The following is a 1012812-nucleotide window of genomic DNA, read 5'->3' on the forward strand; positions in this document are numbered from 1 at the left end:
GGGACAACATATTATAAATTAAATTTTAAAACTTTTATTTTTATTTGCTTTTGGAAACCTCATCCCACTCATGAGCAAAGGTCGCTTGGCCTTTTCGCCCGCCTGCTATTAGATTAGATGGGCAATGGAAAATTTAAGTTAATTGATTATTTAATGGCCTTAACAGGCCTTTTAATTGTCGGTGGTGCAGAGCTGCAGTCAGGGTGTTACAATGATACAATCGGCACAGTCAAACTAATATAACAGCTCACAGGCAGTGGTGGGAGGCAGTGGGTGACAATTTTGAAGTGGATCATGCATTGGGCAGGGAATGGGAAGAGCGATCACAACACCTGCCTGATGTAGCTAACATGGGGCAAGAACTATATCAGCTGCCAGGTGTCAGTAGTGTGGAAGTAATGGACTGTTCATTTTATCTAAGCACTTTCATGGAGGTGAAAATCAATAAAGGGGAGGGCCAAGTCAATTAGAAAGGTGGGCAGGGGTTAGATTAACTTTTGGGAGGATTTTTAGTGAACTACAATTGAAAGATGAAAGAATTTCACAACAAATCTGTGATCATTGTGGAAAATAGTTAACAGCGTTGGGCAGTTCTCTGACTTCCTTTTCCCCATCTATTCGCTTAACCTTCCACTTCAACTTTTCTTGTTTGCCTTTCATCTCCCCCTCCTCGTTCTCCTTTTGCCTTCCCTCTTCCTCCATCCTCTCCCTTTCCTCCTCTGCCCATCTCTTGCTCCTTCTCACCCTCTCTACCTTCCCTTCCCTTCTCCCTCCCTTTCTTCCAACAAGAGGCAACTTGCATTTATATAGCACCTTTAACTTGGTAAAGCCTCCCATGGCACTTCACAGGAGCTTTGCCAAATAAACGTTTGACATCAAGCCACATAAGAAGCTATTAGGGCAGGTAACCAAAAGCTTGGTCAAATAGATAGGTTTTAAGGAGTGACTTAAAGAAAGAAAGACTCGCATTTATATAATGCCTTTTGCTATCATGGGACATCCAAAAGTGCTTTACAGCCAATAAAGTAATTTTGAAGTGCGATCACTGCTGTAATGTAGGAAGCACAGCTGCCAATTTGTGCATAGCAAGCTCCCACAAACAGAAATGTGATAACCAGATGGTCTGTTTTAGTGATGTTGATTGAGGGATAAATGTTGTTCAAGAGACCAGGGATAGCTTCCCTGCTCCTCTTCAAAATAGTGCCATGGGATCTTTTACATTCAGCTGAGGGAACAGATAGGGCCTCAATTTAACATTTCATCCAAAGTTCAGCACCTTTGTCAGTGCAGAACTCCATCAGTGCTTGCCTTAGCCTGTCAGCTTTGATCTTTTATGCTCAAGACCTAGAGTGGATTGGAATCAACAAGATTCAGACTTAAAGGCAGAAGTGCTACCAACTGTGCCACAGCTGACATCAGGAATGGAGGAGAAAGGAGAATAAGAGAGGTGGAGATGTTTAGGGAGGGAATTCTTGAGCAAGGGACCAAGCAGCTAAAGATGGAACACTTAAAATCAGAAACAAAAACGGAAAATGCTGGAAAAACTCAGCAGGTCCAGCAGCATCTGTTGAGGGGGAAACAGAGTTAATGTTTTGAGTCCGTGTAACCCTTCTTCAGAGCTGTTCAAGAGGCCAGAATTGGAGGAGCACAGAGCTCTGAGAGGGTTGTGGGACTGGAGAAGATTACAGAGATAGGGAGGGTGAGGTCATGGGCAAATTTGAGACCAAGGGTGAGAATTTTAAACTAGAGGCATTGCTTAGCGGAAAGCTTAGGGAGGTCACTGATGGATGAATGGGACTTGGTGCAATTTAGGACACAGGCGGCAAGGTTTTGGATGATCTCAGGTTTATGGAGAGTAAACCATGGCAGAAATTTGTAGCCCTGAGTAGCCCTCACCCTCGAAACGAGGGACAGCCAACAACAGTGATAATGATGTCGGAGGGAGGCTGACTAGGAGTTCATTAGAACAGCCAAGCCTAGAGGTAATAAGGGCATTGATAAAGGTTTCAACAGCAGATGAGCAGGGGGACAGGGGAAGTTGAGTAATGTCACAGAGGTGGAAATAAGCGGTCTTAGACATGATGTGGATATGTGTTCAGAAGCTCATCTCAAGGCTAAATATGACATCAAGGATGCAGACAAGCCGGTTCAGCCTCAGACAGTTGCCAGGGAGCAGGCTGGAGTCCTCTTCTACCTTCTCCTCCCTCCCCTCACTCCCTTCTCCCTTTTCCATCTTTCCTTTCCTTTTCTTACCCTTTCTCCCAAGGTCATAGGGAATAATGGTATAAGTTGGGGGTTATAAACTAGAATACTTTACCAAATGTGAAGATGCTGGATTATTTTACTCAATATTGTGGTTACATTTTCACACAGTTTCTTTGTCTTATTATTTTAAATGATTAAAATCCCACTGCAGTATTTTCTTTTGATTTGTTTTTTTAAACAGGCATCAGTGGTTGGTTTACTCGGAATTAATCGTTTTTACGTAGAATTCAGAAGTAGAACAGGTGGGAGGAACAAGTGGAACCTCAGGCTGGCTAAATAGGCTCATTTTATTAAAAAGCTTCCCTGAGCTGGATAATGTTTTCCCCAGAGGACTGAGAGAGACAATGGAAAAGAGGAAGTGTAACGATCTGTCTCTGGAGTCCGATAGAGCAAAAGGGCAAGGAGGGAGTGGGACTAGATCAGTTAGAGAGGTCAGGACAGAGAGAGAGAGAGAAAGGGAGTTCAATTCTCCTTTCACTCCTGGATCAGAGTGCAGGTGCCTGTCCTCTCAGGTAGAGAGGATGAGTTGCTGAGTGTGAGAGAGATGGAATGATTGAGGGAGAGCAAGAGAAAGAGTGGGTGTTTGAGTAGGAGCGCAAATGAACATATGCGTCAAAAGAGCAAGTCAACAAAGTAACACTTGCATTTATGTAATACTTTTCACAATTACAGGACTTCCCCAAATGTTTTACAGTCAATGAAGCACTTTCGAAGGGTGATCACTGTTGTGATGTAGAAAATGCAGCAGCCAATTTGTGCACAGCAAGCTGCCACAAACAGCAATGTAACAGTGACCAGATAATGGGCAGAATTTTACCCCGGCGGGATATTAAGATCTCACCGAAGTCAATAGACTTTTGATCTGCTGCCACATTTTATGGCCCCGCCCCTGCCGAAAGGGTGCCGTAAAATTCCGCCCAATTGTGATGTTGATTGAGGTATAAATATTGGTCAGGGGACCAGGGATAACTCCCCTGTTCTTCTTTGAAAGAATGCCATGGGATCTTTTACATCCTCCGGAGAAGGCAGACAGCACCCTGGTTTAACACCTTAGCCAAAAAAAAGGACACCTTCAACAGTGCAGCACTCCTTCAGTACTGCATTGTGTATCAGCCTTAAATCGTGCAATTAAGTCCTGGAGTAGAACTGGAACCCACAACTTCCTGATTCAGAAGCGGAAGTGCTACGAATTGAGCCAAAGCAGACTGTAAAAGAGAGTCTGTGGAGAGAGTTCTGAAGAAGAGTCATACTAGACGGGAAACGTTAACTCTGTTTCTCTCTCTACAGATGAAGTCAGACCTGCTGAGTATTCCCAGCACCTTCTGTTTTGGTTACAGATTTCTACCATCCGCAGTATTTTATTTTTATTATTAGGTACATAAGCGTCACTGAGTGTGAGAATGATTAAGACTGAATATGTGCGAGAGCAAGTGGATATGACTGCAAAGGGGTGAGTTACTGAGTTGGAGAGTGGATAAACCAGAGTGCACGGGTGAGCCAAGGTGTGATTGTAAAGATGACTGAATGAGGGAGTGAGGGTCTGAGAGTGAGGTTGTAATAGTGAAACGAGCAAGTGTGATTGAGCGCAGGAAAATAAGTGCAAGTGAGTGATAAGTTGGGAGCAGGTACCGACCGTCCTCAGTACTCACCCTGTCACCCCCAGCACACTCACTCCCACAATCACCCCAGCACACTCACTCCTGCAGTCACCCCCAGCACACTCACTCCCACAGTCACCCCCAGCACACTCACTCCTGCAGTCACCCCAGCACACTCACTCCTGCAGTCACCCCCAGCACACTCACACCTGCAGTCACCCCAGCACACTCACTCCCACAATCACCCCAGCACACTCACTCCTGCAGTCACCCCCAGCACACTCACCCCCACAGTCACCCCCAGCACACTCACCCCCACAGTCACCCCCAGCACACACCCCCACAGTCACCCCCAGCACACTCACTCCCACAGTCACCCCCAGCACACTCACTCCCACAGTCACCCCCAGCACACTCACCCCCACAGTCACCCCCAGCACACTCACTCCTGCAGTCACCCCAGCACACTCACTTCCACAGTCACCCCCAGCACACTCACCCCCACAGTCACCCCCAGCACACTCACTCCCACAGTCATGGCTGAGGTGGGGGAATGGGAAGACAAAGTTCAGTTCTCACCAACTACCACTCGTTACCCAGGTATTATACAAGATTTCATTGCAGCGGTAGCGAGAAAGTTTACTTTGCAAGTTGTGATAGAACCCACATTGAATTCACATTCAAGGCCTTTCTAATGGTTCAGTCTTGTTCACTTTTGTTACCGATAGCTCATCATTTTGTCAACTCTGTTTCTATCCCCGAGTGCAAACCTGCCTTTTCATTATTATACCTATGAGAATTTGACACCAGATTAGGTGGGTCGTATTTAATACCAATTGTCCACCAGGCCGAACACTGGCTGCGCCTTTTCTGATTTATTGTAAAGTAATTATGTTTAAGTGCCGTAAATAATATTCTAATTACACTAGGGTTATTACAATTTTGATATATATACACCCTAAAAAGCTATGTTTAATTATCTATGATCTGCGACAGTGTTTCTGCAGCAAAATTAAATGTACTTTAATTTTTTTTCATTTTTAAATTAAATATCAGTAGTGAGTAACGCAACTTCCAGTCATGGTTGCTGTGTAAGCTTTATTTTTAATGTTTACATTGCACCTTTATATAATGCCTTCTTCTAAAACATTTCCATTGTGAAAACAGCCAAGTGTAGGCTGCGCATAGTGAACTATCTCCAGACTTGGGAGAGTTGCATTAAGCATCTCACACGATTACAATGGAATGGATGACCAAACATTGTTCTTGAGTTATAAAGACAAAAAACTGCGGATGCTGGAAATCCAAAGAAAAACCAGAATTACCTGGAAAAACTCAGCAGGTCTGGCAGCATCGGCGGAGAAGAAAAGAGTTGACGTTTCGAGTCCTCATGACCCTTCAGCAGAACATGTGTAAAATGATTAGTTCAGTTCTGTCGAAGGGTCATGAGGACTCGAAACGTCAACTCTTTTCTTCTCCGCCGATGCTGCCAGACCTGCTGAGTTTTTCCAGGTAATTCTGGTTTTTGTTTTGTTCTGGAGTGTCCCGTTGTTTTTGTTTTCAAAAAATCTCTGCTTTCCTTGTCAAATGATGGTTTCGGGGTTGTTTTGGGACGCGGATCTGCGATCAGAACTCACCCATTCAATTCGCTTGATGGATTTTGAGACGATGGAACAGTTTGTAACAAAACACTCAAATATGAGGTAAGCGGGGGGTGACGAGTGCAGTCCGAGGGTGGACGTGCCACCCGCTGCCACAACCATGAGCGTGGCTGAAGGCTGGACAAGCCGTCCAGTCCCTCATTCGAACACACACACTCTGCAGACAAGATCAATGCTCCTTTCGATGTGTGGGTCACTCTCTACTGGACCGGTTTCAGAAGTTAAGAGGAATGTCCTAATCCCCGTGGTGAATCTAAATGTCACCCCCCACCCCCCCAACCCCCACCCCCCTCACACACACACACACACACACACACACACAAACAGGAAACCCAGGTCCGACTGGGACTTTGGGTAGTGGAAATCCTGGGATCAATAAACGGAAAAGCCAATTTCCCCGTCCAATCTCAGCACGCTGTGTTCTGGTTTATGGTTTAAACCGGAATTTCAATTGAGAGGAAAATGTATATTTAACGATTTCCTGAATTTGGTTACACTGCTGACCTGATGAACTCTTGCACACATCTCTCAGAAAAGAAATGCCTGCACTCCTTATTTTTGTGAATTGATGTTTACATTAATCCCGGCGGGAAGACTGACATTTAGCGCCTTAAGAGGGAATGGAGTCTGGTGGGCAAGTGAATAGTCCCTGGGACCTGAATACTGGGGGGGGGTGGGGGGAAGGTTATAAAGAGACAGGGCTCGGAGGAGAGATGCCCAAGCCTGGAATCAAGCATGTGCCTGCCAGCACTCAGGCGAGTGTTGTGTGAAGGGCGTGGGCGGCCTCTTTAACAGGTTGAGCGGCCGGGTTCCCTGTACGATTATTATTCTGTCCATCAGTTTGGCAGGGCTTAGAGATTCCAACTGACGTCAGGAGAGACTCCACTTTGAAGGAGCAGCCACAGGTTGACGTCATTCATTTCCCTAGTAATCCCACCGAGGAATAAATTATTTAAAAGGGCTTCAAAAAAAAAAGACAGAAAAAATAATACCCAGTTCTCAGCTTCCCCTTTCTCTAACGCCGGTCCATTGACAGCTCTATGGACAGCTTTCGTTTTATTCTCTCCACTCCCCCCACCCCACCCCCCGCCTCCCGGTTGAACAGTTCTGGAGAGGCGGATTTAGGAAGGGGGTGAGCAGACTGCTGCCTGATTTAGAGTCGAAGTTTTTTCTTTACACTCAAGCCCTCCTCTAACTGTCCCTCCTCTTCCCTTAGCCGAGCGTACACTTTACCAGGCATCTTTCAGAATCCAAGCGAACACTTTCGCCATCCGGGGGTTAATTTTGGATGCTACATGATTGATGAGGGATGTATTAATCCCCGGAGAGAAAGCATGGCAGAAGCCGGCACTGTAATTAATGAAGAGAAAGTACCGGATAAGTTTTGAAGTGGGGCTGACTATGCCTTTGTTTTTTACAGTCCTGGGACAAAATTACTTATATATATATATCTCTATATAGGCAGACACTGCCCCAGCACATCAAAAACAGCGGCTGTCTTACAGGCTTAGGGCAGTGGTTTAAAACACAAAAAACCTGAACGCCTCGGAGAGGTTAGACCTTAAGCTGATTAAAGGAATCCAAAAGTATGTGTTTAAATGTTCAACACTCGTTCGCCCCAGCCGATTGAGGAAGGGGTGAATCTACAGTCGAGATAAGCGCTGTACGCGATAGGTTGCTGTAGTCTAGTCACTCCGTTCGCTGCCTAGTGAGGCTTCCCAGAATCAAGCATTGCCTGCGATCATCTCCCTCCCTCCTTTGCCCCCTTCCCTTTCCCCACTCTGCTCCAGTGATCCTCACTCCATTCGGATTGAGCTATCGAGGGGTCAACTCCTCGCGTCCGCCACACCAACCACCCCAAACCCACCCCCCCCACCCCCCCACACCCCCTCCCCACAAACCAGCCTTCACCTCCCCCACCCACCCATCTCTTCTGATGGGAGTTTAAACGAGTGGCAGAGGGCGGGCGGGCGATGCTTTATATCCCCCCCTACATTAACGCACAGATCTGAATAATCCACAGCCTCTGATGGTTATAAATGGCGATCCTTCTGTTCCCTACCCCAGTAGGATTCAGTAAATGTAAGCCATACGTCAGGAGTGTGCGTGCCCTGCGAAGCTGAGCCTACACCCCCTCCCACTTCACTCAGACGGGAGTGAATCATTCCACCCCAGCTCCACTGTGCGGTTATACTTGTAGGAACTAACTTGTTGGCAATGTGCGATGTCCGGCCTTTCCCCACATTTTCACAGATAACCATTTGAAAGCCTTCAGTCTCCAATGGTTCTACTCAATGTAGGATGGGACTTACGTTGAACGGAGTGTACCTTGCACTTACTCTCGCTGTACAGCTCGGTGAGTTAAGTCATAATACTTGATCCATTCATTTTTATGCACCAGGTGCAGCCCTGAGTCGGTTTGACTATCCGCGTTGATCCTGACCTGCTGCGGTGCCCCAGTGCTGAGATTCAGCCCAGAATGTTGCTTCGCTCTGGTTTCACATGAAACCGTCTTTAATGCGAGATGGGGGTGAGATGAGGGGTGCTCTTTGACGCAGCATTCGGGTTAGTCTCAAACCATTTCCCCCTGTCGCCGGGACAAGATACAGGATTTCTGATGCCGGGGTGTGGGGGAAACAGCGCTCGTCCATTCTTCGTTTATTTAATGTTTTTTAAACTTTCTGTCAGTGATAAACGCGCCGCTATCATCGTCTGATAACGGGAGGGGGGGTGGAATATCAGACGTGGGTTGAAAATTAATAAAACTGCTCTCCGCAGTTCCTCTCTCTCCCTCTCTCTCTCGGCAGCTTGTGCAAATATAGCGACACGAATCTGTCAACTTCTTAAATGGGGGGGGGGGGGGGGAAGGTATCTGATCAAAGGGGGAAACTCGAGTTTTCAGCCGCCGATGGATTCAGAGCAGCAGCGTTACCGAGGGACTCGAACCCGAGCCGCCGACATTCCGCCAGTGTTACCCTGTACCCAACCTCCGCCCCATTCAAATACCACCCACACTTAGAGCCAGTGAAGTCCACAGCCCCCGTAGTTAGATTCATAACCACCTTCGGCTCATATTTATTAACGGTTATTTTGAAAGGTGTGTGTAAAATGTTATGTGGAAAATATATTCGTCGACTGTTTTCACCCCCTCCCTCCCCTCCCCTCTAATTGCAGCGATTCTATATATACATATATATATATATAACCGATTATATATCGGTTAACATCGTCACCCAACTATTTCCCAGATATTAGAAAAGGTAATTGGATTAATTCGTTGCTGTTTTCACTGCGGTTTTAAATAGCTAGAAATTGTAAACCCATGAACGCGGCAGGAAGAAATCATTGACGGTGCTGGATGAGGCACCGGCGCTCCCTCACCCAGCCAGAAACTGGTTACAGAGCCCGATTCTAAAACGAAACCCACGGCTGAGAATCCGCAATTTGACCTCGAGGAGCAAACGATAGCGGGAACCGGAGTGGGGTGGAATAAAGAGTTTACCTTCTAAAATGCAACGCCGCAAAATAAGCGCGACTTTCGTTCGTTCAAGAAGGAGGGGACAATTAACGTTGTTAAGTGGATAGGTTGAGAATTTTGAGAGCAAGCGTGATAAACAAATTCCCCTGAACACGTAAATGTAGTAATAATTCGCCTGTCACTGCACCATCACCGGGATATAGCGGCGTCTTCGGCTTTTCCTCACCGCAGCACTTCTCGTATGGATTTTACTTTCGACCGAATAATGGCTCTATTGCACTGTTTTTAAGAGAGAGAGAGGTGGTTGATAACCGCCTGGGCGTTTTAATGCCCTTTAATAAGCACCGCATTAATGATTTACCCATTAAAATACAATGTCAGTAAATGCATTTTAGTGCACTAAGAATTGACAGAGCAAGCCTCAGATCCACTGTCAATTTTAGCTGGGACTGTAACAAATACATATGATGTGGTGTTCCAGCGAATTTTGAAGACGGAGATTAGTTTTGTTAAAATTAATTATCTCCTTTATTTGCTTACGCTTTTCATTGGACAATTCGCTGACCAAAATTGTTAGGTTATACAATTTAAATCAAAAAGAATAGTGTTAGTTAAAATATTTATCTCCAACCCTTAAAATCCAATTAAAAATCATGCTGTAAATGGGTGCTGCACGCTAAAACAATTATGAAGGCTCATTTTCAAAATGTCATCGGCGCTTCTAATTGGGAGCAGATTATTAGAGGAAAATGCCACGAGCCGGCTGTAAAAAGCACCCGATGCTTTGAAAGCTGCTACAGTATCTCCGGGCCTCTCCCGAATCTGCTTCTTGTTAAACCGGCTCCATCCACAAAGCCACCAGCTGATTATTAGGCAAGATATTGCAGCGCCATATGGTGCTAGATTTACTCTTGTTAGCTTCGCTCTTATTAGCGTGGCGCATTTGGTCAGGACCCATGGAGTGATCAATTAGGCCAACACAGCCTAATTCCCCAACACTTAACGACAAGGTTGATAGGAAGAAATAACATGTACATGGTTCCGCTCGCAAATTCCGACCACTCACCCGTAAATCCAATTGAACTTCGAATGAAAATCAATTGAGTGTGATCTGACCAACCAAGCAGAAAAGGGACAAATAAGAAGTGGACAGTTTTTTAAAAAAAAACGATGTAGAGGATTCCGAGAATCAGAGACAAAAGTATTCGAACCTCCCCGATTTAAACCCCAGAAGTTGTGAAAATGCAACTGTCACGCATTAAGCACCGTGTCTTTACAGCTAATATCTGGAGCTTTGTCCGTCCGCCGGCCGCTAAGCAGAAGCCAGAGGCAAGCATCTTAGGCCAAAGCAGCCGCAACAAAACGCCAAACAACGAAGGGCAAGGTCTCTACACATAAACCTTCCAATTAAGTTCGCAAAAATAAAGGTTAGAAAACGAATTTCGCCTGAAAGTAAAATTCAGGGGACTGCAGGCCTTGTGCAGGTGACAGATTGGAAGGGGGAGGGGGGGGGGGTGACACTCGTGCCAACTGGCGCATTGTAAGAACATGGAAGAAAGTGTTTAAAAATAGTCTTCAAACACACAGGGAATGTTACTTAGTCTAAAATTAATAGACTCGCTTCCGTTATTGTCTAACCGAATAGGGGGGAGGAACATAGCCCGTTTCTGGTAAAAGGAGCTCTAGGACTGTTTAAAAATTATATATATATATATTTATACATTTATACATATATATATATCAACATTATATATAATTATATATAAATATTACATATATATGCATACATGTAGCATATTGCAGATGAAAACCATTAGTTTGAAAAACACCTGAAATGAAAGCAACAATTTATTCTGATGTGTTTTAAGGATCAGTTGCCTTATTTTTCATGATAAAATAATATTAATTACAACATTTTATTATCACTATTTTAATTATTCTTCCTCTAGCTTATCTGTTCCATACTGTGCGAGCCGCGGGGAAGTGCGATGCAGTATTTAAAGGGTTCTCCGATTGTTTGCTAAAGCTGGGGGACAACGTGGCGAACTACCAGCAAGACATGGACGATAAGCAGAACGTGAAAACCATCTGCGCGTAAGTACGGCACCAATCTCCACACGTACACTCGCACACTTTCACACTCCCACGTGGACACTCAGACCAGGAATATCAGCTCATTCACCGTCTGCCTCGTGCACCACTCTCCCACATGGTCTCTTACACTCACTTGCTGAACCTCACCACCAACACCCCCTGACACACACACACACACACACACACCCTCCCCCTCACGCACCCAGCTTGTCCCGCTCCCTCCCAACACAACCTCTTTGCGCTCACATATTGGTGCGTTTTCAACATCTGTACAGGCAAGGACACACATCCACGCATAGGCAAGGGAACTTCACACCATCTACTACTTGGGTTTCGTCAGAGGGTAGAGGCAAATTCGAGGTTGCAAGCTTATAAATGCATAGATGCATATGCACATTTTCCCCAGCTATACATAAATAATATACAATGCATATAACCACGCCTATTATCTACATTGTACAATGATAAATATATAGACGCATTTGCACATATTCCTCAGCTACATATGTATATATAATATATAATACATATCTAACCACGCCTATTATCCACATTACACAATGATAAATGTATAGATGCATTTGCACATATTCCTCAAATACATAAGTATATATAATATATAATACATATATAACCACGCATATTACCCACATTATCCAATAATAAATGTGTAGATGCGGTTGCACATAACCCTCAACTATATATGTATATATAATACATAAATAACCACGCATATTATCCACATTATACAATTCATGCCAGCAAGCCATGGGCTGTAAAGAGTAATAGGAATATGTAATTAAATCTCTCTCCCTCTCTCTCGATTTACAAATATGAGCACAAGAATATTTACACTGTACAGAAATGCATACCACAGACAATGCGTTTTTATAGGGATTACAGAATTATTAATATTTGTTGTGGGTTCGTGCTGATTCTTCACTTGCTTTCACGACACTGGATATACAGCTGTGTACACAGACAGGGAGCAGTATTTAAAATCCGCATTTCATCATTGAACAGAAAATAGAGATGAATGAAGAACTGCGTAAAGCTTATTTGAAAAGTCCTGCCTTACCTATTTAACGTTTTATAAAATTGCAATTGTTTTCTTTCTCGTTGGTACACATGTTATGGTTGCGGTTTATAACGGTGGCTTGAATAGATATTAAATTGGTTTCCATTAAGAATCTTTGTTGGTAGTAAATGCAATTCTCCTTTTAAATGGCCCATAACATACTGTGTTGTGATAACGTTACGGACGATGCAGATACATAAATAGGGGCAAGTGAACACAGTGTAATCGGCTAAATAGAAAGCTTTGGAAATTTGTTCTGTCGTGAGCTGAAGTGCTGAATTATTCGCTGCAATACAGCACACCATAACTGCTGTCTTAAGGTTCCATACAGTTAATATTCATTGCGAAGCGATAGTAACTCAGCAGAACTCCGCTGCTGCATTTTATTGCGTGGTAACTATTTAATAAACCGCTCAACATATTATTCACATTGAAAACTCTATTTCTTTATATTCGGGATTTTGATCTCCGCTTGCTTCCTGTGGCTGGTTAAAGCCTCTGTTCTGTAAAGAGAGAGCGAGAGCCGGGGGAGATCAGAAATGATTCCGTTTTCCTCTGGGACATGCAATTAGGGTAAAATTACTACAAAAAGGAAGGCCTTGGCATCTCAATATCTCATTATTCATCACATATGCACAAAACAAAGGCGGCTGCTGGCATTTTACAGTGTTCATGAAATAAGCTCGGCCATTGCAAAGCAACCCAAAAGCGATTGTCATCTATGCATTAAATGGTTTTATCGTTTCAAATCTGTACAAAGGAAAGCAAATCGTTATAAAATTGGACAGTCAGATCTGTTGATCAACTGCGTATAAAATATTAGAGCTGCTGTGTGTGTGGGGGCCGATTTCCCTAAAAAAGATTATCTTCTCTTATTAACCGAAACATCCGTAAAGCTTACAGTGAGCTAGGGTTGAGGGAAATTGTGGGCGCAGCACAGTGAACATTGGTGCAGTCACAGTGCGAGGAACTGTTCAGAAAAAAAGAGAAAATGTGCCGATTGCAATAGTCGGTGACAAATGACATTTATGCCACTTAATGATGATTAAAACACATCTTGCTCACCAAACGAGTTGGAAAGTTTGAGGTGGGGGGAGGGGGGGTGGGGGTGGAGAATGGCAAATTATTGTTGGGGTGGTGGTGGGGGGAAGGATTTCATACGTGAACCAGATAATGTGTCTTTAACAGTGTGGGTTATCATTTTATTGAATTGCCTCAATGTCTTACGCATTTTATTTGTATGTTTGAATTCATTCACCCACGACAGATACTGGAACGATTTTCACGCATGCGCTACGACTGCCATCGCAGACTGTCAAGATGGAGCAACGGATGTTTGGGAAAAACTCAAAGAAGATTCCAAAAACCTGGATTTCGAAGGCAGTTTGTTTGATCTGTGCGAAAGGAATAACTCTGCAGACGCCATGGTTCCCCAGTGTTTCACCCTCGTTGTTTTAACATTGTCCGCCTTACTGACCTGGATTCTAATCTAGAAACGTACACAACAGCATTTAAAGAAAATACAGACACACACACACATACACACACAAACTAACACACACACACACACACACACGCACCTCCATATGGTGTGGATTTTGCAAACCATTTCAGAATTACGGGACCTTGTGATTCATCAGTGACCCCAGAAGGTCTGTGGTTAGGACTGGAAATATCTCATTTTCTTTTGGTTTTACACAAAAAGCGGTTTTCGTGTTATTTGCCAAAATGTTACCGAGCAGCGGCAAACCTCGCAAGGCTCCGCCTCAAACTCAACAGAAACCATCTCAAGATGCCAACTAGAACCACAAGAGTTCGGTTCAAACTCAGGAACGGCCTCGGGCCGAACGTTATAAAATGTTATGGGTCCTTCGGAGGGAGAGAGAAAAAGAGGGAGAGAGAAAGCAAAAAGATGTCCACTCTCTTGTGTGATTCTTGGCTGAATAAACACCTTCCTTCCGTTCTTACTGCCATCACCCAGTGCGTATTCAAGTCCAGAGCTTTTATCATTTCGGAACTCGCATTGTGACCAGACAACTATGGCATCGTCTTTCCAAAATACAAACCCGAATCATAATGGTAAAACTCTCCGGAAAATCGCAAAATCGTTTCGTACCGTAAAGATATATTGTCATCCTCACAAGCTTTTTTTTTTGTTCTTTATTTTAAATATATATATATGATATATATGCTCACTTATTTTTGGATGTTGCGCAGCAGAATAGATCACAAAGGGTCTTAAATGTATCTCAAACGAAACAGTATGAGAACCAATCATTATTTTAGAAATTAACAAAAAGATTACTCTCAAACGCAAACTGGCAAAAAATGAATATAGCTACATATCCAGAAATAAATATATATATGAGTTTTTGTGTTTGAAATGAGTGTCGCTTGATGTTTGAGCGAAAAATTAGACAATATAAAATGATATAAGATGTTAAAACTTGCTAGAATATGGTTATAAAGCTCCTGTTGTACGATTTGTATTAAAATTATGACTTAAAAATATCTAAACCCCAGGCTCTGCTTGTTATACTTCCAGCATCAGATTGATCCTTTCATAATTAATAAGGCAGGATACTCAAACAGTGCCCTGGCTAGAATCGATCCGAGACAAGAAATCGTTCTAAGGTTTCCCATTTTTAGTCTACCCAAGTCTTCAGTTTAAAACAGATATAAAATTGGGGGGAGGGGTGAGGGGTGATATTAGTGGAAAGAGGGACGCCGACAGAGCATCTAATAGAAGGAACAGTTTGAGCTGTAATACATGGCGAGAAAGGTCAGTAGCTGATTTATTGGACACGTTCTCACTCAAATGGAGACAGTGGTTGAGCCCCTCAGATCAATTCATTCACCGCTCCTCGTAGGCGTTTTGACCACTTCCCAAATTGGAATACTGTGCCCGCTAATGGAATATTTCTCCCGAAACAAGCCGTTGAAAATTTAATGCGCTAGCTAAGCGAAATTTCCAGCCGTTCATAAATCACGAAAAGTCGGTGGTAACCCGATTTGCACGGGCACCCGATTAGCTCAGCAACAACGGAGGCCTCCGCTTGCTCATGCGAGCAGAGGGTCGGGGGTCGGATCCTGATCAGGAATGCACGTCTTAGTCTTGAAGGGCCGGGGGGTGATTTTCCTCAAACTGTGCGAGATGTTTAAATGGGAGGAGGAAGAGGAGGAGGGGGGGGGGCGGAGTTGGGATTACAGCGTCGCCTTTATTTCAATTTGCAGAAGTGTTTGGTGGAATGGAGCTAAACAATAACCTGACCCCCGAATCCAAGTCGCGCTCAGGTCTGGAGCAAAACACAAAATGTAACAGCGTTTAACAGGCACAAGAAATCCCAACAAGTCAGTGTAGATTAAATAAACCCACTCACCATGTTCCAAATTGTGAGTGATTTAGGTTAAAATTACATTTTTAAAAATCAAAACACAAGACATTATAAAATCCCCTTTAAAAATATTTTTAAAATTGAGGGTTTTTAAAAATTTTATTGGACCCACAAAGGCGGGAATGTTGAATTCGGTTGTGGTAAAACGGCAATTTGTTTTTTTTTAAATTATAGGGAATTAGATTCTTCATCTTTAATCTGGAACAAAGTGGCTTCTTTAACTGGGTGTGTATTATATGCTGACTCCCCTTAGAACTTCACCCTTTTATGACAGATGAAGGCAGGATTCATGGCGGGCAGCTCGCTGTGCTACCTTTAGACTAGCCCCCTTCAAAGGCTGCAGCATGTTTCCTGAGTCCAACAGCTACAATGCAAGGGGTAACTGGTCGATTCTAATCGGATTGTCTGTTTTTTTTTAAAAAAAAAAGGCAGGTGTGCGGGGTGGGGGGGGGAGCTGAGAAAAAAATATTAAAACCATTTTAGACAGCGCTCTGCATTAAATCCAGTGAATCGTTTAGCGTTAACCACGACAGTACACGGATGTGATTAAATCCAGTTGATTTTTAAATCGGTAATTTTGAAAGTAGGGGCTAAAATTTCTATAGAACGACACTGTTAAAAAATAATCTAAGTGACTGAAAGGAACATTAGGTAAAAACACTCGCTAAAATGTCGTGAAACCTCCGAAATTAATTTAATCCAAATGTTAGATCGACATAGCGATAAAGGATTGATAAATGCATGTTACTGATACATATGTAATATATATATATAAATGACAAGCTCAGTTAACGAGGGGTTTTTTTGGCCAGGGCTGAGCTGCAGTGAGATCTGCGATTGAGATGAAGTTAGCAGTGTTGCCAACCCCACCTGGGAGTCTGATTATTTTGATTTCGCGCGGATCGTTCCAAACCCCCTCTTTTTAAAAAAAAAATCCCCGAGCGCTTAATCTCGGCGACTTTTCCAGGCTTCTTCCCCACCCCTCCCTACAACCGACTCCAGAGGAGGCCGGTGAGAATGAAAGTTACCCCGGGGGGGGGGGGGAGGAGGGAGAAGGCACAGGGGTACCGGCAGGAGCTCCAGCCAGTCAGTCAGTCAGGAGGGCTTCTCCCCATGCAGCAGCAGCTCAGCCACACGGCCTGGTTACTGTCAGAATTCCCTGTCCCCCTCCCCGGGCTCCGAGCGAAACCAAAGCCCGCCCTTCAAGAGAAAGAGGAGATGAAATCCGAAGCACACCGACCCTATCCTAAATCCCGTAGCGCCGCGCACAAAGCGTTAGCTACTCCAATCCCCCATCAACCACCACCAACCACCCCCGCCCAAGTTCACTTTATTGCAGGAGGAAGAATTGTTTTAATCCTCAACATGTGTTATCTCGATACCAGTGTCATCGTGAAGCATATTTTAAGTTAGTCCGGGTGAATCGCGCTCTGAGCCATTATTTTCATGCACTGCATTTAACATTTTGGTTAAGGCTTGTCAGAGGAGATGTCAGTGCAGTGTTCGAGCCTCTAATTGTCTCTTAAGTATTAGTTTGGAAGCAGAAAGACGATAGTTTTTTTTTTCCCTTGAATTACGGGTACAGTGCAGAACGGGCGCGGATATACATGGAGAAGAGTGATTTCATGATCAATGTTTCATGGTTAGTTCTACGGGAGGGGGGGTGGGGGTGGAAATTGCATCGTTACCTAGGCAACCACCGCGGGGAGGAGCCTGATGGACAGCTTCAGGTGTGCCAATATGAACAGAAACCAGCAAAAGGGGGTTAGACAGATGCAAAGCAAAAGAGAGAGAGAGACCCACAAGAAGTAAACTAAACCGTTGCTGCTGAGGAAGCGAATTTTCCCCTTTGGGCTTTTAACGCAATTTAAATGCATTCACTTTTGTAGAATTTTCACCCGCAAAGTGCAATAGAATCTCTTCCCCGTGCCTTTTAATCGCAGCTAATTTTTTTTTCCGTGATCTGTGAGGGAACTATTTATAGAGTTCCCTCCCGCTGTGCGGTACAGCAGCCGCCATGCGTTAAACGTGACTGCTGGTGCTTTGGATCGGATGAGCTGCGAGCTGCTGTGTGAGATCACAGCATAAAACAGCTACACGTGTGAAAACGTGTTTCTTTCGGGTTCTGCTCATTTCAGACAGAGGCGTGTAGAGTCAGCTGGCATTCAATTAACTTCTCGTACAATGCCGTGACCGCCGAAGCGCTCCGTTTAATGTTGTTTATTTTTTTAAAGGCAATTGGCATTTTAAAATCTTGACATAGTCGGGGCTTGACGTTTCATATCAAAGACATTATTTTCAGGTATGCGTAAAGGTTAAGTTTTCTTTTATTAGTCTAAAACAGCAATATGCACACAAACAGATCTACACTCAGTAAGTAGCTACTGAAGTCACGCATTCGCCACATTAAAATTAACATTATTAATACGGGGTGTAATTTTTTTTAAAATGTTGATCATGAAATCTATTTTGCAAAATCTACTTTGCAGTATTACAAGTCAAAAACGTGAGTTTGCACGACTGACTCGCGGAAATCGCTAGAGAAGTAGGGCCGTTTATCTTAGTAAACTCGACATAATTGCCCGAAATAATTCTTTACAAGTTGCCTAAATTCTGCGAGAGCGCGTCGGAACATTCCCCCAAATGTTGTGCACTTTCAGCTATCTTAAACCAAACACCTTACGAAGCTAACCTCGACACGTCTTTAAATAGAGTTAGAAATCGTGTTTGTGATAGGTTCTCCCCGCCCCCCAAATATTTAGACGTCCATGTTTAAGGCATGAAGTTGCACAGAAGCCAGAGCTGCGTTGTAATGTTCTCGTCCGTTCCATCCCCGTGCAGACTGTTTCTAACGTTAGATCTCCCGTACTTTCCCGTTCGGGTAGTTTCCGGTTCGATAGCTGGAACAGCGTATCGAAATGCAGCGCCTGCCTATCCGTTATGAGCGCACACTCTCGTTTAACTGCTTGGAATCGCTTTAACAGCGCCTAATGTCTGCCCCGGCACACGTTCAGTTCGAGCGGAAAAATGCCATTGTGTTTTAATGCTCACCTCAGAAACTGCCGCAAAACAGTTAGGGCCATTGAACAAGTTAAATTGGCACCAATACCTGGAGCTTTAGGGTTGTGGAAATAAATTGCAAATTCCATTGATGTGTCTAATAGAACAATAATCAAAACAAAACAAAAAAATAGTTACCTCAATTTAATAAACGAAAGGCAATTGGCAGAACGTGAGGTTTTGCCGCAGTCATTAATATATGATGAATTGTTTACTCACTTCTCTGGTTCTCCTTCTGTTTTCGGGTATTATATCGCATCGCAGTAATATATGTTTTATTTCGTAATATTAGCTCTTGTGCGAACAAAAGCGAAGTGAATTCAATGTGTTAACAGATGATTCTGATTAATTGCTTGCAGCCCATCAAAGTGGAGCTGATGCCTTTTATTCCTGTTTCATGTAACCCCTGTGCCCAGAATCACTCCTGAACGAACCTGTGCAAAACGTGTCGTGATTGTAATGCCTGATGTATTTTAAAGAACAGCGATTTATTTATGATCATTTTTTTCATTTCTATTTTTTCTTAATTGTTGCTGGACCGTTGTAATAAAACGTGGCAGCGTTACCTTGGCTTCCAAGGGATGAATGTCTGCAAACGTGAGAGGAGCAGGAGGGAGGTCAGAGGGCAATGGCGGATCTCTGTTCGCAGCACCCTGGATGCTTGTACTTTATCATATTCTGTTACTGGGATGCGGAGAGTCTCAAAGGATCCATCGAAGAGAGATTGCAAGCCAATGACCTATCAGCGGTTTCGCGCCGCTCGTTCTATTGCAATAACATAAATAAATAAAAAAGGCAACTAGGGTGAAATTCGCACACGTGTGCCCTTTGCAAATCGCCCAGATGCACTCTTCTGCTAACCGTGTACCTAATGAAGATTTCACATGCATGGAACTTTTTATCTGCAGATTCACTCAGTGCTGCTGTGTAGGCATGTATTATCCATCCAGACCTGGGCAGTACGCTATCGACTGTTAACTGGACAATTATATTTCTGTAACCCTTTGTTCTCTACTAATAATAGAGGGGCGGAGCGGTGTGGGGTAGGGGAGAAACGAATCTATTGGGGATATAACATATCTGTCGTAAAGCCAGGTGTTTTTGGATTTGACTACATCATATACTTTCGTCCGCCTAGAATTATAAATAACGGTTTTTATTTAGTTTTTTTAATATATATATTAGTTGTGTCATTTTATTTGTATTTTGAGAAATGCATATACAGTATTTTCGAAAAGCAAAGACCTGTCTCCCTTTGTCTAGTTTCTTCTTCATCTTTCTTGCAGGAATAAAATAGTTATTTGTAATACACACTGAAGCATTTTTTTTTAAAAATAACCGTTTGTACGCAAGTACAGAGTTAATCAGCAAATGTCACTGTAGTTGGGAGTGGAACGTGACCACTCCACAGCTCCCACACTTCAGTGAGTGCCAATTGGAGGCTCTCACTCCAATTCAATTCATATTTTACATTTGATTGAATTCCCAGAACACTTTCTTGTTTCCGTTTTCCCTTCTCTTGCTACCTCTGCACCGTGCGGGGCTTTGATTGGTGTCAAGGGAATGTTGTAACAGGCGGAGCAAACCAAACCCCAACTGCAATTGGAATCAGCAACAGGAAGTGTCTGAACACATTGGCAATTGTTTTAGAGAAAATCACGCCGGCCAGTTTGCAACCTGCGTGGCAATTTCTTCGCTCTCCTCCGCTTCCCCCCCACCCCATTTTATATGAGGGCACTGATGTAAAAATAGGCTGTCGAAAGTTTGGAAAGACTCAAGGGTACAATGTCCTTTGTTGCAGGGAGAACAGGCGAAAGGGCGGCTTCCCCAGACACTGTGCAGTGAGCAGTTCAATCATCCAAACTCCCATTCAAATTTGGAGCTGATCCGCTCCTGCAAGCCAAATAGACAGAAAAAGAAATTGTCCTTGCAAGGGCACAGACAGGTACATTGCATTTTACACTTCACAGCGACCCGCTTTGAGAATGAGACGATACGTGTGGAAATATTCCGTTTCTCTTGCACAGTAAAGCGGGGAAAACGGCAAAAAAGAAACCCTGTCCCTAAAGGTTTAGCTTCTCCTCCCCAGCTTTAAGTTCCACTAAACCACAAACTCTTCTAAGTTTAAAGATTTGTTGAGGCTTGCAAATATTGTTAATAATTTCCCGCGCGTTTGTCGAATCGGCCGCAATATTGACTGAGCAGAATAATTGTTTCACCGTTAATGCTAAATCCAAACTGCACAATCCACACACACGCAGCAATTTGAAGAGATGTCCGCTCGCCTCAGCAAACCGGAGTGCGGACACCGAATTTCCCAGCAAAAATGCACACAAATCAAGACTTGATTCACGCCTAAGTAATTCATGACTCTTAACAGTCGTGTGAATTTGATCAGAAATAGACACGAGTTACGCCGTGACAGGCGCAACTTATTAAGCGCACAATCAGAATTCCTATTATGATTTTAATTAAAGATTCTCATTTTAAAAAGATCCAAATAAACTGCAGCATTATTATAGACAATGAATGGAGAACCTTTGCGAAACTATGCCCAAAAGGAACACTGCTACTGATAGCTTCTAATACATTGTACTGTTTGTGTGAACACTGCAAATTTGCAGGCCTCATATGAAGCATGCAATATGTTGGGGATAAAACAGGAAATGCTGCAGAGAGAATTACATATTATTCTGAAAATATGATTCTACCTCCTTAACTCCCATATTTAAGGAGAGATATATGTTGCTGTGCCGTATATCCTGTGTAATCCAATGTGTTTTGTCCATGAAACGAAGTTCAACAGCTCTCAAAAGTATAATTCTGAAAACCTAATTCACCTAATGACTTTAGAATCTCCCCAAACCACAAATCACTCATCTATACTGGAATGCTGCCTAACATTAATACTTCATAATAATATACAGTATAACACATGTTATAACATGTTACAAACTGTAGTTTTCTTTCCAAATAGTACAAGGAATTCCAGCCATTAAATAACCACTTGGATTATTTATTTTTTTTATTATTTTTTGATCTTGCAAACTCCATTTAAAACAATGCTGATTGCTGTTACACTGCTTATGGTCAGCAGAGCGAGGGAGGAGACATTCATTCCATCAGGCTAGGCTGGGTTAAATCCCAAAACTGAAGTGACAATGATTGAATTAGCTCCACACCTAAACCCCAACCCAAAACCTTTCAATATGATTTTCTGTGTAAATGAGGGTGGCAGGATGGTGTAAGTGAGTACATGCTCAAAATTCCCCCCGTGGTTAGTTCATGATTTCAATAGTCAATCGCTTCTGCGATACAGGAGACAGAAAAATTCAATGGGCCAGCCAGATTGTCCTGCGGTTATGGATCTCCTACTGACCACCTATTATTAACTAAGGCGTAATGAAGTGTGAAGCAGGAAGATTGTCCACAGCGAGGAGAATAACATAAGAAGCAAAACAAAACTTCTCCATCTCCCCCTTGGAGGTTTCTCTTCCCCTATCTCTATTCTGCACATCATTTGCCAGATTATCTCCCCTTTTATTGCCAATCTCCACTAATACTGGAAGGTGATCAAAGCCTCCAGAAAACTGGCCTGGTATTTCCTCATGGGGGAAGTTCTCTCACCTTTTTGCTTCTCCTTGATGGCTTGGCTCAGAATGGCAATTATAATGCAGCAGACCATAGGGTTGATTTTTAACTGCCAGCAGGGGACATGTGGGCGGGAATCCCAAGCCACATTTTTGTTACATTTGTGGGTGCCAAATGCAGCAGCTTTGCAAGTTGTGGCAGTGCAGGAAATCAGCCTGCACCCACACTGAGATGGCAAACAGTCGGAGGCCAAAAATGAGGAGGAGGCAATCTAGGAGAGTGGGGCTCAGAGCGGCTAGCAGAGGCCCAGAGTCTCTCTTTGTTGCCCCAACAGAACCAGTACTCATCCTGGCTCGACCAAGAAAAACATTGTTTCCTGGATATTTCAAGAATAGTCTTCCACTATCTCTTCAAGCTGCTGGTTGGGTTGCTCAATGCCTGGTGCAGAAACCACTGCACCTGTTTATACATCATAGTCACATTCAGAGTCCAATGCACATCATAAAACCCTAATTTATATATTACATGTAGCCTCCCTCCAATTAGATACTCCAGCCACCAATCCCAAATTGGCAATGGGTGGAGTAGCAGGGCATAAGTGATACAAAAACATTTTAAAGTGACTACTATTGCATTCACCCCAGGGACAGGGAATTAGAATTGGACTTCATACCTTCAAATTCCCATACTATTGTTCTGTGGCCCCACATGCTGAGCATCAAATATGCGTTGATCCAGTATTTCTGAGGTTGTAAATGGTTGAACTTTTCCTTCGACTCTTGAGCAACCAATTCATTTTCTTTAAAAATCCTTCAAATTCCTCGCCACTAAAATTGGAAACATTTGGGTGGGGTTATTTTTAGAAATACAATATGAAAACCTAACTCTTGAATCCAAACAAAGGTAAATGTTTCTCTTCTATTTGTTTGGTCAGGATTTTGGGCTTTCATGTCATGATTATATCATTGATTTAGCACCAGCTATATAATCTCTTTTTCCCCTTTCTCACTATCCTCTGCTTCCTTACTTTTCTTCATTCAGCCTCTAATTTTTCTGCATTATATTTCCACCCCCCCCCCCCCCTCCCCCCCCTCCCCCATCCTTCCAATGTTGGGTCATTTGGATGAATTCTAAATTCAGACAACAAATGAAAATAAAGCAAAAGGAGGAGCCAAGAGATACACTGAACACAAGATTGCTGAAAGCATCTTAAATAGCAATAAAATATTTTTCAAAGCTATGTGATACGAAGGAAGAGTAAATGGAGTTACTGTTCTATTTACAGTAGTAACAGGATGATTGGATCCAGAGACAATGAAACAATAGATTTCATTATAAGTCTGTGGGCCTCTTAATAGCCTCCCTGGCTATAGGTCCATCTGAGGCTTTCCCCTGACCTGGCAATGATATCCAACTCACCTGTGGACCAGAAATTGATGCAAAGTCCTCGGCATTCTTTTATTACATTAAAAGAAATTAGGTTTTCACTTGCATTGTACAGGAGTTTTTCTAAAATTGCCTGAGGTTTGACTGGAAAGTAAAATGGAGCTTGAAATGAGCAACAGTCTGATAGATTTGACACTCATTTAACTCTCTCATTGCCATTGTCTCTTTTGCAGGCCAAATCAGAAGTCCAAAATCCACCTCCTTTCCCCACCAGGTATCAGGAATTCAAGTTGAACGAAGTTGGGCTTGCTTCCTTTAGAAAAGAGGTGATTTAACGCCAGCTGTTAAGATCAGGAAGGGAGATTAATAATAAAATTGACCCAAGCATGTAGTCCACTTTGTCTAAGGGGCTGTATAATCAAAAGAGCAGAATTCCATAGTTAATACACATGCCCACCATAAATAACAACTTGCATTTATATAGCGCCTTTAGCACAGTAAAAATGCCCAAAGACTTTTTGGAGGGGCATTACAGGCTACATAAGGAGACATTCAGACAGCTGAAAACAAGTAGGTTTTAAGGAACATCTTAAAGGAGGAATGGAAGGCAGAGACGTTCAAGTGGGGTGGGGGGGTGGTGGGGGGGGGGGGGGGGTGCAGTGGGATTTCCAGAGCTTTGAGCCTTGGCAGCAGAAGGCACAGCTGCTAATAATACAGAAAATATAAAGTCAGGGATGCTCAAGATGCCAGAACTGGAAGAGTGCTGAGGCCTGGGAGATGTCGGGGGTTGTAGGGCTGAAGGAGATTTCAGATCTGGGGAGGGCTGAGGCCTTGGAGGGATTTGAAAGCAAGAATGAGAATATTTAAATCAGCAGAATTGAGGTTTTAAACTTCCTGGTGTAAGAGAATTTTCCTCTATGTCTGCAGCAACAGTTAGTGTGAAATGCTGGGATATTTTAGTAACATGCTCTTGTTACAATATTCACCCTTCGGGACCTGGAGATGTTAACACTTTGCATCTGATAAGGAAATTCCCTCACACACTCCATAATTTCAAACTGTTTAAAGTTATGATGCTAATAGTCTGAAAATTTCTCCCAGTATTTGTTTCATCAAACACTTGGACAACAATTATTTTTAAAAGGGAGAAGTTTACAGCTTAGAAAGTTTGTGAAATCTCCAGAGCTGTCGGAGCTGTGATAGAGCAGGACTTCCAATTGTCATTTTGACAGGCTATGAGCCTTTCCCAAGTCCCATGGACCAAGTCATTTCAATATTCGAGTTAGGTGCCTGAGCCTGTAATGGCATTATGGATGCACCCACTCTGCTGAAGAAGTGGAAGTTAGAGCAGTGCCCTGTCACACAAACAGCCAGACCCCAGTTGCTCAAAGGAAAATGAACAAAAGCAAATTCTCAGTCCCATCAGGGAATAGAGAACCACCTTTGTAAAGGTAATCGATCCCAGAGTTTGGCCATGATGCGACAGTCATCTGTTCTCAGCGAACATGGCAAAAACAAAAATACCTGGAAATACCTGCTTTTATATTATATGGATCCTGCTAGGGGCCTGTTAGGGGAAAGCCAATTCAGTCCCCAGGGTAGTTTGGGAATATTCCCAGACATACTCTCAGAATGGTTTCCCAGTGCAATAGGAGTGAACAGAAGGAACTCTAGAGTGCAATATGTGGGGTAGGATACAAGGGATGGAAACCTGGTAGGACCAGATTCACCCTTAAATATTGGCTCCCCTTGCCCCTCCCCAGCCCTGGGATCATGCTCCTATTCTGTTCAGCCCACTCCAAACCACCCTCATCTCTCACCTGACTAGAATTTCTATATGCTTTTTCTGTAAATTATTGTATAATTTTGGTAGTAAGGTTAGTTACTGATATCACGTACTAGAGACTATTGTCCTCTGATGTACATTAACAAATAATGTAGACATTTTTTTCTTGTACATCACCACTTAACTATGAAACACACTTGCCTATATTTAACCCAACTCTGAGAATTCATACCCCTTCAAAAGCAGATTCACAAACATTAATGGAAAACAAATGAGTCTGATTGAAGATTGCTAATAGCAGACATGCCCAGGCAATCCACTGTCAAGTCGAAAAGTAAGCATTTTACTCCAGCACGAACCCAACGTAGACACTTTGACTTCTCGCCTATGCAGTTAAAGCAAAGGGAAGTAGCAGAGAGGAGCTCTTAGCCTGAGATCCTGGCTCCAGCAAGCATTATTGCTGTGGAGTAGAAGAGTGTGGCTAAAGAGCACAGGAGGCACATGAGTTGAATCTCATCAAGCAGAGTCTGCTCTCCCGTCTCAAAATTGCCCACTGCTTCAGGATTATCCCAGAGACCAAAGATGACCCCTGTCTTCTCCACTGCCAATTGGCTCCTTAAACCTCTTGCCCCAATCCACCCTCACCACCAAATTATGTGCAAAGATATTATATACTTCTTTGATGTTAAGATTGAGAGCATGCATTCAGCTGCTTCCAGTACTTGTCCACTATGGTCCACACCTCCTGGTCCTGAACCTGCATCTCTCTCTATTTTCTCTCTTCTCTACCCTCAGATCCTCTTCAAGCTTATCTACTGTAGACATCAGCGTATAAGTCAACCTTCGAAGCCTCAAAAAATCCCTCCAAAAATGGGGTTCAACTCAGATGCAAAGTACACTGGCATGGGTTTGGGTGGTTGTCATCTTTGTCGTTCGCCATGCAGGGTCAGCTTGTCTTAAACTCCCCCACATCTTTGCAACTCATATCACCTGCTTGATCCCTTGCACCCAGTAATAAGGTACCAGTAAGTAAAGCATGCAATTGTGGGGTGAAAAATTCAGACCAACTACTAATGCGAGTATAGCATGTCATGGCTGAAAAGGGGGGTTGACTTATAAGCTGAGTATATGCAAAACATGAATTTTGGGGCCAATAAAACAGGGTTGTCTTATATGTTGGGTTGACTCATACACCATGATCTAGGGTAATTAATGAGGCCCACCTTCTGCCCCCTTGACCCCAATTCAAGTAAATTGCTGACCATTCAACACCTTCCTCAAAACCACAGTAGATGATATTGTAAATGATTCCCTCTCCTCAGATACTGACAAAACTGCCATCATCACCCATTCTCAAAAAGCATGCAAAATCCCTCCGGCCTTCCAAACTGTTCCACCATTCCCTTTCTTTCCAAAGTCCTTGAACGTGTTGTCATCTCCAAAATCTGGGCTGCAACTCCCTGTTTAAATTTCTCCAATCAGATTTCCGACCCTAACACAGCAGTAAAATAGCATTAATCACATCACATGTTACATAGGCTTCCAAATATCGCCAGAGACAATCGGCACAGTGAAAGAATGGCACCCTACGAGTGATATGATAAATTAATTCATGTTATGCAGTCTTTGCTATTCAGTACATGTTGATGTTTCACTCCTATGTCTGCCTCTTCTGTGTCACAAGTCACTCCATGTTGTTACTCATGTCCCCTACTACTACTACTACTAAGTTCACCCCTAGTTGAAGGCGTAGCTACATAGCCACAGTGTCTTCCTATTATGTGTCAGTTTGCCTTTAAGTATAAGAGCATTGGAGTTTGAGCCAAATGGGTCATTTCTCAAGTCATTGTCACTGGTTTCACCAGAGCAGACTAGGTCCTGGGAATCAAAATATTGAATGGCAATTGATTGGACTTTTAAAAATATTCTAATGTGTTCCAATGATGCATATTTATGTATGTGCAATTTCCCCTGATTGTTAAAAGGAAATGTGCTGTACTCACACATATAGAATAAACAGTGGGAGTAGATATATTCTGTGCACTAAAAGGGGAGCTGATACTTTTTAAAGAGTTAAGGATAATGACATTTTCATCTACTATTTGCTGGTGTTATCTTCAATATTAATTTCTGCCTTTTCAGCTGCTACTGGTCAATATCTGGGCCTCTTTTTGGGCTTAAATTCTCCCTTCAAATACTGACTTGTGAGTTGCAGCTCTGTCAGCCTTACAGCTATTTGATTTCATTCATGGGCTGTCTGGTAGGTCTGCCTTTGGGGCTGGAGGAGAAGGAGCTGTGAAGGAGACAGGAGTGAGCAGGAACAGCTGGGAGAAGAGGCAGGAGGAGGAGAGCAATGTGGAGGAGCCATCCTGACAGCAAATCTTCAGGGGTTGCTTCTCATATCTCAACATTACTGAGGAGCAATGTGTGAGGTCGCTGTGCTTTGTCAAGGTCATTGTAACTATGCACTGCCATCTGCTGCAATGACCACAAGGCACCCAAACCAGGCATAGACCTCACTGACCGCAGTTATCAATTTCATTGAGGCCATCAACTTTTACCGGACAAGATTTTACAAGGTGTCATCAATGACATCTGTCATTTTGCTGTACACTGCCATGTCAGGGAGGTGATCAATACTTTCTACACCAGGAGGAAAAAGAAAAGAAAGAAAGATTTGCATTTATATAGTGCTTTTCACAATTGCCGGATGTCTCAAAGCACTTTATGGTCAATGAAGTACTTTAGAAGTGTAGCTACTGTGTAGGAAATGTGGCAGCCAATTTGCACACAGCAAGCTCTCACAAACAGCAATGTGATAATAATCAGATAATCTATTTCTGTAATGTTTATTGAGGGATAAATATTGGCCAAGACACTGGTGATAACTCTCCTGCTCTTCTTCAAAATAGTGCCATGGGTTCCTTTATATCCACCCGAGCAGGCAGATGGGGCTTCTATTTAACATCTCATTTGAAGGATGGCATCTCTGACAGTGCAGCACTCCCTCAGTACTCTTATATTTCTCTCCTGGTGAATGAAGGAAAGCAAGACAAGAGGGAACTAGGCTTCTCATGCATTGCAGGTCCCTCTGGGGTCTAAGGAAGTGATAGACTGTGTTAACATGGCCTTGTATTCTCCCCATCACCAATGTGACACTTTTCTCAGCAGAAAGCGATAGCAGAGCCTCAATATTCAGTCTATTTGCAATCACAGACAGCGCACAATGCAGGTCTGTGTCCAGGTTTTGCCAGCAGCCATAATGCCTTCATCCTGTGCCAGTCCTCTGCCCCCTCCCTATCCCAACCACACCGTCAGGTCACGGGCTAGCTATTTGGCAACAAGGATATCCCCTCTAGACATGGTTTATAACTCCTCTCAGGAACCCAGGCATGGATCCAGAACAAGCCTCAATGATAGCCAAACTGACACCTGGAATCTTATTGAGCAAACTATTAACATTCTCAAATAAAGGAAATCTGCTGTGCTTACCTGGTCTGGCCCTACATGTGACTCCAGACCCACAGCAATGTGGTTGACTCTTAAATGTCCCCTGAAATGGCCGAGCAAGCCACTCAGCTCTCAAAGACAATTAGGGTTGGGCAATAAATTCTGGCCTAGCCAGTGATACTCCCATCCCATGAACAAATAAAAAGATGTTTCACCCTCCACGAGTTGACTCTTGTACCAACCAACCCTGTTGCTGCTGATAAGTCAACACATGAAGACTCCTCCTCTTGTCTTTGTTCCAAAGTATGTTTGCTGCCAGTCCCTGAATGCTCAGCTGCTCGTCATGGTCAGACTGAACGATGGTGCACGGACACAAAGCATGCACTCCTCTTCCTCATCTGCCACAAATGTCTCCATATTTTCTGCATTTAAAATGAAAGAGGAGAACAAGGGTCAACAGTAAACAAAGTGAGCTGAAAGCACATGCAGTTTCTCATACAGAGTGTGTCGTGTGTGAGATAGAAATGATTTGGGGCCAGGGGTGGTGGGAGAGGGGAAGATCATGGATCCACTGCCTGAAAGTGTAGTGGAAGCAGAATCCATAACAATTTTCAAAAATAAATTGGATGTGTGCATGAAGAGGAAGCAGCTGCTTTGCTGTGGGGAAAGAGCAGAGGAGTTAGATTAATTGGATTGCTTTTTCAAAGGCAAGGAATATGTGTGATGGGCTGAATAGCCTCCTGTTGTGCTGTATGAAAATATATGAAGAAACCTACAGAATGTGTCTTTGGGCATTTCTAAACATCATGATTCAACAGCTGCACTTCAGGTCAAGGACCTGATCACCACCAGATCTAATACGCCATCTCTTCCTGCAGGAAAGACTGGCCTGTAACTTTTCAGCTCTGGAGTATCGTACCAGGGTTTGGGGGTTGGGGGGGGGCGGGGGGAAGAGCCCTACCCCCCCCATTCCCCAATTCCAGGATATTCCCACGTAAGGATTGCTTGGCAATTGCCTGGGAAGTTCAAACTTCTGTTGTCAATTGCCCTGCAATGGGAACCATCCGAAAATGTGATTTAAATCGTAAACTTTGGACGAGTCCAACTGTCTTACAGCAACAGTTACCCGGACAAAGTCAGAAGAATTAAAACCACTTCTAACTTCCAGATAACTATAGTACTGACCCCCTCCAGATCCCCCCTATGGGACTCCCCCTAACCCCCGGTGCTGCACAGGACCCCTTAACTACCCTCCCAATTCCTCCCCCCCAACTACCTCCTCACCTTCCAGACTACTCTCACAACCCCCCAGTCCCCAAAAGGCCCATCAACCCACCCCCCACCCCCCCGACAAAGGAGAGACGGTTGTTAGGATCTCCCTACTGCTGTCAACTTCCAAAGTTGCATCAGAGAATCTAACTGCATCACCTGCAGCTCTCACAGCCAATTTTCCCTCTCATTTTCCAATGCTGTCGCACTGATAGTTTATTCCACTGTGCCAGCTTTGCAGATTGCTGCAGGGGTGGGTGGGAACACACATTCAAGGAGCCTTGCTTGCAGCCATTTTTACCCTCAGGACCTCTTTCCTGCTTCCTCTGGTCACAGTGGACCTCCCCTTCAAGATATACAGGCTGCCTTTTAGTGGCATCATGACATTCGATTACCTGCTCCCCTAACAGGTACATAGTTAATAAGAAGCAGTGTGAGTAGCTCTGGCTGCATGTCTACCTAATGATAATGACCCACCAGCATGAATTTCACATGGCCTCATCAGCCAATTCTAATCCAATTAAGTGTGTGTTTTACATCTGATGTATCTGACATTTACAACAAATTCTGACCGGCAGAAAAATCGCATTTTCACCAGAAAAAGATTGGAATTCTGTGCTCCAAGTTCCTAATAGGCTCATAAACTTCCATCAGCTTTTTCAGCAGTGTGTTTGTCAGCTCTTCTATTTCAGGCACCATTATAATTTTATTTCCCAATGTATGAGTAAAATTTTCAGTCCCTTATATCAGTCACTGTATTTTAATATTCACTGTAGCTCCAGTCTTGGGGTATATAATATAAAGTACTGTCAAGGTTAATGCTGAAATATTATCACAACTTCATGAAAAATCTTGCGGTTCTTATCACGGCTTGGCCGTGATCAGTTTTTGTTGCAGTATTTTGATGGGCTGCCTCATTTCTTAGTTACAAAAAGTACCAAAAAAGAAATTAACCATCCAATAGGTGCAGTGTTCCTATTATGTTCTCCATTAGAAATGAAAGCTTGGTTGAATGGAAACTGCTTCACTTCAAATGATTTTACGTACATATTAAATCTCTAACTCCAGGGAATGGGGATGTACAAACACTGACTGCTGACTGCTTCACAATGAATTTCGTCATGAAGATCACAGCGAGAGTGATATTGTCTTGTAATTCCCAAAGCTGACTAGTGAATATATTATGGTATGCTAGACATCAAATTTGCAAAAGTAGGACACCAACTACTTACAGCCAAAAGAAAACAGTTTCTATCCGATTTGTTAAACCCTACAATAAACCCTAACCCAATAGCCACCCTGGCCTAGAGCATCACTATTTCTGAACAGTGGTGTGTTACATCATAAAAATCTAACAACCTTTGAGGTTGTTCTAGAAAACTATACCACACAAAATTTATTCCAGCTGCTAGCCAATCCCACTGATCTACTGTCTCCCCATAACCCACTTATTCTCATAAAAAAATTAGGCTAATCAAAAAGCAATGGTCCCCCCTCAGCCAGCCTTCTGTTAAAGCCATGTATGCTGCATCAAAACTCCAAACAAAGGGATTTCTCTTCGCCTCTCTCCTCACTCTCTTGGTGGCAATTTTAAATTTATGATTCCCTCATCACTGACTCCACAAGCGGAGAAAATAGCTTTGCCCGAGAGGCCTAATCAGAACCTTTGATAATTACAACAGTCTCTCTTAAATTTTCTCTGCTCCAGTGTAAATAGCCCTAACATCCAAAGTCTCTCCATATGGCTAAAGTTTCTCATCACTGGCATCATTCTGGTGAAACTAGAGAATGCACATTTTGTGACTTTAATGTCCTTTTCTATAATTGGGTGTCCAAAACTGCACGCAGCATTCAAACTGTGGTCTAAACATTGCCTTATACAATTTACCATCGCTTATTTACTCCTGTACTCAATGGCTCTATTTATACAATACAAAACGCTATTGGCCTTTTATGGCTTTGTCTGTTTCATTTGCACTTTCAGAGAATTATGTTTCTGATTTCCCAGATCTTTCTGTTTATCGAATCTCCTCTGCATCTTTGTACAGAATGTACACTCCATTCCTTGGTTCATTTTCTCTCAAAAATGCATTAGTTCACACCTCTGTGCATTAACATACATCTTCCATCTATATGCCCATTCCACTAACCTGTGTCTGTCCTGTGATGACTTTTACAGCGTCCGTTGCTGTTTGCCAAACCCTCACTGTTTTTGTTGATTGTAAATTTTGATATTGTGCTCAAGTTCAAATCATCCAGCGAAAATGGATTCAACACTGACCCTTGGGGTATACCACTTTCTACAATCTGAGCATCACCCATTTGTCACAACTCTTTATTTCCCTTCTGCCAACGAACTGTTCGTCCAGCTGGTGGAATTTCTCTTATACCATAGACTTGGACTTTTGTAACAAGTTCCTAATGAGACACCTTATCAAACACCTTCAGAAAATCCATAAGCAACTACTTCATTCTTTTCCCCTAGCCAGCTTTTAACACTTTCAAGAAAATGTTGTCGAACCAGTTTCCCTTTAGGAACCCTATCTGGCTATTCTTGAGTAACTCATAAATTTTTAAAAGCTTATGATATTTTTTCTTAAGTTATAGATTCTAGTTCATGTGTCCTTCAGTTCTTCAAAAAGAACCCTTCAAAAAAAAATCTGATGGTACATTATTAAATGCTAGAAACATTACTAAAACTAAGGACACTCAACCAGGCTGGAAACTTCTGAAAGGTGCGGTCTCAAGGGGAATTATGCGTACCTGCTGTCTGTCCAGCAACAACTCAAGCTTATGCTTCTCAATTCTAAAATGACCAACTAGTGGCTGTCCTTCTTGATGAAGCTGATTTTAAACAGGATCATTTTGGGGTGTAGCTGGTTTCACAATGAAATGAATGGCAAGTTTAGCGATAAATGATTGGAGTCAGTCCCCTGCAGTAAACTCAATAACCCAACACCTGAACCAGGAAGTTTGAAGTTTGGGTTGAGCATCAACAAAAACAAGATGTGCTTGGTGTGATAGTTCAGTCTGCAACCATTGCGAACATGGATCTATTTCAATTACTTGGATCAAAAGTGACCACAAATGGGATAGCAGCACTGAAATCAAGACAGGATGAGCAACTGGCCACTCTACAACTCATCAGACGAATGAAGTATGGAGAGCATCCAACATTGGCTGCTTTTGAAAAAAACAACTTGCAAAATCCTTGGTACGGAGCATTTTGCTGTAGGGATGCGAGAGCTTGACCCTCAATAAGGCTGATGAGAGAGGGTTACAGCTTTTGCAGTGTGGCTCTGGTGAAGAGTCCTTAGAATCAGCTGGACAGTGAAAAGAGCCAATTAATTTATCTGCAGGAATAAGGGAGTCCCGGTATCTCAAGAGCTTTTAGCTGAAGCGAAGAAGCAGAAATTGAGAAAGTGGGACCACTGGAAGAGGCAAGATGAGAGTCTGCTGTTGGCAGTAGAAGAAGGTGAAACATCAGGAAAGACCTGGCCAGGTCGAAGAAGGACCACGTGGGTGGACAACATCAGAAACTGGGCAACAGGAGGGATGACAATGGTACACAGAATTGCAGTGAACAGAGAGAGATGCCTAAGCCTCCTCATGAACTATGGCTAATTCTGAATGGAACCAGGAAGTGTGGTGTTAATGACAGACCAAGCAGCCTGCCTCATTGATGAGACATGAAGGAGCAGACCTGTCAGTGGAGGCTGGGATTCTTCCTTTACAGAAAGCGATGCAAACGAAAGTACTAAAGGGTAATGTTAGTTCAAACTGGCGAAGCAGTGGAAAGTGTATTTTGCTCTTTACTAATAAACTGTGTAGTTTTAGCTAATTAAAGTCCATTAGTACCCTTAAGACATTTAGGGTCACTAAGCCTTGTTTCTGGCTAAACTGCTCCTAAAATCCCTGGACTTGGGTACTTGGTATGTAATTCTATGGGGAAAGAGCGTGATTTCCATACTACGCACAGTTGGATTTGGAGACTCAACAATAATGATGTGTTTCCATCCCTATCAGCCACCCAACTGACCAAAAGAATCTGAGTATTAATTAAACTTAAACTGATGTTCCTTCTGGCCCACAAGCAGTGCCAGAAGGGTCTTCAGCTCTTGCCACCTCCTTTTACCTGCCCAGGTTCCCATGGCCTGGGAATCCTAGCCTCAATTGTGCTAAAAATTAAAATTGTGTAAAAATGGAGGCATGCAGCCTTCTTAAAAGGTTTCAGTGACCAACTTACCTCCTGAAGTCTGGTTGGCGGGTTGGAGGCTGATTTGAAAATGTAAAAGCTTCATTAATGTGCGTCTATTTATTCCACTAAAAAAAACTCTGCTGTTATTTTTTAAAAGACCAATTAGATCAAAAAGACCTTCTATTGTTCATCAATTTACATTTCTATACTATCTTTAATGAAATAAAATATCCCAAAGTGCTCCATGATGTCAGAAAATGAGAGGTGGAAAGAAATGGAGGAAAGATTGGGGTCATAACAAAAGCAGGATCAAAGAAGAGGGTCTTAGGATGTTTTTGAAGAAGGGGAGGGAAATAGTAAATTGAGGAGCTTAGAACAAGTGCCACAACCACAGAACTTTAATGGCCAATGACTACAACCTAGGGTAGAATGAAGAAAATGGCGGTGTGATGGAGATCAGGGTGCTGATAGCAACATAGAGCTAGATAAGGATGTAAAGCAAAGGTTGGGATGGACCATGAAGAGATTTTTAGATAAGTGCAATAATTTTGAAGTTGAGGTATGAGGCAGATAGGGAGCCAGTGAAGGTTAGTGATCACGGGTATAATAGAGGAAAAGGATTTAGCAGTGGACAGAATGTTTGCGCCAGAGTCTTAGAAGTATTACAATTTATGAAAGGATTTCAGCAATGAAGAACATTGAAGTAATGAAGGGTGGAAGAGATGAAGTTGTAGATAACTGTTTCAACAACGGTAGGGCTAAGTTAGGGACAGAGGGGGGAGCGGTATTGCAAGGGTGAAAATAGGTGATGCTGCCGAATTCATGGAATTTTCATGATAAAATTCAAATTTTAATTGAGTTAGGAAGGACAGCCAGAAGCTAGCACCCTGGGCAAAAGAATCTGATTTTGATCCAAGCAGTGTTAACAGGGAACTGTTCGGCAGTAACAGCTATTTAGCTTTTTTCCCCCAATATTCTACATGTGTTACTAAAGTCTATTTTGCACAAGCCAAGGCCATCCTCTGCTAACCTTTACCAGCAGAAATAGAGGATCTCCCCCAACACATACTGCAGTGGAATTTTTACACTTCAACATGAGAAAGAGCCAGTAGGGGCTCCATATTCATGCAGTTTGACAGTGTCATTATAGAACCTGACTTACAATTTACGAAAGTGATTGAATACATACAAGCGTTCATCGCAGAATATCTACACTCAGATTCATCAGCTGGACAAGTTAGTGAGTAGAGGAAACTTGATTTGACATATTTATTGTATTTTTTCCTTTGCCTTATACATTCATTGCATCATTTTAACATTTTCAGAATAAACATCTTCTAAGGGAGCAGGAACTTGGTATTACCATGTTTTATATCTAAATAATTAAAAAAATGATGTCAGCTATCCAAGTAGACATTTTGTGCTTTAGAATATTTAAGATTTTTTGCTGTTACAGCATTGCAGCACATTATTATTGTGCAATGATTTTATTTTTATTTGATAGTCTAGATATAACTGGCAGTAACAGTTGCAATGCCCCAGTATCATTCCCGTAACTACCGATGATCTGATAACCATTGCTATTCACCTGGGAACCACAGCACTTGAGAAGGTGGTGGTGAGCTGCCTTCTTGAACCACTGCAGCCCATTTGGTGTAGGTACACCCACAGTGCTGTTAGGAAAGAAGTTCCAGGATTTTGACCCAACGGCAGTGAAGGAACAGCAATTAGAGTTCCAAGTCAGGATGGTGTGTGGCTTGGAGAGGAACTTGCAGGTGATGGTGTTCCCATGTATCTGCTGCCCTTGTCCTTCTAGGTGGTAGAGGTCATGAGTTTGGAAGGTGCTGTCGAAGGAGTCTTGGTGAGTTGCTGCCTTTGCTACATAAGAACTGTGAATGCACTTCAAATGTCATTGATAGGCTGTAAAATGCTTTAGGACATCTTGAGGACATGATAAGGTGCTATGTAAATGCAGGTTCTTTCCACCTCTTAACTCAACAGCAAAGCAGTTCATTTTTGACTTAAAAAAACTATACTGAACCATTTAATAGTTTCACCGGTATATTCTAGTCAGTCCCTTGGTACATTAAATATTTTTTATATGAATTTTATTTTAAATCCATCTACTGAGTGCCTTGCATCAAAGAAAATGAGTAAAGAAGTTCCAGGGTTTTGACCCAACGGCAGTGAAGGAACAGCAATTAGAGTTCCAAATCAGGATGGTGTGTGGCTTGGAGAGGAACTTGCAGGTGATGGTGTTCCCATGTATCTGCTGCCCTTGTCCTTCTAGGTGGTAGAGGTCATGAGTTTGGAAGGTGCTGTCGAAGTCCTCATGGGATTTGAACCAGCGCAGTCTGTGGAATCTCACCATTTTGATCTGGGCGCAGGGTCATTTTGTGGAAAGGGCCTGAATTGGGAGAATTGCATCTTGAAGCAGTGTAAAAGATTGCAGAAAACATGAATGTAAATGCCTCGGGGCATTGTTCGCTTACTTTTTAAGATACGCAGATCTTCTTCGCTCGGTCGATTCTGCTCTGGATTGTGCTGCTATTACTAACAGAAATAAGTGGGAACTGTACCCTCACATTTCTGTATTTATTACAACTATTGCACAGAGTAAGTATTCACCCAAAGTTAGTCATGCAATCCTGAGTTTTCTTAAAGTACAATCAAAGCACAGAAAATGCTGCACATTTTATTCAGCAAAAGCATTTAACATAGTTGATTAATGCTTTAGCATCTTTAAACAAAGGGTGGATTTTACCCCAGCCTCTGGACACCAACTTAGGACCAAATGTGGGTCCCGAGCCCCCATTTGTAGAAGCCACCTAACTGGCTGACTCCACACTTGCTGTTCGGGCTCTCGATGCTGCTGGTCTTATCAGAGGGTCGGCAGCTCTGGAGCCTCAGGAACCCCACTGGGAAAGGTGGGCACAGTTGAGGCAGGTTGGAGACTGAGGGCACCACATCACGGAGACACCCTCAGAGGTGATCATGAAATTAAATATTGATGAGGGTTGTGAAACCTTGGAGAGGGAAGGAAACCCCTCTGGAGGGTTAGCTTATTATGGGATGCTGTCTTTCAGGACCATGTTTGCATCAAGGGGGCTTTGATGGCCATCTCTGCCTCCTGTAGAGAGGCCACCTCCATTGAGATGGTGACCTCCGCACATGGTGGGGGTTCACTCCGCTGTCAGCAACATGAAAGCAAGGCCACAAAATCACCCTTATTTGGGGCCTCAAATCATCTCAGTTGGCTGCCCATGTCCAGGCTGACAAACAATCTCCTTTCCCGCTCCTGTGAAATATACCCGGCACTGGGAATGCCATGGGGAGATAGGGAGCCATCCCACTCAGCTCCCCACTATTTTCTCCACCTTCCCCCACTGCCTCCCCCCAGCCCACAGATGGGGTATAATGTGGGTAAATGTGAATATTATGGAGACGCATTCATGAAACTTCAAAAGCACCTGATCCTTTGTCTGCCTTCAGCACCTGAGCTCTTCAGAAGCACAGCGTCACAGGTCAGAGATGCTGACGAGATGGGGGCCAGCCCCACCTTAAAGGTGGTGAGAGCACACAGAGAGAATAATGGAACTCTGATGCCTGCCCACTACTTTCTAGCAGCAATGACCAGCACCATCGAGGTGCAGACATCAGTAATGTGTCCAGGGAGTGTGAGGCCAGACCATCAGTTTGTTCTGAAGGCTGCACAGACACAGGGAAGAGGCCCTGGGACTGAGACACCTGCCTTTATCTTGTGCAGAAAGGTTTCACATCTGAGTGACAAGAACACTGCTCATCAGAACAAGGAGCCATAGGCAGGGAGACGTTCTTGGGAGTTTCTTAACAATAGTGAACAGTGTGTACAAGTGATTAACACTCGTGCCCAGGCCGTGCAACTACATGTTCTTGATGCTTGGCCTAAATAGCCAAGTGGTTATGGTACTGGGCTTGTAACCTCAAGAGTTCAAATCTCACAATGGCAAACTATGAAACAATGTAACTTCATCTGAAACAGATGGAAATGGGTTTGTACTCGAAAGAGTTACATGTTCTTGATCTTTCTAGCACGGCTGCTACATCTTGCTGCTCCCCCGACATCCATAGCAGAGGTGGAAACAGTCTGCTGACTGCTATACCCTGTCAGTGATGACCTTGGCGAGGATTCTCTGAAGGGCTGAGACCCCGAGGGCCCCGGCCTGCTTTTGGGGTCCTGCGGTGTGGCAGTGGCACCCTCCTCAGCCTGTGGAGCTGTAGCTGCTGGGGTCACAGGAAGAGGGGATTCGGATGGGCCAGACACTCCCAGAGTCAAATGATGGATGACTCCTGGATGTGCACCTGCTGATTCTCCTACCTTCGAGGGCTGCTGGCTGACTCCTTGAGGAAGGGGACAGCTGGAGTGAGCTCCAGGTGCCCTGCGCCCCTCTCGTATTGGCTCTGGTAATGAATCTGTGGAATTCTTTACCACAGAAGGCTGTAGAGGCTGGGTCATTCTGTATTTTCAAGGCTGAGATAGACAGATTTTTAATCTGTAAGGGAGTCGAGGGTTATGGGGAAAAGGCAGGACAGCCTCTGTCTCATTGAATGGCGGAGCAGACTTGATGGGCCGAATGGCCTACTTCTGCTCCTATGTCTTATGGTCACTGATGGATGCCTGCAAGTGTCTCAGCAATGGAGTGCTGCTCCTGCAGCACTGCATGACCGATGTCCTGGACCAAGGTCCCCTTGGCGGCCGCCATCCTACCAGTGTTGACATCAGTGTGTTGGCATGCCGGCGCTGTCACCTCAGACTGAAGGCGGACGCACTCCTACATTGTGGCTTGCAATCTGAGGAGTGCAGCAGACATCCCTTCCTGATGTTCCCAAGTTTGCATTTGCAGCTCCAGCAACTGAGGTATGACTGAGTCCAGAGATTCCACATCTGACTCAGACTCAGCAAATTTCTGGCCTCCAGCAGTCCTTCAAGTGCTGGCAACCTGAGAAGTTTGCCACTGCCACTGGCACTGCTGCTGTGGATCAAACAATGCGATGTGCTCACCAGATTGTGACTCGGAGGCTACTCTAGGGCTAGGTCCCACAGAGGTGTGTGTCCCTGCACTGGTGGAGGGTGTGGGTGAGGGTTGTGATGGGTCTTCAATTAGGATATCACTAGATTCCTCTTCTGAGGTGTCTTTGCAGCTTGAGTCGAGGACCTGGCTCGTGGACCCCTCGGCTTCTTCTCAAATGTGTCTGTGAAAGTAAGGAGAGATAATTAGTGCCTGGCAGGGGACTGTGGAGCAGGGGAACTCACTCACAGCAATGGGTGTCTGATGGATGTTGCACTGCCAGATTCTCACTTGGTTCAGCACTGCTGACCTCACCGTCAGCACAGGAACAGTCCAGATCCTCACCGGCCAGCTGGATGGCTCTGTTTTCAAAGTCCATGAGGACTTTGATGTTGGGTGTTCCTCCACCAGTCTCTGACCTCTCCCTTTTGCTGTGTGTCAGTTTGTCCTGCATGAATACAGATGGAGACTGTGTAAGCAGGATGCCTGCCAAGCCAGATGAGAAGAATGCCTGGCATGTGTGGGTGCTGAATGGTGCCATGGATGGGATGAGGACAAGGTTTGCAGGGCAGGTGAAGGTGTGAGTGAGAGAGTGATTGGTCATGTCCCTTGAACTGGCAGTGAATGAGATCCTTGTGGATCTGTGATGGGTGTGTGAGTGAGCATGAAGAGAAGAGTGGCTTACCCTGGCGCAAAGGAGGAGATCATTTATCCTTTTTTGACACTGGGCGAGTGTCCTCTTTTGTAGGGCGTTGGCGCTGACCAGCGCTGCCACTGCCTCTCATGCTCGATTGGTGACCTTGCTTGCTGGTCTTTGCCCAGACCACGGCTAGAGAACTTTGCAGTGGGCCTTCATTGCATCCCATAGGCACTCAAGGGAGGCGTCGCTACATTTGGTGGCATCATGTTTCCTTTCTTTGGCAGCCTTGACTTTCCAGGAGCTTTTGAACCCTTAGTGAGCACTAGCTCTGTGTATGTGTACCCTTTAAATATGATGCCCGGATTACTGAAGGCCTGAGTTGATGGTGGGATGGGTGAATCAGAGGCCACCCCGCCAGTGATCCATTCTGAAACCCGTGCCACTGCACTTTTGAAACAAAGTGCCGCACGATACGACAGTAAAATCTTCCATTGCCATCGGCAGGTTGAACGCTGCTTTCCCCACCCGATATTGGACTTTGATAATTTCTAGGACAGTTCCGCCCATGGTAAACAACAGACAAAACTTTGCAGTTCAGGAGGGCAATATTACTAGTTCTACAAGCCAGAGGCCCATGTCACAGGACTCACTTCTTCACACTGTCTTTGACAAGGGATGTGTAATACACATCTATACACATAATATAGTAATAAACAGTAAGGTAAAATCCTGTAAACAATCTATCTTCAATCCCCAAAGGGAGCAGATCATACATTACCCCGATCTTGGAGACAATAAAGGCTGTGAATCTGAACCAATTCTATCTTGCATGCATATTTACTGAAGCTACTTAGAATCTCTTTATTTAAACTCTCAGGTTCCTAGTGTATGTGATGAATGGCCTGTACACTCATCATATCACAATACCTTAAACACAAGCCTCTCAAAGGGGAATATCTTGGGGATGTCGCTCAGAGAGGTTGCTGCTGACCTCAGAGAAAGCTGCCTACAAAGATTTAGTAATCTCTGTGACATGGGTTTCCCCTTTCCTGACTTTAGTTTGAATCTGGTGGCAAGCGTAGGGGATCTCCAGGCATCCAGCAATACTAATGCCATCAAGCAGGATAAGCAGCCAATCACATTGAAGTATTCTCACAGACAGCCAATCAGGAGTAAATTGTACTGATTATAATTCATTTTGAAGAGTGAAATAAATAAGCAGGGCATAGACATGGGATCAAAGTAGAAGCTGAAATATTATAACCAGACATTTAAAAAAATATTATTATTTTAAAAATCTATGGAAATTTTTATTATAATAAAGAAATTTGACATTCCACAAATATAACATTTGCTTTTCAGAGCCTTAAAGGTTATTCAATAGTAATTATGTACTTAGTCTGTCATTAAAACACCAGTTACACCTCATTCAAATAGGTGTTTTCTTTTTTAAGGGTTTTTACAATGAACCTAATAGCGTGAAAGTAGAAGTTCACATCAACTCGGTGATTTCAAAAGATCAAGGATTTTAACAATGCACTCTATGGAGACAGCAACTTCTGGATCTCCGCATTTAACTAGACGTGCATGGATGCCAGAAGTTGCTGTCAGCTTCAGAGAAGTGAGGAAAGCAAATGCTGACAGTTTTGCCTTCATTATTTTTTAAAAATTCATTCATGGGATGTGGGTGTCACTGGCTAGGCCAGCATTTATTGTCCATCCCTAACTGCCCTTAAGAAGGTAGTGGCGAGCTGCCTTCTTGAACCTCTGCAGGCCATGTGGTGTAGGTACACCCACAGTGCTGTTAAGGTGGAAGTTCCAGAATTTTGACCCAGCGACAGTGAAGGAACGGCGATATATTTCCAACTCAGGATGGTGAGCGGCTTGGAGGGGAACTTCCAGGTGGTGGTGTTCCCATGTGTCTGCTGCCCTTGTCCTTCTAGATGGTAGCAGTCATGTGTTTGGAGGGTGCTGTCTAAGGAGTCTTGGTGGGTATCTACCACAACATTAAGGCCAAAGGTTCTTCATTTTTAATCCAGTGCTAATTCTAGATTTTATTAGATCAATTCTATTTTCCATGATTAGTTAAACATTTTAATACAGTAATCCCATATTTTGTTAGTATATTGCCTCTATATTTTGTCAGATAAGACCATAAACATAAATCACAAGTCAGAAAGATTACCCTTTACTCACAAGCACATGCATCCAACAGAAGGATTACAATAAACCTTCCTGTTTATAGCAGCAAATTTTAATAATGGCATTGGGGCTTAGTCATAGTGACTATGGAAGGCATGCAATCTCAGATGTAGGCTTATAGTATTTTATTAAAATTACAACAGGTCTTCAAGTCCAATGGAAAACTATGATTAAGGCTGATGGAACCAAACAGGTCTGTTCTCAGAGCACAAGAGTTCTGATATGTGTTTATATGCCACTGGGAAGAATGTCATTTCAGGATAAGAGTGTTGGTTTGAGTACTGGTGCTTGAAGGCATCAGCCAAGGAATTATTAATATGCCAGTCAGTAAGTGAAAAAAGACTTTTACACTGAAAAGACAGACCTCTGGCTTACATATAAACATACCATAAATCTTTTTTTTAACTGATGATTATGGCATTGTCGGGCTCAATGCCTTTAGCAGGTTAAACCTCCAGAGTCCGATAATGAGAAAATAAAACATTAGACTATGATGTGATAATGTTTTTCCTATGTCAAACAGCTTTAATATGTGAATAAATAAATAAAATGTCCATTTAGGCTGGATGAAATCATTGAAACATTGAAATAACTGAAATGTCATCCAGTCTTATTATATTCAAGGCGACTGGTTTACGAGGACTGAATGTTGAATTCCGTATTTGTTACACAGAAATATAGGATTTTCTGAGAATTTTACCCACGTTTTAGGGATTGGATTCCAGAATTCTGTCAGGTTATATTTAGGGAGCTGGTTTATGCCAATTGAGTACGTGGAATTCTTTTTTTATTACATGGGTTTTATAGGACTTTCCACAATCCATACATTTTTGGTATAGCTCCGGGGTTCTCAAACTTTCTGCTTCTGAGATCCGCTCCCAATGCTTTTAAAATTCCATGGATCCCACGCTCCCACCCCCAACTCAAGTATTGTTTCCCGATTTAAAAAAATATTTAATTAAATATACGTACTGATAATTACATTGGTTTTACTTAATGTGAAACATGTTGTCGATGCTGGGCAACAATTCCGACAAGACAAGGAGCTATTGAATTAAACAAGTTCATAGTTGGTATTTAATGTGTGTGGTTACGATGACTTTTCCTGTCCTTTGTCAGTTATTTTGCTCCTTTGGGTTTACATTTTTATTTTGGTGGGGTTGGTAGAGTGTTATTGAAGTTGGTTGACTGTCACTGAAGTTAGTAGGCTTTGGCTGAGGTTGGTAGAATTCTGCTTAAGTCAGTAGATTGTTGCTAAGGTTGGTACAATATTATACTGAAGTAAGTAGACTGTCACTAAGGTTGGTAAAGTGTTACTGAAGCTGATAGGCGCTGATGAGACCAATAATGTTGATGAGCAGACCAGCTCTCGCTTTCCTTGTCCTTTACTAATGAGGCAAGCAGAGTGCACCCACTAAGATGGGATGCCATCTTGACCACACGGCAAAACGATGACCCTGAGCCTCTGTGACCTAGCAGCAGCTCACACGGCAGATCCAGATATCATTCAGCGATATTCCTATAACAGATGCAGGAATTTATTATTATTGGTGGACCCTTTGAAACCTCGCAGACCCCAGGTTGGGAACCCCTGGTATGGATTACGTTTCAATATTCTACATCTTCACAAGATGTGCCATCGCAAGCAATCAGCTGGGACAAAAACACTTCTCTGAAATTGGGCAACTTAAAAGTAGAGGTCATACTCTAATGAAAGAGTAGAGGTTTAGCTCCTTCTGTCAACATCCCTGTGTTGAAAACAAGACCCAGCACAACTATCTGTTATACAAACTGACTGGATGATTTTTGATTTGGGTGGACATTGGTCAGGCAGGTTGATTGACTAGTGTCTCCCATGAGAGGATTGGTTGATTTTTGTGACTTAGCCTCATTATTGGAAATCCAGTGAGTTGCCAGCACTAAATGAGCTCTGACAGCCAATTTGCTAGTTGGGAAGTGGAGAAGAAAATCTGGCAGCATTAATGCTCCTCTTGTCCTATAGAACTAGATAAAAACGTCCCTTTTAATGCTTTTTAGCCCTTTAAGGACTCCTGGTTAGGCCACTTTGTGTTCAGTATGTGTATTCCAACCATGCCCAATCTGTGGCCTCATACTGGATGAGATGTTAACTCATTCAAAATCCACCCACTTACACAGTGTTAAAATTAGGCCCAGTAAGTCCACACATAATGCACTTTCTGGAAGGGAGTCAGGGCAAATTTTCCTTCCTTAGCCCAGGGGCCTAGGTACATCTTAGAACCTTGACTTAAATATATTAACGAGACTCTTGCCTGTTCCAGGCATGATCATGGCTGCCTATTTACAGTGGGCGAGAAGACAACTGGAAGTCAGTGTATGTTTCCCTCTTGTGATTTTCATCTTGCCACTATCCTATATTATGATGGAAATAGAATATGAACAAGTTGAAAGCTGGTTTGTCTTTCTCAGGCTCCCAATACGATAGAAGTCCTTGCCTTCTCCAAACTTCTTTTCCTCCAAAAAGCTAAAGGTTTGTAAAGACAGAGCTTGACCTAATCATCAATGCTTCCCAAACTTTTTCCCAGTGTGACCTCATTTTACTCATGTGACCCCAGAGTGAGAATTTAGGGGGTACAAAAGCTGTTGTGGGGTGCGGAGGGGGGTGGGGGGGGCGGTGGGGGGGGGTGGTGGCAGTGGGTGGGTAGTGGGTAGTTCTCGACTAGCGGTTTGGCAGGAACAGGAGTTGAGCGTTGGTGGCGTTGATGAAAAGGCAAAGTTTCTACAAAAAAAAAACACCTACCTTTTCAGAGGTCTCTTTGGCAGCAGCAACTGGGTCTCGGAGAGCAGTCCATTAGGCTATACCCACCAATAGGAAAAAACATGAGATTTAAAGGGGCCTTGCAGTTGTTTGCATTTAGTCTGAGCTCCATGGCAGCCATTGCTGTCTTGGAGACCACGAGCTCAAAATCTCACCATAAGACCCCACCAGGGGGTCACAATCCATGGTTTGGGAAGCGCTGGCCTAATTATTGCTTGGCATTTCACATGTTCTCTCCTACTCATTCCAGTTTTAGATAATGTCCTGGGATTTGTACTTTTCCCCTTTAACTTGGTTTCTCCATTAAAAAAAAAATCAGTGAAAGACAGGCTCCACCCTCCCTTCAGAAATAGGAGCAGGAGTAGGCCATGCAGCTCCTTGAGCCTGCTCCACCATTCAATAAGATCATGGCTGATCTTTTACCTACGCCTTTCCACACTACCCCCATATCCTTTGACTTCCCTTAGAATCTAAAAATCTGTCAATCTCTTGAATATACTCAATGACTGAGCATCTATAGCTCTATGGGGTAGAGAATTATAAAGATTCACAACTCTTTGAATGAAGAAATTTCTCCTCATTTCAGTCCTGAGTAGGTGACCCCTTATCCTGAGACCGTGACCCCCTAGTAGGTTCTGGACATCCAACCAGGGGAACATCCTCCCAGCACTTATCTAGCCGGGCCCCTTAAGAATGTTATTTGTTTCAATGAGATCTCCTTTCATTCATTCTTTGATACGGTCTACTCAACCTCTCCACATAGGACAATCTCCGTTGAGTTCCACAGCCCAGCAATGCTGTGATGGTGCAGCATGGGAAGAGTGGAGAGGCTCTAATTGCCTTTCAATGTTGCGAGCCTTCTTGCAGTCATTGAGGAGCAGCTTTGCTCAAAGCTTGTGAGCAAGCTGGCAATCACATCTCAGTCACAGAGGTCCATGACCCGAAAGGGCTTGCTGGACGGGGAAGAGACTTCCACAGATTGGAAAATAAGAACAAGGGCCCTATTTGCCAAGCTATTAAGGGTAACTTTTGAATTAAAGCTAACCTTACAAGGGGAGGGCATTTATCATCTCTTACTGAAGGCCATGGCATGCTGTATTTATAACAGGCATTTTAAATATAATTTCAAAACAAAGGTTTGATACAAAGATATTACAAACCTGGATATGTGAAAAATATTTCAACAGGTCTCAGGCTACACGAATCATAATATAAATATTTTGTAGTTTTTGATACTCACATCTGAAGATGTGTGGAGACTCAATTAAAAGCAGTAGGCATTGACCTATTTTATATTTCAGAGTGGTTTAAAGACAAGGCTAGCAGTAATTGGTGGAATAAAAACAGAAAATGCTGGAAAAACTCAGCAGGTCTGGCAGCACCTGTGGAGAGAGAAACAGAGTTAACATTTCAAAACCGTATGGCTTCTTCCAGACTTGAAATGTTAATTCTGGCCGGAATTTTCCATCCCCTTGGGTGTCGGGCCTTTTGGCGGGTGTGAGTGGACAACACGACAGGAAGGCCAAAAATAAGTTTCAAAACATTGTGATCATCTGCTCTGCCCATCAATGGCAGGCCACTATTCTTGCCACCGCATGCCGGGAACATCATTTTAGTACATCTGCATCTCATTGTAAGCCCTGCCCTCTGGAATCGTCCCCCCACATCAATTTTACCACCCACGTCGTCAGGAAAACACGCTGGCCCAGAACATGCCTTGACAAAATTGTTCCCCTTGATGGAGAATTCTAGAACCAGGGGACATAGATTCAAGATAAGTAGCAGAAGGTGTAGGGGGGACATGAGGAAGAACTTTTTTACGCAGAGGGTAGTGGGTGTCTGGAATTCGCTGCTCAAGTTGGTGGTAGAGGCAGAAACTTTAAATGCTTTTGAAGAGTACCTGGATCTGCACATAAAGTGCTGTAAGCTGCAGAGCTATGGGCCGGGTGTAGCAAGGTGGGATTAGAAAGGGCACCTAGGTGTCCTCAGGCTGGCATGGACAAGATGGGCCAAATGGCCTCCTTCTGTGCTGTAACTTTTCTATGGTGCTAAGTGTGACGTGCAAAAGTCGGGACTTACCGTCAGGACTTGCTCTGATCGTGGACACCCAAGGAGCAGAAGATGCTGGAGCCCGACAGCTATTGGATCATGGAGGAACACATGCATTGCATGCTGGGTGGATTTTGATGGATGTGGTTCTGTCATGAAGCAGCTCATGGAAGGTGGAAAGTCACCTTTGATGTCTGGGGACTGCCCCAGGATATCGATGTCTTGGCCATAATCTGCTACGGATCATCATCAAGGGAGTGGGGAGGAAGGTTTAGGTTTGACTGGGAGAGGAAGGTGTACTTGAAGGGGTGAGTTGGGAGGTGGGGTGGGGGACAAATGTGTCAGGGGAGGGGGAGGTTGGGAGGGGGGGAACAAAGGTGTCAGGTTGGTGAGGTTGGGAGGGAGTACGGGATGAGGAAGGTGTAACGGGGGAGAATGCAACTGAGGAGGTAGTTATAAGGGAGAGGAAAGTGTAAGAGAAGGAGTTCAAAGGGGGGCAGAATTTCAGAGGGAGACAGGACTTTGGGCAGGAGGAAAGAATTCAAAGGGGAGCAGGACTTCAGGGGAATAAAGGAGTTTGGAGATCGGAAAGAGTCTAGGGCAGGATGGAGTTCAGACAGGAGAAGGAGTCCATGGGAAGAAAGGAGTTTGGAGGGGGGGAAGGGGTACAGGGGGAGGAAGGAGTTTGAGGGGGAAGGAGTCCGGGGCAGAAGGAGTGAGTGGGGGGAAAGAAGTAAGGGTGGAGGAAGGAGTAAGAGCAGGGGGATGTCCAGATAAGCATGCACTGGAGGGGTCTTTAGAGTCAACGATTGCCTCTAGGGGAGTGAAATAAGTGTGGGTGTGTTAGGGGGGGATGGTGAGTATGAGAGAGGGCAGAGTGAGCCGGTAGGGTTGAAGGGTGAGGGCGCGAAGGTGGCAGTAGAAGGGATGGCGAGGGTGGTTGGTGGGGACTTGGAGGCAGACTCAGACCCTGGGGGGAGGTGGGAAGGAGGAGGTTGGGGAGGTCAATGTGGATGGCGGTGGGATTCTTGGGAAGATGGGTGACGTGCACGTTCACCTGGACATCCCGGAAAGAAGGCTTCTCCTTCATGAAAACAAATGGAGAGAGTGTGAACAGGACATGTGGCACTGCGTGGAATGTTTGTGGGGTGAGTGGAGCCATGGATGGGATGAGGACGTGAGCTTCAGAGGATATGAGCTTGAGGGAGATGTGAGGGTGTGTGTGAGGGTTAGTGTTGTTGTCCCTTGAGGTGTGAGATCCCTGTCGATGTTTGATGGGTTGTAAGTGTGTGAGTTCAGAGTGACTTATCCTGGCACTGGGTGAGCCCATTAATCCTGTTCCTGGCACTGGGTGACTGTCCTCTTTTGCAGGGCGTTGGCACTGACCACCACGGCAACCACCTCCCATGCTGGATTGGTGACCTTGCTTGCTGGTCTTTGCCACGGGGGAAGAGGACTTCATGGCAGGCCTCCACTGCATCCAGTAGGCACTCAAGGAAGGTGTAGCTAAATCTGGGAGCAACATGTTTACTCCCTTTGGCAGCCATTAGTTCCCAGCAGCTACCTATCCCTTCAATAATGCTAGCTCTTTGCAGAGCAGTCTTTAAATTTGGTGGCCAGTTTAACTGAAGGCCCAAGGTGACAGCAGCGAATCAGAGGCCGCCCCACCAGCAACCCGGCGTGTTTCCCGGGAATGCATAGTTAATGAGGCGCGAATGGCACGATACAGCATGAAAAGCTGCCATTGCGGCTAGTGTGTAAAACATTCTTTTTCCCACATGCTATTGCACTTAGTGCAATTCTGGGACAATTCCACCCTGTTTCTCTCTACACAGATGCTGCCAGACCTGCTGAGTTTTTGCAGCCTTTTCTGTTATTATTTCAGATTTCCAACATCCACAAGTATTTTGCTTTTATAGTAATTGGTGGCACTTTGATAGATTTCTCAAATATCACTGTGACAGTTGCATTTTTTTCTTTAACTTAACTACATTATACCTTAAAAAAAAACCCCAGCTTGAAATGCTTTTGTCCATTGGAATATTCCTGTAGCTTGATCACAGATGTCAGTTATTGAGGGTAGGGTTTTGGTGCAATTGAGAATTGGGCATAAATTGGGCTTGAAATTGTACCGGTTGGGTGACAATTCAAGTTTCCGCTAAAATGTATTAGCATTATCACAAGCATACAACCTTTCATGAACCGGTGCACTCAGGCAGCATGATAGAACCTAATTGTTTATTTTCTCGCTTTGCCGTAAAAAAATATTACTTTAAGAGTGGTAACCTGGTGCCGTTTTATCAATACAGCTGAAAGTGTGTTTAATCACAAAAATTAGTATTTATAAGAGTGTCTCATGAGTATGCTGATTTCAAATCACTGAAATGGACTTAAAATAAAAATCTATGCTGAACTGTTTATTAGTTTTATTGGTGAGTTGCACATTTATTTAATACATTACAACTCATAAAAAGTGTCCAATAGTGCCCACGAATATGAGCCTCAATTTGAAGAGCCTCCTCGAACATTGGCGGAAGCTCATCGTCAGCGATACTTGGGGCATGACCAGCTCTGTGGGCAGTGCCAGCCATGGGCAAAATGGTTTTTAAACCAACATTAAAGATTGCGGGAACCCAATTTGCACTTGATGTAATTTACATTTAAAAATTCTCCCTTTGCTTTGGCCAATTTCACCCAGCTTGTGGGGAAGGAGCTCATGCAAACTATCGCAAGCTTAATCCCATGCAGTTTTCCTTACTTGGCAGGTACCTGCTGATTTTGTTTATCTTTGCAGAACATTTCAATATTGACAGGCTAGGCATAATGTCACTAAGTTGTTTTCATTTCTTTCTCAATCCATTCATTTCTAGGGCACTTGAAATGCCCATCCACTTGAAAGATTTTTCAGTCAGATTAAATATATTTCTGTATCAAATAGACTGGAGCCTAATTCAATAAATCTATACCTGTTGCAGTGCTTTACGAATATGAGGAAATTATTTTGAACGCTCAGTCAAATACTAACCCACCCAAAGTTCCTTTAGCAGCTGTAGTATAGTCAAAAGCATATTCACTCAATAGGATTAATTTGTTGTGCCCACTGAAATTGCAAGCACACACTGGGCCCTTCATCAGATCCATCACAAAGAAAGAAATTGCATTTATATAGCGCTTTTCATGACTTCAGCCTATCTCAGAGCACTTTACAGCCAATTAGGTACTTTTGAAGTGATTGCTGTAATGTAGGCTACCAAACCATGCACAGCAAGCTCTCACACAGGAATCTGATGATGGCCCAGATCTTCTGTTCAGCAGTGGAGTGGGAGTGCACCTTTGGATCTTTGAGACCCTGTTCCAGCTAGGATCCTGCGCTGAACAGAGTGGGGAGGACTAGTCATGAAGTGCTACCTTTACATCAGTAGTAGGCAAAATGCTGGAATTTGTTATAAAGGATGTGATAAATGGACAGTTAGATAATAATAATCTGATTGGTTTAGTCAACATGGATTTATGAATGGGAAATCATGTTTGATGAACCTGTTGGAGTTTTTTGAGGATGTTACTAACAGAATTAATAAGACGGAGCCAGTGGATGTAGTATAGTTGGATTTTCAGATGGCTTTCGATAAAGAACCCACAGGAGGTTATAAAAATTAGAGCACATGGGATTGGAAGTAATATACACCAGCATGGATTAAGGATTGGTTAACAGGCAGAAGACAGAGAGTAGGAATAAATGGTTCATTCTCACATTGCCAGGGTGTGACGAGTGGGGTACAACAAGGATCAGTACCTGGTCCCCAGCTGTTCACAATTTTTTTATCAATGATTTGGATGTGGAGACCAAATGTAATATTTCCAAGTTCACGGATGCTACAAAGCTAGATGGGAACGTGTGTTGAAAGGAAGATGCAAAGCGGCTATAAGAGTATTTGGACAGACTTAGTGAGCGGGCAAGAACATGGCAGATGGAGCATAACGTGGAAAAATGTGAGGTTATCCATTTTGGCAGGAGGAACAGATGCGCAGAGTATTTCTTAAATGTTAACAGATTAGAATTGTAGATGTACAAAGGGACCTGGGTGTCCTCGTCAATAAGTTACTGAAAGCTAACATGGAGGTGCAGCAAGTGATTAGGAAGGCAATTGGTATGTTAGCCTTTATCGCAAGAGGATTTGAGTACCAGAGTAGCGAAGTCTTGCTTCAGTTGTGTGGAACCTTGGTTAGACTGCATCTGGAGTACTGTGTGCAGTTATGGACCCCTCACCTTAGGAAGGATATTATTGTCATAGAGGGAGTGCCACAAAGCACTCCTGGGGTGGCGGGACTGTCCTATGAAGAGAGATTGGGCAAACTGGGACTGTATTCTCTAGAGTTTCTAAGAATAAGAGGTGATCTCATTGAAATCCACAACATACTTAAAGGGATAGACAGGGTAGATGCAGGTAAGATGCTTCCCCTAGTTGGGGAATCTAGAATCAGGGGACACAATTTCAAAATAAGTGGGTAGCCACTTAGGACCGAGCAGAGAAGAATTTTTGTGCTCAAGAGGATTATGAATCTTTGGAATTCTCTACCCTAGAGGGCTTTGGAAGCTCAGTCATGAGTATGGTTATACTTATAGACGTCTACAGCACAGAAGAAGGCCATTTGGCCCATCATGTCTGTGCCTATCAACAAAGATCTGACTACAATTAAACCATTTTCTAGCGCTTGTCCCATAGCCCTGGACAACGCAAGTGAATATCTAAATACTTCTTAAAGGTTACGAGAGTTTCTAACTCAACCACCCTTTCAGGCAGTGAGTTCTAGACTCCCACTACCCTCTGGGTGAAAAAGTTTCTCTCCAACTCCCATCTTAGTCTTCTACCTCTTACCTTAAATCTATACCCCCTGGCTATTGAGCCCTCTGCTAATGGAAAATAGTGCCTTCCCGTCCACCCTATCTATGTCCCTCATAATCTTATACACCTCTATCAAGTCCCCTCTCAACCTTCGTTGTTCCTAGGAAAACAACCCCAGCCCATCCAATCTTTCCTCATAGCTCAGACCCTCCAGCCCGGGCAGCATCCTGGTGAATCTCCTCTGCACCCCCTCCAGTGCAATCACATCCTTCCTATAATGTGGTGACCAGAACTGCACGCAGTACTCCAGTTGTGGCCTAACCAGTATTTTATACAGTTCGACATTAACCTCCCTGCTCTTGTATTGTACACCTTGGCTAATAAAGGCAAGTATCCCATAAGCCTTCTTAACCACTTTATCGACCTGCCCTGCTACCTTCAGGGATCTATGGATATGCACACCAAGGTCCCTTTGATCTTCAGTACTTTGCAAGATCCTACCATTCAAAGTGTAATCCCTTGTCTTGTTAGCCCTCCCCAAGTGCATTAACTCACACTTTTCCAGGCTGAATTCCATTTGCCACTGCTCTGCCCACCTGACCAGTCCATTGATAGCCTCCTGCAGGTTACAGCTATCCTCCTCACTATTTACCACCCTACCAATTTTCGTGTCATCCGCAAACTTCTTGATCATACCCCCTACATTTAAGTACAACTCATTTATGTACACCACAAACAGCAAGGGCTCGAGCACCGAGCCCTGCGGAACCCCACTGGAAACAGACTTCCAGTCACAGAAACATCCTTCTACCATCACCCTCTGCTTCCTGCCTCTCAGCCAATTTTGGATCCAATGGAGTTTAAAGTAGAGATTGACAGATTTCCAAATATCATTGACTTAAAGGGATATGGGGATAATGTGGGAAAAAGGCATTGAAATGGATGATCAGCCAAGGCCGTATTGAGTGGCAGAGCAGGCTCGATGGGCTGAATGGCCTACACCTGTTCCTATGTCATGTGTTCCTATGAGGTGTAACTGGAGTGAAGCCATGTCCCCTTTCTCATCATAAACAGAAAACATGGCCCATAAGGTCTGTCTTCAGCTCATTGATTTGCAGATTCACTCCCCCACAGCCCATACAGAAAGCCACCCTCCCCCAACAATGATCATCCCCCTCATCCCCCCCAAAAACGCTCAACTTTTCAACGCCCAACAATGCTCAACCCCTCACCCCTCCCTCACCCCCACAATGTTCACCCTCTTCCCTCACCCCCCACAATGTTCACCCCCTCCCTCATCCCAACAATATTCACCACCCCTCCCTCACTCCTAATATTTGCCCCTCTCTCACCCCAACAATATTCACCCCCTCCCTCAACCCTAATATTCGCCCCTCCCTCATCCCAACAATATTCACCCCCCTCCCTTTCCACAAACGTTTACCTCTCCCTCACCCTGACAACATTCACCCCCATCCTCACCCCTGCCAATGTTCACATCCCCATTGGCTCAGGCTCCCTGCCCCTTCCCCCTCTGCCACCCATTCTTGACAATGCTGAGTCTTCGGACATTAGCCGGACAGAAGCCAGGGATTCCGGAAGATAAGTCACAAGTCGGAGTATGGGAGGGGGTGAATGTTGTCAGGAGAAGGGGGGTGTGAGCATTGACAGATGGGGGTGAGTATTGTTGGGACGGAGATGAACATTATCTGGAAGGAATAAAGGCAAAATACTGTGGATGCTGGAAACCTGAAACAAAAACAAAAGATGCTGGAAAAACTCAGCAGGTCTGACAGCGTCTGTGGAGAGAGAGACAGAATTAACGTTTCGAGTCTGTATGACTTTTCTTCAGATCTAAAGGGAGGTAGAGATGTGGTGAAATATATACTGACTAAGGGGAGGGTGGAACTGGTGAAGCTGGATAGAAGGCCAGTGATAGGTGGAAGCAAAAGAGAGATGGCAAAAGATAAACAAAAGGTCAAAGAGTTGTTAATGGTGGTGGTACTGGCTAAATGAGGTGCTAATGGTGACCTTAAGAAAGCAAAATGTGATAATGGCCGGACCAGGGTGAGCACTCTGGAAAGTGACAGATGGCCATAGTGGGGGTGGAGTGGGGTGAGGGGACAGTGGTGGGAAGAAAGATCGAAAATAGGCTAAAAGCTGAAGATAAAACAATGAATGAAAATGGAAATAAATTTTAAAAATAATAATAATGAAAATAAGTGGAAAAAATTAATAAAAATCAAAAAAATAAAAATAGATATGGGAAAAGGGGGGGGGATGAAAAAGGGAGGGTGGGGATGGAGGAGAGAGTTCACGGTCTGAAGTTGTTGAACTTAATATTCAGTCCGGAAGGCTGTAAAGTGCCTAGTCGGAAGATGAGGTGCTGTTCCTCCAGTTTGTGTTGGGCTTCACTGGAACAATGCAGCAGGCCAAGGACAGACATGTGGGCATGAGAGCAGGGTGGTGTGTTGAAATGGCAAGCGACAGGGAGGTCTGGGTCAAGCTTGCAGACAGACCGAAGGTGTTCCGCAAAACGGTCACCCAGTCTGCGTTTGGTCTCTCCAGTGTAGAGGGGACCACATTGGGGAGCAGTGAATGCAGTAGACTAAATTGAGGGAAGTGCAAGTGAAATGCTGCTTCACTTGAAAGGAGTGTTTGGGTTCTTGGACGGTGAGGAGAGGGGAAGTAAAGGGGCAGGTGTTGAATCTTCTGCGGTTGCATGGGAAGGTGCTGTGGGAGGGGGTTGAGGAGTAGGGGGTGATGGAGGAGTGGACCAGGGTGTCCTGGAGGGAATGGTCCCTACAGAATGCCACCAGGGGAGGGTGAAGGAAAGATGTATTTGGTGGTGGCATCATGCTGGAGTTGGCGGAAATGGCGGAGGATGATCCTTTGAATGCAGAGGCTGATGGGATGAAAAGTGAGGACAAAGGGGACCCTGTCATGTTTCTGGGATGGAGAAGAAGGTGTGAGGGCAGATGTACGGGAGATGCGTCAGCCACAGTTGAGGGTCCTGTCAACCATCGTGGGTGGGAAATCTCAGTTAAGGAAGAAGGAGGACATGTCAGAGGAACTGTTTTGGGAAGTGGCATCAACAGAACAGATGCAACGGAGGCGAAGGAACTGAGAGAATGAGATGGAGTCCTTACAGGAGTCAGGGTGTGAGGAGCTGTAGTTGAGGCAGTTGTGGGAGTCAGTGGGCTTGTAATGGATATTGGTGGACAGTCTATCACCAGAAATTGAGACAGAGAGGTCAAGGAAGGGGAGGGAAGTTTCGGTGATGGACCATGTGAAAGTGGTGGAGGGTTGGAAATTGGAAGCAAAATTGATAAATTTTTCCAGCTCCAGGCAAGAGAATGAAGCGGTACTGAAGCAATCATCGATGTACCGGAGAAAGAGTTGTGGAAGGGGGCCTGACAAGGACTGGAACAAGGAATGTTCCACATACCCCATAAAGAGACAGGCATGGCTGGGGCCCATGCGGGTACCCATAGCCACACCTTTTATTTGGAGGATGTAAGACAAGTTAAAGGAGAAATTGTTCAGTGAGAACACAAATTCAGCCAGATGGAGGAGAGCGGTGGTGGATGGGAATTGTTTGGGCCTCTGTTCAAGAAGAAGTGGGAGAGCCCTCAGACCATCCCGGTGGGGGATGGAGGTGTAGAGGGATTGGACGTCCATGGTGAAGAGGAGGCGGTTGGGAAATTGTTGATATGATGTAGGGCATCAGAGGAATCACAGATGTAGGTGGGCAGAGACTGTACAAGGGGAAAGAGAACGGAGTCAAGATAGGAAGAAATTAGTTCCATGGGGCAGGAACACAATTAGTCTATCGGGACAGTCCTGTTTGTGGATTTTGGGTAGGAGGTAGAAGCGGGCCGTCCGAGGTTGGGAGACTATCAGGTTGGAAGCTGTGGAAGGAAGATCTCCAGAGGAGATGAGGTCAGTGACTGTCCTGGAAACAATGGCTTGATGTTCGGTGGTGGGGTCATGGTCCAGGGAGAGGTAGGAGGAAGTGTCTGAGAGTTGGCACTCAGCCTCTGCGAGGTAGCGGTCAGAACGCCAGACAACAACAGCACCACCCTTGTTGGCTAGTTTGATAACAAAGCCAGGGTTTGACCTGAAAGAACGGAGTGCAGCCAGTTCATAAGGAGTGTTGTCTTTCTTGAGCATTGTTGTGGGGTTTGGTGGGATGTGCATTGTTAGGGGGTGCGCATTATCGGGACAGGGTCCACACGGTGGAAGGAAGTTGAGCATTGTCAGGGGGGCACTGAGCTGGATTGGGGGGGTGTGCTGTGGGTGCCATGGGTGCTAGAATGTTTTGACACTGCAGCTCATTTACTTCGAATTGTGCTGCTGAGCAGGCTTTACACCTGGTAGGAAAAGCTCCAAGTAATTAATGTAAAAACTGGTGTAAATATAGGTCAAACAGTCCAAGGCTGCATGGTTATGGCCATCTCATCCCACTGTCAAAGGGAATTGTGGAGCAGTCCGGGTAGCTTAAAATCAGCAACTGGAAGTTTAATCTTCCCACATGCATGTGTGCCCATCGGGACTTCCTCAGGATCCTGATCGCACATCAACAGCTTAAGTTGAATCATTCACTGCTCCCCAGGTTGGAACATTCAGGTCAATGAGTCTGTGGAGTGGGAATTGAACCCACAATCTTTTGACTCAGAGGCAAGAGTGCTACAAACTGAGCCTTGGCTGACACCACATTCAGACCAAATAAATGTAACAAAACACATTGTAACAAAACACATTGCTACAAGGAGGAAGATAGTTTCCCGCTCTCTCTTAGTATTGAGTCATGTGAGCCACAAAGGCACCAGGTTAAATACCTGGCTTGCATGAGGTTGGCTAATCTCAAAGGAGGTTGTGATTCTTGAGATAAAGCAATTGCAAGGGAGGGAAATTAATCCACCCATTCCTGATAACTATCACAAATCCCTTTTAGAGAGACCAGCTGTGTGAGGCTTTGAGTTAGAACATTGCTACAATTCCTCCTGTTGCCCAAAAGCCTTCTAGCAGTCACTGCCTTGGTGCCTAACATGTAGGACCACCGCGCTGCTGACACCCATTGAAACCATTCTTCAGCCTGAATCAGCATCTTCAGAAGAGGAAAGAAACTTGGGAGGAAGAAAGAAATCTGAAGTATTGGGAATACTTTGACCTTCTTCTTATCAATGCACAACACGTGGAAAAGACTTCCTCAGCGTACACTAATAAAAACAAAACAGGGAAAAGAGTAAAAATGTGGAGTGGGAATGGGTGACTTAAGATCATATGTGAAACACAAGTCTAATAACAAAGTTATCACCAAACACACACTACACTGTCGGTTATGACATAATGCAAGGTGCTGGTGGGGTGCTAAGGGGAGAGTTGACAAATTATTGCTCTGCTTTTGAATGGAAGTTCCCAGCAAAGGAATCCACTAAACTGGGGCCTTGTGAAAGTCATATAATACTGTTTGAAATTTGATCTGAGGACGTGGTCTGTAGTAAGGCAGTAAAGAGGTTGCTGTAATTGAGTATAATTCTGGTAATAGATTCATCTTCTGTTGCATTTGCCTCCTGTCTGGCAGGAGTCAGTAATTGCTTTGCTGGAAGAGCCACAGATGGAAACTGACCTTAAGCTTTTACAAGCCGCGAGAAAGCCACAAAAGTGATGAAAGAGCCATGGAAGGATATGTGAATCTAAACGGGAGGCACTCAGAGGAGGTTGTCTGATGGAAATTGTCCACGATAATTATAACAGATAATTAAATAACTCTACAACCTGCTGAGAAATGGAAAGAAAGAAAAGTTAAAATATATAAGTTCTAACAAAAAAGAAGAGGAGAAATACATATGTTTGGGAGAAAGATCTTTTTATTGTAGCTGACAGACAGATCATCAAAAGAAAGTAATTGTTCACTGAAACAAAGCGTGATCTATATAGTTGGTTGGTAGTACAGGACTTATGAATTGCTGAAGAAAGAGACAGGCTGTTAAAGCTTTTTGTCTTGCACTCATCAGGCCAGGTGTGAATGTCTGATGGTGTTGCAAAGCCTCAAGGCCCACCCAGACATACAAATTTGCAAGCTGGACAAAGGGGCTGGAATAGTCCTCCCTAACATGCACAATTTTATTGACAAAATGCACAGTGTTCTTAGTGATGGATCCAAATTTGTATCCATTGCACCCACTGCTAAGCATGACTGCACAGCCCTGCTTGAAAGCAAGTTACAAAAAAAAAATTATTATACTTGCTTAAGAGTAACGAGTTGCCTTGTGGTGTATATGATAGGATTCATCCTCATGGTTCACTATGTTCACGCATGTACAGGCTGCCCAAGATATATAAAAGTGATGTCCCATTACGTCCTATCTCATCTGTGACTGGTTCTGCACAACACGAATTGGCCAAATGACCAAGTTACAACCACCAGTTCTGAGTGAGTATTCCACGTACAAGGTGAAGGATTCCTTCACTTTTGCAGAGACCATACACAACCTGCATATTGACATCAATGCCGTGTCTATGAGCTAGTTTGACTTTGCAAGCCTAGTCACTAATGTGCCGCTCATGGAAGCCAAAGACATCTGTGCCGCATCACCATATCATGGCAATCTAGACACGCCACCATTGTCTGAATCTGTTTTCATTGAATTTATGAACTCAGCAACTTGTGCAGTTGAATTCAGTTTTAACAATGCCCTGAATGCTCAAACAGATGGTGTTGATGGGCACCCCACTCTAGGCCCTCCTCTCCCTAACATTTTTGTCAGTTTCCAAAAGAAACGCGTTTTCAATGGAACGACCTTTAATTGACACGATGGGCTGAATGGCCTCCTTCTACACCGTAACAATTCTGTGATTCTGTGACCTCCTACCTCTTGCATACTTCCAATACATAGATGACACGTTTGCTTTATTGGAGTCTGTAACTGCATGTAAGAATTTCCTTACACACATTAATGTGCTCCATCCCATGCTCATGTTCACCTTTGAAATGGAACAGCCTATCAGTTTTACTTTTCTCAACGTGCTAGTTGAGAAATCTACCACTGTCTACCGCAAGCCTACTTTTACTGTTCAAAATACGTGTTTGGATTCCTACAGCTACATTGGCCTTATTGGCAATCTCGAGATATTTGTTGACTGTTGAAATAGGGCACATCAAGGCTATCCTGCAGGATAATGTATACCCTGATCAGATCATTGCCCACTGTGTATCATGCATACTCACGAATGCACCTAAGGTCACCATTTTCAGACCTGAAAAGTGCCCAAATTACCCTGGAAGGGTAAACTATCTCAAAAATTTGAGCAACGTATGAAGCTAGCCAGATCACACGGCTACCAGGCTGTGGTAACACGAGTGGTATTTTCCATGAACAGGATGCTGCTGTCAAGCCAACCATACAAATGAGTAATGTGGTATATGAATTTCAGTGCTGGTGCAATGCCAAATACATAGGCCATACATCCCAACAATCGAATCAAGCAGCATCTCCCTTCAGCTGTTTGCAACAGGCAGAGTAGTGACCATACTGAACCAACCCGTGCATGTAAAACCCAGAACATAATGGCCTGAATCTTCCAAGGAGCGGTAATCACTAGCAGGTTGCCATTCCTACTTTTCTGCGCCACGACTCTGCTCCACATTCCTGGCCAGGTCTTCTGATCCCAGCTTCTTCAGAAATGCGGGGTCTTCCATCGAACTGTTTCCTCTTGGTACTGGATTATCAGGGGAAAAATAAGCCATGCCCCCATTCTACGGCACTAGCTGCCATACTCTGGTAAGTGTTCATGAAGGCACTGAAAAGCTTTGTGAAATTTAAACAGCTTTTCAATGTGTTAGTGAATGAGTGTATGAACGAATGGGTGAGTGAATGGGTGAGTGGCTGATTGTGTAGATGTATAAGTGGGTAGATTGGGTGAGGCAAGTGGGTGAGTGGGTAGGGTGGCAGCTGGGTAGTGTGGCAGCTGGGCTGGGCAGTAGGTGAGTAAGGTGGGTAGGGTGGGTGAGTGGGTAGCAAGGTTGCGGGTAGTCAGGTCAGGTCAGGCCAGAAAGGGTTGAGTCTGGGGGGGTCAGTGGGGGAGTCTGGGAGTCAGAGGGCAGTCAGGTGGTAGGGGTTCATCAGGTTGGGGTGGGGGAGCCAGGGAGGTCAGGTGGGAATTGGGGGGGTTGAGGGGAGCCAGGGTATCAGTTGTATAGTTACCCAGGAGTTAGACTAGGATTTTTCTGTCTAACTTTTCTTGGGTAACCATTCAAGTGAGTAAGTTGGAATTGTCTGAAGAATCCAACTCTAACTCAGAGTCAGAGACTTTTTCAGAGGGCCCCAGGGAGTAGGGAAATTGCCCATGGCAAGTTCAAACTTTTCAGGCAATTACCATGGAGCCGACACATTGGGACTTCCAATAAACTGGAGACCAGAAGAGCTGGGCCAATGTCTAATGTTAGATGTGATTCCGTGATTAGACAGCACTTGCTGAAAAATCCCGAATGTGCTAAGAATTATACCAACGACCAATTTAAGATTATCAGTCAGGCTCACAATGTAGCTCACTTCAGCTTGATAGAAACTATATATAATCATATGCAGAGACATGTCCTCTGCAGGCAAAAGGAATATGTCCAGACCTTGCACGTTTTTTGAATAAACAAAAGCCTGGGGGTGAATCGCTTCCTGGTGCATTCACCATGGCAACATCTTGACCAATCAGAGCTGACTTGCCAACCAATCAGCAGCACCCTTTTCCCACGCACTATAAATTGTTGTTCCCTGTGAGATTTGGTATTCTTGTGAATCTGTCCTAATGAGTGCAGGATGAAAAGCTTCAACAGCATGTCTCTTTTTTCAGCAATACTCAAGAGTTATCTATAAAGTAACATGGGAATGAAACCCCTCCAAATAAAAGGTGCCTTGTATACTGTACAGTGAACAATGCCTTGATGATCTTGTTGTTCATTCCTTTATATGTATTACTTGAAAAAAATCCAATTGTCTTCACAAGGTATTATTAAAAGTAATTCATCATTTTTTTAAAATTGATTTCCATGTCCTTTTGTTAAACCATTGATATTACCCCTGCCTCTTTTGGGTCTCCCCAAGACAGGTTTTAATTGCCAGCTAAGGGAAAGTTCACCAAACCTACTCCAAGGCCTTTGCTAGTATTATTCTTGAACATCATGGGTTGACTTGCTTTCTAATACTCTTTTCCTTCCATTGGTGAAATGACATCCTGCCTTTTTCTTCTTCACATCCTAATCATGTTGCATTTATGTGATTGATTCTTTGGAACAAATCTACAACCTTCCATTTTGCAATGCAACATATTGGTTGTAGCACTAGTACATTGGTCTCCAAGAGTTCAGCAACCACCTCTCTTATTCACTTTTGAAACCAGTTATGACCATGTGGGATGTGTAAGTATTATCTGTCAGTTTAGGGCCATATCAGCTCAATAACAAAAATAACACTCTTTGTCCTTTTGTCTATGACATCTTTTGGTTATCTTCACCTATCACTGGCCCTCTATCCAGCTCCACTTGTCCCGCCCCCCCCTCCCCGTTAAACCAGCTTATATTTCACCTCTTTTCTATTTTTCCTTAGTTCTGCTGAAGAGTCATACGGACTCGAAACGTTAACTGTGTTCCTCTCCGCAGATGCTGTCAGACCCGTTGAGTTTCTCCAGGTATTTTTGTTTTTATATTGTTTTAAGTGTTAGAATTATTAATTCTTCAGAAGTGGTTCTGCTGGTAGCACTTTCCCTCCTGAGTCAGAAGATAGGGAATATTGTATTTTTGTGCATGCTGTACCTTTCATGAGGTTTTAAACTAAAGCCCCACCAGCCTGATTCAGTGGTTCAGACACATAAGATAGAATCATAGAAAATTTATTCTGAAGGAGATCATTTAGCCCAAAATGTCAGCCAACAAAGTGCTCCCCAGCCTAATGCCACCTTCCTGCACTTGGCCTATTGCCCTGTAGGTCATGGTGTTTTGAGTCAACATCAGAGTACTTTTCAACTGTGCTGAGTGTTTCTGCTGCTACCACCAATTCCATGGTAACATTTGAAGAATGTGCATTGGAGGGTAGAAAATGATATATGGGCTTTTTATTGCTGAAGATACTTAATGCATGGCACTTACATGGTAAGAAAGTTACATACCAGACCAAGCCTGGAAGCTAGCCAGGTCCTGCTCTTTAGGCTGGTATGGGTGCTTCATTATTGATGGAGTTGTGAATGGAACAGAATGCTATGAGCATCAATGACAGCCCCATACCTGATCCTATGATGGAGGGAAAGTCATTAATGAAGCAACTGAGGTGTTTGGGCTGTGGACAAGCTCTGAGGAACTCCTGCAGTGATATGCTGAGGCTGTGATGATTGGTCCTCAGGTCATCTCCTTTTATACGAGTTATGGCCCCAGCCATTAGAGAGTTTTCTTGCAGTAGGCTGGGGGCCATCGGAACCAGAGGCTTCTTGCCCCGAAAAGCAGGCCACAACAGGAGAGGCTGCACCTGTGACCCAAGCTATTCCATCTGAGGTGTTTTACCTCTGCTCCGGGGTGCCTACCAGATTTTCCCCCTCTGAAATTTGCATTTAGATTTACCCAAAAGGTAGCTCCGTGCTAAGCTGCCCTTTCTTTCTCCAACCTGCCTCAACAGCACACACTTCTCCCAATGGGGCTTCTAAGGCTTTGATTCACCTGTAGCATTGAGAACCCACACACTGTCCTTAATAAGACAGCAAGTGCAAATTAAGGCAGCCAATTAGCAAGCACTCCAGGAAGATATTCCAGCTAATTTCGATCCTGAAAAGTGCAGGTATATGACCCCATCTGGTCCCGACACAGGGGTCCCAAAGACTGTGGGAAAATTCTGCCACATGGAGCTTCAAAAAGGAGCTAAATTGTTTATGGTGGTCATTACTTTTATGGTAATAAGGTGGAGAATATGATAACCCCTCTGTGACCAGTTGCCACAACTCACTCATTACATTCCTAATGAGCTCCATTCTTTAATATACTGCAATTCAGCAATTTTTGGTGGGGAGGTGGCGGGGTTCTTTCCCCCGCAAAGGAGGAGACTCTTTTATAGTTTCCTTCGTTTCACCTCCCTAAAAAGAAACCAAAAAAAAAAAAAATACTGCGTCCTGCACATTTAAAAAAGTTTTCCCTGGGGACAGGCCCAGCCTTTCCTCCCACTGTGGAGTATTACTTTTCTCTCTTGTTTCTCCTCAAACAGATCCATTCAGATTATAAATGGAACAGGATTTGCATTAACATCATGCAGTCTTTAATTTCATGGTGTTGGCAATGCTATTGCACTTAAACGTAGGGGCTCAGTAATAACAAAAAATAGTGCCATCTTCAAACAATTCACTCAATTGGTGTTTTAAGTGCATTAGCACTAAGTGTTTACCGGTAAGTTAAACCTGTATACATTATCACTTGACAATAATCTATCAAAAACAAATACATTTAATGGTTGCTTGTGGGAAGTGTAATCATTGAACGTAAATCTTTCATCTATAGGTTATAGGTTTGGAAAGCAATTTTGCAGCTAATGTCTTACTTAAATTTTTTCTCCTGACTCCTGTGGGGTTTATTTCGGAAGATCATCCTCTTGGCTAGGAGAGCAACCAGAGGTTCTGCTTCCAATAGATAAAGTAAAACAAAAGCAGAAAGTGCTGGAAACACTCAGCAAATCAGGCAGCCTCTGTGGAGAAAGCAGGCGAGTTATCAGTGTGAATTTCACCTCCTGACACTGAGCAAACCTGTGTTGGGAGGTTGAAACTTGCCAGGCCATTCCTGCTGGATGCCTTTCTCCTCAGGGTGGGAAACATGGTAAATTGCGACCTGACACACATTTAAAGGACATTGGGGTCACCATTTAAATGCCTGCTCCAAACACAACTTTCCCTGAGGTTGGTATTTACCTGGAGGCAGTTGCGCTGCCAAAGGATGTGGGAACCACACCAAAGTAAGTCAGCTTGTGAACTTTGAAGAAATCCTGCTTTTGAGTCAGGTACCATTTGATAGGTCAGTTTAAAAGGTCTTGCCAACCATGTCATGATATAATTGTCAATGATGATTTAAGTAAGTTTTCAATGCAGTGGTTGACTACAAGGCTCTGTTCTTAAAAGGTGAGTTACCATTAAATTGAGCAGCATTTTACGAGTGTTCACATGCATTAGAGCGTTTTATCCAATAGATTCAACAGTATTGAAAATCTATTTAAATGGCTCAGCTGGGGAGTGTGGTTTGAGCATTACAGTGAAATCAAGAAAGTGAAGGGAAAAGTTGGAGATGGACGACGTGAAGATGAAAGTAGAGCGGAAATTGGAAGCCAGGTTGATGAAGTTTATGAATTCAGGCGAGAATTTATTTTATTTTCTTCCAGATATCTAGAATCTGCAATATTTTTGCTTCTGTGTTCTGCTTCTATTTTGAGTTAATGGTTGCTTAGTTGACTGTGTGACAGTCACGTCATACCCATAAAGATAATTGGGTAGTGGACTCAAGACAGTCAGCACAGGCAATGAAAGTGGGTAATTTATTTGCACCCACAAGATTATTTTTCTTCTCTACAGAAGATCAGCCTCAATTTCGTATGGAAAACCCAGAAACCTTCAACCCCCATTTGTCTTCAAAGAACCAAGAGAGAGAGTCCTTCAGGCCTGGAACACTTTGCATCTCACAAGACTGGTTAAAAACAGGTGACCTGTTTCTTGTAACTCTGTTTGTAATCTAAATGCATATTTCAATCCTGGAACTAAACTTTTCTTGTGCGTCTGTCTGTTTGAAGAAGTGGGTGTTATTTTGCTTTTACTTTTCGGGGTGTTGTGTAAATATATGTTGATGCTTCCTTTGGATTTAAACTTACCAGAAAGCCTGTCTGTGTCTATTTTTTAAAGTCACAGCACTAAGAAGATTTAAAGCACTCCTTTTCAAAAATACATCTTGTTGTGGTCAGCTGAAAGGTGAGGGAAAAGGGGAAAAGTTATCCTGCCACCTCTCCCTGACTGTAACAGCTGCTAAACATATGCAGGGTCAAGAGAATCCTTGCCCCTGGGCCTCTAAGGAACACACAACCTCCTTTCATTAGCATGGCCATATGCCATGAGGTGAATACTCATAAACTCAAGTTGGGTTTTGTAGAATTTTATGGTTTGTCTGTATTAATCATTATGTAATATCTTTCTTAAGAAACTATAATGTCAGGGTTGGACTGCAAAGTATGATGGTTAGCTTCACTGAAAGACGTCAACTTATCACTTTTGAAATATGTTTGTTTATGCAAAACCACTCACGCTGAAAAAAGGAAGTTGTGCATCTGGAGAGGCCACATACTGACCCATACAGTTCATGCAGAGGTTGCAGATTATAGCATATTTTATGCTTATGAAAGGTAGAACAGTTAAACTAATAAGAATTAGTTATATATTATGGGTACTGATGTATTGAAGTCTGCTTGAGTTAATGCTTGCTTTATTATGGACTGTTTTTCAAAGCTATACTCTGTAGAAACATTTATGTAGTAACAATGAAAAAGATAAGATGAAGACTTTAGTGCTTGCTTGCAGCAGATAAAGGATAAGATGATTGTTGAAACTGCAGATTTGCCGAAATTGAACTATTAACAGAAATGTGAATCTTAGAACCTTTGGAAAAACAGGAAACATCTGTAAGCACCTTTGTGTTGGAGCATAAGAAGTCCATGGAGTATCAATGATATCAGTTATATTGTCCAGGACAGACCAAAGCCTAATGTGGCATAGCAAGGTTCTCTTGATGGGGATGAAAGAAAGGGGCTGAGAAACATCTTTGACACAAATCTAGAGGAAGAAGATAGACTAGGGCCAACAAAACACAGCAAGAGAAAAAGAGAAGACTGTAACCCAGAGAGATTGGAAACAGGAAGCATCGGAGCCTAGTCTCGCTGTGTATCTATTGCTGTATTAACTTTGTATTTCTTTGTAATACTTAATAAACTCTGGACTTGATTAATGAATGTGTGTCCATACCTTGTAGATGAGAATTGGTCAAGAACCCTGAGTGAGAGGGATTGGGGGCAGCCTCTGCCTCACATAGATTTTCATATCTGGGGTCTTTCTCTCTGTGCCATCTTAGATATATTGTTATATTTTGGGGTCTTTATCTTTCATATTTTAAGTACTTTTAGTTTTTATATTTTAGTTTACTCTAGATCATGGGCCCAAATTCTTTACATCCTGCAGAACGTGTTCAAGAGCCTGGATACCTGGAAAAATATTTCCTGGGGTAATGAAGGGAGCCTTTTGAAATTAGTTCAGCTGCTGGTTCTATTGCAAGATTATTTTTATCTTCAAAAGAGGCAGAACAATTCCACATTGGAACTTGTTTTGGGCTTGAATGGCCATGCAACTTTTTCAACAATAACAGAACCAATGATTAGTTGAAGTAACAAAGCATATATTTTCAAAGTAGTGCTTGAACTTTGCTAACAGTTCACCTGATACAGAATAATAATTCACTGCTCATGATAAAACTATGTTGATTACTTTACTTAATGATTCTTTCCCCCGTTTTTTCCAGTTACCTACCTTCTCCCCAAAGGTCCTATCATATTGAAAGATTTGAAAAGAGCAAATTGATCAATCCTGACGTGGTGCCCATAGCTATATTAATTTAAATAATGAATCAATCTTTTAAAAATACCACACCCAGAAACATGTTTGAACATTAGGCCTGATTTTAACTCTGTATAAGTTGGTGGGTTTTGAATGAGTTAAAATCTCAAACCATGGTTGTATTTGAATTGAGTGGTCGGGCTAATTCCTCAGGATGACTGCCTGAAATTCTCTCCTTTGAGACCATTCATAGCATGCCATCAACATAAAGCTTGCAGTTGTTCGAGGAGTCCCACCACTACTGCCTCAGGGCAAATAAGGAAGGGCAACAAATGCACCCTTGCCAGCATTGCTCACATCCTGTTCTTATGACATTGCAGATGGTATTTGCCAGGCTGACCAAATCCCAAAAGGAAACTTGGCCAAGCTATCACAACAATTTTGCAATTTGTATCCATTACAAGAAGTGCACTGAAGTCAGAAGTAGAGTCCACTACCACCTTTTGAGATTTTAAAGATTAAATTAAAACATTTATTAACAAAGAAACTAAAACTTAAACCATAGAACCATAGAAAGGTTACAGTCAGAAAGGCCATTCAGCCCATTGTGTCTCTGCCAGCCTAAAAGAGGAAAAAGAAACTAGCTACTCATTTTAATCTCACTTTCCAGCACCTGGTCTTTAGCCTTGCAGGTTACAGCACTTCAGATGCAGATCCAGGTACCTTTTGAATAAGTTGAGCATTTCAGCCTCAACCACCAACTTAGGCAGTGAATTCCAGACGCCCACCACCCTTTGGGTGAAAATGTATTTCCTCATGACCCTTCTAATCCTACTACAAATCACCTTACATCTATGCCCCCTCATTGACCCCTCAGCTAGAGGGAACAGGTCTTTCCTGTCTACCATATCTAGGCCCCTCATAATTTTGTATACCTCAATTAGGTCACCTCTTAGCCTCCTTGGTTCTAAGAAAAGCAACCTTAGCCTACTCAATCTCTCCTCATAGCTGCAATTTTCAAGCACAGGCAACATTCTTGTAAATCTCCTCTGAACTCTCTCCAGAGCAATTATGTCCTTCCTGTAATGTGGTGACCAGAACTGTACACAAAATTCCAGCAATGGCCTAACTAGCATTTTCTAAAGTTCCATCATTACACACCTGCTTTTAAATTCAATACCTCATCCAGTAAAGGAAAGCATTCCATATGTTTTCTTTAGCACCTTATTCACCTGTCCTCCCCTTTCAGGGACCTGTGGGCATACACTCCAAGGTTGCTCATTTTCTCAATAACCTCTCAATAACTTCTGTTTATTGAGTATTACCTTGCTTTGTTTGCCCTACCCAAATGCATTACCTCACACTTTTCTGGATTGAATTTGCCACTTCTCCACCCACTCAACGAAACCATTGATCATTCTGGAGTCGATAACTATCCTCTTCACTATCAACTACACAGCCAATTTTTGTGTCATCCTGCAAATTTCCCAATCACGCCTCCCAGATTTAAGTCGAAATCATTAATATATACAACAAACAGCAACCAACACTGAGCCCTGTGCAACATCATTGGAAACCATTTTCCATTCGCAAGTACATCCATCAACCATTACCCTTTGTTTCCTGTCACTGATCCATTTTGGATCTAACCTGGTATCTTCCCCTGTATCCCATGAGATCTCGCTTTCCTGACCAGCCTGTCATGTGGGACCTTGCCAAATGTCTTACTGAAATCCATATAGACAACATCCACTGCACTACCCTGATCAATCCTTCCCCTCAAAAAATTCTATTAAGTTAGTAAGGCGTGATGTTCCCCTAACAAAACCATGCTGATTACCCCTGATAAACCCGTGCCTTTCTAAGGGACTGTTTATCCTGTCTCTCAGGATTGATTCCAATAATATTCCCAACACCAAAGTCAGACTGACTGGCCTTGAATTTTCTAGCTTATCCTTCGCACCTTTATAAAATAATGGTACAACATTAGCAGACCTCCAATCCTGTATCTAGTGAGGATTGGAAAATGATTCTCAGAGCATCCGCTATTTCCTCCCTGGCTTCCTTCAACAGCCTGGGATACAATCCATGTGGCCCTGGTGATTTACCTACCTTCAAGGATGTCAGTCCCTCCAGTATTTCCTCTCTCACAATGCTTATTGTATCTAATATGTCACACTCTTCCTCTTTAACCGGAATGTCTGCATTATCCTTCTCCTTAGTGAACGCAGAGACAAATACCCATTGAGAACTCTGCCCACATCTTCTGCATCAACCCACAGGTTACTACGTACATCTCTGATAGGTCCTACCTTTTCCTTCATTATTCCCTTGCTCTTAATGTACTGGTAAAACATTTTAGGATTTTCTTTGATTTTACCTGCCAATATTTTTTCATATCCTCTTTTTGCTTTCCTAATTTCCATTTTTACTTCACCCCTGTATTTTCTATACTCGTCTAGGCTTTCCAGAGTATTAAGTCTTTTGTGATGTCATAACCTTTCTTTTTCTGCTTTATCTTGGCCCGTATGCTTCTGGGTAACCAGGAGCTCTATATTTGACAGTACCACCCTTTTTCTTTGTGGGGACATGTCTACACTGAGCCAGTAGACACACAAGGCTACAGTTACACAATTACATTTAGTTTTCTTACAGTTCTCACAAGATTTTTACTTAACCAGACTCCCAACTGCACACTCCTTTCAGGCAACAGCCCAAATAGATTCTTAATCTATAAAACATCTAGCAATATTACCACAAGCACCTACTGTTGTTGTAAAGGAGGTATTTCATGGCTTTTTTTCTCCCTGTCACTCAACAATGGAATTCCAAAACTTTTAACCAAACCTTGCTTTCTGGAACAGCAAATTTCTCTAGGGTGGCTGGAGGTTGTTCCCCTACAGGTCTATTTCACACAGTGCACCTTTCAAGGTCTCACATGGCCACACTTCATACAGCTTTCCATCTTTCTTTAAATATATTTTCTCCCTTTCGATCTATAAATTCCATTGTTTTAACCTGTCTTTGGAAGTTACTTTTCCCAGAATATAAAATCTTTCATGTTGTCATTATGGCTAAGACTTTCAGGATAAATAAACTTACAACTTTGCTTTATTTATCTTGCCAGTTGTAAACATCTTATCATGTCCCTTTGAAAGTCAAACAACTGCTCTGCTCATCTAAAAGTGCAAATTCCATTCACGCTGTATCTGTTGAGACTTCATCCTAGCTTACCCATCTCCATTTCAAATGCCTGTTTTATATTCATCCCCTTTTTATGATTCAAACCTTGCAGCCTGACTGTCTGCAGTTTAATTAAAGCAGACATGCACGCACACGTGCACACACACACACACACAAACATACATACACACAGTCCCCAAAAGCCTGCTTCAGCATCCCACAGTAATATTAGGAAAAAAATGATATTTCCTTTACACTGTGAACAAATGAAGAAGCTAACATTCAGCTAAATGTTAGGCAAAACAGGTTCATCCATTGGCATCACTTAAATGAGCTCCATACGAGTTTGGCTCGGGTCTCAGACTAGTGCACAGAGCAATCAGTCCAAACATTTTGCACCTACTTTGACTACAAGTTAAAGTTCTGCTTCAACATCTTTAGGAAAGGGACAGGAATGGATAAAATTGAGTTATGCCTCAGTCACATTCTGTCATTTACTCAGTAACCTGTACCTGCACTTTATAGGTATTATATGAAGAGGTATGCATTTACCAAATAAACCTTTCAATGAACAAAACAAAACTTGCACCTGACTTTGCACTGACAAGTTCCAACATTTGTGCTGATTTCTTCTCATCCCTTTTGAACTAATTCTACGGTCTTCCTTTTGCACTGTTCTTTCTGCAGGGTATTTTGTGAACACATCTTCTGGTTTACCAAAAGTGTAAAAAGAACTGGCTACATATTTTTGTTAGTTTTTTTCCCCACAGCTTGAATGAGAAATCAGCAGCTTCTGCATGTAAGCAGTGTAAAAGGAACATTATCATGACAAAAATTTCAAAATCAAGTGGCAAGGTTAGACTTTAACAGGTCATTTCAATGACAGGACATGCTTGCTACTAATCAGTGTTTGATACAGTGCTTTCTTTTTCAGTGATACTTGAAAGGGCTTGCTACTGAAATGTCTTGGTCCATCTGTCAGTATGCAGTGCTGTGCCAATAATAGTGTCCAATCATTTTTGTGTTAAATAATTGGCTTGAAAGCCTACTTCAGTGTATATGAGATGCAAGATAGGTAGTTGCTTTGAAGGTTATCAGTGGTGTCCAACTAAAGAGTAATATTTTTAATTTTATATATGGGGCTCACATTCTGGCTTCGTATTACATCTATAGAGTTGCTCGCATGATTAAAAAAAAAGTTCTCCAGTGAATAATTGAGCTAAGGCATCTCAATTTTAACTTCAGTTGCACTGGATTAGCTGATGTTGGGTGGTAGAGGCACTACAAGTGCATTATGGATTGGGAAAATTTCATTTAGAATTACACACAGCGCTCTGCGGAAGCACAGATATGGATATAAGGAGACGATAGATCTGTGCCCAGTTATAATAGTCCCACCACTGATAAATAATCTTCCAAAATTCAATGTTAAGCTTTTATATGAATAACACTTGCTTGGGGAGGCACCATTGAGAACTCAAAGCCATCTGTGAGAAGAGAGAAGGGAAAAACACACAGATAGGGAAAACTGGCAAGAGAATAAAGAATAAGTAGAATCTCCATTTCAAAAACAGAATTACCTGGAAAAACTCAGCAGGTCTGGCAGCATCGGTGGAGAAGAAAAGAGTTGACGTTCAGCATCCGCAGTTTTTTGTATTTAGAATCTCCATTTGTCTGCCTTGCAAATTATATCTCTATGCACCCTCTGTTGGGCAGGTGTAGTGTTTTGAGGGATTGGAATCTTGGTCACTATTTGACCCAATGGTTGTGGACACTGACTGCTTCGATTAGCAGCACGAATTTATTGAGCCCAATTAGCATACACAAAATTGATACTTAACAACGGCAGTACTGTAACAGCGATTTCTGGTCCTTGTTCTCCAAAGTCACCGAGGCATCTTCTTCTGGGCATACCCTGTTAATTGTAGCCTTTCTTCATGTGTTCTATTGACTGCGGTCTGTCTTCACAAGACGTGTGCCAACAATATCTTGGAGTGTTCTTCTGTTATCCCCATCAAGACACCCTTATCATGCCATGTTAGGCTACAGTTGCCTTGGCGAACATGATTGAGCTAGGATTAACTCATTATTTGCCCATAACTATACATTCGGTTAGCATGTAGGTCCCTTCAGATGTTCCTTTTTTTACCTTTTGTAAAAATTTAAAGTTCATATGTTCTCTGACATAAACCAATTAATTCCAGCAATTCCATAGTTTCATCCTATCTTTTACAATTTATATCATTGTTTTCAACACAGAAGAAAAACATATTTTCCAGCATTTGTGCAGGCAAAGGTCAGGGTCTCTTCCCTGAGCTATACAGTAACAGGCAGAGAAACATTCATCATGATTGAACACTATAACATTCGGCTAAGTTTAATCGGTATGCCTTGCAGTCACATTCATATAAACAAAAAAATGTGAATATCACAAAAGGGATAACCCCTGACCATTCTCCCATACATAGTCCAAGTTGGGGGACTTCCAGCCCAACAGTGTAGTCTTGCTCTTCCTCTACAACTGAGTATATGCGCTTTGGCATTAGTAATGTCACAGTTATACCTTAACACTAAGCATCTTGTGAGCTATCTTGACAATCCTGCTTCACAGCTTTGACTTGAAGGATGCCAGGGAGGAAAGAATGGATGTTCTGAGGATCATTCTCCAACCTTCACTAGATACAGGGGAGGTATCAGAAGATTGGAGGTGCAAATGTTGCACTAAAAGTGGCTGAGGGATAGGCTAGAAAATTATAGGCCATTTAGCCTAACATTGGTGGTGGGGAGCTTATTGGAAACTATTCTGAGAGACAGGATAAACTTAGAAAGGGCACAGATTGGTCAGGGACAGTCAGCATGGTTTTGTTAGGGGAAGATCGTGGCTTACCAACATAATAGAATTTTTTGAGGAATAACAAAGATGATTGATAAGGGTAGTGCAGTGGATGTTGTCTGCTGTCTACAGTAAGGCATTTGACAAGGTCCCACATGGCAGATTGGTCAGGAAAGTGAGATCTTATGGGATACAGGGGAAGGTGGCAGGTTGGATCCAAGATTGGCTCAGTGACAGGAAACAAAGGGTAATGGTCAATGGATGTATTTGCAAATGGAAAAGGTTTTCAGTGGTGTTCCAGGGCCCAGTGTTGGGGCCCTTGCTATTTGTTGTATATATCAATGATATAGACTGAAATGTGGGAGGCATGATTGGGAAATTTACAAATGACACAAAAATTGGCTGTATAGTTGATAGTGAAGAGGATAGCTGTCAACTCCAGAATGATATCAATGGTTTGGTTGAATGGGTGGAGAAGTGGCAATAGAAGTGTGAGGTTATGCATTTGTGGAGGGCAAACAAAGCAAGAGAATACTCAATAAATGAAAAGTTATTGAGAGGGACTGAGGAAGTGAGAGACCTTGGAGTGCATACCCACAGGTCCCTGAAGTGGCAGGACAGGTGGACAAGGTGGTCAAGAAAGCATATGGAATGCTTTCCTTTAGGGGGTGAGGTATTGAATTATGGGAATATACAAAATGCTGGTTAGGCTGTAGTTGGAATTTTGTGTACAGTTTTGGTCACCATGTTATAGGAAGGACATAATTTCTCTGGAGAGAGTGCAGAGGAGATTTACAAGAATGTTGCCAGGACTTGAAAACTGCAGCTATGAGGAGAGATTGGATAGGTTAGGGTTGCTTTCCTTAGAACAGAGGAGGCTAAGGGGTGACCTAATTGAGGTGTACAAAATTATGAGGGGCCTAGAGCTGGTAGACAGGAAAGACTTGTTTCCCCTAACGAAGGGTCAATGACAAAGGGGCATAGATTTAAGGTGATTGGTAGAAGGATTCGAGGGGCCATGAGGAAAAACATTTTCACCCAGAGGTGGGGAATGTCTGGAATTCACTGACTAAGTTGGTGGTTGAGGCTGAAATGCTCAACTCATTTAAAAGGTACCTGGATCTGCATCTGAAGTGCTGTAACCTGCAAGGCTAAAGACCAGGTGCTGGAAAGTGGGATTAAAATGAGCAGCTGGTTACTTTCTTCTTTTTGGCCATTGCAGACACGATGGGCTGAATGGCCTCTTTCTGCACCGTAATGTTTCTATGGTTCTATGACTTTTAACTCTATAGTTGCCCATAAGATAATTATTGCACAGTTACTTATTAAATCTAGTCATCCAAAAATATACTGGATCATATACAGGAAGATTTGATTATTTGGTTCAAGATGCACATGAGCTTCTTCCCAAATGGTGCTCGATTATTGCAGCGCAGTACAATGCAAATCAGCTGATCAGTGTCAAAACTCTGCTAAAATTTTCTCTGTCAGTTTTGTCCACTCTCTGCTAAAGATCTTAAAGGAGAAATTCAATTTGCAGTCCAAACCGGTGTAACGGTTTTGGATTGACTGCTTGGTACGCTGATGTTCTGACAAATTTGATATTGGGCTCGTTTAAATGCTGCCAGTGAGCTGTAGGGTCCATAAAAACACTTCACTGCAGCTTGGCAGTGGAGAAGAGCCCAAGAGGCATTGGCAATCCCACTGTGAGCCTCAAGGGCACTGGTATCAGCAGGATGGAGATTTTTTTATTGTGGATCCCTCCTCCTTCTAATGGGCCCCACAAAGCAAAACAGAAAGTCCCTTGGGTCTCTTTTTTTGTGTGGCTTCCAGTGATGCCTTTAAAGGCCGCTGGTTAGGATGTGGTGGCACACTTTTGACTGGTAACACACAATTGCCACTTCAGTGTCAATTCGACCATAACGTTTGCCAGAACCAAGATCCTCTCCAACAGCACACATGCACACAGCAGGAAAAGCTAGACAGGAATCTGGTCTGGCTTCTGTGATTAATTTTTCCCTCCCTTTACCCGTGGGTCCTGAAATTAGTCATAATGCACCGATCGCCATCAGGGCTCAGATCAGATAACAACACCTGTCAGCAATCAAACCTGGGATCACCTTGGCCTCCAAGGCATAAGCTAAGCTCACTGAACTATTGGGGGAGCCTATGGCCAATTTACTGAGCAGATTGCACCCAGGCCTTAAACACTCAAGCTTTTTGTTGGGAAAAAGCATTCTACTAGCACAGGTCCATTTTGTTGGTATTAATTCTCAATAATACCCTTCTCTTTTTCTTCTTAGGCAGCCCCTCAGGATCAAGGATGATTTGTTTCCACTCTGGTTCAATGAGTTTTGAGATGATTGAAAAATGCATGTGGGGCAGGTGGTGCTTCAAGGGTTGAGTAGATGTTGCTTGGAGGTTTCTGCACTCCCTCTGACACCTTGACTTCTCCTCTGCATGTTCCCAACAGCGTTTCTTGATGTGTTCAGTGCCTTCCCAAATGGACCTTCTCCATTTTGGTTGGTCACAAGCCAGGGACTCCCATGAGTGAATGGGGATGTTTGACCTCTTCAGCAATGCATTCAGGATATCCCTAAAGCATTTCTGCTGTGCTCCTGGGAGTCTCCTGTCATGACTGAGCTCCGGGTAGAGCAACTGCTTCTGGAATCTGGTGCCAGACATACAAACAACATGTCCCTCCCAGCAGAGCTGGTTTTGAATGATCAGTGCCTCAATGCTGGGCAAGTTGGTTTGGGAGAGAATGTGTCCTTCAAACACAACAAAATGAAAGGTCACCCACCATGGAAGTGTAAGGTGTTCGTTGACTAAAGTGAGCAGAAAAATATCGCATGCAGAGGTAATATGGTGTACCGCCTTATGGAATTTGGTGTATTTCCTTATGGAACACATAGAAACATACATAGAAAATAGGAGCAGGAGTAGGCCATTCAGCCCTTCGAGCCTGCTCCGCCATTCATTATGATCATGGCTGATCATCCAACTCAATAGCCTGCTCCTGCTTTCTCCCATATCCTTTGATCCCTTTTGCCCCAAGAGCTATATCTAACTCCTTCTTGAAAACATGCAATGTTTTAGCCTCAACTACTTTCTGTAGTATCAAATTCCACAGGGTCACCACTCTCTGGGTGAAGAAATTTTTCCTCATCTCAGTTCTAAATGGTCTACCCCATATCCTCAGTCTGTGACCCCTGGTTCTGGACTCCCCCACCATTGGGAACATCCTTCCTGCATCTACCCTGTCTGGTCCTGTTAGAATTTTATAGGTTTCTATGAGGTTCCCCCCTCATCTTCTGAACTCCAGCAAATATAATCCTAACCGACTCAATCTCTCCTCATATGTCAGTCCCGCCATCCCAGGAATCAGTCTGGTAAACCTTCACTGCACTCCCTCTATAGCAAGAACATCCTTCCTTAGATAAGGAGTCCAAAAATGCACACAATATTCCAGGTCTCACCAAGGCCCTGTATAATTGCAGCAAGACATCCCTGTTCCTGTACTCGAATCTTCTGGCTATGAAGGCCAACATACCATTTGCCTTCTTTACCGTCTGCTGCACCTGCGTGCTTACCTTCAACGACTAGTGTATGAAGACACCCAGGTCTCGTTGCACATTCCCCTCTCTCAATTTATAGCCATTCAGATAATAATCTGCCTTCCTGTTTTTGCTACCAAAGTGGATAACCTCACATTATACTGCATCTTCCATGCATTTGCCCACTCACTCAGCTTGTCCAAATCACACTGAAGCATCTCTGCATCCTCCTCACAGCTCACCCTCCCACCCAGCTTTGTGTCATCTGCAAATCTGGAGATATTACATTAGTTCCCTCATCTAAATCATTGATATATATTGTGTATAGCTGTGGTCCCAGCACTGATCCCTGCAGTACCACACTGGTTACTGCCTGCCATTCGGAAAAAGACCCGTTTATTCCTACTCTTTGTTTCCTGTCTGCCAACCAGTTTTCTATCTATCTCAATACACTACCCCTAATCCCATGCACTTTAATTTTACAACCCAATCTCTTATGTGGGACTTTGTCAAAAGCCTTCTGAAAGTCCAAATAAACCACAACCACTGGCTCCCCCTCATCAACTCTACTAGCTACATCCTCAAAAAATTCCAGTAGATTTGTCAAGCATAATTTCCCTTTCATAAATCCATGCTGACTCTGTCCGATTCTGCCACTGTTTTCCAAGTGCTCAGCTATTAAATCTTTTATAATGGACTCTAGAATTTCCCCCGCTACTGACATCAGGCTGACTGTTCTATAATTCCGTGTTTTATCTCTACCTCCTTTATTAAATAGTGGGGTTACATTAGCTACCCTCCAATCTGTAGGAACCGCTCCAGAGCCTATTGAATCTCGGAAGATGACCACCAATGCATCCACTATTTCTAGGGCCACTTCCTTAAGTACTCTGGGATGTGGATTATCAGGCCCCCGGGATTTATTGGCCTTCAATCCCATCAATTTCTCCAACACCATTTCCCTATTAATACTGATTTCTTTCAGTTCCTCCCTCTCACTAAACCCTGTGTTCCCTAGTATTTCTGATATGTTATTAGTGTCCTCCTTTGTGAAGACAGAACTAAAGCATATATTTAGTTGGTCAGCCATTTCTTTGTTCCCCATTATAAATTCCCCTGTTTCTGATTGTAAGGGACCTACATTTGTCTTTACCAATCTTTTTCTCTTCACATACCTGTAGAAACTTTTACAGTCAGTTTTTATGTTCCCCACAAGCTTACTCTCATACTCTATTTTCCCCTTCTTAATCAATCCCTTGGTCCTCCTTTGCTGAATTCCAAACTGCTCCCAATCCTCAGGTCTGTTGTTTTTTCTGGCCAATTTGTATGCCTCTTCCATGGATCTAATACTATCTCTAATTTCCCTTGTAAGCCATGGTTTGGCCACCTTTCCTGTTTTACTTTTGTGCCAGACAGGAATAAACAATTGTTGCAGTTCACCCATGCACTCTTTGAATGTTTGCCATTGCCTATCCACCGTCATCCCTTTAAGTAACATTTCCCAATCCATCATAGCCAACTCGGGCCTCACACCATCATAGTTTCCTTTATTAAGATTCAGGATCCTAGTCTCAGAATCAACTACGTCACTCTCCATCTTGATGAAGAATTCTAACATATTATGGTCGCTCATTCCCAAGGGGCCTCGCACAACTAGATTGTCAATTATTCCTTTCTCATTACACAACACCCAGTTTAGGATGGCCTGTTCTCTAGTTGGTTCCTCAACGTATTGGTCTAGAAACCCATCCTATATACACTCCAGGAATTCTTCCCCTATGGTATTGTTAATAATTTGATTTACCCAATCTATATGCAGATTAAAGTCACCCATAATTACAGATGTTCCTTTATTGCATGCGTCTCTAATTTCCTGTTTAAGGCCATTCCCAACATCACCAGTACAGGTTGTGGTGTACCACTAAATGGAATTTGTGGTGTACCTCCTTATGGAATGTGGTGTACCTCCTTATGGAATGTGGTGTACCTCCTTATGGAATTTCTTGTTTTATGAAGCACCAAATTTTGGGAAATTACAGAATTGTTCAAAGCCCTGTCTGCTGGAAGGAACTCTGCTAACTACAACAACTTGCATTTATGTAGCATCTTTGACAATGCACTTCACAGGAGCATTATCAAACAAAATTTGACACCGAGCCACATAAAGCGTATTGGGACAGTTGGCCAGAAGCTTGATGGAAGAAGTATAGACTTTAAGCCGTGCCTTAAAGGAGAAGAGTAAGGTAGAGATTGGAGGTGTTTAGGGAGTGACTTCCAGATTTTAATATCTAGATAGCAGAAGGCATGGCCACTGATGGTGGGGATGATAGAAATCAGAGACTCACAAGAGGCCTGAATTGGAGGAGGGCAGAGAGCTTGGTAGTTGTGGAATTGGAGGATTCAGTTACATTAATATGATATTACAATAATTCCACAAATGGACACCATAATCAGCAAGAACAAGTTTATAGTGCCAGCTTTTTTATTGGAGTGAAACAAAATGCAATTGTTTCCCTCTCATCTCATTTCATATCATAAAATTGTGGAAGCTCACTATTACTATCATTTCAGTTAGTTGGTTATGAGGCAGCCCATTTCTCCCACTTAGAGTAGCCAATTCGGCAGGTCCAATCATGTGACATCTGATTATGTCACATCCAGTCACGTGATATATGATCACATGACATCTGCCCACAGTTTGCAAATGATATAGCGTTATCAGCCTGCAGTTTTTAAAGCAGCTTACACAATTTGTAAAACTTAGTTTGTAGTTGAATGTTTGTTTATGATTACAAAATTAGGGTATGCATTAAACATAAGGGTAGGCACTTGGGGTCTCCAACCTGAAATAATAAAATTGTCTTTCATGATAAGAGAAACAGTGTTGGCAGTTAATCAGGGAGGGAAATTCTGCTTTCATCTCCACTACACTGCTGTACACCTCCTCTGAACACATTTTTTCACAGAATATTGGAACGATACAGCACAGTAGGAGGACATTCAGCCCATCGTGACCCTGGCAGCCCGACCCCCCGCCCTTCCCCCATAGACATGTCAATTATTTCCCTTCAAGCATTTTTCCAATTTTCATTTGAAAATTACTATTGGATCTATTTGCAGATTCCTGATAACGTGCAGAATATTGCCGTCAGTGTGCGGGGGCAGGTCCAACACGTAAAATGACGCAAGATGACATCGGGTGTGTGTCCTGACATCATCACGCATCATGTCGATATTGCGTACGGCAAACATGCGCCAGAGGTGATTGCGCGCCCGCCAAACTGTCAGCAGCCTATTAAGGCCATTAAGAAGGCAATTTACCCTATTAACAACGATGCCTGTCTACGGGCTGGATGAGGTTTCCTGAAGGTTTTATACAATTAACAAATAAATCTTGTCAACTTCACAAACATGAGGGGACACGTTTAAATAATTTTTCACTTTATTTTTCAAAATCTTTTATTATCCACTTCATTTCGTTGAGGCAGCTCTGTGCCTCAGGGAGATAGCTACGCTCTATAGCACGCAGGCGCGAGAAACGCAGGCCCTGACTCTCCCTCCTACCGCCCCCCCCCCTCCACCACACTGGTAGCGCTGACCACTACTGGGAGCACGTTACGCTGGGTGGGCCTTAATTGGCCCACCCACGTAAAATGGCAGTGCGCAGACAACTGCGGGCGGCAATCGGTTCAGTGCCCACCCCCGGCCGCCTGCCATAGGTAAGATTCTACACAACATTTCAGATAACAGCTCACTGTGGAAAAACGCTTCCTCATAGAATAGAATCAAAGAATGGTAACAGCACATTTGGCCTATCATGTACATGCCTGTTCTCTGCAAGGGTAACTTAGCTAGTCTCACCCCTTTTGCCTTTTCTCTATAGCCCTGCAAATTTTTTCTCGTCAGATAATGGGCAGGATTTAATGCTTGTGGCGGCATACCTGCCATGGCATATATTACTCTCCTGAGTCTCCCCAAAGCCAACATTCTGCCAATCAGACACTTGGCAGGTTGACATCAAAATCCTCATTGTAATGAGGAACATCAGGGTGGATATCCCATCTCTGATCAAAGGGAGCAGGGGACACTGCTGGTACTGCAGGATCAATGCTGGAGCCTGGAGTGAAGATAGGTTAGGTAGGCTCACGGGGGCGACTCAAGAAAGCCCTGGTTTGGGTCGGAAATGGGGTGAAACTTTTAAGGGCAGGGAGTGGTCTTCAGCAGTGGATGGCCCTTGCCTCAAGAGTCTCTCCGCTGGGCACAGATTGTCCAAGTAGGAGGAATACTCTGCACCAGGCCACAATCATATTCACCAGGATTTACCTAGCACATGTCCCACATGACATGCCCCCCCCCCCAACTTTAAATATGGCCTCCTGCCTCCCAGCCTGATTTAAGAATTAAATGCCACCCAGTTATCCAATTCCCTTTTGAAAGCCATGCTTGTATCTGCCTTCATCACACTCTCAACCAGCGCATTCCAAATCCTAAACACTTGCTGAACGAAGAAGCTTTTCCTTAAGTTGCTACTGTTATGATCCCTGTGGAGACCAATAACATGAAAGAATCAAACAATTCTAATGGAAAACCTGACAGGCAAGATTTCACTTTTTAAAACTTCTACTATAACAATCAAACCCAAAATCAACATAAATTAAACATGAATTAACAGGCAAATTTCCGTCAATTATAAACTGTAAATTACACATCAAACGTCAGTTCAAACAAAAACAGATCTCACACATTTACTCAGCGATCCACTCAGCATATATGTCAGCCCCAGGGTCCTTCAGGAGAATTCCAGCTCCTCCTCTTCAGGCATTTAACCTGATCCCCAGATGTATGCAGCACACAACCAACCTGTGCTCCACAGGCATGATCTTCACCAATAATGGTACACATCTGCAGAACCTCCTGAATTCTGCTTTCAATGGTCTGCATGGCGTCAATCCATTAATGTTACCTTCAAGTAGGAGAAAAAGCTGCAGCCACTGTATATTTGCCTATTCCCAGCTCCCGGATCCAGCCCCTGTCCTTTTCAGCCTGCCTGGACTGCACCACTGGGATCAATATCTGAGCTCTGATGACTCTGTGTCCTTTTATCCAGTTTCAACCAGCTTCAGTTTCCCCAAGAAGTTTTGGTTTCCAATCTCTGTTTCAGTCTTCGTTTCCCTAGAAACCAGAAGGTTTCATTTCCTTTTTCAGTTAGAGTCTGTCTCAAAAAAATACAAGCTTTGAAACAATGGATTCCATCATACCTCTCATTCTTTTGCTTGTCACCTTAAATCTGTGTCCTCTGATTACAAACCCTTCTGCCATTGGAAACAATATCTCCATAGTGATTCAATCAAAACGGTTCAGGATTTTGAAGAGCCTCTGTCAAATCTCACCTTAACCTTGCCTGCTCTAAGGAGAATAATCCCAGCTTCTCTCATCTCTCCACATAATTGAGGTCCCTCATCCATCCTTGATACCAGGCATGTTTTAATACTTGTCTCAGTATCACCTCCTTTCATCTTGGGCCATCATCATTTTTGTCATTAAATCACTCCAACCCTCCACCTTTCCCTTTTATTCTTTCGCTGCTGCCTCTTCCCTGGCTCTGCACTTGCTCAAAGCTGTTCAACACTGAACATCTTCCAGGTCCAACGAAAGGCCGCTGACCTGAAACAGCAACTCTCCGCCTGGAAAATGCGTGGCCTGCTGAGGGTTTCCAGCATTTTATGCTTTTATTTGGGAAATTTCAATGCTGTGCTTAACTTGTATCTTGCTATGTGGAGCAGGATTAACAGCTTTAACCATTGCTTTAATAGTTAAACAGTCAGCAAGCCACTTGAGAAATACAAAAATGAGTGTTTTTATCGGTTGCGTCTGTTATCATTAAAATAATGTAAAAGTGAGATTAACATCATGATTTCTAAAAAAAAATGGAAAACGTCCCAATAAGATGTCAATCAAAGTTTGGCAGCACCTCGCTTTCAGAGATGGGGTTTTCTCTTCTACAGCGACATCTCAAATTCAATCACTGTGAGCTAGAAAAGGGCTCAGGAGCAAAGCTTTTTCATTCAGGTATCACAGCACTAAGAGCAACATTTCTTAAATGACTGTCAATTTGCCCATAATAGCAGTCTGTTGAAGTAAACCGCTACTTCCCTTTCCCCAAGAGTAAATGTAAATTCTCAACAATTTTTAAATTCTCTTTCTTGAAATGTAACATTTTCTGATGAAATTATATTTAAGCTATAATCAGTGGGTTTTTTTTGATATGCAAAGTTTCAACTGACTTTCTATTCTCTATTGACTGAAGAAAAATAATATACTAAGTTCATTATGATGTGGCTCAGTGTCAAATTTTCTTTGATAGTCGTTTCTGTGAAACACTTTGGGACAGTTCCCTGCATTAAAGATGCTACATAAATGTAAGTTGATGTCATACCATCCATCTTTGTGTAGTGAGAAGTCTGTGATATTATTAAATATATTTCATCTACCATAATTCTATCAGATTATTACACACAATGTCAAATTTTAATCAAAACCAGTTGTTTAATAATTTGTGAAATTTTCCATATAATCATTAAGTTAATACGCGCTGCACTCATGCAGAACATGTTCCTTTGGCATTTCCTTTAAAATGGATGGGGCATATTCTAGCAAACAATGCATTCTGGATAGTGGCATCCTCCATTAAGCCGCAGAATTGTGGAACAGCTCATATTAAGATCAAGGAAAGAGAATCACATTTGGAGTAGGGAATGGTTAACTTAAGCATCGCTGTCAATTCCCTGGTTACAGACCAGACTCTTCTCTGAGCCACAAAAAGTGGAAGTGCTCAGATACAAACTGTGAATGCAAAGCATTTTTTATCCCTGTTCACTTAGATTGAAAAGATCCATGGGTGGCATCAGTGTAGTGCTGGGACCAGTATTCAGATTCAGTTTACTCGAATAACTTCAACCCAACTGCAAACATCCCATTACATTTATCTTTCATCATCAAACAAAGACAACCCAGTTGTCAGTAATTTTCAAGACTTTCAACACCACCCAATAACATGCCGTCTTTCATAATTAAGATACTGGATAGTATTGAGAGTTATGGATAATTTATTTCTTTTATCTCTTTGATTAGGAAATGTAGATTAATTTTTGATGTCATGCTATCTCCCTAGTTAACAATGCAACTTGAATTGTTTTTTTTCCCATTTATAACTAAATTCTGCACCATAAATATTGATCTGAATGGAACAAGGCACAAAACTGTTTTTTTTAAATAATATCTGCTTTGGTCACCGCTTGTTAGTATAATACTGGACTGTGCCAGTGGGACATTCGTTATCCCAAAAATGACCCACACACAAGCTTTGGTTACAGACGGTTCATAAGGGAATGTGCAAAGACAGTTCCCAAGGAAAAGGGAGACATTTGGAAAGGTTTTTGTACACTGCCATAACACATCTACCAGCATTCAATCAAAGGGTAGCCCAAACAGCAGGCTGTAGTATGGAGCAGGGTTTGGGGAGGCCAACAAGGTGATAGGAAACAGAACAGGAAGGGGCAGGGACAACTTTGGATTTACAGGTAGGAACAAATGAATTATTGACTGCTATTCCAGACTCTCCCTACTATTCCAGAGTTGTGATGTTACCTTGTGTAAAAAGAAAGCACTAAAGACCTATATTATTCAGGAAAGAAGAAAAAAACAAGTTGTGTTTATACAGCACTGTAATAAAAACTGAAAGTGTTGGAAAGACTCAGCAGGCCTGGCAGCACCCATGGAGAGAGAAACACAGTTAATGCTTTGAGTCTGTATGACTCTTCTTCAGAGCTACTTATCTGCAGTATTTTGCATTTATTATACAGTGCTGTATTTCATCTTAGAAATGTCTCAAAACACTTCCCATACAATGAACTACATTGAAGGGCAGGCAACGTTGCTACATATCCTATTGAAGCTGCAAGATTGGGCTTCATCAGGCCCAAAGTCCTGATATCAGAAAATAGCATGTGCAGTACTTTCAGCCACTTCGCTGTGGACTATGCATCACCCTATGCTGGGGAGGGCACTAGCATGAGCGTGCTGTATGTGCACCAGGAGCTTTCAATATGGCCCGATTGTGATGACAAACAGCTGTTCTGGCTGAGTTAATGCACAGTTTTGAGAATTGGATTGTGTAGGTGCAGTAAACACCTGTGCCGATCACACTCAACTTCACAAGGAATTCTTACCCCCAACAACTAGTACTATGTAAAGCTTTCTAACCTGAAGGCGAGGCTTTTTTGACTTAATTCTGCAATTGCAAATTTGTGGAAGTACTGTGGAGCGTTTTTGCAGGTGTTGTGGTGACTTGCTGGATTTGGCAGAGAGTGTTGCTGCACTCTCACAGGGAGAGCAGAGAGTGTTGCTGCACCCTCACAGGGAGAGCAGAGAGTGTTGCTGCACCCTCACAGGGAGAGCAGAGAGTGTTGCTGCTTCCTCACAGGGAGAGCAGAGAGTGTTGCTGCTTCCTCACAGGGAGAGCAGAGAGTGTTGCTGCACCCTCACAGGGAGAGCAGAGAGTGTTGCTGCACCCTCACAGGGAGAGCAGAGAGTGTTGCTGCTTCCTCCCAGGGAGAGCAGAGAGTGTTGCTGCACCCTCACAGGGAGAGCAGAGAGTGTTGCTGCACCCTCACAGGGAGAGCAGAGAGTGTTGCTGCTTTCTCACAGGGAGAACAGAGAGTGTTGCTGCTTCCTCACAGGGAGAGCAGAGAGTGTTGCTGCACCCTCACAGGGAGAGCAAAGAGTGTTGCTGCTTTCTCACAGGGAGAACAGAGAGTGTTGCTGCTTCCTCACAGGGAGAGCAGAGAGTGTTGCTGCACCCTCACAGGGAGAGCAAAGAGTGTTGCTGCACCCTCACAGGGAGAGCAGAGAGTGTTGCTGCACCCTCACAGGGAGAGCAGAGAGTGTTGCTGCTTTCTCACAGGGAGAGCAGAGAGTGTTGCTGCACCCTCACAGGGAGAGCAGAGAGTGTTGCTGCTTTCTCACAGGGAGAGCAGAGAGTGTTGCTGCACCCTCACAGGGAGAGCAGAGAGTGTTGCTGCACCCTCGCAGGGAGAGCAGAGAGTGTTGCTGCTTCCTCACAGGGAGAGCAGAGAGTGTTGCTGCTTCCTCACAGGGAGAGCAGAGAGTGTTGCTGCTTCCTCACAGGGAGAGCAGAGAGTGTTGCTGCTTCCTCACAGGGAGAGCAGAGAGTGTTGCTGCACCCTCACAGGGAGAGCAGAGAGTGTTGCTGCTTCCTCACAGGGAGAGCAGAGAGTGTTGCTGCTTCCTCACAGGGAGAGCAGAGAGTGTTGCTGCACCCTCACAGGGAGAGCAGAGAGTGTTGCTGCACCCTCACAGGAAGAGCAGAGAGTGTTGTTGCACCCTCACAGGGAGAGCAGAGAGTGTTGCTGCTTCCTCACAGGGAGAGCAGAGAGTGTTGCCGCATCCTCACAGGGAGAGCAGAGAGTGTTGCTGCACCCTCACAGGGAGAGCAGAGAGTGTTGCTGCACCCTCACAGGGAGAGCAGAGAGTGTTGCTGCTTCCTCACAGGGAGAGCAGAGAGTGTTGCTGCACCCTCACAGGGAGAGCAGAGAGTGTTGCTGCACCCTCACAGGGAGAGCAGAGAGTGTTGCTGCACCCTCACAGGGAGAGCAGAGAGTGTTGCTGCACCCTCACAGGGAGAGCAGAGAGTGTTGCTGCACCCTCGCAGGGAGAGCAGAGAGTGTTGCTGCACCCTCACAGGGAGAGCAGAGAGTGTTGCTGCTTCCTCACAGGGAGAGCAGAGAGTGTTGCTGCTTCCTCACAGGGAGAGCAGAGAGTGTTGCTGCTTCCTCACAGGGAGAGCAGAGAGTGTTGCTGCTTCCTCACAGGGAGAGCAGAGAGTGTTGCTGCTTCCTCACAGGGAGAGCAGAGAGTGTTGCTGCTTCCTCACAGGGAGAGCAGAGAGTGTTGCTGCACCCTCACAGGAAGAGCAGAGAGTGTTGCTGCACCCTCACAGGGAGAGCAGAGAGTGTTGCTGCTTCCTCACAGGGAGAGCAGAGAGTGTTGCTGCATCCTCACAGGGAGAGCAGAGGATCTGGTGACCTGCCAACACAAAGGCTGCAATAGTTATGGGGGCTGTAGTTGCTATGTCTCTGCATCTGGCAAATGCAGAGTGGGGAAGCTCTGCACTGAAGTGGAAGGAGGACGAGGGCTCTCCCCAGAAGGCCCTACCCACTAATGGACTTTCAGGGAGCTCTTCTCCTATCTACACGTTGTCCTGGAGCAAAGCCCCAATGTGTCTGAGATTCACTGAGGAGGTGCTCCCAGAATTGTGCTAGGAGTCTCACATCAGGGCAAGGACAATGTTGTCAGTGGATATTAAGGTCACTGTCTCTCTCAACTTCTGTACAACTGGGTTTTTCTAGCCAGTAGTAGACAACACTGAATATATCCCAGTATGTCATCCATCGCTGCATCCAAGAGTTGACTGAGGCCCTGTATTTAAGAGAGTCGCTTTCTCATTTTCTTATTTTCTTTCTGAGCAGAGAGAAGCAGAACGTAAAGGCCCATGCCTTTGCCAGGGTAACGGGATTCCCAATGGTGCAGGAGCCAATAACTGCACACATGTCTTCCAGTGACAATGGCTGTACCCTGATAATAGTAAAGTTGTGGAGGACACAGGAGACCAGAACAAGTATACGATGCTTCTGGTGGCAGAATGGCTCTCATTGTATGGCCTTTGTCCTTACATGATCAGGCTTTGGGTGGGGGGTGTGGTCATCAGCCATGTGTAGAGGGGGTATCCCTTTTCTCAGAGCAATCAGCCTCTGGTTTTTTGTGGTGTCTGAAGGCAGCAAGCACCACATGCCAATTGGGAAAGGTCCAGGAACTGAAGGGGCTATCACTCCATTAATGCACAGTTAGTGTGTGACTATGCATAAACCATAATGATGGTGAATGCCCACTCTTCTGGCAGCCATCATGCTGCCTTCATTCTCAGGAAGTCCAGCATTCCTGCTGTCTTCTTACAGCACAAAGAACCAGAGGTTGGCTGTTCATAGTAAAGGGTAGCCCTCTATGCATGGCTGATGACCCCCCCACTTCCAATGCATGACCTTGTAAGGACAAAGGCCAAACAATGAGAGCCATGCTGCCACCAGAAACATTGTATACCAGTTAGAAAGCAATGGTTCTGCAGCCTGGACTGCACAGGGCGATCATTACAGAGCATGTCTCCAATTTTGCTCTGGTCTCCTGTGTCCTTCACAACTTTGCTATTGTCAGGGTACAGCCATTGTCACCAGGCAACTGACTGACAGCTTAGTAGGAGGAGGAAGAGGGAGGGAGGAGGCATCAGGACCCCTTCACTCTGGATGGGCTGCCCATGAACACCTTCTCAGAACAAAAACAGAATTACCTGGAAAAACTCAGCAGGTCTGGCAGCATCGGCGGAGAAGAAAAGAGTTGACGTTTCGAGTCCTCATGACCCTTCAACAGAACTAGGTGAATCCAAGGAAGGGGTGAAATATTATGATGCTCTGCATGATGTCCTGTGCCACGTTGGAGTCAGGTTCCTCTATGCACCCTAACGCTGACAAGAGGCTCTCTGGCAGGCTTGACAATGCACCAAGCATCTCACGAGTATGTTTATCAGCATTCTCATGTAGGCCGCCCATTGGAATCCTCTGCTAAGTCCACAGTGGCAGAGATGGTCAATGACCTCACTGTCCGGGGAGCTGGCACATGAGCTATCTGTTCTCCACCTGGTCTGGCCACAGCTCATGCTCAGTGACTCAACATGTGCAGATCCTGACTCTGTACTGCCCTGTAAAGTTCTTGCAGTGCCTGTGTCTAAGCTGGTGGCTGCAAGTGTCAGACCGAGTCACGGGGCCTCTTCATCAGAGGTGCGGTGTTGCTCAAGGCCTTCCTCCTGAGGCTGCTGTGGTTGGGCAGGTACCAGTTCCTGGGTGTCTGAAGGCAGAAAATCTGAAGGGGAGGGCTAGGGTGAGGCAAAGAATGTGGTGCGGAAAGCAAGAGGTGCACATCAGCAGCTTGCTCATTCTGTAAAATAGCAGGATGAGTGTGAGCTGAGAGTTGAGATGGAACATGAAGCAGGAACATACCAATTTCCTCAGTGTTCCACGTGAAGCCAAATTCAATGGGTTGCATCACAGCCAGACCCATGGTGCAGAGAACCATCTACTCCATGGGGTTCAGGAGCTGCCTGTCCATCCCTCATCATTTTCCTCTGTCCCCTGAGATTATGTGTGAACTTGACCTGCAAGAGTGATGGAAGAATGTCAGTAATTGTGTTGCACTGTGATTGGGTGATGTGCCTGACATAGCTGAATAGCTGGAGTTATGTGGAGGCAGCAAGAAGTGGGTGTGAGGCTGGTGGCATTGGAAGGTGTGTGGGGGTGAGGTGGAGTGTCTACTGCTAGGTACTGCTAGGTACTAGGTATTGAGTGAGTGATTGGGATGCAATGCAATGAGCAGGACGAGAGCTTGGTGGTGTGGTGGGTAGGAGACGTCCTCTGAAGATGCATTCACTGACCCTTGATCACCTGTAGGAAATTGTTAAACTTCTTACGGTGTTGTTGCCAGGTCCTTGGGGGGCCAGACGCTGGGTATTGACCTCCATAGCCATCTGTTCCCATTCTCTTCGGAGGATGCTCCTTGAGGGTCTCACTGCCTATCACCCCCATTCCCCCACCACTTAAACATGGCCTCTCACCATGTAACAACCTCCTTCGCTAAGGCCTCCAGCATTGCATCTGTGAACCTCGGAAAACCTGTCTTTCCATTTGTTTTGTTTCCACTCGCAGTTATATGCACTACAGGCATTCAGTAGCAGCTTCCTTCTAATGATCGTGGCTCTCTTTAAGAGGGGCAGACTGCCTTTCAGAGCTGCAGGTGATCTAGAATGCATGCACGCTGATAGGCCTCCTGTTGAGCATTCAGCCAGCCAGGAGCATAGGCCACACTCAGCTGATCGCTACAATCATTCTAATGAGAAGGCATCACATAGTCTGTGTCATTGGGACCAAGCGCAGGCAGATTGTGAATTGCGACCCCCATTCCCAAAAAAATAGGAGGAAACCAATTTTTAGCCCAAGGTGTCCACATCCAATTTGTGGAATCACCAAATGCAAACAAATCCAGAAATGTCAAGTCATCATCTGTCTCAACCATGAATGTGTATCCAAGGCAGAATTCTCCTTTTCATCATTCTCTCTTCTGATTCTAAGTAACATCTAGCACAAGCACTGTTAGTATCCAGGCAAAGAAATGCAATGTACCATATCACTTTCAATTCTCTCCTGCTATGCAAAATTCTTGGTCCAACAGCAAAAAATATTGTTTCCATTTCTCAACAAACTGCAATATTGTGCAGAATATTTCAGCCACCTTTTGTACAATAGTAAATACTTGCAAGTCATGAAAATCTCCAATACGAAGACCTTTTTATTTAAACTCAGTCAGAGCATGAATATATAATCAAGCACATAAAATAAGTTAGTACAAATGTATTACTAATGCATAAACAATCTGTGAAAATCCCAGCAGTCATATAGAGATTACATTCATGGTATGTTGCTATAACTTTTTTACTTGATTCACCAATGTTGCTAGAGAGCAGCTACTTTCTATCTGCTTCATAATAGCTCAGACCTGTCATTTCAGGGATATGTCTAAAATGAGATGCTGCCAATATATTGTAATGAGGCAGCAGCAAAGCAGAGGCTCCTGCTACTCTTATGTACAGGTTTTAATTTTTAAGAGTTCAAAGTTTTTAATTCGATTGATCATTCTGAATATAACCATTCACCTCCTAGCACTACTGACATTAACATGGCAACCGTAACCTGGTTATTAGGACTGGAAATGTTAGCTTTTAACGCGTTTTAAATGCCTCTTGCCTCCTGACCCAAGGTCAGGATGCTTTTGTGAGAATGGAGTCCTGCTGCTCAGCAATAAAAGCTTTGGTGTAAGCGCAGTGCCTTCATGCTTGAAATGGTTCCAGTGCTTCAGGGCAGATGTGCTAGGTGCCAAATCTGTTGAAAAACAGGTGAGTTTTACTTATTTAACATATTATAAGTTTGGCTCAGCAGGGAGCAGTTTTCAGATTCATATCAATGCGACATTTACCCAAAGGCAAGTTATTATAAGTTTTAACCTGTTTCAACTTTTGCTGTCATCAGATATTATCACAAGTAAATACTGATGTACAGTCATCTGAAGCACATTATGGGAATTCAAATCAGAAGTCTGGATCAGACTGCAATGGCAAAATTACATAGAATGGCACTGAATTTGCAGCACAGATACAAGTCATTCAGCCCATCGGGTCTATGCTGTGGCTTATGCTACACTGGGTAGCACTCTTACCTCCAAGTCACAAGGTTCTGGATTCAAGTTCCACTCCAGGATTTGAGCACAAAAATTGAGGCAGTACTGAGGGAGCACTGCACTGCTGGAGGTGTTGTCTCCTGGATGAGATGTTAAATTGAGACCCTATCTGCTCTCTCAGGTGGATACAAAGGATCCCACGGCACTAGTTTGAAGAAGGGTATGGGAGTGTCCTTATCAATATTTATCCCTTAATCAACATCAACAGCATAAAACAGATTATCTTGTCATTGTCACACTGCTGTTTGTAGGAGCTTGCTGTATGCAAATTGGCTGCTGTGTTTCCTACATTACAACAGTGACAACACTTGAAAAGTACTTCTTGACTGTAAAGCACTTTGAGATGTCCTCTGACTGTGAAAGACACTATATAGACGCAAGTCTTCCTATTCTTCCCACCTTACTTCATTGTATGCGATCAACATATCCTCTATTCCTCTCTCTCCCGTGTACTTTAAATGCATCTAGGCTATTCGCCTTAATCATTGAATGTGGTAGCACATTCCACATTCTCACCACTCTTTGAGTTAACAAGTTTCTTCTCAATTCTTTGATTTATCTGAGTGACTGTATATTTATGGCCTGTGGTTTTGGACATCCCCACAAGCAGGAAACATCTTTTCTCATCTGCTTCATAAATGAAAATAACTTTACCAGGTCTTTCCCTTCTTTCCATAAATAATATGAAAACAACAGAAAAATCTTCTTTTTACAATAAATCAATAGGGAATTCAGAAGAAACTACTTTACCCAAAGTGTGGTGAGAATGTGACAGGGAGTGGTTGAAGTGAATAGTATTGATGCGTTAAGGGAGATTAGTCAGGAATATGATGGAGAAGGGAATAGAGCGTTAGAATGGTAGATCTAGATGAGGAAAGGTGGGAGGTGGCTCAAATGGAGCATAAAGAGCAGCATGAGCTGGTTGGGCTGAATGGCCTGTTTCTGTGCCCTATATCCTGTGAAATATGTGAAAAAGGGTCATCTCTCTATTCTAGAGAAAAGAACCCAGTCTGTTCAATTGTTCCTGACAGTTCTGGTATCATTATTGTAAATTATGCAGTAATCTGAAATTCGATTTTGAGGAGCTCCAGAAGAGGTGATTTCCATAATATTTGTGTTGAAGTCCAGACAGACAGGGAGGGGGAGGGAAATGAACAGGCCATACAATCCAGAACTCCAGGTTGCAAAATCTGAAATACAAACAAAATGCTGGCAATGTACAGTAAATTGGTTTGTATCTGAAAGATAGGTTAATGCTTCCATTGTAACCCTTTATCAGAACCTGACCTTTACCCAAACTAGAAAATTAGGCAAGTCAGCAAAACTGACAATTGAATACAAAGTTAAAAGAAACCTATAGTAGTGATAAGAATGGGAACAGCTATTGCCACGCCACAATAGAAGCTGGGGGGCTGAGTTCACAAGCTCCCCTCCTCCCCAGAGAAAGATAGTTCTTCAGTCCATTTGACTTAATCCTTCCAAAATTCCAACCCGATCATCTATACATTACAGAATCTAGCTGATCTGAAATCAATCCAGTATCCTGGCCTCCACCGCTTTTCCAATCATTTCAGCTGGCGATCTCCCACTCTGTGAAGCAAAATTTCCTAACCTCTGCACTAATGTTTCCTTTCACAACCCTGGACATGTTCCCTCTCATTCTGTGATCCTGACACATCTGAATGGATTGGCTTTGGACACATTTTCTCTGTCTCATTATGCTTAAATGTGAAATGTCACCTTCACAAAGAGTCTATGATATCGTCGGACGAGGATCTATTTCTTCTGAAGCAACGTGGCTGTTATTAAAGAGGATGTGAAATGAACAGATGAAATTTAATGCAGAAAAGTGAAACATGATGCATCTTGGAAGGAGAGGCAATATAAATTAAGTGGTACAGTTTTAAAGTGGGTGCAAGATCAGAGAGACCTGAAGGTTCACATACACAAAAAGCATATGGGTTACTTAGCTTTGTATACAGAAGCATAGAGTACAAAAGCAAAGAATTTATAAACAGCTGGAAAACTGTGTTTAGTTTTGGGCACCAACTGTTAGAAAGCATTTCAAGGCCTTAGGGACAGGGAGGAGGAGATTTACCACAATGATCTCAGGGCTGAGGGACTTCAGTTACGTGACTAGGGAAGTGAGATTGTTCTCCTTAGAGCAGAGGAGATTAAGGGGAGATTTAATGGAGTCTTGGTAGAGTAAATACAGAGAAACAGCTACAGCCCACAGCAGGCTCTGTAAACAGAGGAGATGGATTTAAGGTAATTGTCAAAAGAACCAGAGGGAAGATGAGGAGATTTTTGTTTTTATACATCCAAGTTGCTATGATCTGGAATGCACTGCCTTAAAGGATGGTTGAAGCAGATTCAATCAAACTTTCAAGAGGGAATTGGATAAATACTTGAAAGGAAAAACAATGTAACACTATGGCGGGTGTGGGGGTGGGGGTGGGGGGGGCAGGGTGTGAGACTATTGGGTCACCCTTTAAAAGAAGCATCAGAGGCATTATGGCCTCTTTTTGTGCTGTGTCATTCTAGGGTTATATAACCTCTGTGTGTCTATGGAGATGACATAATGTACACAATTTGTATTTGAAACAAAATAAGACAATTGCAAATGTAAAGATGTACAAGAATGGGACTGTCGTTGTATACAGTATAGGGCAGATATATAAGAACAATTAAGTGGGAAAGCACAAGGAAGTATACACTGGGCTGAGAGAGAAGTCTCATTATCCATTGGTGTGAGACTAGCGTGCAAACTATTATTTGCAGTGAAAATCTAGTTTTGGAAGTCCTAGTTTCTGGAAGTTGAAACATTTCTAGAAATTCTATAATGATGTTCCTTCTGGGAACCCAGGTCATATTTTTAATGTGAACTGCATTTAATTTGGACCTCTAATTTGTTGGATAGCCCACGTGCTTTGCTATGGATTCAGATCTAGGTCAATTCAACTGAAATAAGGTGATCCTCTACTAATGGGAGGCACATGGAGGTAGACTGAGCTGTATAAAAAGACTCCGACCCGGGTAGGAAATGTCTTAAAGGAAGAACTGGCACTTACATAGCACCTTGCATGGCCTCAAGACGACCCAAATCATTTTACAGCCAATGAAGTACTTTTGAAGTGTTGTACACAATTTGGTCAAGATTTCACACACTAACCAGTTTCATTAGGATAGTTGTCAGGGTTCACTTAATGGCATTTGTCAGTGATTGGTGCCTTAGACTGCAAAGTACAAAAAAAAGCTACAAACTAATAGTTCTTCCAAAAACAACCTCAAAGTTCAGAGAAATGCTGCTATAAAAATGCATTAACTGGAATATAATCATATGTATTCTGTCACTCATCACAAATCACTGCTGAAAGTAATGAAGCAGAATGGTTCAAAGGGGTTTCTTTCTCTTATGTTGATGTATGTTTTTGTAATTAATCTATGCAGTGCCCCTGGAAATGTTGGTTTGTAATTAACATTTTTTCACTCAGCAGTTGCGCTGAAGATCATGTAACTTCAACAGGTGGGAGTTTTTTAAAAATCTTCTTACACTCCTGGTGATTTCTAAAGGAGGCCATTTTACTGACCTTTGTCCATGGGAGTGCTTATTTCTCCAGGGAATAGGTCAGAAAAAAGAAGCCAGGGACTAAGTATGCCAGCTCCTGGCCCATTTATGTTGCTTAGAAATTTCTGGGGTTTTCCAATTGGGGAGGGCAGGGCAGGGTAGAGCCTGAATTTGAAGTCAGCTCAGCCCCAATGGTGATATGGTATTGAGGTAGAAGGATGTGCCTGGTGCTCGTACTGCATTTTCCTATTTCTGCAGGTATATGGGGCTTAGGTGCAAGGGACCTGACAGAGGTGGCACGGGCATGCTCTGAGACCACTCTCAAACTAAAAAAGAAGCTTCAAGGTAAGTTTCAATTTTTAAACATGCCCATGGGATTACTGGGCCTTGGGGCCCTATAGATTGCTGCCCAGAGATTGGTGACCAGGGAGGCAGTTGCAGGCCCAAAGAGCAGGAGAGCCTGCATTGTATTTTCCCTAGGCTTTAAATGTAGGTGCCACTGGCTTTGGACAGTACCTTGGGTGTCTTACCTCTGTCCAGGCCACGCATGTCTTTACTCTGGTTTAAATTCGAATTGGGAACCAGATTTCGATCATCTCCCAACCAGTATAAAACATAGAAAGGACACAGTGATTCTGCATTAGCTACCATAATGTTGCTTGTACCAGTAACGGTACAGCACAAGTTTTCAGAAGATCAATTACTGGCAGCTTCAGCATTTCACTTTCAAGCATTGACTCCATTTACAGACTGACTCAGTAAGGAAATATACCAAAGGAAGAAAGTACATTGCTAATGAGACTATTCTAAAGTTACAGTCAGTTAAATTTAGTCAACACTAATTGGCCTGAATGATTTAACAAGTGCACCTTTTGAAGATTATGCTGGAAACACAAACATTCTCGAGGGGAAATCTATAGAGTTTTTACTTTCCTTACATTCCTAAAAGAAAGCTGAATTCATCAGATTAGTGACAAAGAGATGATTACCTTGGTCCTGCTCTTAAAAAAAATCTATCAACAAAGAATGAGTATGTTTGCATGTGAGACACCAAGTGAAATTTCCCTGCTGGCAGTAACCAGGAGCAGTATGACATCCCTGATATTGAACAGTGTATCAAAATTCAATTTGGAGGAGTAATAAATCTTTCATTTTTTGACAATAGTTGAGCTAATATTTGTAACAGGAGTGCCCTGTTGATGATACCCTCCTTTAAATGTTCCTGAAAGTGTTCTACCCATAATCACAGTGAACCTTGCTTGATGGTGTGCTTGATGCTGTCTTTTTAGCTTGGAGATATGGAGATGGGACAAAATGGAGCCTCCTGATTTCAACTGACTTTAAATATTTCAGGATTATAAGCATGCAATTTGTGTACATTTATTCAGTGTCGACGCAAACACCAAAATTGCTGCAGTATTCAAGGTGAAGGTCAGGAATAACAATGCAATACTGTTAAGTGAAGGTATTAGCCTTACTTGGATTCCAATGGGCAGATCTTGGCCCAGCTACAATGGAATATCTCATCTAAGAAAATTATCCTGCTGATAGGTAAGAAGGATGGATTTTTCTCATTTACTCTTGCAGAAAAGTACTTGCAGGTTGGCTGGTGTTAGAAATTGCTACCTTTGACTGCCTATGTGTACTAACTAAAGGAAATTGGATTGAGAAGAAATGTCACTTAAGTTAAAAATGAATGGGTCAAATTTGGCAAAAAAAAATTAAAATTCAAAACACTGGCTCAGAATTTGCTGAAATGGGGTATCTGATGGTTTGTCTTGTTAGTTAGACTAGTTCCTGTAATCTTCAGCTCAAACAACATGAAGTGAGGGTAGCAGGGCATTTGGGGCTGCTGAACAGCGGGACAAACTATGTATCTTCTTAACCAATGAGACTGAAAGATTGAAAAAAAAACAGAGGAAGAATAGAGATGGAGGATGAACTATAGGGGGTGAATTCAATGCCAAATCAGGCACAGAAAGAGAAATAAAGAGAGGGGAAGAAAGAGGGAGAGAAACAAAGGAATGTCAAGGAAAAGGTTTTTTTCATTTAAAAACTTAACATTTTTAAAATCTCTAGCAATTCACTATCTGAAGACATGATACATCACCCTTTTAATTATTACCTTTCTGGGCAAGAGAGGATGATTGGCAGTCATCAACAATTATCACATTGTTAAAAGCCTACTTACACAATTAATTGCTAGACAACTTTCTGTGGCAAGCTTAATGGGTAATTAATGTGCAAATACAGCAACTTAACAAAAATCATAGGGCGGTTAAGAACATGATGCTATTTTCTTTGAGCTAATTATTATTTATTTAGTGAATGCAAATCCTTGAAGCCAGGCGATAGTCTCCTCATCTGTTGAGTGTAAAGTGATTAGTCCGCCACTTAGTGTGTAGAGGGGGGGCACTCCTTGTTAATGTGCAACGTTGTTTGTGTTTTTCCACAAGTGCATAAGGGGTTTGTACTGAGGCCCCAGTGGTGGAGATAAACTAAACAGAGGCCTTGGCCTTTGCTAGACCTATTTAGCAAGGACCACTGTCGCCGTGGTAGTTCAAAGCTTGCCATTCAACAGATGGGATTTATCACAAGGAATTTATTAGTGATTTCCCATGTTCCCCATTCTATGATCCAAAGGATGTCTGTTGATAGAGCTTGCTCAGGAAGGGTGCTCCATATGGGGTGCCTAAATGGAAGGAAGACAGTAGGTGGGTTGAACAGGTCATCATGGAATGGCTAATGGCAGAGTGGCACAATTTGGCCACCGACTTGTGATGATTTGCAATTCTTGCATTATCTCATCTCACCACAAGTTGCTAGTTGATTTGTACATTAATAATGGTGAGCATCTTTCACACACCGTTATTCTTTCAGCAAATTCTGGCTCAAACTGTCCTCCCTAAATCACATGGAATTAATCCATGCTACTGTACACAAGGCATCGGCTGCAGTTTGAAGGCTTCAGACAACATCTTGGAAATCAAAAGGCTTTTCCAGGAACCAGATGTACCTGAGAACTACCCAACAAGGTATCAGTACTGCTTTGATTCTATACTGAGCAAACTTCCATATAATGGTGTTTGGGAAGGATAATCAAAGTACAGTACTACAGATTGATCTTAGTAAATTGTTGGAACATGTGAGATAGACAAGCTGGGCTACTATGCCAATTATGTTGTGTTAGATATTTAGGCTAGTAATGGGATAATAGAACTCTGAAAGCAAGCCGATAACAGATTGATGACACAGGCAGAACAAAGAAGTACTGACTATACTAGATACCAAAGTTAGACCCACTTGATTGAAATGCAGTAACAAAGGGATGTTACCTGCTGGGTGGCAGGATAGTGTGTGCTTCTCAAGGGTTAGGGTGCTGTGTTTCCCACATATGGAGGCATCTTTTCTGATGTAGTCACAGCTACTCTGGTTAGGGGCAATACAGTCAAAAAATAGATGTGTGTGAATTTTACAGGGGTCATATTCCTCTCCTCCATCCCCCACTTGAAAAGTCAACCAGCACATCACTGACTTTAAATATGGCTGTTCTGCAGTGATAATACACTGGGGGCAGCCTTAGTAAGCTGAGAGTGGGACTTCTGTCCCTCAGAGATAGGAAGTTTCACTGTTGAGAGCTGCCAGCCAATCTGATTGGCAGTCTGCAGGAAGAAAGAACATGGACACCGGACTTGAAAGTAAGTCCAGATATTTTGGTCAGGCAAAGACTGGAGACCCTTGTGCTGGGGATTGGGCTTAAGGATCTAATAGGCTGAAGTGTGGGGTGGGCTGCCTGGTGCTTTACTCACCCACCATAATGTGAGGGACAGCTTCTGTGTGGGTGGGAAGGCAGTGGGCTGGTCACCCGCTTTATTTTATGTGCCTACCCACTGCCACATCCCAGCTTTCAAATATGCCAGTGGGGTACGGCAGCCTGAGGGGGGGGGGTGGGGGGCGGATATGGGGCGGGGTTGGGGGGGCGGTGGAGAGCTGTAAAGTTCACCTATGATGTAAGGGGAGTCCTGCATTGGAACCTAAGATAATTAAGATATTATGTATACGGCTCCTTTAGAAGTGGATAATGGGATTTTAGTTGTAAGCCAGTAATTGGTTTAGTGGGTTTGATAACTTTTGGGGTAATTGAATGGATGTGCGTGTGATCCTACAGTCGCTTAGCTTATGCATACGCCTATGCATGCTATGTAAACTCTGTGCCCTGACCTTGGGGAAGAACAGTCGGAGAAGCAGACCTGTCAGCTACTTGGAACTGGCCCGCGCTGAGTTCGAAAGGAGAGTGAAAGATAAATTGTGAAATCACAGGAAAGAAACAATTCGCTTGGCTGAAGAAGAAGCTAGCAGTTTGATGAGTATCCGGTGAGTATCTAGTAAGTGTTTAAGGTTTATTCTATTCCAAAGGTTTAGAATAAAATAGGAACTGTACTTTTCAGTAAGGTTTATTAAGTAAGATTTAAAAGTTTAAGTGATTTAAAAGTTTAAGGTTAAGACATGGCAGAACAGCTCAGCCAAGCAGAATGCCCATCCTGTGACATGTGGGGAGTCACGGACACTTCTCGTGACCCAGACGAGCCCCATGTGCAGGAAGTGTCACCGGCTGCACAATCTCGAGCTTCATGTTTCAGAGCTCGAACAGCGGCTGGAGTTACTGAGCTGCATCCATGAGGCAGAGAACAACATGGGTAGCACATTCAGAGAGGTGGTCACACCGCAAGTTAGGGGCAAGCAGGCAGATAGGGAATGGGTGATCTCCGGGCAGTCCAAGAGAAACAGGCAGTCAGAGCAGGAGTCCCCAGAGGTCCTGCCCACTAACCGGTTTTCCATTCTGGATATCGGTGAGGGTGATGGATCCTTGGAGGAGGGCAGCAAGAGCCAAGCCTGTGGCACAATGGGTGGCCCAGCTGTACAGCAGGGGAGGAGGAAGAGCGGAAGGGCAGTACTGATTGGGTATCCTTTAGTTAGGGGAGCAGACAGGCATTTCTGTGGCCATCAACATGACTCCAGGATGACTTGTTGCCTCCCTGGTACTAAGGTCAAGGATGTCACAGAACAGCTGCAGGACATTCTTGTGGCGGAGGACGAACCAGCAGAGGTCATGGTCCACACTGGGACTAACGACATAGGTAGGAAGGGGGATGTAGTCCTGCAACCGGAATTTAGGGAGCTAGGTAGAAAATTAGCAAGCAGGACCTCTAAAGTAGTTATCTCTGGATTACTCCCAGTGCCACGTGTAAGTGAGTACAGAAATAGGAAGATAGGACAGATGGATGCATGACTGGAAAGATGGTGCAGGAAGGAGGGCTTCAGATTCCTGGAACACAGGGACTGGTTCTGGGGGAGATGGCACCTGTACAAGCTGGACGGGTTGCATCTGAACAGAGCCGGGATTGAGTTTTACTAATGCTGCTGGGGAGGATTTAAACTAACTCAGCAGGGGTGTGGGAACCAGGGGAGAATATTACAAAATAATACCAGGGTGCACGGAATGTTGGGAGAGCAGATAGCACTAAAATGGAGAACAGGAAGTTAACAGATGGAGTCAGAGTAAGGGAGCAGGTAATGAAGTCTAATTCAGGGTTCAGCTGCATGTATGTGAATGCACGGAGTATAGTTAATAAAATTGGGGAGTTACAGGCATAGATTGCCTTGTGGGATTATGATGCTGGGGCAATAACAGAGGCCTGGCTTTAGGAAGGGTAGATCTGGGTGTTAGATATTCCTGGGTGTTAAATATTCCTGGTTACAAAGTGTTCAGAAAAGATAAAGGTAAAGGTTTACCAGGAGGGGTGGCATTTTTGTTTAAGGTGAGTATTGTAGTACTGGAGAAAGGGGATGCGTCAGAGGATTCAAGGACAGAGCTAAAGAATAAGAGCTGTGCAATTACATTGCTCGGTGTAATGTATAGACCACCAGCTAGTGGGAAGGATATAGGGGAACAAATCTGCAAGGAAATTACATAGAGGTGTAAACAGCGTAGAGTAGTTATAATGGGGGACTTTAATTACCCGTATATATACTGGGATAGTGGTAGTGTAACGGGCAGTGACCACCAGGCATTCCTAGATTGTGTTCAGGAGAATTTCCTACAGCAGTATGTGTCCAGTCCAACAAGAAAGGAGGATCTGCTAGATCTGGTTCTGGAATGAGGTGGGCCAAGTAGATCAAGTGACAGTAAGGGAACATATAGGGGACAGTGATCATTGTATCATAAGGTTTAGGATTATGGTGGAAAAGGATATTGGTCAATCCAGGTTAAGAATAATCAACTGGCACAAAGCTGACTTCAATGGGGCAAGAATGGAGCTGGGCCGGATAGACTGGAACCAAAGGTTGGCAGGAAAAACAGTATCTGAACAACAGGCTACCTTCAAAGAGGAGATGGTTTGGGCACAGCCAAGGTATGCTCCCTCAAAAGGGATGATTAGGACAAACAAATTCAGAGCTCCTTGGATGACAAAGGAGATAGAAATTAAGTTAAAGAAGAGTGTCCTTACAACAGGTGTCAGGTAGCAAATACAACTGAGAAACAAGCTGAATACAGAAGGTTCAAAAGGGATGTGAGAAAGCAAATATGAGAAGTAAAGAGGGATAATGAGAAAAGACTGGCAGCTAAAATAAAAGGAAATCCCAAAGTATTCTATAAGCACATCAAGGGTGGTAAAAGGAGGAGCAGGGCCGATTAAAGACCAAAAAAGGGATTTATACATAGAGGCTAGAGGCATGGCTGAGGTGTTAAATGAATACTTTGCATCTGTCTTTACCTATGTCCAGACCGTGGTGACAGAAGAGGAAACTCAGTCACTAGAAAGGTTTAAAATTGATAAGGAGAAGGTATTGGATAAACTGTTGGTACTTAAGTTGACCAGATGAGATGCATCCAAGAATATTGAAGGAAGTGAGGGTGGAAATTGCAGAGACACTGGCAATAATCTTTCAATGTTCCCTGGATTCAGGGGAGGTGCTAGAGGACTGGAGAATTGCAAACATTACAATAAAGGCAAAATACTGCAGATGCTGGAAATCTGAAATGAAACAAAAGATACTGTAAAAACTCAGCGGGTCTGACAGCATCTGTGGAGAGAGAGACAGAGATAACTTTTTGAGTCCATGGATGCTGTCAAGACAGCTGCGTTTTTCCAGCATTTTTTGTTTTTGTTGCAAATATTACACCCTTGTTCAAAAAAGGGCTGTAAAGATCTGCCCTGCAAGTACAGACTAGTCAGTTTAACTTCAGTGGCGGGGAACCTTCTAGAAACAATTATTCGGGATAGAATTAATAGTCATATTGAAAATTTTGGATTGATTTAGAAGAGTCAGCATGGATTTGTTAAAGGAAAATCATATCTAACTAATTTGCTGGAGTTTTTTGAAGAGATAACAGAGATGATAAGGGCAAGGCAGTTGATGTGATGTATATGGACTTCCAAAAGGCATTCAATACAATGCCACACAACAGACTTGTGAGGAAAGTTATGGGTCATAGAATAAAAGGGACAGTAGCAATGTGGGTACAAAATTGGCTGGGGGATAGGAAACAGAGTAATGACTAATGGGTATTTTTTGGGCTGGAAGAAGGTTTGTAGTGGAATTCCCCAGGAGTCGGTGTTGGGACCCTCACTCTTCCTGATATATATAAATGATCTAGATCTTGGTGTGCAGGGGACAATTTCAAAGTTTGTGGATGGCACAAAACTTGGGGGAATTGTAAACTGTGAGGAGGACAGTGTAAAACTTCAAAAGGACGTTGACACATCGGAAGTGGGCAAATAGATGGCAGATGAAGTTCAATGTGGAGAAGTGGGAGGTGATACACTTTGGTACAAAGAGCATAGAAAGAGAGGATAAAATAAAGTATATCAATCTAAAGGGTGTGCAGGAGCAGAGAGACCTTGGTGTATATGTACATATGTCACTAAAGGTGGCAGGACAGGTAGAGAGAACTGTTTCTTAAGCATACAGCATTCTGGGCCTCAGTAATAGGGGAATAGAGTACAAGAGCAAGGAAGTTATGATGAACTTATTTAAGACACTGATTAGACCTCAGCTGGAGTATTGTGTACAGTTCTGGGCACCACACAAGAAGGATGTGAACGCATTGGAGAGAGTGCAGAAGAGGTTTATGAGAATGGTTCCAGGGATGAGACGCTTCAGTTATGAAGAAAGATTGGAGAAGTTGGGACTGTTTTCCTTGGAGAGGAGAAGACTGAGAAGAAACTTGATAGAAGTTTTCAAAACAACGAGGGGTCAGGACAGAGTAGATAGGAAGAAACTGTTCCTACTTGTAAACGGATCGAGAACCAGAGGGCACAGTTTTAAATTGTGTTGCAAAAGAAGCAAATGCAAGGTGAGAAAAATCTTTTTCAGACAGCGAGTAGTTAGGGTCTAGAATGCGCTACCTGGAAGTGTGGTGGAGGCAGGTTCAACTGAGGCATTCAAGAGGGCATCAGATGATTATCTAAATATAAACAATATACAGGGTTATGGGGAAGAGACAAGAGATTAGCACTAAGTTAAAATGCACAGAGAGCTGGTGCTGACATGACTGTAACAATTCTGTGATTCTGTGATTAAATAAAGACCTTCACTGGGAAAAAAAAGATTTATATATAGCTTACTTCCAACATGTCAGCTTTGGCAACAGAGGGGCTTATCTATGGAAATCAGTAAAACTAAGAGATAAAATAAGGAGAATAGGTACTTTAAATCCACCATTGACTTGGATGGGCTTTTCCTCACCTATTTTATCCCAAAGGCTTATCTGAACTCACCCTTTGGTCCAATATGAGGTATTACACTACTTACTTTGCTTATCCCTACAAATAAAATGATCCCAAAAAAAGTTTGCTTTTAATGACATTTCAGTGGCCTTCAGGGGAAAGTTGACAACCTGATTTTCTCTCCAGTTGTGCAAGTCAAGTGTTTTAAGAAGGAATCTACCAGATAGCTCTAGCAATAAATTGTGCAAACATTCTCATGTTGACAAGAGATTAAAAGATGTCTCCACTTCCCCTCACTATTGTGCATGATCTGAATGTTCTTTCCACCGGAGTACTTCATTTTTGAATTTGTGGTACTGAGAAAAGCTTCTGGTGTCAGGAAGAGCAGTAAAATCTCTTGGGCCTCCTGCTACAAGAGGCAGATCCGCTCTGCGTTTCTTCTTCACAGCTGCACTCATGCTTTCTCTTCCTGTGGTAGACCAAAAATAGTTTCTGTCAGATCTCCTATTCCCCTCTCCCCACATGTACGTATTCTTCATTAAAGTAATCACACCATATATGAGAAGTAATGAATGAACAGCACAGTGGGAATCCCATGCATTGTGCCAAACCATTGCCAAGACATGAGGTTGCCTTCAAATTTCCTCCACTACTAATCCCACATTTCTGTTGTGATCTTGGAGGGAGTCACTGGGTCCAGGCCAGTAACTTTCCTATAAGGGAGGAAATAAAATTTCACCAACCAGCCACACCAAGATTCTCTTATTCACCTCTTAAGGTCTGACATAGGCATTGCCCTGCCAAGAAATTGCCATCTGTCGGGGAGTCATGCATGAGTAAAATATGTTAATGAAACAGGAAGGAAAGGAACCAAACAAACCAAACCAAACACAAATCCGAATGATTGGGCACAAATCCAGGGGTGTCGGAGCTTTTGACTTTGTGGGCTTCAGAGGTGTGTAACATGGAGTCTTAAAACCCACAAAGAAAGTTTAAATCCCCATTATTATTTATTCTGAAGTTGCAGACAGTGGTGTTCTGATTTTGAATTTACATAGAATTAACAGCACAGAGACAGGCCACTTGATCCAACCTGCCTTTGCCAGCACTTATGCTCCCACCTTATTTCATCTAACCCAAGCAACATGTTCTCCTGCTCCTTTCTCCCTCGTGGATTCATCTAGCTTCCCCTTAAATGTTTTTAATTTTAAAAAATTCTTCCATAGGATATGTGAGCATCTTTGTAAGGCCACAATTTGTTTCCCATCCCTAATCGTCCTTGAGAAGCTGGTGATGCACCAACTTCTTGAACTGCTGCAGTCCACCTGATGTAGGTACATCCACAGTGCTAGTAAGGAAGGAGTTCCAGGATTTTGACTCAGTGACAGTGAAGGAACGGCGATATAGTTCCAAGTCAGGATGGTGGGTGGCTGACAGGGGAACTTGCAGGTGGTGATGTTCCCATGCACCTTCTGCCCTTGTCCTTCTAGATGGTTGAGGTCATGGGTTTGGAAGATGCTGTCGAAGGAGCCTTGGTGAGTCACTGATTTCATCTTGTATATGGTACACCCTGCTGCCACTGTGCATCGGTGGTGGAGGGAGTGGATGTTTACGGATGTACTTGGGGTGCCAATCAAGTGGATTGCTTTGTCCTGTGTGGTGTCGAGCTTCATGAGTGTTAGAGCTGCATTCAGCCAGGCAAGTGGAGAGTATTCCATCATACTCCTGACTTGTTGCTTGTGGATAGGCTTTGGGGAGTCAGGAGGTAAGTTATTTGCTGCAGAATTCCCAGCCACTGTCCTTGCACAGCAGTGTCTGAGCTATTCGTGTCAAGTACTCCATGTGGTGACAGGTTCCAAATTGTTATCAGTCTCTGGGTAAAGACATTTCTACCAAATTCCCCATTGGTTTTATTGGTGACTGTCTTATATTTATGACCCCTAGTTTTGGACTCCCCCAAAAGTGGAAACATCTTCTTCCTGCCTTCCCCTATCAAATACCTTCTTAATTTTAAAGGCCTCTATTAGGTCAGAAAGAACCCACTCTGTTTTCCCGATAGTTATAATCTCTGTTTTGGTATCATCTTTGTACATTGTTTTCTGCACCTTGTCTGAGTTTTGAAGGTGTGTTACAAGTTAAGCATGCCTTCATGGGATGAAGAAAATTTCAGCAATGTGACTCCCATGTGTCACCTGACAGCAATACAAGAGTGGCATCTGTGGTGGCATGAATGCAAGTTGATTGTCTGCCATCTTGGGATGCTGGAGACACTGCCACAAAGTAAATAAGGAGAAATTATTTCCATTGGCAGGAGGGTCAGTAACCAGAGGACTCAGGCTTAAGGTAATTGGCAAAAGAAACAGAGGGAAGAGGAGGGAAATTTTCTTTATACAGCACGAGTTGTTATGACAGAGAATGCACTGATTAAAAGGGCGGTAGAAGCAGAATCAATGGCAAATTTCGTAAGGAAATGGATTAAATATTTGAAAAAGAAAAGAAATTGAAGGACTATGGGGAAAATGCAGGGGAGCATGACTAACTGGATAGCTCTTGCAAAGAACTAGTAGAGATAAGATGGCTCAAATGTTCTCCTTTTGTGTTATAAGGTTCTATGGAAGTGAAAACCTATAAAAAGGGAGAGAAAACAGAGTGTGTGGCCATCTAGGAGCCCACACACCCTGGAAAAAGAAAGCTTTGTAAATTCTAGTAATTTATTTGTAACAAACTAAATCCTGAGCAAAGGACTATAAGATATGTTTGTTTATTGTAAAATAATTTCTGTGTGTTTATGCTCTTCTAATTACTTGCAATTCTGGATGCTGGAAGCTTTGCTTAGAGGAACACAAATAAAATGATTATATATGCAAGTCACCTTTCTGCTTATCCACAACCATAATTAGGGCATCACTGTCTTCTAAAGGTCTGGTTAGAGTGTAAATGAGCACAAGCCTAGTTCTTTAATTGGAAAGACGAAAAAAGCAAGGGCACTGATCATTGTTTTTAAAAGGTATTGGTTTTCCAATAAATAGATTCTAAAAGTATTTCTTTTTACAAACCAGTAATGGATAAGGCAAATTCCAACCATAATTTTAAGCAAATAAAACAAAACAAGACCACAGAAGGTACACAAAAGATTCATTAGCATCAGTGAAGAGGAAACTCAAGTCCTGGGAGAGAGGTGATTGAGAGAAGGGGGAAGGGATCAAGAGGAGAGGTAGGCTATCGAGAGTAGGAACGTGACTGGGAGTGAAGGGGAGGCTATGTGGAACTGGGAAGCAATCGGGAGTAGTGGGGGATGATTGAGAGATGCGGGGAACCAATCAGGAAAGGAGAAGTGATCAGGAGTGGGGGGGGAAAGTTATCTTTGAGATTCAGTGATGAGGGGAGTGGAGAAAGCGACTGGAAAAGGGGAACCGGAGACCAGCAATGGCCTTTGTCACTGGACTGCAGCTGGGAAAAGCACTCCCGATTCAGGTATATATTGTTTTTACAAAGGTACCTTTTGGGTAGCAGCTTTCAGTGATCCATTTAAGACTGCACGTAGACCATATTTTTCTGAATGCGCTCGGTCTAGTGCTCAAGGCAGCCCAATATTACAAAGGGGGCTTCAAACAGGTGTGAAGCCCCTATTTGTATATGCAAAGGACCTATTGCTTGTTTCAGGCTAGGCCATAGATGCCTCTTTCTCTGCTTTTACCAATATGGCACACTTCTGACCATTATAGGCATGTGTCCCACCTGCCACATTGGATGTTTAGGTGACCATTTTGTGCCTGAAAAACGGGCATTGTGCCATCAAATTTCTAGACCAAGATCTTTAGCCAAAATGTTAAACTGTCTTTTCTCTTAACTATACTATCTATTTTTAAACTGTTTTTAGTTTATATTCATTATTTTAACCAAGACTGAAAAGAGATTTTTCCTAGATAAAACTGGTAGATACACAATATTCAGCAAATGTTTTCAAATTAACAATAGCCATTCAGTTTTAGCTCCATTATGAAGATTACATGTAAATTATTTAACATCATCGGCTTTTATATTACTTTTTAATGAAGACCAAAATAAACATCATTTTACAGAAAAAATAATGCACAGCTTCAGTTACAAATGACTCCAGAAGAAAAGGTACTTGCTGGAGAAAGAGTTGAGAACTAGCATTGAAACAAGTAGAGGAAGATATATGTCACACTACTCCCAATATGCAGCTGTGCAAATTCCCATTCAATATATCCCTGCTTGAGGCACTCATTGCAACAATAAAATTAAGCACTAATATGCAGAGTTCCCAGCAGCCCACATCATTGCCTCCACAGTATCCCAACTTCCAGCCTTGGTCCGCTCCTTTTCATTTAAATGTCGAACTTCAGAGACATTAGGCACATGGCCAGGTTCCATAAAATATACTCGGCTCTGCCTTTCCACCATCCTTCTTACCTGTATGGTCACTGCAGTTTTGTCATATTGACTATCTGACATCACTGGGCTAAAATATTTCACAGCTGAAGATTGGGAAAACTGAAGCCACCTTACTTGTCTCTCACCAAGAACTCTGTGTCTTTCCATCTTTTTCTCAGTTGCTCAACTGTGGAATCACACAGAAGTTATAACACAGAAACATTCCATATTGCTCTTCAGATTCCACACGTGCAATAGTCTTAATCCCATGTACCTATCCTGTTCTTATATCCCGTCATCTCAGCCATCTGTCTTCATTCACTAACTATTGCATTCCACAGCCTCGCAACTCTCCTTGTGGAAGGAGTTTTTCCTGCTATCTTTCCTAGACCTCTTCTATACTCTATCCTATTCACTCATATTAAACATGTCTATCAAATCACTCCATAGCCTCCACATTCCAATTAAAAGCCAAATTTTCAGATCTTCCTTCATATTTGTACTTATGGAACATCTCTGGCTTGCCCTCACATTTCTATCGTGCTCTTTAAGAGAAATACAAAATATTTCATGCACCTGCTATTACCTGTAACATGGGTTTCCCACCAATAACTGGACCAAACAGGCTGAACCAGGTGTTATGCAAACACATTGTCTTCTTTGATCCTAAGCAGAGGTACTCTATCAATCACAAAGGCTGATTATCCCACTGCAGCCACATTACCTGCTTCTGCCCAGTCTTATTCCTTGTTGTCAACATTTATTGCTTGCCCACATTTCTGTTGCCTCGGGACCTTAACTGTCCAGTGTCCTCACTGTCTCCACCCTACATTAACTCTAACTTGTACAGAACTCTGTAGCCTGTATCCTGTCCCACACAGAATCTGGCTCTCCCATCATGCAAATCTTCAATCTCCACTGCCATTGAATTTAAAATCTCTGTCATTGTTGACAAATCTCTCCACTGCCTTTCCCCAACCCTACTCTTCATCTCTTCCAAACCAATGTCATTAGAATGTAAGAAATAGGAGCTGCAGTAGGTCATTAAGCCTTTCGGGTCTGCTCCACCATTCAATAAGAACATGGCTGATCTTCCTTCTATTCAACTCCACTTTCCCCCACTATCCACATATCCCTTGAATATATTAGCATCCAAAAATCTATTGATCTCTGGCTTGAATATACTCAACAACTAAGCACCCACAGTCTTTGGGATTTCTGGAAATTCCAAAGATTTACAATTCTCTGAGTGAAGAAATGTCTTCTCGTCTCAGTCTTAATGCTGAATCCCTAATTCTGAGATTGTGACCCTGAGTTTTAGACGGCCCAGCCAGGGAAAACATCCTTCCAGCACTTACCAAGCCTATATTGTTCAATGATTTCACTTGCATTGGGCTAAACTCTAGAAAATATAGGCCTCGTCTACTAGGCCGAGATTTTCACAGAGTCATGGAGATGCCCCGGGCCTTTAGAAATGGTGGGTGTGACCCAGATTTTGAGGTTCCGCTTCCACTTCCAACAGATCCCATTTGCACAAGTAGGGAATGGGGGCAGAGTGTGATGAGCACATGAGGGAAATGCAAACTCAGCAACACCATTAAACTCAGTGCTGAGTTTTTGCTGCAGCCAGGGCCTTAACCCACAGTGTAGAGGTTACTAATTTTTAGAGTAGTCACAAATGCTCTTGAAGTGTGGATAAGGTCTGTAGAATTGTCAAGTTGTGAAGTTATTTAAATCCCCAGCCCTTTAAAAATTAAAAAAATAGGATGCCAGTGTCAGTGAAAGTTGAAAAAAATCTGTTCTAGCAGCCACAATAGCCGTTCGTTGACATTATTCCAAGGTCTATCGTTATGTCATTATGAATGCTTAGCTGCTTTCCACAAGCAATAATTATTTCAGCGGGAGATGGAGGAGGGTGTCCTAAGTTCACAGTTTGATTGACACCTCAAAATAGTTATTAAAGGATTAGATGTCTTTGATATAGGGTTTTGAATACAAGTTTGTTTTTATAAGGTATTAAGCACTTGAGGAGGTTTAAAAATTTGGAATGGGCTTTCATGAATGAAAGTGTTCTTTTTAAATATGGTGAAGCTGGTAATCAATATTTAGACCTTCATTTTATTTCATTTCAACATGGCTCCTGAGATCTTCCCATGGTGGATACTGGGTGTGTTGACATGGAGGGCGTAAGGGCCAAAGGTCGTAGGTGGGATGGCATGATTTGGCATTTAGTTGACATGTGGGTTATAAGGGGCCACAGGGGCAGATGGGGAATGGGTTGGCATTAGGTTGGCATGGGGCATGGAGGTGGCATAGGGAGTGGGTGGCAGGGTGATAGGGGGTGAGGGCTAGAGGGCCTAAAATTTAACAAAGCAACTGGGATGAAGTCCCAGAGAACTGAACTGGGCCTTTTAACCAGACTGCCTTGGCACTCAGCCAGTCCTGTGGACTCCTTTGATCTGCTTCTAGAGGTGGAAGGCCCAGCTCCATCCTGCACCCACATCCTCAGAGCAAAAACTGGGCCTGACGGAGAACTTTCTACCGGGGCGGGTCTACCACATCAGGAAATTTCCCAACTTGAGCTACCCATCTTGGTAGTGACAATCTGGCCCAATATTTTAGGTCGATGGCCTTTCATAAGAATGTGATTGGGAGGATGTTTGATGGTCAGATAAATAACAATCTTACATGGTCTTGCACAGCAGCTACAGCACAGAAACAGGCCATTTGGCATAACAGATCCATGCCGATGTTTATGCTCCAACAAACCTCCCCCCACCCTCCACCTCCTCTACATGTAACCATATCAACATATCCTGCTATTTCTTTCTCCCCTATGTGATTATCTAGCTTCCTCTTAAATGCACCTAGGTTAGTCACCTCAACTACTTCTTATGGTGGCGTCCCATATTCTAAACACTTTCCAGGAAAAAAAATGAAATTGCTCCTGAATTCTCTATTATATTTATTGAAAGCATTTAAGTAAACTGGATTAAGTTGTCTGAAACTTCAAAAAGAAGTTGGATTCATTTGAACTAAAAACAACTTTATTTGTGAATTTGCTGTTTGCTGGTCCAGAGACCCCATGTGTGTACAGATGTACAGTATAATACACAATTAAATTACTGGATGGCTAAAATTGGTAGGAATGCTAACAATAGCAATAACCTGAGAAGCTGAGAAGGTCCATTAAGGGATTTGTTACAGGATACATATATGTCCCAGAACGCTTTACACTAGCACACTTGTCAACTTCATATGCAACTCACAGACATATTTCCAGAACAGGAAGAAGCAAAAGAGAAATTCCTGAAATTAATGGTTCTCTTCAAAACAAAATCCTTTTCCTCCATCACACTATCCCACACTGGAAGAAATCAATGGTTGTGGGTCAGCATTAATCACGCCATCAAGCAAAAGCGTTAATTGTCGAGCAGCAAGCAGCCACATTACACTGCTCAGTGACATTCAAATGGATTTGGCATCCCTTGTACAATGCATCATCTGCTCCAAGATAAATCAACCTGTTTGCTTGGGAAGTAATCTGAATGGAAGCAATGCTGTACTGCGGGTAACTCAAAGCCTGACATTCAATGAGAACCCTTTCTTTAAAAAAAAATTATCTTCATTGCCTCCAGAAGTCATATGTTGAAAAGCGATAGAACATGTTAGGTGGGAGCAAGTAAGTGACGAACGCCACAGAATATTCTGTTTCCATGGCAACTAGTTTTAGTGTCTGCTTCGCGTAATTAATGGATGGCTGCGCTGCTTTGGTTTTCTAGAAATGTTACTTTTCCCTTGCTGCACTGCAGTGCACCATATCATTTCCCCATTCATAAATATTTCATACCCACTGGCTGCTGCATTTCATCATAGCTGATAACAGTTAGGCTAATCCTGTCATTACTGAATTAATTCAGTTGCAATGGAATAGCAAGCCTCTTTTCCCATCTTCATGTAAGGGAACTGCTGGGAGGCTTAATTGTCCTAGCTGAACTGCAGGGCACCTTAGGGACATTGTTCAGCTGATACATGCATGGACAACCTTTTTCACCCCCGCATATACAAAGGTTATGCATCTAGAATAGGTTTTACTATTAACGGTTTATAAAAAAACATTATCTGCAGAAAATGGCTAGTAGGTATGCAGGAATTTCTGCTTCTCAAGATTTAAAGCAAAGGCTACAGAGAGGGGTGTGATTAAGTGATTGCTTTGCTACCATATAAATTATAAATATTTTACTCATAGAATAAAATTGATCGGAGAATAATGGATGCCATTGTGTGAATTCAAGGCAGCAAACTAATCGAGCAGTTCAGGTGATGTCACAGAAGACCGTAAGTCAAGTTGTTTATAAGCATTATCTGAACTCCCATAATTAGGACACAGTCTTGAAATCTCATTCTGGCTGTCTGTTATTAAATATATATTCTTTCAGTTTTGCAAGCAGAATTTCATTTGTTGTCAGTTAGTCTGTGCCAGCAGCAATTGTCCATGCAAATATCAACTTCATATCCGTGATGCACTATGACAGGCATATCATATATGCCAGCTGTGGCTCAGTTGGTAGTGCTATTGCTCCTAAGTCAGAAGGTTGTGGGTTCAAATCCCACTGTAAGATTTGAGTATAAATAAACAGGCTGACTATCCAGTGTAGTACAGAGGGAGTATTCCACTGTCGGAGGTGCTGCCTCTTGGACAAAGCCCCTTCTGCTCTCTCTGGTGGGTGTAAAAGATCTCATTGTACTATTTTGCAGGGGAGTTACCCCTAGTGTCCTGGGCGATATTTATCTCTCAATCAATATCACAAGAACACATTATCTGGTCCTTATTACACTGTGGTTTTTGGGAGCTTGCTGTGCACAAATTGGCTGCTGCATTTCCTACATTTTAACATTGCCTACACTTCAAAAATACCTCATTGGCTGTAAAGTGCTTTGGGACAATTGGGAAATCTATATTTCCGCTGGCTGGGGAGTCTCGGACTCTGGGGCATAGACTAAAAAATAGAGCCAGACCTTTCAGGAGTGAAATTAGGAACATTCTTCATGCAGAGGATGCTAGAAGTTTGGAATACCCGTCCACAAATGCCAGTTGATAGTATATCTCTTGTTAGTTTTAAAATGGAAATTAATAAATTTTTGTTTGTCAAAGTTGTTGATGGATGTGGGGCAAAGTTGGATGTAGGAAGTTAGATTGCAAATGTGGTGCTATCCCATTGCATGGCAGAAAAGGCTCAAGGGATTAATTGGCCTGTACCTATGTTCCTGAAAGGCACTATATAAATGCAAGTTGTTCATTTATTGCATGCTTCTTTATAGATGCTGTGACCGGAATTTTCCGGTCCCGTTGGCCTCGGGCATCATGGCCAGTTGGGGGGGGGGGGGGGGTGGGGGTGGCCATAGGGGGAGAAGGCCAGAAATGGGTTTCACGTCAGCGTGAAAGCACAGCGGGATCATCTGATGGTGTCTGCCATGGCAGAACGTCAATCCCGCTGGAGGCTGGTGTGAACCCACTTTGCATCCCGCTAATGGGTGGTAGGAATAAACCAGGGAACTGTAGGCCAGTGAGTCTATCAGTGGTAGGGAAACCTTTGGAAAAATTTCTGAGGGACAGAATTAATCTTCACTTGGAGAGGCAAGGATTAATGAAGGATAGTCAGCATGGCCTTGTCTGGGGAGATCATGTCTAACAAATTTGATTGAATTTTTCGAGGAGGTGACTAGGTGTGTAGATGAGGATGGTGCAGTTGATGTAGTCTAGAGTTCAGTAGGGCTTTTGACAAGGTCTCATATGGGAGACTGGTCAAGAAGATAAGAACCCATGGGATCCAGGGTAATTTGGTGAATTGGATCCAAAATTGGCTTAGTGGCAGGAGGCAGAGGGTGATGGTTGGAGGTTGTTTTTGTGACTGGAAGGATGTGATTGCACTGGAGAGGGTGCAGAGAAGATTCACCAGGATGTTGCCTGGGCTGGAGCATTTCAGCTATGAAGAGAGACTAGATAGGCTGGGGTTGTTTTCTTTAGAGCAGAGAAGGCTAAGGGCCTGATTGAGGTGTACAAAATTATGAAGGGCATCTATAGGGTAGATAGGAAGAAACTTTTCCCTTTACTGGAGGGGTCAATGACCAGGGGGCATAGATTTAAGGTAAGGGGCAGGAGGTTTAGAGGAGATTTGAGGAAAAGGTTTTTCACCCAGAGGATGGGGGTCATCTGAAACTCACTGCCTGAGGGGGTGGTAGAGGCAGGAACCCTCACAACATTTAAGAAGAATTTAGATGAGCACCTGAAATGCCATAGCATACGGGGCTATGGGCCAAGTGCTGGAAAATGGGATTAGAGTAGATGAGAGCTTGATGACTGGCACAGACATAATGGGCCAAAGGGCCTCTTTCTGTGCTGTAAACTCTATGACTCTAATGAGATGCAAATAAGGCCTGATTGGAATCATCCCCCCCATGCCAGATTTACCATTACGCCAGCGGGAAAACACGCTGGCCCAGAACATCTGGACAAGTGTGACGTACAGAAGTCAGAACTTACCATTAGGGCCTTGCTCAGATCACAGACATCCAAGGAGCAGAAGTTGCTGGATCCCTAGAGCTGTTGGACCCTGGAGGAACATGTGCATCACATGCTAGATGGATTTCCATGGACATGGCTCCACTGCGAAGCAGCTCGAGGAAGGTGGAAGGTCTCCATCGATGTCTCGGGTCTGCTTCAGGACATCACTGTCTTGACCATGGGCTGTTACAGATAACCGGTGAGGGATGGGAGGGAAGAAGAAGGTCCAGCAGTGAGTGGGAGAGAAAGGTGTACTAGCGCGGAGTGGCAGAGGAAGGTCTAGGTTTGACAGGGAGAGGAAGGTGTACCAGGGAAGGGGTGAGGTTGGGATGGGTGGGAGGGGGGGAGTTCGGAGGGGGAAGGAGTCCAGGTGGAGGAGGGAGTAAAGATAGAGGAGGGAGTAAAGGTGGAGGAGGGACTAAGAGGTTGGGGATGTCCAGGTGAACATGCAAGGGAGGGGTCTGTGAAGTCAATGACTGCCTCCTGGGGAGCAAACCGAGAGTGAGTGCAGTAGAAGGGAATGGTGAGTATGAGAGGGGGCAGAGGGAGCCAGAAGGGTGGGAGAGTAAGGGTACATTGGTAGCAGTACAAGGGACGGCGAGGGTGGTTGGTGGGTACTCAGAGGCAGACATGGATCCTGGGGATGGGAAGGAGGAGGTCTGGGAGGTCAATGTGGATGGGGGTGGGATTTTCTGAAAGGTAGGGAAGGTGCACATTCACCTGGACATCCTGGAAGGAAAAGAGTTCTGGTTGGTAGGTGACGGTGAGGAGGTGAAAGGTGATGCCAGGGGGTTTGTTAGTGATGGGGGAAAGGACATGGGTGGCTGGGGGAGAGGAAAGGACAGGGGAGTTGAGCAAAAATCTGACTACAACCATTTTTGCTGAAATCAAAACTGAGCAGAGCCTCATGTTGGATGGGCACAGATGCTGCATGGGAGTGGGATCAGTGGGTGTGCGGAGAGGCAGCTCAGCTCAGATGGAGAAACTGAAGGAGAACCCCAGCAGGCAGCATTGAAAATGCTCAGGAGAGTGAGGTGAGTGTGATGGTGAAGGCCCCACGTGTGTGGGACAGTACTTACACGAGGCTCCGAAATGCCCTGCCACACACACACACACACACACACACACTTCTCCTTCCAGAATCACTCGTGGTCTGGCTGTGTGCAGCTGGACTGCGTGTGGGATGGATACGGTGGGAGTGGTGGGGGTGAGGGGGTGGATATGCAGTGGGGGGACTTATGAAATCTGTCACTGAAGCTAAAGAACGTTACACATTATCCAGTGAAAGTGGATATAATTCCAGATTATAAAATGACAACATGTGTTCACCTGTGCACCCACTTGTGATCAGAATTTCTTAACTTTTCTAGGTCTACCACTTCTTCTAGGTGCTGCCCTGACATCCGCAGCAGGGGTGGAGACAGCCTGTCCAGTGTTTGGCCCTGTTGCCTTTGATAACTTCAACGTGTATCCTCGGGAGAGCCAAGGCCTTGAGGGGCCCCAGCTTGCTTTGGCTGTCCTCCTGTGGGCCAACTGCTCTCTCTGCAGTGACAGAGGACGAGGATGAGCGGGTGGTCACAGGCAAAAGGGAGGGAGCAGACAGACTCTGAGATTCCTGAGTGAATGATCCAGGGGTGTCCAGCTGCTGCTGCTGCTCCTTTCAGGTGCCCGAGGACCCTGGCCTGACTCCTTAAGGGGAAGGAGCACCAGGAGGGACATTGAGGTGCCCCATTTTCCTCTTGCATTGACACTGCAGGAACTCACCCATGGATGCCGCAATGGAGTACAAGTCTGCATGCATCTTTGCGTTCTGCTCAACTGGGGTCTCCATGGCATCTTCTATCCTTTTGATGGACATCTCCATACGCGCACATGTGGGCACTATTTCATCAGAGAGCAGGTTGATACACTCCTCTGACTCACGTACCACTCTGTTGAGGGTTTCCAACAACTCTGCATGATGCTCCCCTGCCTGATCTGCTGACTCTCCAGGATGAGTTGGAAGGCCGAATCCAGAGGCTCATCATCTGACTTGGATCTCACAGATGCCTCTTCCTCAGCAGTCCTCTGAGTTCCAGGGAGCTTGGCTGAACCTGCCTCCTCCTGCAGTGGGCTCATGTCTGAGCGGTGACCACCAGATTGTGCACCCAAGCCTGCTCTAGATCTGGGTCTCACCGAGGTGTGTGTCTCTGCGCTGGTGCAGGGTGTGGGTAAGCGCTGTGACAGCTCTTCCAGGCTGCTTATTTCTGGCTCCTCAATGGAGGAAATGCCTTCTTGGATGGAGCTGAGGGACTGGCTGGCTGAGGGTGTCAGTCACTTGGCAGAGCTCCCTGAGAACTAAAGTAGAGATAATTAGTGCATAGCAGCAGATCAAAAGCAGGAGAGAGAGCACTCACATTTGCGTTGAGAGAGGGATGATGCGGTGCAGAATCTTCACGTGAGTGATGGCCGCTGACTTCACCGTCACCACAGGTATGGTTCATGCCCTCACCAGTCAGTGCAATGGCACACTCTTCAAAGTGAGTGAGGGACTGAATGTGGGTCACTCCATCACCGGACTGGGCCCTCTCCCTGCTGTTGTGAGCAGGCTTCTCCTGCATGAAAACAGATGGAGAGAGTGTGAACAGGACATATGGTACGGCATGGAATGTTTGTGGGGTGAGTGCAGACTTGGATGGGACGAGGAAGCGGGCTCCAGAGGATCTGAGCTTGATGGAGATGTGAGGGTGTGTGTGAGAGTTAGTGTTGTCCCTGGAGGTGTGAGATCCCTGTGGATGTGTGATGGGTTTGTGAGTGTGTGAGTTGAGAGTGATGAGGTGGTTGACTTACCCTGGTGGAATGGATGAGGCCATTTATCCTCTTCCTGCACTGGGTGGCTGACCTCCTCTGTGCTCCAATGGCGCTGACCACCGCTGTCACCACCTCCCAGGCTGGATCAATGACTCTGGCGGACCTCCTGTGGCCAGAGCAGGGGTAGAGGACATCAGGGCAGCCTCCCATTGTGTCCAGCAGACGCCCCAGAGAGGAGCCACAATATTTGGAGGCTGTCGTCCTCTTTGCTTTCGGGGCCACCTGTCACTTGCAGCAGTCCTGGTTTGTAGTCATGAAGTAGGCATGTGACCTAGTGTGCTTTAAACATGGCGCCCAGAGCAAGGAAGGGCTGATGTCACGGTGGGGCGGACAAATCCAAGCCCAACTACCGGCGATCGAAAGTGTTTCCCATGAATGCATTATTCATGAGGTGGGACACACCAGAAATGGGACAAACAGCGTAAAAACCCACCATTGGGGCTGGTGGGCAAAACTAGTTTTTTCCCCACCCACTAGCGCACTTTGTGCAAATCTGGGAAGATTCCACCCTGTGTGTTTCTATTTACAGATTGCATGTTTATTGAAAGGCAATTGTGCGTTTCTTTGTATTTATAAAGCTAAGGCCATTGTTTGTACTCTGTTTGCTCTTCTCATGGGCCAGAATTTTGAGGTGGTCAGGCGGGTGAACCTGGGAGTGGCCGGGAAATGGTCCCACCGCCTGTGAATGGGCCCCAATCGAGATTTCACGCCAATTAAGGCCCCCCCAAAGTGAAATGCAGCTCCGTACTGGCTGGGAAGGGGCAGGAGCCTGTCAGCCACCGGGTCCAATGGCAACCCGGCTACCATTTAATAGCGGCCCAGGCAGCCCCTGGAAGGCTGTCACGGAAAGATGCCTCCTGTACGAGTGTGGCTAGACCGGTCGGGTGGGCACTCCACACCCCGCTTTTTGGACAAGAGCCTCGCGGTCATCCTGGGGGAGGTGGCTGCCAGGAGGGACACCCTTGTCCCCAGGGATGGGAGGGGAGGCCACCACACCTTACAAAGATGGATGGGAGGAGGTGGCTGCAATGGTGAGCGGCCATGATGTGGGATGGTGCACCTGGGTGCAGTGCTGAAAGTGCTTCAATCACCTGCTGCGCCCAGGGAGGGTGAGCGTCGTGTTGGCATGGGTCAGTGTGCAGAAGTGTTAAGGTGTGACCATCCCACTGTGGACCTCAGGGGTGTTAGAGTCTACGTGCCAATGTCAATGGCGCCAGAGCTAACCAAGGGGGTGAGCCCTGGCTGCTTGGGCTGAGTGCCTTGCGGCTCGAGGGCCCCAACTCAGATGTGCCTTGTGGTGTTCCTCAGCTGGAGTTGGCCAGGCTGCAATGGTGCCTCAGGTACAAAGCGGACGAATCAATGCTCGTCTATTGTTCCAGGAGAAGATGGCCCACAACAATATTGAAAGGTCACAGGCCAGCAGAGACCCCACGAGCCTCCTAATCTTTTCTAGATACGAGCAAGATGCCCTGGAGCTTCACAGCGGCATGCACCCTGTGCAACCGGGCATTGAGAGGTGGGGATGCCAGACCAAGGTAAGAGTGCACTGCACAGAGGTGAGACTTTAGGATTGTGCAACCATTCTGGTGTAGTTTCTTCATTGATGAGAGCCTCGAACCTGGAGTCCCCATTGATCATTGGGAGATGTGGGCACCATGATTCAGATCTTCATGGTCTCACCAGGGAACAGTGACAGTGTGATGAGCATAACTCATGACATATCCTTGTTCTCCCTTTTAGGTTCACCAGCAGGTGTTTGCTCTGTGGACCCCAAAGGGCCATCCCTGACACCAGAGGACCATCAGGCTTCTGTTGCATCAATGTCTTACCTGCTCTCTGAAGCAGGCACCGGTGCAGATACCAGCACCTCAGTGGGCATTAGATTGGCTAGTATCTTGGTGCACATTGATGAGGACACTTCACACTCGCTTGGGGTGCAGGTGGAGGCAGAGAGTACCCAGGGCGCCAGCAGTTGGAGGACTGCTGGGGACCAGGACAATGCTCAGTTGAAGCCGGATGATGAGCCTCTAGAGTCATCTGTTAGGCAGCAGATGCTGGATGTCCAGTGAGATGTGCGGGAGGATCTGGCGGAGATCGATGAGGGTATGTGTGCCATGGTCTCCATGATGGAGGAATCCATGTGGAGCATCAGCACTACGTTGACCATCATGGCCGAGTGTACTGCCACCTCCATGGAGAGAGCGGGGACTCTCACGGAGAGGAGGCTCCAGGGACAGAATCAGGGGTTCCTGGGGTTGTACTTGGACCTGCAAGTGCTCACACAGGCAATGACCTCAGGTGGTCAGTGTCAGTGTGGGAGATGGATGAGGCACCCAGTATCCCAGCTAGGTGCCCATCCATCAGTGGTGAGCAGGGAGGTCCAGAACGACCGCTGTCATCTCTGCAGGCCCCTCCCAGTGCACTCTGGATAACGGCAGCAGCTCCTCCGCCCTCTGCCAGTGACCGTGGCGTCTGATGAGGCTGCGGTGACTGGGGAGATGCCAGTCATGGCACTGGCCGCTCCCTCCCAGGCGGGGCCAGCACAGGCTCCACGGGCCAGAGGACGACCGCCAAGGTCATCAAGGCCAACAGGACAGCAGAGTCAACAGGCTGTCTCCAATGCTGCTGTCAGTGAGGGGGCAGCACCAAAACATAGCACTCGCAAACATAAGTTAAAGGCACCATGAGCACTTCGGATGCACTACTGGACTCATCTTCTGTGGCCTATGCAGCTCCAGTGGGTCCCCCTTTTGTCAGTGCCAGATTGCGGAGAACGCAATAGCAGATGAGCAGGGTGTCAGTGACAGCCATTCTGGTGGTATTGCAGTGCTCCCCCTGAACAGTCCAGGCATCGGAAGTGCATCTTAAGAAGACCTATGGTCTTCTCTACCACCTTGTGGAGGCGTGACTCGTATTGGAACGCTGCTCAGCTTCTGTTTTTGGGTGTCGGGGAGGTGTCATGAGCTACCTCTTCAACAGATAGCCCTTGTCACCCAGCAGCCATCCATCCAGTTGGGCTGGAGCACTGAAGAGTCCCGGCACCTGGGAGTGTCTCAGGATTAAGCATCATGGGACCTTGCCAGGGTCCCTTGCAGAAACTTGCAGAATCAGCATCCTGTCTAGCTGCACGTTCATGGAGTGGAATCCCTCCCTGTTGACAGGGCTCACCTGCCGGCGCCTTGTTGGCCACATGTGTACAGTCTATTACACCCTGGACATGGGGAACCCAGCAATCGCTGCAAACCCTCTGGTTCGTTCAGCCTGGCTGGCCTCGTACATACGGTAAAGAATAAAGGTCAGGACCTGCCTGAACAGAGCTTCTGTCACCAGCTCACCACAACTGTGGACAGCTGATTGAGAGACTCCACACAGATCCTCCACTGAGCACTGGAAAGAGCCAGAGGTATAGAAGTTGAGGGCCACTGTGATGCAACTGGCATGGGGTGTCCACCCATACAATTGGAGCTGATCTCAGGCCCAATCATCTGAAAAATTGAGGTCACAGTCTCTGTTGAGAGGTGGAGCCTCCTTCGGCATTGCCCCGCAGACATATAGAGGTAGTTGCATCGCCGCCTGTAAACCCTGGCAGCAGGATAGTGGCGTCTTCTGCGGCCCCTTCTGCCTTGGACTACCTGCTGGCCCTGTGCCCCTTGTGCCTGAGCCTCTCCTCCCACAGGTCCTTTCCCTGGAAGCTGCATTGGGACACCTGGCCTCCTCCCCCTTCTGCCCCTCTCTCCCTCCTCAGAAGAGGTGCCTCCAGTGGAGACCACAATCCCTATTACCAAGGTACCGGAAGGCTGTCTGATAACTGGAAGGGTCCACATGGTCTGAATCCTCTGGGGGCCTTTCAGACACCAATAAGTCCTGAAATGAAGCCCGGAAATGCTAACAATGAAGCCCCAAACATAGGTGCGGCTGCCAAGTATCACTAAGCAACCAGCAGCAAACTATCTCCAAAACTCCTCACTATTCACACTGCCAGTGCTGCTGACCCTTTTTATCCCACCCGTAGATGAGGTTTATGAAAATGTCAGCTGGCTGCCTGCCCATTTTGCCTGTGCAATGAGCACAAAATAGCACGATAAGGAAAAATCACTGTCAATTGGACCATTAAGAGCCTTAAGTGACCTCTTAATTAGTGGCAGGCGCGACTCTAGCACCCGCGCAAACCCGCCGATGGAAATACGTGCGAGTGCGCGATGATGTTGGGACACTCACCTGAAGTCACCATGTGCAATTTTACGCTTAATCGGGTCAGGTGTGCAGGATGTAAAATTCTGCCCATGGAATCCTCTTTGTTTAATTTCCAAAACTCTAAATGTTTCACCATCTTGCTGCTTGAACAACCTGTAGAACGGATGCAAGGCTTGTGTAACATGATAATATGCATCGAATGATCTGCAGGAAATATACTTCGTTGACAGCTCCATGTGCTTAGATAGTACAAACCTCAATTGCCCGTTCTCTTTTCTATCACGCTGTATTCAATTTCTGCCTCCTTGTGTTTTTTTTATCTGCTGAACATGCCAGTTCACCATCTTTTAGGTAATTAACACCTTGCTATTTTGAAAGAAAACTGTTTTACGTTGTGATTTTATTAAGCAAAGGCAATTGAATGTGCCACCAATAGTATTGAAGACTTGTGCTTAGAACTAGACGCGCCCCTAGCCAAGTTGTTCCAGTAAAACTGCAACACTGGAATCTAACCGGCAATGTGGAAAATTGCCCAGATATGTCCTGTACTCAAAAATCAGGGCATGTCCAACCCGACCAACAACTGCACTATTAGTCCACTCTCAATCATCAGCAAAGTGATGCAAGGGGTGTGGACAGTGCTATCAAGCAATACTTACTCAGCTATAACCTGCTCACTGACACTCAGTTTGGGTTCCGCCAGGGCCACTCAGCTCCTGACCTCATTACAGCCTTGGTTCAAACATAGACAAAAGAGCTGAACTCCTGAGGTGAGGTGAGAGTGACTGCCCTTGACATCAAGGCAGCATTTGACTGAGTGTGGCATCAAGGAGACCTAGCAAAACTGGAGTCAACGGGAACCAGAGGGAAAACTCTCTGCTGGTTGGAGACATACTTAGCACAAAGGAAGATGGTTGTGGTTGTTGGAGGTCAATCATCTCAGTCCCAGGACATCACTGCAGGAGTTCCTCAGGGTTGTATCCGAGGCCCAACCATCTTCAACTGCTTCATGAATGACCCCCCCTCCATCATAAGTTCAGAAGTGTGGATGTTCACTGATGATTGCACAATGTTCAGCATCATTCGCAACTCCTCAGATACTGAAGCAGTCCATGTCCAAATGCAGCAAAACCCGGACAATATCCAGGCTTGGGCTGAGATGTAGCAAGTAACATCTGCGCCAAACAAGTGCCAAGCAATGACTATCTCCAACAAGAGAGAATCTAACCATCTCCCCTTGACATTCAATAGTATTGTCATCACTGAATCCCCTGCTAACAACATCCTGGGGGTTACCATTGACCCGAAACTGAACTGGGCTCGCCATATAAATACTTTGGCTATAAGAGCAGGTCTGGGGCTAGGAATCTTGCGGCAAGTAACTCACCTCCTGACTCCCCAAAGCCTGTCCACCATCTACAAGTCACAAGTCAGGAGTGTGATGGAATACCCTCCACTTGCCTGGATGAGTGCAGCTTCAATGACACTCTAGAAGCTCGGCATCATCTAGGATAAAGCAGCCCCCTTGATTGGCACCCCATTCAGCACCTTAAACATTCGCTCCCTCCATCACCAACACACAGTAGCAGCAGTGTTTATCATCTACAAGATGCACTGCAGAAATTCAGCAAGGCTCCTTTGAAAGCACCTTCCAAACCAGTGAACTCTACCACCTAGAAGGACAAGGGCAACAGATGCATGGGAACACCGCCACCTGCAAGTTCCCCTCCAAGCCACTCACCACTCTGACTTGGAAGTATATTGCCATTCTTTCACTGTCGCTGAGTCAAAATGCTGGAACTCCCTTCCTAACAGACACCTTGCCTCCTCTCCCCTCTGCCCCTCTCTTCCTCCTCAGAAGAGGTGCCTCCAGAAGAGACCACAATCGCCATTACCAGGGTTCAACAATGTGGCTCACCACCACCTTCTTAAGGGCAATAAGTGATGGGCAATAAATGCCGCCCTAGCCAGCGATGCCCAGATCCATAGAATGAATAAATTTTTTAAAACTCCTCTGATAGCGTGGTGGATAAATATTGAGTATTACAGAGCGGGAATGTCCCATGTTTTGACCGGTAGCCTGCACAGAAATAGGAATATGGGACATAGGAACATAGGAAAGAGATCATTTAGCCCCTTGAGGCTGATCTGTCCTTCAACGAGATCATAACTGATCTGGACAGTACCTACATATACATTTGCCCAAATCCCTTAGAATCAATTGCTGTTTGCGAAGGAGTGTTCCAAACTTCTACATGCCTTTACATGAACAAGTGTTGCCTAATTTCAGTCCTGAAAGGTCTGACTCTAATTTTTAGACTACGCCCCCTATTCATATGCATAGGTGCACAGTGGCCATGGAAACAGTCTGCCATGAGTGCAACCTAAAGAGAAGGGAAAATAGAAAGCAAAGCTTTTATAATGTAAAAGGAAAGACATGCATTTATATAGCACCTTTCACGACCAGAGGACATCCCCAAAACACTTCACAGCCAATGATGTACTTTTGAAAGAGAGTCAATTTTGTAATATGGGAAATGTGGCAGTCAATTTGCATACAGCAAGCGCCCACAAACAGCAAAGCAATAATAAACAAATACCATAGATGTTGGCATATAAGTTGACCTTCGAAGCCTTGAGAAATCCCTCCAAGAGCTGGGGTTGACTTACACACTGAGTATAAATGTGAACCACCAGTGTGGATGTGGGCGGTCACCATTTTGAAATGTTATCATCATCTGACGCAAAGAGTGGGCATGCCTTAAACCCCCATCCATCTTTGCAACACAGCCCATATTACCTGCTTGATCTCAATTGCACCCAGTTGTAAGGCACGGGTAAGTAAAACATGCATTTGTGGGGTGAAAAGTTGAGGCTGACTATGAATGTGAGTGTAGCATGTTGTGGCTGAAAAAGTCAACTTAAATGCCAAGTTATGCAAAAACATGATTTTTGGGAGTGGAAAAATGGAGTCTTATGCACCATGATGACTTATACGCCACAATTAATCTGTTTTTGCGATGTTGATTGAGGGATAAATATTGGTCAGGGCACCAGGGATAATTTCCCTGCTCTTCGAGTTAGTGTCATGGGATCCTCCATGTCTACCTGAGAGGACAGCTTGGTTTAACATTTCATCTGAAAGACGACACCTCTGACAGTGCAGCACTCCCTAAGTACTGCATGGAGTGTTTGCCTAGATTTTTGTGCTCAAGCCCATATAGGGCTCAATCATGCCTCAGAAATATTGTGAAACATGTCACAAACAATCAATCATTTTGAAGAGCTTTAACTGTTATATAAAGAGCAGTGAGTAACATGACCCAGTAATCTGTTTTGGGTGCTATTGGCTGAGGAAGAAATATTGAAGTACACCTGAGTCACCAGAATGATGAAGGGCAGCTCGGTTTAATGTCTCATCTGAAGGACAGCACCATTCTCTTAGTACTGCATTATAAATCAAGATGAACCTAGTTTGTGGAGATTGGTTTTGAGTCCTACTACCTATTGTCCCACTTACACTGGGGGATGGGGTGGTAAGGAAACAAACTTTTGTAAAAGACAAGTCCTGCCTGACTCAATTCATTAGCAGGCCTCGAATTGGCCAACCAGCACACTAAAACAGACAGGAGCCTTGACAAAATATTTAGATCAGAATCCAACATGATTTTCGTGATTCCAAGAGCAGGATTTGTGCTGCACACATATTGCCCATTGTTAACTGGCATGGAGTAGCCTGTTCTGTGATCCTTAAAGGGACCGCATACTGCAGGCTCCTAACCAGCCAGAAATCTTTTCACCTTCATTACTGTGTAACCCTCAGAGACTCACAAAAATACTGTGGCCCACTGTCCATGTCAGCACTCCCAGCAATGCTGCCACCCCTATCTCCTTTAGTGTCCTTACCCCCCAGGGCAGTAATGTTGGGTGGCTTGGCACCCTCCCTGACCGATGTTGGCCCCAAGCTAATGGGGTCCCATCCACCAATATTTTCCGGACCCCTTACAGGTACAATTAAGTGGACAGCACAATCACAATGCTGGCTGCCCACCCATTTCACCATGACCAGCCAAAATGATATCCTATATTTTCACATGCTGGTGTGGGTTTGAAGCTGGGTTCCTCTGACTTGAAGGTGAGAGCACCAAACACTAAATAGGGGCAAAAGTCAAAAATAACAACGCTTACTTCTCATTCTCTGTAACTGTAAGACGTTTCTATGAGGGGGTGAGGAGGGGTCTGATCTCCTGCCAAATTTACAATGCGAGATGGGGAGAGTGAGAAAATTCAGGGTCTATTTTCTTTCACTGTAAACTTGCAAATGTTTGCCTTTGATTCAGTAACACTGCATTGTGAATGTTAACGCAGTTTATGGAAGAGCTGTGGTAAAACAGTAAAAACTGGGAAATAAAAATACAGGTCCGAACTGGTCTTTTATACCTGAAAATGGAACACTAATAAAAATTGGGAAACAAGAGTATTGATCCGAACTGTTTTTCCCTTTAGGGGACATGGCTGGCCCTTCATCTTATGGTATGTTGCCTCACCTGCTTCATATTTCTTTCTAAACCTGATGCTCGTATGCATTATGTGAATGTCACTTGTTGAAAAGAACATTGTAGTGAGTGACCAACCTTTATACTAAACATTTCGATCATTCTGAATTACACTCAGTATAGTGAAAGGGGATTCATTGGTAGGGGAACAGGCAGGTGTTTTTGTGACCTTAGGCATGACTCCAGGATGGTATGTTGCCTCTCTGATGCCAGGGTCAAGGATGTCACAGCACGGTTGCAGGACGTTCTTCTTGGGGAGAGTGATCAGCCAGACGTCGTGGTCCACTTTGGCACCAGTGACTTAGGTAGGAAGGGGAATGTGGTCCTGCAATCAGAATTTAGGGAGCTAGGTAGAAAATTAGTAAGCAGGACCTCAAATGTAGTCATCTCCTAGTGCCACGTGCCAGTGAGTACAGGAATAGGAGGATAAGGCATATGAATGTGTGGCTGGAAAGATGGTGCAGGAGGGAGGGCTTTAGATTCCTGGGACACTGGGACTGGCTCTGGGGGAAGATGGTACCTGTACAAGCTGGACAGGTTGCACCTGAACAGAGCTGGGACTGAGTCATTTGCAGGGCGAATTGTTAGTGCTGTTGGGAGGGCTTTAAACTAAACACACCCAGCAGGGGTGTGGGAACCATGAGAAAATATTAGAGAGGAATACCAGGGTGCACAAAATACTGGGAGGGACAGATAGCAATAGTATAGAGAATAGTAAGTTAATAGGTAAAGTTGGGGCAAAGGAGAAAGTAACAAAATCTAAATCAGGGTTACTATGCATGGATGTGAATGCACGGAGTATGGTAAATAAGATTGAAGAGTTACAGGCGCAGATTGCCATGTGGAAATATGATGTTGTGGCAATAACAGAGACCTGGCTCAAGGAAGGGCAGGACTGGGTGTTAAATATTCCCAGGTACAAGGTGTTCAGAAAAGATAGGGAAGGAAGGAAAGGGGGAGGGGTGGTGGTATTGGTTAAGGAGAGCATTGCAGTGCTGGAGAAAGAGGGTTCAAGGCCAGAATCAATTTGGCTAGAGCTAAGGAACAAAAAGGGTGCAATTACATTGCTCGGTGTAGTCTATAGACTGCCAAATAGTGAGAAGGACGTAGAAGAACAAATCTGCAGGGAAATTAGAGAGAGATGCAAACATTATAGAGTAGTTATAATGGGGAACTTGATGATGATGAATCTGATGAGGGGTCATATGGGCTCAAAATGTCAAGTGTATCCCTTTCTGCAAATGCTGTCAGACCTGCTGAGTTTTTGCAGGTATTTTTGTTTTTATTCAAGAAAAGACACACTATTGGACCTGGTTCTTGGAAATGAGGTAGGCCAAGTAGATCAAGTGTCAGTGGGGGAACATTTAGGAGACAGTAATCATTGTAATGTATGTTTTAGGATGATAGAAAAGGACAATAGGCAATCCAGAGAAAAATAATCAACTGGACAAGAGCTGACTTCAATGGGGCAAGAACGGAGCTAGATAGATTGGAACGAAAGCTTGGCAGTAAAAACTGTAGCTAGCAATGGGCTACCTTCAAAACATAATTGGTTCAGGCACAATCAAGGTACATTCCATCAAAAGGGAAAGGTAGGGCAAACAAATCCAGAACTCCCTGGATGAAAAACGAGATAGAAATTAAGATAAAGAAGAAAAAGTATGTTTACAACAGGTGTCAGGTAGAAAATACAATTGAGAACCAAGAGGAATACAGAAGGTTCAGAGAGGAGGTGAAAAAGCATAATAGAGAAGCGAAGAGGGCCTATGAGAAAAGACTGGCAGCCAACATAAAGGGGAATCCCGAAGTCTTCTATAGGCATATAAATAGTAAAAGGGTGGTAAAAGGAGGAGTAGGGCTGATTAGGGACCTAAAATGGAATTTACACATGGATGAAGGAGCCATGGCTGAGGTATTAAATGAATACTTTGCATCCGTCTTTACCAAGGAAGTAGATACTACCCAGGCCATGGTGTCAGGCGAGGAAACTCTGTCACTAGAAGGGTTCAATATTGATAAGGAGGAAGTGTTGAATAGACTGTCAGTACTTAAAGTTGACAAGGCACTGGGACTGGATGAGATACATCCAAGGATATTGAAGGAAGTGAGAGTAGAAATTACAGGGGTACTGGCCATAATCTTTCAGTCTTCCCTAGACTCAGGGGTGGTGGCAGAGGACTGGAGAATTACAAACATTACACCCTTGTTCAAAAAAGGTTGTAAGGATAAGTCCAGAAATTACAGACCAGTGAGTTTAACTTCAGTGGTGGGCAAGATTCTAGAAACAATTATTCAGGATAAAATTAGTAGTCACATGGAAAAATATGGGTTGATAAGGAAGAGCCAGCATGGATTTCTAAAGGGGAAATCATGTTTAACTAACTTGCTAGAGTTTTTTGAAGAGGTAACAGAAAAGATCGATGAGGGTAATGCTGTTGACGTGGTGTACATAGACTTTCAGGAGGCATTCGACACAGGGCCACACAACAGGCTTGTAAGAAAAGTTATTGCTCATGGAATAAAATGGACAGAAGCAACGTGGATACAAAATTGGCTGAAAAATATGAAGTAGAGAGTAATGGTCAATGGATATTTTTTGGGCTTGAGGAAGATTTGTAGTGGAGTTCCCCAGGAGTAGGTATAGGGACCCTTGTTTTTCCTGATATATATTCATGATCTAGATCTTGGTGTGCAGGGGACCATTTCAAAGTTTGCAGATGACACAAAGCTTGGGAGTGTTTTGAACTGTGAGGAGGATGATGTGGGACTTCAAAAGAACATAGACAAGTTGGTGGAATGGGCAGTTGGTGGCAGATGAAGTTCAATGCAGAGAAGTGTGAGGTGATGCATTTTGTTAGGAAGAATGTGGGCAGACAATATAACATAAAGGGGTGAAATTTTGAAGGGGGTGCAGGAGCAAAGACCTGGGTGTATATGTACATAGATCATTGAAGGTGGCAGGACAGGTGGAGAGAGAAGCTAATAAAGCATATAGCATCCTGGGCTTTATTAATAGGGGCATAGATTGCAAGAACAGGGACGTTATTCTGAATTTATATAAGACACTCGTTAGACCTCAGCTGGAGTACTGTGTACAGTTCTGGGTGCCACACCATTGGAAGGATGTGAACACACTGGAGAGAGTGCAGAAGAGGTTAACAAGAATGGTTCCAGGGATGAGAAACTTCAGTTATGAAGATAGATTGGAGAGGTTGGGACTGTTCTCCTCGGAGAGAAGAAGGCTAAGAGGAGATTTGATAAAGATGTTCAAAATCATGAGGGGGCTGGACAGAGTAGATAGGGAGAAGCTGTTCCTGCTCATAAAAGGATCAAGAACGAGAGGGCACAGATTTAAAGTGATTTGCAAAAGAAGCAAATGTGATGTGAGACAAAACTTTTTCACACAATGAGTGATTTGGGTCTGAAATGCACTGCCTGGAAGTGTGGTGGAGGCAGGTTCAATCGAGGCATTCAAGAGGGCATTATTCAAATAACGTGCAAGAGTATGGGGAAAGGCATGACAATAGCACTAGGTCATAATGCTCATTTGGAGAGCAAGTACAGACACAATGGGCCAAATGGCCTCCTTCTGTGCTGTTAAAATTCTGTGATTTGGATATTAATCTGGAGTAGGAACACAGGCTAAGCTTCCCCCTCTACAATCCAGAGCACTGAGGCCAATAGCAGTGCTACAATCAATACCCTAACATTGGCTGACTCACCAGAGACAAGAGTTCGAACCTAGAAAGTATACTATATGCCTCATGACAGTCACAAAAAGCTTAATACTGTAGAAAACCTTGAGGAGTATATAAAGTACCGGGGTGAAGTAAAAAAAGGAAATTAGAAAAGCAAAGAGAGGATATGAAAATATATTGGCTGGTAACATCAAAGAAAACCCAAAGATGTTTTACCAGTACATTAAGAGTAAGAGGATAACCAGGGAAAAGGTAGGGCCTATCAGAGATATACATGGTAACTTGTGCGTTGATGCTGAAGATGTGAGCAGAGTTCTCAATAAGTACTTCATCTCTGTCTTTACTAAGGAGAAGGATGATACAGACATTCTAGTTAAAAGAGGAGGAGTGTTAAATATTAGATACAATAATAATAATGAGTGAGTAAGTATTGGAGGGACTGGTATCCTTGAAGGTGGATAAATTAACAGGGTGGATGGATTGTCTTCCAGGCTGTTAAAGGAAACCAGGAAGGAAATAATGGATGCTCTGAGGATCATTCTCCAATCCTCGCTAGATACAGGCAAGGTACCAGAGGATTGGTGGTCTGTGAACGTTGTAACATTATTAATAGAAAGCTAGGAATCACATGTTCCCACCCCACTGCCATTTGTCTGAGAATGAACAAGCAGTCTATTGCATGTCAGTTGTTGGGAAGGATGAATTGCATTCATCATTGATGTTAAAAATGGAATCAGGCTCACTGGATCTATGTTGGAGATATTACAAATACCTAAGATCAGCCTGAGGCTGTGCCTTGGCTAACTAATGAGGAATGTGCAAAAATAACAATTCTTTGCTTTGGACGTTTTAAACTATGCTGCAAGCTAGTATGGTTTGCAAAAACATTGAGAGAATTTCTACAAAATAAGAGCTAATTCTAGCTACACCATTTTTAGTATGTAAAAACACAGGGCAGAATTTTCCCCTTGGCGAGCTGGGGGTGGGGCTTGCTCACCAACGCAAAAATGATGCAGGATGATGCCGGGCAGAACCCCCACATCATCCAGCCTCATTTAAGCCTTCAGGAAGGCGAGGGGGACAGCGAGATCAGCTGTCTGCCCGCCGACCTGTCAATGGCCAATTGAGGCCATTGACAGGGTAGTTAAAACAATTAAAGGCCCTGCCCGTCCAACCTTAAGGCTGGCGGACAGGCCAGGGGCCCCAGGGGCTTCTGATAACACATGAAACCTCATCCACCGGCGGGATGAGGTTTCATGTCTGTTTTGAAACACTTTAATAAAGTTTCTGTGAGATTTATTAACATGTCTCATCTCGTGTGACATTGTCACATGAGGGGGATGTATGAATGATATTTTATTTTTCTACTTTTAAAGTTTCAAAAACTTTCAGCGACCTCCCTGAGGCAGCACTTAGCCTCAGGGAGATGTGAGCTCTTTCGTGCGCATGCGGGAAAGAGCGGACTCTCACATTTGGGGAATCCCCCCTGCCCGCACAGGAAGGGCATAGCGCTTCCTGCCGGGCGTCACACCGGGGGGGGCTTTAATTGGTCTGTCCAGTTAAAATGGCGGCCGGGCTCGTTTTGGTGGCGGGGATCAGCTGCCCGCCCGCCCGCCGGTGGGGCATGCCCGCCTGGCAAGGGCAAAATTCTGCCCACAGAAAGAAGTCTAATCTGTTTGCGTTGACAAGATCAGGACAGCTACTGGCAAACTAATAATAACTAAAATACAGTGCAGGGTAAGGCGGAATACAAGAGTGGAGAAAAACACCTGATCAGGATGGTGATACATGGTTTAACAATTTTAAAGGAAAAGTAGAAAGAGCTTGGGCTGGATTTCCGTCTTGGAGGTGGGAAGGTTGAGGAGGGAAGCATCCTAACCTGGCAGACCCGACTGCTTTAAAAAGGCAACTGCCCACTCTCTTTTCTTCCCAGGGGAATAGAGTTGGGCCGGCGCCTCTGGAGGATGTTCAGAGGTGGACGCGTGCCAAAGCAGGCTGATTAGAGGGCCCGCCTCAGTTCTCTGGGACTGCTTCCCAGCTATATTAAAGGCTGTTATTCTCTCTAGCCCTCACCCCCAGACCTCCACCTACACTCCATGCCCCCCTTATATCCCCTATGCCCCTTAACATCATCCAGACCCCTTCTATGCCCCTTCATATCCCCCTTACCCCTTTCATGCCCCCTGCGTCCTCCATGCCTACTCACACAGCCTGCACTATGTACAGAAATAATGAGCCATATAATAACAGTGGCAATTCTTTGACATTATCACAAAAACACACCCATTTAAAATCCTCCTTTGGAAAATCTGCTGCTCTTACAACCTTATAAAACTGTCAATCTGACAAAGCCATTGTCACGAAAGTATAATAATTGTCATAATATTATTGTGATTTATTGTAAGTAGGTTAATAGTGGGGTTTGGATAGTTTATCTGTGTGTGTATGTGTGTGGGGGGATTTAATTGATTTGGAGACAGCTGGTCTGGAGGCTTTGACTCATCAAAAGAAGCAAGGTTTGAAATGCTAAATATGTAAACATGGCTGAAGTTTTAAAATGTGAGGTGAGGAGAATTTGCATATTTAGATAAATCAAGTTAGTTTGAATTTCAAAGAGATGGTAGGATATTACACCTAGCCAGAGAAGCTAGGCCAAGCAGTGTGTTTATTTTTCCCAAAGGTTACTGATAATATTAGCACCATACAATGATTTGTATTATGAGAAAAGTAAAGTTCCAAAGATATATGGGAACAAAGGAATTTGCATTTACAGGGACTGACATGTATAAAGGGGAATGTGAGGCTATGTATTGGAAGGCATTGTAAGATCTACCAGAAGTGTGAAGAGCCTCCAGTAGCTATTCATTAAGCTGCTGTCTACAGAAACTGAAGCTGGGAAAAGCCACTTTGAATTCTACTGTCCAGGGCATTGTGTTGACTTGCCTGGATCTGTTTAAATCTATTCTTTTTACCATTGCCTTAGCAGGGGTGTAACTGGAAGCCAGATTAAATTAGATGTTTTAGAGGTTATTATAGTTTTAATTTATAGACCTATGTATGTACTTTTGTTAATAAAAGTTAATTTATTTTTCTTAAAAAAAATCTCTACAGTCTTGGTGGACTTATTACTACTGAATTCAGGGCACGCATCCCAAAATAAAATACAACTTGCAAAACCATTGTGATTGCATGATCAAGTTTCTCTCATAGATTTGATCTGCCTGGCACATATCATCTGTCACATCATAACACCATTCATAATATCAATAACAGAAACTTTATCTCACTTCGCACCTCTTAATCTTATCCAAGATTAACACTCCCCTTCAATCTGTGTAAACAGACATCTGCTGAGCTGAGTGCATTAGTGAGTCTTGGAGCTTCTTAATGTAAACAAAAGTCTCAAAGCACTTCATAGGACTGTGACGGAAAATGAGCCACATTAGGAGATATTTGGACAGTTGCCCCATAACTTGGTCAAAGAGATGGGTTTTAAGAAGTATATTAAAAGGGGGAAGAAAGGCAGAAAAATAGAAAGGCAGAGAGGTTTTGGGAAGGAATTCCAGAGCATAAGGCCTCGACAGTAGAAAGTGTCACTTGCAAAGGTGAAGCAATTATAATTGAGGTGCTCAAGAGGCCTGAGTTGTTGGAGCAGAGATATCTAAGGGAGTTATAGGGATGAAGGAGATTATAAAGATATGGAGGGATGAGTTTATGAAAGGATTTGAATACAAGGATGAGAATGTTAAAACTGAGGTGTTGCTTGACTGGGAGTCAATGTATGTCAGTGAACACAGGGATGTGGGTGAGCAAGACTTGGTGCAAGACAAGATACTAGCAGTAGAGTTTTGAATGACCTCAGGTTTGCAGAGGATAAAACAGTGAGGCCAAGGGATATTTTTTAATAATATTGCAACACTTCAATAAGAGGTCAATGTAGTATAGTTTACAAGGAACTGTATGTTGCAGGAAAAACATTTGTGACACAGGCATCATTAAACACAAGGAGGACTGAGAACAACATTCAATTAGTGCAACCAGACTATAAAACGCAGTTGAAATGTGTGTAAATTCTTTATTAAACACATTAATTACCAGTGTGCAAGGCTGTGGTTTCTTAACTACTTCAAGGAGTCCAAAGAAACTTTTGGGGGAGAATTTTCCGGTCAGCGAGAGGGGGTGGGGCATGCTCAGCAATGCTTAAAATGACATACGGTGACGTTGGGTGGGTGTCCTGATCTCGCCGCGTGTCATTTAGATTTTCAGTTCAGCGGGCGCGCAGCCGAGTCAGCTGTGCGCCCGCTGAACTGCCAAAGGCCTATTAAGGCTTGTTTAAAACTAATTAAATCAATTAAATAAGCTGCCCATCCAACCTTAAGGGAGCCTTCAAATTTTTCATGGAACCTCATCCACAGGCGGGATGAGGTTTCATGAAGTGATTATAAGTTAAATAAATTTTTAAATTAATGTTCCTTGACATGTCCCAGCTCATGTGACACTGTCACATGAGGGGACATGTCTTAAAACTATTTTCAATTCTTTATTTAAATGTCTGAACCTTGAACAAACCTCCCTGAGGCACAGAGGTGCCTCGGAGATTTCTATGCTCTTTCCTGCACTTGCACGAAAGAGTGCAGGCCTGGACTCAGGGAATCCCTGCCCACACAGGGAGCACTCAGCGCTTCTGGGTGAGCATCATGCTGGCCGGGCTTTAATTGGCCCTCCCACGTAAAATAGCAGCACGGCCACGATCGGGGGCGGCGATTGGGTTCACGCTCACGCTCGCTCCCACCAGCCCCCGCACATCCCCCGCCCCCCCCAACGGGGGGGAAATTCAGCCCTTGATAAAGAAACTTGAGCTGAAAGTGTTCAGCAGGGAGGAATATTCTGCAATTTCCCACACATCTTAAATAAATAGTTGGAATTTAACATTCCACAACAAACCTTGATATGTCATTTTTGCTTCCATAGTCACCAATAAAATTTGGTCATAAAGCAGTTTTCCTTCTTCATTCAGTTTTTCCTTCATTTTCACTGAGATTTAGGTACTCGCTGTGTGTGTGTGTCCATGTCTCTGTGCACGTGTGTGCGTGTATGTCTGTCCGTGTGTGTGTGTGTGTAGGAATGTTTTCAGTTGTCAGGCTTGGTTGGATATCACAGTGAAATGTTGTAAACATTGTTGGCTAATTAAAGCTCCAAAGGAGCTGCTGGTGGAATTTAAGAGAAAGGTTCATGTTCTCTGGGAGATTAATAAGCATGTGCAGCTTACTGGTGATGCACAGGCAACATTAATATCAGTAGGTGGTATTGTGAGAAGGCCAACCGAAGGCATTCTACAAAGGGCATACTGACACTGTGACAGAGGAGGAAGAGTGCAACAGACTAGTAATTAATGGCTGGGTTAGAAAGCTGTTAGAGAGGCATATGGAATTTGTGAGGGAAAGGAGGGAATTGCAATGCTTAATAGATCTCAGTGTTGCATAGCATGGAACAGGTGCATGTGTTTGATGAATTCTCAAAGAAATTTAAACAGAGATAGGAGTAGAGAAGTAAAAGCAATGAGAGAGATTTGGGGTGCTCATTTTATAGCAACAATTTTACCAAAGGTTGGTGATTTCTCTATCAAGGATAAAGGTTGTGGCTATCAAGGAGAGAAACGATAAGTTAATTCAGAGAGAAAGCTGCTAATAGTTTTGTATTTTGGAATAAATGGCAAGTGAAACAGGACACGGGTGCTCAAGAGATCATTGAGACAAGTTGCTTAGATAGTACAGATGAAGAGATGATAAATTATATTTCCTTGTCAGGAAGATATAATAATTTTCATAATGTTATTGGAATTTATTATAAAGTAGAGTAATAGTGGGGTCTATGTCTATGGGTCTATATCTGTGTGTGTGTGACTCAATTGAATCAAAGGCAGCTGAACTGAAGGCTTTGATGTATCAGAAGATAAGCTAGGTTTGAAATGTTAAGTAGGTAAACATGGCTTTAAGGGGAATATTTGCATTTTTAAACAAACCAGACTAGATTGAGTTCAAAAGAGGGAGTGAAATATTACACCTAGCCAGGAGAGGCTAAGAAACAGTGTGTTTATTTTTCCCAAAGATTACTGATAAAATTGGTACTATGAGAGATTTTTATTAGAATGGTAAAGTTTAAAGACATAGTGAAACAATTGGAATTTGCATTTAAAGGGGAAAATATGGTTAAAGGAGTGAAGGCTCTGTGCAGGGGAAGGATTTCTAAGATCTAACAAGTGCAAAAAGCCTTCAGCATCTACACCTCAAGCTGCTGTCTACAATGAACTGAAATTAAGAACACTTGCTTTGAATTGGATTGTTCAGGGTATCGTGTTTCTTTGCCTGCGTCTTTTAAAATCTGTATGTCTCACTGTTGCCTTAATGAAAGTGTAACTGGGAGTTAGATTAACTAGGGGATTTAGAAGTTATCATAGTAATTTGTAGATCTATGTGTGTACTTAAAATGTTTTCTGCTATTAATAAAGACTTAATTTAGTTTTGTAACAAACATATAAAACTTGGTGGTCTTATTACTACTGAATTAAATTCACGCATCTAAAAATTTATACAAATTGCAAAACAGTTGTGTCTGTTGTTTCAAGTTTGGGATTTGAGCAGCTTAGCATTCACCATTGACGGTGCCATAACATTCCTAAGGACTGAAGTTTTAGCTCATTGACCGTGCACGTGCCCAACCCAAGCAAGGGTAAAATGACACGCTATGACTTTGGGCAATAGTTTGGTTGGCGAGCACGCGCTAGAGTCAGCAGTGCAGCCGCAAACAATTAGAAGGCCTACTGAGGCCATTAAAAAAGTAGTTCGGCCTTTGCATTTTTTTTGGAAACCTCATCCATGGGCGGGATGAGGTTTCTGACAGCAAATAAAAATAAAATTAAAATTTTAAAATTTCATTAATAACATGTTCCTGCTCACGTGACAGAGTCGCATGAGGGGACATGTTTTATAACTTTTTTTTAATTTTCAAAATTGTTCATCTCCCCGAGGTACAGAGATTTTCAAAAACGCAGCCGCTTTCCTCACCTCCCCAACAGGCAGCGCTGAGCGTTGTCGCTTGCATTTCACGCTGGGTGGGCCTTAATTGGCCCTCCAGTGTGAAATCGCGGTCCAGCCCCGATCACGGGCGGCGGTTGTCTTCCCGTCAAGCCCACCCGACAAGGGCAAAGTTCTGCCCATATGAGGATACAGATGATTACCTGACCAGTTTGTTAACCTATGAAAGAGAAAGATATAAAGGGGATTGTCTACAATCAAAGGATGCCTGCTTAAAGGTAAATATGCCAGGAAAAACGTAAAGACAAAAGAGAAAAACAAAGTACTAAAGTAGGAATATTTTTATATGAATGCTTGACTTTTGCACCACACTTCTCACTCCGCAACATTTTGAAAGTCTAGTAATCAACTTGGAGAGCAAGGATTAGCTAAGAGCAGTCTGAGGCTGAACCAGACCATTAGCAAACTTGGCATCCTATTTGACCCTGAGTTGAGCTTCGGACTGCATGTTCATTCCCTCAACATTCTGCCCCCTACTTGCATCTTCTTAACGTTGCATAACTCCACCCCTCCCTTAGCTTATCTGCTGCTGAAAGCCTCACTCATGCCAATGTGGTCAGCTTAGATAACCATTGTTAAGGTATGAGAAAGTGCCAATGATCGCACCTTTAGCCTCAACTATTCCTATGTTCTTCTAGCTGACCTTCCACTTCCCAGACTCCATGAACTGGAGCTCAATTAAAACACTGCTGCAAGTACCTTAGCTCACATCATTCCTGTTCACCACCATTCCTGCGCTTGCTGACCTACAATGGCTCCTGGTTCAGTAGCAACTCGATTTTAAAAGTGACATAATTGTTTTTGATTCCTCCCCATCTCTGTAATCTCCTCCAGCCCTACATACCTTCTGAGATATTTGCACTCCTCCAACTCTGACCTCTTGTGCATCTCCAATCCTCATCACCCCAGCATTACCAACCATGTCTTCAGTTGCCTAGGCGTTAAGCTCTGGAATTCCCTCCTTAAACCTCTCTGCCTCTCTACCTGTTTCTCCTTCTTTAACACCTACCTATTTGCCAAAACTCTTTGTCACCTGTCCTAACATCCCCTTATGTGGCTCAGTGTTAAATTTAGTTTGAAAATAATCTTCGGATGTTTTACTATGCTAAAGGCACCACATAAATGCAAGTTGCATAAAGTAGAACAGTTGACTCGTGCTACAATTCAAGCCATCTTTGACACCTTCTCATACCTTAATAATGGTTACTCTAAACTGACCACATTCCTTAATTCAGAGAGACGAGAAACCACTAATAGTTGTGCATTTTGGAATAAATGGCATAAGAGATAGGACTCAGGTGCTGGCTGAATTTGTGTAACCCATTAATTAACCCTGAACACAAAACACTGTACAGGATTTCACGTAGAGTGCCGACTACCTTCTCTTGTCAACCCAGAAGTCAGAAAATGTAATAAAGCTGCATAGGCTAAAACTAATGATTGGATTTCTTAACAGAAAAACAGTGTGACAAAATGCAAGGCAATGGAAACATAATGACTGTTCCAGAAAGTCTCTTGTTCTCTTTGCTGCTTCTGGAAAATTCTTGGAAGAACAGACTTGTGCTGCAATATGTAAGTTTCCAAATTAGAGCATCCTGAATACATATTGGTCGAGTGCTGGAGCTGCTGTGCTAAAAGCTGCCCATGTTTAATATATTCAAATTCTTTGATGTAAGAGCAATTTCTTTAAAGACTCAGAATCTTAACATTCCAACTTCTTGGTAAACAATGGAAGTGGCTTGGGCCTGGACTCCCATCACCCATACTTTTTGTGCATCTCATTAATCAAAAATTCCACTTTTTACTGTTATTATACCAGGCTAGATGTATATACAATATTCATGTTGCTCATGAAATCTTAGACTTTCAATAAACAAATAGTTAGTAATGACATTATACAAAATTTGACACTGTTGAGGGCAACTTATTACCTTTCAAGAGGAGATAATGAAGCTAACTCAGGATGAAATGCTTAAGCCTACTTGAAGTATGAAATATTAGTCAACTGAACATTTTTCTTATTAGCACCTCCACTTCCTTCAGGCACCATGCCCTAAGAGGGCATTGGCAACCATGGACTTCCATTGCATTGGTCCATGGTTATCTTTGGCAAAGTACTGCAGTGGTTTGCCATTGCCTTCTGCAGTGTGGCTGACAAGGAAACTCTCCCACTCTTACTGCCTGCCAGCAAGCATATTAGAAGAAGTTAAGGTTGATAGTCAACCAGTTTGGCCACATTATGAACACACCTTCCATGGCCAAGTCCTGAAGTGGGACTTGAACACTGAACTTCTGGCCCAAAGGTAGGGATGCGACAACTGTATCTCAAGATCTCCCATGCAGACTTACCACCCTGTTAAAACTGACAATCAGCCCTGCCACTAGTCCAGGAGCTGAGCACTGAGACTGTCTGTTTCAGGTGATAGGAAGTTTGTAAATGGGGGTCCTATGACATGGATAGAAACCCAACTGCCACATTCGAATCATAGAAACTTACAGCATAGCACGAAGCCATCTGGCCCAATGTACCTGTGCTGGCCATTTGACAGAACAGTTGTACTCAGTACCATATCCTTGCTTATTGTCCCTAATTTTTAATTTCTCAACCTCAATTCGCTGTAAACTCCTATTTAAGATTCGTTATGGTAACAGATTCAATCTTTACAGGTCGGGCATTCCAGATCCCGACAACCCTCTGAGTGAAAAGATTTCTCTTCATCTCCGTTTAGATCATCTGCCAATGATTTTAAATCTATGATCTATGGTTGTTGGTCCAATCGTCAAAGGGAATATTTTTTCTCTATCTACTCTATCAAAACCACACAACATCTTGAAAACTTACGTTAGTTCCCCTCATCCTCCATTTCAAGGAGATCAGTCCTAACTTTCCAACCTCTCCTCATAACTGATAAACCTGGTAAACCTCTTCTGTATCCTTTCTGAGGCCTTTACCTTACTCCTGAATTGTAGTGCCCAGAATTCTCCACAATATTCCACCTTATTGTCCACAATACTCCACCTGAGGTCTGGAAGGGGGTGAGGGTGTGGGTAGGTAGAGTGCCCATCACCATCTTGATGTCATGGGATTTTATCTGTCGCAAAGGTTAACTGAAGCCCTTAAGTGGTTATTAAGGGAATCTTACTGCTCCCGCTGGCATTTTACCAGCAGCTGGCAGCCTCTCTGTGAGCTTGGAGTGGGCTTTCCTGATGTGGTGACAAGGGTTACACTTACAGAAACACCTCCCCAACCCCTTGCTGGAGGCTGCCTGGTTGGTCCTGGTGACTGTACATCCATCTCACTTGCCTTGTGCATAGGTTGATGACCGTCTTTGAGAGCTGTCACCCCAGCAACGGGCACTGCTCCTGGTGGTACTGTCTCGACTGAAGAACTGCTGACCCTCTGGTAGTGGGCAGCTCTTAGAGGTGGGCACCGACTTTTAAAGTGATGGGAGCCCAGATGTAAGGCAGTTAATTGCCTGAGCACTTAAAAATGTGGCTGAGGACCCCACACGTTTGAGGCAGGGTTTCCCCCCGCTCTCTGGCTGGATGTTAGGACCTCCAGTGTGCTGACAAAATTCAGCCCTATGATCCTGTTCTATGATTCCTGGATCAGCATGAACTCATTGAACAAGCTCGATGGGCTAAATAGCCGAAGCATGTGCCTATTTGTTAGCTTTCATTTGTTGCTTTAGTTTTCCCTAAATGCACTTTTGAGTTTCTAGCTTAAGAAAAGAGGTTGAAATATGAGTCAGCTGAGTTTCATTCAGTTCCATCGTGGATCATTTGCAAAGCACTTGCTGGTATAGTAAGTAAATCAAAAGCAGTAATACAAAAGCATAATGCTGCGGCTGCTGGAAATCTGAAATAAAAACAGAAAATGCTGGAAATACTCGAGAGGTCTGGCAGTTCTGGGAACTGGTCAATTCCTTGTCTTTTTGGTCAGGGAACTTTTCACAAAAGAGGGGAAAGGGTTATTGTCTTCCGTCTTTTCATTTTTCAGCCTGGCCCCTTCCCCTTTGCCTTCCTCTCCTGAAGATCATGATTTCTGGTAAGGTGCTTAACTGACCATCCTTCAGGAATGGGCTGAACAGTAACAGGGGAATGGTAACATCCTCTGGCCAGCAGAATCTGAGTGACTGGGAGTTTAAATTCACGCGATCTACTTAATGGCCTGTAGTGACTTTAACACCACTGTTTTCTGTAGATCAGCGTCCTGTGATGTTATTAAGGCCCTGTTGCCATTTAAGGACCTGATGAGCAGAATATCCACTGCCTCCAGGTCTTGCGGAGAAGCTCAGGCCACTGCTGCCCCAAGCTACCCATCCACACACTCTACCCCACCTGACCACTCCACATATCAGCAATTTACCCAAGTCCCAGCTCAGGGTTAAAATTCCTCCTTCTAACGCCAGTGAGCTTTACAACCATGAGAGCATCTCAAATGAAGAAATAATGTCTCTCTAAAGCCAGTGAAAATTTAAAATATTCCATCAAGGTAAATATGTATACAGAATAAATGTTTTTGTTGAAAATATACAACTCAGTTATGAGTGCAAGAACAATTTCAAAACATATTAAACTGAAAAGAGCTTTCTGTAACAACGTTTTTAGTTACTTCGAGGTGACAGTACCTGGTGGATATATATTTCTAAATTTCTGAGGCTGTTTTAAAAATGAAAGATTTACATGTTTGATTCAGGACTGTCAGCACTGCAGAAATGATAGTGAGTTTAATGATCAGAAAGAGTGAGACAGATTGCCAACTCTTTTAAACAAATAGAGCTGTGATGATCTTTAAAAGTAATATATACATCAAAGTAGCCTCCATTTTTAAACCAAAACGAGTGAGTCACGCCTACTGAGCGAAATGTAAGTTGTCAGCTTGACTGGAGGAGGCACAGTAATAAAAAGGAACAGAGACATGCTGTACAACTTAATGGTTACCATTTTCTGCTTTCACACAATGCAATATTTATACTGACACGTTAATGTTCTAGTTTTTAGGTCAGCTTCTGACGCAAATGGAGATTGTCTTTCCAGTGCTGCAAAATGTGCTCTGTACAAGCAGAATGTTAGGAGCAATAGTAGGGTGTGAATGGGGCTGTGATGGCCCTTAAACTGGAGTGCCTATATTTACTGCTCTATTTCCAGTCTCGTCCTGTCCACCACCATTTTGTCCAAGGTCTTTACATGGGTGGCCTATGTGCCCACCCAGATCAGGAAAGAGTCTCATTAAATTATGCAAGCGTGAGTCCTCTGACATATATAGGACCCCAACTGTGTTTCCAAGGCACAAGTGGACAGAAAGTGCAGCAAATATGCTCTGTCCGTTTGTAGTGGGCGGCATGACCTAACCAGTTTAAGAAATATCAATTTTGTTTTTGGTGTCAATCTAGGCTGCTGCTGACTCAACTCAGGATTGCTTCCCTCACCCGGTTAGGCTTCAACTTTCGGTATGGTCAATTGCCCGACTTCCCAGAACTAGAGAGCTGCATCGGCGCATCCAGTTAGCAGCCACCCCATGCTAATGGAATGTAAATGAGGTTGGGGTCTCCTAAGCGGTTGTATGCCTGCTGCCCGGCCATAGTCTGATGGCAGTTAAAATTGGCCCTGGTAAGATAGGTCTGCAAGGTCATAATAAACAGGTCTAGCGAATTTTGAACTGCAAGTCGTTTACTTTGCAGAATCTTCAGCTGCGGCAGCTCATAATATACCACCAGCTTGTTGCTCTGGAACATTCTCCCTAGCATCTCTCATTGGGGGAAAAAAAAATCAATTCTTGCTGCAATCAATAAAATCTTTAGTGGCTCAGAACCAGGCAGTCACAGAGCAGATTAGTGGAACATTGGTTTCAGCACCAATCTGCTGCTACAAAAGAGGTCTCTTTCTAATTGGAAAGAAAATTGTACAAACAGATTAATGAGATTCTAATAGCAGCCTTTTCTGTACATGACAGTAATCAGATTAAGAATGTTGCCTTGCTATTACCAGTCATGTTATTCCATAACCACGCTTATTCAATCAGAGGTGCATAATTATAATGTAATTAGGTTCTCAGATAATTCACAACTGGTTGCCAATGCAGGATTTTTTTTTAAACCAAAGGAAGGCACCTTTGGAAACACAATTTTAAGATATACACGAACAAATGATCATCTGATAAAAGTATTCTTTGAGGCATGAGAGATGCACTCACTCCTTGCTGTCATATGATTCCAATTTTAGATACACTATTACTTTGAACTAAATTAATCTCTGATTTGCCTGGCAAAACTAAGTTACTTTACTTAAAAGTTTTGATGTATTTAACAAACAAGTTCTTAGATATGTATCTAAGGTTCTGAAGTGACATTCATTTTCAAATCAACTGACTCGTTTGAAAGAATTCTGAGGTCGACTTTGCTATGATCTTCTGTTGAGGAGTCTACCAGAGAAAGAACAATCTTGTATATGAAGACATCCATTGACAAGTAGCTACAAACTTAGTGTCGACCTACATAGAATGATTTGAAGGTACTGTGTAACAACCAGCTGCACAAACCTCTCATTACATAAATTCAAACATTCACGGTTTGCAACATCCCCAGCTCAGTGGGGAATAAAAACTTTGGCTGTGAAATTGGGCTCGGTAGGGTTGCCGTAGCAGACATTAAGGGAGCAATTGCAAATGGCAGGCATACTACTTTGGGCCACATATGGAGTGGACCACGCGGCACACCATGCTTGTAAGGGTGCTAGCAATAGCGTACCATGCGTGTGCTGGTAGCATGCAGATTGGGTAGTCTCAGGCTTGTTCACAGAATCACACAGTGCAGAAGATGCCCTTCGGCCCATCGAGTCTGCACTGACATGTGAGAAACACGTGACCCATCTACCTAATCCCATTTACCAGCACTTGGCCCATAGCCTTGAATGTTATGAGGTGCCAAGTGCTCAGCCAGGTACTTTTTAAAGGATGTGAGGCAACCTGCCTCCACCACCCTCCCAGGCAGCGCATTCCAGACCATCACCACACTCTGGGTAAAAAAGCTTTTCCTCACATCCCCCCTAAACCTTCTGCCCCTCACCTTGAACTTATGTTCCCTTGTGACTGACCCTTCAATTAAGGGGAACAGCTGCTCCTTGTCCATGCCCCTCATAATCTTGTACACCTCCATCAGGTCGCCCCTCAGTCTTCTCTGCTCCAACGAGAACATCCCAAGTCTGTCCAACCTCTCTTCATAACTTAAATGTTTCATCCCAGGCAACATCCTGGTGAATCTCCTCTGCACCCCCTCCAGTGCAATCACATCCTTCCTATAATGTGGTGACCAGAACTGCACACAGTACTCCAGCTGTGGCCTCACCAAGGTTCTATACAACTCTAACATGACCTCCTTACTTTTGTAATCTATGCCTCGATTGATAAAGGCAAGTGTCCCATATGCCTTTTTCACCACCTCACTAACGTGCCCCTCTGCCTTCAGAGATCTATGGACACACACGCCAAAGTCCCTTTGTTCCTCAGAACTTACTAGTGCCATGCCGTTCATTGAATACTTCAAATACTTGTCAAATTACTCCTTCCAAAGTGTATCACCTCACACTTTTCAGGGTTAAATTCCATCTGCCACTTATCTGCCCATTTGACCATCCCATCTATATCTTCCTGTAGCCCAAGACACTCAACCTCACTGTTAACCACCCGGCCAATCTTTGTGTCATCTGCAAACTTACTCATCGTATCCCCCCACATAGTCATCTATGTCATTTACATAAATGAGAAATAATAGGGGACCCAGCACAGATCCCTGTGGTATGCCACTGGACACTGACTTCCAGTCACTTAAGCATCCTTATGTCATCACCCTCTGCCTCCTACAACTAAGCCAATTTTGAATCCACCTTATCAAATTACCCTGTATCCCATGTGCCTTTGTCTTCTTTATAAGTCTCCCATGTGGGACCTTGTCAAAGGCTTTGCTGAAATCCATATAAACTATATCAACTGCACTACCATCATCTACACACCTGGTCATCTCCTCAAAAAATTCAATCCAATTTGTTAGGCATGCCCTCCCTCTGACAAAGCCATGCTGACTATCCCTGAGCAAACCTTGTCTCTCCAAGTGGAGATAGATACTCTCCTTCAGAACTTTCTCCAATAGTTTCCCTACCTCTGACGTGAGACTTGCTGGCCTGTAGTTCCCTGGCTTATCTCTACAACCCTTCTTAAATAGCAGAACCACATTAGCTGTTCTCCAGTCCTCTGGCACCTCCCCCATGGCCAGAGAGGAATTAAATATTCAGTTCAGAGCTCCTGCGATCTCCTCCCTTGCCTCCCTCAGCAGTCTGGGGCACAAATCATCTGGACCTGGAGATTTATCCACTTTTAAGCCTGCCAACACCTCCAATACCTTGTCACTTCCTATATCAATTTGCTTAAGAACCTCGTAGTCTCTCTCCCCAAGTTCGATAACTTCATCCTCATTCTCTTGGGTGAAGATGGACGTGAAGTATTCATTCAACACTCTAGCAATGTCCTCTGGCTCCACCCATAGATTGCCCCCTTGGTCCCTTATGGGCCCTACTCTTTCCCTGATTATCCTCTTCCCATTGATATATTTATAGAATATCTTGGGATGTTCCCTACTTTTACCAGCCAGAGCTTTCTCATATCCTCTCACTCACCTGTTACAGACAGGTGAGGGAGAAACTCAACTTCTTTATCCTCTCTGTCTGTCCGTAAGCAGAGGTGTTTTTGAATTACTTTTAAAGTAGGCTGTGGTGTGTTTCCCCAAATCCTCAGTCTGTGTGATCCAATATACTAATAACTCACAGCAAACTTGCATTATGATTAACTCAGAAGGTTAGTTTATTCATATTCAAATCAGCAGGAGGGAAGTGAAGTGTTCACAACCTCATACACAACACATACAGTAAAAGGGGATAGAAGAGAGGAAGATTTACAACTATAGGCAGCAATAATAAATAAACCATGGAAATGAATATTAGTTCATGTAATTTCAAAAGTCCAAGAAGTCAAAGTCCAGAGGGTGTTTCCTTTGTGGCAGGGTTCAGTCCAGATGAGTTTCTGGTTGGAGACAACAACGTGAGAATCCTTGAAATGAATGATGCTGCAACACAATGGCCTCTCTGCACTTATACCACTTGGCAGGCAATGATAAGAGACTTCGAAAATCAAACAGGCTTCGAGCTGTTAAAAGATGCTGCTTGCTCGGCCAGGAGCTTCTTGAGTTCTTTCCGGACAGTGTGAAAGCAGCAGTCTGAGGGTTTCTCAGCTCTCAAAGGAATATAGAGATTTCAAAATGGTGACTCAAGTCATATGAATTTCTTTCTCCACAGTGATGTCAAAAGAGATGTTTATGTAGTCTCTGGGACTGGCTTTGGTTTCAGGACTGATAATGTCCCAGCCATTAACTTTTGAAAGAATTACCATTCATACTGAGGTTCTTTTGTCGGAAAACCATTATCTAATCAGACCCTCTGACATTGCTAAAGGGGTAAGCTTATTAACATGCAAATGATGTCCACTGTCCTCTCAATGATCCCCTTTTGAAATGGACCTGGACAGATGGGTTAACAGCTTAAGGTGGTATTGGTGTAGTGGTAGTATCGCTGGACTAGTAATCCAGAGACCCAGAGTAATACCACGGGGACCCCGGTTTGAATCCCACCATGGCAGATAGTAGAATTTGAATTCAATAAAAAAATCTAGAATTAAAAGTCTAATGATGACCTTGAAACTAATGTCGATTGTCATAAAAACCCATCCAGTTCACTAATGCCCCTTAGGGAAGGAAATCTGCTGTCCTTACTTGGTCTGGTGTACGTGTGACTCTACAGCAATGTGGCTGGCTCCTAACTGCCCTCAGAAATGGTCCAGCAAGCCACTAAATTGTAACGAACTGCTAAAAAGTCAATAAAAAGGAATGAAAATCCATGCAGCACCTGGCAACGCCCTAGGCACCGGAAACGACAACAGCAAGCTCAGCCCTGTTAACTCTGCAAAGTCCGCCTTACAACATATGCCTGGTGCTGCTCCTGGCATGTCCTCCTGCACTCTTCATTGAATCAGGGTTGATCCTGTGTCTTGAAGCTAATGGTAAAGTGGGGGATATGCTGGGCCATGAGTTTATAGGTTGTGTTTGAGTACAATTCTGCTGCTACTGATGGCCCACAGCACCTACTGTTTGCCCAGTCTTGAGTTGCTAGATCTATTTGAAATCTATCCCATTTAGCATGGTGGTAGTGCCACACAACACGATGGAGGGTATCCTCAATGAGAAGACGGGACTTTGCCTCATCAAGGACCGTGTGGTGGTCACGCCCATCGATACTGTCATGGGCAGATGCATCTGCAGCAGGCAGGTTTGTAAAGATGAGGTCAAGTATGTTTTTCCCTCTTGTTGGTTCTCTCACCACCTGCCGCAGACCCAGTCTAGCAGCTATGTCCTTTAGGACTCAGCCAGCTTGGTCTGTAGTCGTGCAACCGAACCACTCTTGGTGATGGCCATTGAAGTCCCTCACCCAGAGTATATTCTGCGCCCTTTCCGCCCTTGGTGCTTCCTCCAAGTGGTGTTCAACATGGAGAAGTACTGATTCATTAGCTGAGGAGGGACGGTACGTGGCAATTAGCAGGAGGTTTCCTTGCCCATGTTTCACCTGATGCCATGAAACCTCATGCGGTCCGGAGTCGATGTTGACGACTCCCAGTCAATCAGAAAAAGACCAATTAATGCATACTCTGTTTTCTGCCAGTGAGTCAATTATTTATCCATGCCAGTATGTTACCCCCAACATCAGAGGGCATTTAAAAGTCAACCACACTGGTGTGTGTCTGGAATCATATGTAGGCCAGACAAGTAAGGATGTTAGTGAACCAGATGTGTTTTATGACAATCGACAATGGTTTCATGTTCATCATCAGACTTTTAATTCCATATTTTTGTTTTATTGAATTCAAATTTCACCACCTGCCATGGTGGAATTTGAACCCAGATCCCCAGAACATTACCCTGGGTCTCTGGATTATTACTCCAGTGACAATGCCACGACATCACACCCAGCCCCCCACCCAACTTAGCCTGTGGGTACTAAGCAAGAGGGTAAAAAGGGAGAAGTAGAGAGAGTTGTCAGAGAAGGATTTTAAAGAGGTTTTTAAAAGGAGGAACAGAATGACAAGGAGAGGAAGAAAAATAGAAATTTCTGAAATGCGAAATGCTTCTACTTCACTGACAAAGCTGGTACTTAATTGAGTCAAGACTGTACAGATTGATAACCAATTACTATTTTAATTATTCTATTAAAATGCAATCTTTGCAGCTGGAGAGGTTACATAATGGAAGTTCCTGTGACAAGAAAATATTTTAAGAAATTCTGATGACTCTGTAAGCAGGGATCAATGAGCCTACTCTACAATGGATTCCTTAAATCAATCTTCAAAAAACATGTAGTGGCTTGATTATTAACAAATATCTGAAACCAACCTCATTCAACATCAACTCATTAAATCTGTTCTCCTACAGTGTTGTACTGTTCAAAATCCTCAAATTTCCTTACATACTCTTATTAACTGTTCTTTTTTAATACAAAGTAATGAATTATCCTGGTCCTGTGACCATGATTTTGAAATTAAATTGGCAAGGTCACCATTAAATCAAGATTATATGTTACAGAATGTTCAAAGTCATTCCCTCCCTAAGTCTGTAACCTTCTGCAAACCTACAGGGAACTGCCTCCTCACTACATCCTGCCTCCCGGCTTCTTGTGCATATCCTCTTCTTTCACTAATCACTGACAGCTATACCTTTCAGCTCTCTGGGGTACACTCTCTCTGGCATTGCCTCCCCCTAAACCGTCTCCATCTTTAAGGTTCTCCCTTAAACACATCTCTGACCTTTCCTAACCTTTCACTCTTTGGTTCGCTGTATGTTTTTCTCACGCCTCTGTGAAATGACTTGGGATATTTTCCGATGTGAAAGGTACTATATAGGTGTACATTGTTGATGTAATGTACAATGCCTGGGTAAAAGAATTTTGCATAATGCTAACAATGTGTAAAGCCAACAGAAATAAAAGAATTCTTACTGGCTGCTGTCCATCGATTTTCACAAAGAAATAACTTGTCCAATAGGTGGTGGCATCCCTAATGGTGGACACTAAAAAGTCAATTAATTACCTTAGCGACAACAAACATTTCTGGTTTCTGAGTTTAACTGGTGAGCCAATAAAATGCCACCAAGCACAACATTTGAAAATCCACAATAAAAACACAGCTAGGACATAACTTGCACCTATGCCTTGGAGTTGCTCTTTCCCACTAATTTGGAATCAAATCCTCTCTCTGTATTAGTATTGGTGCCTACGATCACCATGGCAAGTTTGGCAAATATTTGAAGTGAAAATGTCTTTTTTAAAGAAACAAAAAAATAACCTTGAAAAATGGACAGAATTCAGTGAAAAAAAAGTTATAGGCATTGAACCTTGGAAAAATGGAACACCAAAAACCATAAATCTCATTCTTCTATTCACATTATCATCTCTCTGACAAACAAAAGCATTTGCAAGACATTTTATTCTTGACAATATTCATTAAATAATTTACCTCTTTCCAATGCTGTATGTGAAGTTAATGGGAATCGGGGGAAAACTCTCCGCTGGTTGGAGTCATACCTAGCACAAAGGAAGATATTTGTGGTTGTTGGAGTTCAATCATCTCAGCTCCAGGACATCACTGCAGGAGTTCCTCAGGGTAGTGTCCTTGACCCAACCATCTTCAGCTGCTTCATCAATGACCTTCCTTCCATCATAAGGTCAGGAGTGGGGATGTTTGCTGATGATTGCACGATGTTCAGCACCATTTGCGACTCCTCAGATACTGAAGCAATTCATGTCCAAATGCCGCAACACCTGGACAATATCCAGGCTTGGGCTGACAAGTAGCAAGTAACATTTGCGCCACACAAGTGCCAGACAATGACCATCTCCAACAAGAGAGAGCCTAACCATCACCCCTCGACATTCAATGGCATAACCATCACTGAATCCCCCACTATCAACATCCTGGGGGTTACCATTGACCAGAAACTGGACTGAACTAGTCATATAAATACTGTGGCTACAAGAGAGGGTCACACGCTAGGAATCCTGCAATCAGTAATTCACCTCCTGACTCCCCAAAGCCTGTCCACCAGTCAGGAGTGTAATGGAATACTCCCCATTTGCCTGGATGAGTGCAGCTCCCACAACACTCAAGAAGCTTGACACCATCCAGGACAAAGCAGCCTGCTTGATTGGCACCATACCCACAAACATTCACTCCCTCCACCACCGATGCACAGTAGTAGCAGTATGTACCACCTCCAAGATGCACGGCAGGAATTCACCAAGGCTGCTTAGACAGCACCTTCCAAACACACGACCACTACCATCTAGAAGGACAAGGGCAGCAGATAGATGGGAACACCACCACCTAGAAGTTCCCCTCCAAGTCACTCACCCTCCTGACTTGGAAATGTATTGCCAATCCTTCACTGTCGCTGGGTCAAAATCCTGGAACTCCCTTCCTAACAGCACTGTGGGTGTACCTACACCACACGGACAGTTCAAGAAGGCAGCTCACCACCACCTTTTCAAGGGCAGCTTGGGATGGGCAATAAATGCTGGCCTAGCCAACGATACCTACAGCCTGTGAATGAATAAAAAAAAATTGTCACCTAGTAATGATGGAACAAAAAAAAGCAGAGGCTATTAGACCTAGCTCTTAAACCAAAGTGTGGCTGAGCTTGCCGACATCAAGGCAAGAATTTTCCTGTCGGCGATTGGGGGTGGGGCCTGCCCTTCGACACATAAAATGATGTGGAATGACATTGGGCGGAACTCCCAACGTTATCCCACGTCATTTGCATTTTCAGGTCAGCGGGGGTGCAGATGAGTCAGCTGTATGCCCGCCAACTTGTCAACAGCCTATTGAGGCCATTCAAAAAGCAATTAAAGCAATTAGTGGACCAGCCTGTCCAACCTTAAGGTTGGCGGGCAGGCCGGGGGTGCTGGCGGCCACCTGAAAAAGCATGAAACCTCATCCACGGGCAGGATGATGTCTCATGACTGAATTTAAAAATTAAGATTAACTTTTACTTAAAGTTATGTCCATGTCCCAACTCATGTGACCTTGTCACATGAGGGGATATGGATGGTAAATGAAATTTTCCAAAGAATAACTTTTTCCCTTTGGGAACCGATCTCCCTGAGGCAGCACTTAGTCTCAGGGAGATCGGAGTGCTCCTTCACTCCGCATTTGCCATTTCCCCCCCACCCGCACAGGGAATGCACAGCATTCGGTGCGGACATCACGCTGGGCAGGCCTTAGTTGGCTTGCTCACGAAAAATGGTGTTTCACCCCTGATCGGGGGCGCTGATCGGAGGGCCAACCGCCCACGCCCACTCCCGCACTCACCCCCCCTCCCCCCCCACCCCCGATGGGGGGAAAATGTTGCCCCAAATCTCTTTTCTGACTAGCCAAATGTAAATGTTTAATAACTTCTAATAAATTTACTTCACTGAGCCTAAATATGCCACTTAAGGGCTCCTTTTTGAAGTTAACTCAAGGTGGATCCATCTGAATGTTCCTTTCACCTCCCCAAGACTTAATTCCTGACAATTGGTAACACTGCAAAATTCAGACCAGTTTATTAGTTTTTGTTTAATTAAAGGCTTCCCAATCATTCAAGTTTCATAGGTGATGAGGAACTATTTCAACAATTTGGAAATACATTTATCTGTACCTTGCTCGTCCTGCTTTCTACCATTAATGTCACCATTAGCACATATCTTAGCTAATATCACCACCGTCAACACCTTTGTCCTTTTGTCTATGACATCTTTTATGGCAAACTCCACCTATCACTGGCCCTCTATCCAGCTCTACTTGTCCCACCCCCTCTTAAACCAGCTTATATTTCACCTCTTTTCTTTTTTCCTTAGTTCTGATGAAGAGTCATTCGGACTCGAAACGTTAACTGTGTTCCTCTCCGCAGATGCTGTCAGACCTGCTGAGTTTTTCCAGGTGTTTTTGTTTCTGTTTTGGATTTCCAGCATCCGCAGTTTTTTGCTTTTATTTCAACAATTTGTTGTTCTTTATGCTGTTCACATAAGAAACTTGTCTTTGTCCTTATCCTGACTGTGAAAACTAATGGGACTAAAGGCTGGCCATATGGCCTGCATGCTAGGGTCTTAAAAAAGAAGTGGCTGAAGAGATCATTGATGCATCGGCTGTAATCTTAGAAAATTTCCTTGATTGTGGAAACATCCCAGTGGATTGGAAACCTGCAAAGGTAAGACCTCTATTCAAGAAAGGAGATAGAAAGCAGGAAACTAAACGCCAGTTAGCCTAATATCTGTCATTGGAAAAATGCTGGAATCTATTATTAAGGAAGTAGTAGCAAGTCATTTAGAAAATCATAATACAATCAAGCAGAATTATCATGGTTTTATGAAAGGGAAATTGTGTTTGACAAATTTATTAGAGTTCTTTGAGGATGTAACCAGCAGAGTGGATAAAGGAGAACCAGTAGTTGTAGTGTATTGGGATTTACAAAAGCATTTGATAAAGTGCCACAAAAAGGTTAATATACAAGATAAGAGCTCATGTGTTGAAGGTTAAGATATTAGCATGGCTAAAGCATTGCCCTGTGGTGCAGTGGGTAGTGTTCTTGCCTCTGAGCCAGAAGCTCCTGGTTCAAGTCCCACTCTAGGAAGGTGTGTTCATAACATGGTCAAACAGGTTGAGGAGCAACTTGTATATCCTTACAACAAATGCCAATGGCAGGTGGTAAGATCAGGAAAAATTCCTGGTCAGCCATGTAATGGAAAGAAATTGGAGCCTCTACAATTGTTATCCATCACTCCAGGTTACTACATGCATGTAAAAGTGTATATTGCTACAGCAACTCAGACTTTTTAGGGGTACAGCTGCTGTGGATCAGATTGGTGCCAACACAACACGGCTGGGGTGGATTCGGGACTTGTCTCCTTGCTCTACCTGTGGTGGAGGTGTGGTGTTGTGGGTTGGACCTGTTTTCAGGCAGAGAGCTCAAGAAGAGGAAGAAAGGATTGGCTGACTCACAGGAAACAGGGAGCTGGATTTTACACTGTGGGCAGGCTCCTGCACCCTAGCGTACATTTTGGGGGCAAGTCCACTTCTGCTTAGCCAGCCCGCCCTGTTTTAATTTTTCAGGTGATGTCCCTTTAATTAGTATGAGGTGGGACTACCCTCAGACTCCATGAGGAAGTACCGCATTACAGAGCTGCTGGCCAATTTGAGGCCGGCAGCTCTGCATGCCCACAGTTTCAAGGAGTGGTGGCCACTGCGATGGACCCGGACATTGAGTAAGTCCGAGATCTCTTTGGGGCCAGGCTAACAGGCCCCGGTGTGTGGGGGCATGGTGGGGGGCTGGCTTGTTGGGCAGGAGGGTAGGATGGATGTGGGGATGTAAAACTGGGGCCTCCGCTAGGCACAGGAGGCCTGGGAAGGGGGCATCTTCCCTGTCACTGACTAGCAGCTCGCAGGCTTAAACCTGTGGGCTGCATTTTGGACGCAGGCCTCTCCTGCCACCCATTGAATCAGAACAGCGGTGGGTTGAGGTCCTTAATTGGGCATTATTTGCACACTTAAGGTCCTGAATGGGGCCATGGGTGGGTGATCCACCTGACGCCTCCCCCATTGGCTTTAAAATTGTGGTGGGGCAGGTGGACTGCTGGTGTGTACACCGCTGATGGCTCAGCATGCTAATTTACAGGCCCACCTGCCTGTTTTCCCACTGTGGGTGGCCCATAAGTTTTAGCCCAGAGAATTTAAATGGAGAAAGATACAGAATGTTATGGTACAGTTAGACCTGGGTGCCCTTATATATGAATCACGAAAAGGTAACATGCAGGTACAGCAAGTAAATGGAAAGGCAAATGGAATGTTGGCCTTTTTTGCAAGGGGGCCGGAGTATAAAAATGGAGAAGTCTTGCTACAGCTGTCCAGGCCATTGGTGAGACCACACCTAGAGTACTGTGTACAGTTTTGAGCTCCTTATTTAACAATGTTCACTAATGTTCCACTTTGTGCTGCTGCAGCACATCACAGCGATCTAAATTCGCCACCATCAAACTTATGAACTCAGCAGCTTGCGCAGTTGAGCTCAGTTTTAATGACACCACGTATGTCCAAATAGATGGTGTTTCCATGGGATCCCCTTTAGGCCCAGTTCTCACAAACATCTTTGTTAGGTTCCATGAGAAATGTGTCTTCGATGGAATGCTACCTAACCTCCTATTCCTTGCATATTTCTGATATGTGGATGATATGTTTGCTATATTTAAATCTGCAGCTGCATGTAAACATTGCCTTACATGTATTCATGAGCTCCATCCTGTGCTCAAATTCACCTCTGAAATGGAGCAGTCAAATGAACTCCCTTTCCTTGATGTACTAGTTGAGAAAACTGCCAGAGGGTCCTCTACCACGGTCTACCGCAAGTCTGCCTTCACTGGTCAATATACGCATTGGGATTCTTACAGTTTCATGTGCTTTAAGATTGGTTTTATCAGCAACCTTGTAAATAGGGCCCGAGCCATTTGTTCACCATGCAAGCATGATGCTGAAATAGGGCACATCAAAGGCATCCTTCGGAAAAATAGCTACCCTGATCGGAGCATTTCACGTATATTGTGCAAATTCATGAACGGGCCTAAGGCCGTCACTTTCGGTCCTGAAAAGTGCCCAGTCTACCTCAGATTACCCTGGAAGGGCAAGGTATCTCAGAAATTTGAGCAATAGATGAAGCTAGCTGTATCACACTGCTATGATGCAATAGTAACACGAGTGGTGTTCGCCACTAACAGGATGCTGCTGTCAAGCCAAAAAGATATTCTGCCTATCACACGAATGAGTAATGTGGTATATGAATTTCAGTGTCGGTGTGATGCTAGATATGTAGGCCGTATGTCCCAAAGACTAGTGGATCATATCAAACTGAACGTCCCTTGCACTGTTTGCAATGGGCAAGGTACGTCCCGTACATGACCAGCCTGTGCTTGCAAAACTCAAAACAATGTCCAACATTAGATGTGATTCCGCAAATGGACAATATTTGCTAAATAATGCTCAGTGTGCTAAGACATATGCTGACAACCAATTTAAGATTGTCAGTTGGGCTTGCAGTGTGGCGCATTTGTGTGTACTCAGAGCCATATATATTAATACATAGGGCCCTGTTCTTTGCAGCCAGAAAGAACACGTACACGCGTTGCACTTGTTTCAACAAGTGACAGCCTTTTGCTAGTTCATTCCTCAGGGCAATGCTTTGACCAATCAAAGTCAATTAAGCTGCCTGGCTTAAATTTTAAACAATGCTTGGCAGTTAATTGTTAGTCACCATCAACCAATGCATTCTCCATGGCAAACCCTCTATCAATCAGAGTTCACTCTTCTCATACAGTATAAATTATTGTTTGCTTAACATTTGGTATTCTTGTGAACTGTCCTGATGAGTGCAAGATGCAAAGCTTCAATTTAAAAAGTTTCTTTTTTTCAGCAATACTCAAATTCTGTACTACCAAACAACTATTTATTTAAGCAGGGTTATACTTGCATTGGAGGCAGTTCACAGAAGGTTCACTAGGTTGATTCCTGGTATGAAGGGATTGTCTTATGAAGAAAGATTGAGCAGGTTGGGCCTATACTCGTTGGGCTTTAGAAGAATGAGGTGTTCTTTTTGAAACATAGAGAGGGCTTGACAGGGTAGTTGCTGAAAGGGTGTTTCCCTTTGTAGTGAAATCTAGAACTAGGGAGCAATCTCCCATTTAAGACACAGTTGAGGAGGAATTTCTTCTTTCAGTGGATCGTGAATCTTTGGAATTCTGTACCCCGGAGGCTGGGTCATTGAATAAATTCAAGGCTGAGTTGAACAGATTTTTGACCTACAAGGGAGTTGAGGGTTATGGGGGCAAGCAGGAAAGTGGATTTAACGCCACAATCAAATCAGTCATTATCTTACTGAATGGCAGAGAAAGCTCAATGGCCCATATGGCCTATTCCTGCACCTATTTCTTATGTTCTTATCCCTCCAAGCTTTCTCCTGCCTACATTTCACCAGAGACATGCATGGCTGGACCAGTAGTGTCTTAGGAAAAGTATAATTCCGCCAAAGTTTTAGGAAGCCATTTGGGATGCAACCTGCAGAGTGTACTGTCATCCCACTAAATGAAAGCAGTAGATAACTTGCTCGGCTTTTATGCGGTTGAAATGCCAATGGCAATTTTCCAGGTGAAGAATTGAAGCTCAAAGGATTTTATAGACTCCAGGGGGGAAATAAAGCATATGCTCAAGTTAGTACCAAATTAAAATCCCATCACAGATAAAAATAAATTTTGGATTTGCTTATCTCGCTAATTTTGGGATATTCATTATTAATTACTCAATAGGGATTCGGAATGTTGCATTTACTCCTGACGCAATTGAGTTAAAGTCCTTAAGCAATTATGTTTTCTTTATTCATTCAAGGGATGTGGGCTTCGTTGGCTAGGCCAGCATGTATTGCCATTCCCTAATTGCCCTTGAGAAGGTAGTGGTGAACTGCCTTCTTGAAACGCTGCAGTCCATGTAGTTAGGAAGGAAACTCCAGGATTTTGACCCAGTGGCAGTGAAGGAATGATGATATATTTCCAAGTCAGGATGGTGAGTGGCTTGGAGGGGAATTTCCAGGTGGTGGTGTTCCCATGTATCAGCTGCTCTTGCCCTTCTAGATGGTAGTGCTTGTGAGTTTGGAAGCTGCTGTCTAAGGAGCTTTGGTGAGTTTCTGCAGTGCATCTTGTAGATGGTACACACTGCTGCTACTGTGCATTGGTGGTGGAAAGAGTGAATGTTTGTTGATGGGGTGCCAATCAAGCGGGCTGTTTTGTTCTGGATGGTGCCAACGTTCCTGAATGTTGTTGGAGCTGCATTCATCCAGGCAAGGGGGGGTATTTAATCACACTCTAGACTTGTGCCTTGTAGATTGTGGACAGGCTTTCGGGAGTCAGGAGGTGAGTTACTCACTGCAGATTCCTAGTTTCTGACCTGCTCTTATGGCCACAGTATTTATATGGCTAGTCCAGTTCAGTTTCTGGTCAATGGTAACCCCCAGGATATTGACAGTGGGGGATTCAGCAATAATAATGCCCTTGAATGTCAAGGGTCATTGGTTAGATTCTCTCTTACTGGAAATGATTATTGCCTGGCACTTGTGTGGCATGAATGTTACTTGCCACTTGTCAGCTCAAGCCTGGATATTTGTTCAGGTCTTGCTGCATTTGGACATGGACTGCTCCAGTATTTGAGGAGTTGCGAGTGGCGATGAACATTGTGCAATTATCAGCAAACATACCCACTTCTGACCTTATGATGGAGGGAAGGTCATTGGTGAAGCAGCTGAAGATGGTTGGGCCTAGGACACTACCCTGAGGAACTCCTGCAGTGATTTCCTGGAGCTGAGATGACTGTCCTCCAACAACCAAAACCATCTTCCTTTGTGCGAAATATAACTCCAACCAATGGAGAGTTTTCCCCCTGATTCCCATTGACTCCAGTTTTGCTAGGGCTCCTTGCTGCCACACTCAGTCAAATGTGGCCTTGATGTCAAGGACATTCACATTCACCTCATCTCTGGCATTCAGCTCTTTTGTCCATGTTTGAACCAAGGCTGTAATGAGGTCAGGAGCTAAGTGGCCCTGGTGGAACCCAAACTGCGTCGGTCAGCAGATTATTGCTAAGCAAGTGCCGCTTGATAGCACCTTCCATTGCTTTACTGATGATTGAGTGTAGGCTGATGGGGAGATAATTGGCTGGTTGAATTTGCCCTGATTTTTATGTACAGGGCATACTCGGGACAATTTTCCACATTGCTGGGTAGATGCCAGTGTTTCAGCTGTACTGGAACAGCTTGGCTAGGGGCACGGCAAGTTCTAGAACACAAGTCTTCAATGCTATTGCCAGAATATTGTCAGGGTCCATATCCAGTGCATTCAGCCATTTCTTAATTTCACGTAGAATGAATCAAATTCGCTGAAGACTGCCATCTGTGATGCTGGGGACCTCTGGAGGAGGCCAAGATGGATCATCCACTCGGCATTTCGGGCTGAAGATTGTAGCAAATGCTTCAGCCTTATCTTTTGCACTGATGTGCTGGGCTCCTCCATCATTGAGGTTGGGGATATTTGGGGAGCTGCTCCTCCAGTGAGTTGTCCACCACTATTCAGGGCTGGATGTGGCAGGACTGCAGAGCTGAGATCTGATCCGTTGGTTGTGGGATTGCTTAGCCCTGTCTATCACTTGCTGCTTATGCTGTCTGGCAGGCAAGTAGTCCTGTATTGTAGCTTCACCAGGTTGACACGTCATTATTAGCTATGCCTGGTGCTGCTCCTGGCATGTCCTCCTGCACTCTTCATTGAACCAGAGTTGATCCCCTTGCTTGGTGGTAATGGTAGAGTGGGGGATATGCCAGGCTATGAGGTTACAGATTGTGGTTGAGTGCAATTCTGCTGCTGCTGATGGCCCACAGCACCTCATAGATGCCCAGTCATGGGTTGCTATATTTGTTCGAAATCTATCCTATTTAGCGTGGTGGTAGTGCCACACAATGCAATGGAGGGTATCCTCAATGTGAAGACAGGACTTCATCTCCATCAGGATACTTGTGGTCACTCCTACCGTTACTGTCATGCAAAGATGCATCTGTGGCAGACGTGTTGGTGACGATGAGGTCAAACCCGTTTTTCCCTCTTTTTGTTTAGGACTTGACCAGCTCAGTCAGTAGTGGTGCTACCGAGCCATTCTTGGTGATGAACATTGAAATCCCCCACCCAGAGTACATTCTGCGTCCTTGCTGCCCTCAGTGCTTCCTTCAAGTAGTGTTCAACATGAGGGGAACTGATTCATTAGCTGAGGGGGAGTGGTACGTGATAATCAGCAGGACGTTTCCTTGCCCATGTTTGACCTGACGCCATGACACTTCATGGGACCTGGAGTTAAGGTTGAGGACTCCAAGGGCAACTCCCTCCCAACTTATGTTACTGTGTCCCCACCTCTGCTGGGTCTGCCCCGCCGGTAGGACAGGACATACCTGGGGTGGTGATGGTGGTGTCTGCGACATTGTCTGTAAGGCATGATTCCGTGAGCATGACTATGTCAGGCTGTTGTTTGACTAGTCTGTGAGACAGCTCTCCAAATTTTGACACTAGCCCCCAGATGTTAGTAAGGAGGACTTTGCAGGGTTGACAGGGCTGTGTTTGCCATTGTTGTTTCAGGTGTCTAGGTTGATGCCAGGTGGTCTATCCGGTTTCATTCCTTTGAGACTTTTTAGTGGTTTGATACAACTGAGCAGCTTGCTAGGCCATTTACATGCAGTTAAGAGTCAACCACATTGCTGTGGGTCTAGAGTTACATGTAGGCCAGACCAGATAAGAATGGCAGATTTCCTTCCCTAAAGGACATTAGTGAACCAAATGGGGTTTTACAACAATTGACAATGGTTTCATGATCATCATTAGACTTTTAATTCTAGATTTTAATCGAATTCAAATTTCACCATATGCCATGGTAGGATTCTGGGTCTCTGGATTACTACTAGCCCAACGACAATACCACTACCCTACCACCTCCTCCAGAAGCACTTAGATGAAACTGCACCAGTATAATATAATTTCCTTCCACTGGTTATATATTTTCTTGGTGGAATATTTTCTAGCTGGCATGGCAGTATTAAGCAGGGAAGTAGTCGTCCCTATAACAGTAGTCTTTTCCAAGGGCCAAAAGTCAAAGTGGCATTAGCCTGCAATTAAAAAATAGATAGACTTGCATTTATATGGCACCTTTTATGACCAATATCATATGTCTCAAAGTGCTTTACTGTCAAAAGTACTTTTGAAATGTAGTCATTGTTAAAGTGCAGAAAATATGACAGCCAATTTGCACACAGCAAGCTCCCACATATAGCTATGTGATAATGACAAGATAATATGTTTTTTAATATGTTGATTGAGGGATAAACATTGGCCAGGACACCAGAGATACTTACCCTGCTCATCTTCAAAATAATACCTTGGGATCTTTAACATTCGCCTAAGCTGGTAGAAAGGGTTTTGGTTTAACATCTCATCCAAACAACAGCACTTCCTATGGTACAGCACTCCCTCAGTACTGTACTGGAGTGTCAGCCTTGATTTTTGTACTCAAGCCCTGGAACAGGACTTGAACCCAGAAGCTACTAACTCAGAGGCGAGCGCTACCAACTGACAAGACAAGTTCAATTTCCAACGGTTTCTCACAATCGCATGATGTAATGTTCATGGCAATCAGTGGAATCCCCAGAGAAATTATGGAATTGGCCAATTTCAGCTGTTTGTATTGCTTCTCCGGATTTTATGCTGATCTCTCACCAGAGTTATGGGAGGAGATTGGAAGAAGTTTAGGGGCATTACATACATCTCGAGTGAAATGCTTAGATTTGAGTTGTCCGTTTATTAAATACGTTTCAGTATTTTACAGATTCTGAACTGCTTAAGATGATCATGCAATTGCATAAAATTTTGTGCTTATTTTCTTATTATCTAGAAAGTAATAAAATCAAATCTATCCCAAACAGGTTCAAACAACAGAATCAACCAAATGTGAAAGGCTCTTTAAGGCATAAATGATCCTACTGGGATTGTTTAGACCCAATTGACATATTTGTGTTCTGTTTTTTCCTGCATTGATTATTGTGATAATTTATTGCACATGAAAGCAAATATTTCTGATTCTTTCTATACCAGGAAAGCTGCTATCAAGTTGCTTGATGTGGAAACGATGTCAGTAGAAGCCTAATTTGGTCTAATGAATGGATGACATGCCGGGTACTTTCCTGAAGTAGCTTAACTCCTGGGAGCCAATTAATATGGACCACAGCATAAAATCTAAAGAAAAACCTTTCTGTTTTACAAATGAAGGCTGGTGTCTCTGCACAAAATCACACACAAAAAAATAGCAGACATATTCATTCAAAATGCTGAGCTTTACCAAAATCAAATTTAGCCTGAATTGCACTTCATTTGTATTTCATCATTTGTTGAGCACGACAAAAACTGACAGGCAGGCTTCAGCAAAACCAGAAAAAATCATTATGTTCTTGATTTTAAAATCTGCCTTCTACTCCCATTGTCTCCATGGTCACTTTTTCAATTGCTCGATGAACGGTGCGCACCTCTTCCTGGGTCAATGTTCGTTCCATGTGGCGGTAGGTAATCCTGTAGCAATGGCTGACCTTTCCAGTCCTAGACAGAGAAATAACCATCAGTTCATCAACTCCAAATGCAGGCTGTACACACCCAACCTGCCAGACAATTACACACATAATGATATGGGATCGATTTTGTTTCTAGTCCAGTGATGTGAATGCTGCACAGTTTTGCTATAAACTGATTGGAATAATTAATCAACTCTTTTTTCTCTTCTTCACTGTGAATGTGGAGTTGCCAAGCAGGCACAGTTCTCAGAGTATAGCCTTGCAAGGGCCGATTTATTATCCACCCGTACTTGCTCTGTGAATTTGTGCTCTATTTTTAGCACCTTTGTTAATACACTGTGTCAAATCCCTGAATACAATATTTGAACAATTTGTTAACCTATTTAGTACAGAGACGTTTCAACCACCTGAATCATAAAGCATATCAGTTCTTAACAGACCATCACTTCTTAAAATTAACTTAATCAAGGTTTATTCTATATTTGGAGCATTGAACAATGAAAATCAAATTAAGATATTTTCCTTTTCTCCCCAATTTCTTTTTACTTCTTTTTCAATTCCAAAAGAGGTTACTCCTGTACACCAAAGTACAGATGCCTACAAGCATGACTGAACCTCATCCAACAAGCTATTCTTCATGTATAAATCTGGCAATGAGTGTTAGCAGTTCATTTAACTATAGCCTTATCACAGCTTAACCAGATTCTGTCCTTACTTGACATTAGGGTTACTGCACCGTAGTACAGCAACTTGCCTTTATATAGATAGCTATCAAAAAGAGAAAGCATGATTGATCTTTTTCCTTCTCTTGCTGAAATACATTGAGGCGCATTGTAGTTCCCCCATTGCTGCTTTGGCTGAGGGCAACGAACCCAAATGTCACATGTTGAATATTGCAAACCTTTTTATATTTATTACTTTGGTTTGTGTATTTTAGACCATGCTGGTGGGTGAGTTCTAACTTCCAAGCCTTTAATAGTGCTCATTCTTGCCTGCAACTCTAGGGAAGGGTTTGAGAACATGTACAAGTCAATAAACAGCAAGTCCTGTGTGGTAAGTGCAGTGGTTCAAGGACATGGCACACTATCATCTTTGCAAGACAACTAGGGATGTGGCAATAAATGTGGTCTTGCCATAATCAGCCACGTTCCAAGAACAATTGGAAAGAAGGTTTCAGAGCTGACTGCTAGACTCTCTTTAAATACTGACTGAGTTTAATATGAAAAGTACCTGAACCCCATTAGACATAATTTACTCCTCTGGTACATCATCACATTTATGCAATTCAGCCTTCCTGGTGTGCATGACTCATTTACCCACTCAGTCATTAAAGGATCTGAAATATGTTATCATATGATGGTTATTGAATATATATGGTTAGTTGAGTATTACTGGCACCTCACAAACTGGCATTAGGTGAGCCAGAAATGATCGAGTGATACTAACTTCATTAGACTATTAGGCATCTGACTACACCTGGTGTTACTACACAATTAAAAGGCAGGACAAATGTATTTTTCTATTCTTCGTTGTTAGGTGGTTCAAGATAAATCCAGAATACACTGATGCTTTTGATATGTCGCAACAACCAGTGGAACAAAACCCGAACCTTAGCCGCAATACTAACTGATAGTTATTGCTACATGCTCTTACATGGTAGAAAGTAGTATCTTGCACAAGTGTGTTTAAATGTACGTTCAAAGGTCTGATCACCAGTTTCTGAATGATAACAAGGTAAATTTTTTACTGACTAATAAAGTGGTTTGTTTATTCAGTGGTACAGTAGGGTGTTCATATTTCTTTTTAAAAAGCAACTTAGTAGTAGAACTCAATGCCACAGAACGGGAAAGGCAAATTTGATCAAAAATTTATGATGAATATGGAGTGCCGTTCATTTTTCTAATAGTAAGAAATTTAATTTGCATGGTGAAATGGGTGGGTTTGGGTCAGGCGCAATAATCAGTGGAGAGCAAAATCAGATGGGATTTAAAACAGGCATCCAGATTAAACCCATCCCATTCTTGTCAGATGGATTAGGTTCAAATCAAAGCCTACATTTTTAATTAGCTTGGTATGAATCCAGCCATCACTTTGAATTTTAGGTGGATCTAGCTATTTTCTCAAGTTGCAGAAAATATGTCTTACAGTCTTTGTGAACAAAATATCACTTCAAAGGCATCATCCCAAAGAAACATTTTCTGATACTCATCAGGTTAGGTGTTATTCTGTTCAATTTGGTCAGCTTTATACCTTAGTTGGATACATGCAGAAAGTTGAGAGATGACTTTGGATCCTAGAGCAAACAAACAATGTTTTGAATATGTGAATGGCTGACCATCTAATATAGTTATGGCTATACATTATGCTAATGCTGTTTGTTTTGGTATCATGAAAGGATTTTGATGATTGTTTTCAATGAAATCAATCAAAGAACTTCATACAGCCATACAGGTAGTGGCCCACGGTGTTACTTGCCCCTGAGGAATCGATGTAAGTGGCACAATGCCAATAGAAGTGGCATTACGCAAACACATTTCTTCCTAGGCTGTTAAAACACCAGAATTTAACATCCGTTTAGTTGCCAATCTGATGGACACCAAAGTAGGAGATTGCATAGAGTGGAGGTAGGGGGTATAAACAATGGAGAGAGTTCCACACTGTGAAGTATCATATGCCTCATCAAGAGGCTACCTGCCTTGTCTTGTGGCAGCAAAAACATGAACTGAAGAATGAAGAACAAGGACATGTTAATCTTGAAAATTACATATTGCCTCATTATTTGCTATAAAAATAATAGTGAGGCTAATGACGTTTGTCAATATTTATACAGAAATGATATAGCGATTTCAGGCAAAGGCTGTTGTGCAATCAAACATGGAAATCCAAAAGTTGCTGTCTTTGGTGTGTTGTTTGGCATTAGATTTGGGAAAATGGCATCTTTCCGTCTGGTTAACTATTGAAATGCAGTGAACACCATGAAATTGCTGTGCTTGTGTAGTAAAAACAAACTAAACTCGCCACAGAAAGTTAAATCTTGTCCATTTCAGTCTAAGTACTCTTTTAATGATGTGATAAATCTTAATTATTGCTAATTAACCATTTTGGCACTCAAAATTAACAATTTCAAGTGAGTATTCTTATTTATTCAAATTTTAATTGTCAGAGTTCTAAAAATGTCAAACTTAAAAAAATATTTTTCCTTTTTGTCTCATCTCTCTCTCTGAATTCAGTTTTTCTTTCATTCTCTTTATTTCTTTCTGTGCCTGTTTTGACGGTGAATTCACCCACTCTAACTTACGTTTTCTTTTCACTTCTTGCCGTGTTAATTTCACAATGTTTCAATCTGATTGATTAAGGAGCTATCCTATTGGTTACCCTGTTCTCGTAGGTCCCAGATGCCCTGTTTGCATTGCTGCACCATTATCTGCTTGTTCTTTCAGCAACTTGCCATGCCAAAGCTTTAAAAACCTAAATGTGCAAGAGCAAGTTTGCCACTGGATGCCTTGCCCCACCAAACTATAGCCCAAAGTATTCAAAATAAGTAGCTCAAAACAACAGCTTGTGTTCCCATGCAATTACACACAGTAAGACCCATAGAAGATTACCGAAAACTGGCGCTTAGGTAAACAATTCTACCCATGAAAAGATTCACAGAACTACATGTTGTCAAATTCTTTATGGTGTTGCCACAGTGTTCAATTTCTAGATCTACCTCTTATGCCTAGAGTTAGAAGTTAAGGTTGAAGAGGGAAGATCTGAGCTATCAATGCAACTGACCACCAATGAAATCAAAATCAAAAACAAAAAAAAACATATGCTGGGAATGCATTGCAGATCAATCTGAAGAAAGAAAGGGAAAGAAAGATGTTTCAAGGATTTTCTTCACACATTTCCAGCATTGCTGCTTTTTCCTTTTACCACAATTAGTCTCTGCTGTAAAATCCTACAAAATAATTTCCCTACATAGTTAGAAACAGCAGTTTTATTTCACAGAAGAACATAAGAAAGTAATTTAAGTCAGAGAGAATTGCAAGTCTCAGCATCTTTAAACGCGGTCAAAACTTATTTTCACTACTAAAACATTCTGAAGTTTTATGTATTTTTTCATAGTTTAACTTATAACAACAACTTGTATTTATTTAAGCCTTTAATGTAGAACCATGTGTTATTTACTGAATGACTCCTCTGTCCCCACCAAATGAAGAAACTATCAACAGGGTTCCACTTTTTGCAGCTTTTACTTTAACATGAATCAAGTATGAATTAACAGGCAGATGCTACTTCAAATAAAAAGGTAAATTTCACTTTAAATAGTCCATACAACAAAGATATGTTTTACACAATCACAAGCACCTGCATCACTCTCCGCATCAATGTGGCACTACATGGCTACCAAGTTCCACAATATGCTATTCTTTATTCATGCAGGGTAAGTAAGGAGTCCATCTGACAACAGTTTTACCTTTGAATTTCATGGGTACAATTATCTACGAACACTCTCTCCCTTCGGTTACGATAATCCAGATGGCGTAGCTTTCCAGAGTTCCTTTTAACTGACCAACCAATAGCATCCTGGTTCACAGTTTGGTCACTTCTGGGAAAACACCCAGCTCTGTAGTGTCTCTGAGATATTCATACAGCTTTCTGGGTTTAGACCTTTTTAGCCAATTGAAGAGCTCATTTTCTTTCTGCCAAACAGAAAGACTGATCTGATCCCTTCCTGAGAGTAATTTGCTTCTTCTTCTTACAAGAATTCTCTGTGTTCTTCTTTCTGTCTCTGTCTGGTTTCTCTAAGTGTTTGCACCTGTGTGATGATTGCCTTCATCCTCCAGCTCCTTTGCTTACAGCTCTCTTTTCTGTCTGCAGCTCCTTTGTGTCTGCCAGCCACATGGCTTCTTTCTTAACTTCCTTTCTGTGGTATGCTTCCAGTCAAGAGTCACATGGGCCAGTATTTCTTATTATCTATGAAAATTATAATTGATCCCTTTGCAAATGGTTCAAACTCTTAAAAGTCCCTTTCAAACATTCTTAAAAACAATTACAGATTCCACAGCCCTTTTGAGAAAATTACAAATTTTCCTTAATGTATTACTTCTGGGTCAAATATTATCACACATGTCCTTAAGGTGCTTCGCAGGGGAATAATCAGAAGAAATTGGACGCTGAACCAAAGAAGGAGATGTCAAAATGGGTGATTAATAGTTTGATCTAAGATCTGGGTTTCATGGAGGAGAGATGGAGGAGTTGGGAAGACAGAGGGGCTTAGGGAGGTAATTCAACATCATGGGGACTATGTGCCTGAAGGAAACAGTTATCAATCGTGGACTGGGAGTGAGTTACACAAAAGGCTAGAGAGAGTTTGGATGGGATTTGTGGGACCAGGAGCCAATGTAGGACAGAGTAGACTGTAGAATTTCAGATGAGATGATGATAATGAGAGCATTGGAATAAATGAATCTAGATGTGAAAAAGGTATAGTTGAGGGTTTCAACAACAGATAGAATGATGGAGTGGCTGAAATTAAGAGATGGAAAAAAATAGATTTTATGTTATTTTCCATCAAAACTACAAGAGAATTTTGGTCTGACTTAGAATCATAAAATGGTTACAGAACAGGAGGTCATTCAGCCCATTGAGTCTGTGTTAGCTCTCTGCAAGAACAATTCAGCTAGTCCCACTCCCCTGCCCCTTTCTTATAACCCTTCACATTATTTTTGTTTTCAGGTAGTAATTCAAATCCCTTTTGAAAGCCATAATTAAATAGGTTTCCATCACCCTCTCAGGCAGTGCATTTCAATCCTAACCACTCACTGTGTAAAAAATTGCTTTCTCATTTCACCTTTGGTTCTTTTGCCAATCACCTTATATTGGTGCCCTCTGATTTTGACCTCTCCGCCAATGGGAACAGTTTCTCTCTTTCAGCTCTATCTAGACCCCTCGTGATTTGAACACCTCTATCAAATCTCCTCCCAACCTTCTCTTTAAAGAGCCTCAGCTTCTCCACTCTATCCTCGTAACTGAAGACTTATTCCTGGGACCATTCTCATAAATCATTTCTGCCCCCTTCCTAAAGTCTTAACATCCTTCCAAAGGTGTGATGTCTGGAATTGGGCACAGAATGTTTTACAGGGGGGAATGGGGGTGGTTTTGCTCTCTAACTACTGCTACAAAAGTTGGTTCCAAATCGGATGACTTAAAAAAAGGCCACCCCGCAGCAATAACATGATGGGCATGGCCTAAACAATCAGAGAGTGGGACCTTCTGCTCCCTCTGTAGGAGAAGTCCCACAGTTGACAGCTGCCAGCCAATCTGATTGGATGGCAGCTCAAGCAGTCCCAGGGCTCAGTAGTGGGAGCTGCTGGAACTACAAGCAGGCCTTGGAAAGAAGAGCAATGGATCTCAGGCTGCAGTAAGTCCTGGGTTTTTAGGGAAGGAAGGGGATGAGGGAGCTGCAGGATGGGTTTTGGAGGCCAGGCAAGTAGGCATATAGAGGAGTGTGGGTATCATCATGGGGGTGGGCAGATGCTCCAAATGCACACAGGGCACACTTGAAGGATGGAGCCCCACCCCCCCCACCCCACTTCCTTCCCTCCTTTTAGCTAAGTGGGTTAAAAAAAATCATCTGCCCACTCCCGCCCACCTGCTCATGCCAAGCGTATTATGGCTTGAGCAGTGTAATTTTTGTGGCAGTTGGCTTGTTAACAACCTCAATTGTTCGTTAATTATTTTCAAAAAAATGTCAGCTGGGATGCCAATTTCAGTACCTGCCCTCTTACCATTTTACAGGCACTGGATTGGGGCTGGACAGGAAGGCAGTGGGCTAGCTACCTGTCATATTTTCGTGCCTCCCCCACCCCCCACCCCAGGCTGAAAACATTCCCTGCAGGAGGCCAAAAAAATCCAGCCCAATACTCCAGTTTTATAAAGATTCATCTTAATTTCTTTGCTTTTTTACTCTACGCCTTGATTTATAAAACCTAGGATCCTATGTGCCTTTTTAACCACTATCTCAATCTGCCCTGTCACCTTTAACAATTTGTGCATATATACCTCTCAGTCTCCCTGTTCCTGCACCCTTTAGTTTATATTGTCCCTTAAAAAATATTATGTGCTTGGCTGAGACAAGAATCAGAAGCAGTAATGATTTTTAACCTGATAGTCAATATTTGTCAATCCATGACATGCGGCAAAATTGTAAGAGGGATAAACACCTTTAATTAGCAGCTTGTATAGCTCCAGGCATCATACAGAAAAAATAATTACTTAAGTTCTCCATGCAATTTTTGAGGACTGCAGTAGTAGTTTTGACAAACTGAAAACAGTGCTGAGTATTTTAGTTTCTTCCAAGTATGTGCTACAAATGAATACTTTAAAAAATTCATTCATGGGTTTGTGGGTGTCACTGGCTAGGCTAGCATTTATTAACCATCCTAATTGCCCTTGAGAAGGTGGTAGTGAGTTGCCTTCCTGAACCATTGCAAACCATGTGTTGTAGGTATACCCACAGTGCTGTTAGGAAGGGAGTTTTAGGATTTTGACTCAGTGACCAAGAAGGAATGGCGATGTATTTCCAAGTCTGAATGGTGTGTAGTTCGGAGGGAAACTTGCAGATGACAATGTTCACATGCATCTGCTGCCTTTGTCCTTCTAGGTGGCAGTGATTACAAGTTTGGAAGGTGCAGTTGAAGGAGTCTTGATAAGTTTCTGCCACTGTGCTTTGGTGGTGGAGGACATGAATGTTTATTGTGCTGGATGGGGTGCCAATCAAGCGGGCTGCTTTGTCTTGGATGGCATTGAGTTTCTTGAGAGTGGGGTAAATGGAAAGCATTCCATCACACTCCTAACTTGTGCCTTATGGTGGTCACGGTTTGGGCAGTCAGGAGTTGAATTACTCTCTGCAGAATCCCTAGCTTCTGACGTGCTCTTGTATCCACAGTATTTATATGGCTGGTCCATATCAATTTCTGGTCAATGGTAACCCCCAGAATGTTGATAATGGGGGATTCAACGATGGGAATGCTACTGAATATCAAGGGAAGATGGTTAGATTTTTGTCTTGTTGGAGATGGTCACTGCCTGGCACTTGTGTGGCGTGAATGTTACTTGCTGCTTATCAGCCCAAACCTGAATAATAAATGAATAATGAATGAATAATCCCAGGTCTTCCTGCATTTGGACATGGACTGCTTCAGTGTCTGAGCAGTCATGAGTGGTGCTGAACATTGCAAATCATTGCTGACCATCAGCAAACATTCCCACTTCTGACCTCAAAGCAGCTGAAGATGGTTGGGCCCAGGACACTACCCTGAGGATCTACTGTAGTGATGTCCTGAGACTGAAATGATTGACCTCCAACAACCACACCATCTTCCTTTGTGCTAGGTATGACTCCAAACAGTGGAGAGTATTCTCCCTGATTCCCATTGACTTCAGTTTTGCTTTAAGAATCATTGATGTCACACTTGGTCAAATGCTGCCTTGATGTCAAGGACAGTCACTCTTACCTCACCTCTTGAGTTAAACACTTTTGGTCATGTTTGGAGCAAGGCTGTATTGAACTCAGGAACTGAGTGGCCCTGGAGGAACCCAAACTGAGTGTCGGTGAACAGGTTATCACTGAGTAAGTGCTGCTTGATAGTACCTTCGACAACCCCTTTCCATCCCTTTGCTGATAATTGAGAGTAGAATAATTGGGCGGTAGTTGGTCGGGTTGGATTTATCCTGCTTTGTGTACATACCTGGACAATTTTCCATATTGCTGGGTAGATGCTGGCGTTGTAGCTGTACTGGAGCAGCTTGGTTAGGGGTGGGGCTCATTCTGAAGCACAAGTCTTCAGTACTTTTGCCCGAATGTTGTCACGGTCCATTGCCTTTGCAGTATCCAGTGCCTTAAGCTGTTTCTTGATATCATGTAGAATGAACTGAATTGGTTAACAACTGACATCTGGAGGAGGTCAAGGTGGATCATCCACTTGGTATTTCCGGCTGGATGTGGCTGCAAATGCTTCTGCCTTTTCTTTTGCATTGATGTGCTGGGCTCACCCATCATTGAGGATGGGGATATTTGTAGATCCTTCTCCTCCTGTTAGCTGTTTAATTGTCCACTACCATTCAGGACTGGATGTGTCCAGACTGCAGAGCTTGTTTCTGATCTGCTGGCTATGGGGTCACTTAGCTCTCTCTATTGCATGCTGCTTCCGCTGTTTGGCATGCAAGTAGTCTTGTGTTGTACCTTCACTAGGTTGACACCTCTTTTTTTAGGTATGCCTGGTGCTGCTCCTGGCATGCTCTACTACATTCTTCATTGAACCAGGGTTGATGACCCGGCTTGATGGTAATGGTAGAGTGGGGGATATGCCGGGCCACGAGGTTACAGATTGTGGCTATATACATTTCTATTGCTGCTGATGGCCCACAGCATGTCATGGTAGCCCAGTTTTGAGTTTCTAGATCTGTTCAAAATATATCTCATTTAATATGGTGATAATGCCACACAACACGATGGAGGGTATCCTCAATGTAAAGACAGGACTTTGTCTTCACAAGGACTGTACGGTGGTCACCCCAACCAATACTGTCATGGACAGATGCATCTATGACAGGTAGATTTGTGAGGATGAGGTCAAGTAGGTTTTTCTCTCTTTTTTGTTCTCTTAACACCTGCCGCAGATCCAATCTAGCAGCTATGGGCAGAATCTTCTGGCTGGTATGCGGGTGGCGGAGTCCGCATGCCAGCGTTTAAAATGTCACGCGCTGATGTCACGTGAGTGTCCCGACGTCAGCGCGCGGCATCATGATATTTCAGTCGGCGGGCGCACTATGCAATGGGACGCGTGCCCTCCTTTAATTAAAGGCCTTAGGCCATTAACTCTCCAATCAACCAGGATTTTGAGGGGCCCATGTGAACTTCGGGTTGGTGCACGGGCCCAACAGTCAGGCGAGTAAGTGACTTTTAAGATTTTTTTAATAAAGTGTTTGTGTTCTTCACAAACATGTCCCATCTCGTGTGACATTTTCACATGAGGGGGGACATGTTAATGATTTTTTAATTTTACTATTTTTAGAGTTTCACAGAGTTTCAGAGATCTCCCTGAGGTAGCACTTTGCCTCAGGGTGATGTGCGCTCTTTCACGTGCATGCACGAAGGGTGCACTCTGGCCGTTGGCGAATCCGCCCTGCCCGCACAGGAAACACATAGCGCTTCCCATCAGGTGACATGCTGGGCGGGCCTCAATTGGCCCTCCCACTTAAAATGGCGGCAGGGCGTTTCGGTGGCGGCGACCGGCTGCCCACCTGCTGCCGAGTCGGTCAGGCCTGCCCGCCCATCAAGGGCAAAATTCTGCCCTATGACTTTTAGGGTTTGGCCAGCTTGGTCAGTAGTACTACCAAGCGACTCCTGGTGATGCACATTGAAATCCCCCAACCCAGGGTACATTCTGTATTCTTGCCACCCTCAGTGCTTCCTCCAACATGGAGGAGCACTGATTCATCAGCTGAGGGTGGGGTATGTGATAATCAGCAGGAGGTTTCCAGGCCCATGTTTGATCTGGTGTCATGAGACTTTATGGAGTCGATGTTGATGACTCCCAGGGCAACTCCCTCCTGACTGTATATCACTGTGCTACCATTTCTGCTGGGTCTGTCCTGTTGATGGGACAGAACATGCTCAGGGATGGTGCTGGTGGTGTCTGGGACATTGCTTGTAAGGAGTATGACTATGTCAGGCTGTTGCTAGATGGTCTGTGGGGCAGATCTCCCAATTTTGGCACAAGCCCCCAGATGTTGGTAAGGAGGACTTTGCAGGGTCGATAGGGCTGGGTGTGCCATTGTTGTTTCCAGCGACTAGGTCAATGCTGGGTGCTCTGTCCAGTTTCATTCCTTTTTGTAGATTTTGTAGCAGTTTGATACAACTGAGAGGCTTGCTAGGCCATTTCAGAGGGCAGTTCAGAGTCAACCACATTGCTGTGGGTCTGGAGTCACATGTTGGCCAGACCAGGTATGGACAACAGATTTCCTTCCCTAAAGGACATTAGTGAACCAGATGGGTTTTGTGACAATGGTTTCGTGCTCACCATTAGAATAGTTTTTCATTCCATATTTATTAAGTGAATTTAAATTCCACTAGCTACCTTTGGAGAAAAGTCAGCTGAACAACCAAGGCCTGCAGTGCAGGCACTATTGAGATAGAAAAAATGAAGCAAATGAGATAGGGTGACTGGGTGATGCCAAGTTTGGGTTTAAAATCGTGTAGATTGTAAGGAGAGGTAAAGACCGGGGTTAGTTAGGATATTTCATAGCACAGAGTTCGTGAAGAAGATAAGATTAGGCCAGGCGATTGCAACACCAGTACATTGGAAGTTTAAAAATCCATTTTTGCTGCCGGTATACTTTAAGAACAGGAGGGGCTGATTTTGTTCCTGGAGCACATTGTCACCATACAGAAAAAAGGGCAAAGATGTGTCATGTCTTTCATGTACAGTACCTGTTTCTGGTGGGCACAGTCTGCCTGAACTAAATGGGACTTCGCAAGTGCTTTGGTAATGTTGCATAAATATCATGAGAACGCCTTCCATATCATTTAACTGTCATTTTGCTGAACGAACTTCCAGTTACTACCTGTATAAATGAACTTCCAGCATTGTTAGATTTGGTGCAGTATATGTAAAGTTTGAAGTGCCAGTAAGAAGTTTCATACAACAACTTTGAAGCCATTTTGACTCATATTTCTATTTCTGTTCTGTGGGACATAAGGATCTGATGAACCTTTGTGGCAATTGATTAAAAAAATTGTCCCAGCTTATTCCAGAAGCTTTGTTTTTCAGTTCTCATCAGTTTGCCAGTCCTACTTCAGTATTAGCAGTAAATTTTGAGATTATATTCCCTATAATCAAATCCAAATAATTTATACATGCAGACCACAAAAGCTACCCAGCACCTCGAGTACACTTCTTCCAGCCTTCCTCCAGTTTGGGCAACACCCTAATTTGGTTTCTTGCCTGTTAACCAACTTATTCCATGCCAATGCATTTCCTATCATTTCATATATTTGAATTATTTTTTAAACAGGCCTTTTTTGAGAAAACCTAGTGAAAGCTTTCTGAAAACACTATTTACATAACTACTGCTTTACACAACTACTGCATTCCCTTTATTGAACCAACTGGTCACCTCATCAAAAAACTCATGAATTGGTTAAAAGCAAATTCATCTTGGCTGTCTTTGATTAACCCGTGCATTTCTAGTTGCCCAATAGCTTTATTTTGAATTATTGATTCTAAAAGATTGCTCACAATTGATGTTATAATAACTGAGTTATCCTTCTCTCCCTGGCTCCTCTCCAGTTCCATGTCACAACATTGTTTAAAGAAGGATTATAAAGTTTGTCCAAAGCCCCTGCTATCTCCTCTCTGACTTCTTTCAACAGCCTAGGCATTGAGAAGATTTAATAATGAAACAGTTACAAAGAAACATTTAATGGGACACCAAATATAAAATAGATTCTGCTGGATAATTTTTGTAAGGTTAAATAATTAGATCTGTGCATTATTTTGTACTTTTGCCGATGAAGTCTATAAAAATTTAAGGTGGAAAAGGAACGTATTTCAGTGTCAGCACAGGAGTTGAACAAGACTAACTGAATACTGCGAACATTCCTTCCCTGTTACAAGAATATTACAGCAGTATTAAGACACTTATCTCATTTACTTTTAAGTTCTTATTTTTTCATCTCATTATTTTCTTTATGGATCCTGAACAATCCTCCACCACTGCAACTTGCCTCATTCCATATTAAGTGCTGAAAAAGTTGGCACTATGCTTCGCTAAATTACTGTAGTTATATTTATAGCAAATAGCTCCACAACTGATATCCTGAACAAGCACCAGAACTAGTTACTAACAATTAGGAAACTATTCTGCAATGATTTTTGCAATATATTAAACACTTTAATCTGAACCTACAGTGGTCATTGTCTTACAATTGCGACATGCCAAAATAATTACTACCACCAGTTGTTGATGCATGAGCTGGCAACAGAATCCCAGAATTCTGCTTCTCCTCTGAGGTGTTAAAGCAAAATAAAACAAATGAACCATTTCTGTGCCTCTAGATACCACAGGGTTGTTTTTAAATCTGTTTCTTTGTATTGCCTTAAAAGAAAATTTCAGCCAAATGCCAAAAAGACTTTGGACCTGAAGTTGGGCTCGGTGGGTGCCATTCGGGAGCCAAAATGGTAATCACTGCTTGCACACACACTTCTGCTGTAAATTATGATGGACGGCGTATTGGTAAGGATGTTAGTGCGCATGTAGTTATTGTCTGCCAGATGTATGTGGAGAAGACAGAGCTTAATGTCAATCAGTGTGCATCAATGTGTGAGATGCTTACCCTTCACTAAGCCTGTCCTGACTGAAATCTGCCATGTTCAGCAGTCACAACTTCAACCTTAGAGCAGGACAAGGACTGCACTGCCAGTGGCTGTGGAGGTGACGTGTGGATGAAATTTTATACTGCAGAATGAAGGTTTTATGACTGCTGCCAGGATACCAGGCATTAACCTGCATGATTGGTAGCCTACAGTCACACACCAGCTGAACTTTGAGAGAGTTGAACCCCTATCAGTTCTGGAATATGGCAGGGATACTATGTTGCACCCGCAAAGTAATACATGAGCAGCCAATGACACCCCGCAATATGTGGAATGCTACAATCCCAGTGAAGTCATGTACTCAGTCTGTCTGGTCTCTGGCATGAGAGAATGAAATGTAGTTAGCTCCCATTGAACAGAGAGCCTCAGACATCTCCCTTAGGCAACTGTGGACAGCAAACTACGAAAATGTTTCCCGTTCCAGCCTGCATTTAAATCAACATTCATGGGTTAACTGGGCATCACCATCCTTATCCCAATTTGGGGCTATTCAATACAGCCTACTTCCCCTCATCTGAACTCATCTCCCAACCTCTCCCAAATAGTACACATTTAACAGTGGAAATGACATTAAGAGCACAATGACAGCTGACTGAATGTTTCTGGCAGCAAACTCACAAATTCATGACAGTACTTCAGCCTTACATTAGTACTCAGTTCACACTTTAATTAGTTCCCATTTTTGTCTGCATTCTAATGTTGTGATATGGTGAGGGAGCTACCATGCGAGGCAGAAACAACAGTCAAAAGTAGCAGGCATGTTAAATACCCAGGTTATGTTAACAGGTACGTCGTGCCAACAAATATGCACAAATGTTAGAATTCCTCCCCATTTTACTTCCTGGAGGTGCATATAGACATGAACATTAGAATGGAAGCTGCTGCAGTGAATTGTGGCCATGTTGCATTGAGAAAGTTAGCAGTCTGACTCGTGGAGTTTTCTATAAACATAACCATATTGTGCTATGGTCACTGCAGTAGGGCAAATCTATCCTATTTTTTCCTCACTTTCTCCTCACATGCATAACCAGCAGAATTATAACTGATGGGACTTACTCAACCAAAGTTCTTACTTTACTTTAAGTGGCAGGCAGCCCATATAAGTTGATTACTGCTAATGGTTATTATTGAAGAAAAATGAAAGTAAAGATATTGTAAAATTATTAGGACAATAACACCAATAGGGATGTTTCATCCAGCAGCAAGATGAACAACATCAATGCCTTGAATAATAATAAAAAAAAATCTACAGTTAGTGACAGCAATTCTAATCCCAGGATCTTCCTAAATAAATTGTAGATTTCTTGGTTCAGGTAGGTGCCAAATATTCCCATATTAGGAGCAGATATGCCATTGTTAACTGACTGAATTAATACTAATAAGAACATGTGTCATCATTTTCTTAAGCTTTCTTTTTATATTTTTTGATTAAGTTCACCTCTTTTTCTGCAGTCTTACATCTTTTCCTTGCCTACCTGGCCAGACAGCTCTGCAGTGAGAAATGACTGAATAGCCAATGCCACAATATGAACATCACAAAACAGGCCATTGCCAGTGGGTGGAATTTTCCGTGCCCGTTGGCATCGAGCGTGTTCAGTGGCGAGTGGACAATATGGTGAATAGGCCAAAAATTGGTTTCACGATGTTATGAAACCGGTTTGCAATTGTCCACTCAGCCTGTTGATGGCATGCCGCGTTCCCTGCCATCGGACGTCGGGAACCTCATTGTAATACATTAGCATACCATTATAAAGCCAGCCCACTGGACTCACCCACCCGCCGCCCCCTGCGCCCCCCCACCACCCCCCCACCCCCAACACCCCCACCCAACCCTCGCTGGATCGTCCGTCCACGTTGGCGGAGCAACACTCCGGTGTAGAACATGTCTTGACAACTGTGACATGCAGAAGTCAGGACTTACCACCAGGTGGACATCCAAGGAGCAGAAGATACTGGAGCCTGATAACAATGGGATCCTGGAGGAATGTCCTTGGCATGCTGGGTGGATTCTCATGGACATGGCTCTGCTGAGAAGCAGCTCATGGAAGTTGGAAAGTCACCATTGATGCTCACAACGGATGATGGTTGAGGGGGTGGGAGAGGAAGGTCTACGATCAACTGGGAGAGGAAAAGGTGTTGAGAGGGTGTGAGTTTGGGGGGGTAATGAAGTTTTTGGGGGTTGAGGTTGAGAGGGGGGGAATGAAGGCCTCAGGTAGAGTGAGGTTGGGAGGGGGGGATTGAAGGTGTCAGGGGCGAGAGGTTGTAGGGGGAATGAAGGTGCTGGGGGAGGTTGTGGGGGTGAGAGAGAAGAGGAAGGAGGGGGTAACGGGGGAGAAGACGGCAACTGGGGAGCTAGGTGTAAGGGAAGGAGTTCAGAGAGGGGAAGGAGTGCGGAGAGGGGAGGGAGTCCAGGGGAGGAAGGAGTGTGGAGATGGGAGGGAGTCCGGGAGAGGAAGGAGTGTGGAGAGGGAAAGAAGTAAGAGTGGAGAAAGAAGTCAGGAAAGGGGAAGGAGTAAAGCTGGAGGAAGAAGTGAAGGTGTCTGAGGGAGTGAGGAAGGGGGAAGGAGTAAGGCTGGAGGAAGCTGTAAGGCTGGAAGAAGGAGTCAGAAGCGGGGAAGAACTAAGGATGATGGAAGAATTAAGTGCTTCTGAGAGTCAGGAAGTTGGGGGGGCGGTGGACTAAGCAGGGAGGAGTCTGGGGGTGGGTGTGAGGACTAAGGTGGGGAAGGGGTTCCAGGGGAAAGGGGTCTGGAGGGGAGAAGGGGTTCCAGTGGGGGAAGGAGTCCAGAGAGGGAAAGGGGCCCAAAGGGGAGAAGGGGTTCCCAGGGAGGAAGGGGTTCCAGGGGGAAGGGGTCCGGAAGGGAGGGTATCCTGGTGAACGTGCAAGGGAGGGGTCTGATGGGTCCATGACTGCCTCCTGGGGAGTGAGCTGAGGGTGGGCGCGGTATGGAGGAATGGTGAGAATGACCGAGAGCAGAGTGAGGCGGTAGGGTGGGAGGGTGAGGGTCCAACGGTAGCGGTAGAAGGAAAAGTTGGGTTCCTGTGAAAAGGGCGGTTGGTGAGGCAGACAAGGACCCTGGGGGTGGGAAGGAGGAGGTCAGGGAGGTGAGTGTGAATGGGGGTGGGATTTTCAGGAAGGAAGGGGATGTGTACATTCACCTGGACATCCCTGAAGGAAAATGTTTGATAGGCTGATAGGTCATGGAAGGGAGGTTGAAGTTGATGCCGGGGTATCAACTGTGATGGGAGAAAGGAAATGGGTAACTGGTGGAGGTGAAAAGACGAGGGAGCTGACAAAAAAGCGAATCCAGGCCACGTTGTCCAAATCGAAAGCACGTAGGAGAGTGCTAACACGTGGCTCCAAAAGGTTGACCCAAGGCTGTCTAGCTGCCACTCCTCCTCCCTTTAGGTGCCCGGGGGTCCCAGCCTGGCTCCTTGAGGGGAATGAGCACCTGGAGGGACGTCGAGGTGCCGTGTTTCCCTCTCGCATTGCCACTGCAGGATCTCACAAACGGATCTCTCGATGGAGTGCAGGTCTGCACACATCTCTGCATTCTGCTGGACCAGGATCTCCCATGGTGCCTGCCATCCTTCCCACGGACGCCTTTATACATGCACATTTGGGCACCACTTCATCAGAGAGCAGGCAGTCGCACTCCTCTGACTCACGTGCCACTCTGTTGAGGGCTTCCAACAACTCTGTGTGATGTTCCCCCGCCTTCTGCTGACTTTCCAGGATGAGTTGGAAGGCCAAACCTAGAGGCTTGTCATCGGACTCGGACCTCACAGATGTCTGATCCCTAGCAGTCCGAGTGCTGGGGAGCTCACACAAGCCTGTTTCCTGCTGCTGCGGACATGTGTCCGTACAGTGACAACCAGATTGTGAACCCAAGCTTGCTCTAGATCTAGGTCCCACCGAGGTGTGTGTCTCTACGCTGGTGCAGGGTGTGGGTAAGCGCTGTGATGGGCCTTCCAGGCTGCTTATTTTCAGCTCTTCAATGGAGGAGGTGTCCTCTTGGCTGGAGGTGAGGACCTGGATGGAGTTGAGGGACTGGCTGGCTGAGGGCGTCAGTTGATTGGCAGAGCTCCGTGTGAACCAAAGTAGAGATAAGTAGTGCATGGCAGCAGTGTTAAAAGCAGGAGAGAGAGCACTCACATTTGCAATGAGAGAGGGATGATGTGGTGAAGGATCTACACAAGGATCTTTACCACTGACCTCAATGTCATCGCAGGTACGGTCCATGTCCTCACTGGTCAGCACAATGGCACACTCCTCAAAGTGAATGAGGGGCCGAAGGTGGGCCACTCCACTACCAGTCTGGTACCTCTCCCTCCTGCTTTGAGCCAGCTTCTCCTGCATGAAAACAGATGAGAGAGTGTGAACAGGACACATGGTAGTGCATGGAATGTTTTCGTGGTGAGCGAAGCCATGGACAGGAGCCATGGACAGGTTGAGGACGTGAGATTGAGAGGATATGAGCCTGAGGGAGATGTGAGGGCATGTATGAGAGTTAGTGGTGTTGTCCCTTGAAGTGCGAGATCCCTGTGGATGTGTGATGGGTTTGTAAGTGTGTGAGTTGAGAGTGATGAGAAAAGTGAATTATCTTGGCGGAAAAGATGAGACCATTCATCTTGTAGCGTCACTGGGTGGCTGTTCTCTTCTGCAGGGCATAGGCACTGACCACCGCTGCCACCGCTTCCCATGCTGGATTTGCGATGCTGGTGCCCCTCCTCCTGCCATAGTGGGGGTAGTAGACATCATGGCGGGACTCCATGGCATCCAAATTAATCTTGAGGGATGTGTCACTAAACCTGTGGGCTGCAGTCTTTTTGCTTTTGGGGCCATCCTGTCTTCCATGCAGTAGTCATGGGCTAGAAGCACTGAGAGATGTGCGCGCAGCTGGACTTTAAATATGGTGCCTGGCATGATGAAGTGGCGAGGTGATGGCATGGCCTGTCTGCCATGGAAATTGCATATTTCCTGAGAATGCACAATTAATGTGGCAGGTTTGGGACAATACGGTGTGAAAAGCTGCCACTGTGGCCGGCAGGTAAAACGTTGTTTTATCTGCCCGCTACCACACTTGGCGCAAATCTGGGACGATTCCACCCAGTGTTTCCTGTAGCATCTTGCCAGGAATGGCATTGGTGTGACTCTCTCATACAATGACCACCCATCCTCTCCCACACAAACCTACTGTTTAACATTGTTACCTCTTAACACAAAATAAATTGTGAACTGAGTGGAGTGGGCACCAAGCTATGTTCAGTCTGCTCCATGACCCATATACCCCACCATTTGACCCATTGTGCCTGTACTAATTCTTTGAAAGAGCTATCCCATTAGTCCTCCTATGAAGCAGTTCATTTCAGATCATAAGAACATATCACATAAAAGGAATTCTTGACGCCTGTTTTTTTTTGTAAAATATCTTAAATGTGCGTTCTCTTGTTACTGACCTTACTGCCATTGGAAACAGTTTCTCCCTATGTACTCTCTCAAAAATTCTTATTATTTTGAACATCTCTATTAATTCTCCCCTAAACCTCTGTTCTCTAAGGAGAGCAATCTCAGCTTCTCTAGCCTCTCTTCTTAACTGAAGCCCATCATTCCTGGTAGCATTCTAAAAAAATCTCCATTGCAGCTGCTCCAGGGTCTTGACATCTTTCCTAAATTGTGTCAAAACAGATTTAAAAATCACGATTTTACATATTTCAAAGAAACTGTTGTGAATTTGTTAAAAATCGCCTTGTAGTGATTGCAGTTTTCCTGCAGCCATTCTCTCTAAACCATTGTTTCTAATACAATGTTTATGTCAATTAGCTTGAACTTCTCAGTCACACTTGACTTTAATTCTTGTATCCGCAACTTTCCCTCTTACTGATTTTTCTGTTCAGATGAGCCTCACAGCTAGTTGCTCATGCTTATCTGTTAAGCATTGATCAGATACAGAACTGCAGTGCCTCCTATCAGTTTAACAAGTAATTTACATAAGTAAACAAATTGTCAGGCTATTAGTGATCATTTGATTGTTCTGGCAAACTATATGGTTTAATAAGCAAATTTATCTTGAGTGTGATCATTAGCAGGGGAATTCAGCCCAAGAAACAAACAAGCAGCTCTGCTAGCCTGACACCATGTGTGACAGAGATGGGGACACATCATTGAAACTAACATATAGCACCAGCGCTAATTGGTTTTACAGAGAGAATCTATCATATAATTATTTCATTTAAGACTTAAATGCTAATATAAGTTGTTCAGCGTGATACCCATTATGGAAAATAAAATAAGATCAATATGAAATCACAGATACCCACCTCCCCCCAAAAAATTCAGCAGCAATAAGAAAGAAAATATTGCTCTGAAATTTCACAGGGCTTTCCACTGGTGTTTTGTTGAAATTTAGTTGGAAACTGGAAGAACCCCTAGAGAAGTATTGTGAAAGGCTGTTTTCAGCCATTTACACTGTTTTCCTGAGGGTGTGGTTAACCAGAAGAGGCCATATAAAGCAGTGTGAGTGATCATCTGTGGTGTCAGGATAACAGGTACCCAGACCAAAAGATAATGGGTCAGTATCAATCAAGACCTAAAAATAAAAACTCACAATAAGGTAATCAGATGTGTAATATACCTTTAAGAAGAATGTTATAATGGAGGATCACATGATCTTAGTATCCAATAGCAGAGTAGCGCAGGCTACCTTAGTAGTCAATAGTCTAGAGTTAAATCTGTAATGTAGACAGGATTTGAGTTGTAAGCACACAAGTGTAACTGCTGAATTTCTTGTAAATAAATAGAAAGTGTTTTACATAAGAACTATCCGCTGATCTACTCTGTCAATGGTGCCAACTCAGCCATACTGAAACAAGTGTGCAACTCGGATCCAATAGTCCAACTAGGGTCCAACAAACTGGCGATGAGACAAAAGCAAGAAAAAAGCAAGAAAAAGCGAGGAAGGAAATCAAGTGAAATGAAATCGGGCCGTGCCTTGCACGGTAGTTGTAAGTAGAATTCCTATCCTAATCGTCGAAGCAGTCCCCTTGAAGCATGCCACAGTTTGGAAGAGTTGATTCTTTTGACCCAACCGTGGATGATTGGTCTAATTATGTGGAACACCTTGCGTTCTTTTTTTAAGTTAACAACATTGCGGGGGAGGAGAAGAGGCAAGCGATCCTCTTATCCATGTGTGGGAGTAAGACCTATGGATTTATTCCAAGTCTGATGGCACCCAGTGCGCCAGACTCAAAAAATTTTGATGGCTTAGTAAATCTTGTAAAGAGTCATTACTAGCCCAAGGCCTCTGTAACAATACAACGGTTCAAATTTAATTCAAGAAATTGAGCCCCGGGGAGACAACTGCTTGTTATGTGGCAAGTCTGAAACAGTTAACAGAATATTGCGAGTTTGGTACATCTATAAATTATGTGCTTAGAGATCATTTGGTGTGTGGTATAAATAAAGATGCGATTCAGACGAGATTACTGTCTGAAACAAATTTGGATTTTCAGAAGGCGCTAGAAAAAGCACTGGCCATGAAAAGCACAGTGAAGGACTCAAAAGCCATACAGGGCGCACAAAATGGTGCCGTCCTCCACATTGGGTGGGAGCCTCAGCCAAAAAGGATGTGGAAATGCACAGCTCTAATGAAAAGCAGGAAGCAGCCACCGCTTGCAGACAATTAAAAAGAAATAACTCAGCAGCAAAAACATAGCATAATGGTAACAGAGGTGGAAGCAAACAGCCTTATAATGAATGGAAATTTTAAAAAATTGAACATTTTTACTGTCATTGAAACAGACATCTCATGTGACATTGCAAGGATAGAATCAGGCAGATTTTCAATCAAAAGAAAAAACCCTGTGAAATCCATAAAGTAACAGATTCAGATATTAATTTGTTATATAATTTAAAGGTAGGAAGAACAGAACCTATCTATGTAACTGAGGGGGAATGATAGGCCTATCAGAATGGAGGCGGACACAGGAGCATCCACTACAGTTATAGGTGGGAGACATTCACGTATCTGAATTATGGAGAATGTAAATTAAATTTGGAAAAAACAGATGCCAAATTGAAAACTTACACAGGAGAAGACATCAAAATCAAAGGCATAAGCAGGGTTACTGTACAGTATGGAAGTCAATCAGTAAATTATCCTTGATGGTGATAGCAGGTGAGGGGCCAAACCTCCTTGGATGAAACTGGTTGAAAAAAATTAAATGGAATTGGACTGAGATCTTCCAGCTGAGAGCTAGTGGGCTACCTGAACTACAAAAATACGCCTCAGTTTTCCAAGATGAACTTGGGAAGATCCAGGGACTACAAGCAAAATTTCATGTAGATCCAGACACCATCCCCCGATTTTTGAAGGCAAGACCAGTACCTTATGCAATGCAGGAAAAGGTAGATGCTGAATTGGACAGGTTAGAGAAACTAGGAGTTATATAACCTGTGCAGTTCTCAGGATAGGTAGCACCAATAATGCCTGTACTGAAACCTGACCAAAGGATTTGAATTTGTGGAGACTACAAATTGATTGTCAATTAAGTGACTAAGTAGGACAGATAACCTATAACAAAAATTGAAGACCTGTATGCTAAGCTGACAGGTGGAATCGCCTACACAAAGCTTGATATGAGTCACGCTTATCAACAATCGGGGTTAGAGAAGGCCTCCCAGAAATTTGTAATAATTAATACACACAAAGGATTATGCCAATATACCCGTTTGCCTTTTGGTGTATCCTCAGTATGCGCCATATTCTAGAGAACAATGGAAAGTTTACTGCAGGAATTGCCTCACATTGTACTTTATCTAGAAGTCCTGGTGACAGGACTCACTGAAAAGGAGCGTTTGGCAAACTTGGAAGAAGTTTTGAAACTTTTTCCACAGGTGGGAGATCATTTAAAAAATGTTCCAAGTGAAAGAGGTAATTTATTTAGGTCACAGGGTAGATGCACAGGGCCTCCACCCGGATGTGGAACAAGTGAGAGCCATTTGAGAGGCACCAGTGCCAAAGAACACCACCGAGCTCAAATCATTCTTGGGAATGATCAATTACTGTGGATGCCTCTTGCCTAATTTGTCGACAGAACTGGCACCCTACTCAAGAAAAACTAATGTTGGTTTTGGCAACCACAGAAAGAAGTTTTCACAAAGGTGAAACAACTGTTATACTCATCCACCCTATTAGTACATTTTGACCAAAGAAAAGAGTTAGTTTGGACATGTGACACATCAACCTATGGATGAAAGTATACTCATACACTGCCAGAATCAATGCCCATCTCTGTTCTCTTGCTGAAGCTACACCAAGGAGTGGGAGCAGTGCTCTCCCATCGAATGGACGATGGTTCAGAATGACCTATTAGATTTGTATCAAGAACACTCAACACAGCAGAAAAGGGATACTCACAGATAGAAAAAGAAGGCTTATCAATCATCTTTGGTGTCAAGAAATTTCACCAGTATGTACACGGGGGTCATTTTAATATCGTTTCGAACCATAAGCTTTTGCTAGGATTGTTCAGCGAAGACAAGACTATACTACTTATAGCCTCAGCAAGAATACAGAGATGGGCTTGATTCTGGTAGCGTATGAGTATACTTTCATCCTAGGCCTGGAAATCAGGTTGCAAACGCTGATGCACATAGTCGTTTGCCTTTGGAAGAACTTGTTTTATTGTTGAACTTCTTAGATTCATCACTGGTATGTGCTAGACAGATCAGAGATTGGACAAGTTGAGACCCAGTCTTATCCAAAGTACGAGAACAAGTTCTTCACAGTTGGTAACAAGAACAGGAATCTGACGAAATGAAACCATATTTTCACAGAAAATATGAGATAACCAGCCAGGATGGTATCTTATTGTGGGGAGCTTGAGTGATATATCTTCCAAAAGGATGAAAGCCTTTGTTAATTGAACTACATAGTGCACATCCAGTATTTCCCGAATGAAAGCCACAGCACACTTATGGTGGCCTGGAATGGATGGAAAAATAGAGAGCTTAGTGTGAAGTTCTACGCAGTGTCAGCAAGTGCAAAAGTTACCTCCAACAGCTCCATTACACCCTTGGGGGTGGCCAGGAAGGCCATAGGTACGATTACATATTGACTATGCGGGACCTTTTATGGGGATAATGTTTCTCATTGTTAACGCTCACTCAAAATGGATGGGCATACATGAGGTGAAGTCACCGACATTTCTGCTACAATTGACAAGCTACGTCAAAGTTTTGCTATCAATGGACTGCCAGAAATGGTCGTATCAGATAATGGCACAGCATTTACGAGTGCTGAGTTTCAACAGTTTATCAGCTTCAACAGTATCACTCATGTAAAAACTTCACCAAACCACCCTTCTTCAAATGGACTGGCCGAAAGAGCGGTTCAAACATTCAAAACTGGCATGAAGCAATTAACCGGAGACTCCATAATGACCAAGCTAGCACATTTTCTTTTCCATTATAGGGCCATCCCACACATGACAACAGGTGTCACACCTGTGGAATTGTTGATGAAACGCCATTTCAGAATGAGATTGAGCTGAATAACATCAAATTTAGGGGGGGAAGGTGGAAAGGAGTCAGGGAAGTCAGAAAACCGGACATTACTGGCATAGTCGTGACAGGAAGTTTACCGTAGGAGAGATGGAATATATGAAAAATTTTGGAGAAGGACCCAAATGGTTATCAGGTGAAATAAGTGCAATGACTGGACCTCTTTCTTACTACATGAAAGTGGAAGACCGAGTCATACGGAGACAAATAGATCATATAAGGAGGAGAGAAACAAAGTATCAGGAAATTATTCCTCCAATGTTTACGACTGCGTTAATATCTCCTGTTGAAAGAACGCAACTGAGTACAGATGTGTCTGAAGGACTGGCTGTACTTGTAAGAGTTGAGGACACAGATTTGCAGGTGCCCACCAAAGAACCTGATGTTCAGCCAACACCAGAAAAATAAGTTCCTGACAAAGCATACGAAATTGTGTAGCTGAGACGTTCTACACACATAAGGAAACCCCCAGAAAGACTGAATTTGTAAATTACTTATCTGTGTAAATGCGTGACATTTTGAAAAAAATTGTAATTTTAACTGTAAAAATTATTTGAGTAAAAGGTGGAGGGAGGGATGTAGTAATCTGATGTGTAATATACCTTTAAGAATATTATAATGGAAGATTACATGATCTTAGTATCTAATAACAGAGTAGTGTGGGCTACCTTAGTAGTCAGTAGTAGTCCAGAGTTAGAGTCTGTAATGTAGAGACGAGGTTTGAGTTGTAAACCACAAGTGTAACTGCTAAATTCCTTTGTAAATAAATAGAATGTGTTCTATATAAGAACTACCTGTTGATCTACTCTGTCTATGGTACCAACTCAGTCATCCCAAAGCAAGCATACAACCCGGATCCATTAGTCCAACTAAACTAGTGACCAGGATCCAACACACATCTTCAGAGGTTCCACCACAGAGAGGTTCACTCGCACCAGAAGCATAGGCCAGTATGCCTCTTCTGATTTGGGACATTAGCTCTTGATACTACAATGGCAAGGATGTGGAAACTCCCAACACTGCCCCAGGTACTCAAGTAGCGTGAGAATGGAATATTACCCCAAATTATCGCATGCAAACTCTCATATATGATGGAGACCTGGTGCCATGTCCTTGGAAAATTGGGGACGTGGGGGTGGGGCTTCTCTGCCAGAATTGCAGTGGGACCCCAATGGAACTCCTGAGGGTTTTTATCCCTCATATTTGCATTAAATAAGCACCAAATTTGCAACACTGTTGAACGTTTTTTGGCAGGGATAAGCAGGTCAGCTGCATGATAATAGTTTGAAAACAGTTTAGTTTAAACTGTTAGTCTAATTAGAAATTTTTGAAAGAGTAGCATAAAAGTGAACTGCAAATCAATGGTATTCCACATTACAACATTTACAATAAATTTGTAGATAGAGTATGACAATTACAGCAAAGGATACTTACTTCTCAAAAGGTAAATGCAATGTAAAGTTATTGGCTGGTTATAGTCACTGAATAATGTGTCCATATTGGTTGATTTTGGGAGATTAATGACACCACAGTCTTAGAAGTCAAACTGATCACATAGCTCAGCCTTTCATGGTCAGTGATGTATTTGAATGCTTCTGTAGAACGTAAGTAAACAACACTATAGTCTCCCACTGGGAATATTAAAAAAACCTCATAAATAACTACATATTCATGCAAAAACAGACAAAGTTGGAAATTGAAACCCACTGGTTTACAAGGGATCTGTTGTGATTTTTGGGGTTGAAAACAACTGTTCAAGGTTTCCAGCCACTAATGCTGAACATTATTTTGCACATTTGCTGCTGGCATTTATTAGTCACCTTATCAGTTTTCCAAGTTTAGAAGTCATGACTGCAACTATTTTACTGTCATGAGGTTGCAAAGTTGCAATGTTACAATCCAACTGCAGATATCAGTGAAGTAAAAATCAGAGGAGTTAGATTAAGATAAATTCATGGAAACTGCATAAAATAGAAGCTCTTGACTTATTCCAATCATAGCACCCAGCTGACTGATCGCCGATTTGATTTTAAACTGGATCACTCAATATGTGGCACTCTAAATTTAAAGGGTCAAAAAATAGAACAATCCTCTTGAATCTATTAGAGCAGACATGATTGACATTAACCCCATTATGCTTTGGGCTGGCTGCCTGGTATCCCTACACCACAGCTGGCCACTCGCACCACATTATATGACCTCTTCAAATCGATATGACATCGCAGCCTTTTGCATTGGTTAGTGGGGTGCTAAACTGAATAAGCAACTTTATTGGAAGATACAAACATTTGGTTATAATAAATAGGCATTCATCTTCCAACAGGAAATCATTGTTTGTCTGACTCTCTTGCTTATCTCCGTCAATGACACCACCAACTTATGTTTATTTAGCACTTTTAACAGGAAAAAATTGTGCAAAGTGCTTCACAGAAACATAATCTGACTCTTGCTATTCCTAATCTCCACCCATACTAATTCTACTTCATGATCTTCTGAGCCAAAAGCATTCCTCACTAATGTCCTTACGTCATTATTTACTATCAGGGTTACTCCTTTGCTATTCTGATTGTCTTTTTGAAATATTGTATATCTGGAATATTCATTTTTTGCCTGGGTCACGATGTAACCATGTCTCTGTAAAGGTGATTAGATCTAAACTATTTATCTCTATATGTACCACTAGATTGTTTATCTTATTGTGGATGCTTTGTGCATTCAGAGAAAGAGCTTTTAATTTCATTTTTTTACTACTATTCCCTGCATGGCCCTTACTCGCTGATGCACAACTACTGTTAAACTCTCTGTCCCTTCCTGCCCTGCCCTGCTCTGCTTGGCTTTAGCCACATTGCTACGCTGTCCTGCTGCTCTTTAGAAGGTGATGCTGAGCCACCTTCTAGAATGCAACTGAGTGGCTCACGTGGCCATTTCGGAGGGTGGCTAAGAAGGAGGTTTTACGAGGGATTAGTAAAAGCTTAGTCAAGGTAGATAGATATTAAGGAGAGTCTTAAAAGAGGAAAGAGAGGTAGAGAAGTGGAGAGGTTGTGGGAAGAAATTCCAGAGGTTAGGACTTTGGTAGCTGAAGACATGGCCACAAATGGTGAAATAAACGGAATGGAGGATATGTAAGAGGACAGAGTTGGTGGAATGCAGAGTAGGAGGTTTTAGAGATGGGGAAGGTAGGTGCTTTTGAAGGGATTTTGAATATAAGGATAAGAATTTTAAATCTGAGGCATGAGGGGGCTGGAAGCCAAACAGCGAGAAAAGAATGGACTGGTGAGTGGGACCTCGTGTGGGATAGAACATGGAATTTCTGGATGAACTGAAGTCCTGGAGGGTGGAAGAAGGGAGTCATTGGAATAGCTGGTTTGCAGGTGGCATCGCATAAAGGTTTCAGCAATACATGAGCTGAGACAGAGGTAGAGAAGGGCTATGTCACTGAGGTGCTGTATGTGATCTTTGTGATTGGGAAGTGGTATGGGGTCGAAAGTTCATCTTAGGGTAAAATAGAATGAGGAAGCAGTTGACTTTAACCTGACAGATTTCCCAGGGAGATGGACGGAATCAGAGACGAGGGTACAGAGTTTGCAGGGGCCAAACATAATGGAGCCTATTTTTCAATAGAAATAATGTTGAGGTTAGACTTGGAAGAGTATATATGAAGTTTATTAAAGCATAAATCAGACAGCAACGTCCAGAGATTGCACATGCTTAGTTAAGCATGGAAATCAGGAAGTTTCTGTCCGAGTTGCTCTGCTCCTCCAGAAGCTTCACTGTAACAATGTATCTCCAAGAGACTCAGCACTTATACACATAGAACGGAGTGAAGTTCTTGTGCTAACATTACAGGTACCTATTAAACATGCCAGACAAGTTATGGCTTGTCCATTTCAATGTAAATAAATTTGAATTACTGCCAAACAACCCCTCTAGCATTGAAGATTCACTTTTATATATATGGAGTATTTCTGGATACTTAAAAACATTAATGATTTTTCTTTACTTATTCATTCTCTTTCATTTTATCCCATATTTCTATCCCTCTCTATTTCATTTTCTCTACATGGTTTGACATCAAGTTAACTATTCTCCCTGGTCTTTGCACTGCTCATTCACGATTCTTCAATCTGATTGGTTGAGCAGATACACAAGTTGCTTGCCCTATTCACAAGTCTCAAATCTCTTGTAGAGGTCACCTTGCCAAAATGCCCCTCTAATCCCAGCAAGTTCTAGTGCAAATTCACATACTCTGTGAACAAATGTGAGTGTATTATACAGCTAATGGCATTCGTTTGCTGCTGAGAGTGAAACCTGACCTCTTGACTTCAACCCTCCCAATGTTCAACCAGAACAAATTACAGCTCATCCACGCTTGAATCACAGAATCTTACAGTACAGAGGACGCTATATGGCCTGTATCGGCTCTTTGGAAGGGTTCTCCAATTAGTTCCACTACCCCGCTTTTTCCCCAAAGCCCGGCAAATTTTTCCTTTTCAAGTCTATATTTAATTTTCCTTTGCAAGTTACTGTTTAATCTGCTTCCACCATTCTTTAATTAGTGCATTGGATGTTCTGGCTTCTTGCAAGCCTATTTTGCTTTAAATCTGCTTCCTGTAGATTTCTTCTCTTTAATTTGGAGCAATGGCGGTAAGAACAATGCAGGATAGAGTTTTTTGGGGGTAGTATTTACCACTGGCAATGGCGGAAAACCAGCGGCAGTGGATCACATTTTATACTCCCCATTAAATCAATTATCGGAGAGGAAAACAGGACGAGAAAATTAGTAGGTGGTCTATCCAGTACAGTTTCCCTCAGCACTGACAGTGCAAATCAGTCCCTTGGTTTCCTGCCAATTTTCAAATGGATTCTTGGTGGCTGGGGGATGTAAATGGGTCACAGAGAGATTGCAGCAAATCCTGGCTTCTAAAAACCCTGATAAGATGTTATTCCAAACACAATTTAAACAGTTGACAGTGTCTCCCAAAACATTGCCAATGAATTCAAATTCTATTTAAGTATTCCTTTGAAGACCACGTTAAATTTCCCTCCCTTGTTGCCCCTGGCCCACCTTTTGCAAAGAATGCTCGTACAAAAGCGGGGTTGAAAGTTGCTGGTTGGCAGCCAACAGTAAATGTGGATTTAAAGGCCCCTTTCTGAGGTTTCAGTATTGTATTTTTCTGTTCAATACTTGTTTCTTCATTTTTTTTTTTCTTTCCCAACCATGCTGTAAGGCTCGCTATTGCTTCTGGTACTGTGGATAATGATGTTTCCTTCACATATTCCCTTTTATTTCTGCTCCGAAAAGAATGGGGAGAAATAACACAGGTAGATCAGGTTGATCCATACCGTAGAAGGTTACAGGCAACTATATTTATAGACCAAGGCAATCATATCTCAATCTCATCAACTGGCTTAAGACAAGATTATATAAGAAAGTTGTACACTGTTGACAGCCAATGCAGGAGTTATGCTACATGTTTATGCAGACCTGGATCCCACCTCCACCAGGATAATTGCATTATTCAGTCAAAGTCACAACAGCCCTCACCTTCCATGCCAGTGACTCCTTACAAGAATGCTATCAACACTAGGTAAAGTTTTCATTTTAGCAATATACTGCTGACAAACACATCAATATATATGAATGTTTGTTATCCAGGGAACTATTATGATCCTTTTATTTTAAGACAGTCCACCATCGCACCAGTGTTGCAGCCTAAAGGTAGGTGTCAGGATGGCAGTTGTAAATCATGGCCGCTTTCTGCAGCAGGGATATCTCTCCTGGTCATGATGCCTGTATCTCAATGGAAAGATCTGAGGTGCCCATGACATTGGAGCCAGCAAATTGCAGAGCACAACAGGCATCTTGCTGTCAAAGCACAATTGAGGGAGAGTTAGAAGAGGCGACCAAAAGTGTGGTCAAAAAATTGTCTTTTGATAGATTTTTAAAGAGGCGAGAAGGTGTAGAGACAGAAGGATCTAAGGGGGAAGTTGCAGACAGTAGGACTGAGATGGCTAAATGTTCTTCCATGAATGATTGCATGGGATGTTCAATAGTTAGAGTTGGAGGAATTAAAGATATAGAAAGACTAGAGCAGATGGCAGAAATAGGATGAGGTGAGAGAGATCTGAAAACAAGAAGTATTTTTAATTTGATGAATTAGGTGACAAGGATCCAACGATGGGGTGATGTGTAAATGGGACTTAGAGCAGGGAAGTATATGGTGGTTGATTTTTGGGCAAGTTAACATTTACGATGGGGAGGAGATGAGAAGCTGCCAGGAAAAGCTTTGGAGAATTCAAGTTTAGAGGTGATAAAAGTGTGGATATAGGTTTCAACATCAATGGGCTGATGTACAGACAAATTTGGCATGCTCCCGAGTTGCAAGTGTTCTTAGTGATGGATAGGATATGTAATTTAAAATTTAGGCCTGGGTTGAAGAGGATGCTAAGTTTGGTTCAGCCTGAATGAGTGGCCAGGGAGGAGAATGAAGTCAGTGACAAAGGAGAAGAGTTTATAGCAGACCTGATTTTACTTCTGTCACTGCCTTGAAGATGGTTCTAAATATTCCCATTTGTTATTTTATTAAGTCAACAATAACAAAAATATCCACTTTCAATTTGACAATGTTGCTGTGGAATGTTCATTACTAATAGTTTTAACAAATACAAATTAGTGTTTTTTTTAAACTTTAGCCAATGTTCATTAAGCCAATTTTGGTTGGATAAGAACTCAAAGCAATTGACAATTCAAACGAGTACTCAGTTTGTGCTTTCTAAAAATACCCAATTGATTATTTTGAACTTCTTTGTCACTGACTTTTCTGAGCCCGACATGATCATCTGCGGAGTAGTTAACTCTCCATCTGAAAGATCTGACCAAATCAATGCTGGCAGATATATGGGTAGAAATTAGACCTCATTGAGCCTCAGTTGCAGTGACATCCAGTTATGGGGACCAACGTCCTGCATCCATCTGAAAGATCTTTGATGTGATACAGGGTCAGACCAATTATCAACAGGTGTCATAGTGGGGCTACCTAAAACAGGCAAATAGGCCTGTGATGAAAATAAAAAATAATATACTTAATGCTGTTTTGGGCTCTCTCATAGAAACTGGGTTGTTCAGCAGCTGCAGCCTAAATCAATAAGAGGTAATTTTTTAAATACAAATTTTCAAAAAATGTTGCTATGGAGCCAGGAGGTGCAGGACTCCATGACCAGCCTCTCCCACATTGCTGCTTCAACTCCTCCACTGGACCTTCCTGCTGCTGACGCAACTGGTTCAGTGATCATCTATTTAAAATGTGCCTGTGGAGGATCAGCAGGTGTCAGTGACTCGCTCAAATAATTCAAATGAAGCCCAGGGCCCAATTTCCCAACCTCCCAATTCAGGCGTGCACTGACAATACACTGCTAGTTACACATTCAAAAGTGGGACACAGCCTATTTTTACTCTATAGAAATAAGGACTTGCATTATGTAGCACTTTTCAGGGCATCTCAAAACGCTTTAGAAGCAATGAAGTACTTTTGAAGTGTAGTCATTGTTGCAATGTAGAATTAGAGTAGGTGGGGAAATGCCGTGCTATCTGCAGCACTAAGAAGCCTAAATTAGTCATTTTTCTAAGAAACGTCCACTTTAATGTCACTTTTTTTTATCTCCATTAGGATTCTAAGGGAATGGTTTCCAGCTGGGAGTCTTCTGGTGCCAATTATCTAATTGGAAAATTTCATCTCTAAGTCTTTCCCAGTACAATCAATTAGATTCTTTAGTTTGGGAATCTTGATTGATGTACATGTGGCAAAAATGACTGAAAATTGATACATGATGGGAATCTTTGAAGCTTACCTGTCACCATTGACCACATCTGTGTTAGAAAACCCATTGATAGAACACTGTAGCATTGTCTGGCAGGTTGGGATTCAGCATGGACCAATGCCATTTAGACCAGTGAATTGAATGAGAATGGTCTACTCCATGCCAGCAACCATCCTTGTTAGTGCTTAAGACATTGTTGTGGCGTCAGTTCCCTACAAAGTTATGGCTGCAGCAGATTTTATGAACTATTTGTCTTTTCAAGGATCACAAGAGCTGCTGCAGCTCAATATGCAATATCAATCCAAAAGGTTTGCACAGAATACCAGCAACAAAAGTTAAATCGCCATTTTTCCTGCATGTGAAACTTTCCCCTGGTGTCTCTTCACAAATTATTAGCTCGGACCTTCCAATGAGCAGCCATCATTGTCAGATTGGCGCTCCACTTGAAAATCACACCCCCCCCACTCAGCTCTGCTGCACATTTCTTCCAGGACCTTCCGAGCCTGGCTTTTCCGGAAATGCGGAATACAGTGTCCCTTGGGGAACTCCATTGAAGCAGGGCAGAGTTGGGGGAAGAGAGGACATCCCCCTTTCTATGGCACCAGCTGCCTTATGGCAAGTTGAAATGTTCAGTCTTTGAATGTGTGTGAATGGGTACGTAGGTAGGATGGTGGCTAGATTGGTGAGTTGGGTAGATGTCTAGGTGGGTAGGGTGGTAGGTGGGCAGGTGGGTTAGTGGGTAGATCGGTCGTAGGGTAGTCAGGTCTGGTTAGGGTGTAGTCAGGTCTGGCCAGGGATAGTCACGTCTGGTCGGGGGGTGGGGCTAGTCGGGTTGGAGGGTAGTCAGGTCTTGTCGAGGGTTAGTTGGTAGATTAATCGGTTGGTGACTGGTAGTCAGGTTGGGTTGAGGGAGTAGTTGGGAAGTCAAGGAAGTAGTTGTGCTGGGTCAGGGGAGTAGGAGGGGTAATTGGGTGGTTTGGGGGTTAGATGGGTCAGATTGGGTGGTTAGCTGGGGGCGCAGAGGGGTAGTTGGGAGGCCAAAGTATTGGGGGGTTACTCGTGGGGTCAACAGGGTGGTCAGGGGTTAATTGGAGAGTTGAGGGTGTGGTAGGGGTGGCCAGTGCTTGGGTGTGTCAATTCTGGTGTTACCCAGGAGTTGGGGACTAGGTTTTAATCTGTCTAACATTTCCTAGGTAACCATTCAGGTAAGTCCCATGGAACTGTCCGAGGTCTTCAACTCTAACTCAGAGTTGGAGACATTCGCAGAGAGTCCTGGGTAGCAGGGGAATTGCCCACCTGAAGTTCAAAATTTCCTGGGCAATTCCTATGGAGATCCATATGTCAGGACTTCTGCAGGCTCCCAACATGCATCTTTGGTCGTATGTCCAGTCTCCATGATTAGGAGACCAGAAGATTTGGCCCATTATTTCTTGTACAGAAATAGTTAAATGTAGAGCTAATTATCCTTTGCTAAATGAATGTGCTGAAATGTACAAACAGATAAGTGAACTTACTCCGTAGAGTTTTTTCTTTGTTGACTATAACAAACAGTTGGATTTATACAGCACGTTTAACAGAAAAACACTTCACAATAGCATATGGAAAAATTATTCCTGAACTTCAGGAGGAGAGATCAGGAGAGGTGAACAAACATCTGGTCAAATTGTTTTAAGGAGGGTCTTAAAGGAGGGGTCAGAGTTGAAGGATATTAGGAATTAGGGTTAGGATTAAGGATTTCAGACCATGGTCACCAATGGTATGATTAAGAGGGTAGGGAAAACAGAGGTAAGAGTTTGAGCAACCAATAGTTCAGGAGAGGAATTGTGTGGCTGGAGGAAATTACAAAGATATGAAAGTGCAAGCCATGAAGAGATTTAAACATAAAAATGAAAGCTTTAAATCAGAAGCACTGGGAACCCTAAGCTAATATAGGTCAATAAGGATGCAGATATTCAACAATTAGGACTTGGTGTCAAATAAGAGTTTTGGATGAGTTGAGGGTGAAGTATGGAAGACTGTCTAGGAAGGCATTGAAATAATCTGGAGGTGATAACATTTGAATAAGGTTTCAGTGGTAAACAAACTGAAGAAGGGGTGGAGATGGAGGTATATGATCTTTGTTACGATCAGCCTGTTTTCGCCTCCCCTCAGCTTAGCCAGGTTATCCATAGCAATCTAATGGCCGTTGGGTCATTAGCTGGCTCAGGGTGTAACTTCTTCCCTCAGCTAGGAGGAAGTCCTGCTTCTGAGAGCTGTTGGTCAATCAAATGGCTGGCAGCTCTCCAGTCCCAGCAGCACAACCAGGTGCAGTGGCCACTACTGGGACTGAAGCCAGTCTCCAACACCAAGGAACCATGGATCTGGATACCCAGATAAGTCCAGGATTTCACTGGGATCAGGCTGGCCAGGCCATAGTGAGGGGTTGTGGGGGTGGGGAAGGTGGTGGATTTAGGAGGGTTGTGGGGGGAACATGTGGGGGGGTAATACCCATAAGGAGGTATTTGGCCATCATTGGGCATAGGATGCCCAAACAGGAGGGTACCCCAATCTCAATCCACAAACAGGCTGCCCCCATATGGTGTCAAAACTTCTCACCACTGGTAAACTACCAGTGCAGCACGAAGAGGCCCTTAAGTGGCCATTCATTGGCCACTTATTGCCTCAATTGGCCTTAGGGCTGGCAGGCTGCCCAATGCCACCCCCATTGCTGGTAAAATACAGTGAAGGCAGGCAGATGGTGGGCATTGTACCTCCGCGTGGTACCCTATTTTACGACATTCCCCCACCCCCAACCTCCTGACTGCCAGCCTGCTACCAGGAAGGTGTGAAATTCCACCAGCACCTGGAGTCAGGTGCATGGGTCTCAGCTTTGTGGTGGTGACCTCAGCCACCTTTCCCAAAATTTATCTGAAGGAAATTGAAGTTTATCCAGTGGATGTTGAACATATGAACAAGGAGCAGGAGTAGGTCATTCAGCCCTCTGAGCCTGCTACGCCATTTAATAAGATCATGGATGATCTGATAGTAACCTGAAATCTGCATCCCACCTACCGCCAATAACCTATCACCAACCCCCTGCTTACCATGAATCTATCCACCTCTGCCTTAAAAATATTCAAAACCTCTGTTTCCTTTTCAGGAAGGTAGTTCCAAAGCCTCATGACCCTTTGAGCGAAATTTTTTTGCCTCATCTCTGTTTTAAATGGGCAATCTCTCATTTTTAAACAGTGACCCCTAGTTCTAGATTCTTCCATAAAAGGAAACATCCTCTCCACATCCACCCTGTCAAGACCCCTCAGGATCTTATATGTTTCAATCAAGCCTCCTCTTATTCTTCTAAACTCCAGCGGATATAAGCCCAGCCTGTCCAACGGAGAAACTTCTTTAAGCAATGAATGCTTAGAATATGTAGCCGCATAGAGTGGTTGAGGCAAAAAGCATGCATTTAAGGGAATTAAATACGGGGAGAAAGGAACTGAGGGAAATTCTTATAAGGAGAGATAAAGTAGGGTGTGCAGGAACTCGTATGCACCATGAACACTGGTGTAGATGCGTTGGGCCAAATGACCCGTTTCTGTGCTGCAAATTCTTTATAAGCTGACTGTCTGCAGATGACATCAGCTGGTGGAAAAATGTAGACAAGAAAGAGGAAGGGCAGCAAGGATTGTTGATTGGCAGCCTCCCATGGTAATGATGTGGTGATAGTAAGAGAAGTCATTGGCAGAGATGCTCTGACTACAATAAAATAGGTAAGAGTGAAACTAAGCAACAGGAGCCCCACTGAGCTCGACAGCTGAGAGGTTTTGGAGAATGAGGCACAGTTAACTGGAAGAAAAACTTCAAATTCTGGTCAATGAGATATACTATGTTAAATACTAATGAATCCCAGTCGTAATAACTTTAATTGGACCTATGTTTTAAAGAGCAGTAAGACACCTTCCTTTTCAGATGATATAAAATCAGTAATACAAGTACTGCCTTCATCTTTGTAAAGATGATTAACCTATTTCCTTGTCTTGCTGTGTTGTAAGAGACACCTCATTTTTGGAGGTGGGTGTTGGAACGTGACCACCATGATGATGATGACTGATGGAAGGAAGCACAACAGAGTCTGTCAAGAGTAGAGGTCTGGGAAATTTGCTATTAATTGGGATTTCATACATTTTCAGCATCCTGGCATTCATACATCTTCTGCACAATTCTTTTATTTCTTTATTTTTCCCATTACCACTCCTTTTGGCCTTGCACTATGAAACTTTTTGATGTTAAATCTCTCCTATCCTCCACCCTATCACAGACCTTCGCTTGTTTTTCTTCTTCCTAACTGTAACCCTTTCTCTTGTTCAAAACCTATTATATTTTTAACTTCTCCCTGTTCTGATGAAAGGTCACAGACCTAAAATGTTAACTCTATTTCTCTTCGCATAGATGTTGCCAGACTTGCTGAGTATTTCTGCATTTTCAGTCTTTTACATTAGCTAAACATGATTTTGTTTAACAAATCTGTGCTGGCTTTCCTTAATTAGTCCGCACTTGTCCAAGTGCCTGTTGATTTTGTCCTGGATCATTTCTAAGTTTTCCCACCACTGAAGTTAAGCTGACTAGCCTGTAGTTGCAGAATCTAAGTTGACAAGTCCAACAGGGGCACCAAGTGAGATGGATAAATAATTGCCCTTCAACAATCCTTCACGTGCACACAAAGTGGAGAAGGAAATTCTAATACCTCATGGCCAGAATATTGCGCTTGTCAGGAGGATACAGCGCCCGGCCCGAACGAGCGTAAAATGACGCGTGACCTCAACGTGCACTCGCGCGATATTTCGGTCGGAGTGCAAGCGTGGGAGTCGGCAGCACGACTGCCAACAATTAACAAGCCCAGTAAGGCCATTAAAGTGCCAATTAAATTAAAATTTTCACTGCTTGTCCAACCTTATGGTTGGCAGCAGGTGAAAAGGCCAAACAGCCTTTGCATTTTTTAGGAAACCTCATCCATGGGTGGGATGAGGTTTCCAACATTAATTAAAAATAAAATAAAAACTTTAACATTTCATTAATAACATGTCCCTGCTCATGAGACAGAGTCACATGAGGGGACATGTTTTTTTAACATTTTACAAATCTTTATTTTTACTTTTCAAAACTCTTCATCTCCCTGAAGCAGCTCTGTGCCTCAGGGAGTTTTTTTTGCACGCATGAGAGAAGTTCACCGCTCGCCCTCCTTTCCCCGCCCCCCCCCAAACACAGGCAGCGCTGAGCAGGCCTTAACCTGCCTGCCAATGTGAAATCGTGGTTGCGGCCTGATTGTGGGTGGTGGTTGGTTTCCCATGGCGTACCCGCCCGACAAAGGCAAAATCCTGGCCCATGACTTGCAAGTGAATGAAATCAGATTTTACCCAAGTGGAAAAATAAGAATATAAGAGCACAAGAAATAGGAGCAGGAGTAGACCATTAGGCCTGTTGAACCTGCTCCACCATTCAATATGATCATGGCTGTCCTTGGGCTTCAACTCCACTTTCCTGCCTGCTCCCCAAATTCCTTAATTCCACGAGACACCAAAAATTTGTCTATCTCAGCCTTAAATGTATTCAGCAATGGAGCGTCAAAACCCACTGGGGTAGAGAATTCCAAAAATTCACAACTGCTTGGGTGAAGAAATTTCCCCTTATTTCATCCTAAATGCTCACCCCCTTATCCTGAAACAGTGCCCCCTTGTTCTAGATTCCCCAGCCAGGGGAAACAACCACTCAATATCTACTCTGTCAAGCCCCTTTATAATCTTGAATTTTTCAAAGATTCACCTTTCATTCTTCTAAACTCCAGAGAATGTAGACCCAATTTATTCAGCCTCCCATCATAGGACAACCTTCTCATCCCAGGGACCAATATGGGAAACCTTTGGTGTACTGTTCCAATGCAAGTACATCTATCATTCCATAAATTGGGAGACCAAAATTGCACATAGTGCAATCCTAGGTGTGGTCTCACCAAAGCCCCGTACAATTACAGCAAGGTTTCTTTATTCCCGTACTCAAATCCCCTTGCAAGAAAGGCCAACATGCCATTTGCTTTCTTAACTGCCTCCTGTACTTGCATGCTAATGTTTTGTGCTCCTTGTATGAGTATACCCAAGTCCGTCTGGACATCGACACCTTTGGAAAAATATTCTGCTTTTCTATTCTTAGGACCAAAGTGAATGACCTCACACTTCCCCACATGATTCCAAGAGCAGAACTGTCTTGTTCCCCCACTGGCGGGTTTGTAGGTTGGGGGGGGGGGGGGGGCGGGCCTGTAAAATTCCTCAGGTGGCCTTTTACCTGCCCTCCCGCTCCCTGACCTGTCCGCAATTTTATATGCAGTGGGCGAGTCTTAGGGCCTGCCCTCTCCCCATTTGAGACACTCAAGTAGCTAATTATTGTCCACTTAAAGGCACTTCTAACCCAGCCTGGTGGGAGGAGTTCAGGTGCAGGGAGGTAGCCAGCAGGTCACCCTGTTTGGGCCTCAGACGGGAAGGGTGAGCGGGGGGAGGGGGCATCTCCCTCAAGGGCCCCTTTCGACATCAGGTGAGCCCTCCACCCCCCCTAAGGTCTGACCTTCCATCCTACCCCTGACTGGTGTTCCCTCTCCTTCTGGCCTCTCCATCAAAACGCCCAATCCCCTCTCCCCACCCACCTCCCCTCCCTTCTGTGAGACCCCCTGCACTTCTCTCTGCCTGGACTCCGGGACTTAGAATCTGGGGACTGCTTGTAGTCCCAGCTCTGGCCACTGCTGCCATTGGTGCTGCTAAGGCTACAGAGCTGCTGGCCAATCTGATTGGTCAGCAGCTCTCTGAGGCAGGACTTCTGCCCGAGTGAGGGGGCTCGAGTCCTAACTCCAGCCAATTAACATTCCATGGGGCATTAAATGGCTGCAGGATTGGCGGGGATGCGTTGCCCACCGACTCTTTGGGTGGCAGGGTAGGAAACCCTGCCGCCTTAAAAATCCTGCTCCATCTGCCATCTTGTTGCCCACACACTTAACCTATTTTTACTTTTTTGCCGCCTCTTTGTGTCCTCATCACAGTTGCATTACCACCTAGCTTTATATTGTGTGCAAACTTAGATACACTATTCTCTGTCGCTGCATCTAAGTCACTAATATAGATTGTAAATGGCTGAGGACCAGCACTGATCCTTGCGACACACAACTAGGCATTGCCTGCAACTTGAAAATGTCACATTTATCCCTGCTTTCTGTTTCTTGTTGTTAACCAATCCTCTATAGTGTTAATATGTCACCCCTATTCCATGAGCCCTTATCTTGCCTACTAACCTTTCCTGTAGCAACTTATCAAATGCCTTATGGAAAACCAAGTATACTACATCTACTGGTTCCACTTTATCTATACTACTAGCTACATCCCTCAAAAATCTCTGATAAATTTATCAGAACAGGAATTCCCTTTCGTAAAAATAACGTTGACTTGTTCTAATCATACTATACATTTCTAAGTGCATTGTTAAGACTTCTGTAATAGATTCCAGCACTTCCCCAATGACTGATGTCAAGCTAACTGCTCTCTAATTCCCAGCTCTCTCCCTCCTTTCCTGAATAGCAGTGTTACATTTGCTAGCTTCCAATCTGCTGGGATTGTTCCAAAACCTAGGGAATTTTAGAAAATCATAGTCAGTGCATACACTATCTCTGTAGCAACCTCTTTTAGAACCCGAAGATGTAGGTGGTCCTGAGGATTTGACAGGTTTTAGTCCCTTGAGTTTCTTCAATACCTCATGTGTGTGTGTGTGTGTATGTTTTGGGGAATGTTATAAGGGATAGATAGTTACACTTCCAGATTGCAAATTGTGTGCTAACCAGTTCTTGCAACATGTTTCAAAAAAGGAGTTTTCTTATATAATAAATCAATCATTCTGAGTTTATTGAAAGAAGCCTAGTTAAAGTCTCTTTTATTCTGGGTCTAATAGTACTCTAATATTAGTTACTGTTACTATTATTATTAGTCTAACAGTAAATAATTGGCCCTTTTGGAAAGTGATTTAAACATTTACACTAATGGTATGACATGTGGAGTTGTGGGGCCAGATAAAGTGTGCACTCCTCCTATCCTGGTCGTAACACAATGGAATATATTTTTGTTCAACATTTTGAATTGTTTCTTTAAATATTTTCCACCATTTTCTTACAGCCATACCTTTCAGTCTATTACCCAATCAACCTTAGCCAACTCACTCCTATTACCTATGTAATTGGCCTTGTTTAGGTTTAAGATTCTTGTTTGTGATTTTCAAACTTAATGTGGAATTCACATGTATGATGATCACCATTTCACAGTGGACCTTTTACAATTTTACTATAACTTTACTCATTAACCCTGCCTCATTGCCCAATACTAGATCTAAAATGGCTTTATTCCTAGTTGGTTCCGCAACATATTGCTCCACGAAACTATCACAAAAGAATTCTATAAACTCATCTTCCAGACCACCTTTGCCAATTTGATTAGTCCAGTCCATATGAAGATTAAAATCCCCTACAAATGTTAAATTGCCCTTGTTACAAACTCCAATAATTTCTTGTTTAATTCCTGTTGGAGAGCCTATAAACTACCCCAACCAGTATTTTCTGACCCTTGTTATTACAAATCTCCAAGCATACTGATTCTACTTTCTGATTTTCTGAGCCAAGATCCTTTCTCACTAATGTCCTTGTCATTCTTTATTACCAGGGCTACCCCTCCTCCTTTCCTTTTCTGCTTATTTTTTCGAAGTGTTGTGTACCCTGGAATATTTATTTCCCAACCTTGTCTCTGTAACTGCGATTAGATCTAAACTATTTATATCTATTGGTGCTACTAGTTCATCTATCTTTTTGCACATATTGACAGCATCCAATTCCACTGTTGTTGCTGTGTCAGTACCTCAACATTGTGGCCCTGTAAAAATTCTGCAAGTATGAGGGCATTTTCAAATTTCACTAGCTATGCAGCATGTTTCAGGGAGGTCACTCTCCATTCAGTAGCTCTACAGGTTCTGGAATTTTTTGTCATGTGGTATTTTTCATACAGTCTGGGTCCTGCTTGTATTAATATATCCATTAGGAAGTTGCAGCAGCTTAGGCCATTTGAACATGTAAGCATATTTTTTCAAACAAATTTTTACAAGTGCAAACAATGCATTTGTAGAATGTGATTTAAACATCTTGTTTTATATCACAATGTATAAATATTGAAAAGCATGAAGCACTATAATTAAGCTTTAGTTCTGCATTAGAGTTCCACATTGTTCTTAAATTGAAAATTCATTAAAATTTGAATTTAGAACATAGTAATGTATCAGCTGAACTATATTAAAATTCAGTACATGTCCAGATTACTGGTAGTGCTGTCAGTGACTGAGATTCCAGGGTGACATCCTAGCCTTATAAGATTACCCGTATAAGGATGGTAAGTGGTAAAGAAGTGGTTACATACCATAAAAATGGCAGATTAACTAACAATAATTCAGTCCTCCACCTAATAATTGGCTTTAACAGGAGATTTTTGTAAAGAAGCACGTAACCCATTATCATCGTGTTAATCATTCATCAGAAAACATGAACTGATGATAATTTGGTCAAAAGTACTCTTGCTATCCTTTTTTGCTAGGTGCCCTTTTCTGTGAGGTGAGAGTGACTGCCCTGGACATCAAGGCAGCATTTGACTGACTGTGGCATCAAGGAGCCCTAGCAAAACTGGAGTCAATGGGAATAAGGAGAAAATGCTCCACTGGCTGGAGTCATACCTGGCACAATGGAAGATGGTTGTGGTTGTTGGAGGTCAATCATCAGTTCCAAGAGTTCCTCAGGGTGGTGTCCTCAGCCCAACCATCTTCAGCTGCTTCATCAATGACCTTCCTTTCATCATAAGGTCAGAAGTGGGGATGTTCGCTGATGATTGCACAATGTTCAGCGCCATTCGTGACGCCTCAGATACTGAAGCAGTCCATGTCCAAATTCAGCAAGACCTGGGCAATATCCAGGCATGGGCTGACAAGTGGCAAGTAACATTCACACCACACAAGTGCCAGGCAATGACCATCTCCAACAAGAGAGAATTTAACCATTGCCCCTTGATATTCAATGGCTTTACCATCACTGAACCCCTCAATTATCAACATCCTGGGGGTTACCATTGACCAGAAACTGAACTGGACTAGCCATATAAATACTACAGCAGGTCAGAGGTTGGAATCCTGCAGTGAGTAACTCACATCCTGACTCCCCAAAGCCTATCCACCATCTACAAGGCACAAGTCAGGAGTGCGATGGAATACTCTCCACTTGCCTGGATGAGTGCAGCTCCCACAACACTCAAGAAGCTTGACACCGTCCAGGACAAAGCAGCCCACTTGATTGGCATCACATCTACAAACATTCACTCCCTCCACCACAAATGCACAGTAGCAGCAGTGTGTACCATCTACAAGATGCACTGCAGAAACTCACCAACGCTCCTTAAACAGCACCTTCCAAACCCATGACCACTACCATCTAGAAGGACAAGGGCGGCAAATATGGGAACACCACCACCTGTAAGTTCCCCTCCAAGTCACTCATCATCCTGACTTGGAAACGTACTGCTGTTCCTTCACTGTCGCTGGGTAAAAATTCTGGAACTCCCTTCCTAACAGCACTGTGGGTGTACCTACACCACATGGAAGCAGCGGTTCAAGAAGACAGCTCACCACTTCTCAAGGGCAATTAGGGATGGGCAATAAATGCTGGCCCAGCCAGCGAAGCCCACATCCCATGAAAGATTAAAAAAAACCTAAATGGGTAATTAAATTGCAACAAATTTAAAAACTCTAGTATATGTTGTTTATGGCACACTGACTAAAAATTACTTGTCAGTTCATGAACTAAGCTGCAAACAAGCCTAGATGTCTTCGTCAGAATGAGTCAGGTGCTACATGCTCTATCAAAGAGCAAGATCCTTATGAGCAGTGAACTACTTTTGGATCAAAAAGGATAGATGAGAAGGTGAAGTACTCATATTTGAGTCACAAGCTTATTTGTTACTGAAAATTTGTATTTGCCCCTTAGAGAAACCGACTGGTCCATTCTGAATAGTAGTGAAAACAGTGAAATTAAAAAATATATATCACAGTGACTGACAAGCGCAAATACTCAATTTTACCAGTGCAGACACTATTTGTTCGATTCCCAGACTAATCATCAGCAGTTCTCTTTAAATTCATTATAGTAATAACCAAAAATCACATTTTCTAACTGAATCCCTATGTGCATAACCTGTCTTCCTTTTGTGATCATTAGTAATGTATTAGACCAAATAATTAAAGTTTTATACCATGCCTTTATCAGTAAATAATATTGATATAGTGCTATTATATTGCTTATTGTACATATTAATACCCATTTCTTTGTAAAGTGTTTCAATTTTTTATTCATAGAATTGCAAATATTAAAGAATGAAATGTTCTGTTTGATTTGACATTCAGTTTAATAATACTGACAATGGATCTTATTCAATATTAATAGAGAGATTAATGGAAACAAGTGATCCAATTGGCTCAGACCTTAGGGCATTAAAACAATTCTTAAGCCAGAGCAGTTGATCACAAAAGGTAAAACAGCATAGTTATACTAAGACCACCTCATTATTACAATTCTTTGAAAATTGTTCCGTTTACCATTAACATCATTAAAAAAAATCACCTGGATGTTTTATTTTTTCCCCAACTTCTTTCCCCCACTTCTAAAGATGTTGATTCTTCCAATGGTTTGTTTTTCGGTTCCTTACTTCAATAGCAACTCTTCTGCATGAACTAAGACAGTGAGTAGTAATACTGTGAGGAGGTACAGTGAGCACTGACAGGGTTCAATGGAGAATATTATAGCTGAGCCCCTTACTATCCTCACCTGACATTTATGAAAGCATGCATTCCAACAGAGTTAACTGATCTGTGAACAGGAGCAGGAACCTTGACTGAATTTAATCCAACCCAGGAGAACTGAGGTCATTTGTAAAATGCAAAGGCTTCACTTGTGCAGTTGAGCAACGATGGTCAGCAGACGAGAAAAGAGACAGAATCAATTTAACAGAAAAGGTTTACACACATGCAAGACAAAGGGGAAATCCAGCAAATGGGAGAGTTATAAAAAGCAAAAAAATGATTCCATAGAAAATAGTGAGAAGTACATTAAGGTAATGTAAAAAAAACTTGTAATAGGATGTCAAAGCTGACAGTGAAAGTTTTTATAAATTTATAAAAAGAAAGAGGTGCCAAAGGAGATTTTGGGCCCATTAAAGACAGATGCACTTCAGACTACTGGACAATTAAAAAATGGTAGACCAGTTAAATGAGTACCTTATATTTGCTTTCATTGTCAGAAAATGGACACAATACCAACAGTGCAAGGGAGCTTAAAAATAAGGCATAAGGATTGAATTTGATGTAAGTTTTGAAAAGTTATAATGGAGAAAATAATGGGAATTAAGATCAAAACACCTCCAAGAACTAAATAAGTGGAGAAATTGCAAATGCATTAGTCATAACTTTCTTAAGCTCTCTAGATTCAGAAATTGTGCCTTTGGGTTGAAAAATTGCAAATATTACCAGGTAATTGCAGACCAAAATTAAGTCAGCATTGATTTAGTCAGATCCAGTTGAATTTTCATGGAGGTTGCTAGTATAGTGGATAAGGAGTGTCTGCATGTTGTCTATATGAACTTCAAGAAGGTATTTGATATGGTCCCATACAAGACAATATAAGCAAAAATAAAGTGTATGGAATTGGACATAACCTTGGGACATGCATTGGTAATTGATTTGGAGGTAGGAGACAGATTGTAGGAATAAAGAGAACATTATCTGATTATCAGGATGGAACAAATGGTATTCTCCAGGGATCTGAACTAGTGATCAAATGATTACAATATAAAAATGACAAGAAGGATAAAGAGCTGTATATCTAATTTTGCAGATTACACTAAATTCGGAGGCACAGTAGGTTCTGCAGATGAGAGCAGAAATTTACAAGGACATAGACAGACTAAGTGAGTAGTCAAAGCTATGGTGGCTGATTAAGAGCAAAATCATCCACTTTGGATCTGAAAAAGGAGGCTACAAGCTATAGAGATATTCAGAGAGTACAAACTGGGGAACTCAAGAAGAAATGGATGCCCATTGTCTCAGAGGAGTGGTCCTCTTCTAATTCAGGAGGCAGGTGACTGAATCAGCAGATGGACTCCTTTACATGTTATGGAGGCAACTCCTGGGAGTCTCTCTGCTAAAGAAAAGCAATAAACCTCTTGGCAACTGTAGTCCTGGGAATACTGATGGGTAAATCGCTCATACAAATTTTGCCTGTTTGTTTGTCTTGGTGGAGGGATGTTACCTTAAGTCCAGGCTATTCAGAGGCCTTTTAAGGTGCACCATGCTACATGTGGAACAGGTGGATGGGAGATGATGTGTCACATGAGATGGGACATGTTTTTATTTTTCATAGAAACTTTTTATTTAAGTTGTAAAAGCTTTAGGAAACCTCATCCCGCTCATGGATAAGGTTTCCTAAAAAATGTGAAGGCCGCTTGGCCTTTTCGCCTGCCTACCAACTGTAAGGTTGGATAGGCAGCGTAAAGTTGAGCTTAATTACTTCGTTAATGGCCTTAATAGGCCTTATAATTAATCCAGCACACGTGCCTGCCGAACGAAATATCACGAGACAGCGCAATGGCGTTGGGATGCATGCTTGATGTCATCAAGCATCTTTTTATGTGCCAGCATGTCGGGCCCACCCCCGCACGCTAACTGAAAAATCCTGGCCCTGGAGTGCCTGATGCTGACTCTGATGCCAAAAGTGGTAGTAGTGTCTTATTTCCCATCACTGACATTTTCACCTTGAGGATCGACAAAGAAGGTGTTAAATGTCCAGGATCTTTTTAAAATCCTGCACAGAAATATTCACCTAAAATCAACTTGGCTTGCACCAAACCATTAAATAAGCTTGGATATTTTTAAATTCTCTATATAAGGCCAATCTATCAATCATGATCACAATAGTTCTCAGAGATGGCATCACAATACGTCTCAGCATCTTCAAAGTCACTAACAGCTACCAGTGAAGCTGTTACAAATTCAGTGAGTATTTTTCACAAAATTATAGATGGTACAGAATAAGTAATAAAACTGTAACTGAATTGTAATTTATTAATTAATTTAATGGGTCAAATAAATCTATGAACTGCTCGAGCTTCACCCTTGTGATTTATACCTTGCAAGTAACCTGACTTTCCAGGAGAGTTCTGGGTCACCTATTCTAGTTCAACCTCCAATGTTGTGGATTGGTCTCCCGATTGTACTGCTGCATTGCCTGGATAGAGTGGTGCTGTCAGCGACTTTCCTGCATTGTCAGGACTGAAGGCAGCACTAGATGATCTAGGATCCTCTAAGGAGAACTGTGAGGTACAGTGGTTTATGATGTCATCTGAATCCCTTTGCTGAACTATTCCAAACCATCCATAATTATATAAATAGATACCATAAATCAGGGACTGAAACACACTTGTAAAGCTACTGAAGAACACAGAAACTGTAATTTTTAATATATTTCATCTACATGCACTGGAATTTGTTAAAATCTTACATTTATTATGAAAATGAAAAGGTGAGCTGCCAGCCAAGGAGAAGAAAATGAAATGGGTTATCTGGTTGTATGTCTGTAGTCATTATGTTCTAGCCATAGTTATTTTGGAACCACGGTTAACAATTTTTTGGAACATACCATTTTCTGTACTGCTGTTCCTTGAGTAATGTATCACTTGCTGTCTGTAATCTAGACAGTTTCCGACAAGGCAGAGCTATTACAACTCCCAACAGTCTCCTTTACTGGCTCATTATGGGTCTAGCAGGTTTAGGTTTAGCAGGTTGAGATAGTGAATCAGTAATTTGTACAGAATTTCTTGAACACTTCTGTAGTCTCTAAACTGGAAATAAAAACATAATTCTACACTAATTACATCAGCTAATCATTCAATCCAGCTCCTTGGCTTTAAAAAATGAACATACTTATCCTAATTAAAACATAATACTGTTGCAAGTTGGTTTTGAACACAGTCCCAAGAATTGTTTTATTTTCTGCATGCATTTCTACTGGACACATAAATGATTGTGGCTCTCCTCCACATTAGTCTGTGGGATGCAAAGGATGGAATCAACCAATGAAGGAGAGGGTAAGCCTTGTTACTGATTATCCATCATTCCATTGGGCCGCTACCCAAAGCAGACCTGCTATTATTGAATTGCACATAATAAAAGGCACATTGTGTGTGTTATCATGCAGGTTGATCAGCTGGATATCACAAGTTATCTCACACTGAGGGAGTGGAAATCCTTCCTCTTAATGTAACTTTGTTGGTTCTAAAGGACAGCCTTCAGGGTCAAGTACGCTCAGTTGCCCATTTAAGACAGAGATTAGGAGATTTTTTTTTCTCTGGGGGCTTTGGAATTCTCTTCCTCAAAACAGAGCGGAAGCAGGGTCAATGAATACTTTTTAAGGCAGAAGTAGGTAGATTCTTGATAAGCAAGGGGGTGAAAGGTTATCGGGGGTAGGCCAGAGTGTGGAGCTGAGATTACAATCAGATCGGCCATGATCTTATTGAGTGGTGGAGCAGGCTCGACTGGCCTACTCCTGCTCCTAATTCCTATGTTTGTATGTTCAGTCAATCACTCCAAGCACTCTGGAAAAGCCAGAAATTTAGAGACATTCCATATATGAGCTCTCCTATGGAATAGGGCACCAGTCACTTGTTGAAAGATGTCCTTTACTTCTGCTTGACAGATCCAGCACAGGATGTATACAAGGATCCAGATCATTAAAAGTCAAAGGTTATAATAAACTTAATTTCCATGGTTGGGGTTCAGCAGTACATGAACTGAGGCTTCATGTGACTTGGAGCAAATCATACAGTTAGCCATTATGGCATCCCTTCTGAAGTGCAAATGGCATACAGTCAACTTCTCAGATGGATTTTGGAATGGAGGTTGAGGCCTGAATACTCTCCAGGCTGGGTCCCTTTGAATAGGGTTCAGCCTCCTTCAATGTTCCATCTAGTTTCTCTTGATTGTGTGTGGCCTGTTTGTTGCACAGCTATGCATTGGCACATCTGAAAGCAAACCTTGGTTGTGCATGGTTTGTTTGTTGCAATGCACAGTATATTCTGGATTGCTGAATGGCCATGCATCTCAGCAGTTCAGAAGGAAGACTGGTCCCGCCACTGGTACTTCACTCTTTTGGGACTTCAACCCTAGTTCTCCCCCTCCTCATCTAATAGAGAATAAAGTAAAGGTGTTTGATAAAATAAACCAATTATTTTTCATTAAAAAAATATTGCCTGTAAAGTGGCATTTTGCAGCAGCAAGAAATGTTGGAAGCTTCGATTCTTTCCTGGTCAGCTAACGTGTGCTTGCTTCAGGTGACCACAGATGCATGAAAACTTGTGTTCAAAATTTTAAAGTATTGACTGAAAATTTATAATAAACTGGAACTTGACACATGTATGTTTGAAAGAAGATGTGCAGCTTCAGGTCTCAAGCATAAATAGCGGGTAATGAACACCAGTCTTGTACAATATAATTGGTATCTCTAGATTTGAGGATGGCTGGAAACCTCACTGCTGAAGAAACCCTCCTACTTACTGCAATTGGAGGTTACTCACATTTGAAAGCTGGAGGCTTTGCCAGTTAGGCAGATGGAAATTTTTCAGATGGAGCATTCGATGGAAGGATATAAAAGATTAAGGTGATTTGGGTGCATTTTATTACACGTGTAACTCACTTACATCCAAAGTTCTGCGTTTTTTTATGTTACATAATTTGGTTGCGCCCAGATTACGTGTCTCTCTCTGGGCATGAATGCGAAAGAAACTGCTGGCTGTAAATTCTTCAGCAGTGAGGTTTCCAGCCATCCTCAAATCTAGAGATACCAATTATATTGTACAAGACTGGTGTTCATTACCCGCTATTTATGCTGGAGACCTGAAGCTGCACATCTTCTTTCAAACATGCATGTGTCAAGTTCCAGTTTATTATAAATTTTCAGTCAATACTTTAAAATTTTGAACATAAACAGACTATTAAAATGGCTGCTCCAAATCATGTGACCATTGGCATTTCAAGTCCTGAGACTCAAGCAAATACGTAATTAAATATGGACATTCAGAGTCATTCAGGGAATTCACACATCCCTTTGTTTAAGGATGTACCATCAACAAAAGAACTATAGCATTCCAGCAGGCTTGTACTTTTTTTTTACCATGGACAAAAGAATCATCGAAACTCAATGTATGTTGACAAATGCGAACAGATTCCATCAACCTTCCATTGTATTACGATGGTCCCATATCCAAACTAGACTGGGTGAATTTCAAGGTGTCAAATGACAACACAGAAAGTATAATCAACACACCATCCCTTTTTGGAAAAAGGACTTTGAACTTATACAAGTCACATGGTGAGGAAGCCATTTTGTTATCTGCTTTTAAAATAATAGCAAGAAGTTGTTCTGCAAACAGAGCTCCATCAGAAATTATCAAACCAGGTGGAAGTCATCCAAGCAGGCAAGGTAATAAATAGCAATATCTTAAAAGTGGAAGGACCCTCCCCAACCTGTTCCAACTTCAAGTTCACCTGAGAACCAGCCTCCTGGAAATTCAAATACAGGGAGCTTGCAGCTTACTGAGAATCCTTTGCTTTGTAAGACCTTCAGTTCAACTAAAGCACCAACTCATCTAGGAAATGCCATGCTTGCCACAAAAGAGGATGAGTGAATCAGAAATTGTAATTGTATTGTTTTACTTTCAACTGTATCTAATCTTTGTGTGTGTGTGATTAGTGTGTGTGAGTCAAGTGAGCGAGACATCACATTTTAAACCTCTGGGACAAATATAAGGTAATAAATAAACTTCTTTATATTTTTAAAACTCAGGGAACGCTTGCTGCTGGGATTACTTATATTGGGATAACCACTCTGGGGGTAAGAAAACACTCACCCCTCACAAACAAACGTATTGGGGAGAATTTTCTCCCCATCAGGTGGGCTGGGTGAGAGAGGCAGCGGGCACTTTTACGTGGGCCGGCCAATTAAGGCCCCCCAATGTGACGCGCACCTGGAAGCACACAGTGCTACCTGTGCGGGCCGAGGGTTGAAACAGAGTCAGGGCCTGCGATCTTATGCGCACATGAGCGCAGAAATCTCCCTAGGCGTGGAGCTGCCTCAGGGGGATTAAGGAAAGTCATAAAAATGTGATAAATAAAAAAATAAAATTATTCAGACATGCCCCTCAATGAAGTGGGACATGTTTATCAGTTTACATGAAACATTTTATTAAATTAATAAAGCCTTCATGAAACCTCATCCCGCCTGTGGATGAGGTTCCATAAAAAATGCGAAGGCCGCCTGATTTCTTCACCTGTCCGCCAACCTTAAGGCTGGACTGGCAGCCCTGACAATTGCCTCAATGAGTTGATTAATGGCCTTTATAGGCCTTTGACAGCTCGACGGGCGCGCAGCCAACTCAGATTGGACTGATGCATGGTGATGTTGGGACGCACGCCTGAGGTCACTGCGCATCATTTTTCACATCGGCGTGCGGGGCCCACCCCACACATGCCAACCAGAAGATTCAGGCCATTGATCAGGAGCAATAAAAAAAGAACAAAGGAATTTTGTCCTGTGATACATGAATGGAAAGTGTAACAACTCAAATGAGAGGAATAAGTATTTACACCTACTTCTTCCTGTGAGTATAATTCAAAGCTGCCACTAGGAATTTGTCCTTTCATAATCAACACACTTTCATATATTAGAGCTAGCAGAAAAAATCAAGTATGTTGGAAATGATCAATAAGAATAAAAACAGCTAGAAGAAATGTGTATCAGTGCCTAAAAATCAGTATCTGAAAATCACACCCAAAGTATAAACTTTTCTCTTTCAAATGGTGTTTCACCTGCTGTATTTTCAGAATTTATTCCATTTCAAAAAGTCAACAGGGCTATTGTTCATCATGGGTCTACATGGGTCTAAGCAACAACTTAAAGCAGAAAACTGGAAACATTGCTGTGGGGATTGGGGGGCGGTGGTAGGGGAGAGATGGGTAATGGGAACAGCGCATTTTAGCATCAGGGAAAGTCAATGAGCATATCAAGCAGCAAAGAAATGAACATAAGGGAGCCTTTAAGGTTCACAATTTCCAAAACAAAGAAAAATATATGATTGTCAGATCCTGTCTCTAGCTTTCCTTTACTGGAGCTAATGATCCCTTCAAATAGAGTTACGAGTGGTTGGTGTCTGACCTGCAATGTCCATGGTTTGTGCACAAGTTGAGGAAGCAACATTATGCACCATTGATTTACATGAAAATGGAACTGAGATTTCTGACAGTCACTTGAGCCTTACTTGAATATTTCATTAGGCCTCCACTAGTTTCGGCCAAGAGCACTGCCCTCCTAAATCAAGATACGCTCAAAAATCAGAACAACTGGGCTTCCAGCAGCTATTTACAAACAATTTTTGCCCAGCTGCTGCCTGCTTACACCCCAAGAATGGTGCAGTAGTGAGACAAGAATCACCCAGGTGTATTCTTATAAAATTACCATTTTGCTATGAAAATTTAAATTTAATTCACAATATGTTTTAAAGTCCTGTTGTTCTGGGTTTGACTTGTTCAAGCACTCCTCTGTCCTTTATGTCTGTTGCACCATGATGCTATCTCTTCTCTTCTGTACAGACCAGGTTTTTATTGGTACACAAAGAGATCCAACATCAGGACCAAATGCAGGTCCCAAGCCTATATGGGTGAAAGGTGGGGAAGCAGAGGCAATTTTACCAGCGGTGGCCAACTAAAAAGGCTGCCGTCAGGATTGTCGCCTCATTACAGACGGCAGCCTGTCTCTCCGAGCTGCTAGCTCAATCACAGGGCCGGCAGGTCTGCAGCGTCAGCTGCGCCACCAATAAAGGTAGCCGCTGCTTGGCTGCAAGGGGAAAGACAGTTTGTCTCTATGTTGTGGTGCCATCGAAAGGCTGAAGCAAAGTTATGGATGTACCGCTGCCAGGCATGTAGGCTCCAGCAATTGGAGGGGTGAACATCCAGCAGTGATGTCGGGGTTGTGGGAGCCCGTTCCATGGACCATGGAGTCTCTGAAAAGGAAGGACCTCCTGCTGGGGAGCCATCTTAATGCAGCTGAAGGTCTCACCACGTGGCAAGGGGTTAGGATAAAATGCTGGCAGCCTGGTAAATTGGCCATCAGTATTCTAATTAATTGGATTAAATGGCCACCATCTCCCAGTCAGTGAGCAGTCAAGCCCTTGCTGTTCCCACTGTTGGGAATATCTTGGCAGTGGCAACACACCAGTATTCCTTCCTGATGCTATTTTACCAGCCCTCCAGCCTGACTCCAATGGCTAGTAAATTCTAGCCAAGCTTTCATGCAGTTTTTTAATCATTTCATTATATCTGATATTCTGTATCCATTTCAAACAATGCCCAATGGACATGGGAAATGGTATTCCCTCTTCACTATATCCTGCCATGATGATGATGCACACTGGGGAGGCTGTGGTGTACTGGTAACGTCATAGGACTAGTAATCCTGAAGCCCAGGCTAATTCTCTGAGTCATGGGTTCGAATGGCAGCTGATGAAATTTAAATTCAGTTAATGAATCACAGACTGCAGAAGAGGCCATTGAGTCTGCACTGACATGTGAGAAACACCTGACCTACCTACCTAATTCCATTTACCAGCACTTGGCCCATAGCCTTGAATGTTATGACGTGCCAAGTGCTCATCCAGGTACTTTTTAAAGGATGTGAGGCAACCCGACTCCACCACCCTCCCAGGCAGCACATTCCAGACCATCACCACCCTCTGGGTAAAAAAGCTTTTCCTCACATCCCCCCTAAACCTCCTGCCCCTCACCTTGAACTTATGTTCCCTTGTGACTGATCCTTCAACTAAGGGGAACAGCTGCTCCCTATCTACCCTGTCCATGCCCCTCATAATCTTGTACACCTCGATCAGGTTGCCCTTCAGTTTTTTCTGCTCCAACAAAAATAACCCAAGTCTATCCAACCTCTCTTCATAACTTAAATGTTTCATCCCAGGCAACATCCTGGTGCATCTCCTCTGCACCCCCTCCAGTGCAATAACATCCTTTCTATAATGTTGTGACCAGAACTGCACACAGTACTCCAGCTGTGGCCTCACCAAGGTTCTATACAACTCCAACATGACCTCCCTACTTTTGTAATCTATGCCTCGATTGATAAAGGCAAGTGTCCCATATGCCTTTTTCACCACCTCACTAACGTGCCCCTCTGCCTTCAGAGATCTATGGACATACATGCCAAGGTCCCTTTGTTCCTCAGAACTTCCTAGTGCCATGCTATTCATTGAATACTTCCTTGTCAAATTACTCCTTCCAAAGTGTATCACCTCACACTTTTCAGGGTTAAATTCCATCTGCCACTTATCTGCCCATCTGACCATCCCATCTATATCTTCCTGTAGCCCAAGACACTCAACCTCACTGTTAACCACCCTGCCAATCTTTGTGTCATCCGTAAACTTACTCATCGTACCCCTAAACAATCATCTATGTTGTTTATATAAATGAGAAATAATAGGGGACCCAGCACAGGCCCCTGTGGTATGCCACTGGACACTAAAGCATCCAGTCACTAAAGCATCCTTCTGTCTTCACCCTCTGCCTCCTACAACTAAGCCAATTTTGAATCAACCTTATCAAATTACCCTGTATCCCATGTGCATTTGCCTTCTTTATAAGTCTCCCATGTGGGACATTGTCAAAGGTTTTGCTGAAATCCATATAAACTACATCAACTGCACTACCCTCATCTACACACCTGGTCACCTCCTCAAAAAATTCAATCAAGTTTGTTAGGCATGACCTCCCTCTGACAAAGCCATGCTGACTATCCCTGATCAAACGTTGCCTCTCCAATGGAGATCAATGCTCTCCTTCAGAATTTTCTCCAATAGTTTACCTCCCACTGACGTGAGACTCACACGTAGTTCCCTGGCTTGTCTTTACAACCCTTCTTAAAAAGTGGAACCACATTAGCTGTTCTCCAGTCCTCTGACACCTTCCTGTGGCCAGAGAGGAATTAAAAATTTGGGTCAGAGCCCATGCGACCTCTTCCCTCGCCTCCCTCAGCAGTCTGGGACCCAAATCATCCAGACCTGGAGATGTGCCCACTTTTAAGCCTGCCAACACCTCCAATACCTTGTTACTCCCTATATCAATTTGCTTTAGAACCTCACAGTCTCTCTCCCCGAGTTCGATACCTTCATCCTCATTCTCTTGGGTGAAGACAGATGTGAAGTATTCATTCAACACTCCAGCGATGTCATCTGGCTCCACCCATAGGTTGCCCCCTTGGCCCTACTCTTTCCCTGGTTATCATCTTCCCACTGATATACTTATAGAATATCTTGGGACTTTCCTTACTTTTACCATCCAGAGCTTTCTCATATCCCCTCTTTGCTCTCCTAATTGCTTTCTTAAGCTCCACCCTGCACTGTCTGTACTCCACTAATGCCTCTGCTGATTTGCTTCCCTTTCACCCGCCAAAAGCCTCTCTTTTCCTTCTCATCATAACCTGAACATTTCTGGTCATCCATGGTTCTCTGAGCTTATTACTCCTTCCTATCACCCTAGAGGGAACATGTTGAGCATGTACCCTCCCATTTCCTTTTTGAACACCCCCCACTGCTCCTCTGTAGATTTCCCCACAAGTAGCTGTTCCCAGTCTACCTTGGCCAAATCCTGCCTTATTTTACTAAAATCCACTCTTCCCCAGTCCAAAACATTTTTTTGCAACTTGTCTATTTCTTTGTCCATAACAAACTTAAACTGTACCATGTTGTGGTCGCTATCACTAAAATGCTCCCCCACCACCACCTCAGCGACCTGTCCGGCTTCATTCCCCAGAATTAGATTTAATCTGGAAGCAAAAAGCTAGTCTCAGTAATGGTGACCATGAAACCATCGTTGATTGTCGTAAAAACCCATCTGGTTCACTAATTTACTTTAAGGAAGAAAATCTGCCATCTTTACCTGATCTGGCCGACATGTGACTTCAGACCCACAGCAATGTGGTTGACTCTTAAATGCCCACTGAAATGGCCTAGCAAGCAAAGCAGCTAGGAAGTCTACAAAAAGGAATGAAACCAGGCGGACCAACTGGCATCAACCGAGGCACTGGAAACAACAACAGCAAACCTTCGCCAACCCTGCAAAGTTCTCCTTACTAACAACTGGGGACTTGTACAAAAATTGGGAGGGCTGTTCCATAGAGTAGTCAAGCAACAGCCTGACATTGTCTGTAAAATATGATTCCGTGAGTATGACCATGTCTCAGACACCACCGTCACAATCCCTGGGTCTGACCTGTCAGTGGGACAGGACATACCCACCAGAAATTGGGGGTACAGTGGTTTCCAGGTGGGAGGGAGTTGCCCTGGGATTTCTAAACATCGACACTGGACCCCATGAAGTCTCATGGCATCAAGTCAAACACAGGCAAGGAAACCTCCTGCTGATTACCACCTACTGCCCTCCCACTGCTGATGAATCAGTACTCCTCCATGTTGAACAACACTTGGAGGAAGCACTGAAGGTGGCAAGGGCACAGAATGTACTCTTGGTGGCAGACTTCAATGTCAATCACCAGGAGTGGTTTCGTAGCACCACTACTGACCAAGCTGACCGAGTCCTAAAGAACATAGCTGCTAGACTGACTCTGCAGCAGGTGGTGAGGGAATCAACAAGAAGGAAAAACCTGCTGGACCTTGTCCTCACCAATCTACCTGCTGCAGTAGCATCTGTCCATGACAGTACTGTTAGGAGTGGCCACCGCACAGTTTTCATGGAGATGAAATCCCGCCTTCGCAGTGAGGATACTCTCCATTGTGTTGTGTGGCACTATCATCATGCTAAATAGGATAGATTTTGAACAGATTTAGCTGCTCAAAACTGAGCATCCATGAGGTGCTGTGGGCCATCAGCAGCAGCAGAATTGTGCAGGTACTGGACACCTTATTCAGCATCCCAAAATCCGGAAGGACCCGAGAAACCAGGTCCTGCCCTGGAAACTACAATCCCCATCAGGCATTGCTGTCTGTCATTCCCAGGTCTTGGTACGCTAATCCCTGGATTAATGGTGGAAGCTGGCCTGGTTTGCCCATCATCCCTTCCTTTCCCTGTCCTGGCAGGGTCCAGCTTGTTGGAGAAATCAGCTCGGCTTCAGTTATCCTATGCCTCTCCTCCCCAGGACCAAAATCTGGAACATCCCCATATCCAGTGCACATTGGTCCCAAGATTCCTGGATACGGGGTCGGTACCTGTATGCAACCGCAATCTGTAACTCATGGCCCAGCATATTCCCCACTCTACCGTTACCATCAAACCAGGGGATCAACCTTGGTTCAATGAAGAGTGCAGGAGGGCATGCCGGGAGGAACACCAGGCATGCTTAAAAATGAGGTGTCAACCTGGTGAAGCAACAACACAGGATTAATTGCATGCCTAACAGTGAAAGCAGCATGCAATAGACAGGGCTAAGCAATCCCACAATGAATGGATCAGATCCAAGCTCTGCAGTCTTGCCATATCCAGTCGTGAATGGTAGTGGACAATTAAACAACTCACTGGAGAAAGAGACTCTACAAACATCCCTATCCTCAATGATGGGGGAGCCCAGCACAGCAGTATAAAAGAAAAGGCTAAAGCATTTGCATCAATCTTCAGCCAGAGGAGCCAAGTGGATGATCAATCACAGCCTCCTCCTGAGGTTCCGAGGATCACAGATGTCAATCTTCCACCAATTCGATTCACTCCACGTGATTTCAAGGAAAAGCTGAGGAAACTGCATATTGACAACATTCCAGCAACAGTACTGAAGACTTGTGCTCCAGAACTAGCTGCGCCCTTAGCCAAGCTGTTTCAGTACAGTTACAACACAGGCACCTTCGCGGCAATGTGGAAAATTACTCAGGTATGTCCTGTACGCAAAAGGCAGGACAAACTCACCCAGCCAGTTACCACCCCACCAGTCTACTCTTGATCATCAGAAAGTGATGGAAGGGATCTTCAACAGTACTATCAAGCGGCACTGGCTTAGCAATAACCTGCTCACTAATGCTCAGTTTGGGTTCCGCAAGGGCCACTCAGCTGCTGACCTCATTGCAGCCTTATTTCAAACATGGATAAAAGAGCTGAACTCTGGAGGTAAGGTGCAAGTGACTGCCCTTGACATCAAGGCTGCATTTGAGAGTGTGGCATCAAGGAGCCCCAGCAAAACTGGAGTCAATGTGAATCGGGGGGAAAACTCTACACTGTTTGGAGTATACCTAGCATAAAGGAAGATGGTTGTGGTTGTTGGAGGTCAATCATCTCAGTCCCAGGACGTCACTGCACTCAGGGTAGTGCACTAGAGCCAACCAGCTTCAGCTGCTTCATCAATGACCTTCTTTCCATGATAAGGTCAGAAGTGGGGATGTTTGCTGATGATTGCACAATGTTTAGCACCATTCGCGACTCCTCAGATACTGAAGTAGTCCGTGCCCATGTGCAACGAGAGCTGGACAACGCTCAGGGTTACGCTGATAAGAGGTAAGTAAAATTCGCACCATACAAGTGCCAGTCAATGACTATCTCCAATAAGAAATAATCTAACTATCTCCCCTTGACATTGATTAGGGGGAGGTGATGGCATACGTATTGTCACTGGACTAGTATTCCAGAGACCCAAGGTAATGTTCTGGGGACCTGGGTTCAGATCCCACCATGGCAGATGGTGAAATTTCAATTCAATTAAAATCTGAAATTAAAAGTCTGATGATGACCAGGAAACCATTGTCGACAATCGTAAAAACCCATTCGGTTCACTAATGTGCTTTAGGGAAGGAAATCTGCTGACGTTACCTGGTCTGTCACTTGTGACTCCAGACCCGCAGCAATGTGGTTGACTCTTAAATGCCCTCTGAACAAAGGCAATAAGGAATGGGCAATAAAACGGGCCTAGCCAACGACACCCACATCCCATGAACAAATTTTTTTAAATTACCATTGCTGAATCCGCCACCATCAACATCCTTGGGGTTACCACTGACCAGAAACTAAAATGGACCAGCCATATAAATACTGTGGCTACAAGAACAGGTCAGAGGCTGGGAATTTTGCAGAGAATAATTCACCTCCTGACTCCTCAAAGCCTGTACACCATCTACATGACAGAAGTCAGGAGTGTGATGGAATAATCTCTACTTGCCTGGATGAGTGCAGCTCCATCAACACTCAAGCTGGACACCATCCAGGAAAAGCAACTCTTAATTGGCACCCTATCCACCACCTCCAATATCCACTCACTCCATCACCGACGCACAGCGGCAGCAGTGCATACCATCAACAAGATGCATTGCAGCAACACACCAAGGCTCCTTTGACAGCACCTTCCAAACCCACGACCTCTGCCACCTAGAAGGACAATGGTAGTAGTTGTATGGGAACACCACCACCTGGAAGGCCCCCCCACCCCACCCCCGCAGCCACACACCATCCTGACATGGAATTATATCGCTGCTCCTTCACTGTTGCTGGGTCAAAATCCTGGAACTCCCTCCCAAACAGCACTGTGGGTGTACCTACACCACATGGTAAGAACTGCCTCCTAGAGGCTCCCCACTCTACAAACTGATTGATTTACACAGATCATGTGATCTTAAAGTTACAGTCCTATGCTTATCAGTTCTGGCCCCAGCTCATTGCCAGATTTGCTAGGCACCAGCAGCAATCAGGCAACATAAACAGGATTCTTGGAAAAAAACTGTTCTTCTCCCTCTTCACCTAAATGCAGCCAAAACATTCTTTCCTTTGTGATTGTAAAAAAATTTGTAGGGAGAACATGTAAATGTTTTGACCTTCCAAAATTCCTTAAGTGTGCAGTGATCTGGGACTAATTTGCCTACGTTTACCAAAAACACTTTACCATCTTTGTTCATAAAAATGCCTTTAATGACCAAAATAGAAAATAAAATGTTACAAATGCCCAATGAATTGTTAATATCTGAAAAGAGAATAAACAGGGTCACATATTAAGAATATCTTTCATCAGAACTGTTCCAATAGTCTGCCACTTCTGCTGTCAACATGCCTTTCTCTTATAGATGCTGACTAACCAAGGGCTTATTTTCAGAATTCCTTGCTTTTATTCCCAATTTCCAAGATTTGTGTTTTCTGTTATCTTTTCAGTATCTGAAGCCATTGGGAATTCTATGTTGATGTTTCAGCAATCATTTTCTGACACTGCTTCAGGTGAGAGTGCACATCATAAATTTGGGCACTCATGTGCCAGAATTCCCACTGGATGAAGATTCCCACTGTTTGTGGGTGGATCGAAATTTACCACTATAATTTAGAAATGATTGAAGATGATTTTGTATTTTATCCTGTTTTTGGGAAAGCAACCTTGTGTCTCAATCTTCCCTTTTTTTCAATCTATGCTGGGGAGGTTTCTGTTGCACCGCCATCTCCATTGTTAACATGGAGACCCTGGATCCAATCAAGTTGGAACTATTCGCCTGAATTAAACAGTCATCTATAACCTGACATTATATATTAGAATGCAGTTGGTTTATTCACAAACAGCTCGTTTACATTATCGAGTGAAGTTGATGGAAGGGGTGATGGGTGGGGTGGTGGATGGAGGTGGAACAAACATAAACAGCTGGGTGCAACTCTAGTGGTGTAAGAGCACCTGTAAATAATCAGAGTCTGAAAGATGAGACTTGAAGCATACAATAGTGATCAGCTTTCAGAGCACAGCACCTCTGGTTTAGCAATTATGCTGTGAGGTTGGTGGGATGGTGTTAGGCAGGTGTGGGGGTCAGAAACCTGTCAACACATTCACACCTTTACATGTAGTGCTCAACACCTCAGATTTCAATCCTAAATTGTATCTTATTTGGTTAGTTAGGAAGAAGATCCTTTACACATGGTCTCTCACATTCTGGTGACCATATTGCATCTATGGTTGCCTAGTAACGAGAGCCTATGAATACTGTGTAAGCTGCACATTGCTACCACATTCCTCATAACATAACGTTTCAATGACCACATTTACAAACAAAGATTAAATATATATCTAATATATACACATATATATATGTTGCACCTTTTGAATGACACGCAGCTTTGTAGTCAATCATTATTAATCATTGCTCTTGATCGATTAGGAATGGTGCAAAGATTTATAATACTGTGAATACAGTTCAGCAAATAAGTTAACCGTCAGCGTGATTGTAATTGTAACACTGGTACTCTCACTATTGGCAACACCTTTCCCCAAAAGCTAACTGAAAAGAAATGACAAACTGCATGACATTGATCTTTCAAAGCCTCTCTCCCCCATGTACCATTTGGAAATTCTGAAAGGCTAAATATTTCAGGATTTTGCAATTAAATATGCTGTAGAGTTTTACTTAATAGAATAAATTAACATTGGCAATCTAGTTTCCTTAGTATTATGCAAACTTATTTTTACGCATGATATGACGTTTCACTCATTGCTTGGTTCATTTACATTATCACAAATACCCAAAAAATACACTCAATTGCACAAAGCTCAAAACGGGGTTGGAAAAACGGATAACATTAGAAACAAGGAATTAGTAGCAGGTATGAAACATGCTGAAAACAGAGAAACCATTAATCTTCCATCTCCAAGGATGCAGATACATCTTTGGCTTCTAGCTGCATTTTACAAAGCCAACTGCAAGAGCTTCATAAGAGAAGACAGTGACATAATGTGAAATGTGAAGTTGCCAGTTATGTTCACTTCTCATACATCATGATCAACACGACTGGAGTTTGTCAATTTTAATGAGGGTCTATCCTACCTCATGAAAAGCACAAAGGATTTTAAAATTGTCAAAGTAGCCAGTTGTTCATTGGTACAGGGATGGCTTTTTGCAAGCCAGATATTTGTGCACAAGGAGTGCTATGGTTGTATTCAAATTCACAAGAACCCAATGTAAACAGTCAATAAACCTGCTGGTTTAAATTTTTAATAGATTTAGTACTTTCCCTCTCACCTATTGATCTGTTGATGGGTTTTCATTTTGGAAATTTTATTTGAGTTGAATTAACAAAAATTATTGGGTACTTATTCATGCTTCCTCATTTCTTGAAATGACTGCAACTTATTTTGAACACAACAAAAGATTAAGAACTATATTGCTGCAGAAGACAAAGTTTATTTTGGCTTCTTGTGATGTGATATGATATGCAGCTGATATTGCTCTGTTAGCCATGTTAAAACCTGAAGCCTTTTTCACCATTTTAAAAGTAGGTTTTGGCCGACAGTGCCAGGTTCTGGTACCAGTACTTTGGCAAAAAAAAATGTTCCCTTCTCTTTCTCTGCCACACTGGAACTTTCAACAGTTCACCTCCCCCAAATCTTGCCCACTACAGATTTGTTCTCTTAAGATACAACAGTAGCTTAAATAATTAAATTTGTCTCAGTTAAATTTTTATTAAATTTTTATACAGTTCCAGCATGTCTCACTGAGGGCAGGGGTCAATGGTGGAGGAGGGGAAAAGACAACTTTTTATGCACATAAATAAGTACTCTGTTTAATCTTTGCCACAAACTTTCTGTAACAATATTTAGTATTTACCTTCTAACTGGCTGTGCTTAAATAAATTGTTAAATTCAGGACTGTTATTCAGAACCTCCGTCCAAATTGAGTAATGGTACAGTTCATCAGGAACTTCCCAACTTCATTAATTTTTAAATTATTGCTTTGAGTTTTCTATCAAAAGCATAAATAAAAGAAATGTGACCACTTTAACCATTTATAATGCAATGTAAAATGTAAATATATTTAAACAATGGAATGTTTCGATGTATAATGTTTTCTTTATAGAGTCATCAAGATTGCACTGGTCAAACAAGTACCTATTCTAATCACATTTTCCAGCACTAGGCCCATAGCCTTGTATGCCATGGCATCGCAAGTGCACATCCAAATACTTCTTAAATGTTATGAGGGTTTCTGCCTCTACCACCCTTTCAGGCCATGAGTTCCAGATTCCCACCACCCTCTGGGTGAAAAAATTCTTCCTCACATCCCCTCTAAACCTTCTGCGCTTATCTTAAATCTATGCCACCTGGTTATTGATCCCTCCACCAAAGGGAAAAGTTCCTTCCTGTCTACCCTATCTATGCCCCTCATAATCTTATACACCTCAATCATGTCCTCCCTCAATTGCCTCTGCTCCAGGGAAAATAACCCCAGTCTAACCAATCTCTCCTCATAACTAAAACTCTCCAGCCCAGGCAACATCCTGGTAAACCTCCTCTGCTCTCTCTCTAGTGCAATCACATCCTTCCTATAAGGCGGATTCCAGAACTGCACGCAATACTCTAGCTGTGGCCTAACCAGCGTTTTATACAGTTCCAGCATAACCTCCCTGCTTTTATATTCTATGCCCAAATTAATATATTGTAATTGCTAAGTAAACAAAACCCTTGAATATATCAGCTTGTTTCTTGAGCAGTTATCTCATAAAAATTGGAATTTATAACATCTTATTTTAAAGGATACTTTCACCGATCCTAAAAAATTCTAAATGACTTAGTCCTTCATCTTCCTTAATTTTACACAGCGCAGGAGCAGGAGCTAATTGGCTTACAAGTAGTGGGCACATCTTTAAATGGCTTTTCTTGCTAACAATTGTAAAAAGCTATTCTAGGAGAGATAGCCAGTTGCCTTCTTGAGTTTTTTTCAGCGGGTAGTGATAACTCTGTGAAGACCTGTGAACTTAAATTTAAGGTTTCTCAGGGTGCTACTAACTTATAACAGAATACAGTGTTAATTTTGAACACAGAAGTCATTGCCATATATGTAAGTTTAATATTTTTCTTTTAAGTCTTGTACTGTTTATGTCTTTATTATGTTAATACCATTTTAGCAGATTAATTTTTGAATTTTCGAATAATCCCTGGATTGTTTTCAGTAGTTTCCCTCTGCTTTTACTGGTAGTTTATGCTGCTTTCTTGGTGTCAATTGGTTGTCTCTATGCATCTCTAATATTAAAATAAATTTATACACTTGCTTTTGGTTTGTATATTCTATACTTGTTTAGTTGTGATTTGTTGTTGTTTCATGAATATTACATTTTAACTAATAATGTGCAAGTATGGCACTTATGCAAGTATGCATAAATATGCAGCACGACAAAGCAGCTTGAACATGTAAATGACCTTAGACTTTTACACAAATACTAGGGAATCTTCCACGGTTCCACTTGTGTGTTATTTCATAAGGATGTGAGCTCTGCAGAATGTATTATACAATGTATTATCCTGCAGTTAGCGAGGAGGCATGTGTCCTCTCAAAGCTACATGGTGAAGCTACATTCTTGAAATCAATATTCTTGTTAGTTACAGGTCAGACTGGCTTTTTCTTTTATGTGAATTGTTGAAGACCCCAGGCTCTAATTGCTAAAGAACCATAAGCTAGAGTGATTCTGAATTTAAGCATTGTTTCATCAAGGAATTTTACATATTGTCATTGCTGGTCCATGGATTAGAAACTGGGAGCACTCAGTCCCAGGCTTTTCCTTTTTTTTAAACATTGCTTTAAATCTAATATTTGCATGCCCTATTAATATAAGAATGACAGGCAGTCATGCATAGACGAAGAAATATAGGGGGTGAAAATGGATCTTGTTGGGCCATGCCCCAGACAGAAAAACAGGGGCGCAGAAGTTCAATGTAGTGGGCCAGCTTCTCATGCCTGAACTGTACTGGAAACGTATCCAATGCCATATTGGTTCAGGGACTCCATAAGTATTAGCTTTAATGCAAATAAGAGGCCTAATACCTGTTTGAGGACTCAGTCAGGAAATTGGTTTGCCCTAACGGAAACAAGCATTGGGCTTCCTCTACTCAAGCTTACTTGGCCTACACATGGTCTAATCAGTGGTGCTTAAAGGGACCAATTTCTGTCTCAGAGAAATAATTATCAGAAAGAAGGATGACATAGTTGCCTTATGAATGAATTATGTTAAGCTGGCAATACAGTATTCAATTTAGCTTCTTTGTGAGATTAACGGGTGATTATTTATCCTCTCCATTTGATATTTCACTAGAGTTCAATGTCAAGCAACTTTGAGAACTAAAGGAAAGGATAAGTCCGATTGTGGCATCTTGCTGACAAAAGAATAAAATCTGTTCAATGCAATTTAGTCCTTTCCTTTCAAATCAAACTACTACGAACGTGGTAGCAGAAACCCGAGAGCCACTTATTTTTTTTCGTATTAATTAAAAGATAACTAATGCCCACCTTTATGCAATAAGAACTTGCAGATAGGCAGGCTAGCTGAAGAATGATACACCTATTTGTGAAGCAGCTCACAGATATTTCTTTACATTAAGGCTGCTGTATAATTGCTGAAAAGAAAAAACATGTCTAAGCATTTTGTCTTGCACTCATCAGGGCACTCACAAGAATACCAATATAAGGGGAGAAAACAACAATTTAAACTGTATGTGCAGAGAGTGCTGATTGGTTGGCAAGTGGTGTTGCCATGGAGAATGCATGACTGATGATGACTGAGAGTTAACTGCCAAGCATTGTTTGAAATTTAAACCAGGCAGCTTGAGCCTGATTGGTCAAGGCATTGCCCTGAGGAATGAGTCAGCAAATGGTTGTCACTTATTTTGTTTAGCTGATACAGGCACAGTGTATGTACATGTTCTTTCTGTCTGCAAAGAGCAGGGCCCTGAGTATTAATATATGTAGCTTCTGTGCTTGCAAAACTCAAAACATAGTGTCCAACATTAGATGTGATTTTGCAATTAGATAACGTTTGTTAAATAATCCTCAACATGCTAAGAAGTACACTGATAACCAGTTTAAGATTGTCAGTCAGGCTAGCAGTGTGGCACACTTGTGTGTACTGGAAGTTACATATATTAATAGACAGGGCCCTGTTCTTTGAAGACAGAAAGAACATGTACACATACTGCGCCTGTTTCAGCTAAACAAAATAAGTGACAGCCATTTGCCTACTCATTCCTCAGGGCAATGCCTTGACCTATCAGGGTCAAGCTGCCTGGTCTAAATTTCAAACAATGCTTGGTAGTTAACCGTCAGTCACCATCAGTGGTGCATTCCCCATGGCAATGCCACTTGCCAACCAATCAGCACTCTCATTACATACAGTATAAATTGTTGTATTTCCCTCTTACACTGGTATTCTTGCGAATGCCCTGATGAGTGCAAGAAGAAAAGCTTAGACATGCCTCTTTTTTTTAGCAATACTCAAGTTCTGCACTACCAAACTACTATTAGCTGCTGTATAAATGCAAGTTCTTGTTGTTTGCCCTTTACTCTTGCCCTTCATCCCAGAAATTGGTTGCCTGGTACTGTGAAATTAGTTATCCGTTTTTTAATTGGTGTGAAAATCAATTAAAAACATATAATATGATTGGCTGACCAGCATTCAACAACCAGTGTTACATAAATCATTCAATTTGAGAACATGCTTTCTGCACAGATTCTATGCTTTACTTTCTCTTGGTGGTTCTACAGCGGGATGGGAACCTTATGTTTAATAAAATACATTATCCTATAGCTAATTCTATTTCCTACTGCATCAGATTTAATGGTTTTCTTAAGCAATAGAGTCTTACTTTGAACTGCAATATATTGAATACCTTCACATATTGAAGACTAAAATTATACTCAATTTTGGTTTTATATGTTGAGTAAACATACCACTAATTTTGTAGCTCCATTTGGCTGCCCTCATCTGCTTCTGGTCCAGCCTTCTTCTCCTGCACTTTTCAACTGATCTCTCACAACACTAGGTCACTGGACGCACTTACACTATATCTGTAATTTCAACAGTGTAACTTACACTTCCTGCTCAAATTCTGATACTAATGTAGTTTTAAATATCAGGGCCAACGAATTTACATAGGAAGTGTTTAGGCCACTTCAACATAACTGTAACACATTGGATTCAGTGGGAAGTGGTGGAAAATAGAACTGGGGATTAGGTTGCATATATATCATGAATAGATGTGGTGGTGGTGGTCGTGGGGTGTTGGGCAAGTGGGCCAGTATTCTATTAGGATGACAGGATTCTCTGGTCAGAGAACTAGCGGGGAAGCCCCATCATTTCTGTGGGAGAGGCCCATGGAATCAAGTGCCCTTCAGCATTTATGTGGCCACCATTGGGCCTTCTCCGCGATTGAGGTCCCTGGCAGAGGAAGACCCACCCGCTGAGAGCTGTCAGCCAGAGGCTTGCAGCGGTCTACTGCCACTAGCGCCAGCGGGAGCGGTGGCACCTGGTGGCAATGCACCCACCAGAGGTCCAGGATCACTGTGGGACTCCAAACCTAAGGTAGGTGAAGGTGGGATAGGAATCACGAGGTGGGGGTCACAGGAAAGAGTAGGGCAGGGTGTTTGGAGGCAAGGGCAGGGGAGTGGTTTTCAGCAGGCCCCCTTCTCGATGCTGGGCCCCTCAATCAGGCCCAGAGTCCCGACTATGAGGGCTGCCTGGGAGAACACTGGCAAACCTGACAGTGTTTGCTGGGTAGCCTTATGAGGGCTGGGGAAAGCTATGCAGCCCCCACTTAATCCATGAGCCACCACCAAATTGTGGTGGGCTCAGGCATAATGGATGTTAATTGATTCATTAATGAGTCTAATTGATGTTCCACTGCCGGTGGCTGAGAATCCCTTATCAGCCTCTTCTGCCCTCCCATTTAATTGGGGGAGGTTTTACCGCCACGAGGAGACTGACACAGGCTACTCCCACAATTAAATGAGCCTGGCCACCTATTTTCCGCGGTGGAAGGCTGCATTAAGTCCAGCCCTTAGAGAAGCAAGTGAGACCAGAGTCAAGGCAATGGGAAGTGGAAAATCTCTGGAAGATAATCAAAAACTGTGTTGCAACAGGATATAAAACTAGGAAACAAGGATGGAAGCCAAATCAGAGGAGCAAACAGCAAGCTTCAGACAGCCAGGCATGCATGCCCTCATAATAGAGATAACAATCTTTCCTTGCAGTGCCCCTAAATGTGGAACTTCTTCTCGGTACTCTCACAGTGCTAAAGGAATGTGAGGTAAAAGCAGAATTTAATAGTGAGGAGTGGGCCCTGCAAAGGTCAGCCCTTGGTTCATCAGCCTGTGGACTCAGGCCTCTGGGATTTGAATGAGCATCATATTCACATGAAGGGATTGGGAATCATCTCAGCGTATCCGAAACAAATTGCAAAGATCATGCCAGAGTCCAGCACCATCCCTAATGCCAGTATACTATGCCTCAACTCAATAATGCTGGAACACCTTCCAGCTCCAAGAGCAGGAATGCCTCGCTTAAGGGAGTCCAGACACTTGGCATTGCCCTAAATCTGCCATTTGCCTTTAAGGGGGCTGATGGAAGTTTCACCATTTCAAGGCACTTAAGGATATTCCTGAAAACACAAGAGACCTAACCAAATGTCCTGGATTTTCACCGAGTTGGGATGACTCAGGAGCCCTTTAAAATGGTGGCCTTGACCCAATTTCAGGATCCAGGGATTACCAGTTTTCAGGAGTGCCTTTCAAGGGTGCAGGTGGTTCAGGTCAAAAGCTCACACCCTGCACACCCAACCTGGCCAGCTCCATTGCAGGGTCAGGCATGTCCTAGTCCGCTGCAACTTTCATGGAGTTGGGCCAGGTTTTCAATGAGTTGTGGTTCATGGCACCTCAGAGGTGTAGTGAACATGAGGAGACCTTTTAAAAGGTAAGTTCAAATGGTTCTCTTCATGTCTCCTGTGCCAATGCCCCCTCCACTCATGCCCAATGACCCCTCATGTCCCCATTCCAAAGCATGCCTCCCACCCACCCTATGGCCTAAATACCAAGTTATGCCCCTCTACCCACCTCCTATGGCCCCTCATGCCCCAGGACCAAGGCATGTCTCCCACTCTCTCCCAAGGTCCCTCGTGCACCCCAGGACAAGCTATGATGCTTCCATGCTCATTCACTCACTATACACAGTATTAAACCAATGAACCCTATAGTGACAGTGGGATGTGTAAAAAAGAGCTTAAAAACAGTAATTCATTGATAACTTTCCACTTTCCTAAAAAAACCTATTTACTACAGCCTAATAAAAGTGTCAATCATCTAGACCCTTGAAACTGCAAGTACTTGAAACCTCTTTAACTTGTGTAAATAAACATTGTGAAATTGACAGCATAGATCAGAAGGCCAGAGCTGTCCATCAAGAAATGTTTTCTCTGGTGCTCAGGTATTTCAACAGAACTCTCTGGACTCTCAGGCAAGACTCATTCTGTATTCTTGGCTGATAGCTCAGTCATCCATTAGAGTACTAAAACACCTGAGCCCCAGAGAAAACATTGCTTGATAGACAGCTCCAGCTCCCTGATCAACGCTGTCAATTTGACAATGTTTATTTACAGAAGATAAAGAAGTTTCATGTGCTTGCATTTTCAGCTACTGAAGCCTTAAAGAGACTGAATGATCAAAACTTTTATAGGGCTTTAGTAAATAGGAGTTTTTTTAAGAAAGTGAAAAGTTATCAATGAATTTTTTAAAGGTTTTTTTACCCATCATGTTGTCACTATAGGATTCATTGGTTCTATGCAGTGTATAGTGGGTGAATGGGCATGGAAGTGTCATAGCTTAGCCTCAGAGTGCATGAGGAGACATAGGGGTGGGTGGTGGGCATACCTGGGCTTGGGGGCATGAGGGGCAATAGGGAGTGGGTGGGAGGCATGAGGTAGCATGGGGAGCATGTGGGAGTTGATGGGGGTGTGAGGGATGAGGGCTGGAGGACCTTTCTGTTTTTACTTTAACTGGGACAAAGTCCCATAGCACTGAAGTGGGACTTTTAAAAAGCCTGCCTCCACATCCAACAACCCACATGGTTGCCTCCAAACTTCATTCCGGGTCGGCTGGCCTGACTCTAGCCCGCATTGCCCTCTGCACCCCCAAAATGAAAATCCTGTCCTTGGGGGCACTTTCTCCCAATGTGAGCGGGCTGAGCCAGGAATTTTCTGGACTCTTGCTACCCGCCTCGAGGATGAAAATTCAGGCCAACATCTTAAGACTTTCACAGCTAATCACTTGGTTTAACTATTGAGTTCTATATGCAGTTCTTGGACAGATGTAACTTATCTCCTGAGAAAAGAAAGAACACAGTGCATGTTATCTTTCATTAGCAGTTAGTTTTATGGAAGTGTTAGTATCAATATGTATGCATTTAGATTAAGTTTAGATTTTCAGTTTCCTACAGAACTTAATTGAATGCCTATATGTTTACACTGGACAAAAACTTTCAAGCTTCTATGAGTACTGGCAAATTAAAACAAAAGTTGTTTGAAATAATCACTAAGTCTGTAATTAAACAGACATAAAATAAAGTTAAGAACAGCGAACATGAATCAACCACTTAGATTTTGCTAATACAAAGAAGATGGTGGAACAGTGGTGGTAGATGATGGAGACAAATTTAAAGAGGAGCTGGTGAAAAAAGTGACTGAGGTACATAAAAAGAATATGAAGTAGTATTTCTTTGAATGGCCCACCCAGAAGGACTGCAATGGTTCTCTGTCCCTGTACTTTCATTGAGTTCCTGGATAAATATATATCCTTTATATAAGAAAAGACTTATTTTTATATAGCACCTTTCACAACTTCAGAACTTCCCAAAGCACTTACAGTCAATGAAATACTTTTTGAATTATAGTTACTGTTGTAACGTAAGCACCAATTTAACAGAGCGATATTAATGCATTAGTTCATACATCTAAATAACGGCAAACAATTACATGTTTAGTATGGTTAATTCAGGATTCAAAAGACCCAAATACAAACTGTGCTTCAGAACCTGGAACATCATCAGCTAATGTGTCACAGTTCAGCAAATAGCGTACAGTTTGTGCCCCGACAGTTAGACTCTGGGAGTTTAATGTGACCAAGGAAGGCAAAGGGCCATTAAATATCATGCCACTAGTGTAAGAACATCCATCGGAATAAATTGTCCTTCAACTCAGGACTTTTGGTAGGCTAATTCCCAATCAATTGAAAGTACAAATAAACAACATGTTAAACCTGCCACCACACATTTTAATGTTTGTTTCCTATTAAGAAGAGATCAGACACAGAGACTGGAATCTTCCAGCATCCTGAGGTGAGGCCAGTGAGCCATTGAAATCTCAGTTCAGCGGCGGGACTGGAAAATCCTGCCATTGTGAGGGGCAGGAAAATTCTGGCCAGAGTTTATTTAAAACCTAGTCTTTAGTGAGACATGCAAGAATTTGTACATCTGAAGAGATATAACCATGGCTGGCTGTTTAAAAGGGCTGCCTTGGTTGCTGGGACTTTGTCTCAGTTGTTTCCTTACATTTTAGGCCACTTATTAAAGCCCGTTCAAAACTTTACAATCCCAAGTACTTAATTCAGCAGAAAAACAGGCTATTATTCATAGCCTCATATCAAAGACAGCTTTTTTTTATTCATTCATGGGATATGGGCGTCAGTGGCTAGGCCAGCATTTATTGCCCACCCCTAATAGCCCTTGAGAAGGTGGTGGTGAGCTGCCTTCTTGAGCTGCTGCAGTCCATGTGCTGTAGGTAAACCCATAGTGCTGTTAGGGAGGGAGTTCCAGGGTTTTGATAGAGTGACAGTGAAGGAACGGCGATATATTTCCAATTCAGGGTGGTGAGTGGCTTGGAGGGGAACTTGGCAGATTGTGGTGTTCCCATCTTCTGCTGCCCTTGTCCTTCTAGATGGTAGCAGTTGTTGGTTTGGAAAGTGCTGTCTAAGGAGCCTCAGTGAGGTTCTGCAGTTCACCTTGTAGATGGTACATACTGCTGCCACTGTGCGTCAGTGGTGGAGGGAGTAAATGTTTGTGGATGGGGTGTCAATCAAGAGGGCTGCTTTGTCCTGGATTGTCTCAAGCTTGTTGAGTGTTGTTGGAGCTCCACATGTCCAGGCAAGTGGAGAGTATTCCATCACACTCCTGGCCTGTGCCTTGTACATGGTGGACAGGCTTTAGGGAGTCAGGAGGTAAGTTACTCGCTACCTCCTGACCTGCTTTTGTAGCCACAGTGCTTATATGTCTAGTCTAGTTCAATTTCTCGTCAATGGTAACCCCCAGGATAACCCTTTAATAATCTCTTTGAGCTATCAATCAAATTGTGAACTTAAGACCCTCATGTAATTAAAGCAGCCAAGCATTAATAATGACATAAGAAAAGCCGTTAGGGAAATGTTAACAAACAGCTATTGTAGGTGCTGGAATAGATTTTTTGTTAAGTCTCAATGACACAGCACAGGCTTTTAAAAGAAATTTTAAATGGTTGGGGATTTAAATAACTTGACAGTTCTACAGACTTAATCCACCCTTCACAAGTGATCAAGGCCCTTGCCACAGTCCCGAATTCAAATGGCCTGCTGAGTTTGGGTTTCCCTCATTTGTATGTCACATCCTGCCCCCTTTCCCCTACTGGCAAAAAGAACATTGGCTGGAAATGGGGGCGGGACTTCTACATCCAGGTCCTGCCGACCATTTTTAAAGGTCCTTGGAGTCTCTATCAACCGGTGAAATTCCGTCCTATAATAGGGGAGCCTTGGTCCAGTTGAATCTGCTTTAATCAGCGCCTAATAATTTCAAGGTTTCTCCCAGTACTGACATTTTTTTCTATTATCACTTAATTTCATCAGCATTATAATCACTTAAGCCTGGATTTAGAGACTCTACTACCTCTATAGTTTACAGACTCTTACTTATGACCAAGCAGATGCCCTGGGCTGAATTTTTAGCTCGGTGTACAGGCGCGCACCCGACCCACTCGAGTGTAAAATAGCGCGTGATGATGTCAGGTGAGCTTCCCGGTGTCATCTTGTGCTCACGCGACATTTCGGTCGGCGGATGCACACAAAAGTCGGAAGCGTGCCCGCCGACAATTAAGAGGGCAATTAATCCCATTAAAGTTCCAACTGACTCCGATTTTTCGTGTGTCCGTCCAACCTTACAGTTGACAGATGGGCGAATCTGCCAGTTGGACTTTGCATTTTTGATGTATCAGGAAAATAAAATAATGTTATTGGAATTTATTGTAAAATATTGGTATCTGTGTCTATGAGAATGTGTGTGTGTGTGTGTGTGTGTGTGTGTGTGTGTGTGTGTTTGTGTGCCTGTGTCTTAATTGGATTAAAGGCAGCTGGTCTGAAGGCTTTAACGTGTTAGAAGATAAACTGGGTATGAAATGTTAAGTAGGTAGACATGTGGGAAGTTTAGAATGTAAGGTGTAAAAGGACATTTGCATTTTTAACTAAACCAGACTAGATTGTTTTCAAAGGAGGGGTGAAATGTGTCACCTAGCCAGGTGAATCCCAAAGATCACTGGTAAAATAGGTACTATGATAAACTTTTATAATCAGGGAGGTAAAGTCCAAAGACATAGTGAAACAATGGGAATTTGCATTCAATGGGGAAAATATGTACAAAGAAGAGAAGGCTATGTACAAATGCAAGCATTTTAGGATCTAACATGTGTGAAAAGCCTTCAGCGTCTACGCCTTAAGCTGTTGTCTACAATGAACTAAAGTTAAGAAAAATCAATTTGAATTGGATTGTTCAGGGTATCATGTTTCTTTGCCTGGGTCTTTTAAAATCTAGCTGTCTTCCTGTTGCCTTAATGGAGGTAAAACTGGGAGTCAGATTAATTAGGGGATTTAGAAGTTATTGTAGACATATGTACATGCTTAAAATCATTGCACTTATTAATAAATGTATAATCTAGTTTTGCAAAAACTTATCAGGCTCGGTGATCTTATTACTAATGAATTCAAAGCCCACATCTCGAAAAATACCAATTGTAAAAATTGTTGTGGCAGTTGTCTCAAGTTTCCCTCTGGGAATTGAACAACTCAGCATTTACCATCAGCTGTGCCGTAATAGATGAAACCTCATCCAAGGGCGGGATGAGGTTTCCCTTATTAAATAAATTTTTAAAAAAATGTTTGGACAGAATTTTCATCATCTATATGTTCAGGTGACTGATTCTGATGCGTTGACATTTTTTTCTAGACTTTAAAATTTTTATTGATTGCTTTTAAATTCTTCAGTTCCCTGAGGCAGCTCTCTGCCTTCAGGGAGCTTTCATTCCGCACTTACATCAGCACCTGCCTTCACCCCAGCAGCGCTGAGCATTTCAGCATGCGTTTCACGCTGGCTGGTCATTAATGGCGGTCTGTTCCCTGGCCACTCCTGGGCCCGCCAATCGCGTGCGCCCGCCGAACTAAAAATCCTGCTCTCTCTCTTTCAAATAGAAAGCAAAATACTGCAGAGGTTGGAAATCTGAAACAAAAGCATAACATGTTGGAAACGCAGAAGGCCAGTCATTAACCATGGAGAAAAGTTAATATTTCATTTGTGAGCCCTTTTTAGTTCTGTCAAAGGACAAGCACCTGTTTTCTCTACAGATCCTGACTGACCTGTTGTGTGTTTCAGCATTTTCTATTTTTGATCTCTCTTACAGTTTAAGGCTTACTTAACAGCCTACTGCTTTGTGTCTGTACTGCTCTTCTAATTTACAACTTCATAATCCCTAGTCAAGTTTAACCGCTGATTGCCTCTGTAATTGGCAGATGAGTCTTGTGACTGGCTTTCAATATAAGTACAGCTTGATACTCACAGGCAGGGGCAATACCAGGTAGTTATACCTCCTGCAAATTGGTACACCCAAGGCTGCTGAGTGGGAGGAAACCTGGGGTTGCAGTTCATCAATCACTGAAAAATCATGACTGGTATTGAAAGGTTAATATGAAGTAAATCGGGTGTTCAGACATTAACCTAGGACAATTAGAACCCAGGCATCGGGCCCTAACTTCTTTATTTATACCAGGCAGGTGTACTTTGCCCTGGCCATAGGAAAGTTGGAACAGACAAGATTTCTGATGGAAGATGTCAACTGACCAGTCCCATTGAAATGTTTTGATCAAAGGAAAGGAATTGGGGAAGGAAAGGAAAAGACTTGCGTTTATTTGGAGCCTTTTGCAACATCAGGAAGTCCCAAAGCGTTTATAAGCAATTAAGTACTGGTAAAGTGCTGTTGTGATGTAGGGATATGTGGCAGCACTTTGCACACAAGGTTGCATAATGGAGGCTTGGAGCAACTGGGTCCTGCCTAGGGGTACAGTGCTGCCGGAATGCACTGGAGCGCTACTCCAGCACCTCCAACCAAGGCCTGGGAGAGGGGAGTGCACACGGTTCCAAACACTGGGACCCAGGGGCTAGGGGGAAGTGGGGGTTTAGGGGAGGTTGTGGGAGGGGTGAGGAGGAGGTTGGGGTGGAGGGGGAGGTTGGGGAAGGGGCTGGGAGGTGGGTGGTAGTTTGGGAAGGTGGGGAGGGTTGAGGGAGTGGGAGGGGGGTGTTGGGAGCTTGGGGGATGGGTGAGGAGGTGGTCAGAGGAGATGGGAGGGATGGTGAGGAGGATTGAGGGTGGGGGAGGTTGTTGGAGGGAAGGGTAAGAAAGTGGCTGATGGCAGTGGGCGTACTAATATTTTTCACTTAAGAATCAATAGTTTTACTAACTTTTGGGAACTCAAATGATTACTACATAAGAAAACAACATAATAGTAGATTTAGAAATGACATGGCCAGCATATTTTCTTAGAGCTCTTGCACCTCAAAATTTGGCACTATACCCCTAGTCCTGTCCTAAATTCCATGCCCTTAACCCTAATTGATTCATTCCATACTTCCAGGTCCAGGTAATTTAGGGCATCGCTGTTTAATTTGTTTTTAAACTGAATACAGTTGTTATTACAAAACCACACTCCTGGCATTACTCCTTACCCATGGGCAGGATTTTTACATCGGCAGACTGGCATTGATCCGCAGGCCCGGGATCAGCTGGGGAACGGACCGCTAACTGCGATTGCCCCCCACCCCCCCCACAGCTATTTCACACTGTCTGGCCAATTAACGGCCAGCCAGTGTGAAACACATGCTGAAATGCTCAGCGCTGCCAGGGTGGGGGCGGGATGAGGGCAGGTGTTGACATAGGCGTGGGCGCGGACAAGTGCTGAATGAAAGCTCTCTAAAGGCAGAGAGCTGCCTCAGGGAGCTGAAGACTTGAAAGCAATTAAATAAAGTTTTTAAAATCAGGAAAAAATGTCCATGCATCACAATCAGTTGCCTGAACATAGACATGATAAAAATGCTGTCCATAGATTTTTTTTTAATCTAACAACGAAAACCTCATCCCGCCTGTGGATGGGGCTTCAACAAAAATGTAAAGGCTGCTGGGCCGATTTGCCAGTCTGCCAACCGTAAGGTTGGACAGACCATGAAAAATCGGAGATAATTGCTCTGTTAATGGGCTTAATTGCCCTCTTAATTGTTGACAGGCGTGCTTCCGACTTTTGCGTGCGCCCGCTGACCGAAATATCACGTGAGCACAGGATGACATCAGGACGCTCACCTGATGTCATCTCGCACGATTTTGTGTCCAATCGGGTTGGGCGCATGCCCACACGCCAAGCTAAAAATTCTGCCCATGGGATTACATTTTGGGAAGGGAAAGAGGAGGGAACAGCATGCTTCTAAAATTTACTCTCGAGAATTTTGTTTTTTCAATAGTTATTGTTAGTAATAACCCAAGGCACAGGCCTCGAATTAGGACTCTTGTTTGTTAAGGTTACCATTTGATCTTGTGAATATAGATACTACAGACATAAGCAGTGTTTTTGGACAGCACAGTTCATCCATCATTAGTTCCTCCATTATAACTCATAAACATATTCACAGAAAACACTTTCTGTCATGCTGCGCTGAATGAAATTTTCCATTCCGGCCTATAGAGCCACAATCTCCTCCTTCCCCACACTATAAAAATGATCGTTCTCTCTTGTTCTGCTGTGTTGCCATCTTTTTTAAAGCCATGCTTATTTTTCTCACAAAGCTTCCTTCTGTGACTATTCCCAATGGAATGCCAGCAGCTGAAATGCAGGAAATTAGGCTTCTCACCTGCAAATCAAGTGAACATTTTTTTTCTCTGTTCAGAAGTCCTGATTTCTTAATAAGAATTTATTAAGAGAGTGATTACAGTCTTGAATGCAATAGAAAGATCCCTATTATTTTATTCTTTCAATATTAAGGGGTATCATCATTCTTTATACATATGAATAACGTTTTTATTTTAGTCTGCTGTGAAAGGCTGATTGTTCTGGAATAAATATGTCTTTAATTTGTACAAAATAAGTCGATACAATGAAAAGCATAATTCCCCCTCAACTGCCAGTAATCATTCTTCTAAATCCAAACTTAGAATAGGAACCTCTCTATAATAAGAACAAAATGGTCAATCTGGAAAGACGTTTGTATCTCCTTGAAAATTAGTTAAAGCCTTTTGGCCTGTAAAAATCATTGCACACTAGAGTACAAGATTTTCATCCTGGCATGAGAAAGGCATCACTAGGGAGAGCTCAGATCTTAACAGAGCCCCAGTTTATACTCTTCCATCAAATAGTGGACAAACTGCATCTCGTTCAATAGGATTGCTACATCCAAGTTGTTCCAGTATAGCTACAACACTGGCATTTATCTGACAATGTGGATTTTTAAAAAAATATTATGGGATGTGGGCATCGCTGGCTGGGCCAGCATTTATTGCCCATCCTTAATTGCCCTTGAGAAGGTGGTGGTGAGCTGCTTTCTTGAACCGCTGCAGTCCTTGTGGTGGTACACCCACAGTGCTGTTAGGGAGACAGTTCCAGGATTTTGACCCAGCAACAGTGAAGGAAAGGCGATATATTTCTAAGTCGGGATGGTGAGCAGCTTGGAAGGAAACTTCCAGGTGGTGGTGTTCCCGTGTGCCTGCTGCCCTTGTCCTTGTAGATGGTAGCAGTAGTGGGTTTGGAAGGTGCTGTCTAAGGAGCCTAGGTGAGTTTCTGTAGTGCATCTTGTAGATGGTACACACTGCTGTTCGTCAGAGGTGGAGGGAGTGAATGTTTGTGGAAGGGGTGTCAATCAAGCGAGCTGCTTTGTCCTGGATGCTGCCAAGCTTCATGAGCGTTGTTGGAGTTGCACTCATCCAGGCAATTGGAGAGTATTCCATCACAGTCCTGATTTGTGCTTTGTAGATGGTGGATAGGCTTTGAGGAGTCAGGAGGTGAGTTACTCGTTGCAGGATTCCTAGCCTCTGACCTGCTTTTGTAGCCACAGTATTTATGTGGCTAGTCCAGTTCAGTTCCTGGTCAATGGTAGCCTCCAGGATGTAGATAGTGGGTGATTCAGTGATGGTAATGCCATTTAATGTCAAGGGGCGATGGGTAAATTCTCTCTTGTCGGAGATGGTCAATGTCTGGCACTTGTTTGGCATGAATGTTACTTGCCACTCGTCAGCCCAAGCCTGGATATTGTCCAGGCCATACTGCATTTGGACATGGGCTACTTCAGTGTCTGACGAGTTGCGAATGGAACTGAACATTGTCAATCATCAGCGAACATCCCCACTTTTGACCTTATCATGGGAAGAAGGTAATTGATGAAGCAGCTGAAGATGGTTGGGCCAAGGACACTACCCTGAGAAACTTCTGCAGTGATGTCCTGGAACTGAGATGATTGACCTCCAAAAACCACAACCAGTGGAGAGTTTTCCCACTGATTCCTATTGACTCCAGTTTTGCCAGGGCTCCTTGACACCACACTCAGTCAAATGCTGCCTTGATGTCAAGGGCAGTTGCTCACCTCACCTCTCGAGTTCAGCTCTTTTGTCCATGTTTGAACCAAGGCTGTAATGAGGTCAGAAGCTGAGTGACCCTGGCAGAATCCAAGCTGAACATAATTATAGAGTAGAAACAGACAGGTGGTGCAGTAGTCCCCTGAGTGCATCCCACTCTACACTGTTCAGTTCTGAACACTGATGAAATTGATGGTTCATCTCAAGACTCCAGTTACAGATAAATTCATGGCACCACGGGGCCAGGTACGGTTGTCTAAAAAAAGAGGGCAAATCCAATCCAGCCAATTAGCAATAGCCTGGTCGCTGATGCTCAGTTTGGGTTCTGCCAGGGCCATTCAGTTCCTGATCGTATTACAGCCTTGGTCCAAACATGGACAAAAAAGCTGAATTGAAGAGGTGAGTTGAGGGTGACTGGTATTGATATCAAGGTAGCAGTTGACCACGTGTGGCATCAAGGAGCCCCAGCAAAATTGAAGTCAATGGGATACACGGGGAAAATGCTCCACTGGTTAGAATCATACCTAGTACAAGGATAGTTGTAGTTGTTGATGGCCAAACATCTCAGCCCCAGGACATCACTGCAGGAGTTTCTCAGGATACTGTCTCAGGTCCAGCCAACTTCAGCTGCTTCATCAATGACCTTCGCTTGATCATAAGGTCAGAAGTGGGGATGTTCGTTAATGATTTCATGGTGTTCAGAACCATTTGTGACTCCTAGGATACTGATACTGACCGTGTCTAAATGTAACATGAGCTGGACAATGTTCAGGTTTGGCCTGAAAACTGGTAAGTAACATCTGTGCCACACAAGTGCCAAGCAATGACCATCATCAGCAAGAGCGAATCTAACCATCTCCCCTGGGCATTCAATTACATTATCATCGCTCTAGTCCCCACCATCAACATTGTGGGAGGTACCATTGACGAGAAACTTAATTGGACCAACCATAAAAATATTGTGGCTACAAGAGCAGGTTAGTGGCTGGAAATTTTGTGGTGAGTAACTCACATCCTCAGTCCCCAAAGCCTGTCCACCTTAAGAAAGACACAAGTCAAGAGTCTGATGGAATGCTCTCCAATTACGTGGAAGAATGCAGCTCTGACAACACTTAATCAATTCAATACTATGCAGAACAAAGCAGCCTGCTTGATTGACACCCCATCCACCAACTTAAATATTCACTCCCCCCACCATTGTTGCACAGTGGCAGCAGTGTGTGCCATGTACAAGATGCACTGCAGCAACTCGCCAAGTCTCCTTCAACAATATCTTCCAACACCATGATTTCTACCACCTAGAAGGGCAAGGGCCGCAAACACAAGGAGGTGAAACAGGTCAGCATCACTGCAAAGAGACTGAGAAGAGTGTCAAGTAGGTCAACATCACTACGAAGAGACCAGGGGGTGTGAAAAGCAGGTCAGCATCACTTTGAAGAGACTGGGTGGAGTATGAAGCAAGTCAGCATCACTGAAGTGAGACAGAAAAAAATAAATCAAACTGTAACATCACTGGAAATCCATGAGTTGATTGGCTGCTGCTTTTCCTTTCTCCAGAGTTAGACTTGGTGAGCAGTGGGAAACAGCGAGAGCAAAGTGGGCCTATCCGTCGCCACCAGGAGCCAGTCTGTGGGTTTAGAACCCATGATCAGAAAGAAAAATTGAGGTGTCATGTCACAGGAAAGGAGGCAGGTAATTGGCTAGTGAGTATTTCCTATTTATCTTATCTAAACAAGGGAAAATTGGTGAGTCTTACCTTTTGTCTTAAGAAGTAAGGTTTACTACTGCCAATAAGGTATATTAAATACTATTAGGGTTTATCAATATTAGTAAGGTTTAGTAATATTGGTAAAGGTTTATTAGCACTAACAAGGTTATTAAATAACAGGTAGAGGATTGGTTGGGCTGCACCAATCTTTAGAGTGCACATTCTGTGCTTCATGGAAACTCCAGGATGCTTCCCACGTCCTGAATGTCATTTGTGCAGGAAGTGTTGTCAATTTCAGTAGCTTGAACTCCAGGTTCTGGAACTTGAGCAATCTCCATAAGGTTGTGAGCTTTGTGGATAGCATGCTTATAGATGTGGTCACCCTGCAGCTTGAGATTTTTTATTCTTTCATGAGATGTGGGTGTCGCTGGCTAGGCCAGCATTTATTGCCCATCTCTAATTATGGTCGAGAAGTGATGTTGAGTCACCTTCTTGAACTGCTGCAGTCCATGTGGTGTAGATCTACTCACAATGCCATTTGGGAGGGAGTTCCAGGGTTTTGACCCAGTGACAGTAAAGGAACAGTGATACCATTCCAAATCAGGATGGTCTGTGGCTAGGAGGGGAACCTGTAGGTGGCAGTGTTCCCATGCACCTGACGCCCTTGAATGCAGAGAGAGAGGGAATGGGTGACCACCAGGCAATCAAGCAGAAACAGACAGGTAGTGCAGGAGTCCCCTAACTACATCCCACTCTCCAAAAGTATTCAGTTCTGAAAACTGATGTGAGTGATGGTTCATCTGGAGATTGCAGCTAGAGCCTAGTCCATAGTATCACGGGTGATTCTTGGGGCATTGGGACAGGCTCTGGGGGAAATGGGACCAGTACAGGCTGGACTGGTTGCATCTAAATAGAGTCAGGACTGAGTTCCTTGCGTGGCAATTCACTAATGCTGTTGGGGAGGGTTTAAACCAACTTGGCTGGGGTGTGGGAATCAGGAGGAATTATCAGAAAGCAATACCAAGGTGCACAGTACATTGCTGAGAAAAGAGGCATGTCGAAGCATTTTGTCTTGCACTCCTCAGGACACTTTGCAAGAATACTAATCTTAGGGGAAAACAACAATTTATACTGTATGTGAAGATTGCTGATTGTTGGCAAGCGGACTCTGATTGGTAGAGGTGTTGCCATGGAGAATGCACAAGTGATGGTGATTGACAGTTAACTGCCAAGCATTGTTTGAAATTTAAACCAGGCAGCTTGACACTGACTGGCCAAGGCATGGTCCGGAGAAATGAGTTAGTGAATGGCTGTCACACTTATTTTGTTTAGCTGAAACAGGCACAATGTGTGTATGTGATCTTTCTGTCTGTAAAGAACAGGGCTCTGTGTATTAATATATGTAGCTTCCAGTGTACATAAATGCTCCACACTGCAAGTTACTGGTGCTTTCTCCATGCCACTTGCCAACCAATCAGCACTCTCTTCACGTATAGTATAAATTGTTGTTTTCCCCTTATATTGATATTCTTGCTAAGTATCCTGATGAGTTCAAGAAGAAAAGCTTCAACATGTCTTGTTTTTCAGCAATAATCAAGTTCTGCACTACCAAAGGAGGGGGGGCAGTGGTGGTTGGGATCAGAGTAAGGAAGAAAGTAATAAAGTCTAAATCAGGGTTAAATGTGAAAACACAGAGTGTAGTTAATAAGATTGGTGAATTAAGGCGCAGATTGACATGTGGAAATATTATGTTGTGGCTATAACAGAGACGAAGCTCAAAGAAGGGCAGGACTGGGTGTCAAATATTCTTGAATACAGGGTGTTCAAGAAAGATAAGGGAAGAAGAAAAGGGGAAAGAGTGGGGGTATTGATTAAGGAGACCATTGCAGTGTTGGAGAGAGAGGATATCCCAGAGGGGTCAAGGACAGAATTTATTTAGTTAGAGCTAAGGAACAAAAGAGGTGCAATTACATTGCTCAGTGTACTCTATAGGCTACCAATTAGTGGAAAGGGTGTAGAGAAACAAATTTGCAAGGAGGTTGCAGAGAGGTACAAAAATTATACAATTGTTATAATGGGGGAGTTTAATTAATCGAACATAGACTTGGATAGTGGTGGGGTAAAGGGCGGGGACAGGTAAGATTACCTAGAGTGTGTTCATGAAATTTTTTTATGTATGTTTCCACTCCAATGAGGGGGAAGCACTGTTGGACCTGGGAATGAGGTGGGCCAAGCAGATCACATATCAGTAGGAGAACATTTAGGGGCAGTGATCATTGTATCATAAGGTTTTAGTTGGCTATGGAAAAGGAGGAACATTATGGATTAAGAATAATTAACTGGAGTAAAACCAGCTTAATTGGAGTAAGAATGGATCTGAGTTGAATAAATTGGAATCAAAGGTTGGCAGGAAAAATGGTAGCTAAATAATGGGCGGCTTTCAAAGAAGAGATAATTCGGACGCAGTCAAGGTTTATTCCCTTAAAAATTAAAGGTAGGGTAAACAAATCCAGAGCTCCCTGCGTGGGAAAAGAGATAGAGATTAAGATGAAGAAGAAAAAGTATATTTATGACAGGTATCAGATGGATAATACAATGGAAAACCAGACTGAATATAGAAGGTTCAGAGGGGAAGTGAAAAAGCAAATAAGAGAAATAAAGAAGAAGTATGCAAAGAGACTGGCAGCTAACATAAAAGGGAACCCCAAAGCGTTCTATAAGCAAATAAACAATAAAAAGGTGGTAAAAGGGCAAATTAGGGACCAAAAGGGGGACTTTTGCATAGGGGCAGAGGAATAGTTGAGATTTTAATTGAATACTTTTCATCTGTGTTTGCCAAGGAAGATGCTACCCAGGCCATGGTGAAAGAGGAAGCAATTAATACACTTGGAGGATTTAAAATTGATAAGGAGGAGGAATTAGATAGGCTGTCTACGTAAAAGATGATAAAGCACCAGGACCGGATGAGATGCATCCAAGGATACTGAAGGAATTGATAGCAAAAATTGCAGGGGAACTGACCATAATTTGCAAGTCTTCCTTAGACTTAGAGGTGTTTCCAGAAGACTTGAGAATTGCAAATATTACAATAATTGCAAATAAAATTTGGGGGAGGTAGCGGTGTAGTGGTAATATCGCTGGACTAATAATCCAGAGACCCAGCTAATGCCCTGGGGACATGGGTTCAAACCCTACCACGGCAGCTGGTGGAATGTGAATTCAGCGAATAAATCTGGAATATAAAGCTCATAGACTCCTAGGCATTTACAGCACAGAAGGAGGCCATTCGGCCCATCGTGTCCACGCCAGTCAACAAAGATCTGACTACACTAATCCCATTTTCCAGTGCTTGGCCCATAGCCCTGGAGGCTATGGCAACACAAGTGAATATCTAAATACTTCTTAAATGTTACAAGAGTTTCTGACTCAACCATCCTTTCAGACAATGAGTTCCAGATTCCCATCACCCTCTGGGTGAAAAAATTTCTCCTCAACTCCCCTCTTAGCCTTCTACCTCTTACCTTAAATCTATGCCCCCTGGTTATTGACCTTTGTACTAATGGAAAAAGTGCCTTCCTATCCACCCCATCTATGCCCCTCAATCTTATCCACCTCTATCAGGTCCCCTCTCAACCTTTGCTGCTCCAAGGAAAACAACCCCAGCCTATCCAATCTTTCCTCAAAGCTCAGACCCTGCAGCCCAGGCAACATCCTGGCAACTCTCCTCTGCAGCCTCTCCAATGCAATCACATCCTTCCTATAATCTGGTGACCAGAACTCCAGTTGTGGCCTAACCAGCATTTTATACAGTTTCATCATAAGCTCTCTGCCCTTGTATTCTACGCCTCAGCTAATAAAGGCAAGTATCCCATATGCCTTCTTAACCACCTTATTTACCTGCCCTGCTACCTTAAGGAAACTGTGGATATGCACACCAAGGTCCAGCTGATCTTCAGTACTTTCCAGAGTCCTACTGTATATCATGTAATCACCTTGTTAGCCCTCCCCAAGTGTATTACCTCACACTTTTCCACGCTGAATTCCATTTGCCACTGCTCTGCCCACCTGACCAGTCCATTGATATCCTCCTGATGTTTACGGCTATCCTCCTTGCTATTTATCACCCTACCAATTTTTGTGTCATCCGCGAACCTCTTGATCATACCCCCTACATTTAAGTCCAAATCATTTATGTATACCACAAACAGCAAGGGCCCCAGCACGGAGCCCTGCGGAACCCCACTGGAAACAGACTTCCAGTCACAGAAACATCCATCTACTTTCACCCTCTCAGCCAATTTTGGATCCTACGTGCCACTTTGCCTAGGGTCCCATGGGCTCTTACTTTCTTGACCAGTCTGCCATGAGGAGCCTTACCAAAAGCCTTGCTAAAGTCCATGTAGACCAAATCAAATGCATTACCCTAATCAACATTGCTGGTTACACTCCTCAAAAAATTTGTCAATGGTGACCATTGGCGAAATTTTACGCCGGTGGGATTTTCCAGTCCCGCCAACATCAATGGATTTTAGAATGGCTGCCGCATTGTATGGCCCTGCCTCCACCATAACGGGGCCATAAATTTCCACCCTATGAAACTATCATGGATTGTAATAAAAACTGGTTCACTAATGTCCTTTAGGGAAGGAAATCTGGCATTCATACCTGGTTTGGCCTACATGTAACTCCAGATCCACAGAAATCTGGCTGATTCTTAACTGCCCTTTGAAGTGGCCCAGCAGTTCAAGGGCAATTAGGGATGGGCAACAAATGCTGGCCTTGTCAGTGATGCCCACATCCCATGCAAAAATAAAGAAAAAAACAACTGTTATTCAAAAAAGGGTGGAAAGATAAGCCTAGCAACTACAGGTCAGTCAGTTTAAGTTCAGTGGTGGGGAAGCTTCTAGAAACAGTAATTCAATGCAAAATTAATAGGCAAATGGACAAATGTGGGTTAATTAAAGAAAGCCAGCACAGATTTGTGAAAGGAATATTGTGTTTAATTAACTTGCTGAAGTTTTTTGAAAAGATAACAGAGGGTTGATGAGGGCAATACTGTTGATGTGGTGTACATGGATCTCCAAAAGGCATTTGATATAGTGCCGCACAACAGACCTGTAAGCAAAGTTATAGCTCATGGAATAAAAATGGAAAGTAGCAACATGAATATGAAATTGGCTGAGCGACAGGAAACAGGGAGTGGTGGTTAATGGACGTTTTTCTGGCTGGAGGTAGGTTTTTGGTGGCATTCCCCAAGGGTCAGTGTTGGGACCCTTGTTCTTTTTGATATATATTGACCCAGGCCTTGATGCACAGGGCACAATTTCAAAATTTCTGGATGACATGAAACCTGGAAGCATTATTAACTGTGAGGAGGACAGTGTAGAACTTCAGAAGGACATAGATATGTTGGTGGAATGGGAGGTCAGAAGGCAGATGAAGTTCAATGTGGAGAAATATGGAGTGATTCATTTTGGTAGGTAGAACATGGAGAGATAATATAAGATAAAAGATACAATTCTGAAGGAGGTGCAGAGCAGAGGGACCTGGGTGCATATGTCATTGAAGGTGACAGGACAGGTTGAGAGAGCAGTTTATACACCATACAGTATCCTAGGCTTTATTAATAGGGGGTATAGAGTACAAGAGCAAAGAGGTTATGTTGAACTTGTACAAAACATTAGTTCTGCCTCTGCTGGAGTACTGCGTCCTGTCCTGGGTGCCGCTCTTTAGGAAAGATGTGAAGGCATTGGATAGACTGCAGAAAAGATTCATGAGAATGGTTCCAGGATTGATGAACTTCAGTTATGAAGAAAGATTGGGGAAGTTGGGAGTGTTTTCTTTGGAATAGAGAAGGCCGAGAGGAGATTTGGTAGGTGAGAGGTCTCATGAGAGGTCTGGACAAGATAGATAGGGAGAAACTGTTCCCATTTGTGAAAATATCAAGAATGAAAGGGCACCGATTTGAAGTATTTGGCAAAAGAAGCAAAAGCAACACAAGGAAACACTTTTTCATGCTGCGAGTAGTTAAGGTCTGGAATGCATAGCCTCAGAATGTGGTGGAGGAAGGTTCAATTGGGGTTTTCAAAAAGAAAGTAGACTAGTATCTGAAAAGGAAGAATATGCAGGGTTATGGGGAGGAGACGAGGAAATGGTACTAGGTGAATTGCTCATTCAGAGGGCTGGTGCAGACATGATGGGCAAAATGGCTCCTTCTGCGCTATAACAATTTTGTGATTTTGGAACATCACCAGCTGCAAGTTCCCTTCCAAGACACACACTGTCCTGACACACAACTATATCACCGTTCTTTCACTGTCATTGGTTCAAAAACCTGTAACTCCCTAATAGCACCGCGGGTGTACCAACACCAGATAGACTGCAGCAGTTCAAGAAGTTTACTCACCACCACATCCCGAGGGAAATGGTATGGGAAACAAATGCTGGCCTTTCCAGTGATGCTTACAACCCATGAAAGAATGAAAAAAAGGACATGAGAACATGGCCCCACTGTGAAAATTCCAACATGGGCCAAACCCCACCCACCTCAGAAATGTCACCTCAGTCCCCAGAGACTCCCAAAAATACATTTCCACCCTTTTACCATGTCAATAAAAAGTAGAAAGAAATGCTCTTTATTACCTTGGCTGCTTAGTTGGTTCAATGGCTTTCCAATAGAATTCTGTCTCTAGAACTGCCTTTTATGGTTATTTTGGAAGCAGACAGAAAAAAATGGTTTCGTCACCATGTGACTTGTTTGAATTCAAAGTCCTTTTTCCATAAAAGGGGTGGTGTGTTGATTACACATCCTGTGTTGCCGTCTGACACTTTGACATTCAGTCCAGTTTGAATGAGGGACCGTTGTAATACAATGGAACATTGATGGGATCCGTTCATATTTGTTTCTCACACTGAGAGTTTTGATGTTCTTTTGTCCATAGTGAAACAGAAAGACTGGAATGATATAGTTCTTTTGTTGATGGTCCACCTTTAAAAGGGGGATGTGCGACTTCCCCGGATGGCTGTGAATATTCATATTTAATTAGGTATTTGATTAAGACTCAAAAGTGTCTGAAGCTTGAAATGCCAAAGGTCACATGATTTGCAGCAACCATTTTAACAGTCTGTGTTCAAATTTTTTAAGTATTGACTGAAAATTCATAATATACTGAAACATTGCATTGTTGTGGAAATAATTGTGCTTCACCAAACATGTGGTTCAAATACCTAAGGCACACATACTCAGAGCAATAGTTCAGCCTGGAGCTCAAAAGGTACCAGGCAGTCTAAAATACTTTTTCTTGCAGCCCTACAGCACAAGGACCCACCATATACACCCAAATCACTAAATCTGACAGAATGGGAACAGAAAACACTGATCTCCTCCCAGTACAAATCAGAGAGGGTGGCCTTACCCCAGGAGCAAGTAGGATCTGTGATATGCCCCTGATTCTGCCAAATTCTAGGGATTAATCAGTCTATCCCAACCTCTAAACATTGCTCAGTTCCAAGTCTATGCACAACCATACTGACAACTTAAAAATCCTAATGCATACTCTCCTGTATGTATTGCATGTCTAAACTGTACAGTAAGTTTACAAAATTTGTATTTTGAAAAAACAATTTCTGCTGCTTTAATATGATTTTCCACCTATTGCACATTTTTGTGGTTTGTCGGGTATTAATTATTAAATCATACAAATTGTGCCAAAATTGTCCGCTGTTTTGTACTGTGGATTTATGTTCATTGAAAACTAGGCTGATTTTTTTATAAACTTGGGTGGGCTGTTAACTACTGTCAGAGACAGCAGACTTTCATTCCATCTGTTTTGGTCTGATTCAATTGTAGAGCCCAGAGGTGAAAGAACAATGTGTTCTAACCCATTGTACAGCAGATGTCCCCTGTGAGGAAGTTTCTGTTTTTCTGTCTTTAAGATTTCTCACTTCCATATTGCATCTGAGAAGACTTTACTTCAGATTATACCATGGCCTACAGCTGCTGGTAATCTCAATAACAAGGGCTAAATTTACTTTACTTACAGACTCAGGTACACAGCAACAAATCCAACACTAACTCTATCAGAAAACGTTGACATCATTCGACATAATTTGCATTCAAGTGTTCATTTGTGCTCATTTGACATCAATTGCCCTCAAAAGGAATCAGTTCATCCATCATTTAACATCAATTATGCTCAAAGGCAATCGTTTAGCCATCATTTGAAATCAATTGCGCTGACAAGCAATCATTTAGCACCACGTGTAGCGATCAGCTAACATCATAGTCATCAATTGCCACCAAACTGCATCGCTCAAACATTTGAGATTAGCAAAATTACTTACGTTGAGCATTCTGACACAAAAACAATCATAGAGTTTGCTCTCCATATTTCTGAATTTCTATAGCTTCAAACATCCTAAACCTGAGCTAACTTTAGAAAAAGCAGATTATGTTTTAACATATATGTTTTGTCAAGCTAGCTTTGTTTATTGTCATAATTTATAATTAGTGCAGCACATTTCCTGCAACACCCCATTCCTGCTGGATTGAAGTAGTCTTCTCCTCACCATGCACTCCCTGGACCAATTTTTTCCCCAACCCCCCACAACCCCTCCAAGATTGCAGCAGTTTTCTACCCCCATCTCCCCCTCCTTCTTCCCCCTCTCCTCCCCCTTTTCTTCCTCTCTCCTGCCCCTCTCTCTCCTTCAAACCCCTCTTCTCCGCTTCTCCTCCCCCTCACCTCCCCCACCCCCTTCCACCTCTCTTCTCCTCCTCCTCTTTCACCTCCCTTCTCGCTTTCCTCTATCTCCTCCTCTCCCCCTCTCCCTTCCACCCCCCACCACCCCTCTTTCGACCCACATTCCTCTTTTCCTCCCCCCTCCTTCCTCTGCTTCGCCACCCCCTCTTCCCCCTCCTTCCCTGTCCTCCCCTTCTTCTGCCCACTCTTTCCCTCTCTCCTCTCCCTCTCTCCTCCAGTCCCCTCTTTCCCCCCACCACCTCTCCTACCCCTCCCCCAGAATGCTTAGGGCATGGCGCCAGACAGAACTGGAAGTGACGGTGAAGGCCGCGGCTACAGCTTTCCTGACTCTGTGGACCAGCAATGGAGGAAGAAAGAGGTCAGTGTGCAGGTTGGGGAAGTCGGGAATTGGGGGTGTATGCCTGAGACTGGGGCACTGATGGGAGGCTGCAGGCCTGAGACAGGAGAGGGGGAGGCAGGGAGAATAGCAAGTCGGCGGGGGTGGGAAGGGGAAGAGGAAAGTCATTGGGAGGAGGGGAGGAGAGAGTCGTGGGTTGTGTGGTCAGGGAGGGGTTGAACTGGACTTACGGGAAGATATCGGGGGGAAGGAACCACCAGGAAATGCCGAGAGGAGATTGGGGGGGTGAGGGGGGCAATGAATGGGGGTGGAAGCACCAGGGAACGCTGAGAGGAGATTAGGGGTGGTGGGGGGAGGGAGGTTCAAAGTGCCAGAGACACTGAGACACATGCCAATCATCCATGTCCCATGTGTTTTCCTCCGAGAATGGCAATTAATAGAATGAATTAAGTGCTGATGGGGATCTGGGTTTTTATGTTCTTTATGGATTTGATGGTTTTTATGGATCTTATGGTGCTCTCAAGCATGTATATTGGAAATATTTTTTGGACTAAATGAAAATAGTAAATAAATTCAGATATTATTTAAGTGATTAATTGCCTTGTGTTTTTCAGTGTAGGTTTCTGATCATATTTCATGTCAACGAGCGCATCTGATGCCTTTCATTGCTTAATTTTGATGCCTTTGATTGCATTTGATGTCAAAGATGGCAAAATGCTTCTGGCTGTATGAAAAGCTGATTCCAAACTAGAACATTTGATGTCAAATGATCCCTGATTGTTTTTGAGCGCATTTGAATGCAAAATTGATGCCAAAATTTTCTGGTAGTATAGTTTCCTCTGAAGGTCAAGGAAATGGAAACTCTTGACATATGGAGATCCTTCCTCATTACATGAATGACCTTGTTTGGAATGGACAGAAATTTTGCCCCTCCCTCGCTTCACAAGCCCACTCTGGACATCAAATCGCAATGTATCCAGGCCCCAGCTTAGATTCTAGTCCTTCCACCAGACTTTCACTGATATTTTGACAGAAATAAGTTAGAGGATTAAAATGGCAAGCCACACGAAGCTTGGGGCCATGCTTGCAGACCTAATGCTGGTATTCCGTAAAGCAGTCACCCAACTTGTGTTTGGTCTTGCAATGTAGAACAAACCACATTTTGAGCAGCGATGACAGTCTACTAAATTGAAAGAAATACACATAAATCACTGTTTCACCTGGAGGAGCGCTTGGGGTCTTGGATGGTGAGGAGAGAGGAGGTAAAAGAGCAGGTGTTGCATCTCCTGCACTTGCAGGGGAAGATGCGTGGAAAAGGACGAGAGTGTTGTGAGTCACTGAGGAGTGGACTCGGGTGTTGCAGAGCAAATGGTGCCTTTGGAATGTTGAAAGTGGAGGGGAAGATGTGTTTGGTGGTGGCATCACAATAGAGGTGGCAGAAAGGATAGAGGATGATCTGTTGTTCAGCCCCTCAAACCTATTCTGCCATTCTATTCCATCGTGGCTGATCTGGTGGGCTGGAAGGTGAGGACAAGGGAATCCTATTGTGATGCTGGAAGGGTTGGGAAGGGGTTGGACATGGTCAAGGGCCCCAACAACAATGTTGTGAGGGAACCCTTGGGATGAGAAAAAAGCAAGACCTATCAGAAGTGCAGGTGTGGAAAATTGCATCATTAGAACACATGCGACAGATGGAGAAATTGGGAGAATGGAAAGGAGTCCTTACAGGAAAGTAGGGTGTGAGCAAATGTAGTCGAAGTAGCTGTGAGAGTCAGTGGGCTTAAAAGGAATATTTGTTGATAACCTATCCTGGGAAATGTAGGCAGAGAAGTCAAGGAAGGGAAGAGAAAAGTTGAGAATGGACTATGTGAAGGTGAGAGATGGGTGGATATTGGAAGCAAAGTTGATGGAGTTCTATAGTTCAGGACAAGAGTAGGATAGGGCACTGATGCAGTCATCAATATACCGGAAAAACCTATTCACTTCTTAGCTTCCTTTCTGTTATTGGAATATCTGTTGTTTGCTCCTTTTTTTTCCTGATTCAACTAAAATCTCTGTTTGTCTTTCAGTTCTAAGCAAAGGTTCTCAAAATGTAAACCTGTGATAGGTACAACAGTTAGCCATTCAGCTCCTCAAGACTGTTTTGCCATTCTATTCCATCATGGCTGATTTTCACCTCAACTCCATTACCCACTTCCCTTCTGTATCTCCTGATAACCTTACTTAACAAAAATCTATCAATCTCATTCTTGAAAAGATCAAATGGCCCAGGCTTTGGCAGACAGAATTCCAGATTTCCACTATCCTTTGTGTGGAAGAAGTGCTCCCTGGTTGCACTGCTAAAAGGCCTAGCTCTAATTTTAAGACTATGCCATGTGTTTTGGGTTTTGAAAAAAGTTGCTCATGGGATATGTGAACTTGTTGCCCATCCCAAATTGCCCTTGAGAAGTTGGTGGTGAGCAGCCTTATTGGCCCACTGCAGTCCATCTGGGGAGGGTACAGCCACAGTGCTGTTAGGGATGGAGTTCCAGGATTTTGACCCAGCAATAGTGAAGGAATGGCGATACAGTTTCAAGTCAGGATGGTGCATGGCTTGGAGGGGAGATTGCAGATGGTTGTGTTCCCATACATTTGCTGACCTTGTTCTCCTAGGTGTTAAAGTTTGTGGTTTTGGAAGGTGCTGTCAAAGGAGGCTTGGTGATTTGTTGCATCTTGTAGACTGTACACACTGCTGCCATTGTGTGCTAGTGGTGGAGGGACTGAAAGTTTAAACTGGTGGATGGCGTGCTGATCAAGTGGGCTGCACAATTTCCACTGTTGCAGAGCTCTGAATGTTCCTTGATACATCCAGCAATTTGCGGCGATTTGCAACCTGCAGCACTTCTCTTTCTCGTCACAAATTGCTAAATGATTTATGCATTAATAAGAGCACACAGTAAACTCTCTGACATTTTGCCTGCAACTCTGCCCCAATGATTTTGACAGCATGTAGAATGAAGCAAAAAATTAAGGCAGCAAATAGCAATAGCAGCGAGTATAGTTAACAATAATGGTAGAAGACTGAAGACAATCCAGGCTTGCATTTGTTCCCCTGCTACCTGTCAGCATCATTTAAAACCTCCTGTGGTTGGCAGTGTAACAGGTTGGCACTACTGCCATGGAGACATCACTTTTGTTTACATTAAATTGGAGGTTGTTGATAGTTATTAGCAAGCTGGTGGGTTTCCAGAACACTATTCTGAAGAAGAAATTTAGAGCAAATCTTTGGTGCTGTCTATCATACCAAACTAAACCTTACATTTCACCACTGAAGGTACAAGAATAAGATCATATATGGGTTTATATGTTGCAGAATTAAGAATGGGTTAGTCAGAAATAAACTGTAAAATATGCAGGAAGTTACTACAGTAACACAATAGGTAAACCAAGTACTTATAATTCAATACAATATCTATTCCAAATTTGTTCTAAATAGGTCAAGTGTCTAAATGAACTAAGCATCTTGGAGGAACAGCAGCCTGAAGGTCAGTAACAGTAGCTGTAATAATGTAAAACACTTATTTCTTAGTGAAACCTGTCAGCTGACTGTATTATTCAAGTGGGAAGGCACCATGATATTGTCAGTCTTATAGATCTTCCTGTCACAAAAGGTGGAGCTACACAAAGCAGAAATGAAATGCTGCAATTAAACACAAATTCAAGAGTGCACATTCTAAAAAATGAACTGAGCCTGTCATACCATCATGGTTTGATGACCGTATGAATGTTCAACCTTCAATTTCAAGTTTTGTAACATCATTAGCTCAAAAATGTTATCATCTTGTAACACAAACAGCATTCACTTATTCTTGGAGAATAAAAGACTTCCTCTAAGCAAGGCTCCAAATGATACCTGAAATGACATAATTCTACGTCAACCTTTTGGGCTGGTTTAGCTTTGCAATCTCAGACAGCCACTAATTAGACCTAAAGGTGAAAAGAAGTGTACAGGGAGTGAAAGCAAAATAATGCGGATGCTGGAAATCTGAAATAAAAACAGAAAACGCTGGAAAAACTCAGCACGTCTAACAGCATCTGTGGAGAGAGAAACAGAGTTAATGTTTCCAGTCTGTGTGACTCTTCTTCAGAGCTAAAGAGTAGAAATGTGACAAAATTTATACTGTTAAAGGGAGGTGGAGCAGGTGAATTGGAAGATGAGGTGTTGTTCCTCCAGTTTGCGTTGGGCTTCACTGGAACATTACAGCAGGCCAAGGACAAACGTGGGCATGACAGCAGGATGGTGTGTTGAAATGGCAAGCCACAAGGGCACAAACACTCCTTTCAGGTGAAGCAGCGTTTCACTTGCACCTCCTTCAATTTGGTCTATTGCATTCGCTGCTCCCAATGCGGTCTCCTCTACACTAGGGAGACCAAATGCAGACTGGGTGAGCGCTTAGCGGAATACCTTTGGTCTTTCCACAAGCATCACCCAGACCTCCTGGTGCTTGCCATTTCAACACACCATCCTGCTCTCATGCCCACATGTTCATTCTTGGCCTACTGCAATTTTTCAGTGAAGTCCAATGCAAACTGGAGGAACAGCACCTCATCTTACGATTAGGCACTTTACAGCCTTCCAGACTTAACATTTAGTTCAACAACTTCTAACCATGACCTCTCTCCCTTTTTTAAAGTTTATTTTTATTCTTTATCTTATTTTTTTATTTTTATTCATTTTTATGTTTATTCATTTATTCCTTGTTTTATCCCCTTTTTTATCTCCCCTTTTAATCCCTTTTACCCCTAACCACCGCCCCAACCCCCACCGCACCCCCAAAAGGGTCTTCTGTTACCTGTTCCATGTTGTTCTTTCACCGAGTGCTCACCCTTGTTCTGCTATTAACACATTCTGTTTTCTTACCTTCTTGCCACTAGCAGTACCTCCTATAGCCCTTACCATGACCATTAACACTCCCTTTGTCTTTTTGTCCATGGCACCTTTATCAATCTCTCCTTAGCCCCCACCTATGGCTGGCCTTCTATCCAGATTCATCTGCTCCACCCCCTTTACACAGTGTAAATTTAGTCACATTTCTACTTCTCTTTAGCTCTGAAGAAGAGTCATATGGACTTGAAACGTTAGCTCTGTTTCCTTCTCCACAGATGTTGTCAGGCCTGCTGAGTTTTTCCAGAATTTTCTGTTTTTATTTGTACAGGGAGTAATCTTTGTTCAGCCTATTGGTCTATTTATACAAGAAATATATAGCTTTAGCTGAAAGTTCTTAGATTTAAAAATGAATCCCAGTTTTATCACTGCCTTTCACAGCCTCCCTCTGATATGGTACCCCTCTAACAGCTAATACATGGAATCTTACAGCTGACAGTATTGTCAATACAAGATAATGGGTGGAGAAAGAGGGAACTTGATTCTGGTTTCAGAGTCATTTTGGAGCCACCTGATCCCAGTTAACTGCAATATTGGCTCAGAGATATGCATTCCCAGACTGCAGCACTGGGCGGAATCGTCCTAGGTTTGCACTAAGTGAGGTAGGTGGGAGAAAGAATGTTTTCCCTGCCAGCCACAATGGTGGCTTTTCACGCCATATCATCCCAATCCTGTCTCATTAATCATGCAATCCTGGGAAACTCGCCATTTCGCTTGTGGGCGGCCTCTGATTCGACTGCTACGCTGTCACTTCACTGCTTCCTCACGCTGGGTGCCATATTTAAAGTGCAGCCACACGAACACCTCTTGGTTCTTCTGCTGCACAGAACGCAGGGCCCCGAAAGGCAAGAAGACTCCAGTCCCCCGATTCAGTGATGCGTCCCTCAAGCACCTTTTGGATGCCATGGAGGCTCACTGTGATGTCTTCTACCCCCGCTCTGGCCGCAGGAGGGGCAGCAACATCACCAATCCACTTGGGAAGCAGTGGCAGCCGTGGTAGCCGTGGTCAGTGCCAACACCCTGCAAAAGAAGCCAGCCATCCAGTACCGAAAGAGGATGAATGATCTCCATTTCACCAGGGTCACTCTTCTCATCACTCTCAACTCTCACACTCACAAACCCATCACACATCCACAGGGATCTCACTCACTGCCAGTTCAAGGGACATCACCACTCAATCTCTCACACATACTTTCACCGTCCTCATCCTGTCGATGGGATCACTCACCACCCACACATGTCAGGCATACTTATAACCTGGCCTGGCAGGCATCCTGCTTGTACTCTTGTCATGCAGGGCAAGCTGGCACACAACAAAAGGGAGAGGTTGCAGACTGGTGGAGGAATGCCTGAAATCAAGGTCCTCACAGACATTGAAAATAGAGTCATCCAGCTGGCCGGAGAAGATCTGGACTGTTCCTGTGCTGAGGCCAAGGTTGACAGTGTTCAACCAAGTGAGGACCCAGCAGTGCAACATCCATCAGACAACCATGCCGTGAGTGATGTTTCATTTTTCAGAGGCCACTGCCATGCACTAATTATGTCTCCTTGCATTCAAAGTCAATCTAGGAAATAGCCAACAGAACCACACTGCAGGTCCTCAACTCAAGCCCCAAAGACACCTCAGAAGAGGAATCTGCTGATACCCTCATTGAAAACCCGTCACAGCGCTCACCCACACCCTCCACCAGCACAGAGAAACATACCTTGGTGGGACCAAGTTTTAGAGTAGCCTCGGGGTCACAGCCTGCTGAGCAGTCCATGTCCAAATGCAGCAAGACCTGGACAATATCCAGGCTTGAGCTGACAAGTCGCAAGTAACACTCGTGCCACAGAAGTGCCAGGTAATGACCATCTCCAACAAGAAGGAATCTAACCATCACCACTTAACATTCAATGGCATTACCATCTATCACTATCAACATACTGGCGGTTACCATTGAACAGAAACTGAACTGGACTAGCCATAGAAATACGATGGCTACGAGAGCAGGCCAGCAATCAGGAATCCTGAGGCGAGTAACTCACCTCCTGACACCACACAGCCTGTCCACCGTCTATAAGGCACAAGTCAGGAGTGTGACAGAATACTCTCCACTTGCCTGGATGAGTGCAGCTCCCACATCACTCAAGAAGCTTGACACCATCCAGGACAAAGCAGCCCGCTTGATTGGCACCCCACCCACAAACATTCTCTCCCTCCAACACTGACAAACAGTAGCAGCAGTGTGTACCATTTACAAGATGCACTGCAGGAATTCCCCAAGGCTCCTTAGGCGGCACCTTCCAAACCCACGACCACAGCCATCTAGAAAGACAAGGGCAACAGATACATGGGAACACCACCACCTGGAAGTTCCCCTCCAAGCTGCTCACCATGCTGACTTAGAAATATATTGCCGTTTCTTTGCTGTCACTGGATCAAAATCCTGGAACACCTTCCCTAACAGCACTGTGGGTGTAGCTACATCACAGGCACTGAAGCAGTTCAAGAAGGCTGCTTCCCTCCTTCGCCCCCCCACACGTGCTTGTGCACTAACATCAACCGCAGTGCAGCCCTTTCGCACCCCCCAACTCGCCTCAAATGTAGTGCAGTCCCTGACCTGGCACCGTACCATCAGCCAGCTGAGAAAATGCGACTTGTCTGTGCCTTCGCCTGAATGCGTGATGCCTCAACCTTGAAGTCCAACAGGAGACCTTCGTGAGCATAGTGTTACTGTGTACTCACCTCCGAGTTCCCCTTGAAGTGCAGCTCGCCAGGTGCAAGCCTTTTAAATGCTGTTGTGAAACACGTCAGCGTGATTGCATGCCAACATGCTTGGCTGATCCAGCAGTGGGATGATTCCGGCGAGCTGGGTTTATGTGATATGCAAATATATTAAAATGAAGTTCCCGACATGCGGCGGAAGGAAACGCAGACCATTGACGGGTGGTGCCAATGATTGCAAACCGGTTTCACGACATCGTGAAACCAATTTTTGGCCTTCCCACCATATTGTCTGCTCACGTCCGGCATGACACCCGACACCAATGGGCACGGAAAATTCCACCCATTGTTTTCTGAGGTTGGCTGGTCTGAGGCTGTGCCTATACTTTGCAATGGAGCCACTCCTCATAACTGATCTCATGTTGATTGACCTAGGATTGGTGTACTCATAAAGGCAGAGGACTGAACTTAGTTGGTGCAGTGGGCGCTCCGATGATGGGCCGGAAAGCCAGAGGCAGCCCAGCCACATTTTAAGCCCATCCAACAGCTAATTAGCTGCCATCAGGGCTCCCATCCCCCAAGAGCTGCCGGCTTTGTAGAGGGCCTGCTGTTCCCCAGTCTCAGCAGCATCAGTGGGAGTGGTGGCTACTCCTGCGAAGAGAGGGGCGCCGCCTTCACAACAAGGTGAATGGGGTTGGGGGTTGTTGGGGCCAGTCAGACAGGCCTTGGTGAAGGGGAAGGGGTGTTGTTGAGGGCAGGGGAAGGTATGTTCCCACAAGGGGGCTATTACCACTGGAGTTCCTTGAAATGGGCCACAGAGTGGCAAACAAAGAGGCCCCGCACCTCAGAGCCTGCAGGGAGGCCACCAGAGCTCACCCGACAGTCTCCCCCTATGGTGAATGGCTCAACCACTGAGGAAAAATTGCCAGTGGCAGTGGGAAGAGGCCCTTAATTGGCCATTTAAGTGGTCTCTGGACAGGGGGCCATCCTCCACCTTATCTGGCACTGGTAAAATGCCATGGCAGCAGGAGGACAATGGTCACTCCGCCTCCCATCTTTGCTCACCATTTGATCGGACCCTCGCCTCCCTGTCTGTCCCTAGAGGGCTAGTAAAATCCAGTCAACAGAGTCATCACTGCATGAACTAATGAATTCTTTCTGCCTGCTTAGTAGCTGAGTCATGTGACTTGCAAGAAGGATATGCGACTGCCCTGACTTGGGATGAGAAAATTTGGAAAATATAGCTCCATAGTTCAATAATTTTTAATACTGGTTTATGATGTTCATCATCAAAAATTTCTAGAAAAATGTTACAGTTTTGAAGTTGTAAAGAGCTTTGAGTGCTCAGAAGGTCACATAGTAGCTAATTACAACAAGCATTTTAGGTTTGATAGAGGCCATTCAGCCCATCAAGTCAATTCTGGCTCTCCGCAGAGCAATCCAGCAATCCCATTTGCCCGTTCTAACCCCATAGTCCTGTGTTTACTTTCTTAAGTGCACGTTTAATTTCATTTTGAAATCACTGTTTGCCTCCACTTTCACCACCCTCTTAGGCAGTGAGTCCCAGGTCATTATCACTTAAATAGACTTGCTGTGAACTGCTAAAATTGGCATTTGTAAAAAGTAGAAGAAATTTCTGAGAGATAGTGGTTCATATTTTGCATAAAGGTGAAATGCCAAGGAGACAAATTTCTTCCTCTTAAATAACTGGTAGCAAAACCTAGGAAAAGTTTATTAGTTCAGTACTAACCAATTCCCTCCCCAGTCTCCACAAAAGCACTTGGTGCTTCTGTTTTGAGAATGTGGTTCAGAGTTAGAATGATCAACTGTGAACAGGAACCTATGTCCCACCACTTGACCACATGGCATGTTACCACATCAATTTGCATACCATTCTCCCCTAAAGATTCTTTATTCACACTATTTTAGAATTAAATGGAAGTAAACAACATGGTTTTATTTTCATCTGCAAAATGATCCCTCTTTCAAATGGTATCTCACCCAAAAAAAAGGTTCACATGATAAACTACATTGGAGAATGTAATTTACAGCGAATAAATCACTATTTAAGTAACCCACATAACTCACTCACGCTTGTGGCATTCCAATGATTTATTTAACATAATTCATTGCTTCCTGATGCATTCCCCTATATATCTAGTCACTTTCTGACAGAATGGATTCAACTGACGAATATAGTTTCCAGTATAGTTAGGTTTTCTAGTCATTAACAGGCACTAAGAGCCATAATGCATATAAAGTTGGTCAAGCCCTGAGAAGTCCAAGTCAGACTAATGTCAAAGTTTTCCATTCATCTGGGGATAACAATAAAGAAAAGCCAACATAGCAATTCTAGTATTGATTTTTGTCTCTAGATTAGTTATTGTGACTTGCAAACTTGTGGCCTGTACTACTGACAGCTACCGTTTACCCTTTTTTGTAAAACCAGCAAAACACCCATTGTGTTTTGTGCAGTGAGTCAGACATTACACCACTGCAAAGATGGCAGGCTGTCTTTTGATTGGTTCTTGGAAAATATATATTTTTGTTTTCCACCATAGTAAATAAATTAAAACTTATTTTCCTATTTACTATACTTATGTAAATAAATGAATCTCTGTAAATAAGTTCGTCATTGCCCATCTACTTCAGGTGTATGTTTTTACGCTAGAAGACAATGATACATAGGCTTAGAAATTCTATTTAAATCTTTCCAATCAATGGCAGGACCCCCAGAGAAATGGGGTAATTGACTTTTCTTGAGTTTTCTCTATCTCTAAAATTATGGTGGGAGATCAGAAAGATTGCCATGAAATTTCAGGACTATAATTTTGTTAGGCCCCTCGTTCTTCAGGTATGTCCAAGATTTGAGTGATTTCATCGTCTGCTGTGGGTCCTCTCATGATTTAAGAGTCCAATGAAGGATCGGCATGGACATTCACAGAACTGGCAGTTCATGTTGTCATTGTTGGTGCTTGGGGCCACTTCTGCAGCTGCACCCCTCTGGTCTTTCTCTGAGTGAGTTTGGCACAGAAACATGTTGAACCAAATTTCAGTGCTTGCTCCCACATGGGCTGGTTAGCGCAGTGTTTTCACAACAGAGCTGGTCTGCAATGCAGAAGTTTGTAAGGCTTTTGTTTTAGGGTGTATTTTTATCATTTGTACTAACCACCTTGATGTTGTTTGCCATAGAAGATCTGTTTGGGGAGTCTGTATTCAACCAGGCAGGAGAAATGGCTGCTCATCTAACTTGAATTTTCTGGAGAGTGGAATCCATTCTGTGAACCCAGCACGATGAAGGACCTTATTGTTTGTGATTTTGTCCTGCCATTGAATTCTCAAGATGGACTCGGGTGTATTTGGTAGAGGTGTTCCAGAGCTTTGATGTGGCACCCTTGGTAGGCCCAGCATTTTGCACCATACAGCAGGGTGGTAAGGATAATGACCTGGTAGCATTTGATTTTAGTCTTCAAATTAAAGCCATGCTGCTCCTAAGCGTGATACTGGAGTCAGCCGTAGGCAGAATTTGCTTTCTGGATGCGTGCATGGATATCTTCGTCAACAGAGACATCCTTAGAGAGCAAACAGCCAAAAGGTTGAGAATTTTTCTACAACCTTGAGACTGGTGCCATCAATGGTTATGTCTGGTGCTTCATAGTGTGTGCCTGGTCTTAGCTGAAACTTAACCTTGGGCCAGAACATAACGCTCATCATGTGGGCGCATGCCCGACCTAACTGAGCATAAAATGACACGCAATGTTGTTGGGCGAGCATCCCGACATCATCATGCACTCCCGCAATATTTTGGTCGGCGGGTGCGTGCTGGAGTTAGCAGCATGCCTGCCAACAATTAAAAGACCTATTAAGGCCATTAAAGTTGTAATTGAAAGAAATTTTTCTCTGCCCGATTGAATTACCATGTTGAACACCACTTGGAGGAAGGAGTGAGGGTGGCAAGGGTGCAGCATGTACTCTGTGTGGGGGACTTCACTGTCCATCAGCAACTGTGGCTTAGTAGCACCATGACAGACCTAGTTGGCAGAGTCCTAAAGGACATAGCTGCTAGACTGGGTCAGCGACAGGTGGTGAGGGAACCAACAAGAGGGAAAAATATACTTCATCTCATCCTCACCAACCTGCCTGCCACAGATGCATCTCTCCATGACAGTATCGGTAGGCGTGACCACCACACAGTCCTTGACAAGACAAAGTCCATCGTGTTGTGCGGCACTACCAACATGCTTAATGGGATAGATTTCGAACAGATCTAGCAACTCAAGACTGGGCTACCATGAGGCGCTGTGGGCCATCAGCAGCAGCAGAACTGTATTCAACCTTAATCTGTAACCTCATGGTCCAGCATATCCCCCACTCGACCATTACCACCAAGCCAAGGGATCAACCATATTTCAATGAAGTTCAATGAAGAGTGCAGGAGTGAATGCCAGGAGCAGCACCAGGCATACCTAAAAATGAGATGTCAACCTGGTGAAGCTACAAACGGCATGCCAAACAGCAGAAGCAGCAAGTGATAGACAGAGCTCAGTGATTCCACAACCAACGGATCACATCAAGGCTCTGCAATCCTGTCATGAATGGTGGTGGATGATTAAACAATTCACTGGAGGAGGAGGCTCCACAAATATCTCAATCCTCAATGAATCCTCAAAGACGGAGGTGCCCAGCACAGCAGTGCAAAAGATAAGGCTGAAGCATTTGCAACAATCTTCAGTCAACTCTCGATCATCAATAAAGTGATGGAAGGAAGGGGTCATAGACAGTGCTATGAAGCAGCACTTGCCTAGCAATAACCTGCTCATTGACGCTCAGTTTGCATTCTGCCAGGGCTACTCAGCTCCTGACCTCATTACAGCCTTGTTTCATTTGCGACTCCTCAGGTACTGATGCAGTCCATGTCCAAATGCAACACGACCTGGACATTATCCAAGCTTGGGCTGACAAGTGGCAAGTAACATTCATGCCACACAGGTGCCAGGTAATGGCCATCTCCAACAAGAGAATACAACCATTGCCCCTTGACATTCAATGGTATTCCCATGGCCAAATCCCCCATTATCATTACTCTGGGGGTTACCATTGACCAGAAACTGAATTGGACAAGCCATATAACTACTGTGCCTATAAGAGCAGGTCAGAGACTAGGACTCCTGCAGCGAGGAACTCACCTCTTGACTCTCCAAAACCTGTCCACCATTTACAAATCACAAGTCAGGAATGTGATGGAATACTCTCCACATGCCTGGATCAGTGCAGCTCCAACAACACTCAAGAAGCCTGGCACCATCCAGGACAAAGCACCCCACTCACAAACATTCACTCCCTCCACCACCAACATACAGTGGCAGCAGTGTGTACCATCTACAAACTGCACTGCAGGAACTCACCAAGTCTCCTTAGACAGCACCTTCCAAACCCACGACCCCTACCAACTAGAAGAACAAGTGCTGTAGACAGATGGGTACACCACCTGGAAGTTCCCCTCCAAGCCACTCACCACCCTGACTTGGAAATATATCGCCTTTCCTTTCCTGTCGCTGGGTCAAAATCCTGTAACTCCCTCCCTCACAGCACTGTGAATGTACCCACACCACATGAATGAGCGGTTCAAAGAAGGCAGCTCACCATCACCTTCTCAAGGGCAATTAGAGATGAACAATAAATGCTGGCCTAGCTAGCGATGCCCACATCCCATGAATGAATAAAAAAAAATGTTGTTGATGAATGAGATACCAGTTTCAACTCAGTCCATAGAAATAACTACTGTAGAGAACAACTCCGCTGAAAACTTGGGAAAATAACTCTTTTAAAGAGATTTAATTTCCCTTCTGGAATTTCATTACAGTTTATCCTGATTCTGAACCAGCTCCAGTAAAGATGACAGGTTGCTTCTGTACTTAACTGAAATTTCTAGAACAGGGAGCTGAAAAAGATGCTACTTCTCCCTCTACCCTATAGACCGATACTGCTTCAAAGTGCTGCAAAATCTACAAACGCAAATACAAGCTCAAAATCATCGAAAAAAACATTTTAAGTGCACATTGGAGATCTTTGCTGATTTGATTTACCTCTTACTGAATACTGCAGCTTGAAGAAAATGATTCTCAAGAAAGACTGCTGAACATGCAAGATATTGATTTGCCAGTACAACTAATATTACGTTTTATATTCATTAAAATAACATTTTTTTAAATTCAAGGAATCCTATTTTGTGCTGGTCCATTTTCTCCTCTCTCCTTTGTCACCTAAAATTATTGACCCAGTACTGGGAAACAGTTCTATTGTCATTGGTCACCTTCCAAAGATTCAATAACAGGATCTTTATTGATGCGCAGGCTCAACAATGAATGTCAGCAGGTTATTTGACCATGCGGGTACATTCCAGCTGAGTCTGACTGTGCCTTCACCCAAAGTTCACACATGTACCTCTAGTTGGGGTGACCAGCTAGTGATCGGGGAGCAGGAATCCTGGGTAATTATCTCCTTCAAATTCCAGGGATACTTCCTGGTGCAAGGTAAAGGCAAAATACTGCGGATGCTGGAAATCTGAAACAAAAACAAAAAATGCGGGAAAAACTCAACAGGTCTGACAGCATCTGTGGAAAGAAAGACAGAGTTAACATTTCAAGTCCATATGACTTTTCTTCAGAGCTAAAAGGAAGTAGAAATGTGGTGAAATATATATTGTTTAAGGCGGGGTGGAACAGGTGAAGCTGAATAGAAGGCCTGCAATAGGTGGAGGCAAAGGAGAGATTGCGAAAGATGTCATAAACGAAAGGTCAAAGGGTTGTTAATAGTGGCGGTACTGGCTGAAGAAGGTGCTAATTGTGGCATTATGAGTGGAAAACAGAATGTGATAATGGGCAGGACCAGGGTAAACACTCTATAAAGTGACAGATGGCCCTAGTGGGGGTGGGGTGGGGGGAGGGGATGGTGGTGGAAAAAAAGATCAAAAAGGCTAAAAGCTGGGGATAAAACAATGAATAAAAATGGAAGTAAATGAATAAAATGATGAATAATGTGTTTTTCTCCCCACCTTATTTTCATTATTATTATTTTTTGGTTCAAGGTCGAACGATCAGCCCATCTGATTGCAAAATAACTCCTCTTTGAAATTTTGATTATTCTCTAGCTTCTGCATTAAGCATTTATTGTTTCAGAAGTTCACTCTCAATCTGGCATGAATACAACCCATGCTGGCTAAGTAGCTCAGTTTAACAAGGATGCTCGGGATACCACCTGTTTAAAAGGGTGGAAGGTACTGGATTTGAACGATGGTAATGATTCCCAATGGAATTCTTTTTTTCAAAATCATTTCTACTCAACATTTTTCCTTTGTCAGAATATTGTGGTTTTTAACTCCTACTTCCTTCCTTTTATAGAAGCAAAAACAACATAAACAAATTTATTCACATAGATGTGGGCGTCAGGACAATTACAGATGTCCTGACATCATCCTACGACATCCACCAATGATTACCAAAGGAATTGACAAGTCAATTATGCTGCCACTGGTAAACTTCCAATGATTGATTACAATTGAATTCAAAAGAAACAAGAAGATGAACTGAATTTCTGAAGAAACATGCTGTATTTTTCTGATTTCAGAACACAGGCCAGAAGAAAGGATGGTGTCCACATTCAATAATGCTCACAGGTGTTATGGTAATTCAGAATAAGCTGTATAGGCACTGCCACTAGGCACAATTTGGTGTTATAAAATAGCTTGTTTACTGAACAATTCCAAATTCTTTCTGCACTCAGTTTCCCTGCTTGTTTGTACCACACATCAGTCTGAATTGGCTTTCCTGTGCAAACTAAGAACAAATCAAATTTCATTCTGGAGTGGTCCATCTCACGATGAGCCCATCTGAATCAGATGTACATCCATTTTATGCTAGTCTAATATAAACCCACTCAAGAGCATGCTCATAATAAATTAATCTGAACCAGACACCACGCTTGGTGTATTGCAAGTACAGCCAATTAAGATCGATCGGAAACAGTTTACTGCTACAGTGTGTGCTGAGCCTATAATGGAAGTATCTATGAATACCATGATAAAATACAGAAAATAGTGTCACTTCCTGACAGCTCCAGGCTTATTTATACACTTCTCCATTTATAACCATTCAGCAGGAATTACTCAAAGAGGTTTCAACTATGAATTCACCATATTTACGGAGGCTCTTTGAAAAGATGGCAAAATAACAAGGTCTATAGAGTAACAGGGAGAGATACTATCTTATCAATCCACTTCTGCTCTAAATGGCCTTGAAGCCTAAGTGACTGAAGAATCATCCAGCAAGCTTTATCTTATCTTTTTAAAACCATGATGACCACTCTACAAGCATAAACTGCTCAGAGAAAATAACAGCTATTTATAGAATCCACTAAATAGCACTATCTTCATAGACAACAAAATGTGTATTACAGAGTCATTCTTATCTCTTTTCAAAATGAAGAGAACACTTTATCATGGCTCCTGAAATAATAGATCCTGTTTCCCTCTCCAAAGTAAATTATTATTTAATTATAGATATATTCACATTAAGTGCATTTCACTAATGTCCTGAGGTAAAACTTCTGCTGTCACAGAAGAGAGAGAGAGTTGAAAACAAGGAAAGAACAGGTACACTGCTGCAAAGCTTTGAACCTTTCAAGAATAGACAAGACTGAATGGTATATCATCACGTAAATATTTACCATGACTGGATACTGAGAAAATCACAAGTTTAACTCACTTGACCCAACAATAATATTAACTCAGAAAAAATCATCTGTAAAGCCTCCATAATTTTAGGCAACACTGCAATTTATCAATGTTCATGTTTCAATATCAGCAACAATTGGCAAAGCTTTTCCTGTCGCCCAATACCTTGACCTTTTACGAAAGCAAAAAACTACAGATGTTGGAAATTTGAAATAAAACAAAGGATGCTAGAAATGTCCAGCAGGTCAGATAGCATCTGCAGAAAGAGAAACTTAAGTCAATGATCTTTCATCCGGACATTTTACTAGTTGTTTCTTCTGCCGATAATGTTTTTGGCATTTCTGTAATTTGAATTCATTGATAACAAGAACAAGATGAAAATAAAAATGAACATATGTTCAAAATATTGAACAGTAATAATTACATTTTTTTTCAAATGATGAGCCTAATATATAATTAGAATTCAAAGTGGCAAAGAAAGCCTATAATGCTGCATTTCACAATAACAAGATGAGAGCTCTGCAAGATTTCTGTGAGGTCGATTCTTGAAGTTAACCTGGCTGTTTGAGGAGATGCTTATAGACTGAAGGGGAGGAAATCTGACAACAGACCAGTGCTGATGCCATTTCCGTGCAGTAAAGCAGCATTGGCAAAGGAGCAGGTCTCCTTGATCAGGTGACAACCTGCGCCACAGGGATCTAAATGACTTTGGAAGTAAACAGGTGCAAGTAATTTAGCTTTTTGGCTGCAAGATCTTCTTGTGACATCTCATTTATTTATCAATTATATGAGAATTAACTAAAGTTAAACATTACACCTTGAAGGCAATTCCAGTGTTGTGCTCCCAGTGCATGAATTCAGCAATGTTGTAATCCTATTTCTGGCCCACACTTCTTGCACAGAATTACTCCTGTTTTGATCTTTGTTCAAAATCAGGAGAAGAGCAGTCAAAGACAATGATGTTGGATTGGAAGTTAGCTCATTTCAATGGGCGGAAAGGAAATTTAACTCAGAGTAATTGGAAATTTTTTGGTTTAAACAGTGGATTGTCAGTAGGAGCTATTTAAATATAAAAATGGTTAAGATAGAGATCAAATGCCAGTTGGAAAAGTGCAGGAATTAGTTTTGGATTGCTGCAACAGATAGCTGGCATAATGGAATGGCCTCCTCTATGTTGTAAAAATTTGGTTCTAGGAGTAAAGGGCTCGTATCAAAGTCTGGGATGAAGGATATTAACCCAAAATATCATGTCCTATCTATTTTCTGCACAGGCACTGACTGACCCGCTTTATATTCCCTAAATTTTCTGATTTTATGAAAGGTAGTTGATTGGGTTGAATTAGAACTGCCAAACAATAATTAACTACATTTTTTATGCTAATATTATCATCTAACTTTGCATGGACACTTGCCCAACAGTTCAAGTAAATTAAATGCTCATTCCAAACAGGTTTATGCTACTGTGAAATCCTTTTATTATAACATAATCTTAAAATCTTATTCGTATTTTATTATATTACTAAAAATTAAGCAGATAAAATCTATTAGTTTGGCATATGGAAATGCTGCAATCAAATATATAACCTAGTAAAAATTGTTATTACTAAAAGATGTGCAAGACATCTAAATATTGGAAGAAGAAACGAGCAAAATCAATTGTGCGCCCAACACAGTCCTGGTTTAATCAAAGATATATTAGTGCAGTAGCCATAAAGAAGGCATGCTTCAGTTGAGGGGGAAAATAAGGGAACCAAAATAATCTTTCTCCATGTCAAATCCCACTGTAAAAAAAACTCAGTCAAGGCTTGCCTGAGGTACAAGCCCAATGTTAACTTCTCACCACAGGATTCTCAGACAACTTCCAATGACTGGTGGAAGGTAATCAAATCTGTTTCTGGCACCAAGCCTAACACCACAAACTCTCCTTTTGAGATGGACAAATTCAATTGCCACATCATCAATTGATAAGGCAGAGTGGGGTAGATGTTGATTTTGTGGGATAATGTATAACAATGTTAGTGTTTCTGACTTAAATAGAAATAAATATTGGAAGAGATGTAAAATAGGCCACCAATTTACTATCATCCATTTTACACTATCACACAAAGTCAAAATCAACCTCACTATTTGCTGTGGGGTCATCTGAAAGCCAAGGTTGGCTACCCATGATTCCTTTGAACTTGAGTTAGCTGAATCAAGAATATTATATGATTAGTCATATGGAAAATGGTATGTAGACAAAAAATTAATGAATCCTAACCAAAGAGAAAGGGAAAAGAGTTTGAATTGATGATTAACTATTCATGTAAAGTATCCAGCGAGCGTTATCAACATGGCTAGATGTGTATTGGGATGAATCTCAAGGACATTTAAAGTGAAAACAATCTAATCTTACCCGGACCATTGGTGAGCCCACATTGGAATAATGTGTACAAATTCGGGCATCCAACTTTTCAAATAAAACTGATACACTGGAGAGGATAGAGAGAGGAGTAAATTCTGGTCTGAATTATGAGGAAAGACTCACAGAAGTTCTTTCATTAGACAATAAAAAGATCGGTGATGATGTGGGTTTTTAAAATACTGGGAAGAATGAATTGTGTACATAGAAGCAGGCTATTTAATTTGACCTAATAGCCTAGGTTTTGTGGAAGAATATAAAATAAACTACCTTCAAGCTGGAATTATATGATTTTTCCTCATTTGGAATTGGTATGTGGAATAGCTTCCAGCTAGAGCAGCTAATGTTTTATAAACTAAGACTTGAGTATTGCCAGAAAAAGAGACATGTTGTCAAAGCCTTTCATCTTGCACTCATCAGGACAGATGCAAGAATCTAATTGTAAATACACAATTGGTATTCTTGCATCAGTCCTGATGAGTGCAAAATGAAAAGCTTCGACAGCATGTCTCTTTTATCAGCAATACTCAAATTCTGTACTACCTGTATTAACGACTATAAACTAACACTTTTTCAAGTTAATGAAATAGAAGTCTGGAAAAATTCTGCCCATCCAGAGGACATAAAAGTCAGATTCTGATAACTGCAGTCTGGTACTCTGACTACCAATCATGTTGAAGCACTTGGAGAGCACAGCAGATGAAAACTGGTGGAGGACAGCTCCATCACAACAATCTGTTATTTGATTATCAATCTGGTTTCAGAGAATGGCCTGAACCTCAGGATGCATCTGTTATATGCACTCTGGAGTCAGGTGAATCTGATTGATGCTGATGCTTGTAGAAAAAATGAAGAGAGGCATTTGAAAGGTGAAGAGGAGCATGATATAATCATATTTAAAGAAGTAGATATCCTGAGGGCTATGCTACATTAGAAGAACATCCAAACCTCTGTCAGTGGAGAAGAAAATATTTTTTCACAAATTCCCATTGTCTGCTTTTAGGTAAACTGCAGAGATCAGCCCATATCTTATAAAGGACAAATAAAACTTGATATGACCATATTTTTCAGATACTGAAATTGTGATCTAAAGTAATAACAAATTTAATTAGGTTTATTCCCCTACTTTATCAAAAAGTAGAAGTAAAACAGTATTTTTAAAAACTGAGATATAAAAGATGGACAGAGTTAATCGATCCCGCAGATCAATCAGATCAAAGCTCTGGAGTCTTACAACATCCAGTCGTGATTTGTGGTGGACCATTAAACAGGAGGAGGAGGCTCCACAAATATCTCCTTCTTCAATGATGCACGCTCAATGCAAAAACAAGGCTGAAGCAATTGCAACCATCTTCGGCCAGAAATGCTGAGTGAATAATCTATCTCAGCCTCCTTCTGAGGTCCCCAGCATCATAGATGCCAGTCTTCAACCAATTCAATTCACTGCATGTGAGGTAAAGAAACGGCTGAAGGCAATGGATACTGCAAAGGCTACTGGCCCTGACAACATCCCTGCACTAGTACCAAAGACTTATGTTCCAGAACTAGCTGCACTCCTAGCCAAGCTGTTGCAGTAAAGCTACAAACACTGGCCTCAACCCAACAATGTGGAAAATTTCCCAGGTGTGTCCTGTGCACAAAAACAGGGGACAAACCCAATTTGGCCATTTACCATCTCATCAGCCTTTTCTTGATCATCATCAAAGTAATGGAAGGTGTCGGTAACAGTGCTATTAAGCAACACTTACACAGCAATAACCTGCTCACTGATGTTCAGTTTGGGTTCCATAAGGGCCACTCGACTCCTGACCACATTGCAGCTTTGGTCTAAACATAGATAAAAGAGCTGAACTTGAGAGAGAGGAGGTGAGAGTGACTGTCCTTGACATTATGGCAGCATTTGACTGAGTGTGGTATCAAGGAGTCCCAGCAAAATTGAAGTCAATGGGAATCGGGGGAAAGCTCTCCTTTGGTTGGAATTATACATAGCACAAAGGAAGATCATTGTGGTTATTGGAGGCCAATCATCTTAGTCCAAGACCCAACTATCTTCAGCTGCTTCATCAATGACATTCCTTCCATCATAAGGTTAGAAGTGGGGATGTTCGCTGATGGTTGTCCATCATTACAACTCTTCTGATAGTGAAGCAGTCCACGCCAATATGCAGCAAGACCTGGACAACATTCAGCCTTGGGCTGATAAGTGACAAGTAACATTCATGCACCTAGGATCTTAATTCTAGGGGAAGGCTCGCCAGTGGCCTCACCACTGCCTGATTAGTTAGTGGTTTAGCAAGCCTTCCTCCAGCTGGCAGGTCTCAATAAGATTCCGCCTTACATCTCCAAGTTTGCCATATAAGAAAAGAAAGCCAACGAGACCAGTTATCCAAAAGTTAAGTGCTGAAAATCCATCATCTACCTTCTATTGAATATCAATGACTGTTAATCATGTGATTGAAACTGGTTATCTGATACTGAAATCCTTTTATCCCAAAGCTCAGGGAGACCTAAGCAATCTGTAGAATAACTCCAACAATGCAACAGCTGCTGATAAATGCTGTGCTGTGTTTGCCTTTCTAGAACTGAGAGGACTAAAAGTCTTTTAAAAGCCTCCTAGTTGGTTTCTAAAGTTCTGAGTTACTTTGTAAAGAAATTGGGCCCCCTGATACAACAGCCACCGGTCTACATGACCAGCTGAACAGACTTGGAAGAAACCCTGCAGTTAATCCAGACCCGACCCCAGTATCTGAACTTACCTGAACTACAATTCCAGAGTGGGAAAAGCTTCCTCCTTCACTGGCTGTCAAAGACTCGTGAACAGTTCCTTTGGTTTTAATACTTGTAGAAGTGCACTTCTTTAATTGTATCTTTCTTGAGTGCGTGGTGTGTTAGGTCTTTCGAGGTGTGTGAGAGAATAATTAATCCTCTTTGTTTAAAGCCATGAAATTTGCTGTTAGTGACTTTTAAATTGACCACACACTAACATGGGTTTAGAAACACTCACATCTACCTTTTCAAAAATAAACCACCCTGATTATTGACAGAAGGGAAGGGAATTGGGGTTTCAGTTTACCTCTCTTCCCTTGTCCAAACAGCAGCTAAAAACAGTTTTCCTGCCAGGGATCAAGTGAACTCTTTGGATGTTAGCTGGCCAATAGTCTGCATCAGAACTGAGTGATTTGTGAAATGTACATTGGTTTTAGTTCCAATTGAAATCCTGCCCTTTGGGCATGGAGCAGGTAGGAGATTCAAATGATGGCCATGCAGTACTCACTACATTCCTGCTTCCAATGATTTTAACTCTTGGCTCTTTTAAGAATGTGGTGGGTGCCCCTTTTGCTAGGGAGAAGGGGCCCGCTAAGTATTTATAATTTGTGGTCTGATGACTTACTTTGGATATTGGTACAATTTAGACTGTAAGACATGCAAATAGCACACAACCTTGGGACCTCCAGCAACAAAGGATCAGGGGAAGCCCAGTCTGATAAGAATATTTTTAAAAATTTTGGTAGGGTTCATTGTGGCCCAGGAGGAACAGGAGCATTCCTACTCGGATAACAAGAAATATGTAGGCCTCTTCTTGCATCAGGCTTTTCCTCCCACTCTTCTAGCTATATTAGCCCACCACCTACACCCCTCCCTCTCTACTCACCTTGATTGGGTGTGTTTCCATGGTTCCCTGGAGGCAGCCTGCAGGTGCGATTTCCCAACATCTTAACATTACTATTAGCTGCTCATAAAACTTTCAATCAAACAAAAAACACAGTCCCCTCCATTGCTGGGTCAACAACTCCCACTAAACTGAATCCATTATTACGGCTTGGAATTCAGCCATGTATTCATAACAGGATTCCACAGCACAACTGAAAAAACAAATCCTACAGAGCTCAATACAATAGAGTATAATCCAGAGATTATTACCCTTGAGGCCCCATTTTTAAACTAGAGAACTGAACTTCAGATAGTCTTTCAGCAGGACCTCCCCCTGTTCTTACCTATGTTGTATATTCCAATATGGATCATGACAACTGGATATACACCCCTCCCTTGGCAAGTTGCTCTTCAGCCACCATGAGACATTCCTTATCCTGATACTGGATTGGCAACACATCCTTCAGGACTCTTGCTCTTCGTTGCAGAGGGTGCTATCTATTCCCCTTATTATAGAGTCCCTATTACATACCACATTTCTATTCTGTGCTTTGTCCCCCCACCCCTTGAGCCATAGTGCTTTGGTCTGCATTGTGGCTGTCCTTTCTGAATTAATTCAAAGCTTTTGAAGGAGTAATAAAAAAAAGTGTTGTATTATTGTCATCTGCTTCATAATGGGGACTCTATAACTTGAGTAATGAATAGTTGTGGTCGGGGGGGAGTAGTGAATCCATTCTTCATAGGAAGAGAGTACATCACATTTGTTAGACAGGGCCAGAGTCTGTGGGACCTCATTCTCAACCTCTCCTAAATCACTTGTACCCGGCTCCTGAACTGTCACATCCTCTCTTTCCTGAACTTGTGTCTTCCTCTGAGGTGTAACATTATCCTGGATTAAATTGTTCAGAAATTTCTCCCCCTCCCCTTAGGTGTCAGAGTCTCTCTACCTTGCACTCCAGCTCAACTATTCTGAGCCAGAGATTTGAGATGGAGACATATTTGCTGGGGGAATTTAAATGAAACTCGGAACTCGAAATTGCCTGAGACTCACGCTATGGGGGATGAATGGATTCACCGCTCCCCTCCCATCCCCAAACAACTGAACCTTCAATTCCCACTTGAGGTCAAAATTGGAGCACATCTTTCACTTCTTGTTACATAGTAATAAACACAGAATACAATTTTGCCAAAAGAAACCACTCACTTGATATATTTTCCTATTCAAATAATTAGACTTGATGGATTTAAATTACTCAGGGTAATTCTTTAGTGTGAAAATTTGTTTTCAGCTGAGTTGTCTCATATCCATCAATAATCAACAGTTATAAAATAAATGGAGCTTAGGGTCAGCATATTAAAATATCCTTCACTGAGTTCAGTCATTTGCACAGAGACGTTTGAATAGTTTATCTTATTTTAATTCCCTTTTAATAATACAAACCCATATATCAGTCTAACTTAAAGCTGGCCTGCAGCTAGATGTAAATTATCCTTTATTGCTTTACTGTTCTGTTTCAGTGTGTATTGATTAAAAATGATCCTGGATGGGTGAAAGGAGACCAAAAGCTGAAGACAATAAGACAACACCTCTTTTTATTCCTCTCCTTCAAAAGCCTCAAGTGAAAGAAATATTCCTACAACATAGAATTTAGAAAGGCCATAATTTAAGCAAAGGATTAGTTCTCAACTGGACCTCAAGTAAATAATTAATGGCTTGCAAAAGGAAAAATGAGGTATTTTCCTGTCCCGATAAAGTAAACCGCTGAAGCAGTGTGCCAAGGGACACAGCCCATAAATAATAGGAGTCCAATGAGACTGCCATTATTCAGCATTCTTACATCATCTCGTTGTTCTCTGTCAAAGCAGCATCAAGTCAGGATAAAATTTACAAACGTTCAGTTGTAGTTATCTAGGACTGCCAAAGACACAAAACGGCGCAAAGCATAGAGACCAGTTTGGTGACTTAAGCCCCTCACAAAGTTGCAATTTTCCCCAGTTTGATAGCCTGAAACAGGTTTTTGTAACTTTTATGTTTATCGTTGAAACAATAAGAGCCTTAATAAATTTGTACTCCAACCATTTCAACACACTATAAAAAAATCTAAGAAGTTAAATGTATCCATGAGGACTAAGACTGTTATTATAATTAGAAGCTAAATTGTGTCACATTGCTTACTGTTGTAATGCAAAAGTGAACCATAAAATAGTTGCAAACAAAACTTAGATTTTTTTTACTGAATTAATTAGTAAGTAGGCAGCTGCTTCAAAAAACTAGTATTGGAAGATGTAGAAGATATTGCAGATTGGATGACAGTGTCAAATTATATAGAGGCTGATATGGGAATCGCCAAGGTATAAATGGAGCAATTGTCCAATAGGTTTGAGATTCTTGCAACCTGTGTGGACAAAATCAGGGGTCGCAGAGCGGATAAGCAAACTGACCATGGCATCTTGGAACAGGTAGCCTTTCAAACAGGGGAAGTTAATAGGAATGTAGTGGTAGTATGGGACAGTATAGTCAGAGGGATACGAATTATGAGGCATAGACATAGTCCTCTGCCATCGAGAGCGTGAGTCCAGGAGGCTCTGTTGCCTGCACAGTGCCAGGATTTGGAACATGTGCTCAGCGCTGGAGAGGAACTTACAATAGGACGGGGAAGATCCAGATGTTGTGGTCCATGTAGGTACCAACAACATAGATAGCACTAAGAAAGAGGTTCTGCTTAAAAAGTATGAGCAGCTAGGGGCTATATTAAAAAGGAGGACCTCAGGGGTAATAATCTCAAGATAATTACCTGAGCCACGAGCAGATTGGAGTAGGGTAAATACAGAGTAAAATGCATGGCTCAAAGACTGATGTGGGAGAAATGTGTTTCAGTTCATGGGACACTGGCAGGAGTACTGGGAAAAGTGGGAGCTGTACCTTTGGGATGGTCTTCACCTGAACAGTGCTGTGACCTGTGTTCCGGCGAGTCACATAACTAGGGTGGTAGAGAGGGTTTTAAACTGAATAGTGGGGATGAGGGATCAGGTGAAGGAAGATGTGATAAATTGAACAGAGAGGACGAGGTAAGATAACAAGGTAGAAATAAGGGAATTAATAAACTGAGTGTGGCAGGAAGAGACAGCATACAAACTTAAGAGTGTACCAGCAGATAAGGCTAGAGGTTACAAAAATAATAAAAAGACAGAATTAAAGGCTCTCTAACTGATTGCACACGGCATTCACAACAAGGAGGTGAACTGATGGCACAAATCGAAATTAACAGGTATGATCTAATTGCCATCACAGAGATGTGCCTGCAGGGTGACCAAGGCTGAGAACTGAATGTTCAAGGGCATTCAGCATTTAGGAAGGATAGTCAAAAATAGAAGGAGATGGGGTAACACAGTTAATAAAGGATGAGATCAATACACTAGACAGAGAGGATCTTAGATCAGAAGATCAAGATGTAGAATCGGTTTGAGTAGATCTAAGAAACAGCAAGAGGCAGCAAACATTGGTACTTAGTGTTTATAAGCCATCAAAAAGTAGTGGTAATGTAGGACAGAGCATAAATCAAGGAATTAGACATGCATGTAACAAGAATAATACAGTAATCATGGGGGGCTTCAATCAACATATAGACTAGGGGCAGAATTTTCACATTGGCATGCGGGTGTGGGCTCCACACGTCTGCGCATCAAATGACGCGCGGTGACATCGGGTGAGTGTCCCGACATCACCACATGCCATTGTGATAATTTGCTGGGCGGACGTGCGATGATGTCTGACGCGTGCCCACCATTAATTAACAGGCCACTTATGGCCCTTGATTCACTAATCAATGCCGAGTTTCAGGCGCCCGTGCAATCTTCACGTCGGCGCACGGGCGCAACAGGCAGGCGGGTAGGAGAGATTTGTATTAACCTCATCCACGGGCAGGATAAGAGGGCTCACTGGGGTCGCGAGTGTCCACAGTCAAGTATTTATTTTTGAAAGTTTTTGAAACTTGCCTGTGTGATCTGCAGTACTTCAAAACGCATACCAGCTGATTTTTCTGGATTCTTAACCTTCAGGTCAGCACTTTGCAAAGAGTAATCTTTTCTGGGCCTGCAGGTTTCAGGAAGCCTTCCCTTAGCCTGGGAATGGGAGCTGAACTGTCCACTGGAGGCAGCTCCTCTGAGGAGGAAGGGAGGGCCAGAGGGGGAGGAGGCCAGGAGTGCACATTCAGCCTCCAGGGGAGCTACCTTTGGGGGGACAGGCGCAGGCACAAGGGCCGCAGGGCCAAGAAGTAGTCCAAGTCGGAAGGGGCCGCAGAAGACACCAATATCCTGCTGTCAGGGTTTACAGGCGGCAAAGCAGCTACCTCAATATGTCTGAGGTGCAGTGTCGAAGGAGGTTCCATCTCTCAAGGGAGACAGTCAACTATATCTGTCAGATGATAGGGTCTGAGCTCTCCACTAACTGTGTGGATGGACACCCCATGTCAGTGGCTCTGAAGGTCATAGTTGCCCTCAACGTCTATGCCTCTGGCTCCTTCCTCACCTTGGTGGGTGATCAGCTGTCCACACTTGTGTCAAGTAGGTTACAGATGCTCTATTTAGGCGTGCATTGACCTTCATTCACTTCTGTTGACCAGGCAAGCCAGACAGACTGAGCCAGAGGCTTCACGGTGATTGCAAGCTTCCCCTGTGTCTAGGGTGCAATAGACTGCACATGTAGCCATCAAGGCGCCAGCAGGTGAGCCCAGTGACTTCGACATCAGGAAGGAATCCCACTCCATGAACATGCAGATAGACAGGATGCTGATTTTACAAGTCTGTGCAAGGTACCCAGGCAGCTCCCACGACGCCTACATCCTCAGACACTCCCAGGTGGCGGGGCTCTTCAGTGTTCTGGCCCGGCTTGATGGATGGCTGCTGAGTGACAAGGGCTATCCCCTCAGAAGGTGACTCATGATGCTTCTCTGCCATCCAATATCAGAAGCTGAGCAGCAGTACAATAGGAGCCATGCCTCCGCATGGGCTGTGGTGGAGAGAACCATCGGTCTTCTCAAGGTGCGCTTCCGATGCCTGGGCCAGTCAGGGAGCACACTCCAATAACCCCTGGATCATGTCTCGCTGATAGTGGTTGCATGCTGCGCTCTCCACAATCTTGCACTGGAAAGGGGGAATGCAGTGGATGATGAAGACATCGATGCAGTGGATGCAGCTGCACGCGTTGAGTCCAGCAGTGAGTCCAAGGATGAGCATGCACAGGGAAATGCTGAGGGTGTGGACGCTGACCCGGGCATACTCTGGGGAGGCAAGGACACCCAGAAGGCTTTAATCCAATGAACCTTCAGCTAGAACACCACAGATGGACTGCCAGGACAAGCCTGGGCTGTAGGCTCAATGCTCGACACCTAAGTGCAAAATCTGCCAGGTTAGGAACAGTCACTAAGGGTCTTGTTAATAAAGACATGGTAACATGTCTGAATTTAATATGTCAAGCAAACCAACTTATTCCAAAAAAGACAATAGTGTTACAAATCAAAACAAATCATAAGGACCTCATCTCGGGTCAACACAAAATCACCAGTGAAAAACCCGTGGTGTGCCTAAGGTGCCTTATGTTTTTGTTTCTGGGTGCTATTTCTTGGTGCTGCCCCAGCACTCGGATTGGCATCTGAGACGGCGTGCTGACTCTGCTATCCTGTTGGCCTCAATGACCTTGGCGGTCGTCCTCTGGCCTGTGGAGCCACTGCTGGCCCCGCCAGCTTCACTGGATGCTGCAATCACTGGAAGAGGAGCGGAGGAGCTGCCGCCCTCATCCGGAACACCCTGAGAGGTGCCCGCAGAGACGCCAGGCAGCTGCTACGCTGAGGTGAGGTCACTTTGGACCTCTCTGCTAACCGTGGATGGATGGGCACCGAGCTGGGAAAGCTGATGCCCAGACCATCTCCCACACTGGCACTGACCAGCTGCGGTCAACGCCGACATGAGGGCTTGCTGGTCAGAGCGCATACCCAGGAAGCCCTGAAGGGTTTCCTGGAGTAGCCTCTCCATGAGGGTCGCCACTCTCTCCTTGGAGGACGCATGGCGTGGACATGTGGCTCATTGCTTCGGCAGTGGTCCACGTAGACTCCTCCATCAAGGAGACCAAACCAAGCATTGCTTTGTGTATCTCCCCCAGGTGCTCCCACACACCCGGCCACATTTCCCTGCACCTGCTGCGTCGTGGAGGACTCCAGAGGCACATCATCAGTCACTGACTGAACATGTGCCTGGTCCCCTGGAGTCCTCCGACTGCTGGCACCATGGGCACTGTCTGTCTCTGCCAGCTTCTCCAGCGACTGTGAAGTGCCCTCACCACTGTGCTCCGGGACACTAGCTGATGTTCGAATTTCCACCAAAGTGCTATTTTCTGCGCTGGTGCCTGCCTTGCAGAAATGGCGTGACATTGGTGAGACTTCAGGCCCCTCAGGTGTGAGAGGGGGCCTCTGCTGCTCCTCCTCGTGGCAATTAGGAAGAACAGAGCAAGATCGAGGGGCCAAATGACCTCCTCCAGCTCCTATTCCCTATGTTCCTACGTCATATTTCTCATTATTCAAGCATAAAAGGCACTGTTACTTTACAGTTCTGATCCTGGGATAGCAATACCAAAATGATTTCCCTTCCATTGCTCTTCCAGATTCACATCTCAAGTGTACTGCTGATATCTTGTAGGCCAACTGAAGATTGATAGCTTACATGGGAGACCTGGTTAGATGAGTGGGCAGGAACATGGATTGCAATGCAGCAAATTATAAGTTATCCACTTTGAAGGGAAAGAGAAGCATAATATTTTTTGTATGGTGAGGGACTGGGAAATGTTTTCATTCAGAGGGATCTGGGTATCCTTGTACATGAATCACAGGAAGTTAGCTTGCAGGCACAGCAAGCAATTAGGAAGGTAAGTGGTATGTTAGCTTTTGTTACAAAAGGATTGGAGTATAAGATAAATAAGTTTTACTACAATTAAACAGGCATTGGTCAGTCTGCACCTGGAGTACTTTGCACAGTTTTGGTCTCCTTACTGAAGGAGGGACATACCTGCCCGAGAGGGAATGCGACAAAGGCACATCAGACTGGTTCCTGGGATGACAAAATTGTCCCATGAGGAGAGATTGAACACACTAAGCCTATATTCCTATTTTAGAAGAATGGAGTTTAGAAGAATGAAAGGTGACCAAATTAAACATATACAATTCTTAAGGGCCTTGACAGGGTATATACTAAGAAAATGTTTCCCCTGGTAGGACCCTGGGAAGTACTGAGGATCAAGGGACCTTGGTGTGCATGTCCACTGATCCCTTAAGGTAGCAGGACAGGTAGATAAGGCAGTTAAGAAGGCATATGGGATACTAGCCTTTATTAGCCGACGCATAGAATATAAGAGCAGGGAGGTTATGCTGGAACTGTATAAAACGCTGGTTAGGCCACAGTTGGAGTATTGCGTGCAGTTCTGGAATCCGCCTTATAGGAAGGATGTGATTGCACTAGAGAGAGAGCAGAGGAGGTTTACCAGGATGTTGCCTGGGCTGGAGAGTTTTAGTTATGAGGAGAGATTGGATAGACTGGGGTTATTTTCCTTGGAGCAGAGGAGATTGAGGGGGGACATGATTGAGCTGTATAAAATTATGAGGGAGATAGATAGGGTAGTCTTTTCCCTTTGGTGGAGGGATCAACAACAAGGGGGCACAGATTTAAGGTAAGGTGCAGGAGGTTTAGAGGGGATGTGAGGAATAATTTTTTCACCCAAAGGGTGGTGGGAATCTGGAACTCTCTGCCTGAAAGGGTGGTAGAGGCAGAAACCCTCATAACATTTAAGAAGTATTTGCATGTGCACTTGCGATGCCATGGCATACAAGTCTATGGGCCTAGTGCTGGAAAATGGGATTAGAATAGTTAGGTACTTGTTTGACCGGCGCAAACTCAATGGGCTGAAGGGCCTTTTTCTGTGCTGTAGACCCCTATGACTCTATGGCTGAGGAACCTAGAACATGGGGTCAATGTCAGAACAAGGGGTTGGCCATTTAGGACTGAGATGAGGATAAATTTCTTTACTCAAAGGTTTGTAAATCTTTGGAATTCTTTTCCCTCAAGACAGGCCAATAGACTTTTGAGTATTAAGGGAATTAAGGGATTTAGCAATAGTTCAGGAAGATGGACTTGAGGTGGATGATCAGTCATGGTCTTGCTGAATAGCAAGGCAGGTTCAAAGGGCCAAATGGCCTTCTCCTGCTCTTATTTTTTATATTCTTATGTCTACCTTGCTTCGGTCAGCACTCGCAGTCATCAGTGCCAAACTTCACAGACAGCTCCACATCATTTTTAGGGGGGCTCACGGGTAGGTCTCTACCTACCATATCAGCCGTAGGTGGGTGGCTTATCAATGGCTGCAGGGCAAGGTCTTCCTTGGAGAAGGGGGCAGAAGCGGCCTCTAGTAAGGGAAGAGGCGGCAGGACGAGAGCTGTACTGGGGAATGAGGGTATCTCCAGATGTGTGTGGGGCACATATGCAAGTGGGCTCAAGATGGTGAGGGCTGAGGAGGCAGTCTCCAGAGGAGATGAGGCCAGATAGACATGTGAGGGTATGTGTGAGAGAATGGGTGGTGATGACCCTTGAGCTGGCAGTGCGTGAGATGCCAGTGAATGTGTGATGGGTTTGAGTGTGTGAGTTTAGAGCGATGAGATAGTTGCTATACTCTGGCTGCATGGATGAGATCATTCATCCTCTATCTGCATTGGATGGCCAACCTCTTCTGTGCAGCATTGGCACTGACCACTGCTGCCATGCTGGATTGGTGATGTCGCTGCCCATCCTGCGGCCAGTGCGGGGATAGAGGACATTATGGCGGGCCTCCTTGGCATCTAAATGGCATTCCAGTAACGTGTCATTAAACATGGGGACTGCAGTTTTTTTTTGCCTCTCATGGACATCTGCCTGCAGTAGTTGTGGGCTAGGAGTACTGAGATGTGTGTGCGCAGCTGGACTTTAAATATGGCGCCCGGTGTGATGAAGCAGCAAGGTGACGGCGGGCGGGTGAACGAGAGCCCACCCACCATGGAAACAGCGTTTTTTCTAGGAATGCATAAATAATGTGGCGGGTTTGGGATGATACAGCATGAAAATGTGCACTTAGTGCAAATCTGGGGTAATCACACTTCCCACTATGGCACTGAGCCCTAGAGAGTAGAAAGATCCTCATTTTGACCAATTGTTTATGCTACCTTAGTAAATCTCAGTCTTAGTGAGTCTCGGTAACCCTGAGACTATCAATACAAAAGCTAAATGCTGCAGATGCTGGAAATCTGAAATATAAACAAAAAGTGCTGGAAATACTCAGCATCTGTGGAGAGAAACAGAGTTAACCTTTCAGATTGATGACCTTTCTTCAGAGCAGCACAGATCATCTGAGGCCATCAAAATTGGGAGTAGAAAAAAATGCCAGATTTCTCCCTTGATTTCTGCCTAGTGACGCCATTGGGTGCAAAGGGGATCAGGACAAATACCCTTTGTGGTAGAAAAGCCTGATGATCCTCACCATTGAAATGTTTATGTATGAAAAATAGCTTCTTGATCTAGGTACTGAATGCCATAATTATGTAAATGCCCAGTAATTAGTGTAAATATGAACAGCAAGTTGGAGGCGAGGGTTGGGTAGAGGGGAAAGCATTTAACACCAAGTCACACACATACTGCCCCAGCTAAAATCAGCTAACTCCACATAGATCATGGATCGAACCTGGGACCTTCCTGGTCTCTATCACTTAGGCACTCCTAGATATACTCAATTACCCTGCTGCCATCATAAGTTCCAACTTTGACCACAGTTCTATAATGAAGCAGTGCTGCTAAATTTGAAGTGACAACCAATGCAAGAACTAATGCTTGTCAGCTCATCCAGAGGGAGCAAAAACAATGGCTGAAATTGTCAGCAGTAGCTGCCATTATTTTTTGCCTGTAAGCTCACTTAGTGCAACCAATCTGCACAAGCCAAAAATGTTGTTTTGCATACAGACCTGACCCCCAAAAAGGGACTTGCAATCACATAGTGCCTTTTACAACTTCCTGAGTCCCTGAAATGTCATTCTTGTTGTAATGCAGGAAACCCACTCATCCAATTTTTGCACAGAAAGCTCTTGCAAACAGCAATATGATAATGACCAGATGATCTGTTTGGTGATGTTGGTTGAGGGATAAATATTGGCCTGGACACTAGGGGGAACTCACTTGCTCTTCTTCAAAATGGGATTTTGTACATCTACCTGAGAGGACAATTAGGGCATCTTTAACATCTCATCCAAAAGATGGCACCTTTGAGAGTGCAGAACTCCTTCACAACTGTACTGCGGTGTTGGCCTAGATTTTTGTGCTCAAGTCCTGCAGTGGACTTCTGACTCAGAAGTGAGGGTGCTATCAACTTTAAGCATGACTGACACTGTTGTGAATGTCTGGTTCATGACTCTTGTGTTTTAGAATATAGTTTTTAGTGTTCAGGAATTACAGTTTTAACTGTAGAAAATGAGGGTATCTGGTTGTGAAGCTGGTAAAAGCAAACCTGAAGAAAATACAATTCAAGTAAACTTGGAGTTTATTTTATTTTAAAGGTTGGGGCCATGTTAACTTAAGAGGCTAACAGTTAGAAGGGTAAGATCATAAAATGGCAGATGGGCTTACTTAGCTATAGAACTGGAGACATGACATATGCAATTATTCCAGTAAAATGTGAGTTATTCATGTATTTTTCCAGAATTAAGGAAAGCTCTGGAATTAAAATATAAAATTAAAAATAAAAATTTGCATTTCTACCTGGGAATATTCCTTGTGTGTTACATTGCCACGGAGGTGGGTGGAGCTTAGTGAGATTCTTTGTTTTTGAGTTTATCTCTGTGAAGTCATGTAGGGCACTGGCAGCAGGCAAGATTGGTTGTTGTTAGAAAGCAGCCAAGAGATTGTGTCAGCTTTGAGTCTTATGTAGCTTGTAGCTCCTTGGAGGTCAATTGTCCATGGTACCCCCTATAGTGGGGTCTGGTATTCAGTCGACCAAGTTGGTAAGGGGAAAAAAAATGATTGGAAGATTTGTTTAGCTGGAAGCTAAAGGAAGAAAGCTACAGTAATCCCCTCAATAAAAGGAAATTAATCTTGTTGCAGTTTGGGCTCTAGCAGTTTGCAGCTCACTGAGAAGACAGCCAAAGCCAATGGGTGTTAATCAGACCAGCAGTTAAGCCAAGAAAATATTAACTTCGTCGTTCTGGGTCAAATGTGGGTGGGGGCTTACTCTCAGTTTGGATTTCATGAGGGAAAAACAGCTATAAGATTTACTCTAGCTCACAACTTATGGAAGAAATCTACAGTGGTCTTCATAGAGCCTTGTGGCGAAGAAACCAATCAGCAGAATTAGCTGGGAAGCATTGAGAAGGCAACTAGAACAAGGGAATGGGACATCCATAGTCAAGAGATATTAAACAAAGAGCCTTACCTTAGAGAATAGCTGGAACGCCTGAGAATTAAAGCAAATTCCAGAGGACTGTGGCATACTTTTGGGTGATCCTGACAGAAGTAAAGAGCTCTTAAGATATCATTATGTATAAGAGAATTCTTGGGGGAAGAAAGAAGCAAAACTGAGTGCATAACATAGTTATAAACCAGTTAATAGTGCCTGTTTTGTTTAAGTCTTTTATATCCAATGATGCTTGTTTTTGTTTAAAAACACAAAATCTTGCCGCATAGTTCTATCAGTTAAAACAAGGAGTTTGGATTTATCCTTAAATGTTAATGGTCCCTGATCGTAATCACATCTAAATAAGCAGGAATGGTCTGGTGGCTGGACATGAAAGTCACAATTGAGACTTGTGAACAATTGTAATTCCGTTGGTTTTTGTGTTGCCTTTTCTAAATTAAGTGATTCTGTAACATAATAGGAGCAATAGCAAACATTGGCATGGGGAACTGTGGAAATGGAATCTTTAAACTGTAGTGTAGAAGGGTCTGGCACATATAGGGTTAACATGGGACTGTGTACAGTAACAACCACACAGTGATATAAGAGAACACATAACCCACACCTAGGGGTCAGTCTAGCGTTGGATAGAGCTGTGTGCACAAGCAAGCATGGAGACAGCTCCTAGCTTGAATACTTTACTGTATATATGTACATAGTTCTTATATTTAATAAGTACATACAGTTAACCTACTTAAGACTACGAAGACTTCATTAAAACCTACTGGACAGTATACTACACCCTACATGATGGCAGCGAATGGAAAAGCCTTGCAAAAAATGCAGAGAAAAACTAAAATACTGCAAACTAAAGAAAAATTCAGACACATTCTGACTTGAAGAACAGCTCGAGAAGAAGATAAAGAAGAAGCAGAGGTAAATCACCAGGGAAAACCTCCAATGAAAGGCCTGGAAGCTGAAGGCAGAGGTTTGAGGTTGCTTACTGCAGTAGAAAACTCCGTGGGATCTCTTGGAAGTCCAGCTTCAATTCCCAGAGTGCGTAACCAGCAGGCCTAGCAGGGATGAGTTAAAATTTTTAAATTGGAAGATTCAGCAAGTCCTGAGAAAATTTTAGATCAGTGGTCAAAAATTGCCATTTAAAAATGCCGTCAGAGAAAACAGATTCCAGAGTCTGTTGGTGCTTGCTTCGAAAAGGAGAAAAAGGGTTAACTAATTGATCCAGAAGTATCACAACTAAAGAATCAGCTTTAAAGACCAGCAAAGGCCAGGATTCAACGCTTTCATGACCTTAAAGCAAAGGACTGAAACAGAGAAGCCTGCAGCTAGTCGATCCAAGCAGGCATTGTTGAAAAGCCAGCAGGCGTGGGTAAACCCTTTGTCTTCAAACAAACGATGATGCCATCTTGAATTTCAGCAACTTCTTAAGGCTGAACCTACACTTTAAATCCTTTTAACCATGGATCAGAAATCCATTCTTCCAGGTCAATTTGGACTTATCCAAGGTGCAAATCAATCACATAATTGGGGATTTTGGAGAAAAAGATTCCTTAGATACATGATTGCTTTAGGTCTGGATAAAAAGACAGAAGCTTAACAAGTTACATACTTTACTCGTTAGGCCCGATAGTAGACATCAAGATGACCCACATGACGAAAGAAGAGAAAAAACCACATGGTGATGAGTGCAATGATTGTCCACCCCTCAAGAAACGGGATGGAACAACAACCACCTAACAATACAACTACCGAATTTACAAAGAGTGGTTCAATACCAAGGAATAGAAAAAGAGGGTGAAAAGAACTCACGTGCCAGAATAAACCTCCAAATCAACATAGCTTACCTGCAGTGATAGAGCTTACCACTCCTTGGACAGTAATGCAAACGAGATATGGAAGGATTATAAGGCCTCCAGACTGCCTGAAACGATGAACTCATGGGTGCAGTGCCAAACACACAGTGATGTAAGAGAACACGTGATCCACACCTAGGTGCCAGGATAGTGTTGGACAGAGCCTAGTGCACACGTAGCATGGAGACAGCTCCTAGCTTGAAATGTTTACTGTATATCATCAGTCTACTCTCGATCATCAATAAAATGATGGAATGGATCATCAACAGTGCTATCAAGCTGCACTTGCTTAGCAATAACCCGCTCAAAGACGCTCACTTTGGGTTCTGCCAGGGTCACTCAGCTCCTGTCCTCAATAGAGCATTGGTTCAAACATGGACAAAAGAGCTGAACTCCAGAGGTGAGGTGAGAGTGACTGCCCTTGATATCAAGGCAGCATTTGACTAAGTATGGCATCAAGGAACCCTGGAAAAACTGGAGTCAATGGGATTCATAGGGAAAACTCTCTACTGGTTGGAGCCAAACCTAGCACAAAAGAAAATGGTTGTAGTTGTTGGAGGTCAATCGTCTCAGTTCCAGAACATCAATGCAGCAGTTCATCTGGGTCATGTCTTAGGCCCAACCATCTTCAGCTGCTTCATCAATGACCTTCCTTCCATCATAAGGTCAGAAGTGGGGATGTTCGCTGATGATTGCACAATGTTCAGCACCATTCGCGACTCCTCGGATTCTGAAGCTGTCCATGTCCAAATGCAGCAAGACCTGGACAATATCCAGGTTTGGGCTGACAAGTGGCAAGTAACATTTGTGCCACACAAGTACAAGACAATGACCATCTCCAACAAGAGAGAATTTAACCATCACCCCTTGACGTTCAATGGCAGTATCATTGCTGAATCCCCCACTGGGGGTCACCATTGACCAGAAACTGAACTGGACTAGCCATATAAATACTGTGGCTATAAGGGCAGACCAGAGGCTAGGAATTCTGCGGCAGGTAACTCAGACCCTGACTCCCCAAAGCCTGTCCACCATCTAGAAGGCACAAGTCAGGAATGTGATAGCATACTCTCCAATTGCCTGGATGAGTGCAGCTCCAAAAACATTCAAGAAGCTTGACACCACCTAGGACAAAGCAGCCTGCTTGATTGGCATGCCACCTCAAACATTCACTCTCTCTACCATTGACACACAGTTGCAGCAGTGTGTACCAAGATGCACTGCAGGAACTCACGAAGCTTCTTTAGACAGCACCTTCCAAACCCACAACCACCACTATCTAGAAGGACAAGGGCAACAGGCAGGTGGGAATGTTGCCACCTGGAAGTTCCCCTCCAAGCCCCTCATCATTCTGACTTGGAAATGTATCGCCGTTCCTTCATTGTCACAGGGTCAACATCCTGGAACTCCCTCCCAAAAAGCACTGTAGGTCTACCTATGCCATATAGACTGCAGTGGTTCAAGAAGGCAGCTCACCACCATCTTCTCACGGGCAATTAGGGAAGGGCAATAAATTCTGACCTAGCCAGCAACGCCCACATCCCATGAATGAATAAAAAAAAATGTACATAGTTCTAGTAGTTAATAAACGCATACAGCTAAGTCACTTAAGACTACAAAAACTTCATTAAGGCCTACGGAATGGTATCCCACACCCTACAACATAAACCAATACGAGCATGTTAGATTTCTATATTTAGAAGATATATTCTATTAATTCTCCCTACGGTGTTGGGTAATGATGTCTGTAAAAAGCTTCTCGTTTCTTCAGACTTTCTTGCATTATTTTACAGGAATAGTTGGACTACTGGCGCGCGGCATATTGGTTAATAAAGGCATCTTACAGGTAAAATTTGATGACTTTAAGTGCGTACATGCTACACCATCTGAAATCAGAACTTCACAGTTTCTGTCTTTCTTAATGATATTAAGATGAGTAGAGTAGCATAATTGACTCTTATCATCACCATGGTATGTCTATATTCAATGCAGTGTGTCTTTCCTAATAATTCCCTAACTAAATAAGGATACATGCTTGATCAAAAGAGGTTTATTAACCTCCTCTTAGCCAAAGAGCTGCTGACTTTTTTCCTTTGTTGTATATCAGGTACTGTCTTTTATGAAGCTATCCCTATTTTAACTCATTCTAATACAGTTAGCCTGATGGTGTAAAATTAATGCAAGGTGCACAAAGCAGTTAGACTGAGGGATATACCCCCAATTTTCAATGATTGTGGTTAAGTCAATGAATAACAATTACTGTATTTTCATTCTCACTCCTAAACTAGGCACCAGTAAATGGAATTAGCCAAAACTTGTATAATTTTCAAATTGAATCAGGTGTACTTTTTAATAATTGCACAACCCGATATATGCGAAATAGGTCTGAAATCAAAATTCAAAAAGCACACAAAACTTTGTCTCTTACAAAATTAGAAAATGAACATGCGTGATAGGTCATTTGTGCTGCTGATGAAGAAAATGTGAGCGCTACCTTGAGAACAGGCCAATACCTGGACTCAAGCATTGATAATATCATTACAGCTTTCACTTGATTATATATTCTATCTTTCACACCAGTATGAAAACAACCTGTGTATTGGTAATAGAGTCAAAGAGTTTTATACCTTGGATGCAGCATGCGTAGCAGAGGTTTTCAATGAGTGATTTTTAAAATATTTTGGTCCTGCTGTTTGAAGTGCTTGACAACATTTGTAGGTATTTCCTCTATGTCTCCCCATTTGCTGTAGTTAATGCACAAGCACATGCTTATCCATAGCCATCTTTGCCGATTCCCATCTCCACATATCCCTTGCTTTTCCCCTTCTCTATCTCTCAAGACATAGTCACAGAGCAAAGATAGCATTAATATGAGGCACCATCACTTTGCATCAATGCTCCAGCTATAGTCTAAATGTAACCTAAATTTAGAGTCAGGACCCAGCCTGACATTGGAAAACGGAATCTCACTCTGCTTCACTTAGGACCTCAACAGGTCTTAACTCTGCATTTACACAACACATATTTGGAATCTAATTTCATCTCTGTGTAAGTGAATGAGTTTTGAGTGAGGTAAAATTGGATTCTTAGTGTCAGGGCAAAGGATACCAGATACTCTGGCATCTCGTGTATGTCATAGGGTTCCAATTTGCATTGTAATAATGACCCTCTTACCAAGGTGCATGGGTTGCCCAGCAGTAGGCCCCAAGAAATATGGCAAAGGGCAGGATCCAATTGGGAATGGGGTGCAAGTGCAGCACAGCTATTTTAGTGTCATTGTCAATCATTTCTGCCAGGTGGATAAGAATCAAACCTAGTTGGTGCTGCCAGGCTAATCAACGTGCCTGATTTAATACTTGGACGTACTTGTTTCCAAGCAGAAATCACTTGCTTGCAAAAAGGAATATTCTGGATATTTTGAAACACTGCAGTAATCTCCCATAGCTTGAGAGCAGTTAACCCAGCAAAGACCAAGGATGGAAGCTGGGAGCTTCCTGCTCCATGTGATCCCAGAGTCAGAACTGGTGGTGGATTTATCCACTGAGTTAATGAGGACAGTACTTCACTCTATTTCAATTGACACCTACCAGCAGACCTTGGGCAGTAGCCATGAATGTTAGATGCAGAGAAGGTACTGATGTGAACCCAGAAGTTCTTTGGGCAGTAATAGTGATCGGTTGATTTACAAAAAGAAAAAACAATGAAAATAAAATAATAGTTTAAAATTTGGTGCAATCAGGGGTTAATGCTTTGACTTTGACCAAAATAGGACCAGAATCTTGACACGATTTTGATTTGTAAGCAGGCTATTAATTTCACCACTGAGATTACATTGTTACCAAACATGAAGAACCAACCAGATATCAACAGTCGTGAATTTGTTTTTAATTTAAAGCCTGATAATCCAATACTATACTGCAACTGAAACTTCTATGCCTGATTTGCTGAAATAGAATAATTTATATGCATTTGTTTTCATTTTCAGCAGCCATGTGACAGTGGTGTAAAATTTCCTGTGCGAGTGTAAGTGGAAAGTTACACCTGAAAGTAAGCCCAAACATGGGGCCAATTTTCTTGTTTGAGTATGAAATGAAAGTTTCAAGCCATCTAACCATCATTCTTGCAATGAGGTACAACATGCCCAAAAACATGCAATCGTGGAAACGTTTCAATTTCTAATGTGACTCCACCGATGCCATAAAAATGCATTGAAAGAAACAGAAAATGCAATGCAAGTCTCAGTGAAAATAAATTTTAAAGATTACTCACAGAAATCACAATAAAATATCAGAAAAATTATTTTGTTTCCTGCGGCACCTAAAGGTCTGGCTGTAATTTTACACCCAATTTGAATCAGCATATTTACAGGACATTCACATGGGCGTAGGGATTGATAGACATGTAAAAAAAAGCGAGGAAATTCAGCCATAGTGCAATCATGTGTGTAACTCACTTGCATCCAAGTTTCTCTGATAGTTTATGCTGAGTATTTGCTTTATGCTCTAATAGCTCATGGGCGGAAATTTACAGTCCTATCACGGTGTGGGGGGGGACACTGTAAAATGAGGCAAGCCGTTCAAAAGTCCATTGACTTCATCGGGACTGGAAAATCCCACTGGCGGGAAGGGCCATAAAATTCCATCCCATGTCTCTGGGCACAAATACACAAGAAATTCCAACCCAGTTTCCAACTAACCCAGGCAAATGTCAGCACATATTTTCATTTCTGCAAGATATTGAGGTACCTACTTTGGATGTGTAAAATGGTCAATGAGGCTGACCTTCTCCACCAGGTCGCCGCCAATATTTCGCACCAAATCGTAGAAATCATGTTCTTCATATCCTTCTTTTGGAATCCAAAAAGAGATGTCATTTATTAATGGTGGGTATTTGCTAAGGGGCTGCAAAACAAAAATCAATTAGGAATTATTTTAAAACAGCTACTTTATTTCATTAAAACAGAAAATGGGCAGAAAACATTCAGCGTGACAGGCATATCTACAGTAAGAGAAACAGTTCTTACTTCAAGACAATGACCTTCCATCAGAATTGGAGATTAAGTAGTTTTAAGTACAGAGCCAGGCAAAATTGGGGGAGTGGGGTAGGAAGCGATGGGGAGAGGAAAGAACAAAGGAAAAGACCTGTTGCCCTTAGCTCTCTCACAGACTCTTCCCTTTGTTTTCTCCTCCACCTTGCCCCATAATCCCTCCCCTATCCCCGGATCTGTGCTTGCTTGTAAACTGTTAATCTCTAATTTGCACCTTCCAGTTCTAATAAAAAGTAATTGGCTTGAATTGACCAGATTTTGTGGTAAACAATGAGCAGGCAGCACCAGCATTTCATTACACTTACCCACAGACTTTCTATGGGTTTTTTCATTAGAACTTGCAGAAATTAAAAATCCATTTTGCGCAGTGCCCTTGGAAGGGGATTTGGGACTTGTTTGAACAGGGCAAGCAATTGTGTATCTCCTTCGCCAATTAGATTGAAGGATCCTTATCAACGGAGGTAGAGTATAAACCATTTATAAAGGATTTAATTCAATGCCAAATCATGTACCAAAAGCAAAACAAGCAGGGGGAAAGAGATTTGAGGGAGAGTGAGAGACAAAAGAGACTGAAAGAAAAAGCTAAAAATATTGCTGTTTTAGCTTTTAAATCTCCAACAATAATTAAAATCTCAATTAATGAGACTCCACACTTGTTGAAGTTAATTAACAGCACCAGGGAAATTGTTTGATAGTAATGAAGGCTTATGCTGATAGTCTCACTGTTACATTTATCACTGGCCATTAATTCTGGTCCTCTCTCCACAGATGCTGCCTGACCTGCCGAGTATTTCCAGCATGTGTTGTTTTAATTTCAGATTGCCAGCATCTTTATAAATAACATACTTAAAAATAAGTAACATTTTTAAACCAAAATAAATGATTTCCACTCCTGTTAAGAAACAATCCAGCTGTGTGTGTGATCTCTGTGCTCCTCCGATTCTGGCCTCTTGCACATTCCTGATTTTAATCCACAATTGGTAGCTGTGCCTTCAGCTGCCAAAGCCCTAAATTCTAGGATTATCTCCCTAAACCTCTCAGCCTTTCTACCTCTACTCCCTCCTTTGAGTCACTCCTTAAAACCTACCCCTTTGACCAAGCTTTTCGTCACTTGTCCTAATATGTTCTTATGTGGCTCGCTGTCAAATTTTGTTTAATCATGCTCCTGTGAAGCACATTTGAACATTTTGCTATATAAATGTAAATTGTTGCTCTATTTTTATGTCTTTATATTTCTATAATAGTTATGTGCTTATATATGTTTTTCTATCTCTCATTCATTTAGTGTATGAAATGATGTCAAGGTTGATACATATTCTTCTGAGTCAGCTCATTGTTTTATATACGAAATCAACTGAACAATCAAATTCTAAATTGGCTGAATTTACCTCAGTTCTTTGTCTGAGATCTGAACGAATGCAGATATCAATGTGAACATGAACCTGAGTCTCTACTTCTGAACCTTGTCTTGTTTACTATCCATGCACCAATAAATAGTGTTTTTTCCTTGCCTGACTTTGTCCATTACTTTTATAAGTAATGTAAATAAACTAAAAGTAATGGGGTGTAAAAGAATCAAAAGATAACTAGCCTTTATGTTACTAATTCCATTTCAGTGGCCCACATAGAAAATGTGTAAATGTAAAAAAATACCCAATGACATTAAATCAACTGACCTGTGCCCCAATATCTGTCGATTTACAGAATATTTTAGACATTTCTCCGATCATTTCTTTTCTAACTCTGTTGCATTAATGAGGCCTAGTCCCACCACATAGATATACACACACCCAAACCATTGCAAATCTTAAGTCTCCTTTCCAAGCAGTCTCATGAACAGCGACATTGGGCCATGTATCCTATCATTGTTGCACTGGCATAAATTCTGCAACTAGTCTTGTTTTTAACATGTTGTTTATTAATTATTACCTGACTGCTACAGGTCATGTTGCCCTGATTAGAAGTCCTTAGGTAGATTCACTTCAGTAGGCAGTGTATCCAACAGCAGTACTGGAATAGTAGCATCATTTCAGAGAAAAGGACTGAACATTAGTCCTTCTCGCAATGCAATTCTCAGAATTCAGAGGTAAGAGACACCAGTCACATTACAGGAGGAACCCAAGATCTACAAACAATTAGAAATGTTTTAAAGATGCAATCTCTCTTTTTCCGGCAAATTTTAAATGAGTTTCAAATGGTCAAAATTAGAAAAATTAAACGTTATAACAGGAGAGAATTCTGTTTAAACCAATGCATAGAACGTATTCCTAATTTTATCTGCACAATAAAACTTCCTTAAGTCAGTTGTGATGCAGAGGGTAACAAATGAATGGATTTCTGTATTATGAAACAAAATTCAATCTAGGTAGAAGTCGCAGTTGTCAGATCACATTCTGAATCATGGGAGCAAAGTGTTGAATATCTCTGACTGGATCATTGACTTAAATTCACTGACAGGATTCTGGTGCTAATGGTGCAGCGCACATAGAACTTTCTGTATCACAGCCCTTTTGCGTGGCACACGGCCTGACTGATCACTGATTTGCAGCGCAAAAGATTACAAATTACTGATTCGCGATGCAGTACCTCAAAGATTGCTGAAATGCAAAGCAAAATGTGACACATTTACCTTGCAGAGGTTAAGCGCCAACTCACACTCTCTTCTTCCTACCTCCCCTGGACCATGATCCCATCTCCGAACAGCAAGCCATTGTTTCCAAGACCGTCACTGACCCCATCTCCTCTGGAAACCTTCCCTCCACAGCCTCCAAACCTCATAATCGTGTTGTCCGGCACCACTAAATGGGATAGGTTTCAAAAAGATTTAGCAACTCAAGACTGGGCAACCACGAGGCACTGTGAGCTATCAGCAGCAGCACAATTGTACTCAACCACAATCTGCAACCTCATGGCCCAGTATATCACCCACTCGACCACTATCACCAAGCCAGGGGATCAACCCTGGTTCAATGAAGAGTGCAGGAGGGCATGCCAGAAGCAGCACCAGGCATACCAAAGAATGAGGTGTCAACCTGGTGAAGCTATAAGACAGGACTGCTTGCACGCCAAACAGCATCAGCAGCAAGTGGTAGACAGAGTTAAACACTTCCACAACCAATCGATCAGATCTAAGATCTGCAGTCCTGCCACATCCAGTTGTGAATGGTAGTCTCAGTTGTGAATGAATGGTTAAACAACTCACTGGAGAAGGAGGCTCCACAAATATCCCCATTCTCAATGATGCAGGATTCCAGCACTTCAGTGCAAAAGATAAGGCTGAAGCATTTGTAACAATCTTCAGCCAGAAGTGCTGAATGAATGATCCATCTTGGCCTCGTCTGAAGGTCCCCAGCATCACAGATGCCAGTCTTCAGCCAATTTGATTCACTCCATGTGATATAAAGAAGCAGCAGAAGCACAGAATACTGCTAAGGCTTTGGATGCTGACAATATTCCAGCAATCATCCTGAAGACTTGTGCTCCAGAACATGCTGCACCCCAAGCCTAGCTGTTCCGGTACAGCTACAACACTGGCATCTACCCGGCAATGTGGGAAATTGCCCAGGTATGTCCTGTACACAGAAAGCAGGACAAATCCAACCCGCCAATTACCACCCCATCACTCTACTCGCGAACATCAGTAAAGTGATGGAAGGGATCATTAACTGTGCTATCAAGCAGCACCTGCTTAGCAAAAGCCTGCTCACTGATGCCCAGTTTGGGTTCCAACAAAACCACTCACTCCTGACCTCATTACAGCCTTGGTTCAAACGTAGACAAAAGGGCTGAACTTCCGAGGTGAGGTGAAAGTGACTGCCCTTGACATCAAGGCCGCATTTGACCAAGTGTGGCGCCAAGGAGCCCTAACAAAACTGGAGTCAATGGGAATCAGGAAGAAAGCTCTAAACTAGTTAGAATCATACCTAGCACAAAGGAAGATGGTTGTGGTTGTTGAAGGTCAATTACCTCAGTTCCAGGACATCAATGCAGGATAGTGCCCTCGGCCCACCCATCTTCAGCTGCTTCATCAATGATCTTCCCTCCATCATAAGGTCAGAAGTGGGGATGTTCACTGATGACTGCAGAATGTTAAGCACCATTCGCAACTCCTCAGATACTGAAGCAGTCCATGTCCAAATGCAGCAAAACCTGGACAATATCCAGGCTTGGGCTGACAATTGGCAAGTAACGTTCGTGCCACACAAGTGCCAGGCAATGACCATATCGAACAAGAGAGAATCTAACCATTGCTCCTTGACATTCAATGGCATTACCATCACTGAATCTCCCACTGTCAATGTGAGTTACCATTGACCAGAAACTGAACTAGACTAGCCACATAAATATTGTGGCTACAAGAGCAGGTCAGAGTCTAGGAATCCTGCAGCAAGTAACTCACCTCCTGATTCCCCAAAGCCTGTCCATCATCTGTAAGTCACAAATCAGGAGTGTGATGAAATACTCTCCACTAGCCTGGATGAGTGCAGCTCCAACAATACTCAAGAAGCTTGACACCACCCAGGAGACAAAGCAGCTTGCTTGATTGGCACCCCATACACAAACCTTCACTCACTCCACCACTGAGGAGCAGTGGCAGCAGTGTGTACAATCTATAAGATGCGCTGCAGGAACTCACCAAGACTCCTTAGACATAACCTTCCAAACCCACGACCTCTACCATCTAGAAGGACATGGACAGCAGACACATGGGAGCACCACTATCTGGAAGTTCCCCTCCAAGCTACTCACCATCCTGACTTGGCACTATATCGCCATTCCTTCACTGTCGCTGGGTCAAAATCCTAAAGCTCCCTCCCTAACAGTGCTGTGGGTGTACTTACAGCACATGGACTGCAGCAGTTCAAGAAGGCAGCTCACCACCACATTCTCAAGGGCAATTAGGGATGGGCAATAACTGCTCGTCTAAACAACAACGCCCACATCCCTTGAATGAATAAAATAAAATCCTTCAATCTTGTACAGCCCACTTTTACCTCCTTCCCAAAATCCACAAACTGGGCTACCCTGGCACATCCATCAGTTCAGCCTGTCCCTGTCCCCCTGAACTTACTTCTTCCTATTTTAACTCTATTTTTTCTCCCCTTGAAAGTCTCTTCCTGCCTACATTTGTGATTCTCCTGATGCCCTGCATCATTTCAACAATTTCCAGTTTCCTGATCACCTCCTCTTCACTATGGACATCCAATCCCTCTACACCTCCATCCCCCACCAGGATGGTCTGAGGGCTCTCCACTTCTTCCTTGAACGGAGGCCCGAACAGTCCCCATCCACCACCAACCTCATCTGCCTGGTTGAACTTGTTCTCTCATTGAACAATTTCATCTTTAACTGTCTCACTTCCTCAAAATAACATGTATGGCTATGGGTATCCACATGGGCCCTAGTTATACCTGTCTTTTTGTGGAGTATGTGGAGCATTCCTTGTTCCAGACCTACTCAGGCCCCTCTCCTAAAACTCCTTTTCTGGTACATCGATTATTGTATTGGTGCCACTTCCTGCCCTCGTCCAGAACAGGAAAAATTAATGAATTTTGCTTCCAATTTCCACCCTCCTCTCACCTTCATGTGGTCCATCTCTGACACTCCCTTTCCTTCCTTGACTTCTGTGTCTCCATTTCTGGAGATAGACTGTCTGCTAATATTCATTACAAGTCCACCAACTCCTACAGCTATCTCGGCTAGATCGCCTCACAACGTACTTCTTGTAAGGACTCCATTCTATTTTCCAGTTTCTCTGTCACATCTGATTTGATGCTGCTGCCTTCCACAAAGGCGCTTCTGACATGTCTTCCTTTTTCTTCAACTGAGGATTTCCCTTCTACTGTGGCTGACATGGCCCTCAATCGTGCTTGACCCATTTCCCACACCTCTACCCCGTAACATCATTTTCTTTTTTTTGCATGTGCTGGTGTTAACGTTGTTTTTCATGTCTTTGCTTGCATAAATTCATTACTCTGCCATTCACACCTGCTCCGGACTGATCTGTTGTTTCTTTACTACAATTATTACCACTCCCTTTGACTTTTGTACCATGAAAATTTATGTCAGTTCATCTCTTCTCCTCTGTAACCTATCACAGAACTTCCCTTTTATTTTTCCTCCCCCCACTTTCTCCTTTCACTTTCTCAATATTACATTATTATATTTCTCCAGTTCTGAAGAAAGGTCCTTAACCTGAAGCGTCAACTCTGTATCTCCCTCCACAGATGCTGCTAGACCTGCTGAGTATTCCAGCATTTTCTGTTTTTATTTCAGATTACTGCTTATGATGGAGGGTCTCACATAGTAGCATTTAGGCAACATTGCTGGAATTATTTTAGTTGGTGAGCTACAGAAAAATTCACCCTGCACAAAATATGGGAGTGGAAATTTTGGAGCACACCAGAAGCCAGAGGCCCGAAGCTCATCTGAAATTAGGCCTCGGGCATCATCAGCATATGCTGGCGAGAGATGGTAATTGGGGGTCCAGAGGCAGCTCACTGGGTCACTGGTAGCAGCCCTCAGGTGATCCTGAGAAGGGAAGGGACTAGCGGGAGTGAGGGAAGGGGTAGTTGGGAAGGGGCTGGCCACTCTCTTTGTGTCTCATGTTGAGCTGGGAGGGGTGGTCCTGCTCCTTCCAGCTCCATATTTAGTTAAATACTTCTAAGAAACTTTCCTGTGGTGGCTTCCTGCAGTTCCTTAATGAAATGCTGTGTAGGCTCCATGTAGACAGGATTCTGGTGTTGGCTACCCACTTTCATGTGGCCTATTAAGAAACTTTCTAGTTGGCAAGCACCACGCTCTCCCTCCCCACTGAGGTCAAAACATAGCTGAGGGTTGGAGCTGGCCTCCATGGAGTAGATCAGGAACCAGGTTCCATCCAGCAAGCTAACCTCCCCCAGATCCAAAGACATATAGTCCATCTACAATGATGGCATGGCAGCTATAGCCTCTTTGTATTTATAAATTTGTCAAAGGTCTTCAGGTTATGCCTCCATCTCAAGGTGTCCTCTGTTTCTCAGACTTACATCAGCAAATTCCACCTCTGACAGTGGGATGGCTGATTTGACAGTACTAGAGCCACTCCTATTGGCTCTCCAGCCTCTGGAGCGCACCTGCCATCCTGAATCAGCCACTTAATCGTCTCCAAAATCGCTTCCAAGGTCCTGCTACCAGCAGTTCCAGGTTCCTGACCAAGAATGCATCGGAGCATCGGGATCAGGACCCTGGAATTAAAATTAAGCCCTATATATTGCCAAGGTAAGTATAACACGAAAATGAGTTGCTATAACTCAGGGTAATTTTAGAATTATCCTACAAGATCACAGAAGGCACTTAAAAATTTATAAAATGCAATAGTCATGGAGTCCATCCTTTACAAAATAAATGGCAGACTAGGACGAACTTCCATTCCTAAGCTTGGAAGGAGTCTCTGGGTTGTAGGGCTAGCTATTATGCCCAGTAAACTGAGGAATGTTGGGTAAATTTGGGGTCCATTTGTGGGGTCCAGGCCATGTAAGCAACGCCATGTTAGATTTTTCATTTACATTTTTTTTAATAAAGTACTTCTGGCCCCAATCTTTTGGGTTAGTGCCGGAGGGAGTCATTAGATGAGATCATAGTCTAACTGCTGGGATGGCAACCCAAGCAACTGCAAAGTCCAAATATCTTCTTGATTTTACATGGGCGTCTAATATGATATTGTTGGTAGAATATAGAGAGCTACTGATGTGAGGATATCATCAACACAGGACAGACAGATTGTAAAGGGTTTCTAGGCAACAGAAATCACTGACAAAGCAAGCCTATTTTGTGAAGGTACAAAATTACCACAGGATCAATATCAGTGATTCTTCATCATGCAGGCGCTTTCTTTCTTTTTTTTAATTGCTCCCAGTTAAACATTTTTTGAATGCTTATGAAACCAACCTTAAAATAAAATTTACAGACTCAAGGTGCCTGCAATTGAATTTGCAATGACTAGAATACTAGAGTACAATAATAGACACAAATCTAAACATGCTGTGAGACTCTGTTAGCCACTAAGCTGTCTTGGTGCTAATATGCCATATATCCTCACAGTGTAGAGAACAGCACTGCAATGCGGTGCTTTGGTTCTTTAATCCTAATCAGTGGCTGGGGCTGAGGCAACTCTTAGTAGAAAGAATAGCAGACTGCAGGACCTTAGGGATAACAGCTGACACCCTTGCAATATGTCATGCTAACATAACTACCACAGAAGAAGAACGTTTGTGAATAATTTGGAGCCTGCTCCCTTCTTCTTATTTTCCCTCCCCCTCTTGCAGAGAGGAGTAAGGAAAGTGTTTCAGTGACCATGACATCCATCCCCAGCTCTTGCCAAATAGAAAATGCAACTGAGTAAACACAATACTCCTTGAACATCTATCTAGTTATGGTTCATTAGAGATGTCTATGGCCAATTGAGTGGGGCAGGAAGTACAGCGCCAAGTCAATATGACATTGAACAATGAAGATGTATAACAAGCAAAGAGACAGCTGTTCAAAAAGGACATTGGCTTTCTGTTGAGGGTAGGGTGGGGAGGGTTGGTTCATTTATTTTTGTAAGTCACAAATTCATTAAGAGAAGGGCAGTGATACTGAGCTATGAGGAAATAGATTTAAGTGAGTGTTGGACACAATCTATTTTTGGAATATAAATATCTGGACAAATACTCAAAATGGGACAGCAGGAAAAGCATGGGTTATAAAGCTGTAGGCTCTAAGTGCAGTACAATATTTCACCACACTGCAGAATTAAATCTTTGCTGTTGTTTAGTTTAAATAGTAAACAATAAATGAAAAATCTGACAAGGAAGTAAATTACTCATTCAGTTACTGAATTTCTTGTACATTGTGCTACTAAGTAACAAGATTTCTTTTGCAAAGTAGCTTTAAAATATTTGCACTATTGTTTTTAGTCAGAACTTGAAATGCAGTGAAGTATTTTTTTTTTCTGATCACATCCAACTAATGTAGTTATGGAAAGTGTTTTGTCTTCAGTTTTTGCTAAGTAAAATACCCTTGTGAATCCTCTCTGAGAAGGCCAAATAGTGAGGGCTACATTTTTCATTGACTGATGCGGAAACTGGCTTGGCAACAGTCAATGGAAAAGTTTGCAACCCAAAAGGGGATACAATGGAAGGGAAAACAGGGAAAATATAGAAAATCAATATTGTTTCTTCCTTCCAAACCTCAGAGTAAGACAGATCGAGCACCCACAAAGCACCTGGCCTGACTTGATCTGAAACCAGCTAGATTTGTATGTGTAGGTATTTACTCTAAGTTCAATGTGCCCCAGGAACAGTACTCCCCCTCCTCACTGCCTAACAGGGCCTTCCATTGGAAAGAGAGGCAATCAGCAGTGATAGTCAAGGGCTTTGGGACTATCTGGGTGCTGACCAAAAATAAGCATTCACTTTCAATGCCTGTTGATCCTAGGAATAAAATGGGTTTTACTTTTCTCAATCTCTAGTGCTTTGTTCCCCTCCGTTTTCAAAGTATCAACAACAATTTACATCCTTAATATAATAAAATATCCGATGGCACTGTGCAGAAATGTTATCAAAAAGTTTGACACCATACCACATCTGAGTGGTGCTAATAAGCACCTGACTAGGATTTCAATAGGCAAATCAGTCAGGAAGCCCTAATACATCTCTTTTGTCTCATTCTCATGGTTGTACCTGATGTGGGAGTAATTGCTCCCCTCCCCCTTTGAGCGATCACCAGGAAAGTTCTGGGTGACAAAAGAACAGAGAGATGTTTAATGGGTCTCTTCTCAATTTTCCTCTGGTTTGTCCCAGGAAAATTAAGCATTTTCCAAATGCCAAGCAGTGAAAAATAGACTCCATAAATTCTTATATAAATAATATACCAATGGATAATTATTGCATTGTTTAAACCTACAGGTTTATTTTGCTCTGACACTAAATTTTCTTCCTTTCTCTGATCCAGGCACTGACATTTTCTGGGTTATATTTTCACAGGTGCCTGCTATTCTTTGCTTCCTCACACAAGCAAAGCATCATGTGTGATCCAAGTGGGAGTAGATTATTTGATCACAAGGGACATCAAGCGGCAAACCCTATTACGTCCTCAGCTGACACAGAATGGATTGAATACTTTCTTTTGATGCAGTGCATGGGTAAGCAACAAGGTTTAAATAAAAGCTGAAAAGGACGTGACAAAGATTTAGGATGCGATGCACTATATATTCTTGAGTCTCAATGGGTTATTTCTGCAAGTAGCTGTAGCTCAACTCCCAAATTGATGGCCCAAATCTTCTGATCAGTGTTGGAACTGCTGATTCCGATGCTGAACAATCAGAAAACTGCGCATTTACCTGCTTATGTTTAAATGGTCCAACTTCCGATGGAGCATCCAGGACTACCTCAGCGCAGGAACCCATACAGACCTGCAAAGAAGATCAGTACAAAAGACATGCCCCCTTTTTATGGCACTAGCTGCATTATGGTAAGTTTAAATGTCCAGTTTGAATGTTAGTGAATGGACGAATGGGTCAGTGTGTGTGAGTGAGGTAGGCAAGTGGGTGAGGTGGGTAGGGTGGGTAAGTGAATGAGGTGGGTAGGTGGTTGAATTGGGTGAGGTGGGTAGGGTGGGCAAGTGAGTGAGGTGGGGGAATGGATGAGATGGGTGAGTGGATGAGGTGGGTGAGTGGGTGGTCAGGTCAGTGGCAGTTAGCTTGGGTTGGGTCGGGGATTAGTCAGGTTGGGAAATTGGTTGTGTGTTCGGGGGATTATCGGGTCATGTCGGGGAATAGTCGGGTGGTTGAGAGGTAATCGGGTGGTCAGCGGGGGTGTTGGTCAGGTTGGGGGGGGGGCGGGGGGGAGTTGGGCGGGGTTAGTAGTCAGGTGATCAGGTCAGGGAAGTAGTCAGGAGGTGTTTGGGTCAGGGAATATTTGGAAGGTAGCCAGGTCAGGTTGAGTTGAGAGGGTAGTCGGGTGGATAGTAGGGGGTGTTGTTCAGGTCAGGCAGGGGGGAGGGTCAGGAGGTATTTAGGTCAGGTTGGGTGGTTGGGGGTTGGTGTGAGTCAGGTGGTCAATCGGTTTGGGGGTAATCGGGGTAGAGGGATAGAGTCATAGGGCAGAATTTAGCTCTTGCTGGGCAGGCTCACCAGGGGCAGGGAGGGCAAGCGGGGCAAGCGTGAATTTCATGCATGCATGCAAGTGCATGTTTCAGAATCTCCCTGAGGCACAGAGCTGCCTAAGGGAGATGAAGAGTTTTTAAAAAAATAAAGAATTGAAAAGTGTAATAAACCATGTCCCCTCATGTGACTCTGTCACATGAGCAAGGAGATGTTATTAATGAAATTTAAAAACTTTTAGTTTACTTTTATTTGTCTTAGGAAACCTCATCCCGCCCGTGGATGAGGTTTCCTAAAAAGTGCAAAGGCCACTTGGCCTTTTCACCTGCCCGCCAACCATAAGGTTGGACAGGCAGCGAGAAATTTAAGTTAATAACCTTGTTTATGGCATTAACAGGCCTTTTAATTGTTGACGGGTACGCTGCCAACTCCAGCGCGTGCCCGCCAATCAAAATATCATGCAACTGCGTGTTGACATTGGCACGCTCGCCCGACGTCAATGCACATCATTTACACCTGAGCAGGCTGGTGCGTGCCCTGCCGCTGAGCTAACAATTTTGTCCATAGAGTTTTACAGCATGGAAAGAGGCCCTTTGGTTGATCATGTCCATGCCGTTCATCAAGCCTCTTTCTACTCTAATCTCAATTTCCAACATTTGCCCCTAGCCTTCTATGCTGTGACATTTCAAGTGTTCATCTAAATATTTCTTAAACATTATGAGGTTCCCACCTCTATCACCCTTTCAGGTAGTGAGTTCCAGATTCCTACCACCCTCTAGGTGAAAACTTTTTGCTTCAAATCCCCTCTAAACCTCCTGCCCCTTACATTAAATCTATGCCCCCTGGTTATTGACTTCTCCACTAAGGGGAAAAGTTTCTTCCTATCTACCCTATTTAGGCCCCTCTTTGTACACCCAATTGGCTGGCAATGGCGTAGCGGTATTGTGGCTGGACTAGTAATCCAGAGACCCAGGGAAATGCTCCCTGCCACGGCAGATGGTGGAATTTGAGTTCAATAAAAATCTGGAATTAAAAGTCTACTAATGAAACCATTATTGATTGTTGTAAAACCCATCTGGTTCACTAATGCCCTTTGGGAAAGGAAATCTGCCACAACCCTCCCCCCACCCCCACCCCTGCAACTTGGATAGGCAATAAATGCCCACATCCAATGAATTAAAAAAAAATCAGGTCCTCCTCCCAGCCTTCTCTACTCTAAGGAAAATAACTCCAGCCTATCTAGTCTCTCTTCATACCTGAAATGCTCCAGCTCAGGCAACATCCTGGTTAATCTCCTCTGCACCCTCTCTAATGCAATCACAATCACACCCTTCCTGTAGTGTGGCGACCAGAACTGCACACAGTACTCCAGATGTGGCCTAATGCTTCATACACCTCCCTCATAACCTCCCTGTTCTTGTATTCAATGCCTCGACTAATAAAGGCAAGTGTCTACCTGCCCTGCTGCCTTCAAGGATCTATGGACATGCACACCAAGGTCTCTCTGATCCTTTGTACTTCCTAGGGTCCTACCATTCATCATGTACTCCCTTGCCTTGTTAGTCCTCCCAAAATGCACCGCCTCACACCTTTCAGGATTAAATTCCATTTGCCACTGTTCTGCCCATCTGACCAGCCGGTCTATATCGTCCTGTAGTCTAAGACTCCTTGGTATTTACTACACCACCAATTTTCTTGTCATCTTCAAACTTACTGACCAAACCTCCTACATTCATGGCTAGATCATTAATGTACCTTACAAACAGCAAGGGACCCAGCACCGAACCCTGCAGTATGCCACTGGACACAGGCTTCCAATCACAAAAACAACCTTTGACCATCATCCTCTGCCTCCTGCCACTAAGCCATTTTGGACCCAATTTGCCAAAATGCCCTGGATCCCATGGGCTCTTAACTTATTCACCAGTCTCCCATGTGAAACCTTGTCAAAAGCCTTACTGAAGTCCATGTAGACTACATCAACTTCACTACCCTCATCTACACACCTAGTCACCTCCTCGAAAAATTCAATCACATTTGTTAGACATGATCTCCCCCTGACAAAACCATGCTGGCTATCCTTGATTAATCCTTGCTTCTCAAAATGGAAATTAATTCTGTCCCTCAGAGTTTTTCCAATACCACTGATGTTAGACTAACTGGCCTATAGTTCCCTGGTTTATCCCTACCACCCTCCTTGAATAATAGTACCACATTAACTGTCCTCCAGTCCTCTGGCACTTCTCCTGTGGCCAGAGAGGATTTGAAAATTAATGTCAGGGCCCCTTCAATCTCCTCCCTTGCCTCCCACAGCAGCCTGAGATACACTTCATCTGGGCCTGGAGGTTTTTCCACTTTTAGGCCCGCTAAAACCACTAATACCTCCTCCCTCTCAATGCTAATTTGTTCAAGTATATCACAGTCCCCCTCCCTGATTTCTATACTTACACTGCCCTTCTCTATGGCGAATACAGATACAAAGTACTCATTTAAAACTTCACCTATGTCTTCTGGCTCCTCATACAGATTGCCACTTTGGTCCTTAATGGGCCCTACTCTTTCCCTAGTTATCCTCTTGCCCCTAATATACTTAAAAAATGCCTTTGGGTTTTCCTTTATATTACTCGCCAGTGTTTTTCCATGCCCCCTCTCCACTCTCTTAATTTATTTTTTAAGTAACCCCCTGCACTTTTTATACTCCTCTAGGGCTTCCGCTGATTTGAGCCCTCAGTATTTATCATAAGCTTCTCTTTTTTTCCTTATCCAATCCTGTACATTCCTCGACATCCAGGGTTCTCTGGACTTGTTGGTCCCACCTTTCACCTTTACGGGAACATGTTGGCCTGGCACTCTATTTCCTTTTTGAATGACTCCCACTGCTCTGATGTAGATTTTCCTACAAGTAGCTGCTCCCAGTCCACTTTGGCCAGATCCTGTCTTATCATATTAAAATCGGCCTTCCCCCAATTCAGAACTTTTATTTCTGGTCCATCTTCCGGGTGGTCGGTGGGGAGGGTTGTAGTTGGGAGGTTCGGGAGGGTCATTGGGGAGTCTGTCTTGTAGGTACCCAGATGTCAGACTAGGTTTTAATCCGTCTAACATTTCCTAGGTAGCTATTCAGGTAAAGTGCCACGGATTTCTGCCAAGTTTCTGATTCTATCTCAGATTCAGAGTCATTCGTGGAGGGTCTCAGGGAGCAGGCGAATTGTTCATTGGAAGTTTCAACTTCCTGGGTAATTCCCACATAGGTCAGCATGTCAGGACTTCCATAGAATTCCGATGTGCATCTCAGTCATATGTCCGGTCTCTGATGATCTGGAGACTGGAGCATTTGGCCCGTAAACTTTGCTTCTAACATGCTGCTTTTACACTATTGCGCCTAATGGAAGTACTTAATATCAGTTGTGACAGATCTTTGTTATGGCAGCCAATTTCTGAAAAAAATTCTAATAACACTACCAGTTAAAAATTATGAAAATTTTGGGTGCTATTTCTCATGTCACCAGCATGAACACAATGGTGCACTGGACTAGACAGAGGAGAAAACTTCAGTAGAAGCTCTCCTTCCTGATTAGGATCCAGCTACTCATGTTGGAAAAAGCATTTGCGTGAATGTTAGATGATGAGCAGAGCTTTCATCTTCAGCGGGAGCATAAAGTGGGAGATAGTGAATCAACTGCCCTTTATACATGCTACCTGATTATCCTTCTCATTGACTTCAATAGAGGGGAAAATTGAGTGGGTTGTATATGGCCAGCTGATTCAATGCCACCTTTTTCACAGTCCCAGTGGAGATGAATGTCCTGGTAGAAGACTGGATTGGGCTCTTTTGGGATTTCCCCATCCCATACGGTAGAACCACCTGCTGTCATTCACTACTCAAGCTCACAGATGACTGCAATCTGGCATCTGCTGGTAACCATCACAATATCAAGCATAATGCAGAGGCCTGGCAGCAAGTGTTCTTGGGCAGGTGGGACTCTGTCGCACACATAAACTGAGAGAAATAAATAAAAAGCAGGGGAAAGAAATTAAAGGGGCAGTCGAAAATCTGGTTAAATCAGATTGAATTATACTCTATCAAAAGGGTTATTTTGTACCAAGACATGTCATTACTAGTCAAAGAATATTGAAACACTTGTTTAAGGAGTTGTGCTCATTGTAAATTGATTTTAAAGACTAAAAATGTTGCCACTTTGGTACCAGCCTGTTTGGAGTCGTTACTATCTTTTTTTACAATGAGCCAATTTGAAAATTTTATAAATGTAGACCAACAGCTAAAAGTTAGTAACTGGCAGTTGTATACACAGCACCACCAGGTAAGATACTTTCCCTGGTGTTATCCATACATACACAATTGTATGTGCAAATTTTTGACAACACTTTGCCAGGGTACTCTGAACTTCTCATCAAAATTGCTGAAAATCTGCACACTTTGTAGTTTGATCCAGGAAATTACCTGCACATGGTATTTTCATTATGGAAAACTCTGAATACATTACTTGCAGCTTGATAGAGGTTAGACCTTCAAGATTTGAATCATTTAGCAAAAAAAAGCGTGAAGCAAGTTCCAACAAATCCTAGCCACATACTACAACCTCAGTGAAATCTGTTGGTAAAAACCTAAGAAAAGCCATGGATGACAAGACTTCTACTGAAGATCAACCCTTGAGTGCATCAATTATCATGGCATTTAGTTGCATTGTGGGTTACCTCAATGTTTCTGCTTATGGCCAGAATTTTAAGTTAATCGGGCATGCTCGGGCCTGACCCAAATGCATGCGAAATTGCACGAAATGACATAGGGCATGCAATTTCATATGCGTCCCAATGTCATCATGCACACGAGCAATAATGAGGTCAGCAGGAGTTGAATCCACGCCCGCCGACAGTTAAAGGGCCAATTAAAGCCATTAATAACCCTATTGTCCACGCTTTTACATTGCTGTGCAATTTTGTTCTCGTCGCAATGACAAAACGGGTAGGTGGGCAGCCTGTTTTTAATTAAACCTCATCGAAGAGTGGGATGAAATGTCCAGGGCAGAAAATAATAAAAAATGATATCTGGGGACTAATTTTTTTAGTTCTGCTGTCAGGTGCTTGAATGTGCTGCACAGATACAGTTTGCTGCATTTTTTCTTCTCATTTAATTTGTACAGGTCTGCAGCTCCGAGGCAGTTCTGTAGCAGCTGTCCGCCTTCAGGGAGTTTGCCAGAAGTGCCCACCCGCACCCTCACTTTTGTCAGCGCCCGCCATCTTCCCACCCCACTCGGCAGCACTGAGGCTTTCTCAGTGCACACTTCACGCTGGCTGGCCGCTAACTGGCCAGCTAGCGTAAAATTGCGTTCAGGGGCCGATCCTGGGCAGAAGCACATTTCGCGTCTGCTTCGGCGCCCGCCGATTGTGCGCATATGCCAAGTATGAAATTCAGGCCCATATTTTATCCTCTTCGCTTTAGGAACATAGGGACAGGAATAGGTCATTCAACGCCTTGAGCCTGTTCTGCCATTGAATTACTTCACAGCTGAGTTGTATCTCAGCTCCATCTACCCACCGTGGCTAAACTGTTATACCAACTTGTGTCGGACTGTCCTACTGCAGGAAATAGCTTTTCTTGATCCATTCTCTAACTCCTTTAATTATTTTAAACACAGGAAATAGCTTTTCTTGATCCATTCTCTAACTCCTTTAATTATTTTAAACACCTTAATTAAATCACCCTTAACATTCTAAACTCAAGGGACTGAGAGTCTAGTCTATGCAAACTGTCCTCACTATTTAACCGTTCTACCTCTTTCAAAGCCGATTTATTCTTCTGAAGGTGTGTGCCAGAACTTAATGCAGTACTTTAAATGTGGCCCAACAAGAGCTTTAGTTACAGTAAAATCTAGGTGATTTGAATCCCAGGGGATCTGCTCTCACTGAGGAGACCCCATTCCCACATGAATACATCTCTATGTAACCTGATATGCCGACAAACAGTCTATATCAAAAACAATAGGTTCAGGGGCCAAATGAAAACACAATAAAGGAGTAAATATGTAAAAAAGTCTTTATTCTTTACAATAGTCTGAGCTTATAAAAGGATTGAACGGGAGATGGAAACGTTTTCTGTTCGGGCTGCCTTGAACTACGTCAGCAGAGCTTCTTTCACATCTGGATAGGCAGCCATTCTCATCCTTTCCCGTGCCTGATAGAATGCCTGCTTGTTGAACTGTTCCAAGATGTTTGTTTTATGTTTCATATTGCTGGACAAACTTGACGGTGGAATCTCCTACTCCTTCACGATGCCCACTTTTTGTTCCACGCCACGGTTTTCAGCTTACTGTGTCAACTTCACCTTCCCTCTGACATTTTAACTTTCTCACAGGTTTAGCCATACTCGCAGGCTTTGCAAATCCTTTCACAGGGAGATCTCAATGTCAAATGATGGCTTGCACAGCACTCTATGATTTCGTGCTCTTGTGTGGTCTAACTCCACTCTGATTGGTCAGCACGGTCATATGACAAATTTAGACAAATTCGGCTCATCCTGAGTTACCAGTGCAGAATTTTGGCTTATCATGGGCATCATTCAATGGGATTTGCTATTCTGCTGGCGGAAAGGGTTGATAACCTTGACATAACCGGAATTTCATGTCATCATAGTTTGACTCATTGTGATTTCACTGTAACTGTAACATAACTTCTATCCCTTTGTATTTCAGCTCCCTTGAGATAAAGGCCAACATTTCATTAGTCTTTGTACTTGTCCAGGTATTCACTTTCTTAGTAAACTTCCCAAACCCTGTTTTAAATTTGTTTTTTATTCATTTGTTTGTGTCCCAATGTCCCGCTTTCATAGTATATTTCAGTTGCTTGTTCCTCAGAAGAGGGCTAGCTGAATTTCTTCAGTAGATGTCAAGAAGTTTGTGTTAATGTTCCTTGTTTTCCTCCAAACAGACCATTTTGCAAAAGAAGACAGAGCTAGACAATATGTAACATGACTTCTGCCAGTAAATGTGAAAGGCTAACAGTATTCTGTTACAAGAACGGAAGCAACTAATCATTTTTTAAAATTCAAAAAGCCGACCTAAAAACCTTTCTTGACAACATCGGTCTTTCTCTTTAAGGTGACACTACCTAAATGGCAACTCTGGGAGCAATAGTGCCAGGTTTTTAAGGAAGCAATCTTCCCCTGATCTGCAACTGGGGCTACTGAGCCACCTAACAAGCACTTACATGTAACTTATATTTATCAGCTGCAGCGATCAGAAAAGTCATACAGGGAATTTAGGGGAAATGCAATTCAGGTGCAGAATGGGACAAAGGATGAACAACCATTCTTCCTGAACATATCAGATACTTCCAGGTGTTTTTTTTGGGTATCAAACCCAGAATATACCTGTATATCTTTTTTGTGGAGTTAAATAGTGAAAATAATTTAAAAGTTGGTAAATGTGACTAAGGGAGCAAGTATACATGGACATACTTGTGTTCTTATAAAGAAAAGTCTGATTTTCCAAAAATTAGTTTCAACCAAAATTGTATTAACACATTTAAAGCAAATAGGAGGAAATGTATTTGCGCTATTCAGTGATTGGTGTCTTTAAAATATATATTTCCAACCAATTTTACATGCAGTAACATTTTTAGAATGGTGGAATTGCCAGGGGAGGGGAGTCTGAAAATTGGCAATCACACAGGACAATTTAACTGTTCATTTTTAAATAAATTAAGTGTTTGTTGGGAAAAATCACTTTGGTAGAAAGTTATGAAAGTCTTTCAACTGAAAGTGAATGGTGTATATCACCCTTCATTTACAACGTCACTGGAGCAGAACTTCATAAGCTTGAATTTTCACCTTGGAATGTGGGCATGCTCCAGACAAGCACAAGCATGAAATAGCGTGCAATGAAGTTAGGCGAGCGTCCCGCGTCATCACACACTCGCGTGATATTCCGGTCAGCGGGTGCACATGGGAGTTGGCAGCACGCCCACCGACAATTAAAAGAGCTGCTAAGCCCATTAATTCATTAATTAAATGGAATTTTTCCCTGCCCATCCAACCTTATGGTTGGCAGGAGGGCGAAAAGGCCAAGCGGCCTTTGGATTTTTGAACCACAGGCAGGGAGAGGTTTCCAATGCTAATTAAAAATAAAATAAAAATGTTTAAATCTCATTTCTAACTTGTCCCTGCTCATGTGACAGAGTCATATGAGGGGACATGTTTTCCTTAATTTTACCATCTTTATTCGTAAAGTTAAAAACCTTCAGCTTCCTGAGGCAGCTCTGTGCCTTCAGGGAGCTTTCTGTGAGCGCATCTATGCGCTGACTTCTGCATTCGCCCTCCTCCTCCCCCCACCCAGGCAGCGCTGTGTGTTTCAGTGCGTGATTTATGCTGGCTGGCCACTAATTTGCCAGCTAGCATGAAATCGCAGTCGGGGCCTGATTGGGGGTGACGGACCGTTGCGCGTCCACCTGATGAAGGGAAAATCCTCCCTGTAATGTTACTTTAGGACGAGTCCTGTATCAAATGTCAGCTCCCAGGCTGCCTTTAAGTAGCATTTCTAAAAGTATAAAACATAAATCATACTAACAAAGTGACCACTGAGATAACTGCTAAGATTCCAGATGTCTCACTTTTTATGGGAGTGCCATCACTGCAAGAGCTACAATGGTTCAAGAAGGGCCACTACCATCATCTCAGTGCATCTAGGGAAAGGCAACATATATGGCCTTGTCAGCACCACTTATATCACGAGAGCAAACTTAATATAAAAAAACCTTCAGAATTAGGGGTAACTCCATAGACACTGGCTTCAGTAATATGCAATTTTGTGTTATAGTAATATTATCATTGTCCTTTTTTTGGCCTTTATTTTCTGATTCACTCCTTTTTTTGATTGTCGTCTTCTCAAGCTGCCTGCCTCTAACTCCTGACATCTCCGTAGACAACTATCCCATTAACTTCCCGCTGGCATTAGACTGCCAATGCCCACTGACCCTGACTGCAGCAGGAGTCTGAGGGTTCTGCCTGGCATCTTGTTGCCAAGGAAACACTGTTGCATTCCTGATTCGCCAATCTCTCACTTGTTTTGTTTGAACTCTTTTGTAAAAATGCAAATGATGACATGGATTCATTCCAGAAGTCTGGCAGGGCTATTTCTTCCGAAACGACAGCAGACTGAGGGGGATTAAATTTTGCTTGGATTGCACTAACTAATCTGGGGAATATAGGAATCCTTTGGGTAAACGCAAAAGTCACAGACAGAAATCTAAATTATCATATGAAACTGGTATAACTGAGGAACTAGAATAATGGCATGATAATTCAGATTTTCAGCACTCTCCTCATACCCATTAGATTTACATTTCCTTCAAGTTTTGCCAGTTCCTGCTCTGGGGTGTAAGATTTCAAACTAAAATTGAAGTCTCTTCTGATCTTTCTTATCCTTAGTCAGAGACTGGCTTTAAAAGAAAATTGCCACTTCCAGGGATTAAACTGACATTATCAATGATATTTAGAAAATAGATAAGGGCCAGAATAAAAATTGAATAACAGAGAGACTAGGCGGTGCTGCAGTATTTCCATGGAAACCAAATGCCAAGCAGTTCCCTATTGCCACTGTTACCAAGACATTTTAGTATTCTGAAGCTACAGCTGCTAGGGACCATCTCCAAATGTATTTCTGAGCTTTCAGGTTGCACAGTGAATGGAAAGCATTTGAGGTCAGGGCTATCAAAATGACATATTGATTCCTATAGACACACAAATGGTATATTAAGATATCCCGGACGATAAGCCTCGAAGATTACATTTTCAAACTGTTTTCAAAGTCCATGGTCATATTTTCCGTGAATATTAGCATTCAGGAATTGGGAAACATAGCAATCAAAGTAAAAATAAAGAGAATTGAACATTTATTTGAAAAGGAAAGCTATGGGGAGAAAGCAGAGGAGTTTGACTAATAGGACAGCTCTTTCAAAGAGCCAGCTAAGGGCTCAGTGGACTCCTTCTGTGCTGTGTGATTCAAGTTCAAGTCCTGCTCTCTTCTATTATCTCTACAATTTTGTACGACTTTTCCCTTGAAACCATAACACATTTTGAGGTATGGCTCTGTAACTGTTGCCAGCCCCCTAGTATCTTGCCTAAATGTGAGCTTGGAAATTGAATGCTAGTAAGTTATTAAAGTAAATAGGTGGATGGGTGTATTTGTGGACATGTTTGCTTGTTCCCATGTGGTGGGCGGAGGGAGAAATCATTGTTACACATCCCTATCCTCACCTAATGCATGTGCACTGTGCAACAGGAGCCACTGGACAGCAACTGGGTGTAGGGGCACTGGTTGCTTTTTATCACTCCCAAAGCCAAGGAAACATAGAGGAACATGACCAATGAGTTAAATCATTGCAGTCCAGAGATGGAACCTAGGATCATCCTGTTCATCTTGGGTTACAGAATCACACAGTGCAGAAGAGGCCCTTTGGCCCATCAAGTCTGCACCAACAGTCAGTAACAAAAAGCATCTGTGAGGCTTTTTTTTAACATGTAGCTTCTTCATGTATTTTTCAAGAAATTATATGTGACATGTATGGGAAAGTCTCAATCACTCCCTGCTCAAAAAATTGGAGACTGGTGAACCTGGGTCTCTTTGTCTTTCGGATTTTTTCTTTGATATCCCACTTACTCAAGTGAGAACTAAATGAATAATTTTAGAGTGCTTTCAGCACAGTCACACCATTTGAATTTCAATAAAATATGAGTGCTACAGTCATGCTGTCCTTCTACTCCCTTTAATAACACAAAACAAGTAAAAATGGATCATTTTGGAAGACAGGGCAATTAGAGATATTTAGTGATAGTTGGTATAGTTGATGTGATGTGTCAAGTGTGTTAGCATGTTAACTGGCATGTGGTAATGCCCTGGTGCCATGAACCAGTCTACCAGCTAGGGTAAATTGTCCCACTGTTTGTGGGTGTCTTGGGAGAGAAGGCAGCTAAGGGAGTAAACTGTGACAGAAAATCCATGGTGGACTCCCGTAGGCAGTAACCTGTCATCTATCGGCCAGCTTTCCAGCAAATCCTGCAGCAGAACTGGTAGCAAACAGTACTGGTTTCATCCTTTCCTATGGACAATACAAGCAATGGTGAGAGGGGGGCCCTGATGCTTGGGCAACTCAGGGTCTCCATACTATTTGCCCAGGCCTGCACCCTGGAGAGAACAGGTTTCTAGCTTTGTGATTTGCATTAGCACAACAGGGCAAGAAACAATTACTGATTATAGGCTCTCACTTTATTGACGTAAAGCACGAACACCAGGGTTACTTCTGACAGTAGGAGAGATCATCGCATGTCATTGGATAATTACCGCCCGCCCCAAGCTGGACAGCCCCAGTCAGTTTGGCGTTGTCCCGCCATGACCTGCTTGCTTTTATGGATGCTTGGAGCTTAGGGCATTATCTCTCGGCAGGTGGGTTGCTAATCTATGCACCAGGCAAGACAAACTCAACAAAGAAGACACCGGTCCTTCGCATCGCAAGGAACATAAGGACCACGCGTCCTGGCCTTACCGACGACTTTATGCAGGTTGATGATGGATGCAAGAGCTGTGAATGATAAAGAACTCAAAAGGCTCAATGTGGACATTGCTGTGCTGCAAAAAAGTAGGCTCACTCAAAGTGGATCCCTTAAAGAAAAATGCTACATGTTCTTCTGGCAGGGGAAGCTCAAGAGGCAACACGTGAGCATGGAGTGGGTTTCACAGTGAAAAACACTCTACTCGTGATGGTTGAATCCCCCACACACCCCTCACCCCACCCACAGAAAGCTCAGAGAGACTTCTTACTCTTCACTTGTCAACAAGTGTGGGCCCAGTTAACTTTATGTGCACCAATGCCCTGATACACACTTCCACCCCAGGTGTCAAGGATCAATTCTAAGAGGCACTTTACATTGCTATCACCAGAATTCCCAGCACCAAGGGACTGTACCTTCTAAGGGACTTCAACACAAGGATGGGAACCAACTACACAGCTTGGTCAACATGCGTAGGGTACTGTGGAATCAGCAAGATTAAAGAAAATAGCAGAGGTTGTTAGAGCTATGCCGCTACTACAAACTCTATGCAATGAACAGCTACTTCCAAACCATGTCCTGGGTACATCCAAAATCATGGCAATGGCGCCGGCTAGATCTCATCATCACCACTCACACCACCCTCAACAGTGTCCTCATCACTCGTAGCTATCACAGCACTGACTGTGACCACTCCCTGGTGTGTAGCAAGCTCAGGCATCAGCCAAGGAAACTATACCACTCCAAGAAGAAAAGTTGTTCTCGGATCAACACTTGCTGTACCACGGACCCCGAAAGGAGACAGGCGTTCCTCAAAATCCTCGAATAAGCTCTTTTGGGTAACTACGCCCAAGGCCAGAGTGCAATGCCAAAGTGGGATTAGCAGCACAACACCATTTATAACTCCGCACTCACTGAATATGGGAAAAAAGATCAGAGAAATGCTGACTGGTTTGAGGCTTATTGGACTGAAATGGAACCAAATATTGCAACCAAGAGGACAGCCACCATGAACTATAAGCAAGTCCCCAGTATAAAAAATCTAGACGCTCTCAGACCTGCCAGAATAATGTGTCAGCAGAACTGCTCGGCACTGAGCCAATCAATAGTGGTTGAAACTCTGCAACAGCATACAGTCTGCTGCTGAATCCGGGATGCTTGAGGGATGTATGAAGGAGGCCCAGCAGCAACCAAGTCAGCCCCTTTGAAAACAAAGATAGGGATGATCACCACTGAACCTAGCAAGCAGATGGAAAGGTGGGTGGAACACGATCTCAAACTCTGTGCAACGGAGAGCATCGTCACTGAAGAAGCTCACAGCACGATTCTAGACCTTCCTGTCACGGAGGAGCTGGCCAGCAAGCCCACCATAGGAGAGCTCAAAAAGACCATTGATCATCTTGCCATGTGGTAAAGCCACAGGAAACAATGGCATTCTAACTGACATCATCAAAAGTGGACAACCAGCACTGCTGCAGCACCTCCATGAACTTGTGTGTCTTTGTTGGAAGAAAAGATTTGTGCCCCAATACATGTGTGATGCAGAAATAGTCACCACAAAATTAAAGGAGATCACAGTGAGTGTAACTTTTACTGAGGCATCTCCTCATTAAGTATTGTGGGGAAGGTCTTTGTTCTCGTTGCTCTGACCAGGTTGCAGATCCTGGCATCACACATCGACTCCAAGTCTCAGTGTGGCTTCAGAGCTAGCAGATCGATAGTTGATATGATTTTCTCACTTTGGCAGTTACAGGAGAAGTGTCATGAACAATGCAGACCTCTCTATATTGCCGTCACAGATCTTTGGTATTGTCAAGCAGAGACAAACTGTTTAAATTGCTGTGGAAAATAGGCCCATCTGGACTACTGGGCGTAATTTCTCCTTTCCACGAGGATATGTACAGTTTTATCAGTTACAGTGGAGCACCATTGGCGGCTTTCAAGATCAGCAATGGGGTAAGGCAGGGCTGTGTCCTGGTGCCAATTCTCTTTGGAATATTTTTCTCCATGCTGCTTTGTAGACTTTCGGTGACCCAGCTAACGGCAAGCTGTTCAACTTGGCAAGCCTGCTCACCAAGACCAAAGTGCGTAATGTCCTAGTCTACGAGTTGCAGTTTACTGATGATGCCATACTGGCATCCCATACTGAAGTTCACTTGCAACAGCTTGTAAATTGATTCTCTTGGGCCTGCAACAAGTTTGGACTGACAACCAGTGTAAGGAAGACCAAAGTTCTGGGCCAGCATTTAGAGACTTCACTTTCCATCAACACTGACAACTTCACTCTGGAGGTTGCCGAGAGCTTCACGTACCTTGAATCAACAATTACCAGCCATCTGTCCATTGATGCTGAAATCAGCACCAGGAGTGCCAAGGCCACAACTGTCATGTTAAAGTTTAGAAGTCGAGAGTGGAACAACAGTAAACTAACTGAAAATACAAAATTCCGTGTGTAGCTGGCTTGGGTTCTCAGCACCCTCCTTTACAGTATTGAGGCATGGACAACTTTTGAAAGCCAAGAAAAGAAGCTGAACAGCTTTCGCCTTCAATGCCTCAGACAAATATGGGGCATCTTCTGGCAAGACAGAGTACATCAGTGTGCAGGGTTCCCCAGTATGTTTGCTCTCTTGAGTCAGCAGCGACTCAGTTGGCTGGATCTTGTGAGCCGAATGGATGGTGGTTGCATCTCCAAAGATATGCTCTATGATGAGTTTTCTATTTGCATGAAGCCAACATACAAGGATGCAAGTGAGACTTCAAGTTGACTGGGATCTGAGTCGATGAATGGGAAGTCTTTGCTGCTGATTGAAGTGCCTGAAGACAAGTAGTCAGGAACAGTGTAGAAAAAGCAGAGGGCAAAAGAAATGATCATATGGCGGAAAAGAGAGCCCATCAGTAGGAAGAAACACCAGTCAACCTCAGGACATTATTCATCTGTGCCAACTGTGGAAGGAACTGCCACTCATGAATCTGCCTCTACAGCCACAACAGACAATGCTCAGTGCAGAAGTGACATAAACCCTGGATGCAGTCCACCATCTCCTGAGACGGATGGATGCTTAACTCAGGGGTGGTTGAGGCCTGTGCAGACAGATGTCAAATGTTGGTCAAAATTTCAATGACCATCCAGATACAAAATTCCTCAATGGACTGTTTTCCCCCTCTATGGCTCTCCACTGATTTTCCTTTTATTTTCTTTTGTTTCTTGCTTTTCACATGTCAGCTTCCCTGACCCCATGAGAAGGCAAGGGGATTTCATACTGCCAAGCCAACTCCATCCACGTCCCTCAATTATTATTAAGGATCATTCAAAAATTTTCTCCACGGAGAGCACTTGGTTTCTACTTGGTTTTGACTTCCCTACAGAGCTCAAGCCAAATGGGAAAACTAAAAGTCCAATCAGCTCTTAGCAAAGTGCTTTGGAGCTCCAATATGTGTGCCCCTGTGCCATTCCTTTTATTCCTGCTTGATGTTTTGACTTTCTACAATTTTCCTTTCTAAGTTTTAGAAATATAGGGGGCTATTTTTTCACCTTAGTCCCTGCCAAAAGCGCAAGTGGGTTGAGAATCCATTGAACTCTTCAACGGGCTTAGCCAAGGGGTCTTGAACTGAGTCATGGCATTAGCACCCACCTCCAGCCCCCCACCCACTGGCCAATCAGGGAGGGCAGGTGGAATGGCATGTTGATTCTGTCAAAGGAAGGGTTTATAATTAAAGGCGCAATGGCATGGTTACAAAGGTTCACTGCAGATGGATTTTTGAGGCCGCAGCAATCACAGAAATGGAGAAGAAACCTGGGAAAGCTCCATCCCGAGGGCTCATTCTTACCTGGATGTCCTGCTGAGGAATTTGAGACACTGCAGTAAGATGATCTTTCCCAAAGACGGGAGGAAAAGGGCAACATCTACAACCAAGCAGATGTGGATGGAACTGACCGAGGTAGTCAGTAGCAGAAGTGTGCTCCCTCCAACCTGGAGACAGTGTACCATGAGAATCCAGGACCACCAGAGAGCAGGAAAGGTAAATGACCAAACACTTTCACATATCAAGTCCCACATTCTGACTTTCCAAACATTGCTCTGCACATCACTACTCAAAACAATACTACGGCAGCTGCACTTGCTCCTCTCTCTCCTGGCACTTTACATCCCCATCTGAATAGCCAACACTCACATTCAGACTCATCCTCATGCCATTACTCTCATACACCCATCTCACAGTCACCCTCCACAAATGTTGTCCTTCTCTGCTGCCACAGAAACCATTGCTAATACTCATAGTTGTCTGTTTTCCCTCTTTACAGAAGAAGAGAACACACAACCTTGGGGAGAGGCAAAGGTCCGTAGTGGGGGTTGCAAGCGGTGGCCTTTGAGGTACAAACATCTTGACGGCCACCAGCATGCAGGCCCCCGTGGCCCAGTAGGAAGGAGGTCTTGCTTCAGGAGATTGCAGATGTCAGCAATGACCTGCCATGAAAAGCTGAACCTCCTGAGGCATTTGTGCTCACACATGTCGAGAGAGCTAATCTTCTGCCTGTAGATCCTGTGTTAGACATCTCACCTCCTTCAAGCTAGATCTCTGTGTCCATCCCCTCTGCCCAGTGGAATATTATGAGTCTGAGGGGAAGGCAGCTGGTGTTGAGAAATGCGCATCGACTTGAAATGTTAACTCTTGTTTCTCTCCACAGATGCTGCCTGACCTGCTAAGTATTTCCAGCATGTTTTCTTTGTACTACATTTATACAATGTCTTTCATGTACAAGAGATCACTTACACAGAATTTTGAAGAATTGCCCCCAGGCTACAGAAGAGATAGCGATAACGGAAGGCTAGGTTAAGCAATCCAAGGCTTACTAGCATCACTAAAAGTTGCCAGAAGTTTTTCTCAGAGTTGAAGGAGTGAAGGATGTGGAAAGGGATAGAAGACTGAAGGAGGTTGTGAAGGTATAGCGGAGCATTGCCATGGAGGAACTTAAATATAAAGATGAGGAAAGTAAATTCCATGTACTGGTGACAAGGAGCCAGTGTGAATCAGCAAGGCTGGGGCTGATGGGTGAGTAGGACTTAGCGTGTGTAGTTGAGTCTCAAAGAAGTAGAAATTTTTGGTGGGAGGAGGAAGAGATCTGGCAACGAGAATTTTGGAAAAATCAAATTTAAAGGTGACATAAGAGTTTGGCAGCTGTGTGGTCAGGTAGGGATAAGGTGATTTTGGAGAGGTAGAAACAAGTAGTCCTGTTGTTTGAATGTGGCATTTGAAATTCAACTCTGGGTCGAACATTACAAGGACGTCAGACAGAAGAATGGAACAGAATCAGTGACAAGGGTCAATGAAAACACTGGCTTTGGTTTTCTTCATACTCAGTTGGAGGATATTTTGACTGAACATGAAATGAATGTCAGTCGGTTGTAGTGGGGTAGAAGTGAATATTGTCAGAACACAATGGAAGATGACCCAGGCTTTTGGATAATGCCACTAAGGAACAGGATATGTTTGAGGAAAGTGGTAAAAGATGGACTCTTTGGGAATTCTTAGGTGACTATAAGTGACAGGAAGAAAAATTAATGCTCAAGATGTGCTGGCTGTTCTGCAACAAGTAGCAGTGGAACAACACAAGTCAATCCAACAGAGCTGGAAAATGGAGGAGGATGGCATGATCAAATGTGCCAAATGCCTTGGAAAGTTTAATTAATTATTACATATTGCAGTCACAATAATCGTTAGGTGGCCCGGTAAGTTACATTGATGAGAGGAAGAAATTACAGATAGATGTAGACAGACTAAGTGAGTAGGCAAAATGATAGGAGATGAAATTCAACGTGAAGAAGTGTCATGAAATTCTCTTTTGATCTGAGAAAGACAATTGGAGTATTTTCACGAAGGTGAAAGATTAATGTGTGTCCACACAGACAACTCACTAAAAGCCAATGCACAGGTACAAAGTGTAATTAAAAAGACTAATTGAATGTTGGCTTTTATCTCAAGGGGAGTTGAAATTCAAAAGTGGGGGAGCAATGCTTCAATTGTACAGAACCTTGTTCAGAGCCCATCGAGAGTAGAGTAAAAGAATCATAGAGGTCTACAGTACAGGAAAAGGCCCTATGGCCCATCGAGTCTGCGCCAGTCAAACAAGTACCTAACTGTTCTAATCTCACTTTCCAGCACTAGACCCATAGCCTTGTATCCCATGGCATCGCAAGTGCACATCCAAATACTTCTTAAATGTTATGAGGGTTTCTGCCTCTACCACCCTTTCAGGCAGTGAGTCCCAGATTCCCACCGTCCTCTGGGTGAAAAAATTTTTCCTCACATCCCCTCTAAATCTCCTGCCCCTTACCTTAAGTCTGTGCCCCCTGGCTATTGATCCCTCCACCAAGGGGAAAAGTTCCTTCCTGTCTATCCTATCTTTGCCCCTCATAATTTTATACACCTCAATCATGTCCCCCCTCAATTTCCTCTGCTCCAAGGAAAATAACCCCAGTCTATCCAATCTCTCCTCATAACTAAAGCTCTCCAGCCCAGGCAACATCCTGGTAAATCTCCTCTGCACTCTCGCTAGTACAATCACATCCTTCCGAGAATGCGGATTCCAGAACTGCATGCAATATTCTAGCTGTGGCCTAACCAGCTTTTTATACAGTTCCAGCATAACCTCCCTGCTTTTATATTCTATGCCTTGGCTAATAAAGGCAAGTATCCCCTGTGCCTTCTTAACCACCTTATCTACCTGTCTCACTAACTTAAGTGACCAGTGGACATGTACACCAAGGTCCCTCTGATCCTCGGTACTTCCCACGGTACTACCATTCATCGTCTGTTTCCATGCCTTGTTTGCCTGCCCAAGTGCATCACATCACACTTATCCAGATTAAATTCCATTTGCCACTGATCAACCCATCTGACCAGCCCGCCTATATCCTCCTGTAATCTAAAAGCTATCCTCCTCACCATTTACCACCCCATCAATTTTCGTGTCATCTGTGAACTTACTGATCAACCCTCCTACATTCAAGTCTAAATCGTTTATATATACCATAAACAGTAAGGGACCCAACACCGATACCTGGACACAGGCATCCAGTCACAAAAACACCCCTCGGCCATCACCCTCAGTTTCCTGCCACACGGCCAATTCTGGATCCAATTTGCCAAATTGTCTTGGATCCCAAGAGCTCTTAACTTCATCATCAGTCTCACATGCGGGACCTTATCAAAAGCCTTGCTGAAGTTCAAGTAGACTACATTAAATGCATTGCCCTCATCTGCATACCTGGTCACCTCTTCGAAATATTCAATCAAATTGGTCAGACACGACCTCCCCTTAACAAAACCATGCTGATTGTCCTTGATTAATCCCTGCCTCTCCAAGTGTAGATTAGTTCTTTCCCTCAGAATTGCTTCCAATAGTTTCCCCACCACTGAGGTTAGGCTGACTGGCCTGTAGTACTCTGGTTTATCCCTTCCTCCCTTCTTGAATAACTGTACCACATTGGCTGTCCTCCAGTCCTCTGGCACCTCTCCTGTGGCCAGATAGGTATTAAAAGTTATTGCCAGCACCCCTGCTATCTCCTCCCTTGCCTCACTCAAAAGCCCGGGATACATTTTATCCGGGCCTGGAGATTTATCTACTTTTAAGCCTGCCAGACCACTTAGACCCTCCTCCCTTTCTAATGTTAATTTCTTTAATTATATCACAGTCCTTCTGCCTGATTTCCAGACCCATGTTGTCCCTCTCACTTGTGAACACCGACACAAAGTATTCATTTAGAACCCTACCTGCGTCTTCCGGCTCCACACACAAATTACCACAATGGTCCATAATGGGCCTTATTCTTTCCCTAGTTGTGCTCTTACTCTTAATGTACTTGTAAAATAACTTTGGATTTTACTTTACTTTACCTGCCAATGTTTTTTCATGCAGTACTGTGTTTAGTTTTGAGCATCAACACCTCAGGAACGATATAACAACTTATATTTATATAGTATTTTTAATGTAATAAAACACCTCAAGGTGCATAATGGGAGCATTATGAAACAAAATATGACACCAAGCCACATAAGGAGATATTAGGTCAGATGACCTAAAGCTTGGTCAAAGAGGGTGTTTTAAGGAACATCTTAAAGGAGCAAAGTTAGGGCAGGAATTCCAGAGCTTAAAGCCTAAACAACTGAAGGCATGGCCAACAATGGTGGGACAGTTAAATTCTGGGATGCTCAAGAGGCCAGAATTAGACAGGCGCAGATATCTCAGAGGTTTGTGGGGCAAGAGGAAGTTATATAGATCGATAGCAGTGAATTGACAGACGGATTTGAAAACAAGGATGAAAATCTTAGAATCAAGATGTTGCTTGGCTGGGTGTCAATGTAGGACAGTGAGCACATGGGTGATGGGTGAATGGGCCTTGGTGTGAGTTAAGAACATGGGTGGCAGAGTTTTGGATGATCTCAAGTTTACTTAGGATAGAATGTGGGAGACTAGCCAGAAGAGCATTGAAATAGACAAGTCTAAAGATAACAAAGGCATGAATGAGGTTGTCATCTCAGGATCAAATATGAAACCAAGATTGCGAACAGTTTGGCTAGGTCTCAGGCACTTATTGAGGATGCAGTTGGTAGCTGGGAAATGGAGTTTGTAGCATGGACTGAAAACTATGGCATCAGTCTTCCCAATATTTAATTAATATTTTACTTTGGTATTGGAAAGATTACAGAGAAAACTTAGAAGAATGATGCTAAGGCTGGGTTAAATTATGAGAACAAGTTGAATAAACTTGGCTTCTAACCCCTTGATTTAAGAAGGTTGAGGAATGATCCATTCAAAGTCATTAAGATGATTAAGGGATCTGACACAGTAGATATAGAGAACTTATTTCCTTTGGTGTGGAAATCTAGAACAAGAGACTTGTAATTCAACCTGGGACATTTAGGAGTAAAATGAGGAAGCACCTCTATGCAAAGGGTAGTGGAAATTGAGAACTCTCTCCCCCAAAGGGCTTTGAATGAAGGTCAACTGAAATTTTCAAGACTAAATCAATAGATTTTTGGTAGGTAAGTCTATCAAAGGATTTGGAACAAAATGGATTTGAAGTACAGATTAGCCATGATCCATCTGAATAATGGAACAGATTTGACTCAAGGGGATGAAGAACCAGCTTCTTGTACAGGAGGGTATCTGTGGAGGTATGCCCCAGCAAAATTCAGCACTTTCAGAAGAGAAGGGGAGAAACCAGAATTGGGGGTGAGGTCAGGGGGGAGAGAGTGGGAAACATTTGATAAAATATGTGTTGAAAAAAGCCCAAAATAATGAATTGTTGGGGAATAAGAGAAATACTTAGAAAAATGGATTAAAGAGTTTAATACCCACTAGGCTATGAGAAAAGCTCTGGTCAAATACTTGGTATATAATCATTAGAAAGCATAAATCTTTCCACAATTATTTTAAATGTTTAATTAGGACAAGAGTATATCTCGTGAAGAAAGGTCAAATATCTGCTTAAACAGAAGAAGACAATGACAACCCTGAGAAAAACGTTGAATAAATATTAATCTTGGTTTGTTTAAACCCTTGATTGAAGTATGGGCAATTATTATTAGCCTAATGAAATAGGTACTAGTACAGACCGATGGAAAGAAGACAAATATTATCAAACCATTTAAAGTGAAATAAATGTTTTCTTAATTAGAAGGAAAAGTAGATACCATGAAAACCCAACATGGCTATACTGAAGCATGCATGCGTCTTAGCTTAGTATCAATTGTATTGAAGAAGAATGCTGCTAATGCAGCTGCTGAATCTATCTGAGATAGTTGGAAAATAAATGTCTGCAGATTCACCACCCAGCACAGCTTACTGTGCTCCCAAATATCAAAGTCTCTGTTTTGATGTAATACATACAACTTACCCTGTTTTGAACAGATATGTAGAAGAGATGACAATGAGATCTATATGAGCCTGGAAGGACCAGATTGTGTGAATCAATTAGGTAGTCTGAGTAAGGGGGGGGAGGTGGGGGAGAAGAAGTTCATGGGTACTAAAGTATGTTGAGCAGATGGTATTCATAGATCTCTTATTCAGTACTTAAACCAAGAATTCTGATAATGTCATAAGTGTGGCATTTCAGGAAGGATTTTGAATTTTATTGCTCTATCAATTGTACTATAATACTCACTACTGTCAATAAAGAGAACACTTTCATCCTTATTACTGTCAGTGAATAGAGCACTTTAATCCCGCCCATGTCTTTATTTGAAGTATCTTCCTTAAAGATTTGGTCTGTCACTTTCAAAAATCTTGCTATCAATGCTTGAAGACAAACACAACAGAAAGGTATATCTTGCAACAATCTCAATAACTGGTCTTGGAGCCGATTTAAATTTCTAACTTCTAGTAAATCTAAATATGAAAATCATGAAATTTTAGCAGTTACCATCTTATGGAATTAAGCATTAGCTAAGATCACATTCCTTGCTTCTGATACTTCCCAACTTGCCAATTCTCAAATACATTTACATTTACAGACTGTCATTTGGAATGATGGAAAAGCAGACTAACAATGTCACAAATTATTTAAAATATGCTATTTTCAGAACATTAACTGAGGCAGTTCTGGGGAAGAACATCCTAATTCCCATAACTGAATAAATTATGCGAATAAAAGACTATGAATAAGAAAATATTATTCAATCATCTGCAATTCCACGGTAGTGGTCTACAGTTTAGTCTAAAGTACACCTGTGCATTATGTAGTGTGTGATGCATCATGACACAGGATCTATTGTGTGCTAATTGAAGTATATCATATTCTATATTCTGAGCAACCTGTATTTTTTACATCTGCATATTTTGTAACCGTGCAAATTACAACACAATTTTGTTCGGTGATTTCTCTAAGCTTTCAGTAAAGAGTAACGGTGGAGTTTTCCAGGCAGAAAATGGCAGCAAAAATTACTAATTTCACAAGGCTATTCCCTACATCCTAGTGATGGCTAAAATACCTTCAACACTATATTGGCCTTGGATAATTTCCAGACATTCTGGGTGGCAATTTTAAATAGACATCAGGCCCCTTGCATGAGGAAGCCTAATAACTGTTTAAGGACCCCTCAGCAACATTGCTCAGTGCTGAGCACAGCAGTTGTTGAGCTTGCTCCTCTCAGCTTTTGGTGGGACTGTCAAAGCCAAAAAAATCTTGATGTCTTTGATGATGCCAAAAGCATGTGGGACTGAGTTGGCCCTTTCCTTCTGGCAGTTTGGTCCTGATAGGGAGCCCCAGCTAGCTGCATCATTTCAACCTTTGCCTGGGCAGGCTGTAGTCTCCTACATGTCTTTTGCATGTTGCTCTAAAGGGAAGGCTGAATATTTGGCATGTGCCACTGTCTTAAGAGGCAGAAACTTCATGATAGCTGACTTCATCTATCTCCATTCCATTGATCCCAGGATGGACCCATCTATTCTTTTATCAACAGGATAGCTAGTCTGTCATTGCTTTTCAGATCCTGAAAGCCTGAGAGACAGCAGTCTGCATACTGGCCCTAAGTGTCTGAAAGCTGATATAGAGGATTGAGTCTAATCTGGCCCCACTGCCACCAAGCTGACAGTTTGGTCCAGATTTTCACTGAGTTGAGATGGCTCAGGAGGCCTTAAAAAATGATGGGCAGGATCCAGATGCTGAAGTCTTGCCTCCATTTTCAGCACATCACATTTTTACCGATGGGGGTGGGTGGGGGGGGCTGTGTGAATCACACAGGCAGGAAACCCAAATGCTGAAGGGCTATTTGATTTGACTGTTGAGTATAAACATACCCAATTTTCTTTGCCCCAACAGATTTAACCCCCCAGTGTGAGAACAACAATTTTATGGAGGAGGACCTTTATAATTGAAAAAAAAAGCAGTCTGCAGCTTTCAGAAACCTGCTGCTGGAGTGCACTGATTGACAGGCCATCCGGTGTAGCTTAGTAAAAGCATTAGCCACCTGTTTTTGCAATTTCAATAGACTTCATTGCTCAGATTTCCCGAGAATGAACGCCTAACTGAGTTTCCAAAGGATCAGAACTACTTATCTCAGCAGGGGACTGTGTTCATAATTTGATGATGTTATTAAAGGATTATCTGTCCTTGATGTGGTAAATGAAATAGATGTTTGTTTTTAAAATAGATTGACCACTTGAGGGGATTTAATCATTTTTGAATGGGTTTTATGAATGAGAGTTTTGTTCAGTGTGAAGTGTGTTTGAGTGAGAGCTCTATTAAATTGTTAGGGGTTTAATTTTTTTCACGTCCGTTTCAAAGACATGGTTCCTGAAGCTCACCCATAGTGGATATTTGGTGAATGGCTATGGAGGAGACATAGGGCATGAAGAAGGCATGAGGGATATGGAGGTGGCATTGGGAATATGAGGTGCAGGGGTAATATGAGGAGGCATGGAGGGACATAGGGAATATGAGGGGGCAGGAAGCATGGATGGGTCATGGAGGTGGGTGGGGGTTGAGGAGATGTGAGGGGTGAGGACTGGAAGGTCTAACAGTCTTTGATACAACTGGGCTTGTCCAAAAAAAAACAAGGTGGGCCTTTGAAACAGCCCGTCTCAGCAGTTGCATGCCTCCGGGCTATCTCTGAACTGCCTCTGGAGGCGGCAGAACCGACTTCATTCTGGCCCATCACCCCAGAGCAAAAATATGGCGGGTGGGACCTTTTTAAAGGCGATAGATCTGCCAAGTTGGGAAATTTCCCAACTCAGCCTTCCTGCCTCATCAAAAATCCAGCCCTTTGTGTCCAATGGAGGAGGAAATACTAATGATCCTGGCTACATCTCATATATGAGTCTATTACAGATTCCAATTAAACTGTCACATCCTCCACTAATTCTTCCAAAATGGAGAAAGATTTATTCTGGAACAAAGTCCCTGAAAGGGTGATGGAGGCAGGTTCGATCAAGGTATTCAAAAGGGAATTGTCTGTCATATAAAAATAAAGAATGTGCAAGGTTATGGGGTTAAGACAGGGGAGTGGGATTAGGTAGAATGTTCTTTCAGCAAGCCGGTGCAGACTCAATGGGCCGAATGGGCTCCTTCTGTATGTAAAGATTCTGTGATTCCCTGATGTCACTACAAATGAGGAATGTACACTCCAGTCACAACTGCATTCAGCCACCATTTCTCCCTCTTCCAATTGCCTCCCACCAACCCCTCAGGACTCTTCATCTGACCTTGCCAGTCAGTAGATCTTGGTATCTTTTGGGACTAGGGAACAACTTCTGGGGAAGCACATGGTGCCTGCAGTTCCACAATAATTGCACAAATAAGGCTGTCAGATCAATTTCCCAAGTCCTGCCATTATCCAATTTAGGTGCGTATGATGTCCTTTGAATCGTTTTTGCATCCTGATTCAGGTGCAATCCAATTTCCAGATCACAAACCTTTAGCAACAGGAACGTAAATCAGTCCCACTTGTCTACCTTCTGAACATAATCTTCAATTCCTCTTCTCTTCAGAAACGTATTCGGTTGTCTCTTGTATATATCTTTACTCTCTGATTAGCTTTCGCTAGTAACTTGTTCTATAATTGTATTAGCTCCTGGGTGAAAAGTTCTGCCTGACCTTTCTCATATACCTAAGGTACTAATTTTGTACATGTAATATCCTGGTAATTGAATGTATCACCATTGTGAACAAATTCATCTGTTTTAATTGTGTTCTTTCCTTTCATAATCTTAAAGACTTCAGTTAGATCAGCTCAAAAATCTCTTTTTCAGAAAAGAATGAGATCAAGGTGCCTAAATTTCCCTCAGAATTGAACATCCCATTGCTCAGAACAAGTATAGCCTCAAGCACACTAATACCCTTTCACAGAGCACAGAACTGCACAGAGCATTTCAAATAGAATATGACCAATGTTTTGTAAATTTGTCACCAAGCTACTTCAAATATCTCTCCGGTTTTTTTTTGCATTTAAACATACAAGGAAAAAATTCATCAGTTAAGTCTCATGGCCTTTTTGCAAGCAACCACTAACAGGAATACCATCTTCAAATTGCCAATTTGAAAATATATTACAGAATCAGTGTGTCATAGCAAAAGATATTTAGACTGGCACTGAGACAAATTATTAAAATGAGCTATTTTCAGAGTATCATGAGAAGCTTCACTGGACTGAATGGAGAATGAAATTAGTCCAAGTCCCTGAATTAATTATGCAAATGAGAATAACAAAAGTTTAGTTGACAACTTAACACAGTCTGCCTGTTAACATGCTTTCCCCATTACACACAGAATTGGTCTAAAACAAACTAAATACACAAAATATTATTAATGCATTAAATAAACACTTTGTTCTCAGAAGAAAGACTGATAAAATCTGATAAAAACAAAATTTGAAATAAAGAAAAAAATAGATCAAGAAATAAAATCAGATAGAGGAAAAAGTAAACTGAGAGAAGGACAAAAACACATTTGAATATATTATCATATTTAGCAGATCATTTATGGGTTTAGGGCTAGTTGGGGAGGATGGAGGAAGGTGTGGAACAGCTGGTTCAGAGAATAGATGTGGCTAGGCTGTGTATGATCAAGCTGCAATAGCATCACCACAGTGACAGGTGCTTGTGTCAAAACTTCAGATTTCAGCAAAGCACATTGAAGCTGCTTCTGCTCTATCTCAACATCCAGTAATAAATTGAAAATTTCCAGGAAAAAATAAAAACACTGTTACTCTACTAATGGAACTCTCCCTCAGGCAGTGTCATCGCCTGTGATGCTGCTTCTTCTACACTAAAGATCATGAGAAAAAACAGGTACCCATTTGATCCCCATACCAACTTCTTCTCTGGTTGTAGGAAATAACTGACCTTGCTGTGATTTTGTCTGATTCCATCTTGTTGTTCTCATCTAATAATAAACAGGAAATAGATGGCACAGTGGATTAAGCACTGAACCTATTGCAGAAGAGTGGGATGAAAGTTTCCCTCTCTGTGGTGGCTTTAAGAGCCCAAAAAGAGATGTGTTTGAGCAGTTTCAACCCAGTTTTGAGAAAATAGCACAAAATAGCCGATAATTTAGTACAAATTGCCCACCTCACTCAGAAAAGTTGCAAGGACAAGAAATGCAAAAAATGGAAGAGTTCACTCTGGTGCTCATCTGAGGATGAATTTATGGAGAACAGGAGAAAATATATTCCGTATTTGACTATGTCATATCTGATCTTAAGAGTCCCATTCCTCAAAATGGGTATTCCTCAACTTCAGGAGAAAAAAACACAAACCTTTAGAATTTGGAAAGGCTGAAATCAAAGAACAGAAAGCTTTGTTTACTTGCTCAAAGCCAAACTACCAACTAAAAAATAAAATTCTGGAAATTATTTACAAACTACAATATGGCAATTCATGGATACAAGTATATGCAAAGATCACCTTAAAATGAAGAAAGGGTAAGATAATCATGCAAAATATACTTAAAGCTCAGTTTCATCTGACTTTTTACTTTTGGTTAACACTGCCTTAGATACGTAGGAGGAGGAATGGCAAGTTTAATTACATAGAATGTACCCAGCATAAAAACAGGCCATTCATCCCCACTGGTCCATTCCTGTGCTATTGCTCCACACAAGTCTCCTATCATCCCTTGCACATAACCCTATCAGCATCACCTTTGATTCCTTTCTCGCTCATGCGTTTACCCAGCTTCTCCTTAAATGCTTCAATGCTATTCACCTCAATGGCTGCGTAAAGTTCTGATTTAAATTGTCTGTGAATATGAAAGGGATCAATTTAAAGCAGACCTGCCTTTTAAATTACAAAAAAACTGCGGATGCTGGAAATCAAAAACAATTGTTGGTGACATCTTTTGATGATCTGCTTCTATCACTGCTTGTTTGTCCCTACAACCACACCAACCCCCTCCACTTCTCTCTCTCTCTTTCCGCCCCCCCCCCCAACACACCTTAAATTAACTTATATTTCAACTCTTTCTTGGACTCGAACTCAAGTTCTGTCGAAGGGTCATGAGGACTCGAAACGTCAACTCTTTTCTTCTCCGCCGATGCTGCCAGACCTGCTGAGTTTTTCCAGGTAATTCTGTTTTTGTTTCTGCCTTTTAAATTGTTAACTATATCTCTGAAGAGTCACATACCTTTTCAGAAATGACCACAACAAACTGCACCAAAATCTACATTTGTTTCTCCTTTATTTGTATAAATCATGCAGTGTGTCATCCTGCAGCCACCTACTGCCAGTTTAATTCCCTAGTGATTCTTGATTACTGTCTTGGCAATCACTCAGATAATGGTGTACGAGTGTAGTCTAATGCAATGGGTGATTGGGAAGGGTTTTGGCTCCAACATTAACTTGGATATAACCTCAGGTGCCTTTCAGTTTGTAAGACACGTTCCTCTAAGTCAGAAGGTTGTGGGTTCAAGTCCCACTCCAGGACTTGAACACAAAAATCAAGGTTGACACTCTATTGCAGTACTGAGGGAATGTTGCACTGTTGGAGGTGCTGTCTCTGAGGCCCCATCTGCCCTCTCAAATGGTATAATAGAAACCATGGCACTATTCTGAAAAAGAGCAGGGGAGTTATCCCCAGTGTCATGTCCAACATTTATCCCTCAAATAACAGCATATAAAACAGATTATCTGGTCATTATCACATTGCTAGGAGCTTGCTGTGCACAAACTGGCTGCTACATTAAAGCAGTGATTATACTTCAAAAGTATTTAATTGACTGTAAAGTGCTCTGGGATGTCCACTAGCTGTGAAAAGCTGTATATAAATGCAAGTCTTTCTTTTCTCTTTAGAAAAAAATCAGTTCAATTAGAAATGTGAAATCAGTGGTATTGTGAAGCCTAACTTTGATTTGGTTACATTCCATCATAACTTGTCACTCAGGTCACTGCGGAATCTCCCATTCTGAAAGAACATCCCCACTCTGCACGACATGTTATAACCATTACAATTTGCCCTCATGCAGTGTTCTCCTGACATCATTTTCAAAACTGTTTCTCATGGTGCTTAAGTTAAAGTTTGAAAAAGAAATGCCAAGTTTCCACATGGACATGTCTGACTGAATGCGCACTGAGGCTCGTCAGTCGGAGAACTGGAGGGGGACCCCTCTCAGTTCCATGAGAGAGCCCCGATGGAATCAAGTGCCTTCCAGCCACGTAAGTGGCCATCATCAGGCCTTCCCTGCATTGGGGTCCCCAGCAGCGAAAATCCCACCCGCAGAGAGCTGCCAGCTGGCAGGGAGCAGTAGCAGCTGGCGGCAATGTACTCAACAGGGGCCCAGGAGCATCATGGGTTCCCAGACCAGTTATGAATGAAGGCAGCATGGGGATGGGGATCACTGGATGGGGACTGTGGGGTGAAGGTTGCAGGAGAGTGGGGACAGGGAGTCGGAGGCAAGAGCAGTGGGGTGGCTTTCAGAAGGCACCCTCTTGCCCAATGCCGAGTCTCTTGATCCTGATAACGAGGCCCCACTCCTCCCACCACCCTAAACCTGGGAAGCCACTCACAAGCCCAAAAAGTTTTCCTGGCAGCCTTCTGAGGGCGCGGGAAAGCCAAAAGATCTCCATTTAATCCCTGAGCAACTGCCAAATTGTGGTGGGCTAAGGGATAATGGGTGTCCATTGGCTCATTAATGAGCCTAATTGACATCCTTCCTGCCACCAGCCCAGAATTCCCCCTTCTGCCCTCCGACTTAAGCGGGAGGAGATTTTGCCACCACCAGGAGACTGACACGGGCCTGGCCGCCATGCTTCCCGTCACAATGGGTTGCATTAAATCCAGCCCTGTGTAACTAGGGCAATTCCACAAACCTCTCTCAGCGATTCCACAATCTGAATCTGGATTTTAAAACAAGTCTCCATTTAACTTGGGGGAGGTGATAGCATAGTGCTATTATCACTTGACTAGTATTCCAGAGACCCAGGGTAATACTCTGGGGATCTAGGTTCAAAACCTACCACAGCAGACAGTGAAATTTGAATTTAATAAAAATCTGGAATTAAAAATCTCTGGTGATGACCACGAAACCATTGCCTATTGTTGTAAAAACCCATCTGGTTCACTAATGTCCTTGAAGCTGAGAATGTTTTGCAATGTTTAGTGATCATTTAAGACTGAAATGAGTGAGGTATTTCTTTACTCAGGATTGTGAATATTTGGAATTCTCTGGTCTAGGAGGACAGCGGATGCTCAGTCATTGAATATATTCAAGGCTGAGGTTGATAGATTTTTGGGTGCTAAGAGAATTACGAGATAAGGGGATTGGTCAAGAAAGTGGAGTTGAAGTAGTCATGATATTATTGAATGATGGAGCAGACTCAAGGGACCATATGGCCTGTGCCTCCTCCCTATTTCTTATATTCTTTTAAATATCCTTCCAATAATTAAATATTATTGGAATTTAAAGCTAGTCTCAGGAATGGTGACTGTGAAACTATCATTGATTATTGTAAAAACCCATTTGGTTCAATAATGCCTTTAGAGAAGGAAATCTGCTGTCTTTACAATGTCTGGCCTACATCTGACTCCAGACCCACAACAATGTGGCTGACTCTTAAATATCCGTTGAAATGGCCAGTCAGTTCAAGGGCAATTAGGGACTAGCAAATGTTAGGTTTGATAAAAATGAATAAGGTATCAATTAACTCGTACCTTTGCTAAGCTTTCAGAGCAAGCTTCAATGATGGTAAGCTGTCCAGTTTTAAAGGCTAAAATAATAAATATGATGGAAAATTTGCAATAGTCTTGTAGTGTCAGACTACCAAGATACTAATTGAGTCACTAAATTTCAAACCTTAAAGCTTGTTCAGTTAGTCATTTTCATTATCATTATTTGTTACAATAAATATGCTGTTTGATCTAAGGACAAAAGTAGAGAAGACAACAGAAAGACAAATGGGCACTTGTGTGTTAGACTACAAATGGGGTCACTTTATGAGTAGTTAACTCAGCTGTGTACCTATAATGAAGTTAAATTTTATCTCGGATATTACTGAATGCTGATCCCCTATGTCTCAGGCTGGATATGTTATCAAATTTCACTATTAGAACTAAATTTGAGTACTAGGACTAAATTTCAGGAAAATGATGGTACTGCACCATTCAACCATGATTTGCAGAGTGAAACCAATATTTATCAAATTCTTGCTTCTAATGGGTAAAAGTAGACAGTCTGGTAATGTTAAAACTTCTAACCTTGGGTACATTAACACAATCTTCAGATAGAACATTTTCAATAATTTAAATTACTTCCACTTTCCATATTGCATTCCTAAAATACATGCTCCATGTCACACAGATTCCAATATTGCTATGTAGAGAAACTATCCCTAAGTATAGCGTTTTTTTGTGATTATTTAATCTGTAGGCCAACCCTCCCCACTCCAGCTAATATGTAAAGTACTGACAGGACGAAGCTTCATTTAAATGCAAAAATAGGTTACCTAATGTAGCTGAAGCTTCAAAGTTAATATTTTGTTTTTATTTCGAAGTTAATCTTTCTCAAATCAGCTTTTAGCAAAACATGGATTTTTAACAACAACTGTTTTCATTTCATTTGAAATTGACAAACTCATTTGTTACTAAGATCAAAGGTCAGTGGCAACGAACCATGCACAAGAAAACCCACGGCTATTTTTTTTATATATACAATTAATCTTTCTGACTATATTGTTTTTGAGCAGTCATTCTGTTGCTTTCAAGAAACCACCTGTTTGATAGATTTTTGATGAGGCAATCAAAGTTCCTCAACTTGCATGTATGGCAATTCACAAAAAACACAGGCAGCTGTAGTCTTGGTCGTACTTTGACAAAGATAGTTTTTGACTGTTTGTAGGCCTAGGTTCCTCCATTAATTTTCCATAAATTTATACTTGTTTTCTACGGATTCAAGTTTACAACTATTATTGCATTAAAAATGTCCAAAAAACTTGGAACCATCAATAGAAACATAATAAATAAGAAGGAATGAAACAAGTGAAAGAGTAATGTTTCATTTGCAAGAGATACACAATGGAAATCAGTGCCCAGACTTGCCCAGGTGGCTTGAAGAGCATGAGCCATGCAATTTTTTATATGTGCAAATTCAGCAGGGTGTACAAAATTGTGAAAATTGCCCTTGTATTGTAGAAATGACATACCAGATTCTTAGTTAACAGTGACTCTCACCGTTCTCTGCTAATTTAGGCAGACTATACTAAGCTGACTACACTACAAAAAAGTTGGAATTTTTTTGATGCTTTGATGTCCATACACTTAGCTTCCACTATTTAATCATGCGTGTATGCATGGGTACACAAGAATGGCTTCAATTATTTACTGAGATTATTAGGACTCAGAACTCTATGGTGAACATTTAGAAATTGATAGTAAAGGTGAACTAGCTTTTACTAGATAAAATTCGTCTAGCTCAAGTAAACAGTGGACCATGATTTGTGGTTTCTTATATTATACAATCAATGAAACAGAATGATACAATGTTTGAAACTATTCAATCCTACTGCATCCACCTGTTTTACATTGGTGTGATATTGAACAGAACAGCCCCTTGAATTGGGGAAATGCAAAGCTCTATTCCTCTCCAAGGTTATTTTCGCTACGACTTCTAAAATGGTACTTGAGATGCAATTAAAAAATATGAACTTGAAAATCAAGGTGAAGACAGGGCTAGAGTGGGATGGCATGTCAGAGCCTCAATTTGCTTTGCCATTGAGTGACAACATACAGGTTTACCCATGCACTGAGCTGAGTTCTCAATCATGTAAGTGTGGGAGAGTCCTGAGCAAAAGTCAAGTTCTGCCCACAGAGGGGGAGAGATTCAGAGACAGATTTTACTGCCTTATCAGGCTGTCCAATAATTGTTTATACACCAAATGGATGTAGCCATGTGATTTTCTGCCTTCCTGCATTGGCTGAGAATGACACACCAGGAAAAATGAAAGGGAGAAATATGGAACAGAGGGACCTGGGTGCATATGTGCATGGATCATTGAAGGTGGCAGGACAGGTGGAGAGAGCAGTTAATAAAGCATACAGTATCCTGGGCTTTATTCATAGAGGTGTAGAGTACAGAGCAAGGAGGTTATGCTGAGCTTATATAAGACATTAGTTAGGCCTCAGCTGGAGTATTGTGTACAATTCCTCTACACTAGAGGAAGGATGTGAATGCATTTGACAGAGTGCAGAAGAGGTTTACAAGAATGGTTCCAGGAATCAGAAATGTCAGGTATGAAGACAGACTGGAGAGGTTGAGGCTGTTCTTCTTGGAGGTGAGAAGGCTAAGAGGTGATTTGATAAAGATCGAGGAGGCTGGATAGAGTATACAGGGATTAGCTGTTCCCATTCGTAAAAGGATTGTAAATGAGAGGGGACAGATTTCAAGTGATTTGTGAAAGAAGCAAGTGTGATATGAGAAAAAACTTTTTCATACAGCAAGTGGTTTGAGTCTGGAATGCACTGCCTGGAAGTGTGGTGGAGGCAGGTTCAATCGAGGCATTCAAGAGGTCATTAGATGATTACTTGAATAGAAACAATGTGCAAGGGTACGGGAAAATGGCAGGAGAATGGCTCTAAGTCATAATGCTTATTTAGAGAGCTGATGCAGACATGATGGGCCAAATGGCCTCCTCCTGCGCTGTAATAATTCTGCAATTCTGTATAAAAAAGTGAATACGAAGCAGCAGCCCACTTTACATCACTCAATTTTTATTTTCAATTTTCAAAATTGAAATTGGAAAGAAAAATTGAGAGAGGTGTACAAGGGGCTGGAAATTCACTATCACCGATTTTACAATATTACACAAAGTCAAAGTTACTCTCCTCCTGAATCAACCTGCTTTTTGCTCTCGTACGTCCTTGGTTTAAGTGCCTGTTAAACAGCAGGTTAAGTAGTGATCTGCAAGTTGCTTTTCACTGTGATAGTTTCATTCTCACTGGGTCAATATCTTGCAACTCTCCACCTAATTGCACTGTGAAAACACCAACCCTAAGGACTTCAGCGGTTCCAACAATACTGTGAGCTAAGGAAGGGCAATGAAAGCCTGTGTCACCAATATCCTAAGAACAAATGTTTAAAATTGCAAAAATTAACAACAACAAGCAGAGAATTGGCTAAAAAATCATAACTGATTAAGCATAAACATTGATAACTTATGGTACAACACCTCTGTTATGAATTGTTGATGCATGCAATTTAACCTAATACAGTATTAAGAAAAATATAAATGAGAGTAAAGTAACCTGAAATGTGACTTTCTGGTCAATGTGAGTAACCTGGAACTGTTTGGAGAATCGTTCGTCTTCACTCCAGAACAAACGGATGTCTGGTATTCCATACAAAATCATCGCTAGCCGTTCGAGCCCCAGGCCAAAAGCATATCCAATCCTGTCTTGAGCACCAGCTGCAATCAGAATCAGAAAGAAACAAAGGCCTTGTGAACATTAACGACAAAACATCCAGTCACCTTTCAGGCTACTTACCAAGTATAAGGCACAATCTTGCCAATAACTTATCAGCTGATGGATCTAAAGCATGAGTAGGCAAAGGGCAAGATGAAGTATATAATCTGTACCAGTCTTCATTACACACAGCAACATAAACATGTTTGACAAGAGGCTTTAATTATTTATAACAGATATAATAATGTGGCTCTATCATCTGGCCTGACACCATTTACTTGGATATGTTACTTCATTCTGTTTAACCCAAGAGGGTCAGAATTTATTGCTTGTCAGGCGGCCATGTGCCTGACCCGAATGAGCATAAAATGATGCCCGATGATGTGGGGCGAGGGCCCCAATGTCATCGTGCACTTGTGCGATATTTCAGTCGGTGGGCACGCAAGTTCGGCAGTACACCCGCCGACAATTAAAAGGCCCATTAGTGCCATTAAAGTAATAATTAAGTTCAATTTTTCACTGCCTGTCCAACCTTATGGTTGGCAGGTAGGCGAAAAGGCCGAGCGGACTTTGGATTTTTAAGGAAACCTCATCCATGTGCAAATAAAAATTAAGCAAAAATGCTTAAATTTCATTTGTGACATGCCCCTGCTCATGTGAGAGAGTCACATGAGGGGACTTTCTTTTTATGTTTTACAATTCTTCATTTTTCATTTTCAAAACTCTTCAACTCCCTGAGGCAACTCGCCCTACTCCACCCCCCCCGCCAACACACACACACAGGCAGCGCTGAGTGCTGTAGCATGTGTTTCACACTGGACAGGCTTTAATTGGCCTGCAATCGCAGACGCAGCCCGATAGCAGTGGCAATCGGCTTCTTGACTGCTCCCATTCGCCCTCACCCCTGCTCAGTCTGCCCGATGAGGGCAAAATCCTGGACATTGACTTTTCTGTGATTCATTTAAAGTTAGTTTTGTCAACAATTATTAAACTTTTTTTAAGAAAAGAAAATCATCTGAGGAAGCATTCAGTAAGCAGAGCTGTATTTTATTTCAATTATTTTTATGTGACTTTGTAGCAGTTTGTTACAACTGAGTGGCTGGCTAGGCCATTTCAGAGGGCATTTAAAAAGTCAACCACATTGCTGTGGGCCTGGAGCATGTGTAAGCTAGACCAGGTAAGGAATTAGGATGGCATTACCATCACTGAATCCCCCACTATCAACATCCTGGGGGTTACCATTGACCAGAAACTGAACTGGACTAGCCATATAAATACTGTGGCTACAAGAGCAGGTCAGAGTCTAGAAATCATGCAATGAGTAACCTACCTCCTGTCTTCCCAAAGTCTGTCCACCATCTACAAGGCACAAGTCAGGAGTGTGATGGAATACTCTCCACTTGCCTGGATGAGTGCAGCTCCCACAACACTCAAGAAGCTTGACACCATCCAGGACAAAGCAGCCCGCGTGATTGGTACCACATCCACGAACATTACTCCCTCCACCACAAACACACAGTGGCAGCAGTGCGTACCATCTACAAGGTGCACTGCAGGAATTCACCAAAATCCTTCGACAGCACCTTCCAAATCCACGACTACTACCATCTAGAAGGACAAGGGCAGCAGATAGATGGGAACACCATCACCTGGAAGTTCCCCTCCAAGTCACTCACCATCCTGACTTGGAAATATATCACCGTTCCTTCACTGTCGCTGGGTCAAAATCCTGGAACTCCCTCCCTAACAGCACTGTGGGTGTACCAACACCACATGGACTGCAGCGATTCAAGAAGGCAGCTCACCACTACCTTCTCAGGGGCAATAAATGCTGGCCCAGCCAGTGAAGCCCACATCCAATGAATGAATACTTTAAAAAAAAAATTATGTCTCTCTATATGAAATGTTTTGCAATAATGTTAGCAATTAACTTTAATGTATAATGAGGAGAAAGGAACAAATTTTATCTCATTAACCCATCAAAAATAAGTTGTTCCCATGACATAGTGAGGCTCGTTAATGAGTAGCTGATACTTACACATCAACTAGGCTCTGCACTTCTGCCCTGCATTAGCAAATCTCAGCTGAGGCAGCAGCTGAGACACTACAACTGACTTCAACATTGCTGGGTTGGGAAGTGTGAAGTTAGGTATGGGGTCTCTATTCTTAATTATTATTACTTAGAAAATTACAGCACAAGAACAGCCATTCAACCCAACAGGTCCATGCCAGTGCTTACGCGCCACACGAACCTCTTCCCAATCGCCATCTCACCCTAAAAACATATCCTTTTATTCCTTTTCCCCTCATGTGTTTATTAACATTTCCCTTCAATGCAGTTGTGATATTCATCTCAATCACTCCATGTGCTGTTGAGTTTTGCATTCTCACAATTCTTGAGAGTAGAACTTTCTCCTGAGCTCCTTATTGGATTTATTAGACTGAAGAAGCATATCCATGACAAGGGCTAGAGAATAGAAAAATACGTGTAACCACCCTAGAGTTGACATGGGTTAAAGGTCAAGTAAGGCTTAGTGAAGCACACAGTTGGTAAAAACAGAGACTTGCTTTAGACTTTGCACAGATGTACAGACACTATCACCACGTGATAATAAAAGGCTGAAAAACAAAAGGCCAGTATAACAGATTAAAAAACTTTAATTACATCAGATGCCAGGACATGAATCCTAGACTGATGTAGACAGCTGATAGCTTTAGTTAAACCAGCTGCAAGGACAGGGTGATAATACATGAAGGATGAACTGATAGTAACGCCTGAGAAGACACAAGATGTGTGAAGGACCTTAATAACCACCCGTGTAACCAAGGTGGAGGAGGTGGGGATAAGAATAGTTGGTGCTCTGTGTTTTCAACATTTTAGCCTGATAATATTGATGAGTTGCGAGCAAAGATGTAACGTGAAAAGTATACAAGTTACGAGGCTTTGTAATTACGGCAGAGTACCTCTGGATGGACTCAGAGGGCTCTCCATGCATACGCCAGTAACAAGCTTTAATAAACCGTCTTGTTCGAGAATTCAAACAACGGACGTCCTGAGTTGTTTGTCCTGACCTGAGTCCCGGTCTGAGCCGTGGTTAAGAGTGCAGTTGCCCCACGCGAAAGCCAGATCAACCAGGGGTCTCGGAGAAGGAGGTTGAATCCCGCCTACAAACTGGCGCTGCAAGCAGGGTGCACGCAGTAGCAACCAGCAGCAACGTGGAAGGTACTGATAGGGTGATTATTGGTTTTGTTTTACCATGAGAGCCTAGTCAGAACACCCGGCTGTTGTGTAGCATGTAAGGTATAGCACAAAAGAAACCGAAAATAAAAGTCGGGAGTAGACCAGAACGGGATTCTACAAACAATGACACTTGCACTATAAAAATAGTATAGAAAGAGGAGTCGGGAGGTGGGATCCTGGAGGAGACCATAACCCGGACCCTTATAGGACTCGCCTGGAAGGAAGCGTGCACCACCGGGCGGGGGGAGAATGAAGCGCGAGGCGAGGACAGTAAAAAGGGGCAACGGACGGTCGTTAGAGTATGGCCGAGAAGGGCAACTAGTATGGGGGAGAATCCTAGGTGGAGACCAGGTTCCATTATACAAGAAGTTGTTAAACACAGCCGAAAATTAATTAGATGAATGATGGAAAAGGGGTATAATCCCGAGGCCAGTGAGGCAGAACAAAAGGCTTGGTGGGCCGGACAGACAAAGGGCAAATAAGAAAAGAGGGTAGTAATTTTGGCAGCCCTCACGAAAAATAGAATTAAAGAAGAGGCTAGTCAGGCAAGAGTGGCCGTCCTAAATTGGAACAAACAGCAAGCAGACAGTTAGCCAAGAGGGCGAATGATATCTGGAGGGGTAGCAGCTGTGAGGCCTTGGGCCCCTCCACTGGGGAATGGCCCCAATCAGGATCACAAGGAAATCACAGCGAGGGGTAGTCACCGACGTAGTGATAGAAGAGCTCCGACTGCAACAGAAAATGAGCTACGCCCTCTAAAAAGACAGGATTTGAATGGGTCCTTTTGGGTCAAAATGGATGAGTTAAGGGAGGCACACAATTTGACCTTAGATGATGTAAGGGTAATACTGTGAGCCCAGATGCCGAGAGGGCTGTGGGTAAATTTGCCCCAGAGGTACCAAGACAGGACCTGGATTCGGCAAGTAGGCAATACCACAGAACAGGACTTTGAGAGAATGAAAAGGGCGGTGAGGAGGGCCCTGGGAAGGAGTGAGGCTAACTGGACCAAGGTGACTCTGACAGTGCAAGAACCAAAGGAAAAAGTGGAGGAATATGCGGAACGTAAGTTCCAGGCTTATGTCCATGAAAGGGGAATAAATAACCCCGAGAGAGATGAAAAGGATACTGGACCTGGGACTCCCAATAGGAAACAATTTCAGGGAAATAATTACTTGGGCTATGAAGGCTGAGGCTAACGCAAAGCAGGAGAAAGCCCATGTGAGTGGAGTAACCGCCTCCACAGGAGGCAGGGGAGTAAAATGTTTTGTATGCGATAAAGAAGGATACTGTGCTTGGGACTGTAAAAGTAAGCCCGGAGCCAAGGCTACTGCAAAGTGTGACAATTGCAAAAAGCATAAGAAAGAGGACTGCTGGGCGAAGGGCAGAGATAAAAAAGGAAAAGGGCCCAGACAGGGACAGGGAGATAGGATGGCCGCCCCCAGTATCCCGGCAGCAGGGACTGTGATCCAGATAATTGCAGAAATTTTTAGGGCATTGACAGGTACTGGCCCTCGATAGTGGTAGTAATGAGGATCCAAGGATATTTGTGAGTGCGCTGTCAGGGGGCTGGCAGTGCAACATGCTTGTAGATACAGGAGCCTCTATCCCTATCACAAATGAAGATGTACCAGTAACCAATAAAACTATACTATTCCAGGGAGTCGTAGGAGGCGCTAGGAGTACAGCACTAAGTGAGGAATTAGGCCTGACAATAACAGGAATAATCAGGCAGGTTAGGATCTGGGTATGTAAAATGAATGAGGGGAGCATATTAGGGATAGACCTATTGGAAATGTTTGGAGCCATAGCAGACACTCGAGAGTCGAGGGTAAGGGTGGAGGAAACCCTTTAGGAAAAACTGTTGGAGAAGAAACATCAGGGATATGATATGCCATGTAACCCCCGCCACCTCAATATGGAAGGTGAATAATAGTTGGGAAAGACTGGCTGCTTTGCTACCCCTTGTCTGGGCACAGTCAAAACAGGATTGTGGGCTGTTGAATGTCCAACCAGTGGTTGTGACAGGTAAAGTGCATCCGCCTCATAGGCAATATCCGATAAAGCCAGAGGCCAGAGAGGCATTTAAACAAACTGTTGATGACTTAGAAAGGCAAGTAGTGGAAAGAAAAACCGTATCCACAACGAATTCCCCGATCTGGCCAGTCAGGAAATCAGATGGGTCTTATGGACTTACTATAGACTATACAGCCCTGAACAAATATGCCAATAGGGAACTCCCGATAGTGGCAAACCCAACGATCATCCTGAATGAGCTCCAAAATGACCATAAGATATTCACAGTACTAGACATAGCTAATGGGTTTTGGTCAATCCTAGTGCACCCCGAACATCAGGACAAGTTTGCATTCACGATAGGCAATGAACGGTACACCTGGACCAGACTGCCGCAAGAATTCCATAACAGCCCAGCCATATTCCATAAGGCTATGGCAAAGTTTTAGGAGAGGTTAGCAAGGGTGAAAGTGCCATCCTACAGTACTTGGGTGACATACTAATAGCCTGCCCAGGTAAGGAAGAACATGAAAGGGCACTGAAGGAAATGCTGCTTGCAATTTGGAGGGCTGGACTAAAGATCAACCCTAAAAAAGCGCAGTTGGGGAAGGGAGAAGATATATATCTGGGGCACATAATTAGCCAAGGTACTAAAAGTATTCCCCAAGAGAGGCTTAAGACCATTCTGAACATGCCCTACCCAGTTACAGTCAAGGGAGTGAGGCAAGTGTTAGGATTATTTAATTACTGCAGAACATTTGTAGAGGGCTATGCGGAAAAGGTAGAACACCTACAGGAACTGACCAAAGGTGGGAAACCATGGAGAGAATAGAGCAGGGAAAGGAACAGGAGGGTGCCTTTGACAAGACGAAACGGGTCTTGGCATCAGCCTCAGCGCTGGGATTGCCAGATGCCAGATTACAATTCCACATCCACTGTCAAGGTGATGGTGAATTTAATACTGCTGTAGTAATGCAAAGACGTGGAGACAGATACAGACCGGTGGGATACTATTCGTCTAAAGTAGACCCAGTAGCCAGAGGGGTACATAGGTGTGTGTGAGCTCTCAATTGTGCCACGTGGACAGTGGAGGTATCTGAACCCATAACAATGATGGGCAAGGTTATATTGCATTCATCACATAGTTTAGTGCAGCTACTGGAAGCAGGGAAAATAAGGTCAGCGTTGGATAGCAGAAGGGTTAAGTGGGAAGCGGCACTATTGCCAGGAGATAAGCACCTCGAAGTAGTGAAGGATAGCCGGGAAAACCCCGCAGGATATATGGTGACAAATGGTGGGGAACATGAATGTGTAGAGGAAGTCGAAGAGGGAGAATGGGGAAGGATCTCCGAGCTCCCTCTCAAAGGATGGAGTTCTGGAGTTTTGGGTGGATGGATCCAGGAAGTATGTAGATGGAGTACCCCGCACTGCCTGGGCAGTGCTTGGGAAAAAGGGTGAGTTGATGGCCGGAGGACGTCTGGGCAGAGGCGACTCAGCCCAGGTGGCCGAGCTAGGGGCATTAACCAAAGCCCTTGAAATAGCAGAAGGACAAAGGGTGACAGTGTATACAGATAGCAGGTATGCTTTTGGGGTAGTACATGATTATATGGTAGCGTGGGCCCGCAGAGGATACAAAACCTCCACGGGTGGTAATATACAACATTTATTAAGAATCAAAGCACTGGTGGAAGCAGCCGACAAGCCAAGGGAGGTGGCAGTAGTCAAGGTAAAGGCACATAAGAAAATTAGTAATAGAGAGCAACAGGGGAATGCCCGGCTGATGAGGCAGCCAAGCGAATGATACATGAGGGGGAGTTGGAATTAGTGGCCGTGGTTGGGAAACCGCGGAAGCCAAGTGAGGAAGACATAAATGTGCAACAAATGCAGGATGCAGCCTCAAGTGAGGAAAAGAGCGAATGGGAAAGGCAGGGGCTAGAGAAACCCCTGGAGGAATTTGGAGGTACGAGTATCAGGTGGTCGTACCTAAGAGTTTAAGACAGTGCCTAATTGAAGTATACCATGGAGTTGGACATCAGGGTAGGAATAAGATGTGGGCACTGATACAGAAATGCTGGTGGTGGCCAGGCATGGGAAGGGACATAGTGAAGTTTTGTCAAAGGTGTGTAATATGCGCACAAGTGGAACCAGAGAAACCCATCAAGATTAAAATGGGACATCAACTCCCACCCAGCGAACCCTGGGAAAAGGTGCAGATGGAATTTATAGGGCCCCTGTCTGCTGCCAGGGGAAAACATTACTGTCTGGTACTAATAGACCAATTTACCAGGTGGGTGGAAGCTTTCCCGACAAAAGACTGCACAGCTGGAACTGTGGCTAAGATATTAGCAGAAGAGGTGGTCCCTAGATGGGGGGTGCCGGTACAGATAGATTCAGACCAGGGGACGCGTTTTACCAGGAGGGTAATCAAGGAAGCATGTGCCCTGCTAGGGTTAAGGCCATATTCCCTACCACCCCCAGAGCTCAGAGATGGTAGAGAGGATGAACACGACATTAAAAAATAGTCTAACCAAGGCAACGATGGAAACTGGGAGTAAATGGGTGGCTCTACTCCCCGCCATCTTAATGAGGCAAAGGAAAGCACCTGGTAGGGGAACAGGACTGAGCCCCTTCGAGATTGTGACAGATCAACCAATGCAACTACCAGAGGACCTTATTACAGGAGGACCAGAATTGGACTGTTCCAAAGGAATGGTCTTCAATAATGTAAGGGAGCTAGCTAAACAACTACACATCCTACGAGGAACGATAAAGGATCAGCAGAAAATTAAAGATTGGGAAAACGAAGCCAAAATTGAGGACAAAAACGTGCCCGAGGTAGATACTAAGGTAATGGTAAAACGCCCTCCAGTGACTGGAGGAATGGCGCTCTGATGGGATGGGCCTTATGATATCAGCGTCAAGGGACATACCTGTGCCTTGGTAGATGAGAAAGGGCAAGGGAAATGGAGACATTGGACACAGTTAAGACTAGCTTGGAGCCGTTTTGCTGCTTTATATTTTACAGGTGTATAATCATCAGCTTAGCATGGGGGGCCCCTACAGCATCTCACAACACAGAGCACACAGGACGAATGGAGCTGCCACCGATCAAGGTGATGGTGAAGGAGATTGTACCACAGGACAAGGTTGCATGTACAATGATGTAACGTGGGTGCGACAGGATACCAGCAGTAGCGTGACCGGACCAGGGCTCCGGTTTAACACCACCCGAGGAACAGACGGAAGTTGTAAGGGCAATGAAGTATATATGAATAACAGTGGTAGCACTGCCTTTACAGTAAATTGCACGATGGGAAACTTTTTGGTCATGCGTACACATATAAATGATAGTAGCTGGAAATCTGTAGGTAATGCAACAATGGGGTGCATAACCACGGAAAGCACAGCTGTAACAGTCACACCTGAGGGGAACAGGGTGGGCTTATGCTCGCAACAATGGAGCATAATGTGTAATGGGGAAATGGGCCTCAAATGTAACAACACCGCAAAAGGGTCACGGACTTCCCCGTTGACAGAATCCCATAACGAGAGGGGTTTGAACTGTAACAGATCAATGGTGAAAATTAAAATAGGTAATAGAACCTGGAGCACCCCCACTCCTCAGATGACAGCGCCTGCAGCAACAGCAGGATCAACGACCACCCCAAAACCCCCGGAGTGTCTTAAAAATGGGACGGAGGTAGTACCCTTAAATATAGGTTTAGTAGTGATCCCAGAGGAAGAAGAGGTGATTACTGTACCAGGGTATACCCATGTAAAGATAGTAATTGATCTGACAGGACTCAGTATGCCAGAATGGTGCCACCACAAACTGAAAGACATACATACCAAATTGTTACGGGAGGAGGTCAACCTGAAGGGGTTGCAATTGGAGGTTGAGGCAGAGCAGTCGATAAACACTACTATTATAACCCCTACCCGAAGGCGACGTAAGGGGGCGGCTTCAGGGAGGAAGCGTAGAAGAAGGGGAATTTTAGAAGTAGCAGGGATAGGTAATGCAGCTGGAACAGCTACTGTGAACTCTAGATATAGGAACTCTGCAGATCGAGATTGATAAATTAAAAGCCCATATGAAGCAGATAGTCCAGGATGGATATGGCAGCTTAAACCAATATCTGGTTACAGTTAACCGATTGATTAACAGGCAAGAAAGCGAAAAAAAGAATGAAACACAGGATGCTGTATGCATCCTGTATGGGTCCTGGGTTTTGGCTCGAGTAGACAAGAATTTGCTGCAACAAGAATCATCAGGTACCAGATAGGATAGGTGAGAAAACCTTACAAAGGTGGGCCCTGGTGCCATCTCAAGGAAGCGTCAACATTAGAGACATCTCTCTGGTCACCAGAGTACCCCACTTCAAGGGGGGGGGGGGGGCGGCAAAAATGGAGGAACAATAATTTGGGGTATAATCTTACATATACCTAAAGCCAGGAACGATAGGCTAAGATCCAAGTTATACTGAGTCAAAAACATGGGATGGGTAAAGGAGAAAGTGTGGATAAGGACCCCAGAAGTGGGCAGTAAGAATGAACAAAGCGACGAAAGGGTTAAGGCGGGAGCAATGTCATCAATCCGAGAATATCTGGTTGTGCCCAGATTATACTGTAATTAATGAAGAATTGTGTTGCCTTAATCACTGGGATAATTTTTCGATACACGTAGACCAAACTAAGCATAATGGTTCACAGTTTGGAAGGACCCATAACACTACTCATTATTATATTGTAACCCGAGGAGCGTTTTAAGTTGTTGAACTCAATATTCAGTCCGGAAAGCTGTAAAGTGCCTAGTCGGAAGATGAAGTGCTGTTCCTCCAGTTTGCATTGAAGAGTCATATGGACTCGAAACGTTAACTGTGTTCCTCTCTGCAGATGCTGTCAGACCTGCTGAGTTTTTCCAGGTATTTTTATTTTTGTTTTTTATTATATTGTAACCACTGGTTTGAACTATACTTTCTGGAATAAGCCTTGTATTTTGCCGAGTTTTAATGTGATAATTAAGGGTCCCATGGAAAGGCTACCCTTTGGGAGCAACATCCTAGAACCACTACAAGAGGACACAATTGTTCAGGCCAATGCAACGATATGATGAACTGATAGCAACACAGAAATATATAACTTTGTGCACCGTGCCCTACCCACAATTCCCCCTATCGATGCTAACTGGAACCAACTCATCACAGAAGCAACCAACATAATCCACAAACGGAATGATGTTGAGCGGAAGATTTGGACCAATCAGGACAGAGCTAATGAACATTTAAGGAAAAACTATTATGGTACTTATTTGGGACTGGGATATGAACGTGAATGTGCACCCATGGTTGAGAATCCTCTCACTTGTACTGGTTGTAATCCAAGCACTGAAAATAGTTATATTAATTGCAATTATGGATTGCTTTAAGAGGAACATCAGGAGATGGCAAAGGGAATGGTACGCTATGGACATGGTGGAATTAAGACGACCATTACTATGTAGAGGGCAAGGAAATGCAGTAAATGAGGGAAAAATCTAAGGCAATATGAACTATATATAATTGTGGCCTGCATGGGCAGAGCCATGGGCCAACAGGGGGGACTAAAGAAGCATATCCACGACAAGGGCTAGAGAATAGAAAAATACATGTAACCACCCTAGAGTTGACATGGGTTAAAGGTCAAGTAAGGCTTAGTGAAGCACACAGTTGATAAAAACAGAGACTTGCTTTAGACTTTGCACAGATGTACAGACACAATCACCACGTGATAATAAAAGGCTGAAAAACAAAAGGCCAGTATAGCAGATTAAAAAACTTTAATTACATCAGATGCCAGGACATGAATCCTAGACTGATGTAGACATCTGATAGCTTTAGTTAAACCAGCTGCAAGGACAGGGTGATAACACATGAAGGATGAACTGATAGTAACGCCTGAGAAGACACAAGATGTGTGAAGGACATTAATAACCACTCGTGTAACCAAGGTGGAGGAGGTGGGGATAAGAATATTTGGTGCTCTGTGTTTTCAACATTTTAGCCCGATAATATTGATGAGTTGCGTGGAAAGATATAACGTGAAAAGTATACAAGTTACGAGGCTTTGTAATTACGGCAGAGTACCTCTGAACGGACTCAGAGGGCTCTCCCTGCATATGCTGGTAACAAGCTTGAATAAACCGTCTTGTTCGAGAATCCAAACAACGGCCATCCTGAGTTGTTTGTCCTGACCTGAGTCCCGGTCTGAGTCATAGTAAAGAGGCAGTTGCCCCACGCGAAAGCCAGATCAACTCGGGGTCTCGGTGAAGGTTGAATCTCACCTACAGAGGCTATCTTGTATTTATGATCCCTAGGTTTGGACTCCTAGAGGGAATTGAATGCCTCCCCCCCAGTGAATTTAGTGGCTGGGATGAGGGGACATTTAATCAAGCAGGAGGGTGCTGGGTAAGGATATGGCCACTGTCACAAAACTATCATATTTTTCATAATATTATAGTGGGGTATTGTAAAGTAAGCTTATGTTTGTGTGTGTGTGGATGGTTCTGTCTGTGTGGCTGATTTAATTAAATTAGAGATGGATCGACTGCAAGGTTGAAATTATCAAAAGAGGTGTAAAAGGGCAAGTGAAATGTTAATGACTGAGTTAGGGTATAGTTAGCAGATAGGGTGTAAATTAAATTTGCATTTTAAGATAAGTGGAGAGGTGTTTGGTTTTCAAAGAGAGAAGGTAGGATGTTTACAACTAACAAGATAAATAAGGCAGGTTGTTACACTGATTTTTCTCAAAAGTGTTGGCAATAATGACAACACAAAAGATTTTGATATGTTGGGAAAAGTGAATTCCAAAGATGTAGGGGAGCAATGGGATTTGCAGATTAAAGAGGAAGAAATATATTTAAAGAAGGACTGGAAGGCTATGAGGTGTGGCCCTGTAATATCTAAACGGTATACCATGTGAAATACACTTGAGGAAAAGCATCTTTGCAGAAGTCTGCTGTTCAGTAACCAAAGTTGTGTTAAAAGCCTTTAGAATTCCACTGTCGAGTGGATGCTTGTGACAACCTTGCTGGATTGTCTATGTAAATTCAAAATCTATTTTGGACAGTTGTCTTAAAGGGGGTATGTTGTTTGGAGTCTAGTTAATCAGGAATTTTGGGAATTGTTTTAATATTAAGTAACCGTGTACTTGTAACCTGGTGTGTGTTTTATTCTTTTCTTTTGTTAATAAATGTTTAATTTAATTTTTAAAATCTCTAATGGTGCTAATGGACTCATTACTTCAGAATTCAGTGCACAAACTCTCTCCTAATAAATACAAATTGCAAACCATTATGATAGCGTGGCCCAGTTTCTGTTGTGGATTTGGTCAGCCTTGCAAATATCAACTGTTTGTATCATAACACCACCTTGCTGTTTTCGCCCGAAGTAAGTCCGTAGCGGGAAGGCCCACCCAGCCAGCAGCTGAGGCCCTTAAGTGGGTAATTAATACCAATTTAAGGGCCTCATCCTGCTGTTGTTGGTATTCAACCAGCAGTGGGCAGGGGACTCACCATGCAGGAAGCCCAAATTGTCAGTTCCTGGCTGGAAGCGGGGGGGGGGGGGGGGGGGGGGGGGGGGCCTCCCTCGTTCAAAGGCACTAAGTGCCTGATTGAGGAACCCTGCATCAGCAAGAGAGGCGGCTGCTGGGAGCCACCCTTTTCCCTTGCTGCTGACACCCCACCCCCAAGACCCCGTCCCGCCATCACTCACCTGTACCTGGGGCATCCTTGATCATAGCCCTTGGGTAGGTGTAGTAGCAGCCTCTGATTTGCTGGGAGCTCTTGGTGGGTGGCACCTCTGCCCATGCCGCCTCCCCCACCCTCCCCCCCCCCCCCCCCCATAGGATCTTGATCCTGGGGAAGGCCCACCATTGCCCCGTTAAGCACCTGAGTGGCACTTAATTCGGCAGGCCTTCCCCGAAAGAGGCCAAGCGAAGTTCTCACCATCTCCAGCTGGCGGGTGAGACCCTTGTCACCTCCATGAAACACCATCCTTCAAGTGGAAACATCTCTATATCTATCCTATCAAATCCCTTCAAAGGTTTAAACATCTATCAGGTCACCACTCAGTCTTCCCTTTTCTAAAGAAAGGAGCCCCAGTCTATTCAGTCATTCCTGTTGGTCATACTCTCTTTGTTGTTGTACCATCCTTCTAAATGTTTTTTGCACTTTCCCCAGCGCTTCAATATCCTTTTCATAATGCGGAGACCAGTACTGTACAGAGTGCCCAAAGTGTGGTCTAACCAAGATTTTATGTTATTTTAACATAATTTTGCTATTTTTGAATTCTCTTCCTCTAGAAAATCCAGGGCTTTGATTCCATTTTTCTGGGTTTATTAATCTGCTTCTAATGATTTGTGTATTTGTACCCCTAGATCCCCTTGCTCCTCTACTCCATTTAAACCCTTACTTCTCAATCAGAATGTGACCTTATTCCATTCACTCCCTCCACCACCGACGCACATTAGCAGCAGTGTGTACCATCTACAAGGTGCATTGCAGGAATTACCAAGGCTCCTTCGACAACACCTTCCAAACCCACAACCACTACCATCTAGAAGGACAAGGGCAGCAGATAGATGGGAACACCACCACCTGGAAGTTCCCCTCCAAGTCACTCAGCACGCTGACTTGGAATTACATCACCATTCCTTCACTGTCGCTGAGTCAAAATCCTGGAACTCCCTTCCTAACAACACTGTGGCTGAACCTACACCACATGGACTGCAGCGGTTCAAGAAGGCAGCTCACCACCACTTTCTCAAGGGCAACTAGGATTGGGTAATAAATGCTGGCCCAGCCAGCAAAGCTCACATCCCGTGATTGAATAAAAAAAGTGTTAACACCTCACACTTATCGTATTGAAATTAATCTGCTGTTTACACACCCATTCTGCAAACCCTCAGTATTAACTACACCTCCAGTTTAGTATCCTCCACAAATTTTGGTATTGTACTTCTGATTTCCAAGTCAAATCATTTATCTAAATGATGAACAACAGTGGTCCCAGCACTGTAAAACACCACTTCCCACTGTTGCCAATCTGAGTTAATCCCTACTCTCTGTTTTCTGTTTCATAGCTAATTAGTTATCCATTCCGCAAACTGCCCCCAAACATCACATTCTCTGATCTTAGTCATGAGTCTACTATTTGGTACATTATCAAAGGCTTTTTGAAAGTCCACATATATTTCATCCACTACAGTACCCTAGTCTACTCTTTCTGGTTCTTCAAATAATTCAATAATGATTTTAACTCTTTCACCAGATGTGGGCAATGCTGGCGAGGCCAACAATTGTTGCCCATTCCTAATTGCCCCTGAGATGATGCTTGCGAGCAACTTACTTGAACTACTGTTGGTCCATGTAGCGTAGGTACCTCACAGTGCTGTTAGGAAAGGATAGTTTCAGGATTTTGATCCACGGACAGTGAAGGAATGGCGATATAGCTTTTTGTTTACTCACTCATGGCATGCGGGCTTCGCTGGCTGGGCCAGCATTGATTGCCCACTCCTAGTTGCCCTTGAGAAGGTGGTGGTGAGCTGCCTTCTTGAACCACTGCAGTCCATGTGATGTAAGTACACCCACAGTGCTGTTAGGGAGAGAGTTCCAAGATTTTGACCTAGCGACAGTGAAGGAGTGGCGATATATTTCCAAGTCAGGGTGCTGAGTAACTTGGAGGGGAACATCCAGGTGGTGGCGTTCCCATCTATCTGCTGCCCTTGTCCTTCTAGATGGTAGTGGTTGTGGGTTTGGAAGGTGCTGTCTAAGGAGTCTTGGTGAATTCCTGCAGTGCATCTTGTAGATGGTCACACTGTTGCTACTGTGCATCGGTGGTGGAGGGAGCAAATGTTTGTGGGTGTGGTGCCAATCACACGGGCTATTTTGTCCTGGACAGTGTTAAGCTTCTTGAGTGTTGTGGAAGCAACACTCAAACGGACAAGTGGGGAGTATTCTATCACACTCCTGACTTGTGCCTTGTAGGTAGTGGACTGGCTTTGGCGAGTCAGGAGGTGAATTAATCGTCACAGGATTCCTAGCCTCTGACCTGCTCTTGCAGCCACAGTATTTATATGGCTAGTCCAGTTCAATTGCCTAGTCAATGGTAACCCCCAGGATGTTGAAAGTGGGGGATTCAGCAAAGATAATGCCATTGAATGTCAAGGTTGGAGATGATCATTGCTTGGCACTTGTGTGGTGCAAATGTTACTTGCCACTCATCAGCCCAAGCCTGGGTGTTGTCCAGGTCTTGCTGCATTTGAACATGGACTGCTTCACTATCTGAGGATTTGCAAATCGTGCTGAACATTGTCTAATCATCAGTGAACATCCCCCCCCACTTTTGACCTTATGATGGAAGGAAGGTCATTGATAAAGCAGCTGGAGATGGTTGGGCCGAGGACTCTATCCTGAGAAACTCCTGCTGTGATGTCCTGGAGTTGAGATGACTGACCTCCAACAACCACAACCATCTTCCTTTGTGCTAGGTATGACTCCAACCAATGGAGAGTTTTGTCTGTGATTCCCATTGACTCCAGTTTTGTTAGGGCTCCTTGATGCCAAACTCGGTCTAATGCGGCATTGATGTCAAAGACAGTCATATGCACCTCACCTCGGGAGTTCAGCTGTTCTGTACATGTTTGAACTAGGGCTGTAATGAGGTCAGGAGCTGGCAGAACCCAAACTGGGCGTCAGTGAGCAGGTTATTGCCATGCAAGTGCTGCTTGATAGCGCTGTTGATGACCCATTTCATTACTTTACTAATGATCGAGAGTAGACTGATGGGGCGGTAATTGGCCGGGTCGGACTGGTCCTGCTTTTTGTGTACAGGACATATCTGGGCAGTTTTCCACATAGCTGCGTAGATGCCAGTGTTGTAGCTGTACTGGAACAGCTTGGCTCGGGTCGCGGGAAGTTCTGGGGCACAAGTCCTCAGTGCTATTGCCAGAATATTGTCAGGGCCCAAAGCCTTTGCACTATCCAGTGCCTTCAGCCGTTTCTTGTTTCATGTGAAGTGAATCGAATTCGCTGAAGGCTGGCATCTGTGATGATTGGGAGCTCCGGAGGGGTTGAGATGGATCATCCATTTGGCACTTCTGGCTGAAGATCTTATCAAATGCTTCAGCCTTATCTTTTGCACTCATCTGCTGGGTTCCCCCATCATTGAGGATGGGGATATTTGTGGAGCCTCCTCCTCCAGTGAGCTGTTCAATTGTCCAACACCATTCACGACTAGATATGGCAGGACTGCAGAGCTTAGATCTGATCCATTGGTTGGGGGATTGCTTAGCTCTGTCTATCACTTGCTGCTTATGCTGTTTGCCACGTAAGTAGCCAAACTGTGTTATAGCTTCACCAGGTTGGCACTTCATTTTTAGGTATGCCTGGTGCTGCTTCTGTCATGCCCTCCTGCACTCTTCATTGAACCAGGGCTGATCCCCTGGCTTGATGGTAATGGTAGAGTGGGGTAGATGCCGGGCCATGAGGTTACAGATTGGGTTCGAGTACAATTCTGCTGTTGCTGATGGTTCACTGCACCTCATGGCTGCCCAGTCTTGAATTGCTAGATCTGTTCAAAATCTATCCCATTTAGCAAGGTGGTAGTGCCACACATGATGGAGGGTATCCTCAAAGTGAAGGCGGGACTTCGTCTCCACATGATTGTGCGGTGGTCACTCCTACCGATACTGTCATGGGTAGATGCATCTGCAGGAGACAGGTTGGTGAGGATGAGTCAAGTACGTTTTCCGATCGTGTCAACCTGTTCCTGCCCCATGGAACTCATTTCTTCCTATCTTGACTCCATTCTCTCTCCCCTTGTCCAGTCTCTTCCCACCTACATCCGCAATTCCTCTCACGCCCTACATCATATCAACAATTTCCAGTTCCGTGGCCCCAACTGCCTCCTCTTCACCATGGACATCCAATCACTACACCTCCATCCCCCACCAGGATGGTCTGAGGGCTCTCTGCTTCTTCCTCGAACAGAGGCTGAACAATCCCCATCCACCACCACTCTCCTCCGTCTGGCTGAATTTGTTCTCACACTGAACAATTTCTCCTTAAACTCCTCTCACTTCCTCCAAATAAAAGGTGTGGCTATGGGTACCTGCATGGGCCCCAGTTATGCCTGTCTCTTTATGGGGTATGTGGAACATTCCTTGTTCCATTCCTACTCAGGCCCTCTCCCACAACTCTTTCTCTGGTACATCGCTGACTGCTTCAGTGCCGCTTCACACTCTCATCTGGATCTGGAAAAATTTATTAATTTTGCTTCCAATTTCCACCCCTCCATCATTTTCACATGGCCCATCACTGAAACTTCTCTTCCCTTCCCTTCCTTGACCTCTCTGTCTCAATTTCTGGTGATAGACTGTCCACCAATATTCATTACAAGCCTACCGACTCCCACAGCTACCTCGACTACAGCTCCTCACACCCCGCTTCCTGTAAGGACTCCATCCCATTCTCTTAGTTCCTTCGCCTCCGTCGCATCTGTTCTGATGATGCCAATTTCCAACAAGTTCTTCTGACATGTCTTCCTTCTTCCTTAACCGAGGTTTTCCATCCACAGTGGTTGATAGGGCCCTCAACTGTGTCCACAGGCTCATCTCCTGCGCATCCGCCCTCACACTTTCCTCTACCTCCCAGAACCATGATAGGGTCCCCCTTGTCCTCATTTATCACCCCACCAGCCTCCGCATTCAAAGGATCATCCTGCGCCATTTCCGCCAACTTCAGTATGATGCCACCACCAAACACATCTTCTCTTCACCCCCCCCGTCGGTTTTCCGCAGGGATCGTTCCCTCCTCCATCACCCCTTACACCTCAACCCCCTCCCACAGCACCTTCCCATGCAACCGCAGAAGGTGCAACACCTGCCCCTTTACTTCTCCCCTCCTCATCGTCCAAGGGCCCAAACAGTCCTTTCAAGTGAAGCAGCACTTCACTTGCACTTCCCTCAATTTAGTCTACTGCATTCGCTGCTCCCAAAGTAGTCTCCACTACATTGGAGAGACCAAATGCAGACTGGGTGACTGCTTTACGGAATACCTTTGGTCTGTCCACAAGCATGACCCAGACCTCCATATCGCTTGCCATTTCAACACTCCACCCTGCTCTCATGCCCACATGTCCGTCCTTAGCCGGCTGCAATGTTCCAGTGAAGCTCAATACCAACTGGAGGAACAGCACCTCATCTTCCAATTAGGTATTTTATAGCCTTCTGGACTTAATATTGAGTTCAACGATTTCAGATCATGAACTCTCACCTCCATCCCCATCCCATTTCCGATCCCCTTTTTCCAATAATTTACAATTTAAAAAAAAATATTTTTCTTTTCCCACCTATTTTTATATTTATTTCGATCTGTTGTTTTATCTCCACCTTTTAGACCATTTCGATCCCTTCTCCCCACCCCATCCCAACTTGGGCCATCTGCCACTAACTTATCCTGCTTGCTACCCTTAATGTCCCCATTAGCACATTCCGTAGATAATATCACCACCGTCAACACCCTTTTGTCCTTTTGTCTATGATATCTTTGGCAATCTCTTCTTTGCCTCTACCTATCACTGGCCCCCCCATCCAGCTCTAGCTGTCCCACCCCCCTCTAACAGCTTATATTTCATCTCATTTCTCTATTTCCTTAGTTCTGATGAAGAGTCATACAGACTTGAAACGTTAACCATATTCCTCTCTTCAGATGCTGTCAGGCCTGCTGAGTTTTTCAAGGTATTTTTGTTTATGTTTTTCCCTCTTATTGGCTCCTTTGCCTCCTGTGATGCCCTTTAGGACTGGGCCAGCTCGGTCAGTAGCGGTGCTACCAAGCTGCTCTTGGTGATAGACATTGAAGTTCTGTACCAAGAGTATATTCTGTGTCCTTGCCACCCTCAGTGCTTCCTCATGTGGTGCTCAACATGGAGGGGCACTGATTCATCAGCTGAGGGAGGACAGTACATGGTAATCAGCAGGAGGATTGAAGAAAACCCCTTCGCGCAAACCCATCAAAGTCGCAAGTTTGTGCATCCCAGCTCAGAAACCGAGAAGTCAAACGCCAGCTTAAAGTAACCTGGTGTGGAGCAACAATGACGCATTGTAAGCACCCTATCTACTTAGGAGTCACCCTTGACAGATGCCTCACCTTCAAGAACCACACCGAAAAGACAAAGGCAAAAGTGAGCGCACGACCAACATCCTGAATAAGCTCACTCATACAAAATGGGGAGCAAGGTCGAAAACATTGCGAACCAGTGCACTTGCTCTTTGCTATTCCACTGCCGAATACGCCTGCCCTGCATGGGAAAGATCTACTCATGCTAAGAAGATGGATGCCGTTCTGAACGCAAGCTGCCAACTTATCACAGGGTGCTTAAAACCAACAAACAACAACAGCCTATTTATCCTGGCGGGTATCGCTCCCCCTGATATAAGAAGAACGGTAGCCAGCGAGAAAGAGTGACTCCGTCAAACATCAGATGAGAGGCACCTTCTACATGGTCATACACATACACCTTTCCGCCTAAAGTCAAAGAAGAGTTTCACGAACAGTGTTGTTCCATCACAATCAACCCCAATTGAAGCCCGCATCGCCTTGTGGAAAGACCGGCTCGCCAGTCTCAAACAACCCACAGCGATGGAAATTCTACCAGATGACAGCCTTCCCTCAGGAGCTAATTGCAACTGGGCAACCTACAAGTGCCTTAACAGACTTAGGACTAGTGTAGGACATTCAAAGGTGTCACTAAGCAAATGGGGATATATACAACCAGCCCGACAACTTGTGAATGTGGAACTGAGCCAAAGACTATGCAACATCTCCTGCAATGCCTATTGCTAGAGGAACCCTGCACTGTTGCAGATCTTGCTGAATTCAACAACAAGGCGCAAAAATGTGGGCCATGTATAGACTGTCCGTGGACATGATTAGAAGAAGAAGCAGGAGGATTCCTTGCCTAACTATATACCACTGTGCACCACCTTTGCTGGAGGGACAGAACATACCCACGGATGGTAATGGTTGTGTCTGTAAGATATGATTCTACGAGGATGTCTATGTCAGGCTGTTGCTTGACTGGTCTGTGAGACAGCTCTTCAAATTTTGGCATTTGCCCCCGGTTGTTAATATGGAGGACTTTGCAAGGTCGACAGGGCGCAATTTGCTGTTGTTGTTTTCGTGCCTAGGTCGTTGCCGGGTGGTTTGTCTGGTTTCATTCCTGTTTTGAGACTTTGTAGCGGTTTGATACAACTGAGTGGCTTGCTAGGCCACTTCAGAGGGCATATAAGAGTCAAACATTACTGTAGGTCTGGAGTTACATGTAGGCCAGACCAGGTAAGGACGGCAGATTTCTTTCCCCAATGGACATTAGTGAACCAGATGGGTTTTTACAGCAATCGACAATTGTTTCATGGTCATCATTAGACATTTAATTCCAGATTTCTATTTAATTCAAATTCCACCATCTTCCGTGGCACCATTCGTGTCTCCAGAGCATTACCCTGGGTCTCTGGATTACTAGTCCAGCGACAATACCACTATGCCATCGCCTCCCCCTAGTTTTAAGTCAAGATGTTGTGTGACTTGGAGGGGAACTTGCATGTGGTGGTATTCCCATGCATCTGCTGCCCTTGTTCTTCTAGGTGGTAGGGGTTGAGATTTGCTGCAGTGCATCTTTTATGTGGTACACACTCCTGCCACTGTGTGCCGTTAGAGGGCAGTAATGTTTAGGCATGATCTTCACTCCTGAAATTTGTGGTGACTATTTTTCATTACACTTTTTGTGTCTAGGTGTTTTTCTATTACATCTTTGAGTAAAGATTCTAATATCTTTTCTACCATGTTAAGTTAACTGGTTGATGGCTCCCTGGATTTGATCTACCATCCTTTTTGAATATTGAAATAGCAGTAGCTAGATTTTATGATATTATTCTCTTTTGCATTAAACTTTCTTGAACACACATGTATATATATTTATATATAAAATATAACACACACTAGTGCCTCTGCTACTGATCGTTAGCTTCATATACATGGGTGCAATCCATCCACTCTCCAAGTTTGACTAGTTTATCAATGATCTTTTTTATCTTATATATCGTTACATAGTTTTTAAAAATCTATTCTTCTAATGCCATGTCCACCCTAATTAAAATGAGGCAAAGTAACTATTTAATGCGCAGAATTTGATGGATGCGACGGGGGTCTTGTTGGAGAGTTGGTGAGAGCTGCCATACAAGTGTCGCTCAGGCACTAGGGCCTTGGGGGTGGAAGTCCCGCTCGCGAAGATCTGCTGGCCAATCAGAGGCTAGCAGCTCTATTGAATGGCCACTGGGAAGGCGGTCGTTGCTGCTGGTACAACACCCCCGCATGGTGAGCCTCCTGGCTGGCTCAGGATTGATACCAGTGACGGCATGATGAGGCCTTTAAGTGGCCATTAATTTCCCACCTAAGGTTCCTGATTGGCTGTGGGATGGGAAGGCCGTCCATGGACCTTCCCACCACAGATTTAACCAGGAGGAGGCGGGAAATCGATGAGCATCTTCATCTGCTGCCCTTGCTCCTGATGAAATGTCCCCACCACCAATGTAGCCACGTGGAAGGCATTAAATTCTGCCCAATATTTTTTGCCATTTCACTGTCAATAACTGAGTTTATTTTGTGCTTTCCTTAATAGCCCCATCCTTTCTGTTATGTATGTGCCTGTAGAGTCCTATTTCTTTTTATATCCTTTGATTTTATTTGTAATTCCTATTTGATTTTCAGAACCTGCAAATGCACTCCTTACAGTTCTGTGCCATGTGTGATGCTAAAAACCCTGAACTTGGCAAGAACTCTGTCATGCACATTAGGTGGAGTTGGTACTTTTCAAGAAAACAGTGATGCACTACCAAAAGTGGTTCTTTTCTCACCGTGCCATTGGACCGACAGACTCCAAAAAATCAATGTGGAAGGCCCTAGTCATAAGAAAAGTCATAATTGTGATTTTCAAACAACCATTGTTCGGCAAGTCATGGTGTTAGGTACTTTAGATGTTTAACGGTGCAATAATCTGCAGAAATACTCCCTAATAGCTTTCATTCCCACTGTTTCAGAAACCAGCCTTTTTAACTTGCAGGACAGTTTCTTAGCAGCTGGAGCCGCTCTAAAAGGATTCTTTTGGAAACTGCGTGTATACAGTCGTTATACAGTCACAAATAGTGATGATTGTACTGGGGTCAGTGTTTTTCTCAGGGGATAAATATTTCAGCTACTCAGCTGGAGGCAGCAATATTTTTTGGTGGCCAAAATATTGCTGCTTCCACTTCTTACTGAAAACCAATTTTCACTCATGACTTTGCTGACTGAGGCAGCCTTGCCATTGGAGGATGGTTGAAACCACCTCTTTCAGTTGTGCGCCACTTTTTTTATATTCACAGCTTGCCTCTGAGCTTGGAGTTGCCTTCAACCTCGAGGCAGAAATTTAAGTTCAGGTTAAATTCTCAACATGCATCAAGGTAGTAAGTAGACCAATGTTATATAATGGCGTGCAATGCATTAGGTTGCCGCTACCTAGATTATAGAAGTGCAATACCTTACTTGTGAATCTATAAACGTTAGCAGGCTTTTGGTCATGAGGTCATCACAACGAAGTCATGACCTGCCCATACTCTATGTTCAGATTTGCACAATTCCAGAGGATAGCATAGGATCAGGAATACAAATGTTAGCTTATTTCTCCCCTTCCTGGCCTGTGGAAGCTATGATTAATTACAACATTCTCATTGCCACCATAGCTGAGATTAGCTAATTAGTACAGATCACTGAGTCATTACCATGCTTTTAATGGGCTGGAATATTCCAGTAAAACACAGTCATTGGCGTTCAAAATAAAAGTTTAATAAACCTCAGTGACCCAGAGTAACGTGTTCTAAACTGGATAAATTGTTTCACAAAGTTGGGAATTAGGATTTTGAATATTGCCACAACATTATCTGCATCACAACTGACAGGGCAGACCAAAAGCGTGCTGAGTAAGCTTGATCTTACTATTTCAGTATTACAAAGGACAGTTGGGTTAAGTGCCATGTAGGTTTTGCCAAGCTGTATTGGGCAATGAACCAGAAAGGACTTAAAGGGCTGAATTTTCTGGTTGGCAGGAGGGCTGGAGCAGGAGCGGGTGCAGGTGGGCACGGACCCAATCGCCACCCGTGATTGGGTCCGCGCTGCCATTTTACACAGGTGGGCCAATTAAGGCCCACCCAGCGTAAAGTGCGACTCCCGAGGATAGCAGGAGTGGGCGGGCGACGGCAGGAGTGCACTGTCCGCCAAGTCCAATGGCGACCTGGCGGCCTGGTTATATGAAGCGCTGGCAGCCTTTACAAGGCTGCTCAAAATGGCAAGTGGAAGGGCTCACCAGAGGGCTTCTGGTGAGCAGGCCAATCTGGAGGGTAGGCCCTGGGGAAGGCTAGGCTGGAGGGTAGGGCAGGGGGCCAGTGTGCCCCTCATTTTTCAGATGACTGCCTTGCTGCCCTCCTCGAAGAGGTGGCAGCACGGCCGGAGGTGCTGGTTCCCCAGGACGGGAGGAGGAGGCCCCGCCACATGATGAAATGTGCCTGGGAGGAGGTGGCGGAGATGGTGAGCTCCCATGACGTGATGCAGCGCACCTGGATCCAGTGTCGCAAGCGCTTCAATGACTTGTTGCACTCTGGCAGGGTGAGGACCATGTAGGCATTAGTCATTTAACCCAGCAGGTCGGCTTACCCCCGTTCTGCCCCTCCACACCCAAGTCTGAATGTAGTGACTGCATTGAATCATTGGCGGCATTTGTCCTTTGCTGGACGGGCCAGCAGATATTGCCCATGCTGAGGTCAGCCTGAGAGGGTGATGAAGAGATGTGTTTTGTCCCCGCAGCATGTGTTACACTGAGTCCCACATGACTGGTTTGGGGGCAACCTGGAGGAGCTGTACCTAGGTGCTGTGTTTGAACTCCAGGACATGTCCAAGTCAGGGTGATGACATGCTGGGATGGGAGCTTCAAGGTGGCGTGGCAACGAACCATCTGCTGCGTTCTGCACTCCACGTGCTTGTGCCTCCTTGCTATGGAAGGATATACATGTGGTGCCTAAGGTGATGTAGACAGCATGTGTCAAGGGGAGGGGGAGCAGGCGTGGCATCTTTGTGTGAGTTTTCGGCAACAGTGAGGCGAGGAGGCACTGGAGCCCTGATATGTCCCACTCTGGTTGGGGGTGGGCCATGTGCAAAAAGAGTCCATGTGCAATTTGTACTAATCAATGCTCGTCTCTCATTTTCTGGAGAAGAATACTCATAACGCGGCAGAGCGTGCGAGGACTGGCTGTGGCCAAGTGCAGATCGCCATTCTTAGCCGCTTCAAGCAGTAGGCCCTGGCTCTGGAGAGGCGCCATGCGCCCAGGTCCACTGGTGTTGGTGAGGCTGGGGTGCCACGGCCACGTATTTATGCCCGATAGTGAAGTCAGCATTGTTCTCCCACCAGCTATATGCTGAATGTTAATTGATTTAATTTTGCTACATGGTTTGACCATTGGTTATGGGAGGATGAGCGCATAATGGTCCGGGGGACAGGGATGCATTTTGTCACCGTCTTCATGTTAACTGATCCACTGTCCTTGCCCTTCCTTTCAGCATCATTGGAGCAGGGCCGGGAGGAGGAGCAGCAGAGGCCCCCTCTCATGCCTGAGGGTCCTGAAGTCTAACCAGTGTCACGCCATTTCTGCGAGGCAGGCACCAGTGCAGATACTAGCACTTTGGTAGGAATTCGAACATTGGCTAGTGTCCTGGGGCACAGTGGTGAGGGCACTTCACAGTCGCTGGAGGAGCTGGCAGAGACAGACAGTGCCCATGGTGCCAGCAGTCGGAGGACTCCAGGGGACCAGGCACGTGTTCAGTCAGTGACTGATGATGTGCCTCTGGAGTCTTCCACGACCCAGCAGGTGCAGGGAAATGCGGCTGGGTGTGTGGGAGCACCTGGGGGAAGATACATGAGGATATGCTTGGCTTGGTCTCCGTGGTGGAGGGGTCTATGGGGATGATTGCCGAAGCAATGAGCCACATGTCCGAGTGCTATACGTCCTCCGTGAGGCTCCTCCAGAAGACCCGTCAGGGCTTCCTGAGGATACACTCTGAGCAGCAAGCCCTCGCATCGGCATTGACCTCAGCTGGTCAGTGCCAGTGTGGGAGATGGTCTGGGCATCAACTTTCCCAGCTCGTTGCCCATCCTTCCACGGTGAGCAGGAAGGTCCGAAGCGACCTTACATCGGTGCAGCAGCTGCCTGCTGTCTCTGTGGGCACCTCTCAGGGCGTTCCAATTGAGGGCGGCCACTCCTCCGCCCCTGTGCCAGTGACCATAACACCTGGTGAGGCTGCAACGACTGGGGAGATGAGAGCTGTGGAACAGGCAGCTCCCTCCAGGCGGGGCCAGCACTGGCTCCACGGGCCAAAGGAGGGCCGCCAAGGTCATTGAGGCCAACAGGCCAGCAGAGTCAGCAGGCTATCTCAGTAGCCCCAAGCGATGGGGCAGCACTAAGACGCAGTACCCAGAAACGAAAACATAAGGCACCTTAAGCACACCACGGGTTTCTCTCTGGTGCTTTTGTGTTGGCCCGAGATAAGGTCCTTATGATTTGTTTTGATTTGTAACACTGCTGTTTTTTTTTGGAATAAGTTGGTTTGCTTGACATATTAAATTCAGATATATCGCCATGGCTGGGGGTGCCCTTTTTGTTCTGAATGTGTATAGTTTCCAAAACTGTAATGCTTTGTTGGACATTCAGCTTTATTAACAAGGCCCTTAGTGACTGTTCCTAACCTGGTAGGTTTTGTACTTAGGTGTCGAGCATCGAGCCTACAGCTCAGGCTTGTCCTGGTGGTCAATCTGTGGTGTGCTATCTGAAGGTTCGTTGGATTAAAGCCTCCTGGGTGTCTCCTGCCTTCCTGGATTATGTCCGGGTCAGTGTCCACCCCCTCAGCATTTCCCTGTGCATGCTCATCCTTGGACTCACTGCTGGACTCATCGTGTGCTGCTGCATCCACTGCATCGATGTCTTCATCATCCACTGCATTCCCCCTTTCCGGTGCCAGATTGTGGAGAGAGCAGCATGCAACCACTATCGCCGACACACAATCTGGGGGGTACTAGAGTGCGCCCCCTGAACAGACCAGGCATCGGAAGCTCATCTTGAGAAGACCGATGGTTCTCCCCACCACAGCCCTTGTGGAAATCATCCTGACATGGAAAGCCAGGAGGGGATCAGAGGTCAAGCTGTTGGTTTCCTCTCCAGATAGGAAAAAAAGGTGAACACATGGTCTAGGTCAATTTTTGACAAGATCTACCGAGGAAAGGCACCAGAGGCCAAGCATGACCTCCCTAAGATAGAGCAAGTTAGAATAACTTGCCAACAGGAACAGCATGGGAACTCTATTATTGTCTTCCTCAAGAGGAATGAAATAAAATTAAGCTATGTATTTGCTATAAATATTATTCTGCTCGTTCACTTACCAATTGTAAAATATTGGCTTCATCTCACTAAACTGTTAGTTGGCCTTTTGGAAGGTTCAAGAAGTGCACATGAAGATTCTTGCAGGATTACAGTATCCACTTCATGCAACAAGGCTATTGCCCATGGTCATGGTATTGTTGAAATAGATATTGAGAAATAAAGATGAACTGCCCAGGCAGGATTTGCCTACAGGAAAGATCAGTGACGTAGACCCAAGAAAACATCCACACCTAAAATTTCTACCAGTTCCTAATATTGATGATGGATAGTTCCCCAATCTACATCTGCCTTTTCTAGGTTAACAATAATGTGGGCAAAACCAAAGTTGACTGCGAGGTGCATAATAGCGAATCACAGACAGTAAATAACATCTTCACTATGCTGAACATTACTTCTTACAGTCTATCCGTAGGGACTGATGCAGCATAATTAAATTCAGCCACGTCCTATGTGCCTAGCATGTATATTTTAAAACAACAAGAAATAAGACTGTTCCTTCTGTAATGGGAATTAGGTACGATCAAGAAGTCTTTTTTTGGATATTGTTACCCAAACTGCTACAATCCTCAGTTTATAATGCATACAAAATTCTTCTCATAGCTACATTGCTCTAAAATAATTGGTGTTCTCTTTGCACTTCATGCTTCTTTCTTACATTTCTGATTAAGTTCTTGAACATTTTGTGGTATATTTTACTCAATACAACCACTGAAGAATTGCTCTCATGAATATGTGCAGCAAAATGATAAAACACTCTTTCTGAATGCATTTGCCATGTTGCCACACTTGTCTTCTTCTCCTTCTTCTTAGACTGTCCCTCGGGATTGAGGATGATGTTCTTCCACTCTGGGGTTGTGGGTCTTGATGTGACTAAAAAGTCCAATGCTGGATCCGCACACTCTGCCACAAGTGGGGCAGGTATGTTTGATGAGGTAGGTGGATGGGATGCTCGGTTTTAGTATGCTCCTTTTGTTGCTTGTGCTTGGCCTCCACATGGGCTGTTGGAGTCGTCCAAAATGGTTACATGCAAGCATACGAGCGATGGACAGGAGTAGGCTACTCGGCCCTTCGAGCCTGCTCCGCCATTCAATAAGATCATAGCTAATCTGATTGTAACCTCAACTCCACATTCCTACCTATCCATGATAACCTTTCACCCCCTTGCTTATCAAGAATCTACCTACCTCTGCCTTAAAAATATTCAAAGACACTCCTTCCACCGCCAATTGAGGAAGAGAATTCCAAAGACTCACAACTCTCTGAGAAAAAAAATTTCTCATCTTGCTGTCTGAAATGAGCAACCCCTTATTTTTAAACATTAGCCCCTAGTACTCGATTTTCCCACAAGAGAAAATATTCTTTCCACATTGACCCTGTTGAGACCCCTCAAGATCTTACATGTTTCAATAAAGTCGCCTCTTACTCTTCCCGGATAAGTCTAGCCTAGCCAGTCCAAGCTTTCCTCATAAGATAACCTGTCCAATCAAGGAATTAGTTTAGTAAACCATCTCTGAACTGCTTCCAACACATTTATATCCTTCCTTGAATAAAGAGACCAATACTGTGCCCAGTACTCCAGATGTGGTCTCACCAATGCCCTGTATAACTGAAGCATAACCTCCATACCTTTGTATTCAATTCCCCTTGCAATAAATGATAACATTCTATTAGCTTTCCTAATTACTTGCTGAGCCTGCATACTACCCTTTTGCGATTCATACACTAGAATACCTAGATCCCTCTGCATCTCAGAGCTCTGCGATCTCTCAACATTTAGATAATAATCTTTTTAATTTTTCCTGCCAAAATGGGCAACCTCACATTTTCCCACATTATATTCCATTTGCCAGGTCTCAACTCACTTAACCAATCTATGTCCCTTTGTAGCCTCCTTGTGTCCTCTTCACAACCTACCTATCTTAGTGTCATCAATAAATTTAGTAACCATACTTTGGTCCCTTCATCGAAGTCATTTATATAAATTGTAAAAAGTTAAGGCCCCAACACTGATCCCTGTGGCACATCCTGCCAACCTGAAAAAACCCATTTATGCATACCCTCTGTTTCCTGTTAGCTAGCCAATCTTCTACCCATGCCAATATGTTACCCCCTACAACATGAGTTTTCATTTTTTGCAATAACCTTTGATGTGGCACCTTATCAAATGCATTCTGGAAATCTAAATACACTACAGCCACCACTTCCCCTTTATCCACAGCATATGTTACGTCTTCAAAAAACTCCAATAAATTGGTTATACATGACTTCCCCTCACAAAACCATGTTGACTCTGGGCGGAATCATCCCAGATTTGCATGAAGTGCAGTAGCGGGCAGGAAAAAGTTGTTTTACCCGCCAGCTGTAATAGCGGGCTTTTGCACCATATTGTCCCATTCCCACCTCATTAATTATGCAGCCACAGAAAACATGCTGTCTTCGATTCGCCCACTACGCCATTACATCGCTGCTTCCTCATGCTGTGTGCCATATTTAAACTGCAGCTGCGTACACACTTCTCAATGCTTGCAGGCCAGGACTGCTCCAGCGAAGACACAGTCCCAAAGCCAAGAAGAGTGCAGTCATCCAATTCAGTGACACATCCTGGGGCACCTTCTGGATGCTGTGGAGGCCCGCTGCGATGTCCTCTACCCCCACACTGGCTGCAGGAGGCCTATCAGTCTCACCACTCTGTCTTGGGAGGTAGCAGTGGTGGCCAGTGCCAATGATGCACACAAGTGGTCGGCCATGTAGTGCAGTAAACGGATGAATGATCCCATCCATGCCGCCAGGGCAAGGCAACCATCTCATCACTCTAAACTCACACACTCACAAGGCCATCACACATTCACTGGCAGCTCACTCACTGCCAGCACATGGGACATCACCACTCATACTCTCACACACATTCTCACATCTCCATCTGGTCTCATCTCCTCTGGAGACAGCCTCCTCAGCCCTCACCATCTTGAGGCCACTTGCACAGACCAACATGTGCTCCCACACCCACCCTGGGATATGTCCCCTTCCCCAGTACAGCCCTGTAGTCTCTTTTCTTGCCTGAGGCCACTTCTCCCCTTTCCCCAAACAAGCCCTAGCCCTGAAGCCATTGAAAAGCCTTACGGCTGGTTTGGTAGATAGAGACCTACCCATGTGCCCCACTAAAAGTGTTGTTGTACTGCCTGAGAACCTTGGCGTTGATGACTGCGAGTGCTGCAAATATATCTCAAAGTCCCAAGTGAAGTACAGCTCACCAGGTGCACGTTGCTTATGTAGAGTTGTCAAAAAAAGCCTGGATGATCCAGCATGGGGGGATGATTCTGGTGAGCAGGGCTTATAATGGGAGTGCTAAATTATTGAAATTAGGTTGCCAATGTGCAGCGGCAGAAAACACAGCCCTCCACTGGCGAGTGAAGTGGACGAATGCAAGCTAGTTTCATGATGGCATGAAACCGATCTTTTGCCATCTTGTCCCTACCCACCCACCCCCGCCATGATGTCCGAAGGCAATGGGGCTGAAAAATTCAGGCCTCTGTCTGATTACCCTGAACTTTTCCAAGTGTCCTCTGTAACATCTTTGACGACAGCTTCTAACAGTTTCCCTATGACAGATGTTGAGCTAACTGACCTGTATTTCCTTTCTGTCTCTCTCCCTTTTTGAATGTAGGAGTTCCATTTGCTATTTTCCAATCTAATGGAACCTTCTTCAAATCTAGGGAATTTTGGAAAATTAAAACCAAAGCATCAACTTTCTCACTAACCACTTCTTTTAAGACCCTAGGATGAAATCCTTCAGGACCCGGGGACTTATCAGCCTGCAGCTCCACCAATCTTCTCAGCTCACTTCCTTGGTGATTGTAATTTTCCTCCCTCCCTTCATTTCCTGACTCACAGCTATTTCTGCGATGTTACTTTTATCCTCTATGGTGAAGGCCGATGCAAAATATATTTTAATTAATCTGCCACCTCCTTATTTTCCATTATTAATTCCCCAGACTCACTTTCTATAGGGTTATAGAAAGCTCACTTTGTTATCTCGTTTCCTTTTTAAAATATTCATAGAAAGTCTTACCATCTGTCTTTATATTGTTAGTTTTCTCTTGTACTCTAATTTATCCTTCCTTATCAATCTTTTGGTTGTTCTTTGCTGTTTTCTACATTCTGCCCAATCTTCTGACCTGCCACCCATTTTTACGCAAATATACACTTTTTCTTTAAGTCTGATACTATCTTTTTTTTCAGTTAACTACAGATCGTGGGTCCTCCCCTTGGAATTGTTCTTTCTTGCTGGAATGTATCTATTCTGTGTATTCTGAAATAACCCTTTGAATGTTTGCCATTGTATCTCAATAGGCCTATCCCTTAACCTAATTTGCAAGCTTACTTTAGCTAGCTCTGTTTTCATGCCCTCATAATTGCCCTTATTTAAGTTTAAAATACTAGTCTTGGACCCACTCTTCTCTCCTTCAAACTCAATGTAAAATTAAGTCATATTATGATCGCTGCTACCAAGGGGAGCCTTCACTATGAGGTCATTAATTAATCATATCGTATTGTACAATACCAGGTCTGGTGTAGCCTGCTCTCTGGTTGGTGCCAGAATGTGCTGTTCTAAGAAACTATCCTGAAAACATTCCATGAATTCCCCATCTAGGCTACCTTTGCCCATCTGATTTTCCCAGTCTATCCACAGATTAAAATCACCATGATCATCGCCATATCCTTCTAGCAAGCTCCCAGTATTTCTTCCTTTATACTCCATCCTACCGTATGGTTACTGTTAGGGGACCTGTACACCACTTCCACATTGAGTCCTTGCCTTTATCATTTCTCACCTCTATCCAAACCATTTCTATGCCTTGGTTTCCTGAACTTAGGTCATCCCTCTCTAATATGCTAATAACATAACTAATTAACAGAGCCAAACTTTCACCTTTTCCTAGCTTCCTCTCCTTCCTAAACGTCGTGTACCCTTCAATATTCAGGTCCCAATCTATGTCATCTTGCAGCCATCTCTGTAATGGCTATAAGATCATCCTTATTAACTAGGTTGGCACCTTCGCAAATGTTTCTTCTCCAGTTTGGGTGGTCTCAAGCATGAGATTCCCATGTGTTTGGGTGGGGATGCTTCATTTTTTCAGGGAAGCTTTGAGGATGTCCTTGAAATACTTCCTCTGCCCTCCTGGTAATTGCTTGCTGTGGTGAAGCTCAAAGTAAAAGGCTTGTTTTTGGAGCCTTGTGTCAAGCATGTGGATGATTTGGCCCATCCAATGTAGCTGATTATGCAAACCAGTGCCTCAATACTGGGGATGTTGGCCTGAGAGAGGACACTGATATTGGAGCACCTATCCTGCCATTGAATTTGCAGGTCTTTGCAGAGGCATCACTGGTCATATTTCTCCAGGGATTTAAGGGGTCTGCTGTAAGCTGCCCTTGTCTCTGATGCATTCAGGAGGGCAGGTAGCTCTGCATCTCGGTAGACCATGGCCTTACTGCTAGGTTTGAAGTCTTTGTCATCAAACACTCTTTTCCTCAGCTGGCAACACGCTGGAGGCGAAGTTGAATTTCATCACTGATGTCTGCCGTTGCTGAGAGGAGGTTCCCAAGCTATGAGAAATGATCCATGTTGCCCAATAGTTCGATGTGGATCTTGGTAGCCAGGGGACAGTATTGTGCAGCAGGAGCAGGCTGGTAGAGGACCTTTGTTTTCCAGACAATTAGCCTAAGGCCCATTCTTTCATATGCCTCCGTGAATGCATCGACAATAGTTTGGACCTCGGCCTTTGAGTGCACGCATAAGTTGCCACATGCAGTGACCAGGGCAATAAAGAAACTGCACAAGGAAACATAAGGAAGCATTCAGAAATCTGATACGATATAATTTTGCCCTTTCATGAAGTTTCTGTAGTCTATATAACTTGCGGTCATTTAAGATGCTGAAAACACAAGGCAGTAAATCTGAAATCAAAGACGTAACACCAAGGGGCAAAAGGTAATTGTTTTGATGGTTCAGCCATTTTTATTCCTGGGCCTAAAACATTTTTTTCATCGATCATAGGAACTTCTATAGCAATTGGAACATGAGAATTATTAAGTTATCCTGATAGCTATGACATGGTTCGCTCATTTGCACACTGAAGTAATTTTCATTTCCTAACCAGCTCCATTAGTTAAGCATCCATCCGTCTTGGGAGATGATGGACTGCGCCCAGGGTGATGTCACTTCTTTATTAAACATTATCTGTTGTCGCTGTAGAGGCTGATTCATGACTGGCAGTCCTTTTTGCAGCTGGCACAGATGAAAACCATTGGCCCGAGGTCGACCGATGATTATTCCTTCCGGCAGGCTCTCTTTTTGGTCATTTAGTCATTTCTTTTGCCCTCTGCTTTTTCTACGCCGTTCCTCAATGCTTGTCTCTAGACACTCCGGTCAACAGCAAGGACTTTCCTTATATCAACTCCAATCCCAGTCAGCTTGAAGTCTTGCTTGCAGACAGCCTTGTATCGCAGATATGGATAATCTGTTGGTCTCATGCTGATAGCAAGTTCGCCATAGAGAATGTCTTTGGGGATGCGGCCATCATCGATTCAGCTCACATGACTCAAGAGGGCAAATATACGGGGGATCCTTGCATGCTGATGTACATCCATGATCGGCACTCTGCCTTGTCAGGAGATGGTCTGAGGTAGCAGGGGTGGAAACTGTGCAGCTGCTTTTCTTGGCCTGCATAAGTTGTCCATGCCTCACTACTGTAAAGAAGGGTGCTGAGAACACAGCGAGGTACACACAGAGCTTTGTATTTTCATTTAGTTTGCTGTGGTCACACTCGACTACTCAACTTTGACATGGCAGTAGTGGCCTTGCCAATCCTGGTGCTGATTTCAACATCAAGAGACGGGTTGTTGGAAATTGTTGATCCAACCTATGTGAAACTGTCAATGGGTCAATGACGATGGAAGGTGCGGTCTTTACCTTTGTTCTTCCCGACGCTGATCAATGGTCCAAACTCCTTGCAGGAGAACTGACCTACAAGCTGTTGCGAGTGAACTTCAGTACGGGATGCCAGCATGGCAGCTCTCAGACTCAGACTGGGAGATTATGTACTCTGGTTTTGGTGCTCAGCATTGCCAAGTTGAACAGCTTGCTGTCAGCTCTGGAATGCAGGTAGACACCCTCACTTCAGTTGCCAAAAGTGTACAGTAGCAGCATGGAGAAAAATATGCCGAAGAGAGTTGGCACCAGTTCATGGCCCTGCTGATCTTGAAAGCCACCAATGATGAGTTGTTGAGCTCTACTGTGGTGGGCTTGCTGTCCAGCTCCTCTATGACAAGAATGGCACTGGGAGCTTCTTCTATGAAAATGTTTTCTGTTGTGTAGGATTTGAGATAATGCTTCATCCACCTTTACACATTGAACCCTCAAATCTTCTACTCTTTCTTAACCCTTCTGGGTTTTTTTTGTGCACACTGGTTATCTTTGCACTATTTTAGGATATCTTAGGTATTGTGAACCCATTACTTTGTTCTATCTGCAGAACCTCATCCAAACGATCCAACTTTCATATGTGAGTTTAGCCAATGTGTCAGAAGGTTTTTCAATCAAGTAGGGCATCATCACCCAAACCTGGTCCTGTCTTTACCATGTACACTTTTTAACAGGGGACACTGCAAAGCAGTCAGTAGTGGGAACCCTGGCTAATCTTTACTTTCTTGCCCAAGAATGTCAACTGCAGCACCTCAAATGTTGCCTCAGCAGAGATCAGTTAACTCAGTACAGATCAAGGTTTAGAACTTTGGGGAGTTTCTGCTATTTTAAAAAAAATTTTGGCTATACTACCTTTGCTCTTGTAACTCGCTATTTGTGGATAAGTTGTTTTTGACATTCCAAGATTCAACTTTTAGGTATAAGATGCCTTTTTTTACAATTAATCTAAGAGCAGGGATTAGATAAGAAAGAATCATTCTTTTTAATTAATGGTATATCTCATTTGAACCCATTTTGATCAAGTACAAAAATATAAAATCCCCAAAGAATTGCTCATGGCATTTCTAGAAGGTTCTTTATCGAGAAATCATTTCGATTTCCCTGTTCGCCCTGTTATTGCTGGCATTATGACACAGCCAATGGTAAAGACTGAGTTTTTTAAATCCCAGAAGGAAACTTGAAACAACTGTCATAACACATTTTTGCAATTTGTATATTTCGAAATGCAGGCTTTGAATTCAGTAGTAATAAGACCACTGAGTCTCAAGAGTCTTTATAATACTAAATTAAACATCTATTAATACAAGAATGATTGTAAACACATACATATGTCTACAAAATTACAATAGTAACTGCAAAAATCCTCTAATTAATCTGACTCTCAGTTACACCACCATTAACGCAACAGTAAATCTCATAGATTTAAAGAGACACCTGACAAAGCACAACCTGGACAGTCGCATTCAAAATGAGTTTTTTTCAGCTATGGGTCCTTGCAGACAGCAGCTTGAGTCTTCTCACATTTGTTGGATCTTAAAATGCCTCTCCCTTACACACAATTTCCTTTCTCCTTTATATATATCTCCTCTTTGAATGTAAATTTTCCATTGTATCGCTAGGCTTTTACTTCCTTCTGACAATAACATCCTTTGATTCCACAATTTTATTAGTAAGATGAAAAAAATAAACATGTTGCTTGGCATCTTCTAGCTAGGTGTAAGATTTCACCCGAAGTCTTGAATGGTTTCTTTTAACAAATGCAAATTTACCCTTTACCTTCCTTGCGTTTATCTAATTAACATCTCAAAACTATTATACACCAAAGCGCCCACACTAGCTGGCTTTAATCCAATTAAGACACACACAAGCACAGACCCAACTAAAACTCTATTTTAAAAAATAATTTCCAATAACATTATAGACATTACTATCTCTTCATGACACTGGACATGCTTCTCTTTCAAAACAAAAACAGAATTACCTGGAAAAACTCAGCAGGTCTGGCAGCATCGGCGGAGAAGAAAAGAGTTGACGTTTCGAGTCCTCATGACCCTTCGACAGAACTTGAGTGAACTTCTCTTTCAGCCCAGCATTTGCTTGGCTCTGTTATTATCTATCCAATCTTAGTCATGGAATCACCTCTAATGGCTTCTTCCTGCTCCCGGATCACCATCTCTGGTGTCACCCAAGAATCTATCCTGGGTTCTCTGCAAATTCTCATCTACATAATTTGAAACACAGGATGGAATTTAATGTAATTGACCTGGGTCAGGTCACTAGTTGGAGAACCGGTGGGAAACGTACGTTGCTTTTGAGGAGGAGGCTCAACCAGAATAAGTGCCTGTCAGGTGCTTAGCTGGCCAGGGTCATGCCTTCCTTGGGAATTCAGGATATTGAGGCAGAAATTCCGCCCACTGAGAACTACCAGCCAATCACAGGCAGCGGCATTGGGAGCGGTGGCTGCAACTGGTAATGTACCCAAGGAGAGGCAATAGGTGAGTGAGGATAAAGGGGTAGGGGCAAGAGAGGGAGTTACGAGCCAGGGGGCGGAGGCAAGGGCAGGCAGTGTCTTTCAAAGGCCATCCCTGCCCTATGCCGGGTCTCTTGATCAGTACCTTTGAAAAAGGGACCATCCCCCCACCCCCCACCCCCAGAAGGCCTCTGGCAAACCTAACAGGGTTTACATGATAGCCTTCTGGTGGTACAGTAAAGTTGTCCCTCTTGAACGTAATCCCTGAGCCACCATTAAATTCCAGTGGACTCTGGGATAATTGGTGTAATTTGGCTCAATAATAAGCCTAATTGACAATCTCCCACAAGCAGTTGGGCTTCCCCCATAGGCCTATTCTATCTCCAACATAATTGATGTGGGTTTGCACACCGCAAGGAGACTGACATGCAGCCTCTCCTGCATTTAAGTAGACCTAGTCGACATGACTCCCGGCATAATGGGCTGCTCTAAATCCAACTCACAGAGTCGGTTCCCATATGTGTGCTGACAACAGCCTGCTTTACCTCACCACAACCTCCCTCAGCACCTCAACCGTTTCTAAGTTGTTTGACTGCTTGTTTGACATCCAGTTATGGATGAGCAGAAATTTCCTCCAACTAAATATTGGGAAGACTGAAGTCATTGTCTTCGGTTCCCACTACAAAATCTATTCCCTAGCCATCGAATATATCCCTTTCCCTGACAACTGTCTGAGACTGAACTAGAACCAGATTGTTTTCAACCTTGATGTCATATTTGATCCTGAGATGAGCTTCTGGCCACATATCTGCGCCGTCACTAAGGTTGCCTATTTTCAACTAGTATCATTGCCCAATTCTACTCGTGTGAGCTCATCTGCTGCTGCAATACTCAATGATGCCTTTTTTACCTCTTGGCTTGACTATTCCAATGCTCACCTGGCCAGCTTTCCATTTTCCGCCCTCCATAAATTTAAGGTCATCCAATCACCTCTCTGTGTGTTCTAACTTTCACTAAGTCCCATTCACCTTTCTGCTTGCTAACCTACAATATTTCTCAACTCAACAATGCCTTGATCTTAAAATTCACATCCTTGTTTTCAAATCTCTCCAAGGCCTCAACTCTCCTTATTTCTATCAGCCCTACAACCCCTTGAGTTATCTGTGCTACTCCAATTCTGACCTCTTGTACATTCTTGATTTCGATCATCAATAGCAGTTGAGCCTTCAATTGCTGAAGCCTTAAGCTCAGGAATTCTCTCCCTAAACCTCTCAACCTCTCTTTCCTCCTTTAAGATGCAGCTTAAAGCCTACCTCTTTGACCAAGCTTATGGTCATCTTCTCTAATATCGCCATATATGGCTCAGTGTCAAACCTTGTTCAATAATGCTCCTCTGAAGTGCAATGAGACTTTTTACTATGTTAAAGGAGCTATACAAATACTGTACAAATTGTTGTTATTCACTATAGCTGCTATAATCAGCGAGTCTCTGTGCATAACATCAAAGTCTGTTTCTAATATGTTTTATTCCCTACTATCACATCTGTTGAAGAGGCCCTTTATTTGAAGATGCGATATTATATGTCACCCACATCCAGAATTCAAACACGGCAGGATAGCTCTACTTCCCTCCCCCACACTCTATGAGACTTGTTGAAATTACATTAGTCCAGGCAATGTAGTTCATTTCATCTGGGGTCACAGAACAGTGAGTGAAAGGCAGGTGAAAAATACAAAGCAATTGAGTGAGAAAGCTTGTCATTGGGGGAAGAGCTGGCAAATGAGGCTTCACAGAACATTGGAAAAGTAATTAGATGTATATCATTAATTTATTGGGTTGCAAGAATTTAATCAGGTGATATGTTGAAGGCCTAACAGAAAATTTGCTGTGGCTGAATGATGTGAATACTAAACTACCAGAGGCTTATTGTGATCGGAGCTGAATCATGTCTACTCAATCCTCTGCTCCTCATAAAAAATATTAACAAGGTTATATCAGATTTTTAGGGGGGAAGGGAAGATGTACAGATGTATCACTCATCTACTGAACGAGTAGGAAGTCACATGAGATTCATAATAAGCAAAATAGACTGTTGTCATACTGTAAAAAATTATATGCATCCATTACTGTTGCAGGCATATCAAAAATGTTAACACTTCCCCTCTTTTAAGTACTAGAACTGCCTAAGATTCTTTGAAAAAAAATTACTTTTATTCTACTTCTCCCCACACAGTGTATAGTGCTCTCAGTGTAACAGCAGCCTCACTCCCAAGCTTCATCCATTGTCTTGTGTAAAGAGCAGCAAAATGATACATAAGAACAGCCTGAACTGACATGCCTACTGATCCTCCCTCGCCTTCTCCCCGTGAGGCACTTGCCTAGCCTTCACTCACTGCTGTCCTTGAGAACACTGACTTAAGGAACCAATATCCTACCTTGTCTGGCACAACTTGCACTGAAGCACAATGTGCCACTACAGCTTTACAGCTTAAATCAAAATAAAAGGAACATGCACACAAATTGAAACATGATATGCAAATTACACATGTAAGCCACCTAGTGGTCGACTATATTTTTAGTGAGAACACCCACTGTGAATTGCATTAGGTGTAACAAAATTCCCACATAAAGAACCAGAAAGTGGTAAATTAAGTGAATTTAAAAAAAACTCCAGGAGCTGTAAAAATAAAATAGATTTTCTTTCCAATTTTGGAGTTTGACTATTCTCTGAGAGCTTTGATATTGCAATTAAGCTCAAATTTATTTCTCTGCCAGATCATAAAAATCTGTACTCTTGAATTTTCAGATTGAGTGCCATAATGTTCAAACATTATGGGCCCATTTATCTCTTACTGACTAACAGCACAGATCTTAGGGTCAACGTAGTCAAGGGAATTGAGGAAAATCGGGTGGGATATATCACAGGCATTTTCTACCACCAGCCTATTTCTACCATCACCAAAGTTGAAAGATTAACTCCCACTCCCCACAATGCCCACGTGCTCCCCGCCAACCCTCAATGAATTAAACCAGGGACTTTTTTGCTTTGCATGGCTTAATGCCTCATCACAAAGTACACTCAGCCACTGAACTGGGCTACCCGCTTTAAAATAAAACAAGTTGAATATGTTGGAGCTGATGCTACAAAATGGCAAGAGGTGAGCTTACTAACTGCAATGCTTCCATAATTAAATGCGTTGTACTGTCAAAGGTACCAAGTAGGGCCAGATGAAATGAGGAGAATATGTCAACCTTACCTTATCCCACATGCCTCCTAGCAGTCAGTTTACTAAATATGTCTCTTGAAACACATTTCATTCAAATATTCGCAGCTGAGGTATGGTGCAAGAAAACGTAAAAGGCTGAATGTAAGTTCTAAATTATCAAATTAAACCTATGAATGACCATATGAAGTCTTGCATAATTAGAATCTGCTTATGATTGAGAATTATTGTTTATGTAGGAAAGTTTCTTCCTGAATCGTGAGTCGACTATATGTTTGCTGTACTGAATGCAACACTAATTGAAAGCATGTGTAGGACTTAAGTTGACCGCAGGTTTTACTTAATTAGTAATCTTAATGGCCAATTTCTCAGGGGTACTACATCTTTTAAGTCAAATGTGTTCTCCAATTCCTGTACAATGATGCAAAATTTCGAACAGTTTTCTTTACATAGATGTTCAATAAGTCTCTTCATTGACAACTTCACCACTGCTTGAAAAAAAATTATCACATAACCAAATTTTGTTCTGATCCATCACATGATCTTTGAATTAATGTGTAATTTAATCTGACCTTTTCAAAAGCAAAAATCAAAGTGGCGACCTTTAGTTTTAGCACCTGGGCTTTCAAAAATATATTAACTTAATAGGCAATTATCAATCTATTATCGATTTGGTTGACTGCATCGGTTTCAAGCTACTTCAATCATTTCATGATGAGGTTGATTCTTTGGTTTTTAATGTACCATATTTGATAGTACCTATGAAATGCATGAAGTACATGCTATGGAAATATCAACATTCCAATCCCTTAGTACAAAATCTTTCAATAATAGTCTAAACTTTCTGACTGAGTTTTCTTAACTATATTACTGGTTCTAATTCTCCACGAAATACTGTTTCATGGATTAACATTTTTACAAATTTGGATGTTCTGTGACACTTGAAGTGTGAACAGTCTAAATCAGAGGGACTTAAAAAATTCAGTTGGCAAGTATGATGAGACTCTTAGGAATGTCTGGGAAATAAATGCACAGCTCCATAATACCATTTTAAATGTTTCCCATTGTTGTTCTGCATCACTGTTTGCCAATATTATTGACCATTTTATTTTCCCAAGTTCTATTTTCAGCCTCTCAAAATCAGCTTTTCTCTAATTTATTAACCCGGTTTTCGTCATGCTTATGTCCTTCTCTATCATCATCTTAAAGTGTATATTATGATCACTATTGCCGAGAGGTTCCCCTACTTTTACTTCTCTTATCCGCTCTGATCATTCTCCAATATTAGATCCAATAGGAAATCTTCTCTTGTTGGGCTTTTTACATACTAGGTTAGAAAAGAGTCCTGTACACACTGTAGAAACTCCATTCCCTTATCCCCATTACCTACCTCTTCTGTCCAATTAATATCAGGCTAGTTGAAATTCCACATTAATTTCATTCAATGTTGTTTACTCAATTTCCTAAGTTGTCTGTTTATTTCTTCCTTCACCTCCCTTCCACTACTAGGTGACCTGTAGACTACATCTATTAGTGTGATTGATCCGTCATCCTTTTATCTCTGTCCATACGGATTCTATTTTTATCTTGTGTCCCTTTCTCGTACTGCCATAATGTTACCCTGAATGAGTACAGCTATTCCACCTCCACATTTTCCCAACTATCTTTCCTAAATATATCATTCCATGCAATGTTTAACTTCCAGACCTGATTTTTCAGTAGCTACGTCTCAGTAATCCTTACTATGTCCGGTTTCTCCCAACATATGATTGCCTCCAGCTCTCCTGTTTTATTAGATGCTGTGCACATTGCTGTACAGACATCTTAACTAATTTTAATAGAATTTCCTCTCACTTTATGTTTATCTATCTTTTTAGATTCCTATTATATAACCATATTAATTCCATTGCCATCAATGTTCTCTTTTACTTTATTCTTTCCCATGCTCTCCTGTCCTGTTTTATTTACATTCAGGGTGCTTACATTTCTTGCAGATCCCTTACTGCCTCTTGCTAGTTTGAAGCCTTTGAGGCCTCCTTATTTACTCTTTCTGATACAACACAGGTCCCATCCTGGTTCAGGTGCATTTTAAATTGCAGTGCAAAAAATATCCAAAGTCAACTCTAAAGTCAGAAGCAATCTTGTTTGAGGATTTGGTCAGAGTGGATTTAAACTTGGCTCCAGCACTCATGGTATGCTTGTTCTTCCACAACTCAGCATGAGGACTGCCAAAGAGGTCATTCCACAAACAGCAGGAGACTTCAAAAGTCAACCAATACTACAACCAAGGTTATTGTTACACTGCAATTTATAGAAATTTTCTGCCCTTCATGCCTTACCTTCAGAAAGATTTTACATTTTGAGAATGTAAATTGTAAATCAAGATAATAAACAGCCCAGTACAAATGAGCTCTTTTCCTTTTTTAAGTCGGTAATTTAAAATTGACGGTTGGCTGCCACTTATCAATTTGAAACTAAAATGCTATTGTGGATTATTTCGAATAAAATTTGTGCTGTCTAGCTAGGGCCAGATGTGGATATAGAAATGAACATAAGTATTATACAAGTAAGGTTCCCTAACTAAAAGTGAATAACTTTTCAAATCAGCAGAATAACTCTACAGCCAGCATTTTTTGCTCTAACACAGCTCAAGTTTGATGGACTGGTGTTTGTAATATTAATGGAAATAGGGATCATTTTTGTACATATCAAATGAAACAACTGACTTTCTGTCTTTGGCCTGCTACAGTGTTTCAATGAAGCTCAATGCAAGCTCAAGAATAAGCATCTCGTCTTTTGGCTTGGCACTTGATAATCTTCTGGAATCAACATTGAGTTTAACAATTTTAGATCATAACCACTGCCCCACCTTGTTTCATTTTTGTTTTTTAGCTATTGTTTCTTTCTGAATTTACATCCAAACATTTCTATCCTGACATTCACACCCCCACTGGACACTTCTTTTGTTTCTTTGCTAGCCCCATTACTACACCCTTTGGTGTTGCACAATGAAACTTCTGTTCTATAATTCTCCTCTTCACCCTATCACAGACCTTCCCTTTTGTTCTTCTTCCCACCTTCACTTGCTCAGGGCTTAGGAGGGGGTGTCAAATGGTGCTAATCACTAGAGCCCGTGCCTTCGGGGCATCCAGGCTCAGGCAGCACCATCCCTCCCTCAAGTGGTCACCTCAGACCTCAATGTAATTGCAAACAAGTACACGGTGGGGGCTCCACTCCGAAACAAGGTTCTATAGTATAATGGGTTACTAGAGTGGGAGCCCATGTTCATGCAGCCATCTGTTCTGACAGCCAGGGTGCATTCTGAGTGATTCAGTCTGCGATCGTGCCCTCCCGCTCAGGTGCACCTCCCCTAAAGGAGTACAAGATCAAGATGGCGGCATGAGAAGGGGAGGGCAGGAGGAGCAGCAGTTGCGGCAACAGCAAGGCTCAAGGCAGCTGGAGTATTAGACGTTGGGAAGCATGTCTTGCCACCTTCACAGCCGCCCTGGACACCTCCTCAAAGCTCCCAGGCCAGGAGCTAGTGAGCGAGTGTCCGTTGTGAAAGATTGTGGCAGGACATAGACTAGTAGGATATAGAATGGGTCAGAGATTGGAAAGATGCAGGTCAACATAGAAAAATGTGAAATCATAGATTTTGGAATTAAGAATAGGGAAAGGAAATATAGACCTCAAAAATGTAAGACGGTAAATGGAGCAGAGGTATATTATGCAGATATACAAGTTCTTTAAAAAATGGAGCACAAGTACACAGGGCCATTAAAATTGATAAATAAATCCTAGGTGTGTCTAGAAGTACAGAATATTTAAAAAAGGAAATTGGAATTTCACAGGACAATAATTAGACTGTCCGTGGCATTACTGTGTAGTTTTGAACACCCTCAAATAGGAAAGATAGAAGTAATAAAAAAGGTATATTGTAGGTTCGCTACTGAAGGACGAAGAGACTGAGTTGAGAAGTTTGGTCTTTTCCACTAAAGCTGTAAGAGTGAGTTTGTGAGTGAGTGAGTGACATTGTGAGTGAGTGAGTGTGTATGAAAGTGAGTGTGTGCGTGTGAGAGTGAGTGAGTGTGTGTGAGTGAGTGAGTGTGTGTGAGAGAGAATGAGTGTGTGTGAGAGAGAGAGAACCCTGAGACTGGGAATGAGCCAGACACACAAATAGAGGCTGCTCAGAGCAGGGACACACACACACACGCACATAACCGCCCACTCCTCCCTCCCCAAAAACCTATCAACAAACCTGACTGGGAAAGGAAGAAAACCCAGACTGAAAGATAACCTGCTTCCAACCCCTACTTTCGTATGAATTCCACCAAGGCCAGCTGAGCGGCGAACATGATGTTGGTGTTAGTTAAACCCAACTCCTTAGATTAGCCCTGGTCCCCACTCCCTTCCTGGCTATCATGGCTTGGGGCCTAGTCTATCTCTCTCTAGCTCTGCTTCTTAACTGAAAAGGCAACAAAGTTTTCATTAGTTAGCTCTGCTGCTAGGCACTTTTTGATGGTAATTTTTATTAATTACTCATTTTTTTAAAAATTATCAATTTATTACTTTGACATTGATTTTTGCTCAGCAAGTTGTTTATGTTTTCTTCATAACTTAACTTTGGGGAGAATTTTCTCCCCGTTGGGTGGGCTGGGTGGGAGCGGGCATGCAACCGATCGGCTGCACGCTGCCATTGTACATGGGTGGACCAATTAAGGCCCACCCAGTGTGACATGGACCCAGAAGCGCTCAGTGCTCCGTGCCTCATGGAGATTACTTTGCTCCTGAAAAACTGAAATAAAAAAAAATTATTCAGACATGTCCCCTCATGAGACAGTGTCACATGAGGTGGGACATGTCAACGAATTTTAATAAAAAATTTTATTACATTTATAAACCCTTCATGAAACCTCATCCCACTTGTGGATGAGGTTCCATGAAAAATGTGAAAACCGCTTGGGCTCTTCACCTGCCCGCCAACCTTAAGGTTGGACGGGCAGCCCTGTTAATTATTTCAGTTGCTATTTAAATGACCTTAGTGGGCCTCTCACAGTTCGGCAGGCGTGCAGCTAACTCTGGTGCGCATGTGCCGAACTGAAGATCAGAATGATGTGCAGTGACATCAGGACGTACACCCGACGTCACCGTGTATCATTCTACGCGTCGGTGAGCGGGGTCCATCCCCACATGCCGACCAGAAGATTCAGGCCTTTGTTTTTTGAAATTCATGTTTAATGTTGTGCCAAACCAGATCTCTGCTGCTGAGTTTCTTGCTAACAGGGAATGAGAGACTCGCAAGAAGTCTGAATGCTTTTTGGAGTACTGGCAAAAAGGGTTATTTTTGCTCCAGAGGAAAGAGGAAGTGTTGGAAATGCTCAGCACGTCTGATGAAAGCTGTGCAGAGAAAACAGAGCTGAGTGCCACTTCGTCAGAGCCAACGCAGATCGTGGACCTGAAGCGTTGACTCTGTTTCTCTCTTCACTGACGCGGTCTGGTCTGCTGAGTATTTTCAGCATTTTCTGTTTATATTTCAGATTTCCAGCACCTGCAGTACTTCACTCTCCGATTATATGCTCCATGCTGGGCATTTGTAAATGTGGTTAGTTTCTATTTAAAATGAGAAAATGTTTATTACTCAATGCAAAATATAATTTTTCTAATAACAAAACCCACTTGTGTGGATAGAAATAGCACATTATTGCAGGTGAATTGATTGGTACTAATTTACTGGAAAGGTTTGCTATTTTTAAACTTGAAAGTAAAACCAGGATCATGCGGCAATAGAATACACCACTGTTTGTTTAAGATATTTGCATTTGTACATGGGTTTATTGTTTGTGCTACTTATGAGGTTCAAATCTTTTTGATGTTGCTGTCCAGATACTGCATTGGGCCAGATTCAAAGAAGCAGAGCTGGTTTCGTAATATTAATGAGAAAGTTGTATATAATTGTTTGACAAAACCTAAGGGCAGGATCTTCCACCTATCGGGGGGTTTGTGCGGGAGCAGGCAGGAGCAGGCGAGTTCCTGATAGGCGCACCAGATTGGGGGCACGCCGCCATTTTACGTGGCTGGATCAATTAAGGCCCACCCAGCATGACATGCACCAGGAAGTGCTATGGGCTCCCTGTGTGGGCGGGGGGGGGGGGGGGGGGTTCCCTGAGCCGGGAATGCTCTCTTTCGCACATGCGCCTGAAAGAGCGCACAGGTCTCCCTGGGGCAAAGTGCTGCCTCAGGGAGATCGGCTCAGGTTTCAAACATTGAATAAAGATGATTAAAAAAATTATTGACACGTCCTCTCGTGTGACACTGTCACATGAGCTGGGACATGTCAATTTCTTTTATTTAGACATTTCATACAAATTTTAATGCCTTCATGAAAGCTCATCCTGCCCGTGGATGAGGTTTCATGTATTTTCTGAAGGCTGCCTGGGCTCTTCGCCTGCCACCAAACTTAAGGTTGGATGGGCAGTTCCATTAATCAGTTTAATTACTTTTTTAATGGCCTTAATAGGTCTTTGAGAGTTCAGCGGGTGTGCAGCCGAATTGGCTGCTCGCCCGCTGCACTGACAATCTAAATGACTCGGGGTGACGTCGGGACGCACGCCCAATGTTACCCCATGTCATTTTTCACATCGGCGAGCGGGAGATACAGCCCTAAGTGTATCATACTGAAACCTGAGCTTTTGGTGGGCTTCATAAATAGAGGCACAAAGTATAAAAGCCAAGAAGTTTTGTTAAACCTATATGAAATAATTCGACCTCACTGTGTCTGTGGTTCCCAATTCTGGACACCTGAAGGAAGTGGGAAGTGAGGGGGAGGGTTAAGAAAGGTATGGTGGGGAATAAGGGGCCCAGAAACAGGAGAAGCACCAGGACCCATGATTTCTCTCCCGGCCCTGTATTTGTTCGAAAGCAATTAGATGTCTAGCTTTTCTCAGTTCTGATAAAAAGAAATGTTAACTCTGTTTCTCTCTCCACAGATGCTGCCAAACATGCTCAGCATTTCCAGCATTTTCTGTTTTCATTGCCTTTTATCTTGCCCTGTGGTCATGCTTTAACTTAAAATGATGCTCTGGATTAATTCTTTTGTATCTACTTAGGATCTTATATACCACTAGAAGATTCCTATTATTTATCTCCTTTCAAATCTGAAGAGCTCAAATTTTTCTAGCCCTTCTTCATGTTGTCAATGGCTATCCAGTGAATGCTACTGGGATGTGTGCATGTATATAACTGCACATCAGGCAGGGCAGCAGCAGCCATGAATCATATTCCTACAAAGTATCTTGTGTGCAAAATGGCTGCTGTGTTTCCAATAAAGATGATAATACTTCAAAAAGTACTTCACTGTCTGTAAAGTACTGTGGAACATCCTGAAGTCATGAAAGGTGTTACAGGATTGCAAGTTCTTTTTATTGATATTGTGATAATTGTCAAATTTGCCATTGTAATATCTGATGTAACATACACACAAAGTTTTCCCATGTTATACTCCTTTACCAGGGTTAATATAAACAAGAAAAACTTATATTTATATAGTGCCTTTAACATAATGAACCATCCCAAGACGCTTCACAGGATCACTATAAAACAAAGTACGACACTGAGACACATAAGAAGATATTAAGTCAGATGACTAAAAGCTTGCTTAAAGAGGTAGGTTTTAAGAAGTGTCTTAAAGGAGGAAATCGAGGTAGAGAGGTGGTGAGGTGTAAGGAGAGAATTTCAGAGCTCGAGGCCTACACAACTGAAGGCACGGCTACTAATGGTAGAGCAATTAGTTTTGGGAATGCACAAGAAGCCAGAATTAGAGAAGCACAGATATCTCAGATGATTGTGGGATTAGACAAGAAATAGGGTGGGGTAAGCCATGTAGGGATTTGAAAACAAGGATGAGAATTTTAAAATTAAGTACAGCTTGATCAGGAGCCGATGTAGGTCAGCGAGCCCAGGGATGATAGGGGATCAGATCTTGCTGCGAGTTAAGATACAAACAGCAGAGTTTTGGATGACCTCAAATTTACAGAGGGTTGAATGTGGGAGACCAGCCAGGAGTGCATTAGAATAGTCTATAGATAACGAGGGCATAATATGAGATTTTCGGCTGCAGATGAGCTGAGACAGAGTGAAGTCGAGCGATGTTATGGAGGTGGAAATATGTGGTCTCAGTGACAGCGCGAATATGAGGTTGGAAGCTCATCTCAGGATCAAATGTGACACCAAGGTTGCAACCTATTTAAAAGAATCAAAAACTATAGATGGTCTATGCTGAATTAACTAGTTTCAGACAAGACAATAGTGATAATAGCAAAAAACTGCGGATGCTGGAAATCCAAAACAAAAACAAAAATAAAAATACCTGGAAAAGGTCTGACAGCATCTGTGGAGAGGGATACAGTTAACGTTTCGAGTCCGTATGACTCTTCAACAGAACCTAAAGACAATAGTGATGTTGTTGTATTTGCCTTCAGTATTCCTGTACCGGAGAGTAGTAAGAAGTGCCTAGGATTCCCACTTCTGATTGCTATTTTGTAAACCCCAATTCAGGTATAAGGATAATCGTGGCAACAGATGTCAAGCACAGTTGAATAACATCTCAACGGTCAATATTTAGGTATACATGGACAGAACAGCCAAATGAATGAGGTTCCAGAGGGTTCTGATATCCATGGAACTGTGCTCTAGCTTGAGTCTGCCTTCAGTAGAGGAGGGAAGTTGGGGAGTGATTAAGGGGTACCATAAATATAATTAAGATGTTACAACATATCAGCTATCCTATCACAGGGGAAAGGGAAACAGGTAACAACAGAATTCATGGGTAAATCAAATATTGTGAACAGAATTTGTCAAAATGCATTTGTGGTCTCAGATTGAAAGTCACATGCAGAAACATTAACTCAGCAAGGAGTCAATGTTTTCAGTAGAGTGGAGAGGAGAAAATTAGATGTGTTTTTTTAAAATAAGTGCAACAAGTATGTTTAAATCAATCTGGACTTTTTTCTTCCCCCAAGGTTTCTGCTATGCTAATGCCATTCAAATCTGCAATAAAATAAATCATAGGCACTTATGCACAGAGAACATGACATGAAATGTCATAATTAAATGTCAACACCATCCTCCAGAATCTGTAAAGCTATCTTCACACGCATCAGAAAATGTTCATCATGGACCTGGAATTTCCCCGAATGGTACCTTCTTGTAATTCAGCACATTGAGAATCAACAAGCCTTCTTGCAGCCAGTAATCAGATGGAGCATTTAAAATGGCTAAGAAAGATGCAGAAAGCCTGGAAGATAAGTAAGAATCACTTGTTTGAACTCCAGTCACTGACCCAATGTTGGTAGCAGCCGAGTGCTATGATTTGTGATTTTCTTCAATGCTCACAAATCATACTGTAAACTCAAATAGGTACCGTTTTCTACACATTGAAATTTCCACATGAATCACAGGCATTAATAATGCTTCCATAAATCACAGGATTCATGAGGGCCTCTCTTCCTTCTCCTAACCACCCCAATCTCATTTTGAATCTCTATTTGATCTCTTCTGCTCTAATGTCTCCACACTGAGAGGATGATATATTCAGACTGAGTGGCCAAGCAGGAGGCTAAAACTGAAGTCAAATGTTTCTCTCATTCTTCACACAATCTTCTAATTTAATTGCATGCAGCCACTGTTTACTTGGATTTTGCTGATGTTGCCACCACTCTGCTCTCTACTGAACTGCTGAAGACCCAGCATCCATTCCTGGCCTCCAAGCTAGCTGATATTGTGAATGGTTTTCTCACATCAGCTACTGTCCCTCTTCCCTTTAAAGCTTCCATTGTAGGATAAGGATCTGGCACATATTGGGTTAATATGGAACTGAGTACAGTACCACCCACATAGTGATGTAAAAGAGCACATGACCTGCACCCAGGGTCAGTCTAATGTTGGACAGAGCCATGGTGCCAGCAAACAAGGAGACAGCTCCCAGCTTGCATCCTTTACTGTGTATTATAAATAGTTCAAAGAGTTAATAAAGACTGACTGTTAGCCTACGTATCACTATGAAGAGTATTCAGACCTACTGAACCGTAACCAACATCCTACAACATAGTGGCAGCTTGTGGAAAAACCAAGACCTCACAGAAAATGCAGAGAAAATCTAAAATGTTGGAAGACTGAGAAAAAAATTCAGCAAAGCAGTCTGATCTGAAAAGAAGCTCCAGAAGCAAAGATGCTGAGGAAAATTCACCAGGAAAAAGCTCCAAAGAAAGGCTTGGAAGGACAGCAACTTAAAATTCCTTACTGTAGCAGAAGTCTCCACTGAATCTCCTTTGAAAGTACAGCTAATCCCAGGGGCCTAGCAGGAGTGAGCTAAGTCTCTTAAAACTCCAAGCTACAACAAGTTCTATGAAATCTTTAAATAATTCAGAGTCAGAAATGCAGTTTGAAAGAACTTGTCGCTAAAACCCAATCCCCGAGTCAGCACCTGGCATCCAAGTTTGCGCCAAAACGTGAAAAAAAATTAATTAAATAATCCAGGAGAATCATGACTTCTAAATTTAGCTGAGAGGGAGCAAAAGCCAGGATTTGACAAATCCACAACTTTAAAGTAAAATGCTGAACAAGAGAACTCTAGAGGAGTAAACCCAGGCAGCCAGTGTGGGAAAAAATTTTTCAAGATGACGCGATCACCATTGCAGTGGAGCCTGCAAAAACTGACAAGAGCAGGAAATCCCTTTGTCTCAAAGTGAATGGCGACGCCATCTTGAAATTCAGAAAGCTCTTAAAGCAGAACCTACACTTCTAAAAATTTAACCATGGGTCAGAATTCCACACTTCTAGATCAATTCAGAATAATCCAAGGCCCAGATCAATCACATATTTGGGGACTTTGGTTGCAAGATTCCTGAGATACAGCATCGCTTCAGATTTAGCCAAAAAGTCAGAAGCAGATCAGGTTAACACACTGCTTTATTCAGTAGGCCTGATCGCGGATGACATTATTGCAAGACAAGGAATCAATGAATCATCTGCTAAATTTGAAGAAGTACTAAAATCTTATGGTGCTTATTTTAATCCAACGAGCAACAAAACACTCCAAAAGGCTAAATTTAACAAGCGAATCCAGCGGACTGGAGAACCTGTCGATTTAGTTATCAATGATCTGTACAGGGTCTCAGAAGGTTGCAAATATGGAGACTTAAAATCTAAACTCATCAGAGGCAGAATAGTGGCAGGAGTAGCAGATGACGCATTATCTGATCTCATGTAAACAAAGGAAAATCTAACCCTGGAAAAGGCAATCCAGAAAGTCAGGTAGTTAGAACTCTGTGAGCAACACAGACCTATTTTAAGGGGAGAAAATAAACCATGATACACAAGCCAAGCCGTAGTTCAATTAGTTAAGCAACAAAGACACAGGGACACTCCAAGCAGAGTGATCGTGCCAATGCTGTGGAGCAAAGCACCTCCACAGGCAAATTCAATGTCCTACAGTTTCAGCCTAATCCTTTCAGTGCAACAGGGTTAGACACTACAGCAAACTCTATAAGACAAAAACTCTGAAACGCACAGAAGACCCAAAGATTATCCACGAGGTCAAGACTGCAAGCCTGGAAGACGCAGCATTGCTTCTGGTAAGATCAAAGGTCTCGGTTTCTGATTTTGGAATGTGGACATTTCAGTCAATGGTCATTTAACAAATTTTAAATTAGACATAGGAGCCAGAGTAACTGTCTTGTCCAACAAAGAACCATGACTAAAAGACCTCTGGCTTCGAACAACAGGCGCACCGTTTTATGGGCCCAGAGGAATCCAGTGACTTCCAGTCATAGCATGATTCTGGAACCACTAAGGTATAGCAGCAAACAAATCCTTGAGTTAATGTACATCATCCGTAACCAACCTTTCTCTCTCTTGTGCAGAGATGCCTGTGTAGCCCTGGATCTCCTCAAAACGGCAGAAGATTTCAAGACAACCACTGTCGTTAATCATACAGAGTTGCAAGTTCCCAAGTACTCAACAAAAAAAGAGTTTCCTGACTGGGTCTTCAACTCTGAACTGTATTTTCTCTTTTCGGAGCATCATCATCTCCCCCTCAAAAAGATCGTCCATTTTCAACTGTGTAACATGACCTTTCTCCTCCCAACCTGCTGCTAAAATGCTTATCCATGCCTTTGCCATCTCCAGGTCAAACTACTTCAATGCTCTCCTGGTTTGTCTCCCATCCTTCATAAATTTCAACTCATCTAAAACTCTGCTGTGGTATTATAACATGCATAAAGTCTCACTCTGTGCTCCATAACCTACACTGATGCCCAGCATCCCCAGCCCCTGCAATTTAACATTCTCATTCTTGTATTCAAATCGCTTCCAGGCCTCACTGCTACCAATCCTTTTAACCTTCTCCAGCTCTGCAAACCTCCAAGAATTCTGCAGTCCTCCAACTCTGGTCTCTTATGCAACCTCCACTTCCTTTGCCCCACCATGGGTGGTCCCTACCTTCTGCAATCTAGATCCTAAATATTGAAATTCCATCCCTAAACTGCTCCACCTTTGTTATGGGATCTTTTCACATCTTCACACACTGGAATTTGCTTACTGTTACCGATGTATCATTCTCCATCTACTGCTGATTGATTATAGCACAGCACAGCACTATTTGTATCGTCCACCTGCACCGGTGTAAGCATTTCAACTGATGCCACCTAACTTTTGCTTTTCCTGAATTCTTCTACATGCTTCCTTCCTAAATATCCAATTCCTATTGAAATTATTTGATAGTTTCTAACTCAATAGCCGACTTGTTTCAATAACCCTCAGTATGAAGGAATTCTTCAACTCCCCTCTGTTCTTTAAGACTGAACAGTGAACTCGCAAAACTGATGGACACTTTGACTAGCTGACAATTCAGCTTATTTCTCTCCCTCTCTCTCAGCCTTCCCCTGTATTTGGTCCCATTCATTATGTTCTGGTTATTGAACTGGTTATCTTCTCAGCAGGGACTGACTCAGGTCTTAGGAACTTTTAATAGTACAAATACAGGAGCGGCACAGCAACCAGCTCAATGGAGCAGTGCTTTGATAGAGTACTTAACTTGGATTTGGTGAGTGACCTAAGAGGAGCCGTTCTGGTCTTCTACAAAACAAGGAGCGGTCCAAGTGAGGGAATGGGAGATAACAAGACCTGACAACAGCTGATACATCAACATGGGGGAAGAGTGGACCTTCCACGGTATTTTCCAAACCAGCAAAGAGTGCAATAAGAGGAATGCAGGTAGGTGATTGGCTGTTGAGTTTTTAAAGTCTTTTTTTCCTCTTGAAACTGGGGCAATGTGTAAATTAACACTGGGAAACTATAAGGTGATTGTTAGATTCACAGCCTAGTGTAACAAGAGGAGGAGGATGAGGAAGTGAAAGGTAATGTGGTAGCTGTAGTGAATTCAATAATTAGGGTTAAGAAATAGCATCCTTTGAAAGTGAGATGGAGAGTCCCAGATACTTGTTGCTTGAGAGAGAAGAGTTTATGAAATGCGTTCAGGAGAATATTCTATATCAGTATGTTTCTTTTTTAAAAATTCTTTCATGGGGCGTGGGCATTGTTAGTTAGGCTGCATTTTATTGCGCATCCCTAATTGGCCTTGAGAAGGTGGAGGTGAGCCGCCTTCTTGAACTGCTGCAGTCCATGTGATGTAGGTATCTACCTGTGCCCTTAAAAATATTCAATGACCCTTCCTCCACCACTGTCTGGGGAAGAGAGTTCCAAAGACTCAAGACCCTTAGAGAAATAATTACTTCTCATCTCCATCTTTAATGGGAGACCCCTCAGCTTTAAATTAGGTCCCATTGTCCTAGCCTCTCCCACAAGGAAAAACATCCTTTCAGCATCCATCCTGTCAAGTCCCCTCAGGATGCTGCTACTTGATTGAGTTTTTTGATGAGGTAACAGAGAGGATTGATGAGAGTCATATGGTTGACATGTTGTACATAGACTTCCAAAAGGCATTTGAGGAAGTTTCACATAATAGGCTTGTCAGCAAAGTTGATGCCTAGGGAATTAAAGGGACAGTGGGAGCATGGATTGCAGTTGGTGAATGACAGGATATGGAATGTAGTGGTGAACAGTTATTTTCAGGCTGGAGGAAGTGGGTGTCCCCGGGGTCAGTGTTAGGACCACTACTTTTCTGGATCTATGTTAATGACCTAGACTTTGGTGCACAGGGCACAATTCCAAAATTTGCAAATGACACAAAACTTGGAAATATTGTGAACTGTGAGGAGGATAATGATAAACATCAAGAGGACTTAGGCAGGCTGGTGCAATGGCTGGATAGGTGGCGGATGAAATTTAATGCACTGAAGTAGGAAGCGATTCATTTTGGTAGGAAGAATGAGGAAAGGCAATATAAAATAAGGGGTACAATTATGAAAGGATTGGAGAGGTAAAGAGACTACGGGGTATATATGCACAAATTATTGAAGGAGGCAGGGCAGGTTGAGAAAGCATCCTGGGTTTTATAAACAGAGGCATAGAGTACAAAAGCAAGTAAGTTATGAACTCTTGTGTTTAATTCAGGGCACCATTCTTTAGGAAGGACATGAATGCACTATTGAGTATGCAGAAAAGATTCATGAGAATGATTCCAAGGATGAGGAACTTCAGCTGTGTGGATAGGTTGGAAAAACTGGGGGTGCTCTCCTTGGAGAAGAGAAAATGAAGAGGAGATTTTAAAGAGGTTTTCAAAATCGGGAGATAGTGAGAAACTGTTCTTATTGGCGGAAGGGTCGAGAACCAGAGGACACCAATTTAAGGTGACTGGTAAAAGAAGCAATAGAGACATGAGGAAAAACTTTTTTTAGTGCAATGGTTAGGATCTGAAATGCTCTACCTGAGAGTTTGGTGGAGGTAGATTAATTCGAGGCATTCAAAAGAGAAATAGATAATACCTGAGCAAAATAATTTGCAGGATTAATGGAAAAGGCAAGGTGTGGAACTAGGTGAGTTGCTCTTCCTGAGAACTGGCAGGGGCACATCAGACCAAATGGCCTCCTTCTGAGCTGTAACCATTCTTATTTATGATTCTACGATTCTGTTCTATCTGAGGCCAGGGTAAAGGGCATCTCGAGCCAGCTTGATAGGAATGAGTCTGCTGATGAAATTAGCACGCTCCAGGACCTCTGAGTTGGTGAACTTGTCCTGTCAAGAGATGTAAAGGGTACATCTGAGACAGCAAAGGGGGGAACTACTCAGCCCTTTCTCCTGCCTAGCATATGCTGTCTAGGTCACACTACTGTAGAGGAGTATGCTGAGGATGCAGGCTTGGTAGACTTGCAATTTGGTGTTCTCAGTCAAGTTGTTGTTATTCCACACTCTTGATTAGACTAGACATAACAGCTACAGCTTTTGTGATTTACATTTCAGCATCAAGTGACAAGTTGCTTGTGATTGTGGAGCTAAGATATGTGAAGCTATCAACAAGCTTCAGTGAATCATTGTCAATGTAGATAGATGGCGGTATAGCAACATCCTAGGCCTTTTTGACATTTGTCTTCCTGATGCTGATGGTTAAACCAAACTCTTTACAGGCGTAAGAGAATCTGTGCATTTGCTGCTCAAGGTGTTATTTGGTATGGAGTGCTAGAGCAGCATCGTCAATGTAGGGCAACTCTCCAACGAGGATTTGGCATGCTTTTGTTCTGGATCTGAGGTGAGCAAGGCTAAACAGCTTACCGTCAGTTTTGATATGTAAGTAGACACTCTCTGTAGATGACCTGAAGCACATGACACAGCAAAGACAAGAATATGCCAAAGAGTGTCATTGCCAGAACACAACCCTGTTTGACCCCATTGCAGATCTTAAAGGGTTCTGATGTTGCCCCGTCATAGCCGACCTTACCTGTCATGTTGTAATGTAGAGAGGAGGTCACATTGAACAGCTTCGGCTAGCAGCCAATTTTCTTCAGCAGCGTAAATAGATGACCTCTGCTCACATGGTTGAATGACTTGGTGAAATCGATGAAGGCAAAATATGGTGGTCTCCTTTGTTCATGCGTTTCTCTTGCAGCTGCCGTTCAGAGAAGATCACGTTAATTGTAGCTCTTTTAGGTCTGAAACCACACTGGGATCTGGGGTAGGTGCACTCAGCCAGGATCTGTAGGCTGACAAGGGAAACACGGGCAAATACCTTTTCCATAATGTTCAGCAGGGAGAAGACTCGATAGCTGTTGTAATTGCCCTTGTTCTTGTACAGAGTCACAATCCTTGCATTACGCATATCCTGGGGCACTGTCCCCTCCCTTGAGAAGAGACAGAAGTTGCAGGAATACCGATTTCCTTTGCTTGATGAGTTAGGCTATATAGAATCAGCACCTGGAGCTTTGCCCACAGTAAGTGAGCCAATAGCTTTGCTAAGCTTCTCCACTGTGGGTTTGCTGTCTAGCTTAGTCATGATAAGCAGGCTTTCTATAGTATCCAGACCTTCCTTGGTGACAGTATTTTCCCTGGAGTACAACTCAAAGTAGTGTTCCACCCTTCTCTCCAACAGTTTATTGCATTTGGTGTATACTCCCCTGCCTTTGTTTTCAGTGGAGCCATTTACTTTGCTGATGGACCTGTTGCCTTTTTAGCCCCTTCATGCATGCTCCTAGCATTCCTTGTGTTGGAGAACATCCAGATATTCTAGCAAAGTTGTAACCAGTAGTCACTGGCATCTAGCACTCTGTTGGACCTTACTTAGAATGGCTCTTCATGCATTCAGAGTCTTCTTTCTCCTGTAAATAATGAGAGCAGACCGCTTTGCTTGGCTTCAATGACAGGTTCCATCACAGTGATGTTAGCCTTGAACTAGTCAGCATTTTTCCACTTGTTTCCCATATGTTGAGAATACGGTATTGTAAATGGTGTCTCTGAGTATGTTCCATTTCGCTACTGTACTCTGTATGGGAATGCTGGAGAGCTCCTGTTCAATCGAGTCGAGGAACTGTTGGTTTTTGCCTGAGTAGGCAGTATGGTTTACGTTGATATGAGGACAGCATTTCCACTTTTAATGAAACAACTTCAAGGGTTGCATCCTAATCCTGGTGCACACCTGAGAGTGATCTATATTGTTGTCAGCACTGTGGTAGCCGCATGTGTTGCGATTGTTGTTCAGAGAATCACACCTGGTGATGATCAGGTCCAGTTGGTGTTACTGTCCTGATCTTGGGTGTCTCCAAGGCACCTTGTGGCATGGTTTGTTCTGAAAGAAAATATTAGTTACACAAAGCTTGTAGCAGCAAAGCTCAAGTAGTCTCTGTCCATTCTCATTTATCTTTCCCAGGTCATGATGTCCGAGGCGGAAGGGCAATGATAGAACAGTTAATATCCTCATTGAACTGGCTTTTTATCTCTGCAGTGTAGCACAGTGTTGAAGCATAGATATGCATGAGGTTAAGTGGTCCTATATGAGTTGAGAGGTGGATGGGGAGAACATGTTCTGAACCATTTGTGAGGGTGGGGGTGTTCTATCGTCACGAGTTCCTTACGGTGAAGCCTACACCTTGCTCATACACTTCCTCTGAACTCTTCCCCTGGAGATGAACATGTAATTTTTTTTGTCAGTAATCCGCTATCAGTGGACTTGGTCTCTTATAGGGAGTTATGCCAATGTTCAGCCTATCACGTTCCATGTCAATCATGTGTTATCAACCAGCTGCAAGTTGTCTGTCAATCCTGTACACATGGTCCTGATGTTCCAGCTTCCCATTTCAAGAGTTGGCATATTCTTTCTTTTTGTTTATTATCTGAGCCACATGCAAATTGGAGTCAGGATAAAAATATTAGGGAAGTGAGTACGTAGCAAAAGGAGTGGGGTGGGAAAGAGGTTCCATTTCATGGGACACTGGCACCATTATTGGGACAGAAAGGAACTGTACTGTTGGGACAGTACCTCCTTTAAACTTATCTCTTGACCAAGCTTTTAGTTAATCCTCCTTTTTAAAGCAAAAGAGTTGTGTGTTATCTGTGTGCATGTATGAGTGTGTGTGCAGTTTAAATCTCAAAAGTTGATAGCACACCAGTTCCAGCTTCTGTTAATGTTCAAATTATAAATATAATTTTTTTTTGGTAGATCAAATTGACTTTCTATGCCTAACAGTAGTTCAATTTGTATGTTCTTGAAAATTATTTGAATATATAATTAGCAATTAATTTGAGTGAGGTTTGTAACTGACCCTTTAAATAAAAATTATTCATTTATATTTCCAATTATTCTGTGGGATTGAAAATGGAGCTTGGATGTTGCCAACTATAGCATCGTCCTTTTAGTATATTGCAAATATGAAGAACCAAAAGTAAATTTTATGATAAATCCAAATGAAATAGTTTAAATTAGAGATTTGGAAATCTGGCCCTTTATTGCATTTAACAAAAGCATAACAAAGGGAGGGCCAAGATTTAATGTGTCCATACCGACAATGACAGTTGACTTAAAGACAATGAAATCTAATCATTTAGTAAGTATTATAAATACAATGAAATGGTGAAGCAGAATCTGGATGGTCTGCTTTCCAGAGAGGGTGAGCATCACTAGTTCAAAAGCTCCAGCTTTGAAACTGGCCTATCAAAAACATACATGTCTCAGAGTGTAAAATTACTCATGTTAACTGTGAAATTAATGGTTACAACTGTTTGTAGAATAATTAGGATACAACAGGTTAAGTAAGAGTGACTGCCCTTGACATCAAGGCAGTATTTGATAGTGTGGCATCAAGGAGCCCTAGCAAAACTGGAGTCAATGGGAATCAAGGGGAAAACTCTCCGCTGGTTGGAGTCATACCTAGCACAAAGGAAGGTGGTTGTGGTTGTTGGAGGTCAGTCATCTCAGCTCCAGGACATCATTGCAGGAGTTCCTCAGGGTAGTGTCCTCCGCCCAACTATCTTCAGCTGCTTCATCAATGACCTTCCTTCCGTCATAAGGTCAGAAGTAGGGATGTTCGCTGATGATTGCACAATGTTCAACACCATTCACGATGCCTCAGAAACTGAACCAGTCCATGTCCAAATGCAGCAGGATCTGGACAATATCCAGGCTTGGGCTGACAATTGGCAAGTAACATTCACACCACACAAGTGTCAGGCAATGACCATCTCGAACAAGAGAGAATCCAACCACTGCCCCTTGATGTTCAACGTCATTATCATCACTGATGCCCCACCAGCAACATTCTGGGGGTTACCACTGACCAGAACCTGAATTGTACTAGCCATATAAGTACTGTGGCTACAAAACAGGTCAGAGGCTAGGAACAGTGAGACACCTCCTGACTCCCCAAAGTCTGTCCACCATCTACAAAGCACGAGTCAGGAGTTTGAAGGAATACTCCCCACTTGCCTAGATGAGTGCAGCTCCCACAACACACAAGAAGCTTCACACCATCCTGGACAAAGCAGCCCACTTGATTGGCACCACATCCACAAACATTCACTCCCTCCACAACCGATGCACAATAGCAGCAGTATGTACCATTTACAAGATGCACTGCAGGAATTCACTAAGGTTCCTTAAACTCACGACCACAGCCATCTAGAAGGACAAGGGCAGCAGATAGATGGGAACACGACCACCTAGAAGTTCCGCTCCAAGTCACTCACCATCCTGACTTGGAAATATATCGCCATTCCTTCACTGTCGCTGGGTCCAAATCCTGAATCTCCCTTCCTAACAGCACTGTGGGTGTACCTACACCACATGGACTGCAACGGTTCAAGAAGGCAGCTCACCACCACCTTCTCAAGGGCAACTAGGGATGGGCAATAAACGCTGGCCCAGCCAGCAAAGCCCATATCCCGTGAATGAATTAAAAAAAAACACAACTTGGAAGAAAGAGCTCAAATTATCTAAACATGACTAACCCTGGCGAAGGATTTTCTGAAAAATGTGATAACAGTGAATTTTCAGATTAAGCTTTAATACCAAACAGGGGAGGTGGGAGAAACTATTATATATGTTCTGTTTATTATGAATCATTGTGCTATGCTAACAAATTAATGTTTCTGTAGAATTGAAATATATTGAGAAAGGATTAAATACCTGTGCCAATTAAAGCGTATGTGCCTGCAAAAGAAGGATGTGGGTTGTAGTTGTAATGGCTCCAGTGCAGACTGTAACAAGAACTCTGTCAACATAAAGATGAATGTTCAAAATTCTGATATGTAAAATCACTTATATGAAGATGAGTTTGCCGTTAAAAATGTATGTAAGGATTGTGCTGATATTACAAATCTTTGAAGAATAATGAAGGACACCAGAGGCATGTGAAGGAGACTGCAAGCAGACAAACATCTGTGCTTGTAAAGCATGTGATCAACCCTTGAAATCAAAGGACTACCAACAAGCAAAGAGACCTTAAGGATGGTTAGAAAGGAGAAGGAAGATTAACTGGACTGTGCTAAAGTGGGCAGCGTGCACTGTATGGATCTAATCAGGCAAATAGCAAAACCAATCAAAACTAGTCTGCTGGCCTGATTTGTTTTTGCCGGTGAGCTGCAGGCACCAGTCATAGCTCCAGTAACAGCCTGTCAGTCCCAGGAAAATGAATATCTGATGACTGAGATGCTAAGCAAAGGCTCGGGCTAATGGGTGAGGGAGCTGGTGGGGGGGGGGGGAGCGGACGGGTGGAGAAGCAATTGGAAACAGGATGAATGGTGGTCCTACAGCAGTCTGTGAATTTAACTCCTCCCAGCTTCACATTAAAGTTAAGAAAAACCTAAAAGCTTTAAGGATCACTAGTATGGCTGTCAAACACCCAATGGTGAGTTGTGAGTGTATTTTAAAATGGAGGCCTCAAACAGATGAGTGTCCCCTTTTTGCATTTGCAAAGAGCCTAATGCCTTTCTCGGCATGAGTCCAGGATACCTATGCAGGACTGTTTACCAATATAGCATGCAATGTGTGTGCATGCTGCTCACCACATTGGTGTTTAGGTGCCCATTTTACACCAATAAAATGAGCGTGACACCAGTGAGTTTCTAGATCCAGATTTCTGGCATTATTATTGAAAGACAGTGAGTTATAAAAGCCTGAAGGAGTGTAGTGAAATCATTGTTGTCAGACAAGCAGCATGCTAGAAGTTAACCGTTTTCAAAAGAAGAAATCTTGGTGCATCTGGGCATAAGTATACATGAACATGAGTATGATATTTAAAGTAAACTAGCAGCTAGTCATGTCATTGAATAATTCTTGAAGATTAATCAAAATCAGTTGCTCCCTCTGTTTTTGGGTCCAAATTAATTAGGAATTAGTTATTCACTAGTCTGACACTACTGATTGAATATTTGGTCTGCATCGAGTGTCTTATGGCTCCGATGTCAATTCAACAGCAGATTATGTTTGATACATTCAGATCTTGTAGTGCTGAAACAATCCTGGATCCACTGGATTGATACCACAAACAGCAAGAGGTAGGTAGCGAGCCCAAAGTGTCCTTTGACCTTAGGAATGCAGAACAGGCCCAGGATGTTTGTCAGCAGGCAGAGAGGGACAGGTGGGTAACTCAGTGGCTGACTAACTAATATATCTGGAGTGCGGGAAAAACCAGGAGGTCATACGGCTGAGGTGGGGAGATGAATAGCAGCTTCAAACTTTGCTGTCTTTCTGCTCTTGCCTGCCTGTTGTACAGCCTCCTTACCCTGACCTGGAGATTCAGAATCGCATGCACTGGCAACTAGATCAAAAGCAGGAGAGAGAGGCTGATTACCTTCTTTGCGTGTGCATGTGCGTGTGAAGGGGCTGATCACAGTGTGTGTAGGGGAGGTGGGAAGGAGGTTGATTACTGTGTGTTTGTTTGTGCGGGAGGGGAAGGAAGCTGATTACTGTGTGTGTATACGTGCGCTATAACGGCGGGAAAATGCTTGGGAGGTACTGGTGCAGTATGGAGTAGATGAGAAAACTGCAAGTGTCTTCAAATGTATACTATAAATGCAAAGGATTGTTTAACTGTTGACGATGGTCAATTTTATTCTGGATCCCTGGACATTTGTGCATCAGCCCATATTTTCAAATGAATGGATTTGTAAATTTGCTGAAAAATGAGACATTCTGTCAAAGTTTTATGTCTTGCACTCAGGACAGACACAAGAATACCAACTGTGAAGGGGACAACAATTCATACTTCAGGAGGAGAGCATTAATTGGTTGCCAAGTGGACTCTGACTGGTAGAGGCATTGCCATGGAGAATGAACCAGGGAACAGTTAACTGCCAAGTTTTTGTTTAAATTCAAATGAGACAGGTCGACTCTGATTGGTCGATCCAATACAATCCACCAGTCATTGGGACACAAGGCCTACAAGTCTGGCATCATACTGTCACTGAAATTCAAATACCACATTACTCGTTTGTGTGATAGGCAGAATAGGATGGCAGCATCCTATTAGTGAAGAATACCACTCGTGTTGCTACTGTAAAGAAGCCAGTGTTAAACGGTTAGCCTCATCTGTTGCTCAAATTTTTGAGACACCTTACCCATCCAGGGAATCTGAGGTAGATTGGCCATTTTTCAGAACCAAAAGTGGCGGCCTTAGGCCCATTCTTGAGTTCGCACGATATATAGTGAGCAATGATCTGAACAAGGTTGTCATAATCCCATAGGATGACTTTGATATCAAGCTTGCACAGTGAACAAATGGCTCAGGCCCTGTTTACGAGGTTGCCAATAAGGCCAATCTTATAGTGTGTGGAACAACTTTCCTCGACATGTTAGTTGAGAAATCTGCCAATGGGTTCTCTACTACTGTCTACCGCAAGCCTATTTTCATTGGTCAATATACGCGTTGGGATTTCTATAGTTTCATGTGCTATAAGATTGGCTTTATTGGCAACTTCGTAAATAGGGCCTCCGAGCCATTTGTACACCGTGCAAACTTAATGCCGAAATCGGGTGCATTAAAGCCATCTACAGGATAAAGGCTACTCTGATAAGATCATTTTTTGCTGTACATCACTCAAAACACATGAATGGGTCTCAGGCCACCAATTTCAGTCCCGAAAAGTGCCCAGCCTACCTCAGATTACCCTAGAAGGATAAGGTATCTCAAAATTTGAGCAACAGGTGCAACACGAGTGGTATTCTCCACTAACAGGATGCTGCTGTCAAGCCAAAAAGATGTTCTGCCTTTCATACAAATGAGTAATGTGGTATATGGATTGCAGTGTGATGCCAGGTATGTACGCCATATGTCATAACGACTGGTGGATCGTATTAAACGGCACGTCTCTTCAGCTGTTCATAACAGGCGAAGTACTGACTGTACCCAACCAGCCTATGCTTGCAAAACTCAAAACATAGTGTCCAACATTAGATGTGATTCCGCGATTGGACACTTGTTATGCAATCCTGATTGTGCTAAGAATTTCACTGGAAACCAATTTAAGGTTATCAGTCAGGCTCACATTGCAGCTCACTTGCATGTGCTAGAAGCTACATATATTCACCCTGTCCTTTGCAGACAGAAGGAGCATGTTTATGCATTGCACCTTTTTCAATTAAACAAATGCTTAGGGGACAGCCATTCCCTGGTTAATTCCCCATGGCAATGCCTTGACCAATCAGAGTTGACCTGCCTGGTCTGAATATAAACAAAAGCTTGGCTGTTAACTGTTCCCTTATGCATTCTCCATGACAATGGTCCTACCAGTCAGAGTCCATTAGCCAAGCAATTAGCACTCACTTCTCATGCAGTATGAATTGTTGTTCCCTCTACAATTGCTATTCTTGCGCCTGTCCTGATGAGCGCAAGACAAAAAGCTTCGATAGCATGTCTCTTTTGTCAGTAATTCTCAAGTTCTGTACTACAAAATGACTATTTGGATTTTTTTGGATTTGAAAATGCATACTTTCGCATCTTAATACTAGTTTTGGCATGTTTTAGATCTCAGATATTTTTATAGCCAGTTCACACAGTTGTAGCCTGACATTCTGACATGATTCTATAATCCAGAAAATTCCAAAATCCAGAAATGCCTTGGTGTCAAGCATTCTGGACTGGCGGGGTTACTGTGCACTTGATTTACAACAGAAACAGAGATAACAATAATAAATCAGAGATTCAGGTAGGAAGACAGGTAGAGACAATGGTGTGAGTTTCCAATTCTTCACCTCCCAGTCCATAATCTTCTACCCATTAAAATTAATTAGTAGGGTTCGTAAATCAGGGTGTGTTGAAATGGAAAATCCAATGTCTTTCCTCATCTTAAACTGAATTCATGCTTTCTTTACAAATATTAAAGACAAATGAATATTAAGGCACTTGTGCAAAATTTGATCAGCATTAGTTGCGTTTTGTTAAGAATTATGAAAGGTAAGCATCCTAATCAGAGTTGAGAGAGAGAGAAGAAAATAACTAAATATCCAGAACCAACTAGAAAGTACTGAAATTAATTCTTGCAAAGATGTCTTGGAAACTTACAAACCACTCTGGTCAGATCTAGACCTCCAGATGCTGCGCAACCCGGACCTCCCATTGTATCTCGACATGCACTTCCCAGTGCTGTCAGACCTAGACTTCCGAGCGCTGCCAGTATTGGAAGCCCAATACTGTCAGATCCAAAACTCTCAGTACTGCCAGGCCTGCATCTCCCAGTGTTCTCAAAAGCTGCACTGTTTCTCTACTCTCATTGTTAACAGACAGCAACAATCAAGGCTTCACATTCATTGCCTCTCCTTATCACCATTACTGATTTTGTTAAACTTCCATATGCTCCTCCAGAATAATGCTATCAAAGATCCTGACCACCTCACAGTGCAGCCACTGACTTTCTCTCACTACTGATAAATATCAGATACCCATCTCCAAATGGTACATCTTGCATCTTCCATTGCTGTGAGTCCTCAGTTTTAAAAACAATAAGTGGTAGAAATTAAATGCATCGGTAAGTCATATATTACATAGAATCCATAGCATAGAAACAGGCCATTTGGCCCATACCAGTGTTTATGCTTCACTTTGGCCTTCTCCTATCCTTTCTCATCTAACTATAATTAGCATAACTCTCTATTCAGTTCTCCCTTATATACTTACCTAACCTCCACTTAAGTACATCTATTCCATTCACCTCAACTACTTCCACATTCTCACCATTTTCTGGGTAAAGAAGTTTCTTTTGAATTCCCTATTTGATGAAACATTCTGCTGTAAGGTCACAGACTTGAAACATTGGACATATTTTTTCAGATGACGGCCCTGCCCCTGCCCTGCCACGCAAAGAGTCAGTGGGGAACGCATCCCCACTGATCAAAGCAGCCCCACAGCCATTTATTTTCTGAGCAGCATTAATTGGCTGGAGACTGAACTTTCATCCTGACTCAAGTGGAAGTCCCATCTCAGGGAGCTGGTGGCCAATTGGTCCCAGCAGCACGAGTGACCAGGACTGGGAAGACAGACAGTCCCCAGGTTCCAAGCTCTGGAGTCCAGAATCATTTAAGTGTGGGAGGTCCCAAGCTGGGGAGGGGAGGTTAGGCCTGGGCGAATGAAGGTTTTGATGGAAAGGCCGGGGGGGCCAGGAGAGGCATCTGTTGTGGGCTGACCTTGTTGGGAGGGGGCGCCAGATGTAGAAAGGGGGCGCTCCCACAACCCCCACTTTCACCCTTCCTGCTCAAGGCCCAAGGAGGATGACCGCCCAGGCTTCCTCCATGTCCCTGAACTCCTCCTGCCAGCCTTAAAATTGAGGTTGGGTGGGAAGTGGTCCTTAAGTGGCCAATAATTGGCCACTTAAGGGCCTCAATTGAGGCGAGAGTGGGTGGATGTAAGATTGTGGACAAGTCGAGGGTAAACATGAGGAAAGTAGGAAGGCCACCCAGGGAATTTTACAGACCCTGTTGCCTGCAAACCCACTGGCAGAGGACCATAAAATTCTCCCTCCACAGATGCTGCCGGACCTGAGTATTTCCAGCATTTTCTGTTTTTATTCCCTATTTCATTTGGCTATCTTATATTGGTGGCCTCTAGTTTTACTCATCCACACAATTGAAAACACTGTCCCTTTGTCCAGTCTATCAAAACATTTCCTAATTTTACAGACTTCTGTTAAGTCACCCCTTAGCCTCTACATTTACTGCTTTTTCATAACATGGGCAGAGGCACCAAATTCGATCTTAAAACACTGGTAAAAATTACAGAATACCAAGTAATAAAAGTGGAATTTGACTTAGTGACTGTAAATGTTGTTCCCACCATGGCACAATAAGCTTATTTTTAGAAAACAATGAATCCTCAGAGAACAACACTATTGGAGCTCTGCTTATTAATATAAAATATATCTTAATATAAATAAAATTTGTTGGAGTAAAAAATGCATATCACATTTCAATTACATTCCTAGTACCAATGCTTTACACTATCGTGCTCTTAGCCCTTTTCAACAAAGCAAATCAGAGCTTAGTTCCTCAACACCACAAAGGAAACCAAATGGTGAAAAGAAAGAATAAAAAACTAGTGAAAGATAAAATACTTAGTTGGGATTTTTCCTGATTATTTTTGGAATGGTAGGGAAACTAGCTCTCCCCCACACTCCAGCCTGCCTTCAGTAGAGCCAATTCTAGACAGAGATTTGTAGCATTGTAGATAAAGGACAAGACCATCACTCTGTTTGCTAAATAGCACCTGTCAAAGGAAGAACAGGGCTTGATTGCTTCAGTGCCATCAGCAAAATTCATCTCATGTTCAGTGACCATTACAAAAAATAGATTTAGTCGCTGACTGGGTGGAACAGCATTTAGCATCACCCAAAAAATGTCACACAGCAATCCGTTGGATTCTATATCTAAATAGCCTTGGTCGATTTGTTTTTATATATAAATGTTTTAATTACAACAGCAACATCAAAAAATTTTGCAGATTACATTAATGGGGGGAGGCCAGTGGGCAGGAGGAGCCTGTACAGGAGATTCAACAAAGATTAGTAAAGGATTAAAATGAAAACTCAATCAAATAAATATTAAATCATTAAAATAACTATGGAAATGCAATGTAATAATATATATAATGCACACATGCACATATATAAGTATATAATGCCTTAATATTTTTTTGACTGAGCTTTCATTCTGATTCACCCACTATATATTATAGATATACTTTTAAACTTGCCTAGAAGTAGGACTTAGTTGGAACTTGTTCATATTGATTTGAGAACGCAGGCCCATTACTGCATCGTGTATTTTATTGAAATTAATTGGAATTACATAATTCTCAAAGGATGGTAAAATGCCAGCTGCAATAGGTTATTTTGCGAAAAATAATTGAGATTACTTTGGCAATGTTGGTGTATTAATCAGAAATGCCAGGGAGAAAACACCTTTTTCCTGATGAAAGATCACATTTGAAACATATGCCGTCTATCTCTTTCAGATGCTGAACAACTTACTGAGTATACATGAAAGTTTGTTTTTCATTATGGTTTCCCTTCTTCCTGTCAAATGTTACTAGGTTGTACTGCAGGACTAAAAGTTCCACTCTTTTCCTAATCAAAACTGATAGGGGGCAGTACAGGGGCAGAGCAGGGCATGCCAGTGGGAAACCTTGTGGTTACCGTTGTGGGGTTTGCTTTGTAAATTGATGAAAATGTCTTGAAAATCGTAATAATGAATTGCAATATGTCTTAAGACATCGATAGATGCATGTGGAAAAATAGACTTCTATTTTAAAAATCAAACTTTTATTGTTTGATCCAAGACTGATGGCAAACATTTTTAAGCTGTGCACATTTTGCCAGCTAATTGATGCTTCTTCTCCTTGAATCTATAAACTGAGTCTCCATTAGAAGGTAAATTGTCAATTGCTAATGGTGCAGGGCACCTGCGTGTTTTTTTTAATTTGTTAACAGGATGTGGGTGTCACTGGCTAGGCTGGCATTTATTGCCCATCACTAATCGTCCTGGAGAAGATGGTGGTGAGCTGCCTTCTTGAACTGCTGCAGTCCATGTGGTGTAGGTACACCCACAGTTCTGTTAGGGAGGGAGTTCCAGGATTTTGACATAGCGACAGTGAAGGAACGGCGATATATTTCCAAGTCAGGCTGGTGAGAGGCATGAAGGGGAACTTCTAGTTGGTGATGTTACCATGTGCCTGCTTCCCTTGTCCTTCTAGATGGTAGTGGTTGTGGATTTGGAAGGTGCTGTCCAAGGAGCCTTGGTGAGTTGCAGCAGTGCATCTTGTAGATGGTACACACTGCTGCCACTGTGTGTTGGTGGTGGAGGGAGTGAATGTTTGTGAATGTAGTGCCAATCAAGCCGGCTGCTTTGTCAAACTTTTTTTTTTAAACATCAGTCATAATGAGTAACCATGCAAAAAAAAAAGCTTACAATACAGCAATAATTCAATACACTTATATTTGGAAGAGAAAGAGAAAGAAAGGAAAAGAGAAGTAGGCGGAAGAAGAAAAAAAAGGAAAGAGAAAAAAAATCCCTCCCCAACCCCCCAAAAAATAAATAATAAGAAAATCAACAACAATCATAGGTCAGATAAAAGCAAATAACTGCAGATGCTGGAAATCCATAACAAAAACAGAAATACCTGGAAAAACTCAGCAGGACTGGCAGCATCTGTGGAGAGGAACACAGTTAACGTTTCGAGTCCGAATGACCCTACAACAGAACTAAGTAAAAATAGAAGAGAGGTGAAATATAAGCTGGTTTGGGGAGGGGGGGGGGGGAACGAAGAGCTGGATAGAGGGCCAGTGATAGTTGGAGATAACCAAAAGATGTCACAGACAGAAGGACAAAAAGGTGTTGAAGGTGGTGATATTATCTAAAGGAATGTGCTAATTAAGGGTAGAAAGCAGGATGAGCAAGGTACAGAAAGCCCTAGTGGGGGTGGGGTGGGGGGAAGGGATGGTTATCTCCACCTATCCCTGGCCCTCTATCCAGCTCTTCTTGTCCCCCCCCCACCCCCTTAAACCAGCTTATATTTCACCTCTCTTCTATTTTTACTTAGTTCTGTTGAAGGGTCATTCGGACTCGAAATGTTAACTGTGCTCCTATCCGCAGATGCTGCCAGACCTGCTGAACCATAGGTCAGATATAGTTTCACCTGATATAATACATACAACCTAATTAGGGTCAGTTATGTGCAAGTAGAGAGCTGTCATTCATCAAAGTAATCTAAGAAAGGTTGTCAAGCTACGTAAAATCCATCAGTGGAACCTCATATAGTGTACTTTATTTTCTCAAGTTTAAGATTCAATTAAAGAAAGAAGGCGGAGCAGACTGTTACCAATTTAATAGAATAATATGTCTAGCCAATAATATTGAAAAGGCAAGTGTCTCAGACTGAATTTTTGTAAGAGGGATGCCATTTGGTTCCACTCCAAAGAGTGCTGTGATAGGAGAAGGTTCAATGTTGCTGCTGAAAATATGACAGAGTGATCTAAAAAAGCCAATTTAGGACACGACCAGTACACGTGGGGCAGTATGACATTTATCACAGATTGGAACAAAATTTGGATAAATCTTAGGTAATTTCACCTTAGATAAATGGATACGATGTAAGATTTTAAATTGTAGCAACCCAGGTGTTGCACATACAGATGAGGAATGTGCACGAGAGAGAATAGAATTCCAGTTATCTTCTGGTATGTCTGAGTCAAAATCTTGCTCCCAAAGAGTTTTTAAGGTAGAAAGTGAAGGGCAGTGTAGTGAAAAAATTAGAGAATACAATTTGGAATTGAACGTCCTAACAAAAGGATTTAATTCCAACATAATATCTATTGGTGATTTAGGGGACAATAAAGGAAACTGGGCGATTATTTTGCACGCAAAATCTCTGCTTTGTAAAAAGCAAAAGAAGTGTGTGTGGGGCAGATCATATTTCTGAGACAGAGAGTCAAACAAAGCAAAAATATTATCAATGTATAAGTTAGCAAGGGTTTTGAAGCCTCTTACGTGCCAGACCTGAAAGGCAGAATCTCCTAATAAAATTGGAAATAAATAGTTTGCATTAATAGGACTGTATAAAGAAAGAGATTGCAGTGTGTTCTGAACTGGGTCCAAATCTGAAGTGACTGTCTAACAATAAAGGTTTGAAGAAAAGTGACTGGTTCAGAAAGGAATGGAGGAGCACAACAGAGCAAGCAGAGATGTGGATTGACAGAAGGCTGCCTCGAATTGCACCCACGCTAAATGAGCTGAGTCTGAATGAAGCCAAAAAGAAACATTACAGATATTAGCAGGCCGATAATAAAACGGAAAATTTGGCAGTGCCAAACCGCACAAATGCTTGGGACTTAGTGGGAAAACTTTACGAATCCTGGGTCTTTTTTTATTCCAAATAAAGCAAGAAATTAATTGATATATTGCAACAAAAAATATTTGAGAATAAACAAAGGAAATCACTGGAATAAGTAGAGAAATTTTGGTAAGATATTCATCTTTACAGAATTTATACGACCAACTAAAGAAAGAGGTAAGCTAGATCGAAGCGCTAGGTCCTGCTTTGTACGTTCCAACAAAGGGTCAAAGTTCAGTTTAAAAAAGTCTCCAAACGATCTTGTAACTAAAATGTCTAAATATTTAAAACTGTTTACTGATCCTTGAAGGGGAGGGAAGAAACTCTTTGCAATAGAGTTAATAGGAAAAAATTCACTCCTGTGCAAATTAATTTTAAAACTTGAAATATGACCAAATCACTCAAGAATAGAGAAAATATGTGGGAGAGATGAGGCCGGATCAGAGATGTAAAGAAGCAAGTTATCAGCATTGGGAGAGTTTCTGTTCAACTCTGCCCGGTATAACATCCTGTATATCTCCACAGGTCTGCAGGGAAATTGCCAGGGGCTCAATAGCAATAGCTAAAAGTAGTGGGAAAAGGGAACAGCCCTGTCTCGTACCTCGCTGCAGGTCAAAGAGTTTAGTGGATTTATTTGCACGTACTGAAATGACTGGTGAGGAATGCAATAGTTTTATCCATTTTATAGAAATAGGTCCAAATCCAAATTTTTGAAGAATAAATAAATAGTAGTCCCTTTCCACTCTATCAAAAGCCTTTTCTGCATCCAGAGTTATAAGAACATCAGAGAGAGGAGTAGTTGAATGTTTATAAATAATATTGAAAAGACACCTTAAATTAGAGAAGGATTGCCTGCCCTGTATAAAACCTGTCTGGTCAGGACAGAGATAATAGGTGGAAGGACAGGTTCAAGATAGTGGGCTAAGGTTTTAGCAAGTATCTTGACATCCGCATTTAAAAGGGAAATAAGCCGGTATGAACTGCAATGCATAGGGTCCTTATCTCACTTTAAAACAATGGACAAAGATGCCTCTCGCAGTGTAGGCGGGAGCATTTTAGCATTCAAAAACAGAAACAGTGATAATGGAGAAAGTTGTGTTAAGAATTATTTTATAAAATTTTATTGGAAATCCATCAGGCCCTGGTGCCTTATTACTTTGCATGGATTTCATTGCCTTTAGTATTTCATCTTGGGAAAGGAGTACTTCTAATGCTTTCATAGAGTCAGACGTTAAAGATGGAATGTCTATATTATCAAAAAATTGTGAAATAAACCAGGATCTGAAAAGGAGTTTGAGGTATAAAGAGTGGAATAAAAAAGTTTGAATTGCACTGATCTCCTGATGATTGCTGGTGGTTGACCCTGTTGGAGTGGTAATTTCAGCAATAAGTTGAGAGGAAGTAAACTGGCGAAGCTGGTGAGGCAGGAGCCTACCGGTTCGTTCACCATGCTCATAAAATATACCATATGATGAGTGTAACCTTTTCTGTTTATTTAGTGGAAAGAGAATCAAATTCGGGCTGTAGAGCCAGACTCTGTTTGTATAATACTGGGGTAGGTGCAAAAGCATACTGCTGGTCCGTGAAGAGAATTTGGTCAATCTATTGGGGCAATTTTGAGGTATTACATTTGTTAAGTTGAGCAGTATATGAAATTATTTGCCCACGTAGGTAAGCCTTCATACTCTCCTAGACAATAGCAAAGGAAATATCTGAAGTAGTATTAAGTTCTATAAAAGTATCTATTTGCGAGGAAATGAATTTAGTAAAATCCGGGTCCACCAGAAGAAGAGAATCAAGATGCCACGGTGGAAGAGAAACAGGTTGGTCATGGAATCATATTGCTAAAACTAAGGGGGCTTGATCAGAGATCACAAAACTATTGTATGCGCAAGACTGAATTAACAGGAGCAGCCACTTGTCAAGGAAAAAATAGTCAAAATGCAAATAGGTGTGGTGAACAGGAAAGAAAAAGGAGTATTATGCTGTTGATGGGTATTGAAAACACCATGAGTCTACCAATCCGTGTGTATCCAGAACTGATGGCTGAGGCGGATTTTGATATTGGAACAGATTTTGCGGATGAGCGATCTAAATTTGGATTAAGAACACAGTTAAAGTCGCCTCCAAGAAGTAAGTGATATGAGTATCATCAGGTACGGAAAGTAAGAAATTTGAAATGAAATGGTGATCATCCCATTTGGGTGCATTGACATTAGCCAGGATCAATGGACAGTTAAAAAGTCTGCCTTGTACTATAACATAGCAGCCATTAGGGTCAGCTATAACCTGACAGTGAACAAATAGAATGCCATTATGGATTAAAATTGCCACACCTCTCGCTTTACTATGAAAATTAGAATGAAACATCTGCCCAATCCACGTTTCCGCATTCGAAAGTGGCCAGATGTACGTAAATGAGTTTCCTGCAGGAAGGCAATGCCCACTTTCAAATAATGTAAAAGAGAGAACTTTATTTCTTTTAACTGGTTGATTTAGACCTTTCACATTCCAGGTGATAAAATGGATTGGACAACCACCCTGTAAGGTCTTAATATTAGTGGACATTATGGCGATAAAAGTGTTGCAAAGCATATGGCCCCCATAGGTTAACCATTACAAATAAAGGATTAAATATTTTTGAACCAGAGCTAATCCATCTAAAGAATGTTAAAAACTGACCAAAAGGAAAGTATATAAGCATATTTGGAAAAGGACAAGAAAAAGAGAAAAAAGGGAGAAGAAAAGGGAGAAAAATAGAAGAGGAATGAGGAAAGAAAAGCTTAAATCACCTCCCCAAACGAGGTGAATTTGCTTTTCATTCAAGGGATGTGGGCTTCACTGGTTGGGCCAGCATTTATTGCTCATTCCTAGTTGCCCTTGAGAAAGTGGTGGTGAGCTGCCTTCTTGAACTCCTGCAGTCCATGTGGTGTAGGTACATCCACAGTGCTGTTAGGAAGGGAGTTCCAGAATTTTGACCCAGCGACAATGAAAGAACAGCGATATATTTCAAAGTCAGGCTGGTGAATGGCTTGGAGGGGAACTTTCAGGTGATGGTATTCCCATCTATCTGCTGCCCTTGTCCTTCTAGATGGTAGTGGTCGTGGGTTTGGAAGGTGCTGTCTAAGGAGCCTTGTTTAATTCCTGCAGTGCATCTTGTAGATGGTACACACTGCTGCCTCAGTGGTGGAGGAAGTGAATGTTTGTGGATGTGGTGTCAATCAAGCAGGCTGCTTTGTTCTGGATGGTGTCAAGCTTCTTAAGTGTTGTGGAAGCTGCTCTCATCCAGGCAAGTGGGAGTATTCCATCACACTCCTGACTTGTGCCTTGTAGATGGTGGACATGCACTGGGGAGTCAGAAGGTGAGAGATTTGCTGCAGGATTCCTTGCCTCTGAACTGCTCTTGTAGCCACAATATTTATACGGCTAGTCCAGCTCAGTTTCTGGTCAATGGTAACCACCAGGATGTTGATCATGGGCGATTCAGACGTAATTGAATGTCAAGGGGTGATGGTTAGATTCTCTCTTGTTGGAGATGGTCATTGCCTGGCACTTGTGGACCAAATGTTACCTGCAACTTGTCAGCCCAAGCCGGAATGTTGTCCAGGTATTGCTGCATTTGGACATGGACTGCTTCAGTATCTGAGGTGTTGCGAATGGTGCTGAACAGTGTACCGTCATCGGCAAACATCCCCACTTCTGACCTTATGATGGAAGGTCATTGATGAAACAGCTGAAGCTGGTTGGGCCGAGGACACTACCCTGAGGAATTCCTGCAAAGTGATGTCCTGGAGCTGAAATGACCGACCTCCAACAACCACAACGATCTTCCTTTGTGCTATGTATGACTCCAACCAGCGGAGAGTTTTCCCCTGACTCCCAGTGACTTTAGTTTTGTTAGTGGTCAGAAAACATCTGGAAACTATAGTTTGGGACAAACTCAATAGTCACTTAGACAAGTGGATAATAAAGGAAAGCCAGCATGGAGTCATTAAGGAAAAATCATGTTTAACTAACTTGGAGTTTTTTGAGGAGGTAACAGAGAAGGTTAATAAAGGAAATGCTGTTGATTTGGTGTCTATGGATTTTCAAAAGGCATCTGACACAGTGCCACGCAACAGATTTGTGAGCAGAATTCTAGCTCATGGAATAAAAGGGGAAGTAGGCACTTGGACAAGAAATTGGCTGAGTGACGGGAAACAGAGAATGGTGATAAATGGTTATTTTTCAGGTTGGGGGGAAGTTTGTAGTGGAGTTCCGCAGAAGTCAGTACTCTTGCTCTTCCTGATATATATTAATGACCTAGACTAAAGTGTTCAGGACATAATTTCGAAATTTCCAGATGATACGAAGATAGGAAACGTTGTCAACTTCGACGAGGATAGTTCCGAACTGCAAAAGGACATAGACATGTTGGTTAGTTGGGTGGACAACTGGCAGATAAAGTTCAATGCAGAGGAGTGTGGAATGATTCACTTAGGCACGAAGAATATGGAGAGACAGTATAATATAAAGGGAGAAACTCTATAGGAGGTGCAGGAACAGAGGGACCTCGGTGTATGGATACATAAGTCATTGAAGATGACAGGGCATGTTGACAGAGCAGTTAATAAAGCTTATAGTACCTTAGGCCTTTTAAAAATTCATTCACAGGATGTGAGCTTTGCTGGCTGGGCCAGCGTTTATTGTCCATCCCTAGTTGCCCTTGGGAAGGTGGTGCTGTGCTATATTCTTGAACTGCTGCAGTCCATGTGGTGTAGGTACACCCACTGTCAGGAAATGAGTTCCAGGATTTTGACCCAGTGACAGTGAAGCAATGGCGATATATTTCCAAGTCAGGATGGTGAGTGACTTGAAGGGGAACTCCCAGGTGGTGGTGTTCCCATCCAACTGCTGCCCTTGTCCTTCTGGATGGTAGTGGTCGTGGGTTTGGAAGGTGCTGTCTAAGGAGCCTTGGTGAATTCTGCTGTGCATCTTGTAGACGGTACACAATGCTGCGACTGTGCGTCAGTGGTGGAAGGAATGACTGTGGATGTGGTGTCAATCAAGCGGGCTGCTTTGTCCTGGAAGGTGTCAAGCTTCTTGAATCGATCATTAAGGAGGTTATAGCTAGGCACTTAGAAGAGCTCGAGGCAATCAAGAAGAGACAGCATGGTTTTGTGAAAGTCATGTTTAACTAATTTATTGGAGTTTTTTGAAGGAGTGGATAAAGGGGAGCCTGTGAATGTACTGTACTTGGGTTTCCAGAAGGCATTTGACAATCTGCCACGTTAAAGATTATTATGGAAAATAAAAGCGTACATGGTATGGGAGTAACTTATTAACATGGATAGATGATTGTCTGGCTGACAGAAAGCAGGGAGTAAGCATAAATGGGTCTTTTTCAGATTGGCAAGATGTGACAAGTGGAGTCCCACAGGGTCTGTACTGGGGCCTCAACTTTTTACAATTTACATCAATGACTTAGGTGAGGGGAGTGAAGACATGGTAGCTAAATTTGCAGATGACAGAAAGATAGGTAGGAAAGTATATTGTGAAGAAGGGCATGAGGAAGTTGTAGATGGATATAGATAGTGAGTCAGCAAAGATCTGGCAAATGGAGTTTAATGTGGGAAAATGTGAAGTTGTTCACTTTGGCAGGAAGAACAAAAAAGCAGAGTATTACTTAAATGGAGAACGGCTGCATAATTCTGAGGTGCAGAGGGATCTAGGTGTTCTAGTACATGAGTCACAAACAAGTAGTATGGAGGTACAGCAAGTAATTAAGAAGGCTACTGGAATGCTATCCCTTATTACGAGAGGGATTGAACGTAAAAGTAAGGATGTTATGCTTCAGTTATATGGGGCATTGGTGAGACCGCAGTTCGAATACTGTGTGCAGTTTTGGTCTCCTTATTTAAGGAAGGATGTAAGTGCATTGGATACGGTTCAGAGGAAATTTACTGGATTGATACCTGGAATGAGAGGGTTTTCTTATGAGGAAAGGTTTGACAGGCTGGGTTTGTTTCCACTGGAGTTTAGAAGAGTGAGGAGTGATTTGATTGAAGTGTACAAGATCCTGAACGGCCTTGACAAGGTGGGTGTGGAAAGGATGTTTCCCTTTGTGGGTGAATCCAGAGCTAGGAGGCACTGTTTTAACATTAGGGGTCACCATTTTAGGACAGAGATGAGGAGAAATATTTTCTCTCAGAGGGTTGTACGACTTTGGAACTTTCTGCCTCAGAAGGTGGTGGGGGTGGGGTCATTGAATATTTTTAAGGCAGAGGTAGATAGATTCTTGTTAGGCAAGGGAATCAAAGGTTATCGGGGGTAGATGGGAATGTGGAAATTGAAACACAAGTAGATCAGCCATGATCCTACTGAATGGCAGAGCAGGCTCAAGGGGCCGAACGATCTACTCCTGTTCCTATTTCTTATGTTCTTAGATGCTCTGGAACATCTGGGCTCAATGAATATTCGAGAATTAGGCAAGTTTCTTCAAATGGGTCAGACCACACACCCGTAAAGAAACCTACCCGATTTTCTGATATTCTTCGTGCCCGAGTGATCCAGCACCTGGGAGCAAAAGTCTCCCTTTGATGAGTTGGGGAAAATTGCTTAGTCGAGTGATTACCAACAAAATATAGAGCTTGTTGAAAGAGAAGCTGGTTAAAAAATAACGCTGCATATTTCGCAAGCAAATGTTTATTTTGGCTGGATTTCCTACAAATCACCAGAGAACTGACTGCAGCATTTGCTCCACAGGTGCTTGATTTATTCCATACTAATAATGTCCCAGACCACCAGAAATAGAATTATCGGGGACATGCCCTTAATATTCACCACAACCCATACAAGCGTCTTATTAGTTATGGCAGCAGCTATTGCTCACCAAGTATAAAAAGAATGTAAATAAATCTGGAACAAAAATCAGATAATAAGGAATAGATTGATTTCAGTGTGATTAATTTCATGTCAGATTAAAATTGATAGTACCAGCTGCACCCAGCCTTTCTTGTGTTATTCTGCCCACCCCCACCACCCCGTCCCCTTTTCACTACCTTCTCAACTAAATAAAGCCAGAGGAGAGTTAATTGTCATATACATGGATTTAATCACATTGCCAGAGTGTTCCGACCCTCCCTTTAGCAATCCATGTCTAATTGTTGTGGTAATTTTTTCATCATTAACACCAGCGCATATGTTACAGACAAATCCCTTAGCACCATTATTCCCAATGGTCTATGGCTGACTCCTGAATAAATAATGTGCAGCACAGCAGGCTTTCCTGAGCTTGGCTGCAAAAACAGACATCAGCAAAACATTACTTTAGCATGTTAAATGTGCAACTCCTTCCAACGACCCTATAAACAGGTTAGCACTCCATCTGGGACTTCCACACTAGTTTAATTCCTCACTGTATCTCTGGTGTTTAAACTCCTCTAGTTTAACAATTGCCCTTTTGAGTTTCAGCTGTATTTGTTATCTCCATGGCAACCTTGGTACTCATCTGCCACACCATACTGCAGCCTCAGTCAGCTGAATTCTCCTGTCACCCCAAGTGTCAGACAAAGTCTGGTACATGGACTGGTGGGACAGGACATGGCCTTGGGGAAAATTCTTTGGCTGATGAAAGATCTACTTTAATCACCTAGCAAAATGCATGAAGAAGATCACATAAATATAATTTTCCCCTCGTTCAAGACAGAATCAAACAGCCAGAGTGCTGAATTTATAACATTATAAACTTTTCAGATTGCATGAACTATAAAATGTTGGCTGATCATTTACTGTTTTTGCTAGAAAAATCAAGTTCTGAAGACATTTGTAAACATTTACATATCTTTCAGTACAGGAAGATGCAAAGATACAGTGCTTATTTCATTATTTTACTTTCTCAATTTGCTTTGGAAAAAGCAGTCGATGAGATTGTTTCTTGGTGCTTGGTATCAGAACATAAAATTAAGCACACATATTCTGCACAATCTTGCTGCCTAACAATTGTAAAAAGAATATTTAAACAGAACTCCGTAAAGGACACTTATAGAAGCTTCTACTTTTTAGAAGCTGTTGGCATTTACATTGCATTCAAATTATGTCTTGAGAATTATTCAATGCCCTTAAGTTTTATAGCTCTTTCCTTCTTAACAAAACTGTTGGAGGGCTCAATATAAGCACGGACATTGAAGTTGGTGCATTTCTGAGGGCTGAAGGTTACACGTTACAAAGAAATGGGCTTTAACTCCCACATAACAGGTCAAGCATACCTCATCATCAGATATAAAGTCCAATTAGATGCAGAAATAGCAATGAAGAAGCCAGGCCAACTGTTAACTGAGCTGAAGAGTGGACCATTAAAATGTGAGGGAAGGCAGGTGGCTTTATTGTTCAGGTGCTGGGAGCTATGCTGCAAGGAATGAGGGAGTGGAGGATCACACTTTATGGAATTAATAGGTATCTTTCCCTGCCTCAACCCTAGAAGTGCAGCAGGCATAGCAAGACCAGTTAGTCACCAAATTCCCTGTATGCCAACTCAAATGCGGAAGCATTGCAATACACAGTGCAAGGAGATCTAGGACTTTCAAATTCGAGAGTGTAGTCGTTAAACCGTACAGCCAGCTATTGTGCTTCTTGAGGAAAAGAATCACTCAGTCAGAGGAGTAAGTTAGATGTCACAAATTTGATAGCAAAGCACAGGCACAGAGGAGCATCAAGGTAGCAAATCATGATGACAGCATTCACACACCGGATAAGGATTAAATAATTGCGCTAAAGCTAAAGTCCAGCCTAAGGTGGCAATAAATGATATCTTCTTGATCTATATTAATGACCATGACCTAGACCTGTGTGTACAGGGCGTAATTTCAAAGCTTGCAGATGGCACAAAATTTAGAAATATTGTGAAGTGTGAGGAAGACAGTGATAGACTTCAAGAGGGCATAGACAGGCCAGTGGAATGGGTGAAATGTGGCAGATGAAATTTAATGCAGTGAAGTGTAAAGTGAAATATTTTGGAAGGAAGAACGAGGAGAGGCAGTATGAAATAAAGGGTACAGTTCTAAAGGGGGTGTGGAAACAGAGACACCTGGAGGCATTTGTGTACAGATTGCTGAAGGTCGTTGCATATTATATTCCAATGCTGACACATCACCCCGATGATGTGTCAGCATTGGAATATTGTATGCCATGACCTTACTAAGCTATTGTGGTAACCATCAGAAGCTTGATGACTGTCACACAAATCCAGTAACTTTCATTCCACAGCAAATTTTGACCAGACTCACTACTGTTTATTAATCTTCCAGTACCACAACTGCTAAGTTTAAAGGCGATTGCAATTTCTAGGTGATTTAAGTTCTTCAAAATATTATTTAGTGAGGTTTTTAGTTAAACCTCTAGGTCTGGGAGGTTGACTTGAATTTTATTACTGTCTGTAACTCCACATCTATAAAGTGTCCAATCTTGTTGCCAATCATTATGATAGAAAAAATCTTATATGGACATAGACAATTAGTAGAATAGGCTGACAAGAAGCAAATGAAATTTAATGCAAAGAAGTGTGAAGTGATTCATGTTGGTAGAAAGAATGCAGAGAGGCAATATAAATTAAAAAATACAATTCTAATGGGGGTGCAGGAGCAGAGGGGCCTAGGTGTATTTGTGCATAAATCATTGAATGTGGCAGGCCAGGTTAAGAGAATGGTTAATAAAGCATATGGCATGTTAGGATTTATTAAAACGGACATAGAGTACAAGAGGAAGTTACGCTAAACTTTTTTGGCCTCAACTGAAGTATTGCATCCAGTTCTGGGCACCGCATGTTAGGGAAGATGTGACGGCATTAGCGAGAATACAGAAAAGATTCACAAGAATGGTTCCAATTTTCAATTGCACAGATGGATTGGAGAAGTTCGGAGGGTTTTCCTTGGAGAAGAAAAGGTTGAGAGGAGATTTGATAGAGGTATTCAAAATCATGAGGAATCTAGACAGAGTGGATAGGGAGAAACTGTTCCCATTGTTGGGAGGATCGAGGACCATAAGAAAAAGATTTAAGGTAATTTGCAAAATAAGCAATGACATTCAGCAGATAGCATCCGAAGCAAACAGGGTTCTTGGATTTCTGAGAAAGAATCTTTGGTATTGCAACAAAAATATCAGAGTTTTAGCTTAACAAACATTTGTTTGTCTAATCATGGAATATGCAAGTGTGTGTGGGTTCCTTATATGTTGTAAGGATCCTTTTGTTTTGGGCTGTTGTAAAGAACATATCTTTTTATTTTCTGTTGGTCTGTGGATTAGAATTACAATGGATGCAGTTTAAAGGACATGTCCACTGGAACAGGATGAGAGGTATATACGATATTGCAGTCCTGGAACAGAATGTGCCATGAAAGACAGGATAGTGCAGGAAAGGAGTCCTGGACCAAGGGAGCTGCCTGACAACAGCATTCTAATTGGCTCCTCGCCAAATGACCAGGGTTTTGTGTGGAGGTCGATGCAGCAGAAAATCCTGGCCTGCAATGAGAAAACATCTAAAATCTCATTTCCTCATATCTCTATAACCTGCTGTCCGTCTGAGGAAACCCCTGTAAGAAGGAAAAGGGGAAAATCACTGTTAGAGATATTGAAAAGCAAGTTCTCAACCAGTGAACTAAATACTGAGAGTGCTGGAAGTCCACCCTGTGTCATCAAGGAATTTGGAAGACATCAATCAAAATCAACCCACTGAGTCCTATACTCCGGATTGGTGCTATTGTTTTATCCCACTGTTTTATCCCACCCTTAAAATCCATGTTTTGTGTGTCTTGTGTGTGTGCGTGTGTGTGTGCGCATGTGTATAGCGATTTAAGAAGGGGGTAGAGTTTAAGTTATAGTGTTAGAAGTTAGCAGTTCATATTTCTTTCTTTTGCCACTGGTTAATGACAGCATGTTCAATAAACAGCTATTTACTTATCAAGCTTACAAACCTGATGCTCGTATTCTGTTAACCTCAATTAAACAGTTAAGTAGAATTTGGTTAATCCGGTGGTTTGATCAAACTTTTCACATTTGGCACGGCTCAGGGAACAATGGGGCTTGATATTACAGCACACTAACCCCAGTGAGTCGTGGCAAAGTTTGAGGGCTCAGGTCCGGGATATTTTGGAACAAAAGACAATGGCGATTTGGGTGCAGATTTAGTCAGTAATAAAAGCTAAAAGGAAACACCAGGTTTGTATTGTCAAAAATAAGATGGCACTGGAAACTGTTAAAGCTTTCCTGCAAGTGGAAGAGATGTCCCTGACGATTTTACAAGGGATCCCAAAAGCCAGTTTAATCAAATTGGCAAGTAAGTCAAAAGTAGGATTGCGTGCCAAAGCTAGGAAGACAGAGATAATCAAAGAGATGACACAGCATTTGAAATTGGAAGGAATACCTGATAGACCAGTTCTCCAAGGGGTGGTTCATTGGAATGGGCTCAAATTCAGTTGCAAATAAAAAAAAATTAGAACTAGAGGCGGCAGAAAGGGAAAGAGAAAGGACATTTCAAAGGGAGTTAGAAATAGTGAAGTTAGAAAATGAGGAAAGAGAAAAAGAGAGAGAGAATTCCAGCTTAAAATGCTGACAGTTAAAAAAAAGACACCAGTGGATGAAGCAGGACTTAATTCCAGTACGGAACCCAGTGGGAAGATGTTTAAATTTGTGCAAACTCTTACAAAAATTTGAGGAAAGGGATGTTGAACCATTCTTTATTTCATTTGAGAAGAAATCTAAACAGATGAACTGGCAAAGAAAACTGGACATTGCCCATGCAGAGCAACTTGACAGGTAGAGCACAAGAAATTTATGCTTCACTGTCAGAGGAGGTTCCTAGGGATTATATGTGGTGAAAAAGGCCATTTTGAGTGTTTATGAGTTGGTCCCTGAAGTATACAGACAAAAGTTTTGAAATTTAAGGAAATAGCCTGGGCAAACTTACATTGAATTTGACAGGGTTAAGCAAGTAATTTTTACAGGTGGATACGAGCATTAGGAATTGAAACTACCTATGAAGTTCTCAGCGAGACCATTGTCTTGGAAGAATTTAAAAACTCCCTACCTTCTGTAATAAGAACCCATGTTGAAGACCAATGGGTTGCAACTGCTAGACAGGCAGCAGTAATGGCTGATGATTATGAAATGATCCATAAAACGAAACCTTTTTTCCATCATCCCCGTAAATTTGAAAAAGGCTAGAAAGTGGGGGAATGAAAGGAAGGCAAGTAGCCAAGGTAAAGAATGCATATCTGGGAATACCTTGAGATCTCCTCCCCAGATCAGGAAGGAAGGAACTGAGGGTGGAGGTGAAACTCAAAGGCCTACATGTTTCCATTGTAATAAAGTGGGACACATTCGTTCAGGATGCTGGAAGTTGCAAGGGAAGCCCTTGGGACATACTGGAGTTCATAAGAGTGAGTCCGAAAAGGGAACTCAAAAAGAAAATGCCACAGATCAAATTGCAGCTTTATGTGCAACTAAGGGTCTGGAGGTAAACAATGCTGTGAATGCAAGTGAAGTGAATAAGGTAGATGAGAGATATAAAGGGTTTTTGTCTAGAGGAAAGATAACCCATTTTTCATCAAATGATGTAGATAAACCCATAACTATATTAAGGGACACAGGAGCTACTCAAATTCTTTTGCTGGGGAAGGACCTAGTTTTCCCTCCAGAGAGCTTAATGAAAGCTAAAGTATTGGTAAACAGGATAAGTGGAGAGTACCCGGTTCCCGGTTCCATTGCACAAAGTGCAATCGGAGTGTGATTTGTTGTCTGGATCGGTGGTTGTAGGAGTGGTTAAAAAATTACCCGTGGATGGTGTTGATTTGCTCCTGGGGAGTGATTTGGCAGGAGCAAAGGTTGTAGCTTCACCCAGAATTACGGAAAGTCCGAGAGAGGATAAAGAGATGGAGCAATTACGAGAGCAAGTTTGTGGTATTTTTCCATTGTGTCTAGTGACCAAAGCAATGGCTAAACAAAGTTCATCACCAGAGGTCAAACTAATACCATAAGCAGATGTTAGAGTAGCCGAAACTTTCTTTAAGGGTGAGGATAATTCAAAGGAAGTGTTTGGCATGTCTTCGTTAATTGAGGCTCAGAAAGTAGATCCAGAGTTAAACAAGTTAGCACAGTCAGTTCACACTGAAGCTGAGGCTGAAAGAGTTCCGGAGTGTTATTACATTAAAATGGAGTTCTGATGAGTAAGTGGAGACACCCTCACAGACCTGCAAATGAGGAAATGGGCGGTTGTTCATCAGATAGTGGTACTGCCCAAATATCGTAAGGCAATATTGCGAGTAGCACATGAAATCCCTATGGCAGGACATATAAGAATACAAAAAACCCAAGCACTGATAAATAGGCATTTTACCTGGCCAAGACTTCATATGGACGTAGCCCAATTTTGTAAAATATGTCATACATTCAGGTAGTAGGTAAACCTCAACATGTAATTAAACCAGCATCTTTAATACCCATGCCAGTTTTTGAAGAATCATTCAGTTGGGTATTAGCAGATTGTGTAGGAACATTTCCCAAAATGAAAGCAGGACATAATTTTATCCTTACAATCATGGATATGTCAACCCGATTTCCAGAAACTATTCCTTTAATTACTGCTAAGGTGGTACTTGTAACCATTCTGTGAAATCGCTTTGTCATTTGCTCCACTGGAAGGGATATGTTTCTGCAAAAAAAGCTTTACACGTTCGCTGAGAAATCACATACTAACAAAAAAAATGCAAGGACCAAATTTAGCCACAGAGATCATCTGTAGCTAATCTACCAAATTAATTCTGGAGTTGTAGCTGAGTTAAAGGGCTGAATTTTAGTGCGCAGAATTGTTGAGAATGGAGGAGCCTGAGAGCAGGTGGGAAACCCATAAAAATATTAAACACATCTGTCAGTGACTTTATAATGCAGCCACTACATCACTATTTGATTTCTGGCTTTCCCATACAATTAATGTGAATTAGTGTAACACAATTTGAACTCCTGGATTTAAAGGGACACACCAGACATGCAAATTGAAGCAGTTGGAGCAGGGAAGGAGCTAAGAAAGTGTTGCAATGGAAGGCATACTTTCAAAGGCTCCCACTTCACAGGCACACCAATGGATGTGCTACCAAGGTCTATGAAGACCATACTGTAACCTAGTAACAAGAGGAATAAGCGTGCTGGGGAAACCAAGGAGACATGGTTGAAAGAAGCACATGCCTGGAAACAATACAGGAAGCGGTTTAATGGCCTAAGCAGGGCAGAAAATGTGAGAGCAGTGACACACACCTACTCCCTGACATGTGCATTGTCCAACCCCTTCACTTTTCCTTCTCAAGCCTATTCCAGAAAATCAGTCCTCACATTACGTCTTGGGTAAGCCCATCCCCAACTGTTGAAGCACTTCCTCAAATTCCCATCCACACCCTCACTCATAACCTCTTCTTTCCCATCTCGCAGGAGAGGACAGCAGAAAACACCAGGGAGAGGTAGAGAACCAGAGGTAGTCCTCCAGGCAGCTTGCAACTGACAGCTACAGAGGAGGAGGAAGTAGGGAGCAGTAGAGTCTTGGCATGCCTGGCCCTCAAGGTTTGGATGAAAGGAGTGTCCCAGCTCAAGGTGACAGAATTGTATATCAGAGACATGGCACACTACACCTGATGACAATTTTTTTTTAAGTCTTTCATGGGGCGTAGGCTTCACCAGTTACATCAACATTTTACTGCCCAACCCCAATTGCCCCTGAGAAGGTGGTAGTGAGCTGCTTTCTTAAACTGCTGCCGTCCATGTGGTGTAGATACATCCACAGTGCTGTTAAGGAATGAGTTCCAGGATTTTGACCCAGTGACAGCAAAGGAACAGCGATATAGTTCCAAGCCAGGATGGAGTGTAGCTTGGAGGATAATTTGCAGATGATGGTGTCCGATGCATCTGTAGCCCTTTTTCTTCCAAGTGGTAGAGGTCACAAGGTCGGAAAGTGCTGTCGAAGAAGCCTTGGTGCATCTTGTAGATGGTACACACAGCTGCCACTGTGCATTGGCAGTGGATAGAGTTCCAATCAAATGGGCTGCTTTGTCTTGGATGGTATTGAGGAGCTGCACTCATTCACGCAAGTGGAGAGTGTTCTATTACATTCCTGATTTGTGCCTTGTAGATGGTAGACAGACTTTGGGGAGTCAGGAGGAGAGCTACTCTCTGCAGAATTCATAGTCTCTGACCTGCTCTTGTAGCCACAGTATTTATATGGCTGTCTAGTTCAGTTTCTGGTCACTGGTAACCCCCAGGGTGTTGATAGTGGGTGTTCAGTGATGGTAATGCCACTGAATGTCATGGAGAGATAGCTGGATTCTCTTTTGTTGGAGCTGGTCATTTCTGGTACTTGTGTGGAGCAAGTGTTACTTGCCACTTATCAGCCCAAGCCTGAATGTTGTCCAGCTCCTGCTGCATATGGGCAGAGCCGTGAACGGTGCTGAACATTGCACAATCATCAGTAAACATCCCAATTCTGACCTTGTGATGGAGATAAGGTCGTTGATGAAGCAGCTGAAGATGGTTGGACCTAGGATAGTACCCTGAGGGGCTCCTGAAGTGATGTCCTGGGATTGAGATGATTGACCTCCAACAGCCACAACCATCTTCCTTTGTGCTAGGTATGGCTCCAACCAGCAGAGCTTTCCTCCTTGCTGCCACACTTGGTTAAATGCTGCCTTGATGTCAAGGGTAGTCACTCTTGCCTCACCTCTTAGTTCAGCTCTTTTGTCCATGATTGGACTAAGGCTGTAAAGGGGTCATGAGCTGAGTGGGCCTGGCGGAAATAGTTTCATGTGCATAATAACTTCAAACATACCTATCTTGAAAAAACTCATTCATGTCTTTTAAACCCCACAAGACCTTTCAGCAGGAGTAGGCTGAGGCCAACTCCTCAGAGAAGCTCAATCCTACTCAGGATGCATTGTCACAGGACTTGTGCAGTCTAGACACCACCTTGGATACTTACATTTTGTGGGGCTGTAAAGCAGATAATTGTGTTTTCATCTGGTGACTCACATCACAAGTGAGCAGGAGCAGATGGTGTAGTCAGGGACAATAGTGGAGAATTTGTAGCAGAGGGCACTGGCATCACCAAGCTCTGCTCAGCTGGACGTATGCTGTATTTTGGGAGCCATTGATGATACGGACAATCACTAAGCAGCAGCAAAGATTGTTCAATATACTGGAAGGCATTCCAAGCATACTGTTCATATTTGCAGAGATTGGAGCAGCCTGAATCAGAGATGAGTGGGATCTGTCACACGCCAATGTGACGATTTCTTCTTCCATACCATGGCCAACTGCATGCTTCAAACATGGCAATCGAAAGAGTATATGCAGGCCTTCAACTAGAGCTTTCATACACTTAACATCGCTTTAAATAGGATGAATGACACACTTGTCTTAGCCTTTCCATGCCCCACTGATCTGCACAATGTAATCTCCAGCGCAGCGGTAGTAGGGAATTGCAGCTGGGCCATGAGGGGTGTGATGGTGAAAGGGGGCATGGAAGTGGGGCTGTGCTCAAAGCGCTTCCACTTCTTAACTTAGCGTCCCCTCCGTCAGCACCCGTCATGCCGCTGCACAACCCAATGGCCAGGTCTGATCCTGCAAAGTGAAACAGATTTTGGAGAGCCCCCATAGGCACCAAAACCCTGAGGACGTTAGCCAAGAGCAACTCAAAAGCTAGAACAGGGATCTGAGCAGCTTGACTCAACCTGTGCTGAAGTCACAGTGTTGCACTACTTAGAAACAGTGGGAAAAGGAAAAGTAAATAAATGCAGTTGCACAAGGGAATGTGCGTGGATGTGTTACACATTTTGTACTGTTAAGTGTCATTTCTTCATTTGATACACATAGTTTTGTGTAATTTTCCTGTTGCCCGCTTTTTGTTACTGGTTGGCAAGTGACTTTTTCAGTTGTTTGATGATGAATGAAAAGATTTGAATTGACAGAGACCAAAAGAGGAAAGTAAAAGGGGTGCTCGGTTGCTTGTAGGACTGCTTTCTGTTAGTGGAAACAGCTGGTACGGTATGGTTGAGGGCGGGAAGGGTGGAGCTAAAAAATGGCTTTTGCAGGAGGTTGTGAAATGGGTACGCTGTTAGAACTTAAGTAAACAAGTGAACATCACACTAATCAGAACATCCTGGGCAGCAACGTGTTCCAATGGTGGTGCATTGCACTCATCACTTCTGCTTCCTCTTTCACGTCCTCTGAAGGGGCTCTGTGCCTCAGTCCTCCTACAGATCTAAATCTTGCTGCTGGGCAGCGTTGTGCAGAATGCAGCACACAGACCATTCTGGAGACCCTAGGGCAGTTGCATACTGAAAGGTGTCTCCAGATCTGTCTATAACCTGAAGCATATGTTCATCCTGCCAATGACCTGTTCTACGACACATTAGGAGGTGAGATGGATTTTAGCACTCCTGGCTCTTATTTTTGGATTTCTGAGAGGTGTTATGAACCACATTTTAAGTGGGCATTCTTTGTCTCTGAGCAGGCAGCTGATAGCTCTACTTTAAGGTGCAACAAAATCTGGGAGGGTGCGCTACTGCACAACGTAAACATTATGGCAGGTATTTTGTGCATATCTGCATAACATCTTCTTATGATTGCACACCAGCTGCACATTTATGGAATGGAAGCCCTTGTGATTGAGGACTGCTCCTTGGTGATCTATGAGTATCTTAAGTGTCACACACATGCAGTCAATGATGTTCTCCACGTGAGGGTAGCCAGCTAAAGTCGCAAGTTAGAGCACCCGCTCATTCTGACTGGCTTCATCGCAGGCAAAGTTAGAATTGGTGAAGAAGTCATCAGTCATCTGTCTTATTCATTTGTGGGCCACCGAATGCGAGATCCTGCAATGTTTCTGGCAAAACCCTGGAGAGATCCAGAGGCAAAAAATTTGAGGATGGTGTGACTTTGACAAAAACTTGTACAGCATGGCAACCAGCAAGCTGCAAAAGTCTGACAACACCTCACCTGACTCTCTGAGCCTCCTGGACATTGGTTCAGACCTGTCCAGGAAGCTTACCCTCTGGCTGTATACCCTATGTGCAGGGTATGGCCTCCTGTGAACTGCACTCTCACTTGCTCCCCACTGTCCTATGGAACTACAGATCTATGACCAGTGGTTGCTGCTGCTGTTGCTGGTTATCCTGGCCTCATTTGACATTCAATCTAATGCAGCATAAGTGGCTGATCTAATCGATTAGAGATCAAAGTGCAGGTCACAACTTCAAACCACCAAAGGTTAGATGACACTAACAAAGTGTGTAAAACTTATTGGCATATTTCCTGGAATAACTTCAATTCTCTCGTTTGTCACCATGTATCGCCTTCACTGGTGAATTCCAAGAAGCCTGGGAAACCATAGGCCTAAAGTTAAAGTTAAAAATTCACATCAATTTCACTCTACTTGAGTGATTAACTTTGTGAGTTATGTCATGATAACAGGAAACTATAACTGAGTGACAACTACCTGCAATTTCACCAGCTGACCACAGACATATTGAACTGTTTAAAGAAGACCTTTTTTAAAAAAACAAGAAAAGATACTAATCAAAAATGGCTGCCACAAGTTACTTGATGGCTGATACTGTAAAGCTGACTACATCTCTGGGAAGTCTATATGAATTTCACTGCAGACCTGTTACATAGAATTTCACACCTGGGGGGTGTCAAGGTCAACTGCAAATAGGGATACTCTTGAAAGGAAGGTATTACAGATGCAAAGTGCTGGACTTTGATCAGGTAGTCATCATTCAGAAACCCTGTGGAGACCCAAGGGCGAAATAATCCCTATCTCCTCTTGATTTATATCTTTAAATGTGTCAAAAATGTTGGAGATGCAAAGATCAAAAAATGGAATTATTTGGTCTACAACAATGAATGCAAGACATGCTAATTGAATTCCCTTCTGGGAGTATACAGACAGGAGTTTAAAAACTAGTTCTGCCAAGCAGAATGAAAAAACAAAAAGCAGGAGGAGAAAGAAACATGACAGTCATCTAAAACACTGCTGGAAAGGAGCAGGAAAAATCTCTCTCTTTCTCTCTGGAAGCTGAAAGGGTGTCTTCAACAAAGTGTAGCCTTGAAAAAGTCAACTCCAGAATTCTACAGGAAACTAACTAACTTCAATTGGTTGCAACATTCAACAATCTGTGTTGTTGCATCATTGTTATTTGTTCTCTGGTTTAGTAAGCAGATAAAAAACTTACTCTTTCCTTGACTCAAAAAAAAAACCTGGCTTGGTTGACTCCTTATTAATAAATAAATACATTTGAATTAGAAAAGGCATTACGGGGAAAAGAAATTTTAAAAACCTTTGTTGTGACCAGCCACAAAGAGTAACAAAACTGTGGATATTTTAACGTTACTTCTGTTGAGCATAAATTTAAGGCATAATTTCTTTTACCTGGCTCCTATATTTCATATATTTGAGCGGCGATGCTTGTAAATATTTGTAAACCTTGTGGCAATATGCAAAGGTCCAAAAATTTAAGTTTGATTTAAATTTTTGTAAATAAGGAACAAACCTGCATTTATATAGAATTTTTCACAACCTCAGGATGTCCTTTAGCAGTTTAGGGCCAAATTTGTGAAGTGTAGTCACTATTGTCATGTAGGAAATTGCACATAGCATGATCCCACAAACAGCAATGAGATAAATGACGTCATCTGTTTAAGGTATTGGATGGTTCTGGCCCGGCCAGAAGACAGGATGGAAAAAGAAAAAAAATATATATATAGATTTACATCAACCTTGCTACTTTATAAAATTATTATTTTTAATTTAAAAATGGCCAAGGCTTTACCCTGACTAGCCACGACTCATAACAAAGGAATTTCTAACTTTCAGAAACTAACAGGGACCTTGTTATCCTTAAAGAGCTGCTAATGCCCTCCATGCCAGCTAACAATCAAATGCCAAAGAAATGCACCAACCCCCTTTGCATTTCTAAGGCAGAGCTCTGGCCAACAGAGATGGTAAAAAATGACTGCAAAAGACAAAAGGGACCCTGACTCTTCTATTAAACGCCTCAAGATTCCAGACCTGGGAAAATATATCTTTTGTCTAACACGGAGGAGAAGAAGTGGGAGGTATGTCACATGACCTCCCACAAGCTTCTAGAAACTGTTTTACTGCCATGTGGAACTGAACCCAGACAGTTTACCATTTTATCATCTAACAGGTAGCAGTAGAAAGTCCAGCTGAAGTGCCTGGCCATCATCTACACTGTTAACATCTGAAACATTGAAACTTCTGTATCTGTGCCTTCGAGACTAATTCATTTCTATGCAACTTCTGCCATCGTAGAAGTACTCACTTCTGGGAAGTTGCATCACTCTGCAACAGTTTCAGCCTGCTAATCTCTGAAGGAAAATGGCACTGGACTTTTAATTCTGGACTCTGGATTCACATGAAACCAAAATTGTTATTTTTATCATGGTGCCCTGTACCTCTTTCTTTCCCTTATCCCTTTTTTGTATGACTGCAAAAAAGAGGCAGATGATGTGAGTGTGTGTGTGTGTGTGTGTGTGTGTGTGTGAAATAAACCAACCCTCTTATTTTACCTTATCTCGAGTTTGCTGTGGGCGGGGGGGGGGGTGCGGTTATTAATGGAGGATGGGATCACTCCAAACTGAAGGGGTGGGGAAAACATGCCACCGCTTATAAAGGGGGAAATCAGAAATCATAAACAACTCTCTGATTATGGATGGATGGATGGGTAATGAGAGGAGAAATCAAGGCTGTTTAAATTAATCCCCCTCCACTCTGTAACAAAAGCTAAATATTGACCGGGACCTAGTTCTTCAAGTAGAAAGCACATGAAGAGGGCACATGGGGTCTCAATTCAATGTCTCATCCAAAACATGGCATCTTCATCAGTGCAGTGCTGCCTCAGAACTAGACCTAGATTATGTGTTCAAGTGCCTGGAGTGGGACTTGAATTCACAACCTAACACAAAGGCAAGAGTGCTACTACTAAATCAAGGCTGACACCTATGGCCACAAATGAAAAAAAATATTTTTAATCATGGAAAATCTAAAGCTTTATTTTCATGCCAACAGAAGCCTATGCCAGTATAAAATGTTCAGTACTATAGTGTATGTTGTTGGCAGTTGTGCAGCACAAGAGAAAGGGAAATTAGACATTACTGGGCTGGATTTTAATATGCAGGAGCCTGAGAGTTTAGGAATGGGTAGGGGAGGTTAAACACCGAAATTGACAGCTTGTCAGGAAACTAGCTAAACCCACTGACTTCTGGGTTTTACTGCAGCATGTTAGGCTGTGTGCAAGCAGGCCCCTCATGAGTGCAGTGCTGCTAATTGTTACGACCAGGTGAGGGGGAGTGAGCCATAGTACCATAACTTAAAATGCCAGAGTAATGCAACTGTTAAAACAGCAGAGGATTTTGGTACAGCTGTTTAAAGCAGCCTTCAATAACATTGAGTATAATTTACAGGCACTGGTAGTATATCACATTTACTTAGTCCTGATTTTAAAAAAAAGTGACCCAGTGGATCTCTGTGGCTTTGTTCAAGGATAAAAGTTAAAAATAGATAAAATTGGGCATCTAAATAAATAAATAAATAGTGGTGTCCTCACTCACTGCACATAGGCAAATGAAGAAATCAATTTGTGCCCTTTCACATTCTACATTTCCATAAATAAATAATCTGTGGATGCAGCATGCTGTACTTACAGAAATAAGGATGCATTGCTTGTGCACTGCTCTTGTATAAATGATCCGTTGGTCTCATCCATTTACATGGTCATATAATTATTAGAAATGGGACAGATGAACAAGAAAACATACTGAATATAAGCTACATACATACACTGTACTACACACAATAGTATAATATGCATATTTCATACTTATTGGGATTTACATCTCTGTTACCCTCTATAGCTACTTCTACCTGTTAAGATGGGAGAAGTGTTGGATATATCCAACCTCTCACCTCTCGACTGACCGCAACAAGATGTATTTTTGAGGAGTGTTTTAATCCTTTTGAGTGCTGTCACTTAAAAGAACAGATGCAAACAGGCTTTCTTTAAAGTTTAAATCAAAACAAAGGATAAATGTTTATTTTCACAACATCAAAAATCTAAAATGCAACAAACACCCACTCCAAAAACATACACACACACACATACATACAAAGAAAAGGTGATTTCTAGAGATGTAACACGCAAATAGATTACTAACAGAGTAACAAGAAACAGGTCACTTGCATACAGTCTTTAAGACGGTGACTGAAAACTGTGCAGGCCTTACAGATTCTCTCCTGGTTCCTTGAAGACAAATGGAGGTTGGAAGTTTCTGGCTGTTTCAGATGAAATTGTGGCCTAGCACCTGTAGTGAAGAAATACAATCTTGCAGGTAAAATGAATTAGCCCATTTTCACTGCATGAGATGACTGTCTTTTCAAAGCAAGGTTCCTTCTTTCTGCTGGGTGTGATCTCTCCCTCTGAGGTGCTGGTTCAAGACTGCCTTGCTGGGTTGCCCTTCTTGATTAGTAAGGTAGCAGCTCCCTCTCCTGCCAGTTTCAGTCACGTGATGGCAATATTGATGTATTCCGTTGTCCACACAATGGGCTGAACCTGAGGCAATTGACACACAATGTGGAAATATTTCCCATCAACATTCCAGTTGTGTTCATCACACCGAATAACTTTATTTGAAATCCCATCTTCATGGGCCCGACAGGTCTAGCAGCCATTGTCCTTTAAATTTCTTTCATTCCAATTAGCACCTGGGAAAACATTTGCGTTTTAAGTAACTTCCCAGACTTACTGTCTCTGTCCAGAAACCACAACAGAAGTCAACTGACTTTCTGGAGTCCATTTTGTGAAGGTAAAGGGCCTAGTTTTTTAAAAAAGTAAAGTGTCCATTTCCCAATTAGCTTTACAGGCATGACGTGACCACCACCACATCTGCCTCCAAAAAGGGAAAACATGACATTTCTTGGCATTTCTTTTTTTTTGTTACATCACAGCGAGTAAAAAGAAAGCTAAAACACAATAGCAGTCGTTCAAACGTATTCAGTCCCATGCACTCCTCAAAAAATCATTGTCACTAAGCCTTCCATAGCTGTCTTGTAACATTTGCAGATTTTGCAATTTGGGTTATACACCATCCCATACGGTGAGGCAAGAAAATATAATTGATCCTCTTCTGTGTTTGGTCAGAGTGCTTTGGTAGCAAGGAAGGTTGAAAATGAAAAGAAATTTGACAACTTCCGTGCCTTTCCCACCTTTAATTTTATTTGATTGTTGTCAAAGGGTATTATATTTTCTCTAGTACATATTGTTGGTCTTTCTAATACGCTTACACAAAAAGATACATGGAGCGAAATAATATGGGGGTGGTGATGGGGTGGGTGGCAGATGATATCCCCCCCTCCCTAGATACCCTATAGCCGACATGCTTCATGCCTGCCCGCTCCACATTAAGCGCTGGAGGGTGGACTAACGGGGGCCTAGTGGGACCTCCACCTCTCATAGGGCATTATTCCTGCCCTCTGGAAGAGCCGGCCAATTGGATTGGCTGGCTGCTCCATCAGTCCCAGCAGCACCAGGAAGGCATCAGTAGTTGATGCCAGAACTATAGGACACGAGGAAGAAAGGTCCACAGATTCCCAGTGTGGGTAACTCCAAGGTCTAGTGCCAGGAGGGATTATGTAGGTTGGGTAAAGGGGTAGGGTGGGAAGGGTCAGATTTAAGGGAGGGAGTGAGTAGGAAAGTGCTGGGGGGGGCTCGACCTGAGGGGGACTGCCCGCGATCGGCCAAGGGCAGTTCCCAAAGACCGACCCCCTCCCTTCCTTCCCGCCCTTTAAACAATTAAGTTTAAAAAATGGGATTCCTGCTCCCACCCTGCTGCCCACGCCAAACGTTTTATGACATGGGCACCTTATTATCAGGGCTAATTGGCTTGAAAACAAGTCCAATTGACCCTTAAATATTAAGTTAAATATGGTGGGCGGGCTGCTGATCTCAGCACCTGCCTGCCCCTGTATTATGGAGGAGAGCTCGGGGGTGTGCAGGAAGGTGGTGGGATAGGTACCCACTCCATTTACATGGCCCTACCCAAGGGAAATACGCCCATCAGGGACACATAACATTCAGCCCAAGATTTCTTTTTCAAGCCCAAGATTGCTTTGTGGAAAGAGTTGCTCCTGTACCTTACTTTAATTATGCAAAACAGAAAATACTGGAAACACTCAGATAGCATCTGTGGAGAGAGAAAAATAATTAGTATTTCAGGATGATGTCCTTTGATTAGAACTGGAAGATGTTAGAAGTGAACAATTTTTCAACAAATGCAGGAAAAGAAGGCAGGGAAAGAACAAAAAGAGGTATTTGATAGGGTGAAGAGTAGGTGTGATTAAATTACAGAATTAGTATGCTATACCCACAAAGTTTGGTGAATATTTGAGTACTCCCTTGAAGATGAAGCTAAGGATCCAAACTGCGAAGAGCACACAGAGGAGACCTTAAATTCTCTGGTCACACTATCCCCTCTCCTACTTTGTGGGATCCAAGAACACCCCTTCCGCAGGATACTGTGTTTGGAAGCTGCAAGTGTGCACTGAAGTTGGAGTGGGTTCCTTATAAAATTGTAAAGCCCAACCCTTAAAAAAAATTATCTCGAGAACATCAAATTAAGTAACTGATCTAAGTCTTTGTATTTAATGTCTGGTCATCCAGATCTAGTTCTATTAACAAGTGCTGATATATTATAGAATAGAATAGAATCACAGAAAGCTCATGGCACAGAAAAAGGCCACGTGGCCCATTGTGTCTACACCAGCCGAAAAACGAGCCATGTAGCCAAATCCCACTTTCCAGCATTTGGTCCATAGCCTTGCAGGTTACATGGTAATTGAGTGATCTGTTAATTTAATAACCTGGTCAATCAAGGTAATGTTTTTCTCATGTAAGTTTTATACATAGAAGTATATACAGTCCTGTTGCGATTTCTGTTGTGCCGAATATCTTGCAGAGATGTTATAGCAGACAAAATGTGGGGAAAGGGAGCAGTAAATGAAAGCAGATTGAGTACATGCTGAATAACATTTAACCTTATGTGGATTCTGAATTGCTAAAGGTGTTTTTTGTGGTTATTATTTAAATTGGAATCCTGAGAAGTGAGATTGAAATATCACAAATCAGTCCCCCAGTTCTGAAACTATTCCTGTGGCTGGGGTTGTTTATCCTTAATGTGGTTCCACCTGTCACTTTAGCTCAGGTTCTTGGGCAGGGGCACAGGGGGTGGGGGAAGGAGGGAGACATGACAGGACACAGCACGGGTTTGGGATTGGACAGAAGCCTTTTCTCAGTTCAGATTGATCATTACCTAAGGCAGAGAAAAATGACACAGGGTTCAAAATGACTGAACCTGTTTTTTTAAATTCATTCACAGGATGTGGGCTTCGCTGGCTTGGCCAGATTTATTGCCCATCCCTGGTAGCCCTTGAGAAGGTGGTGGTGAGCTGCCTTCTTGAACCGCTGTAGTCCATGTGGTGTAGGTACACCCATAGTGCTGTTAGGAAGGGAGTTCCAGGATTTTGACCCAATGCCAGTGAAGGAACGGCAATATATTTCCAAGTCAGGATGGTGAGTGACTTGGAGGGGAACTTCCCGGTGGTGGTATTCCCATTTATCTGCTGCCTTTATCCTTCTGGATGGTAGTGGTTGTGGGCTTGGAAGGTGCTGTTGGAGGAGCCTTGGTGAATTCCTGCAATGCATCTTGTAGATGGTACACATTGCTGCCATTGTTCTTCGGTGGAGGGAGTGAATGTTTGTGGGTGTGATGCCAATGAAGCAGGCTACTTTGTCCTGGACGGTGTCAAGCTTCTTGAGTGTTGTGAGAGCTGCACTCATCCAGGCAAGTGGGGAGTATTCTATCAAACGCCTGACTTGTTCCCTGTAGATGGTGAACAGACTTTGGGGAGTCAGGAGATGAGTTACTCGTCGCAGGATTTCTGGCTTCTGGCCTGCTCTTGTAGCCACAGTATTTATATGGCTAGTCCAGTTCAATTTCTGGTCAATGGAAATCCTAAGGTTACATAAGCAATGCTAACACTCACACCAAGCACATGACAGCCAGTCATCTTCCTCAGACCAGAGGAGCTGTGAAATTAAGTCTTATCAGAGATGGAGTATTAAGGCATAGTGTGAACAGGCCTTGTTGAATGGGCCAGGTGAAGTACAAACTCAGCAGGATAGAGTTCAGCGTAGGCCCACAAAGGAATGTCATTTTGTTTCTGGCGGAGGTGTAGGTGGAGGTGAGCTAGAGCTGATGGGGCCAATGCATTGGAAAATGTTGACAAGTTTGTGTTAAGTGGAATTTAGTGTGCACAGCTTATTGGTGCTAGAAGTTTGGACATGTTGGAATTCATAGAGGTTTTAGCTTAACAAGTTATGGAGGAAATCAATGGAGAATTAAATCTGGAAGCAACTAAATTATGGATTAAGATATTTGGAGTTAATTAGGAGTGGTGGCAGATATTTTTGCCAAGATGGTGTTGATGGTGGCCAGAATATGAGGAACTCAGGTCTGGAACCAGTAGGACAATGAAGCTGCAGGTTGTATGGTGCAGCCTAAACAAGCAATGGAGGTAGGGGATAGGGTTAATGGATGGACAGAAGTTTTGATGTTTGTCATCATTTCTCCTCTAAAACTGATTGCAATTTCAAGGTGCAACACGTGCAATGTTAGTGCAGAAATTCTGAAGTTGTCATCTGTCACTCAGGGCTCCAACACAGCCTTTGTTGTGCCCACCTTCCCCATAACCTAAAATCACTGAAATCAGTGAGAATTTCAATTTTCCTACCTGAACATTGCCATTTGAAACCCCTTAAAAGGTTACAACTTGTTCAATCAGCTGAACCTGGATTTTTAACGGCAATGTGATTATTGAAAATTGATGAGCAACAGAACTGACCATGAAAAAAAATAATTGTGGAGTGTTGTTAAATGATTAATTAATAGATTTTTAAGCTATATTTTTTATATATCTTTTTAAAATTCAGAATGTTTTAGCTTCTACTTCATCCCATGCGTACCTCACCTTTAATTTGCTCCATGTAAAAATTTTTAAAAGAGATTTTATTTTAGTTCTTTTGGTTTCCTCTGTTGGGGGCGGTGGGGGCATGGTCTGTGAAAATCCTTTAGTGTGAATGGCTGCTTAGACAGTCTGATGACATTACTCCAGCTCCACGCTGGGAATGCTCAGTAAAGAACGCTGCAATCAGTTCCAGTACCACTGCTGGGGGAAAGAAGTGAAATTCTCATGGTTAGCGGTGAGCACCTTTACTTTGCTGCTGACTGCAAAATCTGGCCTAATTGCTTTGGTTTATTGTATTCTATTTGGAAACAGCATTAAGGTCTTTGATTTTTTTAAGCCATCCTTCTGTATTCTTTGCCAAGGTTTTATTGGGTCAAGAATACTTCCTCAGCCAAATATGTGGGCTACTTACAGACTACCAGTAATGCAATCAGTTACTGGATGCCAGGAGGTATACAAAATCAACCCAATGGCAATGAGTTTTCATATTTCTCTACCCTACCTTTCTGCTTAGCAACTTACAATAGTAGATAGCATTTTTAAATGTTTCAGCCAGTACTGCAGTCAAATCGAAGCAGAAACACACTGAATCCTAGTGCAATTCAAAACACTGCAGTATTTCATTGTGTAAATTGCCATTTAGACTAATTATACAAAATTCTTTATCCTAACAATAAATTGCATAATTATCAAGGACTGAAAGGGAAAGAAGAGGGTTGTGTGTGTTGTTGCTAAGCATACTAAACATAGTTAATTGACTTCCAAGGTTCCTCTAGAGACAGCAGCAGATTTTACAAGTCTAATCACTCCTGTGCCTTTTCTGTTGCCTGGTTGATGTCTGCTGTTATCCAGAGTTACTTCATCAATGATTAAGTGGTCTGTGGCACTAAGATTTTAGAATTAGTCACTTTACCTGAAATTTATGGCAAATTTAGTCCAGCTGTCTGTCGCATTTTGCACATTGATCACAGAATGACAGAATTTGGGATTCTAAAGCCTATCACAGTATGTGTTTTAGATGCATTTCCACAGATACAGAGAGTAGCTACTCAAATTAGTGATTGGTCAGCAGCACTCTTGGTGTTATACTGTGCAACTAAGGTACACTGAAGAGCTAAGGGCTAGCACATTATCATTTGAAGAGAGTGTATTGCTGCATGGATTATTCAGTTTGTCCCAATCAATTTTTAATTACAATTTTATTCTACACTTGAGAGGTACTGCTGAAATGGCAGGTCACAGCTTTTCGGGGTTGTACTCAGGAGTCAGATGTGAACCACATTTTATTGCTAATAAGATTGTTATTAGAATATGCATATCATTTTACATTACATGCCTGCAGGATGAGCTTATCATGTGCTGCATATACCATGCGTAATAAGAAAATGACAGATGATCAATAGTGCGGAATCATTTGTCAAAAATATAACTGCCTAAGGGCAGTTTCAAGTGCTGAGACATGAATCAAAGAATCTTAATTACGGGGGAATGAACATTTCATGGAGGCAGATAAGTGGAATCTTGGTGAAGGGTTGACACTAGCACTATGTGCTGTACAGGGAAATGAATGGAATCTAAATGGTCAGATTAGTACAGAAGGTTTCCCAGATTTTTTTAATATATTGGAGCCACTTGTCTCAATACTAAATACTAAACTTAAACTCAAATAAAAGGCAGGCTGGATAAAGGCCACCTTTACAAAATACTCTAGACATTAATATTGGTTAAATAGCTTGTTAGCTGCTAGAGGAGCGTTAAAGGATCTTTGTTACAAGTGTTTTATAATTAGCACTTTTGTTGTTCCCGCTAATGAAATCCGATTCTCAGCAAACACACAATTTGAAGCCATACGTTCTAACAATCTTGTTGGGGGAAGGGGAGGACGTGGCCCAAGAATCTCCCATGAACCCCTGAGATCCATGCTGTTTCCACCCTGCCACGCCCTCTCCCACCATACCACCCACCTTAGCTGCTTACATATGAAGATTATGTATGTTCCCTGTCTTTGGAGATCTGAGCCTGCCCAACTTCCACTTTTTTGAGGCCACATCTTAATGGGCATAGTTGCCCCCAGTCTTACATCAAGTTACTTACTCTCATGGTAGAAAGTCCCCAGTTCTACTCTCTCCCCCTCACTGGCCTTGTAAGGGGCAGATGGGGGTTCCATTCTTAACAAGCCAGAAATCATAATTCAGATTAGGACCCGATGTACTGGGGTCCTGGCCTCTTTCCAAGTTGTTCTGCGGGATAGTATGCAATGCAGACTTACTGGAATGTTGCATGGTACAAAGAAATACAAATACAAAAAAAATTTGAAAAATTGAGATTATTTTCATTACAACGTATAAAGTATTGGGTGATAGTTTCCACAGTGTGTAAAATTAGAAAATGATGTAATACATGCAGACTGTTTCCAGGCCTGTTGTGGGTTCAAGAATGAAGGGCTATAGGTACAATTAATGTAATTAAATGTGAGATTAAATGTTTTAGAACAGAAGGCAGGAGAAACCTCTTTACATAGAGAGATGTAAGGCTGTGGAATTAATATTCAGGGTTCATGGTTGAAGCAGAAACTATGTCAACATTCAAGATTAGATTAGTTAGTTGGATAAAAGAAAAGACGGTTAAAGGATAAGAGAACAGCATAGATAAATTTGATTTGGACTATTTACATGCTGTGGAGGGTAATGCCAACATGTACTCATTGAGCAGAATGGTCTGTTTCCATGTTTTAATTTTTTCAAAAGACTTACTATCAATATCTTACGCATTCTGAGCAATACCACAAAATATCTTATGTAGTCAAGTAGCAAGATGCAACCTCATTTCAATCAAACTGACTAAAAGTGCAAATTCCAAACATGAACATCTCTAGGCAGTCTTATATGATATCAGGATGTGTATCGGTACTCCAATATATCTTCATTGCAGAAGATGCATGATTTTGTGATTGATATGTCAACATAGACAAGTGTTTTTCTCATTCAAAGTATTTGTTTTATCTTCAATTTATTAGGTTTCTTTCCCAATTTAAAACTCACCTTGAACCATGCCCTGGCAAAGACACTGTACAAGCAATCTGTTCTGCTAATGCTGTGTTGTAACCAATATCAAAGATATGTGCAAGAGTTATTCAGACTAGCATGCCCCGATCCCTTCACCCTCTAATGCGGAAGTACTTAGGGAGAATTTTCGAGGGCTACTTTATGTGCTAAAGAACCTCACAGGTGGCCAAGATGGGGTCTTTAGCTGAAAAGCAGTTTTAATCTATGATCAGCACATCATACTGTCTTGGTAAAGGAGTGGAAGTGCATATTAGCATCCTCCAAGCGAGTGATCCTAAGTGGCTGACTGACACTTAAATTCCCCATTAGTGCTAATTAAGGAGGCTGCACAGCCTTTTGGTGGACAGTGCTTATGGTCTTACAGCAGCCAGCTGATTGGAAGTAAAGAAGAGTTGCAGGGTTTTTTTTAAATTCATTTATATGACGGCGGACGTCGCTGGGTAGGCCAGCTTTTATTGCCCATCCCTAATTGCCCTTGAGAAGGTGGTGATGAGCTGCCTTCCTGAACCACTGCAGTCCATGTGGTGTAGGTACACCCACAGTGCTGTTAGGGAGGGAGTTCCAGGATTTTGATCCAATGATGGCGAAGGAACGGCAATATATTTCCAAGTTAGGATGGTGAATGGCTTGGAGGGAAACTTCCGGGTCGTAGTGTTCCTGTGTGTCTGCTAAATTTAAAATTATATTATGGTTCACTGTTAAGTTGCTGCTGAAGATTTGAAGATGACTTTTGAAACACATCAGAAGGCTTTCTGGGACACTTTGCCAAGATTTCATCAACGCTCTTATCAAGATTTATTCCGAAAATTCTCTGAGGACTTGATCTAAAAAGAGTAAGTGCTCTGCTACACTACCCTTATTGGACACCTTATAGGAATCACCAGGAAAAAGGAACTGCTTGGTCATGGACATGTTGCTAGGGGGCCCCCTTAGTTGCAAATGGAATGGGAGGAGGACATTGGCGGCTGCTGCTGCAGTAGAGGGAGAAATAAGGTCAAGGTGGACTCCTTCCCTCCTGTGTGTCCAGGACATCCCTGCTCCTATGGACCTCCTCCACTAGGAACTCTAGTGCTTTGCCTGAGAATCTGTACTGCCTCTCCCTCAGTCTCTGAGCCATCCTGAAACCTGCTGCTGTGTGGGCATAGAAGTGGGTGCATGGAGTCCACATAAACTGCTCCACGAACATTGCTGCTATTCAGTGTTTGAGTGCTAAACCTGCAAGTTTTTCTTTAGCACCTCCAGGCAAGTTCAAATTATGGTAATCAGCAATTAGGATCAAAATTGCATACTGAAACAAGACTTTTAAACAGTCATGTCTTATTATAACAGCACAACATTTAGTGACTGGTTTCACCCTTTCACCAAAAATTGTTATGTTCTTAACATTCTTAAGTCTCCTAGCAACTTGATACTTTTCCCCAATTGTCTGGTGAAGATTAAGACAGTGGACAGTGGTGTGTGGTCCAAATTCACATATTACCACTCCAATTTAGCACATCGCTAGACAGATGTGCTGTGTCCAGGCTGCATAAATATTCTTTTAAAATCTCTTGACAGCATTACCATGCAAATTTAGTGCATCTCCATAACCATACTTGTTTTCAAGATAATTTTCCTTCCCACAAGTAAGATAAAATAATCTACATTAGTTTTTCAGTATCCTCCAGTAGTTGGAACTGTTAATGAATAATGAAACATAACAGATTTATAGTACTCTATGGATATATTGTACGCCATCTGCAGTGAAAATTAGTCGATAAGGTTCCAGCAAACCTGATTTTCCCCATTCTCTCTCAGGACTTCCACTGGACTGTTGAGCTCAATAGCATTGAGGTGTCAGTAACACTGGCCACATGCAGTGCTGCAATTCAAATCTGTACTGATAATTTTAAGAGGCTCTTGGGAAAGTTCCAAATAACAGTCTCTTGAAGAAATCTATGACCATTTTCCCTCACAATAAAATTAGGAATTGACAAAAATGTGAGTTTTGTGTGTCCATGTGTTAAATATCTGCTCTATAGGCAGAAAGCTGTGAGACAATAATGAAGTAGGAACAGTGAAACAGAGACTTATAAGCAGACATTTGGCCAAAGTGGAAATTAGGAACAAAGAAGTAAAGAAAGAGAAACAGAGTAGCTCAAATTACCAATAAAGAATATAAACTACAGTAAAACTTTTAAGAATGGCAGCACAGGTGTGTGCTTCCCGAAATAAAAATAAAGTGCTGGAAATACTCAGCGGGTTTGGCAGGTTCTATGGAAAGAGAAACAGAATTAATGTTTCATGTCGAATATGACCTCTTTAGAACTGAAGGAAGGTAGAAATGTGATGCGTTTTATGCCACTAAAAGGGAGGGAAGAGGAGGAAGAGCAAAAGGGAAGGTCTGGGATAGGGTAGAGGATGGGAGAGATCAAATAACAAAGATGTCATGGAACAAACAGCAAACGATTGGTACTGGTTGCAGTAAAAAATTAAGTAATTGTCCAGAATGCATATGAATAGCAGAATAATGAACAATGTTGTCCAAAAGCAAAAACATGAAGAACAAGATTCAGATCAGCACATGGCAAAAAAAGAGAATCAAAATGGGGAAGAGAGTTCATGGTCTGAAATTGTTGAGCCTAATGTTGCGTTCAGAAGGCTGTAAAGTGCCTAACTGTAAGATGAGGTGCTGTTCCTTGAGCTTGCATTGAGCTTCATTGTAGTACTGCATCTGGCCAAGGACAGAAACGCGAGCATGAGAAGAAGGTGTGAATTAAATTGGCAAGCAACCAGAAACTCAGGATCAAGCTTGCGGACTATGCACAGGTGTTCCTCAAGGCGGTCACCCGATCTCTGTTTGGTCACCTCAATGTAGAAGAGACCGCATTATGAGCAGCTAATACAGCAGGGGTAGCCAAACCATGGCTCTTTTACAGATAAAGTGGGGCTCCTGATTTTATAGATAAAGTGTGGCTTTACAGATAAAACAGGCCAGCTACTAAAGCATGGAGATTAACCCGAATAATTCTGAAGATTTGGACAGGTCTGTATTCACCAGCCCAAATCTAACTTGACTGTTCCAGTCCAAATTCTGCCATTCAGAAGCCATGACCCCAGTTGCTGCTGTCCCCACATGCAGCCTGCAAAGAGCTCCTTTGCTGGATCATCTGTCTAGTGCTGCCTCAATTGCAGGGGTCAATGTCACAGGACTGGAGTGAGACCGGGGCCGGAGGGAAACCGTGATAAATAACTTCAACTCTTTGTGGAACTATATTAAAACAGGAATGAAGAAACCATTTTAAAAGCTGGCATGACATTAATTACGTATGAAACTTGGGTTTTTCAGAAGTCTTCTCAGCATCAAAGAAAAGTAAATTTTCTTTTTGCAAAGTAGTTTGACTCTTTCTGCATTGTTATCAATGCATCAATTTCCTGTCTAAAGGAGCTCAGAGCTCAGTTTTATTGGCATTGCTGTCAAGAGTCAGCTTGGGGACTTCATGCAATATTTCTTTCTATTTCCTGACAATTTTATTGAGGAGACAACGGTAGAGTGAAGTTTGTATTTGCATTAAGAGCTGCAACATTTACAAACTACTAGGTTTAACACAGAATAATGGAGGTAAAAGCAGCTGTCATCAGAAACCCTAATACCAGTTGCCAGTTTTTAAAAAAAGTTTCTTCATTCTAGTTTCAAAACAGTTGATACTTTTAGCTAAACATCATTGGCTTTTGCTACAACATACCTTCCAAATCAGAAAAAACATGGGTTTAAACTCCATCAATGGATCTAATTTCAACAATTTCTTCGGATAATAACTCCACGTCAACTATATGTTCGATCAATCACAATCATTACCCCTACTTACCCTGGTCCAAATTAGTTGGATGGGTGTTCTAATCAATAAACCTTATGATATTCATCCTGCATCCAACAATGATTCTATTTCTCTCCAACTCATTACTTCTCAAGTTCTTGAGACGATCACCTTTAATACCAATGGCAAAGAAATTCAATTATTCCCAAAATGACTGATTTTCCTTGAAATTCTCTCCCAGAATGACTACAATCAACCAAATCATCTCTGATCTAGCTTTTCAGTTTGCATTAGGCTTTGCAAGTATGCCAAATGTCACTCCTCTCCCCACTTTTAACTGGAAATCTCTTTTCCAGTACTTCTTAAAAATTCAAACTTTCAAAAAAAATTGCTTAATGCGGATGTTTTGTTTTTCTGTTGAATATGTTTATTTAAACTATGAACATTAATGCTATAAGGGGAGTTGAACAACAGATCAGAGTTAATACAATTGAAATAATAGAATCATACTAGCTTAATGACAATTGGACAAATTCAATAAGGTGCCACTCCAAAAGCAGAGCTTCACTCAATGGGAGCACAAGTAGAAGTGCAGTCCCCGTTCTCCCATTAGGGTCTTTAGCCCATTTTATATCATATTCCCTAGAAACTACAAACTTCCATAGGTTATACTTCTAAAAACTGGTGCAAAAGCTTGAGAATTTAGTTTAGCATCTGTCATTTTCATAGCCAAATGTCTCATTCAGGAGAAACTATTTCCAGATGCAGATAAAATTTTTTGGCACAGTAAATTGAAATGGAGCTGCAAGTAGATTCAATGATAACTTTCAAAAGAAGATTGAATATTTCCTTGAGAAGGAAAGAATTGCAGGGCTATGAGAAAAGCATGGGAAATGGGGCTAATTAGATAGCTCTTTCAAAGAACCAACACAGGCACAAAAGGTCTCTTTCTCTTGGTATTTTATTACCATCTTAGAGATTGATCCAGGATGAAAATCCGACCCACATGACATGCATGACCATTCACAAGTGAATCCACTATGCTGCCTACACTTAGTACCTTCATGTGCTCAGATCAGTAAAAAGAAGTCAAGTATATGCTTTCTAAAACCAATTTCCTGATGCTTCCTAAAGCTAGTTTCCTGAAACCATAAAGAAAAATATACCATATTTGCACAACATTCACCATCAAGGCTGTTTTCACTGCTCTACTGACACATCCTCTTTCACAGTGGATTTAGGTGGCCCACTTTTCTAATCTCACCATGTCGAATTTTGATAATGTTACAAAACAATGACATACAAGTGATAAGACAACGCACATGCAGAACCTTGTAAAAAAAATCCTTCTTAAATGGAAATCACCACACAGGTAAGGGCTGGAAAACTATTCAAAGGAGAACAAGTAACTCCAGGAGATTTGGAAATAGGTTGGTAGCAGTCATGTTCTTGCATATCCATAAATTGCGCTTGGTTGATTTATTTCTTGTTTGTGACAAGAGATGAGACATTAGATCTGCTAGTAATTCCTCTCTCCACATTACTTTTTATAAGGAATAAAGCACTCAATTTTCCTTCTTTATCCCTGTCATGATAGAATTTGTAAAACTATGGGACTTTGTACCATATATAGTCTAGCTGTTTGCGTTCTCAATTCCTATGGTATATTCTTATGTTCCCTACCTTTTCTTTACTTCCTCTCTTAAATTTATCAGTTGGCAGTGATCCCCTGGTCTTAATAAGTTACTACAAAAACACTTGATGCTCTGAAACACTAAGTTATAATTTGTTAAATCATTAGTATTTAACTTTATTATATGTTATATATAAAACATATGTATTGCACAGTTAATTTTGGTTACTTATCATTGCCTGCTGTATTATATTTGTTGCATGTATTCCTAAGGAACTGATATATGTACTGCTCATGCCTCTACTGAGTCTTGCAGGCCAGAAAGTCACAGGTTTAAGCTAGTTGATCTCAGGTAGGGTAGTAGCAGATAGATTATAGTCGGCCTTAGCACACTTGAGCTAGGGACAAACAAGACTGTTGGGTTTTTTCTGCTCATGAACGGCGTCCATTGCCAGAAAGTATGTGGGCCACATAAACCTACTGAAATAGATGGAGGGAACTGAGCTAGAGAAATCCAGGCAGCTCTAGGCAGAAGGGAGAGGGTGGTCTTATAGGGCTGGATTTTCATCTCAGAGGTGGGAATCAGGAGGCAACACAAATCACCCTGTTGTGATCCTGCCTCTGTTACCAGACTGCCAATAAACAGGATTTTCCAGCAGCCATGGCCTTAATTGGCTGTTGCCCGAAGTGGCAACAGAGGCGGGATGATTAAAAGGCTTTCCTCTGTTCTCAAAAATCATCAGTCCAGTTCTTCCAATGGAATCAGTGGTGAAGGTTGAGCTGTATCAGGAAAGCCTAACAATCTGTAGGAATTTAAATCTTCTGATCAATTTAAAAACCCCCTCACCCCCACCATACACTTTATGATCAGAACTCACAAGCCCTATTCTATCAGTTGGAAGCCAATGAATAGCCCATAACTCTCCCTAAGTAAACAACTAGACTCTTCAAATCAGATGTGCAATCGGAATCAAGTGTTTGCAAAATGATTAAGCAGTTGGATTGCAATTAAGAATCCATAACTCTCTCCAAGTAAATAAACTGACTTCAGAGTGCTATCTCAGCAAATGTCCAGACTGAATACATAAAAGAAATGAGAAGAGCTTAAACAATTAGACATTGTTATCATACTAGGCTACACTTTCAATACTGTAAAATGTATTCTACCATTTTATCCATTTCATGAACTTTTGAATTAATCTGAATACACTTTCACATTTACAACGTTGATCTTTTGCTTGGCAGTTTGCCAGATGGTAGAAGTAACAATCTGGCAAACACATCGTTTAATGAGGAATTACATCTTCCAATCACAGGACTGTCATGACTCACCTTAAAGAACATAGATACAATTCATGCTACAGCCTTTATCTGTAAAGGAGGCAAAGGCATTTTTACTTAATTTTGAAACTCTTCCCGCCTCCAATCCATAGTTCAAGTGTCCATGCAGCTGGTGTAAAACTCGAAAACTGCTGAAGTCTGGCTGCCTCCCTGAAAATTAGAAAACCTACCGGAAACAGGCTCATAGTGAGCCCACAACGCTGTTAATTGCCTCCTTAATAGGAGTGGGTGGGTTTTGGGGTGCACTCCCTCCTCCCGCCCTCATGAAAATGTCAATGGCAGCAGAATGGGAAGTGGTACTTCAAGGCGTGGCGTATTGTGGCCATTTTTTCCAGTATTGCCTCCATTTGGTCTCGATTGGGGCCATGAAAATCCAGCCCATTGTATCCTGGCTAGGCCACTAGGTAAGGAATGTGAAAACAAAGCCAAGACCAGACCCTGAATAAAGCATATGTTCAGTACAGAGCAGAATCAAATGGCTAAAATTCCCAGGTGCAAGGTTGATGATTGAGGCGCTAGGGGCAGGATGGCAAGTTTGAGGAACCATCACGGCAGCCAAAATTAGGTTGAATTGTTCCCAGTAATTTGATCAGCCCATAGTGTCATATGGTTAGAATGAAGCATGATAGACTCACCATACAGGTTGAGTATCCTTAATCCAAAACCCTCAGGTTTGATTGCATTTCGAATTTCAGATATTTTTGGTCTTTGGATAACGCATATAAACGTACATTATAATAGACTAAGCCTAGGCTAGCTATAGTCTAAAGTAAATAAAATGGCCAGAAAAGTAAGATGTATCACTGAATAATAAATACAGGGTACCCATAATAAGTTTCTTTTTGACATGTTCACCAAAAAATCACAGGTAAACAGTGCAGACAAACAACTAGACTTCCCACGCTAAAGTCGATGAAGTTCAAAAAAAGTGCAGTTTTTGGATGTGTTCAGTTTTCAGATTTACAGATAAAGGATACTCAACCTGCATTAGAATTTAACAAAACTAGGGACACAAGGGGGTGAAATTCAACTTTGGTGGGATTGTAAAACTGGTGGTAGTGGATCAGCCGCCCAACATAAACCTCTTCATATTTTTCTTACAAATGTCAATGCAGAGAAAAGTTTGGTGCATTGCATGATGGATCAATCAATTCATTTTACACCCCTGCCGCAATTGAATTTCACCTCCAAATTTTAGTAAGACAGATATACTAGGCTGTAATTGTAGATCATGATATGTAAGCATAAGTCCTCGACATTGGAAAATACAGCAGAGAAAATTAAATATTCCTGCTTATTGTTTTCTGATTTGATGCAGAATTGCTTTTGTAGTATTTAAAAGTTAAAGTGGTTTTAGTGCTTGCTGAATAATTGTTTGTGCTGAAAATATCAGCATTCTTTAGATAGCTAATCATAGCAGAAATTATTTTTGAAATCACTGATTTATGAGATATTGGTTTGTAGTCGAAATTATCTTTATCAAAATTGAATTTGAGGAGAATCTCAGATTAAAAATAAATTTGTAACAAGAATTAAATGTTATTCTACTGATAGCATATTTATATTTGTAAAACATATTCCAGGTTTATAAATATTGTACTTGATGAAAAATAGAGATTATTAATTGTGATAAAGAATAGCAATATATGACAATAAAAACTTGTCTAAAATTCCCCTATTTCATCAGCTCAGGACACCTCCAGTCAGACACTTGAGCTACGCATGCTTGCGCAGCACAGAGCTCACATTCAGAATTTTGAATTGTAGTCTTTATTGCTCTGAGTTTTACCAACTCACCTTATATACAGACTTTTGGATTTGCGTCAGAGGTGGGAAGGCTCAAAAATTGGTGTTGGAAAGTTAGGTGTCAGGTTGCTGGCGTATTCCAAGCTCCAAACTTACGAATTTTTGTTCCAACCCAATGGGGGGAGTAGGGAAAATGGTGTTTAATGATTAGTTTTAGTTTAGATCACACAATTAAAGCACATTGAGTAAAAGGAAGTGAAGCACATGGGGGCCTGATACCTGTGTGGTTACCACGTTTACAGGAGGAAACCCGATGGGAAATATTCCGAGTAGAATCTATAGGAATTCTGAAAGAGCTTGTTCATGTTTCTCATGTGTCCCACCCAGCCACATTAATACATCCCAACTACACTTGGGATAGTCCAAATCTTGAGTGTTGTTCAGAGAGGCGACTCATTTATATCTGCCAATGTGATGTTAGGGGCCCCAGGAAACCAGCTTGTGGGTTTACCTTAGATCAAGATTCAACAAACTGTTAGATAAACATTCAACAGTGCAGAAAGTTGCAAAATATTTATATTTACAAATGGGAATTCACTGCGTTACAACTAAGACCCTAAAAATGAAGCATGATGCAAAATAGTGTCCTATTTCGAAACCCACATTCTGTTTTAAACCTACACAGATCACGCATATTGGAGATAGTATTCTGTTTCCAGTACCTGAATAACATCACTGAACTCCGAGTTAACTTTGGGATGCAAGAGGAAGCTAGGACACCCAAATCCCCTCTATCCTTAAATTTGAGATCCATAGTAGAAAGAACTACCACATCTCAGAAGCACTTGATAAAGATGCAACGAAACAATGAGGAAAGAGAAAGAGGAATTAGAGAATTAGGAGCTCGACGCTGATGGGAAACTGTTATGAATGTAGGTCAACACCTTTGGTTAAAAACTCTGTCCACATTATTTGTCGTAGTTCAAGTAGGACAATTATTGGGATAATACTGATACTCTGTTACCTAAAACACCTCATCTGGAAACTGCAGAGGCGCACCATTGATTTGAGCTGGGCTGCTTTGAAAAACAATGATAGAATTGTTACGTGAGGCTTCAAATGCCAAGCATTTTAGCCTCAAGGTGGGAAATATGTAGGGAAAGTGATGTTTAATGATTAGTTTTAGTTTAGATCACACAATTAAAGTATATTGATCCGTTAACCTTGTAATATACTATACTTTTAAACTGTAACCAATAGAGGACACCAGCAGTTAATATTATGTGACTCTGCTTAGCTTCGTTTGAAAGAGAAAGGCACCATGGGATTTTGGAATTACAGAACAGCTGATGAAGAGGCCCTAGTTGCACTTATCTCCGTATTACCGAGCTACATTGAGTTGCCATCTTCAAAGCTGAATGCTTATATTCCCCAACATCGTCAGAACTGGGTGTTATCAGGAAAGGGAAGGTAGGAGGAAAAGAATAATAACAGTTGTGTTCTACGATAAGCTAGTTTTATCTTCTGGTGTTTTGTAACTATAATCTTTTTAGACTTTTATCACTCAAGACTATGTATTAATTGAATGTATAAGGAGATTTTACTACCTTACATTTTAAACACCGGTTACTGCTATGCACTAGTATTTTATACACACTCTGTATAACTTTTAAGTATTACAATTTTTAATCATTTGTATTAGTACTTTGCAATCTTATGTATTAGGCCTACATAGCTTTAAGGTTATAAGCAACTTTTTCAAATCATCCTTTTGTCTTAAAAGAAAAGTAACTCATTCCAATTACCAACAACTACAGAGAAAAACACATCACCCAGCAGATGGCCTGTAAAGGCAGTTATTGATTAGGGTTCTGGGACGATCAGGGTATCATTCATGAGAACATGCCTCCCCTATCCTCAACAAATGGTCAAAGGAAGATACCATAAAACACCCTTTTGTCTTACCAAGAATTTATTAAACTAACAGAAATAAACTCTAGTGAGAAGTGACATCAATTGATGACCACCACACTTAGGGCCAATCACAGGCTGATCACGCACCCCTTAAGCCATTTAGAAAATAGCCTCACCTCGTTTAGACCAATCAGAATATGAAAACATCATTGATCACGCTGTGGGTTGTAGCTAGGAAAGAGATAATAAGCAGCAGCTTTCACTGGCCAACGCGCACTGAATTTGAAACTGAGGACTGCTTGTCAGCTGAAAGCAGGTCAGAATCCAGAGAGAAAGAGAAGATTGAGTGTCGACCTGCACTCAAAACTCAACTGGGAAGCAAAAACCGTAAAGTTGCTGCCCTGCTGTGATAAGTATTAACTTATAAGTTATTAAAGTTTCTTGAGTTTCTTCACCAAAGTAACTCCTGTTGCCTGAATGGTTAAAGTCTCAAATGCACAAAATTGGAATTTAAGTTCAAAATAACTTACAGGGGCAGTGTTGGAGGGTGAGGGAAGGGGGTGGGGCTTAACAGCTACCAGCCCACAAGCAGTGAGTGGTCTATTAGGCCAATTAAATGGCCTATTAATGCCACACAGCAGAAGCTGACTGGATTTTTCCAGTTGGCATGCAGGTCCCCAACTGGGGCCTAAACACAGCGAGGCAATGGAGCTGGCCTCCTGGCGGCAGATCAGGGCTGAAAGCCACTGCTTCATCCTGCCAGGGAGCCCCTTCTACAACTGATTATGTGGTCACAACACAGCTGTGGCACTGGCCATCCAGCATTGGCATTGCCCCTTCCCTCCATGATGACAGCCTGGCAGCTATAGCCTTTTTTAAAATGTATTGTTTTCTTACCTTCTCTTCAGAGGCTCTTTCTCTTACATGCTTTAATAGGCCATCCCCACAGAAACTGAGTTGGGTATTTGATGCTGACACAGAGTTAGGACATGAAACTTCACCCAATTTCAGGGCCCTCGCCCAAAACTAAAATCTAGCCCTGTGAGTGAGTTTATCAAACTTCTGTCTGGCACAAATAGGGAGTACTTAGTGGTTTTACAGCAGGGTGGGGTATTACTAATGTGGAGGAAGATCTTAGAAAGATCAGTCATAGCCTACTCATCTCTTGACTAGGAAACATAAACATTGCAATGGTCAATATACTCTCACCTCCTCAATCTCTGGCAGATTCTGTCCATTTACACTTTTAGTTCAGATTTCAAGGAAGTAAATGAATATCTCTCCAAATTTATCTGGACTGGTAACACACAGGCAACTAGAACTCATCAAACAAGAGGTTGGGCTGAGACTCCCAAACTCCAGGGTTTTGTAACTGAGCAGCTTAACTCTAGGGATCATTTTACTGAACATAGGTTCCCCCCAAAATCAATCTTAGCCTGAAAGCAGAAGCCTCCAGCAATGCTTGTATGGAAATATGGTTTCCATATGAGGCTAATCATACTAACCAAAGGTTGTGTGGATGGCAACCATACTGAATTCCTGATACCTCTGACAACGCCTCTTACAATCTACAATACAAAGGTTTCTCAAATCCACCTCCTTTGACAACCTCTTCAGCCATTGCCTCCTCTTTCAGGGTAGCTGAGGTGTTTCTGGGCAGAAAATGGGGTGCAAAAGGAACCATTTCGGGACACATCTTCCTATGCCTTATCTGAACCTATCTTATATATTACGGATTTTGCCATATTGGTAAAGGCAGCTTTGCAGGTGTCCCAAGCGGTAGCCTTAAATAGCTGTTTGGCCCACTGCAGAAATAAATTGTGGGACTAACATTTGATTTTGGCACCTTTTCAGATTTTGAATTGAGCATAGCAGGATTCTTCTAGCTAAGCAGCAGCTACCATCAATTTTAAACTTTAAAGAATGTTTCAACGGAGCCAAGAGGAGCAAGAGTACTCCCTCAACTCTACAGTCTTTGTGATTGCATCCACCACATTGCTGCTCCAACAGCAACCAGCAATCTCTGTACATGCAGTGGCATAAATACCTCAACTCAATATATAATCGTATGAGCCCTACAAACCCTTGTATGAACCAAAATATATCCTGGTGTCAGTGGAGGAAAGGGAAAAACAGGCATGCCATACCGAAGCAAAACACTAATGATGGAGCAGCCTTGAAGGCAGCCGTATTAACACCCAGTCTAATCACACTCACAGAAGGAGGAGAATGGCAGAAGTAAAAATCTAATGGAGAATAAATCATAAATAGGGAAATTTCAAAAGAAAATATCATGCACCATGTTCAAGCGTTGTGGAGTATACTATAGTTTAAATTATTCAAAGTACTAATTTTGATTCAAAGTATTGATGGTCATCTTTTGACGTTCCTAGGTATTCTTGTATTCTCATTTCTTCTTGTGAAATATAGATCATAACCTGTAGACACAGACTGAAAAGTTCCCATTTAACATCAGTGAGTCATTGGGCTGACTTACCCCAGCCCAGTGATGGCAATGCTTAGCAGTTGGGAGGGTGGGGTGGGGGCGGGCCCAGAGAAATAACGATGGCCACAGCAGAAAGCATCTGTACGCATTCTAGCCACCAGGAACCTTTTCCAGGGTGGGCTGGGAGCAGATCAATAGTGGCTGGAAGGCAATTTGCACAGTTAACGGCTGATTTTGTGGCCTCGTCGACATTTTGCAGCAGCAAAGCGGGTCCCTTGTGGCTCAATGCAGATGGCCTTCCTGCGGTAGGCTGGGGCCAACAGAGCCAGAGGTCCTATGCCCCAATTGGGCTGTGGGCAGGAAAGGCCACACTCGTGTCCCAAATGATCCACCTGGGAGGGGGTTCGCCTCCCCTCCAAGGAGCCAATTGTCTTTGTCCCTATGAATTTTTCATTTACCTAAATTCCTCTATGTGGAGCGGCTTTCATAGTGACTAACCTAACCCAGCAGCACCCAAGTCACTATGGGACTGCTGAGGCTCCAGATCTGCTGGCCCTCTGACTGGATCAGCAGCTTTGAAAGCCTGCCAGCCATCCTTATTTGAATAGTGAAATTGGAGGCCAATTAGAAGGATACCGTCAGGAAGATTGCAACGCTGGTCTCACTGATGGCTACTGTGGTTTAAGGATGCTTTTTGGTCTCAACTTGGGGGTCCAGAAACTTGCAGGAATATCCAACCCATTGAATAAATGGATTTTACAGGGTAGTAAGAGACTATTCAGTTTTCTCATAAATCTGAGATCGGAAGATATTTTCTAGCCAAGGGTGTTAAAGGATGTAGAGCTAAGGCAGGTGGATGGAGTTTTGATGCAGGTCAGTCATATTGAATGGAAAAAAAGGCTCAAAGGGACCAATGGTGTCCTCCATTGTAGGGAATTGTTGACACAAATTCTGAAACTTCTGTGCCACATTGTATGTGTATATATATATATATATATATATATATATAAAACAGGCAAATTTTTTTTTCTGCTGCAACAAAATGTTTCAGTCATATAAGAAATCTGTCTGAAATTTTACTCATATTCAAACAATGGAAACAAGAGAGGGTAGCATATCCTAGATCGTGTAAAAAACAATGCTTTCACCATGCTAGTTTTAATAAGATAATATCAGTAAGCATGTAATATTTAATAATCAAAAGCAATGTAGAAATTGCTGCATCTTCATTTTTCATCTATGTATAATGAATGCAAATAAAAATAATTGTATAATTTATATTCACTATTTTCCTGGATATGAAAGTAGCCCTGTGATTTACCCTTTTTTAAAATTCATTAACAGGATGTGGGTTTTGCTGGCTAGGTCAGCGTTGATTGCTCATCCCTAGTTGCCCTTGAGAAGTGGTGGTGAGCTGCCTTTTTGAACCACTGCAGTCCATATGGTGTAGGTACACCCACAGTGCTGTTAGGAAGGGAGTTAGGGAGTTCCAGGATTTTAACCCAGCGACATGAAGGAACGGCGATACATTTCCAAGTCAGGATGGCGAGTGGCTTGGAGGGGAACTTTTAGGTGGTGGTGTTCCCATCTATCTGTTGCCCTTGTCCTTCTAGATGCTAGTTGTCATGAGTTTGTAAGGTGCTGTCTGAGGAACCCTGGAGAATTCCTGCAGTGCACCTAGTAGATGGTGCACACTGCTGCTACTGTGTGTCGGTGGTGGAGGGAGTGAATGTTTGTAAATGTTGTGGCAATCAAGCAGGCTGCTTTGTTCTGGACGTTGTCAAGCTTCTTGAGTGTGGTGGGAGCTGCGCTCATCCAGGCAAGTGGGAAGTATTCCATCACACTCCCTGGCTTGTGCCTTGTAGATGTTGGACAGGATTTGGGCAGTCAGGAGGTGAGTTACTCGTCGCAGGATTCCTAGTCTCTGGCCTGTTCTTGTAGCCACAGTATTTATATGGCTAGTCCAGTTCAGTTTCTGGTCAATGGTAATCCCAGGATGTTGATAGTGGGGGATTATGTGATGGTAATGCCACTGAACATCAAGGGGCGATGGTTAGATTCTCTTTTGTTGGAGATAGTCATTGCCTAGCACTTGTATGGCGCAAATGTTACTCGCCACTTGTCAGCCTAAGTCTGGATATTGTCCAAGTTATGCTGCATTTGGACATGGACTGCTTCAGTATCTGAGGAGTCATGAATGGTGCTCAACACTGTGCAATCATCAGTGAACAGCCCCACTTCCGACCTTATGATGGAAAGAAGGTAATTGATGAATCAGCTGAAGATGGCTGGGCCGAGGACACTACCCTGAGGAACTCCTCTAGTGATGTCCTGGGGCTGAGATGACTGACCTCCAACAACTACAACCAATTTCCTTTGTGCTAGGTGTGACTCCAACCATCGGAAAATTTTCCCCCGATTCCCATTGACTCCAGTTTTGCTAGGGTTCCTTGATGCCACACTTGGTCAAATGTGGCTTTGATGTCAAGGGCAGTCACTCTCACCTCACCTCAGGAGTTCAGCTCTTTTGTCCATGTCTGAATCAAGGCTGTAATGAGGTCAGGAGCTGAGTGGCCCTGGTAGAACCCAAATTGGGCATCAGTGATTAGGTTAATGCTAAGCCAGTACCACTTGACAGCACTGTTGATGACCCCTTCACTTCTTTACTGATGATCAAGAGTAGACTGATGGAGCGGTAATTGGGTTGGATTTGCCCTGCTTTTTGTGTACAGGACACACCTGGGCAATTTTCCACATAGCCCGGTAGATGCCAGTGTTGCGGCTGTACAGGGCAACATTTACAGAGTTCTCACACACCTGACAAGTTAGTGACTTATCCTCCGAGTCACAGGGACTTCACCATGGATTTCCTGACTTTCAAATGAGCCTTTCGAAGACCAGCTTTTTATATCCGCTCGAGTTACCCAACCCATACCGGGCCTGTCTCTGAACCCACACTGCTTCTAGGGTCACCTGCCCTGACTCCTATTACAGCCTGCCACCTCCCCAGACTGACTCTGACATTTAAAAATACATTTTTTTTATTCGTTCGTGGGATGTGGGCGTCACTGACTAGGCCAGCATTTATTGCCCATCCCTAATTTCCCTTGTTCAGAGGGCAGTTAAGAGTCAACCACATTGCCATGGGTCTGGACATGTAGGCCAGACCAGGTAAGGACAGTAGATTTCCTTCCCTAAAGGATATTAGTGAACCAGATGAGTTTTTTTTTGACAATTGGCAATGGTTTCACGGTCATCATTAGACTTTTAATTCCAGGTATTTATTGAATTCAAATTCTACCATCTGCGATGGTGGGATTCAAACCCGGGTTCTGGATTACCAGTCCAGTGACAGTATCACCGCCTCCCCAAGGGACCGCTTTTGTGGATGTAGGGTTCGCAGAGTCAAGAAATTTCCCAACTCTGTGCAACCGACACAAGAACAAAAATTCAGGCATTAGAGTGCAGACTTGCTTTTGTCTGAACAACACCCTCTACAGGGGATATGTGACAAGAAGTGTGAGGATCTTCAACCCGTCAGATTGAAGAATCCTCACTGTAACATGTAGATGCCAAACCAGAATGTATAAAGCAGTAAATATAAATTATATTTAAATGATGTACCAAAAGTGTAATAAAGATTAAGAATTACACATGCGTTTAAGGGGGTGAGATAAAAGGGTCGTGCAGAAAAAGTAAAGAAATTGAATACTTCACCAAAATGGCCAAAAATAAAATCTTAGTTCTTGGGTTAAAATCCAGGCTGCAGACCCTCCTATAACTCAAACTCAAGGGAATGGATGTTTTTACTTATAATTTATAAGCTGTGCCACAAAATAAAAGGGTTCTTTCATAGCATTAGTAAGCATACAATGATAACCATTATTACCAACGAATACATATCCAGGACAAAGCAGTCCATTTGATTGACCCCATCCATCAACTTAAATATTAATTTCCTCCATTACTGACGCACAGTGGCAGTGGTGTATACTATATACAAAGGTTTTATATATAGTATATAAGCTATATATACCAGCTGCACTGCAGGAACTCACCAAGCCTTCTCCTTCCAAACCCGTGACCTCTACTACCTAGTGCAGACACATGTGAACACGACTACCTGCAAGTTCCCCTCCAAGCCACACATCAACCTGACTTGGAACTATATTACTGTACTTTCACTGTCACTGGATCAAAATCCTGGAACTCCCCTCCTTATAGCACTGTGGGAGTACCCACACCAGATGCAGTGTTTCAAGAAGGCAGCTCACTGGCAAATAGAGATGGGCAACAAATGCAGGCCCTAGCCAGCAATACCATGAAAGAAGTAAAAAGTATTTTGATAAACTTTACCTATATTAATCACACCTATACTCAGCATCTAATTGTATATTGTTTGTATTTAGTTATATACAGGTGGAGGGCATTAACTGGAGTTTCATTTGAGCATGCATAAAGAGACACTTATTGAAACTGTAGTCGGGTTAAGAGTGTATGCTTGTAATGTTTCACTCTGTAAACAAATGTAAGACTGAGTTACGATTTATTCCAGTAGTATCCTTCATCAACTGGCTTTCTGAAATAGAATAGGGTCATATTTACAGCACCATGTATTGGCAAAGTTAAATACATCACAGATTTTGAGCTTGAAGAGATTGGCTGGCCAAGCCTATTCGAACTCTGAAGTATCAATTTTAACAGCCCTCTCTTTATATTTACCATTATAGCAATATGAGGATTTGCAAAGACGGAATTTTATGCTGGCGGGATTTGACGGTCTGAGGAATTGGGACCAGTTCTAGGACAGGTTGAGCCTGTACAATCCAACAGATTGCACCTCAACAGAGCTGACACTGGTGGGAAGGTTTAGGCTAATTTGACAGGTGGATGGGACCAGAATTTTTTTTCTCTTACTCTTCCATGAGATGTGGGCAAGGCTGGCAAGGCCAGCATTCATTGCCCATCCCGAATTACCCTTGAACCAAATGGCTTGCCACACAATTTCAGAGAGTCAATAAGAGTCAACCACATTGCTGTGGATCTGGGGTCACATGTCGGCCAGACCAGTTAAGGACGACAGATTTATTTCCCTAAAGGGTGTTAGTGAACCAGGTGGGTTGTTAGTGAACCAGGTGGGTTTTTACGATGATCGACAATGGTTTCATTGTTGCCATTACTGAGACTAGCTTTTCAATTCCAGATTATTAATTGAATTTAAATTGTACCAGCTGCCATGGTGGGATTTGAACTCTTGACCCCAGAGCATTAGTTTTTGGATGTACAAGAGATTTAGTAAAATGGCACCAAGAATGAGGGAATTCAATTATATGGAGTGTCTAAAGAAACTGGGATTGTTCTACTTAGAACAGAAAAGATAAAGAGCCAACTTGTAGAAATGTTCAAAATTACCACAGGTTTTGATAGAGTAAATAAAATTCCAAGGGCAGAAGGGTCGGTAACCAGAGCACACTGATTTATGGTAATTGGCAAAAGAATCAGAAGTGTCATGAGAAAACATTTTTTCCACAGTGAGTTGTTGTGCTCTAGAGTGCATTGCCTGAGAGTGTGGTGGAAGCAGATTCAACAGTATTTGAGGGGATTTTTTTTATATAGAGCTACAGGAAAGAGTAGGACAGTGGGACTAATTGAAGAACTCTACGAAAGAGACAGCAAGGCATTATGGGCCAAATGAAGACCACCTGTAATGTATCATTCTATAGTTCCATGATCTATAGAAAGTGCCTTTTCAATTATCAGTTAAAATACTGACTGGAATCCCTTTTACTAACTCAACATTTCTAACATATCAGTTAGTTCCCCACTCCTGGAAAGTTGAGTTGCCTAGTTTTTTGAGCTGGACATTCAACTCCCTTCATGATACATCCAAGTAACCGCTGTTAATTTTCTTGTTTTACTACATTAAAGACACTATATAATTGTAAGTTGTGCTGTTGCTGATGATATGGTACCTTTGGTTGGTAAATCAAAGTCACAAACTACTTTTAAAATTGCTGCCAATAATCCAGATTTCACACAGGCACAAAGAGGGCTAATGTCTATGCTCATCCATAAGCCTACTACTACAATTAAATTGTATACTTACTTAACACTATAGAATTCATAATGTAGATACTTTTGTGTTTAGAAATTCTAAGCAAGTTTTGGATTTTCCTTAGTCTGTGATTTGAGGCATGCTTAATGCTGAGAATCATGAATTACGAATCTCATGGTACTGGTGGCTAAAATTACAGTTGAAGCTCTTTCTTCACAATCAATCAAAAGATGTTTGTTCCATTATTTCAATTGACTGAGCCAGAAGAAATATCATCGTTATTTAAAAGCGAGGAAAGAAAGGCTGTTTATAGGGTCAGCAAGTATAAGGTGACCCTATAAAAAGGGGAGGTGATAACGTAGTGGTATTGTCGCTGGACTAGTAATCCATAGACCCAGAGTAATGCCACGGTGGATGGTGGAATTTGAATTCAATAAAAATCTGAAATTAGAAGTCTAATGATGATCATGAAACCATTGTTGATTGTTGTAAAAGCCCATTTCATTCACTAATGTCCTCTCGGGAAGGAAACTTGCTGTCCTTACCTGGTCTGGCGTACATGTGATTCCAGACCCACAGCAATGTGGTTGACTCTGAAATGCCCTCTGAAATGGCCTAGCAATCCATTCAGTTGTATCAAACAGCTACAAAGTCACAAAAAAGGAATGAAACTGGACAGACCACCCAACATCAACCTAGGCAGCGGAAACGACAATGGCAAACTCGGCCCTGTCAACCCTGCAAAGTCCTCCTTACTAACACTGGGGGCTTGTGCGAAAATTGGGAGAGCTGTCTCACAGACTAGTTAAGCAACAGCCTGACAGTCATCCTCACTTTACAGATAATGTCCCAGACACCAACAGCACCATCCCTGGGTATGTCCTGTCCCACCGGCAAGACAGACCCAGCAGAGGTGGTGGCATGGTGGGGAGGGAGTTGCCCTGGGAGCCCTTAACATCAACTCCAGACACCATGAAGTCTCAAGGCATCAGGTCAAACATGGGCAAGGAAACTCCTGCTGATCACCATGTATCATCACCACTGCACCCCAATGCCCCCCCCTCCCCTGCCACCAGCTGATTTATCAGTTCTACTCCATGTTGAACACCACTTGGAGGAAGCACTGAGGGTGGCAAGGTGGGTGGGGGACTTTAATGTCCACCACCAAGAGTGGCTCAGTAGCACCACTAGTGACCGAGCTGGCCGAGTCCTAAAGCTGCTAGACTGGGTCTGCAGCAGGTGGTGAGGGAACCAACAAGAGGGAAAAACATACTTGACCTCATCCTCACCAACCCGCCTGCTGCAGATGCATCTGTCCATGACAGTATTGGTAGGCACGACCACCGCATAGTCATTGTGGAGACAGAGTCCCACCTTCACAATGAGGATACCCTCCATCATGTTGTGTGGCATTACCACCATGCTAAATGGGATAGAACAAATCTAGCAACTCAAGACTGGGCATCCATAAAGTGCTGTGGGCCATAGCAGCAGCAGAATTATACTCACGCACAATCTGTAACCTCATGGCCTGCCATATCCCCTACTCTACCATTACCATCAAGCCAGGGGATCAACCCTGGTTCAATGAAGAGTGCAGGAGGGCATAACAGGAGCAGCACCAGGCATACCTAAAAATGAAGTGCCAACCTGGTGAAGCTATAACATAACAAAAACAGAATTACATGGAAAAACTCAGCAGGTCTGGCAGCATCGGCGGAGAAGAAAAGAGTTGACGTTTCGAGTCCTCATGACCCTTCAACAGAACTGAGCTATAACATAGTTTGGCTACTTACGTGGCAAACAGCATAAGCAGCAAGTAATAGACACAGCTAAGCAATCCCACAACCAACGGATCAGATCTAAGCTCTGCAGTCCTGCCACATCCAATCATGAATGGCGGTGGACAATTTAGCAACTCACTGGAGAAGAGGCTCGACAAATCCTCAATGATGGGGGAGCCCAGCACATCATGCAAAAGATAAGGCTGAAACATTTTGCTACAATCTTCAGCCAGAAGTGCCGAGTGGATGATACATCTCGGCCTCCTCCAGAGGTCCCCAGTCTTCAGCCAATTCGATTCACTCCACATGATACCACAAAACGGCTGAAGACACAGGATAGTGCAAAAGCTATGGGCCCTGACAATATTCCGGCAATAATACTGAAGACTTGTGCTCCAGAACTTGCCGTGCCCCTAGCTAAGCTGTTCCAGTACAGCTACAACACTTTTGTGGAAAAAACTGTCTTTATTGCTGCCCATTCTCAGTGTACTGTACTGAAGTACTAAAAGCATGGAGTGGATTCACAAGACACCGTGGAGACGGTATCGTCTTGGCCCCACTACCTGGAAAAGATATTCTGCAGTTATACAGTTAGCTGAGATGCCTCAGTGGATGAATGATAAACAATGCCATGGTCATTAGCCTATCCACTTTTCATCCATTTATCAAAGTGCAGCCACACAGCTGACCTTTGCACAGGTCCTGGCTAGTCAGGTCAGTGGTTGTGGAGCACAGCATGCTACTTTGCAGTCACAGCTCAACTTACACGGCATCAAGCACTTGTGCGGAGCCATTTCCTCCTCCATATCTTAGCAGTACTCATTAATGATCCGTTGAAAATGGTTAATGCGTGGAAGCACACAAGTGAATGTGAGCATTGTAAGCTGTATAGCTTACGAACTTTTCGCCTTATATTTATATTGATAGAATGTCACACTGAGGAGGTGCTGGGGAAGGGATGGATCCAGCTGCTCCATGTTTCACAGATCAGAACCTGCAAATATTAGCCAGAGATCCAAAATAGGAAAGAAGTGCAGTACCCTGCAGGCTGTTGCAGTCCTCCAGCCATCACAAAGAAGGCCTGGCTCCAAATTTCTGCTGCAGTGGGTGCAGCAGGAGAGCAACAGAGATCTTGGATACAATGCCGGAGAAGGTTCAACAACCTGCTGCATTCCGGCAAAGTTAGTAGCTTGGCTCATCCACAGATGTCCAAGTGAAGGGTCACGTCCATACGCTACAGCTACTGTGTGAGATCTGGCACATACCTTTGCTGCAGCAATGAGGCCTGTATGTGTAAGCTGCTCATTTAGGTTCATACAGAACAGATGTGAATGATCAGTGTGATTCACAGACACATTAAAGAGAATTATTCCTGCATGCACTATATATCAGGCTACCTTAAATTGATGTTATAATTGCGGTGGAAGAGGGCGAAGAATGCCAAGGAGATGGCCCAGCCTGGTGGTGGGTCAGTCTGGCTGCGACTGATTAGACCGGTGGAACAGATGATCATGGAAATAGCCAGGGTGCCTAAGCAACTATTGGTGATGGTGAATCGCTGGTAGCAGGTGAGAAAGGCAGTGGTAAATGGTGGTAATGGTGGAGATGATGCTGTCAGTTCACTGAGCACAAGGGGCCATTAGCATGAGAGAAAAGGCAAGGATGGCATTGCATCATAAGGGCGCCGCAAGCATGGTTAAAGGCAGTGATGTGCATCAGAGCGTGCTTTCACAATGTAAAGGGCTCTACCTAAATATCTCATTTTGTGTATCATACAGGTCCCAGCTCTGCTCACTCACCCCCCACCACCCCCGTCCCATCTTATCCCTCAGGCATCAGGAGAAAGAGATGCCTGAGGAGGCAGGGTCACATCAGACTAGCTCACATTCTACTAACACTGATGTAGCGTGAGTGGCACAGGGCGAAGGACACTGCACCAGAGTGCAAGAGGATCTGTCAGAGTTAGAGACATCTGGACACAGTTCCTCTCAGAGGAGGAAGAAAAGTTACAATGAATCTCCAGTGGGCAGGAATATGAAGCCTCAGGAGACACCTTTAGGGGCACAGTATTTGGACATCAGCAGCTGATGTGTGGACATCTGGCTGAATTCCCTGAGGCAGTGGGAGCTCTTTGACTGTGAATGGAGGAGTCCATTGCAGTCATGAGCTCCACGTTGCCCTGAAAGCTCAACCACATGAGCTCCAGCCATGAGAGACTGGCCAATCTCATGGAGAGCCACATACAGCAGCACTCAGAGCGGATGCAAGAGCAGCATCTCGGCCAGGAAAAGGTGCAAGCCTTTCTCAGTAGCCTGGATCAGTCTGCTCAGAGTATGAGTGCTGTCATCCACGGAATACATGAGGAGTTGCATGTCCTGAATAGGATGGTCATACTGTTAGGACACCAGTTGCTGGAATGGATGGCTGCTGCGCGCCAGCCCGAAGAACCCCACTTGACAGCCAATTCAGGAGGTCACTGAGGAGGGTGAAGGGCTTCTCAGAACACTTATCTTCCTCTGAGTCCTCATTCGTTCCACCAAAGCCCTCGTCTGCTCCACATGTGCCAGTGACCACTGCTGCCCATGCAGAGTTGCAAAGGCCACAGTCTGAAGGAGGTTCCCAATGGGTGCCTGCATGTTGAGAACGGCTACCACTTTCCTCATTTCCATATAGACCAAGAAGTGAGCAGCCTGCCTCTGCCTCCTCTGAGGCAACACATGGGCAGGGGGGGAGGGGGGGGGGGCACTTCGTCGAGTGTGCACAAGAGCAGGGCACCATCTCACCAGAACACTAATGGGTTCACGGTTGTTACACTTTTCAATTTAGAAATATCACAACTGAGCACCTTTGAATATGTTCATACACTGATAGATATCTTGGTGTGTTTTTGTACACTATAAATCTCAATAAGTTGTTAACATAATGACTGACGTTCTTACCATTGACACTAAAGGCAGCATGCTGCGGTCCATCTCACATTGACATCATCAGGAGCAAAGGTGTAGCCAGATTTGTGAGGCAATAGAAAGTTTCTTCCTTCTCTGGTTTTTCACACAAGGTTGCGGTGTCCAGAGGCTAAAGGACCGAGATGCTCCTTGCATCATTCATGGTCCATCTATCTCCGACTTCAAGGTAGGCTCAATGATCAGACTCCACAAACAGATGGAGGTCAGCAGGTGCATCTCACGCATGAGTGCTGGGTGCAAGGCACTGTTCCGTAAGTTAGTGTTACGCATTAGCATGGGTGTAAGCAATGCAGGTTGAGATGTCATGTATGCACAAGAGAATATTGCTTGTTTGCTGTCCCCACTACTTTGGATGCTTTTGCATTCCACGTAGCAGAAGATGTGTTTTGTGAGGGTAGCTGAGATTTATGGAAGCTATGAATGTTGCATATGGTGCCCACTCCAGAAAATGGACCATTGGCCCAAATGAGTGCTGCGCAAGTTCATTCAAAGAGCTGTTGTTGCACAGTTGTGACCTCATCCTGCACAAATTTGCCTTATCTGCATGTGTGTTGGGTGTAAGGTCATAAGGGCATCTCAGCATTATGGGCATGGTTTGTGTATGCACAGGGTGACAGCTTTGGCTCTTCATTTACAGCCACTGATGTTTATTTGAGGGGGCCATGTTGTGAAGGACTTCTTACAATGTGTGTCTGCAATTTGCTGAGGCTATTTTGGTGCGGGTCACAGCCATTTTAATGTGACTGAGTTATATTCATTGATGTTGTTCTTCTCCCTTGTTGGGGATGGGCATTTCCCTGAGTAAGCGTGGCTTCCATATGAAACATTCTTTCATTGGAAGCTCCTCACCATGGACTGGCTGATGGCAAGTGTGAGACTGGAGGACCCTATGAGAATCTATTTTGCACGATGACAGGTCTGGTGATGAGACCCTCCTGGTTAAAGATGTTGCTGGACCATTCGACATATGACATCCATGACCACTTCATGGCTTAACCTCAGGTGCTTTCAGCATTGGTTCTCCATCATATTGAGGTATGACCTCCGAGTTTGGACAATCTTTCCCACAGGTTGTCCTCTCTCTCCTCCTTCCTGGTGCGCATAGCTCTAGATCCTGAATTGGTGCCCTCCCCCTGACATCGAGCTGCTCACGATGACTTGATTCTGCAGCATCTATGTGCAAGGGTGCCATGTCCATCTTATTCTGCTTTGGCACAAAATGCAATGCACCCTTCTCAAGCACTTGGTCTTACTGCCAACTGGGTGCCCGAGTTTGTAGGGCAAAAAAACTGTCCTGCTAAGTCAAGCAGCCCAACCTTCCTTCTCCCTTGGGTCACTTGAGAATGAATATTTGCCACTTCTTTAGTAGTTAATGCAACTTTTGAGCAACTCCCAAACAGGGTACTGCCTCTCCAAATGGTACCAGCTATCCAAACAAATCTGCAAAGTTCAAACCTGCTCCTACCAGGCCTAATCTGTACATGTCATATTTGACACTCCTACTTCACTAAAATCAGACATGATTGGAGGCAGCTGTTGATTTATATGGGCAGCTGCCTCTGTGAAATACCAATATGTAAATCCCAACCTGCCCCCATTCCCCTTCCCCCCTGTGAAAACAGTGGGGGCTGTATTTGGGGACGGGACTTGAGTATGGTACTCCTGTCTCGGACCCATATTCTTTAAGCACAAAGGGGGTATAGTATTGCTGAATTTACCCATTTATCCTTAATTTCCAAAATGATCCACAAAATAATTTTTCCCTGGAAGTCAAATATAATGTCATTGTTTTATAAAGATACTCTTCATTTGTTCCTAACGATACAATGAAATCTTAAGATAATTTTTGCAGTGCAAATTTATCAAGATGGAGCTGAAAATCTGAGTATTTTTACAAGTAAGGAACATGTGCCTGCAAATGGGCTGCTTGCTAGATAATAAATCAGAAAATTTCAATTTTTGTTCAGCCATTTCACGCTAAAATCCGCTGGATTAGCAAACTATCTGACATTTATATCGCATACATGGTTTGATAATTGCTTGTGAAGTGCTAAGGGCTCAATATTGCTGTATCATGACTGCTGATTTATTTCAACTTCTCTTAACCACAAGTTCTCACAGTTTTATAAAGGGTTACAATAATGAAGAAAAATTGACTTTTGTCCCAGCTCCCAATAACTTTGCATTGAGAATTGTAAATGAAAGCTAAATTTGTATCATGGCAAATGCTAAGACCAGTATTTCAAAATCAGCACCATAAACACTTGCGAAAAATATTAACATTGTTAGGTATAATTGTAATATTTATATTCCAGTCCTACTAAAGAGCTCAAAAGTTTGCTGAACAGCAAATACTTTTTCATAGATTTTATACATTAAATACATTAAAAAAGCAAAGATATTTTATCCAATCACTCTGGCAAGGGAGGTAATTTAATACAATAATCATTACTGGAATGAACATGTCCTTCTAATGTTCAAGTTTTTTGATGCACTGATTGTTGTAATGAAGTCCTGTGAGCAATCCAGTTTTAGAGGTTGAACTATCCTTCATAAAACAATTTGATTTATCAGAACAAAATAGGGTCCCATGAAATGATTGCAGTGCAATTTAATTTGCTGCAGCGTCAAGGTGAAACAATTCCTAACCTCCGCAGCATTGTGGAATTTTCCTCGTCCTGATTAATTGTTCAAACAGTAAAGTTGTAAATTACGTTTGCCGATGTGTTGTAGGACACTGCTGCAATCTACAATCCTGATTCTTTATCTCCTCAGCTTAACTGGGGTGTCGGGATGCCAAGTAGATGTCAGGTTCAACCTTCCAAAGTAGGCCTATCAAACCCTAAGCATGCTCACATAGACTTTCAGGTGATGGTGGGCATCTACATAAAGTGTTGCACTTCCTCAGTAATGCATTGAGGTGTAAACTTTGATTATGTATTCAAATCTCTGGAGTGGAGCTGCCCCTATAATCTTTAAACTCAGAAGTGAGAGAGCAATCATTGAACCAAGGCTGACAACTTGACCTCAGCAAAACCTTGGCAGCATCATGGGTGATAGCCTATGTGCTTTTGGGGAAAAACTTATATTTTGTGTTGGGGTAATGGTCCCTTTAAGGACTAGGTTTCTATGAAAGATGATTTCTTTTAAGCAGCCATTTGTTTTCAAGAACTGAACATGTGACGAAGTTGCCTGGGAGATAACCAATAGGAAAAAGGGTCAAGTAGAAGTTAATTATAGGGATGAGTGGGTTCTTGGTGTGGTTAGGTGTTCAAGCAGTTTAGTTTTAGTTTTGAACAAGCTGAACATACCAGGAAATGTGTTTCAGTGATGCTACAATTCACCTCCATACACTTGAGCTCAAGAGGGGGAAATAATCCAGAGTTCCTATTCCTAATGCTATCCAATGATTCTTTGGTGGAAGTGTACATGTTTCTAAATGATATTTTTCGATACTATAACCAATATCATAAACATTATAGTACACTTTTATTCATGTCAGGGGATAGTACACCATATTAACTGGGAAATTAAATGTCTTAATTAGATTCTTTGATCAAATATTTGAGCAATAGTGTTCTAATTCTCACTGGAAAATTTAAGCTGAAACAAGAATTTCCTGGAACTCTTAGGGTAATTTATTCACTAAATTATTAGTAATGCTTTTATCGAATTTATGATTTTGGTAGGGAGCTATGCAGAAGCAAAGTGAAAATTGAGATAGGGCAACAAATGCAATTCCCCAACACACACACAGCAGGGGAATGTTCAATTTATCCTGAGTGTCTAGCTCATGGTGTGCCATTCTGTCATTTAACACATTACCCCATTATTTTGCTCACAATAATAAAACGACATAAGGAGCTGAATTCAGACATTTGGCCCTTCAAGCCTCCTCTGTCATTCAACAAGTCTTCTCCTCAACCCCACCTTCCTGCACTATCCCCATATTCTTTGATTCTCTTAGTACTGAAAAAACTCTATCGATCTCTGTCTTGAATATACTCAAGTTCTCTTTTGCTCATACAGAACATGGCCAAGACTGACACTGATTCGGGCAGTGGGAGCTGGGTGGAACAATGGTGGGCCTCAACCCAGGATGTGGGGTTTGAGAGCAGAGAGAAGATAAACATAGCCATCTGGGAATGTAGTTATAGGCACTGGACATTACATTTATCTTGGATGGAAGAACAAAATGAGTGATAGTGTATAGGTTGCCCATTAACACTGCTTCACTGCCTTTTCCTTTTTCCATGAACTGTGGAAGGAAAGACAGCCATTCTTGTTTTTTTTCATTGAAACCAAAGTTGTCAATGCACTCTTTCAAGCAGGATTCAGTTGAAATTCTGTGTGCAGGCTTAAGAAGTTCATTTAGAGTATAAATAACTGGGTACAAATCTCCACTCCCACCAGCAGCAGGAATCATGGTGGTGGGGCATGAAACTTGGCATGAATGAAAAAGTCAGTTTAGCTATTTCTCTCTCAGCTTTGATGGCAGGTTAAAGGTGGGTTGAGGTTCCCGCTTAGCTATGTCGAGAACCACATTTGCATTCATTTGCATCTCATGAATACTCATTAAAAGGCCAACTCGCTGGAATTACATTTCCCCTCTAAATTAAGTGTCCCACCAGCAGATAATTAGAATGGTCTGTTTTATGATTGTATGTTGTGGTGTGCACCTGATGAGCTTCAGTTCATCGCTGACTTGGAGGTCAGTAGATGCTGTTTTTGCCTTCCTATAAGACCGCAACTGCGAAATATTGGGTGCCTGTAGCACTAGCTGTGCCAGGGCAGGGCACGGGAGGCATGACCCGCAGGGAGGGGTGAGACAGAAGTAGGACTGGGTGGGAGGTGGTTGGGGGGGGTGGTGAGAGGGGAACACAGAAGGGGAGTAGTGAGGCAGCAGTAGGATTAGGGGGAATACAAGAGGGAAGGGGTGAAACGGAGGCAGGACGGCAGGGGAACACGACAGAGGAGCGGTGAGATGGAGACAGGACCAAGGAACAGAATGGAAGAGTGAAAGACTGCCTGGGGGCAAGAGTTAAAAGACTGTCCATGGAAGAGTTAGAGACTGTCCTGGGACTGAGGCCATGCTGTCCATGTCATATATCAGACTGTCCTGGGGCTGAGGCCATTCTTGGGGTCAGAGAGTCAGAACTCTCCTGGTTCTAATGTCAGAGGGTACAGCATGGTGTCTAGGTATGGTCGGTCACCTAAGGTATTTGGTCCTGAGGGTTCCAGTCATGGTATTACGAGACAAAGGGCACAGTTACTTTCAGCGGAGGGATCTGGATCCTGTATGTCGGTAGCTGAAAAGTTATGGGGAGGAATTGGATAGTCTCATGCTGGAGTCCTGAACAGTCAGGGTGCATGTGCCCTCGAGAAGGGGAGGGGCCAGGTTGCCAAACAGCATGGGGCATCAACATTGAAGTGTTCAGGGAGTTGTACAAGAACATCGACATGAACACTGATAGGGTCAAGGGTAACGGGGGAGGCTAGGTAGTGACAAGAGGAATGGGAATTAGATGGCGGTATCTATGGAGGAGGATGGGGTAACTTGGTGGGTGTTAGGGGGAGGTTGGTCCTACCAACAGAAGTTAAGAGCACCATTTTTGCAATCACTGAAAAGTGACGCAGCTTGAAAAACAAGCTTGAAAAAAATTGATAGGGGAGGGGTCTCTGGGCATGTGGGAATTCAGCAAAACAATTTTGGGCCAATTAAAGGGGCACCCTATAATTTTCCTGCTCAAACCATGGAGAGCATGAGTCAGCCGAGTGCTGGACTCAAGGGTCTGTTGCACAATGAATGAGCTTGGCTCCATTATTAATGGTGCATATTCAAGTGATAATCCATTAAGTTTAGGTGCCATTGTGCATTCAGTCTTAAGTGGCATCTGATCCTTACAAAGCCAGATGAAAAGGGATGTAGGGTCAAACAACCAAGGGCCACGGCTGCTGCACAGAAGCAAAATGGACCCATTCCTTCACTGTTGCTGGGTCAAATTCCTGGAACTCCCTCCCTAAGCGCTCTGGGTGTACCAACACCACATGGACTTCAGCGGTTCAAGATGGCAGCTCACCACCACCTTCTCAAGGGCAATTAGGGATGGGCAGTAAATGCTGGCCTAGCCAGTGACACCCACATACCATGAATGAATAAAAAAAAGCCTCCATGTTCCCAGTGTACTGGTCATGGCATTCAAGGCACCATGCTGACAGTCATGACGTAAGTACAAACGTTGGGTATTAAGGGGTTCTAGCACTTGGGTATATTGAGTCTAATTAAGAACCTCATTGTGAATGCTCAGTCACGTCTGAGAGGGATGCTTAGCTGCCTATCATCCTCCAGGATGTTATCATCCTGCAAGGGGTGGCCTGGGAATGCCATGTACAGGCTGAGGACAGGTCCAGGTGTAGAGACCAGATCCCTGCCTTGGATACGGAAGGAGACTATTCAAGGGGAAGTACCATTGATTGCTCAAATATACCTGTTCACAGATACAAGCAGGAGTGGAGAATGCAGGCCGCAGGCAACACTGTCTTGTTAGCTATGAGGAGAATGAGGAGAAGAAGAGCCATTGCCGATTGGCACAGATCTGGGAAGGCCATTGCCCTGAGGAGCAAGAGTCAGTGGGGCCCCGGGGGAGCAAAATCCATTAGGACATTTAGCGTGACCAAGGGTATACAGAAGATGCAGCTCATACATGGAGATGAGCGAAAGACAGTGCCACAGGTGCCTTCGCTAGTCCATGGATGTGACATCTGACATTTGCCATCTTCTCCATGAGGAACCATCCCACAAGAACTTAGAGGGCATCCCATGCCGGTTGCTTTGAAAGTTACCACTGCAGTGAACTTTTTGGTCAGTGGATCCATCCAGAGTTGCACTGGAGGCTTTTGTGGAATCTCACAAGCAGTGACACACAATTGCATAAGGGATGTGACTGATGTCCTTTTCAATAAATTTCACCATTACATGCAGTTCCGCATGGATGAAGCAAGCCAAGCTGCCAGAACTGTGGGATTTGCTGCAACCTCAGGTTCCCGGCAAGACCAGGGCATCATCGGCCACATGCATTATGCTACTTCCATGATCATTGTTAGATTTCTGACCTTTCCTTATGTGTTCACTCAGAGAATGAACGTGCTGTTGAATCCCTTGCATCAAAGGCTGTGGCCTTTGAAAGATCCCTGGCAGCAGCTGGTAACTCTCTGAACGTTCAGCTATTTTGTGATCACCAAAAGCCAATCCAGCATGTTGTGGTACGCAGGTAGCTCTCATAACTCTTATATTTTGAGTCACTTGCAGGTGCCACAGATATTTGAGGGACCTCAGCACTTATAAGGTTGGCTCCTCCTTGACAAGAAATACTCCCAGAAGACATGGCTAATTCCGTTTGTCGGCCATAGAGCGCAACAGAGGAGACACACAATGCTGCACATTCTGCCACAAGGTCCTTAAGAGAGCAAACTATTGGCTTCCAATGTTTAGACTGCTCAGGCGAGGCTCTCCAATAATCACCACAAAGAGGTCCTGCATCTTCTTTGTTTGTTGCTCCCTGAACAACCTTACACTGCAAAGGGGGAGATACACAGCCAGAGGGAGACATTGAGGAGCGTGACATCTCCTCAGATGAGGGGGACTTGGAAGGGGATGACACTGAACAGAACGAGGGTTCAGACGAGCCAAATGAGGATGCCATTGCATGGGCATGAAGCGTCTGGCATGCCCAGCGTGGCAGATGTGCCTGTGACAACCTCATAGCTACAAGATTCCAGGAGGAATAAGGTGAAGTCAAGTTTTCACAATCAAAGTTCTCCTCCGCCTTTGATGCAGGGGATTCAACAGCACGTTCACTCTCCAAGTGAACAAAAAAGGAGAGGTCAGAAATCTAACAATGATCATGGAAGTAGCATAAGTCACTTTATGCCCTAATGATGGGGCCATCCTTGGAAGGCATGGTAGCCTCGGTAACATATGGCCACTATGGAATGATATCAAACAGAACGTGGACAGACTCCTCCAGCCTTCATTCCAGTCTGTTAAAAACAAAAAAACTGCGGATGCTGGAAATCCAAAACAAAAACAGAATTACCTGGAAAAACTCAGCAGGTCTGGCAGCATCGGCGGAGAAGAAAAGAGTTGACGTTTCGAGTCCTCATGACCCTTCGACAGAACTTGAGTTCGAGTCCAGGAAAGAGCTGAAATATAAGCTGGTTTAAGGTGTGTGTGTGGGGGGCGGAGAGATAGAGAGACAGAGAGGTGGAGGGGGTTGGTGTGGTTGTAGCGACAAACAAGCAGTGATAGAAGCAGATCATCAAAAGATGTCAACAACAATAGTACAATAGAACACATAGGTGTTAAAGTTAAAGTTGGTGATATTATCTAAACGAATGTGCTAATTAAGAATGGATGGTAGGGCACTCAAGGTATAGCTCTAGTGGGTTTTTTTTTATATAATGGAAATAGGTGGGAAAAGGAAAATCTTTATAATTTATTGGGAAAAAAAAAAGAAGGGGGAAACAGAAAGGGGGTGGGGATGGGGGAGGGGACTCACGACCTAAAGTTGTTGAATTCAATATTCAGTCCGGACGGCTGTAAAGTCCCTAGTCGGAAGATGAGGTGTTGTTCCTCCAGTTTGCGTTGGGCTTCACTGGAACAATGCAGCAAGCCAAGGACAGACATGTGGGCAAGAGAGCAGGGTGGAGTGTTAAAATGGCAAGCGACAGGGAGGTTTGGGTCATTCTTGCGGACAGACCGCAGGTGTTCTGCAAAGCGGTCGCCCAGTTTACGTTTGGTCTATCCAATGTAGAGGAGACCACATTGGGAGCAATGAATGCAGTAGACTAAGTTGGGGGAAATGCAAGTGAAATGCTGCTTCACTTGAAAGGAGTGTTTGGGTCCTTGGACGGTGAGGAGAGAGGAAGTGAAGGGGCAGGTGTTGCATCTTTTGCGTGGGCAAGGGGTTGTGCCATAGGAGGGGGTTGAGGAGTAGGGGGCGATGGAGGAGTGGACCAGGGTGTCCCGGAGGGAGCGATCCCTACGGAATGCCGATAAGGGGGGTGAAGGGAAGATGTGTTTGGTAGTGGCATCATGCTGGAGTTGGCGGAAATGGCGGAGGATGATCCTTTGAATGCGGAGGCTGGTGGGGTGATAAGTGAGGACAAGGGGGACCCTATCATGTTTCTGGGAGGGAGGAGAAGGAGTGAGGGCGGATGCGCGGGAGATGGGCCGGACACGGTTGAGGGCCCTGTCAACGACCGTGGGTGGAAAACCTCGGTTAAGGAAGAAGGAGGACATGTCAGAGGAACTGTTTTTGAATGTAGCATCATCGGAACAGATGCGACGGAGGCGAAGGAACTGAGAGAATGGGATGGAGTCCTTACAGGAAGTGGGGTGTGAGGAGCTGTAGTCGAGATAGCTGTGGGTGTCGGTGGGTTTGTAATGGATATTGGTGGACAGTCTATCACCAGAGATTGAGACAGAGAGGTCAAGGAAGGGAAGGGAAGTGTCAGAGATGGACCACGTGAAAATGATGGAGGGGTGGAGATTGGAAGCAAAATTAATAAATTTTTCCAAGTCCTGACGAGAGCATGAAGCAGCACCGAAATAATCATCGATGTACCGGAGAAAGAGTTGTGGAAGGGGGCCGGAGTAGGACTGCAACAAGGAATGTTCCACATACCCCATAAAGAGACAGGCATAGCTGGGGCCCATGCGGGTACCCATAGCCACACCTTTTATTTGGAGGAAGTGAGAGGAGTTGAAGGAGAAATTGTTCAGCGTGAGAACAAGTTCAGCCAGACGGAGGAGAGTAGTGGTGGATGGGGATTGTTCGGGCCTCTGTTCGAGGAAGAAGCTAAGGGCCCTCAGACCATCCTGGTGGGGGATGGAGGTGTAGAGGGATTGGACGTCCATGGTGAAGAGGAAGCGGTAGGGGCCAGGGAACTGGAAATTGTTGATGTGACGTAAGGTGTCAGAGGAATCACGGATGTAGGTGGGAAGGGACTGGACAAGGGGAGAGAGAAGGGAGTCAAGATAACGAGAAATGAGTTCTGTGGGGCAGGAGCAAGCTGAGACGATCGGTCTACCGGGGCAGTTCTGTTTGTGGATTTTGGGTAGGAGATAGAAGCGGGCCGTCCGAGGTTGGGCAACTATCAGGTTGGAAGCTGTGGGAGGGAGATCCCCAGAGGAGATGAGGTCAGTGACAGTCCTGGAAACAATGGCTTGATGTTCAGTGGTGGGGTCATGGTCCAGGGAGAGGTAGGAGGAAGTGTCTGCGAGTTGACGCTCAGCCTCCGCGTGGTAGAGGTCAGTGCGCCAGACAACAACAGCACCACCCTTGTCAGCGGGTTTGATGACAATGTCAGGGTTGGACCTGAGAGAATGGAGTGCAGTAAGTTCAGAGAGAGACAGGTTAGAATGGGTGAGAGGAGCAGAGAAATTGAGACGACTAATGTCGCGCCGACAGTTCTCAATGAAAAGATCGAGAGAAGGTAAGAATCCAGAGGGAGGGGTCCAGGTGGAGGGAGAATATTGAAGATGGGTAAAAGGATCCGTTGAACTGGGAGAGGACTCCTGCCCAAAGAAGTGAGCCCGGAGACGAAGACGGCGGAAGAAGAGTTCAGTATCATGCCGAGCCTGAAATTCATTGAGGTGAGGGCGTAAGGGTATGAAACTAAGTCCTTTGCTGAGCACTGAACGTTCAGCATCGGAGAGGGGAAGGTCAGGGGGTATAGTGAATACACGGCTGGGGTTGGGATTGGAAGATGGGGTGGGGATGGAGGGACAGGCAGGGGTGGAGGGTCCTAGATGGGTGTTGGTGTCGATGAGTTGTTGGAGCTTGCGTTCCTTAGCACTTGAGAGAAAGAGAAAAAGTTTCTTGTTGAGGCGTCGGATGAGCCGAAGGATAAAATGAAACTGGGGGCACGCGCAGCTTTGAAAAAGGGTACGGCGGTGCTGCTGGAGGGAGAGGTCGAGTGTGTTCATATGGCGGCGCATGGCACTGAGAGTGGATTTCAGAATGTGACGGGAACAGCAGTCCGAGAAACGTTTTATGTCCCGGAGATACCTGTAATCCTGGGTGGGTTCGAAACATGAGGGGTGGAATTTCAGTTGAAATCCATGTGGGGTAAGTCGGAGACGGAGACAGTCACTGAGAAAGGAGATATGGCTGTGAAAGCGGGTTTTAGTAAACACCTTGTCAAACACTAGGAGAGAAATGGAAAGCAATGAAGGTGAACAAGGCAACAGAGAAATCCGGAAATCTTGTCGCAGAGAGGAACAGAACTTCTTCAAGGAGGTAGGCATTTCTTGAAGAGCAGTGGCAGTCAATTAAACACAGAGATAAAAACAAAAAAACTGCGGATGCTGGAAATCCAAAACAAAAACAGAATTACCTGGAAAAACTCAGCAGATCTGGCAGCATCGGCGGAGAAGAAAAGAGTTGACGTTTCGAGTCCTCATGACCCTTCGACAGAACTTGAGTTCGAGTCCAGGAAAGAGCTGAAATATAAGCTGGTTTAAGGTGTGTGTGTGGGGGGCGGAGAGATAGAGAGACAGAGAGGTGGAGGGGGTTGGTGTGGTTGTAGCGACAAACAAGCAGTGATAGAAGCAGATCATCAAAAGATGTCAACAACAATAGTACAATAGAACACATAGGTGTTAAAGTTAAAGTTGGTGATATTATCTAAACGAATGTGCTAATTAAGAATGGATGGTAGGGCACTCAAGGTATAGCTCTAGTGGGTTTTTTTTTATATAATGGAAATAGGTGGGAAAAGGAAAATCTTTATAATTTATTGGGAAAAAAAAAAGAAGGGGGAAACAGAAAGGGGGTGGGGATGGGGGAGGGGACTCACGACCTAAAGTTGTTGAATTCAATATTCAGTCCGGAAGGCTGTAAAGTCCCTAGTCGGAAGATGAGGTGTTGTTCCTCCAGTTTGCGTTGGGCTTCACTGGAACAATGCAGCAAGCCAAGGACAGACATGTGGGCAAGAGAGCAGGGTGGAGTGTTAAAATGGCAAGCGACAGGGAGGTTTGGGTCATTCTTGCGGACAGACCGCAGGTGTTCTGCAAAGCGGTCGCCCAGTTTACGTTTGGTCTATCCAATGTAAAGGAGACCACATTGGGAGCAACGAATGCAGTAGACTAAGTTGGGGGAAATGCAAGTGAAATGCTGCTTCACTTGAAAGGAGTGTTTGGGTCCTTGGACGGTGAGGAGAGAGGAAGTGAAGGGGCAGGTGTTGCATCTTTTGCGTGGGCAAGGGGTTGTGCCATAGGAGGGGGTTGAGGAGTAGGGGGTGATGGAGGAGTGGACCAGGGTGTCCCTTCACCCCCCTTATCGGCATTCCGTAGGGATCGCTCCCTCCGGGACACCCTGGTCCACTCCTCCATCACCCCCTACTCCTCAACCCCCTCCTATGGCACAACCCCTTGCCCACGCAAAAGATGCAACACCTGCCCCTTCACTTCCTCTCTCCTCACCGTCCAAGGACCCAAACACTCCTTTCAAGTGAAGCAGCATTTCACTTGCATTTCCCCCAACTTAGTCTACTGCATTCATTGCTCCCAATGTGGTCTCCTCTACATTGGATAGACCAAACGTAAACTGGGCGACCGCTTTGCAGAACACCTGCGGTCTGTCCGCAAGAATGACCCAAACCTCCCTGTCGCTTGCCATTTTAACACTCCACCCTGCTCTCTTGCCCACATGTCTGTCCTTGGCTTGCTGCATTGTTCCAGTGAAGCCCAACGCAAACTGGAGGAACAACACCTCATCTTCCGACTAGGGACTTTACAGCCTTCCGGACTGAATATTGAATTCAACAACTTTAGGTCGTGAGTCCCCTCCCCCATCCCCACCCCCTTTCTGTTTCTCCCTTCTTTTTTTTTCCCAATAAATTATAAAGATTTTCCTTTTCCCACCTATTTCCGTTATATAAAAAAAAAAACCCACTAGAGCTATACCTTGAGTGCCCTACCATCCATTCTTAATTAGCACATTCGTTTAGATAATATCACCAACTTTAACTTTAACACCTATGTGTTCTATTGTACTATTGTTGTTGACATCTTTTGATGATCTGCTTCTATCACTGCTTGTTTGTCCCTACAACCACACCAACCCCCTCCACCTCTCTGTCTCTCTATCTCTCCGCCCCCCACACACACACCTTAAACCAGCTTATATTTCAGCTCTTTCCTGGACTCGAACTCAAGTTCTGTCGAAGGGTCATGAGGACTCGAAACGTCAACTCTTTTCTTCTCCGCCGATGCTGCCAGACCTGCTGAGTTTTTCCAGGTAATTCTGTTTTTGTTTTGGATTTCCAGCATCCGCAGTTTTTTTGTTTTTATCTCTGTGTTTAATTGACTGCCACTGCTCTTCAAGAAATGCCTACCTCCTTGAAGAAGTTCTGTTCCTCTCTGCGACAAGATTTCCGGATTTCTCTGTTGCCTTGTTCACCTTCATTGCTTTCCATTTCTCTCCTAGTGTTTGACAAGGTGTTTACTAAAACCCGCTTTCACAGCCATATCTCCTTTCTCAGTGACTGTCTCCGTCTCCGACTTACCCCACATGGATTTCAACTGAAATTCCACCCCTCATGTTTCGAACCCACCCAGGATTACAGGTATCTCCGGGACATAAAACGTTTCTCGGACTGCTGTTCCCGTCACATTCTGAAATCCACTCTCAGTGCCATGCGCCGCCATATGAACACACTCGACCTCTCCCTCCAGCAGCACCGCCGTACCCTTTTTCAAAGCTGCGCGTGCCCCCAGTTTCATTTTATCCTTCGGCTCATCCGACGCCTCAACAAGAAACTTTTTCTCTTTCTCTCAAGTGCTAAGGAACGCAAGCTCCAACAACTCATCGACACCAACACCCATCTAGGACCCTCCACCCCTGCCTGTCCCTCCATCCCCACCCCATCTTCCAATCCCAACCCCAGCCGTGTATTCACTATACCCCCTGACCTTCCCCTCTCCGATGCTGAACGTTCAGTGCTCAGCAAAGGACTTAGTTTCATACCCTTACGCCCTCACCTCAATGAATTTCAGGCTCGGCATGATACTGAACTCTTCTTCCGCCGTCTTCGTCTCCGGGCTCACTTCTTTGGGCAGGAGTCCTCTCCCAGTTCAACGGATCCTTTTACCCATCTTCAATATTCTCCCTCCACCTGGACCCCTCCCTCTGGATTCTTACCTTCTCTCGATCTTTTCATTGAGAACTGTCGGCGCGACATTAGTCGTCTCAATTTCTCTGCTCCTCTCACCCATTCTAACCTGTCTCTCTCTGAACTTACTGCACTCCATTCTCTCAGGTCCAACCCTGACATTGTCATCAAACCCGCTGACAAGGGTGGTGCTGTTGTTGTCTGGCGCACTGACCTCTACCACGCGGAGGCTGAGCGTCAACTCGCAGACACTTCCTCCTACCTCTCCCTGGACCATGACCCCACCACTGAACATCAAGCCATTGTTTCCAGGACTGTCACTGACCTCATCTCCTCTGGGGATCTCCCTCCCACAGCTTCCAACCTGATAGTTGCCCAACCTCGGACGGCCCGCTTCTATCTCCTACCCAAAATCCACAAACAGAACTGCCCCGGTAGACCGATCGTCTCAGCTTGCTCCTGCCCCACAGAACTCATTTCTCGTTATCTTGACTCCCTTCTCTCTCCCCTTGTCCAGTCCCTTCCCACCTACATCCGTGATTCCTCTGACACCTTACGTCACATCAACAATTTCCAGTTCCCTGGCCCCTACCGCTTCCTCTTCACCATGGACGTCCAATCCCTCTACACCTCCATCCCCCACCAGGATGGTCTGAGGGCCCTTAGCTTCTTCCTCGAACAGAGGCCCGAACAATCCCCATCCACCACTACTCTCCTCCGTCTGGCTGAACTTGTTCTCACGCTGAACAATTTCTCCTTCAACTCCTCTCACTTCCTCCAAATAAAAGGTGTGGCTATGGGTACCCGCATGGGCCCCAGCTATGCCTGTCTCTTTATGGGGTATGTGGAACATTCCTTGTTGCAGTCCTACTCCGGCCCCCTTCCACAACTCTTTCTCCGGTACATCGATGATTATTTCGGTGCTGCTTCATGCTCTCGTCAGGACTTGGAAAAATTTATTAATTTTGCTTCCAATCTCCACCCCTCCATCATTTTCACGTGGTCCATCTCTGACACTTCCCTTCCCTTCCTTGACCTCTCTGTCTCAATCTCTGGTGATAGACTGTCCACCAATATCCATTACAAACCCACCGACACCCACAGCTATCTCGACTACAGCTCCTCACACCCCACTTCCTGTAAGGACTCCATCCCATTCTCTCAGTTCCTTCGCCTCCGTCGCATCTGTTCCGATGATGCTACATTCAAAAACAGTTCCTCTGACATGTCCTCCTTCTTCCTTAACCGAGGTTTTCCACCCACGGTCGTTGACAGGGCCCTCAACCGTGTCCGGCCCATCTCCCGCGCATCCGCCCTCACTCCTTCTCCTCCCTCCCAGAAACATGATAGGGTCCCCCTTGTCCTCACTTATCACCCCACCAGCCTCCGCATTCAAAGGATCATCCTCCGCCATTTCCGCCAACTCCAGCATGATGCCACTACCAAACACATCTTCCCTTCACCCCCCTTATCGGCATTCCGTAGGGATCGCTCCCTCCGGGACACCCTGGTCCACTCCTCCATCACCCCCTACTCCTCAACCCCCTCCTATGGCACAACCCCTTGCCCACGCAAAAGATGCAACACCTGCCCCTTCACTTCCTCTCTCCTCACCGTCCAAGGACCCAAACACTCCTTTCAAGTGAAGCAGCATTTCACTTGCATTTCCCCCAACTTAGTCTACTGCATTCGTTGCTCCCAATGTGGTCTTCTCTACATTGGAGAGACCAAACGTAAACTGGGCGACCGCTTTGCAGAACACCTGCGGTCTGTCCGCAAGAATGACCCAAACCTCCCTGTCGCTTGCCATTTTAACACTCCACCCTGCTCTCTTGCCCACATGTCTGTCCTTGGCTTGCTGCATTGTTCCAGTGAAGCCCAACGCAAACTGGAGGAACAACACCTCATCTTCCGACTAGGGACTTTACAGCCTTCCGGACTGAATATTGAATTCAACAACTTTAGGTCGTGAGTCCCCTCCCCCATCCCCACCCCCTTTCTGTTTCCCCCTTCTTTTTTTTTTCCCAATAAATTATAAAGATTTTCCTTTTCCCACCTATTTCCATTATATAAAAAAAAACCCACTAGAGCTATACCTTGAGTGCCCTACCATCCATTCTTAATTAGCACATTCGTTTAGATAATATCACCAACTTTAACTTTAACACCTATGTGTTCTATTGTACTATTGTTGTTGACATCTTTTGATGATCTGCTTCTATCACTGCTTGTTTGTCGCTACAACCACACCAACCCCCTCCACCTCTCTGTCTCTCTATCTCTCCGCCCCCCACACACACACCTTAAACCAGCTTATATTTCAGCTCTTTCCTGGACTCGAATTCCAGTCTGTTGATGGCTTCTGACATTTCTGCCCAATGTTCCCTTGCCTGTCTCTGCATCCCCAACAAGTGCATAATGAATGAGCTGAAAAGCTTAAGATCGCATATGTTCAGCCGACCCGCCACCAGTGGGAATCATGCTGAATTTCCCGCTCACCACTGCACTTAGTCCCCAGAATGGATAATTCCGCCCACTGTGTTAAGTGTACTTCTAATATCTTTAACCTAACTGACCATTTAACAGAGTGTAGTTATTAGTATTCACTTTCTTTGGTTTTTGTATAATAAAATTATTTTCTTTTAAACCATGAACCTTGTGGCTCCATTCCATTAGTAAATACCTGGGTTTTCAGATTGTTAAAAAAAAGTAAACACATTATTGGTCTCTAGCAAGTTCATAACACATGCTAAAGATAGCAGTGCATCATTTATTGCTACATTCTTGTCATGACTGCTACCATTTTCCTCAGGGATTTATGCAGGCAAGCAGCCAATGCCCATTTTTTCAGGCAGGAGCCAGTTCTCAGTTTGTAAATTGGGGTTCAGAACCACAGTACACCTTTGAGGTTTCAAAGGGTGGAGCATGAATAGTACATTGCCAACAGTCCTTAAAGAGACCACTCTAAAACAGGTAAGTTCTTCTTGGCCCCACAAACAATATCTGGTTTGCTGCAACCAACACACACCCTCTCAACCTCAGTCCCAGGACTCATGTCAGCAGCAGCTAGCAACCTCAAGCAAGCACCCTAACAGTCCTCATAGCTCACCAGGGTCATGGAAATAAGACTTCAGACCTCAAAACGTCCCGGGCTTCTCCACTGGGGCTTTGACTGAGCATTGTGAGCACTTCACCCACTCCATGCCCAAAGCTAAAATCTATCCCCGCATCTGCACGAGGCAGTTCCCATGTGCCTCTCAACAGCCAGGCATGAGTATCATTGGCAGTGGAGTGAGAGCGGGTTGCCTTTTCTCTTCCACAGACAGAACTTGGCCCAAAGATCCTCCCAAGAAATTTTCACATTTCGTTTAGGGATCAATTTAGCTATGATCCTTCACCAACATAAGGAAATCATGGCCAGACTGGCAATTGCTTAGGACCTGTTCTAGATGCAACTCTACATTATAATGGGATATAAAGCTATTAAAACTAACTGACACTTTAATATTGTGTGTTCTGTATTCACTGATGCACACGTAGACAAGTGGTCTGAGATTTTGCATTATCAGAATATATTTGTCGGGGAAAAAGGAATTGCAGGTTCATCAGCTGTTGTATTCCTTCAGGTTAATCAGCTGTTGTAATCCTTCAAGCATACATCTTAACTCTTTCACACATACAGCTCCTGATCTGTGGAACTGAGGCTGTAGCCATAGATAGTTACAGATTCCTTACAAGTTTGACCCAGCATTGGCTCACAGGAGGCATTCACAGCCTGCTGGTGCGTATAAATGAGGCTTAATTGTCCTCAGGCTGGGATGTCATAATTGTCAGTTTTGCACTGGCGAGGTTCTACTGCAAGCAGTGAGCTGAGATATCTGCCAAACTAATAATGTATTGAACTACCGACTGAACCTAACCCTACCTGTGATTAAAAACATTGCAACACAAGAGGTGGGCTGTGAAGTCATACTGTTCTCTGAAATTAATAAAATTCTGAAATTATACCCTCTGGCCACTGTTTCCCGAGGTTAATAAACTTTACTAACAATGGATGTCAGGGGAAATTACCTTCCAATATAGAAATCAGTAAGTCAGGCCTGTTGACATAAAATTCACAACAGAAAAATAAACTACTATCCAAATTATTAACTACTTCCATTTAAGAATAGTAAAATATTTTTCAAATTATGGACTAATATGATCTGTCAAAATGTGAACTTTCATGGGGTTCCTTAACACATGAAGGACTTAAATAGTATTTCTGCACAAAATAACATTTTTCTTCAAACAAAATTTGAGCTTTTTGGAATAGTGTGAATTGAAAATAAGTTGGGTACAGTACAGTTCTTGCTCTGAATATTGTAAAGTAGAAGTTAAGAAATAGAAATATACTTCTCCAGTTTTATTTGACAATAATCAGAATTAGAAATGCACAGATCATCATTCTTTTTTACTTTCCTTTTTAGATAATTTATAAAGTATAAACAGCACTGAAATGTATTGACAAAGAAACCTTCAGTACCTGGCTGATTAATTTATTTGATTTTAACATGTATTCTTTCAGGTGCTTTTCTGCAGTTTTCCTTTGAAATTAAAAAAATAATTTCCAATAATAATAAAACAGAAAATGCTGGTAAACCTCAGCAGGTCTGGCAGCATCTGAGGAGAGAGAAACAGAGTTAACGTTTCGAGTCAGAATGACTTCTTCAGAGCTAAAGATAAGTAGAAATATGATGGATTTTATACTGTTTAAGAGGGGGTGGAGCAGGTGAAACGAGATAGAATGTCAGGAATAGATGACAACTAAAGGGAGCTTGACTAAAGATGTCATGGGCACAAGACAAAGGGAGTGTTAATGGTAGTGGGAAGAGTAAAGAAGGTGTTGAGGGTCGCATAAAGGTAAGATAGCAGAAGGTGTTACTAGCAGAACAAAGGTCAGCACTTATTGAAGCAAAACATAAAATCAAGCAGCAGATGGCCCTGTGGGGGCGGGCGGGGGGGAGGCAGGGGTGGAAGAGGAGGAGGAGGTTGGGGAAAAGGATAAAAAAAATGAATAAATCATTAATTATAATAAATAAATAATGGATTAAAAAAGGAGTCAAGAGGGAGGAAAGGGTTCATGGTCTGAAGTTGTTGAACTCAATTTTAAGTCAGAAGATGAGGTGCTGTTTCTCCAGTTTGGGCTTCACTGAAACACTGAAGCAGGCCAAGGACAGACCGGTGGGCATGAGAGCAGGGTGGTGTGTTGAAATGGCAAGCGGCAGGAAGGTCTGGGTCATGCTTGGGGACTGAGAAAAGGTGTTCCACAAAGCGGTCACCCTGTCTGCATTTAGTCTCCCCAATATAGAGCAGACTGCATTGGGAACAGCGAATGCAGTAGACCAAATTAAAGGAGGTGAAAGTGAAGTGCTGCTTCACCTGAGAGGAGTGCTTGGGCCTTGGACAGTGAGGAGGGAGGAGGTAAAGGGGCAGGTGTTGCAACTTCTGTGATTGTGTAGGAAGGTGCCGTGGGAAGGGGATGAAGAGTTGGGGGTGATGGAGGAGTAGACCAGGGTGTCACAGAGGGGACAGTCCCTACAAGTACCTGGCACAAATACAATCCAGTGCCCAACAATAGCTTTCCTCCTTTTTTGTTCTTTCTATACCCCTGGCTAGGAATGAGCCTAGGTCTATGATCAAACCAATTTTGCAGCAGTGCCAGCACATTGGCATTATAGTGTTGTCACTGAAATTGAGATTGTTGTCACTGGCATTTCTGCAGGTACAGAACAAACCTGTAAAAAGGAAGGGGAAATGTACTAAGTTCTCCATATATGTACTTGCAAGAGCTGCACTATCTGTAATGTAACATGTATTTATTCCATGTCCTGAGCAAGTACGTAAACTCACTGTAGAACAGAATAAATTCATTAAAAATGTAATTTTTTCCTTGTTTGCTGGCTGTGTAACACCTGCAACATGGGGTGAGGTTCTATACAGGTCACAATGTGAATGACAACATTGTTGATTTGTGCTTGTAGCTTTAAAAAGTGCCGACTGCTAATATTTGTCACCATCGCTACTGCTGGCTCTAGAAGAGCACTGAAAAACCACTTCCTAATTCTCAGCTCTTCCAGCAGCAATGCCTTCTCATTGAGATTATTGTATTTCCATTAAAGTTGTGACTAATGTCTTTTGAAGTGTTGTAATGTAAAATTATAAAATAGGTATTAGCCTCAAACAATAACTGGGATATTGACGGCGAATCCTCGTTTCTGAAAACATAGTACAGCGTTCCATGGGTAGTGTGAGTGGACAGTAAGACAAAGACAGTTGTCTAATGACACTATAAAGCTTTAAAGGATTTATAGCCTGCCAAAAAATGAGTATAAAATGCGATGTGGTTCTATTGTTCTTTTTGAACAAGGTATCTGCTTGATTGAATTACTATTTTTGAAAATATGCTTCATTTTGTCATTTTTATTCAACAGCATATTTTTAAATAGTGCCATGGGACCTTCAGCTCTTTCCATGTACTCTCAATATCATGCATCAACTCAACACAAAGGTAGCTAGACCACCACCATTGCTGCTCTGAACAGGCTGTGTGAAAGTGAATTAGAGTGCCCTGGTAATGACGCTCACTTAGATCTTTTGGTTCTGCTTTTGAGGAAGTATTTGGCCTTCGCAGAGTCCTTTCCCACAGCAACATGGTGAAGATTATGAACTCAGTGTAGGTGAAACATGAATATGAAGCCCTACTCTACTACACAAGGGTGCTGGTTTTCTTATTGATTTGTGTTAGGTGTTATAATTATAGTACATATAGTATGGCATGAGTCACTCAGGGTTTGTAAGCATGTGGCATTAAAAACTAATTTACAGTACTATCTGGCTGTTTTCGTAAGGAACTTACAGGGAGATTATACACTATAAACCTTGAGGTATAATGAATACTATCCATGTAAACATTCCTGCTCTGCTACCATATAGTTGCTGAAAGTACTGTGATACGAGTCATACAATGCTGTACACATTCAGGCTCAACCCACAACTTTAATCTGTATTACTCCATCATAGTTATTCATTCTCCTGCAGCTAAAAAAAAACTTGCTTATGAACAGAACATAATTAAACAACTGAATAAATCTTTATATTAAATAGAAACAATGCCTTTTTATTTTTGTAACAAAGTGAAATGTGTGAAAGAGGTAATCACTAGTAATTTTGATATCAAAGTTCCAATTTCACTAAAAAAAAATTGTTTGTGCACCTCCTTAATATCAGCTATGACTGTTCCTGCCTAAGCTCTTCTGCTGTTGAAATGGAACACTTTCCCAGTTCAGGCACCTGGTGGCAGCTCCAAGACCACTGCCACTGCCACTCCCCCAACAACAGCCCCCTGGTCACCAGTCAGGCACAGCTCTCTCAATAATGACCTTGAAATTCTGTGGAATTTCCATAGGTCTCAGGCTATTTCTGTTGGGGGTTCCACCAACCTCTATGTTTTGTTTTCAGGGCCAGTGTATCTCAGTTATCTTCACGCTGTTCATTCATGGTGCCTTATAACAACAAAGGATTACATCAGCATTTGCAATTCACTTTTGTAGCTTTAGAATGTCAATGCTTTTTAACATGTGCCCTATTTATAGTGTTTAAATTGCTTAAATTGCCAATAATATTGTATTTTAACTAATTTATGGTTTGAATGTACCTTAAAATGTACTGACAGTGTCCACTATTATGAAAAAGGGTAGGATTGGAGTAATTTGTTAAATATGTTTCTTTTTTTTACTGACAGTTTCATCGTGAAAATGAGTAGGGTTGGTGTATTACTTTAAACCATTTGTTTTTTTTTGATTGAATATAAGTGACTTGCTAATCATAAAGTGCATGTAGTTATAAAATGGGATTTTCATAGTGTTTAATGGACATGTATGAAAAACTATTATACTCCATTATCAAACTCAGCATTCTCTGAGCACCAGATGTATTGCTGGAAGCACTTGCCCACAATGCACAGTACTTCTGGTGCGCTCAGTGGATTAATCAAATAGTACGTTTAAGCCATTTTTCAAACCTGCTTTAATTTTAATTACTGCCTGTTAAATATAAACATGTCCTATGTGAAAATGTTAATTCATTTTAATAGCTAAAGCACCAGCATTTCAATCAGAGAGATTCAGGAGGGTTTTAAATTTGCTGAGTGCACACAAAAATGTATTGTTTGGCACATCTGTTCATGAGGTATATTACCAACAATTAAAGATACACTAAAATATCTTTCAGAATTAATTTGGCAGACATAAAGACGATCAATTATAGGGCAAGCATCACCTATCTCTAAAATATATCCTTTCATCAGAAATTTGAATGAAAACTCTGCAAATGAGACATTTAAGGAATATTTAATAATTTAATTAGTAAAACTGCCTGGAAGGTACTATTAAAAAGATTCTTCTGTTAGCTAATATATCACAACTTATTAAAGATTTTTTTAAGGCTTTGGTTATATACCCACAAAGCCTGGACCCGTTGAAGAGTTAAGAATCCATGCTGTCACTTGTCTTTAGAAACTGTGTTTTATGACCTGTAAAACCAATAAATATTTTAACATGCTTCTGCTATGTAGGTTGTACATGATAAAAATTTCATTTTATAGTGGATAGTAGTCTACATGAACGCAACGTACAACATTTCTCTAACAAATTAATCTTCCTTCCCTGAACATGCCCCTGCTCCAATTTTAGTCTTACGACGCAGCTGCAATCCATTTCCAATCAGCAATGCCATTATTATCCACTGAACATGTGTAAAGTTGTGCTGCCAACTGTCCAGTCATATACAAATTTCAATTCAGTTTTAGCTTTCCATTTTATCCTCAACATTCTATTCCATTTAAGCCACACTTTGCTGAGAATGTAAAATAGTGCAACCCATGGAGGATGTCAATACCATCAACAGGATGATTTCTGCCAACCAATTTTCATTCCAGGCAATTTTGCTGAGACTGGCAGGTTTACCTTCCAGAGGAAGTCTATGGACAAATATTACCTTAGAGTTAAATGCTCAGATGTTGTAGAAGACACCAGCTTAATTACAGGTCAACTGCACAAGTAAACAAGTAAGGATGTACTATTTCTGATGTTGATAACTTCTGCATCAAATACTATTATGTAAACCTTGCAATGCAGTGTGCCAGCTGCCAATGTGCACAAATGTAATGAAGAGGGGTCAGAAGTTATTGAGACCTAGAGTACTGAGATTGCACACACTGGAGCTTTACAACTGTACTGTGTTGCTGAAGCTTGACTGAGTTTGTGTCCTTAGCAGCAGCACACACTTAGTAAAGATTCTACAATCTTATTGATGAAGGTGGGGTTTCCTACATGTCATTTCACATGTTTTGCTCCAAAACAGTTTTGCAATTCTTCTAACGTAGTAAACAGCTGGGATATTTTTAATTTAATTTTCTGGCCTCTGAGAGTGACTTTTAAAAAAAGTCTGTTGACTTATTTTGGGTGTGGCTAAGATTTTTTTGGGCTCTTTGGGTTGATTTGCTACATTATTTTGTTTTCACTTTTTCATTTGCATTTTTTTGATTTTTCTTTTTCCACTCTTACCATTGAAAGATGTGTAATGCTCTATTTAAGTATGTCCAGTAGACAGTATGGACATGGTATTTTGAGGATGAGAAGCAGTGGCAGAGGAATGAGCATAGATCACCTGGACTAAAGGCATACAGTTCCAGATTACCCATATTTTCAGAGCTATCGACCCTGCTAGAGATTCTTGAGATAAGGAGGAGGTGTGCCTTCACCTTCACTAATTTACCAGAGACCTTTCTCCCTGTTGGGATTGTGTTCTTGAACTATGGGCCATCACTGTTGTAGAAGCAGAAAAGTAGTCGAGTTTTTGGAAGTGAAAGCAGCGCATATGCAGTGACTGACGTGCTCAACATGGTGGCTAACTTTGTGTCAGTGATTAATGCAGTCAAGTTGTATTATAATGACTTGTTACGGTGTGTGCTCATCAAGGTTTTCAACTGTATGTTGCAACTTGAAGTTTTCCTGCTGTGTCATGTAATGCACAAGATGCAATGAAAAAGTTGAAAGGTACTATGGGGCTGGCATTTGTGAGCCATAAATGTGGAATATATTGACAGCCAATACTTGTGGCATATAATTTTGACTGCCTCACCAATACATGGTAAAGTCCGACAGTCTTAGGAAGAAGGAACGAACTAGGAGCAGGAGAAGGCCACTTGCCCCTTTGAGCCTGCTCTGCCATTCAATAAGATCATGGCTGATCTGACTATAACCTCTTGCCTACCCCTAGTAACCTTCCACCCCATTGTTTATCAAGAATCTGTCTATCTCTGCCTTAAAAACATCGAAAGACTCTGCTTCTCTTGCCTTTTGAGGAAAGGAGTCCTAAAGGCTCACTAATCTCTGAGAGAGAAAAAAATCCTTCTCATCTCTGTCTGAAATGGGCGACCCCTTATTTTTAAACAGTGACTCCTAGTTCCAGATTCTCTCATAAGAGGAAACATCCTCCCCACATCCACCATGTCAAGACCCCTCAGGATCTTACATGTTTCAATCAAATTGCTACTTGGTCTTTTAAATTCCAGCGGATATAAACCCAGCCTATCCAATCTTACCTCATTTAACAACCTGCACATTCCTGGTATTAATTTGGTAAACCTTTTCTGAACTGCTTCTAATGCATTTACATCCTTCCTTAAGTTAGGAGGCCAATACTGTACAGTATTCCAGATGTGGTCTCACTAGTGTCCTGTACAACTGAAGCATAACCTCCCTATTTTTATATTCAATTCCCCTCACAATAAACAATAACATTCTATTAGCTTTCATAATTACCTCCTGTACCAGCACACTAGCCTTTTGTGATTCATGCACTAGGACACCCAGGTCCCTCTGAATCTCAAAACTCTGCAATTTCTCACCATTTAGATAATATGCTTCTTTTTTATTCCTCTTGCCAAAATGGACAATTGCACATTTTCCTACCTTATACTCCATTTGCCAGATCTTAGCCCACTTCATTAGCCTATCTATTTTCCCCTTGTAATCTCCTCATGTCCTTCTCACAACTTACATTTCTACCTATCTTTGCATCATCAGCAAATTTAGCAACCATGCCTTCGATCTCTTCATCCAAGTCATTTATATAAATTGCAAAAAGTTGAGGGTCCAGCACTGATCCCTGTGGCACACCACTAGTTACATCCTGCCTGGAAAAAGATACATTTACGACTACCCTCTGTTTCCTATTAGCTAGCCAATCTTCTATCCATACCAATATGTTACCCCCTACACCATGAGCTTTTATTTTCTGTAATAACCTCTGATGTGGCACCTTATCAAGTGCCTTCTGGAAATCTAAGTACAGTACATACACCAGTTCCCCTTTATCCGCCGCACATGTGACTCATTCAAAGAACTCCAATAAATTAGTTAAATGTGATTTCCTTTTCACAAAACCCTGTTGACTCTGCCTGATTGCCTTGAATTTTTCTAAGTGCCCTGCCATAACATCTTTAATTATAGCTTCCAACATTTCCCCAATGACAGATGTTAAGCTAAATGGCTTGTAGCGCCCTGCTTTCTGTCTCCCTCCCTTTTTGAATAAAGGAGTTACAGTTGCTATTTTCCAATCCAATGGCACCTTCCCTGAATCCAGGGAATTTTGGAAAATTAAAACCAACACATCAACTATTTCACTAGCCACTTCTTTTAAGATCCTAGAATTAATTCTATCAGGACCCGGGAATTTGTCAGCCCGCAGCTCCAACAGTTTGCTAAGTACCACTTCCCTCGTGATTGTAATTTTCCTCAGTTCTTCTCTCCCTTCCAATTCCTGATTTACAGCTATTTCTGGAATGTTACTTCTAACCTCTATAGTGAAGACCGATGCAAAATATTTGCTCAATTCATCTGCCATCTCCTTATTTTCCATTGTTAATTCCCCAGGCTTACTTTCTATAGGACTAACGCTCACTTTGTTAACTCTTTTCTTATTTAGGTATCTATAGAAACTCTTACAGTCCGAATTTATATTTCTAGCTAGCTTTCTCTCGTAATCTAATTTTCCCTCTGTATTAATCTTTTTGTCATTCTTTGCTATTCTTTATATTCTGTCCAATATTCCTTAGTGCATTGATTATCTTCGGCAGGAAGTGTACACTGCGGTGAGCCTGCTAGGCATTGTACAATGCCATCCTCTTTGAAAGGGCTTGGAGCACCAAACAGAGCCATCTTTCTTGGACCCACCACTTCACTTTACCAACAACAGAACAGGGGAGCAGATGTGCATCACTGCATCACTTTCCAACAGATTCTGTTTTGTCATCAACATCAGGTCACTTTATTTTTCACTGCCACTTCCTTACCCTCTCTTTTTTCAGCTGAAACAAATACTCTTTGGTTTTTCCCCTTGTAAGGCCATTTGCCTTTAAATTTCAACTAATGTATGATTATGCATTTTTTTCAAAACTAACTCTTTGCACAAGTAGTTACGAATATTGATACTAAAGAATTGACCCTATTAAATTGTAGCTGGCAAACTAGTTCTGTACCAATATCTACACATTCAAGACTAAACATAGCTTGTAACGTAAATATGCTCTCTGCTGAAATTGGCTAATAGAATATTTAGACCCATCTTTAAAATGACTTTATAATGACTAATTGTTCAGAGTCAGATCTGTTTTCCTTTGTTACATTCTAAAGACAGAAAACAACTTACAAGCTACATACAAAGAAAAAAGCTGCCTTTTGATTATATGTTCTTATTATTCTATTGGATTTACGGCATATTTCCATTCCACCATTAGTTGAAGGAACAGCTTTAAGTTGTAAATTTATAGAAATTACAGCACGAAGGAAGCTATTAGGCCTATTGTGCCTGTGCTGAAGCACATTCTTTTAGAGGAGTTATCTACCCCAACCTTGTTTCACTTCCTTTTTCCATATTCGTCTTTTTCAAACATATATCCAATCCCCTTTTAAATGTGCTTATAGGTTCCATTGCAATGGCCACTTGCAGTAATGCATTCCATGTTCTGCTAACAGTATGGGCTAGATTTTAATGTAGACACTGCATTAACATATGACTTCTGGGTTACCTGGACAATTTGTGTGGAGTGATTTCAACTCCACTGTTTAAAGGGATACTCAAACATCTAAGTTGAAGTATTTGGATGTGGGAAAGCAAGACAAAGAAGCACTGCCATGGAAGGTAGAATGTTACAGGCTACAGCGATGCCTCCCTGAATATGTTGCTAGGGAACTGTGAGGACCTAAAGGGATATATAATTTCCAGCAAAAGGTTGAAGAAACTAACATGGGAAACCAAGAAGGGACGATTAGAAGTAGCACAAGAGGTCAGCAGCAGGTATGTGGTGCTACCCTCCTGGATCCAATGCAGGCAGTGTTTCAATGTCATAAACAGGACAAGGAAGTTGAGAGCAATGGCATTTTCACCTACATCCTGATGCATGTATCACCCCTAAACCCATCACTCTGTGTTTTCAAGCATACTGCAGCACAACACTCCTCAAACAAACATACCTTGCAGATACATCCATCCTTCTTGGTCTTGTACATCCCCATCTGTCCATCCAACACTTACACTCATTGTTATTGCTAATACAATATCATGCCTCTCCCCCATAGTCACCCTCAACAAATGCTCTCCATTCATCCATTCAACAGATGCCCTTACGCATAGGTCTCTTTTCTCTGTCCTTGAAGGAGAAGACAGCAGAGAACACATGCAAGAAATTTGTAAACCAACCACAGCTGCTATATGTATCTGGTGGCACATGTACCATGCAACCTCAGTGCTTGAGAGTCTCAGCCATGGCTCAGTTGGTAAGGTTCTGGCTTCAAGTCTCACTCCAGGATTTGAGCACAAAAATCAAGGCTGACACTCTAGTACAGTGCTGAGGGAGTGCTGCACTGTCAGATGCGCCATCTTTTGGATGAAGCATTAAACCGAGATTCCATCTGCTTGTTTGAGTGGATGACCTTATGGCACTATTCTGAAGAACGGCAGGGGAGCTATCCCTGGTGACCTGGCCAAACTTTATCCATCAATTAATATCACAAAAACAGGTTATCTCGTCGTCAGCACATTGCTGTTTATGGGAGTTTGCTGTGTGTGGTTGGCTGACACACTTCCTACCTTACAACAGTGACTACACTTCATAAGAACTTCACCAGCTGTAAAATGTTTTGAGATGTCCAGTGCTTGTGAAAGTTGTTACTAAAATGCAAGTCTTTCTTTCTTTTATTACAGAACACATTAATTCTAATATTTCATGCCGCCAGAGAGGTCATGGTCCAGTGGGAACAATTGCTGTCTTCTCTTCTACCTAAATATTTTATCTCACCTGTTACAGCTGTCCCAAATGTTGCCAATTCATATCCTTCAGATTATCTTTCACAATTTAGGGATTAAATGTTTAGCTCAATGTTGTGGAAAGGGAAATAACTAAAGTAAAGCTAAAGGACCTCCAACAGCTCATTGTTCAATTTACTGAATTGCTTGATTTAGCATTGAGCAGCTCAGGTACATACTGTATTCTGGTGAACAAGCAGGGTCTTAGAGTGTCTTGGAACCAAAAACATGAAATTTAAAGTCAACACACTGGTGGGGTCAGGAAACAAGTGAGGATAAGTGAGTATAAGGATAGGTGGGCAAGGCTTTATGTGAGATTGGATGCAAGTCGCTAAGTTCTGAGAGATGGTTTAAATTCAACTAAGATGAAAATCTGTACTCTCTATTGCCAATAAAGATACTAATTGAAATCAGATCAGGTTGCCTCAACCCAATTCCTCACAGGCATGGGTCCACACCTCAAAATTAACAGTTGAATTGGAAAAATTCACTTAGATGTTGTAAAGGGTGCTCTTGTGAAGGGAATTTAAGACAGATCTTTCTGGCAGAACAAACAGAACTCTACTCTGCACTTTGCCTATGCTGAAATTCAGTGGTTCTCAAACCTTTTCATCTGCGGACCTCTTAATCAGGGTAAAAGACCCCTCGACCTACCTGTCTGTCCTATACCTCCGCTTTCACTTGCCACTGCAAAAGAACTCATTGGAATTAATAGGAATAATGGCACTGCTTTTGATAAGGCACCAATGAGGTGATGCCTAGTTCCAATCTTCAGTCTCATGTTGGGTTCCATGCCAAGCTTTTTTGTTTTCAGACCCACAAGTATTGAAAATTCGATCTCGCAATGTGTGGTGTAACAGTAACATAAATCTTGCTTATAAAAATATATTGTTGTTGCTTGCGTTTGTGATGACTCGTGCCGTGCATGCGAGAGACGATCTGGTTGTGTGATGTCATGCGAGGAACGAGATGAGAATTCTGGTCTGTTTTCTTGTATGGCCTTGGTCGTGGCATTGTACATCAGTGACCTATATTTTGGACCAGCCCGCAGACCACCCAGAGGACCCTCACAGACCACCGGTGGGCCCTGGACCACAATGTGAGAACCATTGCTGTAAATGAATTGAGCTAAAGCTTGATGCCAAAAGTGGAAAAGCTCCTTTCCTAGCATTGACATCTCTCATCTTGAGGAGCAAAAAATTTAACTCCCGAGTAAATTCTTTGTCTTTAAAACAGTAAAGAAAATCCTTCACAGCAGTTGAATATTTCAAGACTTACATACATAATGTGTAACTGGTAACTGGTTCACACCTAATACATACAATTTGACTCATACTGTTTCAATGCCAACTGTTTTGGGGTATGGCCATATAATAAATATATTAAGGCTAGGAAAAGGCATGTTTTGTGCCCAACAGCAAAGGACGCAAAGCTTGAAAACACAGTAAGCTATGTTGCTGATGGAGGAAACAGAATTTATCTAAATGCCACACAATTATTTCTTTCAGTATTTGCACAATGTATATAACGTAACTACTTCTTCTTGAATTCTCTGCCTGAAGGCAGGCCATTGGCGATTATTTGCCGAACCACATAAAAATGCCATGATTTTTACTATGGATAGAGCAAGGAGAAAATCCCTGAAACTACCTCGGTAGGAATGGGGATCCAACACCATGCTGTTGGCATTAATCTGATCCACACACTAACCATCTAGCCAACCGAGCTAATCAGGCCACTAATGTAATTACAATGTCAGTTTTTATGTGAAGTACTGCTTTTATGTGCAATAATTCTTCAGAGTAAATTTGGCAGAAACTTTCAAACAATTTTAAAATGTCAAAAGAAAATCAGGGCAAAAATATATTTTTGAATAAAAGAGAGAATTAAATCAATAATCAAAGAAGACTTCAAAATCTCCAATGTCAATTGTTCTGCACTATTTAATTACCTGAGTTTACCAGTTGCTGCTCCATGATCCCACAGCCAAGGACCTCCATCCACTCTCCTTGGAACTTGATCTCCATTTCAAAGGAAGGGTGTGTAAATGGGAAATAGCAATCCACCCATCTAATTTCTAGTCCTATCACAAAGCAAATATAACAGCATTAGGGATTTCTGTAAAAATTTACCCTTCAGCTAATGACACCAATTACTGAATTCCAGGAAAATAAATAGCAAACAAACCTATTTACAGCAGTTTTGTGCACAGCAATAAATCTTTAAACAGAGAAAAAAAATGGCCATGTCTTTTCCAATATGAAAAGTGCTTTGTGTAGTTCAGGCACCCTCCAAAACTAAATCAATCACTTGTCAAGATCTCACAATCACCTGGCATATGAGGAAAATGAGTCAAGATCACTGGAAAGCAGGCAATCCTATTTAAAACCTTAACTGGCAGCGACTATTAACTGCTGAAAAATGATAAAGTAGGCTTAGCCTTTGTGGTGGACTTGAAAACTCTTCATTTCTAAAACAATCGCTGTTAATCATCACTACTTTTATGAGACTCTTATTTTAGAACAAGGAAATTAATATGTAGTTTCAGTTCAAAAATATTAATAAAACATGGAATTGTGTGTTGGACAGGCTTCTGTCTTGAATTATAGCTGCATTTCTTTAATCCTCTGGATTTATCATCACTTCATTGTTAAGGACTTCATAAAATGCTGCATCTTTAAGTTAGATTACTATTGAAGTACATTAAGATCCATGTGGTCTTATTTTGGCTTTTGATTAGTTGCTGTGCTGTAGCCAAAGTGGAGTCATAGAGATCTGCGCATTGTCCTACCTAAATACATTGGCTTGTTTGTTTGTACTTCAGCTAAAGTATGGCACATTCTTTTGTAAATTCTTAGCAAAAATCTTTGAGTTTTGTTTAATTGTTTCCCCCTAAAGCCTTTGAAGAATAAAACAAGAAAGATTTTTTTTAATATAAAGCAGTCCATGCCCAAATGCAGCAAGTCCTGATCAATATACAGGCCTGGGCTGACAAGTGGCAAGTAACATTTGCAGCACAGAAGTGCCAGGCAATGACCATCTCCAACAGGAGAGAATCTAACTATTATCCCTTGACATTCAATGGATTTGCCATCACTGAATGCCCCACTATCAAAATTCTGGGCGTTACCACTAACCATAAACTGAACTGGACTAGCCATATAAATACCGTGGATACAAGAGCAGGTCAGAGGGTGGGAATCCTGCAGTGAGTAATTCACCTCCCGACTCCCTAAAGCATGTCCATCATCTACAAAGCACAAGTCAGAAGAGTGATGGAATACTCTCCACTTGCCTGGATGAGTGTAGCTCCAAAAACACTCAAGAAACTGGACACCATCTGAGATAAAGCAGTCTGCTTGATTGGCACCCCATCCACCATCTTCAACATTCACTCCCTCAACCATTGACATACAGTGGTAGTAGTGTGTACCATCTACAAGGTGTACTGCGAGAACTCACCAAGGCTCCTTCGACAGTACCTTCCAAAGCCACAACCTATACCAGCTAGGACAAATGCAGCTGATGCATGGGAACACCACCAACTCACCACATCTTTCCCAAGGGCAATTAGGGATGGGCAATAAATTCTGGCCGAGCCAGCGATGCCCACATCCCATTAAAGTAATTTTATATTTAAAAAATGCAACATCAATGGCTCAAAAGCAACATGGCTGCTGTAAAAGGTTGGAGCAACATTTTTTGAGCAACTTGATTGTTTGGTTTTTAAGTATTGGCTGCTTTGTGACTACTGGCTTTGAAAAAAATCAGCAATTTGATTGCTTGGTTTTATAGTGATGGATAGTTTGTAGCTTTTCATGCCTGTTTGGTGAATGGAATGATTTTTGACAGGCTGATATTTCCAACTGAACGCACGAGAGCCAGCATAGTGAACTTATTGTGTAATGGTTACTTGCAGATGTAGACCAGACACATAACTTTTAATTATATAGATGAAAATCAATCACAGGTTTTTTCCTTTAACTGACCCTGATATGTTTATGGATTTATAAGCAAGGAGCATCTTAGTCAAACAGATCTGATTCACCTATTGTGAAACTCTTTGTAAAACTTAAGTGACTGGATTAAATTTCGTCTCTCACTTCATTTAACCCCTACAAAGGATCCAATAAATTTGCAGCCAAAGTCCACAGAGTCGAGGTCTACTTTTAGAATTTTATTATTTAAAATTCACCTATTGTTGGTGGCTGCAAAAAAATCCGAAGTGGGCCGACCAAATATATCATCCAATCATGAGAAACAAATTTCCCAGAAGGGTCCTTAAGTAGGTATTAGACCCTTTAGGGGAGATGGCAGCATAGTGGTAAAGTCACAGGGCTAGTAATTCAGAGGCCCAGGCTAATGCTTTGCGGACATGGGTTCAAATCATTATGGCAGCTGGTGGAATTACAATTCAATTAACAAAAACTGGACCAGAATTTTAAGCTTGCAGTGCAGGCTCGTGCTGCGGGCATGCAGGAGTCTCGATTGTTCATGAAATGGGCGTAATGATGTCAGGATGACATCCTGATGTCATCACACCACCTCGCGATATTTCAGTTGGGGGGGAGGGGACGCAAGTTGGAAGCATGCCTGCCGCCAGTTAAAGGGCTAATTAAGATGATTTAAATGGTAATTGACAGAAATTTTGAGTGGCCCACGCGCTTTTACCTTGGCGTATGGGCCACTTGGCCAGGCGACCTTCATGTTTTTAATGGATTCTACATCCAGGGTGGGATAAAAGGCCTACAGGCAGGTGCAAAGAAGTTAGGAGTTTAACTGTGAATGGTTTGGAGCTGGCTTATTGACAGTTTCTGTTTTTTTTGTTGTTCTAGAGAACTCTCTGCTTTATTAGCATTTGCAAAGGCCCTCAGCCAATATGTCCCTCCCGTGCAGAAACCTATGGAAACATCAGCACGGAAATGGGTATAGTGTACTCTGCTTGAGGAACCTTCTCAGAAGTGGAGGACTCAGTTGCCCGCAGGCAGCATCTCAGAGTGGGACCAGTGGATTGAGAGGCGCAGCCAAAATGGGTGCAAGGCCAGCAGGAAATGCAAGGCAGAAGGGACCAGAGAAGGTGCCAATATCCAGCAAGCAGAGTCTACAGGCAGTGCAACTGCTACCTGGGCATGTCTGCGGTTCAGTGCCAAAGAAGGCTCCACCTCTCCGGGGAAACTGTCAACTCCGTATGCCAGATGATTGGTCCAGAGATCACCTCAACTGTAGGTGGTCACCCTGTGTCAGTGGCACTTAAGGTGACAGTGACCTTGAGCTTTTACACCTCAGGTTCTTTCCAGGGGCCAGTGGGGGATCTACGTGGTGTCACCCAATCGGCTGCCCACAGCTGCATCAAGCTGGTCACTGATGTTCTGTTCCTAAGGGTCAGTACCTTCATTCACTTCCGGATCGATGAAGCCAGCCAGGCTGAGTGAGCCAGTGGCTTTGCTGCAATTGCATCCAGGAAACTGTTGACTGCATGCATGTGCCCATAAAGGTGCTAATAGAAAGGGCTTCCACTCCCTTATCTGCTGCCTGCACCCTTCCCGGCGCCCGCCCTCTTCCTGACCCCGCCAGCAGCACTGAACCTGTCTCAGTGTGTTTCGCGCTGATCAGCAGTTAACTGGCCAGCCAGCATGAAATTGCATCCGAAAGCCAATCACAGGCAACAGCAGATTCCACATCGATTTCTGGGCCATGCTAAAAATTCAAGCCCTGGAACTGAAACCTAATCTCAGTAATGCTGACCATGAAACTATCATCGATCTCCCTAAAGATCCATCTGGTTGGTTTAATGTCATTTAGGGAAGGACATCTGCCATCCTTACCTTGGTCTGGCCTACATACGGCCTCCAATTCCACAGCAATGTGGACTCTTAACTGCCCTCTGAAATGGCCTAGCAAGTTGATCAGTTCAAGGAAAATTAGGGATGGGCAAGAAATGTTGACACTGCCAGTGACACTCACATCCCATGAAAGGGTAAATAAAAACAATTAACATATGCAGTGCAAAGTCACTCATAAATTTGTCAGTGTTGTGCCCGACCTATACCCGAACAATGGATAAAATTGCGAACCAGTTTCCACGCCACAATATTTCAGACACAATATTACTATTGTAATAAGGGACAGAAAGTATTAGTTATACACAGCAGGACCTCTGAAATAAGAAAAGACAGATTTCCAATTCAGTTTTGGGCATTAACCACAATAAGGTTTAGACATTTTCCCAACTGCGGCGTACTACAGAACAATTCTGGTCTCTACATTAAAAAAAGTAGACACTGGAGCAAGTGCAAAAAAGATTCACAAGGATGATTCCAGAGTTGAGAAGATATACTTACCAGGATGGCTGAGTAGGCTGGGGCTCTTTGTCTAAAAAAGAGAAGGGTAGCGGGTGAGCTAATAGTGGTCTTCTTACTTAAGGAGGGATATATTTGCATTGGAGGCAGTCGAGCGAGGGTTCGTTAGGTGATTCCTGGGATGAAGGGGTTGTCTTATGAGGAAAAGTTGAACTATTTGGGCCCACGCTCATTTCAGTTTAGAAGAATGAGGAGTGATCTTATTGAAACTTAGAAGATTCTGAGGGGGCTTGCAAGAGTCGATGCTGAGAGAATGTTTCCCCTTGTGGGGAATCTAGAACAAGGCACTGTTGGGGGCACTGTTTTGAAATAAGGGCTCTCCCATTTAAGACAGAGGAATTTCTTCTCTTGGAAGGTCCACAATCTTTGAAATTCTCTACCCCAGAGATCAGTGGAGACTGGGTCATTGAATCACTCATCCAGGCAAGTGAGGAGTATTCCATCACATTCCTGACTTGTGTCTTGTAGACAGTGGACAGACTTTGGGGAGTCAGGAGGTGAATTACTCATTGCAGGATTCCCAGCGTGTGACCATCTCTTGTAGCCACTGTATTTATATGGCTAGTCCAGATCAGTTTCTGGTCAATGGTAACCCAGGATGTTGATAGTGGGGGATTCAGTGATGGTAGTACCATTGAACTTCAAGGGGCGATGATTGGATTCTCTCTTGTTGGAGATGGTCATTGCCTGGCACTTGTGTGGTGCGAATGTTACTTGTCAGTTGTCAGCCCAAGCCTGGATATTGTCCAGGTCTTGCTGCATTTGGACATGGACTGCTCCAGTATTTGAGGAGTCGCAAATGGTGCTGAACATTGTGCAATGATCAGCGGACATCCCCATCTACAAGCAAATTAAGGGTTATGGTGGGCAGGGAGAAAAGTGGAGTTAAGGCCATAATCAGGTCAGCCGTGATCTTATTGCATGGCAAAGCAGATCGAGGAAAGAAAGTGGAGTTGGGGATTAACATGGAGTCGGCGGGATGGGGGGGGGAGAGAGAGAGGGAGAGAGAGAGAGAGAGAGAGTGCGCACAGGCTTAAGGACTATCGCAAACAGACCACATCAGACATGATTAAAGCGTAAGTGAACTATATTTACAAAGGTGTGATAGGTTTAACAATCATAGTGCACCCATGCAACCACATGAAATCAAAACTTCTTAATTTTTCCTTCCCTACCACCTCTTCTAGGTGCTCCCCTGACATCTGCAGCAGGGGTGGAGGCAGCCTGCTGACCAGTTGGCCCTTTTGCCTTAGATGACCTTGGCGGCCATCCTCTGGAGACCCAATGCCTGGAGGGCCCCGACTTACTTTGGCTGTCTTGCTGCTGCTCTCTGTGGTCACAGGGGACAAGACTGAAGGGGTCATAGGCAAGGAGGATTCAGAAGGGCCAGGAACCCTGAGAGTCCTGAGTAAAGGTCCCATAGGTGTCCAACTGCCATTCCTCATGATTGGTGCACTGCAAATCTATGTTCCACCACCTCTCGCTGCCTCACCAGCATATGGTGGGTGAATGATTTGAGAGGTGCCTCATTAACTCAGGCCTCGCAGATGACTCTTCCCTAGCGGTCCTCCAAGTGCTAGTGAGCTTATCTAAACCTGTCTCCTCTTGCTGTGGACACGTATCCACGCAGTAACCAGCCGGATGTGAGACCCTTCCTAAACTAGATCTAATAGCCTCTGAAGTGTGTCTCTCTGGGCTGGTGGAGGATGCAGATGACTGCTGTGATGCCACTACAGGAGCACTTTCTTTCTCCACAATGATTTTGGTCCTCTCCAGACTTGTCTGAGTGCTGGACAGGGCTTCATCTGCTTTGGGCCTTGTCCTCTTCCTCCTGTCACCTGAAAGTGAGAGAGGAGAGAGCAAGTGGCTGCATGAGCTGTCTCCGACATGGAGAAACACGTGATCATTAGGTTTCAATGTGACATATATGGGTCCTTACTGGGCGGAGGCTGCCCACCGACCTCTCCAACACTGCAGGCTCTGTCCAAGTCCACCCTTGCCAGCTGGCCCGCCCGTTCCTTGAAGTCGGTGAGATCTTTGAATTGTGGCCAGCCACCCCAAACTTCTCTCCCCCTCTCTACTGTTATGGCTTAACGGCACAGAAAGAAGATGGGGTTGAGAGCAATTGGGTTTCATGTATCTTTCTCATGCTTCCAGTCTTACAAATAACCCACTTGATTTTGTGCCACATGATTGGTGCACTGCAGATTATCCAGAAGGGTTCTGAGGCAGCACCCTCCAGAGTGGTTAGAACATGCAGATATAAGGATAAGACTTACAGAGACATGTCATTGCTGGTGCCCTCAACGCCTGACCCTCTTCCTCCTCCCACCCAGACAGCATGTGAGCTGTGTGTGTGGCCTCTCCACCTGCAGAGTAGATGGACTGCAGTGGGGCTATGAGGCATCACCTTATCACGTTGCCACTGACGCCCATGTCCCTTCTGCCATTCAGTGAGACAAGTGTGAGCAGCTTCAGCAGCGGTTTGATTACCCTTCCTCCCATGCCGGGTTCATCTCCCTGCTTGGCCTCCTCCTCCCATCCTCTGGATAGAAGACTTCCCTCCTGGCCTCCACTTTGTTGAGCAGGACGCCCAGAGAGGCATCACTGAATTTGGGCGCCGGAGCTTCCTCTTTGGGCCATCTCCTCCCTCAATGTTGGGTATGTTGCTTTTAAATATGGCACCCGGATATGATGGGCATCCAGCTCACCCTGCAATATGTTGGGATACCCCTGACTGCATAATTAATGAGGCTAGGGTCACATGAATTCCCAGCAGCCTCCACAGTGGGAAACACTCCCTGTCCCTGCCCCTCCCATGGGACTAAGTCCTGCACTGGAAAATTCTGCCAAATGTATGCCAGGTGAAGTTTTGACATCTAGTTCATGAGCTGATTGGCATGGGCAGGTGCATAAGAATTCCTGCTCTCTACTTAAAGCACTGATTACAACCTTTTCCCTAAGGACAAGGGCATGGTCTTCTCTTGAAATCCCATCCTGTATGGCTGAGATTAGCAGTTTCCTGCGTGGCAAATCTCAGACACGACCCTATGTCCTACCACTCCATATCAGGGTACAGCCATCCCTAGTTTAGCACTCCTAAGGCATTCCTAAAAAACGGCATGGTAAACGAAAATGACATTCCCATAAGAAATCATATAATAAGGGTGGATTACATTCCTGACCTATAATATTTACATAAAAAACCTATTGGCTGCCTTGAACCTAACTGGCTTCCAGCCTTCCTCCCCAACACTCCTACTCACCGCTTCCCTCTTTAGAACCCTCACTGTGAAAGAGGGCCCAGGAGAGGGGAGACCAGATGGTGGTAAGGATAGAGTGGGAGGGTCAAGGAAGTAACAAGCAGGAGGGTCGGGGGGGAGCAACAAGCGTGAGGGTCAGGGAGAGGTAGAGAGTGGAAGAGTCAGGAAGCAGGAGATGTGGCGAGCTAGAAGGAAATGGCAAGTGGGAGAAGCGACGAGCGAGAGGGAAGCAGTGAGTGGGGATGGCAACAAGCAGGAGGGTCGGTGAGCATGAAGGTTGTGGGGGAAGTGTTGAAGAGGGAGGGTCGAGGAGGGAAGCAATGAAGTGGGAGGGTCGGGGAGGGAAGCACTGAAGCGGGAGGGTGGGGAGGAGCACTGAAGCGGGAGGGTCGGGGAGGGAAGCACTGAAGTGGGAGGGTCGGGGAGGAAGCATTGAAGCTGAAAGGCCGGGGATGAAAGCATAGAAGCGGGAGGATATGGGAGGGAGGTGGTGATCGGGAGGATCGGGAAGAGAAGCATTGAAGCAGAGGGTCGGGGAGGGAAGCATTGAAGTGGGAGGGTCAGGGGAGGGAAGCATTGAAGCCAGAGGGTCAGGAAGGGAAGCTCTGAAGCGGGAGGGTCAGGGAGGAAGTATTGAAGCAGGTGGGCTGGGGAGGGAAACTGTGAGCACGTGGGTCAGGGAGGGAGGTGATGAGTGGGAGGGCCGGGAGGGAAACTTTGAGCAGAAAGGTCAGGGAGGGAGGCAGCAAGCAGGAGGCTGGGAAGGGAAACAGTGAGTGGTAGGGTTGAGGGAGGGAGACAGTCAGCAGGAGAGTCTGGGGAGGGAGGCAGTGAGCTGGAAGGTCGGTGGGGAAACAGTGAGCGGGAGGGTTGTGGGAGAGATGGGGCGAGCTGGAGAATCGGGAGGGAAACAAGGAGCCGGAGGATCATGGAGGGAAATGGTGAGCAGGATGGTCATGGATGGACATGGGTAAACGGAAATGTGTTTTTAAAAATGACTGAACATTCTCAGTAACCCCACTAAAATAAAAATGGCAGCTGCACTGTTAGAGATTGTTTCTAATTTACAAACTGCAGGAAAATGAAAACGTGCTATTAGAACACATTTTAAACAGAATATACTTGTAATGCAGCATGAATTAGCTGCCCGTTTTAAGGAAGTTTCACCATGTATAAATATGATCATGTTATGCTGTTACACAACATTCTATTGCAAATACAAAAAGTTGCTGCCTTTTTTGTTGAGTACATTTTACCTTATTTTGTGAGGGTTAAACTCGTTATTTTCTTAGGATTCTCTGCCACACATAACTTCTCTGAGAGGAGATGTCACCTATTCATACGCTTTCCTCTGAATTTGTTCTCTCGCAAGTATATTACAATAACTCAGGTAGTTCTTCTTCCAATTCTCTATTGCCCTCTGTGACAGAGTATCTTATCTATCACTTAACAATTTTCACTACACAGTTGAGGTTGGTATCTCACCATCGGGAAGATTGCCCTAACTTATGTCCATATTATTCTGTGGCACAGCTCTTCGCTGCTCCGCTATGTTTGACTACATGTTAATATGTATTTTGTATGGAGTGACAATAATGGCCTGGATTTTGCAGTGGTAATGATGGAGAAACTGTCAGCATTTGGCATCATTACTCCACTGAAACTCACAGCAACTGCAGCAGTCCGTAATGCTCAGAACAATGTAGAAATCCATAAGTCGTATCAGTGATTCCACGTTTCCGCAGAGGTTCATTGCTGAGGCACCCCAGACAACAATCAATGAGAAATCTATGAATTGACAAGAACTTTCACTCTTGCTTTTAGTCTCACTGTAAAACCCCTTGAAAAAGTTGCAGCTTATAGAATGAGGTGTAACTGAGTTTTTAATGGCATACTAACTTCATAATTACTGCTAAATACCCTCACTGGTCTTGCAAAGCTAATTTTATATTGGTGGAATGTCAAGTATCCCCATTATAATTAAATGTTTCCACATATTTTTAAAGTTCATGTTGATACTTTAGCTTCTATTTAAATCCAATCATCAGCATTTGTTTAAAAGCAAAACACAGCGGATGCTGGAAATTTAGAACAAAAACAAAAATACCGTGAAAAAACTCAGCAGATCTGACAGCATCTGCGGAGAGGGATACAGCTGATGCTTCAAGTCCATATGACCCTTCATCAGAACTAAGAAATACAGAAATGAGATAAAATATAAGCTGGCAGAGAGGGATGGGATAGGTAGAACTCGATAGGGGCCGGTGATAGATGGAGGCCAAGAAGAGTGGTGATATTATCTAAAGGATGTGCTAATGGGGATAATATCACCACCGTCAATGCCCCTTTGTCCTTTTGTCTATGACATCTTTGGCAGTCTCTTTTTGGCCTCCACCTCTCGCTGGCCCCCTATCGAGCTCTACCTGTCCCACACCCCTCTACCAGCTTATATTTCATCTCATTTCTGTATTTCTTAGTTCTGATGAAGGGTCATACGGACTCGAAACGTCAACTGTATCCCTCTCCGCAGATGCTGTCAGGCCTGCTGAGTTTTTCCAGGTATTTTTGTTTTTGATCAGCATTTATTTCACTGTTTGAAAATTTAAATTAAGAGTGAAGGATATTAAATGCTTTTAACTACTTAGTTTGCTGTGTTTGAATTCTTCAGTATGATTGGCTGCTTACCTGCTTGCTGACATCACTGCTGCTGAATGCTAAAAGATGCCCTTGACTTAGCATCAGATTTAAACTCCAGTTAGGAATTGGGTAAAGTATGCCACGCAGCTCACTAGACCTTTGTGGGCTGCTTTCTTCAAGGTCTGTGACGACTGCAAAGTCCAGCCCAATGACTTGATGAAATCCAGCACCACCACCATTTCTTTTCTCTGTTTATATATTGCACAGAATTCTTAATCTTTCTTTCAGTAATATATCTACTTTACTAATTGCATAAACTTAAGGGAAACTAGGGTTATTTCTGAATTCGATAATCAAAATTTTAGAAGTTCCTATCAAGATGGCATAACTGATATGTCTATCACAACCATGATCTAATCACAAACATTTCTGTTTTGTAGTTTTTCCAGAAACAGCCTTACCCCGGGGCTGGTAGTCAAGGCCCATGTCTTTGACTCTTGGATGAGAGTTAATCAACTGAAACAAACTCTCCAGGAGATCAATTTAACAGCTAAGAATCAGTTATGTCAAACACTCTCTGTATTATAAAGCATCTGTCTTATCACGACTGACAGCTCCTGTAAACACTGGAAACTATACCTTACAGTTGCCCATTACTCAATCACAGAATAAGCCAGAGTTGGTTTTAAAGATTTTAGGAAAGCAGAGAAATGGGAGCGGAACCATTTTAACAGCAGAATGACTATCTCTAGTACAGTTCTGATCTGAAACTTTAAAATAACTAGAATTTATCAAAATAGACTTCCTTTTGTTTATTTTTTTTATCGTGGATTCATGTTTTTGGTTTATTACTCTCGAGTTCAGCATCGTCAGCCACATCCAAAAGTGGGTCTCACAATTGTATACCATAACTCAGAGATCATAACAGAAAGCCCTTCCTCTTTACACTACTGTTAGAATGTATCATGTGTTACTACATGGCTGAAAGGCTTTAGACCTTTAGGCCTTTCTCCATTGTGCCTCAGCGGCAGTTGCCCCAATCTTTAGTGTATCCCTCAGCACGTATTCCTGGACCTTGGAACGTGCCAGTCTGCGACACTCGGTCATGGACAACTCTTTGCACTGGAAGACCAGCAAGTTTCAGGCAGACCAAAGAGCGTCTTTCACTGAGTTAATTGTCCGCTAGCTGCAGTTGATGTCTCAGCCTAAGTCCTTTTAGCCATAGCACACCGAGGAGCTTGAAACTGTGTAGAACCCCTGGGGCTGTATGCCTGACATGGAATGTATAATGTAAATATCAAGAATATTGCAATTGCTGAAAAAAGAGACATGCCTAAGCTTTTCATCCTGCACTCGTCAGGACACTTGTAAGAATACCAATATTAGGGAGAAAACAACAATTTATACTGTTTGTGATGAGAGTGCTGATTGGTTGGCAAGTGGCATTGCCATGATGAATGCACCAGTGATGGTAACTGACAGTTAATTAAGCATTGTTTGAAATTTAAACCAGGCAGCTTGACCCTGATTGGTCAAGACATTGCCCTGAGGAATGAGTCAGTGAATGGCTGTCACTTATTTTGTTTAGCTGAAACAGGCTTAGCGTATTTACATGTTCTTTCTGTCTGCAAAGAACAGGGCCCTGTGTATTAATATATGTAGCTTCCAGTACTTCCAGCCACATTGCGAGCCTGACTGACAATCTTAAATTGTTTGTCAGTGTAATTCTTAGCACACTGAGGATTATTTAGCAAATATTGCCCAATCACGGAATCACATCTAATGTTGGACACTGTGTTTTTAGTTTTGCAAGCATGGGCCGGTTGGGTATGGTCTTACCCTGCCCATTGTGAACAGCGGTTGGGACATGCTGTTTGATATGATCTGCCAGTGTTTGGGACCTACGGTCTACATACCTAGCATCACACTGGCACTGAAATTCATATATCGCAATACTCATTTGCATTTTAGGCAGAACGTCTTTTTGGCTTGACAGCAGCAACTTGTTGGTGGCAAATACCACTCGTGTTACTACTGCATTGTGCCAATGTGAAACGGCTAGCTTTACCTGTTGCTCAAATTTTTGAGATACTTTGCCCTTCCAGGGTAATCTAAGGTACACTGGGCACTTTTCAGGGTCAAAAGTGATAGCCTTAGGTCCATTCATGAGTTTGTGTGATATACAGCACAAAATGATCTGATCAGCGGAGCTATTATCCTAGCCACTGTTTGCAATGGTCAGGGTACAGACTGTACCCAACCAGTCCGTGCTTGCAAAACTCAAGTGTCCAACATTAGATGTGATTCCATGATTGAGGATTATGTAGCAAATGTTGTCCAATGTGCTAAGAATTACACTGACAACCAATTTAAGATCATCAGTCGGGCTCGCAATGTGGCACATTTGTGTGTACTAGAAAATACAGATATTAATACACAGGGCCCTGTTCTTTGCAGATGGAAAGAACATGTACATACACTGAATCTGTTTCAGTTAAACAAAATAAGTGACAGCTATTCACTGACTCATTCCTCAGGGCAATGCCTTGACTAATGAGGGTCAAGCTGCCTGGTTTAAATTTCAAACAACTGTCAGTCACCAACAGTGGTGCATTCTCCATGGCAATGCCACTTGCCAACCAATCAGCACTCTCTTCAAATACAGTATAAATTGTTGTTATATTGGTATATATTGATATTCTTGTGAGTGTCCTGATGAGTGCAAGACGAAAAGCTTAGATATGTCTCTTTTTTCAGCAATACTCAAGCTCTGTACTACCAAATGGATATTGCAATTGTAGTGAGGCATCTCAGAGTACAGCATATGTATCAAGAATAATTGAATTATATTGCACTTTCCGCAATATTCAATTTGAAATGCACCTTCACGAATTTTATGAGTAAAGTATATTTTTGGTTAAAAAAAGTGTCACTACATGGATTCTCATCTCCCCAATCTTTGGATTGGATAAATGCAGTTAACAAGACACAGACTTCAAATTAAGAAGTGGTTTCATTTATCTAACATAGATGTACAGAGTGAGATATTATAATTTCCTGTAATCAATGATGAAAGTCACGACTTGACTGTTTTTCCCTCCACAAATGCTACCAGATCTGTTGAATATTTCCAATGTTTTCTGTTTTTATTTCAGATTTCCAGCATCCTCAGTATTTTGCTTTTGGTGCCTTGCTTTTTTACTGAATGTGAACATTTAAAAGAGAACACTATTGAATGTAAACTTTCTCTAGCAATAAAACTCTGCCTAAGCTTACCCAGGCATAAAATACAGATAGTAATTTGGTTGCTGGCTGTGGTTTCAAACACTCTTTACTTTCACTGGAGATTCAAGACCGAGAACTGCTAACATAAATCTGTAAAATCACGTCTCTGTCCACCAAGCTGTCAATCAGATAGGGCTGAAGTCAATCGATGGTCCTGCTCTCACCTCAAAGGACCCAGAAGCAGTTGTCAATCCAAGTCACTACCTGAGATGAGGGACAGGGGCTCCTCATAGCTTGACTGGCTGCCATGCTATGTGAATTGAACAGAATGACGCTGTTGGCAAATATATATCCCAAAGGCACATCTAAGGGTAATGTGGGTCTTCTCTGATAATAGCATCAAATGTTTGGGACAGCAAATAGTAGCAGTTACTGAGATGAATAAGTAATTCACAATTCTGACTTCATTGAGTGTGCTAAATTTACAGCCTGAAGAAAACTTGTAGCAAAGAGATTAGCTCAGGTTGATATAGATAAAAAAAAAATCTGCAGATGCTGGAATCCTGAAACAGAAACAGAAAATGCTAGAAACATTCTGCAGCTCATTTCACATCTGTAGAGAGATCACTTAATGACTGGTTCATCCCTGAAGCATCAACTTCACTGTTCTTTCCAGATACTGGATGACCTGGGGAGTCTTTTCATAGACATTTTCTGCTACTTTTTTAAACGCAAATTGATTGCTTTCTGTCACAAGAATTGCAGCCTCAGAAATTAAGCACTTGTATGCAGCTTCCAGCACTAAAAATGTTAAATTAAAAATTCAGTACAGGTAGAAATTCATTTTATCACACTGCAGCAGGTTTCAGACAATTTTCTATGTCTTATTCTTTATCTGTTGGGCCTGTTGCCCATAGATATATACGGTTCCCAAGCTGCCATTTATTCCACTTTGTAACCCGATATCAGGAGATATCAGAGACCATCCAGGTATGACTGTCTCCCTGGACTTAACCTACTTCCTCCTAATGGAGGCTGGAATCTCTGCTTGTACATCCCTGCTCAACACAGCTCAGTCTGGTTCCTGACCAGAGTTTCACGTTCCTGCACAACAGTACATTTCTTGCCAGCTTTCTGGATCTTACGTGACCTCCAATTTCATCAAAGCTTTTCTTCCCCACAACCGATTCTGTACAACTCCTGGATCATCTTATCCTTCTCCAGGTAGCATCCTTGATTATTTGAGGGTCACCAAACCATGGCTTTATACTGTGATTTTACTACAGAACAGGGTTACTACAGAACCCTGTGCTGTTGGCATCATTCTGAACCATATGCTAGCCACCTAACCAAATGAGCTAATCAGCCTCTCTCCTGCATTTTCATTTCCACAGAAGTATCTCTCAGTGCTTCCTCCAAATCTCTACTCTTCAAACTGCTTCTGGATTTCATTCCAGCCACACTTGTCTCAGCAGTCAGACATCAGCTCATCAATGCTCCAGGCTCACTCCTCCCTACCTATGTTAAATTTATCCCTAACTTCTGATTTTAGCTCTGGATTCCCTCCTAATGTCACCTCTCTATTCCCCATTTACTACCAGGAAAGGGGAGGCAATGGTGTAGTGGTATTGTCACTTGACTAGTATTCCAGAGACCCAGGGCACCCAGGTTCGAATCGCGCAAAGGCAGACGATAGAATTTGAATTCAATAAAAATCTGGAATTAAAAATCTAATGATGCCCATGAAACCATTGTTGATTGTTGTAAAAACCATCTGGTTCACTAATGTCCTCCCTTTAGGGAAGGAAATCTGTCGTCTTGCCTGGTCTGGCCGACATGTGACTCCTGTTGTAACAAACCGCTACAAAGACACAAAAAAGGAATGAAACTAGACAGACCACCTGGCATCGACCTAGGCAATGACAACAGCAATCAACCGTGCAAGGATCCTCCTTACTAACATCTGGGGGCTAGTGCCAAAATTGGGAGAGCTTTCTCACAAACTAGTCAAGCAACAGCCTGACATAGTCATCCTCAGGGAATCATACGTTACAGATATTGTCCCAGACTCCACAATCACCATCCCTGGGTATGTCCTGTCCCACCGGCAGAGGTGGTGGCAAAGTGGTATACAGTCGAGAGGGAGTTGCCCTGGGAGTCCTCAACATTGACGCCGGACCACGAAGTCTCATGACATCAGATCAAACATGGGCAAGGAAACTTCCTGCTGATTACCATGTACTGCCCTCCCTCAGCTGATGAATCAGTGCTCCTCCATGTTGAACATCGCTTGGAGAAAGCACTAAGGGCGGCAAGGGCACAGAATGTTCACTGGGTGGGAACTTCAATGTCCATCACCAAGAGTGGCTCGGTAATACCATGACTGACTGAGCTGGCCAAGTGCTAGACTGGGTCTGCGGCAGGTGGTGAAGGAACCAAGAGGGAAAAATATATTTGACCTCATCCTCACCAACCTGCCTGCCGCAGATGCATGACAGTATCGGTAGGAGTGACCACTGCACATTGAGGAGACGAAGTCCCGCCTTCACAATGAGGATACTCTCCTATCGTGTTTTGTGCCACTTCCACTGCTAAATGGGATAGATTTTTAACAGATCTAGCAACTCAAGACTGGGCATCCATGAGGCGCCGTGGGCCATCAGCAGCAGCAGAATTGTACTCGAACACAATCTGTAACCTCATGGCCCAGCATATCCCCCACTCTACCATTACCATCAAGCCAGGGGATCAATGCTGCTTCAATGAAGAGTGTAGGAGGGCATGCCAGGGAGCATGAGGTGTCAACCTGGTGAAGCTATAAAACAGGACTACTTGCATGCCAAACAGCGTAAGCAGCAAGTGATAGACAGAGCGAAGCAATCCCACAACCAACAGATCAAATCTAAGCTCTGCAGTCCTGCCACATCCAGTCATGAATGGCGGTGGACAATCAAACAACTCGCTGGAGGAGGTGGCTCCACAAATATCCTCACCCTCAATGCTGGTGGAGCCCAGCCCAGCACAGCAGTGCGAGAGATAAGGTTGAAGCATTCGCAACAATCTTCAGCCAGAAGTGCCAAATGGATGATCCATCTCGGCCTCCTCCAGAGGTCCCCAGCATCACGGATGTCAGTCTTCAGCCAATTCGATTCACTTCACGTGATATCAAGAAACAGTTGAATGTACTGGATACTGCAAAGGCTATGGGCCCTGACAAGATTCCAGCAATAGTACTGATGACTTGTGCTCCAGAACTTGCCACGCTCCTAGACAAGCTGTTCCAGTACAGCTACAACACCGGCATCTACCCAGCTATGTGGAAAATTGCCCAGGTATGTCCTATATGCAAAAAGCAGGACAAATCCAACCTGGCCAGTTACCACCCCAACAGTCTACTCTCGATCATCAGTAAAGTAATGGACGGGGTCATCAACAGTGCTATCAAGTAGCACTTGCTTAGCAATAACCTGCTCACTAATGCTCAGCTTGGGTTCCGCCAGGGCCACTCAGCTCCTGACCTCATTACAGCCTTGGTTCAAACTTGGACAAAAGAGCTGAACCCCGAGGCGAGGTGTGAGTCACTGACCTTGACATCAAGGCAGCATTTAACCAAGTGCGGCATCAAGAAGCTCTAGCAAAACTGGAGTCAATGGGGATGAGGGGGAAAACTCTCTGTTGTTTGGAGTCATACCTAGCACAAAGGAAGGTGTAAAAACAAAAAAACTGCGGATGCTGGAAATCCAAAACAAAAACAGAATTACCTGGAAAAACTCAGCAGGTCTGGCAGCATCGGCGGAGAAGAAAAGAGTTGATGTTTTGAGTCCTCATGACCCTTCGACCTGTCGAAGGGTCATGAGGACTCGAAACGTCAACTCTTTTCTTCTCCGCCGATGCTGCCAGACCTGCTGAGTTTTTCCAGGTAATTCTGTTTTTGTTTTACAAAGGACGGTGGTTGTGATTGTTGGAGGTCAGTCATCTCATCTCCAGGACACCACTGGAGGAGTTCCTCAGGGTAGTGTCCTAGGCCCAATCATCTTCAGCTGTTTCATCAACAACCTTCCTTCCATCATAAGGTCAGAAATGGAGATGTTCGCTGATGATTGCACAACGTTCAGCACCATTCACAACTTCTCAGATACTGAAGAAGTTCATGTCCAAATGCAGCAAGACCTGGACAATATCCAAGCTTGGGCTGACAACTGGCAAGTAACATTGATGCCACACAGGTGTCAGGCAATGACCATCTTCAACAAGAGAGAATCCAATCATCACCCCTTCATGTTCAATGGCATTACCATCACTGAATCCCCCACTATCAACATTCTGGAAGTTACCATTGATAAGAAATTGAACTGGACTAGCCATATAAATACTGGGCTACAAGAGCAGGTCAGAGGCTAGGAATCGTGCGACGAGTAACTCGCCTCCTGACTCCCCAAAGCCTGTCCACCTTGTACAAGACACAAGTCAGGAATGTGATGGAATATTTCCCACTTGGCTGGATAAGTGCAGCTCTCACAACACCCATGAAGCTGAACACCGTCCAGGACGAAGCAGTCCACTTGATTGGCGCCACATCCACAAACATTCACTCCCTCCACCACAGATGCACAGTAGCAGCACTGTGTACCATCTATAAGATGCACTGCAGGAATTCACCAAGGCTCATCCAACAGCACCTTCCAAGCCCATAACCACTACCATCTAGAACGACAAGGGCAACAGATAAACGGAAACACCACCACCTGGAAGTTCCCCTCCAAGTCACTCGCCATCATGACTTGGAAATATTTCACTGTTCCTTCACTGTTGCTGGGTCAAAATCCTGGAACTCCCTTCCTAACAGCACTGTGGGTGTACCTACACCACATGGACTGCAGCAATTCAAGAAGGCAGTTCAACACCACCTTCTCAAGGGCAATTAGGGATGGGCAATAAATGCTGGCCCGGCCAGCAAAGCCCACATCCCGTGAATGAAAGAAAAAAAACCCAGGAAATTATGTAACCAGGCTCACATAACTTCACCATGTCCATTCACTGTGCACATTTTGGCTATTGTTCCATTACTTCTATTTTCACTTTTCTCTTTCCCCCGTGTTTTAAAACTCCTTTCTGCTTTACTCCTCCCAAATTTCTCCCTCTTGTTGTCAAGCCTCATTTCATCTCTCCTCTCTCAGGTACTCTGCCCTCATCACTGCCTCCTTATAAGCAGTAACCCTCACTCCTTTCTCATCAACCTTCCAACCAGCACACACGATAGGGGTTATTCTTGCAATCTCCATCCTGCCCAGCTCACCTCTCGCACTGATGACCACATGAACTCTGCTAACAGATCAGCTCCCAACACCCCTCTCTGCATCTTCCTTCATAATGTCTATTCACTTGTGAACAAATTGTTTGCTATCCATGAGTGCATTGTAGATGATTGGAATTACATCATTGACTTAAAGAAAGCTGTCTGAGGAGTGATAACATCTTGCCACAAAATGAAGCTTCCCCACCTGACTGCACTGTCCATCATTTACTCTATACAGGCCGTGGTGATGTGGCTCTCACCACCAAATCATACCTCGGTCTATCCCTCTACTCCTCAGGCATTTTCTCCTCACTTGAGCATCTCACCATCTTCTGTCCATCTTGCCTCTCATTTAAAATTCTTGTTCTCTACTACCCACAAAAGTGCCAGTAAAATTTTCTCACCAAGATATGTTCACTACTTTTCTTCTCAGCTTCTCATTCTTGGTAATGGGTGCTGGGTCAAAATCCTGGAACTCCCTTCCTAACAGGATTTTGGGTGTACCTATACCATATAGACTGCAGCAGTTCAAAAAGATGGATTACCACCACCTTCAAGGGTAATTAGGGATGGGCAACAAATGCTGGCCTAGCCAACGACACCCACATCCCATGGAAGAATTTTAAAAATTCCAACCTCCAACTTAAATCATCATGCCTTTTCTTTGCTGAGTTCACCACTCTTCTATTCCCCTTAACCTCTCCCTCCATATGAACTCCCCAACATATTTACAGCCACCCACATGACATTGCCGTTTCACTTGGCCTCGCTACTCCAATCATGTGTATCAAAGAGAAGGCCATCTCTGATCACTTCTTTGCATTGGTCTCCACCCACATTTCCCTTCCTCTTTCCAACCCTATTTCCTTCTGTGTCCACCTGTGGAAAAAAACTCTCACCCAATTGACCTAGAACAGCACTTTGAAAATTGCAACAATCTAAACTTTGGCTTTCCAGTTAGCACAGCATTTTTGCAGCTCAAAATATCTGCTCAAATGCACCCTCACCTCTACTTTTGATGCCCTCATCATTATTAAAGCAATTACTCTTTTTCTTTCTCTCAGGCTGTTGCCCCAGTCCAGCCCTTATCTCTAATCCTTTAAGTGCAAAGGACCAAGACTTGAAAAGATATGGTGGACAACTGGTTTAGTCATTCACTGCCAGATATGGCTGGGTCCCATAAAGTAGGGCCCTGCTTTCATCTGCCAAAACTACTCACTCTTTAAGATAACCCCCAGCTTCTTTTCTCGACTGCAAGCCAGCTTCATAAAACCCTGTCTCCTCCACCCTCATCTCCAACATTGGCAGAGGTAGAGGAGTACTGCAAGGATCATTGCGTGGACCTCAGCTATTTACAATCTATATCAATGACTTAGGTGAAGGAACCAAGTGTTGATGTTTGCAAGCAAAAAAGTTGCAAAAGGATTTCAAAAGGTTAAATGAGAGGCCAAGAATGTGACAGATCAAGGGAATGTGAAGCTATCCGTTTTGGTAAGAAAAATAGAAAAGCAAAATATTTTTTGTTTGGTGAGAGCCTGATAAATGTTAGTACTCATTGGGACCTGGGTGTCCTTGTTACGGATTCATAATTGTTTTAAAATGCCTCTGTGAAGTGCCTGAGGACATTTTATTACATTAAACACATTATACAAATTATTGTTGAATCACAGGAAGTTAACATGCAGCTACAACAAGCAATTGGGAAAGCATATGCTACGTTAGCCTTTATTACAGAGATTGGAGTAAAGGATTAAAAAAGTCTAACTGTATCCAAAGAGCCTGAGTGAATACTTTGTACAGTTTTGGTTTCCCTACCTAAGGAAGGATATACTTGCTTTAGAGGGAATACAACCAAAACTGATTTCTGGGACGAAGGGATTGACTGAAGCCGACATTCCTTCCAGCTGAGATGTATGAGAGTGATATCATTGAAACATATAAAAGTTTTAAGGGGTTTGACAGGGTAGATGGTGGGGTAAGGCCTCCCCTGGCTGCAGAGCCTAGAACTAGGAATCACAGTCTCAAGCTAAGAGGTCAGCTATTTAGACAGTGATGAGGAGAAATTTCTTCACTCGGAGCGTTGTGAAGTTTAGAAATTCTCTAGCCTAGACAGCTGCAGAGGCTCAACAATTGAGTATATTCAAGTATTCAAGTCAGAAATTGACAGGGATAGGGGGATAGTGTGGGAAGGTATAGCTGAGATAAAAATCAGCCACAATCTTCTTGGATGATGGAGCAGACTCAAAAGGCTGAATGGTCTACTCCTGTTGCTATTTCTTATGTTGCTTCTGGTTCTTTTGTCAATCACCTTAAATCTGCGTTCTCTGGTTATTGACCCTTCAGAGAAAGCACTTTCTCTTTATTTAGCATACCTAAATCCTTCCTGATTTTAAATCTCTTCTTGGCCTTGTCTGATCTAAGGAGAGCAACCACAGCTTCTCCAGTCTATTCACATAATTGTAATTCTTTATCTCTGGAATCCTTCTAGTAAATCTCTTCTGCGCCCTCTCTTAAGTCTTCAGTTCCTTCCTAAAGTGTGGTGCTCAGAATTGGATGTGTTACATTCTCCGTAGAGATTGTTAGCTTTAAAAAAAATAGAATTTCCTGTTGATAGCTGGAAGGACGACACATTTCATATTTTAAGACTTTTACTGTAAAAACAGTCTAAAAGCACTACTGACTAAATACTGCTGTTGTGGCAACTTATATTTTAAACTACGGAACAGATCCTAACCATTTTACTATTAACACAACTGAAAAACCCACTTCACAGATATATTTTACACTGTTCTTTATGTAATCATTCGATTTTCCTGGACGCAGTCCAAAGTGATTCCTAGCTCCCAAGGGTTTTTTTCCATTCCTTTTCTTTGCCTGATCAACTTTAACCCTAGGACTGTCTTTTATGGTAAGGGGTTTTCCTGGTGATTCTTCCTCCAATGCAAGCTAGGTGAATTTTTTATCCTTGTTTCAAATCCTCACAAATTTGGTCTTTTCAATCCAAGCGCAAGCTCCCACCTGCATTCTTGCGTAATGAACCATGAAGACGTTCAGCCTCTAGCTGCTCCTCTCTCATGCATCCTGACAGACCACCTATGTTTGTGAGTTTCAGGGATATCTTAGAAACCCTTCCCCTCTCAAAGCCCATCTCGATGGCAATATGAATCACATGGCCTTGAATCTAGGAAGAAATGCTGATTAGCTATTCCTTGAGATCCCAATCTTGGAAATAAATGGACAGTTTAAAGAATAACTGTTTACAACCAGACATTCTCAACATCTTCCTAGAACTTTAGAGACCAGCAGTCTAACCACTGTAAACACTGATGCTGCTGCTGCCATTGTCTCCAATATGAACACTTTACACCTTCATTCTAGGTAAACAACTTGGGCCTCCCTTTAACCTTTAACATTCACGTCACTCAGGCCTGTTGTTAGGCAGACCTCATAAGAGGTCACATGAACCCCTTCATCTTACCCTAAATTAAAGGCACAGTCCCAAAGTAAAACAATCTTAAAAAACCTCATCGTTGTATCAGATGCATTACTTCAGCTAGGATTGAACTTATGCTTTATATAAATTTAGCATAACTTCTTAGCTTTTGTACTCTGCATCTAGTTATCAATCTTAATTAACTGCTTTGATCACCTGCCCTGCCACCTTCAAAGATATGCACACAAACATCCCCAGGTCTCTCTCTTCTTGCACAACCCCCCTTTAAAATTTAGTTTCTGGTTTATCTCCTCATTCTTCCTTCCAAAATGTATCACTTCATGCCTTTCCACACTGAATTCAGTCTGCCCATTTCACCAGGCTACTATCTTCCTCACTGTTTACTACAATTCCAAGTGTCATATCATCGGAAAAAAATTAAAACTGTGTCCTGCACCCCAAGTCCAAGTAACTGTAGCATATTGGAAACAGCAGTGATCCAAGTACTGAACCTTGGGAAATTCTACTGTATACTTCCCTCCAGCTTGTATAGCAGCCATTCATCACACTCTCTTTTTCCTATACTTTAACCAATTTTGCTTCCATGCTGCTCCTGTCCCTTTTATCCCATGGGCTTCAATTTGATAACAAGCCTAATATGTGATTATTTATCAAATACCTGTTGAAAGTTCAGTACACAAAGTTAATTGTACTGCTCTCATTCACCCCCCCTGTTACCTCATCTTAATTTCTGGCAAGCAATGCTCCAGCTGCTGGAAGACATTCCCATTGATCCACATTGACCTCAATTTTGTCAGAACTTCTTGGCTTCATCTTTGATATGCTGAATGTGCTGCTGTGATGCTGAGAACAGTTACTTTCATTTCCCCTCAAGCATTCAGCTGTTTCCCCTGTTTGGATCAGGCTGTGATGAGGCCTGGTTCTAGCTGAACCTGAATTCAACATTAATGAACAGGTTTGGTGAGCAGATATCACTTAATGACACTTTTGCTGACTCCTTCTATTATTTTCTTGACGAATGGAGGAGGCTGTCACTCTGTCATCTACGAGGTTAGATGGGTCCCCTTGTTTTGCAGCTAGGCTATTGTCAGTAAATGTCACTATCATAGTTGCATTGGAAAAGCTTAGCTAAAGGGATGATTACCTCTGGAGTGCAGATGTTCAGTAATGCAAGCAAAATGATTCAGGATGCAGAGCTTTTGCTCTACCCAATGCACTCAGCTATATTTTTAATATTATCTGGACAGACATTTAAATAGTCCTTAACTTTGGAGAAAGTCAAGTAGAATCATCCACTTGGTAGTTTTGGCAAAGGACATTTGCACATACTTCAGCCTTCTTGTTTGCACTCACATGCTGGGTTCTGTTAAAGAGGAGGATGGGGATGAGTCTCCTCTCCTCGTTAGTTGATTGATTGTTCACCACCATTCTCAACTGCATATGGTGAACTCTTTCACTCTGTCTACAGCTGACTGCTTTTGGTATTTGGCATGCAGGTAGCTTTCTGTTCTAAAACAAAAACAGAAATACCTGGAAAAACTCAGCAGGCCTGGCAGCATCAGCGGAGAAGAACAAAGTTGATGTTTCGAGTCCTCATGACCCTTCAACAGAACTAAGTAAAAATAGGACAGGGGTGAAATATAAGCTGGTTTAAGGTGGTGGGGGGGGGTGTTGTAGGGACAAGCAAGCAGTGATAGCAGCAGATATAAAAAAGACGTCACAGACAAAAGAACAAAGAGGTGTTAAAGGTGGTGATATTATCTAAAAGAATGTGCTAATTAAGAATGGATAGCAGGACACGCAAGGTACAGATAGCTCTAGTGGGGGTGGGGTGAAATAAGACTAAAAGGGCATAAAAGGTATAGATTTCAAAATAATGGAAATAGGTGGGAAAAGAAAAATCTATATAAATTATTGGAAAAAACAAAAGGGAGGGGGAAGAAAAGGAAAGGGGGTGGGGATGGAGGAAGGAGTTCAAGATCTAAAATTGTTGAACTCAATATTCAGTCCGGAAGGCTGTAAAGTGCCTAGTTGAAAGATGGGGTGCTGTTCCTCCAGTTTGCGTTGAGCTTCACTGGAACAAAGCAGCAAGGCAAGGAAAGACATGTGGGCAAGAGAGCAGGGTGCAGTGTTAAAATGGCAAGTGACAGGGAGTTCTGGGTCATTCTTGTGGACAGACCGAAGGTGTTCTGCAAAGCGGTCGTCAAGTCTGCGTTTAGTCTCTCCAATGTAGAGGAGACCGCATTGGGAGCAACGAATGCATTAGACTAAGTTGGGGGAAATGCAAGTGAAATGCTGCTTCACTTGAAAGGAGTGTTTGGCCCGTGGACAGTGAGGAGAGAGGAAGTGAAGGGGCAGGTGTTGCATATTTTGCGTATGCAAGGGGAGGTGCCGTAGGTGGGGGTTGAGGAGTAGGGGGTGATGGAGGGGTGGACCAGGGCGTGGAGGGAACGATCCCCACGGAATGCCACGGGGGTGGTGGGGGTGGTGGTGATAAAGGGAAGATGTGTTTGGTGGTGGCATCATGCTGGAGTTGGCGGAAATGGCGGAGGATGATCCTTTGAATGCAAAGGCTGGTGGGGTGATAAGTGAGGACAAGGGGGACCCTATCATGTTTCTGGGAGGGAGGAGAAGGTGTAAGGGCGGATGTGCAGGAGATGGGCTGGACACGGTTGAGGGCCCTGTCAACTACCGTAGCCGGAAAACCTCAGTTAAGGAAGAAGGAGGACATGTCAGAGGAACTGTTTTTGAAGGTAGCATCATCAGAACAGATGCAACGGAGGCGAAGGAACTGACAGAATGGGATGGAGTCCTTACAGGAAGCGGGGTGTGAGGAGCTGTAGTCGAGGTAGCTGTGGGAGTCGGTAGGCTTGTAATGGATATTGGTGGACAGTTTATCACCAAAAATTGAGACAGAGAGGTCAAGGAAGGGAAGGGAAGTGTCAGAGATGGACCATGTGAAAATGATGGAGGGGTGGAGATTGGAAGCAAAATTAATAAATTTTTCCAAGTCCTGACGAGAGCATGAAGCAGCACCGAAGTAATCATCGATGTACCGGAGAAAGAGTTGTGGGAGGGGGCCGGAGTAGGACTGGAACAAGGAATATTCCACATATCCCATAAGGAGACAGGCATAGCTGGGGCCCATGCGGGTACCCATAGCCACATCTTTTATTTGGAGGAAGTGAGAGGAGTTGAAGGAGAAATTGTTCATAGTGAGAACAAGTTCAGCCAGACGGAGGAGAGTAGTGCTGGATGGGGATTGTTCGGGCCTCTGTTCGAGGAAGAAGTTGAGAGCCCTCAGACCATCCTGGTGGGGGATGGAGGTGTAGAGGGATTGGATGTCCATGGTGAAGAGGAGGCAGTTCGGGCCAGGGAACTGGAAATTGTTGATGTGACGTAAGGTGTCAGAGGAATCACGGATGTAGATGGGAAGGGACTGGACAAGGGGAGAGAGAAGGGAGTCAAGATAACAAGAAATGAGTTCCGTGGGGCAGGAACAGGCTGACACAATCGGTCTACAAACAGTCCTGTTTGTGGATTTTGGGTAGGAGGTAGAAAGCGGGCCATCCGAGGTTGGGCGACTATCAGGTTGGAAGCTGTGGGAGGAAGATCTCCAGAGGAGATGAGGTCAGTGACAGTCCTGGAAACAATGGCTTGATGTTCAATGGCGGGGTCATGGTCCAGGGAGAGGTAGGAGGAAGTGTCTGCGAGTTGACGCTCAGCCTCCACGAGGTAGAGGTCAGTGCGCCAGACAACAACAGCACCACCCTTGTCAGCGGGTTTGATGACAATGCTAGGGTTGGACCTGAGAGAACGGAATGCAGTAAGTTCAGAGAGAGACAGGTTAGGGTGGATCAGAGGAGCAGAGAAATTGAGACGACTAATGTCACGTCGACAGTTCTCAATGAAAAGATCAAGAGAAGGTAAGAATCCAGAGGGAGGGGTCCAGGTGAAGGGAGAATATTGGACGTGAGTAAAAGGATCTGTTGAACGGGGAGAGGACTCCTGCCCAAAGTAGTGAGCCCGGAGATGAAGACGGAGGAAGAAGAGTTCAGCATCGTGCTGAGCCCGAAATTCATTGAGATGAGGGCATAAGGGTATGAAACTAAGTCCTTTGCTGAGCACGGAATGTTCAGCTTCAGAGAGGGGAAGGTCAGGGGGTATAGTGAATACACGGCTGGGACTGGGATTGGAAGATGGGGACGGAGGGACAGGCAGGAGTGGAGGGTCCTAAATGGGTGTTGGTGTCGATGAGTTGTTGGAGCTTGCGTTCCTTAGCACTTGAGAGAAAGAGAAAAAGTTTCTTGTTGAGGCGTCGGATGAGACGAAGAATAAAATGAAACTGGGGGCACGCGCAGCTTTGAAAAAGGGTGCAGCGGTGCTGCTGGAGGGAGAGGTCGAGTGTGTTCATATGGCGGTGCATGGCACTGAGTGTGGACCTCAGAATGCGACGGGAACAGCAGTCCGAGAAACGTTTTATGTCCCGGAGATACCTGTAATCTTGGGTAGGTTCGAAACATGAGGGATGGAATTTCAGTTGAAATCCACCTGGGCTAAGCCGGAGACGGAGACAGTCACTGAGAAAGGAGATATGGCTGTGAAAGCGGGTTTTAGTAAACACCTTGTCAAACACCAGAAGAGAAATGGAAAGCAATGAAGGTGAACAAGGCAAGAGAGAGATTCGAAAATCCTGACGGAGAGTAGGATAAAACTTCTTCAAGGTAGACATGTCTTGAAGAGAAGTGGCAGTGAATTAAACACTGAGATAAAAACAAAAAACTGTGGATGCTGGAAATCCAAAACAAAAACAGAAATACCTGGAAAAACTCAGCAGGTCTGGCAGCAAAGGTGGAGAAGAACAAACTTGACGTTTCGAGTCCTCATGACCCTTCAACAGAACTAAGTAAAAATAGGAGAGGGGTGAAATATAAGCTGGTTTAAGGTGGGGGGAGAAGTGGGGTGGGGGGGGGGGTGGTTGTAGGGACAAGCAAGCAGTGATAGGAGCAGATAACCAAAAGATGTCACGGACAAAAGAACAAAGAGGTGTTGAAGGTGGTGATATTATCTAAAAGAATGTGCTAATTAAGAATGGATAGCAGGACACGCAAGGTACAGATAGCTCTAGTGGGGGTAGGGTGAAATAAGACTAAAAGGGCATAAAAGGTATAGATTTCAAAATAATGGAAATAGGTGGGAAAAGAAAAATCTATATAAATTATTGGAAAAAACATAAAGGGAGGGGGAAGAAACGGAAAGGGGGTGGGGATGCAGGAGGGAGTTCAAGATCTAAAGTTGTTGAACTCAATATTCAGTCCGGAAGGCTGTAAAGTGACTAGTCGGAAGATGAGCTGCTGTTCCACCAGTTTGTGTTGAGCTTCACTGGAACAATGCATAAAGCCAAGGAACAGCACCTCATCTTCCGACTTAGGCACTTTACAGCCTTCCGGACTGAATATTGAGTTCAACAACTTTAGATCTTGAACTCCTTCCTCCATCCCCACCCCCTTTTTGTTTCTTCCCCCTCCCTTTTGTTTTTTCCAATAATTCATATAGATTTTTCTTTTCCCACCTATTTCCATTATTTTGAAATCTATACCTTTTATGCCCTTTTAGTCTTATTTCACCCCACCCCCACTAGAGCTATCTGTACCTTGTGTGTCCTGCTATCCATTCTTAATTAGCACATTCTTTTAGATAATATCACCACCTTTAACACCTCTTTGTTCTTTTGTCTGTGACATCTTTTGGTTATCTGCTCCAATCACTGCTTGCCTGTCCCTACAAACCCCACCCCCCCCACCCACCACCTTAAACCAGCTTATATTTCACCCCTGTCCTATTTTTACTTAGTTCTGTTGAAGGGTCATGAGGACTCGAAACGTCAACTTTGTTCTTCTCCGCCGATGCTGCCAGGCCTGCTGTGCTTTTCCAGGTACTTCTGTTTTTGTTTTAGATTTCCAGCATCCGCAGTTTTTTGTTTTTAGCTTTTTGTTCTAGCCTGGTAACTCATTCTAAGGTTTACATTGGATTACATAGGATATACGGCACAGAAACAGACCATTGAGCACAACCAGTTCTTGACAAGTTTATGCTCAACTTGAGCCTCCTCCCATCTTTTCCCATCTAAATCTATCTTTGGGTTCCGATGGACTTCATCCTAGGGTCTTAAAAGAGTAGGCCAATGAGGTAGTAGGTGCATCAGTGTTAATTTTCCAGAATTCTCTAGATTCTGGAAAGGTTCCATCAGACTGGAAAGTAGCTAGTATAACCCCTCTATTCAAGGAGGGAGGCAGAAAACAGGAAACTATAGGCCAATTAGCTTGATGTCTGTTGTGGGGAAGGTGTTAGAATCGATCATTAAGGAGGTTATAGCCAGAAAGCATAAATGAGTCTTTTTCTGATTGCCACGATGTGAAAAGTGGAGTCCTGCAGGGGTCTGTGCTGGGGCCTCAACTTTTTACAATTTATATCAATGATTTAGATGAGGGAAGCAAAGGCATGGTAGCTAATTTTACAGATGTCACAAAGATAGGTAGGAAAGTGTGTTGTGAAGAGGACAAAAGCACTTTGACATACAGATAGGTTGCATGAGTGGGCAAAAATCTGGCAGATGAAGTATAATCTGGAAAAATGGGAAGTTGTTCATCTTGACAGGGAGAATAAAAAAGCACAGCCCTACTTAAACTGAGAACAGCTGCAGAATTCTGATGTGCAGAGGGGTCTAGGTTTTCTAGTGCATGAGTCACAAAAAGTTTGTATGTAGATACAGCAAGTAATTAAGACTAATGGAATGCTATCCTTTATTATGAGAAGAATTGAACATATAAGTAAGGATGTTATGCTTCAATTATACAAGGCATTGGTGAGACCACATCTTAAATACTGTGTGCAGTTTTGGTCTCCTTATTTAAGGAAAGATGTCAAAGCGTTGGAGGTGATTCAGAGGAAGTTTGCTGGATTGATACCTGAAATGAGCTGGCTATTTTATTGAGGAAAGGTTAGACAGACTGGGTTTGTCTCCACTGGAGTTTAGAAAAGTGAGGGATCACTCGATTGAAATATATAAGATCCTGAACGGTCTTGAGAAGGTGGACATGGAAAGGATGTTTCCTCTTGTGGGTGAGTCCAGAACTAGAGGATACTGTTTTAAAATTAGGGGATGCCCTTTTAGGGCAGAGATGAGGAGAAAGTTTTTCTCCCAGAGGGTCGCACAACTTTAGAACTCTGCATCAGAAGGCAGTGGAGGCAGGGTTAATGAATATTCTTAAGGTGGAGGTAGGTTGATTCCCTTGCCTAACAAGAATCTAAGGTTATCGGCAGTAGGTGGGAATGTGAAATTCAAAATACAAACAGATCAGCCATGATCTTATTGAATGGGCTCGAGAGGCCGAATGCCTACTTCTGCTCCTATTTCGTATGTTTGTAGCTATCTATTCCCTTCTCCCTCATATGCTTAAGAATGAGAAACTCGATCTTGTTTCTGTTTGCCTGCCAACAGAGAATGGTGCTAAGGCTTTGACTACTCTCCTCGAAGCCCTAGTATCAATAATGTTGTTATACAGGAATATATTTCCCACCAGCCACCACCACCAAATATATTTTAATTAAAAAGAAAATCCAGTTTCCACTTAAATGCATCTATACTATTCGCTTCAACCACTCCCTGTAGTAGCAAGTTCCACCTTCTCACCTCTCTTTGGGGAAGGAAGTTCCTTTTGAATTCCCCATTGGATTTCTTAATAACTAAATTATATTGATGGCCTCTAGTTATGATCTTGCCCGCAGAAGAAAACATTCTTACTTCTTAAAATTTCACATGCACTTAGTTCATGGCTCATCCCATCATTCAATGTCATGTCTACCCATACAATCTCCTTGGTAAATACTGAAGCAAAATGATTATTTAATATTTCAGCCATCTCCCTACAGTTGACTGTGATATTATCCTATCTATCCTTTAGTAGCCCTATTCCAATCACAGCCTTCCTATTTTTGTTGATGTGCCTGTAAAATATTTTACTATTTTGTTTTTTGCTCCTTGATAATTTAATTTCATAGCTCCTCTTTGCTTTCCTAATTGTTTCTTGACATCTCTCTTAATTTACTTTGACATCTCTCTTAAGCTACACTCCTCTGCTGTCTATGTACTTAATACATGCCTCTATCCTAACTCTCGGGTGTTATCTCCACCACTGAAGGTGAGTGCAGGTAATGTTTTTGCCCGTTTGTTAGTCTGTTTGATGTAATCAATATATCTAAAAAAACTAATGGATGGGTTTCAACAAAATTTGGTACATAGATTGGTTTCGGCCCAAAGACGAACTAATTAGTTTTTGGTGGAGATGCGAATCCGGATCCTGGAATCTTTTTGAAGGATCCATTAACTTTGGGAGATAGGGCAAATTGACTTTTAGTTTAGAATGCTTTATTTAGAATGTTTTATTACAATGGTATTTGCTGGCAAAATAGTTGAGGGTCATTTACAATATTGGAAAATTTTAACTGAACCACAAGTAGAATTTTAAAAATACGGATTCATTCTGATTTATTTCTTCAAAGAGGTATCTGGGTAGGTAAATCACAAAAAAATGAAAAAAAAGATGAACACATTTGTAACTGTGCTCATATGCCAAGTATACAATTACTAACCCTACTGCTCATCAATCTTCTCGCTTGCTCACCAATTCCCTCTCCTGAGCAAGAGAGATGACAAGCAGGAGTGGCAGCCAGTGGAAGGGTCAGCAAGCAGGCTTCAGGAAAGACAAGTGTCACGAGGATCACATAGTGAATACTGCTATTTTATTACCTCTGCCAATGAAGTTGGTTAGTTTGTTTATTCTCTTGGCACATCATTTTATACCCTCTGAATGCCTGGCTCAATGGAAATGGAGGAACAGAAACCACTGAGTCATGGAATTACAGATTGTAGCATATATACTTCTGCTGCTGGTGCTGATCCACAAGTATTTCGTGGATTCCTAATTTTGGACTGCTACATCTGTCCTTAGTCTGATCCACTTAGCACAGTAGTGGTGTCTTAACACATGATCACTGTGAAAGACGAGACACCCTTCACAAAGACTTCGTAGCGGTCACTCCTCTCAATGCTATTGTGCATAGATGTTGAGTAGTTAGTCCCACGTGTTGGCCCCCCCACAATATGATGCAGGCCCATTCGAGTGGCTGTGTTCTTCAGAACTTGGGTAGCTTGGTCAATGTAAATACTACCAAGACACTCTAAGTGGCAGACTTTCTGTGCCCTTGCTTTCCTCAGTGTTTCCTCCAAATGGTGTTTAACAAGGAGTTCTGATTCATCGGCTGAGGGTAGGTGGTTATCAGCAGTAGATTTCCATGGTTATGTTTGATCTGAAGCTTTAAAACTTCATGTTGTTATGACCACAGCAGGTGTTAATTGCTGTGCAAACCAAATCCCAGAGGGAAACTTGACTTATGGGTCATACACTTTCCTTTGTATGCTGAAAACAAGAAGCAAACATACTGATCTCAGCAGCAAGAAATCCAGTAACACTTTGGGATCTTAAAAATTAAAAGTAAAATTTCTATTAACAAGAATAAAAGAAAACTTAAGCGCACAACATTACAGTTGTACAGCTAAAATTAGTCTTACAAACCATTCCCCCAAAAAACACCCTACTTGGTCACACCCACAAGTAAACACCTATCATGCAACACTCTCTTATAGATCAAAAACAGAATTACCTGGAAAAACTCAGCAGGTCTGGCAGCATCGGCGGAGAAGAAAAGAGTTGACGTTTCGAGTCCTCATGACCCTTCGACAGAACTTGAGTTCGAGTCCAGGAAAGAGCTGAAATATAAGCTGGTTTAAGGTGTGTGTGTGGGGGGCGGAGAGATAGAGAGACAGAGAGGTGGAGGGGGTTGGTGTGGTTGTAGGGACAAACAAGCAGTGATAGAAGCAGATCATCAAAAGATGTCAACGACAATAGTACAATAGAACACATAGGTGTTAAAGTTAAAGTTGGTGATATTATCTAAACGAATGTGCTAATTAAGAATGGATGGTAGGGCACTCAAGGTATAGCTCTAGTGGGTTTTTTTTTAAATGAAAAGAAAAATCTTTATAATTTATTGGGAAAAAAAAAGAGAAGGGGGAAACAGAAAGGGGGTGGGGATGGGGGAGGGAGCTCACGACCTAAAGTTGTTGAATTCAATATTCAGTCCGGAAGGCTGTAAAGTCCCTAGTCGGAAGATGAGGTGTTGTTCCTCCAGTTTGCGTTGGGCTTCACTGGAACAATGCAGCAAGCCAAGGACAGACATGTGGGCAAGAGAGCAGGGTGGAGTGTTAAAATGGCAAGCGACAGGGAGGTTTGGGTCATTCCTGCGGACAGACCGCAGGTGTTCTGCAAAGCGGTCGCCCAGCTTACGTTTGGTCTCTCCAATGTAGAGGAGACCACATTGGGAGCAACGAATGCAGTAGACTAAGTTGGGGGAAATGCAAGTGAAATGCTGCTTCACTTGAAAGGAGTGTTTGGGTCCTTGGACGGTGAGGAGAGAGGAAGTGAAGGGGCAGGTGTTGCATCTTTTGCGTGGGCATGGGGTTGTGCCATAGGAGGGGGTTGAGGAGTAGGGGGTGATGGAGGAGTGGACCAGGGTGTCCCGGAGGGAGCGATCCCTACGGAATGCCGATAAGGGGGGTGAAGGGAAGATGTGTTTGGTGGTGGTATCATGCTGGAGTTGGCGGAAATGGCGGAGGATGATCCTTTGAATGCGGAGGCTGGTGGGGTGATAAGTGAGGACAAGGGGGACCCTATCATGTTTCTGGGAGGGAGGAGAAGGAGTGAGGGCGGATGCGCGGGAGACGGGCTGGACACGGTTGAGGGCCCTGTCAACGACCGTGGGTGGAAAACCTCGGTTAAGGAAGAAGGAGGACATGTCAGAGGAACTGTTTTTGAATGTAGCATCATCGGAACAGATGCGATGGAGGCGAAGGAACTGAGAGAATGGGATGGAGTCCTTACAGGAAGTGGGGTGTGAGGAGCTGTAGTCGAGATAGCTGTGGGAGTCGGTGGGTTTGTAATGGATATTGGTGGACAGTCTATCACCAGAGATTGAGACAGAGAGGTCAAGGAAGGGAAGGGAAGTGTCAGAGATGGACCATGTGAAAATGATGGAGGGGTGGAGATTGGAAGCAAAATTAATAAATTTTTCCAAGTCCTGACGAGAGCATGAAGCGGCACCGAAATAATCATCGATGTACCGGAGAAAGAGTTGTGGAAGGGGGCCGGAGTAGGACTGCAACAAGGAATGTTCCACATACCCCATAAAGAGACAGGCATAGCTGGGGCCCATGCGGGTACCCATAGCCACACCTTTTATTTGGAGGAAGTGAGAGGAGTTGAAGGAGAAATTGTTCAGCGTGAGAACAAGTTCAGCCAGACGGAGGAGAGTAGTGGTGGATGGGGATTGTTCGGGCCTCTGTTCGAGGAAGAAGCTAAGGGCCCTCAGACCATCCTGGTGGGGGATGGAGGTGTAGAGGGATTGGACGTCCATGGTGAAGAGGAAGCGGTAGGGGCCAGGGAACTGGAAATTGTTGATGTGACGTAAGGTGTCAGAGGAATCACGGATGTAGGTGGGAAGGGACTGGACAAGGGGAGAGAGAAGGGAGTCAAGATAACGAGAAATGAGTTCTGTGGGGCAGGAGCAAGCTGAGACGATCGGTCTACCGGGGCAGTTCTGCTGCTGGAGGGAGAGGTCGAGTGTGTTCATATGGCAGCGCATGGCACTGAGTGTGGATTTCAGAATGTGACGGGAACAGCAGTCCGTGAAACGTTTTATGTCCCGGAGATACCTGTAATCCTGGGTGGGTTCGAAACATGAGGGGTGGAATTTCAGTTGAAATCCACGTGGGGTAAGTCGGAGACGGAGACAGTCACTGAGAAAGGAGATATGGCTGTGAAAGCGGGTTTTAGTAAACACCTTGTCAAACACTAGGAGGGAAATGGAAAGCAAGGAAGGTGAGCAAGACAACAGAGAGATACGAAAATCTTGTCGCAGAGAGGAACAGAACTTCTTCAAGGAGGTAGGCATTTCTTGAAGAGCAGTGGCAGTCAATTAAACACAGAGATAAAAACAAAAAAACTGCGGATGCTGGAAATCCAAAACAAAAACAGAATTACCTGGAAAAACTCAGTACCCTTTTTCAAATTCATTTTCACACTCGACCTCTCCCTCCAGCAGCACCGCCGTACCCTTTTTCAAAGCTGCGCGTGCCCCCATTTTCATTTTCACACTCGACCTCTCCCTCCAGCAGCACCGCCGTACCCTTTTTCAAAGCTGCGCGTGCCCCCAGTTTCATTTTCACACTCGACCTCTCCCTCCAGCAGCACCGCCGTACCATTTTTCAAAGCTGCGCGTGCCCCCAGTTTCATTTTCACACTCGACCTCTCCCTCCAGCAGCACCGCCGTATCCTTTTTCAAAGCTGCGCGTGCCCCCAGTTTCATTTTCACACTCAACCTCTCCCTCCAGCAACACCGCCGTACCCTTTTTCAAAGCTGCGTGTGCCCCCAGTTTCATTTTCACACTCGACCTCTCCCTCCAGCATCACCGCCGTACCCTTTTTCAAAGCTGCGCGTGCCCCCAGTTTCATTTTCACACTCGACCTCTCCCTCCAGCAGCACCGCCGTACCCTTTTTCAAAGCTGCGCGTGCCCCCAGTTTCATTTTCACACTCGACCTCTCCCTCCAGCAGCACCGCCGTACCCTTTTTCAAAGCTGCGCGTGCCCCCAGTTTCATTTTATCCTTCGGCTCATCCGACGCCTCAACAAGAAACTTTTTCTCTTTCTCTCAAGTGCTAAGGAACGCAAGCTCCAACAACTCATCGACACCAACACCCATCTAGGACCCTCCACCCCTGCCTGTCCCTCCGTCCCCACCCTTTCTTCCAGTCCCAACCCCAGCCGTGTATTCACTATACCCCCTGACCTTCCCCTCTCCGATGCTGAACGTTCAGTGCTCAGCAAAGGACTTAGTTTCATACCCTTACGCCCTCACCTCAATGAATTTCGGGCTCGGCATGATACTGAACTCTTCTTCCGCCGTCTTCGTCTCCGGGCTCACTTCTTTGGGCAGGAGTCCTCTCCCAGTTCAACGGATCCTTTTACCCATCTCCAATATTCTCCCTCCACCTGGACCCCTCCCTCTGGATTCTTACCTTCTCTCGATCTTTTCATTGAGAACTGTCGGCGCGACATTAGTCGTCTCAATTTCTCTGCTCCTCTCACCCATTCTAACCTGTCTCTCTCTGAACTTACTGCACTCCATTCTCTCAGGTCCAACCCTGACATTGTCATCAAACCCGCTGACAAGGGTGGTGCTGTTGTTGTCTGGCGCACTGACCTCTACCTCGCGGAGGCTGAGCGTCAACTCGCAGACACTTCCTCCTACCTCTCCCTGGACCATGACCCCACCACTGAACATCAAGCCACTGTTTCCAGGACTGTCACTGACCTCATCTCCTCTGGGGATCTCCCTCCCACAGCTTCCAACCTGATAGTCGCCCAACCTCGGACGGCCCGCTTCTATCTCCTACCCAAAATCCACAAACAGAACTGCCCCGGTAGACCGATCGTCTCAGCTTGCTCCTGCCCCACAGAACTCATTTCTCGTTATCTTGACTCCCTTCTCTCTCCCCTTGTCCAGTCCCTTCCCACCTACATCCGTGATTCCTCTGACACCTTACGTCACATCAACAATTTCCAGTTCCCTGGCCCCAACCGCTTCCTCTTCACCATGGACGTCCAATCCCTCTACACCTCCATCCCCCACCAGGATGGTCTGAGGGCCCTTAGCTTCTTCCTCGAACAGAGGCCCGAACAATCCCCATCCACCACTACTCTCCTCCGTCTGGCTGAACTTGTTCTCACGCTGAACAATTTCTCCTTCAACTCCTCTCACTTCCTCCAAATAAAAGGTGTGGCTATGGGTACCCGCATGGGCCCCAGCTATGCCTGTCTCTTTATGGGGTATGTGGAACATTCCTTGTTGCAGTCCTACTCCGGCCCCCTTCCACAACTCTTTCTCCGGTACATCGATGATTATTTCGGTGCCGCTTCATGCTCTCGTCAGGACTTGGAAAAATTTATTAATTTTGCTTCCAATCTCCACCCCTCCATCATTTTCACGTGGTCCATCTCTGACACTTCCCTTCCCTTCCTTGACCTCTCTGTCTCAATCTCTGGTGATAGACTGTCCACCAATATCCATTACAAACCCACCGACTCCCACAGCTATCTCGACTACAGCTCCTCACACCCCACTTCCTGTAAGGACTCCATCCCATTCTCTCAGTTCCTTCGCCTCCGTCGCATCTGTTCCGATGATGCTACATTCAAAAACAGTTCCTCTGACATGTCCTCCTTCTTCCTTAACAGAGGTTTTCCACCCACGGTCGTTGACAGGGCCCTCAACCGTGTCCGGCCCGTCTCCCGCGCATCCGCCCTCACTCCTTCTCCTCCCTCCCAGAAACATGATAGGGTCCCCCTTGTCCTCACTTATCACCCCACCAGCCTCCGCATTCAAAGGATCATCCTCCGCCATTTCCGCCAACTCCAGCATGATGCCACCACCAAACACATCTTCCCTTCACCCCCCTTATCGGCATTCCGTAGGGATCGCTCCCTCCGGGACACCCTGGTCCACTCCTCCATCACCCCTACTCCTCAACCCCCTCCTATGGCACAACCCCATGCCCACGCAAAAGATGCAACACCTGCCCCTTCACTTCCTCTCTCCTCACCGTCCAAGGACCCAAACACTCCTTTCAAGTGAAGCAGCATTTCACTTGCATTTCCCCCAACTTAGTCTACTGCATTCGTTGCTCCCAATGTGGTCTCCTCTACATTGGAGAGACCAAACGTAAGCTGGGCGACCGCTTTGCAGAACACCTGCGGTCTGTCCGCAAGAATGACCCAAACCTCCCTGTCGCTTGCCATTTTAACACTCCACCCTGCTCTCTTGCCCACATGTCTGTCCTTGGCTTGCTGCATTGTTCCAGTGAAGCCCAACGCAAACTGGAGGAACAACACCTCATCTTCCGACTAGGGACTTTACAGCCTTCCGGACTGAATATTGAATTCAACAACTTTAGGTCGTGAGCTCCCTCCCCCATCCCCACCCCCTTTCTGTTTCCCCCTTCTCTTTTTTTTCCAATAAATTATAAAGATTTTCCTTTTCCATTATGAAAAAAAACCCACTAGAGCTATACCTTGAGTGCCCTACCATCCATTCTTAATTAGCACATTCGTTTAGATAATATCACCAACTTTAACTTTAACACCTATGTGTTCTATTGTACTATTGTCGTTGACATCTTTTGATGATCTGCTTCTATCACTGCTTGTTTGTCCCTACAACCACACCAACCCCCTCCACCTCTCTGTCTCTCTATCTCTCCGCCCCCCACACACACACCTTAAACCAGCTTATATTTCAGCTCTTTCCTGGACTCGAACTCAAGTTCTGTCGAAGGGTCATGAGGACTCGAAACGTCAACTCTTTTCTTCTCCGCCGATGCTGCCAGACCTGCTGAGTTTTTCCAGGTAATTCTGTTTTTGTTTTGGATTTCCAGCATCCGCAGTTTTTTTGTTTTTATCTCCCTTATAGATGTTTAACTATAAAAATCCAGGAATATTACCCAAGTTCAAACAGCTGTAGCTTTAACAGAAACATACCACATGACCTTTTAAACTCTCTCCTACTCTGCTGTGGGAATCCAAAACTTCAGAATAAGACTTTTTTGGCTTGACTGGGTGGTTGATTCAAACTGCATCTTCTAGCCTAGATCGGTTTCCAGGAGATCATCTTCACATAGCCAACAGCTAACAGCCAATAGGTACCCTAAACTCTCCAGGATAACTCTAAAATACCTTTCTCCCCCTTTCATCTCATGTTCCATTGTTTTCACACCTCTTTGAAACTCAAATCCTTCCAAACATAAAATCTTTAATGTTTTTATTTTGTCTCTGCTTTCAGGTCAATAAAATGTAATATGCCCTCTTCTGTTTACCTATGGAACTCCTGCAAGATGCAAACGTGTTTCTTGCCACCTCTGACTTCCCTTTGGTATTCAAACAAACTCCAACTTTACTAAAAATTCAAATGTTAGATCCAACCTAGTCACTTGTACCTCAAACCTAAGGCCTCTATGCTTTCATGTTTTAAACTCCTAGACAGCCTGTATTCTAGTAACCTTCCCCAGCTTAATTAAATCATTTATATATATACACACACACCCTTCTTCACAGAATAACACAATATTCCTCAAACATATTTTAAAATTAACATTCATTCTCACAATGCTAGAATCAATTTTGAGGAATCCCAGAGCCACACCTGCCCCACCATATCACTGTGTCCACAATTGTGTTAGGGCCAATCTATTTACAATATATATATATATATATATATAATATATTAGCAGAAATTAGACAGGCTAGCATAATGATAGATGAGCAACACAGGTTATTAAACCTGTAAATATGAATAGAAAATTCATGAAACAGACAAATGGAATCCTTAATTTTGTATCTCAGAGGATAGAACACAAAAGCAAAGAATTAATATTGAACTTCACACAAGACCTTAGTTAGACAGATTTTAAAACCAGGACTTGGCACAGTACCTTGTAAGAAGCAAAATAACAATATCTTAAAATAAAATTTAGATTAGCCAACATCAGATGCTGTACAAAAAAGATTACTATAGCCATTACCAACAAAGGGACAAAGAAAAATAAGGTGAAAGCGTAGAGGGACCCGATATAAGAACATAGAAAGAAGATGATGTCATATATGGGATGATGTAGGCTTTCAAGTACAGAACTCAAATGGGATGCCTTGGCTCTAAGAATATTCATGAGGTATAGAGAAGAACAAATTAAGAAATCATGTTCATGTTTGGCTAGGACACTTATGATAACACCTGAATAGCTCACATCAGAATAATGTGCTGACATCAAAAAAATAAAATGGCAATCTGTAGCCCTTGGAGGAATAGGACATAATCCCAGGAAACTAGCACTGCACATTGTGAAGAGAGATGTATGTAATTTATACAGGAGGTTTACAATATTTATCTGCCAATTGTATTTATCTACTAAGCTGTGATGCAATGCAAACTAATACAGGTCCCTCCTTTACCAATGACAATGTGTCAACCATGGCTCAGTTGGTGGAACACTCACATCTGAATCACAAGGTTCTGGGTTCAAGTCCCACTCCAGGGCTTGAGCACAAAAATTAAGGCTCACATTCCAATGAAGTGCTGAGGGATTGCTGGATGTGCCATCTTTTGAATGAGACTTTAAATCAAGGCCCTGTCAGCCTGCTTAGGACGTAAAAGATCCCATGACACTATTTTGAAGAGGAGCTGGGGAGTTGTCCCCTGGTGTCCTGCCAATATTTATCCTTCAATCAACATCACAGAAAACAGATTATCTAGTTACTACCACATTGCTGTTTGTGAGAGTTTGTTGAGCATTACAACAGTGGCCACACTTCAAAAAGTATTTCATTGGCTGAAAAGCACTTTGAGGTGTCCGGTGGTCATGAAAAGTGCCACAAAAATGCCAGTCTCATTTTCTTTTTTAATGCTGCCTAACACCTGCTCTCAATTATCAGCACCTCAGCCACATTGGGCACATCATCTACCCATGTTACAACACCAGACGTAAGTAAATTGACAACTTGGATCCAATATGTATTATTGATCCTGCTCTGACTGAGGGGAAGCATAAGCCAATACTAGGGAATGTACATGTGAAATGAGTAGACAGTCACATTGCCAACCTTATCATCTACTGTTCTTTTTATCTTAGCAGATATAACTCCTGAAATAGAAAATCAGCTGTTAGTGAGAGTAGGGAGATTTAACTGGCTAGAACAATAATCTTCTGTACTGGGATCTGGTTCTTATCTGCTGCAGGCTAATTGATGTTGTTGCCTTTTAAAATTACCATATAACTCTGAATAGAAGCACAAGATAAAAATATATGCTGAACAATCAGAAAATAAAGAAATGTTAGTATTTCAGTGTCACATCCACATGACACATTCATTTTTTAAAATTCATTCATGGGATGTAGGTGTCATTGCCAAGGCCAACATTTATTGCCCATCCCTAATTACCCTTGAGAAGGAGGCTGTAAGCCACCTTCTCAGGAAACGAGACCAATTTTCAAATTAATGGTTGCCTACAGACTATTAGACTTGAAGAAATTCAGCACTGTACAAATACATGGGCCAGAATTTTACGCTTGGCGTGCGCCTGACATACCAGAATGTAATATGACGCACGATGATGTCGGGCGTGCGTCCCGATGTCATCGCGCACTCGCGCAACATTTCATTTGACAGGTGCACACCAGAGTCGGCTGTGGGCCCACCAATAATTAAAAGGCTTATTAAGGCCATTAACGAGCTTAGTAGCTTGAAATTTACGCTGCCCGTTCAACCTAACAGTTGGTTGGCAGGTGAAAAGGGCAAGCAGCCTTTACATTTTTTAGGAAACCTCATACTTCCTAAAGCTAACACAAATTAAATAAAAACTTTATTTTGAAAATAAAAACATGTCCCATCTAATGTGACACAGTCACAAGGGGACATGTTTCATTAAATTTTTAATGTCTTTATTTATTTTTTTTAAAAGCGCTTCAATCTCACTGAGGCAGCTCCGTGCCTCAGGGAGATTGAAGTGCTCTTCCGCGCGCATGCGCAAGCTGCATGCCAGGCCCGCTCTCCCTCCTCCCCCACCCACACAGGTAGCGCTCAGCACTACCACTCACGATCCAGGCAGGGCGGGCGCCTTAGTTGGCTCACCCGCATGAAATCGCGGCGTGGAGACAATCATGGCAGCAGTTAGGTCCCTGACCGCCCTGCCCGCTCCCACCAAGCTCGCTCGATGAGGGGAAAATTCAGGCCATGATTATTAAAATTTCCAGCAGTATGGGTAGTGAAAATAAAACATACATGTTCCTTATTGTTAGACATCATACAGCAACTGAAAATTGATAAAAAAATATACTGAAATTAACGGCATAACTGAGTAAACTTATACTTTCTAGTGTTCAGCTTAACAGATCTGAAATGTTAACTCTGTTTCTTTACTCCACAGATGCTGCTTGACCTGCTGAGTATTTCCAGCATTTTCTGTTTTTATTTCGGGTTTCCAGCATCTGCAGTATTTTGCTTATACATCAAGATACATCATCTGAACCTCAAGGTGCGGTAGGTCCTGGAAACACAGGTCAACATGTGTTACTCTATATGTACATAGAGCTTGTGGGAAAACCTTATTCATTGTTCTTTTCTGCCAACAATAGATGTAGGTTTCTATCATCAAGTTGATTGGGTCACAAAATGAAGAGCTGCTGCAGCATTTTAACCATGTGGTTTCAAGCTTTGCTATTTTCCTGTGAATTAAAACCATATGCTTCCTTGAGCATATGATGTGATCTCAAAATTACAGGTTGGGAAAGTTCGTTTTACTCCCTGGACTTTGCTCGAGTTAGCTGAGTCAAACAGCGCTTAAGAGGAGTTTTGATGGAGACGTAAGGGAATAGAGGAATACGGAAACAGGGTGGGAAGAAGTAATTAGTGGGGGAGAAAGCTCATGTGGAGCATAAACAGTGTTAGGAACTAGAGATAGTTTAAATACGTTATATTTGTATTTGTGGGTGTTAGGAATGAGTTTTAGATTTAAGATTAAGCTCAATTTGTATTTCTGGATTTATGTGTTAAGAAAGGGAGAACTTGAGTTTTAGTTTCACTTTAAAAGATGCCTGCATTTTAATGAGGTTTATGACTCTTGAAGGGAAGTTAAAACAAACACAAGGTAGAAAAAAAGTGTGCTGTTGCCTAGCAACAGCGATCCAGCAAGCGGCCCCACACAGAGACAAAGAAACCTAAAGCAGTTTGAGTTCAGTTGGTCATTCTACTCTAAGGTGAAGGTAGCAATTTAAGTCTCTCTCTAGTTGAAATACTAGCAGATTGATGAGGAGTATAAGTCTAACAATCTTAGATGAATTGCTCTAAAGTTAAAATAACAGTGAATGTCAAATGAGTTCTGGATCTCAAAGGAGATACCAAGTTGTCAGCAGTCTACAGGGAGAGGGAACTGCAGAGAGCAGGTCCTAAAGGAAAAAGAGAAAGACCCAAGAAGCCCTTTTAAGTTAAGTCAAAAGGAAAGAACAGGAATCTGAAAAAGGTCCTGTTAAGTGAAGTTAAGAGTGAGGATCAGGGAAAGGCTCCAAGCTTAAAGGGGGAAAGCTGCAGGACGCAGACTTGAAGCAAAATAGGCCTGCGAGAAGACAGAAGATCCAAGGAGACAGCCGAAGGTCTGTAACTCTTTATTACGGGCATGCGGTGTTCTGTTGGCACGGCGAAATCAGTGAGAGAGAGTATTTGAAGGAAGTTTGAATGCACGTGCAATCCAGAATAGAGGAATATCAGAAAGAGAGTTTGAAACCCTGGAGGTGGACCCTTGGGGAAGGCGTCCAAGAGAAAGCATCGTTTGGAAGAAGATTCCAAAGTGGATTCTTCAAGAGTGGAGAGGAAAAAACCGAGTTAATGTTTCAAGTCCATATGACTCTTCTTCAGAGCATGTGAAGCAGTGGTGTTCTTTTGAGCCACATGGACTCAAAACGTTAACTCTGTTTTTTTCTCTCCACAGATGCTGTCAGACCCGGAGTTTTTCCAGAATTTTCTGTTTTTGTTTCAGATTTCCAGCAGTATTCTGCTTTTATCTTCAAGAGTGGAAATTGGAAACCCGTGTGAAAAACAGAGTTCAGTGAGACTGGTTGGTTCACGGTGTGACAAGCGCCCTGAGGGAATTGATGAGGGATCCATAGCATTTGTTTGGGGTGGCATCTCTCATTTGGTTTCAGAGTGTGGTGTCCCTAACCACAGGTCACCTAGTGGTTTACATGGACTGTGTACTTACTATGAATATTAGAGTATACAAAAGCTTTTGTAAATTGTGTTATCCTTACAAATCTGTATATATCCGTAACAATATAGTTGTGGGTGAAGGAGTTTTGTAATATAGTTCATCATTTCTTGTTTAATAATTATTTTATTCTTTTGTTAAAAGTTCATCAGCTGACTCCTGTGACTCGGTTTATTAGCCATTCTCCAAGTTTCTAAACCAAAAAAAAGTTAGGATCTATCAAGCCGGGTTCCACCCTGGGATCTGGCTAGTCCAGTAGTAACATCAGCTGGGATCATAACAATTGACATAGACCATTTGGATCAAATATATAAATTCCACAGTACAGAAGCAGGGTATGTAATTCTATTTATGTGGTGTTTCAATCCACGTGACTTGACTTAGAAAGCCTGCTGTTGGTTGATGTCCACCATAACACCAAACATGAGTCCAAATATACTAAGACTCTGCAAGACTCTTCCCATAAAAGAAATAGCACTGTCCCCAGGCCACAACAAAGGTTAAAGCATATTATTATTTTGCAGGAGTCTCATCAAAGGATGGCAAGACACTTAAACAGCAAGATAAGGTCATCACCCAAACCTTGAGGTCATGATTGCAGTATTGAAGATTATTGAAGCTGCCTGCAGAAATTCATCACCATCCTCTGCCTGCTGCATGATGACATGCAAGCTGTGATCCTTACCAATGGATCTGCCATAGAGTGCAAACTGGGGTCAAACAAGGCTGTGTCAATGCGCCAACATTCTTTTCTCTGTTCCTCAATGCAATAATCCGTCCCATCTCCATGAAGCTCCCCGCCAGAGTGGAGCTACCCTACAGGATGAGTGGGAAACTACTCAACTTACGATGCCTCAAATCCAGAATCAAGATCACCCCAACCTCTCTCATCGAACTATACTACGTTGATGATGTGTGCGTATGCACACACTCAGAGGTTGAGCTCCAAACTATCATCATGCATTCATGGAGGCGTATGAAAGAATGGGCTTTAGGTTAAACAACCAGAAGACAAAGGTCTTCTACCAGCCTGCTTCCGCTGCGCCACACAACTCCCCCACCAAACTATCGAGATCCATGGCAAACCATTGGCAATGTTGATCATTTCTCATACCTTAGGAGCCTCTTCTCTGCGAGGGCAGACATCGACAATGAAACTCAACACTGCCTCTAGTGTGCCAGCGCAGCCTTTGGCTGTCTGAGGAAAAGGGTATTTGATGGCAAAGACCTCAAACCCAGCACCCTGCTCATGGTCTAACAGGTCTGAAGTGCTACCTGCCCTCCTGTATGTGTCAGAGATAATGATAACATAAAGCAGACACCTTAAATCCCTGCAGAAATATTGCCAGCGGTGCCTGTGCAAAATCCTGCAAATTCAATGGCAGGATAAGTGCTCCAATATCAGTGTCCTTTCTCAGACCAACATCCCCAGCTTCGAGGCACTAGTTAATGATTAATCAGCTATGTTGGATGGGCCACATCATCTGCTTGTCTGACACAAGACTCCCAAAACAAGTTCTCTACTCCGAGCTTCATCACAGCAAATGGTTACCAGAAAGGCAGAGGAAACTTTTCAGGAACAGCCTCAAAGCATCCTCGAAAAAATGCAACATCCCCACTGATTTGTGGGGATCTCTTGCTTGAGACCGCCCAAACTGGAGAAGAAGCAACCGCAAAGGTGCCAACCATTTCAAACGTCCCCAAAAGGCTCATGTGGAGACCAAGCGCAAACAGTGGGAGAAGCATACCAAAATCCAAGCATCCCACCTGCCTGCCTCATCAAACACTACCTGTCCCACCGGTGTGCAGATCCAGCACTGGACCTTTTAGTCACCTCAGGATCCACAACCCCAAAGTGGAAGAAACTCATCCACAGTCTGGAGAAACTGCCTAAGAAGAAGTGTTAGAAATCTTTTGAAAAACCAAGAACTGAATGGCTGGATAAAATTTGTGTGGAGGACATCAACTGTGCCATAATAATATATTCAGTGTTGAACACAAATGATTAAATTACTTGCTAATTCTCAGGTGATGTAAAGTTCCAACCAGTTAATGGATTATATTTGATTAAATGGCACAACCTTGTATCAGACAAATTTAGGAACCACAGGATCCCACTAATCAATTCTAGGGTGAGAAAACATGCAACAGCCTTGGCTGACACACGCAATATGACATTGACAATAAATTACTAGGGGTTGTTTACTACGTACAACTTATGAAATAGCGACAGAAGGTCTTTCTCATGAATAAAGTAATCCCTTCAAATTTGCTGCCCCCACTTTATTCTATGCCTGTTTATTCTGGGTATTAACCACTGTAAATCACTGAATTATTGTGAAGCAATCATAGCATATAACTTGCCATCACAATTGAAATCACTCTATTATGCAGAGCGGCGAAGCTTTGATATAAGCATATGTGTGATGATGAACAACTGAGAAACAATAAGAGTGAATTGCTGCTAGATGGTTCAGCAAAATTGCATTACTTACCTTGTAGTGCTTCTTCATTCTTCATCTGATCTTCCACACACGAAAAATGAGACATTTTTGTTTTTGTTTTTATGTAGTTTAAAATAGCAAAACTAAAGCAATATTAGAAATGGGCATCTATCACCTATGTGTCTGAGCTGTCTATGAAATTTCCTTTACTCTAGGTGAGAATTAGATTGTACACTTCTAATTATTGTGAAACAGAAGGCCTTTCAGCACTGTGGTGTTTGATGTCCAGGTAAGATAAGGGTAGTTTTGTTCATCTGGGCTCTTCATGGAAAATTTCATTCATAGGGAGTCCCAAGAATTAGAGCACTTTTTTGATTCATTCACACGATGTAGGCACAGCTGGCTTGGCCAGCATTTATTGCCCATCCCTGGTTGCCTCAAGGAAGCGGTGGTAAGTGGCCTCCTTGAACTGCTGCAGTCCATGAGCGGAACCCATGTGGTCAAAAGTCATGTTAAGGAGGATTCCAGGATTTTGGCCCAGTGACGGTGAAGGAATGTTGATATAGTTCCAAGTCAGGATGGTGTGTGACTTGGAGGGGAGCTTGAAGATGGTGGTGTTCCCATGTGCCTGATGCCCATAGGTGGTAGAGGTTGGAGTTTGGAAGATGTTGTTGAAAGAGCCTTTGTGAGTTGTTGCAGAGCATTTTGTAGATGGTACAGACTGCTGCCACTGTCCACTGGCGGTGGAGAGAATGTTTAAGTTGGTGGATGGAGTGTCAATCAAGTGGCTGCCTTGTCGTGGATTGTGTCAAGTTTCTTAAGTGTGGTTGGAGCAGCAGTGATCCAGTTAACTGGGGAGTATTACATCAACTCCTGACTTGTGCCTTGTGGATGGTGTATAGGCTTTGGGAGTCAGGAGGTGAGTTACTGGCCACAAAATCCCAGCCTTGGACCTACTTTTGTAGCTGGTCCAGTTAAGTTCCTGGTCAATGAATTCAAATCCCACCATGGCCACTGGGTAATTTAAATGCAATTAATTAAATCTGGAATAAAAAGCTAGTATCAATAATGGTGACCATGAAAATATCAGGTTGTCGTAAAAACCCATCTGGTTTTGTACAACATACTACTGCTCACTTTATTCCAGCTAAAGGGACTTTGCTTCTCACAACAGACCACTTAATACTCCAGCCAGAGTCTGTATTGCCTCACTATTAGATTACTCAAACATTAACTATCAAACATACTATTAATTTATCATACCTGGGTGAGGTTTTGTGTTTCTTGTTCAAATTGCCCAGGGTCTGATCTTAGGAGACTAAACAATTAGCATCAGAGAAAGAATCTAGAGAATATAGTGGTAATTATACAGAAGAATACAAAAGCTATGCTTTTTAGGTTGTATAAAAAGGCCATTAACCAATCATATGCTCCCTAGTTAAGCACGTAGAGCCAACATAGAACTGTCAAAAGCAAACAAATGGTCTTTAGAATGTGAAGGGCTAAAGCTCAAACTGGAATTATATAATCGGCATGGAGAATGTGCTACGCCTGAGACACATTCGTACAGCGTCCCTTTTGCACTGAAACACATATTGTAGTGACTAAACCAAAACAAAACAAAGCACTTTCAGTGGTTATGCTACTTGACCAGGAATCCAAAGGCCTGGAATACTGATCTGGAAGTATGAGTTCAACTTCCGCCATGGTAACTCCAGAATTTAAATTCAGTTAAATAAATCTGAAATAAGAAGCTAGTATCAGACCATGAAATTGCCAAACTGTTTACACATATCCATTAGGGAAGGAAATTTGCCATCCTTACCCAATGTGGCCTGTGTGTGATTCCAGACCTTGCTTTTTAACATCTCATTTGTGGCTTCCAACCTTTTTCAGTTGGATCGCATTAACATGAAAAAAGCCTAAAATAAATTAAGAAAAGTAAAAGCTGCATTTTTATTGTGGGATAAAAAGCTATTCATTATGCTGCATTTTACGATTTCAAATAATTATTTTAACAGAAAACATCATTGTGCTCAAAATAAACCAATTCAAGTGGTATAGCGATACCAAGGTTATGGATGGATCAAGAGACAGGTTTTATGGTTGTGACCATTAATGTTTCTATATAGCTAATGATAAATTACTCTGAATGTGCTATTAGAAGCTTTTTGTTATGAGGAGAATCAATAGCCCAAAAAATCTGTCATAATTCCACCCATCTTAAGTTTGTTATAAAGATAACTTCATTGATAAAATGATAACAAAAAATAATCAAAAATATGATAATTTGGATTTAGGTCTATTTTAAATTTGCTTTTTTTTCTACTGATACATAAATACAATGTTTTTTTTATTACATATGCAAATTACCCATTTTATCAGAGACAGTTGACAATTTGCCAAGAATTTGTTTTAGAAATGTTGAATTTTCATCTTGGGGCACCCAACAGTTTTAAAAAAAAATCTCTTCAGGTTAAAAAAAAGGTTGTCCACCCCCCCTTTCTAGACCCACAGCAATGTGGTTGACTTAACCATCTTCTGAAATGGCCTAGGAAACCACTTGTTGTGCTCAATAGGGCAATTAGGGATGGGCAATAAATGCTGGTCTTACCAGTGTCATCACAATGTAAATTAATAAAAGTAAGTGAAATGAAAGTCACGTGTAAGCATTAAGATCAGATCACGTATGCATAATAATACTTTACATACCTTTCCCAAAAAGGTGCGTCATGACTTTCTTCAGGGTCTGCTTTAAAGCAAACTCAAGTAGTTTAACTGCCTCCAGTGTGTGTATCTCTTGTTTATAGGGTGTGCGGCATCCCTTCTCAAAGATGCAAAGTTCTTCACCATTTTGCACATTAGCAAACAACTGGAAATAAGAGAAGTCCCTCTGGTTAGTTAAAGTGACAGGAACTAGTTAGAAGTTTTGCATTTATAGGCTTGATCCTTCTCCCCATCCATCAACGTTTTAATTTTATTTTATCAAAATTACAGATTTATCATTATAAAGTAATTCCATTTAGTTTAAGGGAAAAAAACAATAAAAATATACAGGAGTGATTTTAATGCCATACATCAAGTTTCAAGTGCCATTTATAAATCATGGTGATATCACTTGGCAACTTTGATGGAGTTATTGCCTTATAAACTCATCATTGTCCATGTTCCTTTCTATATGCACAGGTACAGTATTCGTACACTGGTTCCTAAAATAATTTTACAAACCCTACTATCACCCATTCCAATTTGAAGCCATTATTCTGTAAAAGGAAACTTGTACGTCAGGTCAGTGAGGAGCACTGTTTTGTGGCACATTACACTTATTGTGCCCAAATAGTACATAGTGGAATGAATGTACAAGAACAATAAAAAGGTGAATGCTTCAAAGTGCTTTGCAGGGTGAGAGGGTCACCTAGCAAGAAGCAAATGGATTTGGGAGGTGAAAAAATAGAAGAAGCAAGGCTCAGTTAAAGGGCTGATTACTTTTTTTTTAAGGTCAACCTTTAAAACAAGGAGGGAGGTAATAAGGGAAAGGGGATTTAGAAAGGAATTCTAGAAAGTAGGACCATAGTAGATCAAAGGTCAGCCTATGATGATGAAGTTAAAGGAGGGGGCAACAAGTAATAATCCAGATTCAGAGGAAAGGAGGGTATAGAGAACATAAGAAATAACAGCAGAAGTAGACCATATGACCCCTGGAGCCTAATCCGCCATTCAACACAATCATGGCTAATCTTCTGCCTCATTCCAATTTCCTGTCCCCTCTCGACATCCCTTGATTCCCTGAGAGACCACAAATCTTTCTATATCACCCTCAAATATATTCAATAATAGAGCATCCACAATATTCTGGGGTAGAGAATTCCAAAAAATTCACAACCCTTTGAGTAAAGAATTTCTCTTCAAGTCAGTCCTAAATGATCAGACCCTTATCTTGAGATTGTGCTCCCATGTTCTAAATTCCCCAGCCAGCAACAAACAAGACATTAGATTGGAGATACTTCCCACATCAGATGTAGCTGAATCACAAAAAGATCTGGAGATGATTATGAGGACTTGGAATGAACTGATTGCATCATAAGCCATCAGTGCAGTTTGGTGAGGTTGGTGGTAATGAATTAGCAGAAAATGGTGAAGGTTGCAGATATGGCCAGCAAGGAGGGAATTTGAAAAATACAATGCACAAGATGATGAAACATGGGCAACTATGAAAGATGACAGTGTGGATGTGAGCTTTAAAGTTGTGCACAGGGTTAAACAGTTCTAAAGGGTGCATGTTACTGGATTTAGTTTGAGTAGGAGGCACACTGCAATTAATAAACAAATCATCTCAATGATCATTTCAAAATATTACATTTGCAATAAGATGTAAAATTATGGAAAAGTTCAGTTCTCCCATTCAACTAAAAGAAGCAACATTTTTTATTGAAAAGAACTTGGCAAAGTTTTGCTTGTCAATTTTTGTGACATAATGACGCAATCTGGGTTAAAATGCTTTATTTTTCAAACTTATCTCTGACATATTGCAACCACAATGAAATCTTGTTGCTCTTTCTCCTGTGATAGAGAACAGTCTGTTTAAATATTGCTTACCGGTATTTTAAAAATTATCCAATTAAATGACCGGATCACGCACAGTGTCTATTCCAGTGATGAATTAATATTTAGCTACTTCTAGCTTAGTTGTAACACGATTACTGTGGAAATACCCATGCAGTAACATTCTACAAGTGCTCTTCAATTCATCTCTGAAGTACTGGTGGAATGAAGAAATTAAATTAGGGTTCTCAGGTGTAAAAATGTAGATTTACAAATCTAATGATGTGTCTACCCTAGAATTAACCCCTTCCTAACTCACCCAATGGCTTAGTGCAGGTATATACCCGGATGAGGTACTAAGCTACAAAGAACAAGAAAGTTCCAAATAAAGTTAAGTCTTGTATTTCTACAGTGCCTTATCACATCTCTCAAATATCTCAAAGCATTCCACAGAAAGTGAAATGCTTTGAGTGCAGTGACTGGATCTTTGCAATTATCTGCTTTATAACAAGTTGTGCATAAACAGGTGCAAAATATCATCTGTTAATTTGTTGGTTAAAATCATAGAATGGTTACAGCACAGAAGGAGGCCATGCCTGTGCCAGCTCTCTGCAAGAGCAACTTAGTCTCATTCCTCTGTCTTTTCTCTTAGCCCTACCAATTTTCTTTCCTCAGATAATTAATTATCCAATTCTCTTCTGAAAGCCATGATTGAATCTGCCTCCACCACACTCTCAGGCATGCTTTCTAAGTCTTAACCACATTCTGCATAAAAAAGCTTCTCCTGCATAAAAAAAGTTGCTTCTTTTACCAGTCACCTTAAATTGGGGTCCTCTGGTTCTCCATCCTTCTGCCAATGGGAGCAGTTCCTCGTCCCTAGAACGATTCTTGTAAATCTTTTTTGCACCCTCTCTAATGCCTTCACATCTTTCCTGTGTGGTGAGCAGAACTGGACAGAATACTCAAGTTGAAGTCAAACCAGTGTTTTATACAGGTTTATTATAACTTCCTTGCTTTTGTACTCTATGCCCCTATTTGTAAAACTCAGGATCCTGTATGCTTTATTAACCACTTTCTCAACCTGCCTTGCCATCTTCAATGTTTTGTGTACATATATCTCAGGTCCCTCTGCTCCAGTACACCCTTAATTTTATATTGCCTCTCCTACCAAAATGAATCAATTCACACTTCTCTGCATTAAATTTCATATCCTACTTTGGCTGCCCGTTCCACCAGACTGTCTATGTCATTTTGAAGTTTGACAAGTTCCTCCACACAGTTCACAATACTTCTAAGTTTTGTGTCACCCACAAACTTTGAAACTGTGGCCAGTACACTCAAGTATAGGTCATTACATACATCAAGAAAAGCACGGATCTTAACACTGACCCGGGGAACTCCACTATAAACCTTCCTTCAGTCTGAAAAACAACCATTCACCAATACTCTCTGATTCCTATCACTCAGCCAATTTTCTATCCATTCTGCCACTGCCTTTTATTTCATGAGCTCTAACTTTGCTCAAAAGCCTGTTGTGTGGCACTTTACCAAATGCCTTTTAGAAGTCCATTTCCACCGCATCAACTACATTACCCTCATCAGCTCTCTCTGTTACCTCATCAAAAAACTCAAGCAAAGTAGTTAATCAGGATATGCCCTTAACAAATCCATGCTGACTTTCCTTATCTGCATTTGCCAAGCAACTGTTAATTTGTCCCAAATTTCCCCATGAGGTTAAACTGATTAGCCTGAAGTTGCTTGCATTATCCTTACACGCTTTTTTGAGCAAGATTATAACATTTGTAATTCTCCAGTCCTCTGGCACCACCCTAGTATCTAAAAGAGGATTGGAAAATTATGGATAGTTCCTCTGCAATTTCCAAAATTACTTCCCTCAGTATCCTTGGATGGATCTCATTCAATCCTGGTGACTTATCAATTTTAAGTGCAGTGAATCTATCTAACTCCTTTTTGGCTATTTTTAGTCCATGAAGTGTTTCAAACACCTCCTCTTTCACTATGATCTGGGCAGTATCTTCTTCCTTGCTAAAGACAGATGCAAAGTACTTGTTTAGCACATCTTCCGTACCACTTGCTTCCGTGCATAAATCCCTTTTTAGGTCCATAATCAGCCCTACTCCTCCTTTTACCACCCTTTTACCCCTCCCTGTCCTTTACCCTATTACTACGCAGGCCAAATTAGGATAATTAAAGACTCCATTATAACCACTATAATTCTTGCAACTTGCTGTAATTTTGTTGCAACTTTGTTCCTCTATATCTTTTCCACTAGTTGGTGACCTATAGAATACACCCAGTAATGTAATGATATTTCTATTGTTTTTTTAGCTCTAACCAGATTCTATCCTTGACTCATCTAGGACATCCTCTCTCCAGCACTGTAATGTTATCCTTAATCAATACTGCCACCCCTCCTCCATTCTTTCCTTCCCTACCTTGTATCCTGAAATATTTAGTACACAGTCCTGTCCTTCCTTGAGCCTTGTCTCTATTATTTCCACATCTTTTCTATCTGTGCTTACAGCTCACCAATTTTATTTACCACACTCCTCGCATTTACATACATGCACAATAACCCAAATTTAGACTTTATTACATTCCGTCTTACTCTGACCCCACCTAATAAATTTGCTATTTCCTACTCTAGTGCTATCTGTCTCTCTGAAATCTCTGTGCCCTTCGTTTTCCTCTCTAATAGTCCCTCCTGGTTCCACATCCCTGCCAAATTAGTTTAAACCCTCCCTATGATGGAAAAAATTTGGTCTGGAGACCAGTAGATCTCCCTGTCATTCTTGAAATTGTGTCATGGGATTATTAATAATTGCCTGAACCAAAGGAAAAGGCATCTCAGTTTAAGGATAGAACTCTAGCAATGGAGGGCAACTTGAGCACCTCCTTACTAATGCACTGCAGTTTCTTGCCTGGATTATCTGCTCAAGTCCTGAAGTGAGACTCAGGGATGAAAAGGTTAACAATATGACACTGCGCTGTGAGCTGCTCTGAACAACAGTGGCCACCACAGGTTTCCAACCATTCCTGGTCACTGTAGTGTGTTTCTTACTGAATGCAAGTGACAAAGTAAAATGGAGACAAAATTGTCATGGGTCAAATGTGAAGATATCCACTGGGCTGAGGTGAAAGCATCACTAACCAACTATGAAATTGCACCCCAGCAAGAGTCACCAACTCAAAAAATGAGGGAAGAAAACTGTAAATGATATTGATTTTTTCATCCATCAACACAAGACCAAAGACTAAATATTTGCATCAAACAGAATTTTTGAGAGGTAACTAAGGAAAAATGCCAATCAATTCTCACCTCGTGTCTTGAAAATAGTCTGACCCCCTCCATTTGATGGAAGACTGGATAGTGGCTGCTGTCAATTTCATCACGCCGATAGACATCTCCAACTACCAGAAAGGCGTTGAGGCCTGCACGAATAAGATCGTGCTGGTGAGCAGATGTGTGAGCCCGGAGCATGTTAGTTTGATTCAGATAAAAGTTATCCCCTTTCCTCCTGCTTGCATGAGCTGGTGGTATTAGCAAACTGTCAAAGTTCTGCTCTGTGGTAACCACAGGGGACAGATTATCATACACTGAAAACAATGGATTCCTATTGCGACTCAAATAGTGCGTATAGAAATGATCCTTAATGCGTTCCTTAATGAGCCATAAAGGGTGGTTTCTTTGGTTCTGTAAGTTTTTCCCCACTTTGGACAAAATCTTTGGTGTAACATTTGTATAATCATCTCGAGAGTAGAATTTCCCAAAGAGTTCAATCGAGTCAGAAGGTGTTGCACTGGCTGCTGGACCTGACGTTATGTTTTTGAGCTGCTTCATATTTCTACCAGCATCTCTCGGTTGTAACTGTAGAGACTGTAAAGCCTTTTGGAACTGTAGATATGAGAAGAATTTGCAAGGTATCTTCATTATTGTCAATCCAACCTGGAAAAAAAATGTTTAACTCATGCATTCAATTTGTACATCATTCATGTGCATAGACTAACTCAGTACCACAAAAATATTGCAATTCAACATCCCCAACTAATAAACAGAAACAACATAACATATCCAAGAACTTTGGACAAGCTGGTTATAGAATTTGTCCAAGTAACATTGTTAACATCAAATTAGCAAATAATAAAGTGATGGGTAAATGAAGAAGATAAACAAATAAAAAGCTCTAAGAGAACTTGAGGAGAATGCCAAATGGCTTTCTTTCATCACATTCAGTTATCAAACACCTAACTAGAGAATGAACAATGATGATATCAGAAATTCAGAAAACTATGCATAAATGAAATTCAGTTGTAAAATAATATAAGTGCAAGAGGCTAATTCAAACTTAATGGAGAAGTTAAGTTTTCTCAGGATGAGCCACATGCTAATGAGAAGAAGAAGAATTAAAGAATGTATCTTATTTGCAGCTGGTCACTAATGCACAAGAGGCCAGAATTGGAGCAATGGAGAGTTCGTGTGGAGGGCTAAATCTGGGGGAAGAGAGAAGTGTGAGTAGCCATAGGACTAGGGGAAGTTACAAAGATAAGGAGGATAAGGTCATAAAAGGATTTAAACATAAGAATGAGAACATTAAGTTGGAGGTATCGGGTGACTGGAAGCAAAATGTATGATAGCAAGGACAAGAGTGGGATAAGCAGTACTTGTTGCGGGATAGGAGAGAGAGGTAGCGAATTTTTGGACGAATTAAATTTTATATAGGGTGGGAGATAGGAGGCCAGCCAAAAGAGCATTGGAATAGTCATATCTGGAGGTGACAAAGGCATGAATGAGTGTTTCAGCAGCAAATTGACTAGGACAGGGGCAGAGAAGGATGAATGTTACAGAAGTGGAAGTAAATGGCTTTTGTGATGGTGCAGATTTGGGATTGAAAGCTCAGCTAAGGGTTGAATAGGGTGGCAAAGTCACTAACAGCTTGAGACAGTGGCCAGGAAGGGAGATGGAATTGGTGGCACGGGACGCTATTATGGCAGAGGCCTTAGAAAATATCTTGAACTTTCCCAATGTATGAGCAAGGAAAATTGCAGCTCAGACAAGACTGAAAAAAGGATAAGCAGTCTGATAGTATAGAGACAGTGAATGAGTAGAGAAACAGGTAGTGGAGAATTAGAACTGAGTGTCATCAGCGCATATGTGGAAGCTAATCCTATGCTTTGGATGATGTTGCCAAGGGGGTGGCATATAGATAAGGAGGAGGATGAGGCTAAGGATAGGTTCAGAGGTAATACTGCAGAGGTGGAAAGCTATTTCTGGAGATGGCATCATAAACAACATAAGCTCAGAGAGGGTCTTTGTTTTGAAGGTGGAGGTTGGGGAAGTGGGAATGAGTTTAAGGAGATGGTTGATAGTGGAGAAAAGAAACTGGAGATTAAATTTGATCTCCAAATGATCCTAGAGTAGTGGTTGGTTTTGGCATGAGAGTGAAGTTTGAGCTGGTAATGAAGCACTGAAATAGTTGTCCAGCAGACAGACTCAATCTTCATCCTTTATACTGAGGGGAGCAGTATGATCAGATTGAAGAGAGTAAAGGACAAGGTCATCAAATGTAGAGGTGTGAGGATGACTTAACAGATTCATAACCGCAGAACTACCAGGGTGAAGGAAAGTCAAAGCTTGAAAGTGCAAGGGACTGGGGCTTTTCCAGGAACAGACACAGTTCAGAAGAAGTACAGGATACAGATGATGAAGAATTTAAGCAAATGGGCAGAAATAGTATTATCTATTAACAAAAACAGGGGATTAAAGAGGCCAAATGAGAATGCAAGGTTGAAAGGTTTGTCGTTAATATGGGGATAAGAACGATATATGGGATAGGTTGAGAAAGAACAGAATACATATGAAGTGACAACAGAGAGGGCAAGACGAGTTAAGTTGGAAATTGAAATCACTGGGAAAGAGGCTGGCTAAATTAGTTCCCAACATGTTCACTGGCCAAGAAGATCAAGAAGAAAACAGGATGTTGCAGTTGGGGTTGCTACTCGTAAAGAGGTGGCAACAGGTGCCTCGATTGCAAAAATTCCAGCAGACATACAGAGGGCAGCCATGGGCTTTTTCAAGGGGGATTCCAGTTTAGCTTGCAGGAGAGAAGAAAGACAGAGGAGCAGCAATTTGTTAGAGTAGAGATTTGGCAGATAGTGATGCCCACATCCTATAAACAAATTTTTTAAAAATCTGGTGATAGAAAAAGATAGGAGACTGGAGAGAAGGACCCAAGAGGGCAATGAGAAAAGAAAAGGAGATAAAAGTAATAGCCTCTAGGTTAGGCAGAGGTAAAGGATTAGGGAGCAGTTCTCAACAGGGCAAGCAATTCCTGTTGTGGATTGAATTGCACCCACAGTTCCTAGAGTTTTGGGGCTGGATTTTACAACCCCCAGTCGGGCATCTTTTAGGCGGGGTTGAAGGGGCATGCCAAATATATCAGGTGCCCAGCCCACCATCTTCCCACAAATCCCCTGAGCTGTTCCCCATAATTCATTAGGTGGGCGGGTGCCGAAATCAGGAGCCCAGCTGCCATATTTAAATAAAGGATAAAAGTTAGTTGAGCTTGTTACTAAACAAATTGACTGGGATATTACGCTGCCCATGCCGTAATGCAATTGGCATGGGGAGGCAAGCTGGAGTGGTAGGCCAATTTTTGAAAAAAGGCAGGAATGAAAGGAGGGCACATCATTCGTGGGGTACCCTATGCACATTGGGGGAAACTCCCCTCAACATGGCCCATGAAGGAGGGGATCCAATAGGGCACTTCCCACTTGGCAGACAAATGAGGTTTATTAATGTTGGATTGGTTGAGTCAAAAGGATTCTGATGATCAGACAGATTTTACAGGCTAGTAACATTTGGATCAGGTGAGTTTTGGTGCCAGTTATCCTAAGCAGAGATGATGAAGGCACTGAACTTATGTAATACTAGGGTAGCTTGTGTATTGACAGATAGAAAACAGTTAAGACCAGCATAGCTACAAACGCAAAGAGATAGGGCCCAGTATGATATTAACTTCATTGGCAGCTGCCTGGCCTTTTGATTGGGTTATGCTAGTCCTTCCAACCTAGCTGGATCTGAACATTTGCCTTTTCACAGAATGCTAGGCTGACACAACAATTTAATAAAATGTTCCAAGGTGCTTCAAAGGAGAATTGCCAAACAAAGTATGATATCAAGCTACCTAAGGAGATATTAGGCTAGATGACCTAAAGCTTAGTCAAAGAGGTAGGTTTTAAGAAGCATCTTAAAGGAGGAAAGCAAGGTAGAAAGGCAAAGAGATGTAGACTGAATTAAAAAGCTTAGGGCCTAGGCACCAATGGTGGAGCGATTCAAATCGGGGATGCTTAATAGGTCAGAATTTGATGAACGCAGGTATGTCCTAGAAGTCAGAAAATACAATTACTATTTAGACTCTTCATGTTGCTGATACGTCCATGGGGACCAAGAAAAGCCCTCATGAAAACAGTTTTAGGCAAAAAAATTAAACCGATCACAAAGGAGGAAACAAAGGTTCCCTTGGACATTAGAATTTACCAACTGGAGAAGAAATATTACATCTACCAGGTATAGTGCCAAGGCTGCATTTTTTCAATAAGCAATAACACCACCTTGGATAAAAATCACTGACAAGGATACTGCTACTGTATAATTTTGTAATGTAATAAACTTCTGAGAAATAGGTTTCAAAGATTTTTACATTAACTTTACAGAGTGAACAGTTGTAGATTTAAGTCTCATTAATATACAGTCCTGAATAAAAGATAAATAACACAATCAAAATTCAAACACACAAGTGTGTCACATACATCATTCACCAAAATCTCATTAATGTTAGCAAAGAAACAAAATGAAAGTTTATTTTCTGCTGCTTTAACTGTTTGACATTCTAACAAATTTTCCCTCTTCAAAATAAGACATGCATTATCTTTCACTACCCTCATTTTCCTATATTTCCCTCTTGCAATTACAAAGCCTACATCACACACAACAGACAAGTGTTGGTTGGTATATACAAAATCTGCTCTAAGATGTTACATGCAATTTCCTGAATTTAATAGCACTGGGGAATATAACCACTCTAGATGGACAATGAACTATAATGATCAGAAATCATTCGAAACTAAACCTAGATGCTTGGGTTCAATGGATTGGTACACTGGCAAAATCAGACAGGTGGTATTAAAGCCTCCTTTAAAGTTATCAGGGTTGTAAGTCAACATGTTTGTGCCATCTCAATCCTGGTCCTAAGAAGTGCAGGTCTCAAAAACTGCCTACAGTTGATCATAAATTGGAATAAAAAATTAAAGTTTAAAATGATTAGCTTGAGATTGAGGGTAAGGTGCATTGTTGAGATAGAACAGAAGGAATTTTACTCCAAATCAGGTGTGCAATTCCTGGCATTTGATGCTGACATCAGTGCTAAGTGCAACTTTGTACAATGAGCAGTCCAATTACACAGGTCAGGGAGGTTCCAGTTTCAACTATTGATTTATGTTGACCTAATAGATCTCCACAGGAGCAATTTATAAATTGATTTTTTTTTCAAAAAAAAACTTATTCAAACAATCTTCTTTCTCCCCATTTTTCCTACCTATATGCTATTTGGGAGGGGTGAAAGAATACAAATAAATCTTTGCCAGGTCTTCAAGTCTGCCAGGTCTTGCCAGTCTATGAAACTTGGAAAATGAGAAGGTATCTCCCTCCTTAACATTTGTGCCCCATATTACTACAGTGGCACTTAGAGCAGATAAACAGTACATGGGGATTCCTGGGATAAATTAACATCAATCACTCAGTGGCACAATGTACTGGTGCAACAAACTGCTGTCAATTCTCCTTCTTTAGGTACCATGTCCTAAGAGGGCATTGGTGACCACAGACCTCTATTGGATTGGTCCATGATTATGCTTGGCAAAGTACTGCAATGGTTTGCCATTGCCTTCTGCAGTACAGCTGACCAAGAAACTCTCCCGTTTTACCATCTGCCATCCGGCGCTTTGGAATCATTCACAGGCTGATAACCAACCTGTTTGATCACATAGTGAATGTACCCTTCTGTGACCATCAAGTCCTGGAGTTGGATTTGAACCAGAAACCAGCGCCAGAGGTAGGGATGCTACCATTGCACCACAAGACCTCCCCGCTGTCAATACACAGGTTTAAAGCAAAGTTAAGTTCACACTTAACTAGCACATAAGTCCCTTAATGAAGTATTAATTAAAAAATTGTATTGTGAGAAAAATCTACCCAAAGATTACCTTTTCTCAAATTATTTCCCACTTTCTCCTAGTCAACACCCAATTCATTTTCTACCCTTCTTTCAGAGTTTCCTCTTTTCACATCATTTACCACTGAGGATGTAAGCTAGTAACCTGATTCTGAAACTCTACTAATTCCAAACTTATCCCAACCACAAAAAAGGTGCTAAATAACCCACTCAACCAAGTTACCTTCCCTGTTTGTAATAATCTAGTTGGCATCATGTGATTGGTATAACAGGGATCTGAAACTCAGCATATCAAGAGCAGCAGATGCCAGTCTACTTTTCAATCACTCTATCGCATAATATGTGCCATCATGAGAGTGAGGTAGATTTGCCCATTATTGGGCCTCATTGTATTGACTCGCCCAGGAGCAGCATATGCAGGTAATTCTGGCAGGCAAGGTCACATGCCAACAAGAGAACCTTATGAGCAGTCAATCCCCCATGCCTGGATTTTTTCTACACTTAACTGTATAGTTTTGGTTTATGTAGCTGCAATTAGCTTCATTGCCCTTGAGCTAGAGAGCAGGAACCCAAAAAATTACAGTCAGGACTTCTGTACCCAACCGGTATCTAGTGACTCCTGCCCCATGTACAAAAATTAATGTGCAAAAGATAAGTTTAAATTCATTCACGGGATGTGGACATCACTGGCAAAACAAGCCTTCATTGCCCATCCCTAGGTTTCCTGTGAAGGTGATGGTGGACTGTCTTCTTCAACAGTTTATAGCAGTTTAATATAACTGAGTGCCTTGCTCAGCCACTTCAGTGGATAATTAAGAGTGAACTACATTGGCGTGGGACTAGAGCCACATTTAGACTAGACCAGTTAAGAATAGCAGATTTCCTTCCCTCAATGACCTTCGTTAAGCAGTTGGGTTTTCATAACAATGTGAAAGCTCATGGTCACTGTTATTGATAACCAACCAACTATTTGTCTCCAGATTCTTCAAGCTGAATTAAAATTCCAAAAATACCATGATGGGATCTAAATTCATGTTCTCTCAATTATTAATCCAGGCCTCTATATTATCAATCTCAGGACTGAGGCAACCTGCTCAAACACATGTGCAAGCACTGGGGCTGGTGTTACACAATGAGCAACAGATCTTTTTTTTAGTCTTTCATGGGACGTGGGGGTTGATGGCAAATAGTTCAGCAATTTTTTTTATTGCCCATCCCTAATTGCCCTTGAGGTGACGGTGAACTGCTGCTGTCCATGTGATGTAGGTACATGCACATGCTGTTTGGCAGCGAGTTCCAGAATTTTGATCCAGTGGCAGTTAAGGGATGGCGATATAGTTCCAAGTCAGAATGGTGTGTGGCTTGGAGGCAAATTTGCAGGTGGTGGTGTACCCATACTTCTGCTGCCTTGTCCTTTCAGATGGTAGAGGTCGCAAGTTTGGAAGGTGCTGTTAAAGGAGTCTTGGTGAGTTGTTGCAATGCATCTTGTAGACAGTGCACACTACTGCCACTATGTGTCGATGGTAGAGGGAGTGGATGTTGCAGGTGGTAGATGGGGTGCCAATCAAGTGGCTGCTTTGTCCTGGATGGCGTCAAGCTTCTTGAGTGTTCTTGGTGCTGCACTCTTCCAGGCAAGTGGAGAGTATTCAATCACACTCCTGACTTGTGCCTTTGAGGAGTCAGGGAATGAGTTATTCACCACAGAATTCCCAGGCTCTGACCTGCTCTTGAAGCCACAGTATTTATGACCTGTCCAGTTCAGTTTCTGGTCAATGTTACCCCCAGGATGTTGCTAGTCGGGGATTCAGGGATTGTAATGCCATTGAATATCATGGGGAAATGGTTGGATGCTCTCTTGTTGGAGATGGACATTGCTTGGCATTTGTGTGGTGCAAATGTTACTTGCCACTTATCAGTCAAAGCCTGCATGTTGTCCAGTTCTTGCTGCAAATGGACATGGACTGCTTCAATATCTGAGGAATTGCAAATGGTGCTGAACATTGTGCAATCTAGATGCAGGTCTAGTGGAGGCGTCCACTACTTACAACTATGGTATTTTGATGGATAATCACCCTGGAACGTGTGGCATCTAGGAACATCTATTTGTGAGATTGAGCCTTTAAAATGTTATTTGCTTCTTTTTGCACACTTAAAATGCTGTCATAGAGCCCAGGGTGCCAGACTGGAGAAGGGATTGACAAACCTGGTCCTTGGAACAGAGGCTGATGTGACTTAATTGAGATGTATAAAAATATCAGGGGCTTAGATAGAGAGAAAAACCTATTTAACCATAGCAAAAGGGTCAAAAACTGGGGCCATAGCTTTAAAGTAATTGGCAGAAGGATTCTAGGGGATATTGGGAAGCATTTTTTTCACTCAGATGGAGGGGCCTGGAACTCTCTGCCTGTAAGGGTGATAGAAGCAGAACCAATCAGGATACTTGAAAACTACTTGCATGTCGACTTGAAGCACCTTGATCTGCAGGGCTACAGACCTGGTGTAGGAAGGTGGGATTAGGCTGGGTAGCTCTCCGTCAACCAATACGGACACAATGGGCCACATGACCCCCTACTGTGTAACAAAGTTTCTACGATTTCTTGGACAACCATGAAGTAAGGCTTTACTGATCTCATCAACATTATTCAGTTTACTTGATGACGTATAACTGCTTCATGCTCCAGTGCACCACTGTACATTTTGACCTGGCATTCAAAAGTGACCCAGGCAACATTTAGCAAATGAAAGTTGTGACACCATTAGATGACAGCAACCACAGAATGATCAAGTCCAACGTGATCTAAGATTCAGAAATACCATGGTCAGATATTAAATTTTTAAAAAGGCTAACGTCAAAAAAAATGAGGGAGAACTCAGCAAATTGATTGGGAGGGGATGGGGAGATACAAAGGATTAGATAGGATATAAGGCACAGAAACAGACCATTTGGCTTAACCAGTCCATACTGTGTTTATGTTCCACTCGAGCCTTCTCTCATCTTTCCTTACCTAAATCTACTGTTGAAGTCCTCTATTCCCTTCTCCCTTGTTTGCTTTTCCAGCTTCCCCTTAAATGCATCTATACTAATCGCTTCAACCAGTTCCTATGGTAGCAAGTTGCACATTCACACCACTCTTTGGATAAAGAAGTTTCTTCTGAATTCTCTATTAGATTTCTTGGTGACTATCTTACATTGATTGCCTCTAGTTAGTGATAGTCTCTTCCCCACAAATGGAAAAATTGTCTCTGTGTCCACTCTATCAAAACCTTTCATAATTTTAAAGACATCTATTAGGTCATCTACTAGGTCATCAATTAGTTCACCAAACAGCCTTCTTTTTCAAAGAGAAAAGAGACCCAGCCTATTCTTATATTCATATCCTTTCCTGATATGTATATACCCATTCATTTCTGATGTCATTCTTACAAATCTTCTCTTTGCCCTCTCCATTGCCTCAATATCTTTTTTATAATATGGCAATCAGAACCGCACACAGTACTCTTAAGTGTAGTCTGACCAAGGTTACATACGAATTAGGAGCAGGAGTAGGCCATTCAGTCCCTCGAGCCTACTCTGCCATTTCTTAAGAATTGTGGCCTCAACTTCACTTTCCTGTCTACCCCCTATAACTTTTGACTCCATTGTCAGTCAACAGTCTATCTAACTCAGCGCTAAAAATATTCAGTGAGCCTGTCTCCACTATTCTCTGGGGAAGAGAATCCCACAGACTAAAGACCCTCAGAGAAAAAAATTCTCCTCATCTCCATCTTAAATGGGAAGCCCCTCATTTTTAAACTGTGTCCCCTAGTTCTAGCCTCTCCCACAAGGGAAAACATCCTCTCAGCATCCACCCTGTCAATTCCCTTCAGGATCTTAAAGGCTTCAATAAGATCAGCTTTCATTTTTCTAAATTCTAATGGACACATGCCCAATCTTTCCTCATAAGGTAACCCTTTTATCCCAGGAATCAGTAGAGTGAACCTTCTCTGAATGCTTCTAATGCAGTTGTATTCTTTCTCAAGTAAGGAAACCAAAACTGTACACAGTACTCCAGATGTGGTCTCACCAATGCCAAAACTTCCTGACTTTTACATTCCATTACTCTTGCAATAAACAACAACTTTCCATTTGTCTTCCTGTACTTGTATACCAACTTATTGTATTAGGATAACCAGGTCCCTCTGTACTGCAGAGTTTTGCAGTCTTTCTCTATTTAAATTGTTTTCTATTCTTTCTGCCAAAGTGAACGAGTTCACATTTTCCAACATTCACACGTTCACATTTTCCTCTACTGTCTCCACAGCCATTTCTTTTAGGACCATTGTATGAAGTCCATCAGATCCTGCCTTTAGTTGTCAGCCTTTAGTTCTAATGGTTTTATATTACATAATATCCCATCTACCAATTTTTTGTCCACTCACTTAACCTATCTAAATTCCTTTGTAGACCACCTATTTTTGTGTCATCAACAAATTTAGGAACCATACATTCGGTCTGGAACCATATATTCGGTCCCTTCATCCAAATCATTTATATAGATTGTAAATAGTTGAGACCCCAACACTGATTTTTTTTTAAAAAATTCATTGCCTGTGGGCATCGCTGGCTAGGCCAGCATTTATTACCCATCCATAATTGCACTCATTCGAAGGGCAATTGCTGTGGGTTTGGAGTCACATGTAGTCACCAATCTAGGTAAGGACGGCAGATTTCCTAACATTAGTGAACCAGATGGGTTTTTACAATAACCGGCAATGGTTTCATGGTCATCATTAGACTTTTCAATTCCAGATTTTTATTCAATTCAAATTTCATCATCTGCTGTGGTGGGTACCCACAGCATTACATTGGGTCTTTAGAATACCAGCCCACTGACAATACCACTATGCCACTGCCTGCCCTTGTAGCATCCCTATAGCATTCCACTGGTTACAGGTTATTGACCGAAAAATGACCTACTTATCCCTACTCTCTGCTTCCTGTTAGCCAACCGATCCTTTATCCATGATATGTTTCCCCCTTACACCATTAGCTCTTACTTTGTGTAGTAACTTTTAATGTGGCACCTTATTAAATGTCTTTTGGAAATCCAAGTACACCACACATACAGGTTTCCCTTTATCCACATTACTTGTTACTTCCTCATAGAATTCTAATAAATTAGTCAAACATGATGTCCCTTTCACAAAACCATATTGTCTCTGCCTAATTGCATTAAGATTTTCTAAGGCCCTGCTATAATCACCTTTATAATAGATTCTAGCATTTTTCCGATCACACATGAGGCTAACTGGCCTGTAGTTGCTTGCTTTCTATCTCCTCCCTGTCTTGAATAGAGGAGCTACTTTTACTATTTTCCAATCTGATGGAACCTTTCCAGAACCTAGGGGATTTTGGAAAATTTAAATAATGCCTTTACTATCCCCACAGCCATTTCTTTTAGGGCCAAAGTATGAAGTCCATCAGATCCTGATACCTTGTCAGCCTTTAGTTCTGATGGTTTTCTCAGTACCCTTTCCCTGGTGATTATAATTGTTTTAAGTTCCTCCCACCCTTTCAACTCTTGATGTACTAGTATTTCTGGGATGTTATGTGTGTCTTCAACAGTGAAGACAGGCAGAAAATACAGTGCTTCTACCATTTCCTTTTTTCCCATTATTAATCCTCCAGACACTCTCTCCATTGGACCCACACTTACTTTAGTTACTCCTATTCTTTTTAAATGCTTGTATGAGCTCTTACTATGTTTTTATATTTCTAGCTAGCTTTCTCTCATACCCTAATTTCTCCCTCCTTATTACTTATTAGTCATTCTTTGCTGGTTTTAAATTCTGTCCAATCTTCTGACCTGTCACAAACCTTTGCAGAATTGTACACTTTTTCTTTCAATTTGATACTATCTTTAACTTCCTTAGTTAGCCACAAACGATGCATTTGTCTCCCCGAGTCTTCCCTTCTCACTGGAATGTATCTTTGCTGAACGTAATGAAGCATCTCCTTAAATGTCTGCCACTGCATTTCTACTGACCTACCCCTTAACCTATTTTCCCAGTTTAGTTTAGCCAGCTATCTTCATACCTTGCAATTGCCTTTATCCAAGTTTAAAACATTAGTCTTTGACCCACTCTTCTTTTCCTCAAACTGAATGTGAAATTCAGTCGTTATGATCACTGATACCTAGAGGCTCATTCACTTGAGGTCATTAATTAATTCTGCCTCACTGCACACTACTAGAATAGCCTGCTTGCTGGTTGTGCCTAGAACGTGCTGCACTAATAAATTGTCCTGAAAACACTTTATATGAACCCATCTTCCAGGCTACCTATGCCATTCCAATCTGTATGCAGATCAAAATCATCCATGATAATTGCAGTGCCTTTCTTAAAAGCCCCCATTATTTCTTCCTGTATGCCCCATTCTACAACATCGTTATTCCTGGAGGCCTGTAAACTGCTTTTTCCCTTTGCTATTTCTTATCTCTACCCAAACTGATTCCTCTCCTCTCTCGCTTTCAGCCCTGCTCTGTCTCCAAAGCCGTGCACTCTTCTCTCTTTTCAGCCCTGCTCTGTCTCTGAAGCCTCATGCTCCTCTCTCACTCTATTAAGCCCTGCTGTGTCTCAATACAGGTTTAGCATAACTTCCCTACTTTTTAATTCTATCCCTATAGAAATAAAACCTAGCGCTGGGTTTGCCCTTTTTATGGCCTTGCTAACCTGTGTCGCAACATTTCGTGATTGATATATTTGTACTCTGAGATCCCTTTGTTCCTCTGCCCCACCTAGGCTTCCAAGTAATAAGTGACCTCCCTATTCTTACTTCCAAAATGCACCATCTTACATTTATCTGAGATATTGAACTTCACTTGCCAATTATTTGCCAATTCTGAAAGTTTAATAATGTCTTTCTGTTATTTGTTGTAGTCCTCCTCAGTATTGACTATCCACCCAATTTGGTGGGATAGAGGACAAGTAGAATAATTTAAGGCATAATGGCTGATTATGCTAGATAAATACAGTCTTGGATACACCAAACTTGGACTAAATAAACTTGATATTAAATGAATTCATCAATTAGCCAGAAGTGAGATAAACAGGAAAAATACATTCTACAAATTCTGCATGTGAAGGGAAGGGGATATAGGAACATGATGAAATATGTGACAAGGTTAGTCAAAGAGGCAAGGTACTGCTACAGATACAAAACATAACAGGTTTGAAAGTCAAAAAAGGCCTTCTCTCAAGAATAATACAAATGTCTCTTATAGTTGGCAAAATGTTCTCTACAACATTCTCCTGCAGCTGCTGCTGCACCTCTGCCTCTCAAATGTCTCTCAACTGTCTTTCCTCTTCTAAGGGCACTATAAAGATAGTCTCTTTGTAACACAAAGTTGTGCAGCAGGCTGTACTCAAGCAGAATCCTAGAGGGTGGTGAATTAATAATTGTGGGACATTACCATAAAGATCCAAGGTGCCCTCTATGATTCTTTAGGTGATTGAATAGAACATATTGTACTGATACTCAGTTGATACCCTGGAGACATACAAATGTCATCAATGGTGGCTGTAGAGGGTCGTCTTCCAAGAAACCACCAAAAATTTCCTTTCAGCATGGAATTCCAGGGAGCTGCCTGGGGAGCAAGCATTCACTTCTATTATGTTGTGCTGTGTGCCAATGAGTTACAAATTTTAAAGAATCGAAAGAACATTCCTGGTGATTTCAAAGGTGGCATTGCTATGTGGATAAAATGTATGACTCCTTGTATCTTGAGAATCATTGTGTTTTTGTATTATTGATGAGTACAGGGGTTAATGACAAGCCCACAACTAAAGGCATAAAAGTACATGTTAAGGGAATTTTCAGCAGCAAGACAAAGGAATCAAAATTGTGCAAACAAAAGCATTTTCTGTAATCCACTTTAAATCAACTTCAGCTTTACTACAGAACATGCAAAGCTGGAAATTCATTCCTTAAGAGTGAGACAAGGCTGCACGTAACAGAGGCTGTCACAATGAGAAATGGAAGTTAACCACGTCACTGCTACCTCATCTGATTGTGCCTGCTCATTTTAAATGCAACTTGTAAGTCCAATGCAACTTAAATGAAAACTGAATACTTTAAGTCATGTTTTATACCAACATAATTTACTATCAACTATGGATTACTTAAGTATAATTATCAGGCACAAAAGGTGATGAGCTATGCATGTGCAATCTTCTCAAACTTAATGATTACTGTTTTGTGTTATGTGAATATTCCTCACCATACTCCTTGGATCTTTGGAAATGATTTTGAATGACAACCATTGCATTCTATAGTGACACATAGTTTTGTTTCTGTAGCTACAATATACTTTTTAGAAAGTGAAAAGTTTACCCACCCCCAGCATACCTGTATACTCAGGTCCAAAATTGTGACACATTAGATTCTGGATATTTCAGAAAGAGGATAAAATGGCCCTTCTAAGAAGTTCAGCCCTTGATGCAAAATCCAACTAGCTGTTTTCAGAAAAATTCAAATATAGACACCAGTAAAACATATGCATAGCTGTTGAGAAATGAACTCAAGATTTTCAAATTACTGGACAAATTCAGCCCAATGTATCTATAATTAACAGGATGCCATGTTGCAAACACGAGTCCACATTGATATCTATACTTAAACTAGCTCAAGTAATCTTGTGCACTCATTCTAGAAGGAATTAGTTATTAGTACCACAAAATAGTGTGCTTTATTACCACAACCTTTGTCAGTCATATAAGGACTAAAGACCAAACTTAATCAAAATATTTAGACCTAGACCTTCAGTCAACAAAATAACAGCCTTCAGTGTAGAAAAAGAAAGTAGAAGAATTGTAGTGTTGGTGGAGGTTATAGAGATGGAAAGAGGCTAGGCTATAGTGAGAAAGAAGTATGAGGATGATAATTTTAAACTTGAGGCATAAGGCATTGGGAGCCAATATAGGTAAGCCAGTACAGGGGTGATGAGGATATTGGATTGTAATGAAACCATAGTTTGGATGAGCTAAAGTTTATAGAGGTTGGAGCATGGGAAGCCAGGCAGGGCAGCATTGGAATAGCTGAGTTTGGAGGTGAAAGGAGTACAAACAAGGGTCTCAACATAGTGGGGCCAAGGGACAGGCAGGCAATGTTGTGGTTGTGGAAGTCGGCAGTCTTTGTGATGGAGAAGCTCAGATCAAGGTCAAATAAGTTCTATCCACTAAATATTTGCTAACCTTATCCCGGGTCCTGAAACTTTTGATTTTTAACAATAGATTCTAAATATTTTGGCAAGAAAACGCAACAGCAAGGTTGTGAACGATATGATTCAGCCTGATATAGGTACCAAGGAGCTGAATAGTGTCAATGGTAAGCATAGAATCTGAGGTGGTGACAAAAATTATGGCTTTGGTCTTCCCAATGTTTAGCTGAAGGAAATTGCAGCTCATTCACAACTGGATATTGGACAAGTAGTCTGACAACACACAAGCAGTGATAGGATTCAGAAAAGTGGTGGAGAAGTAAAGTTGGATATTAGTGCACATGTAGACCATCATACTAGGCTCAAGTATTGCAAGATTGGCCCGAATTTTGCGGCGATGAATGATTGGTGTTCACCGTTCATACTGTTGCAAGCTCCAATAAGACCAATAACAGTTATGAATATCCCAGTGACCGACGCAAGAACCCCATGACAAGATTTCACACTTTAAGACTTTTATTGTAACAAACTAAAATCAATATCAAATAAACATTATCACAGAATCACAGAATGTCACAGTGCAGAAGAGGCCCTTCAGCCCATCGAGTCTGCACCGACACATGAGAAATACCTGGCCTATCTACCTAATCCCTTTTACCAGCATTTGGCCCATGGCCTTGAATGTTATGACGTGCCAAGTGCTCAGCCAGGTACTTTTTAAAGGATGTGAGGCAACCCGCCTCCACCACCCTCCCAGGCAGCACATTCCAGACCATCACCACCCTCTGGCTAAAAAGATTTTTCCTCACATCCCCCCTAAAACTCCTGCCCCTCACTTTGAACTTATGTCCCCTCATGACTGACCCTTCAAATAAGGGGAACAGCTGCTCCCTATCCACCCTGTCCAAGCCCCATATAATCTTGTACACCTCGATCAGGTCGCCCCTCAGTTTTCTCTGCTCCAACAAAAACAACCTAAGTCTATCCAACCTCTCTTCATAACTTAAATGTTTCATCCCAGGCAACATCCTGGTGAATCTCCTCTGCACCCCCTCCAGTGCAATCACATCCTTCCTATAATGTGGCAACCAGAACTACACAATACTCCAGCTGTGGCCTCACCAAGGTTCTACACAACTCCAACATGACCTCCCTACTTTTGTAATCTATGCCTCGATTGATAAAAGACAAGTGTCCCATATCCCTTTTTCACCACTCCACTAACATGCCCCTCCACCTTCAGAGATCTATGGACACACACGCAAAGGTCCCTTTGTTCCTCAGAACTTCCTAGTGTCATGCTGTTCATTGAATACTTCCTTGTCAAATTACTCCTTCCAAAGTGTATCACCTCACACTTTGCAGGGTTAAATTCCATCTGCCACTTATCTGCCCATTTGACCATCCCGTCTATATCTTCCTGTAGCCCAAGACACTCAACCTCACTGTTAACCACCCAGCCAATCTTTGTATCATCCGCAAAATTACTAATCCTACTACCCACACTGTCATTTATATAAATGACAAATAATAGGGGACCCAGCACAGATCCCTGTGGTACGCCACTGGACACTGGCTTCCAGTCACTAAAGCATCCTTCTGTCATCATCCTCTGTCTCCTACAACTAAACCAAATTTGAATCCACCTTAACAAATTACACTGTATCCCATCTGCATTTGCCTCTTTTATAAATCTCCCATGTGGGACCTTGTCAAAGGCTTTGCTGAAATCCATATAAACTACATCAACTGCACTACCCTCATCTACACACCTGGTCACCCCCTCAAAACATTCAATCACATTTGTTAGGCATGACCTCCCTCTGCCAAAGCCATGCTGACTATCCCTGATCAAACCTTGCTTCTCCAAGTGGAGATAGATTCTCTCCTTCAGAACTTTCTCCAATAGTTTCCCTACCACTGACGTGAGACTCACTGGCCTGTAGTTCCCTGGCTTATCTCTACAACCCTTCTTAAATGGCAGAACCACATTAGCAGTTCTCCAGTCCTCTGGCATCTCCCCTGTGGCCAGAGAGGAATTAAACATTTGGGTCAGAGCCCCTGCAATCTCCTCCCTTGCCTCCCTCAGCAGTCTGGGACACAAATCATCTGGACCTGGAGATTTGTCCACTTTTAAGCCTGCTAACACCTCCAACACATTGCTACTCCCTTTATCAATTTGCTCAAGAACATCGCAGTCTCTTTCCTCAAGCTCAATGCCTTCATCCTCATTCTCTTGGGTGAAGACAAACGTGAAGTATTCATTCAACACTCTAGCGATGTCCTCTGGCTCCATCCACAGATTGTCCTCTTGGTCCCTTATGGGCTCTACTCTTTCCCTGGTTATCCTCTTCTCATTGATGTGCTTATAGAATATCTTCGATTTTCCCTTCTTTTACCAGCTTCAGCTTTCTCATATCCCCTCTTTGCTCTCCTAATTGCTTTCTTAAGCTCCACTCTGCACTTTCTGTACTCCACTAATGCCTCTGCTGATTTGCTTCCCTTGTACCAGCTAAAAGCCTTCCTTTTCCTTCTTATCGTAACATGAATGTCTCTGGTTATCCATGGTTCTCTGGGCATATTACTCCTTCTTATCACCCTGGAGGGAACATGTTGAGCCTGTACCCTCCCCATTTCCTTTTTGAATGCCTCCCACTGCTCCTCTAGATTTCCCCACAAGTAGCTGTTCCCAGTCTTCCTTGGCCAGATCCTGCCTTATTTTACTAAAATTCACTCTCCCCCAATCCAAAAGTTACTTTGTAAGTAACTAACACACTAAACTACAGAAAAGGTACGCTCCATTAACTTCTATGAAGTCCCCAGCTCCTCTTGGCTTCAACAGGATCTCTTCTCCCTGCCACACAAGTTTGAATCTTCCAGTATCTTTATAAAAGAAAGTCCTTTCACTCTTTAACAAATCAGATTAAAATGGAATCATAGAATGGTACTATATGAGAGACCATTCAGCCTGTTGTGTCCATGCCAGCTATCTGCAAGATCAACTCAGTCAATCCCATTCATAACATTAAAAACATAAGAAATAGGAGCAGGAGTAGACCACACATCCTTTCGAGTCTGCTCTGCCATTCAATATGATCATGGCAGGTCTTTGGCTTCAATTCTACTTTGCCGCCCCATTCACCATATCCCTGTGCTATCACTGGCCCCTTATCGAGCTCTCCTGTCCCACCCCATTCTACCAGCTTATATTCCAACTCATTTCTATATGTCTTAGTTCTGATGAAGGGTCATACGGACTCAAAACATCAACTGTATCCCTCCCCGCAGATGCTGTCAGACCTGCTGAGTTTTTCCAGGTATTTTTGTTCAGTGTCTACCCTGTTAAGCCTCTTCATAATCTTACACATCTCTCATTTTTCTAAACGCCAGAGAATATAGGTGCAATTTAGGCAGCTGGTCATCATATGAAAGTCCTCTTATCCCTGGGGCTAATCTAGTGAACTTTCTCTGTATCGCCTCCAATGCAAGTATATCCTTCCTTAAATATGCAGACCAAAACTGTGCACCATACTCCAAGTGTGGTTTCACCAAAGCCCTGTAAAATTCTGGTAAGACTTCCTTATTCTAGTACTCCAATCCCCTCGCAACAAAGGCCAACATGCTATTTGCTTTCCTAATTGCTTGCTGTATCTGCATGCTAATTTTCTGCGTTCTTTGTATGAGTACACCCAAGTCCCTCTGAAATCAACATTTACAAGCTTTACGCCTTTTAAAAAACATTTTGTTTTTTTATTCTTATTATCGAAGTGAATAACTTCACACTTCCCACATTATACTTCTTCTGTCACCCTGTTGCCCACTTACTTAACCCGTTTATATCTCTTTGCAGCCTATTTGTGTCCTCACAGTTCTGCATTCCCACCTAGCTTAGATACATTACTCTCCCTGTCTCTTCAGCTAAGTCATCAATATAAATTGTAAATAGCAATGGGCCCAGCATAGATTCCCGCAGGACTATCCTACTTACAGCCTGCCAAGTTGAAAAATGCCCCGTGTATCCCAATCTTTGCCTCCTGTCCATTAACCAATCCTCTATTCATGCTAATACATTATCGCCAACTTCTTGCGCCTCTTGCATATTAACCTTTTGCACAGCAACTTATTGGATACCTTTTGGAAATACTCCCCGGCCGTCTCCCTGTATCCCTGCAAATATTTTCTTCAAGTAATTATCCAATTCTATTTTGAAAGTCCCAATTGAACCTGCCTCCATCACACTCTCCGGTGGAGCATTCCAGGTCCTAACCACTCACTACAAAAAAAAAAGGTTTTCCTCAGGTTGCTTTGAATCAGTGCCTTCTGGTTCTCAACCCTTCCACCAATGGGAACATTTCTTATATACTGTATCTAGACGATTTATTATTTTGAACACGTGTTTCAAATCGTCTCTTCTCTTATGAAGAATACCCCAACTTCTCCAATTTATCCATGTAACTGAAGTTCTTCATCCCTGGAACCATTAACTCATGAATCTTTGCTGTACCCTCTGTAAAGCCTTATTTCATAGCCTTCCTAAAGTACTGCAAACAAAAATCCAGTTGAGGCCAAACCAGAGTTTTACAAGGTGAGTCAAACATGTAATTATGATATTAGAGATGTTAAGGACAACTGTTTTAAAACCTTTAAATTGGGCCTAAAATACTTTATCAAAATGGAAATATGTACAGACAATCTGGCATTTTTCTGAAACAAAACCAGAAAATGCTGGTCTTTCTGTGTTTGTTCAAACCTTGTCAGATTCTTATCTCTAGAGGTGACTATATTAAAATGCAAAAACTTCTCCAGGGATGTCCATTGAATCTTCTAAAAGGTGTGAAAACCCTTTGGCTTCTAATGGAACAGGAGATAGGAAGGGACTTCAAAGGACTTCAATGTAATTAACTTCCTTGCCTGTTTGAAACAATGATTTATTGAAAATTAACAAAGCAACCATTTTTGCATTTCCAAACTGTATGAAGGAGGCTGTTGGAATCCATTTTGTGTGGCAGTGTGCAGAGAACCCGCAAGACCTCAGGAAGTCGGTTCCAGCCCACAACTCTCTGTTGAACTTACTGTGAACAGCGTGTAAGAGCTGTGCATCTCTCTACTATCAGGAGTTACAGAGTAAGACATCCAGAAACTCATCCCTGGTCTGCTGACAAGAAATCAGGCAAGCTTCAGGTGTTGGTACCTGCAGTTTCCAGTAAGGAAAGGATCCTGTACACTCTCCCAGCATCTGCTCCCCTATCATGTCCATTTACAAAGGAAAACTCCAACTCTTCAATCTCATAAGGACAATCACTTACAAGGGCAATTGCCGAAACCAGCAAATGCTGGGTCGACCTGCTACCCAGTATCCTGTTTATACTGTGGGTGAGTCCTAACTGAATAACCGGACTAACTAAATTCGAACTAATGACCGGACGAACCATGTGGCTGCCTGCAAGCACCTGTACAAGCAGTGAGGACATAGGGCCAGCGCGGGACGGGGTCAAACGATTCATCAAAGAGTTGTGTAAGCAGTTACATGACCTGAGACAGGAGGTTAGGGACCAGCAGATTATAATGAATACGGAAGTAGATGAAGTGGGAGAAAAGGAAAGATGCCATAAGTAGGGGATCAAGTGATGGTTAGGGTCCTAGCAGCAAAACCAGGTTTAGCATCCCACTGGCAAGGACCTTATGAGATCTGATGACCAGAAACACGTACACATGTGTGGACATAAAAGGGAAAGGCCGGTGGAAATACTGGATACTAATTAAGAAGTATGAGCGCACCAAAAAAGGGCATCCAAAAATGAAAGTTGCTCCTCATGTACCGTGAGAGAACTGATACAAGCATACCCTACAGCCAAAAACTGTGGTACCACCCAATTGCAACTAATAGGAATGGCATTGGCCATATCGAGTTTGCAGGAAGGAGCATCCAAGATCTTATACAAGGTACAGAATATTAGTATCATAAGGGATGACAATTGGCTGAAGTACTACACTGTACCCAAATAAGCAGCCCAGAAGGGATCTCTTCTTACAGGAATCTCACTAGTTGGGTGTAGGAAGAAAGTAAATAATATTGGCTGCCCACATCCCATTGGAGTGAGAGTCATGTGCGGTTTTACCACCACCCTAAATTGTACTCTTGACATTTCCAGAACCCACCATGAACTAATGTTGGTGGCATGCTGTGGAGAAGGGAAAACTGTGTGACCAGCAGCAAACCTCAATATCAGTTCAGTAACATCCACTGTCCAGTGATCAACTCAAGGTTCTGCTTCCAGCTCTGGGCCTCAACGATGATCGGAAATTCGGCAATAACCCACGTCCGGTCTCCTCACAGGGAGCAGATGAATATAACTAATGGCCTAAAGTAGGACTTGCTGAGATATCTGCTTCCCAAGGGGAAGGGAATCCCAAAGCTGCTGGAACATCTATTGAAATTGAGAAAAGAGGCTCGGGTGGCATGAAGAAGTATCACCGAATCCAACATCAAGTAAGCAACTGGGAGAAGATGTGAAAACCGAACTGGAGGTCGCATCATGGTGGCAGATAGTTTGGGACTTAAGCATTAGGGTGGACATTCACCCCAGATCAGAATTGTTTCCCATGTACTGGTGGTTGTGCAACTGCTAATCATAATCGGACATATGATTGAACATTGTACCAGATGCCGGCGATGCTGGAATCAAACCATAGCATTGCACAAGTCTGAGGAGAAACAGAATGTGCTAGATGTAGTTTAGGAAAATGAAACCATGCAAACCTAACTGATGCAGCGAGGAGGAGCACAGGATAGTTTTGCATTAGCTGGCCATCTTGGGGATTAGTATCCAGGCCAAAGGGGGTGTCTGAAGTGGTGTTCCCTGGGATACTCAGGCTTGATCAAATTGCTCGTCTAAGATTTAAAAGTGTTTGCAGTAAAAAGAATTATTAGAGTGAGTATAGTAAGGAAAGTGACATTTGGGTCAGGCTAAGGTAAGCAGATGACTGGACAATGTAATAAATCATCAGATTAGATAAGGCAAGTTCGTGTTTTTGAATAAACACTGCCATCGTTTGTGCTAAAGGTTAGATCATTCCATGACTTTTTGTGACTTCATTTGTAATTGCCAAAATACAGAACTAGATGTGTGAGATAAGAATGAAGTATCAGACGGAGTATATAAATATATGGAAGAAACTGTGTAATTTTGAGTAGCCTCTTAGAGCAACCTGAAGGCGCTATCCCCCGTATGGATACTTGTATTGAATAAACTGCTGTTTGATTCATCTATAGCTGACTCTGTGTTGACTGTCTTTAGGTATTCCACAACAATATCGCAGCTGCTAAACCGAACCTCAAGTTTCCATCCCTTCACTTTGGAAAGAAGGAATTCAAGTAAAGGGCCTGCAACAATATCTCACAGAGAGTGATTGAAGTATATTTTTTCCTTTATCTAAATTTTAATCTTTGTATCTGTATTTTGGTTAATAACTTTATCACTTTTGCTTAAGTAACTTTCAGCAGTAGTTTTGTAATAAACTAACCTGTATTTTGTTTAAGAATGAAGCTGAATTGCTGGGTTATTTTTAAATTGAACCACTTGCAAGTTAAAAGAGGGCTCCATAAACACACTGTTAGGAAATAGAGATAGTTTAACTAAATTATATTTGTATTTGTGTGTGTTAGGAATAAGGTTAAGTTTAAGTTCAATATACATTTTTTCTACTTGTGGATTAAAAGGTGAAACCCGGGATCTAGTTTCATTTTTGAGTGGAGACAGCAGGTCTAAAGCTCTGCTTGTATACCTGCATTTCTAATGATATTTTTAACGACTCTTGAAGAAGAATTAAAGCAAACAATAGTAGGGAAAAACTGTGCTGTTGCCTAGCAACAGGATTCCAGAGAGGGAAGCCCCATCCACATACAGAGACAGAGACAGCTAAAGAAAAAGCAGTTTGAGTTCATTTGGAAGCAGTTGCCAGTGGATGCAGATTGCAGAAATTAAAGAATAAAGGCCCCAAATCCAGGGGAATGGAACAGGAAAGGTCCCAAGAAGACAGTCTGGTCAAAGGACAGGAATCTGGAAAAGGTTCTGTTCTGTGGAACCAAAAGTAAGGAGCAGAGAGGAAGGCTGCCAGCTTTAAGCCTAAAGAGAACGAAAGCTACAAATGCAGATTTAAAGCAATATAGGTGTGCGAGAAGCCGGAAGATCCAAGGAGACAGCTGAAGGTCTGTAATTCTTTACAATGGGCATACAGTGGTGTTCTGCTAGCACGGCTAAGTCAGTGAGGGACAGTGCATGGAAGAAAGCTTGAATGCACGTGGCAATCCGGGGAGAGGAACATCGGAAGGCGAGTTCAGAGCCTTAGAGGTGGACCCCTGTAGGGGATGTCTGAGAGAAAACATCATTTGGGAGAAGATTTCAAGGCGAGTTCTTAGAGATTGGAGATTGGAAACCCTCATGTGAAAGACGAAGTTCAGTGAGACTGGTTGGCTCACGGTGTGGCAAGCACGTGGAGGGAGCTTAGGGGAGCATCTGTTTGGGGTGATATCTGTCATTTAATTTCAGAGTGTGGTGTGTCTGACCACAGGTAGCCTATTGGTTTACATGGACTACGTACTTAATGTGAACATTAGGGTATAAGACAATTTTTGTAACTTGTGTTAGGCTTACAAATCTGTATATGTCTGTAAAGGGTATAATTGTGGGTGAAGGAGTATTGTAACATAGTTCATCTTTTCTTGTTTAATAAATGTTTTATTCTTTTGTTAAAAGATCATCAGTTGAATCCTATTATTCTATTCAGTAGCCACTCTCCACGTAGCAACACACACACACAGAAAAATTCTTAGCTCGCGGACCACTTTGAGGAAACGCTTTTACATGGTTCTGACAGAAGGTTCTTCATAACTTGATTACCTTTGTACTCTATTCCTCTAATTATAAAGACTAGGATCCCATATGACTTTTCAACTACTTTTTCTACCTGCCCTTCCACATTCAATGATTTGTGCACATATAACCCTAGGTCACTCTGTCCCTGCACTCCATTTAGAAATGTGCCATTTATGTTTTTGTTCTATTGACTAAAATATAGCAGTTCACACTTCTCGGCATGAAATTTCATCTGTCATGTCTATCTATGTTCTCTTGAAGTCTATCACCAACCACCTCAGAGTTCACAAAACTTTATTAATATATAGCAAGAAAAGCAGTGGTCCTTGTACCAACCCTGGAATAGAACCAAATCCTTATTGAGGCACAGAGATTCTGAACTAGGAAGTATAAGTTACAATAGATAATTCAATGTCAAATCAAGTATAGAAAGATTAGAGACACAAAGAAAAGATTAAAAAAATGTTTAATTTAAATTTTGGTATTTTAAAATCTCCAACAATAATTAAATCTGAATGAATGAGATTCCACACTTCTAGAAATTTTTTGTGTGTCAGAGAAGTTGTTCGATAGTAATTAGGACTTAGCACTTACATTTGAATGGACAAGCCATAAGGTTTTCTCTCTTGTCTACTGGGTATCTACTGGCTGGTACAGCACTTCACACCCTTTATGTTTTTTAATGCAGAATCTCCCCAAGAGATCCTGGTACAGAGTAGTTTGTGGCAGAGCGAGGCAAATCCAAAAGCCACTTCCTAATTTCTGAATTTAACTGTGCAAGTGCAAACAGTTGAAGTTACTGTCTGATTTGCTTCATAGCGATGGTGAGTGCCAACAGCCTCACCATTTTTCTGACTGAAAAAGCCAGGCAAATATAATGCAAAATTTCTGCAACTACTAAACACCAATATATCAGTGACAGAAACTAGGTACTGGAACATTGCAATTTCATCCACAGGCCCCAAAGTATAGCCTTTATAAATGATTACAATTACCCATGACTTTCAAAATGCAGGTCCTAGATTTCAAACCTTTGGAATTTTGAATCAACGTATTTAGCCGTAAAACAGAAATGAAGCATTTCCATTTAATTAGAGGAACAAACAAAAATTGTGAATGTTTTGATGTAACAAACTTGAAATAATGAAGGAAGGCCTGACTTTATCTATTTACTATCAAAATAACAAAGGTGTTCCATAAACACATTTAGATGCTGCTACAAACAGTGCTGGTAATCCATATAAAATTGCAAAAGCAAAACCTAAGTTAATTCATAAATTACTCTTATGTTCTCAACCTGAGAAAGCAAAGTGTGATGTGAGATGCGGGAAACAACATGGTGACTTTTGGGAATAACAAGTGCAAGATGCATAAAAGAATGTAGCTCATGGCCATTTTTTAAACTGATAAGGAGAAACAAGTATAATGCTGTACTCTCAAAGGATACACTTCAAATTTCTGGTGGTTTTGGGTTCAGTTTCTTGGTAGAAAAATCAATAACAATGTTATAAAACTGAAAAGCTGATAGTAAACGAACTAAGTATTTAGCATTAGCTTTTGAATACCTGTGGTATGGACTGTTGGTTTTTGTCAACTTATTGTCACATTTTAATCTGTTGGGACACAAGAGCAGTTCCTTAAATTTTAGATGTTTAAGCCTTGTTATCTTTCATTGGATCAGACAAAGTATTTAAAATAAAGGTCCTGTTTCTGTATGAAGAATTACATCCCCTCGCCTTAGGCGCACTTCTGCAGTTGGTAAAAGCGGTAGTGAAATATTAATGAGCATGTCATCTATCAGGAAATTTTGCAGGAAACCCTGGCAGTAACATAAAAAAAAAGCAAGGCTTTCCATCAAATCAGAACCATAGCATCAACATGTGTAGCTTAAGGCCCTTTATTTTGATTGGCATTCTAGTAAATTCTAAACTTCCTAATATTCACTGCAAGTTTATCTCATTATGAAGTATATACGCACTCAGTTAGGTATATTATGGGTGGAATCTTTCTCTCGTTCCACCTGTGGGCATTGTAGCGGGCGGGGGCGAACAATCCCAAGGGAAAATGATAATCAGTTTCCTAACGACAGGATGTGACAATGGGAACTTGTGGTCCCAACTGCTGTGGTAGGATAATGGCGCGTCGCCAATCCCACTGCAGGCCACCAAGAAGCCCTTTTGCATCCCATTGACAGGATTCAAATGAACCCCCCCCACCCTGAATAGAATTCTAACGCCCCACCCCCCTCCCCACCACGCTACCCCCACCCCCGCCACTATAATATTGTGGCAGTCCGGAACACATCCGGAACAACACTTATCACACTTGTTGGGACTTATATGGATAGAGGCCTAGGACAGCTCTCGGATGCTGGAAAAGATGGAGGACTCAGGAGCTGCTAGTTTCCTGAACACCATATGGTGCATCCATTAGGTAGGCCATCAATCAGGTGGATTCTACCAGCAGCATTAGCATCAATCAGGTGGACTGTACCAACAGCATTCACATCGATCGAGTGGACTCTACCAGCAAGTGAGCATCGCTCAGGTGGACTCTCCAGCAGGTGAGCGGCAGCATAAGATGGTATGGTGCAGTGATGGTCTTCATGTTGTGGGCGAAAGAAGATGGGGAGGAGAGGGACGTGGAGGGAGATTGATGGACATTGGGGGTCATAAGTGGGGGAAAAAATGAATGCAGGGGTCTAGGGTAGGTGAAGTGGTTTATGGCACTGGAGAGTGGGTAGGGCCATGGTAGAGTATGGGCGGGAGGGAAGAATGCTGCGGCAGGGGTCTGTGTGCAGGTGTGAATGTGCAGTGTGGCTGGGGGGGACGGGTAGGAAAGGGTTCAGAGGGAGGGTTTGTCATGTCTACTGCTGAGTCCTGGAGAGCAAATGGAGGAAATTGGTGATAGTAAGGGATGGTGAGGGCTAATGGGGGCAGTGGGATCCAGTGGGGTGAGAGGGTGAGGGTTCTGCTATGGCAGGTGAAGGGACGCTGAGGGTTGTTGAAGGGAGGATGGAAATAAAAGCGGATTCCTGGGGATGGCAGGACGAGGAAAGTCATCTCTATAGTTACTGGGGTGGGCTCCTCAGGAAGGAAGGCGACGGTAACATTAACCTGCACTGGACGAAGGGTAATGGAGGAGTAGGGTTTCTAGGGTTACTGTGGAGGGGGTCAAAGGTAAAACCAGGAGGGTCAATGGTTATGGCGGATGAGGGTGTGGGTAACAAGGGAAGGGTGAAAGGTATTGGACTGCACGTCAAAAGTGACTCACACCTTGGCTGCTCACACTATCCACTGCCTTGTGGTGGAGATGTCGAGATACTGCATGGGAGTTGGGTGGGCAGAGCTGCAGGTCAGCTCAACCGGACAACTGAAGGGAAATCCCAGCATGTAGTTTTGCCGAAGCAAAGGCTTGGCAATCCAGGAGAGTGTGAATGGCAAAGGAACAGCATGAGTGGGAGGCTTCTCGCACATGGCTGGCAAGGGCCCTGGCAAAGATTGATGCCTCCCTGCACATGCATGCTTCCAGGCAACAGAGACCCAGCCTGCGTTGTCCCCCTGAATATTGGGAGTGTGCACGGGCTTAACTGCTAGGAAACACTATGAAAACACCTTCTAAAAGTGCATATATTATTGTATATTGTATATTTACAAAAGTGTATCAACATTGAATAATGAAAATGAACCAGTGCAACCACGTGAGATCAGAACTTCTTGATTTTTCTTTGCCTGTCACTATGTCTAGATACTACACTGACATCCACAGCAGGGGTGTAGGCAGCCTGCTGACCACTACGCCCAGTTGTCTTTAATAACTTTGCCGGGCATCCTCAGTGTCCTCGAGGCCTGGAGGGCCCCGGCTTACTTTGGGTCTCCTGCTCTGGTGCAGCTGCACTCTCTGCGGTCACAGGGGCCGAAGCTGATGGGGTCACAGACAAAGAGGAATCCAAAGGGCTGCGCACCCTTCGAGAGTCCTGAATGGAGGTCCCAGAGGTGTCAGCCTGCTGCTCCTCTTCCCTCTGGGTGCCCCAGGGCCTCTCCCTGACTCCGTGAAGAGAAGGGGCACCTGGATGGAGGTTGAGGTGCCTTGTCCCCCTCTCAGGTAGCCACTTTACAACGTTGTCCATGGGAATGACGATGGATTGCGGGTCTGTGCGCTTCTCTGTCAGAAACTGGGTATTCTGTTGGACAAGGGTCTCCATGGCATCTGCCACCCTCCCCATGGAGACCTCAATACGGGCACATGTTAGTACCACCTCATCAGACAGCAGGCAGATGGTCTCCTCCACCTCACATGCCACTCTACTGAATGCCTCCAATATCTCAGCCTAATGTTCTCCCACCTCTTGCTATAGCTCAAGCATCTTGTCTAAGACTGCTTCTAGAGGTTCGTCATCCGACTCGGACTTTGAAGGGGCTTCTTCCACAGCAGTCCTCCGAGTTCCAGTGAGATTGGCTCTCCCTGCCCCCTCCTGCTGCAGAAACATGTCTGCGCGGTGAGCACCATCATATGAGAGCCTGTCTGAACTAGTTCTCATACCCACTGAGGTGTATGTCTCTGAGCGTGCAGAGGGTGCAGGTGAATCCTGTGATGGCTCTACAAGTGCAATCTCATTGTCATCCTCATCATCCTCACTCCTCTGTGGGCTGGAGCTTGTGGTGAAGTCGGGTTTGGGGTCTGTCCTCACCTTCTTCTTGCTGGCACCTGTAATTGCGAGAGGCAAGAGCGAGTGACTGTATGGACTGCATCCAACATGGCACCACGCATTCCCTTAGGTTTCTAGGTATAGACATGAAGCATTGTTCCTTACTGGATAGAAGCCAGATGCCGAATTCTCTGTCTCCACATGCCTGGCCCCGATCCTCCCTTGCCAGCACAGCAGCCCCATCTTCATATGGCATGAGCTGCCTGAGTTGAGCCATGCCCCCTCCAATCCTCTCTCTCTGTCTCTCGCTTGTTGTGCGCCAACTTCTCCTGCACAAGGAGAGAAGATGGTTGGAGAGCACTTGGGATGTAGGTGGCATACACATGCTGCCAGTTGACAGTAGCAACCTACTGGGTACTGTATGCCATGTGAAAGATACACTGCAGTGAATCCACTAGGGTTCTTTGGCAGAACCCTCCAGAGCAGTGAGCTCATGCAGATAGGAGGATAAGGCATGAGGAGGCATGGGATCAGCTGTGCTTGCTGGTGGCCTCAAAGCCAGAACACCACTCACCATCCCCCTCGACCTTTTCACAATATGAGCTCTTTGTGTGGCAGGGTCAAGGACCCATGGTCGCCTCTCTACCTGAAAACCACATAGACTGCAGTTGGCTATGAGGTATCAATGCATCATGTTGAAAAGCCCAATATGCATGGGCAGCACAGAAGGTGGACTTGCCGTAAGGCCCATGTCCCAATTCCCACTCTGTGAGGTGAGTTTGAACAGTAAAGGGATCACTTACCCTCAGATGAGGTCATTCATCCTTTTCCTGCACTGCTGGGTTGTCCTCTAGTGCATAACATTCACACTCACCACCTTGGCAACTGCCTCCCATGCAGGGTTGGTGATTCGGGTGGACTTCCTCCTTCTACCCCTGGGGTAGAGGACATCCCTCCTGTCCTCCACTACATTCAGCAGTACTTCCAGGGATGCATTGCTGAATCTTGGTACTGGTGGTGCCTCGGGTATCCAAGCCATTTCCTGGGCTGCAGTTCAGAGTGGGATAAAAATGAAGCTGTCCGGTCACATTTCAATTATGGTGCCCGGATATGAAAGTAGGGCGTGTGACTTACTATAGATAAAAACAAAAAAACTGCGGATGCTGGAAATCCAAAACAAACACAGAATTACCTGGAAAAACTCAGCAGGTCTGGCAGCATCGGCGGAGAAGAAAAGAGTTGACGTTTCGAGTCCTCATGACCCTTCGACAGAACTTGAGTTCGAGTCCAAGAAAGAGTTGAAATATAAGCTGGTTTAAGGTGTGTGTGTGGGGGGGCGGAGAGATAGAGAGACAAAGAGGTGGAGAGGGGGGTGGGGGTGTGTGGTTGTAGGGACAAACAAGCAGTGATAGAAGCAGATCATCAAAAGATGTCAACGACAATAGTACAAGAGAACACATAGGTGTTAAAATTAAAGTTGGTGATATTATCTAAATGAATGTGCTAATTAAGAATGGATGGTAGGGCACTCAAGGTATAGCTCTAGTGGGTTTTTTTTTATATATAATGGAAATAGGTGGGAAAAGGAAAATCTTTATAATTTATTGGAAAAAAAAAGGGAAGGGGGAAACAGAAAGGGGGTGGGGATGGGGGAGGGAGCTTACGACCTAAAGTTGTTGAATTCAATATTCAGTCCGGAAGGCTGTAAAGTCCCTAGTCGGAAGATGAGGTGTTGTTCCTCCAGTTTGCGTTGGGCTTCACTGGAACAATGCAGCAAGCCAAGGACAGACATGTGGGCAAGAGAGCAGGGTGGAGTGTTGAAATGGCAAGCGACAGGGAGGTTTGGGTCATTCTTGCGGACAGACCGCAGGTGTTCTGCAAAGCGGTCGCCCAGTTTACGTTTGGTCTCTCCAATGTAGAGGAGACCACATTGGGAGCAACGGATGCAGTAGACTAAGTTGGGGGAAATGCAAGTGAAATGCTGCTTCACTTGAAAGGAGTGTTTGGGTCCTTGGACGGTGAGGAGAGAGGAAGTGAAGGGGCAGGTATTGCATTTTTTGCGTGGGCATGGGGTGGTGCCATAGGAGGGGGTTGAGGAGTAGGGGGTGATGGAGGAGTGGACCAGGGTGTCCCGGAGGGAGCGATCCCTACGGAATGCCGATAAGGGGGGTGAAGGGAAGATGTGTTTGGTGGTGGCATCATGCTGGAGTTGGCGGAAATGGCGGAGGATGATCCTTTGAATGCGGAGGAGAAGGCGTGAGGGCGGATGCGCGGGAGATGGGCCGGACACGGTTGAGGGCCCTGTCAACGACCGTGGGTGGAAAACCTCGGTTAAGGAAGAAGGAGGACACGTCAGAGGAACTGTTTTTGAATGTAGCATCATCGGAACAGATGCGACAGAGGCGAAGGAACTGAGAGAATGGGATGGAGTCCTTAAAGGAAGCGGGGTGTGAGGAGCTGTAGTCGAGATAGCTGTGGGAGTCGGTGGGTTTGTAATGGATATTGGTGGACAGTCTATCACCAGAGATTGAGACAGAGAGGTCAAGGAAGGGAAGGGAAGTGTCAGAGATGGACCACATGAAAATGATGGAGGGGTGGAGATTGGAAGCAAAATTAATAAATTTTTCCAAGTCCCGACGAGAGCATGAAGCGGCACCGAAGTAATCATCGATGTACCAGAGAAAGAGTTGTGGAAGGGGGCCGGAGTAGGACTGCAACAAGGAATGTTCCACATACCCCATAAAGAGACAGACATAGCTGGGGCCCATGCGGGTACCCATAGCCACATCTTTTATTTGGAGGAAGTGAGAGGAGTTGAAGGAGAAATTGTTCAGTGTGAGAACAAGTTCAGCCAGACGGAGGAGAGTAGTGGTGGATGGGGATTGTTCGGGCCTCTGTTCGAGGAAGAAGCTAAGGGCCCTCAGACCATCCTGGCGGGGGATGGAGGTGTAGAGGGATTGGACGTCCATGGTGAAGAGGAAGCGGTTGGGGCCAGGGAACTGGAAATTGTTGATGTGACGTAAGGTGTCAGAGGAATCATGGATGTAGGTGGGAAGGGACTGGACAAGGGGAGAGAGAAGGGAGTCAAGATAACGAGAAATGAGTTCTGTGGGGCAGGAGCAAGCTGAGACGATCGGTCTACCGGGGCAGTTCTGTTTGTGGATTTTGGGTAGGAAATAGAAGCGGGCCGTCCGAGGTTGGGCGACTATCAGGTTGGAAGCTGTGGGAGGGAGAGCCCCAGAGGAGATGAGGTCAGTGACAGTCCAGGAAACAATGGCTTGATGTTCAGTGGTGGGGTCATGGTCCAGGGAGAGGAAGGAGGAAGTGTCTGTGAGTTGACGCTCAGCCTCCGCGAGGTAGAGGTCAGTGCGCCAGACAACAACAGCACCACCCTTGTCAGCGGGTTTGATGACAATGTCAGGGTTGGACCTGAGAGAATGGAGTGCAGTAAGTTCAGAGAGAGACAGGTTAGAATGGGTGAGAGGAGCAGAGAAATTGAGACGACTAATGTCGCGCCGACAGTTCTCAATGAAAAGATCGAGAGAAGGTAAGAATCCAGAGGGAGGGGTCCAGGTGGAGGGAGAATATTGGAGATGGGTAAAAGGATCCATTGAACTGGGAGAGGACTCCTGCCCAAAGAAGTGAGCCTGGAGACGAAGACGGCGGAAGAAGAGTTCAGTATCATGCCGAGCCCGAAATTCATTGAGGTGAGGGCATAAGGGTATGAAACTAAGTCCTTTGCTGAGCACTGAATGTTCAGCATCGGAGAGGGGAAGGTCAGGGGGTATAGTGAATACACGGCTGGGGTTGGGTTTGGAAGAAAGGGTGGGGACGGAGGGACAGGCAGGGGTGGAGGGTCCTAGATGGGTGTTGGTGTCGATGAGTTGTTGGAGCTTGCGTTCCTTAGCACTTGAGAGAAAGAGAAAAAGTTTCTAGTTGAGGCGTCGGATGAGCCGAAGGCTAAAATGAAACTGGGGGCACGCGCAGCTTTGAAAAAGGGTACGGCGGTGCTGCTGGAGGGAGAGGTCGAGTGTGTTCATATGGCGGCGCATGGCACTGAGTGTGGACTTCAGAATGTGAGGGGAACAGCAGTCCGAGAAACGTTTTATGTCCCGGAGATACCTGTAATCCTGGGTGGGTTCGAAACATGAGGGGTGGAATTTCAGTTGAAATCCACGTGGGGTAAGTCGGAGACGGAGACAGTCACTGAGAAAGGATATTTTGTTCTCTTTCCTTAGCTGTTGTCCCCTCTTTTTCAAAAACCATCATCAATACCATCTTCCTCAAAATCCTACCCTCTGCCCCTCTGTCCTTACAAACTCTAATCCCATCTCGAACCTCCGTTTCGTCTCCAATAACTCTCCAGTTGTTGTCAGCTCACAAATCTGTTACCATCTTTCCTGCAACTCATGTTTCAACAAGAACAACAATTTATATTTACATAACGCCTTTAGCATGATAAAATATCCCAGGTGATAGAATACTGTCCGCTTGCCTAAATGAGATCAGTTCCAATAACACTCAAGAAGCTCGACACCATTGATGACTCCTCAGATACTGAAGCAGACTGTGTCCATCTGCAGTAACACCTCAACAACATTCAGGCTTGGGTTGATAAATAGCAAGTAACATTCACGCCACACCTGTGCCTAGCAATGACCATCTCCAACAAGAAAGAATCTTACCATCTCCCCTTGACTTCCAATGGCATTGCTATCGCTGAATCCCTCACTTTTGATATCCTGGGGGTTACCATTGACCAGAAACTGAACTAGACTAGCCATATAAATACTGTGGCTACAAGAGCAGGTCAGAGGCTGGGAATTCTGCAGCAAGTAACTCTCCTTCTGATTCCTCAAAGCCTTGTCACCAACTAATAGACACAAATCAGGAATATAATGGAATACTCTCCTCTTGCTTGGATGAGTGCGGCTCCAACAAGAAGCTTAACACCATCCAGGGCAAAGCAATCCACTTGATCAGCACTCCATCCACCAACTTAAACATTCAATCCCTCCACCACCAATGCACAGTGGCAGCACTCTGTACCATATGCAAGCTGTGCTGCTGCATCTCACAAGTTTCCTTCGATAGCACCTTTCAAACACATGACCTCAACCACCTAGAAAGACAAGGGCAGCAAATGCAGGTGATAGTGTTCCCATGCAAGTTCCCCTCCAAGCTACACACCATCCTGACCATATCACCGTTCCTTCACTGTTGCTGAGTCAAAATCCTGGAATTTCCTTCCTAACAGCACTGTAGATGCACCTACACCAGATGAACTACAGTGGTTCAAGAACAGATAGATGGGAACACCAGCATCTGGAAGTTCCCCTCCAAATCACTCACCATCCTGACTTGGGAATATATCGCCATTCCTTCACTGTCGCTGGGACAAATCCAGGGACTCCCTTCCCAACAGCACTGTGGGTGTACCTACATCACATGGACTGCAGAGGTTCAAGAAGGCAGCTCACCACCACCTTGCCAAAGTCAACTAGTGATGGGCAATAAATGCTGGCCCAGCCAATGAAGCCCACATCCCGTGAATTAATTAAAAAAAAACAGCTCACCACCACTTTCTGAAGGGCAATTGGGGTGGGCAATAAATGCTGGTCTTGCCAGCATTGCCCACATTCCATGAATGAATTAAAAAAATTAGGTCAGATGACCAAGAGTTTGGTCAATGAGGTATGTTTTAGGAAGCATCTTAAAGAAACAAAGTGAGTACAGAGACAGAGAGATGTAGGCAGGAAATTCCATAGCTTAGGGCCTAGGCAATGGAAGATATGGTCACCAAAGATAGGTGAAAATTGGGAACGCTAAAAAGACCAGAATAAGGTGACCGTAGGTTTCTCAGGGAGTTCTGGGGTTGGAGGAGATTATGGCTTTAGGAAGGAACGAGCCTATGAAGATAGTTGAAAACAAGGATGAGAATTTTAAAATAAAGACATTGTTGGCTGCGTATTAATGTAGGTCAGCGAGGACAGAGGTTATCGGTGAACAGGAATAACTGGAGGGGGTCAAGCATGGAGTTCCAAGAAGGATGTGCAGATTTGAGAGGCAACAATACATTCAAAGAATTTGGAGAGGAAAGGGAGGTTAGAGATGGGGCAGTAGTTTGCAAGAGAAATGTTGACAAGAAAGAATTTGCAAATGTTATCCCAAGAACACCACTCTAAGCAAAGAGTGCCTGGAAATTCCATGATATGGAAAACATTCCTTTAACAGTACTAATAAGTTTATAAAATCTAATCATTTTAATCTTGTTGTGATACTTTTAACAGTATTATATTCTACTTGCAATATCCATGTGGTTGACTTCTAATAACTATACATTAAACATAATCAAATTAAGAAGAGAAAATGTAATGAAAAATTATGCTTTCTACTGTTAAATGGAAAAATACAACAAAATAACTCTGGCACAAATCATATTTGAAATACTACTGGTACATTTTTCTTCAGATACTTTTTAATACTAACTCAGCTTCTTCTGTATGTTAAAAATTTGAACGAATATTTCAAGGATAATTGAGGGAAATTTGAAAGTACACAGAAAAGCTGAGACTATGAAATTCAAGCCATTGTTCTGCCATTTCTGTGCCATTTAATTTTCACAGGTACTAAAACAGGCATAGAAAATGGCATGAGGTTTAAAAGCTCCTTATCTGTGTTTCTCCTTCCTATCTTCGGATGGGAGGCTAAAAAAAAGTAATTAGATTGGCTCGAACAGAATGTAACCCTAGCTTATGTCATCTCTCTCATAATTTCACCCTTGGAGGTCAGATATCATTCTGGTAAAGCTACGTTGCATCCCCTCCAAGGCCAATATATCCTTCATCAGGATAGATGGGAGCTAAGGAGAGATTGTCAAAGATGTCATTGACACAAGGCAAAGGGAGTATTAATAGTAGTTGTGTCCATGTGTCTTGTGTCCATGACATCTTTGTCAGTCTCTCCTTAGACCCCACCTATTGCTGACCATCTACCCTACTTTACCTGCTCCATGCCCCCCCTTAAACAATATAAATTCTATCACTTTCCTACTTCTCTTTAGCTCTGAAGAGTCATACAGACTCGAAACATTAGCTCCATGTCTCTCTCCACAGATGCTGTCAGACCTGTTGAGTTCTTCCAGCATTTTCTATTTTTATTTCAGATTTCCAGCATCCGCAGTATTTTGCTTGTATCTTAGAGGGAAAAAGACTTGCATTTATATTGGGAGTAGGTGGAATGTGGAGTTGAGGTTACAATCAGATCAGCCATGATCTCATTGAATGGCGGAACAGGTTCCTGCTCCTAATTCGTACGCTCGTATGTTCATATATATATATTTCAAAACCTCAGGACATCTCAAACCACTTTACAATGAAGTAGTTTGGTTATGTAGGAAACATAGCAGCTAATTTATGCACACAGCCAGCAATGTGATAATCTCCAGATTGTCTGTTTTTGAATGTTGATTGAAGGATAAATATTGGTCAAGACACTGGGGATAACAATCAACTTTAGAAATACATGTCAGAGGTAGCTGTGGTCAGCTGCTTTTCTCAGCAGGCTAAGTGGGTCATTATAAGGCATATTGTATTTGGTTTCTGCGACATTAAGCATGATGAGCCAGGTAGTTTTCACTCATTCGACACTTAATTTTTCCTTCCAAATGTTAGCTTTCTTTTGTGTTAAGTTAATTGATCTCAGACAGGTCAACAATTAAAGTGTTACAAAGGGCATCAGTGCCACTGAACTAGGGAAGAGAAAAATCAAGCTTGATCCACAACCATGTAGTGCTGCTATCCAGTGACTTCCCCTTCCCATCATCCCAGTCGCTCCTGCCAAGTAGACATCAACTTCAGATGATAACAACATTGGAGTCTGGCATGGTGCCTTCCACAGGAATAACATGTTTTGAATAACCTTCTAATGCTCGCTGCTTTTGCTAAAAAATGGCAACTTAGGAAAAGTAGTGAAACAAGGAACATAGAAAATAGGAGCAAAAGTAGGTCATTTGGCTCTTCGAACCTGCTCCACCATTCATTATGATGATATGCTGATCCTCTACCTCAACGCCGTACTCCCGCACTCTCCCCACCCCCGTGGATGCCTTTAGAGTCTAGAAAGCTATCTATCTCCTTCTTAAATATATTCAGTGACTTGGCCTCCACAGGCTTCTATGGTAGAGAATTCCATAGGTTCACCACCCTCTGAGTGAAGAAGTTTCTCCTCATTCAATCCTAAATGGTCTACCCTGTATCCTGAAACTGTGACCCCTTTTTCTAGACCATCCCCAGCCAGAGGAAACATCATCGCTGCATCCAGTTTGTCCATTCCTGTCAGAATTTTATACATTTCAATGAGATCCCCTTTCATTCTGCTAAACTCCAGTGAATACAGGCCTAGTCAGCCCAATCTCACCTCATACAACGATCCTGCCATCAGTCAACCCTGCCAATTTGGTTGTTGATTCTGCTATGTAATTCAAACAATACACAAAGGAAAACTAAGCATGTTCTCAGTACTTTAGATAAACTGAGATCATAGTCTCTGTAGTCTGTCGCAAATGCATCATCATTGCATTCTTGTACTGACCCCAGTCCTTTGACCACCAAGTTGTCTGGTAGCCGTTTGATGTATTCATTACATATGCAAGTTGTAAGTTACTAGAATATGTTGTGCACCATAAATTATTATAATGTGGCTGATGTTAAGTCTTGATTATTTCATCTTATTGGGGTAATATTGTCACTGTAATTAGGCTTCATAGGTATATAATTCTGGTGAAAAGACATGGCTAAAAATGATGGGGAGATGTTGGCATACTGGTAATGTTACTGGCCCAATATTGCAGAGGCCCAGGCTAATGGTTTGCAGACATGAGTTCAAATGCCACCACTGCAGCTGGTGAAATTTAAATTTAATGCTTGCTAGTCTAAGTAATGATGACCATGAAACTACCATTAGGGAGGGAAATCTGCCATCCTTACCGGTCTGATCTAGAAGTGACTCCAGACCCACAGGACTGTGGTTGATTCTGAAATAGCTTAGTAAGCCATTGAGTTCAGGGGCAGTTAGCGATGGGCAACAAGTGCTGGCCTTGTCACTGATGCCCACGTCTCATGAAAGAATAAAAAAAAGTGTTGTACAGTTGTTGAAGTTGCTGCACTGAACTGAAAACTGAACATCATATATATAATCCCACAGATTCTAACTCTGAAATTTATAGCTGAATGGGTGAATGCAATATTAGAACACTGTTTCACTTCTTTTCCAAGATCCCCCTTTTTTTTACAGATTGGACTCTTGCTACTCACACAACTGTTTTAAGATGCTTCAAGGAGATTTAGACAGGTTGACTGAGTGGGCAAATACATGGCAGATGCAGTATAACATGGATAAGGGTGAAGTTATCCACTTTCGTAAGAAAAACGGAATGGCAGAGTATTACTTAAATGGTGATAGATTGGGAAATGTTGATGTGCAAAGGGACCTGGGTGTCCTTGTACACCAATCAATGAAAGCAAGCATGCAGGTGCAGTAAGCAGTTAAGAAGACAAATGGTATGTTGGCCTTCATTGCGAGAGGACTTCAGTAGAGGAGCAAGGATGAATTGCTGCAGCTGTACAGAGCCTTGGTGGGACCACACCTGAGTATCGTGTGCAGTTTTAGTCTCCCTACCTAAGAAAGGATATACTCGCCATAGAGAGGGTGTAGCAAATGTTCACCAGACTGATTGTAAAAATCTGCTATCGATGTCTTAACTCGCACCATCTCCTATCTCACCTGTGCTTGTTAACTGACTGACACTGGCTATCAGTCAAGCAAAGTCTTGATCTTAAAATTCTCACCCTTGTTTTCAAATCCCTCCATGGCTTCATCCCTCCCAATTTCTGTAATCTCCTCCAACCTCACAAACCTCTGAGATGTCTGCTCTCATCTAATTCTGGCCTCTTGTGCATACCTACTGGTGGCCATGCCTTCAGTTGCCTAGCCTCCAAGCTATGGAATATCCTCCCTATACCTTTCTGCTTCTCTACCTCATTCGCCAGCTTTAAGAGGTGCTTTAAAACCTCTCTCTCTCTGACCAGGCTTTTGGTCATCTGACTTAATACCTCCTTATTTGGCCCAGTTTCAAACTTTGTTTTATAATGTCCTATGAAGCACCTTGTACATTCTATTACATTTAAGGCACCATGTAAATATAAGTTGTTGTTGTATAAGTTCACCCACCCTACTTATTGCAGTGGGTGTTAATTATTGAGTTTTTCAACCTATTAACTGAACTAATGTTTCCATCGGGCACATGTATATCTAACTCTGAACAAAAGAAAATCAATAGGTCAAGATTATACGACGCAACTAAATTCACAAACTGAATGATTCATTTTTGTTGCAGCTGTCTGAGAGGGTTTGAGTCAAAAGTCAACTACTATCACCGTCACCCCACACACTTCTGATTCAGAACAAGACAGCCATGGAAGCGGGCTACCATCTGCTTACAGGGGTGATATGAGATAGACCCAACCAAATATACATAATAAAAAAAGTTAAGAATTTATGGGGAAAAAAGATAACAGGATAGAGGACACCAAACTAAACAAAGGAAAGGCTCAATAAAACTTTACACAATGCAAAGTGTTTGGCAAAAACTGAGGGAAATACATTCAAAATATACTACTTATTTTACATACAGGTTTTTTTGAGCTTTTTCTGTGCATCAAGGAGAGGGATATGGGTGCTGGGAACTTTTCCGCTTTGGGCAACCAATAATGGCACCAAGCTCCTTTGTTATTCCCAATAACCTGCCATATTAAAAACCTCAGATGAGCATTCTCCATTGGGACTGTATGATTTACTCCACTTCACATTCCTGGCCAATCTTCTGTGCCTATTGGATGAAATGTACTGCTAATTTGTAGCAATAATAGTGTTATGCTGAGGACCCTCACCTGCCATGAATTGTGCTGAAACTTCCTCATAACATTTCATGTAGTATTCCTACAACAAGCAAAACAGATTTTTATCCCATCAGCCGAGGCGAGATTAAAATCCAGGGCTCAGAGGTGAAAACGTCATGCCCTAAACCGAATTAGCTAATTCCCTAAAAATATATCATTTGAATGTAAGATTCTTTATCCGTGTTAAAGTAGGTTACTCTGCAACTCTGCATTTGCACCAAATCCTCAAGATTATTGGCAGTATCTTTCATTTCTCTGCCTTTTCTTTTCAGATCTAAAGAATATCTAAATGTATAACAAAATAAATATTGAATGCACTTTTTAAGATACATAGTAAATTACTCCCCTCCTCCACCCAGGGGGTTAAACGTATTTCAATATCTTGAATCCCGTACACCAGTTCTACAAGTTAAATTAAAACTTGCTTTTATGTAAAAATGAGTCAATATGTGTAATTTCATTATTTTTGCAACACAATAGAATTTGAACAATCAATTGGATATGTAAACCCTACTGCGTTTTTTTAGAAAAAAATTCTTCCTGAAGTAGACAAGTGATATTTCTGGCATTTTTGCATAGTCCAAAAGGGCAAAAGGTATGCTTTTAGACTGAATTAAATTTAAGAAAATTCCAATATATGGAGAGATTAACTGCATGCTTCAAAAGCTAAAGAGATAGTATACAATGCGGCGAAGAGCAGTGGATTGGGAAGCCTACAAAGACCAACAGAGGACAACTAAAAAAGAAATAAGGAGGAAGAAGATTAAATATGAGGGTAAACTAGCCAGTAATATAAAAGAAGATTGCAAGAGATTTTTTTAGATATATAGAGGGTAAGAGAGTGGCAAAAGTGGACATTGGGCTGCTGGAAAATGACGCTGGAGAAGTTGTGGTGGGGAACAAGGAAATGGCGGAGGAACTGAATAGGTACTTTGCGTCAGTCTTTACAGTGGAAGACACGAGCAACATCCCCAAAGTTCCAGTGAGTCGGGGGGGCAGAGGTGAGTATGGTGGCCATTACCAAGGAGAAGGTGCTAGGAAAACTGAAAGGTCTGAAGGTGGATAAATCACCTGGACCAGATGGATTACACCCTAGAGTTCTGAAGGAGATAGCTGAAGAGATAGTGGAGGCATTAGTGGCGATCTTTCAGGAATCACTCGAGTCAGGGAGGGTCCCAGAGGACTGAAAAATCGCTAATGTAACCCCCCTGTTTAAGAAGGGAGTGAAGCAAAAGATGGGAAATTACAGGCCGATTAGCCTGACCTCGGTCATTGGTAAGATTTTAGAGTCCATTATTAAGGATGAGATTTCAGAATACTTGGAAGTGCATGGTAAAATCGGGCAAAGTCAGCATGGTTTCATCAAGGGGAGGTCATGCCTGACAAACCTGTTAGAATTCTTTGAGGAGGTAACGAGTAGGTTAGACAAAGGAGTGCCAATGGATGTTATCTACTTGGACTTCCAGAAGGCCTTTGACACAGGAGGCTGCTCAGTAAGATAACAGCCCATGGTGTTAAGAGGCAAGGTACTTGCATGGATAGAAGATGGGCTGTCTGGCAGAAGGCAGAGAGTGGGGATAAGGGGGTCCTTCTCAGGATGGCGGCCGGTGACTAGTGAAGTTCCGCAGGGGTCAGTGTTGGGACCACAACTTTTCACTTTATACATTAATGATCTAGATGAAGGAACTGAGGGCATCCTGGCTAAGTTTGCAGATGATACAAAGATAGGTGGAGGGACAGGTAGTATTGAGGAGGCGGGGAGGCTGCAGAAGGATTTGGACAGATTAGGAGAATGGGCAAAGAAGTGGCAAATGGAATACAACTTGGGGAAGTGTGAGGTCATGCACTTTGGTAGGAAGAATAGAGGCAGACTATTTTCTAAATGGGGAGAGAATTCAGAAATCTGGAGTGCAAAGGGACTTGGGAGTCCTAGTCCAGGATTCTCTTAAGGTTAACTTGCAGCTTGAGTCGGTAGTTTGGAAGGCAAATGCAATGTTGGCATTTATTTTGAGAGGACTAGAATATAAAAGCAGGGATGTGCTGCTGAGGCTTTATAAGGTTCTGGTCAGACCACACTTAGAATATTGTGAGCAATTTTGGGCCCCGTATCTCAGGAAAGATGTTCTGGCCCTGGAGAGGGTCCAGAGGAGGTTTACGAGAATGATCCCAGGAATGAAAGGCTTAACATATGAGGAACGTTTGAGGACTCTGGGTCTATACTCGATGGAGTTTAGAAGGATGATGGGGGATCAGATTGAAACTTACAGAATACTGAAAGGCCTGGATAGAGTGGACATGGGGAAGATGTTTCCATTAGTAGGAGAGACTAGGACCCGAGGGCACAGGCTCAGAGTAAAGGGAAGACCTTTTAGAACAGAGATGAGGAGAAACTTCTTTAGCCAGAGTGGTGGATCTATGGAATTCATTGCCACAGAAGGCTGTGGAGGCCAGGTCATTGAGTGTATTTAAGACCGAGATAGATAGGTTCTTGATTGGTAAGAGGATCAAAGGTTACAGGGAGAAGGCGGGAGAATAGGGTTGAGAAACTTATCAGCCATGATTGAATGGCAAAGCAGACTCAATGCGCCGAATGGCCTAATTTCTGCTCCTATCTTATGGTCTTCATTGGCAAAAAATGAATTAGTAACTTAAAGGAGCCCCACATAAAACAATAAAGATTTGAAGATGTAGAGCTGCACACGTACTGTACTTAGATCATACAATAGGTTTGTTCTACTGTATATGAAATAGTAAAACATAACTGGGTATGAGAAAAAAGAATTAAAAGGGATTAAACAAAACAGTGATAAAATTAAACTACTTAGTCGAATGACCATATAAAATTTCTCACTTCAGCCTTTTGTTAGGGGTGCCAACTCTCCTAGATCTACCAGTTTTCTCTGGAATGGGTCATAAATCTCTCAGGTCATGCACTTCATATCTTCTGCTGCAGTAATTAGTGCTGTCTTTGACCACCCACACTCCTATCCCACTCACCCCCCACCCCCCACCCCCCCACCAACCCCCACAGCCGCCTCTGAGGAGCACCAGGACCAATGATGTGCCTAGAACATTTGGGAATCAATGAGAAATTCAGAAGTCAATAGTTGGTGGGGGATACGAAGGAAAGAAAAATAAGAGCTTTGTCTACATTAAGTCCCATTATTTTTTCCATGTTTTAAAGATAATAAACTGAATAAGCTCCTTGCCTTGATTTATTTTTAGATTCCCTTGTCCACTTTCCCCACTGTGAAAACAGATGCAAAGTACATATCTAATAAGTCTGCCCTTTATTATCCACTATCGACTTGTCTGTATCTATTTTAATGAGCCTGCATCTACTCTCTCTTAATATACTTATAAATACTTTTGATGCTAGCTTTGATATTGTTTGCAAGGTTTTCTTAAACATATTCCATTTATACACTCATTATTCCTTGGATTCCTTTGCTGTTTATAGTTTTCCCAGTCCACTGGATTTTCAGTTTTTCTTGCATTTATTTAAGTCTTTTAGTTTAATAGTGTCTCTTGCCTCATTTGTTGAAGATGGTTGTGTAACTACATGGCAGCATCCTCTACTACTATCATCCAAAGAGGTTGTGAACTAGCTACCGGGCAGTGGGTGTAAGGAGAACAGCAACAAGGGTATGCTTTAGTCATAAGCACGTGTCGGTGCAGAATCGATGGGCCGAGGGACTGCAAACACAATTGGGCAGGGAAAAAACTAAGCATCTCTAATGTTTTCTGTTTTCTTTTCCATTTTTCAAATATCTCTGCTGCATGTTCTCACATTACAAACACCACATAGAGCCTGCGCGCTTAAGCACCTGCTGCATATTCTAGCAAAGTAAATAAAGCATTCAGTGTAAAGTGCTCCCCAACTGCTTCATTTTTTAAAAACCACAGGTACCCAAACTGGTAGAGGAGAACACTGGCTCAGTACAAAAAGAGTTCTTTTACATAAGACAAAACATTAATTCAGAGGTCCCCACCCTCTCCCAGCTTTGTGGCATAGAATGTTGTTAGCAAAACAAAACACTTCACAAGATCTTCTCCGCCGATGCTGCCAGACCTGCTGAGTTTTTCCAGGTAATTCTGTTTTTGTTCACAATTTTATACTCTAGACTTGTACTGGGGAAAGCAAACACAACTACATTTAAATGTTTGCAGTCCCAGCTACCCTTTCATGTTCACAGATTTAGCCTCTCGGAAAATAGTAGGTAAAAGCCAACAGAGCGTGGCTTTGATCTCAAGCTAAGCAATGATACTGTTCTATATCTGGCCATTAGTAGGGCTACAAAAGCAACCTAGGATAAGTGCGTTTCAGATTCTTCTGCAGAAAAATATCTGGCCTTAACTCAATGTCCATGTGAAAGTGGCAGATGTAAATTCATTTCCAACCACTCTGTAGCATAACACACTGAAGTTGCAATGTTGTACGTCACCTGGAACCTTTGTACTAGATATGATTGTTACGGGTATTACTTTCAACAGCATTGCTCAGTTTAAAATAGTATTTAGATAAGTAACATTTAGACACCTGCAAGATATATATAAAATGTGAAATGTGTGCATTTATTGTCGTGGACAGAATGTATTTGCTCTCTTACTGCCTGTAATCAGCATGTTTTGTATGGAAGGAGGTGTGTCATCTCTTACCCTTTGCATATGTATTCCAATTAAATAATTCAGCAGCAAGTTTGTTGTGGGTTTTAAAATAAAGAAGGTGATTTACTTTTTCACACTTACCCTGAATTAATGTAATGCCACACACTCGGTCTCTCTCTCTGTCTCACACACACACACACGCATGCACAGATTGGATACATGTAAATTTAGTGCACTTTTACAGATTACAGTTCATTCAATCTCTGATTGATGATTTCTGGTCACCCATCTGACAGGCCTGTAGTTTCTTAAATGGATTTGATGATTTAAAGTTGAAATAACAGTGTGGTAAAGCGAAGAGTTCCCAGCAGGTTGCAAAATATCGTGCAGTCAAATTTCTAGGAAGTTAGTTCTCAGGTGAACTTTGAAACTGAAACAGGTTCAGCACTTTGGTTGCTTGATGACTTGCAACTAGTTCCATAGGGCGGAATCATTCCACATTTGCACAAAGTGTGAAAGCGGGCGGGAAAAAGGATGGTTTACCCACAGGCCACAATGGCAGGTTTTCGCACCATATTATCCCAGAGCAGAATCACAGAATCACAGTGCAGAAGAGGCCCTTTGGCCCATCGAGTCTGCACCGACATGTGAGAAACACCTGACCTACCTACCTAATCCCATTTACAAGCACTTGGCCCATAGCCTTGAATGTTATAACATGCCAAGTGCTCATCCAGGTACTTTTTAAAGGATGTGAAGCAAATCACCTCCACCACCTTCCCAGGCAGTGCATTCCAGACCGTCACCACCCTCTGGGTAAAAAAGGTTTTTCCTCACATCCCCCCTAAACCTCCTGCCCCTCACCTTGAACTTATGCCCCCTTGTGACTGACCCTTCAACTAAGGGGAACAGCTGCTCCCTATCCACCCTGTCCATGCCCCTCATAATCATGTACACCTCCATCAGGTCGCCCCTCAGTCTTCTCTGCTCCAACAAAAACAACCCAAGTCTATCCAACCTCTCTTCATAACATAAATGTTTCATCCCAGGAATCACCTCTGCACCCCCTCCAGTACAATCACATTCTTCTTATAATGTGGCGACCGGAACTGTGCACAGTACTCCAGCTGTGGCCTCACCAAGGTTCTACACAACTCCAATATGACCTCCCTACTATTGTAATCTATGCCTCGATTGATAAAGGCAAGTGTCCCATATGCCTTTTTCACCACCCCACTAACATGTCCCTCTGCCTTCAGAGATCTATGGACACACACGCAAAGGTCCCTTTGTTCCTCAGAACTTCCTAGTGTCATGCTGTTCATTGAATACTTCCTTGTCAAATTACTCCTTCCAAAGTGTATCACCTCACACTTTGCAGGGTTAAATTCCACCTGCCACTTATCTGCCCTTTTGACCATCCCGTCTATATCTTCCTGTAGCCCAAGACACTCAACCTCACTGTTAACCACCTCGCCAATCTTTGTGTCATCCGCAAAATTACTAATCCTACCACCCACATAGTCATCTGTGACGTTTATATAAATGACAATTAATAGAGGACCGAGGACAGATCCCTGTGGTACGCCACTGGACACTGGCTTCCAGTCACTAAAGCATCCTTCTGTTATCATCCTCTGCCTCCTACAACTAAGCCAATTTTGAATCCACCTTATCAAATTACCCTGTATCCCATGTACCTTTGCCTTCTTTATAAGTCTCCCATGTGGGACCTTGTCAAAGGCTTTGCTGAAATCCATATAAACTACATCAACTGCACTCCCCTCATCTACACACCTGGTCACCCCCTCAAAACATTCAATCAAATTTGTTGGGCGTGACCTCCGTCTGACAAAGCCATGCTGACTATCCCTGATCAAACCTTGACTCTCCAAGTGGAGATCGATGCTCTCCTCCAGAACTCGCTCCAATAGTTCCGCTACCACTGACGTGAGACTCACTGGCCTGTAGTTTCCTGGTTTATCTCTACAACCTTTCTTAAATAGCAGAACCACATTAGCTGTTCTCCAGTCCTCTGGCACCTCCAGAGAGGAATTTCATATTCAGGTCAGAGTCTCTGCGATCTCCTCCCTTGCCTCCCTCAGCAGTCTGGGACACAAATCATCTGGATCTGGAGATTTGTCCACTTTTAAGTCTGCCAACACCTCCAATACCTTGTCACTTCCTATATCAATTTGCTTAAGACCTTTAAAATCTCTCTCCCCAAGTTCGATACCTTCATCCTCATTCTCTTGGGTGAAAACGGACATTAAGTATTCATTCAACACTGTAGCGATGTCCTCTGGCTCCACCCATAGATTGCCCCCTTGATCCCTTATGGGCCCTACTCTTTCCCTGGTTATCCTCTTCCCATTGATATACTTATAGAATATCTTGCGATTTTCCCTACTTTTACCAGCCGGAGCTTTCTCATATCCCCTCTTTGCTCTCCTAATTGCTTTCTTAAGCTCCAACCTGCACTGTCTGTACTCCACTAATGCCTTTGCTGATTTGCTTCCCTTGTACCTGCTAAAAGCCTCTCCTTTCCTTCTCATTGTAACCACTGCAGCCCACTTCATTAATAATGCATTCCCAGGAAACACGCCAGGTCATTGGTGAAGCGGCCTCTGATTCAACCACTCCAATGTTATCTCAGGCCTTCAGTAATCCAGGCGCTATCTATAAAGGGTGCCCCTGCACAAAGCGAGTACTCTCTAAGGGATTGGAAGCTGCTGCAAAGTCATGACTGCCAAAGGAAGGAAACATGCTGCCCCCAAATTTAGTCATGCCTCCGTCGGACGCTTACTGGATGCAGTGGAGGCCTGCCGTGAAGTCCTCTACCCCCCAATCTGGCCAAAGAGCAGCAAGCAAGGTCGCCAATCTAGCATGGGAGGCAGTGGCAGTGGTGGTCAGCACCACATCCTGCAAAAGAAGGCAGCCACCCAGTGTCGAAAGAGGCTGAATGATCTCCTCCATTCCGCCAAGGTAAGCCACGCTTCTCATCATTCTCAACTCACACACTCACAAACCCATCACACATCCACAGGGGTCTCACTGCCAGTTCAAGGGACATCACTATTTACACTCTCTCACACACCTTCATCGGCCCTGCAGGTCATGTCCTCATCCTGTTCATGGCACCACTCACCACCCACACATGTCAGGCATCCTTCTCATCTGGACTGACAGGCATCCTGCTTACACTCTCTCCATCTGTCTTCATGCAGGACAGGCTGGCACACGACAAAAGAGAGAGGTTGCAGACTGGTGGAGGAATGTCTGACATCAAAGTCCTTACAGGCTGGCCATGATCTAGACCGTTCCTGTGCTGACGTTCCTGTGAGGTCGGCGGTGCTCAACCAAGTGAGGATCCAGCAGTGCAACATCCATCAGACAACCATGCTGTGAGTCAGTTCCCCTATTCACTGGCAGTCCCCTGCCATGCACTAATTATCTCTCCTTGCTTTCGCAGGCACATCTGGTAAGAAGTCGAGGGGGGTTCACAAGCCAGGTCCTTGGCTCAAGCCCCAAAGACACCTCGGAAGAAGAGTCTGATGATACTCGAATTGAAAACCCATCACAGCACTCACCCATACCCTCCACCAGCACAGAGACACACACCTTGGTGGAACCAGGCTCCAGCCTTGGGGTCATAACCTGGTGAACACATCGCGCTGTCTGATCCACAGCAGGTGGCAGCAGGAGCTTCCCAGATTTCTGGCACTTGGAGGGCTACTGAGGCCAGAAAACTGCTGAGTCCCAGTCAGATGACGGGCCTCTGGACTCTGTCATACCTCAATTGCTGAAGCTGCAAAGGCAAGCTTGGGAACATTGGGAAAGGATATCTGTTGCACTCCTCAGATTGCAAGGCATGGTGGAGGAGTCTATCCGCCATCAGGCTGAGGTGACAGCACCGGCATGCCAACATACCAAGGTCAACACTGGTAGCATGGCGGCCATCATGCAGACCTTGGTCCAGGACATCAGTCCTGCACTGCTGCCGGGGCTGAACTCCATCGCTGATGCCATAGTTGGCCTCCAACAATGTCAATGTGAGAGCGGTGCAGGGCAGCTTGATCTCACTCCAGTTTCCCCTTCTCTTCAAGGAGTTAGCCAGGGGCCCTTGGACAACCATAGGAAGGAGGATCAGCAAATGCACACACTGGGGCTATCCACCTAGGTGACTCAGGGAGTATCCAGCCCATCGAATCCCCTTTTCCTGTGACCCCAGCAGCTCCAACTCCACAGGCCAAAGGGGATGCCGCATCTACACAGCAGGACCCGAAAGCAGACTGAGGCCCTCCAGAGGACGCCTGCCAAGGTCATGACAGACAGGGTGTAGCAGTCAGCAGGCTGCCTCCAACTCCACTGCGGATGTCCAGGGAGCACCAAGACAGCAGCAGGGTTAGGAAGGTTAAGATGATGCAGTGGCAGGGCCCATCGCCTTCACAGTATCCAGTGCCTCCAGTCATTTCTTGGTATCAGTGGAGTGAACCAAATTGGCTGAAAGCAGGCATCTGTGATGCTGGGGACCTCAGGAGGAGGCAGAGCTGAATCATTCACTCAGCACTTCTGGCTGAAGATTGTTGAAAATGCTTCAGCATTTTCTTTTGCACTGATGTGCTGGGCTCCCCCATCATTGAGGATGAGGATACTTGTGGAGCCTCCTCCTCCTGTTGGTTGTTTAATTGTCCAACACCATTCATGACTGGAAATGACAGGACTGAAGAGCTTAGATCTGACCCGCTGGTCATGGGATCACTTAGCTCTGTCTATCGCATGCTGCTTTTGCTGTTTAGCATGCAAGTAATCCTGTGTCGTAGCTTCACCAGGTTGACACCACATTTTTAGGTATGCCTGCCAATGCTCCGGGCATGGCCTCCTACACTCTCCATATGTTAGCATTTTGAATGTATGCAATACAATTTGTTGGATTTAACATTTTTACATTTATATTTTGTTTAAGAGAATTGATGTGCTGTTTCAGCAAGCTCATTGATGGAGTTAATGTAATTCCATACGATTGGTAAAACATCTTCACAAATCTGATTTATTTTGAGAGATGCTCACTGGATTCTACTTACATAGCAGTGCTTCCCAAACTTTTTCCAGTTGTGAACCCATTACAATGCCTCATATCTATTGTGACCAATAGTGAAAATTGTGGGGGCGAGGGGTTGGAGGTTTCAGTTGCTGAGCAGGGGGGCGGGTGATGCTGGGGTGTTTCAGTTTTTGGGAGAGGCTTCAGTTGAGAGATGAGGAGTGGGAATGCAGGAATTGAGCATGAAGGGAGTTGATGAAGAGGTATGGTTTTTCAAAAAAAACCTAGCACCCACCTATTCACAAGCTTTTTTTGTAGCAGTAATCGGGTCTCAGAGAGCTGTCCATTAGGTCACGCCTATCAACAAAATAATGCAAGCATTTAAAGGGGCCTCACAGATGTAAGAAATCAGCCTGAACTCGGTGTCAGCCTTTGTTGCTTCAGAGCTCATGACCCCAAAATCTCATCTCACGACCCCACATTGTGAGAAGCCCTGTTATATAGACTAACAGCTACAAACAAATGTAGACAAGCCAATGGGCCATAACTCAAAAGTTAACAATTACCAACATCAAAAGATTGGCCTCCAAGCCAACCCCTGCCATTAAAGTTAGAGATAGGTTTGAAGCACTAAACTTGCTAATATTGCATTCGGCTTTCACTCCTTTGAGTGCACATTTCTTCTTCTGCTTTCTTGTACAATTAGCAATCTTGCCTAGTTGCTCAAAAGCTATCTCAAAAATAAGCAAAGCCTTGAACAAAATCAAGCAAACTTACACTGGCTCAACTCTGGAGTCTTATTGTACTTGTCCCTATAGCCAGGCACGCTTGTCCTTCCAACTAAAACAACATGCAGTGGAACAAACACATAGTCACTAGATTTTCAATTGATCACAAAAACAGATGTTATAAAGGTCACACTACTGTCCTGCTGTTTTCTAATTACAACAGGTTTCCCAGTGAGGGTGTGTACTCCTGCCAGGCTTCTAGGTGGAAGTCAAAAGGAAAGCAGCTGATGTGGCTAACCTGTACAAAACAATGCTATAAACACATGTACAAAACCAATCCCCTTCCAACTGTCCAGGCTACAATAAGTCCTATTTAAATTGTGTTCCTGCACAATAGTCTGCAGCTTCTGTCGACCCTAAAGATTTCTTGAAGCATGGCGGCATTCCAGGTTTTCTGATGAAATGCTATTAAAACCAGCAAACAGAGTCAGTCAATACTTATTCCATTAATGTTTGTGGTTGTTTTGTTTTCCCCAGGCTGGTAGTCACTAAAAGCCTGCAGGAGGCAGAATTCACAAAGTAAAATCCATATTGTAAGTTGAATTTTTTTCCTCAGCTTGAAATTTTTTTGTGCTGTAAATTGCAGGGAATGCAAGTTGATAATGGCAAGATAAAGGTTAACATGAAATCTGGCACCTTAGTGAACAACCAAATAGATTTAAGGATAGAGAAAGTAGCAGAGGAATGATGGAGTTGGAAATAAGGTGAATTTGAGTTACATTAGTTTAGAAAGGGAAAGATTGGATTTAGAAAGAGAGGGAAAAAGACAGCAAAAGGATTTTTAAAAAATTTATAATATTAAGAAAACTCTAGCAACAATTTACTACCTGCAGGAATGAGACCCCAGTTCCAACTGCTGCACAGCAGCGGAGTTGCAAAACTGAATTCAGCTAATTTGAGCTAAGAGGGTTCCCGTTGACCTCTGTACCTAATTTTACTTGAATTCACTTTATTTATTTCTCTGTCATTCCTGTTTCTTTCTGCATCCTTAAATTCCAACGGTCAAGGAGATAGTCAGTCGGACCCATCATTCAATTAGACCAGAGATGATGCTTCATCAACTCAAACTTCCAACAATTTACAGAGCAAATATTTTGAGAGTTGAAGGGTGAGAAAAAAAAATGGGGAAAGAGTGGATTAACAGACAGAGAAAAAGAGACAGAAAAGAAAAGTTAGAGCTTAAAAATTAATAATTTTTAAAACTCTAGGAACAATTTATTATCCGCAGGAATGAGACTTTCAATATTTCCCTTTCTGGGCCTCAGAGGTTCAGTGGCACCTCTGGAATATAAATCCTGTCATTAAAAGGGTTCTTTTCTATGGTCATTTCCATTTGCTTTAAAAGTACAAACGCACAAATTCTTGAAACTTGAAGGGAGGTTGAATGCAAGTTCCAATTTTTACGAGGCTAAAGGCAGAGCAATTTGTGACAATTCACAACACACACCTTATCCAATTGCTGGTTTTTAATCTTTATTCACGAATAATATCATATGTATTTAATTTGTCATTAGTTACCCAGTAAATTCTGGTTCAAAATTTCAAATAGGAATACTCATTGCATGACAGTTTCAGTCCTTGGCTACAATGCATTAATATATATGGCATGCAGTTTTTACGTTGGACACAGGAACCCAAGAACAGAAGTAGATCATTTAGCCCCCCAAGCTTGTTCTGCCAATCAATGGGATCATGACTAATCTGTGACTACATGTGTCACTCTTTATGTGTATCAGTCATGCTCAGTTGGTAGCACTTTTGCCTCAGAGTCAGAAGGTTGTAGGTTCAAGTCCTACTCCAGGACTTGAGCATAAAAATCAAGGTTGCTAGTCCAGTACAATAGTGAGGCATTACTGCACTGTTGGAGGTGCTGTCTCTCTGTTGAGATGTTAAACTGAGGTCATGGCCATCCTTTAAGGTGGATGTAAAAGATCCCATGGCTCTATCTCAAAGAACAGCAGGGAAGTTATCCCTAACATTTATCCCTCAATCTATATCACAAAAACAGATAAGCTGATCATTATTACAGTCCTGTTTTGTGGGAACTTGCTGTGCTCAAATTGATTGCCGCATTTCCTAAATTACAACTGTGATCACACTTCAAAAACTATTTCATTGACTGTAAAGTGCTTTGAAATGCCTGGTGGTCATGAAATGCACTATATAAATGCAAATCTTTCTTTCACATGCCTACCTGTGCCCCATACCCCTTAATAGCTTTGGTTAACATAGAGCTATCAATATTGGCATAAAAACTAACAATTGATCGAGCATCCTCCAAAAAGTTCCAAACACCCTTTGTGTGAAGAAGTGTTTCCACACGTAATTCCTTAAAGGCTTGGCTTTAGTCTTTGAACTAGACTCTCTAGTCCTAGACTTCCTAACCAGCAGAAATAGTTTCTATCTAGCCTATCTGTTTCTCTTAACATCTTAAAAACCTCAGTCAAATTACCTCTTATCCTTCAAAATTCAAGGAATTATAACCCTGGTTTATGAAATCCCTCCTCAGGATTTAACTTTGGAGTCCAGGCATCTGTCTGGTAAGTCCACACTACACTCTCTCCAAAGCCAATCTATCCTTCGGAGAAGAGTACAGTTGACGTTTTGAGTCCTCATGACCCTTCAACAGAACTAAGTAAAAATAGGAGAAGGATGAAATATAAGCTGGTTTAAAGGGGGGGAGAGAGAGAGAGAAGGGGGGGGTGGTTGTTGGGACAAGGAGTGATAGAAGGAGATAACCAAAAGATGTCACAGACAAAAGAACAAAGAGGTGTTGATGGTGGTGATATTATCTAAAAGAATGTGCTAATTAAGAATGGATAGCAGGACAAGCAAGGTAGCTCTAGTGGGGGTGGGGTGAAATAAGACTAAAAGGGCATAAAAGGTAGTCGTCCGAGGTTGGGCGACTATCAGGTTGGAAGCTGTGGAAGGAAGATCTCCAGAGGAGATGAGGTCAGTGACAGTCCTGGAAACAATGGCTTGCATGTGCAGTGGTGGGGTCATGGTCCAGGGAAAGGTAGGAGGAAGCCCAACCTTGGACGGCCCGCTTCTACCTCCTACCCAAAATCCACAAACAGGACTGCCCTGGCAGACCGATCGTGTCAGCCTGGTCCTGCCCCACGGAACTCATTTCTAACTATCTTGACTCCCTTCTCTCTACCCTTGTCCAGTCCCTTCCCACCTACATCTGTGATTCCTCTGACATCTTACGTCACATCAACAATTTCCAGTTCCCTGGCCCCAAACGCCTCCTCTTCACCATGGACGTCCAATCCCTCTACACCTCCATCCCCCACCGGGATGGTCTGAGGGCTCTCAGCTTCTTCCTCGAACAGAGGCCCGAACAATCCCCATCCACCACTACTCTCCTCCGTCTGGCTGAACTTGTTCTCACACTGAACAATTTCTCCTTTAACTCCTCTCACTTCCCCCAAATAAAAGGTGTGGCTATGGGTACCCGCATGGGCCCCAGCTATGTCTGTCTCTTTACGGGGTATGTGGAACATTCCTTGTTCCAGTCCTACTCCGGCCCCCTCCCACAACTCTTTCTCTGGTACATCGATGATTACTTCAGTGCTGCTTCATGCTCTCATCGGGACCTGGAAAAATTTATTAATTTTGCTTCCAATCTCCACCCCTCCATCATTTTCACATGGTCCATCTCTGACACTTCCCTTCCCTTACCTCTCTGTCTAAATTTCTGGTGATAGACTGCACACATTACAAGCCTATTGACTCCCACAGCTACCTCGACTACAGCTCCTCACACCCTGCTTCCTGTAAGGACTCCATCCCATTCTCTCAGTTCCTTCGCCTCCGTCGCATCTGTTCTGATGATGCCACTTTCAAAAACAGTTCCTCTGACATGTCCTCCTTCTTCCTTAACCAAGGTTTTCCACCCGCGGTAGTTGACAGGGCCCTCAACTGTGTCCAGCCCATCTCCCGCGCATCCGCCCTCACACTTTCTCCTCCCTCCCAGAAACATGATAGGGTCCCCCTTGTCCTCACTTATCACCCCACCAGCCTCCGCATTCAAAGGATCATCCTCCTCCATTTCCGCCAACTCCAGCATGATGCCACCACCAAACACATCTTCCCTTCACCCCCCCCCTCCCCCGGCGGCATTCCGTAGGGATCATTCCCTCTGTGACACTTTGGTCCACTCCTCCATCACCCCCTACTCCTCAACTCCCTCCTACGGCACCTCCCCATGCGAACGCAAGATATGCAACATCTGCCCCTTCACTTCCTCTCTCCTCACCGTCCAAGGCCCAAACATTCCTTTCAAGTGAAGCAGCATTTCACTTGCATTTCCTTCAACTTAGTCTACTGAATTCATTGCTCCCAATGCAGTTTCCTCTACATTGGAGAGACCAAACGCAGACAGGGTGACTGCTTTGCGGAACACCTTCGGTCTGTCCGCAAGCATAACCCAGACCTCCCTGTCGCTTGCCATTTTAACACTCCACCCTGCTCTCTTGCCCACGTCTGTCCTTGGCTTGCTGCATTGTTCCAGTGAAGCTCAACACAAACTGGAGAAACAGCACCTCATCTTCCGACTAGGCACTTTACAGCCTTCCGGATTGAATATTGAGTTCAACAATTTTAGATCTTAAACTCCCTCCTCCATCCCCACCCCCTTTCCGATTCTTCCCCCTCCTCCTTGTTTTTTCCAATAATTTATATAGATTTTTCTTTTCCCACCTATTTCCATTATTTTTAATGTATTCCACCAATCATTTATCTATACCTTTTATGCCCTTTTACTCTTATTTCACCCCACCCCCACTAGAGCTACCTTGCTTGTCCTGCTATCCATTCTTAAGTAGCACATTCTTTTAGATAATACCACCATCTTCAACACCTCTTTGTTCTTTTGTTTGTGACATCTTTTGGTTATCTCCTTCTATCAATGCTTGCTTGTCCCAACAACCACCCCACTTCTCTCTCCCCACCCACCACCCCCCCTGCCCCCCAAACCAGCTTATATTTCACCCCTCTCCTATTTTTACTTAGTTCTGTTGAAGGGTCATGAGGACTTGAAACGTCAACTGTACTCGTCTCCGCCGATGCTGCCAGACCTGCTGAGGTTTTCCAGGTATTTTTTATTTTTTGTTTTGGATTTCCAGCATCCGCAGTGTTTTTGTTTTCATTTCAATCTATCCTGTTGTGGCTCCCAGAACTGCTTACAGTACTCCAGGTATGGTTTAATCGGAGCTTTATATAACTGTAGGATAACTTCTACCCCCTTGCATTCTAGACATTTAGACATAAAGCTCAGCACCTATTATTAACCTTTTTTGATTATTTTCTGCACCTACCAATAATATTTAAATTAATTATGGACATTGACACCCCCAATTTTTTTGGACCTTGCCTGTTTCTAGTTTTTCAACATTTACAAAAGACTCTATTCTATCTTTTATAGGTCCAAATCTGTTTGTCACAGCTTTACCAAAGGCTTAATCTATTAATATCTCTTTGTCATTCATATTGCCATCTATACTGTTTACAACGCTGTCTTTCTTTGTGTCATTGCCAAATTTGGACATGTGGCCATTATTTAAGTTTTTGATAAACATCCTGAATAGCTGAGGCCCCAATACAGATTCTTGCAGCCACCACGATACATATCCTGGAAATTAGAGCACCTGTCCATTATTTGGACTATCTCCTGCTGCTCAACCAATTTCCTAACCAGGCCAATAACTTGTCTTCAATTCCATAGCTTCAAATCGTGCTAACACTGTCTAAAAAGTAATTTTATCAAATGCCTCTGAAAGTTCATAAAAATAACATAGATAGCCCCTTGTCCACCTGTTAGTCACCTCTTCAAAGAATTAAATTGGTTTTGTCAGGCATGACTTTACAAAACCATGCTGGTTCTCTCTGAGCAGGTTAAAATTTAAGGTATTCAAGTCACTCTATCCTTAATTATATATTTTGGCAATTTCCTGACAACAGATGTTAAGGCTAACTGGTTTATAATTTCCTGGTTTCCCTCACTAACCTTTCTTAAACAGCACAGTGAAGCAGTTTCCTATCTAAAAGAAATGTTTTTGAATCGTGAGAGCTTTGGAAGGTCATAGTTAGCACATAGAATCGTAGTGTCATAGAATGTTATAACACAGGAGGCCATTCAGTCTCATGGGCCTGTGCCAGTTCTTTGATAAAGCAACCCCGCTCTGTTAAAATATGTTTCCCTTCAGCTATTTATCCAATTATTTTGAAAGTTAAAAACTGCACACACAGGAATGTATTCTTCTTGAGTTCTCTGTTCAAAGGCAGGACTGATCCAGAGTGCCACAATCTCCACCACAGGTAGGTCAGGAGGCAAGTCCTGAATCCACCCCAGCTAGAACAGGGGTCGAACCCCGTGCTGTTGACACCAATCTGATCCACAACGGCTGTACAGCCAACTGAGCCAGCCAACCCCAAGGAGTCTAAGTTACTGTGGCAACTTACACTTTTACATGCATGTTGTAGCCCAGGGCTATAGATTATGATAGTAGAGCCTCCAATTTCTTTCCATCACGTGGCTAACCAGGAATCTCTCATGCTTTTACCACCTGCTACTGGCATATGTTGGAAGGATTTACAAACTGACTCAGCCTGATTGGCAATGTTATAAATGCGCTTTCTTTGGCCATCATGTCCTGGATCGGGGCTTAAACTTGGAGCTTCATGGCTCAGAGGTAGGGACGTTGTCCAGGTTACCTGCCTACCTATTGCAAGACCTCCTCAGGACCATTGTAATATACCGTGTTAAATCACAGAATGAGGAACTTGTGGGCCCAATGGGACAGTTCAGGATTGATTGGTCAGTTTTCGACACAATGGGTTTTAGGAGGAGGTGATGGCATAGTGGTATTGTCGCTAGAGACTCTGGGGAATCGGGTTCAAATCCCACCACAGCAGATGGTGGAAATTGAATTCAATAAAAATCTGAAAAAAGCCATGAAACCATTGTTGATTTTTTTTTGTTGTTAAAAACCCATCTGGTTTGCTAATGTCCTTTAGGGAAGGTAATCTGTTGTCCTTACCTGGTCTGGCCTACACATGACTCCAGACACACAACAATGTGGTTGACTCTGAAATGCCCTCTGAAACGGCCTAGCAAGCCACTCAGTTGTAACAAACCACTACAAAGTCACAAAAAAGGAATGAAACTGGACAGACCACCCAGCATCAGCCTAGGCACCAGAAATGACAACGGCAATCTCAGCCCTGTCAACCCTGCAAAGTCCTCCTTACCAACATCTGGGGGCTTGTGTGAAAATTGGGAGAGCTGTCTCACAGACTAGTCAAGCAACAGCCTGACATAGTCACCCTCACGGAATCACACCTCACAGATAATGTCTCAGACACCACAATCACCGCCCCTGGGTATTCTTGTCCCACCGGCAGGACAGACCCAGCAGACGTGGCAACATAATGGTATACAGTCTGGAGGGAGTTGCCCTGGGAGTCCTCAACATTGACTCCGGACCCCATGAAGTCTCATGGTATCAGGTCAAACATGGGCAAGGAAACCTCCTGCTGATTACCACATACCACCCTCCCTCAGCTGATGAATCAGTGCTCCTCCATGTTGAACTGAGGAAGCAATGAGGGTGGCAAAGGTGCATAATGTACTCTGGGTGGGGGACTTCAATGTCCATCACCAAGAGAGTTTGGTAGCACCATTACTGACCAAGCTGGCCAAGTCCTAAAGGGCATAGTTGTTAGGCTGGGTCTGCAGCAGGTGGTGAGGGGACCAACAAGAGGGACATACTTGACCTCATCCTCACCAACCTACCTGCCGCGGATGCAATGGATAGTCTTTAAAGAATTATTACATAGATTACAGCAACTATACATTCCCTCAAACCACAAAATCCAAAAAGAAAAGTCAGCCAACTGTGGCTAACAAAGGAAGCTAAGGATTGTACAAGATTAAAAGAAAAGGCCTACAAAGTTGCCAGAAACAGTAGTAAAGCTGAGGGTTGGGAGGATTTTAGAATGCAGCAAAGGAGGACTAAGAAAATGATAAAGGGAGAAAAGGATATGAATGTAAACGAGCAAAAAACATACAAATGGACTGTGAAAACTTCTATATTTATGCAAAAAGGAAACGTTTGGTTAAGGCAAATGTGGGCCCATTACAGGCAGAGTCAGGGGAATTTATAACGGGAAATAGAGAAATAGTAGAGAAGTTAAATGATTACTTTGGGTGGAATCATCCTAGATTTGCACTGTGCGGCAGCAGGCGGGAAAAAGGACGCTTTACCCGCCAGCTGCAATGGCGGCTTTTCACACTGTACCGTCCTAATCCTGCCTCATTAATCGTGCATTCCCAGGAAACACACCATTTCGCTGGCAGGCAGCCTCCGATTCGCACACCATATCTTCAACTCTCCGCTTCCTCATGCAGCTGTGCACATACCTCAGTGCTTCCAGCCCAGGACTACTGCACAGAAGATTACAGCCCCCCGATTCAGTAATGCATCCCTGGAACGCCTTTTGGATGCCATGGAGGCCCGCTGTGATGTCCTCTACCCCCGCAATGGCCAAGGGAGGGCCCTCAGTCTCAGCTGGCTTGGGAGGCGGTGGCAGAGGTGGTCAGTGCCAATGCTGCACACAAGAGGTTGGCCATCCAGCACAGAAAGAAGATGAATAGTCTCATCCACGCCGCCAGGGTAAGGCAACCATCTCTTCACTCTAAACTTTCACACTCACAAGGTCAATACACATCCATTGGCACCTCACTCACTGCCAGCTCAAGGGACATCATCACTCACTCACACACAAATCTTCACAACACCATCTGTCTCCATCTCCTCTGAACACTGCCTCCTCAGCCCTCACCATCTTGTGGCCACTTGCACAGATTATCATGTGCCCCCACACATTCCCTGGGATAGCCACCTTCCCCAGTACACCCCTCACCCTGAAGCCTCTTTCCTTGCCTGAGGCCAATTCTCCCTCTTCTCAAAGGAAGCCCCAACCCTGCAGCTGTTGAAAAGCCACGCCCCGCCTTATAACTGGTCTGGTAGGTAGAGACCTGCCTGTGAGGCCCCATTAGAAGTGATGTGGTGTGCCTGTGAGACCTGGCACTAATGACCGCAAGTGCTGCCCAAAGAAAGGTAGGCGAACAAACCTCAAAGTCCTCAGCAAAGTGCAGCTCGCCAGGCGCACATCACTTATGTACAGTTGTGAAACACGTTGGTATGCCTGGATGATCCAACGTTGGGGGATGATTCTGGCGAGCAGGACTTATATTCTTAAGCAGATGTATTAAAATGAAGTGCCCGATGTCCAACAGTGGGAAAGGCAGCCTGCCATTGATGGGTGGAGCAGACAATCGCAAACTGCTTTCACGACGATGTGAAACTGATTTCTGGCCTTCCCGACAAATTGTCCACTCACGCCCACCGTGACATCCAATGCCAATGGGCAAGGAAAATTCTTTCCTTTGTGTCTGTCTTCATTGAGGAAGATACAAGAAATCTCCCAGTATTAGAGATCCAAGGGACAAGGGGGAATGAGGAATTGAAGGATTAGTAAGAAGGTGGCATTGGAGAAATAAATGGGACTGAAGGTTGATAAGTCCCTGGGACCTGATATTCTACATTCCAGAGTGTTCAAAGAAGTAGCTATGGAGAAAATGGATGGATGCACTGGTGATCATCCTCCAAATTCAATAGATTCTGGAATGGTTCCTGCAGATTGGAAGGTAACAAATGTCACAGCACTATTTAAGAAAGGAGGGAGAGAGAAAGCAGAGAAATACAGACCTGTAGGGCTAACATCAGTAGGAGGGAAAATGCTACAATCTATTATAAAGGATGTGATAAATGGGCAGTTGAATAATAATGATCTGATTGGTTTAGTCAACATGGATTTATGAATGAGGAGTCATGTTTAGTGAAGCTTATTGGAGTTTTTTGAGGATGTTACTAACAGAATTGATAAAGTGGAATCGGTGGACATAGTATATTTAGATTTTCAGAAGGCTTTAAAGTCCCCCACAGGAAGTTGGATAGGAAATTTAAAGCACAGGGATAGGGGGTAATATGGATTAAAGATTGGTTAACAGGCAGAAAACAGACAATAGGGATAAACGGGTCATTCTCATGTTGACAGGCTGTGACTAGTCGGGTTCCTCAATTCTCAGTACTTGGGCCCCAGCTATTCACAATATATATCAATGATTTGGATGTGGGGACCAAATGTAATATTTCCAAGTTTGCGGATAAAACAAAGCTAGGTGTGAATGTGTATCGTGAGGAAGATGCCAAGTGGTTTCAAGGAGATTTGAACAGACTTAGTGAGTGGGCAAGAACTTGACAGGTGAAATATAATGTGGAAAAATGTGAGATGATCCACTTTGGTAGGGGAAACAGATGTGCAGAGTATTTCTTAAATGGTGAGAATTTAGAAAGTGTAGATATATAAAAGGACCTGGGTGTCCTTGTCAATAAGTCATTGAAGGTTAAATTGCAGATCCAGCAAGCAATGAGGAAGGCCAAGGGTATGTTAACCTTTATCGCAAGAGGATTTGAGTACAGGAGTAGCGAAGTCTTGCTTCAATTGTATAGAACTTGGTTACTCCCAAGGCAGTCTACTGTGTGCAGTTATGGTCCCCGTACCTTAGGAAGGATATTATTGCCATAGAGGGAGTGCCACAAAGGTTCACCAGACTTGTTCCCAGGATAGCGGGACTGTCCTATGAAGAGAGATTGGGGAAACTGGGCCTTTCTCCAGAGTTTCGTAGACTGAGAGATGATCTCATTGAAAACTACAAAATACTTAAAAGGATAGACAGGGTAGATGCAGGAAAGATGTTTCCCCTGGTTGGGGAATCTAGAACCAGAGGATACAATTTCAAAATAAGGGGGAAGCCACTTAGGACCGAGCAGAGAAGAATTTTTGTTCTGAATCTTTGGAATTCTCTACCCCAGCGGGCTGTGGATGCTCTGTTATTGAGTATGTTTAGAGATTGACAGATTTCTAAATATCAATGACATAAAGGGATATGGGGATAGTATGGGAAAGACGCATTGAAGTGGGTGGTCAGCCATGATCGTATTGAATGATGGAGGAGGTTTGATGGGCTGAATGGCCTACTCCTGCTCCTGTGTTCCTATGCTTTGTAGTGATTGCTTGCTGTTACTAAAAATACTCTTTGACAGAGCTGCTGTCACAGTGCAGTGCACTATTACTCACTTTTAATGCCATCCCTCAATCCCAGTTCATCTCTAAGAGAGTGTTACAAGGTTCAACAAGAGCAACTTATTTTTATATAGTACCTTAAAAGTAATAATAAATCCCAAGGCACTTAACAGGAGCATTTTAAAAGAAAGTATGACACTGAAAAGTAGATATTAGGTCAGATGATCAAAAGCTTGGTCAAAAAGGTAAGTTTTAAGGAAGGTCTTAAAAGAGTAAAGTGAGGTAGAGTGGTAGAGGGGTGAGAGAAGGTTCTACAGAGCTTGGGGCCTAGGCAACTGAAGGCCTGGCCACCAAAGATAGTGCAATTAAAATCAGGGATGCACAAGATGTCAGAATTAGACGAGTGCAGGTATCTCAGAGTGTGTGAGACTGAAGGAGATTATTAGAGATATGGGGAGGCAAGGCCATGGAGGGATTTGAAAACTAGGATGAGAATTTTAAAATCAAAGCGTTGCTTGACCAGGAGCCAATGTGAGTCAGTGCTCACAGGGTGATAGAGAATGGGACTTTATGCGAGCTAAGTCACAGGCAGCACAGTTTTCAATTACTTCAAGTTTACAGATTCACCCCATCCTTTGTATTTTTTTTGCACCATATGATCAAAATGGTGATCTGATCCCCACAAGTTTGGCGAGCATCAAAATCCTATTGGATAACGTTGCCCTAAAGGACTTTAGTGAACCAGTTGAGATTTAATAACAATTCAATAGTTTCATGATCATTTTACATCATGCCAGCTTTCTTTTCCATCAGTTTTTTTTCCAGCTAAATTTGAATTCACATTCTCTGAATTGTTAGTGCAGACTGCTGGACTGCACAGGCACTATGCTATTGTGGTAAGTATATCCATCGCAAGGAAAAAATGTATTATAATGTTTATTTCAAAGCACAGAATACCTAAGACAACAAAATACAAATTTTACTAAGAACTGGCAAAAGACCAGTTTATTTATTAGACAGCCTTGACTGCTTGTCACTTTATTTATAAACAGCTGTTAGTCATTTTCCTATCATTTCCATGTCTTCTGGCACAGTGCATTAACTAGTTTCATGAACATTTTATTCTGTCTGCTGAAATTCACCTTCCATGTTCCAAATTGTTCAATGTTAGACCTCAATCTGGTGCAAAGATGCACTTACTGATTTACTACTGCTCCAATAACATCTTAAAACTCCTTCTTTACAACACCATTATCATTATACTTGCAATACATACGAAAAACCACTTAATGATTTAGTGGTTTTGATAAGGGAGATAAAAGTTTGGAATATAATTTGGAACCTGGAATGGTAATGTGACAGCTGACATTGTAAAATTAAATGCAAACTGTTGTTAGTAAAGCAGGACCAAAAATTGTCAGTAGGAAATGAGATTTGTGGACAGGAATTGCATGTGCTAAATAAGCTTTCTAATATTAAAAAGACATGTAGTATATGTATTACACAGTCTGTAGCACCAAGTGGGGTGAAATGATGGCACGTACAGATTAAATACAGGGAAGTATTTGATATACGCTGTGTCTTTATTACACAGTTTCACACATTCCTTGCCAAGTCCACTGGTCTTCTTCCAATTCATATGTCATATTCAACAGTATGATGGATATAAGCAGACAGCTTTTTCATTTTTTCCATGTCAAAAACATGGAAAGAAATGGGGATGAATTTTCAGGGGAAAGCTGCTGAGCGGAGAATATCAACCTGGGTCCTCTCCCTGCACAAACATTGCTATTATCCTCAGACATAAATGAAAAGTAGTAATGCAAATGCAACAGTAACAGGCATTTTCAAATAACTCAACAATCAGACGTTGCATGGCTGAATTCGGTATCAGCTGGGCAAGTAATTTTTCAGCAGGCAAAAGCAAAATGGGCATTTCTTGTTCAGAGTAAATTAGTGTTCCCATTTTTAATTAATTTTAGTACACACATAATTCTCTTAGATATGAAAACAGTGTGTGCCCTCGCATCCCAAACTTACAGCATGAGTAGGTGGCACTGTTAACATACTGATCCAAAGCTTACTGGCAAAATAACAAGATAGTTAATGCACAGACATTTATGTGTAGCGAGAGCAGCAATTTTGGTGAGCAACAGAAATCCTGAGAGTTGTGAATTGCCACAAATTGCTGAAAACTTTGTACCATTCCAGTGTCAGCTACTGAAAAAACAGATAAAAACAAAAAAACTGCAGATGCTGGAAATCTAAAACAAAAACAAAAACAGAATTACCTGGAAAAACTCAGCAGGTCTGGCAGCATCGGCGGAGAAGAAAAGAGTTGACGTTTCGAGTCCTCATGACCCTTCGACAGAACTTGAGTTCGAGTCCAAGAAAGAGTTGAAATATAAGCTGGTTTAAGGTGTGTGTGTGGGGGGCGGAGAGAGAGAGAGGTGGAGGGGGGGGGTGTGGTTGTAGGGACAAACAAGCAGTGATAGAAGCAGATCATCAAAAGATGTCAACAACAATAGTACAATAGAACACATAGGTGTTAAAGTTAAAGTTGGTGATATTATCTAAACGAATGTGCTAATTAAGAATGGATGGTAGGGCACTCAAGGTATAGCTCTAGTGGGGGTGTTACTTTTTTAAAAAATGGAAATAGGTGGGAAAAGGAAAATCTTTATAATTTATTGGAAAAAAAAGGAAGGGGGAAACAGAAAGGGGGTGGGGATGGAGGAGGGAGCTCATGACCTAAAGTTGTTGAATTCAATATTCAGTCCAGAAGGCTGTAAAGTGCCTAGTCGGAAGATGAGGTGTTGTTCCTCCAGTTTGCGTTGGGCTTCACTGGAACAATGCAGCAAGCCAAGGACAGACACATGGGCAAGAGAGCAGGGTGGAGTGTTAAAATGGCAAGCGACAGGGAGGTTTGGGTCATTCTTGCGGACAGACCGCAGGTGTTCTGCAAAGCGGTCGCCCAGTTTACGTTTGGTCTCTCCAATGTAGAGGAGATATATATAATGTAGAGCTATACCTTGAGTGCCCTACCATCCATTCTTAATTAGCACATTCGTTTAGATAATATCACCAACTTTAACACCTATGTGTTCTATTGTACTATTGTTGTTGACATCTTTTGATGATCTGCTTCTATCACTGCTTGTTTGTCCCTACAACCACACCCCCCCTCCACCTCTCTCTCTCTCTCTCTCCGCCCCCCACACACACACCTTAAACCAGCTTATATTTCAACTCTTTCTTGGACTCGAACTCAAGTTCTGTCGAAGGGTCATGAGGACTCGAAACATCAACTCTTTTCTTCTCCGCCGATGCTGCCAGACCTGCTGAGTTTTTCCAGGTAATTCTGTTTTTGTTTTTGACTGAAAAAACAGGGTTCGCTGTCAATTTCTGAGTTTAAAAGAATTGCTGTATTTGCACTGTTAAAAAGAATGAAACTCGCTGCAGAAAGTTAGGACTGGTATTTAATGATGTACAGATCATTTGATTGAGATTAATGTTCCATCAATGTCATTCAACCTTGGAGGCCCAGAAAGGGAAGAATTGAAGCAAACAGTCACATTACTGCAGGTGATAAATTGTTCCCAGAAGTTTTTTAACTTATTAAAAAATGCTAGCTTTTCCTTTCTGTCTTTTTTGCTTCTCTCTGTCAATCTTTATTTTCCCACTTTTTTCCCCTCATCCTTCAGCTTAAAAAAATTGTGCCAAAAATTATGAGAAATACAGTTGATAAAGGGGCTTTTGATATCTTCATGAATGATAGACTGTTGGATCTATTTCCTTAACCAATTAAATTTAAGGATACAGAAAGCAATAGAGGAATAACGGAGAAAGAAATAAGGTGAATCAGTGTCAAATTAGATACAGAATATTTGGGAACTCCTGCTATTCTTTTTTACCTCTTTAGCCCAAGTTGTCGAAGGTCAGTTTTTACAGATCCACCACTGTCTACCAGAGATAAAAACAAAAACAAAAAAACTGCGGATGCTGGAAATCCAAAACAAAAACAGAATTACCTGGAAAAACTCAGCAGATCTGGCAGCATCGGCGGAGAAGAAAAGAGTTGACGTTTCGAGTCCTCATGACCCTTCGACAGAACTTAGTTCTGTCGAAGGGTCATGAGGACTCGAAACGTCAACTCTTTTCTTCTCCGCCGATGCTGCCAGACCTGCTGAGTTTTTTCAGGTAATACTGTCTACCAGAGACTGTTTAACTCAGCATGGTCTCAAAAATTAAATCTAGGATCTTCCTACTCTGCTTGGCTCAGCATCACACTACATTTTGCATTCATCCAGTGAGTTATTGTGGGACACAAGAACACACACATAGGGGAGAGATTAGTAAACAGAAGTTTTAAAAATTATAAATAAAACCTTTGTCCACTATTTTAATAGTGTACTAACTCATAAGTCTAATAACTACTTTTTTCCTAAAATGACATCAGCCAGAATAATATTTCAGCACATTGCTGAGCTAATAGATGTATGGCACAATTTATGTATTAATACAGATTCTCTACAATACATACTGATTTTTCTCTCTTTGTTATGGGGAAGTACGAGTATTCTTAATTCTTGAGCTATTGTGCCACAATTACAAGGTAACATTACAAACCAGTGAGAGGCAATGCCATGCTCATCTCCACTTGTCCCAGCTTTGGTACATCACATATGCCACATTCTTCATTAAGACCTGATGCCACCTGGAGTTGAAGGGTATCCCCTGCCAGTGGCTTTGAAGGTGACTACAGCGCTCAATTTCTTTGCCTCTGGGTCTTTCCAAGGATCAACAGGGGACCTGTGAGGCATCTCTCAGTTTGCAACACATCAATGCATAAAGGAGGTCACAGATGTCCTTTACTGGAAGGCCCATCATTATGTCAGGTTTGCTCTGGACGAAGGTACCCTGGCTGCAAGATTCACCAGCTTTGTCGCCATCTCAGGCTTGCGAAGAGTGCCATTGGCAGGGGATACCCTCCAACTCCATGTGGCGTCAGGTCTTCACGAAGAATGTGGCATATGATGTACCAGAGCTTGGGACAAGTACAGACATGCATGGCATTGCCTCTCAGGATGCAATAAATGGCATCCATGTGTGGCTATATGAGCTCCATGGCAGCAGCCCCTTATGTTTATAAACTGCAATTCTATCAACGTACAATTTATGTGTGATCATTGGGAGCACATACTGCACGTTTGTGCATGGTACCCTGGGAGTTGCCATGACTCCTACATCCTGAGTCATTTCCAGGTGCCTGAGATTTTCGAGGGGCCATTATGTCTGCAGGATTGGCTGATTGGGGTACCCATTGAAATACTGGCTGATGACACCAGTGGGTTGCTCTCAGAGTCATTCCGAGGAGAGGTACTACGTTGGTTACAGCTCCACATGCTCCCTTATAGAGCAGACTGTAGGGTTTCTGAAGATGTGCTTCAGATGCTTGGAACATTCAGGTGGTTCACGACCAAACACTCACAATAGGGTTCCCCACATCATCACAGTCTGTTGCACCCTTCACAATCTGGCAAAGAGGTGGACCCCTGCCAGAGGATGAACTGGAGGAGGATGAGAGCTCATCATGGGATCAAGATCCAGAGGCCCAGGGACCTCAGGAGGCTGCTGAGGATCAGTATGAGCACAATCACACCAAGGAGGAAAGGAGACGTGGGAGACGTGTCCATGATACATTAACTGCTGACAGGTTCCAGGAAGAGTAAAGTTAAGTGAGGGCATAAGGCCACATCTCTCCTAGCCCTAAATGCCATTCCCATTCATCTCAGGGGATGTCCAGCTACTTGCAGCAAGAATGAGGCCTGCATTCACACTTGTGTGTTCTGGCCTCAAGAATCATCAGTCCATGATCTCTGCTTTGGTCGGTGGTGGCCTGTGATTGAGCTCAGTCTGGGAACTGAGAGTCCACTGAGGAACAAGAGCAATGCGAGGGAAAACTTGAAGCCTTCGCTGCCATCTAATGATACAAACGCTGTTGCGACTGAGATGTGGACATGCCTAGAGAACTCTCCTCCCGTGCATGTCTTGTCTTCTGCCACTACCACTGAGGAGACAAAAATGCCACTGGGATATCAATACTGATGAGCTGCCCTCACTCAATGAGGGCATTGAGAAATGCTTACATCACACACTTCAAATTAAGAATTAAACACATCTCCTGACATCACACAAAGGTGCGGAGGCTAATTCAACTGAGGTTGACATTACAGGAATGTTCATCTCACAAAGGGACATTATCATTGAGTGGGAGGATGACTAAACCTTGACATAAGAGGATTCCAATGAACAAAATCGTAACGCCTTCAGTTGCCCAAAGCACTCATATAACCATCAAATGTATTTACCAAAGTGCAATTTCTTTACATGTATAGCACACCCGTGACATCAATTTTTCTTAACTTTATTAACCCTACCACCACGCCTGGGTGCAGCCCTGACATCTGCAGCACAGGTGGAGGCAGCCTGCTGACTGCTACGTCCTAACGTCTGCAATGATCTTGGCAGATATCCTCTGGTGGCCCGGGGCGTGGAGGGCCCAGGCCTGATAAGGGTCACCTGCTCAGCAGCAGAAACGCCCTTGGCAGCCTGACAGGTGGAGTGGATGGGTCACAAGCAGAGGGGGCTGAGAGCAATTGCACACCCTTGGAGTGTCATGAGAGGTGACCCCGGGGTGTCCAGATGACGCTTATCCTCCCTGTGGGTGCCTGAGGGCCCTACTCTGACTCCTTCAGGAGATGGTGCACCTGGATGGAAGTCAAGGTGCCTCATTCCCATGTTGTCTAAATCTTTTTGGTGCCCACCAGGGTGTGTGGCCATGGAGTGCAGGGCTGAGTGCAAATCCAGCAAGACCTGCTGGACTAAGGTCCATGATGGTCGCTAGTCTTCCTCGAGGCACTTGCATGTCCGAACCACAACATGAGACAGAACATGGACGGACTCCTCCACCATTCGTTCTAGTCTGCTGAGCAACTGTCAAATTTCTGCCTGATGTTCCGCCGCCTGTCATTGCATTTCCAACATTGAGTTGGCAGCCGCTTCCAGAGGTTCATCATCTGGAACGGACCGAGCGGCCCTCTGAGTGCCTGAGGCCTGGGCTGTCCCTGGCTCCAACTGTTGTGGGGATGTGTCAGTGAGGTGTTCTCCAGAAAGTGAGCCTGAGCCTAATCTAGAGCTATGCCCCACTGACGTGTGTCTCTTGGAGCAGTCAGACATTGTGTGTGAGCACCATGATGGTTCTTCCAGAGCTTCCTCTTTGGATATGGTATGGGAGCTCAACTGGCTTGTGGGCCTCAACCTATTGATGCCTAGAAAATAGAGTTTCAGTTAGCAAGCATGAGCTATATAAGGCAGCATGTGAGTCACTGTGGTTGTCAGGATTTGATGAAGTGACAAAGCTGTGATCCGTACTGGTTGCTGGAAGAGGCCAATCTCCCCTTCCCCACAGCAGTAATTTCTGTCTTCCCCAGCCAGTTCAGCTGCAGTCTCCTCGAACTCAATGAGGGCAATGATGTTGGCTGTCCCTCCCCAGGTCTGCGATGTTTGCATCTGTTGTGTGCCAGCTTGGCCTGTATGAAGAAAGGCATGTGATGAGATGGAATGGAGCTGAGGTTGGGTGAGATGCATATCCCGTGCGTGTGGTTAGCCTTCCCCAGAAGGGCCAGAGGATGGAGTATGAGCAACATGATAGATGGGATGATGGTGGTGAAAGTCTCGGTGAGAAAATGAGCGTTGATGTGTCTCCCCCACTAATGGTTGTGTGAGATCCCTGAAGAGAGTAGCCGTTCGAGTGCATGACGCCATGATGAGCGTTTGATATTGGAGGGAGTTGAAGGATGACTTATCCTGGCAAAGCAAATGATTTCATTCATCCTCTTCCTGCACTGGATGGCATTTCAGGCTCAGTTGCCAGGCACGCTGACCTGCTCTACTACTGTCTCCCAGGGTAGAGAAGTGAGGCTGGTGTGCTCCCTGGAGCCATCTCTGGGATACAGGACATGCCTCCGCACCTGTACTCCTCTGATCAAGGCCTGGATGGTGAAGTGGGGGTGCTGCTTTCTTCTTAAGGCTTTCGGCCTTTTTCTTGTGACTGGAAGACATCTCTGCACATGTCCAGAAGTCAGGTGGGCTGGAGAGAGTGAAATTGTGTGTTGGACTGGCGTTTAAATATGACTTCCGGACCTTCGGCCCTGCCAGCTGATGGTGGGCGGACAAATCAGCTCCTGACCCACCAGGTGATTCGGACAGATACTTGCCTGTGCATAATTAATGAGCTTCCAAGCGCGGAATCGGGTGCAAGTTCCCTCCATTCCGGCCAGCGTGGTGGGCGCTGCTGAAACTGCCCACCACCATAGTTAGTCTGATAAATGGAAAATTCCGCCCATAATTTCTGTGAACACAATACTGTTGGTCAGTAATTAGTTTCACTGCTCCCCCTCCCCTGTCCCTACTCCCCAAACCCCTCTCACTCCTGCCTTGGAATTTTAGATAATTATTCATAGCTCTTATGATATGGATCAGTGCATGGAATTTCCAATATGCAAAAATATTCCCACAACAGCTAAGTACGTACATAAAATGCAATTATGTGTTAACATGCTTTATTTGCTAAATGTTTCTTCTGAAACAGTTTTGCACAAGTAGGCGACTATGCATAGCAGCTTGCACCAGTGAAATGGTATTTTACAATCAATCCACATTGGTACAAGCAAACTTTAAAATAAAAAATATGCATTATTTTTCAAAGAAAGACAATTTAAGCTGTGCAAATATTTTATGATCTGTCTCATGATATTAAACCAGGCTCATTGTAACATTCCAATTATATTACTGTCGCTAATCAAATTGCAAGTGTAATTAATTATGTCGGTGTTGGCTATTTGTTTAACTTCATCAACAGAGAAGAAGCATTTCAGTCCTGTGTTATATTTGTCTCATGGCAACTAATTCTACAGCAGATTTTTTTTAAACAGTCTACTCTACTTAATTCAAAAGTCAGGTCATTTGAATTACTGAGTAACTAAAATTTATTTTTGCACTTCTTTTAATGTTCCCATATTGATTACATCAGTTAATGGAATTTCTCTCCAGTGGAAATCACCAAAGTATGGAGACAATGACAGTGGCCCAGAACTTCCTATCACTGGATGATTATACACTGGAGGTACCCCCCAAAATGCGCTGGGGGACCCCTCAAAAGTCTCTAGCACTGACTATGTGGGAATTGCCCGGGAAATTTGGGCTCCTGATGGGCAATTATCCTGCATCTGAGACCCTCCAAAACTCTAAATTAAACTCAGAGACTTTGGATGGTTCTGACTCACTTACCAGAATAGTTACCCAGGAAAAGTTAGAAGGATTAAAACCAGTTCTAGCTCCTGCATAACTATGCTACTGGCAATCCCTGCCACCCTTTCTGACTACTCCTCCTGACGCCATTAGCTCCCTGACCACTTGACTGCACCTGATCATATAACCACCCTACACCCCCTTTCAACCACTCATGTGCCACCCTACCCCCTCACTCACTCATGTACCACCCCACCACATCTACCCACCTGCCACCCTACCCCCCTCACCTGGCTTAACTGTCATCCTATCCCCTCACCCACTTACCTGCTATCCTACCCCCTCACCCACATACCTGCCACCTTACCCCCTCACCCACCCACCTGCCAACCGATCCTCTCAACCATTTACCTGCACCCTACCTCCTCTCCCACCTGCCTGACATCCGACCCTCTCAACCACATACCTGCACCTTAACTCCTCAACCACTTACCTGGCACCTTATCTCCTCACCCACCTCCACCCTACCCCCCCTATTTATCTTGCACACATACCTTCTCTCTGTAGCTTCTCAGAGTGGCTTTGGGACATTTAAACTTACCGGAATATGGCTGCTAGTGCCATAAAAAGGGGGTGTGTCTCAGCTTCCCCCATTAATCCTGCACCACAAAGGAAGGACTCAGAGAACAGGTACACTCCACATTTCTGAAGAAGCACAGCTTCGAAGTCCAGGCGAGAAATGTGGATGTCCAGTGCAAGGTAAGTAAATAGCAGCAGAGTGGCAATCCAACAGATTTGGCCTATTCAAAAACTTTGTTGGAGAGCAGCATGTTTTATTTTACTCGTTCATGGGTTGTGGGCATCTCAGGCTAGGCCAGCATTTATTGCTCATCCCTAATTGCCCTTTTTGAGAGGGCATTTAAGAGTCAACCACATTGCTGTGGGTCTAGAGTCACATGTAAGCCAGACCAGGTAAGCGCAGCAGATTTCCTTTCCTGAAGAATTTTAGTGGACCAGATGGGTTTTTACAACAATCGGCAATGGTTTTGTGACTTTTAATTCCAGGTTTTTATTCAAATTTTGCAATCTGCCATGGTGGGATTCAAACTCAGGTCCCCACAGAATTACCCTGGGTCTCTGAATTACTAGTCCAGTGACAATACCATTACACCACTTCCATCCCTGCCACGTGTTAACGAAATAATGTCAGTTTGGTTCAGTACAGGGGTTCTCAAACTTTTTTGGCTGCAAGACTCCTTTTTAAATCAAGGGCCCCAGCTAAATTATGACACTCATAATATGAAAGTGTTGCATTTAAAATGTGTTTTAATAATGCTTTTAGGAAAACAGATCATTATTTACAGCTATCAGTAAGGTGGGTGTGCCAGCTTCTCAGTGCAGAGTCAGTCCATCCTTGGCAGGAAAACAGGGAAAGTGGGAGTCCAGGGAAAGCACAGCATGGAGAAAACACTAGAGGATCAGGGGGACAGCAAGAGAAATGGAGAAGTGCACAATCCCAACAGTTGGAGCCAGGGGTGGTGTAGGAAAGAGAATGGTGGGGATCAAGAGCATGGTGGAGACCAAAGCATGGTGGGGGCGTAGAAGCCCAGTTAAGGTTGTGCCTGATGGAGGAAAGCAAGAACCCAGGGGGACACTGTGAACCCTTTGGAAGTTCTCTGCAGACCAGTTTGAGAACCACTGGCTTCTTAAAAGTATTCTCATCTTGAGTAAGATGATTTGAGTAGAAGACACTCTCCAGGAACTTAAACATAAAATCTAGGTTTGCAATTCAATGCAGTCCTGCTGGAGCGCTTTTGAATATGTTAAGTTAAATGCACTATCTTCTTGTTTAGATGAACATAAAAGATCCCAAAGCACCAGATGACAAGCTTTCCCCCATGTCCTGGCCAATATTTATCCCACAACCAAGCTCTCAAAAACTATTTAACTATCTCACTGGGGCTCAAAATCCACAAACAGAACTGTCCCAGTAGACCGATCGTCTCAGCTTGCTCCTGCCCCACAGAACTCATTTCTCGCTATCTTGGCTCCCTTCTCTCTCCCCTTGTCCAGTCCCTTCCCACCTACATCCGTGATTCCTCAGACACCTTACGTCACATCAACAATTTCCAGTTCCCTGGCCCCAACCGCTTCCTCTTCACCATGGACGTCCAATCCCTCTACACCTCCATCCCCCACCAGGATGGTCTGAGGGCCCTTAGCTTCTTCCTCGAACAGAGGCCCGAACAATCCCCATCCACCACTACTCTCCTCCGTCTGGCTGAACTTGTTCTCACGCTGAACAATTTCTCCTTCAACTCCTCTCACTTCCTCCAGATAAAAGGTGTGGCTATGGGTACCCGCATGGGCCCCAGCTATGTCTGTCTCTTTATGGGGTATGTGGAACATTCCTTGTTCCAGTCCTACTCTGGCCCCCTCCCACAACTCTTTCTCCGGTACATCGATGATTACTTCGGTGCTGCTTCATGCTCTCATCGGGACTTGGAAACATTTATTAATTTTGCTTCCAATCTCCACCCCTCCATCATTTTCACATGGTCCATCTCTGACACTTCCCTTCCCTTCCTTGACCTCTCTGTCTCAATCTCTGGTGATAGATTGTCCACCAATATCCATTACAAGCCTACCGACTCCCACAGCTACCTCGACTACAGCTCCTCACACCCCGCTTCCTGTAAGGACTCCATCCTTTTCTCTCAGTTCCTTCGCCTCCGTCGCATCTGTTCTGATGATGCTACCTTCAAAAACAGTTCCTCTGACATATCCTCCTTCTTCCTTAACTGAGGTTTTCCACCCACGGTCGTTGACAGGGCCCTCAACCGTGTTCGGCCCATCTCCCGCGCATCCGCCCTCACGCCTTCTCCTCCCTCCCAGAAACATGATATGGTCCCCCTTGTCCTCACTTATCACCCCACCAGCCTCCGCATTCAAAGGATCATCCTCCGCCATTTCCGCCAACTCCAGCATGATGCCACCACCAAATACATCTTCCCTTCACCCCCCCGGCAGCATTCCGTAGGGATCGTTCCGTCCGAGACACCCTGGTCCACTCCTCCATCACCCCCTACTCCTCAATCTGCACCTATGGCACCTCCCCATGCCCACGCAAAAGATGTAACACCTGCCCCTTCATTTCCTCTCTCCTCACTGTCCAAGGGCCCAAACACTCCTTTCAAGTGAAGCAGCATTTCACTTGCATTTCCCCCAACTTAGTCTACTGCATTCGTTGCTCCCAATGCAGTCTCCTCTACATTGGAGAGACCAAACATAAACTGGGCGACCGCTTTGCAGAACACCTGCGGTCTGTCCGCAAGAATGACCCAAACCTCCCTGTCGCTTGCCATTTTAACACTCCACCCTGCTCTCTTATCCACATGTCTGTCCTTGGCTTGCTGCATTGTTCCAGTGAAACCCAACGCAAACTGGAGGAACATCACCTCATCTTCCGACTAGGCACTTTACAGCCTTCCTGCTGAATATTGAATTCAACAACTTTAGGTCTTGAACTCCCTCCTCCATCCCCACCCCTTTTGTTTCTTCCCCCTTCCTTTTGTTTTTTCCAATAAATTATATAGATTTTTCTTTTCCCACCTATTTCCATTATTTTTAAATATTTTTAAATCTTTTATGCTCCCCCCACCCCCACTAGAGCTATACCTTGAGTGCCCTACCATCCATTCTTAATTAGCACATTCGTTTAGATAATATCACCAACTTCAACACCTATGTGTTCTTTTGCTCGTGACATCTTTTGATGATCTGCTTCTATCACTGCTTGCTTGTCCCTACAACCACACTTCTCTTCCCCCACCCAACACCAACCCCCCCACCTTAAACCAGCTTATATTTCACCCCTTCCTTGGATTCACCTAGTTCTGTTGAAGGGTCATGAGGACTCGAAACATCAACTCTTTTCTTCTCCGCCGATGCTGCCAGACCTGCTGAGTTTTTCCAGGTAATTCTGTTTTTGTTAACTATCTCACTGCTGTTTATGATTGCCATGTTTGCCTATTTAAAAAGAGCGACTACACTTCAAAAGTAATTCATTGTCTGTGAAGTGCTTTGGATCATCTTGAAGATGTGTGATATTATGCAGGTATTTTTCTTTCCTAATGAATTACAGTAATAATGAAGCACAATACTTTAAGTGTTAAAGAACAAAGTGCTGTACATTTACAATATCAAATCGAGCAATCACATTAGATTAAAAAATAGTATTAATACTAGTCAGACAGTTAGTAATCTAATTTGCCTCTCAGCAAGATATATTTGATTTTCCTATGGATAAAACAGGAGTATAAGTATGAGGTGCAATTTGCACATTGCAATATACTTGCTGAACATTCAAGGAAGTTCTGGGCATTATTTTTATTTTTTAATTGTTACCTGTACAATATAAATACATTAAAAAAAAAATTGTACTTAACAAAGCAAAGTTTAACATAGAAAAATACAAGGCTTGAAACAGCATTATTAAACATTCAATTTCCTTGCAGTGAAGTATAACTATTTACAATTTGTGAGCAAAGGCATATAACAAGAATGTAATGAACAACATCATCAATTATCATAGTAACAGGGCTAATGTAGAAAAAAAGATAGGAAAAAAAAAGTCCTGTCCATATTCATCCTGAACAAGGTTTAGGTGAGTCCCCTGGTACTACTTTCATGCTGCAGCTGTATAGAAACTTGGTTAGGCCACACTTGGAATATTGCATGCAATTCTGGTCACCACATTCCCAGAAGGATATGGAGGCGTTGGAGAGGGTGCAGAGGAGGTTTACCAAGATGCTGCCTGGTCTGGAGGTTATTAGCTAAGAGTAGAGGTTGGAGAAACTCATATTGTTCTCACTAGAGCAACAGAGATTGAAGGGTGACTTGATAGAAGTTTACAAAATTATGAGTGGCCTGGACAGAGTAGATAGTCAGAAGCTTTTTCCCAGAGTGGAAGAGTCAATTACTAGGGGACATAGATTTAAGGTGAGAGGAGAAAACTATAGAAGGGACGTGCGGGACAAGTTTTTTATGCAGAGGGTAGTGAGTGTCTGGAATTCGCTGCCAGCAGAGGTGGTGGAAGCAGGTACGATAGTGGTGTTTAAGAGGCAGCTTGACAAATACATGAATAGGATTGGAATAGAGGGATACGGACCCCAGAAGTGTAAAATGTTTTAGATGACAGGCAATGTGATCGACGCAGGCTTGGAGGGCCGAAGGGCCTGTTCTTGTGCTGTACTTTTCTTTGTTCTTTGTACTATAGAATGAATGACTGTTACATGTTCAGCAAAACTGTACACAGACAAAATATTTACAGGACAAAACTAACTGAGAACATATATCAATAAATGCCATAATTTACAAATAAAAGCAGCTACTTTTGGCTCAATAACATAGGCTTAAATTCTTGTATGGTGTGTCTTTTTACTCAAAATGTTTTGAGATGAATATTTGCTTATTGAGGTTATACATTTTAAATTCTATTTGTGCCACTTATTTCTTTTAAAGGCATCTACAGCATTCTGGTCCAAAAAGATTTGCACACACTTTCTTATCAGCCACTGATAATGATGCTTTAGCCAATGCACTATAAGAAGTGTGCATATATGTTTTCTCTGATACTTGGTACTTCCTGAAAGTGACCTGCCTAAAAATGAAAATTTAACTAGCTGGAATAATATGGCCATGAATGAACACATAGGTCACAAACCTTATACTGTGACATCACAAATTTTCCAAACCTGCCATGTAATATTGTGCAATAGTGAAAACTTAATCTAGATTTGTTCAAGCCACAATGTGTTTGCATGTATTTGATAACCTTATTGAAGCTCTGAAGAAGGGTCATACGGACTCAAAATGTTAATTCTGCTTCTCTCTCCACAGATGCTGCTAGACCTGCTGAGGTTTTCCAGCATATTCAGATTTCCAGCATCCACAGTATTTTGCTTTTATCTTAATCCTTATTGATCTCTGTTTCAGCTGTGTAGAGAGGCATGTATAAGCAAATATTCTCTGTATATGGTGGAGGGACAGAGAACAATACCTGTGTGACAACCAACTGGCTTTTGTGGTCCTAGTTAGACGTAACCACTGACTGTTAGAACAGAATAGAACATAACAGAACAAACGCGAGAAGACAGCATAATGAAACTATTGTACGTCTGTCCTAGAATTGCATAGTTTCTGTATTTCACAGGGCTCATGAATAAAGTTATTAAATTACATTTTTATGAGCTTGATTACCTGTTATTTTTAAAAAAACAAGATTCTACCTTTAAAGTGTAAAAGAAATGTCCTAGGGCAACTGAGCTGTATTATCGTTCTTCATTTAATTAATTATTAATATTGTATTATTATATTATTTTATTCTACATTTTGTAAACCAATGACCATCCATTCTTCCAAGACTGGGAAAATAGGACAGTGTGGTCGCTACTAACACTGCTTTGATTAGCTGCTGGAGGACAGTGACAAATTTTCCTCCTTAGGGAGGAATATTTTAAAAGTGGTCAATCTTTCAGTACTTAATTGCCCACTTAAGGGACTCAATTGACGGCAGGGCAGGAAGGTTGTCTACCAGCCTTCCCGTCATGGACTTAATCAGGACAGTGGTGGGAAGGTGGCGGGGTCTCCACTCTCCAGCTTCATTCTGAATTTACCTAGTCCTTCAGTATTTTCCTAGTGTGGAGATTTTATTATTTCCAAAAACATTTGGTTAATGTTATAACTAAAGTTATATATGGAAAGTGAATCCATACATTCTGCTTGCTTGAGCTTTGATCCAAGACAGTGAATTACTGAGGAAAAGGGAAACATGCTTCAACGGCTTTGCCAATTACTTGAGTTTTTACTTTTTTTTAAAAAAGCTGAAAACCAAATCCTATAAAAAGGAGGAAGCAATTCCAGAAACAGTTTTGTTGTATTCCTTCACTTGCACTATTACTAATGCTGGCAAAAGGGCAGAAATAACAGTCAATAAAATGTGAAACCCTTGCAAAAACAAAATCAAATCCAGGTAGTTTCAGTGGTTCACTAGAATCTGGTATGAGTGAACAATGAAACCTCTCTAACAAATGGAAAATAGTGCATTCTGCAACTTTAATCAATGGGAAACCAGGCCGTGGAAACAGAAAAGTAACTGTACACAAAGCAAAGCAATCAGTTGCGAGTTCCAGTCCCACCACTACAAAATACGCTGAGCCCTCACTTTAAGTCGTCCGGCTTAACATTGTTTCATTTTGATGTCATTTATTCTTAGAGCCATTTTTATGATTTGCGTCGCCATTTTCGGTTTTACATCATCTGTACTCTGGCCCTGCATTCCAGTACCACACTTTGGGCCAGCCATTGCCATGTTCTGATGCTGGATCTGCCACCGCAGTCAACAGGGGACCAGGCTGTGGTGAGAGCAAGACCTGAGATCCAAAAGCAGAAGCACAGGGCAGGGAGGGAAGCTGGCAGTCACCAATCAGGTGATAAAGTATGAGTAACCTGAAGGGGAGGGAGGCGAGGGAGTGAGACCTTCAGCTCCATTGGTGGCCCCCACCCACAACCACCACCACCAGCACCCCCCAGCTCTATCCATAGCCCGGAAGAGGCCCCTGCAGATTATCAGGAAGGGGATCCAGGCTCTGAAGAAAGAGAGGGAGAGAAAGACAGAATGGCAGAATGAGAAAGGAGAGAGAGAGACAGAGAAAGAAACAAACAGAGTTGGAAAGGAGAGAGAGAGACATACAGAGTGGGAAAGAAGAGAGAGAGAGAGGGGCAGAGTGGGAAAGGAGAGAGACAGACGGACAGAGTGGGAAAAGAGAGAGCGAAACAGGCAGAGTGGAAAAGGAGAGAGATAAAGTGTGTGGGAAACGAGAGACAGAGTGGGAAAGAAAAACAAGCAAATAGTTGAGTTGAGGTCCAGGAGTGCAATGGGTGAGACACAGAAGCCATGCTACTCAGGGCCCGTTTGGGTGATTTACTGTTTTCTAATTTGAATTTATATAGTGCTTCTATCATATTGAGTGATTTTTTTTTTTGCAAGTTATTCCAGCTAGGAATGGACAGTGCTGCACGTGTAGGTACAATATTTCAATTTGTACATTGGTTTTTCTATGCAAGAAATATCTGAAGGAACCTAACTCCAACTTTAACATTGATTCCTATGGGATCCTGTGATTCACTTCAAGATGTTTCACTTAAAGTCACGATGTTCAGGATCACAGCCACAACTTTAAGTGAGGACTTACTGTAGTGAAATCCTGGTTCCACAAAATGTTTCATTCCATCTCAGTGCAGTAACTAAACTGAATATTTATCTGAGCAGGAAGGAAAATTGGGATGGTTCATTCAACCTGCATCTCATGTTATGACAATCCTGGCAACAATCATCAGCCAGCATATTGATTGGATTACCTCAATCTCCTCCAGGTCGAAAGAGGGTGCAAAGAATATTTAATGTTCAGAACGAAGGAAAAGTAAGTGCAATAAGTTGTGAAGGAAGCTCCACATCATTCACTAACAGCCTTTATCACACAAGCATTATAAAATGTGGAATGGAACGAAAACTTGTCTTGGGTGACCTGACTAATTTATGAAGTCCAGAATCTGCCGCATTATAGTTTCTCAGTGTGTAAAATTACAAAGTGAAAAATGAAGTTTTAAGGCTGCAGTGAAATTCTTCTTTCTCTTACTTCCAAATAGTGCTTGTCAATGTAGGTTCCCTGTACAGTAAATTACATGGGAGTTAACAACACTGAGTAAATTGCCTTCAGCAGATGTTGAGGGAGCTTCAGTAGATCGAGGAAAATTCTGCAGTGTCAAAAAATAACAATGTCGAAGAATCTGCATTGTACAGAGACAGAAATTCACACATTGGTCAGGGGCAAAGCTGGAATGGTGATTCAACTTGCCATTAAATCACAGAATCGGTTTTTATATACCAAGGGAACACAATGCCAAATATTGTATAACTAGCCAAGCACATTAAAGGGAAATGTATCAAAACAAAAACTAGTAATCATTCATAGTCAGAATCAACTCAGCAATGATCACTGTATGCTTCAACCAGCATGCAGCAATTTAGGAAAACACATTTGTCAAGTCATTCAGAACCTTTACAATGATCCACTTGACATGTCCAGCTTTGCAGAGGAAGTGTTGGAATCTGTGTTAAATGACATCCGTGCTTGCTCATTGTTGCCGCTACCACGTTGGTTTAATTAAAGATCTGGCACTTGGACGATTAAACAACTTCTATATGCTGATGATGTTCACTGCAGCGCTGTTCCTCCTGGTGCTGGCAGCCTTGCCATTTCTAATTTGTCTTGTGGGTACTTGTAATCATCCAATCAATCATGCTTCTGACCTTCAGTCCCTGCAGCATGGTCAAATCCTACTCTTAAAAATTGCATGATCTGGGAAAGATAATTTTCCTTTAGCAAGCAAACATCAGTGACAAGAAAATCTGATTTTGGAAGATAAAGATTTCTGCTGTCAATCTTTTGGCTGCCTTCCTCCTGAAAAATACTGCATAATTATATAGTGCTAGCCATGTTAACAATTCTTGGCTGCACACAAAATGTGAATAAAACTACAACACAGCTACATGCTTTCATAAATCCTAGGGGGAATTTTCAACTTTTATGTACTGTACAACACAAAGGATGAAACTTATCCATTATATCTTAGCCATTGTGACAATGATGTCACTACAGTATTAGATAGGTTTCATTCAGAAAGTCTAGCCGCAGAAATAATCCAAGTCATCACATTATGTTGACTGCGTTATCATCAATTTATCTTTAAAGACTTAAGAAAACACAACGTCTTTCATAAAAAAAAGCTACAGTTGCAAAAGTTAACATTCAGAGTTAAATTAACATTTTTGGAGGGGAGAGTTTTAAGTTTTGCAATGGGCAAACCAGTAAAGAGTAACTCAAAACTTGGGAGTTTATTAGCATTCACCAACTGCTCATTTTCTTTGTGCAACCAGAAGGCCTGTCCCAGGCTCTTCTGTTGTCTACATAAATGCTTCTTGCCTATTAAAGTTGAAGAGGACTGGACAAGCCACATATATACTGTAGCTACAAGAGCAGGTCAAATGGTGGGAATTCTGCAGAAGGATCACTTCCTGACTCTCCAAAGCCTCTCCACAATCTACAAAGCACAAGTCAGGATTGTCATGGAATAATCTCTGCTTGCCTGGATGAGTGTTGCTCCAATGACACTCAAGAAGCTCAACACCATCCAGGACAAAGCAGCCTGCTTGATTGGCACCCCATCAACCCACCTTAAACCATGGGGGAATGCAGCTATAAATATGGAATTATAAGAGAATTCAGCTATAAATAAGGAGTTATAAGATTAAAAAGAGTGATTATCCTATGAAGTAGAGATAAAAAATTAAAAGTAGAGTTCACCTGCTGGAGAAAGGTTTAAAAGTTGAAAACATGCCTGGGCATAATTGTGTGCTCAGGGACAACAACATCCTGTGGTATATCCTCTAACATAAGGCAGTTCTGAGAAAAAAAAAACAGGAACTGGCCTTTACATCACCTCAGCAAGACACTGATAAATTTTAAGATACTACAATCTAACATTGGATAAGCTTAAGGATGATGCTAAATAACGTGTTAACTGAATCTTGGAAACTGGGTGTCTGCACCTCTCAGTAACCTGCTTGATTTTTTTTTATTCATTCACAGGATGTGGGCTTCGCTGGCTGGGCCAGCATTTAGTGCCCATCCCTAGTTGCCCTCGAGAAGGTGGTGGTGAGCTGCCCTCTTGAACGGCTGCAGTCTATGTGGTGTAGGTACACCCACAGTGCTGTTAGAAAGGAAGGGAGTTTCAGGATTTTGACCCAGCAACAGTGAAGGAGCAGCGATATAGTTCCAAGTCAGGATGGTGAGTGACTTGGAGGGGAACTTCCAGGTGGTGGTGTTCCCATTTATCTGCTGCCCTTGTCCTTCCAAGTTGAAGGATGTTAACAGAAAACAAAGGATGTCGTTCAGCATGCTTCCTGCTGGTTTAGTTCTTTTAGGGTATAAATATTGGAACTACACAGTAGGATTTTTAGATTCATTGGGTTCGTGAATAAATAAAGAAAAAAAGGAGGCCTAGTTTTAAACTAGCAGCAGATAGCTTTTACACTGCAGGCTGCGGTCGTAAATGAATTTTTAGATTTTGTTTTAGTCTTTTGTGGGATGCGAGTGTCATTGGCAAGATCAGTATTTGTTGCTCAGTACTAATGCCCTTGAGAAGATGATAATGAGCTGCCTTCTTGAACCACTGCAGTCCAATGGGTGCAGGTACACTCAGTGCTGGTGGGAAGGGATTTCTTGGATCTTGATCCAGTGGCAGTGAAGGAATGGTGATATAATTCCAAGTCAGGATGGTGCATGGCTTGGAGGGAAACCTGCAGGTGGTGGTGTTCCCATGCATCTGCTGATCTTGTTCTTTTAGATGATAGTAGATGGGGTTTGGGGTGTGTTTTCGAAGGAGGCTTGGTGAGTTGCTGCAGTGCATTTTGTAGGTGGTACATATTGCTGCCATTGTGCATCAATGGTGGAGGGAGTGAATGTTTAAGTTGGTGAATAGGGTGCCGATCAAGTGAACTGCTTTGTGCTGGATGGTGTCGAGCTTCCTGAATGTTGTTAGAGCCGCCCTCATCCAGGCAAGTGGAGAGTATTCCATCATGCTCCTGACTTGTGCCTTGGAGATGGCAGACAGGTTTTGGGGAGTGAGGAGGTGAGTTACTCGTTGCCGGATTCCTAGCCTCTGACCTGCTCTTGTAGCCACAGTATTTATATGGCTGGTCTAGTTCAGTTTCTGGTCAATCGTAACCCCCACAATGTTGATGGTGGGGAATTCAGTGATGGCAATGCCACTAAATTTCAAGGTGAGGATGGTTAGAGTCTCTCTTGATGAAGATGGTCATTGCCTGGCAGTTGTGTGACACAAATGTTACTTGTCACTGATCAGTCCAAACCTGAATGTTATCAAAGTCTTGCTGCATATGGGCAAGGGCTGCTTCAGTATCTAAGGAGTTTTAAATGTTACTAAACATTGTGAACATCAGCGAATATCCCATTTCTAAACTTATAATGGAGCGGAAGTCATTGATAAAGCAGCTGAAGATGATTGGGCCTAGGATACTACCCTGGGGAACTCCTGCAGCAATGTCCTGGGACAAGATGATTGGCCTTCAACAACCACAAACATCTTTCACTGATTCACAATACTGCTAAAAATGTAAAGGCATACAATTATTCAAAACTTTTGGTGATTTCATACTTAATGGCTGGATTTTGTAGTCAGCAGCGAAGTGACAGCATTAGCCATTAGCCTCATAAAGCACTGTCCACAAAGATATAGTGGGCTTTGGAGCAAGTATTTCCTCTTTTCCAGTGTCAGTTTCAATTTAGTGCATTCTGAATGGAATCTGTGGCATCAAGCAACATGGCAGGAAGCAGGTAGGCTGCTCAGCAAATTATATCGAAGAATTCTCATAGACAGCAAAACAGGAAGTAAAAAGCAGGGAATATAAATTAGATTTAAATCACAGTAAAGAAAGTGAAATAAAGATTGGGGCATGCACATGGGGTTAAGGGGGAAAGTAAATATCAGGAAATCTTTTAAAAAAAAACTTTAAAATATTTTTATTAAAAAGCTGCAATTTTAAATGTTCTTCTGAAGGGATGAGACAGCACACACATAAAATTAGTTTTTCAGTGCCAGAGAGCTGGTTTAGCAGCACTATGACTTAGTGCAATGTTAAAATGTCAGTTACACCTGATTGAACAAGCTTAACATTTTCATTTGTTTTTACAGTAAGAAAAGTGTATAAGTAGTTCAAGTTCATGACAAATCAGTGATTTCTGATAATTCCATCCATGAAGGCGGCAACAATACATCCTGAGTAGAATATCACTGAAAGCCACTTCCGGGCTTCCACGTGCACAGGCAAATGCCAAAGGTTGATGACAGTTTTACACAGTAATAATGGCAAGGGCCAACCCCAACCTTCAAAACTATGCAATGATGTCACTGAAAGAGGAATAGGGAATGGCACCTTTAAAAAAAACAAGAAGCTGTTTATCATGCAAAAAAAAAGGCTAGTGGTTGGTGAGATATTTGCCAGGAAGACCTCCAGATATGATGACCCATGAGGTTATAACCAGAAAGGCCTCCGGATCTTGTGATAGATAAGGTCATTGCCAGGAGGATATACAGATCTTGAAATAGCATTGATCACCTCATCCTCCAAGCTCAATAGCCTGAAGGGGGACCTGAAAGGAGGTTGTTTAAAAGACAAACTCATTCTCAAATCATGGATAAAAATAGATCGAGATGGGAAAATGTTTCAACAAGAAATCAGCAAAAAAAAAAAAAATTGCATTCAACCATCAAGAATGACTGGAGGAAGAACCATGCAGGGATAGTTGCCAAATTTGCCGATGACACAAAGGTAGGTAGGAAAGTAAGTTATGAAGAGGACATAAGGAGGCTACAAACAGATATAGATAGGTTAAGTGAGTAAGCAAAGATCTGGCAGATGGAGTTTAATGTTGCAAAATGTGAGTGTCCATTTTGGCAGGAAGAATAAAAGAAAGCTTATTATCGAAATGGTGAGAGATTGTGGAGCTCTGATGTGCAGAGGGATCTGGGCGTCCTAGTGCACGAATCACAAAAGGCTAGGTATGCAAGCACAGCAAGTAATTAGGAAAGCTAATATTATGTTATCATTTATTGCGAGTGGAACTGAATACAAAAGTAGGGAGGTCATGCTTCAGTTGTATAGAGCATTGGTAGGACCACATTTGGAGTAATGCGTGCAGTATTGGTCGCCTTATTTAAGGAAGAATGTAATTGCATTGGCAGAAGTTCAGAGAAGGCTGACCAGACCAATAGGTGGGTTGTCTTATGAGGAAAGGTTGGACAGACTAGGCTTGTATCCGCTGGAGTTCAGAAGAGTGAGAGGCGACTTGACTGAAACCTATAAGATCCTGAGGGGTCATGACAGGGTGGATACGAGGGGATGTTTCTTCTTGTGGAAAAATCTAGATCCGGGGTCACTGTTTAAAAATACGGGGTCGCCCATTTAAAACAGAGATGAGGTGAAATGTTTTCACTCAGAGGGTCGTGAGTCTTTGGAATTCCCCTCCTGAAAGGTGTTGGAAGCAGAGGCTTTGAATATTTTTAAAGCAGAGGTGGATAGATTCTTGGTAAGCAAGGGGGTGGTAGGTTATCGGCAGTAGGTGGGTTGCAGTTTTCAGGTTACAATCAGATCAGCCATGATCTTATTAAGTGGCGGAGTAGGTTCGAGAGGCTGAATGGCCTACTCCTACTCCTTGTCCATACGTAGTTCCAAAAAGTTGACATCTTAGGAAGTCAAGGTAGTACAACTACTCCACCTAGAGAGTTCTAAAGGCGCTAATGAAGCACAGATGGGAAGCATGACCCAGAAGTCCAGGAAGTTTCATCAAAATGTATGCGGTCTCTGCAATTGGCATAAACATAATGTATAATATTGGAATCTACTGTTATAGATTTCAAATCTTACAAGTGCACCTCACTCATTTTGTGGTCTAGCAATCTTATGTTCTTAAACATTACTTAATATGCTAAGGTGTTTCTGAGTATTCTACCAGTCACTCCTAGGATGTATCTTTCCTTCATAGGTAAAGCAGGTCCATTTACAATTCAAGAGTCAATCTCACGCGGCACAGCACATCAACTATATTCGTACAAAGGCAGATGCATATGTACCTAAATATGCTAATTGCCATCACTGGCACAGGAGGTACAGCAGAAGTTAAACTAGGGAGACCAGTGTTGTTCACAAATATACATTTGAGGTGTATATGGAGGATAAGATGAGATAGGGATTACTTCATGTATCTTCTGGACACAGGTATCAAGCCAGTGATGAAGACACCAAGCAGTTAATTAAATTAAAATAAAAGACAGATAATTATAGCTAATTTATTGACCCTTTGAACACACCCACATTAACAATGTATAAGTTATTCATATCAGAATATACTGCATTATTAACTTTTGTGATTTTCTTGCTTTTTCACTTGAAGATATTGAACTTTTGCTTCAATACCATTGATACCATCTGCTGCCTCATCCAAGTGGTTGTCTTCATGTATAAGCTGAGAGTTCATAGGGTGATTGGTCATGGAGCATATCATATTCAAATCCAACCCTGTTCTTGCCTAGATCCCAAACATGCACATTCCAATCACAATGGTAACTCTGATTTTCCTAATCGTAGTTCAGTGAAACAGAGCCCAAAAGTATCACCCAATCCCTGTTCTGGCTTAGATTAGCTAACTCAGCACACACCAGGAAATATACCTAACCTGTGTAGTTATGCCTTTACCTAAGAGGACATCCAGGGAACCATCACATTGAGAATATATACTTCTATATTTAAGGGAATAATTTGGTGATAGGAAAGATAAATTTGCAGTGTCCACAATATCAAGCAATTCATCTAAAGGTGAGTGAGCGAACTGGTAACAGAAAATCAAGATCAACTAGGTTTGGACTTCTTAGCTTGAAAGTTGACCTACACCTAGGGAATCAAAGTAAAGCCATGCCTTTATTATTTTTCATATGAGGAACATAGATAAATATGCATGCTACTCAACGACACAATCCATTACAAGTCAGATTCCATATGTACACTGATGATACATTACCACAATTTCACTTGATCTCTTCGCTGCCAATAATTTACCATGCAACTTGTCCAAGGTTCATTATTAGATGAGCAGAAATTTATTTTAAAGATCAAATCGATCATCTTCAACCTTTGCCATAACTCAGTTCTCTAGCCACCAATTCTAGCCCCCTCCTTAGACACTGAGGTTGAAACAGATTGTTCTCAACCATGGCTTCCTACTTGACTGAGTTTCCAATCCCATATCTTCTCCATCAAATAAATCACCTACTTCCAGCTCTGCAATATTGCCTGCCTCCACCTCAGCCCATCTGCTGCTGAAATCTTTATCCATACTGTTGTTATCTCCAAACTCGACTATTCCAATGCTCACCCAGCTGACCTACCATCTTTCACCCTCCATAAACTTGAATTCATATAAATCTCTAGAACTCTACAAGTTGTTGGTGTTGCTGTTCTCATGATTAAAACTGCACTCTGTTCATTCATGTATTTCATGTAAAATATGCCAGTAGGTTCTTTGCAGTCATGCCTCATCTTGTCATCTTGATAGGGTGCTTTTCAGTCAGCCATTTGTAAAGAGAAAACATGGCAGCATGCAATACAACAGTAGCTGGCAAATGCAGTAAGAGGTCTATGTTATGATCGCTCAATCACACGACTGTTTAAATGCACATGGAGCAGGACAAGATTAATTGTGGGTCGTACAGGACACAGGGCCCACTTACAGGAGTGGCTAGTAATGCTGAACCCAAACGAGTATGGAATGCAAACCCAAAAATTGTGACACTGTTCCTTTAAGTTTGACTTGCAAGCAGTTTTCTGTTCACACCAATAATGTGCTCCCTGGAACCATGTGAATCTGCAGATGTAATCATGTTAATGAGATGATCTAGGAAAGCTGGGTAACTACAGCTCACTTGCATTTCAGTCTGTCTGAAACCTAGCCATTCAAACGTAAACAATGCCAGTATTGGTAATTCTAAGCTATAGTGTCAAAACCACACTAAGGCTCCAACCAGCCCCTTACAGCAAGAAAAGGCAGGTCACAAACTTCTATGTGTTTATCATATTACATACCAAAGCATCGATACCAACAATCATCAACAATAATTATTATGAAAGATGCAAATAAATCTGTTGAGTTTTTATCCTCATCTATCCCTTGTTTTCTATAGCTAGATACAATACCCTAGTGGTGCAGCCAAGAACATGTAAAACTGATCCAGAGGGATAGCTGAAATAGATGTCATAACTTTAAATGTCAGTTAAAATGGAAACCTGACTCAGGTCCCCAGCATGGAATCCCAAGCTCCACATAGCTTTTTAAAAATTTCTCTGAAATTATTAGAATTACATGCTTTTATTGCAACATGTGTATTCAATGTTGCTGCTTATAAATTGTCAAGTCTTGCTAAGACTTGCATCTTGAAATCCTGTATGTTGATACTAATCATTTGCATTTTATAAGGAAGGAATGCATTTGAAGCGATTCCATTTCCAAAATCACTTGGGATTCATAGACATAATCTTTCATCTTCTTTCCCCATGTAGGCAGCATTTACCATTCACTATCATGTGGAACACACAAGGTCAGCTTTTAGGAAGATTTTTAAAGGGACAAACTGCCTATGATAAGTGATGATAAGTAGATTAAAGAAAAAGAAATGAATAATTAACACACAAAAATGTTATGGACATCCAAACCCCTGATAATTTAAAGCGTAATTTTTTTTTGCAGGAACAATTTGAATCCTTCACAGTAGGGAAAAGTAATTGGGTAGTCAGGACACATTCCACAGCAGCAGACAGAAGTCAGTTTGCACACAAGCCATCTGCAGTGTACAACTGCTTGTGACCAGACAAGAGGTTCACAATATACTGTGCATGTCAAAGCTTTGTTCAAAGCAACACAATACTGGATAATTTAAAATAAAAATGGGGGGACATCAAAAGTAGCATGGACAAAGTAAAACTATGATCCTGAAGATTCCCCATAAGTAGTGAAGCAAATATTTTTATGTACACAACATGCATCATTTCAGTTCTGCAGTGTCAATTTATCAAAACAAATCAACTAAAAATCTGCATTAGTTTATGCCTTTGAAGCAAGGGCAGCCTCTGAAAACATATTACGTTGTTATTTGTTCTTGGTATCTTTTATCCATGGCAGCATTTCTTAACTAACATGACTAACAACAGGAGACACTGCATTGCTTCATCACCAACTACACTAGAGAGAAATAACAAGGAACACTTTAGAATTAGAAATGTGTAACACAGATCACCTCTGCTTTCTATGCAATGCTCAACACTTCCTAAGAGCAGCAGTGTGCCAAAGGCTAAAACATAAAATATGTATTGTATTGGATCATTTTAGCCAGATGTTTAAATCAAAATGGCATGCTTCAATGACAAAAATTGTAACAACACTTAAAATCCATTAACACACATCACAAAGGTGCCATATTTCGAACAGCAAGAATGCTGAAAAGATAACTGAGCAGTACCATTTGCATGTTATGCCTTTCATTTGTATGTTCACTTTTGAGACATATAGCCATTCTCACTTATCTAGAATAAAAATGATACTGAATTTGATGAGACATGGGGTATAGCTTGGACAACATACTTTCAAGCCAACTTTTTAAGAACTCTGAAGGCTAAGCTACCTGCCCATTTATCAACTTGACAGAGGAATGACATGTGGCAAGGGCACACCCATTATAATATTACTCTCTGGATACCATCAAAATCCATGATTCTGAGAACTTTCTGAAAAAATCTAGCCAATGTGTTTTGAAGGCTCAAAGTTAATGGTGAAAAATTGACTTAGGTTGAATGTGTACAGTAGTGAGTTTCCTTCGATATTTCTAATATATTCTTTCACCTCCAGGAATTGGTAATGCATCCAACTGAGGGTCCTATGTGAAACGATTTTGGACAAACTCAATTTAGTTCTAGCTGGGTTAGTCTGAAGCAAAAGAATGCCCATAATCAGAGCAAAATTATAATGCCTCTCGAAGACATAAAGAGTTGGTTTAAATGGCCAAAATGCTGCACTGCTATAGCAATGCTCTTCTGCATCTGGAGTTTTGAGACACAGTTGCAGCAGATTAGTGGGAGCATTACTCTACACTTGATAACATTACAATTGAAATATAAACAAAAAATGCTGGAAATACTTGGCAGGTCAGGCAGCAACTATGGAGAGAAACAGAGTTAACATTTCAAGTCAATGAACTTTCATCAGAACTGAATATAGAAATGTAAGTGCTTTTAAGTCAGCAAAAGGAGAGGGGGCAAGAGGAACACAAGGGAAGGTCTATGATAGTGTGGAGGGTAGAAGAAATGTACTCCCTTCCGGAGATGCAGCTCCTGTCCTTTCATCTCTCTGTTCTCATCACCCAAGGCCCCGAACACTCCCTCCAAGCGAAATAGCGATTTACTTGTACTTCTTTCAATTTAATATACTGTATTCACTGTTCACAATGTGGTTCCCTCCACACTGGGGAGACCAAATGTAGACTCGGTAACCATGCTGCAGAACACCTTGATCAGTCCAGAAGCACGATCCCATGCTTCCTATTGCCTATCATTTTAATTCTCTGCTCTTACTCTGACCTTTCTGTCCATAACCTGCTACAGTGTTCCAATGAAGCTCAACACAATACAAGGAACAGCACTTCATCTTTCGTCTCAGCACTTTTCTGCCTTCTGTACCCAATATTGAGCTCAACAATGTTACATCATAATCTCTGCCTCCATCTTGTTCTATATTTTTCTTTATCTCTTCATGTTGCGTTCAGATGGCTGCTATATGGCCATTCATGCTTAATCTGGACACAACCATTGTTTCTTTAATATACCTATTACTACTTCCATTGGCTTTTGCATCATGAAATCTTTTGTTAGTTAATCTCTCCTGTCCTCCGCCCTATCACAGACCTTCTCCTTGTTCTTCTTGCCCTCCTTTGTGCCCTTCTATTGGTTTAAAAACACTTACATTTCTATCTTTCTTCAGTTCGGATGAAGGCTATCAACCTGATACTTCCTGACTTGCTGAGTATTTCCAGCAGTTTTTTGTTTTTATTTCAGATCTCCAGCAGTGGCAGTATTTTGTGTTTAACATTACAGTTGATTTAGATATGATTGGTGATGATGTTGCCTCATAAAAAGTGAAAGTGTTCCACCAATGTGCATTGATATCCCTTTATATAACAAAATTTATCCATAAAATTACATAATGTAATTACATAATTACATAAAATTATGAAGGCACATAGGATACTTTTCTTATTAGCTGAGGCAAAAAATATAAGAACAGAGAGGTTATGCTAGAAACGCATGAAAGTAAGGCCACTGCTAGATTACTACCTACAATTCTGGCCACTGCTTTACAGGAAGGATGTGATCCCAAAAGAGAGGGAACAAAGGAGATTTCTGACGATGATGTCAAGAATGGAGAATTTTAGCTATGAGAAAAGGATGGGTAGGCTGGGGTTTCTTTGCAACAGGTGCAGCTGAGGGGAGATTTAATAGAGCTATATAAAATTATGAAGGGCTCAGGTAAAGTGGATAGGAAAGACCTATTTCGCTTAGCAGTGAGATCAATACCCAGGAGGCACAGATTTGAAGTAATTTGCAGAAGGATTAGAGAAGACTTTTTTTTCCACTCGAGGTTGGTTGGGGTTTGGACCTCACTGCCTGTAAGGGTAGCAAAGGCAGAAACAACATTTAAAAAAATACTTGGAGCGCCATAGCCTACAGGGCCAAGAGTGAGAGTGGCAATAGGCTGGCACAGACATGATGAGTCCAATCACCTTCTTCTGTGCAGTAAATTTAATTGAACCCATTCAGACAGAGAAATCTACCTACCACCACAAAACTCTGACTATACCCCATCTACTATAACCACCAATGACACAACCTTGAAAGCTTATTTATCTCAGAATTACAATCTCTAGAAATACCTGGGTTGACAGTGAGGTGACAAATAGAATTGCCAGAGCAAGATCAGTATTTTTGCTGATATACGCAAGAGACCTTTGAAGGAAACAAGGTATCAAACTCACAATAAAACTTGCTATGTACAAAGCTCTGGCAATGCCTACCTTCCTATTTGCCTGTGAGACATGGACTTCCTACTCCAGGCATAAAGCAGTTGGACAGGTTCCATATAAGATGCATTCAGAACAGCACGGGCACAATTTTATACCGATAAGGCAGGTGGGCACCCAACCTGATCGGACGTGAAATCGTGTGAGATGACATCGGGCGAGCATCCCGACGTCATCCTGTGCTCGCACAATATTTCGGTCAGCGGACACATGCATTAAGAGGGCAATTAAGCCCATTAACGGAGCAATTGTCCCCGATTTTTCATGGTGCATCCAACCTTATGGTTGGCAGACGAGCGAATCGGCCAGGCAGCCTTTATATTTTTCATGAAACTTCATCCAAGGGCGGGATGAGGTTTCCGTTATGAAATAAAATAAAAATAAAAATCTGTGGGCAGCATTTTTATCATCAATATTTTCAGGTGCCTGGTTCTGATGCTTGGACATTTTTTCTGGCTTTTTGAACTTTATTTGATGGTTTTCAGGTCTGCAGTTCTCTGAGGCAGCTCTCTGCCTTCAGGAAGCTTTCTCTCAGCGCCCGCCCACACTGAGCTTTTCAGCACATGTTTCACACTGGTTGGCTATTAATTGGCCAGCCAGCATGAAATCATGGTCAGGGGCCGATCGCAGATGGCGGTCCATTTCCTGGCACCGCCGATCATGCTCGCCCACCGAGCCAAAAATCCAGGCCCGTGGATATAGAGTTCAATGGCTTGTTTCATCTGTGCTTGATTATGCTAGTCTGATGACCGATCCTTGTACACTGCCTGATTGCTTAAGACAATGGGTGGAGCTAGAGAGTTAGGCTGAATCTTTATTCCTCCGGCAGCCCTGTTTCCTGTGGGGGAGCACATAATAAAGGGTGGCCGCCCATATAAGGATGGGCGGGCATCGAAATTGGGAGCCATACTTAAATCAACAATTAAGGGTCAATTGTTATCAAGCCTATTGACCCCGATAATATGCTGCCCGTGCCATAATACATTTGGTGTGGGCAGCAGGATGGGAGTGGGAAACCCGATTTTTAACCTGAAATGGTTAAAGGGCCGGGGGGGTCACTCTTTGGGGCTGCCCTTTGCCAATCACGGGGCAGTATCCTGAGGCTGAACACCCCTTCCTTCCTACCCATTCCCTTCTGTAAACCCACCCTGTCCCCCCGCCCCCAATGCCCTTCGCCCTAACCTTCCCTAACCCACCTGGACCAAAACCCAAGACTAACCTGTTCTGGGAATCCTGGGCCTTGGGCTCCACTCCTCACTTGCAGTCGCAGCTGCTGCCACTGATGCCTTCGTGGTGCTACTGGCCAGCACGGATCACATGCTGACATGGGTTCTGGGAGAGTTGCGGCATGCCTTCCACCTCCACCCCCATCCCTCCCTGCCCCCATATTATTCTGCCCAAGGATTCTGGGAAAGTTCCAGAAAAGGTCTGGGGCTCCTGCAAAGACCATGTCTGTTGAAATCCTGTTAGCTCTCAGACGTTTTAAAATTCTGTAAATAAACTGTTTGGATTTAGAACTAGAGTCTTCTCAGCATTGCTCGGAGGTAAATAAGATATACAGCAACTTGACACACACATAATAATGGGCATCAAATGGGAGGACAAAGTGCCCAACAGAAATGTCTGGAATTGAAGCACTCATCATCAGAGCTCAGCTCGGATGGACATCTAGTAAGTATGACTGATGATAAAACCCCTAAGGCAGTTATGTATTCACAACTTAATCCTGAACACCACGTGTGAGGTAGGCCGTGATTTAAGTTCAAGAATTCCTTGAAGGTGAACCTCAGGAAATGTGGCATACTCACCATGGAATAGGAGAAAAATGCACAAGAAAGAGCTACCTCAGGAGCGATCTGTAGTAGTGGCGTTGCTTCTTGCGAACAGCAAAGAATACAGGCCACTAAGGGCAAAAGACAAGCTAGAAAGACTGGACAGTCCCAAAAAGAAAAAGACAATTCATCCTTGCCAACGCTGTGGAAAGCCATACAGGTCTGTAATCAGGCTCCACAGCCACGCTAGAATGCCCAATAGGTGCCTGTATTCACACAAGAAATGGCAATCTTCAATAATGATGGGAAACAGGTGACAAAAATGACAACAAGACCCATGAAGAGGAGACCTGACGAGAGTAAATTCAATGAGTAAAGAAGAAGGCAGGAATGCTTTGACAATAAAAATACTCAAGAGCGAAAGATATTCACAACCAAAGTACATAACAACTATTGTTTCATTTGGATTTTGTTTCACCCCAGCTAAAATTAATATTTGTTAATCCAATCAGATTGAGTATCATAAAAACAAAATACAGTGAATGCTGGAAATCTGAAACAAAAACAGAAAATGCTGGAAAAACTTAGCAGGTCTAGCAGCATCTGTGGAGAGAGAAACAGAGTTAATGTTTGGGAAAATGTGTTATCAGAGCTGAAGAAGGGTCATACAGACTCAAAATGTTAACTCTATTTCTCTCTCCACAGATGCTGCTAGACCTGCTGAATTTTTCCAGCATTTTCTGTTTTTGTTTCAGATCAAGTATCGGTTTGGTTCAGTTGGTAGTCTATCAAACAAATTCAGAAGGTTTGGAATTCAAGCATCAATTCAGCAATGTAATCTCAGCTGATAGTCTAATGAGGGATGGAAGGTATGGTGTATTGTTGAGGAGTTGATGTCCTTCAGATGATATGTCAAACCAAGGGTCATGCCACTTTAGTGGTTTAGGTTAAGCTGATAGGTCCTTGATGTAGCACTTCATGTTAAAAGATCCTGTAACACTCCTGGAAAAAGAGCAGGAAGCTCTGTTCCAATTCCCAGGTAAACTTTCCTCCCTCAACCTACAGTGCTGTCATTGCTGATTATTGTCTATGACCCCTTTCAGGATGACATTGGGTGGGCATCAGGTGAGGACAGGATCAGGCATAACTTCCCTTCCCCCACCTGCCAGTCAGTTGAGTAGCCTGACACAGGAATAATGGGCAGTTAACTGAGATATTTAAAGATGATTAGAAAATGTGGAACTCTATCCAAGCAATGCCATCAGGAGGAGGAGAGAAAATTGTCAGAAAAAAAACTTCAAATTGTATTAATATTGTTACTTTCAAATTAGCTGCTGCTGTTTCATTAACTTCATCTGTGATACACACAAAGCTTTGCTTTTCACAATCCAGTGTAAACTGTGGAAATCATTACAGTAGGTGCAACAGCATATCCATACTGTGACATATCCGAGCATAAGGCACCTTGTCAAATCTTACGGCTGTTCAACGATCAACAATTACATATATGCCAACTATCCATTTCATATAGAGTCACTCTTTTGGAGTCAGTGTCTGCTTGTCCTTATTTGGAGTGCCTCTCCAAGCACCATTCTTCTACCTGATGCTGCTGCAACTATAGAAGGTGAAAATCTGCTGTACACTGTGGTTAGAAAGTCTCAATTTTATGGCATTAGGAATTCTCACCCACAGCATACATCAAAACTCTATTTCTTCAGCAGCAGGTAGGAGCTAGGTGTGGCAGGGAAGCTAAGGCATATGCACTAACAAGCCTGCCTTTGAATCAAAAGATCATGGGTTCAAGCCCCACTACAAGCTTTGAGCACACAATGATTGACATATCAATGGTAATACTGAGTGAGTTCTGCACTGTCTCTGAGATGCCATCTTTTGAATGAGAGTTAATTCAATTAAGTCTCCCATGACACTATTTGAGGGAGGATACAGGAGTTCTTCTGGTGCCCTTGCCAACATATAATCGCTCAATCAAAATCGCTAAAAAAAATTATCTGGTTATTTATCTCACTTCTGTTCTTGGGATCTTGCTGCACAAAAATTGGCTACCGTATTTCCCTACATTACAATAGTAACAACACCTCAAAAACACTTCTTTGATTGTGATGCTTTGAGATGTCCCGAGGTCATGAGAGGCACTATGTAAATGCAAGTTTTTCTTTCTAAAAGGATGTCACTGTGAATGGGGTTCGGGGATGGAGGAAAAAAACTAAGCGATTTAACTAAGGTAGGAGAATGCTAACATGAACTGGGGTAGAGAATGGGTGAAGAGTTCCAGCAAGACTTATTTTGTTTCAAATGAGCGGGAAGGAGTGAGAAGTCTCAGCATGAATTTACGTTGAAAGAGTGCCTTATTTATGTTAGGAGAAAGGATCAAACCCTGTCAGATTGAACTGGAGGCGATAGGAAAGTGCCAGTGTGAACTGGGGAGGAAAAGAGGACAGTGTCAATAAAATCTGAGGATGTAAAGGGATTAGAGTGCCAGCTTGTGCTAAGCAGGAGAGGGCTGCCAGGATAAACTGGGTGCAGAGAAAGGGAGCAGAGAGACAACTACATCTTGAATTTATATAGTGCCATTAACTTAACAAAACATCCCAAAGTATCTGATAGTATGAACATGCATGGATGCATGGAAAGAGAAGAAGCAGAGTAATATTTTCAACTGAAGGAGATGAATGGCTAGCATGTGCTGAGAGGAAGATGGTGGGAAAAAAGTATGCCAGTTCAAAGGAGAATAGAGAACCAGCATGAATATGGGGAAATGTGTTATCATAAAAGCTTCCTTAAAACAGTTTAATAAATAAGGTTTAGCAACAGAGAGTACTAATGCAGGTCCACAAAGCCCAAAAGAAAATGATGGCAATTATTTGCAAAGCTTGCCATAACATCCTGATTTACAAAAGTGAGGGATTGTTGGGTATACCTGCACCTTAAATGATGATAGGGCAGTGCTCCACGGCAACTTCACTTTAATCACACACTGTTGGCCTATATTCTGGGATATATTTGAATTAGCAGTCATTCTGAAGCCTTGTCAGCTGTTGGCCACATTTTGCTTGTTTTCTAAGTTAGGATTTTGGTAACAGTATGAAAGAAATTTGAATAATGTTTTTGAAAAGTTAGAAATGCAACTCAATTGATAATCTGAAGGGTGTCGAATGCAGCCCAATTTGCAGTGCTCCTTTAAATTCCAGGTGCTGATACAGTCCGGAATGCAATTAGAAACTGTGACACTTCTGGAAAATATTGGGTAATTTGAAAATAGCAATAGGCTTCATCCTTTTTTGGCATGGAAGGGACTTCATTAGCCATTAGTTACCATGCAATACTTCAAAGCTGGAAACAACCAGAACTTAACAATGAAACGACCTTCAAAATAAAACTCCTGTGATTTATTTTTCTCAAGTAACTTCCTTTGCGACATTTTAAAAGCATTATCACTGGAGTGCGAGACTTTGTTTTTATGCATTTAAATTTCTGATCAAATGTTTTCGAAATATTTTCAACGTTTTTCCCTCCAGTAAATTCAGTTGAAATGCGAATTGTATTCTTATCTGAAAAGGAAGAATGTGTAGGGCTATGGGAAAAGGCAGGGAGTGGCACTAGATAAATTGCTCCAACCAGAGGCAGTGCAGACATGATAAGCCAAATGGTTTCCTTCTGTGTTGTAGCAAATCTGTGATTCTGTGAAATGAACTGGGCACATCAAGTCATGTAACATATCATGCTGCTTAGAGTTTTAGAAATTTGGAGAACTAGAAGAAATTTGTACATCAGAATTTACCATAAAACTTTTGTCTTCATATTTAATAAATCAATTCTGTACTTCAGTATCCCCTCGCCCTTGGGTCTAAATAATTCCAATCCCACCATTGGTTAAAATATGCATTCAGACTTAGCCCTTTCTGACATCAGGATGCCAGTCAGATACAATAAGTACTAAACGGCATGTCATCAATTGTAAAGAAAGACTTGCATTTATATTGCACCTTTCATGACAAAGCTCTTTACAAAGAATGAAGTACTTTTTAAAGTGTAGTCATTGTTAAAATGCACGGCAGTCAACTTGCACACAGTAAGCTTCCACGAACTTCAATCTGATAATGACCAGATAATCTGAAGATGCATAATTTGTGGATTGAGCGATAAATATTGACCAGGCACCAGGGATAACTTAATATCACCATTAGCACATTCCTTAGCTAACATCACCACCGTCAACACCCCTTTGTCCTTTTGTCTATGACATCTTTGGCAATCTCTTCTTTGCCTCCACCTATCACTGGCCCTCTAACCAGTTCTACCTGTCCCAATCCCCTCTAACAGATTATATTTCACCTAGTTTCTATTTTTCTTTATTTCTGATGAAGAGTCATATGGACTCGAAATGTTAACTATACTCCTCTCTGCAGATGTTGTCCGACCTGCTGAGTTTTTCCAGCTATTTTTGTTTTTGTACCAGGGATAACTCCTCTGTTCTTCTTCGAAATAGTGTCATGGGATCGTTTACATCTACCTGAGGAGGCAAATAGGACCGGACCTCAATTTAACATCTAATCTGAAAGACAGTATGTCTAACTGTATAGCACTGGAGTGTCAGCATTGATTTTGTGCTCATGACTTGGTGCAGTGGTTGCCTATTCAGCTTCATTGTGCTTGAGTATAGAGTATGCCATTCAGAGCGATAACAATGCAGGAAAAGAGAGACAATTCAAAATTACACAAGATACACTTCTACTAATTTGAGTCTTCCATAGACATTTTCTCAGGTTCAGTGACATCAATTCTCCCATGAGCGATTAGGCACTTTACAGCCTTAAGGACTCAACAATGAATTCAACAGTTTCAGACCTTCATCTTGGTGGCCATCTTCTTTCCTTTTTGTGTGTTTTAATATTTTTTCTTATTTTTTTGGTTACAGTAAGCAGCACACCTGCTCTAACTCTTCTATCATTCAAGTTCTCCTGTCTTTCACCTTATCACAGATCTTCCTTTTGTCTATATTCCACACACCCCTTGCTTTCTAACTTTTCCCAGTTTTGATGAAAGGTCACAGGCCTGCAATATTAACTCTGTTTCTCACCATAGATGCTGCCATAACCTGCTGAGTATTTCTAGCATTTTCTGTTATTATATTAGATATAAAAAAGATGGACTGACAAAGTAAAAATATCCAACACTAATTTTATTTTGCGGGAATAAGACTCCAAGCTTGTAAAATTATTTTTTTCAGGGCCAAAGAGGCTACTCAACAATAATTATCACTTAACAGCCACTGAAAACTCAGTTATTCCTGAATTTACCAGCCCTAACTTTTTCAACCACTTTTAGTGTGGAGCTCGTGGGTAAATACGACAGGTTCATGCAATTGCAGTCATTTCAATGTTGAGACTATTGGCGAGCACTGCAGAAGAGCAAGATATCTCTGACAGCAACTTCTGGATCCACCTTTAACTGTGCATATGTAGCTGTTACTGCATATCCGTAGATGTTAGTCAGATTTCTATTATAAACGCATGCACTAATAGCCTCACCATTTAAAAAAGAATTATTTTTCAAACTCTTTGTGCAAAAATGGTCAAACAATCTTGACCCATGACAGTAACTATTTTCATCGTAAGGACATTAGTGCAGAGATTATTGTCAATGATAGTATAATAAGAATACTTCATGCACTTGTCTCAAACTTCTCCCTGCTATCTTGACTGGACCCTAACCCTGTTTATTTTAAGTAGGTCAATGCTCTGTGAAAATATCAGGGAGAAATTTAATACAAATGCATTAATCATTCATACAATATTACTGGCAATCATTTCTGAACTGTAATTTTCAGAGTAGAACATTACAACAAAACTCCAATAGCAAATGAAAAATGGTTTACTATATAAAGTGCATCTTCACTGAAAATTTTGCAAAGCCTTTCACAGAGGACAGAAAGGTTGTCAAATCTACAAGGTGGAATCCTGAGAAGTGACAGAAAGTGTGATTTAAAAAGTATAGATTTTGAGAAGGTTACAAAAGGCAGAGAAGAATTTATAAGTCAAAACAATTTAAGAAGGAAGCTCCAGAGGAACAGCTTAAGCTTTTCCATCAATGGTGAAGCAGGAGATGCGCAGAAGGCCAGGGTCAAAGTAGATACACCAAAGGTATTGTATGGTTGGATGATTCTGAAGGGGCAAGTTGCAAAGCAGCCATGGAGGGGATCTGAAAATTTAAATATGGTGCACTGGGGAAAGGGAGTCATTATGTTCATGAAGAAAGAGAATATTGAACAATTGATAACTTGTGCAAGTCAGGATGCAAGCAGTGGAGTTTCGAAGCTTGTGCAAGAGACAGACTGGGTGACTGGTAAGGAGGACTGCTGAGGCTCAAGGTGACAAAAACATGGATGAGAGTTTCAGCAATCGCAGTGATCAGACTGGGACATACACAGGCAATGCTGAGAACAGAAGCACATGTTTTAGTGGCTGACAGGATGTGGAGTTTGAAGGGTCATTTAACAGGAAGAGGTGGACGATGAGGGAAACGGGGGAGGCATTGGAGATAGTCGTATCAACCACTGAAATCTCAGAGATGGTGAAGTTGAGGAGTAGCCATGGGAATAAGTAACTTAAATAAATTGCAGTCCAGTTCTGAGTTTTCTTAAAATCATTACTATTAACAAAGATTAAGGAATCAAATAGAACCCAGATAATTTTGCATAAAATCATCTGTTTTATTCTCAAGAAAATTTCTTATTTTTGTACATATGAGAAACAGACTTAATCAATACAAAGGAGTGCTGGTTAAAGATATTTTAAAAATCCTTCATTACTTTGCTATCTTTATCTTCTCTTTAGATTCCCCCATGTCATATATAATTTGCCAAATTATGCTTTTACCCAAAATTCCGTTAATGCTTCCCTACAACCAGCACCAAATGATCACAGCTATAGTACATCCAATTCTCTCCCCATCATTTGGAGAAGTGGCTTACATTCACCCAGCATCTCCCTGTATAAATCACTAGTTAGACCACAGTTAGCGGTGTGCCTCCCACCCACTCTATCTGAGCTTCTCAAATTTTATATACCTCAATTAAATCTCCCCTCTGCCTCCTCTGTTCCAAAGAAAGCAAACAAAGCTTATCCAATCTTTCCTTATTGCTATACTTTCCCATTCCTGGCAATATCCTCATGAATCTCTCCCTTACCCTCTTTGATGTGATCACATCCTTCTGTAATGCAGTAAGCAGAACTGTACTCAATACTCCAGATGTAGTCTAACTGGTGGTTTATACAGTTCTAGCATAACCTCCCTGCTCTTATGTCTAGGCCTTGGCCAATAAAGGAAAGTATCCTGTACACATTCTTGACCACTTTTTCTACCTGTCCTGCTGCCTTTAGGAATCTGTAGACACATACCCCAAAGGTTTCTCTATTCCTCTATACTTTTCAGAATCATACCATTTATCATATATTCCCTTGTTTCTTTGTCCTCCCCAAATGCATTACCTTATAATTTTCTGGATTGAATTCCATTTGCCATTTTTCTGCCCACCAGACCAGTCCATTGCTATCTTCCTGCAGTCTACACCTTTCTTCCTGTCTATCAACCAAATGGCGAATTTTCATATCACCTCCAAACTTCTTAATAACGCCCCCTAGATTTGTCTAAATCATTGATAAATGCCATGAACAGCAAGGGCCCCAGTATTCAGCTCTGTGGAACCCCACTGGAAATAGCCTTCCAGTCACAAGAACATCTGTCAACCATAAGTGAGTTGGTTTCCAGCCACTGAGCGAATTTTGGATCCAATATGCCACTTTCTCTTGGATCCCCTGAGTTTCTAATTTACTGATCAATCTGCCACTTGGGACCTTGTCAAAAGCCTTGCTGAATAACATGTAGACTACCTCAAATGGAATACACTCATTGACCCTCCTTGCTACTTCCTCAGAAATTCAATCAAGTTAGTCAGACACATTATGCAATGAACTGCAAGATGAGACTTAAATGTGTAATACAAACCTGTGATTGTTGGTTTGCTGAGAAGTAAATTATTAATTGACACCAGACCATCAGTGGAACAAGCCAGGCAATCAGCTATGAATTCCAATGTCAAGATTTGGTTTTAGTTCAATCCAAGTTGTCACTATGCATTATTTATACTATATGACTTTCAATAAATTGGGCATTGGATGAAGATTTAAAGAAAAATTTCCATCAATGCTGTACTTCAGAGCATCCCTACTTAATAGCACGGGTATCATCATCAACAATGACAACTTGTATTTATAATCGCTCGTTTAACAGAATTGAACATCCCAAGAGACTTTGCAAGAGCATTAGAGATCAAAATTTGACACCAAGATATGAGATATTAGGGAAAATGGCTAAAATTTTGGTCAAACAGGTCGCATCTTAGAGGAGGAAAGAGAAATAGAGAGGCTGAGATTTTATGGAGGGAATTCTAGAGCTTTGGGTCTTTATGGAGGGAATTCTAGAGCTGAAGCTAATGGTGGAGCAAATAAAATTGAGGATGCTCAAGAAGTCTTAATTATAGCACACATATCTCGAAGGGTACTGGTGCTGGAGAGATTACAGGGAAAGGGATGGGATTGAGAACACAGAGAAATTTGAAAACAAGAATGACAATTTTAAAATTGAAGCATCACTTAACTGGGAACCAATGTAGGTCAGTAAGCGCAAGAGCAATGGGTGAACAGAATTCGGTGGAGTTAGGACAGGGGCAGCAGAATTTTGGATGACCTCAAATTTATGGCAGGTAGAATGTGGGAGGCCAGCCAGGAGTATGCTGCAACAATCAAGTCAGTCAAAATGTTTCAATGTTCAATTCTGCCACAGATGCATCTGTCCACTACAGTATCAGTAGGAGTGACCATCACACAGTTGTTGTGGAGACAAAGTTTCACCTTCACATTGAAGATACCCTCCATCGTGTTGTGTGGCATACCACCATGTTAAATGGGATAGATTTCGAACAGATCTAGCAACTCAAGCCTGGGCATCCATGGAGTGCAACAGAAATGTACTCAAAACACAATCTGTGGCCTCATGGCCCGGCATATCTCCCACTCTACTGTTACCATCAAGCCAGGGGATCAACCCTGGTTCAATGAAGAGTGCAGCTGGGCATGCCAGGAGCAGCACCAGGCATAACTAAAAATCAACCTAGTGAAGCTATAACACAGGGCTACTTGCATGCCAAACAGCATAAGCAGCAAATGATACACAGAGCTAAGCGATCCTAGAACCAACAGATCAGATCCAAGCTCTGCAGTCCTGCCACATCTAGTCGTGAATGGTGGTGAACAATTAAACAACTCACTGGAGGAGGAATCTCCACAAATCCCGATCCTCAATGATGAGGGAACCCAGCACATCACTGCAAAAGATAAGGCTAAAGCATTTGCTACAGTCTTCAGTGAGAAATGCCGAATGGATGATTCATCTCGGCCTCCTCTGGAGGCCCCCAGCATCACAAATGCCAGTCTCCAGCCAATTCGATTCACTCCACGTGATACCAAGAAACAGGTAAAGGCACTGGATACTGCAAAAGCTATGGGCCATGACAATATTCCAACAATAGTACTGAAGGCTTGTGCTCCAGAATTTGCCATACCCCTAGCCAAGCTAAACAGCTACAACACTGACATCTATCCAGCTATGTGGAAATTTGCTCAGGTATGCCCTGTACACAAAAAGCAGGACAAATCCAACCCAGCCAGTTACTACCCCATCAGTCTACTCGCCATCATCAGTAAAGTAATGGAAGGGGTCATCAACAGTGCTATCAAGCGGCACTTGCTCAGCAATAACCTGCTCACTGATGCCCTGTTTGGGTTCCGCTAGGCCACTCAGCTCCTCACATCATTACAGCCTTGGTTCAAAATTGGACAAAAGAGCTGAACTCCCAAGGTGAGGTGAGAGTGACTGCCCTTGACATCAAGGATGCATTTGACCAAGTGTGGCATCAAGGAGCCCTAACAAAACTGGAGTCAATGGGAATCAGGGGGAAAACTCTCCGCTGGTTGGATATTTGTGGTCATTGGAGGTCAGTCATCTCACTCCAGGACATCATGACTGCAGGAGTTCCTTGGGAGAAGTATCCTTGGCCCAACCACCTTCAGCTGCTTCATCAATGACCTTCCTTCCATCACAAGGTCAGAAGCGGGGATGTTCGCTGATGATTGCACAACGTTCTGCATCATTTGCGACTCCTCAGATGCTGAAGCAGTCATGGCCAAATGCAGTAAGACCTGGAGAATATCCAGGCTTGGGCTGACAAGTGCCAAGGAACATTCGCACCATACAAGTATCATCTCCAACAAGAGAGAGTCTAACAATTGATGTTCAACAGCATTACCATCACTGAATCCCCCACTATCAACATCCTGGGGGTTACCCACTGACCAGAAATTGAACTGGGTTAGCCATATAAAATACTGTGGCTTCAAGAACAGGTCAGAGGCTCGGAAGCCTGCAACAAGTAACTCACCTCCTCACTCCCCAAAGGTTGTCCACCATCTACAAGGCACAAGTCAGGAGCGTGTTGGAATACTCCCCACTTGCCTGCATGAGTGCAGCTCCCACAACATTCAAGATGCTTGACACCGTCCAGGACAAAGCAGTCCGCTTGATTGGCACCACATCCACAAACATTCTTTTCCTCCACCACCGATGCACAGTAGCAGCAGTGTATACCATCTACAAGGTACACTGCAGGAATTCATCAAGGCTCCTTAGACAACACCTTCCAAACCCACGACTACTACCATCTAGAAGGACAAGGGCAGCAGATAGATGGGAACACCACCGCTTGGAAGTTCCCCTCCAAGTCACTCAACATCCTGATTTGGAAATATATCACCATTCCTTCACTGTTGCTGGTTCAATATCATAGAACTCCCTTCCTAACAGTACTATGGGTGTACCACTGCAGCGGTTCAAGAAGGCAGCACACCACCACCTTCTCAAGGGCAACAAGAGATATAAATGCTGGCCCAACCAGTGAAGCCCACATCCCATGAATGAATAATGAAAAAAATGTGAGCTTCTGTTCATCGTTAGGAATGCCAGTTCCAGTGTAACTGACATTGGAGCTTCAGCTTTTCTTTGTGGCTGTGGTGACAGTCAAGAAAATGAAGCAAAGATACCAGAAGGAAAAAAATCACAGCGACAAAACAGAGATGATAAAAATCCATATATTAGGACAGAACAGATGGTAGAATAATTCCAACGTCGTAGGGTGGAGAGCCATGTGGAACAGAAAAGGGTGATAAGCAATATGAAGAAAAATGATAGGTAAAAGGAAACATGAGGAAGAGTAATAAGGAGTAGATGTTGGACAACAAAACAGGGTCTTACGAAACAATGAAAGTACTCTTAGATCCTAACAGTGGAAAACTAACACCAGAGCAGATCAGCTATTCAGAACAGAAAACAGTCACTCTTTAAATCATAGGGGTGATATAAATTACAAATTTTTCACCGCTTTTTCCCATTTGCAGCCTAATCAACATCCAGCATCCTAAGCAATAGATGATCACATTACTCCTTGGCCAAGTTTATATAATTCAAACAGGATGAGCAAATTAAGTCAACTTTTCGTTAACCCATGAAGGATTTCCTTATTTCTGCACAGAACAGATTAAGACCACATTAACCAAGCTAAGTACAGAAAGTGAGGCATCCTTAGATCAAAAACACATATTGGTTTTGAATGCTATATTTTGATTCTCCTGCTTTCAAAAAACTTTATTTGCACCATGCTGAAAGAGGTCCACTCACAAATGTCATATCCTATAAAAAAAAATTAAGATTAGCATTTCTTTATTGTTTATGCTTGTTTATTCAGTAGATTTTTTTCTGGAGAAAGTGAGTAGTCAAACAACTCTTAACAGTTCTAGCAGGGAAAGGCTGCTAAGACTGACACTGCAACAGAACCTAGTTGATATCAGCAAAGAAGTATAATCATCGCTTAGCAATCTCATCAACTGAATTATGTACATTTCGAAGGAAGGTAAGTGGTACTGCTGATCCAATTTCCATGGAAATATAGTAAAATTTCAACAATATGTGCTTATATGAATATGGTTCCATTAAAAAGATGCATATAAATACTGCTGACTCCATCAGACAAATTGGAGAGAACTTTGGACACAATAATAATTAAATATAACATCCTTCCCATTCACTCATATGCAAGCTGCCTTAAAATACTGTTTAAAGCAAGATTAATTGGGACATACAACAGTCCATACATTGAGTATTGCTGAAAAAAAGAGAAGCTTTTTGTCTTGCACTCATCGGGACAATTCGCAAGAATACCACATGGGAACAATTCATACTGTATGAAAAGAGAGTACTGATTGGTTGGCAAGTGGACTCGGATTGTTAGAGGTGTTGCAATAGAGAATGCACTATTTGATAGTAAGTGACAGTTAACTGCTTAGGATTGTTGAAATTTAAACCAGGCAACTTGACTCTTATTTGCGAGAGCTGGGCCTAGAGGGGATCCCAATGGCAACAACATCTATCTGGACATACACGATATCGTTAAAACCGAGCTCAACTGTATGAGCTGCATAGTTCGTAAGTTCAATAAATACTGATTTACGCAATGGTGGCAGGTCTAGGTCGCTATGATATAGTGTTGCAGCACAAATATCTATGACTTCCTTAAGGGGTACATTGGTCAATAGGCTAGCAATGTCAAATGAGCACATGGACACAGCATTGCTGTCGATATGGAAGTCTGTATGGTCTTCACAAAAGTGAAGGAATCCTTTACTCTGTATGTGTAAAACATGCCCAAAACTGGTTGTAACAATTCTGTCAACCATAGAACGTTTGTTGGGTTCCATGAGAAATGTGTCTTCAATGGAATGACAACTAACCTCCTACTCCTTGTATATTTTCGATATGTGGATGATATGTTTGCTATAGTTAAATCTGCAGCTGCACGTAATAATTTCCCTACATATCTTAATGAGTTCCATTTTGCACTCAAATTCACCTTTGAAATAGAGCAATCAAATGAACTCCCTTCCCTTGATGTACTAGTTGTGAAATCTGCCAGGGAATTCTCTACCACAGTCTGTGGCAAGACTACCTTCATGGGTCATATACTTGTTGGGATTCTTGCAGTTCCACATGCTATAAGATTGGCCTTATTGACAACTTCGTAAATAGGGCCTGAGCCATTTGCTCACCATGCAAGCTTGTTGCCAAAATAGGGCGCATCAAAGGCATCCTACAACATAATGGCTACCCTGATCAGATCATTTCACGCTGTTTATAGCATAAACTCATGAGTGGCCCTAAGGCCATCACTTTTGGCCCAGAAAAGTGCTACCATGGAAGGGCAAGACATTTCAGAAATTTGGGCAATGGGTGAAGCTAGCTGTTTCACATTGCTACTATGTAGTTGCAACATGAGTGGTGTTCGCCACTAACAGGATGCTGCCGTCAGACCAAAACAATGTTCTGCCTATCACACAGATGAGTAATGTGGTATATAAATTTCAGTGCCAGTGTGATGCTAGGTATATAGCTCGTATGTCTGGCTGGCTGATCATATCAAGCAGCATGTCCCTTCCGCTGTTCGTAACAGGCCAGGTACACAGTACCCAACCAGCCTGGGCTTGCAAAACTCAAAACACAGTGTCTAACATTAAATATGATTCAGCAATTGGACAACATTTGCTAAATAATCCTCAGTGTGCTAAAAATTACTCTGACAATCAAGTTACAATTGTCAGTCACACTCGCAGGGGTGGTGCATTTGCATGTACTGCAAGCTACATATATTAATACACATGGCCCTGTTCTTTGCAGACAGAAAGAACACGTACACACAATGTGCTTTACGCCTGTTTCAGCTAAACAAAATAAGTGATAGCTGTTCGCTGGTTCATTCCTCAAGGCAATGCCTTGACGAGAGTCAAGCTGCCTGGTTTAAATTTCAAACAATGCTCAGCAGTTAACTGTCATTCATCATCAATGGTGCATTCTTTATGGCAACGCCTCTACCAATCAGATATCACTTGCCAACCAATCAGCACTCTCTTCTCATACAGTGTAAACTGTTGGTTTTATTAAGAAAATTTAATTCATTCATGGGACGTGGGCTTCGCTGGCTGGGTCAGTATTTATTGCCCAACCGTGATTGCCCTTGAGAAGATGGTGGTGAGCTGCCTTCTGGAACCACTGCAGTCCATGTGGTATAGGTACACCCAAAGTGCTGTTAGGAAGGGGAGTTCCAAGATTGGTATTCTTGTGAATTGTCCTGATAAGTGCAAGACGAAAAGCTTTGACAAAAAATGTCTTTTTCAGCAATGCTCAAGTTCTGTACTACCAAACAACTATGTGCACACCTGAGTCCATACATTACTTAATTCACTGTGCTGTACTGATCAATATTCAACTGTTGCAAATTTTCAAAGGACAAATAACAAAGTCAGCACAGTCTTATACCAGAGATAACGTTAATAACTGGGAGCTTTATAAGGGTATTTTTACAGATCCAAAGCTGCTTTGGTTTGTAAACAGAATTCAAGTTAATTTCAATACAAGCATTTTGCCTATTTTTGTCATAAGGTATTGTTCACCATAAACTGTATACTAAACTGTATACTAGTAAAATGTTAACAAAATAAAGTAACAGAATCCTTCTCTACTGCTTTACTACAAAACACTTCTAGTCTACTAAAAATGAAATAGCAGGGGGTTTCATTGAAAAAAATCATAATTTAATATGTTAACTGTTACTCTAATATGTTACAGAATTTAAAAAAGCACATTTAAAATTCAGTTCTTGAAAATAATTCAATATTATGTGGACAAATGCAAGATATTATATAGCAATAATTGAAACTAATGGGATATAGTGCTGGACTTCTTTAAAGCCAGAATTTGATTCCCGTCTCAAATGGTCCAGTTGAAATAGGTTTTCTCAATAACCAACTTTCAGTAACATTTGACTAGACAGACCCCATGTAGACAGCAAAATACTTCACCTTGGAGCAATGCCCAGTTGTATTTGGGATGGCCCAATTGCCTTTCTATAGAAGTACATTTTCTATAGTCAACCATGAGTGAGGTCAGGAGGGTCACGCCCATTTAGAAGTTCATGATTATGCAACGGTCTCATTGATCAAATCTAGACAAAAAATAGATGTAGTAAAAGGAAATGGGCAATGGATTTGCAATTGAGTAAAAAGTCACCAGAAAACACTTCCCCCTCCTCACACTGAGTGGGTATATGAAATAAGAGATACATACAGATTAAATCTTGAGAAGCTGGAAATAGAAATGGCGGATAGGATACAAAGACATCAAACACATTTGAGAAAAATTGCAACTTGTGCCAGAGCTGAGGAAAATACCTTGCAAAACCTTCAAGTCATATGAGCTATAAACAGGTACTTAGATATTTATATGGACTTTTCTTTCTTTTTAAATCAGAAGTGCAGTTTACTGCGATGCCTCATAATCCCAAACATTACAAAGCAGTGGTTTTCAAACTTTTGTATGTGGAGAAACACTTGGTAAAAGTTGACACATTCTAACAGATGCCCTAACCTAACTGGAAAAGGCAGTTTTTAAAAACCTAATCATGAGATAGGGCCAATTCCGACAAAGTCCTATTTGGCAATGGGGTAGTGGTATTGTTGCTAGACTGGTAATCCAGAGTCCCAGGGTAATGCTCTGGGGACCCGGGTTCAAATCGTGCCACAGCAGATGGTGAAATTTGAATTCAATAAAAATCTGGAATTAAAAGTCTAATGATGACCATTGTCGATTGTTGTAAAAACCTATCTGGTTCACCGATGTCCATTAGGGAAGGAAATCTGTCGTCCTTATCTGGTCTGGCCTACATGTGACTCCAGACCCACAGCAGCAATGTGGTTGACTCTTAAATGGCCTAGCAAATCAACCGCTACAAAGTCACAAAAACGGATAGACCACTCAGCATTGACCTAGGCACCAGAAACGACAACAGTAATCTAAGATAAAAACAAAAAAACTGCGGATGCTGGAAGTCCAAAACAAAAACAGAATTACCTGGAAAAACTCAGCAGGTCTGGCAGCATCGGCGGAGAAGAAAAGAGTTGACGTTTCGAGTCCTCATGACCCTTCGACAGAACTTGAGTTCGAGTCCAGGAAAGAGCTGAAATATAAGCTGGTTTAAGGTGTGTGTGTGGGGGGCGGAGAGATAGAGAGACAGAGAGGTGGAGGGGGTTGGTGTGGTTGTAGGGACAAACAAGCAGTGATAGAAGCAGATCATCAAAAGATGTCAACCACAATAGTACAATAGAACACATAGGTGTTAAAGTTAAAGTTGGTGATATTATCTAAACGAATGTGCTAATTAAGAATGGATGGTAGGGCACTCAAGGTATAGCTCTAGTGGGTTTTTTTTTTATTTTTTTTTATTTTTTTTTTATTTTTTTTTTATTTTTTTTTATTTTTTTTTAATTTTTTTTTATATTTTTTTTTATTTTTTTTTTATTTTTTTTTTATTTTTTTTTATATAATGGAAATAGGTGGGAAAAGGAAAATCTTTATAATTTATTGGGAAAAAAAAGAGGAAGGGGGAAACAGAAAGGGGGTGGGGATGGGGGAGGGAGCTCACGACCTAAAGTTGTTGAATTCAATATTCAGTCCGGAAGGCTGTAAAGTCCCTAGTCGGAAGATGAGGTGTTGTTCCTCCAGTTTGCGTTGGGCTTCACTGGAACAATGCAGCAAGCCAAGGACAGACATGTGGGCAAGAGAGCAGGGTGGAGTGTTAAAATGGCAAGCAACAGGGAGGTTTGGGTCATTCTTGCGGACAGACCGCAGGTGTTCTGCAAAGCGGTCGCCCAGTTTACGTTTGGTCTCTCCAATGTAGAGGAGACCACATTGGGAGCAACGGATGCAGTAGACTAAGTTGGGGGAAATGCAAGTGAAATGCTGCTTCACTTGAAAGGAGTGTTTGGGTCCTTGGACGGTGAGGAGAGAGGAAGTGAAGGGGCAGGTGTTGCATCTTTTGCGTGGGCAAGGGGTTGTGCCATAGGAGGGGGTTGAGGAGTAGGGGGTGATGGAGGAGTGGACCAGGGTGTCCCGGAGGGAGCGATCCCTACGGAATGCCGATAAGGGGGGTGAAGGGAAGATGTGTTTGGTAGTGGCATCATGCTGAAGTTGGCGGAAATGGCGGAGGATGATCCTTTGAATGCGGAGGCTGGTGGGGTGATAAGTGAGGACAAGGGGGACCCTATCATGTTTCTGGGAGGGAGGAGAAGGAGTGAGGGCGGATGCGCGGGAGATGGGCCGGACACGGTTGAGGGCCCTGTCAACGACCGTGGGTGGAAAACCTCGGTTAAGGAAGAAGGAGGACATGTCAGAGGAACTGTTTTTGAATGTAGCATCATCGGAACAGATGCGACGGAGTCGAAGGAACTGAGAGAATGGGATGGAGTCCTTACAGGAAGTGGGGTGTGAGGAGCTGTAGTCGAGATAGCTGTGGGAGTCGGTGGGTTTGTAATGGATATTGGTGGACAGTCTATCACCAGAGATTGAGACAGAGAGGTCAAGGAAGGGAAGGGAAGTGTCAGAGATGGACCACGTGAAAATGATGGAGGGGTGGAGATTGGAAGCAAAATTAATAAATTTTTCCAAGTCCTGACCAGAGCATGAAGCAGCACCAAAGTAATCATCGATGTACCGGAGAAAGAGTTGTGGAAGGGGGCCGGAGTAGGACTGCAACAAGGAATGTTCCACATACCCCATAAAGAGTAATCTAAGCCCTGTCGACCCTGCAAATTACTCCTTACTAACATCTAGGAAGCCTGCCAAAAGTCTCACAAGCTAGTCAAGCAACAGCCTGACATAGTCATTCTCACGGAATTATATCTTACAGCCAATGTCCCAGACACCACCATCCCACCGGCAGGAGAGACCCAGCAGAGGTGGCAACACAATGGTATACATTCTGGAGGGAGTTGCCCTGGGAGTCCTCAGGCCCCATGAAGTCTCATGGCATCAGGTCAGACATGGGCAAGGAAACCTCTTGCTGATTATCACATACCACCCTCCCCCTGCTGATGAATCTGTACTCCTCCATGTTGAACATCATGCAGAATGTACTCTGGGTGGTGGACTTCAATGTCCATCACCAAGAGTGGCTTGGTAGCACCACTACTGGCTGAGCTGGCCGAGTCCTAAATGACAGAGCTGCTAAAATGGACCTGCAGTAGCAGGTGAGGCAACCAGCAAGAGGGAAAAACATACTTGGCCTCATCCTCAACAAAATGCCTGCTGCAGATGCATCTGTCCATGCAGTATTATCCAGGAGTGACCACCGCACAGTCGTTGTGGACACAAAGTCCCGCCCTCATATTGAGGCACTACCACCGTATTAAATGGGCTAGATTTCGAAATTATCTAGCAACTCAAGGCTTGGCATCTATGAGGCATTGTGGAACATTAGCAGCAGCAGAATTGTACTCAAACACAATCTGTAACCTTCTGGCCGAGCATATCTCCCACTCTACCATTACCATCAAGCCAGGAGATTAACCCTGGCTCAATGAAGAGTGCAGGAGGGCATGCCAGGAGCAGCACCAGGCACACCTAAAAATGAGGTGTCAACCTGGTGAAGCTATAACACAGGACTATTGAGTGCCAAACAGCATAAGCAGCAAGTGATGGACAGAGCTAAGCGATCCCACAACCAATGGATCAGATCTAAGCTCTACAGTCCTACTACATCCAATCGTGAATGGTAGTGAATAATTAAATAGCTCACTGGAGGAGGAGCATCCAACAATATCCCCATCCTCAATGATGGAGGAGCCCTGCACTTCAGTGCAAAAGATAAGGTTGAAACATTTGCAGTGAGGGCTTGCTCCATTGTGTTGTGTGGCACTACCACCTTGTTAAATGGGATAGATTTTGAACAGGTCTGGCAACTCAAAACTGGATATCCATGAGATTCTATGGGCTATCACCAGCAGCCAAACAGTATTCAGCTATAATCTGTAACCTCACAGCCCAGCATATCCCTCAATCTACCATTACCATCAAGCCAGGGGCCAACCTGGTTCAATGAGGAGTGCAGAAGAGCGTGCCAGGAACAGCACCAGGCATACCTAAAAATGAGGTACCAATGTGGTGAAGCTACAAGACAGGATGACATGAATGCTAAACAGCAGAAGCAGCATGCGATAGAAAGAGCTAAGCAATCCCACAACCAACAGGTCAAATCAAAAATCTGCAGTCATGCCACATCCAATTATAAATAGTGGTAGACAATTAAACAACTAGCCGCAGGAGGAAGCTCCACAAATATCCCCATCCTCAGTGATGGTGGAACCCAGCATGTCAATGCAAAAGACAAGGCTAAAGCATTTGCAACCATCTTCAACCAGAAGTGCCAAGTGGATGATCCACCTCAGCCTCCTGAGGCAATAGATTGTAAATCTGCAGAAGTTGTTAATTGGCTTTACGTTGAAATTTTAAAAAAATTCTTTCACAGGGTGTGGTCATTGCTGGCTTGGCCAGCATTTTTGTTCCCAATGCCTAATTGTCCTTGAGAAGGTGGTGGTGAGCTGCCTTCTTGAACCGCTGCAGTCCATGTGCTATAGGAACACCCACAAGGCTGTTAAGGAGGGAGTTCCAGGATTTTGACCCAGCATCAGGGAAGGAATGCCAATATAGTTCAAATCAGGATGGTGTGTGACTTAGAGGAGAACTTGCAGTTGGTGGTGTTCCCGCGCATCTGCTGTCCTTGGTTTTCAAGATAGTAGAGATCACAGGTATGGAAGGTGCTGTCAAAGAAGCTTTGGTGAGTTGCTGCAGTGTATCGGTGGTGGAGGGAGTCCATGCTTAAGGTAGTGGATGGGGTGCCAATCAAGCTGCTTTGTCCTCAAGGATGTCAAGCTTCTGGAATGTTGTTGGAGCTGCACTCATCCAGGCGAGTGGAGAGTGTTCCATCACACTTCTGACTTGTGTCTTGTAGAGTGGCGGACAGGCTTTGGGAAGTCAGGAAGTGAGTTACCCTCCGCAGAATTCCCAGCCAATAATTATTAAATTATTGGGTCAGTTTTGGTTATTGTGCCTGAACAAAGATATACCACATCTTGTCTTGGGTCCAAAGTAATGTTACTCCCCGTTAACCAGCATTTTCGTTTAACCGGCATCACCCGTTCCCTGAGCATGCCAGATAACAAACATTTTACTGTAGTAAGTGGATTGGAGGATAGTTTTGATACACTGAGACTAGCAAAACCACATGAGATGGCAAGGTCAAGGGAATGGCCATGAATTTGGGTTGGGAAGTTAACTGGAGGGAGATATTTAGGGAGCAAAAGAGGCCAGTGAATTTACAGGAGATAGAACATCATGTTGAGATGGAATTTGATATCAACAAGAATGTTAAGTCGTTTAGTGAAGAAGCTGAGGGAGGAAATCAATATAGATACTTCATTAAAGAAAAGTTTTTTTTAATCATACTTGGCAGGACAACAGAGAACGAGGACTTTGAATGAGAGGTGGAAGGGATGGAACATGATGACTTGCCCAAAGGAAAATTGCCCCAGGGATAGGGGTCTGGCCAAACTGTGATCTGGTGATAAGTGCTGGTAGATGCTGGGACGGTGCTTCCCCTGGCTGGAGTGTCTAAAATTGGGAGTCATAGTCTCAGCATAAGGGGTTGCCCATTTAAATTTGAAACGAAAAGAAATTTCTTCACTCAAGTACTGTGAATCTTTGAAATTCCCTACCCCAGAGAACTGTGAAAGCTCAGTAATTGAGTATATTCAAGATGGAGGTTGATAGATCTTTGGATATTAAGGGAATCAAGGGAAATGGGGTTAGCACAGGGAAGTGGAGTTGAGGTAAAAGATCAACCTTGATCCTACTGAATGCCATAGAAGGCTCGAAAGGCCAATGACCTCTGCTGCTACTTCTTTTAAAGATAAACATTAAAAAAAATACTACTAGCAGTGATTTTAACAGTAGCAGTTTGAGAAAAGGCAGATTTGTCTGTCCACAGAACACACTTATGTTTAAACTTAGAAAAATTGTTATTTTCTTTCTCTAGTCATTGTTCACCTGCTTCGATTTTAGTTCACACAATCATTTCAATAATTTAAATAAAGAACATCTTGCTGTTAATGTTTGTAAGACCAATTAAAAAGTGCAACAAAATTGAACAGTTGCACTATCTCTTGTGACACTTGTAGCTTCCAGTAACCGGCTTAGGAACAGTCTGGGCAAAGAACCAAGAATGGGTTTCGTTGAACAAATATGCTTGCCATGGTAAAAACACAAATGAATAAAACAATTTAAATACTCGCAAAATTTTTTAAAAAGTAAAGTCAAACTACAGCAGACTTGGTTTTAGAGTTATGCAGATTATGGATTAACAAATTGTCTCTGAAGCAAACTGGATTTAACAACATGTCAAGTGACACTGAACTATCAGATGATCAATGTCATGATCACGACAAATGTTGCCATCACCAAGTCAACAACACCACAATACTTTGCATAAGGAGGTGCACTGCCTCATTCCCATCTGTTTTTGATTCATGTCTCTAGACCAAGGCCCACTAAGGAATTCTGGCGCGTATCCTAATGTGTTACTAACCAGTAGACAAATAATTTCACACTCTAATGAGCACTACAAAGGAAATCAATAACTGCAACACAGTTTTCTGTTAAATTAAATAGACAACAAACTTCAAGGTGTGATTCTACTCTCACAGCTCCCATCACCTATTGACAAGAAATGTTTGCACTGCTTTTCACTGAACTCCCCAAGGGCCTGACATTACAAGCACATTACTGGAGGCAATAATGAAACAAAGGCAAACTTAATGATGAAAAAAAACTTTAACTGGTCTTCTCCCCTTCCAGTCGGAGTACATTTGTTAAGCGTATACCCCTTCCAAGTTTTTGATTTTAGTTAATAATGTTTTGTTAAATGCCCCGGCAAATATTTCTGCATTATTCTGCACTTATAAAATAATGTACTGGTTCCAGATAAAAGCCATTAGCCACAGTACTTAAAGAAAATGGTTAAGTCTAAGGGAAAGCATTGTTTCTTCTTTTTAATATATTATGATTTTATAATCTCGGAATTTTACTCACAGGAAAAGTTTATTTAGGTCTCTGCTCTCCACATTGTTTTATTTTTCTGCCCTTTCCACACAACCTTTATTTATTTTTAAATATTTGCCCATTCTTTTTTCTAAAAAAAAACACTATTACTGATTCTGCTTCTGGTAGGGAAGGGGTAGGGAACCCCCGGCTTGTTGCACTTTTTGATCCAGCCCATCATTCAAAATCTGGTCCAGCCCCGGCCACGTGCTGCACTCTGGGCCACCTGCCGCCATGTTCTGATGCCTGAGCCTTGGTCATCATCACCAGAGGCCCAGGCCAAGGGGAGAGTGCAAGGCCCAAGATCTAGGAGCAGGAGAACAGAGCAGGGACAGGAAGCTAGCAGCTGCCGATCGAGTGGTGAAGTGTGAATAACCCGGACAGCCACAGTGGGTGACTAACTCATGAGCATTAATAGGAAAGATCTGAGACAAGATTTCCAGGTCAATCAGGCTGGTTAGAATGATGTGTGCTGTAGGGGAAGTGGAGAATAAAGGAGGACAGGAAAAATTACTTCTATACCATGGAACAGAAAGAAGACAAACAAGCACTTTAGCATTCTTTATCCACTTCTAATAACATCCTAATATGTTATCTACTTTTCAATCAGACAGTCAGTGTACTAAATGCTCAGACCTCAACTCAGAGAACTTCATTTCCGAGGTGGATCTGACGACAGAGGTATATCTTTTCCAGGATAGGGGAACTTATTGGGACAGGGCAGAAATTAGAACACTATAAACTTTATAGTAACCTGGGGCGGGGTAAGAAAGGGAGCAGGACACCCAGCTCCATCGGCGGCTCACTGTCCTTCCCCCTCCTAGCTCTATTGGTGTCTCAGGACAAGGGGTCAGTCTCTGGGCCTCGAACCCGGGTCGCTTCCTCAGTCTGCAGAGCCTTGGGTTGTTGAGTCACTGTCCCAGGCTGGTTTGGGGGTGAGACAGGGTGCGAAAGGAAAGGAAGAGAGAGACACATGGACAAAGTGGGAAAGGAGAGAGAGAGAGAGAAAATAGGAAAAGATAGCAAGCAAAAAGTTGAGCTGAATCTCAGGAGTGCTGTGATTGAGACACAGAAGCTGTGCCACTCATTAAAGAAAAGCAAACTCAGCCATCGCATTACAGCATGGATGAGTCGGACATTTCTGTATTCTCGCTTAATAAAATAAAACAAAAAAGCTGTTTTTTGTGTGTGGCCCATGACTGATTTTGTCTATGTGTGATTGGCCCTTAGTAAGAAAATGGTTCCCCACCCATAAGGTAGGCAATTCAATGTCCAAATGACCATTTGTGTAAAGTAATTTCTCCTAACTTGTGCCTTTCTTCTTTTGGTGTTGATTTGAGAGGAATGCCTGATAACTACCAACTCAATAAAACTGCCTTTGCCAAATCTACCTGATCAAAAGCTTTCATAATTTTATCAGATCTCTTCATTTCTTTCATTGTTCTAATGAATGAGCCCTTTTTTAAGTGCTTCCTCGTTACTAAAGCCAGTCATTACTGGTGTCATCCTAATAAATCATAGTAAATCTGTACAATCTAAAAGCCCTGGCATTCAAAACTGGATACAATATTTTAGCAGCAATTTATATGATTTTACATATGTTTACTTAAATTATACGGCACAGAAACAAGCTATTCAGCCCAACCAGTCTATGCCAGTTTTTATGTTCCACTATAGCCTCTTCAAATCTTTCTTCATCTAAATCTACCATCATAGCCATCTACTCCCTTCTCCCTCAAATGCTTGTCTAGCTTCCCCTTAAAATTATCTATACTATTTAGCATTTCATCTTTTGTTTCTGCACACCTATTTACCCCTTTATGACATTATTCATGAAGACTAGGAAGCATTTTTCTTTACACATCTTCGTCCCATGTTTAAATATGTGTCTGAACCCTTACATTATATGCTTCTTTTCAAAAAAAAAACATTTTACCATTCAGCAGATGTTCCTCTATTTATTCTTGCTTCTATTTTGCATCAGCTCACATTTCCATGTGTTAAAATTCATTTAACATCTATCTGGCTAACCTAATTCTGGCTAACCTAATAATGCATGTCCTCTTGAAGTTGCTCTCAGTGGTATTCACAATTGATTATGCTCTCCACTTCCGTGTTGTTTATAAATTCTGATACTGTGCCCATATGCCCAGTGCAATGGTCCCGACATTGGTTGGGTGGGCCTGGGGAGGGAAGTCAATGTACACATCTATCCAAACTGAAAAACATCCCTGAAGCAACACTTTGTTTTCCATTCGCTAGCCAACTTGCTATGCATGCTGCTGCATTCACTTTAATGTCTTGCGCTTTAATTTCAGGAAGGTCTTCTATATTGCAACTTATAGAATGCTTTTCGAAAATCAAAATATACACAACAGCCACTGCATTTCCTGTATCAATAAACTCCATTATTTCCTTAAACTATTCTATTAAATATGTTAGAAACAATTATCTTTAACTTTTTTCATCCCTAATCAACCTCACCTTTCCTTAAAAAAATATTTTTTGCATGGCTACAAAATTTTTTATAATTTCCCTCCATGTTCTCCGAATGTTATTTCTTTTCTCCATTTTAAATCTTGGAATAATGCTTGTGCTCTGAACACTCCACAATGCAACAAACCCCTCACACAAGGTTTACACCATGTTCTTTAGAATTTCAAAAATATGGCATGAACTTTAAATTTAAAAAAATAAATTAATGCCCTTCCAATCCGAGAATTTTTGGGGGGAACGGGAGGGCTTTTAGAACTTGACAGCTCTGCCAATATCCCATTATAGTATGTCATCTCTCAGTCAGCTTCTTTAATTTACATTATCAAGATAAATGGTTTCTTTCTGGCTGATTATTCATCATAGAAATTACCTGTACCATCTCCTCTCTCACAGCTGTGTGTATATAGAACCACTGAACAGCACAGCATAGTAGGAAGTCAATTGGTCCATTATGCCAGTGCTGTTTCTTTGGTAGAGCTCTCCAGTTAGACCCATTGTCCTGCTTTTGCTAATTATCTTAAATCTGTTTCCTCTGGTTACTGACTCTTTTCTATCTGGAAACAGTTTCGCTTTATTATATACTTTTTCAATACACAAGTCCTTGTTTTAAAATACTATCAGGAGAACCGATAAAACCATGCTCTTCTTGTGCATTAAACACTTTCACAAGACAGTCTACTTCCAGATTTCATGAAAAAAGTCCTACTTTGTGTGGTAATACTGGCACAAATCTCCCTGCCCAAGTTCCATGAATTGGAGCTATCTTGGAATAAAATAATATTTAGTTGAGCTTCCTAGTTGCGTGAGGCAGAGATTGCATTGACTGCGGCTGTTGAAGTATTTAGTTACATATGGTCCCAATGCCAGCTGTTGATTTCAGTACACACAATCGTTTTGAGTATTATATACAAAGGAGGACATTCATTTTGTAAAACAAAATATATAATGATAAAATAGTTCCTCTCGTTTACAAAGATTGTTATTCTGGATTTTTTCACTACTATCAAACATGTTTTTTGTAAAAAAAATTACATTCTTCAAGAAACAATTAGATGGTTTAATGGGGGATTTTAGGTTTTAATGAAAATATGACATAGATGGGCTGAATAGCCTCCCTCTTTTGTCCTTATCTTTGTGATGTACAGTGGGGCAAGTGGAAGAGACTGTGAAAATAATATTAATGTACATAGAATAAATAAAAGAATAGTGACAATACTCCATCAAGGTGATTAGTTTGCTCTTACAGTTTATAACTGACACTTTAATCCAAAAATCAAATTACAGTCTTGAATATACTCCAACGTACCCATCCCTTTCATTATATGTACTGTGAAGTTCATGGGGTCATCTGATTAAATTTTGTGTCAATTTTTCCCCCATATTGGCTGTTATGTCAACTTTTCACGACTCGGACACAGTCATTGATGCACAACTACATTCATGTTGAAAGGTTGATGACTACAATATAATTTAACCTTATCAAGTTTGTCCATAAAATTAGCCCATCAAAACAATTTTAAGTTTCAAAGCAGGCTTGAAAATATCCCTTATGGATACTGGTTTATGAGAAGGCTGCGACACTCTGCATTGCAATGAAAAGTTGAAAAATGTCATCAAAGTAATAGCTAACAGGCTTGGTGTTTTTAATGACATCAGTCACAGTATGTGTACTACAAAATAATAATGACTCTCCCAATAACTTAGTGGTTAAATGCATCATCCATTGTTATTTACATACAGATTGAGAAACTTGAGTTACAACCTTTTGTCAGGGCTCAGTTAACTGACCTCAGCTGTGGCAGTAAGAGGAACTATACTTGGTGTCAGTGCTAAAATGCAGGTCACAATTTTCCTTCCTGATCACTATCAATTAACCCCTGCAGGAAAGTGTGTAACAGGAAAACAGGTTTCTATATTGTGGGGGCCAATTCCTAACAACCTCCATTGTTCATTCTTCATGCGTTATCCAGACAAACAAGTAAGGAACTGCATTTAAACAAAAGTTAGCACTGCCAAGTAAGGATGCCCTAAAAGGGAAGAAAACTGGAAAAATATAAAATTACTGATAGTTAACTTTTAATTATATTGGCTTTTTAGGATAATATATCTTAGCAGGTATATGTACTTCAGCTACTGGATTGTCAAAAAATGCTTGATCATAATGAAATGATAATCAACATGCACAATTTCAAATGTAGGTCAAACATTCAACATTTAAGTGCTGAACAGAAAGCCTAGAGTGCAATAAAGAGCAAAAAACAAAAGGATAAAAGAAAAAGTAAGGCTTTTTTATATAAAGCGTAACACAATTGGGCATACTGAGAAGATGCTCAAAATTATGTTGATCACAGATGCATGATTGGCATGTTACGAATTTCTGGTTTGTTGTAAAGTAGGTTTATAGGTGTGAGTGTAGATGGTTCTGTCTGTGTGATTTAATTACATTTGGAGTCAGGTAGACTGCAAGCTTGAAATTATCAAAAGAAGCTAGGTGTAGAAATGAACCTGAAATACAAATGAGTAAACATGGGTGCTGGCTTAGCATGTGAGGTGTGAAGGAAATTTGCATTTTTAGATAAGTGAAGGGATTTCAAAGGGATGTTAGCCTGTTTACAACTAGCCAGATAAGCAAGGCTAAACAGTGTGTTTATTTTTCCCAAAAGTTACTGACAACATTGGCAACATTAAAGTTTTTATATTATGGGAAAATACATTTCCAAACATATGGAGCAATGGAATTTACATATTAAAGCAAGGGAAACATATATAAAGGAGAATGAAAGGCTATGTTGGGCTCTATGTAATATCTAACAGGAATGTGTGAAACAGCCTTGAAGAAGCGTCCAGCCATTTGTGCATAAGTCTGCTGTATCCAGTAACTAAAATTGGAGAAAGCCATTTGGAATTCCACTGTCAAGTGGAGACTGTGTTAACCTGCTGGCCTTGTTTTAAATCTAAAATCTATTCTGGACTGTTGCCTTAAAGAGGGTGTGTAACTGGGAGTCAGGTTAGTTAGAAATTTTAGGAGCTGTTATAGTATTAAATAATTGTAGTCTTATGTATGTGCTTGAAATCTTATATTGTGTTAATAAATACTTTAATTTAATTTTTAAAATCTCTAAAGGTCTTAGTGGAGTCATTACTTCTGAACTCAGTGTGCACAATTTCTCGTAATAAATACAAATTACAAAACCATTGTGATAGGGTGTCCAAGTTCCCTTGTGGATTTAGTCTGCCTGGCACACATCATTTGCCACCTCATAACAGGCCTAAACAAAGCCCAGGAGATAGGGTTGCCAACACTGGCTAGACATATTCCAGGAGACATCAGCAGAAGTGACCTCAAGGGAAGCGGCAAAAGTGATTTCACGGCACAGACTAGTTGGGCCAAATGGCCTCTTTCTGTGCTGTATATTTTATATAGTTCAATGTAACACATGTGAGGTTGACAGCTACAAAGATACAGCGGAAAGCGGCAATAGGGCTGTGCTCCATTGAGCTTTTCTGTCAAGCAGGTCACCTGGTCTCAACTCACATCAGCTGTTTCTCTCAACTGTGAACACTGGTTCAGTGTGACACTAAGTGAGAGGGAATGAGCCTGTCTCCACTAAATTCTGCTACTGAATCTGCCAAATCCTTCCCCAGGCAGTTGCTCTCAGGGGACAGAAATCCACAGTGCAGAACAGTCCGTCTGGTCACCACCAATTCAATCCGACACTAATGAATAACAATAACAACACTAATTAATCACAATACCAACATCTAGCCTAACCTTGGCTCATAATCAGTGCCTTTCCTCCAGTTCTGCAGCCCACGTGGGCATCGCCTCAACTGATTGGAGCACTGATCATGTGGCCTACAGCCCACTCAGATATTTCTGTCAAGTGGCCTCCACTGATGCCAAGTCGAGCATTTCCATTGGGTGGGGGAGCAGGTTCCTGGTGTAGGGAAGGTCAACTGGCACCTAAATGCAGGCTGTGATTGGCTGACAGCTGGTCCCTAACGTAGGGAAGGTCAAGTAGTACCCAAGCACAAGCTGTGATTAGCTAACAATTTGTCCTGGGCATCTGGAGGGTCAGGTGGTATCCAAGCACAGGCTGGGACTGGCTATTGTACAGTCCTGGCCGCCGTTGCCAGGAGCTTTGTTTGGGCATCAGGAGATTGAGACAGATTCCAAGAAACTCCCGGCCATCCCGGGAGGATTGGCAACCCTAACAGAAGAGCTCAAGCTGCAAGCAATTAAGGAATAGTTGAATGCCAGACTGCCAACATGCAGATGAACTTCTGAAAGGAGTTAATGCAGAAGTAGTATACAACTGCATGGTAATTTTAAATATTTTAGGGAGACTGTAAACATTTAATATGTTGGTTGTCTAACAGATGTTATTTATATGGGAATATATATTCAACCAGATCAAAAATGTGGCAATTCATCTTTTACTGCCAAACAAAGTACAACCTTGTATTTATGTACTGCCTTTCACATCCTCAGGATGTTCCCAAAATACTGCACAAACAATTAATCCTTTCAAATGTGATCATCACTGTTTTGTAGGCAAATGCAACATTCAAGTTGCAAACAGCAGGATCCCAGCAATGGATGATTAACCATATAAACTGTTTCTGATAGGGTTGGTTGAAGGATAAATGTTAACCAGAACTCAGGAAACTCCCTTTTTTCTTCTTCAAATTTTGCCATGGGATTTTTTAACATCTATTTTAAAAACCAGAAGAGGCCTTGGTTTAATATCCCATCTGAAAAATAGCACTTCTGACGATGCAGTACTCCTCAAATATCAACCTAGCATCAGTGCTTAAGCTCCTAAGTGAGGCTTGAACCCATGATGTTCTGAATCAGTAGCGAGAGTGCTACCACTGAGCTAGGTTTACACTTCATGTACCACTTTACAGATTTAACAACAATGATTTGCATTTGTATCGCACCTTTTATGGTAGAAAATCTCAAGGAGCTTCAATTTGACAACACTGCACATGCTATCCATCTAATATAAAGCTATACATGTATTAGCCCAAATTGTGAGGGTCACCTGGCTATTTGATGTCCAGAGGTGTTTCACAGTCAAGCCTGGTTCTGTTCTCATCTCATTTTCACACATATATCTACATTGCAGTTAGGGTCACATAATAATGAGTGGAAACCCTGACTGATTTTTGCCCATCCCAAGACCACTGAAACCAATTGCAGGACTCTGATCATATCACTTCCATGCCTGAAATCAATTAATTCAGAAAGAGAAGGCCATAAACCTGTCAACTACATCTGTTTTATCCAGAATTACATCACATTTACCCACTGAGTCACTAGGGGGAGCCTGCAATCAAGACTAAAAAAAACCACAAAGTAATTTCTATAAAAATCTGCAACTTCTATGTTACAGTCCATTTGCATAAAATTTTACCAAAATTATTATTCATTACAAATCTCAATAACCTGATAGAACTTACAGATGGACTGAAAAGTTTACATATTGTGTTGTCCAAATACAATAATTTCCACAATTCCTCAGATCATTAGGCAGTATAAATAGATTTATTCAATTCTGTACCATGGTAGCGCTTGATTCTTAGCACAAGATTCCATAAAAAGGCTTTGTAAATGGATGAGCAACATCTAGTAGCAAGAACTAAGTACTATAGTACCGTAATATAATCTATAATTTCAATGAAATGCTGGACCATTGTTTTATTCTGCTATTTAATTTCAACTGGTAGCGCCATTTTCCAAAAAAATGCAGTGAATATTTACCCTCTTGGCAAGTTACCATGTGTGCCCCTTATCATTATAAAGAGGATAAAATTACGTGAAAAACATACCTTTTTTGTGCCTGTTTTGATTGCAGAAATCCTTTCCTGAGGATGAAAATAACCAGTTTTTATATATATATATCAGACTCTTCAACCTGCACAAAACATCACAATATAAAAACTGACTTTTTACCCATTAAAAAATGTTAATAAAAACTTACTTGACAAGGACCAGGCTCTTCTTGCCATATATTAATGACCCACACTTTGTCCAGGGCACAAAACTTGGAAGTATTGTGAACAGTGCGGAGGATAGTGTGAAACGTAAAAGGACATTGACAAGTCCCGAAGCAGTCTATGTACAAATGTAGCAAGACATGGACAATATCCAGGTTGGGCTGACAAGTGGCAAGTAACATTTGCACCAAACAAATGTCAGGCAATGACCATCTCCAACAAGAGAGAATCTAACCATCACCCCCTAACATTTAATGACATTACCATTACTGAACCTTCATAATATTTAAGAAGTACTTGGATCTGTACTTACGATGCCATGGTATACAAAGCTATGGGCCTAGTGCTAGAAAATGGGATTAGAATAGTCAGCTACTTGTCTGACCGGCACAGACTCGATGGGCCGAAGGGCCTTTTTCTGTGCGGTCACCCTCTATAAGTCTATGAATCCCCCACTATCAACATCCTGGGGGTTACCATTGACCAGAAACTAAACTGGACTAGCCATAAAAATACTGTGGCTACATATGCAGGTCAGGAGCTAGGAATCCTATGATGAGTAACTCACCTCCTCACTTTCCAAGGCCTGTCCACTATCTACAAGGCACAAGTCAGGAGAATGATGGAATACTCCCCACTTGCCTGGATGAGCGCAGCCCACAAAACTCAAGAAGCTTGACACCATCCAGGACAAAGTAGCCTGCTTGATTGGCACCACATCCACAAACATTCACTCCCCCCACCACCGGCACACAGTAGCAACAGCATGCATCATCTGCAAGGTGCACTGCAGGAATTCACCAAGGCTCCCTAGACAGCACCTTCCAAACCCATGATCACTACCATCTAGAAGAACAAGGGCAGAAGAGAGATGGGAACACCACCACCTGGAACTTCCTCTCCAAGTCACTCACCATCCTGATTTGGATAAATGATTAGATATATCACTGTTCCTTCACTGTTGCTGGGTCAAAATCCTGGAACTCCCTTCCTAACAGCACTGTGGGTGTACCTACACCACATGAACTCCAGTGGTTCAAGAAGGCAGCTCACCACCATCTTCTCAAGGGCAACTAGGGATGGGCAATAAATGCTGGCCCAGCCAATGAGGCCCACATCCCATGAATGAATAAAAAAATGGTTGGTGGAATGGGCAGACAAGTGGCAGATGAAATTTAATGCAGAGAAGTGTGATTAATTGGTGAAGTGGTAGGAAGAACGGGGAGAAACAATATAAACCAAAGGGTACAAATCTAAAGAAGGTGCAGGAGCAGAGGGACCTGGGGATATATGTGCACAAATCATTGAAGATAGCAGGGCAGGTTGAGAGAGCAGGTAATAAAGCATATGGGATCCTAGACTTAATAAATAAGGGCATAAGGAAGTTATGATACACCTGTACAAAATGCTGGTTCATTCTCAACTGGGGTATTGCGAATGGTTCCAGGGATGAGGGACTTCAGTTATGAAGACAAATTGGAGAAACTGAGGCTGTTCTCCTTCGAGAAGGGAAGGTTAAGTGGAGATTTGATAGAGGCTTTTTTTTAATTCAGGCTACTGGATTCTTGTTTGTAAGAAGTGAATGTTAGCCCTATCAGAGTACTTTGTTACAGTACTTCACCCCGACACACACAACTTGTCAAACTGCTGTTGCCCTTGCTACTCTGATCTCTGAATACTACTGTAAGGGAATGTGGAACTCATTACGTGAAAGGTGTTAGCAACTTGTCTCTCATTAATGACTAATTTCAAACATCATCCCCTTGGGTTGTTGTGGTGCTTGGAGCGGATAGATTTCTGCATGTTTCACACTTCTCCCTATATATCTTGGGTCGTCCCAGTTTGAAAAGTTAAAAGTGAACCCCAAAACATGGGGAGAATGGGGTTGAGAAACCTATCAGCCATGACTGAATGGCGGAGCAGACTCGATGGGCTGAATGGCCTAATTTGTGCTCCTATGTCTTATGGCCTGCTATGTGGCATAATGGTGGATATTGTACAGGCAAGGTGGCTTGGCAATGAAGGTAGATTAAACTTCATTTACAGTTTGGGGGAGATCATGCCCATTGTCAGCCATTTGTAGCCAGCCGTTTACTGCCCCGTTGAAGGGAATCCTATCTGCATTTGCACAGCAATCATTTCAAATGCAGGTTACCCTGAGGATATAGAAACTACTGCATTACACAACCGTGAGAAAACAATAGTTAACTGAAAGAACTTCCAAGGCAATGAAAGATGGGTCGCTCAAAACTATTGGCACATAAAGTGAGGGCAAAGTCTCAATGCTGATTACTGGCGCTGCCCAAACGAAGAGGAACTTTGCAATGGGTGGCAACCCTCAAGGCAGCAAGGCAGACATGGCTCCTCCACACGCGCGTCTCTTTTGCTTTGCAGCACAAAACTTAGACAGAGCACCCTTTTGGAATTATTCCTTTTCTGCCTAACCCCACCAGGGGCAAAATTAGCCCCACGTCCTCTTAACATCCGCAACTGCAGCTTCTCAACGAGCTCACTCACTCACCTCTTTGCAAACAAAAAAATACCTGACAGCGTCCCTTCCTTAACCGACGCCCCCAAAATTGTCGACAGTACGACGCTAACTTGCCTGTAGAAAGAGAGAGAGAGAGAGAGAAAAAAAAAGGGTGCTCGGGAACGTGATCAGCGGGATCACTGCGAGGTGGAATCAGAACGGTCTCTCTTTTTTTTTTGAATCCCTAACGGTCGAGGGTTCCACGGAACGGCCGTTGCCCGCACAACGTTCCACTTCAGGCAGGCGCGCCGGGCAGCCGGGGTCCTGCACGCCCAAGACCGGACGAAGCAAGATGGCGGGACCCAGCAGCCGTCAGGTGTTGTCCTTATACAGGGTGATGTTGAAAGAGAGCAAGAAGTTTTCCAGTTACAATTATAGGTAAAAACGCGTTTTTTTTTCCCCCCGTCAAGGAATGTTGTTGTCAGCTACCGTAAACTTTTCGTCAAGTGGAAGTGACTCTCTTTTTTCACTCTCTCTTCCCCAACCCCCCCCCCCCCCCCCCCCCCCGCCGCCGCCGCCGCCAAGCAAACAACTTGCATTTATTTGATTTACCTATTTTGACCTAAGAAAGCTTCTAATCAAGCGCAAGATAATACTTCTCGCCCCCAAGATGTTAGGAACGGCGAGGTGGGCTTTAAAAGGGGTGGGTGGACGATGCACCAAATGCCGGGGAGAGATTCGGGCTGGATGCGGTTATAGAAACAGGGAGAGGTGAGGCCATGTAGGAATTTCAACCCAAGAATGCGAATGAACCTGTTTGAGGACCGGACGTCAATAAAAGAAAGACTTGCACTTATGTAGTGTCTTTACGACCGCTGAACATCCCAAAGTGTGCTTTACAGCCAGTGAACTGTAGTCGATGTTTTAATGTGGATCAGCAAGGACAGGAGTGATGGTTGACTGGGACTTGCTCTGGAATAGGATACAGGCGTTATAGTTTAGATGCATTAATACTTATAGAGCATGGAAAACAGGAGACCAGGCAAGCAAACATCAAGAGTTGAGTCACCCAGTCATGCCATCTTCCATTACATGAATGAGTTATTCTGCAGCATGTGGATTGCAACAGTTAATAAATAGCAAGATGGAAGGTAGCAGTCTTCATAGAAAGATATAGCATCAGTAGTTCAGCTTGGGGTCAAACCTCGCTTAGCCTAATAATGGCTGGTAGAGAGAGTGAAAAGCTCAGCGATAAGGGTGGTGTTTCAGCCGGAGGCTGAAATGATTACTTCCCTTAATGTTTAACTGGAGGCAATTGCGAATCACCCAAGATGGGATGTCGCGCAAGCAGTCTGATGGCAATGAGTTAGTGGAGAGGCATTACGTGAGTGTTGTTTGCCTGTATGTGGATCTGTCTCCATATCTTTGGGTGACATCACCCAAGGAGCAACATGCAGGGGCTTAAGGGGAGATCCTTGAGGGACACTGAATGAACCCTTGGGGTTAGGAACAGAGGCAATTACTCGAGAGGCTTCAGCTACCAATGTAATGCTAAGAGTGAAACAAATGGGGGACAATACCTGGACAACAGAAAACAGATGTTGGAGGAAGATGGTGTGGTTATTTGTTTGAAAGGCTGTAAAGAGAATTAGGAGAGAAAATGCATCACAGGCACAGAATATAGCATTTGTGACTTTGATTAGGGCAGTTTTAATAGTGTGACAGGCAGAAACCTGATCAGAAGGATGCAGCAATACAATGTTAGAAAGATGGGTGTGACTTAATTAGGTAATAATATGTTCAAGGACTTCGGAGAGGAAAAGGAGGTTTGAAATTGGGTGATAATTTGTAAGGACAGGGATTGAGGAAACTTTTCTAAAAGGGGGGTGATAACAGCTTTTTAAGGGAAGGGGATAGTTTCTGAGAAGGGAACCATTTACAGTGTATTGGCCAGGAATTGCAGTTGAATGATCGGTTTATTGGTTATTGGGGTCAAGGGAGATAAGGTGGATCTTACAGAGAAGTTGATTTTGGAGAGGGCACAAGAAGAGATGGGAGAGAAATTAGAGAATGACACAAGATTAGGACTATGGCAGGAAGGAGCCTGGAGGGTAATTTACTTAATAGAGAAGTGGAGAAGGGGGTAAACAGCAGAGCAGCTGAATAGTTGGATAAAAGCAAAATACTGCAGATGCTAGAAATCTGAAACAAAAACAAAAATTGCTGGAAAAACTCAGCAGGTCTGACAGCATCTGTGGAGAGAAAGACAGAGTTAATGTTTCGAGTCCGTTTGAGTCTTCAGAACTCCACTCCACTTCTTCAGAAGGTCAGAATAGTTGGTGGGTTCCTCATATCACTTTGAATTGTTTGGTAATGGAAACATGAAGCCACATTGTTGAGGGTAATGGTTATCTTTGTTATCTGGAATTGTGCATGCCAAAACTGCTCACCGCTTCCAGAGGATGTGTCCAGCCAGATCTGCCTATGAATGGCTAAACCAGCTGTGCACCAGATTTACTGACAACTGCATACCTTGATCTTGAGGGAGCCAAGATGGATGACCATGACAGGAGAGATTAAAGGTTTACTGAAGTCAAAGGCAAGGTGAGGGAGCTTTTGAGCAGATAGACAGCAACAGAAATAATGTGCCAAATGAATAACCAAATGAAAGGTTAGGATGCTAACAGGATAAGAGTAGTGGATTTAATAATGTAAACGCATGAAGCTCACTTGTGGATAGTGGTTTTTTTAAAAAATCTTGTGCCACTGACTTCCAAAGCATGATTTTCCCGCCTGCTGTTGGCATTTGGAAATTGACATCTGTCTGCATTGCTGAAGGTTCCATAAGCAAAGTAAAAAATTCAGTTTCCTGTTAAGGTCACAAAAAAGGACCCGAAGTTTCTCACGCACTTGCTGAATAATACCCACTAGTTACTTGAAACCATTTAATATGCAGATGCCTCACCTGCCTAGCTGAAAAGGCAAATCAGACAACAACAACTTACAAACATATGTACATAGGAATTAGGAGCAGGAGTAGGCCACTCAGCCCCTCAAGCCTGCTCTGCATTCAATAATCATGGCTGATCTGATTGTAACCTCAACCCCACATTCCTGCCAACCCCGATAATCTTTCATCCCCTTGTTAATCAAGAATCTGTCTCGCTCTGTCTTAAAGATATTCAAAGAGACTGCTTCCACTGTCTTTTGAGGAAGAGAATTCCAAAGACACTCTACCCTCGGAGAGAAAAATTTTCTCCACATCTCTGTCTTAAATGGACGACCCCTTATTTTTAAACAGTGACCCTTAATTCTAGATTCCCCCACAAGAGGGAATATCTTCTCCACATCCACCCTGTCAAGACCTCTCAGGATCTTAGAAGGTTTCAATCAAGCCACCTCTTACTCTTCTGAATTCCAGTGGAAAGAAGCCTAACCTGTTCAACCTTTCCTCATAAAGACAACCTGCCCATTCCTTGTATTAGTCTAGTAAACCTACTACACTGCTAATACATTTACATCTTTCCTTAAATAAGGAGACCAACACTGTACACAGTACCTCACCGGTGTCCTGTACAACTGAAGCATAATCTCCCTACTTTTGTAATCAATTTCCCTCTCAAATGATAATATTGTATTAGCTTTCCTGATTACTTGTTATATCTACATACTAGCCTTTTGTGATTCATGTACTAGGACACCAGTTCCCTCTGAATCTGAGCTCTGCAATCTCTCACCATTTAGATAATAAGCTTCTTTTTTATTCTTCCTGCCAAAATGAACAATTTCACATTTGTCCACATCATACTCCATTTGTCAAACTTTTGCCCACTCAATTAACCTATCTATGTCAACTTTGTAGCCTCCTCATGTCCTCTTCACAATTTACTTTCCTACCTATCTTTGTGTCGTCAGCAAATGTAGCAACTATTCCTTCAATCCCTTCATCTAAATCATTTATATAAATTGTAAAAAGTTGAGGCCACAGCACTGATCCTTGTGACACACCACTCATCACACTCTGCCAACCAGAAAAAGACCCATTTTTGCCAACTCTCTGCTTCCTTTTAGCTAGCCAATCTTCTATCAATGCAAATATGTTACCCCCTTCACTATGAGCTTTTATTTTCCACAATAACCTTTGATGTGGCACTTTATCAAATGCCTTCTGGAAATCGAAGTACAGTACAACCACCACTTCCCCTTTATCCACAGAACATGTGACTCCTTCAAAAAACTCCAATAAGTTGGTTAAGCATGATTTCCCTTTCACAAAACCATGTTGACTCTGCTTTAAATTTTTCTAAGTGCCTTGCTGTAACATTTTTAATAATAGCTTCTAACATTTTCCCTATGACAGATGTTAGGCTAACTGGCCTGTAGTTTCCTGTTTTCTGTCTCCCTCTCTTTTTGAATAAAGGAGTTACATTTACTATTTTCCAATCTAATGGAGCCTTCTCCAAATCTAGGCAGCTTTGGAAAATTAAAACCATTGCATTAACTATCTCACTAGCCTCTTCTTTCAAGACCTTGGGGTGAAGTCAATCCAAATCTGGGGATTTGTCAGCCCGCAGCCCCAACAATTTGTTCAATACCAATTCATTGGTGACTGTAATTTTCCTGAGTTCTTCCCTTGCTTCCATTTCCTGACTGAGCTATTTCCAGGATGTTACTTGTGTCCTCTGTAGTGAAGACCTCAGCAAAATACCTGTTTAATTCACCTGCTATCTCCTTACTTTCTATTATCAATTCCCTAGATGCACTTTCTATAGGACCAACGCTCACTTTGTTAATTCTTTTCTTGTTTAATTATCTATAGAAACTCATATTACTAGTTAGCTTTCTTTCGTGCCCTAATTTTCTCTCCTTATTAACTTTCTTATCATTCCATGCTGTTCTTTATATTCTTTCCAACCTTCTGACTTGCCACCCATCTTTGCGTAATTATATGCTTTTTCTTTAAGTTTGACACTGTCTTTAACTTTTTTAGTTAACCACGGATGGTGGGCCCTCCCCTTGGAGTTTTTCTTTATCATTGGAATGTATATATGCTGCGTATTCTGAAATATCCCTTTAAATGTCTGCCACTAAACCTCTATTGAGCTATCCCTTAACCTCATTTGCCAGTTCACTTTAGCTAGCTCTGCTTTCATGCCCTCATAATTGTCCTTTTTTAAGTTTGAAATACTAATCTTGGATGCAGTCATTTCTCCCTCAAATGAATATAAAATTCAATCATATTATGATCGTTGATATCTAGGGTTACCTTCACTATGAAGTAATCAATTAATCCTACCTCATTGCTCAATCCCAGGTCTAGTATAACCTGCTCTCTGGTTGGCTGCAGAAAGTGCTGTTCTAAGAAACTATCCTGAAAACATTCTGTGAACTCTTCAGCTATGCTACTTTTGCCCATCTGATTTCTTGCTGTATCTTTCTGACAAGCTCGCATTATATCTTCTTTTATACCCTGTCCTACCATGTAGTTATAATTAGGGAGCCTGTACACCACTCCCACAAGTGTCTTTTTGCCTAAATAATTTCTCATCTCAACCCAAACTGCTTATACATCCTGTTTCCTGAATTTAGGTTACCCCCCTCTAATGTGCTAATACCGTCATTAATTGACTGAACCACCCCACCACCTTTTCCTAACTTCCTGTCCTTCCTAAATGTCACAAACCCTTCAATATTCAGGTCCCAATCTATGTCATCCTGTAGCCATGTCTCTGTAATGGCTATCAGATTGTACTTATTTTTACTTGCGCTATCAGTTCATCTGTTTTGTTTCGAATGCTATGTACATTTAGATACAGAGCCTTTAGTTTTGTCTTTTTATTAATTTTGTAGCAGCTAGCCTTATCTGCTGATTTAACAAGGAGTCTCAGCCTCAGATTAAGGTGTCACACATTTAGGACTGAGATGAGAAATTTCTTTACTCAAATGGCTGTGAATTTTTGTAATACTCTGCCCATACAGCTGTACATGCTCAGTCATTTACTGTGTTCAGGACAGACATCGAGGTTTTTGGATATTAAAGGATTTGAGAGATATGGGAATAATGCAGAAAGATGGAGTTAAGGTACAAGATTAGTCACAATCTTATTAAATGGCGAAGCAGGGCAGAATGGCCTGCTCCTAATCTTATTTCTTATGATTTTATGTTCTTAACATCGAAAATGTCCCAGGCATGTCCACAGGAGTGTTATCAAATAAAAAATGATGCTATGCCATATAATGAGAGACTAGGAAAGGTCACCAAATGCTTAGTCAAAGGGTTAGGTTTTAAGAAACATCTTGAAGAAGGAGAAAGAGGTAGAGATTTAAGGAGGGTATTCCAAAGCTTGAAGCTGAGGTAGCTGAAGGTATCAATGGTAGAGCAATGAAAATTGGAGGTACACGAGGCCAGCACTGGCAGAGCACGGAGATCTTAATTGTAGAGCTGGAGAAGATTACAGAGATAGAACAGGAGAGGCCATGGAGGGATTTCAGTACAATTATGAGATTTTAAAAATTGAGATGTTGCTGGGCAGGAAGCCAGGTATGTCAGTAAGCTCAATGAGGGTGATTGGAACTTGTTGCAAGTTAGGATAAGGGTGTTTGAGCTTTGGATGAGCTTAAGTTTATGGAGGATAGAAGGTAGAAGACCAGCCAGGGGAATGTTAAAATTGTCAAATCTAGGAGCAACAAAGAGGTGGATGAGAGTTCCAGCAGCAGATAAATTGAGGCAAGGGCAGAGATGGACTATGTTCCAGAAATGTAAGTAGGTGGTCTTGGTGATGGAGCAGAAAAGTTGTTGGAAGCTCATCTCGGGGTAAAGTAAGACACAGTTTGCGAATGATCTGGTTCAGCCTCGGACAGTAGCTGGAGAGAGAAATGGAAGCAGTGCTAGGGAATGGAGTTTGTGGCATGATTCAAAGACAATGACTTCAGTCTTTCCAGTATTGGAGGAAATTCCTGCTCATCAGACAAGCAATGTGACAAATCAGAAACAGCGGACTGGTCGAGAGAGGAGATAGAGTTGAGTGTCATCAATGTACATGTGGAACTCAAATTGAGCATCATCAATGATGCTCATGTGGAACTCAAAAGTTGTGTTTTCAGATAATGTCGCTAAGGGACAACACATGGATAAGAAATAGAAGGGAACCAAGGGTAGATCCAGAGAAGGAAGCAGGAAGAGGAACCATTGCAAGTAATTTTCTGGCTATGACTGGATAGATAAAAATGGAATGTGGCAAGGGAAGTCCTACCCAGCTTGAAAAAAGAGAAAAGGTGTTGGAGAAGGATGCTGTGCTCACTCATGTCACAGCTATGTCTGGTTTAATTAGTAGAGGGCAAATATTTAGATTCAAAAGCCCAGTTATGTGAATTACCAAGTCCAACTAGAAGTAATGAAGGCAATGAAATTGAAGTGGGCAGTGTAACAGAGGGAGAAAGACTGAAGATCCCAAGATTTTGGAATAATCCAGTTATTGAGAAAACGAGGTTAGTGGCTCAGATCTTGCTGACCATTTAACAGCTTTTCAATGACATACACTGTTAAGACACAAATCATCCAGCAACCTGTAGTGAGGAAGCAAAAATCTGTGAATTGCGAAATGCCACAAATTGTTGGCTGATTTACGTCGCTTCTCCATTAGCTTTGTGAAAGCAGTATGAAGTTCCTGCATTTGCACATTAATTGGCCATTAAACTTGACACAGAAAGTTAAAAGCAAAAAACTGCGGTTGCTGGAAATCCAAAACAAAAATACCTGGAAAAACTCAACAGGTCTGGCAGCATCAGCGGAGAGGAACACAGTTAACGTTTCAAGTCCGAATGACCCTTCAACAGAACTAAATATGGAAGAGAGGTGAAATATAAGCTGGTTTAAGGGAGGGTGGGATAAGTAGAGCTGGATAGAGGGCCAGTGATAGGTGGAGATAACCAAAAGATGTCACAGACAAAAGGACAAAGAGGTGTTGAAGGTGGTGATATTATCTAAGGAATGTGCTAATTAAGGGTAGGAAACAGGACAAGCAAGGTACAGATAGCCCTGGTGGGGGTGAGGTGAAGGAATCAAAAAAGGCTAAAAGGTAGAGATAAAACAATGGATAGAAATACATTTAAAAATAATGGAAATAGGTGGGAAAAGAAAAATCTATATAAATTATTGGAGAAAAGGGGCCGGGGGGGGAATCGGGATGGGGATGGAGGAGAGAGTTCATGATCTAAAATTGTTGAACTCAATATTCAGTCCGGAAGGCTGTAAAGTGCCTAGTCGGAAGATGAGGTGCTGTTCCTCCAGTTTGCGTTGAGCTTCACTGGAACAATGCAGCAAGCCAAGGATGGACATGTGGGCATGAGAGCAGGGTGGAGTGTTGAAATGGCAAGCGACAGGGAGGTCTGGGTAATGCTTGCGGACAGACCAAAGTTAACAGAAAGTTAAGTTTGGTATTTACTAAACAGCTTTTTAATGATAATTGGTAATGACCAACCTCTCATGCCAAGAAAGTTAACAATTATAAGTGAGGAGTCTCATTCCTTAAGATTGTGAATTGTTTTAGAATGTTTTTAAAGTGCCAAAAACATTCTGATTTTTCCTTTTGGTCTTTAACCTCCCTCAATCTAATTTTTCTTTCCTTTTCTTCATTTCTTCAACTGTTTTGGTATTGAATTCGCCTGCTGTCATTCACCCTTGCTCTCAGTGCTTCCTCTTTTTTTTAAATCTTTAAATCTCTTTAGGACAAATCTCCTTAATTATAGTTCACCAAGGTTCCAAATGTAATTTAAACCTCAGTGCGTCATCAGCTCTAACTTTCAGCAGTGTAAAAATGTAAAAATCTAAATATGCTTGAACAAGTCTAAATAATGAGACATGCCATGAGATGTCTCACTCCAGCAAAACCTGATCCCATATCTCAATATCTTTTAATATTTATATAAGCAGAGAAAAGCAATTGTGGAAGATCCAGGAGAGGTGTCTAACATCACAGTTGAACAAATAGTGTGTAAGGAAGTTTGAGGTAAAGAGCAAAGTAGTAAGCCAGAAGGATTTAAGGAGGGAATGTCAGAGTTTAGTCTTGTTGGGTCAGGCAAGGCTTTAAAAGAATTTCCAGATGAGGGAGATGGAACCAGTGCAGGGCAAGATATGAGCACTAAAGTTTTTAGCTCTGGGCTTCACAATGAGGGTATTGAAGAAGTCCAGTCTAGAAGTAGCAAAATCATGAGATTGAAGTGGTCAGTGTTGCGGAGGTAGAAATAAGTGGCATTGTTGATTATTAATATTTGGAATTTGAAACTTAGCTCTGGGTCAAACACAAGTTTACACACCTGTTCAGCCTGAGTGAACAGCTTTAAGAGATGAACTTAATGACAAGTCATGATGGTAACCAAATAAATTGGCTTTAATCTTTTCTCTTTCTAGTGTTCATTTAGACAGATAGAGGCAGTCGTGAAGAGGTGAAGCTGGGTGTCATTCACATACTAAAGAAAACTGACTCCATGCCTACGAATGATATCACTGAGGGACAACTTGTAAATGAGAAAAAGGAAGAAACTAAGGATGAACTTTGGAGTACACCAAAGGTCATAAAATGGGGAAAGGAGGAGAAACCATTGCTGTAGGAACATAGACTATATTGAGACAGGAATGCGACAACAGAAAGGCAATCCTCTGCAAAGGCGTTGAGGAGGAAGACTTGATTCACTGTTAAATGCTGCAGAGGTCAAGGAGGAGAACAAGTCAGTCAAACACAATACAATTCATGACTTGGACCAGGGCAATCTTGGCATTGTGAGCAGGGCAGAATCTAGACTGAAGGGATTCAAACAGAGTTGTGAGAGAGGGTAGCAGGAATAAGTAGGTTAGTGTTTACAAGTATTGAAGATTCAGCAGAGGTTTGAAATAGGGCTATAGTTGTAAAAGAGTGAAGAGATGGGTCAAGAGTGATTTTTTTTCTGAAGGGGAGACATGGGCTAGAAACCACAGAGCTATATGGGATAGGTTGGGTCAGGGACAGGTGGTGAAGGGATAGCACTGTGGATAGTCTCAATCTTTACAACAGATAATCTCTTCACAGTGGGCATTGGAGGTGATGTACGTGGAGAATGTGAAAGAAAAGGATTGGAGAAGATGTTTAGTTATGAAATGAAGAGTCTAGGGCAAGGTTCGGTGACCTTAGTAACAAGAAGGATCATTTTTTTCGAATTAATGAAAACACAAAGTCTTAACAGCTGCAATGCTGTTGCTCAAATGCCTATAATAATGAGAAACAAGACACAGACATTTCATAAAACAATTTTAAAGTATTTACAAAAAAGGTTGTTAATTGAATGATACTTTTTCACAAGTATAATGTTAATAAAAGTTTTAAAAAAACAAACAAGCCGTTTAATTACAATCAAAATAGGTTCAATTGATCCTGAATATTGAGGGGTATTTGACATTCAAGAAGAATAGGAAGATAGGTAAAGGTGGAGAGATAGCACTGTTGATCAGGGATGGCATTGGTGCAATAGTTAAAGATGACCTTGGTTCAGGAGATCAAGATGTAGAATTGGTTTGGGTGTAGATGAGGAATAGTAGGGGAAAGAAGTCGCTAGTGGGACTGGTCTACAGGCCCCCTAACAGTAACCACAATATAGGACAAAATATACAAGAAGAAATGTTGGGTGCTTGTAATAAAAGGGCGGCAATAAACTTGGGTGACTTTAATCTACACGTAAACTGGGAAAATCAGATTGTCAGTAGGACCCTAGATGAGGAGTTCATAGAATGCTTTCAAGAGAGTTTCTCAGAGCAGCACATTTTGGAACGAGCCAGAGAGCAAGCTATATTAGATTTGATATTCTGTAATGTGACAGAATTAATTAATAACCTCAGGGTAAAGGCACCCCTAGGTATCAGTGACCACAATATGATTGAATTTTACATCCAGTATGAAAGGGGGAAGAGTGATGTAAGACTAGTATTTTAAACTTAAATAAGGGCAACCATGTGGGCGTGAAAGCTGAGCTATCTGAAGTGAACTTGGATACTAGGCTAGGGGATAGATCAATAGAGAAGCAGCGGCAGACATTTAAGGGGACTTTTCAGAATAAGTGTATACCTACTAAGAAGAAAAATTCTGAAGGGAGGACCCACCACCCGTGGTTAACTAAATCAAACTTGAGGAAAAAGCGTATAGCTGTGCAAAGGTGAGTGACAAGTCAAATGATTGGTCAGAATACAAAGAATAGCAGAGTGACAAGTCAGATGATTGATCAGAACATAAAGAATAGCAAAGAATGACTAAAAGGTTAATCGGGAGAAAGAAATTGGAGTATGAGAGGAAGCTAGCTAGGAATGTAAAAACGGATAAAGAGTTTCTACAGGTATTTAAACAGGAAAAGAGTAGGTAAAGTGAGTGTCAGTCCTCTGGAGAGTGAGAATGGGGAGGTAAATTAGATAAGAAGGAAATGGTGGATGAAATGAACAAATATTTTGTTTCTGTTTTCACTATAGAGGAAATTTTATTCAAAACATTCCAGTAATAGCAGTAAATCAGGAGGTGGAGGAGAGAGAGGAACTAGGTAAAACTACTATCACTAAGGAAGCAATACTGAGCAAACTGATGGAGTTGTGAGCTGACAAATCTCTGGGTCCGGATAGACTTCATCCTAGGGTCTTAAAAGGGATGGCTAGAGCTAGTAGGTGCGTTGGTCTTAATTTTCCAAAAATCCCTAGATTCTGGAAAGGTTCCAACAGACTGGAAAGTAGTAAATATAACCCATCTATTCAAGAAGGGAGGGAGGCAGAAAACAGGAAACTATAGGCTCGTTAGTTTGATGTCTTTTGTAGGGAAGGTGTCAGAATTGATCATGAAGGAAGTTATAGCTGGACACTTAGAAAAACACAAGGTAATTGGGAAGTATCAACATGGTTTTGTGAAAGGGAAATCATGTTTAGCCTATTTTATTAGAGTTCTTTTGAAGGAGTAACATGTGCCGCGGATACAGGAGAGCTGTAGACACACTGTGCTTGGATTTCCATAGGCGTTTGATAAGATGCCACATCAAAGGTTATTGTGGAAAATAAAAGCTCATGATGTAGGTGTTAACATATTAGCCTTGATAGAGGATTGGCTGGTTGGCTGAAAACAGAGAGTATGCATAAATGGGCCTTTGTCTGATTGGCAGGGTGTGACTAGTGGGGTCCCGCAGGAGTCTGTGCTGGGGCCTCAACTTTTTACAATTTACATGAATGACTTAGATGAGGGGAGTGAAGGCATGGTAACTAAATTTGCAGACGACACAAAGATAGGTAGCAAAGTATGTTGTGAAGAAGTTTGCAGGATCTAGATAAGTTGAGTGAGTGGGCAAAAATCTGGCAGATAGAGTATAATGTGGGAAAATGTGAAGTTCACTTTGGCAGGAAATATTAAAAAAACAGTATTACTTAAACAAAGGATGGCTGTAGAATTCAAAGGCACAGAGGGATCTAGGTGTTCTCATGCATGAGTCACAAAAAGTTAGGATGCAGGTACACCATATAATCAAGAAGACTAATGGAATTTTATCCTTTATTATGAAAGGAATTGAACAAAAACGTAAGGACGTTATGCTTCAGTTATACAGGGCATTGGTGTTACCGCATCTCGAATGCTGTGTGCAGTTTTGGTCTTTTTTAAGGAAGGATGTAAATGCGTTGGAGGCGTTTCAGAGGAGGTTTATTAGATTGATGCCTAGAATGAGTGCATTGTCTTATGAGCATAGATTGGAAAGATTGGGCTTGTTTCCACTGAAGTTTAGAAGAGTGAGGGGTGACTTGATTGAATTATATAAGATCCTGAATGGTCCTGACAAGGTGGAAATGGAAAAGATGTTTCCTATTGTGGCTGAGTCCAGAACTAGGGAGCACTGTTTTAAAATTAGGGGTCACCCTAATAGGGCAGAGATGAGGAGAAATGTTTTCTGAGGGTTGTGCGACTTTGGAACACTCTGCCTCAGAAGGCTGTGGAAGCAGGGCCACTGAATATTTTTAACGCAGAGGTAGATAGATTCTTGTTGGCCAAGGGAATTAAGGGTTATCGGAAATGTAGAACTCAACACAAACAGGTCAGCCATGATCTTATTGAATGGCAGAGCAGGCTCGTGGGGCCGAATGGCCTACTACTGCTCCTATTTCATATGTTAGTATGATCAGGTCAGTAGCCGCACAAAGAACTGTAGATTGCAAACCCCAGATCTAAGATTATCCTGACCCTGCAGGTGTGAAGATTGAAATTGTACTAGGGGAACAGCTGAGGTTGGATATCATCAGGGGCCTGATGGGAATGACAACATCATAGACAGAACCTGGCAACGGCGATACTGGTATCATGGAGGACGGAAAACATTTGAGAATATGTTTATGATGGAACTGGTGAAAGCTTTTTTTCAGAGCGCTATGGGTGAAGATATTGAGGTTGGCAGTGGACAAGGAACTCCAGATGAAGAGGGAGACAAGCAAATGATTGAAAATGCCCTCACTAATCACATAGTTAGGAGCAGGAAGTTACAAAGGGATTTAGACAGACTGATTAGATGGAGTTAAATATGGGGAAGCCTGAGGTTATCCATTTTGGACCTGAGAAAGGCAAATGAAAATATTTTTCTAACAGTGAGGACAAAGGAGCTGTGGAAGAAGAAAGGTGTTTAGGTGTCCAGGCACATAAATCACTAAAATATAGTGCACAAGTACAAAAACTAATCAAAAGGGATAATTGAATATTGGCCTGCTTTACCTCTCTGCAACTTTAGTTATGGTTCTTTATTCTTTAATGGGTGTCGGCATCATGCATTTGTTATCTATCTCTAATTGCCCTTGAACTGAGTGGTTTGGTCAGTCATTGCAGAGGGTCATTAAGAGTCAACCACATTGCTATGCATCTGGAGTCACATGTAGGCCAGACCAGGTAGAGATGGCAGATTTCCTTCTCTAAAAGACACTACTGAACCAGATGGGGTTTTACAAAAATTAGTGATAGCTGTCATGGTCACCATTATTGAGACTAGCTTTATATTCCAGATTTCGCTCCAACACCTCTGTTATCCAGCCCAGTGGGATGATTCTCCCTCAGTTTCTGCGTTTGCTTAATGATTCATTTGATTATAATTTTCCGAAGTGCTTTGCATACTTTAATTTTTGATGATGAATGAAAGTTCTCAATGTAGCTACAATGTCATTGGAGGTGGCCTGGATTATTCAGTGTTCCTCCCAGTACTATCCTAGCTTTTGTGCTGCAGTGTATTTTGCCATTTTTGTTAATGCACTTTTTAATCTCTCAGAAAATCTATTATGCTGGTTGTGGTGTAATCACCGTTCTGCATCATTGCAGTGCTCTACCATTTCAAGGTGCAAAAGGGAAATTCATTCCCCTTGACTTTGTGCTGATCCTAGAATACAACATTCATAAGACTGTTTTGGACTTGTAAATGTTTAATTATGGAAGTTGACCTCTGTTGCAAAAACAGTTATAATTTATAAGCACTGCTTGGTGTTTGGCTGTTTTACTACAACTGTAACTATGTGATAGGTCCTGAAAGCAGGATTTTATTCAGTACTGTGTTGATGCTACTGTTTCTTTCCCAGCCCATACTGGAGAATTAAATACTGCTTTGCTTTGAATGGTGTCATAGGATATTTTACATCCACCTTGAGAAAGCAAAAGGGGAGTCTGTTTTACATCAAATCCAAAATATGGCACCTCCAAAAGTGCAGCACTCCCTCATTATTTTTTAAACTTATGTGCTTAAGTGGTGGGACTTGAATGCATAATCTTCTGACTGAGGGGTTATCCTCTCCCTCAACTCTACCTCAAAAACTTTGAAAGACTTTCCACAGTAATTTAGTGGTAAAAGAAAAGAGCCACAAGACATAACTTTAAAACTGTACAGATTTTCTGCTATTCTGGTGATGTGAAACCTACCCTTGAGTGGAGTGGATTATATGGCACTAAGCATCTTGAGCGCTGTTGCAGAATTGTTTTAAGTCATGCATTTAATGTTCTAGGCTTGTTTGGCCTCAATTTACACCTGTCTTCCCAATAACACCCTTTAGGCATTTCGCAGGCCAAGAATACAATTTTTATGCTAGAGAAATGGGATGTCCTATCAGGGTGTAATTCGCTTGACGCATAGAGGCCAAGATATTTAGATCTACAATCTGTATGTAGGTAGATGGTCTTCAGGTTAGGGGGAGTTCAGATGCTACAAATTACTTAGTTGCTGCTTGTTTGGAGTGGGAAAACTTTGCTGTACGTTTCTAGATTTCTGGTGAGAAAGCACATTCTGGTACTCACTATTTAGACTTGTTTATAAATTAAAGGTGAGGTTTTGAGAAAGTGGAGCTTCATAAATTATGAATTATATCAGTTTCCATTTATTTAACATTAGGATATTAGCGGCACTACTTCACCTTAACAGAATAATACATTGGGAAGGTAATATATGGAATACACATTCTTATAAAGCAAGATGTCACAATACTACAAGACAACACCATGACAGATTTATTAATGATTGGCATCTTTCCATTGCCAAAAGATGATGGATATGCAGCAACAATCTATTTCAGATGGGGTGTCTTCATACAGTGCATTTTTGCTGATGAATTTATTGACTGATTTATTAAAATAGCTGTATAATAATGGCTCTCCCACAAAACTGAAACTAAAATGATATGACATCCACTCTGACTATGGTGCACTGTCCCTCCTTGTCCTCTGCAGCCCTAATCAACTACACAATCCTTCTCCAATGCCTCTCTACTTTCCAGCTCAGTGGCTGAACTTATTAGTTCCACATGATTGTAGTGAAAGCATCTCCAGTGATGCTTTCTCTTCCCACTCTACTGTTAGCTATTTATGTCCTTCTCTTCTTGGTCCCTGTACTGCCTTTTTTTTATACATATCTGTTTAATATAGGAGGAATGCTCAGTTTATCCAGCCCCACTACTCTGCAGGTCACACCATTTGTTTAAAAGTTTAATTCATTCAGAAAGATGGCAACTATTTGTCTTTGCTACTGTTAGACCCAGAATAAAAGATACTTTAACCAGGCTTCTTTCAATATACTTAGAATAATTGATTTATTATAAAATCAAACTACTTTTTTAAAACAAGATGCAAGAACTGGTTAATAGATAATTGTAATCTGGAAGTATAACTATCCTTTTTAAAATTCCCCACTGTGCACATGCTCCCCCCCAACACACACACATACACAAACGAACAACAAGCAAGTAGAGTCTCTGCAGAGATAGACAGTTGAAAAAAAAATCATAAGAAAAGGATGAAGTTCACAGGGTTTCGATGCTGTTGACCTGATGCTCCCTTTTGTAAAGACAGATCATTAGTCCTGGTAGGTGCCTAGAGGTTCTCACTAACGGAGCTTCAGCGTGGAGGAAAATAGAGCTGGATCAATCCTTCCCATGTCACCCTCTTGGATTTTCAAGGACAGACTAGTTCCACTTAGATGCTGGGCACAGACCATCACACAATATCGGGCAAGGCAAAGAGAGTGCAAGCTGGGCAGTTTTTCCCTTTCTCAGATCAGTCCCAACTGAGTTCAAAACTTAAAACTCATCTCTGTCATGTGATTTCCAGTAAATCACTAGTCTTTGCCTTTACACCAGTTTTTTCCCCATCAATTAAAATAATTGCAGCTCTTCCCCATCAGGTACCATGCTGATCAGGTGATTTCTTGGAAAAGGCATGCTTGCTCCCAGTTCAAAGGTGAACCCATGACCTTTTTGTAAAAAAAAATGTCCAAATAATGCAATGTCTTTCCCATATTTTAAAAGAAAAATATAGTTCTTGAAGATATGGTTCTGACGTGCCTCTGCCTTTAAGAAATGAAATGCCTTTTTAAATGTGTTTTATTACAAAGTGTACACAACATATAAAACAAAATTCAAACATGCCCTCACTCAGCCATTCATTCCTTATTCAGATTCTGTACACTTTTCTCTGACTTTCTTGCTTTCCAGATAATTCTACAGAAATCACATTCTTGATAATGCATCTGCAATTATGTTATCTTTTCCAGCAATATGAACAATCTTTAAGCTGTAAAGCTGTATTAGGAAGCTCCATCGGAACAGTCTGTCATTCTGATTCTTAAATCTTTCCACAGAGGCTAAGGGATTATAGTAAGTGTATACTAGTATTTCTTTACAGCCATGATGAATATAAACCTCAAAAAGTTAAAGAGCCAGTAACAATCCCAGGGTTTCCTCTTTTACTGTAGAGTATCTCTTTTGATGGCAACTTAATTTTTTAGACAAGTACTCCACGGGCCTCTCTTTGCCCAATTTGTCATCTTACAATAAGACCACCAAGTCACTAACATTGATTGCCGCTTAAAGGGTTTAGCGAAATTCGGGGCAGTTAACACTGGTTCATTAGTTCGGATTGCCTTCAGCTTCTCGAAAGCTGTCTGGCACTCTCTTGACCATAGCACCTTTGCCTTCTTTGCAATAAATCTATAAGTGCAGCAGACATTGTGCTGAAGTTTGGCACAAACTTACGATAGAAGTTGCACATCCCTAAAATCTCATGATTTCCCATTTATTTTCAGGGACAGGGAATTCCTTCAAAGCCTGTACTTTTGCTATTCTTGGCAACACTTACCCCTGCCCTACAAAGCCCTAGATAAGTTACTCGCACTTTTGCGAACTCACTTTTGACAAGGTTTATTACTAGATCTGCCAACTGTAAATGTCTAAATAAGGCTCATAATTGTTTTACATGATCTTTCCATGAATTGCTGTGAATCAATACATCATCCAAGTAAACTACTCAGTTAGGAACACTAGTTTTAACTTGATTCATTAGTCTTTGGAAAGTGGCTGGGGCATTGTTTTAGCCCAAAAGGCATTACTTGACATTGGTATAGCCCATTCGGCATGACAAAAGCCAATATCTCCTTAGTTCATGACATTAAAGGTCTTCATCCCCTGGTTGGAACATTTGGGTCACAGCTTGCTTATTTGCCCATTCCTTCATCTTTGTTTGAGAAACTTTAAGATGTCCTGGAGCCACTTTGCAGGCTCCTATGAGCCGTTCCTGGAATGCAGACACATAGTCTAACATAAAGTATTCTTCTTTCTGTCCTAAAAACTTTTCTTTGGTTAGTTTCAGAGGACCTTTTATCTCATGTCCATAACTTAATTCAAAAGGACTAAAACCAGTAGATGAATCTTGGGTAGCAAATAAAAGAAAGTCCAGTCCTTTGTCGCAATCATGGAGATATTCATGACAAAATGCTTTAATCATTGTTTTGAGAGCTTGATGGTACCTCACTAAAGCTCCCTGTGTTTCTGGATGATATGCTGTGGACTTTAACTGTTTAATACCCAGACTACTCATTATGTTTTGAAAAATTTTAGACATAAAGTTGGAACCTTGATCCAACTGGATCTCTATCGGCAATCCATATCGAGCAAAAAATTGAGTTAACTTCCCAACTACTACTTTAGCTGTAATTGGCCTCTGGAAATCGAGTTGCCATATCCATAATAGTAAGGATATACTGGTGTCCTGCTTTCGTGTTTTGTAATGGTTCCACATAGTGTATTAACACCCTACTAAATGGTTTCCTGAAAACTGGTATGGGAATTAAAGGTGCCAGTTTGATTGTAGGTTGTGGTTTTCCTATCATCTGGCACATTTTACAAAACTGCACCACTTCCTGGTGAAGACCTGGCATGTAAAAATGTTGGTTTATCCGCACTTGAGTTTTCCATATCCCTATTTGTCCTGCCATAGGAATTTCATGTGCCAACTGTAATACCTATTTATGATATTTGGGCAGTACCACTACTTGATGAACAACTGTCAACTCTTCATCTGCAGGTCTGTGAGCAGGTCTCCACTTCCTCATTAGTATCCCATTTTTAATATAATAACATGCTGGAACCTCCTCAGCTTCAACTTCAGTTTGGGCTCATTGTGCTACCTTACTTAACTCCGGATCAGCCTGTTGAGCCTCAGTTAGAGAAGATTTACTAAACATCTCTTTTGGAGTATCTTAAATCTTTAAAGAAAGTTTCAGCTAATCAAATACCTGTCTGGTATCATTTTGACCTCTGATGGTGCACCTTGCTTAGCCATTGTTGGGGTCATCACATGTGAAGGAAAAACTCCTGGAACCTTTTCCTATAACTGCTCCATCTCTTTAACCTCACTTGGGCTTTCCTTAATTATGAGAGAAGCTACTACCTTCGTTCCAGCTAAGTAATTTCCCAGGAGTAAGTTAACTCTGTCTATGGGTAACTTCTGAGCAATCCCTACCGTCAATGTCCCAGACATTATGTCACACTCCAAGTGCATCCAGTACCAAGGTAAAGGTATATACTCCTTCCTAATACCATTTATTAAAACTGTGGCTTTTAATGCGCTTTTTGGGGTAAGGTTATGTATGCCTGTCCCCAACATAAAGTGTTTGAATGGCTCCTGATTCTCTAAGTATGATTATAGGTTTAGCTGTCTCATTTGAAGAATATAGGATTACTTTCCCTCTGAAAAATTTCCCTCTCAAAACAAAAATTCTTTATAATTCTTGTATACCTTTTCCACTCTCCGGAGCTCTCAGTAGTGTTCATACTTGGTTTCACAGCTGCAGTTAACGTTACAACTTGATCTGTTGTATTTTCAGTCAGGGCTCCTTTTCCTGAATCGTCTTTACGTATCCCAATAAATGCCATGGATTTCCCATGCAACTTCTAGCAACCTGCACGAATGTGTCCCACCTTGTTACAATGGAACACTTAGGCCTTCAAATATCACTTCCACCCTCAGCAACTTCCTTTCCGGTCTGAGAAGGAATTCCTGGGGCATTCCCAGCTGTTGCTTCTCTTCCCTGGCTACTTGCCTTCCTTTCACCTTCCCATTTCTGTCCTTCTCAGGTTTTTGGGGGTGACAGAAAAAGGGTTTGGATTTACAGACCAGCTCATAGTCGTCAGCCATCTCTGCTGTCTGTCTAGCTGTTGCAACCCTTTGGTCTTCAATGTGGGTTCTAACTACTGGAGAAAAGTAATTTTTAAACTTTTCCAGGAGGATTATTTCCCCAAGGGCTTCATATGTTGTATCTGCCTTTAATGCCCCTATCCAGTGGTCAAAATTACTTTGCTTTACCCTCTCAAATTCCATATAGGTCTGCCCAGCTGTTGAAATTTCTGCCTGTACACCTCAGGAACCAACTCATACAAACTAAGAATAGCCTCTTTTTACTGCATCATAATACACAGAAAGCTCTTCTGAAAGCAATGCATAACCTCATGAGCTGCACCTACCAACCTACTCTGTAGGAGCAACATCCAGTTTTCCTTTGGCCACTTCATTTGCTTGGTAACGTTCTCAAATGAAATAAAGATTGTCTTTACATCCCTCTCCTCCAACTTTGGGAGGGCCTGTATAAATTTAAACATCTCCCCACTGGGCTTTGGGTTGGAGGTTTTCTCACCATCAGAATTTTCCTCAGTATCTGAGACCTTTTTTTTATGAAGACCATTTAAGCTGGTATTCCCTTTCTCGTTCTTTCTCTCCTTCCTCCCTTGCTAACTGCTCCCTCTGGAGGTCAAGATTTCACATTTCTATTTCTCCCTCTTTTTCAAGTTTTCTCATCTCTCTTCCTCTAATTCAACTTGTTTAAGTGGAAAAACTCAGCAGGTTTGGCAGCATCAGCGGAGAAGAAAGAGTTGACGTTTCAAGTCCTCATGACCCTTCAACAGTTCTGTTGAAGGGTCATGAGGACTCGAAACGTCAACTCTTTTCTTCTCCGCTGATGCTGCCAGACCTGCTGAGTTTTTCCAGGTAATTCTGTTTTTGTTTTGGATTTCCAGCATCCGTAGTTTTTTGTTTTTATCAACTTTTTTTAAGTTCCTTTTTGTGTTCAAGCTGCTTCATTTGCAATTGAATCCTAGCCATCTCAATTGACTCATCTGGAGAATGTGGGCTCTCTTGTATCCCTTTCAGTTTCAAATGCTGCGTTATTACCTCAACTACATCTGCATTCCTCACCCCTATGGTTAATTCTAACTCCAATTTATCCGCCAATCCCATTAGCTTACTCTTGGTTACTTTTTGTAAACCAGTCAGGGTTAAATCTTCCATATATAGAAAAGTCTTAGCAGCTTCCAAAGCCATTTTGGTTTACTAGTGTATAAGAAACCTGGTATCTGTCCTTTTATCCTTTTACCAATTATTGTTATTCCACGACCAATCACCTGTTGTCCGTGTTTCAAAATCCCGGACGAGACCTCAATCTGTGTTACAACCAGGGTCAGGGAAGTGCACAGTTTATCTAGCCCTGCTACTCCGCAGGTCGCACCAGTAGTTTAAAAGTTTAACTCGTTCACCAAAATGGCCACTATTTGCCTTTGCTACTGTTAGACTCAGAATAAAAGAGACTTTAACCTGGCTTTTTTCAATAAACTTAGAATTATTGATTTATTATAAAATGAAACTTTTTGTTAAAATGTTGCAAGAAATGATAAACACACAGATATGATAAACAAATCTGGAAATATAACTATCTATCCCTTTTAAAATTCCCCAGCACCACATGCGTGCACACACACACACACAAACGACAAACGAGTAGAGTCTCTGCAGAAATGGGCAGTTGAAAACAAGACTTTATAAGAAAAGGATAAAGTTCACAGGGTTTCAACACTTGCTTCCTCTTGTGAGGACAGATCGTTACTCCTGGTAGATGCCTGGAGGTTCTCACCAATGGAGTTTGTGTGGCGGAAGATAGTGCTCAATCAATCCTTCTCATGCCAGCCTCTCGGATTTCCAAAGGCAGACAATTTCCACTGAGATGAGGATTCTTAGCTGATTACTGACCATCACATGATTTCAAGCAAGGCAAAGAGAGTGCAAGCTGGGCAGATTTTCCCTTTCTCAGTTCAGTCCCAACTGAATTCAGTAAACAAGTTCAAAATTGATGTCATGTGATTTTCAGTAAATCACAACCCTTTGCTTTTAATCCAGTTTTTTTTCCCCCCATCAATTAAAATAATTGCAGTGCAAATAAGGACCATGCTGGTCAGGTGATTTCTTGGAAGAGGCATGCTTGCTCCCAGTTCAAAGGTGAACTCATGACCTTTTTGGTTAAAAAAAAATCCAAGTGTCCAAATAATGCAATGTCTTTCCATATTTTAAAAGAAAAATACAGCTCTTGAAGATATGGTTCTAACACAGGCAAATGGAGCATATTCCATCACACTTCTGATTCCTGTAGATGGTAGACAGGCTTTGAGGAGTCAGGAGGTGAGTTACTCATGCAGAATTCTCTGCCTCTGACCTGTTCTTGTAGCCACAGTATTTATATAGCTGGTCTGGTTCAGTTTCTGGTCAATGGTAACCCCCAGGATGTTGATAGGGGGGGAATTCAGCGATAGTAATGCCATTGAATATCAAAGGAAGATAGTTAGATTCTCTCTTGTTGGAGATGGTCATTGCCTGGCACTAGTGTGGCACGAATATTACTTGCCTGAATGTTGTCCAGGTCTTGCTGCATATGGACACGGACTGCTTCAGTATTTGAGAAGTCGCAAACAGTGTTGAACATTGTAAATCATCAGCGAACATTCCCACTTCTGACTGTATGATGGAAAAAAGGTAAATGATGAAGCAGCTGAAGATAGTTGGGCATAGGACACTACCCCGAGAAACTCCTGCAACGATGTCCTGGGACTGAGACGATTGACCTCCACCAACCACAACCATCTTCCTTTTGTGCTAGTTATGACACTAGCCAGTGGAGTGTTTTCCACCCCAATTCTCATTGACTCCAAAACAAAAACAGAATTACCTGGAAAAACTCAGCAGGTCTGGCAGCATCGGCGGAGAAGAAAAGAGTTGACGTTTCGAGTCCTCATGACCCTTCGACAGAACTTGAGTTCGAGTCCAGGAAAGAGCTGAAATATAAGCTGGTTTAAGGTGTGTGTGTGGGGGGCGGAGAGATAGAGAGACAGAGAGGTGGAGGGGGTTGGTGTGGTTGTAGGGACAAACAAGCAGTGATAGAAGCAGATAAAGATGTCAACGACAATAGTACAATAGAACACATAGGTGTTAAAGTTAAAGTTGGTGATATTATCTAAACGAATTTGCTAATTAAGAATGGATGGTAGGGCACTCAAGGTATAGCTCTAGTGGGTTTTTTTTTCTAATAATGGAAATAGGTGGGAAAAGGAAAATCTTTATAATTTATTGGAAAAAAAAAGGGGGAAACAGAAAGCGGGTGGGGATGGGGGAGGGAGCTCACGACCTAAAGTTGTTGAATTCAATATTCAGTCCGGAAGGCTGTAAAGTCCCTAGTCGGAAGATGAGGTGTTGTTCCTCCAGTTTGCGTTGGACTTCACTGGAACAATGCAGCAAGCCAAGGACAGACATGTGGGCAAGAGAGCAGGGTGGAGTGGAGTGGGGTGTTTTTGTTTTTATCTCATTGACTCCAGTTTTGCTTGGGCTCCTTGATGCCATACACGGTCAAATGTTGCCCAATGTTGTTACAAACCTAGCTGAGGTTACCCCTGGACAAGCCTGATCCCAGAGTGGAACCCAACTTGATAGATCCTAACTTTCATTTGTTTATTTAGATACGTGGAGATAACTACTGGACAGAGTGACAGGAGCCAGCTGATGAGCTTCTAACAAATGCATAAAACATTTATTAAACAAGAAAAACTATATCACAATACTCCTTCACCCACAACTATACCTTTATAGATATATACAGATTTGTGAGGATAACACAAGTTACAAAAGCTATCTTATACTCTAAGGTCCACAATAAGTACATAGTCCATGTAATCCTATGGTTAGGCACACCACACTCTGAAACGAAGTGACAGATGCCACCTCAGCCAGATGTTATGGATCTCTCATCAACTCTCCTGCAGACACTTGTCACACTGAGAGCCAGGTGGTCTCATTGCACTCTGTCTTTTACACAAGTGTTTCCAGTCTCCACTCTTCAAGGCCTTACCTTGGAATCTTCTCTCAAATCAACATTTTCTCTCAGACTGACTCAGCCGTCAACAGTACACACTGCTTCACATGACCATAGCAAAGAGTTACAGACCTTCAACCGTCTCTTTGGACCTTCTTGACTTTTGCCAGTTTTTTCTTGCTTTAAATCTGCTTTGCACAGTTTTTGTCTCTTTAAATCTGAAGCTTGGAGCCTTTCTCTTTGCCCCTCACTCTTAACTTGATTAACAGGACCTTTTCCAGGTTCCTGCCCTTCCTTTGACTAGAAGGTCTTCTTGGGACTTTTTCTTGTTGCACTCCCCTGGATTTTTTGGGTTTTTTTCTTTAGCTTGGGACTTGCCATCTGTCCCGTTTGCTCCAGTCTCTCCCTGGCAGCTACTTTCAACCAATTTTAGCTTGGAGCTGGCTATCTGCCCCTTTTTGGTGGCTCCTGTTTGGCAGCTTCCCAACTAACTGAAATCCAACAGTTACCCAATTAAAACTGCTGTCTTTCTTGCGTGTGTGTGTGTGTCTGTGGAGGGACCTGCCTCTGTGGCCCCCTGTTACAAGGCAACAGTTCAAATCTTCTAATCCGGTTTGTTTAACTTAGCTTACAGTTGTAGAAAAACTCATTAGAAATGCAAGCACCCTTTTAAAATGAAACCAAAACTCCATTTGACCTTTCTTCACACACACATATTGAAATACAAATAAAATTTAAACTTTACAGCTAAAACTTATTCCTCACACCCACAAATACAAACTAACTTAAGCTATCTCTATTTCCTAACATTGTCAAGAGCCGTCATCCGCACCTCACCTTTGGAGTTGAGATCTTTTGTTCATGTTTGGACCATGAGTGTATAACACAAGTATCAGATTTCTGAATCTGTCATAAAGATTTGCCTTGTCCCCAAATTTCCATTATTAAGACTTTTAGCAGCCTAACCTCAAACACGCCTACCTCCCTGCCCTCAAAACAACAACATGTCTGGGCTTAAGCCCTCCTGTTGGACAGCAGTACCAGAAGACTGCCATAAGTGACCAGATGAGCAGCACAACTCAAGAAAATGTGCATGTGCGTTTCCACCAACTTAACCATAGCTTGCAAGCACACTGTACCCAATTGAGTGGAGGTGTAATGACAACAGCTTGGCTCTCTGAAACTTGGTGATGGAGGCAGCAAGCACTGAATATATGAAACAAGAACAAAATGCTGGAAACATTGCAATTCAGATACTGCATCTGTGGAGGGATAACAAGTTAACATTTCAAGGGAACAACAACTTTTATTTGTATAGCACCTCCATGAAACATTCCAAGGTATTTCATAGCATTATAAAACAACATATGACATCAAGCCACATAAGGAAATATTAGGTCAGATGACCAAAAGTTTGGTCAAAGAGAGAGATTTTAAGAAGTGTTTTAGAGGAGGAAGGCAGGGTACAGGGAAGAGAGTGTAGGGAAGGAATTCCAGAGCTTAGGGACTAGGCAGCTGAAGGCACAACTGTCAGTAGCGGAGGATTAAAATTGGATGTCCGAGAGGCCAGAATTAGATAAGTGCAGATATCTCAGAGGATTGTGGGGCTAAAGGTGATTACAGAGATAGGGAAGAGAGAGGCCATGGGGAGATTTGAAAACAAGGATGAGATTTTTAAAATTAAGATGCTGATTAATCAGGAGCCAATGTAGGTAAGCAAGCACAGGGTGATAGAGGAATACCACTTGGTGTGATTTTAGATGCTGGCAGCAGAGTTTTGGGTGATCAGTTTAGGAAGAGTAGAATGTGGGACACTGGCCAGGAGTGTGTTGAAATAGTCATCCAGAGGTAATGAAGACATGAATGAGGGTTTCATCAGCAGGTGAGTGAAGTCAGATCATGTTACAGAGGTGGAAATAGGCAATCTTAGTGATGTCTGAATATGTGATCAGAAGCTCCTCTCGGTGTCAAATATGACACCAAGATTGCAAACATGCTTGTTTAGTCTCTCTGTTGCCAGGGATGGGAATGGAGTCAGTAGCTAGGGAACAAAGTTTGGAGCAGGAACCAAAATCAATGGCTTCAGTCTTTCCAATATTTAATTGGAGGAAATTTCTTTTCATTTGAGTACTGGATGTTGGCTAAGCAGCCTGATAATTTAGCAACAGTGGAGGAATCGAGAGAGGGGGTGGTTAGGTAGAATTGGGTGACAACTCACACTATGTTTTAGGATGGTGTCATTGAGGGACTGCATGTATTTGAGAAAGAGAAGGTGTCTAAGGATAGACTCTTAGGGACACCAGAGGTAACAGTGCAGATGTGGGAAGAGAGGCCATCGCAAGTGATACTCTGGCTATAATTAGATTAGGATGGAACCAAATGAGAGCAATCCTTCCCAGATGGCGAAGAGGCATTAGAGGAGGATAATGTGGTCCACCATGCTAAAGACTGCAGATGGGTCGAGACGATAAGGAGCGATAGTTTACCTTTGTCACAGTCATGTGGCATGTTATTCATGACTTTGGAAAGATATAATCTTTCTCAAAACTTGCTGAGAGTTTCCATGATTCTCTGTTGTTTGAGTAGCAGTAACAGCATTATTTTATCTTTTGTTTTACTGGACATCTAAACATGTGAACTCATAACCCACCTTCAAAAGTTATAATTCCAACACTTTCCTCATCAGGTATATAATGCCTGTGTTCAACATGGTGGAATACATGGTGTGGCTTGTCTCATAGAGCCACTTTGATATTAGGCATCCAATTCCAATGCCACATCCCAAGCTTGCTCATCTCTAAATGTTTAATTCAGGCCGTTGTGAGGATTTTAATGCATGGCAGCATCCTTTTATCCAGACAGTGAAGAACTGACTCAAAAGACAAGACACGTTTGTATATTTTAAACTTTATTTTACGGGGTGCATTTAGATTTTTATCCTTGTGCCTGAATGCATACAGGTTAATTATACTGACCCCACATGCTAAAGAGCTGTACATGCAACTTCCCTGCAATTACATTGTTCACATTGGATATAAAATTAAGGCCAGAACTTTAAATACAGCAGAAAATAATCATTTTTCTGGTGTTTTATTGTGATTTAATTAAACCTGCATTACATTTCATGTTCCTTTCAATGCTTTTTTATAGCTTCAATCAGAGTCACACAACAAATTTAAAAGCTTCCACTTTGCATGCTCTCAGCCATAATTGTTTACGCCTGGTTTTCACTTGTTTTTGCTGAATTTTACATACTAATAAGATTAGCAGGAAATTTAGGTGTAAATTGATAATAGGCAAATTGACAATTTCGGGCGTAACTTCCTGAAATATGGTCTTCTTTTCCCTTCATCCCTGATGTTCATTGGGTTATTAACATTATTGTTCGGCCATTCAGGGGACAAATTGCTGCTAATTTTTAATTGAAGAACGAGATAAAATGTGTGTTTTATTTACTGCATGTATTCCTGATAAAATCAATTTACTCTCTTGGATGCGTCTAAATTTTAAAACAAAAAAGCTACAGTGTTGTCTTTGAACGATACAGCAATAGGCTTTTTTTAGCTTTTTAACACAAGTCACTTACAAAAAGAGATAGAAATTATAGGAAGCAAGCATTAAATTAATCAGTCATTTACAAGCAACATTTGCTGTAATAGGTTCCATCTTAATTACTAGCTAGACAGCTGCAATGTGTGATGTGCGACCATTAGATGTAGAATTAAAAGGCCCCAGGTTGTAAGCAGTGAAATCCAACAGATAAATGTGGTTGTTTATTGCCTTACCCCTATTATTTAAGATCTGTGCAGCTTGATTTCCAGCACATCCTATTGCACTCTGCAGTGGCCTTTTCAGCAAAGTGAATAATCTGTCCAACCTTTACCTTGAAGATAATACAAAAATTTGTAAATTCTCATAATTACTTTGTATTTTAAATACTGCTGCACTACCTTACCTTGCCCACCCATCCCCCTCCCCAGCTTTCCACCAAAAGAATAATAACTGTGGCAGCTTTTCAATAAGTAGCTTAAACTAAGTATAATCTCAAAAGGCATTATATGGTACCATTTATATTTTCCTGCATGCTTAGTCAGGAAAAATACACGTTTCTAAACTACCTTTGGCATTGCCAATGTTGCACAAATCCATAATATTTTCCAAGGATGTCACTGATGACTGATTACCCAGGTTTTAAGTCATCAACAACATTCTTTGTGATTACCTGTGCCCCCATGTCCTCTTCAATATTTGCACAGCATTCAACACAATTGCAAAAGCAAAGTACTCTGGATGTTGGAAATCTGAAATAAAAACAAAAAATGCTAGAAATATGCAGCAGGTCTGGAGGCAACTGTGGAGAAAGAAACAGAGTTAACCTCGATCACCTTGCATCTAAAACAAAGTTTACCACTTTACTGCAGCACCATTCCTCTTGCTTTACCTCCGTGGCACCATCGAATTAATCCTACTTGTTCTTCTGCAATTGTTTCTCCCCTCGTTCCTGCAAAATAGGACTGCTCAATTTAGTATCATGTGCAGAAATGCAAAGGAGGAAGTATCAGAACATCAGCGAGCAAACACTAGTAGAATATAAGGGAGGAATCATGCCTCATGTGTTTTGAAATTGAAGGCAAGTATTTTTATCCGGCCTGTTTGGAGTTGTGGAAGGCTGCAGGGAGGAGACAGAGACCTGTTCCCCATGGACATACTGCCCCTTGGCAACATCTCTTGTTACCTGGCTAAGCTATGATTTTCTCCCAATATCGACAAAACAGCTGCCAGCTCATTTGGTGCTGTAATAATTTCTGCACCCTAGGCCTGACTCGATCCCTTTCCTGGCTATTTATTCGGACTGAACTTGACACTGTGCAAGTTCAGTATTCTGTTTGAGCCTCAAAACACATTTATTTCTGTTTCCACATCTTCACCCCCAACACCAATGAAATGCTCCCCCACTTCATCGGCTTGTCTAATGTCCTCCTTGTTAGCTTTCTCAACTCCACTTTACATAAACCCAACTCGTCAGTAACTCCCCTGCCCTCATTCTATTCCACACTATATCCTGCTCCCGTCATTGTTCTTACTAGTCTCCATTAGGTCTTCCACTCCAGCCCCCCCATACCCGCAAACAGGCTGAAGTTAAAAATGCTCATCTTCAAATTATAAATAACTTCATGGCCTGACTCATCCTTATATGCTACTGGTGTTTCCTTACTACTGTTCTGGCACTTCCTCCTTTGCCTTTTTTGCTCCACTCCACCTTGCTGACAGAACCTACAGCCATCTTGCCTCACATTCTTTTCCTAAATTCCTCTGCCTTTTCCCACCTTCAATGATCTCATCTCATAACTTCAACCATGCCTTCAGTCATTTCCCTTAATTCTACGACAGTTTACCTTTTCTGAAGTATCTTGAGAGATATGTTACTTTAAAGATTCAGATTTTGTTGTGGTAGAAGAATGTACCTCCATTTAGGTTACTATATAAAATCAAAATCCTTCCAAGTCTTTCCAATTCTAATGTAATTGCCCTCTCCCAATGTTTGTCTGTAAACTGAGCAGTTACTTACCTATGAATTCCAAGCCTCTCATTGAGTGCTTCCATAGGAGATAACATGGATCAGCGCTGTTTTCTGTCCTTGGTACTACCTGAAAGTGTACAAGCTGGAAACCTGCTTAATATTACCCAAATGCTTTTGGCAGAAGCTGTGCTATAAAATGCTGTGAATTTAACCCATTTACACTGCAGGGCAGATTCTACAGTACGAGTTAAACACAACTTCACATGATTTCTGCTTTTGTGCTATTGAACTATAAATGTTTGTGAAATAAGGATATATTCTGTGAGAGTACCCTCTTTCAATAACAACTTGCATTTATAAAGTCAATTTGCATAGAAAAATGACTTGCAATGCTTTACAGAAGGAAAAAAAACACAAAAAAACAACAGACATCAAGCAATGGTGGTAAAAGTTAAACTACCTGATGGAGAAAATTAGTGTTAAGAAAGTTTTTAAAGATGAAAAGAAATTCTTGAAGTGAGGGCCCAAGTGGCTGAAAGCTCTGCTGCCACTGGTGGATCGAAACGATGGAGGATATGCATGTATTCAATTGAACATTTTCTCTTATCCATGACTTACTATCATGGCAGGCAGGCGAGAGGCACAGTGGTTATGAGATTAATGGATTTCATAGATAGAGATGATTGTTGCCATCCTTGCATTTATAACTTCCACATGTATGGCGACATTTAAATTTGAGGTATACCAGGATGCAGTGTAAATCAGCAAGGAAGAGGATGATGGGCAAGCAGGACAAGATATAGGCAGTGGAGTTTTGAATGTGTTGAAGTTTGAGGCCATCTAGGAAGTATTAGAATACTTGAGTGTGGAGGTGACAGAGGAATGGATGAGCGTTTCAGTGATGGGTTTGTTGAGGCTGGGACAACGTTAAGGAAATGGAAATAGATAGTCCTTTCGACGGAAAGGAAATCGTTTTGCAAGCTCAGCTCAGGCTTGAATAGGGCTTTCAAATTTTCAAACCATTTCTGTTATTAGGTGTTTCATTTATACTAAAGTACTTCCCATACAATTAATTGGAATGACTGTTACTTTAGAAGCAAACATAGCCAATTTTCATGTATTGAGATTCTATGCGTAGCCATTGGATGAGTGGATAATTAATGAATGGTATGACGTATATCAAAGGGCATATCCCATTGTTAACCAATTGAGTTTTAAAACATGCATAAGTAATGCATAGACCTTGAAACAACCTGGAAATACTACAGGGCTTGCAACATGATGCAATATTCTGCCAGATCTTGCATCATAAGTCCATAATTATCTTTTTCCTGTATTATACAGAGTAATATTTCAAGTAGATCATTTGATCGTAAGACTGCTAAATCACAAAGCATTCATTAGAGCTTTAGATGTCTCTGCCCCGAGTATTTAGAATCTTTGTGAAATCTTATTCTTCAAGAGCCAGCATGCTGGTTATTGAAGATGTGTTTAGCTAATGTTGAACTTTGAATCCTTTGCATGAAGCACGTAGCCGTAGATAGAATAGGTGAGGAAAATAATATCACTTGCTTGATACCACAGCATTCAGTTTGTCAAAATATATTGTGTCATGATTAGTCATTTAAATATAATCTTGTAAAAAGTGTCCCTATAAGATCTGTATTGTATTAAAATGGCACTCCTTCCTGATAATACTTGTATTTGTTTATTAATATAGATAATATTGCAAACCTCCAAATGATTTGTAAGATAGTAAATACATTAGAAAGATTCTCATCAGAAATAATGAGAGCAAAGCTCATTCGGTGCCTAACCAGTAATTGGAACCCCAAGATTGGATTCAGATAGTATGTTAGTTTATGCTGAATGCTTTTTCTAATTTGGCTTTCTTATCATCAAGCTGTTTGTTGGTGGTAAAGTGTTTTCCCTTGTGTAGTTTAAAGATGGAAAAAGTGCTACATGGCATAGGGGAAAACCTTATAGACTTATGACCTAGGACCTGAAAGAATATTGGATCATGCAAAGGAGCATTTGGTATTTCTAGATTTTTTTTATTTATCAGAACACTTATGTGTATTGAACAGTATTGTATATTTCACAGCAATTCTGTTGATGTCAAAAGTATGTTAAAGATTTAATTGTGGAAAGTATTTTTGTGCAGCTGTTCATTTGTCTTGATCCTGTTTTGAGACATTTCATATATGGAATAAATATATTTGATTTTTGGACTCTCCACAACTTTGGATATAGCACTATGAATTGTTACGAGTATGTAATTTTAAAATGCCTGTATATTGGTGGATTTTAATAACAAATGAATAGGTAAAACAATTATTTACAACAAGATGCATTAAGATAGTGGAAGATAAGCAGAACAATTCATTCTCATACAGCAAAGCAATGTGTTGTTTTCAGAGCAAATCATTGTATAAATTGAATCATTTTATGACATCAAGCATATTTTGGCAGAATTGTGAGTAACCAATTTATAAAAAAATTGAACTCTTTGTTGCAAAAAAATCTATATTTAGGCATAAATGAAAGTGATCACAACTTAGCTTTGACCTAGATTCCTGTTCTGCTGTAAGTTTTTTGCTCGTCTCTAGAACATTTACCATCCATGCAGCATGCTATAAATGAAACATGATATATATTGATGCAATTCAAGAAGTATTTTAGAAAAATTTTAAACAAATTAATGTGATGGAAGGAGAATGTTTCGGTAGCTAGAATTTAGATGTTTTATTGACAGTTTCTGCATCGTTAAACTGAACTGTAAGAAAGGTCAGTCTGTTGATAAATTTTACATTTGTAATTCACATAACAAAGACTTAGCAAGAATTTTCATTTCACCAAATCTATATAGATCATTGAAATATTGCAGATTCTGTCCTAATTTCAGTAAATTATCTTTTCTCTCTTGATACTGTAATTTTTTTTTAGAAATGGACTTGAAGTTCATATTCTTTCCCATTGAGTAGATAGACTTTGCCAAAGCTGCTCTGTTACCATCTGCTGCAAAGTGTGACAGTTCAAGATTTCTCCCCCAACTCCCACAATATTTCTCATGGCAGCTTGGTGGAAATTGAAATGAAGGCCTATTTCTTTTCCTGAAATGTAAGTATATTTTCCCTGCCTAGAGCAATACATTTTGGCTTGTGAGATCTAGATGATTCAATGTCAGAAAGTAACTCTAACTCTACTCCCTATATTGACCACTGTAACTGTATGATATATTTCAAATTATGTGGAAGATAAAATAAGGTTATCAAATGTGGAACATTATACCTTACATACTAAACTTTACAGCCAATAGTATTTGCTTATAATCAAAATTTATGAAACTATCATCCAGTGATGCACACCAGTCAACGTCAGGAGCTACCAGCCGTCCTGACCCCATATTGCTGTGAATGCCACTTAGTAACTAATGTTTTAAGGTGAGTGTGACAGGGAGTTGATACTTTTTTAAAAATGGATAAACTGAACTGACTGGAGCTTCAAAATTCTGGCATCATTGTGAAGAAGTAATATATTTTGTCCCATTTGGTTTGCATATATGTCATTTTAAAGTTCTGCCAACCTAATTTTAAGATTCTACAAACTTTATAGAAAACCACAACAGCTTCTTGGGAGCTAAATTTCTCTATTAGATAGAAATTTTTTGATCTAAAATTCGTCAAGATTCTTTTTGATGAGTTGATGTGTTTAAAATGCTAAACTGAGCATATAAAAGTGTCAAAAGTTCCAACATTTTTGAAAGCTCTACTGCAAGTTGTGCTAATATATTGCATATAGGTCTTCGGCTTTTTCCAGCACCGTGCTGTCCATTCATGTCATGTTGTATTTTAATCTCAGAAACTTTGGGAATCTTCATGCTGGTAATATAGCAATTTTTTTTTAAAATAGCAGATGCCAGATGTGACTATTCTGAACCATTTTCCAATATGATGTTCAACTGTGAGTTGAAAATAAAACATTGCAAATTTGAAACAAAAATGGAAAATATTGTTAATACACAACATCCATAGAACTGACAAGTTTACATTTTGGGTGCAGATCATTCTTCGGAGTTGAAAAATAAGAGACCATCAAACATGTTGATTTGATTAAAAATGGGCGGGAGAGGACTATGTATTAACATGAGCTAACCCACAGTGGAGTAATGATTCAAGCTATGCAACCAATCATTTCTGTCAAGTCATGGACAGAAGTATTTAGACATTGAAAGAAACAAAGGGTCTGTGAGCAGCCATTGGAGTTGGATTCTTGGAGAAAATTGAGAAAATGTAAGAGGTTGAAAACCTGGGCATCAAATATGAAATTAAAACCGGTTTGAAAAGGAGGATAAGGTTAAACCAAAGTTTATTATGTTCAGATCAGAGTGTTGCAGGGTACCTAGGAGGGAGATGGTCCAGAGGGTGCTAGGAAGACTCATGGCAGAGTTAGCATTTGGCCTCGGCAAGATATTGTTCTTGAAGCTTGTATTGAGCTTTGCTGGAACAATGTATGAGTCTGATGACAGACAAGTCAGAGTGCAAATGGGAGGAGTTAAAGCTGCAAAGTGCAGGTAGCTCAGAGTCACACTTTAAATCAAAACATAGGTATTCAGCAATGCAGCCGCCTAATCTGTGTTTGGTTTTCCTAATGTAGAAGGCAGAGAACAAAGTAACAAACTCAATATATCAGTGTAGAGGAAATTCACGTTTCTTCTCATAGGAGTGTTTGGTGTTCTGAACATCAGAATAGAAAAAGGTAGATGGGCAAGTGTTAAACCTCCTGCCTTTGCACAAGAAGGGAAGGCACTGAGGGATAGGTGACTAGAAAGAGTGATGGTAGGAGTCAAAGCAATGGTATTGGAGAACGATGAGATTGAAAAAAGTCTGGAGGAAGACCTCCTGAAGAATGATGAGATTGGTCAGAGTTTGTTAAAAATACCTTAATGTTTGGTAATGGGGACATGGCCCAGAGGGAGTGAGGAAGAGTCTTGGGAGAGTTGGCAATTGGCCTCAGCAACACAGAGGTCCTGCTCTACAACAGCAGTTTGTGGCATTCCATTTGTTTTTAACCTGAAAGAGGAAAATGCCCTGAAAAGGCAAGAATCTTTCAATGGTTAGTATTTCAGAGTCTGCAGCATGCATGCAATAAACTCAGTAAGCAAATAGTTTTACATATGACATTGCTATTTCAAGAGATGACCTAAGGAAAATAGACCAATAGGTACTTTTTAACTCTCATTTCCAGCTTTATGTATGATAAGTTGAGGATCTGTATTCTATTTATTAGCCAGAACACTGGAGAGATTTCCCTACTCTTCTTTGAATAGTGCCACAGAATCTTATACATCTACCTGAGAGGGCAGGTGGAGCCTCAGTTTAATGTTTTTTCCAGAAAACACCACCTCCAACGGTACAGCATTCTCTCAACCAATAGATCTGGCACAGGCACAAAGGGTCAATGTTATGATTCTATGATAAGCTAGGCTGAGACTTCAGTTCAGCACTGAGAGACAGCTACACTGTCCGAAGTGTTGTCTTTCTGATGAGACTTGAAACGTATCCTTTAGATCTACCCTATCAGGTGGATGTAAAAAATCCCATAACACTACTGAAAGAAGAGCAGGGATTTTTTCTTCAGCGTCCTGACCAATATATATACTTCAATTAACACCTAAAACAGATTATCTTGATATTATTTGATTGCTACCTAGGCATTTCAATGGCTTGAGGAGGGGAGAAAAAAATGTACCAAAAATGCTTTTGGTTTGTTTATTTTTAAGTTTTTGTTTGAAATTTCTCACGTTAGAATTAGCAGTAGCAGTTTTACAGAACTTCAATATTTCACATCTTATTGAAAGCAAAATACACATTTGAAAGAAAAAAAATGCTTCAATATTCCATGGATAGCTTGATGGACGCAGGCATTTTTTTTACTCAGTTGCAGATTGAAACAATCCCACCTGAATTAAAGAAATTTAAATTGTTTTCTTCCTCCACTTGACCTATGATAGATTTAAAACCTTTTGATTGGACTGACACGCCATCATAGATGATGTCTCATACCTTACAGAAGCATGAATCAGTGATTGTTGACATCTGATATTTCATCCAGCATATTTTACATTTTTGTGTTTGAAAATGTATGGGAAATACATGTGCTATGTGAAAATGCAGTATCCTTGGTTAATTTGAGAAATTGTGTGCCAGCTCTTAAGGTCTAAAAGATTTTTCTCCCCCACCGTTAGAATTGTTTCCTCATTACTATTAACTTTCTTGGTAGTGTAAATCAATAAATGGGAGTGATTGAATTACATTGCTATTAAGTTGCTCTGTAGCAGTACCAAAATGCTGCAAGTTTAATAGCTATCCATATTTGTTTAGAGTCATGTTTAAAGGTTATTTACCCTCCCCTTCATCTTCATAGGATCACTGAAATCCACATAGTCTGTTGTGATTGAAATATGTTTTCCAATTAAGTGATTTAGAGAATGTCAGTTCTGAGACATCATAAGAATTTTTGACATGTCATTTGTTTTAATGTCTCCGTCGCAGAACGCCATGAAGCTACCAGAGAATGAGCTGTGTGATGCGGACCAGCTGCAAATGAGAATTAGATTTCATATTAAGCAAATCCTATTAACAATACACTTCCATGTCTCTTTATAGGTGAACAGGCCCTAATTAAAAACACCACCATCTGCCAGTGTGCAGCAGTGGGCTGGCATTCAGTAGCCCACCGAAGCCTTATGATTGAAATGTATTATTTATGAGATTTCAGCATTCTGTTAGCAGTGGAAAGTAAATGACAAAAACTGATGGGCATGAAACAAATAGTAATTCAGCATCATCCACTGTGAAGGTGTGGAAGACAGAAGAGTGTTGTAACTGAATGATGAGAACGGCAATGATTTGTTTTTTATCGTGAAAAGGAATGTGAGAATAATTACTTTTCTACATTTGCAATAACGTTACTAGGTAGTTTTGGTGACTTAAAAATTTTGTGCAGCAGCCTGTAGGTGGCTATGACAAAATAGCAGACAGAAGGCACCAAAGCAAAAGTATGGTCATGTTGAACTTCTAAATAACAAGATGCATAAAGGAAATACAGTGGATAGGGGTTCAAAGGACACATAATAAGTTATCACAAGAATTGAAAATACAAATGGAAGTAAAATATGCCCACAAAGAGAGAACGATAGATAAGAGAAAAGAAAGTAATGGCTAATGGAAGTTTCTGAGACTAAAAAGTTGGGTTGAGTTCCATGGGAGTGCAGATTGGGACAGATTTTATTTACTGTGTACATAGGTGATCTAGGGTAAGGAATTGAGGGAACAATGTTGAAAATCTCTGAAACCAAATTGAGAGGTAAGGAAATCGTGATAAGATTACAGGAGGACAATGTTAGGACAGCAAGGCAAATGGATAGGCAGCAAATGTATAACATATGAAGAAACTTTTGTTGGAAATAAGACGAGGGAAAGGTAATCTACTTTAAGATAGTCGTGTTCAGGGTGACCCAGAGGCCAAATGCAACCCCAGGACCTTTGTGGATCAGGCTTATGAAATTCTTGCCGGTTTCCCTTCATTGTTTGTATTGCTCGCTAACTACTTTCTCAGACTAACCAGACTGTTCACAAACTCAACAATCTGATCCACTCTGAGCTAAGCTTTCAAGCCCATATATCTTCCATCACAAAAGCCTGTGCTAATTCCATTTTTGTAACATTCCTCACACCACCCTAGCAATAGCCCATCTGTGCTAAAAATCTTTCAATATGCCTTCATCACTTGCAAATGCAATTACTTTAATACTTATATTCCACCTAGTCCAAGGCTTTGCTACAGATCCTGTTTCACACAAAGTCCTGTTTGCCCATCAACCCCAGTTCTTGCTGACCTGTATTAGCTCCTTTCAGCAGGAAAAATCCTTGCAAGGGTTATTCTTAATCAGATTGGCAGTCACCTCATTGACTCTGTGTACCCAGAATCACAGTGTGGCTTCTGTGCAGGATGGGGAACAGTAGACATGATGTTTGCAACGTGTCAGATTCAAAAGTCCCTGAACAGAATAATGATGTTCGTTGACCTGACCAAGGCTTTTGACATGGTAAACTGGGAAAGCCTGTGGAAGTTTCTGTACAAATATGGCTCCCCTGATAAGATGATCAGCGTAATTCACTCATTTTACAATAGCATGATGGCCAGCATGAGCCAAAGTGATACATCACCAGATGCCTTTTCTGTCACCAACAGCACCAAGCAAGACTCTGCATATTGACTTCAGCTGTTTGGCATATACTTCTCGGCCATGCTGCAGTACTCACTCAAAGATCTTGACACAGGAGTACAATTAATTCAGGGCAGACAGCAACCTCTTCAACTTGCAAAGGCTCAAAGCTTGCACAAAGGTTACTGAACAGCTATTGAGTGAATAAAAACAAAAAAACTGCGGATGCTGGAAATCCAAAACAAAAACAGAATTACCTGGAAAAACTTAGCAAGTCTGGCAGCATCGGCGGAGAAGAAAAGAGTTGACGTTTCGAGTCCTCTCCCTTGTTCATTGACAATTGCGCTCTCTTGGCACATACTATGGAGCACATTCAGCTGCTTGTTGATCGCTTTGCCCTAGCCTCAGAACACTTTGGCCTGACATTAAGTCTGAAGAAGACAAAGATCTTGTATCAATCTTCCCCTAGCCATGTACTCCAAGATCCCATAGTCACTATCAACACACACCCCTCCGTTCAGTGCAGACAGTGCAGAAGTTTTGTTATCTTGGGAGTATCCTCTCCAGTAACACAATGTTGGATGATAGAATCAACCATCACCTGATCATAAGGTCATAAGAAATAAAAGCATGAGTAGGCCATTCAGCCCATCAAGCCTGCTCTGCTATTGAATAAGATCATGGCTGATCTGATTGTGACCTTACTTCACTTTCCTGCCTGCCCCCAATAACCCTTGATTTCTTGGTCAATCAAAAATCTTGCTCAGCCTTGAATATATTTGATGGCTGAGCTTCCACTGTTCTTTGTGGAAAAGAATTCCAAAGACTAAGTAGCCCCTGAGAGTAGAATTCCTCCTCATCTTCATCTTAAATGGGAGATCAAGTGCATTGATAAATCCTTAGAAATGCAAAACACCAAGATGCTATTTGCAGATGTTGATGACCTACTTCGTGTTTCCATAATTTTTTATCATTTGTATTTTAAATGAGTCAAGTTTTTTATATAGCAGCTCAGAAATCATGAGTTGAAATTTTAATTAATTTAACTAAATCTAGTTAACCTGTTTGATGACCCTTTAGCCAATATTGTGAGATGTGGGAGCCTGTTGTTGAAATGGACATGCTATGCATTTATACTGAGAAACTAACTTGCACCTGATCTGTCCTTTCATTTGGTTAAATTCAACTCATTATTATCTCAATTTTCTAATAATTACAAATTGGGTTTGTACTTAGAGGCATTATTGGAGTCTCAATCTATTGAAATTTGAAAGAAAAACATTTTATTTAGCCTTAGTGCTGATAATTGACAATCAGTTATATATTTAAGCAAAATACTGCGGATGCTGGAAATCTGAAACAAAAACAAAATACTGAAAAAACTCAGCAGGTCTAACAGCATCTGTGAGAAAAAAAACAAGAGTTTATGTTTCGAGTCCGTATGACTTTTTCATTCTGAAAAAGAGTCATACGGACTCGAAACGTCAACTCTGCTTTTTTCTCCACAGATGCTGTTAGACCTACTGAGTTTAGTCAGTTATATATTTGCATGTTATCAATCATGACAGGGCACGTTCCTGCAATTGAAGCAGTTTAAGAGAAAAAGGCTTTAAAGTTTACGGTAGGTAGACAATGTTGATCGAGACCTAGCCGTGGGAGCCTTCTTGTCATTCTTGCTAAAGAAAATGAATGATCTAATGGGACCAGTACCAAGATAGAAGAGGAAAGTTTAGGCATTTCATACCCTTGGTATCAAATGAGAAATAGGGGCAATTTAGCTTACAAAGATATCATTATTATTTGAAAACCACAAAGTGAAAGAATTGGGTATGTCATGGCTGCCTTCTTGTTTAAAAGCAAATGAGCTCTCCAGGAACAAATGCAGTTGCCATTATGGGAACATGTGAAATGTAGAGATACTGGTTAGCAGGGTCAAAATGACTCTGCTCGTGGTGCTGGTGTTGACTAATGAGCATCTTTCTCTAAGAAGGAGTCCATGTGGTTTTATTTCTGTATAATGGCATTCGTTATAGATTTTCACAAATGTTGAGCGAAATTTAATTTAAGTGGTTCAGACTTCACACCATTGGAATATGTCTACCATAGTTTACTTGTCTCTGGAATACTAAATAAAATGAAATCTAATGCAAGGCAGGGAAAATATGTCAACACAACATTTTTACAAATTTGTTGAGATTAAAATTTGGCATTCAGCATATTGGCTCAGATTTTGTGGTCAGCATCGACATAATGGCGCTCTCTACTGACATGGAGGAAAGTTGCCCACAAAAGATTTAGCGATCTCTATGGCACAGATTTCCAATATTCAGATGTTAGTTTGAATCTGCTGCCAGTCTAGGGGAGTCCATGGGATTTGCAGGTGTTCAGCAACAGCGATGTCATGAAGCAGGGCAATCACATTGAAGTACGATCACAGACAGCGAACCAGGAAGTGTAATGCACCAATTATCTTCCAATTTTAAATAAATTTTACTGAGTGAAATAAATGATTAGGACAAACACCAAACATATGGGATTAAGGTAGAAACTAAAATGTATCGTAAACGAACATTTAAAATTTATGTTAAAAATAATGTGAATATTTTTATCATAATGGAGAAATTTGACATTCCAGAAATATAAAATTTGCACTTCAAGTCCAGTGAGGCTGTTCACAGTAATTATGACTTTGGTATGCTGTTTTAAAAACCTAGTTGCACCACATTCAAGAACGTAACTTTTTCAAGGGTTTTTACAGCAAAACTAATAGTGGAAAAGAGCAAGTTTTCATCAGCTCAATGATTTCTAATTGATTGCATACTGGGGGCACTTGCAGCAGCGCACCTATGAAGCTGACAACAACTTCTGGATTTCCATGTTTAACTCTACAAGTGCTCAGTTGGGTTTTGCCATCATTACTACTGCAGAATTTGGGCCATGTGTCCCTACTTTTTATAAACCATCACTGCCCCATTGTGTATTTGTTTCCACTTTTTAAATTGTGGCAGTAACAGTTTTTATTATCTTGCCTCACCTTATATTAACCCAATTCAGTTGGGCGCATGTGATAATTTACAGCATTTACTGCAATTTATTTAGCACTTTAACATAAAAATAATCATCCTAAGTGCATCACATGATCAACCATTAAATGAGAGATGGGGTTTTGATTAAAAGCTAATCAAAGGAGTGAGCTTTGAGGAAGATTTTAAAAGTGGATAGGTAGGGGGTTTAGGGATGGAATTCTAGAAATGAGAACCCAAGAGGTGAAGATGCTGTTGTCAATGATGAGGCAAAGGGACTGAATTAGAAGCTGGAATCAAAGGAACAGAGAGTTTGGGAGAAGCATGACAAAGGAAGGATGCATGGATAGGATGGGGTAGGGCCATAGGTGAAGTTAAAGACAGATTTTTTTATTTGACCAGGTGGACAGGGGATGGTGGGAGTGGTATTGTAGGCCAATAAGACCAGGGTGATGGGTAATCAGGATGCATCAGGACACGTACAGCAGAATTTTGGACAAGTTACAGTTTCTGGATGTTGGGAGGCCAGCAAGGGATAAGAGTAGCAGAATCTAGAAGCGACAAAGGCACATAATAGCTTTCATGCTATAGTGATGGGCATTGTTGCAGAAGTGAAAGTAAGTGGTCTTATTAATGGAGAGATTATAAGGTCTGAAGCTTCACTTTGAGTCAAAAGGGACACTGAGATTGCAGACAGTTTGGTTCAGCCCGAGACAGTGAGGAACTGAAATTGATGACAAGGAAGCAGCGTTTGTGGTGTGCACGGAAAGACTACCGATTGATCTTCAGTATGTTGAGCTGGAAAAAGATTGAAAGTCAAACATCTGATAGCGTAGAGGCCATTGATAGTTAAGCAGTGAAGAGAGTTGTTGGAAGGTAAAGTGGGTTCAATGGTGTACATATGGAAGCTGATGCCATTCGTGGGTTCGTCACTGAGGTTCAGCATGTACATTCCACAACCAACGGATCAGATCTGAGCTCTGCAGTCCTGCCACATCCAGTCATAAATGGTGGTGAACAATTAAACAACTCACTGGAGGAGGAGGCTGCACAAATATTCCCCATCCTCAATAATGGGGGAGCCCAGCATATCTGTGCAAAAGATAAGGCTGAAGCATTCGCAACAGTCTTCAGCCAGAAGTGCCAAGTGGATGATCCGGACAATATAGGTTGACAAGTGGCAAATAACATTCACGTCACACAAGCAATAACGATCTCCAGCAAGAGAATCTAACCATCACCCCTTGACATTGAGTAACTCACCTCCTGACTCCCCAAAGCCGTCCACCATCTACAAGATACAAGTCAGGAGTGTGATGGAATACTCTCCAATTGCCTGGATCAGTGCAGCTCCAACAACACTCGAGGCTTGGCACCATCCAGGATAAAGTAGCTTGCTCGATTGGCACCCGATCCACAAGCATTCACTCCCTCCACCAACGCAATGGCAGCAGTATGTACCATCCACAAGATGCATTGCAGCAATTCACCAAGCCTCATTCATCAGCACCTTCCAAATCCACGACCATTACTATCTAGAAGGACAAGGGCAGCAGACACATGGGAACACCATCACCTGAAAGTTCTTCTCCAAATCACTCACCATCCTGACTTGGAAATATATTGCAGTTCCTTCACTGTCACTGGGTGAAAATCCTGGAACTCCCTCCCTAACAACACTGTGGGTGTACCTACACCACATGGACTGCAGTGGTTCAAGAAGGCAGTTCACCACCACCTTCTCAAGGGCAATTAGGGATGGGCAATAAATGCTGGCTGAGCCAGCCATGCCCACATCCCATGAATGAATAAAACAAAACATGAGAAGGAAAGGGACCATGAAGAATTCCTTGGTGAACTCCAGAGGTGGTGATGCTGTGGTGAGGAAAGAAGCCATTGCTGAATATGTTTTGGCTATCCTTGATTTGGTAGGTGTCGAACGATGCAAGAGGAGTCCCACAGAGCTAGATAAAGAAGCCAATTAGAGGAATATGGCAGACTCGAGCATTACAGAGAGGTTAAAGGTTATGAAAAGAAATAATACACATTGATCACAGGTACAGTGGATGGATTAGGGCCATTTTAGTATTGGAGCAGTGGACATTCACTGGAGAGATTTGTGCAGGAAGTTACAAGAGAAATGGGCATGGACTTGAAATATTCGAAGAATTTAGAGGGATAAAGGAAGTTTACATGAGTTTTCACCTAATGCTACTACAAGTTCATTTATATGTGTCTCAAAGTGCTGCTGAACATTTTGAGATCCGCTTGACTTAGCGCCAGATTTAAACTGCTGTCAGGAAAGGGGAAGTCATGTCACAGAGATCTCTAGATCTTTGTTGACAGCTTTCTTTGAGGTGACTGGTGAGCACCAATTGTTCAACACTGGTAACAAAATCTGGGCCAATATCGAATCATAGAAATGTATACCACAGAAGGTGTCCATGCCAGCTGAAAAAGAGCTTTCTGGCCTCGTCGCACTTTCAAACTCTTGGTCCATAGCAATGAAGATTATGGTATTTGAAGTGCATATACAGGTATTTTTTAAATGCGATGAGAGTTTCTGCATCTACCACCCTTTCAGGCAGTGAGTCCCAGACCCTCAACACCCATTGGTAGGGCTGCCAATGCTCCAGGATTAGCCCGGAGTCTCCAGGAATTGAAGATCAATTACCCGGACACTGTTGTGTGCAACGCTGCAGAAATATCATGGGGATGTAAAAAAAGATTTTTGTTTTCATTGAACATTTTCTCTTTGCCAGTATTGAAAAAGGGAGAAAAGTCTGTTTGGCTGGCAGTCAAGCATCGTCCAATTGGGTAATTAATCTTTTTGCTTTCCAATTTTTTCAATTGGGTGGGAAGGATAGATGTGTTGGCCAAATAATGGCTGGAGCATGAGGCAAGTCATGCAGTGAAACCTCCAGGAATGCATTTAATAGCAGTCAGCAATTCTGCCTGCTGGGTGAAAAAATTTCTCCTCAATCTCCTTCTAACCTTCCTGCCAATTACTTTAAATCTCTGCCCCTTGTTATTGACCTCCCTTCTATCCGCTCTATCTAGGTCCCTCATAATATTACAGGTAGTACTTAATTTTGTTGTCCTCATGTCTTGTGTACAAAATAAAAGGATATTAAATATTCATCAATCTATCAGTGTGTCGTACTATCCCCCTTCCTGACAAGTATTCTGGTAGTAGGAAGGTGAGGATTAGAACAAGATGGGAGTGGAAGGGCATTGAAATCTTAACAAATCACTGTTGAGTTGATTCTTACTTTCTACACGAATGGGTTGGAGATGGTTTGCAGTCTGGATAAAAGCTTGCATGTGTGTGTGGGGAGGGAGGTTTCAGAAGAACGCAGGAGTACAATGTAGTATATGTATCTTAGTGTTTCAGGGTTTTACTGATTTACAGTGGAGTCTTGTTGCAACAGTTGGTACATGGCACATGCTAAATGACCTGTTCTAAGTCTAATAGATCGTCATGCAGTCCTCTTTAGTCTTATTTTGAATTTCTATTTTGTCTAATTGTGTTTCACACATTATTTTCAACTTTATACAGCACGTTAATAGGTTAAAAGTAAGCCCCCCAAAATATTTTACACAAAGGCTGTGAGAATGTGGAAAGCACTGCCCTACAAGGCCTTAAATGCAAAACCAATGGAAGTGTTAAAAATAACTCTTAAATTTGCTTTTTATCTTGAAGGACCTTTGCACTCCGGAGAATTAAGGATACTTTTCGAGAAAACAAAAATGTGACAAATCCTGAAGTTATCCAAGAGCTAATAGAAAAGGCTGAAGCCAACACAGAAGTTATTCGACGACAGGTAAGGCACTTGTGGCATGAAATTTCAAGTTTTCACAAAACAGCTGAGTTAAATAAATTCTGTTTGAGTATAAAGCAGAAATTTCACTGTGAAAGCTGCAGAATTTCTAAATTAAATGGCAAACAGTTGAAAAATTTAACCAAAGAGACTGTTTTTTGCTAATATTTCTAATTGACATTATGTGATCTTTTGTTTTCTCAGGGCCTTAAATTGTAGAATAATTTAAGTCTATTGTCCTATCCTGACAAAGTTCACTTTTGTATTTACAAGTCTATTTAGGTGTTGTGAGGAGGTAAGAAAATATTTATAAGTTGCCAGCATTTTTTAATTAAAATCTAGTTCTCAATATTAAACTAAATCAGTACAGTTGTAGTGTTGCAATGCAATAACCTGAACAAGTGCTTACTGGAAAACAATTGAGAGAAAACTCAAGTGATTCATGCGCAACCTCAATATGCACAAGTGGAATTTGAATGATTTTATTGTATTTTTGTTTTGTTGCTGATGGGTATCATCACATATAGGTTCATGGAGTGAATTCTGCGGTTGGAATTGTACTGATACTTAGTTTTGACTTACTACCAGTTGCGGAGAAAGAAGATCTTATTATATGTTATTATATATTAGTAGCAAATGATATAACAAATGTAGAATTGGTGACACTAATTCAAGTTAAATTGTCAGTTGGATGAGGAAAGTTTAAACTAGTAAAAGGCAAATTTTGGAATAATGTCAGCAAGTTCTTAATGCAAGGTATGTTTATCCAAGAAATAGACATCAAGGTAGAATAGCGGACCGGAGACGGATTGATTTGAATAGCCCTGATTTCTCCTCTCACTATCTGTTTGTAAACAGAAAGGTGTTTTGACTTCTGATTTCCCCCTTTATAAGTGGTGGTGTGTTTTCCCCAACCCTTCAGTTTGGAGTGATCTAAATCCTCTATTAATAAACTCCCACAGAAGACTTAAGATAAGGTAAGTTATTTTTACACACACACGAAACGTAGGAAGGGGTTTTGCAACATCTCTCCCTGTTTGTACTCGTATAATAAAAGAGGGATAAGAGAAAGAAAGGGATACAGGGCAAGACCATGACAAAAGTAAGAGTTATGATTTCATGCAAGTCCAGAATCAAAACACCCAGGGAAATATTCCATCAGAGGTTAGCAGGCTGAAACTATTGCAAGGTGATTCGTCTTTCCAGAAGCGAGGGCTTCCATGATGGGAGAAGGCACGTAGACATGAATTAGTCTTGAAGGTACAGAAGTTGCCATGTAGGGCTAGGCACTTTACCTGGGCAGAGCTCTTTCTGCTGCTACCTGTTAGATGATAAAATGGTATTTCAGTTCCAGACGGCAATATTATAGGTTCTAACAGCCTGGAGAGAGGTCGTGCGCCATATCTCCCACTTGTTCCCCTGGGTATTGGACAAAAGATGTATTTTCCCAGGTGTGGAATCTCAAGGTGTATAATAGGGGAGTCAGGGTCCCTTTTGTCTTTTGCAGACACACCATCTCCATTGGCTGGAGCTGTGCCTTAGAAATGTGCAAGGATGTTGATGCATTTATTTGGAATTTGATTGTTGGCCGTCACAGAGGGCATTAGTACCTCTTTAAAGATAATGACGTCCCTGCTGGTTTCTGACGAATAGAAATTCCTGTGGTATGAGTCACTGCTAGTGAGGATAAAGCTGTGTGTCCATTTTTAAACTAAAAATAATAGCCAGGTTGACGTGGATATATATTTTCCTTCCTGTCTTCTGGCCGGGTCAAAAGTCAGAAGGTTACATTCCATGACTGGAGCTATAATGTTTTTCTGTGTGAATGAGACCAGATGGGCCAAATGGCCTTCCTTATTGATGTCTACCATGATCTTTTCTGCTTTTAAGAGCTTTGAAACTGCTTTCTTTTAATCAAATCATCAGTAGCTTGCATTTGTTGAAATCTGAAGTGTTATAATCTGCTGATATCAAGATGCATGAATATTTTTTATTATGATTTTAAACTGAGCATGTAGCCAAGCATTTCAGCACAAGAGGAAAATTGGAGAATTAGTCATTCTGTTCTCTTGTACATTCAACAGCCAGTTACAGAGTAGCACTGATAGAGATCCACATAGCCTCAGTCAGAATATAATCAAGGGGAGAAGGTGAATTAGTGTTTCAAGTATGGGGGACAATTGCCCTTTTCTTCAGTAACACTGGTACATGGCCAGCCTGAGAGCACTGAAGTAGTCAGGTCTGGAGGTGTTAAAGGCACAAGTCAAGGTAGTTATTGACAGTACTGTCCTGCATTTCTATCTATTCCATTTTTAAACTGATCTAGGACTCGCTGATAATGACCCCTTGTGAGCCTCAGCAAAAAATGTTCAAAACAATCAGCTACAAACCGGGCTTCTCCAAAGAGTCATTATTCAGTAAGACAGAAGCAAAAAACAAAAAACTGCGGATGCTGGAAATCCAAAACAAAAGCAAAAATACCTGAAAAAACTCAGCAGGCCTGACAGCATCTGCAGAGAGGAACACAGTTAACATTTTGAATCCGTATGACTCTTCAACAGAACTAAGGAAAAATAGAAAAGAGGTGAAATATAAGCTGGTTTAAGTGGGGGTGGGACAGGTAGAGCTGAATAGAGGGCCATTGATAAATGGAGATAACCAAAAGATGTCAAAGACAAAAGGACAAAGAGGTGTTGAAGCTGGTGATATTATCTAAGGAATGTGATAACCAACCCCACCCCCACTAGGGCTATCTGTACCTTTATTATCACATTCCTTAGATAATATCACCAGCTTTCACACCTCTTTGTCCTTTTGTCTCTGACATCTTTTGGTTATCTCCACCTATCACTGGCCCTCTATCCAGCTCTACCTGTCCCACCCCCCACCTTAAACCAGCTTATATTTCACCTCTCTTCTATTTTTCCTTAGTTCTATTGAAGAGTCATACAGACTCGAAACGTTAATTTTGTTCCTCTCTGCAAATGCTGTCAGACCTGCTGAGTTTTTCCAGGTATTTTTGTTTTTGATTCAGTAAGACAGTTTTGATTATGTAGGCCCATTTCTCTTAGCTTAATTGCACACTTCAGGTGGAGTGAATAGGTTAACATACCACAGAATTGTCAATTATCCTTTGCTCGAATTGCATAAATTAAGATGGAATCCATGTCTGTCAAAAGACAGTAGATGGAATGTGTAGGGACAACTACTGAATATGTGAACTCTACTGCTTGATCAGAACTGGTTAAGACCAGCTTTGAAAAGATCAATTTTTCTTTTGGTTTAAAAAGAATTGTGCGTGCATTTCCACCCATTTTAATGGAACTTAAAATTAACAATGGTCTACTGGACAAATACCATTAGTTATACACCAGTGACTATCCTAATCTTAATGTACACTGGTATATCTGACCAAATGACAATCTATGCTCTATACAATGTGCGTTTAAGATTCTGCTTCTGCAGGCTTTTCACAAAGTGTCCCCAACATCCACATGCATAAGGTGTAGACCCGAATTTACAATGAAAATATTGGCGAGGCCATCAGCATTCACTATTGTAATGGAGGAAATCTGACAACTTCTGGAGTATGCACGTACGCAGTTAAATGCAGAAATCCAGACACTGCCTCCATTTTTGTGTTAGCATGGTTACTAAGCATGTGCGGTCTTTTTTAAAAATAAATGGCCACTTTGCCAGTTCCCTCTCCTGACCTTCCCACTTCCCTCCCCCACTGGCAGCTCCTCTCCCCAACCCTCCTGCTTATTCTGCTTGTTGACTCCTCCCAGTTGTCACCTCCTACTCGCCGACCTTCCCTCTTGCTGTTTCCCTCCATGACCCCCCTCCCCCTTGCTGCTTCCCGTCACCTGCCCTGCTCCCTACCTCCAACTCAGAGCCCATCGCCCTCCCTCCCTCGCTCGCTTTCCCCCTCACCACCTCTCTCCCAAGCCCTCGTTCAAACTGAGTTCGGGAAAGGGAAATGGCAAACAAGAAGGAGCAGGAGAGTCGGGGGGAGGGGATATGATGAGCAAGAGGTAGGATGCAAATTGGAGGGTTGGGAGAGGGAATTGGCGAGTGGAAAAGTCAGCAAGCAGGAGGGCCAGAGGGGAGAGGGAAGTATCGAGCTGGGTGGTTGGGGTGGGGAAGCGATGAGCAGGAGGGTCCAGGAGAGAAGCAGCGAGCTAAAAGTGGCAAGCTGGAAGCAGTAGAAAGAGTAGGCAAGTTATTAAGACTTCTTAAGTAGTTGAGTTAACAAGTGAGGAAAAGTTATTAATAGGATTTTTGGGCCAGATAGACAATAGGTTTTAAATGTAAAACTTACAGGTCAAGAGCCCTTCTTACACGTTTTCTTAGGGGAAATTGATTTTTATTTAGAATGCCATATTTTGGGGACACATTAGGAGTGCAAAGGGAATATCTATATGGTAATGCTAAATTAATGAAATGGTGCAGAATAAGGGCCTACAATAGCATTATTCTCACATAATTTAGCAAAAAAACATTGCTGCACATTGGCTTACTTCTATCATGACTCTTATCTTTTAATGGCACTTTTGAACCTGGTAGTGTACAGCGGATTGCTAACAATTTGAAAGAGACATCTCCAGTATTTCCTGCTCCTTTACTCAGCCATTGTTCTCACCATTACCAACTGCTCCCCTGAAAGATTCAGCATTTGGAGTGATGTAATAGCTGCTGAATGATCTGTATAGTTTTATATTTGCAAGCTAGGCAAGATCTCACAATGAGGGAAACATAATTACAATTAAACTTCCCCATTGAGAACCAGCTATCATAAAATAAATATCCCTAATTGAATTGCTTAATACAGATCATGCAGCGCGACAAGGTTGTTAACTGTCCAATTTTTAAATGAGCTTTGCAGAAACTTCTAAAATGTAAACTGAAATCAGTGTTCTTTTTAAATTAGAAATCACCCCCTACCCCACACCTTTGCTGCAAAGAATGGCTACTGAAGAGTACACGAAACCTGCATGTGGAAAGGGAGGCCCTTTTATTCAGACTGTGACAAGTTTTGAGGTTTTGAGGCTACACTTAGAGCTTTGCAATAATGATGTAGAACCTAACCTATTGCTGGTGTTAGTAATGTAGGAAATTGCTATAGATAGTGGCGTTAGAAATAGGCTGTACTAGAATTACTGGTAATATTCAGTGTTGTGTAATTATACTTTCAAGCCAGAAAGCTTTGTCAGTTTTTGAATTACATTAGAATTGGGTAAAATGACAAACAATAGTGATCTTTATGACTCTTGTACAACAGTCAAGGATGAGTAATTTGCCACACAAGGTTAAATACTCCCTTGAATCCTCGACACTCTAATAATTTTGGTAAGTGATCCTAAGTTAAGCTGAATGAGTGCCCAGATATCGAAGCATTGGCGATAAACTTTGTCAGAAGCGTTTCAGCAGCAGTGCAGGGAACATCAGTACTCCATGAACGACCTTTTTTATCCTGGAAAGATTCCTGTGACCATTTGCTGAAAAAGACTTTCCTGGGTATATTGTGCAATTTATTTGATCAACCACATGGATTGCTGTGATGTGTTTAGTGATTGCATAGCCAAAACTATCAAATGTACATGATAAGCAATAACTGAATACATAATTATCCTGCAGGGGGCGCTCATTCCAAATTAATAATGAGAGTCCACATATTTTGAACCTGCTGATATAGAACCATAGCATCATAAAAAAGTTGCAGCACAGAAAAAGGCCATCATGTCAGCACCGGCCGAAAAAGAAAAAGTAAAAAAACTAGCTGCCCATTTTAGTCCCACTTTCTAGCACCTGGTCCATAGCCTTGCAGGTTACAGTGCTTTATGTGCAGATCCAGGTACCTTTTAAATGAGTTGAGGGTTACTGCCTCCATTACCAAACCAGGCAGTGAACTCCTAACACCCACTGCCCTCTGGGTGAAGAAGTGTTTCTCATGTCCCTTCTAATCCTCCCACCAATCACCTTAAATCTGTCCCCCTTGGTAATTGACCTCTCTGCTAGGGAAAACGGGGCATCCCTGTCTACTCTATCTAGGCCCCTTATAATCTTGGACACTTCAATCAGGTCACTGCTCAGTGCCAAGGAAAACAACTTCAGCCTATCCAATCTTTCCACAAAGCTGCAATTTTCAAACCCTGGCAACATTCTTGTAAATCTCCTCTGTACTCTAACCAAAGCAATTATGTCCTTTCTGTAATATGGTGACCGGAACAAAATACACAAAACTCTAGCTGTGGCCTAACCAGCATTTTATACAGTTCCACCATTTCTTCCTTGCTTTATATTCTATACCTCATCCAATAAAGGAAAACATTACATATGCTTTCTTTACCACCTGCCCTGCTACCTTCAGGGACCTGTGGACATGCATACCAAGGCCTCTCACTTCCTCTACCCATCTCAATATCCTCCCATTTATTGTGTATTCCCTAGCTTTGTTTGTCCTCCCCAGATGCATTACCTCACACTTCTCGGGATTGAATTTCATCTGCCACTTCTCTGCCCGCTCAACCAAACCATCAATATCATCCTGGATACAACAGCTGTCCTATTCATTATCAACTACATTGTCAATTCTTGTGTCATCTGCAAATTTCCCAATCATGCCACCCACATTTAAGTCCAAATCATTAACATATACAGCAAACGGCAAGGGAGCCAACACTGAGCCCTGTGGAACACCACTAGAAACCGTTTTCCATTCACAAAAACATCCATCAACCATTACCCTTTGTTTCCTGTCGCTGAGCCGATTTGGAATCCAACTCACCACATTCCACTGTCTCCCATGGGCTTTTACTTTTCTGACCAATCTGCAGTGTGGGACCTTGTCAAATGCCTTGCTAAAATCCAAGTAGATAACATCCATTGGACTACCCTCATCATATCCTCCTTGTTACTTCTTCAAAAAATTTGATCAAGTTAGTAAGACACGACCTTCCCCTAACAAAACCGTGCTGACTCTCCTTGATTAATCTGTTCCTTTCTAAGTGACAGTTTATCCTGTCTCTCAGAGTTCACTCTAATAATTTGCCCACCACCGAAGTCAGACTGACCGGCCTTTAATTATTTAGTCTATCCCTCACACCCTTTTTAAATAATTGTACAACGTTTGCAGACCTCCAACCCTCTGGTACCTCACCTGTACCTAGTGAGGATTAGAAAATGACTCTCGGAGCATCTGCTATTTCCTCCCTGGCTTCCTTTAACAGCCTGGAATACAATCCATCCGGCCCTGGTGACTTATCCACCTTCAAGGATGTCAGTCCCTTCAGTATTTCCCCTCTCATTATGCTGATTGTATCTAATATTTCACACTCCTCCTCTTTAACTAGAATATCTGCTTCATCCCTCTCCTTAATGAAGACAGACAAGATACTCATTGAGAACCCTGCCTACATCTTCAGCATCAGAGCACAAGTTACCATATACATCTCTGATTGGCTCTGCCCTTTCCTTAGTTATTGTCTTGCTCTTTATGTACTGGTAAAACATCTTTGGGTTTTTCTTTGATTTTACCTGCCATTATTTTTCATGTCCTCTCTTTGCTTTCCTAATTATCTTTATTACTTTACCCCTGTACTTTCTATATTTCTCTAAGCTTTCTACTGTATTGAGTTTTTTTGTGACTTTTTTTTCTTGCTTTATCTTAGCTTGTATACTTCTAGCTAACCAGGGGACTCTAGGTTTGGCAGTACCACCCGTTCTCTTTGTGGGGACATGTATATACTGTGCCCATTGAATCTCGCTTTTGAATGCCTCCCACTGGACTGTCACTGATTTCCCTTCAAGTAGCTATAACCAGTCCACATTCAGCTATCAGCTTTGTAAATTTTGTCTTTCCCCAATTTAGAACTTGTACTCCTGTTCTACCTTTATCCTTTTCCATAATTATAATAAAACTATCCGTATTATGGTCACTATTTCCAAAATAGTCACCCACTGCTACTTCATTCACTTGCCCAGCTTCACTTCCTAAGACTAAATCTAGAATTGCACTCCCTCTCACTGGGCTTGTTACGTGCTAGCTAAAAAATCATTTTCTTGAATGCAGTTCAAGAATTTTGTGTCCTCTATGCCTATTACGCTGTTTGTATCCCAGTTGATGTTAGGATAGTTGAAGTCCCTAACTATTACTGCCCTATTGTTTTTGCACTCAGAAATTTGCCTACATATTTGCTCTTCCCCTTCTCACTATTTGGGGGTCTGTAGTACACACCTAGTAGTGTGCCTGCCTCCTTTTTATTCCTGAGCTCAGCCCATATGGCGTCATTTGATGATTCATTTAGTATATCATCCTTCCTCAGAGCTATAATTGATCCTTCAACCAATAATGCAATATCCCCACCTTTTTTAACCCCTTTCCTTCCTGCCTGAAAATCCTACATCCAGGGATGTCAAGCTGCCATTTTTGCCCCTCTTTAAGCCAAGTTTCTGTTATAGCAAAGATATCAGTCTGCCATTAGTCTATCTGTGCTCCCCGTTCATTGGCTTTGTCTGCTATACTCCTTGCATTTGAATAAATACTTTTTAACATTGCCAAATTCCTGTGCTGTTAACCTTTTAACCTTTGCTTCTTCTGTCTTTCAGAATCTCCCGTTAATTTTCTGTCTTCTACTCCCTGCTCTGAATTTGTTCTATCTGAATCTGCCCTCAGGTTTCCATATCCCTGCCAATCTAGTTGAAACCCTCGCCAACAACACTAGCAAATCTCCCTACGTGGACATTCGTCCCAGTCCTATTCAGGTGTCGTCCGTCCAATGTGTACAGATCCCACTTTCCCCAGAACCGGTCCCAATGCCCCAGAGAAATCTGAATCCCTCTCTCCTGCACCATCTCTCCAGTCATGCATTCATCTGATGTATTCTCCTATTTCCATACTCACTAGCACGTGGCCTTGGAAGTAATCCGGCGCTAACTACCTTTGCGGTCCTGCTTGCTAATCTCTTTCCTAATGCTCTGAACTCAGCCTGCAGGACCTCATCCTTTTTCTATCTATATTGTTGGTACCATCATGAACCACGAGCTCTGGCTGTGTACCTTCACCCTCCAGAATGCTCTGAAGCCACTTGGTGATATCCATGGCCCTTACACCAGGAAGGCAACATACCATCCTGGAATCACGTCTGCGACTGCAGAAGTGCCTGTCTTTTTCCCTAACTATAGAATCCCCTACCACTATTGTTCTCCTTTTCTCATCCCTCCCTGCACAACCAAACCACCCATGGTGCTCTGGTCATGACTCTCACTGCTCTCTCCAGAGGAACCCCCTCCCCCATTGGTACTCAGAACTAAGTACCTGTTAAAAAGTGGGATGCCCTCAGGGGTCTGCTGCACTACCTGCCTTGCCTTTCTTATCCGTCTGACAGCCGCCCAGTCCCCCTCTGCCTGCTTCTTCTTAAACTGATGGATGACTCCCTTCTGAAATGTGTTACCCACTTGGCTCTCATCCTCATGAATGCTCCTCAGTGACACCAGCTGCTCCTCAAGTTCCAAGATACGGGGCTTGAGTTTTTCCATTTGGCAGCACTTTCTGGTCATGTAGTTGTCCAGGACATGAGTAGCGTCCTGGAGTCCCCATATGGTACCAGATGTGCACTTGATGCAATCTATTGCACCAAAATTGGAATTTAAGTAAACACAATAAAATGTTAATTAACTCTCTGTCCTCGCAACGGATATTTTTCAAATCCCCCAACAGCAAAACCTAATTTGCTATTCAAAGCTGTTTTCTTTCTCCTTGTATTTACCGCTTTAAATGTGATTGCCACTTTAAGGCAGTAACCTTTTTTTACTCAGGCTGCAGTTGCTAAGGTACAGTTGGCTTACCTCTGTATTTCCTGAGCTCTTGTTGCTGGACAGATCTTTGAAAAAGCTTTGCAGATGCTGTATTTTACAACAAATGTATCAATGCCGGTACAGAGTGTTTTTTTGTGCTGAGCTGCACTGCAGTGGGCTTGGAAACTTGGTTATGCCTTTGTTTTAGTTTGGGAGAAAATCTGCTCTCCTTATTTAAAATGTGTTTGAAGCTATTTCCCTTTGAGTTTAGCGTGCTTAGAAAAACTCAGCATTTCCAAAATGTTTAAAAGTGTTGTACTCACAGCCTATGTTTCATTTCACTGTCACAGCTTTTTATTGTCCACTGGTCCTTACGTTTCCTTTTTTTTAAAAAAAACCTTTAAAACTGCAGCAATTTCTTCAGAGACCTTACAATGGACTTCCACTCACTCTGGATTCCTCAACTTCCAAGTCTGTAATGAAGCTTATTCAACTTATTCTTCAAGTTTTCTTCATGGCTGCTCATACCTTGGGATGCTGATTTAAGGCTTCTTCATGAAGCAGGTACAAAGCAGAGTGGCCTCTCTGCAAATGCAAATTTAAAAACTGAAATCTTGAGGCTCTGATTCACCCAGAATGGTTACCACTTTTAATGAACTGGATGGAATAATGGAGGCAAAATCCTTTGTAATCACTTAAACTGTCGGTTACTACAAGAGCAATGATCAACAAGAGAATTGTCCTTGAGAAGGTGATGGTGAGCAGCCTTCTGGAACAACTGCAGTCCAATCTGCCAATATGTTACAGCAATATCCCAACCCTAGGCATGCAAATCAAGACCAATATACCATTAAAAGGAATGTAGTCTTATGCGCAGAAAAGAGAAAATAGAATCACTAACAGAGGACACATTAATCAAGTGGTTATTGAGGAACAATGGGAGCAAGACTTTCAAATATTTCTGTAAATAATTGAGAAGATGGAGCCTGGAATAATGGAGGCTTCATTATAATCATTTTGTTTTATTCAGTCTTGGATTAGGTGCATTACTGATAAAGTCAGCATTTATTGCCCATCCCTAGCTGCCCTTGAGAAGGTGGTAGGCCTTTTTCTTGAACCATTGTAGTCTGGTGGTGAAGTTACTCCCACAATGCTGTTAAGTAGAGTGCTCCAGGATTTTGATCCAGTTATGGTGAAGAAATGGTGATATACTCTGAAGTTGGAATGATGTATGACTAGGAGGTGACTCTGGAGCTGATGTTCCTATGTACCTGATGCTCAATAATCTTGATTTGTAAGTATTGGTGTTACATATATAAAATGGCCCAAATTTGCAGTACCAGTATCACCGATGTTCAACATCAATATACGATTATATTGATCAACAAATTTGAAATGACAAAATGTTCATAGAAGATCTTGTTGCTAAGCTAATTGATGAATATTAACTCAACATTTGGTCTGGACAAATTTAATTGTTCCAATAACAAGAATACACTGAATCATAGGGATGGATTTTACACACCTCCACTAGCTCTCCCCCCACCCAACCATGTGCATGCTTAACATCTGGTTCAATGACATTGGCAATGTGACGTCATCGCTCCGGTCTAGGATATTATGGAAGGTGAGTGGGCATGGAAATTGGAAGCCTGTCCGCCATTTTGAAATAGCAATTAACAAGCCACTGAGCTTGTTAAAGAGCCAATTGTATGGAATCTTTTGTTGCCCGGCATATTTTTCAGACGTCGAATGGGAAAAAGTTTAGGAGTGCTTTATAATGATTATGAGAAGGTGGCACAAGGGTGGAAGAAAAGTCCTGCCACAGGAATCATGGCTGCATGTAGTAGCAGAATCTGCTGGTGAATGAGGTAGCATCTGTTTGTTTTTTAACCTAATTTACTCACTGTTAAAAGGCTGACATAAGAAGTTAAAGAGAGGCTGAGAGGTTGGGGGCCTTTAAATTTGTAGCCTTGAGGGTCATCCTGGTCATGGCATCACCCCTCTCCCACATAACGTCCCAGCCTAGATGCCCTATTTGGAGCGGAGCCCTCCTTCGCACCACTAATTGGCCATCTGGCACAATTCACCATGCTGAGATGACAGGGACAGAAGTGAGCTGACCATTCACTTTCCATTCTGCTTCCCTCATCTTACCGAAAACTGTAAGATCCAGCCTAGGGAGTGATGACAGCATGGAAGGAGACCATTCGTCTTTTTGTGTCCATACCGGCTTTCTTGAAAAGCAACGCACCTAGTCCAATAAACTGCCTTTTCCCACTGTAGCCCTGCAAATCTTTCACTTCAAATAATTATCTAATTCTCTTTTGGAGGCCTTGATTGAATCTGCCTTTACCACAGACTCAGGTAGAGCTTCTAGATCCTAACCACACACAGCATAAAATTCTTTATTCATGTCACAGTTGCAACTTTGTCAGTCGCCTTAACTCGGTGTCCTCTTGTTTTTGACCCTTCCGCCAACAGTAACAGTTCCTTCCTATCTACTCTGTCCAGACCCTTCATGATTTTGAAGATCTCTATCATATCTCCCCTTATCCTTCACTTTTCCAAGGAAAACAGCCCCAACTTCTCCAATCTAGCCACTGAACTGAAGTTCTTCATCTCTAGAACCATTCCTGTGAATCTTTTCTGCACTCTGTCTCTTCACATCCTTCCTAAAGTATATTACCCAGAACTGGACACAGTACTCCAGTTGAGGCTTTAACTTACTAAGTTGAACAGTCAGATTCCATTCTAGTTAAAGGTCTGTTCTTACTAATAGAAGGTATGTGTCCTCAGTTCTCTTCTGACTTCTAGGTTCCACCACAATACTGTGCCATTGCTGTACTGAGAGAAGTACGTGGTTTGAATCTGGGGAAAAATCCAAAGCTTGCATACCCTGTAGTAGCTAGCTTTCATCACATTTCAACAAGCATCACTATCTACCCTAATATAAGGCCTTTTTGACAAAGAAATTGGTAGAATATTTTACAGTAGCAGAATGAGTTGTCCAATAACTTTGAACATGGTTTTGTGAGATAAGACAATACGTTCTTTTGCTGCTGTGCCAAACTGAGAGAAAGCTTTCTTGCTTATCGTCCTGTTCCTAAATCAGCAGTCCTGGGAAAAGAGTAGGTTGAAGCCACATTTATTTATCTGGAAAAGTTATTGTCATTTTTTAAAATACATAATTTGCTAATGTAAAATTTGGACATTAAATATTTATTTCCCCATAATTAAGGTTGAAAAATATAATAATCAAGTATGATCAGAAAAACTAAAAAGCACTTGTTTTGTGGAAAAAGTTACCCAAGGATCTGTGGCCTCAATCATGCCACTGGAGAGCTGAGCACAAGACAAAAACCCTATTGTGTGACATAACCTTGGTTGTAAATCCTTGTATGGGTCAATAAGCCTATATATAATAATTATTCTGTGGTTGAAAACCCCCAACCAGCTTTTTGCTGTAGAAGAGATCTACATTTTAATAGTGCAAGTTGGGTGTGAATGATGGACTTTCGAGACGCAGGTGTATGTTGCATTGCCCAAATTAAGACTCGACTGGGTGGTTGAGGGATGAGACCAAAGGTCAAGCCTGTTAGTCTTGCAATCTGTCATCACTTTAACAAGGCAGCACATGTGAAATCTGTTATTAATGTTTCTTTGAATCTGAAACATTTGAGAGATTTTCTTGTAAACATTTTAGATTTTTGAAGTGGCCTAACACACCGAAATAATGCAAGCCAATTTGTTTACAAGTATGCAACAGTAAAACGTGCAAAATATGTGCAGTGTTGTAACAAAATGTTCATCAAGAGCTCTGTCATAACCTTCAAATATTTTAAGTAAAGTCAAATTTTAAAAATCTAAATTCTATTTTATATTTTCAAGAACTTGAATAAAATAAATACTGATAAAATGTTCTTATGCACTAAATGCAATATTGTAGATACTCATCTGTGGTCCTTGAAACATAATCACCTTATCATCTGATGTGTGACATGTTCACGTTTCATAGAACTTTTTTTATAATTACAGTAAAGTCCTGCCTTTCGCGGGGTTTACGTTCCCATGAAGCCTCAACATGAACAATGAACTTGATTTTGTATGGGGCTGCATTAGATAGGTTCCAGCCATACGAGGGGAGCATTGGTTTGGGCAGTTTCTGCACTCTAAATTGTGGTGAAGTACCTGTATCCGACAGATGGGGGAACCTCTGAACAGTATATCGGTGAAGATTTCAAAATGAACATAACCATTATTGCAAGGAGATTCAGACATTTACAGTGTTAATCCCTTCATTCGGGCTGCACTTCAGTTCCAAACATTCCAGTCTCTGCTCCATTATGGTTTTTGCTGTATACAAAGTTCGAAGCGCGGATAAGTGAAAACGTAAACCAGGAAGTTGCAAATGGCGGGACTTTACTATACTACTAATACTTTTTCACCTCTTTTTCCACCTACCCTAGGTAGTCAACCTGATTCATGGATTCTGCCTTTATGGTGGTATCAAGTTATTCCCATTTAAGTAGCCTTTCATAGCATGTGATTAGTAAAATGGAGGTAATTAGTATATGTTCAGCAGTTACTTAAAGTTGCAAAAACAAAAACAGAATTACCTGGAAAAACTCAGCAGGTCTGGCAGCATCGGCGGAGAAGAAAAGAGTTGACGTTTCGAGTCCTCATGACCCTTCGACAGAACTTGAGTTTGAGTCCAAGAAAGAGTTGAAATATAAGCTGGTTTAAGGTGTGTGTGTGGGGGGGGGAGAGAGAGAGAGGAGTGGGGGTGTGGTTGTAGGGACAAACAAGTAGTGATAGAAGCAGATCATCAAAAGATGTCACTGAGAAGGGAGATGTGGCTGTGAAAGCGGGTTTTAATAAACACCTTGTCAAACACCAGGAGGGAAATGGAAAGCAAGGAAGGTGAGCAGGGCAAAAGAGAGGAACGGAAATCTTGTCGCAGAAAAGAACAGAACTTCTTCAAGGAGGTAGGCATTTCTTGAAGAGTAGTGACAGTCAATTAAAGTTGCAAATGGCGGGACTTTACTATACTACTAATACTTTTTCACCTCTTTTTCCACCTACCCTAGGTAGTCAACCTGATTCATGGATTCTGCCTTTATGGTGGTATCAAGTTATTCCCATTTAAGTTGCCTTTCTAGCGTGTGATTAGTAAAATGGAGGTAATTAGTATATGTTCAAGGTAACAACACCAAGATTTGTATGATGCAGTTTTCAAGGGAAATGTATCGGTAGGCTGGAGATCACAGAAACCACCTTTGATAGTGTCATACATTAGATCATTGGTGTTTTGCATTCATTCAATATTTTGATTGCCCGTGGTGCAAGTTATTGAGGGTGAACATTGAATGTTGCTTCCACTATGTAACATCACCAAGTGTTGAGCCATTCTGTTTCAATCTTCCAAAAAAAAGGAGAGTGATCCCGTTTTCTTTCCCACACAATAAAACCTTATTAGGGTTATATCAGTGGAGATTAAATCAAGTGAAATTTGTCCTTAGCTGATCTTACCAGCTGCATAATTTTCTCAGTGTTGACAAATCTTAGGCCATTAATTAAACATGGCTATCTTGGCCTCTTTCTATATTTTTTAAATTCGTTCATGGGATATGGGCTTCGCTAGCTATGCCGGCATTTATTGGCCATCCCTAATTGCCTATGAGAAGGTGGTGATGAGCTGCTGCCTTGAACCGCTGCAGTCCATGTGGTGTAGGTATACCCACAGTGCTGTTAGGGAGGGAGTTCCAGGATTTTCACCTAACAACAGTGAAGGAACTGCGATATATTTCCAAGTCAGGTTGGTGAGTGACCTGGAGAGGAAGTTGCCGGTGGTGGTGTTCCCATGTGTCTGCTGCGCTTGTCCTTCTAGGTGGTAATAATCATGGGTTTGGAAGGTGCTGTCTAAGGAGCCTTGGTAAGTTCCTGAAGCGCATCTTGTAGATGGTACACACTACTGCCACTGTGCATCAGTGGTGGAGACAGTGAATGTTTGTGGATGTGGTGCCAATCAAGCAAGCTGCTTTGTCCTGGATGGTGTCAAGATTCTTGAGTGCTGTTGAAGCTGAACTGATCCAGGCAAGTGGAGAGTATTCCATCAAGCTCCTGACTTGTGCCTTGTAGATGGTGGACAGGCTTTGGGGAGGCAGGAGGTGAGTTACTCACCACAGGATTCCTAGCCTCTGACCTGCTCTTGTAGCCACAGTATTTATATGGCTAGTCCAGTTCAGTTTCTGGTTAATGGTAACCCCCAGGATGTCGATAGTGGGGGATTCAGCGATGGTAATGCCATTGAATGTCAAGGGGCAATGCTTAGATTCTCTCTTGTTGGAGATGGTCATTGCCTGGCATTTTTGTGACACGATTGTTACTTGCCACTTGTCAGCCAAAGCCTGAATATTCTCCAGGCCTTGCTGCATTTGGACATGGACTCCTTCAGTATCTGAGGAGTCGCAAATGATGCTGAACATTGTGCAATCATCAGTGAACATCCCCACTTTTGACTTTGTGATGGAAGGAAGGTCATTGATGAAGCAGCTAAAGATGATTGGGCCTAGGACACTACCCTGAGGAACTCCTGCAGTGATGTCCTGGAACTGAGATAAATGACCTCCAAAAACCACAACCATCTTCCTTTGTGCTAGGTATGACTCCAACCAGCGGAGAGTTTTCCCCGATTCCCATTGATTCCAGTTTTGCTAGGGCTCCTTGATGCCACATTCAGTCAAATGCGCCTTGATGTTAAGGGCATTCGCTCTCACCTCTGGAGTTCAACTCTTTTGTCCATGTTTGAGCTAAGGTTGTAATGAGGTCAGGAGCTGAGTGGATCTGGCGGAATCCAAATTGAGCAGGTTATTGCTTAGCAAGTGCCACTTGATAGCACTGTTGATGACTTGCATCACTTTACTGATGATCGAGAGTAGACTGATGGGGCAGTAGTTGGCTGGGTTGGATTTGTCCTGCTTTTTGTGTACATTTTCCACATTGCCGGGTAAATATCATTGTAGCTGTACTGGAACAGTTTGGTTAGGGACATGGCAAGTTCTGGAGCACAAATCTTCTGTGCTATCACTGCAATATTGTCAGGGCCCATAGCCTTGGCAGTATCTAGTGCCTTCAGTATTGGCTGAAGACTGGCATCTGTGATGCTGGGGACCTCCGGAGGAGGTTGAGATGAATCATCCTCTTGGCACTTCTGGCTGAAGATTGTAACGAATGCTTTAGCTTTATCTTTTGCCCTCGTGCTGGGTTTCCCCATCATTGATAGAGATATTTGTGGAGCTGTCTGTCTGTCTATCATTTGCTGCTTATGCTGTTTGGCATGCAAGTAGTTCTCTGTTGTAGCTTCACCAGGTTTACACCTCATTTTTAGGTTTGCCTGGTGTTACTCCTGGCGTGCCCTCCTGCACTCTTCATTCACCAAAGTTGATCCACTGGCTTGGTGGTAACAGTAGAGTAGGGGATATGCTGTGCCATGAGGCTACAGGTTGTGTTTGAGGACAATTCTGCTGTTGCTGGTGGCCCACAGTACCTCATGGATGCTCAGTTTTGAGTTGGTAGATCTGTCGAAATCTATCCCATTGATGGTGGTAGTGCCACATAGCACGATGGAGTGTATCCTCAATGTGAAGATGGGTCTTTGTCTTCATAAGGACTATGCATTGGTCACTCCTACCGATACTGTCATGGACATCTGCGGCAGGCAAGTATATTTTTCCCTCTTGTTGGTTCCCTCACCACCTGCTGCAGACCCAGTCTAGCAGTTATGCTTTTTAGGACTTGGCCTACTCGGTCTCTACTGGTGATGGACATTGTAGTCCCCACCCAGAGTACATTCTGTGTCCTTGCCACCCTCAGTGCTTCCTCCATGTAGTGTTCAACATGGAGGAGTACTGATTCATCAGCTGGGGTAGTATGTGGTAATCAGCAGGAGGTTTCCTTGCCCATGTTTGACTTGAGGCCTGAAGTCAATGTTGAGGGAAACTCCTTTCCATTTACCACTGTGCCACCACCTCTGCTGGGTCTGTCCTGGTGGGACAGGACGTAACCAGTGATGGTGGTGTCTGGAACATGCTTCCGTGATTACGGCTATGTCAGGCTGTTGTTTGACTAGTCTCTCCCAATTTTGGCACTAGCCCCCAAATGAGTTTGCGGTTGTCATTTCCAGTGTCTAGGTTGATGTCAGGTGGTCTATCTGGTTCCATTCCATTCCTTTTAGCGGATTGATACGAGTGGCTTACTAGGCCATTTCAGAGGGCATTTCAGAGTAAACCACATTCACAAGTAGGCCAGGTCAGGTAAGGGCAGAAAATGAATCAGATGGGTTTTTACAACATATCGACAATATCGTCATGGTCATCATTAGACTTTTATTTCCAAATTTTTATTGAATTCAATCCGGGTCCCCAGAGCATTGCCTACATTACTAGTCCAGTGACAATACCACTACGCCACTTCTTTCTGTATGACTGAGATATGCTGTCTGGTTTGTCATAGTTTGCAACAGAGAAGTTTTCTTTTTTGTTACAGGGAGTAATAGTGGTTAGTTTTTACACATTCTCCCTTTGCATATATAGGATAATTAATAAACCTGTTCGTTGGCCTCAAAATGAAATTAACTGTGCATCCCTATGTTGATTTCCAGAAAATTGCCGGTGGTGTAACAAAACTAGCCTATCAATCAAAATGCACTGTCCTTGGTTGGAAATTGATGTAATTTTTCAGACTGTAAGTGTTTTGTTTGCACCTGGGACTCATGTACAATATTCAAACAGAAGTTCAATTTGTACCCTCAGCAAGTACATAGTAAACGTCCCAACTACACGTGAAAAGATTTCATGGCTTAATTAGGCTGAACTGCTTGGTGTGTTTACAAGGCTAATAAAAGGGAAGTGTAAATACGAGTGGCATATTGGAAAAGGTGTGTCTCCATTGCTATCAGCTATATCGAGGGTGCCAAAATCATGTTTGCTAGCACCATCGTCTACATCGAGTTCATAGAATTGTGGTATTATAAAAATGCCCTAAAGCTGCTGATGCAGTTCTGAAAACACTTTTTACTAGAATGACATTAGCTTCTGGTGGTACTTTTGATAGTGGGATATTTTGGCCCTGATATTTACTGGGGCGTTATTATATTGTATGAAACTGCAGTAGTAATTTGTTGTTATGACAGGTCCCCGGCGAGGTTCCCTCAATTCATTATCCCGGACAAGGTACCCCCAATTATTATGCTCCCAGGTGAGGAGGGATGAACTGGCTCTCCTTCCCTCCATTGGGAGGTGAGGGGTGGTGGGGGGAGGTTGGCGCGTTGGTGGGACAAGTAGAGCTGGATAGAGGGCCAGTGATAGTGGAGATTTCCAAAAGATGTCATGGACAAAAGGACAAAGGAGTTGATAGTGGTGATATTAGCTAAGAAATGTGCTAATAGGGACATTAAGGATGGAAAGCAGGACGAGCAAGGGACAGATACCCCTAGTGCAGGTGGGGTGGGAGGGGAATCAAAATAGGCTAAAAGGTAGAGATGAAACAATGGATGGAAATACGTTTAAAAATAATGGAAATATGTGGGAAAAGAAAAAATATATATAAATTATTGGAAAAAGGGGTGATCGGAAAGGGGGTGGGGAAGGAGGAGAGAGTTCATGATCTAAAGTTGTTGAACTCAGTATTCAGTCCAGAAAGCTGTAAATTACCTAGTCAGAAGATGAGGTGCTGTTCCTCCAGTTTGCGTTGAGCTTCACTGGAACATTGCAACAGGTCATGGACAGACATGTGAGCATGAGAGCAGGGTGGTGTGTTGAAATGGCAAGCGGCATGGTCATGCTTGCGGACATAATTTGTCTTGGTGATTTTGGTTGAAGGATAAATATCAGCCAAGATATCGGAAAAACTCTGTTGCTGTTCTTCACATAGTGTCACAGGATCTTTTATATCTATCTGAGAAGGGACTTTGATGGGACTTTTTATGCCCTATCTAAAAGATGACACTCCAACAGTCCAGCACTCACTCAACAGTGCACAAAATGTTCAGCCTGGATTATGCGTATAAGTCCTAGAGTAGGATTTGAACTACATCCTCCTAACTTAGAGAGACGGTTACCACTGACTCAAGGGTGACATAGTAAATTTTAGTCTTGTTCATTTCAAAAAAGAATAAAGTGCTTTTTGAATATTGATTGAAAATATTTTATTAGATCACGTCATGGCATTTAGAAAAATATTTATAGTGTAATGTTCTGTTGCTCCAGCCCCTCCCTTTTAATTAATGAAACCGATTTGTTTTTTCTTTAGAGATGACCTTTTTTTATTAATTTTAATCACAGTATTGTATTCACCAAGCTTCTTTTGTGTTGATTTACATGACAGGTATGTATTTCATTTTATAAATGCTTTCACCTATAGAGAAACAGATGACTTTTTTCAATACTTTTGTGAATCAGGCAAGTCAAGAAAGAATTTATTTTAGGATTGCTTTGTAAGTAGAATTGCAGTCAGTGCCAGTAATTCATAAATTCACCAATGCTGCATTCTGTGCTTGTTATCCAGCTTGGGATTTTTGCTTCCAAATTAGAAGTGATCAGATGTTGAGTACACCTGCAGTTTAATGCGTCACCTATCTATGTTCCATTTCACTTCATGTAAAATTGTGTCAGGCATCATAAGGCCTCAAGTGTGCCTTTTTCCTTTGGTCAGCTTTTGTGAAGCTGTGGTTCAACTTGTATTAGTTTTCTAGGTTGGCATGTATGTGTTCTGCATTTAGATTTGAACCAAATAGCCAGCATAGCCACAAAACCCTTTGAATCGATGTGTGCGTTAACAAGATAACCAAATTACATTTGAAAACGGGATATGTTCCATTCCATTTGCCTTTTGTAGTTTGAAATTCCTTGTCAAATTTGAAGTTTTTTAAACAGGTGAAAATTAGGATATTGGAAACCTCACATCTAGAATTGCTGGCAGGCTCCCACTCAGACTTAAGTTTTCTTCCAAGTATACAGCCAACGCCACAATGCTTGCAGATACTTGAGCAAAGATTGTGGATGGGGCCCCAAGACATTTAAGTCAATTGCTGTTCATGCTAAGTGAGCAAAAAGCTATGGTGTGCTGGTTCTCAAATTTATTTGCGCTGATCCCCATTGAAATACACCGAGTATCTCTAGTATGTGTTAATGATACCACTGTTCTCAACTTCCACTTTTGCTTCTTGCTGGTCTCCTTTACTTTTTTCATCCTTCTTCTCCTCCTCAGTGCTGATTCCCTTCCCCTACACTTCAGTTTTTTTTTCTCTTCTTCTCATCTTCCTCATCTTTCCATTGTTTCTATCTCTCTCACAATTTTTCCTTTTTCTCATATAAGCCTTTGCAACAATTTCTCTGAAAGTCAATTCATAAAAATGTGCATTTGAATCTTCCTTGAAGTGAGGAGTGTGAAGCTGTCACTGTAATTGATCTAATCAACATTTTCTCCCTTTTTGCTTAGAAGTGGGAATGAGTAAGGTATCTGAGATTTCCTGGAATTGATTCTCCCCCAAAAATTGGGTAGAAAAGTTGCAATCTGCTTTGTACAATTAAATTGCCATCCTGTTTGTACTTTTACGGATATTGCATTCTTCATTGGGGTGAAACTGTAACATAACAAGCTGATTCTAATTTTCAGGGTGTTAAAGAAGATTTTCAGATCACGTTGACCCTCATAACTTGAATTTTCAAATCCTACCATTGAAGAGTTTGATTGTTAAGTCATGCTCATGCCCTTGACTCTCTTTCAGAAGCTCAAAGGTAAAGTTGTCACTTGTATGTTGAAAGTTCTTCTAGCAGAGACAATTTTTTGCATCATTATCTTAAAGATATTGTATTTTTACTTTCTGAATCATGATTCACTTACCAACAGGCAACATTTTTTGAAGACATCCCAAAACTTGTTAACACCATCAAATTAAATTTCTTCAGATTTAAGGTTTTCCTCCAATTTGCATAATTGTATATATTTAGACAGTGGACATAATTTTTAAACAATTTTGTTTTGACTTGGTGGTGTTTTGCCCTGAGATAAGCAATTAAATCAACGTTCAGTACACTATTTTGTCCCATGCATTGCTCTTGACATCTTAAATACTTTGTTGTAAGACCAAAATGTACATGATTAAATGCTAGGGTTTAGAAATTGGCTAAATCTTAGCCATTTTCTGGTTCTGTTGTAAGGTGGAAAAGGTTATTTTGGACAGTCAATCTATACTCAGCAAAGAAACACAAAATTGCATTGACAAGATAGTGCTGAACAACAAAGTGGTAAAATGCATCAATATGACATAAGATCATAAGAAATAAGAGCAAGAGTAAACTATTCTGCCCATCAAGCCTGGTCCGTTATTTTAATAAGATGGATGATCTGATTGTGGTCTTAACTCCACTTTCCTGATTGCATTCCCCCACCACCACCCCTCCAACAATTACAATTAACTTCCTTGTGGATCAAAAATCTGTCTAGCTCAGCCTTGAATATATGCAATGATTCAGCCTCTGCCGCTCTCTATGGGAGAGGATTCCAAAGATTAACAAATCTCTGAGAGAAGAAATTCCTTCTCATTTCCATCTTAAAAGGGAGAACCCTAATTTTGAAACTGTGCTGCCTAGTTCTAGATTCCCCCCACGAGGGGAAATATCCTCTCAGCATCCAGCCTGTCAAGCCTCCTCAGAATCTTACATGTTTCAATAAGCTTACCTTTCATTCTCCTAAACTCCAATGAGTATACATCCAACCTGCTCAATACTTCCTCATAAGACAACCCTTCATCCCAGGAATCAGTCTAGTAAACTTTCTCTGAACTGCTTCCATTGCAATATATCCCTCCTTAAAAAAGGAGACCAAAACAGTGCACAGTACTTGAGCTGCGATCTCAACAATGCGCTGTACAGTTGTGGCAGGGCTCCCCTACTTTTATACTTCATCTCCCTTGGCATTAAGGCCAACATTCCATTTGCCTTCCTAATTATTTGCTGCACTTGTATGCAAACTTTTTGTGATTCATGTACAAGGACTCCCAGATCCATCGGTACCACAGACTTTTGCAGCCTCTCTCCATTTAAATAATATTCTGCTTTTCTATTCTTCCTGTCAAAGTGGACAATCTCACATTATACAAATTTTTGTCCACTCATTTAACCTATATATATCCTTTGGCACACTCTTTGTATCCTCCTCACAACTTGCTTTCCGCCCTATCTTTGTATACTCAAAAAATTTGGCTACAAAATTGTTGGTCTCTTCATCCACGTCATTTAACAGATCTTAAGTAGTTGGAGCCCCAGCAGTGATCCCTGCAGCACGCTACTTGTTAAAGTTTGCCAACCTGAAAATTATCCATTTATCCTGACTCTCTGTCGCCTGTTAGATAGTCAATCCTCTATCCATGCTAATATGTCACCACCAATATCATGAACTGTTAAGTTGTGCAGTAATCTCTTGTGTATTGCTGAAAAACGAGACATGTCTCAGCTTTTCATCTTGCACTCACCAAGACACCTTGAAAGAATACCAATATAAAGGGAAAGCAAAAATTTATACTGTATGAGAAGAGAGTGCTGAGTGGTTGGCAAGTGGCGTTGCCATTGGAGAATGCACCAGGGATAGTGACTGATAGTTAACTGCCAAGCATTGTTTGAAATTTAAACCAAGCAGCTTGACCTTGATTGGTCAAGTATTTCCCTAAGGAATGAGTCAGTGAATCGCTGTCACTTATTTTGTTTAGATGAAACAGGTGCAATGTATGTACATGTTTTCTCAGTCTGCAAAGAGCAGGGCCCTGTGTATTAATGCATGTAGCTTGCAATACCTTTTATGTGGCAATTTATCGAATTCCTTTTGGAAATCTAAACACAGTACATCCACTGCTTGTTACATCCTCAAAAACTCTAATAAATTTGACAAACATGATTTCCCTATTACAAAACCATGTTGACTCTGCCTGATTGTATGATTTTTTTTTAAATGTCCTGCTTCTACCTCATTAATAATGCTAATAATAATTTTCCCAATGACAGATGTTAGACTAACTAGCCTATCATTTCCTGCTTTCTCCCTCCCTTCTTTTTTCACTATTGGTATTACATTTGCCGTTTTTCATTCCACTGGGACCTTTCCAGAATCTAGGGAATTTTGGAAGATTATAATCAATGCATCCACTATCTCTGCAGCCACTTCCTTTAAGACCCCAGGAGGCAGGCCATCAGGTCCAGGGGACTGGTCAACCTTTAATCCCATTAGTTTCCCTCATACTTTTTCTCTAGTGAATGTGATTGTTTTAGGTTCTTTCCTCCCTTTTTCCCCTTGCTTTTCAACTATTTTTAGGATTTTTTGTGTTTTTTACTGTGAAGACAGATGCAAATTCTCTGCTATTTCCTTGTTTCCCATTATTAATTTCCCAGTCTCATTCTCTAAGGGACCACTTTAGCTACTCTTTTCTTTTTTGTATACTTATAGAAGCTTTCACTGTCATTTTTTAATATTTCTTGTTAGTTTTCTCTCATACTCCAATTTCCCAATCTTGAGTATTTTTTGGTTATCCATTGCTGATTTCTAAAATTTTACCAATCTTCTGGGCTACCACTAATCTTTGCAGCGTTGTATGTCTTTTCTTTCAATTTGATACCATCCTTAACTAGCATCAAAGTCACAAGTGCACAGCTCTGGAAGATTGGATATCTTGTCCATGTATCAGACAACTTCCTAAATTCTATTGCCAACGCAGTCTGAAGATCTGCCGTGAAGCATTCTGCTTACCATTTAGATTTGCTTTGTGTGAGTTTGACTGAGGTATGGTAAGCATATATAAGTCACGGGTTAGCCCTCAACTACAGTAATGTGTCTAATTCTGGGCACCACACTTTGAGAAAGGTGTCAAAGCATTGAAGAATGTACAGAGGATTTACCAAAATGGTACCAGGGTTGAGGGACTTAAGTTATGTGGAGATACTATAGAGGCTGGGATTATTCTCCTTGGAGCAGGGAAGGTTAAGCAGAGATTTAATAGACGTGTCCAAAATTATGAGGGATTTTGATAGAGTAGATGTAGAGAAACTACTTGCTTTGGCTGAAGAGTCGGTAACCAGAGGACACAGATTTAAAATAATTGGCATTATAAACAGTGAGGACATGAATATAATTTAGTTTTTATGCAGTGAATTATGCTGAGCAGGAATAAAAGAGTGGTGGAAACATATTCAGTTGTAACTTTCAAAATAAAATTGAATACATACTTGACTAGGAGAAATATGCGAGGCTACGGGGAAAGAGAAGAGCAGTGGGAATAATTGTATAGTTTTTCAAAGAGCCAGCACAGACACGATGGGCTGAATGGCCTCCATCTGTGCTGTTTCAATGATTTTGCTCCAAATTTACTTTTTACTAATCTATTTTGTTTAATATTGAACAAAATATTTAAGAAATTTTGCTACGCGGTTCAAAAACAATTATACTGTAGTCACACACAATAGCAGCTTTTCATTTTATCTTTGTAATGTAGGTCCACGTACTTGAGCAGAATTTTGTTGGCAACAAACTGCTACACACTGATTTGGATATCCTAGAATAATAGAAATCGTGCCTGTGCAGATGATATTTATTTACCTGAAGAGATAACATATGTCTCGTATTTATTCTGGCTTCCTAAGCTGTGCATTCATGAATATCTTTATCCTTTTAATTTTGTTTTATTAGCTTAAATTATAGTACCTTGCAGATCACCATTTGGAAACAAACAACTGCACTGAGATTCTTTTCTTTATTGCATTTGAAAAGACTTGCATTTACAAAGGACAATAGTCTTCATTTTTCACCCTTTCCATGTCTCTTGTTGGAGCCACCATATTATATTTGGTAGCATTATTAATAATTGCTTATACCACATCAGGAGCACGGTGCCATTTCAATGTCAACAGAATGTTTGAATTATGAAGTGATTGATGATGAATCCTGTGTAAATTAGAAGCTGTTGTGTTAAAGTCTGTGAGTTATTGAGTTTCTGTTCATTTGTCCAAACAAACTTTGATCATAAGGTGAAACATTATATTTGAGCATTAACAAAATGAGAAGTTTGTGATTGGAAAGGAATATGATTCCATAAAGAAAACATCTTGTCCAACCCAGCGGTGGATTTAGAGTTGGTAGGCCCCTGCGTGCAGCTTCTTTATCGGGGCTCTCCCCTCAGGACTCAGCCAAGAAAAGGAACATTCTCTCTTATCCGCCAGCACCCAAGTTTTTTTCATTTTTTTTTCTTCATCATCCTCCTATATTGTAAGTAAAAGGAAGTAAATCAAATGAAGTGTTTTTCTAGCCTAACTTTTTTTTCGCAGACCATTTGAAATTTGTTGAGGGCCTTGGTGGACCACTTAATGATCTTTCCAAATGTTTATGCCGTTAGCTAAAAGTATTGTAAGATGCTTTAGATAAGAGCGCTTTATGAAAAAAAGCTTTATAACCTTTCCTTGGTCCACCTGAATGGACTTCTCGGACCACAGTTTGAGAAGATCTGGCCTAGATGAAAGTTTGTATTTGCATTACGCTAACATGAAAAATGTGTAAAAATAAAAAGTATAGATGACGCAAGAATGGAAAAATAAAAGTTAACTTCCTCTGAAGAACTTATTCAATTTGAAAAAAAGATGTTTATTAAGATGGCCTTTTTTAAAAAGAAGAACTCGCAATTGTCAATATTGCCGAACTTGTCAAATGTTCCTGACTCATCGTATTTCGCAAATAATTCTTAACTCATTTCAATAGAGAAAAAGAATGTTCACCAGAAGCATTTGTGCAGGTGTTGTTAAAAATATTTTCAGAATGGTTTCTACATTTAGAAAAGTTACCTGCAAACTGTCGTGTACAAGTCTATACAAACCAACTGGTGATCTTGAAGCACAGTTCTCATCATTTTCGATAAAATGAATGAAATGTTTCACTTCACCTTCAAAAAGGTTTGCGTCCATCTTGGCAGAATTAACTTAATTATTTTACTGTCGTGGCTTTTAGCATTTTCGTCCATCCTTCTGTCAAAAAGTACACAAAATGAACCAACAGTTTTCTTTAGATTTCATTGTCTCTAGTTTTATCGAAAAATAACTTTCTGCTTTTTTTTATGCTTCTCATCAGATATATCAGAGGAACCTATATTTTCTATTGATGTTAGTGCCTCTGCTTCTACCGCTATAGTCATTTCGAACTTCCATGACACAACTTCTAACTGAGGCTAACAATTGTGCATCATTCAATAAATTTGTATTAGCCTTTTGCAGTGATTCGCTGACAGCATTAATCCTTTGAAATAAACAATTCCACAAAAGAGTAAAAACATCAATATCGTACTTTTCAAACTTTACTGCTAAGGATAAAAGCAAAATGCTGCGGATGCTGGAAATCTGAAACAAAAACAGAAAATGCTGGAAAGACTCAGCAGGTCTAGCAGCATCTGTGGAGAGAGAGACAGAGTGAACATTTCAAGTAGGTCCCTTCAGAGCTGTAGAAAAGTAGAAATGTGATGAAATTTATACTATTTAATGGGGGTGGAACAGGTGAAGCTGGATAGAAGGCTAGTGATAGGTGGGAGCAAAGGAGAGATTGACAAAGATGTCATGAACAAAAGGACAAAGGGAGTGTCAATGATAGTGGTAAGGGCTAAAAAAGGCACTGATAGTGGCATTAAGGTAGGAAAGCAGAATGTGATAAAAGCAGAACGAGGGTAAGCACTCTGAAAGAACAACATGAACAAGTAATGGTCCGTGTGGGGCGAGGTGGTGGGGGAAAAAAGGTATCAAAAATGGGATAAGATGGGATAAAAAGGGGATAAAACAATGAATAAATGAATGAAAATAAAAGTGAATAAAAATAAGTGGATAAAAATAAAAATTAATTTTGAAAAAAAGAAAAAAGGGGCATAGATAGAGGAGAGAGTTCATGGTCTGAAGTTGTTGAACTCAATGTTCAGTCTGGAAGGCTGTAAAGTACCTCATCAGAGGATGAGGTGCTGTTCCTCCTGTATGTGTTGGGCTTCACTGGAAAATTGCAACAGGCCAAAGATGGACATGAGGGCATGAGAGCAGGATGCTGTGTTGAAATAGCAAGCAACAAGAAGGTTTGGGTCATGCTTGCGGACAGACCAGAGGCATTCCTCCACAAAATGATCACCCAGTCTGCATTTGGTCTCCCCAATGGGGAGGAGACCACATTGGGAGCAGTGAATGCAGTAGACCAAATTGAGGGAGGTGTAACTGAAGTACCGCTTCACCTGAAAGCAGTGTTTGGGCCTTGGACGTTGAGGAGGAAGAGGCAAAGGGGCAGGTGTTGCACCTTCTGCGATTGCATTTGAAGATGCCATGGGAAGGGGATGAGGTGTTGGGGGTGATGGAGGAGTGGGCCAGGGAGTCCCCGAGAGAACAGTCCCTAAGGAATATTGACAGGGGCAGTGAGGGGAAGATGTGTTTGGAGGTGGCATCCTTCGCCATTTCTGCCAACTCCAGCATGATGCCACCTCCAAATGCATCTTCCCTTCACCGCGCGCCCCCCCCCCCCCCCCCCCCCCCACCGGTAGCATTCCCTTGGGACACCCTGGTCCACTCCTCCATCATCTCATTTTCAAAGCCAAAACAGCACCTGCACGAGCAGACCACCTGGTGTCTCAAATTCTTTTGGCTGTCAAATGTTTCTCATTTGCCTGCTCCGAGCGTGATTGTAGCATACTCCATGGAAACCATAAAAAGGCATACACACTTTGAACAAAGTCAAATAAATTTGTGGCTCCCTCAAGATTCAGCTGCATCTTTGCAGATTAAATTTAAGGAATGGCTGGAACATGGTATGAATAAAGCAGAGGGGCTTGCATTGCTCAGACCTGGATATTTTCCTGCCATGTCTGCGGCATTATTAAAGCTCTGCCCATGACAGGTTAAAAAATTACCTTTTCGATTCGACAATGAGGTAATCCTAAAGAAGACAGAGGTTTGCCCGTGACAATAACACATCTCGGCACATCCCTTGAATAAGAACACTCCTTTTCAAATTGAGCCAATAACACAGACCCAACTCTTCCAGATAATTTGCACCTTTGAATGAACCTGCACATAGTATTAATATGAGCTTTGGAAGCTTCATGATCAGCAATATCTTTTGCAACGTTTCTTTAATTAGAGTGCCCAGTGACGAATGTGTGTTTTCCTTTACTATGGTCAAGGAATAATTTACAAACATAACAGTAGGGGCTGCCTTAGTCGTTTTTGAAAAAATCAACCAAATTCTCATTTCTATCATCCTATTTTTCTTCATCCTCAGAAAATGGGACTCATGAAGACCTCTAAATTACTTTTATCTTCCAAGCTCATACTCTTTTCTCAAATTTTCCATTTTTTTGGTTTTTTAACTAAGAAGTATTCTATATATCCACTGAAACAGGTTTTGGCTATAATGCAATGGGCTTCAGGGTAGGTTTCTTCCCTTCAACAAAATTAACAATATTTTATAGTTCCATTGCCACTTCAGGGTCCACTTGTTCAACTTTTGCAGTCATTGTGGTATCTCCACAACTCAGCAAGTGATCAGATAATTCAGGTGTTTCCTCGCCCATACTTTCTGATGAATGTTCACTATTCCATATTTCAAGCTTGTTAAAATAAGATGCCAAACTGTCTTTTTGCTTAGTTTCGTCTTCTTGCCTAACCTTCATTTTTTGGGGGGGGGGGGTTTTGACTGCCAGACTCATGATTTTAAAAAAACTGACCTTGATTTTAGGCAGATTAAAAGTGTCTGAAAGGGCAGGGGTATAGTCGCAGGAGGGTCTGGACCTCCCAATTACGTTAAACATAGGTAATCCCATATTTTAAAAACAGGATTTTGAACTAGTGACAAATCATGGGCATTGTTGCAAAGTGCAGGGGAGGTGCTTTTGTTCAAATGGTTAATTGGCCAAACAGACAGACTTTGTTTGGCAAATGACGATTTCCCTTAGTTGCTGTTAGGCTATTGCCAAGACAGTGAAAAAATGGTGAAGCAAAGTTCACCATGTTTAGAGCACAGTTTGCAGAATATGTTAGCTGAATGCAGAGAGCCTGGATCGCTTTGCAACATGCAACACTTATTATGTTCAGTCATTTGTCAGATTTGTCCTGCATTTTGGAGACCCCAGTCGTTTGGGGACCCTGTGCCATAGCACAATTTGTTTCACAATAAATCCGCCACTGAGGCCAACCTTTATTTCAAGGAGCTCAAAAATCACTTTCTATTTCTCACTTGAGTTGCATTTTATGGAGCAGGGTGGTGTGGTGTGTTGTGTACTTTGACTGTTTTCAGACAGCACTCTGCAAATACAGTGAGTGGACTTCGCCAAGGCAGAGTTCTTTTGCTCTTCTGTGCCTGAGAAGTGCCATTTTAAATGAAGGCAGCTGCCTGAGACATCACTGACAGTGACGTTACAGGCAATGACCCTGTATTTGTGCGTATGTGGGGGATGCATCCTCTGTGGTAGCTGTGTCACCAAACCCAGCCTTATTATTTACTTGATGTGTTTAATTTTTTCTTCAAGGACGGTTCTGATTAAACCTGAAGTTTTCTCATTATGGGCATTATTTTGACCTTAAAAATCCATATTTTCTCACGGCTTCTTTTCAACCTAGTTGAAAAGAATTCATTTTTTTTAGTAACTACTTTGTTGTGCACTGCAGATATGGTGTGTATAGTGAGTCAAAGTTTTGGATTGACTATATTTTCTCACTGATAAATACAATTGATTTTCTTTTATAAAAGTAAATCATTGGTTTATTTGGTTCCCTCACCAGCACAATTTCAATGTAATCTGTCAACACATAAAGCACTGGTATTATTATCGTGTTATGTATGATGCTGCACGTGTTATAGTCCAGTGTCACTGGCTTTTGTTACCGTCATGTTACTCATGAACAACATTCCCCAACAGCTAAAGACATGTGCAACCAAAGAAACTTAAGTAATAATAGCAGTAACCAATTCCAGTAAGCTTATTAAGAAAAACAAATGTTGCCACTACTTTAAAAAAAATGAAAGAAGTTTGACAGTAGTTGGATGCACGTCAGTAATTGAACCTTGCAACCTTGATGACATTGAAAATCATTTTCATTTTAGTGTTGCGGTTTGTTATCAGAATCTCAGTTCAATTCTTGTCTTTTATCTTGCTGAAAGTTGTATATTTATTACTAAGTACTACAACATCTCTCTAATCCAATGTTAAGAGTCATTCAAGCTTGTAGTAATGGCATCACAATCATTTAATTTTTCAGTGTGCAAGTCATGTTTTAATGAAATGTAATACGCTGATCACTGATGCCTCACAATATGCTGACAATCAAAACAAAGACTTAGAAGTGAATAATGAGTAACATAAACTTCAGAGACAATTCTGTATATTTTTAAGCTACCTTGGAATGATTTCAGGGCTGCAGTTTTGCATCCAGATTCACAAAATGGTCATAAACTGCTCAAAAGTTTTTTCGTTATCATTTCATATGATCTGATGGAAGATCTGAAACATTAAATCTATTTCTCTCTCCAATGATGCTGCTTGACCTGCTGAGTGTCTTCCAGCATTATCTGTGCTTTTTTATTTCAGATTTCCAGAGTTCAATATTTTACTTCTGTTTTATCATTTTATGCAGTCTGGGACAAACTGAGCCCCTCAGCTGAACTGTTTTACTGTACATTGACAACTATCTGGTAATCTCTCTCACCTCAAGTAACTTCCGCAAACCATTCAAGTTACAATATTGCCTGAAGTTTTCCTATCCTTGCAGTCACAAACAATGTGTAATGGGATATTATTTAAAATGTATCCAACAGTTTTTTGAAAGTACAATAAATCTAAGTTTGAGGACTGACCTCAGTCACCACATATCGTGATCATATCTATTTTGACAGATTTTTCTCTTCATATATATTATTTATGTTTTATGCGTTATAATCTTTTCAGCTTTTATGCACCACCAAGACATTTCCTCTCATTTTTTGGCAAATGTACAGAGAAGCCCTTCAGAAGCTGTTAAGTAAATTATTCATCAACATGCAAATCACAACTGCAATAGTTTCACTTAAACAGAATTAGCCTCAATTTCATGTGCCAATGGCAAAAAGAATATTCCAGAGCTTCTGCTTAGTTTCCAAAGTGCACAGAAACACTTTGAAAGATGTGTATTACAATGTAAAGATCTTTTCTTGTCCTGAATATATCTATTCATGTTGAATTTTGGGTGTGACTGATTGTTAGTCAAGCTAGGCTAAGTTTGACATTAGATCTCTTACCCAGTTCATGTGAAGAACTGGTCTAGTTTGCACGGAAAGCATCCTTTGCAAAGTAATGGCTGGGGATTGGTGGTTGAAGAAATGGGTGTGAACACATTGAGTTATACTGGGCTCCATACATGCGCTGTATTTTTTGTAACCCTCTGGCTCCAGCTTTATTTTGATTTATAATGTTTTAATGGGTTTTTTGCTGAAATTCACTAGATATGAAAATATGTAAATTTAGTGAGCGATAGTGAAGTGGCACACCTGGTGATCCGAATAAAGGAAGTTTTAAAACATGTGTCTTTAAGTAATGAAGTCATGTATAAATGGCTGATTCACAAAGCTACTAAACATGCAAACCACCAGACAGCATCAAAATGCCAAATGAAAGGATGATCTAAATTGATTTTTGGTAAAACAAAAATTTTGTGCAAATGAGGTTAAATCACAAAATCAGATTATTTTTTAGAAATCAATCCCAATCTCCTTCTTTCACTGCTTCTCCTCCCCCCCCCCCCCCAACTCTTTTTCTTCCTCTCTGCCTATTCCATCTCATCTCTTTTTTTTCCCATCTCCTTTCACTCTCTCCCTTCCTTTGCTCCTCCACTTTTTTCATATCATGGAGCGGCTTAAGAGCAGTGGCTCAGGGCATCCAGACCAAATTGGCTGCTGTGGCTCCTGAATTACAACAGTGATTACATTTAGTAAGTCGCTCTAAAGCGATTTAAAACAACCTGAGGTCATGAATAGAGTAATATGAGTACAAGTGTTTCTCCTTTCTTCCAGTCGTCCACCCCACCACCTCTCTCTCTCCCTCTCTTTGGGACTCTTAAAACCCTGATTAAGTGCAGGTAATTTTATTTTAATGGGAAAATTCATCACAAAATTATAAATTTATCAAATTGATTTTGCAGCAAAATCTTTTGAAGTACAGTACAACTCAATCTTATGGCTAGGTAAATGTTATTGTGTGATATTTACGATATTGGATGCTGTGGTGACATAGACTAGAAAAATGCTGTAAGATATAAACTTTCAATATGAAGAATGTCCTCATAATTTCACTGGATCAGCAAAACAAAGTTAATATGTTGAGGTGTTTTCCAGGCTCATCGACTCTTTAGTTTCAATTAGCAGCATCAATAAAGTGCCAGGATCCAACTGTTCCCTGACCACATGAGAATGCAAGAAGATTCCAGCTGATGACTGTCATATGTTCCAACCATTGGCCTTTTCTATCAAACTTGTACCAACATCAGCTTGAAATAGGAGACAAAATTATTTTTCCAAGCATTTTCAATATAGAAATTTACATGGTTTTCTAACCCAAACTTCCATCAAAGTACAAGTCCTTAGTATTTTTTCAAATTATCCAAGTTTGCATCCAGTGTTACCTATTCAAGAATATTTTATTATATTAGCCATGGACATGTACTGAATATTTTTTTTCTGATAAATAGAAAGATTTAGGCATTATAGTTCCATATTTGAACCAAAACCTTTTGAGAACATCCAGCGAGTGGGACTGCAAAACCAGCTGGCAACTTTTGCAATGCTTTGCTGGCGAGGAAAACACAAGCAAGCAGACATTTCATGCATGTTTATTAAATCTGAATTTCTGGTGAGCCTCAGAAATATAGCTACAGATTGAAAGAGGTAATGTTGTGAATCATCAAAACATAGAATATGTGAAAATTCTTGGTTTTGCAATGTACTTTACATGATTATTTTGCATCATTTTCATACAGTAAGAATATGACCAAACTTCTCAGGTGCACATAAAAATTCTTGATAGCAATATTCAAAGCTGAGTAGAGAAGTCCTTACAGTGGCCTGGCCAACATTCTTCCCTCACCCCACATGACCAAAACAAATTACCTGGTCATTTAGCACATTGATTTTTGTAGGATCTTTGTTACAAATTGCCTGCAGAGCTTCCCTTCATGACAAATGTAACTACACTTTCAAAGTAATCAATTCACAGTGAAGCACTTCGAATTGACCTGAAAACATGCAGGCGCTATATAAATACAATATCTTTCGTAAACTTGATGGATTCTTGGAAAACCATGTGCTAACCATTTGAAGCAATGGCACTCGCTGCTGACCTTGAAGAAAGCTGCCCACAAAAATCATATCTTTGACATGGTTTTCCCCTTTCCCGATTGTCATTTAAATCTGGTGCAGCAGCAGTCGCAAGGAGCCAATCTTATTGAAGTATTCTCACCAGCAAACCAGGAAGCTAAAAGCACTTGATATCCTTCATTTCTAATTTAAATTTCAGATAGCAAAATAAATGTTTGATTGGATTAACACATGTTAAACTAAAAATAAATAACTTTTTTTTTGTTGTACAAAAAAGGATTCAGTGAATACAGGTCCAACCTACTCAACCTCTCCTCATAAGTAAATCCTTCCATACCCGGGATCAATCATCCTAGTGAACATTCCCTGGACTGCCTCCAGTGCCAATATATCTTTCCTTAGATAAGGGGACCAAAATTGTTCAGTGTTCTAGGTGTGCTCAAACTAGCACCTTGAATAATTTTAGCAAGACTTCACTACTTTTATACTCAATTCCCTTTGAAATAAAGGCCAACATTCCATTTGTCTTCCCTATTACCTGCTGAACTTGTATGCTAGCTTTTTGGGATTCATGCATAAGGACTCCCAAATCTCTTTGTGCTGCAGCTTTCTGCAGTCTTTCTCCATTTAAATAATATTCAGCTCTTCTATTCTTCCTGCCAAAATGCATAACCTCACATTTTCCCCATTATATTCCATCTGCCAAGTTTTTGTCCACTCACTTAACCTGTCTATATTCCTCTTTGTGTCCTCCTCACTACTTGCCTTCCCACCTATTTTTGTGTCACCCGCAAACTTGGTGATGATGCATTCATTTCACTCATCCAGCTCATTAATATATATTGTAAATAATTATGGCCCCAGCACTGATCCCTGTGGCACTCCACTAGTTACATGTTGCCATTCTGAAAGTGCCCCACTTATCCCAACTCTGTTTTCTATTAGTTAACCAGTCTTCTATCCATGCTAATATACTACCCCCAACACCATGGGCTCTTATCTTATGTAGCCTTATGTGCAGTACCTTATCGAATACCTTTTGGAAATCCAAATATCTTACATCTACTGGTTCCCCTTTATCTATCCTGCTTGTATCTCTTCAAAAAATTCTAATACGTTTGTCAGGCATGATTTCCCCTTCAAGAAGCCATGCTGACTCTGCTTGATTATATGCATTTCTAAATGCTCTGCTACTACACCCTTTATAATAGACTCTAACATTTTCCCAATGCGCCTTAAGCTAACAGGCCTATAGTTACCTGTTTTTTGCCTCCTTCCCTTTTTGAATATGTGTGTTACATTGGCAGTCAATCTTCTGGAACTTTTCCAGAATCTAAGGATTCTTGGAAGATTACTACCAGTGCATCCGTTTTTATATTACTTGCTAGTTTACCCTCAAAGTTTATTTTCTCCCTCTTTATTTATTTTTTTGGTTGTCTTTTGTTGGGTTTTAAAACTTTCCCAACCCTCTGGCTTACCACTAATCTTTGCCACATTGTATGTTTTTTCTTTCAATTTGATACTATCCTTAACTTCCTTGGTTAACCATGGTTGGTTTATCCCCTTCTTAGAATCCTCCTTCTTCACTGGGATATATATTTGGTGTGAGTCATAAACTATTTTCTTAAATATCTGCCATTGTTCATCAATTCTGCTAAACTCCTTTCCCAGTCCACTCCAGCCAACTCTACCCTCATTCCTTTGTAATTACATTTTTTAGTTTAAAGCCCTCCCTACAGCCCTAGTTACTCGATTCGCCTTCAAGTGAAGCCCGTCCCACCGGAACAGCTTCCTTCTACCCCAGTGCTAGTGCCAGTGCCCCATGAACTGAAGCCCATTCCTCCCGCATCAATTTTTGAGCCACACATTTAACTCCTTGACTCTAGTTACCCTCTGCCAGTTTGGCTGTGCCTCGGGTAGTAATCCCAAGATTATTACCTTGGAGGTTCTGCTTTTTAATTTAGCTCCTAACTGTTCTAATTCTTTCAGCAGAACCTCTTTTCTAGTCCTATCAATGTCATTGGTACCAATGTGGATGACAACAACTGGATCCGTCCCCTCCCACTCCCAGTTCTTCTCCAGCCCGGAGGAAATGTTCTGAACCCTGGCACCGGGCAAGCAACACAAACTTTGAGACTTGCGCTCATGGTTGCAGAGAACAATATCTAGCCCCCTAATTATACTGTCCCCTACCACTACTACGTTCCTATTTCCTCCCCTGACTTGAATGGCTCCCTGTACCACGGTGCCATGGTCAGGTTGCTCATTCTCTCTGCAGCCTCTGCTCTCATCCACACAGCTTGCGAGAACCTCGTAAATGTTGGACAATTGCAGGGGCCAAGGCTCCTCAAGCACTACCCCGTGTCCCCTACCTGCCTCACCTGCAGTCACACCCTCCTGTCTCTCATCACAGACCAAATTCGAATTACCTAATCCGAGGGTTGTGACCCCCTCCTGGAGCAAAGTGTCCAGGTAACTTTCCCTCTCCCTGATGTGGCGCAATGTCTGCAGCTCAGACACCAGCTCCTCGACTCGGATCCGAAGTTCCTCGAGCTGCAAACACTTAGTACAGATGTTTTCGCTCTGAGTTACCTTGCTGTCCAGCAGCTCCCACATGCTGTAGTAGCAGCACATAACCTGTTCTGCTGTCACTATCGTATTTTATTTAATTAATTACTCTAGTAACCCTGCTTTTTGTTTGAAGAATCCCCTGCTCTTTACACTTTATTGTAATTATTTTTTTACACCAGTATCAATCTTATGCTGGTTCAAACTGTGAAACTCTCACTCTCCTCTCAACATTAACAGTATATGAGTTGTAGTTCTTGTTAACTCAATTAACTTCCATTGTTTGCACTCTGGGCTGAATGGGGAGGCGAGGTGCCTCAACAGTGTACCCTGTAGAGAAGAGTAGAGTCAGCGCTAGCAACCTCTGGATTTCCATGTTCCAGAAGTTGTTGTCAGATTCAGTGGAGTAATGATGGTTGACACTTGACTGTTTGCTATAATTATTACAGCAAAAATCTGGGCCTGTGTTTTCAGATCTCCCAGGAGTTTTGACTGTTGACTTGGGTTGGCATAAAGCTTTGAAGATCTGGAAATATCATGCTAGAATGTACTTTACAAGGTGCATTTGCAAAGGTATGCTGTGTTGTCTCTACCATAACAGAGGAAATAAAGCCGGTTTAAAACACATCAGAGCATGAGTTTTCAAATAATTAAAGCACAAATTGGAATTTCATCCTCAGTACAGTGTTGCCCAGTTAGGCTGTGATCATATGTATGCTATTTGACACTGAGAAGTAACTATTCATCACATTAAAATCAAATTAAGTGCCTCCACAGTACCATCTGAAAAATACTGTACAAACTGCAATTGTCCTTTCATAGTCAGTGAAGCTCATCATTATATTCAAGCTGCCTAAATTTTTTTAAGAGCACTCTTAGGACATGGATGTAAGTAGCAAGGTCAAGTTTATTGCTTATCTCTTGTCTTCCTGAGAAGGTGGTGGTGCACCTTTTTGAACTATTAACAATTAATGTTTATAGCGGTTTGGAGAGCAGTCAAGAGTCATTCACGGCCAAATTTGGTAAGAATAGCAGTTTCCCTTCCCTGAGGTACATTAAAGATGTAGTTTCCTTTTTACAATAATCCAGTAACTTCATGGACACTTTTTACTGGTATCAGCTGTTTAATATTTTAAGTAATTTAATTTCTCAAACAGCCATGGCAGGTTTTCAACTCATATTTTCTTTGAATTATGAGCCCAGTAATATAACCACTACGCCAGTGTACCCTGAACATTACATCATGGATTGCCAAATTTCTCTCGAGTTAGAAAATATAAGTAAGCTTCAGAAATGCAGTTGTGCTCAGTCTAGCAACACTGAAGGAGTCTAGCCAGGTTTGTTCCTTGCAAATCCAGCAAATGTGCACAGAAATTGATGCTGGTTCTGTGAGACTTGCACTTTGGAACAGGCATCACAAACACCCCACTGATATCAATATAAAAGCAACTGAGATAGAATGTAAGCTCATCTTAGCATTTAATGTAGACCATGTTATATTATGGGGTTTTTCTTTATAGCCGCATCCCTGTGGACCATAACCATAGAGGTCTTGACTGACATGTAAGGTACCAAAATGTAAACCTAACTGCTGACCACGCATGGTATTGTGGGATTCAGTAGATCCTTTATACAGTAGAGTCATAAATTTGACAGTTACACTTGATATTTGGACAGCTGCTGGCATCTGTTGAACTGTACTGTAGTGTACATCAGTTCCTCTAGGAAAGGAGAAATTTGGGTAGTGGGGGAAGAGTACACATACAACATTAAATATTTTCTTGTCGCTAGTTACTGGATTTCCTTTCTTATATGGGCATCCTAGGAATATGTGTGAATGTACATGAAATGTGACCCATTTCCATAAAATACGTTTTTGCAAGAGTGCCTTCAGGATACTTGGGGAAACAGTGACACATCTCTTCTACATTTATGATTATCATTTATGTTTCTACTAAATTGTCCTAAGTTTCTGTATTGTCCATTAGAAACCTACATGAAAAGATAAAACCTCCTATGTGAGTATGAAAATAAACTGCTAATCTGCTTGTTATGAATTTATCATGCAAGTAAGTCTGCCATCAATGATGAAAGGGATAAATAGCTGTTATGGACCTATAAATGATCACTGTGCAAATCCAAACCTCATGAGTAGAATTTGACAATTGATCAATTAACATTTCCTCTGATGAAATGCAACAATGCATTCAAAATTTATTACATCTCTGGTGTAAATAGTAGGTTCCATCACTTTAAGAAATGCTTGAAATAAAGCACAGCCTTTTAGTAATTAACAATGCAACTCTGCTAGAGATGTGAATCAGTCCAATATTTTCAAACTTAATTGAAACTTCAGATCAATGTTAAATGCATTTTATTTCATTTATTTGCATTTTACTAAGGGATCGCATGACATTACCTGCAGACTTAAAGAAGAAATTAAATAAAGGGTCATCGTGGGACCCTGACACTGTCAGATAGGGAGAGGCCACCTTACACTCTCAGTACTACAGGTAGACCTATAAAAAGAATGTTTCTTTGTTTTGTTTTTTTTCTCTCATCCTTTTTTCTTTTCTTCCACCTTCATTTCTTCCTGCACTCCGCTGCTTGTGATTGCTGCCAGAATGTCGTGGGCAGGTACCAGAGTTCCACCATTCTCTCTGTGTGCTCTCAGCAACTTTAAGGTGGGGCCGGCCCTCATCTCATCAGCTTCTGTGACCAGTGACACTATGCTCCTGAAGGGCTCAGGTGCTGAATGCGGACAAAGGATCAGATGCTTTTAAAGTTTCATGGCTGCATCTTCGTGATATGACCCTGATCACAGAGCACAAGCGAGCTGCCCTCAGCCAGTCAGGAGTCAGACATTCTCAGAGGCTTTGTGTGAATATCTACGGGGCAGAAGTTTCTGCCTGTCGGGCAGGTGGGCACGACCCAATCTCCGGTGGGCGGGGAGCCGATCAGAAATACTCTTTCTGGACAGCATTTGGAAGAAAGTATGAAATCATTGCCAACACCTTCTATGATAGCCATCGAGCTGAAGAAGACTTGAATCACTTGGTTATTGCCACTGGAGATCCTGGTGTCCCACATGGCTCCTTGTTTCAGGCACCTCTGCCTATTTGTAAGGATGAAAATTCAAAGGAAAAGCATCCTCGGGCATCACCTGACTGCTCAACTCAACAGCCCACTTGTTGATTTAACGAGCCATTTTAAGTGGGCGGGCCAATTAAGGCCCGCCCAGCGGGAAGCGCTATGAGGAGTGGATTCCCCAAATGCGAGAGTGCGCTCTTTCATGCATGCGCACGAAAGAGCACACATCTCCCTGAGGCTAAGTGCTGCCTCAGGGAGATCACTGAAAGCTTTATAAACTTTAAAAATAGAAAAATAATAAAATCCTTAACATGTCCCCCTCATGTGACAATGTCACATGAGATGGGACATGTTAATGAATTTCACTGAAACTTTAATAAATTTTTTTAAACCCTACATGAAACCTCATCCCGCCAGTGGATGAGGTTTCATGTTTTTTCAGAAGCCCACCAGGGCACCTGGCCTGCCCACCAACCTTAAGTTTGGACGGGCAGGTCCTTTAATTGTTTTAATTATCCTGTTAATGGCCTCAATTGGCTATTGACAGGTTGGCGGGCAGACAGCTGATCTCGCTGTGCCCCCGCCTTCCTGAAGGTTTAAATGGGGCGGGATGACATTGGGCGTTCCCACCGACATCACCCTGCGTCATTTTCGCGTTGGCAAGCAGGCCTCGCCCCCTGCTCGCCGATGGAAAAATTCAGCCCATGGAGTGTCCTCCTCGCATGTCGTCATTATCCTGCAATCGAGCAACTATTAGGGCCTCCACTGCGCCTCCATGACAGGAGCATTATCACAAATAGTATGTGCGTTGCCATACGCCAGACTGGAGTCAAACATTCATAGATGCAGTGTATGCAAGATGCAATCTATGGTGTCTCCTCACTGCATGTCGTCATCATCCTCGACAAATCTAGCAGCTTTGAAGGACTCCCGAGCAAGCCTGCTCATCTGGCCAGTGCGAGGGCCTCACCACTGTCATTGTCGCCTTCAAGGACCTCCTCACCCTCATCTCATCAGTGTCCTCCTCTTCCAAGAAGACCTCCAGCTCCTCTATCTTCTCCTCAGCCAGCTCCTCTCCCCAATGCAGCATCATGTTGCAAAGGGCACAGCAGGTGATGACGATGCGTCACACCCTCTGTGGACTATATTGCAGGGCTCCACCAGACCAGACCAGGCACTAAAACCTCATTTTCAACATCCCAATGGTCTGCTCCACCAATTTGCGACAAGCAGCATGAGTCCTCATTATACCTTCGCTCTGCCGCAATCTGAGGCCATGGCACAGGTGTCATCAACCACGTTCTCTGCAGGTAGCCTTTGTCTTCAAGGAGCCTTCCCTGCAGCTTCTGTGGACCCTGTAAGACTTCAGGGATCCGTAACCAACTGAAAATGTAGGAGTCGGGCACACTCACTGGAAACCATGCGCAGATCTGCAGGATAATTTTGTGGTGGTCACACACCAGTTATACATTCGTGGAATCCCTTGCGGTTAATGTAGTTGACCACGTCTTGTGATGAAGACCTGAGCGCCACATGAGTTCAGTCGATGGCACTCTGTGCCTGTGGGAAATCCGAGATCTGGACAAGTCCAATCGCTATTGCAAATTGGCTTTCCTGCTCCCGGGCTAAATGCGCAATGTTGTGTGCCCTCGTGAAGATGGCATCTGTGACCTCATGGATGCATTTGTGGATGAAGGCTTGTGATATCCCACAGAGACCACCACCTGTGGAGCCCTGAAAAGGGCCACTGGCCTAGAAATTGAGTGCTGCTGTCACTTTCACGGCCACAGGCAGTCGATGCCCTCCATGTCCCCGTGGCACCAAATCCTGCTGTAGCTGGCAGATGTAACTGACCAGTTCCCTGGACATGCGCAGTCTTCAGCAACATTGGTTCTTGGTCATCTGCGTGATTGAAAGGTGGCGTCTGTAGACCCTGGGTCTAGCTAGGCGCCGACCAGCAATGTTTCACTGTGGCTCTTCAGCAGCATGTGCGGGAGCCTCAGCCACCCTTCTTCCTGAGGTTGCTGCTCCTCCCTCTGCGCAGTCAGGTGTCTCTCCTCACCATCGTCTTTACTCTCTATAAGCCATGAGGCATACAGCTCCATGATCCTGATGTTGTACTCCTGCAGGATGAAAGAGAGAGAGGCGTGGGTTAGCATGGACATACAAAGAATTTGTCTTGGTTAAGTATGAAAGCCCCATAACACATCCTGGAGAGTACTGGTGGAGGCCAGAGATTAGTGCGCTGCATGTCTGCCCGAACCCCACCCACTTCTGCCCCACTCCACCCGACCAGTTGACGGCAGCTTTGCCCATTGGACTGCATGCTGTGCTCTCAGTTCAGGTGCAGGCATTCTCTTAACCTGTGCTGCAAGGCTGCAACATTTGCTTGTACCATCGGGGAGACTGCTCCAAACTGAGGTGACGACATTGCAAGAGTTATGAGCGACTGTGACCACCAGTGACTGCTCCGTGGCTAGCTTTAGCAAGGAGATTGTACAACATGCCCTGTTGTTCAACTGTTCCCACGCCAACCCCCAAGCCAGTGTACCTCAACCTTGAAGTCCAGCAGGCTTCCCGCGCAAGCGATCCTCATTGTTACAGTGTACCCACCTCCGAGTTCCCCTCAAAGTGCAGCCTGCCAAGTGCATGTCTTTTATATGCTGCTGTGAAACACACTGGTGTGTGAATGGACCATCGGGGGGGGGGGGGGGCGCCTGTTGTGGTGCGGTGACGATTCTGGCGGGCTGGCCTTATAATGATATGCTAACGTATTACAATGAGTTTCCAGATATGTGATGGCAGGAAACATGGCCCGCCATCAGCGCGCAGAGCACAAGTTGCTGAGAGCACAAAGAGGGAATGATGGAACTCAGTGACTCTTGCTCATCAGAACAAGAAACCATAGGCAGGGAGACATTCTTGGGAGTTTATCGATGATAGTGAACATTATGTACAAGTAATTAACACCCATACCCATGCCCAGGCTGTGCAAATACATCTTCTTAGCTTTCCTAACCCTGATGTTACATCTTGGTGCTCCCCGGATATCCACAGCGGAGGTGGAGGCAGCCTGCTGTCTCTGATGACCTTGACGAGCGTTCTCTGGAGGGCTGAGACCTGGAGGGTCCTGGCCTCCTTTCGGGGACCTACTGCAGTGGCACCCTCCTCGAGTGTGGAGCTGGAGCTGCTCAGGTCAAAGGAAGAGGGGATTTGGAGCGGCTGAACCCTCATGGTCACCTGGGTGGATGGCCCCAGGATATGCACCTGCTGATCTTCCTCCCTTTGGGTGCCCAATAGCCCCTGGCTGACTCCTTGAGGAGAAGGGTAGCTGGAGATCAAGCTACCCCTCACCACTCACGCATACACACTGTTGGAGGCCAACTATGGCGTCAGCGATAGAGTTCAGCCCGCACATCAGTGCAGGAGCAATGTCCTGGACCAAGGTCTTCATAGCGGCCGCCATCCTACCAGTATTGACCTCGGTGCATTGGCATGCCGGTGCTGTATCTCGGCCTGAAGGCAGACGGACTCCTCCATCATGCCTTGAAATCTGAGGAGTGCGGCGGGCACCCCTCTCTGATATTCCTGAGCTTGTCTTTGCAGCTACAGCAATTAAGACATGACCAAGTCCAGAGGCTCATCATCTGACTTGGACTCAGCAAATGTCTGGCCTCCAAATGTTGGGTACCTGAGAAGTCCCTGCGGTCACCTGCTATGGATTAGAAAGGGCGATTTGCTCACCAGATTGTGATCCTGAGGCTACTCTAAAGTTAGGTCCCACTGAGGTGTGCGTGTCTGCATTGGTGGAGGGTGTGGGTGAGCACTGTGACAGGACTTCATGGAGGGTGCCTTCAGATTCCTCTTCAGAGGTTTCTTCGGGACTTGATCGGAGGCCCCGTGTCATGGATTCCATCGGCTGCAAAAGCGAGGAGAAATAATTAGTGCATGGCAGTGGCCTGTGAAACAGAACACTTCACTCACAGCACGATTGTCTAAATGATGTTGCATTGCGAGATCCTCACTTGGTAGAGCACCGCTGACTTCACTGTCAGCACAGGAATAGCCCAAATCATTGCTAGCCAGCCGGGTGGCTCTATTTTCTAAGTCCGTGAGGACCTTGATTTTGGGCATTTTTCCACCAGTAAGCAACCTCTCCCTCTTTTGTGAGCTTGCCCTGCAAAAATAGAGATGGAGAGAGTGGCGGGATGCCTGCCGGGCCTGATGATAAGTATGCCTGTCATTTATGGGTGGAGAGTGGTCCCGTGGATGGGATGAGGTGTGTATGTGAGTCTGTAAATGGTGATGTCCCTTGGACTGGCAGTGAGTGAGATCCCTGTGGATGTATGATGGGTTTGTGAATGTGAGAGTTGAGAGTGATGAAAAGAGTGACTTACTCTGGTGGAACGGAGGAGATTGTTCATCCTTTTGCGGCACTGGGTGGTGGGCCTCTTTTGTAGGGCATGGCACTGGCCACCGCCTCCCAAGCCGGATTAGTGAGGTTGTTGCTCACACTGTGGACAGAGCTGGGGTAGAGGACATCATGGCGAGCGTCCATTGCTTCCAAAAGGCGCCAAGGGATGTGTCATTGAACCTGGGGGCTGCAGGCTTTTTGTCTTTCAGGGCCATGTCTTCTTGTAGCAGTCATGGGCTGGAGGCACTGAGAGGTATGCGCACAGCTGGACTTTAAATATGGTGCCCAGCATGATGAATGACGGGCGAATGAGAGCCCGCCTGCCACGGATACAGTGTGTTTCCTGGGAATGCAAAATTAATGCTGTGGGTTTGGAACGATACAGTTTGAAAAGCTGCCATTGTGACCAGCGGGAAAAACATCATTTTACTAACCCGTGACTGCACTTAGTACAAATCTGGGACAATTCCGCCCAGATGTTTTCTTGCAGTCGTTAGGCAAAGCTCTGTTTCCTTTGGTGTATTCTCTATCTAAAACGCATAAATACTGAGACTGCCTACCATTTATTACAAAATGTTTGCAACTGTTTTGGCACAAGGTAATTGAAACCTCATAAGAAATCAACCAAATTATGCAGTAGTACTTTATTTCAATCAAGTAATCAACTTTAAGTTTTTCCTTGACTTGAACAAAGTGTTGTTATTGTTTATCATTTGTAAATGTTCTCTAGGTTAGCTCAAGCAACTGTTGTCTTCTCAGAACTTATTTTCCTATACTTGGTTTGTAGTGAATTACTATTGATGGTCATTATTCTGCGTCTAGTTATATCAATACACATCCAGAAGAATAATGCATCTTCGATATTGCATGGTTGGTGTCAATAGTTTGCTGAGAATTTCCATTAGTGTTTAATTACAAAATTATGAAAGAGTTTTTCTCTGTAAATCTGTAGTTGATGTATGAAACAATTAGTTTAAAAAACTGGTTACAATATTTTGAGAAGTCATTTTAGTAAAACTCTGATGAGATCCTGATCTAGTGTTACTATTTTAAGGCTTCATTGCTTTTGCGTTATGTGTGTTTTATTTAATATTTATAAATTTTCAGCTTTGAATCAGTGACTGCTTGAGTTGTTTTTTTTTTATTGTGCCAAGACACACAGTAGTGACACTTGTTCCAGTTCAACTGTTTTGCAATTAAGTACAACACAAAATAAAGTTTTCGAAATTTGCTAAGGCCACTGCCAAGAAGATCAGTTTTTACTGACTTCATCAAACTCCACCGGGTTTACTTTTGGGTTTCAGTCAGCTTCATGGGACTCACACATTAGGACAGTGATTTTCAAACTATTTTCCAATGTAATTCCATTTTAATACTTGAAAATTAACATGACCCCAGATGCCAATAAAAACAAAAAAGCAATAAAGCAGCAAAGTAATATTCAGTATATAATTATTTAAGTTTGTATGTTATAGATCATATAAATATGAAAATCTCTGATTTTAAGGTATTTTGTAAAAATGTTATTTTATGTACTCATCAGTCCATTACTTCATCTGAGTTGCTCCAGCTCATTGACCTTGGCCAGGAAACAGTGAATACTATTTGCATGTGCATTTGCATTCAACATCATTGATCTATAGTAGCATCACACCGAGATTCCCCAAAGGCCATCTTGACATCATTGATTTTTAATGCGAGATGAGTCAAAATAAACTTTGAATTTTCTATTGAGGATTGCAAATGACACAATAATATTTACAATCCCAGAGGCTGCAGTTTCAATGTAGATTCTGTTACACATACAGCTTTAAAATAAAATTGATTTAATTCACAAGTAACTTACCTGAATGTGGAGCCATGCTCCTCCCAACCCAGGAAAAGTGGAAAATGAAGTGCTTCTGAGCAGGCACTAAAAATAACATGCTACAATTGCTGGTCACTGAGGTTTCAGCCATGCTTTCCATCTTCCCTAGTGACAGACTCAGTGAAGTCTTTCGCTCTCTCACTCACATATTCACACTCTCACTCACACTCTCTCTCTCTCACACTCTCTCTCTCACACACACCCCAGCCCTTCCATGCAAAAAACACACAGATCAGCCATCCAGGGCCACCAGCAGGGAGGTAAGGCAGCTCTGACAGCCTGAGCCCTGTAGTATAAGGGGTCTGGCACATACAAGGTTAATATGGGACTGAGTACAGTACCACCCACACAGTGATATAAGATGGCACATGGACCAGAGCTAGGGTCAGTGTGATGTTGAACAGAGACATGCTACGACCTCGACATGGTGAGAGCTCCTTGCCTGTACCCTTTACTCTGTGTGTGTATATATATATATATATAGTTACAAGTAGCTAGTAAAGACAACAGAATACTACAAAGACTTCTTTTACGGACATGTTCTGCAACCAACACCATCCCAGCATGGTGTCAGAAATGGGATTCGAGCCCACACTTCCATTCGGAATGATCCAGAGAATGATCAGCAGTCTGAGATGTCTCTGCCTCCAACTACGATGATGGTAGAGCTGGTCAACACAGCAACCACTGTGCACACTTCCAGCAGCATGCCACAGCTACAAGGGATGCTGGAACCTGGTAGAAATCTTTCACCATCAACAACAAAAAGCAGAGGTGAGCATACCACTGAACCTTCTTCTCACCACAGGAAATCTCTCCTCAACTTCAGAGGGCTTTGAGTTGCCCCACATGGAGAAAGAAGAAAAAGCAGTGCCAAGGAGACGAATATCATGTTCATCCACCCGCAAGATACAATCAACAAAAGCAACAACCATGGATCAACGCAACAGCCAAACCAACCAGGTGTGGTTCAACCTAAAGCAATAGAAGAAAAGAATGAAAGCATACCCAAATGTCAGTCCAACTGCAAGAACCTGAACCAACAGAGCCTACCACTTCTCCGACAGAATGGTGAATAAAATTTTGAAGGATTATAAGGCCTCCCAGACTGCTTGAACCTCTAACTTTAAGGACTTGAAGGGGGTAGATGGGGTAGTGAGAATGTTGTAATAGTGCTAATGCAGTAACAGCGATAATGCTGGAATAGCATTAAGGCAGTTACAACAAGGTAAATGTTGAAGACTAATAGCAATGTAAGACATGAAGTAAACTAGTGTAATTCCATATCCATGGGATAAAGACTTGAGGGGAGGTATAATATATGGGTCTGGCACATAAGTTAATGTGAGACTGGGTACAGTACCGTCCACACTGAGATGTAAGAAGGCACGTGGCCCAGACTTAGGGCTGGTGAGGTGTTTAACAGAGACATGTTAAGATCTAGACATGGAGATAGCTCCTTGCCTGTACCCTTTACTGTATATATGTATATAGTTACAAGTAATTAATAAAGATTTGCTGTTAACAAACAGAAGGACACAAAGCTTTCTTTAACAGACCAAGTTCTATAACCAACACCATCCCAACACACCTGAGCCCGAGCCAGTGTGTGGCTATAGACCTGCAGGCAATATTTTTAAATGGTCTTAAGAAGAAAAAAAAATCCCAAGACTAAGAGCAGGGCTAGTGTAGGACTGGATACCGCCTGGACCTATGTGCAGGGCGCAGTCTCAGAGGAGGGAGAACTCACAACCCCAATCACTGGTTCGGCAACCCCAATCACCTTTATTAGGTTTTTAAAAATATATATTTCAATGTGCACTCTCCTTCCACTCTTGGTTACTGAGAACCTTCCTTGCCCATGAAAATGCGTAACCATCTGTACCTCAGCCTCGACTAATTCTTCAGGTTGGAAGGTTACAGCTGTTACATCAGTTAGTACATCTCTTTTGTTTCCCTCTCCATGTTCAAAAGCACTGCTGCATCAATGCCTCAACAAAAGGCCAGCTTTCAAAACTTGGATGTCGGATACTACAGCCAGACCCTCAGCAGGCCACTGCAAAGTGCAGTGCATTGGAGCATCTGCAAACTGTGCTACCTGGGTTAACACCTGAGATATCAAAAATTTATAGGAGAAATATGTAATGAAAATGTATTGATTCAGAAAATAAGGCATTAATTATGCAATACCCAGAGATTTAATGAAAATTGGGTGACGTATTGAGAAAAGAAAGCCATCTATTAGAATGAAATGCAAGAACAAATATCAAGGTCCGCTTGGTGAAATTATTTCAGCTCTGTCTTGTGATCAGTGAATTGAATAATATGTCAAGAAAATCGAAGATCCCCAGCTTACTCCAGTATAAATGTTTATCTTTGATGTCAGAGATCGATGAACAATAACAGATAATGGTATTTGTAACGCTAACAACTGTCAAACTTACTTGGCATATCTTTTACACATTCTCTCATAAAGCCTGACAAGTTAATGCTGAAGTGTAGTTTGAATAATCAGAACGTGAATACAGCAGAAAGTAGCAATGTATTTCTGCTACAACTACAGATTTTAAAAAATCCTATTTAAATGTTATAATCAGGCTGTAGTTTTTTTTCCCCCTCCTTTTCAAAACACATTGAAACCCATGGATGTGACACCCATCCAGTACCTTGTTAAGTAGGCATTTACACATCAGGATAACTTTTCATAATTTTAAAGCTAACTTATCATTTACCCATTTACCAAATTCAGTTTGGAGGTTAGAATGCAGGAGAAACACCCCTTCCAGACATTCTGAAAAATAGAACATGCTGTGTTCAGATAGGACATGCCTACAAAAGTACAAAAGCGAAAATTAATCCCGCATTTCCTTCCACTGTAAAATCCTTCTGAAAAGTGTTGTGTTTTTTCCTTCTTTCCCCTGCCACTCCAAAATGAAATGTCTTCCCCTGTCCTTCAAGCTGAATTTTTTTTTCCAAAATTGCTCTGAATTACAGAGGTGCTGCCAGCACGTTGGCAAACTATAGTTTAAGTATCTCCATTTTCTGTATTTTCCCTTAGTGACCAATTTTCTGTTTGCGGTCCCTTCTTAGTATGTCACCCAATTTTCATCAATGATTATGCATTACCCAGAGATTTAAATGCCTTCTTTTCTGAAACATTACATTTTCCTCCTATAAATTTTTGATATCTGAGATGTTCACCCAAGTAGCACAGTTTGCAGTTGCTCCAATGCACTACACTTTGCAGTGGCCTGTGGAGGGTCTGGCTGCATATGAAAGTTTTGTTTAATTTACAGCAATTGTGTTGAACAGCTAGCCTCTAAACTAATGACACTAATTCCTTTGGTATCAACTCCATTTATAATTTTATTTTAAAAATCCAGCCTAGCCAGCTGGGTTTTGAGAACTTCCTTCCTCGAATCTAGTGGTTAAAATGGGCACAGTAGCTTAAATTGTGATTTTTGCCTCTTGCAGTAGTTTTAGAGTCACAAATAGACACCCCATTTTGATGATGCTGCTACTTTCCCCAGTAGCTGGTGAAGAATTGTACAAGCCAGCGGAAGGAAAATTAGTTCATTTGATGACCTTATTTCCATAGCTGGCATCGTCATTGGCAAGAAAGTTGGTGTTATGTTAGCATTGAAGAACATGTTGAAACTGCCTATTCTAGTCTGTTTTGCCACTTTTCTTGACTCCACAACAACTTGTGGCAAAAAAACTGCTTGTCTGACAGAATCAGCCACAACTTACTTTCACTGAACATCAGGAAGACGAAAGCCATTGTTTTTGTTCTCCACTGCAAATACTGGTCCCTTGTCACTGACTTCTCCGGCATTGCCAACCCACTCAGGCTGAAACAAGCTGTGCAAAACATTGGCATCCAGTTCAACTCTCAGCTGAACTTCAAATGCTACATGCTGTCCATTCCACCTGGGTGACATTTTTTTACTCCGCTCCTGGCTCAGCATCTCTACTGCTGAAAATCTTATTCACATTTTTGCCTTTTCTAGACTCAAATTCTCTACTTTCCTTCCTGCAAGCCTCCTGTCCTCCACTGTCCATAAACTGGTCTAAACCTAGTTGTGTGTTTTACTTTTCCCTAACTTTAAAAACCTTCTCAAATCCCATCTTTCAAATTGAGCTTTTGGTCTCCTTTCATAAACTCTTCCTCCATTCCTTGAAATATTTATTTTCTCTCTCCCTTACTACACATCCCCTTAAAATCCCCAGGGATTTTTCTGGATTTAATATTCTAATTAATGTGCTGTTACAAGTGATTTCCAGCAGCGTGTACCACTTTTGCTATGCTGATAAATGTAAACACACCAATCGGTTACTGGTGTACTGAGTTTCAAAAGTATTATGTAACTATGTTGAGAACTTGAAATGAGCCGGAAATGTTCTTCAACGTCTATCCTAGTATTTCCTACATGATCTTAACTGGAGATCAGCCTAGGTTGTAAATTGTAGAGCAGACAAAATATCCATAAGGTTGTGGTCTGTTTGAAGGTTCCATTATTTTGTCTTTTTTTAATCTGTGATACTCCAAAATATTTATAATGAAACAAATGATTGTTTGTTCTGATAAGACACTACCTACACTAGTATGAAGATTGCAGTGGAAAAACCAGCTGTCCTTGGATACTGCCTTAAATAGTTGCAAAGAAAAATCTAAAATAGTCTCCACATTTATATAATGGCTTTGTTATTGTGCCAAACAAAAATATTGCTTCTGTCCTCTGGGTGAAAGAGATGCTGAATGACTTGGAATGTTGAGGATTTGAACTATTCTCAGTCCTCCTCAGGGGCAGAGCTTTGACTCGGTTCTGACTGATTGATAAGCCATATATAGTTTTTATAAAACTGCATGATATTTTCCTATATATTCTTTTTGCATGCTGGAAGAGAGAGCTCTTTTTCTGTCCTTTGAATACCAAGCCAAATTTCAAAGTTACTGAACCAAGGTTTTCTGTTGTACACATAACTGAATGTGACAGTACAGTGACAGGATCCAAATTTCTGTCCAATGAAACTATTTGGTTACTTTGCCAGACTTATTGTGCATCTGCTGGAACCTACACACAGATGCATTCTTACCAAATGGAAAGCTCTAAAGATTCTGTATATAGAAAATGTCTGGGATGTAGCACATTCATAAAATATATGTTTTCTTCACCTGTCAGAAGACAATTTAAAAAAATATATATATTCAGACACAATTGTAATCAAATCTTAAATCTAACCAACATAGTGATTCTGGGCTTAAGCCTCCAACAATAAAATGCCACTTAACAAGCTATATGCATTTCAGCATCTCAAAATATCTGTCCTTTTTCAAGCAACCTCTACATATCTAATAAAAATAGTTTAAAACCTGCTCAGTTAACAGTTTTGCTTCCAAATTTTAAAATAAGTGGATTGAATAGGTTCAATGTTTCCTCATATTCCTCAAGTTGTTTTGTATTTTTTTTCTCTGCTGGTTTTCTCCAATTCTCCTCTAAGTTCTATGGGAAAGGATTGCTTTCTGGGTATTTATTTCTTATTTTTTTCCCCCAGCCTGAAGCATGGACTTTATGTGTACAGAATGCTTAGTGTGTTCTGGAAATAAATTTAACAGCTGTTAACGTGATGTTACCATACAAACTTGAGACATATTTGATTGTGTCATTTGATTAGGTTAACCCTTTTACTTAAAAAGCTATGGAATAATACTTTAAATATTTCTTACATTATATATAGCAGTGTTATTTATTTCATACCTTTTTTTGTTACTGTCTTATAGGACTACTGGGTTTCAGTACCCAACAATTATTTGCCAAAGAACCAGATAAAACCTTAACCCCTAAAACAAAAGCAAAATACTGCGGATGCTGGAAATCTGAAATAAAAACAAAGTGCTGGATATACCCAGCAAGTCTGGCACCATTTGTGGAGGGAGAAACAGATTTAGAATTTCGATTTGAATATGACTCTTCAGAACTGAAGGAAGATAGAAATGTGATGGGTTTTATGCCAATGAAAAGGGAGGGGGAAGAACAAAAGGGAAGCTCTGGGATAGGGTAGAGGGCAGGAGAGTTTAAATTAAAAAAAGATGTCAAGGAACAAAAGGTAAAGAGAGTGATAATGTTTGTAGTAAAGAAATAAAACATTTGTTCAGAGTGAGTGTGACTGGCAGAATAATGAACTGCACTATCCAAAAGCAAAACATGAACATAGAGCCTGCCAGGGTGAAGAACAGCCAATTGACCATTAATAGACTAGAGGCGGGATTTTTGCCCCTCAGGGTTATGAAGTTCTGCCTCAGAGTGACCGGCAGCACAATTGGAAGCAGTAGTCACATGCCGATTCTGCACTTGGATAATGAGGTGTTCAGTGCTGAATCAGGTCATAAGCATTTGTGGGTCTCATAAGGTGCCAGGCTGGCAGGACACAGAGGGTCGGGGAGTGTAGGTCAGGGTTTGAGAGGGCATGGGGGAAGGGATACCTTGGGTGGTAACACCTTGGGAGATAGCCCTCTGATGAGCTCAGAGAGTCTGTTAAGGACTGACCACTCCCCTGCCCACCGCCAGCCTGTGCAGGGAAATCTGCCCTGAAACCTGCCAGCAAGGGAGGATAAAATCCAGCTCCAGGAATCAAACTTGGGATTCTCTAGTTTCATAACTTAATATAATGCAAAGTGAGGCCTTTACAAGCAAAGCCATTTGAGAGCTCCAGTATGGTGTCATAGTGTCACGTGGTTGGAACTAGCAGTTGCAGTGGCATTTTTAAAATATTAACAATATCTTCACAATTAAACGCAGCTATTCTGATAAATCTAAAACCTGATAACTAATCAATAAGACACTGCAATTCACAGTGATTTCTGTAATTTAATAAAATTTATTTATATATATATGTAATATATATGTTAAAAAAATAGGTATGGAACTATTCTAATATTCCATGTTTTTCAAAAATTTTTTACTCATATTTGAAAATAGGGCAGATTGATTTTGGAAGATATCAGTGTACTGTATCTTGGCATAGTTAGGAAAAGTTAAAAGTATTACTGCCATTTCCTTACATTAATGATCATATCAGAACAAATCAAGGCTGTTTCTTTTCATGCTTTATGTACTTGTTTAATCACCCCAGTAATTAGAGGAACAGAATGTTGGCCAAATTAAAGCTGAAATCTACATTTGTTCTAGAACCCTGGGCTTGACGAGCAGCAGTTCTGAATTAATTACCAAGTGCAAATTTGGAAAGCGTGTTCTGAAATAAAGCATAGATAGGAAGTGAAATTTACATTTTTATTTGAAATCTTGTTGCTAATTTCTTCATTTGGGGGTCAAATCGTCCCTGGTTCTCTGGAATTGATCATTTCCAGCTTCAAGTATGACCTTGTGCAGGTGAAACTCATTTTTTTCAAAGAACTGAAATTAATATAGTGAGCTCCACTATCAAATCAAAAACTGGGATGCAAATTTAACAAAAGAGGAGAATTATAGAGATCCAAAGTAACCACCCTTCTGTGGAAAATAAAACCTTTTTAATTCTGAGTTGCTGTCATTGTCATCTGGTACTATAATGATACAAAGTCTTATTTTGTCATCAGTCGAAGGCTTAAAAAAAATGGGTGGTACATTAGAGTGGGAAAGGTTTTAAAATGCCTGATCATCTCTCGAAAACCAAGTTCAGGTGAAGTTATGGAACAGGAATGAAGGTCATCTATTCTGATAGCTACCAAAGGTAGCTGAGAACTGAAGAAGTTCATTCTCTGATGTTCTAGGAGATCAGACACCATAAAATTACACTTACTTAATAGAGTTTGTGAGGTCGGATCATTTAATGCAAAAATATGTGCTTAATCATTCCAAAGCCTGCAGGATGTTAAGATCCCCATGGGGAAACTGCAAACCCAATATAACCAAATTTACTGAATGACCCCCAAATGAAGAAATTAGCAACAAGATTTCACTTTTTGTAGCTTTTACTTCAACACAAATCAGATCCAATGCAAATTACATATGCGTTAACAGGCTAATGATACCTCAAATAAAAATGTATATTTCACTTTAAATAGTCGACGCAATAAAGATATGCCTTGCACAACCAGGAACATTCGCATCACTCCACACAAAATTGTGGTTCTACATAGCTTCCACAATACGCTGTTCTTTATTCATGCAGGTTAGATCAGGAGTCCTATCTGACAACAGCTTTCACCTCCGAGTTTCACAGGCATGATTATCATCAGTAAGGCACATTTCTATGAACCCTTTCTCCCTTGGATCACAACAATCTGGATGTGTAAAGTTCCTTTTCAACCAACCAACCAGTAACACCCCAGTTCACGGTTTGGCCGCTTCTGGGAAAACACCTAGCTCTTTAGCATCTCTGAGATAGTCACACAGCTTTTTATATTTTAGACCTTTTTAGCCAGCTGGCACGTTGTGTCCAAGAGGTCCTATCTCCTTTTCTTCCAAATAGAAAAGCTGACCTTTTCCTGAGAGGGATTTGCTTCTTCCCCTCACAAGAATTTGGTGTGTTCAACTTTCTGTCTCTCCTTTCTCTTTGTGTCTGCATCTGTGTCTTCATCCTTCAGCTCCTCTGCTTGTATCTCTCTGTGTCTGGCCACACACGTCTGAATCTTCACTTCATTCCTATTAGTACTGCTTCCAGGGCAAGGGTTGCCAGGTCACATGGACCAGTATTTCTTATTATCTGAGAAAGGTACAATTCGTCCCTTTACAGTTGATACAAACTCTCAGAAGTCTTTTTCAAATATTCTTTAAAAACAATTACAGACTCCACAGCCATTTTAAAGAAATTACAAGTTTTTCTTACTGTACTGCATCTGGGTCAAAGAACATAAAAACATAGAAACTAGGAGCAAGAGTAGGCCATTTGGTCTTTCGAGCCTGCTCCACCATTCATTATGATTATGGCTGATCATCCAACTCAATAGCTTGCTCCTGCTTTCTACCCATACCCTTTGATCCCTTTCACCCCAAGAGCTATATCTAACTCCTTCTTGAAAGCATACAATGTTTTGATCTCAACTGCTTTCTGTGGTAATGAATTCCACAGGCTCACCACTGTCTAGGTGAAGAAATTTCTCCTCATCTCGGTCCTAAATGGTCTACCCCATATCCTCAGATTGTGACCCCTGGTTCTGGACTCCCCAACCATCAGGAACATCCTTCCGTCATCTACCCTCTCCAATCCTGTTAGAATTTTATAGGTTTCTATGAGAGTCTCCCTCATTCTTCTGAACTCCAGCGAATACAATTCTAATCGACTCAATCTCTCCTCATATGTCAGTCCCACCATCCCAGGAATGAGTCGGGTAAACCTTCACTGCACTCCCTCTATAGCAAGTACATCCTTCCTCAGATTAGGAATCCAAAACTGCACACAATATTCCAGGTGCGGTCTCACCAAGGCCCTGTACAATTGCAGCAAGACATCCCTGTCCCTGTACTCTAATCCCCTGGCTATGAAGGCCAACATACCATTTGCCGCCTTTACCGCCTGCTGCACTTGCATGCTTACTTTCAGCGACTGGTGTACAAGGGCACCCAGGTCTCATTGCACATTCCCCTCTGTCAATTTATAGCCATTCAGGTAATAATCTGCCTTCCTGTTTTTGCTACCAAAATGGATAACCTCACATTTATCCACATTATATTGCATCTTCCTTGCATTTGCCCACTCACTCAGCTTGTCCAAATCACACTGAAGCATCTCTGCATCCTCCCACCCAGCTTTGTGTCATCTGCAAATTTGGTGATATTACATTTAATTCCCTCATCTAAATCATTAATATATATTGTGAATAACTGGGGTCCCAGCACCGATCCCTGCAGTACCCCACTAGTCACTGCCTGCCATTCGGAAAAAGACCTGTTTATTCCTACTCTTCCTGTCTGCCAACCAGTTTCCTATCCGTCTCAATACACTACCCCCAATCCCATGCGCTTTAATTTTACACGCCAATCTCTTATGTGTGACTTTGTCGAAAGCCTTCTGAAAGTCCAAATAATCCACATCGACTGGCTCCCCCTCATCAACTCTATTAGTTATATCCTCGAAAAATTCCAGTAGATTTGTCAAGCATGATTTCCCTTTAATAAATCCATGCTGACTCGGTCTGATTCTGCCATTGTTTTCCACATGCTCAGCAATTAAATCTTTTATAACGGACTCTAGAATTTTGCCCACTACCAACGTCAGGCTGACTGGTCTATAATTCTCTGTTTTCTCTCTACCTCCCTTTTTAAATAGTGGGGTTACATTAGCTACCCTCCTAAATGTAGGAACTGTTAAAGAGTCAATAGAATCTCAGAAGATGACCACCAGTGCATCCACTATTTCTAGGGCCACTTCCTTAAGTACTCTGGGATGTAGATTATCAGGCCCTGGGGATTTATCGGCCTTTAATCCCATCAATTTCCCTAACACCATTTCCCTGCTAATACTGATTTCTTTCAGTTCCTCCCTCTCACTAAACCCTGTGTTCCCCAACATCTCTGGCATGTTATTAGTGTCCTCCTTTGCGAAGACAGAACCAAAGTATGTATTTAGCTGGTCAGCCATTTCTTTGTTCCCCATTATAAATTCCCCTGTTTCTGACTGTAAGATTCCTCTGTTTCTGACTGTAAGAACGTAACAAAGGAGCTACCAAATATACTATTTAAGTTATGGATTAATTAACTTTTAAAATGTTTTTTGCTCCATTTTGAAAACAGAGAGCAAATCTAAATCGGCTATTTAAACTATCAATGAGATTCCTGGTCTTAGCCAAGCTGCCTTTTGAATGTTATGAGGCAGGTGGGCAAAGCCTTGTTCTGCAATTGGCATTTGACGTGTAGACAGCCCAGCAGAATAACACATTGTGTTCTTTTACATATTCTGTCCCATACTACCACTTCCATTGTTCCTTCCAAATCTGCGTGGGCGCATGACCACACAGCTATTGGGAAGATGCTGCACAGGGAACAAACAGGCTGCACACAAGCAGCATTCCTTTTAATATGTATTGGGGAGTCAACCAGTGACCGCTTCATAGATGATCTTGAGGAGGAAAGAATATAAAGGCAAGAAACACTCACTTGCCTCCTTCAGAGAGGCTGATGACCAGCTTAGAAATTAAAGTGTGTACATTTTTGGCCGCAGAGGGTTGGCAGGGCGGGAGGTAGAACATCTTTCTTTGTCAGATGTCTTTGTAGAGAGGTGTCTTAATGTTGATGCTCCATTGGTGAGAAAAAAGGTGTCTGTTGTGCAATTCTAATTAAGTTACAACTTCATAATATTGATCTTAATACATGGCACAAAGTCTTTACTCTCATCTGTATGGTAGATAATACAATATTTTGGTACATTTGAAAATATACGTCATTTCTGCTATTCATGCTTGACATGAAACAGCAAAACTGGATTATTGTTGATGTTACATTTAACAATATTAGAAGAAATGGTTAAACTGCATTCAATCTCCAGCAACAAGGCTAGTCTACTATTTATACAAGATGATCTCATTGGACCAAAGTACAGCTACTTTACGTAAGTGGCATGTGCAGTTATAATGGTTTTTGGGAATTGTCTAAGTTAAATACAGATGATGTTGGTCATTCATACAAGAAAAAAAAAGTCACCTAACTGTATATTCAATAATTTAAGATTTCTGCTTCCACTATCCTACCCAGAAAACCGTTTCTAATGCCAATCACTCTTTTATTGAAGAACCCTGTATGACATAGTCCTAATTTGAATTTTCATCAGATTTTGCCTATATTTCTGGTTTTCCTTAAATATTGCTCTTGTTTTAACTTCTTACACCATTTAATATCTCATAAACTTATTACGTGATTTTCTTTTTTATTTATTCATGGGATGTGGGCGTCGCTGGCCAGGCCAGCATTTATTGCCTGTCCCTAATTGCCCTTGAGAAGGTGGTGGTGAACTGCCTTCCTGAACCACTGCAGTCCATGTAGTGTAGGTACACCCACAGTGCTGTTTGGGAGGGAGTTCCAGGATTTTGACCCAGCTACAGTGAGGGAGCTGCGACATATCTCCAAGTCAGGATGGTGTGTGATTTGGACGGAAACTTGGTGTTCCCATGCATCTGCTGCCTTTGTCCTACTGGCTGCTAGTGGGCGTGAGTTTGGCAGGTGCTATTTAAGGAGCCTTGTTGAGTTCCTGCAGTGCATCTTGTAGATGGTACACACTACTACCACTGTGCGTCAGTGGCAGAGGGAGTGAATGTTTGTGGATGGGGTGCCAATCAAGCAAGCTGCTACGTCCTCGATGGCATTAAGCTTCCTGAATGTTGGAGCTGCATTCATCCAGGAAAGTGGAGAGTATTCCATCACACTCCTGACTTGTGCTTTGTAGATGGCGGACAGGCTTTGAGGAGTCAGGAGGTGAGTTGCTTGCCACAAGATTCCTTGCCTCTGACTTCTTGTAGTCACATTAGTTACATGGCTAGCCCGGTTCCTGGTCAATGGTAACCTCCAGGATGTTGATAGTGAGAAATTCAGCAATGGTAATGCCATTGAATGTCAAGGGGTGATGGTTAGATTCTCTCTTTTTGGAGATAGTCATTGCCTGGCATTTTTATGGCACAAATGTTACTTGCCACTTGTCAACCCAAGTCTAGACATTGTTCGGGTCTTGCTGCATTTGGACATGGACTGCTTAATTATTGAAAGCAAGACAGAAGAGAACATCCTACAGGTAATATGGAAATACTTTGAGACAGTTAAATATGCAGCATATGTTCTTAGCCCTGAATTTCCACCTGTCTCCTCTACTTGAGATTATGGAGATGCATGAGAGTTCAGAAAGAAGTGGAAAATTCAGAAAGAAGTGGAAGAGAATAAGTGAAAAATAGGAAATGAAATGAGGCAAAAAGGAAGTTAGTTAGGGGGGAAAAAAATGAGAAGAGATAACTCCATGGCATAGCAGGTTGGATACAGGTTTTGTCACCTCTGGAACCTATCTTCCTGGGTGCGTTTCTGCACTACTAAATTTCTAGGCAAATTTGGAAAAGCTGGAATTTGCAGAATGGCACAGTTTAGCCTTCAGATGATGCATTGAGGGTAACCATTGACTGCTGACAAAAAGGATTCTGTGTGAAATGGGTTAGGGCAATCTCAGTCAAGCTCCTCATGACATGTGACGGTAGCACAAAACCAACACTAATTGCCAATCTCACTCAGAATGATCACAAGCTGAACTGGTGCGAGAAATGGAAAATTGCCCTGCTGATGCAGTATGGGATCCTTTCAAGTTAAAGCATAGAACAGGGAGCTTTAATTTGCAACCAGCTGTGATATATTTTACCTGAGATGCTGACACTTTTTGCCTCAAATAAGAAGAGTTCCATTTCCCAGCTTTAACATATCCTTGATGAGTATAAAAATTTAAAAAAAGAGAAAGAATAAAAAATATAGTGAGAATGTAGAGGTTTGAAAGAGTGCAGAAAAGAGCAAGCGATAAAAATAGAAATAAATGGATAAGTAATTGGAATATCATGGTGATGTGTGATTAAGGCAACTGTTTTCTTTTGAACAAAACAAAACTATTCAGGTCCATGGCCAGCACATAACTCAGATTTCTATTAGCAGTTTATTACCCAAAGACAGCTTTAAATATTTTTATTCTCTTCTTGCATACATATGGGTAGTGGTAGGCTGATACCATACTTGTTCTAAAGCATACAATCTTATTCTACAGGAGCTAGAGCACATGTCTAACCTGGTAAAACAGCTGAGGTTTGTGGATAATTGAAACCCTATGTGGTATATACTGACTTTTGTTTAATTCAGATTGAAAGAGATGTAGGCGGGATTCAACCTCCTTCTCCGAGACCCCAGGTTGATCTGGCTTTCGTGTGGGGCATCTGCCTCTTTACTATGACTCAGACCGGGACTCAGGTCAGGACAAACAACTCAGGACGTCCGTTGTTTGGATTCTCGAACAAGACGGTTTATTCAAGCTTGTTACCGGCACATGCATGGAGAGCCCTCTGAGTCCGTCCAGAGGTACTCTGCTGTAATTACAAAGTCTGGTAACTTACATACTTTTCATGTTACGTCTTTGCTCGCAACTCATCAATATTATCAGGCTAAAATGTTGATCAAACACAGAGCACCAACTATTCTTATCCCCACCTCCTCCACCTTGGTTCCAAGGGTGGTTATTAATGTTCCTCATACATCTTGTGTTTTCTCAGGCTTTACTATCAGTCCATCCTTCATGTGTTATCACCCTGTCCTTGCATCTGGTTCAACTAAAGCTATCAGGCGTCTGCTATCAGTCTAGGATTCATGTCCTTGCACTTAATGAAAGTTTTTTAAATTGCTATACTGGTTTTGGGCCAGTTATATTTTGCTGTGCCCTACAATATCCTTTTTGTGTTTCAGCCTTCTATTACCATGTGGTTATAGTGTTTATATATCTGTGCAAAGTCTAAAGCAAGTCCCTGTTTTTACCAACTGTATGCTTCACTAAGCCTTACTTGACCTTTAACCCATGTCAACTCTAGGGTGGTTACGTGTATTTTGCTATTCTCTAGCCCTTGTCGTGGATATGCTTCTTAAGAGAGTAGCATCTATGCAGCAATTTCCAGTTTTTAGAAAGATTAAAAAGCCAAATAAACAGCTGATCAGGCAGAATCTATGGAGAGAACAAACTGATTTAAGTTTCAGGCGTCTAGGCCATCATGTTGTCTGTTCTCTGCACAGATGCTGACTGACCTGTGTGCTTCCAGGTTTTTCTGTTTTTGTTTCAGCTTTCCGGAAACTGTAGTTCTTTGCTTTTTATTCATACTGCTAGAACTAGCTTTCTAATCCTAGCCACAGAATTGTTGACCTACAAAAAAAAATTGGGCCTGAAATCTATAAATATACTATTTGGTAAAGGTTGTTGATTACAATAAATGTGGGGAATCAGTTTCCACACCTACACTCTATTAAGCAACCAGGTCTTCGCAAGACACTGAAGAATCCAATGTTAGCTGTAGCCAACTAGAAAATATATAGTGGAAGACTAATGTATGAAATTCACCCTCCCTAAACAGAACAGTGAAATAGGCAGTGTACCGTCTAGGAAATATTGCACCTATTCACAATTTTCACAGCTCTACCAAAGGGATAGATTAGACCAGGGATATCTAACCTTTTGGAGCAGTGGGCTGGATCTACGTGTCACAATTTGTCAGTAGGCTGCATATGATTCAATCACAGTTGAAACCTGCAGGATCATGAGTGAACATTTAATTAAATTTCCAATCTATTTTGTGTTTTCTGGAATGATTGGACCAAACATTCTCTTCCTCAGCTTTTCCGTCTTTTCTCCTCTCTCTCTCCATTCTCTTTCTCAGCCTAATTCTTTCAGCTCCTCCCCCACCTTTCATCTGTTCTCTCTTTTTCTCTTTCTTTCCTCTCCTTCTTGTTTTCTTTCTTTCTCTTTATTATGATATCATTTATCTCTTGACAGCTCTGTCTTTGTTACCACTCTGATCTTACTGTGGATGATCCTCTTCCTGGTTTATTTATTCTGATAATTATTGTGATAGCAATGTAATATTAACTGTTCATCCCAAGTTACACTGAGGGCATGAAAAGTCAATCACACAGTGTGAATTGGTATTGCATTTAAGCTAGACTGGGTATTGGGGATAAGTTCTCTACTCTCAGACTATTTGAGCTTTTTCAGCAATCTAGCAGCTTGTATGTTTTGTTTACTCTAGGAGTAGCCCACAAGTTACCAGATTTATTAAATTAAATTTCACTATATCTCTGTTCCCTTCTGACTTTTGACAGATACTTTGGTTTCACATACATGCTACTAGCCCACTTTTATCCAAGAAAATCAATTGGAGCACTTTGTGGTCAACAGCAGAAGACAAACTAGAGCCTGCTCTGAAGCTTTGTTTTCTTGTTTGTACATGTACATGACTGTACATGAGGTTATATGCAGGATGCTCCTGTTTGTTAAAATGTGTACACTATGAATTTCTGTAATAGGTAACGTGGTCATTGTGCTACTATTCAATACAACAATTTGCAATTATGTAGCATCATTAACATAATAAAACATCCCAAGGTGCTTCTCAGGAGCACCACCAAATAAAAGTTGACATCAAGCCACATGAGATATTAGGGAAGTGAACCAAAAAACTTGGTCAAAGAGGTAGGTTTTAAGGAGTATTTTCAAGGAATAAAGAGACGTAGAGGCAGAGAAGTTTAGGGAGCAAATTCCAGAGTTTAAGTCCTCAGCAGCTGAAGGCATAGCTGTCAATGGTGGAGCGATGCGCAAGTGATCAGAATTGCAGGAACGCAGATATCTTGGAGATTTGTAAGGCTGGAGGAGGTGAAAGAGATAGGCAGATTAGAAGCCATGGAGGGATTTGAAAACAAGAATAAGAATTTTAAATCTGAGGCGTTACTTAACTAGGAACCAGCATAGGCGGGGGTTATGGGTGAATGGGACTTCATGCAAGTTATGATATGGGCAGCAGAATTTTGGATGAGCTTAAGTTTTGGAGAGTGGAAGGTGGCAGGCTCACCAGGAGCAAATTAAAATAGCCAAGTCTAGAGCTAAGAAAGGCTTGGATCAGCAGGTGAGCTGAAGCAGGAATGGTAGGATAATGTTATGGAAGCAGCCTTTGTGGTGGTGCAGATGTGTGGCCAGAAGCTCATCTGTAGGCAACACCAAAATTGCAAACAGTCTGTCTCAGTCTCAGACAGTTGCCAGGGTGAAGGATGGAGTCAGTGGCTAGCGATGGGAGTTTATGACAGGAATCACAGAAGTGGCCTTCCCAATATTTAATTGGAGGATATTTCTTCTCTTCCAGTGCTGGATGTCGAACAAGCAGTCTAGCAATTTAAAGGCAATGGATGGGCCGAGAGAATTAGTGGTGAGGTACAGCTGGGTGTCATTAGCATATGTGTGGAATGCACGTATTTTCAGATTAAGTTGCCAAGCAACAGCATGTAGATGAGAAATAGGAGGATAGATCCTTAAGGTATTCCACAGGCAATTGTGTAAGAGAGAAAGAGAAGCTTTTGCAGGTGATTGTATGTAACTGAAAAATTAGTAAGCAAGTACCAAGTTCACATAAACACAAAACACACTGCTTTGTACTGCATGCCATGATCCCACATTGACTTGCCTCAATTTTTCTAGCATGCTGCCATCGTTGGCTAAATCGTGTCATCCCTGCTTTTATACACACATACACACACTTCTTATCATAATAAGTGTCAATAAAATTGTATCATTCCCGAAGTTTAGAATGAACCCCGTGTTGTATCTTGCAACCTCTAGCTGAACATGACGTATAACTGGAACAGTGATAAAGTGGAATAATATTTTTTCAGTTTGGTGCTACTTCACAGACTGATGAAATTAGGTGTGGATTGGACTTTGGGTACCCAAAGATTGTTGTTTGTTGACAAGCACAACAGATCAAAGCAACTAATCAATTTCAAAGATGTTTATTCGCTTCTCCGAGGAGTAACTAATTTACCATCAGAGATCAGATTTGTTTGGAGCTGAGAGGTCTGCATCATTGCAAACTTTGCAGTACCAGATTTTATCCATCCTGAAATATTCTGTCATTGTATTTGTGTGTTTTTAAGTGAAAATCCCTACATCCTATGATGTTTCCTGCAAGTTTTAATTCATAATTGAATTATCAAAATTTAAATTGATCTAATGACTTCTAAAAAACAATATCCAGAAACTTACTTTTTACAAGACTTGGGAGGGCATACATATTGTGTTAGCATTGGGTTTTTGTTTCACACTAAAGATCACTGAGCATGCTGTTTGAGACTAACATGACACTATCGATTAAATAATACAATTCTGAAGGAATCTATAAAATGTAGGCTTTTAATTGTGCACCTATTTTATGTAACCTTGTAGACATTTACTGCAGTTAAAACTTAATGTGACAGATTTTGCAGTTAGCAATGAACAAACAGTGCCATTATTTACACTTGCACTTTCCCTTAGAGCATCTATGGGCTTTTGCACCAAAAGTTCCTGTCAGCCAACTTTTAGTGTCCCCTACAGAACATCTGTGACCATGGACAGAGCAAACAATTGTGTAATAAAAACAGAAACGCTGGAAACGCTCAGCAGGTCTAGCAGCAGCTGTGATGAAAGAATGATTCAAGTCTGTGACCTTGCAACCGTGTACCTTAACCAATCAAATTGAAGGGTCATTAGTGAGCCTGAATCATGAATTTCAATCAGAATGTTGAATTCATTGTTAAATCAGTTAAGAAAGAAAATAGAGAGAAAAAAAGAGATTGGATTAAGAGAAAAGATTAAAAGAAAAAAAATTTAGCATCTGATTCCCACATACTAACATTGAGCACTGTTAGCTTTGTCATTATTTTTATGACAAAATCCAGCCTGATAACTGTTTTTATTTTATTTCAGTCCCTTTTACTCCCAATAGGTGGCCAGCTCCTCATTCTAGTATTTTACTCCAGTGCACATTCTTCTTGTGTGGGTCTTGGTGGTGAATGTCAATTGGCTCAAGAGTGAAATGTTGAAAGATAATGTTTCCACATAAACTTGGTGAAATAGTAAATTCTACTTCAAGGAGTCTTACCAAATAAATATCAGTAAATAAGAGGTAATGAAAAAGATCATTAGGAGTTGACCACTCTGAGGCAAAACACCTTTAAAGGAAAATTTTTTTGTTTCTTTTGCTGTTGAGCTATGCACTTGTTGGAGTATCCAGGTTGGAGTATCCAGAAACAAAGTATCGTGGATGCTAGAAACCCATAATAAAAACAGAAAATGCTGGAAACTGACAAAAGGTCATTGATCTGAAACCCTAATTTTGCTTCTCTTCAACAGATGCTACCAGACCTGGTGAGTATTTGCAGCATTTTTTGTTTTTTTTTGGTGGATCTAGAGTTATGGAAAAGCCAGCTATTTTATAAGGACGATTTATGTGATACTGCTGGCATGTTTAAGAATGGACACCTCGATGGACCGTACTTGCATCCCTCCATGAAGCTGGATGCAGGTATTTTTCTTGCAAATCACTGGGCTCTTGGAAGGTAGGAACTACGGCATTTGGAGCAGGGAAGGATGATCTTGCCAGCATTGCCTCTTTCTTATGTCATTGACCTCCTGTGGAGTGGACAGAACCTCTATGGATGGACATAACTTCTGCCTTCCTCAGGCCAGAGCAGAACTCTCCCTTAATGCATCTTTGTTGCAGCTACTCACGTTTTTTTGAGTTCTGCATAGTTCTCTGTCCCCTCAATTATTTTCATAGCCATTTTATACTAGAATTGTGTTTCATACCCTCAGGAAACTCTGCACATATCTCTTGAACACCCCCTGCCTCGACTCCAACATTTTCCAGGAATGATCATTTAAGTCAAGCGTTTTTATAAAGCATTAATTCATCTTACTTGTTAACTGTCATGAAAATCTAATAATTTTCATAATATTATTGTGATTTATTGTAAAGGTAGGTTAATAATGGGCTTGGGCTTTGCCTGGGCCTGTTGAAATCTCTTTTGTTTTACTGTTTCCTTATCAAAGGTGTAATGGGAAGTCAGATTAATTAGGGAATTTAGGAGATATTAAAGTTGTAATTTGTAGACCTATGTATGTGCTTAAAATCTTTTCTTTTATTAATAAATGCTTAATTTAGTTTTGTAAAAGCCTCTAAGCCTCAGTGGATTTATTACTACTGAATTCAAGGCACGTAACTCAAAATAAAATACAAATTGCAAAACAATTGTAGCAGCTGTTTCAAGTTTCCTTTTGGGATTTGAGTAGCTCAGCATTTACCATCCACTGTGCCATAACATCAACACTGATTATTGAGCTGAACCATGATCTTTTCAGACCAAGTTATATTTCTTTTACAGGTGAATGGCTTTTTGATTATGTGACTAGGAGTTTGAAAGGGTGTAATTATATTTATTTCCAGTTTAAAGCCACAGATTTCTGGTTATGCTTGACAGTGCATCAGGTACAATGGTCAAAATTGAACTTCTTTGACTTTAAAATGTAATTGGAGGATAGAGTAAACCATATTGAGACATTAATGTATTTGGTTTGTTAAAGCTGCTGAGCAATGAGTAGTTAGCCCTGCATATGATAGCAATCAGTGAGAAAATTTTATTTTTTGTTAAATGTGTATAGAACTTGTATTGGAAAATTTGTCTTTGCATAGGATAAAGAACCAATTGTCACAAAAACTGAACAAAGTAACCAAAACAACCAATTCATAGGTCATAAGAGAATTTTAATACTTTGGATATGATTTCTTCATTAAGTGAAACAGAATTCACAGAAGGAACCAAATTTTAGAAGGTTGTGACCTTTATATTCAAATAAGCATACCCCAGATAGATAAGTAATCCCCGCACTTAACTGTTCTGTCGAAGGGTCATGAGGACTCGAAACGTCAACTCTTTTCTTCTCCGCCGATGCTGCCAGACCTGCTGAGTTTTTCCAGGTAATTCTGATATAAATTATACATAAGTATACAAGAAAATTTGCATTCTCTCGAAAGCTGGTGAACGTGTAGCTTCTTTCAAGCAGTGATATACTCATTTGAACACTTAAGCTGCCTAGCAGAGTTAAGTGGCATAGCCAGGCTGAATGTGGATTAAAATTTCTAATTAACCAGACTGTATTATGTAGGTTTACTTTCATAGATGATTTTCTTAAGTCTGGGTAATATATGAAAGCAGAACTGTCAACGGCATTTGTCCAAGAGCTAATTGTTCCATATGTTTCATATATAATATTTAATTTAATCTTTACCACAGTGTACTTGTGCTCCAAACAAGCCAAAGTAGCTAGGCAGTTTTTGGAGCAGAAGTTGCTGTTGTTATGGTTCATGTTGGAATTGGCCAACAGAAGTTTTTTTCTCAGTTTTTGCCATGCACAAAGGGGTTGTTTGTGAAAATTAAATGTTGCCAATTCCAGTTGATATAGAAAGAGATATGCATAGCATCTGCCTGAACCCTACCTCCTATGTAAAGCTGGTCAATTGAAGAAAATCTATTGATACTAGTTGAGAGGGTGAGTAGTTTGCCTCACTACGTGGTGCCCTAGCAGCCAAAGAGGGAAGGTAAACGGAAAGCATAATGTAATTTAAATAAACTTGTATCCTTTTTGATTTTCCTTGTTCACCCAACTGCAATAATATTATAACCGCCACCCTACCTCACCACCACATCTACTCCAGATGTGTGCTCATCACAAGCAGTAATGTTTGTCTTGAGGAATGAAATACTTTTGTATTTTAGATTCTCGGCATCAGTAGCAAGCCTGCTAGGTTAGGTATGACACAACCAAATGCCGAGTAAAATTTTCTCTCCTTGTCTCAAACCATATGCCTGGGTTACAAACTCAGAAGAGCACCCCCACTGTGACATTTCCTCTTCCCACATTAGCCATTTCTATGGTGGCTGTAAGTGGTATTGCCAATTTATGTCTGTTGAGGAGCAGTTATTGCCTTGGGCACTCATCCACAAGCAACTGGATTAAGACAGCCAACCATAATTCACATGGAACTCTTTCAGCTGGGTGAAAAGGCTTGATTTTAACCCTTGTCTAAGACATGAAGGAACCATGAATGATCCATTTTTCCACGTTATAATTTTATCTATTTTTTGTAATTTTAGTGCTGTAAAACCAATTGAATATCAATCTTGTTTGGATTTAGCTTTCCTTCATTTAAAAATCTTAGAACATATTGCACATCTCATATATTTATATTATAACTATCTATGTACATTTAACTGAATATTTGCTGTGGTGTTTTATATTGTCATCATTTTTTAAATTTATTCTGTTGTGGAATGTGGGCATCGCTGGAGAGGCCAGCATTTGTTACTGCTATGACACGGTTGAAGATGATGTGTACCGGACTGATCAAATCCACGAGGGAAACTTGATCACACATTCGCAACTATTTTGCAATTTATATTTTATTTCAAGGTATATGCCTAGAATTCAGTAGTCATAAGACCACCAAAACGCTAGAGATTTTTTACAAAACTAAATTAAACATTTATTATCAAAAGAAAAGATTTCAAGCACATACATAGGTCTACAAATTACTACTCTAATAACTCATAAAACCCCTAATTAACCTGGCTTCCAGTTACCCTGTTAATAGTTTAAAAAAAACATTTTTTAACAGATCCAGGTAAGTAACCACAAAAACCTGGACAGTTGAATTCAAAGTGGCTTTTCCCAGCTTCGGTTTCTGTAGACAGCAGCTTAATGTATAAATACTGGAGGCTTTTCACACTTCTGGCAGATCTTACAATCCCTTCTCTATCTGGCACATAGCCTCTTCTCCTTTTTATATGTTTCCCCCTTTGAATGCAAATTCCATTGTTCCCATATGTCCTTGGAACTTTACCTTTCTCATAAATCTTTTCATGGTGCTAATTTAATAAGTAACCATTGGGAAAAATAAACACACTGCTTGGCCTAGTTTCTCTGGTAGGTGTAACATCCTACCATCCCTTTTGAAATTCAACCTACCCTGATTTGTCTAAAAATACAAATTCTTTTCACCTCACATTCTAAAACTTCAACCATTTAGAATTTCAACTTCTTTTGATGAGTCAAAGTCCCCAGACCAGCTGTCTTCAATTCAGTTAAATCCCCCACACACACAAACTATCCAAACACCATTATTAACCTACTGTTACAATAAATCACAATAATATTGAGAATTATTATAATTTCATGACATCACCCTTCTTACGAGAAAATGAACTGTCATCATTTTAAAAGACGGCTTCATTTTCTGAACACATCTTGCATTACCTCCTGTACTTATGGATATGCTCATACTATTATATTTCCAGATGCATGCATTAAAATAATATATGTACAAATCCTTGGTATCAGCAGAGGTAATTTCAGTCCAGTATCCAGGTTTTAAATATCCAATTTTCCTTTGCGCTTTCAACTCTCGACAATGCATCTGCAATTAGATTTTCTTGTCCAGCCATATAATTACAAGATTAACTGGCTGCAGTAATAAACTCCATCTGAATAGCCTTGCATTTCAGTCCCAAAATTTGTCCAGAAAGTTTAAAGGATTGTAGTCTGTAAAAACAATTGTTTCTGACGAATTGTTCACAACGTAAATATCAAAATGCTGCAATGCTGACACCAGACCCAGAGTCATCTTTTCAATCGTTGAATATCTTCTCTGTTGTACATTCAACTTCTGTGAAAAATACCCTATTAGTTTCTCAATTCCAGTTTCATCTTCTTGCAACAGTATGGCCCAATGCCTATATCGCTTGTGTCAATGGCTAACTTAAATTGCTTGGCGTAACTGGGCACTGCCAAAACTGGTATCATAGTCAATACAGTTTTCAAATTGTCAAAAGTCTTCTGACACCCCTGTGTCTTTTGAAACTTCTTTTCTGTTACTAGTTCAGTCAATGGAGCAGCCACACAGCTGAAATTTGGTACAAATTTCCAGTAAAACCCACTTGTGCCCAATTTGATTCAAGGAAAATCAATTTTAGAATCCTTCATTTCTACCTCTTTCTCTTTATCTACCACCATTAATACGTCCTTTTGGTCCTGTTCCCTGTCAAAGTACTTTTTAAGCATATTTATATGACACACCCTCTTTTGCTTTCTTCTATCTGGAGTATTTATTAAATAATTTACTTCACTCAGTTTCTTTCCGAGGTCTACTAAACCATGCCTTTAACGAGTCACCCAGTACTGGTAACAGAAATAACAAAACTGTGAGTTGTGGCTTTCCTATCTGCGTTCACTTTCATCACTTACTGTGATATCTTTAAGTATTCCCTAGCTAACTCACATGCTCTGTCAATCTTTCTTTGAAGTTTGATGCATAATCCAAGATAGTAGTTCCCAAATTTTGACCCACTAATTTCTCATGAATCAATTTCAGTGGTCCCTTATCTCATAACCCCTCAGATTAAGTAATTAAAATTTGATCCGTGGTCAGGGACAGGAGGGTGTGACTGCAGGTGAATCAGGTATGTGGGCCCAGGGGGTAGCGTTCGAGGAGCCTTGGCCCCTGCAATTGTCCATCAGTTACGAGGTTCTTGCAAGCTGTGTGGGCGAGAGTGGAGACTACAGGGAGGATGAGCAAACCGACCATGGCACCGCAGTCCAGGGAGCCATTCAAGTCGGGGGAGAAATTAGGAACATATAGTGGAAGGGGGCAGTATAATTAGGGGAATAAATATTGTTCTCTGCAGCCGTAAACATGAACCCCGAAGACTGTTGCTTGCCCGGTGCCAGGGTTAAGGACATTTCCTCCAGGCTGGAGAAGACGGATCCAGTTGTTGACGTCCACGTTGGACCCAACAACATTGATAGGACTAGAAAGGAGGTTCTGCTGAAAGAATTTGAACAGTTAGGAGCTAAATTAAAAAGCAGAACCTCCAAGGTATTAATCTCGGGATTACTACCTGAGCCATGGGCAAACTCGCAGAGGGTAAATAAAGTCAAGGAGTTAAAAATGCATGGCTCAAAGATTGATGTGGGAGGAATGGGCTTCAGTTCATGGGGTACTGGCACCAGTACTGGGGTACCGGTGGGACGGGCTTTACTTGAACCATGCTAGGACCAATGTCCTAGCGAATTGAATAACTAAGGCTGTAGAGAGGGCTTTGAACTAAATAGAGGGAGGAGGTTTCTGGAGAAGAGATAAGTAGGCTTACAAACCAAAAGGATATGGCAACATTGCAGGGCAGCTATTTAGGTAATGATACCCACAGTGTAACAGGAAGGGACAAAGTGTACATAAAAAAACAGCAGCAAATGGGGTCAATGGGGGAAAAAAATGGTTAAAAGGCAAAATTAATGGCTCTTTACTTAAATGCACATTAGTATTCAGAACAAAATAAATGAATTAATGGCACAAATAGAGGTTAATGGGTATGATCTTATAGCCATTACGGAGATATGGTTACAAGGAGATCAAGGCTGGGAACTAAATATTCAGGGGTGTGAGACTTTTCGAAGGGTAGGCAGGAAGGAAAGGGTGGTGGGTTAGCTTTGTTGGTACGAGATGAAATAAGTATGATAACAAGAAATGATCTTGGATCGGAAGATGTAGAATCCATATGGGTGGAGGTAAGAAATAACAAGGGGAAGAAGGCACTGGTGGGAGTAGTCTGTAGGCCCCCTAACAGTAGCTACACAGTAGGACAGAGAATAAATCAGGAGATAATAACGGCATGTAAAAAAGGCAGTACATTAATCACGGGTGACTTTAATCTTCATGTAAGTTGGGAAAATGGAATTGGCACAGGTAGCCACGAGCAAGAATTCATTGAGTGTATTCGTATAAAGAACATATTTTTATTTTTTCTTGGACTGTGGCTTTAAAAACTACCATGGCTGCAGTTTAAAAGAGTTGTTTACTAGAGCAGGAAGAAGGAAATCTACAATGTTGCTATCTCCTGGAACAGTGTGAGCCAGGTTGGACAGAATGGCGCTGGAACAGAGACCTGGTTTATGAGGGAACTGCCTAGCAACAGTGTTTTGATTGGCTCCTCACCAAGTGACCAGGTTCTGTGGGAGGATAGTGCAGTAGGTCAGCTCCTAGCCTGAAAAGAGGAAAGACCTGAAACCTCTCTCTTGTGTTTTGTAAGACTACAGTAATGCTGCCATAATAGCTAGCTGGCTATTCCTCACATCGCTGTATCCTACTTGCTTTGAGAAACCATGTCAGGAGGAAAAATCACCAACATTAAAAGCAAGTTTCAACAAGAGAAACACACTGCCTTTATTAGCCGAGGCATAGAATACAAGAGCAGGGAGGTTATGCTGGAACTGTATAAAACGTTGGTTAGGCCACACCTGGAGTACTGCGTACAGTTCTGGTCACCACGTTATAGGCAGGATGTGATTGCACTGGAGAGGGTGCAGAGGAGATTTACTAGGGTGCTGCCTGGGCTGGAAGGTCTGAGCTGTGAGGAAAGATTGGATAGGCTGGGGTTATTTTCCTTGAAGCAACAAAGGTTGAGAGGGGACCTGATAGAGGCATATAAGATTATGAAGGGCATAGATAAGGTGGATAGGAATGCACTTTTTCCATTAGTAGAGGGGTCAATAACTAGGGATCATAGATTCAAGGTAAGAGGCAGAAGGCTAAGAGGGGAGTTGAGGAGAAATGTTTTCACCCAGAGGGTGGTGGGAGACTGGAATTCACATGCCTGAAAAGGTGGTTGAGTCAGAAACTTTCATAACAGTTAAGAAGTATTTAGATATTCACTTGCATTGACAAAGCCTCCAGGGCTAGGGCCAAGCACAGGAAAGTGGGATTAGTGTAGTCAGATCTTCGTGTCTGTGCCAGTCAACAATGGGCCGAATGGCCTCCTGTAGATGTCTGTGTGTCTATAAGACTGCAAGTGCTGGGAGACCATCTCGTGTCTGCCACAACAACCGGCGATGAATTTGGAAGAAAGTAATCAAAGTCAACCCGTCTAATCCTGAGCTCCAGATTGGTGCTTTTGAACTGTTTTATCTCATCCTTAAAATCCATTTTGTGTGTCTTATGTGTGTGTTTGTGTATAGGGGTTTAAGAAGGGGTAGAGTTTAAGTTATAGAGTTAAAAGTTGGCAGTTCAGATTTCTTTCTTTTGCCATTGGCTACAGATAATTTGTTTAATAAACTGTTATTTACTTGTTAAGTTTACAAACCTGGTGCTCATTTTCTTTTAACCTAAATTAGACAGTTAGGTAGAATTGTGGCAATTTGGTGGTCTGATTAAACTTCTCAACTTTGTCGCAGCTTGGGGAGCAGTGGGGTTTGATACTACAGCGCACTAGCCCCAGTGAGTCGTGACTATTCGGGACAGTTTCCTCAAATAATATGTTGTGGATCCAACCAGGGATCAGGCTATTTTGGATCTCCTAATGTGTAATGAGGCAGGTTTAATAAATGATCTCAGAGTAAAAGATCTCCTAGGAAACAGTGACCGTAACATGGTTGAATTTGGCAATCAGTTTGAGAGTGAGAAACTTGGATCGGAAACAACTGTGCTAAACTTAAATAAATGTAATTACAAAGAAATGAGGGCAGAGTTGGCTGGAGTGGACTGGGAAAGGAGATTAGCAGAACAGACAGTTGATGGACAATGGCAGACGTTTAAGAAAATAGTCCGTGACTCTCAACAGAGATATATCCCAGTGAGGAAGAAGGATTCTAGGAACGGGATAAACCAACCATGGTTAACCAAGGAAGTTAACAATGGTATAAAATTGAAAGAAAAAAACATAGAAGGTTGTAAAGAGTAGTGGTAATCCAGAGGATTGGAAAAATGTTTAAAAACCAACAAAAGATGACCAAAAAAAGGGAGAAAATAAACTTTGAGAGTAAACTAGCAAATAATCTAAAAACGGACAATAGGAGCTTCTTTAAATATATAAAAAGGAAGAGGGAGGCCAAAGTGAACACAGGCCCCTTAGAGAACGAGGCTGGGGAAGCAATAATGGGGAACCGGGAAATGGCAGAGGAGTTGAATAAATACTTTGCATTTGTCTTCACGGTAGAAAACACTAATAGCATTCCAAAATTACTAAATAATCAAGGGGCAAAAGGGGCAAGGAAATAAATACTATAACTATCACTAGAAAAAAAGTACCAGGGAAACTAATGGGGCTAAAGGCCGATAAGTCCCCTTGGATGGGTTGCATTCTAGGATATTCAAGGAAGTGGCTACAGAGATAGTGGAGGCACTGGTAGTAATCTTCCAAGAATCCTTAGATTCTGGAAAAGTCCCAGAAGATTGGAAAACTGCCAAAGTAATGCCCTTATTCAAAAAGGGAAGGAGACAAAAAAACAGGTAACTATAGGCTAGTTAGCTTAACATCCATCATTGGGAAAAGGTCAGAATCTATTATAAAGGATGTGATAGTAGAGCATTTAGAAATGCATATTATAATCAGGCAGTGTCAGCATGGCTTCATGAAAGGGAAATCATGCCTGACAAATTTATTAGAATTCTTTGAGGCGGTAAGAAGCAGGATAAAGGGAACCAGCAAATGTAATATATTTGGATTTCCAAAAGGCATTCGATAAGGTACCGCTCATAAGGCAACTTAAGATAAGAGCCTATGATGTTGGAGGTAGTATATTAGCATGGATAGAGGATTGACTAACTAATAGAAGTCAGAGAGTTGGGATAAGGGGGTAATTTTCAGGATGGCAATCTGTAACTAGCAGAGTGCCATAGGGATCAGTGCTGGGGCCACAATTATTTACAATATATATTAATGCCTTAGACAAGGGAAGTGAATGCACTATCACCAAGTTTGCAGATGACACAAAGATAGGTGGGAAGGCAAGTGGTGAGGACGACACAAAGAGTCCACAGAAGGATATAGACAGGTTAAGTAAGTGGACAAAAACTTGGCAGATGCATAAGAAATAGGAACAGGAGTAGACCCTTCGGCCACTCAAGCCTGCTCCGCCATTCAATAAGATCATGCCTGATCATCTTGTATTTCGATTTCCACATTGCCATCTAACCATGATAACCTTTCATTCCCTTGCCTAACAAGAATCTATCTACTTCTGCCTTAAAAATATTCAATGACCCTGCTTCCACCACCTACTGAGGCAGAGAGTTCCAAAGTCGCATGACCGTCTGAGAGAAAATGTTTCTCCTCATCTCTGCCCTAAAAGGGTGAAGAGAAGATTAGTGATTAACGGAATATAATGTGGGGAAAATGTGAGGTTATGCACTTTGGCAAGAAAAGGAGAGGAGCTGAATATTATTTAAATGGAGAAAGACTGCAGAAAGCTGTAGCACAGAGGGATTTGGGAGTCCTCGTGCATGAATCCCAAAAAGCTAACATACAAGTTCAGCAAGTATATGGAAAGCAAGTGGAATGTTGGCCTTTATTTCAAAGGGAATGGGAGTATAAAATTAGGGAAGCCTTGCTAAAACTATACAAGGCACTGGTTGGACCACTTAAAATACTGTGAACAGTTTTGGCCCCCTTATCTAAGGAAAGATTAGAAGCAGTCCAGAGAAGGTTCATTAGATTGATCCCGGGTATGGAGGAATTTTCTTATGAGGAGAGGTTGAGTAGTTTGGGCCTGTACTCATTGAAGTTTAGAAGAATGAGAGGCGACCTTATTGAAACATATAAGATTCTTAGGGGGCTTGACAGGGTAGATGTTGAGAGGTTGTTCCCCTTGTGGGAGAGTCTAGGACCAGAGGGCATAATCTCAGAGTAAGAGGTTACCCATTTAAGACAGAGGTGAGGAGGAATTTCTTCTTTCAGAGGATAGTGAATCTGTGGAATTCTTCACCGCAGAGGGCTGTAGAGGCTGGGTCATTAAGTATGTTCAAGACAGAGGTGGACAGATTTTTAATCAGTAAGGGAATCAAGGAAAAGACAGGAAAGTGGAGTTGAGGATTATCAGATCAGCCATGACCTCATTAAATGGCAGAGCAGACTTGATGGGCTGAATGGCCCACTTCTGCTCCTAAGTCTTGGGGTCTTATGGACCATAGACTAATTCAAAAGGACTAAATCCAGTCGAAACATTAGGAGCATCCCTAATAGCAAATTACAAGAAGAATTCCCCCATCCCATTTCTGTGGGTAGACCTGACTATACGCCATCATCATAGTTTTTAAAGTTCGATGCCACATTTCCAGAGCCCCTTGTGATTCATGATGGTAAGCTGTTGACTTAAACCTTTTTATCCCCAGACTGTTCATTACTTCCTTAAACAGCTGTGACATGAAATTTGAGCCCTAATTTGATTGTATTTCTTTTGGTAAACCATATCTTGTAAAAAATGTGGTCAACTCTTCCACAATTCTTTGTTGTAATATTTCTGAAAGGTACAGCTTCAGGAAACCTTGTAGACATATCCATTGTTGTTAGTAAGTACTGAGTTCCACTTTTAGTCTTAGGGATGGGTCCTACACAACCAATCATGACCCTAGTAAAAGGTTCTTCAAATGCTTGAATTGGAAATTAAGGTGGTAGCTCAATCACTGCTTGTGGTTTCCCTATCACCTGACATGTGTGACATGTTCTTCAGAATTTGACTACATATCTGTGCGATCCAGGCCAATAAAAATGTTTTTGTATTTTCGCCTGTGTCTTTCTATTCCTAAATGTCCCCCATTGGAATTTCATGAGCTATTCTCAGGATCTCATTTCTATATCCAAATGCTATATCAATCTGATGTACTTCCCTCCCATTTTCATCTTCTGAAATCTGATACGGCTTCCACTTTCTCGTGAACACATTACCCTTAAGCTAATAACATTCTGGAATACATTCTGCCTCTGTTTCTGGATAAGCTGTCTGATATAACTGTTTTATTTGTGGATACTTTTTCTGTAACTCTACCAACTGCCTTGAGCTAAATACCTCGGCTGCATTATCCTCCATTCTTTCTTCCTGAACAATCTTAACAAAGACAGTGTCAGCTAATTGAATTTCAACACCTTTTCCCTGCCTTTTAAATTTGTGTTTTTTCTGTTTCAATCTGTGAGCTTGCGATCTTGTTACCACACAATTTGGAAACAATCCAGGATGCTCCTTCTGCAACACTTCTGTTGAAAACACCTCTACAAGCTGCTCAGCTACCATAGGCATCACCCATATCTGTGACACGGCTATATCATTTCCTAAAATAAATTGAACCCCTGAAATGGGCAATTTTTCCACTCACTCTTTAAATTTACCTTCCACAATAGAATACAGTTAGCATCTCCATCAACCCCATTTATTATCGCCTGTTATTGCAATACCTCCCCGAACAACAAATTTCACCATCCCACAACATTAAGGATTGACTAACCCCTGTGTCTTTTAGAATTTTAACATCTTTACCTACTCCAGCTTTTACACATGGAAAGTCTTCCCCTTCACATACAAAATCTTTAACCGTTTCCTCAACCTGCTCCTCAGAACTCCCTTAGGTAAATTGTGAACACATTCCCACTTCTTTATTTACTTCTTGTTTTACCTGTACACAAATCACCTGTTTTTTTTTTGTGCTTGAACCTCAGAACCCACAGTACTTTTATTTCCAGAACTTTTGTGCATCCCAATAATTCCAACAGATTTTCCCTGTAATTTCCAACACACTTTCTTTGTGTGCCCAACTTTATTACAGTGGAAACATCTCAATTCTTGAGTGTCACTTCTACCCCCAGCACTTTCGTTTTTCGCCTGAGAAAAAGCTTCCTGGGAATTTCCACTTACTCCCTCTCTTCCCTGACGACCCACATTCCTTTCACCTTCCCACTTTCTTTTAGTTTCTGATTTAAAAGGGTGACGAAGAAAAGATTTAGCTCTACGAACTAACTCATAGTCATCAGCTATTTCTTCTGCTTGTCTTACCATTTTAACCTTCTGTTCCTCCACATGGGTTCTCTCTAACAAAGAAATTGAATCTTTAAAATCTTCGAAAAGAATTACAAAAAGAGCTGCATATGTTGTCTCTATCTTTAATGCCCATATCCACACCGGTCAAAATTACTTTCTCAAATTCAATATACATTTGTCCAGGCTGTTTTCTTATATTTCCAAATTTCTGCCTGTATTATGCCTCAGGAACCATCTCATATGCACTCAAAATAGCCTTTTTTTACCACATCATAGTCCACTGACATCTCTTCTGACAGTGAAGCATAAACCTCATGTGTTCTACCCACTAACCTAATTTGTAACAACAATGTCCAGTTTCTTGTGGCCGTTTCATCTGTTTAGCTATCTTCTCAAATAAAATAAAAAATACCTCCACGTCTCTTTCTTCAAACTTCATACACAAATTTAAGCATCTGCCCACTGGGTTTTATGTTAAATGATTTTTCATCATCAGAACTTTCCTCAGCATCTGATGTCTCGTTTTTAAAGTCCAGCTTTTTTAAGTCGGTATCCTCTGTCTCTTTCCTTCTCTCTTTCCTCCATTGCTAATTTTTCCCTCTAGGGATGAGGTTTTCACATTTCCATTTCTTTTTAAAATAATCTCTCTTCCTCCCTTTTTTCTGCTGCCTCTAGTTCAAGTTTTTTTCAGTCCCTTTGCTTGTTCAAATTCAAGCCTCGTCATTTCTCACTGAAGTCTCACTACCTCCAGCTGTGACTCACTAGTAGCAGGTATCACTTCCAACTTTAAATGCTGTACTGTCACTTCAACTATGTCTGCTTTCCTTATCCCTACAGATAACCTCAACTGCAACTTATCTGCCAACTCTGTTAACTCACCTTTAGATACTTTTGTGTAACCCAATCAGAGTTAATCTTCTACTCCCAAAAAAATTTAGCCATGGATACAGCCATTTTTGCAGTCACACCACTTAAAAAATCCCTCATTCCAACTCCTGAATTCGTGTACTTGTAACCTTAAGATTAACAACTCCAAGACCATTAAGGAATTTCAAATATCCTGGAAAGAGCCGTCGATTTGTTATGATGTAGCAGATGATGTGTGCCAGGCAGATCAAACACAAGGGAAACTTGATCATGCCGTCACAGCAGTTTTCAATTTGTACTTTATTTCGAGATGTGTGCCCTGAATTCAGTAGTCTTAAGTCCACCAAAACTCAAGTTTTTTACGAAACTAAATTAAACATTTATTAACAAAAGAAAAGATTTCACGCACATACATGTTAGAACTATAATAACTCCTAAAACCCTTAATTAATCTGGCTTCCAGTTACACCCCTGTCAAGACAACGGTAAACAAAAATAGATTTTAAACAGACCCAGGCAAGTCACCACAATACCCTGGACTGTTGAATTCAAAGTGGCTTTTCCCAGCTTTGGTTTCTGTAGTTAGCAGCTTAATGCACAAATACTGGAGGCTTTTCACACTTCTGGTCGATCTTACAATGCCTTCTCTTTCTGACACATAACCTCTTCTCCTTTATGCATGTTTCTCTCTTTTAATGCAAATTCCATTGTTCTCATATGCCTTTGGAACTTTACCTTTGTCATAATATAAATCTTTTCATGGTGCTAATACTTTCTCATAATACAAATCTTTTCATGATGCTAATTCTATCAGTAACCTTTGGGAAAAATAAAAACACTACTTGGCCTAGCTTCTCTGGTAGGTGTAATATCGCACCATCCCTTTGAAATTCAACCTACCCTGATTTATCTAACACACCTCACATTCTAAAACTTCAGCCATGTTTATGTATTAAGCATTTCAAACCTAGCTTCTTTTGATGAGTCAAAGCCTCGAGACCAGCTGTCTCCAATTCCGCTAAATCCCATGCACACACACAAACTATCCAAACCCCACTATTAACCTATTTTTACAATAAATCACAATAATATTATGGGAATTATTATACCTTCGTGACAGTTACCCATCCCTAACTACCCTTGAACTGAGTGGCTTGCTAGATCATTTCATGGGCAGTTAAGAGTCAAACCACATTGCTGTGGATCTGGAATTACATGTAGGCCAGACCTAGTAAGGATGGCAGATTTCCTTCCCTAAACGGCAATAGTGAACCAGCTGGATTTTCATGACAATCAATAATAGTTTCATGGTCAATATTATTGAGACTAGCTTTTAATTCCTGATTTTATTAATTGAATACAGATTCTACTAGCTGCCACGGATTTGAACCCATGTCCTATAAGCATTAGTTTGGACCTCTGAATTACTAGTCCAGTGACACTACCACTGCACCACCATATCCCCCTGTAGGCATTCTGTATTGTGACACTCCACTAGTATTAGACGAAAAGTAAATATATATTGGCACAGATCTGCAGTTTTCCAATTGTTTTCCCACAAATATCAGCACACATTGTGAATTTCCTGAAAATTCAGGAGCTCTCTGGAATGCATTCCCCAGGAACACCAGTGCTAATATTCAAAAACTAACATTCACTCTATCTTCAGGTACCGTACCCTAAAAGGGCATTGGTGACCATGGACTTCCATGTGTTGGTCCATGGTTATGCTTGGCAGTAGTTTGCCTGGCTTTCTACTGGTTCTGGCTGACCAGGAGACTCTCCCACTCTTATCGCCTGCCATAGGTGTATTGGAAGGATTTGCAGGTTGATGTTCAACCCATTTGACCACAGTATGAACTCAGCTTCTGTGGCCATCAAGAGCTACCAATGTGCCCCAAGACTTCTCCCAGTATCAATTATCTTAAGAAAACATGATGTAACTGCAGAAAATGTGTTTCTGGTCTATTAACATACAGCAGAAATAATGTACCAGTGAGTCAATAAATACAGAATAAAATAATGACTGACGCAAGTAAGATGATCCCATGGAACTCCTGGGGTTCTCTCATGAACCATGAAAGCCTAGTTTGAAAATCTGTGGTATCAAAATGTAGCATAACTGCTACTTGAGAATGTGATTACAAGGGATTGCTTTCATAACAACACTCCAATGTAAACCCTAAGAATTAAATTCCCTTAGCTCATAACTAACACCTCCCCCTATCCTCACCATGAATTTGGTTATAAATGTAACCTGCTGCCTGTTGTTTATTTTTTGGACTGTATGTGATTTAAATTTTATGAAGGCAAGAAAGGAAGTTATTTAAGTTTAAATGCAGTTAGTGCCTTTACACTTGAACAGAAATGGTCCTTGATTCAAGATGACATTCACACAAGAAGATTGACGACTGTGACATTACTGTGCAGGATGTATTTAATCTATTGTCTGTTTTGTGTATTTTCACATGATAGGTTTGGTTACTTTGTTGTCTCTGGTAAGTTTTATTATCCAGTCCTTGCAATTTTGTTGACTTGTAGAGATGCTTAAAAGAACGGATTCATTGAGCTTGTAATGGATACCTGTTAGAGGTTTTCTCATGCAGTTCTTATCAAAGAGGGAAGGTCTGAACTCAAAATCGTTAAATAAAAAAAATTCTACAATGATCATCTGTAATAAGAACCATTTTCAACATTAACTGTTAGCTCCTTAATCATACTGACTGTAAGTGATTTGAAACTTAATTAGTGGATTTTTATTCGCCATCAGCCTGAACTCCTTGCACCCCCTATAGCTCAGATGAGAAATAGCAGCTTTCTTTTAAATCCAATACTCCATGTAGGCTTTTTGAATACATATTGGGTTTGTTCATTGCAGCAAATAAATTAGCTTTTCTGTTCCTCATAATTCCTATACAATGACAGGTGGATTGTCAGATAGTTGGCAAATATTCTGCATTCACTGGTGATCATTTTAAGCTCATCAAATAAATACATTTAAAGAAAAAGATTCAGCTGTACATTGAAGTTGTTGTAACACATCTGTGTTAATAATAAATTTACATTTTAATTTGAAATTGAAATGTCAAGCTTGGAACGTTAAAATTACTGGAGCTTGATGCTCCAGTAAACACTTAATTTCCTTGTTACCTCAAGACATGTGTCCATGCTGGTTAAAAAAAATCAGAAGACAATACTATGCCCCTCCCTTTGGAACCAGACAAGCCTGTGCCACTTGCAGTGCTGCAAGTATGATGGTTCAGAAATAGCTAACTGGGTTAACCATCCAGATAAAATCAGTGCAGTATATTTTCCTTTACATTTTTAACATTTTGCAAAATATCTTGTATTTTAATGTCATTTTTTCTTGATACCTACATTAAGTGGTCAGCGTTAACCATTGAGATTTTGGGAGGTGGTTCATCTCGAGGAATAGGGTTTGAACCCAGCCTAGAATTATAAAGATCTTCCCCCTCAACAACTGAAAAAAGATCACCATGAAATGAGTTTGTTAGCTTCAAGCCTAAGCGCAGAGGCATTGAAACCAGAGCTGCTTATGATGTGAATGCTCCTCATTAAAAAAAAAAAGTCAATCCAAATGCTCAGTTTATACCGCGTGTTTAAAATTCATATTTGAGGGCTCACAGGTATGAAGTTGGCATAACGAAACCTTTTTTCATGAATGCCAGACAGAACCATTTATCCTTGGGTTTTAAAACATTTTTGAACCTGCATCTCCCAAAGAGGGCAATCTACTTTTACACTTGTCATAGAGTTATAGAGCACAGAAACAGGCCCTTCAGCCCATCATGTTTGTGCTGGCCATCAAGCACCTTTCTATTCTACTCCCATTTTCCAGCACTTGGCCCATAGCCCTGTATTCTATGGCATTTCAACTGCTCATTTAAATACTTCTTAAATGTTCTGAGAGTTCCTGTCTCTACCAACCCCTCAGGCATTGTGTTCCAGATTCCAACCACCCTCTGGGTGAAAACATTTTTCCTCAAATCCCCTCTAAACCTCCTGCCCCTTACCTTAAATCTATGCCCCCTGGTTATTGACACCTCCGATAAGAGAAAAAGTTGCTTCCTATCTACCTTATCTATGCCCCTTTATAATTTTGTACGCTTATATCAGGTACCTCCCCTCAGCCTTCTCTGCTCTAAGGAAACCAACCCTAGCCTATCCAGAACAAAAACAGAATTACCTGGAAAAACTCAGCAGGTCTGGCAGCATCGGCGAAGAAGAAAAGAGCTGACGTTTCGAGTCCTCATGACCCTTCGACAGAACTTGAGTTCGAGTCCAAGAAAGATTTGAAATATAAGCTGGTTTAAGGTGTGTGTGTGGGGGGCGGAGAGATAGAGAGACAGAGAGGTGGAGGGGGGGTGGTGTGGTTGTAAGGACAAACAAGCAGTGATAGAAACAGATCATCAAAAGATGTCAACGACAATAGTACAATAGAACACATAGGTGTTAGAGTTAAAGTTGGTGATATTATCTAAACGAATGTGCTAATTAAGAATGGATGGTAGGGCACTCAAGGTATAGCTCTAGTATAGCTCTAGCCTATCCAGCCTCTCTTCATAGCTAAAATGCTCCAGCCCAGGCAACATCCTGGTGAATCTCCTCTGCACCCTCTCCAGTATTGGTATTTAGTCTGAATTGTTTAGGAAACTGTTTAAACGGAATCAGTAACACCTGTAACTTCTAAAAGTGAGAAATATCAGTTTGTAATTTCCAAGGAATAGTTTGATTAATTAGGCTTCCACAAAGGTAAGAAATTCAAGGTTATGAAAAGCTTAATTACAAAGAATTAGTTGTACTTTTTTATTATTTTATCCTCTGGATTAGGTGGAAGGCCGTCTATTGTAAATATATAACACTATGATTTAATTAATCTGCTTTTTCATTCTTGTGAGTAATAAATATGTTTGATAATTTTGATTTAAAGCAAGGTCAGATACACTTGAAGACTGGAATAAGAGCTTATGGAGACATAGATAAGTTTAGTATCTAAAAGCAATTACCAACAGAATTTTCTTTTGATTTTTGTGGGCACTTGTCAAGATCCCAGGTAAGGTTAGACACTTGGAGATATGAAAAGTTGGAGCTTCCCAACACGGATAACACCTTCCACCCCGACCCACTCCCTAGAGTGATGTAAGTTACAAGAAACAAAATAATCTAGGGCGTAAAGGGTTAGAGGAGACCCAAAATGATAATGCTGTTCTTGCATTAATGCAGTGCAGCATCAAATGTTAGAACATGAGTTCAGTCCAATATTGCCAAACTATTTTGTTTACACTGGCAGTAGCTGAATTTTGTCATATCATAGAAGCTGTTGTTACATATTAGCTACTATTAAAGTCTGATTTCAAGAGGTGAGGTGAAAGTGACTACCTGTGACATCAAGGTAGCATTTAACCAGGTGTGGCATCACGGAGCCTAGCAAAATTGAAGTCGCTGGGAATCGGGAAAGCTCTCCACTGGTTGGAGTCATATCTAACACAAAGGAAGATGGTTGTTGGAGGCCAATCATCTAAGACCCAGGACATCCCTGCGGGAGTCCCCTGGGGTTATGTCCTAGGCTCAAACATCTTCAGCTGCTTCATCAATCACCTTCATTCCATCATTAGGTCAGAAGTGAGGATGTTTGCTGATGATTGCACAATGTTTAATACCATTTGCACTTCATTTGATAGCAAGTAACGTTCACCCCACACTGATGCCAGGCAATGACCATCTCCATCAAGAGAGAATCTAACCATCCCCCTTTGACATTCAATGAATCCCACACTATCACCATTGAGCAGAACCTCAACTAAATGAGCCATACAAATACTGTGGCTACAAGAGCAGGTCAGAGGCTGGGAATTCTGCAGCGAGTAATTCACCTCCTGACTCCCAAAGCCTATCCACCATCTACAAGGCACAAGTCAGGAATGTGATGGAATACTTTCCACTTGTCTGGATGAGTGTAACTCCAGCAACATTGAAGAATTTGGACACCATCCAGGACAAAGCAGCCTGTTTGATTGGCAAGCCATCCACCACCTTAAACGTTCACTTCCTCCATGGTGAAGCAAAGTTTACCAAACACAAGATGTATTACAGAAACTTGCTAAGCTTCCTTCAACAGCACCTTCCAAACCCACAACCTCTACCACCAGGAAAGACAAGGGGAGAGATGCATCAGCACCAATGAATTTGACTCCAAACCGCATGCTATCCTGACTTGGAACTATATCAGCATTCTTTCACTGTTACTGGGTCAAGAACCCGGAACTCCCTTACTTACAGCACTGTGGGTGTACCTACATCACAAGAACTGGTTCAAGAAGGTGGATCACTGCCCCCTTTTGAAGGGAAATTAGGGATAGACAACATTGATGGCCTTATGTTCACATCCCATGAATAAATATAAAAAGAGTGGACTATTCATCAAACAATTAGCTGCAATAGAATAAAAGAAACTCAGCAATTGTTTAGTACTCTATTGTAGACCTGCTATAATTTATAAAGTATTGTGCCCGTTTCAAGAGGATTTCAAATTACCTTTGAAAGACATTGTTTTCCTACATGACAGCAGTGATTACACTTCAAAAGTACTTCATTGCCTGAAAAACACTTCAAAATATCCAGTGGTCATGAGAGGCGCGCTAAAATGCAAGTCTGTCTTCCTTTCAAACAGTGCCTTTGATGTCATAATTACGTAGAATGTTACAGCACATTAACAAGCAATTTGGTCCACCAGATCTTATTTCAGAGTTATGCTCCATAGAAGACTCAGACCATCTTACTTCATTTCACCCTTTCAGTATATTCTTTTCTCCCTCCAGTATTATCTATCTTACCTGCATCTTTGTTAGTCACCTTAGTCAGTCCATGTGCCAACAGGTTCCATATTCTCTCCACCCTCTGGGCAAAGACTTTTCTGCTGAATTTTGATTTGACACATGCGGCAAAAGCCTGAGCATGTTTCTCAATCAAACTTCATTCTTCATTAATAATTTACGAGCATACATAGAAACATACAAATTAGGAGCAGGAGTAGGCCACTCAGCCCTCCGAGCCTGCTCCACCATTCAATAAGGTCATGGCTGATCTGATTGTAACCTCAACTCCACTTTCCCGCCTACTCCCGATAACCTTTGACCCCCTTGCTTTTCAAGAATCTATATCCTCTGCCTTAAAAATGTTTCCACCTCCTTTTGAGGAAAACAGTTCTGATGACTCACAACCCACAGAGAAACAATTTCTCCTTATCTCTGTCTTAAATGGACAACCCCTTATTTGTAAACAGTGACCCCTGGTTCTAGATTGTTTATACCCCATTCTCCTGTATGGTTACTTTTGGGGGTCTGTACACCACTCCCACAAGTGGCTCCTTGCCTTTATCATTCCTCATCTCTACCCAAACTGTTTCTATATCCTGGTTTCCTGAACTTAGGTCATCCTTATATAATGTGCTAATACCATAATTAATTAACAGAGCCACCCCTCCACCTTTTGCTAGCTTCCTCCTTCCTAAATGTCACGTACCCTTAAATATTCAGGTTGTAATCTATGTCATCCTGCAACCATGTCTCTGTAATGGCTATCAGATCATACTTATTTATTTTGATTTGCAGTCTCAGTTCATCTGTTTTGTTTCGAATGCTATGTGCTTTCAGATACAAAGCCTTTAATTTTGTCCTTCCATTAATTTTGTAATCTCATTTTACCTGCTGATTTATTCTTGGATTTGTATTCCCGTACTTTCTGTCCCTTCCAGTTGCAGTCAGTTTATCATTTCCCATATCAACATCTTTCTTGCCTTTTCTCTACTGTTTGATTTACAATGTGATTTGAATTGGTACTGTATCTATATTTTTGCCAAATGATTGTAAGTCTTTTTCTTAGAACGTGGAGGAACAGGCTATCAAATAACATTGTGCAATTGTCTAGCTCTACATTCAAGTTTTACTTGTATAGAATGCCCTACATTTCAATCTTAAATCCTAATATCAGCTTTGCTTAGATGCAGAACTCTTGGCTCTGAAGTAAGACCCAGCCCAGGATTTGGTCAAGTAATAGGCTGACAGTCCAATTCAATAATGAGATTGCTGCATTATCTGACAGATGATATATTAACAGAGATAAAAACAAAAAACTGCGGATGCTGGAAATCAAAACAAAAACAGAATTACCTGGAAAAACTCAGCAGGTCTGGCAGCATCGGCGGAGAAGAAAAGAGTTGACGTTTCGAGTCCTCATGACCCTTCAACAGAATAGTTCTGTTGAAGGGTCATGAGGACTCGAAACATCAACTCTTTTCTTCTCCGCCGATGCTGCCAGACCTGCTGAGTTTTTCCAGGTAACTCTGTTTTTGTTTTGATATATTAACAGATTCTGGTGGTTTAGGTAGGCGTTAAGGATTGCGTGCCAGGAAATTTCTTAACACTATGGGTTAGACGTTGACATTTTCGCCCCTCGAAACTAGTTTCAAGATCAGCCCTCTGTCAGCTGGTGTGCAGGTTCCTTATGCACATGGGCCTATCCCACAAAGTTGTCCCTAATTTATTATTAAAGAGTCAGCCTTAGCATTATGGTAGCACTATAACCTCTGAGTCAGAATGTTGTGGGTTTGACTTCAGAGACTTGAGCACATAATCCAGGTTGACACTAAAATAAAGCAAAATACTGATGCTGAAAATCAAAAATAAAAACAAGGTGCTGGAAATACTTTGACAGGTCATTTGTGGAGAGAGAAAAACCGTTAACATTGCAAGTTGGGGAGGTATAAATGTGATGGATAAGGGAACATAGGAAATAGGAGCAGGAGTAGGCTATTTGGCTCCTCAAGTCTGCACTGCCATTCAATTAGATCATGGCTGATCTACCTCAGCATAAATTTTCCTGCACTATCTCCATATCCCTTGATGTCTTTGATATCTAGAAATTTGTCAATCTCTGTCTTGAATATATTCAACGGATGAACCTCTACAGCTTTCTCGGGTAGAGAATTCCAAAGACTCTCACTCCTCTGAGTGAAAAAAATTCCTCCTTATCTTACTCCTAAATGTCCTACCTCTTATTCTGAGACTGTGTGCCCTGGTCCTTGACCTCCACTCCATCCACCCCCCCACCTCTTCCCAGCCAGGGGAAATCTCCTTCCTGCATCTACCCTATTGAGCCCTGTAAGAATTTTGTATGCTTCAATTAGATCACCTCTCACTCTTCTAAACTCAAGAGATTATAGGCCCAGTCTCCATAATCTCTCCTCATGTGACAATCCTGCCATCCCAGGGACCAGTCTGGTGAACCTTTGTTGCTCTCCCTCTATGGCAAGTATATGGTTCCCGGGATAAGGAGAGCAAAACTGTACACAATATTCCTGGTGCAGTCTCAGCATGGCTCCATAAAATTGTAGCAAGACTTCTTTACTTATGTACTCAAATCCCCTTGTAATGAAGTCCAACATATCATTTGCCTCCCTAATTGCTTGCTGCAGCCAAATGTCAGCTTTCAGTGACTTATAAATAAGGATATCCAGGTCCCTTTGGACATCAACACTTCCCAATCTCTCACGATTTAAGAAATACTCTGCATTTCTGTGTTTCCTACCAAAGTAGATAACTAAGAGATTCATTAGGCTAATTTCTGGGATGAAGGGGTTGACTTATCAAGAATGGGTAAAATGTTAGGCCTTTATTCATTAGGGGGATGATTTTACCACATTGTACAAGATTCTGAGGGGGCTTGACAGGGTTGATGTTGAGAAGATGTTTCCACTAGTGGGGGAATCTCAAACCAGGGGACATGTTGCAGAATAAGGAGACACCCATTTAAAACTGAAATGCAAAGGAATTTCTTCTTTCAGAGGGTAGTGAATATCTGGAATTCTCTACCCCAGAGAGTTGTGGAGGTTAGATCACTGAAAGTCTTTAAAAGCAGGTAGATAAATTTTTGAAATATCGGGGAGTTGAGGGTTATGAAAACCTGGCATGAAAGAGGAGTTGAGGCCTGGGGCAGATCAGCCATGATCATGTTGAATGGCGGGGCAGACTTGAGGGGTCGAATGGCCTACTCCTATTTCATATGTTCTTATCACATTTTTCCACATTATATTCCGTCTGCCAACAAAATGTATGGTTTTGCAAATGTATGATTTGGATCTAATTATTTTGACCTTCATTAGGGTGAAGTTTTACATAAAATGTGATTATTTCTGCTGAGTTGTTGAAAGATGCACCCACGTTTATAATATATTGAAAAATCTTATGTGTGTATACTGCTTATATAAACTTATGCTGTAATTATACCTTCCCACTGTTGGTGCACACCTGCATCGTCCAGCTCCTCAAAGATCCTTATATGCTTCCCAGATTGCCATAAATGTTTTTCCAATTCTTTTTAATAATACTTTGAATTTTTTATTATTTATAAAATCAGACAATGTTTAAGTTTATCATGGGAACTAAATTCATCTAATTTTCTCATGCACCCTAACCTGTTCAGAAACACTATAAATGTGTGCCCTTTAATTGATAAAGAATCATAGAATATGCTCAGACAGATGTAGTAAGTTGTCATAATGTGTCATCCTTTTACATCCAATTCATAAGACTTACAAGACCTCAATTTAATATCTCATCTGAAAGACGTCACCTCCAATGGTACAGCCCTCCCTCAGTACTGAAGTGAAGTGACAACCTAGATTAAGTGCTCAAGTCTCTGGACAGACATCCTTTGGACTCAGAGCAGAGAGTGCTATTCACTGAGCCAAAGTTGACCTTAATTATTTATTGATTAAATAGAAATTGAAAATTAAACAAGAAAAATTGAATTACTTTGATATTATTTAAAGGGACATAAATTGCAACCCTTTGAGAGATTTGATAAGCTTAGAAAGATCACATCTCTTAACGTCTATCCATGCAACCTGGGACACAGTCCATAAATATCAGGGCTATAATACCAGAGTCAGTGACTGTATTTTTTTCCCAAGTCATGGAAATTATAGTACAGAACAACATCATTAGACCCATTGTGCTTGTGCCGATGCTTATTCACCACATTTTTCTGCTCTTTCCCCATATCCTTTTCTATTTTTCAAATACTTATCCTGTGCCCTCTTACACAGTGTTAATAGTTTCAACCTTAAAAATAAACCGGGGTAAAGCACCTAATGTTCTAACACCCTTTTGTAGAAAACTATATATTGTTATTAGGAGCAGGAGTCCTGGAATAACTGCAAGAGAACAGAAACTTGCTTTAATCAAAAGTTTTGTTTCTAGTCTCAGAGACTCACTCTTAGACTCAGCTCTTCCTGCCAATTTCTGCACTTTTTCTTTGTGTATGTTCTACATGTGAGGAATTCTGCAGCTTTGAGGTACTGAGTAGGAACTTGTACTTGATGTTATAAATTCCACAGAACAGTATTTACGTCTTTGAGACACCATATTGTTGGTTTCTCCCTACCCATTTTTTTGAAAGAAGCTGAAGTGCAACGTTGGTCATTGTTGCTTCCACAATGACCTGGATTCTACATCATGCACCGTAAATTTTTATCTCATAAGATCTTAGGTGGTGACTTATAGTGCATCATGTACAATCCAGGTCACTGCACAAGCAACAATTACCAGCATGCCTTTTTTTTAAAAGGAAAAGAATTAGGTGTATGATTAATGCAAATTGTTTATAATTTTTGGTTAAAAGTAAAAGTGTTGTCACTATGTTTTTGAATAAAGCTTTTGAGTCAAAAGTTAGTAAACCTGGTAAGAATAAAGGACGGAATTCTTCAGACTTCAATGTGGGGAACTCCCAAGATTAGTATTTGATATTTAAGGCATAAAGAGTCATTAGCTAACATAAGAGTGTAGCTGCGTCATAAGCATTCAGAATTTTACATGACAGGTGTTGTGGTTTTGATTTTCCAGACAAGTTTCTCATTAGAAACATCGAACTTTATTTTACAGGCTACAGCAGCAGTTACATGCTTTCATCAAGCTCCACAGCTAGAAGAACCCCCACTCTAAGGTTTCCCGCACTTAGAGCTGATTCATTCACACTGTCATGTGATACTATACAACATAATCAGCCTTAAAGCTACAGTCACTACATTCTTTAAAGCTACAATTACTACATTCCTCCCCCTTCAATATTTTTTTGTACAGTTTGTATTTACAAGAACATCTACTTTCATGACATTACAATTATATACACGGGTCATGGAATTATAAGCTCAGTCTCTCAGGTGGTTTCCTGATCCGGGTGGAACGCCGTAGCTCCACAACTTTCAAATCTCTTACAGGATCCACATTATCTGGAACTGCAGCAACATCAGATACCTCTTTAGGCACAGGCAGTTCAGTGTTATCCAATCCAGTTGAGACATCTGATATGTCTATCCTTGGTTGAACAATTTCAACAGGGACCACAGGTTCCACAATGGTTACAGGTGGAACATCATTCTGTTGAGTTATCTCTCTCCTCAAATGACCCACGTGTTTGTGGATGATCCGTAGCTCCACTTCTACGTGCCACGACAAAGGTCCAGTCACAGAAACTATAACACCAGGTAACCATTTTGACCCACCAAAGTTTCATACGTATCTTGCTTCACCAACAGTAAATTCTCGCTCACGACTATGCAAATCATGAGTCACTTTTTGATTCCCTTGACTTTTCTCCACAACCCCCTCCAAATTGGGAAGTACCAGGCTAATCTTGTTCAAAGGCGACGCTTCATAAGTAACTCTGAAGGTGTTGAACTTGTAGTAGTGTGGGATTTGTTCTATAGTGAAACAGGAAATATGAAAGTTTAGTCTTGAATGATCCTCCTGAGAACTTTGTAATCCCAGCTTTAAAAGTCTGTACTGCTGTCTCAGCTAATCCATTAGACGCCGGATGATATGATGCCATCTTTACATGTTTGATACCATTTAGGCTCACAGATCTTTGAAATTCAGCGCTAGTAAATGCAGCACCAATGTCTGAGACGATTACTTCTGGCAATCCATGTGTAGAAAAGCACTGGCATAACTTTTCTATAGTTACACCTGATGTTGGCGACCTAACCTCGTACACATCTAGCCATTTGGAATGTGTGTCAATTATTAGTAGGAGCATGGTGCCTAGAAAAAGACTGATCTAATCTACGTGTAATCTCACCCAGGGCTTCCAAGGCTATTCCCATGGGTGTAGTGGGGCCGCAACAGGTAGCTTATGTTGTTGCTGGCATTGTAAACAGTGTTTAACCACCACCTCGATATCAACATCCATGCCCGGCCACCCAAAGTAACCCTGCGTGATCATCTTCATTCTTGAGATTCCCAGATGTGTACTGTGCAACTTTGCTAAGAGTGGTTCTCTTCCTTGTGAAGGAACAACTACTCATGCACCCCATAACAGGATACAATTTTGACTCCTAAACCCAATCCTGGTTTTTCTTTAATGATGAGTGCAGAGGGGCTAGGACCATTGATAAGTTGGGTAGGAATCGACCATGATAATTAACCATACCTAAGAATGACTTGAGTTCAGAGGGCAAAGATGTCTTCTTAATAGCTTTAACCTTGTCTTCTACCGGGTATAACCCTTGGACATCCACCTGGTGGCCCAAATAAACGAATTTGCTTGCCTGAAATTTACACCCTTGCTTCCAAAAATTATTTCAAGATTTCCTCCAAATTACTTGAAGTGTTCAACTTCCGTGAACCCCGTTATTAGGACATCATCTAGGTAGACCACGACCTGAGGTAGTCCTTGTAGCAAACTCTTCATCATCCTCTGGAAAATCGCGCAGGCCAAAGAAACACCAAAGGGCAGACGCATGTATTGATATAACCTTTTGTGGTTGTTTATGGTCACAAACTCTCTGAAGGTATCATCAGCTCCAGCTGCTGATACGTGTGACTCGTACCTAGTTTAGTATAAGTTGTTCCTCCTAATTTAGCATAGAGATCCTCAATCTTGGGGAAAGGGTACTTGTCCAACTTGGCAGCTTTGTTTACTGTTAGCTTATAGTCCCCACAGATCCAGATGGTCTGATCTGGTTTTAAGACATGGACTATAGGTGCTGCCCACTCTGAGAATTGAACTGGCTGTATGACCTAGCCTCTCTAAACAGTTCAATTCGATGTCAACCTTCTCCCTTAGAGCATATGGCACCGGCCTTGCTTGAAAGAAATAAGGAGTAGCTTCCAAAACAACATAGACCTTAGCCTGTAGGCTTTTGATTCTCCCCAATTTGTCTCGAAAAACCTTATCATATTTCTTTAGCAGCTCTGGCAGTCTTCCTACTCGCAGATGGAAAATTTCAGACGAACTTAGTTTAGTTTCTTTAAACCAATCATGACATAAAAGGCTTGTTCCTTCGCCTCCTACTACCATCATGCAAGTTGTGCTGTTTGGTGCTTATAATAAATAGGTACGGTGATAATACCTTTCATTTGGATAGCTTCGCCAATATAAATTTTCAATTTGTCTGCTCTAAATTCAGTTGTTGAGTACCCTTGTTTAAATATTTGAAGGTGTGCTCTCCCACTACAATGGTTGAAGCACTCATGTCCACTCCCATCATTAAAGGTTTCCCATTTACCTGCAGAGTAACAGTGATTGGTTCTACCTTCCCTACTTTACATTAAATAAGGAGTAAATATCAGAATTAGTGGTTTCTGAGTTCTTCCACATTAGGTACTTCGATTAACTTAGTTTGCTATCTGGGAGTCTGTCTCAATCTTGCTTTACAATGCTTCAGTATGTGCCCTCTTTTATGGCAAAAATAGCACTCCAAATCTTTAAAACGGCAAGTTTTAGGAATATGATTGCTTCCATGTTTGTAACAATTCATTTTCAGATTTGCTGCTGAGCTGTTTCCTGTTTTTATTTTAAATTTTCGGGTAGCGGGGTCTGTCTCTTGCTTCGCAGCGGAGACCCTGCTTTTTGCGCCACACCCAGCTGTCCATTCCCACCCCAACTAGAAAATGGTGCCCTTTTGTCTAGCCTGCACGTCACGTTCGCCACTTTCCATCACGAGGACTATTTCCAATGCTTTTTTAAAATCAAGGTTTATTTGGTCAGCTAATAATCATCGTTGAATGGCCTCATCTTGCACACCGCAGACCAAACAATCCCGGAGCATATCGCTTGGGGTCTCCCCAAAATCAGAGTTCAGTCAATTGTTTCAATTTGTATGTAACAATGGTCTCCCCGGGACTCTAACCCTAAAATTAAACCTGAACCTTTGCATGGTGGCTGAGGGTTTTGGTTGCAAGTGTCCCATAATGAGGCTTACCAATTCACTGAAGGTATTTGAATTGGGGGTGTTCGGGGCTGTCAAGCTTCGGATTAAACTATAGGTTTTACTCCTGCAAACACTTAGAATTGCTCTCCTCTTTTCCTTCCCCGTTATGTTGTTTGCCTGGATAGTTGAAGGGGTCAATCTTGCCAAAATGTGGCATATCTGGTGAGTGTATCTTCCTTTTCTTCTGTTTAAACAAGATACCCAGAATTGTTGGGCGAGGGACAACGCAGGGCCCGATTTATCCTCGTCGCCAGTTTGTTATGGACTTGATTTTCCAGACATGTTTCTCATTAGAAACATTAAACTTTGTTTACAGGCTGCAGCAGAAGTTACATGCTTCCATCAAGTTCCACAACGAGAAGAACAACCCCTACTCTGAGGTGCCCTGCGCTTAGAGCTGATTGTTCACACTGTCATGTGATACTATACAACACAAGTCTTAAAGCTAGAGCCACTACATTCATTAAAGCTATAATTACTACAGCAGGGTTAGAAAGGATCCATTCTGGTGGTTGGTAAGGAAAAAGATATTCCTGTCTGAGCACAACTAGATAAATCATTGGTTACAGAAACAGAAGCAATTCATGATCAGTTTCATAGTGCGTGTTACAGAGGAGATTGCGTTAAAACAGTGGTTCTCAAATTGGGGTTCATGGATACTTGAAGGCATGTAGATGCTTTCTAGGAGGTCATTGAAATAATGTTAAAGTACTAACGTAGGTAGCTAGAGAAGGACTTGGACGAGGTGGGAGTGGAGTGTGGCTACCACAAAAGCATTGCAGAGTGGGCCAGCTCTCACTTAGATGGGCACCATGTATGGAGGGGTGTTAAGAGTGGCACGAACGTTGCTTAATCTGTAAATTAATATTGTTAAGCTAATACCAAATCCATTTTCTTAAAAGCATTATTAAAATACTCTTTACATGCAGCATTTTCATTATATCTGTATTATTTAGTATTGTTATTTGCTATGATTACTTTCTATTTGCAAGCAGCCATTCAACCAAAAAAGTTTTGAAAACCACTACACCGAGCAAATGCCAATCTTGTTTGTTGTGTTTCCTCACCATTTGTTATTATCCTGCCAGCAGCGGGACAGAACCACAACATCTTGGATAATACAACCCTTGTGTTGATTACTGTGAGAATACTTGGTACCCAATAAAAAGCAGAAGTTTTTGCCAGAGTAATTAAAACTATTCCCACCACCTTGGCACACCGTTCATATTTCCACATTGATTAATGTCCCATTTCAGCAGAGATGGCTGAAGTTGAAAATAAAGGATATCATTGATTCAAACGGTGTGGCTGAAGTAGAATCATTTGGAGTCATGTCACTCAAGATGATGTTCCCTACTTGAATCCATCTTGTCTGGCTTGCACCATCATTACACTAAGACTATCTTAGCCAAAATCATAAACGACATCCTCTGTGACAGAAATGTCATCCCTCCCTAGTCCTCCAGCGTTACGTTGATTATATGTTACATGGAGAAAGAAAGACACAACAAGAAGGATGCACCATCTGTGGCTAAGAAAAGAAGTTAACCGTGGTGTCAAATTGTAAGAAAAGATGTACAGTGCTACAAAGATTAGTGGTAGCCCATAAGATTGGGAAAATTTTATAAACCAGCAAAGGATGACTTAAAAAGAATAATAACGAGGAATAAATTGGTGTATTACAGAAAACTAGCAAGAAATATAAAAACAGATTCTAAAAGCTTCTACAAGTATGTAAAAAGGAAGAGAATAGCCAAAGTAAGTGTTAGCCCCTTAGGGGATGAAACTGCGAAATTAATAATGGGAAATAAGGAAATTGCTGAGGTTTTGGACAAATATTTTGTATCTGCCTTCAAAGTGGAAGATACAGAAAGCATTCAAGAGTAGTAGGAAATAGGCAAAAGGGAGGGAGGAGCGTAAAACAATCACTATCTCTAGAGAAAAAGTAGTAGGAAATCTAATGGAACTAAAAGCTGTGTGTTCAGTTCTGGTCACCACATTACCAGAAGGACATAATTGTGCTGGAGACAGCAGAGAAGATTTACAAGAATGTCAGGGCTTGAAAATTGCAGCTATGTGGAAAGATTGGATAGGCTAGGGTTGTTTTCCTTAGAACAGAGGAGGCTGAGGGGTGACACAATTGAGGTGTACAAAGTTATGAGATTCCTAGATAGGGTAGGCAGTAAAGACTTGTTTCCTCTAGCTGAGGGGTCAATTACCAGGGGACATAGGTTTAGGGTGATTGGTATAAGGGTTAGAGGGGACATGAAGAAAACCTTTTTCACCCAGAGGGTGGTGGGCATCTGGAATTCACTGCCTAAATTGGTGGTTGAGGCATTTATGTTCAAGTCATTAATTTATAAACTGGAAACTGTTTTCCATTAGCAAAAATGTCCTTCGGCCATTACCCTTTGTTTCTTGTCGCTAAGCCAATTTTGGATCTAACTTGCCGCCTCCTCCTGTATTCTATGAGATTTCACTTTTTTGACCAGTCTGCTATGTGGGACCTTGTCAAATGCCTTACTAAAATCTATGTAGACAACATCCACTGCACTACCCTCATCAAGCCTCCTTGTTACTTCCTCAAAAAATTCTATTAAGTTAGTAAGATTGCTATAAAAGAAATACTAGAAGAGGAGATTTCAGGGGTGGTAAACAATGATGGCTGTTGATAATACTTGCAAAGATTCATTTAGAATGCAACGCAATAGGATCAAAGGAATTTGTGTATATAGTCAAGATAAATGCTTGATGTTATGAACAAAGAGTAAAGACGGAGACTCTTAATTTGGCAACTTAAAGTAGAGCAGGTTTGGGGAAGTTGACCCATACTAGCTTTGGAAAGTGCATAACAGTTAAGACCGCAACAAGATGTTGTATGTAGTTTGACTGTTTTTTGTATAAGTGGGATGAAATGGATGTGATCAAGATAGCAGGGGTATCCAAAATCAACCATAAGTAACCCTTGCTTTTGAGTGGCTGAAGTGTTGGCATCTGAAAGAAAATAGAATGCATTTTAGTGAAATTTGAACACCTGATTTAGACCTAGTTAATAAATAAATACGCTGACTAATCTTATTATTCAATGTACATGATTTATTTCTTGAAAAGTAGTAGAAGGATAGAGAGAACAGGAGGTGCCTCAATTTGGGGCAAATATTTCATACTGGAGGGATGCCATATATATCAAAATACTGTAGAGATAATAAAGTAGTAAAAACTATGTCGCCAATCTCTTATTTGATTTTAACTTGGGGATATTTGCAGAAAAAAACCAATAAGGCATGGGAAACTAATTTGGCAAGTTGTTTGGGTTGAGTGGAGAGAAATGTGGAAATTGGTGCACAGCATGACTGCAAGATTGAAACTTTTGCAATTAAAGGTGATTCAGCAAGCATATCTAACTCCAGAGACCTTATACAATGAAGTATTGTAAACTGTCAAAAAATGTGAAAATGTAGGGACATTTCTTCTAGCACTACTTTGAGTCTTATAATTCTGAAAAGAGGTAACAGGGAAATATGTGGAAGGTACCAAAGAATAAGAAATCAGATAAGAGTATAACAAGTGCAGAGCCAGACTGGTGAGTCTTTATGAAAGACAAAGTTACAACACTGAGAAAAATGTGTTCTTGGATGAATTAAGACTGATCATAGCTTCTTTTTGGCACTTAAGGAGAATAAAACAGTGCCCATGAATTTGGACCCTGATGTATGGAAAGCAAGATATATTAGTCATGAGAAACTATGAACAATATGGTGCATAGGAACCTAGCCAGAAAGCCAATGATCCAATTATATTGTAGTTGAGGATAAGCAAGGGACAATAGAAAAGGCAATAGGAGCTAATGGGAAAAGATAAGAGTATAAAAACAAAAAACTGCGGATGCTGGAAATCCAAAACAAAAACAAAATTACCTGGAAAAACTCAGCAGGTCTGGCAGCATCGGCAGAGAAGAAAAGAGTTGACGTTTTGAGTCCTCATGACCCTTCAACAGAACTGGGTGAATCCAAGGAGAGGGGTGAAATATAAGCTGGTTTAAGGTGGTGGGGGGGGTGCGGTTGGGTGGGGGGAGAGAAGTGGAGGGGGGTGGTGTGGTTGTAGGGACAAGCAAGCAGTGATAGGAGCAGATAATCAAAAGATGTCACAGACAAAAGAACTAAAGGACAAAGATAAGAGTATATTTGATTAAATAGGATGAACTATAGCATGTTAGAAAAGCTTTTTTTTTTAAATAACTAGAGTCAAAAGAGGGTATAACATTTTTTTGTCATGAATTTTGTGTTCATCAGTTCAAAGGAGATTAGTGCTCCTGAATTAAACACTCCCCACGTGAATATCTATCCTGTTTCAAAATCAAGTCTTCCCAAGCCAATTAAAGCTCATTGCAAAGTCAAGTGCCAGTGTGTCAGTCTTCCATATTCTACACTGGCCATTCTGTGACTATTTTGTGAGAATGTAAATTTAATGCAAAATGAAGAACAGTTTTGTGCTTTGAGCCAATTATTTGGGAATTAGTTTGAGACCAAGTAACTGAAATGATTTCCAAATTAATTTCACTCAATCAGCAAAGATGGCTTTCATCCCATTATTTTGGGATGATATGACCTCAGAATTGAAAGGCCAGAATGTAACACAAGCAGCATGTCAGGAAGATATAATAATTTTCGTAATGTTATTAGAATTTATTGTAAAGTAGAGTTATACTCTGTGTGTGTTTGTGTGTGTGTGTGTGCGCGCACACGTGTGTGTGTGTGTATGAGACTTAATTGAATGAAAAGGCAGCTGGCCTGGAGGCTTGGGATGGTTTAGAATGTGAGGTGTAAAGGAAACATTTGCATTTTTAAATAAACCAGACTAGCTTGAATTCAAAAGGTTGTCGGTGGTGGGGGGGGGGGCGGTGAAATGTTTCACTTAGCCAGGAAAAGTTAAGAAACGGTGGGGAGAATTTTCTCCCTGTCAGGCAGGCCGGTTGGGAGCAGGTGCAGGCGGGCGTGGAGCCAATCGCTGCCCACAACTGACTGTGCACCACCATTTTACGGGAGCGGGCCAATTAAGGCCCGCCCAGCGTGACACGTGCCCGGTAGCATTCAGTGCTACCTGTGCATGAAGGGGGAGGAGAGAGAGTTGGGGCCTGTGCTCTTTCATGCATGCGCACAAAAGAGCCCTGTCACATGAGCTGGAACATGTTTATGAAGTGAGCAAAATTTATTAATAAAACCTCCTGAAACCTCATCCCGCCAGTGGATGAAGTTTCATGAAAATGCCAAGGCTGCTTGGGCTCTTCGCCTGCCTGCCAACCCTAAGGTTGGATGGGAAGGTTCATAACTACGTTAATTGGTTTTTAAATGGCCTTAACAGGCCTTTGACAGTTCGGGTGCGCAGCCGCCTCCTGCACATGCCTGCCAAGCAAAAGATTGGAAAGACACGAGATGTGGTCGAGGTGAGTTGGGGCAGGTGATATTGGGGTAAGGGCTGCCCTGCGTTTGATGGTGGTGCCCAAGCCCATGCAGGGTGCAGGGTAGGAAAGCGGCCATGCAATAGGGAAACAGTGTATAAGGTGACCATTCCCCCACAGCTGAGACAGTTCAGATGCAGCCATATTAACATGCTTGGAGTCGGGTCTGTAGTTTATCTGCCCACTCGAGCAATGCAGAGGCGTGATAGTGCCACCAGGTGCTCCAGAGCTTTTCACCCCTCGAGCACAGACTGCAAACTAATGGGCGTTTTAGTGGACTGCTGAACAGTTGGACGACTGCACACGTTGTACAACCTCCTTGTGAAAGCTGGCCATGGAGTCATCACTGGTAGAGGCAAGCTCAGCCCCTTGCAAAGTCACCATTCCGGTTTGGACCAGTCTTTCCCATGGATCAAGCTAACAGTACAGCCTTGCAGTATGGGTTAGGAGAATGCCTGAGCTGAGAGCACAGCATGCAGTCCAGTGGGCAAAGATGCTGCCAATTGGTCAGGTGGAGTGAGGTGGAGGTGGATGGAGTTTCGGACAGCCATGCAGCACATTAAACTCTGGCTATTCAAGTGGTGGCCAGCACTCTTCAGGATTAAGGGGCTTCAGGCATAATCAAGAGAGGTTCTTTGAACACCCAAGCTAACCCATGCGTCTCATCCTTTCATCCTGCAGGAAGAGTACATCAGGAGCATGCAACCTGTTGAGTGACCTAGCTATATGCCTTGTGGCATACAGAGAGTGGAGGTACTGGAGGAGTGAACAACAGAGGTGCCTGGCTGCACAGAGGGAGGAGCAGCACCCACAGGAAGAAGGGGCAGCTGCGGCTTTCGCACACACCCTGAAGAGCCACAACGAGCCATTGCTGATTGGCGCCTAGCTAGACCCAGGGCCTATAGATGCCACTTTTCATCCCTGCAGATGACCAAGAATCAGTGTCACCAAAGACTGCACATATGCAGGGAACCAGTCAGTCACATCTGCCAGCTGCTGCAGGATTTGGTGCCACAGGGACAGGGAGTGCATCCACTGGCAGAGGTTGTGAAAGTGACTGCGGCACTCAATTTTTACACCAGTGGCTCCACAGGTGATCTCTATGGAATATCACAAGCCTCCACCCACAAATGCATCCATGAGGTCATGGATGCCATCTTCACAAAGGCACACAATTTTGTGCATTTCACCTGGGACAAGGAAAGCCAGGATGTAAGACCGATTGGGTTTGCCCAGATCTCCGGTTTCCCACAGGTGCAGGGTGCCATCGACTGCACTCACGTGCCACTCAGATCTCCTTCGCAAAAAGCAACTATGTCAACTGCAAGGGCTTGCATTTGCTGAATGTGCAGCTGGTGCAGGTCTGCATTTGGTTTCCAGGGAGTGTCCATGACTCCTACATGCTCAGTCGGTCACAGATCTCTGACATCTTCCAGGGTCCACAGAGGCTGCAGGCATGGCTCCTCGAGGACAAGGGCTACCCACCGAGGATATGGCTGATGACACCCGTGCGGCGGCCTCAGGCTGCAGCAGAGTGAAGGTATAATGAGGCTTATGCTGCAACTTGCACCTTGGTGGAGCAAACCATCAGGGTGCTGAAAATGAGGTTCTGGTGCCTTTACCATCCAGCAGAGCCCTGCAGTATAATCCACAGAAGGTGAAACATATCGTCATTGTTTGCTGTACCCTTTGCAGCGCCAGGTTGTAACAGGGAGAGGAGTTGGCTGAGGAGGAGATGAGGAGCTGGAGGTCTCCTCCAATGAGGAGGATGTCAGTGGGGATGAGGTCAAGGAGATCCTCGAAGGTGACAATGACAGCGATGAGGTCCTCATGATGGCCAGACGAGGCAGTAGTGCTCAGGAGGCTCCATAAGATGCTTACATTGCATCTGTGAATGTTTGACTCCCGTGAAGCTGATGGCAGCACACCCATCCTCTGTGATAAGGCTCCAGTCACATAGACACACAGCGGAGACCCTAATAGTCGCTCGATTGTAGGAGGACCATGACGGCATGCAGTGAGGACACCCCATAGATCTTCACATAGCCCCTATGAAAGTCTGACTCCTGTCTAGCTGTGGGCAACTTGCTTGCACTTTGTGATCAGGGTCATATCATGGAGATGCAGCTGTGAAACTTTAAATGCACCTGATATTTTGTCAGCCTTCAGCACCTGACCCCTTCAAAAGCAGAGTGCCACTGGTCATGGATGCTGATGGGATGGGGGCCAGCCCACTCTAAAGCTGCTGAGAGCACACAGCGAGAATGGTGGAGCTCAGTGACGCCTGCCTTCGACATTCTGGCAGCAATGAAAAGCACCATCAAGGTGCAGGCATCAGTAATGTGTCTAGGGAGTGTGAGGCCGGACCATCGCTTTGGTCTGAAGGCTGCAAAAAGCATAAGGAATAGACCTTGGACTGAGACACCCACCTTTATCTTGTGCAGGAACCAAGGTTTCACATCTGAGTGACATGAACACTGCTCATCAGAACAAGGAGCCAAAGGTGGGGAGACATTCTTGGGAGTTTATTTACAATAGTGAATATTATGTACAAGTGATTAATACCTGTTCCCAAGCTATACAACTACATATTCTTAACATTCCTAACCCTGCCGCTACGTCTTGGTGCTCCCCGGACATCCACAGTGGAGGTGGAGGCAGCCTGCTAACTGCTATACCCCTGTCTGTGATCCCCTTGGTGGGTACCCTCTGGAAGGCTGAGACCTGGAGGGTCCCAGCCTACCATTGGGACCCTGCTGTGTGGCAGTGGTACTCTCTCAGCCTGTAGAGCTGGAGCTGCTGAGATCACAGGAAGAGGGGCTTTGGATGGGCTGGACTTGCAGAATCACCTGGGTAGATGGCTCTGATCTGTGCACCTGCTGATCCTCCTACCTATGCGTGCCCAAGGGCCCTTGGCTGATTCCTTCAGGAGAAGGAGTCCTGGAGTGAGATCAAGCTGCCCCACACCCCTCTCGCATACACACTGTTGGAGGCCAGCTATGGCGTCAGCATGGAGTTCAGCCCCTGCAGCAGTGCAGGAGCAATGTCTTGGACCAAGGTCCCAATGCTGGCCACCATTTTACCAATGTTGACCTTGGTATGTTGGCATGCCATGCTATCACCTTAGATTGAAGGTGGATGGACTCCTCCATTATGCTTTGCATTCTGAGGAGTGCAGCAGACATCCATTTCTGATGTTTCCGAGCTTGTCTTTGCAGCTTCAGCAACTGAAATATGACCGTGTCCAAAGGCTCGTCATCTGACTTGGACTCAGCAGATTTCTGGCCTGCAGCAGCCTCCAAGTTCCGGAGACCTGGTAAGCCCCTGCTGCCACCTGCTGTTGCTCAAACAGTACGATGTGCTCGCCAGATTAAGATCCCGAGGCTATTCTAAAGCTATGTCCCTCCGAGGTGTGTGTCTCTGCACTGGTGGAGGGTGTAGGGGAGTGCTGTGACGGGTCTTCAGTGAATATGCCTTCAGATTCCTCTTCAAGAGGTTTTTTTGAGGCTTAATTGGAGGCCCTGGGTCATGGACTTCATTGGCAGATGTGCCTGCAAAAGCAAGGAGAGATAATAAGTACATGGCAGTGGCCTGTGAAACAGGACACATCACTCACACAGCATGATTGTCTGATGGATGTTGCACTGCTGGATCCTCACTTGGTAGAGCACCGCCGACCTCACTGTCAGCACAGGAACGGTCAGATCCTCACCAGCCAGCTGGATGGCTCTATTTTCAGAGTCCGTGAGGACCTTGATTTCAGGTGTTCTTCCAACAGTCTGCAACCTCTCCCTATTGTTGCGTGCCAGCTTGTCCCGCATGAATAGAGATGGAAAGAGCGTAAGCAGGATGCCAGAGAGGCTAGATGATAAGTATGCCTAGCATGTGTGGGTGGTGAGAGGTCCCACGGACGGGATGAAGACAATGAAGGTGTGTATGTGAGATGGTGATGCCCCTTGAACTGGCAGTGAGTGGACGTTTGTGTGGGGTTTGTGTGTGTAAGAGTTGGGAGTGACTTACCCTGGTGAAATGGAGGAGATCATTTATTCTTTTTCGGTACTGGGTGGCTGTCCTCTTGTGTAGGGCATTGGCACTGACCACTGCTGCCACCGTCTTCCAAGCTCAGTTGGTGATGTTGCTGCTTATCCTGCGGCCAGAGTGGGGCAGAGGACATCACGGTGGGCCCCCACTGCTTCCAAAAGGTGCTTGAGTTGTGCAAAATTAAACCTGGGGGCTGCAGTCTTCTTGTCTTTTGGGGCCACGTCTTCTGTGCAGCAGTCCTGGGCTGGAAGCACTGAGGTGCACTGAGAGTGCACGGCTGCACTAAATATGGCACCCGGCGTGATGAAGCGAGGTGATAGCATTGCGGGCAAATAAGCGCCCTCCTGCTATCAAAACGGCATGTTTCCCGGGAATGCATAATTAATGCAGCGGGATTGGGAGAATATGATGTGAGAAGCTGCTGTTGCAGCTGGCGGGTAAAACGTCATTTTTCCCACCCGCAACTTCACTAGTGCAAATCTGGGACGATTCCACACTTTATTTTCAATCTCCAACATCCACAGTATTTTGCTCTTAATAAAAAAGAAAATGGGTACAATGAGAATTTGAATTGACCTGAATGTTTCACCTTACTTAAAGCTTCTACAAGATATTCACCAGATTTCAGAAATAACTCATCAGTGTGAAGAAATTTAAATAGTTTCACATTTTTCTATTTAAGATGTTGTATCACATAGTATTGAATAATACATTTTCATTTCAAATTGCAAATGAATCATACTTAAATGCCTAACTCTTGTACAGTCAAGCCCAACAAAATGAATAACTGAAAAAAGACTAAAATGTTTGAGAATAAACCCCCAGCCATAAATTCCTTTCTTATCTTTTTCAGCGATAGCTGTCCCCGTTAAATGAATAACTTGAATTAATAAAATATTTAAATGGTATGCAAAATCAGTTTAAGTGTGGTAATGCTTCCCAAAGCCGATGTGTTAAGCCCTTTTTGCCAATCAGTGCGTTAAGCTGTTTTTTGACAAGCGTTTTTGTCTAGGTGTGAAAATTGCCTGGTAACCAATGCAGTAATGTTTGAGTCTTTTTCACCTTATCAGGTGCTAGGGCTGAAGGACTTTTGGCAATCAATGTGACAAGTTTTTTTTAGGTGTAAAAACTGCCTAATTAGGTGTTAATGCAAAAGATTTGTTAAAGATAACAACCTTGTTTTAGTGAGGCTGCATTTGCTGCCAATGCTGCGCATGCACAGATACATGGGTGTCTGCCATCTTTATTGGGGGTAATGTGCAGCAGGGCGCATGCACAGTCATCACTGGCCTTGGAATTGCCAAGATTACAGTGCTGGCAGTATCAAGTTAACACTTTTTAACAATCCACTCCATCTGCAGCTCACCACAAACCTCTCAGACAGGGCTGGAAAGAGCAAATGGCAAATGGGACCCACTCCGTTTGCTCGTCCTCAGCCCAACCCCCAATTAAAATGACACATCACGTTGGTTTATTTTCAGAAGTTTATGAAAAGATGAAATAGCAAAAGAAGTGGTTGGGGAGAGAGAGAGGGAAAGCAGGAAAAGATAGAGAAAGCAGGAAAAGATAGAGACAGGGAAATGGCCATGCCCTAAATGCCTGCCTGCCATGGGGCTGAGGAAGCATGGAATTGCTTGAAATTTCAGACCAGCCATTTAACTAGTTCAGAGGGATGGTTCACCCGGTTGCATTACTTTTTTTGTGGTATAAATCATTTTGAGGATACATGGGCAAGGGAATAAACTGCCGAAAAGAAGCTCTCACTGTTGGAGGGTGGATTTGCGTGTCTTGCAAATAATGGTCGTTAGATTCTGTGCATGCACTTGGAAGTGCACACGCACAGACAGGTATCGGTGGCCATCTTGCATTGGCTAGAGATAGTGCTTTAGCAACATATAACATTTGGCAGAAAACTGCCAGACTCGGGCACCTCCTTTCCAACAGAGGGAGCTAGAATTTGGGTGGCAGAAAGTGACCACTGGGATAGTGGATGCTGGTAGTCAGGTAAGCAGAGAGGGTAGGTTGCAGACAAAATTGCGATCAGGACAGTGGAGTGAGGAAGGGGGGGTGCGGGGTGAGGGGGGCAGGGAGAGGAGAAGTATTGCTTAAAACGTCTACAATTTACTTATCGGGCACATAGAAATACCCCAGGTCCACAATAAAATATCCAAAAAAAAAAGTTAAGAAGAGCAGAAGGGTATAAAAATGGCACAAGAAGCGGCAAGAGTTCTAAAAGCGGAAGGTCTATAAGAACAGCACAAGGAGCAGCGAGATTTCCGAGAGCGGAGGGGCCAGTGATGAGGTTTCTAAGAGCAGAGGAACCTGCGGTGAGATTTCCAAGAGCAGAAAGGCTGTAAAAACAGCAAGAGAAGTGGCGAGACTTCCGAGAGCAGAGGGGCTATCCGCCGCTGCCGCTGAGGAGAGTCAAAGCCAAGCTTGGAAACTGAAATTGAGGTGTGACATCACAGAAAACCGTAAGTTGATTAGCTGGTGGGTATGCTGTTTAGGGAGTAAGTTTCAACAACTGGAAGATTAAAAATGATAAAAATGTTGTTATGACATGGCAGATGATGTGTGCCAGGCAGACAAAATCCACAAGGGAAACTTGACCGTGCTATCACAATGGTTTTGCAATTTGTATTTATTACGAGATGTGTTGCACTGAATTCAAAAGTAATGAGTCCACCAGGACCTTTAGCGATCTTAAAAATTAAATTAAAATATTTATTAACAAAATAAAAGATTTCAAGCACATACATAAGACTACAATTACTTAACACTATAACAAAACCCAGAATTCCTAATTAACCTGACTCCCAGTTACACAGCCCCTTTAAGGCAACAGTCCAAAATAGATTTTAGATTTAAAACAAAGCTAGCAAATTAACGCACTATCCACTTGACAGCAGAATCCCAAATGGATTTCTCCAACTTCAGTTATTGGACATAACAGATTTATGCACAAATGGCTGGTGGGTTTTCAAAAGCTGTTTCCCACACTCCTGTAAGATCTTAACTGGCCCTCTCCTCACATAGCCTTTTGTTCTCCTTTATATATGTTTCTCTCTCTTTAATATGTAAATTCTATTGATCCATGTGTCTTTGGAACGGCACCTTTCCCATAATATTAAACCTTTCATGTTGCCAATATTGTCATTAACCTTTGGGAAAAATAATCACACTCATTAGCCTTGCTTATCTACCTAGTTGTAAACAGACTAACATCCCTTTGAAATCAAAACCATCCCTTCACTTATCTAAAAATGCAAATTTCCTTCACACTTACTTAGTATAGCCAGCATCCATGTTTACTCATTAGCATTTCAAGCACATTTACACAGATTGATAATTCCAGGCTTTCAGTCTCCCTGGCTCTAAATGTAATTAAATCACACAGACAGAACCAACTTTACTCACCCTACTTTACAATAAACCAGCTAATTATTATGGAAATTATTATACTTCTGTAACAATATTGAGTACTAATAATAAGGAATAAGTGAGTAGCTGGTGAGTATTATATTTTAACTTTTATTTTGAAGTAGGCTTTATTACAACCAGTAAAGTGCCCATTCATGGGATGTGGGCGTCGCTGGTTAGGCCAGCATTTATTGCCCATTCCTAGTTACCCTTGTTCAGAGGGCATTTTTTTTTTTAAAGAGTCAACCACATTGCTGTGGGTCCGGAGTCACATACAGGCCAGATCAGGTGAGGACAGCAGATTTCCTTCCCTAAAGGGCATTAGTGAACCAGATAGGTTTTTACGACAATTGACAATGGTTTCGTGGTCGTCATTAGACTTTTAATTCCAGATATTTATTTAATTCAAATTCCACTATCTGCCTTAGTGTGATTTGAACCCTGGTCCCCAGAGCATTACCCTGGGTTTCTCGATTACCAGTCCAATGACAATACCACTACGCCACCGTCCCCCCTATATGAATGGAATGTGCATGGATTTATCAGCACTAATAAAGTATATTGGTAAGGTTTTTTAGTGGTAGCAAGGTTAACTAATAAATAAAGGAATGGCAGGGCTGCTCCAACCTCAAGAGTGACTATCCTGTGCAATGTTGGAACTGCAGGACACTTACCATGCAACAGCTTCAGCTCCGTGTTTTGGAACTTGAACAGCAGCTGGCATCACTGCGATGCATCTATAAGGCTGAGAACAGACAAATTGGGAGCAGGAGTAGGCCACTCGGCCACTTGAGCCTGCTCTGCCATTCAATAAAATCATGGCTGATTTGATTGTAACCTCAACACCACATTCCTGCCTGCACCTGATAACCTTTCAACCTCTTGCTTATCAAGAATCTATCTAGCTCTGCCTTAAAAATATTCAAGCACTGTCTTCCTTAAAAGAGATCCAAAGACTCATGATGCTCTGAGAGAAAAGATCTCTTCTCATCTCTATTTTAAATGGGCGACCCCTTATTTTTAAACAGTGAGCCCTAGTTCTAGATTCTCCCACAAAAGGAAACATCTTTTCAACATCCACGCTATCAAGACCCTTCAGGATCTTGTGTTTCAATTAAGTCACCTCTTATTCTTCTAAACTCCAGTGGATACAAGCCTAGCCTTTCCACATTAGACAACCCACCCTCTCCAGGTGTTAGCCTAGTAAACCTTACCTGAACTGCTTCCAATATATTTACATCCTCCCTTAAATAAGGAGACCAATACTCCAGATGTAGTCTTACCAATGCCCTGTGTAACTGAAGCATAACCTCTCTACTTTTGTATTCAATTCCTCTTGCAATAACCAATAACATTCTGTTAGCTTTTCAATTACTTGCTGTACCTGCATACTAACCTTTTGTGATTCATGCACCAGGACATCTGGATTCCTCTGCATCTCAGAGCTGTGCAATATCTCACTGTTTCGATAACATGCTTTTATTCTTCCTGCCAAAATGGACAATTTCACATTTTCCCAAATTATACACCATTTGTCAGATCTTTGCTCACTCACTTAACCTATCTACATCCCTTTGTAGCCTCCTTGCATCTTCTTCACAACTTGCTTTCCTACCTATCTTTGTGTCATCAGCAAATTTAGCAACCATACCTTTGGTGCTTTCATCCAAGTAACATAAATTGTAAAAAATTGAGGCCCCAGCACTGATCCCTGTGGCACTCTCCTTACATCTTGCCAATCAGAAAATGACCCATTTATGCCTACTCTGTTTCCTGTTAGCTAGCCAGCTTGCTATGCATGCCATTGTGGTACCCCCTAAACCATGAGTTTTTTTTTCCCACAATAACCTTTAATGTGGCATCTTATCAAATGCCTTCTGGAAATCTAAGTACAGTTCATCCACTGCTTCCCCATTATTCACAACACACGTTACTTCTTCAAAGAACTCTAATAAATTGGTAAAACACGATTTCCCTCTCACAAAACGACATCAACTCTGTCCGATAATCTTGAGCTTATCCAAGTGCCCTGCTGTAATGCCTTTAACAATAACTTCTAACATTTTCCCTATGACAGATGTTAAGTTAATTAGCCTGTAGTTTCCTGCTTTCTACCTCCTTTTTTTAAATAAAGCAGTTACATTCGCTATTTTCCAATTTAAAGGAACCTCCCCAAATCTAGGGAATTTTGGAAAATTAAAATCAATGAATCAACTATCTCACTAGCCACTTTTTTTTAAGAACCTAGAATGAAGTCCAGCCCACAGCTCCAACAGTTTTCCCAGTACCACTTACCTGGTGATTGTAATTTTCTTGAGTTCCTTCCTCCTTTCCATTTACTAATTTACAGCTATTTCTGAGAGCTACGTGCATCACACCTTTATAGATGTGATCGACCCACAGCTTAAGAGTATGCAGGGAGAGAGGGAATGGGTGACAACCAGGTAGTCAGAAAGGAACAGGCAGGTAGTACAGAAGTCCCCCTTGTGCATCCCACTCTTCAGCAGTATTCAGTTCTGAATACTGATGAGAGTGATGGTTCATTTGGGGAATGAAGCCAGAGCCAAGTCCATGGCACCGTGGTGACTCAGCTGAATAGGGGTTTACAAAAATATCTTGAAGAGCAATGAAGAGCAATAGTGATAGGTGATTCAATAGTTTGGGGAACAGATAGGTGTTTCTCGTGCCACAGTTGTGAATCCAGGATGGTTTGTTGCCTACATGGTGCCAGGGTCACGGATGTCACTGAGCAGCGGCAGAGCACCTGAGGGGGGAGTTTGAACAGCTAGCAGTCGTAGACCACATTGGTACCAACAACATAGGTAGAAAGTGGGATATGATCCTGCAGTCAGAATTTAGGGAGCTAGGTAGAAAATTAGCAAGCAGGAGCTCAAAAGCAATAATCTCCAGATTATTCCTAGTGCCACATGCAAGTGACTACAGAAATAGGAGGATAAGACAGATGAATGCGTGGCTGGGAAGATGGCGCAGGAGGGAGGGCTTTAAATTCTTGAGACATTGGGACTGGCTGTGGGGACATGGACTCTGTTCAAGCTGGAAGGGTTGCACCTGAATAGGGCCGAGACTGAGTTCCTTGCGGGACGTTTTTCTACTGCTTTTGGGAAGGTTTTAAACTAACCTGGCAGGAGTTTGGGAACCAGGAGAAAATATCAGAGAGGAATACCAAGGTAAACAGAATACTGGGAGAGAAACAGATGGCACTAGAATAGAGAATAGTGAGTTAATAGGTGGGGTCAGAGTAAGGGAGAAGATAATAGTGTCTAAATCAGGGTTACAGTGCATGTATGTGAATGCAGAGGAGTGTGGTAAATAAGACTGGTGAGTTACTGGCGCATGTTGCCATGTGGAATTATGATGCTATAGCTATAACAGAAACCTGGCTGAAGGAAGGGCAGGACTGGGTGTTAAATATTCCTGGATACAAAGTGTTTAGGAAAGATAGGAAAGGAAGAAAAGGTGGAGGGGTGGCGGTATTGATTAAGGAGAGCACTGTAGTGCTGGAGAAAGAGAATGTCCCAGAGGGGTCAAGGTCAGAATCAATTTGGCTAGAACTAAGGAACAAAAAAAGTGCAGTTACATTGCTCAGTGTATCCTGTAGTCCACTAGCTAATGGGAAGGATGTAGAGAAGCAAATCTGCAAAGGAATTACGGAGAGGTGCAGAAATTATAGAGTAGCTATAGTGGGGGACTTTAATTATCCAAATGTAGATTGAGATAGTGGTAGTGCAAAGGGCAGAGAGGGGCAAGAGTTCCTAGAGTGTGTCCAGGAAAAGTTTCTACAGCAGTATGTGTTCAGTCCAACAAGAAAGGAAGTACTTCTAGGCCTGGTTCTTGGGAATGAGGTGGGCCAAGTAGGTCAAGTCTCAGTGGGAGAACATTTAGGGGATAGTGATCATTGTATCGTAATGTTTAAGGTGACTATGGAAAAGGACACAGAACAATCCAGACTAAGAATAATTAACCAGGGCAAAGCCAACTTCAGTGGGGTAAGATCGGATCTGGGCTGAATAAATTGGAGCCAAAGGTTGGCAGGAAAAACGGTAGCTAATCAATGGGCTACCTTCAAGGAAGCGACGGTTTGGGCAGAGTCACGGTATATTCCCTCAAGTGGGAAAGGTCGGGCGAACTTATCCAAAACTCCCTGGATGACAAAGGAGGTAGAAATTAAGATAAAGAAGAATAAGTGTGCTTATGACAGGTGTCATGTAGAAAATACAATTGAGAACCAGGCTGAATACAGTCGATTCAGAGTGGAGGTAAAAAAGCAAATAAGCGAAGAGGGAGTATGAAAAGAGACTGGTAGATAACATAAAAGGGAATCCCAAAGTCTTCTATTGGCATATAAATAGTAAGAGGATGGTAAAAGGAGTAGGGCTGATTAGGGGTCAAAAAGGGAATTTACATATGGAGGCAGGGGGCATGGCTGAGGTATTAAGTGAATACTTTGCACCTGTCTTTACCAAGGAAGAATATGCTACCCAAGTCATGGTGACAGAGGAGGAAATAAAGTTGCTAGAAGGGTTTATAATTGATAAGGTGGAGGTATTGGATAGGCTGTCTGTACTTAAAGTGGACAAAGCACTAGCACCTGATGCATCCAAGGATACTGAAGGAAGTGAGAGTTGAAATTGCAGAGGCAATGGCCATAATTTTTCAGCCTTCCTTAGACTCAGGCTGGTGCCAGAGGATTGGAGACTTGCAAACATTATACCCTTCTTTAAAAAAAGGTGTGAGGATTAGCCCAGCAACTACAGACCAGTTTAACTTCAGTATTGGGGAAACTTCTAGAAACTATAATTCGGGGCAAAAATGCAGGTTAATTAAGGAGAGTCAGCTTGGATCTCTTAAAGGAAAATAGTGTTTAACTAACTTGTTGGAGTATTTGAAAAGGTAATAGAGAGGATTGATGAGGGCAATGCTGTTGATGTGGTGTACATGGACTTCCAAAAGGCATTTGATATAGTGCTGCACAACAGATTTGTGAGAAAAGTTATAGCTCATGGACTAAGCTCAGGGACAGTAAAAATTGGCTGAGTGACAGAAAACAGAGTAATGATTAATGGATGTTTTCAGGCTGTTGGAAGGTTTGTAGTTGAGTTCCCCATTGGGACCCTGGCTTTTCCTGATATATATTAATGATCTAAACCTTGATGTACAAGTACAAAATTTGAGTATTATACAAAACTTGGAAGTATTGTAAACTGTGAGGAGGACAATGTAGAACTTCAAAAGGACATAGACAAGTTGGTGGAATGGGCAAACAGGTGGCAGATAAAGTTTGTTGTGGAGAAATGTGAGGTGATACATTTTGGTGGGAAGAATACGAACAGTGTAAAATAAAGGGTACTATAAAGCAGGTGCAGGAGCAGAGGGACCTAGTTGTATATGTGCATAAGTAATTTAAGGTAACAGGACAGGTTGAGAGAGCATTTAATAAAGCATACATTATCCCAGGTTTTATTAATAAGGGCATAAAGCCCAAAAGCAAGGAGGTTTGTGTTGAACTTGCATAATACACTAGTTGGACCTCAGCTGAAATATTCCGTACTTTTCTGGGCAGTGCATTTTAGGAAGGATGTGAAAGCATTGAAGAGAGCATAGAAAGGTTTACAAGAATGGTCAGGGATAAGGAACTTCAACTATGAAGTAAGATTGGAGAAGTTGGAACTCTTCTTTGGAGAGAAGAAGACTGAGAGGAGATTTGATAGAGGTATTCAAAATCATGAGGGGTCTGGACAGAGTACATAGAAATAAACTGTTTCCACTCGTGAAAGGATCAAGAATGAGAGGGCACAGATTTCGAGTAATTGGCAAAGGAAGCAAAAGATATGAGAAAAAATTTTTTCACACTGCGAGTGGTTAGGGTCTGGAATGCGCTGGCTGAGAGTGTGGTGGAGGCAAGGTCAATCGAACATTTGAACACAATTTATCTTTGTGTTTGCTGGGGGAGGGAGTGATGTGCAGCAGGGGAAAAGACCATACCAAAAAGGTGCTGCTGTTAGCAGGCTCCAGGCATCAAAAGTGTTGCTGTTAGCTAGCTCTATGTAGTTGGGACTCAGGAGAAGTCCCTGGAGCTGTTTGATAGCTCTGTACAGTTAGGGCTCAAGAGAAGTCCTGGGGAGCTGAGAAGGTGGCAGAAGGTCACTGGCTCCATGCTGGAAAGGGCTAGAGCTCAGAGGAAGCCCTGAGGGTCATTTATAGCTTTGTGTAGCTGGGGAGATTGAAGCTTGGTGAAATCCAGGGGCAGTGCCAGCCCAACGAAGCTAGCTGGCTATGAAAGAGTTCAAACTGCACCTGTAAGTAGAGGCTGGAGTGCAGATTCGTCTTGAAGAGAATTCAGAGGCTTGATCTTCAAAAGTGAAAAGTTTGGAGTAGCTCGTGAGGGCAACGGAGTGTTGACTCAGTGTTTACTGACATCTGGGTGGGTTGCTGAGAAATCCGTGGGACCTGTCTTGGTCACATTTGCTATCTATTGTATAGTGTGATGTGTTTGACCATGTCCCTGTTAGTTCACATGTACCTCATATTAACCCTGAATATTAGAGTTAAAAACAAAAAACTGTGGATGCTGGAAATCCAAAACAAAAACAGAATTACCTGGAAAAACTCGGCAGGTCTGGCAGCATCGGCGGAGAAGAAAAGAGTTGACGTTTCGAGTCCTCATGACCCTTCAACAGAACAGGGTATAAGAGTATTAGAGTATAAGATAGATATTGTAAATTGTTTTTTTTTGACTTTGTATAGTGAAGCTTATGTGTGTCCAAAGCACATGGAATCTTGTGGTTTTCTTTTGGCAAATGTCTTGAATCTCAAATTTTGTCTACGTTAAACAAAGAGTCATTAATTCCTGACCAGATCTTATCGAAAACTTGGGGCTATGGTCTAGGTTCGTAACAGCTTCCCATCTGTTGATGTTAATAGAGAAAACCTTCATGGAGCCCTTGATAGTGTCTTTGAAATTTTTTTTTGGCTCCCATGCGAACAGACTCCCAGGCATGGCTCTAAGTATAGCACCTCTTTGGGTAGTTTTGATTAGGGCATTCTGATGTTATGTCCCATCCATCTCAGCTGATGAAATTATCATGGCTTCTAAACTTGGCATATCTGTGTTTTGAAGGATGCTCTTGTTTGTTCTTTTGTCACCTGACTTGATTCATAAGATCGTTCTAAAGCGTTGATGAATTTTTATATTACTATAATTGCAATCATTTGCATTCATTCCATTGTTAGCATATTGCTGAAGTTGATACAACTGGTAAAGCTTAAAACTGATAAAGAAAAGAACGGTTAAGTGAAGAAAATGACTTGTTTATTTAGCAGTCTTTCTCTGTACCCATTTTACAGCGGCACAGATATTTACTATAAGTGGTTTATTCCAGAGACCCATGCAAGATCTGCGCTGTTTGCGTTTCCTCATTCTCAAGATTTTTTTCAAATGGAATAAATAAGAAAGCAAAAAAACTTGTCAAGTTTGCATATTTATTTATATAGACATTTGAGTAGATAGAATGCTAACACCAACCTCGTACCAGCCCACAGGACCAAAAGAATAAGATTTCATTCTTGGTTGGGAAAAGGAATCGGATTGCTAACTTCACCCTGGAGTGAATCCATTATTCTCTACTGTAAACTCAGCAATCTGAACCATGCTTTAATTTTAAGATGCGCGCTATCGTCATACTTCTTAAATCCCAGGGTGGCAAGCAATATCACCCATCACTGTATTGCACTCTTAAGATCTAGGTATAGTTGTCCTTGTTGAAGCTTGCCATAAGGAAGGGAAAAGAGAATTAAAAAGTCAGTTATTATCTGCTGTAGAACAGAACATACCTCTGGGAAGACTTGGAAGGAGGGGGATTTCCTCTATAATTTTCTTATAAGCAGTTACAATCCATTAATGAAAGAACCAGTTACACTTTCACGACACATAATGCACAGAAGAAAATTTTCTGTTTTCATACAAAAGGATTCATATATAATGCATCTGAAAACATTGTTACGCTTTATAAATATGTTGTTTCCTTGGAATCACATTTTATTCAGCATAAAGCATAATATAAGTATGCAGAAGACTGCTGATTCCCCAAGTTGACTTTTATGTAAGAATGTTTCTTAATGCATATGAAATGATGTAACAAAATTAATCACATGTACTTAAGAATCAGAGGACTGAGGGAGGTGTAGCAGTTATATTAACGAATCCTTTCCCAGGCAATAATACCTTTGGGAAATCGTTCTGCATTGTTACCCTCTGTTCACCAATTCACTGCAGTTTCCAGAACTTGTCCCAATAGAGAAAAAAAGCAGGTAAACTGAATTTTGTATAGATTAAAATGGGAAAACCGTGACTGTGGAGGAGCAACATAAAATGTAACTTACTCCTCTGAAACAGAAAACAATCTGTTGAATAAAACATTTAAAATTTTGCAACTGCCGGGGAATATGGTGAGCCAAGTGCCCTAATTGAATCTATATTGTTTTAAGAAATAACACAATAGGTGCTGATACAGTATTATATATGATAACTTGGATAACATGGAATGATAACTTGATCTGTGAATTACCCAATTCCATCTTGTATAACTGCAGTGAAATACATAGTAGTTTTCTCAATATTGATTGTTATATTTAGTCGATTTCCATGCATCTCTTGGGTTTTGAGGAAGATCATTTTACAACCTGAGCTGATGGTTTTACCACTGTTAATTTACCCATTCGACTTTACCCATCATGGTTACTTACTCATTCAAATAATTTCTCTGAAACAACAAACCTGAAACCCACATTGTAGCTCATCTTACAGCAGCGAACCATTTTAAATGATATGTAGTTTTAGAATTTTCTTCTAACATGTTATTTAGATGATGTATAACTCTACCATCTCCTGCTCCCCCCACCCACCCCTTTCTGGATAAAGGCATGAACCATTAATATCTGAATATCATTTATATGCTCCATGGTGTTCTTCTAGTTATTTATCTTGGTGAAATGTGTTAGGAAATTGAAAGTGAAAGTGTGCAGTGTTATTTATTAACATTTTCAGTTTTTCTTAAAAAACATATACCAGGTAATTTTATACATTACTGAGTGGTTAGGATTGATCAAGGGAAGTTATACTGAGATTCTCTTTATAGGGAAGGAATTTTAAGAACTACAGCAAATGAGGATGCTCATTTAACGTGATGGTCACAGCAATTACATAAAAGCTTAGGAATGGCAAAGGAATGAAAATGTATAAATAGTATAAAGAAGGAAGAGAAAAAACAATCAATTCATCAATACTTTTTTTTCAAACATTCAATTTGCAATTTACAAGAAGATGGACTGTCTCGAGAATAATATCCTGATTAAAATATCCAGGAAAATGTGCCCTGTAATTTGTTCTGGCAGGGACTGGCTGTAATATACTGACATGGATTGAAAATTGGTTAACAGACAGAAAACAGAGAGTGGGAATAAACAGGGTCATTCTCAGGTTGGCAGGCTGTGACTAATGAGCTATTGCAAGGATCAGTACTTGGGCCCCAGTTATTCACAATCTATATCAATGACTTGGATGTGGGGACCAACTGTAATAGTTCCAAGTTTGCTGATGACATGAAACGGGGTGGGAATGTGAGCTGTGTGAGGATGTAAAGACGCTTCAGGAGGATTTAGACAAGCTAAGTAAGTGGGCGAGAACATGGTAGATGGAATATAATGTGGAAAAATGTGAAGTTATACACTTTGGTAGGAAAAACAGAAATGTAGAGTATTTCTTAAATGGTGAGAGATAGGGGAGTGTTGATGTCCAAAGGGACCAGTGTGTCTATAGCATTAATGTGTTCATAGTTGAAAGGATTAATGAAGAAACAATACCACCCACATGATGATGTAAGAGACACATGACCAAGAATTGAGAGGAGAATGCTTAGACTGAATAACACCAATAGCCTTGTATATCAGTATACAGTTAAGTTCATTACACAAACCAGTTATTGTTCAGGCATTCCTGTTTCCACAATCATTCCTTAGTCAGTCATAACCAACATACAACATGGTGGCAGCTGTGAAAGACCTTGAAATCTCCAAAAAATGTTTAAAAAGTTTGCAAGTCTGACTTCAAAAAAGGCACCAAAACTGAAGACTTCAGTAAGACAGTTGAAAGTTTCCAAAAGGGCTCCATCGAAGACATGGAGGCAGAGAGGCAAAGAAAAATCAACAGTTCAGCTTACTAAGGGCTACACCATAGCCCATGGTTGTCGTAAAAAAATACCAATCCAGCAGCAGAATCAAAGAAGGAGGTGGTGGTGGAGTGGTATTGTCACTGGACTGATAATCCAGAAGCACAGGGTAATACTCTGGGAACCCTGGGTTCAAATCCCACCATGGCAGATGGTGGAATTTGAATAAAATAAAAATCTGGAATTAAAAGTCTAATGAATGCCATGAAACCATTGTCGATTGTTGTAATAAAACCCAGCTGGTTCACTACTGTCCTTTTAAGGAAGGAAATCTGCCGTCCTCACCCGGTCTGGCCTACATGTGACTCCAGACCCACAGCAATGTGGTTGACTTTTAAATGCTGTCTGAATTAGCCTAGCAAGCCACTCAGCCCTATCAAACCACTAAAAGTCATTAAAAAAGAATGAAAATGGACAGACCACCCAGCACCTAGGCACCCAAAATGACAATGGCAAACCCAGCCCTGTTGGCCCTACAAAACCCTCCTTACCAACATCTTGGGGCTTATGCCAAAATAGGGAGAGCTGTCTCACAGACTTTTCAAGCAATAGCCTGATATTATCATGCTCACAGAATCATACCTTACAGATCATGTCCCAGACACCATCATCACCATCCCTGAGTATGCCCTGTCCCACCGCTTGGACAGACCCAGCAGAGGTGGCGGCACAGTGGCATACAGTCAAGAGAAAGTTGTCCTGGGACTCCTCAACATTGACTCTGGCCCCCATGACCCATGAAGTCTCATGGCATCAGATCAAACATGGGCAAGGAAACCTCCTGCTGACTACCGTGTACCGCCCAACACCCCACCCCCCCCCCCACCCCCACCCGCAGCTGTTGAATCAGTACTTCTCCATGTTGAACACCGCTTGGAGGAAGCCCTGAAGGTGCCGAGAGTGCAGAATGTACTCTTGGTGGGGGACTTCAATGTCCATCACCAAGAATAGCTCGGTAGCACCACCACATACCAAGCTGGCCAAGCCCTAAAGGACCTAGCTGCTAGACTAGGTCTGTGACAGGTGGTGAGGGAACCAACAAAAGGGAAAAACATACTTGACCTTGTTCTCACCAGCCTCCCCGCCGCAGATGTGTCCATGACAGTATCAGTAGGAGTGTTCACTGCACAGTCCTTGTGGAGACGAAGTCCTGTCTTCACATTGAGGATACCCTCCATTAAGTTGTGTGGTACTACCACCAAGCTAAATGGGATAGATTAAATTGTAGTCAAACACAATCTGTAACCTCACGGCCTGGCATATCTCCCACTCTACCATCACCACCAGGCCAGTGGATCAACCCTGGTTCAATGAAGAGTGCAGGAGGGCATGCCAGGATCAACACCAGGCATACCTAAAGATGAGGTTTCAACCTAGTGAAGCTACAACACAGAACTACTTGCATGCCAAACAGCATAAGTAGCAAGTGATAGACAGAACTAAGCAATTCCACAACCAATGGATCAGATCTCAGCTCTGCAGTCCTGCCACATCCAGTCATGAATGGTGGTAGGCAATTAAACAACTCACTGGAGGAGGAAGCTCTACAAATATCCCCATCCTCAATGATGGAGGAGCCCAGCACATGTGCAAAAGATAAGGCTAAAGCATTCACAACAATCTTCAGCCAGAAGTGCCGAGTGGATGATCCATCCTGGCCTCCTCCGGAGATCCCCTGCATCACAGATGCCAGTCTTCAGCCAGTTCGATTCACTCTATGCACAAAAAAAGCAGGACAAATCCAACCCGGCCAATTACTGCCCCTGCAGCCTACTCTCCATCATCAGTAAAGTGATTGATGGAAGGGGTCATCAACAGTGCTCTCAAGTGGCGCTTGCTTAGCAATAACCTGCTCACTGATGCTGAGTTTGGGCCCCGTCCGGGTCACTCAGCTTCTGACCTCATTATAGCCTTGGCTCAAACATGGACAAAAGAGCTGAACTTCAGAGTTGAGGTGAGAGTGACTGCCCTTGACATCAAGGCAGCATCTGACTGAGTGTCAAGGAGCCCTAGCAAAACTGGAGTGAATGGGAGTCAGGGGGAAAACTCTCTGCTGGTTGGAGTCATATCTAGCACAATGGAAGATCGTTGTGGTTGTTGGAGGTCAGTCACCTCAATTCCATGGCATCACTGCAGGAGTTCCTCAGGGCAGTGTCCTAGGCCCAACCATCTTTAGTTGCTTCACCAATGACCTTCCTCCCATGACAAGGTCAGAAGTGGGAATGTTTGCTGATGATTGCATAATGTTCAGCACCATCTGCAACTCCTCATACTGAAGCAACTCCTCATACTGAAACTCGCTGCAAGTGCTGGCCCTTTTTGGTAATTGTTCCTGAAATTCATGCAGCAAGACCTGGACAATATCCAGGCTTGGGCTGACAAGTGGCAAGTAACATTCGTGCCACACAAGTGCCAAGCAATGACCATCTCCAACAACAGAGAATCTAACCATCGCCCCTTGACATTAAATGGCATTACCATCGCTGAATCCCATACTATCAACAACTGGGTGTTACCATTGACCAGAAACTGAACTGGACTAGCCATATAAATACTGTGGCTGCAAAAGCAGGTCAGAGGCTAGGAATCCTGCGGTGAGTAACTCACCTCCTGACTCCCTAAAGCCTGTCCACATCTGCAACACACAAGTTAGGAGTGTGGTGGAAAACTCTCCATTGCCTGGATGAGTGCAGCTTCAACAACACTCAAGAAGCATGACACCATCCAGGACAAAGCAGCCGCTTGATTGTCACCCCTTCCACAAACATTCACTCCCTCCACCACCGACGAACAATGGCAGCAGTTTATACTATCTACAAGATGAACTGCAGGAACTCAACAAGGCTCCACAGGCAGCACCTTCCAAACCCATGACCACTACCAACTAGATGGGAAAGGGCAGCAGACACATGGGAACACCACCACCTGGAGTTCCCCTCCAAACCACTTGCCATCATGACTTGTAAATATATAGCCGTTTCTTCACTGTCACTGGGTCAAAATCCTGGAACTCCCTCCCTAACAGCATTGTGAGTGTACCTACACCACAGAGACTGCAGTTGTTTAAGAAGGCAGCTCACCACCAACTTCTCGAGCAATTAGGAATGGACAATAAATGCTGGCCTAGTCAATGACACCCACATCCTGTAACTGAATTAAAAAGAAACCTAGTGATGATCAAGGAAGCGAAACTGGAAAAAAGTTCAGATTCTTCAATTTAACAGTGCAATAAGCAAGCAGCATTGGGCAAATTCAATTTTGGGCGAGCATGGGTTTCGCTACGCTCTGCAGTCCGGGTCCGAGGTCAGTGCCATTGCACATGGCAACCACGAGGCAGCAATTGAAAAAAAATGTTGGCTGCTTAAATGCGATTCCCTATTGGGCGGAAAGCGGTGCACAGAGTTTAGTCGTAACTTCCAGCGATTAGTTTAAAAATTCTGTGAAGTTCAGGAACAATTACCAAAAAGGGCCAGCACTTGCAGCGAGTATCAATGACAGACTGATCAATGCAGGAATACTCCATTGCTGCAACAGAAGTTTAACAAGTCATGACAAACCACCTAAAAGCTTAAAGCAGCTAAGGATTCTAAATTCACCTTGCCTGACCAATTTGAGTATATGGTAGGGCCAAATCAAACACAGAATTGGACACTATGGAGGAAGAGATTTTTAAGATTCAGAATTGCTTCCAGATTGGCAATAAGTCTGAGGCTGAACCAGTCAGTACATTATTGTATTCCATTGAAGCAATTGCAGGAGATGTTATAGCAAGACAAGGCATTTATGAAACATCAGACAAATTTGGAAGAAGTTTTAAAAGCCTTTGATTATTTTAATTTGCAGAGTAACAAGATATTGGAAAGAGCCAAGTTTAACAGAAGGATCCAGAAGCCAGGTGACCCAGTAGATGCCTTTATCAATGACATGTATCGACTGGCTGAAGGTTGTGAATATGATTATCTTAAAACTGAGCTGATACAAGATCACATCGTAATGGGTATTACTGATGAGAACCTTATCTGACCTATGGCAACCCAAAGAAGACTTAACTTCAGAGAATGTAATACAGTAGGTGTGAGAAACAGAGTTCCATAAACACAATAGAGCCATTCTCAGAGAATTCAAACACTGGCTTAGAAAACCACCAAATGACAGTACAAATTATTAAACAAAAGAATATCAAAGACACTCCAGGGAAAAAGACACCTTATGGAACAAAAGTTCAAAATGCCATTAAAACATGCCAGCGCTGCAGTGCCAAAAAGCCCCACAGGCATGAATAGTGTCCTGCAAGCACTGCAGAATGCTTTCATTGTAAAAGATTTGGACACGTTGGAAAGATTTGCAGAACTAAAACCTCTAGATCCACAGAGGAAAAATCTGCAGACACAAGGCCATCAGTGAAATTGAGGAATCCCAACAAGAAGATGAACAACAATGTTTGCTAGGCGAGATAAAGGACCCCAGATACGTGTTTCGGAATGCAGATATTTGTGTCAATGAACATATCATTAGTTTCAAATTGGATACAGGAGCAGGTGTAACGGTCTTGTCTGACAAAGAACCATGGCTAGTAAATCAATACTTGAAGCCATCTACAAACCCAGTTATAAGGCCCCAGAGAGATCAAGTTACAGGTCAAAGGTACATTGCATTAATGTTCCAGGACAAGAACAGACAGATACGGGAAACATTATGTCCTTTGCAATCAGGAATTCTCTCTTCAAAGTCTAAAAGCATGTGTCAAGCTCAATCTCATCCAAAAGGCTGAGGAAATCACTCGGCAAGGATCTGGGTCTGACTTCAAAAAGGATTTTCCAAAAATATTCACTGGTCTGGGGAGACTGAAGACTGAACACAGCATAATGCTGAGGAAAGATGCTGAATCTATGTGTCTTTTCACACTGAAGAGGACACCGCATCCACTCATGAAACAGGTCCAACTGCAACTTGATGAGAGGACCAAAATGGGAGTCATCTCTCTTGTCAATAAGCCGACAGAGTGGTTCTGGTTCCCAAATCAAACAGGTCTCTTTGCATCTGTGTGGACCTCACTCAACAAGGCTATGGTGAGGGAAATCCACCCGATGTCCCCACCCTCGGTGGATGACAGCTTGACTAAACTGTCCAAAGTATGAGGTTCTTGAAACTTAAAACAAACAGCAGCTTTTAGCAGGTACCATTAGATTAAAAATCTAAATTATTGACGACATTTATTACCCCATTCAGCAGATTTTGCTTTAAACGTTCGCCTTTTGGCATAACCTCGGCACTCAAAATTTTTCAGTAAACAATGTTTACCATCTTGCAGGACCTTTTAAGGTGTAATATGCCACATAGATGATATCCTTATAAAAACAAAAAAAAACTGCGGATGCTGGAAATCCAAAACAAAAACAGAATTACCTGGAAAAACTCAGCAGGTCTGGCAGCATCGGCGGAGAAGAAAAGAGTTGACGTTTCGAGTCCTCATGACCCTTCGACAGAACTTGAGTTCGAGTCCAAGAAAGAGTTGAAATATAAGCTGGTTTAAGGTGTGTGTGTGTGTGTGTGTGTGTGTGTGTGTGTGGGGATGGGGGGGGGGGGGGGGGGGGGGGGGGTGGCAGAGAGAGAAGTCTTCTTTCAAATTTTCCTTTCAAATTTTGGGCCACATTGTGAGTAGCGCAGGCATAATGGTAGATGCCACAAAAAACAAGGGCCATCAATGAATTTCCAACCCCTTCATCTATTCCGGATCTTTGACGATTTCTTGGTATGTTAAATCAGTGTAGATGCAGGAAGGATGTTTCCCGTGGCTTAGGAGTTCTAGAATCAGTGAACAGAGTCTCAGAATTAGAGGTAGGCCATTTAGGAATAAGATGAGGAATTTCTTCACTCAGAGGGTGGTCAGCCTTTGGAGCTTCTACCCAAGAGAGTTGGGTAGAGAAGTGGAGGCTCAGTCATTGAGTATATTAAAGACAGAGATTGATAGATTTCTAGATTTTAAAGATATCAAGGGATAGTTTGGGAAAATGGTGTTGAGGTAGATCAGCCATGATTCAGTTGAATGGTGGAGCAGGCTCAAATAGCCAAATTTCCTATGTTCCAAGATACCAGTCTAATGTTACAAATCAGGTTTGCTTATTCACAGATCCTGTATTTACTTTCAAATAGAGTCTTCATTCAGGTGGGAACAGTTTTTTACTGAGGAGCTTTATCTTCTAAAAGTAATGTGATTTTCCTTGATCGTGTTTTGTATAAAACCCGCACTGTCTGGTGGTGACATAGTGGTATTGTCACTGGACTATTACTCTGGGGACCAGGGTTCAAATCCCACCATGGCAGGTGGTGGAGCTTGAATTCAATTAAAAAAAAACTTGGGATTAAAAGCCTAATAATGACCATGAAATCATTGTCAATTGCTGTAAAACCCACCTGATTCTCTAATGTCCTTAGGGAAAGAAATCTACTGTTCTGATCTGGCCTACATGTGATTCCAGATCCATAGCAATGTGGTTGACTTAAATGCCCTCTGAAATGGCCCAGCAAGTTACTCAGTTGTATCGGACCACTAGAAAGTCACCTGGGGTCTTGTGCCAAAATTGGGAGAGCTGTCCCACAGACTCGCCAAGCCAGACATAGTCAAACTCACGGAATCATACCTTACATATAATGTCCTAGACACCACCATCACTATCCCAGGGTATGTCCTGACCCACTGGCAGGACAGACCCAGCAGAGGTGGCAGCACAGCTGGGAGGGTTGCCCAAGTCTGGAAGTCAAGTTCCAAGGGTGCTGGGAGTCTTCAGCATCGACTCCAGCATGATGGCATGAGGTCAAACACGGGCAAGGAAACCGCCTGCTGATTACCACGTGCTGCCCCTCCTCAGCTGATGAATCAGCACTCCTCCATGTTGAACATCATTTGGAGCAAGCACAGAGGGTGGCACGGTAGCAGAAAGGTGAGGGCCTTCATTGACCATCACCGATATGGACAAAGGAGCTAAACTCCAGAGGTGAAGTGAGAGTGATTGCCCTCGACATCAAGTCCGCATTTGATCAAATGTGGTATCAAGGAGCCCTGGCAAACTGAGGTCAATGGGAATCAGGGGAAAAACTCTCCACTGGTTGGAGTCATATACCTAGCACAAAGGAAGATGGTTGTGGTTATTGGAGGTCAATCATCTCAGTCCCAGTATATCACTGCCGGAGTTTCTCAGGGTAGTGTCTTAGGCCCAACCATCTTCAGCTGCTTCATCAATGATCTTCCTTCCAACATAAAGGAAGAAATGGGATGTTTGCTGATGATTACACAGGATTCAGTACCGTTCCTAACTTCTCAGATACCGAAGAAGTCCATGTCCATATGCAGTACGGCTCGGGCTTATAAGAAGCAAGTAACATTCATGCCACACATGTGCCTTGTAATGACCATCCCCAACAAAAGACAATCTAACCATTGCCCCTTGACATTCAATGGCATTACCATTGCTGAATCCCCCACTACCAACATCCTGGAGGTTACTATTGACCAGAAACTGAATTGGACCAGCTATTTAAATACTGTGGCTACAAGAGCAGGTCGGGGACTGGGATTTCTGTAACAAGTAGCACACCACCTGACTCCCAAAACCCTGTCCACTATCTATAAGGCAGAAGTAAGGAGTGTGATGGATCCGCTCCACTTGCCTGGAGTTTCAACAACACTCCAGAAGCTCGACACCATCCAGGACTCAGCAGTCTGCTTGATTGGCACTCTGTCCGCCATCTTCAACATTCACTCCCTCCACTGCCGACACACAGTGGCAGCAGTGTGTACCATCTACAAGATGCACTGCAGCAACTCACCAAGGCTGCTTCAACAGCACCTTCCAAACCTGCAATCTCTACCACCTAGAAGGACAAGGACAGCAGATGCGTGGGAACAGCACCAGCTGCAAATTTCCCTCCAAGCTACACACCATCCTGTCTTGGAACTATATCGCCATTCCTTCAGTGTCACTGGGTCAAAATCCTGGAACTCGCTCCTTAACAGCGCTATGAGCATACCTTTACCACATGGACTGCAGCGGTTCAAGAAGGTGGCTCACCAGCACACACTCGAGGGCATTTAGGGATGGGCAATAAATGCTGGCCTAGCCAGTGGCACCCACATTCTGTGAAAGAATAGAAAAAACTTGAGGGTATACTCCCCACACATGCTGTCAGTGCCTGTGACGTCACTGACTGGTGTCTGTATCAAAAATGGCACAGACCGAACTGAATGAGAAAAAGAACACAACACTGATTTTGCTTCCTCCCACCCCATGCTCTCTTCACTGCTCCCTCCCATTCACCCCTCCCACACCATTCTCCACCTCCCTTCGCCGCTCCCTCCTGCTTCTTTGCCACAACTTACTGCTCTCGTTGTTTCCCACTTACCCTGAACTCCTCCTGCCTTCTCCATTCCCACATACTTTCTTCACCACTTACACCCGCTCTCTTCAGTACTTCCTGCATCTTTCTGCCCTAGTTTTCCGCCTCCTGTTGCCGCTTCCTCCTGCTCGAGCAGGAGGGAGCAACGAAGGGAGTGGTGAATAGAGAACAGAAGGGGGCAGCAAAGAGAGCAGGGGGAGTGGGAAGCAGTAAAGAGAGCGGGGGCAATGGGAAGTGGCAAGGGGAGCAGCAGGCTGCGGACTAGATTGCATGCAGCGGGAGGGAGCAGGGAGCAGACATTGGATACCTAACAGTGTTGCTGGCAGCAGGAGAAATTGGGCATGTACTGGTGGATAAAATGGGAGCCGAATTGCTATTCCTGCTCGGGGCAGGAGTAAAATAGTTGGCTTGTGCAATTACTACAGAAATGGCGCTATGTTATTAAGAGAACAGGAAAGCAAAAGGAAGGTCCTACCAAAGGTATATAATTTAGTATTCACTGTATAGGTATGGCCTTGGCTGAGCATTGATATTTATATAAAAACAGAAAAACTACGGATGCTGGAAATCCAAAACAAAAACAGAATTACCTGGAAAAACTCAGCAGGTCTGGCAGCATCAGCGGAGAAGAAAAGAGTTGACGTTTCGAGTCCTCATGACCCTTCGACAGAACTTGAGTTCGAGTCCAAGAAAGAGTTGAAATATAAGCTGGTTTAAGGTGTGTGTGGCGGGGGGGGGCGGGGGGAGAGAAGTGGAGGGGGTTGCTGTGGTTGTAGGGACAAACAAGCAGTGATAGAAGCAGATCATCAAAAGATGTCAACTACAATAGAACAAAAGAACACATAGGTGTTAAAGTTGGTGATATTATCTAAACGAATGTGCTAATTAAGAATGGATGGTAGGGCACTCAAGGTATAGCTCTAGTGGGGGTGGGGAGAGCATAGAAGATCTTAAAATATTTAAAAATAATGGAAATAGGTGGGAAAAGAAAAATCTGTATAAATTATAGATTAATTATATAGATTTATATTATATAGATAAATTATATAGATTTTTCTTTTCCCACCTATTTCCATTATTTTTAAATATTTTAAAATCTTTTATGCTCTCCCCACCCCCACAAGAGCTATACCTTGAGTGCCCTACCATCCATTCTTAATTAGCACATTCGTTTAGATAATATCACCAACTTTAACACCTATGTGTTCTTTTGTTCTATTGTTGTTGACATCTTTTGATGATCTGCTTCTATCACTGCTTGTTTGTCCCTACAACCACACCAACCCCCTCCACTTCTCTCTCTCTCTCTCTCTCTCTCTCCCCCCCCACCCCCACACACACACATACACACACACACACCTTAAACCAGCTTATATTTCAACTCTTTCTTGGACTCGAACTCAAGTTCTGTCGAAGGGTCATGAGGACTCAAAACGTCAACTCTTTTCTTCTCCGCCGATGCTGCCAGACCTGCTGAGTTTTTTCAGGTAACTCTGTTTTTGTATTGATATTTATATATTGTAAATCTATTTTTTTTCACAGATACTGCTAAGAAAAAGTGGTGTAGACCATTTAGCCTTATAATGGTAGCGGATAGAAGTGATATTTTTAAAATTCTTATGCCAGTTTTTTTTTAAATTGCATGCAACATTGTAAACAACTCTTTAGAAATCCTGATTCCATTCTGAAAACTTTATTTAGAATCATGACACTTTTAGCTTGTTTGCTTTTGAATAGCAGCATCTAATGTGTGATCTTGCCCATTACCACATTCTAAGTGAACACAACGTACCTGTAAATGTATATAAAGATGATCATCAGTGTGTTAAAATGTAATTCTAATGCAATCAACGCCTCTTGATTTTCTCAACTTTCACTGTCACAGTTTGTAGTTTTTAACACATGACTCTAGACTTAACATGTAGGTGTGCCAAAAAAATGTTCGACTTTAAATGAAATTTCTATAAACCGTAGCTCAAAATAACCAAATTACAATTTTTATGTCATGCTCCATTTAATCTTTCATTCAATAGTTAAATATAATAATCACTTTATCCACTATTGAGTGCATAAATATTAGCCAGGTGTGACTCCCAGCTCTCAAAGGTTAGCATAGCAGCCAAAAACATGGCTTCCTAAGGGGAAAGTACTTTTGAAATTACTCATACTGTAGGGATATCTAAAATAGAAAGGCTATGCCACTGCTTTGTACATTGTACCAGACAGAAACATCTTCACTCAACACAATCCTGCCCTCAATTTGTTTGCCTTTCACAAAGTGAGATGAATTTCCTGCGGTAGACCTGGTTGGTAGTTCTGTTATTACAACAGTTTGCATTTATAGAGTGCCTTTAACATAATAAAACACCCCAATGCACTTCACAGGAGCGTTATCCATAAAATTTGACGCTGATCAAATAAGGAGATATTAGGACAGTTGACCAGAAGCTTGCTCAAAGGTAGATGTTAAGATGCATCTTAAAGGAGGAAAGCGGCAGAGAGGTTTAGTGAGGAAATTCCAGAGCTTTGTGCCCAGGCAACTAAAAGCACAGTCACCAGTGTTAGAGCGATAAATATCGAGGATGCCCAATAGGGTAGAATTATGGAAGTGCAGAGGTTGTAGCACTGGAGGAGGTTACAGAAATAGGGAAGAAGGTCACGGTTGATGCAAACAAGGATGAAAATTTTAAAAGAGAGGCATTGTCACACCACAAGCAAATGTAGACCAGCGAGCACAGGACTTGATGTGAGTTAGGGTACTGGCATCAGTTTGGCTAGTACTCCTTGTTTATATGATTATTTATGCATTTCCACTTTCTAAGAGGCCATCTAAAATCTCTATAACCCTATACCAAAACTGGGAGTGTGCAAAGTCTTGCATTGTTAATTTGAAAGCTCTCACCTCCTCCTTAACCTATCTTTGAGACAAGAATAAAATGCAATGCCTGCCAACAGAGTAGCTGTAGCACATTATGATTATCATACATTAGCTACATAGAAGGTTGTTAAATGCCCTGTCTTAAAAATAATACGCTATTGATATCTCTAAATGAAAGCTACATAGCAAGAAAGCAATTAGTGTAAAGGTACTGAAATAATTCCTCTCAAATTAAGTTAGATATGGAGCAATATAACGCTTTATCCTTGGGTATCTTTTATTTGATAAAACCATTCTAATACCTTTTTGAAATTGGAAAATAGAAACCTAATTAACAAAAAAAAAGCAATTGGAGCTGAAATCAAACTTTTTAACTAAAGTAATAAATAAATTTGAAACTGACAGACAGATAAAGACCTATTGGAAACCTGGCCCACATACGTGTCATGCCTCCTGCAGTACATTGCAGACACCTAACCACATGGAGCCCTGTAATCTCCTGGGAGGGGCAAAAACAGATAAAAACCTTAAACCAATTAGTGAGAAACAATCTGGAAAATTCCTTCCCAACTACTTACGCAATCAAACTCAATGCAGGAGGTTACGTTGACCCTGAGTTATATTGCAGGATACCTGCAACTTGTACCACAACAGATCCAGTTCTCTCAAAGCAATACAGTGAATCGCTGTTCACTGCACAAGCCAATAACTTGTTCCACTAGTTCATTATTATCTGCGAAAAGAATAGTTCTGTTCTACTAATTGTGCCCAGTCCCCCAGAACTATCCAGTTGAAAAAGCAGGTCCACATAAACATAATGTCATCCCTTTATTATTTTATAAACCTCAATCAAATCAACCCTGAGTCTTCATTTTTCTAAAGCATACAGCCCATTGAGCCCAACTGGTTAACTAAGGTGTTTAATGTGAAATCAATACATTCCATCAGGAATTGGTTAGTAATCCCCCTATAATTATGTGATGAATTTTTCCTCCAATGAGGCAGTAATAATTGCCCATCCTATTATGATGGCAAAATAACTTTTGCTTCAAAACAATGCTTGAATTTCAGCACATCTGCAGATGAAACCCTGTCAGTTGCAGATTTGAATTGAGATTTGGATTGCCTTGACAAGCAGTTAGGATAATGGCAGCTATCCTTTCACCCCATCATCTCATAAAGGTGTGCAATTATAAACAAGAACCATTTTGTGAGCCAATGAGAACATGGGGATGCACTCCATCCAATTAATCATCCTATATATTTACTAGATAGTAAACTGATAAGCTGATTGACTTAAGAGCACTGATTTTGGAGGGAAGACAGAAATCCAAATCATGCATAATCACTTCATTGTGAAACTTCCTTTCAGTAAATGTGTATTACACACTTCAGTACATGTGTAGTACTGAATCTATTACATAGGTACCTAATAGCTAAATGAGAAGCAATTTATTAAAACATTATGACCACTTCACCTTGGAGGTCATTTGGTTTGAATCATGGAGAGTAACATCCATGTACTGGCTCCCCATATTCATATTGCTAAAATCATTTTCCTTATATTAACAACTTAGTTATAGAGCCATGAAAAGTGCAAACAGCCTTTGTAGAATAACCAAAAATGTAGACAGAAGATGGTGGATATTACTGCACACCGTATATAGTTTCTGTAACCTGAAGAGCAATAATTGATCTTGCAACCCAGTTTATTATTTATTTTATTGTATCAGTGAGTTTTTTTCTGTTTACACATTCTTATTGTTAAATGAGCTTTAACAACAACTGAATCTGAGTGGTAGTACTGATTGCTTTGCTCAATTCTTTTAAGGAGGTTGCTGTCGTGATTGAAGTATTGCCAGCCTTTTCATTTACAAAATGAAGCATCAAGCAAATTGCAGAAATTCATTATGTAATTTAAATGTGACTAGCCATAATAAAAATGGTGTGTTTCATTTCCTCCTCCACAAACAAAAGAAAGTTAAACACTTTTCAATATTTTATTTTTCCATGAGATAATATCCTTTGCCAGCTTTGGCACAGTTGGCGGATTCAAACCCCACTCCAGGATTTGAGCACAGCAATCTAGGCTGACACTTCATTACAGTATAGAGAACTGCTGCATGGTCGGAGGTGCCATCTTTCAGATGAGACTTTAATCCAGGATTCCATCTGTCCTCTAAGGTGGACATCTAAGATCCCATGGCACCATTTCGAACAAGACCAAGTGTGTTATCCTAGGTGCCCTGGCCAACATTTATCCTTCAGTCAACATCGCAAAAGACATATTATCTGGTCATTGTCTCATTGTTATTTATGGGATTGCTGTGCGCAAATTAGCAAAATGACTCCTATATTACAATCCTGTTACAATCAGGTGAGGAGGAGTCAAATGGCTTTCCTTTTCTCCCTTTCCTCGTTTGACTGCAACAGGTTTTTTTCTAAACATGAATATACTTGCCAATTCAGTATTTAACTGTTTACATGCTGTGTCCATAAAAGACAGAGTCAGGCAAGTTTTCTTCAGTTTTAAAAGAGAAAAGAGGATAGTTTTTGTTGTACTTAACCCGGTCCAAGAAAAATAGTTTTAAAAATGCTCCGGTTTTCACACACACATACGTTCAGAGTTCGCACACACACAAATAGATTACAGAGTGGGGTGGATAGATTAAGTAATTTAGAGTCCAATAAAATTAAAGAGGTATACGGCTCCCGAAGTTTGGTGAATTGGCTGAATTTGATGTACCTGCTGCTTCCTGGCATCGAGGCAGTTTAAAGGTGTAGCTGGGCAATCTATCTGTTCTTCTGGAGACGCAGCACTGGGTTGAATTATTTTTAAAATCTCTGTCTGCGGTACCTGGGTGGTCAAAATCAGCAGACAGGGTTCAAAACTTGCCAGTTGAATAGAGAGAGAGGCAAGGTACTCACTCAGGGTCTTGTTCTTTCTGCGTCTCAGTTTCTTGACCAGTTCTGCAGAGAAAATAGGTGCTGAAACACTCAAAGGGTTGACTTGTCGAATGACCTCCTCACACCAGAGTATTCCAGTTATCTTGATTAGATCATGGCTGGGAATTCCTCTCAGTCAGGGTCCCATTGTTCAAGTGATCATGTCTAATGGTTTATCCCTACGCAGCTGAATACACAGGTGATTGTCTGGATGTTTTGCTAATGGGATAGGAGATAGCCCCCATTCATCTCTTTCAAGGCAGTTATTCCTGGTATGTCTTTGCAGTCAGGTGTCCATTTCAATGGTTTTGAAATGCAGTTGGTACAGTAATGCAAATGTGCAGCCATCTTTGACTGTGATCCCAAGTCACAGGAGTGTGGCTTTGAGACTCAGGCAGCATCTGGCCCTACCCCTGCCTCGGTCTCCCTTCAAGGTATGGTGGAGACCGAGCAACAGACCTGGCGAGTAGACAGGGAGACTTCATAGACATCTTGTATAGCCAGCTGCAGGGCATCTGGTAATATGCCCAGGTTAATGGAGGCCATCTTTACAGGGAACAAAGTGCAGCAGGGCACATAAGGACCCATCCTGGTTCAGGAAGCAGGAGGAGAGGGCCTTTAGTCTTTTTTTTAAATCAATCCAGCATTTCCAGACAAATTTTTTTTTTATATAAAGCCTGGTTTCACAACAACAGTGACTGCACTTCAAAAGTATTTCACTGGCTGTAAAACACTTTGGGATATCTGGTGGTCTAAAAGGCACTATAAAAATATAAGTCTTTATTTTCTTTTAAAATGCTAAACAAGATGAAATGTATTCAGTGTGGTTAGCAGTGTCCACCATTTGCATCAACTTTACGAAGTTGACAACTGGCGCTTATTGGGTTCAGTTGGCAGTTGTTAATCGTTTGTTCTGGTACTATTCTCAACTGCTACTTATAAAAGCCTATTGCCTGTGAATTGTATAGGACATCTTGAAACAGTCTCAGAGGCATTTCAGTTTATAGGTCAGTGCTTCCCAAATTGTTTTCCAATGTGACCTCATTTTAACATTTGAAAATTAATGTGACCCAGACGCCAACAAAAACAAAACAGCAATAAAGCAGCACTGTAACATTCAGTACATGATTATCAAAGATTGCACGTTAGAGATCAACCTATAATACATTATATAAGTATGAAAATCTGTCTCTAAAAATATTATTATTTGATGTACTTAAGTAGGTTTCAGTCAAGCTCTCCATATTTCCCAGTGACAGAAGACTCGAAGGCTACACTTTGCCCCCTGCAAAGATGGCCTCCATTAACCTGGGCATATCACCAGAAGAAGCCCTGCAACTGTCTATTCAAGATGTCTGTGAAGTCTCCCTGCCTACTCGCCAGGTCCGTTGCTCGTCTCCACCATACTTTAAAGGGAGACCGAGGGAGGGGCAGGGCCAGGCGCTCCCTGAGCCTCAAGGCTAGTGCAGGGTGCAGTCTCAGAGCCATGGGAGCTCCTGACCTCATGTACTGTTTCTGCGACCCCAGTGGGGTCGCCTTTGGGAAGCACTGTGAAATGTTGAACACGAAATCATACTTTCTGAAGAGCCTATAGTTTGCTGTTATGAATCTTTAATAGTAAGCTATTTTCTCATTTATATGATGTACATATGTAAACTAATTAAGGAAACCCAGCACAGATTTGTTAAAGGTAATCATGTTTAATAACTTAGTAATGTTTTTTTGATGGGGTAAAGTAGTTGATGTGATGTATATGGATTTCTTAAAGGCTTTTGATAAAGTGTTGTAGAATAAGATTCCAGCATATTTGAAGCTAATGGAATAAGAGGGCCAGTGGCAGGAAATGGAAAGTAGTGATGAACAGTTCTTTTTCGGACTGGAAGAAGGTACATAGTGGCATTCCACAGGAGTCAGGACTAAGTCCACTGCATTTCTTTATATATGTTAATGATTTGGACATAGGTCTACAGGGCACAATTTCAAAATTTGCAGATGACACAGAACTTGGAAGGATAATGAAGTGCAGAGAATAGTGATAGACTTCAAGTGGATATAGACTGGTGGAATGAATAGACACAAGGCAGATGAAATTTAACGTAGAGACATGTGAAGTGATACATTTTGGTAGGCAGAATGAGGAGAGGCAATTTCACTGATGGTTACAATTCTAAAAAAGGTGCAGGAACAGAGACCTGGGGGAAATATGTGCATAAAATAGTTGAAGGTTGCAGGGCAGGGTAAGAAAGTAGTTAAAAAGATATATGCGGTCCAGGGCATTAAAAAAGAGGCATTAAATTTTACAAAATTATGACCAAATCTTTTATAAAACACTAGCTCAGCCTCAAATGGAATATTGTGTTCAATTCTGAGCGCTGCACTTGAGGAAGGATATAAATGCTTTAGAGAGAGTGGAGAAAAGATTTAAGGGAATGGTTTGAGGGACAAGGGACTTCAGCTACGTGAATAGATCGGAGAAGCTGGGGTTGTTCCCCTTAGAATAGAGATGATTGAGAGGAGATTTGATAGAGATATTCAAAATCATGAGGGGTCTAGACCAAGTAGGTGGAGAGAAATTGTTCCAATTGGCAGAAGGAACCAGAGGGCACCGATTCAAGCTGAATGGCAAGTGAAGGAACGAAAGAGCATTTTTATGCAGCAAGTAATTATGATCTAGAGTGCACTGCTTAAAAATGTATCAAAAGCACGTGAAGGGTGAAGCACTTGAAGGTTTACAATTTGCAGGGCTACAGGAAAGGGCAAGGGAACAAGAATAAATAAATTGCTCTTGCAAAGAGCTGGCACAGGTCTGATGGGCCAAAGTCGTCCTTCTGTGCCGTAACCATTTTATAATTCTATGATGTTTTCTTTCACATGTTAATTATATTTGTGGGCTACGTGCACTGAAATGATCCCATGAATGTAAGTTTCTGTTTTGTGTATCATAATGTTCGTTCTTGCCTCGTTTGTCTTTAATCTGAAGTATGATAAATGATAAGTTCTGTAGCAGCCATTTGGGAGCATTAGATAACCTTTCTTTTGAACAACTGTGTTCATTATGATGAAATGTGCTGGCAAGGTACAAATTATTGACTTTCCTCCTTTTTAAGATTGCATACACACCAATATTCATTAATTGTAAATAGTTAATAAGGATCATATAAATATTCTCCAAACCTTTGCTGCCTTCAGGGTGTAAGCTGTGATAAATGTTTCCCAGGCATCAATATAATCCTTGACCTCCAGCCTCGGTGTTTAGTCAGTACAGCTATCCCTTGTTTAGTAATCCTAATGTATTACTAAAAAACAGCATGCTAAACCAAAATGTGCTTAACAAAAATCATTTTCCATAAGAAAACATGTCATAAGGGCGGGTTACGTTCCTGACCTGCAATTTATACATTAAAAACCTATAGGCTGCCTTGAACCTAACTGGCCCAAAAATCTTCTTACTAACTTAATAACTTAAGAACTCTTAATAACTTGCTAACACTTAATCACTTACTAACTCTTTCAACTTACCTCCTGCTTACTGCTTCCTGCCTCAAGCTTGTCACCTCTCCGCCTTGATGCCCCTCCTGCTTACCAATTCTCCCACTTGCTGCTTCCTTCCCCAACTCTGCCGCTCACCACCTCCCCTGCTTGCTAACCCTCTGCTTGCTGTTTGCCTCCTGCTCACCTTCTCATTATTCATTGCCTCTCCCACTTGCAGCTACTCCCCTCCCCAGCCCTCCTGCTCCTCACTTTCCCCGCTCACTGCCTTTCCTGCTTGCCACTTCCCGTCCCAACCCTCCTGCAAGGCGACCCTTCCCCTCGCTGCTATCCTCTCACAGACTCCTTTTCCCTCCCCTCCCCTCCCCGACCTTCCCACTTGCCACGCCTGCTACCGCTCCCTCTCCTGACCCCTCACCATGAGCAAGGGCCCAGCACACAACTAGCCAGAGAAAGGAAAAGATTGAGAGGAACCGCAGTTGGGAGCAAAGCTGCAGGAGGGTCAGAGAGAGACAGTGAATAGAAAGGCTGGCAAGTTGGAGGGTTGCGGAGGGGAGTAGCAAAGCGGCAGTTTGAGTTTTTCAAAAATATTGAGCATGTTCAGTAACTACATTGAAAGAAAAATGATGGCAGCACTATTCAGGGAACATCCCTTATTTGCAAACTACACTAAAACAAAAATGTGATATTAGAACATGCTTTGGATAGCTGTTATATAGTTCATTTCTTAGTGAGAACATTATAGAAATGGGAGTTACGTGTTTGTCAGAATTGTCATCCTATTGTGATACACAATTATAGAAAATGATAATTGTAATTTTATCTTTTAGTTGAATGCAATTTTCACAAAATAATTTCCCATTCGTGTTTTTAAAATTGACTGCAGGGAGTAAAAGTCCAACAAAAAAAACTGCAATTTACTTGCAATTTTCCAGATGTGGTTAGCCTCTAATTAGCTCATAGCCTGTTTGACAAATCTTGACTGATGGCTGGTGATTAACTGTAAACCTTCTTAATAAAATAAGAGACTGATAATTGACAGCTGACTAAACAAATGACTGGCCAAATTTCCAGTCTTTTAAAATGATGTTAGATGCAATTGTCAGGCCAGTTTATTAGTCTAACAGTATATTTAACTACATCTTGCCTTGTAAATGACCATTTTGAGTGAAAAAAATTGCCATGGAAAGATGAATATGAATGTAGTTTTTGGCTCTAAATATAATTAATCCTGATATTTAATTTTTCAAAATTTGTCTCTCAATTACGTCTTTGCAGTTGTGTTTTTTGTGAAATTGGTTTTCTATTTTTAGAAATTGTTTTAATGGCTAATTCTTGTGGCAATGTATTGGGAATGGCTAGATTCCTTGCTAATTTTGGTTTAAAAAAAAATTAAGCTTAGCTGTCAGCAAGAGTCGTTAGACATCTTGCTACTTAATGATGTAGTTTGGGCTAATGTAAAAGTTTAATAGTGTAATTGGTATGATACAGTCAGGCAATCCAGAGTGCAACAATTTGGGAGATTTTTCTGTTATGTTTCATATTATATTTTGATGTAAAGATGTATTCGACTAAAAATACTTTTGTCTCTGTGATGAGAAGGGGGAAGAGTGACTAACACGTAGCAATCTAGACTCATCATCATATTCATTAAACACCTGTCCTGAGAAGAATTGTTTTGTTACCCATATCTGTATTCAGAAATTTGCTGGCAAAGGCAATATTTCTTTGAAATGTTAACATACACAGAATATAAAGATGTTATGACATTGAAATGGGCCATTCACCTCAACTAACTCAAGTCAGTATTTACTCTCCACATAAGCAAAATGTATGTGATTCCATGGGCAGGAAATAAACTCATGACAGCTGATGCATGAACAATCTAGGGAAAATGTTGAGAAAAAGTGGGGTAATATTTCAGCATTAACACCTCACCTTTTAAAATATGGATCCTATTCTTTTGAGGGGAGGCAATGACATGAAAGACTTCTGTTTGGCCTAAAACATTTATCTGGCTGCTCAACTTTTAGTTCTGAACTGACATCTCTACTTCATGACCTTTGCATTATATATATATATAGAACATTGTTTAGTGAAGATCTACAAAAGCCTCATCACAGTGAATTGCATAACTACTTAAGGGAGTCATTTTTTTGCATCTATATATACTTACAATGTTTGAAGACCTTTACTGGCATTTACTTTCGAATGGTTTCATTTTTAGAGTCACTTCACCAAAAGGAGAAGCAAAGTTACTACAATGACATGTATCACTGTGCTGCTGTGTTATAAGGCTGAAGTACGTCAGAATGCTTCTTGTGTTTACATGCCCTGGTGCTATAAAGCATACTGTGGATTTATTTTATTCATCGGTCACTTTTCATTGTTATTGTTGAAGCTAACGAATGCAATGTGCAATTTTCTGTAAATCCACTGCTTTTCCATCATACATCAAACTTCTTCCCTCCCCAAAAAGGCATTCACTTTGTACATTGTAGTTAGGAAGTGCAATCCCATAAAATGTTTTTTTGTTCTTCTCTTGCCACCTCCCACTTCTATTCATTCTTGCACTGTAACAATAATGGGACAATGTCTGAAACGCAGCTGTGTTATTGGATAGCTGCCATGGAATAACGGAAGATGGCGAAAACAAAATACCCTTGAGATTTAGTGCAAGAAGCTGAACAGTGTAATGCTAAACACTGATGAATTCTTTCATTGCAGGTGGGAACAATATATTTTCATACAACACTGCCATTTTAGTAATCCCTATGAAATGTTATTCGGAATACAATTTTCTGTAGGTCATGCATAAGTCCCATGCATGGTACAAGGAAGTATAATGAAGAAAATAAAAAAACACTACTTAGAGGATGCTGTGCTGCAGCATTTTAAAATGGACAAGAAGATCTTAATGCAGCTTTATGTATGCAGGAGCACGCACCTTAAATTACTTTCTGCTCCCTGTAGACATGCAGTAGATGAGAATAAATTGATTAAATGTTTTCAAAATCAGTAACTTATTAGAGAAACAATTTCTGCTTGCAAAGTGTACATAGTACAAGTGTATGACATTGTCTTTTTGGGAAGTATTCCATTTCAGAGGACAGTATATCCCTGAAGACATTTAAATTCTTTTGGAAATGATCTTGAAAATTCTGTTCCATTAAAAATAAAATGTTCATTCACTTTTTATTGGCAAGTTTAGATATTTGTCAGACATGTCATTTTTCCAACTAGTACTTTTGTCCAGTAGAGTGTTCACTTAGGACTTTTGAATACGAGTGTCATTGAAGCTGAAAGAAAGACTTTGTTAAGAACCAAAGTTTTTTGGCAAAAAATAAAGTTGCAAGTAGATTATCTCATCTAAATCACTCAGAATGTTAAACAAAACTCTGCTTACCTGATTGGCTTAGCAGGCAACGCATCTGTGCATACATACCAATAGGTTCCAGATTGGATTGGTGGTACATGCTGTTATCTGATTTTCAGTCAGGACGGCAGTTGGGATGCTGCAGTTGGCCTTGGCTCGCGAGTGGAAAAAAGCAAACAAGTCTGAGTGATCCTGTTGTGTAGCATTCAGAAATATTGTTGACTGCCAGCATCAGAATAGTTTTCTTAAAAAGCTTCTACTGGATGGATCTTGATGCGAGAGGATTTTCACATGTCAGCAGTGGCTCAGTTGGTTACCTCTTGAGTCAGAACATTGTGGGTTCACTCACGAGACTTGAGCAGAAAAATCCAGGCTGATATTCCAGCATAGTTACTGAGGGAGTTTCTGCACTGTCTGAGGTGTCACCTTTCAGATGACACTTTTTCACCAGACCTAAAAGATTCCATGACACTACCTTGCAGAAGAGCAAGGGAGTTATCAGTGTCCAGCCAATGTTTATCCCTCAATCAACATCACTTAAAAGAACAGACTTTCCAGTTATCTCATTGCTGTTTGTGGGAACATGCTTTACGCAAATTGGCTGCTGTATTTCCTATATTTCAACAACTTGCCTCTAAAAATTACTTTGTTGGTTGTAAACTGCTTTGGAACATGTGGAAGCCATAAAATGCTCTATATAAATACAAGCCTTTCCTTTATGTCAATTAAACATCCACCACCTTCAACGTTCACTCCCTCCACCACCGGTGCACAGTGGCAGCAGTGTGTACCATCTACAAGATGCACTGCAGCAACTCACTAAGGGTCCTTCAACAGCACCTTCCAAACCCGCGACCTCGACCACCTAGAAGGACAAGGGACAGCTAGCGCATGGGAACACCACCACCTGCAAGTTCTCTTCCAAGTCTCACACACACACACGCCATCCTAACAAAACTGTATCACTGTCGCTGGGTCAAAATACTGGAACTCTCTTCCTAATGGCACTGTGGGTGTTCCTACAACACATGGACTGCAGCATTCAAGAAGGCAGCTCACCACTATCTTCTCAAGGGCAACAAGGGATGGGTAATAAATGCTGGCCTAGGCAGCAACGCCCACATCCTATGAACGAATAAAAAAATTATTTTTCCCATTCTCATAAATGAGGATAAATCATGCATTCAGTCAGTTCTCTTCAAGAAAGAATCTGCAATTTCTATTGTGAGTTTTTCCTCTTATGACCATTATGAAAATAATTTTTGGCTTTTAATGGTGGCTATTATAATTGATGAGGACACCTTAAGAAACCCAACAGTTGTAGAATTTTACAGCTCAGAAATGTGCCATTTGACTCACTGAGTTCCTGCTTATGTATTTCTTCCCAAGAGTTACCTTGTCTAATCACATTCTCTTCCTCATTTCCCATACCCTTTAATTTTTTTTTTAAATCACTTTTCTAAAAGACTTAATGAACTCTGGCTAAACAGTAATTTGTGCTAGAAATCACACATTTTAACCAGCATCTATGCAAAGGTTATTTTTCTAACTTCCCTTATTTTTTTTATTATGGTCTTTAATTTGCGCCCTTCCATTATCGTCTCACCAACCAGTGGAAATAATCTATCGCTATTTATCCATTCGTGACCACAATCAAGTCACCCCTTAATCCTTTTGTGGGGAAAAAAAACTTAACTTCTCAAGTCTCTCTTCATAGCTGTTATTTCCTGACAGCATTCTAGCAACTCATCTCCCCTGTTGTTTCTATATGCTTTCTATTACAATATACCCAAACTGTACATAATTCTCCAACCCTGACCCAGGTTCAGCATGAACTCCTCACTTTTGTATTCTGTGTCACTGGGTTGAAAACCAAGAAATCTCTGAATAATTGCATACTGTGTGCACCTAGGTTAGCCCCCCAGGTACAATGGGAGAAAAACCATTAGATGGGCCATTCTTGCCAGAGACCTTTCCTCTGAACTTAGAAATCCCTTAAGTGGTACTTGTATTGAAAATTAACGATAAAAGTTCAGCCCCCTACAGTCCCTTTATATAATGTCTCTTTGTAACTTAATTACTTGTAATGACACTTAAATTGTTGAAGTGGTACTTAGAAAGGAAGATAATGGTTTTCATCTGTGTTTTGCAGTACTTCCAAATGCAGCTCCCATTTAACTTTTCATTATCAGATCCACATGATGTTCAGAGCAGTTTTCTTCTCTGCGGGGCTGTTTTAAAAATAATGGTAACATCCCCCAAATTATTACCTTTTTGTCTTTGCTTGGGGGAATTCCAATATGGCAACCAGATAGTAACTGGAGGGGAAAACATTAGTTGGCCTGAAAGCTATTTAGTAAGTGTTAACAAATATTTGCAGGCTTGCGGGTTATGTTGACCACCAGAATGGTATTGGTATCAAATTACTATGCACTTTGGATAAGATATTTATTTTTAGGTTCTGAGAACTCTTTCCATTGAAGAGAAGGTCTTATTTTCTGGAGAATATGCTGGATGTTAAAGGTAAAACATTAAATTTGAAAGATTTAAAATTCCCTTTAGTTACTATCCCCGCTTCAAAGAGAAAGCTGTATTTAAGTTATTGCATCTCTTGTATAATAAACTACTTGAATAAGATTGTTTTTACATGTTCAGTTTTACTGGTCATACTACATACTACAAATAAAGAAGATTAGAGGCATTTTCCAGAAATTTTGAATTTTTAACATTTGAGGAAAGGCAGAACTTTTCCTTACCAGATTAAATGGATTTCATAGAACCCATGAGGTGGTATATTATTTGGGAAAGTTGTTCTTTTTCCCCCTTTCTCAACTGGTTTCCCCTCTTCTGAATGTATTAGTTTATAGTATCAAAGGCACCAGGCATTTCATTAGTCTCATACAAACATTTGAATTAGGAGCAGGAGTAGACAACTTGGCCCTACAAGCCTCCTCTGCCATAAAATAAGACCATGGCTGATCTGATTTTAACCTCATATTCCTGCCTACCCCCGATAGCCTTTCACCCCCTTGCTTATCGAGAATCTATCTACCTCTGCCTTAAAGATATTCAAGGATTCTGCCTCAATCACCTTTTGAGGAAGAGAATGCCAAAGTCTCTCAATCAACCCTCTGAGAGAATTTTTTTTCTTTATCTCTGTCCTAAATGGGTGACCCCTTATTTTGAAACAGTGACCCCAAGTTCTAAATCCATCCACAAGAGGAAATATCCTTTCCACATTCACCCTGTCAAATCCCCTCAGGGTCTTATATGTTTCAATCATGTCATCTCTTACTCTTCTAAACTCCAGTGGATAAAAGCCTAGCCTGTCCAGCCTTTCCTCATAAAATAACCCGCCTGTTCCAGGTATTAATCTAGTAAATCTTCTCTGAACTGCTTCTAATGCATTTACGCCTTTCCTTAAATAAGGAGACCAATACCATATGCAGCACTCCAGATGTGGTCTCACCAATGCCCTGTATAATTGAAGCATAACCTCCCTAATCTTGTATTCAGTTCCCCTTGCAATAAATGATAACACTCTATTAGCTTTTCTAATTACTAGCCGCACCTGCATACTAACCTTTTGTGATTTGTACACGAGGACATGCACATACCTCTGCATCTCAGAGCTCTGCAGTCTCTCACTGTTTAGAAAATGTTATGTTTCTTGCCAAAATAGGAAATCTCTCACCTTCCTACATTATACTCCATTTACCAGACCTTTGCCCATTTACCTAAGCTATCTGTATCCTTTTGTACCCTCTTTATGTCCTCTTCACAACTTATTTTCTTTCCTACCTTTCTGTCATCAGCATACTTAGCCAAATCATTTATATAAATTGTAAAGGAGCTGAGGCCCCAGCACTGATCCCTGTGGCACACCACTTGTCACATCCTGCCAACCAGAAAATAAGCCAATTATGCCTACTCTCTGTTTCCTGTTGGCTAGCCAACCTTCTGACCGTATCAATATGTTACCCCCTACACGATGAGCTTTTATTTTCTGCAAGTACCTTTAATGTGGCACCTTATCAATGCCTTCTGAAAATCAGTGTACAGTACATCCGCCAGTTCCCCTTTATCAACAGCACCTGTTACTTCTTCAAAGAACTCTAATAAATTGGTTAAACATGATTTCCCTTTCACAAACCCATGTTGACTCTACCTGATTACCTTGAATTTATCTAAGTGCCCTGTTATAACATCTTTAATAATAGCTTCTAATATTTTCCCTATGACAGATATTAAGCTAACTGGCCTATAGTTTCCTGCTTTCTGTCTCCCTCCTTTTTTGAATAAAGGAGATACATTAACTATTTTCCAATCTAATGGAACCTTCCCCAAATCTAATGAATTTTGGAAAATTAAAACCAATGCATCAACTATCTCACTAGCCACCTCATTTAAGAACCTAGGTTGAAGCCCATCAGGATCCGGGGACTTGTCAGTTCCAACAATTTGCTAAGTACCGCTTCCCTGGTGGTTGTAATTTTCTTGAGTTCCTCCCTCCCTTCCAATTCCTGATTTACAGCTACTTCTGGGATGTTACTTGTATCCTATAGTGAAGGCCGGTGCAAGAAACCTATTCAATTCATCTCCTTTTTTCTGTTATTAATTTCTCAGACTTACTTCCTGTAGGACCAATGCTCACTATGTTAACTCTTCTCTTTTTAAAATATCTATAGCAGTTTTTACTGTGTGTCTTTATATTCCTAGCTAGCTTTCTCTCATCTCTAATTTTTCCCTCCTTATTGATCTTTGTCATTCTTTGTTGTTTTTTATATTCTGTCCAATCTTCTGACCTGCCACCATCTTTGCACAATTATATGCTTTTTCTTCAAATTTGACGTTATCTTTAACTTTTAAATTAACCACAGATGCTGGATCCTCCCCTTGGAATTTTTCTTTCTTTCTTGGAATATATCTATTCTGTGTATTCTGAAATACTTAAATACTTCCTTAGATGTCTGCCACTGGATCTTTACTGACCTATCCTTTAACCTAAATTGCCAGTTCACTTTCACTAGCTCTGCTTTCATGCCCTCGTAGTTGCTCTTATTTAAGTTTGAAATACTAGTGTTAGACTCAGTCTTTTCTCTCTCAAACTGAATGTAAAATTCAATCATATTATGATCACTGCTACCATGAGGTCACTAATCAATCCTATCTCATTGCATAATACCGAGTCCAGCATAGGCTGATCCCTGGTTGTCTCCAGGACGTGCTGCTCTAAGAAATTATACTGAAAACATTCTATGAATTTGTCATCTATGCTATCTTTGTCCATCTAGTTGTTCCAGTCTATATGTAGATTAAAATCACCCTTTCTGACAAGCTCCCATTATTTCTTCTTTGATAGCCCGTCCTACTGTGTGATTACTGTTAGGGGGCCTGTACACCACTCCCACAAGCGACTTCTTGCCTTTATCATTCATCATCTCTACCCAAACCACTTCTACATCCTGATGTACCGAACTTCGGCCATCCTTCGCTATTGCATTAATGTCATCTTTAATTAACAGCGCCACCTCTCCACCTTTTCCTAACTTCCTATCCTTCCTAAAAGTCGCAAACACTTCAATGTTTAGGGCCCAATCTATCCCATCCTGTAGCCATGTCTCTGTAATGACTATTATATTGTACTTATTTATCTCTATTAGCACTGTCAGTTAATTTGTTTTGTTTCGAATGCTACATGCTTTCAGATACAGAGCCTTAAGTTTTGTCCATTTATTATTTTTGTAACTTCTAGCCTTATCTACTGATTTACTCTTAGTCATGGTCTGATTATCATTTCCCAAATTAAACCTACCTTCCTTCCTTTCTTACCTTGTATCTACTCTTTAATGTACCACATATTCCCACATTTGATCCCTTGACCCCATGATTTAGTTTAAAACCCTTCCTACTTCTCTAGTTATGTGATTCACAAGAACACTCGTCCCATCATTGTTCAGGTGTAGACCGTCCCAACAGTACAGCCCTCACTTTCTCCAGTACTGGCGCCAGTACCCCACAAATTAGAACCCACTTCTCCCACACCAGTCTTTGAGCCATGCATTCATCTCTCTAATCTTATTTGCCCTATGCAAATTTGGACATGGCTCAGGGTAATAATCCAGAGATTGTTACCTTTGGGGTTCTGCTGCTTAATTTGGTACCTAGCTCCTCATATTGACCATGCAGAACCACCTTCTTCATCCTACCTATGTCGTTAGTACCTACATGGACCACAGCGACTGGATCCTCCCCCTCCCATTGCAAGTTCTTCTCTAGCCTTGAGCAGATATCCTGAACCCTGGCACCAGGCAGGCAACTCAGCCTTCTGGACTCTCGCTCTTTGTTGCGGAGAACAGTGTAAATCCTCCTCACTATACTGTCCTACTACCACAATATTCCTGTTTGCTCCCCAGCCTGAACAACTTCCTGTACCATGGTGGCATGGCCAACCTGCTTATCCACCTTGTAGACGTCGCTTTTGTCCACACAGGTTGTGAGTACTTCAAACCTGTTTGATAATTGCAAAGTCTGAGGGTCCTCCAATACTGTCTGCTTGGTTCCTTTACCTGCCTCACTCATGGTCACATCCTCCTGTCCCTCACTGCTGACCAAAACAGACAACCATATTTAAGAGGTGTGACTGTCTTCTGGAACAAAGTGTCCAGGCATTTCTTACCTTCCCTTATGTTGCACAGTGTCTGCAGTTCGGCTTCCAGATCAATAATCTGATCTAGAATTCCTCTAGCTGCTTACACTTTCTGCAGATGTGTTGATCCTGGATCACCTTGGCATCCAAAAGAGCTCAAATTCCACAGCTGCAACATAACACCTGTCCTGCCATTGTTAGTTATGTTATTTAGTTAATTTAATTTAATTACTTTCTTAATTAACATAGAGTAATTCATATGTTTGTTACAATTTACTGTGCTTATTAAATGCTAGTATCATTGACAACTAAAAGTTAATATTCCCTAACTACACAGGTATGTGTTTTAGGTGTTTACTTTAATTATTTTATTTTTATTTTTAAGCTTTAATTCTATTTTATTTATAAATTTACCTTAACTCCTGTGTCCTAAACTGGCTATTAACACATTGTCCCTAACACTAAGCGCTTGCTGGCCAATCAACTTACTAACAATTTACAAAAGTACAGTGCCTATACATATTAAACCCTAGGAACAGGGTAAACCTTAACCACTTACTCGATATTTACTAGATACTCACCAAACAGCTAGCTTCTTCTCCAACCAACCAAATTGCTTCTTTGCTATGATGTCACTATTCATTTTCTCAAATCTCCTGACTGTCTCTCCCCTTGCGCTGTTTTCAAACACCCGAATGCCTCTCCACTGGTGCTGTTTTCAATCTCCTGACGACCTGTCTTTTCATGCTGTTTTCAATCTCTTGACAGCCTCTCCTCTTGCACTGTTTTCAAACACCCGACTCCCTCTCCACTTGTGCTGTCTTCAATCTCCCAACCGCCTGTCCATTCACGCTGTCATTAATTGCTCAAGTGTGAACTAATTTCCAGTTTCAAACAATTGTTCTTGTTTTAACTTTTCTAATTGTTGACTATTTTGCCTACTTTAACAGGTAGTCACCATGCCTTTCTTTTGTGTGGTAGTCTATCAGTTGCTCTCTCAGTTCCGAAACAGCCGAGTTTCTCCAGCTTCTCTTCATAATTCAGGAAGGATGTAGTGGCATTGTCAACAGCACAACACCGATTCACCAGAAGGAAAGCATAGCTTGGAGGGTTAAATTATGAAGATGGATTTGATAAACTTGGTTTATATTCCCTTGAGTTTAGAAGATTAAAGTTTTTTTAATGATCGCAAGATTCGCTAGGATTGACACAAAAGAATGGTGTCCTCCAGTTGAGGAATCCAGAATAGTAGGGCACAATCTTAAAATTAGAGCCAGGCCATTCCAGAGTGAAATCAGAAAGTACCCTCGCTTACTACAGGTCATGGAAATCTAGAATTATTTCTCACAAAACAGCTTTGAATGCTGGATCAATTAAAATTTTCAAGACTGATATCAATAGATTTTTATTAGGTAAAGGTACCAAGGTATATGGATCAAAGGCAGGTATATGGAGTTGATGAAGGATCAGTCATGACCTAATTGAATGGTTCAAGGGCCTATTCCTGTGACAATTTCCTGTACCTTCCCTGAACTGCCTCCTGCACTAAATTGTTTCCTTTGCTGCTTAATGATCAGATCTAGACACAATATTCAATCTGCAGTCTTACGAATCTTAGTCATTGTTTTAAGTTAACAAGAATCTCAATACTAATCCCTTGGGCATGCCACTCAGCACTTGCTTCCACCCCAACACCTCTTTAAAAAGTACCTACCATTTCCTATACTTTAATATTTCCAGGCTTTACCTTGAGTACCCACTGCTTTAAGCTTAAATAATTATTGTTAAATTACATAGGAACATTGCTGGAAATTTTTTAGAAGTCAATTTGATAGATAGCAATCCAGCAGCAATAGATATTTTTAAAATTAACAATGCACCACTACTGTCCTAGCTGACATCAGCTATTTCACACAGGGTTTGAATCCATATGCTTCCTAGTTTGTGTGATTTTCACTGTCTACTACTGAACCACTGGAGGAAACTTGTTTTTTTTTTCAAATTAAACTTACAATGATGGAAATTCATTTTCCTAGACAGTAATACTTAAGAGAAATTTTACTGGCAATCTACTGCAGCATGCTTTCTAAAAGGCACATAGTTAAATATCTGTTGCTTTGAATTACATGCTTGAATTTCAAAGTAGTTTTAACAATTTTCAAGTAGTTTGGATAACTGGAAATTATTATTTGAACTTTACAATGCAGTCCTAACCATTGTTTCTTTCAGTTCAAGAAATTAAAATGAGATAACTATGTCTTCAGAAACAAAACACAGTTTCATATGGTGTTTTCATACAAAACTTCTGGAGCAAAATACCAATGCCAACAAACAAAAATGATTGCCACACTTACTATCTGGGCCAGCATTTTGTTCCCGATGCAGACAGTAGAATATCAGGCAATAGTTGCGAGCGGGGTAACACAACGTGTCTGCTTTTATCAGTATTTCCTACCATCAAAGAGTCTGCTCCTGTAAAACTGCCAAATACTTCTTGACAGAGAATCAACAAAAAGGGCCTGATTTATATTGTGGATCTACTGCATTTCTGATGGAAGTTGTTCCCCAATATAAAACAGCTGCCTGTTTTCCAGATTCTCTGTGAGATGGATTCAGAGACTGGTGACATCAGAGCATCTGTGCCCGTGCAGTTACTTTAAGGTCACATTATTAACTTATTGCTTCTGGCTGCTGACTTCTCTCAATGTTGGAAGGTGCTACAGGTCAGCAGCTTGAAAATCTAGTTACTGGTTTGTAAGGGTGGCTGAGCATAGGTCCACAATATAATAAGGTAATAAATACTTCAAACTCCACTCCAGCCATCTGTTGCTCAAAAGATATCATTTAATTTGAATGGGGTACTCTTTTTTTCTTTGACGGGTATCAGCCTATAGCCTCATCTTGATATGTGATGTTCATAATAAAAAGAAAGACTTACATTTATCTAGCATCTTTCACAACGTTATGATGTCCCAAAGTGCTTTACAGTCAAAGAAGTAAAGAGTGAAAAGATTTTCTTTGGATGTTAACAAAGTCATGTAACTGACTTATTTTTAGTTGTGGTTTGTATCAGTATTTTTCAATGTATTGGGTGTTGCCCAGCATTATATTTTTGCAAGTCTAACTGGACTTGAAGTTAAATTGCCCCAATAAGCAAGTGTTCTCTTGCTAAAATTAAAACTTGAAAAAAGCCTGAATTTGGAAGAGATTATGGAGCTTGCATCCAGCCTGTGGCAAGGTCTCAGTTGTTAATTGAACTTGACAGAAAGCATAAAAAATAAAAGCAAAATACTGCGGATGCTGCAAATCTGAAACAAAAACCGAAAATGCTGGAAAAACTCAGGTCTGACAGCATCTGTGGAGAGAGAAAAAAAACAAAGTTAACGTTTTGAATCCTTCTGACCCTTCAGAGCTGAAGAGAAGCGGAAATATGATGAAATTTATACTGTTTAAGGGGGTTGGGGCAGGTGCAGCTGGATAGAAGGCCAGAGATAGGTGGAGGCAAAGGAGGATTTGACAAAGATGTCATGAACAAGAGGACAATGGGATTGTTAATGGTAGTGTTTGGTGCTTTAAAAAAGGTGCTAATAGCGGTGTAAAGGTAAGAAAGCAAAATGTGATTATAGCAGAACAAGGATAGCGTTGTGTGAAAGAACAACATGGAACAAGTGACATGGCCCTGTAGGGGATGAGGTGGGGGAGGGGGCAGTGGTGAGGGGGAAAAAAAGAATAGAAAATGGGAAAAAGGAGATAAAAGTATAGATAAATTAATAAAAATAAAATAAGTGGGTAAAAAAATGAATGTTGAAAAAAAGGGTTGAGGATGGAGGAGAGTGTTTTTTCATCCCCTTTCTTCTACATTCATTTCTTTCCCACTTGTTTTATTTTTATTCATTTATCTGTAGTTTTATCCCACTTTTTCTCATTTTCAATCTTTTTTCCCCCCCTCACCACCGCCCCCTCACCCCACCTCATCCCCTACAGAGCCATCTGTCACTTGTTCCATGTTGTTCTTTCATACAGTGCTATCCTTGTTCTGCTATAATCACATTTTGCTTTATTACTGGAGGAGGGAAAGGTTGCACTCAGACACATGACTGGGCGGGAAGCATCCTCTGGGCCAGAATTGGAAGAGAGTGTCTTACAGAAGGACAGAAGAAAGTTGATGCCAGAATTGGGGGAATCTCTTACAGAAGGACATAAGCGAGTTGGGGCCAGAGTGGGAGGATTGCGGAGTGAAGAAGTGCTTCACCTTACATTGCTGAGCTTCCAAAAACTGTCCTTGTCCTAGTCCAGGGAAAGGTGGAGAAGTGCTATGGCAGCGCTAGGCTCTCCAAAGGGAGGAGCTTCACCCTGATGACCAAGGACCAGCAGGGCTCCCTCCGGACCCAGAGAATGAGGCTTACAGAAATGCGCCTCTCAAGACCAAGTGTGTGCAGAAGGCGCATGTCTTCTTTGCAGATGAATGAGAGACAGTGTCCTCGAACGGCCCTGCATGTCCAAGGATCTGGTGGCCCACATCTGCTACATTGACCATGAGTTGATGCATGGGAGGGCATCTTTTGCCGGTGGCTCTGAAAGTCACCGCTGCTTTTAACATCTACATGAGTGGCCCTTTCCAGGGCTCCATTGGGGACCTCTGCAGAATCTCTCAAGCTTCCACCCATAGCGCATACAGGAAGTGACAGACACCCTCTTTGCCAAGGCCCACAGTTATATTCACTTTGCTAGCCAGGCAGCCAGAACTGGGCTTTGCTTTTATTTCCGGATTCCCACAGGTGCAGGGTGCTATTGACCACTCATGTGGCTATAAGAGCTCCCTGGAAACAGGCAATACATCAACAGGAACGGTTTCCACTCACTCAATATGCAGCTTGCCTGTGACCAGCAGAGACACATCATGTAAGTTTGTGCAAGATACCCAGGAAGCTGCCATGACTCCTATATCTTGAGCAGATCACAGATCCCGGACATCTTTGAGGGACCACACAACATACAGGATTGGCTGTTCAGTGACAAGGACGTGTCTGATGACGCCCATCTGATGGCCACAAACTCCAGCTGAGGGAAGGTACAACAATGCTTATTCTACCACATGAACATTGGTAGAGCAGACCATTAACATTTTGAAGATGCAATTCCAATGCTTCAACAGATCTAACAGGGCACTCCAGTACACTCCCCAGAAGGTCTCATGGATCATCGTGGTTTGCTATGTCCTGCACAACCTGGTACTGCAAAGTGGGGAGCACTTGCCAGATGTCGAGATGGAGAAACTGCATGTCTGCTCCAATGAGGACATCAAGAGGGATGAAGGCAATGAGGTTGAGGAAGCCAAAGCTGCAGGGGAAGAAGCCATAGCATAAGCTAGATGAGGCAGACATGCACGTGAGGCTCTCATAGCCACCAGATTCCAGGAGGATGATGACGAGTAGCAGTGCTTAATCCTGTCAGGCTAGTGCCCCTCCATGATGGGCCCACATCAACATTAGCGTGGCTAGTCTTCTCAGCCATTCTCTTCATTCTGAGATTGAGTATTTACGCATTCTGCTCACCATATCCTCATCCTTTGAAGGATGATGAAGCCACGGGGGCACATGCCCTTGCTGAGTTGAGGCACCAAATGCAGGAGTTCGCTCTGGCATCACATGATAGAAGGTGCTACCTCTTCAAGCATCCCTCCAGCATCCCATTCACTGAGGCAGGAGTTGCATTGTAGTCCTCAGTGGACTGATGAAGTGTGACACAGCGCCTCAAGACGATCCAGCAACGGAAAATACCTTTGTGCCACTTCGATGGTGGTACTGCAAGGTTAGATTTGGGCCAAGGCAGGCAAGGACGTTCAACAGGTGTTTATGCTTGTTCAAAGCACTCAGTCCTCAGTGTCACCCTAATCCACATAACACTGAGATCCTCCACTCTCAGTTAGGGCTGCAGGACTCCAGTTAGCCTGACCTTTAATAGACATAGATCACCTCACAATGACTATATTCACACATTTGCCTGACAAAAGCCTCCTTTTCGACACCATTAGTTTCCCATAATGGTCAGCCCCTGTGGCCCCAAAAATGCAAATACACCATGAAGCCTTCAAGGTTCTGCGTCATTGATAATAATGAGTGCACATCAACTGCAGTACAGCATCTGACAGCTGTCAGACCTGCTGAGTTTTTTCAGGTATTTTTGTTTTTGTTTCAGATTTCCAGCATCCGCAGTATTTTGCTTTTATCTTCGTGTTTAATTGACTGCCACTTCTCTTCAAGGAATGCCTACCTTGAAGAAGTATTGCTCCTCTTTCCGACAGGATTTCCACCTGTGTCTTTTGCCCTGTTCACTTTCATTGCTTTCCATTTCACTGGCCCTTTATCCAGCTCTACCTATCCCACACCACTTCAACCAGCTTATATTCTGCCTTTTTTCCATATTTCTTAGTTCTGATGAGGAGTCATACGGACTCTAAACGTTCACTGTGTTCCTCTCCGCAGATACTGTCAGACCTGCTGAGTTTTTCGAGGTATTTTTGTTTTTGTTTCAACTGCAGTACATCTTAGCTTCTAGTTCATTTCTGCCCTCAAATTAACATATGAGCACTGAGATCATGATCAATGCTTCCTTTTTTTTTATTCACTCATGGAATGGGGCCAGCATTTATTGCCCATCCCTAATTGCCCTTGAGAACTGAGTGGCTTGCTAGACCATTTCAGAGGGCATTTTTAAAAGTCAACCACATTGCTGTGGGTCTGTAGGCCAGACCAGGTAAGGACAGCAGATTTCTTTCCGTAAAGAATATTAGTGAACTAGATGGGTTTTTACAACAATCAACAATGGTTTCGTGGTCATCATCAGACTTTTCTTTTAATTCCAGACTTTTGAATTCAAATTTCACCATCTGCCGTGGGATTTGAACCTGGGTCCCCAGAGCATTACTCTGGATCACTAATGCAGTGACAATACCACAATTGCATCACCTCCCCCATTGACTGCAATACATCTCCATGTGGATGTAGTATCACTGAGCTTGTGAGTATTTAGGGAGGGGAGGCTAAGCAGAATGAATGGGCCAGCGTGACATCCCTTTTTGATGATGGCCTTTTGGGCGTTATGCAGACAATTCCATGGTGTTAAAATAGCTATAGCTTTGAGCACCAGGCCAAAATTGTGCCCCGAGGGACAGAGCACCAACACACTGAGGTGGGATGTGTGCAATCTGTGCACACTTATTGGTCAGTTTAGCAGATGTACACTTGTAGAATCTACAATGTGCAAGCCTGGCAATAGCGCACACAACCCCTGAGTATGGGCTTATAGGTGCAAGCCCTCATGGCAGAGAGCATGGAGTTCAAGGAAAGATTACCCTTCTCCATGCACGTCTACATCTCTCCTACACTACACCTTCACTTTTCCACAATACAGATGAGTCAGAGGACTACATGAGCCTCCATCATATACAGCCAAGAATGAGCATCACTTGAACCTGCAATGCATGTCAACGAGATGCTTGCAGAAGCACACTTTACATTGAGGGTGCGGTAATAAACTGATGTCGGTAATAAACTGAGAAGGGGCACACACTGTGATGAGACGGCTGTACACAACATTGACCAGAGGCCCATGATGCGAAATCTGTGATGATGGGGGGGAAGGAACACTGTGACATCTGATCGAGCACAATACAACTCAGCATACAGAGGAGACATACACAAGAGGAGATGTGGAATGGGTGCAATTTTATTTACATTGGTGGAAAGTATATACATGTGGCAAGCACCTAGGTCACCATTGTGCTCCTAATAGTTCTTGATCTTCCTAACCCAACTGCTACGACTTGGTGCATCCCTGACACCACAGCAGAGGTGGAGGCAGCCTGCTGACTGCTACGCTTTGTTGCCTGTGAAGACTTTGACGGTCATCCTCTGGAGAACCAAGACTTGGAGGGCTCCGGCCTGTTTTGGGTCTCCTGCTGTGGGGCAGTTGCACACTCCTTGGCCTGTGGAGCTAAAGGTGATAGGGTCACAGGCAGAGAGAATTGGGATTGGCTGGACGTTCCTGGAGTCACCTGGGTGGATGGCCCTGTGGTGTACAGCTGCTGGTCCTCGACCCAATGGGTGCCTGAAGGCCCCTGGCCCCTTGAGAAGAAGGGGCACCTGGAGTGAAATCTAGGAGCCTGGTCCTCTCTTGTGTAGCCACTGGTGGATGCCACCAATGCCTGCAGCAATGGAGTACAACTCCCACAGCAACACCATTGCTATGTCCTGGACCAAGGTCTCCATGGCGACCGCCATCCTACTTCCGTTGACCTCGGTGCGCTGGCATGTGGGTGCTATTATCTCAGATGTGGACTGACTCCCCCATCATATGTTGCAATCTGTGGAATGCAGCTGACAGCCCTCCCTGATATTCTTGTGTCTATTGCTGCTGCTCCAATGTCTGTGTTAGGACTGAGTCCACAGGCTCATCATCTGACTGGAACTCAGCAGAATCCTGACATCCAGCAGTCCTCCGAGTGTCAGTGATCTTGGGTGTCCCTGTCTCTAGCTGATATGGACCAGAATCTGTGCTGTGCTCATCAGATTGTGACACCAAGCCTGCTCTAGATCTAGGTCCCATTGTGGTGTGTGTCTCTGCACTGTTGGGGGATGTGCATGAGCGCTATGATGGGTCTTCCACAAGTGGGTCCTCAAAATCCTCATCTAATGTGTCTTCGGGGCTGGCTCCCAGTGTCCCTGGGACATTTGACTGTGCTGCTTATTAGAAAAGTAGAGATAATTAGTGCAAGGCAACACACTCCAAGACATAACTTTGCCCTCTCAGTCTCACAGTCTGAAGGATTAGTTGGTGCAAGGTCCTCATTTGGGTGCGTCACCAACCTCACAGTTGTCACAGGCATGGTCCCAGTCCTCTCCAGCCAGATGTACTGCATGCTCCTCATAATGGTTGAGAGCCCTGATCTCTGGTATCCCACTACCATTCTGGAACCTCTCCCTCTAATTGTGGGCGAGCTTGGCCTGCATGAAGATGCATGGAGAGATTGTGAGCAGGAAGCATGCCAAGGCAGATAATAAGGATGCCTGCCTTGTGTGGGTGCTGAGTGGAGCTGTTTATCGGATGAGGATGCAAACTGCACTGGATGTGAGCCCAAATGGAGATGTCAGGGTGTGTGTGGGAAACTGAATGGTGACGTCCCTGTCGACTGTCATCCTGCAAATGTGTGAGGGGTTTGTGAGAGTGAGCTGAGAGGAGGGAGAAGATTGACTTACCCTGGCTGTGCAGATGAAATCATTCATCCATTTGCAGCACCATATCACTGTTCTCCTGCAGACTGCGGTGGCCCTCACTGCTACAGACACCACCTCCCAAGCCAGATGGGTAACCATGTAGGACCTCTGCCGGCCATCCCAAGGGTAGAGAAGGTCATGATGGGCCTCAACAGCATCCAGAAGGTGACCCAGCGAGGTGTCTCTAAACTTGGGGGTTGCACTCTTCTTGACTTTGGGGGTCATCTCTTACCCGGAGCAGTCCTGAGCTGCAGACATTGAAAGATCTGTGTGTGGGTGCAAATGAGATATAGCGCCTGGAGTGAGAATCCACTGAGGTCATGGCGGGTTGGGCAAATCACAGGCCGTCCACCAGCTAAATGACATGTTTCCAGCTGATGCATATTTAATAAGATGAATGGCGGACAATTGGGCACGAAAACCCACCATTGCAGTCGGCTGGGAAAAAGCCACTTTTCCCACTCACCACCAGACTTAATCCGCAGAGGGGAAAATCCGACCTAATGAAGGGTCAATCGCATTTATAGGTGTAGTCTACAGAGCACTTAATAGTGGAAGGGAGGTGGAGGAAGAAATATACAGACAAATTAAGGAATTGAGTAAAAAAATAGAATAATAATCATGGGGGATTTCAATTGCCCTGCTATTAATAGAACAGAAGAGGTAGGTAAAGGGAATAAGGGAGTGTAGTTCTTACAGTATTACAATAGGTACAGGACTCCTTTCTAACCCAACATGTAAAAATCCAAAAAGGAAAGATTTGCTATTGGATATAGAAAAGGGCAATGAACCTTAGCAGGTAAGAGAAGCAAAAGTAGGGGAACATCTTAGCAATAGTGTTCATAAATATAACATGCTTTAAGGTGATGATAGGTTTGACAAAATCCAGGTTAATAGATGGGAGAAAAGCTGATGTTGAGAGGCTGAGAGTAAAATTTGAGAAAATAAAATGGGCATCAGTATTGGCAAACAACAATGTAGAAATATTTATAACAGTGTTCAACGCAATGCAGGAAAATATATTCCGCTGAAACAAAAGAACGAACTAAACACAAGTCAGACTCCATGGATGAATAAAGACAGAAGGGAACACTTGCAGGTTAGGAAAGAAGCATAGATTATGTACATAGATAGCAGAGGAGTGCATGACTAGAGAGAATACAAAGAGGTTGGGAGAGAAGTCAAAAAACAAATAGAAAGGCAAAGAGAAACAATGAAATGAAATTATTAAGGAACATAAGACAAAATAGTAAAATATTTTACAGATACATCAATAAAAAATCAGAAAGAACAGTCTCAGATTATCATGATTTGATTTTTGTCGAACTGCTACAGTTTATGGGTAAAATGATGCTCACAAAAGTAACACCATGCTAAAGATGTGAGCTTTTTAATAGTCCTGCAGAACGGGTACTAGCATTTTAATATGGTTGGTGAACCATCAGCTTTCAGTCTTTTTCGTAAGTCTTATCTACTGAGGAAGCTGATAGGATTTATAATTTATACACAGTTGTTACACCATTCTCAGGGAATCATTACTGTGTAAATTATATTAATTTGAATGCTAACATTGAATTCACAGAAGGAAAAATAAAAAAACAAATCTTAAGGTTTAGACAAGTCTTCAAAAAAGCTTGGCAGCCATGTTCTTACAATACATGATGGAAATCAGGCCATTAGGAATAGGCAGGATCATACCACAGGTTAATGATAGAGAGATGGCAGAAATATTAAATAATTATTTTGCTTCATTGTTTACCAGGGAGATAGAACAAGTAGACATGACATTGAATGATGAGATGAGAAATGAGGTAAGTGCATTGAAAATCAAACTCACAAGAGGTTAAAGCCTCAGATTCAGATGGATTGCATCCAAATATTTTAAAAGAATCTAGAGAAGAGATAGGAGAGGCATTACTGCACATATTTAATAATTTGTTAGAAAAAGATGTAGTGCCAGAAAACTGGTGGATAGCTAATGTAATTCCTACATTTAAGAAGGGGGATAGAACATCCCCAGGGAGTTATAGCTTAACATCGGTGGTAGAAAAAGTAATGGAATCCCGACTAAAGCAACTCACCAAAACTCCTTTGACAACACCTTCCAAACCTGTGACCTCTACCACCTCGAAGGACAAGGGCAGCAGCTGAGAACACCACGACCTGCAAGCTCCCCTCCAAGCCACAGGCCATCCTGATTTGGAACTAAATCGCTATTCTTTCACTGTTATTGGGTCAAAATCCTGGAACTCCCTTGCAAACAGCACTGTGGGCGTACCTACACCACATGGACTGCAGCAGTTCAAGAAAGCGGCTCATCACCGCCTTCTCAAGGGCAATTAGAGATGGACAATAAATGCTGGCCTAGCCAGTGATACCCACACCCTGTGAAAGAATAAATAAAAGGAGACCAAATAGACGAACATCTAGAAGCAAAAAATATAATAATGAGTAGTCAGCATAGATTTCAAAAGGGAATCTCTTGCCTGACCAAGCTTATTGCATTTTTTGAAGAGGCAACAGAGAGAGTGGGGGACCAAAATAAAAACACAAAGTGCTAGAAAAACTCAACAGGTCTGGTACCATCGTTGGAGAGATAGAAACATAGTTAACATTTTGAATCCAACATAACTCTTCTTCAGAACTGTGGCGGGGGCATTAGCTTGGTAGGCCAGATAGCTAGCATGTGAATCAGATGAATAAGTAGATTCAGGGCCTGCCAACTTGCTGTCTCCATAGTAAAAATAGCACTTTGCTGTGGTTGAGTGAATAATTGCAAAGGACCATCCTTTGGGCAGTGAACTCAAGAAGAAGAAGAAAAAAAGAGAGTAAACAATGGCAATGTATTAAATGTAATTTATCTGGGTTTTCAAAAGGCCTTTGATAAGGTGCCCCATAATATACAAATGAATAAGGCCCGAGACTGTGGAGTTGGGGGATATGTGCAAAATGGATTGATAGCTGACGAGGGTAAGGAGTAGTTATTCAAAATGACAGAAGGTGGGAAGTGGTGTTGCACAAGGATCAGTGCTGAATCTGCTGCTGTTACAATGTGCATTAACCATTTGGACATTAGCAAATTTAGAAATTGTTTTTGATTCCTATGATATGACACCAGATTGAGGGTGGGGAGGAGATAGTACTGAGGAGGACTACAACAAATTTCGGGAGGACATTAGTAACCTTGCAGAATGGGAAAATAACCAGCAAATGAAGCTCAATACAGATAAATATGAGGATGTGCATTTTAGTTGTAAGAATATGGAGGCCATTAATACTTGGAAAGTGCAAATTTAGATGGAAGGAACAGCGAGATCTCAAGGTATAAATAATCACTAAAAATTGTACCACAGGTTAGCAAGGTCGTTTAAAAAAGGAAACCAGGTGCTAGACTTTATTTCTGTAGGGATAGCGTTGAAAGTAGGGAAGACCTAGGTTAGATTACACTATTGTTTTGCATGCAGTTCTGGTGTCCATATTAGCAAATATATAGAGGCACAGAGAGGGTGCAGAGAAGTTTTACAGGGTTGATACCAGAAATGTGTATGCATACATATCAGGAAAGGATTGACAGGCTGAACCTCTTTTCTCTTGCAAAAAGAAGGCTGATAGTGGTCTTTAAAATTTATGAGGTTTTGATCAAGTAGATACAGAGAGAATGTTTCCCCTTGTGGGGAAGGGCAAAACTAGAGACCATCAATATAAGGTAGTCACCAAGAAGTCCAATAGGGACTTGAAAATAATTTTTTTTTAAATCATTTATCATTTCATTTAATTTATCATTTAATCAATCATTTAGGAATGAGATGAGGAAAAATTTCTTCACTCAAAGGATTGTGAACCCTTGGAATTCTCTACCCCAAGGGTTGTGGTTGCACCATCATTGAATATATTTAAGGGTGAGATAGAAGGATTTTTTTTGTCTCAGGGAATCAAGAGATATGTGGAGCAGGCAAAAAAATAGAGTTGAAACCAAAGATCAGTCATTATCAAATTGAATGGTGGACTAGGCTTGACAGGCCATATGGTCTGCCCCTGCTCCTATTTCTTAGGTCCTTTTGTCTTTACTCAAAGAATAGTTAGAATGTGGAACTCACTACCACAGGGAGTGGTTGCAGCAAATATTATAGATGCATTAAGGAGAAACTAGACACGCATATGAGGGAGAAGGGAATAGAGGATTACAATGATGATTTAATTGAGAAAAGGTGGGAGGAGGTTCAACTGGAGCATACACATCAGCATGGACTGGTTGGGCCAAATAGCCTTTTTCTTTGCTGTAAAACCTATGTAATGTAATCCTGTGTGGTGATTTAGTTTTATTACCTTATACCTGCAGCACTGTTTTCTCCAGTTTGTCAGTTTCCCTTTTTCCCTTGCTTCATAAAGTATGCTTTAACCTTACAAACTCATTGCACTTGGTCATATTCTACCAATTTCTACAAATATAGGGATTAGCCTACAATTCTTCTCCTCAGGGCTTTTATGAGGAGGGGGAGTTTTGAACTTTCAAGATGAGGGTTATCGGTACAGTGGAACGGAAGGAACACTTATTGCTCAATGGACAAGTAGACTGGATTTAATACCACTTGAATCCTGGTGGATCAATAAATGCCACATGTGAAAAGTTGCGGTCTGAAGATTGGACAGCAGAAGATTGGGAATCTCTCTACATCCAAAAAGATCTTCTATTTGTATATGTATGTTTAGTGCAACAGTCGATGTGGGTAAAGTTTGGCGTATCTTCTGCCCATATTCTCCCCGGAACATTTTGCCCATCCATTAAATTAATTATTTGTGAAAAAACAAAGAGCCAACCTGAAGTAAAATAGAAAATGCCAAAAATAGCAGGTCGATCATCATTTCAAAAGAAAAATTATGGGCTGAATCTTCCAATCTGCATGTGGGAGCGAGCCCACCATACCAAAGCGCAAAATGACGCACGATGACGTCGGGTGTGTGTCATGACATCATCGCGATATTTCGTTCGGCGGGCGCACACTTGCCAAAATGTTACGGGCCAATTAAGGGATTAATTAAAGCACTTTAGCACACTGCCCATCTAACCTTAAGGTTGGTGGGCAGGCGAAAAGCCCAAGTGGCCTTCGCATTTTTCAGGAAACCTCATCCACAGATAGGATGAGGTTTCCTGGAGTTTTTATAAAATAAATAAATTTTCCCAACTTCACAAACATGTCCCAACTCATGTGACACTGAGTGGGATGTGTTTAAATAAATTTTTACTTCATTTATTAAAATGTTTTATTACCTATTCAATCTCCCTGAGGCAGCTCCATGCCTCAGGGAGATTGCTGCACTCTTTGCACAAAAGAGCGCACTCCCCAACTCTCCCTCCTCCCCCCACCCGCATGTTACGCTGGGTGGGCCTTAATTGGCTCACCCACGTAAAATGGTGGTGCACAGGGCTCCACTCCCGCCCAGGAAAAATCCCGGCCAATGTTTTGAATACAACCCCTCATCAGAGCAGGGGAGTTCTCTCCAGTGTACAGGCCAATATTTATCCCTCAACCAAATTTTGAAAAAAAATTATCTGTTGCTGTTTGTGGGACCTTGCTGTGCACAAATTGGCTGCTGCATCTCCTACATTACAACAATGCACACTTCAAAAGTACTTCACCGGCTGTGAAGTTTTGGAAAATCCTGAGGTTGTGAAAGTTACTGAATAAATGCAAGTCTTTCTCTGATAATGGATTGATCTATCAAAAAATGTTACTGACAGAATGTAAAAGCTTCAAGAGATTTTATTTTTGGAACAGTATGATTATCTTCGTAATAACATGATCCCAAAAGTACACAATTTTGTTTAATTGCATATTTTATGCTTTCTTTCATGGATTCTGTATGCACTATTAAAAACCCGAAATGAAAATTGATTATTTTTGAATTGATTCATGCATTTAACTCCCAGTGGCTGAAGACTCCTTAAACAGTAATGAAATTAACTAAACCAATTTCCATGTTCTGTTGCTATCTGCTTCCTCTTAAACTGATATCTCTAGGCTACATTGCTGAAATTTCAGTAGAGTTGTCATATACATGCCTTGGCACAGTTGGTAAATGATGATTGATAGTGTGATAAACAGCTCCTAGAGTCATGCTTTCTTATTTTTAGTTCTCCTGTCCTTGCTGTGTTTTTAGTTATAATTTTCTCTGACAATCCATGCTGTTAGTCTGATTGCTCACACACTGAAAACTTTTTTTAAAAATTAAAAATCAAGGATATCTGCAACTTAAACTCTTTTTCAGGAGGAATAACAAAAATGATTTTTATCCAGTTTGTAAGGAAAGGCTTAGAATTATTACACCCAATTACAGTAAGAAATACATTTTTAAATTATTGGTTGACCTGACAAGTGAGCCAGAAAGTCGTTCAAGACTTGTTTCTCTGTGGTAATAAAGGTTGCAATGTATTTTAGGTTTTTATTTCAATAGCAGGGCGTGTGACATAAAGTACATTTTCAGTACAAATACACTTGAGCAATCTTGTATTTATTCCGATAAGGATGCTAACACTGTACATTTAAACAGGATGTTATATAATTTTGGTAGTGATTCGCTGCATAACATTGAATGTGCAATTACAGTAACAGGCTTAAATTTGAGCTGGATTATAATCCAGAACTGCCAAGTCATCAGAAAATTCCAAAGAGGTAACAGAAATTGCATACTGTACCACTGTCCTTATAATAAACAATGGGGATCCTTGGAGTCAACTGATATAGATAAGCAGGCTGTTACAATTATGAGGCTTATAAGATCTTATGTTTTGGGAATGAGTCTTTAATTTAGGGTAAAATGAAGGAAGTCATGTGAACTGTTCTAAAGATTGCCTGTGTGATGTGGCTGGTAAAGATTAAAGGCAGACCTGGGTTGTTTTACCGGAAAGAAGGTGCAAATTGTTCACACTTGGAGACAATGGTAGCAGCATCTCTGCTCACAGTGATTAGACTAGCTGTTTCCAAATTCCCAGGAAGGTGTTGATGATGTCAGGTTGTAAGCGGTTATACTTTGTACTGTCTGTTTAATTCCAGGATAGGATAAGAGTCACGGTCTGAAGGATAGCATTTTCTATCTGGATATCAGGACTAGATGATTCACATTGTAACGGAATGGGCTTTGAGAGCGGTAGAGTTTCTAAAGTATCCCTGAAAATTCTTAGACACAAGCAGTCTTCCAAGATCTTGGAGCAAGAGAGAGAGCAGCTTGAGACCAAGGGTTTGCTGCGCAGGAATGCAGGTGGAAGCTCGCACTTGTATTGAAAAGAGCAATTTTGTGAGGATTTGAAATGAGGCTGGAAGATTCACCCAGCTTGTGCTAGAGGGGGAATTGCCAGGAAAATCCCTCAAAGCAGTGCATTATAGTCCAAACAAGAAAGAGTCAATCCTCAACTTCCAACTCTGACATCTTCTGCATTCTTCTGACTTCATCCCATCATCAGTGATAGATCTCAGTTACCTTGCCCTTCTCTGTCTCAAAGGCAAATCTCCCAAGTATATTGACTCTCATCAAGCAGAGGCAACTTCGTTGGCTTGGGCACATTTGCAGGATGGAAGATGGACATGTATACACAAGTATTTTCTGTATGGCAAGGTAGCCAGAAGACCAAGAAGACACCTAAAGCTGTGCTTCAAGGATGCTTACAAACTTGACATGAAGGTCCTAAACATCGATTTTCGCACTTGGGAGACACTAGCCAATGACAGAGGGAAATGGCATCATCTCTTGAGGTCGGCAATATCTCTTGAGGCAACATCTCCAGGATTTTGGCCCAGCAACAGTAAAGAAATGGCGATATAGTTCCAATTCAGATGCTGTTTGACTTGGAGGGGGAACTTGCAGGTGGTGGTGTTCCCATGCGTCGGGTTTCCCTTGCTCTTTTAGATAGTAGAGGTTGAAAGTTTGGAAGGTGCTGTCGAAGGAGGCTTGCCGAGTTGCACCTTGTAGATAGTGTAGACTGTTGTCACTTTGTGTCAATGGTGGAGGGAGTGAATGTCTAAGGTGATGGATGGACTGCTGATCAAGTGGGCTGCTTTGTCTTGGATGGCGTTGAGCTTCTTGAGTGTGATTGGAGTTGTATTCATCCAGGCAAGTGGAGAGTATCACATCGCACTAATTGTGGATGGTGGACAGGCTTTGGGGAATCAGGAGATGAGTTGCTTGCCACAAAATTCCCAGCCTCTGACCTGCCCTTGTAGTCACAGTAATTATATGGCTGGTCCAGTTGAGTTTCTGGTCAATGGTAACTCCCAGGATGTTGGTGAGATTTCAGCAATGGTAATGCCATTGAAAAGCCAATGGGAGATAGTTAGATTCTCTATTGTTGGAGATGGCCATTGCTTAGCACTTGGTGCAAATTTAGTGGGAATCGGGTTGAAGAAGCAGGTGGTGGTTCTTATGGATAAAATTAGCTCGGAGAGAAATGAGAAAAAATGCAAGATCAGGGCTTGGGCATTGGGGAACTTTAGAGGAAAATTAGCTCAGTGGGCTAGTGGAAGGGAGGCAGCCAATTGGATGGTCACAATCTTAGTGATAAAGAAGCCAATGAGCTCCTTATTATTGGAGAGGAAGGTGGAGGAGATGGAGAGAGAAGTTTCAGAAGGTGGTTTGTTGTAGAAGGAAGAAGCCAATGGTTATCTTCAACCTGGAACAGTAATATGCCAATAAAATACATTCCAGTGATTTTCCTTTTAAAAATCACCCTGTTGGTATCTATAAATTTAATTCTCAGTCCTTGCCTTTAATAATGTGCTGTAGTGTAATAGAATGGTACCATCTCCTCCAGCTTATTAAGTAACACAAGATATTCATGTACGTTGATTATATTTTTAAAGTCCTTGTGTCTGCATTCATATCCTGTCTATACAGTTTTTTACTGTCATGTTTTTGTCATATGCTATGTCAAATCTTCTCCACTATAAATTTCGTTGTCTATATTTAAAATGAATTTTTCCCATTAAACATATCCTGGAGGAATTACACAATCTGATTGTGAGGTATTGGTGGGCTAAATTTGTGAGGCTTCTCAGAGTCCTGCCACCATCCTGTTTTTCCTTCAACTGAGTTTTCTTGTCAGGTAATTTTTCTATGTTGCTTTGACTAGTAATTCTTCTTTGCTAGCTTTCTACCTCTCCCCTTGGCTTGTTTTGATCCGCTATAGTGTATCAAGCTCAAACTTCTCTGGGCTTTCTGTGTGCTAATTGAGGATGGCTAGGCTTACAGTCATACAAAGACTTATATCTTCCCCTGACCCTGAATTCAGCTGCGTTCTCTTCATCAGAATACCAAGGCCTGATACCACTATTCTTAAAATAATTTTGAATGCATGAGGCAGTTACAGACTATGGGAAATTTTGTTGTAATATAAATATGAAATTTAGACAGTCATTTTTTCTGTTCATGGATTTTTCCACATTTTTAGCTCCCAGTTTCTCTCCTCTTCTCCACTGCCGCACACACCTTTCCTCCCTGGTTACTGTTATCTCTTCTTTCCTTCCACCAGCTCTGCTCTTTCCAGGCCTATTCTACTGGTGTGACTTCTTCAGCAGCTTGGCTGCTAGTTCTAGATTTTAGACCCATTGTGGTGACCTTTGACAGCTTTCAATTATTTTTCCTGCCCCCGCCCCCCACCATCCCAGGCTTCTAACTTCCCTTTATTATTTTAATAAATCTTTTGCCTTGAGGAGCTGAATGGCCTACTGCTATTCCTGTGGGCAACATGCATTAATTTATGAACTGATTGAAACTGTCTGAGAACAATTTCAAAGTTTGTTGAAATTTAGAAAGAAGCCTATAATTGAAATTAAACAAAAATTTTATTCATGAAAACAGAAAACATTGGAAGTGCATGGTAGGTCCATAACTGATCTTTTTTATCTTGCATATGTTAAGTCTTGAGACCCTACACCAAAATTAATATAGGAAGGCACACAAGATCTTTAATAGAATTAACCAAAACAAAGCTCGAGATCAGTAATAAAGATATGGTAACGATTATTACAAGGAGACAGCAATCAGATTAAATGGCCAAGATGAAAATTTCTTAAAAGCTGAAATAAGATGAAAAGTTCTGGATGAAATTATCAATGCCATCCCATGCTTTAATTTTTTTTTTAGAAAGTTAAAGGTGAATAAAACATGGTGCCAAAATAAAAATAGTCAAGATAGCTAAGGTCTGAAGTTGCTCCAATCAACATTCAGACCAGTTTGAAAGTGCCCAAAAAGAAAATGAAGTTCAATCAGAGCTAAGTAGAATACGTAAGGAAAAACAGTTGGAGTAAGACTAATAAGGGGAAAATTGCAAACAAGAGAGAGGTCAGAATATGTTGGGGAAAACAGTTAGTAAATCTATAATAGAAACAAAATACTGTGGATCTGGAGATCTGAAATAAAAACAAAGTGCTGTAAGAACTCAGTAGGTCTGGCAGTATCTGTGGAGAGAGAAACAAAGTTAACATTACGAGTCCAATATGGCCCTTCTTCAGAACTGAAGAGAGGTAGAAATGTGATGGGTTTTATGCTGTTGAAAAAGTGGAGAGGGTGGGGTGGAACAAAAGGGAAGGTGCGAGGAAGAAAGGAAGCACTCCATTCCTTCCAGTTTCTTTGCCGCCGTTGCATCTGTTCTGGTGATGCAACCTTCCACAATGGCACTTCCACAAAAGTCTTCCTTCTTCCTTAACCGAGGAACTCCACCCTGCCCAACAACCACCACCCCCCCCCAACTTTGGTTGACTGGGCCCACAACTGTGTCTGACCCATTTCCTGCACTTCTGCCCTCACCCCCTCCCCTCCCAGAATTAAATACGCTTGGGGGGCAAAATGATCTACTCCTCCTATGTTCCCCTTGTCCTCACTTTCCAGTTCAGCAGCCTCCCTATTCAAAGGATCGTCTTCCACCATTTCTGTTACCTCTAGCATGATGCCACCATCAAACACATGTTCTCCTCCCTTCCCCTGTCAGCATTCTGAAGAGACCATTCCCTCTGCAACACCCTGGACCACTCCTCTATCACCCCAATATCCCATCCCCTTACCCTGGCACCTTCCCATGCAATCGCAGGTGGTGTAACACCTGCTCCTCGCTCCTCACTCTCCAAGGTCCCAAACAAGTGAAGCAATGATTTTCTTGTACTTCTTTCAATTTAGCTGCTATTCATAATGCAGTCTCCTATACACTGAGGAGACCAAGTGTAAACTGAGTGACCACTATGTGTAACACCTCTGCTCAGTCTGTATGCATGACCCCAACCTTCTGGTCGCTTGCTATTTCAATTCACCATCTTGCTCTTGTTACAGACAGGAGGGGGGTTAATTTAAACAGCACTAATTTCTCCTCTCACCACCCATCTATAAACAGAAATCTGTTTTTATTTGTTTCCCTCTTTGTAAGCAGTGGCGTATTCCCTAGCCCCTCGGTTTTGTTGTGATCCAATTTTCTATTAGTAACCCCACAGCAAACTTGAAATAGGATGAACTCAAAGAGCTAGTTTATTTGCACACACTTAAAACGCAAAAGGAGGGTTGCAGTGTTGCCTCCACACTCAGTAAAGACAGAGGTAGAGAAAAGAAGGTTTTACAGTACAGAGACTACAGAGAAACTAAATATTGGTTCATGTGAGTTCCAGAGTCCAGAATCAAAGTTCAATGAGATTTTCTTTCATGGAGGCCGGTGGGTTGAAAACCAATGCAGTATAATTCACTTTTCCAGTGATGTTGACATCACATGATGAGATAGGCATTTGGAGATGAATTAGTGTTATAAGTGATAGTACAGAACATCCAGCAGAAGCAGGGTAGATGGGGCCAGGTGTCCAAACTGGGAAGAGCTCTTTCAGTGTAGCCTGCTAGTCAAATGTTAAACTCCAGACTGAGCTATGCAGCTCGGCAAGCATTATTAACTTGTTCAACAAGCCAGAGACTTAGGTCACATGACATTACCTCACCACAAGGCTTTCAACAAAGGATGTTTTTCCAGGGTCTGGATTTTGGCTTGGTCTTCAGGACTGCCACCATGGGTTAAAAGGATTGTTTGAAAGGCCACTGTTTTAGTAGAAGTTCTGTCTCCGCTGGTAAGCCTGGATTATAAAATGCAAAGGACATTCGATGTAGCTCCTTTTGAAGTTGGGCTATGCAGTCCCTGGGTGACCATTAGTAGACCCTCAGAGATAACAAGGTAGAGAGTTCTGAACTGCAATGTGGCTTCTTTTGTTCTAGGGTCAGAGACACAATTTCAGCCAATTTAAAGGTCTTTGTTCAGTTTTTAAAGTGTGGAAATAGCGATGAGAATATCTATATATATTTTATTAAAATACAGTATGAGGTCTTAGCCCCTCATACTCGCATGCTGACATTTCTATCCTCAGCCTGCTACAGTATTCTAGTGAAGCCTAACGCTGGCTGGAGGAACTGCACCTCATTTCCCGATTATGCACCTTACAGCCTTCTGGCTTCAACACTGAGTTCAACAATAGAAAATGCTGGAAAAACTCAGCAGGTATGTCAGCATCTGTGGAGAGAGAAACAGAGTTAAGAAGACTTCAATTGAACTTGAAACATTAATTCTCTTCCTCTCTCCACAGAATAAAGGCAAGTATCCCATATGCCACCTTGACCACCTTGTTCAGCCACCTTCAGCAAGTGTGGACTTGCACTCCATGGACCCTCTGTTCTTCAACACTTCTCAGTAGCCTATCATTTATTGTGTATTCCCTTAACATGCTAACCTTCATCAAATGTATTATCTCACACTTTTTTGGATTGAACTCCATTTGCCACTCTTCCATCCACCTGGCTTGTCCATTGATATCTTCCTGCAGACTAGAGCTTTCTTGTTATTGATCAACCACATGGCCATTTTTGTATGATGTACAAACTTCCTGATCATATTCCCTACATTCAAGTCCAAATCATTTATATATACACCACAAAAAGCAAGGGACCTGGTACTGACCCCACTGAAATTGGCCTTCCAGTCACAAACCACCAACAAACCATTACCCTTTGCTTCCTGCCTCTGAGTCAATTTTGGATCCAACTTGCCACTTTGACTTGGATTCTATAGGCTTTTACTTTCATCGCCAGTCTGCCACCTTATCAAAGGCCTTAAAATCCATACAGAATACATCAGATGCACTACCCTCATTATCAATACCCCTGGTCATTACACATTAGGTAGAGTGCTGTTTAATGCCCCACAGAGTGGTTAGCTTTTGAAGATTTTCTTTTAAAGCCACTCATTTTCAAATTCTGAGAAATAATCATATTTATGTTGCCCTACTCCATTCTCTGATTCAGAAAATAACAAGAAAAAAAAAAACACAGCAGGATCAAGTTGAATAAAGCAAGTTTATAATGGAATCTTATCAAGCCAAGAAAAACAACTCCGGCTCTGGGTACAATGGGAGTTCAGAAATGCTGATGGCCATTGCTGACAATGATGTGTCATTGAGTGGACCAAATATAAAAATGTAGATTTGCAAGAGAAGAAAGGATGGAAGTACCCTCCATTAAGCCTGGAAATTAACTAATAGGCCATAAAAATAGGTGAATAACAGAAGTATGGAATGAAACCATAGAAGGTGGAAGAAGAGATAATTGAGCAGCCATGTTGAGACAAGCAGCTACACACTCCGGTGCAAAATGGATTTCTCAACACCCATCCACCTAATTAGTCTCACTGCAAGGAAAGCTTGAGAAACCTGCAATCCATGAGCCTCAATTAAACATAAAGGCAATTATTTAGAAAATATCTGTGGGAGCTTGATTTGAGGAAAAGGATTTGATAGACCATTTTTCAGAACTTGTAGATCTAGCAATAGACAAACCTCCCTGGCAGCACAAGTTGGGAGTCAGCAATGAATGAATTGCATGTTCAACTGAATATGCTGAGTACATTTTGATCATTTTTTTTAACCAGAAACTCTACGAAAACCATAAGTCATCTCAGGTGAAACAAGACAATTTGGCCCTAAACTGATTACTTTGGTCCCTAAACTCACCCAACTTAGAATTGAAATATGTTTTGAACACCTTGGTATCTTTGATTTTAATACCTCATCGAATAGATGATTCCAAATATTTATCCATCTGAGCAAAGAGTTTTTCTAATATCTGTTTTAAATTTATTTTTGATTTATAATCTCTTACACTACCTGCAGGACTCACATTGGTGGGAAATATAAAATTGAGGAATTTGCGTATAGTAAATCTGCTACATGCCTCTCAGCAAATTAGGTAAACATTTTAAAAGAAAATTTGAAAGATCCCATTCCCTACTCTCACCTGAAAGCTTGAGAATTCGCTGAGTAGTGTTCCATTGACATTGATAAAGAAGTGGACTCCTCATGCTATGTGCTTTCTGCTATCACAAGTAAACTTTTTTGTTTTAAGTTCGTTCCCAGGACGTGGACATGGCTGGAAGGGCCAGCGTTTATTGCCCATCTCTAATTGTCCTGAGAAGGAGACGTTGGGTCACCTTCTTGAATTGATAACAGCTTGATACAAATGAGTGGATAGCTACAATATATGGAGAAGTTAAGAGTAAAACCTAATGGGGCAGATTTTTATGGCAGTGGGATTTTACATTCCTGCCGAAGCCAATGGAGTTTAGGATGGCTCACTGCATTTTATGGCCTTGTCCCCACCGTGACAGGGCCATAAGATTCTGGCCTCGGTGTGGGACTGGAGTCACGTGTAAGCCAAATTGTATAAAGAAGACAGGTTTTCCTCCCTGAAGGACCTTTGTAAACTAGTTGGGCTGTTATAACAATCTGATAGATGAATCATCATTTTTACTAATATAAGCTTTTCATTTCCAGGCTTTAAAAGCCTCAAGGCCTCAAGTTGCCATGGTGTGATTTGAACTGTATTCTGTGGATTATTAATTCGGACCACCACAGTGCTCTGCTCTCATTTTTAAAAGATGTCAGTGACCCCAGAAAATTTCACATGAAATACGTTATGGATAGTAGGATAAACTGAATAATCTACATTACATCTCATTCTAGTATTTTTGAATTGATCTTTTTCATTCTTAACAAAATTTATATTAGGACAGTGAGTTGATAATTGGGACTTTGAAAGTATAAAGTTCACTGTGAAATTGCTTTAGCTACTGTACCAGAAGACTTTGCACTCCATTGTCTCAAATCTGTACATGTGAACATTTTTCCTCTCATAACCTAAAATTTAGCACATTTCAGTTCTTTAGTACATTGGTGCCAGATAAAAGCAGTCAAGGGAAAAGGGAGAAAAAGGGACAGACGCAAAGGTAATGAGTATAAAGTTAAAGAAGGACATTCAGAATTAAACTAGATGAAAAAGTAATATGATGTAGAATTTCTCCCTAATTTAAATATATAGAATGAAGTAGTCAAATTTTTCTTAATTTTAACAGATCAACTAACATGTTAAAATATTAAAAGTTTCTAATCGGGTAGAGCACTGTCTTATTATTACCAAAACCCCCTGGAGTTCCTTACTTATGCCAAATGGGTTGCAATATAAAAAGGTTTAATGTTTGAGAAAATAATTTAGTTACACTACATATCACAGAATCACAGTGCAGGAGAGGCCCTTTGGCCCATCGAGTCTGCACCAACACGTGAGAAACACCTGACCTACCTACCTAATCCCATTTACAAGCATTTGGCCCATGGCCTTGAATGTTATGACGTGCCAAGTGCTCATCCAGGTACTTTTTAAAGGATGTGAGGCAACCCGCCTCCACCACCCTCCCAGGCAGCACATTCCAGACTGTCACCACTCTCTGGGTAAAAAAGGTTTTTCCTCACATTCCCCCCTCAACCTCCTGCCCCTCACCTTGAACTTAGGCCCCCTTGTGACTGACCCTTCAACTAAGGGGAACAGCTGCTCCCTATCCACGCTGTCCATGCCCCTCATAATCTTATACACCTCGATCAGGTCACCCCTCAGTCTTCTCTGCTCCAATGAAAACAACCCAAGTCTATCCAACCTCTCTTCATAACTTAAATGTTTCATCCCAGGCAACATCCTGGTGAATCTCCTCTGCACCCCCTCCAGCACAATCACATCCTTCCTATAATGTGGCGACCAGAACTGTGCATAGTACTCCAGCTGTGGCCTCACCAAGGTTCTATACAACTCCAACATGACCTCCCTACTATTGTAATCTATGCCTCAATTGATAAAGGCAAGTGTCCCATATGCCTTTTTCACCACCCCACTAACATGTCCCTCTGCCTTCAGAGATCTATGGACACATACGCCAAGGTCCCTTTGTTCCTCAGAACTTCCTAGTGTCATACCATTCATTGAATACTTCCTTGTCAAATTACTCCTTCCAAAGTGTATCACCTCACACTTTTCAGGGTTAAATTCCATCTGTCACTTATCTGCCCATTTGATCATCCCGTCTATATCTTCCTGTAGCCCAAGACACTCAACCTCACTGTTAACCACCTCGCCAATCTTTGTGTCATCCGCAAACTTACTAATCCTACCCCCCACATAGTCATCTATGTCGTTTATATAAATGATAAACAATAGGGGATGCAGCACATATCCCTGTGGTACGCCACTGGACACTGGCTTCCAGTCACTAAAGCATCCTTCTGTCATCATCCTCTGCCTCCTACAACTAAGCCAATTTTGAATCAACCTTATCAAATTACCCTGTATCCCATGTGCCTTTGCCTTCTTTATAAGTCTCCCATGTGGGACCTTGTCAAAGGCTTTGCTGAAATCCATATAAACTACATCAACTGCACTACCCTCATCTACACACCTGGTCATCTCCTCAAAAAATTCAATCCAATTTGTTAGGCATGACCTCCCTCTGCCAAAGCCATGCTGACTATCCCTGATCAAACCTTGCCTCTCCAAGTGGAGATAGATACTCTCCTTCAGAACTTTCTCCAATAGTTTCTCTACCACTGACATGAGACTCACTGACCTGTAGTTCCCTGGCTTATCCCTACAACACGTGAGACTCACTGGCCTGTAGTTCCCTGGCTTATCTCTACAACCCTTCTTAAATAGCGGAACCACATTAGCTGTTCTCCAGTCCTCTGGCACCTCCCCCGTGGCCAGAGAGGAATTAAATATTCAGGTCAGAGCCCCTGCGATCTCCTCCCTTGCCTCCCTCAGCAGTCTGGGACACAAATCATCTGGATCTGGAGATTTGTCCACTTTTAAGTCTGCTAACACCTCCAATACCTTGTCACTTCCTATGTCAATTTGCTTAAGAACCTCACAATCTCCCTCCTCAAGTTCGATACCTTCATCCTCATTCTCTTGGGTGAAAACAGACATGAAGTATACATTCAACACTCTAGCGATGTCCTCTGGCTCCACCCATAGAATGACCCCTTGGTACCTTATGGGCCCTACTCTTTCCCTGCTTATCCTCTTCCCATTGATGTACTTATAGAATATCTTGGGATTTTCCCTACTTTTACCAACCAGAACTTTCTCATATCCCCTCTTTGCTCTCCTAATTGCTTTCTTAAGCTCTACCCTGCACTGTCTGTACTCCACTAATGCCTCTGCTGATTTGCTTCCCTTGTACCTGCTAAAAGCCTCTCTTTTCCTTCTCATCGTAACCTGAATATCTGGTCATCCATGGTTCTCTGAGCTTGTTACTCCTTCCTATCACGTGTTGAGCCTGTACCCTCCCCACTTCCTTTTTGAACACCCCCACTGTTCCTCTGTAGATTTCCCCACAAGTAACTGTTCCCAGTCTACTTTGGCCAGATCCTGCCTTATTTTACTAAAATCCACTCTCCCCCAAACCAAAACATTTTTTTGTAACTTGTTGATTTCTTTGTCCATAACAATCTTAAACTGTACCATGCTGTGGTTGCTATCGCTAAAATGCTCGCCCACCACCACCTCAGCCACCTGTCCGGCTTCATTCCCCAGAATTAGGCCCAGCAATGACCGTCCCTTGTTGGACCCTCTACATATTGGCCATAAAAGTTCTCCTGTACACAGTTCAAGAAATCCACTCCATCCAAGCCCTGAACACTGTGTCTATTCCAGTAATGTTGGGAAAGTTGAAATCACCTAATATAATTACACTATTGTTATTGATTTTACACACCTCCACAAATTGTGCACATATTTGCTCCTCAATTTCCCGCTGACTATCTGGCGGTCTATAATAAACACCTAATAATGTGGTTGCCCCTTTTTTATTCCTAAGCTCTACCCACAAAGCTTCATTCGATGCCCCCTCCAGGATATCATCTCTCCTTACTGCAGTAAGGACTCCTTAACTAATAATGCAACACCTCCTCCTCTTTTACCCCCTCCCCTGTCTCACCTGAAGATTCTATATCCTGAAATGTTGAGTTGCCAATCCTGCCCTTCCCTCAACCACATCTCAGTGATGGCTACTGTATCCCAATTCCACATGTAAATCCTCACCTTTAACTCATCCATTTTACCTATAATACTCCTGACATTAAAGTAGAGGCCATCCAGCCTTGCCTTACTCCTTTGAAGCTTATTGCAGCTGTACTCCCTCTGACTTGATTGTTTTATTGTATTATGATGTGTCCCTATTCTACTAACATTCTGTGTCCCCTCCCCCCTGCAGAATTAGTTTAAACTCCTCCCAACAGCATTAGCAAACCCGCCCGCAAGGATGTTAGTCCCGCTTTGGTTCAGATGTAGACCGTCCCACATGTACAGGTCCCACCTTCACCAGAAACGGTCCCAGTGATCCAGGAATGTAAAACCCTCCCTCCTGCACCAACTCTTAAGCCACGTATTCATCTGTGCTAATCTCCTATTTCTGAGCTCGCTAGCACATGGGACTGGGAATAATCCAGAGATTACAACCCGAGAGGTTTTGCTTTTTCGTCTATTGCCTTACTCCCTGAATTCTTGATGCAAGACCTCATCCCTCTTTCTACCTATGTCATTGGTACCAACATGTACCATGACCTCTGCCTTATCACCCTTCCCCTTCAGGATGCCCTGCAGCCATTCAGTGACATCCCGGACCCTGGCACCAAGGAGGCAACATACCATCCTGGAGTCATGTTGACGGCCGCAGTAGCGCCTATCTGTTCCCCTGACTATAGAATCCCCTGTTACTTTTGCTCTTTCTCCTGTACAGACAGGCTGCTTATGGTGCCAGAAGCTTGGCTCTGTCCATAACTCCCTGGAGGAACCAGCATCCTCATCAGCCTCCAAAACGGAATACCGATTTGCAAGTGGAACTCCCAGGGGACTCCTACTACCTGCCTGTTTCTCTTGGACTACCCATTCCCTTCCTTCCTCAAGTCCCTTCCTCTGCGGTGTGACTACCTCTCTAAACGTGCTATCCACAATGCTTTCAGACTCGCAGATGCTGCACATTGTTCCCAGCCGCCATTCCAGCTCTGAAACCCGAGCTTCCAGGAGCTGCAGCTGGGCACACTTCCTGCACACATGCTAGTCCCGGGCACTGGAAATGTCCCCAGCTTCCCACATGGAGCACACCACAGCTTTGAGTGCTCCAGCCATGACTTCTCCCTTTAAATTAAACCTTTTAAGTCAATTACTCTAGGACCCTTCTTTCCTGATCCTCGTTACTGTAGAGTATACAAACTGTAAACCACAAAAAGACCTTAAACTATAAGCAATTAAAGTAATAAATACCTTACCGACCTTACCCAATGCTTAGCACTGATTCCTTCCCCTTGTAACCGCTACTGCTGCAGCACGCTCTGAAGATTTAAGAAGTTGGATAGCAAGGAAAAAATGCAAAGAGCACCTCGTCCCCTGTGCACCAAATTCCGAATACCCACTCAGGATGTGCTTGCTCTCCTGTTCGTGTGCAAGCACACTGTAGTATGCTTCCAGTTAGCCCCTTTCTTAAATAGATCTGACTTGACTCCCCATTAGTTAAGCTTCAAGTAGTAATTAACCCTTTTTCAGGCCCTAATCAGGCTTCAGGTGATTGACGGTTATTTGTCACATAGTCAGCTGAGTCAGCTACCTTACCAACCTTTTAACTAGACTACTGAACTTACAAAAATTAACTCCATCAAAGGGGTAAGGTGTGTGTATGTGACTTAATGGTGAAGTTCCTGTGTATATCTTAGAAGCAAGCTTTGGTCTGGGAGCAGGTCTTCTGCCCTTTCAAACACATAATACACCTGTGGTGACATGCAATATGATCTGAAAGATGGATAGGTATGTATTGCAGCCATAAAAATAAACGTTTCCTTGGCTGTTTCTGCAAAGAGGTGGTTGGCACTACAGTACAGTTGATAGTGCCCTCTTGTGGTTAAAGGTAAGCCTGGAATAAATTTAAAGGTAGGGAATATTCATGCTCATGTTGCTGATGTTTATTGTTTACAGGTGGAAAAACCTGCAATTTGTCATGATCAAGTGTCTGCGCAATTTGTTCAGTCTTTTGACACCTTTACTGAACAGTGTAAAATGTGCTATTTACATTCTTGAGTAAGATCATGGATCTTCAACCTGGTCACTTAAGTAAAATCTTGATCTCCTGCCACAACTTCAGTACCAATATTATTGGAAATTTTACAACTCAGTTTTCTTTTCCTAAGGAACACTTTCATTCCTCGGCCAATTCTGGGGAAATAAGTTTAATTATTTTAAGCAGATTTTATTGTTTTTCTTCACTCCTTTGGCTTGAGGACAGTGATTCATATTTCTGATCCCAAAGAGTGATTATCATTGAAGTATTTCTCCTCTGGAACATTCCCATCAAGTCTAATCCTTCCCTCACCTGACATCTACAGTCATCTAATTCTAGTAGTCAGTCACTGGTGGGGTAGCAATTAGTAGAGAGGACATTGGTTGATTCTTCTGCCCAGCCTGAGGATGCTGAGAGCAGTTGTAACCTCCCCCCGTGCTGCCTTGACTGAAATTAGTTAACTCAGTAATAACAACTTGCATTTAAGGGAAGGTGGTCATTTTATGCTGTAAACTTATTTTGATGAGGGAAGCTTGCAGATTGACCTGGGCTAGATATTTACAAGCATTTAACAATAAGCCTGTAAATTGACTTTGAGGCCCATTTAGACCATTTCCCCAAAGGAAAAACCAGAGAACTGCATTTAGAGGGCATTCTGTAGATCAGAATATAATCGGCCACACCATAGGATATCAACTAGTATATATATTTTTAATAGCTACTGAATGCCTCTTTTGAGCTAGCTGCTCCACACTAGCCATGTAACTGAGAATAGTGGTTGCTACAGTTTTTGCAGGTGTAAGAAAGCAATAAAAATGGTGGTCATCTTTGTGGCCTCTTCCAAATTCTTTACTCACAGACTGATTCTGGATACAACCTTTCCGGTCCTCAATGGCTGAGGACTCAGCTTCTCTCCTCCTGTGCTTTCAGCCTCAATCCCCTGACCAGTTACCACCTAATCTGAATGTTATTTGTGTCCCTGCTGTCAGATCTCAGTTTCCCAGTCCACTCTTAACCCTAGTGTCAGGCTTCCCAGATTTGACAAAAATAAAATACTGCAGATGCTAAAAATCTGAAATAAAAGCAGAAAATATTGGAAATACTCAGCAGGACAGGCAGCAACTGTGGAGAGAAGCAGAGTTAACATTGCAGATAGGTGTTGCTCCAGTGAAGTTTGCAGTTTGCTGACATCATAGCAAATGAAAATCTGTTGGAGCAGTTGAACTACAAATTGGTATTTGATCAAATTGCCTTCAAAGCAATTTGTTGCATTATGATATATTATGTTCCAGTACTGGAAGGATTGCAGAGTAAGTAGACTTGACATTTCTAGAGCTATTTTTAAACATTTCAAATTATCTTTAGTGGGACTTGAACTCACACTCTCTGGATTACTAGTCCAGTAACATAGCCACTACACTGCCTTGGTGCACAATTTGTGGTGTATTGTTATTTTGGATATGTGAGGTAATTTCCTCAGAGAAGTCAAACAAAGGATTGCAATAAATAGATACTTTTAGTTATTGTTTTTTCCATTTATTTTGCCTGACTTTTTTTGTGCTCAACTAGGGAAGTCCGTTTTGGAGAGGTGTGATACTTTGATTAATCAGTGCCAATATTAGGCTCTCTCCTACCAGGTGCGACATAATCAGCTATGGTAAAGCTTCCTTCATTCTATGCCAATAACTTCACTTAGTCTCAAATTCAGATCGATGTAATCCATCCACCTATGTGAATTTAAAAATCCTACAACAGTCATAAATAACGGTCTGAATTAAAATGCTTAATTGTGCTGAATTTGTATCTGTGGACACTAGAAGCTGAGCTAAAACCGCAAAAGCTTGTTTTATGTTTTTTTTGAAGAGCCAGCAGATTGAGAAGGTTTTCAATCCCTCAGTCTAGCCTGGGTACAAAGCCAGAAGTGAAAACCAAAATGCTGATCCACTGCACCACCCAGTTCCTGTGCATTCATCATCTCTTTTCAATACTTATACAGATGACTGTCAACACAACGTGCATAATCCAACTTTGTTTTTATTCTTTGTCAGTGACCAGATGGAGGTCATTAAATGTGACAGTTTATGCTGATGAAGTAGTCCTCTTCAGAAGGATTTAGAGAGCACATTAAAGACAGAAGTAATGAACCAGATGAGCGAGCAGGTCAAGTGCAGCAGCTGTGCCAAGACAGATGGAGACCTAGTAAAGAAGAATCTGAGAGGGCTGTTGGACATGGACCTGGGAAGTGAGTGTAAGACCACCTGCAAAATGTTATTGAAGAAAGGATGGAGCAGAGAAGAGGAGAACAGGGAAGAAATTCAACAACTTTTGTTTATCGGAGTTGGGAAGTCATTGGAGGATATACAGACTTTGCCCAAAGATAGGAGCAGTTTAGACTGCCCTTTTGAAAGAGCCATGGTGAACATGGCACAGAATGACTACAGTGGAGCATAAGGAACTGTCTGCCCATCCAGGAATAACCTGATGTCGGGGTGGTGGTAGGAAAACAGATCAGAGGCAGAGTAATGGCAACTGAATTTTCGAAATCAAAATCCCATTGTATTCTTTTTGCACAGATATGTTCATATTTGGCCTACTGTAAAACAAGTATGGTTATAACAAATCTACTATTTTCTTCACTTCTAAATTCTGTGGTCTCCACTTATACCTTCTGTGGGTGGGAGGGAATGGTGATGATTTTCACCCAGACTGTCAACATACTGCATTACTAACTAGAAGATGTTGAAGAGTAGCTATGGTGGACATTTTTACACAGAAAAGATTTCTGTCAGCTATTTTAAGTGTTATGAATTTGGGCTCACTGTAAATACTACTTGGTTCAGTGGCTTCAGTTCCCACAAGCAACCTGGGTATCTTGTTTTTTTGTGGGATATGAGTCAGCCTATCCTATAACCATTTATATGATTGTTAGAATCCAAATAAAGAACAGTAGAACCTCTTTATTGCCTGAACAAGATAGGCATGCTTTGCATGTGCATTTCTTCAACCTCTAAATGGAGCAGAGTTTGGTTCAAATTGTAAGCTGCTTTATTTTATTTAAGGTAGAACGTACAAAGCAATTGGTGTGATAAGTGTAACTTGGTAAAACTTATATTTGCATAATGATACAAATTAAAGGATTTGCAATGCTACCGTGACTCCAGTGGATCATCTATTTAATTTATAATCTCTTAAAATAATTTCTCTATCTGTGCTGCAAATCCTCTCTTGCTGCAGTGTCCTGACTTTTTTGACCTTCTCAAGGTATTCTGCTATCGGACTGTGTAGTCCTATTTTTGAAAGCCAAACTACTCTTTATAGATGTATCAGATTCTGCTTTAATCCTAACTGTTCACAATCAGGAAGAGTTTAAAATCTTCCCAGTACAATGGTTGCAAGGTGGCTATCATTTTTAGAGAAAAGCAACTGAACTACTTATTGTTTGGTTTCTGGAGAGGAAAAAAATTCCAAATCATATATTAGCTGCCTTTCTTCCGACTTCAGATTCGCAAATGAGGGGAGACAATGGTGTGCTGGTAATGTCACTGAACTAGTAATTGAAAGACCCAGACTCATCCTCTGGGGGCATGGGTTCAAATTCCACCACGGTAGCTGGTTAAATTTAAATTCAGTTCATAAAATCTGGAATGTAAAGCTAGTCTCAGTAATGGTGACCATGAAACTATCATTGATTATTGTAAAAACCTATCTGGCTCTCTAATGTCCTTCAGGAAATGAAGTCTGCCACCCTTACCCAGTCTTGCCTATACGTGACTCAAACCCCCAGCAAGGTGTTAACTGCCCTTTGCAATAACCTAACATGCCACTCAGTTCAAGGCAATTAGGAATGGATAATAAACGCTGGCCTTGACAGCGACACCCTCATCCCATGGAAAAAGAAAGGAAAAAAAACCTGCATGGGCCTATCCTGAGGTGATAAATCCTTTTAAAGTAAGCTTGAACTCGAAACACATTTTAAAATCTTGCTTATGTCGACCGTCTCTGTGGAAAATGACAGAAGAATTCTGAATCTCTTTTTCTTCCCTAATCTCTTCCTGGGTGGATGTGGAAAGGATGTTTCTTTTTGTGGGAGAATCTAGAACTAGGAGTCACTGTTAAAAAATAAGGGGTCAGCCACTTAAGACAGATGAGAAATTTTCTCCCTGAGGGATGCAAGTCTTTGGAATTCTGTTCCTCAAAAGGCAGTGGAAGCAGAGTCTTTGAATATTTTTAAGGCAAAGGTAGGTAGATTCTTGATATGCAGGGGGGGTGAAAGGTTATCGCGGATAGGTAGGAATGTGGAATTGAGGTTACAATCAGATCATCCATGATCTTATTGAATGGTGAAGGGGGGTTGAGTGGCCTACTCCTCATAATTTGTATTTTCCTGTGGCTTTGTCTTGGTGCATCCCTGCATTAATAGAGTAAAAATCAGTAATGTGGGCAATTGTGGCAGGAGCTGCATCTTAATATGTCTTGCATGTATTAAAACACCAGTACAGTACATAGTATGGGCTATCATTAAGAGCACTTTTACTCCGAGGATTACAGTGAGAGAGATGGCGTTTGAGAATGGAGTATATTGAAATATTGTTAATAGAAGTGGTTAATAATAGGTCTGTTTATGCATAATGCTGTCAACCTCATGTTCTATAACTGTAAGATTTGATTTTTAAAAACTAGAATAAGTTGATCATCCATTTTTTTTTCACAAGAATGCATGTATGTTATCTATTTCCACAGAAAAGTGAGCGAATGTTAGGAATGTTTTGGAAGTCTGTGATATGATGTAGTTTGGAGTCCAGATTGATCATTAGTGATTTAAAATGTGAAGTAGTTTATAATTGCATCACCTTTCAACTGTGTTCCCTAAGCCTCACTTGCAGCAAGTATAATAGGGAGAAGAAATCTTTAAAATGGCACCCAAAAAAACAAGGGAATAAAATTAAACAGTGAAGGAGTACTTTAACACAAATGGCTGTCTCAGGCTGGCACTTACTAATATCCAGTCTCCATTTATGTATGGTAATATTGTCATTCTGTAACTAGCTGTTATGAATATTCTACATCATAAGAGTGGTTAAAAACCAGGATTATGCCCATTTTTTTTCACAACAGATTGCAATCTTGTTGGGTTTGCTAGTAAGGTGATTTGATCCTGCAAAAAATGACAAAAAACTCAGGAGTTGAGGGAAAATGACAGAGATCACAGCCAGCTACAGGTGTTGGTCAGTTTCTCTTCTGATAGTCACTTACATTTTAATCTGCAGCTTGTACCATTGTTGTGCCTCTCTTTGTCCCAATAAGACTGAACAAAGTTTACAGCTGGGTACTGTAATGTCTGCCCTTGCAGTCAGCAAATGTTCAGCTCCACTTTCATCACTGGCATGGTGTTAAAATTAGAATGCAAATGAGCATGCCGGTGAACAGAGCAGAGCTGCAGGTGTGCAGAATGTAAGCCTAGCTGCTGCAAAGCCAGTTAAAAATGTCCTTCAATATTAGATAAGTAGAAAGAGGCAAAACAGAGGAACTTTAATGTAGATTGTTGATTATAATTGAAGTGCCACTGAAGAGAAAAACTAATGATGTTGTAGAGAAAGGGGAAAATCTTGTGATGTTGTACCAAAAGAGAGTAGGCTGTTTCCATAGTAAGAGAAGGTGAAATGGTTCAGCTGCATGCATATGAAATTGCAGTATGCAATATAAATAAGTACACAGCTCTAAAGAGCTCCATATAAAAACTTACTGTAAGTTATTTCTTCTTGGCCAACACAGCACACTATTTATACATTCTGTTTCTGAAACTGGATACACATCTCAAAATTGCTCCCTCAATTCAAAATGTACAGCATTTCTTGCAATGAAAGTGTAAGAATGACCTTTTAAAATTATTTTCTGGCTGTACATAAAATGTACATATCCAAAAATAAGGGGAATAGCCCTTTTGTTTATTTTCAACAGCTACTTTCTTAAATAAACTACTGCGGAATGGAAGCTAGTTATTAGTCAGCTGTCACACATGTGGTTCTCCAGAGGTATCACCAGGAGGTGTCATTGTGTTGTACGTGCATTTACCATGGCAACTTGTCTTACATGTTTTTGGTTCTGACGCAATACCAGAGGTCACAACAGTTTCTTGATACCACTACGCAGTAGCATGAGATGATGCTGAGATAGTCTTTTTGTAACATTACTTCATGTTTTTAAAAGCTTTGTAAATTAAGTGAAGTGATGAGTAATGAATTGTTCAATCACTAAAAATTGCTTACCGACTGTCCTTTATGAGGAATTAGAATGGTTCAGCCTGACATTGTCCCTGAAGGCACCCAACTATTTGTAGATTTTTTTTTGGAAATACTATGTATAGTACAAATGTTACGATCCCTAACAAACACATTGTAGGACCACATCCAATCTTCTTTAAGCCATTTCAATTTTGTAGCAACTTTCTCAAATGGCACGAAGTACATTTCTACTCCTTCCTCAGTAAATTTAGGTAACAAGCAACTATTCTTTGCCAAAGCAAAAGTATGAGGTGTTAGCTCTGAGCCATCCTCGCCTTTCTCTTCCAATGCACGAGCTTTAAGCCTTTCTTTTAACAATTCTAATTCAAGTTTTTCACTTCTCTTTCCCTTTTTAACCTTTCCCTTTCTAATTTTTCTCATTCGCTTTCAAATTCAGGTTTTGAAATTCTCTCAGATTTCACTTTCTCTAGTTCAAGTTGTCTCTTCTCTCTATCTCTTGCTGATGCAATTTTAGCTAGATCCACTTGATCCCCAGTAGGAATATCCTTTTCCTCAAGCTGAGCCAATACTTAACAATCTCTGCTTTCTTATCTTCTGATTTCAAGTTGAGCCCCAACTCCTCTGCTACAGCTTTCAAATTAACCTTTGTCACCTATTACCAGGCACTAACAAACAAATGGTCTCTCTCCAAAAACACCTGAGGAGTAGAAGTAGCATGTTGATTTTTCACCGAAAATTCCAGCGTACCCTTTTACCTGTCTGTGTTTTGAGATCCCAGATGAGCCCCCAATTTGTTAGAATCCCAATAGTTACCGATAACTTTTTTAAAAAATAAAAGGAATCTCCATGACTTCAACTGATGGACAAGATTTCACTTTTTAAAAACTATTACTGTAACAAGCAAACTAAAATCAACATCATTCAAACATTAACAAGTGAAGATTATTTGAAAGAATATTTAAAGTATAAAGGTAAATCTCACTTTAAATTGTTAGTACAACTAAGATACGTCTTAAGTAGTTACAAGTACTTTCATTATTTTCCCCCACAAATGTGACGCCATGTGCAATCTCTCAATCTCTCCAACTTGGCCTCCATTATGTAGGATCTCTCACTTCCAACTCAATTGTTTTGGCCACTTGAATTCACTAGCAGCCATGTTCCATGTGAAGTCCCTGGACATGGTCAACACCAGCAAGGCACGTGTCTCACTTGAGTCACGACAGTCCTAATGGCACAGAATCCCCAGAGACTCCCTTCTTTGACCCTTTTAAATGGCCAGGTAGGCTCTGGCAATACTAAAACAGCACCAGTTGGTTTTGACCAATCCATAATCCCATGCTCTTCCTGTCTTCAGCTCTTTGTCCTTTCCAACTATATAACACAGACAGGAACAAAATCTCTGCTGTATTCTCAGAGCCCTGCTTCAACACCAGGATCTGGTCTAAATCACCAAACAGAAAACTGGTCCATCCTCGGCGAGCCTTGCTTCCTTCCATACCAGTTCTGTGTTCTGAAATATCTGCCAATAAACAGGCTGGAAACCCACCACTGCAATTAGCTTTCTGTTTACCTTTTTGTTTCTTTGCTTTTCATCCCCATGGCAACCTCAGGTCCCATGATCATTTCTTGGAACCTAATGATGTCTTAATCAGAAAAATAATTAACCCTCTTTCCGAATGCTCCTCACTTCATTTTGGTCTTAAAGAACACTTTGCACAAAAAGAAAATACAAGCTTTTCCCAAAACAGATGGGTCATTGTAGCTAATAGTTTAATGGGCTTGGATGACACTGAAGAGACACACTCAATGCAAGTAAGGCTTCATTAATATCCCTCATTTATTAGCAAGGTATGTTACTGTCTGTGATAGGCTTGCATGCCTTTACTTGCTTTATTTGTCAGGACCAGAAAAATGGAAGAAGCCTATAATGGCTCTGCAACTCCTAGGGCAGAATTTTCCAATTGGTGAGCAGGGGCAGGGCAGGTAATGACAAGGTTAAAATAAAGACATATATTCTGCTAGATCTTTAGTGAAATCACAGCAATTTTTGAATGAAGTGGTGGGATGAAGGGTATAGAGGATGGTAGAGGTGGTATTCAATGGTGACCTGTTGTTGCTCTGTGACAACAGAGATCAATTTGTGTCAGCTATTCATCTGACCTGGCAATTTGTAAGTCAGCAGTTGTTATCCATGCTTGTCCTGCCCCCAACGCCCCAAGCCCCAAAAACTGGAAGGATTTAGGATTACTAGTGGTTACTAATCTTACATAGAAAGTGGAAGATTGAATGATTTAATATCTTTAAAGGTAAATTGCAATATGTGCACTGTGAGCATTCAATACTGGGATAACCATATTAAGAGGCTCCTTTCAGGATGCTGAACATACTTTCAGGATGCTGAATATCCCTGGCAGACGGATTAATAGAAATTGCAATGAGGGTTTTTTTGTGAATTCTGTTCAGGCTTAAAGGGGTTAGTTAACCCTGTTTCCAGTTCCCTTGTAAGGTTTGAACCCTTACAACAGGATTGGATGTGACAGCAAAGATCATTTACAGAGCAGCTTTATTAAGAAAAGGCAGGACCAACTTATACACTAAAGGTAAAGTTCAGGTGGCAATTTACAGAACAACATGGACCATATACTTTCTGTATCATATCTGAGCAGTAGAGTGCACTGCTTTCCTGGTAGCTTTCCATTTTCTTATATAATTTCCAGCTTCCTTGCTTTTTCTTATTTCTGTGTCTTTTTCTTTCCCTATTGAGAGGGTTCTTCTAATGTTGGCAATACCCCTGTTGGCTCCCCTGAGATTACAAATTAAAACTGTCCATGTACATTTCACTACGCAATCAAAAGGCTCTTGTCCAATCAAGGATGCATTCATGTGAATAGCATTTGCCTGTGTATAGCTTTATACACATTCCTTTGTGAGTGCAACTTCTGCATTTCCACTATCTCTCAGTTCTGAACTAGTACGAGCTGGTTTTGAACACAAGGTATTATTTCTACAGATTTAAATTCCTACAGACTATACTAATACACAGACAAAGGCCATAATTCCTATACCCTGTGTGTAAAGGAACTAATGGTTCATTTCATGAGGAAGTAACCATTAGCCCAAGGTGATAGCATCAAGCTTCCTGGCCTTTGTCTTGGTACAGTTGATTTTGTACCCAGATGTCCTGTGTTGTCTGTATTGGTGGATAATAAACATCACAAATCGGAGCGAGATCTAGAAGTTAAATGTTAACAGGAGCATGTAATCCAGATTTAGGGAAACGTTGGGCCCGAACCTCTGCGGAGTGGCAATCAGATTCAGATTGTCACTGCACTCCTACTTTTTTACCTTAAAATTCTTTCGATCCTTTCTTCCCCGACCTTCTGACTCAGGCTAGGCGAGAACTTTGCAGGGCAGCACGTTCCCAGGGCCTTCTGTCTAGGGTTTCAGTCAGACGCAAGGAGGACACACTACCTTTTTTTATGCCACCAGCTGCAGTAAATCAGGTGAGTTTAAAGGTCCAGCCACTTTCAGGCCAGGGAGAGGGTAGGTTTGTCAGGTAAGTGGTTAGAATTTTCTGGAGGAGAGGGGGTGGAGTTCAAGGGGTTGAGTGAGGTCGGACAATTGGCGGGAAGGGGGGGAGCTTGGGTTGGGCCTGAGGGGAGAGTAGTCGGAGATTGGGGAAGTCCTCTGGGGGTTCGGAGGTGTGGGGGGGGTGTCCCGTGGGGACTTGGTGTGGGCTTGTACAATAGTTACCCAGAAGCTGGAGTGGTTTTAATTCTTCTAACTTTCTCTGGGTAACTATTGATGTAAGACAGCCAGAACCATCCAAATGGTTACCAGTGCAGAGCAATTGTCTGAAGGAAGTTTGCACTTGTTGGGCAACTGCTGTGCAATCCTTACCTGGGAACTTCCGGGGGTATTGTAAGCTGTTCCCGTTCTCGTTCCCCTCCTACAATGGTTCTTGGACTTTAGGATTTTATAGAGAACAAAATTGCACGGACACAGGGTTCCTCTCAACTACAAACTTGCTGTTTATTAGAAATAAATGTCCTAATGCCCTAATACAAAACCCTAAGCTGGTTTAAATGACACAACACCTCGATTGGTTCATCCAATTTAAATCCTTCCAAGATTCGACCTCAGCTGCTAACTAAAACACACAAAGTCACCACGATTCATTAAGAAAAACCTTTACTGGAAAAACCACAGGCTAAACCCCACGTTTCTGCCCTAACTGTACTTAGTTCAGACCCAAACTTCTTGTATTTGGTTGTTACTCTTAAGTTACTCTAACCTCTCAGTCCCAATAACCCTCAGATTTGGCTGATAACTTACAATCCTCCACACAGTTGGTCCTTCAGGTGAGCACTGTAGGTCTGCAAGCCAGGTTGACTCTTCCTGACCCCCCTCCTTGACTGCAGTGCCAAATCCTTCGCTCTTGCCCTTTTTATGATGATCCTTGTCAAAATATCACAAACACATTTTCTGAGGCCATCCTGGTGGATGGTTAGTGATTAGCACCTTCTTTGATCACTCAAGCCTGTTTCAGACAGTCCTACTCAGTGCTGATGTTGTTTCCACAACTGCAAGCAATGAATCCCTTCAAGATGAGGTATCCCTGGCTCCAAAGCTGATCGTTATGTGAAAGGTTTCTCTCCTTCCATGACAGGAGTGAATGGATGTTGTCTGGGGCTATTTGGTTGTGACAATGGCCTCCTTCATTTCTTAATTAGATTACATGATGGTGGTTATCCTTTGTTCACTGCTGTGATGTTGTCTTAAATTCCAGTCCTTCTAATAGTATCAGTTCTATTGTGATGTTGGAATGTCTGAGATTAACCCCCACCCCACAGTGTAGCCTACCTCGGTGAGTTTTGTTTTGAGGCTGGGCTTTCATTCACAGTACTTGTGTCTGTGAGGGTTTTGGGGTTCTTCCATCACTTGTTATACAGTCCAGTTGCAGGGGATTCCGATCCTACAGTATTCCCCACTACATCTTTGGGGTGCCCCCCAGTTACACTGACCTGGAGTTTGGAAGTTACAGCCCATTTTGTATCCTTTAATATCAATGTTTGGCTGGAATCTGGACCATTGGGCTTCACTGATCATTGGGGTTAGTAAACATTATAGTTGTACATCTCTGTACAGTCAAAGCTTCTGTATGGAACAACAGTAAAGTTGTTCTACTTGTCAAAGGCCTTCACAACATGAAGGAAAAATACAATTGTGAGTTAAGCCTGTGTGTGAGCTTTGCTGACTTTCAGCAGACAGGTATTGAGTAGGAGTGCCAACCGTAAACAAACGCTGGTTTGTTTGTATTGGATTCACATAGTGATCGGATTGTTTGGGAGTTTAGCTAGTGTTTGTTCCCCAGGATTTTAAAGTCACATTTCAAGAATAAAATCATCGACTGAGACACAGATAAGTGAATACTAAGGCAATGGGTAATTCTTCTGTTGCTGGGAATGGAATATACACCTGTTCTGGTGAAAGAGGAGACCACTACAGTGGAGCTGATGGTGTACTGCACCTCTTCCACAGAGATAGCGATGCCATGGTTTAGATTAATCAAACAGGCAACAAAGCATGGATTGGTTTCTAGGGGGACAGAATTGAAAAGCAGAGAAGTTATGTTAAACTTGTATAGTACCGGGTTAGACCACACTTGGAGTCCTGTGAACAGTTCTGGTCTCTATATTACAAGAAGGTTAGAGAGGCATTGGTGAAAATGCAACAAAGGTTTACTAGAATGATACCTGAATTGAGAGCTTATACCTATCAGGAAATATTGAACAGGCTGGGGCTCTTTTCTCTGGAAAACAGAAGACTGGGGGCAAACCGATAGCAGACTTTAAGATTCTAGAAACAATTATTCGGGATAGAATTAGTAGTTACATGGAAAAAAGTGGGTTGATTAGGAAGAGCCAGCATGGATCTCTAAAAGGGAAAGTTTTTGAAGAGGTAACAGAAAGGCTTGATGAGGACAATGCTGTTGATGTGGTGTACATGGACTTTAAAAAGGCATTCGATACAGTGCCACACAACAGACTTGTGAGAAAAGTTATACTCATGGGCTAAGAGGGACAGTAGCAATGTGGATACAAAATTGGCTGAGTAATAGGAAACAGAGAGAAGTGGTCAATGGATATTTTTCAGGCTGGGGGAAGGCTTGTAGCAGAGTTCCCCAGGGATCGGTATTGGGACCCTTGCTTTTCCTGGTATTTATTAATGATCTATATCTTGGTGTGCAGGGAGCAATTTCAAAGTTTGTGGATGATATGAAACTTGGAAGCATTGCAAACTGTGAGGAGACAGTGTAGAACTTCAAAGGGCATAGACAAGTTGGTGGAGTGGGCAGATAGGTGACAAATGAAGTTCAATGTGGAGAAGTGTGAGGTGATGCATTTTGGCAGGAAGGACATGGGCAGACAATATAAAATAAAAGATACATCTCTTAAGCAGGTACAGGAGCAGAGGGACCTGGGTGAATATGTGCATAGATCATCGAAGGTGGTAGGACAGGTGGCATGAGCAATTAAAAAAGCATACAGTGTCCTGGGCTTTATTAATAGGGGCGTAGAGTACAAGAGCAAGGAGATTATGCTGAGCTTATATAAAATACTAGTTAGACCTCAGCTGAAGTATTGTGTACAGTTCTGGTGCCACACTACAGGAAGGATGTGAATGCATTGGAGAGAGTGCAGAAGAGGTTTACAAGAATGGTTCCAGGGATGGGGAACTTCAGTTATGAAGATAGATTGGAGAGGTTGGGACTGTTCTCCTTGGAGAGAAGGCTAAGAGGAGATTTGATAGAGGTGTTCAAAATCACGAGGGGGCTGGATAGAGTAGATGGGGAGAAACTGTTCCCGCTCATAAAAGGATCAAGAGCAAGAAGGCACAGATTCAAAGTGATTTTCAAAAGAAGCAAATGTGATGTGAAAAAAAACTTTTTTACACAACAAATGGTTCGAGTCTGGAATTCACTGCCTGGAAGTGTGGTGGAAGCAGGTTCAGTCAAGTCATTCAAAAGGGTATTAGATGATTATTTGAATAGAAACAATGTGCAAGGGTAAGGGGAAAAGGCAGAAGAATGGCACTAAGTCATAATGCTCATTTAAAGAGCTGGTGCAGACATAATGGGCCAAATGGCCTCCTCCTGCACCGTAACAATTCTGTGATTATGAAAGGGTTTGATAGGGTAGAGACATATGGAGAAGATATTTCCACTTTTGGGGAGACTAGACATGGACCCATAAGTAATAATCATTAATAGATCCAATAGAATTCAAGGGAAACTTCTTTACCCAGAGATTGGTTGGAACATGGAACTCTCTACCATAAGGAATAGTTCAGGTGATTAGCACAGCTGCATTTAAGAGGAAGCTAGACAAACACACAAGAATGAAATAAATAGAGGGTTATGCTGGTGGGATTAATTGCAGATAGGGTTGCCAACTGAAGTTAAATATATTCATGGAAGTTTCATCACATGACTTGCCCCAAACTCCAGCTATTAGTTGGCCAACACATCCATGCTTGTGACGTACTGCCTATGCCAATTGGAAAGCAAGAATACTCATTACCCAATTGAATGAAATTTATCTGTTAGCCAAATTCCCATTTATAATATTTTTATATCAGGTAAAGAGAAATGTTCAAAGAAAACTGAAAAAAAGAATTTTAAATATCCCTATGATATTTCTCCGACGTTGTATGCAACAGTGTCCTGGGGATTGATCTTCAATTCCTGGAGATCCAGGCCAATCCTGAAGGAGTGGCAACCCTATTGGAGGACACTTGTCTGGACATTTTGGCCCAAATAATGTGTGCTGTAAATACTTGCTAAAAATAGTACTATAATCACTACAATACTCAGGGTTGTTTCTACTTCCTGGAGATATGAGCTATGATCTTTACTTTTAATAGTTTCCAGGGTAGTCTTGGAAATGTCTATAAAGTCTAATTGGTCTCTATGTGAAAGATAATTGTGGATTTGAAATCAGAAAGGTCTAATCACCTGAACAAGAAAGATTGCTGTGCACTTAACCTGTTTTTTGGAATAGACCTGAGTGGGTTGAGGACTTTGGGAGCATAATTGTGTTTATTGTTTTTGGTAGGATTGGCCTGGTGGGTGAATGAACTGATCAGTAGAGAAGTATTTTCCTGTGATGAAGAAATAAAGCCATTATTAGTTCTGGAGCAAGAGAGATGTGAATGGTCTTGACTTTCCATAACAAGGCAAGAGAATAGTTCGTTTATCCCTCAAGTGATACTGGGGAATGTAAGAGGGAAGAATTCCAGAGTATCCAGTTGCATTGGCCATGAAGGTTTGTTTGGGAAATTCTTTAATGTGGATTAAGCTTTTGAATGCTCCGCTTTCCCTCTCACTAAGACTGAAAAATAATGCAGGAAGCAGAGTGCCCATAGAAATCCAATGCTTCAGCATTGTTGTGTCTTTATGAAGGCTAGTTACTTTAAATGTATATACGGTCTTTTAAAGTGCTTTCCCCTCTTTAAGTGGTTATTGCTTAGTCCACACTCGAGCCTACTAGTCACCACTGGACAGCAGCAACTGGGAAACAACTCTACCTATGAGTTTTCAAGCCAGTAACAAAGCAGACACTAGAAATTCAGTAAAGTGGAGGAATTAACCTGCGACCCACCACCCACACACAGCACCACAGACTGGTCCTCTGGTGTACTTTCTGTTCTATAATAAACCTATGCTGATCAAGTGAATTAGTCTTTTCACTTTTGGCACCTACTGTTTAGGCCAAGCACTCATAACAGGTACATCTTAAGTGAGATACAAGAGGCAAATCCTATTCCGCATTCTTAATGGAAAAGCAATGCTCAAGTAGAACATGGGTCAAAAATAGGCCAACAATACTTTCATTATCTTACTATGAATGTGGCTCTGATGGAATTGCAAAATCAAAGAAGTAGCCCGATTAAGTTCTCTCATCACAGAAATATTATTCACAGGGACAGCAGTGTCAGTTTATATTAATGTTTTAATACAGGTAAGTAGTGAAGTAAAGTAAGCATAACATCACTGTTCTTCTGTCCAATGTCATTTTTGAGTATTGTAACATCAGAAAACAAGCAGCAAGAATATAATTTCTTCAGTACTCCCACTAACTAGGACAACTAATTGTGAATTAAATGAAGTACGAAATATAAGTTTCATGTTTGCACCTGTCAGTTCCCTAGCTAGACTTTGTGAAGGCCCTCAATTTTTTTCAAGCTACCCTCCTAACTTATTTCTTACTTAATTAAAAACAAAAACTAAACTCTCAGGATGTGGGCATTGCTAGCAAGAACAGCATTTATTGCCAAATCCTAGTTTCTCTTGAGAAGGTATTGGGCAGCCTTCTGCTTGAACCGCTACAGGCTTTGTGAGATGTTCCCAAGGTGCAGTTAGGTAGAGACTTTCTGGATTTTGAGCCAATGGCAACGAAGGAATAGAAATCTATGTCCAAGTGAGGACAGAGTTTGGCTTGATGAGGAACTTGATGATGATGTTCTTTTCACTTGTCCTTCTAGGTGGTAGAGGTTGACAGTTTGGGAGATGGTGCAAAGAAGTCTTGGTGAGTTGCTGCAGTGAATCCTGTAGATAGTACATACTGCAGCCATACTATGCTTATTGTGGAAGGAGTAGATGTATTTCTATATTTTGTTTTGTTGTAATCAATTAGCTGAAAGGGTGGCCAAATTTTAGATTGCAGTAGCTTCCTACAATACATCTGTGTTCTTCACCCGCCTAAGAAGTGTTTTACCTATGGTAGTATTCTAACACTTCACCCATTTCTACCTCAATTAATTGTAGGATGTTTTATTTTCATGAAGCTGGCTGATATTTATCTGAGATTATCATGTCAGCCGCTGGTAAATTTGTTTTCAGCTAAAGACGTGACTCACGCTTACCATAACGATTGAAGTAGCAATCTTATCATTGTGGTAATGAAATGGTGAATGTTTTAGGATTGGTTAGTGAAGTAATGCAAAGTGCAGAGTTAGATCAGGGTTCATAGAGTTGACCCCAAAAGGGAGTGGGAAAGGAGAACTGGGCTCCAAAATATTCAGTCATCTGTGTTTAAATGATCCCTATTCCAGCATCCTTCCTTTTATTGTAAATCTCATTTTGAGTCTCTTTATTCAAACATAAGTACTGGAGTGAGCATGATAATGCCAACCTCTTGTAGTTCATCTACTTGATAACATTGATATAGATAGAGTTGCCTGAATCAAGACTGATGACCACCTTTTTCATTGGTTAATTTGCTCCCTGGAAATCATTTGCTATGTCTTTTGTTAAACACTTAGTGCAGGTAAAGGGGAGACTAAATTTTAAACAGACTGATAACATTGACACTAGTTTCACAGATTACTTACAGTGGAAGAGGTTGTTGTTTCTCTACTAAGATCAATACATCCCAACATTGCAACGAAATATGCAAGAACCTTTGGGATTAAGATTTTGGATACGTAACAAATAGTTTAGCTTGTCTGAAATTAGCTGTTCTTTTCCACAAAGATAACTATTTTTAGCACTTATTCCTTATAGTTCACTTTTAAGATTTGATATAGGTCAACAGTTAATTTCACTTTTTTTCTTTATTAGGCTATAAGCTACTTTATTCAGCAATTATTGTTATGAAAGATCATGTTTGATTTGTTCACCACCTCAATGTGATCCTAACAGTTGTTCAGGTACTCATTAAATAACTTATCTGCTATCATCCCTCTAGACGTTGTTACGGCCACATGAGGAGGAGTGAAAATGACTCCTCTAGCTTACCACCTCAGGTCTGACCGTAACAGGTTTCTTGAAGGAATTAGAAGGATGAAGGTACTTTTTACGCAATGTCTGTATTTAACCATTTACATACTGGTTACAAAAAAATGAGTCTGACAGGCTTTCTTGAAGTTTAAAACATAAAGGAGCTATTTTATTGAATTATAAAAGTCACCCAAGTAAAGATAGCAAAATATTTTTAAAAGGTAAACCCGCGCTTCTCGAACTTTCGTGACCCACATTCACACGCGCATAAGCATGCAAAATTTACAAGTTTACGGTAGGTAGTTCCTTTCTTAGCCAAATTAAAGTTCAATGCTGAAAGATAACAAACTTGAGAGTTCACTATTGGAGCCCTTTGTTTGTCACTGTGGCTGCGGCAGAAATTTTTCCAAGTTCCTTTAGATTCCAGGAGTTGAGTTGAAGCCCGTGTAACTGCAATTGTCGGAGACCATTTCTTTGTAATCTATAATCCATGTCTTCCAGCAGTCAATGAGTTTTGCACCTGAGATTCCTTTCAATGGAAAATTAACAATCCCTGTGCTGGATTTTTAAACTGTAAGAGATAGGATCTTAACTTGGGAGAGGAGAGAAGGGAGCTCTTTACTGCTTCATTGGCAGCTTTTCCAGACTACTGAACTGTTCTGTCTTTAGCAGCTTGTATTAAAGAGATTTCAAAGTTGTTACTTCAGTCACATGACCTCTCCCTCATAATCATTTCAGAAAGGGTTTCTTTATCTGATGTCTGACCCAACGGTTACTTTTGTTTCATGGCCGGGGGTTGAGTAGATCCTGTAATGTCCCAACTCTTAAACCCCTGAACGAATCATTATGCATCTTGATGAGATTGGAAGATATGTTTCCATAACCATCGTAGCTGGAGAAGTAGCCTTATAGAAATGTAAATGTTAGGTCAAGTACATTTTCAATAAATCCCTTTGAAGTAGTTCTTGACTTCCATGAAGGTGATCAAGCAAGCCAGACGCAATGGACTTTGCAGACTTCCAGTTTTCCATAGATTCAGGGTGCCATCGACTGCACTCATGGCTATAAAAGTTCCCTGGCAACAGGCAGTCAGTATGTCAACAGGAAAGGCTACCACTCGCTCAATGTGCAGCTACTGTAAGATCATAACAAACTTATCATGCAGGCGTGCGCCAGATTCCCAGGGAGCGTCCATGACTCATGCATCCTGAGTAGGTCTCAGATCCCTGACATCATCAGAAGGACCACACAGGATGCAGGATTGGTTCCTCAGGCATTACTGATTTGGGGCATTATGTTGAAACAGGACACCCACTGTAGTGAGATGGTAGCACACCACGCAGAAGAGAGGCCCATGAGAGAGACAATTGTCACAAAGTGGGTGCAGGAACCAAGGTATCACACATGATTTACAGTAACACAGCTCATCATAAGAAGGAAGCATAGGCAAGAGGAGATATGAAATGATTGCAAGTCTATTTACATTTGTGTACATTATATGCATATGGTTAACACCTGTGCCAATGTTGTGCAACTGCATCTTCTTCAATATTGCGGAAAAAAGAAATGTTTAAGCTTTTCGTCTTGCACTCATCAGGATACTTTGCAAGAATACCAATATAAAGGGAAAACAACAATTTATACTGTATGTGAGGAGAGTGCTGATGGGTTGGCAAGTGCATTCTGGTAGAGGTGTTGCCATGGATAGTGCACCAGCGATGGTGACTGACAGTTAACTGTCAAGTATTGTTTGAAATTTAAACCAGGCAGCTTGACCCTGATTGGTTGTTTTCCCCTTATATTGGTATTCTTGGAAAGTGTCCTGATGAGTGCCAGATGAAAAGCTTAGACATGTCTCTCTTTTCAGCCATACTCAAGGTCTGTACTACCAAGTGACTTTTACATTTTCTTCACTTTGCTTACCCTGCCACTCCATCTTGGTGCTTCCCGACATCCAAAGCGGACGTGGAAGTAACCTGCTGACTGCTCCGCCCTGTTGTCTGTGATGACCTTGGCGGGTGTCCTCTGGAGGGCTGAGACCTGTTGGGCCCCAGCTGCTTTGGATCTCCTGCTGTGGGGCAGGTGCACGCCCTTTGGCCTGTGGAGCTGGAGCTGATGGGGTCAGAGGAAGAGTGGATTTGGATTGGTTGGACACTTCTGGAGTCACTTGGGTGCATGGCCCTTGGGTGTCGAGCTGCTGGTTCTTCTCCCTATGGGTGGCCAAGGGCGCCTGGCTGACTACTTGAGGAGAAGGGGTAGCTGGAGTGCAGCTCCTGAAGCAGTGCAGGACCAATGTCCTGGACCAAAGTCTCCACGGTGGCTGCCAACCTGCCAGTGCTGACCTCGGTGCGGTGGCATGTCAGCACTATCGCCTCAGACTGAACCTGGACGGACTCCTCCATCAAACGTTGCAATCTGAGAAGTGCAGCTACATCCCTTCCTGATGTTCCCGTGCTTGTCTTTGCAGCTCCAGCAACTGATTTAGACCGAGTCCAGAGGTTCATCATTGGACTCTGACTCATCGTAGCCTTTAGCAGTCCTCCGAGTGCCAGCAATCTCTGATGTCCCTGCCTCTGCCTCCTGTGGAACAGGTGGCGTGCTGTGTTCACCAGATTGTGACCCAGAGGCTACTTTAGAACCAAGTCCCACCAAGGTGTGTGTCCATGAGCTGGTGGAGGTTATGGATGAGTGGTGTGACAGGTCTTCATAGGTGCAGTCCTCAGGCTGCTGATCCAAGGTGTCATCAGGGCTAGAGTTGAGGGCCTGGCTCGTGGATGCCCTTGGCAGCTTCCCAGACATGCCTACGAAAGAAAAGAGAGATAATAAGTGAATGCAGGTGACTCTGAAACTTGAGGGATCACTCACAATATGGTTGCCTGATGGATGTTCTAGTGCAGGATCCTCACCTGGGTGTGCGTCACTGACCTCGCCTACGTCTCTGCAGCCAGCCCTGTGGCTCTGTTTTTGAAGTCCATGGGAACCTTGATCTCGGCAACTCCATCCCCAGTATGGGACCTCCTCCTTATTGTGAGCCAGCTTGTCCTGTACGAAGACAGATGGTGACAGTGTGAGCAAGATGCAGTAAGGGCAGATGATAGGAATATGTGATGGGCTTGAGAATGTGTGGGATTGAGAGTGATGAGATGGTTGTCTTAGCCTAGTGGAATGGATGAGCTCGTTCATCCTCTACCTGCACTAGGTGACTGACCTCTTCTGCAGGGCGTTTGCACTGACCACTGCTGCAACTGCCGCCCAAGCCGGATTGGCCACCTTGGTTGAAGGTCTACGGCCAGAGCAGGGGTCGAGAACATCACGGCGGGCCTCACCTGCATTCAACAGGCACTTCAGTGAAGCATCACTGAATTTGGGTGCAGCCTGCTTTCTGCCTTTGGGAGCCATGTCTTCACTGAAGCTGCTGCAGAGAGTGCAAACACTGTGCAGGGGTGCTGTTTAAATTTGGCACCCGGAGTTAAGGAGTACTAAGTTAATGGTGGGGCCGGCAAATTGGATGCCGTTACCAGTGGAACAGTGTGTTCCCCGTGGATGAATAATTAATCAGCTGCAATGCAGACAATTCACCGCAAAAAGCTGCCAGTGCGAATGCCGTTTTTCCGCCCGCTAATGGACTTTGCGCATTTCAGGAAAAATCCTGGCCCAATACATTTTGCTAACTTATTTCCTGTTAATGATGATGTAATTTTAGAATTGATAACATGGAGAACAGGCTTGCAGCATGTTAATGCTGTGATGAACTATACCATGGAGTAGAAAATTGATGATTTTTACCTGCAATTTCATCTCCTGCATCTCAAGACAACTGTGAAATCTTGGTTGTGTCAGCAAAGGAATCTACAAAGGGCAGTGATGCTTGAAAATGAATGTAAACGCATAAGGCAGCTCATTGGAGGTATCTTTCCAGAAACAGGACCTCTTACCCCAATGTAAAAGAGCCTTTAGTGAACTAGTTAACTTGGGCTGGCGTTGCATTCCTTCATGTCATTGACTAAAGCAACAATGGCAAAAGCTTGAGGGCAGATTGCCTACTTGCTGTCACTCTTGACTGAATAATTATTTCTGACCAAATGGAGTCTGCAGAGAGACATGGGAATACATTTTCAGTAAAAAGTTGTAGGCACAAATGTAATACACACAAATTGGGTAATATTCACAAGAAAATTGCACAATAAGTGAACTTGATCCTTTTTACTCAAGCATGGGTGATAAAAGTTTTATTTTCAAAGTTCAGTGAGTACCGCTGCTGGCTAATGTATCTTGTTTTTACCTTGTGTCAAATTCCTTTAGCTTGTTTAGGCTTGGATTGCTGCTTTTGTAAATTTGGGTTTTTAACTCTTTTTAAACTGAAGTTTGTGTTAGCAATGGTAATGCTGTCGATTGTCATGGGGAAATGGTTAGACTTTCTCTTCTTGGGGATGGTCTTTGTCTAGCATTTGTGTGGTGCAAAGGTTACTCGACACTTAGCAGCCCGTGATTGAATGTTGTCCAGATCTTGCTGCATATGGATATGGACTGATGCAACATCTGAGGAGTCACGAATAATACTGAACACTATGCAATCATCAGTGAGCATCCCCACTTCTGACCTTATGATGGAGGGTAAGGTCAGTGATGAAGCAGCTAAAGGTGGTTGGACCTAGGACACTACCCTGAGGATCTCCTGCAGTGATGTTCTGAGCCTGACATGACTGGCCTCCAGCAGCTTTTGTGTTAGATATGACTCCATCCAGTGGAGAGTTTTCTCCTGATTCCCATTGACTTCAATTTTGCTCGGACTCCTTGATTTCACACTCAGTCAAATGATGCTGTGAATTCATTCATCACACCTCCCCTCTTGAGCTCAGCTCTTTTGTCCATTTTTAGGCCAAGGCTGTAATGAGGTCAAGGGCAGAGCGGCCCTGGCGGAACCTAAATTGAGCATCAGTGAGCTGGTTATTGCTGTGTAAGTGCCATGATAGCACTGTCAACAAAACCTTCCACCATTGATTATGTACATCAAAATACAGTGATGTGCTAAATCTAATAAGTCTGAAAAAGCAGGCTTCCTTTTTTGACTCTGAATGGCTTGAAGGTTGCAATAAAACCAGGAACATTTAAAATGTGGAAATGTCACAACAGCACATCAGGACGAGATTCAAAGTGACTTTCAAAATTGATTAGACCTGAGAGCTGTGGTTGGAAAACTATAATGCATGCATTTTCTCACAGTTGGATTGGGTAGCTACGTAACCACAACACAGGAACAAAGATCATGTTCTTGAGTAGGTCATTCTGTAGTATTAAGAATTTTTCCCTCTGTCTTGAAGAGAAAATAGTTGAAATAGTAGAGAGTCACATCCTTCATCAGAAATATGTTGAAATCAGGGAGGGGGCAACTCTACCAACCATATAATGGAATTTAAAGTACTGCAGCTTACCCAAGTAGTCATTTTTATTATGTCAACCCAGGTTCTTCGTTTGTGTTCATTCTCAATCTTCTTACCATTCTTGGGTTATGGAAAAGAAAATCAGCCAGCATTCCTTCCATAAGTATTTAAGCAGTGACTGCCTGCTAAAACATGCAAATGTGGAAAATGTAATTTGTTTTAAATAATATTATCTCTGAGCCACTTTTTAACAGTTTCAAACATTTTTTTTTAAAAAAGTGTTTGAAGCTGTGCAGACAAGAAGTTGTGCATTCCATTGAATACTTAGGGTGTGCCTGGAATCAAGCTCACAACCAACCTTACTATTCAATAACACTGATGTGGTGTGACAGTGCGTGTGATGACCACAGGCAAACACAATGCACTACAAGTGAAGTGGGCACTCAATAGAGCGCATACCTCTGCCACGCTGTGTTAACACAATGTTATTACAATGATGCAGCTCTTCCTTGAGGCTTTTCCCTGCCTGGTTGATGCTCTGTAATGCCAAAGCTGAAAAAAGAAATCTTTTTATTAAGAGCTTCTATCTCACTGAGGAGGCTTCAGGCCAATTCACATCCAACAACCTGGTGTGAAAACTGCTCACATTTTGACAGCTGGGACACAGCAGCTGGGACAATCCGCAACATTTTAAAGCAATCAACAACGTTCTAAATAAAACAACCCACAACATTATAAGAAAAAGTCAATTTGCCTTATCTCCCAACGTTAACGGATCCTTAAAAAATTCCAGTATCTGGATCCACATCTTAGCCGAAAACTAAATATCTCTTCCATGGGCTATGTAGCAAGTTTTGTTAAAATCCATCCATTAGTTATTGCAATATGTTATTTACAGACTAACGGGCATAAATATTACCTCTGCCTATCTTCAGAGGCAGAGGTAAAAATGGTAAATTATCTTCATCGGTTTAAGTTTGCTATATTAGCTCAGGATCAATACCATGTGAATTTAAACATAAAGTGAAAAAATACTTATTTTACCAGGTAACCAATTTTTGACAATAAATACAAGTAGTGTATGATGAACTCTTCTTAAACAGCTGGTAATTATTGAACCCATTTCCACCTCATCCCATAGGTGAGTGGCCACCTGACTCCCCGTCTCGATCAATCATAAACCTGTTCAAACTGGGTCTCCCTGCTGTTGGCTGGCTTTGCAATCTTTGTCATTCTGAACCCTTCAGCTCATGTTTATTGTCTACTACTCTGTCATTGTGATGTATGGTACTGTAAGAGGATTCTTAGCTGATGGTCTGGTCCAGTTCTCCTTTTGTTTAATCAATTCTCCAATCCTGACTTTCTGCACTTCTATCTACTGGGTTCATGTTAACTGTCCCTCGCACACTCCATCTGTGCATAAATTTAACCATTGACACAAGACTGGAAAATGGAGAGAGAAAGAGATGAGGCAGGAGCAGGGAGACCCAGTCTGAATGGGACCAGATTAATACATATGGTCTATAACCAAGAGTTTTCCTGGCTGCTTATTTGAGCTTAAAACAAGAGCCATTCTTATTTTTTCCCTAAAACGGCTGTTGTTTGGATGTGCAGAATTATTGTATGCAGAACAAGGTCTCCAATCCAAACCACTTGCAGCTCTTGTCAATGCTTGGTTGCAAACAATTCAGTTTTCGGCTGCAGATAAAGCAGCTTTGGCTAACTGTGAATTGGATACAGAAAGTCACATCATTTATATAGGGTGTTCTTGCACAACGAATTCAAATTAGACAGTTGTCAGTCATGCATTGGTTCCTACAACTCAAGGTGAACGGCAAGTTGATAATTCCAGCTCACTCCGTATAGGTGGAACATGTCTTTCTTTCGGGCATTAAATTGCAACTCCCCCTCAGTGAAATTTGTGACTGTGGTGTAAACCTTTCTGCATCTATATGACCACTGTTCTCTATACTTTGGGAAAATAATATTGCTAGTGAGAACCAGAAGCTTTTTCTTTAAGAAATTAAGCATAAAGATTAAGTATTTTGATTAGAGAAAGCCTTTCAAGAAGACTGTCATGGGAATTGTAGCTTACAGCGGAATACTCCATGCTTTATCATTGCTGCCAGTGGGATTCAAGTGAGCAAGGCACAGGGTAATATTCTTAGCTGTCTTGCTAGTACCAACTTTAAAAAAAATCACCCCATATAGACAACCCTAATGATAATCTGTCTGAATCAATTATTTGCCCCCCACCACTCCAACCTTTGAATAGGAGCGAACTGAATGCCCCACTATCAACATCCTGGGGCTTACCATTGACCAGAAACTGAACTGGATTAGCCATATAAATACTATGGCTACAAGAGCAGGTCAGAGGCTAGGAATCATGTGACGAGTAACTCACCTTCTGACTCCTCAAAGCCTGTCCACCATCTACAAGGCACAAGTCAGGGTTGTGATGACCCACTTGCCTGGATGAGTGCAGCTCCTACAACACTGAAGAAGCTTGACACCATCCAGGACAAAGCAGTCCGCTTGATTGGCACCACATCCACAAACGTTCACTCCCTCCACCACAAACACACAGTAGCAGCAGTGTGTATCAACTACAAGAAGCACTGCAGGAATTAAACAAGGCTCCTTCGACAGCACCTTCCAAACCAATGACCACTATCACCTAGAAGGACAAGGGCAGCAGATAGATGGGAACACCACCACCTGGAAGTTCCCCTCCAAGTCACTCACCATCCTGATTTGGAAATATATCACCGTTCCTTCACTGTCACTGGGTCAAAATCCTGGAACTCCCTTCTTAACAGCACTGTGGGTGTACCTACACCACATGGACTGCAGTGGTTCAAGAAGGCAGTTCACCACCACCTTCTCAAGGGCAACTAGGGATGGGCAATAAATGCTGACCCAGCCAGCGAAGCCCACATCCTGTGAATGAATAAAATAAAACTAGGCATGCGTGTTAATGGAAGCCATAAGCAGATACAGGTCTCCCTTCTTATGGTTCTGGCAGAACTACTGCCCACATTATAATCCTCTTAAGTGTTGTGTCAAAGAACCAGAATGAAAGAATATTGGAAACACTCCCCTGCTCTTCTTCAAGTAATGCTGTGGGATCTTGCATCCACCTGAGAAGGCAGATGGGGCTCTGGTTTATCATTCAAAAGCTGCCTCCTCTCACAGCGTGTTACTCCCTCAATATGGCACTGACGTGTCAGCCTAGAATATGTGCTTAAATCTATGGACTGAGACTTGAATCTACAACCTTCTGAATCAAAGGCAAGAGTGTGACCACTTAACCACGGCTTAAACTTAGCAGGCTTTTGTGTGTGGAGCAAATTGAAAATATAAATGCTACGTGCCTTTCAATTATGATTTACAGTTGTAGTGTATGTCCTAAGAGTATTTATGGCCAGCAACTTAATTGCTGTATGGCTATGTGCGTGTACTTGCATGGATGAGCAATAAGTTTGGAGCCAGGTGCCTAGCAATAGTTCCTGGCATGTCTATTGTTGCTTATGGACATGGCATCTGATATATGTTGTACCATCTCCTTCCATGCTTGTTCATAGGTCTTTCGGTAATGCACCCAGTGTCTCCTACCACCTCAAACTCGACTGACAAATATGCTGAAAAACTGCTGGACTGATGCATGCCATGCCCAATATTCAGCTCCCATGAGCAAATTCTTCACAGTACAATCAGAGCTGGCCCTTCCTAAGAACCTCTATAAACGTGATGACTGTGTACTTTGAACAGCTAACAAAAATAAATTCCAGTCAGGCACATTTTGTAACCTTGGGCGGAATTTTATAGTCGCTCCTGCTGAAGTCAATGGACTTTCGAACAGGTCGTTGTATTTTACAGCCCTGCCCCCACCACAATGGGGCCATAAAATTTCACCCCTTGAGTTGGCTCCACTGTATCAATTTAACAAAAATATATCAATGTGTTTAAAGAATCTTTAAAAAAAGACATTTTGTGATGGGCAGGATATAAGTCTCAGTAGACTTATAATGGAGTCTAAAATTCCCCTATTTCCTCTCCCTCTTTTTCTTCCCATGCTGATGTTTCCAGGCCATATACCCTCAGGTTATAAGAGCAGATAAATGACTTGCTCTCAGGCTAGGAGGCTAGAAACCATATAGCGCTAACCTTGCAACAGGTATGCTGATGAATTAAAACCGTGTTTCTTCGTAAGAATTTTATCATAATGTTGCTTCTATTTTATTCCTCAGGTGCTCGTCGGCCATTTGTACACAGCGGAAAAGCTCATAATTGAAAATCAGTGAAACTGTGCATTAAGAGTCAAGAAGTGTTTTAATGAAGAGTCATTCCATCTATCACCTTCTAGTCGACTATCTGGAACTCGCAGTGTCCCAATTTTTAAAGTACTAAAGCTTCTCTCTCCTGTGTATGTGACAGATCTATAAAAGATTCTTATGGTAACACTTGCACATCAATGTAATCTCTTTATTTAATTGCACTGTTAATTTAGTTATATAGTGCCAGTGATCCCCAATATTTTGGGATATTGGAGCAATTGTACATGCCAGCTAGACAATATTAAATGTATACAATATTGTATAATTCTAATACTTTGGATTTTTTCTTTTTTCAATGTTGCAGCTACTAATGAGCAGTGACAAGACGGTGTATTTATGGTTAAAGCTAGTTCTCTGCATAACCAATAAAAGATCTGAAGATAAACTCGCTAATGACACGTAGTTGAAATGTGTACTCTTAGCTAATGTTTTGCGCTAGAATAATCTCTACAAATATTGATAAAGTAGTGTCCTAGTTTTGAAATGGAGCAATTTATTTATAACCTGCTCTTCGTACTATTGAAGGGATGGTACTGCATCAAAACATCCTGATACTTTTTAAATAAATAGCCTTCCATAATTGCAAATACTGTATGCATTTTTAACTCAGTACCATTGGAATGGATATAAATCACCAACCATAAGTGACTCAAACTCTTTATCATTATATGCTTTGTTAGCTCACATTGCATTCAAATACTGCTTTAATTGAGTTTTTGTATCTCATTAAAAATAGAGAGTAAACAAACTTTGTTTCAGTTACATTGCAAAGTTGTTTCTTGTAGGTTTTTAGGAACTGATATAATTTACCCTGTTTAATTACAAATCCATAGTGAATAACCAATATTGTACAATGCCAAAAATTACATAATTCTAATATTTTTACACTGGCCACATTAATAATCAATTGTAACTGTCCTAAATTTTCCATTTACTTAGATACTAACAGGTATTGTACTAATAGGTCACAGCTAATTAAAGTGCAATGAAGATGCATATCCAAACATGGTGTATATAATGCTCATTTTCTGTCAATAATACTTCCAAGTATTGCACCCAAATTTCTTTTTTTTAAGTATAAAGAAACTACAGAAAATACAAAGCATAAATATCTGCACCCTTTTGTTGATCTCTGTATGAGCTCACCCCAATGAGATTTTGTAACTGTGATGGAAGACTTGTTTAATGGAAGAATAATGCATTGCTTCACATGGTGTGATGTTACTATTCATGTAAACGGCATCATCTGAATTATCATGGGCAATACCATGGAATTTGCTACCAGATAGAAAATCTTGCAGATAGTGCACATCCGTTCTACTCCAGATGTTACAATTTGATATTGATGCAAAACAATCTTTTTTGTAAAAGCAGGATTCCAAGCTATATAAATAGAGCCAGAGAGTGCAAAAACAAGCAAGTTTTGTTCAATCTTTATGAGTCACTGGTTAGACCTCCGCCAGAGTATTCTGTCCAATTCTTGCACCACACTTCAGGAAAGATATCAACTTTCAAAAAGGAATTGGATATATTTTTGAAAGGAAAAAATTGCAGGGTATGGGGAAAAAGTGGGGAGTGGAATAATTGGATCCAGCACAGGTATGATGGGATGAATGGCTGCCTTCTGTGCTGTATGTTTCTAAAAGAGGGAGAAAAAAGGTGATCAATGCACTTTGGGTTCTGATACAAAGCTTGAAAATTACAAGAGATTTACTGACCTCTTCCATACCGATAGTGAGTACTAACTCAACATGAACAGGTTAGGTTAGCAGCTAAACACCACCATGTTCTCAACATTAAACTGTCTCTAACCAATGCGACGGGAAATTTGCCAATAAAAAGAAATTTGTCTCTACATAATGATAAATTCTTTGTGTTATCACAGCAGTACAGCACATGGATTTCAAATGGGTCACTGGCCTGCTTTAATATTTCGGGATTTTTTTCCCCATTCTTTCACAGAGAGGATGTAGAAAAAGAGTTACTTTCAATCCCCATTTTAAGTTAGCCCATTTTAAGTTGTTCTGCTTTAATGTCAGTTAATCAGTTAATGGGGCCCATATTTGTGTTTAGCTTTAGGGGTTTTGATTTAAAGTCGTTTCATGCCAGGTCTGACATAAGGTCATGATCAACAACACTTTGGAGCACCCTGTCCCACTAGTCACCAGCATATAGCCTAACCTGTTCCCTGAGGAATCTCTTGCCAACCCTCCAGCTCACTGCCAATCTTCCACCTTACTAACCCTCCTGGTCACTGCCAATCCTCCAGCTCGCAGCTTCTCCCCCTCCATGACCCTCCTGCTCCCTGACCCTTTCTCTTGCTGACAATTCCTGTTGCCAATCCTCCCTCTCGCCGACCCTCCTATTTTGGCCTCCCCCACTCCCTGACCTGCCTGGTTGCTGCCAACCCTCCAGATCACAGCCTCTCCCAGTAGCTGCAGACCCTCCCTCTCTCCAACCCTCCAGTTTGCGACCTCTCCTGCCCCCTGATCCTTCAGGTCACTGTCAATCCATCCTTTCACTGACACTCCCTATCACAGCCTCTCTAGCTCTCTCTAGCTAATCTCCTACAAGTTGAAGCTGCTCCTCCTGCTTTTTGCCACACGTCCCCAGAGCTCTCATCCAAAACGAGGGTTCAGGAGCGGGGAGTAGAAGAGGTGGGGAGCAGGAGATTCAGCGAAAGAGAGGGTCAGGGAGCAGGAGAGGCGGTGAGCCTGGAGGGTCAGCAAGCAGGATCGGTGGCAACCGGGAAGGTTGGGGAGCGGAAGAGACAGCAAGCAGCAGCAGGGACAAGCCGGAGAGGCAGTGAGCAGGAGGTAAGTAGAAAGAGATAGCATATTTCTTTTATTTTTTAATTTATTTTATTTTCAAAGTTATTTAATTTACCAATATAGGAATTTAGCAATGTAAAGTATTTCAATTTAGAGGGTAAAATGTTTTAATGCTTTTTTTCTGATGAGAAAGGTTCTGTAGGATCAAACTACAACTTTTACATTGGTTGTAATGGGAAAATCTGTTTCATTTAAAGTTACACTTTTCAGGAACCCAACTACAACTTTTGAGTACCAGTAAGTCTTTACTTACATTGCTTTTTAAGAACACAAAATTATGTTTAAAATAAAGACCTCAACCGAAGGTGATCAATATGCTAAATTTACACAGAATACATAGTAAACCTTTTCATGCTTGTCTGGTAATCAATAAAAATCCCACACCTATGGTGTTGAAAAGTCCTTTGATCTAACTTAGTAAAAAGAGAATCAAGGTGGAGGCTTGAATACAGGTTACAGAGAGTGTTTCTGAAACAGGGTGCTGCACAGGCAGTCAAGGAAGTGGGAATCAACTCTAGTATTTAAGGGGTCTGAGGTGAGAAATTGAACTCATTTATGTCTATTTTCTCGGTGCTAGGATTACCCTTAGAACCCCAAAATGATGTTTACAATGCATGTGCACGCTTCTGGAGTAAATTGTACCACCAGCATATTGGTCAGGATGTTAGCACATGTGTGACGAACCTCCTCTGGAAGTTTGCAGAGTTGACAGATGCCTGTGATACTATTTTGAAGTCCAATGATCCAGCTAACTCCCTTTTTTAACCTCAAAACTAAACAGATGTAGGAAGGGCTCTCCTTGACCATTGCTATTTAAAGGGATCATCAGCTACTTACAGGTTAATTGCTGACTGTTGCTACAATTCTATAAATGCTGGTGCTTTCTATAGTTAGAGAGTCACACAGAGGTCTACAGCACAGAAAAAGGCCCTTCAGCCCATCGAGTCTGTGCCAGTCAAACAAGTACCAAACTATTCTAATCCCATTTTCCAGCACTAGGCCCACAGCCTTGTATGCCATGGCATCATAAGTGCATGTCCAAATACTTCTTAAATGTTATGAGGGTTTCTACCCCAACCACCCTTTAAGGCAGAGAGTTCCAGATTCCCACCATCCTCTGGGTGGAAAAATTCTTCCTCACATCCCCCTCTAAACCTCCTGCCCTTTACCTTAAAACCATGCCCCCTGGTTATTGATCCCTCCACCAAGGGGAAAAGTTCCTTCCTGCCTACGCTATCTATGTCCCTCATAATTTTATACACCTCAATCATATACCCCCTCAATCTCTTCTGCTCCGGGGAAAATAACCCCAGTCTATCCAATCTCTCCTCATAACTAAAACTCTCCAGCCCAGGCAACATCCTGGTAAACCTCCTCTGCTCTCTCTCTAGTGCAATCACATCCTTCCTATAATGCAGATTCCAGAACTGCACCCAATACTCTAGCTGTGGCCTAACCAGCATTTTATACAGTTCCAGCATAACCTCCCTGCTCTTGTATTCTATGACTCGTCTAATAAAGGCAAGTATCCCATATGCCTTCTTGACCATCTTATCTACCCCACTACCTTAAGGGACCGGTGGACATGCACATCAAGGTCCTTCTGATCCTTGGTTCTTCCCAGGATCCTACCATTCATTGTGTATTCCCATGTTTTGTTTTGTCCTGCCCAAGCACATCACCTTACACTTGTGTTCCAAGTTGCATAAGTCTACAGGGAATGGTGTGGCAGGTGCTGAAGAACCTTTTGCTGACTTCACGATTTCTACACAAACCAAATACAGGTGTATTCCCCTTAGCCCACAGTATGACGTAGAATGAGAAGCGGCCATACTGAGTAGGACAAGCTACTGGAATAGGAGAGGGAAAAGGGCACTCAGCAGAAGACCATATTCACCCAGGACGTGTTGCGATCTGGTTAGGGACCAGTTACTTTTTTCTTTAGAGAAAATTTGAAATCCCAGTCACCCACTAGGAGAATGAAGTCACCAGATTCCATGGTTTTAAACTAAAAAAATAAAGTTTACAAAATCTGAAAAGTAAAACAATTTACAATATTGGTTTTATGCTCTACCTCAAGTTAATTCTGAATGTTAAAGATGAATTAACATACAAACTACGGCTAAACACACCACATTGCACATTAAATGACAGATGTGACCAAGACGCCGTACCTAGATGTTGGTGACCCCTGAGAGTCTCAAAATCTCACTAAAACTCTGCCTTCCTCATGAGGGATTCTAACTCTTCACTTTCAAAGATCTAACCTCTGAAGTCCCTCAAAAGCCGCTCTGACTCAGACTACCTCAATGACTGCTAACCTCCCAATGGTTCAAAATCTCCTGATACTGCGTTCCACAGGATTCACAAAGCTGCCTCTAATTACTGACTCGCTTCCAACTAGAAGACCACTAGCTTCACAAAACTGGCACTGTCCCTAAGATTCTCCAAACTCCTGTCTCCTTGGCTGCACCGAGCTACAAATGGCTCTCAGGGCTTCTCTAAGCCCTAACTGTCTCCTGCATGGAACCAATGACCTTCCACCACCCTCTTAGCTCCCCAGAACTTCAATGAGCCCTGACTGCACCATATGACTCCCAGGAATTCTCTGTGAGCTGCAAACCACACCAGGTCCAAACTGCAACCAGCCCCCTCTCCCAGAAAACTTAGATAAATTGAAGCCAGAAAACCTTCCTAAGCTCCACCCATTTCCATGACACCGTAGCCTTTCAGAGTGCACTGAATGCTTTTAAACTAATTTAGCTCTAACTCCCAAAACAAAGCATCTCTCTGGACTGCACTTCTTTGTAAGCAGTGTAGACATCAAGTCTCCAGTTAAATGAACTCACCTGCTATTTTATGGCTCCCTCTATTCAGACTCTACTAAACAAACATTGGTAACTGTCTGAACTACCATTTTCTTTTATATGATCTGGTAATCTCCAAAGCCAAGCATTTTAGTTACCTTACCTTCACCACAATAATCTTCCCAGAACCAAACCTTACCTCTAAAATATTAACATGAACCATGAAATATATATTCCGAACACTGTTCAAGGGGTGATTCTTCTTGAACCTTGGTGAAGAACAATGCGTGAAACATCTGTGCTTCAGTAAGAACATCCTCAAAGAAATCTGACACCTGTTGCAGCCCCAAATGCAACCTCAAAACAAGGTAAGAACTACATTGCCTGTGGCTGTGACGGTGACTGTGGGAATGAATTTTCATGAGTATGGCTGCTTCCAGGTTTCAATGGGAGATATTTGCAATATTCCACAGTATGCTGTCCACTGATGTGTAAAAGGTGTCAATGAGGTGCCCTGTTCGGAGACCTGACTAACCACTTCCCAAGAGTAGCATACACCCGTCTAACTTGATAATTATCCCTGCTGTATTCAAATAAACAAGAATGTTGCATCAACAATGAGTGTGAGTAGTGGCTGGAATATCTATTTGGTCTGGATTTTGTGGTAGCAATGACAGTGAAACTGTCAGTATTTGCCATCATTACTCCTCTGAAACAGATAGCAACTTCTGTAGTCTGCACACGCGCAGTTAAACCAGAAGTTTCAGTCAGTGATTCCATGCTTCTTCATAGAGTTTACCGTTGAAGCCTCACAGACTGCAATCAAATAGAAATGATTGAACTGATGGGATATTACATTTTAACGCTACTTGTTTCACTGTATAGACAGTGAAAAAGTGACATCTTCTTGAATGAGGTGTAACTGGGTTTTTAAGAGCATACTAAATTCTTAATCAATGCTGTAAAACTAATTTTTATTTGTCGAATACCAAATTTCTTCATTATGATAAAATACTCCACCTATTTCTTATGACATTTTAAAATAATTTTAACAAACTCTTTAAGATTTTTTATGATATTTCAAGCTTCTACCCTGATCCCAAATGTGCAATGTGGTGTGTTTAGCCATAGTTTGTCTGTTAATTCATCTTTAATGTTCAGAATTAACATGAGGTAGAGCATAAAACCAATATTGTAAATTGTTTTACTTTTCAGATTTTGTAAACTTTATTTTCTTAGTTTAAAACCATGGAATCTGGTGACTTCATTCTCCTAGTGGGTAACCGGGATTTCAAATTTTCTCTAAACAAAAAAGTAACTGGTCCCTAACCAGATCGCAACACGTCCTGGGTGAATATGGTCTTCTGCTGAGTGCCCTTTTCCCTCTCCTATTCCAGTAGCTTGTCCTACTCAGTATGGCCACTTCTCATTCTACGTCATACTGTGGGCCAAGGGTAATACACCTGTATTTGGTTTGTGTAAAAATCGTGAAGTCAGCAAAAGGTTCTTCAGTACCTGCCACACTATTCCCTGTAGACTTATGCAACTTGGAACATATATTTTGTTTTCTGTATAATTTATTATTAATTAGAATTGAAGAATAATTCAATGCATTTTGCTTCCTGGTTTTCTGCCCATGAAAATACTTCAATGTGATTGGCTGCTCGTCTTGCATGATGACATAACAATCATTGAAGACCTGGAAATCCCTTTGACTTGGAGCTAGATTCAAATTGATGACACAAATGGAGAAATCCACACCACAAATATTGCTAGATCTTCATAGACAGCTTTCTTCGAGGTCAACATCGAATGTCATTGCTGCCTCACTGACCATGAAATCCAACCATTATCTAGCATTGTCTCCAGAATAACAGTTCTGAATCCCCATCTGAAATTATGATATAAAACAAGTGTAAGGCTTTGCAAGTAAAATTTGGATAAAATGTGGGCTATAGCAAGCATTAACAGAGGCCTTAAGGACCAGTAGTAGCATCCTGGCCTCCGGGCTAGAAGCTGTGGGTTTACGTCCAACTCCAGGTCTTAATGGCCAAGGAAGGTGTGTTCATAACTTGGCCAAACAGGTTGAGTATCAACTTGTAAGTCCTTCCAACACATGCCAATGGCAGGCAGTAAGACCATGAGAGATTGTGATGGAAACAAATTGGAGCCTCTACCATCACTATCCATAGCTCCAGATGCCAAAATGCATATAAAAGTGCATGTTGCCACAGCAATTCTGACTCCTTGGGGGTAGGGGTGGCTCAGTTGACTGGACAGTTGGTGTGGATCACATTGGTGTCAACAGTACGGGGTTTGATCCCCAATCTAGCTGGGGTGGTTTCAGAACCTGCCTCCTTGTCCTACCTGTGGCGGAGGTTGTGGCATGGTAGGTCGGACCTGCCTTCGGGCAGAGAACACAAGAAATAGGCACAGGAGAAGACCATATGGCCTGTCAAGCTATCTCTGCCATTGAATATGATCATGGCTGCTGATCTTGGGTTTCAACTCCATTTTCCTGCCTGTTCCCCATACCCCTTAATTCCCTGAGAGACCAAAAACCTGTCAATCTCAGCCGTAAATGTATTCAACAATGGAACATCCACAACCCTCTGGGGTAGAGAATTCCAAAACTTCACCAGCCTTTGAGTGAAGTAATTTCTTCTCTGACCATGAAATCCAACCATTATCTATCATTGCCTCCAGAATAACAGTTCTGAATCCCCATTTTGAATCAGTGGAGGCTGGGTCATTTAAAATATTCAAGGCTGAGTTAGACAGAATTTTGACCTACAAGGGAGTCTAGGGATATGGGGAGCAGGCAGGAAAGTAACATTAAAGGCCACAACCAGATCAGCCTGATGTTATTGTATGGTGGATCAGGCTTGACGGGCCAAATAGCCTACTCCTGCTCCTTTTTCCTATGTTCTCATGAGAACAGTGAATCATTGAGAGCAGGATTAAGAGCTTAACCACTCTGGCACAAGCATTGAGATACCAGTGTATCACCCATATACAATGTTATTAATGGATTTCATCATCATCTTAATGCCTCTTTTAAAAATGAAATGGCCACACTGTTGCTTCACATCGTTAGTGTTCTTCAACCCAATGTGTGAGGAAGTTCAATTGCTACACATGATTGAAATGACAAAATCAGAGAAATAGTTGTGGTCAAAAACAATCTCTTTCCGATGTATTATTTTATTCCCACATATGAGTTCAAGAACACATCCAAGACAGATCTGTCAATGTTGTCATCAATACTTCCTGTTTTGACAGACAATGTTGAAGGAAAAGCATTTCAGCATTCAAGGCAAGTAATTTTTGACAGCTGGATGTAAAAATATATAGTGGTGGTGAAACTCCTTCTGAGCAAAAATTAACAGATCTATGTCACTAATTGCCGATAGAAAAGGACAGTTATTGTTAATTGGATTGGATCATTAATTGGATTGGTATCTTTTTACACAATTTGCCATTGGCTCACCTTCCATTTCACACTGCCTCCCCTGACCATTCTCAATACATGCACATGTCTGACTCTGCTGCTGGTTCCCCATCCTGCACTACTTCCTGTTTATCCATCATCCCTGTTCTTAATGCTGTTACAAGGATCTACTTTTTAAAAGATACAATTTCCATTTTTTTCTTTTTCTGGTTGGAAGCAAAACAAAACTGGAACCTGCTAGAGGCAATGACGAAACTGTCCAGACTGCTACAATGCACACAATTTTGCATTCCACAAAGTGGAATGAAAAAAAATAGACACTCAAACCCCTGGGGAGCGTGAAAGACCCCACCCCCTGTTGGCTGCTTACCATCCTGAAATTTTTCAAATGTTTCTGAGGTGAGACATCAAAATGCAATTATTTGTTCTGAAACAATAACTGCAGCAGACATGAACTAATAGAATTTATCTGGAATATACAGCCAGCAAGGTACCCTAAGGACATCTTACCAAGCAGGAGAGAAAACCAAAGATAATGCTGTACTAAACACAGGCTTTGAAGGTGTGTGTATTCTCTGCCTTTCTCTCTTAGAAGTATTGTGCCTGGTTTTGCAAGGTAATCATCCTGATAAGGGAAATCTACTGCAAACTGAGACCTTTTTGGAAAAAGATATGGAAATCTACTCTATACAACTTCATCCAGGGAGACAACTGAACAAAACAGCCGCAACGTGGAATCACCGCATTGAGACCAGCCTCTTTTATTTTCCTTGTAAAAATCCATAAGCCTTTCCTCCTACTCTGCCGTCTGTACTGGTATGTGTGTGTGTGTGTGTGTGTGTGTGTCTGTGTGTGTGTGTGTGTGTGTGTGTGTGTGTGTGTGTGTGTGAGCCCAGACAAATGCTTATGAATGATGGTTGTAATTTACCTAGTTTTTTTAACTTGGAAAATAGTTTCAATGAACTTACCTTGTTCTTTGGTTAACCTAAGAAAACCTGTCTGACTATTTATTTACAACCTAAGAGTGTAAATAATGGTTCTCTTACAGAATTGGCAAAGCACATCCTCTCTAAATTCACATAAAACCCTGTTGCAGTCAAACCTGGAGTGGAAGAATAGGGGAGTCATTTCACCCCTCCTCGTGGTCATAATAATGCCTACATTGGCTCACAATTCCCCAACACCTCGAATTTAAAATTCTCATTCTCATGTTTAAGTTCCTCCAAAGACTTACCTCTCCCTACCTCTGTAACCACTTCTATGTACACAAACCCTCCAAACGGTTACTCCTACTAAACTGCTGAATCATTGTTGGCTATGTCTTGAATTACCTAGGCCTTGAGTTCTGGAATATGCTTCCAAAAGCCCCGCACCTCCCTACCTCCAAGATCTTCCTTAAAATCCATTGACCTAAGCAAGTTTTTGGTCAGCTGTCCATTGACTTAGCGTCCATTTGTTTCCTTAGATCAAGTGAAATGCCTATTTTCCAACAGCAACTACTTGCATTTATACAATGCCTTTAATGTAATAAAACATCTCAAGATACCAGGATAGGAGCAGGAGTAGGCCATTTGGCCCTTTTAACCAGTTCCACCATTCAATAAGATTTTTAAAATTCATTCACAGGATGTGGGCTTTGCTGGCTGGGCCAGCATTTAATACCTATCCCTAGCTGCCTTCTTGAACCACTGCAGTCCATGTGCCGTAGGCACATGATCAGTGCTATTAGGAAGGGAGTTCCAAGATTTTGACCCAGCAACAGTGAAGGAATGGCGATATAATTTCAAGTCAGGATGGTGAGTGACTTGGAGGGGAACTTCCAGGCAGTGATATTCCCATTATCTATTGCCTTTGTCCTTCTAGATGATAGTGGCTGGGGGTTTGGAAAGTGCTGTAAAAGGAGCCTTGGTGAATTCCTACAGTGCATCTTGCAGATGGTACACACTGCTGCTCTGTGTGTTGGTGGTGGAGGGAGTGAATACTTGTGGATGTGATGCCAATCAAATGGGCTGCTTTGTCCTAGACAGTGTCAAGCTTCTTGAGTGTTGTGGGAATGCACTCATCCAGGCAAGTGGGGTGTATTCCATCACACTCCTGACTCGTGCCTTATAGATGGTGGACAGGCTTTGGGGAGTCAGGAGGTGAGTTACTCATCGCAGAATTCCTAGCCCCTGACTTGTTTCTTGTAGCCACAGTATTTATATGGCTAGCCCAGTTCAGTTTCTGGTCAATTGTAACCCCCAGGATGTTGATAGTGGGGGATTCAGTGATGGTAATGCCATTGACTATCAAGGGGCGATGGTTGGATTCTCTCTTGTTGGAGGTAGCCATTGCCTGACACTTATGTGGCGCGAATGTTATTTGCCACTTGTCAGCCCAAGCCTGGATATTGTCCAGGTCCTGCTGTATTTGGATGTGGACTGCTTCAATAAGATCATAGTTGATCTGACTATGGCCTTTAACTTCAATCTCCTGCTTGCCCCCCAGCAGTCTCCACCACCCACCCCTCCCCTTTCAGGGTTGTTACAAAGCAAAATTTGACACCAAGCCACGTAAGGAAATATTGGGACAGATGACCAAAAACATGGTCAAAGACCTACTTAAGATTTTGTTCCTCTGGTCCCGTGCAGGACAATGGGCAGCAAGACTACGCCACCAGCCCTGGTATAAGGCTTTGAAGGTGCTGATATACCCCTTCGGGAAGTAGTACTATCTTGCGATGTACCAGAGTGACTGCTGATGGATGCTATCGAAAGCCTTCTTGAAATCAATTAATTGATAACATGGCTTTTGATACTCTAGATGCTGCTCTATGATATTCCTGAGTGTAAAGATCTGCTCGTAGCATGATTTGTCACTCCAGAAACCTGCCTGTTCTTCACCAAGGGTACTGCCTAATTCTGCTTTCAATCTGTTGAGCAATGTGCTGAAGACCTTCCCAGATACTGACACCAGTTGTTGCAGTCACTGAGGTTCCCTTTCTTTGCCAGCTTGATGATTACTTCTCGCCTCCAGTCTTCTGGACATCTTCTGCAGTCCGGATCTTATTGTACAGGTCTGCGAGCTCTGTTGTAATGGTGTTCTTGCCATGTTTCAAAAGCTCTACTGTTATCACGTCAATCCCAGGTGCATTGTTGCTCTTGAAGCTTTTGATGGCTCTTTGGACCTCTGATCTGACATTTTTTCCCATGCTGACGTTCAGCTGCTGAGGTGTGGTGCCACCATTGAACTTGAATGTGGAGCTGGCGTTGGGCTGGTTGAGGACCTCCCAAAAGTGTTCCACCCACCTTCCCTCCTGCTCCCCGTCAGTCAATAGTGTCCTACTGTCCTTGCCCTTGATCGGTATAGTGGTGTTGCTTCTTGTACCAGTCAGTTATCTTATGATCCTGTACAGAGTCTAAGAGTCATTCGACTTGTTGCTTCTTGTTTCTCCCTGACTTTTAACTCTATCCATTCTTGTTTGTCTCTCGTGCAGCTCTTCTTTGTAGCTTTATCCAGTCTTCTGTACCTCTCATCATCTTCTCGTCTTTGTCCAATGTTCTTTTCCTGGTCCCTCTTGCTCTTTGCCAGCTTTCTTTCATCAATAAAATTACATGTTTGTTCAGTGATTTATTGTTCTTTGTTGGTTCCCCTCCACCTTCTCATGGTGACTTCTGCACTCTCTTTAATCCTTCTTTTGAAGATTTCTGACTGTTCCTTAATGTTGCCTGACTTTGAATCTGTTGGAGAGGGCCAGCTGGAAACTGTTCAACATGCCCTTGTCCTTCAGTTTCTCCATTGCAAATGGCCATTGCAACTTTGTGGTTGTTGCCTTCTTCAGCTTCAGGTGGATCTTTCCTAACACAGGCTGGTGGTCTAATCCTACAACATTTCTACATGTCCGGACATCATGCAGGGATGTCCTCCATCTACTGCTGATGCATATATAGTCAATTTTGTTCAGGGTGTTACCATCCGGAGACCTCCATGTCTTTTTGTGGATGCCCTTGTGCTTTGAAGAAGATTTTCCCAATGCTGAACCCATTACTGTTGCAAAAGGTCAACAGACACTCACTGTTTCCATTGAGCATACGCGCTGACCAATGGGGCCCATGAGTCTGTACTGTTCCGTCCTCATCAGTTGTCATCGAGCTGAGCATTGAGGTCACAGATCAGTAGCTTGATTTCATAGCTGGGCACCTCATCCAGCGTGTCTTGCAATTGATGGTAGAATTCATCTTTCTCCTCCTTTGTGTCTGTCTCTGTTGGTGTATAAACTTGCACGACAGTGACTTTCCTGTGCTCAGTGTGGAATCTGGCGGTGATGATGTGGTGATTTACTGGCTTCCACCCCACTGACGTTTATGTTGAGCATCTGTTGAGAGGCCGTGGTGTTCTTCTTGCCCGGAGTACAAGATTGTCACGTCCTCACTGCTCATTCGTCCTTGGCCTGTCCACCACATCTCGCTGATGCCTAAAATGTCAAGTCAATAGGTTCTCATTTCTCGCAGCACCTGGGACATCTTCCCACACTGGAACAGTGTTTGGACGTTACAGATGTTCATTCTAGTGGTGGTTTTGGCTTTGAAGATTGGTCTTGTCAGGGATCAGACTTCTTTTTGGCTTTCATCCAGTCCCAACATATGTACATTCTTGGATGTGCCGCCCCTTCTTTGCCAGGCTTGCCGGTATGGCTACTTCTTGCTGTTTCTGTAGCAGTGATAGGTTTTACAACCAACCATCCTCCTTTTACAACCAGGCTTGGGACTGGCTTTAGCAGAGTTCATGATCAGAAAGGTAGGTTTTAAGCAATGTCTTAAAGGAGGAAAGAGAGGTAGAGAGGTGGTGGGGAGGGAATTCCAGACTTTAGGGTCTAGGCAGCTTAAGGCACAGCTACCAATGGTGGAGTGATTAAAACTGGGGAGACTCAAGAGACCAAAATTAGATATTACAGCAGATACCTCAGAAGGTTGTGGGGCTGGACGAGATAGGGAGGGCCTGCGGAGATTTGAAAACAAGGATGAGAATCTTAAAAACGAGGAGTTGCTTAACTGGGAGCCAATATAGGTCAGCAAGTAAATGGTTGATGGGTGAAAGGGACTTAGTGCGAGTAAAGACATGGGCAGCAGAATTTTAGATGGCCTTGAGTTTATGGAGGGTAGAAAGTGGGAGGACGGACAGAAGTGTGCTGGAATAATGAAGTCTAGAAGTGACAAAGGCATGAATGTAAGACATTGGGTTCAGGAGCCACAGAAACCTAACATAGACAGTTGAGTATTTATAAGTAACTTTAAGGCTGTTTATTAAGTTTATTAAGAAGTAACAGTTTAGAAGGGTGCATTAACTAAATAGTTAAGAAAAGTATACAACCCATGACAGTTGAGAGCAGTTTACTGATAAATAGACAGTTGGCACAGAGAGTGATAATCGCAGTAGCTTACGATAGCAGCATTGTGCTCTCTAGTCGATGCGTTAGGGAACTTTTCTCCCGTCTTCCTTGCTCTCTCCTGGTCCATCTTTCATCTGAAGTAGGCACCTGCCTGAAGAGGACTGCCCCCTGTCTCTGAGCGCTCATTAATATACTTTACTTCTAGAGGCTGGTAGCTTACCAGTTATCAATCACCTGTTCAAACCCTTCTGACCAATGGATATGAGACAGGCACCCAAGATGTCAAGGCGGGTGCCCCCCCGCACTGTTTGTCAAGCTGGCTTGAGGTCATTGGGATACGCAGGGTGCCAGAGGCTTACTGCTATCGGTTCAGGAATGTTTGTAGAATCTAGGGACCTCAATGCAGGGAGCGCAATCTTTGTGACCTTTATCCCTACCTTGTCTTGGTCCCTAACACCTTAGAATTGTTTTATGTTTTCTTGAGAGAGAGAGAGAAAAATAAATGCTCTGCCAGCTAGTTCCATGATAGTTCTATACAATTCTAAAAAACACCATTTCTTAAAGGTACCTGTTTCTTACAGAATGAAAGTTTCAGCAGCAGATGAGCTGAGGCAAAGGCTGAGTTGGGTGATATTATGGAGGTGGAAATAGGTGATCTTAAGGATAGTGTGGATTTGTGGTTAGAAGCTCAGCTTGAGATCAAATATGACACCAAGGCCAGGATTTTGCCTTCGTCAGGCAGGCTAAGCAGGGGCAGTCAAGAAGCCCCCCACAATCCGAGCTGGACCGCAATCTCACGCTGGCGGACCGATTAAGGCCCACCCAGTTTGAATTGTGTGCTGTAGCGCTCAGCGTTGCCTGTGTGGGGGGAGGGCGAGTGGGGTACTTGGCGCTTGCATGCCTCAGGGAGCTGAAAATATAAAAAATCAAAAATAAAGATTTTAAAAATGTTACACTACATGTCCCCTCATGTGACTGATGAGCAGGCATATGTTATTAATGAAAATTTAAAATTTTTATTTTATTTTTTAATTACTGTTGAAAACCTCATCCCACCTCTGGATGAGGTTTCTTGAAAAATGCAGAGGCTGCTTGGCCTTTTCGTCTGCCCGCCAACCATAGGTTGGACGGGCAGCAAAAAAATTACATTTAATTGGAATTTTAATGGCCTTAATAGGCCTGTTAATCAACAGTGGGCATGTTGCTGACTGCTGCCAACCGAAATATCGTGGGTTGCATGATGATATCTGGATGCTTGTCCGACATCATCGCGCGAAATTTTACGATCGTTCAGGTCAGGCGCACACCAGCCTAACAAGGTAAAAATCCTGGCCCATGATTGAAGCTGAACCAGACTGTTTGCAAATAGTTACCAGGGAAAAATATGGAGTTGGTGGCTAGGGAATGGAATGTGTGACAGGGAACAGAATGTGTGGCCGGGACCAAAGTCAATGGCTTCAGCCTTCACAATATTAAACTGGAAGAAATTTCTATTTTAATACAAGCTGTTATTCCAGATTTACCTCTTCTCTGCTATTTTATATACCTCTACCAAATCAACTCTTGGATGTCCTTATTCAGATTGGAAAGCCCAATTCTCTCCAGTCCTTTGTTCATAACTTAAATCTTTGACACTCAGGGTTAACCTTGTTGCTTTTCTGTGCACTCTTTCCAGTGCTTAAACGTCATCATTGTTTCTCAGCAACCAAAATGGACAAAGTACTTAACAACTGACTGACCTGCTGTATAGCTTGGTCATGAATTCCTCATGGAAGAACATTCTTATTAACTTCAATTTGTTCTAAATAAAATGTTCCTATTTTTGTATTGTGATCAACCCAGTTCCACCACGGACTTTACACTATGTTTGAGCTCTAACCTCAACAACCTATAATATATAATAACATCAACAGCTTTACACTTCTATGGTGCTTCCAAATGATCAAATATCAGAGGGCATTAACCCTTGCAGTGTCCTTGCAACCTACATCAGGAAAACCACCATTACAAAAAATCCAGAGCAGAGTGTTCGAGGGGAAATCCCTCCAGGGAAATCTCTGTGGCCATGGGTGCTGCCTTCCCTGTTCACAGCCCCCTCCTTGCTTGAAAACCCCTCCCTCCCTGGGCTGCCACTGAGAGGGCACCTTCATTTAGCTGGCAGTCTCCACACACAGTGGGGGATTGAATGCCATCGGCAAAATGCCATTAATTAGCCACTAAAGGGCCTCATAGGCCCGTGGGCTTGCTGGCAGCCCAACACCTCCCCAGGCCCCTGTAAAATTTCAGACCAGTCAAGAGCAGACGGCTCATTGGCAGGAAGGCCAACCGCTGGATTTTACATGCCCCCCTGCCTTCAAATCTACTGGTGGGGGAACGCAAAATCTAGCTCCATGATCCAGAAATACGTGCAAATAATCCCACATGTTACAGAAGTAATTTAAAGAATCTTAATACTTTCCATCACTTTATAACCTTGGGATAAATTGTATGCATCTCTTTGTCATAAGATCTCAAATGTTGCTGAAATTTTATAACCATTCATGGTCATTTCTGTTGCCCAGAAGCAGTTGGTTTACTTTGGCAACTAGAAATATCATTATCTGTAATATTAAATCACTTGCCTGTCAAGCTTCATTGATTTTATTTTTGATGAAAATATCTATCAATGGATTTTTGATTTCTCTCACAACCTTATTATTGGCAATGGCCAGGCCCTGATTGCTGTTTGGTTGTTCTGACATAGCTTGGTATCTAGCCATCATGAGAATTACTCTTAAATCCAGATATGGCCAATTGACTGTTTAGTTATGGTAATCTCACATCAAAGCATAGGTACAAATTTGTGTTAACTACAAGATATGGATTGGTAGAAAGCAATACAATAACAAAGTCCACTTAAGATCAGCATTTTATTGCATGATTTTAATCAATAGTTATTCAAAATCATATTTGTTGCTATCCTTCCAATATAACAGTAATCTGTTGCTTTCCATGGAAACCATGTTTTATCAGATTTCAAGGAGAATAGGTTATTCGTGAATGTGCAGACCTACTCTTTAATTTACTGGTAAAATAATTTATTGTTAAAGTTGGTTCTGGTGCTCTTTTATACAGACATGTGTAGATGTTACAACATGGAATAGGGCCATCCAATCCAACCAGTTCCTGTTGACAATTACCTTCAATATAAGCCAATAGTTCTAATCACAGTTACACATATGTGCTCAGATATTAATGCCTTTTTCTTCATTCAGCTACCCAATCTAATCTTAAATGTTGACATAATTTCTGCCTCAATCACTAACCCTGGAAGTGAATTCCACAGCCTCACAATTCTCTGTGTAAATAAATTTTTTCTTGATTTCTGTTCTAAATCTGTTACATTTGGTCTTGTATCTATGACTCCTGATTCTAGACCCCTCAGCTACTATCCACCCTGTTCCAATCCTTCATAATTTTACATATGTCTATTACAGTAACCCATTTGCTATATTATAACAAAAGAAAGTTCTATTTTATATTTCCATGTCCTCATATCAAGAAATATCCATGTGAATCTCTAAAACCTAAACATCCTTCCTATAATAAAAACAAAAAAACTGCGGATGCTGGAAATCCAAAACAAAAACAGAATTACCTGGAAAAACTCAGCAGGTCTGGCAGCATCGGCGGAGAAGAAAAGAGTTGACGTTTCGAGTCCTCATGACCCTTAGACAGAACTTGAGTTCGAGTCCAAGAAAGAGTTAAAATATAAGCTGGTTTAAGGTGTGTGGGGCGGGGGGGGGGGGGGCGGTGCGGGGAGAGAGAGAGTGTGTGATAGAAGTGGAGGGGGTTGGTGTGGTTGTAGGGACAAACAAGCAGTGATAGAAGCAGATCATCAAAAGATGTCAACAACAATAGAACACATAGGTGTTAAAGTTGGTGATATTATCTAAACGAATGTGCTAATTAAGAATGGATGGTAGGGCACTCAAGGTATAGCTGTAGTGGGGGTGGGGAGAGCATAAAAGATTTTAAGATATTTAAAAATAATGGAAATAGGTGGGAAAAGAAAAATCTATATAATTTATTGGAAAAAAAAGGAAGGGGGAAACAGAAAGGGGGTGGGGATGGGGGAGGGAGCTCACAACCTAAAGTTGTTAGGTCAACTTTAGGTCGTGAGCTCCCTCCCCCATCCCCACCCCCTTTCTGTTTCCCCCTTCCTTTTTTTTCCAATAAATTATATAGATTTTTCTTTTCCCACCTATTTCCATTATTTTTAAATATCTTAAAATCTTTTATGCTCTCCCCACCCCCACTGGAGCTATACCTTGAGTGCCCTACCATCCATTCTTAATTAGCACATTCGTTTAGATAATATCACTAACTTTAACACCTATGTGTTCTATTGTTGTTGACATCTTTTGATGATCTGCTTCTATCACTGCTTGTTTGTCCCTACAACCACACCACCCCCCCCACTTCTCTCTCTCTCTCTCTCTCTCCGCACCCCCCACCACACACCTTAAACCAGCTTATATTTCAACTCTTTCTTGGACTCGAACTCAAGTTCTGTCGAAGAGTCATGAGGACTCGAAACGTCAACTCTTTTCTTCTCCGCCGATGCTGCCAGACCTGCTGAGTTTTTCCAGGTAATCCTTCCTATAATGTAGAGGCAAAATCTACAGCTAGTACTCTAACTGAGGTCTTATGAAAGTACAAAAAGGCTTATGATTACCTCATGTCTTTATAATCTATGATCTAGAAATTCATTGATGCTGCCACTGTTTTACAGACATACAACAGATGCAATGTGCGCTGTGCAGGCACTTTCTTAACTGTGGCACCCACCATATTTGGTATAGGCATCAAAAGAGTCCCTTTGCATATGCAAAGAAGTGAAGAGGGCACTCAGTAGACGACCATGTTGTGTTGCTATTAAACTACACTATATAATGCATGCACTGCTGGCTGATCTTGCGGCCCATAATTTTTTCCTGCCTGGTTGATGCTCTGTAACTCTCTCTCTTTCTTCAGGTGCCATGCCCTAAGAGAGTGTTGGCAATCATGGACTTCCATGCGTTGGTCTATGATTATGCTTGGCAAGATACTGCAGTGTTTGCTGTTGCCTTCTGCAGGTTCTGAGTGACTTGGAGACTCTTCCCCTCTTAGCGCCTGCCATAGGTGAATTGAAAGGATTTTCAGGTTTATAACCAACCTATTTGGCCACATTATGAATGCATCTTCCATGACCATCAAGGCCCAGCATGAGATTTGAACCCAGAATTTCTGGCTCAGAAGTAGAGACACAACGACTGTGCCACAGGACACCCCAATCTGTCACAAAGCTGAGTACCAAAGAAACAACAGAAGAAATTATTTTATTAAGAGGTTCCATCTCACATCCAATAACCTGGTCTGAAAACTCTGCTCACATTTTTACAGCTGTGACAAATTACTCCACAGCAGCTGAAACAATCCACAAAAATCTAAAATGATCAATAACGTTCTAAATATTGCTGAAAAAAGAGACACCCTACTGAAGCTTTCCATCTTGAACTCATCAGAACAGTCACAAGAATACCAAATTTCAAAACGAGCAACAATTTATACTGCATGAAAACCAGATGTTGATTGGTTGGCAAGTGGACTCTGATTGGTCAAGGTATTGCCATGGAGAATGCACCAGGGAACAGTTATTCCCCAAGCTTTTGTTTAAATTTAGAAAAGGCAAGTTGACTCTAGTTGAGGTGTTGCTATGGGGAATGCACCAGGGAGCCTTTGTCCCCTATGCTTTTAATTGTAAAAGGTCACAATGCCTGGACATATTCTTTCTGTTTGCAGAGGATAGAGCCTAGCATATGAATATATGTAGCTTACAGCAAGCATAAGTGAATCACAATGTGAGACCAATAGATAATCTTAAATTGGTTGTTCCTGGAATTCTTACAAGACTCGGGTTTGCTGTCCGATCGAGGAATCACATCTAATGTTGGACACTATGTTCTGAGTCAAAAAGTTGAGCAACAGGTGAAGCTAGCTATTTCATGCTGCTACAATAACAATGCAGCAGCAATACAAGTGCTATTCTCCACAAACAGAATGATACCATAAAGCCAAAAAGACGTCCTGCCTGCCACATGAAAATTGGTGGATTGTATCAAACAGCATGTCCTTTCGGCTATTTGCAACAGGCAGAATACTGACCATATTCAACCAGCCTGCGCTTCTAAAACTCAGAACAGTGTTCAATTTTAGATGTGATCTCATGATTGAACTGCACTTACTGAACAATTCTGAGTCCGCTAGGGATTACACTAACAACGGGCTCGCAAAGTGGCTCACTTATGCTTGCTCAAAGCTACATTTTTCATATGCAGGGCCCTGTCCTCTGCAAACAGAGTATGTCCAGGCATTGAGCCTTTTTCAATTAAACAAAAGCATGGGAGGCAATGGTTCTCTGGTGTATTCCCTAAGGCAACTCCTCGACCAAAGTTGAATTTAAACAAAAGCTGAGGGATAAGCATTCCCTGGTACATGTTCCATGACAATGCTTCAACCGATTAGAGTCCACTTACCAATCAATCAGCACCCCATTTTCATACAGTATATATTGCTGTTCCCTTTGAAAATTGGTATTCTTGCATTTGTCCTGATGAGTGTAAAAAGCTTCGGCAGTATGTTTCTTTTTCAGCAATACTCAAGTTCTGTACTACATTCTAAATAAAACATTCCATAGCATTCTAAAAAAATGTCAATTTGCCCTGTCTCCTAATGTTAATGGATCCGTTAAAAAAATTCCAGGTTCTGGATCTGGATCTGTACCTTTGCCAAAAACTAATCAGTTCTTCCTGGGGTCATACCCAATCTATGTACCAATTTTCATTGAAATCTGTCAATTAGTTGTTGGGATATGTCATTCACAGACAGACTAACAAACGAGCAAAAACATTACTTCAGTCCACATTCAGTGGCAGAGGTAATAAGGGGCCTAAGACTGTTTTATACTTAGAGATAAAAACAAAAAAACTGCGGATGCTGGAAATCCAAAACAAAAACAGAATTACCTGGAAAAAACTCAGCAGGTCTGGCAGCATCGGCGGAGAAGAAAAGAGTTGACGTTTCGAGTCCTCATGACCCTTCGACAGAACTTGAGTTTGAGTCCAGGAAAGAGTTGAAATATAAGCTGGTTTAAGGTGTGTGTGTGGGGGGCGGAGAGATAGAGCGACAGAGAGGTGGAGGGGGGGGGGTGTGGTTGTAGGGACAAACAAGCAGTGATAGAAGCAGATCATCAAAAGATGTCAACGACAATAGTACAATAGAACACATAGGTGTTAAAGTTAAAGTTGGTGATATTATCTAAACGAATGTGCTAATTAAGAATGGATGGTAGGGCACTCAAGGTATAGCTCTAGTGGGTTTTTTTTATAATGGAAATAGGTGGGAAAAGGAAAATCTTTATAATTTATTGGAAAAAAAAAGGAAGGGGGAAACAGAAAGGGGGTGGGGATGGGGGAGGGAGCTCACGACCTAAAGTTGTTGAATTCAATATTCAGTCCGGAAGGCTGTAAAGTCCCTAGTCGGAAGATGAGGTGTTGTTCCTCCAGTTTGCGTTGGGCTTCACTGGAACAATGCAGCAAGCCAAGGACAGACATGTGGGCAAGAGAGCAGGGTGGAGTGTTAAAATGGCAAGCGACAGGGAGGTTTGGGTCATTCTTGCGGACAGACCGCAGGTGTTCTGCAAAGCAGTCGCCCAGTTTATGTTTGGTCTCTCCAATGTAGAGGAGACCACATTGGGAGCAATGAATGCAGTAGACTAAATTGGGGGAAATGCAAGTGAAAGCTGCTTCACTTGAAAGGAGTGTTTGGGTCCTTGGACGGTGAGGAGAGAGGAAGTGAAGGGGCAGGTGTTGCACCTTTTGCGTGGGCATGGGGTGGTGCCATAGGAGGGGGTTGAGGAGTAGGGGGTGATGGAGGAGTGGACCAGGGTGTCCCGGAGGGAGCAATCCCTATGGAATGCCGATAAGGGGGGTGAAGGGAAGATGTGTTTGGTGGTGGCATCATGCTGGAGTTGGCGGAAATGGCGGAGGATGATCCTTTGAATGCGGAGGCTGGTGGGGTGATAAGTGAGGACAAGGGGGACCCTATCATATTTCTGGGAGGGAGGAGAAGGCGTGAGGGCGGATGCGCGGGAGATGGGCCGGACACGGTTGAGGGCTCTGTCAACGACCGTGGGTGGAAAACCTCGGTTAAGGAAGAAGGAGGACATGTCAGAGGAACTGCCCCCTTCCACAACTCTTTCTCCGATACATCGATGATTACTTCGGTGCCGCTTCATGCTCTCGTCAGGACTTGGAAAAATTTATTAATTTTGCTTCCAATCTCCACCCCTCCATCATTTTCACGTGGTCCATCTCTGACACTTCCCTTCCCTTCCTTGACCTCTCTGTCTCAATCTCTGGTGATAGACTGTCCACCAATATCCATTACAAACCCACCGACTCCCACAGCTATCTCGACTACAGCTCCTCACACCCCGCTTCCTGTAAGGACTCCATCCCATTCTCTCAGTTCCTTCGCCTCCGTCGCATCTGTTCCGATGATGCTACATTCAAAAACAGTTCCTCTGACATGTCCTCCTTCTTCCTTAACCGAGGTTTTCCACCCACGGTCGTTGACAGGGCCCTCAACCGTGTCCGGCCCATCTCCCGCGCATCCGCCCTCAAGCTTTCTCCTCCCTCCCAGAAACATGATAGGGTCCCCCTTGTCCTCACTTATCACCCCACCAGCCTCCGCATTCAAAGGATCATCCTCCGCCATTTCCGCCAACTCCAGCATGATGCCACCACCAAACACATCTTCCCTTCACCCCCCTTATCGGCATTCCGTAGGGATCGCTCCCTCCGGGACACCCTGGTCCACTCCTCCATCACCCCCTACTCCTCAACCCCCTCCTATGGCACAACCCCATGCCCACGCAAAAGATGCAACACCTGCCCCTTCACTTCCTCTCTCCTCACCGTCCAAGGACCCAAACACTCCTTTCAAGTGAAGCAGCATTTCACTTGCATTTCCCCCAACTTAGTCTACTGCATTCGTTGCTCCCAATGTGGTCTCCTCTACATTGGAGAGACCAAACGTAAACTGGGCGACTGCTTTGCAGAACACCTGCGGTCTGTCCGCAAGAATGACCCAAACCTCCCTGTCGCTTGCCATTTTAACACTCCATCCTGCTCTCTTGCCCACATGTCTGTCCTTGGCTTGCTGCATTGTTCCAGTGAAGCCCAACGCAAACTGGAGGAACAACACCTCATCTTCCGACTAGGGACTTTACAGCCTTCCGGACTGAATATTGAATTCAACAACTTTAGGTCGTGAGCTCCCTACCCCATCCCCTACCCCTTTCTGTTTCCCCCTTCCTTTTTTTTTCCAATAAATTATAAAGATTTTCCTTTTCCCACCTATTTCCATTATAAAAAAAACCCCACTAGAGCTATACCTTGAGTGCCCTACCATCCATTCTTAATTAGCACATTCGTTTAGATAATATCACCAACTTTAACTTTAACACCTATGTGTTCTATTGTACTATTGTCATTGACATCTTTTGATGATCTGCTTCTATCACTGCTTGTTTGTCCCTACAACCACACCCCCCCCCCTCCACCTCTCTGTCTCTCTATCTCTCCGCCCCCCACACACACACCTTAAACCAGCTTATATTTCAACTCTTTCCTGGACTCGAACTCAAGTTCTGTCGAAGGGTCATGAGGACTCGAAACGTCAACTCTTTTCTTCTCCGCCGATGCTGCCAGACCTGCTGAGTTTTTCCAGGTAATTCTGTTTTTGTTGTGACTGTTTTATACTTCCCTTACAAAATTGAGTTGCCCAGACTGGCTGCATTTAGTAAAACCAGGTTTACATGTGGCCTAGCCAGCAGTCCTTCAATGGAAAAAGGATCAGGTTTCATGTAAAACAGACTGGTGATTCGCTATTATTTGTACTGTGCTACATCTGAAGACCAATTTCACCCTGTGTTTTTTGGTGTCTATTTAAAAGGTTTTACTTTAAGATCTCATCTGGTCTCAAAAAGTTGGGCTCCAACTGGACATTTTTGCCTCAAAAATGTCTTCCAAGCATACTTCTGCATTCTGAGCATGTGCAATGTAGAATTTACTAGTACATATACAAAAACAAAAATACCTGGAAAAACTCAGCAGGTCTGGCAGCATCTGCGGAGAGGAACACTGTTAACTTTTTTTTAAACTATACTTTATTCAAAAAATATCTGGAAGAACATTCCAAACCATTTCAAAATCACCATCACAAAAATACAATCAGATTCAACTTTTACACATGTATCACAAGGTGCATCAATACAATCAAAGAATATTACAAACATTTCAATCTGGTCAATGCAGACAATCAGACAAAGGTATTGGAGTTATCAACGTACATCATGTTGCACTCTGAGGTGCTTCAATACATTTACAATACACTTAGTATTCACAGCATACATTCATTTTAATCTGTATAGCCTGAGGGGCTCTCAACAGTTCCCAGCCCCTCAGTGCACTGTGGAAGAAATGTCTTAGACAGCGACCTTTCCCCATTGGGCCTTTGCGGCAGCTGTCCCAAGCTTTAGTGTGTCCCTCAGCACATAGTCCTGGACCTTGGAATGTGCCACTCTACAACACTCAGTTGGGGACAACTCTTTGCACTGGAAGACCAACAAGTTTCGGGCAGACCAAAGAGCATCTTTCACCGAGTTGATGATCCTCCAGCTGCTGTTGATGTTTGTCTCGGTGTGTGTCCCTGGGAACAGCCCATAGAGCACAGAGTCCTGTGTCACAGAACTGCTCGGGATGAACCTCGACAGAAACCACTGCATCTCTCTCCAGATCTTCTTTGCAAAGGCACAATCCACAAGGAGGTGAACAACGATCTCGCCCCACCACAGCCACCTTGAGGGCATGCAGAGGGGGTGAGACTCCTGGCATGTTGGAAAGTTCTGACGGGAAGGGCCTTTCTTACCACCAGCCAAGCTATATCTTGGTGCTTGTTGGAAAGTTCTGGCGATGATGCGTTCTGCCAAATGACTTGGGGAACCATCCCACAGGATCCACCCTCTCCTTTTCCCACAGGGCCTCTAAGACGTTATGTTTCGAATCCGAATGACCCTTCAATAGAACTACGTAAAAATAGAAGAGAGGTGAAATATAAGCTGGTTTAAGGGGGCGGGGGACAAGTAGAGCTGGATAGAGGGCCAGTGATAGGTGGAGATACCAAAAGATGTCACAGACAAAAGGTGTTGAAGGTGGTGATATTATCTAAGGAATGTGCTAATTAAGGGTAGAAAGTAGGACAAGCAAGTTACAGATAGCCCTAGTGGGGGTGGAGTGGGGTGAAGGAATCAAAAAAGGCTAAAAGGTAGAGATAAAATAATGGATGGAAATACATTTAAAAATAATGGAAATAGGTGGGAAAAGAAAAATCTATATAAATTATTGGAGGAAAAAGGGGGGGAATTGGAAAGGGGGTGGGGATGAAAGAGAGAGTTCATGACCTAAAATTGTTGAACTCAATATTCTGTCCGGAAGGCTGTCCTTTTTCGATTCCTTCACCCCACCCCACCCCACCCCCACTAGGGCTATCTGTACCTTGGTTGTCCTGCTTTCTACCCTTAATTAGCACATTCTTTAGATAATATCACCACCTTCAACGCCTCTTTGCTCTTTTGTCTGTGACATCTTTTGGTTATCTCCACCTATCACTGGCCCTCTATCCACCTCTACTTGTCTCAAACCACCCCACCCCCCCTCAAAACCAGCTAATATTTCACCTCTCTTCTATTTTTACTTAGTCCTGTTGAAGGGTCATTCGGACTCGAAACGTTAACTGTGTTCCTCTCCGCAGATGCTGCCAGACTTGCTGAGTTTTTCCAGGTATTTTTGTTTTTGTTTTTGATTTCTAGCATCCGCAGTTTTTTGCTTTTACTAGTACATATGCTGTGCACGTCAAAAAGGTCTGTTTCCTCACCTTGGAGGATTTGAAAGTGAACTGCACCAACTGTAAAACTGTAACAATTGTTATTGTGGTTTCTTCGTTTTGGATTAGAAAATAGAGAATAATTTTGTTCATTGCTGTTAAAAGCTCAGTTAAAAATTCCTCTCTTCTGTGACATTTTGAAGTCTAAAGTTCTTTTTATGACTTCATAAGGTTATTTTCAATTGTTTAAGAAAATTGAAAAAAACTATATATATCAGCAAGACCATTGAGTGCAGGAAATTTCATACTAGGAGTGGCATCAACATACTGCATACCTTCAAACTGTGATTTTCTATTAATTGTAAGAAGTAGAAAGTGTAAGCTCTGGTGCTTTAAAGCAGGAACTGACTGACAATGGGAAAAGCAGTGGTGTCACAGTACCTGAGGCTGCAGATCCATCAGGTGGGAGGCTGATGGGTAGAAAACTGATTGTGGGGAATAGATAAGGCCTGATAGTGTGAATTGGATCATTGCTTGTTTAGTCACATTCTTCTGGACCATCTTCTTTTCATTATTCCTCCTTTCAATCCTCTAAGATACTTGCCACTCAGTGCTCCATACATTCTCAGCTCTGTGAACTCTCTAACTACTCATCTCAGACTCCTAGCCCCTTCACTCTCAGATCCTGTAACCAACTTTCTGTGTTCATAAGCACTATTCCTACTTCTCCCTGATTCGTGAACCATCTGCTGTGAAGCAGCGCACATGAGTGATGATTGAGGGGTGGAAGGAGAAGGGCTAGGATCAACTGGGAGAGGAAGAGATGTTGGGGGGAGGTAAGGTTGGGGGGGGTGGAATGAAGCTGTCAGGGTGAGGTGAGATTTGGAGGAGGGGGAAATGAAGGTGTCAGGGAAGAGGTTGGGAGGTGGTAGGTTGGGAGGGGAGAACAGGGGAAGGAGGAGTTAATGGGGTACAGGACAGCGACTGGGGAGGTAGGTGTAAGGGTGGTGGAAGGTGCAGAGAGGGGAGGGTGTCCAGGGGGGAGGAACGGTACAGAGAAGGGAGAGAGTAAGGGTGGAGGAAGAAGTAAGAGTGGAGGAAGGAGTCAGGAAGCTGGTGGGAATAAGGCTGGAGGAAGAAGTGAGGTGGAGGAAGAGGTAATGCTGGAGGAGGGAGTCAGGAGTGGGGATGGACTAAGGGTGGCAGAAGAGGTAAGGATGGAGGAAGGAGTCAGGAAAGGGGCGGGACTAAGCTGGTGTGAGTTCGGTGGTGGGGGGTGTTGGTGGGAGGAATAGGGGGTGTGAAGGGGTTTCGGGGGGAAGGGGTGTGAAGGGGTGCAGTGGGGGGATGTCCAGGTCGTGCAAGGGGGGTGTCAGATAGGTCCATGTCTGTGTCCTGGGGGGCAAATTGACGGTGGGAATGAAATGAAGGAAGGGCAAGAATGACCGAGGATTGGGTGAGGCAATAGGATGGGAGGTTGAGGGTTGAACAGTAGCAACAGAAGGGACGGCGAGGGTGTCTGGTGGGGACCCGGAGGCAGACACGGACCCTGGGCATGGGGAGGAGGGGGTCAGGGAGATGAATGTGGATGGGGGTGGGACTTTCAGGACAGAAGGGAACACAGGAACTTAGGAACAGGAGAAGGCCATTCAGTCCATCAAGCCTGCTCCGCCATTCAATATGATCATGGCTGATCGAACATTTCAATGCTTTTTACCTACACTATCCCCATAACTCTTTACATTATTGTTAATCAGAAATCCATCAATCTCTACCTTAAACATGCTCTATGACTGAGCTTCCACAGCCTCTGGGGTAGAGAATTCCAAAGATTCACAACCCTCCGAGTAAAGAAATTTCTCCTGAACGTGCACGTTCACCTGGACATCCCTGAAGGAAAAGGGTTATAGCTGGTAGGTAACGGAGGGGAGGTGATGCCGCTGGTGGGAGGCGGGGGGTCAACTGTGATGGGGGAGAGGAAATGGGTGACCGGGGGTAGGGTAAAAGGCAGGGGAGCGCACAATGCAGTGAATCCAGACCATGCTGTCTAAATCAAAAATGAAACGAGAGTCGTGGTGGGCGAGATCATGTGCTGCATGGGAGTGTGATCAGTGAGTGGGTGGACAGGCAGGTCAGCTTAGATGGAGAACTGAAAGAGAACCCCAGCAGGCAGCATTGAAAATGCTCAGGACATTGAGATGAGGGTGAAAAGTGAAGGATCTGCGTGCGTGGGAGTGTGCTTCCACGAGGCTCCATAATGCCCTACCACACATACACTTTTCCCTCTAGAATCACTCATGGGCAGGCTGCTCCCACTGTGGTGACGGATCTTCCAGGCTGCTTATTTCCACCTCTTCACTGGAGGAGGAAGTCTTCTTGGCTGCAGATCAGGATGTGGATGGAGCTGAGGGACTGGCTGGCTGAAGGTGTTGGTCCCTTGGCAGAACTCCCTGTCAACCAAGGTAGAGATAAGTAGTGCATGACAGCAGAGTCAAAAGCAGGAGAGAGGGCACTCACAGTTGCGTTGAGGGAGGGATGATGGATGATGCAGGATCCTCAGGTGGGTGTTCACTGCTGACCTCACCATCGCTGCAGGCAGGGTCCACATCCTCACCAGTCCACACAATGACATGCTCCTCAAAGAGGGGCCTAATGTGTGCCACTCCACCCCACCCCCTGGTCCAGGACATCTCCCTGCTGATGTGAGCAGTCTTCTCCTGCATGAAAACAGATGGCGAGAGTGTGAGCAGGATGCATGGCACTGCATGGAGCGTTTGTGTGGTGAGCAGCACCATTGACTGGAATGAGGATGTGAGCTAGAGAGGATATGAGCCTGATGGAGATGTGAGGGTGTGTGTGTATCTCTTGAGGTGTGAGATCCCTGTGGATGTGTGATGGGTTTGTGAGCGTGAGAGTTGAGAGTGATGAGAAGAGTGAGTTACCCTGGCAGAACAGATGAGACCATTCATCCTGTAGTGGCACTGGGTGGCTGTCCTCTTTTTCAAGGCATTGGTGCTGACCACTGCTGCCACCACCTCCCAAGCCTGGTTGGTAACGCCACTGCCCATCCTGTGGCCAGAACAAGGATAGATGACATTGTGGCAAGCCTCCATGGCATCCTAAAGGCGTTCCAGTGACGCGTCGCTAAACCTGGGGGCTGCAGTATTCTTGCCTTTCGTGGACATCTTCCCTGCAGTAGTGGTGGGCCTGGAAGCACTGAGATGTGTGCTCGCGGCTGGACTTTAAAAATGGCGCCTGACGTGATGAAGTGGCGAGGTGATAGCAGGTTAGTGAATGAGAGCCCGCCTGCCATCGAAACAGCATGTTTCCCGAGAATGCACAAATAAAGTGGCGGGATTGGGACGATATAGCGTGAAAACCCGTCATCGCAGCCAGCAGGTAAAACGTCATTTTACCTGCCTGCTACTGCACTTAGCGCAAATCTGGGATGATTCTGCCCTTTGACTGGGATTGCAGTTTACAGAGCTTTGATCAAATAATATCAGGCGAGCTATGTGTCTCATTCCTGAGTATACACTGATTCAAATATCAAATGAGTTCACTCAAGATATCTTGTAATGATTGTCAAGGGTTCACGATTGATCAAGCAAATAATATGAAAATGGACAGTAAGAACTTCTTTAAATATATAAAAAGGAAGAGAGATGCCAAAGTGAACATTGGCCCTTTAGAGAATGAGGCTGGGGAAATAATGGGGAACCAGGAAATGGCAGAGGAGTTGAATAAATACTTTGCTTCACTCTTTCCCTGTAGAAGATACTAATAGCATTCCAAAAATATTAAATAAGCTAGGGGCAAAAGGAGGGGAGGAAATAAATATAATAACTATCACTGGAGGAAAAAGTACTAGGGAAACTAATGGGGCTGAAGGCCAATATGTCCCCTGGACCTGATGCGTTGCATCCTGGGATATTAAAGCAAGTAGCTACACAAATTATGGAAGCATTGTTAGTAATCTTCCAAGAATCCTTAGATTCTGGAAAAGTCCCAGAAGATTGGAAAACTGCCAATGTAACACCCTTATTCAAAAAGGGAGACAAAAACAGGTAACAATAGGCCAGTTAGCTTAACGTCCATCATTGGGAAAATGATAAGAGTCTGTTATAAAGGATGTAATAGCAGAGCATTTAGAAATGCATAATATAATCAAGCAGAGTCAGTATGGCTTCATGAATGGGAAATCACGACTGACAAATTTATTAGAATTTTTTGAGGAGGTAGCAAGCAGGATAGATAAAGGGGAACTAGTAGATGTAATATATTTGGAATTCCAAAAGGCGTTTGATAAGGTACCACATGTAAGGCTACTTAATAAGAGCCCATGGTGTTGGAGATAGTATTTTAATGAATGTTCTACCTGGAGAAAAGAATGCTTGAAGGAGATTTGATGGAGATGTGTAAAATCATGAGGGGGCTGGTCAGAGTAGATAGGGACAAGCTGTTCCCACTCGTAAAAGGATCAAGAATGAGAGGTCACAGATTTAAAGTGATTTGCAAAAGAAGCAAGTAATGTGGGAAAAATCTTTTTCACACAATGAGTGGTTTGGGTCTGGAATGCACAGCCTGGAAGTGTGATGGAAGCAGGTTCAATGGAGACATTCAAGTGGACATTAGATGATTATTTGAATAGAAACAATGTGCAAGGGTATGGAGAAAAGGCAGGACAATGGCACTAGGTCATAATGCTCATTTGGAGAGCCGGTGCAGACTTGATGGGCAAGATGGCCGCCTCCTGTGCCAATAAGATTCTGTGATTAGTATGGATAGAAGATTGGCTAACTAATAGAAGACAAGAGTTGGGATAAGGGGGGTATTTTTAGGATGGCAAACTATAACTAGGGGAGTGCCACGGGGATCAGTGCTGAGGCCACAATTATTTACAATATATATTAATGACTTAGATGAGGGAAGTGAATGTACTATTGCAAACTTTGCTTATGACACAAAAATAGGTGGGAAGGCAAGCGATGAGGATGACACAGTCTACAGAGGGATATAGACAGGTTGAGCGAATGGGAAAAAAACTTGGCAGATGGAATATAATGTGGGAAAATATGAGGTTATGCATTTTGGCAGGAAGAATAGAGGAGCTGAATATTATTTAAATGGAGAAAGACTGCAGAAAGCTGCAGCACAGAGGGATTTGGGAATCCTCGTGCATGAATCCCAAAAAGCTAACACACTATTTCAGCAGGCAATAGGGAAGGCAAATGGAATGTTGGCCTTTATTTAAAAGGGAATGGAGTGTTAAGATAGGGAAGTCTTGCTAAAATTATATAAGGTACTAGTTACACCACAACTGTGAACAGTTTTGGTCCTCTTATCTAAGGAAAGATATACTAGCTTTAGAGGTAGCCCAGAGAAGGTTCACTAGGTTGATCCTGGGCATAGAGGGATTTTCTTATGAAGAGAGCTTGAGTAGATTGGGCCCGTACTCATTGGGGTTTAGAAGAATGAGAGGCGACTTTATTGAAACTTAAGATTCTTAGGGAGCATGACGGAGTAGATGCTGAGAGGTTATTTCCCCTTGTGGGAGAGCCTAGGACCAGAGGGCATAATCTGAGTAAGGGGTTGCTCATTTAAGACAGAGATGAGGAGGAATTTCTTCTGAGGGTAGCGAATCTGTGGAATTCTTTATCGCAAAGGACTGTAGAGGTTGGGTTGTTAAGTATATTCAAGGCTGAGGTGGACAGATTTTTAATCAGTAAGGGAATCGAGGGTTATGGAGAAAAGGCAGGAAAGTGGAATTGAGGACTATCAGATGAGCCATAATCTCATTGAATGGTGGTGCAGACTCGATGGGCCGAATGGCCTACTTCTGCTCCTACGTCTTATGTTTCTTATGTCTTATGTTTCAATTCATTTTTAATATACTTTGCAAACCATTTAACCTTTTCCATTATAGTTTGTCCACAATGTAAACATACTTGTGCTGTTATTACACAGTATGTCTCCAGCGCCTATATCTGTAGTAATCTCCGCACACAATGTTTACACATGATCACAAAAACTACAACTGTTTATGTGTGCAACTCACAGTATTTAAAGGTCAGAGTAAAACATTGTACTGAGTATAAATGGAATCTTGATGCAAGGATTTGACACCAGGGAGAGAAAGGGCTGATTTTTGGTAATGAGGTTTAGATTAATAATTGTTCATTCCCAGGCCGATAAGAATAATTTTTGGTCTGATTCTTACAGTGAACCATGACCTTTAAATATTCAACTGCTCCAGTGTACAAAGTTTCCAAGGTCAATGATCTTGTGTACCTCCATCTTGGTTCCAAAATTTACTGATCTCCAAATCTCATGATGCTGACATTTAATTCACTCTGGAGTGAAACCTCTGATTCTGTCTGAAGAGAAACAGGAGTCATATAAATCATCTTATGAAATTAACATACTCCTAGTGCTTCCTTGCCTGGTCGACGCTTGATGTGGAGTAAACTATCTAACAAATTGTCTCTCTCTAATTGAGGGAGATATCAATGGTTCCTTGTGCGCTACAGCTAATTACCAAAGGTGTGTTAGGCTTTGGAATGTTTGAATTGATTTTGAAGTAGAGTGTTATGCACCTTTTATAGAGCTGCAGCAAACACTATGTTTTAACTTTAACACATACCTCTGACTAGGCTCCATATGTAACAATGAAAGCTAGTTCACTCCATCATCTACACAATAGGGCTTGGGTTCCAGTCATTTGAGCCGGTCAGCCTTTCTTAAGATGGTGCTATGCTCGATGTTTTCCCGTTCCTCTTAACAACTTTTTAAAATTTTAACGCCCATCAAAATGAGAAGTGTTAGTGATGAGAAATAGTATAAAAGCCGCTAATCCCACCATCCGGCAGGACACGGGCAGAGGCAGAGTGAACACCACCTGTTCCAAATTCTTCTCCAGGCATACACTGGGGACTATATTGTCATTTCTTCATTGTCACCAGGTTAAAATCCCTGAACTTCCTACGTAACGGCATTGTGGGAGTACCTTCAGCACACAGGCAGTTCCAAATAGTGGCTCACTATTAATGTTCCTTCTTCTGTTTGCTGGGGTTACGGATTAAAGTGTGAAGGTGAGGTACCTTCAGGGAAGTTAGGCAAGGAGAAGGGCAGGCAGAGGCTGCTGAACAGGTGGTCTTAACTGTAGTGACAGAGAGGTTACTAAGTGCAGAGGCTGAGGGAGGAATGGAGGGAGGACAACTCAGTCAGAAAAAGGGAGAGGGGCTTGGAAATAGGCGACAAAGGATCAGGATTTTAAAGAACAAATGACAGGGTTGGTGTTGGAAAGATGGCAAATGTGAATTAACGGTATGAGCCTGTATATCAAAAATGAAGCAAGCCCGAAGAAGTAAGTACATGACAGAACAGAATAATCTGGGCAGATGACAGAAGAGGTTAGGAAGTCATAAGATCAGAAAGGGAGAACAAAAAAGTGAATAATAACAAGACGAAGCTAAAAAAAACAGCTACAGAGTGACAGCTAATTATGTGCTATTGCTATCTTTAGAACCAGCTGATGACCGTTATGATGCATGATGGTGTCTAGATAAGACACAAGGCTCAAAAGGGCAGAAAAGGAGAATATATTTGCAAAGTGTGATAGCAATAAGGGAAGTGAGATAAAGTATGCATACAGGGGTACAGAGAGCTTGGCCTAAATAGCCAAGTGGTTATGGTACTGGGCTTGCAACCTCAAGATCAAGAATTCAAATCTCACAATGGCAAACTATGAAACAATGTAATTTCATCTGAAACAGATGGAAATGGGTTTGTACTCAAAAGAGTTACAGGGATACAGAACAGATACTGCAATGTCCTTAAAATTGTGCAAGGAACTTTTTGTTTTATTCGAATAGCTGGGGGAGCAGTTATAATTTTATTTCAGGGTTAAAAATCCATTCAATGGCTTCAGCTGACAGTGTGAATGGTTGTGATGCCACCAGGAATGGGTCTCTCAGGGCAGGAGTTCAGTATACAGGCGATGGTCTGACTAAAGACCACAGTCATGATTTGAGCTGTTCCTCACATTCCACTTGTGGGACAAGTGGTCACACCTTCCCTGGCCCCTCCTCAAACGTTCAAGTGTTGTCCAGATTTTCCGTGGAAGGTTGAAACCTGGAGCTTCACTACTTGGGTCAGTTCCAAGGTTGTGGTTGGTGATGCAGTCAACCAGGTGTGCCATTGAGAGTTGGGGCTGTGATCAGTTTGTAGGATGTGGAGTGTGTTTCAGTAGGGACTATGGGATTTTAGGCGAGTGTATAGGGATCTTTTGATGTTTTGTGTGGGAGTGCCTTGTTAACTTTCAGCCGGTGGTGTTCTTTAAGGACGATGTTTTCCCTCCAGACATCAGGAGGTTCAATTTGTACTAGCACAGGAAGCCACCCAAGTTGTGTTGGTTACAATGTCCCATAAATAATCCCTATGACTTCCTGAAGGTGGATGTTTACCACATTTGTGTGGCAACTCCTGAGCTAGGTTGAGCAGTAGTACTTTGCTATTGGGTAAACCAGGGTGAGCAAAGCACTGCCTAGTGCGTTGGCTCTGCTGCCTCAGGTGGTACCCACCAGTTTCTGCATGCGATTCACTCTCGTCTTGACCTTGGCTCTGATATTCTGGAGGTGTTGCCAGTGGATCAATGTATGGTCAAGAGTGATGCCAAGGTATTTTGTCATTGGGTGTTTGAGAGGGAGGCAGCAACCTTCACATGGTCCTCCTGTTGAAGTAAGTTTTATAACTTGAAAACCTGGGAATTAATACTGTCAAAAAGGTGACTAAACCTTGACCACTGGGCTCCAGGTCCAAGTAGTAAAAACCCACTGGAAAATGGAGTCTCTCAGGGATAACAAACCATAGGGCACTGATTGTGCTGCATGCTATGCAGAGTTGAGTGAAGAGGACAGAATGAACAATGGATCTGTTCTGATGAAAGGGCACAGACGTGAAAAGTTAAATGGTTCTCTCTCTCCACAGATGCTGTCTGAACTGCTGAGTATTTCTAGCATTTTCTGCTTTTGTTTCAGATTTCCAACATCCATAATATTTTGCTCTTGTACAGTGGATCCATGCTGACTTTGGACTATGGTTCAAGAAGACCAAGTTTAGTATGCACCTGTCCATTTGAGTCTGGTACCAGCTAGGTGTTATGGTTGTTTGTTTCTGCTGCAAGTATCTGTATATTGTCCTATGATCAACTCTGATTAAAATACAACTTCTTCACCTGACAGTTGCTGTTGTCCTTGTGAGTAATTGGGCTTAAATTGAAAATGTGGAGAGAGGTGATCATTGATTTGCAGGCAGAGTCTGAAGAGTCTGTGATGGTGAGGGGAATGGGATGGGAATCTCTGGGATTCATTGCCAGCGGGTTCACTGAGTGAGGAGATCAGTGGGAGATGAGGATGGGTTAGGGTGTCTGCTTCTTGTAAGAAGGCAACCACAGGTGCCTTGATGGGCCTTTCAGACAATGTCAAGAGTCTCACCGTAAGCCAATGCAAGGGAATTCTAGCCTGGGCTGGTACAAGAGACTAAGAAAACAGAATAGTAGTGAAACATTGAGGTAGGGATTGGGGGACAAATTACCTAAGATGGGAGAAATCAAAAGTGGGATGGCTAGGAGGGAGAGGAGACAGGACTCAAGATGGGTCAAAAGAAGAATAAAAAAAAGCAAGAAAGAAGTACTGGGCTCAGGTTCAACGTATCAGCCAAAATCTGTATGCAATTGGACACTGGGGAAATTCAGGTTTAATAGGCATGCCGAAGATTAGGATCAGAAGTTGGGGGGGGGGCGGTGAGAAACAATATAATAGTTCACAGTTAAAGTCTGTAGTCCATAGAGGGATGAATTTGGCTTGTAAAGAAGGTGGATGGAATCAGCTTGGGCTCCCCACTCACATTTGACTGTGCGTTAGGGTACTCTCCTATTCAGCCCAATGATGCTTAATGCAGTTCGAACATCTAATTTAGATTAAATGCATCAGATGCTGCACTTCAAACACGTAACGACAAACTTTCCAGGAGCTGGCAGTGGATGACTTCTCCAGGCTTGTTTTTGAAATTTTCACACAGTAAATTCTTACATTCACTGCAAAATATAAACTTTTATAATATACTGGCAGAAAATAAGTTGTACTTCATTTTTGGTGTGGTGTTTCCAAAGTGGGGCGAGGCGTGGGGTGGGGGGTGGGGGGAGAAACTGATTGGAAGAATTCAAGCATTGAGTTCCTGGAAAAATGAGGGACACATTTGGGAGGCAACAACACATTCAAGGAATAAAAGCAGACAAGGCTGGAAATAATCAGCAGGTCTGAGTGCATCTGTTGAGAAAGAAAAGCAGAGCTGACGTTTCAGGTCAATAACCTTTCGTCTGATGAAAGGCCTTGACCTGAAACATTAAATCTTTTTCTCTCTCTACAGATGCTGCCTGACTTGCTGAGTATTTCCAGCATTTTCTGTTTTTAATGTTAGGTTTCCATCATTCGCAGTTTTCCACTTTTTAACAGATCAAGGACTTTGGAGAGGAAAGGGAGGTTGGAGATGGAACAGTAGTTGGCATGGACGTGGAGGTCAAGGATTATTTTTTTGAGGAGAGGGATGATGGCAGCAGATTTGAAGGAGAGAAAACAGTATCAGCTAAACATGGGAGCCAGGAAGGAAAGTTAGATGGTCAACAGTTTAGTGGGTACAGAGTCGAAGGAGCAGGAGATGAATCTCATGAACAAGATAAACTTGTAAATGGTGAGAGGAAATTGGAGAGGAACTACAGAAAGATACAAATTTCGAGTTGGGGCAGAGCGGAGCTCTGTAATTGTGTTTGATTGTCCCCAATCCAGTATGAAATTGACTCAAGGGACATAAAAACATTTTTAAATACTGATCAAATTCCCATTTTTCTCTGAGAAATAGGAGGAAGGTTCATTGTATAAAACACTTTTAATCCATTTCATAATTAATTTTAAATGTCATGTTATATGTGTTCCATTTGCATGCATTAGTAAATAGAGTTTTCTATTTTATTCTGACTGCAAGTCCATCCCATAAACAATACATATCTCCTGTGGTGTAAAAGGCTTTCTAGCCACTTATGTCACTAAGAGTTAAAACCACTTCAGAGGGGCTTGTGCTGACAGTCAGATGTAAACCAACTCCTCCTGAATTATCCTGCCAAACAAATTAAGCTTTCCACTGTACATTAATTAACATCCAGTATATGTACTGTTAAAGATCAAGTAATTTATTCCTCATCAATAGCCAAATGTATTGTGTTCTATAATCCTCTATATGGGTTATTATCCTCAGATCATTAAAATCTCCCTGACACACACATACCAGAGCATCTAAGAGCAACTGCATAATTCATTTCTGGATCATTTTTAGACAATTCATAAAATGCGATCGTCTACACATAAAAAATTTAAACCTTTAAGCTGAGAGGACAACTTCAAGTTGTCTTTTTGCAGTTAGACAAACTGTAAGGCACTGCAGTAATACACTGTACATAACTATCCTTATTACAAAACAATAGAATGTAATTTTGTGTTTACAATCTTGGCACTGCTGTCGGGGAGGGGGAGTTGGTGGAAATTCGGGTGTCATACCAAACCTCCCACTCTCCACAACTCCTAGCAGACAGTGGCATTGGAGTTGCCTGGGAGCAGATTCTGTACCCAGCTCCTGGACAAGGGATGTTTATAAGTCTCTCCTAAAAGGAAGGCAAACGTAACAATAGAAAATCAGAAGATGGAGGAAATGGAATGCAGTTTCAGCAAAGCTCTTAAACTACAAAATATCCAAAGGTTTGTACACTGTCATTCCCATTGTCAATTCTGCCACTTGTGTGTGCACAGTGGAATCTTTTGATTGTAAATCAGATATTCTTGATACCATTGCCACTTTAATTTTCTTCAATAACTGTACTGTCAATAGCATACCTCAAACTCTATCCTAAGACTGGAACATATAATAATACACTTCCTTGGGTAAGTTTGACGCCTGGAGCTTTTAAAAAAAACCCGCGGCTTATGTCATCAAACTAGAGGAGATGGCACCTCTTTAATAGAGGACATATGCAAATGTGTGTTTAAAGATCCTAAGTGTTGGCGTGTTCGTCTGACGTGGATTCACACTGCAGGGAGTAATTTTTGTCGAAGTTATTGTCCCAGTACTCCTCGTTGTCTGCCCTGTAGCAGATGGCGAAATGGACGAAGGAACCCTGGTCCAAGAAAGGGGGGATGGACAGGTCGAAGGAGAATTGGTCGGTGCCCGAGTGGCTGGACCCTTCCACGTACTTGGCAGGCGTGTCCATGCAGGAGAGCCAGTTGTTGAAGGTGTAGCGGACAGTCACCTCCTTGACGTAGGAGATGTTCAGGACCCTGATCATCCCGTGCACATCGAAGTGGCTGACCGTGACCTTCTCCAGGCAGACCCGGTCCCTCTCGGCCCGCTGCAGGAAGTCGCTGGCCTCGCAGGGCATGGAGAAGGCGGGTCGCAGGCAGTGGATTCCCAGCGCTTTGAACTTCTCGTTCAGGTCGTCCACGATGGCCGGAAAGCTCTGGAGCCGCAGGAAGACCTTGGACGGGATGTAGGGCTCGTCGCTGGCTCGGAAGTGCTTGACGCTGGCCAGGCTGAGCCCCAGCGAGTCGGCGAACTTCACCTTCTTGCGCAGCCCCCCGTTGAATTCGCTGAAGAAGTCGGAGGGGTCGTGCAGGCAGGGCAACGACTTGGTGCGGCGGCGGTTCAGCCTCAGCTCATTGCTCTGCCGGCTGACCGCACCGACCGGCACCTCCTTCTCCGGACTTGCGGCATCGGGCTGGCAACGGCCAACTTTCCTCTCGTCCCCGGCCTGCGAATGGCAGCTCGCCTTGCAGCAGCTGTTGTTGTGGTTGCCGCCGCCGCCGTGGTTGCTGCTGTTACAGATTTTGCTGCTGTTGCTGTTGCTGCAGCTGCTGCTGGTGTGGCAAGTGGTACCGCTGCAGATTTTGCTGCTGTTACAGCGGCTGGCGTTGCAACTGGTAGTGCTGCAGTTTTTGCTGGTGTTGCAGCCGCTGCTGGTGTTGCAACTGGTGCCGCTGCAGATTTTGCTGGTGTTGCAACTGGTGCCGCTGCAGATTTTGCTGGTGTTGCAACTGGTGCCGCTGCAGTTTTTGTTGGTGTTGCAGCCGCTGCTGGTGTTGCAACTGGTACCGCTGCAGATTTTGCTGGTGTTGCAACTGGTGCCGCTGCAGTTTTTGTTGGTGTTGCAGCCGCTGCTGGTGTTGCAACTGGTACCGCTGCAGATTTTGCTGGTGTTGCAACTGGTACCGCTGCAGATTTTACTGCTATTGCAGCTGCTGGTGTTGCAACTGGTAGCGCTGCAGATTTTGCTGGTGTTGGGGGAAAGTTGCAGGGAGTGGCTGGAGCAAGAAGTCGGCGCAACCTTCAGGTCTGTTTGCAGGTCCCGGTGCACCGCCGGGGAGATGGCAGGGTCGGGTTCCTCCATGACATGCCGCTCCTGGTCTCCCCCCCCCCAACCCCACCACCACCAACCCCCTCCCTCCTCCTCCTTTGCTCCAACTCAAGCTACACCTATTAAAAATAATAACAGTAATAATAACAGCACCACAACCAGGCGAAGCGCCGCCAGCAGATCCGCCGCCCCTTTCAAAATAAGTCTGCTGAAAACTTTGCTGGGTCACGTACATTGGGCTGAGAGCCGAGTCCAGAGCGGAGCAGCCGGGCGTCAGAGCGACGTGATCACAACAAATAAACAGGAGGCTTTGAGTCACTGCCGCCATGGGGAGCAGGGGACAGGGCGGGGGGAGATGGCAATAACACCCACTGAGGGTCACCCTTAGGGCAATAATCCCCCTTTAAGAGAGATAGGAACATTGTCAGGGCAATAATTCCCCCATTGAGGGTATTAGGGAAACTCGAGGCAATAGTTCCTTGTTTCAGGCAATGTGAACACTCAGGGAAATAACCCCACATTCAGGACAACAGGAGCACCTTTAGAGCAATAGAGGTTTTAGGGCAACGACCCTTCACTGAGGGCAATGCAAGAACCGCAGGGCAATAACTCTCACTGACTGAAGGCTATAGAGGCAGCCTCTGGCAAAACACCCCACTGGGGGTCAATAGTGGCACCCATCCCCACCCCAGTGGGGGGCTTAGGGAACAACAGGGTAATACCCCACCCCATTGAGGAAAGTGGAGGGTTATGGCAATAGGGGCAACCTCAGGGCAATACACTCCTACTATGGGCAATAGAGGTACCCAAAGAACATTAGCACCCCCCACTGGGACAACAGAGGCATCCTCAGGGCAATCACACCCACTTAGGGAAATAGGAGCACACTTAGAGCAATAACCCCCAATGGGGGCAATAAGGTCACTCTCAGGGTGATAATCCCCACGAAAGGCAATAGGGGTACCCTCAGAGTAATGGCACCAATTGAGGGCAATTACCTCCCCAGTGAGTTTAACTGGAGCATCCTCAGGGCAATATCCCCAAATGAAAGCAATAGGGATACATTTAGTGCAAAAAGTTTCCACTGAGGCCAAAGGTGCACCCTAAGGATAACATGCTCTCACTTAAGAGGAATAATGGCACCCGAGAGCAATAAGCTCCCACTGGTGGCAATAGGGACACCCTCAGAGAAACACGGTTACACTGAGCACATTATAAGCATATTCAGGGCAATTTGCTCACATGAAGCACAATAAGAATATCCCCAGGGCAATAAGTTAACAGTGTAAACACTAGACAACTAAAAGTGGGGACGATAGAGATAAGGAATAAAACATAAGAGTAAATTTGCAGGCAAATTCCAGGAAATTGCAAGAACTTTAGTGATAATGGGGGATTGCAATTATCCTAATGTAGACTGGGAAAATTAACAGTGTAAAGGGCAAATAGGAATAGGAATTCTTAAAATGTGTATACAATGATCAGTGCGTTTTCAGCCCAATGAGAAATGAAGCAGTACTTACCTAGTTCTGGAGGATGAAGTGAGGTAATTGCAGCAAGTTTCAGTGGGGGAGTATTTGACAAATAATGATCACAACACAGAGTCATACAGTCATTGCGGTACAGAAGGAGGCCATTCAACTCATCAAGTTCATGCTAGTCTCCCTAGAGCAACCCAGGCAGTCCCATTCTCAGGCTCAATCCCTGTAGTCTTGCAAGTTTATTTCCCTCAGATACCAATCTAATTTCTTTTTGCAATCATTGATCATATTCACTTCCACCAACCTTGTAGACAGCGAGTTCCAGGTCATTACCACTTGCAGCATAAAAATGTTCTTCCTCACATCCCCCTGCATTTCTTGCCAAAACCTTAGGAGGGGGAATTTTATGGAGACGATGGTGTTCTCAACAGGCCAATCAGAGGCCAACAGTTCTTTTGCTCAGCAATACCACTGGGGAGGCAGTGGCTGCTGCGAGAAATACACCCACCAGAGGTGCAGGATTATGAGGTAAGTGATGGCAGGAAAGGTTTTGTGGGGTGGGGATCGCAAAGGAGGGGCATATAGGGGTTGGCAGCAAGGGCAGAGGGCAGCTCTCAGCAGGCCTCCCCTTCTCAGTTGGGTCCCTCAATCAGGTATTGAGTGCCTTTGAACGAGGGACACCCCATGAGAATCCACAAGCAACACCGCATGGGTTTGCTTGGCCAACTCCCTGCATAGTGAGCTCCTTCCTGCCTAACGCTGGGTTAATACCAGTGGCAGCAGATGAGGCCTTAAGTGGGCATTAATTGATCACTTAAGGGCTTCAATGAGTGGCTGGGCAGGAAAGCCGTCCATGGGCCTTCAAACCACAGACTTAATTGGGGTGGAGGTGGGAAGATGGCAGGGTCCTCACCCACCACCATCCTGCCCGATTAAATGCCCTCTCCACCTTCAACTTGCCATGGGGGGGAGGACATAAAATACCATCCTAAATCTCTGTCTGCTAGTCCATATTCTCTCTTTGTCAGTCTTATTTTCCTCTTCATTTTCCCTCTCAAATTATTGCATTTGGTTCTTGCTTGAACAGCTAACTTGACATGTATCATACACCATCTTTTTTGTTTCAGCATATTCCCTATCTCCCTCATCATCCAAGGAGCCCTGATTTTGGTTGCCCTGCCTTTCTCTCTTGCTGGAATGTACCTAGTCTGTACCTGAAACATCTCTTCCTTAAAGATCACTCATTATTTCGTTACAGTTTTTCCTGTCAAACTTTCATTTTATCTTGGCTAGATTCTCTCTCATCCCACTGAAGTTAGCCCTCTTCCAATTTAAAAATTTTACTTTAGATTGTTCCTTGATCTTCTCCATTAGTAATCGAAATAATGAATACTCTTATCCAAGCATTCTCCCACAGACACTAGGTCTACTTGGCCCACCTCATTCCCCAGCAACAAATCCAGCAATGCCTTTTTCCTCACTGGACTGAGAACATATTGGTTAAAGCGGTGCTCTTGAACATATTTCAGAAATTCCTCCCACCCCTTTCCCTTTACGCTAACATTATTCATACTGATATTTGGGTAATTAAAGTCCCCCTCTATAAAAATAGCTTTAGAGCAATTATGGAAAAGGACAAAATATCAAACGTGGAAATATTCAACTGGAGGAGAGCTAAAAAGAAATGTGGTTCTGATAGATTAGCATCAAAGATTGACAGGCAAAACAGTAAATGAGGTTTTCAAGAAGGAGATAATTCTGAGACAAACAAGTCATATTCACATGAAGGGGAAAGGTAGGGTATCCAAAGCTAGGGTTCCCTTGATGACTAAATTTATAGAAATTAAAATGAACCAGGAAATTGAAGCTTATGATAAATGTCAGACTCAGAATACAGTAGAGAACCAAGCTGAATACAGAAACTACAAGGGAGAAATCAGAAAGGATATAAGAGGGCAAAAGGAATTCCATGAAACTAAATTAGCTGGTAACATTAAAAAAGAATCCAAAAGACTTATATAAACATGTAAACTTTAATAGGGTGGTCAAAGAAAAGATAGAGCCAATTATATACCAAAAAGAAAATCTTTTTCTGGCAGCAGGTCAGGAAATATGATCCACCATAGGAACGCTTTGCACTTGACTAATGGAGAGAATGCTGCCAATGTCATAGTAAAGGAGGTGGCAGCAGAGAAATTGGACAGGATAAAAATAAAGAGGCATTTAAAAGTTGGTTCGCACTTAAAATAGGAAAGTCACCAGGTTTGGATGGGATGCAACCAAGGTTGATGAGGGAAGTAAGGATGGAAATTATGGAGGCTCTGGACACAATCTTCCAATTCTGCTCCAATATGGGAGTGGTCCCAGAGGACTGGAGGGTTGCAAATGTTACACCCCTGTTTAAAAAAAAGGAGAGAGGGATAAACATAAAAAGGGAATCTAGTACAATTCTATAAACATCTAAATTTTAATAGGGTAGAATGCATTTTAATGGATAGAAAATTGGTTAGCTCACAGGAAACAGAGAGTAGACATAAATGGGTAATTTTTGAGTCGGCAAGATGTAATGAGTGGAGTGCCCCAGGGATCAGTCCTGCGGTCTCAACTATTTACAATCTATATCAATGATTTGGATGAAGGGACTGAATGTATTGTTAAGTTTGCTGATGACAAAAAAACAAGTAGGAAAGTAAGTTGTGAAGTGGATATAAAAGGTCTGCAAAGGGATATAGATAGGTTAAGTGAGTGGACAAAAATTTGACAGATGTGGTATAATGTGGGAAGATGTGAAATTGTCCACTTTGACAGGATAGAAAAGCAACATATCTAAATGAAGAGAAATTGCAGAAATCTGAGTTACAGGGGGATCTGGGTGTCCTGGTACATGAATCACAATATGTTAGAATGCAGGTACAGCAAGTGACTAGGAAGGCAAATGGAATGTTGCCACTTATTGCAAGGGGAATGGAATATACAAGTAGAGATGTTTTGCGACAGCTGCACAGGGCATTGGTGAGACCACATCTAGAAAACTGTACAATTTTGGCCTCCTTATTTAAGGAAGGACAGAATTGCATTGGAAGCAGTTCAGAGAAGGTTCACTCAACTGATTCCTGGGATGAGGGGGCTATCTTATGAGGACAGGTTGGGCATGTATTCATTGGAGTTTAGAAAAATGAGAGGTGATCTTATTGAATCATATAAGATCCTGAGGGGGTTTGACAGAGTGGATGCTGAAAGAATGTTTCCCCTTGTGGGATAGACCAGCATTAGGAGACACAGTTTACAAATAAAGGGCTTACCATTTAAAGCAGAGATGAGGAGAATATTTTTCTCTCAGAGGGTCATGAGTCTGTGCAACTCCCTTCCCCCAAGAATGGTAGAGGCAGGGTCATTTAATATTTTTAAGGCAGAGGTAAGTAGACTTTTGACTTATAAGGGAGTCAAAGGGTATAGCAAGTAGGCAGGAAAGTGGAGTTGAGGCCACAATCATATTAGCCATGATCTTACTGAATGGTGGAGCAGGCTCGAGGGGCTGAATGACCTACTCCTGCTCTTAATTCATATGTTGGTATATTAGGAGGACATAGATATACTAGTGAAATAGCTAGACATGTTTAGCAATATTTAACACAGAGAAGTATGGTGATTTATTTTGATAGAAGAATGAGGAGAAGCAACATAAAGTAAATGGTGCAATTTTAAATGGGGTGTAGGAACTGAGAAACCCTGGAGGCTCAGGTACACAAATCTTTGAAGGTGGCCGGACAAGTTGAGAAGGCTGTTAAAAGATATACTTAGCTTTATAAGTAGAAGCACGAAAGACAAAAGCAAGAAAGTTATGCTAATTGTTTATAAAATAAGCTTATTACGTGTTATTTTGTGAAGTGTCTTTCAGAAATTCGTATCCACATAAATTGCACAACTCTCATTAACTCCACTTTGTTACTTCATCAAAGACCCAATCAAGTAGGTCAAACACAATTTACCTTTAACAAATCCATGCTGGGTTTCATTCATTAATCTATAATTCTCCAATACAATTGTTCTTATAATTTGGTAGCACAAGTATAGAATTCCTCATGTTTCCTTTCAATATACTATCAATTATTTTTACTTCTGACATGACATCATAAATTTGTCATCTGAACTTCTTTAGCAGAATGTCACCGCTAAAACTCATGTTACCCTTGTGACTAATTCAGTGTGGGGCAGGTTATCTTGCTTAATAGAAAGTGGCCAGGATAATTTTAATTGGGATCATACAAGAAGATGCTTCACACCAGTTCTGATTGGTTTTTACGCAATAATCACTGAAGTAGACTTTCTTATTGTGATGAATATCTAGTTCATAATTCAGGATAATATTTTAGAGGTAATTTTTAGTTCTGGGTACATTAAAGTTGTAAAGGGCAAGGTAACTAAAATGCTAGGTTTTAGAGATTTCCAAAACACCTAAAAGAAAATGGCAATTTACAAGGTTACCCTTGTTTGTTTAATACAGTCAGATTAGAAGAGATGGAGCCATAAAACAGCAGGTGAGCTTACTTAGCTGAAGAACTCGAGACTTGATGTCTACATTGCTGGCAAAGATGTACAGTCCAGAGAGATTTTTTTTTTGGGAGTTAGAGCTAAATTACTTAAAAGCATTCAGTGAACCCTGAAAGATGACATTGTCATAGAGATGGTGGAGCTTAAAAAGCTTCTCTGGTTTCAATTTATCTGTGTATTTGCTGGGACAGAGGGTTATTTGCAGTTTGGACTGCATGTGATTCGCAGCCCACAGAGAAGCCCTGGGAGATGTTAGTAAGTGCCATTCAGTTAGGGGTCATTGAAGTCCCGGGGAGCTGAGAAAGGGTCACCGGTTCCATGTAAGGCAGTTAGGGCTCAGAGAAGCCCTGAGAACCATTTATAGCTCAATGCAGTGGGAGACTGGAGCTCAGAGAAACCCAGGGACAGTTCCAGCTTAGTGAAGATAGCAGTCTGTGAAAAAATTGAAAATGTGCCAGTAATTAGAGGCAGCATGAGGAATCCCATCGGACACAGTCTCAGGAGAGGAGATTGAACCATTGGGAGGGGAGCAGTTATTGAGGCAATCTGAGTTGGAGCAAGTTTTGAGGGAATTCAAGTGCTAAATCTTTGAAAGTGAAAAGTTGAACTCCCGCATGAGGGAGACAGAATTTTAATGAGATATTGTGACTCACAGTGGTCACTGACATCTGGGTAGGTTGCTGAGAGATCCTTGGGATCTGTCTTGGTCACATCTGTAATTTAATATGCAATGTAATGTGTTCGATCACAGATTGCCTGTTAATTCATATTTACCTCATGTTAAGTATAAGATAGATATTGTAAATTATTTTACTTTTCTGACTTTGTGCAGTAACATTTATTTTGTTTGTTTAAAACCATGGTGTCTTTAGGCTTTATTCTCCTAGTGAATAACTGGGATTTCAAACTTTGTCTATTTTAAACAAAACGTTATTGGTCCCTAACCGGATCATAGCATTATCAATAGCAAATGTGTTTATTAACAAATTAAATGATGAGATATAAAGAGCCACATATCCAATATAGGCAACATTGTAAGCAGTGTAGATGTAAGCATAAAATTACAAAGGGATATTGACAGATTAAGTGAATGGGCAGAACTATGGCAAATGGATTTCAATATAGGCAACTGTGAGGGCATCCACTTTGGACATAAAAAGAGTACATCCAAGTACTTTTTACATGATCAAAAGCTAAAAGCAGGGATGGTCCAAACAGATTTAAAAGTCCATATACACAGATCTTTAAAATGTCATGAGCAGGTACAAAAAATAATCAAGAAGGAAAATGGAATGCAGGCATGGGGTTAGAATGAAGCCACAGCTTGCAAAAACCCAGGTGAGACAAAACCTGGATTACTTAAGGTAATCTGGGCATCACATTTTATGGAGGATGTACAAGCCTTGGAGGAAGTGCAGTTTAGATTTACTAGAAGCAGAGGTTAAATTATGAGGTGAGATTACACAAACTAGAGTTGTGTTCTCTGGTATTTAGAAGATTAATGGGTGAGAGTTGGGAGCTTACATCAGTGTGAGAAGGGGAGAGAGTGCGGCAAGACTTCAAAGCAAATATCAGTGTGAGAAGGGGAGAGAGAGTGGTGAGACTTGGAGCATAAATCAGCATGAGAAGGGGAAAGAGACTCAGAGTATAAATCACACTTCAAAGCATATATCAGCATGAGAAGTGGGGGGAGTGGTGAGGCTTCAGAGTATAGATCGGCATAAGAAGAGGAGAGTGTGTGGCAAGACTCGAAGCATAAATCAGCATGAGAAGGGGAGAGAGAGCAACGAGACTCAGAGGATAAATCAGCATGAGAAGGGGAGAGAGTGCGGTGAGACTTCAGAGCATAAATCAACGTGAGAAGGGGAGAGTGCAGTGAGACTCGGAGCATAAATCAGCGCAAGAAGGGGAGAGAGTGTGGCGGGACTTCATAACATAAATTAGCTCCCTCTCGCCCACGTGCTCCCTCTCTCTTACACATGTGCTCTCTCTCTCACACATGCTCCCTCTCTCTCTCTCCCTCACACACTCCCCCTCTCTTTCTCAAACGTGCTCCCTCCCTCTCTCACATGTGCATTCTTCCCTCTTTTACCCCCAGCAATGAGCCTCCATCCCTGCACCCCCACAGACAGGGAAGGGGAGAGTGCAGTGAGACTGAGAGCATAAATCAGCCCGAGAAGGGGAGAGAGTGCGGTGAGACTTCAGAACATAAATATGCGCGAGAAGGGGAGAGAGCGTGGTGAGACTTTGGAGCATATATCAGAGTGAGTAGCAGGGAGAATGCAGGAGACTTTGGGTCATAAATCAGCGAGAGAAGCAGAGAGAGAGAGAGAGCTGTGGTATTTCGGAGCACAAATCAGCGAGGTTTGGGTCTGGGGCTCAGTCAGTCGATCGACCATATTCAGAGAAAAATCAAAGTGTGAATTCACAGGGAAACAGGTACATGTGCGTAAGGTAAGTTAAAACGTCGTTAGATAGCACAGAACTTGAGTATTGCTAAAAGAAGAGGCATGTGGAAGCTTTTCGTCTTGTACTCATCAGGGCATTTTGCAAGGATATCAATATAAGGGGAAAACAATCATTTATACTGAACAAAAATAAAAATACCTGGAAAAACTCAGCAGGTCTGGCAGCATCTGCGGAGAGGAACACAGTTAACATTTTGAGTCCGCATGACCCTTCAACAGAACTAAGTAAAAATAGAAGAGAGGTGAAATATAAGCTGGTTTAAGGGGGGTGGGGGGGTGGGGGGTGGGACAAGTAGAGCTGGATAGAGGGCCAGTGATAGGTGGAGATAACCAAAAGATGTCATAGACAAAAGGACAAAGAGGTGTTGAAGGTGGTGATATTATCTAAGGAATGTGCTAATTAAGGGTAGAAAGCAGGACAAGCAAGGTACAGATAGCCCCAGTGGGGTGGGGTGAAGGAATCAAAAAAGGCTAAAAGGTAGAGATAAAACAATGGATGGAAATACATTTAAAAATAATGGAAATAGGTGGGAAAAGAAAAATCTATATAAATTATTGGAAGAAAAGTGGGGGGGGGGGTGGAGGAAAGAGTTCATGATCTAAAGTTGTTGAACTCAATATTCAGTCCGGAAGGATGTAAAGTGCCTAATCGGAAGTTGAGGTGCTGTTCCTCCAGTTTGCGTTGAGCTTCACTGGAACAATGCAGCAGGCCAAGGACGGACACGTGGGCATGAGAGCAGGGTGGAGTGTTGAAATGGCAAGCGACAGGGAGGTCTGGGTCATGCTTGCAGACAGACCGAAGGTGTTCTGCAAAGCGGTCACCCAGTCCGCGTTTGGTGTGCCATGGGAGGAGGTTGAGGTGTAGGGGGTGATGGAGGAGTGGACCAGGGTGTCCCGGAGGGAACGATCCCTGCAGAATGCCGCCGGGGGGGTGAAGGGAAGATGTGTTTGGTGGTGGCATCATGCTGAAGTTGGTGGAAATGGCGGAGGATGATCCTTTGAATGCGGAGGCTGGTGGGGTGATAAGTGAGGACAAGGGGGACCCTATCAAGTTTCTGGGAGGGAGGAGAAGGTGTGAGGACGGATGCGCGGGAGATGGGCTGGACACGGTTGAGGGCTCTGTCAACGACCGTGGGTGGTAAACCTCAGTTAAGGAAGAAGGAAGACATGTCAGAGGAACTGTTTTTGAAAGTGGCATCATCATCCCACGGCACCTTCCCATGCAACCGCAGAAGGTGAAACACCTGCCCCTTCACTTCCCCTCTCCTCACCATCCAAGGGCCCAAACACTCCTTTCAAGTGAAGCAACATTTCACTTGCACTTCCTCCAATTTGGTCTACTGCATTCATTGCTCCCAATGCGATTTCCTCTACATTGGAGAGACCAAACGCAGACTGGGTGACCGCTTTGCAGAACACCTTTGGTCTGTCCGCAAGCATTACCCAGACCTCCCTGTTGCTTGCTATTTCAACACTCCACTCTGCTGTCATGCCCACATGTCTGTCCTTGGCCTGCTGCATTGTTCCAATGAAGCTTAACGCAAACTGGAGGAACAGCACCTCATCTTCCGACTAGGCACTTTACAGCTTTACGGACTGAATATTGAGTTCGACAATTTTAGATCATGAACTCTCTCCTCCATCTCCACCCCTTTTTCAATCCCCCCTGTTTTTTCCAATAATTTATATAGATTTTTCTTTTCCCACCTATTTACATTATTTTTAAATGTATTTCTATCCATTGTTTTATCTCTACCTTTTAGCCTTTTTCAATTCCTTCACCCCACCCCACCCCCACTAGGGCTATCTGTATCTTGCTTGTCCTGCTTTCTACCCTTAATTAACATTCCTTAGATAATATCATCATCTTCAACACCTCTTTGTCCTTTTGTCTGTGACATCTTTTGGTTATCTCCACCTATCACTGGCCCTCTATCCAGCTCTACTTGTCCCCCCCCCCCCCCACTTAAACCAGCTTATATTTCACCTTTCTTCTATTTTTACATAGTTCTGTTGAAGGGTCATTCGGACTCGAAACGTTAACTGTGTTCCTCTCTGCAGATGCTGCCAGACCTGCTGAGTTTTTCCAGGTGTTTTTATTTTTGTTTTGGATTTCCAGCATCCGCAGTTTTTTGCTTTCAATCATTTATACTGTATGCGAAGAGAGTGCTGATTGGTTGGCAAGTGGACTCTGATTGGTCGAGGCAATGCAATGGAGAATGCACCAGTGGTGGTGACTGACAGTTATCTGCCAAGGATTATTTGAAATTTAAACCAGGCAGCTTGACCCTGATTGGTCAAGGCATTGCCCTGAGGAATGAGCCAGCGAGTGGCTGTCACTTATTTTGTTTAGCCGAAACAGGCGCAATGTGTGTACATGTTCTTTCTGTCTGCAACATGCTGTTTGATACAATCTGCCAGTCTTTGGGACGTACAGCCTACATACCTAGCATCACACTGGCACTGACATTCATATACCAAGTTACTCATTTATCTGATAGGCAGAATGACTTTTTTGCTTGATGGCAGCATCCTGTTAGTGGCGAATACCATCATGTTGCTACTTTGTTGTCAGACCTTTCAGAGTGAAATTAGGAAACACTTCTACATGTAAAGGGTTGTAGAAGTTTGGAACTGTACTCTACAAATTACAGTTGATGCTGGTTTAACTCTTAACCTTAAATCTGAGATTGATGGATTTCTGTTAACCAAAGATAATAAGAGATGTGCAGCAAAGGCTGCTATATGGAAGAAGGGAACAGATCAGCCATGATCTCATTGAATGGTGGAACAGAATCAAGAGGCAAAATGCCCCATGCCTCTTCCTATTTTCCTAACTATAGTTCCCAGAACAGATGATTAGTGTAGTTGTTACATAAATTACATTGCATTTCTTCCTGTCATGGAAGTCTTCTGGGACTTGAATAAGTTATTGATAGATAAGATTTTCTGCTAGAAACAAACAATAGTTATATTAACTCACCAAGTAGGGAAGCAAGGATTCACCGTCTCTTCTTGATATTGGACATTGTTATATATGAAGTAACCCCTACTAATGAATAACTAGACTATGGAGCCCAATAGCATTTTCATGACACCATAAAGGTCAAAGCAAGTATTCTACCCCGATGCACTATTTAGTTTAAGCAGCAGTCCTACACCAGATCCATGAATTTACTTTGAAAGAGTCTCATAATCATTCTGTAATTTCAAGGTCATTAAGTTGGTCTACATTGCACTTTCTTGGTTGAATAATTCCATGACAATTTCTATCTTTCCACCTGGTGTTCTAAAACATAACTCAATTATTAACTTATTTTCCTTTCCTCTCTCTGGTTATCTAAGGTTAAGTCAGTAGTTGGATGCTTGTTTGTTCGTAATCCTTCCTTTAATCTATTTTTCTATTCTTTCCAAACAATTTTTTAACCCCGCCAAACAAAACTTGCCTAGTCGTATCACTTCTAAAATTACAGTACCTAGCCTCTCCTTCTGTATATAACATTACAGATCATAGAATAGTCCCATGCCACCTCCACTGAATAGGATTAATTCCCAGTTTGTTCTGTTGGCTGATGTGGGTCACTTCAATCAGCTTCAGTTCCACCAGGAATGTCGCCAACCCTCTGGGATTGGCCTGGCATCTCCAGGAACTGAAAATTAATCTCCAGGATTATCTTCAAAGTAACCCTGAAGAAAAATCATAGTGGCATTAAGCATAGAGGTGTGCCCTTTTTTTCATTTTCTTTCTGCACTTTTGTTTATTCACCGTTAAGAACAATTGGAGAGGGGAGAAAATGGCTGTTTGACTGACAGCGCATCCGCCCTCATGCCTTCTCCTCCCTCCCAGAAACATGATAGGGTCCCCCTTGTCCTCACTTATCACCCCACCAGCCTCCGCATTCAAAGGATCATCCTCCGCCATTTCCGCCAACTCTAGCATGATGCCACCACCAAACACATCTTCCCTTCACCCCCCCGTCGGCATTCCGTAGGGATCGTTCCCTCCGAGACACCCTGGTCCACTCCTCCATCACCCCCTACTCCTCAACCCTCTCCTATGGCACCACCCCATGCCCACGCAAAAGATGTAACACCTGCCCCTTCACTTCCTCTCTCCTCACCGTCCAAGGGCCCAAACACTCCTTTCAAGTGAAGCAGCATTTCACTTGCATTTCCCCCAACTTAGTCTACTGCATTCGTTGCTCCCAATGTGGTCTCCTCTACATTGGAGAGACCAAACGTAAACTGGGTGACCGCTTTGCAGAACACCTGCGGTCTGTCCGCAAGAATGACCCAAACCTCCCTGTCGCTTGCCATTTTAACACTCCACCCTGCTCTCTTGCCCACATGTCTGTCCTTGGCTTGCTGCATTGTTCCAGTGAAGCCCAACGCAAACTGGAGGAACAACACCTCATCTTCCGACTAGGCACTTTACAGCCTTCCGGACTGAATATTGAATTCAACAACTTTAGGTCTTGAACTCCCTCCTCCATCCCCACCCCCTTTCTGTTTCTTTCCCATTCCTTTTGTTTTTTCCAATAAATTATATAGATTTTTCTTTTCCTACCTATTTCCATTATTTTAAAATATTTTTAAATCTTTTATGCTCCCCCCACCCCCACTAGAGCTATACCTTGAGTGCCCTACCATCCATTCTTAATTAGCACATTCGTTCAGATAATATCACCAACTTCAACAACTCTGTGTTCTTTTGTTCTGTTGTCTGTGACATCTTTTGATGATCTGTTTCTATCACTGCTTGCTTGACCCTACAACCACATCCCCCCCTCCACTTCTCTCCCCCCACCCAACACCCCTCCCCCCCCCATCTTAAACCAGCTTATATTTCAACTCTTTCTTGGACTCGAACTCAAGTTCTGTCGAAGGGTCATGAGGACTCGAAACGTCAACTCTTTTCTTCTCCGCCGATGCTGCCAGACCTGCTGAGTTTTTCCAGGTAATTCTGTTTTTGTAGTGGATAATCATTCAATTCAGAAATGAAGAGAAATGAATTGGAGTGGGAAGGCCATGAGGATGGAGTTTGTTGGGTGACCAACGTGAGAGTTGGAGGTAGGAGGCCATTCATGGATTAAACCTTTAGCAATACATTAAACCAAAATTGGCAACCCCATCACCAACTTTGCTTCCTTGTCCTGATTACTAACAGCAACCCTGAAAATGAATACTGTTTGAAGAAGACAGGGCCCAGCCACCATCCCATTCTCATTCTCTCAGGTGTAAAACACTGTACTTGCTGTAGGCTGACTGGTTCCTTCCTCACTCTCTTTCCATTTGACCGCCCCACTCGTTTATGGTCTGACCTCCAGCCACCAGAGGGCGCAGCCGAGCTCGGGCCCCTGTGGTTTGTGAATGAGGCACCAAAGGGAACATCGTGTGGGAGACATGAGCTCGCGGCCGTATTGAGGCCGCTCGACAGTAACTGTCAAACGGCGCACGCGGCGGGAGTGAGGGAGCTGCCGTGGGGCGAGGGGGGGGCGGGGGGTGGAAAATGCTGCAAAATCTGGGGAAATGCGCGCGGCATTTGGTCGTCAGTGAAAAATCCAACCTCAGGAACAGCAAGTCCAGGCACCGCAAACATGTGGAGACTCATCACTTTAACTACAAGGTGGGTGATTGACAGGGGGCCGAGACTCAACTCCATAACTGCCAGGTGGGTGATTGACAGGGGGCGGAGTCTCATCTCCATAACTGCCAGGTGGGTGATTGACAGGGGGCCGAGACTCAACTCCATAACTGCCAGGTGGGTGATTGACAGGGGGCGGAGTCTCATCTCCATAACTGCCAGGTGGGTGATTGACAGGGGGCGGAGTCTCATCTCCATAACTGCCAGGTGGGTGATTGACAGGGGGTGGAGATCCATCTCCATAACTACCAGGTGGGTGATTGACAGGGGGCGGAGACCCATCTCCATAACTGCCAGGTGGATGATTGACAGGGGGCGGAGACTCATCTCCATAATTGCCAGGTGGGTGATTGACAGGGGGCGGAGACCCATCTATATAACTACTAGGTGGGTGATGCGGAGACCCATCTCCATAACTGCCAGGTGGGTGATTGACAGGAGGCGGAGACCCATCTCCATAACTGTCAGGTGGGTGATTGACAGGAGGCGGAGACCCATCTCCATAACTGCCAGGTGGGTGATTGACAGGAGGCGGAGACCCATCTCCATAACTGTCGTGGGTGATTGACAGGAGGCGGAGACCCATCTCCATAACTGCCAGGTGGGTGATTGACAGGAGGCGGAGACCCATCTCCATAACTGCCAGGTGGGTGATTGACAGGGGGCGGAGTCTCATCTCCATAACTGCCAGGTGGGTGATTGACAGGGGGCGGAGTCTCATCTCCATAACTGCCAGGTGGGTGATTGACAGGGGGTGGAGATCCATCTCCATAACTACCAGGTGGGTGATTGACAGGAGGCGGAGACCCATCTCCATAACTGCCAGGTGGGTGATTGACAGGAGGCGGAGACCCATCTCCATAACTGTCAGGTGGGTGATTGACAGGAGGCGGAGACCCATCTCCATAACTGCCAGGTGGATGATTGACAGGGGGCGAAGACTCATCTCCATAACTGCCAGGTGGATGATTGACAGGGGTGGAGATCCATCTCCATAACTACCAGGTGGATGATTGACAGGGGGCGGAGACCCATCTCCATAACTGCCAGGTGGATGATTGACAGGGGGCGGAGACCCAACTGCATAACTACCAGATGGATGATTGACAGGGGTGGAGATCCATCTCCATAACTGCCAGGTGGATGATTGACAGGGGGCGAAGACTCATCTCCATAACTGCCAGGTGGATGATTGACAGGGGTGGAGATCCATCTCCATAACTACCAGGTGGATGATTGACAGGGGTTGGAGATCCATCTCCATGACTACCAGGTGGATGATTGACAGGGTGGAGATCCATCTCCATAACTACCAGGTGGATGATTGACAGGGGGTGGAGACCCATCTCCATAATTGCCATGTGGGTGATTCACAGAATTTTAATAGCACAGAGAGAGGCCATTCAGCCCATCGTGTCTGCACCAACTCGCCAAATGAGCACTATGACCTAGTGCTGTTGCCGTTGCCCTGCCTTTTCCCTGTACCCTTGTACATTGTTTCTATTCAAACAATCATGTATTGCCCTCTTGAAGACTCATCATTATAATGACCAGGTGGGTGATTGACAGAGGATGGAGACTCATAATAACTACCAGGAGAATGATTGACAGGGGTTGGAGACTCATCTCCATAACTTCCAGGTGGGAGATTGACAGGGGTTGGAGACATCACCATACCTAACTGGTGAGATATTCACAGAGGGATGAGACTCATCATAACTACCAGGAGAATGATTGACAAGGGCTGGAAACTCATTGCCATAACTATCAGGAGGCTGATTAACAGGAGATGGGGCTTAAAGCGTCGCCTGAAGTGCCAGATAAGTGATTGGTAGCTTGACTATAGAAAAAGGTAAGTAGCTGATTATGTTTTAGTTAGTAACTAGCATTGCTTCCGATAGAGTGTCATCTACATGGTTCTGTGATTGAAGCACAGGCCCCTCTCTCCCTGTCTTAAAACCCAAAAGTTGAACAACTTCTGTTGTTATCTACAGGAGCTAGTTGAGTTGCTGTATGTTTCCACTATTTTCTGTTTGTGTGAATAGGGCTGGCCCTCTTACTTCACAATGGCATAAATATTTCATCTGGAATGGTTTATTTTTATTTTAGTTTAAAATAAACATGTACAAGGATTGAGATCTGGAAGGCAGCAACAAAAACAAGAAGAACTCCTTTATAAAGTGCCTTCAGCATAATGAAACATTCCAAGAAAGAGGCAGTCAGGGTTAGATTCCTTTTATTATTATAATCTGTTTTATTATTTCAGAACCACTTCCATTGACTTTTAAATTCAGGGTAAATGCATGTAGCATTGTGTTTGTGCCTTTGCTGATTTTCGGAAACCAGTAATGGTGAAAGTGGCAATTGAGTGATAAGTGCCACCAGTGGGAATCATGTAATTTTACCATGCAACAATGTTTATGAGAAACTCCAATTAAACTTGTGCAAGGTGGGTTTTAGTACTTCTAATAACACAACTGATGAGTTGCCACATTGAAGGTCTTGCTTTTGCAGGCAAACATGTGGATATGATAAACTGAGAGTAGATTTTTTTTCAGTGTTAATTATTTTAAACATTGATGTCATCACCAGGGTATTATGGTTGATCTTCTGTTGTACTTTTTAATAATATCGACACTGAAGGATTGCAAATTATAGAAACTTTTTATTGTCGTGTGACTGTTCCTGCAGGTCTCCATTTTAATACCAGAATGTGGAATGATGCCACCAGGAGTCACTGCTGTCTGCAGAACTTTAGGAGACTATTATCTGGTGAAGCAGTTGCCACTTTGTGAAATGCTTGAGCCTGAATTCATCAACAAATTTGTTAGGAAAGGTAATGATTATGGTTGTAATTTATGAAATGCATTTATTTATTTTGCTAAGAATCCATCTTGTTGAGTTTAAAAATTTTGTTCCAGGCTGTCTTTACGTACTTTCATACAACACCAGAATAGATCAAGACAACTGTATCGCTCTACTGCCAACAGGTAGAATACCTTTTCTCAGAATCAGCATTCAAGTTTGTTACCTACTTATTACTTTAACAAAACAATGTTTACTTCTTCAGAATAAATGAGTTAATTCCAACGAAATTAGAAACATTATAATGCCAAAATTGTTTCAAATGTAATATATATCGAGTTCCAACCACATTTTTTATGTAAAGCAGTGATTTTTACAAACGAACTTTATTGTTTGCTGTTGTAAAATAGCTGTAAGCAAAGATGTGCATAATGCAGAAAAATTACAGTACACAGAATTTACAAAATAGAAACAGGCCATTCGGTCCACTTGGTCTATGCTAGTGTTTACATTCCACGTGAGCCTCCTCCCATCCTACGTCAAGTAGTCTTTCAGCATATCCTTCTATTCCTCTCTTCCTCATGTACTTATCTAGCTTCCCCTTCAATGCAACTATGCTATTCACCACAGCTGCTCCCCGTGGCAGCAATTTACATGTACTCAACACTTACTGGGTTTCTCCTGAAGTTACTCTTAAATTTCCCAGTGGATCTGTTAGTGACTGTCATATATTTATGACCCTTGTAGGCAAAATCTGGGAACCACTTCATCAGAGGTTATTTTCTTCAACTTTTCTCTGATACCCAAGATAGACAGGTTCTCTTTGCAGGCCAATTATAATGCACAACTGCAGTACTTGTTATAAAATATTTACATTTCCATACATTTTCAGCACAGTAAAATTTTCATTAAAAAGAACTGTTTATTATATTAACTGAAAATCCAAGTATACAGCACAAACGTAGGAATGTGGGGTGGTGGTCGGGAATAACGGTGGTATCTTCAGAGTGATGTCTTGGTATGGATTTATCTAAGTTTCTGCCAACTTGCTTTGATGGCTTTTGGTGGTGTTGTCGAGTATTGTTGAGGCTTCATTAATACCATGCTGTCTTGGCTTCCCTAACCTTTGAGGTTTTGCTTCCTTTTGGACAGACTTTAGCTGGTATAGTTTAACTTCAAACCTTTTATTATGAACTGTTTACATAGTAAGCACTTGGTATTCAGGAGACAGACTGTTCTGCTCCCATCATTCTGGAGCTGCTCGGTCATCTGACTATTGATGTCACAGTTACATCACTAATATCATCATGGTCTCATAAATGTATTCATTAACCCATTATTCTACAGATGACTTTGGGATGTAATGAGTACAAGAAATAAATCCTGCCAGAATGTTTTTAAAAGGACGGTCACTTGACTAAAAAAAATTGTGAGCTGATTCTGCATGACTTAATGTTTGTGAATGCAATCTTAGATCTTTCATTGAAGGAGTTCCTTATTAATGACTATTGGGTTTCATAGGGAAGCTAATTTTATCAGTTGACAAGGATACATATGAGGAGCTTGGCCTAGAAGGACAGCCATCCATGTATTCACACAAGACAGCAGTGAGATACAGTAAGTGCAAACTATTAAAATATTCAAGGCTTGGAAGAATTTCTTGCAGTACTGGATGAATGCACCAACCCTGCCAGGTGCCTTTTCATACTAGTTTGTTGAAATTTTGTTCTAGTTTGGTTTGACTTCCTTAATAATTTAGTAAACATGAATGCATGCTGGCTGAAAGGGTTATAAAGAATTTAAGTGGCTTGGTCTTTATCTCAGATGGAAAATAGCCACTTGTCATTTGTCACAATATTTTCAGGGTGCAGCATTGCAAGCTGCATTATTCTGCTGTAATAATTGACAAAGCAACAGTGCATACATTTGGTTACATAGTAGGGGAGACACCTCTGAGACATGGCTTTGAGTCAGCCTTTGAGTTTCTCTGTCTGCCAGTAAGGGTCCTGTGTGAAATGGGTTCCTGACAGTCCAGTTTGCAATGTGAATGAGCCATTTGTCTCGCTCATTGGTTATAAACAGCTGGTATGAGAAATAGAAAAATAAAACTGTGGTGCATTAGACCTCAGACTTCCCTCTTCTGAGCTTGGGGCTGTGACATGTAATCAGTGAAAAGCACAAACATTTACCAAGTGGTGAAAATATGCACACCTGAATCAATCTGTTTCTATCTCATCTTATCAAATTGCCCTTTTGTTCCTTATGTTCGTACTTGGCAACATCTTAGTGAATCTTTACCTTCAACATCTTTCCTGCAGTATGGACCCCAAAACTGCAAACAGTACCACAAACTGTGTATTTACCAATATTTTACGTAGGTTCGCAATGCTTAATTGCTGATTATTATTAATTTGGTTGTGGTGGCAATGGAAGCAACGTTTGCCTTTAGAAGGGGAAAAATCAGCCAGGATTCCCACTTCTGAGTAGTGTTTGTGGAAATCCGATTTGGGCAGGTTCAGAGGTCATGGTGTTCCCCCACCACCGCCCCAATCTCTGTTGTTGGATAGCTGCTGTCTGGACTCCCACATAAAGAATGGCCATTTTGGTGTGGTACTGGGAGGCTGCTGACACCTGTCAAGCCATGGTCCCAGTGCGTGCACCTTCAAAAAGAGACAATTCTCTGCAAACCATTCTCTGGCACCATCGCCCAAGCAGCAAGTTTTAATCCACGTGCCTAAATAATGAGCATTGTCAGGATGTTTGACCATGCTTGGTGCCATGGTAAAATTCAGTCCTTTTCTCACTCTGTCCATTCCTGCACGCTTTGCGGGAGGCATCACTGTTTAATGATCAGGAATGGAAACCCTGGCTGTTTTCTTCCCCCCCCCCATTCCCTCCCAACTCAGCGATGCTGAGATTAACTAATTCAGAGTTGAAATTGACTTGCTTGTTTACATGTCTTACTGCTGCCCCAAAACCCATGAAGCATCGAATGCTTTTCCTGATATTTCCTTGGCTCATTCTGTGTAGTTTTCTTCTGAGATTATTTTTTAACTCAACTGTTTATGTGATGGAATGATCATCTAATGTCCCCTGGTGTATCAATAAATCAGATAGTCCACAGGCAAAGAAGGAGCGACTTTTTTCTTTGTGCATGTGTACTTGTGAGGTTTGTCTATTTTGTAGGGTATGGGAGCATAAATAGTAATCCAGAGGCCTGGAATAATGATCTGAAAACATGAGTACAAATCCCATTATGGCTTAAATTCAGTTAATAAATAAATCTGAAATAAAAAGCTACCATTGGGAATGGTGGCCATGTAACTATCAAACTACGCACCATTCCTTGCATGTGATTTGCACAGTTTATCAGAAAATGTACATGATTTCTCCCAGTTGGGCCAGCTTCCACGTACCTTTGACTTGGATAGAGCTATACTAATGTGACATATTGCACAGCACAAAGCCCCAAGTTGTTCAGATGCCTCATATTAGAATTAAAACCAATTACTCTGGGGAGATTCAGCATGCAACAAAGTGGATTGAGTTCAGCCATAACGTCAAAATGTTCAAAATCATAGCCCAACCTTCTTGGACCCTTCCATTAACTGTGCAAAAATGTGCTAACTGTACCATGTCCCTCGAGCACTCCTTGGGAAATTCAAATTGCTGGCAGTTCAGACAAACTGCTTTACAGTCAGTTAGACAGAGTGCCATTTGTGGGATGGTTTCTGATCTTTGACTGAAACGTGCAAAAGTTGGCCCCAGCAAACCTTCTGATATCAAGGTGAGTTCACTGGTTGTTGGAAGACAAATGAAGAGAGAGCTGATATCACTTAGCTCACAGACCGAGCATGTTTCATAGAAATCCTTCAAGAAGTTTTCAGTGTGAGTAAGAAATGATAGGTCTGGCAGTAATAAAGCTAAACACTATTGTTGAGAGGAAACAAAAAATCTCACTATTTAACATCTGCCTCGGACTGACTGCCATGTTTCCTGTAAAAAGCAATGGTTCAGAGTTTGCTTTGTAACCTGTCTTTCTATATTCTGTGTAATGCAGATCCCTCTAAGATCTATTCAGTTTTGGGTTTCATGATTTCATGATGTGTCTTCAGATATTACTGTCCACTTGCGTGATGCTGCATTTGTTCCTGGGGAGAAAAGATATAACCGAGTAATGTGGGCGTTGAAAGAGAAAAAGCCTTTAACCTTTGACTTTTTGATGACCTGGCATCCCTCAGGTAAGAGATTAAGAAAATACAATTAAGACAAAACTTTGGAAATTTTTCCCCCTAACCCTTAAAGATGTGATCTGGCTATAATTGAGGCCTTTAAAAATTAGTATTAGTCATTTGTGGTATACAGTTTCTACTACAGTAGTGTTCCATTGCATGTAATGACAATGTCAGTGTGGCTCTCCTGCTGACATTCTTGTCTATAAGTCAGAAGGTTGTGTGTTTAATCTTGCTCCAGAAATTGAGCACATAATCTAGACCTAACCCTACCTCTCAATGTTGCCAGTGCATTGCCAGCAATGTCTTTTCTTCTGATCTTCAAACTAATACATCCCAAGGATTTATCCTTTTCCCTTTCCCTTCTTTATCAACGTGCTGCTTTTGGTGACACCATCCAAAGTCATAGGCTCAGCTTTCCATTGGAAGATGATGATGACATTGCTTCCATTAACATTTCTGTTGCCAAACTGGTCGCTGAACATCCAGTATTGATGAGCCATAATTTTCTCCAGCTCAGCATCAGGAAGCTGAAGCTGGCCCCATTCAGAAGTGGTTCTGTCTTCTATCTGGACACCATCTCGGGCTAAACCAGACTGTTTGCAATCATTGTTACTCTGTGTTGGGTTTTGGATCCCAGGTCCTTTCCATCACCAAAGGCCATTTACTTCTACCCTTTGCTCCCTACAACATGTCACCACCCTCTGAAACTTCTTCAGAGCTTGTTTATGATTCTACCTCTTTGAACAAGCTTTCAGTCACCCCTCTTAACCTCCCTCTTCCTGGCTAGACATAGTCTTCATTATATCTAATCCTGAAGAAACTTGGGGTGTTTTACACACTTAAAAGTGCCATGTAACTGCAAGTATTTACATTAAATCACAGGCAGTTTACAGCATGTTGCCCTTAACCAGACTTGTGCAACTTTCTCATGTGAAGGATTACATTTCTAGTAAATTTCAGAAAGATAAGGATTTGCACGTTAAACATGAATTTTAAACAAAAGCTGAGGTATGAAAAGCAACTTGCTGAGCAAAAAGCACAATGTCAAAACAATAAATTGATTATTTAAACATTGAGTAATGAATAAATACCACTAGAGCGTTAGAAGGTAAGAGTGTGTGTGTTGGCTCACTCCCAGTCTCAGGGTGCTCAGTCATTCACCCTCACCCACACCTGCAGTCTGATGGTGAATGAGAACCCTGAGACTGGGAGTGAGTCAGGTGCGCATGCACACTCTTGCTCACTCACACTCGCCCCCTCACCCCCTCCCTCGCTCCCCCCTCCCCTCTCACTCCCTCACCCCCTCCCCCATCTCGCTCCCCCCTCTCACCCCCTCCCCCTCACGCCCCCTCTCTCGCTCCCCCCTCCCCTCTTTCGCTCCCTCCCTCCATCCCGTCCCCTCCCATACCCCTCCCCTTCCCTCCCACCCCCTGCCCCTCCCCCTCCCTCCCAACCCCTCCCTCCATCCCGTCCCCTCCCGCACCCCACCCCCTCCCTCCCACCCCATCCCCCTCCCTCCCACCCCCTCCCCCTCCCCATCCCTCCCTTTCCCCCTCCCCCCCACACCCTTCCTCCCCACCTCCCCCTCCCTCCCTCCCTCCCCCCCCTTGCCCACTCCCCCCCTCGCCCACTCCCCCCCCCGCTCGCCCCCTCCCGCTCATCTTCTCTCCCCCCTCCCCCTCTCGACCACTCCCCTCCCCCTCACCTTCTTGCCCCCTCTCGCCTCCTCTCCCCCTCTCGCCCCCTCCCTCCATCCCTCTCGCCCCCTCCAGTCTCCTCCCTCCTGTCTCTCTCGCCCCCTCCCTCCTTCCTGCCCTCCCTCTCTCCCTCTCACCCCCACCCTCCCTCCCTCTCGCCCCCAATCCTCCCCCTCCCCATCCCTCCCTCTCCCCCTCACCTTCCCTTTCACCCTCCAACCTGCCCTCCCTCACACTCCCTCCCCTCACCCTCTCCCCCATCCACCCTCCCCCTCGCCCTCCCTCCACCTCCCCCTCCGTCCCCTTCCCCTCGATCCTCCCTCCCCTTCCCCCTCTACCCTCCCTCCCCTTTCCCCTCCCCTCCGCCCTCCCTCCCCTTTCCCATCCCCTCCGCCCTCCCTCCCCCTCCCCCCGCTTGCCCTCCCCCCACCTTCACCTACCCCCCCACCTCCCCCGCGAACTGGAGGGTTGGGGAGGGATATGACAAGCAGTAGGGTGAGGGAGGGAAGTGGCGAATGGGAGGTTCAGGGAGAGAGGCATTGACTCAGTGTCGGAGGGTGGGTAGGTGAGGGAGGAAGGGAGGGAGGCAGCAATTCGAAGTTTCAAGGAGTGGTAAGGAGGCAAAAACTTAGAGTGTCGGAGTGGGAGGGAGGCGGGGAGTGAGAAGTTGGGGAGGGAGGAGGCGAGTGGGGGGGTCGGGAAGGGAGTCATTGTACAGGAGGGTCAGCGAGTGCAGTGAGCGGGAGGGTCGGGGAGGGAGGCTGTGAGCGGGAGTGTCGGGGAGGGAGGCGGTGAGTGGGATGGTGGAGGAGGGAGGCGGTGAGTGGGATGGTGGAGGAGGGAGGCGGTGAGTGGGATGGTGGAGGAGGGAGGCGGTGAGTGGGATGGTGGAGGAGGGAGGCGGTGAGTGGGAGGGTGGAGGAGGGAGGCGGTGAGTGGGATGGTGGAGGAGGGAGGCGGTGAGTGGGATGGTGGAGGAGGGAGGCGGTGAGTGGGATGGCGGAGGAGGGAGGCGGTGAGTGGGATGGCGGAGGAGGGAGGCGGTGAGTGGGAGGGCGGAGGAGGGAGGCGGTGAGTGGGATGGTGGAGGAGGGAGGTGGTGAGTGGGATGGTGGAGGAGGGAGGCGGTGAGTGGGATGGTGAAGGAGGGAGGCGGTGAGTGGGAGGGTGGAGGAGGGAGGCGGTGAGCGGGATGGTGGAGGAGGGAGGCGGTGAGCGGAAAGGAGGAGGAGGCGGTGAGTGGGAGGGTGGAGGAGGGAGGCGGTGAGTGGGAGGGTGGGGGAGGGAGGCGGTGAGTGGGAGGGTGGAGGAGGGAGGCGGTGAGCGGAAAGGTGGAGGAGGGAGGCGGTGAGTGGGAGGGTGGAGGAGGGAGGCGGTGAGTGGGAGGGTGGGGGAGGGAGGCGGTGAGAGGGATGGTGGAGGAGGGAGGCGGTGAGTGGGATGGTGGAGGAGGGAGGCGGTGAGTGGGATGGTGGGGGAGGGAGGCAGTGAGTGGGAGGGTGGAGGAGGGAGGCGGTGAGTGGGAGGGTGGAGGAGGGAGGCGGTGAGTGGGATGGTGGAGGAGGGAGGCGGTGAGTGGGATGGTGGAGGAGGGAGGTGGTGAGTGGGATGAGGGAGGCGGTGAGTGGGAGGGTGGGGGAGGGAGGCGGTGAGTGGGATGGTGGAGGAGGGAGGCGGTGAGTGGGAGGGTGGAGGAGGGAGGCGGTGAGTGGGATGGTGGAGGAGGGAGGCGGTGAGTGGAAAGGTAGGGGAGGGAGGCGGTGAGTGGAAAGGTGGAGGAGGGAGGCGGTGAGTGGGATGGTGGAGGAGGGAGGCGGTGAGTGGGAGGGTGGAGGAGGGAGGCGGTGAGTGGGATGGTGGAGGAGGGAGGCAGTGAGTGGGATGGCGGAGGAGGGAGGCGGTGAGTGGGAGGGCGGAGGAGGGAGGCGGTGAGTGGGATGGTGGAGGAGGGAGGTGGTGAGTGGGATGGTGGAGGAGGGAGGCGGTGAGTGGGATCGTGTAGGAGGGAGGCGGTGGGTGGGATGGTGGAGGAGGGAGGTGGTGAGTGGGATGGTGAAGGAGGGAGGCGGTGAGTGGGAGGGTGGAGGAGGGAGGCGGTGAGCGGGAGGGTGGAGGAGGGAGGCGGTGAGCGGAAAGGAGGAGGAGGCGGTGAGTGGGAGGGTGGAGGAGGGAGGCGGTGAGTGGGAGGGTGGGGGAGGGAGGCGGTGAGTGGGAGGGTGGAGGAGGGAGGCGGTGAGCGGAAAGGTGGAGGAGGGAGGCGGTGAGTGGGAGGGTGGAGGAGGGAGGCGGTGAGTGGGAGGGTGGGGGAGGGAGGCGGTGAGAGGGATGGTGGAGGAGGGAGGCGGTGAGTGGGATGGTGGAGGAGGGAGGCGGTGAGTGGGATGGTGGGGGAGGGAGGCGGTGAGTGGGAGGGTGGAGGAGGGAGGCGGTGAGTGGGATGGTGGAGGAGGGAGGCGGTGAGTGGGATGGTGGAGGAGGGAGGCGGTGAGTGGGATGGTGGAGGAGGGAGGCGGTGAGTGGGATGAGGGAGGCGGTGAGTGGGAGGGTGGGGGAGGGAGGCGGTGAGTGGGATGGTGGAGGAGGGAGGCGGTGAGTGGGAGGGTGGAGGAGGGAGGCGGTGAGTGGGATGGTGGAGGAGGGAGGCGGTGAGTGGAAAGGTAGGGGAGGGAGGCGGTGAGTGGAAAGGTGGAGGAGGGAGGCGGTGAGTGGGATGGTGGAGGAGGGAGGCGGTGAGTGGGATGGTGGAGGAGGGAGGCGGTGAGTGGGATGGTGGAGGAGGGAGGCGGTGAGTGGGAGGGTGGAGGAGGGAGGCGGTGAGTGGGAGGGTGGAGGAGGGAGGCGGTGAGTGGAAAGGTGGAGGAGGGAGGCGGTGAGTGGGATGGTGGAGGAGGGAGGCGGTGAGTGGGATGGTGTAGGAGGGAGGCGGTGGGTGGGATGGTGGAGGAGGGAGGTGGTGAGTGGGATGGTGGAGGAGGGAGGCGGTGAGTGGGATTGTGGAGGAAGGAGGCGGTGAGTGGAAAGGTGAATGAGGGAGGCGGTGAGTGGGAATGGGGAGGAGGGAGGCGGTGAGTGGGATGGTGGAGGAGGGAGGCGGTGAGTGGGATGGTGGAGGAGGGAGGCGGTGAGTGGGATGGTGGGGGATGGAGGTGGTGAGTGGGATGGTGGGGGAGGGAGGCGGTGAGTGGGAGGGTGGAGGAGGGAGGCGGTGAGTGGGAGGGTGGAGGAGGGAGGCGGTGAGTGGGAGGGTGGAGGAGGGAGGCGGTGAGTGGGATGGTGGGGGAGGGAGGCCGTGAGTGGGATGGTGGGGGAGGGAGGCGGTGAGTGGGATGGTGGAGGAGGGAGGCGGTGAGTGGGATGGTGGGGGAGGGAGGTGGTGAGTGGGAGGGTGGAGGAGGGAGGCGGTGAGTGGAAAGGTGGAGGAGGGAGGCGGTGAGTGGGATGGTGGAGGAGGGAGGCCGTGAGTGGGATGGTGGGGGAGGGAGGCGGTGAGTGGTGGGGTGGAGGAGGGAGGCGGTGAGTGGGATGGTGGAGGAGGGAGGCGGTGAGTGGGATGGTGGAGGAGGGAGGCGGTGAGTGGGATGGTGGGGGAGGTAGGCGGTGAGTGGGATGGTGGAGGAGGGAGGCGGTGAGTGGGATGGTGGAGGAGGGAGGCGGTGAGTGGGATGGTGGAGGAGGGAGGCGGTGAGTGGGATGGTGGAGGAGGGAGGCGGTGAGTGGGATGGTGGAGGAGGGAGGTGGTGAGTGGGATGGTTGGGAAAGGGAAATGACAATATGTTTTAAAACAAAGACTGAACATGCTCAGTAACTGTGCCAAAATGAAAATGGAGGCAGCACTATTGGTAGGGGAGGTGTGTCCCTAATTGACCAACCGCGCTATTAGAACATGCTTTAAATGGAGGATACTTGTAATTTCAATTCCTGTGCTTATATTTTTAAACATCAAAACTAGGCGGAGAAGAAGCCTCTTTGGTATCATATTTCATGGACTATGAATGCAAGCTTTACCAGCCTACAGTATCAACCAGGATATTAAACAGCATTGACTGTCCAGTTCTGCTGAGTAAGGAATTGAAAGGGAAGGACAATGAATCCTGCAACTCTCAGGAATTCCTTGAATGGCTTGGTGCAGTCTTCAGTAATATTGATTGGTAAGTTTAAATGACTGGAGCAGGACAGTGGGACTGATTGGAAAGGTCTATGAAAGAGACAGCAATGAGCTGAATGGCCTCCTGTGCTGTATTTTTCTATGGCTCCATGTACAATTTCCCTTCACTTCCTCTTGCGCTTCTAAAATAAAACCCTCTGTCACACAGTATTCCATAGAACAGGAATCATTGTAGATCTGCAACATTAACTTGGTGCAGCTGCATTTATTATATATTATTCAGCCTTTCTGTCCTGTTCCTCAACAATTCCGGTGGTTAACTGTGATCTGGACAAAACTGGAATCATACTTTGTGGGGATTGCAGGTGTAACCTTGTGCATTGTGCAATAGGACATCTGCAACATGAGTTTGACGTTTTGGGTTTTTGTTAGTGTATCAGTGATGCCCCTTTAAGGTGGGGGTAGTAACTTTTTTTAAATTATTGGAAACATTTGATTGGTTTACATGAAATAGGTAGATCTGGAATTGTAGGCCCGTAATATCTGAGCTCCGGGGCATTGTAGGTGGGGGGTTGGGGGGGCGGGGGGGGTGGTTGGAGGGGGTGGCACTTCGGCCCCCAGGTAAGGATTGCATGGCAATTACCCAGGAAATTCAAACTTGCGTTGGGCAATTGCTCTGAATGGGAACCATCCTAAAGTACAATATAAATCGCAAACTTCGGATGGTTCTGACTGTCTTACAGTAATAGTTACCCAGGAAAAGTTAGAAGAATTAAAACCACTTCTAACTCCTGGACAACTGTAGTACTCACCACCCCTGACACCAACCCCGTGTACAGGACTCCCCTCACTCCCTCCACAGGACTCTCCCCATACCCCCGAAGCACCCCCCCCACCTTCCAGTTGCAGGCTTGGACGTACATTCTCTGCGAATGTCAATCCATCCACTGCTTTACTTATATCCTTTCCAGTCTTCCTACCTAACAAGTGAAAACTAGTTTGAATCAGTTTTTTAAAAGGCCTCATTACTTGAAGATCTGCCAATTGCATGAAGAGCATTTATCAAATACTGGCTGACTATTGATCAAAATTATTTCTCCTTATTTTTCATAGACGAATTGGCTTAAAATGTAGAAATTGTAGGTACAAATTGTTCAATTTTTTTTTTTATTTGACATTTTGCTAGCCCCCCTGTGTCAGGTGTCACTGGATCCCAGAAAATGTACAAAAGCAACTGACCCATGACACTCTACACTTTTGCAATGAAGCAGGAGAACTTGGTATCTTAGAAATGGGCACTTGAGATGACACTCAGTCGCTCTTTGGTGCCAGATCACAACAGCCTGATGCACAGACAGTGTCGTCCTTCAGTGAGCCACTGGCTGATCTTCTGCACTGTTGCTAGTGGACGCTCTGGCGTTTGGAGTACAAGTTGTGATATTTACTTGCTAAGGTGGATCTGTACCTGTTCAGACCTGAATCCTTAAGACAATTTGTCAGGTTCTCCCTGGGAAATGGTGCCAAAAGGCCCACCCTGAGGTCAGTTAGAGGTTAATTGCTGAGTGAAATTTCTATAGAATGGTAGGTGTTTGTAAATTCCCAGCTCCTGCTTTTGTGGTGAGGCGAGGCTAGAAAATTGACATGAAATGACTGGTCTTTTCCTCTTAACACTTTTCAAACATTGAAATGTGATGCACACATGCTACAGAGAAGATTTTTTATATTAATTTAGAAATCTACTCTGCTTAAAAGATTCAAACTGTTAAGAGTATTCAATCAAGAAATACAGAAATTGATATAGTACCAACAGCTCATTGATGTTCTTTGTAAAGGTCCCGGAGATGATTAAAATGCAGTGGTGCGTAAATAAATGTTTTAATCAAAGCTTCCATTTTTATTCATCAATAGCAATAATCAAGCAGACAGCTTTCTCTCTACCTACTGCTGCCCTTGGCCCAGCACAGTCCTGGATAAAGCATGCCTTTGTACTATTTCTGGCTTTATAATTCCTGAAGGGATAAATTTGATACTGGACCAACTTCGGTAAGCACCATTTTAAAAGCAGCACTTTGCGCTCAATAGCTCGGTGGGTTAACATACTACACAGGGTATGTTACTACATACTACAGCCATAATTGCTAAACTCAGTGCTCCATCAGTGTTAAGTTAGCTGAGATATTAGTCAGAACTATAGTTGGCCTTGGTGTACGTGGACCTGGCAGGGTTTCAGCTCCTTATCATTCTCTAGCTTTTTACATTCCTTCTGTCCTTTTGTGTATCCCCGACTTCCTTTGCTCCAGCATTGGTGGCCATGCCTTCAGTTGTCTGGGCTGTAAGCTGTGGAATTCCCTCTGATAACTTCTCCTCCTTTCTCTCTTAAGAATCTCCTTGAAGCCTACCTTTGTGACCACCTGTACTAATATTTCCTTATTGTGACTCAGTGTCGATTTTTTGACCGATTACACTCCTGTGTCAACCTTGGTAGGATTTACTGCATTAAAGGTGCAATATAAATGCAAGTTGTTGTTGTGACCCATGTTGGAATTTATTTTATCCATCACTACAGCATCTCTGTTTAGAGCAGTTTAAAAAAGTGGAGTGTGGATTCATCCTTCCAAGACCATTAAAATGTTGCAGATTTGCTGTTTAGATTACTTATATAAGTATAATGATTAGCAATTTTGTTCTGACAATTCAGGAAACATGCTCCCAATCTCTGTTTGTACCAATCAGAACCTAACATTCTTAGTTTTGTTGACTGGTTACAATTAATTTTGAGGAAGTACACTTAGAATGCCCTTTTTAGGCTATTCATCACAAAATTTGATTTAGTACCAAATGTGCGGTTTTAAAGAGTTTGGGTTATTTCCTATTAAAAAGAGCCTGCAAACAGAACTCTGTTTATGGCCAAATCTCCAACTCCATGGCAAAAGGCAAATATATTTGATTTTATTTGTTATGGCATTTTCAAAAGCGAAAGATTTGTCCTTAATGTTCTTTGTTTATCTTAATAGAAACACATAGGTTATAAAATGGCAATTTTTGTAAATTAAGAAATAACTTTAGCTGTCCTTCGGCTCCCTTCATGATAGTCTGTCAACTCTTGATCTGTGACCCTTTGGTTAAAAAAACATTAAACTTTAGCTCTTTTGGAGCCAATTTAAGGATTAGCAGCAAGAAGGCTGACAGAAGAATGGAGGGATGGGTAGTGAGTTCAGTGGCAGGGCCACCAATCAAGTGAACTGTCTGCTCTGGTCTGTCTAACTCATTATCATTCCAGACAGTTCACTTATCCACACCATGAAGTTTCTGTCACTCATTTTACTACTTTTAATTGTGGATGAGCTTCAGCCCAGCTAGAACATTGCATTATAAAATATGTGACCGAGCATGTATTTCAAGACTGGTCACTGAAAACAGTGAAGAGTTTCAAAATGTCTGAGTGATAGAACTTTGAGGAGACTCTAATGGTGAATTCAAGTTCAAAATGTTTTAAACAAAATGTTATTTTTCTGCAAGATGTGAGGTTGCATAGTATGTAATTGCAAGAAGCTGAACTTCTGGATTTCCTGAAATACCTAGGGAAAACTATTAGCTACAATTTAAAAGGCAATAGCATAGATACGAAGGTTTAAGCATGTAAAGCAATATTTCGACTCCCTAAAGAAGCTCAGTTGAGTGACAAAGGAATCATTGGTGGAGACTGAGTGGCAACTTAAAATATTATGACAGATGAGCTGGTGATGAGCTGCATTCTAACTGAAAAGGCAAAAATGAAGGGGAAGTCATAAGATTTTCAAGTGGCAGCTAAGTGAGGATGATAAAGGAGGTAAGACAGAAGGTTGACAGTAATGCGAATTAAAGCTGCATTTGAAACTTTGAGTGTAATTTGAGTCACATTAACTTTAATGGAGGTTAACATATTGCAGAAGATTCAGGGAAGTGGACCCAAGGTGTTAGTTTTCAAGGTGTTAGTTTTCAAGGTGTACCAGTGGATTTGAGGAAAGTCAGAGGGGGTTATGATTCAGCTGTTTTAAAATACTGAAAGGCAAAGATAATTTAGTTGTAACTTCAGCTGTAAAATGCCATTTCAAAAGTGTCATGCTACAGCTATACAATAGCCTGGTTAGACCACAACTGGAGTACTATCAGCAGCTCTGGGCACCACACCTTAGGGAGGATATATTGACCTTGGAGTGAAAAACAGTGTAGACTTACCAGAACGAGCCTTGGACTCCAGGGGCTTGATTTTATGTGCCCCTGCTGGGCATGTTTTCAGTGGGGTGGTGGAGGCGGTGGTGGTGGTGGGGCCACGTAAAATAGGGTGGGCGCCCAGTCCATCACCTTCCCACCACCTCCGAGCTCACTGCCATAATATGATAGGACAGCGGACGCTGAAATTGGTAGTCTGCCTGCCATTTGTAAACAAATAAAGAAGGGCCAATTGAGCTGGCTAACGAGCCATAATATAGTTGGCATAGGCAGGTCGTTTTTTAAAAAAGAGTTTGTAAAAGAGTGGGGAGGAAGGGGATACTATCTTTGGGCGTCTCCCTTTGTACATCAGAAGCAGCCCCCCTAAGATAGTACCCCTACCCCCTTCCTAAGCTGGCCCAACCCCTCACCATGCAATACCCCAGACTTGTGTCACTCTGGGATCCATTTCTGGTTGCAGTCCTGGCAGGGCCTACTACTGAGCTCTTGATGCTGCTGGGAATCTGAGGGTGGGGCTTGCGTCCCCAGTGAGCGGTGGAACTCCCACTGTGAGCCTGTGTAGCCTGCCTGCAGCGTATTAAGATATAATTGTAGGGGAAACATTTTATCAACATCTGCTAACAGATATATTAAAAGCCTAAAGGTACCACCACACCTGTCTAAGAACAGTAAAAGGGACTGCTTAGTCCATGGACCTTCTAAAAGATTTTGTAGCACCAATTTTGAAGCAAGGTCAGGCTTCCTTGAAGCAAGTCGGCTCTCAGCCAACTTTCCTTCCAGGGGAGCGAGCTGCCTGCCCCCACCCACCCCATAAAATGCAAAGGGTTAAATTGCAAGCAGATATTACTAAAGTTGCATTCCATGAAATTTAGACAGTTAAGGGGTGATTTGATTGAAGTTCTGAAGATATTAAGGAAACAGATGAGGTAATAGTGAAACTATTTCTGCTGGTTGGGGAGTAGAGGTAAAGAAGCATAGTCTAAAAATTAGAGCTAGATCATTCAGGAGTCAAATTAGGAAACACTCCACATGAAGGGCGGTAGCAGTTTGGTGCTCTCTTCCACAAATGACAATTGATGCCAGATCCATGGTTAAGTTTAAATTAGAGATTGATTGATTTCTGTTGATGAAAGCTATTAAAACTGTCCTTTAAAACCTACCTCTTTAACCAAGCTTTTACTTGCCCACCTTAACATCTTTGGCGTAGAGTTAGCTTTTGTTGGATTACACCCCTGTGATGTTCCTTGAGACACTTTCCTACATTAAAGATGCTATTATGAATATAAATTGTTGTTGCACATTGCTTGAAAGCAAACTTTTAGCTAAATGTTGTTTGACATGGTAAATAAAATAGTTTAGGAAGAAAATATTCTATACTGAAAATGAGGGCAGGGCATCTGCAGGTTTCTGAGGATGCAGGAGGTCCCCTATTTCAGTAGTTTTTGAGATAGGTAATTCTGTATTCATTGGTCAGTCTTGTGCTGGAGATTGGAAAGATTTTATGCAGTTGACTGCCATAGTCATTTGTAGGTAGATTGAAAGAGTCAGTTGGTAACAGCCAATACACTCTCCAGGATAATGTATTGACCATTGATTGGGTCATTCTTCATCTAATGACTTGGCTGAGCAATGACCAGATGTTTTCTCTCTAACTTTGGCCAGTAAAGTAGTAACAAGTCTTAGACGTACCACATCTGCCATTGGTAACAGCTCAAAATATGGCTCCTAAAAATAACTTCACTATGTAATAAAAGTACAAAGGCACCTGATTGCTACATAAGTGTATCTTTTGTGAATGTTTCTTATGTTGACATCAAGCAAATAATGATTTAATAATATTTTTAGCTTGAAGTTTTTTTTAAAGTAAATTTACCTGTGCCCTATTTAGATCACTAGTACCCCTGTTCCTTATATAATGTGATTCATCTTTTGAACTAAATATTACAGATTTTTTTAGAAATGTGTTTCTTACTTGTGACCCACCTTTTAACTTTCAATCGAATTTTAAATACTGTTGGGTGGAATTTTATTAATTTTATCAGGAAAATGTAGTAGCCTTAGTTGTTCCAAAGTAAATTGTTGAGTGGTAAATGGGCACAGAATCGTTGTCAATGCTCTATTATACTTCTGAATTGCGGGTCTCTAAGACTACTTGTGTTCTAAGCAACCTTGTACATGTTCAAAATGATAATTCTTCATGGCTCCACTGTATTTACTGCTATAAGATGAAACCTGGCATTGGTAGCATTTATTATCATGGACTTTTTTTCCTCCAGATTCTATTTTGAGGAACCCAAGCTGGCCCAGTGGGTTAGTATGACAGTACATGGCTTTGCAGACAGCCCAGTTTCCTGGGGAGAAAGTGAACATGGATACCACAAAGGGGGAGAGAACCTCTACAATTTTGTTCTGTTCAATAACCAGGATTACTGGCTCCACATGGCTGTGGGAACAAACAGTTGCTGCCCACCATAGCATTATAACTGCCATGTGCTTCCTGAGGAGTTGAAGAACTGCAGCACCGGACACTCGTGAATTAAGAAATTCTTTGTTGTAACCGATAATTGAGGCCACTTTATACCTCAGATGCAGAAACACCTTCAACTGGGGGAAAAAAAGGCTGGTTTTAAATTGTTGGAAAGTTCATTAAAAATGTGCACCATAGTGACTATCATGCCAGATTCAAAGCATTTGCTTTACTCATCATTTTTAAGTTTTCTTGTCCATCCCTGTGACTGCTCCATTTTGTGAACCAGCAGGCATCCAGACCATGCGATTGTGAACTTTGGCCACCACCATCCTTGAGCTTGATACACACTTAATCCAAACAAGCTGCTTTCTCACTCCCTTTTGAGGAAGTGGTTGGCTACAAACACCTCTTCTGAGCTCCCCTAATTAGAAGATATATTATGTGGGCAATTGCAGGGTGGAATACATATTCTTTACGGTTAGGTGTAAATCTTTTAGTACTTCAGCATTCTGTCACAAGTTGCACAAGCACCTCAACATCAACAACAATAACTTGTCTTTAATATATTGTCTTTAATGTAGAACACTTTCGAAAGCACTTTTTATTTGGAAGGGTAAAACAGCATTGGTGAAAGGTATAACAAAGCAAATGGTAAGCTATTGTGTGAGAGATTGGTGAGGTGCCTGAAGGCACAGCTGTAAGATGTTTTGAGGAGGCTTTTAATGTGGAGATAGAAGTGACCACAAAGACTTTTATGGGGGGAATTTTCAGGAAGTGAGACCAAGGTGGCTAGATGCTCTGTCACAAATGGTGGAATTAAGGGGAATCAACAAAAGTCCAGAGTTCAAGGATTGAAGCGTACAGTAGAGGACATAAAGCTGGAGGAATTTGCAGGAATAAGGTGCAACAAGGCCATGAGGGACTTGAGGATGAAAATTTAAGATTTAATGTCGACAGAAAGCCAATGTAGGTCAGTAAGCTCAGGACTAATGGCAGTGGGACTCAGTGCCAGGTGGGAAAAACACCGCTGAATTTTGGAAAAATTGAAGTTTATGGAAAGAGAAGGATAGGTGGCCAACAAGGAGAGTGTTGGAGAAGTTGAGTGTAGAGGTGGCAAAAGTGTGGATATGGGTTCTGGATGCAATGGATAGGAAAACGGAATAAGGTTGGAGTGGAAATTGAGGGAAAGTCAGTGGATGGAAAGGACTGAGGATTTGCAGTTCAACTTGGATCAAACATTATGCCAAAGTTTTGGTAGGCTAGTTCATCCTGAACAGTTGCATGTAGTGAACATTGGAGTTGACAGCAAGGGAAAGGAGTTTATGGTGAGAAATAAAAGCTACGGCTTTGGTCTTTACAGTGAGTTAGAGGACATTTTGATTTATCCATGGCATGATGTTCTGATATGTAGTCTGATACCACACAGGTGATTCTGTGTTTGAGAGAACCCAGTTGAGCTGAGTGTTTCTGGTATACATGTAGAAGTTAAACCTGTGCCTGTGAATGATGTCAGTGACATGTAAAAGATATAAAGGAGAGGGCAAAGAATGAATCCTTGGGCACTTCAGAGATGACAGTATGGGTGTGGGATGGAGTTGGGGTGAAGAATCTATTGTTGGAGGCGTGCTCACTTCCTTTTGTATGTTCTAGTACAGTTCTGATAATGGTGTACAATGATGTAGAATGATGTGGGTTCTGTAGTCCTTGATGGTAATTATATACGGCACTGCTTTGTATCATTGCAAAGGAACTTCCACTGTATATAGTATAACTCAAAAGTAAAATTAGTCAGAAAAGTGACAGCTTCTCCATTAGGTGTTTTCATGTGTCTTCTGCTGCATAGCCTTCACCCACATTTAAGTAATCTGGAGATATAAAGATGCATATAACCGCATTTGGCTTGAGTTTGGCTGTAGACCAGCTACAGGGGACCACATCAGGAGCTCTGAGATAAACAACAGCATTCGAGATGTATATCCAGTTCTGGATTTAGTTGTTTGAAGATTTTAGCTCTGCGTTTCCCTGCAAAATTTTACGTTGCATCATAGACTAGCACATTGTCCTCACTTGTGTATGAATGGTCAAGTATGTGATTATTCTGGAAAAACTCAGCAGGTCTGGCAGCATCGGCGGAGAAGAAAAGAGTTGACGTTTCGAGTCCTCATGACCCTTCGACCGAACTGAGTTCGGTCGAAGGGTCATGAGGACTCGAAACGTCAACTCTTTTCTTCTCTGCCGATGCTGCCAGACCTGCTGAGTTTTTCCAGGTAATTCTGTTTTTGTTTTGGATTTCAGCATCCGCAGTTTTTTTGTTTTTATCTCTGTGATTATTCTCATGCCCGATGCCCTAGTTAGGTGTACGTTCACAGAGTCAGTATTGGTTTTCGCTGTAAATTTACCACACATTAGCTGGACTGAGGGCTAGTAACTAACTAGTGTATTAAGACATGCTAGCTCTGATCTATTGTAATGGCCATCAACAGAGAGTGCGCTTAAGCACATACATAATACGTGTATCAAAAGTTTTCATTTTAGATAGTTAGGATAGATGAATGTTCCAAGAGGTAACAGTCACCAACTCAAAAAATGTTAAATCCCTGTTTTTTATTAAGTTCCAGAATAGGAACAGTTTTGTAACACTAGAAGTTTTTTTAATTCCAGATTCCCTTGAAACTAATAAACCCATGTTGTTCCCTTTTAAAAAGTAACAGAGCACAAGCTATGAGATTTTGATAATGATCTGATTGTTTGGTTTTAAATGGACACTGTTCATATTGTGGAGAAATTACATCTGTTTCTTAACACCAATATTAATATCAATGTTTTGATGCTGAATGTGTGATTTAATTGACAAGTCATGAAAGGGGGTTAATAATAGATTATGAAGTTATTGTTTTCCACAGCTGTTCTCTTTTAAGTGTTTTATGAGTAAAATTTTAATATGATTGAATATACTGATTGGGAATTTACAAAGAATGATAAAGATGTGTTTGTGTAGTTGGGAATGTAGAAGTGAAACTAGCATTGGAATTTGGATGTATCTAGTAATCAACCAGGATTGCAAAGGAGTAGGTTAGAGAAGTGGCCTGTGCACTCGTGTGAACATGGATAACCTGTTTCTGTTGACAGTCTTCAGTACCACATATTGTAGTCCAAGAAAATAATTTGTGGTTGTGATTTGGGTTGGGAGGGGTCTTGTTAGTGACTTAGGTTTAATAATGTTTGGCAGCGATTGAGGATTTGTTGAATTTCATTTAAATAGTGAATTTATAGAAAACTATTTCTTAAGAAAAGCTGGCTTTGTTGAAAATTTGTTGGTCAACATCTGTTGTTGCCGCTCTTGACTTTCCTTATCTTTTAAGCTTGGAGCCAACCAGTGACTGACGCAGCTCCTCTAGAATGTATGCACAACTTTCTGTGTTTAGTTGTTAAAGGGGGGTTGCAGATGCCACAACAACTTACTGGGTTGAATTCATCTTCAGTGGGAGTGCAAAATAGGCAGTAGCAGATTGGCTGCCTGTTATGCACCTTGTGTTATGATCTTTCCCATTTCACTTCTCTGAAAGGAAGATCAAGCAGAGTGTATAATGAGCAGCCGTTCCATTACCACCTGTTTTGTGTGTTTAAATCCAGATCCAATTTGTTTTTACAGGTTTTAGGATTTCAGTCATAAACCACAAGCAATGTTTCAGATGGTTGTTTTGCTGGTATGTTCTTTGCCTGCTCAGTAGCTGGATTTGGAGGTGGTGGTGACGTGTCGGTATAAGGGAGGGTGCAGAAGAGATTTTATATGGGAACAAGGGACTCCAGTTATGCAGAGATTATAGAAGCTGGTATTGTTATCCTGGTTAAAGGAAATTTAATAGACATGTTTAAAATTGAGGGATTTTGATTGAGTAAATAAGGAGAAACTTTCTACTGGCAGGAGGGTCACAAACCAATATACAGATTTAAGATAATTGGCAAAGTACCAGAGGGAAAATGAGAACTTTTTTTTATGCATGCAGTGAGTTGCTAAGATGTGGAATGCATTGCCTTAAAGACTGGTGGAGGCCGATTCATTGGTAACTTACAAAAATAAATTGGATATATACTTGAGTGCTGCTGGTACTGAGTGTAATTACTGCGAGTTTGGTGAAGAGGGGAGGGTGGTGCTCTTTTCTTTTTCTATCTTTCTCAGCCTTCAAGAGACTTAAGAGTTGAAGAGCTGCACGAAAAGGCTGAGTTTGAAAAAAATCCAAGAGTCACATCACAGGAGTCACATAATTTAATTGGTTGGCGAGAAGCTGCTGTTAGGGAGTGTCTCTAAGTAGCTGAAAATTAGAAAAATGTATTTTTAAAAGAAGTAGCTACTTATACTTAAGTAAGAAACACAAGGGAAGTAAAGTTAAGTCAAGGCCAGGTAACATAAAGTAGCATAAGTAAAATAAAGTTAACACAAGGGAACTAAATTGAAGCCATGGCAAGACAGTTCAGTTGTGTGGAATGCATGTGCTGCAAAATGTGTGAAGTCATGGACACTACTAGTGTCCTGGATGACCATATGTGCAGGAAGTATCACCAGCTGTACAAACTTGAGCTCTGGGCTTTGGAACTCAAGCAATGGCTGGAGTCACTGTGGTGCATCCTCGAGGCTGAAAGCTATGTGGATAGCATGTTCAGAGAGGTGGTCAAACTGCTGCTTAGCAGCTTGGAAAGGGAATGGGTGGGTGACCATCAGGCAGTCCAAGAGAAATAGGCAGGTAGTTCAGGAGTCCACAGGGGTCCCACTTGCCAATCTGTTTTCTGTTTTGGATACTGGTGAGGGTGTTGATTGCCTGGAGCAAAGTTTGTGGGAACACCAGGTGGCTCTGCTGCACAGGAGTGGGGGAAGAAGAAAGGAAGAGCAGGAGTGATAAGGGAGTTGTTAGTTAGAGAAACCAACAGGCGTGTCTGTGGCTGTAGACGTGACTCCAGGATGGTATGTTGCCTCCCTGGTGCTAGGGTCAGGGATGTCATGGAATGGCTGCAGGACATTCTTCTGGGGGAGGGTGATTAGCTAGAGTTGTGGTCCATGTTGGTACCTTAATGACTTAGGAGGAAAGGGGATGAGGTCTTGAAAGCAGATTTCAGGGAACTAGGAAGGAGATTGAAAAGCAGGACCTGTAAAGCAGTAATCTCAGGATTACACCCAGTCCCATGTGCTAGTGAGCATAGAAATAAGAGATAAAAACAAAAAAACTGCGGATGCTGGAAATCCAAAACAAAAACAGAATTACCTGGAAAAACTCAGCAGGTCTGGCAGCATCGTGCCAGACCTGCTGAGTTTTTCCAGGTAATACTATAGAAATAAGAGAATTGTGCGATTGAACACGTTGCTGGAAAGCTGGTGTAGGAGGGAGGGCATCAGATCTCTGAGGCATTGGGACTGGTTCTGGGGAAGGTGGGACCTGTACAAACTGGACGATCTACACCTGAACAGGACTGGGATGAATATTCTCACAGGGAGATTTGTTAGTGCTGTTGAGGTGTGGGGAGGGGCGGTTTAAACTAGATTGGCATGAGGATGGGAACCCAAGGACAAATTCAGAGCAGGGAACAGGAGATAGAAAGTTAGTGAGTGACTCTGAAAGACAGAAGAAGCACAGGTTAAAAAATGTACAGCACAGGAATTTGTAGGTGTAAAAGGTATATATGTAAAATACAAATAGCAAGTATAGCAAATAAAGCCAATGAGCTGAAGGCATAGATACATACATGGCAGCATGATATCATTGCTATAACGGAAACTTGGCTTAAAGAGGGGCAAAAATGGTAGCTCAACATCCCTGGATACAGAGTTTTCAGGCAGGATAGAGTTGGGGGAGGGGAGGATAAAAAATGGTGGGAATGTAGCATTATTGGTTAAAGAATCAATTACAGCTGTGAGAGGGGTGATATACTAAATTAAGCATCAAATGAGGCCAAATGGGCTGAGCTCAGAAATTTAAAAAAGGGGCAATCACATTGCTCGGAGTGTACTATAGACCCTCAAATAATGGAAGAAAAGAGCAAATGTGTAGGCAAATTTCTGAGTGCAAAAGCAATAGGGCAGAAATAGTGGAGATTTCAACTACCCTAATAACAGTTGGGATGCGAACACTGTGAAGGGCATAAAATTCTTGAATTACATTCAAGAGAACTTTTTCAGCCAGCACGTAACAAGCCCAGCAAGAGGGGATGCAATTCTAGATTTAGTCTTAGGAAATGAAGCTGGGTAAGTTGAGTAAACAGCAGTGGGGACCATTTTGGAGATTTTGACCATAATGCAGTTAGGTTTAGCTTCATTATGGAAAAGCACAAAGATAGAACAGGAGTAAAAGTTCTAACTTGGGGAAGGCAAAATTTTACAAAGCTGACAGGTGAATTGTCGAAAGTGGACTGGATACAGCAATGAGAAGGGAAAACAGTCAAATCAGTGGAAGGCCTTCAAAAGTGAGATTCTATGGACATAGTGTAGACATGTCCCCACAAAGAAAAAGGGTGGTACTGTCATATCTAGAGGCCCCTGGTTATCCAGAAACATACAGGGTAAGATAAAGCAGAAAAAGAAAGCTTATAATGGTCACGAAAAGCTTAATACTGTAGAAAGTCTAGAGGGGTACAGAAAGTACAGGGGTGAAGTAAAAAAGGAAATTAGGAAAGCAAAGAGAGGATATGAAATAATATTGGCAGCTAAAATCAAAGAAAACCCAAAGTAGTTTTACCAGTGCATAAAGAGCAAGAGAATAACTAAGGAAAGGGTAGGGCTTATCAGAGATGTACATGGTACCTTATGCGTTGATGCAGCAGATGTGGGTAGTTTTCTCAATGAGCACTTTGTCTCTGTTTTCACGAAGGAGAGGGATGATGCAGACATTCCAGTTAAAGAGGAGTGTGAAATATTAGATACAATAAGCATGAGAGAGGACGTACTGGAGAGAGTGACATCCTTGAAGGTGGATAACTTATCAGGCCTGGATGATTGTATCCCAGGCTGTTAAGGGAAGCCAGGGAGAAAATAGCAGACGCTCTGAGGATCGTTTTCTAATCCTCACTAGATACAGGTAGGTACCAGAGGATTGGAGGTCGGTGAACGTTGTGTCATTATTTTAAAAGGGTGCAAGGGATAGGCCAGATAATTATAGGCCAGTCAGCCTGACTTTGGTGGTGCGCAAGTTATTGGAATCAATTCTGAGAGACAGGATAAACTCACTTAGAAAGGAATGGATTGATCAAGGATAGTCAGCATTGTTTTTGTCAGGGGAAGATCTTGCCTTACTAACTTAATTTTTTAAGGAAGTAACAAGGAGGCTTGATGAGAGTAGTGCAGTGGATGTTGTCTACATGGATTTTAGTGAGGCATAAGGCCACATGGTAGACTGGTCAAAAAAGTGAAATCTCATGGGATACAGGGAAGTTGGATCCAGAATTGGGTCAATGCCAGGAAATGAAGGGTAATGGTCGATAGATGTTTTTGTGAATGGAAAATGGTTTCCTATGCTTTTCCACAAGTCCCTTGCTGTTTGTTGTATATATTAATAATTTGGACTTAAATGTGGGACGCATGATTGGAAATTTGCAGGTGACACAAAAATTGGCTGTGTAGTTGATAGTGAAGAGGATAGCTTGTCTCCAGAATGATATCAATGGTTTGGCTGAGTGGATGGAAAAGTGGCAAATTGAATTTAATTCAGAGAAGTGTGAAGTAATGCATTTGGGGAGGGCAAAGAAAGCTAGAGAATACTAAATAAACGGAAAGATGTTGAGATGGTTAGAAGAAGTGAGAGTCCTTGGAGTGCATGTGCACCTGAAGGTGGCAGGACAGGTGGATAAAGTGGTAAAGAAAGCATATCGAATGCTTTACTTTATTGGATGAGGTATTGAATACAAAAGCAGAGATGTAATGCTGGAACTGTATAAAATGCTGGTTAGGCACAGCTGGAATTTTGTGTACAGTTCTGGTCACATTATAGGAAGGACATAATTGCGGTGGGCGTCTGGAATTCAGTGCCCAAACTGGTGGTTGAGGCTGAAATGCTCAACTCATTTAAAAGATACCCGAATCTGCACCTGGAGTGCTGTAACCCGTAAGCTACAGACTAGGAGCTGGAAAGTGGGATTAAAATGAGTGGCTAGTTTCTTTTTTTTCTCTTAAATGGCTAGCACAGACACAGTGGGCTGAAAGGCCTGTATCTATGTCATAACTTTTCTGTGGTTCTAATAGGAAAGTTTTGTCACCTGTGGAGCTAATTGGATAGCTTTCAAAGATCTGGCGCGGGTATGATGGGTCAAATGGTGGAAGAGTCTATGATGTTGTCATGGAACTATTTTTCCAAAGTCCCAACAATAAAACAAAAGGCTATCAACTCTGAATCTAACAATCATCCTCAAAAGATGAGCTTATTCCTGGCTTTCTGGGTGGTAGGCATAGTTGTCACAATCTTTAGAATATTAAAGGATCATGAATTCTGATTGATTCATTTAACTGCAGAGTGCTTTCATAAAATATTGGGGGTAGAGTTGCCCCCCAGTTGCTCTAGTTTTTTGGGCACATTTCACCACAAATTGACGTAACTGGCACAAAATATCATGAATTTTAAGTGCAAATTGCATTCAGCACATATTCATCTACTCACTTATTAAGCTTGTGCAGTACTCATGAAAAAATAATTTTACAAATGTGGAGACTCATTCCCTCATTTAGTGTTGGACATTGTTTTAAAAATAGTTTATATTTACTTTGTATGTATGTTTTATCTGTTAGCCTTAATACCAAAGCTTTATTTTGCTTTCTGTACATCATTTAAATCTGTATACTTCCTGGGGTTGTATTTAATGGGTTGCTGTAATCCCTGTCTCCCCCCTCCCCCATCCTCACCCCCTCCCTCCACCCCCACTGAAAAGTGAGAGGAGAACCCACCCATGGTTGCAGCTGCTGCCCAGAAGCCCTTTAACCCTGGGAGCAGCAAAAAGTGGCTGGACTTCTGCTCCTCTTTTGGGAGGAAGTCCCGCCTTAAGAGAGTTGTCAGCCAATCAGATGTCTGGCAGCCTATGTAGCGCCACTGGGAGCAGTGGCTACTGCTGGGTTGCTACAGGCTGGCAGGCCCCAGTGAGGGGGTGGGGAGCTGGATTTGATAGTTCAGGGGGCAGGGGTTAAAGGGGAGGCATTTTCTTATGACTTTGGGAGGGGTTGCCTCTGTTGGACCAAGGAAGTGCACCCCGTCCCGTCCCCTTTGCCCGACACCAGCCTGCGTAGCAAAAACTGCTGGGCTTCCCCACTGGTGTGGGCCTCCCCCCACTGCGTGTATAATATGACAGCTCCCTCATTTAATTGTAATGGCAGGCGGATAGGTGCCAGCACATAATCCAGCTCCTGGTTTGGACTCTGCACGTCTCAGTTAGGATTCTTAAATTTCAGTTTAAATCAGTTGAAGACTATGCTGTTTCTTGCCCTGCTCACAGATGCCATAAATGCCTTATAGAGAGCTCAGTGCTGGAGAAGAGACTGGATTAGAGCAAGTTTGTGCTTTGAAGCAGGTCAGAGCTTTGCGGACAGGTGAATGGCGCCCTCCGTTCCTTTGCTGCTGATCACAAACCTGGGTTTTGCACTGCCCATTATGATGCTTGCATGTATTATTTTACTAAAGAGTAGCTGTGTGCATCGTATTTCCATTTAAGAATCACAAACTAAAATGTCTGTGCCTTAATCAAGCCAGTTCAAGGTTGATTGGCCTTAGCTAAAACTCAAGTCAGTTGGGAATGCTGACTGATCAAATCTGCTTGTGTGGGTTGAGGTCGTCCTCTTCCGAAATTATTGCTGGTCATGCAAATAATTGGCTGATAGCATGACCTACTTACAGCCTGAACCCTCTGCTAGACCTAGACCACTCGGGTTAGTGATTTAAAAAAAACATCAATTAGTGCAGGGACTGTTACGTGCCTATTAAACGCCTTAGCAGCCTTATTAATTGTAATGAAAATGTAACCACCGAAGCAGTCATGGAGGAACAGGAGTGAATTTGGCCCCTAACCCATTACCAGGATATCACACTTTACTGACTGCTGTATTTGTATATGTGGATGAAGTGCTAGCTTGGTATCAGCAAACATGCAAGATGACATTACATGACCACTAAGGGCCTGCGTGGTAGCGGTCACATACAGTGATGGTCATTAAGTCATGAGTGATTGCAATGGAAACCAATGGGTATTGTGTTTGTATATTTTGTTAGGGTTAGAAGTGGACTGTCACTATAATAGCTTCAGGGGTAAGAAAATGAAGTTGTCCTTTCAAAAGACAAGTCACATAGAGAGAATTTGAAAATTTCAGAATTTAATGAGCCATACATGTAGCTGCAAGGGAATTAGGTGACATGTTACTAAATACATGCAAGCTATCATCTTCTTCATGGAACTTTTATACTTTGCTATATGGTTGATTTTAATGTTCTACAGTGCATATTGTGCAACATATTGGAGTTGAATTCCCAAAGGTGATAATTTACAACTAGTGAGTATACTTCAAAAGTATTTCATTGGCTGTAAAGCACTTTGAGACAGCTGGTGGTCGCAGAAAGCACTATAAAAACTGGAGGTTTTTTTCCTTTTTAAGAGTGATGTGCAATATATGTAGTATCAGGGTGTTCAGGACTGAAAGGGTTAAAATGGGACTGGGGAAACAGTGCTGCCCACATGATGATGTAAAGGGATTCATATATGAAGCCTACTGTCTTGTATATCTGTACATAGTTATGTTTTACAGTAAATAGTTACTGTTCAGATTCTATGCTTTGTTTTGGGAGGTATTTGGCAACCAACAACTTCAGTAATACACTTCCATTTCAGGAAGCTGCAGGGCAGTATCAGAACTAAAGATAAAAACAGAATTACCTGGAAAAACTCAGCAGGTCTGGCAGCATCGGCGGCGAAGAAAAGAGTTGACGTTTCGAGTCCTCATGACCCTTCGACAGAACTTCTGTCGAAGGGTCATGAGGACTCGAAACGTCAACTCTTTTCTCCGCCGATGCTGCCAGACCTGCTGAGTTTTTCCAGGTAATTCTGTTTTTGTTTTGGATTTCCAGCATCCGCAGTTTTTTTGTTTTTATCAGAACTAAAGATGTAAGCAGAACAGGCTTTTCCTTTCCTGCATGATATTTCAATAGTGACTGGAGGAGGTAAGCTATAGAATCAGACATAACTGTACCTGTTCTGGCTCTTCGGTAGAATTATTTTATTAATCCTGCTCCCCAGCTATTTCCTCATAATCCTGTATTTTTCCCATGTATTTATCTAATTCTCTTTTGAATGTTCCTATTGAATTTCCTGCCTCCACCCTTTCAGGTAATGCCTTCCAGTTCATAACAATTTGCTGTGTAAAAGTGTTCCTGTAACACCTTTCTTTTGATAATTACCTCTGATTATCAACCCTTCTGCCACAGGAAACAGTTTTTCTTTACTTGCTCTGTCAAAACTATTCATGATTCTGAACAGCCTTATCCAATCTTAAACAAAAACAGAATTACCTGGAAAAACTCAGCAGGTCTGGCAGCATCCAATCTTCTCTGATCTAAGGAGACAACACAAGCTTTTCCAGTGTCTTTACATAACCCTGGCTCCATTTTAGTACATCTCTTTTGCACACTCTCCTATAATCTTGACATCCTTTCTAGTCTAGTGCCCAGATTTGAACATAGTATTTCAGCTGAGCTTTATGAAACCAGTGTTTTGTAAAGGTTTAACATGACTTTATTAAGAGTTCAAAAGCAAAAAAGTAAGGAATTCCATTCTTCCTACAACATGTATCACTTCATGTGTTCCTGCGCCAAATTTCATCTGGCACGTTTCTGTCCATTTCACCTTACATCCTCTTACAGTCTGCACTAGTGTGCGATTTGACAAACACTCCATCTTTGCCATTGTGTTGAAGAAACCTTGTTGCCTGTGTTCTAGCTAGAGTACTTCCTAACTACCTGCAGGCATTATATGCATTACTCATAGTCATATATAAGTAATATAATTGGAACAATACTTAATTCTGTAGATAAGAGAGGAGGTTGTCATAATGCTAATTCATGTAAAGGAAATGAAGGCTGGCGGTGATTCAATAATACAATGATGATTCAGGCTAGAGGAGAGACAAAAAACATTTTTTTCCCCCTTTTAAATAGATCATATCTTCAACATCCAGACCACAGTGATTCAAGAAGGTGGCTCACTACCATCTTCTCAAGGACAGTTAGTGAGTGACAATAAATGCTGGCTTTGCCAGCAAAGCCCATGTCTATGAATAAGAGATAAAATTGGAGCAGAATTGGTTTGTAAGCTGCATAGTAGGGCATAGGAAGAGCAGGAGGCAGACAGTGCAGTGAATGGTGGAAGATTGAGCACTAATTTCTCACTCTCTTTCATAATTCTGAGCTCTCACCCATTAATATTCCATGAATATAAATTTCACCTTTCCGATTGTTTTTGGATGAATATACAAACAATGTGCTCAAGCCTGTACACAATACTTCAACTGCAGTCTACTTAAGATCTTGTACAAGTTGATTGTTGCCTTCCTTGTATGCTTGTTTGTTTATCCTTCTATCCTTGTCTCAGCATGTGAGAAGGACTTAGCTTCATGGTCATCAGTACTGAGACGAAGTGATCATTGATTGTTGTAAAAATCCATCTGTTTCACCAATGTTCATTAGGGAAGGAAATCTACCATCCTTATCTGGTCTGCCCCACATGTGACTCTAGACCTACAGTAATATGGTTAACTGCCCTCTGAAATGGCCTAGCAAACCACTTTGTCGAAGAGCAGAGATGAGCACCAAATTCTGGCCTTGCTAGTGACACCCACACCCTATGAAAGAATAAAGAGAAAAATAAAGTCTCATACACAAACACTTTAAAGGAATTTACAGTTGAAGAGAACAGTGCACTTTTATAGGTTATAAGCACAAGATTGGCTCATAATTTATGTGATTGTCTTGTTCTGAAAACACATGTTACAGGCCTGATGAAGAAGACGTCTTCACTCCTGAAGGGTAGTCTAGGTGAATTCAGTAACCAAATTTATATACCAAAGTTGTTTCAGAATTCTCTTGAAGGGATCAACTTTCTGCAGATCATGAAGTTAGTTGCTTGTAATCTCATTACCAGGAGGTCAGTTGGCTGTATTGGTAGACCTGAAAAGGAACAAAGATAAAAACAAAAAAACTGCGGATGCTGGAAATCCAAAACAAAAACAGAATTACCTGGAAAAACTCAGCAGGTCTGGCAGCATCGGCGGAGAAGAAAAGAGTTGACGTTTCGAGTCCTCATGACCCTTCGACAGAACTTGAGTTCGAGTCCAAGAAAGAGTTGAAATATAAGCTGGTTTAAGGTGTGTGTGTGGGGGGCGGAGAGATAGAGAGAGAGAGAGGTGGGGGGGGGCGTGGTGTGGTTGTAGGGACAAACAAGCAGTGATAGAAGCAGATCATCAAAAGATGTCACCGACAATAGTACAATAGAACACAGGTGTTAAAGTTGGTGATATTATCTAAACGAATGTGCTAATTAAGAATGGATGGTAGGGCACTCAAGGTATAGCTCTAGTGGGGGTGTTTTTTTTTATTTATTTTTTTTTATAATGGAAATAGGTGGGAAAAGGAAAATCTTTATAATTTATTGGAAAAAAAAGGAAGGGGGAAACAGAAAGGGGGTGGGGATGGGGGAGGGAGCTCACGACCTAAAGTTGTTGAATTCAATATTCAGTCCGGAAGGCTGTAAAGTGCCTAGTCGGAAGATGAGGTGTTGTTCCTCCAGTTTGCACTGGGCTTCACTGGAACAATGCAGCAAGCCAAGGACAGACGTGGGCAAGAGAGCAGGGTGGAGTGTTAAAATGGCAAGCGACAGGGAGGTTTGGGTCATTCTTGCGGACAGACCGCAGGTGTTCTACAAAGCGGTCACCCAGTTTACGTTTGGTCTCTCCAATGTAGAGGAGACCACATTGGGAGCAACGAATGCAGTAGACTAAGTTGGGGGAAATGCAAGTGAAATGCTGCTTCACTTGAAAGGAGTGTTTGGGTCCTTGGACGGTGAGGAGAGAGGAAGTGAAGGGGCAGGTGTTGCATCTTTTGCGTGGGCATGGGGTGGTGCCATAGGAGGGGGTTGAGGAGTAGGGGGTGATGGAGGAGTGGACCAGGGTGTCCCGGAGGGAGCAATCCCTACGGAATGCCGATAAGGGGGGTGAAGGGAAGATGTGTTTGGTGGTGGCATCATGCTGGAGTTGGCGGAAATGGCGGAGGATGATCCTTTGAATGCGGAGGCTGGTGGGGTGATAAGTGAGGACAAGGGGGACCCTATCATGTTTCTGGGAGGGAGGAGAAGGCGTGAGGGCGGATGCACGGGAGATGGGCCGGACACTGTTGAGGGCCCTGTCAACGACCGTGGGTGGAAAACCTCGGTTAAGGAAGAAGGAGGACATGTCAGAGGAACTGTTTTTGAAGATAGCAGTTTTGAAGGTAGAGTTTTTCCAGGTAATTCTGTTTTTGTTTTGGATTTCCAGCATCCGCAGTTTTTTTGTTTTTATCTCTGTGTTTAATTGACTGCCACTGCTCTTCAAGAAATGCCTACCTCCTTGAAGAAGTTCTGTTCCTCTCTGCGACAAGATTTCCGTATCTCTCTGTTGCCTTGCTCACCTTCCTTGCTTTCCATTTCCCTCCTGGTGTTTGACAAGGTGTTTACTAAAACCCGCTTTCACAGCCATATCTCCTTTCTCAGTGACTGTCTCTGTCTCCGACTTACCCCACTAGGATTTCAACTGAAATTCCACCCATGTTTCGAACCCACCCAGGATTACAGGTATCTCCGGGACATAAAACGTTTCTCGGACTGCTGTTCCCGTCACATTCTGAGGTCCAGACTCAGTGCCATGCGCTGCCATATGAACACACTCGACCTCTCCCTCCAGCAGCAGCGCCGCACCCTTTTTCAAAGCAGTGCGTGCCCCCAGTTTCATTTTATTCTTCATCTCATCCGACGCCTCAACAAGAAACTTTTTCTCTTTCTCTCAAGTGCTAAGGAACGCAAGCTCCAACAACTCATCGACACCAACACCCATCTAGAACCCTCCACCCCTGCCTGTCCCTCCGTCCCCACCCTTTCTTCCAATCCCAACCCCAGCCGTGAATTCACTATACCCCCTGACCTTCCCCTCTCCGATGCTGAACGTTCAGTGCTCAGCAAAGGACTTAGCTTCATACCCTTACGCCCTCACCTCAATGAATTTCGGGCTCGGCATGATACTGAACTCTTCTTCCGCCGTCTTCGTCTCCGGGCTCACTTCTTTGGGCAGGAGTCCTCTCCCAGTTCAACGGATCCTTTTACCCATCTCCAATATTCTCCCTCCACCTGGACCCCTCCCTCTGGATTCTTACCTTCGCTCGATCTTTTCATTGAGAACTGTCGGCGCGACATTAGTCGTCTCAATTTCTCTGCTCCTCTCACCCATTCTAACCTGTCTCTCTCTGAACTTACTGCACTCCATTCTCTCAGGTCCAACCCTGACATTGTCATCAAACCCGCTGACAAGGGTGGTGCTGTTGTTGTCTGGCGCACTGACCTCTACCTCGTGGAGGCTGAGCGTCAACTCGCAGACACTTCCTCCTACCTCTCCCTGGACCATGACCCCACCACTGAACATCAAGCCATTGTTTCCAGGACTGTCACTGACCTCATCTCTGGGGATCTCCCTCCCACAGCTTCCAACCTGATAGTCACCCAACCTCGGACGGCCCGCTTCTATCTCCTACCCAAAATCCACAAACAGAACTGCCCCGGTAGAACGTCTCAGCTTGCTCCTGCCCCACAGAACTCATTTCTCGTTATCTTGACTCCCTTCTCTCTCCCCTTGTCCAGTCCCTTCCCACCTACATCCGTGATTCCTCTGACACCTTACGTCACATCAACAATTTCCAGTTCCCTGGCCCCAACCGCTTCCTCTTCACCATGGACGTCCAATCCCTCTACACCTCCATCCCCCACCAGGATGGTCTGAGGGCCCTTAGCTTCTTCCTCGAACAGAGGCCCGAACAATCCCCATCCACCACTACTCTCCGTCTGGCTGAACTTGTTCTCACACTGAACAATTTCTCCTTCAACTCCTCTCACTTCCTCCAAATAAAAGGTGTGGCTATGGGTAACTGCATGGGCCCCAGCTATGCCTGTCTCTTTATGGGGTATGTGGAACATTCCTTGTTGCAGTCCTACTCCGGCCCCCTTCCACAACTCTTTCTCTGGTACATTGATGATTACTTCGGTGCCGCTTCATGCTCTCGTCGGGACTTGGAAAAATTTATTAATTTTGCTTTCAATCTCCACCCCTCCATCATTTTCACGTGGTCCATCTCTGACACTTCCCTTCCCTTCCTTGACCTCTCTGTCTCAATCTCTGGTGATAGACTGTCCACCAATATCCATTACAAATCCACCGACTCCCACAGCTATCTCGACTACAGCTCCTCACACCCAGCTTCCTGTAAGGACTCCATCCCATTCTCTCAGTTCCTTCGCCTCCGTCGCATCTGTTCCGATGATGCTACCTTCAAAAACAGTTCCTCTGACATGTCCTCCTTCTTCCTTAACTGAGGTTTTCCACCCACGGTCGTTGACAGGGCTCTCAACCGTGTCCGGCCCATCTCCCGCGCATCCGCCCTCACGCCTTCTCCTCCCTCCCAGAAACATGATAGGGTCCCCCTTGTCCTCACTTATCACCCCACCAGCCTCCGCATTCAAAGGATCATCCTCCACCATTTCCGCCAACTCCAGCATGATGCCACCACCAAACACATCTTCCCTTCACCCCCCTTATCGGCATTCCGTAGGGATCGCTCCCTCCGGGACACCCTGGTCCACTCCTCCATCACCCCCTACTCCTCAACCCCCTCCTATGGCACCACCCCATGCCCACGCAAAAGATGCAACACCTGCCCCTTCACTTCCTCTCTCCTCACCGTCCAAGGACCCAAACACTCCTTTCAAGTGAAGCAGCATTTCACTTGCATTTCCCCCAACTTAGTCTACTGCATTCGTTGCTCCCAATGTGGTCTCCTCTACATTGGAGAGGCCAAACGTAAACTGGGCGACCGCTTTGCAGAACACCTGCGGTCTGTCCGCAAGAATGACCCAAACCTCCCTGTCGCTTGCCATTTTAACACTCCACCCTGCTCTCTTGCCCACATGTCTGTCCTTGGTTTGCTGTATTGTTCCAGTGAAGCCCAACGCAAACTGGAGGAACAACACCTCATCTTCCGACTAGGCACTTTACAGCCTTCCGGACTGAACATTGAATTCAACAACTTTAGGTCGTGAGCTCCCTCCCCCATCCCCACCCCCTTACTGTTTCCCCCTTCCTTTTTTTTTTCCAATAAATTATAAAGATTTTCCTTTTCCCACCTATTTCCATTATATAAAAAAATAAAAAAAACACCCCCACTAGAGCTATACCTTGAGTGCCCTACCATCCATTCTTAATTAGCACATTCGTTTAGATAATATCACCAACTTTAACACCTATGTGTTCTATTGTACTATTGTCGTTGACATCTTTTGATGATCTGCTTCTATCACTGCTTGTTTGTCCCTACAACCACACCGCCCCCCCCCCCCCACCTCTCTCTCTCTCTATCTCTCCACCCCCCACACACACACCTTAAACCAGCTTATGTTTCAACTCTTTCTTGGACTCGAACTCAAGTTCTGTCGAAGGGCCATGAGGACTCGAAACGTCAACTCTTTTCTTCTCCGCCGATGCTGCCAGACCTGCTGAGATTTTCCAGGTAATTCTGTTTTTGTTCTGAAAAGGAACAGGCCTGGAGACCTTATGATGTTACAGCCTCCAGCTCTTTTAAGGCATAGGTGTTGCTGCCTTTTCTGCTGCTGCTGTGTCTTACTTTCTGCACTTAAAGATTACAAAGGGACAAACATAGTTGCTTTTCCATGTGATTCCTCATTGCCATTCCTCTTTCAAATAAGGCACTGGTCTTGGGTGGATTAGCCACATCCTGGCTTAATGTTTGAAGACATTTCATCCTGGGGGTTCAGAGACATTCATAAATGTCTCCTGATGGTTTCAGGATAGCTTTGTGCGCTGAATTAACTCTTGTTAGCTACACCTTCTTTCATTGCCATAAGGCATATCGTGTTGCCCATGTTTGGACAATGGCACCAACTGGTCATGGACCTGGCCATCGCAAGAAGGCAGGATCTGGTCAGTGTTCTCCACACCCGCACCTACCACAGTGCAGATTATAACATCGATCAGTCTCGTCAGTTGCAGAGTCAAGGCGCACCCCTAAAAGTTTCACAAACTTGACGATCTGCCATGCATCAACATTCCTTGCACAAGTAAAAATGCCAAAAACTAGCACCAAGTGCTGTCACCAGAATGATCGCTACCCAACAAAGATTTACCAGGAAACGATGATGCTGGTATTAATGAAGCTTGGAAGTCACTAAACTCATGAAGCAGCATCATTTGGTGAAAGCAGAACCCGCAATAAGGATTGGGTTGAAACCGACTCAGCTGAGATGGCACGTCATTTATGCAAAACACAAAGCCTACATGATGCACAACATAAACCCAACAACTAAAAAAATGCATGACCTGAAAGTAGCCAACACAGCCGTGCAAAAGATAGGGAAATACTGTGCGAATAAACACTGGATCAACAACTTATGTCAAGAAACACAAACTGCCTGTGACAATGGAAATCTACAAATTGTCACACCACACTTAAATAAACCTCTAATGGACTAATGTAGAGAGCATCAGGGAAAACAAATTGGGATCATTTATAATCTCTGGTCTCATAACTTGCAGGGATTCATCAACAGCTGATGAGACAGAGTTCCACAGTTTTTGAGCAATGTATGATATTTAGAAACTACCTACATTTCATCTGAAAGAATGTCAAATTTAATAGAAGCAAAAATTGTACTGGCCAAATTTTACATGAATATATTAGGAAGCAGAAACTTAAATGATCTGTCATAATACATCAGAAACAGAGAGCTAGACATGAGCTCAGCTCATAGCACAAAATCAATGGATGTTTGTTAATCTAGGAATGACAACTACTTAGCAACCCACTAACTCCAAGCTTAATAACTGTTAATCCACACAATATGGTGTCTCTTACTAATTTACCTGCAGCCCAATTACATGCCCAGTTAAGGTCTACAAATGATAACTTAGTTACCCAAAAGTTAGACCATGGGCAGAATTGAGACTGCTAAAATAATCACTGCAGGCAGAAACCTAGTTCTGAGTTTTCCAGTTGAAATTCTGTTCCATTCCCCTTACATTCCCGGTAACTAAGGTATTACCTGGTGCCACAAGATTCTTGTGTGCCGCTGACTTAATCTTGAAGGTTAAAACATCATTTTAAAAAGAGTTTTATGCTAATGAGTATCCATGGCATGCAAATATATTGCAAGTGGGAACCTGCCACAGGACAGCACGCAGCCCAACATACCACATGGTGCTGACTTAACTTCTGCATCTCAACCTGCCACCAGGAAATATTTGTTCAATGCCTCTGTCCTTTCCTTATTCCCCATGATGATTTCTCCTGCCTCTGCTTCAAAGGGACCAAATTTACTTTAGCTACTCTCTTCCTTTTTGTATACTTAGAAAAGCTCTTGCAATCAGTTTTAAAAAAAAAATTCTGGCTAGTTTACTCATATTCTGTTTTTCCTTTATATCAATTTGTTGGTGGCTCTCAAATATCTAGTTCATGGTTCATGTTAATATTTTAGAGGTAATTTTTTAGATCTAGAAGATTGCAGTTTAACTGCAGAAAATGGGATAAATGCAACTAAAACAGCTTGGAGTCTATTATGCTTAAAAGATGGAAGCCATGTTGACTTAATGGGTTAATAGCTAGAAAGGCAAATCTTAAAACAGCAGGTGGGTGTACTTAGCTTAAAAGCTGGATTCGTGATGTCCACACTGCTTGCAAAGAAATGCATTTGTTATGATCCTGGACCAGACTCCCAAGTTATTGGTAAGATCTGGTTAGGGACACCACACTGCAGAATAAATAGCAGATGCAACCAAGACAGAGTCCACAGATTTCTCAACAACCCACCTAGACGTCAATAAACACTGAGTCAACCAATCTTGTTGAAAATCTCTCTCTCTCTCTTACAAGGGATTCCAGTCTTCACTTTGAAAATCTAATCTTCCAATTCTCTCCAAAAGTCGCTGCAACTCGAATGGCATCAATGCTGGCCCACCTTCCAAGGTTTCAATCTCATCTCCCGGAATTCAGTTGCCCTGGATTCCCGAGTATACACTCAGGCACTAACTCGCAAGCACAATTCAGCTCTTCCGCTGCACTGAGTAGAGGACTACTATTCAAAGGGGTAATTTCACCCTAATGGCCCAAAACATGGAGTTACCAATTTTCTGCTGCCTTCTTGGATCTTCAGGGTTTCTCCTGGGCCCTCACAACATAAAGTCTGCCAACTGCAACCCTTTCTCTGGAGCCTCTTTCTCAGTTCCTTTTTTTTCCCCCCTCAACTTAACTGGGACCTGTTTCTGCCTCCTGTCTGGGACTCCTTTCTTTTTGGACCTCTCCCTGTTCCCTGCCTGGGACACTTATGTACATGGGTGCCCCAGTCCTGGCCACATAACCTCAGTTTTTGTGCCGTTTTTCCTTTCTGCGCAGGCATGCTTGGCCCACTCTCAGTCCAAATTAATGCTGAATTGCACATGGACAGGCCGCTCCCAGCCCATGCGTATGCAGGAACTCTGAAGTCTGTCGGGAATTGGAGCTCCTGACCTCTGCTCTTCCAGAGAAGGTAAGTTGGCTTTCATAACATAGTCCAGATAGATGTTTTGTTTCACGAGTTAAGAGTTAAATTAGTTTAAAAGCAGTGAACCCAGAAGGCTACATTGTCATGGAGGTGGGCGGAGCTTAAGGTGGTTCTCCGGTTTCAGTTTAACTGTGCATGTGCTTGGGTGGTGCTTAGTTGCAGTTTGGGCTTTGTGTGGTTCACAACTCACAGCAAAGCTCTGGAAGCTATTAGCAGGCTCCAGACAGAGCTCAGGAGAAGTCCTGGGGAGCTGAGGTAGTGGTGGTGGGTCACTGGTTCCATGCTGGAGAGGGTTAGGGCTCAGAAACCCTGGAAGCCATTTATAGCTCGATGCGGTCATGAGATTGGAGTTCAGAGAAACCCAGGCGTAGTTCAAGCTTCGTGAAGCTAGTGGTCTGTGAAAGAATTGGAGGTGTGCTGGTAATTAGAGTGGGAGTGCGCCTTTGTGAATCCCATGGAATGCAGTCTCAGGAGAAGAGGTTAAATCATCTGGAACTGAGCAGTCATTGAGACAGTCCAAGTCAGAGGGGCTTTTGAGTGAATTCAGAGGTTAGATCTTCAAGTCAAGAGTTGAAATCCCTTGTGAGGGAGACAGTTTTAACAAGATTGTATGACTGCTCACTGATATCTGGGTGAGTTGCTGAGAAATCTATGTGATGTCTTGTTCACATCTGCCATTTAGTGTGCAGCATGGTGTGTTCAACCACAGTTTGCCTGTTAAATCATTAATTTTGAATGTTAATTACAGGATAGGTATTGTAAATTGTTTTACTTTGCTGATTTTGTAAAGTTTACTTTGTTTGCTTAAGTTACAGGTCCCTAACCAGATCATAACAAGACTTACTAATATTCTTTGCAATATCATAAGCTTTTTCTTTTGACCTAACACTATGCTTAACTTCGAGTGAACCACAGATGGGTTTTTCTTACTGAGTTTTTGTTTCTCAATGGAATGTAATGTTTCTTTAAATGTTTTCCACTGTTCAATTAGCACCATACCAGTTAAGTCTATTGACTCAATGTTTCCTTCATACCCATATAATTGGCTTTAAGATTCTTCACTTTCAAACTTAACATAGTAATCATAACACCACTGAATTCTATTTCCCAGTAATTTAAAAAAAAACTATGACATTACTAATTAACCCTGCCTCATTACACAATACTAGTTTTACGATAGCATTATCCCTAGTCAGTTCCACAACCATATTGCTCCACGAAACTGTCACAAAAACACCCAACAAACTCATCCTCAAGACCACCCTTGCCAATTTGATTAACCCAGTCTATATGAAGGTTAAAGGCCCCCACATCATTACATTGCCTTTGTTATAAGCTCCTTTTTTAAAAAATTTAATGCTCTGTCCAACAATATAACTATTAGTGTATCAACAAACTACTCCCATTAGTGTTTTCTGACTCTTGATAGTCCCAATTTCCACCCACACTGATTCTACTTCATGGTCTTCTACAGCCAGGTCCTTTCTGAATGCTATCATTATGTCATCCTTTACTATCAGGGCTACCTCTCCTCCTTTGCCATTCTGTCTTTCTGAAATATTGTGTACCTTGGAATATTTGTTTCCCAACCTTGATCACTCTGCAACCATGTCTCTGAGAAGGCTATTAAATCCATACAATTTACCTCTATTTGTGCCACTCATTCATCTATCTTATTGCAGATGCTTTGTGCATTCAGATAAAGAACCTCTAATTTCACTTTTTTACTACTATTCCCTGCATCAAGGCAGCATTTGACTGAGTGTGTCATCAAGGAGCCCTAGCAAAACTGGAGTCAAGCGGAAAACTCTCCACTGCTTGGAGTCATACCTAGCACAAAGGAAGAGGATTGTGGTTGTTGGAGGTCAATCATGTCAGTTCCAGGATATCACTGCAGGAGTTCCTCAGGGTAGTGTCCTAGGCCCAACCCATCCTCCACTGCTTCATCAATGACCTTCCTTGAATCATAAGGTCAGAAGTGGGGATGTTTGCTGATAATTGCACAATGTTCAGCACCATTCAGATACTGAAGCAGGTCCTGTCCAAATGCAGCAAGACCTGGACAATATCCAGGCTTGGGCTGACAAGTAATATTCATGCCACACAAGTGTCAGGCAATGACCACCTCCAACAAGAAGTTAACCATCATCCCCTTGGCATTCAATAGCATTTCCATCACTGAATCCCTATTGTCAACATCTATGGGGTTACCAGTGACCAGAAACTGAACTGGACTAGCCATATAAATACTGTGGCTACAAGACAAGGTCAGAGGCTGGAAATCCTGCAGTGAGTAACTCACCTCCTGTCTGAACAGCCTGCTTGATCGGTACCCTTTCCACCAGCATTCACTCCCTCCACCACCACCAAACAGTGGCAGCAGTGTGTGTATCATCTACAAGATGCAGTGCAGAAACTCATCAAGGCTCCAAAGGTAGCACCTTCCAAACCCATGACTGCTACCATCTAGAAGGACAAGGGCCACAGATACGTGGACACACGACTTCCTGGAAGTTCCCCTCCAAACCACTCACTGCCCTGACTTGAAAATATATTGCCGTTCCTTCACTGTCACTGGGTCAAAATCTTGAAACTCCCTCCCTATAAGCACTGTGGGTGTACCTACACCACAGGGACTGCAGCAGTTCAAGTAGGCAGCTCACCACCACTTTCTCAAGAGCAATTAGGGATGGGCAATTGAATTTATAAGCAATGACTTTATTTGCTGACACACAGTGTTCCTCCCTGTCCCACAATGCTCACCTTTACCTACATTGCTACTCTGTTCCATTGTTTCCCATTGGATCTCTAAATCTCCCTTCACCAAAACCCACCCCACCCCACACCCTTTAGTTTAAAAGCCCTATCCATGACCCTAGTTATACAATTGGCCAGGACATTGGTCCCAGCCCAGTTTACCTGGAGCTCATCCCAATGGAATGGCTCCCTCCATAACCCCCCTCCCAACTCCCAGAGTTCTGATGCCTGTGCCCCATGAATCAAAAACCCATTTTTCCCACATCAGTCTTTGAGCATGCTTTTAATTTTCTACTTGACCCTATACCAGTTGGCACATGGCTTAGGTAATAATGCATATACAATTACCTTTAATGTTCTCTGTTTTAATTTGCTCCCTGGCTCCTCAAAATTTCTTAGGTAGAACCAGGAATGATATTCTGCTATGTCATTGGTTCCCACATGGACCACGACAACTGAATCCTCCCCTTTCCAAGTTCCTCTCCAGCTGTGAGGATAGGTCCTTAGCCCTAGCACTGGGCAGGCAACACAACCTTTGGAACTCTCAGTCGCAGCTGCAGAGAACAGTATCTATCCATCTGACTATAGTATCTCCTATCATTACCATGTTCCTTTTTGCTCCCCCAACTTGAATGGAATCCTGCACCATGGTGTCACGGTCAGTTTGCTCATCCATACTGTAGTACTTCTCATCCACATAGGTAGGAAGCACCTCATACCAATTGGAGAAAGTCAGGGGCGAAGCTCGTCCATCACTAAATGCTGGTTCCTGATAACTGCCTGGCTCGCAACCACACCCTCCTATTCCTGACCACTGACCAATTCTCCTCCTCCGTGATGCTCCACAATGCCTGCAGCTCAGACTCCAGCTCAGCAACTCTGAGCCTAAGTTGCACAAGCTGCAGATACTGCTTTGGTGGTGATTTTTTTTTTTTTTATTATTTTAAATTTGTGTGTCCATCTTTATTGCCCATCCTTAATTGCCCTTCAGAAGATGGTGGTTGAGGGATATATTATAGTCAGGTCAATAGAACTCCCCTGCCGTTCTCAGAGTAGTTCATGAATTTTGTTTTTACATCTGTGTAAATAAGCAGGTAGGTTTGATGCAACATCTCATTTTAAAGGCAGCATCTCATTCAAAAAACATTAATACATTATCCACAATAATACTTCAAAGTGACACAGTTGCAGTTGTTTTTGGTAGGCCTGGTTAACACCCAAAGTATTAATTTACTCAATATGGTTTCATGCTGAACACACCTAGGCAATATTAATTTAGATCATAATCTTGCCTTCATTGAGAATAGCTTTTATTTCACAATAAATAGTATCTTATTGTAATAAAAAAATTAAAATCCTAATGCCAAAATACATTTGAATACTTACCAG

General features: G+C 42.5%; 5 protein-coding genes and 1 long non-coding RNA gene across 22 annotated transcripts; 4 read left to right on the top strand and 2 right to left on the bottom strand.

Annotated features, from left to right (window-relative positions):
• Positions 1-7641: 7641 nt before the first annotated feature.
• nrn1a (neuritin 1a) lies at positions 7642-14685 on the top strand. The gene is made up of 3 exons (XM_041184473.1): positions 7642-7880; positions 10952-11096; positions 13442-14685. Exons 1-3 carry the CDS (start codon positions 7826-7828, stop codon positions 13665-13667), a joined length of 426 nt encoding a protein of 141 aa, XP_041040407.1. The 5' UTR covers positions 7642-7825; the 3' UTR covers positions 13668-14685.
• A 144984-nt stretch (positions 14686-159669) lies between these two features.
• On the bottom strand, positions 159670-668912 carry fars2 (phenylalanyl-tRNA synthetase 2, mitochondrial). 14 transcript variants are annotated; one of them, XM_041183493.1, is made up of 10 exons: positions 668754-668912; positions 666065-666100; positions 556782-556888; positions 542485-543111; positions 537315-537474; positions 488893-489024; positions 334606-334766; positions 289397-289548; positions 267671-267746; positions 159670-160475 (listed from the first exon to the last, which is right to left on the bottom strand). In XM_041183493.1, exons 4-10 carry the CDS (start codon positions 543094-543096, stop codon positions 160380-160382), a joined length of 1389 nt encoding a protein of 462 aa, XP_041039427.1. In that variant the 5' UTR covers positions 543097-543111; positions 556782-556888; positions 666065-666100; positions 668754-668912; the 3' UTR covers positions 159670-160379. The 14 variants fall into 14 exon arrangements, with proteins under 14 accessions (XP_041039427.1, XP_041039428.1, XP_041039425.1 ...); XM_041183494.1 differs by lacking the exon at positions 556782-556888 and adding an exon at positions 568034-568081; XM_041183491.1 differs by lacking the exon at positions 556782-556888 and adding an exon at positions 650608-650750.
• On the top strand, positions 528720-534389 carry LOC121275827. The gene is made up of 3 exons (XR_005942572.1): positions 528720-528882; positions 530326-530433; positions 532683-534389. It is a non-coding gene; the product is annotated as an uncharacterized LOC121275827 (long non-coding RNA).
• An 86-nt stretch (positions 668913-668998) lies between the features above and the next one.
• Positions 668999-916120, top strand: LOC121275825 (LYR motif-containing protein 4). 4 transcript variants are annotated; one of them, XM_041183497.1, is made up of 4 exons: positions 668999-669140; positions 713141-713261; positions 903311-903354; positions 914182-916120. In XM_041183497.1, exons 1-4 carry the CDS (start codon positions 669055-669057, stop codon positions 914219-914221), a joined length of 291 nt encoding a protein of 96 aa, XP_041039431.1. In that variant the 5' UTR covers positions 668999-669054; the 3' UTR covers positions 914222-916120. The 4 variants fall into 4 exon arrangements, with proteins under 4 accessions (XP_041039431.1, XP_041039433.1, XP_041039432.1 ...); XM_041183499.1 differs by lacking the exon at positions 914182-916120 and adding an exon at positions 904516-904531; XM_041183498.1 differs by lacking the exon at positions 903311-903354.
• A 35529-nt stretch (positions 916121-951649) lies between these two features.
• Positions 951650-954181, bottom strand: ppp1r3g (protein phosphatase 1 regulatory subunit 3G). The gene has a single exon (XM_041184032.1). It carries the CDS (start codon positions 954179-954181, stop codon positions 952793-952795), a length of 1389 nt encoding a protein of 462 aa, XP_041039966.1. The 3' UTR covers positions 951650-952792.
• Positions 954182-968131: 13950 nt separating this feature from the next.
• rpp40 (ribonuclease P/MRP 40 subunit) lies at positions 968132-988020 on the top strand. Its single transcript, XM_041184425.1, has 8 exons — positions 968132-968274; positions 970984-971128; positions 971214-971282; positions 972619-972714; positions 975213-975338; positions 980979-981177; positions 983043-983177; positions 987623-988020. The coding sequence occupies exons 1-8, from the start codon at positions 968158-968160 to the stop codon at positions 987819-987821; spliced, it is 1086 nt and encodes a 361-aa protein (XP_041040359.1). The 5' UTR covers positions 968132-968157; the 3' UTR covers positions 987822-988020.
• Positions 988021-1012812: the final 24792 nt, after the last annotated feature.

Source organism: Carcharodon carcharias, chromosome 3 (assembly GCF_017639515.1).
Source record: "Carcharodon carcharias isolate sCarCar2 chromosome 3, sCarCar2.pri, whole genome shotgun sequence".
NCBI lineage: Eukaryota > Metazoa > Chordata > Chondrichthyes > Lamniformes > Lamnidae > Carcharodon > Carcharodon carcharias.

Coding starts and splice junctions, on each gene's coding strand:
- fars2 (XM_041183482.1), bottom strand. CDS start 666,414: ATGTTACTTGCCACTTGTCAGCCCAACCTGGATATTGTCCATGTCTTG. Junction 289,549..334,605: donor ACCAGAAAGTCACATTTCAG/GTTACTTTACTC, acceptor TTTGTTTTGCAG/CCCCTTAGCAAATACCCACC. Junction 160,476..267,670: donor TGGGCTCACCAATGGTCCGG/GTAAGATTAGAT, acceptor TTCTCTGTCTAG/GACTGGAAAGGTCAGCCATT.
- LOC121275825 (XM_041183497.1), top strand. CDS start 669,055: ATGGCGGGACCCAGCAGCCGTCAGGTGTTGTCCTTATACAGGGTGATG. Junction 713,262..903,310: donor CAGAAGTTATTCGACGACAG/GTAAGGCACTTG, acceptor TTGTCCTTCTAG/GTGGTAGAGGTTGACAGTTT. Junction 903,355..914,181: donor GATGGTGCAAAGAAGTCTTG/GTGAGTTGCTGC, acceptor TTTATTCCTCAG/GTGCTCGTCGGCCATTTGTA.
- ppp1r3g (XM_041184032.1), bottom strand. CDS start 954,181: ATGGAGGAACCCGACCCTGCCATCTCCCCGGCGGTGCACCGGGACCTG.
- rpp40 (XM_041184425.1), top strand. CDS start 968,158: ATGCTGCAAAATCTGGGGAAATGCGCGCGGCATTTGGTCGTCAGTGAA. Junction 971,129..971,213: donor CAACAAATTTGTTAGGAAAG/GTAATGATTATG, acceptor ATTTTGTTCCAG/GCTGTCTTTACGTACTTTCA. Junction 972,715..975,212: donor CAAGACAGCAGTGAGATACA/GTAAGTGCAAAC, acceptor ATGTGTCTTCAG/ATATTACTGTCCACTTGCGT.
- nrn1a (XM_041184473.1), top strand. CDS start 7,826: ATGGGACTTACGTTGAACGGAGTGTACCTTGCACTTACTCTCGCTGTA. Junction 7,881..10,951: donor TACTCTCGCTGTACAGCTCG/GTGAGTTAAGTC, acceptor TTCTTCCTCTAG/CTTATCTGTTCCATACTGTG. Junction 11,097..13,441: donor AACGTGAAAACCATCTGCGC/GTAAGTACGGCA, acceptor CACCCACGACAG/ATACTGGAACGATTTTCACG.